This window comes from Pleurodeles waltl, chromosome 9 (genome assembly GCF_031143425.1).
Source record: "Pleurodeles waltl isolate 20211129_DDA chromosome 9, aPleWal1.hap1.20221129, whole genome shotgun sequence".
Taxonomy (NCBI): domain Eukaryota; kingdom Metazoa; phylum Chordata; class Amphibia; order Caudata; family Salamandridae; genus Pleurodeles; species Pleurodeles waltl.
This window is the reverse complement of record NC_090448.1, coordinates 171,703,242-172,856,674: the sequence shown is the minus strand read 5'-3', so window position 1 is coordinate 172,856,674 and position 1,153,433 is coordinate 171,703,242. Positions and strand designations below refer to the sequence as shown.

The 1,153,433-nt window shown below is 44.7% G+C and overlaps 1 protein-coding gene across 2 annotated transcripts; it reads left to right on the top strand.

Annotated features, from left to right (window-relative positions):
- The first annotated feature begins 212,750 nt into the window (after positions 1 to 212,750).
- On the top strand, positions 212,751 to 1,139,505 carry SYNPR (synaptoporin). Of its 2 annotated transcripts, XM_069206519.1 has the most exons (6): positions 212,751 to 212,971; positions 213,088 to 213,153; positions 908,331 to 908,455; positions 1,066,526 to 1,066,724; positions 1,096,652 to 1,096,843; positions 1,137,829 to 1,139,505. In XM_069206519.1, the coding sequence occupies exons 1-6, from the start codon at positions 212,954 to 212,956 to the stop codon at positions 1,138,135 to 1,138,137; spliced, it is 909 nt and encodes a 302-aa protein (XP_069062620.1). In that variant the 5' UTR covers positions 212,751 to 212,953; the 3' UTR covers positions 1,138,138 to 1,139,505. The 2 variants fall into 2 exon arrangements, with proteins under 2 accessions (XP_069062620.1, XP_069062621.1); XM_069206520.1 differs by lacking the exons at positions 212,751 to 212,971; positions 213,088 to 213,153 and adding an exon at positions 764,881 to 765,567.
- Positions 1,139,506 to 1,153,433: the final 13,928 nt, after the last annotated feature.

The following is a 1,153,433-nucleotide window of genomic DNA, read 5'->3' as shown; positions in this document are numbered from 1 at the left end:
TGCTGGACATATTTGGCAGTGTATTTCATGGCTGTTGCCGTTTGTAAGAAATAGAGTTTCTGGTTGAGCTGGGTAAATCACTACACAATCAGCAACCACAAGTATCTGTTAGGGTGAGGTCACCAGCAACTCCAGATAAACCTGTGCTGGACCTCTGGTAGCTTGGCACCAGCAGTCAGGCTCAACTTAAAGGCAATGTGTAAAAAATGTATGCAGCTCTTCAGACAGCAATACAGGGAAAATTCACACACAAGAAAAATCCTGCACCAATTTAGCAAAATAGAGTAGCATTTAATAAATAGTTTAAGATCAAAATGCCAAAAATCCAATCAGTAGAATCGGAGGTATCCAGTTCTAAAGATTTCAGTGAAAATAGCGCCAAAAAGATCAAAGTGTCAACTGTTGTTATCTAATTATGCCGAACAGGTACAAAGTCCCAAATTCATGCTGACTGCAAAGGAGTGCAAGCTAGCTACAGTTACCAAATCAGGACAGTTGAATAGAGTACCTTAAATTCTCTTTGCAGAACAAATCAAAGTCCCACATTGAGGATGTGTTGTGCAGCAGAGGAGATGCAAGGCCCTTGCATGGAGATGTGTCACCCAAAAGCAGTTCAAGAGAGCTGTTGTGGGCGATGTAAGCTCCTTGTGTAGAGCTGCATCAGCAGCAGTGGTTCTGAGGGCAGCAGTGGGCTATGCAAGGTCCTTGTGCGGCGATGCATCACAGAGCAGAGGTTCCAATGGGCTGCCGGACTGTGATGTGAATTCCTGCATCAGTGATGAGTCTTGCAGCAGTTCCATGAGGGGGTTTGCAAAGTGATACTGTTCTGCATCAATTCTGCTGGGACCACAGATGGGCTGGCACAGCACATTCAGGCCCAAGTGTCAGGCATCCCTTTACTCTCTGCACTGGCCCTGACGTCTCTGGGGACAAAAAAGACTAGTGACATAACTCATTGGGCCTTTGTGAAATCAAAGTGTGGTAGGTGACATCTCCACCCCCTCATTAAGTCAGAGTGGCCCATCCTGCCACCACCCATCTTACATTTGTGTCACTCTCTAAGAGCGATACACAAACCACTTGCCAGCTACACCTAGTCTTGTGACCCAGGGAAAGGCTACAAGCACCAAATGGTTAGGACAAGAAAATGCCAATTTTCTAAAACTAGCATTTTAAGAATTGTAACTTAAAATTCAACCTGACTATTAAAGAGGGCTGTTAATTATAATTCTTTAGACAGCAAACTCGATTGTCTACGTGCTCCCAATTGAAGTTTATCACTTATTAGGTGTAATAAAGAAACCCAATGTTATCCTACGAGAGAGGTTAAGCCTTGCAGTAGTGAAAAAATAATTTGAGTTTTTCACTACCAGAACATGTAAAACTCAACAGTAAATGTCCAACCTTTAAATACACTGCATCGTGTCCTTTGATCTGTTCAGGGCCTACCCTAGATGTAACTTATATATATTAAAAAGGAAGTTTGGGGCTGGCATAATGTTTACTTTGCTAGGTCAAAATGGCAGTTTAAAACTGCACACACAGACTGCAATGATTTTTTTCAGGCTACTTAAGTGGGTGTCACAATCAGTGCTCCAAGCCCACTAGTAGCATTTAATTTACAGGCCCTGGGTACGGGGGTATTACTTTACTATCGACTTACAAGTAATTTGAATGTACCAATTAAGTATAAGCCAATTCTACCATGTTTGGGGGGACAGTACAAGCAATCCAGCACTGGTTAGCAGTGGTATAGTGTACATAGCCCTAAGGCCGACAAAAGTGAGAACAGAAAAAATAGGAAGGTTTAAAGCAAAAGGTTCGGGGGAAGCCCACCTTAAGAGTGACAGATATAACACTGTTAATCAATAAATCAAATCAAACAATTTATAAAGCGCGCTACTCACCAGTTAGGGTCTCAAGGCGCTGGGGGTGAGGAGGGGAGGCTAATGGTCGAAAAGCCATGTCTTGAGGCATTTTCTGAAGGCCTGGAGGTCTTGGGTCTGGCGTAGTTGGAGCGGTAGGGAGTTCCAGGTCTTGGCTGCGAGGTAGGAGAAGGATTTTCCTCCGGTGGTGGAGCGGTGAATGCGGGGGACGGACTCAAGGGCGAGGCTGGCAGAGCGGAGCTGGCGGGTGGGGGTGTGGAAGGTGAGTCTGTCGTTGAGATAGGCCGGACCTGTGTTGTGGAGGGCTTTGTGTGCATGGGTGAGTAGTTTGAAGGTGATCCTCTTCGATATGGGTAGCCAGTGTAGTTCTCTGAGATGGGCTGAGATGTGGTTGCGGCATGGGACGTCAAGGATGAGTCAAGAGGAGGCGTTTTGGATGCGTTGCAATTTCATTTGTAGTTTGCCCGTGGTTCCTGCATAGAGCGTGTTTCTGAAGTCCAGTCAGCTGCTTACTAGGGCGTGGGTGACTGTTTTTCTGGTTTCTACGGGAATCCACATGAAAATCTTGCAGACCATGCGGAGGGTGTTGTAGCAGGAGGAGGAGACTGCGTTGACCTGTCATGCTGAGTGCTGAGTCAAGGATGATGCCCAGGTTCTGTACTTGGGTGGTGGGGGTGGGGGCGGCTCTGAGGGATATAGGCCACCAGGAGTCGTTCCAGGCGGAGAGGTTGCTGCGAAGGATGAGAACGTCTGTTTTGTCTGTGTTTAGCTTGAGTCGGCTTGAATTCATCCAGTCGGCGATAGCGTGAAGTCCCTTGTGTAGGTTGTATCTTGCTGTTGTGGTATCTCTACTGAGGGAGCTATCCATTTGATTTGTGTGTTTAAAATGCTACTTTCAGTTCCTCGATTTGAGTATCACTTTAAGTTGCTCTAGGTAGAGCCTGACAACTTCATAAGGTGGAAGCACACTGCTGATAATATTCACTCTTGCGCTCCAAAGTGCATTATGATTAATGCAGTTAATTGTAGTGTTAGTATGAACAAGTAAAGTTGTGGCTCCATCTTCTTGAAGCCAAACTGGACAGAGAGATATGATACTGTTTACTGGCTACATCTTCATCTTGGGGTGGGCTGCTCAATTGACCCAAGCTTCCTTGCAGGAATAGTCTGTCTTTACCATAGGAATTAAAATACTCATGCTGCTTTTCTTTAGCTGGCAAACGTCTGTTACAAAATATAACTACTGGTGATTGTGGGGGAACATGGCGGACATCTAAGGACACCAGCCGGGAGCTCACTACTTCGCTGGAGCTCTATGCATAACAGGCGGTAACGCCCCCCTCTCACATTGGGTTTTTATTGTGGGTGCATCGGCTGGAGCGGCTCTGCGCAGAGTGGATGGGCTCTCTGATGGTGGACTCTGTTTTTCCTTCTTCTCGGGTGTGGGGACTCCTCTGTTGCTGTGGTCCCAGGTGGTCCTGCAGCTCTGGCACGACCAGCACGCCTCAGCCAGGATAGGCTTTCAGGGGAGTACAGGCAGAGTCAGCACAAGCTGCTTGCAATACCCTACAATTTATCCTGGAGATTTCTCTGCACTGGCAGCACAGGACGCAGAGATACACAGCTTTATGACCCACACATGTCTTCCTGGACCAGGGACCAGGACTAGACCGAAAGGGCAAGGACCAAGGAAGTAATTTCCTAACATCAGGTCTGGTTATAGTAAAATAGCAGACGAGCCGAGTTTTGTAAATTCCCTGCATCAGCTTTCAACAGGCCCCCGGGCTAGGAGTAAACAAGCCACATAAGATAGGAATCTGAATTCTCCATTATTCTGACACAAGAAGGGGGAACTCAATGAGTCACAAAACCAGAGCAGGTGGCCTACTTCAACAGTGCAAACTGAGAGGGGAGAAATAAGGGTCACTGCGGGATCAACTAACAGGAAAATAAAAATGACACTCTATCTCAGATCTCTTTGAAATGGTACAAAACGCTCAAGAGCACTTTAAGCAGCCTAATCTTCAGGTTACTTTAACCCTCTCCCACATTGATATGAAGTCCAGCCCTTTACCCCCACCAGGCTTGTTGGAAGACATAGAGTATTTTCCTACAGATCAAGCTCATGAGTGCGTACAGGGGTCTACTGGTCAAAAAGAGACAGTAATTGCACCTGTATCAACACATGAAATAGATAGCAGGCAGCACTCTATAAATCAGGAGAATACTGAAACTTTACAACATACCCTGAAGGAGGAGATTGGAAGCAAGTTTGCAATATCTCAGTCTAACCAAGCTAAAATCCAGAGAGTCTGTGATAATTTGGACACTAAAATAACCTGCTTAACGGAGAGGTTAGGGGCTATGGAAGCCTCTGTAGGAGCACTGGAGGCCGACGTAGAGACCAACAGCAAAGACATTCAGGTACTGAAACAAAGCGAAAAAGAACTCAGAGAAAAAATGGAGTCCTTGGAAAACAACTCCAGGCAGAATAACTTAAGACTTTTGAATCGTCCGGAAGGAGAAAAGATAAAGGAGTTTGTGCTAATGCTAATTAAAGACCATATCCCTTCAGTTGCCCATTCAAATCTGGGTTTGAAGATGCAGAGAGTCCATCACAGCCCTTTTAGGAGAAACCCTAACACAGATAGACCCAGGAAAACCCTTCTTAACTTTAGCTCCTATTCCCTAAAAGAGCACATCCTCTCGGGAGCCCTAAAATTAAAAAGCTTCAAGAGCAGGGAATAGTCCTTTAATATAAGAACTGATATTTCCAGGACAACCCAAAACCGACAGTGGGAATTCGAGAAATACATTCAGGAACTCAAATCATTAGGAGCCACTCCACAACTGAAGCTTCCAGCCCAAGAAGATCATCAATGGGGCCCTGGTCATCCTCAAGCCTAGTGCAGATTTCTCCTTTCAGACTTTTTTCTGCAGCTGTTTCAGCAGCAGGGCAGTGTAGCAGCCCTTCCAGCACAGCGCAGGATAACAGACTTTCCTCTGAGTCTTTCAAAGGTCCAAAAGTCATCTGAAGAGTGACTCTGGGAGACCAATACTTATACCTCATGCCAGCCTTTGTGTGGGCGGAGGGACTGTCCTAACCCCATACACGGATCTTGAACGTTTTTCCCTTTCCTTGGCAAGGCTCCAAATTGTCTGGGGAGGCAAAGGGTGGGTTCAGGTTCCCCTTGTGTGCTGTGGCAGAGCCCTTTGAAGAGTAAGTGAGGAGGTACAGCTCTGCCCACCAGCCACCTAGGAAGGATGACCCATACTGTCCGCTCATAATCCTCATTGTTTCACTGCATGGGAGGAATACACAAACCTTGAAAGTAGGGCAGTTCACAGTTATCTGAACCAGGACAGTCACAGAAGGCACACAAGGTTAGGACAAGAAAATAATAAACTTCTAGAAGTGTCACTTTAAAAAGTGTAACTTAAAATCCGATTTTGCTAATAAAGCGGATTGTAAATTACAATTAATATGTGTCTAAACAGCCTATTTCTGTGGGAAATTGGGCTGTTGGTCGAATAGGGTGTTTACCCTGCTCAAGCAACAGCCACAATTAACCTGTGCATAATCCTCTGTAACATGCCACAGTGCAGTTAGTCTTTACTTAGAGGTAATGTGTAAAGTATTTATGTAGCACATGAACAGCAATAGAGTGAAAAACTCAACACAAGAAAAATCCCACACTAATTCCGAAAAATAGAGTACAATTGTTATAAATGATTTAACACCAAAGAGACAAAGCTCCAATTAGTAGAAAATGAGTTATGGATTTTTTAAGTTTAAGGTTAAAACTAGTGCCTTGAACATCGAAGTGCCATTCATGGTCATCTAGTAACATGAGACTGAGTCAAAGTAAAAAAATATAGCCAACCACGATGGAGTGCAAGTCAAATGCAAGAAGAGAATTGTGCCTGGCCAGAGCTTATATTTGGACTTAGAAGAAGTTACAGCAAAAATGTCTTGAGAAGGTTAAGTTTAGTAGGTGAGGCTACAGGCAGTGTTGGAGGAGAAGGCATCATCGTTGGGGAGCCACTGGACGAAATAACTCTGAACAATTCCACATTCTGACTTAGGCCCATATTTAGCAAAACCTTGAATGATATTTTATCAAGCCACGCAAGGCCACATTGTGTGGCCCTGAGTAGCTTGGTAAATGTGGAGTAACGCAAGGCAGGGCAAATCGCTGCCTTGTGTTACTCTGCCGCAGGGAGGAGTTACGTAGGTGGAGCATGGGTGTTTCCATGCATTTACCCATTTTTATTGGCTCATTCCCAGATTTACTATTAGTGGTAGACCTGGGAATGTCTCAAAATGATGCACCTCTTCAGGGGAGGTGTATTGGAGATATATATATATTTATTTCTCCTTGTTTTTCCTCTTTCTATGCATGCTGAATTCTACAGCATATATAGAAAGAGGAAAATGCCTCTGGGAATTGTTTTTGTGCGGGAAGCTGCCCATTCCTGCTAAAAAACAATCCTGCCTACAACGAAGGCCCCCTTGCACCACGGTACAAGAGGTGTCTGCATTGTTTCCAGGTAGCCAAAAGTGCACCAGCTGCTGAAAATTCAGGATGACTGGCACTGCACCTTGGGCGGATAGACAAGCACATGGGTTTTGAATTCCTTTGAGCTCTCAAAGCAGCTTTAGACAAAAACATGTCACAAGTTTTATTTTTTGGCAATCAGAACACCTTTTAGCACATCTTCCAAGAGTCCAGAACTCGGGAGGCAGCATCTGGAGGGTCAAGACTCACTCAGTCTGGGTCCAGGTGTGGGTTTAAGATGGAAGGAGCCTTTTCTGTCGCTAGAGCTCTGATCAGGATGCCACCCAACTGGTCCCTGGAATCACTCTGATAGTCCTGTGTTCAAGAAGTGGAACTGTGCACAAGCAGCAGGGAAAGTCCCTGAGGGTTCAAGGCAGGCTTTGCGCAGCAGAGCAGTCCTTCCAGGTGCAGCAAAGCAGTTTTCTGAAGTACAGAGCTGACCACAGCAACAGGAGGTTCTCTGAAAGTCCTTGAGCTTGTCCAGAAAGTGAACTGAAGAGTGGGTCTGAGGGTCCTACTTTTAAACCCTTTGCCTGCTTTGAAATATGAGAAGTCTCTGAAGAATAGCCTTTGAAGTACTTGGAGTTTCCTGCCTCCCTTGCCCTGTGGCCATCCTGACTGCAGGCACAATGCACTGGTGCCAAGTCCTTCGTATGAAGGGAGAGCACAGCCTATTGATTTGCAAGTGGAGTTTTGACCAGCTCTTCCACTCATCCTGTCTGTGATGGCCAATCGAGGCACAACCAATCCCCCCATTGTGTGTTTGTCAGAGAGAACAAATACAAAGACTAACTGCCAACTGCCCCCAGTCAAGTGATCCAGGAACAAGCTACCGTGTCAATTAATTAGGGTAGGAAAATGCCAGTTTTCTAAAAGTTGAATTTCCAAAATTGTAACTTAAAGCCCGACTTTACTGTTAAAGAGGATTTTAAATTGCAATTTCTCACACACCAAACATGACATCCCTACCTGCTCCCAAACAAAAGTTAGCACGTATAAATGTAATATTACAACTCAAAGTTATCCTTTAACAGTAGTGAAAAACAAATTTAGAAGTTTTTCACTACCAGGACATCTAATACTTAAAGGTACATGTAAATCATTTAATTACAATGAACCGTGGCCTATGGGCTATCTAGTGCATACTTTAGGGTACATACATACAGTAAAGGGGGAGTTTAAGGATTGGCAAGGGAGTTATATTGCAAAGCTAAATTGGTAGTTTAAAACTGCATGAAGGCTGTAATAGCCGGCCTGCAACATGTTTTAAGGGTCTATTTAAGTGGATGGCACAATAAGTGCTGCAGGTTCACTAGTAATATTTACTTTACAGGCCCTGGGTATATGGTATACCACTTTACTAGGGACTTGTGAGTAAATAACCAAGCCAATCAGGTGTATGCCAATTTTACCTTGTTATAGAAAGTGAGCACAAGCTGTGTAGAACTGATTAGAAGTGGTAAAGTGTACAGAGTCCTGAAGCAGACAATACAAGAACTCCACAAAAATAGGAGGATGAAGGCAAAATGTTTGAGGAAATGTCAACCTAAGGCTGACGTGTCTCTCAATCTCTACCTGCTCCAGGTAATGTTAGCTTGTATTAAATGTAATAAGGTGACCCAGGGTTCATCCATGGGAGAGTTTTTCAATGCCAGGGCATGTAAAACTTGAGTCTACATGACCTACTATTTCAACACCAGGCATCCTGTCATAGGAGCCATTGGGGCTTACCTTAGGTGTAACTTAAAAGAATTAAAAAGGAAGGGGTAAGCCTAGAAAATGCCTATTTGCCATGTCAAATCGCCAGTTCAAAACTGCACTGCAGACTGTAGTGGCAGACCTGAGGCATGTTTTAAAGAGCTGCTTCAGTGGGTGGCACAGTGGGTGCTGCAGGCCCACTAGTAGCATTCATTTTACAAGCCCTGGGTACATGTAGTACCATTTATTTGGTAGGAAAAAGTACTTTAAACGTGTCAATTAGTTATAGGCCAATCGTCCCATGTTTTAGCAGTTTAGCACTGGTTAGCAGTGGTAGAGTGCAGAAACTTAAGCCTGACAAAATTGAATTCAGCAACAACGGAGAGATGAAGGTCAAAGGTTTTAGATATGACCATGCAGAGAAGGCCAGGTCTAACATGCCCCCCTCTAGCCTAAAGCCAGGGTAGACTAATCAATTCATGAATGGTGCCCCTGCTCAGACCATGAACAATAGGCCTATTCTGCATTGCTATTTGTCAATTCTACTCCTCTAAACCTAGTTGGACACCTCTGTCAACACTCTCAGGAGTCACTAGACTGACCCATGAGGTATGTTTATCATCAGCTGTGGATCGTATATATTAGAATCATAACTGTATTTTTTTACAGATGCATCACAGTAAGTAGGCAGTGCCACTATCACCACCATGGCCCAGTGTTGTGGCCTATTCTGTCCCCTGACTCATACTTCTCTCCCTAACCCAAGGTCAACGCTGCCTAAAAAGACAGCAACCAGCAGAGGACACTGACAGCTGTAAGTGTCAAGAGAAAGGGCCTTCCCAGGTGGAGGGTCCAAGCCAGGCCTTAGGTAGGCCTCACTCTCCCCCTAGGGGATGGCAAGGATTTCCCTAATTGCTTCTGAGGCTTACCAGACCTCTGAGGTTTCTCAGAAAGGAGGGCACAAGCCTCAGGTGTGAGGCGCCCTACTAGGGAGAAAGCACAAGCACTTTGATACTGGTTAGCAGTGGTGAAGTGCATAAAATCTAAAGGCCAACAATAACACATTTACTAAAACAGGAGTGGTAAAGGGGAGAGACTGCAGAGAGAGCCGGGTACAGCAAATTGATTTGAAGAGTTTAAATTTTCTGGAACAATTAGCCAATTGCTTCTTCAATATCTGCACAACTGAACAGTTGTCCAGCTAGAATGTAATAGATTTGTCCGATAGTTCTTTATAATTCCAGAAAAGTGGCATAAGTGATCATAGTACTAGCCTCCTGCCAGTAAGATTAATTAAAAAAATTCTCACTGAGTTACTGCCAAAATGATCATTTCTAGAAAGCATGGAATAAGCCAGATTTCCTCTTTAACCTTTTTACTTTTCAAGACTTCATGTATTTTCAAAATCCTGCAGGTTAGACACAATTAGTGCATAATGTTTTTTTTTACCTAGGTATCAAATGTAAGTAGAAAGGTATCATAACATATATGTATAAATATATAACCTTCATGGTAAAGGATTAGTGTCTATATTTAAGCAAAAGTCATAAAAATAATAGTATGATTTATAAAGCATATAGCTTCTTCAAAATGAAGTGTCCCAGTGCTGAAGGTCCAATTCCTAAAGGTCGCATGTGCATCAGTTTCTGCTGAATTAAGCTCAGCTTGAGCATCCAGGTTTTTAAATTTTTCCAGAAAAGGGCTTCTGAAGTAGCCTGACAGACTGAGAGGGGGAGCAAGTTCTAGAGTTCAAGAGCTAAATAGCTGAAGGAGCTACCACCAAGGTGCGCTTTCTTAATTTTAGGGATGCTGGCCAGCATGACACCAGAAGAGCTGAGTTTCTTAAGGGGAACGTTACATTTTGAAAAAAGAATGAGAGTACTGAGGGCTCCTATTCACAAAGACCTTGTAGCAATAGCACAAGGCATTGAAAGAAGGTCTCTACTTTAATGGAAGACAGTGAAGCTTGGAGAGCGCACTCCCATGGGGGTGTGTTTGGAGGGATTCAGCAGAAGGCTCACTGCCGCGTTCTACACTTGTTGGAGTATCTTCAAACAGGTCTGTGACACACCCAGGTACAATACGTTGCAGTAGTCTAGCCTAGACAAGAATAGGGCCTGGACCACTGCTTTTTGCAGATTCTGTCAGGAAGTAGAAGATTTATTTTTTGGAGGGTCTTTAAAATCCTGAAAGATTTCCCAGCAAGAGCCATGATTTGGCTGTTAAAGGCCAGCTTCCTGTGAAACCAAATACTCAGGTGTTTAACCCTGGGTCTGGTGCAAGGCGGGACCAAGGGTCAACCAGATTTTAGGATGATTTCCCAGAATTATCAGCCTTTCCTGTATTCAACTTGAGGTAGTTTAGATCCATCCACAAAAAAACACTCACAAGACAAGAACTTAGCAAGGAAGCAATGTGGACGGGTTCTGAGAGAGGGTAATGATGAGCTGAGTGTAGCACCACCACTGAAGGTTAGCTGTCTAGGCATTCATTCCAGCGTACTTATTTTAGCAGCATGGAAGCACAGCAATAAACGGTTTCCCCGCATTCAGTGTTTTCACCTCATTTTTAAGCTTTGTTGAGATTGTGTTGGTGGGTGGGCATTCACCTTTCTTTATTTTTTACCTTCCATACTGCACTTTGGCCACATAGCCCTTTTGATGTGCTGGGCTCGCTGTTTGTTGCGGAAATGGCGTGTTCAATACTTTTGAATTTAGGGCTGCCCACTTCCTGGTTGCTGTGTCTATCACACCACCATTGAAGGCTAGCAGAGTAGGCGTTCACTCCTGCTTACCTATTTTTAACAGCATTACAGCATGGATATGCAGTGGATGCATGCAGTGGGTGAACCACTGGAACGCCGAAGGTGTGTCTAAGGCAAGCTCACCTGGAGGGCGCCAGTGGCCTTGACCCCTGGCTGTTCTACCCCTGGTAGTAATCTGAGCTGCTGAAACTTGCAACCATCTCGTCTAGGGCCTGTTTTCATACTCTGGACCTCTTCAATGTCCAGGCTTGCTGTGACATGTGTGGATTTTTAGTTTCGACTGCTTAGGCCTCAATGTGTAGAGGTAAGCACTGCATCTCTGCCTTCTGCTAAGTTGTTTTTGTTGAACCGTAGGTCCCTAGTTAAGCATAGATTCGAGATTTATGATTTCTTTGAAGAACAGTCATCAGATGCGGTCTTCTTGACTGAAATCCGCCTCACCAGCAATTCCTCCCCAGACATTCTAAAAGCCATTCCCCAAGTTTTCGCCATTGTAAAACAAGACAGGCGTACTCTATGAGTGGAAAGAATTGCCATCATTTTTAAGCAGTCTTTTTACTGCATATTCTCATATTTACTTTTGGGGGTGTGAAGCTTTTTTTTTCCTCTTTAGCCCTTAATAAAAATGTTCTTGTATCAGCAATTCTGCTTTACTGTCCTCCGGGCCTGTAGCCAATTTCTCCACTTTGTTAGCTGATGTCGTGCCTCCACTTGTTTTTTATTATTTCAACTTCTTATTTATAGGGAACTTTAATTTGCACTTTGACGACACCGCTCCCTCAGTGGCTACGGCCTTGGTTACAGATTTGGAGGGATTCAATTTCTGTCAAACAGTTTCTGCCCCTACTCATAGAATGGGGATCATTCTTGATGCCCTCTTTTCCAACCTGGATCATATAGAGATCAGTTCCCCCTTCCCTTTGCCTGGTCTGACCAATTTGCCATTACATTATCGGTTCTTCTTGCTAAAACAGTTTCTACTGTTAATGTTGGATCTCAGTGCTACGTTTGACAATGTGCCCCACAACATCCTGATGGAGCGCTTGTGGAAAGGCAGTGTTGGTCATAAAGCCTGCTATGGGTTGCCTTCTTTATGCAGGACCGCACCTTCCAGGAGTTTCAAAAACCTAATTATTCCAACGTGCTCCCTTTGCAGCAGGGAGTGCCGCAGGACTCCTTCCTGAGTCCAACTCTATTTAACATATTTATTCGTCCCATGGCTGAAGTCAACGAACCCCATGGGTTCATGGTAAAACCAATTGACCTAATCTAGTTTTTGGAAAGAGACACGATGATATGCTATTGTTTTTGTGTATAGCAGTGTTTACAATTTATTTTACATAGACGATCAGTATTTGTATGATCGAAAAAGAAAATGTTAATCCAACATTATCTTTGTTTTAGCATTTGCTTTTGTTATTGAATCTGCGAATTTTGGTCCAGTAAGAATGTTTTCTTGAACCTTTCTGGACCATAATTATTGGAATTTGCATGAATGTACTTTGCTTGACAGCCACACCAGGAAATGGATGATGTTGCCCTTGACATGAAACGAAGCTTTTCCCTGGTGCGCCTTTGAATACTCGTCAATTGCTCTCAATGTTTCGTAATCTTTTTTTTTTTGTTTGTTTTAACCGCGAGGCTTTTATGAAACATAGGTGAAGGTCATGTGTCCCCAGTATTCTGTACTAGCATTTTTTCCCATGAGATTGCCCTTCTTCCCGTCTCATACAGAATTAAAGCCGTGACCATTCTTCAGTCCTACTGTACCGCTGTAAGAATATCTTCGGGGATGGTTTCATTCATCCCTAACACGTCAATATTTTCCTGATTGAATGCTATTCAACGAACTGTAACTAAAAAAATAAATAAAGAAGAAATTAGTAAGAAAAACAACTGCCACTGCTATTTCTCTGTCCCTACTACACTCAGATGTATCTTGATGTCAGGACAGAAAGTCTGGGGGGTGTTGCCATGAAAGTATAGCGATGGAGATTGAGATGTCAAATGATCTGTTTTAATCATAATAAATCTAATGCAGGAATCTAATACTTACTGTCTTTGGTGGCATTGTTTCCTCTTGCTCATCTGGTCATTGTGAGGGAGTCTTATGGAATGTACCTTCTATCCCTTCCCCCATTATTCATTGGATGTAAGTTGTTATTGCTCTTGTTGTGAAAGCATTAACTTTTGGAGCAGTAACAGAGCATGAACAGGAATGTATCAGAACTCTTCGCAGTCAAAGATATTACCTTCCTACTTAGTTTCTGAAATGGAAGCCAAAATCCTCCAGAGGGGCAAGTTTGCACAGTTGGATTCACCAAAGTCCCTGTGAAGCTAAGTAACTGCTTGATAAAGTCCGGCTTAAGCCATTGATTTTGACATGAAGGGATTTGAATGAAAGATATCAGAATTAAGTAGCTGATAAAGTTTTTGTAGTGCGTGGTTCCTTTTAAAGCCTTAAACCAGTCAAAATTTCTACCTGGGACATAGGCCCTCATTAGGAGTTAGGCAAAGGGTTTTCACCATCCACTGATCTTCTGACGGGGAGGTTGCCACCACACTGGCTACCTCCCTGCAGGACCCATCAAGAGTTTCTAGCTAGGCTGGCGGGCAGAAACCTGGGTTTCCGCCGGCCAGTCTAGCAGGAAACAGGCTGCAGCATTGTTTTCTGCTCGTAATTGAGCCGGTGGCAATGCTGTAGCCAGCAGGGTGCACCAGCACCCTCTCAATGTTTTCTGTCTGCAAAGCAGACAGTGAACATTGCAATGGTGTTGGGCAGGGGGGCCCCTGCACTGCCCATGCCAAGTGCATGGGCAGTGCAGGCCCCCCCCAGTGGCACCCTCATCTGTTCTCTTCCAGCCTTTTCATGGCATGCAATGGCCTCCCAGTGAAGATGGAGAAATGGGCATACTCCATGTGGAAAAAGTATGTTCCCTCTTCACAGCATCTGGGGCACTGCATATGTACCTCATTAAGCCTCTTTGAGGTGACATAGGGTCTCTGGAGATAATGGAATTGGATGGCCTTGAATCCAGCATTGCTGGAGACTCAATGGTGTGGCTTCCAAAATGTTGCCCCAATCTTTTTCCACTAGTGGGGTGGTAATATCCTCTGTCCAATGGGCTCTGGTGTCTCGTAAATGCATTTAGGCTTGGTGTGTCAATACACTATAGAATAGTGTTATCCCATTGATCTTTCCTGAGCTTGTGCACACAAGTTGTACTTCGGCATGTGATGTGGGTCAATCATCACCAAGTCGCCAGTGGGCCCGCAGCGTGGCCCTAACTGAGCCGTACAGGAAGAGGTGTTGAGGAGAGATGCCAATTGTGTCAATGAGGGTCTCCAGAGTGCAGTGTCCAGGTTCAGGTCAAGGGTCCAGCAGGGCAGTCCTTCTTCTCCTGTAGTTATTCCTTGTTGGAATCTGGTAGGGATCTGAGGTGTGGGTGCAGGTCTGCCAGTTTCATCCTTGACCCTGGGTGAAAAACAGGGGGGTCCTGGTTCTCCAGTCAGGTGCAGGGTCCTCCCCCCTGTGATGACCACTTCCTGGGAAGTGTGGCAAAAATCAATCCCAGGGAGCAACATTCCTCAAAAATCCATCATGGCTGAAACTGATTTTTGGAGATTACATCTGGCTGAGCCCACCCAATGGTGTTGCTAAAAATCTTAAACACACCCCTCTCCATCCCTCTTCCAATCTAATCAAGAGGACACAACTAATTGTCTGGGTTTGCAGGATGTGAAGGAGGTACTGGGCTACTACAAATGTCCTTCCCTGCCTTTGAAGACCAGTTGAGTAGCCCTCCCCCTTCCTCCTTCTCGTCTGCTGAAGGGAGTTCTCCTCCCCAAGGCACATTCATTTGTGTTCAGCCCAGGCCACTTCACACCTCATCAAGGCTGTCTGGCCAGGCTGCCAGAGGCTGGCCCATCAGAGCAAGGTACTAAGGAGCTGAAGTTGGCAACTTTCAAGGAGAGTTTAAAACTCTCTACCTGAATTAGTTGTATTAAATTATAAGCTGAGGGATTCATTATAACAATTAATTTGATACCAAACATGAAGTATCTGACACTTTAGGGGACTCTGTTAATTAAAATAAAGTCTCTGCATTTTAGCCTATGTAGGCCATTCCCTACAGTGAGGGGAAAACACATTTGGTTATTTTACCTCACCAGGGCTTATAAAACTATATTTATAAGGTCCCTGATTATAGTTACATGGCACCCAACCCTAGGGACACATAGGGCACACCTCAGGGGTGACTTATATGTAAAAATAAGGTAGTTTAAGACTTTGGAAGTACTCCAAAGGCGAATTTGCCTTCAATGTTAATTTAAAAGCAGCCAACAAGGCAGGCCTGCCTTTAAAATGACCCTGGGCACCTCAGCAGTGCACCTATGGGTACACTACCTATGCTAGGGACCTATGGAGTACCATCTACTAAGGACTTATAGGTAGGTTGACATAGCCAACTACATTTAGCCTAATTGGCATACTCATTGTACACAAAGTACAGGCCCTGGGACTTGTTAGCAGTAACTAGGGCACCATCAGAGTCAGGAAAACACTAGCAAAACGTGAAAGATGGGGGCAAAAAGTTAGGGGGCCTTTGTAATCAGCCCTGTTTTCTCACAAAATGAAAAATCCGACTTTATCATTAAAGAGGGTTTATCATTACAATTTCTTAGATACTAAACATGATATAACTACCTCATTTTAATTAGGAATTTCAATTTATTAAATGTAGTAAGAAATCTCCAATGTTATCCTATGAAAGTGGTAGGTCTTGCATTAGTGAAAAATGAATATGGGCGATTTTCACTACCAGGACATGTATAACCTAAAAGTGCCTGTCCTACCTTTTAATTTCACAGGACCCAGCCATATGGGCTCCCTAGAGCCTACGTTGGGTGTGACGTATAAGTGATAACAGGGGAGTTTAAGGCTTGGCAAAGGGGTTTTGAATTGCAAGTCGACATGGAAGTGTGACTCTGCATTCAGGCTAAGATGACAGGCCTGGGACAAGTTTTAGAGGGCTACTTAGCTGGGTGGCACAATAAGTGCTGCAGGCCCAACTGGTAGCATTTCATTTAGAGGATCTGGATATATGGTATACCACTCTATAAGGGACTTACAAGTGAATTTAATATGTTGATCGGGTATAACCTAATTTGATCATGTTTTAGGGAGAAAACACAAGCACTTTAGCAGTGGTTAGCAGTGGTAAAGGGCACAGAATTCTAAGGCCAACAAAAACAAATTCAGCAAAAAGTGGAGGGTAAAAGGTAAAACGTTTGGAGGTGATCCTGCTGAGAGGGCCAGGTCCAACATAGTGTGGCAATAAAACTACAAAAATCACAAGTGAACCACCATTTCCACCAAGGCTGCATGACCTACTACAGACAGTGGTAATGTGTACCAAAAGGCAAGGGAATGTCTGATAGTGGCAAGTGATGCACGCATATTGCACTCAATCAGTTGAGTTTCAGAGCAATAGATTTGCATCCCTTAATAGTAAAAGACATGTGGCTCCCAATGTATCTCTGCCGTGAGCTCTGGTGGTCACTGGCATGCACCGTGTAGGCACTGGATTTGTTCCATTTGACTCCGAGCCCAACACCCTGGCAAATTCTTCAAGCGTTGGGTACATTCCTTGTATGCCAGACCATTCTTATTGCTACAGTAACATATCATCTGAGTAGAGTGATTTGAAAAGGGGTGTGCCTCCCAGACATAGTCCAAAGAAGGATCCACCCAACCTGAGTGTGACAACCAGTGGTTCCAACGCAATTGTCATGACTGCAGCTGCAATTCCTACCTCAGAGTGCACATTGTAGCTGAAAACCAGAAGTGAGGGAAGAGGCCAAGGCAGGGGACTCAGTCTGGTCTTTATGAGTTCGCCTGTGTTGGTTCTCCTCCTGGAAGCCACACTACTTAAGCCCAGGATTCTAAAGCATAAAAGCTGCACTTGAAAATCCGCCTTTGCCTTTAATTCTTTCTTACTTACTCTACTACTTACCTTGTCCATGACGGTCACACTGCTGCTACTTACCTTGTTAATGATGGCCATAATGCTGCTTTTTCCTACGACCACTAAAGTGGATTCCAGCACTGATTCGTCGCTTCTCCTGCATTTTCTCATTACCTGGTGTTATTTCTGTTTGGGGAGTAATCCTCTTCCTTGGCACCTGGTTAGACAAAAAGGGTACCAAAAAGGGTTTACCAACAATTAACTGCTCTTTTTAATTGGTAAGGTGCATGCACACAAATATATCTGGACACCTGCTTACCTTCTAGTGCTGGAACTTCATGAACTTTATGGATGGGATATGCACATTTTGAAAAAGAAGGAAAAGACTGGTAATTGATGTTTACCCTACCATAGTACAGTTATTGAGAGCTCAACATTATTGTTGTTTCTGTAGCCTTTCTGGTGCTCCTGGGGACTTTACTCAATCGCTTGTCCTGTTGATTTGTTTTGTGAGACATTGAAGAAATGATGGAATTTTGACCTTACATAGGTTTCCCTAATCTCTGTGTCGTTTGGTGTTTAGGTAGCTATTGGGCGATATAGCAGTCTACTAGTTGCAAGGCAATTCTGATTTTTACTTACTCAGTCTCCTGCATTTATTTTACACTGCAGTCACAGGGTCCCAAAATACCAAGTGGAAAGTGTGAGGTATTAGCTAGGAACATACACATACCCGTTTATATTCTATGTTTGGTCCTGTTAATCTTCTTGCACATGTGAGACGATTCTAAAACAGTGAAGGAACCTGTATTGCTGAGAATTGATACAGCCACCTTGAAGAGGCCCTGGGATGCCATATTTTGAGTTTTCTCCACTTCCGCTTTTGCCTGGGTGATGTTATTGCCTATGGTTCTAATCATGGCTCAGGTGGAAGTAGGGCTCTAGGTGTCTTAGAGAATCAGATTCTGGTATTCATGTATTGCTCCCACAAGATTGCACAGCCATCTACTGAACTGGTTGTGCCAGTCATTACAGAATTATAGTCTCAAGTTTAACATCTTTTCTGAGCTAGATTGAATTCCAGGACCCTTTCTTGGCAGACATAATTGCTGTACTAGTATCGCTACAGATTGAAACCAAGGATTTACGAAAGGCAGTAAAACAGTATTTAACAGAAACATGTCAGCTTTCACAATGGCTAGATGTCAGAAATGGGGTCTTTGGTTGACAGTCAGGTTACCCCCTGTTCAAGCAAGGACCCTCACTCTAGTCAGGGTAAAAGAGAATCACCCTTAGCTAACCCCTGATTACCCTCTTGGTAGCTTGGCAGAGCAGTAGGCTTAACTTCAGAGTGCTAGGTGTAAAGTATTTGTACCAACACACACAGTAACTTAATGAAAACACTACAAAATGACACAACACCAGTTTAGAAAAATAGGAAGTATTTATCTAAACAAAACAAGACCAAAACGACAAAAATCCACCAAACACAAGTCAAGTTATCAATAAAAATGCAAAAAGAATCTTTAAGTAGTTTTAAACACACACTAGCGCTGCTAGCGTGAAAATGTACCCGTGTGCTTCAAGAATAATCACGCACGGGTGGGCGTCAAAAATACCTCCGCACAGTGGTACGTGAGTCGGAAATCCAGCCGCACGATGATCTGAAATCCCCGCAGTGCAGGTTGTGATCTCCCAGACTCCGTCAGCGAAGCTGCGCGTCATTTCTCCTGCTCTGTGCGTCGATTCTTCAGTCGCGTTTCCTGCGAGTGTTGTTTTCTCAGCTGTGGAGCCGGCGGCGCATCGTTGTTTGAGCCGCAGATCGGAGTCACGTCAATCTTTTCCCCACACGGCGCTCTGTGCGTTGATTTTCTTGTCTTTAGGCTGCCAGCTTCTCCTTTCAGGGTCCCAGGAACTGGATGGGCACCACAGGGCAGAGTAGGAGTCTCTCCAGAGACTCCAGGTGCTGGCAGAGAGAAGTCTTTGCTGTCCCTGAGACTTCAAACAAGAGGAGGCAAGCTCCAGATCAAGCCCTTGGAGATTTCTTCTGTCTCAGTGACGGGTCTTTGCTGTCCCTGAGACTTCAAACAACAGGAATCAAGCTCCAGATCAAGCCCTTGGACAAAGTCCAGTCTTTGCCCTCTTACTCTGGCAGAAGCAGCAACTGCAGGATAGCTCCACAAAGCACAGTCACAGGCAGGGCAGCTCTTCTTCCTCAGCTATTCAGCTCTCCTCCAGGCAGAGGTTCCTCTTGGTTCCAGAAGTGTTTCTAAAGTCTGTGGTTTTGGGTGCCCTTCTTATACCCAATCTCTCCTTTGAAGTAGGCCTACTTCAAACTAAAGTCTCCTTTGAATGTGAAATCCTGCCTTGCACAGGCCAGGCCCCAGACACTCACCAGGGGGTTGGAGACTGCATTGTGTGAGGGCAGGCACAGCCCTTTCAGGTGTGAGTGACCACTCCTTCCCTCCCACCTAGCACAGATGGCTCATCAGGATATGCAGGCTACACCCCAGCTCCCTTTGTGTCACTGTCTAGTGTGAGGTGCAACCAGCCCAACTGTCAAACTGACGCAGACAGGGAATCCACAAACAGGCAGCGTCACAGAAATGGTATAAGCAAGAAAATGCTCACTTTCTAAAAGTGGCATTTTCAAACACACAATCTTAAAATCAACTTTACTAAAAGATGTATTTTTAAATTGTGAGCTCAGAGACCCCAAACTCCACATGTCCATCCGCTCCCAAAGGGAATCTACACTTTAATGAGATTTAAATGTAGCCCCCATGTTAACCTATGAGATGGACAGGCCTTGCAACAGTGAAAAATGAATTTAGCAATATTTCACTGTCAGGACTTATAAAACACATTACTATATGTCCTACCTTAACCATACACCGCACCCTGCCCTTGGGGCTACCTAGGGCCTACCTTAGGGGTGTCTTACATGTAAGAAAAGGGAAGGTTTAGGCCTGGTAAGTGGGTACACTTGTCAAGTCGAATTTACAGTTAAAACTGCACACACAGACACTGCAATGACAGGTCTGAGACATGATTACAGAGCTACTTATATGGGTGGCACAACCAGTGCTGCAGGCCCACTAGTAGCATTTGATTTACAGGCCCTGGCACCTCCAGTGCACTTTACTAGGGACTTACTAGTAAATCAAATATGCCAATCATGGATAAACCAATCAACAATGCAATTTACACAGAGAGCATATGCACTTTAGCACTGGTTAGCAGTGGTAAAGTGCTCAGAGTTCAAAAGCCAACAGCAACAGGTCAGAAAAAAACAAGGAGGCAGGAGGCGAAATGATTGGGGATGACCCTGAATACGCAAAAAAGTCCAACACTAGATGACTTACAAGGTAGTACAGAAGGAACAGGTGCTAGACCCAAAACTACAACTAGTTCAGATGGAAAAGCTCACACCAAGTTTACTCTGAAATGCCTGTTTTTCTTTATTCTCACTGGCAAACATCAGTTGTTAAGGGTGGTGCAGTTGGTAGTGAAGGAGTGTTCAACCCTGTAATTCAGGTTGGCGCACCACATAGTGTCCCATTGGCACCAGTGAAAAGTATAATGGGGCGTCTTCTAAGTTGGCTACCTTTTTAAATCAATGCCAGTTGCATTTAATGTGCAAATCAACTTACTTTCCAAATAATCAATCTCAAGTGGAATTTATCCTCTTTTATCTTGGGGAAACTACTGTTACATGGTCAATACGACTGGTGGAAAAGGATGATTCAATGTTATATCATTATGCCGATTTTAAGACCAAGGTGAGGTAACTGTATGATAAACACACATTTATGCAATCTGCAGGCACCAAACTACTGAATATGAAACAGGGGAGTAAGGATCCCATCACTTATTTGCCACATTTTATAGACTCATTGCAGAATCAGGCTGGCCTAAGAAGAGAGCTTCTCTGTTCTATAGGGTTTTACAAGATAATCTGAAGTATTTACTGGCTCAGGTAGAACATCCTCCAGATGACTGTGACAACCTTATTTGACCCTGTTGTCAGGTTGTATCACATATTAGTGGAAAGGAAACCTGATCAAGGGAAAGTTGAACTTACAATATTCACAGCCTGAGAGAAAAAGATTGAGAGCAAGGTGGTTGGTGAGACGGATTCCATGCAGCCTGAGGGAATTTCTGGTCCTATTTCAAAATGAGGAAAGGCAAATGCATAGCAACAATAAACTTCGCCTATATTGTGAGAGCTCTGGACATTTCTTTACGGATTGCATTACTAAGCCCAAAGAGAGACCAAGGATTGAATTTTCAGCTCCAGAGGAGGTGGGAAACTCGTAAGCCTGAGACTTTGTGGCTGTGAGTGTGCCCCATGCTGTGCCTAAAGCATTCAGGGGTGGCAGGAAAGTCTCGGGCCTGGCTTGGAGAGAGAATGCCTGAGGCATGGGCCAAATGTAGAGCATCCACTGGATATCAGCCAGCAACAGCCAGCTAGCATCGCCCAATAGTGTGTATCTGGGTGAGAGAGTGATTGACATTCTGGGTGGGTGCCTCCTGGGCTGGGTGATCTGTGAAAGCCAACTGCTGTAGATGTGTGATCTCTGCCAACCTGGTGCAGGTGCCTTCGTTTTGGGGTGCTAGAGTCCATTCCTACTCAAACCCAATGCAGAGGTGAAGGTCTCTGGGCCTCTGGGCCTCTGGGCTATGGCTAATATCAGGCCCTGCTGGAGGAGAGGGGCTCCCAGTAGTTAATCAGCTGCACCAAGGGCACCCACCCCCCTGAAGAATGTTTCTGAGTGCTAGGCTGCTTGGTCTTACCGGTTGTGTCCTCTGTGTCCCTCCTCCAGTGCACTGCAGCTTGGACACAAGTGCTCTTGGGCTATCCCAAGCAGACAGACAGGCTCAGCCCTGTACCGCTGATTGGGTAGCAGCAGGTGTTGTCTGTAGGTCCTACACTGGGATCAGAGCACTCCAGAGAAGAACAGAAGCAACTTGCCAATTTCCTTTCGTCTCCTGACAGCCGCTCCTCATCACACAGATGCCATCTTGATGGTCTCTCGGCTGCGTGGTCCATGCTTCAACCACGGCCACACTCATGTGCACCCAGGATAGTACTCTGTGGTATCCTCTGGGTGCTCCTGGGGGACAGCCCCGGCAGTTCAGCTGGCTGAATGGGACCTCAATCATGAATTATCTCCAGGATTATGTGAGGCTAAAGAGAGAGCTACCTCAAGGCGCTCCGCTTGCCTTGGCGGTTAGCCTCACCCACCCAACCATCCTTCCTGAGCTGATAGGTATCAAATTCTCCACACCCTACCTATTTTGTCACCAAGCCTAAGCCTTTGACCAAGCTGTGAGAGCAGTTTTACACCTCATTAAGGTGAAGCCCTGATGGCGCAGCTGCTTGCAGGCAAATGCAAATTAGCTTCCAGGAGCTTCAAGCAGGGGAAATATAACTTTCTAAAAGTTACTTTTCCTGAATATGTTACAAAAATCTAACTTCTCCAATGAATTGCATTTGTAATCGCTATTACAAATAGTGGTTAACCCATTTCAATAGCTTATGCTAAACCCAAGATGGCAACATTCTACTCTTTGGTTAATCTCATAGGACAACCAGAGCCTTGCACAGTCAAAATAACTTTTGGGGGCTTGTCACTGTAGGGATATGGCAACATTGAACTTCTATATCTATCACTTTTAAATACCATTTATCCTACCTTGCGGGCTACAAGGTCTACATAGGGGCAGCAGTAATATTTAAAAGGAACCTTTTTTCCCTGTCAAAAGTAGTTTTTTTACAAGTTCGACTGGAGTTTAACCTGCAGCAGTTAGGTTAAAATGTTAGGCCTGAAGCTATATTGTCCTTTCTCAATCTACTGGATGGCACATGAAGTGCTGAAGTCCTAGGGGGACAGTTAACTTTCCATGCCACTGTTGTATTTCTGCACCAAATACAAAGGCCTTACAGGAAAGATAAATATGCCAGTTAGGATTTAACCTGTTTTACCATAATTTAGAGCTCATGTAATGGTGCCTGATTAGCAATGTGCCAGAGCAAAGAGTTAAAAATACAGCAGCGTCAGTACAAAAAATATGGTAGTGACCAAGCAAAAATGGGCGCTTTGTCACAGGGAAACTGAGGGCAACACTGAACGACAGGACCTGTGCCACTTTGTTGTAATGTCAATAAAATGTGTTTGTGCTTTCACTAACGTGTCTGTTGCTTTGGCAGCTCTCAAATAGGCAATTTGCTTGTAGAAAGCATTACCATAGGAACAATACATAAAATTAATGTTGACTAAGCCAATTGAAGCCTATTGTGTCCAATTCCACAGGTTAAGCCTCATTGGCTCTGCCAACCTTTTTAAGTGTCAAGATATTATGTGAGCGTAAAGTTGTATTGCAGTTAAAAAACAGGCATGCGGGAGGACCACTTTATCCTTACCGGTCCCACGACAACGAACAAATATCAAGCACAGTCATGCCACTGTACAATCATACAGGAAAAAAACTCGACTAACTTCTGCCTCAATCGTCGTAAGTCTGTGAGATCTGGCTGCTCCACTGCAAATGTGCAAATGAACGAACGCTTGGACTCCAGCTTACACGAACTTTAAACTTTGATAGAGTGTTTTGTACCAGAGTAACTGCATTTTCTTGGAAATGGTAGGACAATTATCGAGGAACACCAGAATGCCTATAAAAATCAACAAGTTTGAGCCCAATTCACTGATGTTGTTACAGAGCGTGGTTAACAGTGAACAGAAACATCGTTTAAAATTCCTCATTCTCAGAAAGGTAGGATTTTCTCAATTGGATTTTTGAAGATTGAAATTCATCACTAACATGGACTTTTTGTGTTAAAATTCGGCTCTTAGTGGTATTTTCTGAGCATTCCTTGGTAGAGTACTAATGATAGTAATTGAGCACCCACGGTCAAGATATCGGCGTTCAGACTTTTTTTAAGGTACCTTTGGAAACTATCTGACTGCATTTGTATAGTTACGTCTGTCAAGGGCAAGAGCGTGTTTTCAGCGTGAAACTAGGAAAGCAACACCACCAATAATAATTTGGAGATGAAAAGGTTTCTCCATGACCCCGTGGTGAAACAAGATCAAAATGTGAAAGTGCAAAATCACTGTTGCTGCATATGCAGTACGGGTACCCACTAAAGAAGATCTACAAACTGCAAAGATGTCAGGTATTACTTCTGGAATTCTTTCATAATAACTAAAAAAAGTCAGCACTTAACACCAAAGGTAAGAAGATGCACATGACAATAAATGTCCTAATTTTCAGTGCGATTTTGTGAATTAGGTCAGTAAAGTTTAATATAGTTCAAAAGAAGCTATAGATCAGAAGGATGTTCTTAATGTTTTTTTACCCAGAAACTTCACTTGCTAAAAAGGCGCAGTCTTCGGGTGAAAATCTGGCAGAAAATGGAAATAACGTGGAAGAATCTGTAGGGAAACACCGTTTCTTGCATGCTATTCTCTATCATGGGTAATGGGGAGAGGTTTCCTCCTCCCTTCCATCTCTCGGGATATACAGATACCCGTCGTTCTTACAACTCCGGGGATTGGATGATCTGGGTGAAATCCAGGTCTATGGAGTAGCTTGGTCAGTAAGTGTGTGTGTGCGTGTTGGGGGAGGGAGGGGACTTCAGATTTCGCATCAATCACGCTGACACATTATATTAAAATAGTTTATAGGGCAAGCAGGGCACGCCGCACGAGAGGTTCTTAAGAGGCAGCGGAGAGACAGAAGAATGCACACTAGCAGGAGTACCAAGGCCCATATTTATACATTTTAGTGCTGCATTTGTGTCATTTTTGTGACGCAGAAGCGGTGCACATTTACAAAATATAATTGTATTTTGTAAGTTTGCGCCATAAAATGACACAAATCCGGCACTAAAAAAGTATAAATATGGGCCTACGTGAGAGAAAGCACATTATTTTGGGAAATTACCAACATTTTTTAAGTCTTTTCAAACAGAGTGAGAGTGTGTGTGTGTTTGTGTGTGTTTATAAAACTTCCTGGTGAAATCTGACAAACACTGCTCCATACCAGACTTATCACAAAATACATTTATTAGAGCAGTGTAGCATCCCGCCCCTCCCTCCCCACCACACTCACACACACACAAGCTACGCCTCTCCAGCCAATTCATAATGTGTTCCCTGGTAAATTTCAATATCACACCCTCCTGTACTTCTCTACTGTGATATATGCCTCCCCATCATGTGGCTCATTGCTGACGCTGTTTTGGATGCTCACCGCTGGCACTTTTATTTAGAAATACCAGCACATATTTATGTGAGTACACCACAAGGTGGTGATCTCTGCCCGCCACTTGACATTTTAACAATGCAATAAACTATAACATATAAAACTAGCACTTCCAAGCCAACCCTTATCGTACCTCGAATTTTTCTAAATGAGACACTATTTTAAGTGCGATAATTTGAAGGTATTATTGGCATTGTCATTAGCCATCAGTGGCAGGAGCTGCCGGTGGTTTCAGCTGCAGTGGGAGACCTTGGGCCCTGGCACTTATATTTTTGCAAATTAAGCACTGCAACCAATTGTGAGTTACTCAGGATGTAAAGGAGGATCGCGGAGTAAGGTCCAATGTTTCCTTTTTCTGAGCTGTGAAATTATAACCTTCCATTTTTTTCCTACTCGGTGGGGTGTGAAATTCTTGTGAGCCCCATTTTACACCAATCTGTGTTTGTGCTAGAATATCATTTGCCATGCCACTCGTGATGAAATCCAAACTTTTCCCTATGCGACTTTAAAATTCAAGATTTGTTAAGGCGGTAAATCATCCCTGTGGGCTCAAGGCGCTTAATTATAGGCATAGGGGGATTGGGTGAACTGCTCAGAATCATAGGTCGTTGAGACGACGCGGAGACTCGAGCCTCTGTCCTCCAGATCTGAAGTCGGCAGCACAGGCCGTTAAGCCACACCCTCGCGCCTTTCTCGCACTTATGCCGAAATGTAGAGGCATCGTATGTGCTTAACATACGAAATACAATTTGAATAATTCCCTGCATGGGTTCTCCTATTGCCAGAAAGCATATTCTACACTTTGGATTTATTAAATAACGTTTTATTTACCACAACGCGCTCTGTTATGCATTCAGATCAATATTGTCTAAAAAAGCTTTCTGGTTGTCTAGAACATTGTCTAATATTATCATAAAATAGAAAAATCATAAAAATGCCAGAGTAATCGACTAAAAACAGTTGGTGACGCAGCCTTGCATTTTTATTAGATTAAATGCATTTACTGCTGAGCAAACCGACTACGCCTGTAGTGAGAATATAGGTAATCGTGTCTAAAAACAGCACTAGCACAATGAACAGCTGTGAAACGTCAATGCGAGACTATTACATTGTTTGTAGTGATTGGGTTATTTTCTTCATTCCTAGTTGTCATTATTGTATTTGCAGAATTCATGTTGTGTGTCTGAAATTCAATTACAGCCCACAATGCTGCACGTTTCAGAGAAAGAGTTGTGGCACCATCTTCTGGATAACTGCTTTATATATTGAAAAAACTGAAGCCACATCCTAACTTGCTTTTCTTGTCTGGGCTTTTTCAGTAAATAAACCATTATATTTGTATATGCTGAGTTCTAATTTTGTTGTAAAGCAGCTACATGATAACATAAAATATTAGAAATTATTTGTATTACCTGTTCTAATTCTCAAATGCATGTTTGAACTTCGTGAGTTCTTTTGGACCCTTTTATACCCAGGAAAAGAACATAGATTTACTTCTACCAAAGGGAGGAATATATCGGCTTCTAGCGTGTGGATGAGTAGGTAATAGTCTCACAATCTGAAAGGTTCAATGGAAGGAATTTCTTCATTGGGATGATATATTCCCTGTGAAGCAAAAAAAAAAAAACAACAACAAAAAAAAACCAGAAAAATACAATTAAACAAACGTAATAAGTCCTACGTGCAATTGCGCATTATTTTCAACTGCACCTGCGGAAATGCCACTGCACATTTGCATTTGAAATTTCACGACATTTTTCTACTACTCATGGAAACATGAACATCACAGGGTTCCGGGAATTACCTGAAAACCTTTGTGAGCTCCCAAAACCAATAATGCGGAGTTCATACGTTTTAAATTTTTTTAAAATCAGCCCTTTCTGCTCATGAAGAGCAGAGAGCAGAACAATCATTGTAGAGGCTGGGCGCAAAGGCGATTATACGGTGTTGAACATTGCACACAGTACTGTCTAAATTGGTTTCAGCGGTCAGAGATTCCCAGAATAAAGATGCTGGAATTACCCACTGTAACATTGTTACGATAGCTAGTTCCTCAAATTAATGGCTTCCTTTAAATATTGCGGGCCTGCCTCCTGTCAATGCTATTACCACCTCAGACGTTAGCATCATATTCAGGGGTGGTCATAATAGGGCCCCCACTGACAATTCTTTATTAGGTGGACAACGGGTAGACAATACTGGCATTAGAATAGAAAGATGGATGGAGATGAAAACACTACAGAAAAGAATGTAAGAAGGAACGAAATACACATGGAAAAAGGAAGAAGGGTACAGAGAAGGAAAGGCAAAAGACTAAAAGAAGGATGGAGAGAAGTGGGGGAGAAATTTAGGAATTTCAGAATTCCCTAATGGTGAACAATCTCCTGAATGAGTGTCAGGTATTTACCTCACTTGCTCTCTCAGTTCTACCTGAGACACGATTCAAAGTGGGGGGTATTTTAGTTTTCTGTCTGCTCCCTTGCGACACAGACACTGCACAAATAAAGAATACGCATTTTGCTCTTTAGTGTATGGGTGTACTCACGGCTAAACTACGGGTTTTCATTCTGGACATCTGTGATTGGGGGTCGTAAAAGTAGCGCCTTCCCCACATACTCGCAGACCTTGTGTGTGTGCTACTTGAGATGAAATTGCAAACTATAAAAACAGATAACAACAAAATGGAGATTTCTGTCAGGGACGCTTCTGTATTCGGGAGTCGAGGTCTTCACAGAAATTTAGAACTATTTTGAGCTCAACACAGAATCGACCACAAATAGTGGCACTGTATGCAAAACCTTTTAGTCTTACATAAGAATATGTATGTCCAAATAATAAGGGATTCTCAAATCAATCAAAAGCAGACTAAATAAACTAAAGAATGACGTTTGCGAACCAGAGAAAGCCCACACGCCCTGACTGATGGCAAATATTTGGAAGCCATCCCGATGGAATTGAGGGAGTTTAAAGAGGAGTCAGACTGGGAAGTAAAATGTAAGGCACATAGGTGGTGGTGAGGCAATATGATGAAGGTGAGTGCCTCGGGAGGACCTTGGCCAAGATGTTAAAGCTGATCTGAGCCTCAAATCGTATAATAATGACAAAGACACGCGAGGACGAACGGCCCCTGGTATATTGGACTAATCCTGGGAATAGGATGAACAGCTTTTACATGACCCAGGTTAACCACTATGAAGCCACGATAATGGATTACTTAGAGAAAGTAACCTTGGTGTTTCTGAAAAACCAAGCCAGGGAGATATTAGGAGAATCTGTGGCAATGGAAGGAATCACATAGGCCTTCAAAGAGAAGCTAAGTAGGAGAGCTGCTTTCTACAAACAAAATATAATGGCATCCTGGGAACTCACATTTTTCAAATGCTGGAGGAGGCAAATGAAAGGAGGCAGCTACCGCTGACCTTCTGTGAGGCAGTCATATTGGGAATCTTGAAACCAGGAAAACAGCAATCCCAATGTACTTCATATTAACCGACCTGCACGAAAATATTGGTCAAGATAGCAACACATCCACTCCTGTGATACACGCCAGAAATAGTTTTAGCTGAACAACCAGGATTCACCCCAGTTCTAGCTACAATCTATAGTATGCATACTCTCTTCGACATAATAGTCAGACTAACCGTGAGGTACAGACCACAGCAGTATTTCGTGAAGCAGAGAAACCCTTTGAGCTACATGAAAATGGTCTTGAGGAGAACTGGAATGGGAGAGGAACTAATGATCTGGATCTCCCTCTCATTTGTGAACTCAGTGGCAAATGTTAAAATAAACGGTGCGATATTGCAGGAACTTCAAATCATCCTGGATATGACACAGGACAGCCCTCTATCCTCGCTCTTTTACACATTAGCAAAGGTACCACTTGCTTTCATGGTCAGAGACTATCATTTACACAGAGGCATGGGATTTCCTGTGGGCGAATAACAAGTGCCTTGTATGCGGACGTTATCCTACCATACAAACACGATCCAAAAGGAACCCCCTGTCCATCAAGAGTCTTAGATTTGTGGAAAAATCAGGACCTAAAATCACCTTGAGCTTGTCCTTGATCTTCCTGGTGAAAAATAACACAAATGCATACTAGAATACTCAATATAAAGCACCAATGAAACAGTCAATCGGTCAATAAATAAATAACTTTATTTGCAGCACTTCAGCTGCATAAAAGTACACAAGATAAAAATCAAATACATATACATAACGTATGATAAAAGTCAATCAGATACAGTTTTATTCAATATAAAAAACATGAAATCCAAATATTCTAATGACTGAATTCATTACAAACATGCCAATTAATCGCAAGGAAAACCAACTAGTGTGAGCCTCCCACCTTTAGGCAGATGCTGTTCTAATTTTTAGTCTCTGCCAGATAAAGATTGCCATCACATAACATGCCAAAGGAGACTGAAGCTGCTGCAAAATATCAGAGCTGACATATTGTCGGAAGCTAAATTGTTTAAGGAATGGGAGGAGAAAGAGTTTCCTAGGGATTGAATAAAACAAACAAAAAAACATAATATGTATAGTTGACTGAGTAGATTTCCTGTCACAGGGACAGGGGGGAAGCTCAGTGAGGGAATTACATCTTGCTGGATAGGGCACCACCAACGGAATATAATTGAAATTAAATTTAGTACAGACAAAGCAGTGCTGGTGGTTCCAGCCCGTTCACAGGTACATATGAATCTTATCCTGGTGGAATGATTGCTTATAAAAACACACAGATGATTTATAGCAATTTACGGCTTCCCTCATGGCCATACTTGTCCTCATGTATTTCTGTTTCAAGCTATCTTTTGTGTCACTACTGCACAAACTAGAGGATAAAAAAGCTCAGCTAGCCCTATCTAGTCCAAGGTTGATTTCACATAGGCGAGCCAGGGAATCTACTGATCCCACAAAAGGTTCATGCAATCCCTAATGTTCAGATGATTCGAAGGAGCAGATTCCCTCGGCCATATAGCCCTCCATAACAAGAGTGGGGCCATTTTAATTGTATCTTCAATGTAAGGCATACCAAGCTCAACATGACACAGTGCAGTTGAACAACTCTGAGGGACAGCTAAAAGTTTTCTAACATTTTCCACCTTCTGAATCCCACCTATGTCCACCATGCCCCATAAACCTTTCCCATATGTGGCAATGGATAGTAACTTGGCTGCATAGACTGACAAAATCTCTTTTACAGGTTTAGCCCCCAGATTTTGGCAGAACTTCAGAAATCCTGCAATAGACTTTTCCATGAGTGCCGCTCTATTTACCACCATAGGCTTCAAAGAAGATCTGTGATGAAAGGGCACTTAAAGGTATGAGAGGAGTTTTTCTCCTCCACCCTGGCTTTGTAAATGGAAAATGAGGGGATTCTCTTTGGGTGCTTCCTGCATCTCACGACAAAGGTCTTTTTGGAATTAAACTGTAAGTTAAGGTTGTTCATAAAAGCGATATAATCATCAATAAGGCCCCGTAGGGCTTGGCCAGTTCTTCTAATCAGTACAGCGTTGTCCGCATATAGTAAATTAGGAAGGAGACAAGAATCCACATAGGGAGTATCTCTTGATCTAAACATAAGGGCCGTCTATATCTTATTCGTGTGCAAAAAAAAGAGAAATGGGGCAAGGATGCAGCCTTGCCTCACACGTAGTTTAAAATTGAATAGTTCAATGCAATCCCCTTCTCTGCTGTAATGAACTGATGCTTGCGCCTTGGAGTAAAGCTGTCTAATAGAACTAGTAATGTAAATATCGATCGCCATCTCCAACATGAGTGCCCATTACTTGGAATGAGTCACACTGTCAAAGGCTGATAAATCCATGAACCCCATGAAAAAAGACCCTTTTTTCGCAACAGCATATTTGGATAACAGTGAACTCAAATTCAGACTTCTCAATAGTGCCCATTCCCTTCCTAAACCCATATTGGGTATCTACCAGGACATTATTGTGATTTTCCCACTCCTCTTCTCTTTGCAGCAAAACACATCCCATTATTTAAGCTGTGGAATCAGGCAAAGATCTAGGCCAGTAATTGACTGGAAAGGTCCTGATTCCCACATTTTATAAATGGGAATAATAAGAGATATTGTCCAAGAGGGTGCTGGGCCCACCTTTGCAACATGTTAAATATATTGCTTCATAATGGGCCCCACAATTCCTGACACTCCAGGAAATTGTCCACCGGGACCCCATCCGGACCCAGGGCTTTCCCTCCACTACACCCCGAAAGAGCCTCCAAAATCTCTTCTAAATCAAACTCCAACTCAACTGGGGGGGCCAGATTGCACAAATCACCCCTGGTAACTACAACCGCCTGTTACCAAGAATATATTTCAGAGAAATGCATAAACCACTGACTCTCATTAACATACCCCTCAGTAGAGGGCTCATATCAGTCTTTCAGATAGGGGAAATTCATTACTCTCCAGAAGGTGTCACTATCTTTAAGCTGACTCGCCGCCCTAAGATCTTCCCATGCCTTTTCTCTAGTTTCCCTGCCCCGCACTTCCTTGCTTTCCGATACCCAGCCCTGGCCTTTGATAGCGCGTCCAGTCTTTATAAATTACTTGTACTTGGACACGCCGGAGGTCGGTGAACCTTTTAACCGAGTTGGGTTCTCTTCATCCAAGAATAGTCAGATCACTCAAATTCAATAATCAATAACCATTATTATCAATACCCAATACTCAATTTATAGATCAAACAATACATTAAGAATCAATAACAATCAGTATTTTGACGCACCATGACCTTTCAGTCATGAATAACCACACCAGTTTATTAAAAGTTAATGAGTTTATTTCCCTATATTAACAAAGCTAACACAATATATATAAGTCTCAAAATCAAATGATATATGTATACGAACATTACTAGCTGTCCATAACGACGGAAGATACGCAATCTACGCAAAATCTGGATTATAATGCACTCGGTTATAGCAATGCAAATCACTGATATAAGTAACTGAATTTGACTAATTGCATACATCGGTCAGCATAACAAGATTTCAATTTAGCATGGTGCATCAAGTGAATACCTCAATTAACCTCTAATTAGCATTGGCATGTGGGGCTTCATGCAAAACGAATTTAGTTTAACATAAATTTAGAAAAAACTTCTAGCTTGGGCCCTATCAAAACAAGCAGTTGGTACCTAGGAAGGAAAACACAATGCATAATACAATTATCCTTTCATGATTACCAAATACAATCAGCATTCAAGAAAAGTCTTCGTCCTTCAGGTACCGGTTCGATCAGCATGGGGCATATTTCAAAGGGGCAAAGTTAAGGGCAAGTTTCCTTGCAGCAGCAAGGAGAACGGGGCAAAAGTTACTGCATGGACAGGATGGGGCAAAATTAAAGTTAAAGTCTCTAGGGTGAGAATTCTTTAAGTCTCTTTCTCTGCGACAGAGAAAAGGCATCAAAGGGTCTTTTAAAATGGCGTCTTGAATCAGGCTTCAAAATGGCATCAAGGAAAAATGGCGGACTTCCCTTTGTCCGGTGGGTTTAACTAAGAAACGTTCCAAATTCTTCAGGATCTTCCATTGGAGGGTTCATAGAGTGGCTTCCTTTTAACCAATGAATAGTGTCTTTCTCTTAGTAATCATTTATGCATAAGGTGTCCTTGGAGCCTTGGAACACAAGTTGCAACAAAGTTTGCCAATAAATTCTATATCAGTGTCTTTATTGTCTGCACCTGCAGAAGCTGACCTTGCTTCAAAGGGGATGAAACTAGCCTAGCACGAAACCTTGAGATAAGTGTATTAGTCATTTCTACTGGAAAAATACAACCTTAAAGTAAAAGAATATGTCTTTGTTAATACAAGTGAAAACCACGCAGTCAAATTTGAGACCTGGCAACTAGGCCAAAGCCTCTGCTAAATTTAGGCTAAGCATAAAACAGTTTAAACAAGAAAATCATAGAATACATTTGCAATTATGACGGATTACTACATTTATCGATTCTTCATGATTAATTAAGCTTGTTTATAATAATGGCGAACTACCTCGTGGGCACAATTTCCCACGTACATTATTTTTCTTTGCAAAAATCACACTACCTTATACGATTTTGTTACATGATATATGAATATTGGTTAGTCTTTCTTTTTCTGCTTCATCACCTTCCTAATCATCTCTTTATACCTTGGATCTGCACATAGGGCAGCATGCAGATTGCCTACAGCTTTAGAGCATGCCTTATCAAACCAGACCCTAGTTTGAGGAGGCTTCCTGTGCTTCGGTCACATAAGTGCAGTACTGATGAAATTTTAAGTATCACCAAAGGCCTTCTTTATTTCATTAAGCCCAGCGTCCGATTCAAGGCACACAGAAAAAGCCTGCTGATTTTCCTGAAGCAGGAAAGGCATAAAAATGGCCTTATTCACCTTAGCCCACTTAATCATAAATCTGATTTTCATACCCAATATGGGCGAAACCCCACCAACCCGACCTTGGCCTGGGTCTTCACTCCCACCCCTCTAAGAGTGCAGTACAATAAAAAAACGTGGTCACTAAAGCCGGTTAGATTAACTTGAAAGTCCCCTAGAAATTCTAATATCATCTCAGAGCTGAAAATATAATCAATAGTAGAAGCGGAGAGCCCCTCCAAAAATGTTGGTGCCAAGGTTTCTTCCTCCCCATAATCATTTAGCATTCTGAGGTTATATTTTATTAGCAGATGACTTAGGGCATTACCAAAACCATCATGGGTAAAATGCACAAGTCTCTCCATACTGCTATCCGAGAGGCCACAACTCAGTTTTGTAAGACGTGGGTAGTGATGGGCATTAAAATCATCTGCCCATAAGATCTCCAGTGGTTTCTTATGTGTCTGGATTAGGAGTTGGATCTCTTCCTCTAATACATCCTCAACAGACGAAGCTGACCTATCAAAGACATTATTATAAAAATTAAATACTAGGAGATCGAAATCTCTATCCTGGAATATGAAAAAAGGGCCTCTTTTGACATGGTTAGCCCCACTTTTTGCCTGGTATTTGATGTGGTTTCAAAGTTGTTAGTGCCCAGGGCCCAAGTTCCCTGGGTCAGATCTCTTTCTCAAAACTGTTGTGATGCATTGGCACAATTGGAAACACCTTTAGGTGCCAGTATAAATCCCAAGTAAATGGTACTAAGGTACCCAGGGCAGGAGATACTAAGTGTAGGCCCCTGAGGACAGCAGCACAGATTGTGCCACCCTAAGGGACCATGCATCCGAGTGCACCCAGCACTGTCATTGTAGATTGAGTGTCCTGGTGCAATTCTAAAATTCAAAACTGACATGGAACACAACCTGTGTTACCTGTCCACTACACTGCATACAATATAGGTAAGCCACCATTCTGAAAGACCTTCTAGCCCTAAGGCAGGGTTCACTATACTGCATGGGTGGGCATAGATGCATGAGCAATATGCCCCTAGAGTGTCCTTGCCAAACCTGGGACATAGTAAGTAAACAATGCAGCCATTTTATGCTGGACACTGGTCAGTACGAGTTTCACAGCTCTGTCTCTTGCACCATCGCACCCTCTCCACATACCTGGTAGTAGCTGTGGTGGCCGCACCTTCTCATACATCAGTGCAAGAGCCTGGAACAACCTGCCATCTCACCTCTGGACATCACTCTCACTGACGGACTTCAGGGAGAGGCTTAAGACCTAGCTCTTTGACTAGGCACTGCAGGCAGATAGCCTGAAGGGTGATTACGTGTGCAATACAAATGCATGATTGATTGATTGATTGACTGGACCCCCAGTGTCAGTTAACCAGAAGAAAAGTTCACTCTGGACTCCAAAAGGACCAGGAGCTAGCCCCAGTTGAGGGACTTCAGGGCAAGTAAGAATTAAACCCATAGAGTGGCCTTACCGACCTGCAATCCACCCTCAAAGTCACCTGCCTCCTGCTTCCAAGTGTACCTTCCAAGGGCAACCAGTGTAGACCACTACACTCCAAGGGAACCCACCAGACTCACCTTGAAGTCTGCCTGTGCATTGCTTTTCCAAGTGGTCCCCCGCAGTAGTCCTGCACTTGCTCCAAGGACTTTTCAGAAGCTTTTCCCGCCATTACTGGGAACCGTCCGAACTGACAACCTCAACCTAAAAGCAAAAGGAGACATTGGTAAACACACTACCTGATTTTATATGTATTTTGAAACTTTTCTCCCTTTGATTCCTATGGTGTGTAAATATGCACAGAAACAAGACATTTTTCAAACTTTGAAAAATCATAACTTAAAAAGTACTTACCCAATTTTGATGATCTTGGTCTTAAAAAGTTTTTAAAAATCTAGAAGTATTTTTGTAAATTGGTCTTGAGTTATTCTTTTGAGTGTGTGTCCATATTTATTGATACTGTGAGTACAACACATACTTTGCACCTCTACAAGATTGGCCAAACTGCTCTACCAAGCTACCATAACAATTAGAACATTAGGGAGTCTAATTTGTACCTCTGTAAACCAACGTGTGGTTGCCTGGACTCTCTGCACAGTGTGCTGATAGGGGTTCCTGTAATACAAGAAATGTCTACTGGGCCAGGGAACATGTCTAAATTTCATGGGCAGGTCCTCCTTCAAGCAACGGAGTACTTTACTCCATCTTCCTAAGTAAATCACATCTGGCGGACTCAAAATCAGGCACTTTGTATGTTATGATATGCATGGGACAGTAAAAAGACTAGGATTAGATGCAAAATATTAACATACCCATGTGAAGTGGGTGGACTGACAGCTGCAGACATAGTAAATTATACTTACACGGCTTAGGCATTCTATTTCCACTTTCTGTATCATGAATTGAGGGGATTTATGCATGCAATAACAGCAAAAGAGAGAGCCTCACTCCGCTCCCTAACCATGGCAATAAACTTGGCAATAAGTCTCCCACCCGGGAAGGTAACAGGCAAAATGAACACATGCAGTGCTCAGTGCATGCATGGTGGAAAATGCCATAGAAGCAATGCTTATTACTACCCACATCTCCTAAGTTCTCACTGATAGATAACCCATGGATCCCCCCCAGCCAGCACAAGATCCAAAGGCCAAACAACAATTAACTGAACTGCATCAGACAGAGATGGGTGAATATCATAACAGTATACTTATAAGTCTAGAACAGTGCAAAGAGAATATGGAATTCCTAAATTCAGTAGACATATTCCTAGTAGTCTTGCATAGAGAGAATGAACAGTTATAATTAGACAGATGAAACAAAGCAAAGTAAACATCATTTTGAACATGGTAAAAACAAAGAATAATCCAACCATGGTAAATGATTTCTAGGAACTCCTACCCAACACTTAGCCGAAACTGAGAGCATAGTTTGTACCCTCTGCCTTTGCCCAATTTAAGTGGATAGCCTTAGCCCCCATACCTGAAGAACTGAATCAGGACTTGGCCAGTAGTGTAGATGGCAATCCTTGCTGGAAACTGGGGGATCACCACCAGCAGAGCTGCATGTCGAACACAGCATTCATCCCAGGACAGTCTCGGATGTAGTGCCCCTCTGCACCTTCTGGTTCATTGCATCATTATACAATAAAAGCCACACTGTGTTGGAGTCACAGAACTGATGCAATGCTATAGCTGGATGTTAGAAGCTGTCTCTGAATGGGCAATGCAAGCACTGTATACTGTGTTCCTAGCCTTGAACAGAATGTACTTATTATATGTCAAGAAAATGCTAACTAAAACAAACAGCGCATACATATATTTCTAGAATAATATCACTCAAGCAAAGTGAGTAAAATGTCACTTCTAAAAAAATGATGCAGCTAAAATGTGTAAATGTAAAATTGAAACAAAGCTAAAATGAGGAACTGACATGGGTCCAAGACAGCTTCACTACACACTCTCCTTGACTATGAAAATACAGATTCCAAATAGAACTATATTATAAAAGAAATAACATTTTCACTCCAACAAGCAAAGCAAACAGTTTAAATAAAAAATGTGCCAATTGAAAACATAAAATCAATCAAAACAACTTGATAAAAACAAGGGCCAAATTTAAAAGTTAGTGGAGGCTTCCAAGATGTCACTCCTATTGTTATAGTCAATGGAATCCAGGATGGATCCCGTTTCCACAGACAACAGAACCACAGTTGTCTCAGGGAGCAAGTCAAAACCACAAACATGGTCAGTACGCTCACCGCAGCCGAGGTAGTTGCATCCTCTACAGCACCTGTAGTAGGAGAGACAGAATTAAGGAATCCTGGAGCCATAGCATCCATAGACTAAAATGACTCATATAAGGCATCCTGAACCAATGGCAGTCTTATAGGACAGAACTGAAAGTGAACCCTCAACAGAGACATAAGCAGATCCATGTCCATACATTGTACCAATTACGTTGCAAGACAGATGCCGAGGGCACACTTGAAAGGGCATCAAAGACAGCCAAACACAGTCTACAACAATAGAACTAGACGGGCCAAAAAGAGAAGAACCAGTTTTCATTAAGTTCCTCCAGTAACATACATCAAAGTACTGTACCATGTATTCACAATGCAACTGGACGTGCTGTAGTTCCATCACCATTTGGCCTTGAGATGAGTCATCCATTGCATAGCAGCAGATATAGAGCTTTCATACCACCAATTAGGAATAACACAAGTGGTGTGCCACCAAATACACTCAAAAACAAAGAATGTACAAAAGATGGCATCACTCTAAAAACAATCTTGATTGTGCCGACAAAATCAGACCCAACCTCTTTAAAAAAGTGCACAGCACCTGCAGTGTTGGAAACATTGAAGATGTGATTCACAAGTTTACCGAAATGTCAAAGAAAGTTGATGTTTAAAAGCAATTGGGTTTCAGAAAATGACCTTTCAGGTGGTTTCAGTCCAGATGTAAGTGCCACGTTGTTCTGAACAATAGTGGCTTTAATCTGCTCATCTTGTCGAAATGAGCATTAAAAGCTGGAAAGGAAGCCCACAAGCTGACTACTCTAATGTCATGAGCGGGAGGAAAAAGCACATTGTTAAAACAAGTCACTGCTTGAGAAACAGAAACCACAAAGGGAACACCTGCTCTCATCCCACTACAACCTTGATCATTCAGCAGCAAAAAACTTCCATTTGAAAGTAACTGAAATACTGTGTGAAGTAAACTGGTACCCCCTTCAAGTAACATGCCAGATTGACCATGAACGTATTACATGCCCCATGCAATGTCATCTGTTTACAAGTCATGGAGTGGTTTAGAGAAGTTTTGCATTTTTCCACTTAGAAAAGCCTCTTTGTCCCCACTAACACACCCGTAATAGTAGGGTAATTCCCATACCTCAATACAACTCTCCTCCTAATCTTCAAATCTGCCTACTAGATTTTTTTTTAAACATGATGTGAACTGAAACGTTGATATTGGTGGTAAAATAACTCCAGGAATGAGTCATACTGTGAAAAGAACATTTTCTAATCTTTCTAAGTTAAGCATTGTGCACATAGCATCTTTCTTTACCATTATTTGTTGTGTACGTGTCAAATTGAAAGGTTAAAACAATTCTGTTGTGTTCACATGCTTCCAGGACATGCAGTTCAATTTCAAAAGCTGTAATGTCTAACTCAACTGCATAAAAGATTTAAGCTGACTTTGCCCATGTTGTAAAAAGACATGGCATGTTGTTTAATATGAATTGCAGATGATACCATGTTATTCAACATGTAAATATGAGTGGCCAGTGTATTTATTCCATTATCAACAACAGCCAAGTTATCCTGATCTGTTTGCTTTAAACAAGCAGCAGGTATTCATTTGCGAAAGCTTCCATATTTAATTGTTGAGGGTATTCAGAAACCTTTTGGAGCATGGTGATCTAGGACCGAACAAGAAATCTTGCAAATCCTTACATTAGAGAGGAGAGAGGTGTGGTCTTTACTGCAGATAGAGTTGAATGTTTCAACCATTTCTGGCATAACATCTCTGTGCTATAGATGGTGACCAACCCTGAGTGCTGAGACCAAATATAATGAGGATCTGGCCTGTTTGCTTTAAAACCCTGTGAAAAGTTTAAAAACCATGCATGACAATCATTTGTGTCCACCTGCCACAATAACCACCCATTAGGACGTGAAAGTGTAGAGTTAAATGTATCCTTCTGTATCTGCATCAAGCTGTTTTTCAGTGTAATTCACTGACTGTTACCAATTATCAAAACGGGCAATAGAGGGAATACTGGGCACATTCTTTTCTTTAATTAATTTTTGCTAGACTAAAGCAAGTGGTCTGCTGCACTGTGTAATTCTGAAAAAACATCTGCATTGGAGTTAGACACACTTTAATGAAGGCATCTATGCCCTTTACTTGCCAATGTTTTGTTTCCCAAACTGATTTGAACTCAATTGTTTCTTTCCAATAATCATATCCTTTAATTGCAAGTTGGAAAATGAACAAATTTGAGCCGATTAGTTTTGTCTGGGTCAGCATATTATTTGTTGCTTTTGAAGGTGTCAATTTATACAAATAAGGTACTGGATCTGAAGTATCATGACCAGAAAAGTATATGAATTTATCTGAAAGTGTTTGGGACTACCCACTAGTCCCATTGTGTAAGTTCTAAATTGTGCTGGGATTACTAGTTGTATGTAGGTAAAGGGAGCATAACAATGGTAACAAAACATTTCACCATAATTGGCGGAATTCATGTACATATCTTCACTTTCAAAATCAGTATAATATGCAAGTGTAGACAACACTGAAGAAATAGTTTTAACATCCCATTATCAGAAACAACACCAGGGGTTATCACATCATCCATAGCAACTTAAAAATAATATGGAAATTGCATAGCCTCTGTAGGACCTAAATATCATAGGGTACCTTATCCCAAACAATTACATCACATACTAGCACAACAGAAATTCTCAATGATGAGGTTTCAGTACCTCAACTACCAGTTCAACTGCAGAGCATTCTGGGAGATAACGTCCATTTAAGCAAGACAAAAACAGTTACAAATCCAATCAGTAAAAGTAGCGAAAGCAATGCAAGTGTAATTCACAAGTAGGACCACAAACGGATCAGATAAGAGCATTTCAACCAATGATGACAGTCATGTACACCATAAATTGAAGAGTGAGAAGAATCATTAGAGAAGTCAAGTCATCAATGTTGCCACAATAGCCAGAGCAGTCTGCGTAAGGACGGGAGTCCGAATAGGTGAAAGAGAACTGGTAGACTATTCCAAAGGTGATTCATCATAAACAATTCTGTTGCTTTGAAGAGCAATAGAAACACTTAAATGTGATGAGTTTCTGGTATTTGCAGCAGTAGCTGGAACCAACAAAAGTTTATATTCTGCCCTTTCCAACTGGGGAACAATATTATTGTTATTCACTACTTCCTGTAGGGCAAGTGAGAGGGGTTAGGGAACTACCCAGGAGTCCTCATGGCCTATGATGAATGATTGGTCACATGATGCAATTTTACTTGATCAATGGAGATTTTCTTTTTTCTTTACAAACACCAAGCGGTGGCAAAATCAAAGTTGTGGTACCTTGAATTCCAAGGACTTGCACCAGTGCACAATAAGATGGGCCAAACTGCTTGTTCACTGCAATCTTTTCTCAAGCTAAATCCCCAACTTTTGGAATCCAGTGTTGGTTGCTCCTTCACTCCTTCAGTGGCAGAACGTTTGTTTGAATGCTCATCCCACATGTCTTGGAGTTCCTAAATGAAAGCAAAACGTTTGCTTATGTCAAAATGTGTATCTGCCCCCACTGCGCTGAGACCATAAACATACGTCTGGATACCGAACTGCTTTGCAGACTGTCTTTAAAAGTAAAATATATGCTAATTCTACTTTGGAATTAAAGGTACTTCCAAAGTGGTAATCAACCTTATTTTTTCACATGTCACCCTTAAGGTCTCCCCTAGGTGCCTCAGGGGTGGGGTGCCAAGTAACTATAAGCAGGGGCATTATAAAATATGTTTTATAAGCCCTGGTGAGGGAAAAACCTCCCATTTGGTTTTTCCCCATTGCAGATACTCAGTTCCCTAGGCCAACAGTAGAATATTTTACTTAGGTATAAATATTGCGAGAAAGGAGGTAGCCATGTCATTCAAGGACTCAAAAGGTTGGTAGTGATAAATCCAACAATTTGCTATTGTTGAAGTTATCATAACCAGTATAGAAAAGAGGTTATAAGACTTTCTCTTCTGTGAGCCAAAAATGAGCCTTCTATCAGCCCCTCCTGATTGGTCAGCCTTCACAGGCTTAGCCAAGCTGCTTTGATGAGGTGATAAGTGGCCTGCTTAGAGCAGAGGTTATCTGGTGGGGGGAGCTCTGCAGCTGTAGAACACAGGTGAGAAAGGGGGCTGGGTAAGTCAAACTGGGCTTCAAAGAGAACAGAATGGAAAGGAATGCCAGTCAGGCCTACACCCTCACCCTGTACCCACCAAACAGATGACAGGCCTAGGAATAAAATTTGCAGATGGTCTGGAGGGGGAGGGTTAATGGAAATGAGCCACACCAGTAGTTTGGTTCAGCTAGGTCCTACTCTGCTGGAGAGAAATCCACCATCTTTGATTTTTGCAGTGCAGTGCTTTGTGTGACAAGAATATGCCACACTTTGGAGGAAGCTGGCATGCTTTAGGGAGGCACCCTGCATTTCATTGGACAGGGCTGGTCCCCTGCTTCCTCCCAGACCATTGAATAAATATGTAGGAGCTGTATAGCAACCCAGATCTGTTGCCTAAAACTACAAGGAGAACAAGGCCTGCCCTGCTGGAACTCTGGTCTGCACCCAAAGGACCACTCTCTGAATGACTGCTCCCGCTGCACACTGGAAACTAAGGCCCTGAGAACTTTGCCTTGCTTCTAAAAGGATTAAGAAGTGGACTACCTGAAAGCAACAGGCTAAAAGAGCTTCCCTGGACCATCCCCATCAGAGGTCTCCAGTAGAATTGAGTGTGTCCAGTAGAATTCTAAGGACTTGGCCAGATGCATTGTGGGTATTGTAGTCCAAACTTCCAAGGACCATCTCAGAGCTCCTAGAGCCTTGGATTTGTGTTTGGACACTTTGAACCCTCAAGGAGATCTTCAGGTAGAAGTTCCAGAAGTTTGGAGAAGGTTGGAGCAATTTGTAGAAAAAGCTCCATAAGGTGACCGACCCATCCACGGGAGTCAAGCTGCCGAACCGCAACCTGGCCTGAATTTCAGGTTCATCCCGCTGAAGCTCCGGAGCATTTTCCCACCGACAAGACTTCGAGGAGGACCAGGAGCTCAGGATTGAGCCAAGCCGATGACGTCACACCAGATCCCAGCCTGACGAGGAGCCTCTCCTTCCGACGAGAAAAAAAGCTCAAGAAAAATGACTAAACCCGGAGGTGAAACTTTGACCGAGGCCTCCCAGTCAGTGTATCTGAAGAGGGCTCTATCGCAGTTGGCTTCAAATTGTGACTTGGTCCTAGTTTAGCGCGACCAGATGTTTCCGGTAAGCACTATGGACTTTTAGGCACTAGAAAGCACATTTTTTAATTTAATTGTTTTAACTCATATCTCCGGTTCCCTACATTGGATTTTTGTTGTTTTGGTGTCATTTTAAAGATAAAGTAATTACCTATTTTTATAAATTGGTGTGGTATTTTTATTGTGTGTTCTGTCTTACTTATCTAATGTATTGATATATTTAAATGCTTTACATACCTGTCTCCTAAGTTAGGCCTGCTTGCTTGCAGCCAACTACCAGGGGTTGAGCCACGGCCTGATGTACAGAGACCTTGCTTGGACCTTACTTTGGGGTGACAGTCTTATTGCTAGTGCATGCTTATCCATACTAATAATTGATCCTCCAACAGGTAGGAGTAATGCACAGCTACACCTAAAGTTCCCATGGTGTCCCTGTAAGCCTTTGAGGCAACAGCAGGGCTGTGGTTCAAGTGGAATAGAGCTACTTCATAAGTCTCGATAAAGACATGCAAATCTTTAATAACAGTGCAGGCGTTAGCCAGTCGCCCTGGCCACACCCAGAGGAAGTAGAATGTATTTGAATGTACCATCTAAATTTGCAGAACCACTAGGTCAAGATACACGCATTGAAGCAGTTTGTTTGAGACTAAGAGGAATGTCTGGGGTGGGCGTGTAATGGTGGGACCTTTAATTTGCTAGCAAATATCATAACTAAGGATATAGATCCTCATTACAACCCTGGCGGTCGGTGACATAGCGGCGGTAATACTGCCAACAGGCTGGCGGTAAATACCAGCAAATTATGATCATGGCGGAAACAGCTAAGACAGAGACTTTAACACACCGACTGCCAGGGCAGAAACAACAGGCACCTCGGCGGTAACCACCTACAGCTAGTCAGAAGTCAATGTTCCGCCCACCATATTATGACCCCAGAAACCGCCACCTTTTCCGGGGTGGAACCAACGACATCAAAAGCCTGGCGGAAACAGTGGACAGAAGAGAAACAACTCACCTGTGGAGACTCAGGGAAGAACCACGCCGCCATGGAGCCCGAGCTGCATGTCTTCCCCATGATCTTCTACGTTCTGCTCCACCACGAACATCAACGCAAGTGAAGATGACAACGGTGAGTACAGACACCTAGCACACAGGAGGGGGAGAGAGTGACACACACACACACGCAACACCCCCACCCCCAACACCATACACACAAGCAGATGCAGTAACATAACATATTGACCCCGTACCCTCAGGACAAATGCAAGGACAACACCAATAGATCAAAGTGAGTGTAATAAGATAAATGTAGTATTAATACATGCATCCAAAACTATATACATATTTACAAATGAAGGGACACTGCCCAGTCCTCAATGTTCGTGGGCCACAGGGCCACATTACAAAGTCCAAGGCCCCACTTGTCTCCTGCAACAACACGGAGAGAACACTGCAGGGGCATCAGTTGGAAAATAGGCAGGAACCTTAGGGGATGGGGAATGGGTCCGGAAGATGGAACAACACCACTGGTCCTGGAGGGGGCAACATGCCCTAAGCTTGATCCTGGGAAGTGCAAGGCCACAGTCTCTCAACTGGGTGACTTGCCCACATTCTCTGGAGGGGGCAACATGCCCATTGCTGTTTGTCCTGGGGAGTGCAAAGCCACAGTCTCTCAAGTGGGTGACTTGCCCACTCCCTCTGGAGGGAGCTTTGCGCCCTGTGATTTTCATCTTGGGGGGATGGGGTGAGTGGGTGCCATACCCACTGGTTCTGGAAGGGGCATTGTGCCCTGTGATGCTGACATTTGGGAGTGCAAGGTCACAATCTCTCACCTGGGGGTCATACTCACAGGATTTGCAGGTGCAGCCTGCGCAACAGCCCTTGGATGCAGGACTTCACACTGTCCGCCGACGGTGACGGCTGCTCAGTGGTGCAGTGGTGGTGCTGCTGATGGCAGTGGTGGGGGGCTGCAGCCCATCCCTTGCAGCCTCGGACGGTTGCCCACTGGTGCTGCTGCTGCTGGTGGTGGTGCTGGTGGAGCTGGTGGTGAAGGGAGGCTCCAGCCCATCCCCTGCAGCCTCAGATGGCTGCCCACTGCTGCTGCTGGTGGTGCTGGTGGCGGTGCTGCTGGTAGAGCTGGTGGAGCTGGTGGTGGGGGAAGGCTCCAGCCCAACCCCTGTAGCCTCGTACGGCTGCCCGCTGGTGCTGCTGCTGCTGGTGGTGGTGCTGGTGGCAGTGCTGCTGGTGGAGCTGGTGGTGGGAGGAGACTCCAGCCCATCCCCTGCAGCCTTGGATGGCTGCACCAGCACGGTTGGTGGTGTGGGTCCAGACTGAGTCCCAGGACCAGGCTCCTTGTCTTTTTTGCGTGCTGGTGCAGGCCCCTTGCCCTTCCTGGCAGCAGCTGGTGATTCAGCAGGGTGTGGCACCTTTCCCTTCCTATTAGCAACTGGGTGGTTCCTTGCCCTTCCTGGCAGCACTTGGGGCAGGCACCCTTTTTGTGGGGCTGCCTGGTGCCCGGGATCCTTTCCCACCAGGAGTTGCTGTGGATGCTACTGGGCTCGTGGACTGGGTGGCTGAGGTGCTTGCCTGGGTTTTACACACCCTGGCCAGATGTGAAGGATGGGGGGAGGAGGGGTATGGAAGAGGTCAACGGTGGAGAGAAAAAGCTTCTTAAGGACATTGGGGTGGAGAGAGGGAGAAGGTTTGGGAGTGGAGGAAGAGGGAGTGGTTGAAGGAGGTGTCTGCTGTGTTTGGGTGCAGATGCATGGGCTGGATGCTTTTGTGAGGTGGATGGCTTTCGGGTGTCTGATTGCCTGCATTTGTGTACCTTGGGAGGGGGCACAGACACAGTGGGAGAGGACACAGAAGATGTGTGCATGGATGTTGGGGTGGTGTCTGCAGGTGAGGTGTGTGTTCTGCTAGGTGTGGTGGTGGTGGTGATGGTGGTAGTGGACGTGGATGTGGTGCATGCAGGTTTGAGGGCAAATGCAACTGGGAGGGAAGTGGAGGTCGAGGAGGAGGGGGACACAGTGGAGGCAGTGGATGTTGGTATGTCTGCATCTGGATGGTGTTTGTGTGAGTGCCTGTGGGATAATGTGTAGTGCTTGTGTTTGCCTGTGCCACTCTTGTGTGTTGTCCTGTGTGCATGCTCGTCTGCCTGTGTGCTTGGGATAGGTTGGGGTTGAGGGGAATGGGATTGGGAAGAGGAAGTTGGAGGGGGGTAGGGTGGAAACAGGGACAATGGCTGCCATCAGAGAGGAGGCCAGAGCCTGGATTGATCTATGTTGGGCCGCCAAGCCAGTGTGAATGCCCCCCAGAAATGCATTTGTCTGTTGCATTTGGGCTGCCAGCCCCTGGATGGCATTCACAATGGTTGACTGCCCAACAGAGATGGATCGCAGGAGGTCAATAGCATCCTCACTCAGGGCAGCAGGATTCACTGGGGCAGGGCCTGAGGTGCGAAGGAGATTCCCATCCTCCTGGGTGAGCAGGCACGGGCAACTCGATGAGGGGCTATTGGGAGGGCAGTGCTGGTACAGGGGATGGTGGCTGTACCTGTAGCTGGGGTGGTCACAGAAGTGTCCACCACCACCAGGGAGCTTTCATCAGAGGAGGTATCCATGTCCGAACTGTCCCCTCCAGTCTCGCCGTGGTGCTCCCCTTGCCTTTCGTCCCACTGGTGCCCTCACCGTTGGTGGACTCTGCCTCCTGGTTCCTGTGGGATGCAGCTCCCTCCGTCACTGGTGCCACTGCTCCTCTGCCAGATGATGCTAATGCACATAAGGACAGGGTGACAAAACAAAAAGGAGGGAGAGAAAAAGGAAACACTGGGTCAATGGCTGCACCAACACCACTGTTGGTGTACCCAGCACCCTCACACACAGGGAACAGCCCTACGCACTAGGCAATGCACTACCATTAGTAATCCTAGTCACCAGGGCATGGGGAGAGACACATACCGCCATCTGCAGCATACCTGGGACCCACACAGCCTTACCCAATAGTGGATCCCTACAAGCTAGGTAGGAGGAATATCACATCAGAACCCTGCCCAACAAGGGACCTACTCTGCAATGTCAGGCCTGGCCTAGGGGCACCCACAGACACACATCCACCACCCGGATACCACCCCACCAGGCGTAAGTTGTAATGATGGGCACTGTACTCACCCCCTTGTGGCTGCTGTGATGCCCCTAAGTGCCCACCCATCTCCAGATAGGCCATCACCAGTATGCGGACCATCAGTGGGGTCAGGGTTCAACAGACACCCCTTCCTCATTGGGAAGCCATCCCCAGCTGCGCCTCCGCCATCTTCTGTGCCCAGCGTCTCAGGTCCTCCCACCGTTTTCGACAGTGGGTGCTCTGCCTGCCCTAGACCCGAGGGTCCTCACGTCCTTGGTGATGGCACGCCATAGACCCTTCATTTGATGGGCACTGACCTGCAAAGGAAATATACACATGGAAAGGTATTAGTCAAACCGTCCTGCCTGTTGCACTCATGGCCCACCATATCCATTCCCATTCCCCTTACGCACAGACATGGCCCAGCATACATGCCGGCGTACATCACCATTGGCCACTGTACCCCATAGGGCCCAATGATAACCAATGACAACATCCGCGGAATTACCTCACTTCCACCTGTACCTCCATACAGGACAGGCAGACGCCATTTCAGGGGGGGCAGGCCATGCATCCTAACTGCGTCACAGTTCGTAATTGTACATTCAGGCCATAATAAATTATGAAAATCACATCATGCATTGAACTGTAGTGGTTGCAATGTACAGATAAACCCGGCTCCTCACTCTTTTGCCCCCTAGATTGCAACCGCTATGGATAAATAGGAGATGGAGACACCCCCCCATGTACAGACGCCTGGTGGACTTGGCAACAATGGAGAACAGGCACATCATCCTCCCCTACAGACTGGACAGGGCCACAATCACAGACCTGTGTGCCCAATTGGAGCCTGACCTGATATCTGCTATCCATCACCCCCCTGGGATCCCCCTTTTGTGCAAGTCCATTTCTTTGCAACTGGTTCTTTCCAAGTGACAGTGAGCTTGGCAGTAGCAATGTCACAGCCAGTGTTCTCAATAGTGTTAACAAGAGTGTTGTCTGCCCTGATAAAACACATGTGCAGCTACATTGTTTTCCCCCAGGTGGAGGATTTGGCCACAGTGAAGGCTGACTTCTATGCAATGGGACATATCCCCAACATTACTGGGGCTATTGATACACATATAGCATTTGTCCCCCCCCAGCGAAATGAACAGGTCTTCAGAAATCGAAAACGTTTTCAGTCGATGAATGTGCAGATGGTGTGTTTGGCGGACCAGTACATCTCCCATGTCAGTGATAAGTATCCTGGGTCGGTGCATTATGCTTTTATCCTGAGGAATAGCAGCATCCCAAATGTGATGGCCCAGCTCCAGAGGCACAGGGTGTGGCTAATTGGTGAGCCCTGGTTCTCACCCAGTGGATGTTGGTGTATGGGTATGGTGTGGGCCACAAGGGTTACTGTGTGGCTAACAGTTGTCCCTCGATATTTGCAGGTGACTCTGGTTACCACAACCTCTCATGGCTACTGACCCCTGTGAGGAATCCCAGGACAAGGGCAGAGGAACATTACAATGAAGCACATGGGCGAACAAGAAGGATAATTGAATGTACATTTGACCTTCTGAAGGAAAGGTTTCGGTGCCTTCATCTAACAGGTGGATCCCTGTGCACTTCACCCAAGAAGGTCTGCCAAATCATCGTGGCATGCTGTATGTTGCACAACCTTGCCTTGAGATGCCATGTGCCTTTTCTGCAGGAAGAGGAGGCTGGAGATGGCCTCGTGGCAGCAGTGGACCCTGTGGACAACAAATACAAGATGACCACGGCACACAGAGATGTAAAGTCCAGATTCGTATCAAGGAAAAGTATCCCTGGTAGTATGAATTTGGAAGCGGAGAAAAATGCGATGATCCCAGGTTGGAGTTGCACAGTGTCTTTATTCATAGGCACAGTTTGCCATAGGTTTGTGTCATCTTGAAGAAACAGCCAACATGTGTTTCGTCACACAGGTGACTTTATCAAGGCTGGGCCGTCCGGCCAAGGAAATGAGTAACGGCAAAACCGATGTTGAGGTATGTTGGTATTGTGAAGTAACAACAGACATAAGTAATTATTTCTTGATTTCTAGGGACCCTAGACGCGCTCCATCGGACTTATCAGGTGCTCCTCGCACATCTAACAGCGTCTCGACTGGAGGCTTATCAGGGCCTCTACATCTCAACCTACGATCACTGGATCAAGAAATAATTACTTATGTCTGTTGTTACTGCACAATACCAACATACCTCAACATCGGTTTTGCCGTTACTCATTTCCTTGGCTGGACGGCCCAGCCTTGATAAAGTCACCTGTGTGACGAAACACGTGTTGGCTTTTTCTTCAAGATGACACAAACGTATGGCAAACTGTGCCTATGAATAAAGACACTGTGCAACACCAACCTGGGATCATCATATTTTTCTCCGCTTCCTGATTCATACTACCAGGGATACTTTTCCTCGATACGAATCTGGACTTTACATCTCTGTGTGCCTTGGTCATCTTGTATTTGTTGTCTTTGTGTACCTTGGTACACAACTCTCTGTGCCTACTAGGGTAGTAGGGCACCCGACCATTTGGCACCAGTTTCTCACTTCATTGACTTTGTTCCATTATACTAGTTGTTACCTTACGGAGGTGCGGCATCCTTCACCCTTACTACCCTTATGCTCTTTTGACCCTGTGGACAGTGAGGATGAGAAGGCAGAGGATAAAGATAAGGCCAACAGAACTGCAGTGATTAGACAATACTTCCAATGACAGACAGGTAGGACAGTGTTACTTCACATTTCATTGTCATTATTTAGATTTTCTTTGTCACTGGCAGGCTGTGAATTCCCACTTCTATGGCCACTCACTGTACCCTTTGGCAACTCGTTTTGCAGATATTGGTGCCCCACAATCGCTCCTGGTGTGTTCACTGCAGCCAACTACAGGTCTTTCCTATGTATACATTACTGTACAGTTGAATTGCAATATTTAAACCGTGTTACACGAATACATATTTAAATCATTTGACATAATCCATACGTATTTTTTCAAAGTGTATTTATTTAAGTGCTATGAAGAAAAGGGAGAAGTGCAATGGGCTGGGGGGATGATGGAGGAAAGTCCAGGGTAGAGTCCAGTCTATTGGTAGCACAGGTGCATTGTCCAAGGGGACATAGGAAGGGGAGCAATGGCAGTTCATTGTGGACAGGGTGACAGAGTGAGACACAAGGTGACAATCAGGAGAGTCCCATTCCTGGAGGGGGTCTTGGCAATAGTCTCTGGCTTCTGCCTGGATTGAAGGGAACGCTTGCACTGTGGTTCACCTTCTGCAGGGGGAGGGGTGCTGGTGGCCTGTTTGGCCTGTGGCGGGACCTCCTGTCCACTAGCAGCAGCAGAGGTGGAGGGCTGTTCAGTAGTCTGGCTAGTGGCAGGGACCCACTGGTGTGACACTGCCTCCCTCATTGTGTTGCTGTGTCTGTCAGCACCTCTGCAAAGGAGACCAGGGTGGTGTTAATGGATTTCAAATCCTCCCTGATCCCCAGGTATTGTCCATCCTGCAGCCGCATGTTCTCCTGGAACTTGTCCATGATCTGGCCCAGCATATCCTGGGAATGTTGGTATGCTCCCAGGATCTTGGTGAGTGCATCCTGGAGAGTCGGTTCCCTGGGCCTGTCGTCCCGCTGGCACACAGCAGTCCTCCCAGTGTCCCTGTTGTCCTGTGCCTCTGTCCCCTGAACCGTGTGCCCACTGCCACTGACCCCAGGTCCCTGATTGTCTTGGGTTTGTGGTGTGCCCTGGGGTCCCTGTAGTGGTAGACACACTGCTGATTGACGTGTCCTGGGGACAGAGGTATGGGCCCGAAGCGTGGGTGCTGTGGTGGTATTTCCTGAGGGGGGAGGCTCTGTGGTGGTGTGTGGCTGTGCCTGGGTAACCGACTTTCCAGAGGTCCCAGGTGGGCCAGGTTAGTCATCCAGATCTAGGCGAGCAGAGTCACTAGTATCACTGTGGGCCTCTTCTGTGGGGGGATTGGATGTTGCTGGCACCTCTTCTCCAGTGACTTTGGCTGGGATACCTGTGGGGATGTAAATGCAGTGTTATTGTTTTGAGGAACCAGGAAAGATAGAATCCCCACCTGGGGTCTTCTTCCCAGCGGTGGAGGGACACCCTAGTCCTCAGGGTCCGTTTAGCAGAGAGTACACAAATCAGGCGGAGTCATCAACTGGAGGAATAAAGAGAAGTTTATTACATGGATTATAGCTCGAGCTAATACAGAGTCCTAGGACAGTCAAGTGACTATCCTACGGAGGCTGCCCCTTCACTCCGGGGCACCCAACCTTATATACACACAAAACTGCTTAGTCAGAGGACAACTCCACCCCTGGCGTATTCAAGGTCCTCTGCGGCCTTCAGAATATTTCAGGGATACACGTGTGGTGGGAGAAGGTACAGATGCAGCTGGCAGGAGGTGGCAATGACCTGTACGAACCTGTTCTGGCCGTTACTGATTAAGCACACAAATTCTCAGAACCAGGGTTAGAACACGTAAATTACAGCGATAAGCAGATTGCAGCACAAGGCTGCGAACACAAGGTCAATCATCAAAGTTCAGGAGGTTTGTTGAGCACATGGCAACATAATAAAGATAAACAGATGTCTAGCAGCTATGGTGTATGATTAAGTTTATGCACATTTTCTCAATCCCTCCTTTTGCCATTGTGAGGCAAGCTTGAACGTCATTCAGTGTCTATGTTAATGGACATAAGGTCTTTTATCTCCTGCTCAAGGGACAGCATAGCCGTGTGTTGAGGAGGGCGAACAGGCCAGGGGGCAAGGGATGCCATACAGCAACTGCACAAAGCAGGTAGGTACTGTACACAAAGACAACAGGTGAGGAATACAGCAGCGAGCACAAAAAGGAATATTAGTATCTTCCAGCCCCATTGGGAAATCAAGCCCCAAAACCAGTCGGTCATGGACCATGTTCCTTCGTCTTGGTGTATTGTGGAAGCTATCGTATGCAACCTTTGAATAGCTTCATACACTGAAGGGGCATTGTCTGGTATATAAACGCAGCAGCTCGATCCGATCAAAGTACAAACTCCACCACGGTCCGCCAAGATGATGTCAAGAACCATTCTGTTTTGAAGAGTAACAAGGCGGTCAGCAGCGAGCTCTGCAGTGATATTACTCAGAGTTCCTGCTGTTTAATTTATTGTTGCTTCCACCACTCGTGTGAGATGTCTGATATCCCTATTGTTCATCATATGGCCCCAAAATGGAAGGACTCCTTTAAAGTAGTCCAATGCTTCTTGTGCTGAGGTATCTTCTGCAGATATTACCCCTCTCCGAGTCCTGTGGTGTTGAGGGCCAGCTGTGTAAGTTGGTGGTAGTAACCAAGCAATGTAACACGTGCAGGTCCAGGTGGGTACCAAGGAGGTGTAGGCATTATTACCACAAACAAAATACGAGTTTCGTGATGGTATCATGGTAGGCCAATTAGTTCCATTCAATATTACTGTAGCATTACAGTTACTGGCACCTACACTTCGATTACCACTTTTCTGAAAACAAAGTGGAGCCTTGACCTGTGTTACAAAATATCTTCGGCCAATCCGGGGTGTGGTATTAAAGGATAAAAAATATATGTCAGTAGACCTATTTCGTCGGTCAGCATATTCTGACTTTTCTTCCTTTGTTCCATAAACTCTCATTCCAGTGGGCCAGCATAACCGGTATAGGTGGGTGACCAATAGTCCGGAATTAGTAGCATCCATTGAGGTAGCCCAAATGGCTGATAGTTTATTCCAGGCACTGCAGGAGCCTTCAAAAGAAAAAGGGAATTAAATATATGGCAACCTTCTTTGCACGGAACTCGGTAGCAAGCCACATATCCAACAATGTGTTCTATTTACAGCCAGCTGATGTTGATGTAACATAGATATGAAGGTATTGTTTTCATATTCCTTACGTCGTCCTTCCTCATGGGGTGGTAAGGAAACATGGCTGTGTTCTGAAGGCGGTGGCGTAGTTGGTGAGACCTCTGAATCAGAATCTTGTATTACCCACCCAATGCAGGACAGAAGTACAAAAAATAGTATTGTTATGGTGAGACAAGCGATACGTGGGCCTAATAGTCTTTTTAAATTACTTATTTTCTTCTTTTTCCTCTTGTCTTCTTGTATAACACCCATTTCTCTTAATTGCTTGTCCCACTAGCAGTTCAGTCCGACCTAAGTGCTGCCCGTGACTGGTGGTTGCTTCACTGTGGGGTGATTCCAGCAGTCCTATTGACACCCTCTGGTCCGCCCCGACAGACAAAATCACGGCCCTGCAGCTATCGTCAGACTTAGTACAGGGGACAAGCAATCAGTTCATTGTTCATTTTCTTATTTTCGTGGGCAGAAATTGTATCTTGTGGACTGTGGTATGGTATGGTCAGGAAACAATTGTTCAGTGTGACCAAAATCTGAGGGAACCTCCTGCAGCACACTGTCGTTCTGTTTTTTGTCACTCTGCGTAGTGTTGCTGAAATGGTCCTCAGTCGTCGGGTGGTCACCACTTTTTATTTCATCAGAGGGTACGAGTAGGGGTACTTTCTTACAGTGGGATGCATGTATCCAATTCTTAGCTCCCTTGACTTTAACTGCTGTTCGAGTAGCAAGAAGGACCTGTTGAGGACCTTTCCATCGAGGTTCGAGACTCTTTTTCCACTGGAAATTCTTTGTGAGAACCCAGTCGCCAGGTAGTGACCTGGATCAGTGGATACAGATGGGAGTGCTTCACGCACCTGTTGGTGAATAGAACGCAAAGAATTAGTGAGTTGATTTAAATAGTCCATCAATACAGGATGTTCTAGTTCTGAGTACTTGTGAGGTCGAGGGACCCCCCAGACATTTGCTGGCCTTCCCATCACTATCTCATGGGGTGACAACCCTGATCTAGAGTGAGGCGTCATCTTGACAGACATTAAAGCCAGGGGCAACGCGTCCGGACACCGTATACCGTGTTCTGCGCATATCTTTGACATCTTCAATTTAAGTGTGCCATTATATTTTTCAACTAGTCCTGCTAACTGGGGGTGGTTAGCTGCATGAAACTTCTGGCGGAGGCCCAACCCTTCACACACCCTTTTCATCACCTGCCCTACAAAATGACTCCCATTATCTGACCAGACACACCTTGGGACCCCAAACCGTGGGAAGAACTTCTTCAGAAGTACCTTTGCGGTAGTAAGGGCAGTAGTATCTTTAGTAGGGTAAGCTTCTACCCACTTACTAAACATACAGACCACAACTAGGACATATTTCAAGTTGTTACACCTTTCCATCTCAATATAATCCATTTGTAGTACTTCAAAGGGATACGTTGGTGGTGAAAAATGCCCAGCGGGGACTGAAGCACCATTCCCTATGTTATGTTGTAAACAAATCATGCAGGATTGAACCAGTTGGTCAGCTACTCTTCTGATATTTTTATTAGACCAAACCGGATCAAGCAAATCACAGATGCTTTTCGCACTAACGTGTGCAGGACCATGGGCCATAGTCACTTCTGGCAGAACAAATGCATCGGGTAACATCCATCTTTCCCTCTGTGACAGATCTGTCCAGCACAGCGTATTTTCATCTAACTGGGCCTTCCCTTCTTCCCATTCCTTTTTCTCCTGTTCAGTTGCCTCATCCTGTATCTTCCTGACACTCTCTACCGTGTTCCCAAATATTTCATGGGGACGAACCTTCTCTGTACTACCTACCACATACATGTGTCCTGTCTTTGCACACGCTGTATCTTTTGCTGTCTGATCGGCTAGAGCGTTGCCCCGTCTAGTTTCATCTGTCACCTTTTTGTGTGCACTAGACTTCATGATAGCCATTGTTTTGGGCAATGCCAGGGCAGAAAGTAAGTTAGTTATAATGGTCCCATGTTGAATACGTGTCCCATGTGAGGTGAGGAATCCTCGTTCTGCCCACAAGCGACCAAAATTGTGTGCTACGCCAAATGCATACTGACTATCCATGTAAACATTCACATTAAGTCCTTTACTTAACTCACAGGCTCGTGTTAGAGCTATTAATTCTGCGGCCTGAGCAGAATTGTGTGGTATTCTAGCTGTTTCAACTACAGTGGTAGCTGTTGTAACTGCATAGGCTGCAGAGGTAGTGCCATCTGGTACCTTGATGCATAAGCCATCTACGTATAATATGCCATCAGGGTCTTTCAGTGGAGTGTCCTGTAAGTCCACTCTCCCTTTTGTTTCATCCTCCGTCCGGAGAATGCAGTCATGTATGTCATCATAGGAATCTTCAGTTGTTTCAGTAATTGGCAATAAAGTGGCAGGATTGAGCGTGTTGCACCTTTTTAATGTTATATGGCTAGCTAAAAGTGTCAGTTCATAAGTAGTTAATCGTGCATTAGTAAGATGCTGTGTTTTTGTTTTGTTCAATAGTGCGTCAACAGTGTGTGGGACCAACAGGGTGAGGGGTAAATCCATGACTATCCCGGCCGACTGGCGCACTGCGACCGCTGCAGCGGCTACTGCCCGTAGACAGATCGGGAGTGCACGGGCCACTGGATCCAGTAGGGCCGAAAAATAAGCACAGGGGCATTGTTTGCCGCCATGCTTTTGGGTTAACACTGATAGTGAACATCCATTTCTCTCGCTCACATATAACTGAAAATTTTTACGATAATCGGGCGTACCCAGTACAGGTGCTGTGCAGAGTGTATTTTTCAATTCAACAAAACCAAACTGAAAATCGTCATTCCATTCAATTGTTTCAGGACAATCTTTGTGGGTGAGATGCAAAAACGGTTTTATCAAAAGAGAATAATTAGGAAACCATTGACGACAGAAGGAGGTAAAACCTATAAAGGTCCTAACCTCTCTCTGTGTCCTTGTAACCGGTATGTCTCGTATAGCTTGTATTCTCTCAGCCGTCGACGTACGTCCCTCCTTAGACAGGAGGTGTCCTAGGTATATAACCTCCTGTCTACAATATTGCAATTTGGAGAGGGAGACCTTATGGTGATGGTGTGCAAGATGTTTCAATAAGGCTACAGTATCTGTTTTACAATTTTGTTCTAAAGTGGATGCTATTAAAAGGTCATCCACATATTGAACCAGTGTTGAGGAGCAAGGAAAAACAAGGGTATCTAATTGATCCTTGAGGACCTGGCTAAAAATGCTAGGCAATTCAGTATAGCCTTGTGGAGCGCGACAGAACCGGAAACTGCGACTACCCAGTGAGAACCCAAAGATGTGTCTGCTATCAGGATGAATGGGAATGCTAAAGAATGCATTTTTGAGATCGATAACAGAACCAAGTAGCGGAGGCAGGTATCATTGTTAATAATGTCGTAATGTCAGGAACAACAGGGAACGGGGGTATTACAATCTTATTGACCGCCCATAAATCAATAACAAATCGGAGTCCTGGAGACGCGGTGCCATCAGATAATTTTTTATGAACAGGAAGGACAGGACTGTTACAATCATTACCACTCGTTTCTTCAATGACACCCAAATCAATCAACTGGGTCACAATATTTTTGAGTTGTTGTTCAATGTGTTGGGATAATTTGTATTGGGGAAGACGAGGTAATTTGGCATTGGCTTACAACGTATGACATACGGTGGTATGTCCAGACATCCAACATCGTCCTTATGTGCGGCCCATAAAATGTCTGGCAAATCTCGAAGTTCGGGTGGAAGTGGTTTTGACAAAAATTGTGACAGGAAATATTTGGACCTAAAGTGACATGAACTCCATCCAGAGAGCAATAAATGGTGGCGTATAATTTCTTTAATAGGTCCAAACCCGATAAATTCTCACTACAGGCCGAAGTAAGAATGAGAGGGGAGCTAATGGTGTAAGGACCTATAGCAACATGCAGCGGCTGGGAGACGGGGTTAGCCACCGGAACACCAGAAAAATCCATAGAGACGTTAATATTGCCAGACAGAGGGACCCCTTGGACCTCTTCCTGTTTAACAGAAGTTTTGGTGGCCCCAGTATCTACCAAAAAATCATGTGGAGTACCGTCTAATTGTACCTCAACATGAGGGCCATTCTGCCTAACAGGAATAGAAACTGGTCCCACCCCCCTCTGTCGAAGGCTGTCCTAGTCAAAGGAGGACCCCTGACCTTCATACGCATCATAGTCGTCATTAAAATATTGACGCTGGGATGAAGCATCAAAATAATTCGGGCGGGGGGTACTGTGGGACCGTGAAGGACCAGACCTACTGCGTGGTCTGTTGTCCTGTTGCGGTGGGGGAATGGGGCGGCCTGTGGAGTTGTCCTTATTGGGGCAGTCATTCTTCCAGTGGCCCTCCTGCTTGCAATAGGTGCACTGATTGTAGGAGAGGAAAGAACAGGGAGGGCGTTGGGACTGCCTTCTACCATTGGGAGGTCCTTGTGACCTTGATCTGGACTGCTGTTGACGGGGCTGAGGGTAGGCCTGCTGAAATAACACCTTCGTTTTTAACTCCTTTGTTTTTTTCTCGTTCTTTTCTTGTTCTTCTATCTCGCTGTTCTCATAATATTGGGCTATTGTCAGTATTCCAGTGGCAGTAGAGACTGGCCACGTACTTTCACACAATTTCGATTTTCCCTTTATGTCTGGTAATAAATTGTCCACGAATTTGTCAACAAAAAGTCTTATCCCCCCTTCAGTAGTCATGTCTTGGCCGCTGTAATCAGAAAAGACACCCTCAAACCTTGTATAAAAGTCCGAAACACCCTCGTCCTTTTTTTGTTTACAGGCGGCCAATTTATCCCAATTTATTCTGTGTGGTGCAAGTATGGTCTTCATTAAATCCAAAATACGGAGTGGGAGAGCCAATATAAGTGGGTCTGGTTTCACTCCCCCAACCCTGTCCCTTTCTGCTGCTTGCAATTGGTCCCACATGCCCCCTAGTTCAGCATGGTCGCGCCTCTGTACTTTTGACCATACTTCCTGCGGGACTACTGCTGCCATTAACATGTCAATATCGGACAACGTTATAGTACAGGATTCAAGAATTTGTTGCAGTTCTTTATAATATCCTGCAGGATTCTTACGGAGGTCAGGTAAGGTGCCTTTTAGGGTATATGTTTCCGATCTTTTCCATGGGGTGTGTACCCACATTTGTTGAAAATGCCCTGCGGTAATAACTTGGCCAGCGTTATCCATCACCGGCTCTCGCCAAACCGGCGGAACCTCTCTCATGGGAAACATGGATGCCCTTATAGAAGGACTACATGTCCACAGGCGGTCCCTATATAAGAGAAGAGTAACAACATAATCATGTAGACCAGAACCAAACGGCAGTCCAGTAGAGGCGCGTTTTCGGAGGTCCACCAGTCCTGCAGGAGCTGAGGAACCATCATCCTCATATTCTTGTATTATAATGTTGCACATAAGGGTAGCTGCATGCAACTGAACTAAACTATTCCATTGTTTCATAGTGTGGACAATGTCCCTGACCCCATAGTCATTCCAATTAGTCATCCACCTCTGTGTCGTTTCTTCAATGACATCTTCCTTTTGTGAATTAGAGAACAAGTGTCTGCGCAGGGTGTGCATTCGCTGGGTCATTGGGGGTATGTGTGGTGTCTAAACAGGAGTCAGGGGTGGGCCAAACGGGGGCCAGTCGAGGGGTGGGTACAGTCGGGCAGGGTGTATCCTCTATAGGTCTGGTGACAGGAGGGGTGGTGGTGGGTGGCGGAGCACTCGCCTGAGATCCAACCGGGGGTGGCACAATTGGGTCACCTGGTGCAGGTTGAGGATGTAGTGTAGGATATATTGGTGAAGTATATAACGTGGGTTTATCTAACATATCGTTTAAAAGGGGGTCTTCCTCTTGTGGCTTATCCACTACTGTCCTGGAAGGGTAACACTTATCAGTTTGTAAGTGAAGCCTTCGGTCATGTTCTAAAGTTTTGTGTTGATGTTCAGCTACGTCAGAGTCCTATACCTTTTCAGTCACCGTCCTGGTCTTATGTCTCTGTAATTCTTTCTCTGCCTTCCTACGTCTTTGGTCTGCTTCTTTCTGCCAAGTCCGTAGTGAATCAAACATCCCTGGTCTACTTTTTGTCACAAACAAACGTTCCTGTAAATAGTCTAATTTATCTTTATCAAATGTCCTGTGAATAGGCCATTGTAAATCAGAACTACCTTTGGTTCTTTTTCTCCATATATCAGACCAGATAATCAGACCTATGCCATATTTAACACATATATCATGATTCGGAGTCCCGGCCGGAGGAGCGGGGCATGTTTCCTCCAGGCCAGTGGTTTGAATACACCAAATGAGTGGCAAATATGCCCTTTGCTTCCTATATACTTAAATGACAACTGAGGTCAGTCTTACCACTGACGTCGATCTCTGCAAAGAGCGATAGAAATGGTACAATACTCACAGACCTATTTTTAGACAGGAATCTTTCAACTCCCGTCCTTACCTGACACTTCTGTTATAGTCCAACAGTTGGGGACTCCAGTAGTTCACGGAAAACAGAGACCCGAATTCAGACAGCGCCAGGAGAAGTCGTGCCGGCTGGAAGACACACAGTGGAGATCCGCAGGTCCACGACAGAGAATGCAGCTCAGAATCTTGTGTGGGGCGCCTCCCTCGGAAGTCAAATCGTGAGTCCTCCATCACCTGGTCGGTCCCCTGGATGCCTAACTCGGGTCCCTGTTCGGGCGCCAACTGAGGAACCAGGAAAGATAGAATCCCCACCCGGGGTCTCCTTTCCAGCGGTGGAGGGCCACCCTAGTCCTCAGGCTCCGTTTAGCAGAGAGTACACAAATCAGGCGGAGTCATCAACTGGAGGAATAAAGAGAAGTTTATTACATGGATTATAGCTCGAGCTAATACAGAGTCCTAGGACAGTCAAGTGACTATCCTACGGAGGCTGCCCCTTCACTCCGGGGCACCCAACCTTATATACACACAAAACTGCTTAGTCAGAGGACAACTCCACCCCTGGCGTATTCAAGGTCCTCTGCGGCCTTCAGAATATTTCAGGGATGCACGTGTGGTGGGAGAAGGTACAGATGCAGCTGGCAGGAGGTGGCAATGACCTGTACGAACCTGTTCTGGCAGTTACTGATTAAGCACAAAAATTCTCAGAACTACGGTTAGAACAAGTAAATTACAGCGATAAGCAGATTGCAGCCCAAGGCTGCGAACACAAGGTCAATCATCAAAGTTCAGGAGGTTTGTTGAGCACATGGCAACATAATAAAGATAAACAGATGCCTAGCAGCTATGGCGTATGATTAAGTTTATGTACATTTTCTCAGTTTCTGTGTGTGATATATTGTGCATGGGTGGGTTGTCCTCTATGGTTGTTATTGCCCTGGCAGCTTTGCCTTGTGTGAGTTGTTATTTAGTGGGCTAGCTGTTTCCCTCAAGTGTGCATGCTTTAGTGATAAGTGTCCATGCAGGTCTGTGAGTAGTGTCCATGCATTGGTAGAGCATGTATGACTTGGTATTGGGATGAGTGGATTGTGTTGGTGGGGTGTGTGGGAGGTGGTGGAGTGATGGGAATGAGGGTGGGGGTATCTGGTAGCATGCAGGTAGAGGAGTGATAGTAGTATAGAGTTGACTTACCAGAGTCCAATCCTCCTCCTACTCCTGCCAGACCCTCAGGATGCATAATTGCCAAGACTTGCTCCTCCCATGTTGTTAGTTGTGGAGGTGGAAGTGGGGGTCCACCGCCAGTCCTCTGTACAGCGAGTTGGTGTCTTGCTGCAATGGAATGCACCTTCCCCCGTAGGTTGTTCCACCTCTTCCTGATGTCATCCCTGGTTCTTGGGTACTGTCCCATGGTGTTGAACCTGTCTACGATCCTCCACCATAGCTCCATCTTCCTAGCAATGGATATCTGCTGCACCTGTGTTCCAAATAGCTGTGGCTCCACCCGGATGATTTCCTCCACCATGACCCTCAGCTCCTCCTCTGGAAACCTGGGTTGTCTTTGTGGTGCCCTGGGTGTAATGTGAGTGGTATGTGTGAGGGTGTGTGGGGTGATGTGTTGGGGTGTGTGCTGTGAGGTGCGTGGATGGTGTATGGGTAATGGTGTTCTGTGGCTCAGATTCAGTGGGTGCTCCTGGCTTGTCTCTCTCTCACTTGCCAAAATCTTTGGGTTGCAAGACACCAGATAGCTGTATAGAGGACTGGTGGTGGACCCCCACCTCCTCCCCACAACTAACAACATGGGAGGAGCAAGTCTTGGTGATCATGCATCCTGAGGGCCTGGCAGGAGTAGCAGGTGGACTGGAATCTGGTACGTCAACTCTTTACTACTTTATCCCCCACCCTACCTGCATGCCATCACAAACAACAACCCCTACCCACACCCCCATTGCCCCACCACCTAACATATACCCCATCATCACAACCCACCCATCCCAATACCAAGTCCTGCATGCAAAACAATGGATGGACACCACTCACAGACGTGCATGGACACCCATCACCACAGCATGCACACTAGTGACAATCACTTAGCCAAAACAATCACAACTTACACAAGCCAAAGCTGCCTTGCTAATAACAACCATGGAGGGAAACATACCCATGCACAAGGTAGCACACACAGAAACAATAAAACTGCATTTACATCCCCACAGGACCCACACTCAATGTCACAGGAGAAGAGGTGCCAGCCTCCTCCAGTCCACCCCCAGAAGAGGCCCACAGTGATGACAGCAGCTCTGCACGCCTGGATCACGATGACCGACCTGGCCCATCAAGGACCTCTGGACAGTCGGCTACTCAGGCACAGTCCCAATCCACCACAGAGCCTCCCCCGTCAGGAAACACCACCACAGCACCCACCCAGCGGGCCCATCCTTCTGTCTCCAGGACACATCAATCAGAAGAGTGTCCACCACTACAGGGACCCTAGGCAACTCCACAAACACTGGATGATCAGGGACCATGGGTCAGTGGCAGTGGGCACACGGTTCAGGGGACAGAGGCACAGGACAACAGGGAAGCTGGGAGGACTGCTGTGCGACAGGGGGAGGACAGGCCCAGGGAACCGACTCGCCACAAGGCACTCACCAACATCCTGGGAGCATACCGCCATTCCCAGGAGACCATGGACCAGATACTGGCCAAGTAGCAGGAGACCCAGCAGCTGCAGGAGGGACCTGGGGATCAGGGAAGATCTGAGGGACATCCACACCATCCTGATCACCATTGCAGGGGTGCTGGCAGACATGGCCAGCACCATGAGGGAGGTAGTGGCCCGCCAACAGGCCCCTGACACTAGCCACACTGAAGAACAGCCCTCCACAACTGCCCACGCTGGTGGACAGGAGACCCCGCCACAGGAACAACAGGCCACCAGCACCCCATCCCCTGCAGAAGGCAAAACCACTACGCAAACGATCCCTGTGATCCAGGCAGAAGTCAGCGAACATTACCAAGATCCTCACCAGGAAATAAGACTCTCCTGATTGTCACCCTTGTGTCCCACTCTGTTACCCTGTCCACCTTGAACTGCCATTGATCCCCTTCATATGCCCCCTTGGACCATGCACCTGTGATACAAAGAGACTGGACTCTATCCTGGACTATCCTCCATCAGCAACCCAGCCCATTGCAATACCCCCTCCACTTATTAGCACCTAAATAAACACCCTTGGAACAAAATCAAATATGGTCTCTGTCAATTGTTTGACAAATGTATTAGTTTCACAAACTGTAAACATTGCAATTCAAATGTACTGTAATATTTACATAGGTATGACCTGTAGTGGGCAGCAGTAAACATACCAGGAGCCAGAGTGGGGCACAGAGATCTGAAAATAGAGATGCCAAAGGGTACAGTAAGTGGCCATAGAAATAGGGAAATCAGGCTGCAGTGTTCAATGTCCAACACAAAACAGCAATGGAAGGTGAAGTTACCTGTGTGTCACTGGAAGTACTGTTGACTTATTGTAGTTCTGTTGTCCTTGTCTTCTTCCTCTGCCTCCTCTTTGTAACTGTCCACAGGCTCCACCACTGCCACATGACCATCCCCAGGCTCATCCTCCTGCAGAAAAGGCTCATGAATAAAAGGCACACATCCAATAAGTGTCCATTTTCAAATCCATCTCTAATCTTTGGTTATTGTTTTCCAACCATGTAGTCCAGCCATTTCTTGCCTGTTGCTGCCAACATGTGTTTCGTCAGGGGTGTACCCATTGACTTCGTCAGGGCTGCAAATACATACATATTGCAAGTTGCCTATCCATATTCAAAAACATAATAATCTTGATGACACAAATCAATAACACCTCTTGTGCAAAAAGTGGGATAATAATGCACTCAATGGTCACTACTATCTAGTGAAGTAAAAGGAAAAAGTGGGCAACAAAATATGTTATTGTGCACCCGTAAAACATAGTGCTCCTTACAATAATATATCACCTTATCAATTGGTAGTGTTTCTATTGATTATAACAATTTTATCCATATGGTACTATTCTCCCTGATTGGCATTTTTACTTTTTCTAAAATTAACTTTTTTCTAAAATCATGTCTCTGACTGGAGGTTCTACATCTGGATCTGCAAAAATGGATTGTGAGCTGGCCAAACTTGAGAGTTACGTTGTGGCCCAGCTCAAGGATATCTGCAAGGGGGTTGAGCTTTCTACTAAAGGCTTTACCTGGAAGGTGCAGTTACAAAATGTAAGGTAATGTATATTTACAAAGTTCATGATTGCACAGGAGTATCTTGGCACTGCTTCTGTTTGAAGGCGTGATAGAGAATCAGGCTGGTTGACAAAAGAGCCACGTTTTTAACAATTTCTTGAAAGACAGGAGATTTGAGTTTTCTTTCAAACCAAGGGGAAGAGAGTTCCATAGTCTGACTATATCAGCTAAGAAACTTCTGCTTCCCCAAGAAGCTCGTCTGAACTTGGGAATGGCGGTGTACTTAGCTGTAGAGGATCTAAGCGCTCTTAGAGAGATGTACCGGGTAAATGTTTGTTTATGATGTTCAGGGCCTTGTTATTCAAGGCCTTAAAAGCAATACAGTGGGCCTTCAATTTAATGCACATTTTTAATAGGCAGCCAGTGGAGTTTGACTAAAGCCTGAGAGGCTGACTGATGTCTGGGAATTCCCAAGAAGCAGACATGCTGCTGCATTCTTAAGAATCTGTGGCTTATGGAGGAGCTTTTATTGCAAGTCATGTTCAAAAACAGAGCATTGCAGTAATCAAATTTAGATAAGACCAGAGAGGTCATAATAGATTTCTGAAAGTCTGGGGGAGTAAAAGGAGATACTTTCCTAATAATCTTCAGGCCAACAAATGTTTGAAGAAATCACTATGTTGATCTGATCATCAAAAGACAGCTTAATTTAAAATTGGATCTCCAGATTCCTAACCTTCCTCACCGGTTTGGCAATGTACGCAGTTCATGTGGCCTCCGATTGGGAGTCCAGAAGAAGATGTTCTTGCCAAGAAGAAGAACCTCAGTTTTCCCCAAGTTAAACATAAGACAATTCGTTTTTATCCAGTTGTCAATTTACCTCATACAGCTATTGAATTTTGCAGCTGGCTCATCTGGATTGCTAGATACTGAGACCACAATTTGTGTGTCATCAGCATACAAGTAACTGAAAATTTGAAAGATTTTATGAGCCTAGCTAGTGGGGTGACATAAAGATTAAAGAGGGTGAGACTCAGGGAGGAGCCCTGAGTCACCCCACATGGCAGGCAAAAAGCATCGGATAAATTCATTCATAGCGATTAATTGTTGCCTCTCACAAAAAAATATTTCAGGAGGTCAAGAACCATTCCCCTAATACCTAAATTAAAAAGACGGTCAGTTAACAGGTTATTATTGATCTTGTTGAATGCCGCTGACAGATCTAATAGAATGAGAGCAGACTTACTGACCCTTATTGAGTGTGGCTCTTAAATCTTCTGATGCAACAACTAAAGTCAACACAGTACTGTGTCCACCTCTTAATCTAAATTGTGTGGAGTTGAGTAGATTATTAGCGCCTGTAAAAAGAGACCAGTTCAAAATGGATTGCCTTTTCCATTTCTTTATCCCAGAAAGGGAGAAAAGAGATGGGTCTACAACTGCTAAGATCTTGAGGCTTAAGAGTAGATGTTTTTCAAAAGTGGGAGGATAGGAGCTCTCTTCCAACCTCTAGGGAAGTAGCCAATATTAATCATATCAATAAAGATGTTAAGGGCTCCGCTCGCGGCCCAACACTAATCCGTACAAATCTCCATCCCTAAGGTCTATCTGTCACCTATCTCGGCACTGCGGGACCCCCGAGAGTCAGTCGCTGCTGCCGGCATCGCTGGCGATGCACGCGAGGGATCCGAGTGAGGAGCTCTGGACCCTTGCTGGGCCCAAGTGCTGGATGGGGACGGAGAGGCCTCCCCTTGTCTGAGGTCGCGAGCCGCAACTGCGGAGGAGACCGCCGAGCCCACTGACGCTCAACAGCTGGAGAAGCAAGGTGAGGACAGAGACACGTCCGGGACAGAACCGGACCCCCCCCGGGAGACCAGTTGCAGGCGGAGGAGGACTCCGTGCACCGACACGGAGAGGCCTGCGTGGGCACTTGAGATTGGAGTGCTCGATCTGGTGAAGTGCTGGATGGGGACGGTAAGGCCTCCCCTTGTCTGAGGTCGCAAGCCTCAACCGCGGTGGAGACCGTCGGGCCCACTGACACTCAGCGACGGGAGAAGCAAGGGGAGGACAGAGACACGGTCGGGATAGAACCTGGTCCCCCCCTCCCCGGGAGACCAGTTGAAGGCGGAGGAGGACTCCGTGCGCTGGCACAGGAGGCCCGCACGGGTGCTCGAAATTGGACCGCCCTATCTGGTGGAGGAGCAGAGGAGCGACTCCACCAGTGGATTGCCCTGCGGGTGCCCCACCCCCCGGACAGCTGCCTAGCTAAAACGACTGCAAAGGAATGGAAGATCCCCGACCGGCCCCGGAGGAGACAAGTGGGACAATCAAGACTAATTAGAGGGAAACAAAGCAAATCAGGACATCCCCAAGTAAGTGGGGCCCTCTCTCTGACGGTGCGGGAGGGCTGAGATCTTCCTCCCTCCCCACCCCTTATTCCCCCTGTGGTCTAATGATCGCAGCCCTGCGGGGAGAGACTCTGATTCCACTCCTGCCCCCGCTGGTACCTTGATCAAATAGTGATCGCCTGGGCAGAGGGGTTCGGTGACCCCAGCTCTTGAGTGGGTGGTAAACCCCGGACCGTGCAACGGCACGACAGGACGCCTGACACGTCGCAGACTGGCCCCAGCAATAACAGACCAGTGCTGAGACTGGCATGATAACCCCCCTGGCCATCGCCGCCAAAGCCACTGAGAGCACACCCCAACACAGGGGCTGGGTCCCCACCGTCAGAGGGGGAAACAGGAACTCAGGCAGGGCGCCCTACATAGGATGTCCTGAAACCTTGGCTACCCACTCAGTGCAATTCGACCAGGTGTTACAGGCGGTACTGGGCACTAAGACCTAATTAGAAGGTAAAATAGACTCGGTAGTGCTGGAAGTTAATTTACTTAGAGCGGACCATCGCAAACTAGCAGACAGAGTCACTGTCACTGAATCAACACTTGAAATGACCCAACCTGATATTTTTTAAATGAAAGCTCAATTCAGATGCATGGAAAACAAAATAGCGCTACTACAACGCAGAAGGACGCTCAAGCAGGAACAATGTCAGGTTCCTGGGTATACCTGAACGAGCGGAGCTCCCCAGCGCAGAACTCTTCCTGGTGCAATGGCAGAGGGACACAGTGCTATCTCAAAATGTACCACCATTGCTGGTGGTAGAACGAGCCCACCGGATCCCAGGGGGGGCACCATGTCCTGGAACTCCACCCAGACCACTGATCACTAGATTCTTAAATTACCAAGATAGGGATCTAGTCCTACAAGGCTTCCGGACTCAATGTCCTGTCCGCATGGAGAACACTGAAATCACAGCATATCCAGATTACACAGAGGAAGCCCAGCGCAAACGTGCCACTTTCACCAAAGTGAAGAAAGTACTCCGAGACAAAAACATTACTTACTCCCTCCTGTTCCCGGCCCGATTAAGAGTGGTGGACGGTGACAGAACTCTCTTCTTCCCATCAGCGGAGGATGTATGGAGGTGGCTACACGCCAAGGGCCTTATAGACCCAGTAGAAGAGGCTGATGGAAATAGGGACTGGCTGGAACAACATCCTTGAAGGAAGAAAAAAATGAACACCGGCACTAAAGCACACCCATCGAAATTACAGGCCGTGGAAGAACAGGCACAAAAGATGCAAATATGTTCACAACAGCACAAACACTGCCCAGAAATGAAATTAGAGACACAGATTTGAATTCCTCGTGAGGCCGCTTAAGCCCCCCCTCGTCGCCACTTATATTTGTCCCTGCTCTAACACCACGCATGGCTGAGAACATTTGAAACACTGTATATGGTCCTGAATGAACTGAAGACTTGAGCTATCAGCTACAGGGAGGAATACTGCAGTAGTGTAGTTCGGAGGGGGCCGAAGATACAATGGCTGCTAAAGAACCGCAACTGAAATATGCTATGCCAACCTGGGCGGGACGGGGACAGGCACAGATTCGGAATGGAAGTCGAGTAGGTTCTTGATCTGAGGGGACAGACAAGGCCAGGAGGCCGCACAGCCAAGACCGCAAGGGACACATGATCATCCGTATGGGCCACGAACACTCGCCAACTCAGATTCTCCCTGACCATGCCCTTACACCCACACAGGTGACCGAATGGCCCTTGATTGGACTAGAGTTCTCGGTGGCACCGTTTGTGCCACACAGGTTAATGTAAGTTTCCTTGCATCTTCATGCCTTTTCTCTGCACGCCATATCTTGCATGCTTGGGGGATGGAGGGAGGTGGTGGGGGAGCCGGGGGGGGGAATCCCCGGGATGGGGGGCCCTTGATTGAGAGAAGGGTGCCACAATACACAATAACTATGATGCCATGGCTATGTATAATATTTTAACTTGGAATGTAAGAGGTATGGCTAATATCTCCAAAAACTGCAGAATATCTGGTTACCTTATGCGTCATAAAATACACATAGCCATACTTCATGAGACCCACCTCACTAATGACGAATTGGATAGCATTGGTAGGATATTGTTGGGCTTGATACATGGCACTAAAACGTCAACATATGCAAAGGGAGTGTTAATATGGATTGCCCCCGTGGTCCCTTACAATGTTTAACATGCACGAATAGACACGGATGGTAGGTGCGTCCACCTGATGGGAGAACTGGATGTAAAACAAATGACCATAACAGGTATATATGCTCCCACTACTAAACAGGGAGATTTCCGGTTATCCACCCACGCAGCTCAGTCATGGGACCCGTCAATACCTAGCATATGGGGATGGGGATTCAATTGCATGCCAGACGTAACTATAGATAGATCCTACCCTCCGCTTCAGGGCACCCATAGCAGGAGACTTTCCCAGGCGCTACGATCATTGTTGACAGAGAGGAGACTACATGACGCCTGGAGGAGTTTACACCCCACATACAGGGAATACTCCTTCTTCTCCCCGGTACACCAACTCCATACTCGGATAGATTTGCTATTATGCTCAAGTGAACTTACACATCTCCTGGAAAGGGCATCATACCTGGCAAAGACTCTGTCGGATCATTGCCCGCTGGTCGTTGTGGTGCGATGGGGTAGACTGATCACACGTATCCCTACCTGGCGCTTGCAGTCTTCACTGCTGCGAGATCTCCCCTTCCGAGAGGAGTTACTAGACGGAATAGGCTTGTATTTTAAAATAAACATGAAATCGGCATTGTTACGGGCGGTTGAATGGGACGGACATAAAGTGGTAGTACGGGGCTTATGTATATCGGCGGCCGGAGGAGTCTGACATTGAAGGGAGATTACGGGGCGGAGAGGACGGTGGAGTTAGGCGAGGGAGACTTGAGTGATATGACTGGACTTAAAAAACAATGGACTGAGACCGATGCGCGCTTACGGAAATTTGTTTATCGGCATTACGCGGCGCGAATGCATGCCGAGGGGGACCGGTCCAGCAGATTATTGTCCTGGTTGGTGAAAGGCGAACAACAACACACCACCATAAACTCCATCTGCTTAGACACAGGAAACATAGTCAATACACAGCTGGAGATAAATGAGGCTTTTAGACAATACTATGCCACTCTATATAGGGCGGAGCCCCCCTCAACCCTGGATCAGATGAAGGAATATTTCCAAGCATCCCCACTAACTCGCTTGACGGACACACATTTACTTGATCTGGAGAAGCCCAAAGAACTGGACGAGATCCAGCAAGCTTTGAAACAAATGGCCCATAATAAAGCTCCTGGGGCGGACAGCCTTCCAGCTGAGTATTATCAACTTTTCTCAGCACAGACGTTGGCGCCTTACCTGGAAATGCTACAGGAGGCGTAAGAACGGGGTCGTCTCCCAGAGTCACAATGGGAAGTAACAATAGTGGTCCTCCACAAAAAAGGTTGCGACCCTTTAGATGTTCGGTCTTACCGGCCCCTATCTCTGTTAAATTCCGACTGCAAACTGTTGGGGAAGGTGCTAGCAAATCGTCTCCTCCCATTGATGCCAAACTTAGTTCATCCTGACCAATCCGGTTTTATAACTGGCCGCAGCACTTTCACTAATATCAGGTGCCTCTTAAGGCTTATGGCTGAGACCCCAGAAATAGACCAAACGTGAACGGCGGTCTCTTTAGATGTAGAAAAAGCATTTGACACGTTGGGCTGGCCATTCCTGATGGAGGCAATGAAACACATGGAATTTGGCAGTGTATTTATGCGATGGGTAACAACTCTATACACAGACCTGAAAGCAAGAGTGAAGAGAGGCGGGATTATATCAGAGAGGTTTGCGATAGGTAGAGGCACTAGACAGGGCTGCCCCCTATCACCACTCCTGTTCACACTGGCAATTGAACCACTCGCAGCACGACTACGATCCGTGGCTCCGCACTGGGGTATTCTGGATGGTAATGAATACAGAATTATCTCCCTGTATGCGGATGATGCACTAATATACTTACGTAATCGCTCTGAATCTTTACCGGACTTACTACGACTACTAGATGCATTCGGGGACCTATCAGGTCTGCGAGTAAACTGGTTAAAAATCATGTCTATTCCCAATGAGACCGCTCCTGGGCCCACCAATAGAAGCACTCACCGCACACAGCTTACAGTGGTGCCACACCACTTTCAAATATTTAGGGGTGCAAATATATCACGACAAACTGTATCTTAGGGAGGGGAACCTAGATCGGATGATAAGGTCCATAAGAGGCTAGATACCCTTCTGGTGTTCACTTCCACTCTAACCTTTAGGGAGAGTAGCAATAGCTAAAGCTTCCCAAAACTTTCTTTACACTCCTACCCAGTCTGCTGACAGACCAGATGTGGGGCAGGGGACGTCGTCAAGTGGCTCTGGCAAAGTCCTACTTGCCTCTAGACAGGGGAGGGATGGGTGCGCTGCAGTTTGAGCTGCATTATGCAGCGGCACAAATACATTGGATATTGAACTGGATATGCAACCCCCATGGCTTAGAGGAACAAGGGGTGCATAACTCGTTGGGACAGTCGGACATATTAAGATGGCTTATCGGCCGAGAAGATCCGGCATCCCACAGTAATATTCTAACAGGAGTGTTGGAATGGGTGTGGCGCCGATACGTGATGGTGAAGAAGCAGATCCCGCCGTACTCGCCCAGGATCCCATTGCTTGCCACCCCCAGACTATACAGAATGAAAGGGCAGTTCAAATTAGCTGCTTGGTTCGCAAAGGGTATACACACCATTGGAGATATTTTTGGGGAGGGACAGTTTTTACCATACAAGACATTGGTGAGAACATTCGATCTAGGCAAGGGTGAATTTCTAGCACACAGAGTGCTGCAACAAGTGGTGCGAAATACATGGGGGAATGGCAATAATGAAATGCACACGTCAGCGGTTCTGCATGAGCTATTGCTAGGCACAGGCGAACAATCCAATATATCCTGGACACTACAAGACTACCCGGAGGAGGCCCAGACACATGCAAAGTCCAGATGGGAGGCGCCTTTGCTCTCACCTCTGCCCATGCAAACTTGGAACAAAGCACTCACAGCCACCCGAGAGGTGTCGCGAAATGCCCGTTTTCGATACACTCAATTTAATTACCTACACCAAACATATCTCACTCCGGCCAAGATAAAACGTATGTTCCCACATTCCACCCCAGACTGCCCGAGATGTGGGGTTCTGGAGACTGCCTTTCTTCATATGACATGGAGTTGCCCATCAGTACTCCGTGTATGGCAAGAGGTGACGGCACAGATGGCTACCTGGTCTGGATTACCCTTACTCCCAACTCCGGAATCCTGCCTGCTGGGGTTGCGCACGCGACGTGGGAACGATAAGCAGAGACACCGATGCGCGGACCTTGCATTTGTCCTACTCAAGCGCCTAATAGCGATCCAGTGGAAATCACCCAGCTCTCCAGACATACACCGCTGATCACTGGAGTTACTGCATTGGGCTAGGGCAAAGGCACAGGTATTACATATGCTACGCAACAGTGGGGTGGTGATCAAGGGGGCAGACATGTGGGACTCCTTCATAGAACAGTTGGAACACAAGGATGACACCCGACCTCCTTGAACTGCAGCTATCTCAATAGGATGTATGTTCTTATTCCACCTCCCCCTCTTACTATGGTCTCCTCATGATGCACAGTCCCTACCCCCTTGTCTTCTCCCCGCTCCTTACACCTCCCCCATCCCCCCTCATCTTCCTCATCCTCTCTCCCCCCCTTTTCATATACCCAAGACAAGTGCTTGAATCACCAGCGTAAAAGTATTTTTTCTGATTAAACGACGTTATGTTGTTATTCTTTTTCTTTTGAATGTTGATCGACAGATCTGTTGCTACATTGGGACGACAGTAGAGGAGTCCTAGATGTAAGATGACTCGGAATAATAATCTCCTGTTATGCTATTGGAAAGCATTTGACAAATCAATAAAAATATATTTTTTAAATAAAATAAAACTAAAGATGTTAACAAGATGGGAACTCAGGTACTAGATGTATAACCTTTGGAGGACACAGGTCCAAAGGAGAACCTGATTTGATAGATTTGGCCCAGCTTAACACCTGTTCAGTGCTAAGTGGGGAGAAAGAGCACAATGTTTCTGAGCTAGTTGGCAAGATATTATCATCCTGCGATTCTGAAGCCAATAGCTTTAGATGCTGCGGGCCTGGACAGAAGCTTGGAATGCAGGTCCTTTAACCCCAGAAGATGATGATGAGGAATCTGGATGATGATGAATGAGAGCTGGATTAGGTTTCACTGGAGAATCTGGGACTGCCTGTGGGACAGGGTGGCCATATCCTGCCAGGAGTAGTGGTTCCCACCAGGAGTAGTGTGTCAACCCAAGGCCTGTCCCTAGAGGAGATGGAGGACAGGAGGAATGATCGAAAGTTAAAATTGGAGCTGCCAAGCTCCAATTGGAGAATGAGAAGGTCTTGAAGGACAAAAGGCTGGCTACAGAGAAAGAGCAAAGAAACTAGCCATGGAGGAGAGGATTGCTCTAGAGAGGTTGTTTCATGAGAGGAGACTGAAGGAACTGGACATAAAGGCTATCCAAGTAGAGTACAGTGGTGGCAGCAATTCTTCAGTGCACTCTGGCTGGAGGGTCCACTTACCCAAGGGTCTGGTGTCTGACTGTGGTGGGAGATGGCATAGATAGATGGGTTGAGGCTTATGAAATTGCCCTACGGATTCACAAGGTCCCAGAGGAAGATTGGGGGGCTAGTAGGTGAAGACATATCTCTAATGAGGGGGGGGACACTCTACTGGCCATGAGGGGGGTGACAGGTTGCAGTATCTCCCCATGAAGGAAGCCCTAATCACAAAATGTGGTTTAACCCCAGAGAAGTAGGCACAGAAGTTCAGGGATAGTCAGAAGCTAGCCCAACAGACCTGGGTATATTGTGTTGATTCCGTTTGCAAGGCACTAGATGGTTGGGTGAAGAGCAGTGAGGTAAAGGATTAACATGGAGTGTATAACTTGGTTGCAAAAGAGCACATGTTCAGCCTTTGTTTTCCAGATCTGCACCAACACCTTGTTGACAGTAAGCTCTCTGATATCAGGGAGCTTGCTAAGGAGGCAGACTGCTGTGTCAGTACCATGGTCCAAAGAAAGGTATTGGGGTGTCACCACAAGGGTCGGTTGAGTCCTCAACAGAAGGCGGCGGGGGACAAAAACTAAAGCAAGAAGTTCTCAGAAGGGCCCGAAAATAGCTATTTGGGTCAGGGCTTCCATCCCCCTACTCAGAAGAAGAAGAAATGTAGGCCTGCATGGAAGGCGCACTGGTATGCATTTTCATTTGCGACCGCGATTGCGGTCGCAAATGAAAGCGCAGTTACCATCCACTTGAAGTGGATGGTAACCCAGGCGCAAACGGGAAGGGGTCGCTATGGGACCCCTTCCCCTTTGTGTCTGGCACAAAAATTAATTTTTCAGAGCAGGCAGTGGTCCAATGGACCACTACCTGCCCTGAAAAATACCGAAACAAAAGGTTTCGTTTTTTTTTCAAAGTGCAGCTCGTTTTCCTTTAAGGAAAACGGGTTGCACTTAGAAAAAAAAAAACTGCTTTATTTAAAAGCAGTCACGGACATGGTGGTCTGCTGTTCCCAGCAGGCCACCATGCCCGTGAGTGCCCTGAATCGCTATGGGGTCGCAAATTGCGATCCACCTGATTAATATTAATGAGGTGGGTCTTTGCAACCCCATAGCGACTCGCAGAAGGTGTCTGAGACACCTTTCTGCATTCCAAATTGCGAGTTGCAATTTGCGAGTCGCTGGGACTCTCAAATTGCAATTCGCAATTTGGATCCTACCTACATCTGGCCCTAAGTGTCCCAAGTGGGCACAGCCCCACAGGTGGGCAGTTACTGAGGTTGGCCTTGTGTAGCTCCTGGAGAGGAAGTTGGCCCAGTCAGTTTGGGGGACTGAGTAGAGGTTACACTAGTGTCCCTGAGTGACGAAGAGATGGTGCAGAGAACCCACATGTCTGATAATAATAGGAAGTACAGAAATTGGGTCAATCAATGGGCAGAGGGTGGAGGCTCTGAGAGACACTGAAGCCAGTATGATAGCCATCAGGTGTAACCTGGCCTCCTCAGAGGAAGAAGTCCCTGATGTGTTCCACCAATTTGTCTCAGCAGACAACCATGAAAGACACTAACCAGTGGCTCTGGTTCTCTTTGAAAGAGGGGGTCTCAGGCTCCTTGAAGGTAGCTGAGAGTAAATCCATGATTGTGGATTGTCTGCTTGGCAATGACCTGGAACATATCACCTGGGAGGAGTTGGAGCTCTGTTCCTACTTGTAGATGATAGGGTTGCCTAAGTGGGTGTGCCTGCCCACGCGGTCCATGGCAGCCTGAGAGGCTGATCAGAAAGACATGGAGCCTTGAAAAATTGTGCAGGGTCCTGCCAAAAAGAGGAAGGGCAAAGGACACAGGAAACTGGCTCCTAAAACTCACATGATTCAGGAGCAGGATGAGCCTGAGGGGGATGCCTTGAAGCCTACAGGGAAGGATGTAGCTAAACTGGGGAACCTGCATGAGCTGTCCAACTGGAAGTAGGAAGGAGCAGAGGAAATGCCCTACTCTTGTGGGTCTGTGGTAGCAGGCTGAAACCCAGGCAGCTGGTGACACCTCTAGCAAATACCTGATTGACTAAGAGAATGCCCTCCTGTACAGTAAGCCTAAGGCTCCTGAGCCTGGTGCAACCTGTGTGTTGGTGGTCCTCCAGTGCTACAGGGCCTTCTTACTGGGTCTGGCTCTGGTGTGCCACTGGCAGGTCATTTGGGGCAAGACAAGACCTTTGAAAGACTTGTCACCCACTTCTATTGGCCTAAAATGAGAAAAGGCCTCAGATGCATACTGTAGATCCTCTCCTACCTGACATGCAAGTTGAAAGTCAGGGGGAAAGTGCAAGGCCCCCCTGCAACCCTCTCCTGTCATTAGCAAGTCCCCTCTTTGAGAGAATGAGCATCAACATCATTGGACCTATGGATCCTAGGACAGCCATGGGCAACAGATTTGTTCTGGTCTTAGTGGACCACAGACCGGTACGCAAAGCTATCCTGGGGACAGTGACTGTGCCCGCTGTTGCGAGAGCACTGATGAGGATCTTTACCTGTGTGGGTCCCCCTTAAGGACGTGGTATCTGACTGGGGTGCCAACTTCATGTCTGGGTACCTGAAGGCCATATGGAAGGTGTGTGAGGTCACATGCAAGTTCTCCACTCCTTACCACTCCCATACCAGTGGATTGGTTGAAAGATTGAACCAAACTCTAAAAGGCATGATTATATATCTGCCACAACCCATGAGGTGCAAGTGGGATGTCGTCCTGCCATGTCTTTTGTTCACCTACAGGGAGTTACCACAGAATGGGTTTGGCTTCAGTCCCCTTGAACTTCTATACAGGCACCCTGTAAGAGGGCCTCTCAGTTTGGTGAAGGAGGGCTAGGAGCAAGTTCCCGGGAGAGACCCCCAGGATGTGGCCAGCTAAATGTTGGCCTTCCACAACCAAACAGCATGCTTCTGCAAGCTCGGCTACAAGAATCTGGAAGTCATCCAAGAGGACATGAAACACTGGTATGACCAGAATGCCACTCTGGTTGAGTTTCATCCGGGCCACAATGTATAGGTGATGGAGCCGTGGAGCCCCAGGCTCTGTAAGACTGCTGGTCTGGGCGTAAAAGAGGTGAAGGAGCACAAGAGTAATTTCACCTACTAGGTGGACCTGAAGACTCCAAGGAACCGTGTGAGGGCCCTGCATGTTAATTGCCTTGAGCCCCACATTGAGAGGTCTGAACTTACCATGCTCCTAGTTACAGATGATGCAGTGGAAGAGGAAAGTGAAACTCTCCCTAACCTCCTATCTTCAAAGGTGCAGGATGAGTCTACTTCCCTACACTAACCCTAGGCCAACAGAGAGACTGCCTCCAGTTACTGGGAGTGTTTGCCTCTTTATTCTCCATTACCACAGGGCTCTCTACATGGTGTACTCATGATATTGATACTTTGGACATCAGACCTCTGAAGAACAAAATGTACAGATTGTCTGATGTGAGCCAGCATCAAGGAGTAGTTCTCCAAGATGTTGGCATTGGGGTAATTGAGACCTCAAACAGCCCTTGGTCCAGCGCAGTGGTGTTGGTCCCCAAGGCTGCCCCTCCAGGTGTCACACCTGAATTTAGGTTCTGTGTGGACTACCAGGGGCTCAGTGTGATGACCAAGACTGATGCACACCCCATCCCCTGAGCTGACGAGCTTAAAGATGGATTTAAAGCTGCAAAGTTCCTCAGCAGGTTTGATTTGAAGACTGGGTACTGGCAGATTGCTTTGCCCAAAGGGGCAAAAGAGAGGTCTGCTTTCTCTACACCCAAACAGGCTCCTCCAATTTTAGGTCATGCTTTTCGGATTGAAGAATGCCCCTGTCAGGTCCTAGCTGGACTGGGGAGCTTCAGTGCCACCTACATAGACGAGATTGCAGTCTTTAGTTCTAGCTGGGAGGACCACCTGGGCCACCTCAAGGAAGTGCTTCAGGCTCTGCAGATGGCAAGCCTGACTACAAAGTCCAGCAAGTGCCAGATAAGGCAGGGTTCAGTGGTCCACCAAGTGGAAGGTGGCAAGGTGCAGCACCTCCAGGCCAAAATTGAAACTATTCTCACCTGGAAACCCGCCCCAAGACACAGACAGATGTGAGAACCTTCCTAGGCCTTGATGACTATTACAGGAGATTTATCAAGCGCTATGTCACCATTGTTGCACTCTTGACAGAGCCAGCCTTCCAAAAGCAGCTAAGCTTCTGTCCAGGTTATCTGGACAGAAGTGTGCCAGAAAGCTTTTGACACCCTGAAGGAGACCATGTGCACAGCACTCATGCTCAAGCCTCCTGGCTTCTCCCACAAATTTATTATGCAGATAGATATCTCAGAGCATGGCATGGCGGCTGTGTTTTAACAGCTGGATCAGCCTGTAGTCTTCATCAGTAGGAGGCTACTTCCTAGGGAACAGAGGTGGAGCGCAAAAAAAAAGGGAAGCCTTTGTTGTGGTCTAGGCTCTAAAGAAGCTGAGACCATACCTGTTTGGTACACATTTACAGGTTCAGACAGACCACAGGCCCCCTCAGATGCATAATGCAGATGAGCTTTGAGAATCCCAAACTGTTGAGGTGGTCTATCTCCCTATAGGGAGTGGACTTTACAGTGGAACTCCATCCTAGACCAGATTATGCCAATGATGATGGTCTCCTCAGGTCCTTCCACCAAAGTGAAGGGAACTCCTAAAGGGATGGGTACCTCTCCTCACACTTTCAGCTGGGGAGGACATGTGTTAGACCTGGCATCCTTGGTGTGGTTTCCCCTAACTTTTTTTGCCTTCTGATCGTCTGTTTTGCTGACCTCATTTGTTATGGTTTTAGGACTCCAGGCACTTTACCACTGCCAACCAGTGGTAGCGTTCTTGTGCTCTCTGCTTAAAACATGGCAACATTGGCTTATCCACAATTGCAATATTTAATTTACTTGTAGGTCCCAAGTAAAGTGCACTATCTGTGCACAGGGTCCATAAATTAAATGCTACTGGTGGGCCTGCAGCACTGATTGGGCCACCACCTCAGTAGCCCTTGAACATGACTGAGGCCTGCCATTTCAGAGTCTATGTGTGAAGTTTTAAACTGCCATGCCAATCTGGCAGGTTAACACTCTTGCCAGGCCAAGCCTTCCTTTTTAATTCATATAAGTCACCACTAAGGCAGGACCTGGACAGCTCCAAGAGCAGAGTGCAGTGTGTTTAAATAATTGGGCATGCACTTTTTAGTTTTACATGTTCAGGTAGTGTACAAGCCTCAAGTGTGTTTTTCACTACTGCAAGGCCTATCTCTACCATGGATTAACATTGGGATTGCCTTATTACATTTTATAGGTGTCATTTCTAATTGGAAAAAGATTGGACCCCCAAGTTTGGTGTCTCTGGAATCACAATTTAAGATCACAAGTGATGGTGAAGTTGGATTTTAAATTGTAATTCTGAAAAACAGCACTTGTAGAAAGTTGACATTTTTTTACTGTAACCATCTTGTGTCTGCCTCTGAATACACGTCTGGGTGTGTGACAGCTGGGCTTTTGTGCATTATCTCCAGCCAGCCACACACAAAGGGACCTTAGGTGTGACTGATGAACCATCAAGATCCTGATGGCCCATCCTGGGCAGGGTGGGAGAGAGAAGCTGACACTTACACCCGAATCGGCTTTATCCTAATCTCACACAAAAGACTGCATAACACCATGTAGTGCATTTGAAGCCAGGACAAGGGCTTTGTGCACTTCAAAAGCCTCTTTTTACAGTCTCCCCCACTTCAAAGGCACTACTGGTATAAGAACTGGACTTCTGACATCACCAAATCAGTTCACTTCTGGACCTGAGAGCATTCTGCTAGGGAGAAGGACTGCTGTGCTGCTGAAGGAACTATCACTCTGCTGGATCTTACTGGACTCCTGCTCTGCAGATCCTGTGACTGCTGCCTTCCTCACCTGGGAATGAGAAGGACTGGACCTGCATCACTACATGTCCAGAACGTAAGTGACCCCAAGGAGTTGCTGGCTTGCCTCCTGTTTGAAGACTCAGGAACATCAAAGACTTCACTTCATTTTACAACAGCACATGGATTTTGCTTGCTGCAAGTCTTGCCTTGCCAAGTGGTGCTAATCCAGTGCTGGGCCCTTGGAAGTGGGTATAAAGTGCTGCTACTGCAAAACCCACAGTTCGCTTTTGAAGCGTCGGTCGACACATCCCTCCTCAACGCCAATGCATCGCCGCTTAGAACAAAGACATTGAATCACCATCTGAGTGGCTTGAAGATGACAAATTGCCTACATAACTTAGGAACAGCCAATGACAGATCTCGGATTGTTTGGCTAGGAACCAATGCATCGTCTACATTCAGCTGGATGAACGCAAACTCATCACCTCCTCTGCTTCACGCATCGGGCCCCATCCATGTCGCAACAAGGTACTTTTTTAAAGGAACAAGGTTGGTACCTGAATCTGACCTGTGCTCCATTGTGGTTGGCCTGAATTTTTCAGATTTCACACAGTCTAGCATGACCAGATAGCCTAGTTCCAGTCTTTATGCTTTTAGGCATTATATTGTCTTTTAATCTTAAAAAAATAATTTATCAACTTCTATTTATTGGACTTTTGTGGTTTTGGTCTTTTTATGTTCATTAAGTTAAACTCCATTTTGTACCCAGGTGTGGTATCTTTTTGTGTGGTGTTTTCACTGTTTTAGCATTTTAAGTGTTGCGCAAATACTTTACACAATGCCTCCTAACTTAAGCCTGCCTGCTCTGTGCCAAGCTACCAGAGGATGAACACAGGTCAATATATGTTGTGTATCTGACTTACCATAACTTGGATGTGGTTCCTGATTGGACAGGGTGCATACCTATGCCAACCAGAAACCCAGTTATTAACAGCCCTCTCTACCCACTGGTCTACTCAGGTGTTCGTCAGAATAAAGCATAATGTATAAGGACATACCATAAGATAAGCCCACCTTAGTCATTGGCTTTTTTCACTGTAAGTGATACCATTTAGGTTTTATACACATGAACATCCAACTAAAAAGTAGTCTACTTCTACACCAAGGTTAGAGGGGCAATTTCTGTTTTTCAAATATACATGATTATTAGTTCTTACTTTTATGTGTTAAGATTGCATCCAACTCTTTATACAATATGTTTATGTATGGACGCTTGCTATTATATTTATCAATTTTTCATATATCTCAACGCAACAAGACATCTTGCTGCGCTGCGTGACCGGGAGAGGGAAGGAAGGTGCCATATTTACCAATATATAGTGCATTCCTGATCTCTGCGTGCAGTGGTGTACAATATGCTGGCAAACACCAATACAGGCAGGATTGTTTTTGTGCAGGAAGGCAAACCTTCCGGCACAAAAGCAATCCTTCGAGTTTTTTTACTCTTTCTGCAGCACACTTAGAAAGAGGAAACAAGGAGGAGAAATAAAGATATTTCTTGTCGTAGTGCCTCCCTCTGAAGGTTTATGGTTTGTGGCAACCCTAGTGGCCTTATGATCCAGCAGGATCAATGTTCTTTTACAAGGCTACAATTTTGCTTTATATTTCTTTTTACATGTTAATACCTATAGCATGATTGCATTAACAATAACACTCCAGGCTTAGCACAGCCAGACCTATTGACTTTGCCAATGTTTTGATAGTGTGAATCACTTGTGCAGTGATGTTGATTTGCCTCTTCTGGACGTCATACATTGATAGCTTTGGAGCACTTAGCTGTAATAGGAAGAACAATGTGTGAGAAATAAAAGCAATGATCATCATCACCGCTCTGGTCATCATCCCCACTCTATTCAGCTTCTGACTGCCCTCAGAAAATTTACCTAACTAGTATTCCATACGTCTGCAATGAAATTGTTATGGCCATTAAAACACACATTGCTTTATTGAAACACGTTGGCGATATCTCATGTTCAAAATGCATTAAATGTATTGACCCTCAATACCTCACCCTGCTTCTTCATGATGCGCAGATGTGAGTAGTCCTACATATTCCCTACACATAACGTTAGCTTGTTATCCTCGCGGAATAACTGTCCTGAAGCTTAGCCATCTGCAGAGATAACACATCCTATTTGACATTCACTATGCAAAAACATATAATCACAGCCCTTCTGCAATCATGATTAAAAGCTGAGTAAACAAGTCCCGAGAGAGCATGGTTAAGTCCATGCATACCAATTTACATCATGGTGCGCACACAATCAGGATTCATTGAAATCCCTTGACAAAACTGGCACATCATGTTCAATTTTATTTACAAGCTCATCAGTTAAAAACTCAAACTGCTACAAGGAGTTACCAAACTGAGCTAGTAACATTTACTTTCAACGTGGCATGGTTGCAACACTACATGACATATATTCAGTATAGACAGCAGTCCCTCTAGAAGGTAAAATTAAGTGAGACTTTTTAAACTGGGTTCAAGCTGAAATGGTTTCAAAATAAAAACAAAAGTGTTAGTTCTTCTGTAGCTAAATTACTTAGAATATGAATTCATTGCACATGCAGCAATGCATAGATGTGTTTTCTGTTTACGTAGATGTTTGTAAACTTTTCTGAGTGACTCCGTTGCCATGTGTATACATGTATAAGCGCTGTTTTGAATAATTTAACATTTCCTTGTGAATCCCTTTTGTGTTTGGGATTTTTAGTGTTATAGTATTAGTTGGGCAAAGTGTAAACTTCACCCGAGAAGTCAGACTCAGTCAGGAACCTTTGTAAAGGCTGGTGAAGTTTTTTAGCTTTTCCAGACTTCCCTGAGGCGAAGTAAATCAATACCTAGCTTGACATGTTAGGCGTATTTGGGAACGTGGTTAAAAATGTCACGGAGGGAGTCCATGTGGAATCAGCACTTATTTCTAAGTTTTAAAAAACACTCCCTCCATGTGAAAGAGAAAATGTGGACGCTGCAAAATCTGTCGCAACCTAGTGGTATTAGTCAAGTTAGCTGCCTCATGCAAGACAACCTTGCTTCAAAATTTCTGAAATACATTTTGTAGAACGAGTACTAGGCCGTGATAAAACAGGGGACAATAGGCACTAATGCTCCCTCTACCCCCCCCCCCACACCTTCTGACAGCATCGCCGCCATCCCTGCCAACTGTAATTATTTCTACCATAGGGAGCCCAAACCGTGAAGGATAAGGAGATCCGGAATTAGGAAACAGAGTTTAGGGGCTTTGGCAGAGGACAGGGATGGTGCGGGTGTGATAGATTGCTCAAGGTCTGCGCGTGGAGCCTTGTGGGGGCTTACATCAAGGGACACCGCTGAGGATTAATGGTTGGTTTTTGGCGCTGGCACTGGGAATGGGGCTCAGGTTTTGCTAGGAACATGCCAGGGTAGTTGGTCAGACAGAGGAACAACTACTCGCCATCAAAGCATCTCTGAATAGGAAAAAAACAAGTTTCCCAGTGAGAGAGCGTAGTTTAAATTTTACATATTAGATGTGAAATGCTTATACTTAACAATGCTGCATTCAAAACGATCCCAAAATATTTTTCGCTTGAATGTATTCTTAACGCAATTATAAGTGTGAAACTGCTATTGTATACATATATTAATGTCGACTATAAGAAATAATTGCTTGCATTATGATTAGTTGAATATGTTAACACCTACTAAGATTACGTTTATTACAATCCATAAGTCTTAAATTAGCGTAAGTCGGAAACTTAGTCGTGTAGCTCTCATATTAAAGCATATTTTTCTGTTTCCTCAGTGTGCTGACTCGCAAAAGGCCATGACCCGAAATGTGTTCTTTTCTTTGTTTTATGTTGCAAGTGAGGATCTTTCTCACTCGCATGCTTGATGTTTTAGTATAAGTTTTATACGTTTTGCAACAAATATGGAAAATTTTAAGGACAATCGAACATGGAAAAGAGAACTTTTGACCTGAAGAACGTGCCAGAGAATGAAGTAACCCCGGATGTGCCACCTACGGAAAACGACAATTAGGAAGACCAATCAAAGTGTTATAAATTATCATGGGGTGACAAGTGTATTACCTAATGTATAATTTGATAGGCTAGAGATAGTGGGGTGTAGTGACTATCCAATAGAATTTTGGGGGAAGGTATTGCGAAAAAGGGATAAAAACCCATGACACAGAAGACTCAAAAACAGAGGGTAGGGAATGATATCGATTGCATCCAGAAACTCTGTCACTCTGTTTGGTGACTTGAGACTTAAACCATCCTCATACATAGACTGCCCCATTACACTTTTCCTCCTTATGAGGGAAGTGTCCCCGACCCTTAGACGAAGCAGATTGACTGCGATCTAACTGATGTCCTGAAGACGAAGACTGATCCTGTATGCTGACTCATTCTGAGGAGGGTAATTATGACAATTGCTATTGTAATTTGTCTATCTGCTTTTCCTTTCTAGGTACCAACTGCTGTAATTTTGATAGAGACCTTAGCTAGATGTTTTCCAAATTGGTGTTCAAAATTATTTTGCATGAAGCCCAACATGCTGATGCTAATTAGAGGTTAGGTTAGGTAATCACGTGACTGACGCCAATAGACGTGACTGACATTGTACCATGCTGAACTAAGACGTATATGATGTTCTATGCATTCTGATCTGTGTATATCTCACATTGGTGTTTTATGTTTGTGATCTTTGCATAATCAAAATCTCGTCACAGTTGGTATATTGTGACTATGTTCTTTGTTTCTTGGTTTTGAGATTGATACTCTTACTATTAGATTGTAATCAATAGGGAATCAAATTCACAAAACTTCAAATAAAGGTGTGGTTATTCATGACTGAAAGGTCATGGTTGCGTCGACAGTTTAATCAATGTCTAAAGTAAAATATATTGTGGTGATATATGTTGATAACATCATTGACATACTGCTTGACATATTGATCAGTTATCTCGTTCTACGGTGTCTCACCACTGGGTCAAAAGATTCATCGGCCTAAAACGAGTCCTAATGTGTATAAAATTGACATAAAGGGACGCGTTAACAGTTTGGTAGCAGAGCGACGGTTTGGCCCTTGGGGGCCCTAGGATTGAGATCAATTGGTTAATTTGTTTTTCTTTGATAATGCAATTCGGCGGTATGATGGGTTTCTAAGTTCGCCATGGCTTTCCCGGGATCTCGGAGCCTGCCTAAATGAGTTAGGAATGTTCTCGGCGCCATAGAGTGTGTGGTTAGGGTCTTTGCGCTTGCCTAAGCTTACGCATATTGCAGGTGATTGTGAAAATTTGTGTATTTAGGCCGAGTTTAGTGTTATTTAGTAGGAGTGGGCGTACTCCACAGTATGAGAGTAGGGAAGTCGGCGTACTTCATGTGAATGTAGCGCTTGTTCCTCAAAAAATTATCCACGTGGTTGGTTGTTGTATACGGACCTGTTGAGGTCTAAGACTCCGGAGTATGAAGATAAATGTGGTTTATGTTGTAATCTGTGTGGTTTAATAGGTCAATCGGGCATGGTTGACAAGTCGAGTTTGAGCTATGATGTGTGTATGAAACCTTCGATGGAGATTTGACAAATTCGAAAGTGCACTAGAAGGAGTCATTGACAAGTCGAGAGTAGAATTTGCGGGTCGAATTCTGCTTGTGTATGCGGGAACTGATAAGGAGAGAGTAGCGGCTGAGGCTTCAAGTGAAATCTCTGTAAAGTTCTGAAGCGAATGTGTTACCCTTCCTGTAGTAAACCAACAGATTTGTGTTGTCATTTTAAGGTGCTCGCAATAATTTGCATTAGTTTGTGTGAGGTATAGGGGCTTAGTGAGGGGCTAAGAAAAGAGATAAGGGAAAGGGTGATAGCCCAGGACCTAATCAAGCTAGAACCTCACCTGATTTGGAATCGGTAAAAACATTACCTATGAGAGAGACAGCCGGTGGGGTTTTAGTACATGTGCCATGGACTAGAGGAGATATTCTATCCTTTACTAATGATTATCCCAGATTGAGAGAGAAACCGATCGAGTGGTATCTAGAAACGGACAGGTTTGTGAAACTTGCAAAGTGTCTCTGGGAGGACTTGAATACTTTGTTTGAGATTATTGTTCCGCCTGATTTGCGGCTCGAGTGCAAAAGAGGGGTAGATTGGCCGACGAAGGAGCCTGCGAGAGATAAGGTGACCGGAGCACCTTCAGAAGAGGTGATGAAATATTATCATAAAGTGATTGAGTTTTTGAAACAAAAGGTGTCGCCGAAAGTGACCGATTAGCAGAAAATCGATCGGACTTCTCAAGAGGTTAAAGAGTCAATACATGCCTATTATGAGAGATTGTTGAAAGCATTTAAGCATTACAGTGGTACTGAGACTATTGAACCGAAAGACATGAACCACCTTGTGTTTAGATTCGTCGAAGGATTGAGACCAGAAGTTAGTCAAATGATTAAGAATCATTTGATTTGTTGGCAAGCTAAACCGATTGATGAGGTGTTGCAGTATGCAAAGTACTGTAGTGATGAGATTGAGTTGAAGCAGAAAAAGTTGAAGGAAAAGGTGATGGTGATGCAGATAAGAGCTGCACAGGCTGGAATACAGGGAAATGGAGCTCAACAGATGATACAGCTCCAACCGCAAATGAATGGTGTGTTTCTGTCCCAACAGAGGGGCCGAGGTCGAGGGTTTGTGAACCGTGATTCTGACATGAATAATGTTGTTATTCAAAATGATGTTCAAGGGGCGAAAAATATGTCACCATGTCACGCGTGCGGGGGCGTGGGGCACTGGAAACGGGAGTGTCTGAATATGGTGCAGGATGGTGCAGTTCAGCAAAGTACTAATGTTTGTACCTTACAAAAGTCACGAGGTCCGAAAATGAGACATAAAAATCCCGAATTTTCAGAATAATTTGGTACAAATGCAAGGGGTACAGCCCATGCAGCAGATACAAATGCCACGTTTTTCAGTCAATACAAATGCAACCAGTACAACAGCAGATTCCTATGGTGCCCAGACAGCAAATGCAATTACCAATGGCCCCGATGGGACAGCAACAGGTGATGCTTCCTCAGCAGGTCACAGGCCAGGTAACAAATCAAAACAACACTGTACAACAGTTCCCACTATGAGGTGAAAATGGGATAAATGAGGATTGGTCAGATGATAGTTCAGATAGTGAAGATTGTAGGCTTGCAGCATCCCTAGAGATGGATCAAAGAGGCCCATACATCGAGGGGAAGGTGATGGGCTATAAGGTTTCATTTCTGGTTGACACAGGAGCCGCACGCTCTACAGTCAGAAGTGCAGAAGTTCCAAGATTACCACTGTCAGGGCGTACCATACGAGTGGTTGGAGTAGCAATTCAGTATCTGACTAACCCGATTACAGTTCCAGTACAGGTTGAGATTGGAAATTTCCAGGGACTACATAGGTTTGTAGTATGTGACTCAAGTCCGGTATCCCTACTGGGAAGGGACTTACTGTGCAAGACAAAGGCCCTCATTCTGACCCTGGCGGTCGGTGATAAAGCGGCGGCCAAGCCGCCAACAGGCCGGCGGTCTAAAATATGCAATTCTGACCCTGGCGGGAACCGCCAACACAGCCCGCCAACTTAACACTCCGACCGCCACAGCGGTACAAACAAACAGCGCGGCGGTTCCCGCCAACAGCCCGGCGGCAGACAATGTACCGCCCACCCTATTACGACCCACCAATCTGCCACCTTTTCCGGGGCGGGAGCACCGCCGATAAGAACACGGCGGAAACAGACTACGAACGGGAAAACGCTCACCTCTACGCACTCCACGCGAGATTCCGGCAGTATGGAGCCAGAGTTGCAAGTCATCCCCGCACTCCTATTCCTGCTCATATACCAGGAGCACGCCCGGCGGCGCGGAAGACATCGGTGAGTACTGCACCTACGACACAGGGGAGGGAAAAGATTACCGGCACACACCCACCCACCCACACCCACTACAACACACACATCAATGCATTCCCACAGATCACTGTCACAACAAACAAACCACCCCCCTCCGAAATAATGCAAAGACCAAAAGAAGAGATCATAAACGGGCAGATATATTGAAATATGTACACCAGTAATCCCAATAAATAAATAAACTATGTACAAAATATATACAGCTACTAAATGTAGTCCAACCACTGTCCGTGGATCACAGGGGTCCTGTGCAAAGGGGCAAGGCCCAGTCCCACGACAAGAACTCCACGGAGAGAACACTGCAGGGGCATCAGAAAGAAAATAGGACAGGCACCTCAGGGGGAAGGGAAGGGGGGGCACCTCAGCCACTTGAGTACACGACGCCAGATCCACGAGGGGACTCCATGACCACTGGCCCATCCTAGGGAGAGCAAAGCCACAGTCCAAACAGTCCATACAGTGGGTGGCCTGCCCACTGGGCCATCCTGGGGAGAGCAAAGCCACAGTCCAAACAGTCCATACAGTGGGTGGCCTGCCCACTGGGCCATCCTGGGGAGAGCAAAGCCACAGTCCAAACAGTCCATACAGTGGGTGGCCTGCCCACTGGGCCATCCTGGGGAGAGCAAAGCCACAGTCCATACAGTCCATACAGTGGGTGGCCTGCCCAATGGGCCATCCTGGGGAGAGCAAAGCCACAGTCCATACAGTCCATACAGTGGGTGGCCTGCCCACTGGGCCATCCTGGGGAGAGCAAAGCCACAGTCCATACAGTCCATACAGTGGGTGGCCTGCCCACTGGGCCATCCTGGGGAGAGCAAAGCCACAGTCCATACAGTCCATACAGTGGGTGGCCTGCCCACTGGGCCATCCTGGGGAGAGCAAAGCCACAGTCCATACAGTCCATAACAGACCCCACTGCCACTGGAGGAGGCAAGTTGGCCAGAGGACATCCTGCAGCCCTGCCCGAGATAGATCCTGCCCTGCCACGTCTGCCAAAGGGCCAGCGGTTCTTGCCCTGAAGGGCCCAGTTCAGCGGTTCTTGAGACGGCGGGGCCCAGTTCAGCGGTTCTTGAGACGGCGGGGCCCAGTTCAGCGCTCCTTGCCTTGAAGGGCCCAGTTCAGCGGTTCTTGAGACGGCGGGGCCCAGTTCAGCGGTTCTTGAGACGGCGGGGCCCAGTTCAGCGCTCCTTGCCTTGAAGGGCCCAGTTCAGCGGTTCTTGAGACGGCGGGGCCCAGCGGAGCGGTGCGTGAGACGGCGGGGCCCAGCGGAGCGGTGCTTGAGACGGCGGGGCCCAGTTCAGCGCTCCTTGCCTTGAAGGGCCCAGTTCAGCGGTTCTTGAGACGGCGGGGCCCAGCGGAGCGGTGCGTGAGACGGCGGGGCCCAGCGGAGCGGTGCTTGAGACGGCGGGGCCCAGTTCAGCGCTCCTTGCCTTGAAGGGCCCAGTTCAGCGGTTCTTGCCCTGAAGGGCCCAGTTCAGCGGTTCTTGAGACGGCGGGGCCCAGTTCAGCGGTTCTTGAGACGGCGGGGCCCAGTTCAGCGGTTCTTGCCCTGAAGGGCCCAGTTCAGCGGTTCTTGAGACGGCGGGGCCCAGTTCAGCGGTTCTTGCCCTGAAGGGCCCAGTTCAGCGGTTCTTGAGACGGCGGGGCCCAGTTCAGTGGTTCTTGAGACGGCGGCCGGTCTATGGCCAACTGCTAATTGCCTGGTGGTGCCCTCCTGGGCAGCGGGGATGGTGCTCCTTCACTGCCCACCTGGGCTGTGGGTGGTGGGGCCCTCCTGGCCAGCTGGGCTGGGTCCTCCCTGGGCAGCGGCTATGGGGGTGGTGGGCTCTCCCGGGGCAGCTGTGCCGGTTCCTCCCGGGGCAGCGGCTATGGGGGTTGTGGGCTCCTCCTGGGCAGCAGGCCTGCTGCCTGACCTCTCCGACTTGCTGCCCTTGCCCTCCTTAGTCGTGGGCCTGTGGCCCTTTCCTCCCTTTGGAGCTGTGGCTGGTGACTGTCTCTGGGTGGTGTCCGGGGGGGATGTAGAAGGCGGGCTCCTGCGGCGCCCCTTCCGCCTTCTGCTCCTCTTCCCAGGGGGTGGGCTGGCTGTCCCCTTGCTGCTGGGCGAAGATCCAGACATGCGGGCTGGCGGGCTCCAATACCCCTGCACCCTTGTCAAGGGGGCTGCAGGGCTGGTGGTGGCTGAGGTGCTCTTCTTACCCCGACGAGAAGGAGGGGGGGGCTCAGGGTCAGGAAAGAAGTTAGTAGTGGCGAGGAAGAGCTTCTTGGGACAATGGAGAGTGGTAGGTATAGTGGGAATGGGAGTGGAGGGAGAGGATGTGGTTGTAGGTGAGTCACGTTTGCTGTCTTTGGGTGCAGGTGCAGGAGGGATAGGCTGTCGTGAGGTGGATGGCTGTTGGGTGGGTGGGTGGCTGCGTTTGTGTGGTGTGGAAGAGGGGGTGACAGACACAGTGGGAGAGGACACAGGGGACGTGTAAATGGCAGTGGGGGTGGTGACTGCACGTGTGCGGACTGGAGTGGAGGGTGTGCTGGTGATGGAAACACTGGCTGATGGTGAGGTGAATGGAGGTGTGAGTGTAGACGTCACAGGGAGGGAGGAGGGAGACGAGGAGGTGGGGGTCACAGAGGTGGTAGTGACTGTTGGCATGTCTGCATCGGAATGTTGCGTGTGTGAATGTCTGCGTGATCTGTGGTGCTTATGTTTGGATGAGCTTCTCTTGGGTGTTGAGGTGTGTGCAGGCTGGTCTGATGGTGTGGGTGGGACAGGCAGAGGAACAGGAGACTGGGAGGAGGGAGTTAGTAGAGGCAGGCAGGAGACAGGGACAATGGCTGCCGTCAGTGCTGAGGCCAGAGCCTGGAACGATCGCTGATGGGCAGCCTGACCCGAATGAATGCCCTCCAGGTACGCATTGCTGCGATGAACCTCCCTCTCCACCCCCTGGATGGCATTCAAAAGGGTAGTCTGCCCAACAATGAGCGTTCGGAGGAGGTAAATGACCTCCTCACTGAGGGCAGCGAGGGTAACAGGGGCAGGGCCTGAGGTGCCTGGGGCGAAGGAGATGCCCGGCTTCCTGGCAGAGCGGGCACGGGGCGAACGCTGAGGGGCTGCTGGGAGGGCGGAGATGGTGCGCTGGGTGGCGGCTGTACCTGTAATGGCGGGGGGCACGGATGGTGCCACCCCCGCAAGGGAGCCCCCTTCCGAGGACGTGTCCGTGTCGCTGCAGGGTCCAGTCGTCCCCGTCGTGGAGCTCCCCTCGCCCTCCGTCTCACTGGTCCAGTCTGACTCTGTGGCATGGCCCTCCTGGGCCATGTGAGATGCAGCTCCCTCCTGCCCCGATGCCACTTCTCCTCCGCCTGATGATACTGATGCACACAAGCACAGAAAGACAAACAAAAAGGGGGGGGGAGAGAGAAATAAAGGGATATTGAGTACATGGATCTCCGGTACAGTTAGCGGACATGACAGACACAGATGCCCCCTGCACTAAGTTGCGCACTTGGGGTACGCTACGCATTCCGTGGAACATGCCCTACACGCCTAGAGTTGACAACTGCACCCATGGATGACACGGCCCAGGGATGGCTGTACTGACAAACTACTGAGGGTGGTGGCTGGGGACACAGGGGCTTACGGGGGTGCCCAGCCTACAGATATCGCCCTGGCCTAGGGGGACCCCCAGCCCTCCTCCCCCACCCAGACACCTCCACTGCGCGACAACAGAGTAGATAATGCTTGTACTCACCCCCTTGTGTCTGCTGTGCTGCCCTCACGTGCCCATCCAATTCAGGGTAGGCCACCGCCAGGATCCGGAACATCAGGGGGCTCAGTTGACGGCAGGCACCCCGCCTACGTTGGGAGGCCATCCCCAGCAGAGACTCGGCGGTCTTCTTGGTCCCGCGGCGGATGTCCTCCCACCTCTTGCGGCAGTGGGTGCCCCGTCGATGGTGGACCCCCAGGGCCCGGACTTCCTTGGCGATGGCACGCCAAATCCCGATCTTCTCATGGGCGCGGACCTATGTGACACGTACAGGGAGGGAGAAATACCACGTTCAAGTTTCTCAGCATTTTCCTTTCCAGTGGCCCAACGCCCCCCATCCCCGCCAGGCCCCCCGCCATGCCCCCCGTCATGCCCAACATGCCCCCCATCCCCGCCAGGCCCCCCGCCAGGCCCAACATGCCCCCCATCCCCGCCAGGCCCCCCGCCATGCCCCCCGCCAGTCCCAACATGCCCCCCATCCCCGCCAGGCCCCCCGCCATGCCCCCCGCCAGGCCCAACATGCCCCCCATCCCCGCCAGGCCCCCCGCCAGGCCCAACATGCCCCCCATCCCTGTCAGGCCCCCCGCCATGCCCCCCGCCAGGCCCAACATGCCCCCCATCCCCGCCAGGCCCCCCGCCATGCCCCCCGCCAGGCCCAACATGCCCCCCATCCCCGCCAGGCCCCCCGCCATGCCCCCCGCCAGGCCCAACATGCCCCCCATCCCCGCCAGGCCCCCCGCCATGCCCCCCGCCAGGCCCAACATGCCCCCCATCCCCGCCAGGCCCCCGCCATGCCCCCCGCCATGCCCAACATGCCCCCCATCCCCGCCAGGCCCCCCGCCAGGCCCAACATGCCCCCCATCCCCGCCAGGCCCCCCGCCATGCCCCCCGCCAGGCCCAACATGCCCCCTATCCCCGCCAGGCCCCCCGCCAGGCCCCCCGCCAGGCCCAACATGCCCCCCATCCCCGCCAGGCCCCCCGCCAGGCCCCCAAGCCAGCCAGTGGCCCCAAATCCATATTGAATTAAACTCACTTGTTGGTCTGGAGGACCGTAGAGTAGCGCATACTGGGGGAGGACCCCATCCACAAGTTTCTCCAACTCCTCTCCAGTGAAGGCAGGGGCCCTTTCCCCAGGCGCAGCAGCCATTGTCCCTTCCAGACCGAGGTCACAGCAACACTTGCAGTATAGGTCCTCTCCTGTGAAAGTTCAAGTCGCAAGTGGATAAGTAGATAGAAAATGGCGGTCACGTCCGCGGCGGTGCGTACCGTGGCGGTGCGTCCCGCCACCGCCGGCGCCCTTCGCCATTGGCTCCTGAAACCCATAGGCTTCAATGTTAACCAATGCGGCTTCGCGCCGCGGTCTTCGCCCGCCGCCCGCCGCGGTGTGCCACGCCAGCGCATTGACCTCACATCCCATTGTCACACTTCACAGGTCAGGCAGCCGCCATTTCCAGGGCCCACATGGCTCAATTTCAACTGCGTCACACAGGCCTAGGCCTTGCATAGCCACTCAGACACGCCATTCACTGCATAGAGAATCGTATACTGTGCTAGCTGTGAGTACGTACCTGTGGGTTGCTTGACTGTGTGCTCCATGTTGTCCTTCCTAGGCACCGTCCGCTGGGTTGGGCGAGGAGACGGATGAATCCTCCCGTGTACCGACCGCTGGTGGACCTGTCGACAATGGAAGAACGCCACATTATCCTGACCTACCGTCTTAACCGTGCCACTATCCATGAACTGTGTGCCCAGCTGGAGCCCGACCTGATGTCCCCCATCCGCCAACCCACAGGGATTCCCCCTCTGGTGCAGGTCATGTCAGTACTCCATTTCTTGGCAAGTGGGTCATTTCAGACAACCGTGGGAATTGCTTCTGGGATGTCTCAGCCCATGTTTTCGAAGGTGTTATCCAGAGTGTTGTCTGCCCTGATGAAATCCGTGAGGAACTACATCATTTTCCCTGAGGTGGGCGAATTGGCTACAGTGAAGGGTGATTTCTACGCCCTTGGACATATTCCCAACTTAATTGGTGCCATTGATGGGACCCATGTGGCTTTGGTTCCCCCAAGAGACAGGGAGCAGGTGTACAGGAACAGAAAAAATTACCATTCAATGAACATCCAGGTGGTGTGTTTGGCTGACCAGTACATCTCGCATGTAAATGCCAAATTCCCAGGGTCAGTGCATGACGCCTACATCCTCAGGAATAGCAGCATCCCTTACGTGATGGAACAGCTACAGAGACACCGTGTATGGCTACTGGGGGACTCTGGGTACCCCAACCTGTCGTGGCTACTGACCCCAGTAAGGAATCCCCGGACCAGGGCAGAGGAACGGTACAATGAGGCCCATGGGCGTACTAGGAGGGTGATCAAACGCACCTTTGGCCTCCTAAAGGCCAGGTTTCGGTGCCTGCATATGACAGGTGGATCCCTAATGTACTCACCTAAGAAGGTGTGTCACATCATCGTGGCCTGCTGCATGCTTCACAACCTGGCTTTGCGCCGCCAGGTGCCTTTCCTGCAGGAGGATGGTCGAGACGGTGGTGTTGTGGCAGCGGTGGAACCTGAGGAGAGTGACGAGGAGGAAGACGACGGGGCTGAAACAGACAACAGGGACAGAATCATTGAACAGTACTTCCAATAGGACACAGGTAACATTTCAAAGATAATTTAGTAAATGTTAACTACTCTCCAGCATCTCTGCTGCCTGTCTATTTGCCCCAGTGTATGATGACTGAGTTTTGGCTTTTCCCTCCCTATTTCAGATCTGGGGTCCCCACTACGAGTCCTGTGCTTCGTTTCCCCATGGACTACAGCTTTGTGTCAGCTGTTTGTTGACTTCACCATGTACAAGGACATATTTGCACTGTCATGTCAATTACAATCTATTGAAATCACAGCCAGACTCCAGATATTTTGGTGCAAAATAGGTGTTTATTTAAGTGCTCAAAATGGGATGGGTGGTTTCAAGTGGGTGGGGGCTATGGTGAAGGAATGTCCATGGCAGAGTCCAGAGTAACAGTCACACAGGTGCATTGTCCAGAGGCCTGTGGAGAGATGGAGCATGGGCAGTTCAAGGATGGACAGGGTGACTATGTGGGACAGTGGGATGACATCAGGTGGTATCCATTGCTGGCGGGGGTCTTGACATCCTACTCTGTCTTCTTGCGAGATCTCAGGGCCCTCTTGCGGGGTGGTTCTTCTCCTGCAGGAGGTGGGGGTCTGGTGGGCTGCTGCTGTGCGGGGGCCTCCTGTCCACTAGCGCCGGCGGAGGTGGTTGGCTGTTCTTGGTCCAGGCTAGTGGCAGGGGCCCTTGGGTGTTGTTCAGTGTCCGCCCTGTTGTTGACGAGGTCCTGCAGCAGCCCTACCATGGTAACCAGGGTGGTGTTGATGGCTCTGATGTCCTCCCTGTACCCCCGATAGTGTTCCTCCTGCAGCACCTGGATCTCCTGGAACCGGGCCAGTACCGTCGCCATCGTCTCCTGGGAGCGGTTGTATGCTCCCATGATGGTGGTGAGGACCTCGTGGAGAGTGGGTTCCCTGGGCCTCTCCTCCCCCCCCTGTCGCACAGCTGCCCTCCGAGTTGCCCTGTTTCCCTAGGCCTCTGCCCCCTGGCCGGTGTGCCCACTACCACTGCCCCCAGGTCCCTGTTGTTGTTGGGGTGGTGGGTTATCCTGGGTGCCCTGTGGTGGTAGACACACCGCAGATTGACGCGCCCTGGAGACAGAGGCATGGGCCCGCTGGGTGGGAGCTGTGCTGGTGTTCTCAGAGGGGTTTGGGTCTGTAGTGGCCTGGGCCTGTGTGAGGGGAACCGACTGTCCAGAGGTCCCCGATGGTCCGGGCTGGTCATCGGTGTCCAGGTCGACAGAGCTGCTGTCATCGCTGACGGCCTCTTGGGTGGGGGGTGTGGAGAATTCTGGCCCCTCCGCCGCGGTGTGTTGACGGTCGGGTCCTGCAGGGGTATAGAGGTATGGTTATAGTTTCAATGTGTGGCATATGGGTGTATCTGTGGGTTCTCGTGTCCCCAAGTGCTGGCATTCGTGTGTGGGGGCTTTGGTGAGGGTGGCTTGTGGGGGGGATGTGTATATGCATTGGGCATGCTTTGGTGATGGGTGTCCATGCTTAGTGGACGCATGCAGGCCTAGGTTTTGGGATGTGTGGGTTGTGATGGTGAGACATTGGCGGGGAATAGGTGTGCTGGGGGTGGGGGTGAGGATGGTGGTGGGGGTGAGGATGGTGGTGGGGGTGAGGGTGGGGGTGACGATGAGGGTGGGGGTGAGGGTGGGGTTCGAGGATGGGGGTGAGGTTTGGGGTCTGATTTGGCATGCAGGTGGGGGGGAAGCAGTATTGAAGCTTCAACTTACCAGTATCCATTCCTCCGCCGACTCCTGCGAGGCCGTCAGGATGCAGGATGTTCAAGACTTCCTCCTCCCATGATGTGAATTGTGGGGGTTGAGGTGGGGGTCCTCCGCCAGTCTTCTGCACGGCGATGTTGTGCCTGGATACCATGAAACGCACCTTCCCCCGTAGGTCGTTCCATCGCTTCCTGATGTCTTCCCGATATCTGGGGTGCTGTCCCACTGCGTTCACCCTGTCGACAATCCTCTGCCATAGCTCCGTCCTCCGGGCAATGCTGATGTATTGTATCTGTGTGCCGAAGAGCTGGGGCTCTACCCGAACGATTTCCTCCACCATGACCCTGAGTTCTTCGTCTGTGAAGCGGGGTTGTCTTTGGGGTGCAATGGGGTGGTGTGTATGATGTGTGGGGTGGAGTATGTGTATTTAAGTGAGTTGAGTGTGGTGGTGTGTGTTGTTTTGTGTGTGGATAGTGTGTGGGTGATTGTGTTGAGTGGCTGTGGCTGTTATTTTTTGGATGCTGGTGTCTCGCTCTTGCCTTCTTGACAAATTTTTTAGCGTAGGGGTTTGTGGGTGATGTGGGTGTGTGTTTTATATTGTATTGTGTGTGTGGGAGTGGTGTGTGTATGTGTATCAGGTGTGTGGGATTCAAATCGTCCAATGTGGCTGAGTTTTGTTCGTTTGTGTGTATTCTGACCGCGGCGGTGTGTCCCGCCAATGGAATACCGCGTTTGAATGACCGCCGCGTGGATTCGTGGGTCGTAATGGGATGGGCGTATTTCTGTTGGCGTGACGGTGGAGGTTTGGTCACCTCCACCTTTCCGCCGACCGCTGGTCTGGCGGTCTGTTGTGGCGGTCGGATTTTCGGAGGTTTGCCTTCTGCGGGTCAGAATGACCGTGGCGGGTTTCCGCGACCGCGGCGGGATTATGGAGGATTTCTGACCGGCGGTAGGCGCCTTTTACCGCCGAGGTCAGAATGACCCCCAAAGTGTTCAATTACCTGTTCCAATGATGGAATTGAGGTGCAGACAAATAGTGACGATGAGGGAGACGAAAGTCAATTTTTAGAGGAGGAAACAGGGACAAATGAAGATTACCCTTTGATTACTTTATTCCCAATGCATACCTTGATTGACTTGCCTGTTGAACTGCAAGGAACGGTAACAGAGAAAGTGTGGGATTTGACCGGGAAAGAAGTAGGATTGATAAAGGGAGTAGAACCAGTCAAAGTTCAGATAAAACCGAATGCAGTGTTCCCACAGGTGCCACAATATCACATGACCCAAGACGTACTCATCGAGGTGTCACAAATAATTGCAGACTTTCTCAGACAGGGAGTCCTGAAAGAGGTTTTGAGCAGTCCATGTAACTCACCCATAATGGGTTTAAAGAAACCCTGTGGAAAAGTTTGAATTGTGCAGGATCTGAGAAAAATAAATGAAATTGTGATAAAATGTTGCCCTGTGTAATAAGGAGTAATAATGTTCCAGGTTCCCTGTGATGCTGACTGGTTTACCGTAGTAGACCTATCACAAGCCTTCTTTTCAATACCTCTTCATGAGGACAGTCAATTTTTGTTCAGTTTCAAATTCCTGGACAAGGTGTACAGTTGGTGCAGAATTCCTCAAGGGTTTTCTGAATCACCACCCATCTTCAATCAGATATTGAAAAAGGATTTGGAACCTCTTGTGCTGCCTTTTAATTCAACCCTTGTGCAGTACATTGATGATTTGCTAATTGCGTCCAAAACAAGAGACAGTTGCAAATATGATACCATTGCATTACTAAATCATCTGTGAAAGAATGGGCATAAGATGTCACCTAGGAAATTACAATATTGTCAGAAAGAAGTAAAATAATTGGGACATTTGATTGAGAAAGGGTCCAGAAGAATATCAAAAGAAAGGATAACAGCTGTTTTGCAAATGAATCCCCCAACAACAAAAAGAGATGTCAGGATGTTTTTGGGAATGGTGGGCTACTGTCGCCAGTGGATACCCAACTTCTCAATTATTTCAAAGCCATTAATAAAACTGACAGGAAAGGAAATCAAGGATGAGCCATATACTATAACCCTATCAAAAGAAGAACTTGAGTCATTCTTGGAGTTAAGAGAATGCATTTGCAGGGCACCAGCATTGGGAATGCCAAACTACGAGAAACCTTTTCTGTTGTTTTGTCATGAACGTGATGCTTGTTCTTTGTCTGTCTTAACACAGGTCCACGGAGATGCAAATCGCCCTGTAGCATATTTTTCAGCTACATGGACCCTGTCGCAGCAGCCTTACTGGGTTGTTTGTGTGCAGTTGCAGCAGTTGGTCAAAGCCTTTTACAATGTGAAGGCATAGTCATGGGATATCCTCTGAAAGTAATGGTTCCACATTCAGTTGAAATTCTGTTGACACGAACTAAGACACAGCACCTGACAAATGCACGTCTCACTAAGTATGAAACGATCATACTGGGGTCACCTAATGTTACTCTTAGAAGATGCACTGTACTGAACCCGGCAACTTTGCTTCCAAATGAAAATACAGAAATTAAAGATGGCGAAGAATTTGAACATGATTGTCTTGAGGTGACTGAGTTGTGCACCAAGCCTCGTCCAGATATTCAGGATACTCAATTGAAAGAAAGTGACTGCATTATGTTTGCCGATGGGTCCTGTCTAAGAGACTCTGCAGGAACACTGAGAGCTGGTTATGCAGTATGTACTATAACTGGCATTGTCGAAGCCTCCTGGCTCGAAAAAGTGTTTTCTGCGCAAGTGGCAGAATTGATTGCTCTTACAAAAGCATGCCACGCAGCTGTAAATTTGAAAGTCACTATCTATACTGACAGCAGATACGGATTCGGAATTGTACATGATTTTGGCCTACTTTGGTCACAGAGAGGTTTTATGACCTCCTCTGGTTCTCCTGTGAAGAATGGTGAACAAATATGAGATTTGTTACACGCGATTCAGTTACCTCTCGAAATTGCCGTGGTGAAATGCAGTGCTCACCTCAGATCACAAGATTTTGTGTCTATGGGCAACGGCTATGCAGATCAAGTCGCAAGATTTTGCGCATTGAACTGTATATCGTTCAAGGAGCAATGGGAATTGTTACCACAAACTGAGAATGACACATGTTTAAACCTAGCATTGCGGGTAGTTGACACATTAGATGAATTAAAAACATTGCAAAGTCGTGCCAGCAAAGAAGAAAAACGCTCTTGGTAAAGAATGCAATGTGTACAAAGAGCTGATGATCTATGGGTTTCAGACAAGGGAAAATTAGTCTTGCCAAATAGCCTTTTGTCACAGTTTGCCCGGCTCTACCATGGGCAGGCACACCTGGGAAGAGATACCATGATCAGGTCCTTGAAAATTGATTGGTTTAACCCAAAATTCAGACATGCCGCAGAAATCACTTGCCACAGGTGCGTCATCTGTCAACAGATGAACGCCGGTAAAGGAACTGTGGTAACATTGAGTCATATTGAGAGCTGGAGGTCCGTTCAACAAAATGCAAATGGACTTTATTGAGATGCCTGTTTGTGGATGATTGAAATACGTGTTGGTGATTGTGTGTGTTTTCAGTCATTGGATTGAAGCATATCCCACACATAGAAATGACAGTCTTACAGTTGCAAAACTACTACTTAGGGAACTGATACCAAGATTCGGGTTTCCGGTTTCTATAGAATTGGATAGGGGTAGACACTTCGGCAATGAGGTGATTAAACTCTTGTGTGCCGCACTCAACATTGAACAAAAGCTGCATTGTAGCTATCGCCCTGAAGCATCAGGACTAGTAGAGCAGATGAATGGTACTTTGAAATCAAGGATGGCAAAAATGTGTGCAGCAACTAATATGAAGTGGCCAGATGCCTTACCTCTAGTGTTGATGTCAATGAGAAACACCCCAGACATGAAAACGGGATTGTCCCCCCATGAAATCCTCATGGGCAGAGCTATGAGATTGTCAGCAGTACCTTTAAATGCACTAGTGAATATTACAGATGATATGGTGTTGGATTACTGCAAAGGTCTGGCTGACGTGATTCGCTCTTTTTCTCACCAGGTGGAAGCTAACACGTTGCCACCGATTGGCGATCCAGGCCACTCTCTACAAGCCGGTGATTGGTTGGTTGTCAAGAAGCACGTGAGAAAATCGTGTCTAGAACCACGTTGGAAAGGACCATATCAAGTAATATTAACCACTACTACCGCTGTAAAGTGTGCCGGGGTTCCCAACTGGATACATGCCAGTCACACGAAAAAGGTAACGTGTCCTGTTGAAGAGGAACTTGAAGCTTCCGGCACAGCAACTTTGGAGGGAGAAGTCTCAAGGTCAGAGAATAGTCAAGAAGGAACTGAGACTACTGGAGGGCCCACTGAGAACAGCCTTGTCCCTCAAACAGTCAATGAGTTCGAGAGAGGTGACAGAGTGCCTATCTCAGTAGAGGCAGCAGGAGAACTAAGTCAAGGAGAAGTTCTCCCAGAAGTAGACAGATACGGGTTAGAGCCCGAACTCAACTTAGAACCGGAACAGGAAAGAGAAGGAGAAATTGTAGAGAGAAGTCAAAACGTGTCAGAATCTCCAGAACCAATTACAGGTCCGTCAAGAGAAAACACCATATCACCAGAGGAGGGTGCTGTCCAACGTCCTGAAGGAAAACGTAGAGAAAAGACACATAGAGGCGACAATTGGCCAGACAAGCAACTCCTTAAAATAAGGGAGATATCAAATGACACAATAATAGAAGAGAGTGATACTTCTCAAGCAGATGATCTGAGTGAAGGAGAACAACAAGGTGAACGAAGGTTAAAAAGAAAAAGAATCGCAAATAGAAGATATACAGGTCCTGAATGGGCATACGCTACTACCTCTGAATGGCAACAAGAATTCCTAGCATTCTGTTTTGATCGAGAAGTACCAGGCCAATACTACGGAACCTGAAAGAATCTGAGGAAAACCTGGTTAAGTCTTGGAAAGAGACATTATAAACTACCGGAAGTGACACTGAAAACTGGATTGACTTTAAACCTGATTACGACAAGTTGCTAACCTAAATTGACAAAAGAGGTCCTGGAGTGAGTGAAGAGAGTTTATCCTCAAGTTGTTTGTTGATCTGCTGTTCGATTCTATATAAACATGGCTTACGATAGAAATAGTAGTAGTAAGGGAAGTAAGGTGTGTGGTTGGTTAGGTCTTATAGTAGGAGTTGTGTGTGCAGTAATAATTGTGGGAGTGATTGTAGGAATGCCATGGATAGAGAAAGAAACTATTAACGCTACTTCAAAACCTGAAACTACCACACTAACACCGTGGGAAAGATTTTAGCAAGACGCAAGACACATGCATGAGGGAACTAATGCAAAAGGGGAACTCTCTACTAATGTCTTCTATTGCTTACTAAACGAGTATGTGGAAACTATGGATGCAAAGGATTGTTATGTATGTACTAAAATTCCTTCATCTGTGCAGGAGGGAGTTACTTATCATAGCCTCCCTCTTACTTATGGAATTAGTTGCAGCTTGCTACTAACAAGATTCTATAATCAAGTGCATGTGCAGTACTTTTATTCAAATCTGGATGTTGTGTTTTCTTTTGTGCCTGTGATTGAATTCTTAAATAAATTAGCTAAAGAGCATGATATAAAGATAGTTAGAGGATTCTTTGAGCCAACACTTACATTTGGAACTGCCTATGCACACCGCAATAATTTGACTTGCTTATTATCGCCTGTAGAGAAGAGCTTCTTAGATCACACAGATGATAGACGCAAAGCATTAAAAGAAAGATTAGAAAAAGGATTAGAGAAACGCACATATGCAAATGATTATGCTTACACTGCAATCAAGACACAAGACAAATTAGCTATAGATGCATTACATGTAGGAAGGCTTTGTGTGTATATAGGCCAAAATCTGATCAGGATAATTTGTTTGTGGGAACGAGTGAATGCAGACATCGGTTTTTGTTTCAGAGTAAATGGACCTTTATGCTGAATGGACAAGATCCAGCGATTCCTGGAATCTATTACATCTGTGGGCTAAATGCTTATTACCGTCTCCCTAAGGTATGGTATGGAACATGTTATTTGGGGATAGTATTCCCAAAGATATACCAAATTGATGACTTAAAACAAATACCTAAGACGTCTGAATGACAACATTCCAGACAGAAACGAGAATCAGTGACGGCTGTCATTGGTGATATATTTGGAGCTATAATCCCATCAGTAGGGGTTATCTTAAATTTCATGAAAATTCAAAAGTTGTCTACTATAGTGGATAACATGTTGACAAATTTTACGGGGGCTATACTCCTGATGGATACTGAACTTGCTGCAGAAAGGGCTATGACTCTTCAAAACCGACTTGCTTTAGACATTCTTTTAGCTAAGAGTGGAAGGGTCTGCAAGATGCTTAATGAGCGTCATTGTTGCTCATTTATCCCGGATAACAGTTAGAAAATTAGAAGCATGCTTACTAACCTTACTAGAGATAGTACAGATTTGAAGAATTTGAAAGAACTTGGTGTTTGGGAGAAATTTGGAAAGGGAATTGCCCGAGTTGGAAGCTGGTTTACCAACATTTGGAATGGGGTACTTGCAAAAATTCTGATGGGTTTATTAATTGTTTTGGTTTGTCTATTAGGATTATGGGGGGGCATGTAAAATTAATGACAAAATAAAAAGAAATTGGACTAAAAGAACCAGAAGAAATGAAGAGAGTGAAAGAGAGAAAATGTTCAATGAGATATGGGAAAGCTCACATAAAGGGCAAGTGGTTGAAATGCGTATTATGCGCAAGGTGAAAAATTAAGATCAAAGAAGGATTTGTGTGATGACGAGCGTCATCAGAGGAAGGACTGAGAGAGCATAGTTTAAATATTACATATTAGATGTCAAATGCTTATACTTAACAATGCTGCATACAAAACGATCACAAAATATTATTTGCTTCAATGTATTCTTAACGCAATTATAAGTGTGAAACTGCTATTGTATACATATATTAATGTCGACTATAAGAAATAATTGCTTGCATTATGATTAGTTGAATATGTTAACACCTACTAAGATTACGTTTATTAGAATCCATAAGTCTTATGTTAGCGTAAGTCGGAAACTTAGTCGTTTAGCTCTCATATTAAAGCATATTTTTCTGTTTCCTCAGTGTGCTGACTTGCAAAAGGCCATGACCCGAAATGTGTTCTTTTCTTTGTTTTATGTTGCAAGTGAGGATCTTTCTCACTCGCATGCTTGATGTTTTAGTATAAGTTTTATACGTTTTGCAACAAATATGGAAACTTTCAAGGACAATCGAACATGGAAAAGAGAACTTTTGACCTGAAGAACGTGCCAGAGAATGAAGTAACCCCGGATGTGCCACCTACGGAAAACGTCAATTAGGAAGACCAATCAAAGTGTTATAAATTATCATGGGGTGACAAGTGTATTACCTAATGTATAATTTGATAGGCTAAAGATAGTGGGGTGTAGTGACTATCCAATAGAATTTTGGGGGAAGGTATTGCGAAAAAGGGATAAAAACCCATGACACAGAAGACTCAAAAACGGAGGGTAGGGAATGATATTGATTGCATCCAGAAACTCTGTCACTCTGTTTGGTGACTTGAGACTTAAACCATCCTCATACATAGACTGCCCCATTACACTTTTCCTCCTTATGAGGGAAGTGTCCCCCGACCCTTAGACGAAGCAGATTGACTGCGATCTAACTGATGTCCTGAAGACGAAGACTGATCCTGTATGCTGACTCATTCTGAGGAGGGTAATTATGACAATTGCTATCGTAATTTGTCTATCTGCTTTTACTTTCTAAGTATCAACTGCTGTAATTTTGATAGAGACCTTAGCTAGATGTTTTCCAAATTGTTGTTCAAAATTATTTTGCGTGAAGCCCAACATGCTGATGCTAATTAGAGGTTAGGTTAGGTAATCACGTGACTGACGCCAATAGACGTGACAGACATTGTACCATGCTGAACTAAGACGTATATGATGTTCTATGCATTCTGATCTGTGTATTTCTCACATTGGTGTTTTATGTTTGTGATCTTTGCATTATCAAAATCTCATCACAGTTGCTATATCATGACTATGTTCTTTGTTTCTTGGTTTTGAGATTGATACTCTTACTATTATATTGTAATCAATAGGGAATCAAATTCACAAAACTTCAAATAAATGTGTGGTTATTCATGACTGAAAGGTCATGGTTGCGTCGACAGTTTAATCAATGTCTAAAGTAAAATATATTGTGGTGATATATGTTGATAACATCATTGACATACTGCTTGACATATTGATCAGTTATCTCGTTCCACGGTGTCTCACCACTGGGTCAAAAGATTCATCGGCCTAAAACGAGTCCTAATGTGTATAAAATTGACATAAAAGGACGCGTTAACACCAGCACTACGAAGGGCATTTCGAAAAGCTTGCTCATTTTAAAAATAAGTTTAGCTAATTTGCAAATCGGCCAACTTTGCATTCTCCAAGATCTTGTATACTCACGTTCCCCAGGGAATAACAGGTAGCCTTAATTATTTTTGAGTCACCCTCAAAGAGGGAGTCAATTCTCTTGTTTATTTATTTTAAATTAATTTATGTCTTCTGAATCTCCATAACTCTGAGAGGCCCTGAACTCAAGGTACTGTATGCCAGATGAAAGCAATAAACAATAACCGAGAGCCATGATAAATCTATAATTGTACTATATAAGAAAGCTGATCAGGAAAGGTGCCCTGCATTATACCAGCAGTCCAAAATAATGATAAAAACATAACCAATACGAGTGAAGAGAAACAAGTATGTAGAAAAGAAGAGGTTAGGGAGGACGTAATCACAATGTTTTGGTGTAATTCTTTTTGATCTACTTGTTTTATTTAATGTTTGCAACTCCTCAGTTTAGAATTTACCATGGAGTAGAAGAATTCACTGGGAAAATGCGATAATTGGAATTGGATGAATTGGAGTTGGAGGGTTTAGGTGATATGATGATTATATTATTAAGATATATATTTTGAGGAATGGCGCCTACTCACACTCAAAATAGTAAAAAAAAATAGCATTACTGCATAACTTCGTAAAAATTGATGTCTCACTCCACAGGAAATCTGATCTTTTTATCCCTAATAACCAAGGGACTCATTGACCAATACGTGCCAAATTTGGAGAATAATGTGTAGGAGTCTATCCAAGACAGTACCAGATTTAGAGTACCCCGAAAAAATAGTATGAAAGTACAAGTGCACCTGGTCCTTAGTAAGTAAACTTACAAGAGGACAGGTACAGGCAGATGAACCTTTTGGATCGCATGGAGTATCCTAGCTACGTAGTAATCGATGAACATCAATTATCAATGTAATCAATCAAATACCACTAAGAGAATCATTAAGCATGAGACAATAAATCAACAGTTCATAAATAACCACAACTCAATTATACATTTTATCAATTTTATTTCCCTATTAGTTACAATACTAAGTCACCAGGTTAGATCAAACTTTATTCAATCAACTCAGAATTAGTTCACTAATGACCAACATTAACATTATCTAATCAGAACTTGAGAAAACATATGCGTGAATGCTTCAGCATAAGCCAGCAAAGATTAATATAACAGCATTAATAGCAGGGTTCAGCAATCAGTCCGTCAATCATTTGTCACTGTCAACGTCACCCAAAGGACCCTTACCTAACCCAGAATAGCATTTAGCATGTGGGACTTCATACAAAAACAATTTAGAAATTGTGAATTTGGAAAACATCTAGCTAAGAGAAAACTATAGAACAGTGCAGTTGGTACCTAGAAAGAAAGGCATAAAAGTTAATCAGTCATATTGTCATAGCTACCTATCCACGAAATGGATCAGCAACAAAGTTAGTCTTCGTCATCAGGTCATCAATCGATCAGCAGCGCATCAGGCTCTCAAGAGCATGAGCCCAGAAACTCGAACCGCATCTCTTGACATCATCAATTGTCCCCTCACATCTGCCTCAATTCTCCCGCATCTGAAGTTTTAGCCCACTGTGATGACTTTTTAAAAGAGTTTTTCAGTCCATCCCCCTAATTCCTAATTGGTCTGTCAATCAGCAGATATGACTCTAACCTATAACATAAATTTTACAAATCTATGAGTTCTAATATTTCTCCATCCCCAATTAGTTGATTGGTTCGCTGTACGATGCCCTCATCATCCGGCTCATCAGGTATCGAAAATGTTGCATCTTCTTCTCCAGTCAGTGCTTCTATTGTTCAAGTCCTGAGAAAGTACATCTTGTCTACTCTTCACATAATTGTTTCAATTTGATTCCATCATCTCCTGTCCGTTGGTACATTGCAGAAAATTCTAGCTAAGCAAACTTTACCAGTGGGAGGTTCAGGGTTAGTCTACTCTCTCAACTTCACTTCAGCATGCTCTAATAATTCAGCTTCTGCATGAGGACTGGTAAAACTAAGCCACAACTTCGGCTAAGTTAATTCTACAATATAATGCAAAACATAGGTTATATATTTCAATATGACATATTACTACATTATTATTATACATGTTTTATTATTTCACACATTTTTAGTTCTTTTAGTACAAGTTCGTATAAGTGGCTGACATGCCCCATGGGCACATTTTCAAAACATGCACATTCATTTTTCTCTGCGATTCATTTTTCTGTGAACTTTTGTAAATCATAACATATAAGCATTTATTAATAATTTCTAATTAGCATATCTGCGTCAACAGTCTCTCCTCTGTTGACTAAATATGTCAACACACTTTTCTTTCCCCATCATTTCACAGTTCTGTTTCAGCTGTATTTTGTCTCCTTTTCAAATCTTTCCTATAAATTATTTCCCTATTTCATTCATCCCTCCTCTGATTATTTTTAGATCTTTTCAATTTGATATTTTGACATAGTTTACATGAACCCCATAATCCTAATATGCAAGCAATCTCAATTAATAATCCTTGTACGATTTTTAATAATACTCCATTCAAAATTTGACTAAGCCAATTTCCCACTGAAGCAAATCCTTTTCCAACCTTTTCCCAAACACGTGGTTCTTTCAATTCTTTTAAATCCTTACTTGAGTTAGTCAGATTAGTGAGCAAGTCTCTTATCTCCCTATCATTATTTGGAATGAATGAGCAACAATACCTAGCATTAATCATATTACAGACTCCGCCGTCTTTCGCTAAAACAATGTCTAAAGCAAGCCCATTTTGAAGCGTCATAGCTCTATCCACGGCTAATCCAGTATCTATCAGGAGAATTGCCACTGAAAAATTAATCAGCATGTTATCCACAATAGTAGACAACTTTCGTATCTTGGTCGAATTCAGAATAACTCCCACTGACGGAATCACTGAACCAAAGATATCTCTAACAATTGCAGAAGAGGTTTCCCTCCTCTGTCGCTTATGATGTAATTCAATCAATTTCGGAAACTTCTTTAAGTCAACTATCTGGTAAATTTGAGGGAATACTATCCCCAAATAACATGTCCCATACCATCCTCTTGGAAGACGTAATAAGCATCAGGTCCACAAACTTAATGGATCCCAGGAATAGCAGGGTCCTGACTATTCAGCATAAACGTCCACTTACTCTGAAACAAAAACACATGCCTACATGCACTTGTTCCCACAAATAAAGTGTCAGTGTGTGATTTTGGCCTATATATACACAAAGCTTCCCTACATGTAATGCATCTAATGCTAATTTCCCTTGTGTTTTAATTGCTGTGTAAGCACAATCATTTTTATAATCCTTTTCTCTAAACCTTTTATCAATTTTTTCTTTTAATGCTTTTCTCCTATCATCAGTATGCCCTATAAAGCTCTTTTCTAAAGGTGTAAGCAAACATGTGAGGTTATTTTTGTGTGCTTATGCGTTTCCAAATGTTAATGTTGGCTCAAATAATCCTCTAACTAATACTATATCATGCTCTCTAGCTACTTTACTCAGATATCTAATGATAGGAACACATGAAAACACATCATGATTGGAATAAAAATACTGTGTATATATATTGTTGGTTATAGAACCTTGTTAGTAGCAGACTGCAGCTTATTCCATATGTTAGCGGAAGACTATGGTACTGAACTCCTTCTTCTACTGATGAAGGAATTTGCGTACACACAAGACAATTCCCTGCATCCATCGTCTCAACAGACTCACTTAACAAGCGATAGAAAACATTAGAAGAAAGCTCTCCTTGTCCATTAGTATAATCATGCAAATATTCCTCATCTAGCTTGAACCTCTCTAAAGCTATTAGTGTAGTGGTTTCAGGAGCAGAAGTAAAAGTAGCTCTTCTCATATTATGAACAGGCATTTCCACAATCATTATTATAAACAAGATTCCACATATAACTGCCAATCCAACACTCATGTATCTACAGTGCCTAGAAACTCTATCTTGATTAATTAGCTCAGCCATGATCTGTAAAGAATCAGAAAGCAGAAGTAACTCTTATAAAGTGCAGTAAAAATTAAAAATCAAAAATTCTTCTCTCACAGTTCAGTTTCACATCCAGGAACCCTTTTCCCTTGTCAAAATTGATTAGCAGCTTGTCACATCCGGTTTTATGTCAAATCAGTTTATCAATGTCTCTTCCAGTATTATTTTCAAACAGTCTCTTAGGAATTTTCAGATTAGCTCAACAGTTCAGTTTCCTTGATCACCTTCAGGTTACTTCAAAGTACTGACTCGGAACTTCTCTATCAAAACAAAAGACATACACTCGTGTTGCCATTCATTGGTAGTTGCATACGCCCATTCAGGACCTGAGTAACGTCGACTTGCTATTCTCTTTCTTTTCAACCTTCGATCACCACTTAGTTCTCCTTCTCTCAATTCTTCTTTTCTCGTAGTATCCACTTCTTCCTTTATTGTTTCATTTATGACCAGTTCCTTTTTTTCCCTATCTGCGATTTAGGCCAATTATCTCCTTTTCTTGTTCCTTCTGTTAATATTCTTCTCAGGATTGGACTTTTCTCCCTCTCTTTTTCTATGGTGTTTTCTACTGATGGACCCGCAATGGGCTAAGGAGGAGTCGGATCACTTTAACTTTGATCCGTCTCAATTCTTTCATCCTCTTGGTCTGGCGCTTGCCCTGTCTGCTTTTCAGCACCATCTGCTTCTGGGAGAACCTCTGCTGAGCTAGGCTCTCCTACTGTATCCGTCGAGATTGGTTCTTGCACACCCTCCTGTAATTCTTCACTTTCGTCTCTTACAGGGGTAATAGAACCATCTTCCACGAGCTTTGGTTTAGATTCTATTGGCTCCTTTTCTAGCTCAGGTGCAGCGACCTGTTTCGCTGTTGTTGGTGCTTTTAACAATGCTTCTTCATGATCTGGTGGACATACCACTCTCTTTGTATGGCTCACGTGTATCCAGATTGGAAGTCCTGCACACTTCACAGCTGTTATAGTTGTTAACACCACCTGATAAGGACCCCTCCAATGCGGTTCCAAACAGGTCTTGTGAACATGCTTTCTGAAAAACGACCCAGTCACCGGCTCGCAGGTTGTGCCCTGGATCGTGGATGGGTGGCAGGGTGGTGGACTGCACCTGCTGAGAGAAAGAGTGAACCACATCAGCGAGACCCTTGCAGTAGTCCAACACCACATCATCTGTAATATTTAGAAGTGCATTGGCTGGTACTGCTGGTAATCTCGTTTCTCTGCCCATGAGGATTTTGTGGGGCGACAGCCCTGTCTTCCTGTCAGGTGTGTTTCTCATTGACATCAACACCAAAGGTAATGCATCTGGCCATTTCAGATTAATAGCTGTACACATCTTTGCAATTCTTGATTGTAAGGTACTAGTCATCTGTTCCACCAGTGCTGATGCTTCAGGGCGGTAACTACAATGACATTTTTGCTTGATGTTTAGTGCTGCACATAAGAGTTTAATCACCTCGTTATTGAAGTGAGCTCCCCTATCTGATTCTAAAGAGATCAAAAACCCAAAACGTGGTATCAACTCCCTAACTAACAACTTTGCTACTGTAAGACTGTCATTTCTTCTGCTTCAATCCAGTGACTAAAAACACACACAATCACCAACACGCATTTCAAACTTCCACATGCAGCATCTCAATAAAATCCAATTGCATTCTGCTGAATGGACCTCCTGCTTTTCCAATGTGGCTCAAATTCACCACTGTCCCTTTTCCCACGTTTAGTTGCTGACAAATTATACAGCGATGACATACTGCCTCTGCTGCCTGCCTGAACTTAGGGTTAAACCAGTCCATCATGAACAATCTAACCATGGCATCACTCCCAATATGGGCTTGGCCATGATAATACCTGCCCATTTGGGACAATAAGCTATTTGGCAAGACCATCTGATTCTCCGCAGAAACCCAGATTTCATCAGGTCATTGAACACATTTCAATTCAACCCACAGACGTTTTTCTTCCTTGTCAACATTACTTTTGTAGTGAATCCTAGTTTGTTTTAATGGGATAACAGGAGTTAGCTTAGCCTTTGGCTTGCAGACTCGTGTCCCCGTCACCAATTGACTTTTGACCAACTTAGCTTGCTCTGTCTTAGCCTATTTAATTATTTAATTCTTCTAAGATGGCTGCCTTGTTTATAGTTAGGCCACTTGTTATGATTTGCATTATCAGTGCCACCGCGTTAAGGTGTCAAGATCAAGTGACAAAGACAAACAAACAGTAGGTGTTCACACTTAGGGACTTTCCCTCTCTATGCTTTCAAGGAAATGGTTTATAATAATTGCCGCCCAAAGCATGCCTGTTATCTATTGTTAGGGAACACACCTACGTCAGGTGTCCAAGTAGATCTGTGTAAATACATCACACTTTAGACAGATAATCGGACGGATTGCGACCAGAGGGCATCGTCACCATTGCTGATATAGATGCTGCACGTCGTCTTGACGCTGACCCAGTCTTCGTGTCCCTACGGAGTCTGAGATAGAGACCTCATTTCAAGGTAACGAGGGTTGGGGGCTCCTCCCATGGACATGACATTGGCAGATTAGGTTTAACATACCCAGCTCTCCTTTAGGTAGGAGGTTAGGCCTATCATGATATGGTATTAGGACACATTATACACTTCATGTCTTTTCATGTTATTCCAAGATGGTGGGGGTCTTTGTAATAATGACTCCTGTCTTTACAGTTCTGTTTCTTGCACTGTTCATTATCCTAATCATTGCAGCCCATGCAACTTATCGCAAATTGCAGTTGTGTTAAATAAAAACCATTTAAACTTTACTGCATCTTCTTATTGCCTGTGTTTGTGTGAGACATATTATATCTGTGAGAAAGAGGTAATCTCCGTTTAACCACGACACTCCCTGAGAAGTCATACTCTCAAGTCCATACGTAAAGACTGCCACAAATCACCTTTTACTAATTTGGTTTTTGGTGAGGTGCTGCTGGTGAGCCGGTAATGTTGGAACGACAGTTGTGACTTGTTGTAGGATAGGCATAGTCACCTACAAAAATAAGTACTGTCATCCTTAAACCAGCAGTCTTGCCTAGAGCAAGAGTCCAAACTACAACATGGCGCCACCAATGATGGTGTTTAGGCACTAATTTATGGATACCCTGACTATCACTGTCTCACAGACAATAGGTACCCTGAGTACCATTATACAGAGACGTCCGTGGTCTTTGGGAAGATAATCCTCAGCTGAACAGGTAACACCCAATTAGGCTGTAGGTTGTTTGAGCTCGAACTCATAAAAGGACTTTACTCCCCATTTGGTGTTCTGTTTCCCTAAACAAATATGGCTCACGCCATTGAAATCCCTGAGAATGCTAGACAAGCACTAACACAACACCTACTAGCGCATGGCCTTATAGAAGATGGCGGGGATGTTACACTCATAATAGAAGCCAATGAAGCATACCAAACAGAAACATTTTATTGTTGGGTCACCTTTCCCGAGGTTGACCAAAGAACACATACATTTCACACATACGAAATTGCAAACGTACCTCAACAGTACCAAGAATACCAGTATCATGAAATATTGCTCACATACCAAGAGCATCAGAACTGGTCTGAAGGCGCCCTACCACATGTATTACAAAAAGTGAGACTAGGTCCTTTAAGTAATGATGGACCAACGTGGCCTATGTTTGCCACATACACACCTCACCCAGGCATACTAAATATGCCAATAGCAGATCTGTGAAATTTATATAATGAATTAGTGACAATATATAGACGACTAGTTCAGTTCGTAATGCAAACTTTGAACACAACATCAGTGCGTCCAGCTTCACCAGCACCTGGTGGGTACCAATTAGCTACTGGGATTAATCCACAAACAGTGCATACTATCATGGATAAAGTACCCACAGAACGAGAGAAAATACCGTTCTGGATAGCCCAGAAAACAAACCAGCTGGAAGCTGTGTTTCCCCATACGGGACCACAGGAAAAACAGACTTCTCACAATGTGCCTGCCCTTTGGGTGGTTCCCTCGGTGGATGACTGCACCACATGGGGTGCAGTCTTCGCTGCAATATATACTACCACCCATGGTACCACAACACTTGCCAATTTACCGGAAGTGTTGAAACAAATACAGAATGAGCATGGGGCTGCACCAGCCTTAGATTTGGGGATGAAATTAATGCGTAACTTTGACGCAGTTTCCTCAATAATACTTAGTAATATTAAAGGGGAAGCGGTAGCACTAACTATATGCTAGCGTCTCCGGGAAACTCCACAATTGGAACAGGAAAGACAGCTACCGAAAATAATTTCCGACACCTATACTAGTGTAGGGCGGGATAGTTTGGGAGCCAAGCCAAAGAAATTGGAATTACAAAGTACCACCCTTAAGGAAGGTATAAAGCAGGCACAAGAGGGCTCTAAAAAGCGCTGGGAAAAACAAAAAGAATTTAAGGATAGACGAAATAAGAGACTTGATTCTCCACACCGGGAGAACTCTGAAAGGAGATAAAATCTCAGAAATAGGGAAAATATCAAAACTCCTGACAGATATACTGATTCATGTCCCTCTCGTTCCTTTCGGGATGCACCGGATAGACGTAGCGAGAGAGGGGGCCGTCCTGATCGACGTCCTGAATACGTGAAACAAAAGAAAGACTTGCCGCAGTCTACAATTAAAAAAGAAGAAAAGGCTCCTCAGCAAAAACCACAGTTTAAAAAGAAAAAGGTGGCAGCACTGTTAGCTAAAAATGTCCGTACACTTGAGAACACTGTTGAGGAACAAAACGTGGGCAGTGACACAGTTAAGACAGTGCAGCAGAGGTCACGATATGTCGCCAGAGTCAGAAAGATCATCTGGATGCGACAGCAACTAGCGATTTCAGTGCAGTTGAAACTGCGGACGGCTGCGTTCTCCCACCCGACAGGGTTTAAGATTTAAAAATTCAACTACAGGGAGACGTGGAGCACACCATTGGCGTGATATTCTGCGATGAACTCACTAGTGACATCCAATTGGCCAAAAAAAACTGGCACCTGAGCATGTCCGTAAGCTCCCACATGGGAAAGATGTCATTTTGCCTTCTTTCTCTGATCTTGTTCCAGAGGCAGTAAAACAAGCCTATGCTATTGAATGGGCTTTAGCGCAGGCACCTACGTTATACCGCAGTCAAGGAGGTTGGGACAAGGATTCTCCTTGTCATGTAATTCACATTAGTTCTACACCCCAACCTCAGCCACAATATGCTGTTAAACATGAAGTGAAAGCTCCAGTGAGGGAGATCCTCACTCAGCACGAGTATCAGGAAGTAATTGAACCCTGTACATCTGCAATGAATAACCCGTTATTCCCCGTTGCAAAGCCAGACCATTCCTAAAGAATAGTAATTGATTACAGACATTTAAATAGTCATACACGTACATATGCTATACAAAACTCACATAGCACAGCACTAATAAACAATATAGTGCGTAAAAAATAGAAAACAACGTTAGATATATCTAATGGATTTTTCTGCCAGAATTTAGCACATGAAAGTCGGGACCTGGTGCATTCTCATTTGGCTCACAGAAACGTTTTGGTCATTTACCCCAAGGCTATAAAAACAGCCCAGGGCTATTTTCAGCCTCTGTGTCACATCAAGATTACATGATATTGATCCCGAGACGTTATCCTGCGTGGATGACATATATCTCACAGACAATGACCTCGACATTCATCTTGTAAGGGTCGATCGGATCATTTTGGGATTTGCAAACCTCGGTTACAAATGTAACTTTAAGAAAAGTAAGATTGCCTTTCTCAGTGTATTGTTCCTGGGATACGAGCTATCGAACGAGGGGAAGAGCCTGGCCCGCACTTCCTAGAGAAAAGTGCTCAACAGCACCCTCCCAACACCCTCAATAAACTACAGCCTTTACTAGGTTTCTTCAGCTTTGGCAGACGATATATTCCAGACTATGCACAACGTATCAAGCCACTTTATGACTTGCTACAGCCAAACTTTTCTAGCAGACACTGGACAGTTAAACACACACGTGTCCTTAGGGAATTGCAACAGGACATGCTAGCAGCTAAACACTTGCACACACGTGACAGTAAAACAAACTTGGTCATCAGAATAATTGCTGGTGCCATTGGATTTACTGATATCACCTTCAATGAAGGCGACACAGTACCCATAGCATATAAATCACATTTATATTCAAATGCAGAACAACGTTTTGCACCTACAGAAAAGATTCTGACTGCAGTTCAAATGTATGTCATAAAGGAGAGGCCACTTGCCCAAGGGAAATGCATCATTGTCGTTTCCGCAGTGCCGGCCTTAGAGGCTGTCACCAAAGCAAGCGTTCCCAATGCTAAAGCTTTACATCCACATTGGATTCAATGGGCAATGTCTCTGACTGCCACTGATGTTGATTACATCTTTGATCCAAAACTTCAGACACAAGAGTTTCTCCAGTACGAACAGGAGTACCCCGCTCCTCTAAATATCTTGCCACTTGACAGATATCACACTGTCATCTTCACTGATGGTTCAGCGCAACCAACTGTTGGTACTAAACATCAATACTCAGCCACTTGTGCAGCTGCGAGCGGAGTGATGGTGGATGGAGTTTTCTACCCTCACAATACCTACATGCAGACCCTAGGGGACTGCACTGCTCAGTTGGCTTAACTTAAAGCTCTTATATTACCGCTAGAACACACAGAGCCAGAATGCCTGACTTAAATAGTCTGTGACTCATACTACTGTGTTCAGTAATACAATGATTATCTTAATCATTGGAAGCTGAACGGCTCTAAAGATTCTAAAGGGAACACCATTAAACACAAGACATTGTGGGGGAGGGGAGCTGATCTTAAGGATAAGCTACCGTGTGTCCATGTAGTACATACATTAGGCCACCAACGTGTAGGAGTACACGTTACTAGCAATGCTTTGGCTGATGAAGCAGCCAAATCTGCAGTAGCTATGGCTTCTGTGGCTGCAGTGACTTGAGAATGAATAATGAAATACTGAATGCCGTGAAAGCTTCGGCTGAAGGCAAGTCCTTCCCGGAAGGATACCCTACAAATTATTCATACCATATCAGTGCACAGAATGTTGCCAACGCAACAATTCCTGGGGTTGGAGATCGAGTGATCCCCAACTAAGCCCAGAGATTAGATCTAGTAAAAGCAGCGCATGGGGGTGTTGCTTCTGCACATGCTGGTATTTCGGCCACAATAACACTCTTACAGAAATGTTTCTGGTGGCCAGGTCTATGCAGACGGACAAAAAAATACGGCCTTTGTTGTGACATTTGCCAGCAAATAAATGGCTCCAATATCAAACGCCCACCACAGACATCCCTCTTAGTGTCCAGCAGGCCACAATGTGTGTACCTGGACCATTGCGGTCCACTCCAACCTGATGGTGCATACAAATATATCTTAGTCACTGTAGATTCTTGTTCTAGATTCCTGTGGGTATGGCCACAGCGGTCGGCTGATGCTCAAACTGTTATAAAAGACTTGCTGATCTTTATCAGTACATAGGCGGTTGCAGCATTCCATTCAGACCAGGGCCCTGCATTTGCCTCCAAAGGCTTTCAGGGACACCATGGGGACGGTGGGTGTTGAACTCCATTACTCCTCATCATACCATCCAGTGGGAAATTCGGTCGTGGAGAGGCGGAACCCTGATCTAAAGCAGTCCTTAACAGCTCAGGTATTAGGTTCAGGCCGCAGCTGGCTTCATCACCTATATGGGGTCCAGAGAGCACTGAATAATCTGCCAAGACGGTCCTTGGGGGGACGCAGTCCTTATGAGGTTCTCTTTGGGGTACCTATATATATCCCAGATCTTGATGCCTCTGGTTTGGTGGCAGCAGAAACACCATTTGACATAAATGAACGTCTCACTGTCTCACTGTCTTACAGGAGCTTCAGCAATTTTGTGATGATAAATCATCTACCAGTGCTGCCACCTTAGGAATAAGAAATTTTGCGAAAACTTCGACTGGCTGGATTCCTAAAGTTGGGATCTGGTTCGTGAGAAGATCGCTGTGAAGAAGGAATTCGGCCCATCATACAGAGCACCTGTCCCAGTCATGGGCACTCAAGGTACAAGGACTGTCATCTTACCACCACTGTCTGGTTCCAGAAGGAACAGATTCATTTCCATTGATGACATCAAACTACACCATGTGGCCTATCCTTCACAGTAGACCAAGAGGTCCCTTGGGTGGTTCTTGATCCCCTCACACTACCCAACAGAACATACCTCTACATAGTGGAATAAACAACACGTCCACAGAGTATGCAAATACGTCCAGCGCTGTTACAGATACCTCCACGACCATGGGGAAGGCGGAAAACAAACTCTTGCTAGTTCCAGTTATCACTTCAATGATGAAACCTGTCCAAGATTTGGCTGTTTTTTGCACAAACACTACACAAACTGATGACACCATCTACCATGAGCCTCCACGCGAAGTAGACCAAAGTACAAGTAATGCACCGGCTCCAGTATTTGCAGAGGCTGCCTCTGGCTATTTCGTAGACATTGACGATTTCTCCTCAAACTTATCCACTGTTGTGATTGACAATGTTTTGAAAACACCTAAGCTGTATCAATGGCTTAAAAAGAACTATTTAATAAACCCATAGAACTATTTATGGTTCTGTTTGACATTTTTTGCATTATTTTGGGGTTGGTTTTGTGACTGTTTTCTTTTTACTCATAAATGGTCATTACATTCCTGAACGCTCCTCTGTTGAGCCTGTGGATGAAGTCTTAACTCCATATCATTCCTCACATAAGGTCCGAAGAGATTGTCCCTTGAGAACATTTCAGCAATACCGATTCCTGATGGGATTGTGTGGGACAATGTTCCCTTTGATATATACGGGCCTACTGAGGTCATTCAAATTCCATATGTGTTCAAAATATCTATGACAGCTGTGATTACACCTGATGTTGTATCTGATGATTGGGATGTCCAAACAGTTGATTCCATGCTAACTAAAATGAAGGACTATTCCGTATTTGAAAGTGATGATGTATATGGACATACAATGAATTATGGGGAAATGTTCTGTTACAACAATTGGGGACATTACTTCCTACACCTTGCCACTAGAAACAGGCCAGTATTGAACTATACACAGTGGGAACACTGTTCAACACCACCAGTGGGGAGCCCAAAACACTATACAGATAAATTTACATATTTCACTGGGCATGATACGAAGAATGCAGAGTCATATTACTTCAAACTGCCTCCTTCACAAATCAGGAACATTTTGCTAACTAACACAAACCTGATTTATTCGGATCCCTTTGTTTCCTGGCTCGCAGTTGAAGGTTACGAATACTGTAAGAGCACTATTGACCTAAAAAATGTATGGGGAACACAAGATTGGCAGATACAGGGTAAAGCAGCTTTATGTAGAGCATGCCTGATTCCTGTGCAAATGATCTTTTTAAATGACACGATTCAACAGACATCCTGTCTGGGCTTAGCAAAAATTAAAGACATGAACACACCCAGTATCCCCACACCGGCAAAGTTTAATGATTGGCAATATTTCCTTAATTTCACTGAGGAAACGCTAGATGCAATGGTTAAGGCTGGTACCTATAATTCTTCACTTTCCAGTCCCGGCGGGTGGTTAATATGGCCAACTGACACTAATAGGTGTCAAGCACGTTTCTTGAACTCTTCAGGGTTTTTTTCAATTAACAGGCCAGAACCTTGCTTTGTATCGGGTCAACATACGGGTATAATTACAACATACAGTGTGGGTAAACTGTGCCAATAGTGGGTACAGACTAACACGTTAGCTGCAGTTAAAAAACATCTTAACACTCTTTCTGAAGATGTAGACTTGCAGAATTTTCTGCTAGGTCCTAAGAAATAGTGCTCTAAAAGGTTCCTATATGATATGTATAATGAGATCTGGAAACTTTCACAGATAGAAGCTGCTGCACGTTTAAGGCAATTAGATAAGGAGAAAAGGCTTTAGCAGTTGTCGACAATGGCATCACCACTCTGTCCAACAGGATTTATTCACTATCCAACACTGTGTCGTCTGCTATTGATATCATTCAGACAGACTTGTCCCGTTTAAATCATGGACAAACTCAGCTGCCTTCCATCATGCAGCTAGGTTGGACATTACAGACACTGAAAAATGGCTGCATTCCATGGAAGTATATTAACGGTAGTGAATTGTTCCTTGCTTTTAATCTTTCTAGGGAACAGCAGACAATGGCTAAAAGTGAAGCTAGTTTTGCCATGCTTCACATAAAAAAATTTGATAAGTTGCCCTTCATGGTAGCAGAGAGTCCTTCAACAATTTGGCTCTTACATGGCATAATTAAATTGCCCATCTCGACCTTTCGTTTCTCGAATTGCTTGAAACATCTTGCAGTGGGCAGGTTCGAGCAGCTAGGCGATAGCTATATTAAGGGAGAGTCGGAGCTGCCCTTTGAGTCTAAATATTTGAATGGCGAAACAGAGATTTTTTTAAGCGGAAGCGAATGTGAGACTTCTGTTGGTCATTCAATGATATGCAAGCAGGTGTCCCTTCACGGCCTTTGCAATGTGGGGGTCGCGAACTTGGCCTGTTTTCTGAAGGGTACTCCCGTCCCTTTGATTCGACCGGTGTTTCATGTACTTTCAAATTGAAGTTATGTGGTACTGAGTGATCAAAGTTGTTGCGGCATGCGACCAGGAATTGCCTACGCAATCTCAGTCTTGAAGGTCGTATCGTGTTGCAGACATGTTTTATTCCCCCCCCACACAAGAGATAAAAGTATCTGACATGTGGCCCCACTCAGATACTATTAATGTAAATTATGACAAGCTGAGCAGACGAAAGGCACTACTGTTTCAAAAACAGGTCGCGTTGACATCCACTAGAGAGACGTAAGCTCTACAGATAGCGAGATCATCAGCCGAGATACAATCCCTATTAAATACCAACTTCCCCAAGCACTTTGGAGAACTTGTATCCAGAATATTCAATGCTTCAAGCACTGCTGGGATTGCTCATTTCTCTAAGGCTGTCGGGTCTCGTTTTGTGTCCATCTTCCAGACTGTTTTCGGAGTCATCCTATCAGCCATCCATTCACTCTTTTCAAGTGTGTTTCACTCCCTGAGAAGTCATACTCTCGAGTCCATGCGTAAAGGCTACCACAAATCACCTTTTACTATTTTGGTTTTTGGTGAGGTGCTGCTGGTGAGCCGGTAAGGTTGGGACAACAGTTGTGACTTGTTGTAGGATAGGAATAGTCGCCTACAAACATAAGTACTGTCATCCTTAAACCAGCAGTCTTGCCTAGAGCAAGAGTCCAAACTATGACACTTTACAATGTTTTCAACTCTTCCAGAGTATCAATCACTTTTAATGCAAAACTTGTACATGTACTGTCTTCTTCTGACATCAGTTACCACTTGTCTTTGAATGATATACAGTTCAATGCACAAAACCTTGCCACTTGATCTGCATATCCATTTCCCAGTGAGATGTAATCCTGTGCCTTTTGATATGCACTCCATTTTACCACTGCAATTTCTTCAGGTAACTGTATTGCATACAACAACTCCTTTATCTTGTCGCCATTTCTTACTGGTGTACCAGTAGAGGTCAGGAAACCTTTTTGCGACCACAATTTACCAAAATCATGAACAATTCCAAAACCTTATTGGCTGTCAGAATAGATTGTGACTCTCAGACCTGCAGAAACTTGGCATGCTCTAGTAAGAGCCACCAATTCTGCTACTTGTGCAGAATATACACCTCAAAGCAAAACAATGTGAATGGCTTTGTATAGTCAGGCATTCCCAATGCTGGAGCTCTGCACAAACTCTCTCTCAACTCAGTGAACACTTTCATCTGATCCTCATCTAAAGTTATGGGATCTGTAACATCCTTGTGTGTCAGCTGCTGCAATGGTTTGGCAATCTCAGCACAATTTGGAATCCACTGTCGACAATTACCTACCATTCCCGGAAACATCTTGACATCTCTCTGTGAAGTCGGAGGACTTCTCTGCAGTATCATTGTAATCCTCTCTCTGGAGATTCTCCTTGACCCTTTCTCAATCTGGTGTTCCAGGTATTTCACTGACTTCTGACAGTACTGCAATTTCAAAGGTGACACCTTATGTCCAAATTTTTCCAAATGATTTAACAGGGCACTTGAGTCATAGTTACACTTGTCCCTTGTCCTGGACGCAATTAGCAAATCATCCATGTACTGCACTAGAGTCAATTGGTACGGCAACTCCAATGACTCCAAATTCTTTTTCAGGATCTGATTGAACAGAGAAGGTGACTCCGTATACCCTTGTGGAAGCCTGTACCAGCTGAGACTCTCTATAGGAATTTGAAACTAAAAAAAGAAACTGACTATCCTCATGAAGAGGAACAGAACTGAAAGTTGTGACAAATCAACCACTGTGAACCACTCAGCATCACAAGAAATCTGAAACAGTATATCTGCTGGGTTCGGCACTACAGGACACTTGACCACCAAGTCATTTAATTTTCGTAAGTCCTGCACAATGCATACTTTCCCACACGGCATCTTCAAGCCCATTATTGGTGAATTACATGGACTGCTCAACACTTTGTTTAAAACTCCTTGTTTCAGAAAATTTCCAATTATCTGCGCCACTTTTATCAGAACATCTTGTGCCATGTTATACTGAGGAAGCTGCGGAAACACTACGTTCATCTTCAAAATAATCTTAATCGGTCCCACTCCCTTGATTAAGCCCACTTCTTTACCTGTCAAGTCCCACACTTTTTCATGTACTGTTCCCTGCAAGTCTGCATGTAATTCTTTCACAGTAAACATCGGGAAAAACTCGATCAATTGGTACTCTTCGGTAACACTTTCAGTCTCAGTTTCAGGTGCCTGTTCTTCCCCATCATCGCTATTTGTCTCTATTCCTGCAGTCGAACAACTAATTGAACATTTAGTCTTACACAGTAAGTCCCTCCCCAGTAGGGATACTGGACTTGAGTCACAGACTACAAACTTATGCAGTCCCTGGAAGTTGCCAATCTCAACCTGTACTGGATCTGTGATCGGATTTGTCAAATATCTATTTGCTACTCCCACAACCTTAACTGTCCTACCTGAAAGAGGTAAGTTTGGAACTTCTGCACTTCTCACTATAGAGCGTGTAGCTCCTCTGTCCACTAAGAATGAGACTCTGTGACCTATCACCGTTCCCTTCACAAACGGTCCTCTCTGATCTACCTCTAAGGACGCTGCAAGCATACATGACTCTTCATTCAAACTAATATTCATCCATTCATCGTTTATTTCATTCTCACTATGTAATGGGAATTGGTGCACTGTGTCATTACTTCTGTCTTGTCTGTGACCTGCGGAGTAAGCATCATCTGTTGCTGTTCCATTAAGGTACCAGCATTTGCTGTCTAGGTACCATAGGAATCTGCTGCTGCATTGGTTGCAACTGTGTCACTTGAGCACAATGCATTTGCACCTGCTGTATAGGTTGAAAATTCTGCACTTGTTTCTGCAAGTTTGAATTCAGTCCTCTCATTCTAGGGACTTTCAAAATTTGAAATGTATTGACATCACCACCATGCTGAACAACACCATCCTGCACCATCAATGGACACTCCTGTTTCCAGTGTCCCACGTTTCCACACAGATGACAGAGTAACATCTTTTTCATCCCTTACACATAATTCTGAACCACTACAGTACTCAAATCCAGACCGCGATTAATATTGACTCCACAACCCCTACCTCTCATCTGAGGTTGGAACATGACAGTTCCCTTCTACTGCGGTATCTGTTGCACTAAAGCTCCCTGCACTCCTTTCTGAGCTGCCTTAATTTGAATCACCATCGCCTTCTCCTTCAACTTTTTCTGCTTCAACTCAATCTCATCACTACAGTATTTTGCATACTGCAATACCTCAACAATCAGCTTTGCTTGCCAACAAATCAAATGACTCTTAATCATCTATTATCACCTATTTCAGGTCTCATTCCTTTGACGAACCTAAACACAAAGTACAACATGTCTTTCGGCTCAATTGCTTTACCGCTGTACTCTCTAAACGATTTCAACAATCTCTCATGATACGTATGTATTGACTCTTTCGCCTCCTGCACTCTTCTGTCAATCCTCTGCCAGTCAATATTTTTAGGCAAGATTCTCGTCTTCAGGAACTTTATCACCTTATAGTAATGTTTCATCACTTCAGGTGATGGTGCACCTGTAACTCTATCTCTTTCCGGTTCACTCCTCAGCCAATCCACTGCTCTTTTTGCACTCAACCTACAAATCAGCTGGAACCACTATTTCCAACAAGTTATTCAGGTCTTCCCACAAACATTTAGAAAGCTTCACAAATCTATCTGTCTGTTAGTACCACTCAACCGGTTTCTCTCTCGGTTTTGGATAGTCATTTCTGAATGACAGAATATCACTCCTGTGCCATGGAAAATGAACAAACTGCCCTCCTGGAATTTCCCTCATTGGTAAACTTTTACTGGATCCTTTTCTCTCTGAGCACTTTCAGACCCTTCTTGTGAATCTCATTTTCGCTTATCCTTCTTCTTTTCCCATCTGCCTTCCCACGTCTCCAATGCTCCCCAAATCTGAGCACTCTGCAATAATTTCTTAAGGTGCGACTTCATTCCGGCCGCCCTCATATGCTCAAAATCTTTTGCCTCAAAGTCTAACCTGTAGCTTTGCTTTAAATGCTTTGTTTTCTCAATTTCTATCTCATTCTTATCTGCCAGGTCTGCCATTTTGTGCTGTGTGCTGTATCTTGACCACTTCTCTCGTAATTCTCGGACATAACTACCTCAGCTCTTCTTCTGTATGGGATTCTAAACTATTCACTCCCATCGTCCCTTCAACTAGCTTTGTTATTTCTGTAGCCAGCCTTACACGGTTTATCTGCTCTTCACCCTTGGAAGTGTTTTGAGGAGTATTCAAACTATCCAACCACTCATTCAATTGCTGTGCCGTCAATCTCTGTAATGAGATATTACTTGCATTTGGCAATGGTACCTGTTGTACCAATGGACCTGGAGTCTGCGGTGTCAAAATTTTCAAACTCTGATTTGCACTCAGGCCATTTACCATATCTGGAAGGGCAACAAGTGGACTAAGATCCATTAACGGTCTAGATCCATCAAATGTCAGACCTATAGACGATGTTACCTGCACATGATCACACCTCCCACTCCTCACGATGCTCTGTGACATTTCACCCTGTTCTCCTACAATTGGCTTCTTTTGTGCAAATAATGGTACTGCTGGACCAACAGTAATCAGTAGCGATATTGCATCTGGTGCTGCTTTGACTCTCGCATTTTGTGGAAGGATTACTCCAATATTCTTATTCATCACTGGTGTCACATCTGACTGTGTCCCTGTCATTGGTGTGAACTCCGGCAATCCCTGTGTCTGTGCCTGAGGCAACAACATTGGAGTCGGCTCAGTCTTAACTAGCAATGGCCTTGGAATCACTTGCTCGGATGGCACCACTAAGTTCGAAGTTGTCTCAAGAACTGATACATCTGGATAAATTCTCTGTATCAATGGTAGATGCATTTGCGCTTGGACTACTGAAGTAGTCACTGCTTTAGGAGCACTCTGCACTACCCCTTATATCTGTCCATTATCTGTCTGCACTGTTCCCACTGTTCCCGTCACTTTTGCTGGAGCAGTGGGAACAGAACTAGTACTTGGACCCCCATCATGCGCTGCATATGGCGTAGGTCGATCCCTCAATATCTGTGTAATAAGATCCTCAACATCTGAATCGTCTTCGTCTACATAAGTCTTTTTCTTCTTCTTATCTCTTGAACCCTTTTCACTGTTGTCATCATCCTCTTTTTCATCTGACTCGTCTTCCTCTGCAATAGCAGGAAACAACCTAACCCCCTGTAAAGTTGTGATTCTCCACTTCTTCTGTTCCTAATCCCACCTTGCTTCTGCCAAGGACTTTTCTACTTTGCTTGCTCTCCTCTGGAACTTCATCTCTTGCTGCTGTCAGGCTACGAGTTCCCAAACTGCTAAAGCCTCAAACTGTGCTGGTCTCGGAAGTGGCTTCGTCTCATATAATGTAATTCGCAACTGATCCAAAATTCTCAAATTAAATGTTCCATGCTCTGGAAACACTAAAGCTCCCTGTTTCTCTGTCAATTTGCACCACTGCTTTAACCAAAGACATGGCCCTACACTTCACTCCTCCATCACGATAAATGCCAGAGAATTTTCAGTTCGGGTCGGCTCCCCAACTGTCACTTTAGTGTAAGAATCACCCTTCATGGCATGTCTGAGTGCTTTCAGAAACTTCATTTTCTCTGTTTTGTGTATTCGAACCAATAAGGAAATTACTTTTACTCCCAAGATTCCTTTCACCCGCTTACTCAACCAATTGCCTCTTATGGACAGCTGCCAATCCGCTCACGACTCTTCTCACTAACCAACCTATCCCAGCGCAGCTCACTCTGACGCCACACACTGCGGCTCACAAAGTCTTGCGGCTTGTCCTCCAAAACTCCAATTCACATGGAACTAATGCAAAATATTGCGAGCAATAACCAAAAATCCAATAACCAAAAACAAACCTGCTGGTTTACTACAGGAAAGGTACACAATCGTTTCAGAGACTTTACAGATTTTCACTGATGGCCCTTTCGCTCATATAGCTATTCCTCTTTCTCAGTCTCCCATACTCGCAAGTAAAATTCAGCCCGCAAATTATAGTCTCAACTGATCAATGGGTCTGGACTGGTGCACATAGGACTCGCCAAATCTCAGTTGAAAATTTCTCTTACTCACTTAACTCACACACTAACTTGTTGACCACGCCCGATCAACCTACTGAATCAGACAGATTACAACATATAACCAAGTGTCTCCTACACTTGTCAATATACTCCGAAGTCATAGACCACGCAGGGTCCATACATCACCAACAACCACATGGACAATTTTTGAGCACAAAGCGCCACACACATATGACGTTTGACGACTTCCCTACTCACATACAGCGGAGTACGCACACTCCTAGTAAACCTCAACTGGATTACACAATCTCCATACTTTCCTCACATACCTCACACTTCATCTGTAATTTGCATAAGCCTTTGCAAGCACAACTTACCACTTTCACACATTCATAAAGACGCAGAGAACATACCCAACTTTACTAGCAGGATCCAGGATCTGGGAAAGTCATTTCTTGGCTTAAGGGGACATCATTTTTGCTACAATTGCCATTTCAAAAAAACAAAATTCAAACCTCATAAAAATGAACAACTAACCCTAACTTAAACTACCATAACCATCGGTCACCACATAACTAGTTCTCCAAGGAAACTGCTACCGAAAACTGCAAGCACGCCTGGTTTTTAGTAAGTAAACTTACAAGGTGCGTATAGGCCGATGAACCTTTTGGATCGCATGGATTATCCTAGCTATGTAGTAATCGATGAACAGCAATAATCAATGTCAAATACCACTAAGAGAATCAATAAGCATGAGACAATAAATCAACATTTCATGAATAACCACAACTCAATTATACGTTTTATCAATTTTATTTCCCTATTAGTTACAATATTAAGTCATCAGGTTAGATCAAACTTTATTCAATCAACTCAGAATTAGTCCACTAATGACCACCATTAACATGTTCTAATCAGAACTTGAGAAACCATCTGCGTGAATGCTTCAGCATAAGCCAACAAAGATGAATATAACAGCATTAATAGCAGTGTTCAGCAATTGGTCTGTAGACCATTTGTCACTGTCAACGTCACCCAAAGGACCCTTACCTAACCCAGATTAACATTTAGCATGTGGGACTTCATGTAAAAACAGTTTAGAAAACGTGAATTTGGAAAACATCTAGCAAGTAGAACACTATAAAACAGTGCAGTTGGTACCTAGAAAGAAAGGCATAAAAGTTAATCAGTCACATTGTCATAGCTACCTATCCACGAAATGTATCAGCAACAAAGTCAGTCTTCGTCATCAGGTCATCAATCGATCAGCAGCGCATCAGGCTCTCAAGAGCATGAGCCCAGAAACTCGGACCGCGTCTCTTGATGTCATCCATTCTCCCCTCACTTCTGCCTCAATTCTACCACATATGAAGTTTTAGCCCCTTGTCATGACTTTTTATCAGCGTTTTTCAGTCCATTCCCCTAATTCCTAATTGGTCTGCCAATCAGCAGATATGATTCTAACCTATAACATTAATTTTACAAATCTATGACTTCTAATATTTCTCTATTCCCAATTAGTTGATTGGTTCGCTGTACGATGCCCTCAGCATCTGGCTCATCAGGTATTGAAAATGTTGCATCTTTTTCTCCAGTCAGTGCTTTTATTGTTCCAGCCCTGGGAAAGTACATCTCATCTTCTCTTCACATAAATGTTTAAATTTGATTCCATCATCTCCTGTCCGTTGGTACATTGCAGAAAATTCTAGCTAAGCAAACTTTAACAGTGGGTGGTTCAAGGTCAGTCTACTCTCTCAACTTCTCTTCAGCATGCTCTAGTAATTCAGCTCCTGCATGAGGCCTGGTAAAACTAAGCCACGACTTCGGCTAAGTTAATTCTACAATATAATGCAAAACATGGGTTATACATTTCAATATGACATATTACTACATTATTATTATACATTTTCATTATTTCACACATTTTTTGTTCTTTTAGCACAAGTTCGTATAAGTGGCTGACATGCCCCATGGGCACATTTTCAAAACATGCACATTAATTTTTCTCTGCACCTAATTTTTCTATGAGCTTTTGTAAATCATAAGATATAAGCATTTATCAATAATTTCTAATTAGCACATCTGCGGCAACAAAAGTTATAAGTTGGGGGTGGGGGAATTGTTTTACTCTCTCCGCTGAAATGGGATTCCCCAGAGGAATGTTTTCTCTGAGTATAAATCCAAATCTGGTGAACACATGATCATCAAATTGTATATGCAAGGTGGGTTTCAGTCATTTAATGTGGCAGTAGAGAGCAAAGTTTGAGGTTTTAGCGCACATGTTCTGGTGTCTACATTTTCTAAAATATTAGCAAAAGTATAAGATTGAACGAGCTGATCTTTGCACATGTGAATACTTGAGTCAGAAAATTCACAAACTAAAGAAAAATAGAACTTTGAAAACACATTTTAGTGGGGTTTTTATCCCCCATAATTGTCATGAGTGAAGTCATTTGGCAGAACATAGCCATAATTTCCCTAAGAAATGTCAGCAATTTTTATGAAGGTTTTACATAGAGAAACACACACATTTGTGAAAGAAAATGGCTAAAAGCAGCAATCAGTTGTATTTGGTCAGCTACAATTTATGGTTCAACTTTTCCTGGTCATTATTCTTGTCAAATTTTGAGGTTGCATTTTGTAATAAAGAAGACTGTAATGTAGAAAATCATGTAAAAAACAAATCAAAGATATAATGCAGAAAATGCTTATCAACCTGCTGGATTGGATTGGGTTGGCACTGTGTGGTACAATTAGGGTAAGCGCAATGCTCTCAAAGTATTGTCAAAAATTCTGTTCTCAAACATGTAGCCCCATTCAATTTATCTACTGTTCAAGCTAAAAAGCGATACAATAGTTGTATGAAAGAATAAACATTGTAAAGGTTAGGAAAAGGTAGACAGATAAATGGGAACATCATAAAGTAAGTCTACAAAGCCCTTTGTGTTATTATCAGGAGTATTTTCTATTATCAGCCCATATGTTCACTTCTTGCGAGTTGCCATACTGATGCAATTTAGGCTGGATTGGGTAGAAAATGCTTGCAAAGTCTGTCCAACTACTTTGTACCATTACTTCCTTACATCTTGTTCCATAGCATAGGAAATCCCCTTTTCTGTATGGTCAGCCCATATTTTTTTGCCTTTTGCTGGACCCTATATTTGTGCTAGCATTAGACTTCTGTGCTCTTTAATCCTGCTAACTAGTGGTAAAGTGGTTGTCCTCCCCATTTAAACATGGGTAAATTGCTATAATCCTTATAGATATATTTAACTTACCTAGAAGTCCCTAGTATATAGCACAAAATGTACACCAGGCCTGTAAAAGAAATGTCATTAATGGCCTGCAGCACCTATTGTGCCATCCTCTACAATAAAAGTGTAAAGCATAGCTTCAGACGTACCATTGCAGCTGACTGGCAGTATGAACATAACAATTCGACCTGTCAAAATAAATGCATTTGAGAGGTTGAAACCTCCTTTTTAAATCATAATAAATCACCCCTGTACATGGCATTTAAACGTAGGACATATAGAAATGTAATGTTAACATTCTAATATAGTGACTAGCCCTGTGGTAGGTCTATCTGTCCTTAGCAGAAAACCAGAGTACAGATTAACATCCGTATTCTGTATCTCAGCATTGGGACTAGCTAGAAAATAATTAAACACCTATTTGTCATTTTGTTTATTGCATTTTTTCTAAGTCTGTTTGAGATTTTTATTGTTCAGCATTTTGACTTTATCACTCTTTTGGTACTGCATAAATCCTAATACTGCTGTTAGTTAAGGCTCTGTGCTCTGCGCCATAGCTACCATGGTGAGCTCAGGTTTGTTTAGTGACTTTATGCTACTGATCCACCTCTAATAATAATCCAATTTCTAACATATACTTCCTAAACAGTAGGAACATTAGCAACTCTCAAGCATCCAGATTTTCGGTATTAAGAAAAATAACTTGCTCTTTGTTTTCTGCCCTCCTAGGCCACAATTGCAAAGGACTGTGTTTTCCTTGTTTGGGTACCATTTCATAGTAAGGACAAGCAAATGTATGACACTGAGCCTGAAGTTTACCACCAAAGAGCCAGATGCATGAACCTATTTTACAGTCACACTGATTCAGAGTTTGCAACCCTTAATTAGTTTTTTCCTATGAAATAAATATATTTTGGGATGGGTTAAACCTTTGCCAACCATTAAAGAATCCTTGCAACCTCACATTAATTCACTATTTAGAAGGGGCATATTAAAAGTTTCCCCTCCACGTACAAAATAGTTTAGGATATATCAGTGTTTTACAACTGTAACCTGTTCAGAAATATTCAAAACTTACAGACTCCTGTGTTAGAATAGAAATCCAGATTCAAAAAGGGAGGGGTCTCCTTGCGACTAAAAAAATGTTGTTTGGGAAGTTGGCAGTGGTTGAGGGGACCACTGTCAAATCGGTAACAAACCTTTCTGAAAAAGAAAATGAGGTGCATTCAAAGAAATAATTTATTTAAAGGCTTCCCTATATATAGTGATGTGCTCACACTAGAAGGCCACCACCCTTGTGATGGTCACCAAGCTGACTGAATCGTAATTTGCAACCTACCACTTTTAAATTGGGGTAGGTCAGAGTATGGTCCACTCAGAATCAGAATTTTACAAGCCAACCTATTATTTAGTGGTCACAAAAATACTCTTTGTTAATTGTGACCAGTTTCTTCAGTCGGTTACTCATTCATCTGACTCAAGGATCTTCAAGATTCCCATGAAATAGCATTGAGATAGGGTCCATAACGAACAACATTCTTTATCTCCATTTAGTCAAGTAGCAAGGCACCTTACACTGCACAATTAATTTATTGGTTTTGATTTAGGGGTCAGTAGCTAGCTTTCATGACTATGCTGCTGTTGTTCTCGTTGTGGGTGGGTCATTCCACAAGTTATAACACTCTATTAATTTTAGTTTTTTTTCCACACAGAACCTTCCAGGCCCATTATAGAAAGCAGACAATTTCAGTACAATTTAGGAAAAGGGTTTATCATAGTCCGAGCCAAAATAGTATTACTTTTAGCTGAACAGTACCCACGTCCTGATACATGACACACACAGATTTTCTTTTTGTTTGATCCATATTAGCATGTGCTTAGGTAATCAAGGTTTGAGATTTGTTCAAGTTTTATTCTATTGTCTTAAAAGGTTCACTTCCAGTTGAATTTTAGTTTATGATTCTTAACTTCAGCTTGCTTGCATCTATGGTGACCGCTTCTCTTCATAGCCTTTCAAAGAAATTCAATGAGTGGAGCATGGTTTCTCAGTTAGGTTAGGAGTATTGCATGATTTGGTAAGAGGAGGATTGGTACTTTTCTGTTTGGTTGGAAACTTTTCTGTTTCCTTATTTTGGGGATACTTAAAATTAGGGACTACTATGTACTGGCCTGGTATTCATTGTAGGTCACATGGAAATATGCAGGTTCATGTTCTTAGTTTCCTACTTTAATACCTTGATCACATTTGTGAAGCTAATGTTCTTGCATTTTTTATTCAAAACTAGTGGCAGCAATTCAGAATGAGACTCTGTATCTAGTGGGATGAGGTGTATGAGTTAGTCCTTTTCAATGGACATTTCAGTTGACATAGCGACAGCCAGTTGCCTAGGTATAGCAGAAATCCCTCTGGCTGCCCACAACCTTCTTTTAGGGTTAAAGTAGAATCTTTCTATATCTGCTGATCTGAGGGTAGCACACCTCTTCCACATTTGCCTCTAAATCTAGCAGGTTCCATTCAGCCCTTTCCCATCTGCCAAAAAGCACATTCAGTTTGGAAACACTGAGGTACATTCAGCTCTGCAGTTGTTTTATTGAGTAACGGAAAGGAATCTGGTACCCCCAAACTGTTCAAGTTTCTGAAATATGGGGAGGGTTTCTGCAACTGTCACTCTATTCTGTCTCTCTTTTTCCAGCTTTCTTTTTCCTGTTACTCCTATCCACAATTTCCTAAATCTGGCTCTTTGAGCAGTTGATTGAAACTTCATAACTTCATAAGTTGAGGTACATAGTGAGGCTGAGGGCCAATTTCCTCTCAGTGGGATCTGTCGTGGACTTACTTCTCATCCTCTTCTTTACATACTCCTATTGTAGATTCATGGTATGATTTTTAAAAAGGGATCGCCACTGTTGTGTGCTGTCATTTGACAAATAGCTCAGAAATGTGGCAGTGAGCTCAAGTGTTTACAACGCTTTTGTCACAGGGACAGGGTGCATATTGGAGATAGATTTGGAGTAAAATTTATTTTTTATATCTGGAATCTTTCTTGCCACCCCGTTGAACAATTTGCTGTAATCATCAAAGAAAATGGGGAGTTTTTCAATATGTTTTGGTATGGTCCTGGGTGAAAGGTGTGGTCTATTGTAATGGACCACTCCTCACAACTCTTTTCTGCAAGGAACACACAGTGACACAGAGAAAAATTAGCAGGGCTGCAATGGGTCACTGTTGCAACTAGGTTCAGCCCATTCAGTATGCCTGGATATTATTTGCTTTTTTGGGCATTTTACTGTGGGTGAGTCTCAGGACTTGTTTCTCACCCATGGCAGGGTCAGTAACTGATCTAGGGTAGGATTTATAATATCATAACTCATAGGTAAATTCAGTATAATTTAATGTTTTGTCTTCAGTGACACTGTATTATAAATATAGCAGGAGATCTGCCTTAGGGTGCAGTTTCACCTCCCTTGGGCCTATTCAGTGCAGTATGGTATCAAATGGCGTGAAAGATATGTGCACAGTTCACATATGCAAGTCACAAGCAGACATAAGTATATCTTATGCGTCATCCAGAATTTTCAATTTTCTTTGGCTCAGGTCTGGGTTGGAGTCCAGGCCTTTTGTTACTCTGCTGGCCCAAGTTAATTACTCTGCTCCTGAGCAGAGGGGAAAAAGACCTCCACACACAAAAAAAGAGTGACTAACAGTGCTCCCTTAGCTCCGGAGGAGGTGAAGGTGGGGAAGATACTCTGCACCTGGTAATAAGCTGTCACAATGAAACAGGGCTAGGCAATGTTCCCTCTAATTCCTTTCCCCTGTGTGCTGCAGTGAATGGTCTATGTGCTCTACAGCCAAGGCCATGTGCGTCAAATTTGTCAGAAGTGAGATCGCTCCCAAGATTTCACCACAGGGATGACCCCTTGTTTGACCCTTAGCTCCTCCGCTGGCACCTATTGATAAGCCAGTAGGGGAACGAAAGGCCAAAGGTGAACACTACAGAAAATTAATAGATCCCTTTTTAAGTTTTGAATTGCAATTACATTTATTTAGCACTTACTAGCCCTACACTAAGCAGCACATTGCTATGAAACTGAAGGTAAGTGGTTAATCCAGTGGTCATCCATTATTGTTGGTATAGAGTCTGGTTCTTTCAAGGACACTATTCCCCATCTTCCTGTCCACTCAAGTGTCTTAGATGCGGATTACAATTGGTATCAGGTAGGGATAATCATTAGTGGGAGATATGTGAGTTTAGCAGATTGTTGGTGGGATTAGTAGATGAGCAAGAAGAGATCAAGTATTGCTAGGTTGAATAGTCTGACCTTCAAAGAAAGACAGGCTGTGACCTTTGAGAAGAGGTGTGTGCAATTTGCATACACATAATAGCACATGACGTAGAGTAGGCTGCACTCAGGGAGGAGGCATGCAGAGGATGAAAGGCAAGGAGAGGGTCATTCACAGGGAAAAACTTGACAAGCAGTTTTAAATGAAGTTCAGAATTTTCATGCAGGGTTTTAGGCACAAAGAGTAGATTTGTGAGATACATGCACTTCAATGGATGCAAAATTGCAGAAAGAAACATTGTTATTTGCATGTGAAATAGTGCAATATTAAGTAATTTGATAGGTGGTGACAGGTGAACAGTTAGTCTGTAGGTAGGCTAATCCGTGACCACTGCTCGAACATGGACAGCTAATGGCTCTGGGATTCAAAGTGTAAAGTAAGAGCTGAAAGCATATATGGGTAGCTTTCAATCACTTTAGACTATGCAAAAATAATGCTATGCCCTTATGATAAAAGCAGTGTGTGAGAACATACAGGTGAAATAATACAAACACCGAAAGGAGATTCTCAAATGCTGGAGCTATGCCCTCTGATGTTTACCCTCAAAAAAGTGCCCCACAAATGTTTTACCTAATTACAAAAGTAAAGCATTTTCATGCCTCTGGTTTAGCATGGCACAGAATAGAGGTGCAAATAACTTCTTGGGCTGTGGAAGTGCTGTGCACTGTAGCTGGAGGGAGGAGACCAGTAAACTGAAGTAAGTAGGCATATACAGTACTACCTTTAAAAATTCACTGACACCTTTCATTTAACAAGGAAAGGAGATGCAGATTAGTTTACCTGAGTGTTGGAAAATTGGTTATTGGTAAGGGCAGGTAGGTACCTACACTTAGCAATTGGCCATGAACCTCAACTTAGGTCAAGTTAGGTCTAAGTAAATTAAACCCAGCTGAACCCTTGGGAGCTTGGCAACGAGCGACAAGGCTTAATTTAGGAGACAGAGTTTAAAGCATTAAGATATCACAAAACAGTAATCAAATAAAACACAGGAAACAGTTTAAAAATCCAAAACAAATTTATAAAAATAGATTATATTTTTATCTTAAAAATGACACAAAAACGAATAAAATCGGATAAGGGGAACCGGAGATATGAATTTTTAGAGAGTTATTATTTTCTAGCGCATAGAAACAAAAAGCGCCAATCTGGTCATCTGGTCGCACCACGACCGGGTCAAAGTCAAAGTTTAAGGTTGACCGCGATGGAGCCTGGCTTGGCTACAGCCCGTGGGAGGCCTCGGTCAAAAGTTTACCTTCGGGCTTAGTCGTTTTTCTGAAGATTTTCTTCAGCGGGACGAACCTGCCAGTCCAATCCGACCTCTTGGAACTCTTCTCCGGATACGCGTCGCTGAAGCCCTCGGTGGAGATTTTTACCTTTGGACTTGGTCGTTTTTTCGACGTGAAAAATCCTTTGATGGGGCAAACCTGGATCTTGATCCGATGTCCTTGGATCCCTCCTCGGATACGCTGGCTGGGAGGTCCCGGTCAACTTAATACGTTCGGACTTGGGTGGTCATTACAACCCTGGCGGACGGTGTTACAGCGGCGGTAAGACCGCCAATAGGCCGGCTGTAAAAAAAAGGAAATTATGACCGTGGCGGAAACCGCTAACAAAGACAGCCACTTTAACACTCCGACCGCCACAGCAGTACAGACAAACAGCTTGCCGGTCACCGCCAACAGACAGACGGGAGACAATGTACCGCCCACAGTATCACAACCTACCAATCCGCCACCTTTTCCGGGGCGGATTCACCGCGGATAAAAACACGGCAGAAACAGCCATTTCAAGGGGGAAACGTTCACCTCTACACACTCCACGAGGAACGACGACACCATGGAACCGGAACTCCAAATTCTCCCTGCGATAGCCTTCCTGCTCCTATACGACCATCATCAACGCCGGCGGCGAAGACAACGGTGAGTACTGCACCTACGACAGAGGGGAGGGGGAGGCAAAAGTCAGGGACACACACACGCAACACCCCCACCCCCACCCCGACCCTCACCCACTACAACACACACACCAATGCATATCCAAACATTACAGTAACAACCCCCAACCACCCCCGGAAGAATGCAAAGACAAAAGGAAATGGGTTCAACCATTGTAATATATCAAAATACAGTAACCAAATATATACAGATATATATACACATTCAACAAAATATACATCACGATTAGTAGTGCAGGTAATGCACCATTCATTGTCCGTGGACCACCGGGCCCAAAATGCATGGGCGAGGCCCTCATCAGATACCTGATCAAAATGGAGAGAGCACTGCCGGGGCATCAAATAGGAATGCAACAGGCACCTCAGAAAGACGGAAGGGGGGGTACCTCAGCCGGATGCGTGCACCACGCCAGATCCACGAGGGGGCTCCATGCCCATTGATGTATCCTGGGGAGTGCAAAGCCACAGTCTCTCAAGTCTCTACAGTGTGTGGGTTGCCCACGGTACCATCCTGGGGAGTGCAAAGCCACAGTCTCTCAAGTCTCTACAGTGGGTGGTTTGTCCACTGTACCATCCTGGGGAGTGCAAAGCCACAGTCTCTCAAGTCTCTAAAGTGGGTGGCTTGCCCGCTGTACCATCCTGGGGAGTGCAAAGCCACAGTCTCTCAAGTCTCTACAGTGGGTGGGTTGCCCACTGTACCATCCTGGGGAGTGCAAAGCCACAGTCTCTCAAGTGGATAACAGTCTCCACTGGTTCTGGAGGGGGACTGGTGCCCAGAGTGCTTCATCCTGTTAAGGACAGACGGAGTGGATGCATGTCTCCAATGGTTCTGGAGGGGGACTGGTGCCCAGAGTGCTTCATCCTGTTAAGGACAGACGGAGTGGATGCATGTCTCCACTGGTTCTGGAGGGAGGCTGGTGCCCAGAGTGCATCACTCACCCCGTGACGGTCCCAGTTGCGTCACTGCCCCTGCCGCCCATGGGGTAGCGGTGCTTGCCATGGCGGTCTTTGCGCTGTTCAGCGGTGCTTGCCCTGTTCAGCGGTTCTTCAGTTTGCAGTTTCTGACCTGTTCAGCGGTGCTTGCCCTGTTCAGCGGTGCTTACCATGGCGGTCTTTGCCCTGTTCAGCGGTGCTTGCCCTGTTTAGCGGTGCTTGCCATGGCGGTCTTTGCCCTGTTCAGCGGTGCTTGCCCTGTTCAGCGGTGCTTGAGTTTGCTGTTTCTGACCTGTTCAGCGGTGCTTGCCCTGTTCAGCGGTGCTTGCCATGGCGACAGAAGAAAGACAGGTTGAGTGCATGGTTTACCGCTACTGTTGGCGGACAAGACAGACACGGAAGCCCCCTGCACTACGCCGCGCTGTTGGGCTCTACAGATGCAATTCCTGGGATATATCCTACATGGCTATAGTCGACATCTGCACACATAGATGACACAGGGGCATGTATACCTGTACTTGGCACTCTACAGAGGTGGGGTGGGGTGCCACATGGCCTGCATTACGGAGGGGCCTAGCCTACGGAACTCGCCGTGGCCTAGGGAAACCCACAGCCCTCCTCCCCCACCCAGATACCGTCACTGCGCGCAAAGTCCGCTGAGTGTTATTGTACTCACCCCCTTGTGTCTACTGTGAAACCCTCAAGTGCCCATCCAACTCAGGGTAGGCCACCGCCAGGATCTGGAACATCAGGGGGGTCATGTTTCGACGGGCACCCCTCCCACATTGGGAGGCCATCCCCAGCTGAGCCTCCGCCGTCTTCTTGCTCAAGCGGCGAATGTCCTCCCATCTTTTCCGGCAGTGGGTTCTCCATCTGTGGTGGACCCCCAGGGTCTGGACGTCCTTGGCGATGGCACGCCAAATATCCTTCTTCTGGTGGGCGCTGACCTACATGAAATGTACAGGGGAAGAAGAGAAGTCATTACCAACTGCACCGTCAAGGTGAGTGCCCCACATCCCTAGCCTTGCCATGTGGCACTTGCATTCACAGACCTTCATGCACGCAGAACTGTGCCCCCTTCCTTCTTACAACCAGCCCTCTCCACACAGGCATAGCCCATACTACGTGCTCCCTGTGTACTTACCTGTTGGTCTGGAGGACCATAGAGTAGCGTGTACTCGGGGAGGACCCCATCCACGAGCTTCTCCAACTCCTCTGCAGTGAAGGCAGGGGCCCTTTCCCCAGATGCACAAGCCATTGTCTCTTCCAGACCGAGGTCACAGCAGCACTTGCAGTGTAGGTCCTCTCCTGTTGAAGATCAGGTATCGAATGATTGAGCAGCTAGAAAATGGCGGTCACGTCCGCGGCGGTGCGTACCATCACTGCCGGTGTCCATCGTCATTGGCTCCTGGGACCCATAGGGTCCAATGTTAACCAATGTAGCATTGCGCCATGGTCTCCGACCGCCTACCGTGACGGTGTAGAACGCCAGTGCAGTTACCTCACATCCCATTGTCCCACTTTAGAGGTCAGGCAGCCGCCATTTCAGGGGCCCACATGGCCTGAATTACAACTGCGTCACACAGACCTAGGCCTTGTCGCACTACACAAATACAGGCCAGATTCTGTGTATGAATGGTGTTCTATGTAGACTGTGGGTACATTCCTCTGAGTTGTTTGACTCTGTGGTCACTGTTGTCCTTCCTAGGCACTGTCCGCTGGGACATTTGAGGAGATGGCGGAATCCTCCGGTGTACCGACCGCTAGTGGACCTGTTGACAATGGAGGAGCGACATTTGATCATCACCTACAGGTTTGACCGTGCCACAATCCAGGAACTGTGTGCCCAGTTGGAGCCAGACCTGATGTCAGCAATCCGCCATCCCACAGGGATCCCCCCTCAAGTGCAGGTGCTATCAGTGCTCCATTTCATTGCGAGTGGGTCATTTCAAACTACAGTGGCCATGGCATCAGGGATGTCCCAGCCTATGTTTTCCAACTAGTTGTACAGAGTGTTGTCTGCCCTTCTGAAACACATGTGGAGCTACATCGTTTTCCCTCAGGTGGAGGATTAAGCTACAGTTAAAGGTGACTTCTATGCCCTTGGACATATCCCCAACATCATAGGTGCCATTGATGGGACCCATGTAGCTCTGGTCCCCCCCACAGGAGTGAACAGGTGTACAGGAACCGGAAGAGTTATCATTCCATGAATGTACAGATGGTATGTTTGGCAGACCCGTACATCTCCCAGGTAAATGCTATGCTCCCTGGCTCTGTGCATGACGCCTACATCCTGCGGAATAGCAGCATCCCTTTTGTGATGGGTCAACTCCAGAGGCACCAGGTGTGGCTATTAGGGGACTCTGGTTACCCCAACCTGTCATGGTTACTGACCCCAGTGAGGAATCCCAGGACCAGGGCAGAGGAACGCTACAATGAGGCCCATGGGCAGACTAGGAGGGTGATCGAACGCATCTTCGGCCTCCTGAAGGCCAGGTTCAGATGCCTCCATATGACAGGTGGTTCCCTATTCTACTCACCAAGGAAGGTGTGCCAGATCATCGTGGCCTGCTGTATGCTTCACAATCTGGCTTTGCGACGACAGGTGCCTTTTCTGCAGGAGGATGGTCCAGATGACGGTGTTGTGGCATCTGTGGCGTCTGTGGACAGTGATGAGGAGGAAGCAGAGGAAGAAGACATTGACAACAGGGATCAGTTATCCAGCAATATTTCCAGTGACACACAGGTGAGAACACATTCCTGCCTACTACAAGTACTTTCACACTTCTACCTCTATCCTGTCTGTCGATTTCAACCAGTAAATGGTAACTGAGATGTACATTTCCATTACGGGTTCACAGGTGTGGTTACCAATGTGTGTCATCTGCTTACATTCCTCATGGACTTGAGATGTGTGACATAGGTATGTTGACATTACATTTGGGAACGAATTTTGTCACTGTCATTGCTAATACACATTTTCTAAATCACAGACTGACTCCAGATTGTTTTGTGCTTCAAGGGTGTTTATTGAAGTGCTAAATATTGGAGGGGGTGGTAAAATGGTGAGGGGTGATGGTGGAGGAATGTCCATGGCAGAGTCCAGTCTATTAGTCTCACAGGTGCACTGCCCATATGGGCATAGGAAGTGGAGCTGGGGCAGTTCCAATATGGACAGGATTACAAAGTGTGACAGTGGGATGACAAACCGGGTGGTCTCATTTCTTGGCGGGGTCTTGGCATCGTGCTCTGTCCTGTTCCTGGATCTCAGGGACGGCTTGCGGGTGTCTGCAGGGGGTGGGGTGCTGGTGTGGTGGTCCTGTGGTGGTGCCTCCAGTCCACTAGCGCCGGCGGAGGTGGTGGGCAGTTCTTCGTCCATGCTAGTGTCAGGGGCCCCTTGGAGTGCCACAGTGTCGCTCATGGTGTTAAGTATCTCCTTCAGCACCCTTACGATGGTGCCCAGGGTGGTGCTGATGGGTCTGAGTTCCTCCCTGAAGCCCAAATACTGTTCCTCCTGCAGGCGCTGGGTCTCCTGAAACTTGGCCAGGACCGTTGCTATCGTCTCCTGGGAGTGGTGGTATGCTCCCATGATGGAGGAGAGGGCCTCGTGGAGAATGGGTTCCCTAGGCCGGTCCCCCCCTGTCGCACTGCAGCCCTCCCAGTTCCCCTGTGTTACTGTGCCTCCGTCCCCTGGACCATGTGCCCACTGCCACTGCCCCCAGGTCCCTGTTGTTGTTGGGGTGGTGGGTTATCCTGGGTTCCCTGTAGAGGTGGACACACTGCTGATTGACGTGTCCTGGGGACGGAGGTATGGGCCTGCTGGGTGGGTGCTGTGCTGGTGTTACCAGAGGGTGGAAGATCTGTGGTGGCCTGTGACTGGGAACCGACTATCCCGAGGCCCACGATGGTCCGGGATGGTCATCTGGATCCAGTTGGACAGAGCTGCTGTCATCACTGTGGGCCTCTTCTGCGGGTGGGGTAGAGATGTCTGGACCCTCCTGTCTGGTGACTTTGGGTAGTGGTCCTGCAAGGGTATAAAAGCATGATTATTGCATCTGTGTGTGTCATGGTGTGCAATGGATGGGTGACCGTGTACCCCAGTTCTAGCATTCCTGTGTGGGTGCTTGTGTGATGATGGTTGAGGGGGGTGTTATGGGTATGTGCAGTGGGCATGCTTAGTGAGGGGTGTCCATGCTTTGTTGTGTCATGCAGGGCTTGGTGTTGGGATGGGTGGTTTGTGTTAGTAGTACATATGTGAGGAGTTGGAGTGATAGGGGAGGGGTTGAGGGTGGTGGTCTGTGATAGCATGCAGGTAGGGTGGAGGATATTATAGTTAAAATTTGACTTCCCAGAGTCCATTCCTCCACCGACTCCTCCGAGGCCCTCAGGATGCATAATAGTCAAGACCTGCTCCTCCCATGTTGTTAGTTGTGGGGGAGGAGGTGGGGGTCCGCCGCCAGTCCGCTGTACCGCGATGTTGTGCCTGGAGACCACGGAACACACCTTCCCCCGTAGGTCATTCCACCTTTTCCTGTGATGTCGTCCCGATTTCTTGGGTGCTGTCCCACTGCATTGACCCTGTCGACTATTCTTCGCCATAGCTCCATCTTCCTAGCTATGGAGGTGTGCTGCACCTGTGATCCGAATAGCTGTGGCTCTACCCGTACGATTTCCTCCACCATGACCCTGAGCTCCTCCTCCGAGAACCTGGGGTGTCTTTGCCGTGCCATAGTGTGGTGTAGGTGATGTGTGGGGTGGTGTATGTGGTGATATGTAGTGGTGTGTGGTGTTTTGTGTGTGGAAGTAGTGTGGGTGATGGTGTTGTGTGCCTCTGTATGGTGGGGTTGTCTATGCTGTGCTGTCTCTCTGGCTGTTGTCTAAATTTGTGGTCGTAGGGGTTTGTGGGTGATGTGGGTGTGTGTTTTATATAGTATTGATTGTGTGGGTGTGGTGGGTGTATGGGTATCAGGTGTGTGTATTTCGAATTGTCCAATGTGGCTTTGTTTTGGAGATGTGTGTGTATTTTGAGCGCGGCGGTGTGTACCGCCAATGGAATACCACGGTTGAAACCCCGCCGCGTGGATTCGTGTGTCGTGATAGCATGGGGGTATTTCTGTTGGCGTGACGGTGGAGGTTTTGTTTTCGCCAGTTTATTACTGACCTTTGGTGTGGCGGACTAGTGTGGGTGTCTGAATTTTGTCGGATTTCGGGATGTGGGTAGTAATAGCTGTGGCGGAATTCCGCGGCCGCGGCCGCAGCGGTGTGTTGGCGGTCTTCTGCATGGCGGTAAGCGGCTTTTACCGCCAATGTTGTAATGACCCCCTTAGTCTCTTTTCTGGCGATTTTCTTCACCGGGACGAACCTGCAAATCAGGCTGGGTCGCGGTTGAGGCAAGCTGGCTAGAGTTGCCGCAGCAGGTCGGTCCCTCTATGGAGCTTTTTTTCAAACGTTCTCCAAACTTCTCCAAACTTCTGGATCTTCTTCCAGATGTTCCTTTAAGGTTCTTTTAGGGTCCACAGCTCACCCCAAGGTTCCAGAAGCTCTGAGATGATCCTTGGGCATGTGGACTACAACTCCCAGAATGCACCTGGTGCAAACTCCTTTTTGGCCACTGGGCAGTGGTCAGCTGATTGATTTCTTCAGGAGTTGGTGCAGGGGACTCTGGTTAGCACTTTTTCACCTGTAGCAAACAGGGGGTCCCTCCTTGAACCAGTTGAGCCAGGCAAAGTCCAGGGTCCTGGTGCAGGCCAGGGGTCCAGCAGGGCAGTCCTTCTTCTTCTGTAGTTGTTCCTGGTACGGATCTGGTAGGGAACTGAGGTGTGGGTGCAGGTCTGCCAGTTTTATCCCTGCTCCTGGGTGAAAAACAGGGGGGTCCTGTTTCTCCAATCAGGTGCAGGGTCCTTCCCCCTGTGATGACCACTTCCTGGGAACTGTGGCAAAATACAATCCCAGGGGGAAACATTCCTCAAAAATCCAATGTGGCTGAAAGTGATTTTCGGAGGTTACATCTGGCTGAGCCCACCCACTGGTGTGGCTAAAAATCCTAAACTCACCCCTCTCCTGCCCTCTCCTAATCTAATCAAGGGGGCACCGACTTGTCTGGGTTTGCAGGATGTGGGGGTGTTGCTGGGTTGCTCCAAATGTCCTTCTCTGCCTTTGAAGACCAGTTTGGCAGCCCTCCCCTTCCTGCCTCACCATCTGAGGAGGGGAGATCTCCTCCCACAGGGCTGGCCAATCAGAGCACAGCAGCAAAAACAATGCAGGGCGGAAGTTGACAACTTTTCAGGTAAAGTTTACAACTCTTTACCTGAACAAGTTATATTAAATCCAACAACTGGAAATTGTGGGATTTATTATAACAATTAATTTGATACCAAACGTCTGGTATCTGTTACTTAAGGGGACTTTTAAAATTAAAATAAAGTCTCCCCATTCTAGCCTTTGGAGGCCATTCACTACAATGAGGGAAACATGAATTTGGCTGTTTTACCTCACCAGTGCTTATAAAACTATTTTTATAAGGTCCCTGCTTGTAGTTAGATGGCACCCAGCCCTAGGGGCTCATAGGGCACACCTTAGGGGTGACTTGTATGTAAAAATAAGGTAGTTTAAGACTTTGGCACTACTTTTAATTCCAAAGTCGAATTTGCATGTAACTTTAATTTAAAAGCAGCCAGCAAGGCAGGCCTTCCTTTAAAATGACACTGGGCACCACAGCAGTGCACCTATGGGGGCACTACCTATGCTGTGGTCCCTAAACCTCCATGACCTACCATATACTAGGGACCTAAAGGTAGGTTGACTTAGCCAATTATAATTAACCTGATTTGCATACTGTTTTTACACATAGCACAGGCCCTGGGACTGGTTAGCAGTACCCAGGGCACCATCAGAGTCAGGAAAACACCAGCAAAAAGTGGAAAATGGGGGCAAAAAGTTAGGGGCCTCTGCAATCAGTCCTGGTCTTTCACACTGAGCACTAACATTCAGTGAATTGCTGGGAGAAGGGATGCAATTTGTTTTTCAAGAAGGTTTTTAGGCCAAGGCCCTTTGTTGTCTATCCCTGATTGCTGCCAGTTGCAGATGACTTCAGCCAGGTGGTGAGATTTCACACTTCTGTGCCCCAGTGTTGTGGGTGCCCCACCTTAAAGCCAGCCCCAGCGGTTCATGCTGTGAGAAACATCAATTCAGAGAAGGGATGTTTCTTGAGGGCAGCTTGAGACAGACAACAGAAGTCCCAAAATAGCACAGGGCTTATGTAGAGATAGGAGCATTGCATGCAGACGACAAGGCATATGGTTTCATGTGCAGGGTTTAATTTATACTGCTAGGAGTGAAATCATTTACATGGACCTGTGCAGGTAAATGTGTACCTATGCACTGCGAGTGAAGAGGCAAAGACTTTCTGAGATACCAGCCCTTTGTGAAAAAATTCCTTATGTTACTTCTGATCAGCAACCATCTCTTGCCTCACCTGTTTTCATTGTTCCCTGTTCGGGGAGAACACTTTATCTAGTTGAGCATCAGTGCTAATACACTAGGACTGTTGACATGGTGTACTGCGCACTTTTGTAAACTCTGCTTGAGTATTTACCATCTCATAGGGTTTAAGCAATAAACTGCCTTTCAATACAAGGCCCTGGGTATCATGGAGCATGGAACATTAAGGATGAAGCTCAGGCCATAGCCTGACAGGTGAAAGGTTACTGCACTCTTTCACTTCCAGGGTCAGATACGTTTAGTGCTCTTACACTAGAAGATAGCCCTAAATGTTAACATACCTCCTGCAGAGATATGCACGTGAACACTAACTACAAGGTTTTAAGGTGTCCGGTTGACTCAGCATTTTGTCCTCAGGAAGTTGAAATGAGTGCCCTGAGTTTGGTGATAGTAGCATCACTTGCTAGCACCAAAGATATTTCAATTTTTAGGCACTGTGTAATCTGTAATATTATCACCATGGCAGCTGCATCAGAAACACTATAAACATTGGTAATCCACTCACTTTGGTACACTTGTACATTATCAAATGTAAATAGGTCAGCTAGCCCTGGTGTTTTTGTTATATCCAGGAGCTTGTTGTTTGCTTACCTTATAGTACATGCAGGGTTGTTCTGGGTAAATTACACACAACTGACACAAACACACACTTTGGAACATATCGCCAGACCTGCACTACATACTTGCACAGTGGGAAACAAACTTCAATACCTATACAGATTGCAACATTTTAGGAATGACACCAGCCAGACATGTTTTTTCAACATAATGCATATGCCTGCAAGTCGTGCATTATACGTCAACGAATTCCAACCAGCATTGCCTTGTTTTTAAATTATCAATACACCGGAAGAGCAGTTTTACAAAGTCCTTATGTACAAAAAAAACATAACTGGAAAGAGCTATTTGCACACTCTTGGTAATAAAGTTCCCTCTCTTAAAACAATAATGGTGTGTCTTTATGCTCTTAAGGTGGGAACATTTTAACATTATATTAAAAATGAGTAGATAACACATATTTGTAAATTATATTGGCAGAAACTCGAATGGGTTACTATGCACACACTCACTCTTTCCCACCATTTAGGTCCACGGACCTCTAAGGGAAAATAATTGATCGAATGGCAAAAAGGAAAAAAAAAGTATTAAATATTAGAAGTCACTCACCTTTCCACAAAGGACTTACAGTTTTTTCCTAGTACGAGATACAAAACCATGCCTGCGTACTGGTGCCGTGGGTGAAAGGTAATTAGCTGCTCTAGCACTATACAAAACTAAAATGTTGCATGAAAGACTACAGAAAAGATGCAAAAAACCAAACACTGTTAAAGTAAAAAAGATAAAGTAAATATAATATGTACACTGAAATGGATTACTTTCAGGGTTTGAAAGGGCTTCTAAAGCTGTTTAGTGCATTTACATAACAATGCACTTCACACCAGCAGCTGATAAAGAGGCGGCAAACAAGCATCTGCCTGCTCCCAAGTCACACTTTCCCCCTCCTGAGGCCCCCCAACCAACTTGTTATGGACGAGCAGGAGTGCAGCTCCTAGAACAGCAGGATCCTTTGTTGAGCGCACGAAGAGAATGTTTCAATTAGAGCTAATAATTCAAACATCTCAGAAAGTTTTTGTCTTTCGGCGCACACTAGCAAAGGCCCTGCACGCTAGGAAGGAGTAGTGTGAGCGCGCACCTACAAGCGCACCCTACAGGGAATGTAGGGGCTAGGTACAGACCAGGCCTATTGAACAAAGGAGGAATCACTGACAAATGGAGCCAATGCTGGAGGGGTCTCCTCTATGTTCTTTTGTTGGTCAAGAATTTGGCAGTGATGCCTGCAAAGTGCAGAGATGAGGCTCTCAGAGGAGAAGTCTGGATGGCGCTATCTTTAAATGTCCAAGCATGCTGTGTAGGAAGTTTGGGGCAGGGGAGGGGGGGTATTGTGATGCCCTAGGGTTGGCCAGTGTTGCCTGGGATCTAGAAGCCTCCACCACCATTTAAAATTTTTTGCCCAAGACAGAGAGAGTGCTTTTTACTGGAACTGATTGGCGGTGACAACCATGGACAACTAGAACGAAAAGACCAATGATACTAAAAAGACTAAGGGGGTCATTCTGACCCCGGCGGTAAAATGCACTTACCGCCGGTCATAAATCCTCCATAATCCCGCCGCGGTCGCGGAAACCCGCCACGGTCATTCTGACCCGCAGAAGGCAAACCTCCGAAAATCCGACAGCCACAACCGACCGCCAGACCAGCGGTCGGCGGAAAAGTGGAGGTGACAAAACCTCCACCGCCACGCCAACAGAAATACGCCCATGCCATTACGACCCACGAATCCACGCGGCGGTCATTCAAACGTGGTATTCCATTGGCGGGACACACCGCCGCGGTCAGAATACACACAAACGAACAAAACTCAGCCACATTGGACGATTTGAATCCCACACACCTGATACACATACACACACCACTCCCACACACACAATACAATATAAAACACACACCCACATCACCCACAAACCCCTACGCAAAAAAATTCTGAAAGAAGGCCAGAGCGAGACACCACCATCCACAAACTAGCAGCCACAGCCACTCCACACCATCACCCACACACTATCCACACACAAAACAACACACACCACCACACTCAACACACTTAAATACACATACTCCACCCCACACATCATACACACCACCCCATGGCACCCCAAAGACAACCCCGCTTCACAGACGAAGAACTCAGGGTCATGGTGGAGGAAATCGTTCGGGTAGAGCCCCAGCTGTTCGGCACACAGGTCCAATACACCAGCATTGCCCGGAGGACGGAGCTATGGCAGAGGATTGTCGACAGGGTCAACGCTGTGGGGCAGCACCCCAGAAATCGGGAAGACATCAGGAAGCGATGGAACGACCTACGGGGGAAGGTGCGTTCCATGGTATCCAGGCACAACATCGCCGTGCAGAAGACTGGCGGAGGACCCCCACCTCAACCCCCACAATTTACATCATGGGAGGAGGAAGTCTTGAACATCCTGCATCCTGACGGCCTCGCAGGAGTCGGCGGAGGAATGGATACTGGTAAGTTGAAGCTTCACTACTGCTTCCCCCCCACCTGCATGCCAAATCATACCCCAACCCTCACCCCCATCCTCGAACCCCACCCTCACCCCCACCCCCACCACCATCCTCACCCCCACCACCATCCTCACCCCCACCCTCACCCCCACCACCATCCTCACCCCCACCCCCAGCACACCTATTCCCCGCCAATGTCTCACCATCACAACCCACACATCCCAAAACCTAGGCCTGCATGCGTCCACTAAGCATGGACACCCATCACCAAAGCATGCCCAATGCATATACACATCCCCCCCACAAGCCACCCTCACCAAAGCCCCCACACACGAATGCCAGCACTTGGGGACACGGGAACCCACAGATACACCCATATGGCACACATTGAAACTATAACCATACCTCTATACCCCTGCAGGACCCGACCGTCAACACACCGCCGCGGAGGGCCCAGAATTCTCCACACCCCCCACCCAAGAGGCCGTCAGCGATGACAGCAGCTCTGTCGACCTGGACACCGATGACCAGCCCGGACCATCGGGGACCTCTGGACAGTCGGTTCCCCTCACACAGGCCCAGGCCACTACAGACCCAAACCCCTCTGGGAACACCAGCACAGCTCCCACCCAGCGGGCCCATGCCTCTGTCTCCAGGGCGCGTCAATCTGCGGTGTGTCTACCACTACAGGGCACCCAGGATAACCCACCACCCCAACAACAACAGGGACCTGGGGGCAGTGGTAGTGGGCACACCGGCCAGGGGGCAGAGGCCCAGGGAAACAGGGCAACTCGGAGGGCAGCTGTGCGACAGGGGGGGGACGGGCCCAGGGAACCCACTCTCCACGAGGTCCTCACCACCATCATGGGAGCATACAACCGCTCCCAGGAGACGATGGCGACGGTACTGGCCCGGTTCCAGGAGATCCAGGTACTGCAGGAGGAACACTATCGGGGGTACAGGGAGGACATCAGAGCCCTCACCTCCACCCTGGTTACCATGGTAGGGCTGCTGCAGGACCTCGTCAACACCAGGGCGGACACTCAACAACACCCAAGGGCCCCTGCCACTAGCCTGGACCAAGAACAGCCAACCACCTCCGCCGGCGCTAGTGGACAGGAGGCCCCCGCACAGCAGCAGCCCACCAGACCCCCACCTCCTGCAGGAGAAGAACCACCCCGCAAGAGGGCCCTGAGATCTCGCAAGAAGACAGAGTAGGATGTCAAGACCCCCGCCAGCAATGGATACCACCTGATGTCATCCCACTGTCCCACATTGTCACCCTGTCCATCCTTGAACTGCCCATGCTCCATCTCTCCACAGGCCTCTGGACAATGCACCTGTGTGACTGTTACTCTAGACTCTGCCATGGACAATCCTTCACCATAGCCCCCACCCACTTGAAACCACCCATCCCATTTTGAGCACTTCAATAAACACCTATTTTGCACAAAACTATCTGGAGTCTGGCTGTGATTTCAATATATTGTAATTGACATGACAGTGCAAATATGTCCTTGTACATGGTGAAGTCAACAAACAGCTGCCACAAAGCTGTAGTCCATGGGGAAACGAAGCACAGGACTCGTAGTGGGGACCCCAGATCTGAAATAGGGAGGGAAAAGCCACAACTCAGTCATCATACACTGGGGCAAATAGACAGGCAGCAGAGATGCAGGAGAGTAGTTCACATTTACTAAATTATCTTTGAATTGTTACCTGTGTCCTATTGGAAGTACTGTTCAATGATTCTGTCCCTGTTGTCTGTTTCAGCCCCGTCGTCTTCCTCCTCGTCACTCTCCTCAGGTTCCACAGCTGCCACAACACCACCGTCTCGACCATCCTCCTGCAGGAAAGGCACCTGGCGGCGCAAAGCCAGGTTGTGAAGCATGCAGCAGGCCACGATGATGTGACACACCTTCTTAGGTGAGTACATTAGGGATCCACCTGTCATATGCAGGCACCGAAACCTGGCCTTCAGGAGGCCAAAGGTGCGTTCGATCACCCTCCTAGTACGCCCATGGGCCTCATTGTACCGTTCCTCTGCCCTTGTCCGGGGATTCCTTACTGGGGTCAGTAGCCACGACAGGTTGGGGTACCCAGAGTCCCCCACTAGCCATACACGGTGTCTCTCTAGCTGTTCCATCACGTAAGGGATGCTGCTATTCCTTAGGATGTAGGCGTCATGCACTGACCCTGGGAATTTGCCATTTACATGCGAGATGTACTGGTCAGCCAAACACACCACCTGGATGTTCATTGAATGGTAACTTTTTCTGTTCCTGTACACCTGCTCCCTGTCTCTTGGGGGAACCAAAGCCACATGGGTCCCATCAATGGCACCAATGACGTTGGGAATATGTCCAAGGGTGTAGAAATCACCCTTCACTGTAGCCAATTCGCCCACCTCAGGGAAAATGATGTAGCTCCTCACGGATTTCATCAGGGCAGACAACACTCTTGATAACACCTTCGAAAACATGGGCTGAGACATCCCAGAAGCAATTCCCACTGTTGTCTGAAATGACCCACTTGCCAAGAAATGGAGTACTGACATGACCTGCACCAGAGGGGGAATCCCTGTGGGTTGGCGGATGAGGGACATCAGGTCGGGCTCCAGCTGGGCACACAGTTCATGTATAGTGGCACGGTTAAGACGGTAGGTCAGGATAATGTGGCGTTCTTCCATTGTCGACAGGTCCACCAGCGGTCGGTACACGGGAGGATTCATCCGTCTCCTCGCCAAACCCAGCGGACGGTGCCTAGGAAGGACAACATGGAGCACGCAGTCAAGCAACCCACAGGTACGTACTCACAGCTAGCACAGTAAACGATTCTCTATGCAGTGAATGGCGTGTCTGAGTGGCTATGCAAGGCCTAGGCCTGTGTGACGCAGTTGAAATAGAGCCATGTGGGCCCTGGAAATGGCGGCTGCCTGACCTGTGAAGTGTGACAGTGGGATGTGAGGTCAATGCGCTGGCGTGGCACACCGCGGTGGGCGGCGGGCGAAGACCGCGGCGCGAAGCCGCATTGGTTAACATTGAAGCCTATGGGTTTCAGGAGCCAATGGCGAAGGGCGCCGGCGGTGGCGGGACGCACCGCCGCGGTACGCACCGCCGCGGACGTGACCGCCATTTTCTATCTACTAATCCACTTGCGACTTGAACTTTCACAGGAGAGGACCTATACTGCAAGTGTTGCTGTGACCTCGGTCTGGAAGGGACAATGGCTGCTGCGCCTGGGGAAAGGGCCCCTGCCTTCACTGGAGAGGAGTTGGAGAAACTTGTGGATGGGGTCCTCCCCCAGTATGCGCTACTCTACGGTCCTCCAGACCAACAAGTGAGTTTAATTCAATCTGGATTTGGGGCCACTGGCTGGCTTGGGGGCCTGGCGGGCGGCCTGGCGGGGGGCCTGGCGGGGATGGGGGGCATGTTGGGCCTGGCGGGGGGCATGGCGGGGGGCATGCGGGGATGGGGGGCATGTTGGGCCTGGCGGGGATGGGGGGCATGTTGGGCCTGGCGGGGGGCATGGCGGGGATGGGGGGCATGTTGGGCCTGGCGGGGGGCATGGCGGGGATGGGGGGCATGTTGGGCCTGGCGGGGGGCATGGCGGGGGGCATGGCGGGGATGGGGGGCATGTTGGGCCTGGCGGGGGGCATGGCGGGGGGCCTGGCGGGGATGGGGGGCATGTTGGGCCTGGCGGGGGGCATGGCGGGGGGCATGGCGGGGATGGGGGGCATTTAGGGCCTGGCGGGGGGCATGGCGGGGATGGGGGGCATGTTGGGCCTGGCGGGGGGCATGGCGGGGGGCATGGCGGGGATGGGGGGCATGTTGGGCCTGGCGGGGGGCCTGGCGGGGATGGGGGGCGTTGGGCCACTGGCAGGGAAAATGCAGACAAACTTGAACGTGGTATTTCTCCCTCCCTGTACGTGTCACATAGGTCCGCGCCCATGAGAAGATCGGGATTTGGCGTGCCATCGCCAAGGGAGTCCGGACCCTGGGGGTCCACCATCGACGGGGCACCCACTGCCGCAAGAGGTGGGAGGACATCCGCCGCGGGACCAAGAAGACTGCCGAGTCTCTGCTGGGGATGGCCTCCCAACGTAGGCGGGGTGCCTGCCGTCAACTGACCCCCCTGATGTTCCGGATCCTGGCGGTGGCCTACCCTGATTTGGATGGGCGCGTGAGGGCAGCACAGCAGACACAAGGGGGTGAGTACAAGCATTATCTACTCTGTTGTCGCGCAGTGGAGGTGTCTGGGTGGGGGAGGAGGGCTGTGGGTCCCCCTAGGCCAGGGCGATATCTGTAGGCTGGGCACCCCCGTAAGCCCCTGTGTCCCCAGCCACCACCCTCAGTAGTTTGTCAGTACAGCCATCCCTGGGTCGTGTCATCCATGGGTGCAGTTGTCAACTCTAGGCGTGTAGGGCATGTTCCACGGAATGCGTAGCGGACCACAAGTGCTCAACTTAGTGCAGGGGGCATCTGTGTCTGTCATGTCCGCTAACTGTACCGGAGAGCCATGTACTCAATATCCCTTTATTTCTCTCTCCCCCCCCCCTTTTTGTTTGTCTTTCTGTGCTTGTGTGCATCAGCATCATCAGGCGGAGGAGAAGTGGCATCGGGGCAGGAGGGAGCTGCATCTCACATGGCCCAGGAGGGCCATGCCACAGAGTCAGACTGGACCAGTGAGACGGAGGGCGAGGGGAGCTCCACGACGGGGACGACTGGAGCCTGCAGCGACACGGACACGTCCTCGGAAGGGAGCTCCCTTGCGGGGGTGGCACCATCCGTGCCCCCCGCCATTACAGGTACAGCCGCCACCCAGCGCACCATCTCCGCCCTCCCAGCAGCCCCTCAGCGTTCGCCCCGTGCCCGCTCTGCCAGGAAGCCGGGCATCTCCTTCGCCCGAGGCACCTCAGGCCCTGCCCCTGTTACCCCCGCTGCCCTCAGTGAGGAGGTCATTGACCTCCTCCGAACGCTCATTGTTGGGCAGACTACCCTTTTGAATGCCATCCAGGGGGTGGAGAGGGAGGTTCATCGCAGCAATGCGTACCTGGAGGGCATTCATTCGGGTCAGGCTGCCCATCAGCGATCGTTCCAGGCTCTGGCCTCAGCACTGACGGCAGCCATTGTCCCTGTCTCCTGCCTCCCTCTACTAACTCCCTCCTCCCAGTCTCCTGTTCCTCTGCCTGTCCCACCCACACCATCAGACCAGCCTGCACACACCTCAACACCCAAGAGAAGCTCATCCAAACATAAGCACCACAGATCACGCAGACATTCACACACGCAACATTCCGATGCAGACATGCCAACAGTCACTACCACCTCTGTGACCCCCACCTCCTCGTCTCCCTCCTCCCTCCCTGTGACGTCTACACTCACACCTCCATTCACCTCACCATCAGCCAGTGTTTCCATCACCAGCACACCCTCCACTCCAGTCCGCACACGTGCAGTCACCACCCCCACTGCCATTTACACGTCCCCTGTGTCCTCTCCCACTGTGTCTGTCACCCCCTCTTCCACACCACACAAACGCAGCCACCCACCCACCCTACAGCCATCCACCTCACGACAGCCTATCCCTCCTGCACCTGCACCCAAAGACAGCAAACGTGACTCACCTACAACCACATCCTCTCCCTCCACTCCCATTCCCACTGTACCTACCACTCTCCATTGTCCCAAGAAACTCTTCCTCGCCACTGCTAACTTCTTTCCTGACCCTGAGCCCCCCCCTCCTTCTCGTCGGGGTAAGAAGAGCACCTCAGCCACCACCAGCCCTGCAGCCCCCTTGACAAGGGTGCAGGGGTATTGGAGCCCGCCAGCCCGCATGTCTGGATCTTCGCCCAGCAGCAAGGGGACAGCCAGCCCACCCCCTGGGAAGAGGAGCAGAAGGCGGAAGGGGCGCCGCAGGAGCCCGCCTTCTACATCCCCCCCGGACACCACCCAGAGACAGTCACCAGCCACAGCTCCAAAGGGAGGAAAGGGCCACAGACTCACGACTAAGGAGGGCAAGGGCAGCAAGTCGGAGAGGTCAGGCAGCAGGCATGCTGCCCAGGAGGAGCCCACAACCCCCATAGCCGCTGCCCCGGGAGGAACCGGCACAGCTGCCCCGGGAGAGCCCACCACCCCCATAGCCGCTGCCCAGGGAGGACCCAGCCCAGCTGGCCAGGAGGGCCCCACCACCCACAGCCCAGGTGGGCATTGAAGGAGCACCATCCCCGCTGCCCAGGAGGGCACCACCAGGCAATGAGCAGTTGGCCATAGACTGGCCGCCGTCTCAAGCACCGCTCCGCTGGGCCCCGCCGTCTCGAGCACCGCTCCACTGGGCCCCGCCGTCTCAAGCACCACTCCGCTGGGCCCCGCCGTCTCAAGAACCGCTGAACTGGGCCCCGCCGTCTCAAGCACCGCTCCGCTGGGCCCCGCCGTCTCAAGAACCGCTGAACTGGGCCCCGCCGTCTCAAGAACCGCTGAACTGGGCCCCGCCGTCTCGAGCACCGCTCCGCTGGGCCCCGCCGTCTCAAGAACCGCTGAACTGGGCCCCGCCGTCTCTAGCACCGCTCCGCTGGGCCCCGCCGTCTCAAGAACCGCTGAACTGGGCCCCGCCGTCTCAAGAACCGCTGAACTGGGCCCCGCCGTCTCAAGAACCGCTGAACTGGGCCCCGCCGTCTCAAGCACCGCTCCGCTGGGCCCCGCCGTCTCAAGAACCGCTGAACTGGGCCCCGCCGTCTCAAGAACCGCTGAACTGGGCCCCGCCGTCTCAAGAACCGCTGAACTGGGCCCCGCCGTCTCAAGCACCGCTCCGCTGGGCCCCGCCGTCTCAAGAACCGCTGAACTGGGCCCCGCCGTCTCAAGCACCGCTCCGCTGGGCCCCGCCGTCTCAAGAACCGCTGAACTGGGCCCCGCCGTCTCAAGAACCGCTGAACTGGGCCCCGCCGTCTCAAGAACCGCTGAACTGGGCCCCGCCGTCTCAAGCACCGCTCCGCTGGGCCCCGCCGTCTCAAGAACCGCTGAACTGGGCCCCGCCGTCTCAAGCACCGCTCCGCTGGGCCCCGCCGTCTCAAGAACCGCTGAACTGGGCCCCGCCGTCTCAAGAACCGCTGAACTGGGCCCCGCCGTCTCAAGAACCGCTGAACTGGGCCCTTCAAGGCAAGACCCGCTGAACTGGGCCCTTCAAGGCATGAGGCGCTGAACTGGGCCCTTCCAGGCAAGAACCGCTGGCCCTTTGGCAGACGTGGCAGGGCAGGATCTATCTCGGGCAGGGCTGCAGGATGTCCTCTGGCCAACATGCCTCCTCCAGTGGCAGTGGGGTCTGTTATGGACTGTATGGACTGTGGCTTTGCACTCCCCAGGATGGCCCAGTGGGCAGGCCACCCACTGTATGGACTGTATGGACTGTTGCTTTGCACTCCCCAGGATGGCCCAGTGGGCAGGCCACCCACTGTATGGACTGTATGGACTGTGGCTTTGCACTCCCCAGGATGGCCCAGTGGTCATGGAGTCCCCTCGTGGATCTGGCATCGTGTACTCAAGTGGCTGAAGTGCCCCCCTTCCCTTCCCCCTGAGGTGCCTGTCCTATTTTCTTTCTGATGCCCCTGCAGTGTTCTCTCCGTGGAGTTCTTGTCGTGGGACTGGGCCTTGCCCCTTTGCACAGGACCCCTGTGGTCCACGGACAGTGGTTGGACTACATTTAGTAGCTGTGTATATTTTGTACATAGTTTATTTATTTATTGGGATTACTGGTGTCCATATTTCAATATATCTGCCCGTTTATGATCTCTTCTTTTGGTCTTTGCATTATTTCGGAGGGGGGGGTTTGTGGGTTGTGACAGTGATCTGTGGGAATGCATTGATGTGTGTGTTGTAGTGGGTATGGGTGGGTGGGTGTGTGCCGGTAATCTTTTCCCTCCCCTGTGTCGTAGGTGCAGTACTCACCGATGTCTTCCGCGCCGCAGGGCGTGCTCCTGGTATATGAGCAGGTATAGGAGTGCGGGGATGACCTGCAACTCTGGTTCCATACTGCCGGAATCTCGCGTGGAGTGCGTAGAGGTGAGCGCTTTCCCGTTCGTAGTCTGTTTCCGCCGTGTTTTTATCGGCGGTGCTCCCGCCCCGGAAAAGGTGGCGGATTGGTGGGTCGTGATAGGGTGGGCGGTACATTGTCTGCCGCCTGGCTGTTGGCGGGGACCGCCGCGCTGTTTGTTTGTACCGCCGTGGCGGTCGGAGTGTTAATGCGGCGGGCTGTGTTGGCGGTTCCCGCCAGGGTCAGAATTGCATATTTTGCATATTTTGGCCGCCGCTTTATCACCGACCGCCAGGGTCAGAATGAGGGCCTAAGAGGCAGAGTTAAGAGCCTCTTGCACCATATATTGCCACATTTGCATAATTTTTTTTACGCTACTGTGGCGTTATTAAGGTAAAAACGCTGATCCATATTCACAAAGTGATGCACTGCAAACATTGTGCCACTATAACCCCTTGTGCCACATTATGCCTGTGCCAGGCACACTGTATGCAGGGGGGGCGTTCCACCATTAGGCGGGCCAAAAAAATGGTGCACAGAAATCTAAAAGTTTTCTTTGCGCTATTTTTTTCAGCATTTTTAACGCCTGCTCTGAGCAGGCATTAAAAGGGGGCACACCATTGGTTACAGTGAGCCCCTATTTACTGTTTAGGGTTAGCACCAAAACTTTGGTGCTACCCCTGAACAGCACATCAAAAGCTTAAAAAAAAATAATGATGCTATTGCCCTCTACCCTGCGCCACGATGCACCGTATTTTAATTTTAAACACGGCGCACACATAGTGGCAGTAGGGGGATGTTAGGGGGATAAAGGAAAATGGTGCTACACTGGGAGCAGTGTCACTTTTCTTAAATCTGCCCCTAAGGACTTTGCCCACTGTTGGCCCCAGGATCAGTTGGTCTCTCCAAGGGTCAGTGAGACAATCCCCTTACACTCCCTGAGGACCAATTGGCAGAAGATCTGGACTTCTACACCTCATTGGGGGAGAGGAGAACTGGAGACAAAGACCAGAATAAAACCCGGCACAAAAAGCCAGAAGAACCAACCCCTGGCAAATGACACCACTTTTGAGACCAGGAGTCCTGCTGGAACTGCACCTGGCGCCTAGAACTCACCCCCAGGATTAAAATTAGTGCAGGTTCGTCCAAATCAGCCCTAGCGGACTGATTTATGGCCTTTTTAAAGTTGGTGACCTTTCCCCCCACTGAGGATTAAATTGCATGTGGCTCTATGAGCATCTTCCTTAAATTACCTCGGGCTATGCCAGGGCCCAGGGGTAAGCACAAGGATTATCTTCCTATTTAACACAGGAAGTGGGGACGTGTGGGGCCCCCTTCCTAGGCTCACTCTGGCCCTTGGAGGCCCTCAACTCCCCAGTGGCTGATGCAGCAAGACAAAGGGGTAATGCTATTGTGCTCCTCCCATCAAAGAGAAGAGGGGACCAGGACCCTGTCCCCAGGCCACTGGTGCATAGATGACCAGGTGAGTGCTGTTGGCTACCCCCATCTGTGGTAGGTTCACCCCCACTCCCCTTGACAGAGCCCGTGGAAGCGGGGCAGCCACCACACACAAAACATCCTTCCCACATTGTGAAGGTAGGGGGGGACGCATGCTGCTCTCTCCAGTGACAGCAGAAATAGATGCAGGCTGGGCTGAAAGCTGGAGGGACAGATGGGGGTGGGCTCCATCAACTGCCCCCACTGAGGAAATAATAAATAGTGCCTGAGTGGAACAGGGCACCCCTAACAAAGAAAATAAAAACAAAGAGAAACAATGCATCTCAAGACCACAGAGTGTCAAAAGGTTGGGGCCGGAGCAGCAATATCAATATTCACTGCTCCTCACAGCAGTACCCCATAATGCCCTGCGCAACTTCTTCAACTGGTATATCTTCTTTCCTGTAGTGGCTCCAAATGGGCAGAGGCACCACCAATGATGCTGTAGAGGGCTGCATGCAGCAAAGTATCCCCAGCCCAGTGAATCTGAAGGCCAACCCTATGTTTGTGAGAGGCAGGAATGTATTGCACCTAGACTTTTCGTTCATTATTTCAGACATTCCCAAGAGTTTGGTTTTCTGTTGGGAATGCAGCACTCTCTTCAAAGTTGATTAAAGGCTGTATTATGTGGGCTGAAAGTGTATTAAAAAAAAAACACAGACACTTTTTGTTTATCTGTAATGCATTATTGACTCTCTGTGCCAAAATATAGTGTTGAAATTCTTATGGATATTAAGGATGGTATTTATTTATTATTACAATGAATTGTTGGTGGTTTTACCATGTGGATTACTAGTCTTTTAAATAAGGTGCACCTGAGTCCAGGCAATTGGCTCGCCATTTATGTTGTTGTGATGACTCTTGACACAGCAAATAAGCCTGTTTTGTTTAAAGTATTACCCCCCTATATTTTGTTATGCTATCTTATAAGTGGGAGAGTTGCTGTGATGTTGGGGGTCATGATGACCCTTTATGGGTCGAATGTGATTTCAGAGTTCCACCAATGTATCTCTATCTGCCTTATGTATGTTTTTGTCAATTAATGTGTAGTATTTAGTAGTATGTGTGTAATAAATGTACTTTTCCTTTTTGGAAAGAAAAAACACTGACTAGACAATCATTTATTGAGTCTTATTACTTCATGCCAGTGAATGGTGATTGCTTGCCCACACAACTTCCCCTGAGTAGTCCTCAGACTGTCGAGCACTACATTGCAATGTTTGGTTCCCAGTAAAAGGAAATCGTGACCTATTACTTATGCAGGCTTCACAACCTGCACAACTAATAACCCAATTTCCTACAGTAACTGTAAGAAATTGGATTGTTCTTTGGTGTGAGTGACTGTCTACTTCAAGGAATATTCACAATCCTTGTCAGAGCGAACCCTTTAATTTACTAAATAAACTTGAGCTCAGGCTCCTAGTAGCTATGGCACAGGGCAGACAGGCTTACTTAGGGCAATATGCAAAACAGTTATGCAACACCAAACTAGTTATAAAATAAAAGTGTCAAAACATACAAATTCCAAACCAACCTAGGAAGATAGAGGGAAATGTTATAAACAAAATAACAGACAAATGAAAAAAGCCATTCAAGGGAACTGGAGATATAAATGTTTAAAGCCTTAGGTAGAAACAATGCCAAGAAGAATGAAAGGGCCTGATTTATACTTTTTTAGTGCCTCATTTGCATCACTTTTGTTTTACACAACAGCGGCACAAACTTACAAAATATAATTTAATTTAAGTTTGCGCCACTTTTGTGTCAAAAAATGGTGCAAATGTGGTGCTAAAAAAGTATAAATCGGGCCCTAAGTACCACAACAAACCCAGAGACATAAGCATTGTAGGTAAAACCAAGGTCTTTCAGAAATTAGCATGAGGAGCCACAAAAACTGTTTTGGCATCCTATTCTCTCTCTTTCAAATATTCTCCAAATTTTAAATGTGGTTCAACAAACCTGGCAAGCAGGATTTAACAGTGTGGTGTCACAGGATGTCCACAGCCCCCACTTGGTGGAGTTAAGGCAAGTTATATCTACCCATTCAGGTCAGCCTGTTGTTTGCTCCTGGGAGACCTTTCACACCTCATTCCCAGGCTTTACCATTGAATTAAATGTTCAATCATTTAAAACTATATCGGTTTAATTATTCTTCTAGCTGGTCTCTTTCCACAGTTAGCAGTATTAGTATATGTTTGCTGTGGCACGATCTAGTTGGCTGAGGCGAGGCCCTAGCCGGGCAGAACCTACCACTCACATCAGGGTGGGTGATTACACTCACTGTGTATAACCTGTGCTCACCATTGGGTAGCTTGGCACAGAGCAGTCAGGCTTATCGTAGAAGCCAAATTGTAAATCACTGGCACAGGACGTCCACACAAAAGTACGATGAGCGTCACAAACAAGACTTCACATGAGGTGTATGTAAATAAAGTTTGTATTCAACACACTGAATTAACACCACATGAACATTATGTAAATCTGAGCATAAATCACAATCAGAAAGATCACTAGTAGTACACGGCCCAACAGTGTTAATACAACAACAGCAGTATGTACACATACAAAAATAATACTTTCCCTCCCTGCACCCACATGCGGTACTACCACATTGGGAGCATGAGACACATCCCAACAATCAGCCCAATTCAATATAAAATAGTAATTGGATGCTTCCCGGTTCCCAACAATGGCAGCAATGTATACATATGGAGGACTATACCACCTTTGAAATAGCTCCGCGGCCTAGGTTGCACCACCTGGTGTGCAATAACTTGAGCCGCACCAGACCAATTCGGTCGCACACACACACATGCCAGTTCAGTGATACCGCACAGGTAGAATGCGGCAATGCTGTGGGGATGTCCCCACCTCCGAGGGTCGCAACCAGTGACATGGACATGGCCTGCATTGTGCATGAGGTAGGATGTCTCATGAGAGAAATGCGGAACAATTGACAGCAGGCCACCAGGGGAATCACAACCAGTAATTTATTCAACACCAGTCAAACCCTTATGTGTGATATGGCCCCACGGTGAAGGGCCACACTCCTTGAATGCAGGCAGTTCTTTGCAGGCTCTGCACCAAGCAAATATGATCTCCAGGCACAATTCCTAGCTCTATGCTCACACCACTGCTACCCAGTGGAATCTGGCTGACGATGTAGGCACCTAGGAGGGCACGACTCCCCAGATGACACTGTAGAAGGTGTGGAGCCCTCGAATTAGGTCTCTGGTGCCCATGAGACCTCCACACAGAACAGGGGGCAAGCAAACAAGGCCTTGCAGAGCACACTTCAGAGTGTCTCCCTGCCACAGATGTGGTTTCTCTCAGATCCCAGTGAAATGAAGCTTAAATTAAAAAGGCACACAAAAGGAATTTTAAAACATGGAAATGCCCACTTTTTAGAAGTGGCATTTCCAAGTTAATACTGACAAAACCACCTTTACTATTGCAAAGGGGTTGTCTTTAGGAACCTAATGATAGTAAATGTTATGAGACTGCTCCACTGCAATTCACTATGGCAGCAAGGATTATTTACAAACCTTCCCCTATATTAACACATAGGCAGAGTAGCACTCAATGGTAGTGAAAACACACAAGGGCATTCTTCACTCCATGGGCATGTGCCTTGGGGCACTCACAGGCCTTCATTAGCAGTCTGGACACAAGCTTTGAGAACACTACAAGGGTGTAAGTGTGCCATACAGGCCTGCTGTGACATGCTCAGTATATATATAAAAGTACTAACCACTGGAAAGTGCCCAGTGCTCTAAGGCCACTTAGAGAGCATCAGCAAAACCTGAAGGAAAAACCAATATCCCTCGTATTGGAACCCATGTGGGGGGTTTTCCCCTATCAGGATATGGGACACCCTTGTGTACCTACCCTGCCTTCTGCCTACCACTAGCCCTGCCCTCTGGGGGTTGCTCTAGGGTTAGCGGAAGGCCAACTCATGGCTGCCCCCAGTGTAGAAGATGCCACCCTGAGCGTAGGTGCACCTGCACCTCCACAGGCCTGCACTTCCAGGACTATTACATGTTGGTCAGGCTACTCTGGTGGGTGGCACACTCTGTGCAATGTCCCACTAGTGGCCAGGGCTATACCCACCCCAAGTATGTGGTGTACCTTTTTATAGGGCACTCCTGGGTATGGCACCTCAACCAATCATGTAAAAGCCTCGTCCTGGCATTAGTGGGAAGGGTGCACGCGCTTTCTCCCTGCGGTACAGTGGGAAAGTGCAGAGAGTCCTAAGGCCACGCACAGAGAGTCAGCAAAACATGGGAGAAAAAAAGGCAAAAAGTTTCAGGGAAGTCCCCTAAGAAGGGCCATGTCCATCAGTATGGTACAGTATAGTCTGTGCCCTGTTTTCTTTTACTTAGGCCTGCCAGAGTGAAAATATCTTTCTTTGTCTTGTGACTGTAGGCACACTGTATTATTAATTTCGTACATGACCAACTTTTAAATCCATGCACCTTACCATGTGCAAGACATGGCTTACATAGGGATGACACATTTTTAAAAGGGAGGCTTTTACATGTCAAAAAGGGTTATTTTAACAGCTTGCTCTGCAGGTTTTACACTGCAGTAGTTAGGCTGCAGTGTTCAGTCTAAAGCCATGTTTCCTTTTCCCGTACTAGTGGATGGCACAATAGGTGCCCACAGTCCAAAAGCAGCATTTAACTTACAAGTCCCAAAGTTGTAGGACCAGTGCTAGAGTACAATAGAACAGGTTACTGACAACTTGCGCTACCTGCAGTGGTGTGCATGCTCACATAACAGCCACCTCCATCAGCATCTCCCCCAAACTATTATTGGTGCAAGAGCCATTTCGAGTTTTATCCCACATCAAAACACTTTGCACCATTCTTACTTTGCCCAAACAGTACATATGTCAGCGCAACAGACAGCCAGAGCTTGTCAAATTTGTTGGCCCATTAGGACCTTGGGCATTTCTACCTGAAAAACGACACTGTTAAGACTTCGGAAATGTCTAGTTTACTAACTGTAACTACTCAAAGCTTATAACAAATGATGGTTGAAAATGAAAGTTTCTACTTGTCTTCATTTCTAGCAGCCAAGCATAGTTTAGCTGTACAGATGTTGCAGACTACAGAAGCAGTGACATCCAAGTCATCTGCAAGCCTGTTGTATGGTGCAGAAGAATCATTTACCCCCAGATTCACCAACGGTAACTGTGCACCTACTTGATCTACAACAAACGTTGAAGGTCTGGCACTATTCTCTTCTACCACAGTAGGATATGGTTTATCAAAAACCACCTGCCCATCTCCACGGCATTGTACATTTCTGGTACTAGTGCACAAATGTGTATGCACGCTGCATGGAATATAGTCTCATTGCTGTGACTGCATGTGTGGCAGCAGTGTTTTCATGCAAATAACTGCATACAATGTATTGTAGTCTGGAGTTCTCAAATTAGCATGAGTCAAAGAAGTGACATAAATATGATTGTCAAAAAGTACATGGTCCAATATATCAAAATTCCAACAGACAGTATGAATCACAAAGCCAGTCTATTAAATGCAATGTGCTGTGATTTCAGCATGGGTGGTAAAATATCAGACAGTATGTGATGCACAGAAAAGTACACTCCATGTCTTCGCATAACCCGTCTGACCGAAAAGTACGACCAACTTGTGTTTCATCTAAACTAGACTTTCTTAGGGTGTAGAGACATAAAAAAGCATGATGCAAACATATCATGTTACCTTTTCATAACAGCAATGAAGAAAAGGGAGTGTTATACCAGAAAGCATACCACTAACAGCCATATACAACCACCACGACCTACAAATGTAAAACAAACCCAGAAAGTGCACAAAACACAGAAAGTACCACATATGTGGCAGGTCCAAACCAATATCACCTGCTAACCGCAAACTAAACAGTGTTTTTAGGTAATTTGTTACCTACATTATTAGCATCTTACAAAAAGTAAAACAAAAGCTTTATAAGCAATTCAACTGATAGTCATGCAAATGTTTGCAGATGGCATCCACAACAAAAAATGAGCTCAGGTTTTACCAATCATTTACACATACTTAGAATTATCAAATAAATTTCTAAAGTAAAGAAATCTAAACATTTTTTTTAAAGGTAGCCAAAGTTGCCTAAAATGTTTATAGTGTCCTCGCCATAATAATGTTTAAAAAATTCAATAGTTAATGGTGGTCCCTTCAGCTTAAAATCTCTGTTAAAGGTAGGTTTTGGTTTCGTCTGTTCGTTTGACATTGACAGGTGGTTATAACAAACATGTTTGTGTGTATGGGAGTCACTTTAGTATTTTGAGGCATCTTATGTCGTGTGTGTGTGTGTGCGTGATGGTATTTGTTTTGTTTTGTCTAATGGTGGGTATGTTCATACATGATGGAAAGTGTGGCAAGATAATTATATGTGGTTGGGCACCTGATGGTGAGTGTAATGGCATATGATGGTATGGTTGGGGCGGCATCTGATGTTGGGAGGATTTGATGGTTGTTTGTGGGCATGTGATGGTGTATATGTGGGTATCTAACAGTCTTTGAGTAGGTGTTTGATGATATGTTTGGGTGTCCGAAGGTGATGGTATATGTGAGCATGTAATGGTATGTGTAGTTGTCTGAAGGTATGCATTAGGTCCTGATGGGATGTGTAGGTGTTTGATTAAAGTAGTGTGAGTGTTTGGGTGTGTGTCTGAACATGTTAATGGGTGATGCTAGTGTCACTAGCTATGGAAGAGTGCTAGCTAAATTCCAACAATCCAAGTCTAGCGTGTCCCTCAACTGCAGACAGAGGTTCATTAGCAAGGCCCATAATTTTCCTCATTTGTGGTTCCACTTTGCTCAAAGTCTCTAGTTAAAAGTGGAAGTGGATTGTTCTAGACTGCACAGGTGTCACTAATCAATACAGAGAAGCCACATTACTCCTTCACCCCTGAATGATATTTCCTAGGAGCAGCACACAGGCTTACCAATCACACTACACAGAAGTCTGGGAATTGTTTTAAATTGGGAGAATAAACTGAGGATGAATGCCTGCCCTTATCCTTCTACTGTGGAACAACCTGCCCAAGCTTGCCCAAGTGTGCAGTTCAGAGAATGCAGGGCATCCTTTATAGACAGCTCCCCCTTCCTCTCCCAATAGAAGGCAAGTCTCAGGAATGAGCCTGTTGTTTGAGGGGTGACTTTGAACTGCCAACCAATCAGAAGGGTAACTAACTTGGCCCAGCAAAGTAGTTTAAAACCTGAATGTCATTTAGGCTGACACAAGAATATGTTTCCAAATTTAAAATATATAAATAGATGCCTGTCAATAGAAATTACGAGGAATGTGTTTTTGTGAGCCTGGATCATATACAAAAAGTCACATGAATAGCATTCTTACATTGTCACAGTCCAAACTTGAATTTTGAGCATGTTTTACTCAAAGTGTAAACATTGTCAAAACACTACAAAAAATACATTTAACACTAAAAGAGCACTTTTTTAACATTTCCAATTGAATTAGAAGCCCTGAGCAAGCGACAACCCACTTAGTTACATCTGTGACGGGGCTCCCTGTGCAAAGATACCTGAGGCAGATGGGTGAGTCTTATATCAGTATTGTTCGCTCAGCGTCCACAGATGCACATGCATGTGCACATGTTTTCATTGTATAACCAATTCAGGGCCTCCAACTAGGTAGTGCAGATTCCCAACCCATACCACACATTACTCCTTATTCATTATCAATACAATTAACACTGCTGCCTGGGCTAAGAACCAAGTGAGTGGTAGGTAAGGTCAACTTTAGGCCAGGGTGTGGACTCAGATTAGGTTTAGTTATAGACTAATCTAGTTACTGAAAGGTAAAATACAGACTGGTATAATGGATGGCATAGAAGCCACTTAGGAAGGTGTTTGAAACGGATGGCATGTGCCTTGAAGGTAGCTAATGAGCAGGTGCAGTCATCATGCCTTGTTTTAGCCACTAAATAGCCAAAAGTCAGAGATGCAAACATAGTGTAGTGCTTACAAATGTTGGTGACTGGGTTTTGGGCAAGAATGGAATCCTTTGATAGAATTTACAAATGCAGCAGTTGTTGTTAAGAAATTAATTTGACTTACCTGCACCTTGAAAGATGGTCTTAGATATATGTGCATCACACACTTTTTCCCCACTATGTAGTGAATAAGCAGAGACCCTAACATAGTGTATGGTTAAAATGCCTTTGTGATTGTTTGAGGGGGAAGGAAGGAATTCCTTATTATTGTTTACAAATGGAGTTGTTCTTGTTAAGAAATGAGCTTGACTTACCTCTTCCTGTACTTCACAGCCCTCACCGAATCCTCATTCTGGATTGGCCCTAGAAGAAAGACACTAATGTGGTTAATGTCACTATCAACCAAATTGAGAGCATATGTGATAAAAACACTTATCTACTGAACTTAGAGGGAAAGGAAGAGGAGGAAACCAAAATAGAGGTAGAGGTTATACTGTTACTGTTAGAAACAAGGGAGGAAGTAAAAGTTGATAAATCAAAGGACATAGGTTGAGAAGAAAGAAGGAAATGTAAAAGGAATTAAAAGGAGGGTATAAAACATCAACAGAAACCAAAACAAATAAAATAGGAAGTTAACAAAAACTTAGGGCCTGATTTAGATATTGGCAGAGGAGTTACTCTGTCACAACAATGATGTATATATAGTCAGCCGAAATCTAAATCCCATTATACTGAATGGGATTTAGATTTTGTTGGACGGTATATCCGTCACTATTGTCGCAGAGTAATCCCTCCACCAATATCTAAATCAGGTCCTAAGAAAGTTGTGAAAATTACCAAAAAAGAAAGAAAATAATGAGAGACCTGTGAGACCTGTGAATGTGAGATTTTTTATTGCAAACAATGAGTAAGCATGACTTATCAAAATAAAGCATGCCTGCAGCATGCAGTTGGTGGAGTTGAATATGATGATGGCACCAGCCTTGCCCTTCCCTTTGGCTCTGGCATTCATTGGTTGTCCAGAAAACAGGAAAGAAAAAAACATCACATGTTAGTAATATTGACCACTATAAGAGAAGGTAAAAATAATAGTCAATCAAATCTACAACATCAATAACCCACTTTGTCCACCCCTTTACCCTAATCATACGAGTTCCTTCCTCCTGAAATATCTAGACCTGATCATTATTACCCAACCTAAGCTAAATGCAAAGTTGCACAACATACATATCACATCACTCTGCAAAGGCCCTGCACCCAGCCTTCCCGAGTGTCTGCCAACAACCCCACTGTTCATGGCTTTTGGCAGTGAGCGGCAAGGGTTTGGTCACCAGAACCTTCCATTAAAGGCCAGCTCCTTGCTGCATTCAGGCTTTGGCTATTTGCAGCATGGTGTAGTCCCACTGGGCCTGGTCTCCAGTCAACACACCGCAGTTGTGTAACCTCCCCCCGCTGTGCACAGCCTTTAGCTATGCACAGCAGGAAGGTAACTCTGGCCAGGCCCTGGACCTACCCCCTTGAGGACAGCCACATTTCACAGAGCACAGTTGCAGGCCATGTGAAGTGGGAGGTTTGCCACAGGGTCTGACTTCTGGCCAGACCTGTACTCAGCCCTCCACTTCATATTTCCAACCCCCCTGTGGGTGTCCAACCCCCTGCTGTGCACACTTTTCAGCAGTGCACAGTGGGACATTTGCTGCAGGGTCTAGTTACTGGCCACATCCTGCACCCAACCTCCACTGATGCCAATCACTACACAGTCCCACTCCTCACAATTTATTTATTTTTAAATGTTGCTCTACTGCGGGACTCCCACAGGGTCCCTCTGGATTGCCTTCACTTCACCAGTGGCAGGGGATCAGGGTATCCCTAATCTCCATCTCACATCTTTTTTTTTTTGTTTCAGGTCCCTGAACTATATATATATATATATATATATATATATATATATGTATATATATGTATGTATATATATATATATATAACTATATATATAACTATATATATATATATATATATATATATATATATATATATATATATATATATATATATATATAGGAAAAACGAAAATGTCCTAAATGAAAGCGCGCTCCCAACTGGTTACATAAACGGGTTTCAAACAAAGCTAGCAACTCACGATGAATCCTTGAAGCATTTTCATTTTTTCTGGCCTTTAATAGTAAAGTCATCTCTGGATACGTGTTTCCGGGTAGATCCCATCATCAGCAGAGAAAATATGAAAAGTATTTCACCCTCGTGGGTGCAGCCAGTGCTGGATGTAATCCAGACATCTCTTTAAAAGCACTGAGTGCAAGGCTCTTCAGCTAGTTTAATTAATTGCAGGCACCTGATGAATCCATTAAAATACCAGTCCTGCCCCTTTGGGCCTCTGAAATGGCAAGTGCACACTGGTTATAGTAGTCCTGCAAAATCGTATTCCCCAAGTGGGTTGCTAGAGCCAAACACGAAAAAATGAAAAACAAAGTGCATAACCTATGCAGGCAAGTTCACAATAAAATTGTCGGATTTGCTAAAAATATCCCAACCATGTTGTTCAAATGTGACCATCAATCTAGTCACAACGACCTGCTCCGATGTGCAGTGGGCGCTTTCCCGGCTGGACAGGCCGGTTATAAACAGCAAAAACGAAAATGTCCTCAATGAAAGCGCGCTCCCAACTGGTTAAATAAACGGGTTTCAAACAAAGCCAGCAACTAACGGTGAATCCTTGAAGCATTTTCATTTTTTCTGGCCTTTAATAGTAAAGTCATCTCTGGACACGTGTTTCCGGGTAGATCCCATCATCAGCAGAGAAAATATGAAAAGTATTTCACCCTCGTGGGTGCAGCCAGTTTACCCGGAAACACGTGTCCAGAGATGACTTTACTATTAGAGCTTGCCTCCTGTTGTTTGAAGTCTCTGGGACAGCAAAGACTTCTCTCAGCCAGCACATGGAGTCTCTGGAGAGACTCCTACTCTGCTCTGTGGTGCCTATCCAGTTCCTGGGACCGGGAAAGGAGAATCTGGCAGCCTAAGAGGAAGAAATCCACGCACAGAACGCCGTGCGGATAAAAGATCGACGCAACTCCGATCTGCTGCTGAAAAATCGGCGTGCTGCCAGATTTGCAGCTGAAAATCGATGCTCGCTTGTAACGAGACTAAAGAATCGATGCACGGAGATAGAGAACGATGCGCAGCATCGCTGATGGAGGCTTGTGAGATCGCAACCCGCACTGCGTGGTTTAAGGATCATTGTGCGGCTGGATTTCCGATGCAAGTACCGCTGGGCGTGTAAAAACATAAAAACAACACAAGGCCTGCCCGGACCCGAGAGTGCTGACCGAATTGACGCATCGCCCTCCTGCGGAGAGAAGAAACGACGCGCCCGACATGATGAAAGGAGAAATGACTCAAATTTTCACTTGTGAGTGAAATCGATGCATCGCAAGCCCTTTCTGACGCACACTCGCCCGTGCTGAGTACTTTTGAAGTACCCAAGGTACATTTTCAGGCTAACAGTGTTAGTGTGTGTTTACAATTACATGAAGACTCTTTTTGCATTTTTATTGATAAGTGACTTGGTCTTATTTTGTTTAGATAAATATTCTCAATTTTTCTAAACCTGTGTTGTGTCAGTTTGTAGTGTTTTCATTAAGTTACTGTGGGTTTTGGTACAAATACTTTACGCCTAGCACTCTGAAGTTAAGGCTACTGCTTGTGCCAAGTACCAAGAGGGTAAGCAGGGGTTAGCTGAGGGTGATTCTCTTTTACCCTGACTACCCTGAGTGAGGGTCCTTGCTTGGACAGGGGGTAACCTGCCAACCAAAGACCCTATCTCTAACAATATGTATATATGTATATATATATATATATATACATACTAGGTGGTTATAGTTAGGACCGAGTTTCTATAAAAAAGTGTTTTTTTACTTGCCTCTGTCTTTGACACCGGTTGACGAATATTCCTGAAATCTTACATAAAGATTAGCCGCTCACATGAGCTGCTCTTTGGAAAGTTTGGGCTGATCCATCAAGCAGGGGCCGAGAAAAAGGGTGGTCCCAGGATGCTTTCTTCCTATCCATTTGTTCAGTAGTTTTTTTGTAATTAAAGAAAAAACAAATTTACGTATATAGGGATGCAAACCCTCCCGATCTCGTGCTGAGATCTGATTGACTGACAAAGCTTCAACTAGGAAGTTTGAGCAGCCATGATGTGACTCAGTTGCAGCCAAGTCCCAGAAACAAAAGTTTTAAAAAATGAAAAGAGGCCAGTGTAACAATACCCTGCCCCCTAAGCGCTGGTCCTGGGGACCCTCCCCAGAGCAAAAACATTTTTTTTTAAAACTTTTGAGAATCGAATGAAATTGGTTTTTTTTAAAACAAGCGTTGGCTCCCACAATTGTTTCTGTGAAGCACCAAGGTGGACCAGGTCCCAGGGGCATTGAAATGATCAATGCAGGGGGATGCCCGCCCCCCGGCAGCCCAGGGGACCACCACCTCCCCGGGACACTATGGGGGTCATTCTAACCCTGGCAGTCGGCGACCGCCAGGGCTAAAATGACGGAAGCACCGCGCGGTGCTTCCTTGGCCATTCTGACCGCTGCGGTAAAGCCGCGGTCAGAAAAGGGCAACCAGCGGTTTCCCGCCGGTTTACCCCTGGCCCAGGGAATCCTCCATGGCGGCGCTGCTTGCAGCGCCGCCATGGGGATTCCGACCCCCTTACCGCCATCCTGTTCCTGGCGGTTTTCACCGCCAGGAACAGGATGGCGGTAACGGGTGTCGTGGGGCCCCTGGGGGCCCCTGCAGTGCCCATGCCACTGGCATGGGCACTGCAGGGGCCCCCTAACAGGGCCCCACTAAGATTTTCTGCCCCCCATTCGGAGCCAGCATCCTCGTAGAAGGGGGTTTCCCGCTGGGCCGGCTGGCGGCCTTCTGGCGGTTGCCCGCCGGCCCAGCGGGAAAGCCAGAATGGCCGCTGTGGTCTTTTGACCGCGGTGCGGTCATTCGGCGGTTCCCGCTTGGCGGGCGGCGACCGCCGCCCGCCAATGTAGGAATGACCCCCTATATGTACACTGATGCAAGTTGCCACCCGGCCGCTCTGCAGCTATGTAAACTACTACCTCCCCAGTACACAATATGTAAAATGGTGATGGGGAGTAAACAGCTCCCACCAAGTCAGAGCAAACACTCCGCTCAGATAAAGTGAGGACTGTCAAACAGCGCTCACTTCATGCAAGTGGAGGATTCCTCTGTTTCCCTGCCCCTTGCGATGCAGGAAGGGAAACAGAAGAAACATTGCTCTCACAGAGAGGGGGCTGCTTTAGCCCTAATGTAACTACACCATGCGCCCTCGCCATGCACTGCTAATTACCTCACAAGTTACAGCACTCAGGACATCTTGGATAACATCATTGAGAATATGAATGTAATATTTGTAGTAACATTTTTGATGAAGAAACCAGGTATGGTGAGGGCACCATACCTTCTCCATAACTTTTGTTTTTTTCAATTATTTTTTTTTTATATATATATACATATATGAAGTAGGTGCTCTGGAGGGCTCATGTTCTGCCATAACTTTCAAGGAGTTCATCAACCACTTTTCCAGGAAGGAAGACACAGCACACAGATTCCTGTACCACTGTTTAACGGCACCAAACAGCATGACGAGTTTCAGCTATGCATTAGTCTTTGTCAAGTTGCGGGATACTTCTGGAACTTAGACTGTTAATCTACATAGAAAACATACTGATGCTCAAACCAAAAGACGTAAAGAAAATACTCAATTTTGCAGGAATAGTTTAAAACGTAGTGAAAATTGTGATAACAGTTGGAGATGATTGAAAATTATACAACTTGCATTCCGTTTCTATTACATGTACAAAAGACATCTTGTATAAGCAAAAATCAACTCATGATAATCGTGAAATGGATGAATCAGTTATATATATGTAACCTAGTGCCATTCACCACTAGGTAGTTATAGTTAGGACCTAGTTTCCATCGAAAAATCGTATAACTTTGGCGGCATTTGATAAATCTTCACAAAATTTCCCCCAAAAATATGACGGTCACTTCAGCGTCTCTCTGTCAAGTTTTGGGGTGACCTGTTGAGCGGGGGCCGAGAAAAAGAGGGGTCCCAAAGCGCTTATTCCCCGTGCATTTATCCATAGAGATTTTGAACAGGAATACAGCCACTGGACAGAATTAGACTAAAAATAGCAGAAAGGTAGCTCTTGGTCTATAAAGTGCCTTTTTTGTTTCCATTCAGTAGTTTTTGAAAAATTTAAGAAAATCCAATTAAAGAAAATCCAAGTGTTATATATAGGGACACAAAGGCTCAGCGAACCCTCCAGATCTTGTACTGAGATCTGAATGGCTGCCAACACTCCAACAAGGAAGTGTTGGCAGCTACCCTGGGATTCAGCTGCAGAAAAAAAGATTAGAAAAAGAAAATGGGCTAGGGTAGGGACACCGACTTCTTAGCTCTTGTGCTGGGATCCCAGATGTCCCACATGCCCCCCAAAGTAAAAACAATTAAAAAAAAAAAATTTTTGGTTCAAGACTCGGGGTGGGGCTCCACTGAAATTTTAAAACAAACAAGCACAGGCTCCTGCACTTGTTTCAGTGATGCCCCTGGGACCTGGTCCACTGAAATTTTTAATGTGTGGGGGCACCTGGCCCCTCCGCAGCCCGGGGACCGAAACCTCCTAGGGGCACAATTTATAATCAAATGCAGGGGGGATGTCCACCCCCTCCAGGCCCAATTGACTGTCACCTCCCCGGGGCACAATTTGAAATTACATGCCGGGGGCCACCTGGACACCCTACAGCCCTGGGGACCGCCATCTCCCTAGGTCACACTTTGAGATGAAATGCAGGGGGTGCCCAGATCCCCCCACAGACCGGGAGACCGCCGCCTCCCCTGGGCACAATTTGTGATGACATGTTGGGGGCCCTGGAAACATCACCTTCACAAGGCAAATTTTATGTGACATGCGTGGGCCAGCCCTCCCGCAGCCCCAGGGACTGCCACCTCCAGATGGAAATATCTGTGATTTAGTACTGGGGGGCCTGCTGGCCCCCGATATCCCCAGGAATTGTTACCTCCCCCGGTCACAATTTGAGGTTGAATGGTACCTCCCCGGGGCTAAATTGAAATAAAATAGGGGGTCCATTTCCGATCCCCAGCCCGAGGACTACCGTCTCCCCAGGGCTAACTGAATCATTGGATGGGGTCACACAATCCCCCTCAAGGAGCTATAGATCGCCCTGTGACTGGCACATCCCCAGGGCCAACTCTTGTTGTGTCCCGAGGTGCCTACCCAGGGGACAAAGCTGTTTGCTCTGAGTTGGCAGGTGCTTTGACAGGTCCCGCCAAGCAAGAGCAAACACTCCGGTTCCAGCAAGTGAGAGCTGTCAAACAGGAGGTGGGGAGCCAGCTAGGACTGCAGGGACCTTCATGGTCCCTCTGCGGTCCCCAACAGTGGTGACTGGGTACCCTGCAGGGCACCCAGGTGACATGGCTGGGTCCCAGGGGATGGTGTCCCCGGGACTGATATCGGCCCAGGGTGGCTGGCCATTCTGCTCCCCTCCACAAAAAAGATTATATTAATGCTGGGCATCAGGACCAAAATAGGGATATATATATATATATATATATATATATATATATATACACACATATATATATACACATATATATATACATATATATATATATATATATATATATATATATATATATATATATATATATATATATATATATATATGATACACCCACACACATATATGTTTTGATGTACCCCCATTCACAGAAAACTAAACATGATAAATATCTGCCAAATTTCAGGGGTTTCATCAAATTATGCCACAGTTGAAAGCAAAAGAGTCTTCAATCCTTGAGAAAACAGTAAAAACACTGTTAGCGTTGAAAAGTACCTGGGTACCGTCAAAATTACATGCACGGGCGAGTGTGCGTCGAAAAAGGTTAGCGATGCGTTGATTTCTCACTTGCAAGTGAGACCATGCGTCATTTCTCCTTCTCGGGTTGGGTCGGCATGCGTCGTTTTTCCTCTCCGCAGGAGATGATGCTTTGTTCCAGACAAGCAGTTGGGTCCGGGCAGGCATTGCGTCATTTTTCTGCACCCAGCAAGGTTTGTGTCGAAAATCCTGCCTCTGTCAGCAAGTGTTGCATGTCGTTTCTCCAGCTGCGTGCATCGATCTTCCAGCTGCGATGCCGGTGGAACATCGATTTCTGCCTCGAAACTGATGGCGCGATGTTTTTCAACCGAGTCTCAGAAGGTGCATCAATATTTTCCCTGCACGGCGGTCTGTGTAGTAATTTTCAGTCTTGGTCTGCCAGCTTTACCTTCCAAGGCCCCAGGAACTGGATAGGGCACAACCAGGCAGGGCAGAAGTCTCAGCAGAGAGTCCAGGTGCTGGCAAGAGAAGCCTTTGATGGCCCTGAGACTTCAACAGGAGGCAAGCTCAGGACAAGACCATTGGAGATTTCTTCACAAGCAGGAATGCACAACAAACTCCAGTCTTTGTCCCCTTGCTCATGCAGAGGCAGCAATTGCAGGATAGCACCTCAAAGCGCAGTCACAGGCAGGGCAGCACTTCTCCTCAGCTCTTCAGCTCTTCTCGAGGCAGAGGTTCTACTTGATGTCCAGAAGTGATCCAAAGTCTGTGGTTTTGGGTGTCCTTCTTATACCCATTTTGGCCTTTGAAGTAGGCTTACTTCAAAGGAAAGTCTCTCTTGTTTGTGAAAACCTGCCTTACCCAGGCTAGGCCCCAAACACACACCAGGGGGTTGGAGACTACATTGTGTGAGGGCAGGCACAGCCCTTTCAGGTGTAAGTGACCACTCCTCCTCTCCCTCCTGGCACAGATGGCGCATCAGGATATGCAGGCTGCACCCCAGCTCCCTTTGTGTCACTGTCTAGAGAGAGGTGCAAACAGCCCAACTGTCAAACTGACCCAGGCAGGGAATCCACAAACAGGCAGAGTCACAGAATGGTTTAAGCAAGAAAATGCTCACTTTCTAAAAGTGGCATTTTCAAACACACAATCTTAAAATCAACTTTACAAAAATATGTCTTTTTAAATTGTGAGCTCAGAGACCTCAAACTCCACATGTTTATCCACTCCCAGAGGAGAATCGATGCTTTAATCCTATTTAAAGGTAGCCCCCATGTTAAACTATGAGAGAGATAGGCCTTGCAACAGTGAACAACAAAATTGGCAGTATTCCACTGTCAGGACACATAAAACACATTAGTATATGCCCTACCTTAAACATACACTGCACCCTGCCCATGGGGGTACCTAGTGCCTACCTTAGGGGTGTCTTACATGTAAGAAAAGGGAAGGTTTAGGCCTGGCAAGTGGGTGCACTTGCCAAGTCGATTTGGCAGTTAAAATCTGTACACACAAACACAGCAGTAGCAGGTCTGAGACATGTATACAGGGCTACAAAGCTGGGTGGCACAACCAGTGCTGCAGGCCCACTAGTAGCATTTGACTTACAGGCCCTGTACACCTCCTGTGCACTGTACTTGGGACTCACCAGTAAATCAAATATGCCAATCATGGAAAGCCAATTATATACACATTTTATACAGGAGCACTTGCACCTTAGCACTGGATATTAGTGGTAAAGTGCCCAGAGTAACATAAATAGGAAAAACAGAGTCCAGCCCACATCAACAACCTGGGAAGCAGAGGCAAAAAGTTAGGGGAGACCACGCCAAGGATGAAAAGTCTAACATCAGTCTTGAAATGTGCCTTGCAGGACCAAAAGTGGATATACTGTTGGAAAGTTCAGAGCAGGTTCATCAAACAGTGGTGGCGAAATTATTTAAGAAAACAAAAATGCCCTTTAAATGGAAACTGTGACCTACTCCTAATTCCCAGGTTCAATCACTGCTTACTTACAAAAAAGTGTTAACTCCAAGTCCATCAGTGGCAACACGCACCCTTCAAGGTTCTGGCCTTAGTCAGTGACATGTCCCTTCCTGCACATAAACAATCATCCCTGCAATGCATACAGCCTTGCACCATGAAGCAATTGTACCTGTGTTGGCACTACAAAGCAGTTTGTATGCCAATGCAGAGGAAAGTGTAGGGATGCAGTGTATTTCTGTAAGTACGATACATCAATGCACTTTAAAAATAACATAGCGCAGACCAGCAGACTGACTTGCAGCGTCACACTGCATCCTTTGTTTCTAAATGAGCCCATCATTAACTTACCCACAATAAGCCCATCAACAGCCTCTACTCTTATTGAGGTATGAGAAGGGCAAAGAGTGGAAACCTAGGAAGTCAACATGGCTTTAAGAAACCTGTTCACTTCCTATTATTGCTGTGTCGTCTCAAACCTTAAAACTAAGGCCCATATTTATACTTCTTTAGTGCCTCATTTGCTTCCTTTTTTGACCAAAAGTGGTGCAAACATACAAAATGCAATTTTATTTTGTAAGTTTGCGCCACTTTTGCGTAAAAAAGCGGCACAAATGAGGAGCTAAAAAAGTATAAATATGGGTCTAAGAGAGCAAGACTGCTCTCCTGGGTCGCAGATTCTACTTCTAGCTACTCCATAATAATGTCTATGCCTCAGAGGTCCCTAGATAATTAACAGCCTGATCAATTAGAGGCACCAAGGAAATATCTTAGCTGCTGCCTGCTAAATTGCTCAGGAGGGAATAGTGATAACTAGGATATCCAGGCATCACATACACCACAGCCGGGATAATTTATGTTCTTTTACCTTTGCTACTCCACCTCCTGTTGTAAGGGCACCAGTCCTCCCTAATATGGAGCAGCAACTTTAAAGAGAAGCACAATGTACTGATGGGACAATGCTACAGAGTTGTTTCTAGCTTGTTACACTGACAAAATTTAAACAGGCAGGCAATAGGTCACTCTCTGTGCTAGGGCATTCTTCGTTTGCTCGTTTGCTTGCTGCTCCACAAACAGTGCAACCTTTATTTATATCAGCAAGACAGCACTTTTTCAGCCTTTGGATTTCCTGCAATGCTAGTATAAATTATTCAATGGAAGTAAAACAGGCTTGCAACTCCAGCAACACAATTAGAGCATAGCTGCTAATTGTATTAATGTCATGTGTGGTACCAACAGACAGTCTTTCTTAGCTTCTAGCTCATAGGACTTTGAATTATGCGACTTGTAGGTATGTATTTGAAACAAAGAGCCTAGAGAATAAACATCACTAAAAAGGCCTGCATGCAAAGTAGCATTTAGAAATAAGTAAAACATTTCTGGTGGTCATCCATATGGCTTTTTTTTATTTTGGGCTTTAAGTGCCTCTAATTTCACTGAACTGGCCTTGTTGCTCATTCTGGTATGGCTACATAGCAAAAGTATTTTTAGGGAAGGGGAAAGTGGTAAGACCTCTTCTATGTGCCAGCCTGTCCCAGATGTCAAAAGCAAAAAGAACAGATGATGGACTCCCTAAGTGAGAAGTGTATGCCCAGATGTGGGTCCTGTGCTTGCTAAGCCACTCAATTCAAGCTAGCCTGGTTGATGAGGGTCTAGACCCTGAAACTGGGCCCAGGATGTTTGTTTTCGGTCCATAGAGGACCTGGCCTGACAGTTCGGACTGGACAGTTTACATGGGAAGCAGGGTGAAAACTGGTTTGAAAATGGCTGGGTTCAAACTGGAATGGCATAGCAACTAAAAACAGATGAATTTAACCCAGATCTTTGACTGGGGGTGAATGTTTGATTTGTTCAGTATTCCGTCCATTCTCGGATCCTTTTGCATTTGTCACCCTAAGAGGGAAGGGTATGCCCAGACATAGGTCCTGTGCTCACTATGCCATTGGATTAAAGCTAACTTGGCTGATAAGGAGCAATACCCTAAAAACTGTCCCAGGATGCTTGTTTCTGGTCCAGGGCAGATGTGGCCTGCCAGTTCAGGCTGGTCTGTTCCCATGGGGAGTATGGTCAAGACCTATTTGCATATGGCTGGGTCCAAACTGCAATGGCATGGCAAGGAAAAAACAATAGATTTAACCCAGATCTGTGACTGGAGGCGAATGTTTGATCTGTTCAGCATTTCGTTCATCATCTGTTCTTTTTGCATTTGTTGCCCTAAGTGGGGACGGTATGCCCAGACGTGAGGCGCATGCTTACTATGTCACTGGATTCAAGCTAGTCTGGCTGATGAGGGGCGATACCCCGAAACCGGTCCTAGGATGCTTGTTTCCGGTCCTGGGAGGACCTGGCCTGGCAATTTGGGCTGGACTGTTCCCACGAAGAGCAGGGCCAAGACTGATTTGCATATGACTGGGTCCAAACTGGAATGGCATGGCAAGCAAAATCAAAATGGATTGAACCCAGATCTGTGACTGGGGTGCATGTTTGATTTGTTCAGCATTCCGTCCGTCATATGTTCCTTTTGCATGTGTCCCATATGTCAAGCGCCGTTTTTGTGCGGTGGTAATATGAGCATTGCAGGGGCAGGTGAGCGTGTTGGGTAGCCAAGCTAGGTCACACAGGGGTCAACAGACCACTGCTCGGTCTATGTATAACCAATGCTTCTCGCCTGCACATACCGGCCACTCAGAGATGTAGCGCAAATATTTAAGGAGGTTGGGGTAGGCCAGTCCATCTCTGTCTCGTGGTCGCACCATTAGGGTACTAGAGATCCTAGGCCGCCTCCTGTTTCTGTTCCAGATAAAGGAGCGGATGTCCCATTGCAAGCGCAGGATGTTGTCATGCAAAAATGAGGTGGGCAGAGTCTGGAATAAGTAAAGAGCCCGTGGGATCACATTCATTTTAACAACATTCAGACTAATCAGGAAATATGGAGGGAATTCCATTGTCTAAAATCCACCAGAAGTGAGCAACGGAGCTGCAGCTAGTTCACCCACGTTCAGGTTGAAAGCTTTGGTGTAAGGTTAAGGCCCAGATATCCGATTGTATCCGATTACCGCTGAAATGGTGCAAGGTTCCATAGTGTAGGCAGGTCCTATTTGGGTATGGTCAGATTGAGTCCACATGATTTGGACATATTGATCTTGAAGCTCAAAACTGCCTCAAAGGCCCGCATGCAGGCAACAACTGTTCTACCACAAGAGCAAATAGGAGGGGTGACAATGGGCACCCTGTTGCATTCCCCGGAATATGGAAATGTCAGCCAATTGCTGCCATTGACAAGGACCGTAGCTGTTGGAGGCGACATAGGATGCCATAATTTTAGCTATTATGCCTGGGCCCAAACCCACATTGTCCAGAACTGCCTGGATGAAGACCAATTCACCCTGTCAAACTCCCCTGCATTGAGAGAGAGGAGGCACATCTGGATGCAATGTCAATGTACCTTCTCACCAAGGTGTGTAACATGGCAAACATTATCTGCCCCTTGCCTGTTATGAATAAAGTCAAAGGTTCAGGGTCAATGAGGCCTGGAAGATAATGCTTCAGTCTGGTAGTGATAGATATGTTTGCATCAGTATTAAGTAGCACTATTGCAGGGTAAGATGAGCAAGGGAGAGGTCTTTACCTGGTTTAGGTCTGAGGAATATCTCCACAGATGATATAGAGGGAGTGAGACTCATATCACATGTGATATTGTTGAAGAGTTATAAAAGGTGATCCTGCATGTGCAGATAAGAACATGCAGTAAAAGATGACAGACAGCCCATCGGGGCCCAGGTTTTTGCCAAGTAGAAGGGCCTTTTTGGCTTCATGAAGCTCCTCCAGGAAGATTGGGAAGTCAATTAGCTCTGCATGTTAGGGATGTAGTGGGACCCACTTGCAGGCATCCAAGTAATTCTCTATCTGTGCAGGAGAGACATCGTCACACTGGTAAAGTGCTTGACAATAGTCCCAAAATGCCAGTTGTTTGTCTTATTCAACAGTCGCCCAACTTTTGTCTCCAGGGTGGAGGTTCACTATATCTGCCTTGACTTGTGTCTGGTGGAGTCTACAATCTGAAAGCGTTCCCACCTTGTTACCTCCCCTATAGTATCTCCACTGTAGAGCTAAAAAAGTGCCTTCAGCCTTGTTGCTTCTAAGGGATCTCAACTGGCCACGCAGCAGGGCAAGTTGGCATTTGTTTCGATGGGAAGGAGCTACTAGCTTGAAGATTACATTTATTTAGGGGTGAATGATGGATTACTTTTAAAGGCTCTCCCAAATCAAGTGACCTGTCTATGGGGGTTTTCTACAGAGTCCAGTGCCCCTGGCCAAGACGAGGGAACATATTGCCAAGGAGTAGTATTTCAGTTTTTCACTGTTTAGGAAGAGCCCATATTTCAACAACTGACGTTGAACCTTTGAGAGGTGATTAGACAACCTGAGAAGGTTGCTAGGCTTGTCTTTAACTTTGAGATGGAACTTTGTGTCATCTGCATATAGGCAATATCCAATTTTGCAGGAATCTAAGATGTCTGAAGGGGGAGTATGTAATTGTTCAACAGTATGGTGATAGGACAAAGCTCCAAAGCATACCACATTTGAGATCATCTTCCCTCTATCTTTTTTGGAGAGATATTTGCCAGGTTTTCATGAGGTTTTGCAGGAAAGAAGCAAACCATAACAACACTGTTCTTCTGAAGCCACAATGGCAGTCTTTCGATTAGCACATAGGGATCAATGATGTTTGAGTACAGGAGGGCAGGAAAGATCAAATAGGATAAATGCAGAGTGTTGGGAATGGTCATCTTTTGCGTGGTATACCCCCAGATTTTTGCTTTGACCTTTTTTGCTGGCTGTAGAACTCTGTGCAAGGTATCCCTGCTAACCAGTAATAAAGAGCCAGTACTCCCCATTTCAACATGATGAAACTGGCATGCCCCTAATTGGCATCTTTAAATTCCCCATGCATTCCTAGTATATGGTACCTAAAGTATGCCTACACCCTGTCAGATAAATGTCACGAGTGGGCTGCATCAATTATTGTGCCACAGAATTCAGTGACAGGAGAAATATGACTGTTTGCCTAGCATGAGAATAAAAATGGTGCAGGTTTTAATTGTAAATTCTACCTGTCAGAATAACCCAATTGACAGGCATGAACCTGCCTTTTAAATAATAATAGGTCACCTCTAATCAGGCCTCACTACCCATTAAGGATGAGTACATGGCAAATAAGAGTAGGACATGTAAAAGTGTAATGTTCCACATATCCTTACAGTAAAAAAGGCTGAAAAGGTAACTTTCCCTCTATCAGGGTTAGCTGTTCTAATAGAAAGCATTGGGATACCATATAAAATTGAATATTGTTTTGCTTATGAAACAGCTACATAGTTAATTCTTGGAATTTTTAAAATATTGATTACAAATCAAATTCATTAGTAAAGTTGGATTTGTGACAACTATTTTGAAACAATTAATTTAGAAAACATTGCCTGTTGCCTCTCTAAATCTTCTAAAGCCATTTGCATGAGTTTCCAACTGTTACTCAGGAGATAAGTAGCCCCCTTGATAAGGCGTGAACTTAGTCCCCTTGATTAGGCGTGAACTTAGTCCAAGAACTGAGATAAAAGCCTTGGCTGTGGATAGATGTTATGTTTTTCTGTCAGACTGACCATCAGGGCTCTGCCCAGGAACTCTATTAACTTCAAAGTTACTACCAGATGTAGTTAACTCCTGGGTCTGCCCAGTTCCTCTTTACTCCAACCAGTCAGGCACCATGTCCAGTGGAAGAGGAGCTGCCCCCAGAACAGGCTTTGAGTGATCATAGAGAAAGGGTTTCTCATTTCCCTGGCCACACATCTAGGGTGGGCACAGGAGCTCTGCACAAGGGAAAAACAGTTCTGCCATGTTGGTTGTGGGCAAAAAGGGACACTGTGGGACTGTGTGCCAGAAAGACCCTAAAGGAAATGCTGCAAAAGTAGGTAAGGTTGCCCCTGGGATATTTTATCCCATGGTTAGCGAGTGGCCAAGAGATTCCCCCACTAACAGACTGGGACTGGACATGAATATGACATCCTTAGTATCCTCCTCAGAACAATTTTGGGACCTGTGGAAGACTGGAAGAGGACTGGACCTGCTGTCTTTGACCTCGTGAAAAGAGATAAGAACAGTTTCTGGACTTGGGGAAGAACAGAAGTGAATTGGGCTTGCAATCTGTGACCTGAGAATAGCCAAAAAGACTGGACTCTCTCCTACATTCAGGACAAAGATGTGGACTCCGAAGGTCATAAGACTGACCGCCTGTTTTGGCTACTTGGACACAACATGCTTTATAAAGCCTTTTCCTCCATATCCAGCTGATAATTTCCAACTGGTCTTGACCTGAACCCTACTGTTCGCTTCTGTTGGAATGATTCTTGACCCCCAAGTGCTGTCCTCAAGGTTCTGGCCCTTTTGTTGGTGTTAACAACCTCTGAAACCTGGGACTTAGAAACATTTTGCCAACTTTTTGCTCTGAGAACCAGCGGGGGACTGGGACCAAGCTGCCAAGCCAGACCAATGAAGATGCATTGTCGCTAGGCCAAAGATCTGCTATGTTCTCTGCAGTAGCAAATCTGATCCAACAGGACCCTTTAGAGAAGGTACCCAGTCTCCTGGAACCATCTTCGGCTACAGCCTGGAACCTTGCCCCACTGGAGGGATCTGAAAAGTGACTAAGTTTGAAGGTAGAAATCTTCATTGGAAGAAGGCACTTAAGGTATCCGGCCACCAAAGGACCTTCTCTGGGTGTGAAATTCAATTTTCATCAGCTCAGTGCTTTCCTGCCAGTAGTCAACAGCTTCACTGAGACTTCATCCGCCTACTATCTGACCATGTGGAGCCTTCTTTGGCAACAGCCTGCTGCCTTGAATCACTGAGGATTTTAGAGTTCCAATCTAGAGACTAAGGGGCTCATTATGACATTGGCAGTCCCAACGCTGGACTGCTAATGCCACGGGGATGATGCTGCCATCATGCCTGCTGCTTCCCCCACCCCGTCGTATTACAATGTTCTAACCGGGCTGACTGACAGGGACATTGTATTATGATGTTCCTGCAGGACTGACTGTGCTATGCTTCCCCCTACAGTGCTATGCGAATACCATAGCACACCACCACCCTCAAAATGCCCACTGACTGCTAAGCAGACACTGCGTATTCCAATGGTGCTGCACAGGGCCCCCTTGTGGCCCCTGGCACTGGCTGTCTGGCAGCCTTTCCACAGTTGGTTGACCACCATGGAAAGGCTGGTGGGAAGCTAAGCTGTAATCAGCATGGCAGAGCTGAGTTCAGTGAAGCTGTTGCAAACCACAACTCAGATCACTGTCTAACCATTGTGAACCTCGTTCCTGGCAAAGATGGCAATCTTGAGGTAGTGCGACCACGATGGTCGTAATATGGCTGTCCGGCTGCCTGAAATGCAGGGATCCGACCCCCACCACGAGGCTGAAGGTCTGAAGACCGACAGCCTTGTAATGAGGTCCTATGCCAAAAGGTATAGTTTTCACCAGTTTGAGCTTGATCCCTGTATCCAACCCATGCTTCATTGAAATCAGCCTCAGACCTTACCCATGTCCTGTTCAAGTGCAGATAGATGACTGCGTTTGGTTCTTTTTGCTTTTTTGCCCTATTTTGAATCTTTAAAAATGTCTGATTCTGGTTCTACTGATTGGATCTATGCCATTTTATGTCAATGTATTCATTGGAATTTGCTCTATTTTTCGAAATAGGTTTTGTAATTTGCTTGTGTTGTGAATTGACTTTATTACTGCATAAATATGTATTCATTGCTTCTAAGTTAGGACTGTCTGCTCCTTGTCATAGCTGCCATGAAGTTGAGCTTATTTCAGCTTATTTAAATTTAGTGACTTTAAGTCTTCACCCTGACAATAACTGTGGTTGTTTGAGGTGGGTATTTAACCCATCCCCAAACTAATCCCATAATTTCTTACACACTCTATAACCGTGGTCTCTAGATCTGGTTGCCATCTGGCCAGCTTTATTTTACTGGCATCACCAGTGTTTTACTGATCAGGCTTTTTAAAAAGTAGGACATTTTCCTAAAGCCAGTATTTTTCCCCTTATCAGTACATAGTTAACACATTAAATGCAACAAGAAGTCACTTTGGAAAGTGTTTTTGTAGAGTTCCCTAAATTATCTCTGATTGATAATTCATCATCAAAATACTTTAATCGGCAAGTTTTATGCTATAAAATTCACATAAAAACAAAATAGATTAAATTTATGAGCTAAAATACAAAGAGATTAATTTTAAAGCAATGCACACATCTTAAGAATGTAGCCACAAAACTCCTCAGGACACTAAGTGCATACAACCAAAACCACAAAATATTCAGTGCATATAAGGAGCTATACGTAAGGAGACCTCAAATTTGAGGCAGGCCTTTATATCTAGAGCGTACCTTCAAGGCACTGTGTACAAAATATAAAACAGGATTCATAACCCTTTGGTTACCGAGCGTAACAAAAATGCAAAAGCAGCAGCATGTGGACTGATACCTAGGATGAGAAGGACTTGTCGCAGAAATTGCAGTCTTTGGGGCGTATAAAAAGAACACAACAATATAAAATGCAGTGTTCTCTCTGCTGGTGGAAGCTGGCAATGACAATAAGGATGAGAAGGAAACCAATAACCTTTTTGGGGAAAAGCGACTAATAAATTAATTGTTTGAAGTCTGAACTGAGTCAGGGTAGGTCGCTCCCCCTGCCGCTGCAGCTCCTCCAAGTTCCCGAGTTCCTGTGTTCCTGAGACCCACCTAACTGTAAGTACCCCCCTCCTCCCAGCCCCTCGCCCTGCCCCGCGCCACTCACCTTCTCTCCTGCTCCTGCTTCTTTTCCTCCTCTCTGTCTCTTCCTCCTCGCTCCCCCTCTGCAATCTTCTTCTGTGTTCTTCTGTTCTTCTCTTCTGTTCTTCTGTTCTTCCCTTCTGTTCTTCTGTGTTCTTCCGGTCTTCTGTGTTCTTCTTCTCTGTTCTTCTCGGTGCTTCTGTGTTCTTCTTCTCGGTTCTTCTGTGTTCTTCTCTGTTCTTCTGTGCTTCTGTCTTCTGTTCTTCTGTTCTTCTGTTCTTCTGTCTTCTGCTCTTCCGGTCTTCTGTTCTTCTGTCTTCTGTTCTTCTGTCTTCTGTTCTCCTGTCTTCGGCTCTTCTACCTCCTCCGTCTTCTTCCCCCGAGCCTGCCCTCCTGCTCCTTCCTCATCCCCCTCCCTCACTCGCCTCCCCCTCTCTCACCCCTAGCTAACCCGTTCGCTATCTACCTCCCTCACTCCTCCTATCTTCCTATCTCTCTAGCTCCCTATCTCACTATCTAACTCCCCCACTCTCCACCTCCTCCTACCTACCTATCTGTCTATCTATCTATTTCCCTATCTATCGACTTCTCTATCTATTTTCTCTATCTATTTCTCTATCTCTCCCCCCCTCCCGCCACCCCCTCTACTACCTATCTCCCTATCCTCTCACTCTACCTCTCTCCCTCACCCACCTCTACAACCCCCCCTCCCCTATCTTCACAACCCTACTCCTATCTCTCTCCCTAATCTCCAAACCTCCTAACACTCACCCTCCTCCACCCTAAACCCCCTCCCCCAGCTCCTCTCACTCTACCTGTCCCCCCCCCTCCCTCGCGCTTTCCCGCCGCGACCTCCTGCACGCCCCCGCCCCCCAGCTCCCATTCGCCCCCAGCTGACCCCTCCCCCCCCTTCTACCTCTTATGGCGGCCGCTGCGCGACAGTGGTAGCGACCCTTGACCCAAGGGTAGGTCGCTCCCCCTGCCGCTGCAGCTCCTCCAAGTTCCCGAGTTCCTGTGTTCCTGAGACCCACCTAACTGTAAGTACCCCCCTCCTCCCAGCCCCTCGCCCTGCCCCGCGCCACTCACCTTCTCTCCTGCTCCTGCTTCTTTTCCTCCTCTCTGTCTCTTCCTCCTCGCTCCCCCTCTGCAATCTTCTTCTGTGTTCTTCTGTTCTTCTCTTCTGTTCTTCTGTTCTTCCCTTCTGTTCTTCTGTGTTCTTCCGGTCTTCTGTGTTCTTCTTCTCTGTTCTTCTCGGTGCTTCTGTGTTCTTCTTCTCGGTTCTTCTGTGTTCTTCTCTGTTCTTCTGTGCTTCTGTCTTCTGTTCTTCTGTTCTTCTGTTCTTCTGTCTTCTGCTCTTCCGGTCTTCTGTTCTTCTGTCTTCTGTTCTTCTGTCTTCTGTTCTCCTGTCTTCGGCTCTTCTACCTCCTCCATCTTCTTCCCCCGAGCCTGCCCTCCTGCTCCTTCCTCATCCCCCTCCCTCACTCGCCTCCCCCTCTCTCACCCCTAGCTAACCCGTTCGCTATCTACCTCCCTCACTCCTCCTATCTTCCTATCTCTCTAGCTCCCTATCTCACTATCTAACTCCCCCACTCTCCACCTCCTCCTACCTACCTATCTGTCTATCTATCTATTTCCCTATCTATCGACTTCTCTATCTATTTTCTCTATCTATTTCTCTATCTCTCCCCCCCTCCCGCCACCCCCTCTACTACCTATCTCCCTATCCTCTCACTCTACCTCTCTCCCTCACCCACCTCTACAACCCCCCTCCCCTATATTCACAACCCTACTCCTATCTCTCTCCCTAATCTCCAAACCTCCTAACACTCACCCTCCTCCACCCTAAACCCCCTCCCCCAGCTCCTCTCACTCTACCTGTCCCCCCCTCCCTCGCGCTTTCCCGCCGCGACCTCCTGCACGCCCCCGCCCCCCAGCTCCCATTCGCCCCCAGCTGACCCCTCCCCCCCCTCCTACCTCTTATGGCGGCCGCTGCGCGACAGCGGTAGCGACCCTTGACCCAAGGGTAGGTCGCTCCCCCTGCCGCTGCAGCTCCTCCAAGTTCCCGAGTTCCTGTGTTCCTGAGACCCACCTAACTGTAATTACCCCCCTCCTCCCAGCCCCTCCCCCTGCCCCACGCCACTCACCTTCTCTCCTGCTCCTGCTTCTTTTCCTCCTCTCTGTCTCTTCCTCCTCGCTCCCCCTCTGCAATCTTCTTCTGTGTTCTTCTGTTCTTCTCTTCTGTTCTTCTGTTCTTCCCTTCTGTTCTTCTGTGTTCTTCCGGTCTTCTGTGTTCTTCTTCTCTGTTCTTCTCGGTGCTTCTGTGTTCTTCTTCTCGGTTCTTCTGTGTTCTTCTCTGTTCTTCTGTGCTTCTGTCTTCTGTTCTTCTGTTCTTCTGTTCTTCTGTCTTCTGCTCTTCCGGTCTTCTGTTCTTCTGTCTTCTGTTCTTCTGTCTTCTGTTCTCCTGTCTTCGGCTCTTCTACCTCCTCCGTCTTCTTCCCCCGAGCCTGCCCTCCTGCTCCTTCCTCATCCCCCTCCCTCACTCGCCTCCCCCTCTCTCACCCCTAGCTAACCCGTTCGCTATCTACCTCCCTCACTCCTCCTATCTTCCTATCTCTCTAGCTCCCTATCTCACTATCTAACTCCCCCACTCTCCACCTCCTCCTACCTACCTATCTGTCTATCTATCTATTTCCCTATCTATCGACTTCTCTATCTATTTTTTCTATCTATTTCTCTATCGCTCCGCCCCTCCCGCCACCCCCTCTACTACCTATCTCCCTATCCTCTCACTCTACCTCTCTCCCTCACCCACCTCTACAACCCCCCCTCCCCTATCTTCACAACCCTACTCCTATCTCTCTCCCTAATCTCCAAACCTCCTAACACTCACCCTCCTCCACCCTAAACCCCCTCCCCCAGCTCCTCTCACTCTACCTGTCCCCCCCCTCCCTCGCGCTTTCCCGCCGCGACCTCCTGCACGCCCCCGCCCCCCAGCTCCCAAATGCCCCCAGCTGACCCCTCCCCCCCCCTCCTACCTCTTATGGCGGCCGCTGCGCGACAGTGGTAGCGACCCTTGACCCAAGGGTAGGTCGCTCCCCCTGCCGCTGCAGCTCCTCCAAGTTCCCGAGTTCCTGTGTTCCTGAGACCCACCTAACTGTAAGTACCCCCCTCCTCCCAGCCCCTCGCCCTGCCCCGCGCCACTCACCTTCTCTCCTGCTCCTGCTTCTTTTCCTCCTCTCTGTCTCTTCCTCCTCGCTCCCCCTCTGCAATCTTCTTCTGTGTTCTTCTGTTCTTCTCTTCTGTTCTTCTGTTCTTCCCTTCTGTTCTTCTGTGTTCTTCCGGTCTTCTGTGTTCTTCTTCTCTGTTCTTCTCAGTGCTTCTGTGTTCTTCTTCTCGGTTCTTCTGTGTTCTTCTCTGTTCTTCTGTGCTTCTGTCTTCTGTTCTTCTGTTCTTCTGTTCTTCTGTCTTCTGCTCTTCCGGTCTTCTGTTCTTCTGTCTTCTGTTCTTCTGTCTTCTGTTCTCCTGTCTTCGGCTCTTCTACCTCCTCCGTCTTCTTCCCCCGAGCCTGCCCTCCTGCTCCTTCCTCATCCCCCTCCCTCACTCGCCTCCCCCTCTCTCACCCCTAGCTAACCCGTTCGCTATCTACCTCCCTCACTCCTCCTATCTTCCTATCTCTCTAGCTCCCTATCTCACTATCTAACTCCCCCACTCTCCACCTCCTCCTACCTACCTATCTGTCTATCTATCTATTTCCCTATCTATCGACTTCTCTATCTATTTTCTCTATCTATTTCTCTATCTCTCCCCCCCTCCCGCCACCCCCTCTACTACCTATCTCCCTATCCTCTCACTCTACCTCTCTCCCTCACCCACCTCTACAACCCCCCCTCCCCTATCTTCACAACCCTACTCCTATCTCTCTCCCTAATCTCCAAACCTCCTAACACTCACCCTCCTCCACCCTAAACCCCCTCCCCCAGCTCCTCTCACTCTACCTGTCCCCCCCCTCCCTCGCGCTTTCCCGCCGCGACCTCCTGCACGCCCCCGCCCCCCAGCTCCCATTCGCCCCCAGCTGACCCCTCCCCCCCCTCCTACCTCTTATGGCGGCCGCTGCGCGACAGTGGTAGCGACCCTTGACCCAAGGGTAGGTCGCTCCCCCTGCCGCTGCAGCTCCTCCAAGTTCCCGAGTTCCTGTGTTCCTGAGACCCACCTAACTGTAAGTACCCCCCTCCTCCCAGCCCCTCGCCCTGCCCCGCGCCACTCACCTTCTCTCCTGCTCCTGCTTCTTTTCCTCCTCTCTGTCTCTTCCTCCTCGCTCCCCCTCTGCAATCTTCTTCTGTGTTCTTCTGTTCTTCTCTTCTGTTCTTCTGTTCTTCCCTTCTGTTCTTCTGTGTTCTTCCGGTCTTCTGTGTTCTTCTTCTCTGTTCTTCTCGGTGCTTCTGTGTTCTTCTTCTCGGTTCTTCTGTGTTGTTCTTCTGTTCTTCTGTCTTCTGCTCTTCCGGTCTTCTGTTCTTCTGTCTTCTGTTCTTCTGTCTTCTGTTCTCCTGTCTTCGGCTCTTCTACCTCCTCCGTCTTCTTCCCCCGAGCCTGCCCTCCTGCTCCTTCCTCATCCCCCTCCCTCACTCGCCTCCCCCTCTCTCACCCCTAGCTAACCCGTTCGCTATCTACCTCCCTCACTCCTCCTATCTTCCTATCTCTCTAGCTCCCTATCTCACTATCTAACTCCCCCACTCTCCACCTCCTCCTACCTACCTATCTGTCTATCTATCTATTTCCCTATCTATCGACTTCTCTATCTATTTTCTCTATCTATTTCTCTATCGCTCCCCCCCTCCCGCCACCCCCTCTACTACCTATCTCCCTATCCTCTCACTCTACCTCTCTCCCTCACCCACCTCTACAACCCCCCCTCCCCTATCTTCACAACCCTACTCCTATCTCTCTCCCTAATCTCCAAACCTCCTAACACTCACCCTCCTCCACCCTAAACCCCCTCCCCCAGCTCCTCTCACTCTACCTGTCCCCCCCCTCCCTCGCGCTTTCCCGCCGCGACCTCCTGCACGCCCCCGCCCCCCAGCTCCCATTCGCCCCCAGCTGACCCCTCCCCCCCCTCCTACCTCTTATGGCGGCCGCTGCGCGACAGTGGTAGCGACACTTGACCCAAGGGTAGGTCGCTCCCCCTGCCGCTGTAGCTCCTCCAAGTTACCGAGTTCCTGTGTTCCTGAGACCCACCTAACTGTAAGTACCCCCCTCCTCCCAGCCCCTCGCCCTGCCCCGCGCCACTCACCTTCTCTCCTGCTCCTGCTTCTTTTCCTCCTCTCTGTCTCTTCCTCCTCGCTCCCCCTCTGCAATCTTCTTCTGTGTTCTTCTGTTCTTCTCTTCTGTTCTTCTGTTCTTCCCTTCTGTTCTTCTGTGTTCTTCCGGTCTTCTGTGTTCTTCTTCTCTGTTCTTCTCGGTGCTTCTGTGTTCTTCTTCTCGGTTCTTCTGTGTTGTTCTTCTGTTCTTCTGTCTTCTGCTCTTCCGGTCTTCTGTTCTTCTGTCTTCTGTTCTTCTGTCTTCTGTTCTCCTGTCTTCGGCTCTTCTACCTCCTCCGTCTTCTTCCCCCGAGCCTGCCCTCCTGCTCCTTCCTCATCCCCTTCCCTCACTCGCCTCCCCCTCTCTCACCCCTAGCTAACCCGTTCGCTATCTACCTCCCTCACTCCTCCTATCTTCCTATCTCTCTAGCTCCCTATCTCACTATCTAACTCCCCCACTCTCCACCTCCTCCTACCTACCTATCTGTCTATCTATCTATTTCCCTATCTATCGACTTCTCTATCTATTTTCTCTATCTATTTCTCTATCGCTCCCCCCCTCCCACCACCCCCTCTACTACCTATCTCCCTATCCTCTCACTCTACCTCTCTCCCTCACCCACCTCTACAACCCCCCCTCCCCTATCTTCACAACCCTACTCCTATCTCTCTCCCTAATCTCCAAACCTCCTAACACTCACCCTCCTCCACCCTTAACCCCCACCCCCAGCTCCTCTCACTCTACCTGTCCCCCCCCTCCCTCGCGCTTTCCCGCCGCGACCTCCTGCACGCCCCCGCCCCCCAGCTCCCATTCGCCCCCAGCTGACCCCTCCCCCCCCCTACCTCTTATGGCGGCCGCTGCGCGACTGCGCAGCGGGCACGCCGCTGGCGCGCCGGAGGCGCGCCAGAGGCAAGCCCGTCTGCGCCCGTCCGCGCCTGGCCCGCGCCCAGCGCCACGACCCCTGGTCCCCAGCTCCCCCAAGCCCCGCTGATCCGCTACGACCCCACCACCCTCCACGCCCTCAACCCAGGGCGCTCCAAAACCTGCTTCCTAGCTCACCCCAAACGCACCCATGGACCCTTCGCCTGCAACTCCTGCAAACGCATCTTCCACCACGCAACTACCACGACCACAAGCCCACGCGCCATCAACCACCTCAAGTGCATCCTGATCAACGCTCGTTCCATCCACAAGCACGCCGTTGAACTTTGGGACCTCCTGGACTCCACAGCCCCGGACGTCGCCTTCATCACGGAGACATGGATGAACGCCTCCTCTGCTCCAGACATCGCTACCCGCCATCCCCGAAGGCTACAAGATCTCCAGAAAAGACCGCACCAACCAAGTAGGAGGAGGTGTCGCCATCATCTTCAAAGACTCCATCAGCGTCACCACCTCCACCGAAGACCCCCCCCTCGCCGCTGAACACCTGCATTTTCAGATTCGTACCGACCCAAGGACCACCCTCAGAGGATCCCTCGTCTACCGTCCTCCCGGACCTCGCGCCTCTTTCAGCGACGCCATCGCCGACTTCATCTCCCCGCACGCCCTCGCCTCACCGGACTACATCCTCCTAGGCGACCTCAACTTCCATCTGGAACAAAACAACGACCCCAACACCACCACCCTGCTCGACAACCTCGCCAACCTCGGCCTCAAACAACTGGTGAACACCGCCACCCACATCGCCGGACACACGCTCGACCCTATCTTCTCCGCCAGCAAACACGTCTTCTTCAGCCACACCTCTGCCCTACACTGGACCGACCACAGCTGCGTCCACTTCACATTCCGACGCGAGACCTCCCACCTCCGCACTCAACCCATCCCTCATCGACAGTGGAACAAGATCCCTGAAGAGCAACTCTTCTCCGCTCTCGCCGCCAACCAACCCACCCTCACCACCGACCCCAACGACGCAGCTCTCAACCTCACAAACTGGATCTCCAACTGCGCTGACAACCTTGCTCCCCTCAAACGCACGCATCGACAGACCAACACCAAAAAACCTCTCTGGTTCTCTGACACCCTCAAAGAATCAAAGAAAACTTGTCGTGCCCTTGAGAAGGCCTGGCGCAAGGACCACACCGCTGACAACATGACCGCCCTCAAGAACGCTACACGCGAACACCACCACCTGATCCGCACTGCCAAAAGGAACTTTTTCACCGACAGACTAGACAAAAACAGCCACAACAGCAGAGAACTCTTCAGCATCGTCAAAGAGTTCTCCAACCCCAGCGCCAGCGCCAACGCCGTCACGCCCTCACAGGATTTGTGCGAATCCCTCGCCACTTTCTTCCATCGCAAGATCAGCGACCTCCTCGACAGCTTCGGACACCAGACCCAACCATACACCACTGAACCCGCTTCCCCGGACATCACCCTCAACAACTGGACCCACATCAACACGGAAGAAACCAAATCCATCATGAACTCTATCCACTCCGGCGCCCCTTCGGACCCCTGCCCGCACTTCATCTTTAACAAAGCCGACGACATCATCGCCCCGCACCTCCAGACCGTCATCAACTCTTCTTTTTCTTCTGCTACCTTCCCCGAATGCTGGAAGCACGCTGAAGTCAACGCCCTACTAAAGAAACCTACGGCTGACCCAAGCGGCCTGAAAAACTTCCGCCCCATCTCTCTTCTACCTTTCCCAGCCAAGGTAATAGAAAAGACCGTCAACAAACAGCTGACCACCTTCCTGGAAGACAACAACCTGCTCGACCCTTCACAAACCGGATTCCGAACCAACCACAGCACGGAAACCGCCCTCATCTCAGTCACAGACGACATCAGAACCCTGATGGACAACGGTGAAACAGTCGCCCTCATTCTCCTCGACCTCTCGGCTGCCTTTGACACCGTCTGTCACCGCACCCTAATCACCCGCCTACGCTCCACCGGGATCCAAGGCCAGGCCCTGGACTGGATCGCCTCCTTCCTCGCTAACCGCTCCCAAAGAGTTTACCTCCCTCCGTTTCGCTCAGAACCCACCAAGATCATCTGCGGCGTACCTCAAGGCTCATCGCTCAGCCCGACACTCTTCAATGTCTACATGAGCCCCCTCGCCGACATCGTACGCAAGCACGACATCATCATCACCTCCTACGCCGACGACACCCAACTTGTACTCTCCCTCACCAAGGACCCCGCCAGCGCCAAGACCAACCTACAAGAGGGTATGAAGGACGTCGCAGATTGGATGAGGCTCAGCCGCCTAAAGCTGAACTCTGAAAAAACGGAAGTCCTCATCCTCGGCAACACCCCGTCCGCCTGGGACGACTCCTGGTGGCCCACGGCCCTCGGCACCGCACCGACCCCCGCAGACCACGCCCGCAACCTCGGCTTCATCTTGGACCCTCTTCTCACCATGACCAAGCAAGTCAACGCCGTGTCCTCCGCCTGCTTCCTCACTCTCCGCATGCTCCGTAAGATCTTCCGCTGGATCCCCGCCGACACCAGAAAAACCGTGACCCACGCCCTCGTCACGAGCCGCCTGGACTACGGCAACACCCTCTACGCCGGGACCACAGCCAAACTCCAAAACCGCCTGCAACGCATCCAAAACGCCTCGGCCCGCCTCATCCTCGACGTACCCCGCAACAGCCACATCTCCGCACACCTGAGACACCTGCATTGGCTCCCAGTCAGCAAAAGGATCACCTTCCGTCTTCTCACCCACGCACACAAAGCCCTCCACAACAAGGGACCGGAATACCTCAACAGACGCCTCAGCTTCTACGTCCCCACCCGCCCCCTCCGCTCCGCTGGCCTCGCACTTGCTGCCGTCCCTCGCACCCGCCGCTCCACGGCGGGTGGGAGATCTTTCTCCTTCCGGCGGGCAAGACCTGGAACTCCCTCCCCACCAGCCTCAGGACCACCCAGGACCACTCCGCTTTCCGGAGACTCCTAAAGACTTGGCTGTTCGAGCAGCGATAACCCCCCCTTTCCCCCCTAGCGCCTTGAGACCCGCACGGGTGAGTAGCGCGCTTTATAAATGTTAATGATTTGATTTGATTTGAGTAAAAATGTATGTGTTTCATTAGGAATAATCTGCAAATAAAGTGCTTGGTGCGGGGAAAGGTCACGGGGACTACTGTCAATCCATCTACTGATTGGAGCACAACAACAACCACCATAACATTGCCTAAAAAGTTCTTGACTCTGACAAGATGAGATGGAAGCTAAACTGTCAGGATAAAAAAAAAAGACGGGGAACCCAATCTTTCAAAACTAGTCTTAATATATTTAAAGCAAGGAATACCTTGATTCCGATCAAAGACATACAACCCCCGATTATAGTTTGACCCAGCTTTGCCTCCGGATTGGTCTAGATCCTGTGCCACAAAAACATGGGCTGAAGCCCAATGTAGCCTCTCAGATAGGAAAGCACAACCTCTTCATGGCAAAAAGCAGCATGGGTGAACTGTGAGACTGCCAACAATCTCCTCAGAAACTTATTTTCAAGGAACTGAAGAACACTGCTGTTCATGCAACCCCAGACACCCGCCCCAAAAGCAGCCACCTAGACACATTTACTTTTAAAGACACAAACGGCTTCTCTCCCTGACCTGTGACCCAGCAACTTCGAAAATCTAAAAATAGCATTAATAGAGCTGAAATTGCATTGCTCTCACTTTAAGGAAAAACTACCAATTATGATCTTTATCAAATGGGATCCCCAGATAAGTAAAATGAGGGAGCTTCAGAATTTCCTCATCATTAAGCAAAAACTTTGTAATCTTCCCAGACTTGGGGCCACATTTCATCACAAAAGATTTCGATCGATTAATCCTAAAGCTCAAAGTGTCCAATATTTTTTAAAGGGATCTAAAAGGAGCTGAGGGGAATTGCTGTTTGAGTTATGAGAACAGCATCATCTGTATAAAGCAGTACAGGAATTTGTTTCATGCCCATTTTAGGAATATCTTTCCCCTCCCTAGACAAGTAGCCCCTAAAGAATTAATATAAATCAGAAATAAAAAGGGGGCTAGGACACAACCCTGTCTAGCCCCCATAATCAATGGAAACTCCTCTGTAAGCTCCCCACCCTTACTATAATGGACTCTGGCTGTAGTTTGTTCATGAAGCCTACTAAGAAGGGAGGTAATAGCTTTATTGATCCCCAAACTCAGCATGCTAGACCATAGCTTTGCAGGCTCAACCGTATCAAAAGCACATATAAAGTCCATAAAATCAAGATGGAGAGAGCCTTTCTGTGCCTTGGTGTACTTTTGAATTATCAGTGAGAGATTTAGGGATTGTTCCACAGTTCCCAGACCAGACCATAAGCCAAATTGTAATTCAGAAAGTCCCTGCGACTCTATTGCCCAGGTTTCCAGTTTGGATAATATAACAATTTACAATGGCTTGACTGTGCTATTCATAAGGGAGATTGGGTGGTAACAATGGGAAGAACTCCTATCTCTAATTTTAAATATACGAACGATGATGGTCTCCTGCCAGGATTTAAGTAGGGGACCTAATATTGAGCTTCTTAGTACATTGGTTAGTAGAGGAGCCCAAAACTCTGGCTGAGATTTAAAAAGATCCACAGGGGCTTCGTAAGGTCCTGTGGCCCTTCCCAGGGACTATTCTTAACAGCTGAAGTGACATTTTGGACTGTAATTGCATAACTAGGATCCTGACTAGCACCTAGTTGACAAGAGATCACTTTGGCAGGGCCCACTACAAGAGACTGCTCCTTGCGGCCAAACCCTTTAAAAAAATAGGTGACCCGATCTTTGCTATTAATAACGCAATCGATGTTTGAGCAATATCCGACTGAATTCAGGGGTGATTATTTAAAGCAAGTTTCAAAAGTCTGTGTGCTTTAGAACAAAAATTGTCAAACCACCTATGTCCGGCACCGCCTTTACTCACACTTTGGTCAAATTATCAACCATATAAACATTCAACTTTGTGTATGCCGCTATGACTTCAGAAGCTAGTATCTTCACATAAGACAGTTTCAATGGCTAAGTAATTATGCTGAAACAAGCCTCTTTAAAAAAGCATTGCTATCTATTCTCTCCTATCTAATACTAACACCTTTATTAGGACTATAATCCACCTGAGGATGGAAGATTCTAGAAGCTTCCCCAATAACAGGGAGCTTAAGTTCCAGGGTGAGTGGATTGTGATCACTCAGTCATGAGACCTTAACTTCAAAAGAACCAACTGCTGATAAAAGTGACCTAGACACTAAAATATGGTCAATAAAAGAATTGGATTTGGGTCCCATAAAGGTGGGAGGGTTTAACAAATTTGTCTGCTAATGAACCAATAATAATATCAGATTGTACAAATACATCACTCTGTCCAAGAAATCTCCATATGATGTGTGTTTAAAATGGGCAAGATTATGATTAAATTAATCACAGACACCACAAATTTGGGTTTCCCCGAAAGCGAACAACTCTATGTTAAAATCTCACACCCAGATTATTAACAGTTCCTTGCCATGGTCACTCAAAGCTTTTAGCAGAGAATCCTCTAAATTGCCTCTGCATGGACGAAAATGTAGTGGTACAAATTCACTAAAACCATGTCAAAAGGCCAATGTAATGTAAATAACACCTGAAAATATGCAGAGGCAGCTATTAGAGAAACATTTGAGTCCTCTAAGAAAGCAGATACAAAAGTCACCAGGCCCCCTTTGCCCTCCCTGATGTGGAATCAATTACCTGTGCATGTAAAGAGACAAACCCATTTACATGAGGACCGTCGCCCAGCCAAGTCTCCTGACAGCAGATAAAATGGTATTGCCCAACAAAATTCAACCAGTCTAGGGATTCCAACTTCAAGCAAAAGCCTGCAACTTTCTAAGACCATACGCCCACATAGCCAGCTGATTCCAGAAGGTCACTGGTATGAAATGTGGCAGGGGTGGAACTCGGGATCTCCTCTGTAACACAGTTCCTATTTGACAGTCAGTCATTTTGGTCCAGAGAAGAGAGAACCTCAAGTCATTTTGGTCCAGAGAAGAGAGACACCAGATTGTGAGTCTTTGGCCCACGGGGCCAAAAGTCTCTGAGCCTGGGGAGGATGAAAAAAGACCCTCTGATATTGTTTAATACCTTCCCAGTTGTTAACTTGACAGCCAAAGTGAAGCAAAAGACCCTGCACAACACTGGGGTTTCTAAAGTTGAGTATCACACAGTCTCCTTGAATAGATCTTGGCAACAGGCAACCGAAACTGCCCTCCTGGTAAAGATGCTTTCCCTGGAGAGTTCCCAGGGCTAGCGGACATGCAGTACATGTGATCTCAACCAATGCAGTGCCTTGTACCTCGAAGAGGCATGTGACTTAGAGACCCCCAATTTAACTCTGGGGACGTTAGTTAGAACTATGACATGTGGAGTGCATTCTGGAGTTAAATGGGGCAGTGGCAGAGGGATATCATTATCAATGTTCCTGCTAGCGGAACCCAAACTCCCTTTCCAGATGGGACATTGGAGGGTCTATTGGTCTCATAAATGGCATAGGATCTGCTGACTGATTGTTATGTGTGGTAAAAGGAGCTAGAGTCAAAGAACCCCTATTCACTTGGGGCATATCAGTTAAAAGATTGCCTGCTGATTGAATTTCTGGGTTCACTGAAGTGTGGGGCTTGGAGACACACCGCCTCCTCAGTGACAAGGGCCTGGGATACAGGTTAGATAATGGGGGACCGCAAAAATGCAAGTCTCCTCGCACACACAGTTCTGCTCCTTGGCGGGAACATTATTACTTGCCTGCTCTATAGCATCCAGGCGCTCTAGAATGGGTTTTAGCCTAAGGTCCAAAGCAGTAAAAAAGGAGTCCTCTGAGATGACTGGGGTGACGCCTTGATCTTGGCTAACATGGCTTTCTCACTGGTTTCCTTGGGCATGATCACCAATGCCTGTTTTGATTTAGTTACATCCACCATCCTCTTTCTTCCTCCCAGATACCATCTGCGGGTTGTGGTTTGCAGCTATCTGAAAGCAGGGAAGAAGACCATGGTGGCACACTTTCCAGCGCACATCTAAGCAGTATGGCCCACAATGTTAAGAAAGCTGTGAGAAGAGTGGCTTCAGTGCGACCTAGCAGCCAACTGTGGTACCACACCAGAATATAGCACACAATACACAGTCTGCAAATAAACTGTCCCCTTTACTGAGAAGATTGTCGTGGCCCTCACTTTCACAGGGACTGCAACACCTACCTGAGTGACTAACTCATGATGGCTCCGGCCAGGGCCAATGTTGAGAGAAGACATGAGATGCCCTGCTAGACCTGTGTTGCGTGGCCCCCTCCCGCATTAACATCTCAACTGTCCTGAGAGGCCCACAGCATCAAAGTAACTGCCGTGGTCTGAGGTGAGACTGCCCAGCCTGTGAGGAGTGGCATCTGCAGTGCTACCTAGTGGTAAGTTCCTGCATCACGCCCATTCCAAGGACAATATAGTGAGATGGCCAGGAACTAAACCCATCTACACTGACAAACACAACAGCCACACTATCACCAGGCAAACTGGCAGCAGCATTATTAGCAAAGAAGGGTAGTCCGAGTGTGAGGCTCAAGGCTCCTGCCTCTGCCCAGCAACTGCAGGCACTTGCATAGAAATACCTGCCATCTCACATTTGCCACAAGCCTCTAGTGCCCCCACAACCTCACACCTAGATGCCATCCACAGCAACAACAAGTGCACATCAGCCCGTGTGAAGAGAGGCCTGAAAGCAAGCCCGAGGATGTGAACAAAGTTCTTCCCAGAGATAAGAGGCAAGGTGAGGCCTAGCATGGCATGAAGACAAAGAAAAGTTTATTTGCCCCTGTGACATTAGCTCTGACCCCGCTGAAGCCCAGCGACTGTTCTGGATGCTACTCACCCTGACAAAAGACTGAGTCGCACAATGCCCTATGACAAGCGGGAGGAAAATCGTGCACCCTCTATAGGCTAGCTGCTACCGGCTGCCACTACAGCAGAGGCACACGATGAAGTAAAGTCCCAGAGGAGGGAGGTAAGCATTGCACACCCCCAGCGGCCGTCTGCCACCACTGAGCTTGAGAAGGTAGCAATGCATGGCCCCTGGTGGTGAACAGCCTCCACTGCAAGTTAGAGGAGTGGACATATAAGGTGCTAACTGAGAGCACCTACGAAGAGACTGCCTGATAGCCCCATGTGAGAAAGTAGCCTCTTTCTAGCCTTGTTACCCCCACTTTGGGCCTGTTTGTGAGTGTATGTCAGGGTGTTTTCACTGTCTCACTGGTATCCTGCTTGCCAGGGCCCAGTGCTCATAGTGAAAACCCTATGTTTTCAGTATGTTTGTTATGTGTCACTGGGACCCTGCTAGTCAGGACCCCAGTGCTCATAAGTTTGTGACCTATAGGTATGTGTTCACTGTGTGATGCCTAACTGTCTCACTGAGGCTCTGCTAACCAGAACCTCAGTGGTTATGCTCTCTCATTTCTTTCAAATTGTCACCAACAGGCTAGTGACCAATTTTACCAATTTACATTGGCTTACTGGAACACCCTTATAATTCCCTAGTATATGGTACTGAGGTACCCAGGGTATTGGGGTTCCAGGAGATCCCTATGGGCTGCAGCAATTCTTTTGCCACCCATAGGGAGCTCTGACAATTCTTACACAGGCCTGCCACTGCAGCCTGAGTGAAATAACGTCCACGTTATTTCACAGCCATTTTACACTGCACTTAAGTAACTTATAAGTCACCTATATGTCTAACCTTTACCTGGTAAAGGTTAGGTGCAAAGTTACTTAGTGTGAGGGCACCCTGGCACTAGCCAAGGTGCCCCCACATTGTTCAGGGCCAATTCCCCGGACTTTGTGAGTGCGGGGACACCATTACACGCGTGCACTACATATAGGTCACTACCTATATGTAGCTTCACAATGGTAACTCCGAATATGGCCATGTAACATGTCTATGATCATGGAATTGCCCCCTCTATGCCATCCTGGCATAGTTGGCACAATCCCATGATCCCAGTGGTCTGTAGCACAGACCCTGGTACTGCCAAACTGCCCTTCTTGGGGTTTCACTGCAGCTGCTGCTGCTGCCAACCCCTCAGACAGGCATCTGCCCTCCTGGGGTCCAGCCAGGCCTGGCCCAGGATGGCAGAACAAAGAACTTCCTCTGAGAGAGGGTGTTACACCCTCTCCCTTTGGAAAATGGTGTGAAGGCAGGGGAGGAGTAGCCTCCCCCAGCCTCTGGAAATGCTTTCTTGGGCACAGATGTGCCCAATTCTGCATAAGCCAGTCTACACCGGTTCAGGGGACCCCTTAGCCCTGCTCTGGCGCGAAACTGGACAAAGGAAAGGGGAGTGACCACTCCCCTGACCTGCACCTCCCCCGGGAGGTGCCCAGAGCTCCTCCAGTGACCTCCAGACCTCTGCCATCTTGGAAACAGAGGTGCTGCTGGCACACTGGACTGCTCTGAGTGGCCAGTGCCACCAGGTGACGTCAGAGACTCCTTGTGATAGGCTCCTTCAGGTGTTGCTAGCCTATCCTCTCTCCTAAGTAGCCAAACCCTCTTTTCTGGCTATTTAGGGTCTCTGTCTCTGGGGAAACTTTAGATAACGAATGCAAGAGCTCATCCGAGTACGTCTGCATCTCTCTCTTCACCTTCTGCCAAGGAATCGACTGCTGACCGCGCTGGAAGCCTGCAAAACTGCAACATAGTAGCAAAGACGACTACTGCAACTCTGTAACGCTGATCCTGCCGCCTTCTCGACTGTTTTCCTGGTGGTGCATGCTGTGGGGGTAGTCTGCCTCCTCTCTGCACTAGAAGCTCCGAAGAAATCTCCCGTGGGTCGACGGAATCTTCCCCCTGCAACCGCAGGCACCAAAAAGCTGCATTACCGGTCCCTTGGGTCTCCTCTCAGCACGACGAGCGAGGTCCCTCGAATCCAGCAACTCTGTCCAAGTGGCCCCCACAGTCCAGTGACTCTTCAGTCCAAGTTTGGTGGAGGTAAGTCCTTGCCTCACCTCGCTAGACTGCATTGCTGAGAACCGCGACTTTTGCAGCTACTCCGGCCTCCGTGCACTTCCGGCGGAAATCCTTTGTGCACAGTCCACGGCACTCTAACCTGCATTGCACGACCTCCTAAGTTGTTCTCCGGCGACGTGGGACTTCTTTGTGCGACTTCGGGTGAGCACCGTTTCACGCATCCTTGTAGTGCCTCTTTCTGGCACTTCTCCGGGTGCTACCTGCTACTAAGAGGGCTTCTTGTCTTGCTCGACGTCCTCTCTACCTCCTGGTCCAATTTGCGACCTCCTGGTCCCTCCTGAGCCACAGCAGCATTGAAAAACGCTAACTGCACGATTTGCAGCTAGCAAGGCGTGTTGGCGTTCTTTCGGCGGGAAAACACTTCTGCACGACTCTACAAGGCGAGAGGAATCCGTCCTCCAAAGGGGAAGTCTCTAGCCCTTTGCGTTCCTGCAGAAACCGCAGCTTCTTCTGTCCAGTAGAAGCTTCTTTGCACCCGCAGCTGGCATTTCCTGGGCATCTGCCCATCTCCGACTTGCTTGTGACTTTTGGACTTGGTCCCCTTGTTCCACAGGTACCCCAGATTGGAAATCCAGCGTTGTTGCATTGTTGGTTTGTGTCTTTCCTGCATTATTCCTCTAACCCGACTTCTTTATCCTTAGGGGAACTTTAGTGCACTTTGCACTCACTTTTCAGGGTCTTGGGGAGGGTTATTTTTCTAACTCTCACTATTTTCTAATAGTCCCAGCGACCCTCTACAAGGTCACATAGGTTTGGGGTCCATTCGTGGTTCGCATTCCACTTTTGGAGTATATGGTTTGTGTTGCCCCTATCCCTATGTTTCCCCATTGCATCCTATTGTAACTATACATTGTTTGCACTGTTTTCTAAGACTAAACTGCATATTTTTGCTATTGTGTATATATATCTTGTGTATATTTCCTATCCTCTCACTGAGGGTACACTCTAAGGTACTTTGGCATATTGTCATAAAAAATAAAGTACCTTTATTTTTAGTATAACTGTGTATTGTGTTTTCTTATGATATTGTGCATATGACACTAAGTGGTACTGTAGTAGCTTCACACGTCTCCTAGTTCAGCCTAAGCTGCTCTGCTAAGCTACCATTATCTATCAGCCTAAGCTGCTAGACACCCTATACACTAATAAGGGATAACTGGGCCTGGTGCAAGGTGCAAGTACCCCTTGGTACTCACTACAAGCCAGTCCAGCCTCCTACACCCCACCACTGCCTGGAAGGGCACACTCTCAAGCAGTGCAGAGACAGTGGATGATTGTAAGGAAAGGACTGTGCCAGCCGGCCAGCAGCCCCAGCACCGAATGGCCACCATTGACCTGTCAATGACACTTTGACATGGAGTGATCAAGCCTACATGAACCTAGGCAGGACCAGGCCCTGGGATGGCGCAGCCTTGAAGCACAAGCACTAAACCTTTGAGCAAAGCCTGAAGAAAGGTGATGCAGTGAGCAGACTACCAAAAAGATCCCAGAGGAAGGGACTGGACCTGCAAGATTTCCACATGGAGAAAGAGTCAAGTCCTATTGGCAGAACCGTGCCTGAGAGAGGCCTTGACAGAAGAAGATACACAGTCTTAGGAACAGGACGCTACTAGAGAGAGGTCCATGTGCAGTCAACATGTGTTACGTGGCAGGATGCCACATCTCAAGGAGAAACCTGGTCAGAGGAGAGAAGAGCATGTCAAGACCCCACATCAAGAAAGAGAAGTGGAGATAAGGGTGTGGCATGATGCCATGACGCAAAGGAGAAAAGAAAATAATCAAATAAATAATCAAATAATTTCTTAAGCGCACTACTCACTTGTTAGGGTCTCAAGGCACTGTGGGAGGGGGTTGCCGGTTACTGCTTAAAAAGCCATGTTTTAAGGTGCTTTCCGAACGTTAGGAGGTCCTGGGTCTTGTGTAGATTGTAGGGAGGGAGTTCCAGGTCTTGGCAGCGAGGTGGGAGAAGGATCTGCCGCCAGAGGTGGTGCGTTGGATGCGGGGGACTGTAGTGAGGGCGAGGGCGGTGGAGCGGAGCTGTTGAGTTGGTATGTTGATATTTACTCGTTCATTGAGGTAGGCCGGTCCAATGTTGTGGAGGGCTTTGTGAGCGTGGACGAGGACTTTGAAGATGATCCTCTTGTTGATGGGCAGCTAGTGTAGGGATCTGAGGTGGGTGGCTATGTGTTCGTGGCGAGGGAGGATGAGGATCAGACGTGCGGCTGCGTTCTGAATTTTTTTTTAAGCTTGGCTGTGGTCCCTGCGTAGAGGGCGTTGCCATAGTTCAGTCTGCTGCTGATGAGGGTGGGGGTGACTGTTCTTCTTGTTTCTAAAGGAACACATTTGAAAGTCTTGCATAGCATGCAAAGGGTTTTGAAGCAGGAGGATGATATGCCGTTGATTTGCTGAGTCTTGGAGAGGGATGAGTCTAGAACAATGCAAAGGTTACGTGCGTGGGTGGTGGGTGATGGGGGTGGTCTGAGGGTGGTGGGCCAATAGGAGTCGTTCCATGCCATCTTGTTGGGGCCGAAGATGATGATTTCCGTTTTGTTTGAGTTAGTTTGAGGTGGCTTTCTGTCATCCATTTGGCGATGTCGAGGAGTCCGGCGTGCAGGTTTATCTTGGCAGTGGCCGGGTTCCTGGTGAGGGAGATGATGAGCTGCGTGTCATCTGCGTATGAGATGATGGTGATTACGTGGGGGCGGAGGATGTTGGTGAGAGGGGCCATGCAGATGTTGAAGAGGATGGGGCTGAGGGAGGATCCTTGGGGGACCCCGCAGATGATCTTGGTGGCTGGAGACCGGAAAAGAGGGAGGCGATCCCTTGGGTTCTTTTGGCGAGGAAGGGGGTCAGCCGGTCCAGGGCCTTGTGTCGAATTCCGACGTCAAAAAGGCGTGCGCAGAGGGTTTGGTGGCATACAGTGTCGAATGCTGCAGAGAGGTCTAGGAGGATGAGGGCGACGGTCTCGCCCTTGTCCACTCTGGTCCTGATGTCATCTGTGCAGGTGATGAGGGCGGTCTCAGTGCTGTGGTTCTTGCGGAAACTAATCTGGGAGGCGTTGAGTATGTTGTTTTCTTCTAATAAGTGAGACAGTTGAGGGTTGACTTTCTTCTCAGCGACCTTTGCGGGGAAGTGGAGGAGAGAGATGGGATGGTAGTTCATGAGGTCTTCCGGGTCTGCTTTGGGTTTTTTGAGAAGAGCGTTGACTTCGGCGTGCTTCCAAATGTCTGGAAAGGTTGCTGTGTAAAAGGAACTGTTGATGACGGCGCGGAGCTGGGGAGCGATGATTTGGCTGGCCTTGTTGAAAATGTGGTGGGGGCAATGGTCTGTTGGGGAGCCAGAGTGGATGGAGTTCATGGTTTTACCGATTTCTTCATCGTTGGTGGGGGTCCATGTGTGTAGGTGGTTGGTGTGGGAGGGTGTTGTGTTGTTGGTTGTGTCGGTGGTGGTGATGGTGGGTGCTGATGCTGTGAAGCTGTTGTGTACGTCTGTGATTTTGCGGTGAAAGTAGTTAGAGAGGGAGTTGCAGAGGTTTTGGGAGTGTGGAGGGTCAATGGTGCTGGATTTGGGTTTGGTGAGTTCTTGGAGGATGGCAAAGAGTTCCTTGCTGTTGTGTGTATTGTTGTCTATGCGTTCTTTGTAGAAGGACCGTTTGGTGGTCTGGATGAGTTGGTGGTGTTTGCGCATGGCTGTTTTGAGGGCGGAGAAGTTGCTCATTGAGGGTTCTTGGAGCCAGGTTTTCTCAATTTTACGGCATTCTCGTTTGGAAGCCTGGAGTTCTGTGGTGAACCAGGGGGTGGTCTTGATGTTGTTTGTTCTCAATGGGGCGAGGGAGTCTGTGCAGGTTGTTAGCCATTGTGTGAGGTTGTGAGTGGCGGTGTTTGAGTCGTTGGTGATGGGAGGTGTAGCTTGTGTGAGATTGGCGATCAGGTGTTCCTTGGAGATCTTGTTCCATTTGCAGTAGGGTGTAGTGTGTTGTTGGTGGTGGGTGGGGGGTTTCATGAAGGAGAAGTGGACGCAGTGGTGGTCAGTCCAGTGGAGCTCGGTGGTGTGAGTGAAGGTGATGTGGCTGCTGGAGGTGAAGATGGCGTCAAGCGTGTGTCCAGCTGAGTGAGTGGGTGAGGTGACCAGTTGCTTGAGGCCGAGGTTTCTGAGGTTGTCTAGCAGGGCTGTGGAGTTGCAGTCGTGGGTGTTTTCCAGGTGAAAGTTGAGGTCACCAAGGAGTATGTAGTCTGTGGAGGTGAGGGCGTGGGGGCTGATGGCATCTGCAATGGCGTCGCAGAATGAGGGGTGGGGTCCTGGTGGTCTGTAAATGAGGATTCCTCTAAGGGTGGTGTTGGCATTGATGTGTATTAGAAAGTGTAGGTGTTCTGCGTTGCCTAGGGTATTGTTGGTGTTGGTGGAGATTTTGATGGTGTTTTTGTGTATCATGGCGATACCTCCTCCTGGTTTGTTTGTGCGGTCTCTACGGGTGATTTTGTAACCTTCTGGGATGGCTATGGTGATGTTGGGTTCTGATGAGGGGTTCATCTATGTTTCCGTGAGGAAGGGGATGTCAGGAGAGTATGTTGCGAGCAGGTCCCAAAGCTCGATGGCGTGCTTGTGGACGGAGCGGGCGTTAAGGAGGATGCTGTTTGGGTGGTTGCGGGGTTTGGTGTTTTGTGGTGCGTGTTGGTGTTGCTGGTGTTAGTGTGAGTGCAGGAAAGATGGCATGAGTGGCATGTAAATGGTTCGTGTGTGTTTGGGGTTGGCCTGGGCGCAGGTGGGGTGCTGGCCTGGGTTGAGGGCATGGAGTTCTGTGGAGGAGTAGTGCTGCTTCGGGGGGGTCGGAGAAGCGAGGACCAGGGGGATGGGCGCTGACGGGCTAGCTTCTGGTACACCTCTGGCATGCCAGCGGCCGCCATTAAGAAGGGGAGGTGGGAGGGAGGAACAGCTGGGAGGTGGGAGGGGAACGACCAGTGGGGGCGCGAGGGGGGCGGGGACGCAGGGGACGCAGCAGCAGGGTCGGAAGAACCGGCAAAAGCCGGATGGAAAAACGGGCGGTAAACACAGAGGTTAAAACAAAGTGGAATTGAAAAAGGGCACAGATACAGTCAGAAACAGTGCATGAAACAAAAAATGATTTACAAAAAATGAAATACTAAGCAAATTACAAAGTGTAAAGCACACTAGATATGCCTACCACTAGGCACCAGGGATGAGGCGCAGGCAGGTGCCTGCGGTGGTAGATGGCCTCGAACTTCCTTACAGCAGCAAATGGCGGGGTCGGGGGCACGGAGGCAGGCTGGTGGAGCCAAAGTGTACTCCTGGCCTAAAGCAAGTCAGGGGGTCACACAGGGCTCTGCGCAGCGGCCGCCATTAAGAAGGGGAGGTGGGAGGGAGGAGCAGCTGGGAGGCAGGAGGGGAACGACCAAAAGGAGAGAAAGGTGTGTGACAGATCTGTCACATGGAAGATCCTGATAACCACAGGTATGCAGAAGGAGTGCTGAAAAGCGACAAGACTAAGGACTCATGCCATCACTTGAGAGAGCATCTGTCAACACAAGCCACCCACCGGGGTTCAGCATCATCGCTGGAGACAGCTCAGCAAGAGTACTGAACGTAAGCTGCCTGCATTCATGAACTGTGTATCTGCCCCAGGCTTCATGGCTCAACTGTCCAGCAAACTGTCACCAGATGCTTGAGACAAATGACATCCCTGGTAGTGACTGAACATGTTAAAGAAAAGGAACAGCATGTGGCTACAAAGTCTCTCCAGTCATCCTCACTCCAAGCAGGACCCCACCACCTGTAGTGCAAGTTGTCAAATGGCAGGAAAGTCATTATTACCACATGCATTACCAGAACCACCTAAGGAGCACCTCACCACCAGAGTGAAGCCTCATGCTTGCGGAACATTAACATCAGAAGACCAGTGAAGTATTCCTGGTGCTGTGGGTGACCAATCACCCAGAGCCCATCTGTTAGGCCGCTGCAAAGGTTGTTTGGTGCTCCTGGCTGAGCAGCCCACTTAAGGGGTGGAGCACATAGCCTTTAAGGCTGCATGCTGTACCGGAACGCTTGCTTGTTGTAGTGTGTCCTTTCCCATGATCACCTGCTCTTACCTGTCGGTTTGGCCATCTGTTGTTGTTCTTCGGTGTTCCTTCTACCTTCTGCTTCCTCCTCGTTTGACTGCACGATGTCCTTCGCTCCTGCTGACTTCAGCGGTTTCATCCTCTGGCATCTGTGTTATTGGGCTTCCTGCTTCCTCTGAATCCTCGCTCCTGACCTCTTGGTGACCTGCAAAACATAACTCAAACAAGGAACAAAAGCAGTAATCTCTTCAATTTTGGTAACATTAGTCCAAACTGTATTAAAGTGTAACAGAGGCTTATAGGATTGTTTTTCCTTTTCTGATGGAATTGGTGAATTTAACGGTCTTTGTATTTTTCTAAAACAAATAAGGACAAGAAATACTTACTATTTACTTAAAGTTCAATGAACTGACAACTATTTGACAAAGTCAAGGAGGAACACATATTATTAATGTATAATTTGATGAACTGATGAACATTGAAATAGAAGGAGATGAACCTTGATTTAAAAACTAAACTAGTAATAATATTGATGAACTGTTGAACTCTATATACCAGGAGATGCACAGTAATGGGAAGCGATGAATGGCATTAATACTAAATTGTAATCCTGAGAGGAATTGTTGTAGCTCACGATCTTTATATATATATATGGAGCATGTTTCCCTGTATGAGTTCTATGAATTAACAATGATGACTTATTTTTCCTAGTTATAGCAAATAGTGGATTCTGCCAAAAGGTACCACCTATTTTATTTAAGGAGGAAAAGATATCGGATATGCGGGAGTGGATCACATTATATACAAACTTCTTTGTGCGTATTCTAGCTCTATCTCTAAGTCGTTTTATTTATTTTCCCGAAGCTGTAAAGACAACCCCGGCATCGTTCAGTGGGAGACTGGTGTCCTCCTCGACCAAGCTGTGTCCGTTCATCCAGGTGGGCCAGACTTGATTATTTTTATGGTCTGCTTGATTCACAGGGATATGGGGAACTACTTCATGTCCATTTCAGACCTGTGAAAAGGTAATAGCCTGTAATTCCTGACAGAACGACGAACCTGTGTAAAATTTTCATCCGAGTGAAGTGGAGACACCTGAAATCACCCTGGCTGATCTAGCTCACAAGATCGGCAATTTGTAAAAAGAGACTCAAGTGCTTGCACAGAGAGTCAATGCAAGGGGCAGCAATGCCACCCCAAATGTTTGAAGTCTACACCAAGGGGGGAGTCCTCAGAAAGGACTTTTGCGCAGTGTGGCACAGCTGGATCTAGTCATGGTGTGGGTGTGACTGTAATCCAGGTCACCTCTCCACCTGTTATTTCTCTGGCCGCTCCCGAGCATTTATCTGGGAATCCCAGAAATTTCACCACATTTGTAAACCAGTGCCAGTTACATTTAATTTTCAAACAAGCTTGTTTTCCTAATGATGAATCTAAAGTGGCCTTTTTCTTGTCCTATTTGGGAGTATAGCTGCAATGTGCTCTATTCCAATAGTAGAAAGAGATGACCCACTGTTGTATAATTATCCATCCTTTGAAACTGAAATGAAAATGTGTGATCATCAAACGTTCATTCAACCCGTGCACACAGAATTATTGAACTTGCGACAAGGCAACAAAGTTTTATTGATGTACCTTACCAAATTCAATCGATTAGTGGCAGAATCTGGGTGGCCGGAGAGCAAAAGGAGTTCCTTGTTTTATAAAGGGTTACATGATGAATTAAAAGATTTGCTGGCCCAAGTGGTTGATCCCCCAGAAAACTGTAGCAAATTAATAGATTTGGTAGTGAAAGTGGACCATTGTTTAGTTGAGCGTAGGTGAAGCAAAGGTCGACATTAAGATTCTGGTTTTTAAAGGCAAAAGATCTGACCAGGACAAAACTGATGAACAGACCCTAAGCAGATAGGGAGTCTGTGAGGACCATTAAGTGATGAAGAAATGCAGTGAAGTAGAACATTGAAGCTTTGTATATTGCTGAATGTCCAGTAAAACCTAAGAGAAAAGGAGATGCGGGAAACTAGTGCATCCGAAACGCAGCGATGCAAACGTTTTGGGTGTACAGAATAATCCAGCCTCAAGAAATCTAGCACAAACTTCCAGTAAATGACCATACCATCATTTTTATGTAACAGACTACTTTTTTGGGATGGGGGATTGGTTAGCCTCCAAGCACTGGTTGATTCAGGAGCTACGGTAAATTTAATTGACCAAACCATTGCTTCATTGTTTGGCTTTCCATGTGAATGGAAAGATCAGATTGGCTAAGTTAAAAACCATTGACAGGAGGTCCCATAACACATGCCACTACTCCCTTGTGGCTTGACATTCATGGAGCTCATGCAGAGACAATAACATTTGTTCTGATACAAGCTCCGTATTTTCAGGCTATTTTGGGAATACCATGGATGGAGACCCACAATCCAGTCATAGACTGGAGAAGTCATGAGCTTACCTTTTGTTCTTCATATTGTAGTGAACATTGTTTCCAAAAAACTTCTAGTCTACATTCAGACAAAATTGCAGCATTATCCCTAGAAGTAGTTGGTCCTCAGATTCCCCCATTTTATCAAGACCTAAAAGATGTGTTTGATAAGCAAAGGGCTACTCTCACACCACATCACCCATATGATTGCCAGGTTGATCTGATCCCTAGGGCCCGCATACCATGTAGCAGGATCTATGCACTAACAGAAAAAGAAAACATTCATTTTAGAGAATATCGAGATGAAATTTTAAGATTAGGATTTATTAGACAGTTTGATTTGTATGAATACCTAGTGATGCCGTTTGGTTTGTGAAACACCCCTGCTGCCTTTTAGTTCTTCATAAAAGAAGTGTTGAGGGGTTTTGGATGTGTGTGGTGGCTTATCTTAATGACATCTTAATATACTCCCAATCCATAACAAACATGAGAAACATGTCAGAACTGTGTTGCAACAGCTACATGTCAATGAGATCTTTGTTAAATTGGAGAAATGTGAGTTTGATACTTCAGAAGTTTTCTTTTTGGGGTATGTTCTTTCTTCAGCAGGAGTTGGTATAGACCAACAAAAAGTCACAGCTTTTGTGCAATGGAAATCTCCTAAAACTGTGAAAGAAGTACAAAGCTTTCTTGAGTTTGCCAACTTTTACTGGCGATTTATAGATCATGTTTCCACCTTGGTATCCCCCATAACACAGTTTGTTTAAAGAAGGAGTAGTCTTTAAGTGGATGAGACAGCAGAACAGGCTTTCCAATATTTAAAAAAGGATTTTATTATTGCACCCAGTCTACAACATCCCAACACTTCACAACCATTTATTGTAGGGGCAGCTGCATCTCAGGTGCCAGTTAGGGGGGGTTTTATCACAGAGAAACAAGGAAATGGCTCACATTCACCAAGTATCTTATTTTTCACACAAACTTAGGGCCTGATTCCGACCTTGGCAGATGTGACAGATATCCTACTCGACGTGTTACCAGTTCCATAGGATATAATGGAACTTATAATATGGAGGATGGGATATCCATCACGTTAGTGACAAAGTATCCCATCCGCAAAGGTCGTAATCAGGCCCTTAGTCCAGCTGAAGTACATTATTCTGTAGTACATTATTCTGTAGGTGACAAGGAGCTCTTCGCCATTAAAGAGGGCTTTCATTCAGGAATGCCAGCATTACTTGATGAGTGCTTTGCATACTGTCACTGTCATCACTCATCACCGAAACCTCAAATTCCTGAAGTCTGCTAAGGCTTCATCTATGCAACAGTTACACTCGACCCAATTCTTTACTGCCTATGATTTTGTAATTCAATTTGAAGCCAGCAGACAGCATGGGAACGCAGATGCATTGTCATGTTAAGGACATGAAGTAGGAGAGCAAGAATCTGAATGTCCTCCAATCGTAACCTCTGACCGTGTCTTAGGGGCTGTAATAACTGAAAAATCCTTTTAGGCAGATGTAGCTGAAGAACAGAAAAGCAGAGAAGCACACAAGATCCTTCATAAACAGGAAAATAAGGTTATAAAAAATATGCCTTAGGTTTAGAATGGTCTACTTGTTCCCACTACAATCTTACAGCAACAGCCATTATACTGGTGTCATAATCATTTAGTGGCAGAGCATCCTGGAGAAAAGAAGAAACTAGACTTCATTAGGCATCATTTTTGGTGGCCCTCACTTGTGACTGATATAAAACAGTTTGTACAAAGACATGCTATTTGTGCTCAGAATAAAACCCACATCAAGCACCTACTGGCTTATCTACTCCTCAATACCCATGGCATACACTCTCCCTTGATTTTATAGTGGAACTACCCAAAACGGACCATGGTTATACTACAGTTATGGTCACAGTAGACATGTTTTCTAAAATGGCTCATTTTACACCATCATCAGGTTTGCCTTCTTCTAAGGCACTCCCAGACATCTTTTTAGAATCCATAGTACATTTGCGTGGTTTACCTTCCATAATTGTGTCTGATCAGGATCCTCAATTTGTTTCAAAGTTTCGGAAAGGCTTGTGTGGGGTATTACAGAAAGAAGTCCACCTGTTTACCGGTTACCACCCACAAACAGGTGGTCAGATAGAAAAGGTGAATCAATGTTTAGAGCAATACATTAGGTGCCAAGTATAGAGTGATGCTACAGATTGGGACAAAGTTCTTTTAGCTGCAGAAATTGCCAATAATAATGAACAACATAGTTCCACCAAGGTAACTCTGTTTCAATGTAATTATGGTCTGCATCCCTGTTTTCTGTTGCTTTCCTCCTCCCATTCTACTGGGGATCCAGCAGTCCAGAATTATGTAGAACAAATAAAGGTTCTTCAACACATAGCATAAACCAATTTAGGGCATGCAAAGCTAATATTTAAAAAAAAAAACAGATCAACATCGAAGAGCGAGTCCCAATTATCAAGTGGGAGATCAAGTGTGGATCCCTGCACAACACCTCAAATTGAAAGGGCCACAGAAATTTTAATTACGATACATAGGCCCTTTTCCAATTATCAAGAGGATCAATGAGGTCACCTTGAAATTGGACTTACCTCCACAAATATAAGTACACCCCATTATTCATGTGTGTTTGTTAAAACCAGTTTTCCTGGAAATGTACTTCCTACCAATACTCCAGTTATTATGGTGGAAAACAAGCCAGAATTCGGAGTAGAGGCAATCTTGGACTCTAAAGGTGTATGTCGCAGACTGTTTTATTTGATTCTGCTGGACTTTTGCCCTTTTGCAGGGTCATCCCCAATCTTTTTGCCTCCTGACTCCTATTTTTTCTGACCTGTTGCTGTTGGCTTTTTAACTCTGAGCACTTTACCACTGCTAACCAGTGCTACAGTGCATATGCTCTCTGTGTAAATTGTATTGTTGATTGGTTTATCCATGATTGGCATATTTGATTTACTAGTAAGTCCCTAGTAAAGTGCACCAGAGGTACCAGGGCCTGTAAATCAAATGCTACTAGTGAACCTGCAGCACTGGTTGTGCAAACCACATAAGTAGTTCTGTAGTCATGTCTCAGACCTGCCACTGCAGTGTCTGTGTGTGCAGTTTTAACTGTAAATTTGAGTTGGCAAGTGTACCCACTTGCCAGGCCTAAACCTTCCCTTTTCTTACACATAGGACACCCCTAAGGTAGGCCCTAGGTAGCCGCAAGGGCAGGGTGCTGTGTATGGTTAAGGTAGGATATATAGTAATGTGGTTTATATGTCCTGACAGTGAAATATTGCTAAATTTGCTTTTCACTGTTGCAAAGACTGTCCCTCTCATAGGTTCACATTGGGACTACCTTTAAATCTGATTAAAGTGTAGATTCCATTTCATAGTGGATAGATATGTGGAGTGTGGGGTCTCTGAGCTCACAATTTAAAAATACATTTTTTAGTAAAGTTGATTTTAAGACTGTGTGTTTGAAAATGGCACTTTTAGAAAGTGAGCATTTTCTTGCTTATACCATTTCTGTGACTCTGCCTGTTTGTGGATTCCCTGCCTGGGTCAGTTTGACAGTTGGGTTGGTTGTACCTCACACTAGACAGTGGCACAAAGGTAGCTGGGGTGTAGCCTGCATTTCCTGGTGAGCCCTCTGTGCTAGGAGGGAGGTGAGGAGTGGTCACTCACACCTGAAAGGGCTGTGCCTGCCCTCACACAATGCATTCTCCAGCCCCCTGGTGAGTGTCTGGGGCCTGGCCTGGGCAAAGCAGAATTTCACATTCAAGAGAGACTTTGCTTCGAAATAGGCCTACTTCAAAGGAGAAATTGGGTATAAGCAGGGCACCTAAAACCACAGACCTTAGAACACTTCTGGAAACCAAGAGGAACCTCTGTCTGGAGAAGAGCTGAAGAAGAAGAGCTGCCCTGCCTGTGACTGTGCTTTGTGGAGCTATCCTGCAGTTGCTGCTTCTGCCAGAGTAAGAGGGCAAAGACTGGACTTTGTGTGCTTTCCATTTTGTGAAGATCTCCAAGGGATTGATTTAGAGCTTGCCTCCTGTTTTTTGAAGTCTCAGGGACAGCAAAGACTTCTCTCTGCCAGCACCTGGAGTCTCTGGAGAGACTCCTACTCTGCCAAGTGGTGCCCATCCAGTTCCTGGGACCATGAAAGGATAAGCTGGCAGCCCAAGAGGAAGAAATCCACGCACAGAATGCTGTGCGGGGGAAAAGAGTGACGTGACTCCGATCTGCGGCTGAAAAATCAACGGAATGCTGGGTTCGCAGCTGAAAATCGTCGCTCGCCTGCAACATGAGCCGAAGATCGATGCACGAAGCTGGAGAAACTACGCACAGCATCGCTGACAGAGGCTGGTGAGATCGCAACCCGCGCTGTGTGGTTTTCAGATCATCGCGCTGCTGGATTTCCAAAGCAAGTACCACTGGGCGTGTAAAAACAATGCAAGGCCTGACCAGATACACGCATCGCTCTCCTGTAGAGAGAAGAAACAACATGCCCGACCCGGTGAAAGGAGAAACGACGCAAGGGCTCGCTTGTGAGTGAAATCAACGCATCGCAAGCCCTTTTTTACGCACACTCGCCCGTGCGGGCTTATTTTTAAGGCACCCAAGGTACATTTTCACGCTCACAGTGTTAGTGTGTGTTTAAAATTACATGAAGACTCTTTTTGCTTTTTAATTGATAACTTCACTTGTGTATTGCGGATTTTTGTCATTTTGGTCTTGTTTTGTTTAGATAAATATTTTCTATTTTTCTAAACCTGTGTTGTGTCATATTGTAGTGTTTTCATTAAGTTACTGTGTGTGTTGGTACAATTACTTTACAACTAGCACTCTGAAGTTAAGCCTACTGCTCGTGCCAAGCTACCAAGGGGGAAAGCAGGGGTTAGCTGAGGGTGATTCTCTTTTACCCTAACCAGAGTGAGGGTCCTTGCTTGCACAGGGGGTAACCTGACTGCCAACCAAAGACCCCATTTCTAACAGATTCATTGGAAGGGATATGGACAAGAGGCTTGCACTTGGAAGCCTGCATGTCACATACACCCCCCTTGGCTTCTTCACCTCTTTCATCGTCAATATCCTGATAAACCCAAACCTGTAGGAGGGGCCCTGGGCGGGTGTACTGTCATGCATGCCTCGCAAGGTCTGTGAAGCCTGACTGTGTGGTGCCCTTTAGGGGTGGAGTGCGTGGCCTTTAAGGCTGTGCACTGCACTAGGAAGCTTACTTGTCATAGTGCATCCTTTCCCGTACTCACCTGCTCTTACCTGTCAGCATTGTCATCTCTTGCTCTTCTTCGGCATTCCTTCTGACTCCTGCTTCCTCCTCATCTGACTGCACGACGTCCTCCGCTTTTGCTGGACTCGGGTTCATCCTCTGGCATGAGGTTTGTCGGGCTTCCTGCTTCCTCAGAATCCTCACTCCTGACCTCTTGGCAACCTGCAAAACATGGAGCATGTTTCCCTGTATGAGTTCTATGAATTAACAATTCTGAGTTCTGTTTCCTAGTTATAGCAAACAGTGGATTCAGCCAAAAGGAACCACCTATTTTATTTAAGGAGGAAGGAACATTAGGGATGCAAGAGTGAGTTACATTATACAGCCTTATACAGCCTTATTTGTGCATATTCTAGCACTAGCTCTAAGTTGTGTTATTTTATTTTCCAGAAGCTGTAAAGACAACCCCGATGTGTTCCAGTGGGAGACTGGTGTCCTTCTTGACCAAGCTTTGTCCCTTCGTCCTGGTGGGTCAGACTTGATCATTTTTATGGTCTGCTTGATTTATGGGGAAGAGGGGAACTACTTCATGCCCATTTCACTCCTGCAGAAAGGTAATATAGCCTGTAATTCCTGACACAGATCATGAGACATCCACTCTTTGTGTTTGCATGAGCGACTTGGCCATGGCCATGTTGGCAGTCCCACAGTGACCCCTTCACTCGGCCCCTCACAGCCCACTCAGTGCCGTGGCAACACAGCGAAAAGGGTCTCAAGGACATGAGGGAATCCTGGCATTAGAGATGAGTCTGAAGCAGCTCCACCGACAGGTACCAGGAGGCACCAAGGCCACATGGGAAGATGTCCAAAAAATTCCACTGTTGTACCAGTCTTTGCGGGTTTACTGCCCACGGAGCCTGGTCACTTCAAAAGAAACCTCTGCAGCAGACTCCACCAATGCCCTGATGCACCCCTGTTGAACAGTTGACACCAACTCCAATGCCATGAGAGCAGGCAGGACTGACCAACTGCACATGTGTGAACGGTAACCCATCTGACATGCTGGAAGGATCCAGACTCCATCTACTCTGTTTTCATGGCTGGAGTCATCTGGTTAAATCATGGATGCATGCTATATTGCCCGGGGGCTCCCAGCTGCACCTAGGCAGTGATCCTGTACTGTCCTGCGGACTGCCTGATTAGATGGACAGACTCAGTGGTGTTTTATTGTGTTTATTCTTATTCTACAGGTTGGACTCTTTTTTTTTGTTTGTTTTTAAGAAAGTTTTGGGGGATGTAGGGTCCTGCAGGACACGTTCTGGTATTTAGTCCAGTACTGTATCAACACCCACTTCCTAAAGGCCTGGCCTTGGCACTCACCCCACACCCATCCATTACAGGCTTTACCAGTCAGTGACCTTGCAGATAAAAGGGGCCAGATGCACGTGCCCTCAGGTCAGTTACCATTACCCTAACTATGTTTCTGTGTCCACACAGTATGTGGGCCCAAGGCACACGACATAACGGAAACCTGGCTGCAATGCCCCTCCGGTAGCGTATTTGAAACTATGCCCTTCATATTACATGTTACACATATAATTTCATCAAAATAATATTCACTTTTTTTTTTAACACATCTGAAATCTATGTATGTCATCTGCAATGTGTAATGTTGATCTAATTTACATGGATAAAAAAAATGATTAACTACATTTTATGTTGAATAAAAAAAAAGATAGTCACATTTATAGCATTCTTTCTTTTTGAAGGTTGAGCTTACACTTGGCTTTTTTTGAAGAGAAATTGTGCTTGTTTTTCATTCAGAAGCTGGCAGCGCTTGTATGTTTCTCTGCCTGGGCTAGCTGTGCTGAAACAGCGGTGGCAGCGGCAGCAGCGGTTGCACACCAATCTGCACCTTCTCCATCAATAGTTTTCCTGACAGCTACTCCCCCTGCCATTTGCTACACTCCCCGGACTACTTTGTTTTGGACTTGAGGGGTTGAGAAAGGCATGGATATTCCTAACCAGGTAAGATGTATGCTTGCTCGAGCCTTTTGCCTCTGACAAGTGACGTTTTACATGTCTTTCATAAAAGGAAAACTATCACCTGACAACGTGTTCTCTTTTTTTTCATCCCTCCAAAGCTGGTAGGATCGGGGGCATTCCGAGCTGTGAAGGAGCCCCTGGCGTTTCTGCGTGTCCTAGAATGGGTAAGTTTCTAAACTGAATGCGTTTTTAAACAACTACTAAAATGTTACTAACCACATCTACAGTGCAGTGATGGTAATGGCCGTGGACCGGCTGTTTTCCAAGCCTTTGCACGGTGTTTTGTGTATAATTTGTCCAGAAATATGGCAGGAAGAAAACATGTGTGCATGCAGCCAAAATGATGGGTGAAAAATATGAGGGTGCCAAAGGCACTTTATCGGCGTCTAGATCTGCCTGCCGTAATTAATGGCTTAGACACTGTTGATTACAGCGTTGTAATTGTCGATCAGAAGGCACTTGGGTCTATTTTCAGACACTTGCGTAGCAGGGGAGGTTTAAAAAGCTCGCGCCTTCCATATGTGCAGGTGTTTTAAGGGTCGGCTATAAAGGCTTGTTCACGGCTGAGCTTTAGCTGTTAAATGTTCCGTCACTTCGAAGAGGTGACACCTTTTGCTTCAGGGGGATGCCCAGGAAGGTACCATCCTTGCAGATCAAAAGGCCAGTTCTATGTTTGCCCGGGAATATAAAAGGAGGGAAAAGGGCTTTTCAAACGTGCCATTCAGAAATGTGGTGTAAACAAAAACAGTCCAGGTCATGTGGTAACGCTGTGGATTTCTGCACCGATGCACACAGAATCTCATTTGGAGAAGTGAGGGCGTGATTGCATCCCTTCACGTGCATTATCCACATGAATGAGATATCAAGTACACAAATGCATGCAAATTAAGGATTTGTATCGTTTATAGTCGTAGCCAGACTGTTTCGTCTTAAATAGTGCAATTCCTTTATGTTTGATGGTTTGTAACATATCTCGAGGTTTTTCAGCTGTCTGGTGCTGCCCTAGCTACGTACTCCTCTCCGAATATGACTGTAAATGTCAGGAATGAATACTATTGCTGCAAGCCTTTCGTTATGTTCATGCACAGATGCTTTAAACATTCGCATTAGCCATCATTTTCAGTATTTTTCCTTCCTATGTCAAAATCTTTCTCGTATTTGGGTCGAGCAAAGAAGGAGGAAGATAATTGGCCAGTCGTGCAATGTCACTGTTTGTTTCTCTGATGCTTATTCGTAGTGAAATCTGCAGGTCAAGTGACATGCATAGCCAGCAGGGCTGAACAACCCTCCAAAACCCATGTGAACTGAAAGTTCATTGCCCATCATATGGCATTAATCAGATATTTTCCACTGTGTATCTTTTAGGTGCTGGTAGCTTTTGTGTGATTATGTTTTAAATGACTACATATCACTGAATGTGTTGCTATAATTTATTGTACAAACCTTGTTTTTTGCATTATTTTGATAACCATTTGCTGGCTAGCTCACAAGTCATATAATATGATATAGGCAATTCAGTGTGTTTACCGATCTGTATTAACTATAATTTTATCCTGCAAAACTGAACCAAGAGAATAGAACGTTTGGATGTACAATATTTGCTTACCACGACAACATTGATGGGGAATGACTTGCATCACCCATTGTTAGCTTTATAGTGTACAATTCATTAGCCAAAAATAAGCCATATTATGTCAACATCCTTTGACTATTTAACTGATGGGAAAATGCCAAAAATAGTATGTTGTTTTTAGCTAACATTCTGCCACAGGCATGGCCTAATATTTGTCTTAGCAGTTCACCGACATTGTACAGCTTTCTTATTTTCTGTAGCAGACCACTGTGTGAGTCAGCTTAAGATAATGTGGAAACTCCATTGCGTTCTTGTAACATTTGGTAGGGTGAGTACGTCTTATTCACTGGATTCTAGGTGTAGAGATTCGGTATTTAAGGATCAGGGCTAGAGGGCCATCCTTCCCGTGTCAGTCCTTACACATAAACTGGGTCACAACTCTGAAACATGAAACGCAGTATAAACAAATGCTGGCATTCCCAGCATGTTTTTTTTATCCATTACAGCTAGGGGTATTCATTGACAGAAACCATTGCTGGCCTTTCGTCCCAATCTACCACCGTCTTAGACAACATGAAAGTATCAGTGCAAATGGCACTGTTGAATTGAGGCTGAAATAAAGAAATTAACTGATGGTGGTTTTCCTTTTATGCTCTGAGATGGCATGGTTTCAAGGTTAAGTGGGCTACTTCGGATGCTATACTATGTTGGATGAGGTCCCTAAGAAATGTCCATCCACCTTGCATGTAGTTTCTATGGGCGAGCACAAAGTGCTCCGTCCATTATGTAATCTCTCTTTGGGCTTGAAACCACACCCATGTCACGTCAGTCACTTACATTGGTTTGTGGGCTTGCCTTTTTGTGAAAGGCAAGCATATGTCATGCCTTTTCTGGTGTTTAGCCCACCTACACAGCACCGGTAAAGTACCAAAAACATATGAGGCTCGATGTTTTCAGCCTGGAGTCCGGACTACTTTATCTGTTTATTTTCCACGCAGCGCGATTGCGCTGCATTTTACATAGCGATCGCGCTGTGTGTTTTTTTGCTTTACAACGCTAATAGCTCTAACTCGAACAAATGCAAGACCAGTTGCATTGAAAATGCTTGTTTTTTCCTGCAGCAGATCTGTGGAGCTAATGCAGCCAAATTGCACGGTCTCACAGTGTGATGTTATATTTTAGTATACAGAGCCCAGGAATGCAGTTGAATGGCAAATGTCACCATCATGATATCTGATTTTCAGCGGGGTTAATTTATGTACTGAACTAAATGCTTCTTCTGGAACGCAAAACCTTCTGCCTTAAAATGGAACGTTGAAACCTCGTGGAACAGTTCAGCATTTGCTCAGGGTAAATGTGTTTTGGATATGCTCCCTAACCTAGTCACTCCTGAAATAACTTGTTGTCTGTCGTCCCTCTTGTTCACAGGAGTATCAAATCCCTGTTTTAGAGCTGTGAAGATGGGGAGTCACTCTGGTGGTAGTAAGCCCCCCTCATACAAGTTCAGCAAGGTTTGTCTGTGACATCCCAAAGGAAGAGGTTGTCTTCAGTTTTGAGGAACCTGAGAAATGTCCTCTCACTCGCTCAACAGGAGTTACTGGTTTAGTTGGACAGTACAGAAACAGTGGTCTTTATCAAAAGATGGGATGCAGGGAGCACAGTTGGAGCCACTACCCAAGTTTGCCTTTCAGATGGCATTATGAGCAAAAGCCAATATATTAAGTCTTTCAGTGTTCAGTATTAGGGACCCTAGAAATTTGAAATAGGTATATTCAGTAATGTCTTTTCAGTCCTCAAGGAAGTTAGGGTTTGTCTTAAGATTGTCACGTGATTTGCAGCAAGTGAGATGTCTCTGCCTCGATCTCTTTGCTTCTTTATGCATTGCAAAGCAAAGCTTTGCCATTCAGGACTTATTGTTTGGATCCAGGTGATTAGTAGGTAGCTTACCTGACACATCTACTGTCCACAGGTTTTCTCTAGGTAATTTTTTCCATTTCCTGTAATCCCCCCCTTAATGAAGCTATAGAAGGAGAACAAAAAGTTGGCGGTAGAGGTACTTTTTGGGATTAGCACAAGACATTTACCTTTCTTAAGAAACTGGCTGTTGCCAATATGTGATACATTATCCAGGTATTGTCCCTTCTGAAGCTGGGACAAAACTACTTTTAAGCACCCAGAGATCTGATTCTGTGAGCGGAAAGGGGAGAGCATGAGGTTTCAATGAAAAGGGCTACGTAGGCCCATGTCATGTTCATACAGTAATGCAGGATGACCTAATATGACCTAATATGCCATCTCATAGAAGACATTAACTAGTTGTCACAAGAGAGTCTTTATCGTTTATTTCAATCTCTCCTTTTTTAGGACGTTTTCAGTCTTTGCTTGCCAGTAGTGTTTCTTTGAACATGTCTTTACAACTGTCTTTGTGTTATAGATACGAATCTCCTACCTGTATAATAATATTTAGGGTCTGATTTAGAGCTTGGTGGATGGGTTACTCTGCCACAAATGTGACAGGTATCTAGTTATCTGTATTAAGATCTCCATAGGCTATTATGGGATAATAATCTGGTGAACAGGATATCCGTCATGTTTGTGATAGAGTAACCTCCTTCGCCAAACTGTAAATCGTGCCATTAGGGCTTGATTTAGGTCTCAGGGGAGGGGTTACTCCCTTGAAACGGTGACAGATATCCCTGTCCACCGAAATCTAAATACGATAGAAAACAATGGTATTTAGATTTCGGACGACAGGGTATCTGTCATCCGTTGTGATGGAGTAACGTTTTTGTCGAGATCTAAATCAGGCCCTTAGTCTTTATTCACACTCAGTCTATTGGGTAGGGCCATATGACATCTTCTTTCTCTCTGTGAGTAGATGGATTGGCTACATTTCATTCAGTATCTCCTTGTCAGGTGTTCATTTACTTGCCAGTATTCCGAGGATAGCCTGTCAGATGTTCATTCACTAGCCAATATTCTGTGGATGGCCACGTTATGGTCAGTGGTATAGGCCCTGCATGTGGTTGAGGATTACTGTCTGGCAACTTGGTCTTCTCCTCACACTTCTGTTCAATATTAGCAACAACATGTGGCTGATACTAATAAGACAACCTTTTGGTATTGCACGTCCTGTTATCAGATGATTTTTGTAGAGGTCAAATAGAATTACGCTGAATGCTGAGGCACTCAGTGGCCGTAGTGTTTTCTTGCTGAAATGTTGTTAAAGCAGAAACCAGTTGTCTATTTTGGTATGCCCCACTTGACCACACTGGCAAAAGTAAGAGTGTTGTGAATGTTATGTCTATATTTTGTACCGATAATCCCTATTTTGCTAAATCATGTTCATCATTGTTACAATCAAAGCAATGCCCTGGGTATGCCTGACAACTTTCTCAGGAAGCAGATAATGTATTTGTTTAAATGTTGATCCCACTTCATTGTAGGTATTTTGAGATTGTTTCACATTTAGAAAATGAATATCCAGGTTCAACACTTGAAACAATGTACCTTTTGTTGGCATCAGAGGGTGACAGGTTAAACATGTTGTGAGATATATAAGCAAACACAATTTCTTTTCTCTAATTGTCTTTGTAATGAGTTACCACCAGGATGCATTTTAAGTTAGAAGCCAATGTTAATTAGCCATCTTTGTATTACTTATATTTCTCAAAATATTTTGTGGCTAGATACTTTTCAGTTTTGTTTCAGTTTACTGTGTGGTGCAGCTATTATTCATGCAGTCCACTCTCGCTTGTATTTAACTGTTCAATCTGTTTTTCAAATGGAAAATCTACCTTTAGTAAAGTATTTTTTTGTGTTGGCAATTAATAGAGATTGAGGTCTCTTTACTGAGTTTCAAATCTGACTCTGACCCAAATCTGGCATTGCCTCTGATGCTCTCCATAAAATCGAGCTTTCCTCTTGATGCAGTCTCTCCTGCTACCCTGCAATTAGGAGCTGAAGAGATTTAACCAGTGATAATAACCTTATTAATAACTAGCCATGCACATTATAAATTGTTTTAATATTATTATTAGAAGTTGTAATAGTAGTAGTCAAATAAAGAAAATGGTCCTCATTATGAGTGCCACTATAATGCTGCACCCAGTGAATACAGATACAGTGAGGTGTGTTTTTGATTGGTTATTTATTACCACATAATTTTAGGTTTTATGCCCACAATGGGGATTAGCCCTATAATACCACAAGTCTTATGTTGCTTTATCGGGTGTGAATCTTAGAATGACATGTTTTTTCCATGAGGTAATTAAGCCACATTATATCTGGGAAAATGTGTTGATGATCTGGGGTCATGTTGTTATTGAAAAAATGCATTTCCCAATTCGGGAGCAACCTTCAAATGGCTCCCAAACCAGGAATTCCGGCTTGATTGGATTGAGAGCCTTACTTTCTTAAAACCATCTATGCTTAGAAAAAGCCCTTAGCAAACGTTTTAAAGCTATGTTGAGGGTGTCTGTGTACTTTTAACAGAGATTTGGGTTGATTGATAGGCCTTTTTCTGTTCCGTGGATTTGACAGTATATGGAAGGTGATTTAATCAGGTTTCTGATTGATTTGGATTTAAAGAAAATTATTCATAATAAACAACAGAGGGAAGAAAAGTTGTAGGGAAGGTGAAGGCAGTAGAGCAAATGATTTGATGGAAGTGATCTGTGTTTTTCTTTTCTTAGCTCATTTGTAAACATACTCAAATGTCCTTATACACTCACATGTTGGCTATATATTCTGTTCCCATGTACACTACCCTGCTGCCTTCTGTGGCCACATTCTTTGGCTCTCAAAAACAAATAAATAATTTCTCAAGCCATAAATATAACAAATATTCTAGATTGTACATCAGGGCATCAGCATTTTTTTTCAGTTAGCTCTGAGTGAAAACAACTTGAAGATTATGGAATAAATATACCTCAACAGCAAAAAGTGTTCTCTTTTGACTCTCTATGCTCACATTTCTCTTCTTCCTCCTTGTTAGCCCTCTCTCCATGACCCTTGCACAGTACCTTCTATCTATTGCCTGTGATAAACTGATCACAGGCCCATCAGTAGCACTCAAAGAGATCTTGCGTGAGACCTGTATGTGCCATTTGTGCCTGTGAGACTCTCTTTAATTTTCCCTGAGTTTCAGATCCCTATTTAGATCTCCTTTAGTATCAAGCAGGGGCGGCTCCTCCGCTATGGTGGAGGAGCGTCGCGCCCCCTGCCATTAGCAGCTGCAAACCTTTTAAAAATAAAATGATAATAAACAGTGTTAATTATCATTTTATTTTCAAAGGGGTGGGCCATGGGGGGGGACAGGCAGTGAGGGGAGTGCCCAGAGCACTCCCCTCAGTGCGCATGTATGTTTGGCCGGCTCTTGTCAGGTTGGAGAGAGTAAGCCAAGGCTCCCAGTCTGTCTTGGAGCGCCCAGCCAGGGCGCTCCAGCCAATCATAACGCTGTTCTGAGCAGCACATGATTGGCCGCAGGGCAGGCTGGGAACCTGTGCCTGGAGTGCGGTGGAGAGCTTCAGTATGGCGGTACGATTAAGGTAAGTTAAAAAAAAAATACATATATATATATATATATTTGTTTTATTCCCCCTGCCACTTTGCCCAGTTGCCAGCCGCAACTGGTACCAAGATCGTTCCACTTAGGCATGACGATGTTGACGTGGTGCTTCTAGCACCCTTTGACCATAAGATATAAAACTTGAAAAAAGTTTTCCTGGACTGATTGCTGTTTACCACGAGCACTGAGATACTTGACTACTTAGCTAGGATCATGTTTTCTTTCTATACTTCGTACATCCTTTACATTGTGCATTCAATTTACTTTTCTTTAGGACTACAGTAAGTAGCTACTGAGACACTCTTAGTTCAAGTACTGTTTTGGTAGGCGCAACCTTTATATTTCTAAATAATTATATAAATAGTGGACATTTCTTTTTTGTGTGAGTTAGTTATGCCATATTTTGTGTTTATCATAGGTGCAGAGGTGTAACAAAGGCCCCCGCAGCCCCCACAGTGCAGGTGTGGGGGGGGCCTGAGCTCCGGGGGCCCCTTCAGCACAGTACCCTGGCCTGAGAACTCCTGAGTGAGTTAGGGAAAAGGGGGCTCCATATGATTTGCAGGGGGGCCCCTAAAGGTTTGTTACGCCAGTGGATAGGTGCCCAGTGTTTCAGTTATTTTATTTAATTGCTTTAGTTCACACTCATTGCTTGGTAATTATTTTACTTTACATATGTGACCACATGAATATTTTGCGTAGTATGTGCAGCACTTTCTTTCCTTGAGCATTACCCGTAAATGGACTTGTGGTGAGTCTCACTGTTTTGTTTTATTTACTGTAACTGCTTTTCATTTGTAGTATTTGCTTTTGTTAGATCTGCCTGTCTGCCTGACAGCAGTTGATAGCGCCGTGTTGTGTATGCATAGAGGTGCCGTTATCATGTAAATTGATGATGCAATAGACAACTGAGCGCAGCCTGAGTGCACACTTTCTATGAGAAAGAACCTTTGGAACTAGTAGGAAGAAGCAGTAGACTGGGCAATGGTGGCTGCATTGTCAGGCTGTCTGGTGATGCTGTCTGGCATCAATCTTCCCAAGGTAAAACTTAGTTAACGTATCCACTGGTTCCCATTTATGTACTTCATAAAATGGTTACGTCCCTTCCACTCGTTAGTAGAGTGTCTATCTGAGAAGCAAGCTCTATAATTATGGTCTGTTGAGTTGCCACAATCCATTTTGGTGACCCTGACAAGGTGACATTCCACTGCTGACAAAGGACTGGAAGTAAGGGAGGATGGCTGGAAGGCTGGAAGAATGATGTGGCTCAGTGAGCCAAGAAGGTCAAGGATTAAATTCCCTAAATTGGAGTAAGGAAGAGACAAGCTCCAGTTTTACACATATCCTTTGTTTTGGAAGGATTGCCATTTTCAAAAGTGAGGATGATGAGTACTAGATTAGTTCATTTTCATTTTTTGTGAATTTGAAGCACTCCTGAGAGACGGGCTTTGTTAAGGACACTTTATTGACCATACTGAACATGTGTTTGTTCTCATAATTACTTTTAAATAGTGAGAAATATGTGTAATACATAAAAGTTTGAAATTAGCCTTGAACACTAAAAAGGTGTATTCCCAAAACAAATCTCATTTTTGAGCGACAATAAGGTGTTTTTCGAGTTGCTTTGTTGTGAAATACTTATGAGGTAACTCGAAAAGTTCATTGAGTATCTGCGTTCCATATCTTACTAATTCGGTAATCAAATTGCTTCAATACATGTTTTCATGCTTGTTATTTATTATAATCTCTGCAGTGCCCTTGAGGAGGCTTGTTAGACGTATATTCATGTTCAAAACCCAGGAGAGAAAACCAGCAATTGGTAAAGATCACGTAATTGATGGAGTGCTTAATTTGTAAAAGGATACCAATCAGGCCCAAAATTCAGCCCTCAAACCTGCAGCCAATGCTATTAAAAGTTGGGGTGCAAAATACCAAGAACTCGTTCTCTTGATTCCACCTCATGCCGCTTTAAACGACCACCAGAAATTCTCTGCTTATATATGTTCCTGCTTTCTTCCTTTATCACTATTTTTTCCATCTTTTCTTCCTCCTCCTTTTCTAAAAAATGTGTTATGTGAAATTTCATACAAAGTATCTGCTTCTTGATACTTGCACGCCGGGTCTTATTCCGTGTAATTAGAGATATTTCAGTTTTTAAACCCTCGAATGTGCTCTACAAGGTGGCCACTCTGGTCGTGGAAACCATTCCCAAAGCTTTATCATGCACCTACAGTCTGGTTTACATTGTATCATGCAAAACCAATATGCATTTTCGCTAATTCAAACCAACTCGAGAAAACATTTGGATGTTTACCTTAAAACTGTAATCTATTAAGCTTTTGTTAGTGCTTCTTCATCATTTTTTTGTTCCATTCCATTATCCATCCTTCACATTTTCTTTTAAAATCATTGAGTTTTAACAAAATTTCATGTTTGAAATGCGCTGAGGTAGTGACAGATATGCGCAGTCTTAAACACAAATTAGTGAAATGCGTATAGGTCAGTGCTTAATTTGAAAATAACAAGGCGCCAGTGCTCAAAGCTCTCCTCTTAAAAATGCGGCTACTGCAATTAAATGTGGGAACACAGAACATTGAGGCAGCGTAATCCTGAAGCCATCTCGCCCTTCTTCAATCCATTTAAAGCCACTCCCTGCCCCTTTTGATCACTCTTGCAGCTTTCTGCTTTCTACCTTTGTGATGCTTTTTCGTTTTTCTCTTCCTCCGTCTTTCCCATATGTGTCTTTTGCTTGCAGCAAATGCTTGGGGGCGAAGAATAAGCACTGGCCCTCAAAAATAAGTGCCTGTGCTTAGCACCTGAAACAACAAGCACAAATTAAGCACTGGTATAGGTGAGTGTAACCAGTGCTTAGTTTGTGCTTGTTTTTTTCCGGTGCAGAGCACGGGCACTTATTTTTTAGGGCTAGCGCTTAATTTTCTGCCTCAAGCATTTATTGCGAGCAAAAGACACATATGGGAAAGACAGAGGAAGAGACAAACGAAAAAGAGTCACAAAGGGAGAAAGCAGAAAGCTTCAGGAGTGAGCTGAAGGGGATGTAAATGGATTAAAGAGGCCCGAGATGGCCTCAGGATTACGCTGCCTCAGTATTCCGTGTTCACACATTTAATTGCAGCAGCCGCGTGTTTAAGAGGAGGGCTTTGGGCACCGGCACGTTTTTATTTAAGCACTGAGTGTAACCTCCCTGTTTGGCTATATAACAGAGAACCTTGTGAATCCGCCCAGTGACCGTGCTCCTCTTGTTAAAAATATGGGCCTTTTTTCCTTTTTTCGTAAAACGAAATTCTATTGGGGGTTGCACGTAATACACTGAAAAATAAAGTATGTGATCATTTAGTAAGTGAATTTATTTGGTTTCATTAAAGTCTTAAAAAAGAACACACAATAATTCATATTCATAAAACAGAATATAGGCTCTGGACAAGATTAAAAACTGATATAAGAGCCGAAAGAACATAAATGATGTTTAAGGTATTGTAAGACACATGGCTTGTCCTTTGCACTCGGTTGAAGTGCAGGTGTGCGAGAAAAAAGCTTTTTTATCAGACTGCTTCCTAAAATAAAAAATAAAAAAGCCACACAGCTGTCTTTGGAATCAAGCATTAATAGTTGTCGACATATTCCTGGTTGTTAGGAGTGTCCCAAGAAGTTGATGTTAATGTCTGTTACCTAGCTTGCAACCTGGCCCTGGTGTTGCAATTGGTACAAGAGGTCCTGGGGGCCAAGAGTGTTTTTACGGTGCAAGCATGCATGTTAGCAGCTTTTATAGGTGGGAGTGTGTCTGATTCAGGAGGTTATGGGGCCCAGAGAAGTTATTAATGTTCCAGCATTCAAGTTAGCTGCATTAAGGTGCATGGGTGCTATCTGGAGGTTGTCAAGCCCAGGACTTGTCTGATGGTCTCCCAATGACTGGATTTAGACACCAAGGGCCAGATGTAGAAAGCTTTTTGCACGTCGCAAACAGCGAATTTCGCTGTTTGCGATGTGCAAAAAGCAAATCGCAATGCACAAACCTCGCTTTGCCATTCAGTAACCTGGTAACCGAATCGCAAAACGGGTTTGCAAGTCGCAATTAGGAAGGGATTTTCCCTTCCTAATTGCGAGTCACAGTGCAATGCAGGATTGGTTTGTGACCGCGAACGCAGTCGCAAACCAATCGCATTTTGCACCATTTTGAAATGGGTGGTAACCCATTCGCAAAAAGGAAAGGGGTCCGCATGGGACCCATTCCCCATTGAGAATGGCACTGCAAAAAAAAATTCAGAGCAGGCAGTGCTCCTATGGGGTTGCGGGTCGCAATTCTAAATGTTGCTACATCTGGCCCTAAATGTCCAAAATGAAGTCGATTTTTACAAACTGATTGATAAGATTGGATACTTCTCACGACTGTGTTCAGGTAATACAAACAACTTTATCAAGGATCTTTACAACTGACCTACTTGCAAATGACGTGCAGTATGGATGGCCTACCTAGGACAAACTTGTCAGCGCCTCCAGGACACTGTCAAAAACCCAATACGAAATCAGTAGCCTGTCTCCTGACCAAGAAAAAACTAAATTAGGCATTGAGGTCTGTTTCCAAGGGGTAGTATTAAAACAAGAAGCAACATAGGTGCTCTAAGGGCCCCACAAAAAGAATACAAGAAGTTGGTCTGGGAAGACAACAGAAAAAATGCAGATTACTTCTGGGCCAAAATGCTACAAGACAGCAAGCAACCCAGTTCGAGAACTTTCTAGTGAACTGTGAATAATCTAAACCGGCAGTAGCAGTCCCTAGGGAACATTTTCATCAGGGAAGAGTGCTGTGTTGCTTTTCTTAAGAAACTTTCTCAGCAGCATATGAACCAGTGCTCACAACACTTTTAGAGGCACATTTCACATCGTTGTTGTCAGATAACTCAGCCCCTCCCTGTAAAGAGCTTTCATCAGCACCAAATCTCTCCCAAGTGGCAACCACAGCAGCAGATCAATCTGTTAAAGGGGGAATACACTATGGGCAATCCCAGTACAAGGACAACCACCCATAGGCCCAACTATCCACAGACACAAATTTAATTTAATCAACTGTCCGAACAAGAAACTGCTAAAGGTATCATCAAAGGCAGGAGGGATGGTGCCTCTGGGGCTAATGCAATATTCCAGGCTATTTACAAACCAGACCTGCAGTACTGGGCAGGAAAACGGATGCCTCTCTATACTAACGCAGTCCATATGAGCATCATACATGACTCAAGGCAAGTTGCCATCGCCACCCCAGTTCACAAAGGAGGAGCTAAAACCTCACCAGAACACTAACGCCTCGTCACACTTCTAGACAATGAAGAAAAATTATTTGCCTCTCTTGGCTTAGGCGAACAACCTGACCGCATAGGTGGACGCACAGCAAATAATCCCAATAACACAATTTGGTTTCAGGAGGGGTTCTGGCACAATTACTAATATCTTGGCCTTGTCCACGTTGCTGGACCAAACAAGAAATCAGAATTGCACAAACTACCTCAGCTTTGTCAACAACAAGTCAGCTTTTGACTGTGTAAACTGAGTGAAGCTCTGGATGAAGTTCAGGGGTCAGAACATCCCTTAACAATTGCTCAGGACAATTGAGTCACTTCACAATCAAACATGGGTGTGGACTAAAATCAGAGACGGATCCCTCCTGTCAAGAAAGATCTACACTCAAAAAGGCTTAAAACAGGGGTGCATGTTGAATCCATGCCTTTTCACGCTTTTCATAGCAGACCTCTCATCTGTTCTTAGCAAAACTAACATCATACTCCTCTTCTTGGTACAGTAGCACTGAACCTTTTCTCATAAGCGGAAGACATAGTCCTGTGTAGCTGAACAAAAGTAGGCTTGCAGAGATTGATAAATACTCTGCACTTGCATGTTGCACAAAATGATCTGGTCATTAACAAAAACAAAACCTAGGTTATGATGGTCAGCAAGGCTATCAAGAAAAATATAACTTGGCAACTTAGCACACATGTCCTAGAAATAGTAAAAACAATATAGGCACCTAGCTATAATGTTAAACAACAAGGGATGGGCCAATCAACAGCTCTGAGCCATCACAAACAAGAGCAACACCTTAATCGTTGCTTTTAACACCCTGCACAAGAGTCTAAAAGGCCCAACGCTCAATCCACTCTTGAAAGTAAATGGCTGCAAAAATCATGCCAACTTTAACCTATTACAGTGAGGCCCTTCTCAGTCGTGACTCAGCCCTAGTGGGCAAGCTTAATTTAAAAGCCTATTGTTACATATTAAATTTAGTACTGAGCTCTTCTTCTAGTCAAATTCAGCCTGCATTCAGCCTCATGAAGGAATCAGTTGGGCAGCAGGGGCCAATTGTTAAGTACTGCTTTAAATTAAAGTACTTTAAACAACATCTTGTGGTCTATAATTGACACGCAGGTAGTTGTAACTATAGTTGCAGCTTCAAAGAGTACCTGGACCAATCCTTAGTAAACTTGCACCTCGGGAGCCTCTGGACTCTGCCCCACCATATAATGCCTTTGAAAAATCAGTTAGCTTTGTAATTGCCCAAATCCCTCCCCTAAATGACAAAGAGGAACTCACTAAAAGAGATCATTCCTGGATTATCATCAACAGCAACACAAGGATAAAGCAAGGGTCATGCTTAGCCGGCACATATCCACTTCATTTGAAACTAAAGCTGCTGCAGTGTCGCCTGGGCTGCCCACCTACATTAGTATAAAAATCTGCCTGGCTGCACTCCGGCGACAGAGATTGCCACTTATGTGGCTCAAGCAAAAAAAATTCCTGCAGCTAACCTGCATCTTCCCCGAGATGGCAGATCAGAGGGAGTGTCTCCTGAAGACTTCATTAATAAGTAAAAGGATCCGTACATGCGGGCGAGCTATCATATCCTGTCAGTTTGAACTGTTGCTTCATGAAATTTTAAAATAATTCTAACAAAAACTACCTAAACAAGCAAAAGAGCCCATTGAGATGCAGTGAAAAAGGCCACCAGCTGGGAGCTGGTCTTTAACACAAAAACATCTGGGCTAGGCTGCTATGCAAGGAGGAGGCACCATCTTCAAAACCTTGGGCCATCCTGGATCCTTGGAGATCCCTGATAAAGTTGCTCTTATTACCTGAACACAGTTGTGCGAAGTTTCAAACCTTATCAATCAGTTTGTAAAAACGTACTTTACCTTGGACATCTGCTTTCTGAATCAAGTCCTTGGGAGACCGTCAGACAAGTCCTGGGCTTGACAACCTCCAGACAGCATCCATGCACTTAAAAGCTCCTATCTTGAACGCTGGCAATTTAATAACATCTCTGGCCCCCAGTACCTCCTACACCAGGCAGGCTCCCGCCTATAAAATCTTCTAACGTGCATGCTTGCATCTTAATAACACTCTTGGTTCACAGGACCTTCTGTACCAGTCGCAACAACTGGGCCAGGTTGCCAGCTGGGAGATAATGGGAAACTCCTGGCAACCAAAAATCTTTTGACAAAGTTGAATGCTTGATTCCAAAGACAGCAGTGTGACTCTTTTTAATTTTACAAAGCAGTCTGATAAAACCTTTCATCCTGTACACTTGCACTTTAACCCAGCACATAGGGAGGCCTCTGGACGTACCTCAGACATCATTAATGTGCTTACAGATCTCATGTGAGTTTTTGATCTTGGTCGGAGTCCATAATCTCTTATAAGTTTTAACTATTGTTTTTTTAATTTGTAACATTTTAATTAATCAAAACAAATAAAGTTACTTACTTAGTCTGTGATCATTTGAATCACCTGAATTAGCATTTGTTGTAGTTGAACATCTTGTATCCATCAAATGAAAGATACATCAGCCAGAACATTTTCTAGCCAATCTAAAGAATGCTAAAGTTATGAAACCCCACTCTTCTTTATTGCAGAGATCTCATGTAACATTATATAGGTAATTTAATATTTACCACTGATTTTAGTTTTCTTTCTGGGAACTACATTCCCCTTCATATTCTACAATTGCAATTCTATTTCCAACTTTTCCATCTTATTAAAACAAATTCAGAGCTTAGCTTTAACTAAGATTTGTAAATTAAGGAGACCCCATGACACATAATTTAGCAGTTTGCCCCAGTTCTCTTCAAATCTTACATGCTATTCATTAACGTTGCATACAAAACGCTTCATCACTAATGTATCCCATAGCCAATGATGCGAGTGAGTTATTAATGTTATTAATGGTGGGTCCTTTTGTTTCCTCCAAACACCAGTGACCAGTTTAGCTCCACTCATGCAATGCCAAGTCAAGGGGTATATTTATCATGGTTTTGCATCGCTGTTGCACACGCAAGGAGGAGCAACGGTGACACAAAACCTAAGTCAGGATTATCAAGCAATGCAAGGCTACCTTGAGTGGCCCTGAGTGGCTTGCTAAATCTGGAGTGATGCAAGGCAGCACAAATCTCTGCCTTGCGTTACTCTGCCCCAGGGAGGCTTTCCATGGGTGAAGCATCAGTGTTCCCATGCATGCATGTCTGGATTTTGGCGCATTCTTAGATTTACCAGCACTGGTAAAAGTGGGAACACATCAAAATGCTGTACCTCCCAGGGGAGGCGCACAGAAGACAATAATCTTTCTTTCTTTCTTTCTTTCTTTCTTTTTCTTTCCTCTTTCTAAACGAGCTGCTTTTTGCCGCTGAGGACTGTCTTTTTGTGCAAGGGCCACCTTCCAGCACAAAAACAATGCTGCCCGCAATGCAGGCACCCTTGCCTATGTTGCAGGGCTACCTGCTTTTGTGCAAGGCAGTACATTGTGCCCCAGCACAAGGAAATAACAGGAATGCACAAAAGAATGGTAAATACAGCACATTCCTGTCCTTTCCCTTTCACACAGCAGATTGCTATGTTGCGCTGCATGAAATAAGGATATGTCTGCCCCAAAAGCCAATCAGTCTTTGCAATGTTTCCCATATTTGGGAGGCGTAGTCCCAGAAGAAAACTTTTGTGGTGTGTGATAGAAGAGATCCCAACCTTTCCTTTTATTTTTTTGCTGATGTCTTTTAAGAATGAGGTCAGTTGATATTCCCACCACATATGCAGCATATTGCGCCTTTGACAGGACACCCTCCAACATCTGAGACTCTCTGTGGGGAACTTTTTTTGGGACATAGTGCAATTCATATGACACATTATGGTGAATTTCTGTTTCTTACACAGAGCAAACTTGTGTATATTCTGCCATGGGGCCTCACATTTCCTGGGAGTTCTGTCTTCCCTATATATTTCTCCCAAATAGTTTGAAATGCCCCTTTTGCTGGTATCCCTAGTCTCCAACAAAATCACATAACATTTGGAGATAAAACCTTTAGAAGTAGTTAGGAGAAGGGTGAAACCCCATAGGGCAGAGGGGCAGACTGGAAACTTAACAGCTTTGCGTGATCTTCAGTAGATAAACAGAGATATCTGTATGAAAAAATAACAACAACAAAAATTAACTAATTGCCCCAAACTGTGTTCAAAAGTATTACACAAAGAGAATCAAACTATATGTACCTGACTGGAATGTAAAAATGGCCTAAGATAAACTTCAGAAGACTATGTCGCCCACTCTTGCTTTTGTCACATCCAGGGAATACTCTGCACATCCAGAAAATACATTTATGTAATACAACAAAATGTGTCCTCTCAAGAAATAGTAAAAAACAAGGCCCTGCTAATGTCCAATAACTACAGTTACTAATCCTACAAAAAACAAAATCAAATTGAAATGCTGAAGTACCAGAAGACACTCCTTCAGACAATGAACTTCTCAGCATCAGTAGAAACCCTTCACTCAAAAGAAGAAATAGGAATTCTTGGAAAGTTGACTGAAACTCCACAGACCCAGATTGACCAACCATAATCCAGTGGCACAGTGCTCTTTCTTTACATATCTGTTTATTACATTTTATCCCAATTAAATGCATTACAACGACAAGGTAACTCCGGCAAGGAGAAAATAGCACGTGCACCACGTACAGCAGGAAGGAATTTTCAGTTGAGAAAGGTGTATCACAAACCGCATAATCATAATACAAAAGTAATAATTGACATAACACAAAATACAAGGGCGATCCTCAACATAAAACGCAAACTGTGTGGGGGAAGATCATTAATTGTGACTCTGCTAGTCTTCCAGCAGAAGGCTGTGGCCCCAGCCCTGTATGGAGCCAATCTTTGGGTTTCGCAAACCTGAGAAAGCTTCAAATTGAAGCAAATAACTTCGGCAGATCACTATTGGCCTTGTGCCCTGGAACCCCATTTGTTGCGGTGTAGATGGAGTTAGGTATTTCTTCTATTATGGCTCAAGCCGGGTTAGAAACTTTATTCCATTAGATGCACATCCACAGAAATCCTTGTCCATCCATCTATGTAAATTCCATGCAAGAAATGCCCCCCTCATTTTGGTTAAGGAGGAAGTAATTGGCTACACTACATTAGGAGCTTATTGAACGTATTACTTTTAGACCACAACTGGACAGCTCCGTCTTGTATGAATCAAGGCACTATTGAGCTTGTCAGGCAACAGTATTGATCACATTTTAAAGGCAATTAGAGCTATTAGACTGTAGCTGAAAGTTTGTCAGCTAATTACCTGGTCACCAAGCAGAATCCCTGTTTAGGAAACTATTTGGATCAGCTGTTCCCAGAATTAAAATGGTCTCTTTATCTAATGTTTAGACTGGGGACGTTTCCAACTAAAGCCTATCTTATCCTGCTTGCAGGGAAATCCAAGAGAAAAATTGCCTGTGGTTATGCTGGGGAGGATAGATACCACTTTGCATGTTTTGTTATTTTATGCTATGTATTCCCAAGCATGGAGGCGCTGGCTACTCCTATTACTTAAGTCAACAGGTATTCCTTCAAAGGATAAAGCAATGGCCCTCTGCCTAAGCACTGAGGAGGAGTTAGTAGTACTTTCAGTGTCTTCCTTCTTATGGGTAGTTTGGCCAATGAAATATCAGATTGTGTCTGAAAGACTTGGCAATATTATAAATGGGTAATTTGGATATAGAGTAGTGCTGTTGGTTTTTAATGTTTTAATGTTTTAGAACTTGTATATTTTTATCTGACTGTGGGTGTATAGTTTAGTTGATCATTGCTCAGTATGAATGGTATTATTTGTTGTTCTTCGTTCACTGTGCTGTGTTGTACCTGGGGGTTGTTGTGTGCAATTTTAACCGGATATTTTATTGTTTTTATGATTTTTTTTTTTTGTGTTCAATGGCTTTTATGCTGACAAAAATAAAGTTATTTACCTTTACCTAACTGACACAACAGATTAGTAACAATCAGGAGTCTTCGTGTCAGACAGTCCAAGGACTCCATATTTCCATGTGTTTTTGAGTGGACCTACTTCATTTATATATCTCCTTTTCAGCCCTTTTCAGCCCTCTCGCAGTAGTCCATACTTCTGGACCAAACTACCAAAGAGAAAGTTTGCGGGCCCCTCCAGTATCAAGCAAAGTCTTGCTAGTTAAGCAAGAAGCCAGCACTCACTGGTGTTCTCTGACTATGTGAGTCAGTCCATGTCTCCATGATTCTCAAAAATGTACTTTGGGGTCTAATGTTGTTGATTTATGAGGAATACTGATCAAAGTGTTGTTTATTTCCTGCCAATACTGAAAATTAATGGGACAGGACTACCTTGTACTTGCAGGAATATGATTTAGTTCTCCCCATTTTCTAGAGTCTGTTAGGACTGTAATATGTTCTATGGAAGTATTTGAACAGAATCAGTCAGAGATTAGAGAGAATGAAAAGGGTTTGGGCATCCATTTTGGCATCTCTCCAATTATCATCATCCAGCTCACACATGTCATGCCTCCTAATAAGTTTAATGTACTTCAAGGGGTCTGGGCCATTGAAAACAATTGAAAAATAAAGCTGGGATATACCCTTCAGGTCCAATGGGCCCAGTGTTATTTTAACATCCAAAGTAAAACGTATGGAGGGAGTGGATCTCCCCGTTGTGGATCTCGTTCAGTGGGAATGGGTATGGAGAGTACCTCATTCATCCTGACTTGTGCCCTCTGGGTGTCATAGAGGGCTGCCATAAAGGTAAGGAATTTCGGGCCAATATTATTTTTCTGTAGTATGGCCAATAGCAAGAGCCAGTGGACAGTACTGAATGCTTTCTCAATGTCAATTAATACTAGTGCAGCGGGGTCCTGCAGCTTATCTATGTGGGAAAGAGCTACCTGAAGTCTATGTAGGCTATGTTGCATACTACTTACTGGAATAAACCTTTTCAGGTCTTCATGGACCAAGGATAGCATGACCTTAGCCAGACTGGCAGCTGGATGTTTGCTAGACGTTTTTCCTCAAAGTTCAAAAGATAGATATGTCTATTGGAGACACAATTTTAGGAAGATTTATTAGGTTTGAGAGTAATGGAGATGGTGGTGCAACAGAGGTCATCATGCAGTGTGCCCATTTTTCCTATCTCCTGGAAGAGGGTGAGGAGGTGTGGTGCTAGAAGCGGAACAATTGTTTTAAAACACTTGCTAGGTAGGCCTCTGCCAATAGAAAAGGTAGTTATTGCTGCATGGGTCTTCTTCAGTGTCAGGGGTGCATCTAGTTCTTCACTATCACCCGGGGGAACCCTCATTGGAAGGTCATTGGCAATTAGATGAGAAAGGAGGAAGTGTTACCCTGCAATATAATTACCAGTTTTCATTTGCAAAGGTCTCTGAAATCATGATGAGTTAATGACTAAGTCATTATCTGATGTATTGAGCTGAAGGACAACCTGGGCACCACATCTTTTTGTGAGAGCCAGAAGAACAATTTGCCTGCTCTTTGGCTGTGTTCATACTGCCTGATTTGAGCAAGGGCTCAAGCTATTTTGACCGTATCTAGTTGTCTCTGTCATCATGTCTTATGAAGGTCATAAAATTGGGCATAACATTTTGCTGAAGCCGTAAAATCTGAGATTCTAATGATATAATCTCATGCTCTCTACCACACTCCCTACCTCTTATTATTCCAAAAGGCCTCACTTATCACTTATAATCACATGTTTAAATGCTCCCAGAGACTGTTTGGGCAGGATACCAATGAAAGTTAAATTAAAATTAGTCAACTGTGTCCTGTTGTAGGGTCTCTGTCTGCGATTCATTTCTGAGGCACCAGGCATTTAACTGCCACATACATGCCTTTCCCATTTGTGGTCATGCCTAAGCATCTCAGTCCAGGCACGATCTGAAACATCTCTTAAAATGATGTGTAATCCTGTAAAGGTAGCGCGAGAGAGGATGTAGTTATATCGAAATAATCAATTCTATAGCTGAAATAATGAATGTGTGACGTGTGTTTAAAGTGTCTGCCATGGGTATGGCAAAGTTCCCATACTTTCTCTAAGCCCAGGGGTATCACCCATTTACATGGACCAGGGTTCAAACAGTAGCAGAAATGGAAACGGTGCCTAAGAATTTATCAAGAATGTCATTAAAGTCACCACCTAAAATCATTATTCCCTAAGATGTTTGTAGTCACCACCTATAATCAGTGTTCCCAAAGATATTTGTAGGAGTGTTTCAGATAATATATATTTAAAGTAGTACTTATCAACCTTCCAGTGAGCCTTCTAGCATAATAAATCGGCCAGGCAAGATGGCTGAATAGACGTTCCTTTACAAGCTCCCACAAACGATCCTTAAAGCCTTGTAAAATCCTTTCAAATTCCTGGCCATACTATATCCCTTCATACTCCCGTGCATGCCAAGCTGAAGACTTTGAGGCCTGGGAAAATCAGATCAAGAGGCACCCTCAATGGGGGACAGCAGCGAATTAGGCTTATATGCAAGTGGTGGTACTGGAGTAGCATTTTGCTGTGCCGCTGTGGGTCGTTGCTCTTTTGCCTCTCCGAGACTACCTCGACCTACAACGGGGGTGAGTGCAGAGGGGCGTGGCCTTACTGTGCAACCTGGCCTGTGCTTTGCCTTTGGGCTCCGGACTGCTCAGGTGTGGGGCATGAGGCAGGACCTCTGTTGCTGAGTGAGGTTCTGTCAGGGGCATTCCTTTCCCCAGGAGAATCCTTTGGGGCTGCTGAGGCCGCCAGGCTTATTGTGGCAGGTGGCATCAGACATCTGGCACTGCAGTGTCAGCAGACAAAGAAAGACGAGGCCTCATTGTGGGGGAGTGGCTTGGGCCCCCCAGCCTGCGCTAGCTCTGGTATATACCCCAGCAAATAGCTAAACTTGCAAATGTAACAGGACTGCATTCAGCCGCCCGGTTCTGTACCAACAGTCCTTTCATGTCTTATGAAAATGAGCACAGTAACGTACAACTGTGCACATATTCTTGTGCTACAGTCATCCTTCAGGATTGGTCACCTGCAACCCCTTTTGTGTGGCCCTATGAAAGCTGTATACCCACACAGACGGGACTGTGTAATTCTGTGATCCATGGCCAGAGACTTCTTTGAGGACTGCCCACATGAGGAACCCAATAATCCAGCACAGTGGAGGGCCCATGTTAGCTATCGCGGCCCATAAACCTGCACCCGGAAAACCAAGGTGAGGCGACTGGTGCCTTTTACTCCTGGGGGTGTGCTCAGGCAGGGAGGACACAGACCTAGCCAGGGGTGGAGGGAATTATCCATCAGCACTGCTGCAGTCTCCCCAGGATTGATGATTCAAGAACATCGCCACCTCCCTCTCACGCTGCCCTCCTCCTGCCTGATTAAGATACCTCGCTACTCTGGTTCTGAGACCTGTGTCTTGGTGCGCGGGTGGTGCTGGTAGAAGTATCTAGACATCCAGGCGAGAAAGCAACTCTGCACCGGTGTCACAGGAGGTACATCCATACTCAACGTTCTAGCCTCCATATTAAAAGACAGGGACTCGGAGCAAGCACTAGCACATAAAATAATCAATTATACCCACTCGTTACCACCCGCTGAGCTGACAGGGAATGAGGGGGATCTTGGTGCCTGAGCACCTGTCATGGCAATGGAGGCCCACACTCCTTTCCTGGAGGATGTAATGACAGCAATCCAAGGCTCCAAAACTGAAGTACTTAATAAAGTCTTTGCTCCTTGCCGACCTTCGTAAAGTGTCATACAAAATGGCTACCACAGAGCAAAATGTGTATGAACTCCAACAATAAGTTTGCAACCTACGCCCCACAGTCTCTGATTTACAAAAAATAACAGCCCATCTAGATGAACGCATTGAAAATTCTTTAGGAGGATCTGGAAGGAACAACCTTTGCTTTGTGGGGTAAAGGCGACGGGACCCTCTGCTGACTATTTTCTGAAGGAATGGATCACAACAACCCTCAAGCCAAAAAGTCTCTTAAAGTTTTTTAACCATTGAGAGAGCCCATAGGGCGCTGGCCTCATGTAGCACTGTAGCTTGCATCTGTCCTTTACAACTCTCAATTCACTATTCATTCAGCCATGGCTAGTGACTATAAAAGCCCAAGCCATTGGTAGCAGAGGCACATGTATTCTTAACACAGTCATTAGGTGGAATGACATGACTACAGGAGACTGCAGCACACATTGCCCATTAAAGGTCTGTACATTGGAGATTAAAATCAAGGACAATTAATTGTGTACACTTGTTAGATATGAGAAATTGTTACTTTGCACATGACCTACAAACTGTCTGCTCCCCCAACACACACATATGAATAGGACCACATCACAGCACCACTGATGAGTTAACTCTGGAGGACTATTGTCAGCATTTCATATGGACATTCAACACTTGCCAAAACAAAATCACCATTCCTGTACGTCAGTGGAAGTACCGATTGATGACCTTAGTCCTAGAGTCAGCTGCACCTTCCTCCTCTGCCTCCTAATCACTTGCCATGTCAGCATTACCAGTCATTGGTCCAGCTGCCTCACCCTCATCAGCTAGTGATGGCATCTCAGGGCCAGATTGTGGAGCATGTAGAATGCTATTACTATCTGGCATACATTTAGGGGTGAGTAGAGGAGGGCACCTCCAGATAGGTCCACACATCTGAATCTGGCTTTCAGGAGACCAAGTGTAATTTCTATTACACGCCTCGTCCCCCCGTGGGCCTCATTGAAAGGGACTTCCCCATCTGTGGCAGGGTACCTCAATGGTGTCAGCAGCCAGGGAAGGTTAGGATAGCCAGAGTCACCTGTGTGTAAAGAAGTAGGACCAGTGACATAACAGGTACAGTGACAGGGAAGAATATGATGACAGATGCAACTACAATGAACCACATTCAAATGGATACATACCAAGGGGCAAGGCCCTCTCTGTGTGCAGTCGTGCCATCATGTGTGGGACATTGCTGTTCCTCAAAATGAAGGAGTCATGTACAGATCCAGGAAACGTGGCTGTGATCTGTGAGATGTACTGGTCTGCCAAGCACACCAGCTGAACATTAATGGAGTGGTGGTCCTTCCTTGTCCTATACACCTGTTCATTGGCACTGGGAGAAACCAGAGCTATATAGGTGCCATCAATGGCCCCTATCACACGAGGGATGTGTTCCATATCATAAAAGTCTGCCTTCACATAGACCAAATCCGCACATTGGGGAAACCTGATGTAGCTATCCAGGTGTTTCAACAATGCATACAGTACATCCTTCAAAACTAGACTGAACATTGGCAATGACATCTCTGCTGCCAAACCCACAGTATTTTAAAAGGAGCCTGTGGCAAGAAAGTGTAGCACTGACAGGACTTGTACTGTGGGAGGGATGGAATAGGGATTGCGTATGGGTGGTAACAGATCAGGCTCCAACTGTGTACATAGATGCATGATTGTCTGACGATTCAGATGATAGGTTTGTATGCTATGCCTGTCTAGGTGGCAAGGTCAACTAGTGGACGGTACACTGGTGGTTGTCTCAATCTCCTCATGGCATCAATTCTAGGTAGAGAGGACAGAATGTATCTTGAGAAACGAACTTTACACATGTAAGCTGAACCTTTCAAACTTAGCGCACACCTTACAATGTCGGACATGCATAGCACTGCAGACATAAATAAATGGGCATGCAGATGTGATTTGGACACCAGCCTTGCAGCACAATGCTGCGCTACCATGATGGCATAACATGGGGTTACTCCCCAATTTGTTCTAATATGTTCATGTTGCACATAAATTGCCACATCAATGCGTGAGATGTGCACAAAAGGGCAGCGGCTTGTCCTGCAGCACTGGACAGATCAAAGTGACCTAAGTCCACCGGCATATGTCGTCATGGTGGTAGGCGGTCACTACCGTTGTGAAAACTTGTCATTAGTTAACATTGCTGCCTATGAGGGATTGGGGCCAATGGCGATGACCACTGGCGGTGATGGTCTTGTATGTGGCGGCCGTGACCGCCATTTCCTGCAGCCTTGCTCACTTGACTCCTGACACTGTTGCCAGCAAGACCACCACGACCTGATGCTGTGTAGTTCCTTTGGGATCCATCACACCACGTCCCACAGGAGATAGGGCCCCAGCCTACACCCAAGAAGAGCTGGAGAACTTGTGGACAGGCGTCTTACCCCTGTAGGGACAGCTATATGGGGCACCAGAGGAACAGGTGAGTCCAATGCCCTAGTTATGTGTGATAGGAGTGTGTGTGACGGTGAATGTGGTAAGTGTAGTGGTGAGGGAACATAGATGCCTGCAGAGGGCATGAAGTGAAGGCGTGTGGGCAGTGAGGTTGGGTATGTGGGGGCACTTAGTAAGTCTGAAGTGTATAGGCCTCTCCGGTGAATATAGTACCAGTGTACATGACTTTCTTCTCTTGTTTGTGTCATCCATGCAGGTGAACACCCATCAGAAGAAAGGGATCTGGCATTCCATTGCCAAGGAAATACGGGCCCTAGGGGTCCATAGCCGATGGAGCACCCATCGTCGCTAGCAGTGGTAGGACCTGAGACTCTGGGTCTGGAAGACTGCAGAAGCCCAGCTGGGGATGTCCTCCCAACGTGGGAAGGGTGCGCGTTGGACCCTGACCCCCCTAATGGACTGCATAGTGGCAGTAGCATTCCCTAAGGTGGATGGGTGTTTGAGGGCAGCAAAGCAGCCACAAGGGAGTAAGTACAGACTGTAACCTGGGACTTGCAAAAAGTTTATGGGATAAGCTGCCTCATTGTAGCCATAGCGAAAATGTAGTCAATTCTACAAAAATAGTGTTGGGGTGATGGGTACTAACCACCTGGGGCGGGCATTGGTTGTAGATGTGTCTTGATGGTTTGCTGTCAGTGGATATACTTCTACCATATTCAGTATTCTTCATGTCTGCATTGTGGAGTTGGTCTAATCAGATTGGCACATGTGTGAATCCATCCTGGCTTTACTATGAATGTGAGATTGTGTACTACCCTAGCCACTGAGTCTGACCTGCTCCATCCCTTGGCATTTGGGCATTTGTGGCTCTAAGGTGTCAGTTCACTCCCATATGTATGGCACACCAGTATATGCAAAAGTTTGACTCTGCTTTTGTCATAGGGACAATAGTAATCAGGTACTGGTAATGGTGTTGACTCCATGTGAGTCAGCCATTACATTTCTACCACAGATATGGCTTGTCTATGACTGGACTAATGGCTTGACACGTGTATCCCCATATATTGGTAATCTGCCATCTATTGGATATGTGAAGGTTAGTCAAGTAGGCTCATTTATAATGTAGCTTTGAACTGGTCTGATTGTATCAATCATGCCTTTGTAAGTGCTAGACTTGGGATGAAACCTTAAACATAATGGAATAGTAATAGAGGTGGTAAGTGCCCCAACAGACCCCTTCATTCACAATGTGTAATGTGAATATCATGTGTGCTAATGCTCTAGCAGTTACAGTGCTACATACCTTATTGTCTGCCTATATCATGTCCCAATTATTACTTGGGGCTACAACATGTCAGTTAGCTTTGGCCTTGCTGTAGTGGGTGATTAGGACTGGATGGGGTATTGAATTACTAATGATATGTTGATGTGAGATGTATGTTGCATTTCCACTGCTGAGACAGCTCTACGTAGTAATGTGATGTGTTGTTAGTGCCAAGGCAGGGTATTGGGCCATGTATGAGCGCCAGAGATGTGTGTTGTCAGGACTCAGGTACAGGTATTCTCTATTCAGTAATGGTGTGATTGAGGGGGTGTTATGATGTTGTGAAGTCCTACTGGTGAAAATGTATGTGTGGTGGTTTTATCTGTGGACCATGATGTCATATGTATGTTCCTGATGTTCATCAGTTGTGACACTGCACTCAGTGTATGGGTATAGAAGTGTTATATGTGCAACATGGGCCATTTTAGATGCACTTAGATATGTGGGTAGTTGTGATAGATATGTAATTGGTGTATGGAGATATTCAACTATGATTGGTTTAGACCAATCACATGTATGTACCCATGACTTGTAATGTACACACCACATGTCACCTGTAAGGATGTTTAATTTATAGTGGCTTAATCAGTCATTAGTGAGCAATTACCATTACTGTATAGAGTGTTATGACCACTGGCGGTGATGGTCTTGTATGTGGCGGCCGTGACCGCCATTTCCTGCAGCCTTGCTCACTTGACTCCTGACACTGTTGCCAGCAAGACCACCACGACCTGATGCTGTGTAGTTCCTTTGGGATCCATCACACCACGTCCCACAGGAGATAGGGCCCCAGCCTACACCCAAGAAGAGCTGGAGAACTTGTGGACAGGCGTCTTACCCCTGTAGGGACAGCTATATAGGGCACCAGAGGAACAGGTGAGTCCAATGCCCTAGTTATGTGTGATAGGAGTGTGTGTGACGGTGAATGTGGTAAGTGTAGTGGTGAGGGAACATAGATGCCTGCAGAGGGCATGAAGTGAAGGCGTGTGGGCAGTGAGGTTGGGTATGTGGGGGCACTTAGTAAGTCTGAAGTGTATAGGCCTCTCCGGTGAATATAGTACCAGTGTACATGACTTTCTTCTCTTGTTTGTGTCATCCATGCAGGTGAACACCCATCAGAAGAAAGGGATCTGGCATTCCATTGCCAAGGAAATACGGGCCCTAGGGGTCCATAGCCGATGGAGCACCCATCGTCGCTAGCAGTGGTAGGACCTGAGACTCTGGGTCTGGAAGACTGCAGAAGCCCAGCTGGGGATGTCCTCCCAACGTGGGAAGGGTGCGCGTTGGACCCTGACCCCCCTAATGGACTGCATAGTGGCAGTAGCATTCCCTAAGGTGGATGGGTGTTTGAGGGCAGCAAAGCAGCCACAAGGGAGTAAGTACAGACTGTAACCTGGGACTTGCAAAAAGTTTATGGGATAAGCTGCCTCATTGTAGCCATAGCGAAAATGTAGTCAATTCTACAAAAATAGTGTTGGGGTGATGGGTACTAACCACCTGGGGCGGGCATTGGTTGTAGATGTGTCTTGATGGTTTGCTGTCAGTGGATATACTTCTACCATATTCAGTATTCTTCATGTCTGCATTGTGGAGTTGGTCTAATCAGATTGGCACATGTGTGAATCCATCCTGGCTTTACTATGAATGTGAGATTGTGTACTACCCTAGCCACTGAGTCTGACCTGCTCCATCCCTTGGCATTTGGGCATTTGTGGCTCTAAGGTGTCAGTTCACTCCCATATGTATGGCACACCAGTATATGCAAAAGTTTGATTCTGCTTTTGTCATAGGGACAATAGTAATCAGGTACTGGTAATGGTGTTGACTCCATGTGAGTCAGCCATTACATTTCTACCACAGATATGGCTTGTCTATGACTGGACTAATGGCTTGACACGTGTATCCCCATATATTGGTAATCTGCCATCTATTGGATATGTGAAGGTTAGTCAAGTAGGCTCATTTATAATGTAGCTTTGAACTGGTCTGATTGTATCAATCATGCCTTTGTAAGTGCTAGACTTGGGATGAAACCTTAAACATAATGGAATAGTAATAGAGGTGGTAAGTGCCCCAACAGACCCCTTCATTCACAATGTGTAATGTGAATATCATGTGTGCTAATGCTCTAGCAGTTACAGTGCTACATACCTTATTGTCTGCCTATATCATGTCCCAATTATTACTTGGGGCTACAACATGTCAGTTAGCTTTGGCCTTGCTGTAGTGGGTGATTAGGACTGGATGGGGTATTGAATTACTAATGATATGTTGATGTGAGATGTATGTTGCATTTCCACTGCTGAGACAGCTCTACGTAGTAATGTGATGTGTTGTTAGTGCCAAGGCAGGGTATTGGGCCATGTATGAGCGCCAGAGATGTGTGTTGTCAGGACTCAGGTACAGGTATTCTCTATTCAGTAATGGTGTGATTGAGGGGGTGTTATGATGTTGTGAAGTCCTACTGGTGAAAATGTATGTGTGGTGGTTTTATCTGTGGACCATGATGTCATATGTATGTTCCTGATGTTCATCAGTTGTGACACTGCACTCAGTGTATGGGTATAGAAGTGTTATATGTGCAACATGGGCCATTTTAGATGCACTTAGATATGTGGGTAGTTGTGATAGATATGTAATTGGTGTATGGAGATATTCAACTATGATTGGTTTAGACCAATCACATGTATGTACCCATGACTTGTAATGTACACACCACATGTCACCTGTAAGGATGTTTAATTTATAGTGGCTTAATCAGTCATTAGTGAGCAATTACCATTACTGTATAGAGTGTTATGTCAGCCATGTAATGTGACAGGCAGATGCTGTGTGGTATGTAAGTGTAGTAGTATTCACTGTCATGGATTTCTCACAAAGGTTATGGACTGATCCGCTGTTGTACCTCTACAGGCCCGATGTGTTAGGTTCATTCAGCTTCCCTTCGAATAGGTGATAAGAGTATGGAGAGCTCTCATGTGAATTCAGGTAGACATTTGTACTTTACACAGGGCATGATGTTCATGCAGACATGGCTATGTTTGTGATCATGTGTATACCTCCAGTGGTGCAGGCTTACTTGGATGTTGTTGTAGGTGTGAAGGTTGGCACACAGGGGTGGGTATTGGTGACAAGTTGTGACATGATGAAGGACATGAGTATTGGCATCTGAGATTGCCTAGGCAGGATATGTATAGTCACAGATGTGCTTGCTTACAAGTGTGTATGTGAGGTATGTGTTAACCCTCTCCCTCCCTATCTCACTCCCTCTCTACTTCACTTTCTCAATTTGTGTGCATCAGCTGGTGAAGGAGAAGGGGCACAGACGAGTGGGGATGCTGCAGGCCATGGGACCCGGAGTGCTGCTATCAGTGACAGCGGGGGACCAGTGGCACGGAGGGTGAGGGTATTGCCACTGGGGAGACCGGATCATCAACATAATCTACAGAATCCTCCTCCAGTGGACACTCCATGGCGGACCCTCCAGGGACCGCCCCAGCACCATAATTGTCCGGTACTCCCCTTACTTCCGCCGCCCTCCCAGTTGCTCATGCCCGCTCACCCAAGAGGGTGGGCATCTCCTTTGTCACAGGCACATCTGCCCCTGCCCCAGTCAACCCTGCTGCCCTCAGTGAGGAGACTATGGACCTCCTGAGGTTGGCCTCTGTGGGTCAGTCGACCATCGTGAATGCCATCTAGGGACTGGCAGCTCAAGACCAGCAGAGCAATGCATTCCTGGCGGGCATTCACAGTGCACTGGCTGGCCTACAGAGATCCTTTCAGACTCTGGCCTCCACACTGATAGCAGCCAGTCACCCCTTGTCTACTGTCCCCCCTTCACCTACATCTACCCAACCCCCTCTTCCTAAACTCAGCCAAAGCACACAGACACACAAGCATGCATCCACCTCAACAGCCAAAATTACCACTGACAAACACAGTCACCACAAGACTCATCACCTGTATACACACAAATAACATTCACCTGCAGAAACACCAACATCCACCACTTGCACAAACACCCTGACTACCCTCTCCTTCACAGACTATACACCAGACACACCTGCACCCACTACACCAACTTTGACATATCTTACCCACATGTGGCACTATAGCGGACCTGCAGACCTCCACCCCAGTGACCAAATCCACACCCACCACAACCATAGACCCACCTGTCGCGTGGGCTCTCATTATCCTAAATGAGACTACTGGATTTCTAGGCAGCAGGATCGATAACGGTGTGGGGGACTGAGTCTGACCCACGTGTAAAGAACTCTGTCACCCTCAAATCCGTTTTTTGCTCCGGCTAACTAGCAGTGCCTCATTTCTCCCACGGGGAAGAGATGATTGGGCAGCCGAGCGCATGACATCTTTGGAACTTCTCAGGGAAGTCGTGGTCACTCAGATCCAAACCAACTCTCTCATTTACAGTATGATCTCGCATAAAAATGACAAAGGCAGTATAAGTTTTATATAATGTTTTAATAAAACGACTGCATTTTAGATAATAAGGCATGAGCCGCAATAACCTGAACCATACAACACAGTAGGATTGAAATAGTCACCAGGAGAGTAAAACATAAGAACAAAGCTATCATCGTGTCTAATAGTTTCTACTCTCCCTCTGCTTGTTCTATTTCGAGCACAGCATGTTAAGCTTCTAGCTTGCCTTTCTGAATCACTGGGGAGACATCAGCCCTCATACCTGAGCAAAGGCCTGTGATCTTGGTTCAGCATCTGCAACGAGGCAGTTAGCGTCTAGTTGTGGTTCCCTGGTCGGAATCTCCCTCTCGCGTGTATTGGGACAAGGAAGTGATTTTATAACTAACATGTCAGCGTGATCACAAAATGTCCCTACTCAGGAATGCCAAAGACTAAACTCCTACCACGTCTATCGGCAATGTACCAGACTGTGGGGGTCATTCTGACCCTGGGGGTCACTGACCGTCAGGGCCAACGACCGCGGAAGCCCCGCCAACAGGCTGGCGGTGCTTCCATGGGCATTCTGTACCGCCGCAGTCAGAAACGGGAAACCGGCGGTGTCCCGCCGGTTTCCCGCTGCCCCAGGGAATCCTCCACGGCGGCGCTGCTTGCAGCGCCGCCATGGTGATTCCGACCCCCTTACCGCCATCCTGTTCCTGGCGGTTTTCACCGCCGGGAACAGGATGGCGGTAACGGGTGTCGTGGGGCCCCTGGGGGCCCCTGCAGTGCCCATGCCAATGGCATGGGCACTGCAGGGGCCCCCTAACAGGGCCCCACATTGATTTTCAGTGTCTGCCAAGCAGACACTGAAAATCGCGACAGGTACCACTGCACCCGTCGCACGCCTTCAACTCCGCCGGCTCCATTCGGAGCCGGCTTCCTCGTTGAAGGCGCTTTCCCGCTGGGCCGGCGGGCGGCCTTCTGGCGGTCGCCCGCCAGCCCAGCGGGAAAGCCAAAATGGCCGCTGCGGTCATTTGACCGCGGTGCGGTCATTCGGCGGCTCCCGCCGGGCGTGCGGTTACCGCCACCGGCGGGAGTCAGAATGACCCCCTGTATCCTTGACTGAAGCACAGAGTGAACAGGAATGTGTTATGGAGAACTCCAGTGCTGAAGTAGGCTAAACAGTGTGATATGAATAAAAAACAAGACCTGTAGAACTGGCTATTTGAAAAATAACAGTACGAAGCCTAATAAAAAGCATTTAGAGCAAAGTGCACAGAGGCTCTAAGCTGGAAGCAAATGAATAAAATACATCCAGGGCAAAGTGCACAAAGGCTTAAAGCCTGAAGCTAATGCGCAAAGGATACGTAAAACTAACCACACTACACCCTCCCCTTGTCGGTAGCAAGTGGTTCCAATAATATAAAAGTATGCCCCAAATATAAACAATACATAAAACTATATATATTTCGACAAGGTCAGAAGACAACAACGTCATAAATTTAGGAAACATGTGACGATAAAGCCAAATTCAATATAATGTCAATTTTGCAGGAGAAAAAAAAAAATCCAATTGTCAGACAGAAGCAATAGAAAGCAGGAGTTCCTCCACTTCGATATATGTCAATATCGGAAGATCCACGCCACAAAGTACCATGGAGCAGGTGTGTTCCAAAGCCCCAAAACAATTCAGGGTGGCACCCCGTGCAGGGCCTATGAATGAGACAATACCATCTTCCTCCAGGAAGGGAATCTCATAAACTGCCTCACGAAGCAGACGCAACCGTAGTGCACAAGTCTGGGAATGAGCCCTAATCGGGAACATCAACAGATCAGTTTCGACCACTGGAGGGCGCTGCAGTGAGAGACAGAAAGCCAGTGCATGTTCAAACGAGCACCAAAGGCACCGAAACACGGGTTGCACACAATCCAAAACTGGTCGGAATGACAGAGACCAGTCACACTCCAAATGTCCCAGGAGTGTTGCTCCAAAATGCTGCATCATGCGTTCACGACACAGCTGCGCTGACGGGAGCAGCAATATAGGATCTCGTCGTGGCGGGACAGCCATTGCGAAAAAATAGCAACAATAGCAAGACTCCAGCCAATAAAGCCAAAGTAATCGGGAAACCCTCAAAAATGCTTCCGAAAATAGAGTGTATAGCCGAAGGTATCAAACCGAATATGGAAGAGAAGGTGTGAGCAAAACCAACACCAACGGCTTTGAAAACATTTGCAATTCCAGCAGTGCTGGACGCATTAAATATACGTCCCACAAGTTCACCAAAGTGACTCGGAAAGTTAGTATTCAAAAGGGACTGTATTTCCACTGATGACCTTGCCACCTGTAGTGCGTAGGTCTCACTAGCAGTTGTAAGGGCCACATGCTTTTGAAACAATAAAGCCTTCAGTCGACTCAACTTGTCGAAAAAAACCTTGGGAGTAGCAATATGAGGCCAGATGTCCGCTACCTCCCTAATTTGAGTGGGGGGAAACAATACATTCCCGCAGCACGTAACGGCCTTGGTGACAACGACAACGTAAACTTTTCCGGCACGCATGCCACAGCAGCGTTCGCTGTTAAGAACAATGTAACTGCCATTAGAAAGCACCTGGAAAGTGTTTTTAATAACCGGGACTGGAACTCCCTTCAGATAACAAGCTAAGTTAGCAATCGAAGCGTTACACGCTCCGTGCAAGGACAGCTGTTTACAAACCATGAAATGGCTGACAGAAGTTTTGCATTCACTACCGCTAAGAAAAAACTCCCTCAAACCATTAATACATCTGTATAGAAAGGGAAGCTCCCACACCTCGTGTATGTAACTGTCTCCCAACCGTTCATATCTTCCCACCGGAATGTGCTTCAAACAAGAAGTAAATTGCAGAGTGGAGATAGGCAGATTAATTACCCCATGAATCAACCACTCAGCTGACGGAATCTCAGCAACCGTGAAAGGCAGTTTTTCCAATTTTTCAATATTCAACATGACATACGTCGCTTCCTTTTTAGCCATCAGCTGTTGTTGACGAGTTAAATTAAAGGAAACAAAGATCTCCCTGGCACGAATGTGCTGCCACGGAACGCGACCTGCCTTCAAGGTCTGAAGAGTCCAACCCAGCTGCATGATGGACCGCGTCTGACTCTGCCCATGATATAAAGAAGACATATCTGATTTAATAATGCCTATAGCAGAGGAAACGATGCTGTCAATTGTGTAAACACGGTCAGAAAGGGTATGCATGTCATTATCTACAACAGACAAAGCCTGCATCAGGTTTTCCTGATCAATTTGCCTCAACCGGGCCGCTGCGTCCTGCTGTGAAAGCTTCCAAATCTCATTATATACTTCGTATAAAAATTGTTTCTTCCGTGGTACCTTAGGTCCTGACAAAAAATCTTGTAAGTCAGCATCATTAGACAGTAACGTGAGATGTGATTTAACTGCATCCAGCGTGGACGACTTCAACCATTGCTGACAAAGCTTTCCCACGCTGTATGTAGTTATGATATCAGCATGTTCTGGTGAAATGTAACGAGGGTCTGCCCTACTAGTCCTGAACCCCCCTGAAGAGGTGACAAAACGTTGATGACACTTATTAGTGTCTACAGGCCATAATAACCACCCACCCGGATGTACCAATGAAGTGTTAAGCGTACCAATCTGGACCCAGTGTGTAAACTCACTAAACATAGTATTAACATATCGCTGCCAATTGTTCAATTTGGAAGGGACAGGTATACTAGGCAAATTTAACTCTCTAATCGTTGCCAAGCCCAAAGAGCTAGTCTGTTGTACCGTGTCATTGAGGAAAATCATCTGCACAGGGATAATACATGCTCTAAATAATGTGTCCCTGCTCTGCATTTGCCAATTTTTAGTTCCCCAGACACTTTTCAAATCAACAGTCTTAAACCAATATTCATACCCCTCAACCGAAAGTTTAGACACAAACAAATTTGAATACAGTAATTTAGTATCGGTCAATAACATTTGCTTATTAGCATACGGAGTAACTTTAAAATAGTAAGACTTAGCATTTTGTTAATTATGCCCAGAATAATATGCAAATTTATCATAAGATGTTTTTGAACTCCCTTGTGGAAGAGTTGGGCAATGTTCCCATTGCACATAATCAAATATGGACTTAGGGCTACTTGCTTTATGAATAAAGTGGTGTCCATAATAGTTGTAGCAAAACTTGTCACCATGATTATCTCTAAATAGGTAAGCATCTTCATCGTCATAGACAGTATAATATTGTAAGTCTGTCAGCATAGAATCTACTTTCTTCACATCCCAATCATCAGAAACAATGCCTGGTATAACAATATCATTCATTGATAACTTGAGGACATACGGTATTTGAATCAATTCAGTGGGACCATATATATCAAACATTACTTTATCCCACACAATCCCATCCGGAATCGGTATTGCAGAAATGTTTACATTGGACAAGTCTCTTCGAACCATATGAGACGAAAAATGTGGTTTTAACACAGTCTCCACGTGCTCAATGTCTGATCGTTCAGGAAGAAAATTACCATGTATTACTAGAAAAAAAGTAACCACAAATCCCAACCACAACAAAAGAGTCATAACAGCCATAAAAAGCCACAAATAGTTCCAAGGAAAAACAAAGTATGTGCGTTTAAGCCAACACAGCAGCTTACGTGGACCTCGGATTGAAGATAGTGAGGACGAGGAGCCTGAGACGGCATCATCAGTTTCGTTGAAGCAGCCAGAGGCAGTTCTTGCAAAAGGTGCAAATGTGAACAAAGAAGCAGATGGAGGCTCTCGCGCTTGGCACACTATAAACCACATGTTCAGAAACATCAGTAGAACATACAGCAACTTGATCAAAAGATTCCAAATTAATCAATGTCTGTGGAACAATCGCAAGATCATCTTCCACCCTCCCCAAGCTCGGAGAGGAAACAGCGTCGGTGTAAATCACCTGCAGCGGCACTTCTTCCCCAGTAGTGAGAGGGATTCCGGAACTACTGGGTGTCCCTCTTGGTCTGCTGTGCAGAATCAGCCACATGTTGTAACTTGACATTATCAATGGAAACAAAGCGATTTCCTTTGGCCCGGTGCAGCGGCGGTAAAATCACAGTTCTCGTGCCGCTAACCCCTAACACCGGGACAGGTGCTCGATAAGAAGGACCAAATTCTTTCTTTACTGCGACCTTTTCACGCACTAGATCCCCAATCCTGGGTATCCAACCAGTAGGAGTTACTGGCTCATCCTTAATTCCCGAGGAGGCCGCACTTGCAGAAGAGTTATCTTCACGGAATTGTTGTAAATCCTGCAAAACAGTGACACGATCATTTATGTCAAAGGGCGTATCTGCCGCCTCCACACCAGGACCATCTAGATCAGGAACATACATTTGTGTTCCAAACAGGCACACATATGAAGTACGACCCCCAAGTGACCTTCTAGGCAAGTTATTAAGTGCTCTCTGTACTCCTTACAGGTGGGCTAGCCAACTACGACCTGTACCTATAACTCTGGCCGTTAAGAATTGCTTTAAATCACGATTTAAACGCTCCACGACAGAATTTCCCTTGGGATGAAATGGAGACGAGAATTGGAGTTGGACCCCCAACGAAGCCATGGTGTCCCTGAATGCCTTAGAGGCAAAAGCAGGGCCCTGGTCCAAATGAAAAGCCGCAACTGCAAATGTATCGACAAAGATGCGCAAATCTTTAATAACAGTCCGAGCGTCAGCCGAGCGCTGTGGCCAGACCCACACAAATCTGGAGCACGAATCTACAGCAACCAATATATACTTGTATGCACTATCTGGTGTCAGTGGACCACAATGATCCATGTACACACACTGTAAAGGTTTGTTTGAAATTAGAAGGGGTGTCTGCTGTGGGCGTCTAGCCGACGAAGCTTTAATTTGTTGACAAACGTCACAACAAAGGACATATTGCTTTGTCTCTTTATAGAGACCAGGCCACCAGTAACGAGCCTGTAAAAGCGAAATAGTGGCAGCCACACCAGCATGTGCAGACGCCGCCCCCTCATGTGCTGCAGAAATTAATTGAGGTCTCTCAACTTTATTAGGCATTTCACGTACACCAATGCCTGGAATATTAACAACAGCATTTAGCGCACTACTCAAGCAGTAACTATATTTAGAAGGAAATCCTTTAGGAAACGGCGTGCCATCAGCCGTAGCTTTTATGGCAGCCGAAATCTCTGTGTCTGGTTTGGAACTCGAACGAGTCACTGCGGCCACAGTGGTGACAGCCACTGCCGACTTCGCGGCTTCATCAGCCAAAGTATTCCCAGCAACGTGTATCCCAACGCGCTGGTGTCCAAGTGTATGCACAACATGGACCTTAGGAAGCGTTTCTTTCAAATCTGCAACCTTACCCCACAACAATTTGTGTTTAATGGTGGTGCCTTTAGAATCTCTGAACCCATTCAACTTCCAATAGTGTAAATATTAATTGAAAGACTGAACACAGTAGAAGGAGTCACAGACCAGCAAGGTTAAAATCGCCGGATCCGCGTGTTCCAACGCTAACAATAGAGCTTTGAGCTCAGCCAGCTGTGCTGTGCCATCTCCCAAGGTTTTAGTATAAGTATGTCGGGGTCAGAACACTTCCCCCTCCATAGTGCCGCTCACCACCGCACATGCAGCAGAATACTGTTGTTTAGTCCCAACCGCTGGTTGCGCAGAGCCATCGGTATACATGACCACCTGATATTGGTCAATAGGCAATGTGCCAGCAGGAACTGGGTACTCCATTTCATATTGAAGAAATTCTTGAGTCTGCAGTTTAGGTTCAAATATGTAATCTACATCAGTGGCTGTCAAAGACATAGCCCATTGAATCCATTGCGGGTGTAAAGCTTTTGAATTAGGAACACTCGCTTTTGTAACAGCCTCTAAGGCCGGTATCGGGGAAACGACAATGATGCGTTGGCCCTGGGCAAGAGGTCTTTCTTTAATCACAGCCATCTGTACTGCAGTGAGTATTTTCTCAGTCTGTGGCAAATCGTTGTTCTGCAGCAGAATACAAGTGGGACTTGTATGCAATCGGGACTGTCTCACCCTCATTAAAGGTGACATATGTAAACCCAACAGCCCCAGGTATCACCCTGATGTCCAAATGTGTCTTATTGTCCCGTGTGTGTAAGTGTTTAACTGCTAAGAGATCAGTTTGCAAATCTTGTAGTATGGGTGTATGCTCAATCGTCCAAAATCTACTTGAAAAATTCAGACGAATCAACTCGTATAAGGGTTTCATACGCGTAGCATATTCAGGAATGTAAGTTCTGCCAAAATTCCGAAACTCCAACAATGACTGGAGCTTCCGAACCGTATTAGGAGGCTGCAATTGAGCACATTTCTCAAAAAAATGTGGCGCTAAGCTCCTGCTCTCTCTTGACAACTCATATCCCAGGAAAATGACGCTGAGGAAGGCAATCTTCGATTTCTTAAAATTAAATTTATAGCCAATTTCAGAAAACCCCACAGCAATGCGTGATACACGCCTTAGATGTTGCAGAATCTCATCGTCTATCAAATATATGTCATCAACATAGGATAAAGCTTCAGGGTCCAACTCGTGCAGAATTTCAGTTACACGAGCCGAAAATAGTCCTGGGCAATTCTTATACCCCTGAGGCAAACGACAAAACTTTTTCTGAGAGCCAAACGCACTGAAACTGGTATAGTCCCAACTTTCGGGCGCTATATTTTGGCAGAAAAATCCATTCGAGATATCTAACGTTGTTTTGTATTTTTTACGCACTATATTATTCATAAGCGCTGCGCTATGTGAATTCTGTATTGCATATGTGCATGTATGACCATTTAAATGTCTGTAATCCACCACTAACCTGTATGAATGGTCCGGTTTAGCAACCGGAAATAAGGGATTATTCATCGGCGAGACACAGGGCTCAATAACACCCTGGTACTCCAATTGTGTAAGAATATTCCTAACCGATGCCCTTGCTTCAAATTTGATAGGATACTGCGGCTGCGGCTGAGGTTCGCCCTTTATTGGAATTACATGATAAGGTGATTGTCTATCCCACCCCACATTATTTCTATATAGAGCGGGGGCCTGTTCAAGAGCCCATAATTTACTATAGGACTCCGCTAGTTCTCTCGGAACAAGTGGTGAGAAGGAAGGTGTAATAACCTCTTCCCCCTCTGGACAGTCGCGAACAAAGTCAGGCGGCCAATCTTGTTCGGCCAGCAGAACGTCATATGATTTCACCATATCGTCCCAAAATATGGCGTGTACAATGCGGTCAATGTCCCCTTCTAATTGCAGAGTCACGTTATATACTCTATCAGGATCAGAGACTCGCATATCCGCTGTTTCGACTTGTATGAAGTCATCAGTTCCTTTCACCTCCAGATGCTCTAGAAGACTCCGGCGAACTATTGTGACCTCTGCCGCGCTGTCTAACAGTGCCAACGCCCATGTCTTGTTCGTCAAGAGAAGTCTCTTCTTGAGCGGCATATCTAACTGAGACTGCTGCCACTTTCTTCTTTTTAAATTGCTGTTTTTGTTGCAGTGGTTTCTCTTCTTGTTTAATAGAAACCTCCGTTGAGCGTTGTGAATCCTGTCTTGGTTTCACGTACTCGGTTCTCCGCTCTGACCGCCCACCTCCCTCACTTCTCTTCTCTGAGGAGTCCTGAAAGGAACGAGATTGGCGTCTATCAGTATATTGATATCTTTCAGGCATCTTCAAATTATCCCTATTCCTGAGATTATACCTATTCTGCGGGGTCTCCGGTTGCGGAGACTGTCCCCCATCTTTCTTAGGTGTTTGCTGTTTCTTTTCCCAGCGCTTTTTAGTACCCTCAGGTTGCTGTTGTTTAGCATTATCTTTATTATTTTTACCCTGTAATTGGGGTTTTTGCGGTCTAGCCCCTAGGCTATCGCAACCAATACTGGAATATGTCTCTGCGATTATTCTCGTAAATTCCCGCTCCTGATTAATCTGCGGAACGTCCCGAAGACGCATTTGCACTGCTAGTGCTACTGCCTCTCCCTTGAGATTACTCAAAATAATAGAAGAAACTGCGGCAAAATTGCCCATTAACTGCATGCCCAAATCTAAGACAGGGGCAGCCCCATATTCATCTTGAATTTGTTTAAGCACTTCCGGTAAATTAGCTAATGTCGGTGTACCGTGTGCTGTAGTGTAGAGCGCGGCAAACACCGTGCCCCAGGTATTACAAAGGTCCACCGGAGGAACCATCCCATACGGTAAACACATCGTCAATATTCTATGTTTATGCTGAGGTCCCGTATGGGAAAATACTGCTTCCAGCGTATGAATTTTTTGCACCAGCCAAAATGGAGTCTCCTCACGTTTAGCCGGTACTTTACCCATAACTGAGTGCACAGTGGCCGGATTAATACCCGGAACCACTGCTTGTGGGTGCGCCGGAGCAGCACGCGCTGCGTTTGTATTTAGTGTCTGCATTACAAACTGAACTAATCGTCTATATGTAGCCGTTAAGTCTGTATATAAACGACGAACTTCAACCACTGTCAATTGAGCAGCCGCAGGATGTGGTGTATATGTAGCCAATAAAGGCCAGGTAGGACCATCATTACTTAGTGGACCTAACCTAACTTGTGCTACTGTGTGTGGGAGGGCGCCATCAAGCCAATTATGGTGTTCTTGATAAGATAAAGGTATCTCTAAATATGCATAAGCCCTGTATTGTCCAGGGACATTCGCAACAGTGTATTCGTGAAAAGTGTTTGTACCCCCATCAACTGCTGGAAATACAACCCAAGAATAAAAAAGTTCAGTCCTATAGGCTGCATGGGCGTCCACCACAAAAGTGACCGGACCCCCTTGGACTGTCAGTCCATGTGCTACCAGATGTCCTGTGAGCGGTTGTCGCATATTGATTGCTATATTCACTACATCAGGATTCGCCATTTGTAAAAAACAGCACAAGGTCAGAGAAGGCACACAAATATCGGGGTTTTCCTTTTAAAGTTCAAGCTTGAACAACCAACCACTAAGTAATAGGATGTACCTATCCCGTGGCGGTGGAAATCCTCAGCGCCACGGACGTCTCCGCTTACGGAACCGAGTAGTCAAAATATATATGAGACCGAGAGAGTCAGCCGGACCTAAATATTAGAGCCAGACCAATCGTTGGCTGCGCCATGTCGCGTGGGCTCTCATTATCCTAAATGAGACTACTGGATTTCTAGGCAGCAGGATCGATAACGGTGTGGGGGACTGAGTCTGACCCACGTGAAAAGAACTCTGTCACCCTCAAATCCGGTTTTTGCTCCGGCTAACTAGCAGTGCCTCATTTCTCCCACGGGGAAGAGATGATTGGGCAGCCGAGCGCATGACATCTTTGGAACTTCTCAGGGAAGTCGTGGTCACTCAGATCCAAACCAACTCTCTCATTAACAGTATGATCTCATATAAAAAGGACAAAGGCAGTATAAGTTTTATATAATGTTTTAATAAAACGACTGCATTTTAGATAATAAGGCGTGAGCCGCAATAACCAGAACCATACAACACAGTAGGATTGAAATAGTCACCAGGAGAGTAAAACATAAGAACAAACCTATCATCGTGTCTAATAGTTTCTACTCTCCCTCTGCTTGTTCTATTTCGAGCACAGCATGTTAAGCTTCTAGCTTGCCTTTCTGAATCACTGGGGAGACATCAGCCCTCATACCTGAGCAAAGGCCTGTGATCTTGGTTCAGCATCTGCAACGAGGCAGTCAGCGTCTAGTTGTGGTTCCCTGGTCGGAATCTCCCTCTCGCATGTATTGGGACAAGGAAGTGATTTTATAACTAACATGTCAGCGTGATCACAAAATGTCCCTACGCAGGAATGCCAAAGACTAAACTCCTACCACATCTATCGGCAATGTACCAGACTGTATCCTTGACTGAAGCACAAAGTGAACAGGAATGTGTTATGGAGAACTCCAGTGCTGAAGTAGGCTAAACAGTGTGATATGAATAAAAAACAAGACCGTAGAACTGGCTATTTGAAAAATAACAGTACGAAGCCTAATAAAAAGCATTTAGAGCAAAGTGCACAGAGGCTCTAAGCTGCAAGCAAATTAATAAAATACATCCCGGGCAAAGTGCACAAAGGCCTAAAGCCTGAAGCTAATGACCAAAGGATACGTAAAACTAACCACACTGCACACCCACATGCAGCACATCTACCATACCTGCAGTCACCACCCCAAAAGATAGTCATCCATCCAGCATGGCATCTCCCACCACCTCCTCTCCCCCTCCTCCAAAAACACGTAAATGCCCATACTCACCCATCACCTACAAGCATTTATATGCACTTGCACTGAAGACATCCACACCTACACCTCCTACAACCACTCCCCCTACCTCCACTTCCAAACCCTTTGCCATGACCAACCCTGTGTGTTTAAAGAGTATTTCCTCTCAGAGATTTCCTTGTTTCCTACTCTTCTCCTATCCCACCCCATGATACCCCCAAACGGTCTGTGTCCCTCCCCAAGTCCAGCCATTCCACCTCCAAGTCCTCCCTTGTATCCCATGCTAGTACCCATGCCCCTACCCCTGCCAAGAAGATGGACCCCCCTCCCAAACCCAAAGAACCAAAACCCCCCTTCATTCCTCCCCAACCCCTGAGGTGCCTTCCTGCCCCCTTGATGCCCCTACTCTTTGAAGGTCATTTGTCAGTCAGGAGTCAAGATGAGGCACACAGAGGTGCCATTTGTGCCTTTGACATTTTGAACATTGGACTGCCCTGTGGGCTGATATTTAGTTATTTATTTTATTGCAAAACAAATACTTTTGATACATCTGGCCCAACCAGTGGTCGGCTTCGATGGTGACATACTTGTCTTACCTTTCTTTCCACACGGCTCTATTGTATTTGATGCCTTCGGTTTCATTGTGTGTGACGTGTGTGTATGTGTGGGTTGTGCTAGCTATAGTTTCTGACCTGCATGTGTGTGTGTGACGCTGGCTTTTGTGATGCTGTGTTGGCTGTGTATTGTGTGTAGGATATGGTTGTGTTTAGTACATGCATGTATGTTGAGAAATTGTGTATTGTTTGTCTTGAGATGTGTAATCGTGGTGTTGCGTGCCCTTCTGTGGTTGTTGTGTGTGCTTGGTGTTTGTAGATGGATATATCAGATTTGTTGTGTTTTGTGTTAGTGTGGGATGAAAAATGTTTGGTTGGTTTGATAGCTGTGTGATTGTGTATATTGTATATCAGGTGTTGTTACATTTTCTAGTATGTATGGGGTTTCATGTGGAGGTGTGTACTGAAAGAGCTTGACAAAACATTAGTGTAGTTACGGTTTTAGTGTCGTTGTGTGAATTAGTGCTGTTTGTATTGTTGTGTTCAACTGTGCCAGTGCTGTGTATCTGTGAGTTTCTGTGTGTCTTGCACGTGTGTGTTGACAGTGATGTGTGTAGTATGGGTGTGTGTGTTGTGTGGGTGAGCGTGTGTGTATGGGTGTATGGTTATGTATGAGTGTGTGTCACCGTCGCCTGCCGCCCCGGGTACTTGTGTTTTCACCTACAGTGTCAGGTGGGTGTGTATATTCACGTTTGTTGTCTTCGTCGCTGGTTGCAGAGTTGTTGTACAAACAGCAGCAGTGGGAAGACTTCCAGTTCGGGTTCCATGGTGGCTCCAGACTGGTATGTGTTCATGAAGGTGAGTGTCTCCTTTTATAGTATTGGTTCCTGCCAGGGTTTTTGTGGTGGTTCGATCTCGTCAGAAATCGTGGTGGTGTGCAGCCTCGTAATGTGTCCCTGCCGGCTTGAAGGTGTCTTTGCTATCCATGGTAACCTTTCTGCACCAGAGGTACTGGCGATAGTTTTACTGACTTCTGTTTGGAAGACCACCATGCTCATAATTTGGCAGTCTTTTCAACCAGCCAGTTGGAAGTACAACCGCCACCACTGACATAATGAGCCCCTAAACCTCACATGACAGAAGCACTAGGAGTCATTATGCAAAACCTGCATCTGAGTGATCTTTGGCATGTTAGGCACTCAAACACTCAACAATTCTCATGGTATGCCCTGGCCATGGGCATCCACAGCAGACTGGACTATTGGCTAGTTTCTGATATCTTGGCATCTTTAGTTTTGAGAATTTCTTATCTACCTAGGTACTTATCAGATCAGTCCTCTGTCCTGATGGTTCTGGGGAAATTAGCTGGTAGACCAAGATACCACTTTGGTGACTCCATATAGAGGCAATTACTGGCACTCCCTTTGCCGCCACAGTCATATATACATTAATACACTACTTCCAGGAGAATTGGGGAACCTCGAACAGTAGGACAACTGACTGGGAGGTGATAAAATCTGTTATACGTAATGTCTGCCTCAAGATAACATATGGAGTCAGACAGCAGCTGGAAGGGGCTATATTGAAACATGAACAGTCCCTAAGCAACATTGAAAATGAGCTCCCTTCACACCCAGAGCGCGTAAAGGATTGGCAACCTATTAGATGAGTGGCGCAGACTGGAAAAACACACCTTTACAGCATATCAACAGAGACTTCATGTAGAAGGGGACAAGACTGGAGCAATGCTGACCCACCTGGTTAGACAGGAGAATTCCAAAACTCCAGTCCTGACTCTACACAATAGTACAGGGCATCCAGTTTGTACACAATGGGCCATTAACAAGGTATTCTACTTCCATCTAATTAACATCAGCCAAAGACAGTCCCAGCCAGATACCAGAACAAAATTCCTACTGGAAACTCCACTTCCAAGTCTTTCTTCGGATGACGGCAAAAACCTTGATAACCTCATTACACAAGAGGAACTTCTTCCTGTTGTCCTAACATTAAAGACTGCCAAAACACCTGGGATTGGCTTGGCGGTCTCCCAGTAAACTTTTATCAGAAATATGTAGATATCCTGGCTTTTAAGTTGTTAGAGATTTTTGCAGAAACCCTCCAGACGGGTAGTCCCTCCCACACACTTCGAGAAGCTCTAATAGTGATGATTCATAAACCTGGTAAAGACCCTACCATAGCTTCAGCATATAGACCCATCTCCCTTCTAAATATAGATGTTAATATACTCAGCAGTATCCTAGCAATCCATCTTCACCCACACCTCCCATCCCTCATACATGCAGACCAATCAGGGTTTATCCCAAAGAGAAGTACATTGCATAATCTGAGATGGCTTTCCCATATATATCATGCCTTGCAAAATCAGGATGATGAGCTTGCATTAGCCTTTCCGGATATCGAGCAGGTGTTTGATTCTTTATTTGGACATACTTATGGCATGTCCTGAGAAAGATTGGGTGGGAACCACATTTATTCAGTTGAACCAGTTACTGTGTATGAATCCTTGCACCCCTGTATGTTCTCAGGGGAAGGTTTCAGACTTGTTTAAACTGAGTAGGAGTTCCAGGCAAGGCTGCCCTCTCTCACTTCTCCTGTTTGTGTTAGCGATGGAACCCCTGGCAGTGTGACTATGCCAGACAATGCATCCCTTGGGGATCAAGATGGGGGAGACCACACATGTGGTTTCCCTCTATGCAGATGGTGCCTTATTATACCTCTCACATCCAACCCTCTCAGTACTAATACTCATGCGGGTGATTTTTTAGAGAGTGTGGGCTACAGGTCAACTCATCTAGATCCCAACTGTATCCTATGAGCTCCCTGATGGGAACCGCTCTTGAACATCTTCACTCAACAGGAATACCCTAGATAATACGAGATGTCCGATACTTTGGTATCTATCTCGCCCCCACGGAAAAGACAATTTTGGATTTGAATATCGGAAGGGTAGTTATGAAACTTAAAGCATCAATATGTTTTTGGGTAGGCTTACCTCTCTCCCTTATGGGAAAACCTGCAATTGCAAAAATAATAACACTCTCTAGATGCTTGTATGCCCTTCAGGGTATGTTCTTAATGATCCCTCTCCAGTATTTCCAATCAATTGACATCACATTGGTTGAGCTACTCTGGGTTGACAAGCGTAAGTGGGTTAGCCTCAACACATTGAAGAGACCTTGGTCCCATGGTGATATCAAGGTCCCAAAACTGGAATTCTACTGTGTGGCAGCACACCTACAACTTGCCATCTATTGTCTAGCTTAGGAGAACACCTGGGAAACAAATTTGGCTGGAGGGCCCTCATGTGGAGGGGACATTACCTAAGTTACTGATAACTGGCTCTCTGGTCCCCCGATACACCGTACCTGATACACCAAGTGACGGGGATATGGGAAGAGGCGGTAAAAAAGGTGATACAAAGGGCCCCATATGCTCCAGTCCTCCCAATCTGGATACTACAACCCTTCAGTAAGATAGAGGAGTCCATGTCACTCTAATGTTGGAAAGATGGCGGTTGCCAAAACAAAGTCAATTCAATCAAACTCTCAATCCACACAAGGGGACCAGGTGGGGTAGTGCACCATCTTTGGAACTATCATGTATCATGAGGATGCCATGCCATCTTGACCACTGCTTTCAGTGTTCAGGGCTGGGAATTGGGTTATCCCACATCCTCCACATTGGAAGAAATAGTTTGCCAGGAGTTTCCATTATCCCTTAAGGCTGTCAAAGCTGCCAAGGGACAAAGCAAGTGAGCAGGGCCATCCTGTAGTTCCTTGTCTTTCACCACCTCTCACATAGCCCCAGACAACCTCCCACCTCCTCTGATCAAATTGGGGTGTTCTTCTACCCAGTCCTAAACGTACTCTGAATGGTGAAAGGAACAAAGCGTTATTGTGAAAGAGGACTTTGAGCCATGCAGGGTAGTTCGGCTTACTGTTTTCCAGTGTGGAGATGCAGGTTGTTGCCTTGGTGATTCGGGAAACAGTATTAGGAATGTCTTGGTGGAGGCATGCCACATCTGCCCCACCTCTCAAATTTTACTTTCTAGGGAAAGTCTGGAGGACTGTTTGGCATGAAGGATGACATGAGTAGTACAACTGTACCCTGCACAAGATTGTAGGTCTCTCATGATCTGGTGCCGAGCTCCACTAGTAAGACCCAGCCCATTGGGAGGATTTTTGTGAACTTATCCAGCTACTTTGCTTTGAGAGTGTTTTATCTTTCCCCATCATGCCAATTTGGTCGCTTTGGTGCTGGCCACATACACAAGATAAAAAAGAAGGTAGTGACCAAATCAGTCCTTGGCTCCTGAACCCCAGCAATGGGGTGGTGCAAGCAGTCTATTTTTATGTTATATTAGGACTTCTAATGGGCTTAGGGCTGTTCCTGATGGAAGCAAAACAGGCTGCATCCTGTATCAAGCAGCTTGCCTCAGGGAGGGCCACACTCCCATGACCATGATTACTGCCTCTGATGCCATTTTACTTTGGTGTCTCATTCAGCACTATACCCACCCTTACCCTCCCAGCTCAGGTTGCAGGTTAAGGCCTCAGTGGTGTTATATTTGGGCATCAGGTTGGTGGGTTGCCTGAAGAGTAGTGGCAGAACGATGGGTGGGACCAAGACCCCAAACCAATGAGCTATAAGTAGTTACGAGGAAGAGGGCTGAAAGGTCTGACATCCCCACTCACCAGCTGCTCTGGCACGCAGCATTCAGTCATTCAGTCATGCCTCCGTGTTGCTGGCCTGTCCTTAGGACCAGTAGACCCATCATGTATGGCTCCCTCTGGGGTCGCTGATGTTTTGAGCGTGGAACATCTCAGTTGGTCGCTCATCCACAAGCAGCAGTGTCTCTGGCCGTTAGCCTCAAGTTTCAGGCTGCCAGGATTATGTTCAGAGCAGTGCAGAAGAGTGGCCCCTCCTATACAGTCCTCTGGTACTGGCAGTCATCGTACGCTGGGCTTGGGGCCCAATCAGACTTTGAAGTACCTCGTTTTCATCACCATCTTGGGATCACTCTTCATTGCGGGCCTGGGTGACTCTGCTACCTCTCTCAGGGCCAGATGTACAAAAACTAAGATTTGCGATTCGGTAATTACGAATTAATGCGAATCGCAATTACCGAGTCGCAAATCAGTAGGTACATAGGAAGGAACCTCAATTTAGTGATTTGGTGGTGGTTCACATCGCAATTTGCAAAATCTCAAATAGAGACTTGCAAAATTGCACCTGCTATTAAAAACGTCTTGCATTTTGTGATCCGGAATCGCAAATTGTGATTGAATCACAATTAGCGACCGAGGAGCAAAAAGAGAACAATTTCATTTCCTGGTGCTGGTTAATGGCCTTTGAACCAGGAAGTGGCCTCCATGACTGTGGGAGGAGCCTAGGCAGCACACACAGCAGAGGCTTACCAAGCAAAGAGGGGCAATTGGAGCCATAGCTAGCCAAACGAAGGAGGCAAACACAGCAGGGAGGAAGAGAAAGCTAAAGTTCTCTAAAACAGAGTTGAGGAGTGCTGCTCACATCATGAGGTCTTGTTTGGGAGGGCTTCAATGACTGTATCTGAGTAAAAAAAAAAGAAAATATGGCTGGACATACAGGACAAAATCAATGCAATTGGAGTCAGCCATCGCTCCATTGATGAAGTCCGCAAAAGGCGGTATGACCTCTGGTCCAGAACGAAAGAAAAGGTTGCAGAGAAGCCGAAGGAGGCCCTTGGAACAGGTGGGGGACCATCCACACCACTACCACTCATAGCAACGGAAAGTATAGTGGAGACCACACTGGAGCCGGAGGCTGTTGTGGGAATAGGGTACATGGACAGTTCAGCACCAGAAACCTTAAAAAGTGAGTAGCACATATCACATGTTCACACTTGTCAGGCCACTATGCTGACATCCTCAGTTCACAAAAGCATGCATCATTCTGAGTAGTCCATGTTTATATTTCCAGTACAAGTATAGTGCATAATGGGCAATGTAGACCAGTGCAGTGATGGATAAAGAAATGTGTTGTACCAAACATATGATAGGTACTGACAGGGTGTCCATTGTGCCCCACAGGTCTCCCTCAGGTATCCACTGATGACCCCCGTGTGGAGGGAGGTGATGATGCCAACATGGTGGCAGAGGAGGCAGTCAGCATTGCCACAGAGTTGTGCAACCCACAAACCAAAGCTGGTATTGACCCTGTAATCATTGAGGACCATGATTCTGACAATCAGATTGCACAGATGCCTCCCAGTCCACAGACGGCTGATCTCACCCATAGAGAGTTGCAGTGCGTGGGCGTAGAATGCATCATGTGGCGAGTGATGCGGGTGATGAGGACAACAGTACTCAGCTTTTCCTGGGGCTAGACACATCCTTACTCACCAGTCAATGCCTACAAAACAAACAGATGTGATTAATGAACAGACATCTACAACAGATAAAACACACTCTAATACAGGGATTGGGGAATGTGCAAACACAACTGGCCACCATGAATGGCAACATTGTCAGCCTCACCACTGCCCTCAGTGATCTATGTAGTGAAATGGTGTCAGATCCTACCCATGTAAGGCGTCAGGAGCGCAGCACTGCTGCACGGATGGACCGGCTAAGTCAGGACATTCGCCGTCTAGCCACGACTACCACATCCCTGTCACGAAGCACAGTCACCCTTCAGGTGGAATTGGGACATTTTGCTGGAGATGTTGCCAGGGGACTAAGCTGCATCACTGCAGCTGTGGACCTACCACAGACTTCCCAGGCAGCAAGGGGCACAAGTGACAGCCCTCAGGACAGTGAGGAGACATCCAGTGTGAGCAGAAATTTCTGCTCCAGATGCCCGCATCCTGCGGAGCAGCAGTGCCTGCCAGACATCTGTGGGACAGCCAGGCACATGCCATAGTGGTCGTAGCTGTAGAAGGCTGTGATGTACAGAGTTTTGCTATATTTACTTGCACATGGCTTGAATGTGTTAGGTGATGTAACCACATTTTGGTTGATGGCTATAGCACGATGCATGTCACTGTGTTCCTAGTCACATAATGCAAGGACACTAAAGGATAGTTGTTAACAAGAACATGGCCATGTGTGTTTGACATTTGTGAGGGCAGTATCAGTTGTCACTTTCCTGCCAAAGTAATGGTTTGAAAAGTGATCACGTTGTCGTCTACCCTCCATCGCAATGGTACCATCTTCAGGCTGTCGTAGCGGCACCTCCTGCTCCTCCTCCTTGGAGTCCGCCTCATCAATGGTGAGATGTAGCCCACGCCTGGTTGCAATGTTGTGGAGGATGGCACATGTAGCCACAATCTTGCATGCAATCTCCGGGGCATACTGGAGTGCACCTCCACTGTTATGCAGGCATCAGAAATGGGATATCAGCAGGCAGAAGGTCCTTTCAATCATGGCTCTGGTGCGCTGGTGTGCAATGTTGTAGTGCCTCTCATTTTGATTTGCAGATGTTAGGTATGGGGTAAGGATTCATGGCCACAATGCATATGCACTGTCACTGCGTGATGAAGAAACAATTGTGAGCATGGTTTCACATGAGTATCCACTGACACATATTCATGGCATTGGTGTGCTACTACATAGGACCTAGCAAATATCCTTCATCAAACTCCTCACGTTCTAGGCGCTGCTGTATTCCACTGTACCTGAAGATATATGCGTCATGTGTGCTCCCTGAGTATTTTGGGTAATACTTCATACGTGAAGGTGGACATATGGGTACATGTGTTCCATCCACAAACCCTAATATATGTGGGACGTCGGCAATTCTATTCTATAGAAGTTCAGTTTGGTGTTGTGTACCTTCCCCGCATTCCTAGGAATGCAAATGTATTTGGACATGTGTGCAAGTATGGCATCTACGAACCTTCTGAAGAACTGTGACAGAGCACTTTGGGACACCCCGGCAGCAACAGCTATCACGCCCTGGTAGCTACCCGATGCCAAGAGGTGTAGTGAGCACAGCACTTGCATATGTGTGGGGATAGGGCAGGGAACGGTTTTCTAGCTGGAGTTTGAGCAGTTCTATGAGCTCTATAATGACTCTGAAGCTCAGTCAATATTTGTCATAAATTTCCTCCTCTGTTTGTTGAAATATGGTCTGCCTGGTCCTGTATGTCCTCTCTTGTCTCTGCCTCCTCCTCCTCTGCTGGGCAGCCTGGAATCTCCTCCTCCATGCAATCACATGGAGTGCAGCCATTTTGGAAAACCTGATGGCTTCTGGGTCTGCTTTTATTCTTTGGATCTGCTTACCACCTGTTCTGAATCAACTCTAATCTGGCTGTGCACAATGGCCTATTTGCGACTAGTCGCAAATGATGACTGCCTTGTACATATGGTTTGCGAGATGTAAATTGCGATTTCATATTTGCGACTCGAAAAATCCAGTTGCAAACATTAGCAATTCAATAATGGGTTGCAACCCTATTTGGGATTCGCAAATGGTGGTTATATACCATTTCGCTTTTTGCACTGTCGCTAATAGCGCTGAGACCCATTTGCTAGTCGCAAAACATTCATACATCTGGCCCTCAGTCACATATGCTCCTTCAGAAGATCTGCAACAATAATTGAATCCCGCTGCCTACCTAATCAGATTGCTGTGCATAAACCACATGTAGGCAGGATGAAGGAGGATCTTTTGTGCCAGACATGGAGCATTAGCAGACTGCGTCCACCATCTTGCGCTGCTAGCCATGCCCCCACACTGTGCTCTTATTAACTTCTGCTGTAACATGATCTAATTTGGGCAATGTAGTGACCAGCCATGTTTTGAAGGAGTTGAAGTTCAGTCAGAGTTTTAGATCGAATGCCTAGATAGCAGGCGCTGGCATAATCATTTGTACATTGAAAGACGGCACTGACTAAAAAGGCTCACATCACCTGAGGGATGTTAGGAACGATCTTTCTTAAGAGTGGTACTTGAAAGAAACAACCAGTGGCTACTGAGCTAACTTGATTTTACAGGAGTTCCTTGTTTAATCTTGAGCACCCAACCACCTGGCCTAAAACCTGGTATTCCTTCAACTCTCTGTGCCACAGAACCACACCTCTATTTTGTCTGCATTAAATTGTTACATATAGATGACAACCTTGTATCGGTGAATAGCAGACCTGATTGAAGTGTATGTGGCATCTCTTCTGAAGGACAATCAAACTTTAAGGCAGGTTTGACTATCTCTTGGTTGCAATGACCGATGTAACTTCTAATATTACCATTAATTACCTTTTGTGCAAAGGAAGCACATCCGTCATTTAACTCTTGTGCGGAGGGCGGTGATGCAAGACATATTGGCTGGGTTGGTAGTATCCCTGATGACCAGATGCATTGGTGTAGTAGAACTAGATAATGTCCAGAGTCATCCTCATAATTGGAGACTTTAAGCGGATGAAGGCAATCCTTGTAGTGTCTGAGCTGTGTTTTTGTAGATCTGGAGTGAATCAGAACTGTACAACTGATGCTAATTTTTCTCTGCCTGCTCTGTTTGGCACCTTTACGTCTTCACTTCAACAGTGTATCACCTGATAACTAGTCTGGAGGCAGATGCTGTTTTATTAACTAAAGCTGTTGCCTGAACGGAAAACACAGATAATCAGTTGTTCAATGCTATAGAGAACTTTTCGTGGTTGGTGGTTGGTGGCACTGATTCCCACAGCTGTTCTAATCTTTAGTTGGACTCATCAATCTTACCTTAGGACCAAAGGCAGGATTAGGAACGTTAGCTTGAGGGACTGAGACAGCACATTTATTGGACATGGTGATACAAAATTGAATTAAGACATGGTCTATCCAGGTCAGAGCTAGGATGAAGGTGAACTTAATTATGCTAGAAGAGGCAAAGATAAGGTCACTGGTATGTCTCCTTGATGGACAGCCACACTTACTTGTTTGAGCACCTGGCCTAAACTAAGACAAAAGAAGTTCTGCATAGCACTATACAAAGAAGCATCATAACGAGAAATCAAAGTCTCAAAGCACAATCATATTTAGAATGTTGATGACTGCTGGATATCCCCTAAGTTGAGGTACATGCCTGACAGTTTCATCTATGAGTCCTCCTGTCCTTTGATAAACCAGCGGGAACACTAAACACACAGCAATGTGACACTGTTTAGATTGCATCCGAGGTTCACATTATTATTGCCAGAGCATTCTCTTTTATATTTTTGCCTTAATTTTTTCCGATAAATGTTTTCCAACATGTTCATTGACTACTAAGAGTGCTTGTAAAAGGCATTAGTGTTCATGAAAGTGGGATTACAAGTATAATGATATAAATATCAGTTGCCAACTCACTATTTTGCACACTTTGCCCATGTTGCTGGAGCACTGGTCATTATACTATGCCTGTCTGCAGATGATATGCATTTCCATTACATTATTGAAAACAAAGTCTGACTAGGAACAGTATAGTGTGATTCAAGAAATGTTTAGATTCAAATCAGTAACTTCAAAACCATGCCTTTGAGACACAGAAATCGCAAAGCACCATTCAAAATGTGGAGCAGCTTCTAAAAGGTTGCCAAACATTGTTTTATTGTTTTCATCACTCATTCAGCAAGTCTTTTGAAAGAGGAAGGGGGTGTTAGGAAGCACAGTGGGAATTAAAAACCAGCAGTACAAGTGTGGCTCTGTTTGTAGTGTGCATATCACAAATAATGCCGGATTGGTATTGAAAATGTTGCGTAACCCATAAAACATCCACGTATGCGAATCCAAGCTTATAGACATAGATTAATAGACATCACATAAAGTCCAAAGTAGTAAATTCAATTACATTTAATTAAAGTTTCTGGACAGGAGATTGTTGCTATGCGAACAGTAAGCTGACACGTGTTTCGCCTCTTACGGCAGGTTTGCCTAGGGCTTTTTCAAGGATAGAAATACATCATCTGAAAAAATCCAGTATTGTAGAGCGCATATTTGGCTGATCATTATGTTCATTCCGTCATATAGAGATTCATCTTCTGGCGAAAGTGTTGAGGGCTGAATCCTGTGTAGTGGACTCGGCGTGCCAGTACAACTTTACATTACATCTATTACTCTATGTCTATAAGCCTGGATTTGTATACGTGGATGTTTTGTGGGTTCCGCAACTTTTTCAATCTCAGGATTTATCCATACCCCATGTGATAACCCACACTCAACTTAAAATGGGCATTTTATAGGTTGAGAGAGTCAGACCATAGAACTTGTGTTTCTTGACTCACTAATGCCCGAATGGTGTTTGCAAATACAAATGTATTAAGGAACAAATAAACTTTGAAGTAAATATACATAATAAAAGCAAACATATAATATATATAGGGCACTGGAGAAAAGATGTGACTATGGTATTTGACAATATAGCCTGTGAGACATTCCAATTAGTGTTTGGCAGGCTGCCACAAACTTGGTGGAGTATCCTATCTGCCAAACTGATGGTCCGCCCACTCTATTTAGAGTGGGGTGTATCATCATGTTTTTTTCCAGCAGGACTACCAGATAACCACAAGTGAAGTTTTGTGCTTCTTGGAGATATTTTCTCCTAAGACTTCAAAAATGCATAATTATGGTAGTATTGATTGGATTTGGATGTGTTGGTGTCAATTTCATTGATTGAATAACATATTCCCTGGTTTTCTACATTGGTTTGGGATTGTTCTTGTGTTGTGTTTTTACATCATTACTGTTTGATCGCCGGATAAATACTTTACACTTTGCCTCTAAGATTATCCTCACTGCTTTTGTGCCAAGTCATCCAACCTGACAAGGACTTATATTACTTCAGTAGGGCTCTCACTGTTCCTCAACTAATAACTCAGTTTATTGTAGGATCAATATATTTTATTTTACAAACACAAACTCCTCCTCCAGGCCGGAAGAGATCTCTAAATGTGGCAGATAGTGGGCTGCCCAGCAAACACTAAATGAAGCCCTAAATCCTTACGGCAGAATAAACTGAAAGGAAAGTATGTACAACCCTACATACTTCTAGTTGCTGACAAGACCAATTTGCAGGAATTATATAAATCATGTAGCATATGTGAGTAGTTTGATAATATAGATTTAAATGTTATTTCCTATTTTGCTAGTGTTGACAAATCAAAGAACCAGTCATTTATAAGCAGCCTGTTTTTGGCCATTTGCAGTTCTGTAGGATAATTCTCTAGGAATCACCAATCATTTAACAATCCAGTGTGAGCAGGACGTATCAAAGACAGCAACTGACAAAGGATTATTCTATAACAGATCAGGTGGAGATAGCTGAAGCTCTATATTTGTATTTAAATTAATTCTGAATCATATCTGTATTAATTAATAGTAAGAGACCGTCAAGTTAATTTAAAAGAACCAAAAAGGATTATGAGGATGTGTAATTGGTGAATTAAAAAATAACAGGATTCCTCTGAAGAAAAGACCAGTCCTGTTGGAGTATATGTACTTGCTGTAAAAATGTTGGCGCAAGTAAGGTTTGTATACATTATTTTGAATTTCTTGTCAATAATTTTTAATTCATGTAATGTTAACAAATCCTGTACTGTCATGTTATAAACTGCATGGGGATGATTCTCAAAGATATATTGCAATATATGATTTCTGTACTACTTATATACTACATATGTGAGGACTCTGGGCCTGACTTAGAGTTTTGTGGATGGAGTAAATCTGTTACAGACGTGACGGTTATACCTTCCACCAAATTACAATTCTATTATAGCCTATGGAGATCATAATAAGGCAGACGGGATGTCCGTCATGTTTGTGACTGAATAACCCATCCACCAAACTCTAAATCAGGACTGAAGTAAGAAAGCTAATTATTAATTGGGGTGGATTGAAGTCCACCACAAGTAATACAGCCTCTAACCTGTTAGGTTTAGTCAGAGGTTTCTATAATATAACCTGAGCTCAATCCCTGGTAGCGCTATCACAGAGCGAACAGGTTTAACATAAAGAAAAAGTGTAAAGCAAGTACCAAACAGTTAGTCAAAAACACAACAATAAAAATCCCACTTGATTGTATAAAATAGAGAATTATATAATAAACAAAAGGACACCAAAATTGCAAAAAGCTACTAAGCAGAACAAGAGATATGATTAATTTTTTTATTTTTTAAAGTGCCAAGAAAAATTAAAGGGCCTCTAATTGCAAGTGGTCCAAGTTGACGAGCGCCTATACCAGATTTCTGGCAGCTTGCAATGAAGCGTGTGTTGGATCCACCAAGTAGGTTTATCCTGGTTGTAGATTTTACATTGTGACTTAGGGGGTCATTCCAACCCTGGCGGTCAGTGTTAAAGCGGCGGCCAACCCGCAAACAGGCAGGCGGCCAAAAAAATGGAATTCCGACCCTGGCGGGAACCGCCAATACAGCCCGCCACTTTAACACTCTGACCGCCACGGCGGGACAGACAAGCAGCGCGGCGGTCACCGCCAACAGACAGGCGGCAGACAATGTACCGCCCACCCTATCACAACTCACCAATCCGCCACCTTTTCCGGGGCGGGAGCCCCGCCGATAAAAACACGGCGGAAACAGACTACGAACGGGAAAACGCTCACCTCTACACACTCCACGAGGAATCTGGACAGCATGGAACCGGAACTACACATCCTCCCAGCCATTGTCTTCCTGCTCCTCTACCAGGAGCACGAAAGCCGGCGCAGACGACAACGGTGAGTACTGCACCTACGACACAGGGGAGGGGGGAGGCAAAAAATTACGGGGACACACATACGCCACACACCCACACCCACCCTCCCCCACTACAACACACATATCAATGCAGAGCAACAAGTCAGAGTGACACCCCCCAAACCCCCCAGAAGAATGCAAAGACAAAAAGAAATGATCATTAAAAATGAAGTATATTATAGCATAATTGAAGTTAAGTGAAATATGAAATATATAAATAAAATATATTACATCATGAACAATATATACATAGGTCAAAAGTCCGGCCCGTATTGGCTATCATTCATTGTTCGTGGGCCAATTGGCCTAAACACATGGGCAAAGCCCACACACGAGACCCGATTCCATTGGAGAGAACACTGCAGGGGCATCAGATAGTAAAACTACAGGCACCTAAGGGGGAAGGGAAGGGGGGCAGCTCAGCCTGTTGAGTCCACGACGCCAGATCCACGAGGGGCCTCCATGCCCACTGTACCATCCTGGGGAGTGCAAAGGCACAGTCTCACAAGTCTCTACAGTGGGTGGCTTGCCCACTGTACCATCCTGGGGAGTGCAAAGCCACATCAAGTGGATCCATCAAGTGGATTACAGACTCCACTGGTTCTGGAGGAGGCATGGTGCCCAGAGTGCTTCGTGAAGCCCTGGCCAACACAGATCCGGCCCTGCCAATTGGCCAGCGGTGCTTGAGATGAAGGGCCCAGCGGAGCGGTGCTTGACAGGAAGTGCCCAGCGGAGCGGTGCAGAGACGGCGATGCCCAGCGGAGCGGTGCAGAGACGGCGATGTCCAGCGGAGCGTTGCTTGAGTTGAAGGGCCCAGCGGAGCGGTGCTTGACAGGAAGGGCCCAGTGTAGCGGTGCTTGACAGGAAGTGCCCAGCGGAGCGGTGCAGAGACGGCGATGCCCAGCTGAGCGGTGCTGGAGTTGAAGGGCCCAGCGGAGCGGTGCTTGACAGGAAGGGCCCAGCAGAGCGGTGCAGAGACGGCGATGCCCAGCCGAGCGGTGCTTGAGTTGAAGGGCCCAGCGGAGCGGTGCTTGACAGGAAGGGCCCAGCGGAGCGGTGCTTGACAGGAAGTGCCCTGTTCAGCGGTGCTTGACAGGAAGGGCCCTGTTCAGCGGTGCTTGTCTTGAAGGGCCCAGTTCGGCGGTGCTTGTCACGGCGGGCCCTGTTCAGCGGTGCTTGTCACGGTGGGGCCCTGTTCGGCGGTGCTTGTCACGGCGGGGCCCTGTTCGGCGGTGCTTGTCACGGCGGGGCCCAGTTCGGCGGTGCTTGTCACGGCGGGGCCCTGTTCAGCGGTGCTTGTCACGGCGGGGCCCTGTTCAGCGGTGCTTGTCACGGTGGGGCCCTGTTCAGCGGTGCTTGACATGTGTTCCCAGGGAACCAGATCGGGCCAATATTTTCCGCTCAGTCGCCATCCGACCTTTCGCTTGCGGGGCCCTCCTGTGCTGGAGTCCTGGGCCCGTGGGTGTCCTCCTTCACACCCGAAATGGGGCTGGTGGGGCCCTCCGGGGCAGCTCGCCTGCTGCCGGACTTGTCCGCCCTGCTGCCCTTGCCCTCCTTCGCCGATTCTCTGGGGCCCTTGCCTCCCTTTTTGTGGATGTGCCAGTTGACGGTGGCAGGGTAGTGCCTTTGGGGGCTGCAGTCTCTGGCCTCTCGCGCCGGCCCTTCCCTTTTTTAGTTTTTTTCCCAGGGGGTGGGCTAGCTGTCCCCTTGCTGCTGGCCGATGTTGCTGCCCTAGAAGCTGGTGGACTCCAATAGCACTGGACTATGGTCCTTGTAGGTGCAGGGCTTGTGGTGGCTGAGGTGCTGTTTGAACTCTTACGAGATGGAGGGGGTGGGTCAGGTGAGGCAAAGAGGTTAATTTTGGAGAGGAAAAACTTTTTAGGAGCAGTGGGAAGGGTAGATGCAGTGGGTATGGGAGTGGAGGAAGAGGATGTGGTTGTCGGAGAGTCAAGTGTGGTGTCTTTGGGTGCAGGTGCTTGTGACGGAGGCTGTCGTGAGGTGGATGGCTGTTGGGTGGGTGGCTGCCTGCGTTTGTGTGGTTTGGAAGAGGGGGTGACAGACACACTGGGAGAGGACACACAGGGGACGTGTAAATGGCAGTGGGGGTGGTGACTGCACGTGTGTGGAGTGTTCTGGTGGGTGTGCTGGTGATGGACGTACTGGCTGATGGTGGTGTGCATGCAGGTGTGAGTGGAGACGTCACAGGGAGGGAGGAGGGAGACGAGGAGGAGGGGGACACAGAGGAGGCAGTGGCTGTTGGCATGTCTGCATGTGGATGTTGCATGTGTGAATGCTTGTGTGATCTGTGGTGCTTATGTCTGGATGAACTGCCCTTGGGTGTTGATGTGTGTGCAGGCTGGTCTGTAGGTGTGGCTGGGATAGGCAGAGGAACAGGGGAGTGGGACTGGGATGAGGAAATTGGAGGGAGGAGGCAGGAGACAGGGACAATGGCTGCCGTCAGTGCTGAGGCCAGAGCGTTGAACGATCGCTGATGGGCAGCCTGACCCGAATGAATGCCCTCCAGGTATGCATTGCTCCGGTGCACCTCCCTTTCTACACCCTGGATGGCATTCAAAAGGGTAGACTGCCCAACAATGAGCGTCTAGAGGAGGTCAATGATCTCCTCACTGAGGGCAGCAGGGGTAACTGGGGCAGGGCCTGAGGTGCCTGGGGCGAAGAAGGAGATGCCCGCCTTCCTGGCCGAGCGGGCACGGGGCGAACGCTGAGGGGCTGCTTGGAGGGCGGAGCTGGTGCGCTGGGTGGCACGGATGTTGCCGCCACCACAAGAGAGCTCCCTTCCGAGGACGTGTCTGTGTCGCTGACGTCTCCACGGGTCCCCGTTGTGGAGCTCCCCTCGCCCTCCGTCTCCCTGGTGATCTCGGAGTCGGTTGCATGGCCCTCCGGGGCCATGTGAGTTGCAGCTCCCTCGTGCTCCGATGCCACTTCTCCTCCGCCTGATGATGCTAATGCACACATGAACAGGAAGACCAAAAAAAAGGGGGGGGGGAAGAATGACATGTTGAGTGCATGCATTGGCGACACCGTTGGCGGAGAGGACAGACACAGAAGCCCCCTGCACTACGCCGCGCACTCGGTGTACACTACTCAATTATTGTGACTTGGCCTACAAGCCTATGGACGACAACTGCACACATAGGTGACCCAGGGCCATGGATAGTTGTACTTAGCACCCTACAGAGGTGGGGGGCGGGGGCACAGGGCCATGCCTTACGGAGGGGCCTAGCCTACAGAAATCGCCCTGGCCTAGAGATACCCACAGCCCTCCTCCCCCACCCAGACACCTCCACTGTGCGCTAATATAGCAGAATGTGCTGGTACTCACCCCCTTGTGTCTGCTGTGATGTCCTCACGCGCCCATCCAAATCGGGGTAGGCCACCGCCAGGATCCGTGACATCAGGGGGGTCAATTGCCGTGTGGCACCCCTCCTAGGTTAGGAGGCCATCCCCAGCAGAGCCTCCGTGGTCTTTCTGCTCCCGCGGCGGATGTCCTCCCACCTCTTTCGGCAGTGGGTGCCCCGTCTGTTGTGGACCCCCAGGGTCCGGACGTCCTTGGCGATGGCACGCCAAATGTCAATCTTCTGATGGGCGCTGACCTATGTGACATGGACAGGGTGGGAAAATAAATATCATCATTTTCTGCATGGTCGATGTGAGTGCCCCCCCCTCCCCAACCTTGCCATATGGCACATGCTCTCATCTGTTGTGCGATGCATGCCTCATTCGCTCTCCTCCCCACCATCTTTCATCCACCCCACTCAACACAGGCATTGCCCACAAAGCATGGTCCCAGTGTACTTACCTGTTGGTCTGGAGGACCGTAGAGTAGCGCATACTGGGGGAGGACCCCATCAACAAGTTTCTCCAATTCCTCAGATGTGAAGGCAGGGGCCCTTTCCCCAGTCGCAGCAGCCATTGTCTCTTCCAGACCGAGGTCACAGCAGCACTTGCAGTATAGGTCCTCTCCTGTGGATGATCAGGTCTCGAGTGATTAAGCAGATAGAAAATGGCAGTCGCGCCCGCGGCGGTACGTTCCGCGGCGGTGCGTACCGCGACCGCCGGCGCACATCGTCATTGGCTCCTGAGACCCATAGGGTTCAATGTTAACCAATGCTGCTTTGCGCCACGGTCTTCGACCGCCTACCACCACGGTGTGCTACGCCAGCGCATTGACCTCACATCCCATTGTCACACTTCACAGGTCAGGCAGCCGCCATTTCAAGGGCCCACATGGCTTAATTTCAACTGCGTCACACAGGCCTAGGCCTTGCATTGCCACTCATACAAGCCATTCAATGCATAGCGAATCGTGTTCTGTGCAAGCTGTGGTTACGTACCTGTGGGTTGTTTGACTCTGTGCTCCATGTTGTCCTTCCTAGGCACCGTCCGCTGGGACTTGCGAGGAGATGGAGGAATGTTCCCGTGTACAGACCGCTGGTGGACCTGTCGACAATGGAAGAAAGACATGTCATACTGACATACAGACTTGACCGAGCCACTATACAGGAACTGTGTGCCCAGCTGGAGCCAGACCTGATGTCCCCCATTCGCCAACCCACAGGGATTCCCCCTCTGGTGCAGGTTCTGTCAGTACTCCATTTTTTGGCAAGTGGATCGTTCCAAACAACAGTGACCATATCATCAGGGATGTCTCAGCCTATGTTTTCTAAGGTTTTGTCCAGAGTGTTGTCTGCCCTCATGAAATACATGCGGAGCTACATTGTTTTCCCTGAGGTGGGCGATTTGGCTACAGTGAAGGGTGATTTCTATGCCCTTGGACATATGCCCAACATCATTGGTGCCATTGATGGGACCCATGTGGCTTTGGTTCCCCCCAGTGAAAGTGAGCAGGTGTACAGGAACAGAAAAAGTTATCATTCGATGAATGTCCAGGTGGTCTGTTTGGCTGACCAGTACATCTCCCATGTAAATGCCAAGTTCCCTGGGTCAGTGCATGACGCGTACATCATGCGAAATAGCAGCATCCCTTATGTGATGGAACAGCTACAGAGACACCGTGTGTGGCTAATTGGTGACTCTGGTTACCCCAACCTGTCGTGGCTACTGACCCCAGTGAGGAATCCCAGGACAAGGGCAGAGGAACGGTACAATGAGGCCCATGGGCGTACTAGGAGGGTCATCGAGCGGACCTTCGGCCTCCTGAAGGCCAGATTTAGGTGCCTGCATATGACAGGTGGATCCCTAATGTACTCACCGAAGAAGGTGTGCCATATCATCGTGGCCTGCTGTATGCTTCACAACCTGGCTTTGCGATGCCAGGTGCCTTTCCTGCAGGAGGATGGTCCAGATGGTGGTGTTGTAGCAGCGTGGAGCCTGTGGAGAGTGAAGAGGAGGAAGACGACGGGGACGACACAGACAACAGGGACACAGTGATACAACAGTATTTTCAGTAGCACACAGGTACGAATCAACCCCGCCATTTTACATTTACTTAAAGTCTCCTGCCTCTCTACTGTATGTGTTTCCCCCCAGTTCCTGTTAACTGAGTTGTGACTTTCCCTTCCGTTTTCAGAGCTGTGGGCCCCACTGCGTGACCTCTGCTTTGTTTGCCCATGGACTACAGCTGTGTGACAGAGGTATGTTGTCATCACAATGTAACTGAAAATTTTGGCACCGTTATGTCTAATAAATTTGTTCAAAATACAAGCAGACTCCAGATTTTTTAAGTGCAATAAGTGATTTTATTAAAGTGCTAAATTTAGGGACATGATTGTAAAACGGTGATGGGTGATGGTGGAGTAATGTCCATGGCAGAGTCCAGTTTTCAGTCTCACAGGTGCATTGTCCATATGCCTGTGGAAGGATGGAGCAGGGGCAGTTTAAATTTGGACAGGGTGACAATGTGGGACAGTGGGATGACATCAGGGGGTATCGTTTGCTTGCGGGGGTCTTGGCATCCTACTCTGTCTTCTTCTGAGATCTCAGGTACCGCTTGCGGGGTGGTTCTTATTCTGCAGGAGGTGGGGTTCTGGTGGCCTGTCGTTGTGTGGGGGCCTCCAGTCCACTAGCGCCGGCAGAGGTGGTAGCCTGGTCTGGGTCCATGCTAGTGACAGGGGCCCTTTGTGGTGCCACATGGTCCCGCAATGTGGTGACTATCTGGTTAAGGGCCACGACGATGGTCCCCATTGCGGAACTAATGTTTCTCAGTTCCTCTCTGAACCCCATGTACTGTTCCTCCTGCAGTACCTGGATCTCCTGGAACCTGGCCAGTACCGTAGCCATCGTCTCCTGGGAGCGGTGGTATGCTCCCATGATGGAGGAGAGGGCCTCTTGGAGAGTCGGTTCCCTGGGCCTGTCCCCCCCCCGTCGCACAGCAGCCCTCCCAGTTCCCCTGTTTCCCTGGGCCTCTGTCCCCTGGACCGTGTGCTCACTACCACTGCCCCCAGGTCCCTGTTGTTGTTGGGGTGGTGGGTCAACCTGGGTGCCCTGTAGTGGTGGACACACCGCTGATTGACGTGTCCTGGAGACAGAGGCATGGGCCCGCTGGGTGGGAGCTGTGCTGGTGTTCACAGAGGGGGTTAGGTCTGCTGTAGCCTGTGGCTGTCTGTGGGGAACCGACTGTCCCGAGGTCCCCGATGGGCCGGGCTGGTCATCTGGGTCCAGGGAGACAGAGCTGCTGTCATCACTGGGGGCCTCTTCTGGGGGTGGGATGGACATCTCTGGACCCTCCTGGGCGGCGTGGTGGCGTTCGGGTCCTGCAGGGGTATAAGAGTATGGTTATTGCTTCTGTGTGTGCCATTTCGTGTAATGGGTGGGTGGCCGTGTACCCCAGTGCTGGCATTCCCTTGTGGGGACTTTTGTGATGGTGGCTTGTGTGGGAGATGGGTATGTGCAGTGGGCATGCTTTGGTGATGGGTGTCCATGCTTTGTGGACGCATGCAGGGCTAGGTTTTGGGATGGGTGGGTTGTGATGGTGAGCCATTTGCAAGGAGTTGGTGTGATGGGGGTGGGGGTGAGGGTGGGGTATGATTTGGCATGCAGGTGGGGTGGGGGGAATGAAGTTGTGAAGATTTGACTTACCAGAGTCCATTCCTCCACCTACTCCTGCGAGGCCCACAGGATGCAGGATGTGCAAGACTTCCTCCTCCCATGCTGTGAATTCTGGGGGAGTAGGTGGGGGTCCGCCGCCAGTCTTCTGCACCGCGATGTTGTGCCTTGATACCATGGAACGCACCTTCCCTCGTAGGTCGTTCCACCGCTTCCTGATGTCGTCCCGATTTCGTGGATGCTGTCCCACAGCGTTGACCCTGTCCACTATTCTTTGCCATAGCTCCATCTTCCTGGCAATGGTGGTGTGCTGCACCTGTGTCCTGAAGAGCTGGGGCTCTACCTGAACTATTTCCTCCACCATGACCCTGAGTTCTGCGTCAGAGAACCTGGGGTGTGTTTGGGGTGCCATGGGGTGGTGTGGATGAGGTGAGGGGTGGTGTATGTGTTGTAGAGTGTGGTGAGTGTGGTGGTGTATGGTGTTTTGTGCGTGGAAATTGTGTGGGTGATGTTGTGATTTGCCTCTATGTGATGGTCTACTCTATTCTGTGCTGTCTATCTCTGTCCTTCAGTCGCAATTGTGGTCGTAAGGGTTTGTGGGTGATGTGGGTGTGTGTTTTATATTTAATTGAGTGTGTGGGAGTGGTGTGTGTATGTGTCTCAGGTGTGTGTATTTTGAATTGTCCAATGTGGCTGTGTTTTGTAGAGGTGTGTGTATTTTGAGCGCGGCGGTGTGTACCGCCAATGGAATACCGTGGTTGAAAGACCGCTGCGGGGATTTGTGGGTCGGAATGGCATGGGCGTATTTCTGTTGGCGTGACGGTGGAGGTTTGGTCATCGCCAGTTTTTCGCTGGCCGTTGCTGTGGCGGACTTTTGTTGTTGTCGGGTTTTTGGCGGTTTGCCAGTTGCGGGTCAGAATGACTGTGGCGGTTTACCGCGACCGCGGCGGTGTTATGGCGGGCTTCTGACCGGCGGTAAGCGCCTTTTACCGCCGGGGTCAGAATGACCCCCTTAGTCTCTCAAATGGAAGTCGAAATGCTCCAGTGGGGCAAAGTTGAAAGCTGTATTTGATAACAGTCCCACAAGGTCAGATAGCATTGGAATGAACCATTGTTTTTGGCGGGAAAAAATAAGAGCAAGAAAATTCATAATTTATGCCTAGAGAAGTGATTCTGTCAGCCTGGATACTGTTTGCACCTTTCCCCGGCTAATATTTCTATGTTCAGGTCTGATTCATACTTTCGCAAATGGTTGTATGTCTGTCACGGCAATGGAGAACAATACTGTGTTACCCTGACAGATATGTGGTCCACCAAAGTTAGAGTCACCAAACATGATGGCTGTCCTTCAAATTTTACATGTTTTACATTTTTCAAAAACAAACTACCAAAGTGGAAGCTTGGTATTGAAAAATGTAAACTCATGTTCTACTGGGTCATTATTATTATTATTATTATTATTTTTTTACTGTCCCTCAATACCAGGTCCCAACTTTTCAGAGGTACTAGGAGAAATAACGGTTAGACACAGCCAGGTGTCACAGGAACTCAGGAACAGCATTTGGGATCAAGACCTACTGAAAAAGTGGATCCAGTCCAGGTCAAGTGTCTGCTGGTCTGCTGGGCATTTCTTGCAGCTTGTTGTGTCCCTGTAGCCTCACAGTAGGCAGCCACTGACCCTTGATCTCCACCTTCTTGTCATAGGTACAAATGGGAACTGGTCCAGCCCTTCCCCCATGTAACAAAAAATAAATTGCAGGGGGTGTGGTCTGGCCACGGAGTGTGATGGCCGCCTAGACCCAGAGCTGCGCAAGGTGGCTGGGCTGGGGACGGGGGTGTCGCGGGGGCACAGAGCCTCTCTCCAGGGGCACAGAGGAGCCTGGAAGGCGCTGCGGGGGCGAGGACACCCCCGACGGGTGCCGTGGACCTGAGACTTGGGGGTGCTCGGCAGCGTGCGGGTGCGGCCTGCGGAGGAGCCCTGAACGCGTCCTCTCATGATTTTGGAGACCGGTGCTCTTGAGGACGGCGGGCCAGGGACAGAGTAGAAGCTCCTGGGTACCTAACTTTCACCCATGCCGTGAGTCATGCTGCTTTCCCCCCACCGCTGCCACAAATAGGATGCCTAGCTCTCCATTTTTCTACTGAAGTGCAGCCTGCGGTGTGGGCCCGGTGACTCAGCCCCTCTTGGCCTCATCCCTATGCAGGGTTTGCCGCCGCCCTTCTGCCTTCCGGCTTTAATGGAGGAACGCCAGATGTCTTGGGGGGACCCGTGTTGTGCTGGGGGCCCTGCAGGACCTTGCCCCTCCTTTTTTGGGGAGTTCATCTGCTCTCTCCCCACCTGCCTGCTCCCCCCCTCCTGCTGCCAGGGAGGGTAGCTGTGGATCATAGGGGGGGCCACGCCGGAGGACGGAGGGACAGCCCAGTCATCTCGCACTTCCAGCTTTGAGCGAGGACGTCTGTGACCCCCGATCCCTCTACAACATCGCTAGCAGGCTCTGCGACGAGGCCAGAGATGCCAGGTGGCCGGTCGTCCCACAAGAACTCCGGCAAGCTGGCAAGACAGTTGCTCTTTTCCGAGGCCTTACTCCAGATCAAGGGCTCTCTTCCCACACTGGCGACGCAACCACCGGCCACATACCACGACATGACGGACCCAACCCAGGAATCCATCATGGATCGTATCTCATTGACTGCTGAAATGAAATCCATCTCTATGGAAATTGCAAGCTTTAAGACCCGTGTTCTGGGATTGGAACAGTGGGTGTCAACAGTGGAGGCCCGTGCCTCTTCCTTCCAGGATAGGGACCAGGAACTCCTCTTCCTCCGCAGTAAGCTGACAGACCTGGAGGACAGGAGACAGAGGGACAACGTCCACTTCCTAGGCTTCCCCGAAAATATTGAGGGGGAAAATCTTCAAGGATTCCTATGGGATGCATTGCCTAGGGAAACTGGTACTGCCTTTAATCCACCTTTGGAGTTCCAACGAGCTCACAGACTGCGCCCCAGGAGACCGGGCGCAGACGCCCGCCCCAACTGATCATAGCCTGCCTTCTTCGCCCACACACAAGCCCACCAACTTATACAGAAAGCGTGCACACAGGGTCCCAGCCAGCTGGATGGGCACACAATCCGTATACTGGCGGACTTCCTGGCCCTCCGCCCTCGGCTCCGCCAGATGTAGGTGAAATATGGTCTGTTCGACCCGGTGCGGATGTGGATAACAATAAATGGCACATCCAAAGACTTCTACAACCCGGACGACCTACGTTCCTTCTTAGATGGCCTCTCGCGTATGGACTCTTCCACCCTGTCTTCACACCACGTTGCAACGGTTGCAGACCATAATACTGCCTCTCCCGACCCTGCCTCAGGAGGGTCAGGGTCTGCCTACCTCCCTCCCCTCTCCCACCCGAGGGGACCGGACTTGGAGAGACTCCTTAACAGCCACGATGACAGAGGGCAGATACTGCATGCAGTGGCGCTTCATACGCAGGGATCAGACAGAGACAAATCCTGCTCCCTTTTGAAGCCCACTTGACCTCGCAACACGCTATTGGGCTGCAGGAATCAGGCACCTGGCGATCACGGCCTCCTTTCGTCCTGGGGACGGCGGACCCTTTTTTGACCCACCGGATGGCTGAGTACAGTTTTCTTATTACTGCATTATGCTGAGTGCTTTGTTCTTCCTTTGTTATCTTTGTCAAGCAGACTTTTCTTATAGCCACGGTGCAGGAGGCGAGTGGATTTCTGAGGACTGTCCAGTCCCCGCTGAGACTTTGTCTATGTGGGACAGTACATGCTCCTCAGGCCTTGTGGCCCCGCGATTGCCCTAATGCTATAACTGTTAATGCAATGTCGACTGTTTGATTGTTTGATTGTCTTATTATTCATCACTGCTGCATTCCCTTTGAGACTTAAGTGTTGCTCTTCGCATCCTCTCCCCCTCCTCTCTATCTGTATTTTGCATCACCCCCCCCTCCCCACCACCTTTTTCCTCCCCACCCCCCTTTTTTGATGTGTATGCAGCACCACTGACACCATCGAGGCTCTCACTACCCCCCTTTTCTCTCTCACCTCCCTCCTTTCCTCCCCCCTTTCGTCCTCCCCCGGGGGGGCCTGCTGACATCGCTGCAGCGTCCCTCGACCTCCCCCTCAACGGGTATGCTCCCCAGTTGTGTGGCGCTGCGCTGTTGTACCCCTCGCTGAGGGACTCCAGTCCAAACCATGCCTCGTCGCATCACACCCTCCTGGGAGAGCCCGGCTCCGAGTCCCTGGATAATTTGTACCGAAGTAAGCACCAACGGACGAAGGTGGGCCCGCACTGCACCCCGTCCTTGGCCTTGGCCCTGCCGGCCTTGCCTGGTGCTGGGACAAGTAAGGTCTGGGTATAGACCCGCAGATTAAAGATTAGGTTGTCTGGGGCCTTAGTTGGCTCAATTTTTCCTTTTTTGTTCTTTCTCTTTCTCTTTCTCTTTTTCTTTTCTTACTCTTCCTATTCTCTTTTCTTCTTTCTGCTTCTTCTCCTTCTTTTTCTTCTTCTTCTTTTCTTCTTCTCCCTTGCCTTTCCTCCTTCCTTTCTTTTTTCTCTTGACTCTCCTCTACTTTGGTCTTTCCTCTTCTCTTCTCTTTTTGCTCTTTACTGCTCTCCCTACCCTGACTGGGACCAGTTCTACCCTGTTGCATCTGTCTCTCTACCTACCCCTGCCTTGCTTTCCCCCACACCCTCCTCCCCCTTCCTTGCTTCTTCTCTTTCTCCCTCCCTTCATTTCTCCCTCCCCTCCACCCCCACACATTCCATACTTTACTATCTAGCCCTCCGCCTCTCCTTCCCCCTTCTTTCCCCTCCTCCTGGTGTCTTTCCTATTTCGCCCTTTCCCTCGCCTATCTCTTTTCACATAATTTTTCCCCCACTCATAACTTTCTCAGCCTTATATTATATATTATTCAGTGATCCACACCCCTTGCCCCCTCCTCTATTTCTCTATCTCACCTCTCCGCATCTTCTGCCCTCGCCGCTCCTTCTAGCTCTTACTCATGACTGGACGTCCGTATGCCCCGCCCGCCCGCCCCGTTGCGGGTTGTCTCTTGGTACGCCAACGGCCTCACCCATTTCATTAAACTTCAGAAAATACTCTCGTACCTCAACACTAAGTGGGTGGATATAGCTGTCCTTCAGGAAACCCACTTGACCAAGCTCGAATCTGATACGCTACGGAGGGACTGTGTTGGGACTGCGCTGTCCAGCTGTAGTACCCCATCATTGGACGACCAGGGTGGTGCTTTGCGGAAATGCGGGGTTACGATATTGCTGTGAAAGACCCTACCCTTTATGGTTATTAAATCATGGGCCGACCCGGAGGGGCGGTATATATTCGCCAAACTAAAGCTGGGGGGGCACCTCGCTTTGTGTGAGATCCGTTTATGCCCCAATAGGCCCCAAAAGACAATTCTTCCTTCGCATTTACCGCCTCCTGGCAGAGCTTCCTGGGATATTATCGGTGGAGATTGGAATCTGGCTCGGGACGCCATACTAGACAGGGCTGGGCCCCTGGACACCGTCAATAAAGGAGACAGAGCCCTTCAGTCTGACATAATGTGCGACAACGGCCTGGTGGACTTCTGGAGACTAACACATCCGGGGGATAGGGAATATACTTTCTTATCACCAGTACATGGAACCAATCCCGACTGGATTACTTTCTCATCTCACACAACCTTGTAGCACACCCGCAGGACTTGGGGCTTGTCGGACAATTCCACGATTCTTTTCATCATACAGATGGGCATTGTGTCTCCTGGTCGTAAGCCATGGCGATTCGCTGTCCACCGCTACCGAACTCCTCAGGGGAAGGCACAGCTACAGGCACACACATCCACATACATCCGGGATAATCTTGGCTCAGTGGCATCCAAGAGGATCACATAGGCTCCAGCTAAAGCAATGATACGGGTTCGATGATGCGTGATGCTGCACTGGCAAACAAGGATAGAGCGGTGCGACTGGCGACCTTAGAAGCTGACATTGAACGTCTAACGCGGCGCTACACAGCCCACCCCTCCCTCTCCACCTGCAGGGAGTTGGAGAGAGCCCCCATGGCTTTGAATGAACTCTTTACTTCTCAGGCTGCAGGGACAGCACTACGAGCAGGGGGTGAAGGCTGGCCATTTACTGGCTGCTCAACTTCGTCAGAGAGCAGCTACCCAAGCTATACCGGCCATCAAGGCTCAATCGGGGGAGATTCTCATGCACCCGCAGGATATAGTGGGTGAATTTGCGGCTTTCTACTGCCACCTTAATACCTTGGAGTCACAGTCCTCTCGTGCCCAGATAGAGGCTTTCCTTAACACTGTCACCTTACCCTCACTCTCCGATGAGGGCCAGGAGCTGCTGGGGGGGGGACATCACCCGTCAGCAAATTCTGCAGGTCGTATCCGGTCTCCCATATCACAAGTCAGCTGGAGAAGATGTGTTCCCAGCGGAATCCTACAAGTGGGCGGGGGAGGAAACGCTTGATGTTTTGCACGGGGTTCTGGACGAAGCTTGTCAGACTGGCTCGCTGGGTGCGATCTCTAATGCCGCCGTAATCGCTGTTATACCGAAGCCGAGCCGAGACCCTCTGCTTTGCGGCAGTTACCGACCCATATCTCCCTTGAACGTTGAGATTAAGATATTAGCCAGTGTTTTAGCGAACCATCTCCGCAAGGTTATACCGACTCTTATATACCAGTCGCAGGTCGGCTTTGTGCCATCTTCCTACCCTGGCCCCTGATGCCGAAAAACCATTTTATCACATAGAATGGCCATACCTCTTAGCAAAGCTGACCAAATTCAGCCTGGGAGACCAATTTATTTCCAAAGTACGATTGCTATACGATCACACTACGGCGCTGGTAAACTGTGGGGGCTTCTTTTCAGATCCTTTTCCTATCTGCAGGGGAACAAGTCGGGGCTGCCCTCTTTCCCCACTCCTGTTTTTTGCTGGCGCTGGAGCCACTGCCGTCTGCAATCCGCGCATCCCCTGAGATAACGGGCATCCCCTTTCCGGGTGGTGTCACTTCTAAACTTTACTTATATGCTGATGATATCCTACTCACCCCAACTGACCCGAACTGCTCACTGCCTGCCCTTATGGGGATTATAGATGGCTTTGCCCCCCTTTCTGGATACTGGCTGAATTGGGACAAGAGCGAGGCTCTCCCTCTGTCACGAAGGACAATGAAATCAGTGATCCTGGACTTCCCATTCCATTGGACCCCGAAACACCTTAAATATCTGGGGGTCCTTCTCAACCGTGGCCTGGAAAGACTGAAGGTGGACAATCTGGATCCCCTCATCACACGTATGAGGCTCGACTTTGACAAATGGGCCCAACTAGGCCTCTCCATGTGAGGCAGACTGCATGTGGTGCGAATGGTGATGGTACCACGCTTCACATATGTACTAGGACTTCTCCCCCTCCAGATACCCCCCTCCACGCTGCAGTCGGTTGACGCTGCAATCAGGACATTTGTGTGGGGATCTACGTGCCCCGCCTGGCGTCGGCCAAGCTAAAAGCACGCATGTTGCGCAGAGGAATGGGACTCCCCTCGGTGGAACATTATGCTCTAGCCCTCCATTTGTCACCGCTGGCTGCCACACTGGCTAGCCCTGCAGAGTCACCACAGTGGGTATCGGTGGAGAGAGGGCTGTTCTCCCACAGAGGAGGCCTTACTGGGCTTTACTGCATGACTTCCATCCCCCTTGACGAGCCGAACCCAATTCTGAAGGTGACGGGCGTGGCCTGGCAGAGGGCCCACCGACTTCTGGGGGTCCACACCTTTCCACACACCCAGGCTCCCCTGTGGCACAACGACAGTATATGCATAGGGGGACGAGCCCTCAATTGGCCGTAATGAAGGGAAGTCGGTATAACCCGCCTTGACCAAGTGCTGTAAAACGTTAGACAGAGGAACACGCGAAGCTCGCTTAAAGTTCTGCTTCTTTAAGGTCCTCCACGATTGGTATTGGACCCCAGTGAAGCTACATACGGCTGGCCTTCTCCCGCATGCGACTTGTTGGCGCTGCGTAGACCCGCGATGTGATCTACTTCACGTACTCAGTAGTTGTCCGTCGGTACAGCCTCTGTGGAGGGCGGTGGAGCACGTTCTGGCGGATTCCATGCTGCTCCCAACCCCCCTACCCCCTTCATTGCTCATGCTGCATGACACGGCCTCCCTTCCAGCTCTTTCACGACCGCAAAAAAGACTTTTACACACAGCTTTGGCAACTGCAAAAATATGCATTTTACGACACTGGAGATCTGTGAACCCCCATACGTCCGAGGAATGGATTGTGGCTATGACCAACATAGCCAAACACGAGAGAGTCATTTACAACCTCCAGGATCAGGCTGCTATTTTTGCTCAGGTATGGGCCCCTTTCCTTTCTGACATCTAGTCTAGTCTAGTCTACGCCCTTGCTCCCTCTACTTCTCCCCAGCTCACCCCAAGCACCCCCTATTTCTTTCTTTCTTCCACTTTTCTTTTCTTCCTTTCTTTCCTTTCTTCTACTTTCCCCCTCCCCTTCTTCCCACCCACCCCCTTCCCCCCTCCCTTTTCCCTTTTCATGCCCCCCCTTCTCTTTTTTGTTCTCCTAGCTCTGGGTTCACTGCACTTGACCGCCCGCACCCCTCCCACCCTCCCCCACCCATACCCCTCTCCCCTGCCCATATCTTTCTAACTCGATGTCCCCCACTCTTCCCCCTTCTCCCCAGCCCTCCTCTTCTTTCCTCTTTAAGCATCTCCCAATTAATCCTGCGAGGCCTGGGACTTCCCGCCTTCCCACCACTTTTACCTTCGTAATCCTTACTTTTGAACTGCCCAACATCCTTTCCCTTGGCAGTTCTCATTTTTAATGCAGAAATGATTTGTAAAAGTCCTCTGTAATTCAGGGTCATCTCCAGTTTCACATTCTCCTTCCACGTCCACTCCATGTGGGGAGCTGGAACAATAAACATATTTAGACTACCCCCAAGTTCAACCATTGACAGTACAATCACTCTGTCAAGCTCAGCTCTAACCTCTAACTTGGTCAATGGGGAACCCTTCGCATCTGCAGACCTCAACTAAGATAAAGCTCTCCCTAGGGTGCCCACAGAGGCATCCCAGCAGGTAAATAATACAACCATGACCAAGAAGGTGATGTGGTCCATTTTGTCTCGAAGCTCTGCTTTCTGTCCTGATGGCCCGCTCTGGCCAAAAGGCAAGCAACAAACAGAGGCCATTGACATCTGTCAGGACCCAGGACATTAGCCATCCACTGACAGGTGGGTGCTCTAATCTAGTGGCTTGAGTATGCCTTACCTCCAGCCTTTTATTTTACCTATGGGAGCTCACTGCTTTGGATACAGCCTAGTGGTAGGTCAGAACTGACAATCACCCTCCTCTGGAAGAGTTCATCTCACATTCTAGGCATGCCAAGACCACAAAATACACAGATTGGCTTTTCTGACCCTGCAGGCCTCTCCCCGCAGATACTGATCTGGGGATCCAGCCTTTCCAACACCATGGTCTGGCCGAGGTCAGATGTGTACTCACCATTGCCAATTGAGGGTGTCTTCTGTAGGAGAAGGTAACCCCTGGCCCTCATGTCCTCGCATTATGGATGACCTCTAACTTCTGCCCCTTACTCAGCTCCAATGCCTCCATAGTCTACGCTTGGGCACAGCATCCCTAAAAACCTATGTTTTTGAGGAATCTTGGGTGGCTGACCCTGATTCTATTCTCATCCGTGCAATCTTATTGCCAATGTTGTAGACAAAGTGCAGCGAGGACTGACAGTTACCCTCCTCTGAGCAATTACCCCTCCCATTTTAATTTTAAGCATGTCTGAGGCACAGGGCAGATAGGTTTCTGACCAAGAACATTCTTGCAAACTTGTCCTGGCTGATACTACCCTGGAAAAAACAGCCATTTCACCACCTTGGTCTGACTGGTACAGGCATCCTGCAGAGCAGTGACAGGGACCCCTTTCACTGTGACCCTGTGGAAGTGATTGCCACCTCCCTGAGGGATCACCAACCAACCCCCTGGGATATTTCACAATATTGTTTTTAATGAATGTTTCCTTACCGGCAAATTAACATCACATCCCCTTGTCGGTGTGCGATAAAAGCAGACTCATATGTTCAACAAAGGTATGTGCAACTCTGTAGTTAGGGTTACTCAGGAAACATGATTTTTTTTTTTTTTTTTAGTAAATTATACCCCCTTTTAACAATTTACACCAAACCTTCAAACATGAGCACAAGATTCAAACTGGTATCCTGACAAACAAGTTACAAGTGGGGAGCACAAAACATTGATTTCCATTTAAATGAAAATCCCATAAACAACTTCAGCATTGAAGAAATTAATAAAGTGACTAGAAGAAAGCCCACAAAATTCGGTGAGCATGAAGTATTTGGCACAATTTGATGCCTTCAGTTGGATTCGTATTATTTGCTTTTGCTATTTATAAGTTATAAATCAAAACGATAGTAACCGTATTTCATGTGAGAATTCACCTTCACCTCTATCCCATGTTGCCTTGCGAAGACGTGGTGGTGTTACAAAGACATCATAGACTTGACACTTTGGTGGGAAGTACAAATTAAAGCTCCCTTACCTTACTGATTAAGTAGATATCTGTCTTGGCCACACCTCCTTTATTATACAACTGTGACTTTCCTAAGGCTGAGGGTGTTTCTCTTCTATCTGCACCTTGCATAAGGCTTGGGGAGGGCTATATATGTCCTCACCTTTCCCAAGATGAAGAATGGAATATTTCATTTTCACTTTAGCATTTATCTCTTAGCAGCACTGGTTTTACAGGTCCGCACTGGCCTTGCATAGGGTTTGGAGGTTTTTTATGCACAACCTCTTGAATCTTCAGTGATTGCACCTATATTTTAATAATTTACCCCCTGCAAAATTAAGATAGCCAGGAGGGTTTTATAATCCTCCATCATACCCTAAGACAATAGAGATTTATAGAATGCTACACCTCCACTTTACCCAAGGTTCTGGGTGATTTGTTGGTCACACTCCACTTGCTTTGTCCAAGGATTTGGGTTGTTGGGCACTGCTTGGTGTGAAGTGAGGGATATTTCATAAAAAAATTCAATTGTTACCACCTGTTTTCAAATTGTGCTAATAGGCAGTCGTCACCAGCATCCTTCTCATTATCCTTCAAAATCCATGAAGTGAGCAGGTACTTTCAGAGCAATGATATCTACAATTTGGTACCCGTAGCCAACCTGTGGATTTGTGTCAAACAGAGTCTTTTTGACTCTGTGTATGTAGGTGGTTGACTTTCCAGATGCTGAATTGTTTCCAGTGTGATGGGTTTATGGACGGTTCTGCTAAAACAAATGAATATCTTTGGCATTGCTCCATTCAAGCAAATAAAATGTTCCTTCATCCAGTGTTACACATGTCAAAGTAAATTTGTAACTTTGTTATCCCTTTCCTGAAGCTTATGAAATTGACTATGCATCGGAGTGTCAATGGCATTAATTTGAAAGCGTACTCAATGATGTTTTAGGACCATGGCCAATGTATGCATGGCAGTTCAGCGGTAATGGCATGAAGAAGATGGTACAATCTAGAGTTTTCCCGGGGATCTCTATTAAACTTGCAACCTTATCAAACGTATTGTTGCATCACTACTATCATAAGCAGCAGAAAGGAACAGGCATATAGGAACCCATTGCCCATCTTCATTCATTAAAGTAAGGATTTGCCGGCTGATGTTGGCCACTGAAGTTTTCATGCCTCTTGAGGATCTCACATCTGACTACTCATCACAGAGAAGGTGGTTTTGTGTGATATAATTCTGCATATGTTTTGTAACTCCTTTTTTCTTGGATTTCATTGGGGAAAGGAAGTTTGAAGATTGGGAATAATTGGACATATCACTGATCGTGATGCATCATAAGAAGGGGTGTGATAAAATATTGTTTCAGTGTTACAGTGACTTAGGTCCTGAATTCTGAGTTTGTTGGATTGAAGATGCTATTTTTTGCACTGCACTCTTCTCATTGCTAAGTAGGGTTTTACGCTCTCTTTGTTCAAGCAAGCAGCTTCCTTATTCTTAGTTGAGCCAGTTCTTTTCTGAACCATTTATTGTTTAGTTTAACACCAGACTTTGTTTTTGCTGAGCTAAGAGTGGCTAGCTTATTAAGTGAGTTTGTAATGATGTGGTAAGCTGTGTCTAGTTTGGTTTTGGATACTGGTGCAGTAGAGGAGTTCTTTCCAGCAACTTTGCATAGCCCATTGATATCTTGCATACTTTTTGTTTTTGGGATGAGTTTTTGTACAACCTCCTTCAGGTTAGAATATCAAAATATATCTGTTGGAAATCACCCTCTCTACAGGGTCACCTCCTCCTACTTTTTGCTGGATGTTTGCTTGTTGGCCTTAAGACTGTGTGTACTTTACCATTGCTATCCAGTGCTAAAGTGCGTGTGCTCACTCACTTAAACATGGTTTGATTGGCATATACCTGATTGGAATATTTAATTTACATGTACGCCCCTTCAAGAGTGGAAGTTTGAAAATGACGCTTTAAAAAAAGTTGACATTTTCTTGCCTTTAGCCCTCTGAGCCTGTAGCCTGCCCTAGGTCACATGACGGTTTGTAACTGACAGTGGAAACTTTGTGGATTCACCCCTGAGAGTCACACAATAGTGGATTAGCAATGCTTGAATTGGGCATTAACTGACTTGATGGGGGGCAGAGCTAAGCACAGCCCTGCTTGCAATTGAATAGGCTGGACTCTACCACCACACAATAGGCTTAACAACCCTGTATTGTCAGTGCAGCTAGCTAGGCCAGGGGCGGCAAGAAATTCCTGGAACTTCAGAGAAGCCTTCTGGAATCTTCCGCTAGCTTCTAGGAGCAAGGCACCAGGGTATAACAATAGGCTTGTCAGACACACTCTTCAGTGCGCTACTGGACCTGCGGATGGACTCTCAGAGGACTGCCTGCTGCTGTGACCTGCTGTGCATTCTGCCAGACTGCTGCTATACCTGAAAGGACTGTGTTGCTGCCTGGAGCCTGCTTGAAACTTTCAGAGGCCAGTCCTGCTGTAGAGCCCTGAAACACCACCTGCACCAAGGACTTCGGAAGTGATTTCAAGGGCTAGTTTATCTGGTTTCCTGTTCTGAGCCACAGGGACATAACAGGCTCCCACCATCTTAAACCTGCACCTGGGCTCACCCTGAGTGAGTCTGGAACCTCCAAGAGTTCTCCATCCATTCCTGGACCCTTGATTGTGGTGCTAAAAGTGCCAGGTGGCCATTTTCCAAACTGAGGCCCTGCTGTTTTAAACCTTAAACTTAACAAATACATAACTCTGTTTCTACTATTTGGATTTTGATGGTTTTAGTGTCAAATAATTTATTAAACTTTACTCTTTTTTCTAAATTGGTTTGGGGTGTGTATTGTGTTGTGTCTCCACTATATTTCTATCTGTGTGGTGCATCAATACTAAACATATTGCCTCTAAGTATAGCCTGACTGCTTTTTGTGCCAAGCTACCCAGGGTTAAGCACTGGTTAAGTTATTGACTTTTTGTGGTTCACCCTGCAAGGGATTGTGGCTGTTGCTTGACCAGGGCTCACACCCCAGTCAACCAACAACCCAATGTCTCACAGTATTGATGAGTGGTACTACCAACTGTTGTTGCACATTATATCCATTGCTAAGTGTGACTATATCCATTTTTAAAGATATTTTACTGGTATTATAGATGGTGTGAAATGTCACTACATGTGTCAAAGAATGTGTGAAATAAATGGTGAAGGTCAGAGTTAAGGTTAATGCCCTACCTCATCTGCTATATTTCCTGTTTTCTGATGGTTTATCTCATAACCTTTATTTACAGTATTTTCTGGTGGATTGCATTCTTTTGATTTTCTATTTCAAAACACAGATCCATAGTGAAAATATATATGGGTTTTAATAATGATCAAAGTCCCAATGTTTTAAAGAGTTTTACTCAGTCTGCGTCGCTTGTAAAATATAATGTGTTTAATAGCAACTTGATGTGGTATCAAAGTGCCTAGTTAGTATTGCGCTGGGTTGGTACCTAGGATCAATAAGCAATAAATGGGACGCATGTCAAAAAACATTAATATCCCAGTGCATTGATAGACTAAAATGGCACCAGGCTGCAATGAGCACATAAATGACCTTGCATTAATAAACATGGACAGCCTGAAGCAATAATCATGGGGATAAGGATTTTGATTTTGTGTTTCAAAACACAGCTCCATAGTGAGAAGAGATATGGATTTTTATGAGGATCAAAGTCCCTATGTATCAAAGGGTTTTAGTCAGTGTGCAGCGCTTGTGAAATATAATGTGCTTAACATCAACTCGATGTGGTATCAATGCGCCCAGTTAGTAAGGCACTGGGCTGATCTCTAGGTTCAATAAGCATGTAAAAAACATTAACATCCCAGTGCATTGATAGACTAGAATGGCATCAGGTTGCAATGAGCACATAATGGACCGTACATTAATAAACACTGACGGCCTGAAGGAATGAGCATATGGATAAGGAACATATTTTCACCAAAACAGTATTGAGTGTCTGTGAGCATTAATATCATTATGCAGTAACAAGTCAGATTTTTCTGTGCCCAAGACTTCACCCCAGAGCATCAGTAGTGTCCCAAGGTCTCTTAAACACCATGACTCAGGGCAGGAATAATGCGTAACAAACCCAGTCAATAACAAATATTACTGATCTAAGGCATTCATGGCCATGAGTTGAACCATGCAACAATGAAGATCAACAATAACAAACAACAATGAATGTTAATCAAAGCAGTAATATTGTGCTTCATTGGCTCTAGCAATATTGAGCATTATTAGCCCTTGACAGTAATGAATATCAATCTTCTTAAGGACTAAGAAGTACGAATGACCTTGGCATTAATGAACATCAGTGGCCTCATTCAGTACTAAGAATTAATGAGCCCTCGTACTAGTGAAAATCAGGGAATAAATGTCCCCAGAGAATAAGCAACATAATTGATTATTGGGTCTTGACGTCTCCTTCTACATGTACACAACTACAGACAATTGGTAGCGAGTTGAAGTTTCTCATTACAGAAGACATTATTATTTACAAATGAAGATAAAAATAAAGCTGAAAACCAATGTGCTGTGTTACTTTCACATTCGTAGGAATTTCCATAATCTTTAGGGCCTGTTTACATTTTGTAATATGTAAGGTAGTTCTTCTCATAAAGATGCTGTTCTCAAAACTAAGTACAGAGACATCTTCCTTTCCTATCTTTTCTCTGCAGTGATCTCTGCCACAGTGGCAAAGACTTGCTTTCATGTAGGTATAGTTTTCAGTAGCAAATGAGGGCAGGGCAGGGTGGAGTGCCTGAGAAATTAGGAATACCTACAAGTATGGGAGGGTTTTAGAACAATTAATGTAGGTGTGTAGGGCGGGGAATGGTAATATAAATACACACCAACCATTGGATTCACAAACTTCTCATCAATACAGCAGAGAGACAGCCGAAATGTGGCTATGGAATAGCAAAACCTCCGACAGGTGCAATTTGTAATGGCGCCTACTTGTGGTGCCTGGTGAGTCTCTGATGCCTGTGTGCTGCCTCCCAAAAATGAGTTTTATAAGGCACATAAGCTGTGCACCACTTTCTAGGAATTGGTGAACTACTACCCAGCTGCACTCCAAGAGAACACATTTGTTTACAGGCCCATGTTGGAAATGTTTCACAGTCAAAGATGGGTCTCTCATTTGCATGGGACCCTACCATCCATGCAAATATATAAATCTGAACATATCACTACACACAAATAAATAGGACTATTTTTGGGGGCTCATTTATTTCAGCAATTTGCAGAAGCTGAGACCAGAACCATTTTCATGTTTTTCCGTCTTTTGCACAGGAAAGAGAATTATTTGAAAAACATACTAGTTTTTCCTTAGAAGTCTGTGATCACCTATGGAAAGAATAGAGGGACATCTGGGTTGATGTGGGTTTCTATGAACCGCCTAGGATACTGACTGTCCAAGAGTCAACCCAAATGCAGGTTGTTGCTAGTGCAAATCTGTCAGTTACAGTTTTCCTTTTTGACTGTTCTCTTAGTGCTCATCTTGCAATACATTGTAAGTATGCATTTCCCTTTGATAAAGCTATTGATGATTTTTCTACAAACGGGAATCAGATAGCAGCATAAATTGGTCTTTAACAAGAACTCACATTAAAACTGGCTGTCCGTATCATGTTCAAAGAGAGAACTATTACCTGCACAGGTTAACAAGACTCAGGCCCTCATTACGGCTTTGGCAGTCATTTTAAAAAACCACCGAAGCCACTGCAGCCAGCATGCCACCAGTGCTGGCGGCATGCTGGTTGCCCTATTGGGAGGTTCCGCTTGGCCAGTGGGTGAAAACAGCGTTTCCACCTGCTGGCCAAGCGGAAAACTCACCACCACATTGACTTCAGCTCGTAATCGAGCCGGCGGCAATGTTGTGGTGCGTCGGGTGCGAATTACGGGCAAGGAAAAGTGCAACTGGGCTGTCCATGGGTGGCCCTGCGCTGTCCATGCCAAGTGCATGAGCAGTGCAGGGGCCCCCATGGGGGCTCCCAATGCCCCCTTCCCCCAGCCTTTGCATGGCGGTGAGACTGCCATGCAAAGGCTGGTGGAAAGGGGACTCATAATCACCAGGGGAGTGCTACATGCAGCGTTGCCCTAGTGGATTGCCACCGCCAAGACTGCTAGGCTATCGGGAGAGTGGCGGTCTTGAGACAACCACACTTGTAAGGAGGGCCTCCGTATTTCAGTAGCTGTTAGGCTCGTTAAGCACACAGCTTTCTTCGGTTGAAGTTTGTGTCAAAGCTAAATAAACCATATAACAAAAACAGCTAGGAATTACTGTCACCTTGTACGAATGATGATATTAGGTCTGTCTTTCAGAATGCTGAAATGCAGGGGAAAAATACTATTGTGTGTGCGTTAGTGAGAGGGTATAGTGACCTGCATCAGACAGAGATTGTTGGTCTGCTTACCTAACTATGTTACATAAGGTCCTAGGGATGGATAAGTACCATCTACTTAAATTTCCCACAACACACTTAACTGACGTTTACACTACAGAACACTATGATTACTCACACAAATCGGTTACATGCTACTTGTAATCAACATAGCTGCAACACAAGGTACAGTTTTGTATGAATGTTGCAAGGTCCATCTTGCCCCATCAGAGCACCCTCTTTTGGCATTTTTAACAATGTGCTGACTGACTACATGTATAATGGTTGTATTATATTATTTCTGTGGACCAGCCACAAGCCTTGATGTAATAGCCAGCCACATGATTTTGGTGGAATGTCTCGAACCCACTTCCCTTTTGGTATATCCCTAGACTGGGGCCACCCAAAATATACAAAGAGTCCAAAAACAACATGTGACAGACGTATGGGGCCAGATGAGTTACGCTGACAGAGATTGTCCTCATGGTAAAAGCAACCACTGGTAGATGATAGCTGTCTGTGAGCCCCGCAATAGTCCTACAAGGCCAAATAATTGCTGAACATTGAATTTTACAAAAAACCTTAACATAGGTGAAAAGTTAACATGAGGGGTAACTCTAAAGGCCTGATTTACAAAGATAACTTACAATTTTGAGTAAGTTTACATTTTTGAGTAAGCTTTTTGGTATTCACAAACTGCACTTTTGTAGTAATTTACACATTTGTAGTAATTTACAATTCTTTTTTAAGTCCTGCAATACATTCGACTGCTACACCATCCTATAGAAAATAATTGTGGTAAGGACTTAAAATAAAACACCATAGGCAATAATTCTAAATGTAATTAATAATTAACATAGTAAAACATATAAATAAATATATAAATGTAACTTAAAATTATAAATATATACAAATATTCAATAAAAATATTTCATAATTAAAAATGTAACATGTACTATTTTTATATATATTTTTCAGACAACTGCTTCTAAGGATCCAGCACACTCATGTTTGGAAAATGTTTCAAATACCAAGCAGCTATACCATGCACATATGTATAGAAAGTGCATACGACCTTAAAGTTAACCATGGCCTTTAGTTATGTCAAATGGATGAATTTCCACAGTTGTAAAACAGGATTCATTTCACTGACTTCAAAATTGAGGCGCACTGCATTATGCTGTTTCCACTGTGTTGGACTTTTTGCCTTACGCAGGGTCATCCCCAGTCTCTTTGCCTCCTTCCTCCTGGTTTTTCTAACCTCTCACTGTTGGCTCTAGGACTCTGAGCACTTTATCACTGCCGACCAGTGCTAAAGTGCAGGTGCTCTCCCATCTAAAGTTGGTATGATTGGCTTATACCTAATTGGCATATTTAATTTACCTATAAGTCCCTTGTACAGTGGAATCTCTATACCCAGGACCTGTAAATTAAATACTACTAGTGGGCCTGCAGCGCTGCTTGCGCCACCCACTGAAGTAGACTTTCAAACCTGTCTCAGGCCTGCTAGCGCAGGGCCTGTGTGCGCAGTTTTCTGCCACAGGGACCTGGCATCTAAACTTACTTGCCAGGCCCAGAACTCCCCTTTTACTACATGTAAGTCACCCCTAAGGTACGCCCTAGCTAGCCCTATGGGCAGGGTGCCATGTATGTAGAAAGGCAGGACATGTGCCATATTGCATGGCCTGTCCTGGTAGTGACAAACAGCCTAACTTGGGGTCTCACTGCTGTGAGTGCTGCCTTCTCATAGGATTGCATTAGAAATGCCCTGCCTTATGTGTAAAGGGTATTGTCTGATTTATGAGGGGTAGCGTAGGCGTGTTTGGTATGGTTGAGATAGTGATAATAAATACTGCTTACTGGTGTGGGTGTATTTTTTATTACTAACACAGAAATGCCACTTCTAGAAAGTGTGCATTTATCTGTGCTTATGACTCTGGTGTTTTGCAGCTTGACTCCAATCCACGTCTGGGCAGAGTGACAGTTGGGGCTTTGTGCATACTTTTCAGACAGCCTGTACACAGTGAGGGTGGAGGTGTCACAGAGGTGAATCTGCATACTGAATAGTCTTCCTGGGCTGAGAGAAGGGATAGGCGGGGCACACCCACATTTGTAAAGGCTGTGCCCTGGCCTCACACAATCGGGTCGTTAACCCCCCACTGATGTTTGGAGCCTGTGCTGAAAGGAGAGAGGGGGCACTCCCAGAACCAGTTGTAACTGGCTGGAACCTCCTCTCCCTACCATTGTAAAACACTGTAAGAACTGACTATAAGTACAGGGGAATTTTCCCCACAATTTGGAGACTCTTGGAATCATCTTGAAACTGGACACCAAAGGCTGAAAGGACTCACCAGGAACCGCCATGGACTGCTGCTGCTGTGCTGACCTGTGACCTGCCTGGTCACTGTGAAGGACTTGCCACTTGCTGCCTTTCCCTTGTGCTGGCCTGTAGCTGGGCCCTCCACCTGAGGACCTTGTCTTAAGATACTGCTCCCCAGGGGCAGGGTGCTGTGGCCCCTGACCCCTGCATCCATTTCTTCACGAGGGGTGCTTCTCCGTGGTTGTGGCTGCCATAGCGCTGATTGCAGCACGCTTATGGAGCCTTGGAAGCTCGTAGGCTCCTTGCTGCATTGTGCCCCTTTAAATAAGATCACCGCAGCGGCCTGGGAAGCTGGAAGAACACTTGTGCACTGCATCGGGTGCAGGCGAGTGTCTGCTCGGGCCCCAGGAGGGGTCTGATCTTCTTGTGGCTTCACGGCAGGACCAGGGGAAGGCGCGGGGAGTGCCCCCTTCCCCCTGGCCTCTGCGTTAGGAGCAGGACACTCCTTTTCTGCTGTTAGGGAAAACGTGCATTATTGTGCCCCCCCCCCTTGGTGGAAGGGCCAGTGGAGGCCCGGGGGGGCCCCCAGAGATCACGGGTCCCAGGAGGGGCCTGTCATTAAACCGGAGGGGGTGCGTGGTGCCCCCCTCCTGCCCTAAGTTGTTTTTGCTGGCTTTGGCCCCCCTCGTGAGGGCCGGTTGAGGCCCTGGGGGCCCCAGTAATCACGCTCCCCGGAGGGGCCTGTCTATAAAAGAGAGAAGGTGCATGTCGCCCTCCTCTGACCCCAGAGTATAAGGGAGGCCCCTGTTTTGCGCATAGGAGCGACGGGGGCCCCATTGTTCGCCTTCTAGGCACTGGAGGTCCCTTCATCCAACCAGGTACTGTTTAAAGGACCAATATAGTTGCAATCCAAAGTTCTTTCTACAGACTTTTGTTTGATTCATATATTACCTACCTGCGTTTGATGTTTTTACATATGTGTATGCAAATGTTCCTTTTATGGACATGCTTGCTAATATGTTTTTCTAACTTGCCATATGTTTTCTAATGTTCCGACCATGGGCATTTTATGATATTCTTATGACAAGTGCTGTGATGTAATAACGTGTTTTCCTGACTACTGCTTATGTTGCAGAATACTGAGTAACCTGTGTGTTATGTGTGACTACTGCTAGGTTGCAGAGTAACCAATGTGTAACGTTCTGACAACTGCTAAGGTAGCAGGATAGTACTGATATGTGATGTTTGGTCTGATAATTGCGTTGTGTACAATACAGTATATTTTCATATAATCTGGTGTGTTTCCTTTGTGGTGGGGATATTGCGTCATGTGTGTGTGTGTTGTCAAACGCTTTACACATTGCCTCCGGGTTAAGTCTGACTGCTCGTGCCAAGATACCAAGGGGGTGAGCAGGGGTTATCTTGGATGTGTAACTCCCTTGCCCTGACTAGAGTGGGTAAGTTCTGCCTGGCTGAGGTGCATACCCTAGCCAACCAGAAACCCCATTTCTAACACACTGTATTTGTCTTACTTGGCACTATGGTAGGCCACCATATAGAGCTTTGCAAAAATCCAAAATGGAGTTAATCAAGGCTCCAATAATGAGTTTGTGTGCATTGCTTCTAAAGAGCAGAGAAGTGATTAATTTGAGCCAATGGTTTCTCGTGCTTTGCCCCAGCACTTAATTATTAACACGGACACTTATGACAGTCAAGACATCGTTCTAACTTTGGATGGCATGGAATAGTCTGAATTGTCACACTTGTAGGAGTATGATTGTTAGTACCTATGTTGGTACTGTCATTGGTGAACTAGCAGGGACAATGGGTGGTGCAAGCTGCAGTGGCCACCCAAGAAGGGCCCTGGCACTTACTCTTTTGCAAATTAAATGACAAAGCAGAGTACAATTATGAGTTGGTTCAACTTAAAGCAGCAGGGCTTATTTAATTTTTCCATTTTAGAGCAGAAGCTCATGCTAGAAACCCAATTGATGCTAAGGTTTTTAACTAGACTGGCAAACAGCATGTTGACAACCCAAGAGATTTGGATGTGAGGGGCACCACTTGAGAGCAAGATGTAGGTGTTTTGAACCAAATACAATTACTCTTGTTTAGAGCCATTAAAAGCTAGCTATTAAAAATCAGCCAACTGGCAACTGTGATGAAAATGGTCACTGTAGGAGTGAAATTGCAGTCCTTCATACTAAAAACTGTATGTAGCTAAATGTTACTTAAAATGGGCCATTGTGTCGAACCCTGTGGCATGCCACAATCAGCGGTGATGAACAAAAAGCCAAGAATCCAAGCTTGACAGTTTGTCCCTTTCCTCTCTAAGAAAGGGTGCAGCCATTTTAGTGTGTGCTTAGAACCCCCACCAACATCCCTCAGTTTCGCTGAATGAAAGATGTGGTCAGCAGTATTAAAAAGTGCTCACTGGTTCAACATTAATAGAAGCAAATGCTTCCCCTCAGCTGACATGGAAAGTAGCTCGTCTCAGACATTTAAAATAGCTGGTCTGGTGCAATTTCTTGGTCTAAATCTTAACTAACAATGGTTGGGATTGGCGACAACCCCAGAAACTAGGCACATGTATGTGATAGCCTCCTACATGGTTTGAGTGTTTCATTCTATAGGCAATGCTTCTCGTTTAATACCTTTGCCCTGTTTAAAACTCATAAATATTTAAAAACAACTGCTATATGGTGAGAAAAACAATTTTTGAGGAGTCTTCAATGTCAAAATATTCCCAGGATCACACAGAATTAAGGCATAAACTGGGCCTTTGTAAATACATTTTCACTGACAATCTGCCAGTCTTTAGCTTCAATTATTCCGAACTTGAAATGTCACCAGGTTAAGGCAGAGTTACTTTAAAGTCAAAATAATCAGCCCCCCATAGATATATCTCAGTTATTGAAAATCTCGCATGAATTTCACCCAGTCTAGAGCTCGTATTGTGATGTAGGTGGTTTAATTTGAGATTAGTGAAACTCAAGGCTCTCACAACCTCGATAATACAATCTATAATACACAGCAGGGCACATTTCCCATGATGGATGTACCACCACACAGCCTCCGAGCAACAAATTATCAAGCGATTTTGACCATGAACACAAAGGTGAACACGAAGGTAAAGCTGTATGCACTCATCACATTGAATATGCCACACACTGCAGGCTCCATGAGAGGATCGATAAAGCACACATTTATTTTCCAAATAGGGGGTAGCTGTGGAACGGATCGCTGCTAATCTGTATCTCTTGATTTCAGAATGGCGAATTGGTTGTGGCATTTTCTTGTGCGCATTTATTTCAATGAAATTCTCATCAGTGAAATACAGTCGGCCAGTGATTCGCCGTCTCATTATAACTACAGAAGCCTCTCTTTTAGAGAAACATGTCTCCTGAAAATTGAATTTCTTTTCCTCCCTGATTCGCTGTGACTGGTAGTGATGATATTGGATCTGTCGTTTACAGAACACAGACACAATTTTCTAACGTTCATATTTCATACTTGAAGTGAAGGCGTGTCCTTGTGTGTCCTAAATATGAATTAACCATGCTAACGGCATCCATTTATTTATTTCGCATAACATGTGCCTGCTGCGCGCTATGTAAAACGCAGGCACAGCTGCAGATTTTCTTAGGCTTTCATGGGTGTGTATGTGGGATGTCAGTTTATATTTCCAAATTTAGCAGTGTAACCTAAAGCAAGTTACGTACATAGGAAGCATTTACTCACATTTCCCAAAATCATTCTGAATTTTTATCTCGTTTTTTATAGGTCTACTACACCATTTTGTCAAGTTTTTTAGTATTTATCTGGAGTGAAAAATGGCACCCGTTTCACGTTTTGCCCTGAAACCTGGGCATAGCAGGTGTTTACTAGACCAACACCTGCTTATTTAATTAATTCCTGGCTTTTTCGTTTATTACATCCCTGCAGGTTTGACCTACTAAAATGTATCCAGGTCTGTGAACTTTATTGCATACTGTCATTACCATGTAATTATCAGGTGTGGTAAAGGGAGAGTCAGTTGTTATTCCGAAGCCTACGCACACACTGGTCGACTTGTACCGGTGGGCCATGTGTGTGGGTTGACATTCCCCATCAGGCTGTGTTCCCATGTATGCTCCAGGCTCAGGCACTCAACTGCTGGTTTCTCCTTTGATCTAAATGCTGCAGAAAAGGTTTTAGAAATCTAGGGACCTTATTTAAACACCCCTTCTGCCGCCGGTCCATCACTTTTTCCCATATAAAAAGCGACACACCAGCGGCGCGAGGCACTTGTACATAAGACCCTAAGGGCCTGATTTATGAAAAATTAACACCACCTTTGCATCATTTTTTGACGCAAAAGCAGTGCAAACTTGTTTGCTCTGCTTTTGCGTCAAAAAATGACGCAAAGTCGGCACTAACTTTTCACAAATCAGACCCTAGGTCTTTTATCATTGTCTCTCACACCATTCTAATTTCCAACTTGTATGGGTTAAGAGTGAGAGGCAGTGCACAGACTTTGCTCAACATGTTCCCAGATGATAGGCAGCAAACCTCAGCAAAAGACCATTTACAATCTATTTTAGGAAAGTTTCTGGTGGAGCTCCACAGGGATCTTCTCGCAATCCTACTATAGCGAATGCCTGTATAAGTTCTGTGACCTGCCACCGGATTTACCTATCCTCGCTGATGAGAGGTGATACCCCAAAACCGGTCACAGGATGCTTGTTTTCCGGTCCGGGGAGGAACTGGCCTGGCAGTTCGGGCTGGACTGTCCCCATGGGGAGTAGGGTCAACACTGATTTGCAAATGGCTAGGTCCAAACTAGAATGCTAAAAATAAAATGGATTTAGGCCTAGATCTGTGACTGGGGTTCAAGGTTTGACATAGTTCAACATTCTGTCCATCATATGTTCTTTTATCATGTATAAGTCCTGTGAGCACATCTTAGTCGATCAAATGGGTTCTTTTTTCACTAAAGCGAAGGACAAGACTTGTATTGGATCTACCAACTAACTCCTCTAAGCTTGATGCCCATTTTCAGTCTACTCTTAATGACATTGCCATCTGGATGAATCCTAATCACCTCAAACTAAACCGACAAAGCAATGTCCTTCTTTTGGTTCATTAACTTCAAGTAAGTCAGACCTCTGGTGGCTGACTTCCATGAGTTCACCACCAACTATTGTGCGAAAAGTAAGGAACCTTGGAATCACTTTTGACAATTTTGTATCTTTCAGTTTCCAAATGAGGAAAGTGGTGTCCACTGGCCACCTACTAGGACTTTGAAAATAATTCTTCCAGTACTACCTTTGTCTGCACGGAAAACTATTTTTCAGGCGTTCATCTCTGCAAGACTAGACTATGTGAATGCAGTTTACCTTGGACTACCAAAAATTTTTATAATTTTCTCCAGAGCATTTTAAACATTACAGCTCATGTACGTCTTGGGCTCCTACAGTGAGCCCATATCATGCCACGAAGTAGCCAGTTGTATTCTTTTAAAATCTTTCTGTATCTGTCACAAGGCAGTGAACTACCTTGACCCCATTTCTGCCAAATTTTAAAGATAAGTTTCATCTTGCCTGCTTCCTTTCACCTCCTCTAACCTTTTGCTAATCCGATTTTTCTGCCTGATATTAGGTCCATCTTCAATACTTTTGCCTTCTGAAAGGCTTTAGAAACGTGGCTATTCTTCTCAGTAGAATCTGTACTCTGGGAACTCTTCTGACACCATTACCTGATTCAATGACACCTATTAGAGCACTCTACAAGTACCTATTCATCCATTGGCCATAAAATGAGGGACTCAGTTTATTTCAATGACAGATATTTTTTCTTCACCAACTTCTCCATGATTTCTTTTTTTCTATTTTTTAATTGTGATTAGTTTATACAATTTCACTATATTTACTCATCTTTGTTTTTGACTCGTCAGTCTTGATTACTGTCTTATTTCTTATGTTCTTAATACCTTCATCCTTCTACTCCTCCAAAGTTAGAATAGTAGCTTGGCTCACACTGCTATAAGAAGATACATGGATGTATTATGGAGGCCTTCAGCTGCATCTGTGAAGCTTATCTTGCTAGGATGTTTTTAGAGAATAGCCAAATCTGAGTTAAAATATTTTACCACTCTTCTCCCCCTACTTTCCAAACGATTCCTTACAGTGAGTGAAAGAAAAAACAAGCAAGAGATATTAGAGAAGACGAAAAAAGGGGGGGTTAGTACAATAATAAGGAGAGTGACAACAAATTTAAAACAAAGTAAAAGCGAAGGGAAGAATGAGGGTTGAGATGAAAGGGTATAGAAATTTTATTTGAGGGTAATTTTAGAAAAGCAGTAACATAGGTATGTATAGATACGTAGAGAAACAGGTAGTAGATTTAGCAGCAGATTAAGAGATCAAATGAGTCAAAAATAGAGCAGTTGAAAAAGTAACATGAGCGGGAAGAATACAAGGAATACGAGTATTAGAAGAACAGAGATTGAAATAGAAGATAAAGCAAGTGGGGAGGCAACAGTTGAAAGTCAATAAATGGAAGACAGTAAGAGGAAAACGGAAAAGAGATGTGAATAAGGGAGGCATGGTGGCTATGCATGGCGGAGAATCAGCACTGAATTTATTTTGTAACTGAATATATGTTGAATGAAGATTCAGACTCAAAAACTACATAAATACTTTAAGGAAACTAGTCTATAACATTAACTAACTATCCAGTATTTTAGAAAGGTAGATATACCCACACAGCCAGGACATGAATTACTAGATGCTCTCTGCTTACTTAAATCGACCCCCTTCAACAGAATATATTGCTTCCTTCCATACAAGAAACTCCATTGTGCGAGCTAGGACAAAGCCACTATCAAACATTGGAAAGGCGCTTGAGCAAAAAAAAACTTGAATCACTTGAAGTGGTATCTCTCGATTGATTGTAAAAATGAGGAATGATACCAGTCCATATCCTGCAACCTCTATTTAGTAACGTAAACCCCAAAAGATTCCTAAAAATATGAGACTCTTAATATTTTACAACCTCTGTATTACAAATAGTCATAACAGATATTTTACTCTGCTGTCCCTCATGTAAACCCTAAAATGTTGAGTGTGCTGTTTTATTTTTAATATTTGAATTTCATATAGCCTTTACATGTAGGCTTTTGCAATTATATATAGCCACTATAAATATACACACAAGAAAATGAGACAAATTCATTCACCATGGTTATCGCATACAATAAAGAAGCAAAACATGTTAAGTTGTATTACAGGTGAATATTGCAGTTATACACGACTTGTGTATAAATAAAACAACCAAACATTTTTCATAATATGATGATTGCTTCCTTCTTTAGGAGATTACTCTAGGGGCCAGATGTATCAAAGGATTTTGCATTTGCAAACGGTGCGAATCGGTAAATTCCACTGTTTGCGAATGCAAAACCGCCTTTCAGGATGTATGAACGGCAATACAGTGAAAATTTAGGGAATCTGATTTGGATTAATAACTTCAGGGACAGACTGTGTCTTTGTCATTCCATTTAGCAGTGATTGATCACATGTAGATTTAGAGAACGTTGTCCCCAATGTCATTGTCGTTGGTAAATCTAATTGTGGGGTACAAGATTTATTCTCAGCACAACAGCCTCTCAAAGAGTTGTAAGGTTGTGGGCCATTCAGAACTGTGATTTTATCCAAGCCTTAATCAATTTTAGTAAACAGATCCTTTATGAAGATGTAACTAATAATTATATTCTGTTAAAAAGTTTGTAATGTGAGGATTTTACCAAAACACCTAAATGAGTAAAAATTCCTTCTTGGGACCAGTAATTAGGAGAAGATCACAAAAATCACCCGACTTTGAAGGCTAATGGAAAGACTTCCCCTTTCCATTTAGACAGAGAATCAGAATGAGAACTAAGGGCAGCAACAGCAGCCATAGTTGGATTTCCAATAGCAGTGGCTGCATCCCCTGATTTACCCACCAAATCCCAAGCCCCAAGGACACTGCTATTACTAGGCATAACAGGTTTAGGAGCAGGAAGTGAGTTAATACAAACAGTGCCTGCTAACCAGCTGGAATTTGGCAAGTCTGTAAATGGAGGCCGCAGATCTTTGTTTGGCGCTATCTCTGAAGGGAACTCTTGCAAGGTATTCAAAGATAACTCAATCAGGTGTAGTCATGTGGTTAGATAAACACCGAATTGTTTTTTCAAATGGTACCCATTTCTCTGCAACCTTGAGCCACTATAGGACAAATCTTTATAGTGCATCAGGAAACATAGATTGTAATTTGAATACATAATGCATAGTGGATAATCGGGAAGAGCACAGTTAAGCCAGTGTCCACTTCAGGAACTTGACCTCATAGGCTACAAATGTGACTTTGATGGGTGTTCCGATACCCGATGGTCAGAATAAATGATTCTGGCTGGTATCAATACATTCGAAATGTCATTTTATGAGGTAACTCCTATGAATGAAATGTATTATAACATTCCACATTGAATTTCCTTTCCATCATCAATTAAAAACCCAATTTACTACATGCTGTGAGTAGCCGAAGCCTCTAACCATTTTATGGACCAGATTGTTTCAGCTAGTAGCATCAGGTACGGTGTTACTTATCCTGGAAGTCCATGAGCTGTATTCCAAGGAAATTATATATTGGTGTAGCAGTTTCTCTCCAAGAGATACTGCTCCTTCCAGCTTGCAATCAGGACCATAGTAGGGAACCAAGAGTAGCAATCACAATGCAGGTATCTCAATATGACTCAATCTATGGCTAAGGTGCTCACCATCCATAGAAGATGTAGAATTAGATAATGGTTTTAACTATACTCTTGAGGTTTGTCTGAACAGACTTTAAAATAATGTTCAAATAAGGCTGCCTTTAAAAGTCTAGCTAAAATCAATGGCTCTATAACTAATGCTGATATAAACAAATGTATTCCTTAGAAGACTCTAGGATGTCAAAAAGCAAACAGAATAATCCTTGCAATTTACGTGTCTCGGATGCAGGTGATTAATCAGTGATTGAAAAGTCATATTGAGTAAAAATGAATGCCCTGCTCACTCATATGTTATATCAGAAATTCATTGACTGCCCAATCAAAAAATATTAATTTAAAAATCTTTTTTTATTAGCTAAAGGTTGTTTTTAAAGGGCTTTTATTGTGAGCGTTCCTGAGACAAGAAAGGAATTAGATGTTGCTAAAAATCCTCTCCCTTAACTTGTACGTAGCCTGCTCCAGTTGTACAGTATAAGCCATACCTTTCAGTGACAAAGTGTACATAAATATATGAAGGAATTAGTATACGTATTTTTATGAAAAAGTTTATATCAAGGCTTTTCAACAGTGTGGTGGAAGCACAGTGCTGTGAATAATTGCTTGCAAATTTAAGAAATATTTGAAACCTCACTAACATCTATGCTGTTGCCCACTCTAATATGTCTGATTCATTCATAGAATTCATAGAAACAACTTTCTACTGTACTTTGTATTAAAGATCTCCTGCTGGAGGCAGGTTAAAGGACTTTCTCTCAGTTAGAAGCTAGTATACCTTTGCTACTCATCTTTACGACTTCAAAAATATCATCTAGTTTTTGAAGGGCAATTGTTTGAATCACTGTGGAATGGTCCGAAAAGGTTTGAGGATGGATTCCTGCTTTAAAGACCCGGAAGCACACATTTTGTGACAACCTATGTCTATATTTACTCTTATTTGGATTCCTGTAACACCATACATTGACCAAGGCATTTTGACACATAATGCTATGAAGAGCTTGTGCATCGGTTGAGAGCAGTCTATTATGAAGTGGGGATCTATCTGCCGAAACATTCAGAACACAATTAAGAATAACATTGAAGACTCCACTCCATCATATAGAATGTGGGTCCATTTTCACTCAAGTCCCCATAATTTCATCATAAAAGGCTAAATAATTGACAATTGGGCCATATCAGTTCAGTAGCGTTATGTGACTGTCTTTCAGAATTCAGTGAACTAAAACATAGCTGTGCTCTGTATCCAAGAATGTAAAAAAGTGTTAAAACTGCACCAGGGTGCCCTCCCTTAAGTATTATATTGTCAAAAATAACAGCGCTCCCCCAAAACACTAGAGAACTCACTCTCTTTTTTGATGTCAGTTGTGTCTCTTAAGAGAAAGATGCAGCTATCTTCTGTCAGGTACACCAGTACTTGTCTGGGTTTTCTTACTTGAGCCCCCTAAGATTCAATGAAAGAATATGAGTCAGGCATGTCTATAACCGATGCTGTTAGATGGACTTCTCTTTCTATTCAGTATTGATGTATACATACCACACATCCATGGTATCCAAAGCTCTTGATGCTTTGGTCACATTGAATAGCATTAAGATTTCCACTCTGCACTTAACCCAAAAGCAGTCCCCCACACAGAGTGTCCCAGTTGTCAGTGAATGTATACCACCCTGCAAAAATTAGATCAATCCAAAAGAACAATTCTAAATGCAAAACCATGCAAAGTGTACCATACAGAGTTTGGAAAGATTGAGCTAGATATACCTTCATATTGCTTGTACCCTGGCCTCTAAAATTTAAGATCCGAGTAGCAATCTATTTTGGGGGGGACTAGAAGGCTGATCTAAGGGCCAAAGAGGAGTATGTTCATGCCACAATTAACAGAGCATCAGTGATGAGTTTCTCCACTTATGTTTTTAATCTGCCTGTAATAGTACATTCCAACAAGCCTGGTATCTGTGTGTTATTGTGAAATAATTGTTTCTTAAAGTTTTTATTCTCAGCATGGATCACTTCTATGACATTATCTGTTGTGAGGAGCATTTCCCTTTAGCGTGGCGTCAGTGTCCAAAATATGCTCCTTGATCACATCAATACGTTACAGTTGTTTGTCATTCGCTCCTCCATATATAACATGCATGTTGTCAGGGTCTATCTTTACACTGATCATGTGCAGACCCCTTTGCATATCAAGCAGAAGGGCTTTGACATCTACATCAGTTGTAGCCAACTCTTGTCCCTCTACATCAGCATCTGATTATTCTTCAATCCTGTTTGACATCCTGGAGTGCTTCCACAGGATAAAAGAGAGTTTCGCTTTCTTGTGATTATTTTTCCACATTTTGATTGCCTGCTATGACAGCAGAAGGTCTCAACAGCAACCACAACAAGTTAGCCAAGTAGCAAGTGACCACAAGTTGCACTCTCCATCTTACCTCTATGTCCCAGCTCTGTCCCCCACTTCAGATCAATCAGCAGCAGGAGGTTCCACAGCAGCGAGGATGCCTGTGCAAGTAGTCATTTGCACGAGCAGGGTCACCTGGGCCACATTCCACCTTAATATCAACTCAACAATATTGCTGGTCTATTATATGGAATTCTAAATAATGTGATGTCAATAATATTGTTAACTTTATACCAGTGGTGAGTGTAGTTTTTTTCTAATGTAAGAAAGTATTGATGTGAATATTATTGATTACTTTAATAACATTAGACAGAAAATCTAAGAGCCTCATTATGAGTTTGGCATATCCGAAGACTGCCATACTGTCTTTGGCTTGCGACCACTGCGTTCGTTGGCAGTTCGACGACCCAATTTGGATGGTGGCAGTCTGACCCCCACAGGACCACCGCCACAAATCCTGACCCACCTCGGCGCCTGTGGTTGGGAAAGCGTAATTTGTTTACCTTTTTTATTTATTGTGTATAAATGTCAGTATAAGTTATGCTTTTAATTTTGATTGGCTTTATAGATTTTTATTATGAATTCATTTTGGTAGGTTGTTTGGTTTGCAGGGGAGTTAAGTGGAAATATTTTAAATGATATATGATTGCAGTTTTGAGCAATTTCTTAATTGTTTTCAATATGATAATTAATATTTAAAACATTTTTAATTTGTAATTTGAAAAGACTTGAATTGTTAAGTATATATTGTGTGATTTGATTAATTCATTATTTTATAGGTAATAATTGATGTTTCATTATTAGTATGTTGTTATATTAGTGGAATGCTCTGCTTGAAAAAAAGTAGTATGGGAAGTTTTTTTAAATTTGATATTGTTTTGAAATATATCATTTGTTAAATATTTTAGTCTGTCAACTAAATATTTAAATATGTGTTTTTTTAATGTATTTGTTATTGGTTGTTAAGTGAATAATTAATTCATTTTGCAGTTGTAATGCATTATATATTTTTTTTTTTCCTTAATTTATTTTAATTGTTGTCGTTAATCTTTAGAATAGTTTTTAATTGTTAGAAAAAAAATATTAGGCTATTTGTGTGGGAGTTGTTTTTACAATGTAGTTTAAATATCCGTTATTGTGATTTAATGAAAATGAATTGTTTAAATTGGTCTCATAGTTTAATAATTAGCTAAATAATATTTTTGTACAGAATAAACTCAGATCATGGAAAATAGTCCTTAAACAGAAAAACGCTATAAAGTTGGTTCATTTAATTGACAAGCACGATGAGATTCAGTGGTAGGGTGAAGTATTAATTCCACAAATGCAAAGCAGCTGTTAAGTGTTTCATCTATGATGATTTTTTCAAGGCTGCAAAATCAATATTCCAAACAAACAATATGGGCCTGATTATGAATTTGGGGCCTGACCGCCTGAACTCCAGTACAATGGTGGCAAGGGGGCTGTGAAGCCGGCAGCCTCACCACAGTCGTATTACAATGTTTCCGCCGGGCTGAATGGAAGAAACAGTGCAATGTAATAGGCCTCGGCTCTCAGGGAGAAGCCAATGCTGCCGCACACAGCACCTGTGGAATTCACAGTGTCTGCCGTGGTAGACAGTGCACATTCTGAGGGTGCTGACATGGAGGCCCCTGCACTGCCACCACAAGGTCATGAGCAGTGCAGGGGTCCCCCTGTGGCCACAACTCTGCCTTTCCACCAGCCTGTTCATGGCAGAGATCCTGCCATGAAAAGGCTGGCAGAAAGGAAATTCATGGTCAGCAGCTGACCCTGGTGTTGGTGGCGGTTTCCTGGCAGTATGACCACCAGGATTGTAATTTGGTATTTGAAATGCCTGGAATGCGGATACAGCAGTCAACCACTGTACTTATAACCTGGCCCTTAGCTCATAAATAACACAACAATATATTAAAAGATCTGCACACAATTTTGCAACTGGCGGGAATAAGCACAGAATGATGTATAAATGAAAAAAATACCAACAGCTAGCTAATTGTAATTGCATCACAAAAGTTGCTTTGTATAGAATGTGCTAGGAGACACCGTGTGAAGATAGTGGATTACATGAAAGAATAAGCCAATATATAAGAACACACCAACTGTGAGTAGATGTAAAAAAATCTCTTGTCAGACGGTCGTAAAGAAAATGATAATATATTGCCCAGAAAACAACTGACAACACTAATTGGTACCTGTAGGGTTAAGTGTGACCACCATGTGCTCTGTGAATGAGCAGCATGTGCACAGGTCCTAATCTGTAAATATAGGCCTTAGTGAAACTATGATCAGGACACAATATCTAGCATAAGAAAAAAGGAATAAGGTAGAGTTTATTAATACAAAGGTAAGGGAGGTATGCCCAAATGAAGTGAGTTATCTCAGAGTAAGGAGAGATATGTGTACCTCATAGGCAAAGTAGGCCACTCTAGAAAGTAGTAAAAGAAGAATACACTGGCATTCCATGATACGTTCCAAAAGTGTTCTTTAAAATGAAGTGGAAAACGGATCAGAATAATGTCCACATGCTTATACCAATAACAAAGAAAAAACGGGAACTAGTGTGAACTTACCAATAGTATCCACATGTGCTGTTGGCTGCAAAGGTCTAGCTGGCACCACCATTCCAGAACACTTTACTAGCATGTGTAGTAGACAGAGAAATGGGACTAGTGCAGAGGAGATGTCTGGTAACAGGATAATCACGTGCCATATTTAAAGTGTGTCAAAAGTATTAATGTCTCATGGCCAGTTCACTTCCACACTAGGGGCCAGATGTAGCAAACGTTTGCGAGTCGCAAATGGCCCGAATCGCTATTTGCGACTCCGCAAAATCGGAAATGGGATGCAAAAATCCCCTTTCTGACTCGCAAAAAGCGATGCGAGCCGCTACCGACTCGCAAAATTTGCGACCCCATTTTGCGACCTGCAAATAGGAAGTCGCAATTTGAGAGTCGCAAACCATATGCAATAGCAACTCGCAAATAGCGACTAGTCGCAAAAAGCCCAGTTTGCATGTCCCATTTACCACTAACTCAGAGCAGGTGGTAATCATTACCAAAGTATAAAAGGAGACCCAGAAGGCATCTGGTTTACTCAAGATGGCGGAGATATACCTGATAGCAGTGAGGAGGAGAGCCCACGCAGCCCAGCAGAGGAGGAGGAGGAGCCACAGACAGGAGAAGATTTACAGAACAAGGCAGACACTCTTCCAGCAAACCGAGGAGGAAATATACGATAAATATAGACTTAGCAGCGCAGCTATACTAGATTTAATTGAATTACTCAAACCACAGCTAGAACGCCAAACTCCGCGTGGCTGAGCCATCCCTACGCATGTGCAAGTGCTATGCTCACTGCACCTCTTGGCCTCGGGGAGCTATCAGGGGGTCATTGCTGTGGCAGGTGGGGTATCCCAGAGTGCACTATCAAGGTTCCTCAGGGCTTTCCTAGATGCCTTACTCTCACACATGTCCCAATACATATACCTACCCAGGAATGAGGCAGAAATCAACAGCACCAAGTTGGACTTTTACCGGATTGCCAACTTTCCCCATGTCATAGGGTGTGTAGATGGGACACATATTCAAATATGCCCTCCTGCAAACCTGGAATATCTGTTCCTCAATAGAAAGTGTACCCACTCACTCAATATTCAGGTTGTGTGTGACGCCCATTATGTCATTACTGACATTGTAGCTAAATTTCCAGGCAGTACTCATGACTCCTACATTTTTAGGCACAGTGGGATACACCAATGCCTGGAACGTGGGGAGTTTGGAGATGGATACCTCCTAGGTAGAGCTGCATACACCTTGTAGACATGCACACAGATCAATGTGCACACCAACCAGGACTTTCTAACAGTGTACTTTTTGTGCCCAACAGGTGACTGTGCATATGCCTTACGGCCATGGATACTGACTCCGTACTTAACACCCAGCAATGAATGTGAGAGGCGATACAAAAGTGCACATAAGAGGACCAGGAACCTGATAGAAAGAACATTTGGATTGCTGAAAGCACGGTTCAGATGCCTTCACCGAAGTGGAGGTTCCCTCCAGTATACCCCCATAACGGCATTCAAAATAGTTGTCGCATGCGCCATCCTGCACAACATTGCCACCCGACGCGGGCTACCTCTCACCCCTGCAGAGCCAGATTCTGAGGATGAAGAGCAAGAGCAACCACATCGCCATCATGGGGATAGGAGCATCGCAAATCAAGGCAGACTGAGACGGGAACACATTGCAACACAATACTTTGGAAGGTACGTGCCAACTTCTACCATACTCACCAATTGAAGAAACACACCATTTGTTAAGTGGAAAAATTATTTAATATGCGCAAAAAACAAACTATTTACAATGAAAAACTGTTCAGGGACTTAAAAAAGCCCACCTGGCATGGGGCACATTGCCATCATGTGCCCCAACATCAGGGACAGTGTTTAGTTTATAGCCTACGGCGGCCTCTGCCAGCCTGGCTGGTACCAGGTTGCTCAGCAGTGCTCTGCCTCGTACTTCCACTCCGGAGCACCCTGGTGTCACCAGCAGAGACACCTCGCTGTCTTGTGGGGTGTCCCCTGTACCCCTGGACACCTGCCGTGCCTCCATGAGGTCTATCACATGGGTGATCCGGCCCAGGCCCCTTGCCACATCACCCGCAAAATGGCCCATTTCCACCTGGAGGCCGACTGTTCTCCTTGACAGCCCAGTAGTGTTCACTGCCAGTCTGCAAATAGAGGAGGCCATCCTGTCCAGCCTTTGGAGCAGCTGGCGGTCCCTGCGCCGCGCACCCTCGCTCTGTGTAAGCAGTCCAGCCACCAGTTCACGCATGGACAGGGCTAGGTCACCAGTGTTGTTGCCTATTACGTCCAGTTGTGCATGAAGCTGCTGCATGCTGTTTTCATTGTTCCTTACGAAGCGCTGCAGAACCCCACTAATCCGCCCTAACATTTGATTCTGCAGGCGCTGACCACGTAGCAGTTGTGCCTCTGTCAGTGTGGTGGACGGACGCCCTGACTCTGCCTGCAGCCCTGCTCTCCTCATCCTGCATCGCCTGCGCAGCGGTGGATGCCCTGTGATATGTGCTGTGGCACTCCTGGTTGTTGCTGGTGCAGGCTCCGAAACCACTGTTGCAGTGGGTGTTGCCATAGAGGGGATGGTGTTGGTGGTGCAGGTGGGAGTGGTAGCTGCTTCTGTTGTATCCTCATGGGGCTGGCTGACCAGTGGCACCTGGCTGCTGTGGCTGGTGGTGGGGTCTTGTGGGAGACCTGTGGGACATGGGGAAAACACTGTCAATGTCTACTATCTGTTGCACACTTCCTAATAAACATTTGCCTATTAACTGCCTACTTGACTACATTGCCCATAATCCATCATGCTGGTATCTGCAACTCTGAAATAGAGCTATCTTGGTTGTGCATGCCCCTGTGTACATGGTGAGTGGGGGTATGGCATTGATGGGGGTACAGGCATATCACATGGTACTCACCGGTTGATTTTCTGGGCTCAGAGGTGTCCAGTTCTCCAAATCCTGTTACAAACTCCGGCTCCAGGGTCTCCTCCACCCTTTCCTCCAGGGGTGTGGGTGGTGGTATGGAAGATGGTCCCCCTCCTGTGCCTCTCATCTCCCGGAGCCTTTCTGCCACCCTCTCCTTGGTCCGGGAGCGGAGGTCATACAACCTCTTCTTTATCTCATCGACACTCCTGTGGCTGACCCCCAGGGAGTTCACCTTCTCCTGAATTTCCTGCCAAATTCTTTTTTTGGCAGAGTCTGGCACATTGAGGGCTGCCTTCCCAAATAGCTCATCATGGTGCTGACAGCATTCCTCTGTGAGCACCTCCAGCTCCTTCTCAGCAAATTTCAGTTTTCTCTTTCTGGGAGTGTCAGCCATTGTTGCTGTTGCTCTGTTAGCTGTGAAGCAGTTAAAAAGGGTGTGGTCCTCCCTCCTCCCAGGTGTATTTGTAAACTTCCTGGCTGTGATGTCATCATCATGTGCCAGGAAGTGTTTCCAGAGTGTTCTGGAATGGTTTCTGGAGTGTTCTGCAGCACCTGCAATACATTTTCATGAAAATTGCAATTTGCGACACCCACTCGCAAAATGCGAGTCCGTTTTTTGCGCGGTCGCAAAAAGCGACCTCGCAAATAGCGGACTCGCTATCTGCGGTGCGACTCCGGGTGCGAGTCGCAATGTGTCCCCGCAAATTGTACCTGCATTCCAGTTAGCAACACGCAAATTGCGAGTCGCACATGCTCGCAAATTGCAAGTCGCTAATTTTTTTGTACCTACATCTGGCCCTAGGATACTAGGATACCTTCACCTGTATTTTAGTTCTCCTTCCACCTCTTTGGGTCATGTCCACCTTTTTAAATTTTTGAACAACTTACTTCTCATTTCTCTGTCATACTTGTGTGTTTCTGTTACACTTTTTATTTTCTATTTATATCCCATTTCCTCCAAATTACTCGCAATAGAGGGACCACTAACTGTTTTACCACCGCATTTAATTAAATGTGGTCTGCCCCCACTCATGTTCTCCTACCTAATGATTGGAGAGTTGTTAATAATATCATTAATATACTGTATATTACACACTTTAAATATGATGTGCGACTCTCGACAGACATCTCCTCTGCATTAGTCCCATTTCTCTGACTACTATACGCTATTAAGCATTCTGACCTTTTTTATTTGTCAACAGTTTCCACAATGGGGCTAATTGTAGAAAAGAAATAGTAAAACTGACACCTTTAGAGGCCAATGGCAATGTCATGATGAGCTTTCTGGCGCAGTGTGGAGACAAGCACCTGTTTTATACACATGTAGTGCATAAAGACACTTAGGGCCTGATTTAGAATTTGGCGGATGTATTACTCCATCAGAACGGTGATTGATATCCTGTCCAACAAAATCTAAATTGCATTTCATCCTATGGGATTTAAATGTTAGTGGACAGAATATCTGTCACTGTTGTGACAGAAAAAACTGTCTGCAGAGTTCTGAATCAGGCTCTTAATCTAAACACTTATTTCTGTGTGGTAGTCCTTTATTATCAGATAGTGCCACTCAGAAACTGAAAGAGGCAAAACTTGCTCACTGTTTGCCAGCTGTACTTTCTGAAAATAAAGCTCTACCTCAAGAAAAAAGGTGAGATGAAATCAATTCACTTAAGGCCCGGCAGTTGCTGAAATCATCTGAATATCTCTGCTGAATCTTCCGTGGTAAGAACAAGTAGAAATGATGAAAGTGGACACTCTGAAATTTCAATAGAATATGGCCTGTGTATATAAATTATTTTTTAAAGAAATAAGTCACACTTTGTCAGAAGCATCACAGACACCTTGAGCATCTAACAGGACTGTAACTTGTAATCAGCCTTAATCGCATGATGTACAAAGTATGAAATAACACAGTTCTTGGCTTCTAGTAGACAAGGTGATATTTTAATCTATATACTCACCCAAAAGCTGCTGGCTTCCTCATACTTTCAGTTTCAACCACAGATGGCCATAAAACTAGGCGTAAAGAATCTCTCCAATATCAAAAGCAATTTCTTCACCTCAGAGGGTCAGATGCACCTTTTAGATGTGCACTAGAAATAGCTTTAGTGATTTTTCTAGAATTGTTTGATTAATAATATAAAAGTACAAATCGAGTGGTTCTAGGTCAGTTACCATTTATTTCTGAGTGATTCATATTTTGGATCTGTGCATAGAAGAGCATACTTTCATTGGAACCATGGGTCACCCCTCTTTAGGGAATGCTTTGTAGAGTGTGCACTTCACATTTTGGATCACCCACTACAGTCCATGATAGAATGTCCATCTTCTTCATTGACAATATTTTGCCTTTTTACATTTGAATCCACATAACTGTCAATGAACACTGTTATCTATAAACATCCATCACCAGCAACCACCATGTACAATGCACACCAGGCCACCAATAGGCACAATCTTCCTGGTATGGCGCAAGTGGTAAAGGTGGAAATAGTTGAGACAACCCTCACACGGAGGGTGATTGCAGCAGTGATAATTACTACTTCTTTTCCTTCCATTGATAAATAGATTTAAACTCACGCTACGATGATCACCCTAAAATAGCCCAACTTCCTATTCACAGAAGAGACCCAGGAGGAGAGATAGGGTAAAATAGCAGCAGACATGGTTGAGAGGCACACTCAAGAATTACTGTTAACTACCTTGGTAAAGGCATGAACAGGAAGTGATGTAAGTGAGAGAATAATACGTGAATTACAGTTTATTTGAACCACTTAATATATCACAGAAAATGGCACCATTAAGGCAAGGCAGGGTTCTGCTGCAGGCTAAGCTTCCAAACCATCTCTAGTACTTCATTGGTGCTGTCATACTATGAAGACACATTGAATGGGCTTTATTTGCATAAACTACCTTCCATGCTGGAGTATACATACCAGGAAAATGCATTTTAGTTCAAAGCTGATAAAGTCACCCAGTCCTCCATTTATTCAATGGAAGGCACAAGTAGATCTAGTCTTGGTTTTATATTGGTAATCTGGTATTTATAGGTTTGGTTAGGTACAAATGAATGTCTAAAGGTTCCAGAATGGAAAGAAAAAGAAAGAGGGAAGTGGTTTAGCTGCTTACAATGTTATACATGGGAACATCTGTCACTTTAACTGACATAATCTTGTGTGAAAAGTGAAAACAACTAATTTGATCCTATTTTATTTTTTCCAACTCCTAATTTTGAAGTACAAAGCAATAACTTTGTTTTTATTCAAGTAGTAAACCAGAGATAGAATCCATATATCCTAACTACTAGCTGTGGAACGTGCCCACTTAGAACATAACTCTGTCCTCAAAATGAATGGCCTACATTGCAAAGCAAAGCTGCGATTCAAAGGTGTTAGCTGCCACAGCTAACACACTCTCAACAGTGATATTTATTTATTTGCTTATTTATTTAATATTTTATAGTGCACATAGGTTATGAGGAAGCTGCATGGAGACCAAATATGCTACAGAGGACCAGAGGTATCAAGGAAAGGGAGAGACAAGTAGGCTAAATGGCTTACAGACTTGGAGGAAGTAGTGAGTCTTCAGATGCTTACAATAGGATCTGATGTTGGGATTGGTGCAAAGATGAACTGGAAGAGATTACTGGAGGGTATTAATGCAGAATTTTCTCAAACACTGTTTCAGCTTAGACAGGAGCAGAGTGAGACTATTTTGTGAGGCTGACCATAGGTATATGGTCCAGTGACATTGCGTAATAGTTTGAAGAGGTACTGGCTGTGTCATGCAGTAATTTGTGCAACAGACCCAGTTGTTTGAAGGCAATCTATTATTTGATAAACAGCCAGTCCTGCAATGTTAAAGTAGGAGGGATGTGGTCGGAGTCTTTCAAACCAAAGAAAATATGGGTGGAAAATTGCTTTTCTCTTAGTAGCTTGTAATGTACACATTATAGACTAGAGCTTAACATCATGCTGCAAGAAAAATACACCCAAAAGCTACCTTCTAAACTATCCTCACCAAAGTGCACATCTATCCGACAACAAATACCTACATGTCTCAGCTGCAAAAACCACAGCTTGGCTGGAAAACAGTAGATTTTCTGCAGCTTGGTGAGCAAAATAAATATATTTTACTAAGCACATGGAGACTAATATTATGCCACTGTATATCTCTTCTTCCTTGATTATAGCTCCTTTTGCTATCGAATCCAGAAACAAGATCTACCAACCTCACTGGTTCTTTGTTTAAACTCAACCTTCTTGGTAACTGAACTTGAATCGGCTCCTTCGCAAACTATTTGAAAGCCCCTGCACTGTTTCCAGTACCCAATTATCTTTTTTTATCTGAACCCAACTGCAATTAAATTGAGCAAGTTTGCAGCCCAATTTTAAGGGAGTAGCAAAAGGACCTACACCTCCCTGAGATACATCAATTATGCTTTTCTCTGTGGGGACCTCTACCACAAGCCTGTTTGGTAAGGATACTGTCCTTGGTAGAGCAAGTTTACACATGAATAAGAGATGATTGTGATATCTTCACTTCAGCTGGGAAATCAACCCTTTTTTCTCTTGGCCATTCTGAAAGCACGATCATTGAAGAACTTTTTAATATCTCTTGGTGATTTTTGTAAGGAACGAAATGCTCCCATTAATTGAAATACATTCTTTATAAAGGAATAAACAATTAACAAACCCTTACCTGTTGGTCCATTTTCTTAGTAGCTAGATTAACCAGCTTCAGATCCATTTTTAACACAATACTCTTGCAACAGTCAATAGACAATGCTGTATTGGCATTCCCCAATATGCAAAAAGCATCTTGTATCTATATACATTAGTCTTCAAGGTCAATACTCTTATTAGAAACATAGGCTTCTTCTGCCATATCAAACGTCTTTGTTCTAAAGGGCTAATTACATTCAAAAGCCTATCCTGACAAGTACAGAGACCCCTATGTAAACCCTCACGTGGATCTCATCCACCTTTGCCTAGGAAAGTCAAAATCTTTGCATCCAACTCAGGAGTAACTATACATCTATTAGACAAAGAAGTTCTTGGACACTCTGATAGTTATCTTACTTTAACATCCTTAAGGATGATTTTCTTCCTGATCCAATACTCCACATAATCTGTAACATGTTCAGTAGGGGCACTTTCTGATGAAAGCGGATACTTCAAAAGTTAAGGATCAAACATACAATGACCCAAAGGATTCACTAATCATTCTTGAACCTTCTAATATCATTTAATCATTGAACTATTTTTTCTGCACAGTGTGCTCTTGATCATCTGGATCAAAACCCGATTAACAACTAATCTCTATCTCAGCTCTACCTGATGACTTATCACAAAAACTGTCATATGCTTGTGCACTTGTCCTTTTCAAGTTTATAACTCTTTTGGCCTTTATGTAGCTAATATAGGGTGCCCTCAGCACTATCCTTGTTTTTGCATTCATAGAAATCCTGTTCTGCCATTGCAGATTTCCTTCTCTTTGTCTTCTCAAACTATTTATCATGGGCCTTCTTTAACGGGTAACATTACACCCTGACTTATTTTTAATGTCTGCCTCATTTCCAAACTCCTTTGATTTTATTACTATATGCAATAACATCATCTCCAATTTCCTTTCCACTTTATTTGAAATTTCAAATGAAATTCTGTCCAATGCTTTATTTAACTTAACCTTCAAATCTACTTTGTGTTAATCTTCAGATTGTAGCTGCATTATTCAAAAGGTAATTCACAAGTGCTAAGGTAAAAACCTCCATACCTTAAGACCAAAGAACACCTCACCACAGATTTGCATTCTGACTGAAATCCTCATGTGTATGCTACATCCCTACCTGTCAAAACACGTTAACTATAAAACCAAATGTATTTTTCCCCACCATACAAACTGCCATTGCCAGACTTCATGCTCCTTCAAAAATAGCTCTTCAACAAACTATCATGCTCAGAGAGCTAGAGCGATGACTTTCGTACATGCAATACTGGGCAAGGAAGGCGTGCCGTACTCCCAAACTATGACCGTCTTCCTATGGCAGAGCCTAAATGTTAATGAAGCATACATCCCTGCATGAGACCAAACCTTTCTCTGATCCTCAGCGAAAGGAACACGGTTCGCATACACTGTTGCGAAGGCCTCAAAGATTTAAACTTGCCTTTGATGGTAAGTCACAATGCAATCCACACTGGAGGAAACCCCTCTCAAAAGTCATATGAAGGGATTTACTATAAAAATGATTCAAAACTTACTCCCTCTGCAATAATTGAACATAAAATCTAAATAATTTAACTAACCTAGATGTTATTAAAATTATTATCTTCAATCAGCCCATACTGCCAAATACTCTCTTGATTGTCGAGCCTAAGCAGTTCAACAATATCTCTCAAAAATGGCTCACAAGTTTCGAAATAATAAATTAACACAATAAATATTTAACCAAACTGCAACTTATCTGTGTCAGCAGAAGCAATAAAAGAAGGAAGATGGTTGTGGGTTCATTGGTTTTATTAGCTTTGATATCTTGTTTCTGTGTCCTGTGTTCTTTATAGGAGTTTTTTGCTGTGTTCGGGAGCGATAAAGGATTAGTGCATAATATTGGCCTCCAGTTCTTGACATAAAATTCATATTCCATTGGGCCTTGGATTGGCTATTCCTGTTTGTGAACAGCAGAATCAAAGCACTAGCTCCATCTTGCACATGTTACTATTTGATACAAATAAATGTTGCTTTCTGGTGACCTAATGTATTAATGAGGGCTAGTAATACCATTTTACAGTCTTTTTGTTCAAAACTTTTATAGATATCGGAGTAAATAATATGTCATTGGTTGGGCCCTGCTCAAGTTTGTGCTCTGTTCCTGATCTTGAATACCGTTTTTAAAGCTAAAGAAGCATATTTCATTACTCAAACTAGTCCCTTAGTTACTGCATATTGAATTGAGTTATTAACCTAGATTACAATATTTGGAAAGCACTGACATACAGTTATTTAATTATTCCTAAACTGCCTTCACAATCTTCATTAATTTAATCTCCAAATACCTAAAGTCTTCACATTTGATGCATTTTGCTTTAAATCAGTGCACAATTTTAGTTTTGTCAGGAAGTATTTGTTTCCTGGGGTTCTCTAAATTCTACAAAGATGCTGCCCAAATTTGTTTTATCCTTATTATGGTTTTGTATGATAAAAAATTGTCATTGGAAAACAATGTATTAACCAGCTCTCAAAGCGAAACCACAGGAGATTTCTATTTTCCCTTAGCTTTTCTCCCAGTTGTGGTTTTATACACAAAGTAGGGAAGCAGTGGGAATGCGAACAAGATTGTCTGGTATTAAACCAGTTCTACACTCTATAGCTATTACTGTTCCGATGACTGGTGAATTATATGACCATTTTATCACTAATAAATATAAATCTGAAACCGAATGCAGCTACCATCAACAATAAAAACAATCAGGGTGATATTTTGAATGATCTGCCTAGACCAAACTACTCTACATACTATTGCGTGACCATCACAGCACAAACTGAAACTGGGCTTCAGAAAGAACATAGACTATCCTTGGTTATACCAAATCATGTTATTTCAAAGAAGAGACAATTGTGTTACAGCTTTGGAGACTTCAAAGCATTCTTTAGACACTGTTGAGTAGATATTTCAGTATCCATCCCTTGTGACAACACGTCTAGAGTGAATTAAAGAAGTGTCATGCTTTTGTTTCAATAATATTGCAAAGGATGAACATACCAATTTTTTACACCTTCTGAGGAAGGTCAACAAAGTTGTATAATGATCAATTCATGAAAGTCAGTCGTCCCCAATTTGAAAAAGTCTACATACAATGCTGGCATATTTTAATAACTGCTACAAAGTGAAGTGCCCACCATCAAATGTGAAACAATTTAGATTATAGTGAATGATCACCAATGTATACCTACAACCCAATTTACGACTTAATCATACTTATCCAAGGTTAAGCTGTTTGACTATCTGGAGAAATGGTTTGAGCAACATTGGGATATCTGACACGTTATCAGACCAACAAATATTGAGTCAAAAATATTGATTAAAACAATATTGTTTACCTATACTTATTATTATTGGTAAGTACAAAAATGTTGTTTGCACTAGTATCATCAAAAATAATATAAAAATATTGATTTTCATTATATATATATCGTATCAAATAGTAAATCTTAAATATTTTAGCATATTTTAAATATTTTAACATATAACATTAGTGTGAATTAAATCGTTTTTCAATAATATGTTAACATATATATAAATATATACTCATATAAAACATATATATATATATATATATGCAAAAAGAAAATAAATATAATACTCGCACACTCGGGTTTCAGGAACAAAAAAAGATCAGTTTAATCTACACACAACGCGTTTCGACTGACACAGCAGCCTTGACCAAGGCTGCTGTGTCAGTCGAAACGCGTTGTGTGTAGATTAAACTGATCTTTTTTTGTTCCTGAAACCCGAGTGTGCGAGTATTATATTTATTTTCTTTTTGCTTGACTAATTACCGGCTTGCTCGTGCCGGTTCTCGCACCACCCCTTTGGGCTGATTGAGATCATACTTCGAGCATTTTTGTAGTCATATATATATATATATATATATATATATATATATATATATATATATATGTGTACATGTTTATATATACAAATATGTATGTTTATAATGTAACACTATCAATAAAAATATATATTTATATTTATATTGCAATTTTAGAATGTGTATTTAATTTACTATGATAAAAGCATACATATACATATATACTGTATATATATTTCAATGAAACGTAAAATAATTGTAAACACAAGTGAAAATATTGCAAAAATAACAAAATAAATTAATATAAAAAACGACACATTTAAAAAAAATATTTACTAAAAATACTACAATTTTTTTTAAAATCAACATATAAACAAAGAATATAAAATTAAGTGAACAAACAAATAACATCAATAATAACATAAATATGTAAACAATATTAAAACTATGTTTTTTAATCAGAAAATAAAAGCTACACGTTTCCCACTCCAGTCTGTGCAACAGTAGGGAAAGTGTTGTAATTCGGTGGGGTAAAATTTATAATATATAGGGAAAGTTTTGAACTTCAGAGGAGTTACCTTTACTATTCCCACTCCGGTCTATGCAACAATAGGGAAAGCAATGGACTTTAGAGGGGTTAAATTTACTCTTCTCTATCCCATCTGTGCAACAGTAAGGAAACTACTTCAGTTCAAACACATAATATATTTTAATAACATTGTTAGTTGACCAGTAATATAAAAACCCTTTAGTAGGACAATTGTACATATAAAACAATAAGAATAATGAATCAGTTTACATGATTTTTAAATGTTTAACAATTAAATATGAATTAAAAATGTGAACAATGTATTATTTAATTAAGTTCCCGCACTATACTCCTACAAACCTAGCAGCCGACACTTAAAATATAACTGAAATAAATAAGTATAACACAACTAACATATTTATTAATCAATTTAATAATTAACAATACATGAATAATACATGTTAATCAATTATTACTTAAATAACCAATGCAAACAGACATAATGTGGAATTTTATCGAAAAGGAAGCCAGTGAAGCATACGCAGAGTGGAGGAGGACCTGGGAAGGGCAAAGGCTAATCTTGCCACAGTGTTTTGGATTTTTGTTTATCGCTGGATTTTATTTACTAATGTCAATAGTGCATGTAGAAATAAAGTGTTGCAGGAGTCGAGGTGACTAAGAATAGTCACCTGGATGACAGTATGGCAAGCAGGGGTACAGGTGAAGTGAAACAGTATTTCTTAGCAGTGACTGTGAGAGAAAACTGGAAGATGCCAACTGATTGGCATACCTTTTCAGAGTCAATTTCTCATCCAGTTGGAAGCCCGGAGTTTTTACTAATTTAGCTGGCCTGAGTAAAGCAGACCAAGAAGGAGGCCAAAATATCAATTGAAATGGTCTACCTGGAGTGGTGTGTAGAATCTAGAGGACCTTATTTCTATCTGAATTGAATTTCAGGGCACTGAGTCACAACAAAAAAGGAACAATTTGTCCCAGTGGTGGAGTTAGAGATTCTAATGGAGGCAAATGTGTTACTGTTGGCAGTCCAGGGGAACGTTCAGTGGCTAAAATATTGGGGAATCTGGCTGAAATGAGCCATTGGCCTTGCAAAGCAAAGTATAGCAAAACCTTGGGGCCAGCAGGAGGTGCCTAGATTGACCGACTGGGAAAGGGATCTAGACTGGTGCCAAGGAGCAGAGAGAGTGATTTATAAGGGTAGGGGATGCACAAAAAAATGGAAGAAGGTATGAGGGCATGGATGGCACATAAAGGCTCGGATCAGGCCGGTGCATGGGGGGGAATAAGGTGAAAAGGAATGGTGGGGGGAAGGATTTGGGTGCCTCAGGAACAATGTTTGGCCGTACAAGCACCACACTTGCTAAGTGGTGAGATTATCTCAGTTTACTGATATTGTGGAGAGACATTGTGCGGAATAAAGTGAACCGTGGTGCCATGATTTTGTACCCTCTTGGTTCAATAAAAAGAAGTTTAAAAAAAAGGAACATTTACAAACCTGAAGCAAAGGTGAGAGTACATATTGGCCAGCTTTAAAAAAAAGTAGGGGGAAGTGGATCAAAGGGAGACCAAGGCCTAAAAGAAGTAGCAATATAGTGACGCAAGTGCATTTTGGCTTAAGGAAGACATGGTACCTGCCACATTTTGATAGAGCAACTCTTCTGCCAAACTCTACATAGGCCCACATCTCAAGGTAAAAAAGTTTGACTGAGACAACCCTTTTAGTGTACCCAACATCTGATCTATCATAGTCAACCTGAAATCGCTCATATGTGCTGGACAACTTCAACTGTTGTTTTTCAATTGCCTCTTATATTTTATAGAGTATATATGTTCCTCTGATCCTACATTAACAATTTGGGGTCTTTATGCTCCTTAAACTTTGTATCTATTTTTATAAATTAGTTCAGGTATTTTTCTTGCTGTTGTCTTGACTTTAATGTTGTTGGTACGGCATGAGCTTAACATGCATATCTCTGGGACATTGCTTGATGCTCATGCCATAGTTATTAGGGTATGAGCAGTGATCTGGCACTGGGCCATATCCCTAAATATGGTGTCTAAAAAATTGTTGATTTCTCTGTTATGAGATGTGAGGAGACAGTGCATCAAATATTCAAATTAATTCTAGTGTAACTCAATGGTCACATATTCAATCTCAGAGACCAACTTAAGGTTTCAAAGGGCACACATTATTGAATTTGACCAACAAATGCCGTACCAATATTTCAATAGCGACAATGCAGAAAGTCTGAAAAAGCATTTAATGCATCAATTCCACATCCAGGCTTTGCTGCCTAATCATTAAATCTAGATTCCTGGCTATTCTAATATCTCCGAAATTCAGAGAAAACGTCAGCACAACAGAACTTCTGTAGAGGTTTCTGTCAAGAGAGGTGAAGTAGCACAATAAAGACACATAGAAATTTAAATAAGAGGTCTGTACCTCAGAGAGGTCTGCGCTGTTGAAGGGATGGGGAAATATTTGAAACTACAACTAGCTAAACCACACTTAAACTTCAATTCTTCCAGTGGCTGACATCATCATCAAAGTTTACCACTGAAAAACAAAGTCATTTATAATTTAATTGGTATATTTGTCCTTTCAAGCCTCTGACACCCGACCTTGGTGCACCATTGCACTTCAGAAATTTCAGGAAAGTTGTAACTGTCAGATCAGTATACTCCTTCCGTCCTTGGTAACACTTCTCTCAGACTCCCTTATCTCTCACGTACAATAGGCTCCTTACTAACCTCGAAACGTGTTATGACACCTGCAGGTTTAGGAAAGTATGAAAAAAAAACACACTTAAATAATTTAGGCCTTCACTCCGGCCACACTAAATTAACACAAATACATTTCAGTTTAAATGATTTTCCACATGTTTCTCATGTCAAGTATAAAATGATTACAAAATAGCATTTTCTAAAATACTACAGCATAAGCATTTTTGCAATACGATGCATAGATGTGCTTTAAATGGAAATTTATATTCATTGTGCACTTTACTTGTATGGATTTTAGTGCACCATGTTTAAATGAAAAAAAAAATTGCTATCGGGAGTGTCCTGCCAACATGGCCAAGTGGAACTAATCCACCCAAGCTCTACCACATTCACCCTGCAAACCGAGGCTGCAGGAACTGCCGGGCACCTATGATACCGGGCCAAGCGAGAGCTGTCACCAGAACACATGCATGACCTGGGGGCCTGTCTGAGAGTGGCCAAGCTGCGCGAGGTAGCTGTTAGACCTGGCCATGGCCTTTGGAGTGTGGGGTGGCAAGGAGCAGCCACCATTTTCATCCTCTGCAGCTCCGGGTGAGCGGGGGTGCTAATCGCCAGCTGGCATTGTGACACTCTCCCATCTCTACTGGACTTGGATGGTGTGTCTATACCTGTGAGGGGGGCCAACAGGGACTCTGTTCCCGGTTTGGCTGGTGCTTGGGAAAATCCTAGCCTGACCCTGACATGGCAGCCACAAAGATGCTCCGATAGGGAGGAAAAGACTGAAGGACTGCCTGCATCTACAGCTTCGGCATCCTGTGCAATCATGGCTCCTCAGGGTGATTTCAAGAGCCATACAGCGCCTGTACCACATTCAGCAGTGGGACACACTGGTTCCACTTGGCAACTGGATAATTCTTTTGGAGACAATCAATAAAGCACTGCCTTTTCAGCTCTCTGAGAAGCATGAACCACATCTCGACCCAAGTCTAGGAGGAGTCTTCTGGGAATTAGATTTCTTCTTCTTTTGAGGGAATTCACCACCGTGATCCTGCCTCTTTACTCTTCATGCTGACACAGAAAGGGTCGAACAATCATGCAAAGCTGCGGTTTCCACTTGAAGGCAGATGCAACGGACGCTTGGGATGCTATTAGCTTACCTGGTATGGTGACGGATTGTCAAAGATGTACCTTGTGGTCGCACCCCAGTGTATAATCCTGCAACAGCTTCAACTCCATAGCTCTTGCACCTTTGAACCTGATCTCTGGCTGTCAACATACATGCTGCCCAAATAAAACACAACCTAATAGAGTATACAGCTACTTTCAACCAGCAGAGTCCAGGAAAGCACAGCCCCATCACGATGGGGATGACAGCATGGTATTGTCGAAGGAAGACCTCCTGGCCCTGCTACAAGATTTTAAAAGAGAGCTTAGAGAGGAATTAAAAGCTGACTTGGCCACCTCTTTAGACATTTGTTGTTCTGATCTTTAGACCAGACTCACAACACTACAGCAGGATGTTGACTTTGTGGGGGTTCGCACGCTGGATATGGAGACGAAATGCCAATCCTTATAATAGTGTTTGGCAGTTTAAGAAGAATCCTCTGTTCAAACTCAGGCAAACCTGCAAACTACAATTCTGAAGTGCGAGGCCATAGAAAATCGCTCCAGATGAGACATTATTTACATTTGAAATCTAGAAGACGGAACGGAAGGACCCAATCTTGAGGCATTTGTGATTGGGTTGCTTGCAAAACTTTTGGGATGTCAACAGATCAACATTAAATTGGAGCGGGTCCATTTTGTGGGACCACAAATGCTGAGTGAGGGATGGCAGCCCTGGGATATCCTGGGACAGATACACTCCTTCAAGGTTAAAGAGGAGATCTTGCAGGTGGCCTGGAAGGCTGACGTACTTTAGTTTCTTTCCAGGGATAAAAGGCTTTATATACCAGGACATTGCACCTGCCACGTTAGCAAGAAGGCTACGGTTCAATCTAGTCACTGTTAAACTTCGAAAGGACAATTTAAAATACAGATGGACCTTTCCATTGGCCTCGCCTTCGTCTACCAGAATAAACCACACCATTTTACAGACATGATGGAAACAGCAAACCTCTTGGGTCTGTCACCTCCAGACTGTACCACTGCATGAAAATCCAGGAAGTCATCTATTACTGACCACTCAGGGAGGACAGATAAAGGTTCCTGCCTCCCCTAAACTCTCTTGAAGAAACAGGGAAAGAAAGGGGTCTGAGGGGACCCGGGGCCTTCTACATGAACCATGACTGCCCTCCGCTTCTGCTGTTATCAGATGATGTCCTTTTTAATAGTCACCTGTATGGGTTGCTGTTGTCACGCTCTGAACAAGTGGACCCTCATAGGCCCAGGGGGCCCTGCTTTATACTCAAGGTTGAGGGTGTCCTGTACTACTATTCTGAAGAGTTCTGTTTTTGCAAAATTTTATTTTCAGATGTGGTAACTTAACCTTGATTGTACATGCTACAACTGACAATGATTTGGCGGGAATTACCTGATCGCCCCTATTAATAGCAATGTTATTCTCAGGGATTTGGATCCCTAACAGTTTTTATTTATTGTTTACATAATTTCTCAGTGAGTGTTCCTATAATGGGAATCCTGAGAGAGGGATGGTGGGGGTTGAAGTCTGATGTCTTTAGTGAGGTAGGGAGAGGGAGGGTGGATGGGGTGGAAGATATTGAGGGGTGGCAATTTAAGAATATCAGCTCATCAAGTAATGATATGGTGTTGATAACATTGACTTGGAATGCAAGAAACTTTCATATAATCTTCTCGTACACAAGTGGGGGGATTCACTGATGGAGAGATCATTCTAATGGAGGATTTTAATCTAACCTGGACCCCAAACACTGATAACTTGCACCTGGCAAGGGTGTACACCAGAAATTTCACTAAAGCCCTGAAAAGAACTATACATGACAAAGGGCTTGTAGACGCATGGAGACATATCCACCCAGACACCAGGGATTATACTTTCTTTTCCCACTCCCACTGAACTTACTGTCGGCTCGACTATATATTCATTAGTCAATGTCTCACACACTCCATCCTGACAGAAGAATTCCTCCCTATATGTAATCTTTATTTGTGTGATTAATTAAATCCATTGCATTAACATTTGCAAAAGAGTGAAATCACAACTTTAAAAAAAAAAAACACAAATCACAATAAAACATCATAATTATTTTACAAATATAAATTATAAAACTGACTGTGCAGTGGTCCCCTGACTGTATGAAATTGTCCAAGACTGAGCACAAAGTGCCAAGTACAACTAGTTAATTCCAACCCGGTGTTAAAATGCCCTAGGTAAATTAAGGGTAAAAGCTAACTGCTCATCAACCTCCTGGCTACATGATAAGGCAGAAAAGATGCATAAAGTGACAAGTGCTGTTAGTTCATTTCCTCCTAATGCTGGGATGCACCTTCAACTTCCTCCAGATCGATCCTACTGTTAAGTCTCTGTTCAGCAATACTGAGGAACCATACTAGGCAGCAGGTTAGCTGTACATCATCGCCGGCAAAGCACGCTTTTCCTGCCTGCCTATATGTATGTAGTCCTTTAAGATTAAAAAGAGCCTATGAAGTACTCTATGATACCTCTGCAGTTCCTTACATATACATAGTAGATGGACAATGTCTTCTTTCCCTTCCCCGCATAGGCGACAATGATTTGCTAGCGAAGGGTGATTCCATGGTGGTAGGTGGTTGGCCGAAGGTAAAATGCCGAGGTGATATTCTAGGTACTTCTCCTTGATGGATCTTGTCAAGCTTGTAGCTAGGTAAACCTGAAGGCCTGCCTTGGCAGAACTTTGTATAATATGCCATCCATGTGCCCTTTCCGCAAGCCTTGCTTTATCCTCTACCATAGAGATTCTTTTACCTGTTTTATTGACAAGCTTTTTAAAATGCTTGTATGGTCCTGTGGATTCCCAGAGTCCCTGTAGGCCTAGCTGATTGATTACATCTTTCAGATAGGCTCTAGCAGCACTATTCTCCTTAATCAACAGTTCATTTCATAAGTGGGCATTTTAAGACCTTGGTTCAGCATCTCTGATCCTGTCCCAGCATTTGATGTAGGCTTCTTGACAAGCCAGTACTTGCCTCTTTTGACTGAATTCTAGCCTTATTTGAGCTGGTGAGGTATATGTAGGCAAGTTGAAAATCATTTGCAGTGCTCATGTTATTATGTTATCCAATAGGACACTGTCTCTCCCCCTCATGACCTCACTTCCGTAGGTGACTTCTAAGATATGCTTCACCTGTAGAACTTGAACCAGCTGAGCGAGGTTTGGGCCCCCAAATTTGTTCATCAAGTTTTTTAATGACACTGCCATTGCAGTACCTTTCCTTTAAAGTGTCCCCTTTTGGGTGCTGAGGGTGCTCTTGTTGTCAATTATGACCTCCACGTACTTATACATGTTCCAGTTGTTGTTTAGTGCTATGCCATCAATGTGAACCCTTTACTTTGTAGTGATTTAGATGCATTACTTTAGACTTGTCCATATTTATACTCAAGCCATTTTCTACGGAATAGCTTTGAGTCATGTCTAGTAGGAATTGAAGACCTTCTGATGTTATGCTCATAAATACTATGTCAAATGCTTTTAGCACATTTGAGAGGTCAAGACCACTCATATTTACAGCATTAGAGTTACACTTGTCTAGCATGGCTGATAGGTCTGACATAAAGAGGGAAACAGGGTAGGGGGTAAGACACAACCTTGTTTCAGCCCCATTGTGGTTGGAATCATCTTGAAAGGAAATCACCAGTCCCCAAATTTACTTGAACCCATGTCTTTGTATGCAAGAGTATTAGTTGATTAGGAAGGGGAGGTGGATTATTCCATTTAGAAAGAGTTTACCATAGTCTATTTTTGACTATGTGATGGAAAGTTGAGCTTTAATCGATGAAGCAGAGAAACGGTGACTGTCTTGCTGCGATTGTGGCATCAATAAGCATCGAGAGAGCTAATATATTAGTGGTAGTTCCCATATTTTTCCTGAAACTGGTCTGATTGAGTGGAATAATTCCATTATCCGTTGACCAGGACTCCAAGTCCTCGAGTATGAGGCCAGCATAGTATTGATCCCCATGCCACTAGAATTAACCTAGCCTGGCTGATAAAGGGTGATACCCTGAAACCGGTCATATGATGCTTGTTTCCAGTCCAGGGAGGACCTGGCTTGGCATTTCGGGCTGGACTCTTCCCATGGCGAACATGGTCAAGACTGATTTGCATGTGACTGGAAAGGCATGGGTGGCAGAAAATGATGGATTTGGGCCCAGATCTCTGTACTGAGGGTGAATGTTTGACATTGTTCAGCATTCCGTCCATCACTTGTTCTTTTAGCATAGTATTTGGTGTCATTGTCTATCTGTGCTACCAGCCTGTAGTTTTTGGTCTTGTCCTTACTTCCTTTTTTGTGAATCAGGGATATAATCAAACCCCTCCATGAAGCTGGAATTGACTCTGCACAAATCTTTTGAAGACTGATTCCATTGCTGCCTCCCAGTAATCAGTGTCCAATTTAAATAATACCAGGGAAATACCTTTTGGGTCAGGCACTCTCTTCTTTTTTTAGTTATTCTTTTTGCAATTTGAATAGCAGAGATTGTGATGAATGAGGTTCCATAATTGTTGCATATTTTCTCAGTGTTTCCTTCTTCATTTGAACCTACTTTAAGTTTGAGCTCTACATTTGCATTGCAATGAGATTTGTTGTTAAAGTGATCTTGAAGGTGGCTTGTCCAGGTCTCTTCTGCTAGGTAAGAACTGATTACATATGTAGTTGGATTTTGTAATGGGTTAACTGCAAGCCAAAACCCCACACTTTTGTTGGTCTTAGAGTCATATAGAAGCCTAGCCCACATCCTCTCCTCTGATTGTTTTTTATCTGCCATGTCAGATTTTTCTGAGCAGCTTTTAGTTCCCTCAATTCCTTTTGGGCATTAACATCCTCGCTGTTCTGATGAAGCCTACACGGAAATTTGTTAATCGCTTTCTTTAATGCCCTGAGTTGTGCATCCTGCTAAGCGGAAGGCCTTCTGTTGCGATGTTCTTTATTTGCCCTTTTACGTGACTTTTCTTCTGATGAATGAACTGCCTCTAACGCCCTTGTGAAGCTCTTCCAACTGGCCAGTGCATCTTGCCCATTCTCCAGAGAATTCTGCAGGAGAGCCTTCAATGTAGCTAGCAGCCTTTCTGGGTGAAGAATATTTACATTTAACTTGTTTATTGTTTGAAGTATGTACACAACACTATGTTTCATCTTAATCATGGGGCATACACTCAAGGCAATATGATAGGACTTCGTTTGGCATCCCAACTGAGGGTAAAACAGGAAAAAGAATATGTACATCACATAAATCTAGAACCTGAGGGAGTGGCAACAATGGTGGGCAAGGTGAATGCCTTAAAAGAATGTCATAAACTCCCTTACGTAGCTGACAAGCGAGAGGCAGCATATCAATCACATTACCTCAAGGAAGTCAATCTTCCACAAGTCACTGAAGATCGAGAGATTCTAAGTGGCATCATTACAGATGATAAGGTCCGAGAAACTATAGCTTCATCCAAACTCCACAAATCACCAGGCCTAGATGGCTTCATGGCCCAAGTTTACAAAACATTCAGTTCAGACCTGCTACCGCAGTTATCAAAACTGTATAATCACATAGCCATGGATTGTGGGGTCACACAACCCATGAGTGAAGCCTTGATATCTGTTCTTCTGAAACCAGCGAAAGATCTGCATTACTGCTCTTCTTTAGCACCCATCGCCCTTCTAAATTTAGATGTTAAACTGTACATCAAGATACTTGCGAGGAGGCTGGAGGGAATCCTACCTGACTTGATTCGTCTAGACCAGTCTGGGTTTATCAAAGGAAGGCAAACTCATGACAATTTACATTGGGTGACTCACCTGGTGGAAAAAGTCATGAAAAAACACATTTCAGTAATCTTAGTAGCGCTAGATGCCAAAAAGATGTTTGATTGCGTGTGACTGGGCCTTCCTTTTTCGGACCATGGAAAGCTGCGGTATCAGTGAGAAATTCATTACAGTGGTCAAAACCAACTTTACTAGCCCATTTTAATGGGTGTTGGTGAATGGAGTCAGTTCAGACCCTTTCCATTTAGAGAGGGTGCCTGCTTTCCCCTCTCTTGTTTGCTTTCAGCATAGAACATCTGGCAGCAACGGTTCGGCAGGAGGAAGCGATGCATGGTATTACCTTTGGGCCCCTTACCCACAAGATTTCACTATTTGCAGATGATGTACTACTGTCCTTAACATCTCCAACAACTTCACTGGTGGCTTTGCAGAGGGAACTGTCTCAGACTGAGGGAGCGGTGGGATACAGCATCAATCTTTCTAAGTCCTACCTTCTTAATTTTACCGTCCTGTCTGCAGAAATGGAGATGCTGGCCCTGACCACTCCATTCCAATGGGTCAAGAAAGATCTCACATACCTGAGTATTAAAGTCACCCCAAAAATTTCTGATTGCATAAAGCAAATTACACCCCCTTACTCAAGCAACTTAAGACAGATCTCAGGCATTAGGCTCCCTTTTATCTGACATGGCTGGGGTGTATTCATGCCAACAAGATGATGGTACTACCTCTATTTTTACATTTATTTCAGGGTCTCCCTATCTCTGTGCAGAAAGACTTCTTCCCAACACTACTCACTCTGACTAAATTCACCTGGTAGGATGGCAGAGCTCGGCTCCCATACAGCATTCTCAAGCTAACTAAAGACGCAGGAGTACGTGCTCTCCCAGATTTTCTCTCTTATTATAAGGCTGTACAATTGAGAGTGATCATGAAGTGGTCAATATGGGAGTCTGATAAGCATTGGCTCCATATGGATCCCACGGTGGTTGGCAGCTACATTTGTGATCTATTAGGAAGCCCGAGGCAGATCGTCTTATTAATGTGTGTTTAAACACCCCCTACAAAAACAACCCTCGATACGTGGGATGGCATGTGCCAGTGAGGAGCCTGGGCTTTGTTTCCCTCTCCATTCAAAACCATCCACTTTAATCCTGCCTTTCCACCGCCATTCACCCAGCGACCCTTTGATTGTTGGAGGGAGGGAGTGAGGGAGGCTGCCTTATGATATCTGATTTGTTTCATGGGTGGGATAGTCTTACATTTGACAACTGTCAACGGAACTTTGGATTGCCTGCATCAGAGAGATATCATTGCTCCCAATTGAGACATTCGGTGCTCCAACTGAGGATGAGGGAGACGGCCACAAGGGACCTTTTCCCCCTTGAAAGGTTTGTTAGTTAACCAAGGGGAATGAAAGGGGTTGTCTCATATCTTTATACACTTTTAATGGATACTTCTTCTAAAGTTAGACCCCGACATATAGAATTCTGGTCCACTTATCTGGGGAAGGAAATCTCTGATGACAAATGGTGACGGGTATGGCATAATATCTCTAGGTACAATCACTCCTTGGGAATGAGAGAGGCTCACTACAAAACTTTATACAATATATATCTTTATTCCACAAAACTCAATAGTATTTTCCCCAATACATCAGATGTCAGCTGGAGGGGTTGCATGCTGCTGGGGGATTTTGGCCATATCTAGTGGGATTTCCTCACAATTCGTTCATATTGGACACAGATTTTGATGCAAATTAGAGAAGTCTTGGGTTACTCCATGCCGACAATGCCAGGACGTGTTCTCTTGGGACTAATAGACAAGGTTCTCAAACACCAAACCTCATGAGACTCCTCCATTCTTTCGTTATGCTTGGGAGCTGCAAAAGTGGCACTGGCAGCGGCATAAAAAAAGTCTACTGCTCCCTCGATTGCTCAATGGCATGTTTTTTCTGGTAGGCTCTGACTATGAAACTCCTGGAAGATATACTTCGCTACCATTTTAAAAATGTTGAATATACTTGGGGACCCCTAGTGCCTTTTATGTCCGCTGGCCTCATGCACCTGTGTGTTTCACCCCTTTCAAATGTGACTCTGCTGTGAGGGTGGGGTCAGGCCCATCGTGGCTCACAGTTGGGTGAGGTAGAAATCCGATTTGACTACCCACATACTCCACATCATATATAACCATCTATTCACCACTCACGGTTGTTGTTTATATTGTTCCTTTTGTTTATTGGGATTGTTAGGGGGCAGTGATGTGGAGATCAAAATTGCATGTCAAGGTGTTAATACTCTGATTGATTTGTTTAACTATGCGATAGACACAGTGTCATGTTGAAATTGTATGATCTATTAGCACTTGACATTAGCGCTGATGTCTGTTTCTACAGATTGCCACTACTACCACTGTTATTACTTGAAAACCCAACAAAGAAAGTTTGACTAAAAAACATTTTTACACGTTTATAAAAATAACCACTCCTTTATTTCATGTGCATGAAACATAGTGGCACAACTGAGTTATGCTTTCTCAGCAGTGTTTCTTTGAGACTTGTGTTCATACATAATCAGGTTATGTTTATTAATTTGTTAAGGATCTCTCTTTCATAAATTAATTACTCCCTTTCTGACAACTAGTGCCTGCTTGTGGCAAAAAGGCAAGGGTTGCCCCCACCTGAGAGTACAGAGCTATATATTGCCTCTGATTGTACCATATCTCTTTAAACATGTAGAGTAATAGAGGCCAATGTTAATTTAAAAATGTGTCCGAACAATCTTGCATCCATTATGATACACAGTTATTTTCAAAATTCCTTGACCTATCAATCTTTTGGTGTTTGGAAAAAATGTTGAATTTTAAATATGACGATACAGAAACATCAGAAACAAATACTGTGATACAAAAATATTGTGATGCAGAAATATCGTTGACAAGAATATTGATTTTTTTAGGTAAGTAATATCATTTTCGAGAATATTGTTTTCAATAATATAGTTGTAAAAATATAGGGGGTCATTTCAACCCTGGCGGTACAGGACCGCCAGGGCTGAAATGACGGAAGCACCGCCAACAGGCTGGCGGTGCTTCCAGGGTCATTACGACTGCGGCGGAAGCGCTGTGGTCGGACCGCCAGGGCCGGCGGTTTTCCGCCACATTTGCCCCGGCGGTGAAAATCCGCCTGGGCAGCGCTGCTAACAGCGCTGCCCAGGGGATTATGAGTCCCTGACCGCCAGCCTTTTCCTGGCGGTTTTAACCACTGGCATGGGCAGTGCAGTGCAGGGGCCCCCTGACAGGGCCAAAGCGCGACGGGTGCAACTGCACCCGTATCACGGCTGCAACACCGCCGGCTCGATTTGGAGCCAGCTCCCATGTTGCGGCCCACATCCCCGCTGGGCAGGCGGGCAGAAACTCGGTTTCCGCCCGCCAGCCCAGCGGGTATGTCAAAATGGCCACTGCAGAAGTGGGGCTGCATTGGCGGCCGCATGGCGGTTACAACTTGTAATGTTGTAATGAGGCCCATAGTTTTTTTAATTTATGTGTTTTAGTTCATATATTTATTTATATGTAAAATATTGTTTGTATAATTGTTGACAATATTTTTACAATTTGTAATTTTAAGTGATTGATCATTTTTTATTTAATTGCTAATAGTAACTTATAGTGCTGTACCAAATTCTGAGGGTTGTAGGAGACAAAGTTGGAAGTTAATTTAGTATAACTAAGTACCAATTAATTATTAATTATTTAATTGAGTATTAATTATGTAAGTTGTGTAGTTATATTTGTTAGTAATATCTTAGGTGAGGATTTCTGGGTTCGTATGGGCATAGTGTGGGAAGGGAAATAAGTAATAATGAATTAATAAATAATCACTAATTTATTATTAGTGATTTAATTCATTATCAATTATGTAAATCGTATAATGAGATTTTTTTACAATTGATTAATTACTTAATCAGTTATTATTAATTGTTTAACTGATCGATAATTATCTACATTGTGTAATTATTATATTTTTTCAGTCATATGTTATGTGCGAGTTGCTGGGTTTTGTAGGGGCACAGGGTGGAAGTTAAATAGGTAACAAATAAATAACACATGTTTATTAATTTATTATTAATTATTTAATTGATTATTAATTATGTATGTTGTGTAATAATTATATTTTTTAAGTTATATATTAGGCGAGGGCTGTTGTGTTTGTAGGGGCAATGAGTAGGGACCACCAAGCCATATTCCACTCCGGCCCACTCTTGAAGAATTGAATATTTATGTTCTAAGTTGGTCTTCTCGCTCACAGGAGGTCGTTCTCTTATCCGTTCCCAGATTCCTTCGAGCCACTTGGGTGGCAGGGCCTTTTGAGTGGTGGATGTAAAAATGTGAACGTCCTGCCAATTAAAGTGTAGATACTTGTATCTCACCTGTACTTTAGAAGGTCTCTGAAAACCCAGCTTGTTTCAGTCTTCCTCTCTCTTCTCTGCATAGTGGGTAAGGGTATTTCTAAGGGTTTAGGTAGGTTTAATTAATTTAAATTGTTCTGTAGGCTTGCCTATGGATTGGTTTGCTTTTTGTGACTCATCAATTTTTTTGAAAGGTTGAATAGGATGTTTTCTTTTGGTGATATTCAAATGACTCTGCACCTGGTTAGAGTTGCCCTCGGTCTTTCAGCACCAGAACACTTTTTAGTTAATTGTAATCTATAACATCACATCACATGTTTTTTTCCCATATATTGGGCCTATTTTGTTTTTGACGGATGGAGTAGTGTCAATTGAAATGACAGACGACATTAGATATGTCAAACCAACTGTGATCTGTCCATCAAATTTAAAGATGTCTGGGTGGTGTGGCACACACCTCTGTACCTTGAAAGGAACTGCTGTCACAGCAGTCCCCTCCAAGGTCTAAAATGTTTGGTGAAGTGTGGTGTCAGTTTTTACAACCTATCACCAAACTTTGCACTTTTTATGTTTGTCAGTAACAAGCTCCTAATGCAGGAGTTTGTTTCTGAAAAACAGAAACTCATTAGAAGTGTACTTACTCTGTGTGGGGATATTGTTGTTTTTGTCTGTTGCCAATTCTAAATCAGCTACCCCCTCTTTTAAATGGATGCCAAAATCCATAAGCAATTTAAAATCCCATGAGGGTCCCTCAAAATTGGATACATCATCATGAGCTCTTGCTCAAGCTGTTCGTTTTAGTGCCAACATTTCTAAGTAGGACAAAGCTGAGTTTGTATCTGCTGAGATTTCCTTGCTACAGGATTGTATCTGCCACCTCTCTCTGTTCTATTCAAAAGTTTTATAATTGAAGCTAGGGCCCAATTTAGTATTCGGAGACAGGTAACAGAAACATGATGGAGTACCCTGCCCGCCAAACCATCAGCCTGCCTGTCTCGTTTAGAGTCTGGTATACCATCAGCTTTCTGCCAGCAGGGTCCCGGCAACTTTGTTGATGCAGTGCTTCCTGTGATGGTGCAACTGAGTAGGGAGCATTGGAGAAAAGGCATTACAAAACTGCCCTATTTAGGATCGATAGTGAGGGACAGATCAAAACAAAGACCCCACACCCAGGGAAACACTCCCTGTAAGCAGGGCTCATTGGTTGTTTATTTTTCAATAACAGGCTCCCACTTTGGGACTTTGTTTTTTAAAAACAAAAACTTTGCTGAAGTTTGGTAAACATCTGTCAAAAACAACAGTGGCTATCCACCAAACTTTTTGTATCTTGATAGAAACTGCCATGACTGTGGCTCTTATCAAAGTACCAAGATATCTACTGGGCCAGTAGTCCATTAGGGTAGTGGAAATAATGTCCATCCTCACCCTGATGGACTGTACTCTGGCCGCCAAACTTTACATTTTGCCCTTACATTTTTAGTTATAATATTCCTGCAGTGGACTAAGGCTAGAAACTGTGGCTAGGAGGCTCAAGGCCCACGCCTTCCCCATGAGGACCTGCTGAACCCTTTTACTGGATAGCAAAAAGTTATTTGCTGTACAGTTATTACTTTCTTACACATCTGAGTTGAAATCTCGTTGAGCAAGACTCTCCACCACACTGTTTGGGTCATACCGAGATGGAGGTGAAAAAATTGACAATGGGCCTGATTTTGATTTTTTGTTTACAGACTGTTTCCCCGTCACAGAGATGGAGTGAAATGCTCCATCACCCTGACAAAGGTGCCACCCACCAAAATGAGAAATGACCACTAAGCAGGTGGTAATTTCTTAAAGTATCAACAAAAACCTCTAACACAGTCATTCTGACTCTGGCGGGTGGCGGTTGCCGCCCGCTAGGCGGGAACCGCCATTTGGTCGCTACGCGGTCAAAAGACCGCTGCCGGCATTACAACCTTCCCGCTGGGCCGGCGGAAGCTAACCATGTTAGCGCCCGCCTGCCCAGCGGGAAGGAGGCCTGCAACACAGAAGCCGGCTCCGAATGGAGCCGGCGGTGTTGCGGGCGAGCGACGGGTGCAGTTGCACCCGTCGCGCTTTTAACTGTTTGCTAAGCAGACAGTGAAAAGCTTCATGGGGCCCTGTTAGGGGGCCCCTGCACTGCCCATGCCAGTGGCATGGGCAGTGCAGGGGCCCCCAGGGGCCCCAGGACACCCGTTCCCGCCAGCCTCTTCCTGGCGGTGAAAACCGCCAGAAGCAGGCTGGCGGGAAGGGGGTCAGAATCCCCAGGGCAGCGCTGCCCTGGCGGATTCGCCCAGCCGGGGGAAAAACGTCGGGAAACCGCCCGCCCCGGTTTTCTGACCGCGGCTTTACCGCCGCGGTCAGAATGGGCATGGAAGCACCGCCAGCCTGTTGGCGGTGCTTCCGTCATTCGCGACCCTGGCGGTCAGAATGACCCCCTTAGTCTCTTTTTTGAAGATTTCCTTCAGCGGGATGAACCTGCCAGTCCAATCCGACCTCCTGGAGCCCCTTCACCGGATACGCAATGCTGGAATCCTCAGTGGAGATTTTTACCTTCGGACTTAGTCGTTTTTTCTAGGTGAAAATCCTTCGACCGGGGTAAACCTGGATCTTGATCCGACGTCCATGGAGCCCTCCTCGGATACGCTGGCTGGGAGGTCCCGGTCAACTTTTTACCTTCGGACTTAGTCTCCTTTTCGGAGATTTTCTTTACCGGGACGAACCAGCAAATAAGGCCGGGTCGCGGTTGAGGCAAGCCGGCTAGAGTTGCTGCGGCGTGTCGGTCCCTCTATGAAGCTTTTTTACAAAAGTTGTCCAAACTTCTCCAAACTTCTGGGGCTTCTCCCAGATGTCCTTTTAAGATTCTTTTGGGGTCCACAGTTCACCCCAAGGGTCCAGAAGTTCTGAGATGGTCCTTGGGGGGTGCGGACTACAACTCCCAGAATGCACCTGGCACAAACTCCTTTTTGGCCACTGGACAGTGGTCAGCTGGTCGCTTTCTTCAGGAGTTGGTGCAGGGGACTCTGGTTAGCAAGTTTTCACCTGTAGCAAACAGGGAGTCCCTCCTTGAACCAGTTGAAGCCAGGCAAAGTCCTTCTTGTGATGAAGCCCAAGTGTGCAGCTGGTGCAGTCCTTCTGAGTGCAGGTTCCAGGTGCAGGCCAGGGGTCCAGTAGGGCAGTCCTTCTTCTTCTGTTGTTCTTCCTTGTTGGATGTGGTAGGGAACTGAGTTGTGGGTGCAGGTCTGCCAGTTTTATCCTTGCTCCTGGGTGAAAAGCAGGGGGGTCCTGGTTCTCCAATCAGGTGCAGGGTCCTTCCCCTTGTGATGACCACTTCCTGGGAAGTGTGGCAAAAATCAATCCCAGGAGGCAACATTCTCTAAAAATCCATCATGGCTGAATCTGATTTTTGGAGGTTACATCTGGCTGAGCCCACCCACTGGTGTGGCTAAAAATCATAAACACACCCCTCTCCTGCCCTCTCCTAGTCTAATCAAGGGGGCACCTAGTTGTCTGGGGTTGCAAGATGTGGGGGTGTTGCTGGTTGCTCCAAATGTCCTTCTCTGCCTTTGAAGACCAGTTTGGCAGCCCTCCCCCTTCCTGCCTCACCATCTGCTGAGGGGAGATTCCTTCCCACAGGCACATTCCTTTGTGTGAAGCCAGGCCACTTCACACCTCATCAAGGCAGCTTGGCCAAGCTGCTACAGGCTGGCCAATCAGAGCACAGCAGCAAAAACAATGCAGGGCTGAAATTGGCAACTTTTCAGGTAAAGTTTAAAACTCTTTACCTGAACAAGTTATATTAAATCCCACAACTGGAAGTTGTGGGATTTATTACAACAATTAATTTGATACCAAACTCTTGGTATGCATCATTTAAGGAGACTTTAAAAATTAAAATAAAGTCTCCCCATTCTAGCCTATGAAGGCCATTTACTACAATGAGGGAAAAACAAATTTGGCTGTTTTTACCTCACCAGGGCTTATGAAACTATTTTTATAAGGTCCCTGCTTATAGTTACATGGCACCCAGCCCTAGGGGCACATAGGGCACACCTTAGGGGTCACTTATATGTAAACATAAGGTAGTTTAAGACTTTGGAACTACTTTTAATTCCAAAGTCGAATTTGCATATAACTTTAATTTAAAAGCAGCCAGCAAGGCAGGCCTGCCTTTAAAATGACATTGAGCACCTCAGCAGTGCACCTATGGGTGCACTACCTATGCTGTTGTCCCTAGACCTACATGCCCTACCATATACTAGGGACTTATAGGTAGGTTAACCTAGCCAATTATAATTAGCCTAATTTGCATATCCATTTTACACAGAGCACAGGCCCTAGGACTGGTTAGCAATACCCAGGGCACCATCAGAGTCAGGAAAACACCAGCAAAAAGTGGAAAATGGGGGCAAAAAGTTAGGGGGCCTCTGCAATCAGCCCTGTTTTCTCACATCTAATTTTCAAAAATGCACAGGTTTGGTAGGTTTCCCTAGGTGGCGGCTGAGCTAGAGGCCAAAATCCACAGGTAGGCACTTTGCAAAAAACACCTCTGTTTTCTTTGAGAAAATGTGATGTGCCCACTTTGTGTTTTGGGGCATTTCCTGTCGCGGGCACTATGCCTGCCCACACAAGTGAGGTACCATTTTTATCAGGGGACTTGGGGGAACGTTGGGTGGAAGGAAATTTGTGGCTCCTCTCAGATTCCAGAACTTTCTGTCACCGAAATGTGAGGAAAAAGTGTTTTTTTAGCCACATTTTGAGGTTTGCAAAGGATTCTGGGTAACATAACCTGGTGAGAGCCCCACAAGTCACCCCATTTTAGATTTCGCTTGGTCTCTAGTTTTCAAAAATGCACAGGTTTGGTAGGTTTCCCTAGGTGGCGGCTGAGCTAGAGACCAAAATCCACAGGTAGGCACTTTGCAAAAAACACCTCTGTTTTCTTTGAGAAAATGTGATGTGTCCACATTGTATTTTGGGGCATTTCCTGTCGCGGGCACTAGGCCTACCCACACAAGTGAGGTATCATTTTTATCGGGAGACTTGGGGGAACACTGGGTGGAAGGAAATTTGTGGGTCCTCTCAGATTCCAGAACTTTCTGTCACCGAAATGTGAGGAAAAAGTGTTTTTTTAGCCACATTTTGAGGTTTACAAAGGATTCTGGGTAACAGAACCTGGTGATAGCCCTACAAGTCACCCTGTCTTAGATTCCCCTAGGTCTCTAGTTTTCAAAAATGCACAGGTTTGGTAGGTTTCCCTAGGTGATGGATGAGCTAGAGGCCAAAATCCACAGGTAGGCACTTTGCAAAAAACTCCTCTGTTTTCTTTGGAAAAATTTGAAGTGTCCACGTTGTGTTTTGGGGCACTTCCTGTCGCGGGCGCTAGGCCTACCCACACAAGTGATGTACCATTTTTATCGGGATACTTGGGGGAGTATAAAATAACAAAACAAGTGTTATTGCCCCTTGTTTTTCTCTAAAATTTTTCCTTGCAAATATAAGACAGTGTGTAAAAAAGACGTCTATTTGAGAAATGTCCTGTTCACATGCTAGTATGGGCACCCCAGAATTCAGAGATGTGCAAATAACCACTGCTCCTCAACACCTTATTTTGTGCCCATTTTTTAAATACAAAGGTTTTCTTGATACCTATATTTCACTCTTTATATTTCAGCAAATTAATTGCTGTATACCCGGTATAGAATGAAAACCCACTGCAAGGTGCAGCTCATTTATTTGCTCTGGGTACCTAGGGTTCTTGATGAACCTAAAAGCCCTATATATCAATGCAACCAGAAGAGTCTGGCAGACGTAACAGTATATTGCTTTCAAAAATCTGACATTGCAGGAAAAAGTTACAGAGTAAAACGTAGAGAATAATTGCTGTTTTTTTCACCTCAATTTCAATATTTTTTTATTTCAGTTGTTATTTTCTGTAGGAAACCCTTGTGGGATCTACACAAATTACCCATTGCTGAATTCATAATTATTTCTACTTTTCAAAAATGGTTAGGTTTCTGGGATCCAGCATTGGTTTCACACCCATTTCTGTCACTGACTGGAAGGAGGCTGAAAGCACAAAACATCATAAAAATGGGGTATGTCCCAGTAAAATGCCAAAATTGTGTTGAAAAATTGGATTTTCTGATTCAAGTCTGCCTGTTCCTGAAAGCTGGTCTGGGAAGCTGGTGATTTTAGCATTGCAAACCCTTTTTTGATGCCAATTTCAGAGGAAAAAATACAAGCCTTCTTCTGCAGCCCTTTTTTCAATTTTTTTAAAAAAAACAAATTTTTACTGTATTTTGGCTAATTTCTTGGTCTCCTTCAGGGGAACCCACAAAGTCTGGGTACCTCTAGAATCCCTAGGATGTTGGGAAAAAAAGGACGCAAATTTGGCGTGGGTAGCTTATGTGGACAAAAAGTTATGAGGGCCTAAGCCCACCCTGCCCCAAATAGCCAAAAAAAGGCCTGGCACTTGAGAGGGAAAAGGCCTGGCAGCGAAGGGGTTAAGAAGCTCTGTATCTAATTATTGCACACATTCTCGGTTATGATCACACTTTAAGATCAAAATTTGTGAAATTTCCTAGTTCTTGGTTTCCATTTACCATTTAGTTATCATCAATTTCATCTACATATCTGTTGAGTGGCCACAGTTTACATGTCATACATTCGGCTAGTCCGCTTTTTAAGTTGACTTTAAGTTGCATGGTTGCATATGCAGTTTTGCTTTTAACTTCGTTGGTATGGGTCCAAATACTGTTGGAATGTAAGTACTGCTAAAAAAAACACCGGACTGGCTGAATATGTTGCATATTAAATGTGTAGCATTGCAGCTGTGCAAATGTTGCCTAAATGTTATCTGATCTACACCAAGCATGTTATACTTAGAGAGATCTAAGAATATAAGTGCCTTGCTTGGTGCCGGTTCATTCTGCATGACTGTTTAAAGTGGTGTAAGTAATATAGGTGCCTGAATCACTTTTTACAAAGAGGAAAGCTTGAAAATGTGATTATTGGTAGGACACATAGCCTTAACTTGCATCTGACTGTATCCGACCCAAGTGTGCCCATGCAAACCAGCGGCCAGATTTAGTAATCTTTCATGTAGGTGCATGTGGCTCATGAACAAAAGAGGTGCTTAAAGGACTAGCAACTGCACATACGGTTATAATACAAAGACTTTTACTGTTTGTGTGCAGGGCTCCACTACCCTTCTGGGTAGGGGGGGGTGCAAAAGCCATCATGTGGGTGAGTAACCTTTGACTGTCCACAGCCTTGAGGGAGCATTCTTGGTCCCACTTTGGGATTACGAAGTGTTAAGGCAAATACTTTTCATCTGGGCCCTGCTTCATTATCATTGAATGTGCACAGGCCTCTGGAGTCCCTAAGTGCTTTGACTTCTCCCAAAAAGGCTCTTAGGAATGCGTCCAAAATGTGTGATGCCTCATGTGTAGTGCCTGTTGAGCACACATGACAGTCACATTGCTAACCTGTGTAGTTTACACTCTAATCAGTGTAAAGAAGAATCTACGGTTTGTGGAAAATTCAATGCAGTGGAAAGGTTAGAGGAAGAAGAAAGGTTGTGATGTGTTGAATATTTGGACCACCAGTGCAGCCCCTTTCATTTTGAAGAACTTCTTACTCAACACTTGCTCAGTACGGCAGCAAGAATCTACAACAAGTGCATCTGTGGGGAATGTGTTGGGAAGACCACTCTGCCATCCAGCCATAATTTGTTTTTTCTAGCTCACCCTGTATTTTATTCCTAGTGGTATCCAGATTCTAGATACCACTGGAGGTGAACCAAACTGTGTTGTCTTCTTCCTCCATCAAAGCCCAAAGCTCTGCTTGAATGGGTCTGCACTGAAAGTGCACTTACTTCTATAGGAGAGGCTTGATACTTCCTCCACTGAGCTATGGGAAGAGTGATTTTTTACATACATCTCTGTGACAGTTGTCTACAGATCCCTTTGGTAAAAATATTCAAGCCTCCCCATAATGCAGCTCTTTTTCTTCTAGAGAGTTGTGTTGTGTGGTTGTATTTTGTTTGGCACTATAGTCTTTTCCTAAGAGGAATCATATATGTATAAAGAACCCTTTTGAGTGCATAATTATTAATGCTCACCGTAGGATCCCCACAGTTGCCAACCACTATCTATGTACCAAGTGAGCCAATATCTAATACATATCTTTCAGAGCTAAGTGCTTCTTGATTACCTCCTGTCTAGGACTCAGTGGCAGCATTTTTAACCAAAGGTGATCTTGGTCATGATGAAGACCCAGTTATGTAAGACATCCTAATAATTCCACGTATTGGGTTGAAATATTGACACTATGGCCCTCATTATGACCCTGGCAGACGGCATTGTTTTGGAGAAAGGTACTGCCAACAGGCTGGCGGTACCTTTCCCCAAAATATGACATTGGTGGTTTGGCACACGCCAAACCACCAATGTACCACTCCATCTGCGAGGGCGGTAACAGCCGCTGGGCTGGAGACTTTAGTCTCCAGCCAGGTGGCCGTCACAATCCCACCCTCCAGATTATGACCACATCCACCGCCATGGTTTTCGTGGCAATCTTACAGCCACCAAAACCATGGCAGTAGGCACTATCAGTGCCAGTGAATTCCTTCCCTGGCACTGATTGGGGGGTCTTCCCTGCTCCCCTCCCCCTCCTGAGAGTCCTTCCCCACCTCCCCCCAACATACAGACACCTACATGCACAGACATACACACTCATACACACACGCACACCCACATTCACCCCCGCATGCATACATTCATACATACACACATCAACACACACTAACATACATAAAAGCACACACGCATTCACACGACACAACATACACGTACACTCACACCCATTAATGCACACACGCCTCACATGCACATATACAAAAACAGTCACACATATCCCCCGCATACACAACACCTGCCACCCCCACCCCTGTTGGAGAACTCGACTGACCTGCTTGCAGGGGGTCCTCCAGCAGGAGATGGGATGCGGTGCTGCTGCCAGCAGCAGCTTCCGCCAGTGAAACACCGCCATCATGTGTCATGATACGGTTGGCGGCGTTCCACCTTACTGCTGTCCACTGCCATTACTGTAGCTGGAATTCTGCCAGCCTTCTGGCGGAATTCCGGCTACCATCATAATATGGTGGAGGGTAGGTAGCCACGGCGACGGTCTTTTGGAGGCCGTCGCCGTGGCGGTAGGTGGGATTTACCGCCTGGCTCATAATGATGACCTATATATTTCTTAGACTCTTTTTGTAAATTGCACACGTCTCAAACCAATGGCTTCTTTTTTCTGAATATATCCTACAGTCAGTTTTAATTTATATGCTTAAAATGGACACTTCAGCATATCATGTTTATATGATTTTACCACTCTGCGCTGTAGTGTGGTTAGTTTTACGTATCCTTTGCGCATTAGCTTTAGGCTTTAGGCCTTTGTGCACTTTGCCCTGGATGTGTTTTATTCATTTGCTTGCAAGCTTAGAGCCTCTGTGCACTTTGCTTTTATTAGGCTTCGTACTGTTATTTTTCAAATAGCCAGTTCTACGGTCTTGTTTTATATTCATATCACACTGTTTAGCCTACTTCAGCACTGGAGTTCTCCATAACACATTCTTGTTCACTCTGTGCTTCAGTCAAGGATACAGTCTGGTACATTGCCGATAGACGTGGTAGGAGTTTAGTCTTTGGCATTCCTGCGTAGGGACATTTTGTGATCACACTGACATGTTAGTTATAAAAACACTTCCTTGTCCCAATACACGCAAGAGGGAGATTCCGACCAGGTAACCACAACTAGACGCTGACTGCCTCGTTGCAGATGCTGAACCAAGATCACAGGCCTTTCCTCAGGTATGAGGGCTGATGTCTCCCCAGTGATTCAGAAAGGCAAGTTAGAAGCTTAACATGCTGTGCTCGAAAAAGAACTAGCAGAGGGAGAGTAGAAACTATTAGACACCATGATAGCGTTGTTCTTATGTTTTACTCTCCTGGTGACTATTTCAATCCGACTGTGTTGTATGGTTCTGGTTATTGCGGCTCACGCCTTATTATCTAAAATGCAGTCGTTTTATTAAAACATTATATAAAACTTATACTGCCTTTGTCATTTGTATATGAGATCATACTGTAAATGAGAGAGTTGGTTTGGATCTGAGTGACCACGACTTCCCTGAGAAGTTCCAAAGATGTCATGCGCTCGGCTGCCCAATCATCTCTTCCCCGTGGGAGAAATGAGGCACTGCTAGTTAGCTGGAGCAAAATACGGATTTAGGGTGACAGAGTTCCTTACACGTGGGTCAGACTCAGTCCCCCACACCGTGATCGATCCTGCTGCCTAGAAATCCAGTAGTCTCATTTAGGATAATGAGAGCCCACGCGACAGCGCTGTCTATATTATCTGAAGCACTACTAATGTATGATATCTTTCCAAATTCATAAAAAGCCTATCATCGCTCACTCAGGGCTATTTGCTGTTGTTCTAGAACGATTCATCTCTTTAGAAGGATATAAATTTATGAAGGACTATCAGGATAATTCGTTAAGAACCACTGTTGCTCATGCTACTGTTTATGCCCAGTTTCCGAAAAATACAGGTGTACCCCACTGTTACTGCTCATGGATGCATAGATATCCATCATGAGCATCATGGACAAAGGCACTCTAGGCTTCTTAATATGGTTGGATCTCTCTGCTGGCAATGGCAACCTCAATTGATTGATGGAGTTAATAACAATGTTAGAGTTGAGGAGCAAATGTTTAAGGGCTATTCTCTGTTGCTCGGCATTGAGGAAATTGTGGCCTCTGTAAATTAGATACTTAAGGTCTCCTTTAAAGCTCACGTTTGTCATCATCGTGAGCTTTAAAGAAGCTACAGGATCCACAATACTCCTTCAAATGGTGTTACATAATTAAATTAACAACATATGGGTGTGTGTTTTGGTAGACAGTTCACACTAGTGTTTACTCATTTCTTATTTATTTATTCATTTATTTATTCATAGATATATATTAAGGGCAGCAATTACTCTTATGCAGTCTTTACGTGTTTACGCCATTCTTACCAATGAGCAACGTAAGTATACAATGTTATGTGAAAAGTAAAGGTTTATTCATTGAACAACCTGCTTTTCATTAGCTTCCTAACAGTCACAAGAGCAGGATCTATATGAGCGTGTGTGCAAAAGGATGCTGCTGTACTCTTGGATTGTGGTTACCCTAAGAACTTTGCTCCCTGATTTTGTTAGCTTAAATTCAGCGCCTACAACATTCTAGCTGGCCAGGGATTTAAAAGTCTTTAATGGCAATCACATTTTATATCCAAGATCTAGACCCACAATGCACTTGGCTTATAATAAAGTTTATTGATATATTATTGTCTATTCAGCTGGAGTACAATAGGGACCTGCATCATGGAACACCAAGGGTGAATTGTAATTTCACTCAACAATGTCTCCCAGGAAGCTCTGACTGTTCCGGGTTCTGGAGAAGTCCTCACACTGCTCACTGTGCTGTGGAACTGAGCTTCTACATTAGGCAGGTGGGGCCTGTGTTGAGGGTCAGAAGGTCGGGCATGGACATGTTGAAGAGGATAGGGAAGAAGGTAAACTTTTTCAGACATTGCGAATCACTGTCTTTGGACCTCAGAGGAAAGGGCCTTTCTTGACCTGTTAGTCTAAACTTGTAAGGGCAAATCTGACCTGCTCAGCATATGACCTGAGGAACTGGCGATGAGCTATATCCCTCAGATGGCAGCATTGTGGGTGGCAGCACTAGGAATGCTTAGACTGACTTAACAAAAGTTTGAAGTAATAGCCAGGAAATATAAGTCTTACTAAGACTAATTTGTGAGAGGTAGCAAAGAGAATGCTGAGAGTGCCATGTCTGGTGCATAGGGCTCAAGAAAATGTTGGTGTTCCACCAAATGTTGCGTCTGCAGTCTTAAAATCTTATCCAGGATTTGTGTTGTTATGGCCCAAGAGGGCGACTATGGAAAGTTGGGACCCATGTTCCAGTCTTGGCATCGGCTCAACATATATATATATATATATATATATGAATGAATGTGCCCACAAGTTTGTGTTATATAAAACTAACGGGCCAGTAGTTCTGGCCAACCTGAGCCATTAGGGGTTTATTCATGGACAGGCCTAAAAAGGTTCTTCATCTCTCTCCGGTAGATCAGATAAGGCAACAGATTTCTTGCACCAAAATTGGAATTCAAAGAAAAATGCAGCTCTTTCACTACCTTACTGATGGAAGTAATCCATCTCCTCAATATTACATTGTCCTAAGGTGGAAACATGAAAATGCAGATTTCCACGTTTTCACCGCATTTTCTTCTTCACATTCATTGATTGTAAATGGGGATTCCTTTGAATGAACTGAAAATGCATTTACCACATTAGTTCAGGAACAAGTTCACACAAGATTTAATCTGCTCCAAAACAATTATCTTTTGTGGATCATGTTGCAATTCTCGGCAGTAACCTTGGAAGAAACTAACAAAATTCCGTGCATAATGACAATAATGGTGATTAGATAAGACAACAAATATCTTGCACCAAAATTGGAATTCAAAGAACAATGCAGCACTTTCACTACCGTACTGATGGAAGTAATCCATCTGCTAAATATTACATTGTCCTATGGTGGAAACATGAAAATGTAGATTCCCGCGTTTTCACCACATTTTCTTCTTCACATTCGGTGATTGTAAATGGGGATGCCTTTGAATTAACTGAAAATGCATTTACCTGATTAGTTCAGGAACATGTTGACACATTATTTAGTCTGCTCAAAATAAATTATCTTTGTGGATCATTTTGCAATTATCGGCAGTAACCTTGGAAGAAACTAACAGAATTCCGTGCATAATGATAATAATGGTGATTAGAGCTCATAATATTTTGAAGCATGTAACTAAGAGAGCAAATGTCACTTTTAATTATCACAATAGACCGGTCACTGCAGCTTTTACGTTAATTATTTTGCACAATTTGTCATGGATTAGTGATGACATTGTTTTAATTAGAGGCATATTTATTTTACAATTCTATTACATTGCACTTTGCTTCTAAAACATGTTTCCTTGGTTTTAGTCAACTCCCCTCTGGGTGGCTATCTGACAAATCATAGTTACAATAACTGCCCAGCTGCTGATGCATCACTTGATCCCGTTACCATGGAAACTGCTGGGGTTAAGACTGTTATGAAAACAATTTGACATTTTCTGCAAACTAATGGTTTGTGAATCTTGTGGTATTATTAGTTATTTTGTTATTTTTGCTAGTTGCAGCAGCATATGAAATTTGAAATGTACTTTCAAATTTCTCACATTGCTACTGGCTTCAATATTAATTAAGGGGAATATTGAGAATAGGGCAGGATAGCAGGATGCGAGTAAAAAACATCATGATTTTAGTATAAATTAATTTTAGTCTTATGAGCGCGTGGTCTTGATCACTGAAGTACACTGATTGGTGTGTGAGCGACTCCCCATGTGCAGTAAACATTCATGTTTCAATTAAGAAATAATACAATTCCACCACTATAAGGGAGTACATTATCTTGTCAGGATTATATCCACTGCGTCGGTAACCAACCAATTTTGAACTAGTGAGAAAGCTATCCAAAAGATGAATACCATTTGTCAATTTGTGCAAATGGCAGTGCAAAATTATAGGAACACCAGTCAAAACAATGCCAACAGGGAAGATATTCATAGGATTTGGGCGCTCACAGTAAGTCCAATCCAGTAATAGTCCAATAAGTTTATGGTATGGTGCTCATGACAAGAGGATCTCCCTTAGTCCTCCCATGTTTCAAGGCAAACACACAGAAAAAGAACAGGTGTCAGAGCACTCATGATATTCCTAATTAGGAGTTATTGATGTATCCAGTCTTCTTAGTCAATCAATCACCGACTCATGTTCATCTCAGAGTCCAGATTTTATTCTCAATGTCTGGAACTCTCCATAAGTATAGTACAGAACAGCCAACACGTGTTTCATCCCATGAGAAGTTAATCTCTTAAGGACTTCATCAGGGCTTAAGTTCTATGTTGCATCCAAAATAAAGTTGCACCGAGGTAAATTCCATATCAATCTTCTGTGATAGAATATCAAACTTATATATGGGGAACCGAAACGGAGTCAAAATGCATCCCGCTACGTCCCAGTCACACTGTGCCGCATAGGAACACCAGTGCAAAATTACTTATTCGGCACCACTGATACTGTGTATGTATGGGCATATATATATATATATATATATATATATATATATATATATATATATATATATATATATATATAAATAAATAAATAAGCCCCTAGCGTTGTCATTGCCATGTTTTGTGATGCACTGGCCCATGAACTCATATCTATGAGGCCACACAAATCCACTTTGCATGGTTTTTAATGGCCTCAAAGATATAAGTAAGGCAAGGGAAATCGATGTGTTGCATTACTCTGAGGCATTGTAAAGATTAAGATTAAGAATGTTGTTGTCAGCATGGTCAGAAGCAAATACATCTTTACCATTGCTTTGGGTTTCAACCTCAGTTGCAGCTGCCTTAAACTTGATCATCCCCTCGCAGGACGTCTGCAACAATCACTTTTAGTTATTCAGCAATAAAATTGCCGCCATTTACAGAAAATTCAATGCACAACTGGACTCAACAGACCTTGCAAAATGCCTCCTGATCTTATCAGTCGAACCAATGCTAACCAGGTGGCCTTTCTTAACAGCAGAAGAAACTGCTGCCACCATGAAGTCCATCCACTTAGGGGCCCCATCAGACCACTGCCCCAGCTACCGCTACTCCACAGGCCTGCAACCCATCAGCACCATGTTCACACCCATTATGAATGTCTCTGCCTGTTCCATGGCCTTCCCAGAGGTTTGGGAATACGCAACTGTCCTCCCATTGGTGAAGGAACCCTCCAAAAACCCTTCACCACTCGTCAACTACAGACCGGTCTCCCTGCTACCATTATCGCCCATGGTCTTAGGGACGATCATCAACAGGTGCCTCACCAAATATACCAGTGGCCACGAACACCTCAGCATCACTCAGCATAGTTTCAGACCCAACCACAGCACGGCCACTTCCCTCATTGCCACCAAGGATGACTCTGGATTGAGGAGACTCAGTGGGCTCTATCCTCATGGAGCGTTTTGATGCGTTTGACAAGGTTTCCTACTCCAGCCTCACACAATGCATTCACAACATCTTAGTCCAAGGGCACTCACTCCAATGGACCTGCTCCTTGCTGACTGGAAGGACCAAGTCAGTCAGCCTGGCCAAGAAGCTTGGGATCATCATCTACAGCAAATTCAACATTACAGTCCAAGTCAACGCTGCCACCTCCTCATGCTTCCATAACTTGAAGATGCTAAGGAAGGTTTTCAAATGGCTTCTAATCTCACCCAGAAAACAATAATGCATGCCCTCATCACAAGCAAGCTGGACTACGGGAACATTCTCTGTAACAGGATTAACACAAACTCAACAGAAGGCTGCAGACCATTTGTTAGAAATGGGGTCTTTGGTTGACAGTCAGGTTACCCCGTGTTCAAGCAAGGACCCTCACTCTAGTCAGGGTAAAGAGAATCACCCTCAGCTAACCCCTGCTTACCCCCTTGGTAGCTTGGCAGAGCAGTAGGCTTAACTTCAGAGTGCTAGGTGTAAAGTATTTGTACCAACAAACACAGCAACTTAATGAAAACACTACGAAATGACACAACACCAGTTTAAAAAAATAGGAAATATTTATCTAAACAAAATAAGACCAAAACGACAAAAATCGGACATACACAAGTCAAGTTATGAATTTTTAAAGATTAAACTCAAAAATAACGTTTAGAAACAAAAAATGCTTCGATGAGATGTTAACACGGCATCGTGACGGAGTCGTTCCCAACAAGCCGACACCAGGAGAGCCGGACACGGAGTCGTGTAGACCCCCAAGTACAGACCTTTGGTGAAGAGTGAAAACAAGCTGATGCGCAAAGTCGGGGATCGCGGCGTCTGTGCAAAACGTTGAATCCGTTCACTTCAAGCGGCGTCCGTCACGACGTGGTGCGGTGACTTCCACGGAGTCGCGGACTTCAGTAGGGCTGCAGCGGCATTGGGCCTGTGAAGAGCGTCGCGTTCCAGCGAAGGTCACGACGTCGGGTGCAGGCGGCGTCACTGGATTCAGCAGCGGCGTCGGTCCGGAGTCGTCCGAAGTCAATTTCCTTGGATTTCCACCAGCTTTCCTTTCTAGGGCCCAGGGACTGGATAGGGCACCACTTGTCGGAGCAGGAGTCTCTCCAGAGACTCCAGGTGTTGGCAGAGAGAAGTCTTTGCTGTCCCTGAGACTTCAAACAACAGGAGGCAAGCTCTGACTCAAGCCCTTGGAGATTTCTTCACAAGATGGAAGGCACACAAAGTCCAGTCTTTGCCCTCTTACTCTGGCAGAAGTGTTTCTCAAGTCTGTAGATTTGGGTGCCCTTCTTATACCCATTTTAGTCTTTGAAGTCATCTTTCTTCAAAGGGGACTCACACCTACTTGTGAAATCCTGCCTTGCCCAGGCAAGGCCTCAGACACACACCAGGGGGTTGGAGTCTGCATTGTCAGAGGCAGGCACAGTCCTTTCAGATGAGAGTGACCACTCCACCCCTCCCTCCTAGCAGAGATGGCTAATCAGGAAATGCAGGTTACACCCCAGCTCCCTTTGTGTCACTGTCTAGTGCGAGGTGAAAAACAACCCAACTGTCAAACTGACCCAGACAGGGAATCCACAAACAAGGCAGAGTCACAGAATGGTTTAAGCAAGAAAATGCTCACGTTCCAAAAGTGGCATTTTCAAACGCACAATCTTAAAATCAACTTTACTAAAAGATGTATTTTTAAATTGTGAGCTCAGGGACCCCAGACTCCACATGTCCATCTACTCTCTAGGGGAATCTACACTTTAATCATATTTAAAGGTATCCCCCATATTATCCTATGAGAGAGACAGGCCTTGCAACAGTGAAAAACTAAGTTGGCAGTATTTCACTGTCAGGACATATAAACCACATTACTATATGTCCTACCTTATCCATACACTTCACCCTGCCCTTGGGGCTACCTAGGGCCTACCTTAGGGGTGCCTTACATGTAAGAAAAGGGAAGGTTTAGGCCTGGCAAGTGGGTACACTTGCCAAGTCGAATTTACAGTGTAAAAATACACACACAGACACTGCAGTGGCAGGTCTGAGACATGATTACAGGGTTACTTGTCTGGGTGGCACAACCAGTGCTGCAGGCCCACTAGTAACATTTGATTTACGGGCCCTGGGCACCTCTAGTGCACTTTACTAGGGACTTAACAGTAAAACAAATATGCCAATCATGGAGAACCAATTACGTACACATTTTAAACAGGAGCACTTGCACTTTAGCACTGGTTAGCAGTGGTAAAGTGCCCAGAGTAATAAAAACAGCAAAATCAGAGTCCAGCACACATCAATAGCCTGGGGAACAGAGGCAAAAAGTTAAGGGAGACCACGCCAAGGATGAAAAGTCTAACACGTGTCCCCCCCACCTAAAAGTGGGGAGCAACTACCCAACCTCATGGGAGTTCTCATCACTAAGGCGGAAGAATCTGGACAGACCATCAGCATTGGTGTACCAGGACGATGTTCCACCGTAAAGTCCATCCCCTGTAGGGAAATGGACCACCTCAACAGTTTTGGATTTTCAACCCTCATCTGCATTAACCATTTGAGGGGCCTGTGGTCAGTCTGAACTCGGAAGTGAGTCCCAAACAAGTAGGGTCTTAGCTTCTTCAGTGCCCAGACCACAGCAAACGCTTCGCATTCTATGGCACTCCACCTATGTTCCCTGGGTAGTAACCTCCTGCTAATGAAGGCTACGGGTTGATCTAGGCACTCTTCATTAAGCTGTGAGAGTACTGCTCCAATACCATGCTCTGAGGCGTCCGTTTGCACAACAAACTCCTTGGAGTAGTCAAGTGCCTTCAGCACAGGTGCTGTGCACATGGCAGCCTTCAGGGCATCAAAAGCGTTCTGGCAAGCCTCTGTCCAGATCCCTTTCTTGGGCTGCTTCTTAGAAGTCAACTCAGTTAAGGGGGTAACAATGGTACCATATCCCTTAACAAACCTCCTGCAATATCCTGTGAGACCTTAAAAGGCTCTCACTTCAGTCTGGGTCTTGGGAGGCTCCCAAGCCAGAATCGTGTCAATCTTAGGCTGTAGGGGTGCCACCTGGCCACTCCCCACCTGGTGTCCTAAGTACACCACAGAACCCTGCCCTATTTGGCACTTGCTCGCCTTAATAGTGAGGCCTGCCTTCTGCAGGGCCTCTAACACTCTCCAGAGGTGTTGCAGGTGTTCCCTCCATGTGGAACTAAACACAGCAATGTCATCCAGGTAGGCGGCACTGAACTCATCCAGTCCTGCCAACACCTGGTTGACCAACCTCTGAAAGGTGGCAGGGGCCTTTTTCATCCCAAAGGGCATCACATTGAAGTGGAAGTGCCCATCTGGAGTAGAGAATGCTGACCTCTCCTTTGCCCCCTCAGTTAAGGCAATCTGCCAGTACCCAGACGTTAAATCAAACGTACTGAGGTACTTGGCAGCTCCTAACTGATCAATGAGCTCATCAGCTCGGGGATGGGGTGTGCGTCAGTCTTGCTGACCGCATTGAGACCCCGGTAGTCCACACAGAACCTAAGTTCCGGAGTGGCACCAGGAGCAGCAGCCTTTGGGACCAATACCACTGGGCTGGCCCAAGGACTGCTGGAGTGCTCAAAAACCCCTAGAGTTAACATTTTGGAGACTTCCTCCTTAATGCAAGCCCTGACCCTGTAAGTCACCCTATAAACCTTATGTTTAACAGGTGTACTGTCCCCACTGTCCACATCATGTGTGCACAGGTGTGTGACTCCTGGGATCAGGGAAAACAGCGAGGTGAACTGTCCCTACATGTGGCGACAGTCCCTTTGCTCTTCCTCAGTCAGGGAGGGGGAGAGGATCACGCCCTCCACAGACCCATCTTTCTCTCCTGCCGACAGGAGGTCAGGAAGAGGCACTCTCTCTTCCTCCCCCCGTCATCTGTCGCTAGGCCATGGATAGCTCAGTTCGCTCAAAGTGTGGTTTGAGGCGGTTGACATGTAGGACCCTCAAAGGTTTCTTGAGGGATTGCAACTCTACCAGATAGGTGACCTCGCTCTTTCTTTCCACCACCTCAAAAGGCCCAGTCCACTTATCTTGGAGAGCCCTAGGCTCCACTGGTGCCATGACCCACACTTTTTGTCCAGGCTGAAACTCAACCAGAGTGGCATTCTGGTCGTACCACCGTTTCATATCCTCCTGGCTTGCTTCCAGGTTCTCCTGAGCGAGACTCCTGAAGCGGGCAGTCTGGTTTCTTAGTGCCAACATGTAGCTAAATACATCCTGGGGTGGTTTACTAGGAGCTTTCTCCAAAGCCTCCTTCACCAGACTGAGCGGTCCCCTCACAGAGTGGCCATAGTTGAGCTCAAAGGGGCTAAAGCCAAGTCCCTTTTGAGGCACCTCCCTGTAAGCGAACAGAACACATGGCAAGAGGATGTCCCACTTACGCCTCAAGGGCTCTGACAGGCCCTGAATCATGCCTTTCAAGGTGCGGTTGAATCTCTCAACCAGACCATTACTTTGGGGGTGGTAAGGTGTGGTGAACTTGTACGTTACCCCACACACCTTCCACAGAGACTTCATATAAGTGGATATGAAGTTTGTACCTCTATCAGATACCACTTCCTTGGGGAACACCATGCGGGTAAAAACTCCCATTAAGGCACGTCCCACCACAGGGGCAGTGACCGTCCTTAGAGGAATGGCTTCTGGGTACCGTGTGGCATGGTCCACCAAGACCAGGATGAACCTGTTGCCCATGGCTGTCTTGGGATCCAGAGGCCCCACAATGTCAATTCCTACCCTTTCAAAGGGAGTACTGACTACAGGTAAAGGTTGGAGGGGAGCTTTTCATTTCCCCCCACTCTTACCACTTGCCTGACAAGTCTGACAAGACCTACAATAAGCAGCTGACTGCTTGTGCATCAAGGGCCAGTAAAAGTGGGAGACAAGCCTCTTATAGGTCTTGTCCTGCCCTAGATGTCCTGCCAAAGGCACATCATGAGCCAAACCCAGTAGGAAGGCCCTGAAGCACTGGGGTACCACCAGCATACGAGCTGACCCAGGCTCAGGAACCTTAGGCTCACTATACAGGAGGCCATCCTCCCAATATATCAGGTGAGTACCTGGTGCCTCGCCAGCCGCCTGGGCTGCAGCCTGCTGCCGCAGCCCCTCAAGAGTACGGCACTCCTTCTGCGCTGTGCAGAATGCTTCCCTGGTGGGTCCCCCTTCCTGCTGCCACTGTGACAGGTCAGGGACCTCCCCCAGTTCAGCCACCTGCTCCCCTGTAGGTTCCAGGGCGTCACCCTCAGGCTCCGCCTCCTCCTGGACCGTGGGAACCTCGGGCCGGTTTCCCACGCCCCCTGCCCTTCCTCTTCTTGGCGGTCCCCTGGGCCACTGTTTCTGGCTCCAGGGGCTCTTGACTACCCTGATTGGCTGCCACAGACCGAGTGGATATGCATACCGACCCAGGCAGACCCAACATCTCCAAGTGAGACCTGTGTTCTACCTCCTTCCAAGGGGATTCCTCCAGGTCGTTGCCTAGAAAACAATCAACAGGCATGGTTGGACTCACAGCTACTTTCCAGGAACCTGATACCCCCCCCATTCAAAGGGAACCTGCGCCACTCTGCAGAGGCGCTCAGAGTTGTCTACTGCAACTACTTGGTGAAGTACCCGGGGATCAATCTGCTCTTCGGACACCAGATGACTCCTCACTGTAGTCACACTGGCTCCTGTGTCTCTCAGAGCCTCCACCCTCTGTACATTGATGGACACCCATTGCCTGTACTTCTTAGTGTTATCAGGCACTAGGTTTCTCTAGACCATCTCACTGTCTCCTAGTGAGACAAGGGTCATTTCTGCTGGTTCCCACCCACCTGAAACCAACTCCTCCCCCAGCGCTACACTGGCTAAACCCTGGGTTGGTGCACCAGTGGGTGCCGGTGTACTTTTGGGGCATTTGGGGTCTCCCCTCACATGACCCACCTGGTCACATGCATAGCACTTACGTGGGGGACCACCTGCCACTGGCTTCCCTTTGGACAACCATGGCTTCTTTTCACTGGGGGTTTGGGAATCCTTACCCTGGGAATCAGTTTGGGGCCCTTTAGAGAACTCCCCCTGTTTACCCACCCTTTCTTCAGAGAGGGACCCTGCCCACCCTTGGCGTGGTCTCCCCATACCTCTTTTGGACCCTGGTGCTCTCCCAGCGGTCCGCTTCCTGTGCAAGCTTCCTGGGGTCAGTCAGCTTGCTGTCAATGAGGTGCTGGCTCAGCTCTGGAAAACATAAACTGTACAAGTGCTCCCAAGCAATTCAATTGTAAAGCCCCTCATACGTGTTTACCTTACTGCCCTTCACCTAACCATCCAGTGACCTGCTAAAAGAATCAACACATTCCAACCATGTTTGGGATTCCTTTCTTTTGTAGGATCTAAACTTCTCCTTGTACTGCTCAGAGGTGAGACCATACCTGGTGAGTAAGGCCTCCTTCATGACAGGGTAGGTGAGACTCTGAGTATCCCCTAAGGCTGTCAGTGTGTCCCTCCCCTCTGCCTCAAATTGCTTCCACAGGGCTGCCCCCCAATGAGCTTCAGAGACCAGGTTCATGTGGAGAGCTGACTCATAACCCTTGAACCACAAGTAGATATCATCCTCCCTCTTATAATCCCTCACAAGGTCTTTTGGGATGAGTAACCTTCTCTCAGGCTGAACTGTAGGATTGCTGCCACCATCCCTACGGGGCTGACTCCTCTGATCTATCTCTTTTAAACTGAGCTCATGAGCCATTGCTAACTTCCTTTCCTCAATGGCCAGCCTTCTCTGTTCCATCTCTATACTGAGCTTTTTCAGCTCCAATTGGTACTCCCTCTCTGCCTTTCTGTCCTGTAACTATTCAGGTGTCAGACCTTTGGAGGATACACTGCTACTTGCCCTAGAGACTCTCTCCCTGGGAATAACAGGTCCCCCCACTATACCATTATGTACTGAGTGCCCTCCCTCCTCATCCTCATCCTCCTCCTCGTCCTCAGTGTGCCCTCCAGTGCTTCTGGTTGTCACCCAGGCCCTCAGCGCCTTTTTCAGCTCATCCTTCTTGGAAGAGCTCTTAATGGGACAACCAACATTTTTACAAAACTGCTTTAGCTGAGCCTTGTTATAACTATCCAATTGCTTCAGGTCAAAAACAGCTTCAACTGATGCATCCCCAAGTAGAGACATGATGAAAGGTTAAAAGAGTGCAAAGTTCCAAATGCAGAAACAAGGTCCCAAATGGAGTTCCAGAAAAGTCAATCACAGGATCAGCGAAAAAAGAAACTGAATGCAGAGCAAAAACAGTCCAAAATAGAAAAAAACTAAAATCACAAGACTAATAGTATGTGGTCACGTAGTGGTCTGAACTCAAACAGTAGTGTACACTTAATGACTGTATGTCAAGTACAAATACAAGTCCAAATCCCAACCGCTGATCACCAATGTTAGAAATGGGGTCTTTGGTTGACAGTCAGGTTATCCCCTGTTCAAGCAAGGACCCTCACTCTAGTCAGGGTAAAGAGAATCACCCTCAGCTAACCCCTGCTTACCCCCTTAGTAGCTTGGCAGAGCAGTAGGCTTAACTTCAGAGTGCTAGGTGTAAAGTATTTGTACCAACACACACAGCAACTTAATGAAAACACTACAAAATGACACAGCACCAGTTAAAAAAAATAGGAAATATTTATCTAAACAAAACAAGACCAAAACGACAAAAATCCGACATACACAAGTCACATTTTTAAAGATTAAACTCAAAAATAGCTTTTAGAAACAAAAAATGCTTCGATGAGATGTTAACACGACGTCGTGACGGAGTCGTTCCCAATAAGCCGACACCAGCGGCACCGGACACGGAGTCGTGTAGACCCTCAAGTACAGTACCCTTGGTGAAGAGTGAAAACAAGCCAATGCACGAAGGCGGAGATCACGGAGTCTGTGCGAAACATTGAATCCGTGCACTTCGAGCGGCGTCGGTCATGACGTGGTGCGGTGACTTCCACGGAGTCGTGGACTTCAGCGGGGCTGCAGCGGCGTCAGGCCTGCGAAGAGCATCGCGTTCCAGCGAAGGTCGCGGCGTCGGGTGCAGGTGGCGTCACCGGATTCAGCAGCGGTGTCGGTCTGGAGTCGTTCGAAGCCGATTTCCTTGGATTTCCACCAGCTTTCCATTCAAGGGCCTTGGGACTGGATAGGGCACCACTTGTCAGGGGAGGAGTCTCTCCAGAGACTCCAGGTGTTGGCAGAGAGAAGTATTTGCTGTCCCTGAGACTTCAAACAACAGGAGGCAAGCTCTAACTCAAGCCCTTGGAGATTTCTTCACAAGATGGAAGGCACACAAAGTCCAGTTTTTGCCCTCTTACTCTGGCAGAAGCAGCACTGCAGGAAAGCTCCACTAAGCATAGTCACAGGCAGGGCAGCACTTCTTCCTCAGCTATCAGCTCTTCTCCAGACAGGTTCCTCTTGGTTCCAGAATTGTTTCTCAAGTCTGTAGATTTGGGTGCCCTTCTTATACCCATTTTAGTCTTTGAAGTCACCTTTCTTCAAAGGGGACTCACACCTACTTGTGAAATCCTGCCTTGCCCAGGCAAAGCCTCAGAAACACACCAGGGGTTTGGAGTTTGCATTGTCAGAGGCAGGCACAGTCCTTTCAGATGAGAGTGACCACTCCACCCCTACCTCCTAGCAGAGATGGCTAATCGGGAAATGCAGGTTACACCCCAGCTCCCTTTGTGTCACTGTCTAGTGCGAGGTGAAAAACAACCCAACTGTCAAACTGACCCAGACAGGGAATCCACAAACGCGGCAGAGTCACAGAATGGTTTAAGCAAGAAAATGCTCACTTTCCAAAAGTGGCATTTTCAAACGCACAATCTTAATTTCAACTTTACTAAAAGGTGTATTTTTAAATTGTGAGTTTAGGGACCCCAGACTCCACATGTCCATCTACTCTCTAGGTTTAATCTACACTTTAATCATATTTAAAGGTAGCCCCCATATTATCCTATGAGAGAGACAGGCCTTGCAACAGTGAAAAACGAAGTTGGTAGTATTTCACTGTCAGGACATATAAACCACATTACTATATGTCCTACCATATCCATACACTGCACCCTGCCCTAGGGGCTACCTAGGGCCTACCTTAGGGGTGCCTTACATGTAAGAAAAGGGAAGGTTTAGGACTGGCAAGTGGGTACACTTGCCAAGTCGAATTTACAGTGTAAAAATACAGACACTGCAGTGGCAGGTCTGAGACATGATTACAGGGTTACTTGTGTGGGTGGCACAACCAGTGCTGCAGGCCCACTAGTAACATTTGATTTACAGGCCCTGGGCACCTCTAGTGCACTTTACTAGGGACTTAACAGTAAAACAAATATGCCAATCATGGAGAACCAATTACGTACACATTTTAAACAGGAGCACTTGCACTTTAGCAGTGGTTAGCAGTGGTAAAGTGCCCAGAGTAATACAAACAGCAAAATCAGAGTCCGTCACACATCAATAACCTGAGGAACAGAGTCAAAAGGTTAAGGGAGACCACGCCAAGGATGAAAAGTCTAACACCATTCAAAACTCGGTGGCCAGAATCACTATCAACCTACCATGCCACACTCACATGACACCACACCTAAAGAGCACCACTGACTGACTCCCCATACACAAACAAGCACAATTCAAGATCCTTACCCACACTTTTAAGGTACTACATAACAGTGGCCCAGCATACCTTAACAATCGCATTTGCTTTCACAAAACTTCCAGACACCTTGACTCATCCAGACTCCTACTTGCACACATCTGATGCATTCAGGAAACCAGATCCAGCAGTCCATCCTTCTCCTTCATTTCTTCTAAAGAATGGAGTGATCTGCTGCTACAAATAGGAACCTCCTCCCCACTTCTTGAATTCCGTAAGGAACTGAAAACCTGGCTTTTTGAGTAGTCTAACTAGGCCCTAGGTTTGGCTAGACTCCTGCTCAGTGCCAGGGTACCCTCCCAGGTGATAGCCCACTCTACACTCCTGCATAACATAACATGCATCTTTCTAAATGAAGAAAATTACTGAGGACGTTTTAGTAAGTTTGTGTGTACAATTGCTGCTGTGCACAAAAATTGTCTGTGTGCATTTGTGGTTGACCTAACCCTCTGCAGGCAGCCATACCCAGCTAACCATGGACAGTGGCTATGCACAATAAGAAATGGTTACAAAGTTAGGACTTCAGCTATGTTCTGTACCTAACCTTCCAGAGTTGGCCAATGCCTGATATGTATGAACTTTGGCAGTTCACATTAGGGATAGGACCTCCAGGTCTGGCCTTCAGCTAACCCGTGCTGTGCACATATATTGATTATGTGCCCCAAGATAAGCTTCAGGGCATGTAATTCATCATGTCATACCCTTGCTACACATGGCTAATGGTCATGCATAGTCAGGGTGCTCCCTTGGACCCAGCCACATGGACCTCGGAGTCCAGGTATGCTCATTCTGACATGTATGCTCAGTTATTTTTCTGATGGATTGCTTGATTCACTGTGATGGGAAATGTTGACTACAACATAATTTTTTCTATGATGGCCAGCCAGAGAGTGCACAGGTTCATTGAGTCGCAGCCAAATTCATGAGTCTGAAATGGACAGCAAAATCATTCATCCAATGGCATATCTGACTGGTCCATATTTTTTAAGGGATTTGTGGATCCTTTACAGGTTCCCAAATTCATTCCACCAATTAACAGTCAAAATATATGTATTTAACCCTGTGAAGCCCTCTCAACAACTTTTTTCTTATGTCAATTTACAAAAAATACTCAATGAATTTACAGCAAACCAAAATACAACGTAGAACAAAGTTCTAGTGTGTTACATCTGACATCCGTGCTTGATATTCACAAAAATTATTTGCCTTCACTCTCTTACTTTTTTGAACTAGTTTTTCTTAGCATTAGGACTGTGCACCTCACCCCTGACAACCAGTGCTAAAGTGCTCGTGGTCTCTCCTTAAAATATGGTAAAATTGGTCTACATCTAATTCACATTTAATTTATTTGTAAATCCCTAGTAAATGGTACTCAATGTACTCAGGGTCTGCAAATTAAATCCTGCTTGTGGAGAGCTGCACCCCTTGTGCCACCAATTATAAACCACTGTAACCACCTCTCAGGTCTGCCACTCCATTCCGTAGTACAGTTTCAAACTGCCATTTTCAATCTGACAGAGTATACCTTTTGCCTGGCCTACATTTCCTTTATAAAACCTACAACTCACCCTTGAGGTAGGTCCTAACCACCCCTAGGGAAGGGTACATGGTATTCAAAAAGTAGGACATGTTGGTTTATGTGTTACATGTCCTGGCAGTAATAAACACCTAAACTCGTTTTTCAGTACCATAAGGCTATCTCTCCCATATTACACTTCATATTGGGAGCAGACAGAGATATGATGTTTACCTCTTAAATGAATTATAATTTAAAATCCACTTTAATGGTAAAGTAGGATTTTCAGTTACAATTTTGAAAATGCCACTTTTAGAAAGTTGACATTTTTCTGCCCAAACCAACTGTAGTTTTCTGCCAGTGTCCTGAATCCAAGACAGTTAATGGCTCTCCTGTTATAGGTTGTGTACTGCTTCCAGACAATAAAACAAATGAAGCGGAGGTGTGAGGGCAGAGTCTCTTCCTGACAGGATGGCTGGAGAACAGCCTTCCTCTGCCCTGATTACACTATAAAGGGACCTACCTGCTGCACACACAAAGTGTCCCACCACCAGGCCTGTCCTTGCCTTTGCCACCCTAGAGATTTTGGTGCAAGGACCAGGGGAAGGGAAGAATGGACCAGAACCAGTTTTGGGAGTAGGTCAGAGAATTCCCCACCACAAGGCTGGCACCAGGTATAAAAGTGGGACCCTCACATCCTCTCTTCAAAACACTCTTGGACCTGTGAAACATTCTGAAGGACTGCCCTGCAGACTGAAGAAGGGAGATTGGACCTTCTTGCCTTGAACTCGGGCTACCCAGAGTAACTCAAGGGACAACTGTCTGACCTCCTGTGTGAGCTACAGCAGCACAACACGCTTCCAGACACCTCCCTGCAACTGCCCAGCTGACAAGCTCTGATTGGACCTGCCTGGATCTGCCAGAGTCCTGCTGCTGGTCTCTGCTGGAGTGAGTCCTGATCTCCGAGTCATGCTCACGGAGGTCCTTGACCATCAGCTGACATTAGTGTGAACTCCTCCTGAAGAAAAGGAAAATATGAAGATCCAAACGTTTTGGTCTCCTCGTGACTGCAAATTGACTTCTTCAACCGACCATGACGACCACCAACACGGAATTCCAGTGGGACAGATTCTTCATGCCGACAGCAACCATCTGCAACAACCAGTAATGCAAGACCTGCAGTTAGCACCAATAGCAACAACATATGGTGATTACCAATATTGAAGTTTCAGCAATGATTGGCTTTTAGTACTACAGCAATGACCAGCTACAATGCCTGACCACCTCTTCATGCTACAGCGACCAGTGTCTGCTATACTTGAACTGCTCATCTGTTATACTCAAGCTGCTCCTCATGCTGACAGCCTCCTCCTCGCAGTCCCCGCCAATGCAAACTGAACTCTTTGCACCAATTTTGAGAAGGTAAGTTCTTGAGGCTAACTTGGTCTCTGTATCTGACCCACACTCAGTTGCAGTCAACCTAAACTTGTGGCTCTTCCCCAGTCTAGTGAGACCAGATAAACGCAAGTTACACTTTGTGCTTCTTGGAGCAAATTCTCCCAAAAATGTTAAAATTCATATCTCTGCTTTCACTGATTAGATTTATGTCATTTTTGATGTCATTTTATTTATTAAAATTGACTCTATTATTCTAAACTGGTTTGAGATTTTTTGCATTGTGTTGTCTCTTTATTACTGTTTGAATGCTACACGAATAATTTGCACATTTTGCCTCTAAGTTAAGCCTGGCTACTTTTGTGCCAAGCTGCCAGAGGACACACAAGACACGGACTGTGTTTATATTTTGAGTGGCGCTTCCACCCCGCTGAACTAATATCGCAATTTCTTTCATAGTTTCATGAAATGTTTGCTGTAGCAGACAAAAATGTTTCTTATGAAGATACAATGGAAAAACACTCATGTGACCCAGCTTTCTTTATGTGACCTGAAACAAATATTTATAAATCATGAGTTACTGTAACCTATCCACTACTGGAGTGATTTTTTTTTTTTTGTGGTTTCTTCTAACAGTGCCTACTATACTAAATAATCACCTTTTCACTTGAAGCTCAGACTCAACCATAACTGTAGCTATGATCCCCAATTCTGTATATAGATATAGATAAATAGATATAAGTATAGATCTAGATATAGATATAAATAATATATATATATATATATATATATATATATATATATATATATATGTATATATATACATATACACACATAGTTGAAATGATAATATTGAAAAAGAAACAGCAACTAAACTTTGCTCTACTGGGAGATATGCAGCTATTGCGTAGATTAATTACCATGACTAGAGTGAACTAGGAAATTGATTTACCATTTGCTTAACTAAAAGCCAGCAGCTGAAGGCAAACTGTTTTGTGCCTGTTTGTCATGTTGGTGACGGACTTTGGAAGATCATATGAATGACATAAATCCACTGACCCTCACCATTGGTCAATGAACAATTTATTCATGAAAGGCTAACAAAACGTACACAATCAAATTAAATTCAGTGCCCATTGTTAGATGTGCTTGAAACAATTTTAGCAATCTAAATACCCCAACATATCCATGTAATATAGAAATACATATACGTTAACATGTATTATGGGTATCACTGATATATTATTGATTCATCAAAAATCGAATTACACAAATATTGAAAATTAAAATCAAGAAAAAAATATCGACTCCGTGTGCTAACTATAAAAATCACAAATATCAAGCACACAAATATTCTTGTCAATTAAATCAACAATATAAAAGCACACTAATTGAAACAACTAAATCTTCCAAAAACAACAAATGTTGCATGAGGAGGAACCTCTGCCGAATTCTCACAAAACATGATTACAAAGGAAGTAAATACATCTCAACAATTACATAATCAAGTAAGTAATACTTATATTTAAATTGAAAGAAAGTGTTATAACTGTTATTAAACTTAAAAATATAAATGAACAAATAAATATTAACACAGTGTATCTTTTAGCTATCCAAAAGAGAAATAAACAAACCAACAAAGTACCTGAAAATATCAACTAACAACCAAACAGCAATCAAAAATAAGTTTACCTCAACAAACTAGCAACAAAATACCTTCTTCCATTATTCTATTTTTGTCTCTTTCAACAGAAAAGAAAGCACCTGCTCCACATTAAAACAAGCTCAAAGAAAAAACTTCAAAACAGTCCAAAACATCTCAACCAAGCATACAAGTAATCAAAATACCAGTAATTGCATTTTCAACATAGTAATACCGAAAATGCTAAAGTCAATGACAGAAGCAGCCAAATGCATCACTTCACAGAAACAAAAGCAATTATTAAATCACATGGACTACACCAACAGTCAGGAAAGTGCATCAACAGAAACTAAAAAACTATACATTTACTAAATATTGTTCGAAAACATGCTGTGGAAGGGCAGCTACAAAAGATAATATTGTAAGGAAGGTAAAAGGGTACAACCACCCCCAAATGTGACAGAAATAAAAGTTAGAGAAATCATACAAGACATAAGAGATGCAACCACTAGCTCTCGGGAACCTACAAGCAAAACCCTTCAAAACATACAATCCAAAGTCCCTGAACACATAGCGGGCCAACTACCACTTATCCCCATTTTAAAATGTTTAATTGTATCCTGTAAATGAGCCACCAGCAATACCCCAGCTTGCCCTAGAAGATACCAAGGCATAGAGATAGCTAGCCATTTAACAATTGCACATAATGACGGACCTTTCCATTTCCATGACGATCTAAACAATGGAAAAGGAATCCTAATATTCTCTACAGCAAACAACTTAATGAAGCATAGCCAATGCAAACCTGGATGATGACGGGGATGTCAAAAGTGTGTCCACACCCATTCACTCTGATATACACCATACACCATTATCAACACATCAATATCCCTTTCATGTATGATTTACTACCAAACAAAGCAGCACCTATTATGAACTTGTAAACTTTATAAAAGAACAAACTAATAATTACTACCCCAAAAAATAATCATACACTTTGACCAAGTCATGATTCCATTTTTTTTTTTTTAAATACCCCCTCCATACAAGGCTGTTACTATCGCTTTAATCAAAGATACCTCCAAAAATCTGCATTATTTGTAGAATATTCCACTAACAGCCAATTCACCCTTCAAATCAAAAAGCCTATGTCCTTGTCACAGGGGTAGTCTTCCACTATACCTTACTAATAGCACTTTCTAGCAACAAAATGAAGACAAACTCAGGAACTGATTTAGAACTTGGCAGATGGGTTACTCTGTCACAGTGGTGAAGGATATCCCATCCTCCAAATCTAAATCACATTATGGGCCTCATTACATGTGCGGCAGTCAGGACCGCCATGCTTATGGTGGTCCAACCACCACAATAATACCTGGCAGTCAGACTGCTAGGGAATCGCCAGCACCACCAGAATCCATGATCCCGGTGACCTGGTGGTGGCAGAGATGATAATCTGCCTAGGCAGCGCTGCATGCAGCAGTGCCCTACGAATTACAACCTTGTTCTCTGCTAGCCTTTTCATGGCGGTAACATCGCCATGAAAAGGCTGGTGGAGAACAGGTGCAGAGGGCCACGGGGGAGCCATGCACTTGGCATGGACAGTGCAGGATCCCCCCTGCCCAGCACCGCCTCAGTGTTCACTGTCTGAACATTGGAAGGGTGCTGGTGCACCCTGCTGCTTACCGAATTGCCGTTGGCTTGATAACGAGCTGGAGACAAAGTTGAAGCCTGTTTTCCTCTGAGCTGGGAGCCTGAAACGGAGGTTTCCGCCCGCTGAACTAACGTGAAACTCGTAATAACTCCAGCAGGGTGGTCACCACGAAGGCGGTGGCCATCCTGTCGGGAGCTTGATGGACAGGCTTTCCCACCCACCAAACTCTTAATTAGGCCCTAGGCCCTGATTACAAATCTGGCGGTCACGGTTCGACAGACATACTATGACTGTAGCGAAAGCGCCACGGTCTAACCACTGGCACTGCCACTTTTTTGCCAGCCAACGGCTTGCCACTGCCGGTGGTCCTAACCCACCAGGGTAGCGCTGCCCTGGAGATTACGACTCCCGTGTCCACCAGCTTTTGCATGGCGGTTCCACTGCCATGCAAAGGCTAGCAGAGATGGGGTACCGGGGGTCGTATGGGGGCCCCTGCGCTGCCTATGCACTTGGCATGGGCAGTGCAGGGCCCCCCATGGACAACCCAGCATGCTTTTCACTGCCTGAATTACAGGCAGTGAAAAGTGTGACAGGTGCTCTCGCATCTGGTGCACCGCAACATTGTCACCAGCTCATTTTTGAGCCAGCGTCAATACTATGGGTAGTTTCCCAGGAAACTCATAATAGGGCCAGCGGGCAGGAGACTGGAGTGGCGGCCTTCCGACCTAATGAGTCCAAACTCATAATGAGGCCTGTTAGAAATGGGGTCTTTGGTTGACAGTCAGGTTACCCCCTGTTCAAGCAAGGACCCTCACTCTAGTCAGAGTAAAAGAGAATCACCCTCAGCTAACTCCTGCTTACCCCCTTGGTAGCTTGGCAGAGCAGTAGGCTTAACTTCAGAGCGCTAGGTGTAAAGTATCTGTACCAACACACACAGTAACTTAATGAAAACACTACAAAATGACACACCAGTTTAGAAAAATAGGACATATTTATCTAAACAAAACAAGACCAAAACAACAAAAATCCGACATACACAAGTCAAGTTATGAATTTTTAGAGATTAAACTCAAAAATAGCGCTTAGAAACAAAAATGCTTCGATGAGATGTTAACACGTCGTCGTGACGGAGTCGTTCCCAACAAGCCGACACCAGCGGCGCCGGACACGGAGTCGTGTAGACCCCCAAGTGCAGTACCTTTGGTGAAGAGTGAAAACAAGCCGATGCGCGAAGTCGGGGATCGTGGCGTCTGTGCGAAACGTTGAATCCGCGCACTTCGAGCGGCGTCGGTCACGACGTGGTGTGGCGACTTCCACGGAGTCGCGGACTTCAGCGGGGCTGCTGCGGCGTCGGGCCTGCGAAGAGCGTCGCGTTCCAGTGAAGGTCACGGCGTCGGGTGCAGGCGGCGTTACCAGATTCAGCAGCGGCGTCGGTCTGAAGTCGTCCGAAGTCGATTTCCTTTAATTCCACCAGCTTTCCTTTCAAGTGTCCAGGGACTGGATAGGGCACCACTTGTCAGAGCAGGAGTCTCTCCAGAGACTCCAGGTGCTGGCAGAGAGGTATTTGCTGTCCCTGAGACTTCAAACAACAGGAGGCAAGCTCTAACTCAAGCCCTTGGAGATTTCTTCACAAGATGGAAGGCACACAAAGTCCAGTCTTTGCCCTCTTACTCTGGCAGAAGCAGCACTGCAGGAAAGCTCCACAAAGCACAGTCACAGGCAGGGCAGCACTTCTTCCTCAGCTATCAGCTCTTCTCCAGGCAGAGGTTCCTCTTGGTTCCAGAAGTGTTTCTAAAGTCTGTAGATTTGGGTGCCCTTCTTATACCCATTTTAGTCTTTGAAGTCACCTTTCTTCAAAGGGGACTCACACCTACTTGTGAAATCCTGCCTTGCCCAGGCAAGGCATCAGACACACAGCAGGAGGTTGGAGCCGGCATTGTCAGAGGCAGGCACAGTCCTTTCAGATGAGAGTGACCACTCCACCCCTCCCTCCTAGCAGAGATGGCTAATCAGGAAATGCAGGTTACACCCCAGCCCCCTTTGTGTCACTGTCTAGTGCAAGGTGAAAAACAACCCAACTGTCAAACTGACCCAGACAGGGAATCCACAAACAAGGCAGAGTCACAGAATGGTTTAAGCAAGAAAATGCTCACTTTCTAAAAGTGGCATTTTCAAACGCACAATCTTAAAATCAACTTTACTAAAAGATGTATTTTTAAATAGTGAGTTCAGGGACCCCAAATTCCACATGTCCATCTACTCTCTAGGGGAATCTACACTTTAATCATATTTAAAGGTAGCCCCCATATTATCCTATGAGAGAGACAGGCCTTGCAACAGTAAAAAACGAAGTTGGCAGTATTTCACTGTCAGGACATATAAATCACATTACTGTATGTCCTACCTTATCCATACACTGCACCCTGCCCTTGGGGCTACCTAGGGCCTACCTTAGGGGTGCCTTACATGTAAGAAAAGGGAAGGTTTAGGCCTGGCAAGTGGGTACACTTGCCAAGTCGAATTTACAGTGTAAAAATACACACACAGACACTGCAGTGGCAGGTGTGGGACATGATTACAGAGCTACTTATGTGGGTGGCACAACCAGTGCTGCAGGACCACTAGTAGCATTTGATTTACAGGCCCTGGCACATCTAGTGCACCTTACTAGGGACTTACTAGTAAATCAAATATGCCAATCATGGATAAACCAATTACATATAATTTACACGGAAAGCATATGCACTTTAGCACTGGTTAGCAGTGGTAAAGTGCTCAGAGTTGAAAAGCCAACAGCAACAGGTCAGAAAAAAATAGGAAGCAGGAGGCAAAAAAACTGGGGATGACCCTGCATAAGCAAAAGTCCAACAAGGCCCTATGTGTCACGGGATTTAGAATTTGTCAGTCGGGATATCTGTCACCCTTGTGACGTAGTAACCTGTCCCTGAGTTCTAAATCGAGCCCTTAGTCCCCTAAAGGGCTATTTCAAGCATACTTGGTTGGCATACTGCATCGGTCAGGACAAAGATGGCAATTCAAATTGTCTATGAAAGTATCCAGGCACAGGAAGCTAAAACAAACAATGCCATGGAAGGATGGCAAAATATCTTCCAATCCACACTAGGTAGAACTCATTGTACAAATGTACTAAAGCATTACAAAAAGTAACCAACAACTAAGAATAGAGCTATCTGTTAGCCAAATTGGACATAAACATAGCAAGCAAAGTAAAAGAATGTACAACACGCTACAATTTAAAGTGAAACTCTTCAAAAATAACAATGGAGTAGACTACTTATGAATGAAAGCCAAAACTATACTATAAATAAATATTAATCTATCAATATTCTCAAAAACTACAAGGAACTCCACCCTACCATACGAAATCCTTTTTTATTATTAAACATTAGTGAAAAAAAGTAAATTAATAAATTCAAAAGTTAATACATACTTATATAATAAAAAAGTATATATATATATATATGAAACACCGAAAGTATTCACTGCACTCCATGAAGTTCAATAGTGCATATTTATTCCAAAATAACATAATATTGACATAAACATAACATAAACAATATATGACATTTCCCACCCACAAAAAAAGTAAGAAATAAAACTTACTGTTGTGTAGCTGCAGACCTTTCTTCATTTCCATATTACAAAAAATTGTAATCCGCAAAAAGATGAAGAAATCAAATCCAAAAAGTGCAAAAGAAAATGCAAAAGTATAACCAATTCAATCGAAATCCCTTGAAGCAATCCAAAATAGGTATATTTCATAAAAAACAGTGAAAAAGCATTAAAAAAAATACTCCAGAAATCCTGAAAAAGGAAATCTAAGTAGAAATCATTGGTTTATAATAAAGGAAAACTGTTTCAAAAAATCGTAAATTCAAAATTCCCATAGAAATCTTTCTTAGACAAAACCTGTAAGCAAAAAGTTACAGACCCCCGCATAATATATTACAGTCCAAGTATATATATACATATATACACAACATTCAACATATACATAACTTTAAGGGCCTCATTACGAGCCTGGCGGTCTTAAGACTGCCAGCCTCATGGTGGTGGTCAGGACCTCCGCAGCTGTGACGGTCCGACTACCACATTAAGACCCTTGCGGTAAGTGACCCAGATGGGCTGATGGTGGCAGAGGTCGCAGTTAGCCAAGCCAAGCTGCATGCATCGCTGCCTGCTGATGACGACTTTGTTCTCCGCCAGCCATTTCATGTCTTTTTTAATGCCATGAAAACGCTGTCAGAGAACAGGTGCAGGGGGGCACTGGAGGCCCCTGCACTGCCCATTCAGTTGGCATGGGAAGTTCAGAGGTCACCTTGCCCAGCACCCTCGCAGTATTCAAACAGTGAGATTTGCGAGGGTGCTGGTGCATCCTGCAGACTACAGCACTGCTGCCTGCATAATTGTGAGCAGGAGACAATGCTACCACCACTTTCCCGCTAGGCTGACTGGTGGAAAACATTGGTTTCCGCCAGTCAGCCTAGAGGGAAAGTCTTAAAGTGTCCGGTGGGGAGGTAGCCAGGGTGGTGGCAACCTTTACATTTGAAGTTTGGCAGATGGGTGTTCCCGTCCGCCAAACTTTTAATTAGGCCCATAATCATCAAAACATAAATACCATCACATAATTTAACATTACTATAACGCTGTAAAAAAACACAAAATGACAAAGTAGTGCAAAACAGTAACAAAAAAAATCTAAATATACCAAAAACTCACAAACAGTGCTATACCCATGTTTTACACATGCATTCCAAATCCCCGCAGCCTAAAACCCCTTAAATAAATCTTTAAAAAAGGACTTACCCATCCATCGAAGAGCAGCAACTAACCCCATGTTGGTTCCTGGAAAATAGGCAAAAAATAACACCAATTGACTACAAAATAGAAGGTAGCTGTAAAAAAAATAGCCACCTAATGAATCTAAAATAAAAGACTGTAGGTCCTCATTACGAGGCTGCGATCTTAAGACTGTCAGCCTCCTGGTGGCTGAAAAGGACCACCGCTGCTGTGGCAGTCCGACCGCCACATTACGACCCTGACGGTCATACCATCAGGGTAACAACGTCTCCACTGGGATCGATGATCCTGACAGTCTGATGGTGGCAGAGGTCAGAATCAACCAATGTAGTGCTGCAGGCAGCCCTGCTGATTATGACCTGGTTCTCCGCAAGCCTTTTCGTTGTGGTTTCATGGCGGTATCACCGCCATGAAAAGGCTGGCAGAGAACAGGCGCAAGGGGTCACATGGGGGCCCCAGGAAACCCCATGCTCTTGGCATGGGCAGTGCAGGGGTCTTTCTGCCCAGCACCGTCCCAATGCTCACTGTCTGCTATGCAGAGAGTGAGCATTGCGAGGGTGCTGGAGCACCCTGCAGGAGCAGCATTGATGCCGGCAACCTCCCCGTCGGAAGTTCAACGGGTCATCCCGTCCCCCAAACTTTCAATCAGGCCCTATCTCCCCTTAAATATGAATTGATAATATTATAAAAATGTTTCATAAATGTTAAAAAAAATAGAAAATGATAAAAAATGTAAAACATCTCAAACAATGTTCTAAAACATTATGGAACAATTGTCAAGTATAAATAAAATAATAGTGTAAAATATATACAATTATTTAATATATGCTAATAAAGAATATGTTGAAATAATGTTACAAATTTATTTGAAAAGGTAAAAAATGTTTAAAAATGCGTACTGCACATATATATAAATATATATATATATATAAAATATGATTTAATAGTGTGTTAAAAATTATATACTAACAAAATGTTTTATTTACTTGATTTTATAATTATTTGTATTTTTACTTAAATACATATTTGTCAACATAAAAACAGTAAAAAAAAAAAAAGTTGTAAAAAAATAAAATGTAAAAAATATGTGTGGCATGTTTTTATTATTGTAAGTTTGAGGAAGATGTGGGCCCCAGAAAAGGTGACATTGGCTATTTGCACTCCAATGTAAACCAGCTCGTGGAAGGTTTTGGACAGTAAGTGAACGACACTTACTATCCCCACTGCAATCGAAACCAATGTTTGGAACATATGGGATACTGAAGGAGTGACATTTACTACTTCTACTCCAACCTAACTCAACCTGAACCAATTTTAGGAATGTGTTGGACACTAAAGGGGTGATATTTACTATTCTCACTACAATTTAATCCAACGTGGGATAGCTATTAGACCCCTAAGAGGTTCAATTTACTATTCCCACTCTAATCGAAGCCACCTTGGAGAAGGAGTTGGGCACTAAAGGGTGACATTAATTATTCCCACTCCAATCTAAATCCACCCTGGGAAGGTGTTGGACACTAAAGAAGTGACATTAACTATTCTCATTCCAATCTAAGCCAATTTAGAGAAGGTATTGAACAATGAAGGGGTGACATTTATAATTCTCACTACAATCTAAACCAACTTGGGGAAGGTATGGGACACTAAAGGGCTTACATTTACTATTCCCACTCCAATCTACACTACTTTGAGGGAAGACATTGGACACTAACTAGTTTTAGTTTTAAAAATCCTGTTCTAAATAAACTTTTTACATACAAAATTATTTTTTAAAAAAACCACAATTAATACTGTACATACTCACATTTTGTGAATTACAAAATTACCAAAAATGTCATATCAAAACACTCTAATCTAAACTAACCTTTATATAATTAATGTTGATTTGACATTTGAAAATTATATTTTAAATACTGATAAAAATTAAAATATTTTTGAAATATTTACTAACATTTATAAACTTTAAATGATACAATTACATAAATGTCAAAATAGGAATGTATCACTAATATTTATTAAAAATATTTATTAAAGTTTATATTGTAACTTGTTTCATTTTTGTAGTACAATTTGTAATGTTTATACAATTATAACTATTTCTTAAGAATAATGTACTATTTTTAATTTAAACCTCAAAATAATTCCAAACATACTGCATTATTAATTTGTTTAAAACTTTGTTGAAAATTAGAAATATGTATTTTTTCTAACAAAATTACATGTAAAATATATCTTATTTAACATAAAAAGGAAAAATATATAATAAATTACATTTAAAATTCATAAAAATTAATTTGCATAGCTTTAAAATGATTAGGTTAAAATTCAAAATTAGAATCTTTGTTTTTTCTAAAAAAAAACTCCCCACCCTTCTCCCCAATAACCCATCATCCCACTGCTAAAAACTAAAATAATTAATCAAAAACATGAACACAATTGAAAATACAAACAATTTTAATAAGTAACACAATTATCGAAACCAAAAACAAAATAAAAAATCTAAATACATAGAATCACAAAATACAGTACATTACATACTAATAAACACTATAAAATGATCTTTTATGCAACAAAATTCTGTACATCTATATATATTCTTGACAACAATATGAAAAACAACCTTCGAAAGTTTGGGACCGATTACGAGTACCGCAGTCTTGGTAAAGTTGTACCTATGTTGGCAAGCCGACCGCCGTGCCCTCACCTGTGGTCTGATGGCTAGATTAGGATGATGGCGGTCAGACCGCCTCAAGACCGCCAGCATCGCCAGCATCAGAACTGCTGTGGCAGTGTTGACCATGAGGGTCAATGTTGGCAGTGCTAGCAGTGGCATCGCCATCCATATTTTGGCATACTTTTCCTCCGACCTTTTCATGATGGGGACACCACCGTGAAGGTCGGCAGAAAGGCATTGATAGGGCCACAGGAGTGGCCCAGGATGAAAATGCCAGTGTCCTGGACATTGTCCTGACCTCCCTGCCAGCTTTGTTGGGTTGCGCACTGCCTGCCATGCACAACATGGTGTACAGCAGACAGTGCTCCCAACTTGCTGGCTGCGTAGTCAGTGCAGGCAGCAGTGGTGTCGGCACGCTCTCACAGCCAGAGCCAATACAGGGATATCGTGATGTGGCAGTCAGGAGGCTACCGGCTTGATGGCGTCCTACTGACCACCTCCACAGGGTCAGACGGTTCGACCTCCAGACTCATAATCAGGCTCTATATTTTTATCTTTGATAGTCTTATCAATGATATATTTCATGGCCTCAATACTCTTGACATGATATTTCTGCAGCACAATGTTTTTTTGCGATATTTTGTCCAGACACCGTATTATGGTCCCATTTAATCATCTTGAGGTTCTGGTAGTATTTACAAGTCACTCAGCCATCGGCTGTGTGTTTTATGATGTTGACAGAATCCCTCAATGGCAGTTTTGTATATTACATGATTAGGGTTACATAGTCACTCAAAAGCACACTTAAACTGAATTGTGGTTACCATTTAAAAAATAAATTTAAATATGAAAATTCACAAACTATGCTCTCCACAGCAGTCTTGAAAATCATGGCTTGCACTCCAAATTTGAGTAAAGTTCGGTATAATTCCATCCAGCTCTTTGTATATTTCCCTGGGCACACCTCAGGCTGGGCACACAGGCTCTGCACAAGTAACGAAGTGTTTCACTTTCTTGGATTATGGGAGTAAAGTGTACTGTGGGATTCTTTGCAGGAGGGCATTCAAGAACCGCTAACAAAAGGGGTAGATATGCCTCTGAGCACATTTACCTCAGTAGTCAGAAAGGAGCCAGAGGTCTCCCCACCAACTAGCTAATGTCAACCATTAATATGGCACCCCTAAGCACCCTCCTCAGAACACTTTCTGGACCTGTAGAAGAGCAGAAGAAGACACAACGTGTGGCTACAAGAAAACAAAAAGCTGCAAGAGGCATTTTTGCTGGAGTGGTCACGTGGAACTGGAAGCAAACTGAACCCTGATGGTGAAATCTGCTAGAATTAGTCCTCACCCATGAGGTTCTGGAGCCTTCGTCGTGTATAGAACATCTTATTCGGAAATCTCTGAAGAGTTACGACTTGACACAATTTTGGACTTCCAGACCCAGGGAGGACTAGGACCTACCACTCATGTCAATCTACCCAAAGCATGACCTCGGTGGGCAAGAAGATCAAATTTGTCCTCTTCATAACTATTTGCTGCTTAAAATACATGTTCAATGGACACTCACAGTAAGACTGTCTGACTTCATTACAATGTGCTTGGAAACAGCCTTGCAAACCTGCTCTGCATGAAAAACCTGAACTCCAAAATATTGACTAAATCCAAACACAGAAAACATGACTAGATGAAGCTGCCAAAAGTTTCCAGCCACCAAGAGGACTTCCCTGGTGGAAAATATGTACTTTTCTTCCCCTAAGCGTTTCATGTCAAAACCAGTGGCTTCAGCTGGACCTCCTCCAACATTTATCTGAGTTTTCAGATACTTTGTCGAATACAGCCTTTGGCCTTGCCCCGCTGGCAGATTTTTACTTTCGTTATAGAGATTAAGGGCCGCATTACAGGTGTGGTGGTCCGTGGATCGTCACAGTTGCGTTGGCGGTCGGACCGCCGCAATCCAGGCAATCTGACTACCCAATTACAAACCTGAAGGGCTGACCTGCCAGGGGACCGCCGTCTTTGTCGGGAACATGGTTCTAATGCCATGACTGCAATCTGAGTTGTACTCAGCCAGGGCGGCATTGAACTCAGCGCCCCCTGGCTGTTTGCAACTCCCCTTACCTCTAGCCTTTCCATGGCAGTTTCCAGAAATGGAAAGGCTGGCGGTTAGGGTGTGCTGGGGCCACATGGGGACCCTTGCACTGCCCATGCCAAGAGCATGGGCAGTGCAAGTGCCCTGTGCCCAGCACCATCTGAATGCACACTGTTCTGCTGGTTCTTTATTAGGAAACAACAAAGCAAAACTGAAATGAAAGCATGTAGCACTGCTCATAGGTGGTGCTGGCGGTGAGTTGTCTGTGTTGCCTTGGGTTCACGGCCTTACTTGTTAAATGGTAGTCTGCGCCGCCACCCTGGTGGTGGTCAAAAGACCACAGTTGGTGTGGCGGTTCAGTTACTGCCAAACTCGGAATGACACCCTCAATCTTGAAACTTGAGGGAAATATCAACCAATAAAGAATTTTGCCTCTTTTATCCAGGGCAAGGTTGTTCATGCAAACAGGCTGCCATGTGAAATGGTATGGCGGAACAAGAAATATGCATCTAGTGCAAAGATCTTAAGCTGTCTTGTGGGCAGAAGTTTGGCTGTTATTTCTGAAGACAACTTACTTGCCAGGAGAAGACAAGGTAGTGTCAGGTTAGCTGTTGTCAGTTTACTCATCAGTGGATCTTCAATAACGTATGCATGTTTTTGAAAGTATAACAAGGTCTTGGAGCATGCTTTTTATAGAAAGGCATCTTTGAAACAAGAGGCAATGCATTGCTTCCAGTCTTCTACAAAAAAATTACCCATTGATAACTAGTGGCCAAAGGTCCTGCTTTCTGCATCCCCTCAAGTTCCCCTTCACCACAGGCTGCTCAGGAAATTTCAGTGGGTGAAGGCTTGGGTCCTTCTAATTGCTCCCATTTGGAATTGTGAGACATTGGGCTACACTTCTGTAGGCAGCACCTCATTTTCCACTTCCTACAGATATCAACGCTCTCAAAAATTAGTAAGTGCTGTATTATCATACTCAAATGTGCACAGACTAACAGAATGGAAATGGAGTGGGTATCCTCAGTAAAACTAGAATATTTTAGGGAGGTGCTAACAGATATTATGGGGAGGGGAGTTGACTACCTGCAACAAAGGGCTCTTTTTCTAGGCATTTGAGGAATATTTCCTTCTGGTGTGACTGGAGTGGTTTACAACCAGTATGTTGTGATCCTAGTCAGATTTTGGAGTTTTTAGATAGGCAACCAGTAAAGAGTGCATAGAAGAGGATATAATGCTTTCTTGTAGGAAGATTGCAAATGAGACACTCAGCAGTATTCTGTCCAACATGCACTCTAGATAATAGTGTCTCAGTTGCAGAGGACAGTAGGGCATTTCCGTAATCCAGGTGATTTATGAGAAGGTCCTAAATCTGAGTTTTTCTTGCACTGAGTGTAAGGAGTTGAAAATCTCTTCTCAACAGCTGCATCATGTGGAAACAAATTTTCAGGAATCCACGTGGCAAAGGCTCATTGTCCTGCTGCAAAATGCTCTTTGGCTTGAATTAGATCATTGTCAAAGGAGATTATAAACTGAGTTTCATCAGCATATGATAATATTTTGAATCCAAAAGATTTAACAAGCTTTGCAAGGGGGTGCCCTTGTTAAAAAGAGTAGGGCTAAGAGAGGAGCCCTGTGGCACCCTTTTAGGCAGAAACACGGTTAGGGATTCATAAGAAGCTAAAGTAATGATTTACGGTCTATTGGTGAGAATATCCTCAAACCATTGTAAAGCTGTGCCCTGGATTCCTATCTCCCTCAACCTTTGCAGCATCCTAGAGAGTGACACAGTGTTGAATGCTGTGGATAGGTCTAACTTCATGATTAGAGATGGAATGTTAGCATAAAGGAAAACTCTTATATGATCACTGACAGCCATTAGAGCTTTCTCAATGCTGTGAAAGGTTAGAAATCCAGACTGAGAAGGATCCAGAAGCTCATTAGCTTCTAAGTAGTCTTTAAGTTGTTTATTGATTTGACATTCCAGCAGCTTCCCCAGCAGCGGAAGCAGTGAAATAGGCCTATTGTGGGCCAGATCGGTGGATGCCAGATTAACCTTCTTTAAGATCGGTACCATCTGTGCTGCTTTCCAAGCGGAGGGATTTTTTCCACATCTAACAGATAAATCACAGGGGCAAGCTGATTAGCTAGTGATGCTGTGATTTTGGGCCGATAGAGATCTAGGGAAGATCCAGATTTAGCAAAAGTGAGTATTTTCTGAATCAGATCAGGTGTAAAGGCAGCAAAGATATTCTGACTGGCAGAACAGGTGACAGGAAATGCACCAGGATTGTACTCTCTGCATACTAATGTCCCTACATTTGAGAATCTATTTACTTACAAAGGTTGTGTATTTCATAAAACCAGCACTGTGACATGGTTTCAGGCAGTTTCTGACTTCTATGTTTTCCTCACAGCCAGGGCTAGCTACAGCTTTTTATCCTATATATCAGACGGTAAGGGACTGGAGCTGGAACTCCCTGATGGGTGAGGGAAACAAAATTAACGCACAAACACACTAAACTCCCTCTCTATTGATGTGGGTAAATTGTAGGTGAAAAAATACAACAGAAAAGGAACAAAGTATTACTCTATACTACAAAGGGACCCTCTGTATCCTGCTTACCACACACTAGTGCTCCACTTCAGAAGACCTCAGGAAAGATGTGCATTAGTCCCTTAATGTCCATTACTGCCTGAGCCCTCTCTAACTTCTACCTTATGGATCACTTCAGGGAACACAGCAAAATAGATTCCTGATGAGTTTTTTTTTTGGTAACCTTAAACCAATTGTAAAGCTTGTGGATGGCTGTACTTTACAAAGAAGTCCAAAAATAAACAAAGGATACAAATATCCATGTTAATGGTGCTCCCTTTAAAGACTGAATGTATCATTCAGAATGTTATGGCAATTAGCAAGATTCTGAAGAGTGGATAGGAATTAAGGGTATACAGGGTGAGAAAGAGAGGTTTGATTATCAGGACGTTGTCTTTAAAATACTTAATAATACTAATTAAATAACTACAGAATAAAGTAAATGGTAAACAATATCTTGTTATCAAGTAAATACTTGTTCACACATTATCCACTGTCATTCTTTTTATGCAACTGCTATGCCAGTGTATCAGCCCTCTTGACCCAATTAGTTACATTCTTAAAATAGACTGAGGCGTTATTGCCCTCAAGATGGTCTAATACTGTTTGAAGGAAAAAAAATTAAACATCACCTAATATTTTAAACCAGGCAGAATAAGAGCTGATGTATTTTTACGCCATGCTTTTGTTGACATCATGTATGCCTTTGTTTTTATATTATAATTCAAATATAAGCTGGAAAGTAATGTTGCCTAGTCAATTATCCACTGAAACAAACTGCATGAATATATTCTTCTACCATAACCCATAACATTTGAAGGGTCTGAAGAATCTTTGCACTCTTCTATGACATTTTTGGTTATTCTTGGAACATCAAATATGGCACATAATTCTGGGGAAAGAAGAGCCCTTTTTATTATGTTGTGGAATATGTCATTTCAAGGGCAGATTGGGTACAATATAGACATTTATTTTCCGTATGTTTACTGCCTGTTTTCCAGCAAAGAGACAATCATGGTGTCCTGGTGCTCTACTGTTTGTTTGGGTTGAGGCACAAACAGGCTTCCTGATTTGTTGTATGACAGTATTGAGAACAACACTATTGAAATACAGAAACACTGACCAAAAATATTGATCACAAAACTATCATCTTATTATGCTTAAACAATATGAAATACTGCAATAAAAAGTTTCTAAAACACCTACATACTGAAAACAAAACTAAAGAAACACATACAATTGTTACCTCATTCAGTATTTAGACACTACTCAAATATCAAAAATAACATAATCAAAAATAAAAACCAATTGTCAAAAAATAACTTTATTTAAAGCCCTCATGCTGCTATTTTAAAACATTGTTACCTGCTAAATAACACACACATTTCAAAAAAATAATTATTAAACATACAAACTAACATAAAAATACAATTAAATAAAATAAACTAACAGTAACAATAATCTAACATCAAATCAAATATTTATGTAACAGAATAATAATTGTATGTAAATAAATTGTAATGATTTGAATATATACATACACATTCTAATTGTTTTATTCCATCAGGCTACCATAACACATTTTTTGTCAATATAACAGCCTTATCCACATAGCAAGTGTTATCTTTTGCAGCGTTTTTACCTGATAAATATCACAATAGACAGGGAAACATACTTGAAATGTGTGCGTAAAATCGACATCATCATTATCTAGGTGTAAACAAGATTATTATATAAGCAAAATACATGCCCACAAAACCCATCATTTATAAACATGAATGAATACTAGACATGGAACAAAATACTGTCAATGTCATGATCTCTGACCTTGGAAATCCTACCAAAAGCACAAAATAATATTTTTTTAATGTAATCAATGTTACCGATCTGGTTGACAGTATTTCAGTTGGTGTGCCTCATTAGAATATTTTGTCACAAGTCACTGTTGAACAAATGATTACAAAATAATCACCATATGCACCCTAGTGGGTGTAAAGTGCTTAGTTAGGATACGAATTATGGCAGAATTAATTGCTGATTGATAATCTACAAATTAGCGGAAAAACTAACAAAAAACAAACCCAAACATATAATTGTGTTGTTAGTGAACAGGTGAAATGATATTTACATATTTCTTGGCTCTATTGACTCAAGAAGAGGAAAAAGACTAGAGGTGTAAATCTCTTAATTTGTTTTTCCCTGTTGCCACCTCTTATGCTAGGACATATTGAATCAATCAAAAAATACCTCAGTTGTTGGTCATTACTTTTTGCGTTTCTTGACAGTGCCTTGCAACAGGGTAACCGTAGTCATTATTTTTTATCACCCATACATGTTGTAATATCCTGTGGTGTACAGGGAGAATTGTACTACCCACATACATTTTGGGATAAGGGCACTCCAAAAGATATACTACATATTCGCTTTTACAATGGAATGCCCCTCTTATTTTTTAAGGAGTTTTAGTCAAAGGTGACATTACCACAGATTTATTGTGACATTGGTGGAAACCCTTATTATCTGTTAACCAATTTGTAGAGCTCCACATCTCAGGACTACTGCTCACCATCAGTTCCTGCCTAGTGGCCTTTTCTCTTTTAAAGGCCATTTGGGGTCAGTTATGGATGTTTTGGATGTTTTGGCCGATAGCCGGGTAACTTTTAATTAAATGCCAATAATTGATGAATAGCTTATCATTTGATGTTCTGCACAGGATCCTGTGATCCATCTGATCTCATTTCCTAGATCCTTGCATTGGGCTCTCTTAGAGAACAATACGTCCTGCTTTTTTAGATTAGCTTTTTCTTTGGCTGCTTGAATAATTCCTGTCTGTAGCCCCTTGAGATAAATGTAGTGGTCAATTCCTGCTTTGCTTGAATAAGTTCCTCCATATCACTGCAATTAAACCTTCTGCGGATGCATTCAGCATAAGGAATGCTGTTGACCATTTTAGGTTAAAGAAAACTCTGGGCATGTAATATTGTGTTACCTTTACATAAGCAGAAATTTAATTTCATGGGCAACGATTGAGCTGTTAAAATTTAACTTTAAACAAATATTTACCTTTGCAACAAACCGTTTTGCAGAACTCATCGACCCTCTCCAAATTGTAAACAAATCATCAATATATGGGTTCCACCGAACCACATTGTGAGATCATTCATCAGCACATTGTTCAATGAGCACCTGCCCCTCCCACCGCCCAAATGCAAATTATCCTGTATCTGTGGGTGAAGCAGGTGCCAATTGCTGTCCCCCTGACTTCTTTATGCACCTGCTTAGCTAAAAACAGTTGTTAGACAAGCACCAATGTATCATACTTAGCAGCATTTGTGTGTGTTTCAAATGGGTTAAAGATCTAGCAGTCAGAAAGTGTTTTAGAGCCCTGAGCCCATCCATATACTGTACTAATGTACAGTGGTGTTACGTCCATAGTCAGTAGTACAAAATCCTGTTCCCATTTCACATCATAAATCTTTATCAAGAAATCGTCTTTATCTTGGACAAAGGAAGAGAGATTACACACATATTTCTGCAAGAAGTAATCAATGTATTTTGAGGTGTTCTCAGATAAGCTTCCAATTGCCAAAATTAACGGTCTACCTGAGGGACATTCAGCTCTGAAATGTACTTTCGGAAAAAGGTACAAAACTGATATAGTGGGAAAATCATTCCTCAGAAAAATATATTCATCCTGTATTAGTAACCTATTATTCTGCCACTGCAGTAAATCCTAGAGGATTTATATTTCGGAGCATGGGGTATACATCACCACTGTGACTGAGTAACTCACACGCCAAGATCTCAATCAGGCCCTCAGTTTCCATTATCTCTAAACATCTCTACAAATTCCTGTTCTGTTAAAGTCTCTTGCATAACCAAGATTTTTTTCTCTAGTTGGTGCAATTCCAACATTAACTTCATATCCTTTACTTGAAGATTACCATATGTAGCAGTGGGTCTTTTGTTACTGAATTTGGTCATCAATTGCTTGTTTTGGAAATATTTTCATAATTTGAACTTCCTAACAAATTTAAATATACCTTTCCTCATTTGGCTCTATGTGTATGTTGTTTGTATACAACATGATAAACCAAGAGATATAGGCCCTCATTACGACCCTGGCGGTCGGTGATAAAGTGGCGGTAATACTGCCAACAGACTGGCGGTAATTACTGCCAAATCATGACCATCGCAGTGATATTTCAGACAGCCACCAATGTAACACACCGACCGCCAGGGCGGCAACAACAGTCACCACGGCTGTAGCCACCTACAGCCAGGCGGAAGACAAAGTACCACACATCATATTTTGACTCACAAAACCATCACCTTTTCCGGGGTGGTACCAAAGCCATCAGAAGCCTGGTTGAAAGACATCACAGAAGAGAAAGGACTCACCATTGGAGACACAGCGAAGAACCATGCCACCATGGAACCAGAAATTCAAGTCTTTCCGATGATCTTCTACATTATGCTCCACCTGGAATACCAATGCCGGCAAGACGACAACGGTGAGTACAGACGCCTAGCACACAAGGGAGGATCGGAGGAAAACGAGAGTGACACACACCTGCACCAAACACACCTGACATACACAACCCATACACACAACCATATGCATTACAAAAACAATTTGGCCACGAAAATCTGCAGAGTAAAGAAAAGATTTAAATCAGATTTACACATTAAACAGATCTGTACATGTGTATAAAAAAGGGACACTGCCCAGTTCATAGTTCACAGGGCCCACGTGGCTACAGGGCACAGTCCAAGGCCCCACTCGAATCCTGCACCAATCTGGAGAGAACACTGCAGGGGCATTAGTTGGCAAATAGACAGGTACCTCAGGGGGAGGGGGGACACCTCAGCCGGATCCGGGAACAAGCCCACTGGTTCTGGAGGGAGCAACATGCCATGTGCTCTTTGTCATGGGGAGTGCAAGGACACAGTCTCTTGAGTGGGTGTCTTCCCCACTGAGTCTGTGGGGGCAACATGCCCATTGCTCTTTGTCCTGGGGAGTGCAAGGCAACAGTCTCTCTAGTAAGTGTCTTCCCCATTGGTTCTGTAGGGGGCAACATGCCCTTTGCTCTTTGTCATGGGGAGTGCAAGACCACAGTCTCTCGAGTGGGTGTCTTTCCCACTGGTTCTGGAGGGAGCAACATGCCTATTGCTCTGTGTCCTGGGGAGGCCAAAGTCTCTCGAGTGGGTGTCTTGCCCACTGGTTCTGGTGGGGGCAGGCCACACAGCAGCCCTTGGAGGCTGGACTAACTGGCATGGGCCGGCGGTGACAGCTGCACTGTGGTGGTTGTTGTGGGAGGCTCCTGCTCAGCCCCTGCACCCTCCGATGGCTGCACTGTGGTGGTGGTTCTGGGAGGTTCTTGCTCAGCCCCTACACCCTCCGATGGCTGCACTGTGCTGGTGGTTGAGGGATTCTCCTGCTTAGCCCCTGCACCCTTCGATGTCTGCACTGTGGTGGTGGTTGTGGGAGGCTCCTGTTCAGCCCCTGCATTTTCTGATGGCTGCACAACCACAGCTGGCGGTGGGGGCCCTATGACAGCTGCTGGTGGTGGCATTGTTTGGCTGGCAGCTTCCGCTGGCGTAGATTGCCTCCTCTCCTCCTGCTCATGAGTTGGGGATACATTACCCTTCCTGGCAATGGTGGATGGGCTCTTCCCCCTCTGCCTGGTGGTGCAGGCCACTTCCCCTTCTTTGCAGCAGGTGCAGGCTCCTTCCCCTTCAGTAATGTTGGCCTGGGACGTTGGGGTGGGAAGAAGGAGGAGTAATGGGAGTGGAGGATGAGGTAGTGGTTGATCAAGGTGTTTGTCTGCTCGATTTGGGTGCAGGTGCACGGGCTGCATGCTGTTGTGAGGTGGATGGCTGTTGGCTGTCTGAGTGCTTGCATTTGTCTACATTAGGAGGGGGGGAACAGACATGGTGGGAGAAGACACAGGGGACGTGTGCATGGATGTTGTGGAGGTGTCTGCCAGTGAGGTTTGTGTTCTGCTTTGTGTGGTGATGATGCTGGTAGTGGATATTGATGTAGTGCATGCAGTTGTGAGTGTGGGCGTAACTGGGTGGGAGGAGGGGGAGACAGTGGAGATAGTGGATGCTGTTGTGTCTGCAACTGAATAGTGTTTGTGTGAGTGCCTGTGGGGTGAAGTGTGGTGCTTGTGTTTGCCTGTGCTACTCTTGGGTGTTGTCTTGTGTGCATGGTCGTCTGGTTGTGTGCTTGGAATTGGTTGGGTTGAGGGGAATGGGACTGGGAAGTGGAAGTTGGGGGGGGGGACGGTTGAAACAGGGACAATTGCTGCCATCAGAGAGGAGGCCAGAGTCTGAATCGATCTCTGGTGGGCCGCCAATGCACCATGAATGCCCTACACAAATTCATTTGTTTGCTGCATCTGGTCTGCCAGCCCCTGGATGGCATTCACAGTGGTTGTTTTCCCTACAGAGATGGATCTCAGGAGGTCAAAAGCCTCCTCACTCAGGGCAGCAGGGCTCACTGGGGCAGGGCCTGAGGTGCCTGGGGTGAAGGAGATGCCCACCCTCCTGGGTAAGCGAGCACAGGCAACTCGCTGAGGGGCTACTGGAAGGGCGGTGCTGGTACGGGGGTGGTGGCTGTACCTGCAGCTGGGGTGATCACAGAGGTGTTCGCCACCACCAGGGAGCTCCCATTGGAGGAAGTATCAGAGCCTGTATTGTCCCCTCAAGTCTCCGCTGGTGTGCTCCCTCGCCCTCCGTCTGGGTGTGCCTGGCTGACCAGTACGTCTCCCACGTCAATGCTGAGTATCCAGGGTCGGTGCATGATGCCTTTGTCCTGATGAATAGCAGCATCCCAAATGTGATGTCCCAACTACAGAGGCACAGGGTGTGGCTAATAGGTGAGCCCTGGTTCCCACCCAGTATATGATGGTGTATGCCTATGGTGTGGGCCATATAGGATAGTGTGCGGCTAAATGTTGTCCCTCAATATTTGCAGATGACTCTGGTTACCCAAACCTATCAGGCTGCTCACCCCTGTGAGGAATGTCAGGACAAGTGCAGAAGAACATTATAATGAGGCATATGGGCGAACCAGAAGGATCACTGAAAGGATCTTTGGCCTCCTGAAGGCCAGGTTCCGGTGCCTCCACCTAACAGGTGGATCCCTGTGCTACCCACCCAAGAAGGTCTTTCAGATAGTAGTGGCATGCTGCATGTTGCACAACCTGGCCCTCAGACGCCATGTACCTTTTCTGCAGTAGGAGACTGGAGATTCCCCTGTGGCAGCAGTGGACCCTGAGGACAGTGAGGATGAGGAGGCAGAGGATGAGGATGTGGACAACAGAACATCTGTGATACATCAGTACTTCCACTGAGATACAGGTGAGACAGTGCAACTTTACATTTCTATGACTTTGGTTGTATTCTGTCTGGCATTGGCATGCTGCATTTCCCAATTATTTCCCCAGTTACTGTTACCTCTGGATACTCATTTTGCCGATGTTGGTGATATGACACATTCTCCTGGTGTGCTCACAACAGCCAGCTATAGGTTATTCATTCTATGCTCATTCTATGTACAGTTAATTTGCAATGGTCGTAGCTGTTTCAATCAATACAAATTTGCAATACATGAAATACTAGTAGTCGGTTTTTATCCAAGGGTGTTCATGGCAGTGCTAAGATATTGAGGGGAAAGTGCAATGGAATGGGATGATGATGGAGGAAAGTCCAGGGTATTGTTCCAGTCTGTTTGTAGCACAGGTGCAGTGTCCAACGGGGACATAAGAAGTGGAGCAATGACAGTTCAAGGTGGACAAGGCGACTGAGTGAGACACAAGGGGAACAATCAGGGGAGTCTCATTTCCTGGCGGTGGTCTTGGCAAGTGTCTCTGGCTTCTGTCTGGTTCACAGGGAACGTTTGCGGGGTGGGTCACCTTATGCAGAGGGAGGGGTGCTGGTGGCCTGTGAGTCCTGAGGTGGGGCCTCCTGGTCAGTGGCTAGTGGTAGGGGCCCGCTGGTGTGACACTGCCTCCCTCATAATGTTGGCCATGTCTGCCAGCACCCCTGCAATGGAGATCAGTGTATTGCTGATGGCCTGCAAGTCCTCCCTGATCCCCTGATACAGTCCCTCCTGCAGCCGCCTGTTCTCCTGCACGTTGTCTAGGATCTGGCCCATCATGTCCGGGGGATGTTGGTAGGCTCCCAGGATCTTGGAGAGTGCCTCCTGGAGAGTCCGTTCCCTGGTCCTGTCCTCCCCCGGTGCACAGCAGTCCTCCCATTGTCCATGTTGGCCTGTGCCTCTGTCCCCTGAATGGTGTGCCCACTGCCACTGACCCCAGGTCCCTGAATGTCTTGGGGGCGAGGTGTGGCCTGGGGTCCCCAGTACAGGTGGGCACACTGCTGATTGACGTGTCCTGGGTACTCTGGGTGGGTGCTGGGGTGTTGGATCCTGATGGGGGAGGCCCTGTGGTGGTCTGTGACTGAGCTTAGGTGAATGACTGTCCAGTGGTCCCTGATAGGCCAGGTAAATTGTCCAGATCCTGACATCCAGAGTTACTGTCTTCACTGTGGGCCTCTTCTGTTAGGGGACTGGATAGTGATGGCACCTCCTCTCCTGCAACATTGGCTGAGGTACCTGTGAGAATGTAAATGATGTATTATGCTTCAGGTGTCTGACATTTGTACTTTCCTAGCTTCCCCTCTATGGTTGTTGTTGCCCTGCCAGCTTTTGCTTGTGTATGTTGGTGTATTGTGGGATTGTTACTTTCCCTATGCTGTGCATGCCTTAGTGATGAGTGTCCATGCAGGGCTGGGAGGGGTGTCCATGTATTGGTACAGCATGCAGGGCTTGGCATTGGGATTAGTGTGATGTGATGGTGGAGTGTGTGGGATGGGATGGAGTGATGGAGTGAGGGTGTGTGATGGCATGCTGGTATGGGGGGTGATCAATATTAAAAGTTGACTTACCAGTGTCCAGTCCTCCTCCAACTCCGTCCAGGCCCTCAGGATGCAGTGTTGCCAGTACCTGCTCCTACCATTCTGTGAGATGCGGGTGGGTTTTGACACCGCCAGTTTATCACTGACCTTTGGTCTGGAGGATTTGTGTATGTGGCTGTATTCTGTCGGATTGGTGTGTCTGTGTCATAATATGGTGAACGGATATTTGCCAATGCGGCATTAAGTTGGCGGCTGTCAGCACGGCGGTAAACGGCATTTACCGCCAATTTCCTAATGAGGGCCATACGCTTCTTATTTTCTTCAGACTTTTGTATTTCAGACAGATTCATTATTTTTTTTTGTATTGGAAATATTAATTTCTTGTTGTCTCTGATCTGTTTGTCCTTTGTAAATTTTTGGTTGATGTATTGTCAGTTTTTTCTCCTTCTTTTAATTTTTTTTAATGCCCCCGCTTCCCTAAGCCTCAAATAACCCAGTGAAGCCCACCCACAATGCCAAATTTTAACAAAATGGTGGTGGGGCTATTAGCCCCGCTTCTCAAACAATTAACGACTCTGGGAAGCCCATACCACGACCTATCACATTAAGGGAGGTGGTCATGCAACCTCCCCTTCAATAAGACATTAATGGCCCTGGTGACCCCATCCCCTAGGCCTGGGTCACTAGCTATGTCCTGGGAAACCAACCCCAGGGATATAATGGTTTCCCTGCCCACACCAGCACAGGCAGGGAAACCTGTGTCTGCTCTCACTTGGCAGAAGCAAACACAAGGACTTCTCTCAGCAGGCAGAAGCTTTAAAAATACTCCTGCCCGCTGGGAGCAGACTTATGTTCTGCTTCCCTGCCTGTGCTGATGCGGCCAGGGAAACAGATCAGAATATTGCTCTTAACCGGTGGAAGCACATTAGTAGCTGCTTCCTGTGGGCATGAGAAATGCTAGCTCCTGCTGCATGTGGGGCCCCAGCTGGGCCGCAGCTCCAATAAATAAATGCTGGGTGCCCTTGGTAGGCACCAGGGATACGCACCTTTAAAAAATATGGAGCCAGGAGATGGCCGATGGTGACTCAGGGAGCGGGACAATGTGCCTACCCCTTTAATTTTTAGAAATGGCACTCAGGGATTTGGCCCCAGGGCCTAACAAGGCTAAGGGAGGGAGCTGCACAGACCCCATACCCTTTAATGTTAGTAGTGCCCTGGGGTATGGGGTCCCTAGGGCCTAATAAGGATCGGGGAGGGTGGCTGCACAGCCCCCTTCCCTTTCATGAAAAATCCAGGGCGAAATAAGGCACGTGGGGGGCACATGACACCCTCCCTTTAAATTAAAAAATAAAGACCTGGGGATGGAGTCCCCAGCACCTCATGAGGCTCAGGGACTGGGCCATGCAACTTCTCTCCCCTTTCATAAAAAGAGGCCCTGGGTCCTAATAAAGCTTGGAGAGGGGGCCACACAGCCCCTTCCCTTTAAAAAAAATAAGGTCCTGGGTGACTGGATCCTCAGTTCCTAATAAGGCTCAAGGAGTGGGGGCACTTGGCCCCTCCTCCCCTCTTAACAATATATGGGTCTGGGGTCTCCAGTGCATAATGTGTTTAATTAGGTTTTGGGGAGGGGGGACCACATGGGTCCCTCCCCTTTAGAAAATATAAAACCCCATGGCTGACCCCCACCGCACACGATCAAAGGCTGTGTGCAGCAGGGAGTTGGCTTTACGTATGTCAATAAAATGTTATTTATGTTAAAAAAAAGATAACAATTCACTGAAATTTAGTTAGGTGTGATAATGTCTCTATTCAAATAAACAAAACCTTAGAAATTCACTTGATTTGTCAGTGAAAACATTAACATTTTGTACTAAGAAAACACAGAAATTCACTAGTTATAGGTAGCAGAGCTAGCTATAACTTGTGCTGCCCATATACTGCTTGTGACCTCACATATTATATCACTCATGACATGTTCTATGACATCATGTATGACATCTCTAAAAATGTACATTCCGTGCAGAATACTCATCAAATGCCACTTTTGCCTATTAAATAAATACAATACTTTTTCTAGCATCATCTGATTGATATATGTAGCAGACTCTTGAGAGTCAGCCTACCACCAAACAGATAAACTAAGAGGATCAGTATATAACCCTGGCAGTAGGTGTTAAGGTAGCGGTAGTACCACCAACAGGCTGGTGCTACATATTGCCACATTATGACAGTGACAGGTTGCCTGCAGCCAACCTGCCAATTTGCCATTCATACCACCATGTCGGTAGCAGCCGCCTGGCCGGAGATATCAATCTCCAGCTCGGCAGCCACTATGCTACCGCTGGCAGCATTTTGATCCAGCCTACCGCCATCGTTTTTGTGGCATTCGCAATTCCTGTCACTGGTAGGAGGCTCACCCATCTCCCCAAACACTCCCCAGAAGCTTCCACCCCCCCCTCCATCCACACTCCCCCCTTCCAATCCCTCATTCATGCTCCCCCTTCCAATCCCTCACCCCCCATACACCCACACACCCGCACCATGCATACACCCACTCACTCACACTGGCCTACACGCATTCATACAATCATGCTCGCACACATCCGTCCACACATTCACACTGACATGCAGATACGCATTCACATTTCCATTCTTACATGTATTCACACACATAGATACACCCACGCAAACAACACTACACACACAGACGCATTCACACACATACACACAACACCCCCCTCCCCTGTTGGAAGCCCAACTTACCTTCATCAAGCTGGTATTCTGGCAGGGAACGGGACAGGGCACTGCTACTACCAGCAGAGCCTGCCAGCAGAACACCGCCAGACCGTATCATATGTCATGATATATCTGACGGTGGTCTACTGGTGTGGCAGTGCTGGTGGTACCAGCGCCACCTTAGCACCATCTGCCAGTATGGCCACAGCTGGATTTCCGCCATTCTTGTGGCTGACATCCGGCTGTGGTCATGATCTGGCGGACAGATGGTAGCCACGGTGACAGTCTTTTGGCGGCCGTCACCACGGTGGTAGGCGGTTTATACCACCAATATCATAATGTGCGCCTAAGTCTGCTATTGGACTATTTTCTGCTCTGTTCCATTTACAGGCACACATACAAGTACCACATACCATGGTGGACCATATATAACAGTATTGTGACACAGCAAGTCAAAACAAACTATACATTGAAAGGGTAGCACAAAGGTGGCACAATGCCTTCATAGCCCGCAAAGTCATTGACCTCAAATCAGTACCAAATGCAAATGAGTAAGGAAACAACTAGATGATTTAATATCAAATGTTGGAGAGCTCACAGAAATATGCAGAGAATGGTAAAGACCCAACCAAGAGATAAAAAGCTGATAGCTACATGTTGGTTTAGTTAAAAGTTGACAGTCAAAAAAGGCAGAAAAACATGGGAACGGCTACTCCAAACTAGTTGTCTAAATATTATTTCTCTATTCTGGGAGATCATTAATGGCTCTGTTTGTGCATGATAAGACAGCAGAACTATCTGTTCAAACATTAATCTTGAAAGTTGGGTGAGACATTTGGTGGGGATTTATACATTTCCCATTTCTTATCCCATTAGAGACGTATTGCCCCCATGTGATGGTGTTATAAACTCGTTTTCACACTGGAGGAAGTAAGTGAGAGTATGTTATGGTTGTCTGAGAACAAAACTCTAGACCCTGATGGGATTCCCCCTCCTCCACTACTTATACGGACCATGAATGCAGGGGTAATTGAGGGGCTTTCATTGTCTTGGTCATCCTCAATAATTGTACCTTTTTATTTTTTTAAAGGGAGACAAAAATAGACCAATATTATTAATTGACTCTGTTGTTAAGTTAATAGGGTGGGTGGTTCTTAAAAGATTACAAATTTGGGCCAATGAGGACTACATTCTCTCAGATTTGCAATATGGGATTATACCTGGTAGTGGCACAAACAATCAGTTCCACTCAACAAGTGTACAGTAGACAAACCAGGGCTAACCATATGATTTTAATAGATCTCACTTTGGCCTTTGATAGAGTTAAAAGAGATAACATATGTAACATTCTCTTTGCCCTGGGTGTGGACTTAGACACTGTGTACTTTTTGAGCGACTTACATATAAGAATGTCTGCTTTTGTCCTATTTAACAATGATGGCTCCTCCCTTCACAGTCAAAAGAGGGGTTTGTCAAGGGTGTATTTCAGCCCTGCTCTTGTTTACTTTTTATATAAACAAGTTAGAAAACATTCTACAAATCAATTACATAGATTTTCATCATTCTACATGACTGACATGGCCGTACTAGCTAGAACCACAGTAAGGCTGCAAAAGTTCCTAGATTCATTTGCCACCTTTATTGATAACCTGAACCTAGCCACCAATTATAACTAGTCTTTTGTCTTGGTGGTTGTGCCCCGTTCCACCTGATCCAGGACTTCTGAGGTTTAAGCCCATGAATTATCTAGGGTTAACTCCTTTTCATATCTGGGAGTCCTGTTTGACTCTCGGGGTCCTGGACTCCGCGCTAAGATAAATTTGTATTTAAAGGCTATAGGATCCGTTTCTGATTTAGTTTCTGTTGGAAAATAGCCCTCTTTGAAGGTCACTGTAGGAGGCTGGACTGGCTTGTAGTGAGTACCAAGGGGTACTTGCACCTTGCACCAGGCCCAGTTATCCCTTATTAGTGTATAGGGTGTCTAGCAGCTTAGGCTGATAGATAATGGTAGCTTAGCAGAGCAGCTTAGGCTGAACTAGGAGACGTGTGAAGCTACTACAGTACCACTTAGTGTCATATGCACAATATCATAAGAAAACACAATACACAGTTATACTAAAAATAAAGGTACTTTATTTTTATGACAATATGCCAAAGTATCTTAGAGTGTACCCTCAGTGAGAGGATAGGAAATATACACAAGATATATATACACAATAGCAAAAATATGCAGTATAGTCTTAGAAAACAGTGCAAACAATGTAAAGTTACAATAGGATGCAATGGGGAAACATAGGGATAGGGGCAACACAAACCATATACTCCAAAAGAGGAATGCGAACCACGAATGGACCCCAACCCTATGTGACCTTGTAGAGGGTCGCTGGGACTATTAGAAAATAGTGAGAGTTAGAAAAATAACCCTCCCCAAGACCCTGAAAAGTGAGTGCAAAGTGCACTAAAGTTCCCCTAAGGACAAAGAAGTCGTGTTAGAGGAATAATGCAGGAAAGACACAAACCAGCAATGCAACAACTGTGGATTTCCAATCTAGGGTACCTGTGGAACAAGGGGACCAAGTCCAAAAGTCACAAGCAAGTCGGAGATGGGCAGATGCCCAGGAAATGCCAGCTGCGGGTGCAAAGAAGCTTCTACTGGACAGAGGAAGCTGAGGTTTCTGCAGGAACGAAAAGGGCTAGAGACTTCCTCTTTGGTGGACGGACCCATCTCGCGTTGGAGAGTCGTGCAGAAGTGTTTTCCCGCCGGAAGGACACCAACAAGCCTTGCTAGTTGCAAATCGTGCGTTTGGCGTTTTTGGACACTGCTGGGGCCCAGGAGGGACCAGGAGGTCGCAAATTGGACCTGAAGAGAGAGGGGACGTCGAGCAAGACAAAGAGCTCTCACTAAAGCAGGTAGCACCCGGAGAAGTGCCAGTAACAGGCACTACGAGGATGCGTGAAACGGTGCTCGCCGAAGTTGCACAAAGGAGTCCCACGTCGCCGGAGACCAACTTAGAAAGTCGTGCAATGCAGGTTAGAGTGCCGTGGACCCAGGCTTGGCTGTGCACAAAGGATTTCCGCCGGAAGTGTACAGGGGCCGGAGTAGCTGCAAAGTAGCGGTTTTCAGCAATGCAGCCCAGCGAGGTGAGGCAAGGACTTACCTCCACCAAACCTGGACTGAAGAGTCACTGGACTGTGGGGGTCACTTGGACAGAGTCGCTGGATTCGAGGGACCTCGCTCGTCGTGCTGAGAGGAGACCCAAGGGACCGGTAATGCAGCTTTTTGGTGCCTGCGGTTGCAGGGGGAAGATTCCGTCGACCCACGGGAGATTTCTTCGGAGCTTCTGGTGCAGAGAGGAGGCAGACTACCCCCACAGCATGCACAAGCAGGAAAACAGTCGAGAAGGCGGCAGGATCAGCGTTACAGAGTTGCAGTAGTCGTCTTTGCTACTATGTTGCAGGTTTGCAGGCTTCCAGCGCGGTCAGCAGTCGATTCCTTATCAGAAGGTGAAGAGGGAGATGCAGAGGAACTCGGCTGAGCTCATGCATTCGTTATCTAAAGTTTCCCCAGAGACAGAGACCCTAAATAGCCAGAAAAGAGGGTTTGGCTACCTAGGAGAGAGGATAGGCTACTAACACCTGAAGGAGCCTATCAGCAGGAGTCTCTGACGTCACCTGGTGGCACTGGCCACTCAGAGCAGTCCAGTGTGCCAGCAGTACCTCTGTTTCCAAGATGGCAGAGGTCTGGAGCACACTGGAGGAGCTCTGGACACCTCCCAGGGGAGGTGCAGGTCAGGGGAGTGGTCACTCCCCTTTCCTTTGTCCAGTTTCGTGCCAGAGCAGGGGCTAAGGGGTCCCTGAACCGGTGTAGACTGGCTTATGCAGAATTGGGCACCTCTGTGCCCAACAAAGCATTTCCAGAGGTTGGGGGAGGCTACTCCTCCCCTGCCTTCACACCATTTTCCAAAGGGAGAGGGTGTCACACCCTCTCTCAGAGGAAGTTCTTTGTTCTGCCATCCTGGGCCAGGCCTGGCTGGACCCCAGGAGGGCAGCTGCCTGTCTGAGGGGTTGGCAGCAGCAGCAGCTGCAGTGAAACCCCAGCAAGGGCAGTTTGGCAGTACCAGGGTCTGTGCTACAGACCACTGGGATCATGGAATTGTGCCAACAATGCCAGGATGGCATAGAGGGGGCAATTCCATGATCATAGACATGTTACATGGCCATATTCGGAGTTACCATTGTGAAGCTACATATAGGTAGTGACCTATATGTAGTGCACGCGTGTAATGGTGTCCCCGCACTCTCAAAGTTCAGGGAATTGGCTCTGAACAATGTGGGGGCACCTTGGCTAGTGCCAGGGTGCCCTCACACTAAGTAACTTTGCACCTAACCTTTACCAGGTAAAGGTTAGACATATAGGTGACTTATAAGTTACTTAAGTGCAGTGTAAAATGGCTGTGAAATAACGTGGACGTTATTTCACTCAGGCTGCAGTGGCAGGCCTGTGTAAGAATTGTCAGAGCTCCCTATGGGTGGCAAAAGAAATGCTGCAGCCCATAGGGATCTCCTGGAACCCCAATACCCTGGGTACCTCAGTACCATATACTAGGGAATTATAAGGGTGTTCCAGTAAGCCAATGTAAATTGGTAAAATTGGTCACTAGCCTGTTAGTGACAATTTGAAAGTAATGAGAGAGCATAACCACTGAGGTTCTGGTTAGCAGAGCCTCAGTGAGACAGTTAGGCACCACACAGGGAACATATACATGCACACCTATGAGCACTGGGGCCCTGTGTGACAAGGTCCCAGTGACACATACATATAGGCCACAAACCTATGAGCACTGGGGTCCTGACCAGCAGGATCCCAGTGACACATAACAAACATACTGAAAACATAGTGTTTTCACTATGAGCACTGAGGCCTGGCTATCAGGATCCCAGTGAGACAGTGAAAACAGTGACAAACACCCTGACATACACTCACAAACAGGCCAAAAGTGGGGGTAACAAGGCTAGAAAGAGGCTACCTTCTCATACAACCCCCCCCCAAACGAAGGACAATAAGGCTAACCTTGGCCAGTTGAGACTTTATTGTCTAAGTGGTGATAAGTAGAGAGTAGCTCTGCAATAGACTGGTTACTCCCTTTATCATCCACTATATGGTTACTTCCCTGTGGGGATATAAACCACCCTGTTTGAAGTTTTTTAGCTAAGCAACAATGTGAAGATGTATTTTCAGAGTTTCTATCAGTAAGTTTTAGTTTAGAGCAGTGGGAATTGTCCACTGAACCTATTTGTAGTGATGGAAATGCCAGACAGGGATGCTGTCTCAGAAAAGCCATAGCTGGGCAAAAACTTTGTCCATATGGCTGGAAGAGAGAACAGGGATGCTGTTTCTCTTGGGTTGGAGCAGGGCAGGGATGCTGTCCTATCAGCTCCACACTAGGGCAGGGATGCTGTCCTAAGTGTTGTGAGGTAGTGCAGAGTTTCTGCACTAAAGTTTCTCTGGGAGGGTTGGAGGGATGCTCCATGTTAACTAAAATGGTGCTCTTTTTCTCACCAATGTTAGTTATCCCACAGAGAGGTACTTCCACCTCAGGGAGTACAGTTTTGCCAACTGATGATTCCCTTGGAACAGGTGCCACCCCAGGAGAGGCTTCTCCCACCACAGGAATGGTATCCTGAATGGTAGGGTGGTTAGGGGATACTGTGATACCCTTTTTACCTGTTGATGGAGAGGGTTCCCGAGTTTTCAGGCCTTCTCTCCTTTGCTTTTTCATTTCAGTTGAAATGAGAGGGAACAATTCCTCAGGGATGCCCAGCATGGCTGCATGGGCATAAAACTCTACATCAGCCCAACCTGAGGCCTCTAGGTCATTACCTAAGAGACAGTCTACAGGTAAGCTAGGTGATACCACCACCTGCTTAGGGCCAGTAACTCCACCCCAACTAAACTGAATTATAGCTAAGGGAAGAAACTTAGTGGAGTTATGGACATCAATAATCTTATACTGTTGTCCAATGATGTGTTGTTCAGGAGGCACTAGGTTTTCAGTCACCAAAGTGAAACTGGCACCTGTGTCCCTGTAGGCCAAGGCCTCAACACCATTTATTGAAACTGTCTGCCTGTACTTATCCATTGTAAGGGGACAAGCAGCCAGTGTGGCAAGGCCAGTGCCACTAGGTGTGACAGAAACTGTCTTGGGACTGACTACCCCAGTTTCTACTATGGACCCATAAGTGAACCCAACTACACCCTTTGCTTGACTGTTGCCAGCAGTCCCACCACTAGTACCACTACTGCTAGGGGCACTAGAGCTTGATGTATTAGTGGTGGTAGGCTCAGGGGGTTTACCTGGACAGGACTTATCCCCTGGCCTATGGCCTCTATTTTTTCACACAAAGCACCAAGGCTTTTTAATGTGTGCAGGTTGGGAAGAAGAGGAAGAATTTGTTTTATCCCCACCCTCTGAAGAGTGTTTAAGATTTGAAGTGGGATCTTTGGTTTTACCCTTATCCCCATGATTATCTTGAGATTTTTCACCATCTTTCTTCTTATTGCCATCTTTGTCACCCCCTGTATGAACTTTTCTGTTCACCCTTGTTCTGACCCATTTGTCTGCCTTCTTTCCCAATTCTTGGGGAGAGGTCAGATCAGAGTCTACCAGGTACTGGTGCAACAAATCAGACACACAATTATTAAGTATATGCTCTCTCAGGATTGTGTTATACAGGCTTTCATAATCAGTAACTTTACTGCCATGTAACCACCCCTCCAAGGCCTTCACTGAATGGTCAATGAAATCAACCCAGTCTTGTGAAGACTCCTTTTTGGTCTCTCTGAACTTTATCCTGTACTGTTCAGTGGTTAAGCCATAACCATCCAGGAGTGCATTCTTAAGAACTGTAAAATTATTGGCATCATTTTCTTTCACAGTAAGGAGCCTATCCCTACCTTTTCCACTAAATGATAGCCATAGGATAGCAGCCCACTGCCTTTGAGGGACATCCTGTACAACACAGGCCCTCTCAAGTGCAGCAAACCACTTGTTAATGTCATCCCCCTCCTTATAAGGGGGAACTATCTTGTGCAGATTCCTGGAATCATGCTCTTTTGCAGGATGACTATGGGGAATACTGCTGCTGCCACCATGGGTATCTAAACCCAACTTCTGTCTTTCCTTCTCTAATTCAAAAGACTGTCTATCCAAATCCAGCTGTTGCTTTTTAAGCTTCAGTCTGGTTTGTTCCACCCTCAACTTATTGAGTTCCCTCTCTAACATTCTGTCATCAGGGTTGGTGGGAGGGACATTTCTAGAAACAGAGCTATGATGGGAATGAACAGAAGGAGACCTGTCCCTTACAGAAGCCACCCTAACAGCTTGGTTTACAGAAACATTACTACCAGTATGGTGAGAATAAATGCTTTTGCTATGATGTGAGACAACACTATTTATATGGTGTGGCTCATCATCATTACCATCTATGCTAGATTGTCTAGTAATGGGCAGGCTAGGAAGTTTCTTTCCTGAATCTTTTCCTGGGGGAGTCCCTGAATCAGATTGAGAACTATTAGGTACTTTTTCAACAGATGAGGCACCTATGGCCTTATCCTGTTCTCTAAGCATGTTAAGTAACAGTTCCAAGGAAGGATTCTTCCCTACACTCAAACCTCTCTCTATACAGAGACTCCTTGCTCTTTTCCAGCTAAGGTTGTCATATGCAAGTTTGGACAGATCAACACTTTGGCCTGTGCCAGACATTTTTTAGAGAGAGTTAAAGTGATAGAAAAAGAGAAAAAAGTTTTCAGAACTTTTTGGAAAGACAGAAAAAAACTTTTTAAACTTTTAAGAACTTTTTGAAAGTTTAGAAGTACTTTTCAGCACTTAGAAAAGAGTGAAAAGAGGAAATGCAAAACTTTTTGGCTATGTGTATATACACTGACCTTGTTTTGTATATTTTTCTCTTATGAAAAGTACAATGACAAGAGTGGTAAGAAGTCTCAAGCACTTATCCCACCACTGCACAACCAATGTAGGAGGCTGGACTGGCTTGTAGTGAGTACCAAGGGGTACTTGCACCTTGCACCAGGCCCAGTTATCCCTTATTAGTGTATAGGGTGTCTAGCAGCTTAGGCTGATAGATAATGGTAGCTTAGCAGAGCAGCTTAGGCTGAACTAGGAGACGTGTGAAGCTACTACAGTACCACTTAGTGTCATATGCACAATATCATAAGAAAACACAATACACAGTTATACTAAAAATAAAGGTACTTTATTTTTATGACAATATGCCAAAGTATCTTAGAGTGTACCCTCAGTGAGAGGATAGGAAATATACACAAGATATATATACACAATAGCAAAAATATGCAGTATAGTCTTAGAAAACAGTGCAAACAATGTATAGTTACAATAGGATGCAATGGGGAAACATAGGGATAGGGGCAACACAAACCATATACTCCAAAAGTGGAATGCGAACCACGAATGGACCCCAACCCTATGTGACCTTGTAGAGGGTCGCTGGGACTATTAGAAAATAGTGAGAGTTAGAAAAATAACCCTCCCCAAGACCCTGAAAAGTGAGTGCAAAGTGCACTAAAGTTCCCCTAAGGACAAAGAAGTCGTGTTAGAGGAATAATGCAGGAAAGACACAAACCAGCAATGCAACAACTGTGGATTTCCAATCTAGGGTACCTGTGGAACAAGGGGACCAAGTCCAAAAGTCACAAGCAAGTCGGAGATGGGCAGATGCCCAGGAAATGCCAGCTGCGGGTGCAAAGAAGCTTCTACTGGACAGAAGAAGCTGAGGTTTCTGCAGGAACGAAAAGGGCTAGAGACTTCCCCTTTGGTGGACGTATCTCTCTCGCCTTGGAGAGTCGTGCAGAAGTGTTTTCCCTGCCGGAAGGATGCCAACAAGCCTTGCTAGTCGCAAATCGTGCGTTTGGCGTTTTTGGACGCTGCTGGGGCCCAGGAGGGACCAGGAGGTCGCAAATTGGACCTGAAGAGAGAAGGGACGTCGAGCAAGACAAAGAACCCTCACTGAAGCAGGTAGCACCCGGAGAAGTGCCAGAAACAGGCACTACGAGGATGCGTGAAACGGTGCTCGCCGAAGTTGCACAAAAGAGTCCCACGTCGCCGGAGACCAACTTAGAAAGTTGTGCAATGCAGGTTAGAGTGCCGTGGACCCAGGCTTGGCTGTGCACAAAGGATTTCCACCGGAAGTGCAGAGGGGCCGGAGTAGCTGCAAAGTCACGGTTTCCAGCAATGCAGCCCAGCGAGGTGAGGCAAGGACTTACCTCCACCAAACTTGGACTGAAGAGTCACTGGACTGTGGGGGTCACTTGGACAGAGTCGCTGGATTCGAGGGACCTCGCTCGTCGTGCTGAGAGGAGACCCAAGGGACCAGTAATGCAGCTTTTGGGTGCCTGCGGTTGCAGGGGGAAGATTCCGTCGACCCACGGGAGATTTCTTCGGAGCTTCTGGTGCAGAGAGGAGGCAGACTACCCCCACAGCATGCACAAGCAGGAAAACAGTCGAGAAGGCGGCAGGATCAGCGTTACAGAGTTGCAGTAGTCGTCTTTGCTACTATGTTGCAGGTTTGCAGGCTTCCAGCGCGGTCAGCAGTCGATTCCTTATCAGAAGGTGAAGAGGGAGATGCAGAGGAACTCGGCTGAGCTCATGCATTCGTTATCTAAAGTTTCCCCAGAGACAGAGACCCTAAATAGCCAGAAAAGAGGGTTTGGCTACCTAGGAGAGAGGATAGGCTACTAACACCTGAAGGAGCCTATCAGCAGGAGTCTCTGACGTCACCTGGTGGCACTGGCCACTCAGAGCAGTCCAGTGTGCCAGCAGTACCTCTGTTTCCAAGATGGCAGAGGTCTGGAGCACACTGGAGGAGCTCTGGACACCTCCCAGGGGAGGTGCAGGTCAGGGGAGTGGTCACTCCCCTTTCCTTTGTCCAGTTTCGCGCCAGAGCTGGGGCTAAGGGGTCCCTGAACCGGTGTAGACTGGCTTATGCAGAATTGGGCACCTCTGTGCCCAACAAAGCATTTCCAGAGGCTGGGGGAGGCTACTCCTCCCCTGCCTTCACACCATTTTCCAAAGGGAGAGGGTGTCACACCCTCTCTCAGAGGAAGTTCTTTGTTCTGCCATCCTGGGCCAGGCCTGGCTGGACCCCAGGAGGGCAGCTGCCTGTCTGAGGGGTTGGCAGCAGCAGCAGCTGCAGTGAAACCCCAGGAAGGGCAGTTTGGCAGTACCAGGGTCTGTGCTACAGACCACTGGGATCATGGAATTGTGCCAACAATGCCAGGATGGCATAGAGGGGGCAATTCCATGATCATAGACATGTTACATGGCCATATTCGGATTTACCATTGTGAAGCTACATATAGGTAGTGACCTATATGTAGTGCACGCGTGTAATGGTGTCCCCGCACTCACAAAGTTCAGGGAATTGGCTCTGAACAATGTGGAGGCACCTTGGCTAGTGCCAGGGTGCCCTCACACTAAGTAACTTTGCACCTAACCTTTACCAGGTAAAGGTTAGACATATAGGTGACTTATAAGTTACTTAAGTGCAGTGTAAAATGGCTGTGAAATAACGTGGACGTTATTTCACTCAGGCTGCAGTGGCAGGCCTGTGTAAGAATTGTCAGAGCTCCCTATGGGTGGCAAAAGAAATGCTGCAGCCCATAGGGATCTCCTGGAACCCCAATACCCTGGGTACCTCAGTACCATATACTAGGGAATTATAAGGGTGTTCCAGTAAGCCAATGTAAATTGGTAAAATTGGTCACTAGCCTGTTAGTGACAATTTGAAAGTAATGAGAGAGCATAACCACTGAGGTTCTGGTTAGCAGAGCCTCAGTGAGACAGTTAGGCACCACACAGGGAACATATACATGCACACCTATGAGCACTGGGGCCCTGTGTGACAGGGTCCCAGTGACACATACATATAGGCCACAAACCTATGAGCACTGGGGTCCTGACCAGCAGGATCCCAGTGACACATAACAAACATACTGAAAACATAGTGTTTTCACTATGAGCACTGAGGCCTGGCTATCAGGATCCCAGTGAGACAGTGAAAACAGTGACAAACACCCTGACATACACTCACAAACAGGCCAAAAGTGGGGGTAACAAGGCTAGAAAGAGGCTACCTTCTCACAGTCACCCCAAATGTTTTCATCCATTTCAAAGACACTTAGGCCCTCATTCTGACCTTGGCGGTCTTTTCGCAAGACCGCTGAGTTACCGCCGCGGTGAAGACCGCCGACCGCGGCGGTGTGCCGCTGTGCACATTCTGACCGCTGGGAGCGTTCCGCCGGAAAACCGCCAGCAGCCACACTGGCGGTCGGCGGGAAAGTGGAGACTGGTCAACCTCCACCGCCACGCCAGCAGAACACCGCCCACAGAATTACGACCCACATTTCCGTGTGGCGGTCTTCTGTTGGCGGTCTTCTGTTGGCGGTCACGTCCCTATGGCTCCCGTCGCCTCCCGGAGGACCAACGCACAAGGTAAGTTGATCGTCCGTGAGGGGAGGGGGTGGGGGGGTGTTGTGTGATGTGGGCGTGCATGGGGGTGTGCGTGTGAGTGTGTAGAGGGGGTGTGTGAGTGCGTGTATGCGGGCGGGGGGTGCTGCTGTGTCTATGGGTAATGTGTGCTGTTCGGCAGGTGCGCATGTCGGCATGTATGTGTGCGGGTATGTGTCCCCGTTGTGTATGTGTGTGTAGGGGGTGTGTATATGTGCATGTTGGGGGTGTGTGCATGTCGGGGTACATGTATGTGCATGTCGGGGTGGGGGTGGGGAGGGGGTTCGTACCACCTCTGGGGGGTGGCAGGGGGGTGGAGGGTGTGGGGGGAGGACTCGGGTGGGTAGTGGGGGGTGGGGGAGACCCCTATCAGTGCCAGGGAAGGAATTCCCTGGCCCCGATAGTGCTTACCGCCATGGTTCGCACGGCGGTTCCCGCCCGCAAGAAACCGCGGCGGTAGGCAGGGTCATAATACCCTTGGCGGTCTTGGGACGACCGCCGGGCCGGAGTGCGCAAACTCCAGCCCCGCGGTCATGACCGCCGTGGCGGTCGGAGTGGAGAAGTAGCGGTCGGTCGCGGCGGGCACCGCCGCGGTCAGAATGCCATTTTTAATACCGCCGGTCTGTTCGCGGTCCGACCGCCGTCTCTCCGCCGACCGCCAGGGTCAGAATGAGGGCCTTAATGACCTGCAACTGGACTCTGTCAGTGGGACTGCCTGACTGCCCAAAGGACTCATCTGGACTGCTTTGCTGAAAGGACTGCTCTCCTGCTTGTTGTCCTGCAGCCTGCTCGCCCCTGAACCTGCTGGAAAGACTCTGCCTTCCTCCACAAGTGCCCTCCAAGGGCTTGGATTGAGCTTGCCTCCTAGTCTGAAGTCTCAGGGCTAACAAAGACTTCACCAAAGAGAAGAAAATCCCAGTGTGTCTAAATATTCACGCAAAGCCTGCAGAATTCTACGCAGAGCCTACCTCATGGCTAGTAAACAGCCACATCACCTACTGGTTTGACACAACACCTGCAGAAATTGATGCACTCCTGCCTCGTGGCTGGAAACTCACTGCATCACCTACCAGTTCGACGCGGAGCCTGCTCCTTCCTACCAGCTCGTTATGGATTTTAAAAGCATTGTCCGTGGCCATCAAAATATCTCCATATCGCATTGGGGAGCCAAGGCTGCGCTCCTGAAAATTGATGCAATGTTTTGCAGAATGGAAACGAACGATGCTTGGCCTTTGCCACGCTAGAAACTCTGATGCAACAACTTACTTTTCATAGCATCTCCTCCTCTGCAGCCCCTGTCTGTCGTTATTTTTGAAGTATCACAGGTATGTGTGTTAAAAGGATACAACCACTGATTCTAAAGGATTGAGACTCATTTAAACCTTTACAAAGCGATATCTTGACTTATGCATATTTGAGGTCTGTTGTTCTGGTCTTATTTTATTCGGATAAATATTATCTATTTTTCTAAACTGGAGTGTAGTACGTTTTGTGCTGTAATCACTGTGTTACTGTATGATTTATTGCACTAATACTTCACACATTGTCTCCTACTCTCCTAATTTAAGCCTACATGCTCTGTACCATGTTACCAGAGGAAGAACACAGGATAATTTAGGTTGTATAGTGACATATCCTGACTAGGATGGTGGTCCCTACTTGGACAAGGTTGTATACCTCTGCCTACTAGAGACCCAATTTATAACAGTTTCCAGGTTGGGAAAAACCTCTGAAAGCCCTTGTGAACCAAAGCCAGGAAAAGTGTGTATATGTGGTAGCATATGGTAGCTATATTTGGGGGTTATGTGATAACTACATTGTCACATACTGTTGAAAATAATTTTATTAGGCATCTCTTGAGACACATTCCTTTATATATAGCACATCATGAACTGTGTTGTTATCTATTTAATGTTTTAGCCCTCCTTCCCCGTTTAAAATGGGTTACAATCTGGGCACAGTCTGAGACTAAGTTAAACTGGGAAATATTGCAGAACTGTCTCTTCATTGATAAAGCAAAGTACATCCCATTCTTAAAATTTTATTGAGAACTGATTTGTCTTCATGGGACACCGTGACCTGCTTGAGAGGCCTGAAACAATCACTAAAAGCGAGTTGGTTTAGATTAAAAAATCTAATGCACTTGACTGATAGGGAAGGTCAGAACTTATCTAAATCATGCTTCATAAAGAGTGTTACATTAGATATGTAACTAATAGCAACCACCACATTCTGTGAACATGGTTCAGGTTGAACTTATTGCACTTGTTGCTGATGGTCCCAAAGGCTTGGTATGAAGTGGAACATCAAGGACCTTAGGGCTGTGACCTAGCTCCTCACTTTGTCATGTTTTATATGTTTTTTTGTGTCCCGCCTGAAAGAGATCTTGTCATTCTATCTCTAAAGGGATGAAATAATAACCGAGTATATCCAGCGCTGATGTTTTTACAGTTATTGAATGATGATTTTACATGTTATTCAACGACCTGATTGTTAGCTGATGCTCTTAAAATAGGATGAGAATTTGATGTATGATTTCAAGATATCTGTGTTTTTATGACTATGATCTCTTATTGATTTGCTTACATGCTGACACTAGGCTTAAACAAACCTACACAATTCTTAGAATTTGTTTTAAAAAAAGAAAATACTACCAGCAACTTAAAATAGAACACTATAAAACCCAGGTAAAGCAAAAAGTATCAAAATAAACAATTAAATGTATACAATACTGCAGTGCAAAGTGAAAACATTTACTAATAACGAAGGCTCCCCTTGCCTAGAATCCATTGCAAGAACTCTATTGTGAAAAAATCTAAATATTCCAACTAAAATTAAAATACAAATGTAAATAACAAGAACAAACCAAAGTAATATATTGGACACTGAATGGGTTACATTTACTATTCCTCCTCCAAATTGACATATATTGGGAATAGCATTAGAGGATGAAGGGGTTACATTTACTATTCCGACTCCAATCGAAGCCACATTGGTATAAGTGTTGGAAAGTGAAGGGGTTAGATTAAATATTCCCACTCCAATCCAAGCTACTTTGTGAAAACTGTTTGACACTGAAGGGGTTGTATTTTCTGTTCCCACTCTAATCCAAGCTACACTGGGAAAGTGTTGGACATTTAAGCGGTTTGCTTTACTATTTCCCCCTCCAAAGTAAGCAACATTAGGAGAGATGTTAGACCTTGAAGGTATTCTATTTACTGTTTTCAATCAAATATAAGCTACAATGGGAAAGGGAAAGGACATTAAAGGGTGTTAGACTTGGCATCCTTGGTGTTGTCTCCCCTAACTTTTTGCCTCTGTTTCCCAGGTTGTTGATGTGTGCTGGACTCTGTTTTTGCTGTTTTTGTTACTCTGTGAACTTTACCACTGTTGTCCAGTGCTAAAATGCAAGTGCTCCTATACAAAATGTGTATGTAATTGGTGCATCCATGATTGGAATATCTGATGTACTGGTAAGTTCCTAGTACAGTGCACTAGAGGTACTCAGGGCCTTTAAGGCACATGCTGCTAGTGGGCCTGCAGCACTGGATGTTCCACTCACCTTAGTAGCTCTGTAAACATGGCTCAGACCTGCCACTGCAGTGTCTGTGTTTGCAGTTTTAAACTGCCAATTCAACTTGGAAAGTGTACCTACTAGGCAGGCCTAAACCTTCCATTTTCTTATATATAAGACACCCCTACGGTAGGCCCTAGGTAGCCCCATGGGCAAGGTGCAGTGTATGGTTAAGGTAGGACATATACTAATGTGTTTTATATGTCCTAAACAGTGAAATACTGCCAAATTCGGTTTTCACTGTTGCAAAGCCTATCCCTCTCATAGGTTAACAGGCAGCTACCTTTAAATATGATTAAAGCGTAGATTCCCTTTGGGAGCGGATAAACATGTGGAGTTTCGGGTCTCTGAGCTTACAATTTAAAAATACATCTTTTAGTAAAGTTGATTTTAACATTGTGTGTTTGAAAATTCCACTTTTAGAAAGTGAGCATTTTCTTGCTTAAACCATTCTGTGACTCTGCCTGTTTGTGGATTCCCTGTCTGGCTCAGTTTTACAGTTGGCCTGTTTGAACCTCTCTCTAGACAGTGACACAAAGGGAGCTGGGGTGTAGCCTGCATATCCTGATGAGCCATCTGTGCTACGAGGGAGGGGAGGGGAAGGAGTGGTCACTCACACCTGAAAGGGCTTTGTCTGCCCTCACACAATGCAGTCTCCAACCCCCTGGTGTGTGTCTGGGGCCTGGCCTGAGCCTGCAGTTTCTGCTTCTGCCTGGTGAAAGGGGACAACAACTGGACTTTGTTGTGCATTCCTGCTTGTGTAGAAATCTCCAAGGGGTTGTCCTGAGCTTGCCTACAGTTGTTGAAGTCTCAGGGACATCAAGGACTTCCCCTGCCAGCCCCTGGACTCTCTGCTGAGACTCGTGCCCTGCCAAGTGGTGCCCCATCCAATTCCTGGGGCCTTGACAGGTGAAGCTGGCAGACCAAGCCTGAAACTCCACGAACGGACTGCAGTGCTGGGAAATTTCTGACGTAACATCCGAGAGCGGCTGAAGAAATGACATGCCGTTGGCTCTGCAGCTGAAATCGACGCATCGCTTGCAGTGCGGCTGAGAAATTGATGCACACGGCTGGAGAAACAACACGCGGCATCACTGACGGAGGCTGGTATCGTCGCAACCCACACAGCGTGGTTTTCCTATCACCGTGCGGCAGGATTTTTGACGCAAACCTTGCTGGGCATGGAAAAATTATGCAACAACTGCCTGGACCCGAGTGCTGCCCGATTGACGCATCGCTCCCTTGTGGGAAGAAAAACGACACACACCGGTCCGACCGGAGAAGAAGAAACTAAGCACGAGCTCACTTGCGGGTGAAAAATCGACACACCGCTTACCTTTTTCGACGCACACTCGCCCGTGCATTGTTATTTTAACGCGACCCAGGTACTTTTCGACACTAACAGTGTTTTATCTGTTTACCAAAGGATTTAAGACTCTTTTTGCTTTTTAATGAATAACTTGACTTGTGTGTGTTGGATTTTTGTCGTTTTGGTCTTGTTTTGTTTATATTAATATTTTCTATTTTTCTAAACCTGTGTTGTGGCATTTTGTAGTGTTTTCATTAAGTCACTGTGTGTGTTGATACAAATACTTTACATCTAGCACTCTGAAAGTAAGCCTGCCTGGTTGTGCCAAGATTTCAAGGGGGTGAGCGGGGAATAGCTGAGGGTGATTCTCTTTTACCCTGACTAGAGTGAGGGTCCTTGCTTGGACGGGGGTAACCTGACTGCCAACCAAAGACCCCATTTCTAACAAAGGGGATATATTTACTATTCCTTCCTCAGTCTAAACCACACTGCGAGAAAGTTTGACTTAAAAATGGTTAAATTTACTAGTCTAACCTAATTTGGGGAAAGCGTTGGTCATTGGAGGGATTACATTTACTATTCCCACTAAAGTTTATACTACACAGGAAAACTGTTTGATCTTAATGGGGACATATTTAATATTCTTATTTCAATAAAACCATATGTTAAAAACAATGTATACTTAATATAAAATCGAGCACAATTGAAAAAAAAAACAATCCTATTTCTTTTTGCAAATTTGAAAATAATGTCAATTATAGTAAAATGTTTTTTACAGTTGATAAAAATGTATTAAAGTCACTATAAATTTAAATGTGAAGGTGCCCGTGATATTAAGATATTTAACTTATTTTTCATTTAGTTAAATTAATCTGTAGATTGACTTTATTTCATTATTTCCAGTTCCCAAAAAATTACATTTGCTAAATATTTTAAAACATTAAAAAATATATTAATATCCTTAAGCTAAAAATTTATTTAAAAAAAAAAAACACTACAATCAACATTTGCATTATCACATTAGAAATATGAAACAAACACATTTCCTGCACAAACATTTAAACATGCAATAGAAAATATTTATAAAATAATATTTTAAAAATTTAAAAATAATAAATGTAACTCAAAAAACAAAAAGGAAATAAATGAAAGCAATATTTACAGAAATGTACATTATATTTCAAACGTAATTGCTTTAACATTTTCTACATTTTCTAAAACACCCCTTCCCTTTTCTCCTTTAAGCCATGCATTTCACAATTTCAAAAAAATGTAAAATTACATTAAGACACTACAAAAAAGTACATTAAAAATCAAAATAATTTAAAAAGGAAAATAAAGCAAGTTATTTACATTTAGGGTCTCATTACGACTTTGATGGTCGTACTGCCAGACCGCCGCAATGGTGGTCTCCAAAAGACCGCCATGTTGACAGTCATACAGACCGCTGTATTACAAGTTACACAGCCCGGCCTGCCAAAAGTCAGCCAAAATGCCAACACCACTAGGACTCTGAAGGGCACGCAAGAGGCAGTTTGATCACCGGCACCGCCAGCCCGTCTACCAAGCACCGAACGTATTACAAGTTGAAAATCACCATAGCGGGCTTGCCATGGTGATCTTCCAATGGCAGTGTGAACCGCTGCAGTCAGCGGTCCCCACAGTAATACACAACACCATATTGGATAGATTTGAAAACAACACAGCTGACACACATACACACACTTGATACACATACCAATCACACTATAAAACACACCCCTTCAAATACCACAATCGTTTACTTCTCCCAGGCAAAACACAGAAGCCGGAGCAACATCAGAGCAAACCAAACCATAGATTAGGCAGCCCACCATCTCCCAAAAAAGCACATATCACACATCCTCAGAACATCCCTAACACACATATTTGCACCCTATCACACTATTTACTCCTCGTCACCTCGTCACCCCATCATCACACAGTATCTACAATTAAATTTCCTTTTTTTCCCCAATTACTTTCCTTACCACCACCATGTCACCACAAAAACATTCCCTTTTCACAGGTGACAAGTTAAGTCATGGTGGATGAAATCATCAGAGTAGAACCACATCTATTTGGAGCCCAAGTCCATCAGACTACTGTTGCAAGGAAAATGGAAATGTGATAAAAGATACTCGACTGAGTGAATTCTGTAGGCAGCTACCTATGCACAAGGGACTACATCAAGGAGAGGTGGAACGACGTCAGAGGGAAGGTCCATTCCATGGCATACAGGCACCGTCTGGTGGTCCACAAGACTGGGGATAATCCCCCACCGCCTCCCCGACAGGCCACATCATGGGAGGAAAGATTGGCCATCCTGCAACCTGAGGGCTTGACAGGAATACCTGGGGAAGTGGAGTTGGGTAAGTCACAGCAACAAAATTAGCTCGCCGAAATGTTTTGGCATGCATGCTAACTGATCACCTCCCCCCACCTACAACGTCACCCCACTCAACCGTCGAGTGTACACCTGTCCATAAACCCCTGTCTGGACTCCAACATGCCAATTACACTCAGCTGGGGGAACAACATCTCTGTATAGTGGGTGTAGTGCAGGGATTGACAGCACTACACCTCCCAGCAGACACTGTTCTACTACAATTAATACCAGAACAGTGTAGCCCGATCAGAATAACCTCCTTTGTCAACTCCAAATTGCAGCCTATGCCATGCACTCACCTATGGGGATATCAACTGTATGGTGTGTGGGTAGGACATGCAAAGACAGCAGTGGCAAGGTCAGCAAGCACTGGTAATGTCACTCCGCTCAGTCAATACTGTGTTCTCTGCTACTAGGACCATTCTCCCTCAACTCAGCCTATGCCATGTACTCACCTATGGGGATATCAAATGTACAGTGCAATGCTAAGGTCAGCAGGCACTGTCCACTCAATGCAAAACACCTCCTCACTGTGCATCTCTCCTAACATCCTTGTACATCAACTCACAAAGAAACTCTACTAACCTGAGAGAATGACTCATGTATGCTGTGTGATGTACTTGGTAACATGATTGTAAATCTCAGGAGGAATAGTCCCTCTAACTCCAACAACCAGGACACTATCCACAGTCACATTGTGCTTCTGGCTGTTAATTCACAAATGCAGGTTACTTACCTGGGAGGGACCAACATGGTACACTCTGTGATGTACCTAATCAACTAGATTCATCTTGAGCAGATAAGCCTAGATGAAAATAATGTGGACAGGAAGGGCAGCTCAACCTATGTGTCCAATGAATGAAGGACAACTCAAAGGTTCAAAGATGCATCATCTAGATGCTTGTGGCAGAACACATATTCACAATGCACTGACCACATGATGACAACTAACATAGACAACAAGGATCCAAATCTGCCCACATAAACGTCTACTGGGTCTTGAGATGACCTAAGCCACATCATGCCCAGCCACTGTTTTGACTGCATTGCTGGGAAAATAGGAGTCTATGAACAAACATCCAATTTCCAAGATATTCAGACATCCTTTAGCACAGTGACTTGAAATGGAATTGGTCTGTTCCCCAAATGTTGGGTGTTTGAAAATGGGTTATTGGTAAGGGCAGGTAGGTACCTATGCTTAGCAATAGGCTACTAACCTCCACTTAGGTCCAGTTAGGTCTCAGTAAATTAAACCCAGCTCAACCCTTGGTAGCTTGGCAACGAGAGTCAAAGCTTAACTTAGGAGACAGAGTGTAAAGCATTCAAATATCACAGAACAGTAATTAAATAAAACACAGGAAACAGTTTAAAAATCCAAAACCAATTTGTAAAAATAGAATATATTTTTATCTTTAAAATGACACAAAAACGAATAACATCTGATAAGGGGAAGTGGAGATATGAATTTTTAAAGAATTATTGTTTTTTTAGCACCTCGAAACAAAAAGCGCCAATCCGGTCATCTGGTTGCACCTCGACCGGGGCAAAGTCAAAGTTTAAGGCTGACCACGATGGAGCCTGGCACGGCTACAGGCCGCGGGAGGCCTCGGTCAAAACTTTACCTTCGCACTGAGTCATTTTTCTGAAGATTTTCTTCAGCGGGACGAACCTGCCAGTCCAATCCGACCTCCTGGAACTCTTCTCTGGATACGCGTCGCAGGAGCCCTCGTGGATATTTTTACCTTCGGACTTAGTCTTTTTTTTTTAGGTGAAAAGCCTTCGACCGGGGTAAACCTGGATCTTGATCCAACGTCCTTGGAGCCCTCCTCGGATACGCTGGCTGGGAGGTCCCGGTCAACTTTGTACGTTTAGTCTTGGTCTCTTTTTTGGAGATCTTCTTCACCGGGACGAACCTGCAAATCAGGCTGGGTCCCAATTGAGGCAAGCCGGCTAGAGTTGCCGCGGCGGGTCGGTCCTTCTATGGAGCTTTTTTCCAAAAGTTCTCCAAACTTCTCCAAACTTTTGGATCTTCTCCCAGATGTTCTTTTAAGGATCTTTTGGGGTCCACAGCTCACCCCAAGGTTCCAGAAGCTCTGAGATGATCCTTGGGGGTGTGGACTACAACTCGCAGAATGCACCTGGCACAAACTCCTTTTTGTCAACTGGACAGTGGTCAGCTGGTTGATTTCTTCAGGAGTTGGTGCAGGGGACTCTGGTTAGCAATTTTTCACCTGTAGCAAACAGGGAGTCCCTCCTTGAACCAGTTGAAGCCAGGCAAAGTCCTTCTTGTGGTGAAGCCCAAGTGTGCAGCTGGTGCGGTCCTTCAGAGTGCAGGGTCCAGGTGCAGGCCAGGGGTCCAGCAGGGCAGTCCTTCTTCTTCTGTAGTTCTTCCCGGTATGGATCTGGTAGGGAACTGAGGTGTGGGTGCAGGTCTGCCAGTTTTATCCTTGCTCCTGGGTGAAAAGCAGGGGGGTCCTGGTTCTCCAATCAGGTGCAGGGTCCTTCCCCCTGTGATGACCACTTCCTGGGAAGTGTGGCAAAAATCTATCCCAGGAGGCAACATTCCTCAAAAATGCATCATGGCTGAAAGTGATTTTTGGAGGTTACATCTGGCTGAGCCCACCCACTGGTGTGGCTAAAAATCATAAACACACCCCTCTCCTGACCTCTCCTAATCTAAACAAGGGGGCACCTAGATGTCTGGGGTTGCAGGATGTGGGGGTGTTGCTAGGTTTCTCCAAATGTCCTTCTCTGCCTTTGAAGACCAGTTTGACAGCCCTCCCCCTTTCTGCCTCACCATCCGCTGAGGGGAGATCCCCTCCCACAGGCACATCTCTTTGTGTGAAGCCAGGCCACTTCACACCTCATCAAGGCAGCCTGGCCAGGCTGCCAGAGGCTGGCCAATCAGAGCACAGCAGCAAAAACAATGCAGGGCTGAAATTGGCAACTTTTCAGGTAAAGTTTACAACTTTTTCATTGAGATTTATGGAAGAAAATAGCATTAGAAGTCTTCAATGATTTAAATTTAAAGACTCTAAAAAGCAGAACAAGTTGATATTATAGGTGAAGGAAGTCTTATTATTTTGAATTTAATATGATTCTGCAAGTACAGTATATTGTTGTAATATGTAAATATTTTATTAGAGCTTGAAGTTGATGTATCTGTTGTCTTTTGTGAATTGTCTTGAGTCTTTACGTGGTGTCTTTGTTTTGTGTTTTTTTCATGTCTTATGTTGAGTTCATATAAGTTTTTTTGTATTTTATTATTATCAATAACAATAATTTAAAAAAAGTTTTTCTATTAAAACAATTTATGTTTTTTCAGATACGTAGAGTTTTTTTTGTAGATGATAATAAAGGAGAGGCGATTCGTAGTAAGAATATATTTCACTCCCTGGCTCTCTCTTTTTATTGTTTCAGGGACCCCTTAATTTTGGTTTCCTTGAGGGGACAAATTGTGCCAATGGCACAGGTACATGGGGGTAGGGTGCATGGGAGGGATGGTGTAGGCCAGCGGCATGAGTCTTAGGAGCCTACTAACAATACCAAGGTGTGATGGGCCACATACTCACCAAACTCCGGGAGATCAAGCAGCTGCAGAAGGATTGCCACCATAAAACATTGCAACAGTGGGAGGTCCAGAATGCCACCTTGGCCGCCCTATCAGGGGTGCTGTGGGACATCAATACCACCCTGAGCATGGACCTGGAACAACACCACAGCCCTTTCATTGGCCTAGTAACATCAGCCCCTTCGACCTCCGTGGCAGCAGTGGCAGGGAACCCCTGCCAGGGGAAGGACATGCCTCAGACACCCCTGCTTCTGTAGCTGAAGAACCCGCTCCAGAAGCGGGGATGTTTACCCAAAAATCCAGGAGGTGCAGATGCCAAGACCTCAACCACTGCCAGGAAGTGACCTCTTCCTGATGGAGCCCCTTTGTGGGCAACAGAATCACCCTGTTGACTGTTTTACTACCACTATCCATTTTCCGGGCTAGTAGGAAACTGGACTGCAAATGTTACGGCAGCTACTTTAATGATTACATCCACCGTGACTGACTCTTTCACTTTTTGATGTTTCTTTTAACTTAATTTCCACAAAGCACATGTGAATAAACACAATTAGCACACAATTAATGCCTAATAATGTTTTTTCATCAATGTTGGATGTACAATGTGAAATTCATGTGATGCAAATGAGGTACTCATAACATGGTAATGTAAGGAGGGATATGTCACTGGTAGTGTGAGGCCGAAGATTACTACCAACATAACATTACAAGTGGTCACTCACACCAACATGTTTATTTACACTGTATAGCCCATAGGCTACAAAAATGTCTGGACTGTCATTGCCAAGAATGAGAGAACATTGTTGCTTCTGACTAGATTCCTCAAAGTACCATCCTACCGGCCATAAAAGAAAGGGCCATGTCAGACCCTCTCCCATAGTATAAGCAAACTGATTGGTGAATGTTGTCACCAGCTTGACCGTTATCACATACCAAAACCAGGTCCATCCAACTTAACATGCCCCATGACACAGAGGAGAGTATAACAGTCCCTTGTCAGAAGCCCATTCTATTCAATGGTTAGGCATCTAGTGGCATGTTACACACTTATGTCAGTGTTGTGGCATAGCCACTATGGCCTACAATAGGGAAACACATCAACAGCTACATATAGGGCATACTGATTCATTATCTACACAATGTGAATGGAGAATGGATGCAGGATGACATGTTACAAGTCCACATTATTACACACATGAAACCATTGGACCAATAAACCAGGTCAAACAGGTCTGTTCTGTAGCTCAGATAACTACCCTCCCACTGTCCAGGCAGCCTGGGCATGGAACTCACAAAATCTATCACAAACAGTACCTAGATCAATTCCAAGTCCCCTTCACAAGTCAGACCAGCTACAGCCACCTGCCACTGACACTACTCTGAAATGCCCACATGAGGATGGCATGGTGAAGAGAACTGGAAGGAAAAAGTGACATACAAGTTTAGGCAGAAAAAGGCATACATGGGACACAAAAGTCATTTTCAACTTCTGTTGTTTCTATGACAGTGCAATGTGATTTCCAAAACAAAGGAGATCCTCAAGAGAGGCACATCTTTAGGTATAATGAGCAAGCATACCTGACCTATGTGATGCACAGCATGAGCTGCCCTGTCTCATGGTGACAGAAATACCATTCTCCACAAATCCTGACCCCTACAGTACCCCATGCAGTCACAGTAATCACAGAAAATTGCATACTTACACTCAAGTGAAGTATTGTTTGATGAGATCCTCATAACTGTCATCCTCACTTAGCATTTCCAGACGCTCACCTGGGGGCACTGCCAGCTTCCCCTCATTGGGGATGTATGGGATGTTTCTCCTCAGGGCAATTTTGTGGAGCATGCAGCAGGCCACAATGATCTTGCAAAGTTTTGCAGGTGAATAGAGGAGGGATCCACCTAGGTTGTCTATGCTGCTGAATCTTGCCTTCAGGAGCCCAAAAGCCTGTTCCACGACACAACATGTTCGTCCATGTGGCTCGTTGAAGCGGACTTACCCTGACATAGCTGGGTTTCTCACTGGTGTCAACAGCCAGGGATGCTTTGGGTAGGTATAAATCCCCTGTAAGGAAATGCGCATGTGTGCAACCATCAGTCCAAAGCAACATCTCACTAGCAGCAGATATAGCATACAAACACACATGGCATATGTTACTTACCAACCAGCCAGGCCCTCTCTAGGTACAGTTGTGTCTTCAGCGGGGGAAGTGCTCTGTTACGCATGATGAAGGCATCTTGGACTGAAGCTGAGTACCGGGCACAGACCTAGGAAGCACAAGCACATGTCCTGCCTTCTACATACATAGCACCCTTGACTTAGGGCTAGCTAGGGCCTACCTTAGGGGTGACTTACATGTAGTAAAAGGGGAGTTCTGGGCCTGGCAAGTACATTTAGATGCCAGGTCCTTGTGGCAGAATACTGCACACTCAGGTCCTGCGCTAGCAGGCCTTAGACAGGTTTGAAAGGCTACTTCTGTGGTGGCTCAAGCTGCACTGCAGGCCCACTGGTAGCATTTAATTTAGAGGCCCTGAGTATAGGGATACCAATGTACAAGAGACTTACAAGTAAATTAAATATGCCAATCATGTATAAGCCAATAATACCAAGTTTACAAGGGAGAGCAAATGCACTTTAGCACTGATAAGCAGTGATACAGTGTCCAGAGTCATAACATCAGCCAAAAAGGGTCCGAAAAATTAGGAGAAGGCAAAATGTTTGGGGAATGACCCTGTAGAAAGAGCCAGGTCCAACAAGATCCATGATTTCCTATCCAGGCAGTAGATCTGAATGACATGTCTGTTCTCCATAGTCTGCTTGTCGGCTAGTGGACGATACAGAGGAGGGTATCTGATCCTTCTCCTCCCAGGGTAATTATGTGGGCCAAAATGAAAAAAGTGACAGTCACTCAAAGTGTCCCTAGCAATTTACATACTACATGTCAGATTTGAAATGTGTCATGTCATGTGAGTCACTGTAAACATGATAGACAAAAACACCAGGGCTAAGACTTGCACATTTGTGAAACATTAACGCCTTGCTTATCTACATATGTGCAAAAAAACCTTATCTGGGCAGCAACCACATGTCCAAGTTACTCCATAAACTGCCTGTGATTCAATGCTCCAAATCCTGGATTACACATCGGGGACAGGGTGGTGGCTGTACCCCCAATAATGTTGTCACATCTGCAAGACCACATACCTACATGGTAATGGAAATGATGGACCTACATGACAAGCCCAGCACACAATATGCAGCAGGACATCTTTTTTATGATTGTGATGCATCAAAATACATCATGTAATTGCATTGTATGCCTCTATGATGGCAGCTGCCTGATCAACTCAACTGGACATTAGGAACCTCCCGCGACCACCGGCAGGAGTCGTCATGGCGGTAGGCGGATGCTACCGCGGCGGACACTACCATAGGATAACATTGCTTCCTGTGGCGGTCTTTGGCCAATGGCAGTGTCATACATGGTGGACGTGACCCCCATTTTCTACTGAATCTCTCACTTGACTCCTGACACTGCTGCCAGCAAGACCTCCACGACCTGAGCTGCTATGTACCACCAATGGGAGCAATCATGATGCTTCCTATAGGTGACAGGACCCCTGCCTTCTCATCAAAAGAGCTCAAAAAAATGGTGGAGGAGGTCCTAGCCCTGTTTTGGACAGCTCTATGGTGTATCAGAGTACCAGGAAAGTGCACCATTTGCACACTTTTCTCTGTGCCTCTACTTATCTTAGCTTTAGTCATCCTAGGCTTAAGCCCAGTTTGTCTGATTGTGTCTGCAAAGCCCTGTAGGTGCTGTCAGTGTGCACTCATGGTTATGTCAGTGGGCATGTATCTATGTCCAGTGACAAGTTTGCAGTCCTGAGACAATGTGATGAATGCGGATTGAGTGTTCCCTGAACCAACTTACGTTTGATGCACATGGCTAGGTGAGGTGTCATGACAGCCTTCCCCAGTATAATCGTGCCACAAGTGTTTGTAATGTGTAGTCACATATGGTTGCATGTCAGCAGGAGGGTGGAATGCTTGTTGTATGTGTTAGTTGGCCACAATTTGAGCTCTTTGTGTGTTTTCAAAGTGATCTCTGGCTACATCAAGCCTTGTTGGACTGTTGTTCTGAAGCCAGGTAACGACTCACTATGTCCTTCAGCTCTGCACATAGACAGCCAATGTAAATTTGCTGTAGGCTACATGATGTACTGTGATGCATGTAAATTTGTTTTACATAGTGTATTGTGTAGGTATGTCTGCTCAGCCTGCAGGGAAGGGGCCTGTGTATTGTCACTCAGTCCAAAACTGGACATCTGGGCTGGTATTGATTTCCTTATCCACTACAAGTGTGACACTGTGCCCACTCCCTGTATCCATGGACAGCATGTGATGGTTCCAAATCATGCTTCAGTGCCAATATGCTTCTTGAACCCATGTCCAGTGATTAATTGGGGCAGGGTCATAATATGTGTCTGGTGTGCTGATTTCATCTCTGAAAATGTGTGTCACATAGCCTTGACAGATCCCTTGATCCGACAGGCCTGTTGTCTCTTTCATCCAGCTCTGATGTGTCCAGTGCAGGCACCTATTATTTTGGACATTGCATATCTGTAGGCAGTGTGCTGTTGAGTTTGTGCCATGATATTGGACTCTGTGGTTATGGTCATGAAGTGGAACGTCTACAATGCATGGCCAGGTTTCGCTGTCAGTACTATAGATTTTGTGAACACTTGGGTGGATGTGTGTATCTTAATGTTGATGTGACACACAGACCACCACTACCAGAAGTAGCAGGTGCCTCCATCTGTATCTGCACATGTCCACACATGGACAGGCTTGCCTCTTTGAGTCCTCCACATGTCACTCCCTTCAATGTGTTCGAAGCACAATGTGCCTGCATGTAGGTTTGCTGTGACATATCAGGCTGTATGCAGTGGGTGACATTTAGAGGGAGTGGATGTGTTTGTGCATTGTTTGCAGTGTGCTTTTCCTGTCACTTACCACCTTGTGAGATGTGTTCCATTGTGTTCCTGGTCAATGTCACGTGATTATTTCATGAGTCACAGTTTCTCTACCTAATCAGTGCAGTGCCTGGGCTTGGGGGGGGGGGTAGTGCACCCTATTGGGGAGTGTTTGCAGTCATATCCCTTTGTTCAGTTCATGCTATGTGCCACAGGTGGACAGGATGGTCAGGACAGGATGTCATTAGCTAGGTGCACTAACATGTATGTGACTCAGTCATTTTGAATGGGGCTTGTTGACGTAATATTCTGTCTTGTCACTTGCACCCATGCAGGTCAACGGCCATGAGAGGAAGGGAATTTGGAGAGCCAGTACCAAGAATGTGCAGACCCTGGGGGTCCACAGCCGGCTGAGCGTCCACTGTCAGAAGAGGTGGGAGACCTGAGACGCAGGGACCAGATGACCACAGAGGCCCAGGTGGGGATGTCCTCTCAATGAGGACCAGGTGCCTGTCGGACCATGACCGCCCCCAATGGTGCACATTTTGACAGTGGCATATCCAGCCTTGGATGGGCATTTGAGAGCAGCACAGCAGCCACAAGTCGGTGAGAACATGGAAAAATCATGCTTCAACTTTTAGCAGGTGTTTGAGTGAGGGACAGATTGCTTCCCTTGACAATCTGTCATGGGTCACTTATCCTCTGGGATCAAATTGGTGTAGACAGGCCATGGGTTTCCAACTGGTGTGCTCATCTTTTTTGGAACTGGGACCTAGGACTAGACGATGGTGAATCCTCAGTCGCATTGTTCAGCATGGATCTTATATGACTGTGTTTAGTGTTCAAATTTTCAGTTTTAACTACCCTGGTGGTTATTAGTTTCCACCAACAGATCACTCCTGACAAATGTTACAGTTCAAAGCTAAGTAGGCTGTGGGTCACTATCCTCTGTCATGTGTGCCGGGATATGAGTAGGTTGAGATCTGCAACCGAGGTGCTAGTTTCTCCACTGTATTTTGTGTGTTGGTGCCTCAAAGCAGTGCATGGGTGCCGATCACACATGTGACATGACTTGCATGGCAAAATCTTGGCAGCTGTAGCAAACTACTTTCCCTTGGTAAGTGGGGAATGTGGATTGTCATGGGTGATGTGTCATCGGTGTAGCAAACATACTTTGTGCCTACGTGTCTGCATGTGCTCCATTCCCACTAGGATACATATCTATGCAGTAGATGTAGGCATAAGCTAGCCATGCAGATGGGATGACGTTAAAAAAATCTGACATATATGTTCATGGGGTCCTATTGTCGTTAATATACATCTAAAATGGTTGTCCGGTTACTGCGGTGCCTCAGACAGGACTGTGTCAACATCATATGTAGTCAGACAGAAACATTCATGCCTCATAGTATGTCATTAGTCATGTGTAACTGAGGTAGCTATGATGGACATGACAGGCAGGGGCAGGGTATTGATCCACTTGATGATTAATTGTACCCTTGACGTGGTATGATGGTTATAGGTCCACAGCACCTGTGTGTTGTTTGGGAATTGTGTCCTGACTGTATGGATGCATCATGGATTGACTTGCAGTGATGTTTGTGTGACACGTGGTTGGGGTCAGGGATTCATTCACAGATAGACACCATTCTTGTCATGTCTGAAATGTGAATAGTGATGTTGCTTCTCATTGTACAACAATTTGGTATCCTCCAAATTGTGATTACAAGGTCTGTTCCCCTCCTTCCTGCACAGTACAGTTGTCTACTACAACCACACTCAGAAGTAAATATGGAAATATTTGTGAGACATTGCTGGGGGATATCCTGAGACTAACAGGACCATTCATGTGTGTATTCTGGAGACATCTCTCCATGAGGTTTGGGACCTGACTTCACATGTGGTGCACATCTGGGTGACCTTGCTACTACCTCCTTGACTCATTTTGGAAAGGTGTGACTTGTGGAGCTGTACATTGTTGTGAGGCATCCATAGTGACTTGAATGTTTCCATGTCATCTAATTAGGTCTGCCATATTTGAACCAGTATTGTCTGCCTTTCCTTACCAGCACCACATATTGTTGAGACATCAAATTGGTGCAAGTTAGATGTGTGCATAGGCTTGTGTGTGTTTAATTGGTAGGGTACCTTACAATGGTATCAAATTGTTGGCTGCTGGTTCCATGTGGTGGGCTGCATGTGGCAAACATTTGGGGGGTCATTATGACCCTGGCGGAAGGCGGAGTAGCGGCGGTAAGACCGCCAACAGGCTGGCGGTCTTACTTTGTGGAATTATGACCATGGCGGTTACCGCCATGGTCATCCGCCGGTTCTCCGTTCCGCCCGCCAAGGCGGAGACAACCGCCGGGCTGGAGACCTTGGTCTCCAGCCCGGCGGCCGTCACGATACCGCCGGCGGTATTTGGACCCAGCTGACCACCATGGATTTCATGCGGTTTGAAACCGCCATGAAATCCATGGTGGGAAGCACTATCAGTGCCAGGGAATTCCTTCCCTGGCACTGATAGGGGTCTCCCCCACCCCCCACCCCGACTCCCTCGCCTACACCCCCCACCACCCCTGCCACCCCCCAAAGGTGGCAGGGCCCCCCTCCCCAACCCGACCCCCAACATCACATAACTCACACACACAAAACATGCACACAGGCACCACCAACACACACACGCACACACACCGACATACATGCCAACATACACACATAACCACATACAAACATACACTCACACATCCATACAGACATACCCACAGACATACATGTACTCATTCCCAAAACACGCAACACCGCTGCAAGCATTCACGCACTCACACACCCCCTCTACATACACAGACGCACACCCCCATGCACCCACACAACACACAACAACCCCCACCCCCTCCCCTAACGGACGATCGGCTTACCTGTTCCGTCGATCCTCCGTGAGGGGACGGGAGCCATGGGGGCTGCTCCGCCGACACCACACCGCCAACAGAACACCGCCACGCCGAATCACAGGATGTGATTCGGTGGGCGGGGTTCTGTTGGCGTGGCGGTGGAGGTGGAGCAACCTCCACTTCCCCGCCGCCCGCCAGTATGGCTGTTGGAGGCTCTCCGTCAGAAAAAGGACGGAGAGCAGCCAACAGTTATAATACGCCGAGCGGCAAACCGCCACTACTGGCGGTCTTCCGCACGGCTGTCCCTCAGCGGTCTTGTAAAAAGACCGCCGAGGTTGTAATGACCACCTTGATGTGGAGTTGTCACCTGGTTGTGCTATGTTTAGTGTGGTAGCTAGGCTTCATCCATGCTGTTGTAGTTATCTGAGACCAAGATTTGCTCATGTGTTACCTTTGTGATTCCAGATGTTGCGCATGGTTTTGATGGCACAATATGGTTACACTTTGCTGTCACTTCATGAGGTGGGCCACTTGACATGATGGTATGTTTTGCCTCTCAGAGTTGTGATTGATGTGTCATCATTATGACCTTACTTCACTTTCTTTTAGCAGCATCAGCACCGGCAGGTGAAGGAGAAGGGGCTGAGCCAAGTGGGGAAGCATCTGGACATGGGACCTCAGGTCACAAGACCACCTCTGCAGGGCACCCAGTGGCCTAGAGGGTGAGGGGCGTGCCACGGGGAGAGAGGATCTGGCTCTACATCATTGGATTCCTTCTCCAGTGGCCACTCCCTAGTGGTGGTAGACCCATCAGGGACCACCCCAGTTCCATCTTTGTCTGCAATCCCCCATTCTATCACTGCCCTCCGTGTTGCCCCCCACCCAGTTGGCTGCGCCCACTCACCTAAGTGGGTGGGCATCTCCTTTACCACAGGCACCTCTGCCCCACCCCTGTTACCCTTGTTGCCCTCAGTGAGAAGGTTATATACCTCCTGAGGTTGATTTCTGTGGGTCCAACAGCCATCAATGGGCGTGGCAACCCAAGTCCAGCAAAGCAATGCATTCCTGGAAGGCATTCACGGTCTAGTCTCTGGCCTACATAGATCTTTTCAGGCTCAGGCCTCCACACTGACGGCAGGCAGCCACTCCTTGTCTTCCACCCCCTCCACTTTCCTCTTCCTAGTCCAAATCCCCCCTTCCCGGGCCCACCCAAAACACATAGACATATTTACATGCATCCACCTCAACAGACAAGGCTAGCACATACAAACATAAGCACCACAAGACAGACCACCGGCACTCAGACAAACAACATCCACCTGCAGACTCAGTAAGTCACAACTTCCCCTGACACCCTCCTACCCCAGCATCACACTCACAACATCTGGCATAGCTATAGACACTGCATAAACAGTCACTGATACAGCCACCACTTCTTTCATACTTGCAGAACCACCCCAGCAGATCCTCAGATATCCACCCCAGTCACTACACCCGCAGACACTACAACCACAGACACACCTACATGCTGCACATCCACCATACCTGCAGTCATCAAACCCAACAGACACCCACCCACACATCACAGCATTCCCCAGCACCTCTACCCTCCTCAGCCCCAAACACTTAAATAACCTCATTCACCCACCTAGCAGACACCCACCACATACAAGCACACCTCCCACAAACATTCACGAGGACATCCACACCGGCACGTCAGACAGCAACACCCTCATCTTCAAATCCTGACCCTCTTCTGATGACTGTCCCTGTGAGTCAAAGAAATGTTTCCTCTGTGAGCTTGCCCTTACCCCTGTCCTCCACCCCTTACCACCCCCAAAAGGTCAGTTTCTCACTTCAAGGCCATCCCTTCCACCTCCAAGGCCTCTCCTGCCTCCCCTGCAAGCACCCATGTCCCTTCACACTCCAAGAAGTTGACCTCTCCCCAAAAGGTTTATCCCTCCCAAGCTCAAAAACAAACCCCCCTCCCAAGCTCAACCCCCCCTCACCCTCCTAGATAATCCTTGAGGTGCCTGCCTGCCCCCTTGATGCCCCTAGCTATGTAGGTCACTTGGCACTCAGGGGTTGAGTTAGGTGCCCAGGACTGTGCCTTTTGGCCCTTATTTATTATGAACTAGCCTATGGCCTCGTACTTTGCTTTTTCAACATGTTATTTATTAAAACCCAACCAGTTGTTGGTGTTTTGGATATGCCTTTGTCCTGCATTTCCTTTCCTAGGTTTCTGTTCTTCCTGGTTGACATTGATTGTGTGCCTGTGGTTGTGTATTTGTGCTGTATGCTGCTGCATGTGGTGTTTTTGAAGTATGTGAGTTTATGTGCAGTGCTGTTGTCCTCAAGGTTAGAGTGTGTGCTGTGTTATGGGTAAGTGTATAAGGAATGAATATTGGTGTCATTGCATTTTGTTGTTTTTGTAGTGATATGTGTTTCTTTTTGTGCTGTCTGATGTGGACATGTATGGTGTATGACTTGGCCCCCGATATGGCTATTGTGTACATGGGGTGTGTGTGTTTGTTTGTTTTGTCAGCGCAGACCTGGAGTGTGTTGAGTTGTGGTAATTTGCTTTGCATTTGAGAGTGCATGTGTCCATTTATGTATGTGTCCCTCACAGCTGGTTGGTGTAGGGGTATGTCCCATTGAGTGTGAGTTGTGTGTGCTTTGTTACATTGCCCTTCCTCCATTGTGTGACTGTGCATGACAATTGATATTGGTATTGCTTGTCCCTGAGATCCTATTGTGGCTAACTGCTGTGCCCATGTTGTTTGGGGCCTTGTTCAACATTATGGGGGTCATTCTAATCTTGGCGGGCGGCGGGAGCCGCACGCCAAGCGGGAACCGCCAGAAGACCGTACCGCGGTCAAAAGACCGCAGCGGTCATTCTGAGTTTCCCGCTGGGCTGGCGGGCGACCGCCAGAAGGCTGCCCGCCCGCCCAGCGGGAAACCCCCTTCCACGGGGATGCCGGCTCCGAATGGAGCCGGCGGAGTGGAAAGGGTGCGACGGGTGCAGTTGCACCCGTCGCGATTTTCAGTGTCTGCTATGCAGACACTGAAAATCTTTGTGGGGCCCTGTTAGGGGGCCCCTGCAGTGCCCATGCCATTGGCATGGGCACTGCAGGGGCCCCCAGGGGCCCCACGACACCCGTTCCCGCCAGCCAGGTTTTGGCGGTCACAACCGCCAGAACCAGGCTGGCGGGAAGGGGGTCGGAATCCCCATGGCGGCGCTGCCTGCAGCGCCGCCATGGAGGATTCTTCAGGCCAGGGGAAAACCGGCGGGAAACCGCCGGTTTCCCTTTTCTGACCGCGGCTTTACCGCCGCGGTCAGAATTGGCCTGGATGCACCGCCAGCCTGTTGGCGGTGCATCCGCGGTCCCCGGGTCGGAATGACCCCCTATATGTGTCCAAATGCAGTCTCCTTCCATGTATGGTCCTGCTGCTCCCATCGCAGCTGTGCAGGTGTTGTAGTGGTGGTGTACTTTGTGTCTTTTGCCTATTTGTCTCTGTGCATTTGGCATGGCATTGTTGGTCCATTGTGCTATGACTGTGTGTGATTTGTGTTTCGATTGCAGTGGTGTTTGATGGTGGTGTTGTGTGTGCCATGGCAGACGGATGTAGAAGTGTGTTGTATGTGTGGCCAGTCCCTGGCCAGTGTTGGGTGTGAGTTTGTGGAATGTATTTGTATATGTGCAGTAGGTGCATTGTTGTTGTTGTGTGTGTGCATGTTGTATGGCCTTCAGTGTCCCTGATCCTGTGTTGTGTTACTGTGCATATATGTGTGGTATTACTCTGCAGTGTGTGCTGGCTGAAATGGGCTTGTTGTGGATGTGTAGGTGTCTGTTGCAGTATGTGAGTGTGTTTGTATTGTATGATAGGTATAGCTGCTGGCCTTGGTGCCCCCATTATGTGTTTGGTAGTGCAATCATTTTGTTCTACATGTTAATAATACAGATAGATGTGTGCACTTACAGTTGGTGTCGTCCACGTCGGTGTTGAATTCATTATCTTTCGGCGAGCAGCAGCATCACGTTTATGAATGGCTCCATGGCGGCTCCGGATGTGTATTGCTGTGTGCAGGTGAGTGTCTCCCTTTAAACTGCTCGTTTCTACTTGCTGATCCATGGTGTTTGGACTGTGGCAGTCACATTGGTGGTGAGCAACCTCGAAGTAGGTCCAGCAGAAACATGGTCTCTGCCGGCCTGTTTGTGCCTCCAGTATACCACAGCAGTCTGTGCTGCCTGGCTGTGGCAGCAGACCACTGGTGGTCTTCTATTGCCTCGAACGCCAAATTCATAATACAGCGGTCTGCTCTGCCAGACTTCTGCCGGTCAGACCACCAACATAGACGTCACAGAACTGGCAAACTCGTAATGAGCTCCTTAGACTTAAAATACCCAGATACCTCAGGAAAATAACATCCTGGACCTAACACATTTTAAATGATAAATACATATACAACTTACATACCACAGTAAAATAAACATGTATTACATACATATGTATCATATATGCAATATTTTTAACAATTATATGAAATGCAACTCTAAAAAACAATATTTTTACCTTTGATGTTCTAGACACCAATATTATTTGATATCACAATATGAAGTCAATGATATTATCGTAAGACAATATTTCCAACTTGATGTTTTGGTAAAACATTTCCTAATTATGCATTTACTCGTACTTGACTTATTTTTTGGACAAGTATAACCATACTATAAGATAGTACACCTGAGGCTTTTAAACTTGATTTGTTTTACTTTTACCATGGAAAGGCCTACTATCCATACTTTATTCCAAATTTGGACTAGATATTTAAAGATGAGAGGTGTAAAGATAGTGTTGAGAAATTACCTGGATGATGTAATGCATTTATGAATGGATGAGTTGAACAGAAGTGATAAGATTTTGCTTCGGGGAATCACATATATTAATGTTTTTGTGAAGTGTTGCACTGTATGGAAGAAGGACTGAATCCATTTCAAGTGTGTTTCAGATTCAATGTATTGTAATATAGCAGCCAAATGTATTCACAGGTGTTACCTCTAAGAGCCTAATTATAATGTTGGCAGATGGAATACTCCGTCACAAACGTGATGGATATCCCATCAGCTGTATTGCAAGTTCCATAGAATGTAATGGAACGTATAATACATCGGACAGCAATAAAGTTTAACAAAAACCATGTCAAAACAAGACACACATTGACAAAAACCAAATGACTGATCACCAATATGAGATCTTTAGATTTTTACAGTGCTTGTTTATTTTCATATTTACCATAATATTGTTGAAAGTAGTTACAATGATATTTAATAATGAATATCTTTTGGAAATATTAGCATACATCAACAGTTTTACTAAATGACGCTTTAAAGAAATGGTACTTAAAATTTCACAGTAGTTTAGCAAATCTTTTCTTTCCTTTTTTGTAACCATTTTATTTTGAAAGCAAAGCAATCATTCTTTCGAGCTTCTACACATATTTGCATCTAATCAGAGAGCTTTCTGGGAGCATTATATGTAGTCTCGGATAGTTAAACGTTCCAAACGTGTGTACACATTTTTTTTACTGTAACCACTCTCAGTAGTTCAGTCCGAGTTTGCATCATTTATTTAGAGCACTAACCCTAAAAATACGGGCTCCAGATTAATGAACCATAAAGTCATACAGCATTAACATATGGACTCAAATGTTACCTCAACTGCAGACACTTCATTTCTTTGTTCTGTGGTACTGTAAACTGAAAGTCAAAGGGTTTGTGCTGCAGGGGGTTGGGCCTACGTGTCCCAAGAACAAAATAAACATGAAAACGTGTTGTCATTGATCCCAAACAATATATCCTGGACATCAGGGTATAGGAATTTCACACCCCTGATTTAGTATTAGTTTGCTTGAGATTGCAAATATGCCTTTGAGTGTTTTGAAAAATGCATGTTTTTGTTGGGGATAATGGGATACTTAAAATGTGTTTTATGGCACAGTGTTTATTATTATAAATCATATTTTCAATGCAAAGGTCATTGTGAGTAAATTAACAACATGCATTCTAAAATGTGGCTTTCCTATGTAGAAAGAAAATAATTGCAATGAACAACAGAGTAACTTTGTGCTGACAGGGTACTGCCTTTTTTGCATTGTAACCATAACTTTTCTTTATCTGTAGACATTCAGCCAGTCCACAAAACCCAAATGAATGATGGGGAATTAAATACAGTTATTGTTTCAATGTGGGTTATAAATGGTTCATACACCTCTATTGTGGACCATCTAAGAGCTAACAATTCAGATATCACTAACTTTTTAACCTGTTTTGGCCTACCCAATACATTTTTTGTAGAGCTAATTTTGTAAAAACGGAACGGATTTATAGCAAACCACTCAAGGCGCTTCCATTAATAAGGTTCCATTATAGTAAGTTTGGTGTATTTCCTTTCAGCTGTATTGTTTCAGTAGAAAAGAGTAAAGAATCCTATCAGAGTTGAAATGACACCACCCTTTAACCCTTCCCTTGACAAAACTGCACAAAACTTTCAATTCTAAATCCCAATCAGATTGACCTTTTTTTCAATGGAAAATTCGGTGCAGATTTATTGAAGGGTGCCAGTAAGGAAACCAAAATACAATGGAAACTCTGATCTAACCATAACTACAGGGGTGCTATTGTCCCCATATATATAAAAGTGTCTTTCACAATTGAAATACTTAAGTACATAAACTAGTACTGCAGCAGTACTGCTCACATACTGCAGAATGTTATTTACAGACCTATGTGCAGAGACCTCCGCCTCTTCCTTCTCCTATCTTTTAGATGTGTGGAGATCTCTGTATGCACAGATGTACATTTCAGTAGTAAATATGGGAGGGGCTGGGGGAGTGGCTTAAAAATGAGCACTTGTTTCTGCTAAATGGCGGAACTAAAGAAAGTTGAGGAGGGAGTTATGTTGGTACATGATAGTACAAAAACATGTCCACAAAGAGTATGAATATTGCTATTCATGAACTACAGTTCTAAAGTTGCTACAGCCCAAAAGAAGTGTAAATGTACTCCACCCTAGCTAAGGAATAAGTCATGCACCGCACATAGCCAATCACAGGTACTGCAGCACACTCCTTTAGAAAACAATAGAAGCAGAGAAATAAAATAACACCCCACTGTAAAATGAATTAAAACACTAACATTATATGTGTGTGTGTGGGTGTGAGGGGTGCTTTAATTGCACAAAATTTAAAAATGCTGTGGTATAAAACCCCATATAGCACATTTATATGAAGGAAATATTTCACAGTTTCTAGTGAAATACAGATTTCATCATCATAATTGCAGCCCTAAACATCTTGGTAGAGATTTAACATTGTCAGGACTACTAGGGTTACGTGGCATGGCAGACCAATTGCACCAAGGTTATGCAGCATATGTCCTGCTATAATTTGTATTAAGTTGAGATGGAAACAGCATTTTTAGTGAAATAACAGATGTTGAACATTATGTGGCGAATTATATAACAAATACACTAAATTCACATTTCTATAGTACTCATTGCAGGAATATAACCACATAAACTAACTGGCCATCGCCTGTTGATGTATCAGCATGTTAGTCAATAAAGATAAACAAATCCTAAAGAAACATATTGATACCAGCCAGTGCACACTGTAAGCTGTTTTTTAATTAAACAGCTTCTTCACTGTAACTACCCCAAAAGAAATGTGTAATGTAGTAGTGTAAAAAGTAGATATTGGATAGCGCGTAATATGGTCCAACTTTTTCATCTTGGGGTTCTGGTAACAATTACAGACCACTCAGCTGTCGGCCATATATGTAATTAAAAAATTATTTAGGAAGTTTGTTTACAATAATATTTACATATTATTAAAAAAAATGATATATAATTTGTAAATAATTCTTTTACAATTAACTAAAATTAAATTGCAATTTAAAATGTGTATTTAAATGAATTAAACGCAATGTTTAATAAAATGTGCTACATATAAAAATAAAAATGTTAGTGATTTGTTGAGTCAATATGCTGTAACATTTTATTGTATTGGGTCTCGTTTAAAGACTAATACGTAAAACTAACTTGCAGTAATATTTAACAGGAAATATGTCTAATAACATTTTTTAAGAATAATTAACTGTAATAATTTTCCATATACTTTCCCACATAGACATTTCCACAACCGTGTCAGACATCTTCATCTGTGTGACCAGAGTTGCTAGTAGTAACTTTACATTTGTAAATCCTGGTGCAGGAGCCTCTATCCCCTGGTTTTAGAGGGTGGAAACATGTAAATCTACATATAGGTGTAAAACTATACTTGGTCATGGTGAATAGAAAAAAAGTGTAGAGTTACATGTAGCTGTAGTACATTTCAGTACATAAACACATGTTTATTTACTTTTGTGAATAGGTCCCTATTCTCCTATAAAGAAGCTTTCAAGTAAAAATTTCCTTTGTGATGTGCCTCATATGTCAATCGGACAAGATTTGCTCTAGATGCCATGGAGACAAAGCCAACAGCATATATTGTTATGACAAGAAAAGTTCTGCTGTGCAACTCTTTCTGAAATGATGTGTTACATTTATGAATGTAGACAGGAGTGATTCATGTAGCACTGTGGGCAAGTAGTAGCCATGATCTGCAAACCAATGCAAACTGCATACGTCTATTGTAAGTGGAATTAGGGGTAAGGTTATTCCATTATTCATTTATGTTTAAAATGAACCCATATTTCAAAACTTCATCTTTAACGGATGACTGTGTATGAAATAAAATGTATATAGTCATGTGTGCCATTGTAAATAATAGCACTGCAGTATGCTCTACTAAAGATAAAGCCTGCTGCCTAACAAGTCCAATATTCTTACGGTCACAGGAGGTAAGCCTCAGCCCTTTCTGGCCCATTTTTTCAGAGCACATAACCCGTGGTTGTTCAGCCAGGGGCAGGTGTTGCAAGCGGGACCCCCTGACCTCTTCTTTAAAGGTTGCAACTGAACAATAAATTAACATCTAGTAGAACATGCTAATATTTCCTCCAGGAAAAGCTTTGATGTTTTTATTCCAACTTGGATACAGATATTCCACCAAAGAGTTGCTTAAAGAATATTTCATAAAAAAGCACTATAATGTTCCAGAAATGCAATTTTCTTCAACACTGGGCCTCTCCATTAATTGGGCAAATAAAAATGGAGTGAGCATTTAAGAGGAGATCTTAAGAGTTTTTCATACGTTTCTGATGATGAAAAATAGTAAGGACAGTGCGTGCAGGGAGATATTGAAGAATTAATACATTTCTAGAAAGCTGTTCTAATTGGCGTGGGATGGCATTTACCTCAGATAAATTGGAAGCCCTTCTCCAATAGGTTACCATCTGAAATATGAAAGGTAGTAAGAGTATTGATATTAATAGTGTAATAGAGGAAAATAAAGTAAATGGACACACAGAGCAGAGATAATTAAAAATCACATAGGAAAATTTAGGTTTTCCCAGTAATTTATGAAGGAAAGTCTTAATTTTATTAAAGACACAGAGGCGAGTAGGGGGGGTCAGAATCCCCGCGGCGGTGCAGCAAGCTGCGCCGCCGCGGAGGATTCAATGGGGCCGCGGTACACTGGCGGGACCCCGCCAGTGGTGCCGGTCCGACCGCGGCTTTACCGCCGCGGTCGGAATCCCCATTGAAGCACCGCCGGCTTGTCGGCGGTGCTCCCGCGGTCCTCCGCCCTGGCGGTCAAAGACCGCCAGGGTCAGAATGAGGGCCTCTGTCTCTTGCAAGACTTTTGATTGCAAAGGAGCCGGCAAGCATCTCTAAACAGTTGATGTGCAACCTTGACTCCTCTAGAGACCATGTGCCTCCAGTCGAGATTGGACCACAACGGGCTCCCCAACCCAGCAGACTTGCATCTGATTCTAATACAAGATCTGGGGCTGATTCAAAAATAGTCCTGCTGTTCCAGGCATGTATATGGTCTATCCACCATTGGAGCTCTGAACGAGAGTCCTGGTCTAGCACAATGGTATCTGAAAAAGTTAGACCTTTTTGGAGATGATGAATTTTTAGTCTCTGCATAGCCCGTTAATGTAATGGACCCGGAAAAATGGCTTGGATTGATGAAGAAAGGAGGCCTACAATCCTTGCTAGGGATCTGAGGGACAGAAGAGAACTGCATAGGATCAGAAGTATTTCCGATTTGATGGATTTTATTTTTGCTGACGGAAGGAGAAGAGTGGCTGACACGGAATCTACTAGAAAACCTAAAAACTCTACTCTTTGAGCCGGAATTAAGAAAAACATTTTGTAATTGATAATAAAACTGAGATCTGAGAGAAGAGTGCAAGTGAGATGAACGTGAGACAGAAGGGACATACGATTCTGGTTCATGATAAGGATATCATCCAATTAAATGATCAGTCTGATCCCTTGGGATTTGAGAAAGGCCACTACCAGTTTCATTAGTTTTGTTAAACACCAAGGAGCGGATGACAGGCCAAAAGGGAGGGAAGTGAAGTGAAATGTTTGATTGAGCCATTGGAATTGGAGAAATTTCTGAGAATCTGTGTGCATGGGAACTGTGAGGTACGCATCCTGTAGATCTAGTCGCACCATCCAGTCTCCTTGAAGCAAGGAATCCCCAAGGTGTAGAATAGTTTCCATCTTGAAGTGGCGAAATACGACAAATTGGTTGAACTGTTTTAGATTGATAACAGGACGCATCTTTTTGTTCTTCTTTTGGACTAGAAAAACTGAGCTGACGAAACCTGAAGGGTCTAGAGAACTAGGGGCAATTGCCTGTTACTGTAAAAGAGATTGAATTTCTAAAGTGACTAAGTTTGTCATTTGAACAGAAAACTGAGGAGGATGAGGGAAAATTGATTGAAAAGGCTCTGAGTAGAGCTCGATACCATAACCCTGAACTGTATTTAAAACCCAAGGAGCTGCTGTGAGATCTCGCCACTTTTTCAAGACCTAGAGAAATATGACCCCCTATGACAGGAAGAGAAGAAAGTTGACTTACCGGGTTGTGATGAAAACGTGGAATTGTGATTGCCTTTGTTCCTGAAACCCCTGTTCCTCTGGGGATGAAATTGCGACCTGTACTCCTGGTATGAGTTGTTGTTGTAGCCTCAGGAACCTTGGTTGGGATAGGTGGGGCCGGCAAAGTGGTTCCTGCCTCTGGCGGCCCTGTAGAAAACCAGAGAAGAAAACATATTTTTCAAAGACAATTGTGCCTTATCCAATGAGGCAAAAGTTGTGACATATTTGCTCAGTTCTTTATGAAAGAATCACCAAAAAGTAAACCCTCTGCATTAATGCCTAGATCTGAGCCGGCGAGGTTTACCAACTTGGGGTCAAGCTTCAGCAGAAGTCCCTACCTGCGTTCATGGGTAATGGCCGAGTTAGCATTGCCAAGAAGACATAAAGCACGCTGAGCCCACAACGATAATTCCATGGGATCAACGGTGGCATGTTCCAGTGGGCTGATTCAGCCATGTCAAAAATACGAGTTAAGGGCCCTACAATGTCCAAAAGTTTGTCTTGGCAGGTAGACCAAGCTTTATCCACCCCTTTACGAGGGTCTTTCCCAAACTTTGTAAAGAAAATTATCAGGGCCGAATCAATAGAAGGTGTTGTAGTTATTTTTGAAGGTAAAGCTGGACGGGGACATTCCGACTTAAGTTTCGCCAGTACTTTTTTGTCTATAGGAGTACGCAACCTAGATGTTACGTATTCCACTACATGGTCAGCGGGAAATCACTCAGTAGAGTTCGGATGCTGAATGTCGTTCGGGTCAGACATTGGAACCCCTTGTGCATCCATTATTTTGCATGACCCTGACAGATCTTGGTTCTCAGATTTGGTTCTTTTGTGAGGAGGAGGGGAGAAAACATCTCCATTGTCCTGATCGGAATTATCTGAATCTGAGTGACGGTCATGCATCTCATAATCTGTGAAAAGGATCTCCGAAATAATAATAGGGGAGGAGATATGTTTAGATTTTGCCGTGCACTTTTTTGAAGGTCTAGATAATGGTAACCCCTCCTTTAAAGGAGGCCTTTGAGGAGCCACATCCTCTGTGAGAAATTCTCACCTCCCAATAGTGTCGATTTTTAATTTTTTGAAGGGCCAAAACGCTTTCTGCTATCCCCCGCAGACTGGGGCAGCATGGTTTTTGAGACCAACTTGACAACAGAATTCTCCAAATTCTTGGATAATTTCTCCCATGAAGCTGAAACAGCTTGCTCTACCGACAATTGAATGACATCATTCAAATTATCCTTGAGGACTTCTTCCTCCTCCTCATGAATAAGCTGGGATACAGGGGAGCTGTCCATGGTGGCAAGAAAAAACAGTATTAGCAGGCTATGGGGCAAGAATGGGAAGGAAGGGGTTAATCTCCTCACAAACAGTGAAGGAGAAGTCCAGGCTCTGCCTAGGGGCGGGAAAAATACACCAAACTGAAAACCGATGAGCTCCTATGAAACAGAGCACACACTGTGCTGCAGGTGGTCAGAAACAGATGAAGCGAAAGGTAAATAAACACACGGCAGATATGCTGGTCACTCGTTTCCCCTCAACAGCCTGTTAAAATGGCGACTGCGCGTTGAGGGGAAAAACTGTGGAATACGTGAAGAGTGCGCGACGCGGGGCGCGAGGCAGCAATGCAGCTACAATGCCGACTGGAAAAGCATAAACGTGCGAAGTACAAAGCGCATGTAACACCATAAAACTACTGTATTTAACATTTAACATACATGTGTAAAAGTAGCAGAAAAATAATACTTATCTTGACTGCGAGCAGCAAGAAAACAGGGCTGTTCTCAGTCAAGATAGGTATTATTGGGTCTGCTCAAGGATGTTTGGTGCATTTTGTTAAACTACACTTCATTTCCCATTGGCTACTGTTGTTCGCCTTATGGGATCTGTAGTTTTTTCTTCTTGACTGCAGCTGCTGTTTAAATTAAAGAAAATAAATTAGCATAATAGGAGCCTCTGGTCCTGTCATAAAATTCCTCTTGACCAGTTACAAATGCTTTCTACAGGTACCAGTTGCTGGGGCATATTATCTATAACACCTAGCAACTACTAGGGAGAACTTTTCCAAGATTGCTTCTGCATCTTGAAGCTGGTTATTTGTATTTTACATTGTATTTGGTGTTTAATTTTTATGTAACCAGTATACGCATACGTGTTTCACAGATTTAGATTAGTTACTTGATAGTGTGATGCCCTACTTTGTTAATTCGTTTTACCATGCTTCAGAAATGATTGAAGAATTGAAAATTGCATTTTTGCACAGCGTAGATTAATATACAAAAATCCAGATGACAAAATAGAGCATTTAGCTTTCATTTGTAAATGGGCTACTAGAAATAATTTTACCATGGAGTTTGGTACCATCTCCTATAAAATACAATGTTAACTATTGTAACACACATTAGGGGATTGACCAATGGATGAAACAGCCAGGGAAAGGGTCTATATTACCTTGGGTGCTAAACAATGTAACATGAGAAGAGAGAGAATCACACTGTGATTACATTCGTAGAGACTAAAACTGCAAATTTGTTTACATAATTAAGTAGGAGCAGTGACATCCGCCAAACTAGCTATTGAAAGGATTGACATTTTTGCATTTAACAATGTATCCTTTGTTGTGAACAGCAAAATTGTGATGGAAATCGGTCTGTCTCTTTAACTTCCAAAATACTTTTTCTTTTTTATTTCTGCTTTTCGAAACTCAGAGAAGGGGATGCGGGTGCTATTCACCTTATATTTTTGTTTTTATTTTTTTGCAGAAACCACGTGCACTACCGTCAGCATAGTGAGCATAACCCCCGGGAATAAAACGGACACCTCTGACTTGTCAAAAACATTTTTTGTTGAATAAAATTAGAACATAACAACAATAAAACACGTACCGCCCTGACATAAATGTAGTGACCAATTAGAAGGATCAACGACTGGTGCCCCATGATGTCAATAAAGACGTGCTTACATTGCGCACCTTCGTTTCATGCCCTATAAACAAACGTTCTGCATATAGTTGCACTGCTGCTTTCACAGCTGTGGAGGCACGAGAGAAGTGCAGTTGTGACCGAATGCATGCGCATTTGAACTATGTTTATGCATTTTCTTATGAAACATACCTTTCCCCTTAACAATATTAAAGTTTTACCAATAATGGTATACTAAAAGGCCCCTAGATCATTTAGGGCCAGATGTATGAAATTTTTTTGCACTCGCAAACGGTGCAAATCGCAAAATTCGGGCGTTTGTGAGTGCAAAAAAGTGGTCTGCGATGCATGAAAGGCATTCGCAGACCACAAATAAGAAATTGCTAAAATTGCGATTTCTTGCGTTGCGACCTGGATGTTGTGAGTCGCAATTTGCGATTCGCAAAATCCACATCGCAAGGCGATGCTGCAAAAAATCGCAAATTGCGATTTTTCGCAGAATGGCATTTTGCACATGCAAAATATCATGATATGAAACCAGGTGGTAACCTGGTGCAAAATTTAAAAATGCATTTAAAATGCATTTTTAAATTGAACATGTAAAGCACACACGCCCTTTTGGTATGTGTGCACCTTATATGTTCCCCAAAAAACTTTTGGGGTTCAGCAGAGGGGCCCTTAGCCCCTCAGCACCCTGGGATTTTGCACTTCCAAAATTGCGATTTCTGGTTCAGAAATCGCAATTTTGGAAATGCTAAAAATTAGCAGATATGGGCCAACAGGCCCATAGCTGCGAATACGGCCGGTATCGCAATTTGCGAATCAGTAATAGCATTTGCGATTTTTAAGAAATCGCTATTACCGATTCGCAAATGTGATACATGGCACTTTGCGAGTCGGAAATAGCGATTTCTTAAAAATCGCCATTTCCGAATCGCAAAGGGCCATGATGATACATCTGGCCCTTAAACCATTAAGGGCTAATAGGCCTGGTTGGACTTTGCTTAAGGCGTAACAACCCATACATCTTAATAAATAAACAGTTTGGGCTTTCAGACTACTGCGTTTTGTTGAATGTTTTTTGGATGATTGGTGCTGTGGAGTATGCTTTCCCTCCTCTCTCAAACCCAGGTAAGGGAATTCCTGCCGCCCTGTGCAAGCAGTAAAACGTTCAGGTACTCCTCGATGTGGCTGCAAATATAGGTTGTTTGACAGCTTAGAAAAATTCTGAACGTGTCTTGCAAAAACGGAAATTACCATGATCTTTGTTTTTCAACTTCAGACAAGAACTGTAGCGCCTGTGTTAATTAAACAGACAACCATAACGTTGTTCATTGAAATGATACAGCGAATTGGGCCTTTGCTTAACTTTTTCATCTTTGCTGATGAGCAGATATCCGCCCACACTCCATACTGCATGCATGATTGAAAAAGACTGTTTGATCTGTCAACGCGAGACGTGGTTCATGCCTTCCTAGATATAATTGGCTCATATCTGTTTAAATGACTATTTATTTCAAAATACATTATCACCTTTAAACAGAGCATAGCTAGCCATTGTTAATTCAGTGAAACATTTAGGTTTGCTAAAATGTGTACTGGCGTAAGTAACACATTTTTAAAAAGTGCACTACTGATGGTTTTGCAGTTTTTTTAATTGCAATACGGCATCTCGCTGCTTGGAGTAGTTGAGTTGGTGCCAGCTGTTTTTGTAGTGTAAATTCCATAGGAATATTGCCTGCTCTCAATTCCCAAACCACAAAAGATTGCCAAAGATTGCTATCGGGCAGAAGAGAAGCATGCTGTGCGGTCGTCCGATGTTAGAACAGTATTGCAGCAGGAAAAAGGCACAAAAGACCACTTATAATCAACACCGACAAGCACTGAAAAGCACAATGAGGCAGTGAGGCAAAAAATTACTTAACTGACTCTATGAGCAGTGAAGAAAGAGAAAGTACTAAGGCAACGGAGGATATATATGGACGATTGGAGAAGGAATGGACTGATTACTGGTTACCATGGAGATATGATGGAGTAGTGGGTGTTGTAGTTTTTTACATTAATGTTGATCTTTGAACTGGCTGTTATAATAAAGTTGAAGAAAGATATGCATAATCCTCGCCTCCGTGTCCTTAACAGAATTGAAACATTCCTTCTCAATATCTAGGAAATTTCTCATTCACTACAGTGTTCTAATAAGCAACTAAAGTACTAACATTCTGAATTCATGCCAATAGTGTGCCACATCTGAAAGCCATCTTGATAGAACTGAAGTGAAAAACTGAAAGCATTTCCAACTGAGGATACTGCGGTAAATGAGTCTAGGGAGCTTCAAAACAATTAAGAAACCCATGATGGCCACCAGAGAATAAAGAGCCCAAATGTAACACAAATATCATACAAATGTAGCCCAAGCATAGCCCAATCTGCGCAACACCAGGGGAAACCCTATAACCCTAACCTGTCTAGGGTAAATACACAATCAAAACAGAAAAACAATGACAGGTAGGGACAAATTCAATCCTAAGTTGTAAGAACAGTCCTTAATTCTGTTACTTATGGATTTATTTCTTTACATATTTATTTCAAAGATTTTTAATGTAGCAAAAAGGATCTATGGTAAAAAAATATGATTTAGTAAACATCACATAAATAAGTATACATACAATATTACTCACAATACACACTCAATCGACCACATATAAGATTTAAGATTTGACAATAAAAACCATCCTAAGATGGTGCCCTATGCATTACAATAGTGGTCACTATAGTGTAATTCCACATGTGATCCACTGCTCTTTTCTCAGGTACTGGGCTTTTCGTACACTTAACTATCAACGTGTTGTGTTTTTCTTTCACACAAGCGTGATATCGTGCATTTCAAGTCTTTACAATCTAGTCCATTATTTGACAAGCCCAATAAACTTGCAATACAGGGAAGTCAACGCGTTTCGGCCTACTGATTTAGGGCCTCATCAGGACTGGAGAAGGGCAAAAAGTGGTTCTTAGTTGTAAGAAAAACGGAGGAAACAAATCCTGCATGTCATTCTCGAATAATTGAAAACGGTGACCCAAGTTGCTTGTGTTTGTTACCTCAAAACCATACAGTACGGCTCGTATCGGCACCGTTTTAATAAAACCGACGCGTCCTACTGTTGCTGACACTGCAGCGAGACTCGTTCAAGACTTGCCCTTCTCCAGTCCTGATGAGGCCCTAAATCAGTAGGCCGAAACGCGTTAACTTCCCTGATGTTTACTAAATCATATTTTTTTACCATAGATCCTTTTTGCTACATTAAAAATCTTTGAAATAAATATGTAAAGAAAGGAATCCATAAGTAACAGAATTAAGGACTGTTCTTACAACTTAGGATTGAATTTGTCCCTACCTGTCATTGTTTTTCTGTTTTGATTAAGCATAGCCCAATAACAGAAGTGTGCAAAACAAGTTTTTTTGTTGCTTTTTTGCAGTTTTATGTAGCGCAGACTTGACCTGAAGTTATTGGAGTGCTTTACATGAGCATCAGGTACATTAAACAAGGGCACATTAATTTTAGCCTTGGGGCACATTAATTTTAGCCTTTAAGCAAGAGGAGATTAACTGATTTGCCCAGAATCACCTAATGTCGAGCTGATGCCAAAACCTCAGCCTAGTTCCCAGCTGCAAAGTGTGCAGCTCTGGCCCTAATTGCACATTCTTCCTCCTACGTGTAACATGTAATGGTGATCAACTGGATAGAAAACATCAAGATAGTAAATAATTTAAAAGTTCTTTATTTGAGAACTCAGAAAATATGTCCTCATTTTATTTTTTAAGAGCACTAACCATAATTTCAATGGAAATAGGACCCTCAAATTTTTATGATTTCTAAAGGAAATGCTTTGGGTATTGCGGCTTTGATTACGTCAAAATGATGTCAGGTGTGCCAAACGTTTGTGAAGCATAAAGAACGTTAGCGATCTAGTTATTGATTAGAGTACTGTGGGGAGGCAGAGGTCATGGACACAGACTTGGATAATTGAGGGCAGAGAGGAGGGTGCAGAGGCAACAAGTTGACCATGCTGGGCAGGCTGGAGGGACAGTGGTAGCACAACCAAACATGGAGGGCAGAGGAAATGGGGTCAGGGACAACCAACCAACCATGTAGGTCAGGCAAGAGAGTCTGCTACAATATAACAGACCATTGAGAATAGAAGGAAGAGGCAGCAGCAGTACAACCATACAAGCCAAGAGGCTTGATTCAGGCAGGAAACTTCCAATGTTTTTAAGCCCAAAAGGGTTTTATTTTATCTGTCTCCTACCGAAAATCTCCACTTTTTCAGTGTAAGTCAATGCGCAAAATCAATTCCACATGTTTTGTTTTTCTCAGACTCTCCTTCTTAATAAGTTAAAAATGTTGACAAGTATGGTATATGAGATCACGGAGGGCAGGAGGAATGGGGTGTAGTGACATAGACTTCGATGACAGGGGGCAGAAGAGAGATGGTAGGAGCACCAAACTTGCCTTACAGGGCAGGCGTCAGGGGTTGCAGCAGCACAATACACCACACAGGTCAAACAGGACAGCAGCTCAATGAACCATGGAAAGCAATAGGGAGGGGACAGGGCCATGCACATGGACAACAGAGAGAAGAGGGGATAGAGGCAAGGGCAACAAGCTGATAATACCAGAAAAACAGGAGGGACAGTTGCAGTGTAATGGACCACGAAGGGCAGGAGAGAGGGGACAGAGGCATGCACATGAAAATCGGAGGGCAGAGGACAAGGGGGCAGGACAGGAGCAGCAAGCTGACCCTGCAGGGCCAGTGGGATGGGAACTCGAAGCACACACACCATGGATGGCAACTGTGAGACTATAATTGCATGCACACGAATAATGGAGGGAAAGTGGGAGAGGGTCAAGGACAGCAAGCTGACCACACAGGGCAGGTGGGAGGGACTGTGCCAACACAAAATACCATGTTTGGCAAGCGGGAGGGTTAGTGGCAGCAAAACAGTCATGGTGGGCAAGAGGGAGGGGTCAAGGGCATGCACAGAGGACCATGGAGTACAAAAGGGAAAAAGGATGGGCTGGACACAGACAACAGAGGGCAGGGGATGGGGCTTCACAACAGACAATGCAGGGCGGGGACAGACGTTGCAGCACAACAGAGTGTGGTGGGCAGGAGGTTGTGGAAGCAAAATGTACCATGGAGGACAGGAGGGAGGGGATAGGAGCATGGAAGTCAGATGGAGGTGGCAGGGACAGGTGGTAGCCATCTGACTATGCTGAGCAGGTGGGAGAGGCAGTGGCAGCTCAAAAGAATACTCTGGGTAGATACGAGGGGCTGTTGCCGGTCCATAGAACATGGTGGGCAAAGAGGAGGGAGCATGGGCAAGCACTCAGACATCGGAGGACAGGGGGAAGGAGGGTAGGGACAGCAAGCTAAGCACAGAGGCTAAACAGGAGAGCAATGATAGGGCTTAGAATTGCAATGGAGGGCAGGAGAAGTTGTCAGGGACGTCAAGCTAAATGGAGGGCAGTGACAGCACATCAGATCATGCAGGGCAGGAGGGAGGGGGCTAATGCATGGACTCCGCCAACAGAGGGTAAAGAGAAGATGAATGAGGCAGCAAGCTAACTGTTCAGGGCAGGCGGAAAGGGCAGTGGAAGAACAACGGCCATACTGAGCTGTAATGAGGGAGCAGGGGCATGGACTTGGACAATGGATGGCAAGGAGGAGGGGGCAGGAGCTGCAAGTTTGGCTGGGGGCAGCACACTAACATGCCAGGCCCTGCGTCCACTCCCCCACCATTCATTGTGAAGAACATCTTACTTAACAGTTAAAAGAATCCCTAGCAACTAACTGAAAAAAACAAAGGTTAAGGGGATGTTATACTACAGACCCCTGCACTATCTGGCACTTGATAGTCAGGATTGCATTCCGCAGACCCTGAAGCACTTCCTGCAGGTGAACCTTGTGGTCTTTCCAGCTGCTACTGAAACAGCTAAGTCATCCAAGTAAGCAGCACTGAAGGCCTCCATACCAGCCAAGACTTATTTCACCAGCCACTGGAAGGTGGCAGGGTCATTCTTCATTCAAATGGGCATCACTATGAACTGAAGTGGAGAAGGCTGACCTTTCCTTGGCTCCTTCAGTTTGGGCAATCTGCCTGTATCCTGAAGTAAGGTCAAAAGCACTCAGAAACAAAGCAGCCCCTGACCTATCAATCAGCTCATCACCCTGGGGAATGGGATGAGCATCAATCTTGGTTACTGAATTAATCCCCCTGTAATCTACACAGAACCTGGACTCTGGTGTAGTGCCCAGTGGGGCAGCTTTTGGTACCAGCACCACAGGGCTGGATTAGGAGCTACTGGATGGTTCAGTCATCCCCAAACTCCAGCATCTTAGAAACCTGATCTTTGATGCTGGCCTGCACTTTGTCATATAGCCTATAGATTTTATTCTTGGCGGGGGCTGTCTCCTGTATCAATGTCATGAGTTCAGAGGTTAGTAATTCCAGTTGTGAGGGAAAACCAAAAGGAGAACTGTCTAAGCAATTGGCGGCAATCCCTCTACTGTTCTGCAGTAAGGGTAGGGCAGAGGTTACACCTTCCACTGACCCATCCTTCTCTTTGGAGGCTTAGGAGGTTAGGACAAGATTCACTCCCTGCTTCCTTCCCATCATCTGTCACCATCAGCATGGTGACCCTAGACCTCTCATAGTGGGATGTGAGACCGTTGAAATGAAGGGTCATTTTTGAGTGGTGTTTGGGAGTCTTCAGGTCCACCAGGTAGGTGGCCGCCTCCTTCCACTCAATAACCTCCGAGGGCACAGTCCAGTGATCCTGGAAGGACCTGGGCTCCACTGACTCCATAACCCACAATTTTTGTTCAGGTTGGAATTCCACTGGGATAGCCATCTGGTCATATCACTGCTTCATTACCTCCTGACTTGCTTACTCGTTCTCAGATACTTGCTTCCAAAACTTGCCCATCTGGTTCTGGAGGGCTAGCATGTAGCTAACCACATCTGGGGAGGTTTCCTGGGAGCTTGCTCTCACTCCTCCCTAACCAGACTAAGACGTCCCTTTACAAGGTGGTCATAAAGCAATTCAAAGGGGCTGAAAACAACCCCCGTCTGTAGCACCTCTCTAAGCAAAGAGCAGGCATGGTAAGAGGACATCACTCTTATGCCTCATGGACTCTGGTAGGCCCTTAATCATGCCTTTGATTGTCTTGTTAAATCACTCAACAAGCCCATTGATTTGTGGACAATAAGAGGTGGAAAACTTATGAGTAACTCCACACTCCTTCCACGTGGACTGCATGCAAGCTTGTGTTGTACGCAGATTGTGTAATTCCAGCATGTCAAATTAAAGTGGATCTGCAAAGGGGATTAATATTCTAGCAAAGTACACAACTAAAAATGACATGGAAGTAAACTCAGTGAAGGTTTGGGTGTTAGTCGTTAACAACAAAATAAACAAACCCCATTGAGAGAACCTTAAAGGAGGTCAGAATTGGAACACGGACATGTACATGTACCTAGGGGTGATTTGAAACTTTAAAGTTTTTTTCCAACAAGAGATGAGGCAGCTGAGAGTAAAATGCCACTCTTGGTTGTTAGCGTTTCATACACCATATTAAACACAGGCCCCACATTTACCCCAATTTTGAAAGTAACGTGCAAAATTGCGACTAATCCTAACTTATGGAAATGAGGAATTGTGAGGTCTGGATTCAACATTGCTGGATGCAGGTACATTTTCTCCCTGCCAAGGAACAGATCCATGGTTCAGATAGGCCTGGAGTTCGGCATAATGAAGCAAACAATAGGGAGTTAAGTGGCCTTTTTGGGATAGTGGGATGGGAGTGCAGAGTCTATCTTGGCCACTTCTGCCGGGTTAACATACACACGTCTCAGAAATGTGAAGTAAACTAGTTTATGTTTGTGATTCATGGAGACCAAGAGTGTTTGTGCCTTCCACATTTTGTCAGTGATTTTGTGTCCTATGTTTGCTTCCCAGGTGGTGCACAGCTTTGTATCCTGGGTGGGGAATAGACCCACCACAACTCAACAATCTCCTTTTTTTAAACTTTATTTTACTTTATTTCATATGTCAGACAAGGAAAAACAGGCAAAGTATGCACTGGCTGCTGAAAGTTGATGCAGTTTCTTACAAAACCAGTATTACATCATTCAGAATAGTTACATATGATACATTGTTCCATCCAAAATGCAGTACAGTGGGCACAAAACCAATCCAGGGGCATACTTGTATTAGAGTGCCTATAGATTATGGCATAGGGTAAAAGTCATAGCGTTCCAGAGGGCCCATTCCCCAGTCTGTGCATCATTGTGAGGCAGGGTTATTGGAGGCCAGGTAGTCTTGGAGAGGTTGCCAAATATTCTTGGGGCGTGTTGTGGGGGGTTGAAGCTCTGCATACAATTTGCTAGTGGTGTTAAAGTACAGTAGGCTGCAAATCCACAATCCTGTTGTTGGTGAGGTTTTACTGCACCAGTGCAGTGAGATCCTGCGTTTTGCCAACAATAAGGCAATTGTAGTGTATCGTCTAACAGACTTGGGGACATCAGCCACATAACCTAGGAATGTCAGTAGTGGGTGTGGATCTAGTGTAGTGTCAATCATCAATGATAGCATGGTGAGGACATCTTTCCAGTATTGTGCGAATTTAGGACATGTCCATGTCATGTGGGTAAAGTCTGACTGGGATGCAGAACATTTGGGATAGTTTGATGGGAGTGCAGAGTCTATCCTGGCCATGTCTGCCGGGTTACCATACACACGTCTCAGAAATGTGAAGTAAACTAGTTAATGTTGGTGATTCATGGAGACCAAGCGTGTTTGTGCGCAGCAGGCCTTCCACATTTTGTCAGTGATTTTGTGTCCTATGTTTGCTTCCCAGGTGGTTCACAGCTTAGTATCTTGGGTGGAGAATAGACCCAGACATGTGTGGTACAAGAGGAACACTAGTTTGCCTCCATAGTCATCCTTGATGAGCAGGCTGAGGGGTTGGAAGTCTTTCAGTTGTAAGTGGTATGAGTGGGCTAGAGCCCGCATGGCATGCTGGAGCTGCCGGAGCACAAAGTGGGGTCCATGTGTGTGAGAGAAGCAAGTCTGGTGTCCTCTGTCCTGGAGAACACATGCCCCTCTGGAAGCAGGTCTTCAAAAGTGTGTAGAGATAGGCCTGTCAACGTGCGCTGGACCAGCCTTTCCCTTGTTATAAAAAGCAACAAAATGCTGGGCAGTGGTAATGCTGAGGAATACAGCTTACCAAAATATAATAATCTGGACCAGGTCCAGCATGTGGTTGACAATGTTTGTATGTCCTGTGGGTCCAGGGGATGTCCTGTGGGAAGGAGTGTGCACATTGGAGTCAGGTGCACTAGGTCTTTCTCAGGTACACTGTATGACAATCACGCATCTGGGTGTAAACAGTGATGTGCAAATTGGTTCTGGGCAACCCAGTAGTGCAATTGAAAGTTTGGAACTCCCAGCCCACCTCGCTTGTATGGCAATGTGAGGATTTCCCAATGCTTACTCTCCTGGTGTAGAAGGGAACCAGGATATTAGTAAACAGATTCAGAAATCGTGGTAAGACAACCATTTTTATGATTGCTATGCGTCCTACAATCGAGAAAGGGATACAGGTACATCTGTCTACCTGTGTGAATAGTTTGTCAAGGGCAGTCCCATAGTTCAACTGAGTTAGCTTGCCTTTATCCTGATGAATGTGCCCCCCCAGGTATTTACCCTGTTCAGTGAACCAAGTGAGGGGGAACAGCAATCTGTAGGAGGTGGTGCCGTCGGTTAGCAGGAAAATCTCAGATTTTGACAAGTTAATGCGCAGACTGGTGTATAGGCCAAAACGATCCACCTACTGCAGTAGTGGGTCTAGGTTTTCAGCAGGGCGCTGCGGGTACGGCAGAATAACTCCTGTGTATAGCGATATGGGCAAGGGGCCAGGTTTAAACTGTAATCCTTTGTGTAGGTGATTTTCTTGGAGGTGTCGCGCCAAGGGGTCCATGGCTATGATGAAGAGTAATGGGGACAGTAGTAACGCCCCGGCGAATGCTCTTTGAGATGGGAAAGACGGGGTATAGCGGGTTGTTAACTCTGATCCTGGCTGATGACGCTGAGTATAGTAGTTTGATTAGGGAGTCCTTATCCGGCTTGGGTAGGAGAGTGATTATTGCTTCTCTCATTGTTGGCAGTAGCGTGCCAGTCTCCAATGCTTCAGGGTACACTGCTAGTAAGTGTGGTGCCAAAACATGTTTGTATGCCTTGTAAAATGCTCCAGTGAATACGACCAGGCCTGGGGCCCATAAGACATACACTACTTCGATTGCATGTACGATCTCTTCACATGTAAATGGTTTGCTCAAAAATAGTTGTTGGGCATTAGTGAGCCACACCACCGCCACCTCCTCAAGGTAGCATGTCATGTCAGTCATTTTGTCGCTCTGTCTGGATCTGTAGAGTTGTGTGTAGAAGTTAAGGAATTTGGACTGAATTCCACTTGTGTCAACTATACTTGAGCCGTTAGCTGTGCATAGTTCAAGTATGTGGGATGAGGACCTAGGTAGCTTAGCCAGTGTATAGCCTGGTCGGTCCCCCTCACCATATTGTAGGCTATCACTTATTTACCCAAATAGTGTGTTTTGCGTTCCACGAGTTGTGTAAACTACTCCAGTAGTTGAGCTCTTTTACTCATTCCGAGGTGTGTATGCCCTAGCACATCTACATGGTCCATTTCCAACAGTGCATACTCTACCTTGGATAGGCTATTGCTTATGTCTCTCAAAATGCCTGTATGTTTTGCTATGCAAACTCCCCTTGCGTACGCCTTGAATACCTCCCATTGAGTCACCTGCATCAGGACAGAGCCCTCGTAGAGGGTGAAGTATTCTGTGATCACCTTTTGGAGTTCAGTGCGAAAAAGCATGTCATGGAACAGGTAATGTGAAAAACTGCCATCTGTGCTCATGTGGCATTGACTGTGGTATTTTGCAAGTAAGCCTCACTGGAGAGTGGTCTGACAGGGTGTGCAGTTAGTGTGTAATGGAATCAACTCACAAGGAGGTTGCAGCTGATACTAGCCAGAAATCTGTATGGGTCCATGTGTGGTGTGGAGCACAGCAAATAGTATAAGCAGTGGCGTGTGGTTGTCGCGCAACGCATAAGCCTTGCAAATATTCTCCAGGACACGCAACAAACGGCACCCCCTATAATGATGTGATCTATTGCCATTTGTTCAATGCGGGCTAGTAAGAGCTGGAAGAATTCAGGATCATCTGTGCTTTGGGCATAAACATTTACCAATAATATACTGCGAGCCCGCCACCAGTACATATCTACCCTGTTTGTCTGTGTAGGTTGAGTGGTGGTGAAACAGTGGATTTTTATGCACTAACATGCAGATCTCTTGGGCATAGGAATTATAGCTGGAGAAAAACCTGTGTGGGCCCCAACTGGCCGCAATATTGGGTGTGCATTGTGAAAGGAGGTGTGTCTCGGTAAAAAGACTATGGCCCATATTTATACTTTTTGACGCAAACCTGCCCTGACAGAGGACTCTGATTACATGCCTGCATGCCCCACTGCCCTCACTCTGGGTCACCTACATGTTCATGCACACCCGGTAGGCTATCTGCCTGTGTCTATTTGCTCTGTGATGCTCAGAAGGCATTTTGTGTGAAATGGCCCGCCGGAGCTACAGCACCGAGTGGCCACTGTGGTTGGTGGCGTGGCTCCACCCCAACTTACCAATCTCTTAACCCCATTGGTGCATGTGTCTGCCAATGGCCAACGCACGCACACCCTCCTTGGTCCAGGCCACGATCAGTGGTCAACGCCAGGGAGGATTCCCTCTCCCCCCCCGGGAGACACGCATCTCCACTTGTACCTTCCTCCTGCCCATCTGTGACGTCAGCGCGCCACAACAGTTTCCCCACTGGTGGAGCGGAGCAGATGATGTGAGTGTCCTCTCCCTTCTCCGGTGGGAAAAAAGGCCAATTAGGCCTCCCCAGATGCCAAGGAAGCATGGATGGAAAGGGGATAGTCTCCCCTTTTCATCAATGCCTCCCAGGCACTGTTTCCTGGCCGTGGATCCACAGCTGCGATTAATGGCCAGGAAACAACTCTAGGCCCTGGGGTTGCTCTCAGGGGGTGGGGGGTCAGCCCCCATGTAAGTGGACTGGCCTCCTTTGAGGAATTATATATGTAGAATGAGCATTTTACAACAAAGTGCAAAGAAAAGTGTGTTTGTCAATTAAAACGACTGAGATTTAATTTTAGTATTAATCTTGAACATTTGGATTTGAAAAAAACTGAAAACATGTCTACAGACACACATGAAAGAGAACCCTCACCTCTTAGCGTGAAAGTCTGTGTCCTTGACCACTACACCACAGTTAATTCTGTAGTGCCCAGCCCCGGGAAAGACCTATGATATGCTATCCACGGATTGTGATTGCAAAGAGACGTGAAAGTTACTTGATTATGAAGGTTTAACAGACAAAAGAAAAGCAAAGAGACACACTGCCATGAAATACTAGGACCCATATGGGGGCATATATATATATATATTTTTTTTTTTTTAATATGTGTGGTTTTCCTGAGGTGACGATCATCTCCTAGGGAGGCCACATGGATTAAAAAAAAAAAGAGAGAGGGAGAGAGAGACTGACACTGTCTCTCACTCTCTAGTGCAAAGGATTCTGGGTGAAAGAACCCAGTGAGAGTCCCACAAGTCACCCCATCTTGGATTTCCCTAGATGTCTAGTTTTAAAAAATGTACAGATTTGGGAGGTTTTCTTAGGTGCCGGCTGAGCTAGATGTCAAAATTCACAGCTAGGCACTTTGTAAAAAACACATCCATTTTCATTGGCAAAATGTGACGTGTCCACATTGTGTTTTGGGGCATTTCCTATCACGGGAACTAGCCCTACCCACACAAGTGAGGTACCATTTTTAGTGGGAGATTTGGGGGAAAACAGAATAGAAGAGCAAGTGTTATTACTAAATTTCACTCTTCATATTTTACCAATTAATTGCTGTATACCTGGTATACAATGAAAACACATTGCAAGGTGCAGCTCATTTATTGGCTCTGGGTACCTTCGGTTCTTGATGAACCTACAAGCCCTATATATCCTCACAACCAGAAGGGTTCAGGAGCCATACCGGTATATTGCTTTACAAAAATCTACCATAGTTGGAAAAAGTTACGGAATTAAACATAGACAGAAATGGCTGGTTTTTTCTACTTGATTTCAATATTTTTTAATTTCAGCTGTTATTTTCTGTTGGAAAATCTTGAAGGATCTACACAAATGACCACTTGAATTCCAAATTTTGTATACTTTTTAGAAATGTTTAGCTGTACGGGATCCACCATTGGTTTTACACCCATTTTTGTCACTGACTTTAAGGAGCCTGAAAGCACAAAAAGTAGTAAAAATGGGGTATGTCCCAGTAAAATGCCAAAACAGTATTGAAAAATGTGTTTTTTTGATTCAAGTTTGCCTGTTCCTGAAGCTGGGAAATTGTGATTTTAGCACCACAAACCCTTTGTTGATGTTTACTTCTGCAGCACTTTTTTCCCATTTTTCCCCCCAAAAAACAAATTTTAGCTGTATTTTGGCTAATTTCTCAGTCTCCTCCAGGAGAACCCACAAACTCTGGGTACCTTTATAATCCCCACAATGTTGAAAAAAATGATGCAAATTTGGCATGGATTGCTTATGTGGACAAAAAGTTATGGGGGCCTAAGTGTAAAGAACCCCAAATAGCCAAAAAAGGGCCCAGCAGTTCTTGTGGACATAAATAGCAATTGGTTCTGAACATTCACCTGCAGGGACGTACCTGGACTTCAGATAAAATCCTATGAGGTGTGTCTGTCACACACAACTCTTTTAAGAAAACATTAAAGAATGTTATTTAAAAAAAACATTCATTGTCAGAGAACAAGGTAGCACTGTCGATGCTGCTGAATAATTATAAGATTTAGAACCAAGGGCCAGATGTAGCAACGGTTTCTCATGCCGCAAACAGCGAATTTCGCTGTTTGCGATGTGCAAAACACACATCGCGATGCCCTATTCTCGTTTTTCAAGTCGGTAACCTGGTTACTGACTCGCAAAACGAGACTGCGAGTCGCAAATAGGAAGGTGTGTTCCCCTTCCTATTTGCGAGTCACAGCGCGATGCTGCATTGCTTTGTGACCGCGAACGCGGTCGCAAAGCAATCGCAGTTACCACACTGGTGGTAACCCATTCGCAAAAGAGACCCCTTCCCCTTTGTAAATGGCCTGGAAAACATTTTTTCAGAACAGGCAGTGGTCCTATGGACCACTGCCTGCTCTGAAAAAATTAAACTGAAACGTTTCATTTTTTCATTTTGTAATGCATCTCGATTTACTTTAAGGAAAACGGGCTGCATTACAAAAACAATTAAATGCTTTATTTAAAAGCAGTAACAGACATGGTGGTCTGCTGTCTCCAGCAGGCCACCATCCCTGTGAGTGCTGCGAGTCGCAAGGGGGTCGCAAATTGTGACCCACTTCATCATTATTAATGAGGTGGGCCTTTGCGACGCCCTTGTGAGTCGCAGATGGTGTCAGGGACACCATCCTGCATCCTGAATTGCAACTCGCAAATTGTGAGTCTCTCTGACTCGCAATTTGTGAGTCGCAATTCAGGATATACTTACATCTGGATCATAAAATGAAAACATAAAATGAAAATTCATAAACCTGCATTTGGCAACCTTTCTTCACTTGTCCAGACTCTATTGTTGCTAAAGAAAATTGAGAGCATTTACTGTAGATTGTGTGGGGCAGCGAAAAGGACATCAATCAATCAGGAATTTGTAAAGCGCACTACTCACCCGTGAGGGTCTCAAGGCACTGAGGAGGGGAGGATGGGATGGAAGAGTAGGGAGGGAGGTGCTGCTCCTGCTCAAATAGTCAGGTCTTGAGAAGTTTCCTGAAGGTGGTCTGGCGCAGGTGGTGGGAAGAGTGTTCCATATTTTGACGGCGAGGTGTGAGAATAATCTACCGCCGGTTGTAGTTCTGCAGATGCGTGGGACAGTTGCGAGGGTGAGGCCAGCGGAGTGGAGATGCCGGTTCGGGGTGTAGAAGGAGAGTCGTCTGTTGAGGTATTCTGGTCCGGTGTTGTGCAGTGCTATGTGAGTGTGGGTGAGGAGTTTGAAAGTGATTCTCTTGTTGACTGGGAGCCAGTGCAAGTTTTTCAGGTGGTCTATGATGTGGCAGTGGCGGGGATGTCCAGGATGAGGCAAGCAGAGGTGTTCTGGATGCATTACAGCCTCTTCTGGAGTTTGGCCGTGGTTCCTGCGTAGAGGGCATTGCTTGCTGCTTACAAGAGCTTGGGTGACTGTTCTGGTTTCGGTGGGTATACATTTGTAGATTTTTTCGGAGCATGCAGAGGGTGTTGAAGCAGGAGGAGGAGAAGGCGTTGACTTGCCAGGTCATGGATAGTGAGGGGTCCAAGATGAATCCTAGGTTGCGTGCGTGGTCGGTTGGAGTCGGAGCCGTTCCAAGAGTGGCAGGCCATTAGGAAAAGGTTTAAGACTTACAATTCCAATGCATTTTAGAGATTGTAGTAAATAAGACTCACATCGTTTTTTGTAAGTGATGTTTTTAAATCATATCACAAAACTTGTATGTGCAATGCTTTTTAATGCATTATGCATAATGAATATATTGCTCGATAGTTAGATAGATAGATAGATAGATAGATAGATAGATAGATAGATAGATCGATAGATAGATAGATAGATAGATAGATAGATAGATAGATAGATAGATAGATCGATAGATCCCATCTCACTCTCCCTGCACATCATCTCACCTGTTCTTTCTTATCCTTTTGCATCCAAATTGTTTTTTGACTTCCATGTCTCACCTGAAGAATCCCTTACTTTCTGTTTTTGTTTTTCCGGGCGCTATACACTGTCTCTGTTCATAACCATGTTAACTGAAAAAATGTTGTTTGGAAACAGCTGAAGAACTCTTTTAGACTTAGAATAGAGACAATTTCATCAACCAAGTGATCCTTTTAATTCTAGGGTGACTTCTTCCAGACCATCCAGCCGAAACACCATCATAACTCGGCCTTAGCATATTTTTATTGGCCAAAGAAAACAAGACAAACAGAACGTTAGACTTTCCAAAGTGAATTATGTTAAAATGAATATAATGAAACAATGCCTTCTCTCACTGCACACTAACAACAAAAGCACTGTTGAATTTTTGCAGTTATTCCTTTCCACTTTCAACCAAGGAAGGCACTCAAGCAGAATTGTTCTGTTCGTAGTTTTCTGGTATTCTGAGACGGAGCGGCACCTGTGGGATCTTGTGTTTGGACATTGACTCGTGGGATCTCTAGTAATAAACAAGGTAATGCAGCCTGGTATAGGAAGGACGAGTGTCTTTGCCAGGTGAAAAGTACATACGTTGCAATTAATGGGACTGAAGTGTGTAATATGAACAGACATTGCCAAAGCCGTTAGCACTGACTTGCATTTTCAGCTATATGGAATATACACTGCAAGCAAGAGCTATTGTCTTTGCCAGTGCTTGTTATCACATACAGTAGCTTACAACGAGGGCCAACAGCTGCGATACAAATGCACGATACAAATGAAAAGTAATACAATACAATGGAGGTAAAACATTCAAATATTGTTTTCAGTGGTGTAATTAAAAAGGAAACTAAAGTCAATACGATTAAGGAATGTTATTTATTTGCATTATCGAAAAATATCTATATATTTTTAGAAGTGGTTAGGCAATGAATAATAAAGCATGTTCTTAGTGCTTGGGGAATTAATTTCTACATTTTAAAGTGCCATTGAATAATATACATTGATTTATTTTGCTCTGCATAAATATTAAACAAAAGCTTAAGCATACCCGTCAGAAGATTAGCATAACAATAATTATCATGGAATATTTCGCGTAAGAAGTTATCTGATCTCAATCGCGCTCTTTAATTTGAAGTCCTTAATACTCTGTTTTATATTTTCTTTAAAAAATAATTTTTCCCAGCGGTGTTTAAACACGGCAAGACAGATCTGTAGCACTCTGTGGTTCTCTCACTGTTTCGTTATTTTTAGAGCCGTGTGTGAGAAGACATCACAGATGCAAAAGGTGACTAAGCAGAACATTTTACAGAGCTATTTCTGATGCATAACCACGACAGAAATGTGTCAATATGCAGATGCCTGTTCCTGGATTGACCATTATTCGGTGTCTCTGAACGATTTATCTCACATTCTAGTGTCAAAAGTACGACCTGGACCTCCTACAGGGGGATAATGGGGAAGTACAGCGTGGCCTTCTTCAAACTCCCCACATCTACTATAAAGAAGCAAAAGAGAATTTCCTGAGCTCCGTGGCAAAGTGTGATTAAAATCCACTAATTATTTCCAGGGGTGTTACTTGGGCAGAAGTGGGGGGGTGAGCTTCAGATTTCCCAAAAATCAGGCGGCATTAGACAGCAGGACGCATGAGAGGGGCTTCATAGGGTAGTGGAAAGGGAGAGGAATGTGTCGGAGAAAATAAAATTATCAACATTTTTGAAAAATTTCCAAAGAAAGCGAGTGTGTGTGTTTTTGTCGGTGTATATTTAGAAAGCCCCGGTGAAATCCTGCAGACGCTTCACCGTACCCGACTGAAAGCACCCATACCCAACCAATTATCCTAAAATACATTTATTAGAAGTGTGTAGCACCCAAAATACCCACCCCGAAGCTACACCTTGGAAAATTGGTTCAATTGTTAGTCAGTAGTAGGGAATTTGGGATGCAGTCTGTTAGAACCAGAAAAACTTGTTCAGTTTGTATTAATCAGCAGGGTTTTTTAAAAGTGTCAAACGTTCAAATTCTTTAGCATTGCTATTTGTGCCTGTCATATTTAGCAATCACGAGCCATTACACGTAGGAATGGCATAGTCAATTGTGGCTCCTCCGCTAGGCCAGATGAACATCTACCCCCCACCTCCCACCCGACAGCAGCAGCAGCTGCAAAACTTTTACTATAAAATGTTTAGGCTTATTATCGTTTTATAGTAAAATGGGTGGGGCCATGGGGCTGTGACAAGCATAAAGGGGGAGTGCACATCACTCCCCCTCTGTGCATGTGTATGTTTGGCCGGCCGTCTCGGGACGGCCAAACACACATGGGCACTAGGCTCTCTCCAACCTGGCACTGTGTTGCCGGCTTGGAGACAGCAGGCAGAGACTCCCACTCTGCCATGGAACGCCCCGGCTGGGCACTCCGACCAATCCAAAGGCTGCTGTCATGCTGCCAGCAGCATGAGAGCAGAGTTCAAATTGACTGCAGGGCAGGCTGGGAGCCTGTGGCTGCAGCTGCAGTGAAGGGAAGAGGAGCAGCCGATCCAGGGCATAGTAAGTGAATCATATTGCAGGTGCATCTTTAACTTTGCTCTTAATGTTGACAAACACAACTATAATACAATGCACAACAACAGGATATAGTTATTTATTTACATGACTACAAAATGTGTGTTTTGCTACATCATGGTCAGTCTCACTGTGGGCCCTATTCCTAAAGTTATTTGTGTCTGTAAGTTTGACATGCAAGTGCAAGCAGCCCTTTTTGCAAGTGTAAATCCACTTTAGGAATCCATGAATGTGTATTTTAAACTTAATAAAGGACTTACTCCGACCAAGATGTATGTGTGGTTATATTCGCTCAATAGGGCGAGGACGGGAGGGGGAATCAAGGAGTGAAATCTTCTGTAATTTGCATACAAAGTAGATTTCTCCCGTTTAGCGAGGAATAAATACCATTTGGTACAGGAAAGGGGAAGTGAACTACCCAAAAAGACATGGTTGAATGGGAAGTAATTTTTCAAGGAAGAACATTATTTTCTTCTAGGTGGAAAGATATTGCGGAAATGTGAAAGAATTCCCACGTGCACAGTTGTGTACTATGTACAATTATGCACGTGGAAATGTCTCTGCATTATTGTAATGACAGATTACAAAGGCATTCAATTATGACATTTAAGATGTCATCAGTGATGTCATTAATTATGTTATTTAACATGTCATGAGTGTTGTCATGTGAGATCCTAAGCAGTGCATAGCAGGGACACATCCTATAGTTAACTTATTTAACTATAACTGGTAAATTTCAGTTTTTTTTTAAACAATAGTTTATAGGTTAAATATTATTACAAGGCTTAACTATACTGTCACTTTAATCTTTATTTTTTCAGTGAACGTCTAGGTTTTTTTATGAGATTTACTAAGACCTTACTACCATACCTTACTATAATATCAATTTACCATCTATTTTCTTTCAGTGAATTGCTGACGTTGTTCACTTAAAGTGAGTGCCTAGTACCATATCTAACTATAACGTCATTATAACTTTTGTTTTTTTGTGAATGTCTGTCTTCATTAGCATATTCATCTTATTCCTTCACTGAGCATAGATATGGACCATGCGCAGTCGGAGATAGGCCAGACCCTACATCCATCACCCTGTTTGGATGGCCAACTCCTTGCTGCGGATGGCTGAAGTGGTCACGGCCTGGACCAACCACCAGAGGGCACCAGCGACCTATTGCTGGCCATTCCCCTTTGGTAACACAACCCCAAAGGACACTCAGACCACATTTCTTTCCATAGTACTGCAGAGTGTTCAGGGTACCCTTACACAAGAAACATTCCAAGATACAGCAGAATGGTGCATGTTTCACTTTTTAACAATTGCACACCCCGCAGGAACACATGGGGTGGCCGTGCTGACTCCTGCAGTGCTCAAGTACTGAAATTACATCCAGTACATTCCTCTTGATGTTGCTGTTAGCCAGTCAGACTTTTCAGTACTCCTCTGGGTATTTTAAACCTTAATTTCTCAAAAACTAATAAACAGATTCATGCCAAATCTACCAATCATTATTTCTGAGAAAAGATCTACCTTTCTGCCAATTGCGGTGTAATTCTGTTCAGCCATTTTCTCTGTATAGCTTCCCAAAATTCTTATGGGAAATTGCTCGGGAAAAACATATTTTTGGATTCCCCCTTTTTCTCTACTCCCTCTTGAATTTGTGCAAAGAGAATGAAGTGATGTAAAAGAAGTAAAATCCAAGACATTTTGTACCACACAGAACACAGGGGGCTTGATCACAGCACAGTCACATGGTCTTGTGCATACAACATAAAATATCTGTGAATGACAGTGAATGACAGGATAAAACACAGTCCATTGAATACGCCTTTTCGTTCCTCACTTATTATAGAAATTATAGACTGATAAAAGTGTGCATAAAGAGTAAAGACAGGTTGACAAATAAAATTCAAGCAGGGCAAATTCATATCTCCATACGTTTTGTACACTATAACACCCAGTTAAATTCCATACACCTCAAATGGAAAAAGTTGAAACTAATATACATGCATAAGGCCCAAGTGAGATCCTCTTGTTAGCATAGGTAGGGCTGTTGTGTTGCTATGTAGTACTCCAAATTCTAAGAATGTTGGTTTTGCTTGAAATTCTGGAGATGACAATTACTTACCAGTTGTGTGGTTTGTGATGTGTTTTTAGAGTTAACTCTGTATCCACACAATTAGTTTACTCCTCACACAAATACCAAAATGTCCTTCTCAATAAAAGAGTAAGAGTCTTCTAATTTAGTGATAGATCTAGATACATATGTAATGGTGATAACATTTCCATCTATGTCAAATTGATATAACCTTTGTTGCTGGCAACCATGGTTATTACTACTTTATGGGAAGGGTCAAAACCACTTAGGGGCATGGCTTTACTTATTTTTCTGTTAATGGTGTCTACGTTTTTTTAACAATAAGTGCAACCAGATTTGCTTTCTGAAATGACTCACTTAATAGGTAATCAAAATGATTATGCCTTCATACAGTAAAGTTGGAAATTGGTACATATCCGCTATAGTGATTTGGACAGCAACAGTAGAGGACGTGTTACTACAGGCTAGTGAAAACTGACAGCATACTGGTGCATTGTCATTAACTGGAGATGGCATTTAGAAATAGGGAAGGAGTGGGAAATATATGAAAGGTGGCAGCAGCAAGTTGAAGCAATTAAGAGAGGAACTTATGAATGTGGACGGGTGTGATTGTTGAGCGGAGCCGCTAGGTTGGGCAAAGTGTAGACTCTGCGTTGGTGTGTTCATAGGGCATGGAGGGGTGAGTGGTATAGGGCCCCCCCATGAAAACACCCAGCCTCTCACTTCAGGGGAGTGTGAATTACTGTACCAGGTCAGGTCTCCAGGTGGGACCCCCCCTTGTCTATACGTGAGGCAGAGACTGCGTGGGTGGCCTGTGTGGCTCGTGGGGGGCCATCATCATGCCCTACCCCTTGCAGGAATTGAGTGAGAGGGGTAGCCTATTTGGGAGAAATAGGTCACTTCCTCAGATGTCAGATTTCTTCATAGCAGAGGGCTTCCTCCTCTGCTGTCCCCCATTTGTGCACCACTCCATGCCAAGCAGCCACTGGTGGAGCCGTCGGACAGCGCCATTGGAGTGTAAGTGGTTTGTCTGGGGGCTGATGGCAGTGCCAGTGTCAGGGCTGCCAGGCATCGGGGTCCTTGGGTCTCCAGGCATCCCTGGCAGCCTCGACCTGGGTGGGGACCATTGCACGGGCCAGGGGTCGGAGATGTACTAAGCTGCGTCCGCCATCTTGGCTGGCTTGGCCATGCCCCTTAATGGTGTCTACATTCAGTTGCAAATTGTGATTCCACATTAATGTTACATCTTTCATAAGAAGTTGTTGAATTTATTGTGTCCTGTCTGCACAATTCTGCACAAACTTTGCATATAATTCTGCTAGACTAAGAAATTATGTAACTTTGTCTTTCTTGGTAGGAGAAGGGGGATACAGTATTTTTTGTTTCCTTTTTTATTGCAGTACAACATATATGGGGTCATTCCGACCCCGGCGGGCGGCGGGCGCCGCCCGCCGGGCGGAGACCGCCAGAAGACCGCACCGCGGTCAAATGACCGCGGCGGTCATTCTGACTTTCCCGCTGGGCGGGCGACCGCCAAAAGGCTGCCCGCCCGCCCGCCCAGCGGGAAAGCCCCAGCAACGATGAAGCCGGCTCCGAATGGAGCCGGCGGAGTTGCTGGTGTGCGACGGGTGCAGTGGCACCCGTCGCGATTTTCAGTGTCTGCTAGGCAGACACTGAAAATCATTATGGGGCCCTGTTAGGGGGCCCCTGCACTGCCCATGCCTGTGGCATGGGCAGTGCAGGGGCCCCCAGGGGCCCCACGACACCCGTTCCCGCCATCCTGTTCCTGGCGGTTTTTACCGCCAGGACCAGGATGGCGGGAAGGAGGTCGGAATCCCCATGGCGGTGCTGCGAGCAGCGCCGCCATGGAGGATTCTTTGGGGCAGGGGTAAACCGGCGGGAAACCGCCGGTTGCCCTTTTCTGACCGCGGCTTTACCGCCGCGGTCAGAATTGCCCATGAAGCACCGCCAGCCTGTTGGCGGTGCTTCCGCGGCACTCTGCCCTGGCGGTTTTCAACCGTCAGGGTCAGAATGACCGCCATAGTTTTGTTACTTACTAGTGGAGGAAAAGATTGCTTCTCCAGGGATTGTCTCCAAGAAAACTTTTTCCTGCCTGTGTAGGATAAGAAGGTTGTGCTTTATTCGTGATCAGGACGTAAACATTGCCTTGCGTGATCAGCAACAGCAGCTATCAATGTACGGCTGGAGATCCTCCATTTCATAATGATGAACTTTGGTGTACTGGGAGGGCTGAAGGTTATCCATACAAAAAGAGTGCCTCATTATGATGTTCTTGTAAAGAGGCTGAAAAAGGAAGAGCTACTACACCCACGAGATTTCGGAAGTGCAGAGAATAGCGGGTTATCATCTAGACTGAAGACATCCCTGACTTCTCAGCAATAGTGGGCACTGTTGTGAAGTTTACGAATTTAACCTGTGTTTATACATGATGGTTTGTCCTTTTAAAGTAGAAGCCTGAAAAAACAATATATTCACACAAATTATAATAAATTAAGCAATTGGAAATTCTACCAGTTGTTTTGGTTGGAAGTTGGTGGCACCGCAGCCTAAACATCTTGTATTGAGCACAAGGGAACGGTGGACTATTTTGCCTATCAGTACTGCCCATTCCCAAAACACACTTACTTGTAAGTAGGCACTCACACTGTCTGCCACTCGAAATTCCAGTACTTGTCCTGTGTGCTGTCCAGAATGTGAATGACACTGGTAATAAAGCCAATGGTTAAAGGGTAGAGTTTCAGAAGATTGTGGCCTAAATATTACATGACTACATTATAGTGCCTTAAGGATATGTTTCCGAAATATCGCCCCATCGGAGTGAATGATAGAAAAATTGCAGCCATTGGTGCAATATTTTAGAACTATTTGAGCCACAATATTTCTGTCAGTCGGCATTTTTGTTAGCAATATTCTCACATAAAGCCCACAGAAGGGAGCATAAGTGGACTAATGCATTGCCTACTCTATGGATGCTATGCTGTAGGCTGGACCAAGAATGAATGACACTTCAAGAAAACAATGACTGAAGCTGGCTGATTTAAAGCACTTTTTTATGTAGTATAATTTTATTTATTTTATTTTTTAATAATTTCAATAGGTCTAGATGATAAAGCTTCTTTTACACCAAACCCAAAAGGCCTTAGCAAAGCCTAAAGGTATGGCTGTAATGTGCAAACGCATGCGAACAAGCGCCTGCATAGTGCCTATCAGGGCATGCCTGTGTTTCAATACATTAGAATATTAAAACCAAAGCTGTTGGCTTTGCGAGTGTAGGTTATAGAATGTTATGCACCAATCCAAAAGTGTTATTTTTTCAGGTAAAATGTCCAGTGTTACAAACGTTGTTAAAAAAAGAGATTGTGAACTATTTAATAATATATAATAATAATATAACGATAAATGTTATTGCTAATGCTAAAATTATTACAAGAAAGGGTATAGGTGTAGATTAATTGACATAGTTTCCCCTTGCACCAGATGGCTCAGTGGTTAGTACATTCTAGCCCCCGATCCCGAGATCTGTATATAAAATGTAGGGATTACACCAGTGCAGCAGCCTCTCCTCGCTCCTGGTTCGACAAAAGAAGTAACATTAAGAGGCATTAAAAACATACACCAGGCATAATGTATGCAAAGGGGGCGTTCCCCCATTAGAGTGACAAAAAAATGGTGCAAAGAAATCTAAGAGATTTCTTTGCATAATTTTTTCTGGCACTTTTAAAGCATGCTCAGAGCAGGCGTTAACAGGAGGCACACTTTTGATTACAATGGGCCTCAATGAGCTTTGCAGGATTAGCTCAAACATTTTTGACGATAATCCTGCAAAATCCTGAGCGAGCGTCAAACTTTTTTAAGCTAGTTCCCCTAACCACCGCCTTGGTGCACCGTATCTTAGATACGCCGCACAGATGGTGGCGTTACGGGGGTGCAAGAAAAGTGGTGTTGCACTGCGTGCAGCGCCACTTTTCTTAAATCAGGCCCTTAGTGTTTAAAGTCGGGTCTCTATAATTGTACAGATTAAATTTGATATATGGAAGTAAATGTGATTCACCACAAAAGGTTGAATCATTATGTTATGTTTCTTTAAGATGATTTCCTGTGGGCAAAGGCCAAAATGAGTCATGGCCCCGAGTTTTCAAACCTGAAGGGCTGACTTGTCCCTAAAGCCAGAGGATGCTCCCAGTCTGGTTCCAGTAGAGAGCCAGGTGTGGAGTGGCATGTACAAAGGGTAGGTAGACTGCAGATGTTAACTGGGAGTACTTTCCATCAAATAATTATACTTTACACAAGGGAGTATATAGGGAGGTATAGCTACGCTATCTTGTTCTAACCCTCGACCTTCTCTGTCTTTTACTGATGAAACAGGCCTATTAAACACCGGAAACTGTGTTGTGTTTCGTTGGATTGTGTTTAAATATTTACCACTCGACACCCTCTGTTCTCAAACAGAAAGTACAGACATGCCTTTTCACTAGTCTGGAGTGAAATTTAAATTGCACTGGGCTAATTTTATGTAATTTCAGGAATTTCGTGTCATGTTTGTAAAAAACACAATTCCTGAAACTACGCTAGTAATCATGCCTTGCTTGCTGCAAAAGTATAGCGCGGTGACAATGGGAATTACCGGAATGCCAGCAGCTGTTGGTCGGTGCATTTGTGTTTTTGGTGCTATTTTATAGCACGAAATGCGTCCACAGCCAGATTTGCATTTTGTGTACGTAATTTCACATAATTTGCGAGAAAACCGACGTAATTTTACAAACACAAATTACATGAATTTCGTAACACCCTACTTATCACCACAGTTTGCGAGACAGAAAACATGTATATGTTTGGAGATCATTTACTGTGTTGAGGGAGGATACGGTGTCCATCATTTATTGAATGAGTCACCATGGATTACTGTCGCTGTCTATGTCGCTGTCTATCAATGTGTGAAGTGATCCAATGCTCGATAGGTTTACAATCTTGAAAAAGTCACACACAATCGCTAACCTGGGGATGACCAGAGGTCAGATAAATGTTCGTAAGCAATATGCATTCAAAATTTAAGAAAATATTGATTTTGTGGGAGGTCTTAGGGGGCCGTAATGAGGTGACACGAGACAGACAGGAAACCGAAGAGGTCAGTTGAGGGGCAGAAAACAGTGGAAAGTCTTTGGAACACATATACCCGTATTTCTGTTTATCTGACACAACTGGTGGTTGAACCTGCCTATGATGTACACATTAACATAAATGTGTGAGAAAAAAATAACATCGTATCCACCAGTAAATGAATGTAATAAAAATACAAAGAAGACGAAAAATGCATTAATCTTTATTTTGTAACAGGCGGTGTGAAAAACATAAAACGACCTGTAAGTTTTAAAATATTTTCTTAAAAACAGAAATTTCACATTACTGTAACTGTAAGTTCGATGGGTAATTTAATGTAAATCAATTGAATTTATAGAGAAATATCAAATGCATGCGTTGAATGTTGTGGCTGTAGGTCTGGACACCATCAAAAAGGTCCGGAAATATAAAACTGTTTTATTTTTACTGCAGTTAGTCCACCGATAGGGTTGAAGGGTGGAGAACATTGTAGAGGCAGCTGTTTGAAACGAATATGTCTTTGAACTAGGTTATGTGGCCAACCGGGCAAAATAAATAATTTAATTGAGCTAGTCGTGAGGCTGTCAGAGGTGTTTAGCACAAAAAAAAAAAAAAAACATTTGCAGATGATAAGCATTCTTCGTAGCAGTAATGTCACCCATGATGGTCTCAAGATTGTCTTTTTGGTGTCTTTTCCCCGTTTCCTCGCATAATGCAAAAAAGCCACAGTTTACACGCAGAAAGGTGCACTTCCTGTGGTTCACCAAAAAGGAGGACTGTAAAGGGTATTCAGGTTGCAATTTTGCACCAGCATCCTACATTAAGCACCAGGATGACAGTGGTCTGCTTTGCCTATCAGTACTGCTCTATCCCAAAAGACAGATGTAAGCAGGCAAAATGCAATCACTTAGATTGCATTCACCTATATTTCCATGTCCACTCCCTCATACTTCATTGTGCTTTAGTAGACCTCGGTTTGGTTATAGCATTCTTGATGTGTGCTCCTTTCGAGCCTTTTCGCAGTTTTTACTCCTAGACTCTTCACTCTGAAGAACATAGTCCTCTTTTGCATCAGTTCTGTGCATTTGCCAGTGAGCTACAAGCATTGTCAGGTCAGCCTCTGTACTTTAATGGTTTTCTTGACAAGGTACATCGAACTCTTGCATCTTTTTTCTGAAACATATCACTTTTTCATGTGGGACAGCCCATCATGGTCTTCTCTTTGCCATGTCGACTCCAAAGAAATGTAGAGGCTACACTTGTTAGACACTTATCAGCCATTAATTTAGATCTGACCAAAGAGTAAGAGCAGCAATTGTTTTGATATGCTGCTTAGAAGAAAGGAAAGGTGATCAAGAAATGAACCTTATTGTGAGAGATTAGCCTCTACTGTGTTACTTACACCTTGGACAAACATAATTTTTCCTAGTCCGCCGAGACAGAAGCTGTGACTCTAGCTCTGAGTTGGAGTGTTCCTGTTTTGGACATCTCCCAACAGCTGCATGTGAATATGTCCATACATTCGTCATTCACCACTGTCCCTACGTTCACCAGTCACTGCTTTATTAGCCTTTATTAACTTAATAATTATCTCATCTGCTCGGTCATTTCACGATTGTGGAGGGAGTTGAGATGGGCAACTTAAAATAATTGCATTTTTTAACAACATTGTTAGTTGTGGCCTGTATGTAATGTACGTTTCATGACACTGTAGGACGGCATTCATATTTGCAGTCATCTTTCATTGCCCATGCTTTCACCTGCAAAATAAAATAAGTATGTCAAAGTAGGTTTCATTTTAAAAGGTTTTATGGCCACCAAGTTTCATATTAAATGTATCCTTACACTTTCTTTCATGAGCATTTATTTTTAAAGGAGTGGATGAGACGAAAGAGAGAGAGTCGAAGTGTCTCAGCTGTTTTAAAACCCCGCCAAACAACACTGTTTTCCCATAACAACTGCAAACACCATACAGATGGGGCCATCAGCGTTATGCTTCACTAATGGGAGGGGTGAAGGTGGCTGTGCCATGTGGAGAAGAATAGGTCTGTGGGCAGAATTGACCTGAACTGCACCATCACCTTTCTCAAGATGTCTACACATGCAAGTACCTGAGCCTCCTCTAATATAAAGGAACAGCCAAGAAAGTAACGCCCTCATTTAGAATATGACAGATAGTTAGCCTTCCCATGGCCATGTGTTTGAGGTAAGTACCTTTGCCATCATCACCGGACTACCACCCACCCTATTTTGACACAGTAGCTGTCAGTGTAGGTTTTCCACTGGCGAGGCCAGAGGGGATACAGCCACTGAAAACATGATGGCGCAACCGCCTCTAAATAGAGCCACTGAACCATCAGGGTGGTGGACAGATATTCCGGCATGTTTATGGTGGAGTACCCTCTCTGCCAAACTTTAAAGCATCCCTTAAATTTAGACACCATTTTGTCATAGAATTTCCTAAGTACACCAAAACCCATCATGGATCCCTGTCAGAGGCGCTGAACTACTGTGAAATACTTTGACTTCTCAAACATTTTGACTCTTTCTCAGCCGTACATTTGGGTCCGACTCCAGGAGCCAATGGTACTGCAGTCTGCACCAGGAAAGGGCATATTGCAGTTTTTTAGGTTCATGCAAATGCCGGTGCCAATGCTCCCTCACATAAAGAGAGACGGATTTGGCTTTGCCAAAGCATGTAATTAATTATTCTGCACTTTTCTAAACATTTATCGGAGCCTCACTTTGTCAAAAAAGTTCTTAAACATAACCTAAGAACTAATCATTGATCTTACCAAGATATGCCTAATTTAATGAGGATTTGATTTAACGTCATCGATGCAAGTTAGATCACATTTTGTTCAAATTGATTTCTCCTCAGAATCACAAAAGTGCTTGCTTGTTTCAATTATCGACACAAGGACAGCTTCTGCCCATAACTGGAAAAAGCAATCTCAATAAAAATGGAAGTGTATTTGAGCGTCCCCTGCCAGCACCCTCTCCTTCCTCAGAGTAGCTTGGGCCGTTTTAGAGAACAATGGCCCTCATTGTGACCTTGGCGGGTGGCGGAGGCCGCCCGCCAAAGTCCCGCCGTCAGATTACCGTTCTGCGGTCGAAAGACCGCGGCGGTCATTCTGACTTTCCCGCTGGGCTGGCAGGCGGTCGCCTTCAGACCGCCCACCAGCCCAGCGGGAAAGAGGCTTCCACGATGAAGCCGGCTCGGAATCGAGCCGGCGGAGTGGAAGCTGTGCGACGGGTGCAGTTGCACCCGTCGCGTATTTCACTGTCTGCGCAGCAGACAGTGAAATACATGTAGGGGCCCTCTTATGGGGGCCCCTGCAATGCCCATGCCAGTGGCATGGGCTCTGCAGGGGCCCCCAGGGGCCCCGCGACACCCCCTACCGCCATCCGGACCGCCGGGATCTGGATGGCGGTAGGGGGGGTCGGAATCCCCGCGGCGGTGCAGCAAGCTGCGCCGCCGTGGAGGATTCAATGGGGCGGCGGTACACTGGCGGGAGCCCGCCAGTGGTGCCGGTCCGACCGCGGCTTTACCGCCGCGGTCGGAATCCCCATTGGAGCACCGCCGGCCTGTCGGCGGTGCTCCCGCGGTCCTCCGCCCTGGCGGTCAAAGACCGCCAGGGTCAGAATGACCACCAATGTGTGTAGCGAAAAAGGAATGAAGAAAATATTATATCATGTTTCATCATGCCACTAGGAAGTTGCAACCATTTGGTTCCCCGTGTACCTCAGTTTACAGCGTTTCACTCTATATCTCCTCCAGTGACGTTTAAACTACCCTGTCCTGCATACCTGTCTTGATTGAGTGTGAGTCCAGATATTTAAGAGTGTGACCCCGTTAGAGCGAATGGAGGTAGAACAAGAAGATGATGGAAGATGATACAGGTTTGCAAAGAGGGTGACGTTAGATAAGTCTATGGCCTTGTTGCTTTTTAGGAGGGCGAATAGCGTTAAAAAGAGGTTGCTACCCGCCAAATGATAGCGAGTTGATGTGTATGTAATTGTGTGTTTTGACCATCAAAATGTAAACACTTCGCATCACCAACCTGATCGAAATTGAAACATCGGTCTTCTCACCATTTCCAGAAAGAATGCATTCTCTCGCCTTGCTGTTCGCAGTGCCTTGTAATGCCTCTGCATTCATTTGGGTTGAATTTTAATGTGAAAGCCTTGATTACAAGTTCTAATGGAGCAGCTGCACACGACTTCAGTGAGGCACACCAGATGGCAACAATGACTGAACACAGTCCGTGGAGATTGTAGGAAGTGAAAATATTTTAAATGATTTGAACGCAGTGAATATGTATTTTTGAAAATAGCATGTGGCAGATTTGCTTCTCAAATATGCGATGCCAGCTCAGTTAATTTGAAAAAATATATTTATAAAGCGTTGTGCTTTGAAGAATTATCAAATTCACCTTTTGTGTTAGTACTTCCAAATGAGTTCAGCATTTCTGTTTTTTTCTGAACATTTTTGTTCATCTACCGAACGAACTTATTAAGAGGTCATAAAGTAAGCCAAGGAGGACAAAGTGCTGGGATGAAGGCAGATGATAACTTTCTAAATTTAAACTATGGACAAAATATACATTCTTTTTCATTGCCTTTATGTAATGTATTATTACCACTACTGTTGTGATGAAGTGCTGTTATCTTGTCTGTCGGGCGCATGCGTGCATGAATGTGACCGTTGTGACTTCGTGCTACAGAGAGGCAGATTGCGGGTGATGGACCAAAGATGTGCTCTGGTCACTTATAAGGCTCTTCATGTAGCATAAGGAGGCAGAAGTGGTTGAGGAGAGGTGTGAAGAGTAATACTTACGCACGGAATAGACAACAGGAGGTGCATGAGAGAGGGTTGTAGCGTTCAAGCACAAGAACAGAAAGTTGAGTGCCAATTGATAGAGCGGTCCGTAGTAATATTTTACCTGTGTTCGGACGCTCTTTAGGCCGATGAATCTTTTGACTAAGTGGGAACTCTCTGTACTCTTAATCGATCAATTTCCTGAAATCAATAATCAATAACGAACATAAGCAATACCTTGATCAACATAACACTTAACAATTAATCCAGAATACATTTCGGCGAACCCTGACCTTTCAGTCAGGAATAACCACACCAGTTTATTGCAAAGTTAGTGAATTTATTTCCCTATATTAACAAAGCTAGCACAATATATATGTGTCTCAACACCAAATGATAAACATAAATGAACATTAATAGCTGTCCATAACGTCGAAACAAGTGCAATCTATGTAGCATTTGAATCACAAGGCATTCGATAATGGCTATGCAAATCACTAATACGATAATCTGTAATGAGCTAATTGCGTACATTTAGTCAGCATAACAAGATCTCAAATTGCATCGTGCGACATATGGAATCCTCATCTAACCTCAAATTAGCATTGGCATGTGGGACTTCATGCAAAAACAATTTAGCAACATTAATTTAGAAAACTCCTAGCTAGGGCTCTTATCAAAATCAGCAGTTGGTTACCTAAAAGAAACACAATGCAATTTTACAATTTCCTTTCATATTTACCAATTACGATCAGCATACAAGGAAGTCTTCGTCTCACAGGTACCGTTCTTCGGTCAGCATGGGTACCATTTCTTGCTCAGCATGAGACGGGGCAAAAGGTCAAGGGTGGACGGGGCAATTGCCTCACGGCGGCAAGGTAAAACTACTACTTCATGCAAAGGGATCAAAGTTAAAGTCTCTAGGGCAAGAATCATCAAAGTCTCTTTCTCTCGATTAGAGAAAGCATCAAAGTCTCTCAAAATGGCGTCACAGCAAAGTGGGCCATAATAGCTACGAAGTCAAAATGGCGGGATGTCCGATGATAGAGAGAGCTTTCCTCTCGTGCACCTGGGTTTTATAGACAACAGTTCGAGTCCAGTAGGGTCTCCATTGGAGGGTTCATAGGTTAGCTTCAAATTGACCAATCAAAAACGACAGTTCTCAAGCTTTTACTTAAGCATACATTATCCTTGGAGATGGGTACGCAAATCGCAACATTGTCTCCCAATTAGCTCACTTTCAGAGCCTCCATTGTCCGCACCTGCAAGTCGACCTTGAATTAAAGAGAAAATATGCCAGGCTGGCACGAAACTTTAAGATAAGCATGTGAACAGTTTCTGTGGAAAAGTACAGCTTCAAGCAGAAATACACGTTTAATAGCACATTGGAAAAATACGAACATCTAAACCGTGAGACCAGGCCACTAGGCCAAAGCCTCCGCTAAAGTAATGCTAAGCTAACGCATTTCAAACAAGAAAATCGTAGCACACGTTTATGATTATGTCGGATTAGTGCAATTCTAATACACCACGTTATATAAAGCACGCGTATAAATGTTGGCAAACTACTCTGAGGGCACATTTTGTCCCGGTACAATCTTTATTAGTTCGGTTAATGTCACACATGATTATTTCACACTACGTTTATGCGTTAATAAATCAAAACCTTCATTTTCTGCTTCATCACAATCCATAGATTTACAAAGAAAAACCCACATCAGAACGCAGCAAGTAAAGTTGCTGCACTATGTTGTGTGAATTGGAGAGAGCAGATAGAGCAACAAATGTACTAAGATAGGGGTGTTGTCTTGCTCTCTCCCTGCTCTGGCACTCATAGGTTCTCATGCCCCAACATAGACACCATTCTACCATAGTGAAAGGGTGGCTGCATTGTAAGCAAATGTTTTATACAGAAAAGAGCCCCTCACTGTACAAAAACTATGCATTAAGTCATTTCACTATATGTGTGCTGAGATGTGCAGGACACATGCAAAGGAGGAAAAAATGAGGAGACACCTCAAGACGGTGCATGAATTTGGCACAGATCACTGTTTATACTTCATTATATTGTAGATAGGCATTGGCATCAAAATCTATGAGTGGTTGCATGCATGCGACTGCCCATGCACCACCCACGTTATGTACCTTGATGTAAAGTAATGCAGGCCAGCACATTGCACAGCTTTCCATAACTTTTGAGAGAGAGAGAGAGAGAGACCTTGTCCATACAGAAGTTCCAAAATACAGAGTTCTTTTGGGTAGTGAAGCAGTATCACATGGTGTCATCACACTCTTCTCTCATTGCTCAGATTGGCAGGGCACCTGTAATCACAAAGCACACTAGTGTAGATATACCAGAGGTTAGGTTCTTTATTAACTTAGAAAGATCTCATCCATCTGTCTCCCAGCATTGCCTCCTAGATTCTGCCCCATTCCATTTAACCTCATTACACTCTACATGGCATACATAACATTGTAATCACATGTACAATGGCTACCATACAACTGTGTACCTAGAGCCGACTAAACTAAAGAGGGTATAGATGACAGAAAGCAAACAAATGCGCAGACCAAGGAGTGTCAGAGAATGGGAGCTGAAAGAAAATGAGCACTGAGAGAACTAGTAAAGCAATCTGAAATTACACCTAAGGGAACTTGAGAGAACCTACAAGGAGGGAAAGAAAAAAATGGTAAAGGAAGAAGGCATCTGCAAAAACTAGCATAACAAAGTGTTGCCAGGAAACCATAGGTGCCATTTCCTCACCTGAATACTTGTCTGCCTGAGTTGACCTGGAAGACCGGGCGCTCGACATGGATGCGAATCACGCACCTTCCTTTCTTCCTACATCACATTAAACATGCCGAAATTAACTCAAGCCCGACTGGCACAATTACATTTCCTATAAAAACATAGTAAATGGTGTGTAAGTGCACCCCTGTCTGGGAAAGGTAAATGCCACTTAAGGACTGCAGGGCCTATTGTGCCAACCATTACAGTGGTGGTAAAAACATGCCTTGGGTGGGAGTAGATATTTTCTTCCCCTTAGATGAAGACCAGTTAGGAGTGACCCAGGAACTTCATTAACTTCAAAAGTGCTTACACAGTCACAAGCAGATGTTAGATGGTGCCTGTAAAGGACCAGCCTATATCTCCATGGTCAGGCTGTGACCAACCCAATGGGAGGAAAGCTATCCCCAGAACTAGTTTTGAGTGACCACAAAGAAGAGGACTGCATATTACCCTAGTCACACCTCTTGGCGAGCACACAGGCTCTGTACAAGGGAGAAAGGTTTGCTCAAGCTGAAATTTTGAGAGTGAGGGGTAAGTTGGGATTGTTTGCCGTAGGGCAAACAGGAGCTTCTAAAAAGTAGTAGGGTTGCCTTCAGGAACTTTCACCCTATTGGTTAGGGAGTGCCCACCAGTCTCCCTCATCCACATGCTGGTGTCAGATCTAAATATGGCATCTCCAGGCACCATCCACATAAAACCTTCTGGACCTGGGGAAGATCAGAAGAGGACTGGACCTGTTAACTATTAACGGAGTAGCTTTGAAGGAGTGGACCATCTCTTTCTTGTACCAAGGATAAACAAGTGGACTCTAAAGGTCAACTGGATGACTTCCTATGTGGCATTAGGGACACAGCATGCTGCTAGAGGACTTGTCCCTAAAGTGCTCAGTTGACCAGTAGCAACCAAACCTAGATTGGACTTTTCTGCCGACGTCTGCATGAGTCCCCTTGAATCTCTAAGTGCCATTCCCTGAGGCCTTAGGGGCCTTAGAAGATTAATCCAATAGTTGTGTGGGGGCCAGAAAAAAACTTTGAGAGTGTTAGACGTTTCATCCTTGGCGTGGTCTCCCCCCTAACTTTTTGCCTTTGTTCCCCAGGTTGTTGATGTGTGCTGGACTCTGATTTTGCTGTTTTTATTACTCTGGGCACTTTAACACTGATAACCAGTGCTAAAGTGCAAGTGCTGCTATACAAAATGTGTATGTAATTGGCTTATCCATGATTGGCATATTTGATTTACTAGTAAGTCCCTAGTAAAGTGCACTAGAGGTGCCAGGGCCTGTAAATCAAATGCTACTAGTGGGCCTGCAGCACTGGTTGTGCCACCCACATAAGTAGCTCTGTAATCATGTCTCAGATCTGCCATTGCAGTGTCTGTGTGTGTTATTTTAACTGTAAATTAGACTTGGCAAGTGTACCCACTTGCCAGGCCTAAACCTTCCATTTTCTTACATGTAAGGCACCCCTAAGGTAGGCCCTAGGTAGCCCCAAGGGCATGGTGCAGTGTATGGTTAGGGTAGGACATATAGTAATGTGTTTTATATGTCCTGACAGTGAAATATTGCTAAATTCGTTTTTCACTGTTGCAAGGCCTGTCCCTCTCATAGGTTAACATGGGGGCTACCTTTAAATCTGATTAAAGTATAGATTCCCTTTGGGAGCGGAAGGACATGTGGAGTTTGGGGTCTCTGAGCTCACAATTTAAAAATACATCTTTTAGTAAAGTTGATTTTAAGATTGTGTGTTTGAAAATGCCACTTTTAGAAAGTGAGCATTTTCTTGCTTATACCATTTCTGTGACTCTGCCTGTTTGTGGATTCCCTGGGGGTCATTCTGACCCTGGCGGTCTTGGACTTGGACCGCCAGGGTCACAAATGACGGAAGCACCGCCACGCCCTGCCGGGGCTGGCGGTTTTCCACCGTTTTTGCCCCGGCTGGGAGAATCCGCCAGGGCAGCGCTGCAAGCAGCGCTGCCCTGGGGATTCTGACCCCCTTACCGCAGCCTGTTTCTGGCGGTTTTCACCGCCAGGAAGAGGCTGGCGGTAAGGGGTGTCCTGGGGGCCCCTGCACTGCCCATGCCCATGCCTGCACTGGCATGGGCAGTGCAGGGGTCCCCTAACAGGGCCCCGGCCAGCTTTTCACTGTCTGCCTAGCAACTGCACCCGTCGCATGGCTTAGCGTAACTTGGTTAGCGCCCGCCGGCCCAGCGGGAATGTCGGAATGGGGGCCGCGTAATTTTGGCCGCATGGCGGCCAAATGGCGGTTTCCGCCTGGTGGGCGGCTACCGCCGCCAGCCAGAGTTGGAATGACTCCCCCTGTCTGGGTCAGTTTGACAGTTGGGCTGGTTGCACCTCACACTAGACAGTGACACAGAAGGAGCTGGGGTGTAGTCTGCATTTCCTGATGAGCCATCTGTGCTTGGAGGGAGGGGAGGAATGGTCACTTACACCTGAAAGAGCTGTGCCTGTCCTCACACAATGCTGTCTCCGAACTCCCTGGTGAGTGTCTGGGGACTGGCCTGGGAAGGGCAGGATTTCACATTCAAAAGAGACTTTACTTTGAAGAAGGCCTACTTCAAAGGAGAAATTGGGTATAAGAAGGGCACCCAAAACCACAGACTTTAGATCACTTCTGGACATCAAGAGGAACCTCTGCCTGGAGAACAGCTGAAGAGCTGAGGAGAAGTGCTGCCCTGCCTGTGACTGTGCTTTGTGTAGCTATCCTGCAGTTGCTGCTTTTGCCAGGTTAAGAGGGCAAAGACTGGACTTTGTGTGCCTTCCATCTTGTGAAGAAATTTTGTGCTTGATTTAGAGCTTGCCTCCTGTTGTTTGAAGTCTCAGGGACACCAAAGACTTCTCTCTGCCAGCACCTGGAGTCTCTGGAGAGACTCCTGCTCGGACAAGTGGTGCCCTATCCAGTTCCTGGGCCCTTGAAAGGAAAGCTGGTGGAAATCCAAGGAAATCAACTTCGGACGACTTCGGACTGATGCCGCTGCTGAATACTGGGCGCCGCCTGCAACTGACTCCGTGAACTTCGCTGGAACGCGACAAGCTTTGCAGGCCCGATGTTGCTGCAGCCCCGCTGAAGTTCGCGACTCCATGGAAGTCACCGCACCATGTCGTGACCGAAGCCACTCAAAGTGCGCGGATTCAACGTTTCGCACAGACGCCGCGATCCGCCAACTTCGCGCATCGACTTGTTTTCACTCTTCACCAAAGCTACTGTACTTGGGGATCTACGCGACTCCGTGTCCGGCGCCGCTGGTGTTGGCTTTTTGGGAACGACTCCATCACGACGCCGTGTTAAAACCTCATCGAAGCATTTTGTGTTTCTAAGCGCTATTTTTTTAGTTTAATCTTTACAAATTCATAACTTGACTTGTGTATGTTGGATTTTTGTCATTGTGGTCTTGTTTTGTTTAGATACATATTTCCTATTTCTCTAAACTGGTGTTGTGTCATTTTGTAGTGTTTTAATTAACTTACTGTGTGTGGTGGTACAAATACTTTACACCTAGCACTCTGAAGTTAAGCCTACTGCTCTGCCAAGCTACCAAGGGAGTAAGCAGGGGTTAACTGAGGGTGATTCTCTTTTACCCTGACTAGAGTGAGGGTCCTTGCTTGAACAGGGAGTAACCTGACTGTCAACCAAAGACCCCATTTCTAACAGAGAGCTTATGAAAACAGTTTCTCCAGAGGCATAAAGGTGAAGGTGAAGCAGGACCTGCAGAGAAAAGTATTTGATTACGTTCCACAAAATCTGATTTATTGCAGCTTTGTCCCATTGTTAGCTCTCAGTACCTTCAAAGAAACAACTAAGTTCCATTCTGTTTAAGCACTAGGAACATTTTCAGCAATAAATCTCCAAAGCTACAGAGCTCAATCAAGACTAAATGCTCCAGGTATCTGGCCTTCTGTTTCACAGAAGCTGCTATAATTTCAGTAGTCGCCAGTGGGAGAAATATATTTTTCTAAAAAAGTGACAAAGGGCCTGATTTAGAGTTTAGCGGGTGGTTACTCCATCACAAATGTGATGGATAACCTTTCCACTGTACTACGATTTCCATAGGATATAATGGGATTGTAATGTGGTAGACGGGATATTGTCACATTTGTGATGGAATAACCCCATCCGCCAAACTCTAAATCAGGCCCAAAGTCTCCTCCTGCAATGGAACTTACAAGAGATATAAATGTTTTTCTCCAAAAAGTGCTAAAGTTCCACTCTGAAGTGAGACTCAGAAACCTTTTCAAACTTTTTGACTTCCAGGCTTCCACCAGGACCAACACGGTTTATTTGCCCAGTGCTCCATTACAGTTTACTTAAAATTGCGCCTAGGTCCTGGTCTACCACTTCCATAGATAATCATTTGCACTGAATGGTTTTTGGTGCTATTATTACTTAAAACTTTAAAAGTTCATATCTTTAGTTTCTCTTCTTGGAATTTTTGTCATCTTGGTGGCATGTTGTTGATTAAACTTTATTTTTCTAATTCAGTTTAAGTGTTTTTATTGTTGGTTTTTGGACTTTATTGGACTAGTTTTGGTACTGCCTAAATACTTTACACATTGCTCTTAGTTAAGCCTATCTGACCTGTGATGTAGCTACCAGGGGGTTGAGCTCAGGTTAATTTAGTGAGTTTTATGACTCACCCTGACAAGGAGGGCTCTTATTGTTTGAGGTGGCATGATATGCAAAATAACAATGGATTGGGATGTGTTTTGTATACTTATTGTGTTGCACTAAGTGGAACTGGAATGCCCAGATGTGGGACCTGTGCACACTGTATCACTGGAACTAATCTGTACTCGGCTAATGAGGCCATAAATAGGGAGGAACCAGCCCTGGTTTGCTTGTGTTCCAGTTCAGGTAAGGTCTGGCTTGGCAGTTCAGGCTGGACTGTTTCTATTGGAGCAGGGCCAAGACTGATTTGCATATAGCTGAGTCCAATCTGTGGTGGCGTGCTCTGAAAATTAACAATGGATTGGGATAATTGAGTGATTACCAGTGGCTGAGATTAATTCAAGCATTCCATTCATCACTGTTTTGTATACTTGTTGTATCACCTTCAGTTGGACAGGTATGTCCAGACGTGGGTCCCGTGCATACTGTCTGTTTGGAATGAAGCTATACCTGACTGATGGGCCCATAACTAGGGTAAAACTGGTCCTGATTTGCTTGTGTTCTGGTTCAGAGGGGATCTGGCCTGACAGTTTGGGTTGGACAATGCTATCATAGCAGGGTCAAGAATGCTTTGCATATAGCTGATTCCATCCATCACTGTTTTGTATACTTATTATTCTTTGAGGTGGGCATTACTCACCCTAAGTAATATTAACCTTCTTTCTTATATTGTTGTTTAGAGGGGGCATCCAGGTCTTGTGTATTGAAGTGCCACACAGTGATTTTAGCTGAAATTAAAAAACCTTTTTAAATTGACCGCAAAATGTTATTACCATTTTGGATTTTTTATTAGCTTTTGGTTTTTTATTGGGTCATAGGGACTTTAACAAAATGTATTCTTCCACTCAATTTTTAAGCCTTAAATTTTTGGGAACATGGAGGTGAATCTGGCTAACAAGGAAACCCTTAGTATGGCAGTGCTGATGCGCATGTGCAAGCAATGAGGTCTGAAGCTGAACAAGAAAGATTAACACATTGATTTCTGAGCTTGGCATTAGGTCATTTAGATAAAGTTCACCTCAGAGTAGAATGAGGATAAAGCTAAATTAAATAAGGATGACGTTGAGAAGGCCCTAGCACCTGAAGGAGGGTCTCTTCCCAAAGAGCAGCATCCCCTACATTGTCCAGGGCAGGGAACAATCTGTCCTCTCAAATTTGTCCCCACCAGAACAGTAGGACAGGCAGTCAGAGAGGTTAGTAAAAGTACAGCTGTCTACCCTTGCCCTTGATTAGAAAAAGATGGTCTTGACTGATGAGAAAATAAAGGAAGCAGCAACCGTTGCCCTTGAGGAGAAAACATTGAGCCTGGTCTTAGAAAAGAAGAAGTCCCTGCTGGCCCATTAGATGGGACAGAGCAAGATGGACTAGGGTTCCCTAAGGGCCTCTGAGTTCATTGATGAACATGGCAGCAAATCAGAAGTGCCTACATCCCAAATTACGTGGTTACTATTTATGTGGTGGGGAATTTCATGAATAAATGGTTTATAATTTATGAGGTGGCCTTTCATATGCATAGGTTCCCAAAGAAGGGCTCAGGGGTTAGCCTGTGGAAGCATTTGCCCACTACTGGGAGGGATACCCTATTGCCCCAGGTGCAGCTGGTCAGGTTAAGTGTGTTCCCATGTAGGAGGCCCTTATCAGAAAATTTGGTTTAACAACTAAAAGTTATTGCCTGAAGTTCAGGGATGCCAGAAACAATCACACTGGTCTAAGAAGGATTTTGTAGGCGTATCTAGTCAGGCACTGGATGGTTGGAAGAAGCACAGTAAAGTAAAGGATTATGATGATCTCCATAATCTTAATATGTGGGTGTTCATGTTGAGTATTTGCTTTACAGAATTGCACCACCATATGATAGACTTCAAGGTCACTGTTTCTCAAGAGCTTAGGAGGGATATGGATCTCTGTCGGAGAGCCAGAGTGTCCAAAATGGAACCTGGGGGAGGCACAAGAAAAAAGGTTCAGGTCCTCACCTGAAGGAAGGTGGAGGTAGGGATGATACCATATAAAGGAGTTCACTATCATCCCACACAGTAGTTTTAAGGGGAGATAGTTTTATTCCACTTCTGAACAAAGGAAGGGGGTTGTTTGTGAGGAGAAATCCATGGTGCCATGTCACCAGGCCCAAAGTTGTCTCTGCATGACAGGGAATAAGAAAGGGCACTTAGTATGTCCCTAGAAGTCCCTCACAGTTGGGTAGACCCCGTGGTCCAGTGTAGGGTTGGGTTAGGGCATTTCTTCTGCTAGCATTAGGGAGTGGTCAGAGAATACCCTGGTGTCCCTGGGTGAAAAAGAGATGGAGCCCAAACCCAGTATGCCTGGCAATATTAAGAAGTACAGGCAGTGGCCTTTCATCAATAGGAGGTGAGTGGAGGCTCTGTGAGCTGATCACTCCAAATATAATCAACTGACTGATGAATGCTGGCAATCAAGTCAGCCACCATTCCATGGTAATGGTTTCCCTTGAGTGGGATGGAGTCCCTGGCTCTCTTAAAGTAGCTGTGAGCACAGCCAAACCTGTCACCTGTCTGCTTCGGTATGGCCAGGATCATATGATCTAGAAGATATAGAACTATGGGTCTGTGCTGAAATGTTCAGACTGCCTGTATGGGTGATAGTGACCACATGGTCTATGCCAGACCATCTGTGGGGGTAAAAAGGACCTGGCGTCTGAGACAGGGGCCCAGATACATGCTAAGAAGAGAGTGGACAGAGGCCAGGGGACGTGGGAAACTAGCCCTCATAATTTCCATGGTCTGGGTCCTCCCTGCTGAGGAAGGACTCAGTACCTACAGAAGAGGAGATATCTGACCTGAAGGTCTGTCTGAGCTTCCTGGATAGCAAGCTGCAGGTGGACCATCTCAGGCAGAGTTTTACAATCCACAAAGGGAGTGTCCTACTCTCAAGGGTTTTCTGCAACAGGCTGAAGCCTAGAAAAGAGGCACCACTGGTTATCACCACATTTACTGGGAGTATGGGCTCCTGAATAGTTAGCCTAAGGTACAATATCCTGGTTTAACAAGAGTTTTGATGGTCCCACAATGCTATTGGGCCTTCCTCTTGGAGCTAGTTCATAACATCTCCATAGCAGGAGATCTGGGCCAGGCCAAAACGTTTAACAACTTGGTTACCCACTTCTATTGGCCAAAAAATGATGACCAAGGAAAAGGCATTCTGCTAGTTCTGTGTGACTTGTCAGGCCAGTGGCAAGTCAGGAGGGAAGCACAGGACTTCCCTCTTGACCTTCCCTGTAGTATATACCCCCTTTAAAAGGGTACAGGAGGCCATTGTCAGCACCCTTAATCCTAATATAGCTCTAGGGAGCAGGTGTATCTAGGTTTTGGAGAATTATGCCAACTGAGGCCTTACCCTGATGACAGTGACCGAACACAGGTTGGCAAAGGCACGGCTGGGGAAATTCTCAAGCAGGTAGTTTTGGACTTTGGAACAGGCTTCATGTCAACTTACATGAATTCTATGTGGAATGAGTGTGGTGTTACCCTAAAGTTCCACATGTCCTACTATCCCCAGATCAAAGGTTTTGCTGAGATAATCAAGACCCCCGAAAGGCAGGATGATGCACCTTTTTCAGCCCTTGCGGTGTAAGTTAGACGTCTTAATGTCATGCCTCTTGTTTAACTACAGGGAGGTGCCAAAAAAGGAAGTAGACTTCAGCCCCTTTGAGCTTCTGTTTGGACACCCAGTACAGGGACTTCTCAGTCTTGTAAAGAAGGGGTAGGAGTAAGGTGGGCAATACATGAGAGTCCAACATGAACTTGAAGGCCAGCTAAGAAATTACTGCTCAGTCATACCATCAGAAGGCTGCTTTGGTACAATACCAGATCGTAATATATTACAAGAAATAGCTTTCATGGCTGGATTCAATGTCTCTGCCATTCCACTAACAACTTCACTGTTCTGTCGAAATTTAGAAAATTCACTGCCCTGATGCGCTGCTGGCTAAGAGAAAGTAGCTAATCACGTGGGGTGTGTTCCTCTGCCCGGAACTAAAGATTGTCAATGCAAGGCTTTCTATTGTTCTGAACATTTAGCCACCTACTAGGTGATGTTCCATTAGATTCTAGGCCGAAAGGCACCAGAAGTTCTCTACCATCCTATCTCATTCGAGGGCCACGGCGTAATAGCCCCAGTAGATGCACCAGATCTACCCAGCCGTTCTGATATTGCGACAGGTAATGGTTAGTGTAGTATGCCAAATCCTTCTTTGGTTTACTATTGAGTGAGTACGGCGCTGCTACATCAGCGTCAAATGTGAATGCACTAGAAATAAGAAACGTATTTACTCCTCAGGCTTCTATGACACTGTGCAGTGCCTATTCAGGTAATGATCGAGTTCTCTGGATCTGTTTATTATAGCTCACCTGTTTCAAAAAGGTGACCTAAATAAAAAATATAAAAAAAACATGACTTGAAGCAGTTTGGTCTCTTTATATTATTGAAAACAATATATCATTGTAATTCAGAATTCCCAGACATTGCTAACATACTCCAATGTGGAACAATTTTGACCTTTAGTTTTAGGTATATTTCTTTGATTGCTTATAAAATATTATTGTATGAAGTGATTAGCCAATCAGTCCAGCTATTCAATGTAGATATCTTCTTTAACACATTTAAACAGTGTCACATATGAATAGTTTTTTTTTTCTAAAACAATACACATTAGCTCAACAACCTTGTTTGCTTTGTTATTCGCTTTATTAGACAATGTTTTATTAGTTTTGGCAATTCAAAATTCTTTAGAATTCTTCCTTTTAAGGCAATCACTGAAAGTCAACTGGAGCCATGTCTTTTGAGGGATTTCCACTATCAAGTGACATTTGAAACTTTTCAGTGAACCTCAAGGTTTCAGGTAGCAGAAAAAAACTTTGCAACAGTTTTTGTTTTACCTTTGGCCTCAAATAGTAAACTTCAAGAAAAGTAGATATTCTAAGTAGATGGCCCCAAAAACGTGTGCTAGCGTGATAGCTTGTGGACATTTTGCAGAATAAGTTTAACTTGAAATGCTAGAAATTACACAAGATTAATTTTTGCATTTAAAAGTTCACCCAGCCCTAACTTATTATGATGTTGAGTTCAAGGTAACGCACCCTTCTCCCGCTTTAGCATGTTGTGGTTAGTGTCGTGTGAAAGCCAGGAATCTTCCTTGCTGTGTCATTATAACTGAACTACCGTAACTCGTTGGCCCTTCAGTCATGAAGAATGCCCCAATTGCTCCCGTATAGCTACAAGGGAAGTATCACTTCCGTAGGGCACTCTGTGTCCTCTGAGAAAAAGCTAGCAGAGGTGGCCAATCATGTGGTTTGGTGAACTTGTGCTGCCATCCATGCGGATGGCTGCACTACTGCAGTGAAATGCACGTTGTGAGTGATTCTAGAGTTCGCACAACAGACAGTCGCACATAGATTTAGACACCTGTCGCAGGACTGTCACTGACATCACCCCACACATTAGTCTTCAGGCTTCAGATGGAATATCTGTGTTCAGAACATCATCTACCTCCCTGTGGTGACAAGAGGGTTAAATGCTAGACTGTGGCCCGCATATAGCAGCATTTAACTTCTGCATTCCTAAGAGATTCTCTTCATGTTACAGATATCTTACTTGCATTACCCAAATTAACAGAGATTGCTAGCCTTCAGAGGTCTCTGGCTCATCTGGTGCTCCTTAGATATGACGTAGATAATAAAGGAAAACAAAGAAAGGTGGACAATCTGATATCTGATGTTCACTGAGTGCTGCAAGAAAGCAGACTCAACTTGGACTCCTACTCTTTCTTGGCTCTCACAGTATTTTCCCCTGTCTTTCCTAGTCTTTCTTTCATCCATTTTCTATTTGTGGGGGACGCCCACGTTTCTAGTGGTGGCAGTATGTGTTTGACGTTCTCTCATAGCGCTGGAAGGCGTGGATAATGCTGCAAAGGGCACTAAGTGCTGCCTGCTAGTGGAGACACTGGTATCTGCGGGACACAGCACTGAGTTTGTTCGATTTCTAGGTGAGGAGGAGAGACTCTCACTGAGATTTCTGGTACCCAAAAAGATAGAACACTCAATGGGTTAATGAGAAAAGCCACATCTTTGAAAAGAATGAGAACATTGTTCATACCCCTAGAGTTGGAGCCAGTGGGAGCTGGCGTATATTTATGGTGCGGGAGAGAGGGGACACAAGCCCCGGAGAAGGCGTGTGTTCTAGTGAGAGAAATCTGGGCTTGTATATAAGAGTCATTCTTTGAAAACAGGCGCTCTTGGGAGAAGTGATGGTCAGTGGCTGTTTTGATTCTACGCCAGAATGCCCTCAGAGGTCACATTTACCCAGCCGGTTTGGTTGTTGCACAATAAACATTTTTCGAATTCATTCATTTGCAGCTCCGCGCTGGGCCCAACAGATGTCAAGCTGGACCAAGCGACGGAGTACAACCCTACCCGACTAGATGAGTTAAGACGTTCTTGAAAAGCGCATCATTTGAACTTAACCCGTCTCTAGGCGCTGGGTGGTTGTGTGATCAAGCAGTACACCTAAGACTATGCAGACATGTTTTTTTTTTTAAGTATTGGTCATTACTGCCTGTAGTCTTCACCTCCATGATCATACAACCTACAGTGGTCACAAGGCCCTCAATGCAGTCCACTTACAACAACAGGCCGATGGCAGTACAGTGCTGCCTCAACTGACAACAATGTCCACTGTGGTTCCTTTCACCAGGGATGTATGGAGATCAGGATGGTCCATAGTAATAGATGGAGACGTGTACAGAAAAAAATTGTGTCAGGCTAGAAAGCCCTACTAAGAAAGCATGGCATGACAGCATGCTCAACACAGTATAATAATAATTAAGGAAAAAAGGCACTTACCTGAAGTTGTCCTCTCCTCACGGCGTCGTTCTCTTCTCACAGCGTTTCTCCTGGAAGTTCGAACACAGGAACCATGAAACTGTACTAACAAATCCTGATCCTGCTTTCATGCTGGTAGCTAGCATGAAAGAAGCATCAGGATAGGAGAGAGTGACCTCTCTCAGCGCCCACAAGAGCACTGGAGGCCTGTGCCTTCTCTAATCCAGATGGGTTAGAGAAGTTTAAAGTATTCATGGTCAAAGAGCTCCCTGCTGCTGCCACTCAGCAGCAGTTGCCCCTTTCCATCCTGACACTTGGTTCAGGACGGGGTGTTGAAAAATCAAATTGTAATACACTTTATTACCATTTTATTTTTCACTTTTGGGGGCATTTGTTTTAGCAGGGTGACGCACCACCACTCTTGTGGAGGAGTTGCCACTGGTTGGAGCTGTTCCTAGACGAGAAAGGAGGCCTTAAGTGGGGGCTCACACTTGTTTTGCTCAAAGGTTTATAGAATAAATATATAGTTTGTGCGCTTTGTAAGCACAGATTTTATTCAATGCCATGAAGCTCGATCCTTTTTTGTAGCAAGTAGTTGCTATCATTACCTCAAGATGTGTTAAGTTTCTCAATAGCATAAAGTCTGTCATACCTGTGGGAAAGAGTAGCTTATGGGTGATTGGTATTATCAGAGAGGGGTATGAGGTGGTATTGCATCTACATGATACTGCCTCCCAAAGTGGTAGGAGTATGGTTGTGGAGTGGAGAAGGGACTTATCTACCGGTCTATATTTGTGTGGAAGGCATGGTAGGTGTAATAGGGGAACTCAGGAGTAGTGCTGTTCCACTGTTGTATTGAGAGTGGTGGCCAGGGTTTAATGCCTGCATCCAGGGAGAGAAGGACCATTCATATGTTCAAATTTTCTGTGATGTTACTCAAACTATATATCAATCTTGTGTTGTCAGTTACTTGTCACTGCTTAATGAAGTACAACTGTTCTGAGGAGATTATAATTGGCCCACACATCATGGATGTGTGACACAAGGATTGTCGTGACAATTTGGATGTCAAAGTTCAGTAATGTGATTGGTTTAAAGGAGCTGTATTGTGTGGGGCTTCCCCTGGTTTCAAGGTCAGGGTTAAAGTAGATCCTGTTATGGAAGCAGTGAGTGTCTCTGTTTGGAGGAAATGGTTACATAGTGGTGCATGAACAACGACCAGGATACCTATGTATGGTTCATAGGCCAGGTGCCTTATTTGATTTGAGATTAGTGATCGTGGCTTTGACTTTATCAGTGTTATTTGGCTGTCGATCAGTGAGAAGTCCAGTTGTTAAGTGTTAGAAAAAGGAAAGGATTTGAGGTAATAAGCTTGGAGCACTACATCAGCCAGTTGGGCAGAGAAAAAGGAAGAATAAAAACGGTGGAAAACTCAAAGGATCTCAGGTGTTGTAGAAATGGGTATGCCAGTTTCTTCCGCTATTGATTTTATGATGTTTCTGTTTTGGTGCTTCTGAAATTTGTAGGCCAGTAGTCTATTGGCCTTGTTACCTTCCTTGTACTATCATTGCTTAGTATAGAGGATTTTTTGCAGTTTCTGCAATCAAGATTTACTATAACTTCCCTCTCATGTTACGCAGCTCTCAATACACCCTTCTGTTTGTAGTGAGTTAAGAGGTCTTTGATGCACTGATCAAGGTCAGAATTTTATTGTGTGGCTAAGCAGGTGAAACTGGCAGTGTGTGAAATTAAGTCACCACGAATGACCGCCTTAGGGGCATTTGACTTCTCTGTTGTTTTCTTTAAAATAATTTCCTATTGTGTCTCCAATAGATTTGTGTAGGGTCGGGTCTCTGAATTCTATGTCATTGATCATCCACCTATTCGATTTCCAGTGGAGGGACAGGGATAAGTTCAGTCTCATTGTTACTGAAGAATAGGCAGACAAGACTATGGTACATATTTGTGTGTCTAGTACTTTTTGTTGAGACTGGGCCACTCACCTGAAAAGCATGATGTCTGCAGGGGCGATGGTATGCCCCTGACCTCCTGGAACACCTCTCGGCACTTCCTGGTAGACCCAGAAACCCCGGCAGGTGTCCCAAAAGGAAAGGAGGAGTGGAAGAGAAAGAGACACAACACTGCCACGTCTTGCCGGACCAGCCAGGCACCCTGTATCTTCAGGGGGGCAGGTCGTTGTTGACAGAGTGAAGTAGAGTTAGTGCACTCAACTTCCTTGAAACTGAATCTCTCTTTCTGATATTGGCATGGGAGCAGTAGAAGAACACCGGGATGCTCCATCACTTTTCTTGGATAATAATAACTGTTGGCACAATTACTAGCACTGCATTTCAAAAAACCCAAACTGAGTACCATAACAATAAGTACTGCAACACTAGGGCTGGCTTCACAGAGATTCAGTGTTGCACCCTACAATTAGAACTGTGGTTGCACTTATCATGCACAAGAAAGACAAACTAGGGCATGAATTATATCACATATAATGTTCCTGCATGCATAGGGTTAAACTAAAAGGAACAAAAACAATCCAAGAAATACAAATGTCCACTGGTTTCACTCTGTGTGTGAAAAACCCTCAAGAAGCAAATTCCTCAAACCTGAAACACAGGCATGAATGACACAATTTAAATCTAAGAGTTATGCTATTAGAGAAAAAAAGTCATGTAAATGCTCTTTTAAAATTGCACTGTCACTTTTTGTAGTACTTGAGCTCAAACAGATTTCCTGAAGCACATTTAGGCAGGTAACCACAATAGTAATGTAGAAAGTTCAGAAATGCATTTGTCTCTTCAAGATAAGCACTCTGCCAAAATACAAGGTCTGAAATACACCAGCTGTTCTAGGAAAGCGGCGCTCAAAGAACAAACTCCCTGGAGAATACTAGTCATTTAGCTGCAGTCTTTTCCGGAGTGCTGGAGGGATGCCTGGTGTCAGCTGGTACAGGAACGAAGAAAAGAATTGCCTCAAAAGTCCTGAATACGAGGATGACAGCAGGGGCTTAAGTCCCCTCCAGTAGAAGTGGTCAAGTGGAACTCAATTGTTCTAGGGAAGAGAAGGTGAAAACAGGAGTCTCTTTGGTCATTGGGGTCGTATACTGAGAATATAGTGAGGCACGTAGTACTGATTATATAGGTAAAGCCTATATCTCATCCACCTTGGTTCACTAATTTGTTATGGAGGGTAAAAGGTAACCCTCATATTTACTGAATGGCCACTCCTTTTGCTTAGGTAGGAGCTTTGGTATGGACTGTGTGGGGTACCAATAAAAGACTTGCCTAGGTGTTTATTGTGCTACGAGGTCAGTTTCTTGCAGTAGTAATATCTCAGCATCTTTATCCCGCATCCATTTGACAAAAGCCTCCTTTTTCATAGGCAAGTTTACCCTTGTATTTTGAATGCGACAATATGTAAGCTGTCTGTTATGTTAATTGTAGAGGAGGTGCTAGTGGCTGACCATCCTTTTGAGGAAATTGTCTGACAGGCATCCTCCCGATTACCATTGATAAAGAGAGTTGTTAACTGATAAAGCCCAAGAGAAAATGTCATATTCATTGGTGTAATGGTGGGTAAAGCGTGTTACATCTATGGTAGGATTTTATGGTGAGAAGAGGGAAATGACTGCTACACGAGCAGTGTAGAAAACTGCTAACAAAGTGCAATTCCAAACATATTGAACAACGGTGAACAAAGTTGGAAAGAAATTGACTTTGGGCCAGCATCCAGAGAGTATCTCAGGACAATGGGGATGTGATAGTTGATTTCTTCCACTGCTGGTCATGTAGAAAGTTTGCATAGTGCTTCGGCAGATATGCCTTGCCCTCTTCCACAACCCTCTATGTGTTTGGTATGGGGTGATGGAAGAGAGGAGAGTGTGGCAGGAAGGAGCTTTCCTCCCTGTCGTGTAGGAGTTTGGATGGCCAATTATCCAAGCACTATAAAGACATCATCACTTGTGAAGGAGTTATCAAGGGCTCAGTTTTTAGGTTTCATCTGAGAAGTGCTGTTGAGAATGAATTCGCTGATGCAGTCTGCGGACATTTCATTTTAGCTTGTTGTTTCCAGAGGTCGGCCATTCAGTGTCAGGGGTCCCGGCTGAGGGGGTGGGAGGAGAGGTCTGGTGGGCAGGGATGGGTGTTAGTTGGAGGAGTTCGCATGCCTCCCCTGGCGTTTTAGTGGATGACCCTTTGCCCTCTTTGCTGAAGCAGAATCAGACAGCATAGCCCTTGGGTGCTTCGTGCGCCGAAATTTTCGACGCACAGCTTGTTCCGCACCGAGAAAAACACTGCACACCGACGCTGATTGACGCGACGCCTTCGGGACGACCGAAACTTTGACGCACGGCCTCGCAAGGACAACACCGCCAGACTTCCAAGGAGAAATCGACGCGACGCCTGCCGTGAGAGTGAAATTTTGATGCACAGCCCCGCGGAACGACGCTCAGCCGGAAAACGAGCAGGAGAATCCACGCACAGACCCGGGACATCTGGTAATCCCCGCGATCCACAGAAAGAGACTGTCCGCGCACCGGAAAATGACGCACGACTTCCCCGCGTGAAAAATAACGACGCAAGTCCGTGTGTGCTGGGGAGAAATCGACGCACACACACCATTTTTTCACGTATCTCTTTTTCTGCGGCCCTTTGCGGAGATTTTCCACCAGAAACCAGGTACTTTGTGCTTGAAAGAGACTTTGGGGGTGATTCCAACCTTGGCGGGCGGCACGGCCATTGTTCCGCCATGCGGCCGAATTTAGGCGGACCCCATTCCAACATTCCCGCCGGGCCGGCGGGCGCTAACCAAGTTAGCTCCCGCCGGCCCAGCGGGAATGAGGCCGCAACACAGGAGTCGGCTCCGAAAGGAGCCTCGGTGTTGCGGCCGTGCGACGGGTGGAGTTGCACCCGTTGCGGTTTTCACTGTCTGCTGGGCAGACAGTGAAAAGCCGGCCGGGGCCCTGTTAGGGGACCCCTGCACTGCCCATGCCAGTGGCATGGGGAGTGCAGGGGCCCCCAGGGGCCCCTTGACACCCCTTACCGCCAGCCTCTTCCTGGCGGTGAAAACCGCCAGAAACAGGCTGGCGGTAAGGGGGTCAGAATCCCCAGGGCAGCGCTGCTTGCAGCGCTGCCCTGGCGGATTCTCCCAGCCGGGGCAAAAACGGCGGGAAACCGCCGGCCCCGGCGGGGCGACCAGAATGGCCATTGAAGCACTGCCAGCCTGTTGGCGGTGCTTCCGTCATTCTTGCCCTGGCGGTCAGAATGACCCCCTTTGTTTGCTTTTTAAAGACTTAAGACACTTTATATCACTTTTCAGTGATATCTTTACAAATTCATATTGCATCTTTAATCGTTTTGACCTGCAAATACATAGATAAATATTATATATTTTTCTAAACACTGTCTGGTGTATTTTTCTGGTGCTATATTATGGTATTGTATGATTTATTGCACAAATGCTTTACACATTGCCTTCTAAGTTAAGCCTGACTGCTTGTGCCAAGCTACCAGAGGGTAGGCACAGGCTAATTTTGGATTGTGTGTGACTTACCCTGACTAGAGTGAGGGTTCTTGCTTGGACAGGGGGTAACCTGACTGCCAACCAAAAACCCAATTTCTTACAATTATCATGAGCTGTTTCACCAGAGGAGTTTCTAATTGGTCCACACTATTTATAACCTTGCCGACAGAGTGGTTGAGGTCTGCGAATGGTCTTTGAAAATCTTGACGTAGAGAGGGCATGTCCTTCTTAAATTCAGACAGCAGGAGTTGGATGGCTGCTTTTCTCAAGGGTTGTTGCAGATCTGGCTGTTTCGGGTACAAGTATGTCCTGGCGAGAGGAGGTAAGATCAGAGGTTCCACCTGGTCCTTGTTGCTTGTGTTTATTGAAACAGTATCTCCCGGGTTTTAGCGGATTTAGCTTTATTGAACGTCATATTGGCTTCCTATGAGAGGAAGGTGAAGTTAGTGGAGAGGACGTCCAGCGTCAGGACATGTTAGACCTGGCATCCTTGGAGTGGCTTCCCTTGTCTTTTTGCCTTCAGACCTCCTGTTTTGGTGACCTCATTTTTTCTTGCTTTAGGACTCTAGGCACTTTAACACTGCTAACCAGTGCTAATACAAATCTCTCTGCCTAAAACATGGTAACACTATCTTATCCTCATTTGGCATCTTTAATTTACTTATACGTCCCTTGAAAAGTGCACTACCTGTGCCCAGTGCCTGTAAATTAAATGCTACTAGTGGACCTGCAGCACAGATTGTGCCACCCACTTCAAGTAGTACTTCAAACATGTCTTAGGCCTGCCATAGCCTGTGTGTGCAGTTTTAAACTGCCATGTCGGCTAGGCAAGTTAACCTACTTGCCAGGCCCAAACCATCCATTTAAATATATATTTCCCCCCTAAGGTAGGCACTGTGCAGCCAAAAGACAGGGTGCAATGTATTTAAAAGGTAGGACTGGGGTGTGGTCTGGCCGCTGAAGAGTCTGACCGCCTGACTGGAGAGCTCCGTTCGCCAGGCTGGGTCGGGGCCTTTGGAGGGGCGCCATCCTGTGTTTGGAGCCTCTTTTGCAGCACTCTGGACCCCCGAGGAAGCAGCGGGTTAGAGTGCTGTAGTGCTGTAGGAACCCGCACTCACAACAGCCATAACTGCCGCTGCCAGGAATCGGCAGAGTGCGGCCTAGTGAGGTGCGCCAAGCCATGACCTCGATTACACAGAAGGACGGAGGGCGTCGGCGATGATGATAGGGGCCGGAAGCGCCTCTCCTTGGCCGCGTGTGCCAATTTTGTGACCTGTGACCCGCCTCCCCAGCAGAGTCCAAGAGGGACAGGTGAGGGGTGCATGCCCCCCATACAGCAGCTCCTCCACCTGCTCAGCGTGCAGTGTTATATTGCAGCTTGACTGGAGACCTCCGCAGGTGCCCTGCAGTGCAATGGGCAGGCACTATTCACAGCCATCAACAGGGTGAAGTATTCTGACCCCCGAGGAGAACCGGCCCTGGCACTACAGCTCTAGGAGCCCATCTGGAGGCTTGACAGGAGCTCCCCTGTGACTAATACAGAAGAGGGCAGCAATATTCCGCCCGGAGCTCCCCAGACGGGGATAGACATCAAATCCCGAATACTCGACAGGGGGATCTGCGCCCTGGCGACGTGGCTGATTCCTCCAGTGGAGTACTTCGTGAGGTAGGGCCACCTGCCTGTCTACAATGGCGTGGCGACTGAGGTCCCAATTGGCCTATCCCATATAGACTCCTCATTACAGCTGCCGTTTCGCTACCCTCTACTCTCCTACCCTCCACATTTGCTTGCCAATCAGAGGTGGACCTAGACTTAGTGTGGTCTGACCCCAGCAGTCCCAGAGACGGGGTGTATCACCACTCTGTTTGCCTAAACATAGAGGAAAGTACACAACCTTGTGTTTGGAACCACTCATACAGTCATGTGGCCCACTCATTATGTATGCAATCCTCCTCCAGACCCAACAGGCTTGAGTGCTCCTCTACAACAGCCACAGCAACGGTAGCCTTGCCGGCTATACTACCGACATTGTGAAGCAGGAACGGGGTACACCAGTTCCATTTGTACCAGGACATTCAATTCATCTTTAGGAGTTTCGTCACCCTGGGGCAATGCTAAACGGGAAGTCTTCCGGCAAACACTCCCATCAGCTGTTGTTCTCAGAGGCCATTGCACAACCAAAAATCATGGCAATGCAGACGGCCCCTCCTTGTTTTGCGTCTTTGCCAGCTGACCTCCCTGCGTTGGAGGTGACAGACTGCATCTTGGAAGAGATCGCCGATGTGGGACGCCATCTGACGGCGATGGATTAAAAAAAAACAGACCTGACTGTGGCCTCCTCCTCCATACGGGCTGACATCGCTGGCTTCCGGGAGATGGTACATGACTTGGATCAACGTTTCACAACAGTGGAGGGACAGGTAGCGGCACTGCCCGATCGAGAGGCAGAGCTACGGTCTCTATGGGCAAAGGTCATCGACTTGGAGGACAGGAGTCGCAGAGACAATGTACGTTTTTTCAGCATCCCGGAACACAAAGAGGGCTCTGATATCAAAACTTTTCTCAAAACTCTCCTGCCCGAATTTACTGGTTTGGAGTTATCGCCATCAGTGGAGTTCCAAAGAGTCAACAGGATTGGCCCTCTGCACAAAGCGACCTCCGACAAGCCCATCCTATTATTGCATGTTTTTTGCGCCATGAGCAGGCGCGCCCGGTCATCTCAGCAGCCAAATCGCAAGGCCAGTTCTCTCTAGAGGGGCACGACATAAGGGTGGCGGCGGATTTCTCCAGAACCACAAATGAACAGCAGAAGGCATTTTTGGCCCTTCCCCCGCAACTCAGGAACCTGGATGTTAAATATGGTCTCTTTGAACCAGCTCGCATGTGGATTACATATAACGGCAAATCCAGAGATTTCACTGAACCCGCGGATCTCAGCTCCTTCTTGAACAGCCTTGCTCCACACCCTATGGACACTGCCTTCATACATCCAGATTTTGACTCCCTCCCTTCTGAGGAGCTCTTCTCTGCCTCACCCCTGTTGTCTCTACCTCAGCGTCCGACCTCGCAAAAGAGAGGCAGAATCAACGACCGCTCACTTAAATCACAGGATAATTGGGACCATGCTCTTCAAGCAGTGATTGACCACACTCAGGACCATGGCAGAGACAAGTCCCGTTCCCCTTTGAAGCCAGTTATCGAAGAGCACCCCTGATGCTGGACCACAAGGTGCTTTGAGGCCTTCTCACTCTGTGCCCAGCACCAGGTTCTTCCCCAACGGACAGCTAAGTGTCAATTCAAACTATTATTATTGTTGACTTCCTCCCCAGTGGGAGGGGGTTTAGGAGGGGTCTAGGACATTGTTAAGTTTTCATGTCAGTGATATGTCTGAGATGATTTTCTCCTGCTTTTAGATTTGCTATGTGACTACCTTCATTGCCAACACTTTGCCACCTTGGGGTGGAATTATGGTTGGAAACATGGAGGCAGTAGCAGATACAAATGTTCTGTTAAAATGATATTGCACATGTTTCCTGATACAGTTGATACAGAATTATGTATTTAATGTTAATGTTTCTCGTCTGATATGGACTACACTATGGGGGTCATTCCAACCCTGGCGGTCGGTGATAAAGAGGCGGCCAACCCGCCAACAGGCAGGCGGTCAAACAAATGGAATTCTGACCCTGGAGGGAACCGCCAACACAGGCCGCCACTTTAACACTCCGACCGCCACGGCGGGACAGACAAACAGCGCGGCGGTCACCGCCAACAGGCAGGCGGCAGACAATGTACCGCCCACCCTATCACAACTCACCAATCCGCCACCTTTTCCGGGGCGGGAGCCACGCCGATAAAAACACAGCAGAAACTGACTACGAACGGGAAAACGCTCACCTCTACACACTCCACGAGGAATCTGGACAGCATGGAACCCGAATTAAACATCCTACCAGCTATTGTCTACCTGCTCATCTACCAGGAGTACGAACGCCGGCGCAGATGACAACGGTGAGTACTACACCTACGACACAGGGGAGGGGGGAGGAGGAAAGCTTACGGGCACACACATACGCCATACACCCACCCCCTCACCCCAAATACCTACACTCCAATGCAAAGCAACAAGTCAGAGTGACACCCCCCAAACCCACCGGAATAATGCAAAGACACAATTAAAATGATCTTTAAAATATGTGTATAATATAGCTCCATTGAAGTCATGGGAAATATGCAATATGAAAGATACAAAATAAGGAATGAACATAGTTAAAAATATATACATAGGCAATAAGTCCTGCCCATTCTGTCAAAGTTCCATAGTCCGTGGGCCAATGTGCACAAACACATGGCCAAAGCCCACACAGGAGACCAGATACCATTGGAGAGAACACTGCTGGGGCATCAGATGTTAAAACTACAGGCACCTCAGGGGGAAGGGAAGGGGGGGCACCTCAGCCACATGAGTCCACGACGCCAGATCCACGAGGGGCCTCCATGCCCACTGTGCCATCCTGGGGAGTGCAAAGCCACAGTCTCTCAAGTCTCTACAGTGGGTGGCTTGCCCACTGTTCCATCCTGGGGAGTGGCAAGCCACAGTCCATCAGATGGATTACCGACTCCACTGTTAATGGAGGAGGCATGGTGCCCAAAGTGCTTTGTGAAGCCCTGCTCGACACAGAACCGGCACTGTCAATGGGCCAGCGGTGCTTGAGACGGCGTTGCCCAGCGGAGCTGTGCTTGACAGGAAGGGCCCAGCGGAGCGGTGCTTGAGACGGCGGTGGCCAGCGGAGCGGTGTTTGAGATGAAGGGCCCAGCGGAGCGGTGCTTGAGATGAAAGGCCCAGCGGAGCGGTGTTTGAGAAGGCGGTGGCCAGCGGAGCGGTGTTTGAGATGAAGGGCCCAGCGGAGCGGTGCTTGACAGGAAGGGCCCAGCGGAGCGGTGCTTGAGATGAAGGGCCCAGCGGAGCGGTGCTTGAGATGAAGGGCCCAGCAGAGCGGTGCTTGACAGGAAGGGCCCAGCGGAGCGGTGCTTGAGATGAAGGGCCCAGCGGAGCGGTGCTTGACAGGAAGGGCCCAGCGGAGCGGTGCTTGACAGGAAGGGCCCAGCGGAGCGGTGCTTGAGATGAAGGGCCCAGCGGAGCGGTGCTTGAGATGAAGGGCCCAGCGGAGCGGTGCTTGAGATGAAGGGCCCAGCGGAGCGGTGCTTGAGATGAAGGGCCCAGCGGAGTGGTGCTTGAGATGAAGGGCCCAGCGGGTAGGTGCTTGACAGGAAGGGCCCAGCGGAGTGGTGCTTGAGATGAAGGGCCCAGCGGAGCGGTGCTTGAGATGAAGGGCCCAGCGGAGCGGTGCTTGACAGGAAGGGCCCAGCGGAGCGGTGCTTGAGATGAAGGGCCCAGCGGAGCGGTGCTTGAGATGAAGGGCCCAGCGGAGCGGTGCTTGACAGGAAGGGCCCAGCGGAGTGGTGCTTGAGATGAAGGGCCCAGCGGAGCGGTGCTTGAGATGAAGGGCCCAGCGGAGCGGTGCTTGAGATGAAGGGCTCAGCGGAGCGGTGCTTGAGATGAAGGGCCCAGCGGAGCGGTGCTTGAGATGAAGGGCCCAGCGGAGCGGTGCTTGAGATGAAGGGCCCAGCGGAGCGGTGCTTGAGATGAAGGGCCCAGCGGAGCGGTGCTTGACAGGAAGGGCCCAGCGGAGCGGTGCTTGAGATGAAGGGCCCAGCGGAGCGGTGCTTGAGATGAAGGGCCCAGCGGAGCGGTGCTTGACAGGAAGGGCCCAGCGGAGTGGTGCTTGAGATGAAGGGCCCAGCGGAGCGGTGCTTGACAGGAAGGGCCCAGCGGAGCGGTGCTTGACAGGAAGGGCCCAGCAGAGCGGTGCTTGAGATGAAGGGCCCAGCGGAGCGGTGCTTGAGATGAAGGGCCCAGCGGAGCGGTGCTTGAGATGAAGGGCCCAGCGGAGCGGTGCTTGAGATGAAGGGCCCAGTGGAGCGGTGCTTGAGATGAAGGGCCCAGCGGAGCGGTGCTTGACAGGAAGGGCCCAGCGGAGCGGTGCTTGAGATGAAGGGCCCAGCGGAGCGGTGCTTGAGATGAAGGGCCCAGCGGAGCGGTGCTTGACAGGAAGGGCCCAGCGGAGCGGTGCTTGAGATGAAGGGCCCAGCGGAGCGGTGCTTGAGATGAAGGGCCCAGCGGAGCGGTGCTTGACAGGAAGGGCCCAGCGGAGCGGTGCTTGAGATGAAGGGCCCAGCGGAGCGGTGCTTGAGATGAAGGGCCCAGCGGAGCGGTGCTTGAGATGAAGGGCTCAGCGGAGCGGTGCTTGAGATGAAGGGCCCAGCGGAGCGGTGCTTGAGATGAAGGGCCCAGCGGAGCGGTGCTTGAGATGAAGGGCCCAGCCGAGCGGTGCTTGAGATGAAGGGCCCAGCGGAGCGGTGCTTGAGATGAAGGGCCCAGCGGAGCGGTGCTTGACAGGAAGGGCCCAGCGGAGCGGTGCTTGAGATGAAGGGCCCAGCGGAGCGGTGCTTGAGATGAAGGGCCCAGCGGAGCGGTGCTTGAGATGAAAGGCCCAGCGGAGCGGTGTTTGAGATGAAGGGCCCAGCGGAGCGGTGCTTGAGATGAAGCGGTGTTTGAGATGAAGGGCCCAGCGGAGCGGTGCTTGAGATGAAGGGCCCAGCGGAGCGGTGCTTGAGACGGCGGTGGCCAGCGGAGCGGTGCTTGAGATGAAGGGCCCAGCGGAGCGGTGCTTGAGACGGCGGTGGCCAGTGGAGCGGTGCTTGAGATGAAGGGCCCAGCGGAGCGGTGCTTGAGATGAAGGGCCCAGCGGAGCGGTGCTTCACACGGCGGGGCCCTGTTCAGCGGTTCTGGTCACGGCGGGGCCCTGTTCAGTGGTGCTTCTCACGGCGGGCCCTGTTCAGCGGTTCTGGTCACGGCGGGGCCCTGTTCAGCGGTTCTTGTCACGGCGGGGCCCTGTTCAGCGGTGCTTCTCACGGCGGGGCCCTGTTCAGCGGTGCTTCTCACAGCGGGGCCCTGTTCAGCGGTTCTGGTCACGGCGGGGCCCTGTTCAGCGGTTCTGGTCACGGCGGGGCCCTGTTCAGCGGTTCTTGTCACGGCGGGGCCCTGTTCAGCGGTGCTTCTCACGGCGGGGCCCTGTTCAGCGGTGCTTCTCACGGCGGGGCCCTGTTCAGCGGTTCTGGTCACGGCGGGCCCTGTTCAGCGGTTCTGGCCACGGCGGGGCACTGTTCAGCGGTTCTTGTCACGGCGGGGACCTGTTCAGCGGTGCTTCTCACGGTGGGGCCCTGTTCAGCGGTGCTTCTCACGGCGGGGCCCTGTTCAGCGGTTCTTGTCACGGCGGGGCCCTGTTCAGCAGTGCTTCTCACGGCGGGGCCCTGTTTAGCGGTGCTTCTCACGGCGGGGCCCTGTTCAGCGGCGCTTCTCACGGCGGGCCCTGTTCAGCGGTTCTTCTCACGGCGGGGCCCTGTTCAGCAGTGCTTGTCCTGTGTTTCTAGGGAGCCAGACCTGGCCAAGACTTCCCGCTCAGTCGCCATCCGACCTTGCGGTCGCGGGGCCCTCCTGTGATGGAGTCCTGGGCCCGTGGGTGTCGTCCGTCACAACCAGAATGGGGCTGGTGGGGCCCTCCTGGGCAGCTCACCTGCTGCCTGACTTCTCCGCCCTGCTGCCCTTGCCCTCCTTCGCTGAAGCTCTGTGGCCCTTGCCTCCCTTTGATGATGTGGCAGGTGACGGGGCAAGGCTACTGTCCTTGGTGGCAGCCGTCTCAGGCTTGTCGCGCCGGCCCTTAGTTTTTTATGTCCTCTTCCCAGGGGGTGGGCTGGCTGTCCCCTTGCTGCTGGCCGATGTTCCTGCACTAGGAGCTGGTGGACTCCAATAGCCCTGCACTATGGTCACAGTAGATGCAGGCTGGTGGTGGCTGAGGTGCTTTTTTTACTCTTACCAGATGGAGGGGGTGGGTCAGTGGTTGGAACGAGTTCAAGGTTGGAAAGGAAAAGCACTTTGGAAGGACAGGGACGGGTAGGTGTAGTGGGTATGGGAGTGGAGGAAGAGGATGTGGTTGTAGGAGAGTCAAGTGTGCTGTCTTTGGGTGCAGGTGCTTGTGACGGAGGCTGTCGTGAGGTGGATGGCTGTTGGGTGGGTGGCTGCCTGCGTTTGTGTGGTTTGGAAGAGGGGGTGACAGACACACTGGGAGAGGACACAGGGGACGTGTAAATGGCAGTGGGGGTGGTGACTGCACGTGTGCGGACTGTAATGGAGGGTGTGCTGGTGATGGAAGTACTAGCTGATGGTGGTGTGCATGCAGGTGTGAGTGGAGACGTCACAGGGAGGGAGGAGGGAGATGAGGAGGTGGGGGACACAGAGGTGGTAGTGACTGTTGGCATGTCTGCATCTGGATGTTGCTTGGGTGAATGCTTGTGGGATCTGTGGTGCTTATGTCTGGATGAGCTGCCCTTGGGTGTAGAGGTGTGTGCAGGCTGGTCTGATGGTGTGGATGGGATAGGCAGAGGAACAGGAGACTGAGACTGGGTGGAGGGAGTCAGAAGAGGGAGGCTGGAGACAGGGACAATGGCTGCCATCAGTGCTGAGGCCAGAGCGTTGAACGATCGCTGATGGGCAGCCTGACCCGAATGAATGCCCTCCAGGTATGCATTGCTCCGATGCACCTCCCTTTCTACACCCTGGATGGCATTCAAAAGGGTAGACTGCCCAACAATGAGCGTCCTGAGGAGGTCAATGACCTCTTCACTGAGGGCAGCAGGGGTAACTGGGGCAGGGCCTGAGGTGCCTGGGGCGAAGGAGATGCCCGCCTTCCTGGGCGAGCGGGCACGGAGCGAAGGCTGAGGGGCTGCTGGGAGGGCGGGGCTGGTGTGCTGGGTGGCGGCTGTACCTGTTGTGGCGGTGGGCACGGATGTTGCCACCACCGTAAGGGAGCTCCCTTCCGAGGACGTGTCGGTGTCGCTGACGTCTCCACGGGTCCCCGTTGTGGAGCTCCAGTCGCCCTCCGTCTCACTGGTGTACTCAGAGTCTGTTGCATGGCCCTCCGGGGCCATGTGAGATGCAGGTCCCTCGTGCGCCGATGCCACTTCTCCTCCGCCTGATGATGCTAATGCACACATGAACAGGAAGACAAAGAAAATGGGGGGGGGAGAAATGAAGACAGGTTGAGTGCATTTATTGGCAACACCGTTGTCGGAGAGGACAGACACAGAAGCCCCCTGCACTAGGCCGCGCAATCGGGGTACACTACTCAGTTATTGTGACTAGGCCTACAGGTCTATGGACGACAAATGCACACATGGGTGAGGCCGGACCATGGATAGCTGTACTTGGCACCCTACAGAGGTGGGGGGAGGGGGCACAGGGCCATGCCTAACTAAGGGGCCTAGCCTACAGAATGCGCCCTGGCCTAGAGATAGCCACAGCCCTCCTCCCCCACCCAGACACTTTCACTGCGCGCAAAGATAGCAGAATGTGCTGATACTCACCCCCTTGTGTCTGCTGTGATGTCCTCACGCGCCCATCCAAATCGGGGTAGGCCACCGCCAGGATCCGGGACATCAGGGGGTCAATTGGCGGCTGGCACCCCTCCTACGTTGGGAGGCCATCCCCAGCAGAGACTCGGCGGTCTTTCTGGTCCCGCGGCAGATGACCTCCCACCTCTTTCGGCAGTGGGTGCCCCGTCTGTTGTGGACCCCCAGGGCCCGGACGTCCTTGGCGATGGCACGCCAAATGTCGATCTTCTGATGGGCGCTGACCTATGTGACATGTACAGGGTGGTAAAGGAAATCTCATCACTTTTCTGCCTGGTCAATGTGAGTGGCCCCCCCCTCCCCAACCTTGCCATGTGGCACATGCTCTCATCTTTCGTGCGTTGCACTCCTCATTCGCTCCCCTCCCCACCATCTTACATACACCCCACTCAACACAGGCATAGCCCATTCAACGTGCACCCTGTGTACTAACCTGTTGGTCTGGAGGACCGTAGAGTAGCGCATACTGGGGGAGGACCCCATCAACAAGTTTCTCCAATTCTTGAGAAGTGAAGGCAGGGGCCCTTTCCCCAGTCGCAGCAGCCATTGTATCTCCCAGACCGAGGTCACAGCAGCACTTGCAGTATCGGTCCTCTCCTGTGGATGATCAGGTCTCGAGTGATTAATCAGATAGAAAATGGTGGTCACGCCCGCGGCGGTGCGTACCGCCGCGGTGCGTACCGCGACCGCAGGCGCCCATCCTCATTGGCTACTGAAACCCATAGGGTGCAATGTTAACCAATGCGGCTTAGCACCGCGGTCTTCGACCGCCTACCGCCACGGTGTGCCACGCCAGCGCATTGACCACACATCCCACTGTCACACTTCACAGGTCAGGCAGCCGCCATTTCAAGGGCCCACATGACATAATTTCTACTGCGTCACACAGGCCTAGGCCTTGCATTGCCACTCATACAAGCCTTTCAATGCATAGTGACTCGTGTACTGTGCAAGCTGTGTGAACGAACCTGTGGGTTGCTTGACTCTGTGCTCCATGTTGTCCTTCCTAGGCACCGTCCGCTGGGCCTTGCGAGGAGAAGGACGAATCCTCCTGTGTACCGACCGCTGGTGGACCTGTCGACAATGGAAGAAAGACATATCATACTTACATACAGGCTTGACAGAGCAACTATACATGAACTATGTGCCCAGCTGGAGGCAGACCTGATGTCCCCCATCCGCCAACCCACAGGGATTCCCCCTCTGGTGCAGGTTCTGTCAGTACTCCATTTTTTGGCAAGTGGGTCTTTTCAGACAACAGTGGCCATATCATCTGGGATGTCTCAGCCTATGTTTTCTAAGGTTTTGTCCAGAGTGTTGTCTGCCCTGATGAAATACATGCGGAGCTACATTATTTTCCCTGAGGTGGGCGATTTGGCTACAGTAAAGGGTGATTTCTATGCCCTTGGAGATATCCCCAACATCATTGGTGCCATTGATGGGACCCATGTGGCTTTCGTTCCCCCCAAAGAAAGTGAGCAGGTGTACAGAAACAGAAAAAGTTATCATTCGATGAATGTCCAGGTGGTCTGTTTGGCTGACCAGTAGATCTCCCATGTAAATGCCAAGTTCCCTGGGTCAGTGCATGACGCATATGTCATGCGAAATAGCAGCATCCTTTATGTGATGGAACAGCTACAGAGACACCGTGTGTGGCTAATTAGTGACTCTGGTTACCCCAACCTGTCGTGGCTACTGACCCCAGTGAGGAATCCCCGGACCAGGGCAGAGGAACGGTACAATGAGGCCCATGGGCGAACTAGGAGGATCATAGAAAGGACCTTCGGGGTCCTGAAGGCCAGGTTTAGGTGCCTGCATATGACAGGGGGATCCCTAATGTACTCACTGAAGAAGGTGTGCCATATCATCGTGGCCTGCTGTATGCTTCACAATCTTGCTTTGCGACGTCAGGTGCCTTTTCTGTAGGAGGATGGTCCAGATGGTGGTGTTGTAGTTGCTGTGTAGCCTGTGGAGAGTGAAGAGGAGGAAGACGACGGGGACGACACGGACAACAGGGATACAGTCATACAACAATATTTTCAGTAGCACACAGGTAAGAATCACCCACGCCATTTTACATTTACTTAAGGCCTCATGCGTCTCCACTGTCTGTGTTTCCCCCCTGTTCCTGTTAACTGATTAGTGACTTTCCCTTCCCTTTTCAGAGCTGTATGACCCACTGCGTGACTTCTGCTTTGTTTGCCTATGGACTAAAGCTTATTGAAATTGGTATGTTGTCATCACAAAGTAACTGGACATTATTGCACCGTTATGTGTAATACATTTGTTAAGAATACAAGCAGACTCCTGTTATTTTAAGTGCAATAAGTGATTTATTTTAAGTGCTACATATAGGTACATGATTGTAAAACGGTGATGGGTCGGGGTGGAGTAATGTCCATGGCAGAGTCCAGTTCTCAGTCGCACAGGTGCATTGTCCATATGCCTGTGGAAGGATGGAGCAGAGGCAGTTAAAGGTTGGACAGGGTGACAATGTGGGACAGTGGGATGACATCAGGGGGTATCTTATGCTGGCGGGGGTCTTGCAATCCTACTCTGTCTTCTTGTGAGATCTCAGGTTCTGCTTGCGTGGTGGTTCTTCTTCTGCAGGAGGTGGGGTTCTGGTGGCCTGTTGTTGTGTGGGGGCCTCCTGTCCACTAGCGCCGGCGGAGGTGGTAGGCTGTTCCTGGCCTGGGCTAGTGACAGGGGCCCTTTGGGGTGCCACATGGTCCTGCAATGTGGTGACTATCTGGTTAAGGGCCACGACGATGGTCCCCATTGCGGAACCGATGTTCCTCAGTTCCTCTCTGAACCCCATGTACCGTTCCTCCTGCAGTGCCTGGATCTCCTGGAACCTGGCCAGTACCGTCGCCATCGTCTCCTGGGAGTGGTGGTAAGCTCCCATGATGTAGGAGAGGGCCTCTTGAAGAGTCAGTTCCCTGGGCCTGTCCCCCCCCTGTCGCACAGCAGCCCTCCCAGTTCCCCTGTGTTCCTGGGCCTCTGTCCCCTGGACGGTGTGCCCACTACCACTGCCCCCAGGTCCCTGTTGTTGTTGGGGTGGTGGGTCAACCTGGGTGCCCTGTAGTGGTGGACACACCGCTGATTGACGTGTCCTGGAGACAGAGGCATGGGCCCGCTGGGTGGGAGCTGTGCTGGTGTTCCCAGAGGGGGTTGGGTCTGGTGTAGCCTGTGGCTGTCTGTGGGGAACCGACTGTCCAGAGGTCCCCGATGGGCCGGGCTGGTCATCTGGGTCCAGGGAGACAGAGCTGCTGTCATCGCTGGGGGCCTCTTCTGGGGGTGGGATGGACATCTCTGTACCCTCCGTGGCGGTGTGGTGGCGTTCGGGTCCTGCAGGGGTATAAAGGTATGGTTATTGCTTCTGTGTGTGGCATTTCGTGTGATGGGTGGGTTCTGTGTACCCAAGTGCAGGCATTCCCTTGTGGGGGCTTTTGTGAGGGTGGCTTGTGGGGGTGATGTGTGTGTGCAGTGGGCATGCTTTGGTGATGGGTGTCCATGCTTTGTGGTCGCATGCAGGGCTTGGTGTTGGGATGGGTGGGATGTGATGGTGAGCCATTTGCAAGGAGTTGGTGTGATGGGGGTGGGGGTGAGGGTGGGGGTATGTGCTGGCATGCAGGTGGGGTGGGGGTGGGAAGCAGTAGTGAAGATTTGAATTACCAGAGTCCATTCCTCCGCCTACTCCTGCGAGGCCCTCAGGATGCAGGATGTGCAAGACTTCCTCCTCCCATGCTGTAAATTCTGGGGGAGTAGGTGGGGGTCCGCCGCCAGTCTTCTGCACCGCAATGTTGTGCCTTGATACCATGGAACGCACCTTCCCCCGTAGGTCGTTCCAGCGCTTCCTTATGTCATCCCGATTGCGTGGATGCTGTCCCACCGCGTTGACCCTGTCCACTATCCTTTGCCATAGCTCCATCTTCCTGGCAATTGTGGTGTGCTGCACCTGTGCCCCGAAGAGCTGGGGCTCTACACGGACTATTTCCTCCACCATGACCCTGAGTTCTGCGTCAGTGAACCTGGGGTGTCTTTGGGGTGCCATGGGGTGGTGTGGATGAGGTGTGGGGTGGCGTTTGTGGTGATGAGTGTGGTGCGTGTGGTGGTGTGTGGTGTTTGGTGCGTGGATTCTGTGTGGGTGATGGTGTTGTGTGCCTCTGTGTTGTGGGATTGTCTATTCTTTGCTCTCTCTCTAGCCTTCGTCAATAATTTCGGGTCGTAGGGGTTTGTGGGTGATGTGGGTGTGTGTTTTATATTGTGTTGGGTGTGTGGGAGTGGTGTTAGTATGTGTATCAGGTGTGTGTGTTTCAAAATGACCAATGTGGCTGAGTTTTCTATGTGTGTGTGTATTTTGAGCGCGGCGGTGTGTACCGCCAATGGAATACCGCGTTTGAAAGACCGCCGCGTGGATTTGTGGGTCGGAATGGTATGGGCGTATTTCTGTTGGCGGTGGAGGTTTGGTCATCGCCATTTTTTCGCTGACCTTTGGTGTGGCGGACTTTTGTGGATGTCGGGTTTTTGGCGGTTTGCAAGTTGCGGGTCAGAATGACTGTGGCGGTTTACCGCGGCCGCGGCGGTGTTATGGCGGTCTTCTGACCGGCGGTAAGCGCCTTTTACCGCCGAGGTCAGAATGACCCCCCATGTGTACTATGCGACTGACCTCTGGTCGTGGGAAATGCTTCCACTGCCGGACGCCGTCTGCTCCTCCTCTCCTGCCCCACTGGAGTTTTCTATTCTATCTACCTGTAGTATTGTGACCGCGGGGTGTCTTCTTTTCATGAGCTGAGCTCCTGCACCCCCCCTCAGCATTCCCTACGGCCCTGCTAAGGGAGAAGTTAGTCTACCTCTTCGAAACCATTTATTCCCACTTGCCAACTCGGAGAGATGTCCAGTGTGCATACGTCGGGGAATTAGGTTGTCAGCCCACGCTATCCTAGGGCCATCACTCTCACTTTTTTCCGACATATTCCCTAGGTCGTGTTACACGGCTACTTTTCTGCTTGTAGCCCCTTACCATGGTGTTCATGCCTTTGCTGATCCCCGAAGGGGATCCCAATAGCGATGCAGGTCCTAGTTTGAGGTAGCGTAGACTTCACCCTCTTTATGTGTTTAGCAGGGTACCCGCTTACCTGTCTAGGTGACCAGCCAGATCACACTATTCTCTGTTACACTTCTTTGTAACACCCCCCATCATATTTCCTATTTCATGTTTCATATTTCATATTTCACCTTTCATATTTCGCATTTAATATTTCGTAACACATATTTTGATGTATCCTGCTCTCCCACACTCCATTCCCCATGCTCTTTGCACCCCGCACCTTATCGCGCAGCATTACCTTTTAACGAGGCTCTTCAGCAGTCTTATTAGACAGCAGCTACCTATCAGGCCCCCCTTCACCCCCACTCTTTGGCGCCCACCCGGCGTGCGGGCCTTACAGGTTCCGACTCGCAGTTTAGCAGGGCTTCCGGTTGCGAGATAATCCTCGTCTACTGACGTTCTCACTCTTTCCCCCTTTAACTATATTCATTTGTCTTCTTGTTTGTCTTCTTGTTCCTCACACTTCTCTTTTTTCTTCTGAGTCTTTCTTTTTCCCTGCCTCCCTTACATTTTTTTTCTTTTTTCCCTTGTCCCTGCTTTGCTCTTTCGTTTGCTCCATTCTCTTATCCCCAGTGACCGAGGGTTACACGCACACCTCCCCCCTCTCTCTATTTGTTTTTTCTTAGATCACGTGTGCTTGGAGCCCCACAACTCCTAGCACCTCCCCTAATTTTCTGTATTGACAGATGCAGCTCCCCTCACTTCCCTTCGAATAGGTTCTTACTACACCCAATAATGGGGTCGACGACCCCGCTCACGGTTTTATCCTGGAACGTACATGATATGACACACTATATCAAGCATCAGAAGATCTTATCTTATCTTCGTTCAAAAAACACCGACATTGCCCTGCTATAGGAAACACACCTCTCCTCATCAGAGTCAGGAAAATTGCGTAGAGATTGGGTGGGCGAGGTGCTTTTCAGCGGAATACCATCTCTGCATAGTGGGTCGCAGGGTTCAGGGTAGAAATGCGACATTAGGGTGGTGGCGATACTCATTCATCAATCCCTACAGTTCCGGCTTCTTAAGACTTGGTGTGACCCGGAGGGACGCTACGTTCTTGACAAACTCATCCTAGGCTCTTCTACAATCTGTATTGGTTCCATTTATGCTCCCAGAGGCTCCAAACGTTCTTTTTTCCTCTCTCTCAACCGACTATTTACACAGATTGGCGCCTCCCAATGTATACTAGGTGGGGACTGGAACGTAGTGCAGGATGTCATCCTGGATCACTCATGTGGACGTGACGTGGGCAACACCGCAGACCGAGCTCTCTTACGGGACGTCCTATCGGATCATGGTCTGTTGGACCACTGGCGCCTCTCCCATCCTTCTGACCGAGAATACACCTTTGTTTCCTCGGCTCACAGGACTCAATCTCGGCTAGGCTATTTTTTGATCAACCATCAGTTGTTACAGATGATTTGACTGTCTGAAATTCTTCTAGCCGCGTTGTCGGATCATTCCCCGGTCTTATTGGCCTTGGAGCTGGGGATAGCCTCACCCGGTCATAAGCCTTGGCTTCTTCCAAATCTCAAATACCGAACCTCGACGGGAAAGGAACAACTGAAATCTCATGTTGCCACATATCTTCAGCATAATAAGGGCTCGGTCTACTCGCTCCAGCTGCTATGCTAACGAGTAGAGGACAGCTCATGAGAGGTGCTGCCGTCTCTAATGCTCAAAGGACGGATCAACAGAGCAAACTGGAAGTTTGTATTGCCCAGGCCTCCCAGGTGTACATGCTAACACCCACTCCACTCATCCGTCGCAGCCTGGAACAAGCCGAAATGGAGCTCAACTCCCTGTATACCTCACGGGCCGAATATGCCTTACAAGGAAGAAAGGCCGCCACTATGAACACAGGGAGAAGGCGGGTCGTCTATTAGCCACTCAGCTCCATCAAAGGGAGGCAGCATTGGCCATACCAGCCTTACACAGTCATGATGGCACATTTATTACGCACCCTTAGGCAATCGCGGATGAGTTTGGCCGCTTTTACCAGGCCCTATACACTCCCGAAACAACTGAGGACACTGACCGCTTGGATGCCTATCTTGAGAGGGCGAATATACCATGCCTCTCGGAGGAAGGTAGAGTGCTCTTAGAGGGTGACATTAGCAAGGAGGAGATACAACAAGCGATAGCCAACCTTCCATACCATTAGGCATTAGGGGAGCATGGGTTCACGTCCGTATTCTATAAATGGACGTGAACTGACACCGTTGATGCCTTTGCTCTTGAGAATACCCTTATCTCTCCTCCGAGAGATAGATCGCTGCATTTGAGCTTTCGTCTGGGGGTCCGTGCGGCCACAGTTACCTAAATCCGCTTTGCTAGCCAGGCGTGAATTTGGGGGTCTGAGTCTTCCCTCAGTTGAACACTATGCCTCCGCGTTGCATCTCTCACAAATGGTCTTTTTACTCCCGGACGTAAGGGACAGCCCGCTCGCGGTGGAAGTAAAACGGACTCTATAATGTAGACCTGGGATAACAGCGAAGCACCAACCCTATATTTGGAGGCATGCAAAATGCATGGTAGCAGGCGCTCCGATCATTGAAAGTGGACCCCCACATACATGACAGGGCCCCCATATGGGGCAATAAAAGTTTTCAGATTGGGGGAAGGACTATTTTCTGGAGGGAGTGGTGCTCGAAAGGTCTCACACGGGTGGATCAGCTCATAACGGGGGACAGATGGACCTTTTTGACGGTCGGTTGGGGACACCCCTAGAGAAACATTACCATTGCCTCCTTCCCTCAACCCTTCCCTTCTGTTGCTGCACGATACTCGAGGACTCTAAGATCTCTCCCAACTGCAATGTCATTTATTGCACACCACACTGGCCACAGCAAAAGTTCGTATCCTCAGGCATTGGCGTGCGGCAGCCGCCCCTTCCCATGAGGAATGGATCACTGCAATGCACCAGGCAGCCTCCCACGAACAACTCATATATGACTTACAGGATAGAGAAAACGTGTTTTTGCAAACGTAGTCGCTCTTTCTCTCTGGGTCGGTGAGTTGAGCATTTCCTATGAGAGGCCGCAATATATCTGAGCGGGTGGAGTTCCATTTCTTTGACACGCTTCCTATTACTCGCCAGTGCATTATTACCCCTTTTGGTTCTGTATCGGCCCTGTTGAATGCAAGCACACACCCCTATATGTTCCCTGCCCGGTCCTATCATGAATGCACTGATCACTTGTCACTTATCCCTATCTCACTTTCACCCCCTTTTCGTCTTAGTTTACTATAGCACCCAGGGACGTCTACTCTCCTTGCCTGCATTACTTTCATTGGGGTGCTACTCCCCCCTTTTTCCTTTAGGCTCCCTTTCAGGTCTCCCCTTTCCCAATCTAGGGGAAGGATATAGGGCCAGATGTAGCAAAAAAGCAATTTGCGACTTGCAAATTGCGAGTCCCTGCGACTCGCAATTTGCAAGTCGCAAATTGCTATGCAGTACGGTGTCTCAGACACCGACTGCAACTCGCAATGGGGTCGCAATGACCCACCTCATGAATATTCATGAGGTGGGTCGCAAATTGCGGCCCCATTGCGAGTATAGGCACTCGCTAACATGGAGGCCTGCTGACGTCAGCAGACCTCCATGTTAGCGACCTGCTTTTAAATAAAGCAGTTTTTTTTTTTGAAGTGTAGCCCGTTTTCCTTAAGGGAAAACGAGCTGCACTTCAAAAAAAACCGAAACCTTTAGTTTCGTTTTTTTTTCAGGGCAGGGAGTGGTCCCTTGGACCACTCCCTGCCCTGAAAAAATATTTTGGGGTCCAGTCACAAACTGGAAGGGGTCCCATGGCGACCCCTTCCAATTTGCGATTGGGTTACCATCCACTTGAAGTGGATGGTAACTGCGATGCCATTTGCGACCGCATATGCGGTCGCAAATGGTATTGCATCCCAATGCGACTCGCAAATAGGAAGGGAACACCCCTTCCTATTTGCGAGTCGGAAATGCATATTGCGAGTCGGTAACGACTCGCAATATGCATTTCTGAATTGCAAACCCACGTTTGCGAGTCGCAAACGGCGATTTTCGCCATTTGCGACTCGCAAACAGGTTGCTACATCTGGCCCATAGTTCCTCTTTGCAATCTACTTGGGAAACTGCTCTCTGCCCTTGGCTTGTATCTTTTAGATAGAGATCATACAGGGTTATATTTTCTCCATTAGTCGTTATCCTTCAATAACATCCTGGTGTTCTCCATCCCTTTTGGACAACTAGTGATGGGGCGCCTGGAGATGGCAGGTTTGTTAGACCTGTTAGGAACATCTATTTCCATGCACTTCAGTGGGGCCAGAGGCAGGGTAGAGGGAGAATGTTATAAAGTTCTTGTGATAGCATTGTAGCGCTGTACTAGTGTTGCATCATTGTGTAATAGAGCTCTTACTTTATTGTTTTACTGTATCGGGACGAAGTACTAGAGGATGCTTGTGCTATGGTATTATGGCTATTTTTCCAACAATATTTTGATAGTACTTGTATGCCTTGGACGTAGATACCTGTCTAGTCTGTCTGCTATTTTTATTTGTGTGACTACAACAGACTTTCAAATGTATGAGGTACACAAGTCTTGTAGGCTTGTTATTTGCTTTTTGTATTCTGCATTGGTTTATGAAAATAAAAAAAATACAACACAAAAATAAAAGGTAGGACTTGTCCTGTTAAGTTTTACATTTCCTAATAGTGAAAATCACTTAAATTTGTTTTTCACTCCTGCAAAGTATATCTCTTACATAGGATAACATTGGAATTGTCGTATTACCTTTTATAAGTGAAATTCCCAATTGAGAAGTGACAGGACCCCCAAGTTTGGTGCCTTTGGAATCGCAATTGAAAATCACAATTTATGGCAAAGTCTGATTTTAAATTGTAATTCTGAAAATGTCATTTTTAGAAAGTTAAGTGAGTAAAACTATCAACAGGGGAGTTATTTAACAAAAAACAATGGAGTACTAAGATTATTCAGTGATGTCCAAGGACGATATCAGAACTACATTTGTTACAGTCAATTTGAAAACACATTAGACTATTAAATAACTCACAGAAATAACTGCATATGCTTTAGTTTTAAAACGTTTTGTTGAAATTAAACATATAGAAATTCAAGGAGTGACCATATAGATTCTTGCAAAGTCTCTTGACAATGTGTTGTCTAAAACAGAGTATGAACCTGATGAATTTCAGACATATAACAGTGTTTCTAATCACCCACTCTCTTAATTGAACACATGAGTGTCCATCAATGTAGTGAAAGAAAGAAATTGAAATGCTACCACAAGCATACAAAAACATCTTCTAAAATAAGCCCTTGGAGGGCATTTTGAGGCACTTCTCAGCTGAAGCAGGGAAATAAGCAGCTACTATGCTAATTTCATATATCTGCTTTATTGTTAGTATTTGGGGAGGCTGGCTTCTAGCCCCCTCCATGAAGGAATTTAATTGCTCTGGGGACCCTATACTTTAGGGCCCTATCACTTTTTAATGGGGGGAGTGGCATGCAGCCTTCTTCCAGAGTCCTTTTATGGCCCGGGTTCCCATTCCCAGGGTGCACAACCTTTTAATTGGGCCTCCCACCCCTCTTTGAGCCACAGAAGGGACTGAGGAGCCCATAAACCTGGCCCAGGTTTTTTTTGGGTAGAAGGTGGGCCCACTCCCTGATGCTCAGAAGAGACTGTGTTACCCAGTTCCCTGGGGCTGAAAAATACTTTTTGTGAAGAGGAGCAGTGGGATCACCCTCCCCAAGCCATCCATTGTTGTTGTTGACTACATCTCTTGTGGCCCCATGGCAACAGTGTCCCGGTGACACCATCATCCAGGGCCCTGCTATTCCTTGCCTGCAACAGCACATGCAGGGAGAACTTCAAAATAGGTTGGCTTGCATCCAGCAGGAGTGCAGAGAAAAGCTGCTCCAATGGGAGAAAGCCAATGTAACTGACTCTTGCTGCACCCTGGATGGGTGCAGACAGAGTAGCAAGCAGGGCCATGGGGGTCCGCTGCATGGCCCCAAGGCTTGTAATTGCTCTGGATGTCTGGGGTGCAACTGGGGCACGCAGGCAAGTTGTAATTTGTTTATGCCCGAGGAAGCCCCTGTACCTAAAACAAACAAAAAAAAAAAGCATTCCCTTTGATCCACAGAAAGGGGGGGGGGATTAAAACTGATAAGGGTCAGAGCCTGTCCTTATTTTGTCTTTTGGACTGGAACTCAGATCCTCCATGGATCCACAGTCCAGTAAAAAAAAATACAGTTTGAGGCCATACCGGATCCCTATATATATTTTTTTCAAGACAGGGCCCTGAGTCCTAAAACGCCTGCTGCTACATCTTTGTTGATGGGGTGGCAGCCAATCAGATCTTATTTTTTATATTTGTCACATCCACAGATCCTCCACTTTGAGATATATGCATGCATTTTGAACCTTAATTTCTAAGAAAACTACTAAGTCAATTCACATCAAGTTAGAGAAAGCACTTTTCCTGGGCTATAATGTAGCTTCCTGCCAAATTTAGTGAAACTCAATTTTGCTGTTTTTGCGGTATTACTTTTTAATTCTCTTTTGGAAAAGTGCATAGGGAAACATGTTTTAGTACCCCCCCTTTTTGATGGCCACTTGACGCAGTACTCTGGAACTTTCTAGATTTTAGCTTTCTTTTTTTAATAGCTTTTTTATGCAGATTCATAACTGGCACCAAAGTCATTAGCAAACCATTTGTGTATGTGTGTGTATATATATATATATATATGTGTGTGAGTATGTGTATATAAACACACACACATATATATATAAATATATATATAAACAAAGGAGAACTCTGGGAAGTTCCCAATTTTAGGTGGAGAGCTGCTCTAGTAAGGAGCACCCTGCAACACCAGCGACACTCTAAATTTGCTCACCTCAAATGTCTGCTTATCTAGTAAGGTTTTTAAGCATAGGATTAACACAGTGCTATCCTCGCCGAGCTAGATAGTGACAAAGGGCCAGATGTAGCAAAGGGTTTGTGAGGCGCAAAAGCCTCTTTGCTATTCAGAAATCCCTCTTCCCTCCCAGTTTCGTCTACACTCACACCTGCATGCACTACCTCTACAGCCACTACTTCCCTCACCAGCACACCCACCAGCACACCCCGCTCACGTGCATTCACCACCCCACTACCATTCACACGTCCCCTGTGTCCTCTCCCACTGTGTCTGTGACGCCCTCTCCCAAGCTACACAAACGCAGGCACACACCCACCCAACAGCCATCCACCTCATGACAGTCTCCAGCGCATGCACCTTCACCCAAAGTCACCAAACGAACACCTCCTACTACCACCACCTCTTCCTCCACTCCCAAACCCCCTCCAGCTACCCGTCCCAGTGTGTCCCAAAAACTTTTCCTGTCCAGCCTTGACCTTTTTCCCACACCTCCCCCACCCCGTCCATCTCATAGGTCCCGAAGTAGCACCTCAGCCAAAACATCTCCGGCACCAGTGGTGCCTGTAGTCACCGGTATGTGGAGTGCTCCGGCCACTAGGACAGCCAGTGTGGCACGGAGCCACCGTACAGACAGTCCCCCACTTGTGAAGCATCAGAAGTTGGCCAGTGCCCGGCGGGAGAGGGGGAAGACTCCAGCCACCAAAGCCGCTCCCAGGGGTCCCGGTGGGAGTGTGTAGTCAGCTGTGACACCTTCCAAGGTGGGGAAGGGCCACAAGAAACCCGGCAAGTCTGAGAACAGCTGCATGGCGGAGAAGATAGCCATCATCCCCACTGGCCAGGAGGCCACCACCAGCCCCAGCACAGCTGCCCAGGAGGCCACCGCCAGCCCCAGCCCAGCTGCCCAGGAGGCCACCGCCAGCCCCAGCACAGCTGCCCAGGAGACCACTGCCAACCCCTCAACCCTGGCGGACGGTGTTAAAGCAGCGGTAAGACCGCCAACAGGCCGGCGGTAAAAAAATTGCAATTACGACCGTGGCAGAAACCGCCAACAAAGACAGCCACTTTAACACTCTGACCGCCACGGCGGTACAAATAAACAGCGCAGCATTCACCGCCAAAAGACAGACGGGAGACAATGTACCGCCCACACTATTATGACGGGCAAATCCGCCATGTCAGAATATATTAAAAACAAGTAGGCAGAAACATATATATATACACCATGTACAAAATGAATACCAGGCATAGTAGTCCAGGTACTGCACAAAGAAATTCCGTGGAACACTGGGACCACACGGTATGGGCGAGGCCCACACAAGATCCCCGACCATGACGGTGAGAACACTGCAGGGGCATCAGATACCAAGAAAACAGGCACCTCAGGGGGAGGGAAAGGGGGGCACCTCAGCCGCTTGAGTGCACAACGCCAAATCCACGAGGGGGCCACATGCCCACTGTTCAATCCTGGGGAGTGCAAAGCCACAGTCTCTCAAGTCTCTACAGTGGGTGGCTTGCCCACTGTTCAATCCTGGGGAGTGCAAAGCCACAGTCTCTCAAGTGGATAACAGTCTCCACTGATTCTGGAGGGGGCATGGTGCCCAAAGTGCTTCATCCTGTGAAGGACAGAGGTAGTGGAAGGATCTCTCCACGGGTTCTGGAGGGGGACTTGTGCCCAGAGTGCTTCATCCTGTTAAGGACAGAGGTAGTGGATGGATCTCTCCACTGGTTCTGGAGGGGGACTGGTGCCCAGAGTGCTTCATCCTGTGCAGGACAGAGGTAGTGGATGGATCTCTCCACTGGTTCTGGAGGGGGACTGGTGCCCAGAGTGCTTCATCCTGTGAAGGACAGAGGTAGTGGATGGATCTCTCCACTGGTTCTGGAGGGGGACTGGTGCCCAGAGTGCTTTATCCTGTGAAGGACAGAGGTAGTGGATGGATCACTCCACTGGTTCTGGAGGGGGACTGGTGCCCAGAGTGCTTTATCCTTTGAAGGACAGAGGTAGTGGATGGATCTCTCCACTGGTTCTGGAGGGGGACTGGTGCCCAGAGTGCATCACTCACCCCGTGACGGACCCATTTGCGTCAGTGCCCCTGCCGCTCATGGGCTAGCGGTGCTTGAGTTGGCGGTGCCCTGTTCAGCGGTGCTTGAGTTGGCTGTGCCCTGTTCAGCAGGGCTTTTGCTGGCGGTCCTTCATGGCCCAGCGGGGCTTTTGCTGGAGGTCCTTCATGGCCCAGCGGGGCTTTTGCTGGCGGTCCTTCATGGCCCAGCGTGGCTGGTGCTGGCCTCCTGGGCAGCTGGGCTGGTGCTGGCGGTGGCCTTCTGGGCAGCTGAGCTGGGGGCTGGCGGTGGCCTCGTGGGCAGCTGGGCTGGGGCTGGCGGTGGCCTCCTGGGCAGCTGGGCTGGGGTTGGCAGTGGCCTCCTGGGCAGCTGTGCTGGGGCTGGCGGTGGCCTCCTGGGCAGCTGGGCTGGGGCTGGCGGTGGCCTCCTGGGAAGCTGTGCTGGGGCTGGTGGTGGCCTCCTGGCCAGCGGGGATGATGGCTATCTTCTCCGCCATGCAGCTGTTCTCAGACTTGCCGGGTTTCTTGTGGCCCTTCCCCACCTTGGAAGGTGTCACAGCTGACTACACACTCCCACTGGGACCCCTGGGAGCGGCTTTGGTGGCTGAAGTCTTCCCCCTCTCCCGCCGGGCACTGGCCAACTTCTGATGCTTCACAAGTGGGGGACTGTCTGTACGGTGGCTCCGTGCCACACTTGCTGTCCTGGTGGCCGGAGCACTCCACATACCGGTGACTACAGGCACCACTGGTGCCGGAGATGTTTTGGCTGAGGTGCTACTTCGGGACCCTTGAGATGGACGGGGTGGGGGAGGCGTGGGAAAAAGGTCAAGGCTGGACAGGAAAAGTTTTTGGGACACACTGGGACGGGTAACTGGAGGGGGTTTGGGAGTGGAGGAAATGGTGGTGGTAGTAGGAGGTGTTCGTTTGGTGACTTTGGGTGAAGGTGCATGCGCTGGAGGCTGTCATGAGGTGGATGGCTGTTGGGTGGGTGTGTGCCTGCGTTTGTGTATCTTGGGAGAGGGCGTCACAGACACAGTGGGAGAGGACACAGGGGATGTGTGAATGGTAGTGGGGTGGTGACTGCACGTGAGCGGGGTGTGCTGGTGGGTGTGCTGGTGAGGGAAGTAGTGGCTGTAGAGGTAGTGCATGCAGGTGTGAGTGTAAACAAAACTGGGAGGGAAGAGGGAGATGACGAGGAGGGAGACACAGTGGAGGCAGTGGATGTTGGTATGTCTGCATGTGTGTGTTGCTTGCGTGAGTGCCTGTGGGATGTGTGGTGCTTATGTTTGCCAGAGCTTCCCTTGTGTGTTGAGGTGTGTGCAGGCTGGTCTGATGGTATGCTTGGAATAGGCAGAGGTACAGGGGATTGGGTCTGGGTGGAGGAAGTTGGAGGGGGGAGGCTACAGACGTGGACAATGGCTGCCATCAGTGCTGAGGCCAGAGTTTGAAAAGCTCGGTGAAGGGCCGCCTGACCAGAATGAATGCCCTCCAGGAATGCATTAGTTTGTTGTAACTGCCTTTCTACACCCTGGATGGCATTCAAAATGGTAGACTGCCCAACAGTGAGGGACCTGAGGAGGTCAATGGCCTTCTCACTGAGGGCAGCAGGGGCGACTGGGGCAGGGCCTGAGGTGCCTGGGCCGGAGGTGATGCCCACCCTCCTGGGTGAGCGGGCATGGGGCGAAGGCTGAGGGGCTGCTGGGAGGGCGGTGCTGGTAGGGGGGTGGCGGCTGTACCTGTAGATGCTGGGGCACAGATATTGCCGCCACCACAAGGGAGCTCCCATCAGAGGACGAGTCTGTGTCGCTGGAGTCAGCACCTGTCCCCGCCGTGGAGCTCCCTTCACCCTCCGTCCCACTGGTGAATTCCGAGTCCGTAGTCTCGCCCTCCAGGGCCATGTGGGATGCAGCTCCATCATGCTCCGGTGTCACTGCTCCTCCGCCTGATGATGCTAATGCACAAAAGAACAGGGAGACCACAAAAAGGGGGACGACGACAGAAGAAAGACATGTTGAGAGCATGGATTACTGCTACCGTTAGCGGACACGACAGACACAGAAGCCCCCTGCACTACGCCGCGCTCTTGGGCTCCACTGTTCAATTCCTGGGAAATGGCCTACAAGGCTATGGACAACATCTGCACACATAGATGACACAGGGGCATGACTACGTGTACTTGGCACTCTACAGAGGTGGGCTGGGGTGCCACATGGCCTGCCTTACAGAGGGGCCTTGCCTACGGAACTCGCCCTGGCCTAGGGAAACCCACAGCCCTCCTCCCCCACCCAGACAACTCCACTGCGCGCAAAGTCAGCAGAATGAGAGTGTACTCACCCCCTTGTGTCTGCTGTGATGCCCTCAAGCGCCCATCCAACTCCGGGTAGGCCACCGCCAGGATCCTGAACATCAGGGGGGTCATGGTGCGACGGGCACCCCTCCCACGTTGGGAGGCCATGCCCAGCTGAGCCTCCGCCGTCTTCTTGCTCCAGCGGCAAATGTCCTCCTATCTTTTCCGGGAGTGGGTGCTCCGTCTGTGGTAGACCTCCAGGGTCCGGACGTCCTTGGCGATGGCACGCAAAATATCTTTTTTCTGGTGGGCCCTGACCTACATGAAATGTACAGGGGAAGAAGAGAAGTCATTACCAACTGCACCGTCAAAGTGATTGGACCCCATCCCTACCATGTGGCACATGCATTCACCGTCATTCATGCACGCAGCACTCTGCCCCCTTCCTTCTTACAACCAGCCCTCTCCACACAGGCATAGCCCATACAACATGCTCCCTGTGTACTAACCTGTTGGTCTGGAGGACCGTAGAGTAGCGTGTACTGGGGGAGGACCCCATCCACGAGCTTCTCCAACTCCTCCGATGTGAAGGCAGGGGCCCTTTCCCCAGACGCACGAGCCATTGTCTCTTCCAGACCAAGGTCACAGCAGCACTTGTAGTGTAGGTCCTCTCCTGTCGAAGATCAGGTATCGAGTGATTGAACAGATAGAAAATTGCGGTCACGTCCGCGGCGGTGCGTACCGTCACCGCCGGCGTACATCGTCATTGGCTCCTAGGACCCATAGGGTCCAATGTTAACCAATGCAGCATTGCGCCGCGGTCTTCGACCGCCTACCGCGACGGTGTACAATGCCAGCGCAGTAACCTCACATCCCATTGTCCCACTTTACAGGTCAGGCAGCCGCCATTTCAGGGGCCCACATGGCTTCATTTTCAACTGCGTCACACATACCTAGGCCTAGTCCAAACACACATACAGGCAATCTTTTGTGTATGATTGGTGTTCTGGGTAAACTGTGGGTACGTACCTCTGAGTTGTTTGACTCTGTGCTCGCTGTTGTCCTTCATAGACACCGTCCGCTGGGACATGTGAGGAGATGGCGGCATCCTCCGGTGTACTGACCGTTGGTGGACCTGTCGACAATGGAGGAGCGACATTTGATAATCACCTACAGGCTTGACCGTGCCACAATCCAGGAACTGTATGCCCAGTTGGAGCCAGACCTGATGTCAGCAATCCGCCATCCCACAGGAATCCCCCTCAAGTGCAGGTGCTGTCAGTGCTCCATTTCCTTGCAAGTGGGTCATTTCAAACAACTGTGGCCATGGCATCAGGGATGTTCCAGCCTATGTTTTCCAACGTATTGTCCAGAGTGTTGCCTGCCCTTCTGAAACACAAGCGGAACTACATCGTTTTCCCTCAGGTGGAGTATTTGCCTACAGTGAAAGGTGATTTCTATGCCCTGGGACATATCCCCAACATCATAGATGCCATTGATGGGACCCATGTGGCTTTGGTCCCCCCCCCCACAGGAGTGAACAGGTGTACAGAAACCGGAAGAGTTATCATTCTATGAATGTACAGATGGTATGTTTGGCATACCAGTACATCTCCCATGTGAATGCCATGTTCCCTGGCTCAGTGCATGACGCCTACATCCTGCGGAATAGCAGCATCCCTTATGTGATGGGGCAACTCCAGAGGCACCGTGTGTGGCTATTAGGTGAGCACCTGGAAGCTAGTCAGTGGGAATGGTTGTCTGGGTCTGGGGTTATCCCCCCAGGTTAGTGTGTGTCCAACAGTTGCCCCTCGCCATTTGCAGGTGACTCTGGTTACCCCAACCTGTCATGGCTACTGACTCCAGTGAGGAATCCCCGGACAAGGGCAGAGGAACGCTACAATGAGGCCCATGGGCGAACTAGGAGGGTGATCGAGCGGACCTTCGGCCTCCTGAAGGCCAGGTTCAGGTGCCTTCATATGACAGGTGGATCCCTATTCTACTCACCAAAGAAGGTGTACCAGATCATCGTATCCTGCTGTATGCTTCACAACTTGGCTTTACAATGCCAGGTGCCTTTTCTGCAGGAGGATGGTCCAGATGGCGATGTTGTTGCAGCTGTGGAGCCTGTGGACAGTGATGAGGAGGAAGCAGAGGAAGAAGACATGCAGAACAGGGAGTCAGTGATCCTGCAATATTTCCAGTGAGACACAGGTAGGAATACAAACCTGCCTACTACATGTACTTTGACACTACTACCTCTCTCCTGTCTGTCGTTTTCACCCAGTTTATGGTCACTGACTTGTCACTTTCCCTTACGATTTCACAAATGTGGGTCCCACTGTGTGACATCTGCTTAGATTCCTCATGGACTAGAGCTGTGAGACATAGCTTTGTTGACATTACTATTTAAAAAACATTTTGTCACTGTAATTGCTAATACACTATTTCGAAATCGCAGACAGACTCCAGATCATTTTGTGCTTTAGGTGTGTTTATTTAAATGCTCAATATTGGAGGGGGTAGTGAAATGGTGAGGGGTGATGGTGGAGGAATGTCCATGGCAGAGTCCAGTCTATAAGTCTCACAGGTGCATTGCCCATATGGGCATAGGAAGTGGAGCTGGGGCACTTTAATTATGGACAGGGTGACAAAGTTGGACAGTAGGATGACAATCAGGGTGGTCTCATTTCTTGGCGGGGTCTTGGCATCGTGCTCTGTCTTTGTCCTGGATCTCAGGGACCGTTTGCAGGGTGGTTCTCCCTCTGCAGGGGGTGGGGTGCTGGTGTGGTGGACCTGTGGCGGGGCGTCCTGTCCACCAGCGCCGGCAGAGGTGGTGGGCAGTTCATCGTCCATGCTAGTGTCAGGGGCCCCTTGTAGAGTCACAGTGTCCCTCCTGGTGTTGAGTACTTCCTTCAGCACCCGTACGATGGTGCCCAGGGTGGAGCTGATGATTCTGAGTTCCTCCCTGAAGCCCATATACTGTTCCTCCTGCATGCGCTGGGTCTCCTGAAACTTGGCCAGTACTGTTGCCATCGTCTCCTGGGAGTGGTGGTAGCCTCCCATGATGGAGGAGAGGGCCTCGTGGAGAGTGGGTTCCCTTGGCCTGTCCGCCCCCTGTCGCACAGCAGCCCTCCCAGTTCCCCTGTGTTCCTGGGCCTCTGTCCCCTGGACCGTGTGCCCACTACCACTGCCCCCAGGTCCCTGTTGTTGTTGGGGTGGTGGGTTATCCTGGGTTCCCTGTAGTGGTGGACACACAGCTGATTGACGTGTCCTGGGGACGGAGGTATGGGCCTGCTGGGTGGGTGCTGTGCTGGTGTTTCCAGAGGGGGGAAGGTCTGTGGTGACCTGTGCCTGTGTGAAGGGAACCAACTGTCCAGAGGTCCCCGATGGTCCGGGCTGGTCATCTAGATCCAGTTGGACAGAGGTGCTGTCATCACTGTGGGCCTCTTCTGTTGGTGGTGTGGACATGTGTGGACCCTCCTGTCCGGTGACGTTGGGTTGGGGTCCTGCAGGGGTATAAAAGGATGTTTATTAAATCTGTGTGTGTAATGGTGTGCAATGGGTGGGTGACCGTGTACCCCAGTGCTAGCATTCCTGTGTGGGAGCTTGTGTGATGATGGTTTAGGGGGGTGTATGGGTATGTGCAGTGGGCATGGTTTGGTGATGGGTGTCCATGCTTTGTTGTTGCATGCAGGGCTTGGTGTTGGGATGTGTAGTTTGTGATGTTGGGACATTTGTGAGGAGTTGAAGTGATGGGGTGAGGGCGAGGGTGGGAGTATGTGATGGCATGCAGGTAGAGTGGGGGATGTAATAGTAAAGATTTGACTTACCAGAGTCCATTCCTCCACCTACTCCTGCGAGGCCCTAAGGATGCAGAATCGCCAAGACCTGCTCCTCCCATGTTGTTAGTTGTGGGGGAGGAGGTGGGGGTCCGCCGCCAGTCCGCTGAACCGCCAGGTGGTGTCTTGAGACCACAGAACGCACCTTCCCCAGTAGGTCGTTCCACCTCTTACTGATGTCCTCCCTATTTCTTGGGTGTTGTCCCACTGCGTTGACCCAGTCCACTATTCTTCGTCATAGCTCCATCTTCCTAGCTATGGAGGTGTGCTGCACCTGTGATCCGAATAGCTGTGGCTCTACCCGGACGATTTCCTCCACCATGACCCTGAGCTCCTCCTCCGAGAACCTGGGGTGTCTTTGCTGTGCCATGGGGTGGTGTAGGTGATGTGTGGGGTGTAGTGTGTGGTGATAAGTGTGGTGATATGCAGTGGTGTGTTGTGTGAGGTGCGTGGAGGTTGTGTGGGTGATGGTGTTGTGTGCCTGTGGATGCTGTTGTTCTTGCTGGTGGTGTCTCTCTCTGGCCTTCTTTCTGAATTTTGGGTCGTAGGGGTTTGTGGGCGATGTGGGTGTGTGTTTTATATTGTATTGGGTGTGTGGGAGAGGTGTGTGAATGTGTATTAGGTGTGTATTTCGAATTGTCGAATGTGGCTGTGTTTTGTAAGAGTGTGTGTATTTTGAGCGCAGCGGTGTGTACTGCCAATGGAATACCAAGGTTGAAAGACTGCCGCTTACATTCATGTGTCGTGATAGTGTGGGCGTATTTCTGTTGGCGTGACGGTGTCGGATTTGTTTTCGCCAGTTTACCACTGACCTTTGGTGTGGCGGACTTGTGTGGGTGTCTGACTTTTGGCGGATTCCGAGTTGTGGGTCATAATAGCTGTGGCGGAATTCCGCAGCGGTGTGTTGGCGGTCTTCTGCATGGCGGTAAGCGCCTTTTACCGCCAATGTTGTAATGACCGCCATTGTGTGATTAATATTGAGTCATAGGAGATTAGGTAAAGGGCAATGCCCTGGACTCCTGATAGTCTGGGACTACTTCCAAGTGGAATCTAATTTGAATTCTTCATGTAACCACCTAATTGTGAGCGACAAGTAAACAGAGAGGAATAACAGGATTTTTCAAATAAAACGCAAGGGGAAAAGAAATGAAAGGATAATTCACTACTACGTGGAACAAAAAAGTGGGACACCAAAATTGCATATATATGCTTTTATGTTTAGAAATGTAGTTATTCATGTGTATTGTTATTTTGTATCAGGGATTATAAATAACCACACAGAGTGTAGTTGTATGCATAGGCATTCTCCAGTGAAAATTGACGGCTTCATTGTTGATTTGAGGTATTGCACATTAATTTATCCCTACGGTATATCACAGTTATGCAGTTGTTTTGCATTCAGTGTGGGCAGGTTACCAGAAATAGATATTGCTCCTGCTTGGAGGTAGCAAAATAAATAGCTGCTCCCTTTAGGTGGGAGCAATGCCCACTCCAGCAGCATAATTGGAGCCATCTGGAGCAGTGGGGGCCCCGGGGGCTCCCCCTTGTGGCCTCGAAAGTGCACATGGTGGGTGCCCCAGTGGGCAACGGTGCACCTATCTATAAATAATGTTGTCCATGGGGATATGGTCCTTAGCATTAAAATATGCTTGAGTGGGAGGGGCCAGGCGGCCCACTCCCCCTTTAAAAAAATGGCCGTGGGGGATGGAATTCGAGGTTCAAAAGAGGATCAGTGAGGGCCGCTGTGTCCCCATTGATTTTAGCCTTGGAGCTGGGTCCCCAGGTCCCAAGAAGGCTCAGGAGGGTGGGGCTGCATGGTCCTTTTCCCCTATTTTATTGTATCTGGCCCCAGGTGACGGTATCCACTGGGCCTTTTATGGATTGGGGAAGGAGGCCTCATAGCCCCAGTCCACTTTTTATTGGAATTGGCCCCAGTAATGGGGTCGCTGGGGCTAGTTAAGGGTCAGAGAGGGGGGCTGTATGCCCTCCTTCCCTTAATATATAAGTTTTGCCTCAGAGCCCGAAAGCCAACCCCGTGCTGCACAAGCCAAAGGCTGTGTGTGAGGTCAACAGCCTGCTGGGGGTTTGGCCACAGGGCCTGGTGGCATGCCAAGCCCTGTGGTTAACAACCTGCTGCACATGGTCAAAGACTCTGTGCAGTGTGGGGCTGGTTGCCCGTGGTGAGTTAGAAGAAGGGTTCGGCTTCAAGACAGGCCCTGTGGCCAGCATCATGTCACGCACAACCAAAAGCTGCATGAGGTTGGCTGCCTCCAGGTGACTGTCGGTGGGGAGTTAAACACAAGGGTTGGCTGCAAGCCAGGCCCCATGGCTAATCCCACACCACATGTGCCGAAAGGGCGTGCATAGAGTGGGGCTGGCTGCCTGCAGGGATGTTGGCTGCCTACAGGTGGGTTGGCCTCAGGCCGTGTAGCCAACCCCTGCTTTGCACGGCTGAAGGCACACAGATTTACTCTTCAAAACAAAGATTTATAACATGTTCAATACATCTACATACCTACGATACATTTAGGGCACATGTTTTGTTAACACTTATACCCATTAATTCGACACAGCCTGTACAAAATTAGGTAGAGTAGTTACTCTAGATAACTATAAAATATAAATAAATACTACTAAAATATAGAGGATGAGAGATACATGTGCAAAAATAATGTAAATATGGGTTTTTCGTACCATACTAAATAGCTACAGCAGATTGAGAGACATAAACAATTGTCCTGGGAAACTGGTTATCATCACTATCACAATTTAAAATATTGCCAAACAATATATAAATGTAATCCATCCCTCATGTATGATCGGCAGGAAAACAGATATCCCACTTGTATTATCTGGATTTGTGTGTATATATATGTATGCAGAATATGTAACATGCTTAGCATTAGTTTGTTTTGGCACTATATATATAATTGTATAGTCTTGTACTTAGCGATTTAAGTATAATTTGAATGGTTAATAATAATACGTAGTTTTTTGTTGGGATTTATCATGTTTTGACTGTTACTAGTGAGATGTAGGGGACTGCGTGTCCCAGAATGCACTTGGGTGGTGGTAGGAAAACACATTATAAATAGAGACTCATGGGAAGGTTCTTTTGAAACTGTGATCAAAGTTGGTGGTGTCTTTTTATACTTCTTTGGATATAATCAATAAAACTCTCCTGGAATGCAAGAATCAATTGTCTGACAGTTGTTGGTTTTGGAGATTGTAGAGGAATGGTCCTTTCCTCACCTTTGCACCCGTAAAATTTCTGCGCCACAAGTTGGACCTGGGATAGGTTAATATATATATATATATATATATATCACGTTCAGCTTCCTCATATTCCATACGTCAATAATCCTTAAATTTAAGAAACAAAAGTCCAGGTCACAAGGTTAATTATTGCAGTGAATCTTCTTTAATGGCACAAATACCTACGTATAGACAATTATTAGAGAAGTTTGTGCACTTGTAGGGAATTTGTTTCATCCCTCTCATTTGAAGTTGTTACTGTAGTTATCAAAACTGCACTGTATTTAAGATGCACCTGCAACAAAGAGCTACTTGTTTTTAATTTGAAAGCAGTCTAATTAGCAACATACAACCTAACATGGGAAGCAGAAACATCTGTTTAGCTGCAAGATGTTAATTATTGAAAGAATATTGAATTGTTTTATACAAAAGGAAGAGTTTAACACTTTTGCTGCTAGGTGCCTGTCCATCCCCCGATGCTAAGTTGTTTTTTTGGCTATTTGGAGTAGTTCCGGCTTAGACCTCCATAACTTTTTGTCCACGTAAACTATCCATGCTAAATTTGTGTCTTTTTTCCAATTTCTTTGGGATTCTAAAGGTATTCAGGTTTTTTTGGATTCTCCTGGAGGAGACTAAGAAAATAGCCAAAATTTAGCTAAATGTTGAGTTTTTGGGGAAAAATAGGAAAAAAAGTGCTCTGTATAAAAGTGTCTGTTTTTTCTCAGAAATGGCATCAATGAATGCTTTGGTGGGCAAACTTCACCACCTTCTCAGCTTTCAGGAACACGCAGAGGTGAATCAGAAAACCTGTTTTTTTACTGCAGTTTTGGTATTATTCAAAGAGGTAGCCCGTTTGTCCTATTTTTTGTGCTGCAAACCAGTGCAAAACCCATGGGTAGTCCAAGAAAATTATATATTTCTGGAAAGTAGACACAATTCTGAATCCTCTAAGGATTCTCCCAAAGAAATTAAAAGTTTAAATAAGTAGGTATTGAAAATTAATATGAAAAACAGACGGACATTTGTGACAATGTTTTCATCTGTAACTTTATGTCACAAAGGCTGATTTACAAAACCAATCTAGCATTACATTTGCTAGAACCTTTTTGATTGTGGGGCTAGGTAGAGTTTGTAGGTTCGCCAAGAACCCAAGGTTCCCATAGCCAACAACTGAGCTGCACCGTACAATGGTTTTTCATTGTCTACTGAGTATACACCAACTATAGTAAAATTAAATTAGATATCAAGGTAACCTATGTTATCTTGATACCCATGAAGATATGGAGTTTAGGAGCAGTGGTTATTTGCACACATTCAAGAACATGATTTAGAAGGTATTTTCCAAAATGTCTTCTTTCTTACACACTTATATTTGGAAGGCACAAATGCAGCAAAATCCTATTGGTAATAATAAATGTCGAACTATTCTATGTTCCCACATGTTTTTAGATAAAAATGATACCTCACTTGTGTGGGTAGGCCTAGTGGCTGCAACAAGAAATGGTCCAAAATGCAACATGGATACATCACATTTGTCTACTCAAAATTGACCTGTTTTTGGCAAAGTGGGTTGCTGTGGATTTTGGTACCTAGCTCATCCGACGATTAGGGAAACCTAGAAAATGTATAAATTTTTTAAAACTAGATGCCAAGAGGGGAGCGGGGGGGGTCCAGGATGGAGTGACTTGCCTGGCTCTTACCAGGGTATTTTATCCAAAATCCCTTGCAAACCTCAAACTTTGCCTACAAAAACACATTTGATTCACATTTCTGTGATGGAAAGTTCTGGAATCTGCCAGGAGCCACAAACTTTCTTCTACCCAGCATTCCCCTAAGGTTTCTAATAAAATACTCACTTGTGTGGCTGGGCGTAGTAAAAGTGACAGGCAAGCATCAAACCAATGTCAATGGGAGTTTCTTGGAGCGACTCATTTTGGCCCTTGTTTGATTTATGCCTGTAGAGGGCACTAGGTCAAGCCATACAGGTAGCATTTTTATCAGGACAAGTGAAGGATTGCTGGGCGGTAGAAAGTTTGTGGATTTCTGCTGATTCTGGATTTTTATGTCATAGAAATGAAATACAAATATGCAATTTTGGTAACGTTTGAGTTTTGCAGGGCACTGTGAGTAAGAAAACTTTGTGGGATCCACATGAGGCATACCATCTTTGACTTCCCTGGATGTCTAATTTTCAGAAATATCTGGGTTTTTAGCTTTCCCCAGGTTGCAGCAGACCTAAGCCCCAAAATCTCCAGCCAGTTACCATAGAAGTAGGATTATATTGGGCCTTAGCTCAACTCTGCTACCCATATGTATATAAAAACATAGGATTGTGAGAAATTGGGTTGTTTTTGTCTCTGGTGTGAGCCCTGGTCAAGCAAAAGCCACAGCCCCTTGCAGGGTGAACCACAAAAAGTCGAAAATTGACCTGTGCTTAACTCTAGGTAGCTTGGCACAAAAAGCAGTCAAGCTTAATTTAGAGTCAATGTGTAAAATATCCATGCAGCACACAAACAGTAATAATGTGAAAACACTTGAAAAATCCCTAACCAATTTAGAAAAATAGAGAAAATGTTAATAAATTATTTAACACCAAAACCATTAAAATCCAATTATTAGACCTGGAATTATGAGTTTAAGCATTTAAAATTCAAAGTAGCAAGTCCTCAGGTTTGAAAAGTGGCCACCTGGGCACCTTTAGCACAACAACCAAGGGTCCAAAAGTGGATGGAGACCACATGGGGATTCAAGGCTCACTCAGGCTGGATCCAGATGCGGGTCCAAAATGGTGGTAGCCTCTTACGTCCCTGTGGCTCGGAACAGGAGTAAAGCTAAATTATCCTTTGTAGTCACCTCTGAGTCCTGGGAGCAGGTGAAGATGCAAGGCTCCATAGCATGGCTGGCCTCTGAAGTTTCAAGGCAGCAAAGCAGTCATTCCAGGTACAGCAGCAGTCCGATGGAATTCAAATCAGCCCTCTGAGAGTCCATCTGCAGGCCCAGTAGTGAACTTAAAAGTGGCTCTGACCTCCCCATTTTTATCCAAATTTGGGAGCTTTTCACTACCATGGCATGTTAAATTAAAAAGTACATGTCCTACCTTTTAATTACATAGCACCCTATCCTATGGGCTACTTAGGGCCTACTTTAGGGGTGACTTATATGTAATAAAAAGGGGGGCTTAAGGCTTGGTAAGGGGTTTTAAAATGGAAGTGGGACACTGCCTTCAGGATGCAGTAGCAGGCCTGGGACAAGTATTAAGGTGCTACTTAAGTGATTGGTGCAATAAGGGCTGCAGGCCCAAAGGTAGCATTTAATTTACAGTATGTATGGTATACCAATCTACAAGGGACTTACATGTAAATAAAAAATGCTAGTCAGGTATACGCCAATCAAACCATGTTTAGGGGAGTGAGAACAAGCACTTTGGCACTGGTTGGTAGTGGTAAAGTACACACAGTCCTAAAGCCAGCAAGATAAAATTCAGCAAAAAGTAGAAGGAGGAATCAAAATTTCACCTATTGCCAAAAAGATGGGCTGCTTTAGTCCCTGGGAGGGCAGAAAGAGTGTTGAGGTCAGTCTGGAGGTGGAGGCTAGGCCCCAAGGGGGCAGGTGAGAAGGCCACCACCATACCTTTCAACAATAAATACAAACTTCCTGGTGTCTAGTGGCCTTTCTGCCCCCCCCAGCTTGGGCAGATTAGAGATAAAGACTTCTTATCTTTTTCCTGGGTTGGCAGTAAGACTTTTGCGGGTCATTTGAGGGGTGTGGTTAGGCCCAGTGACTAGACAGGCTACCAATCACCTATTTCTCAACAAAAATACCCCTGGTGTTTAGTGGGTTTCTTTCCCCCTATTACCAGGAAGGCCTCTCCCCCCCACTCCAAATATAATCCCTGGTGTCTAATGGGCTTTCTGCCCTATTGGAGGAAGCTGGCAATTACTGTCCCTGCGTTGAGAAAGGGTCTAATTCTTCTAAATATGTGTTTTGTTTTAAAGCAATCTACTTCGAATCCAGTTAATATGAACACCTAAGCAATGAGTAAATTATTGCACACTTATCTCGCACTGTAGTATTCATAAGATAATGCACTTTCATAAAGGCTCAGTAGACATCACAGTTTGGTGCTCAAACAAATAGTTCTGATGCATTCATTTTTTATGCTTGTACAGCGAATTTGGTATTTTCTGTGGGGGGTGGGAGTCTAGATTGTGAACCATTGTTGAATAATCTGAACTATATATTTAAAAGGAGCGGAGAATTGCCTCAGAATGATAACATTGTTATTAGGTAACCTGCTACCTACCAAGCAATACTTTTTGCATCTGAAGAGGGTCTGGCCACAATTCCCGGTCAATTAACGACTGGTAAACCAGGAGAAGGTACAAGATGAATGATATCCAGTAACTAAGGGAATAACTGAAGGAAAAAAAAAGTGATACGTGGATTTTTTTAATTAATCTCAGCACCTGGAAATTACTCTGGGCCGCAATCCAGTGCATTGTTTTTTTTTTACCAAGCATGGACACTCAGATCAGAACCAGTAACATACAAATCAGCCTTGGTCCTACTCGAGACAACGAGCCTAAGGCCAGTCACACATCCACCACATGCTTCCTCCAGATGACATTGCAAGGGCTAGATCTGTGAGGTTATGGGCATTTGGACCCCCAGGCACAACTGTTGATTTAATGTAAACCCTGAGTGTGATACCTTGGCACGTCTAATTGTAAAAAATTACATTTTCCCACACTTAATTGTTTGCAGCTCTGTCTAAATGCCGTGCATCTTATTTTTTAAAATGATAAATGTGCTGAGCAGGCATGTTGTGCCAATGTGAAACTGAATAGAAAACGTGCAAATATTTGAGCCATGTGAGATATTGAACGTAAAGGATACAGTATTCTCTTGAACAATGCATTTCACCTTTTTGATGTCTTCTACCCATTTCTCTTGCTTTGGACATCTGGTATTTTGACCTCTAGTGTAGGTGGGACCTGATGACCAGATCACAGCTATGTGTGATGGGCTTATTTAAAACAACAGTTTTTAATATAAAGTTGATTTTTTTCTCCTGCTTTGGTAAATCAATTGCATGTGTGTAAAAGTTCTAAACATATTTGCAGGGGATGGCTGGAGGTGTCAATATAACATCTGATTTTAGACTTGCATACGTTTAACTTCCATCTACAGATACCATTTTAAATGCAAGTCAAAGGAATAATCAGATGTTGATTACTTGTAATGCTCTTCCATGTTTTGACTTATGAAATGTATGCTGCCTAAATATATACTACTTCATGCTGCACAGCAGTGTTTTACTTGTTCCTAGTTGGACTCATATAATGTATACCTAATCTTCATGTGGTGTTTTTCATTATGATCTTCTGACCCTTTTATGAGGATGTCAGCTTCAAAGAGGTTTACAGAATGTTGTCATTTTTCCTCAATGGCAGCGAGGTGGTTCAAGAAATAACATGGTAAAGTGTCAGAATTGAACAACATCAGGTTGGTTTAGAACCAGACCCTTTTTCTACCCTCTTAACGTTGGGTGATAGCCTCACCCCATCACCCTTGAGTGATCAAGGAAGTGAGATGAAGTAGTACATAATTCATTGAAGAACCAATTTGGGTAAAAATTACCTAGGAAATCGGATTTGGCGTACAGGAGAGACTGTCTGTAGATCAGGAGGTTCAAAAGCTGTTTTTCAAAGGGACAATTGTGAAGTTGGTTTATGATACAGAAGGTTTTGTAGACAGTTATTTTGTGGAGAAAAAGGACACAGGGGAATGTGTCCACTAATTAATTTAAAAGATTTATGTAACTTTCTAGTTTGCCGCAATTTCATAATGGAAGGAATGTACCACCTAAGAGATATTTTGCACAAAAGATATTTGTTGATTCAGTTGGATTTGATGGATGCCTACCTAATGGTTGCAGTATGGGAACCAAATTGGAAATATCTGCAATTTCAACCGGCAGGAACAATGTGGAAGTTGTTTTGTCTTTTGTTCAATGTGTCCAAAGCCCAGTTGTAGATCACAAAAATGTCCACCTCCAGTGGTCGTATTGTTAGGGTGCCAGGTGCATCAAGTTATTCATTTACTTAGATAATATTCTACTGAGGGCCCATAAAGGTGTGTTGAAGCAGAAAATAGAAATTTCAGGGAGATTTTGGGAAAGTGTAGTTTTTGTGGTGGACAAGGCAACATACAGCATGGTCCCAAGTCAGGAACATTGTTTTCTAGGGTATGATGAATAATAGTTTGGATGGTGTCATGAAGTTTTCAAGGGAAAAGTTAAAGAAAATATGCAGAGAGATTCAGATGATTTGGGCTTTAGCTCAAATTTCTTTGAGTATGTTGGCCTGTATTGTGTGTTTTCTTTCTCTAACTAGTCAAACTTTGTTCCCGGTGCACTACATTCTCGAGCCTTGCAGACACTGAAGGCAACACATTTACAGACGTGCTTAAATTATTCACAGAGGAATTACTTAACTCAGGAAGTATGAAAGGAGTTCTCATGATGGTTGGAAAATGTTCAGGCATTAAATGACAAGTGATCTTTTGGGATATTCCAGATTTAGTGCTAAAATTAGATGCCAAGTTAGGTGGTTAGGGTGTGAGATATGGGTCAGTTTCAACCATACGCCAATAGATGGAGGAAGCGAAAGAAATGCTTATTAGTTGATTGGCGTTACTGGCAGGCACTTTCCAAAGAAGATGGTTCACAGACAATGTTTTGTGACATTGAGGATGGACAATGTCTTACCAGGGAGGCATGTTAAAAGAATGAGAGGCTTATGCTTCAAAGGATTAAAGCATATGGCGAAGGTGTATTTGAAAATGTTATCTCCAGAGAAGTCCAGGTGAAGCATATTCCCTTCTGAAGAACAGTGATGCAGATTTGGGTCTTGAGGTATTTCCACGATGTGAGCAATTGGAGACTAGACAGATTGTTGTTTTTGAGGAGTCAAGAAATGCGTGGTCCAATATGTGGTAGACCTTTTTGCTAACCGGCTGAAGGTCCAAGCCAAAAGTTGTTTTTTTTAGCTGGCAGTTAGATCAGGAAGCAGCAGGTGTGGGCGCAATCCTTTAGGACTAGGGAGGGCTGAGCCCTTGTATATTTATATTTCAAATATTGCTACCATTTGCACTGATTACAAGGGTAACTTTTTTGGTTCAGTACTGGAAAGGGGTAGCAGTGATGAAGACTTCATTTTGGTGGTTGGAGGCATAGTTACCAGTCATGTTACAGTTGTCAGTGGATTGCCATTTGCGCCTCCAATAGTTTCAGAATTTTTAAGATTATTGGTAGATTTTCTGGTGGAGAATAGCAATCTAATGAATTCAAGTCAGTTGGACATGGTGGAATGAACAATTTCAGGGGAGTATAGAAGGAGGCAGGCTTTTCTTCATATGCCTTGAAACTAATTTTATATCCTGGGATCTAGGAGGGATTTTATATTGGTGTAGAAAAACATGGGTATTTTTGGGTGTGGGGAGGTGTTGATCCCATTTCAGTTGATATAGTGTACATGGTAAATTATCTGCCAGATCTGTCTGTGAACAGTTTATCATATAAGACTAATAGCTTCCAAACAACACAAGACTCTTTGGCTACTATTGCATAATGTGTCTTCTAAGGATGCAAAGCCTTTTGCCAAGCAAGTCCAGCATTTTATGACGATAAGAAAGTAGTTTATTACATGCATGAGAAATCTGTCTATCTAGACTGGATACTATTCTAGCTTTTTAGCTTTGTGTACCATCACACTTGTTGTCTTAACTTGATTTCATAGCATACACCTGATATGAAGAGCTTCTAACTGATATTTACGCACATATAATAAATGCATATAAACCCCATTTAATTCATTGGGTTACCACTGAATGCAAAACTTATACTGGCTGACTAGAAGATGTTTCAAGAGAGAATCTGAGAGTAAAAGAATTGTTTTTATGAACTATGAAGACTCTCTGTTGTTATGCTTGGGTGTACCTGCTATGGTAAAGACACTAATTTGTGAAGGTGAACCCCAAATCTACTGCATTAACCTGAGCTCATCCTCCTGTTAGCTATGTCACTCAGTAGTCAGGCTAATCTTAGGGCAGCGTGGCAAGCATTTCTGCAGTACCACAACAATAATACACTCAGTGCAACAGACAAAAAAGTCCCAAACCAAATTAGAAAAATAGAGTAAATTTGAATAAAACAAAATGGCACCAAAGTAACAATAATCAAATGGGGGAATCAGAGATAGGGTTGTTTTAAAGTTTTATGTGAACTTAGTGCCAAAAAGCATCAAGTGTCAATGATAGCCTTTGGTAGTGGTGGACGGGATCTAGTTGTGATTTCATGCTGACCACAATGGAGCACAGGTCGATACCTCAAGCAAGTTCATCCCGGTGAAAGATTTTACTTTCCGGCTTAGTCTTTTCTACAGTTCTCAAAATGCAAACCTGAAGCTGCATTTAAAGACAATGCATCAAAACCAGACACCTTTGCTACAAAGTTACCCTGATGGCTCTAGAGGTCTTGGAAGGCCAAGAACTTTCAAAGTCCCAAATCTTTAGAGTTTTTGGAACAGCTCCATTTCTAAGCCCCACAAGACCGACAGGACAGCACTTATGGGCCATAACTCACTTCAGCAGAGTCCATCAGCAATGTTCTGTCCAGCCTCAGTTGGTAGTGGCCAACTGGGTATTTCTGGGAAAAGGCATCTTGCAGCTTGTTGTGTCCATGCAGTAATACAGGAGGTCTGGAGTCTCCTTCTTTGTCCTAGATACAAAACGGTGCAGGTCCAGTCCTTCAGGATACCTCTCAGGTCGCAGACAGTAGGCCCAGATGTCTTCCCATCTTCCAGAGATCCCGAGGTGTTCTGATGATGGTGCAATGGGGTGCCACATTTATGTTTGCCAGTAGCTTGTGGGTGGAGTGACTCCTGGCTCCTCTGGTGAATGGGGTAAGAGCTTGCAGCAGCAAAGCAATCCACTTTTCAGACATTTATTTTTGCCCCTACTGCAAACAATCCAACATTGCACCTTTCTTTCAAATTTTAAGATGTAGAAACCCTTCCTCCTTTGTGCATTGCCTGTTTGCCCAATCAGATATGAAAATTCTGTTAATAGTACTGATCATATACAAGATCCTCTTATAATATCCTGAAGGTTTTGGAGGTGATAACAGAAGATGCAGACTGTACAAGCTGGGTTTAATAGTTGATAAACACAGTGAGAGGGGAACGTATCCCCACTAGGTTGATTTTAGATGTCCCTTGCCATATTCTTTTGGCAAAGCCTATGGGTAAGGACTGTGGGCTACTCGTTGGTAAAGCAGAGTGTCTAGAGATGGATGCCTCTTGTCAGTTCCCCCAGCAAAATCCCCTTTTAAGGATGTTGGGAACCTCAGTGCAAGATGTCATGGTGTGATTTTAAAAAAGAGCAGAATGTGGCCAGTTCTGTTTATTTCCCCCAAAAACGTTTTAATCCTTGTTCTTCGAATCCAGCAATTATAGGTTTTGTGGAATCCAACCCCGCTCCAGAATGGACACCTTTCCTATTTTTAAGTTTAAAGAATCTGGTAAAGTAAATATTGTACATGCACCTGACCATCCCCAGCCTGGAGACAAGGAAAAAAAAACACTTCATAAAAAGAAAAAACAAAGGGGAATTTGAAAGAAATGTCAGAAGCTTTCCATTTTCAGGAAAAGGTAGGTGGTTTCCCAGAGGAGAAGCAGGTATTTACAAATAATGATGGAATTTGAAAAGATTTGGCGATCAAGTGAGCTCTTTCTACTAAGCAAGAGTCGATTATCACTTACTGCCTAGAAGCAGGGGGTGAGGATTTAGATATACATAATTTCCATCCTGCTTCTACTCATTCATCAATCAGACTCAATCCTTTGGCTATATCTTTTGCTCTGACTCAAAGATCAATACTAATTACATTAAAGCTAGGGGAAATACAGTCTTCCCCGTTGTCTGTTGCAACCTCTACGCTTGATGTTGTGGCAGTGTTTGATTATGATATAATCCAGAATCATTTATTTTTATTATCATGTTTCTCTGATAATGAGAATCTTAAATTGGTTCAAAGTAACGATATTTCTCTTGTAAATATATTCCATTTAACCACAGTGCAAAGCAAGAGTTTCTTTCCCATCTATGTCAATAGCCATATTAGTTCTGCAACACAGTTATTTCTTCCAATGTAAAAGGATTGATGTCATTCCAGTCCCTTGGAAAAGCAAAAATATGAGTCACAGTTTGATAATCTATATTGCTACAGTGACGAAGGTTGCCCCTGTGAGGGAATAAGTTAATTGGCCGAAATCCAATGCTTTCTGAGGTCTCGGTAGTGAATGCAGGGAGACAATACTATAGGGTTAAGGCCCTCTCCGTCAACAGAGGATGATTTCTCCTAATGGAATTGGTTGGCCAGTACCCTTAGTGGTGCTAGCGCTCTAGGTCCCCTCTTTAAGCGCTATAGTTAATAATAGTTTAAAAATTAAATCCTGGAATGCAGCTGATTTATTGAATATTCCTGATAAAATATATATTTTAAATACTCTGAAAGCTGATGTGATTTGCTTCCAGGAAACCAGCTGTTTTCTCTTTATTTGGAATGCTTCACCCTCAAAAAGAGGCCACTCTAGAGGAGGAATTTTAATAAACAATAGCTTCAACTGGAAGTATTAAATTATTTCTGATTGCTCTAGTTATTTTCAGGCCATAAACTTTGTTTCGGTTTAGGAAGAAAGTGCAAGTGCTTCTACCCGAATTATAAATGCTTATATCCCCCGGATCCCTTTTTTAATAAAATGCTTCATACACTGTTCTCCTTCATTAAAAAAGCCATATATCAGTGACAGATACCAAGAGAAGAAGGGTTACAAATTCTGGCTCGCCATTTTCCAATAAAAATAAAATCAGGTAAAAGGGGATTGGTATTTCTGGATCTACTAAGAACAAATAGCTGAGTGAAAGTTAATGATAGATTTGATCAGGCTTTCCCTACTCCCTGCACTCATAAACCATAATTGATAATAATTGATTTTCTTACGGAGTCCTATTCAGCCTTTACGCTTGTGTATGACTTAAAATTTGTAGATAGCCCTCTTAGCGACCACAATGCTCTTGTTTTTCCCATAGAGGTCAGTATGGCACTAGTGGGGCTGTATAAAATTAATGGGGCCTTTATTAGTTTTAATAAGAACTCTGAAAGATCTCACTAGTTTCCTGCCAGGATTCATAATCTAAAAGGGCTTCTAAAGAAGGCTGCCTGTAACATAGGGTCCAAGAAACCTGATGTGATTTGTTTTTTTAATCATTGTATGAAACAGGTTGTGTGTAGGGATTGTTGGGCGTATACTAGGTCATCTCAAAAACCTCATACTAGTTCTATTTCCTGACTTATACTAGATCATCTTGAAACCCCTCACAATTACCTATCCTTATGTTGAATAAATAGATAGGCTGATGAGGACTAAATTCATCTCCTCCTCTCTTGATAGAGTTAAATTAATAGCACTTTTGAAAAGGAGAAGAAGACAACTGACAGTTTGAAAAAAACAATAGTCAGATTGCAAATGGATTGATTTAAGAGAGGTTGTGCACTCTAAGAATTAGAGAAAACTCTGGGAGATTATTGCTGACTGTTGTAGAACCGGGGTTATATCCTGCTCCTAACCCATTAAGGAGATCTGTGGAGTGGCTTTATTTCAGAGGTATATGCGGCCAACTCTGAAGATGTTCTTTTGTCCTTTTGTAGGGGATGCAGTGAGTTATGGGCCACTATTTAGGGGCAAAATAGTGACCTCAATTCGTTCTTTGAGATCTTGTGGAGAAATGGGTCCAGATGAGGCCCCAATCTCAGTTTTGAAAATCAAAGCCAATATTGGGGCAACCTTGTTATCTCCGGTCTTTAAATACTGTTATGAGAAATTTAAAGAGCCTTTATCTTGGATGGGGAGAGTAAGTATGGGAATTTATTTTAAAAAAAGGGAGACCAGAATCTGCTTAATAATTATCAACAAATTGCTTTGTTAGATGCTGTGGGTAAGGTCTTCACTAAACGTTTACTAGATCACCTTCAGATCGGCGCTTCTGAGGAATCCAAATTAACACTAGAGCAGATGGGCTTCAAGAAAAATCATGGCACCATGGGAAATATTACAGTTCTTCAACCTATTGTAGAAAAATGTGTGTTAGGCAGGGGTACCCCAGTTCACATTCTTTTAAGACTTTTCTACAGCATTCTATGGCCTGCCTTACGGAAACAAATCTACATGCACTGGGTATGACCGGGATCTTATTATGCCTAATTATTGCCTGCACTCTTTTACCTGGTGTCAGGTTCTGCTGGGAGGGGATTGGGCCTATCTGTTGTGATCCCAATAAAAAATGGCTTGAAGCAGGGCTGATTGTTGACCCCTGGTGGCCTGCTGCTATTTTCCCTTTAAGAATATCCAATTTATCAGTGGCATTGAGTAATTGTTAAGGCTATCCTCAGAGTATAGGGGGGTCGCCTAGTGGCCTGCCTGCTTTACGGAGGCAACATATTAATTTTTGATCTTACTCCTACTGGTTTAAGGCTGTGTAGCTGCTCTACAGCAGTACACAGTGTCCCACGTTTTGAATATTAACCTTGCTAAAACAAAGGGGGTCATTACAACATTGGCGGTAAAAGGTGCTTACCGCCGTGCAGAAGACCGCCAATACACCGCGGCGGCGGCGGTATTCCGCCACAGCTATTATGACACACATCTTGGAATCCGCCGAAATTCAGACACCCACACAACACCGCAGAAACCAAAGGTCAGTGATAAACTGGCGGAAACAAAACCTCCACCTCCACGCCAACAGAAACACGCCCATGCTATTACGACCCACGAATCCACGCGACGGTCTTTCAACCGCGGTATTCCATTGGCGGTACACACCGCCGCGCTCAAAATACACACACATCTCCAAAACACCGCCACATTGGACAATTCAAAATACACATACCTGATACACATACAAACACCACTCCCACACACCCAACACAATATAAAACAAACACCCACATCACCCACAAACCCCTACGACCAAAAAATCACGAATGAAGGCCAGAGAGAGAGCACAGAATAGACAACCCCATCACACAGAGGCACACAACACCATCACCCACACAACATCCACGCACAAGACACCACACACCACTACACTCACCACACTCATCACCACATACACCACCCCACACATCACCCACACCACCCCATGTCACGCCAAAGACACCCCCGCTTCTCCGAGGAGGAGCTCAGGGTCATGGTGGAGGAAATCGTCCGGGTAGAGCCACAGCTATTTGGCTCACAGGTACAGCACATATCAATAGCCAGGAAGATGGAGTTATGGCGCAGAATAGTGGACAGGGTGAACGCCGTGGGACAGCACCCAAGAAATAGGGAGGACATCAGGAAGAGGTGGAACGACCTACGGGGGAAGGTGCGTTCAACGGTCTCCAGTCACAACATCGCGGTACAGCGGACTGGCGGCGGACCCCCACAACTAACAACATGGGAGGAGCAAGTCTTGACCATCTTGCACCCTGAGGGCCTCGGAGGAGTCGGTGGAGGATGGAACACTGGTAAGTCAAATCTTAACTACCATATCCCCCACCCTACCTGCATGCTATCACACACCCCCACCCTCACACCCTCCCCTATCACTCCAAATCCTCACTAATCTACCCATAACACAAATCACCCATCCCAAAATCAAGCCCTGCATGACACAACTAAGCATGGACACCCCTCACTAAAGCATGCCCACTGCACATACCCAGAACACCCCTCCAACCATCATCACACAAACCCACACACAGGAATGCTTACACTGGGGTACACAAACACCCACCCATTGCACACCATTACACACACACATGCAATAATCATGCTCTTATGCCCCTGCAGGAACACAAAGGACCGTCACCACACCAGAGGGTCCAGACAACACCACTCCACGCCGAGAAGAGGCCCACAGTGACGAGAGCAGCTCTGCCCTACTGGATACTGATGACCAGCCCGGACCATCGTGGGCCTCGGGACAGTCGGTTCCCCTTGCACAGGCACAGCCCAACACCGACCTTCCACCCTCTGGTAACACCAGCACATCACCCACCCAGCGGGCCCAAACCTCCCTACCCAGGACAGGTCAATCAGCGGTGTGTCCACCACTACAGGGAACCCAGGATAACCCGCCACCCCAACAACAACAGGGACCTGGGGGCAGTAGTAGTGGGCACACAGTCCAGGGGACGGAGGCACAGGAACACAGGGGAACTGGGAGGGCTGCTGTGCGACAGGGGGCGGACAGGCCAAGGGAACCCACTCTCCACGAGGCCCTATCCTCCATCATGGGAGCATACCACCACTCCCAGGAGACGATGGCGACGGTCCTGGACAAGTTGCAGGAGACCCTGCGCCTGCAGGACGAACTGTATTTGGGGTTCAGGGAGGAGCTCAGGACCATCAGCTCCGCCCTGGGCACCATCGTAGGGGTGCTGAAGGACATACAGCAGACCTTGAGGGACACCGTGGCACTCCAAGGGGCCCCGGACACTAGCCAGGACGATGAACTGCCCACCACCTCCGCCGGCGCTAGTGGACAGGACGCCCGCCACAGGACCAACCCCTGCAGACGGACACCCACCACGCAAGCGGTCCCTGAGATCCAGGAACAGGACAGAGCAAGATGGCAAGACCCCCGCCAGGAAATGAGACCACCCTGATTGTCCTCCCACTGTCCCACTTTGTTACCCTGTACATACTTAAACTGCACCAGCTCCACTTCCTATGCCCAGATGGGCAGTGCACCTGTGAGACTAATAGACTGGACTCTGCAATGGACATTCCTCCGCCATCACCCATCCTCATTTTACAAACCCCTCACATTTCAGAGCACTTCAATAAACACCCTTGAAACACAAAACAATCTGGAGTCAGTCTGTGATTTAGTAAATATGTATTATCAATGACAGTGTCATAATGGGTTTAAAATTGTAAGGTAAACATACCTATGTCACACATCACAAGCCCTTGAAGGATGCAAGCAGTTGACACGTAGGTTACCACACCTGTGAAACTGTAATGGAAGGGTACAACTCAGTTACCAAATAGTGATTTAAATCGAGAAACAGGATAGAGGTAGACGTGTGAAAGTTAATGTAATGCTAAAAATGAAAATGTTCTCACCTGTGTCTCACTGGAAATATTGCTGTATGACTGACTCCCTGTTGTCGTTGTCTTCTTCCTCAGCTTCATCCTCATCACTGTCCACAGGCTTCACAGGCTCCACAGCTGCTACAACACCGTCATCTGGATCATCCTCCTGCAGAAAAGGCACCTGGCGTCGCAAAGCCAAATTATGGAGCATGGAGCAGGCGATGATGATGTCGCACACCTTCTTCGGTGAGTAGAATAGGGATCCACCTGTCATATGGAGGCACCTGAACCTGGCCTTCAGGAGGCCGAAGGTGCGTTCGATCACCCTCCTAGTCCGCCCATGGGCATCATTGTAGCGTTCCTCTGCCCTGGTCCTGTGATTCCTCACTGGGGTCAATTGCCAGGATAGGTTGGGGTAACCAGAGTCCCCCAATAGCCATACACGGTGCCTGTGGAGTTGAGCCATCATATCAGGGATGCTGCTATTCCGCAGGATGTAGGCGTCATACACTGAGCCAGGGAACATAGCATTTACCTGCGAGATGTACTGGTCTGCCAAACAGACCATCTGGACATTCATTGAATGATAACTCTTCATGTTCCTGTACACCTGTTCACTCCTGTGGGGGGGGGGGGTCAGAGCTACATGTGTCCCATCAATGGCACCTATGACATTGGGGATATGTCCAAGGGCATAGAAGTCACCTTTCACTGTAGGCAAATCCTCCACCTGAGGGAAAATGATGTATCTCCTTACGTGTTTCAGCAGGGCAGACAACACTCTGGACAACATGTTGGAAAACATAGGCTGGGACATCCCTGATGCCATGGCCACAGTTGTCTGAAAAGACCCACTTGCAAGGAAATGGAGCACTGACAGCACCTGCACGTCAGGGGGGATTCCAGTCGGATGGCGGATTGGTGATCTGGGTACATAGTTCCTGGATTGTGGCACGATCAAACCGGTAGGTGATGATGACATGTCTCTCTTCCATTGTCAACAGGTCCACCAGCGGTCGGTACACTGGAGGATTCCGCCATCTTCTCATATGTCCCAGCTGACGGTGCCTACGAAGGACAACAGCGAAGAACCAGTCATTATTCCTCCAGGTATGTACCCACATTTACACACAAGACTACACCACTCACAAACCCTTCCTGTATGTGTGTTGAGTGTAGGCCTAGCTATGTGTGACGCAGTAGTAAATGAAGCCATGTGGGCCCCTGAAATGGCGGCTGCCTGACCTCTAAACTAGGACAATGGGATTGTTGGGTAACTGCGCTGGCGTTGCACACCGTTGCGGTAGGCGGTCATAGACCGCGGTGCAATACTGCATTGGTTAACATTGGACCCTATGGGTCCCAGGAGCCAATGAACAGGTGCGCTGGCGGTGATGATGCGCACCGCCGCGGACGTCACCGCCATTTTCTATCTGTTCAATCACTTGATACCTGACCTTCGACAGGAGAGGACCTACACTGCAAGTGCTGCTGTGACCTCGGTCTGGAAGTGACGATGGCTGCTGCGTCTGGCGTAAGGGCCCCTGCCTTCACTGCACAGGAGTTGGAGAAACTGGTAGACGGGGTCCTCCCCCAGTACACGCTACTCTACGGTCCTCCAGACCAACAGGTTAGTACACAGGGAGCACGTTGTATGGGCTAGGCCTGGGTGGAGAGGGCTGGTTTGAAGAGGAAAGGTGGCAGAGTTCATAGCACAACAATGCACGGGAATGAATGGGCCACATGGCCAGAGTACGGAGGGGGCCACTCACAACGACGGTGCAGTTGGTAATGACTGTTCCTCTTCCCTTGTGCATGTCATGTAGGTCAGCGCCCACCAGAAGAGGGACATTTGGCGTGCCATCCCCAAGGAGGTCCGGACCCTGGGGGCCCACCAGAGACGGGGCACCCACTGCCTTAAGAGATGGGAGGACATTCGCCGCTGCAGCAAGAAGACGGCGGAGGCTCAGCTGGGGATGGCCTCCCAACGTGGGTGGGGTTCCCGTCGCACCATGACCCCCCTGATGTTTCGGATCCTGGCGGTGGCCTACCCAGAGTTGGATAGGCGCTTGAGGGCATCACAGCAGACACAAGGGGGTGAGTACTCTCTCATTCTGCTGACTTTGCGTGCAGTGGAGGTGTCTGGGTGGGGGAGGTGGGCTGTGGGTGTCCCTAGGCCAGGGCGAGTTAGGTAGGCAAGGCCCCTCCGTAATGTAGGCCACGTGGCACTCTACCCCACCTCAGCAGAGTGCCAAGTCGAGGTACAGTTGTCCCTGTGGCATACATGTGCGCAGATGTCCACCATTGCCATGTAGGCCATATACCAGAAATTGCATGTGCAGAGGGCAGGAGCACAGCATAATGCAGGGGGCTGTTGCGTCTGTCTTGTCCGCCAACTGTAGCGGTAATCCATGCACTAAAACTCTCTTTCTTCTGTCTCCCCCCCTTTTTCTGCTCTCCCTGTCCTTTTGTACATCAGCATCAACAGGCGGAGGTACAGTGGCACCGGAGCACGAGGGAGCTGCATCCCACATGTCCATGGAGGGCCACACCACGGACCCTGAATGCACCAGTGGGACGGAGGGCGAGGGGAGCTTCACGTCGGCCACTGGATCACCAAGCGGCGACACAGACTCGTTCGCCGATGGGGGCTCCCTTGTGGTGGCGGCACCATCTGTGCCCCCCACCTCTACAGGTACAGCCGTCACCTCCCCTACCAGCCCCGCTCTCCCAGCAGCCCCTCAGCATTCGCCCCGTGCCCACTCACCCAGGAGGGTGGGCATCACCTTCGCCCCAGGCACCTCAGGCCCTGCCCCAGTCACCCCTGCTGCCCTCAGTGAGGAGGCCATTGACCTCCTCAGGTCACTCACTGTTGGGCAGTCGACCATTGTGAATGCCATCCAGGGTGTAGAACGAGAGTTGCAACACGGTAATGCATTCCTGGAGGGCATTCAATCTGGTCAGGCTGTCCTTCGGCGAACCCTGCAATCTCTGGCCTCAGCACTGATGGCAGCCATTGTCCCTGTGTCTAGCCTCCCCCCTCCAACTTCCTCCACCCAGACCCAATCTCCTGTACCCCAGCCCATCCCAATCACACCTACAGACCAGCATGCACACAAGTCAACACACACAAGTAGCTCAAGCAAACATAGGCACCACACACACCACAGGTAATCACGCAAGCCTCACCCACGTACAGACACAGCAACATCCACTGCCTCCACTGTGTCCCCCTCCTCCTCTTCTCCCTCCTCCCTCCCAGTCACGTCTACACACACACCTGCATGCACCACATCTACAGGCACCACAAGCCGCTCACCTGCACTCACCACCTCCACTGCCATTTACACATCCCCTGTGTCCTCTCCCAGTGTGTCTGTGACGCCCCCTCCCAAAGTACACAAACGCCAGCAATCACTCAACCAACATCCATCCACCTCACGACAGCCTCCAGTACCTGCACCTGCACCCAAAACACCTAAAGTGACACCTCCTACAACCACCTCCTCTTCCTCCACTCCCAGACCCCCTCCAGCAACCCATCCCAGTGTTCGTCAGAAACTGTCCCTCTGTAAAGTTGACCTTTTTGCCCCCACCCCAGCCCCTCCAATTCATCAGTCCCGTCGTAGCGCCTCAGCCAAAAAGCCTCCAATACCAGTGGTGCCTGTTCAAGGTTTGTGGAGTGCACCGGCCACCAGGGCAGGCAGTAGGACCCGGAGCCAAGGCACTGGCAGCCCACCCCCTGTAAAGGCTCTAAAATTGGAGAGTGGACGACGGGACCGTGTTAAGACTCCTGGTGGGAAAACAACTGACATGGGTTTCAAGGGGATTGGAGAGTCAGCTGTGACTCCACCAAAGGTGGGGCAGGGCCAGAGGAAGTCTGCCCAGCCTGTTGTGAGTGTCACGGCGGAGAAGTGCGCCATCATTTCCGGCGGTCGACACACAACCGCCAGCACCGTCGTCACTGGTCCAGAGACCACCGCCAGAGTCACAGCCCAGGAGGGCACAAGTATCGTCACTGGTCAGGAGACCACCGCCGGAGTCACAGCCCAGGAGGGCCCAAGTATCGTCACTGGTCAGGAGACCACCCCCGGAGTCACAGCCCAGGAGGGCCCAAGTATCGTCACTGGTCAGGAGACCACCGCTGGAGTCACAGCCCAGGAGGGCCCAAGTATCGTCACTGGTCAGGAGACCACCACCAGAGTCACAGCCCAGGAGGGCCCAAGTATCGTCACAGGTCCAGAGACCACTGCCGGAGTCAGTGCCCTGGAGGGCCCCGGCTGCCACAGCCCCGCTGGGCAATGATGGAACGTCATGCCACACACCAATGCCCAGTGTAGAGAACGTCATGCCACACACCAATGCCCAGTGTAGAGAACGTCATGCCACACACCGTATCTGAACTGCCATGTCAAAGCACCGCTGAACAGGGCAAAGCACCGCCATGTCAAAGCACCGCTGAACAGGGCAAAGACTGCCATGGCGAAGCACCGCTGAACAGGGCAAAGACCGCCATGTCAAAGCACCGCTGAACAGGGCAAAGACTGCCATGGCAAAGCACCGCTGAGCAGTCCGGAACCACCATGTCAAAGCACCGCTGAACAGGGCAAAGACCGCCATGGCAAAGCACCGCTGAACAGGGCAAAGACCGCCATGTCAAAGCACCGCTGAACAGGGCAAAGTACTGCCATGTCAAAGCACCGCTGAACAGGGCAAAGACCGCCATGGCAAAGCACCGCTGAACAGGGCAAAGACCGCCATGTCAAGGGACCGCTGAACAGGGCAAGCACCGGGTAGGAATGAATGGCCCGCCACATCAGGCATCCTTATCCCATGTGCAGCTGGGACAGTGACAGGACAGGAACTTTCACCGGGAGACTCATCCAGTCTGGGCACCAGTCCCCCCAGTACCAGTAGAGACCTGCATCTACTTGAGAGACTGTGGCTTTGCACTTCCCAGGATGGTAGAGTGGGCAAGCCACCCACTGTAGAGACTTGAGAGACTGTGGCTTTGCACTCCCCAGGATGGCACAGTGGGCAAGCCACCCACAGTATAGACTTGAGAGACTGTGGCTTTGCACTCCCCAGGATGGCACAGTGGGCAAGCCACCCACTGTAGAGACTTGAGAGACTGAGGCTTTGCACTCCCCAGGATGGCACAGTGGGCAAACCACCCACTGTAGAGACTTGAGAGACTGTGGCTTTGCACTCCCCAGGATGGAACAGTGGGCATGGAGCCCCGTCGTGGATCTGGCTTTGCAATCATCCGGCTGAGGTGCCCCCCCTTCCCTTCCGCCTGAGGTGCCTGTAGTACTTCTATCTGATGCCCCGGCAGTGTTCTCTCCGATTGTGGTCAGGTATCCTTTGTGGGCCTCGCCCATGCATTTTTGGACTGTTGGTGCACAGACGTTGTTATTTACATATCTGCACTACTTCTCGTATTGTACATAATTATGACTGATTTTCAAATATATATCTGTATATTTTTTTATGACATGTATATTGCCACATTACAATGTTTGACCGAATTTCGCATTGCCTTTTCATTCTCCCGGGGGGATTGTGGGTTGTTACTGTGATTTTTGTGAATGCACTGGTGTGTATGTTGTAATATGCGAGGGTGGGGGTGTTTGGTGAGTGTCCCCCTAACTTTTGACTCCCCCCACCCCCGTGTCATAGGTGCAGTACTCACCGTTGTCTTTGGCGCCTACGTAGCTGTTGGTCGTAGAGGAGCAGAAACACAAGGGCAGGGAGTATTTGGAGTTCCGGCTCCATGGAGTCCTCGTTCCTCGTGGGATGTGTTCAGGTGAGCGTTTTCCCATAGCAAAAGCTGTTTCTGCCGTGTTTTGATCCACGGTGAATCCGCCCCGGAAAAGGTGGCGGATTGGCGGGTTGTAATACTGTGGGCGGTACATTGTCTTCCGCCTGTCTGTTGGCGGTGACCGCTGCGCTGCTTGTTTGCACCGCCGTGGCGGGCGGTGTGTTAAAGTGGCTGTCTTTGTTGGCGGTTTCCGCCATGGTCATAATTCCCTTTTTTTGTCCGCCGGCCTGTTTGCTGTATTTCCGCAGCTTTAACACCGTCCGCCAGGGTTGTAATGACCACCAAAGTCTTTTGTTTTCAGTTAGTGTCCATGGAACTATTATAATTACTCCTGGTACCTTGGAAGGGATAAATTAGAGACTGTGAATTCTTATAAATGATTAGAGAAAATTGTTCGTAGTATTTTAAATTATTTAGAGCATATTTCAAGGAGCATCTGTAAGGCTTAATCGCAGGCAAAGAGGTCGGGTGTGTTCTACAGAGCAATTTTTCCCACCTACTGACTATATTTAAATCCAAAACCCCAATACTTTATCGTATGCAATGGAATTAACTGATGTTGTGCAATAGAATTTCTTTGACAAAACTGAAGGGAAATCTTTGAGGAACTCGTGCGGTTTTAACACCCTGATGGCAGTTGCAGTCTTAATTTGAGTTAAAAGTTAATTCGTGCAAGGTCTAGCTGGAGTGGCCCATTGCAGTCATCGTATATTAAGAAGCAATTCTAAATCATTAAGAAGTTGTATCTGTAAAGAGATTTTTGTTATGAAAAAAGTATATTCCACGTTCTTTAGGGGTGTCTCATAAGCTTTATTCTTGTTTAACTTAGATTTGGGTCAGGTATCGTCTGTAACCCAGATAAAAACGCATTTCAGTCTGAACTCTTCTTAGTTAAGTTTACATCTAGACCTCAACGTTTGTGGTAAATAAAATTGAGGTGGTATGGAATTCTCCTTATCTCGAAAAAGCCACAACAATATTTGACCTGGAACATGGATCACAGTGTTTGATGTTTCTGGAAATATTATACTTAAATATGCTGCCCGTGAAAGTGTTATCTTTTAAATGGTATAAACCATTATATCTATGTAGCCTTTGTAATAATGGTGTCCAAGATTTGAAACGTGTAATTTTTTTTTGCCCTGCCTTCTCATCATACAACGCACGTTTATGAGCCCATTGTTCTTAAAATATCAAGTTCGAATTGCAGCCAATGCTTTACTCCTATTATGTTATCATCCTAACAAAATGTTCTGTGTTCGAGTTTCTACATTTTGTTTCTTAACTTTGTATTGAACTTGGATGTAATTTTTATATTTTCACATTATGAATTTGATTGCTCCATGGTGGGTGACTGAAATATGTGTAATTTATTTGGCACGTTTTGTTATTACGTTGTCACAATCATCAGTTTTGATACCTACTCCTAATGAAATGTTTTTTGCCGGTATTTTCCACCATTGTAATTGTTACTTAGATTTATACTTAATTTCTGATATAACCTTATACTCTTAGATCATGAAATTTCCTGTACCGTGTGGGTTGCTGGTTTTATGATGTTACTACTCATGGTATTATTGTCTTTATGATGTTACTATTCATGGGATTTCATTTTTGATTTATTATGCATGTGCGGTATATATTTTTCTCATGTGTACCTCAGTGGATTTCCAAATCATGAATAAATTAACGTGGACACTGACCTAAGCATCAGCTTGCTAGTTTCAGAAAATGCAGTGAATACAACATTTTTAATCAGGAAGCTCAATTTACCATAACAGAAGCTTGCAATTTTCATAAGCAAAAAACAGTATACACATGCCTGGTCTCCATGACGTAACTTTTCATTTTCACCAAGGACTCAAACATGGACAAAATCTGCATTTCATGCCAATGATTATCATATACCACGAAGACCCATTGTTTGGCCAAGACTTTCACTACCATAACCAGCCAGACATGCCAAGAATGAACAAAATGTTGCCACAGTCATCATGCAAACAATAATCATAGTTATGTCAAGATAACACGCATTAGGTAAAAGATGGGCTCCATTATGCTGGGATTAGTCAGAATGTTGTAAAAACCATAATGTTTGAAGAATGGGTCTCTCGTATTCCACACATATCCAGAATATTGCCAACAAAGCCTGTAACGTATTGAGGATGAACCAATGTTATGCTGGGGATAGCTGGGCTATCAAAAAAGGTGGCCACATTACATCAATGTTGTGCCTCTCTAATTGCTGGGATAGGCAGATTGTCACCAGAAAATGCCAACAGTATGCCAGGGCTGGGCAATCATTCATGCGAGAAACAAAATGTAAAAAAAAGTGACTATTTAGTGGCGCAGCCTTTATTATGTCAATGTTAGCTAGAATATTACCATAAGTAGACACATTGGGGGTCATTCTAACTTTGGCCGCCCGCCAAAGTTCCCCCGGCAGAATACCACAGCGCGGTCAATTCTGACTTTCCCGCTGGGCGGGCGGGCGACCGCCAACAGGCCGCCCGCCCGCCCAGCGGGAAAGCACCAGCAACGAGGATGCCGGCTCCGAATGGAGCCGGTAGAGTTGCTGGTGTGCGACGGGTGCAGTTGCACCCGTCGAGATTTTCAGTGTCTGCAAGCAGACACTGAAAATCAATGTGGGGCCCTGTTAGGGGGCCCCTGCAGTGCCCATGCCAGTGGCATGGGCACTGCAGGGGCCCCCAGGGGCCCCATGACACCCGTTCCCGCCAGCCAGGTTCTGGTGGTGAAAACCGCCAGAACCTGGCTGGCGGGAAGGGGGTCGGAATCCCCATGGCGGCGCTGCATGCAGCGCCGCCGTGGAGGATTCCCTGGGGCAGCGGGAAGCCGGCGGGAAGCCGGCGGGAAGCCGACGGCTTCCCTTTTCTGACCGCGGCTTTACCGCCGCGGTCGGAATAGCCCTTGAAGCACCGCCAGCCTGTTGGCGGTGCTTCCTCCCTCCCCTACCCTGGCGGTCTCGGACCGCCAGGGTAGGAATGACCCCCATTATGTCATGGAGTGGTATCATTATGACAGAAATAATCAGAACATTACTCAAAATGGCAACTTTGTGTGATCGAGAAAGCCTTCAGAAACTTTGGGAATGCCCCTAAAATTTCAAAGGTGTTTCACTGCTGAGCCATGGATAGCCAGAATATCTCCAAAATTAGCAACAAAAGTGATGGAGGAGGTCACCATTAAGCTAGGGATAACCATAATGTAACCAAAATGCCTACAGCAAGGACCACTCTTACTAGGGATAACTAGAGTATTGTGAAAATAGAATACAAGATGTCATGAACTGGCACCATGACCCCCTACACTAAAACAAAGCAAGCCTCTCTATGGTCAAGCATCATATAGTAGCTTCTTTCTCCCTCGTATTCTCACAGAGGGAGTATGAAGTATGTATACAATTCAGAAGAACCAGGAGATTTTTCAATAATCACTTGACAAGCTTATCATCATCTTTGATTTTGGGCCCCAACGGTAATTTCGAAACTCACACTTAGCATTCGTTATGATGTTAAGACAATCGGATATAAACATAGCCAATTTAACTGGTCTGTGTTGAGCTGCTGAGAACACAAAACGATTACGGTAATAATTTCATACATTTAATGTTCGCATTGACTGGCCGCTGGACTAAAGCCAGGTCCTGAAGCCAACTTCTACTGCAGTTGGCCACATGCCGGACACAATGAGGTTGGATGTCCACATTTGGAGGTATGCTACCGCAGGTGCAGTGCCTGGCTGAAGTAAGGAGACAACTCTTTGAAAAATATCATTAAGATTTTTTTGAAAGTTTAAAAAAGTGAAGAGTTTCAAATCTAAAATAGGTTTAAGGAAATAGTTTTAAAAGTTTACAAACAAACTTAAGGGTATTTTTAAAAAGTTTAAAAAACAAACCTTTAAATGTGTTGCACAGTAGGAACCTTATGAATACAAAATAGATAAAAAAAATAATAAAAAAAATTAAAAACAATGGGCCAGATGTATCGAGCCTTTTTGCATTCGCAAACGGTGCGAATGCCCGTTTGCGAATGAAAAAATGCCTTTCATTATGTATGAAAGGCATTCGCTTTGCAAAAATAGCTATTCCCTAAAATTGCGAGCCCATTTAGAGAATCGCATTTTGCAATTCTCTAAATAAGAAATCACAAATAAGGAATCCTCATTTGCGATTTCTTAAGCACATGCATCAAGCTTTTCCTTAATGTGAATTGGGCATTAAGGAATCACAGTTACCAAGTAAAACTTGGTGGCAACCATGTGCAAATTTTTAAAATGTATTAAAAATGCATTTTTAAAATTGACATGTGACACACACATGCCCCATGTCCTGAAATATTTATTTGGGGTGCAGCAGAGGGGGCCTTAGGCTCCCAGCACCCTGGGGGTTTTGCATTTCCCAATTTGCGAATTCCAGTTAGGAATTCGCAATTTGGGAAATGCAAAACATTTGCAAATATGGGCCTACATGCCCATAGGTGCGAATGGGGTCTGTATCGCAATTTGCGATTCGGTAATAGCATTTGCGATTTTTAAGAAATCGCTATTACCAAATCGCAAATATGATACATACCATTTTGCCACTCAGAAATAGCAATTTCTTTAAAATCGCTATTACCGAACCCAAAAGGGTTAGATGATACATCTGGCCCAATATGTCTGCCTGTAGTGAGTTACTGCAGGACCTAGCTGTAGGGTGGACCATTCAGGCGTTGTTGTAATGAAACTTAAAAGGGTCCCCCTGAAAAGCACCGGTAGGGAGCCCCATTCCCCCTGGACCCAGTCAGGGGCCTGCTGCCTGTGCACAGTGTACTGTGCTGAGGGGGGCCCCTGGAGCTCAGAGACTCCCTTGGGGTGGCTGCAGGGCCTTTGTTACACCCCTGCATTCGGCCACCTTGCTGTGCATAGCTGAAGGCAATGCATAGTGGGGTAGGCCACCACTTACCATTTAGGAACAGAGTCTTGAAATGGGTCATTCTCTGCAGCTAAAGCCTCGCTTAAAATGGCTAAAAGTCATGTACTGTAGGGGGTTAACTGCCCATAACCGGTTTGGTATAGGGCCTACTGTCAGTCCCTACCAACTATAGCCAAAGTCTGGGTGCAGTTATGGCCAGCCATAAACAGAGGTTGAGGTCATAAAAACAATTTAACGTGGAATAAGACCAGCAATATAAAACAAAACAACAATGGTTATACTAAATTTATGATTAGCTTTGCTATTGGAACCATTGCATATGTTAAAAAACCCTCTTAAATTCACTGTAGAAAGCACACTTAAAGTGCTGATATGGTTACTGAACTATACAGATCTAGGGGTTCTGGTCATCATAACCATGAGACTGGAGGGCAAGAGGTTTGTAAATGTCTCTAGAACCCGGAGATGTCAATATTGGACCATATTGCGTTGGTGTGCAGACCTTGAACTATACATACTCAATGCACTTACTAATAGCAAGCTAGTGTGCTTCCAGTTAGTGCAAGTTCGTTAACAAACTGGTTGGACCTAATATTACCCTCTACATCACAGGAGCTGCTAATTTCCTGCCATACACTCACACTAGAAAAAGTCAAGTCATCTTCAGTGTGGTCCCAATAGGTACTTATTAAAAGTGAGAATACCACTAAGCAATATGAAAAAGAATCTAGATTCCCACAAGAATCTAGATTCCCACAATAGATCGCCGACTTCAACTACCCAAAGAAACTAAATACCTCACAGACAGTTTGGTTTATTATAGGAGTAACTGCCATCTTTTATAAGTAGAGCTACAGCAAGTTCCCCAAAAAAGTAGGATGGTTTTCAAAATCAGGATGTCAATGAGTCCCATAGCTACACTCACACTTGCTCATTCTGTGGAATAGTGACTTGCTTTGCAGAATTCAAGACAAACCTAGACAGAATCCATCAGCTCATCGACACACACCTACCTTAACATCATCACCTCAATATCTTCAACAACCAATCATTTAGTGGAGCACAAAAGAATGTTAGTCATGGCTCACCTGAATCATTGTAATTTAACTTACATGAGGTTATCCACAACGTGCCTACCCGGCTAAAACGAGTGCAAGATCAGTCTGTGAGATTTAAAGTAGTGTGCAAATTCCAGTTTAAAAGCTTTACCTGCGCCACCCAGAACAGCAAAAAATCATATTAAGGCAAATATTCTTTGCATCATTCATCAGCATTAAATACAGACCAGAAAATGAGCAGGAGATGGTTTCTCGATGTGTTTCAACTAGAATGTTCATGTGAAGTAATAGACAGTTAATTCTATGACTTATCTGCAAGGGACACAGGTTTTGATATTGGTTAAGAGGGCCACAGGGTTTGCACACACTGAGAGCACAATCTACTCAACTTCAGTAAAATAAAAAAGACTTAAGATTTCTTCAGTTCTCTAGGATATAGCTACTGGAGACTGATGAAGGGGCATATCCTAACTTGAATCGTAGCAAGACTCAAAGCGACCCCATCAATGACCTACATTGTGTTTTCTCATACCAACTACTGAACTGACCCACAGAAATTTGCATCAAGTTATTTAACCATTTCATCATCCCCACACCTTTTTGCAAACCCATTAGCTTTGCTGTGTTTAAGGAAGGTCAACAAGGCCATACGTTTAATTCTTTCTCATGGTATGTTTTGTGTGTGTGTGTATTTGTAAAGCACACTATCACATGGGAGGGTATCCTGGCATGGAGCAGACATGTGTGCCTAACCCTGCCTATGGTATGTTGGTTAATTGAAAAGCCAGGTCTTCAGCTTCTTGCAGTATTCAAGAAGAGAAGAGTAGACTCTGATGTGGAGTGGAAGGTCAGTCCATGCTTTATGAGCAATGTAAGAGAACACTGGTCCTTCTGATCTTGATCTGTGTATGAGTAGGAGTCCTCCAGAGCAGAGATGTCTAGGTGGCTGGTGGAAGGAGATACAACTGTTCCAGTTAGATGGGGGCTGAGTAGTGCCATGAATGCGCATGTGAGGAGTTTGAATTGAATGTGATTGAGTATCAGGAGCCAGTGTAGCTTTCTGAGCTGTGGTGTGATGTTGTTTCTGTGTGGAAGGTTAAGGATGAGTCTGGCTACCGAGTTCTGGATGGTTTGTAGTGTTCTTGTAAGTTGTTTGGCTAACCTGGTGTGGAGACAGATCCAATAGTCCAACTTGCTGGTGACTGGGGCATGTGTGACAGTTTTTCCAGTGTTGCTTGGAAACCATGTGAACATCTTCCTCAGCATCTTCAGGGTGTGCAAGCTGAATGCAGTCATGGTACTGACTTGTGTGGTCATGTCCAGTTTGCTGTCAATGAATATTGTCAGGTTCCAGGAGTGGTTTCTGTGTGTGGGTCCCAGTTCAGTAGGCCACCATTTGAGTACCATTGTGAGGAGTTATTTCCGAAGATCACTACTTCTGTATTAGTGGTGTTGAGCTTGAGACAGTTGGCTTTCACCAGTTAGCGACTTCAATCATGCAGGTGGTGAACTTGTTTCTTGTGCTGGGGGTTTGTCTGAGAGGGTAAGCATGAGTTGTGCTTTGCCTGCATTGGAGAGGATGTTGATGTCAATGTCATGTGTGTGGATGACATGGGCCAGAAGGATTATGTATGTGCCTAAGTAGGTGCGGCTGAGTAATAAACCTTGAGGCACTCTTCAGTTTTTGGGGTTCTGAGGAGTCAGCTTGTGTGCTATCTGTTAAGAAGGAGCATATCCGGATGAGAGTGGGTCATTGGATGCTGATCTCGTGCAGGTACCTGATGAGAATGGGATGTGAGACCATAACAAATGCTGCAGAGAGGTCCAGGAGAATGAAGACTACCATATCTCCTCTGTCAAGGATCATGCGGGTGTTGTTTGTGGCAGCAATGAGTGCTGTTTCTGTACTGTGGTTTTTCCTGAATCCAGTCTGTGTGGCGTCGAGGAAATGGTGGTTGCTGAGATGGTTGATGAGGTGTTTGTTGATTAGTTTCTCTAAGACCTTTGCCGGGTATGGTAGGAGGGAGATATGTCTGTAGTTGGAAAGCGTGGTGGGGTCACGGATCGTTTCTTAAATAGGGGAATGATGAAGGCTTGTTTCCATGAGTCGGGAAACTAGCTAGATCGATGGAGGCACTGAGGATGGGTGTCAGTTCTTCACTGATCTGTAAGAGTCCTTTGGTGAAAACATGGTGGGGGCAAGGGTCAAATGGAGCCCTTGATTGCTTTCATGATAGCAGCAATTTCAGTGGAGGTGATGGCAAGAGTTGAGTTACAAAAGTAACAGTGTCTGAATGAGAGTGTAGGTTGCTGTGTAGGGAGGTGATTTTGTTACAGAACTTTACTGAGTAAGCCATTATTTGTTTGTTTGCTTGCAGATAAACACACTCTGAAGAGCCCACTACTGCAGTGGAAAAAGGAATCAGTAAATATTTAGGATACAGAAAACAAACGTCACAGACACAGTATCAAAATTGAATTAGAGAAAAAGGGTGGCATGTGGAAAATATAGTCAAACATTGTTTGCATAAGTCTAGGTATAAATTGTGTCTGCAAACAAAATCCCAACTCAAATATCCTCCCCTATACACTAAACGTAATTTCTCTGTCATGTAATAATATACATAGTTCATTCAATTCAGAATAATTTTGATCCGGGAACAACTATCTAGCAAATCTTCCTGAGCAATGTAGAATTAAAAATGTTGTCTGGTTGAAAACCACTATTTCAAATAAGTGCAAACAATATTTTCCCATATTCTTAATTCGAAAGATCTTCATAATATGTGCACCAAACGTTGAAAAATGTTATGCGCATCTGCATTAATACAATAAAGGGCATGTCCGCCCAGTGATTATTAGGTGTTTGAATCACACTTTCTGCTGCTCGTGCGTAAATGAAGGTGAGGCCCTGTACACACTAGGAGAATCTGCTTGCATTGTTCCTGTGGTAGCACCCGCACAAAAGACAGGAGAGGGGGAGTGATATGTGTGCTAAACTCATATAAACAGGTGCTCACAGAATGTATTTTATGAGCACTTGGCCTCAGGTCTAAATGCCACTGTAAACAGATAACAGATACGGTGTCAATCACATGACCTTCGGTCACTGTGACAGGAAAGAACGTATAACAGTGCTGGAGTTTGTTGTCAGTTGTACTGCGAGAAAATCATTAGCAGTCAAGATGATTTATCAGACAGTGTTGCATGGTTAAGACATTGTTCAATGTAACAGCGAATAAATTAACTTATCACTTTTCTGAAATATCATCAAAGAATGCCAAGAAAGTCTGTGAAAAAAGACACGCTGGCTTTGCCCAGAATTCCCACAACGTAATTACAATAATCCGTAATTTTCAAAGAGATTACATCCCCCTTTTGTCATTCAGCTAACGATTCTAAGACACAGTCTGTTTCGGGAAAAGCTTTTAGTCTCATTATTATAATTTGCATACAGTATGCTGAACACAGGATACTAATTACAAGGAAAGACAGTGTGAAGTAAGTGCGATGAAGCATCAAGAAATTAACAATTGTTGGTATCACTAGGTATACAACAGACACGTTTAAGTAGCTTCTGCGGTGTAGGTAACACTACTGCAGATGCGATAAACGTGTAGCTTTGTCAGGGATTTGCTTGAGGATGTAGCGTCCGCCAAATTAATGAGCACATATTCTGCCAGATGTTAAACTGTAAAAGCAAATTTTGGTGGAGAGGAATATTAGTATGAATTAAAACAAATGAACAGCTCCATTTGTTGTGTTTTGAAACATCATTTTAATTGGTTTGTAACATACAGTAGTGGCAGTAAAACAAAGTAATTCAACGCATTACAGCGAATGGCATCGCACAGGATGGGACATAAGCATTACATAGTGCTGAGGGATGCGTAAAGAGTAAGGTGAGTAATTGGTGAAGCGCCAAGAGCTGTTCGGTGGGCCAAAGAGAGAGTTCCCTTTGTTGTTGCTGTTATGCCTATCTGCAAAGCAGTTTTTGCATGAATGTGATGCATGACTATCTTATACTCCAAGAGGAATTCTTTTAATTTATGTTGGATTTTCTTTCAGTGTCTGTTAAAAATGGGGTTTTTGGTTGGCAGTCAGGTTGCCCTCTGTCCAAGCAAGAACCCTCACTCTAGTCAGGGTAAGTCATACACAATCCAAAATCAGCCTGTGCTCACCCTCCGGTAGCTTGGCATGAGCAGTCAGGCTTAACTTAGAAGGCAATGTGTAAAGCATTTGTGCAATAAATCATACAACACCATAGCATAACACCACAAAAATACACCACACAGTGTTTAGAAAAATATATAATATTTATCTGGGTATCTTCAGGTCAAAACGATCAAAGTTGCAATATGAATTTGTAAAGATATCACTGAAAAGTGATATAAAGGCCCTCATTCTGACCTTGGCGGTCGGCGGAGAGGCGGCGGTCGGACCGCGAACAGACCGGCGGTGTTAAAAATGGCATTCTGACCGCGGCGGTCACCGCCGCGACCGACCGCCACTTCCCCACTCCGACAGCCACGGCGGTCATGACCGACGGGCTGGAGTCTGCGCACTCCGGTCCGGCGGTCGACCCAAGACCGCCAACGGTATCATGACCCTGCTTACCGCCGCGGTTTCTGGCGTTCGGGAACCGCCATGCGAACCATGGCGGTAGGCACTATCGGGGCCAGGGAATTCCTTCCCTGGCACTGATAGGGGTCTCCCCCACCCCCCACTGCCCCCCCGAGTCCTCCCCCCACACCCTCCACCCCCTGCCACCCCCCAGAGGTGGTACGAACCCCCTCCCCACCCCCACCCCGACATGCACATACACGCACCCCGACATGCACACACCCCCAACATGCACATATACACACCCCCTACACACACATACACAACGGGGACACATACCCGCACACATACATGCCGACATGCGCACCCGCCGAACTACACACATCGCCCATAGGCACAGCAGCACTCCCCGCCCGCATGCACGCACTCACACCCCCCCTCTACACACTCACACGCACACCCCCATGCACGCACACATCACACAACACCCCCCCACCCCATCCCCTCACGGACGATCAACTTACCTTGTGCGTTGGTCCTCCGGGAGGCGACGGGAGCCATAGGGACGTGACCGCCAACAGAAGACCGCCAACAGAAGACCGCCACACAGAAATGTGGGTCGTAATTCTGTGGGCGGTGTTCTGCTGGCGTGGCGGTGGAGGTTGACCAGTCTCCACTTTCCCGCCGACCGCCAGTGTGGCTGCTGGCGGTATTCCGGCGGAACGCTCCCAGCGGTCGGAATACACGCAGCGGCATACCACCGCGGTCGGCGGTCTTTACCGCGGCGGTAACTCGGCGGTCTTGCGAAAAGACCGCCAAGGTCAGAATGAGGGCCAAAGTGTCTTAAGTCTTTAGAAAGTAAACAGAGTCTCTTTCAAACACAAAGTACCTGGTTTCTGGTGGAAAATCTCCTCAGAGGGCCACAAAGGAAGAGGTGCGTGGAAAAAGGGTGTGTGCGTCGATTTCTCCCCAGCACACACGGACTTGCGTCGTTATTTTCCACGCGGGGAAGTCGTGCGTCGTTTCCGGCGCGCGGACAGTCTCTGTCTGTGGGTCGCGGGGATTACCAGATGTCCCGGGTCTGTGTGTGGATTTTCCTGCTTGTTTTCCGGCTGCGCGTCGTTCTGCGGGGCTGCGCGTCGAAGTTTCGATCTCACGGCAGGCGTCGCGTCGATTTCTCCCGGGAAGTCGGGCGGCGTTGTCCTTGCGAGGCCGTGCGTCAAAGTTTCGATCGTCCCGAAGGCGTCGCGTTGATCAGCGTCGGTGTGCGGCATTTTTCTTGCCGCAGAACAAGCTGTGCGGCGAAAAGTTCGACGCACGGAGCGTCCAAGAGGAAGAGTGAAGTCTTTTTGGTCCTGAGACTTCAGGGAACAGGAGGCAAGCTCTATCCAAGCCCTTGGAGAGCACTTTTACAGCCAGGCAAGAGTTCAGCAAGGCAGCAGGCCAACAGCAAGGCAGCAGTCCTTTGTAGAAAAGCAGACAGGTCAGTCCTTTGAGCAGCCAGGCAGTTCTTCTTGGCAGGATGTAGTTTCTTGTTCAGGTTTCTTCTCCAGCAAGTGTCTGATGAGGTAGGGCAGAGGCCCTGTTTTATACTAAGTTGTGCCTTTGAAGTGGGGGTGACTTCAAAAAGTCTCTAAGAAATGCACCAAGCCCCCTTTCAGTTCAATCCTGTCTGCCAGAGTCCCAGTAGGGGGTGTGGCAGTCCTTTGTGTGAGGGCAGGCCCTCCACCCTCCCAGCCCAGGAAGACCCATTCAAAATGCAGATGTATGCAAGTGAGGCTGAGTACCCTGTGTTTGGGGTGTGTCTGAGTGAATGCACAAGGAGCTGTCAACTAAACCTAGCCAGACGTGGATTGAAGGGCACAACAAGATTTTAGTGCAAAGAAATGCTCACTTTCTAAAAGTGGCATTTCTAGAATAGTAATATTAAATCCGACTTCACCAGTCAGCAGGATTTTGTATTACCATTCTGGCCATACTAAATATGACCTTCCTGCTCCTTTCAGATCAGCAGCTGCCACTTCAACAGTGTATGAGGGCAGCCCCAATGTTAGCCTAAGAAAGGAGCAGGCCTCACAGTAGTGTAAAAACGAATTTAGGAGTTTTACACTACCAGGACATATAACTACACAGGTACATGTCCTGCCTTTTACCTACACAGCACCCTGCTCTAGGGGTTACCTAGGGCACACATTAGGGATGACTTATATGTAGTAAAAGGGGAGTTCTAGGCTTGGCAAGTACTTTTAAATGCCAAGTCGAAGTGGCAGTGAAACTGCACACTCAGGCCTTGCAATGGCAGGCCTGAGACAGGGTTAAGGGGCTACTGAGGTGGGTGGCACAACCAGTGCTGCAGGCCCACTAGTAGCATTTAATCTACCTGCCCTAGGCACATGTAGTGCACTCTACCAGGGACTTACAAGTAAATTAAATAGTCAATCATGGATAAACCAATCAGTAGTACAATTTACACAGAGAGCATATGCACTTTAGCACTGGTTAGCAGTGGTAAAGTGCCCAGAGGTCAAAAGCCAACAACAACAGGTCAGAAAAAATAGGAGGAAGGAGGCAAAAAGTTTGAGGATGTCCCTGTCAAAAAGCCAGGTCCAACATGACCCCCTACCAGCCTAAAGCCAGGGGAGAACAATCACTATCCTGATGTACTTCCCTGTTTGAGGCGACAGAACAAGGACCCAGGCCCACAACAGCAGGGGCATGCTCCAGTTCTTCGCCTTCCTGACTCCAATTGGATCACTCTGTCCATACTCTCAGGGCCCACTAAGCCAACCCATGGGGAACCTTTCTCCTTACCTGCGGATCCCATCTGTGCAGCACCTAACCTTACTTTGCTCACAGATGTATCCCAGGAGCAGGATAGTACCACCATGACCAACACAGTGGTGTTGCCCACTCTACCCCAGGGGTGTGACACTTGTCCCCTCCCCAGGGATAACTCTGTCCACCCGGACAGCAAGCCACAGTGATTACTGACAGCTGCCAGGGATGAGAGCCAGGCCCCAGGCCTCTCAAAGCTCTCCAACCACTGTGGCTGTGGAGAGTGGGGGGCGGTAGCCCCAGGTGCTGGGCACCCTTTAACCACTCTCCCTTCCACCAGGTCAGGGATGACAGCCTGAACCTGGTCCTCCCCTCTGGGGCTCTGTACCCTCCCTCCTGGAGCGGTACCCCCAGAGTCCAACATGGTCAGGGTGCTTACAGAAGTCGCCCTGTACCATTCCTCCACCAGTGCAGGGCTGTTAACCTGCAACTGGCCCTCCAACCTGGGGCCTGTACCTTCAGGTTGGACTAGGGCCCGTGGTGAGGCTTCCCTCCCCCTGCCCTCCCTTCTGGGGTCCAGCACCCTCCAACTAGGAGTGGCCTCCTCAGAAGACAACATTGTAGGGGCACTGTTATCAGTAGCCCCTCCCTCCAGGTCCGGGGGGACACCCTGAACCTGGTCTTCCAGCCCAGGGTCTGTACCCTCAGACTGGATCACTGCCTGGCAAACCAGGACTTCCTGGGAGGCACACCTACCCCCCACCAGGTCAGAGTTTAACCTCTGCACCTGACCATTCAACTCAGAGTCACCACCCTGAAGTTGAACAATTGCCTGGCACGCCAGGACTTCCTGGAGGGTACACTGACCCTCCACCAGGTCAGAGTTTAACCTCTGAACTTGGCCATTCAACTCAGAGTCACCACCCTGAAGTTGAACAATTGCCTGGCATGCCAGGACTTCCTGGAGGGCACACTGACCCTCCACCAGGTCAGAGTTTAACCTCTGAACTTGGCCATTCAACTCAGAGTCACCACCCTGAAGTTGAACAATTGCCTGGCGCACCAGGACTTTCTGGGAGGCACACCTATCTCCCACCAGGTCAGAGTTTAACCTCTGAGCCTGGTTCCCCAACCCAGGGTCACCACCCTGAGGTTGGACAATTGCCTGGCACGCCAGGACTTTCTGGGGGGCACACCTACCCCCCACCAGGTCAGAGTTTAACCTCTGAGCCTGGTTCCCCAACCCAGGGTCACCACCCTGAGGTTGGGCAATTGCCTGGCACGCCAGGACTTTCTGGGGGGCACACCTACCCCCCACCAGGTCAGAGTTTAACCTCTGAACCTGGTCATCCAACCCAGAGTCAACACCCTGAGGTTGGACAATTGCCTGGCACAGCATGACTTCTTGGGAGGCACACCTACCTCCCACCAGATCAGAGTTTAACCTCTGAACCTGGGTATCCAACCCAGAGTCACCACCCGGAGGTTGAACAATTGCCTGGCACGCCAGGACTTTCTGGGGGGCACACCTACCCCCCACCAGGTCAGAGTTTAACCTCTGAACCCGGTTATCCAACCCAGAGTCAGCACTCTGAGGTTGGACAACTGCCTGGTATACCAGGACTTTCTGGGGGGCACACCTACCCCCCACCAGGTCAGAGTTTAACATCTGAACCTGGTCACCCAACCCAGAGTCAACACCCTGAGGTTGGACAATTGCCTGGCACAGCAGGACTTCTTGGGTGGCACATCTACCTCCCACCAGGTCAGAGTTTAACCTCTGAATCTGGGTATCCAACCCAGAGTCACCACCCTGAGGTTGAATCTTTGCCTGGCATGCCAGGACTTCCTGGGGGGCACTCTCACCCCCCACAAGGGACACACCGTCCCCAAGGGCCACACAAGAGTCTGGTTGGCGCAGGTCTCCCGACCTCTGCCCATCCGGCAGAGTCTGGGTTTCCCCCAAACCAGAAACGGTTTCACCTGGGTCATTCCTGGGGGGCTCTGCTCTCAGAGCTGTCCCCTGACTCTCAAGGTCCTCCACTGGGGTCTGCAACCCCCTCTCAACCCTATGTCTGGACTTCTGCACCCCCTCACTAGGAGGGGTACTGCCAGACACCAGAACTGTTGGGATGCTGGCTACAGTCACCCCCCCAAGTTCTTCTGACACTGCGGGGCTTCCCTCAAAAGGTGGCCCTACGGTACAGGCTAGGCTTCCCTCCTGGTGTTCCCTCATGGAACCCTCTAGGACCTGGGACCTACCTGGGACACTACAATCCTTTCCCACCACACTCGGTTGGGAACCACCTAGACCACTCCCTTCAGGAGCACCCCCAAATGCCTCTTCAGACTCTCTGGTACTCACCCAGAAGTCTGCCTCCATTGTAAGTTCCCTGGGGTCAGAGAACTCACACTCCACCGGGTGTTGGCGTAGCTCTGGAAAATAAGGACCAGACATATGCTCTCCAGCAATTACATCACTCTGCCCTTCACATGTATTAACCACAGTACCCTTCACCCAACCACCCAGTAACTCAACCTTGGAAAAGCACTCTACTTCACCCTCCTGAGACTGGTGAGACAGTATCTGTCTGTCCCTGACACTCAACCCATACTCTTCTGGGATGTCTCTACACTCTATATCCAGGACGTCCACCAGGGGGGAACCCTTTTCTCTGTCACTCTCTGCTAGAGTCAGTAAAGTGTCCCTCCCCCCAGTAGGAATATGACTCTCTGTGCCAGTCCCCCAATCCTTCTCAGGGACCCTGTGCATAACGGGAACTACCTCATACCCTTGAACCGCCTGGGGTGTGTCAACTCCCTTCTTCAAGTTGGGCACCACATCTCTGGGCTTGTGCCCTCCTTCAGCAGTACTAGATGCAAGATTTTTGCTGCCACCATCTGAACTGGACTCAGCCCTTCCGGCCTCCAGTTTCAGCTCTTTACAGCTCAGCTCTTGAGCTGCAATCTTTTCTTCTTCCAGGGCTAAGAGTCTTTTTGCCTCAACCTCTGCAAGATACTCCTCTAATTGTTGCTCCTGTCGCCTTTGACCTCGGAGCCATTCATCTATTTCTGGGTCACTGTCCAACTCTGAGTAGTCTTCCTCCTCATGTGAGAAGTCTTCCTCCTCCTGTGCATAGTCCTCCTCCTCATCTGAGGGGTACTTAGTCATTTGGTTTCTTGCTGCCTCTCTCTCTGCCCATCTTTCCTCCCCCCAGACTATGTAGTGATGGAGCATCTCCGCTTTAGTAGATCTCCTTGCTACAGGAATGCCCCATTTTCTGCAAAGCTCCCTTAGGTCAGCCTTAGTGAGGTGGTCAGTACGAACAAAGAATGAGTAGGTAAGCAATCCCATTCTGATAAGATCTTATCAGCAAAAAACAAAATCCAAAGTCCCAAATATCAATAGTATATCCAGGAGGACATCAGAGAACCAAAAGCCAAAAAAGATGAAAAATCAAGTTGACCTTCAACTGTGGGTAGGTAGTGAAATACTTAGCTACTGTATGTCACTGCACAAACACAAGTCCTATCCTCACCGCTGATCACCAATTTTAGAAATGGGTTTTTTGGTTGGCAGTCAGGTTGCCCTCTGTCCAAGCAAGAACCCTCACTCTAGTCAGGGTAAGTCACACACAATCCAAAATCAGCCTGTGCTCACCCTCCGGTAGCTTGGCACGAGCAGTCAGGCTTAACTTAGAAGGCAATGTGTAAAGCATTTGTGCAATAAATCATACAACACCATAGCATAACACCACAAAAATACACCACACAGTGTTTAGAAAAATATATAATATTTATCTGGGTATCTTCAGGTCAAAACGATCAAAGTTGCAATATGAATTTGTAAAGATATCATTGAAAAGTGATATAAAGTGTCTTAAGTCTTTAGAAAGTAAACAGAGTCTCTTTCAAACACAAAGTACCTGGTTTCTGGTGGAAAATCTCCTCAGAGGGCCACAAAGGAAGAGGTGCGTGGAAAAAGGGTGTGTGCGTCGATTTCTCCCCAGCACACACGGACTTGCGTCGTTATTTTCCACGCGGGGAAGTCGTGCGTCGTTTTCCGGCGCGCGGACAGTCTCTGTCTGTGGGTCGCGGGGATTACCAGATGTCCCGGGTCTGTGCGTGGATTTTCCTGCTTGTTTTCCGGCTGCGTATCGTTCTGCGGGGCTGCGCGTCGAAGTTTCGATCTCACGGCAGGCGTCGCGTCGATTTCTCCCGGGAAGTCGGGGGGCGTTGTCCTTGCGAGGCCGTGCGTCAAAGTTTCGATCGTCCCGAAGGCGTCGCATTGATCAGCGTCGGCGTGCGGCGTTTTTCTTGCCGCGGAACAAGCTGTGCGTAGAAAAAAGTTCGTCGCACGGAGCGTCCAAGAGGAAGAGTGAAGTCTTTTTGGTCCTGAGACTTCAGGGAACAGGAGGCAAGCTCTATCCAAGCCCTTGGAGAGCACTTTTACAGCCAGGCAAGAGTTCAGCAAGGCAGCAGGCCAACAGCAAGGCAGCAGTCCTTTGTAGAAAAGCAGACAGGTCAGTCCTTTGAGCAGCCAGGCAGTTCTTCTTGTCAGGATGTAGTTTCTGGTTCAGGTTTCTTCTCCAGCAAGTGTCTGATGAGGTAGGGCAGAGGCCCTGTTTTATACTAAGTTGTGCCTTTGAAGTGGGGGTGACTTCAAAGAGTCTCTAAGAAATGCACCAAGCCCCCTTTCAGTTCAATTCTGTCTGCCAGAGTCCCAGTAGGGGGTGTGGCAGTCCTTTGTGTGAGGGCAGGCCCTCCACCCTCCCAGCCAAGGAAGACCCATTCAAAATGCAGATGTATGCAAGTGAGGCTGAGTACCCTGTGTTTGGGGTGTGTCTGAGTGAATGCACAAGGAGCTGTCAACTAAACCTAGCCAGACGTGGATTGAAGGGCACAACAAGATTTTAGTGCAAAGAAATGCTCACTTTCTAAAAGTGGCATTTCTAGAATAGTAATATTAAATCCGACTTCACCAGTCAGCAGGATTTTGTATTACCATTCTGGCCATACTAAATATGACCTTCCTGCTCCTTTCAGATCAGCAGCTGCCACTTCAACAGTGTATGAGGGCAGCCCCAATGTTAGCCTATGAAAGGAGCAGGCCTCACAGTAGTGTAAAAACGAATTTAGGAGTTTTACACTACCAGGACATATAACTACACAGGTACATGTCCTGCCTTTTACCTACACAGCACCCTGCTCTAGGGGTTACCTAGGGCACACATTAGGGATGACTTATATGTAGTAAAAGGGGAGTTCTAGGCTTGGCAAGTACTTTTAAATGCCAAGTCGAAGTGGCAGTGAAACTGCACACACAGGCCTTGCAATGGCAGGCCTGAGACAGGGTTAAGGGGCTACTGAGGTGGGTGGCACAACCAGTGCTGCAGGCCCACTAGTAGCATTTAATCTACCTGCCCTAGGCACATGTAGTGCACTCTACCAGGGACTTACAAGTAAATTAAATAGTCAATCATGGATAAACCAATCAGTAGTACAATTTACACAGAGTGCATATGCACTTTAGCATTGGTTAGCAGTGTTAAAGTGCCCAGAGGTCAAAAGCCAACAACAACAGGTCAGAAAAAATAGGAGGAAGGAGGCAAAAAGTTTGGGGATGTCCCTGTCAAAAAACCAGGTCCAACAGTGTCATTGTAGCTTCTTCCCATTTAATTACACGTATGATGTTGTAATCCTTAGTGAGAGCGCCCTCCAGGCGATTTTTAGGTTTGATGCTACATCTCAGCCTTTCTGTGGAGAACTGGCTAAACATCAATGAGAGGTGTGATTTAAATGTAGCCCGTGCTGCCTTTATGAAACAATCATTGCCAAAGCCAATAGGCCCTGCTTTAATGTGTTAAAAGACGCCAACACAGTATGCTCTAATGCAGGGGCGTTTTCTCCTCTAGGGCTAAGGAGCTGCGCCCCTCTGAAATTCCTGCACATGAACATTAAAAAAATATTAAGTAGATCAATTTGTTTAGAGATACAGTTGTATCTCTAAACAAAACGATGTATTTAACTCTTGGCTGTCTATCCCAGGTTTCCTACTCTGCCTCACTTTGAAGTGGGAGAGGGAAGCCAGGCAGTAAATCAACTTCTTTGCACTGTGATGCAGGGCTTAGCTTTCTAAAGCCCTTCGTTTCCATTATGGTCTACTGTGGTATCTGCTATAGGCCAGTGACCCTTTTAGCGTCATGGTTTCGGGCCTTGGAGTCTTGATCTCTGCATGAGGGCAGGCATCTGTCATTCATAGGCATCGATCCCACCCTTTCCCATTCGTCACACAGTAGGAGTGAATTCAAACACATTTGGTTTAGTGCCTTGTCCTCGGTAATGGTAAGTGTTATTAACCTCCCCCACTATGACACCCGAGGCCCTGGCTGCGGATGGCTGGTCCCTTAGCAGCTATTAGATTAAGCATTAGCAGAAGACATCTTGTATTTAGTAACTATTGTGAACATTTCGCGGAATCCATTTTGTATTCATGGCAGCCATTTTCTCTGCCACATGCTGCCATGTGCTCACCATGTGCTCTGTCCTACCTTTCTGTTAACTACTCTTGAAAATCTGCCTAGTGACAAGTTATATTTAGCATCTCCCACTTTCGCACATGCTCAGTAAGGTCTGCAGCTGTTAGTCCTTGAAAACTGTTAGCTCCTCCTACCTGTCGACTGTGCATTTTCCACATGACCTTACATGTATGCAAGTCTTGCTTCTATAATTGTACCACCTCCTTTTAGCCCCTAGGTGGGTATAAAAGGACCATGCTCTCTCAGTTCAGTGTGCTACTTCAAACATTACCGAAGGGTGCTGTTTGAACTGTAGTACCACCTCATGAGGTTCATAAACTTTGTCTTTTATTTCAGTTTCTGTGCCAACTTCTTCCTACATGGTCTGAGGACTTTGTGCAGAAAAAGGTGAACCCCTTGCACTAGTAGGCTTTGCTGAGGCTTACTTCAACACCTTCAGAAGTGGAGCTGCTGTGTTTGTTCCTCTGCTAAATTGTTCCAAAAGAGAAGTAGGGTTCTGATTTCCCTTGTTAAGTTTATCCACATATCTGAGATAATTTCAAAGCGAAAAATATGAGCTTACAAGAAAGGCAGTTATCTGCTGTATGGGTTAAACTGGCCCTATCTTCATGCCATTAACATTAATGCCAAAAACATGGATTGATTTGTGAACAATGAATGTTAAAAATGTTAAGGTAAAGTGTGTCAGTGATTTTGTTACTCTCTTTTTTCACGTTTTACTTAATGTTGCTTTCACCAAGAGAGTTAGCCAATTCATCATGCTCTGTGTCTGTATTTCTTTTCTTGCATTTTATTACTCTTGCATAGTGCATACTTTGACATGTGTCTGGAGTTTATGAGGAGTATTGATTGAGAGCGCTGATACTAAGGCTGAAGGCAAAGCAAAGTGTCTGTCATTGTGTTTGCACCTCTACAGAGCACACAGAATAATGGTCATGTATTGCAACTACAATGGAAATTCAGCGTAAATGTGTGCGAAGGTTGTGCAAATAAGTAAAAAAGTAAAAAAAATATTTAGAAGGCTAAAGGAAATAAAGTGCTCAAATGTGTAGAAGTGCAGTGTATGTTTGGGGTGGTAAAATGAGGTAGATGCGAGGAAGAGCATTAAGGTGACAGTGAAAAGAGGGTGCTGAAGAGGAAAGAGGGTAGCTTGAAAATGTGCAGATGGATGAGATGTGCAAAGAAAAAGGGCATACATATTTAACGTAAAGCACACATTTCTGAAGGCCATACTCCTTCCACATGCCTCAATATTATTTAATTCATAGTCTCACAATTTCAGAATTGAAACATGTTGATTATTTATAAGAAATCATTGTTGATACTAATTTATCTTAAACAGATAACAATCATTGACAAAGCCAATAGGACTGACAGCTTTTAGTTGTATGTCAGTTGTTGTGTTATATTTTTGGATGCAATAACATCTCAGAAAGTAACCAAAATACAGGTCAGGTGGCACACTAAGGGAATCACAGAAATTTATTTTACATGTGCCTTTTAGAGAGCCTCCACTTTTTTCATCCCACTTAAAGACCTGTCTGCACATATTTCTGTTTTACTGATTGCAGCCAGCATCTGTGGCTGCTTCCTGATGCCTGGTTAGAACATTTTCTTCCGAAGCTGATGCTGCATGTAGTGCAAGACACTGCACAAACACACATTTTAAAGGGCCTGAAGTTGACGCTGTACAATTCACACATTAAAATATCTGTTGAATTTACCATTGCAGTAAGATATGAGACAGTTTTGAATGTGTTTAATATTTCAAGGGTATACATTTGCACTACTTTATAAACTGTGCTTTCTCACTAAATTATTTGCTTTCAAATGCACCATTTGTCCATTTAAAAAAAAATTCTCTTGGGAGGAGGACCCACCCTGGACCCCACGTTTGTCCAGTAAGCTTGCTTGCTTCACGTGCTACATAAAAGTCATACCCAACTTTTATTCCCCAGCACTTTCAAATGTCACCAGCCACCACTGCTCAAATGTGTGTAGACTGTGCTGTGTCAATATGTAGGCTGCTGCATTACACAAAATCTTGAAAAATACAACACAACACAAGGTCAACACATAGAAAGCACAGAAGGTGAAAGGTTGCACAGAGAGGTGTCACAAGTAGGCTATGTGCACGTGTGCATGCCTGTGTTAAGGGCCGGCTTTAGTGCTGGTGGCGCCTGGTGCGACAATCTTTTATGGTCCCCCATGACCTCCTTGGATTCAATCACAATCATCTGGCAAAAGTGCCCCTCATTTCTCCATAGCCCCACTCTCTCCTACATTTCATTTGTTTTAATGTGCTGGTAAAGGCTAGCTTTACTAATCCACTCACCTATCAAGATAAAATGCAAATCTGTTCTACTTTGCAACCCCTGTGCTGCATTATGAAAAGTCAAAACTGCCAGTAGACAAACCTCAGATCATCTCTCTCTGTAGCAGGAACATTAATCACAAGAGTTATCTTGACATTTTTATTGCTATCTGAAAGATAGATGCACAAGGAACTCTGCACTAGGGGCCAGATGTAGGAAAAAAGCAATTTGCGACTTGCAAATTGCGAGTCCCTGCGACTCGCAATTTGCAAGTCGCAAATTGCTATGCAGTACGGTGTCTCAGACACCGACTGCAGCTCGCAATGGGGTCGCAATGACCCACCTCATGAATATTCATATGGTGGGTCGCAAATTGCGGCCCCATTGCGAGTATAGGCACTCGCTAACATGGAGGCCTGCTGACGTCAGCAGACCTCCATGTTAGCGACCTGCTTTTAAATAAAGCAGTTTTTTTTTTTTGAAGTGTAGCACGTTTTCCCTAAGGGAAAACGAGCTGCACTTAAAAAAAAAACGAAACCTTTAGTTTCGGTTTTTTTTCAGGGCAGGGAGTGGTCCCTTGGACCACTCCCTGCCCTGAAAAAATATTTTGGGCTCCAGTCACAAACTGGAAGGGGTCCCATGGGGACCCCTTCCAATTTGCGATTGGGTTACCATCCACTTGAAGTGGATGGTAACTGCGATGCCATTTGCGACCGCATATGCGGTCGCAAATGGTATTGCATCCCAATGCGACTCGCAAATAGGAAGGGAACACCCCTTCCTTTTGCGAGTCTGAAATGCATTTTGCGAGTCGGTAACGACTCGCAAAATGCATTTCTGCATTGGGATACGCGTTTTGCGACTCGCAAACGGCAAATTTTGCCGTTTGCGAGTCGCAAAACGTTTGCTACATCTGGCCCTAGATGTTTTAAAATGGTAAGTTATTTCTCATTACAGTGCCGCTCCCCCACTCCCGCCACCCACTGCCCTAGTGCAGGCCCTGCCTGTGTTTACGTGTTTGCACATTTGTACTTCTGGCCTACAGACTATGCCAGTGCTTATTTCAATTCACAGTGACACGCCTTAAGTGCAAAGCATATTCTGTGTTTAGATTCCTTCTGTGCATGCTGTCCTATAGGTCATAGATTTCTGAAACTCAAAGAATAAGTTCAACAAAGCTTAAACTTGCCTGGGGGTGTTTGTGTTCCCATTAAGAAGGCACACATCTTAGAAGTTTGTGCAGTAGTTTTTCTATTCATGTGGGACTAATGCTGGTGCATATCTTCGTTACCTGTCATTAGTGGCAGAGTGAGCAAAAAGCACAATGGACCTTGTCGCCCAAAGCAATTAGTACTGGCTAAGACTCATTCTAGCATTCGTCTCATAATTGTTTTTGATTTTCCTTGATGGTTTCTCATTTGTCCTCAGTGGAGACCAAACACCCCAATGTAGTGCATGACTCTTACAGGGTAACAAGGCAAATCAGTCTAAGACCTACTCAAGGAAGGTGATGGTGGCTAGTAGTCACCAATCATTGGCACAGACTAATGCCACTCAATAAATGATTGTCTAGTCAATACTTTTTCTTTAGAGAAAGGGGAAGTACATTTATTAACAACACACTACTAAATACCATGCAATAATTTACAAATATACTTTGGCAGATATAGCATACCATAGATGACATTGTATAATTACTGGTGACCCCCATACCATGTGAGTTTCAACAGTCATTGTGTAATACTTTTGGTATGAATCATCATCATAAATGTGATAAGGGTGTACCAATAGAACTTGTGCAGTTATCATGAAAACCCAATAAAACATTTACCAGGAAGTAATTTTGTGTTTGTGCATCCTTTCTTATGCTGGGCAATTATCTGTTATGGCAAGATCAAATGACATTGTGAAAAAGCTTTGCTGTTTAACCGTGCAATCAACCCCTAAAGGGTGTAACCACGTAAAAACAGCACATGAAAAGCATGGCTGTGTAGCCATACATTCAACCCTCAGAGGGTTTAGTCACATTAACAGTGCATTGTACATTTTTGAGCCTTCCAGACCTTCTGAAATGTTATCACACAAATAACCATTTTATAGTGAACTAGTGACAGTAAAACAAAAGCTCCAGCCATGGGAGAGTGTGAAAACTCATTGAAAAGTAGGAAAGTTGATGATTTTGGGCCCCAACAAACTTAGAGTGGGGAACCAGAAAGTGGCCTGAGGAGAGAGAGAGCACACTTCTTGCTTATCAGGTTGGTGGTAGGACCACTACAGGCTGAGTTAGGGGTGAAAATGTGTTTAAACAATAAGATCCTAGAAAGCATTATGGTACGAGAATCCGTAGTGCAGTGAATATTATTACAGTGGCTCCCCAGGTGCTATGCAGGACAACCAGGAAGCCATGGGGCCTGGGGAGGCAGGATGGTGGTGTTCTACTTGCTGGCTGTGGATGGCCCTTAGAAGGATACATCCAGCAGGAGAGAGGCCCAGTAGTGCAGGTAGCAGACAGAACTGGCACAAGGAGCAATGAAATGAAGCTCCACCACAAAAAGTGCACTTTTGAGGTTAGATGGCCTACAGAAAAGGCTGCTGGTAGCTTGAGCTGATAACTTTGAGCATAATGACCCCTATGGGGCCAGAGTTAAAAACATTTATAAAAACAGTCCCACATGAGGTTCAAGTGTGAAATGGAGCAAGTAGTCTCCACTGTAAAAAGCAAGAAAATCTGCCTGGGAGAACCCAGTTACCAGGGGGCATGCACTTATTTTTATTCCACTTTGGGAGAGCGGTATGTATTGGACCCCTACCTGGCTCACAATTTCTCTTCCAGTGGCCTCATCTCCCCATGGGCTGGTGCACTGAAGAGACTGTCCTGGGGACCATTTCCCCCTGCTGCCTAGACATAAAGGCTAAGTATGTTGCCTGCCCGCTGCGCCCTTGTCTGGGGTGGTGGGCACACTAGCAACATGGTTCCTGCCCACAGTGGTAACTATAGCACAGCTTCCTTCCAAACACACTGTAAATCTAGCATGCAGGAAAGCAAGATTAGGATTCTGGTTCTGTGTGACACACAGTGGCTGTTCTGTGGCTGAACTGGATAGGGCCTCAAAACCTTTGGGCTCCCATTGTGTCCCCTCCAATGAAAATTTAGGCTGTTGTTTGCTTGGGTGGGAGCCAAAGTAAAAAAGAGTTTATGGCGAAAGGCTAGGGACACTTGGTTACAAGGTAGGGATACTCAACAACACAGGCTGGGCTACACTTTGGGTATCTAACCTAGGTATGAAGAATGGGGAGGGGAGGAAGACAGCTGAGGGGTTACCTGGGGGAACTACAGACTGGGGCAATCACCAAACACCTATCCAACATCTACACCAATGACTACACTGCGCATACTGACACTTAAAGTAAAAGGTTTAATGAGCCCTGTCAAACACAAGGCCGTCCTTTCATACCTAGAACAAACAAAAGCAGACATATCCTTCTTACCAGAGACACACATTCAGGCTAAGGATTGGCACTAACTGAAGTTTTGTGCCTTCCCACAACAATTGCACTCTTCGGAGAATGGGCAAGCCAGCAGGGGTAGCAATTATTTTTTTGAAATTATTCACAGGGAAGATGGAAAACAAAATAGCAGAGATTCGAGGAAGGCTCCTAGTATATCATGTGCATATGGGAGAGCAAGTCCTGGCCCTAAGCTCAATATATGTCCCGAATATCAACCAAGAAACCTTAATTTGCAAAGCAGCCACTGACACGTTGTACTCCAAAGAGCAGCTGGTTTTACTGGGGGGTGATATTAATCTGGGGTTCAACAATATCATGAATCGATCTGCCCAGCGTCATGGGTTGTTGGGGGAGATCTCAAAGGGGAGAGTTGATTGGTTGCGTAAAATGGGACTCCGAAATTTGTGGATGCTGGTCTAACCCAGCTCCCAGGACTTTTTGTGTCAATGGGAAGTGGTGGCATTGGACGTGTAGTCCTATGCCAAAGCGGGTGAGTGTCTCTATTAACCATGGCCAGTGGACCCAGTCAAAGGCCTATTCAGCATCCACTGCCAGCAGCAAAATGTCCTTTTAGCTTTGTCTATGATATATAGTATTCTCTTGGTGTTATCACTACATTGTCGCTGAGGGATGAACATGGATTGATCTGGGCTTACTAAACCTGCCATTAGTGAGTTCAGCTTGGTCGCCAAAAACACACTACAGAAAATCCTTTTTCTAATCCAGGTTCTACCCATTTCTCCCCCAAATGGTACAATTGAAAAGCTACAGAAAGAGATAGCTTGCTTCATCTAGGCAGATAAGCATCCCCGGATGACCCGGCCCCACAAGGGCATGTGTGTTGGGCATTTTGAATCTTCACATGTATTATCAGGTGGCACAGCTCTGCTGTCTAGTTGAGTGGTCGAGGTCATATTCCGAGAAGTCATGGTCTTCATGGACCGGGCAGTAGCAGGCTTACGTCTATGGAAGGTGCCTTTCCTCAGAAAGCCGCAGCGACCCTGGGTTCTTTAATCGTCTCTGGACACAGAGCTCACTCCTACAGCCTGGGACAGGGTGGCCCTAGTAGGGGGCCTGACTATGTTCCCATCCCCACTGAAACTCATACTAGACAACTCAGATTTTATGCCAGGGCAATATTGTCAGTCATTCCGTTGGGGGCAGACTAGCAGTTGCAGGTCCATTGGTCATCTGTACGATGCAAAAGAGGTCCAATCCTTCAAACAACTAAATGCAGAGTTTGGGCTGCCTGAATCGGAGAAACACAGATACTTCCAGGTCTGTCATTGGGTCACGCACCCTGCCCTCCGATCTGGGGCCCAGAGACCCTTGACACCCTTCAAATAATGACTTCTTCGGAAGCTCACAGATGAAGCAATGGTGTTCAACTTGTAAGGCATCCTCCTCCGAGCTCCCTCGATCCAGCAACCCTCAGAACAACGTCGCTGGGAACAGGAGCTGGGCAGAGGCATGACACCCAAAGAATGGGGGGAGATTTAATATAGAGCCTATCACACGGTCCACAACTCTAAAAGCATAAATACAGCAGTCAAAATCACTACGTACTGGTACCAAGCACCCCCTCAGCTTTGACAATGCTTCTCTACTCGATCAGATGAATGTTGGAGATTCTGTGGAGTACAAGGCACACTGCTTCACATTCTGTGGAAATGCCCTGGAATCTTTCAGTTCTTGACCCAGGTACTGAAGTATATAGATACTCACCTCAACACCCAGCTACCAAGGTTCCTGGTGTACACTATACTTGGTCTCCCCAATCCACTCACATTCCCACTCAAAACGCAAGGAGGACGACATATAGGCCTGGCACTGGGAGCGACTCACCAAACCATGCTCGCACACTGGAGCACCACCACGCTTCCAACCCATCGAGAATGGTTCCATTGTCTCTTGTATATTTTAGGAATGGAGAAACTGACATTGGCATCTCAAGGAGAATCCTATAGCAATCTCTGGAGCCCTTTTATTAAGATATTAGCCCAGAAATTCAGAGAGCTGACATGCCCTAGGTACCTAAAGTTGCTGTGACTATTGGAGCACTCGTAGCGTGTCCCACTTTATAGAACGCAACCCATTCGCTGTCAGCTCACCCCTTTTTCTACACTCTGCTTGAATTTCCACCAGAAGAGGGGGTTTGGGCCTGGGAATGGATCTGGGGAACTAAACTTATCCTGGCACTAGTGTCCTAAGGAATACTGAGTGGCGACCTCCAGAGCTCACCTAGCAAGTAAATACCCTACAGACTCAAGGGATTTACATGCCTGCGTAGCCCATAATTGCAGCAACACTGGGTACACCCTTAGACAGATATACTGCTTAGGAAATACCACACTTGCTATTGGCCAATCTTACTTCTGTGATTAAGCTTGAGTGCCCACCAAGGGGGTGGGGCGTTGATATTTTTGGGAATGTTTAAGGATGTTACCTCTTCTGTCCATTACTGTTTCTCTTGTTATGTGGCTGACGTTTTCCAACCACAAAATTACAATAAAAACAATATAAATCATAAAAAAGGAAAGCCATGAGAGGCAAAGCTGCTCATAATTTTTCAACTCCAGGCCGAGGAGTGCCACATAAGCCTCTGCATTGGCTCAAATTACATATCTGATTTGCAGTGGTGCCCAAGAAACTGCAGGTGCATCAATGTATTTCACAAGTGTTGGTGTTTGTTGCAGAGGTTTCAGCAGTCCCCCAGAGTTTACCCCCTAAAGCTGCCCTAAGTCTCCTGGAGATTATAATTGTGACCCCAGGAGATGTTTTGCTTGATTGTAAAGCTCATCCTGAGATTAAGTTTTTGCACATGGGTTTAGGAAGGCAGGGACCTTTATTGGTTGGTTTTGGAACTGCAGTAGCAGTGTAGTAAAAGTTAAAATAAGATGTGAGGACATATGCTTTTCATTAAAAAGATTTATTAGCAATGATGATGGCTGGCAATGCAGGGTTTCACTGTATAATGAATGATATTGAATGTTCCTACTACCCCTATGGACTTCAGTGGTGGGCGATCACAAGTATTGCATGTTGGTACTGTTCCAATTGATTTCAGTGGTGTTGCAACGATGAAATATAACGTTGCTGCTTTTACTAGTGGGTTGTCACCTGGACAAAGCCTATAAGCTAGTATTAATGATAATGATTCCCCTTTATTATGATATTGTGTCTGGTATAGGTAAGGGGTATGGTGATTATCAGATTCATGGTTTACTAGGGATGAAATATGTTATGAGGGTGTCACCAAAGATATAAGGGCCCACATCCTTGGCAACTAATATCCAAGTTTCTTTAAAATGGGTTTAAACGAGGTGCTGTATCTATAAAATGATTTAGCAGGGGAAGAAAACTGTGAGATTCTGGGTTAATTATATGGCTAAATATAAGTGTCTCTTTAGACCGAAACACAGTTACACTGATAAAGCTTGGGCTGAAAGCATGGTAACAATGACAGGTTTATTCTCTGAAAAAACTGGAAGTTATGCAAAAAAAAAAAAATGTTCGAACAGCTAACAAATTGAAAATACATTTGATCGAAAACCAATGGCTCTTGGAAAATATTCAAAAACAACATATTGTTCTCTCATAGTCCTACTAGGATTACACAACTTAAGTAGCTGACCCATGAGTGAATGCACTTAGAGTGAAGTTAAGTTGTTGCTCTTAGTCATGATTTCTGCTTTTACAGCAATAGATTTGCAGCAAGTAAATGTTGAATAAGACGAAATGGGGCTGTACTTAGGCAGTGCTCCAGGATTGCAAGATTTACAATGAAACGTCCCTCGAGAATGCTGATCTTAGGCTAAAAAAGTTCCAAGCATGGCAAAGGTTTGTGAGATTCTGGATTTATAATTTGGAGGATGGGTCACACCAAATTAGTTCTCTTGTATCTTGTTTGGTCATAGCATAGTTTCATTGAGAAAGACTGAGTTGAGCCACTGGTAGTAGTGGTGCAAAGTAAGAGGTGTATTCCCAGGAAAATGTGTGTTAAGTGTTCCAGCAACACCAATTTGAGTTCATTCTTATATTTATTATTCATTATTTTGCAACTGGCCTTCATCAGGGCTATCATGCATCTTTTTGTGTGGAAAATTAGCTTATTCCACAATACCAGGCACAACAAGGAGGATGGCCTTCTCCTATACTGTTATAATGGGCCAGCTATTATTTGTTTAACATTTTCAAGTTTCATGCTCTAATAAGCAATAAGGCCAGTCCCACTATAGGGACTGTACCCAAAAACCAACAGCATACCATTTTTCCAGATCACATGTGACTGAGTCAAGCTTATATGCCTCACTAAAATAAGAACATCATAGTTTCAGTGGGGGTGAATACTATGATGCAGTAAAACATGCTCACACACACAGAAACAAACACTGTTGTGGTCATTGTGACCCTGGCGGTCTTCTGACTGCCAAGGTTAATATGGCGGTATCACCACCAACAGGCTGGCGGTAATGACTGCCAAATTATGACCATGGCAGTGATCCCTCCCATAGACAGCCAATGTGCCACACCAACCGCCAGCTCGATACGAACACCGAACACGGTGGTAGCCACCTACAGGCAGGTGGAAGACAAGGATTCGCCTACCATATTATGAGACAGCACACCACCATGATTTTCGGGGAGGTAGCAACCACACCAAAAGCCTGGAGGAAACTCATCATTCACCTCCAGGGACACACAGGAGTCCGCAGCCACCATGGAACCTGAACTGCAATTATTCCCGATGCTGTACCACACCATGGCCGTCCTGGAGCAGCAACGCTGACAAAGATGATGACGGTGAGTACAGTCGCCTAGCACACAAGGGTAGGAGAGGGGGGAGTGACACACGCATGCAAACCACACACCATACACACACCATACACCCAGAAACACATGCACAGGAATAAACAGTTACAGAACCCCGGGGTAAATAAAAGCAGGTCACATACACCGTTCCAACCACTGTATTCCTTTTGTATGAATATCTAAAATTCAGAAGCATGCACAACTTCAGAAATAATTAAATGCAGGCCTAAAGGCCAGTCCAAAGTCACTAATGCTCACAGGGCAAAATCAAAGCCCCAACTTGACTCCTGAAAACATCAGGACTCCACTGTTCGGGGGCATCATGTTGGAAATGGGCAGGCACCTCAGGGGGTGGTGGTGGGGTGGGTGGGGTTTGCAACTCATTGTGAGGGAGATCCTGGCCCAAAGGTTCTGAAGGGTGCTTCCTGCCCATAGGATGAGAAGAGGGCTTTCTATCCACAGGATGAGAAGGAGGCTGGCTGCCCACTGGTTCTGGAGGGGGCTGGCTGCCCACAGGTTGAGGAGGGGGCTGGGTGCAAACAGGAGGAGGAGGGGGCTTCCTGCCCACAGGATGAGGAGGGGACTGGCTGCTTGCAGGATGAGGAGGGGGCTGGCTGTCCACTGGTTCTGGAGGGATTTTCCTGCCCACAGGATGAGGATGGAGCTGGCTGCCCACAGGATGAGGGGGGTGCTGGCTGCCCACAGGATGAGGAAGAGGTTTCCTGCCCACAGGTTATTGATGGCCTCTGGTTCTGGATGCTGCCCCTTGGCCTCTGGTTTTGGATGCTGTTCCTTGGCCTCTGTTTCTGGACGCTGCTCCTTGGTGTCTGGTTCCAGATGCTGCTCCATGGCCACTATATTGTGGTCCTCCTGGTCCAGGGTTTTCTGGGGGCCCCCTAGTCCAGGGATTTCTGGGAGGCCTCCTTGTCCTGGTATTTCTGGGGGGCCTCATTGTTCAGGGATGTCTAGGGGTCCTCCTTGGCCTTTGATTTCTGGGTGACCTACTTGGCCTTGGATGTCTGACAGGCCTCCTTGGCCTTGATTTCTCGGGTGGTGTGAGCTTCCTCTTATGGACAGGATGGGTGGAGGGGATGGAAGAGATCAAGGAAGGCAAGGAAAAGCTTCTTAGGGCCAATGGGGCAGGATGTGGGATGCGGGATGGGAGTGGAAGTAGAGGGAGTGGTTGTAGGAGGAGGAGGTATCCTGGACTTGGGTGCAGGTGCATGGACAGTGTGCATGTGTGAGGTGGATGGCTATTGGGGGTCTGAGCTTGAGCGTGTGTTACTGGGGGGACAGACAGGGTGGGGGAGGACAAACATGATGTGTGGATGGATGTTGTGGTGGTGTCTGCGAGTGAGGTGGGTGTACTGCATGATGTGGTGGAGGTGGTGACTGTGCATGTGGTGTGTGGGGTGCATGTCTGTGGGTCCGCTGTTGTGGTGATGGTAGGAAAGGCTGTGAAGGTAGCAGGATCTAGGACTGTTGATGCAGTGCATGCAGGTGTTAGTAAGTATGTGACTGTGAGGGAGGAGGAGGGGGAGACAGTGGAGGCAATGGATGATGTTGTGTGTGCAACTGTCTGTTGGCTGTGGGAGTGCTTGTGGAATGAAGTGTGCTGCTTGTGTTTGTCTGTGCAAGTCTTGTGTGTTGTTTTGGGTGCATGCTTGTCTGAATGTGTGCATGGGATGGGTTAGGGGTGAGGAGACTGGGACTGGGTAGTGGTAGTTGGAGGGGGTACGGATGAACAGGGAAACTGGCTGCCATCAGTGAAGATGCCAGAGCCTGAAATGATCTCTGTAGGGCCGCCAACCCACCCTGGATGCCCTCCAGGAAGGCATTGCATTGCTGCATCTGGGATGACATTCACAATGGTTGACTGCCCTACAGAGATGGATCTCAAAAGGTCAATAGGCTCCTCACTGCGGGCAGCAGGGCTGACTTTTACAGGGCCTGAGGTGCTGGTGGGAAAGGAGATTCCCACCCTCCTGGGTGAGCAGGAATGGGCAACTCAGTGAGGTGCTACTGGGAAGGTGGTGCTGGTACGGGGGTGGCAGTAGAACCTGTAGCTGGGGTGGTCCCAGAGGGGTTCACCACCATGAGGGTGCTCCCATTACAGGACGAATCAGAGTCTGTGGTTTCCATCAATCAATCAGGAATTTGTAAAGCACACTACTCACCCGTGAGGGTCTCAAGGTGCTGAGGAGGGGAGGGGAGGGCGGAGAATGGTGGGGGTGGTGCTGCTACTGCTCGAACAGCTAGATCTTGAGAAGTTTCCTGAAGGTAAGGAGCTCTTTGGTCTGGCGCAGGTGGGTGGGAAGAGTGTTTTGATGGCGAGGTGCAAGAATGATCTACTGCCGGTTGTAGTTCTGCGGACGTGTGGGACGGTGTCAAGGGCGAGATCGTCGGAGCAGAGATGACAGGTCAGGGTGTAGAAGGAGAGTCGTCTGTTGAGGTATTCTGGTCCTGTGTTGTGCAGTGCTTTGTGAGCATGGGTGAGGCGTTTGAAGGTGATTCTCTTGTTGACTGGGACCCAGTGCAGGTTTTTCAGGTGGTCTGTGATGTGGCAGTTGCGGGTGATGTCCAGGATGAGGCATGCAGAGGCGTTCTGGATGCATTGCAGCCTCTTCTGGAGTTTGTACCTGCGTAGAGGGCATTGTCGTAGTCCAGTTTGCTGCTTACGAGGGCTTGGGTGACTGTTCTTCTGGTTTTGTTGGGTATCCACTTGTAGATCTTTCAGAGCATGCAGAGAGTGTTGAAGCAGGAGGAGGAGATGGTGTTGACTTGCTGGGTCATGGATTGTGAGGGGTCCAAGATGAATCCTAGGTTGCGTGTGTGGCGGTGGGAGTCGGAGTGGTTCGAAGAGTGGCAGGCCACCAGGAGTCATCCCATGCAGGGGGTGGAGCCTAAAATGAGGATTTTTCATCTTGTCAGAATTGAGTTTGAGTCAGCTGCTCTTCATCCATTCAGCGATGTCCTTCATTCCTTCGTGGAGGTTGGTCTTGGCAAGGGAAGATCAGCTAGGTGTCATCGGCTTATGAGATGATGTTGAGGTTGTGGGATCGGGGGATGTTAGCGAGGGGGCCATGTAAACGTTAAAGAGGGTCGGGCTGAGTGACGAACCCTTAGATATGGCTCAGATGATTTTGGTGGCCTCCAAGCGAAATGGGGGGAGGCAGACTCTATGGGTTCTGCTGGTGAGAAAGGAGGTGACCCAGTCCAGGGCTTTGTCGCAGATTCCAGCATTGCTGAAGCATGAGCGTATGGTGTGGTGGCAGATGGTGTTGAATGTGGCCAAGAGGTCCAGGAGGAAGAGGGCCGCAGTTTTACCGCTGTCCAGTATGGTTCTGATGTTGTCGGTGACGGCGATGAGGGCAGTTTCGGTGCTGTGGTTACTGCGGAATCCGGATTGGGAAGGGTCCAGTGTGCAGTTCTCCTCGAGGAAGTGGGTTAGTTGTCTTTTGACAGCCTTCTCGATCTCCTTTGCCAGGAATAGGAGCAGGGAGATAGGCCGGAAGTTCTTCAGGTCCTTTGGGTCCGCCTTGGGTTTTTTGAGGAGGGCATTGATCTTGGCATGTTTCCAGCTCTCCAGGAAGGTGGTGGACTCGAAGGAGCTATTGATGAACTTCCGTAGTTGGGGTGCGATGAAGGAGCTTGCCTTGTTGAGGATGTGGTGAGGGCAGGGCTCAAATGGAGAGCCGGAGTGGATGATGTTCATGATTTCGATGGCATTGTTGTCGTTCACGGGGGTCCAGGAGAGCAGGAGGTTGGTCGGAGGTGAATCTGTGGTGTTGGTGGTTGCCAGGGAGGTCTGGGTGCTGAAGCTGTTGTAGATGTCTGCAATCTTGCGTTGGAAGTAGTATGCTAGGGAGTTGCAGAGGTCTTGGGATGGCGGGATGGCGTTGGCATTGGAGCTGGGGTTGGAAAGTTCCTTCACGATGTTGATGAGCTCCTTTTGGCTGTGTGCGTTTGTTGATTCGGTCTTTCAAGGCGGTTCTCTTGAAGGCTCGGATGAGTTGGTGGTGTCTGCGGATGGTGTTTTTGAAGGCTGTGAGGTTGTCGAGAGTCTGATCTAGGCGCCACTTTCTTTCGAGTCTTCGGCAGCTTTGCTTAGATTCATGGATGTTGGGGGTAAACCAGAAGGCCTTTCTGTCTGGTCATCTGTTGGAGGGATTCTTGATTGGGGTGAGAGTATTGGCACAGGTGTTGACTCATTGCCTGAAGTTGCGGGCACCTGCATCAGTGTCAGTGGTGTAGATGGGTGGGTTCTGGGAGGGTCACGATAAGTTGGTCTTCAGTGACCTTGTTCCAATTGCGGTGGGGGATCCGTTGTGGGTGGTGGTGTGTTGTGGGTTTCTTGAAGGAGAAGTGGATCTCCTGTCCCCGCCGTGGATTCTTCCCTCACCCTCCATCCCACTTGTCCCCTCAGCATCGGTGGACTCTACCTCCTGGGTCCCGTGGGCTGCAGCTCCCTCACTCGCTGGTGCCCCTGCTCCTTCTCCAGATGATTCTAATGCATACATGGACAGGATGACAAAATAAGAGGGGAGAGAGAGAGAAAGGGAGCACAGGGTCAATCTTAGCACCAACAGCACAGATGGCAGACACATCACTGTCACACACTGAGACTGTGAATGGGCAGTATGGACCACACTAGCATACCATTCGCTGACTACCACAGCAGGTAGGAGCCAAACACAGCTGGGACCAGCTAAGCCCTGCCTGACATGGGAAGCCACCTACCTAGCTATCTATTATATGTTTGACACCCTATTGTCCTGAGCTGACCATGCAGCAATATCTCAACTGGCATATTGGGGCATCCACTGACTAGTACCCTGCAACCAAATCCCATGCCAGGCAACAAAGATGGTTGATATATAAACTGTACTCACCCCATTGTGGCTGCTGTGATACCCTCAAACGCCCATCCAGCTCTGGGTAGGCCACCGCCAGTATGTGGGCCATCAGGGGGTTCAGGTTCCGACAGGCACCCCTCCCTCGTTGGGGGGCCATACCCAACTGGGCCTCTGTGGCCTACCGGGCCCAAAGTCTCAGGTCCTCCCACCGTTTCCTGCAGTTGGTGCTCCGCCTGCTATAGACCCACAGGGTCCGCACATCCTTGGTGAGGGCAAGCCGCAATCCCTTCTTCTGATGGGCGCTGACCTGCAGAGGAACCACAGAAGGTGGTAAACCATGAATCTGACAATCCATCCTGTCACACATATGGCCCACAAAAAGCAGTTCCCTCATCAGGCACACACATGACCCGTATCCCTGCATTGACACTGCCACCAGCCATACACCCCTAGCCCCACCTGACACACTGCCAGCACACACATCCATCTCCATGCAGTCATCTTGCATGCAACGTACCCATAGTGTACTCACCTGTTCGTCTGGAGGCCCATACAACTGCCTATACTGGGTTAGGACCCCATCCATGAGGCACTCTAACTCCTCCGATGGGAAGGCTGGGGCCCTTTCCCCTGTAGCACGAGCCATGACAGGTTCCAGGCACAGGTCACAGCAGCACACACAGAGGAGCTGTTGTTCTGTGGAAAGTCAGGAATCAAGCGACATGTTACACAGGAAATGGTGGTCACGTCCTATGCCATGAATACCATCATGACCGGCGTTGATCATTATTGGTTCCCATACTCCATAGAGGGCCATGTCAGCCAATGAGGAATTGTACGGCGGTGCAGACCGCCTTCCGCCGTGACACCAATGCCAGCGGTGTGGGGTCATTTCCACCTGTCCCGGAATAAAGGACAGGCGGGTGCCATTTTCTAATGCTGGTACACATGTACAGATTAATAAGTGCATCATTGTAGTCGAATGTACTCACCTCACAGTTCCAGTGTCCAACATACAAACAAGCTCTGTGTACACTGCTGTAGTGGGTTTATGGTTCCTGTTGGCACTCCTTTTCTACAGTTGGGTCCCTTAGGTACCAACCGCTGTGGAGGAATAGGAGGAGGCAAGCACACGTGTACAGATCCATTGTGGACTGGGGACCGGCACATCATACTCACCTATCATCTGGGCAGGGCCATAATCGCAGAGCTGTGTGCACAATTGGAGCCTGATCTGCTACCTGCTATCCGTAGCACCACAGCAATACCTGCTCTTGTGCAGGTGCCTTCAGTGCTCCATTTCCTGGCAACAGCCTCTTTCCAGGTGACAGTGGCTTGGCTGCAGGGATGTTACAGCCAATGTTCTCGATTGTGCTTGCAAGGGTTTTGTCTGCCTTGCTCAAACACATGTGCAGCTACATTGCATTCCACTAGGTGGCTGGATTGTATGCAATGGGATATATACCTCATGTTATGGGGCCATCCACCGGACCCATATTGCCCTAGTCTTCCCCAGGGCCAATGAGCAAGTGTACAGGAATCATAAGAGTCTCCACTCACTCAATATCCAGATGTTGCACCTGGCTTACCACGTCACTGCAAGTATCCAGGGTCGGTGCATGATGTCTTTGTCCTATGGAATAGTAGTGTCCCACAGCTGATGGCACAACTAAAGAGGAACAGAGTGTGGCTAGTAGGTGAGCCTGTGTCCCCACCCAATGTTTGTGAGTGTATGCCTTCAAGAGTCATGGCCCATGCCATTGCGCAGGGCTAATGTGTGTCCCTTACTTCTTGCAGGTGAGTCCAGCTACCTAAACCTGTTCTGGCTCATGACCCCTGTTAGGAATCTGAGAACAGTGGATGAAAATAGGTGTAATGATGCCCATGGGCATACCAGGAGGATTATAGAAAGGACTTTCGGTCTTCTGAAGGCTAGGTTCAGGTGCCTCCATCTGACAAGTGGATCCCCATGCCACACCCCTGAGAAGGTCTGCAGAATCGTTGTTGTGTGCTGCATGTTGCACAATTTGGCCTCAGACGGCATGTACCATATCTGCAGGAAGACGGGTGTGACAATGCAGCTGTGGCAGCAGTGGACACTGAGGACAGTGAGGATGAGGAAGAGGAGGAGGATGTGGACAACAGGTCACATTTGATGCAGCAGTACTTCCAATGACACTCAGGTAAGACCGTTGAACTAAGCAATACAAAATTTTAGTGTTGTACTGTGTGAGTGCAGCATGATGCCAGTCATTCCCTTTGCATCCCATCTGACTGTCACAAATATCTTCCCCTAATGCAGATGTTGGTGTTTTTCCAACAGTGTACTGCTGTCATGTGTTCAGACTGCTAAGGCACATTTGTTGGATGGGTCAACATGTTACTAGACATTTACACAGGATCATGCAGTTCATTACACTTCGTTACATTGTACATTACCTGTAGAAAAAGCACTATTACTCAAGTTGTGTCCAAGGTTATTTATTGAAAATTGTTCTACAATGTGAAGTGCAATAGAGTGGGGTGGTGTTTGGGAATAGTCCAGGGTAGTGGTAAAGTCTGTTTGTAGCACAGGTCGAGTGTCCAAGGGGCCATAGGAAGGGGAGCAATGGTAGTTCAAAGTGGACAAGTTGACACAAGGGGACAGTCAGAATGGTCACATTGTCTGGCGGTAGTCTTGGCAAGTGTCTCTAGCATCTGTCTGGGTCGCAGGGAACGTTTGCAGGGTGGTTCACCTTCAGCAGGGGACGGGTCCTGGTGGCCTATGGGTCCTGTGGCAGGGACTCCTGTCCACTAGCTGCAGCAGATGCAGAGGGCTGGTCATTTGACTGGCTAGTGGAAGGGGTCCGCTGGTGTGATGTGTACTCCCTCATGATGTTGGTCATATCACCCAGCACCCCTGCTATGGAGACCATGGTCATGTTGAGGCCTGCAATTCTTTCTTGGTATCCTGGTGGTGTTCCTTCTGCAGCCGCTGGTTCTCCTGCATGGTGTTTATCACTTGACCCATCTTGCCTGGGATTGTTGGTAAGCCCCCAGGACATTAGTGAGTGCCTCCCGGATAGTTGGTTCCCCGAGCCTGTACTCCCCCTGGTCCACAGCTGACCCCCAAGTGTTCCTGGCCCCCTGTGCCTGTGTCCCTTGAATGGTGTGCCCACTGCCACTGACCTCAGGACCTTCATTGTCTTGCCTGTGAGATGTGGACTGGGGTCCACTGTACAGATGGGCACACTGCTGATTTATGTGTCCTGGGGACAGAGGCCTGGGAACGTTGTGTGGCTGCTGTGGTGTTGGATACTGAGGGGAGAGCCCGGGGTGGACTGGGTGTGGGCTGGGGTATCTGACTGACCAATGTTCCCTGGTAGGCCAGGGAGTTCATCCAGATCCAGAACTCCAGAGTTGCTGTCATCACTGGGGGCATCCTCTGGTGGGGGACTGAGTAGCTGTGGCACCTCATCGCTGCTGAGATTGTCTGGGGCACCTGTGGGGATGTAAGTGGTGTATTATGTTACAGGTCTGTGACATATTCTGCATCCCTAGCTTCCCCTATATTATTGCTGTTGCCCTGCCACCTTTGTTTGTGTATGATGATATATTGTGGGATTGTTAGTTCTCCATGCTGTGCATGCATTGGTGGTGGGTGTACATGCAGGGCTTGAAGGGATGTGCATGCAGTGGGTATGGCATGCCAGGCTTGGCATTGAGGTTAATTAATTGTGGTGGTGCACTGTGTGGGACGGAGTGGAGTGATGGGATTCAGGGTGACGGGTGGTGGTGGCATACAGGTATGGGGGGATAGGTAGTAAAATTGACTCACCAGTGTCCAGTCCTCTGGCAACTACAGTGAGCACCCCAGGATGCAGTATTGTCAAGACTTGCTCCTCCCATGCTGTCATCTGTGGGGGAGGAGGAGGAGGGAATCCACCACCAGTCCTCTGGATGGTGAGCTGGTGCCTTGCTGCTATGGAACGTACCTTCCCCCGTAGGTCGTTCCACCTCTTCCTGATGTCATCCCTTGTTTGTGGATGCTGTCCCATGGCGTTCACCCTGTCCACGATCCTCGGACAAAGCTCCATCTTCCTGGCAATGGATATCTGATGGATCTGTGCTCCAAACAGCTGTGGCTCTACCCTGACTGTTTCCTCAACCATGACCCCCAACTCCTTATTGGTGAAATGGGGGTGCCTTTGTGGGGACATGGATGTTGTGTGGTGTGTGTTGGCCAGAGGGTGTTGAGTAATGTTGTGGGGTGTCTGGTGTGTGATGGTTGAATGGGTGGTTGTCGTGTGTGTGTGTAGTTGTCTCTGTGATTTGCGTGGCTAGCAATTGCGGTCTTTTCGTGTTCGCAAGGGATTGTGGATGGTGTGGGTGTGTGTTTTATAGTGCTTTTGGTGGGTGGGTGGGATCTGTGTAATTGTGTCAGGTGTGGGGTTTTTGTACTGGCCAATGTTGTTTTGTTTTGTCTTTGGGTGGCCTTATACGCCACAGCGGTGTTCACAGCAAATGGCTTACCGTCGTTGAATGTCCCCTTTGATGATTGGACGGTCATTATTTGGAGGGCGTAGTGTTGGAGGCATAACAGCATGGGTGGTAGTACTGACAGTTTAGCACATTCAGTGGGTCTGGCGGATTTGTGGTTGTGGCTGTTTTCTGTCTAATTTTTATGTCTGTGTCATTATGTGGCGGATGGATGTCTGCCTCCGTGGTGGTATGCTGGCGGCAGTTAGCACGGCAGTAATGGTTATTTACCATCAAGGTCATAATGAGGGCCTATGTCCCAGTTAAACAGGATGTCGCTCTCACAGACACATAGACACACATGCAGACAGGTTTTTAACTCAAAATATAACTGGACTTTATTGAGTCAGAACGCTGCTCACAGGAAGCAAGGAGCAGTTCTTATCACTTGAGTTCAGTACCATGGCAAATTTTGGAGCCGTTCCGACAGATCGAGAGAAGAATTAAATTTAGACAAAAGGTCAGTTACACCAGCTCCTGAAGACTGCAGGTGAAATGATACTCAGGCCATGGAGGTGTAAATACACATTTTGCCATTTTGTTGTTAGAAATTTAGCAGTGTTTTTTTGGGAGGAAATGCTCGTGTATAGGCTTCTCGTACCTTGCAGTTTGTACCAGTCAATATAGGCAACAAAATTATATTTTGTGAACTCTGTTGTTGCTGAAAAAGTCCTAATACCCTTCTACTGCGATTGCAGGTAGTCTATCGGTAGAGTTCTTGACCTCAAAACTAAGCATTGTTGTGTCATTTGTAACACTTATCACAGCTGACAAATTCCAGTTTCTCTAAACACCAAGGGACCCATTTTATTAGTAACTATTATAAAAACAAGCACCATATTGGCAAAGATCTTTATCATTTCTACTACACAGGTGCCACATAAAATATAGATCTTCTGCTGTAGAAAATTAAGGGCCTGATTCTAACTTTGGAGGACGGTGTTAAACCGTCCCAAAAGTGGCGGATATACCACCTACCGTATTACGAGTCCATTATATCCTATGGAACTCGTAATACGGTAGGTGGTATATCCGCCACTTTTGGGACGGTTTAACACCGTCCTCCAAAGTTAGAATCAGGCCCTAAGTGCTTTTTTATCTGGTCTCTTGACTATAGCTATTGTCACCTGTTTTTTAGTCAAGTTAAAGGGATTAAACATGGCGGACCCATTTATGAATTGCCATGGCACTTTGTTCAATGTCAAAGTCCAATTTAGTTGTTCTACTGTCCACATTTGAAAGATTTCCTGCTACCAAAGATTCAGATCATCTTTCATAAGATTGAGAGCTTAAGAAATAATGGCTGAAATTGTGCATATATATTTTTAGAGTTTTTAAAAGCATTCTCAATAACTGTAAATGTTTGTATTATTTCTTTGTTAGTCTCTAATTTTTTTCTGCAACTTTGTTTCAGAAAATGTTTGCCCTTTTTATTGCAGCACATATTAGGGCATTGTTCGAAATGACCCTCTCATTAGGGTTACCCCAATAGTTTTTGCCCTTTTTACTCCACATTTTGCTGATTTCATTTTATTGGCTTTAGGACTCTGGACACTTTACCACTGATAACCAGTGCTAAAGTGTGTGTGCCCACTCCTCTTAAACATAGTAACATTGGTGTATCCACAATTGGCATATTTAATTTACTAATAAAGCCCTGGTAAAGTGCACTATCTGTGCCTTGGGCCTGTACATTAAATGCTATTAGTGGATCTACAGCACTGATTTTGCCATCCACCTAAGTAGCACTTTAAAAATGTATAGGCCAGTCACTGCAGAGCCTGTATGTGCAGTTTCACTGCCATGTCGACTTGGCATTTAAAACCCCACAAAGAACGTTGGGGTTCTACCTTGATCGTATAAAAGAGTTCCAGGTGATGATCAACTCTTTGTCGGTTATGTGTGTGCAAAGAAAGGTCGGGCAGTGCAAAAGTGGACTATCTCCAGATGGGTCATACTCTACATTAAGATCTTCTATGCACTGGCCAAAAAGAAACCCCCTGAGGGCTTACATGCTCATTCTACTCAAGCTACAGCTGCCACCACTGCATTAGCACTCAGAGTTCCAGTCCTTGATATCTGTCAGACAGCAATTGTCATCATATCTGATGCGAAGGACACAGATGACGGGCGTGGAGCCGACCAGCGCTGACTAACAGCGCACAGGGGTACTCCTCAGAAAATTCTCCAGATCATGCTGACGCCAAAGGGAAATTCAAAAGTAAGGAATCTGCAACTAGAATATGTCTCTACCAAATAAGGCAATACTGAAGGTAAGTAACTTGTTTGACGAGGACAGCGCAGCACCACCTGGGCAGCTCAGAATCAACACATTGCCCTCGGCCCGAGGCATTGCCTTCACATCACGGGTTTGGGCAGACCGACATGGATGCATCACCTTCATCATAAGGGTTCAACACCACACCTCGGGGCATTGCATCAAGACTGCGCAGTTCTGCAACAATGCACCCCTGACTGGGCGGATCAAAACAGCCTTCTTATCATCTCCTGAGGTTCTTGCATTGGCTCCTGGATATCAATGCAGCCCGCCATACAAGGTACTGTTTTAGAGACAAGGTTGGCCCCTATAGCTTGCCCGTGCTCCATTGCGTTCGGCCTAAACCTTGGATTTACCATGGTCTAGCGTGACCTGAGATCCCCAGTTGGCACTTTATGCTTCTTAGCACTACAGTTACATTGAGAGGGTCATTCTGACCCTGGCGGCCGGTGGCCGCCAGGGCCACCGACCACGGGAGCACCGCCAACAGGCTGGCGGTGCTCCAATGAGCATTCTGACCGCGGCGGTTCAGCCGCGGTCAGAAGCGGAAAGTCAGCGGTCTCCCGCTGACTTTCTGCTGCTCTTTGGAATCCTCCATGGCTGCGGAGCGCGCTCCGCAGCCATGAGGATTCTGACCCCCCCTACCGCCATCCAGTTCATGGCGGGAAAGCCGCCATGAACAGGATGGCGGTAGGGGGGGTCACGGGGCCCCTGGGGGCCCCTGCCGTGCCCATGCCAATGGCATGGGCACGGCAGGGGCCCCCGTAAGAGGGCCCCGAAAAGTATTTCAGTGTCTGCCTTGCAGACACTGAAATACGCGACGGGTGCCACTGCACCCGTCGCACCTTCCCACTCCGCCGGCTCGATTACGAGCCGGCATCCTCGTGGGAAGGTCGTTTTCCCCTGGGCTGGCGGGCGGTTTTACTGGAACCGCCCGCCAGCCCAGGGGAAAACTCGTAATACCCGCCGCGGTCTTTTGACCGCGGCGCGGTAATTTGGAGGGCGGGATCCTGGCGGGCGGCCTCCGCCGCCCGCCAGGGTCATAATGAGGCCCTTAATCTTTAAAAATTCATATCTTGACTTCTACTTTTTGGATTTTTGTTGTTTTGTCTTGTTTTCTCATAAAATATAATCTATTTTTCTAACTTGAGTGGAGTCTTTTTGTGGTGTTTTCACTTTCTTACTGTATTAAGTGTTACACAAATACTTTATACATTGCATCTTAAGTTAAGCCAGACTTCTCTGTGCCAACCTACCATAGCGTAAACTTAGGTTAATTTAGGTTGGTTATCTGATGTACCCTGACTAGGACTGTGGTCCCTACCTGGTCAGAGTGCATACCTCTGACAGCTAGGGACCCAATTTCTAACATGTATGTGTATATGTTTTATGGGCTGTGGCCCTGGAGGAAATACCTTAAATTTATGCCTTCACTAAGCAGGTGTTCCTTCACAGCATTTAAACTGGAATGAGACAGCCATGTTTGCTGTAACGTGCTAACAGTGTGTGTACTTACAGCCATGAGGAGTATATATTATATTTATCTTTTATCTTCTGGTTTGTTTCCTCTGGAGCAGTAGCTTCAGATAGGAATCTGTTGACACACACATCAGTGTCTATTCCACCCAAGCTTATATGTTCTATTTTGTTCCATTTCAGTAACATCACTATTAGGGATGTTTCATTTCATTTTCAACTTGAGAAGTGTATTAAATTCATCTTTGCAATTGATGGGGGCAATTTCCATGCTGTGATTAGGTCAGAAACCAGTCTGAGTGGTTTTGAGGAGTTGGTGCTCAGTGCGGTACTCGGTGAAGTGTCTTACATGATTTCCTCTAAGGCCTTGACAGTAAATGGTAATAGCGAGGTCAGTCTGTATTTAGCGAGCGTTGAATGGTCCACAGTGGGATTCTTCAGCAATAGGAGGACAGCTGAATGTTTCCAGGCATCTGGGAAGGTGACAGAAGAGGTGGAGTCATTCAGAATGGGTATGAGCATGGCACAGATGGGTTGATGTCCTCTGGAGTAGGCCAGGTGGGAACAGGGGTCCGATGGGACCCCTGGGTGTAGATGGACTTCATGGTGACAGCAGTTTCTTCTGGGGTGATGACTTAACATTGGATTTTTGGAAGGTGTTTGTCAGGTTCTGTTTGGTCAGGTTGCAGGCTGATCACGATGGAGCGTGGGAAAGGTACAGGGACCATGTTAGGACCCTGAACAAAAGTACCCTAAATTCATGTTGCAGAGTTTTGTGAGGTCCTGGGTGAGGATGCGTTGCACAATTGTGGTTCAGATGGGCTGCAGGGCTGCAATGCAAAACCCTGCATCAGGAAGCATCATGCAGTGGCTATTCCGATGGGCTGTGGGGCTGCAATGCAAGGTTATGCATTGAGATGCATCATGCACAGGTGGTTTCGAGGAGCTGTGGGATTGAGATGTGCTGTCCTCTGTCTAGTTGCATCATACGGCAGAAGTTACAAGGCTATGTTTTGCACTGCGTACGTTCTGCAGGGACACCACCTGCGCTGGCAGAGCACTTCAGGCCCACTTCCAAGGGTCCAGGACTGGGGTGGCTCCGCTTGAGGGGCAAGACTCACAGCAGGCAGAGTCAAGGTTCTGAGTTAAAGGTGGTTGGAGCCTTTTCTGTCCCTGAGGCTCTGATAAGAAGGCCTGCAAAGTAGCCCTTCGAGTCACACTGGTGGTCCTGTGTATTAGATGCAGGTCTAGTCTTTCTCACTCAGGGAGTAGTGCAGCAGGGCAGCAGAGTAGCAGTCCTTCTTGCTGAGCATCACAGCGACCCTGAGTCTTCCACAGGCCCAGAGGTGTACAGAAGAGTTTGGCCTGGTGCCCACTTTGCAGTTGGAGAGGAATCTGGGTTTTCACCTCCAGGGGTCCTTAAGATTTACTCTTCCATAGAAACCAGATTAAATAAAAACAAAGGAGCGCCATGTGGCCTACATGGTTCCAAACTGCTGACTAATACTGTCAAGCGATAGGTCCGCGCATTAGTCCAGACCTGGTAACTGTTCTATTCCAACCACTGTGAGTTAGGACCTGAGTAATACTTGTCTGGGATGGCACGATATGAAGAAACAGTGTGTTCCCCATAATTTCAGAAGAGCAATCCTCGTGTTCCCTCGTCCTGGTGAAGCCTAAATTAGAATGGGCGAAACACGTCAACAACCCTGGAAGGAGTCTGGTAAATTGGAACTTTGTAGAATAGGCTTAGTTAGGTGATTATGTAGCCTTTTGGCCCTGCCTCCCCGGTTTGTGCCGGACTACCTTCAGGTGGATCCAGCACCAAAAAGACTGTTCACAACTACTACATATTGGGACTAACAAGGATTTTAAAACACTGTGAGATGTACTGGACTTGCAAGCATTTTTTCATATTTTTGTTGTTGTTCGTGTTGCATCACAGTTACTGTTACTGTAGATATAAATATATAACTAATGTTGTGGAATTATTGAGCATCCAGTGACAATTTATGGTGTCATTGTTGATATATAAACTTTGTTGAATGATCCCCTCTTTTTCCATTTTCTATTGTTCTGATTTTTGCAGCCCACGAACTGGGGTGTTATTTAGGCACCATCTTTCTCTGGTTACCTTTAGCCAGCTACATCTTGTCATGTGACTTGGGATACAGGCTGTAGACACTAAGGGCCTGATTCTAACTTTGGAGGACGGTGTTAAACCGTCCCAAAAGTGGCGGATATACCACCTACCGTATTACGAGTCCATTATATCCTATGGAACTCGTAATACGGTAGGTGGTATATCCGCCACTTTTGGGACGGTTTAACACCGTCCTCCAAAGTTAGAATCAGGCCCTAAATGGTTAGGGCAAGGTAATGCTAACTTTCTAAAAGCGGCATTTTTAGATTTCTGACTTAATATCTGACTTTATTATTAAAGAGGGTTTTAAATTACAATTCCTTAAACACCAAACTCAGAATTGGTATCTACTCCAAATCAAAATTTACCCAGTGAACCAAATTTGATCCTATGGGAAAGGTAGGTCTCACAGTATTGGAACATGAATTTATGAGTTTTTCACTACCAAGACATGTAAAACTTAAAAATACATGTCCACCTTTTTATATTTAGTCCTCCCTGCCCTCTCAGCTTTGTGGGGCCTACTCTAGTGGTGACTTATATGCGTTAAAAAATGTAGATTTGGGCCTGGCAGGAGGCTTATCATACCAGGTTGAAATGACATAATTAAAGGGCTACTTCAGTTGGTGGTACAATAAATGCTGCAGGTCCACTAGTAGCATTTAATTTACAGGCCATAGGTACATGTAGTACCCTTTACCATGGACAAACAAGTAAACTAAATATGCCAATTGGGTGTAAGCCAATTTTACCATCTTTAAAGGAATTAGCACAAGCACTGGTTAGCAGCGGTAAAGTATGCAGAGTCCTAAGGCCAGCAAAGGCATCAAAAACAGGAGGATGGAAGGCAAACAGCTGGGGGATAACCACTCTAAGGAGATCAGTGCCACCAGTGAACAATTGTGAGAGACTGTTGCAGATGGTGAGGTGAAATCTTTCAAAATGGCAAAGATTTTCTTTTCTTTTCTTTGTGGTGGCATCAATGTGATGTGCCAGAGTGGTGCGTTTGGCAGACAGGATCATTTGGTGGCAGCGTCTTATGGTAGATTTGAAAGAGCTATTGTCTTGTTTTGTCCTCGCTTATTCTCCATGTGTGCTCCAGTGTTTGCAGTGACATTTAATCGGTTTGAGTCCCTCTATGTACTAACTGTCATGCGGTCTGGATTTTGCTATGTTTGAGGAGGGCGAGGGAGTTGTCAAATTCTTGATGACTTTGGGGCTTTGGGGAGGCTGTTGCTGTATTTGTGTCAGAGGGTGTTAATAGCGGTGTTCCAGTCCTTGTCAGTGTTGCTGTTCCAGTTTGACAGGCTGGTCTGGCAGTGGTGCAATAAATCTAGGCGAGAATACTGAACTTGTTGAGGGTGTGATGTAGCAATAGGACTGGTGTGTGCTTGTCGAATTCAATATTCCTGAAGTTGGTGAAAACATAGGGTGCAAGAGTTGGGAGGGAAGATGATTATTTTTCTTCCTTCAAAACCTGAATGAAATTCTGTAAGACATTGACTTAGTAGTTGAGAGAGATAAGTACCCACCTCAAGTAATGATCACAGCCCTTGTCAGGGTGCACCACTAAAGTCACTAAATAAGTCTGAGCCCAGCCCCCTGGTAGCTATGGCACAGAGCAGACAGACTTAACCTAGAGACAATGTGTAAATTTTGTATGCAGTGCTAAACCAGTACTATATTTGACATGCGAAACAATTACAAATCCTAAAATGAACTAGACAAACAGAGGAAAACCTATGAAATAGTACCAAAATGACAAAAAATCCAATAAGGGGAACTGGAGATATGAATTATTAAGGTTTTAAGTTGAAGAAATGTCAAGAAGCTCAAATTGGCAATCATAGTCATAGAATAGGGCTTCAGTGCAATTTGATGCTGGCCACAGTGGAGCACGTGTTGGATTCACTGACCAGGCTAATTCTCGCCAAAGATTTTACTTTCTGACTTTAGTCCTTTGAACCCCAATCCACTACAGGAATACATTTTAAAGCCTCCAGGGTGTCAGAGGAGGCTCTTAGAAAGTTATAGAGTTCAGGCAGATGCCAATGGGAGTGCTAAGTCCAAATATAGTTGCCAGTGGTCAATTGGGCTGTTGCAGGAAAAGGCCTCTTATAGCTTCTTGTATCCCTTTATTTTTAACAAGAGGTCAGTCATATGACACTTAAAGTCTGCATGTCCAGTCTTGTAGGCTCTTCGCAGGTCCACACAGCAGGTTCAGTCCTCTCCTGATCTTCCATAGGTCCAGAAGATAGTAGCCATTTTAGCTATAGCTCCATGCACGTTATTTTAACAAACAAGGCCATGCCACTGTGCACTCTAACCTAGATATTTTTTATTTGGCTTTATTTTATTATTGTTACAATAGCCACTTCTATGGCCTGTTTATCTAACTGTTTTTGCCTATGCCAGAACTCTGTTCTCAAACAAGACATTCTTGTTAACTCTGCTTTTCAAAGGCTACATCACTGTACATTGCCGGTGAACTTGGTATAAGTTTAGTCTCCAACATTCGGAGAAAACACACATCCTTACGTAGGAAAAAAATTTCAGAATATCAGCTGTGTTAATATAAAAACACTTCCCTGTCCTTTACACGTTAGAGGGAGATTCCAGCCAGAGAACAACTACTGTATGCTGTTTACACAACAGATGCTAATGCAGCCTTTGCTCAGGTATGGGGGATGATGTCTTCCCAGGGGAACCTGAAGGGCAGAATTAGAGCTTAACACGCTGTGCTCTATGATAGCCTAGGTAAGAATTAGTCTATTGACCGTAGTGACAATATGTTAGCGTTATTTTTATGCTTCACTCTCCTCATCACAATTTTAATACTGTCAAGCTGTGTCATCCTGGTTATTGCAGCTCATGCTTTGCTATCTAAGATGCAGTTGTTTTATTAAAATCATGATTAAAATATATACTGTCTCTGTTTGTCATTTTATATATGAGACTAAGGTAACTGAGAGAAACAGATGAGACCTGAGTGACCAAGGCTTCCCTGAGAAACCAATTATGTCATGCGCTCAGCTGCCCAGTCATCCCTGACCTCAGGTAGAGATGAGGCACTGCTAGTTGGCCAGAGCAAAACCTGGATTGGAGCGACAGGCGTCACCTGCAGTGGTATATAAAACACAAAAAGAGAGTACTGGGAATATTGCTATCCCACACCACCTCCCAAGAGAAATCTATATAACCACTAAGGGTGTGGGGTAGTAGGGGTTGAGGGTAGAACTGTGTCAGTGTTCCCTCAATAGGCGGTGTCAGTTAGGTCGCCTTAATATATGAAACGGGGAAAGCATGGGTGAAAAGTGTCCCAGGGACGGAGCGCTGTGTTGTCCTACAGGGGGAGGGGGGAGTTCCCTTATGGACTAGGTGGTCTCACACACATAATAGTGTCTTGCTTCATCATTTGACCACCTAGCCCCACCCAAGTAAGATGATACTACTTGGGCGGACTAAACCTCTTGGTTAAAAGAACCATAGGGAGTGCTGAAATTAAACTGACTGGATAATTTACAGGGATCCAGATGGGGTGGAAATATAATTACCATACATGTCACCGGTTGCTACTAGTTAGTTTTTTAATAGGGGTGCATGTTGGTAAGGTTAAGAACAGGGGAGGAGGCTCATTCGAGAATAATGTCTCTTAGAATCTAAAAAGAAATACGTATGACCAACATGTTTCTGCCCTCACAAAGTGCTGGTAGGTCAGGGGCATTCGTCAGGGTCGGAGCACTAACAGTAGGTGAAGTGCTCAAAGTGAATCATGAATGGCCTACCTGAACAGGTAGTTCATGGTGTGGTAGGTCTGTAATAGCCCGGAGTCGGGCGGGTGGCCTCTGGGCTGGCTAGTGCCGGGGGGGGGGTTTCCCTTGTAGTCACACTCACTCCAAAGGGATTACCGGGGGGAGTACCTACATGCCGGTGCCAGGCCGCTCTGGTCACCTGCAGTGGGTCAGACTTAGGCCCTCATTCTGACCTTGGCGGTCTTTTCGCAAGACCGCCGAGTTACCGCCGTGGTAAAGACCGCCGACCGCGGCGGTATGCCGCTGCGCGTATTCCGACCGCTGGGAGCGTTCTGCCGGAAAACCGCCAGCAGCCACACTGGCGGTCGGCGGGAAAGTGGAGACTGGTCAACCTCCACCGCCACGCCAGCAGAACACCGCCCCCAGAATTACGACCCACATTTCTGTGTGGCGGTCTTCTGTTGGCGGTCTTCTGTTGGCGGTCACGTCCCTATGGCTCCCGTCGCCTCCCGGAGGACCAACGCACAAGGTAAGTTGATCGTCTGTGAGGGGAGGGGGTGGGGGGGTGTTGTGTGATGTGTGCGTGCATGGGGGTGTGTAGAGGGGGTGTGTGAGTGCGTGCATGCGGGCGGGGGGTGCTGCTGTGCCTATGGGCAATGTGTGTAGTTCGGCGGGTGCGCATGTTGGCATGTATGTGTGCGGGTATGTGCCCCCGTTGTGTATGTGTGTGTGTAGGGGGTGTGCATATGTGCATGTTGGGGGTGCGTGCATGTCGGGGTGCGTGTATGTGCATGTCGGGGTGGGGGGGGCAGGGGGTTCGTACCACCTCTGGGGGGGTGGAGGGTGTGGGGGGAGGACTCGTAGGGGGTAGTGGGGGGTGGGGGAGACCCCTATCAGTGCCAGGGAAGGAATTCCCTGGCCCCGATAGTGCCTACCGCCATGGTTCGCATGGCGGTTCCCGACCGCCAAAAACCGCGGCGGTAAGCAGGGTCATGATACGGTTGGCGGTCTTGGGTCGACCGCCGGGCCGGAGTGCGCAAACTCCAGCCCGTCGGTCATGACCGCCGTGGCGATCGGAGTGGGAAAGTGGCGGTCGATCGCGGCGGTGACCGCCGCGGTCAGAATGCCATTTTTTGGACCGCCGGTCTGTTCGCGGTCCGACCGCCGCCTCTCCGCCGACCGCCAAGGTCAGAATGAGGGCCTTAGTCTCCTCCGCTGTGGGCGATTCTGCCGCTCGAAATCTAGTAGTCTCATTAGGATAATGAGAGCCTACGCGACACTAGTAGGTGGAAATTACACTTGAGTATGCTATAATCAATGGGTAAATTGTTTCTGGGGTTAACCATTCTTATTTTAGGTATTTTCAAGATGGTCAAGTCTTAGGTTATAGTAAACCTGGGCTCTGATGGCTGGAGTTGTGTGTCGGAGGTGTTCTATGGTAATCCTAATTTCCTCTCATACCTAGCTCTAAAATCCAATTAAATGAACTCCCTGTACCCACAACAACCTCAGAGGCAGAAGTCTGGTAGGACAAAACTGAGTTGTCAGCAGTCAGACATGGGATACACAAGTATTTTTTTGGGTCTTGTTCTTTGCCTTTTGAAGTGCACCCCACATGTTATATGTATCCCTGCAGTCCTGTCCAACACGCTGGGACACTTTAATGTAAAAAAGAGTCTCACTGTCAACCTGCGGGGACAATACAAAGGCCCTGCACAGGTATCAGCTAACATTTAACTGTGACATGGGAGGCCTCTTTGAAGTGCCATATTAAAAACCCCAGGACACTTATGAATCAGGATGTGACATTCAAGAATCCTGCCAGCCCTCTTTGACTCTGTCAAGTTTTCATGAGTCATCCCTGACTCTTCATGTCAGCCTATTGTTTGCTCTTGGGAGCAGGTTGACACCTCTTTCATGCCTATTTGAAAGGTAATTACTGGCTTGCAGAAGTGGGAGAGCAAAATGCACATTTAACTTCTAGGAACTTCCGGCAGGGCCAAGGTAACTTTCTAAATGTTACTTCATCGTATTATTTAGTAAACATCTGACTTCACCAGTGCATTGGATTTTTTTAATAGTTTTAGCTATTCCCATTCCTGAGATGCAGTATTAATATTTAATATTGCATCCCATTGCTTTCTGATGTGAAAATAGCTTTAAATGGTTAGTCAGTGTTGCAACATAGTTGTCACTGAAACCTTTACATGTCCTACTTTTAAATACCATGCCGTGCCTTATGGACCATAAGGCCTAGATAGTGGTAACTTCTGAATATTTAAAAGGAAGGATTAGACCTGTCAAAACTGGTTATTGTGACAGGTCAAATTTATAGTTACATTTTGCATAGACAGGCTACTGTTAACAGGCCCGCAGTCATGTTCACATGGTCACTGTAGTGGATAGTACAATGGGTGCTGCGGTCCACTTGTGACAATCAACTGACAGGTTTTGGATGCACCCTGGTACCAATTATAAGGGATTATATGTAAGTAAATCATGGCGATCAGATTTATAGCAAAATCACCATGTTGAAAAGAGGAGTATACACTTTTTACCTTTGGTTAGCTGGGGTAAAGTGCACAGAGTTCCATGTGCAGCAACAATAACGATTAGCAAACTTAGCAAACTTACAAAAAATTCAGAGTGACTGCGCAGAAAGGGCAAATTATCAAACAGTCATTTTCCTATAGTGCAATTTCTTACTGTGGTATCATTTCAATTGAGGGTTCTGCTTGTGGTTTATAAATAAACCACAGTTGAAGAGGTAGTAGTTGGTGTAAAGCTGGAAACACAATAGTACCATCAATTCTCAGAATGAGGTTAAATATTTCTACATTACTGGACTCTTCTTGGGGTATATCCTCCAGACTAAGGAAAGGCTAGGGTGATATACTCCAGAGAGAACTTTTTGCTGAACAGAATTGGCTTCGTAGTGCTTTGTAATGTAGTTAAATGAAAGCTCACTGTTCTTTCTTGCACTAGGAAGAGATAGCAATATTACTGTGCAAGTGCCTTCCTCAAGAACTGGAAGAGGTGTTCCTTATGATGCTCAAAATACTTTCCTGTTATGGATTTTTTCCTGATCTATTTGTCCCACCCATTGGAGCCACCTATCAATAGCTTTAATAACTTTATCTTTGTTCATGTGAGAATCAGATTTCTTCATGTTGAATAATCTACTTCTGGTTTCTTGAACAGTTTGCAACAAATTCAAGTGGGAGACAGGATACCTTTTTTCCAACACTTCTACCTTTACAGGTGCATCAAGAGCAGGTCCGTACATTGATATGCCATATGGAGTCTGTCTACATAATACTCCTCCAGGCAAAATAGGTTAGTGCTGTCTGAACCTCAATAAGGCTATGCAGCCAGGGCAATCATGAATATATAAACATAGCAGCAAAGGCTTGTTTAAGAGCATCTTTAGTTTGTTCTATTCCGGGCAGAATGGACACAAATACAGCTGTTGTAATCCCAGAGCAGACAGAGGTGGTCATTCTGACCCTGGCGGTCTTTGACCGCCAGGGCGGAGGACCGCGGGAGCACCGCCGACAGGCCGGCGGTGCTCCAATGGGGATTCCGACCGCGGCGGTAAAGCCGCGGTCGGACCGGCACCACTGGCGGGGTCCCGCCAGTGTACCGCGGCCCCATTGAATCCTCCGCGGCGGCGCAGCTTGCTGCACCGCCGCGGGGATTCCGACCCCCCCTACCGCCATCCAGATCCCGGCGGTCGGACCGCCGAGATCCGGATGGCGGTAGGGGGGGTCGCGGGGCCCCTGGGGGCCCCTGCAGTGCCCATGCCACTGGCATGGGCATTGCAGGGGCCCCCGTAAGAGGGCCCCTACATGTATTTCACTGTCTGCTGCGCAGACAGTGAAATACGCGACGGGTGCAACTGCACCCGTCGCACAGCTTCCACTCCGCCGGCTCGATTCCGAGCCGGCTTCATCGTGGAAGCCTCTTTCCCGCTGGGCTGGCTGGCGGTCTGAAGGCGACCGCCCGCCAGCCCAGCCGGAAAGTCAGAATTACCGCCGCGGTCTTTCGACCGCGGAACGGTAACCTGACGGCGGGACTTTGGCGGGCGGCCTCCGCCGCCCGCCAAGGTCAGAATGAGGGCCAGAGTATCCATAAACTCCTTAGCAGCAGACACCAGACCATTGTCTGAATGAATGCAATTAACTGCTCCCATTGCCACTGGGCACTGTAGGTCATTTATAACCACTCGAGTAGTGGCTCTTTTTGTGGAAACCCCCCCAAATGAATCTAGACCATGAATTGATTGCAAACAATTTGTATTTCTATTGATTAATACTCTGGATGAGCCCAAAAGTGTTAAGTAAAATTACCCTAAATGGTTTATCAGTGATAGTTGGTGCCGGTCTCACAATAGTTAAATATTTTGTTGACTAATGTTGCATTGCTTCACATTTTTTGTATGCTTTGGTAAATATCGCCACCAGTATCATTGCTGTAGCATTAAAACAGTAATAGTGATGCCACTTAGAGCCAAAGCTATCCTCTCATGAGCTGCCCTTAATATATCTGATCTAGGTGGTTAATTAGGAATATGGCTATCCCCTACCCCAGATATAAAAACAATGTGAACATTATATTTAGTGAGAGTGTAAGATTATTTAGAGGGAAAACCATCGGGAGGTTTTTCTCCTTTCACCATTGCCTTTATTGCTCCTACAAGGTCTGCATCAACCTTAGTCTGAGGTTGAAATACAGCAGCCTTAGTATCAGATTAAGGTACAGCAGCTGCTCTAAAGGTTTGCATTGCTGTCTTTGCAGCCAAATCTGCTGCACAGCTCCTTTTAGTGTGAATTCCTTCACTTTTATGGGCATGATGAGTGTTCTACATGGACCGAAGGAGACTTGTCGTGTAGAACATCTAACTTTTACCAAAGCTGTTTATCTATACTGACTTTCTGTTTGAATCCCTGAATCTGTTTAAGCATCAATGCTTTAAATCTATGTTACAGCCTTGTACACAGAATGCTGAATCCAACACAACCAGTGTGGGAACTGACAGATCAACCTTCTGAAGTACAGGAAGTGTAGAATTATTCTGCTAACTCTGCCATTGAGTCACCTAGAACTTTAGTGTGTGTTCATTGCACTTTAAAGTCACTATCTTCAAAAGCTCTCTGCACTGCATAGTGCTAATGTTTAGTTCTAACCTCAGGCTGTGCAGAGCTTACCTTTAGAACACTCTCAAATACTCATGCATGGGTAAAATATTTGAAGTTTGTAGAATATTTTGTGTGTATTTTAAAAATTCCTGAGTGCAAAGTGTTGGATCAAACTTTAAATTGGTCACATGTATTGAGGTAGCTCACTGACCCAATGAATGCCTGCAGCTTGTGCATTATGAATACTAGTGTTTAATGCTGCATTCAATTCAAGGATGGGGGAATCTATAATGATTTGCTTTCCCTGTTCCAAAGGACACTACTTCAGCATAGTTGCCTATCCTGCAGTGAGAATTGTCTCAGTAGGAGCAAATTGTACCTCAGCAGAGGAATACGTGTGTGGCCTGCATGCTATGGGATTTACCTGCCCTTTATTATAAACTTTGTGGGTCTGATTCACAGTATGCACTTTGCAGTACATTTTGTAGTACTATAAAACATAGTACATAGTACAGGGTGCACGTTTGGCCTATACTTGTGTTTGAAGATTTCTCCACCCCGACTTTGGAGTCCTTGCACATCCACATATTAGTACACAGGTGAGTGAGTGGAAATTAAGGGCAGACTTACTAACAAAGGGGATAAGATTAGTGAGGAGTAAGAGGAGTTTAGTAAGGGGTTTAAGAAGGGACATCACACATCTACACAAGAGTAAGACAATTGCGTTACTCTGGAGGTGGAGACATGTAACTTATGCTATTGTACTAAGTTTACACTCAGAGTTTGTGAATACCAAACAAAAGTAGTAAATATACTACATAGTACAAAGTTACTCATAAGTGTAATTTACCTTTGTGAAGTGCTAGGAACAACCCTGATTACTATGTTTGTTTTGGTGTCCCATGTCTTTAAACATTTAGGGCCTCATTTACATGTTGCCGAAATGATTACTCTGTCACAACAGCAATAGACTGCCCTTTCCACCACCATAATAGTCCGCCCGCCTGCCTGATTTGAATACAGGCTGACCTGTGGTGAAACAACTCTAGAAACTACTCTGACTCTGCCGTTATTCCTCCCCCGCCAATAGTCCAACAGAATAAAGGCTGTCATAGGTTACCTGTATGTCCACCTACCTAATTTAGATGGTCAGATAGACGTGTAATGTTTCACTGCATGTCACCACCAGGAAAGCCCTGGTGGAAAAGGACAGCGAAAACTGCAAAATTCCCCCCTCGCCATGAGAGATAACCCCTATGGCAAAGAGAATATTGTTTTTTTTCTATTTTCAGAAATACAATCCTGCTTTGGGGTTTTGTTTTTGAAATTTTAAAAAAAGAACTTGAAAGTTTAACATATGGGTCCATCTTGTTGATGGAGCTGTCTGTCACACTTTCAATGTATTTCCAGGAGCAGCCATTACAGAAGTTCCTAGAAATGCTAGATACATTCACTGGCCATAGACAAAAGTAAATATGGCAGGCAAAGTACTCTCAGCATGGTAGTCGTAGCATACTCCTTAACCTTGATGGATAATACTCCATCTGCCAATATATGAATCAGACACTTAGGGCCTGATTTATTGTTTGGTGGATAGCGTAGTTTGTAACAAATGTGACGGATATCCTGTCTGCCATATTATGATTGCAATAGGATATAATGCACATGTAATACAGAGACCGGGTTGTCTGTCATGTTTGTGACACAGTAAGCCATCCACCTAACTGTAAATCAGGCCCTTAGTTTCTAACATGACTAATAGCAGTTTCCACAAAATAGCTGTTTTAGAGCTTATAAAGTAGCACACTTCTGCGACATGTCTGGTGCCAATCCTCTACCCTCATTGGATAATTCATATCTGAGAAAAATCACATTAAGATCTGCAATTCTAGTTTGATTTTATACCCATGCTGAACAAAAAAGTGTCACTATCCTGTCTACCCAAACCAGGTGTTCAGTCAAGTCATCATCTGTCACATAGAACTTGTCAATCTCTAATTTTGTTCAGAATCCTTGCTGCCACAGTCCAGGAGATAAAATGATGAATGACAAAGTGTTTAGATACTGAGGGCCAAATGTATGTAGCTTTTTTTTGGACACAAATGGCCCGATTCGCAGAATTGGGCTGTTTGTAGCCAAAAGAAAGTATTTTCAATGTAAAAAACTCTATTTTGCGATTCAGTAAAATATTACCGAATCACAAAATGGTTTTGCTACTCACTAATAGGAAGGGGGCTTGCCAACGGCATCCCTTCCTAATAGCGACTCACAGGGGGATGTATGATTATTTTGCGACCGGCAATGCAGTTACAAAACAATCTCAGTTTCCACCAATTTCAAATTGGAGGTAACCCATCCACAAATAGGAAGGGGTCCCAGAAGGACCTCTTCCCCTGTGTGATTGGGGGCACCAAAATTGTATTTAGGGGAGGCAGTGGTACCAAAGACTGAAAAAATGAAAAAAGAAACTTAGGGCCAGATGTAGGAAAAAAGCAAATTGCGACTTGCAATTTGCGAGTCCGTGCGACTCGCAAATTGCAAGTCGCAATTTGCTATGCAGAAAGGTGTCTCAGACACCTTCTGCAACTCGCAATGGGGTCGCAAAGACCCACCTCATAAATATTTATGAGGTGGGTCGCACTTTGCGACCCCATTGCGAGTATAGGCACTCACGGGGATGGTGGCCTGCTGGAGACAGCAGACCACCATGTCCGTGACTGCTTTTTAATAAAGCAGTTTTTTTTTTTTCTATCTGCAGCCCGTTTTCCTTAAAGGAAAACGACCTTCACTTAGAAAAAAACCCGAAACCTTTTGTTTCGGTATTTTTCAGAGCAGGCAGTGGTCCATAGGACCACTACCTGCTCTGAAAAATTGTTTTTGTGATCATTCACAAAGGGGAAGGGGTCCCATGGGGACCCCTTCCCGTTTGCGAATGGGTTACCATCCACTTCAAGTGGATGGTAACAGCAATTTCATTTGCGACCGCTTTCGCGGGCGCAAATGAAATTGCATAGCATTGCGAGTCGCAAATAGGAAGGGAACACCCCTTCCTATTTGCGAGTCGGAAATGCATTTTGCGAGTCGGATCCGACTTGCAAAATGCATTTCTGCATAGCAGAGAGGCTTTTGTGCCTCGCAAACGGCGTTTTTCGCCGTTTGCGAGGCGCAAACCCTTTGCTACATCTGGCCCTTAATGTTTTTTCGTAATGCATCCTGCTTTCCTTTAAAAAAAAACTGGTTAATTTAAAAAGCAGTCACAGACATGGTGGTCTACTGGCCAAAGCAGGCCACCATCGTTGTGAGTGTGGCTATTCCTAAATGGGTCACTAAATGCGACCTACCTCATGAATATTAATGAGACAAGTCCCTTGTGACCATTTGCTAATTGCACACAGTGTCTGAGACACTGTTTTACATCAGGGTTTGCGACTCACAGATTGTGATTCGCTAAAACATGCAATTTAAGAGTTGCAACACCTTACTCTTGTACACGTGGCCCTGAGAACAGGCCCTATGTTTTGACTGCCCATTAGCTATTTCAATTGTTTTATACTTTATAACTAGATTTATTATTATTTCAGTGCTGTGAGTGTTTTGAACATGATGTGCGCATGTAAGTATGTGCATTTGAATTTCTGTAATCTAAAACTATTGCACAGAAATTGTCAGGTTTTAATACCGGGAAAGGAGTAGTGTTAATTGTAGAATGACAAGGTATTATTGTACCTTGATATTGTAATTGGTCTACCTTTGCTTTTAGTTTTAAAGGAATCTGAGCCTGGATTTTGACGATTAGCCAATAAGGGAATCACATACAGAACACAGGGGGTCATTCTGACCCTAGCGGTCCGAGACCACCAGGGCAAAAATGACTGAAAGCACCGCCAACAGGCTGGCGGTGCTTCCTCCCCTATTCTGACCGCTGTGGTACAACCGCGGTCGCACCGCCGGGGCCGGCGGTTTTCCGCCGTTTATGCCCCGGCGGTGATAATCCGCAAGGGCAGCGCTGCAAGCAGCGCTGCCCTGGGGATTATGACCCCCTTACCGCCAGCCTGTTTCTGGTGGTTTGCACCGCCAGGAAGAGGCTGGCGGTAAGGGGCGTCCTGGGGCCCCTGGGGGCCCCTGCACTGCCCATGCCGCTGGCATGGGCAGTGCAGGGGCCCCCTAACAGGGCCCCGGCCAGCTTTTCACTGTCTGCATAGCAGACAGTGAAAAGCACGACAGGTGCAACTGCACCCGTCGCACGGCCGCAACACCGCCGGCTCCATTAGGACCCGGCTCCTGTGTTGCGGCCTCATTCCCGCCGGCCCAGCGGGAATGTCGGAATGGGGGTCGCGTGAGTGCGCCCGCATTGGCGGCCGCATGGTGGTTTCCGCCTGGCGGGCAGCGGTAGCCGCCCGCCAAGGTCGGAATGACCCCCACATTCTTTTTCCCAGCCCACTTGTTTTCTTCAAAGCACAGGGTGCTACTTTAAGGACCATTCAAATGCATATTTTTTACTGAATTTTTCATGTATTACTAGGAATGTGCTTGCCTTATTACTGCCTCACCTCAAGGTGCATTCCTTATAAAAACCAGAGACCATTCATTCTCTGCAAGGATTTTGTTTCAATTCTGTTTATTGAACATTAAACAATGAACATCTAGCATTCCGGGGTATCGCAAACATAATCGGTCATGAAGATATCAAAACTGTACATATAAAGCCACGCAGCACGTACATGCTGACCATAACATATAATATCCATGCAAGTGTGGTGTAAGAGAGAAGGGAAAAACAGGCATCATTTTGATAATGGTGCCGGAATCATGTTACCGGGGAGGAGCCCAACGTACCCCCTTGCTGAGTGAGAGGAATGTAGGTATGATTTATGCATGTGTGTGCATACGAGACCATATTGGTCTTCAAGTACTAGGCATTTCACAAGATATCCCTTGCCGACCTATGCGTGTAAAGAGGTAAGAAAGTGTTGATCGAGTTTCGACCTATATTTGAACTGGCCCTTGTCATCCTTGTGCAACCCAAGTTTGTGTTTAATTACTCTTTTGCCTGGTCAGCCCGCGTGCTTTCCGTGGCCCGGCAAGCGAAATCTGTAGTCGGGTCTTTCACAGGGAGCAGTTAACCAGTATATGATGCAAAATCTTACACTTGTTCCGGACCACGGAACATGCACGCATTTTAAGGTGGGTGTGTATCATTTTTGGCTTCCATAGCAACGATGAAGGCATCCCATATGTCGTATCCACCCTGAGTTAATCCCCGTCGCTGGAGCAGCCGGATTGTGTATGCCTCTGCTTGCGAGGCCTGCATCAGGTCACGCTGCCAGTTACTGTGACCCGGGGTGTGTGACGCTTTCCAGTGAGTCGCTATTAAACGCTTAAATAGTGCGAAGGCCAAATCTATATATCTGTGTATTTATTTGTCCCCCTTGTTGCGCCGGCAAAGAGCGAGAAAACACGATTTCAGCATCAAAGGCAATGTACTGTTTGTAATCTCTGCGACAGTGTCAGTGACACGCCGCCAGGCTTCTGCCATCTGAGGACAGGTCCATATCATGTGATAAAAGTCTGCCGCTGGTTGCGCACACCTAGGGCATAGCGGATCAGTGTCTGGGAACATTCACTTTATTCGGGCAGGGGAAAGGTAAGTGTGATGTATGTAATTAAACTGAGTGTAGCGGAGTTGGGTGTTGCGAGAAATGCTTTTGATGGAGGAGAGCGCCGCCATCCAGGCACTTTGGGACAGAGGGGTGGGTAATACCTCGTCCCATCTTGCTTTGGCACATAACAGTTCGGGACAAAGCGAATCCAGTAGCAGCAAGTATAATCAAGAAATTGCGCCTCTTGTGTTGCCAAGGGATAGAATTAATGTGAGCAATTGTGATTCTTGTGGCTCATCATTGCCCCTTCCCCACGTGGCTCCCAGCAAGTGTCTGATTGCGTAATATGTGATGAAGGCGCCAACCGGGATCCCCGCCAAACTCATGAGTTCGGCAAAGGTCTTTAATGTAGAGTCCTCATATAGCTCACTCAAGTTTACTAGGCCTGCCTCGCGCCATATGGCTGTGTTGTGGTGTGCCATTAGGCTTTGAGCCTTAGGTAATTGTGTCCATGTCAGCATAGGGGAATATGGTATTGGGTCGCCTCTATTGTGGACATATCTCAGCCAGCACGATTTTGCAGCCAATAATAGAACAGAGTCCTGTGTCGAGTGACACGACCCATCCGATAGCGAGCACTGGGAGAGGTGCTAACATCTTCATCATCGCTGCTTGTTCTGCAGATGGGGCTCCTCCCAGCCACAGTGCCGGCCACTGCAGTTGGGCCGCTGCGTAATATAATTCAATATTGGGCATGCCCAGTCCTCCCCTTAATTGTGGGTACTGCGTTATGGATAACGCTACTCTGCGTCTGTCCCTGCATCTGTCCCTGCCCCATAGTAGATCGGTCATAATGGAGTGTAAAGTTTAAAAAAAGGAGTGGGAAGGACAAGCGGGAGCGCTGTTAAGTAATACAAAAATCTCGGGAGGATAAGCATTTTGGCAATAGCTATCCGTCCCATAGGTGATAGTGGGAGGGACAGCTAAAATGGTAAAGATCCTCGCACTGAGCGAAGAACCCCATCTATATTGCCCTCCTTGAAATAATCCACGGCATGGTAAATCTGTATGCCCAGGTATTTAAAAGTGGTATAGCACCATGCTAGTTGGTAATGTGGGAGGTCTGAGCGGTGCTCTGGGGAAACAGGGGAAAGGGGAAAAATACAGGATTTTGACCAATTGACTCGTAAGCCAAATATGGACGCAAAGGTATCGAGTGTCTCCATGACTTACTCCATGGAATTGGTGTGGTTTCGTAGGTATATCAAGGTGTCATCCGCGCATAATGAAATGATATTATGCGTATTGAGTTACGGGATACCCCACCTAGGCGCCCGCATGCACATCTTAGCTGCCAGCGGCTTCATGGCAATCGCAAAAAGAAGGGGAGACAGAGGGCAGCCCTGTCTGGTGCCTCTGTGTATTGGAGAAGACTCTGAAATAACTTGTCCCATTTTCACACGTGCCATGGGTCTCGCATATAGCGTCTTAATCCACTGAACGTAACCTGTTCCAAATCCCATGGCCTCCAGCGTAGCAAAAAGAAAATCACATCCCAGAGTGTTGAACGCTTTTTCTATATCTAATGATATGGCCACCGCACGGACAGGGAATGCCACCTCAGTGTTATGTATTATACATATTAGTCGTCGTATATTGAGAAAGGTGCTCCTGTCGGGTATAAACCCCAATTGATCCTCATGTATCAAATGCGTCATGTATGGAAAGAGTCTGTTGGCTAAAATTTTCCCTAGTAATTTTCAATTCGAGTTGAGTAAGGAGAGAGGGCGATATGAGCATACATCAAGAGGGTCGCGACCGGGCTTTGGGAGGACAGCAATTAGTGCTTCATTCATTGAGTCAGGCAATTGTGTTCTATCATAAGCCTCGTTAAATAACCGCAGTAGTGGCTGCAGAAGATAAGTAGCCTGTGACGCCAGATACTCTACTGGTAAGACGTCTGGCCCTGGGGCCTTGGCGCGGGCCATCTGTGATAGTGCCAGACTAATTTCCTCTATGGTAATTAAGCCATCCAATGCGTCTGCCAGTTCAAGCTGCAGGCGTTTCTGAGGAGAGGATACCAAAAAGTCAGCCACTCGTGCATCCGGTGGGGGGGTTTGGGCGAGTATAGATCGCTAATACTTGTAGAAGGCCTCATTAATTTCTATTTGTGAGGTTACTATCTGCCCCGTGTCCAACCTAATTGCACCTATAGGGGAGGGCTGGGAGGGTTGTTGGACCAGCCATGCTAGCAGTTTACCCGCTCTATCCCCCTCTGCACATTTACGTGTCGTGTAGTGCCTGTAATCATATTTGCTGAGTGTAATATACACTTCTCTGTAACTCGTCCTCAGTGTTTGCAGCTCCGGCACAGTCATACCGCCGTTTACCACTGCAGTCTCCATCACGCGCAACTGTGACTCTAAGTGCGAAATCTCTCACAGCAACACCCGTCTGACCCCTTTTGAGGTAGCCATACAATGGCCCTTATGGGCATCCCATTCTGTTGCACGACTAGACGCTGCACTGCCATTTGTAGAGAAGTAAGTGGATAAGCATTGAGCCAATTCAGCGCAGAAGGGGGAGTCTGACAGCGCCTCTACCTGTAATCGCCATGTGGGGATCCGTGTGCGTGGTTTCCCCCACCCTAATGTTGCAAGCAAAGGGTTATGGTCTGATAGAGTGCAAGCCAGGTAGTCCGCTGTGTGAATTATAGCCGGTGACGCAAGGATAATGTCTATCCTAGTGTATAGGACATGAACGGGGAAGTAGAAGGAATATTCATGCTGATCCGGGTGACGCATGCGCCACACATCACACAGCCCCTTTGACATCCGCCAAGCATTTAGATTGTGCGAAATTTGGCCACTTTGGGCAGATGGGAGTGGTGGGAATGATCTATCCATGTGAGCATCCATGAAACAGTTGAAGTCACTTCCCCAAATGCAATCTATTGTTGGGTCATGGAACATGCCTACTGACAATGTGTGGAAAAAATCTAGTTGATTAAAGTTGGGGGCATAGAGCGCTACTAATGCCAACGCTGTACCATCTAAGCTTCCCTCCACTACCACGTATCTACCATTGGTGTCCATACGTGCACCAGCAATCACGTAAGGGACTCCTGGTGCGATCCAGATCGCCACTCCGCGAGCAAAGGACGAAGACCCCGTGCCCAGTAGCTGTCCCCTCCAGTTCTTCCGAGTGAGGTCTAGAGTAATGTTTGATAGGTCTGTCTCCTGGAGCAGGGCAAAATGCACCTGATGGCGTTTCAAATAAGTATTTATTTGCTGTCGCTTGCGTGGATTCGCCATCCCCCTCACATTCCATGTCAGGACGTTGTAACGTGGTGTATGTGATTGTCTTTGTGTTGTCCTGAGGGTGTGGAAAAGTGGAATGAGGGGAAGGCACAGGGGCCCGCCCCTTTAGGGCCATGTGGGGCGTCCGGTGTTCCCCCTCCTAACCCGGTAGTCCTTTGAAGCCCGGGTGGTGCCCACCCTCCTCATCGCTGGTTGTGCCGTGTAACATTGATATAAGAGTCTCATATCTAGACCATGGGGGATCCCCGGGAAAAAATAACAAAAATCAATAACACTAATAACTAATAGCACTAAATGTGCAAACATCAAAACAGCGCCCGCTACGATGAGCAGGTATAGTGTTGAACCGGTCCATATGGAGCGGGGCGTAGAGGATGTAAACCAGTTTCAGGAGTGCCCGCTCCTAGCCCAGCAGATGAACCTACTCCATCCAGCGCGAGGCGCGTCGCATAGTGCAGTCCCAAACCATATAGTACATTAGCTCCTCAGTTCTTCCATCTGCCCGCCCATGGTAATTCGGCCAAGTCTACGAAAATCCCAGGCGTCCCTAGCCCAGGCTGCTGACCGTATCAGGATATGTATCAAATGTCGTCCACCGAATGTGGAGTGAGAACGGGACCCATATGCGGGTCTACAGAGTCAGAATAAGTTTCATGTTCCTGGTCGGAGTTTCCTACTTCCAACGTCTCTGCTAGCGGGTCCACCACGAAGTGTGTCATTTCTCGCAGAAGCCGGGAGCACTCCTCTGCCACCTGCTCCACGGATGGCTTAGTCCCCGTGCGTGGTCATTGTTTCTCTTTGGGGGATATTTGACTGAGTTTTCCTGCTGCGCAGGGTGGGTGAGGCCCTTGGTGTGCAGCCAGGTCCACGCGTCCTCCGGGGAGGTGAAGATATGCACTTTAGGTCCATCTTGAACACGCAGTTTAGCAGGGAACAGTACCGCATATGTGATGTGGTGTTCCCGAAGGCGCTTTTTTATCTGGTGGAAAGAGCTATGTTTCTTTTGGACTTCTGCAGTGAAGTCTGGATATACCGTGATTGATGCGTTCTCAAAATGCTGTGGGCCTCGCTTGCGAAACAGCTGTAGTATGCGGTCTCCGGTAATTAAGTAACCTGGCTATTATAGGGCGGGGATATGCTCCTGGTGGTGGTGCCATGTTTGGGACCCTGTGAGCACGTTCAATCGAAAATAATTTAGGGATGTCATCTCGAAGCACAGTGTCAGCAAGCCAGTTCTCCACAAACAGTTCAACACTGGGGCCCTCGGCCCGCTCCGGGAACCCCACCAGTCTGATATTATTTTGCCTAGATCTACCTTCTGCATCCTCTGCTCTGCTCTTCATTCCGTCCATCTCTGACAATAAGCGTTGCACTTGTTCTTGCAGTGCCTGCACTGTTGGTGTTAATCAGCCTATGTCCTTTTGCGTCTCAGAGACTCGGTCTGCCAGTGCTTGTTGATCCAGTCTAAGTAGCCTGACATCCACCACCACTGCACCAATCTTTACCTCTAGAGTAGTGCTGGTTTCAACAATAGCCTGCAGGACCTTCTTGAATTGTGAAGTATAATTGCGTAGCGTGATTTCCATATGCTGTAACGCCTTTGCGGTAGGGTCTTGCTCCATAGCTGGGGGGTCTGGGATGCTTTTGGCCCCAGAAGGTGCTTTTGCCATTTTTGGTTCGCCCATTTAGTCAGCGCTTACGAAATAGGAGGTCATGTAGTGCTTAGGATTATATGTTTACGTACTCACAGGTACAGTTGGTGTAAGTGTATTTACTTCCATGCATGCTCCCGCACAGCTACTGCTCAGTGCGTGGCGGCCAGTTTACCCTCAGGGATATATGAGACAGTCTATCGCACTGAGAAGAAATACGATGTCTGGTGTTCTGGACCATATCACTTTGATCAGATGATGTATCGGTAGGTGACAGGGGTAGGCTCAGAGCCAGATGCCGGGGGCCCCCCGTACTCCAATCTCCTCTCCGGGCATCGCGCCGATCAGTTGATCTGTAATGCGTAGAATTGTTGTAGCACTTTCCCTGTGTGTCTCATGGCCCATATGCCCATGTACGGCGATCTCTGCCAAGAGTGAATGCGGGGTGTAGGCCAGGAGTCCACATCCCCCATGCAGCGTGCCACATCGCAGCCCGGTGTATGCCGCCGAACAGCCTGCCGCGGCCCCCAGCACACCTCCTTCGCCACTCTCTTCCCGTCTCAACACTCCACCCAGGATGCAGCCCAGAGCGTTGGGTCTCAACAGGGAGCCAGAGCGGCACCAGGCAGCCGGTGAGTGTCCCAATCGGACCAGGCCCACTCCCTTTCGAGTGGCGACTACCTTCTGCGCCACGGGCTCCGCATCCAGTCCGCCCGGCTCAGGCCTCGCTCACCGCCCACCGGCCAGGCAGCACCTCCACTCACGTCACATCCTCCTGTGGTTCCTTGGATGCACCTGGTCGACAGGAAAAGGCACGATCCTTGCCTAGGATCAGTGCGAGTCGTAGATCCATGGACCGCGCCCACTGCGCTGCGAGCCGCGGCCCAATGCGTGCCACCGAGCAGTCCGCAGCGCCTCACTGCACACTTCCCTCGCCACTCTCGGCCTGTCTTATTACTCCACTCAGGATCTGCATCGGAGAGAGGAATCATATCGGGGAGTCGGTGTGGCACAAGGCAGTCAGCCTGTGTCCCCGTCGTTCAGGGCCCACTCCTCTATGCGCGGAGCCTGCCCTCTGCACCACTGGCTCCACCTATAATCCGCTCGGATCAGGCCTCGTTCACCGCCATCTGGTCCGTCTGGGCCTCCGCTCGGGTCGTATTCTTCTGGGCCCCCTCGCCAGGACGGTGGGGAGATATGCGATCCAACGAGAAAGATCGGGGAATGCTTATATTTCATGAGATTTTACAGGGCCAGGATCGAGCTGCAGATTATGCTGCTGCTCCGATCGCCATCTTGGCAACGCCCCATTCTCTGCAAGAATGTTGTCATAAGCATTCAACAAGTGAGCCCAGAATGTAGCTTTGAATATGCGCAATATAGCACACTCAATGTATATGTGTACATCATAAACCCCGACTGTAGGGCTTGCATGTTTATCAGTGTCTTGACCAGTATAATTTCTTTAGTTAGAGTCACCACCAGGTGCTCCTCAAGGGTCTGACAAACAATTGTCACCTATGCTGCTCTACACAGATGGTTACTGCCCAGCTCCTGTTCAGCAAAAGTATCTCTAACCACCAAGGCATGTGATTTTGCTGAACCAGCTCATTTTTTTCATAAAACAAGTCTTTGAGGCTGACTATTTCTCTTCTGTCTGTATTCTAATTTCAACTTCACTTTTTTGTTTAACTACTCATCCTTTATGAGATACTCAGTCAATCCTCTTCTTTCTCCCCTTTTTCTGTCCCCAAAGTCCTGTAAAGGATGGGAAGATCAGGTATCAGAATACCAATATCAATCCTTTCTCATTTTATTGTGGTGACTCAAACTACATCCAACCCTACTGGAACACTGTGGTGTAGCAGATCAAGATCCTGAAATATCATCCACAGACAGATACATGTCTGAAATAATCTTAGGAAGCTCTCATTCCCAATCTTGAATGGAAACCTCTGCCAGCCATTGTGCACTGCTAGAAATGCAGCTTCTTCTCAAATGTTATTCAGAACAATTGCCAAACTGACTCAAAATTACCTATTTATTTCACTCCTAAATAAGGAGCAGCTGCATCTCCAGGTTCATACTATATTTAACGTCTCCAGTATAATCACTAGTGAGGATGTGCCTAGTAGTATAAATAATTCTCTCAAATATTGCTACCCAAGTAGTACACTCCTCTACAAGTGGTACCATACCGAGAGTAACACACATAATTAGCATCCTGTGATACACCACTTCTAGCTGGTTAGTTTTATAGGAAATGCAAAATGGAATTTCGTCTCGTTTTGTGGACTCTTTGTTCATGATAGCATTAATAGTCTGTGGGCTAATTACTTCCACTGTGGGATGTGCTTGTTGTGCAAAACGGAGAACAAATTCTCCTACAGTAGTTGATTGTAAAACACTTTTGAAGTTGCCAAATATTGGCTACTGTCTAGTTTAGTAGGTGTTTTACTTCTGCCATTGTCATATTTACTGTGTCAGGATATGGGGCGGGAACCGCCGAATGACCGCACCGCGGTCAAAAGACTGCGGCGGCCATTCTGGCTTTCCCGCTGGGCTGGCAGGCGACCGCCAGAAGGCCGCCCGCCGGCCCAGCGGGAAACCCCCTTCTACGAGGATGCCGGCTCCGAATGGAGCTGGCGGAGTCGAAGGGGTGCGACGGGTGCAGTGGCACCCGTCGCGATTTTCAGTGTCTGCAAAGCAAACACTTAAAAAAAATTATGGGGCCCTGTTAGGGGGCCCCTGCACTGCCCATGCCAGTGGCATGGGCAGTGCAGGGGCCCCCAGGGGACCCACGACACCCGTTACCGCCATCCTGTTCCTGGTGGTGAAATCCACCAGGAACAGGATGGCGGTAAGGGGGTCGGAATCCCCATGGCGGCGCTGCAAGCAGCGCCGCCATGGAGGATTCCCTGGGGCAGGGGAAAACTGTCGGGAAACTGCCGGTTTCCCTTTTCTGACCGCGGCTTTACTGCCGCGGTCAGAATTGCCCCGGAAGCACCGCCAGCCTGTTGGCGGTGCTTCCTCCGTCCCCGGCCCTGGCGGTCATGCAGAATGACCCCCATGGTGTATTTCCAGGCAATACTGGCCAGGTATCCACATCATTACTTAAGGTACCCATTCTAGCATTCTGACTTGCATTGAGTATTTCACTATCAAACTTTGCTTGACGATGTTGATATTCTAACGAGCCCTCTACATCGAGATAGGGTTCATATTTTACAGGACTGCAGCAGCTCTGGGTGCAAGATAATCTCCTGTATTGGGATCTACTGCATCAAACGCCACCTCTGAGTAAAACATTTAAAAAGCCTATGCATTTAGAACAAATGTTACCACACAAATGATTTGTTCTGTAACTATCGCCGTGACATTTATCCCCATTGGAATAGGTTGAGTCCCCCAAAACTGATTCAAATTATGAGACTGAAAACTGAAATTAAAGAAAGGGAATAGTCTTTTATAAGTCAAGCAATTTTACTAAAGACATCTCTGTTAATGTTAATAGTTAATATCTGAAATGTATCATCCAAAATTACTCAAAGATCTAAAAGATTGAGCCCTATGTTGGGTGCCGTTGGTAAGTGTTCTGGGTTTCTTTTCAGAACACAGCCTGGAAATGGATTTTGTAGATCCTATGATACAAAGCACTTATTCAGCGTACCAACCTTAGACTGCAATCCTGAAGGACTACAGTCATACTGCTATGGGAAGCCGTTCATGTCAAAATTATGGCTCCCCATTTTGGACACCTCCTGAAATGCATAGCGTGCTGCAAAATGAATATGACACACACCAGAATGAATGTGCTATGTGTCAAAATAATTATGATACCTGGCAGAGTGAATCTGAATTGAACCATAACAAATATGAAACCTTGCAGAATGAATATGCTACTTAGTGATTAATATGAATAACACACACACCAAATTGCATAAGAAACATACTGAAATATATATAAATCATACTGAAATTAATATGGCCCTCACTGTAAACAATAAAGCAATCACTGAAACTAATACAATATTCACCAAAAAGAATGGGGCATTTTTTTAAATGATTGACTTATGCCAAGAGAAATATGACATACACTGAAATTAATATGGCAGATTGAAAATAATAAAAAGTATTGAAATTAATATATTATATTCTGAAAAGAAAACAATGCACATTGAAACTAATACAATCTACATTGAAATGAACATTAAGCATGTTGCAAAGAATTTGAATTGTGTTGAAATGAATATTACCGAGATGGCAATGAATATGAGACACACAGAAATGAATAGGAGATGAATGAAAATGAATATGGCTTGTGTTGAAATTAATGTAACCCCATTGAATTGAAGTTGACATGTCTTCAAATGAGTATGACCACAGCTGAAATTCACATAAGATTTGTTAAAATGAATATGGCACGCCTTTAAATAGAAATGACACATATTCAAACTAATATGATACATCCTCATATTAATATGATATATGTTAAAATTGATAAGTTGCATCTTAAAATTATTATGACAAGTGTTAATATGAATATGACATCCATTGAAATAAACTTAACATTGATTGAAAAGAATATAATACATGTTAAAATGAATATGACATACGTTGAAAAAAATATGACCTTCATTGAAATTAATTTGACATGTTTTAAAATTAATACGAGTAACGTCAAAATGATCATGACATTTATCACAATGAATATGTCTTGCATTGAAAGTGATATGATATACATTGACATGATTACAATATATGTTGGAATGGATTTGATTCATATTAAAATTAAGATGTGTTAATATGAATGAAGCATTCATTGAAAGAAATATGACACATGCTAAGATGAATATGACATGCATTGAAACAAATATGAGCTCCACCTAAATGAATTCAACATGTCTTAAACTGAATATGACCAATGCTGAAATTAAAATGAAACTTGTCAAAATGAATATGTTGTACTTTGAAATTGATATGATACACAGCAAAATAAATACTGCATATATTGAAATTAATATGACCTATGTTGAAATGGATATGACCTGTGTTAAAATTATTATGACAGGTGTTAAGGTGAATATGACATCCATTGAAATGAATGACCTTCATAGAAAGGAATATGACACATGTTAAGATGAATATGAGCCACTTTGAAATAAATATGACACCTGATGAAATTAATATGGCCCACGTTAAAAGTTATATGACATTCTGTAACATGAATATCACACTTTTTGAAATGAAAATGAAACTGTGAGATAAATGTAACATGATTTGAGAGGAATTAGGCAAATATTGAAATGAACACAAGCCATGTTTAAATGAATATGACTGCTGTTTAAATGAATATGGCTTGCTCTGAACTTATGTGGATTTGCTTTAAAATTAATATTACATACTGAAATTAATGTTACATATTCTCAAAGGGTCGCATTACGAGTTTGGCGGTTTGTGCACCACCATGGCGGCAGTGTGACCGCCATCTGCTTGGCAGTCAGACCACAGTATTATGATGCTGGCAGTCCCATAGGGAAAGACTGCCGCAGTCCCGCCAGCACCACCAGGCAGCGCAGACCACTGTGGTGGCGAGGCAGGCCATAGAGGCCGACTGAGCCGGTGTTTCGGATGGAAACATTATGATGTTGCCTACCGCCAAAGTGACTGTGGCAATCCAACCACCACATCCCAGCAAGTGAAAACGGAAAGCATAAAGGAAGCAACTCACCTGAAGGCAGTGTTACATGACCTGTGCCGCCAAGGAGCCCATCACACACACGTTCTGCTGCAGGTGCTGCTCATCGATGGACCCACACAGCACCCACATTGCAACACAATGGAAGGTCAATGGGATGCACAATAGGTTGTGAAACTAATATCCAAAGCTCACAATGCAAACAATACCTGCATAATAGTGATGGCGACATCAGGAGCATTCATGGACACATTTCACTTTGCACATGTCCCTAAAGCAGCATTTACATAGGAACTGACCCTTCATGTATCTCAGGGACAAACAATATTTGAGCCAAGTGATATGCCTAGCTGCCAAACGTGTAAGTGCAAGTCAAGAAAGCACATACAACGGCAATAACATGGTCCAGACATCTAGATGATGTAGCTGTAAGGTACACACATCAAAGTGGACACATGGTCAGTCAAATCCAAAGGAAGCTACCACAATTTAACACCCTGCATGTGTGGACTAACAAAACTCTAGCTCCTGCACATGAGACGGAAGTACAATCTATATCAGGGGACAAATGTACACCATACATGCTGACATTGGCCAACAAAAGATGAAATACTTACCCTAGTAAGCATAACACAATGCAATGACACTCCAATTGGATCAAGACCCGCATATCCATACAGTGAACATCTACCCTTGTCTTGGGTGACCAACACTTCCCACAAAGTCAGATATTAAAAAACAACAGCAAATGTGGTGGAGGTGTCTGTGGGTGTTGTGGTGGTGTCTGAGGGTATGGTGACTGAGGTGTGTGGGGCTGTGAGTTGTGAGCTGTTGTAGGAGGGTGGCATGGCTTGTAGTGGGTACCTTGGGTACTTACACCTCATACCAGGACAGTTATCCCTTATTAGTGAAGTAGTAGTGTTCTACCAGCTTAGGCTGATAGAGGTAGCTATAGCAGAGCAGCTTAGGCTGAACTAGGAGGCGTGCAGAGCTCATGCAATACCACTTATAGTTACACAGTACTGATACACAATAAAAGACAATACTCAGTGTTACCAAAAATAAAGGCACTTTATTTTAGTGACACAAGACCAAAATTATCTTAGAGGCAATACTCCTTCTGGAGGTACGTATTACACACAATATATACACTAGACACCAAATTCAGGAAAGTAAATAGTCATTGGATAGTCCAAACTATAGAAAATACCATAGAAAGCAATAGGAAGAAATATGCCTTGGGGCAAAACACAACCATATCCTAAGAAAGTGGAATGCGAATCACAAATTCCCCCCTAGGAAAGTGTAGTGTGTAGAGGGACACTGGGAGTGTAAGAAAACCACAAAGGTTGGTAAAATCCCCCACCCCAGAGCCCAGGAAAGTAGGAGTAAAGTACTGCAAGTTTCCTTAGGACACACTAAAAGTCGTGAATAGAGTTATTGCAAGAACCAAGCAAGACTGCAAGCAACAAATGGTGGATTCCTGGACCTGAAGACCTGTAAAGAGAGGAGATCAAGTCCAGAAGTCGCAGAAGGTTCCAGGAAGGACAGGAGCCCCTGCCAACCTAGAAGATGGTGCAAAAGAGGATTCTCCGGTTGGAAGAAGTCTGCAGAAGAGCACCAAAGAAGATGGCTGTGGGTTCCTGCATGATGCAAAGGATATCCCACATGGAGATGTTGGATGCAGGCGAGTTGTAGTGCTGGATTAGTCCAACAAGCCTTGGTTCAAGCAATGTCACAGATTGTGTCAAAATGGCACTGCCTGGACCCAGGAGGGACCTGGGGGCCTCAACTCAGACTGAGGAGGCAGAGGGGGCTCCCAACACTGGAGGGAACCCACAGATGACCAGGCAGCACCCACAGATGTCCCAGGACAAAGGGACAAAGAAGGTGCAAATTCCAGTTGCTGCAGCACTACAAAAGAAGGTCCCACGCCGCCAGAGAACAACTCAGCGAATTGAGCGTCACAGGAAAGAGTGCTGGGGACCTGGGACAGGCTATGCATGAAGGATTCTTGCAAATAGTGCACAGAGGCCTCAGGAGGTGAAGATGACGTGGTGCACAGGGGTACTGTCGCAAATGGGGAAGGCAAGCTCTTACCTCCTCCAACTTTGTACAGCTGGCCCTTAGGACAGTCTGTGTCAAAGGGGTCCACCATCTGTGTTCCAAGGAGCACGCTCATCATCAGGAGAGGAGTCCCAGAGAACCTGTTGTCGTCTTAGACGGTGCCTGCTGGAGCCGGGAAGTGACTATGTCACTCCACTGGAGATTTCTTTGGTCCTTCTGGTGCAGGGTGAAGACAGGGAGTCCCCAGAGTCACCATGGAAACTGTTGCAGTTGTTGGCTGGAGCTGAAGTTGTAGAGTCACAGTAGCCTTTCTGGATACTTTGCTGCAGTTACAACGGTTCCTGGAGCTGTCTGCGGTTGATCCGAGGTCAGAGGATGAAGCAGGAGTTGCAGAGGATTCCTGGAGGAAATTTGCAAGCCAAATCTGAAGAGGAACCCACAGGAGAGACCCTAAATAGCCCCGAGAGGGGGATTAACTACCTACCCAGGTATGCACCTATTAGGAGGGGTCTCTGACATCACCTGCTGGCACTGGCCACTCAGAGATCTCCAGAGTGTCCCCCCACCTTGGAAAACAAAATGGCTAACGCAAGGGACACAATGCAGGAGCTCTGGGCACCACCCCTGGAGTGGTGATTGACAGAGGAGTGGTCACTCCCCTTCCCATAGTCCAGTTTCGCGCCAGAGCAGGGACAGGGGGTCCCTGAACCGGTGTAGACTAGCTTATGCAAGGAGGGCACCATCTGTGCCCTGTAATGCATTTCCAGAGGCTCTGGAAGGCTACCCCTCCCAAGCCTGTAACACCTATTTCGAAAGGAAGAGGGCGTAACACCCTCGTCCCAAAGGAAATGATCTGTTCTGCCTTCCTGGGACTGGGCTTCTCAGACCCCAGGAGGGCAGAACCCTGTCTGTGAGGTGGCAGCAGGTGTAGCTGCAGTGCAAGCCTCAAAGAGCTGGTTTGGCAGTACTGGGGGTCCATGGTGGAGCCCACACGATGCATGTGATTGGCCCCCTAATACCTGATTTGGAATGGGGCGACAATTCTATGATCTTAGACACCTTACATGGCTATACTCGGAGTTACCATTGTGAAGCTACATATAGGTATTGACCTGTATGTAGTACACGTGTGTAATGGTGGCCCCACACTCACAAAGTCTGGGGATTTGGCCCTGAACTGTGTGGGGGCACCTTTGCTAGTGCAGGGGTGCCCTCACACTTAGTAACTTTGCACCTAGCCTTCAGTAAATGAAGGTTAGATGGATAGGTGACTTATAAGTTACTTAAGTGCAATGAAAATGGCTGTGAAATAGTGTGTGCACTATTTCATTCAGGCTGCAGTGGCAGTCATGTGAAATGGTTTGTCTGAGCTCCTTATGGGTGGCAAAAGAAATGCTGCTTCCCATAAGGATCTCCTGGAACCCCAATGCCCTGGGGACCTAGGTTCCATATACTAGGGACTTATAAGGGGCGGTCCCGTGTGCCAATTGGAATTGACGTATGAAGTCACCAAACTATAGTGACTAATTTGGAAGCAGAGAGAGCATAAGCACTGAGGTTCTGGTTAGCTGAACTTCAGTGACACAGTTAAGCACTGCTGACAACACACACAGTAGGCCACAAACTATGAGCACTGGGGTCATGGCTAGCAGGATCCCAGTGAGACAGTAAAAACACACTGACATAAACTCACAAACAAGCCAAAAGTGGGGGTAACTATGCTACAAAGAGGCTACTTTCTCACAGGTGTTGTCTGGGTGTATGATGGGTGTGATGGATGTGTCACTGGGTGTTGTTGTGGTGTCTGTGGAAATGCTGGATGTGGTGTGTGGGTCAGTGGGAGTGTCTGTTGAAATGGTGGCTGATATGGTGTCTGTGGGTAAATGTTGAGTGCCTGCATGCCGGTGTGCCTGTTAGAGTTTGTGTCACTGGGTGCTGCTTGTGTGTGTTGAGGTTGGTGCATGCGGATGTGTCTGTGTGCTTAGGACAAGTAGGGGAATAGGGAATTTGGATAGGGAAGAGAGAGGATGTGGGAGGGAGGTTTGGGGATAGATTGCTCTCATCAATGAGGAGGCCAAGCCTGAAAAGATTTCTGTAGGCCAGACACCATTGAAATCATGAACACCATCCAATCCGGCTCTCCATATGACCTGTGCGCTCACCACATCCTCAACAAAGCAAGATCCGTCATCGCACCCCAACTACGGAAGATCATCAACAGCTCCTTTGAGTCTGCCACCTTCACGGAGAGCTGGAAACACGCCGAGATCAGTGCCGTCCTCAATAAATCCAAGGCGGACCGAAAGGACCTCAAGAACTTCCGGCCTATCGCCCTGCTCCCCTTCCCGGCAGAATTCATAGAGAAGGCTGTCAACAGACAACTAACCCGCTTCCTCGAGGAAAACTGCACCCTGGACCCTTCCCAATTCGGATTCCGCAGCAACCACAGTACCGAAATCGCCCTCATCGCCTCCACCGATGACATCAGAACCATACTGGACAAAGGCAAAACTGCAGCCCTCATCCTCCTGGACCTCTCGGCCGCGTTCAACACCATCTGCCACCACACCCTACGCTCACACCTCAGCAATGCAGGAATCCGCAACAGAGCCCTGGACTGGGTCACCTCCTTTCTCACCGGTAGAACCCAGACAGTCCGCCTCCCCCCATTCAGCTCGGAGGCCACCAAAATCATCTGCACTGTATCCCAGGGTTCATCCCTCAGCCCGACCCTCTTCAACGTCTACATGGCCCTGCTTGCTAGCATCACCCGATCCCACAACGTCAACATCATCTCATACGCCAACAACACTCAGCTGATCCTATCCCTCACCAAGGACTCCGCCAAGACCAACCTCCACGAAGGAATGAAGGCCATCGCCAAATGGATGCCTCAAACTCAATTCCGACAAGACTGAAGTCCTCATCTTTGGCTCCACTCCCTCCTCATGGGATGACTCCTGGTGCCCTGCCACTCTCTGAGCCACTCTGACTCCCACCGACAGCGCACACAACCCAGGATTCATCTTGGACTCCCCATTATCCATGACCCAGCAAGTCAACGCCATCTCTTCCTCCTGCTTCAACACCCTCCGCATGCTCCAAAAGATCTACAAATGGATACCCACCAAAACCAGAAAAACAGCCACCCAAGCCCTTGTAAGCAGCAAACTGGACTACAGCAATGCCCTCTACGCAGGAACCACGGACAAACTCCAGAAGAGGCTGCACTGCATCCAGAACTCCTCTGCACGCCTCATCTTGGACATCCCCCGCCACTGCCACATCACAAATAACCTGAGAAACCTGCATTGGCTCCCAGTCAACAAAAGAATCACCTTCAAACTCCTCACCCACGCTCACAAAGCACTGCACAATTACCGGACCAGAATACCTCAACAGACGGCTCTCCTTCTACACCCTGTCCCGGCATCTCCAATCCGCCAACCTCGCCCTCGCAAACGTCCCACGCGTCCGAAGAACTACAACCAGTGGTAGAACATTTTTGCACCTCGCCACCAAAACGTGGAACACTCTTCCAACCCACCTGTGCCAGACCAAAGACCTCCTTACCTTCAGGAAACTTCTGAAGACCTGGCTGTTTGAGCAGTAGGAACACTCACCCTTTCTCTCCCCCTCCTCAGCGCCTTGAGACCCTCATGGGTGAGTAGTGTGCTTTACAAATTCCTGATTGATTGATTGATTGACATGTCACTATGAAGGTCTTCCAGGAAAGCATTTGTCTGAAGTTGGCTTACCAACCCCTGGATGGTATTCACAATGGCAATATTCCCCACAGAAGGCTATTGACCGCCTGATAGTCCTCAGGAGGTCAACAGCCTTCTCACTCAGGGCAGCAGGAGTAACAGGGGCTGGCACTGAGCTACCTATGGCAAAGGAGACCCCCACCTTCTTAGGTGAGTGGGCATGGCCAATTGGGTGGGGAGCAAAGAGGAGGGGTGGTGCTAGTAATGGAGGTGGCGGACAAGGATGGTACAGGAACAGGTCCTGATGGGTCCCCCACCAATAGGGAGTGGCTACTGGAGGTAGAATCTAAAGATGAAGAGGTTGATCCTGTGTCCTCGGTGGCACTCCCCTCACCTTCCGGGCCACTGGGTCCCTCTGTGTCGGTGGTGTCATGACTGGAGGTACCGTGGTCAGATGCTTCCCCACTTGGTTTCGCCCTGTCTCCTTCACTTGCCTGGGATAATGCTCCAAATACAAAGGGGAAAAGGGTCTCCACATGTTCCTGGTCACACCTGAACAAAAGCTGTGATTTACAAACAGTACCATGATGTCAAGTAGGCCCAGGCAACAAACTACTTCAAGATGGCTCCTACATGAATCATACATATGCACGTATGTCATATGAACTGTCAACAGTTGCCCACAGACAAATCAGGTCTCAGATCTCCAATTGCATGGGTGAAGTTGTGCAATCATAATAACCATTGAACAAATAGAAGACCATATCACCTTCAATGCTTTGCCTCATGGAGCATACCTTTACCTCTTGTCATACAATAGTAGGCCAACGCCAAGTTCGTTCAAATAGATCCCACACAAGGTCATGCAGACATCTATTTGTCACATACACAATAACACAACAATAAGAAATGATGCTCCAAATCCTGCCATGTTGCTGGCAGCAGTACAGTATCCTGAAGAAGGTGACATGGAAATACTCATGTCACACTGGAAACATATCAACAATGCACACTTCACCATGTGTAAATTGTCCTAATTGAGTCATGGAGGTATTACTAATGTTGCTCAGATATACTACATATTTGGCAAGGAAATGCACAGTGTAGTAAAAATGTGCAAATTGACAGGGAGATATGTTGCTAAAATCCATAACACAATGAAACAGCTAGCCCCAGGAAAATCACCACTACTATATGGCCCGCCTTACAATGACAAACTCTGATTGCATCAGTAGAAGCCATTAGTTCTTTGTATATTGGAGAGGCCCAGGGATTTACAAGAACTTGTAGAAGGCCCTGGACATGTTGCCCAATGGGAAGCTACATCACTGTCTCCATTTTGGTCCTGCAAACCCAGATGTCCGTTGATGAATCGTTCTACCCAACCACATGTGATTCCAACCAAACTGCAAGTCACTCCATGATGTGTGCCAACAGTCAGGCAACACATCTTTCCCATTTAACATGTGCAGTGCACTTTGCCACTTGATGCCACATCAATGGCATGGAAATGGACATTGTGTGTAAAAACTCTAGTTCTACATGTTATATCTCTCATTGCTACTGAAGTTGTACATGCCAAATGACATGCAATGACGGGTGAGAGCATGTGTGACACACTCCTGTCTGTGGCACCACATAAAATGTCACCCCATTGCATATGTCCAATTTCAAAGACAGGTTGGCATGCAACTATATGTGAGGGAATACAGAAATCTTCCTGTGAACACAGGTGGATGAAGCATGAAACAGCAGTGTACACATTTTGTTAAAAGAGAATGGGACATATGCTAACATGTCAGCACAAGGAATTTTGGCAACAGTGAAACAGGGACATCAATCTTGTCAATGGACATGCACCACTTACCAAGGGAAAGTTTTGATCTGTAGCTGCACCCAAAGAACAAAGTATGCTCTGTCACATTTGTGATGCCACCTTCACATGTCAGACAGTGGTGAGGCACCAGCAATCATCACACACTGAAAACAAGTGGCCTCTTGGGAGCAGATGCCAATTTACTCACTTAACCAGACACAGGGCTGAGGACAGTGATCCATCACTTCTTTTTCTTTGGACTGTAACACTGAGGAGTAGTGGTCTGTTGTGTAGAATTTAGACCCACTGTTGGAAAATGGGTTATTGGTAAGGGCAGGTAGGTACCTACACTTAGCAATAGGCCACTAACCTCCACTAAGGTCCAGTTAGGTCTCAGTAAATTAACCCCAGCTCAACCCTTGGTAGCTTGGCAACGAGCGTCAAGGCTTAACTTAGGAGACAGAGTGTAAAGCATTCAAATATCACAAAACAGTAATTAAATAAAACACAGGAAACAGTTTAAAAATCCAAAACCAATTTATACAAATAGAATATATTTTTATCTTTAAAATGACATCAAAACGAATATAATCGGATAAGGGGAACTGGAGATATGAATTTCTAAAGAATTATTATTTATTTAGCGCCTAGAAACAAAAAGCGCCATCGGGTCATCTGGTTGCACCTCGACCGGGGCAAAGTCAAAGTTTAAGGCCGACCACGATGGAGCCCTGCTCGGCTACAGGCCACGGGAGGCCTTGGTTAAAAGTTTACCTTCACACTTAGGGGATCATTCTGACCTCGGCGGTAAAAGGCGCTTACCGCCGGTCAGAAGCCCGCCATAACACCGCTGCGGTCGCGGTAAACCGCCACGGTCATTCTGACCCGCAACTGGCAAACCACCAAAAACCCGACATCAACAAAAGTCCGCCACAGCAACGGCCAGCGAAAAACTGGCGATGACCAAACCTCCACCGTCACGCCAACAGAAATACGCCCATTCCATTCCGACCCACAAATCCCCGCAGCGGTCTTTCAACCGCGGTATTCCATTGGCGGTACACACCGCCGCGGTCAAAATACACACACCTTTACAAAACACTACCACATTGGACAATTCAAAATACACACACCTGAGACACATACACACAACACTCCCACACACCCAATACAATATAAAACACACACTCACATCACCCACAAACCCTCACGACCACAATTGCGACTGAAGGCCAGAGAGAGACAGCACAGAATAGAGTAGACCATCACACAGAGGCAAATCACTACATCACCCACACCACATCCACGCACAAAACACCACACACCAACACACTCACCACACTCTACAACACATACCCCACCCCACACCTCATCCACACCACCCCATGGCACCCCAAAGGCACCCCAGGTTCTCTGACGCAGAACTCAGGGTCATGGTGGAGGAAATAGTTCGGGTAGAGCCCCAGCTCTTCGGGATACAGGTGCAGCACACCACCATTGCCAGGAAGATGGAGCTATGGCAAAGAATAGTGGACAGGGTCAACGCTGTGGGACAGCATCCACGAAATCGGGACGACATCAGGAAGCGGTGGAACGACCTACGGGGGAAGGTGCGTTCCATGGTATCAAGGCACAACATCGCGGTGCAGAAGACTGGCGGCGGACCCCCACCTACTCCCCCAGAATTTACAGCATGGGAGGAGGAAGTCTTGCACATCCTGCATCCTGAGGGCCTCGCAGGTGTAGGCGGAGGAATGGACTCTGGTAAGTCAAATCTTCACTACTTCATTCCCCCCACCCCACCTGCATGCCAAATCATACCCCCACCCACACCCCCACCCCCATCAGACCAACTCCTTGCAAATGGCTCACCATCACAACCCACCCATCCCAAAACCTAGCCCTGCATGCGTCCCCAAAGCATGGACACCCATCACCAAAGCATGGCCACTGCACATCCCCATCTCCCCCACAAGCCACCGTCACAACAGCCCCCACAAGGGAATTCCAGCACTGGGGTACACGGCCACCCACCCATTTCACGAAATGGCACACACAGAAGCAATAACCATACTCTTATACCCCTGCAGGACCCGAACGCCACCACACCGCCCAGGAGGGTCCAGAAATGTCCATCCCACCCCCAGAAGAGGCCCCCAGTGATGACAGCAGCTCTGTCTCTCTGGACCCAGATGACCAGCCCGGCCCATCGGGGACCTCTGGACAGTCGGTTCCCCACAGACAGCCACAGGCTACAGCAGACCTAACCCCCTCTGGGAACACCAGCACAGCTCCCACCCAGCGGGCCCATGCTTCTGTCTCCAGGACACGTCAATCAGCGGTGTGTCCACCACTACAGGGCACCCAGGTTGACCCACCACCCCAACAACAACAGGGACCTGGGGGCAGTGGTAGTGGGCACATGGTCCAGGGAACAGAGGCCCAGGGAAACAGGGGAACTGGGAGGGCTGTTGTGCGACTGGGGGGGGACAGGCCCAGGGAACCCACTCTCCAAGAGGCCCTCTCCTCCATCATGGGAGCATACCACCGCTCCCAGGAGACGATGGCTACGGTACTGGCCAGGTTCCAGGAGATCCAGGTACTGCAGGAGGAACAGTACATGGGGTTCAGAGAGGAACTGAGAAACATTAGTTCCGCAATGGGGACCATCGTAGTGGCACTTAACCAGATAGTCACCACATTGCGGGACCATGTGGCACCACAAAGGGCCCCTGTCACTAGCATGGACCAAGACCAGGCTACCACCTCCGCCGGCGCTAGTGGACAGGAGGCCCCCACACAACGACAGGCCACCAGAACCCCACCTCCTGCAGAAGAAGAACCACCCCGCAAGCGGGGCCTGAGATCTCAGAAGAAGACAGAGTAGGATGCCAAGACCCCCGCCAGCTAAGGATACCCCCTGATGTCATGCCACTGTCCCACATTGTCACCCTGTCCAACCTTAAACTGCCCCAGCTCCATCCTTCCACAGGCATATGCACAATGCACCTGTGAGAATGAAAACTGGACTCTGCCATGGACATTACTCCACCATCACCCATCACCGTTTTTCAACCATGTTCCAAAATTTAGCACTTTAATAAATTCACTTATTGCACTTAAAAAATCTGGAGTCTGCTTGTATTTTGAACAAATGTATTAGACATAACGGAGCCAAAATGTTCAGTTACATTGTGATGACAACATACCACTGTCACACAGCTGTAGTCCATGGTCAAACAAAGCAGAGGTCACGCAGTGGGGCCCACAGCTCTGAAATTGGAAGGGAAAGTCACAACTCAGTTAACAGAAACTGGGGGGAAACACAGACAGTAGAGAGGCAGGAGACTTTAAGTAAATGTAAAATGGCGGGGTTGTTTCGTACCTGTGTGCTACTGAAAATACTGTTGTATCACTGTGTCCCTGTTGTCTGTGTCGTCCCCGTCGTCTTCCTCCTCTTCACTCTCCACAGGCTCCACAGCTGCTACAACACCACCATCTGGACCATCCTCCTTCAGGAAAGGCACCTGGCGTCGCAAAGCCAAGTTGTGAAGCATGCAGCAGGCCACGATGATATGGCACACCTTCTTTGGTGAGTACATTAGGGATCCACCTGTCATATGCAGGCACCTAAACCTGGCCTTCAGGAGGCCGAAGGTCCGCTCGATCACCCTCCTAGTACGCCCATGGGCCTCATTGTAGCGTTCCTCTGCCCTGGTCCGGGGATTCCTCACTGGGGTCAGTAGCCACGACAGGTTGGGGTAACCAGAGTCACCAATTAGCCACACACAGTGTCTCTGTAGCTGTTCCATCACATAAGGGATGCTGCTATTTCGCATGATGTACGCGTCATGCACTGACCCAGGGAACTTGGCATTTACATGAGAGATGTACTGGTCAGCCAAACAGACCACCTGGACATTCATCGAATGATAACTTTTTCTGTTCCTGTACACCTGCTCACTTTCACTGGGGGGAACCAAAGCCACATGGGTCCCATCAATGGCACCAATGATGTTGGGAATATGTCCACGGGCATATAAATCACCCTTCACTGTAGCAAAATCACCCACCTCAGGGAAAACAATGTAGCTCCGCATGTATTTCATATGGGCAGACAACACTCTGGACAAAACCTTAGAAAACATAGGTTGAGACATCCCTGATGATATGGCCACTGTTGTTTGGAATGATCCACTTGCCAAAAAATGGAGTACTGACAGCACCTGCACCACAGGGGGAATCCCTGTGGGTTGGCGAATGGGGGACATCAGGTCTGGCTCCAGCTGGGCACACAGTTCCTGTATAGTGGCCCGGTCAAGTCTGTATGTCAGTATGACATGTCTTTCTTCCATTGTCGACAGGTCCACCAGAGGTCTGTACACAGGAACATTCCTCCATCTCCTCGCAAGTCCCAGCGGACGGTGCCTAGGAAGGACAACATGGAGCACAGAGTCAAGCAACCCACAGGTACGTAACCACAGCTTGCACAGAACCCGATTCGCTATGCATTGATTGGCTTGTATGAGTGGCAATGCAAGGCCTAGGCCTGTGTGACGCAGTAGAAATTAAGCCATGTGGGCCCTTGAAATGGCGGCTGCCTGACCTGTGAAGTGTGACAATGGGATGTGAGGTCAATGCGCTGGCGTGGCACACCATGGCGGTAGGCGGTCGAAGACCGCGGCGCAAAGCAGCATTGGTTAACATTGAACCCTATGGGTCTCAGGAGCCAATGACGATGTGCGCCGGCGGTCGCGGTACGCACCGCCGCGGGCGTGACCGCCATTTTCTATCTGCTTAATCACTCGAGACCTGATCATCCACAGGAGAGGACCTATACTGAAAGTGCTGCTGTGACCTCGGTCTGGAAGAGACAATGGCTGCTGCGACTGGGGAAATGGCCCCTACCTTCACATCTGAGGAATTGGAGAAACTTGTTGATGGGGTTCTCCCCCAGTATGCGCTACTCTACGGTCCTCCAGACCAACAGGTTAGTACACTGGGACCATGCTTTGTGGGCAATGCCTGGGTTGAGTGGGGTGAATGAACGATGGTGCGGAGGGGAGCGTATGAGGCATGCATCAAACGACAGATGAGAGCACTCACATCGAGCATGCAGAAAATGTTGATATTGTATTTTCTCTCCCTGTACGTGTCACATAGGTCAGCGCCCATCAGAAAGTAGACATTTGGCGTGCCATCACCAAGGACGTCCGGACCCTGGGGGTCCACAACAGACGGGGCACCCACTGCCGCAAGAGGTGGGAGGACATCCGCCGCGGGAGCAGAAAGACCGCGGAGGCTCTGCTGGGGATGGCCTCCCAACGTAGGAGGGGTGCCACGCGTCAATTGACCCCCCTGATGTCTCGGATCCTGGCGGTGGCCTACCCAGATTTGGATGGGCGCGTGAGGACATCACAGCAGACACAAGGGGGTGAGTACACTCTCATTCTGCTGACTATGCGCGCAGTGGAGGTGTCTGGGTGGGGGAGGAGGGCTGTGGATATCCCTAGGCCAGGGCGATTTCTGTAGGCTAGGCCCCTCCGTAAGGCATGGCCCTGTGCCCCCGCCCCCCACCTCTGTAGGGTGCCAAGTACAGCTATCCATGGCCCTGTGTCACCTATGTGTGCAGTTGTCGTCCATAGGCTTGTAGGCCATGTCCCACTGATTGAGTAGTGTACCCCAAGTGCGCCGCGTAGTGCAGGGGGCTTCTGTGTCTGTCCTCTCCGCCAACTGTGTTGCCAATGCATGCACTCAACATGTCTTCCCCCTCCCCCTTTTTTGGTCTGCTCTTCCTGTTCATGTGTGCATTAGCATCATCTGGCGGAGGAGAAGTGGCATTGGAGCACGAGGGAGCTGCATCTCACATGGCCCCGGAGGGCCATGCAACGGACTCTGATTTGACCAGTGAGACGGAGGGCGAGGGGGGCTCCACAACGGGGACACGTGGAGACATCAGCGACACCGACACGTCCTCGGAAGGGAGCTCCCTTGTGGTGGCGGCAACATCCGTGCCCACTGCAACAACAGGTACAGCCGCCACTCAGCGCACCAGCTCCGCCCTCCAAGCAGCCCCTCAGCGTTCGCCCCGTGCCCACTCGCACACCAAGGCGGGCATCTCCTTCGCCCCAGGCACCTCAGGCCCTGCCCCAGTTACCCCTGCTGCCCTCAGTGAGGAGGTCATTGACCTCCTCCGGACGCTCATTGTTGGGCAGTCTACCCTTTTGAATGCCATCTAGGGGGTGGAAAGGGAGGTGCATCGGAGCAATGCATACCTGGAGGGCATTCATTCGGGTCAGGCTGCCCATCAGCGATCGTTCAACGCTCTGGCCTCAGCACTGACGGCAGCCATTGTCCCTGTCTCCTGCCTCCCTCCTCCAACTCCCTCCACCCAGTCCCACTCCCCTGTTCCTCTGCCTATCCCAGACACACCTACAGACCAGCCTGCACACACCTCAACACCCAAGGGCAGCTCATCCAAACATAAGCACCACACATCCCACAAGCATTCACACAAGCAACATCCACATGCAGACATGCCAACAGCCACTGCCTCCTCTGTGTCCCCCTCCTCCTCATCTCCCTCCTCCCTCCCTGTGACGTCCCAACTCACACTTGCATGCACCACTTCATCAGCCACTACGTCCATCACCAGCACACCCACCAGAACACTCCGCACACGTGCAGTCACCACCCCCACTGCCATTTACACGTCCCCTGTGTCCTCTCCCAGTGTGTCTGTCACCCCCTCTTCCAAACCACACAAACGCAGGCAGCCACCCACCCAACAGCCATCCACCTCACGACAGCCTCCGTCACAAGCACCTGCACCCATAGACAGCACACTTGACTCTCCTACAACCACATCCTCTTCCTCCACTCCCATACCCACTGCACCTACCCTAAAAAGTTTTTCCTCTCAAAAATTAACCTCTTTCCATCACCTGACCCACCCCCTCCATCTCGTAAAATTCCAATCTGCACCTCAGCCACCACAACCCCTGGACCTACAAGGACCATAGTCCAGGGATATTGGAGTACCCCACCTTCGAGGGCAGCCACATCGGCCAGCAGCAAAGGGACAGCCAGCCCACCCCCTGGGAAAAAATCAAAAAAAGCAAAGGGCCGGCGCGAGAGAACAGAGACGCCAGCCTCCACAGGCACCACCCTGGCACCGTCAGGGAGTGGGGTGCCACCTGGCACATCTCCAAAGGGAGGCAAGGGCCACAGAGGATCAGGCAAGGATGGCAAGGGCAGCACGGCCGACAAGTCCGGCAGCAGGCGAGCTGCCCAGGAGGGCCCCACCAGCCCCATTCCGGGGATGAAGGAGGACACCCACGGGCACGGGACACCAGCACAGGAGGGCCCAGCAAGCGAGAAGTCGGATGGCGAGTGAACACCATCTATTGCCCGGATCTGGTGCCCTGGAGACACATGTGAAGAACCGCTGAACAGGCCCCCGGCGTGTCAAGAACCGCTGAACAGGCCCCCGCCGTGTCAAGAACCGCTGAACAGGGCCCTTCAAGACAAGCACCGCTGAACAGGCCCCAGCCGTGTCAAGAACCGCTGAACAGGCCCCCGCCGTGTCAAGAACCGCTGAACAGGGCCCTTCAAGACAAGCACCGCTGAACAGGCCCCCGCCGTGTCAAGAACCGCTGAACAGGGCCCTTCAAGACAAGCACCGCTGAACAGGCCCCCGCCGTGTCAAGAACCGCTGAACAGGGCCCTTCAAGACAAGCACCGCTCCGCTGGGCACCGCCGTCTCTGCACCGCTACGCTGGGCCCTTCAACTCAAGCACCGCTCCGCTGGGCCCTTCATCTCAAGCACCGCTCCGCTGGGCACCGCCGTCTCTGCACCGCTACGCTGGGCCCTTCATTTCAAGCACCGCTCCGCTGGGCACCGCCGTCTCTGCACCGCTCCGCTGGGCCCTTCAACTTAAGCACCGCTCCGCTGGGCCCTTCATCTCAAGCACCGCTCCGCTGGGCACCGCCGTCTCTGCACCGCTCCGCTGGGCCCTTCAACTCAAGCACCGCTCCGCTGGGCACCGCCGTCTCTGCACCGCTACGCTGGGCCCTTCAACTCAAGCACCGCTACGCTGGGCCCTTCAACTCAAGCACCGCTCCGCTGGGCACCGCCGTCTCTGCACTGCTACGCTGGGCCCTTCAACTCAAGCACCGCTCCGCTGGGCCCTTCAACTCAAGCACCGCTCCGCTGGGCACTGCCGTCTCTGCACCGCTCTGCTGGGCCCTTCAACTCAAGCACAGCTCCGCTGGGCCCTTCCTGTCAAGCACCGCTCCGCTGGGCCCTTCATCTCAAGCACCGCTGACACATTGGCAGAAGGGGCAGGCCCGGATCAGTGTCGGACAGGGCTGCACGATACACTCTGGGCACCAAGAGTCCTCCAGTACCGCTGGAGTCTGTCATCCACTTGAGAGACTGTGGCTTTGCACTCCCCAGGATTGCACAGTGGGCAAGCCACCCACTGTAGAGACTTGAGAGACTGTGGCTTTGCACTCCCCAGGATTGAACATTGGCCGTGGAGGCCCCTCGTGGATCTGACGTTGTGGACTCATGTGGCTGAGGTGGCCCCCCTTCCCTTCCCCCTGAGGTGCCTGTAGTTTTCCTATCTGATGCCCCTGCAGTGTTCTCTCCAATGGATTCGGGTCTCATGTGTGGGCTTTGCCCATGTGTTGAGGACCATTGGCCCACGTACGATGACATGACAGAAAGCCAATTCTGACGGGACAATATACATATGTGTGCATAGTTATGGGATGTTTGTCTTACTTATTTACTTTGCCTTACAATATATTTGTATTACGATAACTTATTATTTTGTCTTTGCATTCTTCCGGGGGGTTTGGGGTGTGTCACTCTGAGTTGTTGCTCTGCATTGGTGTGTAGGTAGTTGGGGGGTTGGGGGGGTGTCACGTATGTGAGTGCCCGTAATCTTTTCTCCTCCCCCCTCCCCTGTGTCGTAGGTGCAGTACTCACCGTTGTCTTCTGCGCCGGCGTTCGTGCTCCTGGTAGAGGAGCAGGTAGACAATAGCTGGTAGGATGTGTAATTCTGGTTCCATGCTGTCCAGATTCCTCGTGGGGTGTGTAGAGGTGAGCGTTTTCCCGTTCGTAGTCTGTTTCCGCCATGTTTTTATCGGCGGGGCTCCCGCCCCGGAAAAGGTGGCGGATTGGTGAGTTGTGATAGGGTGGGCGGTACATTTTCTGCCGCCTGTTTGTTGGCGGTGACCGCCGCGCTGCTTGTCTGTACCGCCGTGGCGGTCGGACTGTTAAAGTGGCGGGCTGTGTTGGCGGTTCCCGCCAGGGTCGGAATTCCATTTTTTTGGCCACCTGCCTGTTTGCGGGTTGGCATCCGCTTTAACACTGACCGCCAGGGTTGGAATGACCCCCTTAGTCTCTTTTTCGAAGATTTTTCTTCAGCGGGACGAACCTGCCAGTCCAATCTGACCTCCTGGAGCTCTTCTCCGGATACGCAATGCGGGAATCCTCGGTGGAGATTTTTACCTTCGGACTTAGTCGTTTTTTCGAGGTGACAATCCTTCGACCGGGTTAAACCTGGATCTTGATCCGACGTCCATGGAGCCCTCCTCGGATACGCTGGCTGGGAGGTCCCGGTCAACTTTTTACCTTCGGACTTAGTCTCTTTTTCTGAGATTTTCTTTACCGGGACGAACCAGCAAATCAGGCCGGGTCGCGGTTGAGGCAAGCCGGCTAGAGTTGCCGCGGCGGGTCGGTCCCTCTATGGAGCTTTTTTACAAAAATTCTCCAAACTTCTCCAAACTTCTGGGGCTTCTCCCAGATGTCCTTTTAGGGTTCTTTTGGGGTCCACAGCTCACCCCCAGGGTCCAGAAGTTCTGAGATGGTCCTTGGGGGGGGCGGACTACAACTCTCAGAATGCACCTGGCGCAAACTCCTTTTTGGCCACTGGACAGTGGTCAGCTGGTCGCTTTCTTCAGGAGTTGGTGCAGGGGACTCTGGATAGCAATTTTTCACCTGTAGCAAACAGGGAGTCCCTCCTTGAACCAGTTGATGCCAGGCAAAGTCCTTCTTGTGGTGAAGCCCAAGTGTGCAGCTGGTGCAGTCCTTCTGAGTGCAGGTTCCAGGTGCAGGCCAGGGGTCCAGCAGGGCAGTCCTTCTTCTTCTGTTGTTCTTCCTTTTTGGATGTGGTAGGGAACTGAGGTGTGGGTGCAGGTCTGCCAGTTTTATCCTTGCTCCTGGGTGAAAAGCAGGGGGGTCCTGGTTCTCCAATCAGGTGCAGGGTCCTTCCCCCTGTGATGACCACTTCCTGGGAAGTGTGGCAAAAATCAATCCCAGGAGGCAACATTCTCTAAAAATCCATTATGGCTGAATCTGATTTTTGGAGGTTACATCTGGCTGAGCCCACCCACTGGTGTGGCTAAAAATCATAAACACACCCCTCTCCTGCCCTCTCCTAATCTAATCAAGGGGGCACCTAGTTGTCTGGGGTTGCAGGATGTGGGGGTGTTGCTGGTCGCTCCAAATGTCCTTCTCTGCCTTTGAAGACCAGTTTGGCAGCCCTCCCCCTTCCTGCCTCACCATCTGCTGAGGGGAGATTCCTTCCCACAGGCACATTCCTTTGTGTGAAGCCAGGCCACTTCACACCTCATCAAGGCAGCTTGGCCAAGCTGCTCTGAGGCTGGCCAATCAGAGCACAGCAGCAAAAACAATGCAGGGCTGAAATTGGTAACTTTTCAGGTAAAGTTTAAAACTCTTTACCTGAACAAGTTATATTAAATCCAACAATTGGAAGTTGTGGGATTTATTACAACAATTAATTTGATACCAAACTCTTGGTATGCATCATTTAAGGAGACTTTAAAAATTAAAATAAAGTCTCCCCATTCTAGCCTATGAAGGCTATTTACTACAATGAGGGAAAAACGAAGTTGGCTGTTTTTACCTCACCAGGGCTTATAAAACTATTTTTATAAAGTCCCTGCTTATAGTTACATGGCACCCAGCCCTAGGGGCACATAGGGCCCACCTTAGGGGTGACTTATATGTAAAAATAAGGTAGTTTAAGACTTTGGAACTACTTTTAATTCCAAAGTCGAATTTGCATATAACTTTAATTTAAAAGCAGCCAGCAAGGCAGGCCTGCCTTTAAAATGACACTGGGCACCTCAGCAGTACACCTATTGGTGCACCACCTATGCTGTGGTCCCTAAACCTACATGCCCTACCATATACTAGGGACTTATAGGTAGGTTTACTTAGCCAATTATAATTAGCCTAATTTGCATATCCATTTTACACAGAGCACAGGCCCTGGGACTGGTTAGCAGTACCCAGGGCACCATCAGAGTCAGGAAAACACCAGCAAAAAGTGGAAAATGGGGGCAAAAAGTTAGGGGGCCTCTGCAATCAGCCCTGTTTTCTCACTACAACAACAAACTTTCCTTGATTGATCACTGTACAAAGCAATGTGTTGTCCTCTGAGAGGAATTGGTTTGTGGATTGTACTAGGCAAGGCACATCAATATGCACCAAATTACATATCTACACAAACAGTTACTCATCTTGTGTGTCACACATGGTCCATCCCCAGTTATCATGAGGAGATGTCAGAACCTAACACATTAACTTGGCTGTGTGACAGGGAGTAATATGTCCTGTACCCATTGTGGTTGCTGTGCTCCCTGCAAATGCCCATCAAGGTCTGGGTATGCTACTACCAGAATGTGGGCCCCTAGGGGGGTTATGCTTTGAGGTGTGCCCGCCCACGTTGGGAGAACAGCCCTATCTGAATCTCTGAGATCTTCTGGCCCAGCACCTCACGTTCTTTCACCTCTTGCAACAGTGGGCACTTTGCCAGCTATGGAACCCCAGGGTCTGCACCTCCTGGGCGATGGCTCTCCAAATCTCCTACTTTCGATGGGTGTTTACCTTTATGGATGCAACAGACAAATCAAGCGATTACAAACACAAGTTTTTGCTCAAATGGCTGTGTCACTCACATCAGAAACACCAAGCACAAAATGGGCAATTTGTCAACACACCACAAGTGTGAAGCACATGCCAACACGTCAGGGACATGACTACACACTTTTGGATTCATCTGCTGACTAACCCACTACCCTGCTCAAGGCCTACAATGACTAAGAAAGCCTAATGACATCAGGTATTCGATGCTCCAACAACATGTACTATGATGTGAGCAACAATGAAACACCACACAGCAATGTGGTTTCTGAATGGTAAACTCGTTAGGCCTGACTGGACAAACACATTTACACTCTGCAACACTGACTCAATGCCTACAGTCCCTACAGGCAACTATCATAGTACAGACTTCACCCTTACACTTGAGTGACAATGAAAGAGCGGCATGGTGGGCACAGAAAGTATCTTCCCTGTGCATGTGTGGACATGTGGCCTAGCAAATGCAGACTCATGTCACTTCAGAATAGGTTTCGGTGGTATGTACCTGTACCACAAAACACTCCTTTAAAAATATGTTTCTAACCTTCAAAGAGAAAAACTCAGCGAGTTGAGCGTCACAGGATGGAGTGCTGGGGACCTGGGCCTTGCTGTGCACAAAGGAATTCTTCAAATAGTGCACAGAGGCCTCAGGAGGTGAAGAAGATGCAGTACACAGGGGTACCATCACTCTCAGGGAAGGCAAGGTCCTACCTCCTCCAAATTGCGTCAGCAGGACCTCAGGATAGCCTATGTTGATGGGGTCCACCCTCTGTGTCCTTAGGAGCACGCTCGTCACTGTGAGAGGAGTCCAAGGGTACCGGTCGTCATCTTGGAAAGTGCCTGCGTGAGCAGGGGAGTGAATCTGTCATCCCATGGGAGATTTCTTCGGACCTTCTGGTGCAGGATGAAGACAGGAAGTCTCCAGAGCGTGCACACTGTGGAAACTGTTACAGTTGCTGGCTGGAGCTGAAGTTGCAGAAGAAAAGTATGCCTTTTGGATACTTTGTTGCAGTTACAGCGGTTCCTGGAGCAGGCTGCAGTTGATCTGAGGTCAGAGGGTGAAGTAGTAGTTGCATAGGATTGTTGAAGAAAATTTGCAAGCAGAATCTGAGGAGAACCCACAGCAGAGACCATAAATAGCCCTGATAGGGGGATTGGCTACCTCATCATGTAAGGACCTATCGGGGTCTCTGACGTCACCTGCTGGCACTGGATACTCAGAGCCCTCCAGAGTGCCCCCCACACCTTGCAAAGCAAGATGGCTGAAGTCTGGGACACACTGTAGGAGCTCTGGGCACCACCCCTGGGGTGGTGATGGACAGGGTAGTGGTCACTCCCCTTTCCTTTGTCCAGTTTCACGCCAGAGCAGGAGACAAGGGGTCCCTGAACCGGTATAGACTGGTTTATGCAAGGAGGGCACCATCTGTGCCCTTCAAAGCATTTCCAGAGGCTGGGGGTGGCTACCCCTCCCCAGCCTGTAACACCTATTTCCAAAGGGAGAGGGTGTAACACCATGCTCTCAGAGGAAATGCTTTGTTCTGCCTTCCTGGGACTGATCTGCTCAGACCTCAGGAGGCCATAACCCTGTCTGTGAGGTGGCAGCAGCTGTAGCTGCAGTGCAAGCCTCAGAGAGATGGTTTGGCAGTAGTGGGGGTCCATACTGGACCCCTCCAGAATGCATGGAATTGGCTCCCCAATACCAGATTTGGAATGGGGGGACAATTCCATGATCTTAGACATGTTACATGGCCATATTCGGAGTTACCATTGTAAAGCTACATATAGGTATTGGCCTATATGTAGTGCACACGTGTAATGGCGTCCCCGCACTCACAAAGTCCCAGGAAATGGCCCTAAACTATGTGGGGGCACCTTTGCTAGTGCAAGGGTTCCCTCACACTTAGTAACTTTGCACCTAACCTTCAGCAAGTGAGGGTTAGACATATAGGTGACTTATAAGTTACTTAAGTGCAGAGAAAATGGCTGTGAAATAGTGTGTGCACTATTTCACGCAGGCTGCAATGGTAGGCCTGTGGAAGAGTTTGTCTGAGCTCCCTATGGGTGGCAAAAGAAATGCTTCAGCCCATATGGATCTCTTGGAACCCCAATGCCCTGGGTACCTAGGTACCATATATTAGGGACTTATAAGGGGGGTCCAGTGTGCCAATTGAAATTGTTAAATGAAGTCGCTAGCCTACAGTGACAAAGTTAAAAGCAGAGAGAGCATAAGCACTGAGGTTCTGATTAACAGAGCCTCAGTGACACACTCAAGCACTATACAGACACAAACATTAGGCCATAAACTATGAGCACTGGGGTCCTGACCAGCAGGTAAAAACATACTTATATACAGGTAGAAATGGGGGTAACATGCCATGGAAGATGGTACTTTCCTACAGCAGTATTTCATTATCAGGACATGTAAAATACCACAGTATATGTCCTACCTTTTAAATACACTGCACCCAGCCCATGAGGCTGCCTTGGGCCTACCTTAGGGGTACCTTACATGTAGTAAAAGGGAAGGTTTGGGCCTGGCAAGTGGGTGCACTTGCCAGGTTGAAATGGCAGTTTAAAACTGCACACACAGACACTGCAGTAGCAGGTCTGAAACATATTTACAGGGCTACTCATGTGGGTGGCACAATCAGTGCTGCAGGCCCAATAGTAGCATTTGATTTACAGGTCCTGGGCACACATGTTGCACTATACTAGGGACTTATGGTAAAACAACTATGCCAATCATGGATAAATCAATCATCAGGTCAATTTAGAAAGAGAGCACTTGCACTTTAGCACTGGTCAGAGTCCAAAAGCCGGCAAAAACTAAATGCAGCAAATAGTCGAAAACATATATTTATTTTAGTTAATTAATTTGTGTTCATATCATATCCTTTCAGAATATGTAATATTAATTTCAATATGTATTGTTAATTTTAAAGCAAATCAACATCGATTCAAGGCGAGCCATATTTAAACAGTGAGCATTTTAATTTACACATGGCCTGTGTTAATTTCGATATGTGCTTTATTAATTTCAAAGCATGCTATATTTATCGCATATAGTTTCATATCCATTTCAATAAGTGTCATATTAATGTTAATGACTGTCATATTAATTTTGATATGGGTCATATCAACTTCATCAGATATCATATTCATTTGAAAATGGTTCATATAAATCTTAACATGTGTCATATTGCTTTAAATGAATGGCATATTCGTGTCAGTGGATGTCATATTCATCTTAACACCTGACATTATCATTTTAATATGGGTCATATCCATTTCAACATAGGTCAAATTCATTTCAATACATGCAATATTCATGTTGCTGTGTATCATATTGATTTCAAAGCATAACATTCATTTTGACAAGTTTCATTTTAATGTCAGCATAGGTCATATTCAGTTTAAGGCATGTTGAACTAATTTCAAAAGGGCTCATATTCATTTCATGTCATATTCATCTTAGCATGTGTCATAGTCCTTTCAATAGATGTCTCATTCACATTAAGGCATGATATTGATTTTAACATGACTCATACCAATTGCAACACATATTATAATCATGTCATTGTGTATCATATTACTTTCAATGCAAACCATATTCATTTTTTTTATAAATGTAATGTTCATTGCACACTATATTCCTTTCAGAATAATGGATTTTCATTTCAGTACCTTATATTCATTTCAAGCTGTCATATTCATTCCAATGTGTGTCATATTCATCTTGGCATATGTCAGTCATTTCAAGAAATGTCTCATTCTTTTTGACAAATATTGTATGTGTTTCAGTGATTGCTTTATTATTTACAGTGAGGGCCATATTTATTTCAGTATGATTGATATATATTTCAGTATATCTCTTATTCAATTCTGAGTGTAATTCATAATAATCACTAAGTAGCATATTCACTTTGCCTTGTTTCATATTTGTTTTGGTTCAAGTCAGATTCACTCTGCCAGGTATCATATTTATTTTGACACATAGTACATTCATTCTGGTGTATGTCATATTCATTTTGCAACATGCTATGCATTTCAGGAGGTGTCCTATATAGGGAGCAGTCATTTTGACATGAACGGCTTCCCATACACTGCAACCCACTGCATTTCTTGAATGAGATGCTTTATAGGTAATGGTCAATCTAATGAGGAGAACCCAAACCCTCTGTCATCATAAAAAGGCACACTCAAAAGCAAGGTATGCTCCGTCTGACCCGCAGTTTTAAGTCCCTGGTACAAAGGGCCTCTTTATCTCATCCCACATTGTTCTTAGTTTATATATTGCATCTGAAAATAGTTCAACATTTTCAGGATAAACAACTAACTGAAAGGTTTTGGTAGCATTTCATTCACATTCTGTGAAACCTTGCCTACCTTTTAAAATCAATAAATAAGCAGTGAAGACATGAGTTTCTATGCAGTCATATTTATTATTTAAAAACAATCACCTGAAAACATAATTCCACACAGGAAAGCATCACTATGTTCAAGCAGAGTTAATAACCATGACACAGTGAATAACGATGTGTATAAATATACATTTATATTTGAAATCTATACCTAAACAAACAACATATCTGTTTATTTTATTGAAAACACAGAGATAGAGTGTCTCAGTGACCTCATGTATTAATGGATATCTGGACACACCAATGTTTAAGGAAATTGAAGGGCAACATTCTAAAAACAGTCAAGCCATGACAGGTGAGAAAAGCATGTGTGGCCTCTCATTCCTACAGAGCACGTATAGCACTTGTTCAGGACTGCTACTCACACGCTGCTCCAACTCCTCATGATCTGTGTTGATCTTCAACAGTGACAACTTCCCTATGGATGTCTCCTGGTGGCCCACAGAACTGGACCCACTCCAGGTGGAATAGCAGGAATCTCTGTATCATCTTGGACAGCAAACTCACTGTGAGGTCCCAAGTCAATGCAATGTCATCCTCCTGCTTCATCATCCTGTGCTTGTTCTGTACATTTTTCAAGTGGCTTCCATAAAAGGCGAGATGCACCATCCCCCAGGCCCTCATCATCAGTCTACTGGACTACTTTGCATGGGAATTGAGGCCCCCCTAGTTCAAAGATCACAAACCATTCAGAACGCCACAGCAAGAATCATCCCAGATCTTCCTCGACGCACCCATATATCCCCACAACTCAAAAAAACTCCACATGCTCCCAGTTCAGAAGAAATACCAGTTCCACCTTCTCATCCAGGCCTTCAAGGTCCTCTACGAGTCCATCAATCACTACCTGAGATTCCACAAACCATCCAGATATCTTTAGCCCATGCACCCACATACAACGCAGCAGAGCAGGAGGACGCTCCCTTGCCTATTTTGCATCCAAAGCCTGATCCGGCCTCCCCCTGCACCTCAGGACCTCTTCAACTCTACACAACTCTCATAGGATGCTGAAAATATGGCTCTTCGACTAAGGCCCTGGACCCTGCCAGCCCCTGGACACCCTCACAGGTGACAAGTTGCACTGTACAAGTTGACTGATTGATTGAACTGTCTCCTTTATTCCAGGTTCCAGATCATAGTCTGAAAGCATATTGATTCCTAAGAGAAATTGTTCAAGATCTCCAGAATATGCCCTTCAATGGCACCTAAGAGTTTTAAACCATGCATTCCTGAGTGTTTGTGTGTCGATTTTTCACAAATCAAAACCCAGGTTCTCACAAAGGAGAAGATTCATGAAAATACATTTTCAAATCTGTTTGGGCTGTAGATTTGCATGTAGGGGGAAAGCTGCGCTGGGTGAGCATGCACTGTGCACCCTGAAGATTTTGCTAAAATAGTGTACATGAGACTTATACTTTGTCATGCAGTGGCAACCATAATCCCTATGAGGGTGAGGGTCAATCCAAGTGGTGAACATTTGTGCCTCTGCGTGCATTACATTAGCCCCAAGCGTCAGTTAGTTCCTGACAGTTGGAGAGGAAAGATATCAGCGAGAGCAAAGAACATATGTCTCTGAATAGCTTGTAGTCCTGTGCATACAGCACACCTCCGGATCTTATCGCCATTTTGTGTACGGTCAGTTTGCATGTGCTCAACGTATTTTGTGAATTGGCCCATGCCCCACGTTTTTTTTTTTTCAATGTGTGGTGAATTTGGCATCTGCACATTGAAATAAACATTTTCTAACTCTAGCCATAATTGTCGCGTTGTTTTAACATAATGTAAGACTGACTACCTCTGGCTTGTTTTTTATCTGTAAGTGTTCCTTTATATTCTTGTCCTGTATTCTTTTGCCTGCGGTGTAGCATTGCATTTCGTTTTTGTTGTCAAGTTATCATTCAGCACTTGAGTGACAATATGACTACAAAAATAGAGTTTTCATGCAAAGAAAATCAACTCTGGCGACAAGAAAAGTTAAAGTGGTCACGCAAGGTCTCTGTTCATTCTGTGCATGAAAACACAGGCTAATGGAACTCTTGATGTATTACATTTTCACAATTGATAATATTTTAGTTGTGGTTCTCTGACACTTTCACCGTTGTAATTTCTTCTAAAACCTAGCCACATGTTGTCCCCTGCTGGTGTATGAATGTTTATCTTCATCTAAATATTCTTGTCATTTTATGCTCCTGGGTTGGAAGTGAAATTGTTAACAAGCAATTCCAAAAAATTCAGTTCTGATGACCTTTTCTGCCCGGAGTGCCTGTATTTTCACAAGGAATTACATTCACTAGGATGAGCATCCTGGTGTCATGATGAATGTCTTCTTGGGAAAATGTATTAATCAAGTTTGTTTAATCCAGGTTCACCCAATCCTCAACTTTCTGTGCACATTTTTTGTGGAAAGCTCTCGTTCCAAGTTCCTCATATTTTTTTAATCAACTCCCCTGTATCTCAATGATCAATCCCTACCTCCCCGTTTTTATTCCTCTGTGTGTGGATTAGCACTTCTCCCTCACTTTTGGCCCTTCCTCAATACACCTAATCTCCTGGTACTCCCCTCCACCTTTCGACTTGCTGTTGTGTTTTTAAAAATGTTTTAATTTTTCCACTCCATATTTTTTGGTAGCCCCTATCCACCAACTCACAGGTCTTGAGTTTCTCTGCTGTTCTATTTTTCTTTTTGTAATGTCTGTGCCAGGGCTTCTTTTATTTTGGAACACGGAAGACAGAGAAAAAAGACCAACCAACCCAACCCAACCCATGTTTTCTTGTCTTTACCTTTCACCAAAATGGAGATTCACCACCTTCTGATCATCAGTCTGATTTTATCCAGTTTGGGTTTTCTTCAAAATAAAATACAAACATGCCCTTATTCTGTATGTGTGTTCCAGAAGTGATATGAAAATGTAATCAGCAACACATATAACGTGTTCTAATGTATTCCTGTTAATGTGATGCATCGAAAAGTCATGTTAGGTGCGAAAAGGTAGATGCTTGTTTCTGTAATGACATTTATTGACTGAAAAACAATACATGTATGCATTTATATTTTATCTATTGGGATTATGGTGTCATAGTTAAATGTTATATCATTACATTTATTCATCATTTATTGCACTTATAAAAAGAATTACACATATAGCTATGCATTGAATCTGCATTGAATTCAATGTTAAATTGACGTGGGAAGGCCTGAAATGTTTTTCAGTGTTTAACCTTCAATGTGGAGTTTTGCTCGTGTCACATTTTCTTTATTTGCAGGTGCATCTGCACAGGTCTACAATTGGTGAAAGGCCTGTTGTGAGTTTTGAGATAAAGGGGTATGGGAGGGTATGTTGGAAAGGACAAGAAACGCTAACTAGAGGATGTAAAGAAGAACTCCTCTCTGAGCTCCTGCACACAGGAGGTTCCCAAGGTTGTCCTGATGTTCGATAAGTAAGATGAAAGTCTAATGGGAGTTGCAGATTCCAAACTGTGCACAGAAGATGTAAACTACTGGTGATACTAGCGTGAACTCTCAAAAGTTCTACAAGGTCTAAAGTGGTGTTTAGTTAGTTAGGTTTGACAGTCCCTTTTTACCCTCTGACTGGAGCAGATCCCTGGAGACTTAGGCCCTCATTCTGATATTGGCGGGTGGCGGTCGCCGCCCGCCAATATCTGGCCGCCGAATGACCGCCCTGCGGTCAAATGACCGCGGCGGCCGTTCCAACTTTCCCGCTGGGCCGGCGGGCGCCCTCCAAAAGAGCGCCCGCCGGCCCAGCGGGAAAGCCCCTGCAACAATGAAGCCGGCTCCGAATGGAGCCGGCGGAGTTGCAGGGGTGCGACGGGTGCAGTGGCACCCGTCACGATTTTCACTGTCTGCTAAGCAGACAGTGAAAATCTTTGTGGGGCCCTGTTAGGGGGCCCCTGCACTGCCCATGCCAGTGGCATGGGCAGTGCAGGGGCCCCCAGGGGCCCCACGACACCCGTTCCCGCAATCCTGTTCCTGGCGGTAAAAACCGCCAGGAACAGGCTGACGGGAAGGGGGTCGGAATCCCCATGGCGGCGCTGCAAGCAGCACCGCCATGGAGGATTCCCTGGGCCAGGGTAAAACCGGCGGGAAACCGCCGGTTCCCCTTTTCTGACCGCGGCTTTACCGCCGCGGTCAGAATAGCCCTGAAAGCACCGCCAGCCTGTTGGCGGTGCTTCCGTGGTCCCCGGCCCTGGCGGTTTGAAACCGCCAGGGTCGAAATGACCACCTTAGGGCCAGATGTAGCAAAGGGTTTTACCCATTCTGTATCTATGGGAAAAAGTGTTCGTACATATGGCCCTGAGAGTGGTTCAGATATCTCTACTTTACTTTGGCTGAAGTGGCAATATGCTACGCACATATCTCTTGCAGAACTTCTACTGAGGTTTCTGTTATGCTGACACTCTTGTTTATATTTATATTTCTGGCATTTCTGGAGAAATCTATAGGTTTTTCCATAGCTAATTAGAATAGGTAGAATTTATTAGCTTTCAAATGGTTAGACAGGAAGATCGCAATTTGGATTCTATATGTGTTATGTCATATCTTCTGTATAGCTACAACTGAAATATTGGTATGTCTTATGCTGATTCAATTTAATCTGATTAGGCATGTTAATTCACCTTTTGTGAGTCTGTACATATATAGTATGTTTCTGAGACTTATTTACATAAGTCTGGCTTTGAATTTGTAATAAAACGTTTGATCTAGACTTCCATCTCTGAGATTCAATATGTGACCAAATGGGTTACACTGTTTAATGTTTGAATGTGTTGATGTGTTCCTCCTTACCCCTTGGATTTCCTAAAAAGATTAATAGGAACCAGAGAAACTAGAAGATGGGCCAGATGTTTTCTCATATGGTAGCAGTGTAGGATGGTTAGGATCCTGAAGTAAAGAGAGCTAGAATCCTGCTTTGTAGATTAGTTAGTCTCCAGAGCTCAGTACCCAGTGTCCATGTCTAGGATCGTCGGAGCTTTGGAGATTTGTAAGAGTGTTGTATCAGAAATGGAAGAGTGAGTACCAAAAGACTGGTTAATTGCAATAGTTCATGTTTAGTTTGTGATGTTTGTGAATTTGGATTGTGTTTTGCGGAGCTATTTTGAATGTTGTGTGAGAATGGTGTTTAGTGAAGAAGTTGAAGTGGTTATCAGGTCCGATGTGGCCTAAGTTCCCAGGATAGTATTAAAAGGTGTAGAAGACACCATATAGTAATTGTCTGGTAAGGTTGGTGGTGTTCGTTTTAAGATGTTGATGGTACAATTGAGATAGGGTTTTATCTTTGTGTGAATGTGAGGCGATTGGTATAGCAGATCTTAGTGTGCAGAGTGAACCTATACTGCTTTGAATGATACCCCACAGGTTGAGGTTTCATTCAAAGTGTTTGAAACTCTTGTAGCAATCAATCAATCAGTCATTTGTAGAGCAAGTTGCTGTCACCCCTGGGAGTATCTGGCTGCTGGAGTGCAATATTTTAGAGTCTAACAGTGAGTCTGCCAGTGAGGGTACAGTTCAGAGGGGAAGGAGTAGGTCGTTTCAGGCCTTGGCTGTGATGTAGGAAAAAAGCAGGCGCTGGTGTGGCTGCATCGAGTTCTGGTTGTGTGTGTGTTATTGCCAGAGAGGAAGAGTGCATGTGTATGGTGGGTTGGAGGAAGTATAGATTGTGGCTGATGTAGTTCAATCCTTGATCGTGTAGGCATGTGTGAGGAGCTTGAAATGACATATTTTCTGGACAGTGAGCCAGTGGAGGTTTCTGAGGTGGGGGGTGATGTGTGGGTGCCTGGGAATGTCCAGGATGAGTCTGGCAGTGGTGTTCTGTATTTTCTGGAGTCTCTTTAGGAGCTAGGAGTACATGTCGAAATGGGTGGTAACAAGGGCCTGAGTGACAGTTTTTATGGTCTTCGCAAGGATCCATCTAAAGATTCTGTGAAGCATGTGGAGGGTGTGAAAGCAGGAGGAGGCGACTCCATAGATCTGCCACGTCATGGTCAGCTCACTGTTGAAGATGATGCCAAGCTTGTGAGCGTGGTCTGTAGGCGTGGGAGTGGGTCCCCCTGCTATGGTTCCATACGAAGGTGTTTTTCCTAAAGGTCAGGACTGTCATCCTGTCGGAGTTGAGATTCAGGCCGTCTGTTTTCATCTAGTCGGCTACAGTGGTCATGATGTTGCAGAAGTTGCTTCTGGTGGTGGAGAGGTCTTCAGTAAGCTAGAATATCAGTTGAGTATCATCTGCTTGGGAGGTCGAGTCTGTGGGATCTAACGATGTCAGCTGGGTGGTAATGTAGGTATTGAACAAAGTGTGGCTGAGGGATGAACCTTGGGGTATGTGGCAAATGATGCTTTTGGGTGCGGAGATGAAAGGTGGGCTGTCAGAAAGGAGGCAGTCCATTTGAGGGTGTTGTTTTGTATTCTGATGCTGTGGAGTCTGTTGATAAGGATGTGGTGGGAAACAGTGTTGAATGCAGCTGATAGATCAAGGAGGATCAGGGCAGCAGTATCCCCATGATCGAGGTGTGCTCTGATGTCATCAGTGTTGGCGATGAGTGCAGTCTCGGTGCTGTGGTTCGAACAAAAACCTGATTGGAAGGTGTCCAGTAGGTTGTTTTCTTGCAGGTAGCTGGTGAGCTGCTGATTGATAACTTCTCAAGTACTTTGGCCAGGTAAGTGATTAGAGAGATGGGTCTGTAATTCTTGACTTTGTTGGGGTCTACCGAGGGTTTTTTCAGGAGGGGTTTGAAAGTCACATGTTTCCATTTGTCAGGAAAAACTGATGTGATGGAGGTGTTGGGGATGCTGGTAAATTCTGTGCTGATTGGGTTCTGAGGTTGAACAGATGGTAGGGGACTGGGTCAGTGGCTGCCCCGGAGTGAATGGATGACATGATGGCTGAGGTGGATTGAGTTGGAAGCGGTGCCCACGTGGATATAGTGCTGTTAGTGTGCGCTAGGGGGGGTCGAGAGCTGAGGTTGTGGTTGATGGGTTGGGGTGAAAGTTGTTGTACATAGTGGCAATCTTGCTGTGAAGGTAGTCTGAGAGAGTGTTGTGGAGTTTTTGGGAGCGGTGGATGGTGTTCTCTGTGGCTATTGGGTTAAAGTATTCTTTGTCTTTTTTTAAAAGTTCTTTTATACGGTTGGATGCTGAGTCAATGCAAGTCATGATGGACGCTCTCTTGGCCTCCTTGATTTGCCAGTGGTAGTTGCTTAGGACTGCTTTGTGGGCTGTTCTATTGGAGGGATTCCTGGAGGATCGTCATTGTTTCTTGAGTTTGTAGCAGGTGCACTTGGTGGCTCTGAGCTCCGAAGTGTACCAGCTGGCATTTGTAGGGTTTTGTTGGTCCTGGCTCGTTTAAGCAGGGCAATTGAGTCAGCACATTTGGTGATTCAGGAGGAGAAGTTCAGGATGGTCTGGTCAAGGTTTGATGAGGCCTTGGGTTTGGATGAACTGAGGGCCTGCATCCACTGTGATTCAGTAACTGCTAAAGTTGCGGTAGTCAGCTTTGTGATTCTTGGTGGTGGTGTGTTGGGTTTCAGAGATGGTGAAGTGAACTATTCTGTGGTCGGACCAAGAGAGTTCTGTGATGTGGCTGGATCTGACTCTGTACCTATCGGTGAAGAGGGGGTCAAGAGTGTGTGTCCCCTTGTATGTGCATAGGTTGGCCAGTTGGGTGAGGCTTATGTTGCTCAAGTTTTTGAGGAAACATCACTGGGATCCTCGATGTGAAAATTGAGGTCGCTGAGTAGAATGCAGTGGTTGAAGTTGATGACTAGTGGTGTGATCATGTTGGGGATGGCATCACACAATGCCGGTCAGGGTCCTGGGGATCTGTATATGAGGATGCCTCTTAAGGTAGTTTTGGCATCTGTTTGTAGTTAGAAATTGAGGTGTTCCATGAGGGGTGAAGTGTAATAGTTTGTGGCGATGCATCGAATGGTGTTCTTTAATATGATGGCGATGCCACATCATGTTTGTTAGTTTAGTCTCAGTGTATGATCTTGTATCCATCGGATGTTGCAGTAGCTATATTGGGATTCAAGGAGGGGTTTAGCCAGGTTTCATTGGTGAAGGCTTCCTCTGGTCCCAGATTTCCGTGTCTTGTTTGCAGAGGGAGGGGGCGTTGAGCAGGATACATCAGAGAGGTTCTGCGTTAAACATATCCTTCCTTGTGGGTGTGGCACGGGGTACTGTTTGGGATGCTTGCTCGGTACTGCAGCAGACGCTGCAGTTTCAGCAGGTGAAGGGTCCTATGGTAGCAAGAGGGGATGTGGTACAGCAGTTGTTGTTGTGGCACCCAGGATTCATAGCTCTGAGTTCCTCAGTGGAGAAGCTTTTGGTGGCTGGAGAGCCAGGGATCCTGGTGCTGGGCATGGTCTAGACACAGACAGGCGTTGACAAGCTTGCCTTTGGTGCCCAGCGGCGTGTCCACTGAGCGCCGCCTTATGGTTTCCAATAATGAGGTCCTGGGGGGAGGGCGTGGCCCGGGGTGGCGGGAGGTGGGAAACGGTGGAGTGAGGGAAATGGGTAAGAGAGGAGAAGATGCAGTAAAAACAAGCAGGGCTGACATTAGCAGAAAAGAGTGAAAACAGAGCAGAAAAACAAGCAGAACTGCAGAAAAAATTAGCAGACAAACAAGCACAAACCAGGCAGCAGATGGTGACAGTGGGCAAGCTGGACAGGAGAATGTAAGTAACAGGGGGAGCTGGCATAAGGAACTGGTCAATAGGGTTGCACTGCGGACTCTAGTAAGTAGTACCTGGGGAAGGGTGGGGCGCTGGGTGGTGGGAGAGGGGGGATGGGAAATGGGAAATGGCAGGGGGAAGGAAATAGGGGGAAGAGAGGAAAACAAGATGAAAAGGCAAGCAGGGCAAAAATGAGTAGAAAAGAGTGAAACTTGAGAATTGTTGAAAATTTGAGGAGCGAGTTGTAAAAGCTGAAACCACTTCCTAAAGCCTCACACTATGAGCCAGTCAATGTTTAGGAACATGCAGCTTATGCCAGAGAGAAAGAAGAATAACAGGGCAGAGCCCAAAGAGTTGTGTGCACTTATTCCGAAGCTATGTGGGATGCTGAACAGAGGAAATGGAGAACTGAGGAAGATAAATTGCATCCAACTTTAATGAGTGAAGCATTTGAGTTAGAAAAAGAAAATAAAAAAGATAAAAAACAAAAGTGAAAAAAACAAAAAGAGAAAGGAACCAGAATGGAGGTCAATGAGACAGTCTTTTGGATGTGTTATTGTCTGAACATCCACCCCTATATAATGAAGTTAAAATGTCATCAGTGGCAATGGAAAGGTTATAGTTGCAACTGCACCAGGAAATGTGACTCCCAGTCCTGTGGGGGTCACTCCAGTTAATGTACCTTATGAGACAAGAGGAGGAGGTTCAGGAATTCGTGCCCCAGTTGGTTCTATCCTAAATACTATTAATGCTCTTACTGTCCCAGTTATTATTGGTCCTATGGTTCCTATGTAGAAACCTGAAGGTCCGGGATAGACAACTTATAATGTGGCTGCCCCAAGTGCAGTTGGTCTGCCTAGTAGAGTTGAGGCCAGTCCTAATACTAGAGAATGTGTTCCTTTGGTCTCAATGCATACGAGTACTCCATGTGTGACGAGTGCAGACCTTGAATCTCTCAGGGTGTACTTCAATAGGTACTTGCCAGAAAATGCCAACTGCTGGAACACCCATATTGGAACTGCCTTTACATCCTATTAGAGGGGCACAGGGAGATAGAAATGTGTCTTTTTACCATAGTAACACTGACTATTTGTGCCAAAGAAATTGATGAGTGGGTGAAGGCTTTCAATGCTGACACCACTTCAAGGGAAAGTGTGAGTACAGAGTTGAGTCAGGGGACAAGAGAGGATTTGGTAGATATGTCAAAATTTAAATTATAATTAGATGAGATGATTCATGGAAGTCTTGCATTGGCTCATTTAGATACTTATCATGAGAATGAACGTGTGTTCATGTGAAAGGACATTACTAAATGTGCAGGGCAAGTTCATAGAAATCAATCAGAGTTCACCTAAAGGTATGAGGTAGATTTGAACAAGACCAAAGCCTTGAAGAGGAGTTATCAGGTGTGTTTTAACAAAAATGACATAATTGAGATGGGAATTTCTGGAACGAAAACACAAATTAAATAATTGATTCAAAATATTCAGAAATTGAATGAATTGGACAAGTGGGAGACTTGATGGGCGAGAAATAAAGATTGCAGGAAACCCCCAGGGGATCCACCTCTTTTAGTAGGAAGGGGGACGCAACAAACTTCCTGTTGAGAGAAGTGCCTGGTGGAGGTTACTTGCATGTTCCTTTGAGTATAAGTGATCCTGCATTGTTTACTAATGGTTTCCTAAAGTTGAGAGAAAAGCCATTGGCATGGTACAAGCAAGTTGAGAGGTTTGTGCAAATATTGTAGGTGTTGTGGGTTGACCTGAACACTTGGTTTTAAATTGTGGTTCCCAGTGATTTGTGGGCAGAATGTAAGGTGCCTGTTCAGTTGCCTGAATCAGAGCCATCAAGAAGCTTGGTGGTGAAAGGTCCTTCGCCGTTGGTGATGAAAAAGTAACAGCAGGTCATGACACTTTTTAAATCAAAAGTACCACCTCAAGAAAAAGATTGGATTAAGACTGATAGAACAAACCCAAGGAATCTATTCATGCTTACTGTGAGAGACTGTTGCTGACATTCAAGCAATATAGCTGAATGGAGACACTTGAGACCAAGGATATAGGACATTTTGTGTTGAGGTTTGTGACAGGATTGAGACCTGAGATTAACATGATGATGTAGCAGCATTTGATCTGTTGGCAGAATAAATCAGTTGACAATATTTTGAAATATGCAAAATACTGCAGTGATGAACTTGAGATGAAGAAGAAGCTGAAGTAAAAGTTCCTAAACCTATCCCTCTCGGGAAAATTCTCCAAGTTGTAGGAGTAGCCAATAAACAGATGACAACCCAAGACACTGCAGTAATACTGGTGAAAATAGGGTCCTCTGAAGGGAATCACCGATCTGTGGTGTGTGATTCCAACTCACTAAGTCTTCTGGTAAGGGATCTTCTTTGCAAGTTAAACTGCATCATCTACTGTATAGAGACATGCATATAGATGGAGTCTCATGATGAAGGTGTTGTCTTTAAATTGGTAAATGACGGACCTTACAGTACAATATTTCCTTTGTTGACCATTGATGACTTATGACCAGATCTGAAAGAAATAGTTAACCCAGAAGTGCAGAATTTTTCAGGAAAGGATATCAGACTGATTAAAGGTGTTGTGCCTTTATGAATTACTGTCAAGCCAAATGGTGAGTAGCCAAGGACATCTCTATATAATTTGACACCTGAGACAAATGCTGGAATAACCCCAGTGATGGAGTCTATGATACAGCAGGGCATCCTGAAGGAAATTACAGGAAGTCCTTACAATTCTCCTATTATGGGATTACAGAAGCCGAGTGGGAAATACAGTATTGTTCAGGACCTGCGAAGGGTGAATAGCATTGTTGCCCCATGGCATGAATCCAGCTGTGATATTGTTTCAGATTCCATGTGAGGCTAAGTGGTTCACTGTCTTTGATTTGTGACAAGCATTATCCATGAGGACAGTCAGTTCCTCTCACATTCCGGTTCAGAAATCATTTTTTGGCATGGTGCCAAGTCCCACAGGGATAATCAGAAAGCTCCTCCCTTTTCAACCAGATTCTTAATAAAAATCTGGAGTCCTTGGTCATGCCGTGTAACTCGGTTGTGATACAGTACATCAACAACCTATTGGTAGTGTTGAATACTGAAGAAGCTTGCAAATGAGACACCATTGCACTGTTGAACCACCTGTCTGAGAATAGACCTAAGGTATGCCCAGGTAAGTTGAAGTACTGTCAGAAAGAGGTTCAGTCTCTTGGACACCACATTGAGAAAGGAGTGAGGAAAGTGTCACAAGAGAGAATTCCAGCCAGCGTGAACCCACCAACCAAACAGCGAGAAGTCCGGATGTTTTTGGGAATGATAGGCTACTGTCACCAGTGGATACCCAACTTTTCCCTAGTGACCAAGCATTTACAGAGGCTGACAAATAAGGATATGTCTGATCCGGTACCCTGGGATAACGATTAATTGCCTTCCCAGAGCTGAGAGAAAGTCTTTGTTGTGCCACAGCACTGGGAATTCCTGATTACAAAAAGTAATTTGTACTTTTCTGCAGTGAGAGGGAGGGTTGTACTCTCTCAGTACTTACACAAACACATAGAAACACCAAAAGGTCTGTGGCTTACTACATTAGATTGTGTAGCTTCTGTGCTGTCTGACTGCCTTAAAGTGGAAGCCCCAGAGAGTGTCAGCAAAGAGAGGTGTGAGAATATAATTATGGGTCACCTATTAACTGTGTATGTTCCACATTCAGAGGACTTGTTATTGAACAGAATTAGAACACAGCACCTGACTAGAAGCCACCTTACCAAGTATTAGCAAGTCATTTTTGTGGTGGAAAATGTGACTGTCAAGCGCAGTGGTGTTCTAAATCCTTCAACCTTGTTACCTGATCATGAAAATGCTGATGAATGTGAAGTGGATAATGATTGTCTTGATGTTACTGAACTGTGCACCAAGCCCATACCAGACATACGAGTAGAGCCACTACCTGAATCTGATTTTGTGCTCTATGTTAATGGTTCATGTTTGTGAGACACTGGAGGAACTCTAAGAGTAGCTTACGCTCTCTACACCATTTCAGGAGTTGTTGAAGCTTCCTGGCTCCAAGGAGTATTCTCTGCACATGTGCCCACACTGACTGCTCTTACTAGGGCATTCTGTGGTTTGGACCCGCTGAATGTAACAATTTTTACCAATAGTCAATGCAGCTTTTGTGTTGTTCAGAACTTTGGACATTTATGGTCCCAGAGGGAATTTAAGACATCTTCTGGATCTCTAATCCAGAATGGTGAGTAAGTGAGGAACCTCCTTGAAGCATTGCAATTACTTTAACAGGTTGCAATGGTCATGTGCCCTGCACATCATACTGGGTCTGATCATGTGACATTAGAAATCAACTATTTAGACAAAGTTACAAAATATTGTGCTCATACTGTTTAAACTTTTAATGGAGAGTATACCAAGGAGGGTATGAATGAGACCAATTACAGCCTTTTGGGGACGACCTATTTTTGGGAACTCTGACACGGGCCTTGCTGTTCGTGGGGTTGAACTACGTCCCCCAGGCTCCTTTGCTGCTGACTTTCACATATAAGCGCTACTAGGCCCCCGCAGCACGGGATGCGTTATTTTTGGGAACTCTGACACGGGCCTTGCTGTTCATCGGGTGGGACTATGTCCCACAGGCTCCTTTGCTGCTGACTTGCGCATATAAGCGCTACTAGGCACCTGCCTCACGGGATGCGCTATTTTTGGGAACTCTGACAGGTGCCTTGTTGTTGCTGGGGTGGGACAATGTCCCCCAGGCTCCTTTGCTGCTGACTTCTGCATATAAGTGCTACTAGGCCCCTGCAGTGTGGGACGTGCGTGGGATGCGCCCGGGCGTGCGCCCGGGCCAAGACCGGACCAAGACAGGCCCGCCTTCGCCCATCAGAGGCTGGGCTGGGTGTTTCTATCTGTTTCTATCTGATTGTTGAGAAGTAAATTCTCACTAAAGGATTTGCTTTAAGCTTGATTCACTTGCTCTTGTTTACTCCTTACTGCTTACTCCTCACTGCTATTCAGAGATGGGGAAGCGTAAAGCTGTGGATGTTCTTGCTCATACTAGTGGCCCAATTTTTTTTTAAAAAATGGCCAAATAATAAAACGAGCTCCATATCCAATCAAGGAAGTCACTCCCTAATGAAATAGATATTCTAATTGAAGAAGTGGAGGCCATCTTAAGAAGTAATTACAATTTACCTTCTTCAAAAAAGGATACCCCTGTTACAAAAATCCCTGATATATTTAAGAAAAGGCTGCACCCGCCTAATCCCTCTAGGGAGACTGAACAAAAGGTGATTGCCCAAGTTTTAAGATCGGAACCATCCTCTGTGCCAACTGTTACCCAGCGTGGTGGGTTACAGGTGTCCTTTCTGCGGGGGATGAGGCCTTCTGCCTTCCTTTTAAGTCCTGAGGCTCTGATGATTCCCAGTATCCCGTGTTCTAATCGGTATGGGCCCCTGGTGGAGAATGAGGGGTCCTGCGATACTGCTACACAGGCATACACTGGGGTATGTGTTGATGTTGATGCTGCGGCTAATTTATTCTCGGGCATGGAAAGACCGCCAATGCCGTGTGGCATCCTTGACTTGTCCTCTGTTCATCAGAAGCTGTACGAAGTAAAGAGGGAACCTGGGCTGTTGTGTGGTTGTAGGTGTTTTATGCCAAGTGCGGATGGGCCCTTGCCTCTTATGGGGGGTACGCCTACTGTCACTGCTGTACCTGAACTCGGGCCTCAATCAGGCAATCAATTTTTACAACCTGTTACCACTCCCCTCCCTATACATTCATCTGTTCCCCATATTGAAAGTCCACAGGCCCCTCCTGAGGCCACTAGGTGTAAGTGTAGTATTGGCATTAAGGGCAGGATCCTTACTGGGTCTGATAGGCCCGTTGAAACTAAATCTGTTGACCATACTAAGGGTCTCTGGGGTGGCTGGTTCCCAGGTACTGGCTAGAGCAGTCATTTCTCCAACGTATTACATTAAGCCACCTTATAGTGCTTTACATCACGTTGGAATGAGATGGCCAACATTCAGGAAACAGGTCCGAGCCCCTGGGAACAAAGGAGGTACCATATTCATGGTTGGGGTACCCAAGCTGCCTCTAGGGTCTGTGGAAACTCGGGATTCCTTGATAAATAAGGTCATCTATTATCAATATCCAGCAAAATTGTCTTTCTGTTATTTGAGCAGATATCTTAGAGGTGGGAAGATACTTTCAGTTTGGCTCCAACTTCGATTTTATTTCTATCTGCTTTGCGGACAGGCTGTTGGTGGATAACCTTATTGATTTTGAACTGCATACATGCTATCCTAGGAATCCTAGGGGGGTTGGTATTAGACTTAAATCCTCCCCGCCTACCGTTAGTTCATCTACAATTTGTGGTAAACCAGCTGGTGGGAAGTCCGATATTAGCCACAAGCATGCTTCGGCATTGGTAGCAAATAATTCTCATTTACTATCAGACATTGACTGACTATTCACTGACTCCAATCTAACAATTCCTATCCTGGGTTCTGTGGGTCGGCTTGTGGTGTCTAGTGAGCTTGCAACTGTGGGGAAGTCCGGTGTCCCAGGCCTAGAGTTTTGGAAACTAGTGCTGAACTTTCTATTATGTCCTGGAATCTGTCTGGGCAGGAAACTGCTGGATCCTGAATGCATTAAGTATATAAATAAGCAGGATATATGTGTATTCCAGGAGACCTTGGCCGTGGACCCTGTTATGCTGGAAGGGTTTTTATCATATCATGTGGTGGCACAACCTGCAGACGGGGTACTGGTTGTGCCAAGGGAGGTTTACTGATATTGCTAAATAAGAAATTGCAGTGCGACCATTCTGTATTAAAAATTGCCTCCCCCAATTTATTAGGTGCTCAGCTTGTATTTAACAGAGGCTTTAAGGTAATTATAATTAACACATATGCTAGGTCAGTGCCACAGGGATTGGCGTCCCAGATCATGTCTCAGCTGTTTGAATATTTAGACACTTTGCATCCTACCACCAACTTAGTAGTTGCAGGGGATATGAATTGCACATTTGAACCCTCATCTTTAAGCAACGATCTAATGGTCGAAGAGGATGAATACTGGGGTATCCCACAATTGATGAATGAGTGATCTTGTACCTGTTCCCCTGCTGCCCAACAGTTGACATCACTGTGCCTTAAGTATAGACTCAGGGCTTGTAATGGTCGCACGCGTTCCAATCTAAATATTGTCCCCACCTTTAAACGAGGCCAGTCATCTAGTGTTATTGATTATTTTTTATTGGATGTCAGGCTATGGCCAATGTTGGAAGATATGAAGGTGGATTTCCACCACTACAGTGATCATAACTTCTTGCTTCTTACCTTACATAGGTGGTCATTCTGACCCTGGCGGTCTTAGACCGCCAGGGCGGACGACCGCGGGAGCACCGCCGACAGGCCGGCGGTGCTCCAATGGGGATTCCGACCACGGCGGTAAAGCCGCGGTCGGACCGGCACCACTGGCGGGGTCCCGCCAGTGTACCGCCGCCCCATTGAATCCTCCGCGGCGGCGCAGCTTGCTGCACCGCCGCGGGGATTCCGACCCCCCCTACCGCCATCCAGATCCCGGCGGTCGGACCGCCGAGATCCGGATGGCGGTAGGGGGGTCGCGGGGCCCCTGGGGGCCCCTGCAGTGCCCATGCCACTGGCATGGGCATTGCAGGGGCCCCCGTAAGAGGGCCCCTACATGTATTTCACTGTCTGCTGCGCAGACAGTGAAATACGCGACGGGTGCAACTGCACCCGTCGCACAGCTTCCACTCCGCCGGCTCGATTCCGAGCCGGCTTCATCGTGGAAGCCTCTTTCCCGCTGGGCTGGCTGGCGGTCGGAAGGCGACCGCCCGCCAGCCCAGCGGGAAAGTCAGAATTACCGCTGCGGTCTTTCGACCGCGGAACGGTAACCTGACGGCGGGACTTTGGCGGGCGGCCTCCGCCGCCCGCCAAGGTCAGAATGAGGGCCATAGTGTCAAATTTAGGAGGTGCCAGAATATCCATTATACTGCTGCCCCAAAGCCACTTTTGGATAATAGCTATATCCGTGTTAGCTGGCCAAAAGTGATGTCTAATCCATATATGATTAGGGAGATTTATAAACTGTTGACGCATTGGCTGACTATGAGGAACACGAGGTCGCTAAAATTCCAATTCTCATTATTCATGAGATAATGACACACGAGCTACAGAACAACTTTTATAAGAAAACCTCTGCTAAGCAACTCAATGCCACATATAAAATCAGGGAGGGTTTAAAAAGGATTGCTCTAAGGCTAAACTTGCACTAAAGCTAGCCATTGTGTCACGTTCACAGAGGGTGATCAGAACAGCTAGATCAGCCTATAATAAAGCCGTAGCACAGGCAAAGTAAAGTTGGGATGATTCAATTTGGCAGAATCTGCTAGATGCAACTAGATATAACAACAACGTGACCTTTTGGAAATTATTGTCTGATAGACATAGAGAGGGTAAGAGCATAATTCGCACTCATATTCAACCTGAGAGTTGGGGTACTTTTCTAATCTTTATGCTCTGCCCTGTAATTTTTTCACTCAAGATTCTTTCTCCCAGCAGTTAGCTAAAATGTGCCCACCATCTGACGACTTAGGAATGGATGGTCGCAGTCAGGATTGCATTTACTTTGGAGGAAACAATTGTTGCAATTAATTCCCTTGAAATTTCTAAAGCCCCATGCCCAGATAAGATACAGAGGGATTTATATAAATCTGAGCCAGTGATCTGGTCCAGTTATATAAATATGATATCAAATGCAATAGCAGCTGGTGGTCCAATACCTCCAAAACATTTTTTCTAAACAGCTTTTGGATAGGCTGTTGGATTGGGCTGATACCCATTATGTGATGTCTCCACTTCAGGCAGGTTTCCTCCCCAAAACAAATACGGTGGATCAGGTTTTCAGGCTGGCGCTCCTATATTGGAAATATATAACGCTTGCTAAATAAAATGTATATGTTGCTTTTGTCAACCTTCGGTCTGGGTTTGATGCATTTAATTCCCTTGAACCTTCTAATGCCCCAGGCCCAGATGAGATACCAGGGGATTTATATAAGTCTGAGCCAGTGATCTGGTCCAGTTATATAAATATGATATCAAATGCGATAGCAGCTGGGGGTCAATTACCCAGTACTTGAAAAGGGGCTGAAATAATTCCCATTTACAAAAAGGGAGTTGTGAGCTCTCCTGCTAACTATAGACCCATTAGTCTTATTGATAATCTCCACATTTTTTTTGCTAAACAGCTTTTGGATAGGCTGTTGGATTGGGCTGATACCCATTATGTGATGTCTCCACTTCAGGCAGGTTTCCGCCCCAAAACGAATACAGTAGATCAGGATTTCAGGCTGGCGCTCCTATGTTGGAAATATGTAACGCCTGCTAAACAAAATGTATATGTTGATTCATGGACCTTCGGTCTGCGTTTTAATTGGTTCCCAGAGAAAAACTATGGGGTGTACTATATAGAATAGGTACTCCATTGAATATAATCCATCTTTTACAGCGGTTACACAAAGGCACATATGCCCAGGTGAGATGGGGTAATCAGGGAGAATTAACTGATCACAATGCCATCCAGTGGGGGGTTCGTCAAGGTTGTGTCTTGGCACCAACACTATTTACTTTATAAATAAATCAGGTGGTACAAGCTGTATCTCTCTGACAAAATGATGCCCCCTCCTTAAATGCACAAAAAATCCCTCTACTGCTTTTCGTGGATGACTCCCTCCTCATCTCAAAGACTCCAATGGGTCTCCAGACTCTCGTTGACAAGTTTAGGACTTTCTGTGCAGACCATGGGTTGGAATTGAATGCTAGCAAAACCAAGCTAATGGTGTTTAGCCCAGGACGAGCTAGGAGATGTACTATCACTTTAGCTGGGGCTCCCTTGGAAAAAGTAAGTTTGATAGACTATCTGGGTGTGAGGATTTCTAATAAATTGCACTGGGAAGATCAGATCAGTAAAAGTGTGTCTTTACTCCAACACAGATCTGGTGCCATTTTGCACTTTTATAAGAGTATTGCCATGAAAGCCATTTCTCCGGCTATGAAGATTTATTTGGCTGAAGTGCAAAAGGCTGCTATTTATGGCACTGAGGTGTGGGGTTTTCTTGTAAAACTTCTAAACTGTCTGTGGGTGAAAATAGTTTTGCCAGAGCCCTACTTGCGTGGCCAGGCAGTAATCCGTTGATTCCCATTTTTCTGGACCTTGGTTTTATTTGTATCTCCAATACGATAGCTTTAAGACCGTTACTCTTTTGGGTAAGGATCTGGACGACTCCTCAGCTCATTATTTACAGGGATTCTCTTCTTGATCTTATAAAACGACCTAATGCAGCCTGTATCCCATGGTTCAGGCAGGTGTCTAACTGGTTTCGTACCCTGGGACTTGGGAATTACTGGGAGAATCCACAGGATTTATGGAAGGCCCACAAACTATCCCTGAAAACAGTTTATTGGTTCTATGTTAGGAACAACTATCTCCTTGGAACATCACATGGACAACTGACCAATACATTTCTTAATTTCAAGTGGTACCCCCAGTATGAACCTTATTTAGATCTTATTCCCGACTCTCTAGGAAAGAGTCTGTATGCTCGTTTTCGTTATGGATGTTTACCGTTATTGTCTTTCACTGGTAGTTGGAGGACTCCGCTAGTGTCTAACCTATGCCCAGGCTGCAATGCTGCCCTGGAATCAGTTGAACGTTTTATGTTCTTCTGTACAGCGTATGTTTCTCCTTGATGCAAGTGGATTTGTCCAGTTTGTCAGATGTTGGGTATAAGACAATTTGCTATTGCCTTTAGGATTTTAAAGAGCAAAACTGCTATTGCTCTGATTCTTGCAGTTAGCAAGTTCCTTGTGTCTGCATGGTATATACAAATATTTTTTTTTAAATACTGTAGTTTGTAAATATGTATGTTTTAGGGCACGCACTGAGAGATTTATATATTCTGGTTTTATCGTTAGTATTGAATGGTGTTTTTACTGTTTTATTATTTATCTTTTTTAATCCTATTTGTAACTTGCAATTACATGGAGTATTGTGGTTATCGGCTTTGATGGTTTTCTTTATGACCAAATAAAGCTTGTGTTATACATAGAGCCTTTTGTGACTATAGCAGATACTTGGGAAGAGGTCAAGAGGTTTCAAGAAGAAGTGACAGAAGAAGAACAGCAGAGTTGGAAGTCAAAAGAGATGATGTCATTCGGGTTTCAATGGACAGAGGACCAGTGTTGCCAAACAGTTTGTTACCCCCTTTGTCTAGGTATTTCCACAGTCCAGCCCATGTTGGTAGGGATGCCATGGTGAGATTGTTTAGGCAAATGTGGTTTAATCCTAAATTCAGGTTGATGGATGAAGCATTGTGTCAGAGATGCGTTGTGTATCAATAGAACAATGTTGGAAAGAGAATTGCAGTAACACTGAGTCACATTGGGAGGTCAATAGGACCCATTAACAGAATGCAGTTGGACTTCATCGGGATGCCTGTGTGTAATGGGCTGAGATATTTACCAGTGGCTGTATGTACCTTCTCGTGATGAGTCAAAGCCTTCCCGACCAGGAGAAATGACAGTCTCAATATGGCCAAATTGCTATTGAGGGAGCTTACACCTAGGTGTGACTTCCCAACTTCTCCGGCATCAGATCGCAGGACTCATTTCAATAATGAAGTCCTGAGATTTTTGTGCTCTGTATTGCAAGTGTAAGAGAGATTGCACTGCAGCTATAGACCTGAGGCTTTGGGTCTTGTTATGCAAGTTAATGGTACACTGAATTCCTGACTTGCAAAGGTGTGTGCTTCAACATCTGTGAAATGGCCTGATGCGTTGCCTCTTCTATTAATGAGTCTTCAAACCTGGACTGTCTCCCTGTGAAATCATAATGGGGAGGACAGTTAAACTGTCAACAATTGGGGCATGCCATGGGTAGGTCGCACAGCACCAGCCTGAAAAACACTATCCTGCTTGTTATAAACAGCTCTCTGCCCGGTACAAGGGGCCAGAGGGCATCCTGACACCGAAGACACCTCCGTAACAGATAACGGTCCCACCGTTGGGGCCTGTACTATCAGAATCCACCACAGGAGTGGCCCTCCCCCGGGGGCTAAGGATGGCACTGGACGGTGGAGACTGATCTGCCCTCCACATGGCAACATCCAGGGGAGCAGAAACCTTCACTCCTCGGAATTTCTTGGGGACCAATGACAAACCCGGACCCCTACACAGCAAAGAGCCCAGACCCGAGGAATAGGAGGCCAAGGTGGGAGCTGAGTGCCATTGGTGGTGCCCTGACTGGAGTGCTGGAGGGGGATGGGACCCTCCATCGGCATTCATCAAAGACGAGAAGCTGGTCACCACACAGAGGGCCTCTTTCTGACACAATGGCCAAGCTTGAGCTCGGACTCAGGAACCAGTACCGACCAAGGGAATGTGCAGAGACAGTTAGGGAGGGCACCCTTGGACAAGTGCCCCCATGGGCCTTAATAACCCCCGGAAAGCCAGGTCTCTTTCCTGAATGCCGATGCTCGGGGCCGTGATCCTCAGACATATGCTGAATTTCCCCTGACTGGAGCCCCTGAAATGCGGACACAGTAAGGTATGCCACAGGCACAGGCCGAAATTAAGAACATTGGAGAGGGATGGAGACAGAGGGGCTGACCCACGGGGTTGACATGCAACCACACAGGTGATCTGTGCAGAGCCGAGACGCGCTGGGAGGCATGGGATGACATTGAAAGATAGAGCCTAATACGCTTTTCATTGTGGACATACTCGCAGCAGATTGCTCGGGACACCCTTACGCCAGAGGGCCTTGTCTGAGAGACTGGAACCTGAGTGACGAATCAGATGCTATCGAGTGCATCCTGGCCCATGAACGAGGGGGGTAATGGAGGCCACCCTACACCACCAAAACTAAAAAGAAGGCCCCTGCACCCTCTCCCCCTTAATGGAGTGACCCCACTGGGACTGGAGTCTAGGAACTAAAACCCTCCCAAGGAATGCAGTGGAGAGTACCCCCTACCTTTGAGACATTTGACCCAGGGCCCTACTGACGCACGACTGCCTGACACTCCCTCCCTGCCACTCCAAAGCTACAGATAGCAGGCACCTATTAACTCACCCTGGTACTGGGCATTTCACTATGGTGGATGAAATAAGATACCTATCCACAGACCCCTAAACAGTCACACAGGTGCAGGAGATAGGTAGAGTGGCTGACCACACTGATATACAAGAGGCACCGGAAGCTGCTTTTAACCCCCTCCAAGGACATCCGTATGGACAAGGGAGCCAGAGGCAAGTTCCAAACAAACTACATATGCTACACAGCAAGTAGCCTCTTTACATCCCCAGCAACCCTACCGGCCTATTGCCCCGTTACTGTGAATCCATCATGATCACATAACACCCTCCTGGAGGGGCTCCTTGTCGATGTTCCACATCCCCCAACCAGGGATCCAATCCAGAAGTCTCAAAGGCACCCATCATTGTCTTCACGAAGCACAACAAGCCTCAGGCAGGCCCAGTGGGCACGATGCACGAACAGGCAATGGGAGCAGCTCCCTCCAGAGGAGATTCTGTAGAAACAATGCTAGCTACTCACTCCCACAGATTCAATGAAATTCTGTCTGCGGTCCTAGATGTTAAAACCACATTGGAGCTGAAAATTGATACACTGAAGATTAACGTAGACCTGCTTTGGGGTGATCACAAAAAGTAGCATCCATCAGGCCGACAGTGACGGAAACCACAACACAAATTAAAGCTCTCCAAGATGGATGAGGTGGACTACTTCAAGAGGTGTGCAGACAACCAGGAAGGACTCTCCAGATAGAACAACCTATAGATTGTGGGCCTCCCTGAAGAGGTGGAAGGCCCTGGTATGGAACTGAATCTGGAGACTGGTTCATATCGTCATTTTACAAGGTAGACATTCAGCCTTCTTCTCAGTAGAGTGGACCCATAGGGTACCTAATAGAATACCACCACCTGGACCCCCCCCCACTTGCAGTGGCCACCTGGCTGTTTAGTTACAGCGTGGAGACCAAACCCTCCAGGTCAACCGAAACAAATGCCCATGGACATTGGAAAACTGCCAAGTCAACATATTCCCTGACTACACTCTAGAAGTGCGGCATTGACATTCTTCCTTTCTCCCTGTGAAATGCTGCTTATGAGACCACAACATCAAATATGCACTATAGTTCCCGGCCATACTTAAGATCATGCACGGCGACAGTGCTACATTCTGCAGCAGGAGGCCAGGAACTGGCTGGAGGCTAAGGGCTTAATGGAGACATCATCTGGGAGGACCGATGCCTCCAAGGGTCGGAACATGCAAAAGCACTGCAAACTCCGCAGGGCGCACTCCAGTCTGGGCCTCACTAAAGAGCAGACAGCTAAAGAAAGGGGGCAAGCCATAGCAGAACTCGAACAGAAGGAATCCACTCCATCTCCCTCTGTATCAAGGGCTAGTGGACTCAACGATGCTGCAGCACGTATCCCACATGCCTTGTTAGAGGCCATACTTGGGGTGGCCTGGAGGTTACCATACAAAGAGTAAAAGAAATGCTAAGAAGGTAAGGGGGGTACAACACTCACACACCCACTTCACACAGAAACTGTACCTAGGGGGCAATTCGTGTTGAACTTGGGATGGAAAGCCTTACACTAAAGCCACGGCAGGGCACTGTGCCACTTAAACCGAGCAGCCATTGTGACTGATACGTCTGCCTCCCCAACATTGACAAAGTCATTGTAACAGATCAGTTAACACTTACTTTTCCATACAGCAATTAAGTGCAAATGGCTAGATGCCCATTGGTGCACCAGCCTGGGAAGGGGTGTTCTATGTTAAGGATTTTTTTTCATCACTTTGATTAGACTGTTTTTATTGGTATTTGTTTTTAGCATGATATGTGATTCGAATATTGCAGATGCAGGTGGGACCATGCAGGGGAGGGGGGCAGGATTTGATCACAACAGGGATGGGAGCAGGGAAACAATTCTTGTTACTGACCTGGAATGTACGGGGGATGGCTGTTTACACTAAACATTACTGGATCTATCAATACCTTTGTGGGCGATACGTAATAATAGCACTTCTACAAGAAACACACCTACTAGCATCCAATCTAAACAACATATGCACTCGCTGGCATGGCACTCTAATAAGAACCACATACTCTTGGTTTGCCAGAGGGGCCCTCATTTGGGTGGCGCCTCGTACCCCACTGGATATCACATGCACTAACATAGACACAGAAGGTAGATATGCAATATTAGAAGGGATGTTAGATGGCCTTCCCATCACATTGATTTCCCTTTTTGTCCCCAACACCAGCCAGACACAATTCCTGCACTACCTTACCTAGCTACTGGGGAGGCGACTTTAACTGTGTACTTGATATCACCCTGGACCGATCCCGCCCCCACATCAAAGGGACAGAATCAATAGTGATCTCTCAACACCTGAAATGCTGGGCCATTAACACGCAGGTTAAGGATGTATGGCTTAGCCTACATCCCGTCCACAGGGAATACTACAACTACTCAGATATACACGATGTACACACCAGGATAGACCTACTATTTCTGCAGTGCAGAGGCATTACCGGGGATTACTAGTGCTGAATACTTGGGGCGCACCACTTCAGATCATTGTCTGTTACTGATGCACCTGAACTTGGGACATGCCTGCCCTCGTATACCTACCTGACGACTTCCACCTGAAGCACTGCAAGATGCCCTCTTTTGAGTAGTTATATCTTCCCACATTACCACATATTTTACCGATAATTTGAGCACTGAGTCCAACTCTGGAACCAATTGGAATGCCTTTAAGATGGTCCTATGGGGCCACTCAATTAAAACAGTGTATGGAACTCGGATGGTCTTACACACAGTACTGACTACCCTAGAAACCAATTAACGTGACCTTGAGTGACTACTCCCAAATGACCGGACGGTAGTGACTCCACTTGCTAATCTGTGTCTAGCACACAAGAAGACCCTAGAACACTTATGTCTTGTGGACTATAGGGAATTCCGAGAAAAAAAAAACACACAGAGGGAGATAAGGTGGGTAGACTGCTGATGTGGCTTTTCAGATCCGAGGTGCATACCCAAGAGGCCATAAACACAACCTTCCGGTCTTACTACACCAATCTCCACTCAGCCCAAGGCCCAGTGAACATCACTCCGATTCATATATTCCTAGACTCTATCTCTTTACCCCGCCACCAGGCGACACATATGGACAAACTTGAAGCTGCCCTCTCCACTGATGAGATAGTGGAGACGATCCAGCAACTAGTGAGGGGCATAACACAGATGAGAGATAGCTGGCTGGCTGAGTTTTACTCTGCGTTTTATTCCAAACTTTTACCACACCTACTCAAACTATACAACAGGGCTTTCATCAAGGGAGCACTTCCATCCTCACCTTTTGAAGCTGTTCTAGTAGTCCTTCCCAAACCGGATCGTGAGCCACTCCTCATGGGCTCACATCACCCTCTTTCCCTACTGAATATGGATTATAAGATCCTGGGGATGTTTCTGGCCAACCAACTGACTCCTGTTGTGCAGCTTTTGGTTCACTGAGACCAAAATGGGTTCATCCCAGAATGAAACACCTTCCTAAACCTTTGTCATCTAGTCCTACTAATGGATCGGGCAAGAACCTCTGGAGCCAACCCTTGGGCTTAAACATAGGAAAGGCATTCAACACCCTTGGGTGGTCCTACTTATTCGTGATACTCAAAAAAATTGAAATCGGCCCCTTGTTCTAATGGTGGAACAAGCAGCTATACCACTCTCCTCAATTGAGGGTCAGGACCAGATGAATCATATCGGAATCATTCACCATAGAGTGAGGCACTCAGCAGGGATGCTCCCTGTCCCCTATCATCTTCCGATTACCCATGGAACCTCTGGCCTGCGCTCTATGAGCATGCAACCCAGACTAGGAAAACATGCCAATGGCCCCTGGCACATCATCTCACTATATGCAGACAATGCCCTGAGATACCTCAAACATGAACCCTATGTCTTTCCTCGTCTCATGGACACACCACAATGCTTTGGAGAGGCATCTGGTCTGTCTCACTTGTTCCCGCTAACGGAAATATCGGTTTCTCAGAAAAGGGATCTCAAACATTCCCTACTCCCCTGGGAGTATGTCTCCATTAAATATTTGGGGTCTGCGTGTATCACTCTACTGTTGCATTGATAGAAGGCAGCATATGTTGAGCCTTAAGAAGAGAGAGAGCCTCCCTTCCCTTCTGCCATCCCTCCCTCTCTCACCGATGGGTAGAGTCAACATCTCTAAAAATGCTCATCCTTTCTATAGTGCTATACTTTTTCTCCACCCTATTGTACTGCTAATGAAAAAACTCTTTGTGGACCTCTGCACTCTTCTTACTGCATTGATATGGGGCACATGCAGACACAGAGTAGGATTAGCTAAATTATTCTCCCAAAGGACAGGGGAGGACTAAGCTGTAGTGTGGTCAGTTTTACGTATCCTTTTGTGCATTAGCTTCAGGCTTTAGGCCTATGTGCATTTTGCCCTGGATATATTTTGGCCCATATTTATACTTTTTGACGCTAAACTGCGCTAACGCAGTTTAGCGTCAAAAAGTTTTGCGCCGTCTAACGCCATTCTGAAGCGCCATGCGGGCGCCGTATTTATGGAATGGCGTTAGACGGGGCAATCAGACCGGCGCTGCCTGGTTTGCGTGGGAAAAAACCACGTAGACCAGACAGCGCCGGCGTAGGGGGAAAATGGCGCATGGGCGTCTTAAAATGGGGCAAGTCAGGTTACGTCGAAAAAATCGTCTTAACCCGACTTGCGCCATTTTTTAACGACGCCCATCCCCCATCAACATGACTCCTATCATTGTAAAGATAGGAGTCATGCCCCCTTGCCCAATGGCCATGCCCAGGGGACTTCTGTCCCCTGGGCATGGTCATTGGGCATAGTGGCATGTAGGGGGGCACAAATAAGGCCCCCCTATGCCACCAAAACAAAATATAAAAAAAAATAAATTATACTTACCTGAACTTACCTGAATGTCCCTGGGGTGGGTCCCTCCATCCTTGGGGGTCCTCCTGGGGTGGGCAAGGGTGGCAGGGGGGGTCCCTGTGGGCATGGGAGGGCACCTGTGGGCTCATTTTGAGCCCACAGGCCCCTTAACGCCTGCCCTGAGCAGGCGTTAAAAAGTGGCGCAAATGCGCCGTTTTTAGCCACGCCAACTCCCGGGCGTCTCTTTTGCCCGGGAGTATAAATACCACGTAAAGGCCTGGGAGTCATTTTTTAGACGGGAACGCCTCCCTTGCATATCATTAACGCAAGGAAGGGGTTCACGCTAAAAAATGACGCACATTCCGGGAACTTTGGCGCTATTCGCCTCTAACGCCATAGTATAAATATGGCGTTAGTTGGCGTTAGTTTTGCGTCGAAATTGCGTCAAAAAAACGACGCAATTTCGGCGCAAACGGAGTATAAATATGGCCCTTTATTTCTTTGCTCACAGCTTAGAGCCTGTGTCCCCTTTGCTCTAGATGCTTTTATTCGGCTTCGTACTGTTATTTTTCAAATAACCAGTTCTACGGTCTTGTTTTATTTTTAAATCACACTGTTTAGCCTACTTCAGCACTGGAGCTCTCAATAACACATTTTTTGCTCACTCCAGGCTCCAGTCAAGGATACTGTCTGGGACATTGCCGATAGACGTGGTAGGAGTTTAGTCTTTAGCATTCCTGCGTAGGGACATTTTGTGATCACGCTGACATGTTAGTTATAAAAACACTTCCTTGTCCCATTACATGCAAGAGGGAGATTCCGACCAGGGAACCACAACTAGACGCTGACTGCCTAGTTGCAGATGCTGAGCCAGATCACAGGCCTTTACTCAGGTATGAGGGCTGATGTCTCCTAAGGGATCCAGAAAGGCAAGTTAGAAGCTTAACATGCTGTGCTCAAAATAGAACTAGATGAGTGAGAATAGAAACTGTTAAACACCATGATAGCTTTGTTTTTATGTTTCACTCTCCTTGTGACTATTTCAGTCCTACTATGTTGTATGGTTCTGGTTATTGCGGCTCACGCCTTAATATCTAAAATGCAGTCGTTTTATTAGAACATGATATAAAACTTATACTGCCTTTGTCATTTGTATATGAGAACATATTGTAAATGAGAGAGTTGGTTTGGATCTGAGTGACCACGACTTCCCTGAGAAGTTCCAAAGATGTCATGCGCTCGGCTGCCCAATCATCTCTTCCCTGTTGGAGAAATGAGGCACTGCTAGTTAGCTGGAGCAAAACCGGATTTAGGGTAACAGAGGTCCTTCCAAGTGGGTCAGACTCAGTCCCGACACCGTGAACGATCCTGCTGCCTAGAAATCCAGTAGTCTCATTTAGGATAATGAGAGCCCACGTGACATGGCGCCGCCAACGATTGGTCTGGCTCTAATTTTTGGATCCGGTTGACTCACTCGGTCGCATATATATTGACTCCTCGGTTCCATTTGCGAAGACGTCCGTGGGGCTGAGGATTTCCGCCGCCACGGGATAGGTGCATCCTATTACTTAGTGGTCAGTTCTTCAAGCTTGAACTTTGAAAGGAAAACCCAGATATTGGTGTACCTTCTCTGACCTAGTGCTGTTTTTTACAAATGGCGAATCCTAATGTAGTAAACATTGCGCTTAATATGCGACAACCGCTCACAGGACATCTGATAGCACATGGACTGACGGTCCAAGGGGGTCCGGTCACTTTTGTGGTGGACGCCCATGCAGCCTATAGAACAGAACTTTTTTATTCTTGGGTCTTATTTCAGGAGTTGATGGGGGTACAAACACTTTTCACGAATACACTGTTGCGAATGTCCCTGGACAATACAGGGCTTATGCATACTTAGAGATACCTTTATCTTATCAAGAACACCATAATTGGCTTGATGGCGCCCTCCCACACACAGTTGCACAAGTTAGGTTAGGTCCACTGAGTAATGATGGTCCGACTTGGCCTTTATTGGCTACATATACACCATATCCTGCGGTTGCTAATTTAGCAGTGGCTGAAGTTCGTCGTTTATATACAGATTTAGCAGCTACGTACAGAAGACTGGTTCAATTTGTAATGCAGGCTTTAAATACTAATGCAGCGCGTGCTGCTCCTGCACACCCACAGGCGGTGGTTCCGGGTATTAATCCGGCCACTGTGCACTCAGTTATGGGTAAAGTACCGGCTAAGCGTGAGGAGACTCCATTTTGGCTGGCACAAAAAATTAATACGATGGAAGCAGTATTTCCCCATACGGGACCTCAGGATAAACATAGAATATTGACGATGTGTTTGCCGTATGGCATGGTTCCCACTGTGGACCACTGTAATACCTGGGGCACGGTGTTTGCCACGCTCTACACAACGGCACATGGTACTCCGACTTTGGTTAATCTACCGGAAGTGCTTAAACAGATTCAAGATGAATATGGGGCTGCCCCGGCCTTAGATTTGGGGATGCAGCTCATGGGCAATTTTGCCGCAGTTTCGTCTATTATTTTGAGTAATCTCTAAGGAGAGGCAGTGGTGCTGGCCGTGCGTATGCGTCTTCGAGACGTTCTGCAACCTAATCAGGAGCGGGAACTGCCTAGAATAATAGCGGAAACATATTCAAGTATCGGTCGTGATAGCCTTGGGGCTAGACCGCAAAAAACCCAATTACAGGGTAAAAATAATAAAGATAATGCTAAACAACAGCAGCCTGAGGGTGCTAAGAAGCGCTGGGAAAAGAAACAGCAAACGCCTATGAAAGATGGGGGACAGTCTCCGCAACCGGAGACCCCGCAAAATAGGTATAATCTCAGGAATAGGGATAATCTGAAGACACCTGATAGATATCAATATACTGATACACGCCAATCTCGTTCCTTTCAGGACTTCTCGGACAAGAGAAGTGAGAGAGGTGGGCAGTCAGGGCAGAGAACTGAGTACGTGAAACCGAGACAGGAATCACAACGCTCAACTGAGGTTTCTGTTAAACAGGAAGAGAAGCCGCTCCAACAAAAGCAACAATTTAAAAAGAAAAAAAAGGCAGCTTTCTCCGTTAGACATGCCGCTCAAGAAGAGAGTTCTCTTGACGAACAAGACATGGGCATTGGCACTGTTAGACAGCGCGGCAGAGGTCACAATAGTTCGCCGGAGTCTTCTAGAGCATCTGGAGGTGAAAGCAACTGATGACTTCATACAAGTCGAAACGGCAGATATGCGTGTCTCTGATCCCGATAGAGTATATAAAGTGACTTTACAATTAGAAGGGGACATTGACCGCATTGTACACGCCATCTTTTGGGACCATGTGGTAAAATCATATGACATTCTGCTGGCCGAACAAGATTGGCCACCTGACTTTGTTCACGACTGTCCAGTTGGGGAGGAGGTTATTACGCCTTCATTCTCACCGCTTGTTCCGAGAGAACTGGCGGAGTCCTATAGTAAATCATGGGCTCTGGCACAGGCCCCCGCCCTATATAGAAATAATGTGGGGTGGGATAGACAATCACCTTATCATGTAATTCTGATAAAGGGCGAACCTCAGCCGCAGCCTCCTATAAAATTTGAGGCAAGGGCACAATTGGAGTACCAGGGAGTAATCGAACCCTGTGTCTCGCCGATGAATAATCCCTTATTTCCAGTTGCTAAACCGGACCATTCCTATAGGATAGTGGTGGATTACAGACATTTAAATGGACATACACGCACATATGCGATACAGAATTCACATAGAGCAGCGCTTATGAATAATATTGTGCGTAAGAAATACAAAACGACATTAGATATCTCGAATGGATTTTTCTGCCAGAATATAGCGCCCGAAAGTCGGGACTATACCAGTTTTAGTGCGTTTGGCTCTCAGAAAAGTTTTGTTGTTTGCCTCAGGGGTATAAGAATAGCCCAGGACTATTTTCGGCTCGTGTGACTGAAATTCTACACGAGTTGGACCCTGAAGCGTTATCGTATGTTGATGACATATATTTGACAGACGATGAGATTCTGCAACATCTAAGGCGTGTAGCACGCATTGTTGCGGGGTTTGCTGAAATTGGCTATAAGTTTAATTGTAAGAAATCGAAGATTGCCTTCCTCAGCGTCATTTTCCTGGGATATGAGTTGTCGAATGAGGGCAAGAGCTTAGCGCCACATTTTTTGGAGAAATGTGCTCAATTGCAGCCTGCTAATACGGTTTGGAAGCTCCAGTCATTGTTGGGGTTTTTGAATTTTGGCAGAACTCACATTCCTGATTATGCTATGCGTATAAAACCCTTATACGAGTTGATTCGCCCAAATTTTTCGAGTAGGTTTTGGACGATTGAGCATACCCATATACTACAAGATTTGCAAACTGATCTCTTAGCAGTAAAACATTTACACACACCGGACAATAAAATGCATTTAGTCATCAGGGTTATACCTGGGGCTGTTGGGTTTACATATGTCACCTTTAATGAGGGTGAGACAGTCCCGATAGCATACAAGTCCCACTTGTATTCTTTTGCAGAACAACGATTTGCACAGACTGAAAAAATACTCACTGCTGTGCAGATGGCTGTTATTAAAGAAAGACCTCTTGCCCAGGGCCAACGCATCATTGTTGTTTCCCCGGTTCCAGCCTTAGAGGCTGTTACGAAAGCGAGTGTTCCTAATTCAAAAGCTTTACACCCGCGATGGATACAATGGGCTACGTCTTTGACAGCCACTGATGTAGATTACATATTTGACCCTAAACTGCAGACTCAGGAATTTCTTCAATATGAAATGGAGTACCCAGCTCCCACTGGCACGTTGCCTATTGACCAGTACAAAGTGGTCATGTATACCGATGGCTCTGCGCAACCAGCGGTTGGGACTAAACAACAGTATTCTGCTGCATGTGCGGTGGTGAGCGGCACTATGAAGGGGGAAGTGTTCTGCCCCCGACATACTTATACACAAACCTTGGGAGATTGTACGGCACAGCTGGCTGAGCTCAAAGCTCTATTGTTAGCATTGGAACACGCGGATCCAGCGACACTAACCTTGCTGGTCTGTGACTCCTACTACTGTGTTCAGTCTTTCAATGAATATCTACACTACTGGAGGTTAAATGGGTTCAGAGACTCCAAAGGCAACACCATTAAACACAAATTATTGTGGGGGAAGGTTGCAAGTCTGAAAGAAACGCTTCCTAAAGTCCATGTTGTGCATACACTTGGACACCAGCGCGTTGGCATACACGTTGCTGGGAATACTTTGGCTGATGAAGCTGCAAAGTCGGCAGTGGCGGTTGCCACTGTAGCCGCAGTGACTCATTCGAGTTCCAAACCAGACGTAGAGATTTCGGCTGCCATAAAGGCTACGTCTGATGGCACGCCATTTCCTAAAGGATTCCCTTCTAAATAATGTTACTGCCTGGGTAGTATGCTAAATGCTGTTGTTAAAATTCCAGGCGTTGGTGTACGTGAAATGCCCAATAAAGTTGAGAGACCTTGATTAATATCTGCAGCACATGAGGGGGCGGCATCTGCACATGCTGGTGTGGCTGCCACGATTTCGCTCTTACAGGCTCATTACTGGTGGCCTGGTCTCAATAAAGTGGCAAAGCAATATGTCCTTTGTTGTGACGTTTGTCAACAAATTAAAGTTTCTACGGTTAGATGCCCGCAGCAGACGCCCCTTCTCATTTCAAATAAACCTTTACAGTGAGTGTACTTGGATCATTGTGGTCCGCTGACACCAGATAGTGTATACAAATATATATTGGTTGCTGTAGATTCGTGCTCCAGATTTGTGTGGGTCTGGCCACAGCGCTCGGCTGACGCTCGGACTGTTATTAAAGATTTGCGCATCTTTGTCGATACATTTGCAGTTGCGGCTTTTCATTCGGACCAGGGCCCTGCCTTTGCCTCTAAGGCATTCAGGGACACCATGGCTTCATTGGGGGTCCAACTCCAGTTCTCGTCGCCATTTCATCCCGAGGGAAATTCTGTTGTGGAGCGTTTAATTCGTGATTTAAAGCAATCCTTAACGGCCAGAGTTATAGGTATGGGTCGTAGTTGGCTAGCCCACCTGTATGGAGTACAGAGAGCACTTAATAACTTGCCTAGAAGGTCCCTGGGGGGTCGTACTTCATATGAGTGCCTGTTTGGAACACAAATGTATGTTCCTGATCTAGATGGTCTTGGTGTGGAGGCGGCAGATACGCCCTTTGACATAAATGATCGTGTCACTGTTTTGCAGGATTTACAACAGTTCCGTGAAGATAACTCTTCTGCAAGTGCTGCCTCCACAGGAATTAAGGATGAGCCGGTAACGCCTACTGGTTGGATACCCAGGATTGGGGATCTAGTGCGTGAAAAGGTTGCAGTAAAGAAAGAATTTGGTCCTTCTTATCGAGCACCAGTCCCTGTGTTAGGGGTTAGCGCCACAAGAACTGTAATTTTACCTGCGCTGCACGGGGCCAAAGGAAATCGCTTTGTTTCTATTGATAATGTCAAGTTACAACATGTGGCCGATTCTGCACAGCAGACCAAGAGGGACACCCAGTAGTTCCGGAATCCCTCTCACTACTGGGGAAGACGTCCCACTGCAGGTGATTTGCACCGATGCTGTTTCCTCTCCGAGCTTGGGGAGGGTGGAAGCTGATCTTGCGATTGTTCCACAGACGATGATTCATTTGGAATCTTTTGATCAAGTTGCTGTACATTCTACTGTTTCTGAACATGTGGTTTATAGCGTGCCAAGGCGAGAGCCACCTTCTGCTTCTTTGTTCATGGTTGCACCTTTTGCAAGAACTGCCTCTGGCTGTTTCAACGACACTGATGATGCCGTGTCAGACTCCTCGTCCTCTCTATCCTCAACCCGAGGTCCACATAAGCTGATGTCTTGGCTTAGACACACATATTTTGTTCTTCCTTGGAACTATTTGTGGCTTTTTATGACTGTAATGACTCTTTTCTTGTGGTTGGGATTTGTGGTTACTTTTTTTTGGGTAATACATGGTCATTTTCTTCCTGAACGATCTGACATTGAGCACGTGGAGACGGTGTTGAGACCACATTTTTCGTCTCATATGGTTCGAAGAGACTTGTCCAATGTGAACATCTCTGCAATACCGATTCCGAATGGGATTGTGTGGGATAAAGTGATGTTTGATATATATGGTCCCGCTGAATTGATTCAAATACCGTATGTTCTCAAGTTATCAATGAATGATATCGTTATACCAGGCATTGTTTCTGATGATTGGGATGTGAAGACAGTAGATTCTATGCTGACAGAGTTACAATATTATGCTGTCTACGATGATGAAGATGCTTACCTGTTTAGAGATAATCATGGTGACATGTTTTTCTACAATTATTATGGACACCACTTTATACATAAAGCAAGTAGCCCTAAGTCGATATTTTATTATGTGCAATGGGAACATTGCCCGACTCCTCCACAGGGGAGTTCTAAAACGTATTATGATAAATTTGCATATTTTTCTGGGCATGATCAACAGAATGCTAAGTCTTACTATTTTAAAGTTACTCCGTATGCTAATAAGCAAATGTTATTGACTGATACTAAATTACTGTATTCAAATTTGTTTGTATCTAAACTTTCGGTTGAGGGGTAGGAATATTGGTTTAAGACTGTTGATTTAAAAAGTGTCTGGGGAACAAAAAATTGGCAAATGCGAGGCAGGGACACTTTATTTAGGGCCTGTATTATTCCTGTCCAGATGATTTTCCTCAATGACACTGTGCAACAGACTAGCTGTTTGGGCTTAGCAACGATTGGGAATTTGAATTTGCCTGGTATACCTGTCCCTTTCAAATTTAACAATTGGCAACGATATATTAATGCCACGTTTAGTGAGTTTACACACTGGGTCCAGAATGGTACGCTTAACACTTCATTGTTACATCCGGGAGGGTGGTTATTATGGCCCATAGACACTAATGGGTGTCATCAGCGTTTTGTCGCCTCTTCGGGGGGGTTCAGGACTAGTAGGGCGGACCCTCGCTACATATCACCAGAACATGCTGATATCATAACTACATACAGCGTGGGAAAGCTTTGTCAGCAATGGTTAAAATCATCCATGCTGGATGAAGTTAAATCACATCTCACGATGCTATCTAATGATACTGAATTACAAGATTTTTTGTCAGGACCGAAGATGCCACGGAAGAAACGTTTTTTATATGAAGTATATAATGAGATTTGGAAGCTTTCACAACAAGAGGCAGCGGCCCGGTTGAGACAAATTGATCAGGAAAATCTGATACAGGCTTTGTCTGTTGTGGATAATGGGATACATACCCTTTCAGACCGTGTTTACACAATTCACAATATCGTTTCCTCTGCTATAGACATTATTAAATCAGATATGTCTTCTTTATATCATGGGCAGAGTCAGACGCGGTCCATCATGCAGCTGGGTTGGACTCTACAGACCTTGAAGGCAGGTCACGTTCCGTGGCAGCACATTCGTGCCAGGGAAATATTTATTTCCTTTAATTTAACTCATCAACAACAGCTGATGGCTAAAAAGGAAGTGACGTATGTAATGTTAAATATAGAACATTTGGAGAAACTGCCTTTTACGGTTGCTGAGATTCCATCAGCTGAGTGGTTGATTCATGGGGTTATTAATCTGCCTATCTCCACTCTGCAATTTACTTCTTGTTTAAAGCACATTCCGGTGGGTAGATATGAACGGTTGGGAGACAGTTACATACACGAGGTGTGGGAGCTTCCCTTTCGATACAGATGTATTAATGGTTTTAGGGAGGTTTTTCTTAGCGGTAGCGAATGCGAAACTTCTGTCAGCCATTCCATGGTTTGTAAACAGCTGTCCTTGCACGGGGCGTGTAATGTCTCGATTGCTAACTTAGCTTGTTATCTGAAGGGAGTTCCAGTCCCAGTAATTAAAAACACTTTCCAGGTGCTTTCAAACTGCAGTTATATCATTCTTAACAGTGAACCCTGTTGTGGCCTGCGTGCCAGAATAGTTTACGTAGTCATTGTCACCAAGGCCGTTACGTGCTGCAGGAATGTGTTGTTTCCCCCCACTCAAATTAGGGAGGTAGCGGACATCTGGCCTCATATTGCTACTTCCAAGGTAAATTTCGACAAGTTGAGTCGACTAAAGGCTCTATTGTTTCAAAAGCATGTGGCCCTTACATCTGCTAGCGAGACCTACGCACTTCAGGTGGCAAGGTCATCGGCGGAAATACAGTCCCTTTTGAATACTAACTTTCTGAGTCACTTTGGTGAACTCGTGGGGCGTATATTTAATGCGTCCAGCACTGCTGGAATTGCACATTTTTTTAAAGCTGTTGGTGTTGGTTTTCTTTACACCTTCTCTTCTATATTTGGTTTAATACCTTCGGCTATTCACTCTATTTTCGGAAGCATTTTTGGGGGTTTCCCGATTACTTTGGCTTTATTGGCTGGGGTTTTGCTGTTGCTGCTGTTCTTCCGCAATAACTGTCCCGCTGCAACAAGATCCCATGTTGACACTCCCGTCAGCGCAGCTGTGCCGTGAACGCATGATGCAGCATTTTGGAGTGACACTCCTGGGACAATTGGAGTGTGACTGGTCTCTGACATTCGGCCGGTTTTGGATTGTGTGCAACCCGTGTTTCGGTGCTCGTTTGAACATGCACTGGCTCTCTGTCTCTCACTGCAGCGCCCTCCAGTGGTTGATGCTGATCTGTTGATGTTCCCGATTAGGGCTCATTCCCAGGCTTGTACACTACGGTTGCGTTTGCTTTGTGAGGCAGTTTATGAGATTCCCTTCCTGGAGGAAGATGGTGTTGTCTGATTCATAGACACTGCACGGGGTGCCACCCTAAGTGGTTTTGGGGCTTTGGAACACACCTGCTCCATGGTACTTTTTGGTATGGATCTTCCGATATTGACATATATCGAAGTGGAGGAACTCCTGCTTTCTATTGCTTCTATCTGACAATTGGATTTTTTTTTTTTGGGAAGAAATTGACATTTTATTGATTTTGGCTGTGTAGTCACATGCTTTCCAAATTTATGACTTTGTCTTGCTTTATTGTCCTCTGACCTTGTCGAAATATATATATCTTTTGATGTATTTTATATCTGGGGCGTGCTTTTCTTTTATTAGAACCACTTACTACCGACAAGGGGAGGGTGTAGTGTGGTCAGTTTTACGTATCCTTTTGTGCATTAGCTTCAGGCTTTAGGCCTATGTGCATTTTGCCCTGGATGTATTTTATTTCTTTGCTCACAGCTTAGAGCCTGTGTGCCCTTTGCTCTAGATGCTTTTATTCGGCTTCATACTGTTATTTTTCAAATAACCAGTTCTACGGTCTTGTTTTATTATTTATATCACACTGTTTAGCCTACTTCAGCACTGGAGGTCTCAATAACACATTTTTTGCTCACTCCAGGCTCCAGTCAAGGATACTGTCTGGGACATTGTCAATAGACGTGGTAGGAGTTTAGTCTTTAGCATTCCTGCGTAGGGACATTTTGTGATCACGCTGACATGTTAGTTATAAAAACACTTCCTTGTCCCATTACATGCAAGAGGGAGATTCCGACCAGGGAACCACAACTAGACGCTGACTGCCTAGTTGCAGATGCTGAACCAGATCACAGGCCTTCACTCAGGTATGAGGGCTGATGTCTCCTAAGGGATCCAGAAAGGCAAGTTAGAAGCTTAACATGCTGTGCTCAAAATAGAACTAGATGAGGGAGAATAGAAACTGTTAAACACCATGATAGCTTTGTTTTTATGTTTCACTCTCCTCGTGACTATTTCAATCCTACTATGTTGTATGGTTCTGGTTATTGCGGCTCACGCCTTAATATCTAAAATGCAGTCATTTTATTAAAACATGATATAAAACTTATGCTGCCTTTGTCATTTGTATATGAGATCATATTGTAAATGAGAGAGTTGGTTTGGATCTGAGTGACCACGACTTCCCTGAGAAGTTCCAAAGATGTCATGCGCTCGGCTGCCCAATCATCTCTCCCCTGTTGGAGAAATGAGGCACTGCTCGTTAGCCGGAGCAAAACCGGATTTAGGGTAACAGAGGTCCTTCCAAGTGGGTCAGACTCAGTCCCCCACACCGGGATCGATCCTGCTGCCTAGAAATCCAGTAGTCTCATTTAGGATAATGAGAGCCCACGCGACAAAGCATCACAACTTATCAATACTACTATGCAGCGGCCCAACTCCAATGGCCTAGGAGATGGCTTTCAAATCATAATACAATTGAGATGGGGATCCAGGGAATCAATGCGTTGCCCGACCAGATATTGCAATGGCTGCTGTGACCCAACTTGGAAATGCCAGGAATCCAAGAACTGGGGGACACTCTGGCGAGGCTGGCTAAGTCATGGTGGACCAAGTAGGTAACTGTTAAATGAAATTTTCCCCATACTCACCGACACTCCCCCTATGGGTACTCCCGGAGTGCAAGGATCTGCAGACGCGCCCCAATACAAAAGCATGGACCGATGCTGAACTGACGACCTGGGGAGACCTATGCACTAATAAGATTTTTAGCTCATTTGACAGTCTTTTAGACTATATGGGATCACAGAGGGCTCATTCCTCATTTATGCCACAATCTCCAGAATTTTACAAAACATGATGAAAGGCACATGACAAACCAGAGACCTCACTGGTGCTCCAGGTACTCCTTTACATACGGGATCCCCTGCAAGGCCATCATGCAATTGTACAACACTTTACGCTCCGAGAGAGAATCCCCTTGCACTAACTCTGAGCCTACTGGGAAATGTCACTTACTACACAACTGACGGATAAACAATTGTCACTATTTCTGAGAGCACCAAAAATAATTTCAACAAATGCCAGAATTAAATACACACAATTAAATTACTTACATCACACATACCTGACACCCAAAAGAGTAGCACTCATGTAGCCAGGAGCTACTGAAGTTTGCCCACGCTGCCATGCCTCCGCAGCCAAGTTTTTACACCTGGTATGAGAATGTCCGATACTCACCCCCTCCTGAGAGGAAAGCACAGGTTTCCTCACAGATGCCCTTGGCACCGCTCTTGGGAAAGGACAGCGCTCACTGACTACTAGGCATTACTACACAAACCGTGGCACATAAACAAACGATTGAATTTGTAGACCTCACACTGGTACTAGCTAAGCAAAGGATAGCCATGTCCTGGACATCCACTACCTCTCCCTTGATAAGGCTGTGGCTCTCCTTTTTACGATTAGCATTATTGGTAGAGCAACAAACACTGGGGGACCTCAGACCTAGCCAAACCACATCAACCACAACACCAGACTGGCAAACATACCTTGACAGAATCCAAATCCGATGAGTGGCCACCATTGGCCTCCCGAACTCACCCTAAGGTTAATAATTTCCCTCTCTATACCCTCAATGAACATGGAGAAAGCCATTCACAGGAGGCAGTACCTGCAAGCACAGGGACCACTCAAGAGTCGCCCTACATCCCACCGCCCCTTTCCTGTGAATTACCATCAGCGCCGAAACACGTCTCCTCTTATACCCATAACTACATTGTTTACTATCCACACATCTTCACCTACTGCCTTCATAGGTGAACAATTCCACACCTGCTTTAATGTTATGTTTCTAGTCTACTTTAATGGGGTATGGCAACACAGGAATCACAATGTGTATTGACAAGAATATTCCTGTTTTCGCTTAACCATGTATACTGTTTTATAATCAGAAACCACCCTCTTAGGCGCTGATACGTTGAATTCTACCGACAATGTAATGACAATACCTGACAAGCAATGGGTACTGTATTTTTATTACATCATGAGTATTGTGTCCGCATTCTCTGTGACCCTAAACAACCAATAAAGAAATATTCGTTATAAAAAAGAGATTGCCAGAACTTTCTGAAAATGCATTTGTCAACATTATGGATGATATGGTCCCTGAGTACTGTAAAGACTAGCTGATGTTGTATGTTCGGTGGATAATCAGGTTGAATCAGGCACAGCCCCTGTGCATCAGGAGCAATGCCATGACCTCATCCCTGCCGACTGGGTCTTGGTAAAGAAACACGTAGGAAAGATGTGTTTTGAGCCTCTTTGGTGCAGGCCAAGCCATTATGGTCACAATGACTTCTGTAAATTGTGGAGGTCTCCCCAACTGGATTCAAGCTTCCCATACTAGCAGAGTTCAATGTCCCACTGATGCAACAGCACCTGTTCCAGAACTGCTGGTGGTGACAGAGAGACTAAAGGAGCAGGTTAGTCAAACATTCGGGGATTAAACAGAGCCTGAAACAGCACATGATCGGTCTGAGTGAGATCTTGAGCAAGCCATAGTTGAAGCTGAAGCAGCTGAATCCCGTCCTATGGTTGTGAATGAATCAAACTCAGTTTAAGAACCTAGTGCTGTATGAAAGCAAGATGAAACTGGAGATTGATGGCTCCACAGGCAAGAAAGAGAGAAATTGAATTTGAGTTTAAAGAATGTGTGCCACAAACAATTCAGGAGGATAATGAGAACTCTGATCTAAGTGAAAGTGTGAGTGGCACTGAGGAGATCAAAGAGAATGAGAGTTTCCTGTCGGAGATACTCTTCAGTTAAATGGACATATTTTGCTGCAAATTGCAGAGAGTTTTAGGAGTTTTAGGATAACACTGCCGTTCCAACTGAACCTCCTTGAACTGAGTGTTAATTCTGAATTCTATTTTGAGGTTCCTGTGCTGTTGGATAGACTGAGACATCTGACTGTGGATGTGATTATCAGTGACTTTGAACTGTGCATATATTTGAGACTTTACATTAGCTTTGAAAAAGAATAGCTATGCCTGAGTACAAGAAGAAAAAGAGGGTTGCTCTTAGAAGGACACAGAGTAGTGCTAGGGAAGTCTCACAAAGGATTTGTAAAAATATCAGTTATTCATCGTATGGACATTGTTTTGCTGCTTCGCATAGGTGGAACTGACTAGGAATACTCTATTGATGTTGCATTCCACCCTAAAGATCATATTTCAGAGAAATCATGGTGAAAATCAAAAAAGTAGACATAGGTACATAATACGTGCAGTGTTGCTTATTTCTCCATAGTATTAGTAGTACTGTTAATAAGAGCATTTTATCCTACACCTGCTGTATGAATAGAATTACCCTTTAGTGTTCCCCCGCCAACACTGAGTCCTAGAGATAGTAACCTTTATAGGCTAGATTAAAAGGTTTTATATAGATGATTCTTGAGAAGATTATTCTGCAAATATATATTTAGAATGCTTTGTGAGCACATGAGCACTATGGATGCGAGGGACTGCTATGTGTGTACGCAATTGCCTGCCTTCTTTTCCGAGGGCATTTCTTACCATTATATTCCTTTGACTTATGGAATTTTGTGTAGTCTTTTGTTGAGCCTATTTTATAACAAGAAAAGTTTCCAGTATTATTTTCTGAAGCACATGTAGTACTTCCAGAAGTTCCTTTGTTTAAACATTAGAACAAGAATCCTTATCTTTAGGGAGCAGACATAACAGGGAAATAGTTAGTATCATTGAAGTCTTTAGGCATGGTGTTGGACCTGGCTTTTTGACAGGGTCATCCCCAAACTTTTTGCCTTCCTCCTTTTCTTTTTCTGACCTCAGTTTTGCTGGTTTTTAGACTCTGCGCACTTTACCACTGCTAACCAGTGCTAAAGTACATATGCTCTCTCCCTTAAAACATGGTAACCTTGAATCATACCTGATTGGACTATTGATTTACTTATAAGTCCCTAGTAAGGTGCACCCTGTGTGCATAGGGCTGGTAGATTAAATGCTACTAGTGGGCCTGCAGCACTGGTTGTGCCACCCACTTAAGTAGCCCCTTTTCCTTGTCTCAGGCCTGCCATTGCAAGACCTGTGTGTGCAGTTTCACTGTCACCTCGACTTGGCATTTTAAAGTACTTGCCAAGCCTAAACCTCCCCTTTCTCCACATATAAGTCACCTCTAATGTGTGCCCTAGGTAACCCCTAGAGCACAGTGCTGTGTGGGTGAAAGACAGGACATGTACCTGTGAAGTTTACATGTCCTGGTAGTGTAAAACGCCTAAATTCGTTTTGCACTACTGTAAGGCCTGCTCCCTTCATAGGCTAACATTGGGGCTGCCCTCATACACTGTTGAAGTGGCAGCTGCTGATCTGAAAGGAGCAGGAAGGTCATATTTAGTATGTCCAGAATGGTAATACAAAATCCTGCTGACTGGTGAAGTCGGATTTAATATTACTATTCTAGAAATGCCACTTTTAGAAAGTGAGCATTTCTTTGCACTTAAATCTTTCTGTGCCTTACAATCCACGTCTGGCTGGGCTTGGTTGACAGCTCCTTGTGCACTCACTCAGACACACCCCAAACACAGGGTACTCAGCCTCACTTGCATACATCTGCATTTTGAATGGGTCTTCCTGGGCTGGGAGGGTGGAGGGCCTGCTCTCACACAAAGGACTGCCACGCCCCCTACTGGGACCCTGGCAGACAGGATTGAACTGAAAGGGGACCTGGTGCACTTCTTAGCCACTCTTTGAAGTCTCCCCCACTTCAAAGGCACATTTGGGTATAAAACAGGGCCTCTGCCCTACCTCAGCAGACACTTGCTGGAGAAGAAACCTGAACCAGAAACTACATCCTGCCAAGAAGAACCACCTGGCTGCTCAAAGGACTCACCTGTCTGCTTTCTACAAAGGACTGCTGCCTTGCTGTTGGCCTGCTGCCTTGCTGAACTCTTGTCTGGCTGTGAAAGTGCTCTCCAAGGGCTTGGATAGAGCTTGCCTCCTGTTCCCTGAAGTCTCAGGACCAAAAAGACTTCCCTTTTTCACATGGACGCTCCGTGCACCGAAAATTTCGATGCACAGCTTGTTCCGCGGTGAGAAAAACGTCGCACACCGACGCTGAGCAACGCGACGCTCGAGGGACGACTGGAAATCCGACGCACGGCTTCGCAAGGACAACGCCGCCCGACCTCTAGAGGAGAAATCGACGCGACGCCTGCCGTGAGATCGTAATTTCAAGGAGCAGCACCGCAGAACGACGCGCAGCCGGAAAACAAGCAGGAAAATCCACGCACAGACCCGGGACATCTGGTAATCCCCGCGATCCACAGAAAGAGACTGTCCGCGCGCCGGAAAACGACACACAACTTCCCCGCGTGGAAAATAATGACGCAAGTCGATGTGTGCTGGGGAGAAATCGACGCACACACTCTTTTTCCACGCACCTCTCCTTTTGTGGCCCTCTGAGATTTTTCCACTCTAAACCAGGTACTTGTGCTTGAAAGAGACTTTGTTTATATTCTTAAGACTTAAGACACTTTGGGCCTGATTCTAACTTTGGAGGACGGTGTTAAACCGTCCCAAAAGTGGCGGATATACCACCTACCGTATTACGAGTCCATTATATCCTATGGAACTCGTAATACGGTAGGTGGTATATCCGCCACTTTTGGGACGGTTTAACACCGTCCTCCAAAGTTAGAATCAGGCCCTTTATATCACTTTTCAGTGATATCTCTACAATTTCCCATTGCAACTTTATTCTTTTTTGACCTACAATTATCCTGATAAATATTATATATTTTTCTAAACACTGTGTGGTGTATTTTTGTGGTGCTATATGGTGGTATTGTATGATTTATTGCACAAATACTTTACACATTGCCTTCTAAATTAAGCCTGACTGCTCGTGCCAAGCTACCAGAGGGTGGGCACAGGATAATCTTGGATTGTGTGTGACTTACCCTGACTAGAGTGAGGGCTTTTGCTTGGACAGGGGGTAACCTGACTGCCAACCAAAAACCCCATTTCTAACACATGGCATATGCACACAGATATAATTTGACCTGTTTAATGACAGATGTAGAAAGAAAATCCTAACTCTAGTGAGAAGGGATTTAGAATCTGAAATTGAAGGGGATATAGATCTGAAAGCACAACACAGATGGAATAGAGAGGAGATTGAACATCAAGTGAAAGGAAACCTACCAGCTTTAACTTCAGATTGGCAACACAAATGGATGTTGTGCACACATTGACCAGAGTTTTCTAGACCCATTGTTTATAGGGAAGAGTAATTGTGAGTATTTTTTTATGTAAGAGGAAAGAGTGAGTTCTCTATAGATTGGAAGGATCCTGTGATTCAAGGAGTATATTTTATTTGTGGACAATATGCTTCTTTAAGGTTGCCCAAGGAATGGCGTGGGACATGCTTTCTTGGCATATTGTTCCCAAAGATTTATCATGTGGAGCATTTTGAGAATCCTGTGTAGGATACAAAACCTAGAACTAGAAGTGGCACTAGTGCTGCAGTGGCAGTGGGAAACATATTTGGTACATTGATTACAAACTTAGGGGTGATTTTGAATGACCTGAAGTTTTGAAAGTTGCCTACTATTGTAGATAAGCTAGCCTAGCACAGTGAATTCCTTATTAGTTGTAAACACAGCAATGGTAGCGATAAGATCTATGGTTTTGCAGAATAGACTTGTGTTAGACATTTTACTTGCAAAAGAGGGCAGAGTCTGTCACATGTTGAAAGTTCAGCAATGCTGTACTTACATCCCAGACAAAGCTAAGGACTTGGGAAAGTGTATTCAGAACATTTCTGGATTGACAAAAACTTGAAGGAATTAGAAGTGACAGATGCATGGGAAGCAATTGGAGATGGATTTTGTGCTGTAGGCAGATGATTTGGAAACTTTGGATGCAGAGTTGTAGGTTTTGTTTTGAAGCCATTGCTGGTATGTGCAATAGTTCTGATGGTGGGATTCAAACATTTTCAGAGAATAAAGGTTGAAAAGGCAAAGTAGAGAAAGAGTACTGATGTTTGCTGTAAGACAGTCAGTGTAAATATTATGATAATATGTAGCGCCTGGAGGAATCTAGATGAAAGTGGATGAAAACGACAACGTTTTAGTCAGTTTTAATTTGAGGAAGGAGTATGTTTGTGATGATTTAATACGTCACCAGAGTGGGGGTTAATCAAGCAAAACATGGCTGTGCCATTATGGGTTCCAGATGTACATGAAAATGTAATTAACCACATATTTAACATGTGTTCTAATGTATTCCTGTTGATGTGGTACATCAAAAAGTCAGATTTCTGAGGTGTACTTACAAGCAGAAACGTATAAAAGTTATATGCATGCTTCTGCTATGAAATCTATTGACTAAAAGGCAATACATCTATGCATTTATATTCAATATATTGAGATTATAGTATCATAGTTAAATGTTATATCATTACAGTTATTCATCATTCATTGTACTTATGAAGAGAATTATGCATAAATAAATTGACTTGAGAAGGCATGAAATATTTTTCTATGTTTAACCTTCAATGTGGAATTTTGCTCGTGTTGCATTGTCTTTATTTGCAGGTGCATCTGCACAAGTCTACAATTAATGAGCCTGTTGTGAGTTTTGAGATAAAGGGGTATGATAGGGTATGTTGGCAAGGATGAGAAGCGCTAACTAGAGAATGTGAAGAAGAACTCCACTCCGAGCTCCTGGATCCTGAGGTACCCATGGTGGCCCTGATGTTCGTTCATGAGATGAAAGTCTAATGGGAGTTGCACATTCTAAACTCGAAACCTGCTGGTGATGATGATGTGAACTCTCAAACGTTCGGCAAGGTCTAACGTGGTGTTTAGTTAGTTAGGTGAGACAGACCCTTTGTACACTTTGACTAGAGCAGATCCCTAGAGACTTGAAGGGATACAGGTCTCTCTACTTTACTTTGGCTGAAGTGGCTTTATGCTACCCACATCTCCCTCTCTTACAGAACTCTTACTGAGGGTTTCTGTTATATTGACACTCTTGATTATATTTCTATCCCTGGCACTCCTGAAGAAATCTTTATATTTTCCTTAGTTTAAATAGAATAGGTAGAATTAATTAGCTTTCAAATGGTTAGACAGGAAGATCACAATTTGGATTCTGAACATCAAGTGTTATTTATTTTGTATTGCTGTGACTGAATCATTGGTATGCCTTATGCTGATATGATTTAATCTGATCAAATCCTGTAGTTCGCCTTTAGTGATTCTGTACTTATCTTTTACATAAGTCTGGCTTGAAATTTGTAATAAAACTTTTGAACTAGACTTCCACCTCTGGGATTCTATGTGTGACCAAATGAGTTACACTATTTAATGATTGAAAGTGTTGATGTGTTCCTTCTTAACCCTTGGAGTGCGTACAAAGATTTATTGGAACCAGAGAAACTAGAAGATGGGCCTGGTGCGTTTTCACTACCTAACTAGCTGGTAGCATGTGTTATAACTGGGTCTACCAGTTTTCCATGGTTACTGACTTTTACAGATAAATAAAGACAGAAAACAATGTGTTTCCTGTCTATATTTATTTTTAAAAGTGCAAAAATATAGAAATGTGTGCTTCTTTTGAGTGACTCCTTGTGTGTCTTTCATGAATTGTAGGCCAACAGTTGAGCAGATAGACATTCTGGAGAATTCCTTTTAATGCAGGCATATGTTGCAAATATTTGTATGAAATGCTAATATTTACCTGTGGGTGTAGTCTTTTGCTACATTTGGCTGCTTAATTAGAAAAAACATGACAGGTAGCAAAGTATGAGTGCATGTTTATCAGTTAAATAAATGCAAAAATATACCATTTTACTTCTCCATTTACTCTCAAATCACACAATATTGATGGAAAAATACCAATAAGATGTTGAAAAAATAAATATGGATAAATACAGATGGAAATGTTTAAAAAAATAAATACCATAAAACTGGGAGTCTGAGTTATAATTAAATGGCTGATTAGCTAGTTTACAAAATAAATAAATTGAAGTAACAGTTTTTACTGCACTTTTGCTTTGTCACATATGTACTGTTACTTATAGGCTACAATTGTAATCATCCAGCTTCTAAAAAAGCCAATTGAGGGACCAAGTAGTGATGGGGTGAGAGATAATTAAGCAGGATAGTAAAAGGTGTTGGGGAGAAGGAAGACATTCTCAGGAGCAGGGTAGGGTTGTTTCAGAGGGACATATAATGAGGCATCTGGCTTGTACTCTCTTTTTGAGGCCTGGACTTTGAGATAGCTTTATCTGGTATGTCAGACTATTGGTTTTACAAAACATTTCATACACAACATAGGTACGAAGGTTTTTTAGTCAGCAGGCGACATCTGTTGGTCAGTTGAACCTCATTCACATTTTGCTTCTGCGTACCATAGCATATAGCATGGGGCAGTGAATTAGTGCACTTTTCCCATTGACTCCGTTCATTCAGTGACTGCACAGTTTCTGAACATTGATCCACTTAAAATAGTTCCTTTCGCTTCAGTGACAAACAGCCTGATTTAGATCTCAGTGGATGTAATACTCACTCTCAAACGTGACGGATATCCTGTCCACTGTATTATGATCCCCATAAGATATCATGGAAATGTAATGCGGCGGACGGGATATCGGTCACAGGTGTGACGGAGTATTCTCCTCTGCCAGAATCTAAATCAGGCCCAAATTTCTTTAAAAGTGTGTTTTTTAACTTTTATTATTTATGCTTTCTTAAAAATACTGCCCTTTATTTAGCCTCCACCGAAGGTGTGTAGTTACATAGGGATTGAGGGCCTGATTAAGAACTTGGTGGAGGGGATTACTCTCACAAACATGACGATATCTCACCCCTCGTGTTACAAATTCCATATCGTATGGAACTTGTAATACGGCAGAAGGGATATCTGCCACGTTTGTGACAGAGTAATCTCCTCCACCAAAGTCGTATCCGGGCCCTGAGTCCCTGTCCCCTTTTTACAAAAGCTGTTATAATGTGTTTAATGGACATTATGACAACATTGTTGTATTCAATGTGATTGCTTGGTTGGGTGAGTATTTCTTCTGTTCTCCTTCACAAAACCAATAGTAAAATCCATTGCACAAAAAATATCACTATTAAGAGAGCCACATTAGTTAGCATTTTATTTCAATTTTGCATTTTTATTGCAAGATCATGATAGCCACACAAAGATGGTGGACTTTTTTCATTTTTTTTGTGGGGACATGCTTGCAATAAAAATTTAGAAAAGAATTACGCCAGTATGCTAAGGCCAGACCCATTGGTTTTGCCAATGAGGGTTGTACAGTAGGGACCATTCAGGAAATGTTACCTCAAAAGATGATCTGCCCTTTCAGAAGTAAATGTAAGCAGGGACCTGGATAAAAGTAGCCTTTTGTCTACCTAGTATCAGGTTGGCATCAAAACTGGTTGGGGGGGTCACTCATAGAACCATTTGTGAGTGACCATGAAGGAAGGGACTCCTCATTGCACATGGCACACCTTTCGGTAGGCGCACAGGCTCTATACAATGGAAGAAACGTTTCTACATCTTGAATTTTGGGGGTAAGGTACACTGTGAGATTGTTTGCTGTAGGGCAAACCATAACTGCTGCAGAAGTAGGTTGGGTTGCCTCTGGAAACCTTTACCCACTTGTTCGAGAAGAGCCAGGAGTCGTGCAACCACTAGCTGGTGTTAGACATAAATGTGGAACCCCAAGTCACCATCCACAGAACACTTCCTGGACCTGTGGGAAATCAGAACCTGCTGTCAGTGACCCAAGAGGAGCCCTAAAGAACTAGACCTACTCCGCTGTGTACCCAGGACAAAGAAATGGACTCAGTGGCCTGACCTGCTGTTTTGCTACAGGGACACAACAAGCTGCCTTTTCCCTAAAGTGCCCAGCTGACCAGTGGCAACAGAAACTGGACTGGACTTTGCTCTTGGCCTCTGCCTGACCGCCTGAAAATCTCCAAATGACTTTCCCTGAGGTTCTGGGAACTGTAGAAGTGTATTATGTGGTTGTTTGGCCACCAGAAGGACATTTGGAAACTTTTGAAACTTTTCCTCCAGATTTTCAGAGCTTCAGCGGGACCCACCCAGAAAAGCATCTTACAAGCAACTCTACAGCTTCGGATGGAATTTCAGCTTCATCCCTTAAGGAGACTTCCGCACATCTGGCAAAAAATGAGACAGTCCCATTTTTTGTTGGGAAACTTTCAGCGAGAAATCTCCAAAGTTCCAGGGAGCCTGCAAGAACAACCTGCATCATCTATCTGGTCTTTTGTTCCACGGCCACAGCTACAATTTCAGCAACATCCCAAGTGGGGAGTATTTGTTTCCCAAAAAATGACACAGTCGCGTTCTGTATTAAACTTAGAAGAAACGTCAATGTCTTTATTAGACCTGGCATCCTTGGCTTGGTTTTCCCTGACTTTTTGCATTCTGACCGCTTGTTTTTCTTTCTTCATTGTGGTTGGTTTTACGATTCTGTGCACTTTACCACTGCTAACCAGTTCTAAAGTGTAGGTTCTCTGTACTCTAAACACAGTGGCATTGGCTTATCCACAATTGGCATTTTTAATTTACTTGTACATCCCTAGGAAGGTGCACTATATGTGCCCCGGCCTGTAAATTAAATGTTACTAGTAGGCCTGCAGCACTGATTATGCCACCCACTTCAGTAGCATTCTAGACATGGCTCAAGCTTGCACCTGCAGAGCCTGTGTGTAGTTCTAAACTGCCATTTGGACCTGGCAAGTGCACCACTTGCTAAGCCCAAACTGTCCTTTTTAGTACATTTGTCACTCCAAAGGCTACCTCCAAGGGCAAGGTGCAGTATATTAAAAAAGTTGGACATGTACTCTTAAGGTTAACATGTCCTGGTAGTGAAAAACGATGACATTTGTTTTTCACTGCCTCAAGGCCTATCTTTCCCATTGGTTAACATTGGGGTTACCTTGAAGCAGCCTTTAAGTGTGTCTTCAATTTGGAAGAAGATAGAAATTTGGAGTTTGGGGTCACTGGAAATGAAATGTAAAATCACAATTTATGGTGAAAATTGGATTTTAAATTGTAAGTCTGAAAATGCCACTTGTGGAAAGTAACTATATATGTCACTATTAATAGTGCTATTATCAATGTACAGCAATGAGTCAAAAAATTCAGTTCTGGATGGAGTCACATTTCATAGTCAATTTTACATTTGAAGTATGTAACATAGTCAAATAGCTCAATGTTTGTGCCTTTACAGATGACCAAGATGTCATCTATAAATCTTGCCCAGAAGATATTATTCATCCAGATTTTAACACCTGTGCCCCAGGCATGCTGCCACTCGTATAGACCCAAGAACAGGTTCATGTATGAGGGTGCAAACCTGGAACCCATTGGCATATATGAGAGAAATGCTCAAGACTGGACAGGGTAGCAATAGTCATCTATCGAAGGCGAGTAAACAATGAGAGGAATATTAAAATCAATGATAAACATGGCTTACGATTTGCACGCAAGAAGCACAGTACACCCGCTTGAGTGTGCGAAGCACTACTGGATTGGGTAAAGAGGATCTCCCATAAAGCACTGTGCTGTATTTGTTTATTGTGTTCCAAAGGGGCACATGGTGTAAAAGTGCTGACCAAGAGTATATCAGGCAACTGGGACAATAATGTTAGCCCTTTGGGCATATTTCTACCAGCATAATGTATAAGTTAGATAAAAGCTTGAAAGATGTCTTTAGGATGATGTGGAAATTATGTCATTTAGTCCCTTTTTAAATATTTGAGTGTCCTCAAGACCATCATCTATTGAGCATGTTAGTGGTGATAATTCTTTTTTTTGTCCATGATATGCAGTTGTGCCATGCTATTTTTTTAGAATCTACACATATTTGATCTAGGTTGAGTCACCTGTTTATATTAAGGGGTGAATCCTCATTTATCGATGTGACAAGGGGATCCTCACCAAGAAATTCTTCCTAAATGTATTTGGTATGATATATAACTAGATGACGGAGTGCTGGATCAAATTGTTGTTGAGCTTGATGGGAATTTTCCAGAAAGACTGGTGAACTGGCCAACCTCCTAGATCCTTATGCACCCAAGAAGTTATTTCAAAACTGAATTGGTGATTGTGATAGGAGCAAATGTAACGGGGCCTCGGCCAGTTTATTTGTAAGACATTCATAGTACATTTTCCAGTGGGCTCTGCATGATTCCTGTAGCCGTCCTGCCCTCCAGCACTGTCAGCCTAAACTTTGGATTTACCCTGGTCTTCTTGACGCAAAAGCGGTGCAAAGTTACAATTATATTTTGTACGTTTGCGACGCTTTTGTGTCAACAAATATCGTAAATGTGGGGCAAAAAAAGTATAAATATGGGCCTTAGTGATTTTAGGTGCTATTTTTACTTAAAACTTTAAAAATTCATGTCTCCTGCCCCCATTTTGGATTTTTGTGTAATGTGTAGTATTTTTTAAATTTGGTTTGGGATTTTTATTGTTTGATGTTCTGACTTTATTACTGTTGTAGTAATCCATAATATTTTTTCCGAAAGTGAGCCCTTAATTTTCTGAGGTCTGTTAAATTGGGTAATAGTTGCATATTTTATGTCCATCGTTTAGTAAGTGTATCCTACAGAAGAAGGTTGCTAGCAGAATTGTAATGTCGTAGCCCTCTGCAATACATAGGAAAAAATAAGAAATGCGTATTAACAAAGGATTCACCTTATTATTAAAAACAAGTACAGGCAAGCACAGTGTTTGGCAATTTTGGAGGTGATCCTATTTGTAGTAAGCCCAGTCATCGGCGATGTAATCGTTCACACAAAGATTCAACTACATTGCAAAATGTGTAGAATGAAATATTTTAATAGGTGTTATTTAGGTGTTCGACATTTTAAATTGTAAAATGCAATAAGTCCACACATTTTGAACGTATATTTTAATCATCACTGACAGAAGCATAGGTTACTCTCATTTAGACCGCATTTTATTTTTAGAGTAGTTTTATGAACTTGAGTTACATTCTATATTCTGAATAGATTTTAATAAGCGCTGATAAAATCTGTGTATATGTAAATTGTACCACGAACGTTTGTTGAGCTTTTCGTTGATCAACAAATTCTACCACGCTTATAGGCCTGGCGTATAATGAAATGTTCATTTTTATTTGAATCTAGCTATAGGACGCTGTTGGTGTCTTCTGTTTTATTGTCGCCATTTCTGCATTAAGTCCCCCCTACATATCTATGAGGTGCAGTTTCAGACTATTCCAGCAGAGGGCGTCTGTGTATTTCAGTTGAGCTACGATGACACTTAAAATGAAAATAATTTTTGCAAGGAACATCTTGATTTCCAAGAGACCAAATCACAAATATTTAGCTATGAGTAAACGTGATTCACTTTTGTATCAATCTTGACTTACCTCAGATTAAAGGCAATAGTACTCTTGACTGACTTACAGGAATACAGGAGTAGTAGAAGAACTCGTTAAAGCAAAATATTTGTAAGTCAGGGATGTAATTTTTATAACGGCTAAAAAGTGTTTACAGACTGTTGCGTCGGAAGTTAGGCCGCTCCACAACGCTGGTATAAGAAAGCACACATTGTAATCATGGGCGGACACCGTTCCTTAGTTACTGGACAGCGGCAACATTCCGGGGTCCCTTTTATTTACTCCGGTTAACTCACCGGCTCAACCATTGTTCCACACTACAGTAGGGGAGATTAACGCCATTTCCCTACGTTAGTGAGCGTCATGGGCGGAACCATGACCAAAACATAACATTCTTCCTTTACCCACAACAGAAAATATAAACACATAACATCGTAACACATCTCAAAACGACTCATGAAGATAACACAGTGTTAATTCAGAGCTTTACATACAGAATACATAATTTGCATGATCAGTCTACCACAAACCCTTTTAATCTTATAGAACGCGATGGGTGTGGCTGTAAACTATAACGATCCAGCCCCTGCCTTACTGTGGGTGAGCCAACTGGTGCCAATCCAGGTACCTCAGGCTCTGAGAATGGGTGACGTTCAGAGTTCTGCACATCTGGGCTCCCCGGTATACCAAAGGATAAAGAGCTGTCAGCCTACAACCCTTGACTCTGAGATGTGGATTCACCTTCATCATGACCTACAATGCTCCCATTGTCTGAACCAGCTGATGACACCTCTCTAATCCTTGTCACATCACAGTCCAGCATACGCACCACTTTGAAAAATGAAATGTTTCTTGTGACCGTCTCCTGGTCTCTTCTGGGAGTGATCATGGTGCCTTTTATTTCACTCACCACCCACTGATCTTTCTCGAAAGGTAGCACAAATTTGCTTCCTCCTCTCCTGCTTCTTACAAGAACCAGATCCCCTATGTGGATAACTTGTTTCTTTGCTCTCCTTTTACTTGACATCTTATCGTTCCTGTCCTTTCTTGTGACAGCGCCTTCCCCACACGACTATGGAGTTCGGATGGTCACTAAACATGAGAAATGGTATCTTGTACCCTTTGATTTATGCATAAAGAACTAGGTGTCGCTCCAGTGGTGGCATGAGGAGTAAGTCGTACTCCCGCAAGAAGGCATAAACAGCACAGTCCACATTGTGACCACCAGCAGCATCGATTCGTAGCACTTTGTTGAGAGTCCTCATGAAACGTTCCACCTCTACATTAGCCTGAGGCCAACGAGGGGTGATCTTTTTATGGACAATTCCTTGAGAATCCAGGTACTCAGCAAACTCTTGGCTTGAGAACGGGAGCCCATTGTCAGTGCAAATCTCCTGCAATAACTCATGGATGGCCATAATCTTTTTGAGGCGAGGAATGATCTGAGACGCTGTGGTGGATTCCACAATCTCAACCTCGGGATACTTCGAGAAGTCGTCTATCACTACAAGCGTGTGACGTCCATCTGGCAGACTCCCAAAATCAGCACTGGCTCGAAACCACGGGACAGGATAAATAGGCTCAGTAAGAATTGATGAGGGATGTTCAGCTGGACCAGCCACTTGACACATCATACACTGACGCACTACTCTTTCAATGTGGTCGTCAAGTCCGGGAAACCACACTTTACTTCTCAATCTGGACTTTGTCTTAACCATTCCTTGATGAGAGGCGTGGGCCAGCTCCACTACGGGATGTTGTAATGACATTGGAATCACCAGCCGGTTTCCTCTAAGCAGACATCCTTCGGGAGACACAGCCAGCTCTTGTCTGACCTTGTGCAACAAGGACAGCATGGTTCGGGCCTCTGCCATCCTGAGAGTCACATTTTGAAGTATAGGACGCCATTTTCCAGGTACCACAGCCGACATCACCAACTGCAGACACTCATCACCATCTGTGGCTACCTTGATGTCATCAAGTGAAAGAGGCAGCAGCCGGGATCTCTGTACGATCAGTCTTACATACTCCTCTACTTCGTCCGCATCCGTGACCTCTCGAGGGGTAGCAGGCCAGGTATGTCGTGAGAAGTAGTCAGCAGGATTCAAAGAGCCAGGTCGATATACCACCTGGAAACGATAATCTTGCAATTGCAAAATCCACTTTTCTAACCATGGCTGGGGTTTGGAAGAAGATCCATTAAACAAAGGTATCAGGGGCTTGTGATCGGTGTGCACTATAAACGGTTAACCATACAGGTAGAGGTGAAAATGCCTGCAGCCCCAGTGCACCACGATGGCCTCCTTCTCAATTTGGGAATAAAGTTGCTCAGTCTCTGTCAGAGCACGGGTGGCATAGGCCACAGGAGCCCATTCCCCATCCAATTGTTTTTGTGCCAACACTGCCCCCAACCTGGTGGGGCTAGCGTCAATGGATAGCTCGGACTCCTTCAGAGGATCAAAATAGACCATGGTGGTGTGTTTGGACGACGCCGACTTGATAGCTTGGAATGCAGCATCTTGTTCCGGTCCCCACTGTATTGGCCTTAATGAGGTCTCTGAGAGGAGCCGTCAATGCTGTCAGGTTTTTGATAAAACACCCACAGTAATTTTGCCCGCCCAAATAGCTGCGAGCACCGGATACATTGGTGGAAGCCGTAGCAGATTGAATGTCTTTTACCTTGGCAAGATCCAGCATGAACCCTTCCCCAGAGAAATGGTACCCAAAAAATGCCACTTCCGTCTGTAAAAAAGAACACTTGTCTCTGTAAAGAGTTAGGCCATGCTCTTGAAGTCTATGGAATGTTGCTCTGAGCCGAAGAAGATGCGATTCTATGGTGGAAGCATGCACGAGTATGTCATCTCTGACATTGATGACTCCGGGTAGACCATCAAGCACCCAGCGAATGGTGTCTTGAAACACCTCTGCAGCGCTGGAGATCCCAAAACTCCAACACTTATACCTTCTGAGACCCACACGAGTGGAGAAAGTTGTTATACCTCTGGAGTCGGGATGTAACATGAGCTGGTGGTATCCAGCCCACAGGTCCATCTCCGAGAACCACCTTAACCCTGCAACCTCTGCAACAATGTCATCCATGGTAGGTGTTAGATGACGTTCCCGCTTAATGGCGACATTTGTCAGGCGCATATCGGCACAGATCCTCACCTCTCCCGGTTGTTTGGGTTTCCTAACAATGACAATGGATGATACCCCCGGAGTGGGACCATCAACCTTCTCTATTACATCAGCCTGCTCAAGCTTCCTGAGCTCTTCCTGCACCTTTGGCTGCAGATGGAAAGCAACTCGGAAAATGCTTTAATGCCACCAGCTGTATGGACTTGTCAATGTGCAGACGTAGCATGCGGTCCTTCGGGCAACCTATGCCTTCGAATAACGGCCTGAATTCAATTAACAGACTCTCTACAGTTTCAAGATGAACACTGAAGGCAGAAGAAATGAGATTGAGCTGCTCTGCTGTCCGGCAGCGTAGTGGCATATCAGATCCAGTTTTTGTGACAAACACTCTGGTTTGCACTGCGTTGTCCTCTTGAGACAGTGTCCTGATGAAAACACCTGCCAAAGGCAGTGGCTGCGACAACCCAAACGCATACACCTGAGTTGTTGTAGGTCACATCTTGGGTTGAATGGGAAGACCGTTCAATAACGATTGGGCCAGTATATTAATGTAGGCACCAGTGTCAATCAGCGCATCAATCTTTTGGCCTGCCAGAAGAACAGGACACTGTGGTACCCGCTTCCGAGGGTATCCACCAGGCTGTAAAGTGTGTATCACATGGACGGTCCCTTCATCTTACTCATCATCGTCCAGATCATCATCTTCTCCTGTTACCATGGGTGGTTGCACTAGGTTGACGGTTTTGGACTTCTGTGACTTTGTACGGACAGCTGACCGGCATACCTTGGCAAATGATTCAACTTGTTGCAACTCGAACATTTCTTGTCTTGCGTAGGACACCCACCTTGATGAGGGAATGGACCGCCACAAGAAAAACAGGTTTGTGACGATGTGGTAACCTTTAGCCGGATTTTCTTTCTGTCCACAGCAGTTGCAGTGATGGCATTCACCGGCTCCACTTTGACCTGGGTTTGCAGCGCTGCTTCCATATGAGCCGCGTGTACTTTAGACAGTTCCTTGGATCTTCCCAGCTTGAGGATGTTTACCATGGACATGCCAGGTACCTGCAATATATTTTCCCTCATTTTTACTGATGCACATCCCTGCAGGAATTGCACACAGACCTCATCTTCCACATCCAACAACGTGCAGGTGTGGGCTAGTTCTTTTAACCTGGCATAAAAAGTGTCAACTGATTAGTTTGGGAGTTGTCTGGCCTATCTTAATAAGAAACGCTCGTAGTCCGTATTCACCAAAGGTTCGAAATGAAATGAGCTGTTAGTGCCTTTATTAATGACTGCTAGGTTAAAGGTGGACCCTCTTCTGCCACCGACCGTCCAAGTTTATGAATGGCTGCACCTTCCAAGTGTAGGAGCATGGGGCGGTGCCTATCATTGTCCAGTGCCGTTGCCGCAAAGTAGGTTTCCGACCTGTCCACCGACTCTTTCCACTGAGCTGCTTGAGCGGAAGGAGAACCTTCCATGACAAAAGGTTCCAGCGCCGGGAATAACGAAATGACTGCAGCACAAGCTTGTGATGTGTTATCACACCTCTAGCTGTGATGTGCAGTTGACTGGATTACTCAGACGTCGTCTCTTGGAGTTGGGAGGTTTTCTGTCACACCTACACCACTGCTGAGCCAGCTCCTGTGTAAAAACTTTGTGTGTGCAAATGTGCTACGCAACTTCAGGTGACATGCAGTTGCGAAGAGTGCGTTCATGACTTTGGGACAGTGTCCTTCCAGAACTGGTGTTGCTTGCTGTACTGTACTCTGTGTTCTTGTATTCACACTTTATTAGTTCTGATGTGATGTGCCTTGCTTGCCTTTATGTCGTTTTTCTTCTTGTTAATTGTTGTGAATTTGCCATTTAACACGGTTCCTCAAAAAGAAATAAAAAACAACTCCAGCAGACTGCAGTGTTCTGGGGAGGAATACAGAACCTGCACACTTATTTACAGCCAAAAATCACTCTAGGCAGCGTCCTGCCACTGAGCATGCCAAAACGCGTGCACTAAAGAACAGCAGGGGACTTCCCACGCCCCGCGCCGCTCACCTCGGGTAAAGAATCCCTCCCGCCGGCTGGTTGCTCCAGCAACAGCTGAGAGACTCATCTGGGGCGCGCGTGGTCGGACTGCAAAGCTGCCATGCCCCCTGCATTTGGAGCCAGCACACCGCCCCAGACAGAGCGCAGAGGCAAACACGAGGCGGCAACACAGGCAGGGGCTGCTGAGCAATGAGCAATGAAAAACATGGCTCCAGGCGGTGCATGCAACAGGTGAGTGCGCGAGGGGCTCTGACACACAGGATCTCCCTCCTCGCCACCAATTTGTTGTGTCGGAAGTTAGGCCGATCCACAAGACTAGTATAAGAAAGCACACATTATAATCGTGGGCGGATACCGTTTGTTAGTTACTGAACATGAGAGAACATTCCCGGGTCCCTTTTATTTACTCCGGTTACCTCACCGGCTCAACCATTGTTCCTCACTACAGCAGGGGAGATTAAAGCCATCTCCCTATGATAGTGAGAATCATGGGCGGACCCATGACCAAAACATAACACAGACTACATTGACATAGCTAGAATCTATTTGTACACATTTCACTTTCTTGCATCATAGCTAATTGTACCAGTATTTGCTCAGAAACGTTACCTGTCTTCTTTGGAGACGCATTTCTGTTACTTGAACCTTCATTAGTAGTCAGGGAAAACTTTTGAGGCTAGATCTCAATTTTTTTATTTAAATGACAAAACAGCATTCCTACCGCCCGATATTTGCTAGCGAGCATTGCTTGTCCTTGCTTTCATGACTGATATCAGAATGCAGCACACATAGAAAGAGGAAAAAATATCCATGCAAGGTGTCCCTTCCTGCACAGAAACAATCCTGTCTCTGACGCAGGCCTCATTGCTCCATGGTGAAAGGCTGCCTGCTCTGGGTCATGGCAGCCCATTGTGTGCCAATATAGGGGAAGAGGGGATAAATGTGCTGTATCTTTTAGATATGGCAAATTTTTGCCCTTTCCCTGTGGCGCAAGTCAGCCCAGCAAGGTGACTTGCTGAGCTGCCCTGTGCCACGGGGATTGTAAATAAGCCCTTTAATGTTTTACTGATGCATTCCCTAACTGCCAGGAGTAAAACACACCATGCGGTTTCCTTCCCTAACTGCCACGAGTGAAACATGCCATGCAGTTACCTTCAATGTCGTGTCTATGTACGATTACTACTATTAACCATGTCATACAAGTAAGCTCATACTTGTTCCCATTTACTCCAAGCATTATATGTTGAAGAGGAGCCTTCTCCCTTTTGGCCAAACACTCGGGCACCTCCAGAAACAACCTCAGATAGCTGCTTTAGATAAAGGGGTGGGCTAGAGGAATTAATTGATATGACTTTACAGATAACATCATGCATTACATCTTGATTGACATCACTGGTGACATCACACAGAAATGAAATATATACTGTGTCATAACACAAAATGATGCCCCCCAACAGCATGTTTTTAGGGGCTTAGCCTCACATACCTCACACATATTTATGGACCTGAGGCTGAATGATGACCTCATGGTTGGTGGGTCCCCTTGCACCATATGGTCTGCAGGGGCCTGTGTTATACCCTTGCTTATTTTTGTTGCCCTCTTTCAATCACAAAGAAGGCGATGTTGATGTCAGGATCACAAAGCTTTTTGACGTTCCTGTTGGTGAGTTAGGTGTCACATGCCTAGTGGATCTAATGATGATGACCAGTAATGCACATCACGGAAGGATGTATCTAATCTCAGGCCTCAATCCGGGGAACTCAGAAGCTGATCATCTGCATGGTCTTTTCGTATTGTGCAGGTGGGGTGAATGTATTTCCTGGGATTATCTAGTCTACCTCCTGTGGAGACAGATTTGTGGGCATGATTTGTGTTCCTTTCTTTCTACTTTAGAATTGTTTGTTAATATTATACAGATGATGGGTGCAGGTTTGTAACTATAGAAGTGCAATGGACATAATAATTATTGGAAACCAGAAACCGCCAATGATTTACTAGTAGAATCTGGCCCGCCCCTGAATAATTTGCTGAATCCAGTGATACAGCCCTAAGCAATTTTGATGATTAAAACCACAAAAAATATACAAAATTACAGAAACAAGCATAATTCAAACAAATGTTCAAATGATTAAATATTTTATTTACATGACAAACAAAATTAAAATAAATCAAAATTTAATGGAAAGGTTGGAGCTTTTCTAAATTCAATCGAGGCCACTCATCATCCTTGACATATTCTGTCTGACGCATTTGATGTGCTCCATGAATCAAGCTGCGGATACTAACTTAATCGTTAGTCTTGAATTTCAAATTTTTTCACATTTACAGAACATCCTAAAAAATACAATTTTACATGTTGCTTCCTTATTTATATACACTTTAGTAATCTGTTATTATTATTTTATTTTCGAATGAGTTGTGTACCCCCTGAGTAGGCATCCGGGATCCCCAGGGGTCCCCAGACTGCTGATCAAGAACCCCTGTCCTAGAAGTAAGAGCTGCTTTTGACTTTCCATTCCTTTATTATTAAAATTGTTTTTTTTACCTCAACTGAGATCAACAATTCAAAACATCATACAATATTACACTATTCACATGTATCCAACTATTCACAAGCATTAACCATCTTTTGAAAACACATAAACAATTTAACAAGTTTAAAATCAACATTCATTCTGTGAAGTCATTATATAAGTAATGAACTTATCTAAATTTGTTATGTCAAATTTTATATTAATAAAGTATTTAAAAGTATTTCTGTGAATCTGCAAGTACTAAACAGATGGAAATTACATGTTTCAGATCTTTCTTTCCATCCTGACTAAGATGGCACAAAATCCTGTTTTTGATCTACCCGTCTAACCGAATAGGCCTTCAATGGAAGAATATCTAACCTATATGGTAGTATTAATCTTCAAACGCTAGTTTCCAAGGATAAAGATAGATATTTTTGAGGTTGTTTATAGCATCCCATATCTGGAAAGGACAGTAGATTATTATTATTAATCGTCGGGACAGAGTTTTTCATAAATAGTTTAAGTTGCCCATGAGTCTATGTGTGAATATATTCAATCTTGCAGTCTAGTCTTTCTAATGATAGTTGGAGATTCACAGTAAAGGTATAGTACATTTTTGATGCAACCAATATTGGGCATATGTACTGGCTGGGTTAAATTCCAGCCTCAGTTCCTGAACTGGAACCACTGCACTCACTGCACAAAAAGGTTGTAAATTCTTGCCCTCATGTGATATATTGAAAATTATTCGTAGAGCACACCAAATACCCAAAGGCATCTTAGCGCTAAAAAGAGCACTACCACTGACCCATGAAGCTGAATGTGCATAACCAGAACCAACCCGGTCCTTACGCCCATTGGCTGAACTGGAAAAAAGCCAGGTTTTAAGCAGCTTTCCAAAACCCAGGAGATTTGCTTTGCCTCTCAGTTGCCCGGGCAGGCTATTTTTACAGTTGGGCTGATTTCTTCAATTTACAAAGCCTGACCAATCTGGCACTAGAAAATCTTAACAATCTACTAGGGATGTACCAAACAAGATTGGCCTTGAAGTATTTTGGAACAGCTCCATACAGAGTTTTATGAACAAGGCAGTGACACTTGAACTTGATCCTTTTCCTGACTGTCAGCCAGTGAAGCTTATTTAAAGTGTCAGAGACGGACTGAAATTTGGGTATCTTGTTCAGAAGTCTGGCATCTGTGTTTTGTAAATATTGCAGTTTGTTTAACGAATACTCACGATTATCTAAATATAAGCCATTACTGTAGTCCAATCTGGACAAAATCAATGCTGTGACCAATGTTTTCTAGAATTCAAAGGGAACATATCTCAGGGTTTTCTTAATCTTACATAACAGACAAAAGCTGGAAGATACTAGTTCATTTATTTGTGCATTAAAGAACAAACTCGCATCAAATAGGATACCTACATTTTTCACCTTCCATCCTGTAGTAGGAGGACCCAGGAATTGAGGCCACCAATCCTGATTCCATGCAGGTAGATTTTTTCCAAACATAAGTACCTAGGTTTTGGATGGGTTAACCATCAAACTGTTTAGACTCATCCAATTTACAATAGCCTTTATACAGTTGTAGAATCTCTAGGCTTTGTCTTCTTTATTGTGGCAATGGAGACAACAAGCTGAGTATCGTCAGCATAAGCAAAGGGGGAAAAAGCCAAATGAAGAAGCTGTGTCAAGGGCGCCACATAGATTTAAAAAAAGAGTCTGGCTCAATGGTGTGCCTTGTGGCACTCTACACAGCAGGGTAAATGATTTAGATTTGGAATCTCCCACAGCTACAAATTGTTCTCTTTGAGAAAGGAAGGAGTGAAACAGCTGTAGAGCAGATCCTTCAATCTCCGTTTCTTCTAGTCGAGCGACGGTCATGGTCGACTGTATCAAAAGCCACCAACAGATCTTATAAGATCAAAGCCTCCTTACCTCTATTATCCAGAGTACTTCTCATTTGATCAGTCACCACCACCAGGGACAATTCTGTACTATGATTGGGTCCAAAACAAGATTGTGCTGTATTTAACAATTGATGTTCTTCAAATGTAGACAGGGTGGTATTCATGTGTTTTTCCAGCGCTTTGGCCAATAGGGGAAGACGGAAAATGGAACAATAGTCTTTTACATCTTTAGGGTCCAAAGAACGCTTTTTCAGCAATGGGAGAACGGACACTTTCTTTCAAACCTGAGGTAAAGATCCAGACTGCAGGATGGAAATAAATAACAATGTAAGCAGAGGTACAATCACTTCCATGATCTCATACACACATTTTTGGAGGACATGGATCTGAGAGAGCACCCGATTTAATCTGACTGATGAGTTTGGACACTCTATCCTCTGTAAGTAAAGGAAAGTTTACTAGAGAGCAAGGTGCCGACCTCCCCTTGTCACCAAAGGAATGGTCCACCATCTTGTTGTTGTGCTTAAGCTTGCTGAAGATATCCTCAATTTTTTTTTTTTTAAAACAAGCTAGTTGATTGCATAACCCTTGGTCAATGACGGATGCATAATTTTATGAAAGGATAGATGAGAACTCCACTGTTTTAAAAAGCTCTTTGGTGAAGTTCTTAGCTGCCAGTATTTTGGGGGAACAAAAAATAGTTTTTTCAGACTTAATATGACATTTATAATAATATATACAATTTTTATACTTTTTTTCTCTATCTAGTTAGACTCCTTCCTCCATAACCTTTCCTGTTTCCTACAGTTACATTTTAGTTCCTTGAGTTCCTGAGAAAACCATGGCGCCAGCGGTTTTGCCCAACCATTCCTGACTGATATTACAGAAACATGATCAGTGATTGCCGTACTAATCCATTCTGCAAAAGTTTCTGCTGTAAGAGTATCATTTGAAACAAAAGAAATAGACTGTATTAACTAAGTCTGCAATGCAAATTTTGTTTCAAACTTTAATGTTTGCCAAGGATATAGACATATTTGGATGATTAAACTGATGAGGTATCTCCAAACTAAAGTTCACTGCCTTGTGATTGGACCACAAGATTGGATTCATCTTAATCCATCTTAATCCATAGAGTACCATTTATCTATTGGGGTATATTCCATTATAAAGTAGGAGGGATTTAAATTTTATAAATACCCTATAAATATATTGAGTGTTTCTTTATTATTGAAAAATATAATGTATTTAAAGCACCAGCATGGGCTAGCTGTTTGTCCCTGATGTGTGGGAAATGGGGTATATGTACAGGGTCATGAGAAAGTATTCTACTGAAGTAGCTATATATCTTAACCTTGTCTAGTTGCTCAAGCCCTAAATCCCATTGAAACAGTTTGCTGTGAATGTAACAACTGTACTTTTAGATACATTAATTTTAAGGAAATTCTTCCTGGCATATGGATTGAGGGTATCAAGGTTACGCAGTATTCCAATCAGGGTTAAATCTAAAACACTCACATCATCAGGATGCATCAGTGAGTGGTGCAGCTAGGAGGAGACTTTAGGTAGAAAAGTTTCTTACCTGTGAGAATTGGACAGGTAAGTCATAAAGGAACAGGTGGCAAAGTAACAGTGCCAACAAGCATCCCTGTTACAAACCATTCCCCTTCTGTATGTTTTGATTTCAGCCTCTGCTTCCAGTAATGAATACTCAGCAGGACGTAGATGTGTTTAGTGCAGTGATTCTTAATATTAGTAGATTTGATGGAATGCCTAGCTTGCTAAGTGTACTTCTCAGGGTTGGCCTATCTACATGATCAAAAGCTGTTGTGAAATCTATAAAACGGTATAATGAATTTGCGGATTAAAAGTTATGTATTTGAAAGTTAGTATTTGCAGAGTCACAGTATTGTCAATGGCTGAGTGCTTTTATCCAAAACCAAATTGTTCTCTAGGAATATGTTTTTCCTGAAAGCCCAGCCTTGTAAATGTTCTTATATACTTCTTATAAAGATTATACCTGTCACATCTAAGAGGATGATAATAGAGGAAAACATAATTACCCCATGCATTTGAATCACCTTTCAGAACCAGCGCTGACACTTGGTCTGGGCCCTTAGCTTCAGAAGATCTGGCATGTTTTAAATATCTCAATATTAGCTGACTTTTCAGCAGAGAGAAATCATCTGAGCAATGAATATCAGGCCATATGTATGAACACATTTCCCCACAGACATAGAATGGGTAAAACCCTTTGATCCATCTGACCCATTGTTCCCATGTGGGATAGGTTCACCATTTTTTGTACGTAGAACATACATTGCAGCATACAACTTGGCCATATTGTCTTTCCATACGTGGGGTGGAATAGAGACTGTGGGAGGTGGATCCTTTGATGCATAGAACAATGTTACAATTCTCTAGAATATATTTGATTTTGTCTGAAAGCCACATAATGATGATCATGCCAGGTCTGGTTAAATACATTTTTTTTAGGGCAATTCAATATTTTTTTCTTTTTTTCTTGAGGTCCAGAATTTTGTTATTCCTTGTTGTGGAATGCTGCATTAATTGCTTCTATGTTAGTCTATTTTTTTCTGTTGGCAATTCTACACCTATTTGATCTTTTATTTATTTTGCCTACCTTTTTAAAGATTTGCTTAATAACTTTAACTTACTTGTTGAATACAGTCCCCACTTCTCATATATAGGAATTAAACTATCCTCAGGAAACTGGTCTTGAGTAGGAATAAACATTTTTTTTAATGATTTATTTTAAAAGCTCCCCAATGCAAAGAACCATGTTTTCAAATCAATTTATGTTTGCCCATATCCAACTTTAAGTGACCAATTCATGGTGTGCTGAAATTGACACTCAATAGTGATTTAAGAATTGCATGATCACTAACTTCAAGAAATTTCATATTTAAATCTGTAATTTGACAAAACAGGACATTGTCAGAAATGTTGAGGTCTAATAATAATGTGCCTGCAGTGCCTCTTTGAGTTGGTTTAGTTGGCATATCTGTGGACTCTTCCATTAATTAAGACCCCGTCTATGATAGTTAGAGATTCGAGCAACATTTTCCCTCACCTATCTGCTTTGTAATTACTTGGAAAAAGTGCTTTAGGGATATTCCATTCTTTTGACGCTCAGTTGCAACACCAACAAGCTGGCTTCTGCAAAGATAGAATCTGCACAGACCAGATTGCAACACTTGGCATCATTGTTGATCAGTCAGTGGAATGACCCCCATGTTAACAATGAGAAGGCATTCAACAGCATGGTCAGAGAGACTCTTTGGCAAATCCTCTACCACTATAGTGTGGCAGAGAAACTCCTAAGAGTCACCAGGAGCTCTTAGGAGGGAATGACATGCAAGATAGTCCACGGTGGATAACTCATGAAAGCCTTCAAAGTGAGGACCGGAGTCTGCTAGGGTTGTTTGCTCTTGCTTCTCTCTTCCTGTTGGCCAGAGGCTGGATCATGAAGACATCCACAGCAATGAAAAGAAATGGGATCCAGTGTAGACCTTTCATGCATCTTGACGACCTGTACTTTGTAGAGGACCTGGCACTATTCAACTATACCCATGTTCAAATGCAAGAGAAGACTGACAGTGTACCAGCCACATACGCAGAACTTGGCCTCAACATCAACATGGGAAGATACAAGATACTGAAGGCTAACGAGGCCAGCACAACTGCCGTCACTCTTGCAAATGATGTACTGGAAGAGGTTGAGGCATTCATCTGCATTTCCAGGTTCATAGACAAGCAGGGCAGCACAGACACTGATGTCAAGGCAAGAATCGGCAACGCAAGGGCTGCCTTCATTCAGTTAATAAGATCTGGACCTCCAAAGACATAACTCTGCAAACAATGATCAGGCTTTTTAATACCAACGTAAAATCATTCTTTCTGTATAGAGAAGAAACTTTGAGGACAACAGTGTCCACCAACAACAAAGTCCAGACATTCATCAACACTTATCTAAGGGAAATCCTTCAAATCCGCTGGCCAAACAACATCAGCAACAATGACCTATGGTAGCAGGTTTTCCAACTCCCTACCCATGAAGAAATCCTGAAAGGCTCTGTAGCTGGATAGGTCACATCTGAACACCACCATGCAAGCCCTGACCTGGAACTCTGAAGGGAAAAGTAAATAAGGAAGTCCAAGAAACATGTGGATCCAGGGCCTCAAGGCTGACGGCAAGGAGATGGGTTACACTTGGAGTCAGATTGAAAGAAAAGCCCAGGACAAAGATGGCTGGAGAGTTCTGGTTGATGGTCTACACCCCGGGAGGAGTTGTAGGCACAAGTAAATATTCAGTGCTTCTTTGAGCTCAATTTTTCTAGACAAGCTCAGTAGATCATTTGAAATCTTTGTGTTAAAATCATTAACTATTATTCAAATTGTGTTTGTTTCTTTTTCAACTACATCTTAAATAAAATCAAATACTTCAATGAATAATTATTCATTTTGCTGGCCTGAATGTCCATATATGATACATAGCAAAATATTTCTTCCATGTGGCATTCCCAACTTCAATATATTTAATTTGATACTTTGTACATTCTTGCTGGGAGAGGGTAGAATCTAATAATTCCAAATATGATTTACTGAACACAATATAGCAGGACCACCTTTTGCGCAACCTTTAGTGGAACTCTGTACCAAAGTATGTACTACATAGAAAGCTTCAGTTGAGAATTGCTTTGTTGACCAAGTTTCTTGTGATAATATGATAGGTACATTCAAATTAGCTAAGTATTTTATTTTTTCTTACTACAGTCTGGCGAGATTCCAAGAGAAAATTGGCAGTTTTGTTAAAAAATAAACTTAGAAATCTTATTCAACTTGTTTTCATTTAGTTTTCATCTCATCATTTAAGGGTTTAGGGAAATATTGGTCGCCAGTACTTATTTTTCTGCCATCCGAGTCAAGTTGAACATTTATTGCAACAGAATTTATTGTAGCCCCCATGGTTCAAGGTAAAAGCAATTTTATTTGTTTCTGTAGAGTGGACTGAATCTGGATCTAGTTATATGGACTTAGATTATTGAACAGAGCATACATCAAATCCACATTTGCGCAGAAAATAACCTTCTTGAAAAATTATTGTTGGTATCAATTTAGACGAGAAATCAAAATCCTACAATAGATATGTTCTGATTATTTAGAAAGTATAATAACTTTGTTCTGGTAGAGGATATGGTTTAAAGTTGGATGCATATGCAATTAGCAAAAGATAATTTGTCCATTCAAAAGTGTATGTTCGGTAAGAAAAAGATCAATAATTTCAATGATTTGTGAGATACAAGTAAGATTATTGAATGTTTGTGAAGGATTTGTGGAGGATTAGATGATTCAGAATCATAACATTATCTATTTAAGACAAACTTGCAATTGTTCCTGAAGGTTACATTTTCCCAAATTCTAGAGCTAAATAATTTAACTCTTCTTATGGAACAATCATGTCCAACATTGCTTGATTATTGATCTTTTGCATATCTTGAGTTTGAATTGGTTGTGACATGGTTATTAGAGTGATCTCCATATGTTTGTTGTTTGTACATTGAGGAGGATTAACACATATTGAATTGATCTAATACACTTTGAATTTTTTTGAAAATAATTATTTTGTCTCATTTTCTTTTCCTCCTTGTGAGAAATTGGGTTGTTGGTTGGAGGGCCTGCCAACTGGCCATTGGAGTGTGATCCTCAGTTTAAAAAGCAGTCTTTGTGTGTCTTCCACAGGACCAGGAGTGTACTGAAGAGTAGGTCTGAGGGTCCCCTTTTTATACACGGTGCCTTCTTTGATATAGGAGAAGTTTCTGTATAACTTCAGTTTGGGAATAGCTGCGACCAAGATTCACACAATCAAATTATTAGGAATTTAAAATTTCAGATTTTAAATTACTATTTTGACTCTTTTAGAAAGTTGAAATTTTTCTGGTTGTAGCCCATTCATAGATGATCCCCGACTGTCACCTGGCAGCCTGCTGGGAGGTGTGAATTGCTCTCAGGAAAGAGAACACAATGACCTCGGCTAAGAGGAGGGTTGAACCTTTCCTAACAGGATGTCCTGGGTTAGATGACCACCACCTACACAAGCTTCAAAAAGGGAAACCCGTCACAAGCAGATGAAACTCACCCCAGGCCTGCCATTGTATAAGTATCCACAGCAACACAGATCAAGGGGGGGAGAAACATGTCCCAGAACTGGTTTTGCAGGTGAGTTGCTCATTTCCCTGGACACACCTCAGGGCTGTGTCCAGAGCTCTGACAAAAGGAAGAAAGGTTCTGTCAGTTTAGATTTTGCCATTGTTCAGGGCCAAACACCCAAACAGTATGTGAAAATGGCTAAGGTTGCCCCAGGGAACTTTTCACCTATTGGTTAGAGCAGTCACCCCCACCCATAAGTTAGTGCCTGGCAAAAAAGTTGCACCCTGGATACATATTTCAGAACACTACTGGACATAGGGAAGACAGAAGAATGACTTCACCAGCTGAACACTGAACAGGTACTGTAACCTTTGGTCGAAACCCAAGGGTTGGACCTGCTTCCTGTTGAACCCAGGAGAGACCAGTAGATTTAAATGGCTAGTTCATTAGCCTCCTATTAAATGTCTGGAATGCAAAAGCTTCAAGAAGCCATGAGTCTGTTGAGCCCAGCTAACCAGTTGCAACTGGATTTGTCTTGGACCCTGATGGTGGGTTCTGGGAGATTAAGTAGTGCTACAGGACAGAAAACAGACATTCTCAATTTCTGTAAATTGGAGTGGAATTTTTATTATATTATTATGTTGTGTTTTCTACTTTTTAACTGTTTTCACATTGACATTTACAGCATTGACAAATGCTGTAAACATTTCTAGTAAAGTAAGGCCCATATTTTTACTTTTTTAGCGCTGCATTTGCGTCATTTTGTGACGTAAAAGCGGCACAAACTTGCAAAATACAATTGTATTTTGTAAGTTTGCGCCGTTTTTGCGTCAAAAAGTGGCGCAAACGCGGCGTCTAAAAAAGTATAAATATGGGCCTAAGTTTGTCAGCTCTGTGCTACCGCTACCAAGTGTTGAGATCAGGTGTAAATTTATGAGACCTAACTGGACCTAGTCAGAAATAGTGCCATATAAGTGAAGAAGCCTGGTGTCCACTTTAACTAATAATCAACTTTGTCACAGTATGCATAGTACCAAGTACATTAATTTAAATATGAATACAAAAGCAAATACACATGCATCTTCTAAAGGACCTGATAAACTTCATACCACTATAAGAAAATAAATGAGTCTAAATGTCCAGGAGTATCTGGATCCTTGCCATTGTTATGAATAACAGAAGAGACAAAGGCAATCATGGTTTGTGAGAGTAAATAATTCAAAAGAGTGATAAAACTAGATATAATTGTTGTACTATAAATCTCTCTAAATTGTCGTGTTACGGAATAGTGAGAAAGTTGTGCCACAGAAGCCTGCTTATTCATGTAGGATGTTGCAGAATTGTCTGGATGTAAGGGACCTAGTGCATCCATGAAAGAAAACTAGTTGATTAGCATGACAGTACTTTTCTTTTGACTTGCAGTCTCCAATGTTTGGACCCCCACTACTTAGACAAGACGGACTGGAGTTCAGTCTTGGAGATTGGAACCTCTGGATTTTGGAATTTAAAACAGTATCTACTGGAAGACCGGCAACAACTTCGTGGACCCAATGCAAAGAAATATCTGCAGCCTTTGCTTTGCTGTTTTCTGTTAGACCTGACAGCCTTAGGGTGGTCACCCCTAACTTTTTGTCTGCCTTCCTCCACTTTTTTGGACACTGTTTTTGCTCGTTTTTAGACTATGCGCACTTTACCACTGCTAACCAGGGATAAAGTGCATATGCTCTCTCCTTTTAAACATGGTAACATTGGATCTTACCCAATTGGCCTATTTTAATTTACTTATAAGTCCCTAGTAGAGTGCACTATGTATGCCCAGGGCCTGTAGATTAAATGCTACTTGTGGGCCAGCAGCACTGATTGCACCACCCACTTAAGTAGACCCTTTACCTTGTCTCAGGCCTGCCATTGCAAGGCCTGTGTGTGCAGTTTCACTGCCAATTCGACTTGGCATTTAAAAGGCCTAAAACTCATACATGCCACCACTAATATATGCCCTAGGTAACCCATAGGGCAGGGTACTGTGTAGGCAAAAGGCTGGACATGTACCTATGTAGTTTACATGTTGTGGTAGTGTAAAATTCCTAAATTTGTTTTTACACTGCTGTGAGGCCTGCTCCCTTCATAGGCTAGCATTGGGGCTGCGCTCATACATTGTTTGAGTGGTAGCTGCTGTTCTGAAAGGAGTACGAAGGTCATATTTAGAATGGCCAGAGTTGGATTTAATATTACTATTCTAGAAATGTGACTTTTAGAAAGTGAGCATTTCTCTGCACTTAAATCTTGCTGTGCCTTACAATCCACGTCTGGCTGGGTTTAGTTGACAGCACCTTGTGCATTCACTCTGACACACCCCAAGCACAGGATACTCAGCCTCACTTGCATACATCGGCATTTTGAATGGGTCTTCCTGGGCTGGGAGGGTGGAGGGCCTGCTCTCACACAAAGGACTGTCACACCCCCTACTGGGACCCTGGCAGATAGGATTGAACTGAAAGGGGACCTGGTGCACTTCGAAGCCACTCTTTGAAGTTTCCCCCACTTCAAAGGCTCATTTGGGTATATAAACAGGGCCTCTGCCCCTTCCATCTCAGACACTTCCTAGAGAAGAAACTTGTAACCAGAACCTGCTTCCTGCCCAGAAGAACTGCCTGGGTGCCCAAAGGACTCACCTCACTGCTTTCTGTGAAGGCCTGCTGCCTCGCTGTTGCCCTGCTGCCTTGCTGCTCTCTGGCTGTGGTGAAGAAGTGCTCTCCAAGGGCTTGGATAGAGCTTGCCTCCTGTTCCCTGAAGTCTCAGGACCAAAAAGACTTAGGGCCTGATTCTAACTTTGGAGGACGGTGTTAAACCGTCCCAAAAGTGGCGGATATACCACCTACCGTATTACGAGTCCATTATATCCTATGGAACTCGTAATACGGTAGGTGGTATATCCGCCACTTTTGGGACGGTTTAACACCGTCCTCCAAAGTTAGAATCAGGCCCTTAATCTCTTCATGAAGGACTCCTTGTGTGGTGAAATCCGACGTACAGCCTGCCATTGCAGTGAAAATTTCACTGTACGCTGAACTGGAACGATGCAGCCTGACTTTGAGATGAGATGATCGACGCAGCGCCAGCATAGCGACTGAAAAGGTGATGCATGGCCCACTGGATCGACGCGTAGCCGAGCCAGAACGACGAAGCCCGACTTCCAGAGATGAATCGACGCAGCACCTGCTGTGTGGTAGAAAATTTTACGCAATGCCCACCAGATCGAAACAGCTCCTGTGTCTTCATCCTGCCAGTGCAGGAAATCGACGCACCATCACCGGGGCATCAGAAAACCCCACGACCCGAATAGGATACACGACCGAGCGCCAGAAATCGATGCACAACCATCCCTGCGTGGAAACTAAACAACGCATCACTGTGTGAGGCCTGAGAAATCGACGCACACCCTTTTGTTTTCACGCTTGTCCTCCTCTGTGGCCCTTTGCGGAGATTTCTCATGCGAATCAGGTACTTTGTGTTGAAAGAGACTTTGTTTACTTTAAAAAGACTTTATATCACTTTTCAGTGATATCTCTACATTTACTTATTGCATCTTTGATTGTTTTTGACCTGCATTTAACCAGATAAATATTATTTATTTTTTCTAAACATTGTGTGGTGTATTTTTGTGGTGCTATATGGTGTTATTGTATGATTTATTCACAAATACTTTACTCATTGCCTTCTAAGTTAAGCCTGATTGCTCAGTGCCAAGCTACCAGAGGGTGGGCACAGGATAATTTGGATTGTGTGTGACTTACCCTGACTAGAGTGAGGGTCCTTTACTTGGACAGGGGGCAACCTGACTGCCAACCAAAGACCCCATTTCTAAAATTTTCCTACAGTGATGATTTTTTTGCTTCACACTGGGCCTGCAGCAGCACCTTGCCTGGGGGGATGCTCACATGTTGCAACATCCAATCACGTGACTCTGAACATCACAATGCAATGAAACAATGAACAGCCTAAAAAGCTTTCCTGAGGCAGTGCACGTCTAAGGAATGTGCATGCATATTAGCATTATAGTGCATGTAATATTTTGTTTTTTTTATTTTATGTTTTTTCTTGGGAGTATAGGGGATGCTTTAACATCAGAGTAATGCTGTACAGAGTTGAAGGAGGGTAAGCATCGCTACATGCAAACAATGTAAAGATGGATTATGTAACATAGAGGTCAGAGTACAATCTGAGTCAAACATCTTTTACATGAAAGCACAGACTCTCTGATTCTGCGACATTCTTATTTCTTTATGCTAACTTGGTTTTGTGCTTCCGGAAGCTTCATATGCATGATTTGCAGGGTTGTTCTCTTGAACGCACTCAATCCACATTCAGAGTCTCCATAGTCATGCATATCAACCTCCTGTGATACTTTTTTACCATATAACATTTATTGATAGACACTAGCATTAGTAATTAAAGTAATTACACTAAATCTGTTGGTAATACCCCAGTTCAGTATTTTTCTTATTGTATATAATTATTCCTGGATTGAGGGATGCAGGTGAATATATGATCAATAATTTGTGATAACAGGATTACTACATATTCGTAAACATTTGATCATATTTTGTTTCCTCCTGCATTTCACTAGCCGAAATATGTTAGTATATTTCCATAATGCAATGTGATGTTTCCGCTTTTCTTTTAATCCGCTGAAACTGGACAAAACGGGTGATAATCTAGTTGCCAGACATTTGTCTTGTTTCCTCAGTATTTTAAATGAGGCCAGAAGAGATATCTAGTACTGACTTCATAAAATATGCAAGACATAAAGAAGCACACTTGGTGGTCAACGAGTGTCCCATTTTAGGCAAAGAGTTTCAAACCACACGAGTTATTTAAACATCTCTGTACCTAAAATGAGAGCTTCCCAGAGGTCAATTTTCTATTTTGGATATTGTATTCGATGGAGAACCCTAAGGGGCATATTTACAAAGAACTGGCGCAGAGCGGCTCTGCATCAAAATTGGCAGCACTGCGCTGCATCAGTTCTGCAGGGGTGCAGTATTTACAAAAATATGGAGCCTCCTTGTGTTTCCCCAAATTAGCTGCCACAATCAATCAATCAATCAATCAGTATTTGTAATGCGCGGCTACTCAACCGTGAGGTGCCAATGCATCCACCCTTGCACCATGGTTGCAGGAGAGATTTTATTTTAATTCTGGAACATCACCTTGCTTAATTGAAAACTGCATTACTACATGTGACCTTTGTGTCTGGTTTTGTACAAGGGTTACATCTATCTCCTGGCATATTGTTTACCTTGGACTAATAACCAACAACAATTGGTACGTTACGACTAAAAAAGACAGCTATTCTTACGATTTTAAATATTCATTCATGGACTATATACTACTAATATTACATTTCTTTTTTTCGTTTTTTAGAGCTGTAGGACTGGCTTTTTGCTGTATGTTAGAGTCAGTTTTTGTTAAATTTCAAAACCATACCACAACAGTAATTCTTTATTTTTATTTCAGGCATTCCCATGAGATGTTAAATAACTGAGTGAATGAAATAGTTATTGGCGAAAGCTGAAAAACACGACATACAGGTTGCCACCACCACTTGTGACTGCTCATTAAATGTGTTCCTCTCATAGCGGAAGCACACCAGTTATTGAACTGCCTGAGGTCCTGTCTAAGTCTGTTTTAGTCACTCTTGAGTGACTGAAAGTAGGTCACAAGTAACACCTCAAGCTTTTTCTCTGCCAGTAGCGACACTAATGTAGATACTAGAAAAAGATGGCTCATAACAAACTTGTGACAACTAAAAAGCTCATCCCCAGGATATAAATTCTTTTTATGTCCAGGCTGCTTTTGCGTACTTCAGGAAGCTACTGAGATACTTACAACCGCTCTCTGTTTATGGTTTAATGAAATTAAATCCGACTTCATGGTTTGAGGAAAGATTATGTTCAGTTATGTCTTAGGTAACGGTAGGATGTCTTCTAAAATGATGCCGTTACAGTACGTTGTAGTGTTATGAGAGAGCTCACACACAGCTTGAAAGTCCTTAATAGAGAAACTTACCCAAGACGTATGCCAATGTGTTCATAATGAAGCAATTAAGTCAGAGGCAAAGGAATGTTTTGGTAAGGCAGAAAAATATAAATATGTCTGTTTCACATCCTTATTTGTAGCTTCAATACATGAGGTCCTGATAATGTAAATGTCAGGTTCACTTCAGCAGCATGCCTCAGTGTGGTCTAGAAGTTTTTTCTGGTGCTCAATTTTGGGTGACAAATTATCTTTGAATAGTAATGATGTTTATGATGAACCTAGTTGTCTTGCTTCTGCTCCTTCCCCTGTCCCCTGCACGTCTTCTCTCCCCACAAATTTTGCAAGACACTGTGACATAACTGGTTATTTTCCGTAGAGAGTATGGGGGTCATTCTGACCCTGGCGGTAAATACCGCCAGGGCCGGGGTCGGCGGTAGCACCGCCAACAGGCTGGCGGTGCTCCGCCGGGCATTCTGACCGCGGTGGTACAGCCGCGGCCAGAAGCGGAAAGCCGGCGGTGTACCGCCGACTTTCCGCTGCCCATGGGAATCCGCCATGGGGATTCTGACAGCCCATACCGCCATCCTGTTCCTGGCGGTTCACCCGCCAGGAACAGGATGGCGGTATGGGGTGTCGTGGGGCCCCTGGGGGCCCCTGCAGTGCCCATGCCAATGGCATGGGCACTGCAGGGGCCCCCGTAAGAGGGCCCCACAAAGAATTTCAGTGTCTGCTTTGCAGACACTGAAATTCGCGACGGGTGCAACTGCACCCGTCGCACCTTCCCACTCCGCCGGCTCCATTCTGAGCCGGCTTCCTCGTGGGAAGGGTGTTTCCCGCTGGGCTGGCGGGCGGCCTTTTGGCAGTCGCCCGCCAGCCCAGTGGGAAACCCAGAATGACCGCTGCGGTCTTTTGACCGCGGTACGGTCTTCTGGCGGTTCCCGCTTGGCGGCCGGCTCCTGCCGCCCGCAAAGCTTAGAATCAGGGCCTATGTATTGTTAATGAAACTTCTTCATGTTCAAAAAGTGTCAAAAGTCCAAGGACATTTTCATAATAGTTCTGATGTGGGTCTGGTAGAACAAATTGGTTTATGGGTCTTTCTTTGAAAAATGTTTCATATTGTATTGAGTATCTCCTGACAGCACCAGCATAAAGGTTGTTGGAGCCTTACTTAAAAATGGGTTAGTATTATGTGCATTATTGATTCCGATTTGTCCAATATGTGTTAGCACTAGTCATGCCATGCTGAATTTGCACTTTTGACTTATTACCTATTCATTAAACCGGTATAAGAAACCCTGGTTTCGAGAGTGAGCCAGATGGCTTTCCTTTTTCTCTTGAGACTCTGTCTATTCCTCTTAAAATGTTGGTGTCCATTTGGATCTTAGCATAATTCTAGTTTTTGGCCATGTACCCTGTTCATGGTGTATTCTGAATTTATCTGTTGTGCTAAATTTGAAATTTTTGTAATAAATCCCTCTAAACTTTCAGTGATTCAGGGCTCAGTTATTGTGTGGTCCCAGTTACTCTTTTATTGCTGTGCTAAAATAATGTTGGGTCTGATGTTGAGGAGAGTGTTCTTTGACACTAGATCAGTAATGTTGGAGCAAAATCTCTAAAGGTAATATTTTGAGGTTTCTAAGATTTTGGGGTTTGTGGTTGTGCGCCCAAAGAGGCATTGAGGAGAAATGCTACCTGGAATGTTAGCAATCTGACACCTCCAAGATGGCAGACTTGCCCAAATCTGGCACAAGACTAGCTCTTGAACCATTTTTGCCTACTGTGTTCCTGTGTTACAGTAAAACTGATCACACACCAATTGGCTGCTGTGTTTAACAATAAGAAAAAAAAAATTATTTGAATCACAGAATTGAGTGAGAAGGGAATCTTCTAGCATCAACTGAAACTACTAAACTATCCAAACAGAGACAACTCAAATGTATATATTTTCATACATAGCATTTCAATGGAGACAACAACATTGTTAAACACGTCAATGGAAGATCTACAAGAAGGATTCAAAGTATTACAGAAATCTAAACTTTGAGCACTGAGCATACTGTTTAAAACCCCATACAAACAATGTCAGGCATGAGAGAGGATTCCCGTTGTCAGAGATGGACAGAACTTGGAGGCATTGGTTAGAATAGAGCGGAAATAAGGCTGCAGAAGTTACAGTTATACTAAGGTAACATTTTAAATTCCACAGTCCTTCAATTTTGCACAATTTCATTGGGTAATCACATAAACCACTAAAGCAAATCAATTCTCTTTAGGCGATTTACTTCTTGGGGCATCCTATTTGGCAAATTCCACTTCAGTTACCCTAATTGGAAAAGCAATACGTTTAGGAGAATGTTAATGCAACACACACACAGAAAGCAATAACTATGTAAAATATTATGAGTACAACAAACACCACCAAAATAATTTCTATTACCTATATTCTTAAGCCTCCAAATATGCCCTTCAACCAAGACAAGCAGTGGAGTTTAGAACCTCTTCTAAGGCCATAGCCACAATTTTTATTTCTTGCATTAACACGTCTTATTCCGTACATAGGAAACAGAATAGCAAAAAAATGATGATTTTGTATTTTTCCCAGGAGTCTTAACTGTTATAGGGATCAGGCAGAAGTGTTTCAGATCACTGGGCCCATATAAGAAAGGTAACATGATCCAGGCCACTCTTAAAATGACTTCATGTATGATAGTTACCAAAAAGCAAAATTGGCATCATGTTCTCCAGGGAATGGCTATGGGTAAAGGACTTCAGTAATGAAACACTAACTCCATGGCCCACAGAGATCTGCTATTTCAGGTTCTGCAATTCATTCTATATGCTGTGTTAGCAATATAGCATTCAGGGGCTGTGATGTTTCAGTTAGTGAAGTGGAAAGTGTTAGAAATTGGGTTGTTAGTGAACTGGGTTTGGAACCTTAGTCAGACAGCAACCACAATCCTAGTTGTGATTTGAATTGCCACAGCCGAATGCAGTGGGCAGAGCCCAACTAACAAAACAGGCAGGAGCCCAGTTGAGCAAAATATCAGCATGGAAAAAATGAGCTGGGGGGAATTAGACAATCGAAAAACTGGGACCCCCCCAAGGGAAGCAGCCATGTTGCCCCACTCAATCATCGTAATATAACTGACTACTTTTCTGTTGAAAACATCTTTGGGGAAAGAAGGAGTGTGCCGCTCCAACAAACCCTAGGGGGCAGTACACCGCTCATTCAAGGCCTGCAAATTCAAGGAAGCCCTGGAAAGAAAACCAGGGAGACTTTACCCCTGCACCCTTTTCACCAACAGTAATTATTACGGGAAGGCAGCCTCTGACGCGAGACTCACTGTTCACAGCCCCAGCAGTACTAACTCCCACAATAGGAGCCTTCCATACCCCCAAACAAGCACAAATCCTGAGGAACACTAGTTCGGATTCCGCCAAGCATCACCGGACATCTAGTCCAGCTAACCTATCGATATTGGATTCAGAGATGGTAGCAACTGCGGAAACCCTAGAACAAGACTGTCAGCAAGGCAGTCCAATGTGCCCTAGCCACAAGCTCTACTCTTTTCCGATGTGTGGACGTGAAAGCAAGGATAAGGAGCACTGTGATACAAAACCGGGTGGTCCGAACAGGATGGTGGAGGAAGAGAAAGTGAAAGCCTCACAGAATGTACTGTTTAAAGTAAATACAACAGAAGGAGTCCCAAGAGGGGACCATAAGGCTAACTCACAATTACAATCCTCAGCGGTAATCAGTGCAAATGAAATGTGGGCAACAATCCTGAACTCAATGCAAGCAACAGTTATGGCGCTGTAGTTTCATTCAAATAAAATTCAGGTCGATTTACTAAATACCTTACCAGTATTTGTCTCTGGAATAGATGGCAAGCTGGAAGAATTAAATGCCTTGATAACAAGGGCTCAAGCTAAACAAACCAATGATTTTACCATCTGCTTCTGCAAAGAGGTGGTAGACAAACTATCCCAACTGCCACTAATCTTGGAAAGAATATTAAAAGAAGTTCGTACCGCCAGAAATGATGAATGCACACATGTTAAGTCTCTTGCCACTATGTTAACATCTGCCCCGTCAGTGCAGAAACTGGAGGATAGGCTTTGCTCACCTCAAGTGGTTTCATCTCCAACCACAGCAGATAAAAAGGACCTGGCAGAAAGCAAAAACACAGCAAGCCCTAGTATGGAAGGCATGGAAACTCCACCCCACTCACAAGCGGCCAATAATTTCATGAACAGTGAGAAACCCAGAAGCGAGCAAGGAAAGGAAGGAAGTCAGCACGGTCCCACCACCTAACCACTGAGAGGGCCACCAAAATTACCCCTGTAGAATCAAGCAAGGAGGGTACAGCCTTAATTGGAAGGCTAAACATCAACACTGTTGCCTATGTTAACGCAAGTATTGACTCAAATGCGGATGCAAAGAGCCCCAGATCCAGCAGTTGCTACTCTGAATGAAAGAGCAAGCTCCTCAAGAGGCCAGTAGAGTGCAAAGCTAAAGAATAATATCCCAGGAGACTCAAGCCGACTATCACAGCCCAACGTAAGCAGCAAGAGAAATGAACAAAGCATTAGACAGAGTGAACCTAGCCATATCGAGCAAAACTGGCATGTGGAGCAAAATTGGTCCAATCAAACAGTCACGAATTGCCATGAACTGAATCATCAGCTGCTTTTGATTCTGGAATTTATCGCAAGATCCCATACAGATGTTCTCAACCGCTCCACTATCTTAAAACTTACAAAAGCCCTTCCAGACCTTCAACATTTGTCTTCTGATGACATTTCTGCTATAAAATTAATTCAAGCAAGAGGCAACCAGCTCACGGATCCAACAGTCACTATTTTTTCAGCGCTGGACCTCGCCAAACAGAATATGGAGAGAAAGGATCTTCTGAAATCCTGGGGAATTGAGGTGGTCTTCTATAAAGGCGAACAATACCCATGCCTGCTTTTAGATCTACAACACACAGAAATGCCTAAGGGCACGTGGTCAGTCCTGCAAGGAGCACAGAATGCCACCCATCCTAGTAGAGTCACTAAAGAAATGACTAGCGAAATGAGAGCACCCCAGTCGCCTTTGAGAGTTCAAATATGGAAGGAAAAGGGAAGGATGAGACTAATTTTAAGTCTGAGACTTCAGCCTGACTGGAAATGGTTACCGCTGGCATTGTCCACAGGAGCGACTGCCAAAAGCTGAAGAGCTAAGGAACAATCCCCACAAGGGGTATTAAACATCTGCTCGTGGAACATAGGTGGCCTACTGGCAAAGTTGGAGGACCCAGCAGTAATCCAATTCTTTAGCTCATTCAAAATTATACTCCTACAGGAATCTTGGGCTAAGGAATCTATACCATTAATAGGATTTACAGAATACTTCAGCCCAGCTATGAAAACCAATAGATCTGGCAGGACTAAGGGAGGCCTAGCAATTTATGTCAGCACAAGCATTTATGCCAATATCACAGATCATAGGGAGGAAGATCTATTATTTCAACTAGTAAGGCTTGATGGCTGGGGAAAGAATATACAGGTACCATTGATCTTAGTCAATATATACATCAATCGAGAAAAAAAAAAACAGTTGAAGCTAATAATTTATTAAATCAATTGGTAAAGACAAAAAGCACAGTGCACCCAGCACACTGGCTAATTCCGGGTGATTTTCATCTTTATCTTTTCCGTAACCCCGGTGAAGACCATATTCAAACAGTAGCAACTGTGCCCAGCCAAACTCTCCCAACAAAAAGTTGAAAAGATAAGTTCGGGGAGAAGTTCATATGTATCTGTGAATCTGTAGCCTTTTCGTGCTAAATGGTCGGAAGCCGGCCGACATCCCGCCTGCATGGACAAGATCCTCCGGGAAAACGGTTTCTCACCTTGACTACCACTAGTAAATCCTGCTCTGTATACATTAATGAGTGACTTTAGAATCATGGACTGCGTGGAAAGTGACCACAAGCCACAGACAATCAGGTTTCAATCTTCACCACATAAGCCAGAGGAAGTGGTTTTCCTGAACAGGGTGATTGGCACTGAAAACCTAAAGTGACTGAAATGGTCATCTTATACCATCGAAAATCATGCAGAAGAGGCTCTACTAAGGCTAGAATTAATGGCTATGGACCTGGTAAATTTGACAACGGTCTGGGTGAACTTTGCTAATGATCTTATAAAGCAAGACACCTCTGGAAATGCAAAAAAGGGACCACATTTGAATTATCATAAACACTTACACATACAGCAGCAAGTTCATAGGAGGAAAGCAGAAGTAGGTAGACTGCTAAGGCAACTGCGCAAATTCCCAGAAAATGGATCACCACTGTCGCCCTGCGAGAGCAAAGGGAAACTGCTCAAAAGGAAACTATGGTCCTTTAAAAAACATCAGCCAGAGTTGCTTTGGGCCAGGTTACACTATGCGTCTAAATCATCTGACTCCAAACAATTCTGGAAACTTATTAACTCCATTGGCAAGGGTCCTATGGCAGCTAACAATGCCAATATAACAGAGAAAGCTTGAGTGTGCTCCTTAAAGTCACATCTAGGGGAGTTGTGCACTAGAGAAGGGATTCTAATTCAGGGGCTCCCCATTAATTGGGCATTATACGCCCCGAATACCTTGAAGATCACGGCAGCAGAATTAACAAAAATCATTGGGAAATCGCAAACTGACTGCGCACCTGGCCGAACGGTTTACCCCAAGCGCTGTTTAAGCAAGCAACAGAAAGATGGGCGGACTTCCTGGTCGCAAAGTTTAATCACATGCTTGCAACAGGAATTGTTTCGGCAACCTGGAGATGTTCAATAATCCACCCCATATTTAAGGGAGGGAATGCAGCTTCGCCAAGTAATTAAAGATTAATTGGCCTCTTAGAGGGTGATCTTAAGTACTTTTGAACCTGCCTGTTACAACATTTAGAGACATGGATTGCAGATAACAACATACTGCCCTTAAATCAAAGCAGCTTTACCAAGTATCAAGGAACATTAACGAATATTATGGCACTGGGACTGATTATCAACAGAGCAAAAGCAACTGGGACTCCCACCTACCTGTGCTTGGTTGATTTTAAAGCTGCTTTTGATTGTGTCCCCCATTGCAAATTATGGGCCAAACTACAGCAAAGGGGGTTACCGACAACCATTTTAAATGCCATTAAATTGATTTACTCTGACACATGGGAGAAGGTTAAACTGGGGTGAAGCTCACGTCTATCGAGGGAAGTTAAAACAACAGTTGGTGTAAAACAAGGTTGTGTATTGGCACCAACACTCTTCAATCTGTATATAGCAGATGTTTTGACCAAGTTAAACGCTCGATCGGCCCACTCCCACTCTCTTGGTGGCCAACAACTATCTAACATGCTATATGCAGATGACCTACTATTGCTTAGTAACACCAGAATTGGCATGCCAAAACTGCTAAATAACTTACAGGAGTATGCAAGAACAAACAAATTTGAAATTAATCACAGCAAATCTAAAATGATTGCTCTCAATCGTACACCCATTAGCCAACGTAAATGGTATCTGAATGGGGAGACCCTAGAGGAAGTAAGCTGGTGCAGATAGTTAGGAGTCATGATAGATGCTAGAGGTAATTATGCTGCTCAAAAAGAAGCGATAAAGAATAAGGCGCACGCACTTGTTCACGCTTTTGGCACGCTTGAAAATTCAATCTTTTGCCTTGCTTTGAATCCATTGACAGCCATAATGAGAGCCGCTAGTAGACACCCACAAGTGCTGCCTATGTCATCTGGCAGTAGAAAACCTAGCACATGTGGTCTGCATTTGCCCAGCTTTCGCCGTTGAAGAACATGTTTATTTAAAAAAGAATTAAACGTATTAGGTGTCAGTAAATGCAGACAAGCTTTAACTGAAGCATTTAATCCACGAAATACCATACTGAACATTAGGCTTGTTTAATTTCTAGAAATATTTACCTCCAAAATTTCATGTGCCAAATCAAATTAGTGTTAGAAATGGCGCCAGTGGAAACAAAATCCACCAACCATGAATAAACAGATTGAAAAAAGGAAGGGCTCTTAGGCAACATGGTGCAGTTCTAGCCAACACTGTAATTACGCTAGGTACCAGTAACTGGAGTTAAGAGTGGGCAATTTTGTAGTATGTATTCAATTATTTCATATCATAATTTTATTGCACTATTAAAGTTTTATTTTTTTGCCCCTATATTTTTCTGCTTAATCTTATGTTGAAGAGTATTTTTATGGTTTTAATTAACTAATAAAATAAACATTCACTTCACTGCATGTGACATTATGAAAATTGCAAAACTGTCCTACTCAGGGAAACATATCAGACAAGCCCTAAATTAACCATTGCTCACCCTGGTAGCTTGGTACAGAGCAGTCAGGCTTAGCTTAGAGGCAGTGTGTAAAGTATTTGTGTAACACTTCAAACAGTAAAAAAAAATCGAAGAATAGATCTGACCTTCATATATTAATCAAGCTCAAAATGATATAAATTTACGTACAACTTGAGATATTGATTTTTAAAGTTTTTGGGTAAAAATAGCGCTAAGAAACTTAGGGCCTGATGTATGACGTGATTTTGCAGTTGCAAAAGGTGATTTTTGCCTTTTGTAACAGCAAAATGTCCTTTCCTAATGTACCATCCCTATTTTGCAAGCAGGCATGCAAATACCGACTTGCAAAATAGGGATTGCGAGTCGTAATTAAGAAAGGGCATGCTTATGGCACCACTTCCTAATTGCTAGTCACAGTGGCATGTATGATTGTTTTGTGACCGCACTTCAAATTGGTGTTAACCCATTCACAAAGGGGAAGGGGTGACTAAGGAAAGAACCCCTTTGTGAATGGAAGCCAAAATATTTTTTCAGAGCAGGTAGTGGCCAAATGGACCACTCCTACTCTGAAAAAAGGAAAAGAAAACTTTTCATTTTTTTGTTTGAAATGTAGCCTGTTTTCCATTAAGGAAAATGGGCTACATTTAAAAAACAAACCTGCTTTATTTAAAAAGCAGCCACAGACATGTAGCTCTGCTGTCCCCAGCAGGCCACCATCCCTGTGCGTGCAGCCATTCCCAATGGGATCGTAAATTATGACCTGCCTCATGAATATTGATGAGGGAGGTAATTTGCAACAACATTGGGAATTACAAACAGTGTACTTAATACTGTTGTGCATTTTGTTTTCCGACTTGCAATTTGAGATTCCCAAACAGATCGCAAATTTCGAGTCACAAAACAAGAGGTAGTATATCTGGCCCAATAACCTAAAAGGGGTTATCTGGTTGTGCCAGACTGGTACAAAGTCAAAGGTTCAGGCTGATTGCAATGGTGCGCAGGCTGGCTACAGGGATCCAGTTAGGCGCACTGAACAAGAATACTGCAGTATAGGTAATGCATGAATTCCGATGAGCAGTGAAACTGCAGTACGGAGTTTTGGTATCATTGTTGAGGCTGCCTTTGACGGGGGATGAAAAAATGTTGCACCAGAGAAAAGTGATGCATAGTGGTGGTTCTGAAGGTAATGCGTTGTGTCGGATCGACACAGCAGCAGCGATGCATGGGTTGTTCTCAAATTTGCGCCACTCAGCCCAGGCGATGTTTCAGTTCTGCAGATGATGGGTCTGTTCCGCTGGAGCAAACACCATAGGCCCACTTCCAAGGGCCCAGGACTGGGGTGCCACCACTTGGCAGGGCAGATTCACAGATGGCAGTAGCATGGTGATTGGAAGTCTTTTATGTCCCTTAGAGTTCAGATTAGGAGGCTAGCCAACTAGCCCTTGGAGTGAATCTTGGTTCAAGTGATGCAGTTCCAGTCCTTCTTACCCAGGCAGGGGAATAGCAGCCAGCAGAGCAGCACAGCCAAGTAGGAGTCCAGCAGAGCAGCAATCCAGATGTGTGTCACTCCTTCAGCAGCACAGCAGTTCTTCTTCCTAGAAGAGTATTCACAGGCTCTGGAGTGTACTAGAGTTGTAGTGTCAGAGGTCCAGGACTTATATCCAGTGGGGCCTTTGATTTGGGGGAGACTTGAAAGACAAGACTTTGATGTGAACATAGGTCCTGTCCTTCCTGCCCTGACCCCAGGCTAACTACAGGGTGTTATGCAGCCCTTAAGATACATCCTATTCAGGTGTAAGTGAAGCTGTGCCCGCTTCCTCTCTCCAACCTCCCAGGGCGGCCCACTAAGTCACACCTAAGTTCCCATTATGTGTGGCTGTCTACGAGGAATACACAAAGCCTAGCTGTCACCCATCCCAGACAAGTGATCAGAGATAGGCAGCAGGGACCAAATGGATAAAGTAAGAAAATGCAACTTTCTAAAAGTGGCATATTTGGTATTGGAATTTAAAATCTCACTTCACCATAAGTTGTGATTTTAAATTATGATTCCAGAGACAACAAATTCTAAATTAATTGCACTTATAAATTCTAATAAGGTAATCTTGATGGTATCCTATGGGAGAGATAGGCCTTGCTGTAGTGAAAAATCTCTTTTCACTATCAGGAAACATAAAACTTAAGCATACATGCTTATAAATGCATTGCACTTTGCCCTTTGGGTTGTCCAGGGCCTACCTTAGGGGTGATGTATATGTATGAAAAGATACGTTTTTGGCCTGGCATAAGGGTTATTTTGCCAGGTCGACATGGCAGTGTAAAATGGCCCACACAGGCTCTGCAAGTGCAGCCTGAGAAATGTTTAAGGGGCTACTTAAGTGGGTGGCACAATCAGCGCTGCAGGCCCACTAGTAGCATTCAATTTGCAAGCCCTGGGCACATGTAGTGCACTTTACTAGGGACTTATTAGTAAATTAAATATGCTGATTGGGGGTAAGCCAATTTTACTATATTTTTGGGGAAAGGACACAAGCACCTTAGCACTGGTAAGCAGTGGTAAAGTGCACAGAGTTCTAATAGCAGCAAAAACTAGGTCAGAAAAACTGAGAAGGTAAGCAAAAAGAGCCTACTTCCCAAAGGCTGTCAGGTCTAACAGAAACTTCCAGTTGAAATGAGTAAAAGGACTGGAATATTACTGCTTACATCAGGATAGTACCATGCAAATCTAAGTAAAGACACTGGTCTTCTTTGTCAAAGGGAATGTGGGCCATAGGTATACCCCCCTCTGGCATCGATGGGCAAATGTGTTCAAATCCAGCAAGAGGAGAGTTTGAGATTTAGTTGGTACTGCTCTACAGCAACTCTAATTGGGGAGTCAAATAGCTTTGAGACTTCTCATTGGCTGTGCCGGAGGTGGTACTTATGCGTAGGAGGAGGGGCTGCTCATGAAATGAAGATGTCTAGTGGATATTGGTGCAGGGGCTCCTCCTTGTGCTGAGGAAGGACAGCAATTCAGCAGCGCAGAAGCAAGGCATATAATAGCAACATGGTTCACAGAGGCAGTAGCAGGGTGGAACTTCTGGTTTTGGAGGTTCTCTTACTGTGTGTGGCATGCACCCATGCTGAAGTTCTTTGGCACTTTACAGCAGTGTTTGAGGGTGAGCATAACTTGGAAGGGACCAAGCCAATGGGGCTTAAGGGCTGACTTCCACTGCTGTACTTCAATATGAATCCAGTCTCCTGGTTTCAGATTTTGGAGTGGTCCTGTAGGACAGGCAGGTAGGCCACCTGAGAACAAAAGATGTAGAGACAGTGAATACGTTTGCAGTGTAGGAGAGTTATGTCATCATTTAGGTGCCACTTGAATAAAGCTGGAAGTGCAAGACGGTTTGATAGAAGCAGCATGGGCGGCCCCAGCACAGGTTCATTGGAAATTAGCTGGCTAAGGAATGGCAATATTGTTTAGCAACAGAAGAGGAAATGGTGCAAACCAGTGGGTATGTATGGCTCAAATCATGCCTTCTCCGCTCAAGCAGGTAATACCATGAGATTAGGTGCTGTTAGGATGGGGGATTTAAGGACACATTTCTCCTGGTATAGTTCTTTTACTCTCCATCATGATCCCCAGAGGTGTATTTCTGAAATTCAGACAAATCTTTTAGGAAAGCCATAAGAGATTAAAAAGTCTGAGAGACATACATAGTTATTTCAGACTTTGGGGACAGATCAGCCTGCTTAATAGTCCGTACACAACAGCTTTTCCGTCTAGAAAATTTGTCTTCAGAGGATTGATCTGTAGCAAACTTAACAATTGTCAAGTTTAGGAGGCAACAACTATTCAACTGGTCCTTTAACATTTATACCATTTAAGTCCCTGTTGAGGGAAGGAAACTCCAGTGCATTTAGAGGCACAAGATAATGAGCATCAAATATAGTAATAATCTTTTGAGCTGCAAAAGTACAAGCTCAGGTGAGGGCAATCAATTAAGCTACTTGCACGGAATACACTTAAGGTAAACATCAACTCTAAATTACCACACAATTAATACAAACATTCTAAAGGAAGAACCATCAACATAATATGCAAGATCACAGTTGGGCTTTGGTACATCTGAGAGATCAATATTGCAATTGATTAAATGGGCAGTCACTGTGACAGAGTCATGTGATTCATCAGTTGGAAACATAGAGGCGGGGTTCAGGATTAGACATTGGACCAGAGTGATATAGGAAATGGACAGTTAAAGAACTTCATTGTGTGGCAGTCTTGGCCTTAACAGATGTTGGGTCTTGTTAGTGAGTAAGAGTACAGGATAGGGTACAGGATAGGGTACAGCAACAGTAAAAGTGGAGCTGGAGAATATGTTGTCATGGGTTTCTACAATGTGGGTGGCTTCTGCCACATAGGTGAAGTTGTAAATGTGTCAAGGACAAAGGTTAGAAGGCAACAGGTTTCTTTTGAGCTCTGTGATCTTGCACCAACAAACATTGGGTAAACTCATCTTTTTATGGCAACACAATGCAAGTGGTTATCTATAGCCATGCAGCCCTAAAACAGAGTGGAGAATACTGCAACATATTTATGAAAAAAGTGCTATTTTCTCTCTCCATAAAGGGTGCACTTTAAGCTGTCTTGTGCAAATGCATATATTCTTGCACCAGAATCAAAATCAAAAATGTAAAGTTAGACTATTATACAGGTACTAGATAGTGGCAAGTAAAAATATGATGTCTCTTTCCCCTCTGACAAATTCTGCAGTTATACCACAGCCATTTCCCTTCTCCTGATGGAAATCTTTACTTGAGGGGTTCACAAGCAGGAAGGAAGATCTGCTTGACCTTGAGAATCTCATCAACTCCTAACCCATCACTCCCCTACTACTCATAGGCAAGATCATTGAAAAATCAGTGTATGCTCGAATCTAAGATCACATCAATGTTAATTTCCTGCACGACTACCAGTTTGGCTTCATATCACTCTGCAGCACAGAGACTGCATCGTAGACAATGCCCTCTAGATCGCAGATAAAGATGACCCCCACCTCCTTTTATTGCTAGACATCTCAGCTGTCTTTGACACATTCAACCATCCCATCCTCATATGCTTTCTGAATTCTCAAATGCAATTCACTGGCAGTGTTCTTCACATTTATGTTATCAGTGATTTTATAGTGCACTAATCACCTATGAGGGTATCCAGGTACTCTATCCTTTTGTGAGCTGATTGGTAATCCCTGCATACAGCATGGTTCCAGTCTGCTGGTAATGAGAACTTAGGTGATCATTTTCTTTGTGTTGTATGGAAGCCACTTGAAGAATTTCTTTGACATCCTTATTTTGTTGAATCAAGCTGAGACTGTTGTGTTGACTTGGACTGTCATGTCCAGTTTGCTGTCTGTGATAAATCCAAGGTTTCTCATTGTGAGCATGGCCTGGGGATGGTTCCAATGTCTGTAGGCCACCAAGTGGAGTCCCATGATGAGGCATTCTTCCTGAAGACTACTATCTTGGTCTTGTCCAAGTTAATTTTGACGCAAGTGGATTTCATCCAGGTGGATGCAGTGGTGTTTTGTCTGAGAGGGACAGTATCAGTTCCACGTTGTTCCTGTAAGTTAGGATGTTTATGTTGGCAGCTTATATGACATCATTCAGTGGGGTCATGTAGCTGTTGAACAGGATTTGGCTGAGAAAGGATTACTGCAGGACTCTGCAAATAAGATCTTGTGCTGCAGAGGCTTAATGGGACATGTTGACCATTTTGGTTCTTCCAGTGAGTAACAGGTAGATTTATTTTAGGGCAAGTCCCTGGATCCTGCTTCATGGAGTCATTGGAATAGGTGAGGGTGGGAGAGGGTTTGGAGGCTGCTGATAGGACTAGAAAGAGGAGGGCTGTGGTTTGCCCCAGGTCATGGATCATCTGGATATCATTTGTTACTGCTTTAAGGGTGGTTTCTGTGCTGTGGTTGGATCTGAAACCTGATTGTGTGGTGGTGTGAAGCCAGTGGTCTGGCAGGTGGTGAGAGATGCTTTTTTTGGAGGCCTTTATACAGGACTTTGGCTGGGTAGGGAAAAAGGGATATTGGTCGGTAATTGGTGAGTTTGGCCAGGTCATCCTCCTAAAGAGTTTCTTTAGGAGGATGTTGACCAATGTGTTCAAGGGTTCTGGAAAGTAGCTGTACTTATGGAGGTATTGAGGATAGGAATGAGGGCCTTGCTGATAGGGATTGCTCCTTTGTCAAAGTCATGGTGGAGACAAGAGTGCACCGGGGTCCTGGAGTGAATAATTTTCATGATTGTTGTGGTTTCCTGTGTGCTACTGGTGTCCCATAAGGTGACTTTGTTGACTTCATCACTGGGCAGGCCAGGGAATCAGGTTGCATGGGGAATTTTCTGTATATGGAAGCAATGTTGCTGTTGGTTCTTCTCCCACCTTTCCCACCAACACCAATGTGTTCACAAGGGTGCTTCCCAGTTCCAAAAGATCTTTATCACCTGTGGAGTACCCAAGTGTTCTATACAGTCTTCTTCAGCCTCTATATGTAGCCACTGGGTGCTCTACTCATGGATATTAGCATTAAGATTCTTCAGTATGCCGATGATGCACAACTTTGTTCGAAAAGTATCCTCTGCATCAGGATTTCAACACCTCAAACACTGCTTACACAATACCCAAACCTGGATGTCTAGCACCTTCCTGCAGCTCTACCGAACCAAGAAAGAATTATTATCTTTTGCCAAGACCACCAAACAAGAAACAAACAGTACAAACCTAGCTCAAATACATGAACCTTGATGGCCATGAACCCCAAATTTCACCAAATGTCAAGCCACTTGGATTCACCCTGGACACCAAACTCACCCTCAAGGAACATACTGTCAAAAAAGATAAAGATGGTCTGGTACCCATTGCCAGCCCACACCATCTTCAAAACCACCTGAATCATTTATTAAGCCATCACAACCAGCACCCCTCCATATCTTGCAGACAAGCTCACCATCTCAGCATGTTCTCAGCACATGCACAGCCAAGACTCCATAAGCCTACTGGGTACAAACAGTAAAAATGAAAAGAGTACATTTCCATCTATGCACCCAGGATCCAAAACAACATTCACATTTCCATCAGGACTGCCCCAAAACTTGATCTATTTCCCTAGATGCTCAGACCACTTGGCCTGCATTGATGTGGGGTGTCAAAGAGGAGTGCTCCTTACAGTGCTGAAGACCTTGCCCCGGCACTCTGCTTAATTGAGATGGCTTGGCCAGGCTACCAGTGTTTAGGACCCTAATCTAGGTTGCTTTTATGGCATCCTTAGTGGGGACTCTAAGCGCTTTGTCCAACAAAAGTTTAGTTCAAACAAAGCATGGGTTACATATTTTCATGATTATAACATGTGGAAGGAGGCAGAGAGCAGCTCCCTGCTGGGTTTGCTCTAGAATTTCAGGTTCTTTCACTAACTACAAACCTAAATACATACATGCATTCATAAATTTGTGCTGGGAGCTAGTGAGTGAATGCAGTGCAAAGGCATCCTGGTGTGTCTGTGGGGGAGCCCAGTAGCATTAGAAAGCATGAGCAACTGGATGTGCGAGGGATTAGTGAGTGAGAGGGTGAGTGAACGACAGACTTAGTGAGTAAACCAATTTGTGCATTGTGGTATAGGGAAAATACGGAGGCGCATTTTGAAGTAAAAATAATCACTGCATTGATTCCTGACTCATTGAATTGGAAGACCTGTTTGCTATCAGATTTTTGCCTGTTTAAACATTGAGAGAACAATAAGTTGCAACTGGAAGTTCTCTTAAGTGAGCTATGGCTTTCAATGAAGACTATTAAAATGTTATTCTAGTCCATTAATAGGAAGGTCAAAAATCCTCCACTTCTCCTGTCTGAAAATACTTGATAGGCACATGTGCCTTGCAAATATGCAGGGAGATTGTCATTGTAGATACCTACCTACCTGTGCCTCACTGTGTCAAAGAAAGTGTTTATAATTGGCTGCATCCTTGTGGAGGTTTATTTCTCAGTTGCTCAAGCATTCAGAATGTTTCCATTTTAGATTGGTAATAAGAGATATTTTTGCTGCTTTGATGGTTTGATAGACTCCATGTGCATACTCATGAGGTCCACATCTGTTTAGACAACTGGATGATATTATCATACTATTAAAATATATATATATATATATATATATATATATATATATATATAAACACTATTCTTCAGCGTGGTCACTCCACGCCTGATCGCCGGTGGTGCTGCTGTATGAACGCGCGCCACCGCGTTCTATAATCCACACTTTCCTCCAATTATAATATGAAGAAGCAGCACTCCAAAGCGTGTATTCATAGAATTTAATTTACGATCCCAACATCCCATCCATAACTGCCTTCATCGGCCTGTTGGCCGCCATTTTGATTCTCTGTTTATACATATTTGATAGTCTTTTTTCAGTATCCATTAATGTCATGATCAAGTCTTCAACATTCTTAAATTCAAACTATAGAATTGATTATTCAAACTATGTATATAAAAACATAGCTGAAATATACAAAATAAAATAACCACATCATACCTTATTTCCCTAAATCCACCCAAACATTTAACATAATAATGACGATTGTTCTACAATATTAAGGCCAATCTTTAAGACACTATTAAATTCAAATCAGCTATTTTGTAGTCGCTTCGATAATAAAATAATTTTTGCTACTATACAACTTAGCTAGTTATTAGACATAAAATAGCAATTGCTACACCAAAATCTATCTAATCTTAAAGAAGGAACACTCACCATTGATAAAAATCGTCTTTGTTGCTAATAAAATCGTCAGTAAAAATGTACAAAAATGTAAGGGCTTATATGTAAATAATATAAATATTGATATAATATAACAAAAATATATATCACACCACTAATTGGTAACGATCATGACATGACCCCACTGGTCAATGACGTCTCTACAAATTACATATGGGCAGAAATTTTAAAAATATAACCCCATCACATTCACAATAACTCAATTGTTCATTATTTGCATGCTACCTAGTATATTCATCCTTTTTCTTTTCATTACAATAAATTAAATATAATTGTCACATTTATATAGAATCAACCTAGGTGACTAAAACAACGATAAATCTTTAGTTATAGTGCATAATTCTCTTTCAAATAATTTAGATCTTTAAATGCATATGTAGCTCTTCACTTTTGTTTAATCCGTTGGGTTATTTGGTGTCAAACATTCAAATATACCTAGACTCCAATGTTCTTAACCTTTTCTCTCTATCACCACCTCTAAAATCCTTGGGTATCCCATCTATCACACTGTATTTTAAGTTAGTAGTGTCTCCTCCATGAGCTTCCCGAAAATGTCTAGCTACCGGGTTCGAATTGTCTTGATTATGAACCGCTCTCAAATGTTGTAGAATACGTTTATGTTCCAGCTGTTTTGTACTGCCTATGTACATCTTGAGACAACTGCATTTAAGTACGTAGATGACATATTCCCTTTTGCACGTGTATACTCCCTTAATTTTATGGATGGTTTTACTGTATCACAACTGACTTAATGCTCTTGCCATTTTTACAAGCCTTGCATTTAGCACATCTAAAAAAAACATAAATGGGTGTTAGCCACATCTGTTTACTATCACATTGTCTAACATCACTTCTGACAAGTGATCTCGCATAGATTTCCCTCTTCTGTATGTTAACTGAGGATTTTTCCTAATGTCTTTACCTATAATAGGGTCACTTTTTAATATATGGCAATGTTTCTGTAAAATCCTCCGAATTGTAGAATGAGTCACATTATATGTTGGTTTAAATCTTGCCATTGTTTGTTTATCGCACTGAGTGCTATTGCTTTTAGATATGTCAAATAGAATGCTATCTCTGGTGTGCTGTTCCACTTTCTTCTTCGCCTTAATGATGGTATTATTAGAGTACCCCCTTTCTCTAAATCGTGTTACCATTTCATTTTCAATTTCTGCAACTTTGTTCCCCGTACTACAAATCCGTTTGGCTCGTAACAATTCTCCATAGGGAATACTCTCCTTTAAAGGTAAGGGATGATAACTTCCTGCATGTAAAAGACTATTACCTGCCGTAGGTTTCCTATAAAGTGTAGTTTGTAACCCAGCGTTCTCTATGGTAACCTTCACATCCAAAAATTCTGTTTCTCCAGTACTTTTGTTCGCAGTCAATCTAAGATTCAAATCATTATCATTTATCTCCTTTACAAACTTTTCAGCACTTGAGACATCACCCTTCCATATCACAAATATGTCATCAATAAAACATAACCATAAAATAATGTGATCATTCCATCTATCTAGGGGTGGATTATTGAGAACCTGTTCTTCCCACCAGCCCATATATAAGTTAGCAGAACTGGGGGCAAAGCATGTACCCATTGCCGTTCCACGTGTCTGTTCAAAAATGTCATTATTAAAGAAAAAAATATTATGTTTAAGACACCATCTCATCATGTTAATTAACATGACACTGTGTTTGTAGAATCTTATTGGTCTATTGTAAATTAAATTCTATGAATACACTCTCTGGAGTGCTGCTTCTTCATATTATAATTGGAGAAAAGTGTGGATATGTATATATATATGTATATATATGTATATATATATATATATAAAGAAAAGAAACAGGCACCTACGTCCTTGGTGCCTGAAAAAACGCACTCCACTAGGTGATGGTACGTGATAGAAAAGTTTAATGACAACACTTTTCGATCTCCCTGAGATTTTTCTCACAGCCAACACAATTACAGTGCACCACCCTCTTAAAAAGGCAAACCCCACAATAGAACTAGTAAAAAGACTATAGGCCTTACAAGAAATAATAGAAAAGGGACTTAAAATTCCAATTCCCTTCACAGAACCAATTAAATTCATATTTTCCAAATTATAAATGCATTTAGGGGTATTGTAAAAAAAAAAAATATATATATTTTATCATTTCTACAATTTTACACAATTTTAAACAATTTTAAACAATGCTGAATATTCATGCCTGGCAAGTGGCCATTTGATATAACCCCAAATTTCTTTCAGTCTACATTCCACATCATTGTTCTGCTCGGCATATGTGTGTTTTGTGTGTGTATCTAAGTCCCCAATACTATCTTGTAGCTTATATATCTCACCTATTCCTAATACTCCTCATTGAAAGGGTAAAACACACCTCATGTACTCCCTTAGAAAGTGCTTTAATAAATACATAAAATCAGAAAAACTGAAAAAGTGCTGGAAAACACTATTGGCCCCTATTAATGTCCTCAAAACCTGTCTAGTACAATATGTTTAAAAAAAATCAACCCAAAGAAATAAATGAAAATACAAAAATAAACTAATCACTACTCATTGGTTGTTTCTCACACTTCAGATCCTAGCAACCTATATGTACTGAGAGTTCCTCATCAATATTCAGGCCCATCGGGGCCTTACTATTTAGCCGCACAATGTATTTGGACTCCAAAATCCGTAGTCTTCTCTCTCTGTCACCTCCTCTCACTGGGACCTCTACCCTGTCTATGCCAAAATAAACACACTTATCCAAATCCTTAGCATGTTCCTTCTCCCAATGTCTCGATACTGAAAATCTATAGTCACAGTTTCTGATTGCTCTTAAATGCTCCAAAATTTGTTTTTTTGACTGGAAAAATGGTGCTTCCAATATATCTCAACCCGCATGGACATTCCAGCACATACACACAGAAGTCACTGTTACATGTGATTACCTTATTGATCCTCCTTTCCTGTTCATTTGGCATTTTGTAAGTCTTTACATTAACACTATTTTTACAAGCTTTACACTTGCCACATTTGTAGAAACCCTTCTGTTCATTCAACCAACTTCCGTAATGAGGGATCTTTTTCAAATCACTGTGTACTAGGAAATCCCTTATTGATCTAGCCTTGCGAAAAGTAATCAAAGGGGACGGCAACACCTTCTCACCAATCACACCAACCGCTTTAACTATACTCCAATGCCTGGAGATAATTCTCCTGATCTCCTGAGATTCTGCATTGTACGAGGTGATTAATCTAACTTGTCCTTCACCTTTTGAAGATCTAGATTTTCTTAGTGAAGAGATCCTTTCTAGAAATCCCTCTTACTTTATCCCTAGCTGTCATAAGGACATGGGGTAGTAACCTCTAGCTTGAAATCTGTGTAGCATCATGGACTCTTCTTTCTCATATGCAGAATCACTGTTGCAATTGCGTTTGGCCCTCATTAACTCACCACAGGGAATGCTGTTCTTCAAACTAATGGGGTGATGGCTTTGTGCATGCAAGAGACTATTTCCTGCCGTTTCTTTATGATGGAGACTAGGGTAAACCTTTCTATCGTTGATTGCCACATGTACATCCAGAAAATCAATAGCACTACTGAGTAAAAGATAAATGAATCTCATTGGTGGAGATAATACTCAAAAAATCAAGTAAGAGGCTTGCAGAGCCATCCCAAATGACAAAAATATCATCAATATATCTAGTCCACAGGGCTATGTGATTTGTCAAATGTTCATTCTCTTCTTTCCAGACAAACTGTTGCTCCCACCAACCCATAAAGATACCGGCAAAACTGGGAGCAAAGCAACTCCCCGTGGCAGTCCCCGTGACCTGTCTATACCACTTGTGATCAAAGATGAAAAAATTGAGACTCAGGCAAAAATTCAACATCTCTACAAGCATCATGGTATGATCACACATATTGATAGCTTTGGGGGTCATTACAACCCTGGCGGTACAAGACCACCAGTGCTGAAATGACGGAAGCACCGGCAATAGGCTGGCGGTGCTTCCCTGGTCATTACGACTGTGGCGGAAGCGCCGCGGTCACACCGCTGGGGCTGGCGGTTTCCCGCCACAATGGCCCAGGTGCTAGTAATCTAGCAGCGCTGCCCAGCGGATTTTGAGTCCCCCTACCACCAGGCTTTTCCTGACGGTTTGAACTGCCAGGAAAAGGCTGGCGGTACGGGGAGTCGCTGGCCCCTGGGGACCTGTGCACTGCCCATGCCACTGGCATGGGCAGTGCAGGGGCCCCCTGACAGGGCACTGTGCAGCTTTTCACTGTCTGCATAGCAGACAGTAGTTGCACCCGTCGCACGGCCGCAACACCGCCAGATCCATTTGGAGCCAGCTCCTGTGTTGTGGCCGAGATCCCCGCTGGGCCGGCGGGCGGAAACTAGGTTTCCGCCCGCCGGCCCAGCGGGGATCTCCAAATGGCCGCGGCGGGGTGTGGCTTCATTGGCGGCCGCCCGGCGGTCTGATCTTGGCGGGCGGCTTCAGCCACCTGCCAAGGCCGTAATGAGGGCCTTTGTCTCGAAAAAAATGTGTGCATGCACCAACTCCCAAAGAGTGGTCAATGCACGTACATAAAGCTACTACATCTATGGTGACCAACAGATACAAGGGCTGCCAGGATATCTCCTCAGTCTTCGAGATGAAATCTGCACTGTCTCTTCAGTATGAGGGAAGGTTCAAAACATAAGGTAATAGGAAAAAATCCAAATAGATGGAGGTGGGTTCCAAAAGACTCCCATTTGCAGATATAATTGGCTTACCTGGGGGATTGGCCCTGTTTTTGTGTATCTTTGGAAGCAGGTAAAAACAAGGCACCACAGGTTTCTGAACTTATAAAAACTGAAATTCTTCTGTACTGATGAGGCCTCGTTCCCTCCAGTCATCCAATTTGTTGTGATAACACACTATAGATTGTTTATAGTTCTCCCATGAAGAGTGCTCATAATCTCTTGATCTCATGAGCTGTCTGTCAGCTTCCTTCAAATATGCCTGAACATCGCATAAGACTACATTGCCACCCTTATCAGAAGGTTTGATAACCACACTATTGTCCTCCGACAAAGTACGGAGAGCTGATTTCTGAGATGTGGAAGGATTCTCAGCAAAATGATTCCTACTGTGCTGCCACATCTTCAAAAGGTCTTTGGTCACCAATTCCTGAAAAGTATCGATATTATCATGTGGAGTATTCGGATTACACTTAGACCTAGGTTTAAAGGAATTACTACTCGTTCTGTCCACCTCTAGATTAATTGCCACCAGAAATTCCCTTTCTGTCTGAGCTGACTCAATACCATACTCCAAATCATGCAAAGTCCTTAGTCCCCTATATCACTCAAACACAAGTTATCAAAAGTGTGATCCACTTCTGCAATTTTCACCGGAATTTTCGTTGATCAATTCTTTTGTTGTTGTGTGAATATTTTTAACAGTTTCAATTTCCTGCAAAAAAGGAAAACATCAATGCGAGTTATACAGTAGTCCATGTTGGCCACCGGACAAAAAGACAAACCCAACTTCAAAAGGGACTGGTTACCAGAGTTCAATTCATGAGACGATAGATTCACTACAGCAAATTTGTTTTCATCCATTTGTTGTACATCCATTATCTTTTCTTTGTTTGCCGCGTTGATTTCCCATGAGGCAATTCTACATTGGTTCTTTTTCCCACCTCTCCTGATTTTCCATCTTTGTCGTTGTTTGCACCTCTTTCTCCTGGCCACGGTTTGTCTCGCTGGCCCCGGCTTTGGCGTAAAAAATTATACTCATCCAAAGTGGACAGTGGTACACCCTCTCTACTGCCCCCACTAGGGGGCTCCTCCAAGTCGGAATAAGCTTCTGAGCCTGATTCAGATGTAGTCAATTCTTGTTGTCTCAGAGCCCCCCACCTGCTTGAACGCTCTAACTGCATTGTCATATTTCCTACCAAAGGTGAGAATTTTACCCGAAGCATAATCATATTTGTCCCTCAAGAACTTCTTTCTTTTCTTCATCTGAATTTCTTGTTCATATTGAATAAGTCTCTGCTCCATACCGTTGTAAACCTCTTAATCTCATCCTGGTTAGAATGCTGATCCAAAATTTTTCTTTGTTTTTACTATCTCTTCACATGTTTGTTCAAGTTCCATTTTGGCATATTTAGACAACAAACCCAACATCCCTTTACACGTAGAAGCCAGCAAAGCCGGCCATTCTTGGGGTTCTGATAAGTTAGGGTAATAAGGATGCGCAATCCTCTAGGCACCCTACCCACCTCAATATAATTATCGAGTGATGTAGTCCCCCACCAACGATTGATTTCTTTCTTCAGTAATTTCTCATATGAGAACAAATGCTGTTTTAAGGTTCTAGAAGGCTCCAAACCGCTACTGGCAGCTGTTTCACTGAGGGGCTGATCATCTTGTTCTTCATTAAAGACATTGCGCGCCATTTCTTCACGTTTTGAATGCCATTCCTCAATGGCTACAAATCTTACAATAAGTGATGGTAGTAGTCAAAAAAGTAATAAAAAAGTAATTTAAAAAAAGTAATAAAAAAAAAGAAGCAAAGGGGATCTCATACAAAATATTTCAGTCCAGCACTAATAATTCACCATATCATGACCACTGCCCATAGATGCCCAAATCAAAAGTAACAAGAAAGGGCAATGAGCCTGCCAAATGATGTCTCTGTTTTTTTAATTATTTGTCATTCTTATTCCTTGAAGACTAGTCAATAAGAAGGGGGAATAATTTCACAACAAGCTACATGTTGGTTGTTTCCCAACAGAAGTCTGTGTAGATAACTACATTGAACGCTTGGTGCTTTAAATTCCACCTTCCCAATAGACAGGAAAAAACTTCTGCTGAATATCCTGTCATATATATTGGAACTACCCAGAGCTCTCTCTTCTTTTTTTGCATAATTTATGTGTCACTTTAACCCTGAAAAGGTTTTGTTTTGACTTATACTGGGTACTTTCTTGTGTCTGGACAAAGCTAAGCCCCTCTGAAGAGCTCTAATGAGGGCAACACACATCAGGGGTTGCTGTTACTCATTCCCGGATGGCTTGGATGGTGTTTTACCAGTCCAAAGCTGTAATACTGTGCCTGGAGTGGTAAATGGCTTTTGTCATTTTACAGTTTGGCAATGAGGACACTGTTTCAATCCTATGCTTAAAGACTTTGCTGTACAAATGACAAAAGACTTTGGCCCATATTTATGCTTTTTTTGCACCACATTTGTGTCACTTTTTGTCAAAAATGCAGCACAAAAAAAGTATAAATATGGACCTTTGTCCCAATCTAGTTCAGCGTGGACAGCACTGTGCTGATCCTATGCCTAAAAACTTTGCAAGATAAACAGACATTTGAGGTGAGCAATTCTAGGGTGTCGCAGGGTGCTCCTTACTGGAGCTTCTCTCCACCTAAACTTGGAAACTACCCAGAGCTTTCTCTTCTTTTTTGCATAATTTATGCATCACTCTAACCCTGAAAGGGTTTTATTTTGACTTATACTGGGTGCTCCCTTGTGTTTGGACAAAGCTAAACCTCTCTGATGAGCTCTAAGGAGAGAGCAAAACATGTGTCAGGATTGCTTTTACTCATTCCAGGTTGGCTTAAATGGTATTATACCAGTCCAAAGCAATAATACTATGCCTGGAGTTGTAAATAGCTTTTGTCATTGTACAGCTTGCCAAGGATGGCACTGTGTCAGTCCTATGCTTAAAGATTATGCTGTACAAATGACAAAAGACTTTGTCCCTATTAAGCTCAGCGTGGATATCACTGTGCTGATCCTATGCAAATCTAGAGTGTTGCTGGTGTTGCAGGGTGCTCCTTACTGGAGCTGCTCTCCACCTAAACTTGGGAACTACCCAGAGTTCTCTCTTCTTTTTTGCAATAATTCATGTGTCCCTATAACCCTGAAAGGGTTTTGTTTTGACTTATGATGGGTGCTCCCTTGTGTCTGGACAAAGCTATACCCCTCTGAAGAGCTCTGATAGCAAAGCATGTGTCTGGGGTTGCTTTTACTCATTCCAGATTGACTTGGATGATATTTTACCAGTTCAAACTGTAATACTGTGCATGGAGTGGTAAATGGTTTTAGTAATTTTACAGCTTGGCAAAGACAACATTGTGTTAATCCTATGTTTATGACTTTGCTATACAAATGTCAAAAGACTTTGACCCTATTTAGCTCGGTGTGGATAGCAATGTGCTGATCCTATGCTTAAAAACTTTGCTAGATAAACAGGCATTTGAGGTGAGCAAATATAGGGTGTCACTTTTGTTGCATAGTGCTACTTACTGGAGCTGCTCTCCACCAAAACTTGGGAACTAGCCAGAGCCTTTTTTTGCATATATATATGGGCAAATTCTTTTGTTTGTGTGTGTGAGGCCAATGGCGGCTAAAGGGTCTGTAGTTGCCCGGAGCCAACTTATCTCCCTTTTTACAAATAGGCACTATTTTAGCACCTTTCGAATTACTGGGGAGATGACTTCCTGCCAAAACAGCATTGGACACATAGGGCCTCATTACGACTTTTGCGGTCTTCAATGAAGACAGCTGAAGCCGCTGCAGCCAGCATACCGCAAGTGCTTGCCACCCTATTAGGAGTTTTTCACTGGGCCAGCTGGCGAAAACAAGGGTTTCCGCCCGCTGGTCCATCGGAAAACTCACCACAACATTGACCGGCGGCAATATTGTGTTGCGTCAAGTGCGACAGCACCCGTTGCACATTTCACTGCCCATTATTCGGGCAGTGAAATGCATGATGGGGCTGAGCATGGGGGCCCCTGCACTGCCCATGCCAAGTGTATGGGCAGTGCAGGGGGCCCACAAACTCCCCTATTCTGCCAGCCTTTCTGCCGTGGAAAGGCTGGCAGATGGGGACTCGTAATTTCCCAGGGTGATTATAATAGCTGGAACCACCAGACTGAAGGCTGGCTGCAGCTTGGCGGTGTCTGCGGTCTGACTGTGGCGGATCCGCCACAGTCATAATAGGATGGTCTGACCGCCCTATCTGCGGCAGTCCGACCACCATCGCAAATGTGGCAGTCTTGGAACCACCACACTCGTAATGAGGCCAATTGTTTATGTAAGGGCCCCATAACTTCAAATCAGATCTAAACAAGTCAGTAGGGATGCTATCTAACCCAGGTTCTTTCCCTGCTTTCTGCGCCATAATAGCTGATCAGATGGCTTTGGGTAAAGGGAGCAATTAGTTCCAAGTGGCCTCTTCCAATTGTGCCTTGCTAGCTTTAATGGCATCAATATAAGCATGGCTAGCCTGGACTATCATAGGTCTATCCTTCTGTCTTATCGCATCCAAGAGACTGATCTTAGCTTTCCTGCATCTATTGTCAAACCATTTATTAGCCTTGCCTGAACTCAACTGCTTTCTTCCTTTACTCAGTGGGTCTTCCTGGGCTGGATGGGTGGAGAGCCTGACACTTGCATTTTTAAAGGCCAGTGACCTGCCCTCACACAAAGGCAGACAGGACTGCGCTGAAAGGGGAACTTGTGTACAAAACCACTCTTTGATATCTCCCCCACTTCAAAGGGATTTTTTTGTATAGATTAACTGGGTCTCTGACCCCACCAGATCAGACACTTCTGGATCTACACCTGAAATCTTTGAGAGGAGCAGCCTGGCTGCCCAAATGACTCATCTGGACTGCTTTGCTGAGAATGACTGCTGCCCTGCTGCTGCCCTGTTTCCCTGCTGGCCTCTGACTTACTTTGCTGGAAGGGCCCTGCCTTCCCCATAAGGCTTGGATTGAGCTTGCCTCCTTTTTCTGAAGTCTCAGGGCCAACAAAGACTTTACCTCTTTGCCTTGAAATGGAAAAGTTGATGCATCACCTGCTCCTAGCAGTCAAGAATTTTCAACGCATCATCCTTGGGTGCCAAAATATCCCCTCACTGCAGTGAGGAACAAAGACTGTGTGCTAAAAAAACAACGCAAACCCTTGCAGTGTTGAAAGAAATGACACATCATCTGTGCTACACCTGAAAATCTGATGCAACACTTTATTGTTCCATGCATCTCCTCCTCTTCGATCTCTGTGCATTGTTATTTTGGACACATCCCAGGTACTGTGTGTAACAAAGAAACAATGATATTTTCTAAGGATTGAGACTCTTTTAAACCTTTTAAAAGTAATGTTTCAACTTGTGCTTATTAGATATTTGTCATTTTTACCTTATTTTATCCAGATAAATATTATCTATTTTTCTAAACCTGTGTGGTGTGTTTTGTGGTATTTTCACTGTGTTGCTGTATGATTTATTGCACAAATACTTTACACATTGCTTTCTCATTTAAACCTGACTGCTCAGTGCCAAGCTACCAAAGGGTGGCCACAGGATAAAATGGGTTGTGTTGTGACCCTGATTAGGATTGTGGTTCCTATTTGGACAAGGGTGTATACCTCTGCCAACTAGAGACCCCATTTCTAACAATAAGCCTATGGGATTTTTGATTTCTTATTATTTCCAAGCTTACATTTGCTTATTTTTATATAAGAGAATGGATGTATTGTAACTTACCAGTGTGTTGTAGACTTCTCCGCATGACCCGCATGCTGAAAATTCCAATGTGGGGCGCAGGACTGAATGTGAAGGTTCTGTGAGTTATAGTTACTTGAGGCTAGTGAGGGAGCTCCGTGTTTGATCTGTGTTTCTCTGTCGTGGAGAAATTAACATTGCAAAACAAGCGGATTTTAAAAGGCAAGCCCACAAACCAAACAAACTGATGGGCATGACATGGGTGTGGTTACAAGCCCATAAGGATATTACAACTTTTTAAAGTTTTGACCTCGCAGTTTACAGTTTTGGGCTGAGTGTCATAAATAGTTGAAGATCTGTAGCAGCACTATTTTACTAGTTTGGACAGTGGTAAATGGTCGCTTCCCATGGAAACTTTATAGGCATGTCTGCATTTACCGGATATGTAGCAATGTTTGCTGATACCATTAAAGTAAAGAGCAGAGAATAATAGAGTAACAGATAAAAGCAACATAACAACACAATTAAGACACACTATAACATTGCAATTATACAGCAGAAAAGCAGAGTAGCCCAAAAACAACAATTCACAACCGCAACAAAATGCCACACCGGAAATATGACCAAACCTTCTTGTCATTCTTGTCACACATTTTCACTGAAGAGAAATCCGCTTTAATAATTTGGTGTTTCCACCAATCCCCGCCTTAACGTACCAGGGCATGAAAAACCACCAGTTAAGCATGTTTTTTTTATATGGTTCCCTGGTGTGGTTCACTGGACTCAGATGACTGTAGCTTTGTGGCTGTAAGGTTTTGCCCCAGCAACATTATTTCTTATGAAAAATGTAAGCAATGATTAAGAAAATCGGTTTGCAGCTTAGTTTTTTTCGTTTGGATTTCACTCAATCCAACATAAAACACGCAAAGCAGATTTTATTTTTGTTCTTGGTTGGGTTCCCTCTCCTCTATGTTGCAAGAATATCCCCTTTGGGAATTTGCAAGCTTTTGTGCAGTCAGTCAAGAGAGCATTAAATGTATATAATTTAAAATGATGAGGTAATGAGGCTATCACAGATGTTCTTACAGGCTACTCCTCCTGCCATATGATTATTACACTCGGAGTATTCCTTTTGTTTGTTCATGATGCTGTCCTTATCGTGAAGTCTCCGCTGGTCTGGGTGTTTAGGGATGTGTTTGTGGGCAGAGAGGAGCAGCCCACAGGACGTTTTTTTTATACATAATCTCTGGCAGGATCACCTTCAAAAGTTCTTAAATTGATTTGGAACAGGTGTGCTCGCTTATTAATACAATATGTGTTGCTGAAGACATGATGTATCCGATCATTTTCAATGCATTTCTCTGATGTTCATTGTGTGCCCTTATACATATTTCAACTGTTTACGTTTATGTTATTATTTGGAAAATAAACCGTATGGTACTGATACATTAACTATATTTTACTTAACCTGATGGCTGTCTATAAGAAAGTAAATTCTCTAGCTGAAGCATAGAGAAACAAATGATATTTTGGATTTTCACATGTATTTCGATGTCCATTCTAGGCCATTTCAGTGTCAGTGTTTGGAAATGATGCACAATACAAACGCTAAAATAAGGAGATTGTGAGGAATTTATTCGGACCAACACACATTTCTGGTTATTCTCTTGATCTAATATGTTCTCTTTTACATTCCTAGCCATCGCATCCAACTCCCTCATGCTGGCAATCGTTGTTTCTTTATCGGAAACACCATCTGCTGACTCTTCAGCCCACCTTCCCACTACAGCAGCCCACAAAAATGTTGAAAAACGTTACTTCCTAGCTCTCCTTATTTCCCGTAGGAGACTCATCCCCTTTCAATTTTTCAGTTCGCTTGTGCTTGGACAGCTGGACTAAGTTATCCCTGTTCACCACACTACACAACATCAGCCTTTTGTTGGATGGTGTTGGGGGTCTCTGCCCTAATCGTTTTCTAACTCTCAACTCAATTTGACTGGCCTCCATCCACCTCTGCTACACGGGATCTGGCAGATAGGGGTTATCACTCTTGCCCTAAAGTGGATGTAATACTTTATTTCTGGGCAGGCACAGACTGTCCCAATCCCTTTTCATTTGGAATTCATACCTCTGCTCTGTGGAATCCTATCAGTTTTAATGCCTACATTGCCCAGTTGTCAGCCTTTATCAGAAGCTTTGATGTTTCCTTTTGTGCCTATGGGATGATGCTCAGCTTTTGGTAGGTCCAAACTGCTTTCAAATCTGATGCCTAAAGCTATCCATTCCAACTTAGTCACATTGCTTGGATGTCTGCTAATTCATTAGTTCTTACCTTTGACTAGATGCAGGCCATTTTTCTGGGTAGCCGTGCTCTGTCTAGACTATTGCACTATAGTGGCCATCGACCATCTTCTATGCTATTCCATCTCGTCCGTAATATGGGAATAATCAGTGATTCTGTGATGGTTTGTGCCCCTCAAATTAGTACTATTGCATCAATGTGATTTATTCAGCAAAAAACTTTAGAAACAATCTTACAAGGCCCCATCCTGGAGGCTGTTGTATACTCATGTAGAAAGTTAGCCCCTCATGGTAAATCAATGAGAATGCCCTTCACTTGAGACTGCCTAGATTCCCCTTTAAAGACTCCACACTATCTGAGGTACAGTAACTCATCCTTTCCTTGACCTGACAAGCTGTGACTCTTCTGCACCTCTCCTTTGATCTAATTTGAGGCAAACTGTTTCTTCTCATGACTCACTCTTGTTACCTATGCAGTACATGGATGCCCTACATCACGCCTCCACACTTAAATCTACTTCTGAAGCCACCCCGAGGATTTTGTGCCTTAAACATTCTCACGTGGTGTGGACGCTCCTTCTCTCACTTTCCAGTGGTCCTCTGGAATCTATTCCCCTTCGTACCGTACTGCACACTGGACACTGTTTCCTTCTGCAAAGCCCTTAAAACATTTATCTTTACTATCCAGATTTCTCATTTATTGACTGTGAAATCCAGGTTCAGGACACATTTGGCTAACCATGCCCTTAGAAGCCCTGAATTAATTCATTCTCTCTTTCAAAGCTTCTAGGTGAAATCAGCACGATATGTTTACTACAATGCACTCCCTCTAGGGAATTCCGAACCTGTGGCATTTTTTTTATTATTTGATATTCATTGTACAAGGTTTCTGCCTTGTTTCTCTGTTAGGACAGCTGTGGATGTTTCGTTTTTACCTTTCTTTCTTTATGACTTTTTTTATTGATTTTCAACATAAACATAACAGAAAACACCTCAAGCTCATACCACTGGATCTCTGCAGCATAATGAAGCACAGTGCATAGAAACACATAACAATGATAGGGGGCAACCAGTACAAAGGCATACAATCAGATGATCATGGACACTGTTAGACCTGACAGCCTTAGGGTGGCCATCCCCCAACTTTTTGTCTGCCTTCTTCCACTTTTCTGACATTGTTTTGCTGGTTTTAGGACTCTGCACACTTTAACACTGCTAACCAGTGCTAGAGTGTATATGCTCTCTCCCTTAAACATGGTAACATTGGTTCATTCCCAATTGGCATATATGATTTACTTGTAAGACCATAGTAAAGTGCACTACATGTGCCCATGGCCTGTAAATTAAAAGCTGCTAGTGGGCCTGCAGCACTGATTGTGCAACCCATATAAGTAGCCCCTTAACCATGTCTCAGGCCTGCCATTGCAAGGCCTGTGTGTGTAGTTTCACTGCCACTTTGACTTAGCATTTAAAAGTACTTGCCAAGCCATAAACTCTCCTTTTTCTACATATAGGTCACACCTAAGGTAGGCCCTAGCTACCCCACAGGGCAGGATGCGATGTAGGTAAAGGGCAGGGCATGTACATGTGTGTTTTATATGTCCTGGTAGTGGAAAATTTATTTTCCACTACTGTGAGGCCTGCTACTTTCACAGGAGAGCATTAGGACTACCCTCATATACCTTTTGAGTGGTAGAGTCTGATCAGAAAGGGGTAACCAAGTCATATTTAGTGTGGCCAGAATGGTAATAGAAAATCTTGCTTATTGGTGAGGTTGGATTTTATATTACTATTTTAGAAATGCCACTTTTAGAAAGTGAGCATTTCTCTGCACTTAAAATCAATATGTGCCTTACAGACAGTCTCCAATCAGTGTCTGGGCTGGGCTGGTTGGCAGCTTCCTTGTGCATTTGACCCAGACAACCACACACACAGGACACTCAGTCTCACCTGTACTCATACAATGGACTGCCAAACCCCCTACTGGGACGCTGGCAGACAGACCTGTCCTGAAAGAGGACCTTGTGCACTTCAAAACCTCTCTCTGAAGTCCCCCCACTGCAAAGGAACTTTTGGGTATATAAACTGGGTATTTGACCCCACTACCTCAGACACTTCTGGGCCTGAACCTGCAACATGTCACGAGGAACTGCCTGGCTGCCCAAAGGACTCACCTGGACTGCTTTGCTGAGAAGGACTGCTGCCCTCCTGTTGCCCTGCTGCCCTCTGACTTTGCTGAGAAGTGCTCTCCAAGGGCTTGTATTCAGCTTGCCTCCTGTTTTCTGAAGTCTCAGGGACAAAAAGACATCATCTGTTCTGAAAATCGACACACAGCCTGCCAGAAGCGATGCACAGCCTGCCTTGTGACCGAGAAATCACCACACAGCCGAACTAGAACTATGCAGCACGACTTCCCGAGTGCAAATTCAATGCAGCACCTGCCTTGCGATAGAAAATTTGACGCACAGCCCTACTGGATCGATGCACAGCTGAACCGGAATGATGCAGCCGATTCCCCTGAGTGGAAAATCAATGCAGCACCTGCTGTGCTACAGAAAATTTGACACATCGCCCTACCTGATCGATGTAACACCTGTGACTTCGTCCAGCGCGCCCAGGAAATATCCCTCATGGTCCCTGGGTGTCAAAAAGATCCCTGCATCGTAGTGAGGAACCAAGACTGCACGCCGAAAAATTACATAAACCTCATGCAACGTAGAAAGAAATGACGCATCGTCTGTGCTGCGTTGGATAATCCGACTCACACCATATTTTCCCTCTGCGGTATCCGTGCGTGTTATTTTTTATGCAAACCAGGTACTTTGTGTAATTAAGAGACAACTGTTGATTTTTAAGATTTAAGGCTCTTTTTTAACTTGCAAAAGTGATATCTCACCTTGTGATTATTGAATCTTTGTCATTTTGACCTTATTTTATTCAGATAAATATCATTTATTTTTATAATCCTGTGTGGTGTATTTTTTTTCAGTGTGTCACTGTATGATTTATTGCACAAATACTTTACGCATTGCCTTCTAAGTTAGGCCTGACTGCTCAGTGCCAAGGTACCAGAGGGTGGTCACAGGGTAATTTGGATTGTGTGTGACTTACCCTGACTAGGATTGTGGTGCCTACCTGGACAAGGGTGTATACCTCTGCCAGTTAGAGACCCCATTTCTATCAGACAATATGAGTCAAAACATAGTTCATGGGTCTTATTGTCCATCCCACACACCCCAGATGTGATGGAACTTGTTTGGGACCCCCATTGCCTTATAAACAGTTTCTCCAAAGTTTTTCAGAGGTCCATACTGTGTATACATTCCTGAATGGTCAGAACCTGTTCCTCCCTCCTATGCCTTGCAAGATCCCTCTTTGCCACTATGTAAGCCATTGCTAGGAGTGTGTGATTCGACCCTGTGTCCCCCACAGAGTCCATTACTCTCAATAGGATAATTTTGCTATCCAAGTCTACTGGGAAAGCCTGCAATCGGCCCATATGTCTTTTGATTGAAATCCAATACATCTTTGCCCACGAACATACTACTTGAGAAGCCACAGCACCGAAACCGCAGGGCTCCAGCTCTACCCATTTGCCACAAACATTCTGGGGAATAGTAAGTTCTATGGATATATTTAAATTGTATAGTCGCAGTCTCATGGATATGATGAACGCCTTTGGGGCTATCTGTACTTCCATCCTGTCTTCGCTATCCAACATGCTAACATCCTCCTCCTACCTACATCTCGGAGCGCCCAGAGAGTTGAGTATGTTCATGACCAAGGTTTGATAAAGCCTGGAAATCCCACTTCCATCCTAGGGCATCAGCTACCAACTTGCATTCCAGTGGATTAAATTCGGTGAGGGTAGTCAGCTGGTCCTTATGGCTTTCTAAGGCATGCTGCAGCTGTAGGTAGCTATCGAATTGAGAGGGATGACGCCAAAGTCATCTGTAGGTTCCTGAAAGGAACACATGTGGCCATCCCTCCAGACATCGCCCAAATTGAAGATGCCCATCGGGCCCGAGGGTCTAAATGAGGTCAGCCGTGCCATTGCGGACATCCACTACCCATGCCATAATGGCATGGCCATCATAAGTGCAGCACTGATTACCAGCAACCAGTTGGAACCCGGATTACCAACGAAAGAGAATGCAGAGGCCCCCAGTCATATAGCAGGGAAAGCAAACCATGGGGCTGTAGAAGCACAATTCCAGCATTTGGGCTGGGTCACCTCTGGCCACACGGAACCAATCATCTATAGTGATTAGCTGTGAAACCCTGTAGTATAAGCAGACATTGGTCCATCCCGGCCCTCCTTCATGTGGAGAACAACACATTTTATAAACGAGACCCACAGGGTCTTTCCAGCTCAAATAAAAGTGGTTATGTGCGACTGAAGCTCACTAAAAAATTATGGAGGCATCTCATACTGGTAATGTGGGAGCACATATAGAAAACGAGGGAGGGCTGCCATTTTAAACAAGACCCCCAGCCTGCTGTCAAGAGTGGAAGCTTACACCATTCTGCCTTGTCCCGTAGCAATCATGTCAACAGTGGAAGGAAATTGAGTTCCAAGTGTCTGTGCCGGGACACACTGACAAGCATGACCAGGTAATTAAAGCAGTCACCTGCTATCCTCATCCTGAGATCTACCTAGTCACACAACACCTTGCCGCGGACAGGTACAAGGATGGATTTGGTCCAATTGACTTGCAACCCAAAGCTGAGCCATATATATATATATATATATATATATATATATATATATATATCCATATCCAGCATCTCAGTACATCTTGAGAGGGTATGGGGAGAGTCTTGGATGAAAAGAAGCATGTTGTTGGCATACATCAAGATACTGCCCTCCTTCCCCTTCCCCCAGTAGAAGCCATGGACCCTAGCATCAATGCAAACTAGTTCTGCAAGTAGCTTCATAACCAGTGCAAACCGCGGAGCTGAGAAGGGACACTTTCAGTTGGAAAGGGTGTAGAAAGGGCACCATTCACCTGGACCCAAAGCCCAGATAATATGACCGAAATCTATCTTCAAAGGCGGAGGCTGAACTCCATCTGATGGAGGAGTGTGAAAAGATAAAACCAGTGAACCATATCGAAGACCCGCTCTATGTCTATGAGAAGCAACATCGCATCCCCCCTCAGCTCATTGCTCAGGCCAGCCACAAGTGCAGCCGTTGAAGACAGTGGCGGGTGGCCCATTGGGGAATAGAGCCATTTCGGTCTGCGTGCACTACCTAGCGGTCCACCGCCACCAAACGATAGACCAAGATCTTTGTCATAGTTGTTATCTCTAAGATAATAATGGGATATGAACTTATATGATCAGCAGTCCTCTGTCATCTTGTCCGGCTTCAGTCTGACCGCCACCATGGCCCCCACCATGTCTGGAGGTAAAGAACCAATCTGGAATGCCCCCTCATAAAGCTCCAATAGGTGAGGTAGCACAGTTCTGTAATGTTTGTACTGCTCCAATGGGACCCCATTGGGGCCAGGGGCCTTTCCTAACAGCATGACTGAGATTGCACCCTGGATCTCCTCCACCAAAAGTGGCTCGTCCAAGTCCTTAAACTGCGAGCAAGGTGTGAGGATGTGACATGTGGGGAAGAGTGGTAGTTGTAGGGTCTTTTTTGGCAGTGGTGGAGTTGCCAGATGTCCACCAATTCCAGCGCATCTGCCCAAGACTGTAGCCTAGTTGTTCAAGGCCTTCCCTATCCCTGAATATGTACCTGCCTCTGGGTCCATCAAGGCATTGAAGTCGCCACCCAGCAATGTGTACCCAGAGTGACCACTGTCAGGTGACTCGCCACAGCCTCCAGGGTTGGCCCCAGCAGCTGCGGAGGTACATACATGCTACCCACAGTCCACACCTGTCCACCCGTTATGGCATGTAATATATTGTATTTCCCTCCCTGACGTCTGAATAACCATAGTGGCCCATGAAGGGGCGTCATGTCACCAGCAGGTGAGTTTCTTGGAGGAGGATCGCCATAGGAGTGTGCCTCCTCACATACAACAATATCATTCCATGGTTACTTTTGTCATTAAGACCATTAACATTCCAAGTCATGATCCTATGATCTGTTGAAAGACCAGATTTGTTTATATGCCCACACCAGAAATGTGACAAAGTAAAACCTGTCCAAAAGCTTGTTTAACTGAAATAGAATGTGATAAGACCCTGCTGTGGTACTAAGGGTGGTGCAACGGGCAAACACCAGTTACCACTCCCTTTCTCCCTCCCTACATTCCCCCCCCCCTTGAAGCATCTGGCACCCTAGTAATGGAACCAATCAAAAACCCTAGCAAACACAAACAACTGAGGGTGGGATCCCCCATCCTGCAGAAAAGGATATAGCAGACAGTTATGATCCTATACAGAGGAGACCAGGGCGGAGCTAGGTACACTGTCATTTGTCGCTTCCATGCTCTCCCGCCTTGTCTGGAGAGCCTTCCTCAGTGGTCAGACATCGCCCATTCGAGCAGTACGGTGCAGCGTCCTTGGAACAGCCCCTTTTGTGCCTCTTGGGCAGTGGCTTCTAGTCTGTCAATGCTACATCTCTGGCTAGAGTCAGGGATGCACCATCGAGCCCAAAAGTGGTCTCTCTTCAGCCTAGGGCCACGTACTCTCTGGTGTGTCAATGATTGAAGGTTTGTCGATGTAGATCACCTTAAGTCGAGCAAGGGACTGCAACTTGTATACAATCTGCAGGACATGGAGCTTCTCCTTAACTGTCTGAAAAGTGCGCTGCTGCATCTGTACCTTCGTTTTGCCCTTTTTACAATTACTGTATTGTTTTGCTATCCCTGCTTTTGCCTGTAGGTGGCTGGATTGTCTTCTGGGAGTTCTAATGTGATTAGAGGTTGACACTAAGTGGACCTGTTCCTTGGGCCGCATCGTGGTCACCACCATCCACATAAACATACAGAGTCACTCTGTGAATTCCCCGTAGCTGGGCCTTTCGGCCATTTACTGCTGACAGTGAATGTTTGGCAGTTTCTCCGAACCTTTCTTTTGTGTCTTGCAGACATGTCAAGACAGAAATACCTTTTATGTGGTTCTAGGAGGGAATTCGCCTGTATGGAATTTTCTATCATGAATTTGGTGCATACTTTGAGCAACTCTCTCCCAAGGCCACCATCTATGCTGTGTTTACGTCAGCACATTATGGCCCACATTAAGGGCGGTGACTCCTCTATTCTCAATTCTTGTTTGCATCTGTTTTTTTCCTGGTAGTGAGTTACTCTTTTTCTCAAGGATTTACTCTGCACGCATTCTATTGAGCCTGTATATATTTTCTGATTAAGCAAAAAAATGTGTTATTGTTGCACATCCAACTGTTCATTGAATTGATCTCAAGAAGTAGCTTCCAATCTTGGCATATATTTTTGGCTGTAATATCCAGCTACAGTACCTAAAAGGTACTCATGACGTTTGGATACCCAATGACGAGATCCAGTAGGGCAAAATGTTGCTGTGCAAATGTATTTCGAACATTAGAACTGTAGAACTTGTATAGCAATGCTATTCTTGGCCGATGTTTGTGATATTTGTGTAACGTCTGATATTCCCTCGCTGCTCCTTACAAGCAGATGCTCGGATTCTATTTGGAAGATGCAGGATAGACAAAAAAGAACTGAAAAAGATACTAATGTGATTAATGATAGACCTGTTGCTGTTGGCTTTTGAACTCTGAGCACTTTACCACTGCTAACCAGTGCTAAAGTGCATATGCTCTCTGTGTAAAATTGTATGTAATTGGTTTATCCATGATTGGCATATTTGATTTACTAGTAAGTCCCTAGTAAAGTGCACTAGAGGTGCCAGGACCTGTAAATCAAATGCTACTAGTGGGCCTGAAGCACTGGTTGCGCCACCCACATAAGTAGCCCTGTAATCATGCCTCAGACCTGCCACTGCAGTGTCTGTGTGTGTGCAGTTTTAACTGTAAATTCGATTTGGCAAGTGTACCCACTTGCCAGGCCAAAACCTTCCCTTTTCCTACATGTCAGACACCCCTAAGGTAGGCCCTGGATAGCCCCAAAGGCAGGGTACAGTGTATGGTTAAGGTAGGACATATTGTTATGTGGTTTATATGTCCTGACAGTGAGATATTGCAACATTTGTTTTTCACTGTTGCAAGGCCTGTCCCTCTCATAGGTTGACCTGGGGGCTACTCTTGAATCTGATTAAAGTGTAGATTCTCTTTGGGAGCGGATGGACATGTGGATGTTTGGGGTCTCTGAGCTCACAATTTAAAAATACAGATTTTAGTAAAGTGGATTTTAAGATTGTGGGGGTCATTCTGACCCTGGCGGCCGGTGACCGCCAGGGTCACCGACCACGGGAGCACCGCCAACAGGCTGGCGGTGCTCCCGAGGGCATTCTGACCGCGGCGGTTCAGCCGCGGTCAGAAAGGGTAAACCGGCGGTCTCCCGCCGGTTTACCACTGCCCAACAGAATCCTCCATGGCTGCGGAGCGCGCTCCGCAGCCATGGGGATTCTGACACCCCCTACCGCCATCCTGTTCCTGCCGGGTCTCCCGCCAGGAACAGGATGGCGGTAGGGGGTGCCGCGGGGCCCCTGGGGGCCCCTGCAGTGCCCATGCCTATGGCATGGGCACTGCAGGGGCCCCCGTAAGAGGGCCCCGCAAAGTATTTCAGTATCTGCAAAGCAGACACTGAAATACGCGACGGGTGCAACTGCACCCGTCGCACCCCTGCAACTACGCCGGCTCAATTCTGAGCCGGCGTCCTCGTTGCAGGGGCATTTCCTCTGGGCCGGCGGGCGCTCTTTTGGAGAGCGCCCGCCGGCCCAGAGGAAATGTCTCAATGGCCGCCGCGGTCTTCTGACCGCGGTGCGGTCATTTGGCGGCGGTACCTTGGCGGACGGCCTGCGCCGTCCACCAAGGTCATAATCAGGGCCTGTGTGTTTGAAAATGCCACTTTTAGAAAGTGGGCATTTTCTTGCCTATACCATTTCTGTGACTCTGCCTGTTTGTGGATTACATGTCTGGGTTAGTTTGACAGTTGGGCTGGTTGCACCTCACACTAGAGGGTGAAACAAAGGGAGCTGGGGTGTAGCCTGCATATCCTGATGATCCATCTGTGCTATGAGGTAGGGGAGGATTGGTCACTCACACCTGAAAGGGCTGTGCCTGCCCTCTCACAATGCAGTCTCCAACCCCTTGGTGAGTGTCTGGGGCTTGACCTGGGCAAGGCAGGATTTCACATTCCAAAGAGACTTTACTTTGAAGTAGGCCTACTTCAAAGGAGAAATTAGGTATAAAAAGGGCACCCAAAACCACAGACTTTAGAAACACTTCTGGAACCAAGAGGAACCTCTGCCTGGAGAAGAGCTGAATAGCTGAGGAAGAAGAGCTGCCCTGCCTGTGACTGTGCATTGTGGAGCTATCCTGCAGTTGCTGCTTCTGCCAGAGTAAGAAGGCAAAGACTGGACTTTGTGTGCCTTCCATCTTGAGAAGAAATGTATATGTGTATTAATGTGTGTATGTTTGTGAGTACAGTAAGGAATTTCTGGAGTGCTTGCTGGGATGTATGTCAGTAACAAGTATTTCACTGCATTTCATGGCATTGTTCATAGGTTGTATGATGGAACCATGCATACGGCAACCACACATGCCTGAACAATGCGGTCGGAACAACGACCGCGTTGTTTTCGTGCATGCCTTTACCACGCATGCATTTACAATGATTTTTCATTGTAAGGGCATGCCTAGTAAAGGCATGTGTGGAAACGGCATGTGAGGTTGTCGCATGTCACCCCCACCCTAAAAACAGAAGTAGCCCGACCCCCTACCTTTCAAAACTACCCCGATACCCCCACCCACCCTGAGCCCTAAAACCAACCCCCATCCCAAAAATAAAAATTACCCAACACCTAAAAATAAAATTACTCCGATCCCCCCACCCCTGCCCCTAAAAACCCGACCCCCCTGCCCTGAATACAAAATTACCCCAACCCGCCCCCACCCCTAAAAACCCAACCCCCCCACCTGCCCTGAATACAAAATTACCCCAACCCCCACCTGCCACTAAAAACCTGACCCCGCCCTAAATACAAAATTACACTGACTCACCACCCCTAATAACCTACCCCCCTAAATAAAAAATTACCCCAACCAGCCCCCAAAAACCCAACTCCCCACCCACCCTAAATACAAAACTACCCGTACACCACCCCTAAAAACCCACCCCTACCCTCCCTTGAAACATAATTACCCCAACCCCCAAACACAAAATTACCCTGACCTCCCCACCCACCGCTAAAAACCCAACCCCCACCCCTAAATACAAAACTAGCCCAACCCTGCTCCTAAAAACAAAATAACCCCCCCACCCCTGCCCTAAAAATTATAGTACTGACCCCCCCACACCCGCCCCTTAAAAAAGGAACCTAAGCACCCCAACCCCTCCAACCCCCACCCCCTCCCCTGAAAACTGCCCCAACCCTGCCCCAGCCCCAGCCCCATTTGACTGACCGCGTCCTCTCCTGATGGATCTTCGTATTTCTGTGCCTTAACCACGCATGTGCGTTGTTCAGCACATGCGTGGTTAAGGCAGAGAAAAAGGCCTCCGTTGTTCAGACAAGCATCCTTCCTCTTGCATGAACAACTCAGGCGTGGTTCCGGACGCATTGTTCCAGATCTTTCCCTTGTTCATAACATGGCATCAGCAGGCATACTAAGACATTTTATTGCAATGTTAGGAATATAGTGGCATTATTGTCCAGCTGGTGAAATTACGTGAGATTATTGGTTAGGAGTCACATAACTATGCGCCATGTCGTGACAATTGTTCGGCACATCATGCCGCTATATGGCATTCGTGTGCATATAGGAGTGACATTTTTACATGGAAATTTACATTTATCATGCTTTTTCATATCATGTTAATGATTGGCATTTTATGGAATTTCATGTTATATCATAATATTACATGGCATTCCTGCATGTAGTATGTTCTTATGTGACATATTGGGCCTCATTCACAAAAAAATGGCAGGTGTAAATATACAACTGAAGGGTTATGCCTCCACATAGATAGAAAAGTATGACTGTTTTCACAAGGCTTTCAAGATGTACTACAGTAAACTTGAAACAATTCCAAATTTCTAGGTATTCTCCTGGAATTCTTTAGTGAATTCTCATGCAAAAATCCCCACATGTATAATTGCCAATGAAAAAACGATACTCCCAGCAGCGTAAATGCACTTCCTAAATTTTTCCATTAGGAAGGGATTCCCTTCCTTTTAACACATTTGAAAGGGAATTGTTCATTCCCCTTTCCTTAGGATGGGAAGGCTCAGAAAATGTTTTATGAGGTATTGTGTTGGTATTGTGTGTGCGCACAAACTGCTAGTATTCTCATCTGTATACAGCTTTTGTGGCCCTGCATGACTTAATAAATCCAGAGTTAAGCAGCACAGCTCAAATCGCTGTGTGGCGTTAGTGTACCCCAAGGAGGTGTTCAATCAGGGCTGGCTTTAGGGTGGTGAGAGCGGTGCAGCCGCCCTGGGTGCTGGCCTGGATTGGACGGTGCTGATCTCAGGTAGGGCACTGTATTTAACAATGACTTATAAAACTTGCAATTTAAAAGCACCTGCTGAAAAGCTCCTTGTGCGTCCAGCCTTCAGGAAACAATTAAAATGTCAGGATACCTCTTGTGAATAATGTTCCTGCTAGGGACAGAGATGGGAGTTTTGTCTAGCGACAGCATTGGCTCACCATAAAGTAGCATAGTGGAGTAATATGCTGCTGCAAAGAACAGAACTATATTTTATGTAAATAGCTGAGTGGATTAGGAAAGCCAGCCTTCACCAGAGCTGTAGAATAAATGAATGTATGTGAAGGGGGGCTATATAGGGATGAGGGCACATTTGCCGAGTGGTAGTGAAAGAATCCGAGGAAGTGGTCATAGGGTGGGAGGGGAGCACCAAAAAAGACTGTCACACAGGGCACCACTGGCGCTAAATCCAACTCTGTGTTCAATGGTTGGAATGTGGGTGTTCCCAAGCATCCACCCATGGATTCTGGCGCATTCCCATATTTACCATTACTGGTAGACCTGGGAATGTGTCAAAATGCTATGCCTCCTGAAGTGAGGCATAAGGAGGAGAAATATCTTTATTTCTCCTTATGTTTTCCTCTTTCTGGGTGTGCTGCATTCAGCATCTACCCCAAGATGTTTTTTCAGGCTAATGTTTCTGGAACAAAACATGTTATCAGAAAATGTTAAGCTTATGTTGAGGAGAATGAGTACTACAATAAAAACATGTTATTGGTGACACAATTAATGTACAGTATTCTGATTGAGGACAGAATTAACTTGTTGTTTTTAGTTTGAATGGCATTATGTTTTTAAAGCATTACAGAATTGACTTCCTTATGCCAATCAGGGGGCATATAGTGCAACATGTAAAGTTAAAGTATATATGGTGCTTTATACACTTTGAAGAACTAAGATGACCTGGCAAGTTTCTACTGCAAAAGTTGTGATGTAAAGTTCAAAATTTGTTTTAATGTTTTTTTTCATAAATGTGACTTGCGTAAACGTTGACAAGAACCTACCTCCCTGTTGGTTGTTCACTTCAGTTTTAAAACATTTATTTTTCTATCCATTAGTTATGGTCTGTCTTGACTCAGTATCAATGGGAGGGGGGCTTTGGCTCAACCTACATGTTTGAAGCCAAGAGTACATGCCTCGACTGGGCAGAAGTTCCACAAAAAAGTGCTGGCTCTCCACACAGCTCTGATCATTTTGCTTATTTATCCAGCTGCCTGAGCGTGAAACTCTGGGGACACACACATGCCATGCAATGCTTTTAATACGTCATGGATAACTAGATAATTTATGGTGTTTCTCTCTGGCAGCAGCACACGTAGGAGGAGGGCAGTCATTAATATACATAGGTTTTTAAGTCTGGCTTGATAATGCATTCATAAGCGAGGCTTATTGGCATTGCCAATACTTGTTTTGAAGACTTTGCCCATTGCACAAGTGTTGATAGATTGACTATGCTTTGATCAAACCTAGGCTTCTACCTGTTGAGGGACCAGCATGGAATGTGTGTAACCCTGAACCGTTGCTCCAGTAAACACTTTTCATGGTGTGAGACGTTTGAACGAATCCTTAACTTCCCATAGCGTTGTTTTTGGTCAAGTTGTCATGATTTATGGTTTGAGATGTTGAGGGTCCTTTGAGGTGTCCAGTTTTGTACTTTCTGTATTTTGTTAATGTGTTTTTTTTTTAATACCAGCCTATATAAAGTAGTATTAGGCCATGTGAACACGAAACACTTCATTCATTTTAGGTGAGATATTTAGGTCTGAGAGGCATTACTTTGTGCATTAGAAAGTGAGTAATTGCTGGCGTGATTTTAACAAGAATGAAATTGTCTTTCTTCCTTGTTAGCCATGGCTATAATCTACATTTTGGTGGCAGTATGCAGGGCAAAAGCTCCATCTATTAGTTGCAGTTCTAGGTAAATGGTTGTATCCACTCCAAGGAAACCTCTCAGATTTGCCCACAGTCTTAAAGCAGTTTCAGGAGAATTTTACATGTTTGTCTTCACCTAGGCAGATGAGTTGACCCTCTGGAATGTCTGTGCATGCCAGTTATCAATCCTGAGTGCTTAAAGGCTATATTTCAAGCTAGCCAGGAAGCTGTGACACCCTATTCAAATATGTGTTTCTGAAGTATGACAGAGTGGTATAAAATAGGTGGGTTGTTTCTCATCAGAGTGAGATCAGCATTAATTTTATGAAGGAGAAGCCGAAGCTGCTGTGCTTGAGGAAGCTGTGGTCTTTATCAATGAGAGTGGGGACATTAAAATGTGTATGTTGTGAGGAGGGTGATTTTGTAAGAAATCTATAGTGTATGATGCAGGCAGAGCTGGTAGGTCTATTAAAGGCGTATATTGTGTTCTCTAGCTACATTGTTTCACCACCATTGACTGTAGAGTGATTGGCTACATGAAACACAGTAGCAATAGTAGTTTTTTTCGTATTGCTCAGATATTTAACCTTTCAGTCATAGGAGTTTTTTCTTGGCTTTGTGTTAAAAAGTTACTGGAATATACTGTATTTCCTTTGAGCATTCAGTGTTATCTTAGATTCAGTCATTTTTAAAACTGTATCACATACATCACTACTTTGCAAAATCCGCTTCCATTTGTTTTCCATTGACTCTTGACCCAAAAGCCCTCCTGCAGGCAGAGCCTTTTTCTTGACTGTCCATCCTCAATAGAAGACTTCCAAAACAAGTTCTCAGTTAAACCGCACCTGTTAGATAAGGAAATAGCAACCACACAATCTAGAGATTTAAGGTGTTGGAGACATTAAAACAACTTATTCGAAGATAATAGAACTCCTGTTTTGAGTGACAGGCTATATAATGAAGACAAAATTGGAAGTTTAGGTAGAGGAAAATAATGAAACTTCTGTGGGAGTAATTCCGAAGTGCTCTATTATGCAGTATTTTAATAATACCTTGCTGTTAACTAGACAACTGAAAACCTTAGATGCATTTGACAGTAATTAGACTGTATTCTCTTGAATCTAAACGAATGCTAAAGCAAAAAAGTTTGAGATGGATTTATATTCTGTGGAGTTCTTATGGTGCCATGCTAGAATTTACTGCGCAGTACTTGTTGAATGTCATTGATTTCGTTATTGTCTTTTAAATGAATAACACATTTTAACCTAGAAAAATATTTATTGGAAATTACCAAATATTTTTCAGCATGCACATTTCTGTTTTTATGTGCCAAAAGTGCCCAACATAGAACATACAGCTGTAGGTTTTATGAGAACAAATATGTACTACAGAGAGAAATATTTTTCATGTTTGGAAGAAAATGTTATTTAAACATGATGCTTGTTTTGAGACATACAAATACACGTTAAGTTCACAAATATAATATAAGAGTAACATCAATAACGTAAGCTAATATTAATCGTTATCAATAATATTTACACATGTATAGATCAATCTAAATTAGCACTTTAGCTGTAAAAATAAAAACAAGTGCCAGGCCCCAAAGATATTCCATAGCATTCACTTTCACTGCCAGATGCTAGTACCAGCGCTAACAACAAACCTTAACGGTGACATTTGTGAATGTTGCTCATCCCCAAAGCTATACGAATGACCAAGATGAGCTTGCACTAATATACATTAATGCATATTGAGTTGATAAATGCTATGGCGATGTGCTCTGTTTAACGATTGACAGACATCGCCTCCAGATGGTGGAGTTTCAATATCATGTAGGTTCATCAACTCATGATTTCAATCAAGATAATAAAAACCATAGATTTTGGAAAGTTTCCTGAAATAAACCACTAAATTAAGATCAATATGGGATCCTATGATCCCTTTACCAATCCTTAGAAATTGATTAACTATTGTTACGAGTGATTTTAGACCTCAGATTTTTACATCTATAATTTTGGAAGATCTGACATTTGACTAATATTTATTGGCCACAATTACACCCCATTACCCAATTGATCCCCATTGCACCTATTATATATTAAGTTTATCATTATCTTTGCTAGTCCTCTCATGAGAAAGAATGATCCAATTTCTCATACATAAAACATTATTTTTTTCCTACCACTGTTGCTCTTACATATCTCATTGAAAATGCCAAACCTCTTTAATTCTTGAAAAATACATTAAGTATAAATGTCCTAGACAGTTTTTAAAATCGTTGAACACCCATTCATATTTAATCATAATTTGTAACATAAATGATGCCCCATTAAAATAGTTGCTAGTATCTTTCAATCTCTCCCTGAGATTACCAAGCATTAGACATGAAATGAGAATGTTGGTGATCATCACACGTACTAAATAATATATTTACTATCAACACACAGTTAATAGATACACATCTCTTTTATGATATATACATTGAGATGTATAAAGTGAGAATAGATTAAGTTGCTGAATTGGGAATCACCGCCATTATTCATCATTAAAATAAAATATTTTGATAGTATGTCATATCTAATCCTGTAGCACTTCTAAACTGTCAGTTGCTTTAGGTCCATTGATAGATTTCTGAGTAACATCAAGCTTAAAAATATATTAATGATCATGTCTCGTTCATTTAAAATCATTTGGTCTAAGTAACAGCTATATTCCCTTTAACACAAATTCTGGTCACTATTGGAATACTGAGATAGTTACATTATTAACAACTAGCTAACCATAGAGTGTGTGGCACACGCTACGATTGAAATGCAAGACACTGTGTAACATGCAGTGCCCAAGGTGGCAGCCCCTCATATAGGAATGCCAGAAGTAATTGACAAACACACATTAGGTTTACCATACCCAAATGTGAACATGATAAGTTCGAGAAGATTTTTTTTGTCTAACACCTACGACATTCCCGAGATTGACTCTGTTTATAATTATACATCCATTAATAGGATACGATCCTTATTCTTAGGAATAGGGTGCTTCGAGCAGTTATTCTTCATAGCAGAGCTCTGAAAACACATGTCAAATATATATAAACTCCTAAAAAGGTAAACATCCCTAATAAGATGATAATGTTGGCGTTTAAATCAAACTTTCTTTAACTTGCATGATTTTAAATTGATACTGACATTTCTATCCATATCAGTTACCATAGGAACACATCTGTTGCATCTGCTCCAAACAACCCTGGATGGAATTTCACCAAATATGCATGAGGTGGAACAGCGTAATCCGAACCACAATCCCTTTTATGCTTTATTGAAAATATGTTAATCAGTTTTTGCAAAAAAAGCCAACAAACGTTGTGTTAAATGAGGTGAAAGTACAGATATCTGATTAGTTGGGCCACCATATTTAATTTTCCAGGGTTGTCAATCCAAAATTAGGAAATAAAGGAAACTGGATGAAGTAGGGAAACCTGCCTATTCTACATGGTTACCCTTGATTTTCTGCCTTTTTGCTGAACCCTATTTTTTGCTAGCTTTAAACCTTTATGCATTTTATCTCTGGTTACCAGTCATAAAGTGCCTGTGCTCCCCCCTTAAAACATGGTTGAATTGGCATAATACTAATTTGCATATTAAATGTACCTTTAAGTCCCTAGTATATGGTACAAGGTGCACCCAGCATCTGCAGGTTAAATGTCACTAGTGGACAGCAGCAACTATTGTGCCATCCACTTCAGTGTAGAGGCAAACATAGCTTGCAGAGTATTACTGTAGCCTGACCAGAGCAGTGTAAAAATGTGGCCTTGTTAGAAAACCTTTTTTGACAGGTCTACACCTTTCATTTAAATATTAATAAGCTACCCATAAGTTAGCCTTGTAGGCCACAAGACAGGCTGCTTGACACTTATTAATCGGGCCTCTAATGATGTAATTCTGTCATGTCCTTACAATGGCTATCACCAGAAAGCTTTTTTCACTGTTTGAAGACCGGCTGGCCCATAGAGAAACACTGGGAATAAGTTTTAAATATTATTTATGCTATCTCAGTTTAGGGATCTGCTAGACAAAGGATTCCATAACTCTTTTAATATTTATCAAAAGCCACGTTCATTTTTTGTCAACTATTTGATACATTTTCATTAAAAGTAACTTATAAAAAGTTCATTTTCGGAGCCTAGCACCTTTAGAGGTTAATTTGAAATTACTTCCAACTGCAGCCTTAGGAGTACCAGAACTGTGATGAGGTATGGCAACTACTCTTACAGCAGAGGCAAAGGGCTGAAGGTAGTGAAGTACTTTTGTTTCTCTGGCAGGATGAACATTTAGATTATTCCCAGGAAGTGAATTTACTTCAAATGGACCTATCCTGTCACAAGCAGATGTTGGATGACAAGCCCCTTTTTTGGTTCCCCATATCATCCAGGCACCAATGCCAGGGGAGGGGAACTTCCCTTAAATTTGGTTTGCAGTGGCCCCAGAGAAGGGGGATGCTTATTACCCTGTCCACACGTCCAGGAGGGCCCATAGGCTGTGCACAAGAGGAGAAGGTTTTCCCCATCTTGGATTTAGCCAGAGAGGGTCACTGTTGGACTGCTTTTAGTAGGTCGGACAGGAACTGCTGCAAAAGTGGGTAAGGTTACCTCTGGGAACATTTATCTCATTGGTTAGGGAAAGAAAAGGAGTTGGCCCCACTCACAAGCTAGTGCCAGGCATAAAAGTGACCGCTTCTGCTGTCCCATTCAGAACACTTTCTGGACCTGAGTAACTACTGCCTGCAACCTTGTAGGAGACCTGAAAGACTGGGCCTGCTCCCTTTTGTGCCCAGGATGTTGGGGCATATTTAGGAGACCCTAGCACCACCGGTCCATCACTTTTGTTGACGCTCCGGTGGCACTGTGCCCTGCATCGTGTTTACAAGGTGGCATTAAGCCACTTTTTGTGACATAACGCCACCTTTGATACACAGTTCCTTCACACGCAGCACTCAGCGTGGAAGGGGAGTGCAATGGGTGTTGCTGTGGGCGTGCACCGCAACACCCATTGCATTAGTACGCTGCCACAGATTTACGTGTTTTTGTAAACCTGAGGCAGCGCCAAAATCTAACGCCACCCAGGGTGGCGTTAGAGTGGAACAATGAGAAATGCTTTTATTTCTCCTCGTTTTTTGCTCTTTCTCTGTGTGCTGCATTTTGCAGCACACATAGAAAGGGCAAATTGCCATTTAAGATTGTTTTTGTGCAGAAAGGTGTTCCTTTAGGGGTGAAACAATCTCCCCTAAATGCAGCTATCAGTGCACTATGGTACAAGGGTGGCTGTGTTGGCACACAGCAGCAAATTTAGCGCAGGTGGAAACACAGGGGTGCGCCGTATTCAAGTACCTTTGGCCCATGCCTGCATTTTGAAAATGGCGGTGCACAACACTGCCACATTTTGCACAGTAACGTGTACCGTCATTTTCCATTAAATCTGGCCACAACGGTCATAAGGCCTACCTCCTGTTCAAGCTACAGGAATGCATCAAGCTGGAAGAGGCCTCTCCAGCCACTGCCCAGTTGATCATTTCCAAATGGACCTTCCCTGGACCTTGCTGTTGGCCTCTGCTGGAGCCTGCCTCGACCTCCAAGTGATCTTCCTGGGGTCATTGAACCCTTGTATTTGTCTGGCAGGACTTCTCCTACCACCCCTAAAAACCTGTGATTTAGAAACTTTTCCAATGTAACGACTTCTGGAAGTTCATAAGAAACCTGCCAAGCCAATCCGACTGAGGTGCATTACCACTCAGCTAAAAAGCCATGCTTCTCTGTACAGAAATTCTCCCCAACATCAAATCTGAATCAAAAGTGCTGTGCTGAGAAGGTACAGTCATTGTGAAACCCTATTGAGCAGCAACCTCTAGTCTTGCCCTTCTGAATGATTCTGAGCTTCGAAAAAGTTACTTAGTGCAAATGCAGAGATCTTGACTGGGCAAGGGCACCAAAAGTATCAGGGACGTTAGGAATCATCTCTGGATTCAACATTTGAAACTCTCCTAATGGTGCTCTCTTTGGCTGCAGCCTGCTTCCTTGCTGAGTCGAAGTTTTTTTCAATATCCATTTGGTCCCAAGGTAAAACCTATGACTGGTTTTAACCTGGTTCTGAATCCAGTCCTCGCTCCCACATGATAGGCCTCAAATCATGTCTAGGTGCCAGGCTCTGTGGCCAGTTAACTGCAGTTTGTGCTATTCTTTTTAAAACATTTTAAAATTAATGTTTTGTGGTCCCTTTACTGGATTTTTGTTGTTTTGGTCTCATTTTATATATCATAACATAATATACTCTAGTTTTCTCATTCAGTTTGGGATTTAATTGCATTATATTTTCACTGTATTATTATTTTGGAACTGGATAAATACTTAACATATTGCCCTAGGTTAAACCTGTCCGCTCTGTGCCATAGTTGTCAGGTCTTGAACTCAAGTTAAATTAGTGACTTAGAGGTTTTCCCCTGTAGAGGACTGCGATTATTACTCATAATGGGTAGTCACTCCTCTTGACTAAAACCCACTTTCTTACAGTTATGTACCACCATAAAAAATGATAAGGGTTTGAGGGGGATGGGAAGCATCCTATAACCCCAGGGAAGATGCTTTTATGGTCCAAGACAGATTAGCAATTCCCCAACATTCTTAAAATCTCTTATTTTTTCCCCACGATTCACAAATCCACATTGTGATTTGCATATTTATTTGTGGGTCTATGAACCTCTATCAAGTCCACTAATTGTCAATTTTTAAAATATTTGTATTTTACTTTTTAAATTCACATGAAAATCACTATCATCTCTACAACCAAATACTATATATTGAGAGCTGTGAACATGTGGGATGGACTCAGGGCCTGGTGTAACGTAACCCAATTCTAAACTTGGTGAGCAAAGACTTCTGGGTCAGGTGGATTGGGGTGTGTGTGCATGCCATTTTTGTAGTCTATTTCTGTTGCCAGGGTCCTCAGTGCAAAGCCAAAAGCAGTCCACTTCTAGTGGCATATTTATAAAATGTTCGTGCTACGCAATGCAGCAAGCTACCTTGCAGTGCTGCGCTGTGTGAAAGGGAAGGAATGTGCAGTATTTAACATCATATGGCATGTTCCCGCTCGGCCTGTGCTGTCATACATACTGCTGCTTAGTGTCAATGCAGGCACCTGTGCGCCATGGTGCACGGGTGCCTGCATCGTAGGCAGGATTGTTTTGGTGCATGAAAACAATCCTCAGAAGCATTTTCCTCTTTCTATGTGTGCTCCAGAATGCAGGATACATACAAAGAGGGAAAAGTGAGGAGTAATAGTTATTTCTCCTTGTTTTGCCTCCCCTAGGAAGGCATAGTATTTGGATGCATTCTCAGGTCTATGACTAATGATAAATCTTGGAACCTGACAAAATACATGGGTGGATGCGTGGTAACATCCATGCTCCACACATGTAATGCCTTCCGGGGGCACAATCACTACCTCGTGTTACTCCACATTTACTGTGCCACGCAAGGTGGCCTTGCGTAGCTTGGTGAATATCATTCTAGGTTTTGCATCACCCTCGCACCCCTTTTGTGCAGTGCAAATGCAATGCAAACCCATGATAAATATGGACCCTAGTTTGGTGGATAAGATAGGAGTGAAGGGCCTGACCGTTGGCCAGGCCCTTTGCTGAAAGGACCTTGTAAATAGTCTTAGGCATTGGGCAGCTGCTATGGCCTGTAGTACAGCCCTGCAATCACCATATCTCCTCCATGGGCTCAATGACCATGATCTTTAGTACTGCTCAGTGTTCTCCATGCACCATACTCCATACAGTGGTCAATGTCCCTTCCTCATATCTCATTGTACTCTTCTTTTGGCTAATCATAGTACATTCTGGGTCCATTTGCTGCCATCATTGTCTTTTAAAAGAGACCACTTCAATCAGATATTCGCAATGCTTCCCTAAAGTCAAGGAGGGCTGCACATGCATTGAACAAAAGTAAAATGTATCACACTCTGGGAAATGGATAAAAGAATAAGTTAAGGAAAAAAACACCAGTTAACTGCAAGGAATATTACCTGTAACAGATACAAACAGTATGGAAATGTGCCACAAAGATTATTCTATTTAATTTCTTTATTAACATTTCAAATAACCATTAGTATTGGACATCTCATAACATTGGCATTGCACATTTTACAGGCCCAGTATTCCTTCTTTCAGCATCCTAGGGTTTAGTCTGCAGGCCCCTCTGTTTGTCCGTCTGCTGTACCATCGATTCCACCTCCAAGATGCTCATGTCATCTTCCTTTTTCCAAGATAGTAACTACTAATGTGAGTGCAGTTGTTAGGGGAGCAGCAGTGGATGCTGAAGAAATTCAAGGCATATTCAATTTGCAAGATCAGTGTTTGTCCCCTAATTAATGGGGATGAGAGCTCTTCTCTTGGCTGTGGAGCATTTTTCTAAGGATGTGAAATGGATTGCATTCTCTATTCAGACACACAACCTGGCTTTCCTGAACAGGCAAGGGGTGACAGGTTCCCTAGAACTGTATTTGCTAGCTCAGGAGAATTGTGTGTATGTGTAATCCATTGTGGTCCATCTCAGTGCAGGTTATTTCCTAAAAAGGGAACATTTCCAGGCATATCGCCTGAGATGTTCTTTCCAGACTTCAGCATCATGGTGTCTCAACTCCTTGTTCAGGAGTGTTAGAAATTGGGTTTTTGGTTGGCAGTCAGGTTACCCTCTGTCCAAGCAAGAACCCTCACTCTAGTCAGGGTAAGTCACACACAATCCAAATTATCCTGTGCCCACCCTATGGTAGCTTGGCACGAGCAGTCAGGCTTAACTTAGAAGGCAATGTGTAAAGTATTTGTGCAATAAATCATACAATAAAACCATATAGCACCACAAAAATACACCACACAGTGTTTAGAAAAATGTAGAATATTTATCTGGATATTTGTAGATCAACACAATAAAGGATGCAATAAGAATTTGTAGGAATATCACTGAAAAGTGATATAAAGTGCCTTAAGTCTTTAAAAAGCAAATAAAGTCTCTTTCAAGCACAAAGTACCTGGTTTGGAGTGGAAAATCTCTGTAGAGGGCCGCAGAGGAGGAGATGCGTGGAAAAATGGTGTGCGCGTCGGTTTCACCCCTTCACACACGGACTTGCGTCGTTATTTTTCACGTGGGGAGACATGCGTCGTTCTGCAGGAAGAAAAATGGTGTGTGCGTCGGTTTCGCCCGTTCACACATGGACTTGCATTGTTATTTTTCACTCGGGGAAGACGTGCATCATTTTCCGGCACGCAGGCCGACTCCTTCTATGGTTCGCGGGATTTCCAGAGGTCCCAGGGTCTGTGCGTGGATTCCTCGGCTTGTTATCCAGCTGCGCGTCGTTCCGGGAGGCTGTGCGTGGAATTTTCTTTCTCACGGCAGGCGTTGCGTCGATTTCCTCTCTGGAAGCCGGGCGGCGTTGTCCATGCGAGGCCGTGCGTCGAAATTCCGGTCGTCCCGTAGGCGTCGCGTTGGGCAGCGCCGGCGTGCGGCGATTTTCTTACCGCAGAGCAAGCTGTGCGTCTAATTATTCAGCGCAAGAGGAGTTTAAATGAAAAAGAGAAGTCTTGTTGGTTCAGGGAACAGGAGGCAAGCTCTATCCAAGCCCTTGGAGAGCACTTTTGCAGCCCGACAAGAGTTCAGCGAGGCAGCAGGCCAACAGCAAGGCAGCAGTCCTTTGTAGAAAGCAGACAGGTGAGTCCTTTGAGCAGCCAGGCAGTTCTTCTTGGCAGGATGCAGGTTCTGGTTCAGGTTTCTTCTCCAGCAAGTGTTTGAGGTGGTAGGGCAGAGGCACTGTTTTATACCCAAGTGTGCCTTTGAAGTGGGTGAGACTTGAAAGAGTGGCTAAGAAGTGCACCAGGTCCCCTTTCAGTTCAATCCTGTCTGCCAGGGTCCCAGTATGGGGTGTGGCAGTCCTTTGTGTGAGGGCAGGCCCTCCACCCTCCCAGCCCAGGAAGACTCATTCAAAATGCAGATGTATGCAAGTGAGGCTGAGTACCCTGTGTTTGGGGTGTGTCTGAGTGAATGCACAAGGAGCTGTCAACTAAACCTAGCCAGACGTGGATTGTAAGGCACAGAAAGATTTAAGTGCAAAGAAATGCTCACTTTCTAAAAGTGGCATTTCTAGAATAGTAATATTAAATCCGACTTCACCAGTCAGCAGGATTTTGTATTACCATTCTGGCCATACTAAATATGACCTTCCTGCTCCTTTCAGATCAGCAGCTGCCACCTCAACAATGTATGAGGGCAGCCCCAATGTTAGCCTATGAAGGGAGCAGGCATCACAGTAGTGTAAAAACGAATTTAGGAGTTTTACACTACCAGGACATATAAACTACACAGGTACATGTCCTGCCTTTTACCCACACAGCACCCTGCTCTAGGGGTTACCTAGGGCACACATTAGGGGTGACTTATATGTAGAAAAAGGGGAGTTTTAGGCTTGGCAAGTACTTTTAAATGCCAAGTCGAAGTGGCAGTGAAACTGCACACACAGGCCTTGCAATGGGAGGCCTGAGACAAGGGGAAGTGGCTACTTAAGTGGGTGGCACAACCAATGCTGTAGGTCCACTAGTAGCATTTAACCTACAGGCCCTAGGCACATACAGTGCACATTACTAGGGACTTCTAGGTAAATTAAATAGTCCAATTTAAAGGGAGAGAGCATATGCACTTTAGCACTGGTTAGCAGTGGTAAAGTGCGCAGAGTCTAGAAACCAGCAAAAATGAGGTCAGAAAAAGAGAAGGAGGAAGGCAAAAAGTCTGTGGATAACTCTGCAGAAGGGCCATTTCCAACAAGGAGAATATGACAGAGATGCAGAGTTCTATGGTTGGACTTGTATGCAACAGAGGAGAATTATCTATTTCCTTCGATTTGAAACCTGGGCCATTCTCCCAGGGCATGGGCACCCTATCTAGTCTGGGGTTTCAGTGCCTGCTGCATGCATTCCCACCAATTGCTCTAATTCCAAGGATAATTTAGAAGATCCAGGAGGAACATGCTTGAGTGTTACTGATGTTTCCTTTTTAGTCCTATTGCAATTGGTATCCTTTACTTCTAAGACTAAATATGAGTGCACATTGGGTTTTTCCAGCTGGTGCATTACTGGCTGCAGTACTGTGCTTGGACCAAGCTGCATTTTTATGGCTGAGTCTAGGGGTTTGGAACTTGAGAAACTGACCTTAAGATCCTAAGGTTATTTGGTGGCTGCAGCAGCTGACATTCGCCAGCCTCAATGCCCTTTCAGCTTTAAAAATGTGAAATAGACATTGGAGCTACTTTTTAAAATGCAGTAACTCTAAAGGTTTTCAGCCAAGTTCTTGTGATCCAGCTAAGATACTTGTGGGTTCATTTACAAGCCCCTTACACCACAGTAGCATAATTTTTTTGATGCTACTGCAGCGCAAAACAGTCCCCCACTGGCGCTGTATTTACAAACTGGCACAATGTCACCATTGCACCAGTTTGTAAACCCTTATGTTGCATTATACCTGTGCCAGGTTTAATGTATGCAAGGGAGGCCATCTCCTGCAGGAAGGCCCAAACAAATGGTGCAGTGAAATCTACAAGATTTTACTGGACAATTTTAGCATAATTTTTTAATGCCTGCCCAGGGCAGACACTAAACTGATGCTAGGCTCTTTTCAATGAGCCTCCCCGAGTTTTGCTGGACTAGCAACAAACTTTTTGATGCTAGCCCAGCAAAGCGTGACAACTGCGTCAACAATTTTGGTGCAGTTGTGCTAACAAGTGCCATGTTGGGCGGTAGTATAAATACAGTGCTGCCATGGTGTTGTTAGGGGGGTGTAGGGTGATGCAAGGAAACTGGTGTATCAGAGTCAACATGCCAGTTCATTTTAAATGAGGCTTTTGATTTCTTAAGAGATTGGTTCATGATACTTTTAGCGGTCTCTACTTTAAGAAGTCAGTGGACAACAGTTAGGGTTTTTCGTGGTTTTGATTGTTTGTCTGTCAACTCTTTAAGTGCAAGCCTTTTGAAAAGTTTTATCTTGAAAAGACTAGTATCACATTCACCTTTTAACTTGGGATCACTCCTTGGCAGTAAGGGTTTTACAGTACTTTTTTGACTGTTGACTTTAATTTCTGTCTCATAAAGCTCTCTTCCAAGTGGCTATTTGTTCTTGGTGGAGTATTGGGCAATTGGATACTTTGTTATACTGTATACACTTTTTGTTTTGCTTCCCTCCATCTCCGAGGTCCCCATAAGGAAGAGGCATTGCATTCATTACACAAACATTGTTCGTTTCCATATATGTTGACATTACAGCATCCTTGGTGAAAAGATTGATTCATTATTTATAACTTTTGGCAATCTAGGACAAGGGCTGAAGCTTTCCCAAACAGAGGCACATAGCTGAAGCAGACAGTCATTCTTGGCTATGAAAAGGAGGGAAGAAGGCTGTTCATGGCAAATCAACTTGGGGTATGTCGACATCATGGACATTTTTAAAAGGATCATCCATGAAAGAAATATATGCCAATGCTAATTGGACCAAGTCGTACATGTTTATGACTCATTACAGATGTCAAGTGAGTGAAGATGTTTCTTCTGATTTTGGAACAAAAGTGCTGGGATCTGTTAGGAATGACTGCATTTCTATATCAGGCCAATTGATCCTTACTGGGCACAGAATTTTTTGATGGACATACATATTTATTTATAGGGGTACATTTGTTGTTGACTTTAGTAGGTACTCATGCAGGTGAGCACAATGAAGATGGGTGAGAAGGTAATGGCCAGGTTACTTACTGGTAATCTTCATTACTCCAGGTCCAGGTCTTTCTTGTCACAGTCATCGATTTTCCACCCCCATGCCACCTTTTCTGAAAGAGCTAGAGGAGAATCAACCATCAGAATATTATTACTTAGGCATTTGGCTGTGGTAATTATAAGAAATACATCATAAGTAGTTTGTTTTTATGTCCATAAAGAGGACACAGAGGGAAGCCAAGATCATAGGTTTTTGTTATTGCTTGGATATTAGCGAGGTAACAGGGGTAAAACTCATTCAGGTAAGGACTGTGACGAGGAAGGCCTGGACTTGGAGTAGTGAAGATTACGGGTAAGTAACCAGGCGGTTATCACCTTGCTATGACGCCTCATGCTGCTCTTTTTGAGTGCTTTACATAATAGATGTTTTACCACTACTCTCCTGTGGTCTTAAATTGACAGACCTTTGAAAGGGTAGAAAGCTGAGTCATTCTTGCTGGGATTCAAAGTTGTGGCCTGCTCATCACTGCTTTGTTGTAGTGGCAAACGTTCAGCTCACTGAGCTATCCCTCCGGCTAAGGCTCGAAGGCTTTTCAATATGACTTCCCCTCGCAGTCCATAGCATAGACCCTTCAGTGAATGAATCTTCATCAAATAGTCTTCTGTAATATTCTTACTGATCCCCTACTAACACATAAGCCATTGGATCGGATGGGTACAGTAGAGAGATGTGAAGCTACAAACCAGTGTAAAATTAGAGGTGGGAGAAGTTTCCCCCGTTGTAATCATAGACCATGGAGGAAGCAAAGATTGATCATGGTTTTGATGATCTACCCCCACCCTTTGTTTGTGGAGGGTACTGGAGGAACGCACTAGGCCTCACTGGTCTGTGTGAGAGGAGGCTAATCGAATCCCACCCTACTACATGGAGGCTGACACGCAGGTCATGTCCCTGGAAGGGACCACAGCAAGGCCACTCCTTCGTTAGTCGTCGATATCTTCATGTGTCTTATGTGTTTTGGAAGACTTGCACCTTAACAGATAGATACCACCAGATCCTCAGCGAGTCCCTTTTTTGTGGCTTTGTTGGGAAATCTGGAGTGCCTTTGCTTGTGCCATCCCTGCTAAATGAATTCATGGGCGATCATAAGGAGGCATCCGCATGCTACTGTAGCCAAAATGTAATACTTTCTGAATCTCAATAATATGCTAAATATGTCACACAATTCACTTACTAAGCATGCATTCTTAGAATTGTATTCAAACTAAATGGAATGGGATATTAATCATAGTATCTTTGTAAGGGGAATGAAGTATAATTAATATTGCCTTCCCACTGCAGCCCGTCCATGTCAGCTGCATCGGAGAACCCCCATGCAACAGTAAGGCATAGCGCATCTCACCGGGGGGATGTACCAGATGCCGTGACTTACAGTACAATGGGCTGAGTGCAGCCGTTGTCTTTTAACATGAACAGTCTGCCATCCCCCTGCATGGACCACTGAGGCTGCTGCCTGGTAGGCACGGCGTCGCCCTTTCTCTCAGCATCTTTTTGCTCTGCCTCTTTTCTTTCACGAGGACGGTAACTGGCAGCCTGCGCTCCGAAGCCTCCGAGAGCCTCTTTAGCATGAGACAATCTGTGGCTGATTTCAAGCGAGGGAAGCGGGGTTTTAAAGTCCTTTGTAAATGTGTATGGTGATATTTGCTCCGGTAAGTGATCGTCAGAAGCATTATTGAATCCAGTTGATTTGAATAATATCCTTGCTAATATCTGAGCCTTTTATTGTGCAAGGTCTTTCTTTTACATACTCTGAGTGATGTTGTTGTGAAGTTGTTATTGTAATGACTTCAAACAGCTTGTTTGAATATCTTTGAATATCTTTGAAAATCGTTTAAAAGGAGATGGCTGTTTTTGTAAGGGTGTTTTGTTGCATAGACCCTGCAATATTTTTCTATCGTACAGCCGTCTCTGTAATGTATTCATCTGAATAAAGTTAATTTGAATTTTAAAGTATATTACAGTATATTACAGTATAGATTGCTGATTTTACTTGCCAACTCAGGCACACGTTGTAGAACTATTTAGAATAGGTATGGTGTAGGAAAATCATCTGTTAAAAGTGCTGAGAGATTTATTCTGTACACGCTGGTGGTGATGCATGCAATTTTAAAATAAGGTGTTCTTCTCTGTACTAGTTCAATCAGATGTTCTAAAATGAATAACTGAAACCCTCTAAGTGAAACACACAGTCGGTGGCATTGTTGCCTTCTCTATGCTGTTCCTTTCGCTAGAAAAACTGTCGCTCTTTTTACAGATATTGTTTTAAACCCTTGCTCACTTTCCACCAAAAATGTAAGTCAGGCAACCAACATTTCCATATATTACCAAATAATAATACATTGATCGACATGCAGTATACTACATCCGGGAAAATGTAATTTCTTCAATGCTTTCGATTGCTACATGTGTCACACTTGCTTTGGTGAAGGATACTGAATTGTTTAAGTTTGCGTTCCTGCATTTTTTATCCCCTGCGAGCTGTCACAATACACAACCTACAGCTGGGTCAGGAAAGATGGAAAAGTCACTTTAAAACAATCTATCAGAATGACAGATGATTAGGTATTTAGATAATTATTAATTAATAGTAAAGGTCCACTGTGGTGTTTTTCGCTGGGTTTCAGAAGGAGTCGAAGAGGGGACATGGAGATATTTAATACCCCGAGGTAGCAGAACTCGTCTGTAATCTCGGTTGTAAACTCGGGTGTAATCGCAGCATCTTTAGAGAATGCAGATTATAGATAATTTTTTACTAGTCGAAGACAAAAATAATTCTAAGGTTGTATTGATGCATTGGAATACTCTGAAATGTTTGCAGCAATGGTCTGGTGGTTGTTTTCCAACAAATGAATCTCCTAATCTGGCAATTACCCTATCCATCTATTTAAATATTTTATCAGCGGCTGGCGGACCTGCTTCATAAGGACACCGCCTTTATTGGAAATGGACGTGAAAGCAAAGTGGAAAGTTTTACTGTGGGGTCCATTATGAATAACTTTATAGTTTCTGGGAACTTGGCAGGCATTCTTTCCACTCATGTGGTCAAGTGCTAGTGCCTAGGGAGCTGTTCTATTCCACTGTGCTCTAGCAAGGCCATCTCATTAACTCTAAAGGTTATTCATGAATGCAGTAGCATACTTGATGTAAAAGCTGAATGTATATAAAACTCCTAATGGATGAATGATGTTGTCATGGGTACGTTTACAGTGTCACCAAAGTCTATATTATGTTGAATAATCTTTTTTCTTGGAAATCCTGTAGTCAGCTAAACATGCCTGAGTATGGATTGGTCTGTTTCACTGGGAGCTTTGAGGTGGGAGTTCGATTTTTTGGTGTTTGGGGACAAGGCACTTTTATTGAGGTTCTGACGGAAAGCAAACGCGTGGCTGAAAATACACTGATCAGAATTGAGGCACACTAGGATTATAAATGATTGTGAACCATGGAACTGATTGCAACAGATTTGCATGGAAAGAACACAGTTGCAGCGTGTTTAGATTTGTAGAATCAGGGGGTCAGAATACATTCTGTTAACGTAGCTCAATATAGGTAAATTAGCACTTGTGCTGCACCCACTCCTGGGGACGTTCCTCGGGAGTAACATAAAGCATATGAAGAAATCCATTGTTTGAACAGACTGCAGCGCATACTCCGTGAGATGATTATGAAACCCTTAAATGTGCGTCAGCTACAAAGCATATAGGTGGAAACAAACTCTCTACACGTCTTACATTTTCATCATTCTTTGTGAACTGCCCACTTACTTGGCATTATGTGGTCCTAAATATTCCAAAATAATACATACATACGTATATTGCCTTAGGTCTTGCTTATATGTGGCAGATTTAGTCATGAGGATAAAACAGTCTGACCATTAGCCTGGTGGTTCACAAATGCACGTGTCATTGACAGCAATGATTATTTTTTCTGAAAGTCCTGGTTTTGGATATTGTGTCTCAAGGAGATGCTGCTTCCTTCTGTGCATGACAAAACCTTTTGGAGAATATATCAGCTGTGATGATGCCCAGGTTCTGCCTCGTAGCCCCGCAGGTCTGCTTAGTGGAAACCATGTCTTCTGCAGGCTTGCATAATTTCTGGAATTCTCCTTCGGTTATTTTGCAGGAGGAGAAGACTGGGAGGGAATCCTGGGCACTCCCTTGGGCCCCTATAAGCAATAGAACCATGATAATCCTTAACTTTATCATCCTTGTGATATTCAGCTCCCCACCACCACACAAAGGGTCGACCTGGGTTTTCTGTGCCAGCAAAGTGTTCAATGGTTGATGCAGATAAGGGGTCTTTATCAACCAATAAAAACTAATTAGGACTAAGCAGAGCATACACAACTCTCTCAAGTTCAATTATAATGATAACTGATCAGAGGTTTATTTAGTCTGAAATTGAACTTCTCGTGTCTGTGGATCACAGTATTTAGGTAATTACGAAAGTTTTCCATCCAACATTTTGCTGAGATCATGTTTTTGAGTTTTGCATGCACACTGACACAAGACATTCTGACACATAGGGTTATATATATAAAACATACATGCCTATAGGCAGAGTAATACAGCTACTAAGTACATACAAACCAGAGCATCTACAAACACACATCCACACACCATGCTAGACATCTATGCATCCATGCACACAGACAAACAACTGACACAACACATGTAACAAAAAGCATGACCAATGCAACGGGTCTCGCGTTTACTTGAGCTAGAGCAATTAGCATTGTAAACTCCTAACAGGACTGTTCTTGCCACATAAATTGAAAATGAAAATAAAACAGTTTAAAATAGGTAACTGGACTTTTCTTGCCATATAAAATGAAAAGTAAAAGTTTCACATAAGCGAGCTGACGGCCGCCATCACTGCAAAACAGACACACAAAGGGAAATAAAAGTTAACTCGTAGTGAAACCTATAGGCAAAAGTGCAATTATCCATGTAATGGGCAAAAGTGCATATATCCACATAACTGGCAAAAGTGCAATTAACTATATAACAGGGTCGATGTCATGCAGAGCGCTCAACTTCTGCCCTGTGAGACCATGCTGCAAAAAAAGAGAAAAAGTAGTCCAGAAATGTGGAGCCTTGTATGTTTTCAGTACTTGGTCACTGTGCTTGAGGAGGGCTAAACACCAGAAACGGCATGACTTATGCATGCCTTTCACTAATGAAAGCAAGCAGATTTTAAAAGGCAAGCCCACGATCCAATGAAAGCAACTGACGCGACACGGGCGTGGTATGAAGCCCAAAAAGAGATTACAACAAGGGACGGAGTGCTTTGTGCTCACTCCTAAAAAAATGTGTTCCCTGAACAACCACCTACATGCACGCAACCTCATCATCAAACACACAGCCAACGTAGCACACAGGCCAGAAAATATAGAGATAATTCCCACAAGCCAGCGAACACAATGCACAAAATATCTACTTGTAGGGCAACACTGCGTTCATGCAACTAGACAGTAAAAATAAAGTCAGGCACACTTCTAAAGACATGGGCCAGATGAACAGGTGAAGCTATGAAAGTATAGAAGGAATAAGGATAGATGAATAATTGTTGATTACTCCTGCAGCATGGTTATCTCAAAAAGGCCGAGGATAGAACGTTCATGTCAAGTCAAATGTGTAGCTACATATTTGTGAACAAAAGGAAGAAATGGATGCCCATAAACAGTTAAATCAGCAACACACACTGTATTTTTTAAAAGGGGCACCAAGATTTGAATTAGCACTGATTAGCCACAATCTTTTCATCTAAAATTTTATTTCCTCTGGAGAAATGCTAAATATTAAGGGACATATTTATCAAAGTTGTTCATCACTCTTGTGCCATGCAAGGGGATGCCAGAGTGACACAAAACCTGAGATGTATTAAGCCACACAAGGCCACCTTTCGTGGCTCTGAGTAGCTTGATAAATCTAGAGTAATGCAAGGTAGTGCAACTATTTGCCTTGCGTTACTCTGTGGCACAGAGGCATGCTGTGAGTGGAGTGTGGGCATTCCCATGCATCCATCCATGGACTCTGACACATTCCCATATTTACCGACATTGGTAGACTTGGCAATGCAGTGGAATTGTACGCCTCCTCACCAGAGGAGCAACAAGAAGAAATATCTTTATTTTCCTAGTTGTTTCCTTTTTTCTAAGTGTGCTGCATTTCCTACACAAAAACAATCCTGCCTGCAACTCAGGCATCCTTGCAACATGACGCTAAGAAAGAACAGGAATGCACTGTATAATGGTAAATACGGGGCATTCCTGCCTTTTCCCTTTCACGCAGAGCAGCAGGGTGGCTTGTTGCGGTGTCTTGCATGAATTTTTGATAATTATTGCCGTTACTGAACAAGGAGCATTACCTTTACCAAATGTAATAGAATACATTAAACAAACATCTGAGCCCTCATTACAAGTAAGGCGGAGCCGCATTACCTAATAGAATTCTGCTCTGGCAAATGGGTCAAGTTTCTCCATGTGTGTTTTTTCAGGTGTGGAAAAACTGAACCTGGTTTTACAGTGCTGTAATTCCACACTGTAACTTCGCATGAGACTTTGGCTGCAGCAGCATTTCAATGCCTACCCTGCCACTATAAAATCTTCCCCTTCCCTCTCTACTTCTCCCGCCACCTGACTTCCCATCTCACACTGAGATCCCTGCATACAGAGCAGGTAGCAAACATGTGTTAAACCCCAGGTTGTTGGGATTTATATGTGGTTGTATGACTTGAAAGATCGGTCCTATGTAATAATCTCCCATCCCATCATCCCATAGGTTTACATTTCTAATTGCATGGTACTGGGGCAGATTTACCACATGCGATGGTAAACTCACATGCAATTTTGCTGTGCTCTTAGTACCATGCAAGTCGTAATTAGACCTTTGTTATATACAACTGAATTTTTTTTTTTATTTCTATAAAAGGTTTTTTCTGCTGGTTTGACATTATGTAGCTTCCAATATACTATAGAGTTTTATTTGTCTTTTAGTCTTTGAAACCTTAGGGCAGACTCATCAAACTTTCACGCAACACAATGCAACAAGACACCTTGCTGTGCTACACTACGTGAAAGGAAGCAGGCACGAATGAGACACATTCAACATTATATTGACCATTCCTGTGCTTGGGCTGCTACACAATCTGCTGCCTTGCATCATCGCAGGCACCCTTGCGCTGCACCACACATGGAACGCCTTCCAAGGGCAGAGTAAGGCAAGGAACAAAAGGCAGCAACTTGCTCTCCTTGCATTACTCCAGATTTACCAAGCGCTCGAGGGCTACTCAAGGTGGCCTTGCATTGCTTGGTAAATCTGACTTAGGGAATGCTTTGCCCTTGCGACACCGTGCATGACGCAAGGGGTCAACACAATGCCTTGATAAATCTGGCCCTTTATATTTAAATGTATGTTTAGATATGAAGGGTCCTTTTCAATGAGCCTGTCTAACAGGCAATTCAGAACTGCTGAACTTTGAAAGGGACAATTGAATACTGAAACTCCAATGCACATTCACTGGGTTACATGTTTCTGCTTGTTGGCTAATGATATTTCTTTGGTCCACCAATTAAACTTGCTGTTGTACACGGCTAAACTCCTTTCCTGGGCATGCCTGGTGCCTTCATCTCTTATTTGCCCAATCGTAAAGCATGGAATTCCAGAGTACTTTGTGAAATTATTTGGCATTTTAATGCCACAAGCAACATTTATACTGGCAAACCTGAAGAGAAGGCACATACTCGATAAAAGAATAGCAGTGAACAGCAGAATGAAGGAAACAGAAGTTCCAAGCAGAGACCAGAAACGTACCCATTCTCATACATGCTCTGGAAAGATTAGAGGAATATTTGAAAGATACACTTTACATATTGTGCCAGTATATTTGTATTGGATGTGACCAGCCATGAAATATGATATTTTTGCCAATTTGAAAAAGTACAGATGCAGTCGCTTTTGGTAGCAAAGAACACTGCTAGCAAATGATGAGCTGGAGAGATCCAAGGAAGCTCTTTCTCTGCAGCTCTTTTGAATTTATTTGCATTTATTGTACACATAGTATGTGTGTGGTCTTAAAAAACGATTAAGTGATCCGTTAACTCCACCTGCTATTGCAGTCAAGTTCGATTTTCCAGTAATCTAGGCATGTCATGTGGGTAACACTGGTTGTTCATCTGTGTTTTACTCTTCCTAACTTATTGATTGTGAGTACACTCGGGCTTGTACTTTGTCTTCAAAGGGGAGTTTTATGAAATGGCTGTCAGTGCTCAGAATGCATTAGAAGAATAAAGGATCGCGGTGTTGTAGTCTATTTTTAACTTATTCGGAGCAATGTTCATTATACATGCTCAACTGTTCTAAAGAATAATCAAAATTAATTGTTATGGAAGGCACGGAATGGAAGAAAACCCAGGCGAATTCTCTTAGTCCCATTCTATCATGAAGCTTCATGCCATACCTCTGGCCGCTTTGGGATATTCTACGCTTGATATTGTATAACAAATAACCCATTGTGCGGCTGAACCAAAATGAAGAACGTTGCTGTGTTTTGTTGAAGTCAAAATGACTTGAAATTTTCAGCATGTTTAAAATGTACATCTTTCACAATATATTGTTTGCATTTTTCTTACAGTAAATGTCAAACGAAAATGCTTTTTTTCTTAGTCTACATTTCAGTTGAATTCGCTTCTCCTGTAAATGTTTTCTTTTTTCAGTCCAGTTGCAAGGCTGTCATTTGAAGAGCTTCTTATCCATCTGCAGTGAATGTGTCAGGACCGAGACCAAAACAACTGAGAGACAGTTCTCTGCTGCATTGCCAGCGTGATGGAAAATGTGTATTTGTTTTCCTTTTTATGAATTTTATAATGAAAGATGCTTATTCATCTCAGGCACTGAGTGGAGCAGCAATGCACCACCAAGCTTTGAACAAATGAAAGTGTAAAGGTGGAGCTTTCATCTTTTGCTTCAGCAATGTCTTGAGAAAGAAATGGTGACATTAGATAAGAAAGCGTTAGTACTTTACTCAGACTCTTATTTATTGATGCATGTGTTTAAATGTTGTGTTGAGTGCCAACAACAGTCATAGTACAACGTGCTCCGTAATGTGTTATATTGTATTAGAAGAAGGGGCGATATTTAGGAGAATGGTATGACTTTCAAACACGGTGTGGTGTGGTGGAGCAGGGTGGGCATGAAGGAGGAACAGAGGAAAAAGTGAAGGGGTAGGTGCTAAAGCAGAGAGAAAAAAGACTTGGGCCCAGATTTATGTTAAGTTGGCGCGGTGCTGCGCCAAAATTAGCAGCGCCTCTCTGCGCCACTTTAGAAATGCAGAGATGCGCCATGTATAGAGGAATAAGGCTCACCCCTGCGTTTCCTTCTGGAATTAAGCAAGGGTGTCTGCGTTGAGGGGATAGATTGTTTATGTACAGGAAGGTGTCCCATCCTGCATGCAAACAATCGTCCATGGCATTTTGCTTCTTCTATGTGTGCTGAAGCATGCAGCACTCATAGAAAAAAACAAAAAAACGAGGAGTAATAAAAGCATTCCTCCTTGTTTTCCATGCTAACACCAACCCTAGGGTGGCGTTAGATTTTGGTGCTGCCTCAGGTTTACGACAACTCGTAAAACTGAGGCAGCGTTGAAAGCAATGGGTGTTGTGGTGAAACGCCCACCGCAACACCCATTGCATGCTATTCTGATGCAGAAAACTGCATGAGAGGGGCCTATATTTACAAGGAGGCATAACGCCCCGAAAAAATGGCATTACACCTCCTTGTAAATATAGAGCAGTACTTAGCGCCACCAGAGAGTCATGAAAAGTGATGCTCTGATGGCGCTAGGGGCTCTTAAATGTATCCCGTGGTGTTTACATCATATGGTAGTTTCATGGGTTAAAAGTAGCCATCACTTTCTCCACAGTGTAAACAATGGGGCAGATTAAGAGCAGACATGCAGACCAAGAAGACTAGGCCCAACTCTCAACTATTTTGTGCTGACTCACTTTTGTAGTACTCCTGAATTCTAGGAGCAAAGTGGAGTGAGCCCGGAGTTACTCATACTTTATTGCTGAAATTCATGATTAACTCATTAATACTACAAGATTAAGTCATGCTTACTCATGCTTCAGTCTATGTGAGGCAGGTCATAGTGCCCCAATTCTAAATTATTGTTCTGTCACATATGTTTCTCCCAAATTTCATGAGTATGCCACAGTTACTGAAAGAGCAATTCACATCTATTAATTCATCAGTCCTTGGAAATTGGGCCATATTGTTTTACGTTTATTTACTAAGTGTGAAACAGAGTTTCACAGTTTGTGTGTAAACAAGATGAAAAGCCTGGCACATGATGAGTTTCTTCCCAAAGGGTTTGAAACCAACAATTTTTGTAGTGTGACAGCAGCTTCGCCCTTCAGTGGTTAGTGTATCTGTTACATAAGAAGGTGTATGTCTGTTAGTGTAGTGCAAAACTATCTTGAAAGCAAAAGAGAGCTGAATGTTGTGCAAAGCCAGGGAGTACAATTCATGGTTGTTTACAGAGTGTTCTGTAAGATGAATATTACAATTGTATGGCAGTAGCATTTCTTGAAGAAGTGAGTCTTCAACTCCTGAGCCGTATGGAGTCTTGCTTTTGGTTATAGGTAGAATGATTGATAGCTGTGTCTAGCTTTAACAGGGCCCTACAGAATTGAGAGTAATACAAGAGTTATGTGTACAATATGTCTTGAGTCAGTAATGAGATAACCTGAAATGTGGAAAGCCCTTGAGAGGGGTCAAGACTGGTTTTAGGCAAAGAAGTGCCTAAACCTAGACGTCTAACCTAGACCCAGTGATTGTACCATTGAAGTTAGATTTTGTGATATATTTTTTAAACTTCAGTTGCCATAGTTCAGTGTGTACATATTTTACATGTCTGTGATATAACATACGACTGCAGTTTTTAATCATATATGATTGACTGGTTTTGTAGTTTGGAGGCCTCTGACGTATGAGCAGAATCTCTGTGTTTTTTTTTTTTTTTGAGTTTTGCTGTAAATTAGCATCAATGTTTTTAGTTTTGAGATGTTTGAGAAAAGTTGATTTATATTTAATTCGAGGGATATTTCCATATGTATACAGCTGTGTATCATCAATTCACTGGTGATTCGAGACACATGAATCCTGCAGCTCTTAATCTTATTGCTCCATAAATACGTTGAAATGTCGAGGCTGAATGGAGATTTGAAGCACTTTTGCTTTCAGTAGAGTGGTTTGGAGCAATAATTGCCGATTATAATGCTATCAGGGGTGTTTGCAGTTATGAGTGATGCCAGCTGAGTACTTGGCTGTAAATCAATTTAGATTTGATGTAAGAGGTATTGGCTTCTTTCATAAGTTTCCTGTAGATCATCCTGGAATTTCAGAGGTTGGCAAGGAGGTTTGATGAGAGGCTTCAAACTCACTTTAGTTAAATATCTCTGACAGTCCATCACATCACCATTGTTTTTGCACGTATGTAATATGCATGTTCAGTGCACAAAGAAATGTCTAACACTGAAAGCTTTGCTGTTTAGTAAGGTCACGTGTTTATATAAAATTTTTCCTATTGCTTGTGCATACAGCAGAATTAAAACTTATTGTTGATATTGAAGAAATAAGTCATATAAAAGTGTATGAATAAATAGGTCTCCATGTTGGCTCGATCAACACATTACTATGTATTGTATCAAAAGGAATACAGGGCCCGTATTACATATAGGACGCACCATCTTTGTTTGCTTCACAGCGCACCTTTGAGCAGGTGCGCCAGGCACAGACAGGAACACTGTTGCTAACTTGTAGTGCCCTGCGGGAAGCACATTCAGTAAAATAAAGACTGTCTGCTTCAAAGACGCTCCATGTTTCTCTGTGAAGGTAGCAACCCGAGCTGCACTTTTAAAAGATGTTAGGATCCCTCCTGCAGGCAAATGCAGTGAGTTACTGCACCTTCACCTGTCTGCTAGGGATTACATGGGACAATCTTTCCACCCTTCAGAAGGCTGTCCTCAGGGGTGCAATGACGAAGTAACAGTGCATCACCTTTTTGTGGTGCACTTCAGTCTGCCTCCTTAGGGAATGTTTTGCATCTGTAATACGGCACAGGCAGAGAGGCAAAGTGATTCCTTCATTGGTATGGGGCAAAGCCCCAAACCCAACACCCTCTGAAAATAGTTCTGGTGCTATATGTGCACCTGCACTTTCAGTATTAAAGAAGAGGCTGCACAAGCTTCTGTGGTCCCCTTCTGTAGTACCATAGTACCCCAGGGGGACAAAAGTAGGTGCACATGCCTGTTGCGCCCACGAAGCACTATGTGTCAAATGGCTCCAGCTTGAACATTCATTGAGCACAAGTGTCCATAAATTATTGAGTACATCAACTGGGGGGTTTATTCAGCACCCAATACAATGATAAGAAGATGACTAATGAAATTCTTGACCTCCTGAATCATGCCTAATGTTACATTGATTTTTCAATTCTATTCATTTTGTTTAAAGAATTACTTTTTCTGATTAGTCTGCTCTAAATAGAGGGAAGATATGTAATGTGATTTTGATTCATCGAATGATAAATAGTGCCTAATTTCTTACCTTCCACTTGTTTTAATAAATTTTGACTTGAGGGCATAATCAACAACTGCTAATTTGAAAAGAGTTGCAGAGCTTATCCTTCAGAGAGTGTCTGTGTTTAGATATCCATAACCCAATCTAGCATACACATGCTCTAAGTATGTGAGTATTAAAAGCAAATCATGTTTCCTGGTTTGAACACCCTCTAAGTATCAAGAATTTGAAGATTCAAAAGGGTCTTGAGTATGTTATAAGTGCTGGCTGATATGGCCTAGCTAAAGGATGACATATCAACGGTCAAGGTCTTCACCATTTTAAAGTTTATTTAGTGGTAGGCCTCCCTCTGATGATACATGAGAAAAATATGGGGAAATTCCTATTGTTTGAAGTTTCTGGAATATATTGTAAGCATATTTTCAGTTGTGCATCCCTTTATTCAAATGTCTGCCAGTCACTGTTAAAGCCTATTAAAAGAAAAGTAGAAACCTTTTTTAATCAACCTTTTAGCTGGTGGCCCTTTCATTCTACCCCCCCCAAGTTCTTATATCTTTTTTGGCTATTAGGGCAGTTTGCGGGTAGGCCTCCACACCTTTTTGTCCACATAAGCTATCCACACCAAATTTGCATCCTTTTTTCCAACATCCTGGGCATTCTGAAGGTACCCAGAGTTTGCGGGTTCCCCTAGAAGAGACCGAGAAATTAGCCAAAATAAAGCTAACATTTAGTGTTTTTTTGGGAAAAATGGGAAAAAGTGCTGCAGAAGAAAGCATCTGTTTTTTCCCTGCAAATTGTATCAACAAAGGGTTTACAGTGATAAAATCACCATCTACTCAGCTTTCAGGAACAGTCAAACTAGAATCAGAAAACCAAATGTTTCAACACAGTTTTAGCAGTTTACTGGGACATACCCCACTTTTACTATTTTTTGTGCTTTCCGCCTCCGAGTTAGTGATAGAAATGGGTATGAAACCAATGTTGGATCCTGGACAGCTAAACATTTCTGAAAAGTAGACAAACGTCTGCATTCAGCAATCGGTCATTTGTGTAGATCCTTCCAAGGTTTTCCTATAGAAAGTAACAGTTGAAATAAAGAAATATTGAAATTAAGTTGAAAAAAACAGCCATTTCGGTCTACGCTTTCTTCTGTTACTTTTCCCAATTATGGCAGATTTTTGAAGCAATATACTGTTACGTCTGCTGAACCCTTCTTGTTGTAGGGATATATATATATATACACCTTGGGATATATATATATATATATATATATATATATATATATATATATACATAAAACCCAAGGTACCCAAAGCCAATAAATGAACTGCACCTTGCAATGGATTTTAATTGTGTACCGGGTATACAACAATTCAGTGATGTAAAGTTCTGGAAACCAAGGGGAGCCACAAACGTCCTTCCAGCTAGCATTCTCCCAAGTCTCTCAATAGAAATGGTACCTCACTTGTGTGGGTAGGCGTAGGGCTCGGAACAGGAAACGCTCCAAAACACAACCCGGACACAGCAAATTTTTCCAATGAAAATGGACGCGTTTTTTGCAAAGTGCCTAGCTGTGGATTTTGGCCTCTAGGTCAGCAGGCACAAAGGGAAACCTAGCAAACCTATATATTTTTTAAAACTAGATACCTAGGGGAATCCAGAATGGGGTAACTTGTGAGGCTTTCATTAGGTTCCGTCAACCAGAATCCTTAGCAAATCTCAAAATTTGGAAGTTCTGGAATCTGAGGGGATCCACAAACTTCCTTTCACCCAGCATTCCCACCAGTTCCCTCAAATAAAATTGTTACCTCACTTGTGTGGGTAGGCCAAGTACCTGTGACAGGGAAGGTCCCAAAAAGTATTATGGAGATAATGATATCTAAGGTAACTGTACTAATTAGTCCTGGGATCGGGAACCATTTAGGGAAACCTATCAAACCAAGATATTTCTGTAAAGTAGACATCAAGGGGAGTCCAATAGTTGTGGGGTTAAGGTAATACCACAGGGTGTTATATTTGTCAACAAGGTTGCATTCTGTTTGCCTTTTCATTTTCTCAGCTTTTAACAGTAATTTATCCTCAGACAGATCACATCACAGTATTTGTCAGATCTTAAAGACTCCACAACAGTTGTTGAGAGAGTGTAAACGTCTAGCATTAAATTAAACTAAAATACCCATTAAGGTATTTCACCATTGATACTGACAAAAATGTAGCAACTTTCAACTATTCTCTTGTGTTTGATGCCATAGCTTGAAAGACTTCAAAACTCAGATTTAGTGTTAGATGTAGCAATACACGGGTGATTTCCCTATTATATTCCTCCACACACCCCCAGCCTTCACACAGTCAAAAGTTAGTGTGGAGGAAAACTTTTACCATCTTCAAAAATACCTTGATGCATGGCATTTTGGGCTTGTTTTCAGTAAGGCAAACATGAACTACTTATAAAGTGGGTGTTGTAGCTCCACTGGGTAGGGAGTGCCCTGGAGACACCACCATACATTACCTGGTGTTGTGCATAACTGTGGCACCTCCAGACACCCACTTCGGAACACTTTCTGGACCTATAGAAGATCTGAAGAGAAATGCACCTGAAAACTCTGACCTGAGAGGACCCCTGAAGGACTGGACCTGCTCTTTCTTGTGCACATGACAAAGAAGTGAACTCCAAGGGTCAGTTGGCTGGCCTCCTGTGTGGCTAAAGGGTGAACACAAGCTGCAAGAGTCCCTTTTCCTGGACTATCTAGCTGAATGGTAGCAACTGGGCCTGAACTGGACATTGCTGATGGCCCCGGGTGAGTGAGTCCTGGTCCTTAACTGCTGCTCTTGAGGTCCTAGGACACTTAGAAGAGACCCAAAGGAGCAGCTCCAGACATTCTGAAAAGTTGGGACATAAATTACTAAAGGCCTGATTTACAGTTCAGCAGGCCGGTTATTCTGTCACAAATGTGACAGATTTTCTGTTCACTATATCACAAGTGCGTTATATCCAATGTCACTTGTAATACGGAAGGCGGAATAGCCATCATGTTTGTGACTGTGTAACCGTCCTCCGAACTCTAAATTAGACACCAAGACAAAAGTGTAAAATCTTTTACTGGGATGAACCTTTATCCCTCCAGTGCTCCAACACAGTCATTTCGATATCGAGCCTGGGTTCCAGTCTACCGTGACCGTAGACTATCATTGGCATGTAACCCTTTTTGGTGCTATTTCTACTTAAACCTTTAAAAAACATATCTCTGGTTTCCTTGTTTGGAATTTTGTCATTTTGTTGGCATTTTGCTTATAAAATTTTTTTAAACTTAGGAAACAAAATTGCACCAAATTTATTGTTTGGCATTTCGACTTCATTACTGTTTTAGTAATGTTTACACACATTACCCCAAGTGAAGCCTGCCTGCTCTGTACCATAGCTACCAAATGGTAACTTATTTACTTTAAAAGTTCACCCTAGCAAGAGTTGTGTTCGATTGTTCCTTGAGGTGGGTAGCCACTGGCCCCCAAAAACTTATCCATTTACTTAAATGTAAGTATTGTGGAGCTCAAACGTATCTAGAAAGTGAACCAGGACTGTTTTACAACCTTTTTTCATTCTTTTACGAAAACAGTATTCTGAATGTGATAAGCAATAAATGACAAGAGCACACTTTTATTTGTTTGACTTCTTGCTATGATGGTGTGTGTTATTTTTGTGCCACTGTGTTTTTGTGATGCATTATTGCATGTGATTCTGTTGTGTTGTAGTGTAATTGTTGTGTTGCGTAGTGTTGCTTTCTGTTTTGATTGTGTTGTTATGGGGAGTCCTGAAATGTTTTAATTCTGTTGATATGTTTTTTTGTGTATGTTGTTGTGTTACATTTAGTTTAGTTTTTTTTTTTACTTTAGCTTTGTCCACGCACACTGCTATATTTCTAGTCAAGAGCAGCACATGCCTTGAAAGTCCTTGTGACAAAGAATCATTTACCACTTTCTAAGGTGGTAAAATAGCGCTGCTCTACCTCTTCAACCGACTAAGACACCACTTAGCCCAAAGCTGTGGAGGACGTCACTGCGCACTTTATGCAATACTGCCCAGGATGTGTATGTAACGTTATCAATGTCTTTCAGAGGATGGCAGATGTTGTGTCTTGAAGATTTTAAAAAACAGGTACTTGGGCCTGATTTAAAGGAAAATGACTATGTGCATAGTCATATTCTCAATGCAGGGATGTGCTGTATGGCACACCCCTGTGTTTCCCCCTGCACCTGTGCTGAATTTGCTGCTGTGTGCCCCTGTGTTAAGGGGGAGATTGTTTTTGTGCATGAAGACACACCTTAATGCACAAAAAAAATCTTAAATGACAATCTTCTCTTTCTATGGGAAAGCATTCCTCCTCATTACGCCATGCTAGTGCCCCCCCTGGGGTGGGGTCAAATTGTGTTGCTGCCTCTGGTTTATGAAAACTCCTAAATATGGGCCAGCATCAAAATGCAATGTGTGTTGCTGTGGCACACCCACAGCAACACCCCATTGCACGCTCCTTCCATGCAAGTGCTGCATGTGAAGGGGCCATATTTACAAGGTGGCTTTAAGCCACAAAATGTGGCTTAATGCACCTTGTAAATACGGGACAGTGCCCAGCGCCACTAAAAGTGACATTGCAGTGTGCCTAGGGGCTCTTAAATGTGCCCGTTGGTGGTTTAAAGCAATTGACAGAAAAATACGGTACGCACACATTCTAGTTCCTTATTATCATTCTAATAAAACAGACTTGATAACTGAGCCTCCAAATGGTGAAGTTTTGTGACAGTCCCTTTATTAGAAATCCAAATGAGATAGCAGTGATGAAGGAGAATCATTCTACCGGCAGCAGACCAAGGAGCTTTTTTATTTACAGTGATAGATGAAGGAAGAGGAAAAGTCTTACTTTATAAGATTTAAACAACAGAAAGGCAACAGGCTAACAGTATGAATATGATTCAATAAGACATACATGTTTAAAGACTATTTCTAAACAGATATTCCATTTAAAAAACAGGAATTCGTGTGAAACAGCGTTAAATCCATTTCTGGTGTGGGATGAACACACAACTAGTTTGAATCGTAAGAAATGTGACAATTCTTAATATGACTTGGGCTTAAACTGAGCAGTGGAGTGTGAAATAAATAAGTACAACACTCCCATTCATAATTCAACAAACACTTATGTGGATCAATATCAGGAGTTCCATTTCAACACTAAAAGAGTTAATGTGAATTCAATTTAGTCAGTAATCAGAATAAAGTAGGTTGAGGAAAAAAAATGATCGACTTTGATTGCGCTAGGCTCTTTTTCTTCCAGGATGTCATTAGTTTTCTCCTTTCATGTTTAGAATTGACTTCCGAGTGGCCCTGTTGTGATTTATTTCTGACACTCTCAGCGTCTTGGGCTTGGTGCCCCTCCTGGGATATGGTATTTTATAGGTTACATATTCACATTTTCGTGATGCTTTTATCCACTGCGGCAGCGCAGCTGGATAAGCGCATGTGTTCCCATTTGCCCCTTCGATGCCCAGGCTGTGATTAAGCGGGAAGGTGGTGACTGTTGGCATCTGGACTTTCTCTTGACCCCCCTGGTTAAACACCACTGTACTGTTTGCGAAATATAACATATTTATTTTAGTTGTTTTATGTTGCTTGATATTTAATTTATTTAATTCTGTCAGTCTGTTACGGTTTTATTCTAAATGTTTTCGAGAAATAATTTTTATTGGACATTGATTTCACAGGGCTAATTTGACAAACGCTTCCATGTGATGTAATTTATTTTTTTCTATGGTAAGTAGATGTAACAGAAGAGACTCACTCACCTCATAGCCCCAAGCTGAATGTGCCACTTGCCAGCCGTTGGCGAGAATAATTTCCCTTTAAGTTGGTTACTCATTGTTCTACATGAACAGGGGCCTAACTGAACTAGACCACCCCGCCCCCCAGGCATTGACAGTCTAAGGTGAACTAAAGGAGAGCGGGCGCCTGATTCACAGCATTTTGAAAGAAATTCAGTCCCTGAAAGGAAAAGATAACAGGTGGCTGAGGGGGCCACCCTGGGAACAAGAATCTGAGAACCCTTCCACACTCTGTGGGGGGTGCAGGACAATGTGTTCTGAAAATACACAAAAGAGCAACCAGGTTTTTCCAACAAAAAGAAAGAAAGTACTGGGGAAGACCTAACATAACTTACTGGAAAATTCACAAGATTTTGGAATAGACAACTCACCCACTAGTTAGAGGCATGTTTCACCATCGTAACCGATCCACACCCTAGTAGGGTAATACCACCAGAGCAGACTCAAACAAATATAAACTATATTCCTGGATAAAGCAGGGATCCAGCTGAACAAAGTAAGAACGTTTTAAACAACCTCAAAGTGTACCCTGTCAGAACTACTATTTCTGATAGAGTACACTTGGGAGGGTACCATGGGTTTAATAACAATAAGTGCAGGGTTTTAATTGAGTGTATTATCTCAATCACCCCTGATTCTTACCGACATGCTTTGGCCCATTCAAAGAGCCTTCCTGCCATGCGTTCCATGTACCTTCGTGACGCGTAAGGCTCTCACCTGAAAGTGGGTCCGTCTGTATTTCAGGGGTACCTGCATATGTAGAAAAAAACAATGTTTTTGAAAACAAAACACAATATGACAGTGTCCCATGTGAAACAGTTATGGGGTCCCCAGTATGTAAACCTCGGGGTCCAATCATTAGTTACCTGCCCGTGATCGTTTTGCCTATCACTTAGCAAAAAAAGAGCATCACCCTATAAGATTTCTACTGTTAAAAACCATCTGTTTCTAAACACCATTGATTGTGCTGAAGAAACATGCTTGATGATCTATTAGAAACAAATTTATACGCATGCATGTGAATGTTCAATCTTGTTATGACTTTTTCATAATAGTGATCATCACTCTTACCCTAGCTTGTCCTTTGCTGGGAATCATGCATGTCTGGCACGGGGCTCACCCCTTTGTCACACACTTCTCGAAAAAAAATATATACATATGTACATAGTAGTAGATTCTCAAATCCAGATATCAGTGTTAATGCCTTCTATTCCTGTATAGACTGTCTTATTATTAAGATTTTAGTCACAGACATATTCATTCACAGACATATTAATTCTTTCTAGGATCCATTATGTGGGCACATCCAGTGGCTCAAAAGACATGCACACCACTAACTCAAGACTTAAATAAGTCATAGGGACGACAAGTTTAAAAACCTCCTTAAAGGTTATGTAATTATAAGGCCCTGCTAACTTGTGATGGTGACCCTTTTCAAAAATTGGTCAATATAAATAAGAGAATGAACATTCAAAGCTCCAGCCAAAGGTTCAATTCAGAATCAAAACACCTGTACACTGCATAGTAAGCCCTCAACAAATCATTCATGTGGTGAGTCAGAAAAATCTCGCCCAAGGTTCATATAAACTTAAGCTCCAGCCAAGGATTCACTTGAGGTTCCATAATACCTGTACACCACACACTCAAGCCCTCGATGATCTTGCTAAGGTTCATATAATCATACAGTCCAGCCAAAGTTAAGTAGTAGTTTCCAGCTTTCAGTCTATCTGAGTCGAGGAACCAATGGTCAAAAAGTCACCAAAGGTTCTCACTGCTTCAATATGCATATTGTTTCTAAACTTAGGTTACATTTAAGGGAGTTTTTTGGACACACATGAAAAGACGTGTGAGTGATCGTCTTTTAAAAAAATAATCTCGCTTGGGATCTTTCTGCATCTTCTGGGGGAAGGGATTGATATTCACCTGACAAAGCTCCTTACTACTGACCATGCCGTTATTATCTATCTCCTATTTGAATGTCTTTCTATGGTGGAATCCTCTGGCTCTACAGTGTGCTTAGTGGACCCTGATCTGTATTTCGTCTCATGTGGCAGTGCTCTGTTATGTACATGAATGACCGCTGGAGTTTCTCTCGATACCAGTTCTGTCCATGGAATTTTATCGTTCAGCCCAGTGGTTGTGCTAGATAGTCTATAAATAAATCTTTGGCCCAGATTTAAGAAAAGGGGAGCTTCATTATATGAAGAGCCACTTTTCTTGTGCTCTATTGTGCCCTCGTAATGCCACCATGTGTGTGCCATGTTAATGATACGGCGTACCACGGCACACGTTAGGCTCAATAGCATCATCATTTCTGATGCTATTGTAGTAATTTGCAGGACTAGCGCCAGAAATGTTGGCGCTAATCTTACAAAGTTCATAGAAGACCATTATAAACAATGGTGTGCCTCAATTTAATGCCTGCACTGAGTAGGCATTAAAAATGATGAGAAAAATGGTGCAGTGGAATCTCATAGACTTCACTGCGCCATTTTTCTGGGCTTCTTAATGGAGAAACACCCCCTTGCATACATTATGCCTTGGGGAGGCATAATATGGCTCAAGAGTTTACAAAGGGGCGCAATATGTGCATTGCACCACTTTGTAAATTTGGCACAGCGTTTTTGCCAACCTAATGCCACATTAGCATTAAAAAAATGAGACTAATGTAGTGTTAGGTGGTGCTAGGCCTTTTTAAATTTGGGCCGTTTTTCGTATCTAAGAAGTTGTTCCTCAGTTTTCCAGTGATATACCATGAGAAGGCATTCTCTCTTTGTCCAGTGGATTTGAAGTGACGCATTAACCTGGTACTCGTTTTTTTACACCAGAAGGTGCTTTGATGTTCATTGATGCCTATCCTTACTTTCCTCGTTGTCATGTCTACATATTGTAGACAACATGAACAGATCAAAATGTATTCCACATTGTTGCTGTCACAATTTGTGTGTTTTTTCAAAACCCAGGGTGTCTGAAGGCCAAGGGTAAGTTCTTTTGTTTTCTTAGTCAGGAGACAAATGTTGCAGTGTCTGCATGGAAAATGTCCCACGGTGGTAAGTGCCACATTGTGGGTGTACTGGGGTTGATGTGGGTTTGTTGTTTTGGCCGCAAATGCACCAGAAGGTTCCTTAGTGATTTCTCTTTCTTGAAGGCAAACATGGGTTTCTTGAATTACAATTGCCCTGATGTGAGAACCCTCAAGTCCTTTGAAATTATTTTCTTCATCTGGTTAGATTGTGTGCCATAAGTGGTTAAGCAGATCAGCTGGTCGTTTTCAAGCTTGTAACAGTGATTCTCTGGGATTTTTCTTGCTCGTTGCTTTTCTAATTGAATGTTGAGGGTATGATTTTGCCTCCAGTTTTATGGTCAAACATTCGGCATGTTCATCATAAGTGCCTCTATCTGTGCAGTTCCTATGTAAACGGAGAACCTGGCCCACTGGTAGGTTATCCTTCAAAGATTTCGGATGATTTTGGGAGAACGCAACTAAGTTGGTCTTCTCTCACTCTCACTGTGTGAATTGACTCATGTGTTATGGCCCTGTCTGTGATATTTGTTGATGTTGATGGTCTCAGTTGTGTTCACCGTGACGAGTAACATTTGCAATTCAGTTGACTGAGAAGCCAATGCATTAGCACCTAAAAACTTTCTAGCATCTTTCTCAAATCTCATGGGTTCACGGGTTCATGTGTCCTTCTGATTATACGTGCATTAGGTCTCTTGGTAGACCAAGCCAACTTCCAACACATCTCTGAATTGCTAGAGTCCATCCATTACTACGGTTTCTGTCTATCCCCACAAGAGCCAATGAATCTCTCACCCGTTTGGGCTCATGCTTATTGTCCTTGAGCAATCACTGACTTTCAATCTTCTCTGTAAACCCTTGACTCAATTCCCCAAACCCAATCACAGCATCCATTCCACTTTGTTGATTCTAAAGCTTAGATGATTTTGGACATCCATCAAGCACCAGTTCCTTTCCAATCCCACCCAGTCTCATTAGACCTAGGCCCTCATTATGACCCTGGTGTTCCAAAGACCGCCATGGCCGCGGTGGCGGTCTCACTGCTGATGGGCCGGCGGTGAAGACCGCCACATTATGAGTGTGGCGGTTTGGCCTCTGCCAAACCACCACATCCCCTCTGGTACCGCCAGGGCGGTTGGACAGCCAGACCGGAGATAAGAATCTGCAACATGGTGGTCCACTGAAGACCACTGGCGGTATCATGAGTCTCCTTTCCGCCACGGTTTCCCTGGCGGTAGCACTGCCATGAAAACTCTGGTGAAAAGGCTACAGGTGACAGGAAATTTCTTTCCTGTCACCGGCAGATGACTCCCCCAACCCCCCCCTGCAATTCCAATACCCCTTACCCCTTGCATGATAGCACCCCTGACCCCCTTCCATAACAGCACCCCACTCTCCCCACCACACACTCCCTGCATGCACACACACACACACCCACATACACTAATTTACCAACACTTACATACACACATTCACTCACATGCATATATACATGCATTCGCTCACACACATACATACACGCATTAACTCACACATGCATGCATTCACACAAACATTCCAACATGTACTCACTTCAACAATCATACTCGCATTCAAACACCCACACACACATGCATACTCACACGCATACACACATGCATTCAAACATGGAATCAAATAACCATGCACAGATGCATACACACACATTCAAACACACTCTCACACACACATATACACACGCATTCAAATATGCATTCAGTCACCCATACACACATGCATACACACACACATACACATTTACATTCACACACACAGACAACACACGCACACACAACACCTAACCTTCCCCTGTCTGGTGATCAACTTACCATGTCCGGCGAGGAGGTCATCCGCCAGGGAACGGGAACAGGCGCTTCCATCGCCGGCAGCGCCCCTCCATCAGGACACCGCCAGGCTTTTTTACAGGTCATAATACGGCTTGCAGAGTGCCTCTGTGCCTCTGACTGCCATCATGACTACTGGAGGATTTCCTTAAGTACTCATAATATGATTGTCAGAAGAGCTCCAGCACTGGCGGTCTTCTGGCTCCCATGGCTTCAACGGTCTTAGGAAAAGACCACTGAAGTCATAATGAGGGCTCTAGTCCCTAAAACACTTTCTATCACTTTTTAGGAGATTACTAAGGCTGTGGGTAATTGTCTTCTCCAGAAATGAAACAATGTAACTCTTTTCAGAGTTTCTTTCGGAGTTCATCACAGAAGAACAACTTAAAATGTCAAAACACAAACCACTTTTCAGGCACAAACGCAATCCTCACATTCAAAATAATTTAAAAACAAAACTACTAAGAAAATAATCTTTATAGTAAAGAGTTCTTTGTTATTAGGAGAAACAGAGCTAGGCCATATCTCCTTTAATACCTAAGAATTATTAAAACTCATTAGAATGCTTTCACAACCACCTTTGCTGCAGAATGTGTATTCTAACATTCAGTATTGATACTAAATAATGCAAACAATCTGTTCTCACCCTGTTGTAGCACTAATTGGATGCCAGGGCACTTGGCAACAACCTCCCCATTGTTAGTGTAAAAGATTCATCTAGAAGGGAAATTAAGAAGAGATGCTAAAGAATTGTGTATGTACTCTTGCTTTCCCAAAGCCGCTGCCAGGAAAGATTGACAGAGGCAAGTCAAATTACCCTTTTATGTATCACTGTCTCACCACATAAGAGCATGAGACATGCTCCAGGCTCAGATGGTCATTTAGAGTGGGTCAATAATAGAACACCTTCCAAAAATAGTAGATACCCCATCCACTCTGCTCTTTGTTCCACTACCTTGCTTCGTTACGGGACACCTGCTCAGCTTCACCATCAGAAACACTTTGCTGAAGCCCCTCCTCCCTAGGGATGCTAGCTATATAACATTAGAAGACACGTCCTATATGTGGCGGAACGTCTGAAGCTTTTTTTGCTATTTGCATGAAGTAAAAATAAACAATGACCCCCGCAAGCTGGTCGAAAACTCACAGTACTCACAGGAATTACTGTTTTAACAGACACAAATCCGCACTGTGAGGGTTTGTCTCTGTGATATCAAATTGCCAGCCAGGTCGCCTATGACATGGTGACATGGTCAGCATGACATTTTAAGCAAAGGTTCATCCATCATGCCAGTGGGCCACTTTAGGTAAAAATCCCTCATCAACACTGCAGTGGACTTCAAATACAGCAGCATAACCTAGTGGACTGGTGGAGGAAGGACGTCTGCCCCCTCTGCTTAGGGCGAAATGAGCTCCTTAGCATTCAGGAAGAAAAATCAGGTCTACATAAGATCTACATGGCAAAACATAGATTTAACAGTTTTCAAATAATTTCATCTTATCAACAAGGCAAACCATTAATACAGACGTCACTGTTATTCACTTATAAAGTTGGATTTTTTCAACAGAAGAGAAGCAAAATAAAGCTGACTCTTGAACGCAAGTAGTTGGATACAGGATAGTTGAGGATGGCTGAATAAATAAAGTCACATTTAGGCTTTGGCATTGTTTGGATCTTGAAATATCTTCTGAGTCTTTTTATATGCCTTAGAAAAACGTCCTAACTATGGCAGTGACTCCAGGACTTTGAATCCACTAACAGAAACTCTGCACTTGATCGTTCAGTATGTATATTCAGTTTGGGATCTGTAGAATGAAGCAACACAACACCTCTTGTCGTGTTTGTTCTAGTGTCTTTCTCACCCTGTCTGTACAGGAATGATACAGACTTTGAGGAAAAATGTCATTTGAAAGCATTAAAAATTGATTTGCTTTCAGTAAGCTACCTTGGCATTTGTTAGGACTTCCTATCTCCTATTTCATTCTACGGTGACCAGGGGCTCAGGCTTCTAGGAACCTTTGCACTCTAATGCAGATATGGAAGGCTGACATCAGATATTGTAGCCCTGTATTTTGGCATGCTCTATTGAGGGAGGACTTCAGTTTAACTTAGAACACCTTTTTTTCCCCCTAGCCAGGCAGACACGACAATCCTCTTGATCCAAAACGGATACAAACTCTGTACAGTTTAGTGCCTGTGCAGGAAAAAATCCTAATCCTATTGCGTGATTATAAACAGTTTGAGGCATCAACTCTGACCTTTACCTGAGTTCACCTACACGCCACACCTTTCGCAGCGGTCAGGCTCGGTTACAAACATAAGAGTTTTAGCCTGGGGTTGATAATCTCCCATAGCATCCTCCCTAAGATTGTCAAAACTGCTTGGAACTTCACTATATATGAAGAGCTAATCTATCTTGCCTAGCTGCAGCACCTTAGGACTTATCAAGACTCAAGAAGACGGCAACCATTTTTATTCATTGTTTTAGCCTCATTAAAAACGTAATATCTTATAAAATATACTTATGAAATTTAGGGTCACCAATATGAATTACGATTCAAGAGTTTATATTGGAATCACAACTATTTAACAAATGGAGGAAACTGGAACAAACACTGTGAGAGTCTAAACATACATTTCAGTCAAAGTAAATAAAGGAAAATGCCTCCTCTAGCCTGCATTACAGCCTTAGATTGCTTTGAAGATACCTTTGGACTACTGGTATAAATATACCCACATATGCATACCAGCAGGACATGCGTGTTCCAAACTACGTTTGTTTTACCAGTGTGACTGTAATGAGCTGAATATTTTATACATTCTCCCTAATGCTGCAACACCTAGAGGGAAGTGGGCTCCTTTTGTTTATCATCTTAGCATTTTATACAGGAGGATATTTGTGGAATGTTGTTGCTTAAAAATATGCCGCAGTTCGTACTAAGGCACTCTTTTCATTAGATCCTAAAAAGTTGGTGCCAGTGTCGATTCACACAAGGTGAGGCTTTAATACTGGGTTTGAAAAGATTTGAAGGGTGGATGCAAAACTAAATACCGATCAAGAGATTTTACGAGGTCTCAAAATATAATACAGCGGTTTGAAAAACTGAAAATGTAATTAACAAAGCCCAAAACATAAGTAAAAGCTGTTTAACAGTGCACAATTTACTGACCCACTTTACACTTTTATTACTGCTGCAACTACTCACAATTTCTGTAATACAATTCACTGTTCCTGTGAGACTAATATTGATGCATTAAAGCAGAAATGGAATCAGTGAAGCACTTAAACGAGAAATTCCACTAGCCACATTATGGTTCATTAACATGCGGACCCCTCTATTGCCACAGCACATCTTAAAATGCATTTTCATTCAGAGTTTCGAGACTGTGAGTCCCATTTATAAAATGTTGCATGACTAAATAAAATAATGTGCCAGTGATGTCATTTGAGAGGTCATCAGTGATGTCATCAATGATTTCATTTAACATGTCATCAATGATGTTAGATGTGAGGTCATGAGCAGTGCATGGCATGTCTGCAAGCTGTAGTCAGCTCAGTTAACTATAACTGGTGATTTGCAGTGTTTTATTGTTTTTTAAAACTTAGGGGCAGATTTATGGAAAGTGGCGCTGCAGCTCCACTTTCCCTGCGCCCCTTAGCGCCCTCTACCGCCAACATGTTTGCGCTGTATTTAAAATACAGCACACTATGTAGGGGGCAATATCTTAATTTCTTTTACGCTGTTGATGTACTCTGCAGGAGCAGCGCCAAAATATTGGTACTACTCCTGTCGAGTACATAGGAGCCCATTCTAAATAAATGGAAGCCCCCTTTTAACTCCTACTTAGAGCAGGCATTAAAAGTGCTGAAAAAAGTGGCACAAGGAAATCTCATAGATTTCCTTGATCCTTTTTTTCAGTCACCCTAGCGGAGGAACAACCTCTTTGCATACATTATGCCTGGCACAGGCATAAAGTAGTGCAAAGGGTTACAGAGTGGCGCAATGCATGGTTTGCACCACTCTGTAAACAAGGCACGGGGATTTTGGCTACGTTGGGCCACATTAACGTAAAAAATAATTACACTAATGTGGGGCAAGGTGGCAGTAGGGGATTATAAATATGTCTCTTAATATTTGTGTTTTTTTCAACACCTAACTATATGGTCACTTTAACCTTTTCAGTGAGAGAGTGTGTTTTTGTGTCTGTATGTGTTTGATTTTGTTAGGATAGTAGCAAATATTTAATCAACACTTCGAGATATTGAAGTTAACATTTCTAACTAATTAAAAACCATTGAAAAGTCAATAGAAAGGGTAACCAGTTTTCAGAATAACGTTCATTGCAGTACCATTACGATATTTACATCAGACATCGTTTGTAGCAATAGGCGTTTGCATTGGCTAGAGTTTTTGGGATGCTAGAAAGAGCGAATGTTTTCATAATATAATGCCCATTTTAATGCTTCATTGAGAAATACACTTTTAAAAGAAAATCCAGTAGAAAAGCTGTAGGTTACAGCACAAGAAATAGGGCTATTAGGGGAGCAACCTTTCAATTTGACATATTGTCTTACCATGTCTCACTCCCTAACCCTGTTTCTGTATTTCTAATACTGATCTTTCTCCTGTCCACTCCCTCCCAGCTTGGCAGCGCTGTCTTGGACCCAATTGTGTCTGTCTTTACAACATTCTTTTGCCACATTGGCAAAAGGATGTACGGGTACAGCTATCCATATTGCAGCAGGTTCAGTTGCACCAGGCTCAAACAGCCGAGGGGGCTCACTGCACTCAAATTATTGCCCTTTTTATTAATCAATCCAGAGGACAGAGGACATTTCTCTTGTTTGCATTAGGGTGTGGACACTGGAATTATATGATTCTGTAGCTGCAGCATGTTCTGCATAATTAAGGATTTGTCACATAATCCATCATCTGGTGCATTAATTGTAGATTTTTTCTTAAAAAATGTTTCTAGTCAAATGGATCAAAAGTTACTAAAACCGTAGCAACATGTGTTGCTGCACAGTAGAAGGGTGTGGTGAGAAATCACGATCCACGCAGTAAGGTTCTTAAATGTATGTTTAATCGCAGTAACATGACCTAGCGTCAAGCCATCACCGAGAGAGGACAGTAACTGCCTTTTCTCGAATGTCAGGACATCGACATTATAAAGAATATTACAAGTAAGCTAAACACAACACATCCTCTTCCCTTCACATTATTAATCACTAGGCATGGAAGAATGAAAAACATGAAATGTGCAATAACTGAGAAAATAAAAGAAACAGGCAAATCAAAAATCAATTTCTAAAATAATCATCTAAGTATGCTGGGGACTTATGCGTTCTCACAGGATGTATCTGTGTGTCAGTTCCTTTTCCTGGTGCATCCTGAAGATCATCTCTTGGCGAATCTTGGGTATTCTCACTTGTACCAGTGTAGACATTCTCTTTGTCCCTCTCATTACCCATGAGAAGAGCACCTGAGCATCCTTCCTCTGACCTCCTAGCACACAGACCATCCTTCTGATACAGTGAAATATTTCTAATATTCCACTTCTCCCCTCCTTCTACTTCAACTTGGAACTTTCCAACCTTCTCAACAATAACAGGCCCCTAGAATTTTTCTTGACCCAGTCTCCCACATCTAGTTCAATCATACTTGGGTGAGCTCACACTCCTCTCCCCACCAGATGCAACCCACTCCTGAAGCCACGAGCGAACCAACTTTGAACCCACTGACCACCCCCTCATCAACTGAAAAGGACACTTACTGGTAACACTGTGAATCATAGACCAATATGTTCACACCATATCAGAGACCATCTTCCTCACGCAGCAATGATTCATTAACTGTCTTGCCCTGGTCACCCCCAAACTTTTTGGACAGGTACGGGTGGTTACTAACTCTTGACTGTGCCCTGGGTAGTGCTTACCAGTCCCAGGGCCAGTGCAATGTGTAAAGTGGATATGCAAATTAGGCTAAGTATAATTGGCAAAATTAACCTACCAATAAGTCCCTAGTATATGGTAGGGCATGGAGGTTTAGGGACCCCAGCATAGGTAGTGCTCCCATAGGTGCACTGCTGAGGTGCCCAGTGTCATTTTAAAGGCAGGCCTGCCTTGCTGGCTGCTTTTAAATTAAAGTTACATGCAAATTCGACTTTGGAATTGAAAGTGGTTCCAAAGTCTTAAACTACCATTTTTTCACATATGTCACCCCTAAGGTGTGGCCTATGTGCCCCTAGGGCTGGGTGCCATGTAACTATAAGAAGGGACCTTATAACAATAGTTTTATAAGCCCTGGTGAGGTAAAACAGCCACATTTGTGTTTCCCTCATTGCAGTGAATGTCCTCCATTGGCTAGAATGGGGAGACTTTATTTTAATTTAAAATTTCCAGAGGTTTGGTATCAAATAATTGTTATAATAAATCCCACAACTTCCAGCTGTGGGATTTAATATAACTTGTTCAGGTAAAGAGTTTTAAACTTTACCTGAAAAGTTCCCAACTTCAGCCCTGCAGTGTTTTTGCTGCTGTGCTCTGATTGGCCAGCCTCTGGCAGCCTGGCCAGGCTGTCTTGATGAGGTGTGAAGTGGCCTGGCCCAGCACAAAGAGATTTGCCTAGGGGAGGAGATCTCCCCTCAGCAGATGGTGAAGCAGAAAGGGGGAGGGCTACCAAACTGGTCTTCAAAGACAGAGAAGGACATTTGGAGCAAACCAGCAACACCCTAACATCCTGCAAACCCAGACAATTAGGTGCCCCCTTGATTAGATTAGGAGAGGGCAGGAGTGGGGTGTGTTTAGGATTTTTAACCACACTAGTGGGTGGGCTCAGCCAGATGTAACCTCCAAAAATCACTTTCAGCCATGATGGATTTTTGAGGAATGTTGCTCCCTGGGATTGATTTTTGCCACACTTCCCAGGAAGTGGTCATCATAGGGGGAATGACCCTGCCCCTGATTGAAGAACCAGGACCCCCCTGTTTTTCACCCAGGAGCAATGATAAAACTTGCAGACTTGCACCCATGCCTCAGATCCATATAAGATTCCAACAAGGAAGAACTACAGGAGAAGAAATACTGCCCTGCTGGACCCCTGACCTACATCTGGACACTGCACTCTGGAGGACTGCACAAGCTTCACACTTGGGCTTCACCACTAAAAGGACTGTACCTGTCTTCTACTGCTTCAAGAAGGGAAGTACAAAGGAGCTGCCCAGAGTCCCCTGCATCAAGTCCTGCAAGCAGAGCCCAGCTGACCAGCATCATGTAGCCATTTGAGGATTCTGACCAGGTGCATTCTGGGAATTGCAATCCCAACTCCAAAGGAGCAACTCAGAGCTTCTGGAACCTTGGATCAAGTTGTGGACACTTCAAGGACACAAAAAGGACCTCTAGAAGAATATCCAGAAGTTTGGAGACGTTTGGAGCAACTCCATAAGTTGAAGAGGTGCATTGTGTGAGTTATAGTCCCAGACCCCAAGAGGCACACCAGAGCCTCTGAACACTTGGCTGGTGCTGTGGACCACTTTCCTGAATCAAAGACTTCTGAAAGTGTGACAGATTTACCTTGTGGGTGGCATAAACTCTGGACTTTGTTCCTTTCCAGTGTGACCTTTTTTACCCTTTGAGCGCTAGTTGCTTCTATGCGCTAGAAAGCATTAATTCATTAAAAAATCATATCTCCGATTCCCCTTATCCAATTGTATTAGTTTTGGTGTCATTTTAAAGATACAAATATATTCTATTTTTATAAATTGATTTTGGATTTTGAAACTGTTCCCTGTGTTTTATTTAATTACTGTTTTGTGATATTTGAATGCTTTACTCTTTGTCTCCTAAGTTAAGCCTTGTTACTCGTTGCCAAGCTACTAAGGGTTGAGCTAGGTTTAATTTACTGAGACCTAACTGGACCTAAGTGGAGGTTAGTGGCCTATTGCTAAGTGTAGGATAAAGCCATCACCATGCATCAATACACTGTCTCCACAAATTGACAACTCATCTAAGTCACCAAGATAAGGTCTTAGAGACATCGGCAGAGTACTTTCTCTCCTAGCTCCCTTACAAACCAATTTAAATATTTGCTTAAGACAATTGTCAGCATTCATCTCATTCACCCATTCTTCTTGTGTGAATGTACCCAAACCGCACTCAACTACATCAAGAACTGACGCAACAGCATCCCCAGTATCACTGTTCTTTACAGACTGAGCATCAACCTTTTCCCAATCAAGAGACAACCTAGATAAGCAATCTGCTTGCACATTCTTCCAGCCTTGAACATATTCCACACAGTAAAGATACTCTTGTAACCTAGCTGCAAGCCTAGCTAACCTTGCTGACCCTTTTCCTGCTCCACCAGAAGACAAAATGTTAAACAAAGATTTGTGGTTGCGCCACAAAACAACCTCCAAACCCCAAAGATATGTCCTAAAATATTCAGCACCCAAAACAGCAGCCAAAGCCTCACGTTCAATTACTGAATAATTGCAGCAGCCAAAGCCTCACGTTCAATTACTGAATAATTGCACTCCACTTGAGTAAGTGTCTGAGAGGCAAATGCAACTGTTCTCTCTTGACTCCCATGCATTTGAGATAACACAGCACCCAAGCCAGTTTCACTTGCATCCACTGTCAATACAGAACACAATTTAATGTCAAAAGCAGCCAGTATATCCGCAATGCAGATTTCGTTTTTGATATTAACAAAACAATGAGATTGTTCACTTACCCAAGTAAACTTGTTTAACTTCCTCAGCAACTTCTGCAGGTTCTCAGTTTTGTCAGCAAACTTGTCCACTAATTTGGAATAATACTCGATCAAACCAAGGAAAGACCTCAACTGATCCTTATCACTTGGTGCAGGTGCCAATCTAATAGCTTCCAACAGGCTCTTCTTAGATTTGATGTTCCCTTTTGAAATAGTATACCCCAAAGAATCAATTTCTTTCACCAGAAGTGTGCACTTTTCCTGATTTAAGTTCAAACACGCTTCTCCTATAGCTTTCAGAACCTTCTTCAACATGAGAGTGTGTTCACAAACAGTTTCTCCTAAAACTAAGATGTCATCCTGAAAGAACAACTCATTCTTAATGATGCCAAAAATATTTGTCATCATGCGTTGGAATACACTCACAGCAGATGCGAGACCAAAAGACATACGAGTAAACTGAAAAGTGCCTTCAATAGTCACAAACGCCATCAAATGTTTAGACTCAGGATGAAGTTTGATCTTGAACAATACCTTCCATTTTTAACTGCCATCAACAATTCACTAGTATTAGGGAGAGGATATGTGTCAACCACAATATTTTGATGTAAAGACCTTAAATCAACACATAACCTCACCCTAGCATCAGATTTCCACGTGATAACCACTGGAGAAATCGATGGAGACACGTCAACAGGTTCTATTGTACCTTCAGATAACATGTTATTAATCACTTTATTGACCTCATCTCTCACTACAAAGGGTATCTTGCACAGTTTGTGCTGCCTCAGCAAAGTATTGTCTTTTAAAATGACCCTTGTGTACATAGCCCTTCAAACATCCCAAAGTTTTTTTTAACACATTCTTGGCCCCCTCCAGAATATCATGCAATTGCGTATCCTCCACCACAAGAATTTGATTGGGCACCCTTGGACTAATAACAATATTGAGATCGAATTGATGTATTCATCCTAAGATAGGTGAACCTTCTAAGGCTATATAAACTTTCCCCATGACACTCCTCCCTTCAAACTGTATTTGCTTTAACATGTATCCCAACAAATGAATTTTCCATCCTTGATATCCACCTGGAGAGATATCTTTTGGAAACAATTCCTCACCTTTCCAATGTTCTCTAAAAAGACTCTCACGGATTATAATATACAATGAACCAGAATCTATCATAAGACTAACCTGAAATTCATCTATAGTGAAGAGAGCAGTAGGCCTGGAAGTTCTTCGCACGCTACCAGCCTCCACTAACCTCTCTTCATGACTCACGTCTAAAATTCTATCCTCACAGGGAATATCATAGCATCCTCCCACTACATTTATACTTGATTTTGCATCTTTAGAAGATTTACCATTTTCTTTACACAAGTGAGCATAGTACCTCTTGCGACCACACTTACGACACTCTTTGTTGGTGGCAAAACACTTCTTAGAATCAGCCAAATGGTATACACTACCACATTGAGAGCATTCTTTCCCTTTTACTTTGGGAAGAACTGATTTTTTTTTAATACTGCACCTACTTCGTGCTGAGTCCCCATACTGTCAGTACTCAAAACCATAACATCCGCAGACTTATATTGCTTTTCTAGTTCTTTTATGCACCGCTGTGACTCTTCAATAACTTTTGCCATTTCAATCGCCTCTTGCAAAGTAGGGTCTTTAGCAGCCCATATCCTCTCTTGAATTGTTCTATCACGACACTGGACAATAAGCTGATCCCGTATTAACTCTTCAGTCATAGGCCCAAACCTACATTTGACTGATAATTCCCTCAATCTCGACACAAAGTCGTCAGTGGACTCATGGTGATCCTGTGGTTGAGTTTATAACTTATATCTAGCTAAAACTAAATTGGTCTCCTTGGCAAACCTAATCTCCAACCTTTTAATAGCCTCTCTGAATACAACATTGGTTGACCATTAGGATCCAAAACAGGAGGTAAGTATTTCAAAATGTGCTGTCCTTCACAACCTAGTACTCAACAAGATAGCTTTTTTCCTTTGAGAAGAAAAATTCTGACCATCTAAAGCATTAATATAATTATCTAACATTTCTATTCAATCTTCCCAGGGCAAAACAGGTATCTCTGGAAGAGGTAGAAATAAAGGCGGAGGAGAAATATTGCTCTGAGTAGCCATAACGAAAATAAACTGCTTGTTCTATAACTAAGAACTGTTATGTTCCTTGAGACAGTACTTTAATACCTCAGTTAATCAAACACAATAACACATAGGAAAAAGGTGTGCAGATCACCGTAGAAGCAACACGTCAAATCCTGCAAATAATCCCTCCAGCAAGCGTTGCACCGGAAGTTGACTCTGCACAAATAGGTACAGGTGTGCAGATCACCGTAAATGAGATGACTTTGCACAAATAGGTACAAGTGTGCACATCACCATAAATAGGAACAGATGTGCAGATTACCTTAAGACTTCACAACATGAATAAGATAAACAAGGGGAGTTCCGTTATGCTTAGACACTCCTCCCCTTCCTCCTCTCCTCGGTCCTTCGTCCAAATACAGGCACGACGTGAAGTAAACAAACAAGAGCAAGTGGAATGTCTGAGAAGTGGAAAGTCCGTTATGCCTAGACGCTCCTCCCTTTGCTCCTTCAACCGGAGGCAGGCACAACGTGAAGAAAACATACAAGAGAAAGGGGAACATCCGTTATGCCTAGACGCTCCTCCCCACCCTCCTCACCTTGCTCCTTTGACCAGGGGCAGGCACAACGTGAATGGGTGAACAAGAGGAAGGGGAACGTCTGTTATGTTCCTCCCCTTCCTCCTTCCTCTGCACCTTCGTGAGATTTTTTTTTAAATTTTATTTAATGCGTTTTTATATAGCGCGGACTTTACCCGAAGGTGTCAGAGCGCTTCACAATAGGCAAAGTAAAGATACAAGAGGCGAAAAATTACAAGTGAGCCTGTTACAAAAACAAGCGTTACATTACAAGAGGCAATCGTGATAATTGTGCACGTATCAAGAGCAAAAAATAAACGAGGTAGCAAACGATACGTTATGAGAGGAAAAAGTGACGTGTGCAGGTTACAAGAGTAAATAAAGTACGAATAGAGGTAAAAAAAGTTGCAATCAATGGTAGACACTCAAAACACTAAAACAATAGTTACGTTACATGAGGCAGTGGTGGCCGTTGTGCATATATCAAAAGCAAACAAGATATAAGAGGTAGCAAATGATACGTTGAAAAGGAAAGGTGCAGTGTGCATGTTACAAACGAGTACAAGATACAGGTAGAGGTAAAATACTGCACTAAATGGCAGACACTCAAAACACAAAAACACCCTGGGAAGGCACTTCTATAGGCATGGAGAACAGAATATCCTATAATGGAAGGACTTCCTTCTGAAAACAGAGGGCTTGAATTAACTTTGGAAGTGTCTTTGAAGGAGGAGAGCTTTGAGGTCAGTTTTGAAGGCCTGGGAAGAGGTGGTGGTCCGAAGCTGAGGAGGAAGTGATTTCCAGATTCTCACCGCGTTGCCTGAAAAGGATTGGGCCATCAATCTTTACTTCTTGAAAATGGGAGGTTCAAGCAACAACTTTTCTGCATTACGTGATGGTCTGGAGCCCCCAGAGAGTTTCAGTTTATTCACCAGGTAGCGAGGGGAGGAGGAGTGCAAGGCTTTGTGGGTGATACATGCAGTTTTGTAGATAGATCTTGCCTCTATGGGAAGCCAACGGAGGGTGGATAAAATGGGTGTGATGTGGTCGCTTCTTTTGGCCCCATATATGAAACGAGCTGCTGAATGGAGAATAGACTTCAGGGGGAAAGGTGGGATTTGGGAAGGCCAGTAAGAAGAGAGTTGCAGTAGTCCAATCTGGAGAGAACCAGCGCTTGGACCAGGGTTTTAAGGTCGTTCTCCGGGAAGAAGCGACGAATCCCCCAAAGAAGGCGCAGTTGGTGTCGAGCAGACTTTGCAATGGAGTTAATGTGGGAGAGTAGATTAAGTTTTTTGTCAAGAATGACACCAAGGGATTTTGCGCTCTCGACAATGATGGGCTTATTGTTCATTAGATTGATCTGATCCATCCATGTTTGCACTGGGGGATGATAAAGGGAGGAGGAAAGGAGGAGGAATTCTGTTTTGGAGGGATTCAGGATCAGTTGATGAGTTACCATCCAGTTTTGAATGGAGTCGAGGGTAGAGCTAAGGAAGGAGAGATCGTGATTGGAAGCCACCTTAAGGTAAATCTGAGTGTCATCCGCATATAGATGATAGTGGATCCCGGATTTACTCAGCAGATTTCCCAACGGTTCTAAATAGAGATTGAACAGTGTGGGTGCAAGTATGGAGCCTTGAGGAACACCTTGACTGACTGCTACAGGAGCTGAAAGACTGTTCGCTATTTTGATCATTTGGGATCTATCAGAGAGGAAGGAGGCAAACCATTTGAGCACAGTGCCCTCAATGCCCATTCTCTGTTGAAGAGTGTTAAGGAGAGTGTTGTGATTGACAGTGTCAAAGGCTGCAGAAAGGTCAAGAAGAATTAGAAGACAAGACTCCCCTGAATCGAGTATCCGCAGCGCGTCATCAATCACTAGCAGCAGGGCTGTTTCAGTGCTGCGGTTTTGAATGAAGCCAGACTGGAAATTGTCAAGAAGATCATTTTCCTTGATATGGCGAGAGGGTTGTTTCGCTACACATTTTTCTGTGATTTTCGCAAGAAAGGGTAGGTTAGTGATGGGACGGTAGTTGTTGAAGTCGTTCGCATCAGCAGTGGTTTTTTTTAGCAGAGGGGTGACCTGCCCAGTTTTGAAGGACACAGGAAGAGAGCCTTGACTGAGGGAGAGGTTGACCAGAGTGGTCCAGTAGGAAAGAGAATTAGTATAGAAGTCAATGGCAATGGCACTAGGGATGGGGTCAAGAGAATGGTTAGAGGGCTTTGTATCGAGGATGCATTTAAGGAGAGCATCGTCAGAGATGGGGTCAAAGTTTTGCCAAATGGTTAAGGATTTGCACTCCTCTGTGGGGGTAGGATGAATGACCTGATCTACAAGTGATTTTACCTTTTCGTCAAAGAATATAGCGAATTCCGCTACTTTCTTTGTGGAATCTTCCAATTTGGAGGTTGGGGGAGAGCTGTTAGGGTTCTTGATGAGGTCGAATAGTTTTTTGGGTCTATTTTTGGCTGAGTCAAGGAGGGATTTGTAGTGCGACGCTTTTCCAAGGAAGATGAGATTGTGGTACTTGGATCTTGCTGAACGAAGCGTGGCCAAATTTTCAGTGGAGGGTGCTTGTCTCCATTGTTTCTCAAGGGCTCTTATGAACTTCCTTTCTTCATAGAGGGATTTGTTGAACCAAGCTGCTGAGGGAGTGGGCCTTTTCTTTTTGCTTTGGAGAGGAGCGACATTATTGATTTCGACTGCAAGGACTGTGAGGCATTGGGAGGTGAGTTCGTTGACATCTAGGTCCGGGTCTAGCCTTGGAAGTGATAGCAAGGCAGAATTACAGAGGGTACTGAGGTCAATATTTTTAGTGTCACGGAACCAGGAAGTAGCCCTCTTAGGCTGGCCCAGAGTTATAGAGTGTGATAGGTGAAGAGAGAATGGGATGAGGAGGTGGTCCGACCAGTCTACATGAATAGGGGTAGTGATAGTCAGCAAGCCTGCTTTAGAAATGACAAGGTCTAGGATTGAGCCTTTAGAGTGTGTTGTTTCTGTGCAGTGTTGGATAAGATCGTTTGCATAGAGGAAGGTGGCCAGCAAATTCGCATTTGTGTCTTGAGGCGAGCCCCAGTGGACATTGAAGTCACCCACGAAGATCTGATTGTCACTTTGCGTGAATTGGTCGCTGATGCAGTCCGTGAGTTCCTCCATAAACGAAGGGCTGCTATCAGGCGGGTGGTAAATAGCATGGAATCTGAGAGGTGAGCGGTGGTGCAATTGAAGCTCAAGTGATAGGCATTCAAAAGTGTGGCAGGAGCTGTTAGGAAGAGCCTTAAGTTGAAGGGAGTTTCTAAAGATGACCGCAACACCTCCCCCCACTTTGTCAATTCTGTCATTTCTAAGTATAGAATAGCCTGTGGGTACAAGGAGATCAAACATAGAGTGAGAGGTATCGTTGAACCAGGTCTCTGTGAGGAAGATCATGTCAATATTGTGCTGGTTGATGGTATCGGAGATTTCAAGTTTGTGTTTTATTGCAGATCTGCAGTTGTGGAGCAGACAGCGCAGCTCTGACGCAACTGTTTTGGTGACGGGGGCACTTGGGCTATGAGGGGTGATAGGGATATTGTGTTTATATGAGGGCGCTCGGGAGGATTTAGGTGGGCGAGTGGTTCTGACAGAGGAGATGGTCGGAATAGTGTAGATTACAGGGTTACTGGGAAGTGGAAGTGAAGGAAGGGTGGCGTTCGAGTGCTTGTGTGGATTTGCAGACGACTGGCTATGTTTAGCTATAGTGGGGTGTGGTGGTGAGGAGCATCTCGTGGAAGGGTGAGTGTTAGCCAAAGGAATTGAGGTGTGTGGAAAAGTCGAGATCTTGGAGCTTAAAACTAAAATGGTAGCTTCAAGTTGGGAGATGGCGGTGATTAGAGAGCCTAGCTTTTTTTCCAGAGAGAGTAAGGAAGAGCACGGCGTAATGGGTGGCTCGATGGAAACAGGAGGGGGTGCACTAGGCAGTGTACGGCAGGAAGAGGTGGGGGAACGGGAGGGGAGTAGGGGTATAGGGTTCAGAGGTGGGGAAAGGTTTAGGGTGAGAGCAGGAGTTGGTGCACCAGGGGTGAGAGGAGAGTTGTCGTTGTTGGCGTTGCAAGAAGGATAGGAATTAAGGGCAGAGCTAGGGGGCGATAGTAGAGGAGTGGGGCGGTGGGGCGAAAGGAGAGGGGAGGAGTGTGAGGAGTCATAGGGATTAGGGAGGTATGAAAGGAAGGGGGGAGAGTTGGATAGAGTTGGATAGGTCCCGGCAGCTAAGTGAGGTGGCTGTGATGGAGCGGGTATCGGGCAGAATGGGGGGGATTGGGAGAAAGGGAAGTTGAAGAAAGGAAGTGATTCTGCTCGGTCCGAGGGAGGGAAGGGGTTACCAGGGGAGGAAAGGGGGTAGCACAGCAGTGCTGGAGGAGAGTGGGAAGGGAGAGAGATGGAATGTATTTGCGGGGAAATCGGGGTACATAGTGAGGGGAGGAGTGGGCGGAAAAGAAGAGCGGAGGAGGGAACAAGGGGAGCGTAGGGAACATAGACAGGGGGAGAGGGCTGGAGGAGAGGTGGTCTAAGGAGGGGGGTGGCCGGAAGCGATAGGGGGGAGGAGATGAGAATGGAGTGCCGGGACGGTGCGGAATGGACGAGGAGCGTGTTAGCTAGGAGGTAAGGCTGAAGTGAAGAGGGGAGGGGCAAACTGTGAGGGGGAAGAATGCGAGGGGAGGTCCGAGGGGAGAGAAGAGGGTCGACCTGTGCCTCCCCAGGGTGCAGCCTGTTGGAGAGTGGGGGGGTCAGGGGAGGAGAAAGGGAGTAATTGGTGGAGCTAGATGGAGAGTCAAGGGATAGCCCGGTAGCAGGGGAGGGGAGTAGGGAAGGGAAGAGGCGGTCAAAGAGAGAGAGACAGGTGTCTTTGGCTTGGATCATAACAGTACCGTTGTTATAGAGTGAGATAGTGAGGGAGCCGTTAAAACACGCAGAGGGGGAAATTTTTAGCTGTTTCCCATGGGGGATAGAGGAGGAGGAGGTGACGTTAAAGGAATTGTAAAAGCTGGTAGACCAAGAGGGTATGTCGTGCGTGAAAAAAATTAGATCGTTTTTGAGCCCCCCATATCGACCATTGTAAAACTGATCGACAAAAAGGGAATCGGGGAAATATTCAATGGTGTTATGCTTGAAACGTTTTGTTGCAGCTTTAGACAGGTTAGAAGGGTAGATGATTTTGTAGCAATTAATTCCAGACTTAATTCGAGCGGTGGCCATGTTGGGAAATTGTGGAGGAGGAGGGTGGTGGGGAAAAGGGAAGGGTGTTACTAGGACGGTGGTGGTGAGGAGAAGTATGAGGGCAAGAAGGGGGCACGTAATCCAGACATCGGGTGAAGGAACCTGAGTTATTGTGGAGACAGGAAAGTGAGGCGATTAGGGATAGGTTGTTACTTCAGAACAGGGCTGATTCAACAAGGTAGGACTGAAGATGGAGTGGAGTAAGAGGAAAATCACTGTACTTATCATCCTGAGATATAAACCACATAAAGCACAGCATCACAATAGGTATCAAAGACATTGTACGCCCAAAATCTCAACAGTCTAATATTAAATACTTATCTCCTAAGTATCGGCATCATTATGGGCAAAAAGCACAGGGTGGAACATAATTTCACTAGCATAACCCAAAGTATGCCAGAACCTCAAGAACATAAAACACAATTTAGAGGTAGCCAGAACAGGGTCTGAAAATCAAACTACCAGAAATACATTTCCTAGCACCACAAATACACAATGGGGCCTGGCGCCCTACAAACCACCAGGAACCCCTAGTCAGCTGGCCAACCCAAAGGGGCTCAAATGCCCTGTGTCCAGAATGTTGGGGCTGCTGCCAATACAGCGAAAGACCAGCGTGCGTACTTGCGCAAACCTAAACGTTGCAACTGGCACTAAGTGCTGCACAGCTGTGAAGAAATGGTGCAAGGAGTGCATCTCACTCCTACCTCAGACAGAACTACCTCCAAATGCCCTAAGAGTCTAGAGGACTGTACTGCACGGCGTTGGCCCGTTTTACCCATTTTGCGGTGATGTGCATGTGCCAAATGTAGGTGGTTTCCCTACAGATCGTTGTAGTTTGCTCGAGTGATGGGGCAAGGTGTGGAGTTGCTCTCAGAGCCCACAATCCATAGTTGGGGTCAGAAAGAAACTGGGTGGATCGCTTTTACTCTTGCTTTGGTCTTGGAACCCCCCTCTTAGTGCAGAGTCTTGGAAATAGTCCCTGCTGGGATCTGGTTCAATTCAACTCGCCAGGTGATTCCCAGGACCAGGGGTGTTTCCATTATATTCCCAGAGGCTCTCACCTTAATGCTGCATTTGTACAATCTTGTCTTCAGGTGCCCCCAGTGGTGCTCTGTCGGACCTCCGAGTAGGGGTCTCTAGAGTTAGTTTTCCAGGGGCCCCAAGTCAAAGGGCCTCGCCAGTTTTTTTCCTTGATCCCGATCAGGTCACCGGTGTTCCGCTTTCCTTCTCTCCGCAGGGTGTCAGAGGCAAGCACGGCTCAGCTCAGCGGAGTGGGGCCAGCCGCTTCGGGTCCTCCCTGGGGACTCGTCTATTTTACGGGCTCCGTAGTCCCTGGGATGGCGCAGTCGTCACAGAAGACGGGGTACGTCCTTATCCAAGTTGGCGCAGTCGTCACAAAAGACGGGGTACGTCCTTATCCAAGATGGCGCAGTCCTCACAGAAGACGGGGTACGTCCTTATCCAAGATGGCGCAGTCCTCACAGAAGATGGAGTACGTCCTTTTCCAAGATGGCGCAGTCCTCACAGAAGACGGAGTACGTCCTTTTCCAAGATGGCGCAGTCTTCACTCTAGACGGAGTACGTCCTTATCTAAGATGGCGCAGTCTTCACTCTAGACGGAGTACGTCCTTATCCAAGATGGCGCAGTCTTCACTCTAGACGGAGTACGTCCTTATCCAAGATGGCGCAGTCTTCACTCTAGATGGAGTTCGTCCTTTTCCAAGACGGCCGCCTCGTACGTAGAGATACGGATTGCCCCTAATGCAGATGTCTCCACTGGAGAGGGAGCGTGTCAACACCAAGATGGCGTACGACCTCACTGGCGACGGTTGTGACCCTGTGGGAAAATGGCTCCTACGGTTACCCGTTCAGACGCCAGGTACGGAGTGGGCGCGTTCGCTGCTCCCTCATCTAAAATGGCGGCTTTCACTGCAGGGCACAGCTGACGTCCCGACTCAATATGGCGCAGATCCTTACCCAAGATGGCCGCCGCCGAGCTAGTATTCACGCAACGCGAAAGAAACAAAGAGCCGCGGCCGAGGCGGAGGGAGAGACGGCGGCGGCGGGGCCGGGGCGCAGGTGAGAGGGTGCCGGGCGGGGAGGAGCGGAGCTGACAGTCGGGGGATAAACGCAACTACCGCGATCCCGCCTTTTTCTTCTGACGCATCCAGTCTTTGCCTCCTTTTAGCGAACACCACTTTGCAGGCTCATCAGGAGTTCTCTCGTTATCGGTATGGGCTTATACATCCTAGCATACAAAGTACTATTAGTCAAGCAACTAAAATGGATGAAGCTGTCAGTGATGACATGGGGCCACTTGGCGGCTATGTGCAAGAGGTCGTTGTCAGTGGTTCCGGCGGCGGCGGCTTCTTCCATAAACATGCAGCGCTTTTAGCCTCCGGATTCAACCTGAGAGCCGCTTAGAGTCGCTTCACTAGCAGCCGAACATATTTTGTCTCTGTTGGCATCTGTCTGTCTCACGATCCCAAGGCGCGGAACAAAGGCCTATCTGCCCTCAGCAGCGACTCTCTGGGGTCTCTCGCTCCGTGCAGGGCCGAAGGAATTCGACCCCGCCGGGGTCCGGAACCCCTAGTGACCCCTGGGCAGTAGCAAGCACTAGGGGGCCCAATTCTGTGCAATCTGGGGTCTCCCTCCGGCACCCCCGCCACAAGGCCCTACCCCCAAGCGCCTCCGGAGGTATCCAGCTGGGTCCGCAGGTGGGAGCCCCCTGAGCCCGGTTATTAAGGGCCCCAAGCCGGGGGCTCTGTATACTGTGTTCCCGGTTTTCGGGTTAGCAGCGGAGCTCCGCTCTCTCTCACCTCGTCACGGTCGGGCCTGCCGGGATCAGTCTGATCCGGAATTCCGTCCCTCCCGCAGGCCTCGTCGCGTCCAGATACGTTCTTTTTCTCCTAGAGGGCGTCTATTGCTGTGCAGCACTCTTTCTCCTCCCTTTTTTACCGGAGGTCGGCACCTCCCGAAACGTGTCTGTTACTGGCTGTTCCACACTTGCTACTGGAGTGCTTACCTCCAAAGCCCCATTGGATCATGCCTTGTCGCTGCAGGCTGTCAGAGCGGAGCGCTCAACACGACAAAATTCAGAAAGATGCTATCGGCTGACCTAGGTCGTGTTTCACCGCCCTCGTCTCCAAAATGTGGGGAGAAATCATGATCCACGCAGTAAGGTTCTTAAATGTATGTTTAATCGCAGTTACACTACCTAGCCATCACTGAGAGAGGCAAATAACTGCCTTTTCCCGAATGTCAGGACATTGACATTCTAAAGAATATTACAAGTACGCAAAACACAACAGAGGGCCTTCACAAAGGTTGACTTATCTACTTTCAGTTTCTTATTCATGTGTTTGGGTGATAAGCTGGCACTAATGAGGCAAACCCTTCGCCCCTACAGTGTTAACATGAGTAAAAATAATCTAAAGAAGCAATACTATCACAAAATGTGCCACACTAAGTCACATTTCCTTTTTTTGTTGCATAATATAATCAAACCTGCTGAATAAGTTGGTCCTCCCCTGCCATATAATTCCAGGTGCCCTGTATTAAGCATAGACAGGATGTCCCCTGCCTTCCCCGGGTTTGTGGAGATTTCCAGGAGCACAACAGATGTAATACCGGCAAGAGGTTCCCTGTTTTTTATGCCCTAAAGGCCTTATGTTATGTGTCTTCCTCCGAAAAACCCTCCTCTTCGACGTAGATCAACAGGGAAAATCAATTTCCCAGATGTTTTTTTTTTCAAAATCTCCCTCTCATCAGGTTTAAAATGTTGGTATGTATGGGAATGTAAGATTTGAAAGTTATGTGAAAAGCTGTCCCCAGGCAATACTAACAGCAGAGACTGGCATACAGGGGCGGGAGCATCATTTCTTCAACCCCCATTACTTCGTCACTGCAGCAGCAGGGATTCACTATATGGAATTGTTGATGACATGATGACAATCATCGGATTCCCAGCAGTGATTTGACGGTGTCTTTCAGAATATGATGGTGGCCAAAAGCTCTTCATATGATATGCTAAACATAAATATACTCCCATTTCCATGTCATCCACATATTTAATCATCGCCATGAATACTAAATAAACACAGTTGTATTTCAATCTATTTCTCCTTTTCTCAAATAACTATGAATTTGAATGTTGTTTTATGTTGTTGTGTCAACAAATAGCGAGTAACAATAATAAGAACATTGACTGAAAATGAAGTATAATTGAAATTTGAAAAAAATAAAGGAATTCAGAAGTCGGAATTTACCTATGTACTTTTCTTTTTACAGTGAATGACGTGCTACCACTGCAGATTTATTTTTTATTTGTTACATTTGGCACATTGTAGACGGAAAACGCTTTACCATGTTGTCATTTAGAACATTAAATGTAAACAGAATATCTCTCAACTCGAAACTTTTAAGTTAATTGTACTCATACCGTAATACTGATATATAGCATTCATTTTTAATGGAACTTCGGCATTGGTAGACCATTAGGCTACATGTTTTGTTATAATGATCAATAAAATAATTTACCGTCTACTTTTGAGATGACACCATTGCTATTCTGGGCTTTTCAGAATTGATCACCACATAATGAATGTGTTCTACAAATAGTTTGCTTTGAGTGGTTTTGTAAGCAGCGGTGCAGTCACTAATTAACTATTTCTCAGTGATGTTATCAAAATGGAAGAAAATGGGCGCAACAGTACAGTGAACCCAAAACAGTGTTAATCAAACACGTGTAACACCCCAAACACACCCTCTGAAGCTATGTCCCTGGTTTGCACACATTTACCGTTGATGACCTTACAATCAGCTGATGCGTAAAGAACAATCACTTGAATGTTTTGTCATCCGATACCTGCAAGATATTCACTGACACACAATGTGAACATGTCTTTTCTGTGTTGTGAAGGAAGACAGAAGACGAAATACCAATAGGGTTCTCCTTGGCTGCTCTCTTGATTTTAGGAAGGAGGAGTGAAGTGGAATGGAACAGCAGGACCTAGGGGCCAGATGTAGGTACGTTGCAAATTGCGACTTGCAATTTGTGAGTCCGAGCGACTCGCAAATTGCAACTCGCAATTTGCTATGCAGAAAGGTGTCTCAGACACCTTCTGCGACTCGCAATGGGGTCACAAAGACCCACCTCATTAATATTAATGAGGTGGGTCGCAGTTTGCGACCCATTGCGAGTCTGGGCACTCACGGGGATGGTGGCCTGCTGGAGACAGCAGACCACCATGTCCGTGACTGCTTTTCAATAAAGCAGTTTTTTTTTTTTCCATCTGCAGCCCGTTTTCCTTAAAGGAAAACGAGCTGCACTTGGAAAAAAATACCGAAACCTTTTGTTTCGTTTTTTTTCAGAGCAGGCAGTGGTCCATAGGACCTGCTCTGAAAAAATATTGTTGTGATCATTCACAAAGGGGAACGGGTCCCATGGGGACCCCTTCCCGTTTGCGAATGAGTTACCATCCACTTCAAGTGGATGGTAACTGCGAGTTCATTTGAGACCGCTTTCGCGGTCGCAAATCAACTTGCATCGCGTTGCGAGTCGCATATAGGAAGGGAACACCCCTTCCTATTTGCAAGTCGGAAACGCATTTTGCGAGTCAGTTCAGACTCGCAAAATGTGTTTCTGCATCGCGTAGAGGCTTTTGCGCCTCGCAAACGGCGTTTTTGGCCGTTTGCGAGGCGCAAAAGCCTCGCAACATCTGGCCCTAGGTCCATGACGTCCGTCAATTAATTTTTGATTGTATGGAGGGAAATAGGTATTGTGCCTAACACACTTCCCATTACTGTTCATGATTGCTAGATGTCCATCCACATCATGAAAATCTTTTGGCAAGTGTGTATACATTTTACAGTCCTAAATTCTTCAGTAAACTGGGAGGGTTTAGAAATGTTTACTTATCATAATATCTAACCACCTCTCACTTATATCGCTGGGGCACCCAACTCCTAAGATTCATTACCCATCACACCAGCTCTTCCATCCCTTTGCCCAAGCATCTTGGCCTTACCAAGTGCAGGAGCATCGTTCTGCGTGACTCATTGAGAAACAACCTTTAGGTTGTCAAAATACACAGGAGATGTCTTTGTTATATGAGGTATCTAACCTTCAGCCTCCCAACATGTCCTGCAGTCTGTCTTCCGTGTTGCATTTCCCTCCTCTCATGTCTAGCTTACATTGCCTTCTTCTCCGTTGCTGTCTCCACTAGATAATCTGTTTCCTTCATCGTCCATACAGTCGTTCTTCCTTACTGCCTATCTTTTTACAGTGCATTTTACCCATGCTGTATCTCTGTTCTTGCTTACTTTACTCCTCATCAGAAAGAGTGTCTCATGTCATTTCTGTTTATGAAGCAGTCTTAGGCCCTCATTTTGACTTTCTCGGGTGGCGGAGTCCGCCTGCCAAAGTCCCGCGTCGGGATGACTGCATATGCTGCTGTCCCTTCGTGGTAGCTATCAAGAGTTTCCTTCTGGGCCGGCGGGCATAAACATAGTTTCTGCTCACTCGCCCAGTGGAAAACACACCACAAAACTGACACTGGCTCGTAATCGAGCCGGCGGCAATGTTGTGGTGCGTCGGGTATGACAGCACCCGTCGTGCTTTTCACTGCCTGTAAGGCGGGCAGTGACTAGCGCGACTGGGCTGTCCATGGGGACCCATGCAAAGTGCAGGGGCAGAATCCCCTTTCAGCCAACCTTTGCATGGCAGTGGTACCGCCATACAAAGGCTGGCAGAAAGGGGACTCGTAATCCAGAGGACAGTACTGCTTGCAGCGCTGCCCTAGGGGATTGAGACCGCTGGAACTGCCAGGCTGGCAGCTGGTGGCAACCTGGTGGTGCCAGTGGTCAGACCGTGGCGGCTTTGCCACGATCATAATGTGGAGGCTGGACCGCTGCTTTGGCTGCAGTCTGATCTCCACCGTGGCCCTGGCAGTCTCATGACCGCCAGGGTCATAATGAGGGCCTAAGTCTCATGTATAGATTTGTTTTTCAGTGATTCTTAATTTCATTTACTGATGTGTTCTCTCTTCTACTCTGATTCTACTGCTTTCTCTATCTCTGTCACTATACAAACCACTTAACATCTTTGCACTCACTCTTTCCCTTGCATTGACTACTTTTGTGGCGTTCCCTGCCTAACCTGCAGTATATTACTTCCCTATTTTCGGTCTCTGGTGTAATAGTCTTTTGCAGTCTTTGCCTTCAGTTCAGATTGTCTCCTGGTCCCTTGATGTTTTCTGACCTCGGATGACAATCAGTCAGTGCTTGATGGGCTGGCCTGACTGGTCAGTGTGTAGGCTGTTTCTTTGGCTGTTTTATGGTCTACTGGGCCAGTTTTTACAATTGATTTCCCTGATCTTACAACCAACATTGCATGCAACAAGTTCAAATCCAGTTTGTCTACCATACATTGCAAAACACTTATACAGTTCAAAACTGCCCCAGTTTGCAAACATGGGACACTTGTCTCTAATGGAGGCCACTTTTATGTTGGTGACCAGGACTATTTTCAGTCTCAGTATGACCCTCGTTCTGACTCCCTTTTTGGCACTGGGTCTGTGTCTGACCATTCAGCTGTCAAAGTTAAGTGCTCCTAGCCATACATAGAGAATGGGATTTGGCCCTTTCAAACATTGGCTTTCTCCAGCCATCCGCTATCAGCCATTGACTTGAGATGTTGTCAGTTAGTTATGTATTGGCTCAGACCAGTAGAGCATTTGTCTCCTAATTAATGTTATTGGCTGTTTGGATGAATCCTTACGACTCCACTCAAGTGCTTGTATCAAACTGCATAAAGAAGTACTTTACACATTTGTCCTTCTCTGTCCTCTCTGCTAGCTCTCTCCTGTGTGTCTCTCTCTACTATGCTTTCAAACGTTACATCCAGATTTTGCCAATGTGTATTCTCCATGTAGCCCTTCACTGCAGCATTGTCAACCCTTATGCTAGATCTTTACAGAAACGTGTTTTCCAGCATCTGGCTTTATTCCACTCAACCGTATCTATCTCAATAATGGTATCTATTTATTAACATTTTCTACCTCCCATGCAGCCTCTGATTCTTTGTATGGCCCGCAAATAGCATTTTACTGACTAGAGCTTATCGCACTTCATGTATAAGGTTTGTGTTACGTATTAGAGGTTTAAAATGAGTTCTGAAAATCAAGACATTTAAATGTGGAGAGCTGTAGAAATATAGCTTAATAAAACTCCTGTGAACAAAAGCAAAGACATTTCAGTAACGAATCCATTATGAATAAAGCTGATTCCACGTTTTCATCTCTAAAAGACATGTTTTAGCAGATTTGACTGTGCTTTTGTTTACATTAAATTGAATATTTGCTATGACGTTACCGGTTTGCTCTCACTGTTATATACTTAGCCCACCAATATATTTGGTGCTGTTTTTAAAATGATTACTAGGGTCAGCAGTTTCTGGCTTTGAACAAAGCAATGCATCCAGTTTGAAACAAGCATTTGCAATGCAATAGGTCTCGCATTTTCTTGAGTTAGAGCTATTGACATTGTAGATTCAGAACTGGACATTTCTTGCCACATAAATTGGTCAACCCTGCCTTATAATTTTGTCTTTTCCTGACATGTTTTGGTGGTCACTGATGGCTACTGACATCAGAAATCACAAGCCCTTGAGGAGAGACAAGAAGATGACTGCATTAGCTCGAGTTGTGTAAACATCTTGAACAGAAATGAGAAACAAGGGCTGGAAAAGTATTTTCTTTTTATGTTAACAGAATGAAAAGTCTTGCAAGCCTTTTTGTCTCCCATTTCAACAAAGCTCTAATGAAGTTAACAATAGCAGAGCAACCTGAGAAATGTTATGGCCCCAGTAAAGGAGATAAGCAATGCCCTGTGTGCATCAGGACTGGCAGGGAGGGGACCTCCAGAGAGACTTACACTTAGGGCACAATATATATCTTGCAGTATGTATACCCCATTACAGTAGCAACATAGTATACATACTGCCAAGATAAAGGTAGGTGGAACATAAGTATAATCATGGTGCAGACTACTCCATCTCCTCCTTGATTAAACTCCTCCGAAGGCCCTGTGGAGTACAGGCCATCAGAAGCAGACCTCTGCCCACTTAATTTAGATGTCCATTTTTGTTGCCTGTCGCTGCCATGAAAACCCTAGCAGTAAAGAGCAGTGAAAACTGCTAAATGCTCCCCTTGCCATAGGAGAGAACTCTCACAGCGAGGGGAGCATTTTTATTGTTATTTTGAAAAACAAAATCCCACTTCAGAGTTTTCTTCTTTAAAATAAATAGAAAACAGTTTGGTGGAGGGCTCGTTCATGCCGGCACAGCCCTGCACTAAACTGTAAAGAGTATTAACAAGAACCGATGTAATGGTGAATCTTGCCAGTGCTTTAAAAATGTCCGCTGGCTTGGCGGTCGTTCATAAATTTGGTGGTAGGCACCTTCGTTGGGGCATCAGAGTAATTTGCTCCATTTCCCTGATGGAGATATGGGCCACCCACCATTGTATAAATGAGGCCCTTGGTCTTGTGAGCACACACCCTAGCTGGACTACCTTTTTGCTATTTTTGTTCTTCACTGAACCATGCTTCGGTCCAGAACCTGGTTAGCTTGTAAACTAGATTGATAATTGAGAAGCTTTTGTAGGCAGAGAGAAGACTTTAGACCTTTGGACTCACAAATATTTCTGTGGATCAGACAGCGGTCACCCCCCTCATTGAAGAATATCTGACTGAAAGCTTTTACAGATGGCCTACTTTTAGTGCCAATACCACCAACTCCTAATCCAGGAGATAGAGAGGCTTACCTTTCTGGCGCACTTTTCGAGCTTCCCCTGTTTTGCAGGTTATCTTGTACCATGTTTGTCCCTTGTTGCATTTTCTCTTTTGTTTTATGTGTTTCTGAACATTATGGTTATTAACAGTAACCATCACTGACTCAACGTAACTTAATTTTGTTGTGAGGATTGTGGATCCGGCGTTTTAGCAATGTTTTAATTGTAGACAGCCAGTAATCATTATTATTGTATTATTGCACAAGACGTGCCTGCTTTCTGTTTGTGAAGATTATTCAGGAAGGTCGTGAGGACCTCACATGCAAACCAAGCACAGTTTGTGTATGTTTTTCGCCTGCTTTCGTCTCTAAACTCTGCCTTTAAAATCGGCCCCACGCTAATCGAAACATAGATTTATTCCTTGAGAACAGACAGCAGGTAGCAAAGTATTTACTCTTAATAAATATTTCCTTAACTGCACGATAGACAATGGAAGACAAGAGAAGAGATAGCCAGAAGGAGCCACATAAACATGTTGGTACTGAATACATCAATTTGAAAATTGTAGAAAAGACGCCAGACAGTGCTTGTACTGACAATATTCGTTTAGCAGTTTAGGGGAATATTAATCGTGACTGGTATAATATGGCAGGAGATCTGGAATTTGAACAGGAGCCAAAACATTGGAGATAGAAAGTAAAACGCTACAGCAAAAGAGCAGAAAATCAAGCTCTGCAGGATTGCTTAAGTATAAGGGCCCTCTATTCTAGCAGCAATAACAGAGGTTTTAGAATGCAGAGGTAGAAATTACTTTCCAACATTTGGATTCAGACAACATCTGGGAGAATCAAACTGATATTACTTGAGGCACATCCCATTTAGCTACATAGCGCCCACAGAGTTTCCATTAATATTGACCTCTCCACAGCACTTACCTGAACATTTTTGGTTTTGTGTGTGTTTGCGCTGTGGTTTGTGCTTTTTTTTGGCAAGCATCAGTGAGCAGTGTAGAGAAAAGTGGGATAATGGATCTAGAAGTGTAATGCACTAAGCTAATTAGCCGTTATCATGAACACAGCACTTAAGACATTTTTTATGCTATGGTCTTTATCGGAAGGAGACATCTTAAGACAGTGTCCCTTCTTCGTTTTAGCATTTTACAAACACCAAGGGTAAAACTTTACCACTTCTTTTATGCATTGTAACTTTCTACTTTATCAGTGTCATTACTTTCCATATGTTATTATCTCTTCCATCAGGGGACAGAGGAAGATGAGGGTGCTTCTTAAAACGGAACTGCCTAAGTCCTTCATCTTTTCTCGTGTGTTACATAGTGTAGTACTATTTATTATCATAACGTATGTATGGCTCTCACCGAGAGCCATTTGCATGAATGTCATTTTCTGAGTGTGCAGGGAGCACAGCGTCTGAAGGAGGGTAGGAAATGCACAGAGGTTTGGGGTTGGATGACAGGAGGTCAGGTATTTGTTTTTAATTTGGGGCAGGGAGGAGAGGCCATGTTATATATTGCTCTCCCATTAATCCTCTGCTCCTGAATATCAGCTGAAATCGTGGATAGATGACTTGGGGGGGGAGGGGTCATACATAACATAAAACTGTAGATGGTTAAAAAGCAAACTATGGGGATGTTTTCACTTTGGGGTTCTGAATGAAATCATAGACAACTCGAGCTGTGCTCTTCTTGTCTATTTCGTGTCACTCAGAACACCTTGATGAAAAGCAATTCATTGTTACCCATCTATAATTCTATATGTTATCTGTGGTTCTCAAAGAGAACCTGTAGTCTAATTCCAGAAAAATCTGACTATTTGCTTCTTCATACGGCTTTGTTTGCCTCCTCCTCTGACATCATCATGGGAAATGTTTGCTTTGCCATTTCTTGAGTCTCCAGAGGTCGTAGTGTAATAGCACAATGCAGCTGGGGGGCTCACCCACCTTCTTTTGCCTCTCTTGAGTGTCCTCCGAGACAAAGGACTCAGGACATCATGGGCTGTGCTGTGCCTTGGGGAGAGAACACATATTGGATGATGGGGGATGTTGGCAGGAGGTCAGGTATTTTTAGTTCTATTCAGACTGGGATAAAGGGAAAATTGAAGAGATGGTGGTATGAGTGGGTGGAAAGACACTTTGTTTATTTTTGGGAAAGGGGATAAAGGGAGAGGGTGGTGAAGGTGAATGACAGAAGGCTTGATTTATTTGAAAGGAGCATAACAAAACACTTTGTACCACGCAGTACCACTCAGTACAGAAGACATTGAGAGTCTACTCTACTCTGTCAACACATCATTGACACATCCAGGTCCTTGTTAACATGAGGAGAAAGATGTTGATCCCAACTAAGAAGGCATCTGCCCGAGATAACCTCATACAAATAAAGAGTTGTCTTGAATCAAAATATCCTTATATCTTAAATCACAGTTCTTTTCAAATGCATTTTACACATCTGCACATCAATAGCGAAACATCAAATTGAAATCACAGATCTGTATCATTTATGTAATCCAAACCTACTGATTCTAACTGAGGCTGGACTAAACAAGAAGTCTTAACTGGTAGCGGATATGGAGTTAGACTTCAGCCATCAAGATGAAGAAAAAAGCTCTGTAAATCACATCCTCACAGAGTGCTAAGAGTTATGCACCAGAAAGACAGCTTGTACAATTATGTCTCAGACATGGGCATCAATAGATCAATATTGATTACCTATGCACACGCTTCATATTCTCTCTCCTCCACGCCATGAGGATCCAAATTTGGGAGCATTCTCTTCGTTTTGAGTCTTCAAGTCTAACTTAATATATCAGGGTGTTCCCATGAATTGCCCTGAACTGCGAATTTATTTTAGTGATTTATTCACTCATGTGAGAACCTTACATAGCCTCCATCAATTATTTTATTTTTTATTTTTAAGTACTTTCGATAGAACCACTGTTGCATGAAATGTAAGGTGCATAATAGGCAGAATCATGTTGAAGTGATATGGGGTATAAACACAGATTTAGAGAGTGGTTCTAGAGTGGCACATTTAGAATAACCCCATTTCCTCTTCCTATATTAGCGATCAAGTAGAGAGTACAAAAAGTGTGGCCCAGATTTAAGATGACCTAGAGCTATTCCAACGCCACATTAGCTTCATTTTATTTACGCTATTGTGGCGTTGGAAGGCGAAAAACGCTGCGCCACATTTACAAAGTGGTGCAATGCTTGCATTGCGCCGCTTTGGTACCCCTTGAACCACATTATGCCTGTTCCAGGCAGGATGTACGCAAGGGGGGGGGCGAAAAAATGGCACAAAGATATCTAAGAGATTTCTTTGCAGCATTTTTATCAGCATTTTTAATGCCTTCTCATAGCAGGCATTAAAGGGAGGCTACCATTGTTTTCAATGGGCTTCTGGGTGCTTTGCAGGATTAGCATCAATATTTTTTACACTAATCCTGCAAAGCACCGGACTAGCGTCAAAAATTATTATGCTAGTACCTCAGACTACTGCCATGGTGTGCCGTATTTTAAATACTGCACACACATGGTGGCGTTAGAGGGGGTGCTAAGGGGTACAAGAAAAGTGGCGCTGCACTAGGTGCAGCACCACTTTTCATGAATCTCCCCTGTGTTTTTCCTGTGGAGGACGACCGTCAAAGCAATGTCGAATGGCTGGGTACCATCTTTTGTCAAGGCAATAAAGTGTAACGGGAACAGTTGCAGATAGATGATTCCTTGCCAACAGAATTTAATGGTCACACATATGAGAGGCTTGTGTCGCATTTGCATCACCTTTAGAGATGCAGCGGCGGCGCAAGCCTCTCAGCCATATCTATGAAGCCACGCAAAGCCACTTTTCATGGCTTTGAATGGCCTCATAGATATGGAGTAAGGCAAGGCAGCGCAAGTCGCTGCATTGCCTTACTCTGCGCCAGGGAGGCGCTCCATGGGTGTTCTGGTGGGTTTTCCCATGCAACTCCCATGGGTTTAGACGCATTCTAAGATTTACAAGGACTTGTAAACCTGAGAATGCATCAAAACCTTACTCCTCCCCAGGGCATAAGAGTGCCCCTTACTGCACAAACACAATCCTGAGGACAACACAGGCACATTTGCAGCATGGTGCAAGGGCGCCTGGGTTGGCGCCAGGCTGCCGAAAAAGTGCCAGCACAGGGGGAAAGGACAGAAATGCACTATATAGCATAAATACAGTGCATTCCTGCCCTTTCACTTTGGTGTAGGGCAACGCAGTAAGGTGATTTGCTGTGCTGCCTAACGCCGAATCCCTCTGAATTTGCCCCCAAATCTTTTGTGTTCCAGTGACTTATTTGATGGTATTATCAGAAATTAGAAAAGTTACCTACTATCACCGTTTTGTGCAACTCATTTCCTTGCGTTTTTCTCGCCTGCTTTTAAACACCACATACACAGACTACTATCCTCTGTTGACACCTTTATGTCAAAAATAGATGAATGGGTAGGTCTGGTTTAAGCGCTAGATGGGTAAAAACGTCACACATTTAGGCTACACCACGTTTAGCCATAAAGAGCGCATGTGCCTTCCTGGCCTTTCCAGTGGCTCGCCTTTCACATCAGCTACCAACAAGAAAAGATCCTGGTCTATGGTCAAAACATATTAGCAAAATTTGTATTACTGGTTGACTTCTGGTGAAAGTTTTATCCATTTAAGTGTTCGTTCAGATTCTACATGTTCTTTTACGTATTTAGGTGCCAAAGGCTTTTAAAAAGAAGGCAACCTTTAGACATTACCATCTTGTGTGGTTTTTTTTGTGCATTACCTCGCTATGCCATTTTAATGACTAGCCTTTCGAAATCAGGTAAACATTACAAAAGTGTTATAACACAAATCTATATACTTTATACACTGGGTGGCAGCATTGTTTAACGTTACAGAAAATGGATGTCTTTTTCAAACGATGTACTGTAGTATGAGGAATATGCACATCCCACGTATTTATTTACAGTTTTATATAACTCGGAACAGAACCAGGCGGGCCTACTGCTCCTTTACATAGAAGCCTAGGGAGAGTATATTGCTTAAAAAGATATATAGAGCTGTCTGGAGAGTACAACCCAGCAACCTATTAGGAATGCACATAAACCTTAATAACGTAGGACACTTGAAAAGAAAATCTACTGAAATAAACAAAAAAAAATAAGACAAATAAAATAAGACAAATCCAGTTTACTTGGACATCGTGGGGAGGAACACATAACTTACATGTTATAATACTACATTTACAATACATGAGAAGACATGGACTTATATATATATATATATATATATATATATATATATATATATGTATATATATATATATATGATTTTTTTTAATCATCAAGAAAACATATTTCAGAGGTTTAAAGCACCTGAGGTCAGCTGCGCGTGCATTTATTTTCCTATCAGAGAATGAAACTGACTAAGACCTATACATGTCTGAGGTTTACCTATATTTTTCTCAATGCATCCATTATTTAGTTGTTTTATTCCTTTTTCGAGTCCACTGTCTTTTGGCTTTGTTTGCTCTATAGAAACACCATATACTTACATACAGAGTGTTGTCCTGAAGGAAGGAAGCAAAACTTCATCAAAGCGCTGTCCATTCCATGGCTCTTCCCTTCCATGCTGTGACCCATGGTTACTTTTAAAGACACTCGAGGAAAGACTGGGCTTAGAAAATCTACTGCGCCTACACTACAGGAGAAAGGCGAAGCCCCTCTCCAACAACAGATGCTTTAACTTCCCCTGACCTAGTTGACCTGCCCATCTAATTTCATTTCCTGCAACCTTCCAGCAGATCTCAACAGGAAATGAACAGAGAAACTGGACCTCAACTCCTGGCTGCTGCCCTGCAATGGCCAAGGGACGTCTTCTTTAGCCTGGCTCCATGTAGGATGTACCATGCAGATTCGACCGTGACAGATTTCTTCTCCCGTGTGAGCTCCAGGTTATCTGCCTTTAAATGCTAGCCATAAGCCTGCAACATTGTATTGAGGGCTACAGTGGGGCTATCCTTAGGGCGTCGTTACCTATTGCATGCAAAATTTTAAAAGAATCAGCCTTGAACAGCATTTGCCGGTTGTAATATTCAGACATTTGTATTAAGCTTGTCAAATTGGTCTAGCTATAGCAAAACCAAAAGATATAAATTAATTCTTAGCTTGCTCTTGAACCTCTTGAGGTTTCAGTTTGACTGCTCATAAGGATTTGTATCTCAGGTACTTGAGATCTAGCTAGAGACTTTAAATTGCTTACCATCGATATGCAATCTGCCAAGGTTTATGGCATTAATACACAATAAGCAAAGAGAAGGGACAAATGATAAGCTTTCCTCAATCATTAAGGGTTTACCCTTAATGTAGGCATTGGGATTTGTATATCGCAGTCATGACATATGAAGTTTTTCCTCTTTACCACCCTACAGCCTTTACTTGTGGTACATTATTTGGATAAGTCTGCATAGGTGAGGTGCACTCTAATTTTATCTGTTATCTGGTCATCGTGCATTGAGTTTGGCATAATCTGTTCTCAGCATCCCGCCAATGTGACAGGGCCTACCTGTGCTGCGTCAGAAGAGTGTGGCACATCAACATTTTATTTGAACTGCCACCTTTACTCAAGTGGGAGCAGCACATAGTTTTGCATTCCTTGCTGTCAATGAAGCTGGACCAGGAAAAGTCCTCCAAGGAGCTGCTGGGTGTGTGCCACTATCCAGGGAGGAAGCTCCCAAGAAGCCGAGGCCCAGAAGAAGGTGCAGCACATGGGTCTCGGGCTCTCCCTAAGAAGGCTGTGCATGCGCTTCCACCTTTTGTGCAGCCCCCACAGGCCAGGCGCAGTTCATGTGACCGAAAAGTGGACAACACAGCAGGAGAGCAAGCGAAGAGTCAGTGAGTACAAAAGAGGGAGCGACACTAGAGAGAGCCAATCACATCTAGCACAAAGCAAGCAAAAAGATGTTCTGAAAGAATTTGCACCACAACACTGGAGGATGAGCTCCTGGTAGAGGTGGCAGCACTCAGCGACCCACCCACTTCAACCCAGGAAGAATGGTCAAGCTGCAGGTCCGATGTGCCACACTCCCCAAAAAAGCAATACTTCCTGCACTTCACATGACTCCACGTTTTTTCTGACAGGACCAGTAGTACTTCCTCTGATCCAGAATCTTACAATACAGAACGGAAAGGAGGAAGTCCATGGCCCTCGCTGCCAGGGGGCAATGACAACTAGAACGGTGGGGGTGTCTCAATACCCACACATGAGCATCCGAAACCAACCACACAATTCAGACACAACAGTCCAATTGTTCTACGCTCAGCATCTGTGCACATGTTGCACCCTACATCTTACCCGCAAAGTTCATCCTTGTTCCACACCTTGTGTGCAATTGGTTTTATATAGAGCAAGCCCACCTACAGAACAACATGACACTGTACCCACCACAACTTAAGGAATGTTTAGTACACTTCCAATATTGTGTAGGTCGACCCCCTACCACACCCTGCATCGTAATTCACTGCATACACAGGCAAGCACTTAAGGGCCTGATTTATGAAAAGTTAGCGCCACTTTTACGTAATTTTTTTATGCAAAAACGGTACAATCTTACAAAATATAGTTATATTTTGTACGTTTTCGCTGCTTTTGAGCCCAAAAACGACGTAATGGCGGCCCTAACTTTTCATAAATCAGTCCCTTAGTTTCCTGCACATATTGGATGGCTGCACCAATTCCCCCAACCCATGTTTCATCCTACATCAAATTATTACATCCATCGAAACGTGGGTGAATGCCACTGTTGGTGTTAACCAGGCATTATAATCTGTATGTTAACTCTGTGCCTGAATGCTTCAATAACTGAGTTGGTGTGATGTGACATACTGAGATTGCCTTAGTCAAAACAGTGTTGATGGGAAGTAAACTTGTTGGCTTTTTAAAGATTAATGTAATCAAAATCACATGGCTACTATGTGACCTTGTTTTTTTTATCCTTCATATTGCATCTAATTGCATTTCCAGTACTCTAAAATTAACCTTAACCAGACCTGGAAGTAATTTTCATTACTTTAGTAATTTTCATTACTCTTGTGATGAAGAATTACTGAAATTACCCAATTATGCACATTTGAATAATTAAGAGAAATATGGGATGTTAATCATACCTCAGGAGCACAGGAACAACCAATTTAGAGAACACGAGCAGCTGCTGGCTGCTGCTGTTTGCGTCCTGTTGCATTTAATGCTATTTTCATAGGGCAAAATGCATCCTCTGGCTGAGGTTGGACAGATGAAAATAGATTGAATTTTGCTTTTTTGAGTAATTACAAATATTTCCATATAATTTGGTGGTAATTATGCATAATTATGCTACAGGCAGTTATGTGAGTTATGCATAACCCTCACCATAACTCAGGAAGTTCAAACTGGCCTCTGTGATTTATGAGTTACAATTTAAGCAAAGACAGAGGACAATGTGCCTCATTTACAATAAATGATTAATCGCTGCAGCAAAATAGCAATGCTATTTAATGCCAGGGTATGACAGACCCTTTAGCCATGCTTGCGTTGAATTTACAAAATGGCCCACCATCTCGCTTGGATCTAGTCTGCGTCCCAAAAAAGATGCCAGCCTTTGTGCTGTATCACCAAAAAAAAAAAAAATTATGCTACTGCTGCAAAAGTAACGCTAGCCTGATTTGCAGCACGTAATCTGACGAAACCTGTCCTACTGTCACTTTTACACCTCGCAGCTTTAAACGCTGCATGTTAGACCTGGCATCCTTGGTGTGGCCTCTACTGTCTTTCTTGCCTCTGCTTCCTATGTTGTGACTGTGTGCTGGACTATGTTTTTGCTGGATTTGCTACTCTGGGCACTTTTCCACTGTTGACCAGTGCTAAAGTGCAAGTGCTCCCTGTGTAAATTGTATGTATAATTGGCTTTTACATGATTGGCGTATTTGATTTACTAGCAAGTCCCTAGTAAAGTGTACTAGAAGTGTCCCGGGCCTGTAAATCAAATGCTACTAGTAGGCCTGCAGCACTGATTGTGCCACCCACCCGAGTAGCCCTCTAAACATGGGCCAGACCTGCCACTGCAGTGTCTGTGTGTGCACTTTAAAACTACCAATTCGACCTGGCAAGTGTACCCACTTGCCAGGCCCAAACCTTCCGTGTTTATACACTTAAGGCACCCCTAAGACAGGCCCTAGGTAGCCCCAGGGGCAGGAAGCAGTGTATGTTAAAGGTAGGACATGGCCTGGTGTGTATTTACATGTCCTTACTGTGAAATACTGCCAAATTAGTTTTTCACTGTTGCAAGGCCTATGTCTCTTATAGGTTAACATGGGGACTGTATTTAAATAACTTTTAAGTGTAGTTTCCCTTTGGGAGCAGCTAAAGAAGGAGTTTGGTGTCTCTGAACTCACAATTTAAAAATACAACTTTTGTTAAAGTTGTTTTTTAGACTGTCAGTTTGAAAATGCCACTTTTAGAAAGTAGGCATTTTCTTGCTTAGACCATTCTGTGACTCTGCCTGCTTGGGTATTCCCTGTCTGGGTCAGACTGACAGTAGGTTGTTTGTGAACCTCCACTAGACAGTGACTTCAAAGGCAGAAAGGGGTATAAGTAGTGGACCCTAAACCCCAGATTTTTAGATTACTTCTGGAACCAAGAGGAACCTCTGCCAAGGAGAAGAGCTGAAGAGCTGGAGGAGGAGAACTGCCACTATGCCTGTGACTGTGCTTTGCTGGGTTGTGCTGCAGTTGCTGCTTCTGCCTGAAAGATGAAAAAGACTGGACTTTGTGGTATATTCCTGCTTGTGAAGTTTCTCCAAGTGCTTGGACTAAATTTGCCTCCTGTTTTGAAGTCTCAGGGCCATCAAAGACTTCCTCTGCCAGCACCTGGACTCTCTGTTGAGACTCCTACCCTGCCAAGTGGTGCCCACTCCAGTCCATGAGCCCTTAAAAGGTGAAGCTGGTGGTACCAAGGCGGAAATCTACACACAGGAGGCATGCAGTGTAAAATTTGATGCACCACCTGCAACATGGCTGTAAAACAACACACCACCTGCATCGTGGCTGAGAAATTGTCTCACCACCTGCATCGTGGCTGGGAAATTGATGCATCAACTGCATCGCGGCTGGGGAAATGACGCAATACCCGCTTGTGGCTGCTGAAATCACAACCCCCATGCAGCGCGGTTCCCCATCACCGTGCAGTTGGATTTCGCACGCATCGTTGTTGCCCATCAAAATGGACTTGAATCTGCTTGAACCTGAGGTGCCGTCTGTAAATCATTGCATCGTTCTCTTGCAGGAGAGAAAAACAACCCATCGCCTACCCGACTGGAGAAGAAATACACACAGCCTCACTTGCGAGTAAGGCATCAATGCATCGCTTACTTTTCTGATGCATGCTCGCCCGTGCAGCTTTATTTTTTACGCAAACCAGGTACTTTGTGTCACATCAATGCATCCATTATTGTCTTTGGAGTAAGACTCTTTTTATTTTGAGAATTCATAACTTAACTTGTGTATGTTGGATTTTTGTTGTTTTAGTCTTGTTTGATTTAGTTAAATGTTGGCTATGTTTCTAAACCTTTGTTGTGTTCCTTTTTGAGAGGTTTCACTGTATTACTGTGTGTGTTGGTACAATTATGTTACACATTGCCTGTGACATAAGCGTGACTGCTTGTGCCAAGCTACCAAGGGGGTGAGCAGGGGTTATCCTAGGTGTGTATTTCCCTTACCCTGACTAGAGTAAGGGTTCCTGCTTGGATAGAGTGCAAACTGACTTCCAACCAGAGACTGCATTTTCTATACAATAGTCCATAGTGGACAAAGTCAACAGTCTGGCAGAGGTGATGAGGACAATCATTGACTTTAACTTTCATTAAATTTAGTTGGCAAATGAACATCAAGCATGCCATGTAAATACTATCTGTAGATATTACACGTTGGCAATCACAAATCAAAATAACATATTGAAGGGCAAAGTTAGCAAACATTGGCATGAGATCCATCATCTCCATATTGATTGTGATCAAGGTACCAAAGATAGCTAATGTTGCACAATAGTAGTGCCCTATTTTGGGACATCTTTGAATGAACATGTCATTGTTGACTATGGTCATGATAAACAGCTGTTTTGTGATCAGGGTGTGGCACACTGATCATTGTGCATTGCTCATCTGTCAAGACGGGGCCACTTGCCTGAAAAGCAGGATGTCTGCAGGGGGGATGGTATGCCCCCTGACCTCCTGGAACACATCTTGTCACTTCCTGGTGGACACAGAAACCTCGGCAGGTGTCCCAAAAGGAAAGGGGGAGTGAAAGAGAAAGAGACAAAACACTGCTACGTCTTGCCAGTCTAGCTAGGTACCCTGTATCTTCAGGGGCAGGTCGTTGTTGACATAGTGATAGCAGAGTTAGTGCACTCAACTTCCTTGAAACTGAATCTCTCTTTCTGATATGGGCACGGGAGAGGTAGAAGAACACCGGAATGCTCCAGCACTTTTCTTGGATAATAATAACTGCTGGCACAATTACTAACACTGCATTACCAAAAACCCAAACTGAGTACCTTAACAATAAGTACTGCGACACTAGGGCTAGCTTCACAGAGATTCACTGTTGCACACTACAATTAGAACTGTGGTTGCACCCCTTTCCTATCAGGTCTGGGGTAAGACAAGGCTGCCCTCTCTCGCCCTCTTTGTTAGTTTTAGTTATAGAGCTACTCGCGGAGTACATCAGGAAGAACCCGAACATCAGAGGGATCCCGACAGGAGGAGATTCAAAGAAAGAAGTCAAGTGCACACTGTACATGGACGACGTTACCCTCTCCTGCACGGATCGGAAATCAAGGGCATTCATTATATCACATATAACTTTCCTGCATGCATAAGGTATAACTAAAAGGAACAAAAACAATCCAAGAAATACAAATGTTCACTCTGGGTTTGAACAGTTAGGGTGGCATAGTTTGGTTTGAAAAACCCTTCAAAAGCAAATACCTCAAACCTGAAACACACAGGCATGAATGACACAATTTAAATCCAAGAGTTATGCTATTAGAGAAAGAAAAGTCACGTAAATGCTCTTTTAAAATTGCACTGTCACTTTTTGTAGTACTTGAGCTCACGCAGATTTCCTGAAGCACATTTAGGCAAGTAACCACAATAATAATGTAGAATGTTCAGAAATGCATTTGTCTCTTCAAGATAAGTATTCTGCCAAAATACGAGGTGTGAAATACACCAGCTGTTCTAGAAAAGCGCAGTGCTCAAAGAACAAACTCCCTGGAGAATACTAGTCACTTAGCTGCAGTCTTTTCCGGAGTGCTGGAGGAAAGCCTGGTGTTAGCTGGTACAGGAATGAAGAAAATAATTGCCTCAAAAGTCCTGAATATCAGGATGACAGCAGGGGCTGGACTGCCAAATCAGATGCTGAGATCAGGAAGCAAAACAAAGCCAAGCAGGGAGGCATGCTTCACTCTGCTATTTATAGCCAATCAAGAAAGCAGTTGAGTTTACACATGTGGATGAGTCACCACACCCAATTAGAAGCACATGTCTACACCACACCCAATTAGAAGCACATGTCTACACCTGCTCACATTAGCAAACAAGCATTGGTAAATCAAGCATTGAAAAAACTGTTGTGTAGCCATTTGAGTTATAGCTCCATGCACGTTATTTTAACACACTAGGCTGCTGTGCACTTTGACCTAGATATATTTTATCCAGCTTTGTCTTGTTATTGTTACAATAACCATTTTTAGTCTTGTTTTATTTTCCATTTATCTAACTGTTTTTGCCGAGGCCAGCACTCTGGTCTCAAATAAGACATTCTTGATCACTCTGTGCTTCTTCCAAGGCTACAGCACGGTACATTGCCGTTGAACGTGGTAGAAGTTTAGTCTCCAACATTCGTAGAAACCACACATCCTTATGTAGGGACATTTTCTCAGAGCATCAGCTGTGTTATTTTAAAAACACTTTCCATGTCCCTTACACGTTAGAGGGAGATTCCAGCCAGGGAACCACAACTGTATGCTGATTGCTGAATGCTTCGCTATAGATGCTAACGCAGACCACAGTCCTTCGCTCAGGTATGGGGGTTGATGTCTTCCCAGGGGAACCTGAAGGGCAGAATTAGAGTTTAACATGCTATGCTCAATTATAATGCAGATAGGAATTAGTCCATTGGTCCTAGTGACAATATGATAGCGTTGTTTTTATGCTTTACTTTTCTTGTCACAATTTTAATACTATCATGTTGTGTCGTCCTGGTTATTGCAGCTCACGCTTTGCTATCTAAGATGCCGTCATTTTATTAAACTCATTATTGAAACATATACTGCTTCTGTTTGCCATTTATATATGTGACTGGATTGTAAATGAGAGAACCGGATAAGACCTGAGTGACGACTTCCAGAGAAGCTAAATATGTCATGTGCTCGGCTGCCCAGTCATCCCTATCCTGGGGTAGAGATGAGAAACTGCTAGTTAGCCGGAGCAAAACCCGGATTGGAGCGACAGGTGTCACTAGGAGTGGGTTGGACTTAGTCTACCAAGCCACGGACGATCCTGCTGCTCAAAATCCAGTAGTCTCATTAGAATAATAGGAGCCTATGTGACATGGCGCCGCCAACGTTTGGTCACGCTCTAATTTTTGAGTCCTCTGGAGTATCTCTGTCAAATTGTATATAAAGACGCCTCAATACCGTATACAGAGACGTCCGTGGTACTGAGGATTTCCACCCCAGACCCGTAGGCTATCCCATCTGAGGCTGGAGGTTGCTCAAGCTTGAACCCAATTTGGTGTGCCTTCTCTGAACATATAGGAGGTCTATGATGGCAAATCCACAGTAGATACATATAGCAATTAACATGAGACAACCTCTGACGGCACATTTATTAGCAAATGGCCTAACGGTTCAGGGGGGTCCAGTCACATTTGTGGTGGATGCTAATGCAGCTTATAGAACAGAACTGTTTTATTCTTGGGTCACATTTCCAGCAGTCAATGGGAATACAAATATATTTAATCATTATACACATGCAAATGCACCGGGACAATACAGAGCATACACATATTTGGAAATACCATTATTTTATCAAGAACATAATAATTGGCTTGATGGCAACCTACCCCACACAATTTTAGCAGTAAGGTTAGGTCCTCTAAGTAACAATGGTCCTACCTGGCTACTATTGGCCACCTACACACCACATCCTGCAATTACAAATTTAGGGGTAGCTGAAGTTCGTCGCTTATATATTGAATTAACAGTGATACATAGGCAATTGGTACAATTCATAATGCAAACATTTAATACAAACCCAGCACGTACTGCTCCAGCACATCCACATGCAGCAACGCCAGGTATAAATCCTGCAACTGTACATTCAATCATGGGTAAAGTACCCGCCAAACAGGAGGAAACTCTGTTTTGGTTAGCACAAAAAATAGATGTGCTGGAAGCAGTATTTCCCCATACGGGACCTCAGGATAAACATAGAATATTAACGATGTGCTTGCCTTTTGGGATAGTCCCTACAGTGGATAACTGTAATACTTGGGGCACGGTATTTGCTGCGCTCTATACAACCGCACATGGTACACCGACACTTGCCAATTTACCAGAGGTGTTAAAACAGATCCAAGATGAGTATGGGGCAGCCCTGGCCCTAGATTTGGGGATGCAATTGATAGGCAAGTTTGCCACAGTATCTTCAATAATTTTAAGTAACCTTAAAGGGGAAGCGGTCGCACTAGCAGTGCACATGCAGCTCCGTGACGTTCCACAACAGGATCAGGAACGCAAGCTGCCTAAAATAATCGCAGAGACCTATTCTAGCATTGGTCGAGACAGTTTAGGGGCCAGACCATCTAAACCACAATTTCAGGGCAAATCTAATAAACATTTTCCCAAGCAAGCACCTGGGGATAATAAGAAACGCTGGAATAAAAAACAACAAACTCCTAAAAAAGAGAGGGGAGAATCTCTGCGTGCAGAGACCCCATAAAATATATATATTCTCAGAAATAGAGATAATATAAAAATGCCTGATAGGTATCAATATACTGATACACGCCAATTTTGCTCCTTTCAGGACTCATCGGAAAAACAAAATGAGAGAGGTGGGCAATCAGAGCGAAGAACAGAGTACGTGAAATAGAGACAGCAATCACAATGCTCTTCAGAGGTTTCTGTTAAAAGGAAGAGGAAGCCGCCCAACAAAAACCCCAATTCAAAAAGAAAAAGGTGGCAGTAGTCGCAGTCAGACATGCCACTCAGGAAGGGGGTCCTCTTGAAGAACAGGAAGTGGGCACTAGCACTGCTAGACAGCGCGGCAGAGGTCACAATAGTTCACCGGAGTCTTCTAGAGCATCTGGAGGTGAAAGCAACTGATGACTTTATACAAGTAGAAACTGCGGACATGCGTGTCTCTGATAGGGTGTATAAAGTAATGATACAGTTAGAAGGAGACATTGAGCATATAATAGATGTACTCTTTTGGGATCGCGTAGTAAATATATATGATGTTTTGTTGGCCGAACAAGATTGGCCACCTGAATTTGTCCGTACCTGCCCATATGGGGAAGACGTGATTAAGCCTTCCTTCTCTCCCCTTTTTCCAGAGGAACTCGCTGAATCCTATGCCATTGATTGGGCTTTGGCACAGGCACCTGCATTATTCTGAAATCACATAGGATGGGATAAAGAATCCCCCTACCATGTAATTCCAATCAAAAATGAACCTCAACTGCAGTATCCAATAAAACATGAAGCAAAGGCACCTGTGAGAGAAATACTCACACAATTAGAGTACCAGGGCGTAATTGAACCCTGTGTCTCCCCAGTAAATAATCTATTGTTCCCAGTAGCTAAACCAGACCAATCATATAGAATAGTCTTAGACTACAGACACTTAAACAGTCATACACTCACTTACGCGATAGAAAACTCACATAGCACAGCACTAATAAACAATATAGAGTGTGAAAAATAAAAAACAACACTGGATATTTCCAATGGTTTCTTCTGCCAGAATATAGCGCCTGAGAGTAGAGCCTTAACAAGTTTCATTTCCCTAGGCTCCCAGATAAAATTCTCTTGTTTACCTCAGGGGTATAAGAACAGTCCAGGACTATTTGCTGCTCGTGTGACAGCAATTTTACACAAGATTGATCCTGAAGCATTGTCCTATGTAGATTATATCTATCTTAAGGATAATGAATTACTGCAACATTTAAGACGGGTAGCCCGCATTGTTGTGGGATTTGCAGAATTTGGCTACAAATTCAATTTCAAAAAACAAAAATTCCCTTCCTCAGCGTCCTGTTTCTGGGATATGAGCTGTCAAGTGAAGGAAAGAGCCTAGCGCCACAATTCTTAGAAAAATGCGCACAGTTACAACCCCCAAATACGATTAAAAAACTCCAATTTCTGTTGGGTTTCCTAAATTTTGGCCGAACTTACATTCCAGATTATGCTACACGCATAAAACCTTTATATGATTTGATATGTCCTGATTTTTCAAGCAAATTCTGGAAAATTGAACATACACGCATTCTTCGAGAATTGCAAACAGACATGCTTGCAGCACAACACTTACACACAAGGGACAACAAAACACATTTGGTCATCAGAGTAATAGATGGTGCCATCGGTTTCAGCTATGTGACATTTAATGAAGGTGAGACAGTCCCGACTGAGTACAAATCACACTTATATTTAGCGGCAGAACAGCGCTTTGCTCCCACTTAGAAAACTCTCACTGCTGTGCAGATGGCTGTCATTAAAGAACGACCCCTTGCCCAAGGAAAATGCATTATTGTTGTTTCTCCAATCCCAGCCCTAGAGGCTGTTACAAAAGCCAGCGTTCCAAACGCAAAAGCATTACATCCACACTGGATACAATGGGCTACGTTGTTGACAGCCACTGATGTAGACTACATTTTTTACCTAAAATTACAAACTTAAGAATTTTTGCAGTATGAAATAGAATAGTTCCAGCAAATACATTGCCTATCAAACAATATCATAGAGTCATGTACACCAATAGCTCAGCACAAGCTGCAATTGGCACAGAACACCAATATTCTGCTGTTTGCGCTGTCGTAAGCGGCTACATGTAGGGCGATACATTTTGTTCCCTACACACATTTACGCAAACCCTGGGGGGTTGCACAGCACAGTTGGCAGAGCTAAAAGCGCTGCTAATGGCACTGGAACATACAGATCCTGTACAGCCTATGCTGATTGTTTTTTTATTCATATTATTGTGTCCAGTCCTTCAATGAATATCTGCATTACTGGCGCCAGAATGGGTTCAGAGACTCCAAAGGCAACACCATTAAACACAGACTTCTGTGGGGGAAAGTAGCAGATCTCAAAGAGACGCTACCAAATGTCCATGTTGTACACACACTTGGAAACCAGCGCGTTGGAATACGCGTTGCTGGAAATACATTGGCTGATGAAGCCGCAAAATCATCAGGGGCCGCTGTAGCTGCAGTAACTCGTTTAAGTACGAAACAGGACGCAGACATACGGGCTGAGGTTAATCATACGCTGAGGTTAAAATACCAGCCGTAGGGGTACGAGACATTCCCAATAGAGATATAAGATAACAATTGAAAAAAGCTGCACATGAGGGGGTGGCATCTGCCCATGCTGGTGTGGCGGCTACAATTTCAATCTTGCAAGCCTGTTATTCGTGGTCAGGTCTCTATAAAGAGACCAAGCTGTATGTCCTTTGTTGCGACATCTGCCAACAAATAAAAGTTTCCACTGCCAAATGCCTGCCGCAGACACCCCTCTTGATTTCAAACAAACCATTATAATGTGTGTTGTTGGATCATTGAGGTCCCCTAACACCGTATAGTGCATACAAGTATATATTAGTCGTTGTTGATTCATGCTCCAGTTTTTTATGGGTGTGACCACAACGCTCGTCTGACGCTCGGACTGTTAATAAAGATTTGCTAGTTTTTATCGGTACATATGCGGTTGCGGCTTTCTATTCGGACCAGGGCAGTGCTTTCACCTCAAGGGTATTCAGGGATGCCATGGCTTCGTTGGGGGTCCAACTCCAGTACTCCTCTCCATTTCATCCCTAGGGAAATAGTTTAGTGGAGCGATTAAACCATGATTTAAAGCAATCCTTAACATCCAGAGTCTTAGGTACGGGTTGTAGTTGGCATAATCACCTGTATGGAGTCCAGAGAGCACTTAATAATCTGCCTAGAAGGTCCCTGGGGGGTCGTACTTCATATGAGTCCCTGTTCGGAACTCAAATGTATGTTCTGGGTCTTGATGGTCCTGGCGTGGAGGCAGCAGAAAAACCTTTTGACGTAAATGAACTTGTCACTGTCTTACTGGAATTGCAACAGTTCTGTGATGATAATTCTTCTATCAGTGCTGCCTCCACACGAATCAAGGATGTGCCTGTAACACCTACAGGCTGGATTCCCAGAGTTGGGGATCTTGTACATGAAAAAGTCACTGTGAAAAAGGAATTTGGCCCTTCCTATCGAGCACCAGTCCCAGTATTGGGGATACACGGTACCAGAACTGTAATTCTACCACTGTTGGCAAGTGCCAAAGAAAATCATTTTGTCTCCATTGACAATGGAGAATTACACCATGTGGCCAATTCTGCACAGCCGACCAAGAGGAACATCCAGTAGTTCCCGAAATCCTCTCACTACTGGTCAAAAAGTCCCTCTACAAGTTGTTTATACCAACACTGACACCTCTCTGAGCTTTAGGAGGGTGGAAGATGATCTTGCATTGGTTTCACTAACATCGAGCAGTACAGAAATAATTGATAGATTTGACTCAACTTCAACACAAACGGATGGTGCTATTTATTGTGTACCACCACAGGAAACACCAACTCCACCACTGACCACGGCTCCAGCATTTGCACGTACTGCTCCTGGATATTTTGCCGACTTCAATGATGACGTCTCAGACTCATTCGCCTCTTCGATACTCGAATTATCAAAAACACGTAAGCTAATGAACTGGCTTAAAAAAACATATTTTATTTTTCCATGGAACTATTTATGGCTTTCCTTGACTGTCCTAGCCTTTCTACTTTGGATTGGCTTTGCCATCACTTTCCTTTTGTTAATAAATGGTCATTTTCTTCCTGAAAACTCAACAGTTGAATTGGTGGAGGAGGTCTTAAATCCACATTTCTCATCACGCAAGGTCTGAAGAGACTTATCATTTGTGAAAATTTCCGCTGTACCAATTCCTGATGGGATTGTTTGGGACAAAGTAATATTTGATATATACGGTCCCACTGAAGTTATTCAAATACCATATGTGTTTAAACTATCAATGAACAATATTATAATACCAGGCATTGTTTCTGATGATTGGGGTCACATCCCAACTCCACCACTGACCACGGCTCCAGCATTTGCACGTACTGCTTCCGGATATTTTGCCGACTTCAATGATGACGTCTCAGACTCATTCGCCTCTTTGATACTTGAATTATCAAAAACACGTAAGCTAATGAACTGGCTTAAAAAAACATATTTTATTTTTCCATGGAACTATTTATGGCTTTCCTTGACTGTCCTAGCCTTTCTACTTTGGATTGGCTTTGCCATCACTTTCCTTTTGTTAATAAATGGTCATTTTCTTCCTGAAAACTCAACAGTTGAATTGGTGGAGGAGGTCTTAAATCCACATTTCTCATCACACAAGGTCTGAAGAGACTTATCATTTGTGAAAATTTCCGCTGTACCAATTCCTGATGGGATTGTTTGGGACAAAGTAATATTTGATATATACGGTCCCACTGAAGTTATTCAAATACCATATGTGTTTAAACTATCAATGAACAATATTATAATACCAGGCATTGTTTCTGATGATTGGGGTCACATCGCAACTCCACCACTGACCACGGCTCCAGCATTTGCACGTACTGCTTCCGGATATTTTGCCGACTTCAATGATGACGTCTCAGACTCATTCGCCTCTTTGAATTATCAAAAACACGTAAGCTAATGAACTGGCTTAAAAAAACATATTTTATTTTTCCATGGAACTATCTATGGCTTTCCTTGACTGTCCTAGCCTTTCTACTTTGGATTGGCTTTGTTATCACTTTCTTTTTGTTAATAAATGGTCATTTTCTTCCTGCTGACCTTTTTTCCTTTGGCCAAGCGGTTTCCACTACTAACCGGTTGAAGTGTGACAAATACGCTATCAAGTCTTTGTTTCCTTGGCGTAATTCTAGTAACTCTTTGTCTGCAGACATAGTTATTGCGCGCCTGTCAAATACCTTTTCAAACTCTTCTACAAAACGACGCTAATTATAAAAAAGGGGACTGTCTAATTGGACTAAAGGCACTGCCCAAGTAGCTGCATCACCATTCAGATAGGATATAAGGAATGCAATTCTAGATTGTGCGTCCGGGAAGGCACTGGACGACACGTAAAATGTAGTTCCACCTGTGTGAGAAAAACTTGAACCTTATTGGGGTCCCCAGAAAACCTTTCTGGCGCAGCTAGAGGAATCTGTGTCTGCACATTCACAGCTATGTTAGTAGGTGTGCAAAGCGTAGGAAGAGGCTCAGATTCAGAACCATCCATCTTACTCTGTAACTGGGTTACTTTGTTAACTAAATCGGCTGTAACATTTTTTGAGTCTGTCAAATCTCTTTGCATTTGAGTGACCACTTGCATAAGGGTGTCTAAGGTGGCCATTTTGCGCAGCTCGCGTACAGACCAAGAGGAAAGTGTAAACTTGTGGGCTCATTATTCTGTCATAGTACCCTTTCCTCAGGATCTACACGCTGCTGAACAAAAGGCCCACCTCCCGGAGTCACCAACTCAGAAAGTTATCAGAGCACAGAGTTATGATGAAGCCAGGTGGGGGAAGGGAATTAGGGTAGGGAACTTCAGGGAGAGAGATCTGAAAAGAAACGGTTAGAACAAATATGCATATACTCATTCATAACAGTAGAAACTCACCAATAGACTCTTGAATAAAGGCGTCTCCGTGGTTTCAGATGAGACCCTTTGTGGATTGGGCGTAGCCCCTTCTTTGAATCATGGAACAAGAACAAACTGCAACTTCTGAACCTAGAGATGGCAAGAGCTTTGGACTATGGTCATACTCTGAATATCAATCATGTAACAATTATGCATTCATAACATAAACGTTTGATCTCAGCCTAGAAATTCTCAAAGACTTAAATATGTATCTCACATATTATGCTTCCCAAAAAACAATGAAACTATAATTTGCTTATCTCCAAAACGTTTTCACATTTACTACTAAGGCCTGAAAGTTTTACTCAGTGAACTTGAAGTGCTTTGTTCGTTGGTCCGAAGTGCCTTGTTTATTGTTCATGAATCACTTTGATCATCATACATGAAGTTCTTTGTTCATTATGCCAGAGAGCGCTTTTACTTGCTTTGTCTGAAGCGCTACGCCCGTTATGCTAAGGGGCGCTTTACTCATGTGGCCTGAAGCATTTTGATCCTTGTGCCAAGACCACTTTACTCATGTGGCCTGAAATGCTTTGATTGTCGTGCCAAGGGCGCTTTAATCTTGTGACCTGAAGCGCTTTGCTCAGTGTGCTAAGTGGGTGCTTGACTCATGTGGCATGAAGCGCTTTGACTGTCGTGCCAAGGTCGCTTTACTCGTGTGGCCTGAAACGCTTTTGATTGTCGTGCCAAGGGTGCTTTACTCGTGTGGCCTGAAGCAATTTTGATTGTCTTGACAAGGGCGCTTTACTCATGTGGATTGAAGCGCTTTGATTATCTTGCCAAGGGCACTTTACTCATGTGGACTGATGCGCTTTGCTCGTTGTGCTAAGGGGCGCTTTAATCATGTGGTCCGAAGCGATTTGATCATCGAGCCAAGGCTGCTTTACTCGTTTGGCCTGAAGCTTTTTTTATCGTCGTGCCTGGAGCGCTTTACTCTTTGGACTGAAAGCACTTAGCTCGTTGTGTTAAGGGGCGCTTTACTTTTGGAAGTAACAACTCCCTTCAAGATTGGGCTCATCAAGTCCTTACCGCTACGAGTACGACCTACTCGTATCTGAATTCACCATGGAAACAAGGATACTCCGATTTGCTGCCAATCTGCCATGCAGGAAATCTGCTCTTCTTCAGAGGAACCCCACGAGGTCTGACTGCATCGAAGTCTTCAAAATAGTGAGCAGTGTGCTTGGGTGTGGCTGGGCTATATAGGCCTGCCACACCCCAAGATGGCCGCTGCCTCTAGAAACCTGGGAATTATAGTCCATTCATAGAATAGTACTGATAAGAGCATCTTGTCCACCAATGTCCTGACCCTGCAGCTACATGAGCTTTACTACAGGGCAGGCGACCCTGATAACCACTTCTAGAACAAGAGGGGATAACAAGTGGTGGGCATGAAGCGAGGCAAATACGCGCAGTGGAGTTTTGGGCGGGACCTGGACTGCGCACAGCCTTATTCCTGACACACGCTCTTCTGACACTGTGGGAGTCAATCATACATTTATCACACACATGACTAGTATTTGGTACTTCAACAATGTTGCTGCTATTAATGTTACATGTTGTGCTTGCTTCTCACTTTCCCCATACTCATCATCTAGTTCTTCCTGCTCCTCATTGTCATTGGGCCATAGGAGATTATGTCCTGCACATGTGTTCTGCAATATGCAGCTCACTAGTATTGGTTTAGTTTCTACTGGTGGTGAGTAGGGTAATTGGCCCTCAAACATAATCTGACTCCTGAAGTGATACTTGTATACTATGGAATTCCCTTCCACAGTGTAGCAGGTCCTCTTTAGGACATGATTATGAGTTATGGGCTTCTGTGTGGGTGTGTTTGTGAGGAGTACTCACCCACAGCCACAGTCTATATCCTTTGTGAGTTTCACAGTGAGCAGGAGTGCATTGGGGGAATGGCCTGTATAGCTAATGGACCCACATACATAAACAAGTCATTCTGTATCCTGATTTACTCAGACATACTCCCAACAGTATAAGACATGCTGTGACATTGACTAGCGTTCATGCAAGATGATCACTGATTTGCTGGACACTGTGCTACACATACAGCTGGACTGTCCTCTCTGATGTGGATGTTGTGAGTTGTCACCAGTCTTTATGAATATTTCAGCCATCTCACACTGATCCACTGTTGCAGTTTATGTCTACTATTTACATACATTGCCATCCGGTATTGCCCCAATGCATCACATAGTGATTTATTTCTATCTGTTTTCCACTTGTACCAACAGTTCATTGGCAGATATGAGTGTTTCTAGTTCAACATGTTTGTTCGACAGACAATGCAAACATTACGCACCACACTTTTCAGAGATCAGTGCACTATGTCTTGTAATTTGAGTATGATGACAGTGTTCACATGTGATGGATGCCTGTTGTGGCCTACGTATAGTTTTGTGGATGTGGGTGTATGTTTTTATAGTGGGACTGTGACAAACATTCCAAAACATATGTCAGATGAAATCATTCATTCACATGTCTGCCAATGTCTTGCCTTCATTCACATGTGTTTAGGAAAATAAATTCTCTAAAATATGTGCATGCCTCCGTGCACCAGCAACAGTGTCACAATGACATGATGGTGTGGTGGCTCATTCTCCTCCTCATCCCTTTGGCCCTCCCGTTCTTCGTCTCAGGAGACATTTGTCCTGACACAAATATTGTGCAGTATTGCACAGGCCATTATGAATTTTCTGACCACAGGGGGAATGCAAGAGTCTACCCCAGAAAGATCCAGTCAGCAAAACCATCCCTTAAGTAGGCCAAAGGTCCACTCAATGATGTTTCTTGTGCGGATGTGCACATTCACCCATACAAACACCCATACACACACATGCAGACAAACACGTATACAAACACCAACTCGCACACAACACATCCCACCCCCTTGCCCCCCTCCCCTGTCGGACACCCGACTTACTTTATTCGGCGAGGAAGTCGTCCGGCAGGGAACAGGAACGGGTGCTTCCACGGCCAGTAGCTCCTCGCCACCAGGACACCACCAGGCTGTATTACAGGTCGTAATAAGGCTGGTGGAGTACTTCTGGCAGGGCGGGGCTGATGGTGGAACCGCCCATGCAACTCCGCCCTCCACCACGACTACTGCAGGATTTCTGCCCGAAATGTGGCAGAAATCCTGAAGTACTCATATTATGGTGGGTGGTCTTCCGGTGCCCGTGGCTTTGGCTGCCTTCTGAAAAGACCACCAAAGTCATAATGAGGGCCAAAGTGTCTGACATACGATGGACATTTATATGACAAATAACAAAATGGTAGTGAAGGGACACATCTATGACAAGAAGCCTTCATGGTAACCAAGTTGTGATCTACAGAAACAGGTTTGAACAAAATTTCACAAATCAGTAGTATCTTTTAGGCACACCAGGGAAGGATACACTAGCTGTCCCCCGTCTATTAAATAAGATGTGAAATAGGGATCTAGGGTGCAGCACAAAAAGAGGACTGTTCATGACAACTTATACTTACATATCTGGACCCTTTATCATCCTAACTGTTCAAGAACTAAAACAACATTTCCTTGCTTATTGAATGAATTATGTGGAGAAGTCTGAGTAATGTACTACATGTACCAGGAACAGTTGCGGGTGCGCTCTCATCACATACATTTGACGCAGCATTTTAAATCATTGGCGTCAGGCTGTAAGGAATGAGACCGCTATAAGGAAATCATGCCACGCTGTCAGAAAAGAAAGTAAAAGAAGAAGGGTTCCGGCCAAATAGAGTAAAAAGCATCCTTCATTTTTAAAGCAACTGAGTAAGTTAAACATTGCATCGTGTGGGGCAATGAAGATAAAATACGGGCATTTTAACCATGCTTGGCGAATACGGTGTGTTTGTTTCTAGCATGCACGCTTTCCCTGACCGACTCTCTCATGTTGAAGAAGAGCGGGTGTCTGCACTGGGCATGGCCGTGAGGTTTGTTACTAGCACGTACATTTTTCCCGAACGGTCCTCATTAAAGCAAAGCGGGTGAGCAAGTACGAGTGCATTTCACTTTACAATGAAGAGAACTGAATGGGTTCTGATTTAACCGCGTCTGTCTTCTCTGATGTTATGAGATCATGCACAATGCTCTTTGTATCAGAAGGCTCTATATCGGAGTGCCTTGCTACAAAACACATCTCTTCCTGTCTATGAAGCTATTCCCTAAGAATAAATAGATTTAAGTGCCAATCACAGCCCCACAGCTAATCAAAGATTACTATAGGTAGCTAACTTAGAATGTTTTTAAAGATGTTATGCCTTTGTTTTTTCCACATTGCTATGTATCTTGAATGTATTAGAGTGTGAATCAAACAAACAAGAAGCCCTGATGATGACCTCACTCGAATGCATCAGCCCCACATAAGATGTCGAAACGGTTGGCAACATATGGCAAGACTAATGCGTAATGATCTCCACGTGTTGCATTAAATGTGTTGTTGAATGTACGCAACAAAACGATTTGATATTTAAATAAGAGGACATATAACCTGGAATCACATTCCTCTTACACTACTGGGCACTTAGCACAGCAATTCATGCTAATCCAGAGAGTGGTTCACAGATAGCCAGTTTAGCTATTGAAGGGACTCTGAGCTCCAGTGTATCCATTTACTGGTATATGAATTTGAAATTTGGAGAATGTAAAAAATGTTGGGATACAGTAATATTGTTTTCCACTGGACTTAGGCCCACAATACAACCCTAGCTGTCGGTGATAAAGCGGCGGTAATACCGCCAACAAGCTGGCGGTAACAAAAATGGAATTATGACCACAGAGGAAACTGCTCAGACAGACAGCCACTTTAACACACCAACAGCCACGGCGGTAGCAACAAGCACCACAGCGGTAACCGCCAACAGCCAGGCGGAAGACAATGTACCACCCACTGCATTATGACCAACCTATCTGCCAGAGTTTCCGGGGTGGTACCAAAGACATCAAAAGCACGGCGGAAACAGAACACAGAAGTCAAAGGACTCACCTCTGGAGACACAGGGAACAACCAAGACTCCATGGAGCCCGAGTTGCACATATTTCCCATGCTCATCTACCTTTTCCTGCATTACGAACACCAACGCCGGCGAAGACGACCAAGGTGAGTACTGCCGCCTAGCACACAAAGGAGGGGGAGGAAAAAGAGAGTGACACACACATGCAACACCCCCACCTCCAACCCCATACACACAACTAGATGCACTAACATTACATATTCACCCCGTACCCCTCAGGAATAATGCAAGGACAAAATGATTGGAAGAAAGTGAGGATAATATGATTAAAGAACATGAATAAGTGCATTAAATTACAAACGTATATACAAATTTACAAATGGAGGGACACTTCCCAGTCCTCAATGTCAGTGGGCCACATGTCCACAACACATAGGCCAAGGCCCCACCTCCCTCCTGCAACAACACAGAGAGAACACTGCAGGGGCATCAGGCCGAAAATACACAGGCACCTCAGGGGGATGGGGAATCGGGGTCACCTCAGCCGGAAGATGGTACAACACCACTGGTCCTAGAGTGGGCTACATCCCCTGTGCAATGTCCTGGGGAGTGCAAGGCCACAGTCTCTCAAGTGGGTGGTTTGCCCACTGCTTGGTGCTGGGGAGTGCAAAGCCACAGTCTCTCAAGTGGGTGGTTTGCCCACTGCTTGGTCGTGGGGAGTGCAAAGCCACAGTCTTTCTAGTGGATGGTTTGCCCACTGCATGGTCGTGGGGAGTGCAAGGCCACAGTCTCTCAAGTGGGTGGTTTGCCCACTGCTTGGTCCTGGGGAGTGCAAAGCCACAGTCTCTCTTCAGTGGGTAGCTTGCCCACTGCTTGGTCCTGAGGAGTGCAAGGCCACAGTCTCTCAAGTGGGTGGTTTGCCCACTGCTTGTTTCTGGGGAGTGCAAAGCCACAGTCTCTCTAGTGGATGGCTTCTCCACTGGTTCTGGAGGGGGCATTGTGCCCAGTGTTCTTCATCCTGGGAAGTATGGGGGGAGTGGATGGCTTCTTCCACTGGTTCTGGAGGGGCATTGTGCCCAATGTGCTTCATCCTGGGAAGGATGGGGTGAGTGGATGGCTTCTTCCACTGGTTCTGGAAGTGGCATTGTGCCCAGTGTGCTTCATTCTGAGAAGCATGGGGCGAGTGGATGGCTTCTTCCACTGGTTTTGGATGGGGCATAATGCCCAGTGTGCTTCATCCTGGGAAGGATGGGATGAGTGGATGCCTTCTTCCACTGGTTCTGGAGGAGGCGTTGTGCCCAGTGTGCTTCATCCTGGGAAGGATGCAGTGAGTGGATGGCTTTTTCCACTGGTTCTGGAAGGGGCATTGTGCCTTGTGATACAGATCTTGGGGAGTGCACGGTCACAGTCTCTCACCTGGGTGTCAGACCAACTGGATTTGCACTGGCCATGACGCACAACAGCCCGTGGAGGCAGGACTACTCACTGTCTGCCAGCGGTGACGGCTGCTCAGTGGTGGCAGTGCCGGGGCTGGTGTCGGGCCTAGCAGTGGTGGGGGGAGACTCCAGCCCTACCCCTTAAGCCTTTGACGGCTACCCACTGGGGCTGCTGACAGTAGTGCTGGTGGTGGTGCTAGTGGCGTTGCTGGCAGTGGTAGGGGGAGGCTCCAGCCCATGCCCTGCAGCCTCTGGTGGCTGCCCACTGGGGCTGATGCTGCTGCTGGTAGTGGTACTGGCGGTGGTGCTGGTGGCAGTGCTGGTGGTGCCTCCAGCCCATCCCCTGCAGCTTCGGATGGCTGCCTACTGTGGCTGCTGCTGCTGGCGGTGGTGCTGGTGGCGGTGCTAGCAGTGGTGGGGGGAGGCTCCAGCCCATCCCCTGCAGCCTCGGATGGCTGCCCAATGGGGCTGCTGCTGCTGGCAGTGGTGCTGGTGGCGGTGCTGGCAGTGGTGGGGGGAGGCTCCAGCCCATCCCCTGCAGCATCGGACAGCTGAACCACCATGGTTGGTGGTGGGGACTCCGAATGAGTTCCGGCACCAGGCCCCCTGTCCTTCCTGCCTGCTGGTGCAGGGGCCCCTTGCCCTTCCTGTCAGCAGCCGGGATTGCCCCTTGCCCTTCACACCTGCAGCTGGTGGTGCCTCCTGTCCTTCATAGTCGCAGCTGGTGGTGCCTCCTTGCCCTTCCTTGATGCACCTGGTACAGGCACCCTATCAGTGTTGCTGCCTGGGATCCTCTCCCACCTGAAGTGGTGTCAACACTGCTGTGCCCCTGGACTGAGTGGCTGAGGTGCTTGCCTGGGTTTTCTTCACCCTGGTCTGACATGAAGGACTGGGGGTGGAAGGGTAGGGAGGAGGTCAATGGTGGAGATGAAAAGCTATTTAGGGAAACTGGGGCAGGAAGAGGCTGAAGGTTTGGGAGTGGAGGAAGAGGAAGTGGTTGTAGGAGGTGTCTGTCTGCTGTGTTTGGGTGCAGGTGCATGGGCTGGATGCTGTTGTGAGGTGGATGGCTGTTGGGTGTCTGAGTGCTTGCATGTGGGTACCTTGGGAGGAGGGGGCACAGACACAGTGGAGAGGACACAGGGGATGTGTGCATGGAAGTGTGAGTGGTGACTGCCAGTGAGGGGCGTGTAGTGATAGGCGTGATGGCGGTAGTGGATGAGGATGTAGTGCATGCAGGTGTGAGTGTAGACGCTACTGGGAGGGAGGTGGACGAGGAGGAGGAGGGGGACACAGGGGAGGCAGTGGTTATTGATATGTCTACATCTGGATGGTGTTTGTGTGAGTGCTGTGTGATGATGTGTGGTGCTTGTGTGTGCCTGAACCACTCCTGTGTGTTGTCCTGCATGCATGCTGGTCTGCCTGTGTGCTTGGGATAGGTTGGGGTTGAGGGGAATGAGACTGGACAAAGGAGGTTGGAGGGGGAGAGGCTAGAAACAGGGACACTGGCTGCCATCAGGAAGGAGGTCAGAGCCTGTATTGATCTCTGTTGGGCCGCCATGCCAGAGTGAAGGCCTCAAGGAATGCATTTGTTTGTTGCAAATGGGCTGCCAGCCCCTGGATGGCATTCACAATGGTTGACTGCCCAACAGAGATAGATCGCAGGAGGTCAATAGCCTCCTCACTCAGGGCAGCAGGGCTAACTGGGGCAGGGCCTGAGGTGCCTGGGGCAAAGGAGATGCCCACCTTCCTGGGTGAGCGGGCACAGGAAACACATTGAAGGGCTGCTGGGAGGGTTGGCCTGGTACGGGGGTGGCGGCTGTACCTGTAGTTGGGTGGGCACAGAGGTGTCCGCCACCACCAGGGGGCTTTCATTGGAGGAGGTATCACTGTCAGAACTGTCCCCTCCAGTCTCTGCCGTGGTGCTCCCCTTGCCCTCCTTCCCACTGGTGCCCTCACCGTCGGGAGATTCAGCTTCCTGGGCCCTGTGGGATGCAGCTATCTCTGTCGACGGTGCCGCTGCTCCTCCGCCAGATGATGTTATGCACATAAGGACAGGGTGACAAAACAAAAAGGCGGGGACAAGACAAAGGATACCGTTGGTCAGTGACAGCAACAACACCACCGTTGGAGACACACAACACTCTCAGGGAACACCCCTACACACTAGGCAATGCACTACCAGTCACAGTGCTAGTCACCAGCCCATGGACAGGGATACCTAACGCCAATTGCAGCATACCTGAGACCCACAGACCCCTGCCCAGTAGTGGAGGCCTACAAGCTTGTTTGAAGGAGGCTGACATCAGACCCTGCCCAACATGGGCCCTACCCTGCACTGGCCGGCCTGGCCTAGGGGTACCCACAGGCCCACATCCCCCACCCCACCACGCGCAAGTAGTATATTAGGGCACTGTACTCACCCCCTTGTGGCTGCTGTGATGCCCCCAAGCGCCTATCCAGCCCAGGATAGGCCACCACCAGTATGCATGCCATCGGGGGTCAGAGTTCGACGGGCATCCCTTGCTCTTTGGGAGGCCATATCCAGCTGGGCCTCCACCATCTTCCGTGCCCAGCGTCTCAGGTCCTCCCACAGTTTGCAACAGTGGGTGCTCCGTCTGCCGTAGACCCCCAGGGTCCATACGTCCTTGACGATGGTATGCCATATACCCTTTTTTTGATGGGTGCTGACCTGCAGAGAAATACACATAGGAAAAGGTATCATTCAGACTGTCCTGCCTGTTACACTCATGGCCCACCATAGCCCTCACATCTCCTTATGCACAGACATTGCCCACCATACATGCAGGATCTTGCCCAGGGCCCTTACCCCAATTCCCCCCACACACAACGCCGTCACACACAGCATTCCATGCATTCATGTTCCATTCATCATGCTCACAGTGTACTCACCTGTTGGTCTGGAGGCCCAGACAGCATTCAGTACTGGGGTAGGAACCCATCCACCAGTCTCTCCAACTCCGCAGCGGTGAAGGCAGGGGCTCTTTCCCCAGTGACACTAGCCATGGTCGGTTTCAGACAAAGGTCACAGCAGCACTTGCAGTGTAGGTCCTCTCCTGTTGAAGGTCAAGTAGCAAGTGGGTGAACAGATAGAAAATGGCAGTGACGTCCACTGTGGTGCGTACCATCACCGCCGGCGTACATGACCATTGGCCACAGTAACCCATAGGGCCCAATGGGATCCAATGAGGAGTTGCACAGCGGTTTTCAACCGCCTCCCTCAACGGTGCAGAGAAATACACATAGGAAAAGGTACCATTCAGACTGTCCTGCCTGTTACACTCATGGCCCACCATAGCCCTCACATCTCCTTACGCACAGACATTGCCCACCACACATGCAGGATCTTGCCCAGGGCCCTTACCCCAATTCCACCCACACACAAGGCCCTCACACACAGCACTCCATGCATTCATGTCCCATTCATCATGCTCACAGTGTACTCACCTGTTGGTCTGGAGGCCCAGACAGCATTCGGTACTGGGGTAGGAACCCATCCACCAGTCTCTCCAACTCCGCAGCGGTGAAGGCAGGGGCCCTTTCCCCAGTGACACTAGCCATGGTCGGTTCCAGACACAGGTCACAGCAGCACTTGCAGTGTAGGTCCTCTCCTGTTGAAGGTCAAGTAGCAAGTAGGTGAACAGATAGAAAATGGCAGTGACGTCCACGGTGGTGCGTGCCATCACCGCCGGCGTACATGACCATTGGCCACAGTCACCCATAGGGCCCAATGGGATCCAATGAGGAGTTGCACAGCTGTTTTCAACCGCCTCCCTCAACGGTGCACACTGTCAGCGGAATTACCTCATTTCCGCCTGTCCCTCCATACAGGACAGGCGGATGCCATTTCGGGGGAGGGGGCAGGCCATGGCACCTAACTGCGTCACAGTACACATAGGCACCATTTCGGCCTATACAACAATATTGTGTTACAGTCACAACATGCAATGCAGTGTAGTGTTTGGAAATATGGAATACTGACCAGCTACTCACCGTTTTCCCCCTTGATTACAACCGCTGCGGATGAATAGGAGATGGAAACATCCCCCTGTGTACATGCCCCTGGTGAACTTGGCAACAATGGAGGACAGGAACATTATCTTCACTTATAGACTGGATAGGGTCATGATCACAGAGCTGTGTCTGCTATCCGTGAGCCCACTGGGATCCCCCCTCTTGTGCAAGTCCTATCTGTGCTCCATTTCTTGGCAAGTGCCTCCTTCCAAGGGACAGTGGGCTTGGCAGCAGGAATGTCTCAGCCAATGTTGTCAATAGTGCTGACCAGAGTATTGTCTGCCCTGACTGAACACATGCGCAGCTACATTCTTTTCCCCCCAGGTGGAGGATTTGGCCACAGTGAAAACTGATTTCTATGCAATGGGACATATCCCCAACATTTTTGGAGCTATTGATGGATAGATGAATGAAATCGAAAGAGCTTTCACTCCATGAATGTGCAGATAGTGTGCCTGGTGGACCAGGACATCTCCCATGCCACTGCAAAGTATCCTGGGTCTGTGCATGATGCCATTATCCTGAGGAACAGGAGCATCCCATATGTGATGGCTCAACTCCAGAGGCCCCGGGTGTGGATAATAGGTGAGCCCTGGTTCCCACCCAGGGGTTGATGGTGAATGGGTATGGTGTGGGCCCTAAGGGTTAGTGTGTGTCTAACAGTTGTCCCTCGATATTTTCAGGTGACTCTGGTTACCCCAACCTCCCATGGCTACTGACCCCTGTGAGGAATCCCAGGACAAGGGCAGAGGAATGTTACAATGAGGCACATGGGCGAACAAGAAGAATAATAGAAAGGACATTCAGCCTCCTGAAGGCCAGGTTTCGTTGCCTTCATTAAACAGGTGGATCGCTGTACTACTCACCCAAGAAGGTGCACCAGATCATCGTGGCATGCTGTATGTTGCACAACCTTGCCTTATGTTGTCAGGTGCCTTTTCTGCAGGAGGATGAGGCTGGAGATGGGCGTGTGGCAGCAGTGGACCCTGTAGAAAGTGAAGATGAGGAGGCAGAGGATGAGGATGAGGACAACAGAAGTGCAATACTATGACAGTACTTCCAATGACACATAGGTAAGACACTGTAATCACACTTTACATTGACCATTTTATATTTGACATTGTCACTGGCAGGCTGATTTTCCCACTTTTATGGCCACTTATTGTACCCTTTGGCATCTCTATTTTCGGATATTTGCCCCACTATCGCTCCTGGTGTGTTGACTGCAGCCAACTACAGGTCATTCCTATGTATACATTACTGTACAGTTATATTACATTGTTTAAAGCTTGTTAAATGAATACATGGTTAATTGATTTGACAGACTCCATACTTGTATTTATTCAAATGGTGTTTATTTAAGTGCTAATGATTGGAGGGGGATGTGCAATGGGCTGGGGTGATGATAGAGGAAGGTCCAGGATAGAGTCCAGTCTATTTGTATCACAGGTGCATTGTCCAAGGGGGCATAGGAAGGGGAGCAATGGGAGTTCAAGGTGGACAGGGTGACAGACTGGTACACAACGGTGAAATTCAGGAGAGTCTTATTTCCTGGTGGGGGTCTTGGCAATGTTCCCTGGCTTCTGCCTGGATCGCAGGGACTGTTTGCGGGGTGGTTCTCCTTCTGCAGGGGGTGGGGTTCTGGTGGCCTGTTGTTCCTGTGGCGGTTCCTCCTGTCCACTAGCGGCAGTGGAGGTTAGAGCTGTTCATTGGTTTGGCTTGTGTCAGGGGCCCGGTGGTGTGCCACTACTTCCCTTGTGGTGTTGGCCATGTCTGCCAGCACCCCTGCAATGGAGAACAGGGTGGTGTTGATGTTCTTCAAGTCCTCCCTGATCCCCAGGTACTGTCCCTCCTGTAGCCGCTTGGTGTTCTGCAACTTGTCCAGTATCTGGCCCATCATCTCCTGGGAATGATGGTATGCTCCCAGGATGTTAGTTAATTCCCTTCTGGAGAGTCGGTTCCCTGGGCCTGTCCTCCCCCTGTCGCACAGCAGTTCTCCCAGCTTTCCTGTTGTCCTGTGCCTCTGTCCCCTGAACCGTGTGCCCACTCACCCCAGGTCCCTTATCATCCTGTGTTTGTGGGGTGGCCTGGGATCCCTGAAGTGGTGGACACACTACTGATTGACGTGTCCTGGAGACAGAGGTATGGGCCCGCTGGGTGGGTACTGTGCTTGCGTTTCCTGAGGAGGGAGGCTCTGTGGTGGTATGGGACTCTGCCTGGGTTACTGACTGTCCAGAGATCCCTGATGTGCCAGGTTGGTCATCCAGATCCAGGCATCCAGAGCTGCTGTCATCACTGTGGGCCTCTTCTGGGGGTGGACAGGAAGTTACTGGCACCTCCTCTCCGGTGTTGATGGGTGGGGGACCTCTGGAGATGTAAATGCAGTGTTTTTGTTTCTGTATGTGTCATCTTGTGCATGGGTGTGTTACCCTGTATGGTTGGTATTGGCCTGGCAGCTTTGCCTTGTGTGAGTAGTGATTTTGTGGGCTAGGTGATTCTCTCTAGTGTGCATGCTTTAGTGATGGGTGTCCATGCAGGTCTGTGAGGGGTGTCCATGCATTGGTGTTGCATGCAGGGCTTGGTATTGGGATGAGTGGGTTGTGATGGTGGGGTATGTGGGAGGTGGTGGAGTGATGGGAGTGAGGGTAATGGTGGGGGTTTGGGATGGCATGCTGGTAGGAGGGGTGATAGTAATAGAGATTTGATTTACCAGAGTCCAGTCCTCCTACTCCTGCCAGGCCCTCAGGTTGCATGATTGCCAAGACTTGCTCCCATGTTGTTAGTTGTGGGGCAGGAGGAGGGGGTCCAACGCCAGTCCTCTGTACAGCTATTTGGTGTCTTGCTGCTGTGGAACGTACCTTCCCCCGTAGGTTGTTCCACCTCTTCCTGATGTCATCCCTTGTTCTGGGGTGCTGTCCCATGCGTTGACCCTGTCCACGAATGGACGTCGGCTGCACCTGTGATCCGAATAGCTGTGACTCTACCCGGATGATTTCCTCCACCATGACCCTTAGCTCCTCCTCAGAGAACCTGGGGTGTTGTTACGGTGCCATGGGTGTATTGTGAGTGGTGTGGGGTGCTCTGTTGGGGTGTGTGATGTAGGGTGCGTGGATGGTGTATAGGTGATGGTGGTGTGTGTCTGTGGCCTTGTCTGTGGTCTTGCTATTTCTCTTGTGGCACTTGTTTGTATTGGTAAAGGGTTGTGGGTTATGTGGGTGTGTGTTTTATAGTGGTGTGTGGGTGTGATCAGTGTATGTCTGTCAGGTATGAATTGTCCAATGTGGAGTAGTTTTGTTAGGTTGTGTGTATTTTGAGCGCAGCGGTATGTACTGCCAATGGTTTAGCACCATTGAATGTCCGCTGTGTTGATTCGTGTGTCATAATGCTGTGGGCGTAGTTCTGTTGGCGTAACAGTGTGGGTTTTGCTACCACCAGTTTATCACTGGTCTGGTGGACTTGTGTGTGTGGCTGTATAGTGACGGATTGCTATGTGTTTTCATAATATGGGTGGCAGTAATCCGCTGCGGCGGCGGCAGTCAGTATGGTTGTTGGACCTGGCCCTTTTACAGGGTCATTCCCCAGACTTTTAGCTTTTTGCCTCCTTATTTTTCTGACCTTTGTTGGCTGGCATGTTGACTCGGAGCACTTTTTCACTGCTACCCAGTGCTAAAGTGCATGTGCTCTCCCTTACAAATTTGGTATGATTGGCTTATACCTAATTGGCATATTTAATTTACCTATAAGTCCCTTGTAAAGTGGTATCCCTATACCGAGGGCCTGTAAATTACATGCTACTAGTGGGCCTGCAGTGCTGCTTGCGCCACCCACTGAAGTAGCCTGTCAAACCTATCTAAGGCCTGCTAGCGCAGAGCCTGTGTGAGCAGTTTTCTGCCACAGGGACCTGGCATCTAAATTTGCTTGCCAAGCCCAGAACTCCCCTTTTACTACATGTAAGTCACCCCTAAGGTACGCCCTAGCTAGCCCTTTGGGTAGGGTGCCATGTATGTAGAAGGCAGGACATGTGCCATGTTGCGTGGCCTGTCCTGGTAGTGACAAACAGCCTAACTTGGTGTCTCACTGCTGGGAGTGCTGCCTTCTCATAGGATTGCATTGGAAATGCCCTGCCTTACGTGTAAGGGGTATTGTCTGATTTATGAGGGGTAGCGTAGGCATGTTTGGTATGGTTGTGATAGTGGTGAGAAATGTTGCTTACTGATGTAGGTATATTTTTTATTACTATCACAGAAATGCCACTTCTAGAAAGTGTGCAGTTGGGGCTTTGTGCATACTTCTCAGACAGCCTGAACAGAGGGAGGGTGGAGGTGACACAGAGGTGCATCTACATATTGTAAAGCCTTCCTGGGCTGAGAGAAGGGAGAGGCGGGGCACACCTACATTTGTAAAGGCTGTGCCCTGGCTTCACACAATAGGGTTGTTTACTCCACACTGATGTTTGGAGCCTGTGCTGGAGGAGAGAAAGGGCACTCCCAGAACCAGTTGTAACTGGTTGGAACCCCTCTCCTGGCCATTGTAAATCACACTGTAAAACTAGTATAAGTACAGGGGAATTTTCCCCACAATCTAGACATCATTTGGACATTCTTGGGACTCTAGGAACTTTACTTGGAGCTGGACAGGATGCTGTTGAAATGACTCACCAGGACCACTTTAGACTGCTGCTGCTGCGCTGACCTGTGACCTGCCTGGTCACAAGGAGGAACTGCCACTGCGGATAAACCCTTGTTGTGCTGACCTGCTACTGGGTTCTCCAGCCCTGTGCCCCCTTCTTTACTTGTTGTCTCCAGAGGCAGGGTGCTGCGGCCCATGACCTCTGTCAAACTTTCCTCAGCTCACGGAGTGCTGCATTGCTGCCCTCGCACTGCCTTGAGCGCTCTTTTGTGCCTAAAAAGACATCACCGCCGCAGCCCGGGCTTATAATAACCTCCTTGCGCTTCGTCAAGCTCTCCCCTGCTGCTCCGGCTCACCGCCGCAGCTCAGGCGTGGAGTTCTCATTAAGCTCGAGGTTCACGCTGGTTTCAGTGCCCCCGGGGCACGAGAAGACATCCGGAGGAGCAAGCGTGCTCCTGCCAGCACCCCTGGGGCACCAGCTGCCTCTAATCCCAAAAGAAAACACTGCGACAGCCCGGGAACAACCTGGAACACTCACGCATCACGTTGATTGCGGGCGAGTGCCTTCTCATGCCCCCGGAGGGGTCTGGGCTCCAGAAAAACTGCATTGCAGGACGCGGGGAAGGCGCAGGGAGCACCCCCTTCCCTGGTCTCTGCACTAGGAGCAGAACGCTCCTCTTTTTCAAACCAGGCACCATTTTGTTTAGAACAGGGAAGGGAGACCTTGACGGAGGCCCCTTCCTCTCGCCCCCATATCTGCTTGTTGGGCCTTGCCCGGCCCCCACCCCGAGGACAGAGTGTGAGGAGGCTGAGGCAGGCCCCCATCCAAATTGCGGGCCCCCGGAGGGGCCAGTTTTCTACGAGGAGAGGTGCTGAGCTCCCCTCTCTACCCAGGAGCACCATGTGGCCCCCGTTTCACTCATAGGAGCGCCAGGAGCCCATCGTTCCTCTTTTAGGCATTAGGAGTGCCTGTTCTACACCACGAAACCCGGTAATTTTAGAGATATAGTGGCTCAGTGAGCCAAGTATTGACCTAGGGGAATCTATATGATCTACCTGCTTTTCCTGCCAGTACATATATGTGTTAATGTTCCTTTTATGGGCATGATTTGCTGACATGTATTTTTATGACTTGTGATATGTTTTCTAATGTTCCTTCTACGGGTATTTAGGAGTTATTCATTGCAAGTGCATAGAATTCTTACTGTAATTCCTGACTACTGCTTATGTTGCGGAATCCTGAGTACTTACGCGTTCTAATGTGACAACTGCTTATTCTTGCAGAGTATTAGTAACTTGTGTAATGTTCTGACAACTGCTAAGGTAGCAGGGTATTACTTACGTGTAATGTTGGTCTAATTATGTTTGGTGCAATACAGATTATTTTGACATAGCTCAGTGTTGTGTTTACTTTGTTGTGTACATTTTGCGTCACGTGTGTTGTGTGTTGTGCAAACTCTTTACACATTGCCTCTGGGATAGGCCTGACTGCTGGTGCCAAGCTACCAAGGGAGTGAGCAGGTGTTATCTTGGATGTGTAACTCCCTTGCCCTGGCTAGAGTGGGTAGGTTCTGCCTGGCTGAGGTGCATACCCTAGCCAACCAGAAACCCAATTTCTAACAATGGTACTTACCGCCAATGCCATAATGAGGGCCTTAATATTTTTGTTTAATGGTACATGTATATATGGAATTAATACTGACAATTTTTAAAGTGTTTTTGGTGAAGGAGATTATGTGTAAGGAACAAAAAAAGTGATACATTAATAAATGAATTATACATTGACACGCAGTACTGATGTATTGTTTGGTGTTTTAAAAATGAAAAGTCAATCTGTAGAAAGTGGAGGCTATTGTGTATGTGAGCTGTAAAAAGGTTGATAACAGTAGCTAGGGAGCATCTGAGCCAGGGCTCTAAATCTGTTGAGGACTGGAAGCCAAGGGGTGTGAAAAGCCTGGTAGGGACATGCTGGGTAAGGAAAGTTTCCCTCCTGATGCATCTGCGTGTGATTGTGACCTGTAGCGACTGCGGAGTAAGAGGAGCTGTTCCAGCTAAGAGGAATCTCTGGAGCACCTAAGGACGAAGGTGACCTTACCTCACACATATCTCAATTAGATTGTGTTGTGCCGCCACTGCAAGACCAATTGGAACTGGGCTGCCAAATAGTGGGCCTCAAACGAGGGTGCACTAAGGCCACCTCTGTCCACCGGTAACTGCAGTTTATGCAATGTGATGCAATGCTGTATAGTGCCCTAAATATGATCTATGAGCATTGTGTTAACATTGTGAAAAAACTGCAGGTGGGGGGGGCGACAGGTAATTAATAATAGGTAAGGGAGGGAAGGATGATCATTTTGGAAGTGTCTATTTTGCCTGTTGTGGCCAGAGAGAATAATTTCCAAAATCGTACATGTAATTTCAGGTCTATAAAGGCCCTCCTGAGGCTGCTCTCAGAGGTCAGTAGGAAAGTGGTAAGGGCGCACACTGAGGTACTGAACGGTGTCACTTCGCCAGTCTTATAAACGTCCTCCTAGTTGCAACTCGACAGGGGGAAAAATGTTGCTCAGAGGAAAGGCTCCCGATTTGGCCCAGCTCACCCGCAAGCCAGCGATGCAGGGTGCTATAGATGGGTAGATATCTGTGCAAAATCACGGTTGTAGAGGAGTAAATTATCCTTGTAAAGGGAAACCGTATGGGTCACAACATCTAGAAGCATCCACAAGGCTGCTCCCTCCAGTCAGAGTCTAGTGGCAAGGGGCTCCATTGCTAGCACAAACAATAAGAGGGAAAACGAACAGCCCTGTCTGGTGCCCCTTTTTTACAGAGAATGGCGAGGAGACGAGCTGGGCTAGATGATCTCTAGAGGTAGGGTCAGTGTGGAGCAGGAGCCTTTCACCTATGCATACGGTGGCTGACACCTGGAAGAGATAGTCCCATTCCAGTGTATCAAATGCCTTTTCAAGGTCAAGAATGAGGCAAGCTGTATAGGCTAGGTGACGAGGAGCTTGATACATCAAGTGAAACACACAACGTATGTTGTGCGAGTTGCTCTGCCCAGGCACAAACACATTTTGATTGCAATGTTCTAAGGTCAGTAGGAGCTGGGTTTAGCGCTCAGCCAGGATTTTGCCCAGGATCTTATAATCTGTGCCTGATATGGCAGTCGGTCGATAAGATGCTAGGAGGGCCGGGTTTCTGTTAGGCTTCGATATTAATAATAAGAGGGACTCACACTCATCCATTTGGGTCTATTTTATATAATCAGGATATTTTTAAAACAGCCTAATATGGATGTGGCACTGTGTGCCGCAGTGAAATGTGACAAGCATTTGTCTCATCAGTGAAGTCGCCTCAGGACAAGACTGGAATGGAGAACACTTGTTAGTGCATTCAATCCATATCCAGAATATTCCTACTTTTCCTGTTGGTGGGTAATTGGAAAAGTTGTCCAACATCTAGCCTCCGTTCCCGTTTTTAGGACTTGCTTAAGAACTGTGTGAAACACTCCTGTGAAACCTCTAGAAGTGAAAATGTTTTTTTATGATATGGAGAGTTTGCAGCCTAAAGCATGAGGTGCCTGGAAGCTTAGATGCTCCTAGAGCAGGGGAAGTCTGCAGATAACCAGGGGGGATTGCTGCTTTACAGGTGTGGTATAGGAATAATATGGTAGGTAGTTACCAGTTATGGGAAACTCATTACAACTCTTTCCAATTGAACAAGAGTCAATGAAGCTAATCCTAAACTATTCGTAGAACTGACTTTTTTGTCATCTCGCTCTAACTGTTTTAACTAACTTTTCATGATTTTCCCACTGACTATTGCTTACTGCTTTTTATTACTGTCTTCTCATGGTATATGTATTTTTCCTAAGGGCCTTCATAACCACCTAACCATTATCTTCATTATTTGATATTCTTCATATTAGATTGTTATCTTTTGACCAAAAATTAATTTGTATCTTTCAAAATATTTCTGTAAGTCTGAGTGGTTACTAATTCTACACCAACTCACACAGATATCCATGGGTATTGCCCTATTGCTAAATTACCTTAGGAGAAATGCGTTTGGCCACCCCTCACAAGTATTTGAACTCTCTCCGCATAGTCAACCACTCATACTACACTTGCACACAGCACACACACTCGCTTTTTCTCTCTCACTCTCTCTGCTCCTCTCCCTCACTCGACAAAGAGAATCAAATAATGTGATGTGACATGCAGCTCAAGAGACTGGTGATTCGGGATTCCAATCGCATCATGATTCGCCTGGCTCTCCCCTAGAATACGGAGGATGCAGAATAAGAAGAAAATAAAAAAATGTTCAAGTGTTTCCTTTTTTACTTTTATGCGGCATCCATAAAAAAATCCATCAAGAGAAAGGGAAGCTGTGGCTGGGCACTGTTTCATTCTCTAAAATCTGCACCATTTTAATCTTCTTTACTTCGGTGTAGGCAGCAGATGCAGTGATGCGGAAATGAAGTTGACTTGTACTGACGTGTGCTAAGGTGAAAGACTAGAGGAAGGGTGATGCTTAGGGAGGTTGCAGCTACATCCTAACGCTTGGTTTGTATTTCGATAGCAAATACAATGCTCATTGATATTAAGAGAACATGATCAAACATGACATTGTACATGCCTGAGGGACACAGAAAAGGCAAAGGCCCTAAATCACTTAAACAGTGGATTGAAACCTTTTAAATGGTGACTCTACACGTTACATGTCAGGAGGAAACAGAGCAGATGTAGAGGGGTAGCGAGAAATGTTTCTCTAAAAATAAACAAGCGATCAAGCAAACATAAAACACCTGATCCAACTGTTATTCAATACAAAAATGTATGCAGCAATGTATCTAACTTTCACCTGCTAAGAGCGCAGATAGTCGCTTAAAGAAATTCAGACAGCAAATGGGCTACCTACGAATGGAGAGAAGAGGAAGGAGAAGAAACCTTATCATGTGAGAGTCAGGGGCAAATTACAAAGCAGTTTTGTACTTTTTTGTTACATGTGGTAAATAAAGTGTGTAGTGTCTTCTAATCCAAGACAGTAATTATAAAAGATATTAGGTCTTCTTTATTATAAATCCCTTCACATCTTGGCAGAAGCATCCGCTCCTAATACCAGAATGCCAGCAGCATTCTTCCATTAACCCCTACTTATACTTGGAATCTAGAATACATAGCTATGACTTAAGGCTTTCTAATTGGAACATAGTATTTAGTACATGTAAGGATATAAACATCCTATTTTTTTTTTTTTTAAATGAAGCAATAAATAAACATGTAGCAATAAAATACATAAATAAATTAACACATGTTAATCGCATTAACATAGATCATACTGCCTTGGCTTCCTCACAATCCATCCTCGAAATGTTTTTTTTTTAATTATTTCTGAAGAAACATGGGGATCATTACTGCTATCTTGCGTGTATTTGAGAACGCATTGATCCCTTATGTTATTAGCATTGCTTTCCAAATTGGAACATTCATCCTCAATATTGTGTTCCCTCACATCAAGAGGTTCACAATCAGTGCAATACTGCCGCTATTGATTCATTCCCATTCAATCACTAATAATTTCCCTGTGGACCCATTTTTTTCTTCTTGCCTTCATTACTACTACCTGCTAATGCAAGTCGACTTATGTGCCATACCTCTCCAATATCTAACACAACTGTGTTGTTCTTTACCTGTGTTACTTTTCTTGTATCTCTAAATGTATTCTCCTCTTTAGCTACTTTCCTAGCAGTCTTCAATATTCCCCACTGTCCTATGCTTGAAATGACTGATTAAGAACCCTGTTTCACATTATAAAGCACCTCATTCTTTATTTGAGAGTCTACGATATTCCCTTAACTTCATTCGCATTGCACTCTTCTATGCCACTAATCCTCATCCATCCTTGACTAACCTTAGAGAATGGAACTCTACCTCTCATCAAGGAAAATCGACTTTTGCCATTAGAACCATGCAAAGACATTCTATATGCCCACATCATTTTTTTACATTCATTTTCCCATGAGCCACTAGTTTTATTAGACAGTTGTACTATAACTTTCATTATTATATTAACTCTCTCAACACTGTTGTAAGGTGGTTTATTAGTAGGAGTTGGTAGGTACCCACCACTAGGAATAAAGCCACAATCACAATATAAGATCCAATCCCGGTCTCAGTAAATTAATCCCTTGCTCATCCCTCGGTAGCTGGCAATGAGCAGGCAGGCTTATCTTAAAAGACAGGTGTATAAAGCATTTAAAAATACCAATACATTAAATAAGTAATAAACAACACTTAATAAAAATCCAACACCAATTTACAAAAATAGGAAATATTTTTATCTTTGAAATGATGCCAAAAACCCAATGTAAGCAGCTCAACATATGATTTTTTAAATATGAAAAGTAAAACTAGCGCTTTGAACTAATCTGTGCTCAAAAAGTAAAAAACTAAAAAGTTATGCTGGACTGGGACACAGTCAAGAGTTCAGGCTGCCTGTGGTGTAGCACTTTTACACTTACTTCCACTAGTGTTTCATGAGGCAGGAAAGTGGTCCACAACACCAATCCAAGGTTCCAGAATCTCTGAGTTGCTCCTTGGGACGTTGAGACTGCAATTCCCACAATGCAGCTAGCCAAATCCTTAGAAGTTCCCTGAATGCTGTCCAGCTTAGGTTCTGGCAGGAGTTGATGCAAGTGACTCTTGGTAGCTCCTTTATACATGTCACTTACAGGGCGTCCACTCCTGAATCCTTTAGAAGCCAGACAAAGTCATATTTTTGAAGCCCAGAGTGTGCAGCTGTGCAGTCCTTATAAGTGCAGTCCTTCTTGGTACACACCAGGGGTTCAGCCGGGCAGTCCTTCTTCTTTTTGCTTCCAGACAGGGATCTTTGGGCATCCACAACACCCATCCAAGGGCCTGGAAGCTCTGATAGGGTTCATGTGATGGTGGGGCTATGTTTCCCAGAATGCACTTGGCCATTTTCTTCAGAGGTCTCTGGAGACATCCCAGCTGGGGTCTTCTTCATGGTGATGGCGTAGGTGAACTCTGTTACCCTGTTTCTGTCAGGGAGTCCACTCCTTTACGTCTTGAAGCCAGCCAGAGTTCTTAGAGCTGTATTTTCTCAGTGTGCAGGAAGTGCAGTCATGCAGAGTGCTGTCCTTTGGGGTGCAGACCAGTGTTCTAGCAGGGCAGGCCTCCTTCTCCTTCTTCCTCTTGTAGTTCAGGCAGTGTTCTGAGTTGCCAGGCAACTCTCCCATGTTTATTCAGTGTTCCTGGGCTAACTGGCAGGGAGGCACCCCTGACCAATAGGGTGCAGGGTACCACCCTTTGGGGTGACCACTTCAGCTGAAGTGTGGCAAAAATCAATCCTGGGAAGCACTATTCTTTCAAAATCCAAAATGGAGAAAATCTCTTGTCGAGGTCAGGATCTGGCTAAGCCATCCCATTGGTGTGGTTTATTTCCCTGAACAGTCCCCCTCCATTCCTTCTGCTAATCTCTTTAGTGGGACTCCCTTTTAGCTGCAGTGACAGGAAGAGAGGTTGAGCCTGTTTTCTGTCCTTGGTGTCATTTTCCCTTTGAAGAACAGTTTGGCTACCAAACCCCCTTCCTCCCTGATGCTCTACAGCTTGCAGATCTCCACCCACCACATGCCCTATCATCTCAATGCAGGCCGCATCACACCTCATTAAGGCAGCTAAGCTCAGCCTGGCAGAGGCTGGACAATCAGAGAAAAGCAGCTGGATAGCTGGATTTTGGCTTAAAGAAAAGAACCTTCTATAGCTTGTTTTCTATGATAGTTATAATACATCTACCAGTGGCAAATTGTTGGATGAATTCTATCTATCATTTTGAGTTCAAGAATGGAAATTGTAGCACATTGTTAGCGAAGGTTATACTTTAATTAAGTTTCCCAATGTTAGCCTATTGAGTTACTGTACCACAATGGGGAAAAGTGACATTGACAGTTTTTCCCTCACCAGTGCATATAAAACAGCTTTTTATAATGCTCTGCTTATAGTTACAAGGCACTCTACGCCTGGGGCACTTAGGGGAGACCTTAAGGATGACTTATATTTAAAACTAAGGTTGTTTAAGGCTTTGGAAATACTTTTAATTCCAAAGTCGAATTTACTTTTAAAATCAGCCTACAAAGCAGGGCTGCCTTTAAAATGACAACAGGCACTACAGCAGTGCACACTAGAGTGCATTAACGCCACTGGGCCACTTATCTTCTCTGTCCTATTATAAACAAGGGACTTATAGGTAGGCTGTCATAGTCAATTATAATTATGCTAATTTGCATATTCCTTTTACACAGAGCACTGGCCCTGAGTCTGGTTAGCATAGCCCAGGGCAGAGTCAGTAAACACCAGTATCAGTCACAAAATGAGGGTGATCAGGGCAAAAAGGATGACTTTCCCACAAACACCATTTCCACTGGGATGATAAAGATGTTTTTAGAAAATCATTCATTAACTTAGAATTAAATTGTACTCTATTGTTCTTGAGAATAGATGGAGGGAAAATGTATCTCAAAAATACATTGTCTAAGAAGTCAGTTACACTTTTTATATCTACCTTATCCACTATGATTATTTCGAACCATCTTGAAATCATGTCTGTCAAAACAATAATGGTGTTACTACATCCATCTTTCCAACTAATGAGCCCCATTATACCCGAGGCTAAATCCTCCCAAGGTAAGTTTGGGCAACTTAACGCACCTAATGGGGGATTCAAGGATTTTTTAGACTTATTAGCTACTTCACAACTTGCAAACATTCTCACAAATCTTTCTCCAGCATTGCCAATGCCAGGCCACTAATATAGGTCTGTAAGTCTCATTTTAGTGTGAGGGATACCTAAATGTCCTTCGTGACATAAGTGTATTATTTTGTTCTCTTAATGCTTTGGGTGGGACAGTTTTTTCTTCCTGTAATAGAAAATAATCAGACTCAATTCATCATTGACTTCCTAAAATCCTCTCAATTCAACACTCATACTTTTTTCAAAATCACTCCATCCATTGTCAACTTTCATTTTCACTTCACTCAATACCGCATCTTTCTTTTCAGCTTCCATCTGTTCAGTCTGGTCAAAACTATGTTGCAAAATGTTTACTTCTGAAATGCTTGCCACTGAGAACTCAATCCACTGGTCCTTGTCGGTCTCTGCAAATGGGAATTCCATCCTACTCAGAAAATCTACAGTAAAAATTATTTCCTCCAGCTACATTCTGGACTTTATATCTAAAATCCTGTAGCATCATGGAAAATCTCGCTATTCTAGCTGTCGCCCTAAATAAACGTTCCGTAGTCAACTTTGTTAAAAGTTTGTGGTCACATCTTAAGATACATTTCCTGCCCCACAAAATCTTCCTAAAGTGTTCCGCTGCCCAGACCCATGCTAGAGTCTCCCACTTTAGGGAAGTATTTTCCCTCTTTTGGTGTTAGCGATCTGGAAGTAAAAGCAATTACTACTTCAATTTTATTTTAATCAATTTGGGTAAGGACACTACCTAAACGTCTGCTACTAGCATTGGTGGTAACAACTGTTGATATTTAGTAAATGTACATTTCTATGTTGTGTGTGTATGTCTGTCTTTCTGCTTAAGTGTGCATAATTAGTCTTGTCACACATTACCACCTCCACAAACCAGCTTTGATAATAGAGTGGTAAAAGCACAGTGAAGTAGTGCTGCTTTTTTAGTAAATGTAAGTAAGGATAGAATGTTTCATTTAGAATGTGTTATGTCATAGCTATGTATCCTAGATTACAAGTAAAAGTAGTGGTAAATGGAATGTTGCTGTCCTTCTGGGATGAGGCACTGATACTGCAACGAAGATGCAAAGGATTAACTACTCAAAGCCCAGCTTTCACCCACACCAGAAAAGTGATCAGAGACAGGCTGCTTGCACCCAAGGCTAAGAGCAGGAAAATGCCAATGTTCTACAAGTGGCATTTTCAAAATTGTACAATAAATATTACTTTACCATTAAGGAAGATTTGCCATAGGTACTAAACATCATATAATAAACCTCATCTTCATCAGGAATTACAGCTTATTAAAGGCCATAAGGACTCCCAAATGTTACCTATGAGAAGGGTAGGCATCACAGTAGTGAAAAGTAAATGTGGGAGTTTTTCACTACCAGGACATGTAAAACTTGAAAGTAATTGTCCTAACTTTTGATTACCCAGCTCCCTGACCCTGGGGCTGCCTAGAGCCTACCTAAGGGGTGACATATGTAGTTAAAGGGAAGTTTAAGGCTTGGCAAGAGGTGTTAAGTGCCAAGTCAACCTGACAGTGTGATACTGCATTCAGGCTGCAATTGCGGCCCCGGGACATGTTTAGAGGGCTGCTCAAGTGGATGACACCGTTAGTGCTGCAGGCCCACAAGTAGCATTTAATGTAGCGGTCCTGCGCACATGTAGGGCACTTTCTTAGGGACTTATAATTCAATCAGATATGTCAATTAGGTAATTGCCAATCAAAACCATATTTAGGGGAGTGAGCACAAGCCACTGTAGCACTGGTTAGCACAGAGCCTGAGGTCAACAAAAACAAATTCAGCAAAAAGTGGAGGGCAAATACAAAAGGTTTGGAGGTGCCCCTGTAGAGAGGCTATTTCCAACCACAGTGACATAGAGAGAAAGCAGAAATAAAAAGATTAAAAAGAACCCAAAGAAGTAAAATAAAGAGACATGGAATGTTGGATGGAGGGAGAAAGAAGCACCAGATCAAATCAGTGCTTTCAATGGACAGACATTTGTAATGGAAAAGACCAATACGCCCCCATTAAAAATGTCAGTCCATTTAAAGCACTGGATGGTCTAAAAAATAGTCAGCCTTGGCATTCGTCAAGCTGTGCCTCAGGCAGAATCACCTGTGGGCTTCTAAACAAAAACATGAGACCCCAGTGCCTACATTCTGTACAATTTGAGGGCAAGGTTTACAAGGCCCTAGCTCCTCCTTGCTCCACACTAGTGTCTTTAAAAAAAAAAAAAATTACACACTAATGTGGCTCAAGTAGGCAATCTTTGCTGTGCCATGTTTACAATGTGGTGCAATGCATACATTGTGCCACTTTGCAACCCCTTGCACCACATTATGCCTGCATAATGTATGCAAGGGGGGGGGGGGGTTCTAGTGTTAGGAGACCCGCACAAATGGCACAGTGAAATCTACAAGATTTCCCTGCTCCATTTTTGGTGTCATTTTTAACACCTGCTTAAAGCAGGTGTTAAAGTTATGCACCCATTGTAATAAAAAAATGTTACGCTAGTGCAGCAAAGCAACACAATAGCATAACATTTTGGGATGCTATGGGCCTAATGTGCGCCATGGTGTGCTGTATTGTAAATAAGTGCACCCATGGTGTTGTTAGGTGGGGCGGGGGGCGCAAGAAAACTGGCGCACCAGCACTGATGCACCAGTTTCTTGTAAATATGCCCTTTAGTATTTAGACATGTCAGTCCTGGACAGCATGGAAGTCTATCACTCTCAGAATACACTTATTTTCAATCAATGTGCTTTTATCTAAAGACCTTACAAAATGTTTGGTGAGTTAGCAAGGTGTAAGCACCTTGGAGTATTACTGTTGATAACATGTTTTGAGTACCAAGGAACTCTTCAGACTGTACCAGTAAAATAAAGCAGAAATACCACATGGAATATGAGACCATGGGGTATTTTTTTCTCTGTTTGGGTATTATCACATTTTACAAATTATGGGTATCATAATTGGCCATAACGTGAATGAATGAATGCAAAGGCATTTATATAGCGCTCTGTCACTCCAAGGAGTTTCCTGGAGCTCTGCATTGACACTGACACTGTCCAGTATAGATGAACCTTTAGGCCTGATTAAAAAGCCACATTTTCAGTTTCGTTCCAAACTGAGTGGTGGCTGTAATGGCCCACAACTCCAGAGGCAGGTTATGCCTAGCTAAAGGCCCTAGGTAGGAGAAGGGCCTGCCACTGGCTCTAGAAAGCCACATTGTTGGAATTTGCCCTTTTGCAGGGTCATCCCCAATCTTTTTTTATTCTGACCTGTTTTTGTTAGCTTTAGAACTCTGAGCACTTTACCACTGCTAACCAGTGCTAAAGTGCATATGCTCTCCATGTAAATTGTATGTAATTGGTTCATCAATGACTGGCATATTTGATTTACTGGTAAGTCCCTAGTGAAGTCCACTAGAGGTGCCCAGGGCCTGTAAATCAAATGCTACTAGAGGGCCTGCAGCACTGGTTGTGCCATCCACATTAGTAGCTCTATAAACATGGCTCAGACCTGTCACTTCAGTGTCTGTGTGTGCAGTATTAAATTGTAAATTAGACTTGGCTAGTGTACCCATTTGCCTGGCCTAAAGCATCCCTTTTCTTACATGTAAGACACCCCTACGGTAGGCCGTAGGTAGCCCCAAGGGCAGGGTGCAGTGTGTGGTTAAGGTGGGACATATAGTAATGTGTTTTATATGTCCTGACAGTGAAATACTGCTAAATTCGGTTTTCACTGCTGTAAGGCCTATCCTTCTCATAGGTTAACATGGGGGCTACCTTTAAATATGATTAAAGTGTAGATTCCCTTTGGGCGCAGATAGACATGTGAAGTTTGGGATCTCTGAGCTCACAATTTAAAAATACATCTTTTAGTAAAGTTGATTTTAAGACTGTGTGTTTGAAAATGCCCCTTTTAGAAAGTGAGCATTTTCTTGCTTAAACAATTTCTGTGATTCCGCCTGTTTGTGGATTCCCTGTCTGGGTCAGTTTGACAGTTGGGCTGGTTGCACCTCTCACTAGACAGTGACACAAAGGGAGCTGGGGTGTAGCCTGCATATCCTGATGAGCCATCTGTGCTAGGAAGGAGGGGAGGAGTGGTCACGCACACCGGTAAGGGCTGTGCCTGCCTCACACAATGCAGTCTCCACCCCCCTAGTATGTGTCTGGGCCCTTTCCTTTGAAGTAGACCTACTTCAAAGGGCAAAATGGGTATAAGAAGGGAACCAGAGAACACTTCTGGAAACCAAGAGGAACCTCTGCCTGGAGAAGAGCTGAAGAGCCGAGGAAGAAGAGCTGCCCTGCCTGTGACTGTACTTTGTGGAGCCCTCCTGCAGTTGCTGCTTCTGCCTTTGCTAGAGGACAAAGACTGTACTTTGTGTTGCATTCCTTCTTGTGAGGAACTCTCCAAGGGCTTGATTTAGAGCTTGCCTCCTGTTGTTTGAAGTATCAGGGACAGCAAATACTTCTCTCTGCCAGCAACTGGAGCCTCTGCTGAGGCTCCTACTCTGCGAAGTGGTTCCTATCCAGTTCCTGGGACCCCGAAAGGAGAAGCTGGCAGGCCAAGAGTGAGAAATCCACGCACCGACTGCCGTGCGGGGAAAAGATCGATGCGATCTGCAGCTGAAAAATCGACGCGCCGCCGGCTTCCCGGCTGAAAATCAACGCTCTCCTTTAACGCAACCGGAAAATTGATGCCTGCGACTGGAGGAAACGACGCCCTCATCGCTGACTGAGGCTGGTGAGATCGCAACCCGCACTGCATGGTTTTCGGATCATCGTGTGGCAGGATTTCTGCTGCAAATATTGTTGGGCGTGGAAAAACGACGCAAGGCCTGCCCGGACCCGAGAGTGCAGTTCGAATCGATGCATCTTCTCTCCTGCGGAGAAAAGAAACGACTGAAGGAGAAACAACACAAGGTCTCGCTCGTGAGTAATATTGATGCATCGCAAGCCCTTTTTGATGCACACTCACCCGTGCAGGTTTTTTTTTTGGGTGTACCCACGTACACTTTCACACTCACAGGGTTAGCGTTGTGTTTAAAATTACATGAAGACTCTTTTTGGTTTTTAATTGATAACTTGTGTATTGTGGATTTTTGTCATTTTGGTCTTGTTTTGTTTAGATAAATATTTTCTATTTTTCTCAAACAGTGTTGTCATTTTGTAGTGTTTTCATTAAGTTACTGTGTGTGTTGGTACAAATACTTTACACGTAGCACTCTGACGGTAAGCCTACTGCTCGTGCCAAGCTACCAAGGGGACAATCAGGCGTTAGCGGAGGGTGATTCTCTTTTATTTTGACTACCCCTTGCTTGAACAGAGGGTAACCTGACTGCCAACCAAAGACCCCATTTCTAACACACATTCTTGGAATTATGGCCAAATAAGCAATACCAGATCGCAGGCACTTTGAAGGAGCATAGAAACGAATCCCAGCCATTAGGCACCCTGCGCCAGTCTGATGAAGGGCTCTATGGGGTAAGACAAAGGTCTTAAATAAAATCCTCTTTTTTTGTAAGGAGTCATTGTAGAGCCCTTGGGTGAGGGGACATATGCTTTCAGAGGCAAGGGCAAAAGAGAGTGAACTGCTGTGTTTTGGACCACTTGCAATTTATTACACCGATTTTCAGGGACGCCCAAATACAATGCATTACCATACTCCAACCTTTATATTATTAAAGCCGGTATGACTAGTGTCCTGGATATCAAAGAGAGAAAGTGTAGAAAATTCCTTAAGATAAGCAGCCATTCAAAGTAGGTCCCTACTACCATATTAGCCTGTGGCAGAAAAGAAAGGCAGTCATCCAATTTAATGGCCAGATTTTTTTTTATTGAATTCACGACACCCGGGGATGGTGGGAGGGGCTGCAACCAGATTGGAATTGCTGGAAATCATGAAATCAGTGGGGAAATACCCACTCCATTTTTTGTGTTTTTCAGATTTTGTTAACAATTTATTTGGATATAATGGAGCCATCCCTAAAGTAAAACCTTAGCTCTTTAAAGCTGATTTGCAGTCATAGATTTCTACATTACTTTGCACAATGGATGCATTAACAGAAGTGCCTGCATAGTACATAACTTATTAGAAATTAGCGCGCATCATCAAGTGACCCATCTACGATATATATTTGCTTAGTCTCACCAAGAATTTGCATGAGAAAAATGTTCTCCATGTCTTCAAATTACTTTGCACCCATGCAGCGGACTCAACACAAAGTATGTTCTGAGTGGCATATTAGACTCCGTAACAGGGTATATGCACAGATCTGTGACTAAATCAGTTGTAAATCAGCCCAGGTCCCCTGCAGTGGAAAGCTGATTTAACCCCTTTGCTACCAGGCCTTTCACCCCCTCAGGTGCAAAGCCTTTTTTTGTGGCTATTTGGGGCAGTTCGGGCTTAGGCCCTCATAACTTTTTGTCCATATAAGCTACCCACGCCAAATATGGGTCCTTTTTTTAACAACATCCTAGGGATTCTAAAGGTACCCAGAGTTTGTTGCTTCCCCTGAACAAGACCAAGAAATTAGCCAAAATGCAGCAAACAGTTTGTTTAAAAAAAAAAAAAAAAAATGGGGAAATAGTTTTGCTGAAGAAGGCTTGTGTTTTTTTCCCTGAAAATGGCATTAACTAAGGGTTTGCAGTGCTAAAAATCACCATCTTCCCAGATTTCAGGAACAGCCAGACTTGAATCAGAAAACCCCACTTTTCAACACAATTTTTGAATTTTACTGGGACATACCCCATTTTTACTATTTTTGTGCTTTCAGCTTCCTTCCAGTTAGCGACAGAAACTGGTGTGAAACCAAGATACAGTTATGTCTGATGGACTCTTTTGGTTGCAGGGATATATAGGGTTTGTAGGTTCATAAAGAACCCTAGGTACCCAGAGCTAATAAATGAGCTGCACCTTGCAATGGGTTTTCATTCTATACCGGGTATACAGCAATTCATTTGCTAAAATATAAAGAGTGAACAATGGGTATCAAGAAAACCTTTGTGTTTCCAAAATGGGCTCAAGATAAGGTGTTGAGGAGCAGTGGTTATTTGCACATCTCTGAATTCTGGGGTGCCCATAGTAGCATGTGAAATACAGAGCATTTCTCAAATAGACGTCTTTTTTACACACTTTCTTACATTTGGAAGGAAAATATGTAGAGAAAGACAAGGGGCAATAACACTTGGTTTGCTATTCGGCGTTCCGCAAAGTCTCCCAATTAAAAATGGTACCTCACTTGCGTGGGTAGGCCTAATGCTCACAACAGGAAACGCAACATGGACACATCACATTTTTACCTTGAAATCTGACGTGTTTTTTGGAAAGTCCCTAGCTGTAGATTTTGGCCTCTAGCTCAGCCGGCACCTAGGGAAACCTACCAAACCTGTTCATTTTTTAAAACTGGACACCTAGGGAAATCTAGGATGGGGCGACTTGTGGGGCTATCACCAGGTTCTGTTACCCAGAAACCTTTGCAAACCTCCAAATTTGGCCCTCACTTGTTTGGGTAGGCCTAGTGCCCACGTCAGGAAATGCCCCAAAACACAACGTGGACATATCACATTTTCCCAAAGAAAACAGAGCTGTTTTTTGGAAAGTGCCTAGCTGTGGAATTTGGCCACTCTCTCAGCCGGCACATAAGGAAACCTACTAAACCTGTGCATTTTTAAAAAAAAGACACTTAGGGGAATCCAATATGGTGTGACTTGTGGGGCTCTCACCAGGTTTTGTTACCCAGAATCCTTTGCAAACCTCAAAATGTGGCCAAAAAAACACTTTTTCCTCATATTTCGGTGACAGAAAGTTCTTGAATCTGAGAGGAACCACAAATTTCCTTCCACCCAGCGTTTCCCCAAGTCTCCCGATAAACATGGTACCTCACTTGTGTGGGTAGGCCTAATGCCCGTGAAAGGAAATGCCCCAAAACACTATCTGGACACATCAAAATGATCAAATACAAAACTACCTGTTTTTACGGGGGTGGGCTCTTGCGTTTTTTTTGGCCCGCGGCTCAGCAGCCATACAGGGAAACCTACCAAATCCAGACATTTCTGAAAACTAGACACCCGAGGGAGTCCAGGCAGGTGTGACATGCGTGGATCCCCCAGTGTTTTCTTATCTAGAATCCTCAGCAAACCTCAAATTTAGCTACAAAATCACGTTTTGCCCACATTTCTGTGTGGGTTCACCACACCAGGACAAATTTCCTACTACCCAATGTTCCAGTCAGTCTCCCGGTAAAAATTATACCTCACTTGTGTAGGTAGGACAAGTGCCTGTGTAAGTAGGTCAAGTGCCTGTGACATGGAAGAGCCAAATAAACGTGAGGGGGAACCAAAGCGGGTTCAAAAGGGCAGTTAGAAATAAAACATTTTTAGGCTGACAAGTGGGGCAGAATTTTAATTGGTATAGATGAGACAATGCTGGGTGGTAGGAATTTTGTGGATTCCTGCAGAGTCCTGAGGGTTCCATCACAAAAATGTGGAAAAAATGTGTGATTTCCAGCAAAGTTGGAGGTTTGCAGGGCATTGTGGGTAAGAAAATTGTGTGGAGTGAAGCACACCACCCCGGACTCACCCAGATGTGTCTAGGTCTTGTGGATTTTTCTACATGGCAGCATCCTAAAGTCCAAAAAGTGCAGCCCTCACCATTCCAAGTGGGACGATTTTGAGAGTTAGCCAAGCTCTCATGGCCCAAATGTAAAACCAAAACGCAAAATAATCAAATGTCCTCTTGCTTGCCATGGGATTAGATGTTTTTTGTGTGAGGGGGAGTGCTGAAAGGCTGTTACCCCCTTCAGTGTGGGTGGGGTTGCATAACCATGTCCATACTGGTTGGTAGCCACCACCACACTAATTTTAGATTTTTTTAAATTCCTTGGCATCTAGACTTTCTGCTCACCCGGGGTGTGGATTGGGGGTAATGACCCCATCTGCCCACTGGAGGGCAGAACAACTTTGGCCCCATTTATTTGGGTTGAGGGTATGGCCATACCTCCACCCTCTTATATTGAAAACAAAATCTTCCCTGGTCTCTGATGGGCTCTCTGCTCCCTTTGGGGGCAGATGAGCCTTCCAAAAATAGGTTGATCTGCCCACAAGGGGGGAAGATATTGCCAACAGTAATGTGCCTCCATGGGGAGTGACCCTTGCCCCAGGGGCTGCCCCCCCAAACAAAACACACACGTACACACACACCAATCCCTGGTGCCTAAGTGGTTTCTGCCCCCGGGGGCAGATCGGCCAAATAGAAATAGGTTAATCTGCCCCCCAGGGGAATGACCCTTGCCTAAGGGGTCGCTCCCCTTGTGTGAAATTGATGCAAAAAAATAAAAATCCCTAGTGTCTAGTAGATTGGCCTGCTAAAAATAGGCTGATATGCCCCCAGGGGGCCAGAAATGGCAAAAATGGCCAAAATACAATTTGCCCCCAAGGGGAGCGACTCTTGCCTAAGGGGGCAGAAAAGGCCTAAAAATATGTTGCCCCACTGGGGAGAGCGGCCCTTGGCCAAGGGGCCCTTCCGCTCATTCAATAATATAATATAAAAAAAATCCCTGGTGTCTAGTGGTTTCAGATTGGCCTAATAAAAATAGGCCAATCTGCTCCCAAGGGGGGGGGGGCAGAAATGGCCTAAAAGTAATTGCCCCCCTGCCCCCCCGGGAGCGACCTTTGACTAAGGGGTTGCTCCAAACATATAAAAAATAAAATAAACAAAATAAAAATTATCCCTGGTGTTTAGCAGTTTCTGCTCCCCCTGGGGGGCAGATCGGCCTAATTATAATAGGCCGATCTGCCACCGGGGGGTCAGAAATGGCCTAAATATACTTTGCCCCCCGGGTAGCAGTCCTTGCCCAAGGCAGCGCTCCCCTCATTTAATAATATATAATTTTAAAAAACTCCCTTGTGTCTAGTCGGCATTTATGCTGCCCGATCACATTGCGATCGGGCAGCAACAATGCTGAGAGAGACATGAAAGGAGAGAAAAATCCTTTCCTCTCCTTTCATGCCTCTCGCGCCCCCTCCACGTGATCAGAGGGGAAATGCTTTTGCATTTCTCCTCCGATCCGCGCTGAGGGGTAGGCCTCTGATGAGGTCAGCCCGCAATCGCGTGCTGACGTCATCAGACGTCTGACGTGGTTGGGGGGTGGAAGGGGGAGCGATTCCCCTTCCATCCCTGCCCTGGGGGCACAGAGGCAAGGCTCATGGCTCCCCCCATGAGCCGGTCCAAGGACGTAACCAAAACGTCCTTTGCTCCTGAGCGCTGTAGCCAAGGAAGTATCCGTTACGTCCTTGGCTGCCAATGGGTTAAAAAGGTAGACCGAAACATTACCTAACTGCACTGCATACCCTGTTCTCCCCTGCGCTTGAAGCACATGAGCGGTATGGCATTATATTTCAGTTCCAAATTTAGTAGTAGGAATATAAGTAGAAATACAAGTCAGTGCATTAACAAGTTTCCTCCTCTAAGAGCCTGTGTATGTCATTGTGCTCCTGTGGTTGACATGATGGCAGGGCAAGGATCCTGTTGACATAGGCAGACCACATTCATTATAGATATCTGTCGCACTAAAGGCGATGCATAGTTGAGCAGTGATAGCACAACAGCTAGTCTGATTTTTTACAGAGGCCAACATGAAGCTGTGGGCACAGCTTTTGTGTCCATCAGTGTACCAAAACGTGACTACCAGTCTCATTGTGTATTAAAACCTACACTAAAAAAAAAAGGTCATCCTGTTTGAACAGGACTATTCTGTTTTGGTGAATCAGGCCCAATGTACACATCTGTTGTCTGCTAACATATGTGGATGATATTTACACACAGTGTTGATGTAAAGTCCATAACAAATTTCTGCCACACACAGTCTCACAAAACTGGCCTGACTGGTGCCATTATCCACACACTTCTGTCCTAGTTAGAGCTGAGCTGAAGCCCCTCCATTAAGTAGGCCCAGTTTCTGCTGTGATCTGTAGTAAGAATACCAAGGGGCATATTTTAGAAAAATGGCGCTGCACACAGTGCAGTGCTCCTCAACGCCACCATCAGTGTGCCATATTTAAAATACGGTGCACCATGGCGGTAGTTAGGGGACTAGCATCAGAATTTTTTACACTAGTCCAGCGCTTTGAGGATTAGTGTAAAACATTCTTATGCTAGTCCTGCAAAGCACCCAGAGGCCTGCTCTGAGTAGGTTTTAAAAGTGCAGAAAAAAATGGTACAAGGAAATCTTTGATTTCCTTGCACCATTGCCTCTGCACCACCTAACAGGGGTACGCCCCCTTTGCATACATTATGCTTGGTGCAGGCCTAATATAGCGCAAATGGGTTACAAAGTGGCTCAATGCATGCATTGCGCCACTTTGTGCCATATGTACACAGCTTTTTGGCCTTCAAACGCCACATTAGCATAAACAAAATAATGCTAATATGTCATTGGAATGGTGCTAGGGGCTTTTAAATATGCCCCCTATTATTATGTAAGCGGTGAATCTATGCCGGGAGAATGATGGGTCTGGTAAACATTTGCATATAAGCGAAAGCACCACAATGATCATGCCCATGTTCTGCCTGGGGCTCCTGTAGGGCAGCCCTTCAGAATCCTTATCTGGCTTATATCCTCAGGCCTTGAAGAAGCCAGAGATTACCCTCAAACTGCCCTACATGTGGCAGCACAAGAGAAATCCTGGGGTTTCCCTAGGTTCTAGTTAGTCGGGGGCAATGTGAATCATTAGGATTTACATCCCTAGACCGCACAACCACCCAATGAAAAAATTGACTCCTTGCATAATTTGTCACTAGTTCCACTTTTTTAAATCAAGGATTGCCCGGTACCTCAGTAAAAATAATTCTAAGCAGGCACTTTCAATTTTTTATTACTCTGGTTGCACGGCTGAAATTTGCAAAATGTGGGAAATTGTACACAGCTGTTTTAAACTGAGACTGGTTCTTGAAGAATATGTTTTTGCAGCACACATTTTCTCCTTCTTCCAGTTGCCTTGTTTTTATTTCATGTAACTTTTGAACTACAGCGTTCTCCTCCAGTTCATTCTCCCATGAGATAGCGTGAAATTTCCCTTTTTTAAATGTCACATACTTTTGCGTAATATGTGCAAAATGTAGCAAAATGTTGCAAACCTAAATTTTGCAGTTTAACATAGGCATGTTTGAAGAAATTGCATGGCTCTTGGGGTTGGCACATGACGGAGCTGTCTTACCATCCACAGAGCTGAGGAATTGCATGGAAAATGCTCGCGCACCATTAGTGCAGTGACAACAAGCCGTTTAAGAGGATGGCTATGGCTCACACTGAAAAAATAGGAACAGCTCATTCCCCACTTATTGACTTCTCTATTTCTTCGCATGTATCAGTGTACTCATGTGTTGGCATTCATATGAACCTAGATAAAGAACAGTGGATGCTCCTTATTAATTGGGAGGTAAGGCTTGGAAATGATACAAGGTCCATGAAGTTGGAATTTGAACGTTTTGTTTAATCCACTTATCTCATTGTCCCTTTTACAATCGCATGACGTTTCACATAGGGAAATAAAGTGATTTTCCCACATCCAAATGTGTCAAAGCCAAATTTACGACCAGGATTCACAAGTTCCAGTGTCGGCAGCATAGCTACAAGATCTCCATCTCTGTGAGAAGGTTAGTTATTAGTGTGTGAGAAAGTGACCCAGCGACTTGAAAAACACAATCGTATTAGTTTACATCACAGTTCACATGGAAAACTCTGCCCAGCCACTGAGAGCTTTAGGAGACTGTTCTCAGGAGAAATACAAGATAGGTTCAAGCATTATTAAACGGTGTTAACAATTTTAAAGGCAGAGCACAACACAATAACATTCCAAACCTAATTTAGAAACAAACAGGTTAAAGGTGAAAGGAAAATGTCAAACAAATGAAAAGCAGACTAAGAGAACCAAAGATACAGATGTATTACATTTTATGACACAAGCCACCAAGAAATGGCACAGAACCAATTAAGGAGCAAGGCTACTCCAGTTCCCAGTGCATTGCACTCTCAACTGGACAACCGGTTTTCCACACACGATGGAGTCCTTATTGAAACTTTTTCATTTACAAGGGCCCAACCAGCTGGCTCTATGAGAGCAGCCCAGTCTCTACAGTAGATTCGGGATTGGGCGGCTGGGGGGCAGTGGGGGTGGGGGAAGATGTTAGGGGTGGGCTTGGGGGTTGCTGACAGGAGGCTTGCATCAGTGAAAATCTACTTAGATGCTTCTTTTCAAGAAGACGGAAGTCAGAAATCCCTCTCAGGTTCTTCAATTCTGTCCCCAGTCCAGCACGAAGATAATGAAGAATCATCCCTTTTCTCGATTTGGAAAACGTTTCCCTTGCCTTTCTGAGAATGAAAGGCTGCTTTGACTAGAGCCTCCTTGTGGCATCTTAATGCCACAAGGCAGGCCTTTTTTCTGTATTACATGTTAGTGTCCACTCCTACAATAGCCCATCCCAGTCAAGTTGCTTGTGATTGCCAAACCACCTTCTTGTTATTCCGACTTTCAATATCATGGGAAACACACATTTTCTCACTCCCTCTGGGATGGTAAATACTGCTATAGGAGGGAAGGAAAGCACAAATATACAGAAAAACTTACAGGCAGCGCAAGGTATGAATTGCTTTGCTCTAATGTATTTTTCTTTCGCGTGATAAAAATACAAACTAATTCTCATCATCCAGGAAAGCATAAATGTACAGACAATGGTAAAAGCACAATAACTACAGCAGTACATAAAAAAGAAAGAAAAAAAAAGATGAAAAGGGTCTCTCCTAGCACCTGCAAGCATATTTAATGCATCAACAAATTTGCATATATGTCAATAATCCATCATTTTTGATTGACAGCGTGCCATTGCCATCTAGTCCACAGGTGCCCCCGTATTGAGCCCAATCATCTTAAATCCCTGAGTGTTTATGCGGGCACCCTCTTGCTTCATTTAATTTTCTTCAACCCTCCTGGCTCGCCCAGACCTCCCTCTATTTAGCATAACATGGAAAGGTATGAGCACATCAGTTCTGTGTGATATAATCTGCATGGATATGATAAAGGCCACACCCAGAAAGGGTTTTTAATATCTGAAAAGGCCAAAATCCCCAGCTGTGTGTAGTAATGCCACATGAGGGTCTAGGGTAATTCAAGAGCCAAGTACCTTCCGAAAAGTCTGTTCCTCTGCCCCCCAAAACCTCCTGTAGAGCAGAGCAGTGCCATACCTTGTGATATAGCTGTCCTACTGCATCATGGCACTGGAGAAACCGTGGAGATCAGTCTTGTTTAATACACCACAACTTCTCTTTAGTGCAATAAATCCAATGCAGGTATTTAAATTGGGTGAAATACGGAAGTGTCTGAGATCACTCCTCGTGCAACTAGTGCTTCCAGCCATTCTGAAACCACTAAGGGGCCCACATTTGATTCCCACGTTTCCATTAATTTGTCGAATTTATCATGAGTGTTAATGATATTGGATTTTTATAAGTGGTAGATTTTGTGTTCATGCCCCAAAAATACCCATCAGGATAAAACTTAGAAGATGAATGTGAAAAATCTGTCCCTGAAGTTGAAATACTCATCATAAATACCCTGTCTTACTTGTCATAAAGGGATATGGGAAACATCCTCAACAACGTTGCCTAAGCCACGCAGACATTAATCACGTAAGTGGAGCAACGCTTGCCTAAACAACGACTGCCCTTTTCTCTGCTGCATGTCCCTAAACCATGTATCTATGCGTGGTAAAGGCAGAGAGTGGTCTAGTGGTGCAGAGATAAGAGCAGGAAGGATCGGGAAAGGACCCGGTGAGGTAAGTAGGGTGGGAGAAGAGTGAAGGAGGTAGTTTGTTAGGGGTGGGGTGGATTTAGGGCTTAGGGTTTGGTGGGGGGTCGGGGTGGTTTATTTTTAGGGGAGGTGGGGGTATCAGTGTACTTTATTTTTTAGGGCTTACGGTTGGTAGGGGGTCGGGTAGTGTACTTTTTAGGGCTTAGGGTAGGTGGGAGTTCGGGTAGATTTATTTTAGGTGAGGGGGAGGGGAGTCAGGGTAGTTTATTTCTTAGAAGTGGGGAATGTTAAAGGAAGGGTGGGAGAAGAGAGGAGGAAGGATCAGGAGAGTACACAATGAGGTAAGTGGGGCTGGGTTTGGGCTGTAGTTTTTAGCAGTGGGGGAGGATTTAGGGCTGTGGGTGGGGTGTCGGGTAGTTTATTTTTGTGGGGTGGGGTAGTTTATTTTTTAGGGCTTAGGATCGGTGGAGGGGTTGGATAGTTTTATTTTTTGGGGGTGGCCAGTCAGGGTAGTTTATTTTTTAGAGGTGGGGAAGGTTTAAGTAAGGGTTAGGAGAAGGGCGGAGAGGAAGAAGGATTAGGAGAGTTTGGGGCGGTAAGTGGGGCTGGGGCAGGGATTGGGAGTATTTTTAGCAGTGAGATGGATTTAGGGCATAGGGTGAGTGGGGGGTGGAGTAGTTCATTTACTTAGGGGCAGGGGTGGGGGGGTCAGCATAGTTTATTTTTTAAGGCCTAGGGTGGGTCTGGGGCCAGGATAGTTTAGGTATTAGGGGTGGGGGAATGTTTTAGAGCTCAGGGCAGGTAGGGTTGTTGGGGTAGTTTAGTGTTTAGGGATGGGGAGGTTTTTGGGGCTCAGGGCAGGTGGAGGATTGGGGTATGTTTTTTATGTAAACAGGGGCCAGGGTTTTTTGAGGGGGTAGGTTTTTAGGGGTGGGGGTAGCTTTGGGCCTCAGGGTGGGTGGGGGATGTTGGGGTAGGATTTTCAGTTAAGGGGGTTTGTATAACACAACCGTGCATGCTGTTTCCACATATTCCTTTCACTAAGAATACAATGAAATTCGTTGTAAAGGCATGCATGGTGAAGGCATGTGGAAAAGACTCAGTTGTGGTTTTGAACGCATTGTTAAGGCATGCGTGGTTCCAGCGTGTGTTGTTGTGACATACAATCGTGGGATCTGACTTAGTAACATGCCCCTGACAACTAATCTGTCAGAGTATCAGACCACATCTTAAGAATGAGGCGGGTGGCTGTGGGGGTGTCTCTTGGAGACATTTCTCTATATATACAATGTAAAAAGGGTGCATTTCTGAACACCCAGAGCTCAGTTCTGCAAGTATGGTCACACTCAGTGTTGAATAGACATTCATTAGCACAAAGAGCTGAGCAGCTCAGAAGGAAATTCTGCCAAGGCCACACCTCTGCTGAAAGTAGATGTGTAGCATTTGAGCATTGACACTCCAGTAGCAAAATATTGCAACAGAAAAGAGTGAAAGGCTAAGCTTAACCCCTTAGCTGCTGGAACTCTCACCCCCCAGCACTGAGCCCTTTTTTGGCTATTTGGGGTAGTTTGGTGTTTTATTTCAGATAAGGTATCCACACCACATTTGCAACCTTTTTTTCCAGCCTTATGGGGATTCTAAAGGTATCCAGCGTTTATACTAAAGAGTTGAAAACAATCATGATACAAGATATTGTGTCCTGTACCCAATTTTAATAACACTGGTTATGATAAAAGCTACTAATTAAGTTTTCACACTTTCAAAGCAAGTAGAAATGTTGGTGAATAAGCCCCACAGAACATTTGTTTGGTTTATTACACTCTCATGGGCAATCAGGGTTGTCCTTGTGTAACATACATAAGTTCCCCAAAAAATCACTTACAAATCCAGTTAAGCCTTTAACATTTTGCCACACAAGGTACTCCATGGCAACATAGCATATGTTCTGTCCACCATTATGTGCAGTGTGGGGGCTATAATGCATTTGTCAATCAGCTAATAGAACACCTACTACATTCTGACGACAGATAAAGGTTTTAAGCATGCCATAAGGAAGTCCAAGATTTCCTCAAGAAGAGGAACTAAAATTCTGTGCCTGCTTGCCTAGCAAAGTAGTGGCCCATGGAAGGTAGTTATCCATGCAGAGCCACTGAAAGATATACCTAACATCAGCTCAACCTCAGTCAATTTCCCAGTACTTCAGTTTTATATAATACAACATAAATCAAGTAGGAAACACAGTGCTGGCTGAGATGGGCACTGGGGACAGTAAACATGACTCTCCTGCCTCTTTCCCTGCTTACAGCAGAATTTACAACAACATGGTTAAGCCTTTTAGGTGTTTCAGGAATGCGATCAGCAAGGTGCCGCTTCTGCAGTCTTCCAGAACATGTGAAGAGGAGGTATCTCCTTCTGTAGTAGTAGGACTTTGAATGATGGACAACTGAAAGTCAAGAAAAAACATGAATTTCCTGTAGTTGTCTAATGATAAACAACATACACATTGTATGTTGCCATCTGGATCATGTGGGCAAACAGTTTCTTGTATCAAGTGGAAGTTTTACGACTGGCATTATATGGCTGAAGAACCTGGTCGTTCTTATCCACTCAGCCCATGTATTTGTTGTAATCAAGTATACGAGTGGACTTGTGAACATTGACGATCTCTCCAAAAAACAGTGATGGGGTATGCGCTCTTGTCATGAATTGTAGTGAGCACATACACATCACACCTATCCGAGAACTTGACTGTGAGCAGTTTGTTGGAACGCAAAGCAGAGCCCTGGGATTTCTGGAGGTTCTAATAAACAAGGTTTTGTGGAAATCCTTTGAGGCAGCAATAAACTGTACCACAAGCCACAGTGCCAGCTTTGTTCAGCTCTACTCCAGTATAGAAATTGTCCACATAAAGGTTATAACCTTCAAGTAGGAGTGGCTGGACAAGCACCTATACTATCTTTACTGTGACTCCTAGAGCAGGAGGGCAACCTACAGAGTTTAGAGTGGAGTCCTTCCATGTATACACTCTCAAGCTGTACACATAGCCGGTAGAGCTCTCACTCAGCATATGTAGCTTGGTTCCACAGTGAGCTCTTTTGCTTGCAATGTAATGCCTGAACAGCAGCCGCCTTTTGTACACCTTAAAGGACTCTTCAATGGCTACATTCTTTCCAGTACAAATCTCTGGAATCTTGCCAGATACATTTTCCATGATAGGCCAAAATTTGAACAATCTGTCATAGTCTGAATGGTCCCAGTTCAGTGCAGCAGAATTGTTATTGCTGCAATGGCAGGAAGCCGTCTCTGCTCATGTACAGTGCAAAGACGAGGGTTACCCAAACCTTGTGAGTTGACCAGTAGGACTGCAAGGCTGGTTTCTGCACTAACCTCATTTTGGATGTAAGGTCCAAATCTATCTTCAACTCCCCAAGTGACGTGGGAGTCCACTGGCATCCCTAGAACGAGGCCCTAGAGTGCTTCCATGATTCCTCAGAAATTATTTGGCATGCAAATTTGTTTGCTGCACAATTCGCTCAAGAAAGTCAACATCCAAAAAGAGATGGACATAGCAAGATGGCAAAAAGTTGGCCACATCGAACTTACATCCAGTGTCGCCAGCAAAAGGCGGAATTTGGGGCTGAACTAAATTTGGGGGCGGCCAAGAGAGCACCCTGACTGTGCTTGCTTCTGCACGTGCCTGCTCTCTTAGTTGGTCTATCCTGCTAATGTCACCCTGCTGCACAGACTGTGCTTGCAAAGGGACAACACACGTGCCATAATCGTGTTCCTCAGAATCACTGGAAGAGGAGTCATTGGCTGGAACTCCGCTGAATGAAAAGTCGCTTCTAGATTGTGCTCCATTTTCCTTTCCCTCAGATGCTGTCTCAGTATTTGTTGTCTCAGTCTCTGATCCTCTCTCAGAGCTGTCGTCCATGACCCGAGTTAAGGCTTGGGCAGCAATTATCCACTGGCACACCATGTCTGCTACTGGCTAAACCATCCTTATAAAACACTATCCTACATAGAAGGCAGACATTTTGTTCTAGAATAGTAAGTGGGTGTGTGCGTGAGGACCTGTGCAACAGTAAATAAAGAAGAAGTCTCTTTACCTTATATTCTTTCCTATATCTGGGGGTTCTCCAAAGGCACTAAACCAGACAAAAAAAACAGTATCACTTCACCTTGCCAAACACCCATCATCACAGCCTTTAGCGCTGGTGGCGCTCAGTGCAACAATCAGTTTTGGCTCCCACCCACCAGGACCCCCCCCTCGGATTTCCTCACTACTACCCAGTAAAAGTGATCCTCTTTTCTCCAAAACCCCTCTCTCACATAATATTCATTCATTTATTTTAAAGCTCTGGCAAGGGTGTCTTTAAAAATCCACTCAGCTATCCATATAAAATACAGATCTGTTCTTTCCAGCAGACTAATTAACCCTCTGCACTACTTTATTGCATGTCAAAACTGCCACTAGATAGGGCCCGATCATTCGCTCAGCAGGAATAAGAGTTATTTTGACATTTTAATTGTAAGTTACTTGTAAACACAGCACCCACCTGAGGTCAGCACCCCCCTTCCCAGGTCAGTGCCCAATGTGGCCGCACAAGTTGCATTGCATGTATGTATGTGTGTATATATACAGTATATACTTCTTCAAAAGAAGACGATATCGCAGCCACTTACTTGCTACAGTTCAGAGTATCTTTAATCGGGCAGATAAACAGAAATGGCAAATAAAATTCTCAAACGCGTTTCAGGAGACTCTGCTCCCTTGCTCACAGAGATATTCCAGACCCCCTTTCCATTATAACTAACATCCTAAACATAAACACTAAAAACTAACTACATTTACTTCAAAAGACAATGGCAGCCATCATAGAATGTGTTACTACTGATAAACATTACAACATAATTTTTATTTTCTGATTTACATTGTTTGCCACATTCTCCTTAATGCGCCTATACTTACTTTTAGCATCTCCAATCTTCCTCCTGTTTATGCATTTTTAAGTAGTCCAAAAATTTCTTTCTTAAAGATATAATAGCTCCTGTGCTTCTTATTCAGGCAATCATGCCTCCTGCCAACAATGGAAATAAAGAAAGGGGAAACATTTTAACAACATAACTATAAACAAATACTATAATAGTTTCAAACAAATTTCAAAAAAAATTTATGTTTCACGACTAGTCAGTATAAATGTACAGATAATTCTTCATCCTTATTCAATCCTATAGGTTCCATTGTGTTACATCTAATAATCAACTTTGATTCCAATTTTCTTAAATCCAACGTCCTATTGCCACCTCTCATTTTCATTATGACCCTGTCAAGGACCATAAATTGTCATTTACTCTCATTTTTATCATGGTATTCCTTAAAATGTCTCGCCACTGGGTAGGATTTATCCTCTTTTCTAATGGCTCTCATATGTTCCAATATACGTTTTTTTGCCATATGTATTGTGCTACCAATATAAAATTAGTTACACAGGCATTTTAAAGCATAAATACAATAATCCGATGAACATGAAACATGTTTCCTTATTGTAAAGGATTTGTTTGTCCCCGGAAAATGTACCTCCTTACAAATGGAACTATGTTTACAAGCTTTGCATTTACCACAAGTGAAAAAACCATTAATAGGTTTTGCCTTTTCATTACTAGATATTAAACTATGACTTAGCATATCTTTCAAAGACCGACTCCTTCTAAACGTAAAAGCTGGGTACTCGTCCAATAATTTACCTATATTTTCATCCGTTTTAAGGGCTGGCCAATATTTTAAGAAAGCTTTTTTACTTTCATTAACTCTATCATGATATGAAGTTATAAATCTAGGGGCATATTTATACCTCCGTTTGCGCCGAATTTGCGTCGTTTTTTTCGACGCAAATTCGGCGCAAAACTAACGCCATATTTATACTTTGGCGTTAGACGCGTCTAGCGCCAAAGTATGAGGAATGAGCGTCATTTTTTTGCGTGAACGCCTTCCTTGCGTTAATGAGATGCAAGGTAGGCGTTCCCGTCTAAAAAAATGACTGCGACGCAAATGCGTCGTATTTATACTCCCGGGCAAAAATCATGCCCGGGAGTGGGCGGGGCAAAAAACCTCGCATTTGCGCCTCTTTTTAACGCCTGGGTCAGGGCAGGCGTTAAGGGACCTGTGGGTTCAAAATGAGCCCACAGCTGCCCTCCCATGCCCCCAGGGACCCCCCCTGCCACCCTTGCCCACCCCAGGAGGACACCCAAGGATGGAGGGAACATTCAGGTAAGTATAATTTTTTTAATTTTTTTTTGGCATAGGGGGGCCTGATTTGTGCCCCCCTACATGCCACAATGCCCAATGACCATGCCCAGGGGACATAAGTCCCCTGGGCATGGCCATTGGGCAAGGGGGCATGACTCCTGTCTTTACTAAGACAGGAGTCATGTAAATGGCGTCTGGGCGTCGTTAAAAATGGCGCAAATCAGGTGGAGGTGATTTTTTTGCCTCTACCTGACTTGCCCCATTTTAAGACGCCCTGACGCCATTTTCCCCAACGCCAGCGCTGCCTGGTGTACGTTTTTTTTTTCCACGCACACCAGGCAGCGCCGGTCTGCTAGCGCCGGCTAACGCCATTCAATAAATACGGCGCCCGCATGGCGCTTCAGAATGGCGTTAGCCGGCGCTAATCTTTTTTGGCGATAGCGCAGTTTTGCGTCAAAAAGTATAAATATGGCCCCTTATCTTTACATTTTCCTTTTTAGTGTCATCCATCTTATCAACCAAAAGATCATCCCTTTTAATCTGTCTAACCCTTTTCACAGCTTTTTCTATTACAGCCTGCGAGTAACCTCTTTCCCTAAATCTTTTCGTCATTACTATAACCTCATTCTCATATATATATATATGTATATATATATACATACACATATTATCTACTGGCAACCGCCAGTAGGTAGGTATCGCTAGGACCATTTTTTCCATAGACGAAAGTGTTTTTTATTTTGCCACTATCTTTCAAAACTTATACTTTGGTCAGTTCAACTGCTTTCTTGAAAGCTTCAGGGTGTTCTGTTAAGCAGGGGCTGCGAAAAAGGGGGTGGGGGTCACAAAGCACTTCCCCCCATTCTCATTTTTGAACAAGATTACAGCCTGAACTACTAAATGGAATTACATTAAATTTGGCAGAAAGCTAACTCTTGGTTTAGAAAGTGTGCTTTTTGTGATGTTGTATGAATCCTCTGCATATCCAACTGTCCCCTTGATGATATCTGATTGGCTGCCAGCACTCCAACAAAGAAGTGTTGGCAGCCATCTTGGGACACAGCTTCAGCTGAGTCCCTAAAAAAAATTAAAAAAAAGAAAAGAGGCCAGAGTAAGGTCACCCTGAGCCCTTAGCCCTGGTCTAAATGTCGGCAAAATCCACAGATATGGATCCCCATATTTTTCTGACGCTTAAAAAAAGGATGTTTCCCACCCTTCTCTTTTAAAGGTCCTGGGAGCATTATAAAAGACATCCCCCCCACCCCCCTCCTAGGGCTGCTATTAGCCACGGGTCAGTTGTATTGGGGGGTTCACACTGCCCCTGCAGCCCTGGTGACTGCCACCCCTCCTGTGCAAAATTTCAATTTTATGTGGGGGTGGAACATGCCGTCCCCCGCAGCCCCAGAAACCACCACCTCAACAGGGCCAAACAATGATTTAGGCCCTCAATACAACCCTGGCTGTTTTGTCGGAAGCACCGCCAACAGGTAGACCGGCGGTTTAAATCCCCCCTCACGGGATTACGAGTCCCCCCCTCCCGCCAGCCATGAAAAGGCTGGCAGAAAGGGGAGTCGCAGGGCCCCTGGGGGCCTCTGCACTGCCCATGCCACTGGCATGCCACAGTGCAGGGGCCCCCTGCCATGGCCCAATGCAGCATTTCACTGTCTGCATAGCAGACAGTGAAAAGCGCGACGGGTGCAACTGCACCCGTCGCACAGCCGCAACACCGCCGGCTCCATTTGGAGCCGGGTCCCGTGTTGCGGCTGAGATCCCCGCTGGGCCGGCGGGCGGAAGCCAGGTTTCCACCCGCCGGCCCAGCAGGGATCTCCAAATAGACCCCGCAGGAGTGCGGCCGCATTGGAAGCTGCCTGCCGATTTCAACTTGGCGGGCATGAGGGCCTTAATATGGGGGATGCTCTATGGTCTTCGCCAGAGCCCTGGGGACCACCACCTCTCCGGGGCTACAATAAAAGAATGAAAAGGGTTTGTTGTGGGCCCCGGGGACCACCATCTCCCTGGGACAAAACAATGATTTAATGTAGCCTCAGGGACCGCCACCTCCCCAGGGCAAATATTCATTTGTTTGCGGGGACCACCCTCCCCCTACAGTCCTCTGAACCACCACCTCCTTGTGGCAAAGATTCAGTTGTATGCAGGGGCAGCCCGGCCCTCTACAGCAATGAGGACTGCCACCTCCCCAGGGCTACAATAAAATAATGAAGGAGTTCTGGTGCAGACCCTGACCCCAGGGACTACCACCTCCCCAGTGAAAATGCAAAGTTGGAGGGGGCCGAGCAGCCCCCTTGTGGAGCCATACCCTGGAGGTGGGGACCGCCACCCCCAGGACGGGCTTCTGTTATGTCCCAGGGTGCCAACACCAGGACACAGCTGTTTGCTTTTACTTAGTGAAAGCTGACAGGTCCCACCAAGCAAAAGCAAACAAACTCTGCTTTCTGCAAGTGGAAGCTGTCAAACAGTTTCTGCTTGCAAAAAGTGTGGTTTTCATCTGTTGTGTGCAGAGAAACAGATGGAAAAATTGTTCCCGCAAACATAGAGCTGCTATTTAAAACAGGAGCCGGGAGCCGGCTTGGACTGCAGGGGTCTTCAGGCTCCTACCACTGTCCTGTAACTCTCTCTCTTCCATCCCCTAATGGGATGGAAGAGCGAGGGAGATAATGATTGTTATTGTAATGATGTTTTCATGCAATTACTTTACACTGTCACACTAGATGTACAGCCTAACCAAATCACCTATGACCTGGTGGTTAAGTGCTTGGACTGTCACTTTGTAGGTTAAAGGTTCAATTCCTGGTATCTCATGGTAGTCTGTTTATTTAGTAGTTTTTTTAAATATTGAACATTCCCCGTGATGGAACAGTTATGTCTTTTTGCCATAAAAATCTTTGGTTTGAATGTCATAGGTATTTCTTGACACTGCATGGTAGTGTGTTACCTGTGGCCCAGTGGTTTGGGCACAAGTTAATTTAGTGACTTCACGCTGACAGGGACTGTGGTTGTTGCTTGAGAAGGGTTCACATCCCGTTCAACCAAAAAACAATATTTTACACCTCACAGCTTGGGCACCAGTATTCTTTAATAGTCAGTTATAATTGGTTTAGTGGTTCTGCGAGTGACAACAAGAATATTGTGAAAAATAAGCCCAGGAAACCATTGGGAAGGTCTTATATTTAAAAGTTAACTGTCAGTGCTAGAATTAAAAAATCTAAATTTCGAAGTGAAACAAAACGCTTAAGCCGGTTTCTAGTTTGGTAAAACAAGCCGTTAACAGTTGAAACTCTCCATGGAAAATGTCACTTTTCTTTAACAGTGCGCAACATCATTTGGCTGCCATTCAACGTAGAGAAAATCATCTGCTTAATATTGAGTGTGTGTTCCACTTGAATACATGACTAACCAAATGTGTGGGTATACAGTACACTCTTAGTGGTTTTAGCTGCATGACAGAGCGTTGTTTTTCTGTAACATTTTTACTGCAGGGTTGTAAAGCAGCCAGCCCTATCTAACAGGAGGAAATATTCAAGTATTCCTGCTAGAGCAGATCCCATGAGAATCTGTCTGATTTCACATAACCCGCCACCCCCACACAGTCTATGTTGGAAACACAGTACGACATGCTGTATGCATCAACCTCTATAAAGTACGAACATCGGCTCCATCCTGACTAGTTACAATTTATTACTTTCAGACTTCACTGGCAATGATAGGCAGTGGAATGCTGACCCACATCCAGTGTCTGAGCTAACAATCTGAATACCCCTTACAATAAGCAGAGAGTTTCCATTGATACAGGGCCCTAGAGGACCCTGCTGCTGTGTTTCATGAATGTTGAACTTGGAGTTGCCTCAATGTTCTAACAAACTCCTAGGCCAGAGTCTAGTGATCTGGCCTATTGCTGCACTTGGCTCTGTGGAAATATCACTTAGGTCCAAAGAGTTGAGTGACATTCACAAAGCACCAACAACCTTTCTACTACTAGCTACACATCATAGAGGTGGTGACTAAGTTCCAAGGAGTCCTCCCCAAGTTCCAGTAATCTTCAACTACACTGAACTAAATGATGACTGGTGTACATATTCATTCCCAGTGTAGACATTTGATGTATTTAATTGTTCATCTTTGTGGATCCTTGTATTCCCTTTCCCCGAAATACACTAATGTTTCTCCAGAACAATATGATTAAATGACCATCACCAACCCTCAGTGGCATGGATTCCACAAGAGGTGTCCTGGAGTCAAAATTGGGTTAGTTACAATACATTATGTTATTTTGCCTTGAATTTCAGTGAGTTCAGTGAGTTCTTTCCTCACTTATTATGCAAAATGCATCTATATCATGCATATGTTACACAAATATTTGTCAATTTAGGAATAAACAGTAGATTGCACACTTATGTAATGTTCATAATGTGCACATACATACATCCAACCCTGTTTCACCCATAAGTGTCATTGTGTCTGATGTACACTTGGAAAACCTTTGTGAACCATCTCCTGCATTCAATTTAATGTGTGTACAGTTTGACTGACTCTGGGGTCTTCACAGACAGTCTTTTTTCTTTAACTTTTTAAATATACCCTTCAGTATATAGAACCTGAACCACAAGTGAGTTTCCCTTTCTTTTCATATCAGTGGCAAGACCTGGCTGTTTGGTTAAGCCTCCAGGACCCTTAAGTGACTGGATACTCTATCCGGTGAATAGCTGCGCTTTACAAATCCAGATTGATTGAATGATTGAAAGACTTGATCCTAGCATCAGTAAACAAATGTTATATATACAATAATTTCCAGTTCAGTAAGTATCTAAAGTTAAGTAATTGTTAAAATATAAGGGTATTTACATCCATCAGTTCTGATGTGTGTAGATTCATGCAGGTAATTACTGGCCACACACCCAGTGGCCTTAAGAGATAGTTTTAAGTATGTATGTATGTATATGATATTTCTATAACACAAACCTAGCCAAAAGGCTAATAGTTCAGTAGTTTACTTAACTATAACTTTGAAGGCTATCAATATAAATATTTAAAAAATGAAGAAACTGAGATATGGTCAAGAGGTGTGTAGGCCTAAGTGGTGTATTGATTGTGTATTGATTGAGATAGTAGAATAATACTTCTTTATGGAATAGATGGCGTTCATGTCTATCTTAGACAGCACAAAGGGATACTTTATCAGGGAAACAACAATCATCACAGAAAGATTGAAGACATTCAACCATGACAATGACAGGTTTTGAGCAAAGAATTTCTTAACCACCATCACATATACATTAACTTGTATCTTGTTATACTATTGTGGGGCATTAAATGTATGACTGGGTGAATCGTGATAGGTATTGCAAAGTAATAAGCTGATATATTTGTTCATTTAAGAAGAGCTATTCCTCCAGCCTTATCATATTTGGAACTCAGAATAATGGCTACAGCAAAGCAGTCCTATAAAATGACCTTACTTTATGCTTTTGTAAGTCTCAAAATATCTGAGTCTAATGCCTTGGAAGCCCATTTATGGACTTCTTGGTCTAGCAAGAAGTGCACTTGTAGCATTAACACTACTTCCAAAAGCTATGAGTGGTTATTCTCAATCAATTATTGTTCAATAATACAGTATTCAACCTGGCATCCTTAGTGTGGTCTCACCCCAGACTTTTTGCCTTTCACCTCCTGCTTGTAGCTGTATTTTTTGTTGGCCTTAGGACTTTGAGCACTTTACCGCTGCTAACCAATGCTAAAGTGCATGTGCTTCTCCACTAAACATAACCACAAATGGCATATTTAATGTTCTTGTAAGTCCCTTGTAAAGTGGTATACCATATACCCAGGGCCTGTACATTAAATGCTATTAGTGGGCCTGCAGCACTGATTGTGTCACCCACTTAAGTAGCTCTGCAAACATGTCCCAGCCCTGCCACTGCAGGACCTGTTTGTGCAGTTTCACAACAACATCAAGGTGGCATTTAATGCCTTAAACTCCACTTGTCTTACATGTAAGTCACCCCTAAGGCACACCCTAGGTAGCCCAAAGGGCTGGGTGCCATGTCAGAAAAAGCAGGACATTTAATTTTAAGTTTTACATGTCCTAGTAATGGAAAACTCAGTTATTTTTCATTACCATGAGGCCTGCTGCTCTCATAAGCCAGCATTGGGAATTCCTTAGTACACTTTTAAGCTTTAATTCCTGATCAGAAAGGAGTAGTTGCATCATGTTTCATATCATTGGAATGGTAATAATAAATCGTCTTTACTGGTAAAGTCAGATTTATTATTACTATTTTAGAAATGTCAGTCTTAGAAAATGAAAAGAACAGATGACGGATGAAATGCTGAACAATGCAAACATTCACCCCCAGTCACAAAGATCTGGGTTTAAGCCATCATTTCTTTTGCCAACCACGCCTGCCCAGTTGGACCAAACCATATGCAAATCAGTCTTGACCCTTTTCCTCATGGGGACAGTTCAGCCCGAACTGCAGATCCTTCCTGGACCAGAATCAAGAATCCTGGGACCAGTTTCAGGGTACCACCACTGATCAGCCAAGCGCGCTTGAATCCATTGGAGCAGTAAGCACAGGACCCACATCTGGACATACCCTTCCCACTTAAGGTGATTAAGAATAGACGATGGACAGAATGCTGAACAATGCAAACATTCACCCCCAATCACAAAGTTCTGGGTTTAATCCATATTTTTTTTGCCTACGACACCACCCCAGTTTGGACGAAGCCATATGCAAATCAGTCTTGATCCTGTTCCCCATGGGAACAGTCAGCCCGAACTGCCAGGCCAGGTCCTCCTTGGACCAGAATCAAGCATCCTGGGTCTGGTTTCAGAGTATCATCCCTCATCAGCCAGGCTAGCTTGAATCCAAAGTGGGCATTTCTCTGCCCTCACTGACCTGTATGCCTGACAGCCTGTCTCCAGTACACATCTGGCCTGAGCTGGGTGACTGCTATATTTGTTTTTGCATTCCCTTCAGACACCCACAACACAGGATACTCAACTGCAACTGCATTCATCTGCATACCGAAGTGTCTTCTTGGGGATGAGGCTAGGAAGGGCTGACACTTATTCTTCATATGGTAGAGGCTGGAGAGCACACAAAGGGCTGATTACCCCCACTGATAGTCTGGAGCTAGGGCTAGGCTAAAAGGGTCAACTGTGCACTTCAGAGAGATCCCTTGAAGTCATCCCTCACATCAAAGGAAGTTTTAGGTATAAATACAGGTTCTCCGACCCCCTGAAATCAGATCCCTCCTCAACTTGGAAGACCTCTGCTGGAGTAGAGACTGGTGTGCTATACGGATTCCCACTCTGCCTGGACTGACTGTACCAAGGAACTGCTTCTCTGCTTTGCTGAGTTGCCCTGCTGTCTGCTGACCCCTGCCCTACTGAGGACAAGAACTAGACACATCCTGCTTAATCAGAGTCTCTCCAAGGGCTTGCTAGCTTGCCCCATGTTCTTCTGCAGTCTTAGGGACATAAAAGGCTGCTTGTATCTCTCCTGGTGCTGCTGCACTCTGCCATTTGAGAGTCTTACCCTTGTCTGGGATGCCCCATCCACTCCTGGGCCTCAGAAGTTGGTTTTGCAGCTACAATGTCTAAAAACGCGATGCATAGCCCCAAGTGCAGCAGAAAAATACAGCGCAACCCATTTCCACCAGCAACACAGCGGCTGCCTGTCAACATCAGATTAATTGGCTGCACGGCCTGATGAAGGCTCCCTACGCAGCCCAACAGCAAGGCATCACATTCACTTTCCTGGAGCCTGCCGACGATGCAGTGCCCCGAGTGAGGCAGGAAAACCATAGCATTGTGCCCTCGTTGACAATGCTTTGCTCCTCCAAAGGTACTGTTTCAGCAGACCCTGTGTGGATTCTTTAGGCGGCTTACCCTCTATCGTGGTCAGCCTGGATTTTGACTTTATACCGGTCCATCGTGACCTCAAGTAAACTTTTGACCACCAGTGACATCTAAGCACTGTTTTCTACTTATTGGATTTTTGTTGTTTTGGTCTTGTTTTTACTGAAATATTCTCTATTTTTATAAACTTGTGTGGTGTCTTTTTGTGTTTTTTATTTATTGACTTACTGTATTTTTAGTGTCTTGTACAAATACTTTACACATTGCCTCTTAAGTTAAGCCTGACAGCTCTGTTCCAAGCTACCAGAAGGTGAGCACAGGTTAATTTAGGGAGTGTATCTGACTTACCCTGACTAGGTTTGTGGTCCCTTCTTGGAAAGACTGCATATCTCTGCCGACTAGAGACCCAGTTTCTAACAGATTTCTTGTTGAATAATGCCTCAAAAACCGATTCTTTATGTGGAAGAAAAATAAATTCCTCATAAACATTCAAGAGGATGTAATTCTTGGTGGGTTTAAACACTGTAAACATTTATCTACAACAGTATCTTACTTGTCTAGTGAGGTTTGTTAATCTAACCATTAAATGGCTGAAACACTGTCCTCAATATAATAGATGAAGTTAATTGGTCATATATTTTATTTGTGGCAACCCAAATGTGATTAACTGTAATTGAGTTTCCACATATTGTAGATCTCTAATAATAACGGATTGTTAAGGGGTATTGTGTCTTTATTCTTTTGAAATGTATAGCCTACAGCTTGAAGATTTTGTTGGTGTTGTAGCATCCTCCGCAGCATGGTAGTTGCTGAATAGCTAGGGCACACACAGAGCTGTAAATCACGTCTTTATTCCTCTTCATGTACTTGTGAACTCCAACATTCTAAACCAAGCTTTCATTACAATCCTATTCTAGCAATCACGTATCACTGATACGGAGTTCTCGGGCAGCCAGAAAGGTTCTGTTCTAAATCATGCAAGACACTACAGCTATGATGATGAGTATTTGTATAACATTTGCTATTAATTTTTTTAAGATACGATAAAAATGATCTTTAACATGAATAAAAAGCAGATATTTGGAATCACCAGATTTTACGCACTATAGTTTCACTTAGCTATTCCAGTTTATACAACTTAAAGTCTGTCATGCATGGAACATTGAACATATATATTTTGTCCATGTTGCCATTTATTGGTTTCTTCTACACTTGTTGGATGCAAACAAAAAAAGTAATGCAATCCCAGCACAAAGCTGTGTTGGAAAGTAATCTAAAGTACAAACGCTGCAACCATTAATGGGTTTTGATGGCAGTCTCTATCTACTATCATTGGGAGACAGTCATTTTTGCTAAAGTTTGTGAAAAATTTTCTTTCTCAAAACCTTTCCAAGTTTGCATGTGTGCTGCACCATTTAGCACAAATACTGAGTACAGAAATTATTAAACTCTGACAAAGCTAGCCTCTCCTTCCAGTACTAAACGTATGCCTGACATCACGCACACGTTCTTGCACCTTGTCCATCTGTGAAGGCAGTGAGGGGGCTGGCCTGGTTTGTAGTGGGTACCTTGGGTACTTTTACCTTATACCAGGTCCAGTTATCCTTTATTAGTGAAATGTAGTAGTGTTCTAGCAGCTTAGACTGATAGAGGTAGCTATAGCAGAGCAGCTTAGGCTGAACTAGGAGACATGCCCATGCAAAGCTCATGCAATACCATTTATAGTTACACATTAGATATACACAAGTAAACACAACACTCAGTGTTACCAAAAATAAAGGTATTTATTTGGGTGACACAGTACCAAAATATCTTAGAGGCAATACTCATTCTGGAGGTAAGTATTATACACAATATATACACTAGACACCAAAATTAAAGTAAATAGTCAAAGAACAATGCAAACAATAGGAAATGCTATAGAATGCATTGGGAGAAAATAGGTATATGGGCAACACAAACCAAATACTAAGAAAGTGGAATGCGAATCACGAATTCCCCCCCTAGACAAGCGCAGTGTGTGCAGAATCGCTGGGAGAGTACGAATACAGTAAAGGTAAGTAAATTACCCCACCCAAGAGCCCAGAAAAGCAGGAGTAAAGTACTGCAAGTTTCCTTAGGACACTCTACACCTCGTGATTGGGATTCTGCAGCAATCAACCAAGTCTGCAAAGAACAACTGCTGGATTCCTGGACCAGATGACCTGCAAAGGAAGGGGACCAAGTCCAGAAGTCGAAAGAAGTTCCAGGAAGGACAGGAGCCCCTGCCAACCCAGAAAAGGGTGCAAAAGAAGAGTCCTTGGTTAGTCGAAGACTGCAGAAATGCACCATAGGAAGATGCCAGTGGGTTCCTGCATGATGCAAAAGATGTCCCACGATGTGAAGATTGTTGCAGACATGATTTCGTGTTGGAAGTCACCAACAAGCCTTGGCTATGACAGAAGTGCATTTTGCATCAGAAATGGCGCTGGATGGACCCAGGAGGGACCTGGAGGCCTCAACTCTGTGTGAGGAGGAAGAGGGGGCTATCAGCACTTGAGAGAGCCCTCAGGATGCCAGCCAGCACCCCCAGAGGTTGCAGGATCTGGGGACAAAGGAGGTGCAAAACGTGGTTGATGCAGCACAACAAAAGAAGGTCCCATGCCTCCGGAGACCAACTCAGCGAGTTGAGGGTCACAGGATAGAGTGCTGGGGACCTGGGCCAGGCTGTGCACAAAGGAATTTTGCAAATATTGCACAGACCCCTCAGGAGGTGAAGAAGACGCAGTACACAGGGGTGCCGTCGCTTTCAGGGAAGGCAAGGTCTTACCTCCTCCAAATTGTGTCAGCAGGACCTCAGGACAGTCTATGTCAATGATGTCCACCCTCTGTGTCCTTAGGAGCACGCTCGTTGCTGTGAGAGGAGTCCAAGGGTACCAGTCGGTGTCTTGGAATGTGCCTGCTGGAGCAGGGGAGTGACTCCTGCACCCCACTGGAGATTTCTTCGGCCCTTCTGGTGCAGGATGAAGACAGGGAGTCCTCAGAGCGTGCACACCATGGAAACTATTGCAGTTGCTGACTTGGAGCTGAGGTTGCAGAAGAAAAGTATCTCTTGTGGATACTTTGTTGCAGTTACAGTGTTTCTTGGTGCAGACTGTGGTTAATGGGAGGTCAGAGAATGCAGAGGATTCTTGAAGGAAACTTGCAAGCAGAATCTGAAGAGAACCCACAGGAGAGACCCTAAATAGTCCTGAGAGGGAGATTGGCTACCTTATCAGGTATGGACCTATCAGGAGGGGTCTCTGATGTCATCTGCTGGCACTGGCCACACAGAGGCCTCCAGAGTGCCCCCACACCTTGCAAAGCAAGATGGCTGAAGTCTGGGACACACTGGAGGAGCTCTGGGCACCACCCCTAGGGTGGTGATGGTCAGGGGAGTGGTCACTCCCCTTTCCTTTGTCCAGTTTCATGCCAGAGCATCTGAATCTGTATAGATCGGCTTATGCAAGGAGGGCACCATCTGTGCCCTTCAAAGCATTTCCAGAGGCTGGGGGAGGCCACCCTCCCCAGCCTGTAACACCTATTTCCAAAGGGAGAGGGTGTAACACCCTGCTATCAGAGGAAATGCTTTGTTCTACCTTCTCTGGACTGGGCTGCCCAAGACCCCAGGAGGGCAGAACCTTGTCTGTGAGGTGGCAGCAGCTGTAGCTGCAGAGCAAGCCTCAGAGAGCTTGTTTGGCAATACTGGGTGTCCATGGTGGAGCCCACAGGATGCATGGAATTGGCTCCCCAATACCAGATTTGGAATGGGGGGACAATTACATGATCTTAGACATGTTACATGGCCATACTCGGAGTTACCATTGTGAAGCTACATATAGGTATTGACCTTTATGTAGTGCGTGCTTGTAATGGTGTCCCTGCACTCATTAAGTCCCAGGAAATGGCCCTGAACTATGTGGGGGCACCTTTGCTAGTGCAAGGGTGCCCTCACACTTAGTAACTTTGCACCTAACCTTCAGCAAGTGAAGGTTAGACATATAGGTGACTTATAAGTTACTTAAGTGCAGTGAAAATGGCTGTGAAATAACATGTGCGTTATTTCACGCAGGCTGCAATGGCAGGCCTGTGCAAGGGTTTCGTCTGAGCTCCATATGGGTGGCAAAAGAAATGCTGCAGCCCATATGGATCTCCTGGAACCGGAATGCCCTGGGTACCTAGGTACCATATAATAGGGACTTATAAGGGGGGTCCAGTGTGCCAAATGAAATTGGTATATTAAGTCACTAGCCTACCGTGACAAATTTACAAGCAGAGAGAGCAAAAGCACTGAGGTTCTGATTAGTAGAGCCTCAGTGACACAGTCAAGCACTACTAACAACACACACATTAGGCCACAAACTATGAGCACTGGTGTCCTGGCTAGCAGGACACCAGTGAGACAGGCAAAACACACTGACATATAGGTTTTTATCTATGAGCACTGGGGTCCTGGCTAGCAGGATCCCAGTGACACAGTAAAAACACACTGATACACACTTACAAAAAGGCCAAAAGTGGGGGTAACCATGCTAGAAAGAGGCTACTTTCTCACAGGCAGCCTTAAGTGCACCAGCACTGGAGGAGAAAGAAACAGCAGCTTACCTAAGTAGATATGGTGCTCCTTTTCTCTCTCACTTCCACACAACGCTGCATGAAAACATAGTAAATGTGGCCCAATGCACCTAGAAGTGTTATGAACGAAGTGCAGAGGTTACCATAAATCTATCTTTTTATGCACAAAGTGGTCATTCAAGGTTGAGACTACCATTATTATCCTGAAAATGCTCCATTATCTTCATATTCATACCACATCTATAGTGTTGACCAGTTGTTGAAAGAAATACAAAAATATGCATAAACAGATAAAATGTTATAATATATGCACAGCTTCCTTTAAGGACTGATGTGCTCTAGATGCATAGGGTCCCTTCAGAGAACAGGCAATTAGTGGGAAAGTTCTGATCAAGCAAACAATGGTTGAATGAAATAGAGCAGAAGGTCACATTTTGCAAATGTGGAGCTAGCGATTTTTGGAATAACCTACCTGATCAAATGGGACCTGTGGAGCAACATTGCTTTTTAGGAAGGCACTCAAACAAGTATGTTCTAATATGTGCCATCCTCTGTTTCCTGAGTCACAACATTTGAGTTCTAAGTGTACACAGTGCTACATAAATTGAGATGTTATTGATTAGCTACAGCCTAATAGTTTTGCTTTGGGCAGCTATCAATAACCTCACACACTGTGATGCAATAGAGGAGGAAGGACAGGTACATACTGGAAAAAAGAGATGTAGATACTGGTGGAAACATAGACAATGCCATTTTTGGACCTAACAAAAAGACTCATCATCTTCTATGAGCCATTTCTCTTTATAGCTCATACCGCCTTCCAATAAATACACAGGTTAACAGGGTCATTAGGCAGCAGTGTCCCCTCGTAATTCACTTCACAGCATTTTCCAGAGAGTGGTGCCAGAATAGTTTAACGAAAGAATCATATATTAATTCAGAGGAATTCCTTTTTTTACTGCATCTTCAGATAATTCCTCTGTGTTGAAATGCCATTTAAACCTTTACTTTTTAAGGTAGGAATAATCTGACTTTCTCGTTTAACAATGTTAACCCACTCTTTCCCTACTACCTATTCACACAGTATTCTTCTCAGAGATTTGCCCACCTTGGCAGCCTGCCCAAGAGAGGCTAAGATGGCCTGCACCAGTGCATTCTATATTAAATTTAGATTCAACGAATCAACAATTATTCTCTAAAAGAAAATGTACTTAGTCATGCTAGCCAGTTGAATTTGTATTTGAAGAGCACAGCTATTACACAAGTGCTTGTCCTTTTTGATAAGGCACTTTTTAGGTCTGGCTTAGAGACAGCTTTAGCCAGTTTTAATTCATAAACAAAAAATACATGGCTATGTACATACATAGATCTGTTCAACTGTCATTCACATTTTCCCGCAGCCCACCATGTCGTATACCATTGGGTGATAGATCAGCCTCTTTCAGCCATTGGTTATCTTGCACTGTAAGTGTCAGCATTTTGCTTGTCATGCTCACACTTTCCTAGAACAAAGAGCAATTCAATGCCAAGGCAGTTGAGACTATACTTTACTTTGTGAATGATTTTCTTCTTCCATTCTTTATCCATATTTATTTTGTCGTTCTTGTGTGTTTGAACTATATCTTCAGATTGCAGTAATTCAAAGCCAAGGCACCCTTGTCTCTGCTGCAAAGGGAATCATATTTTTCTTAGATGTGCACTAAAATTTAACAAGCCTTCTGCACTTATTCTTAGCATACCTATCTGCTAGACAAATGCTGTTCTATGAAAGTTAGATATGGTAGTTGTTATTTTAAAATGTAAAGTTTCTTTTACAAGCATATGGCTGTCATTTTCAGGCGGAAGTAAATTTCCTTTTTACTTCTTTATATTTTTGTGGACTATGCTTGCAATAACAAAATTAAGAAAAATTGATCCAAAATCTCAGATTGCCAGGTCTAGACCTACTTGCGTTGCCAACGTTTGTCCCTTTTATTATAATAATTATGTTGCCCCCCCCCCTTAGTCTTATAGCACTGCAAAATGAATTAATTAAAATTGCTGTTACTGTAGGACTAAATCTGTCTTTTCTACTACACATTGTGAATTTTGGCGGCGAGAATCATGGCTCCATTCATTGGAAGTCTCCCAAGGTGAGGTACCAACATGCTAGCAAGGCTCAGAGACATTGGACAACCGAGTACTTCTTGATATGTACGATATATCTATCTCGTGGAGTGCTGAATTGTAAGTGGGGCGGTACCCTCTCATTTCCAGGTACCTAATTCCTGGGCACTTCGAGCTGGATTATGGTTTAAAAGCTCTAGCAGCAAATATCAGGAAGACTAGCACCAGACACCCATGTAAAAAAAAAAAAAAAACATGCCGACTGAAGCAACATTTTTGTTAAGGGAGGGAATTAATTCACTACTGCTACTCTGATGTAGATCTGTTTGCTAACTGAAAGCACTTCAAAATAATGAACAAACACTAATAGGGGTGGTCAAAATTAGTTACCTATTTAAAAAAGTGGGAAATGGTTAAAATCAGCGCCACTTAGTTAATATTGGCATTATTTCTGAAAAAGGCAGAATAATGATAGGCAAAAATCAAGTTGACCCTGGACAAAGCACTCTGATTTACCAGTGCTGGAAAACAATGCAAAATACTACTTCCAATAGTCTCAACGTAAACAGTTTAGACTAATGGCTATTCACTTTATATTCGAAAATGGTGACATTCACTGTGTTCTCCGGTGAAGTGTTTGTCTGCTCCCTTTTTGGGTGGTTAGTGCAAGAGCTGGAATCCCTGCTAGTGTACATAGCGCACAAGTAAATCTCTTTCCACCTCATTGACCTAAACATGGTGGGCATCATATTGTAGTAGTCTTGGTATTTCCTAGGGCTCTCCTCCCCAGTGTTTGTTTCTGTTGGACAACAAGATGTTGCGTCGTCCGCATGCCTTTGTTGTCAATTGCACATGAATATAAAGATGTAAGTCACAATTTTTTTCTGTGAGGTTGCGTACTAAAACAGACTTAGCTGTGTAGGACATGCTTGTGCTTTTACTTGATCCCAGAGGCTTTGATCTGTGAATAATATCTTCTGTAAATTCTTAAATCACATCTAAGCAGCAAACAAGTATTTTTAGAAGAAGATTTGTGTATCATGTCCAATTCCATTGCTAACAAAAAACAAAAAAGTTCACTGGGGCACATACAAAATAATATTGCACATAGGTATCAATGATTAATGGTGGATGTTTTTTACCTTGGGGTTCTCAGTGGCATTCTAAGCAACTCGAGCTTTGCTCCTGTGGTTTATTTGACGTCCCTCAAAATCCATCAGTGAAAATAATTCCCATTAATCACTATAATCATGCATATTGCTTAAAGATTGAGATTTTACGTAATATATATATATATATATATATATATATATATATATATATATATATATATATATATATATATATATACTATGTTAAATATCATGTTTAGCAAACAGATGAAATTATGAATTTTCAGTGACACTGTTGCCGCTTTCCTAATGCCTCTAGAAAACAAATATTACAATTTGAGGACTTCGGTCTCCCAGGAAGGTTTTGTGCCACTTCCTTTGTACATTTCCTGTTTAAGATTAAGTGAATCGCGCTCTCAGTGAGCAACTTCACACTTTGAAATCAACAGAGAAGCTGATTTAAAAAAAAAAAAGCAGTATTGGTGAAATCCACATTTAGGGAACACTTTTTCCCATAGACACAGAATGGGTAAAAACCATTGCTACATCTGGCCCTTAATATCAAGGCAAACGAAATCGCAATTTACAAATGGCATTGAATGTTTCACATGTAGGACTGCAAATCGTCATTTTTTTGACTGTATTGAAAATGTGTTGCAAGTCCTGCAAGAGACTACAATATGTGACAAAGGAAGTGTTGGACTTTTGCTTATGCAGGGTCATCCCCAGACTTTTTTGCCTCCTGCCTCCTATATTTTCCTGACATGTTGCTGTTGGCTTTTCAACTCTGAGCACTTTACCACTGCTAACCAGTGCTAAAGTGCATATGCTCTCCTGTTTAAATTGTATGTAAGTGGTTTATCCATGATTGGCATATTTGATTTACTAGTAAGTCCCTAGTAAGGGGCACTAGAGGTGCCAGGGCCTGTAAATCAAATGCTACTAGTGGGCCTGCAGCACTGGTTGTGCCACCCACATAAGTAGCTCTGTAATCATGTCTCAGACCTGCCACTGCAGTGTCTGTGTGTGTATTCTTACACTGTACATTCGACTTGGCAAGTGTACCCACTTGCCAGGCCTAAACCTTCCCTTTTCTTACATGTAAGGCACCCCTAAGGTAGGCCCTAGGTAGCCCCAAGGGCAGGGTGCAGTGTATGGATAAGGTAGGACATATAGTAATGTGGTTTATATGTCCTGACAGTGAAATACTGCCAATTTCGTTTTCACTGTTGCAAGGTCTGTCTCTCTCTCATAGGATAATATGGGGGCTACCTTTAAATATGATTAAAGTGTAGATTCCCCTAGAGAGTAGATGGACAGGTGGAGTTTGGGATCCCTGAACTCACAATTTAAAAATACATCTTTTAGTAAAGTTGATTTTGAGATTGTGCGTTTGAAAATGCCACTTTTAGAAAGTGAGCATTTTCTTGCTTAAACCATTCTGTGACTCTGCCTTGTTTGTGGATTCCCTGTCTGGGTCAGTTTGACAGTTGGGTTGTTTTTCACCTCACACCAGACAGTGACACAAAGGGAGCTGGGGTGTGATCTGCATTTCCTGATTAGCCATCTCTGCTAGGAGGGAGGGGTGGAGTGGTCACTCTCATCTGAAAGGACTGTGCCTGCCTCTGACAATGCTGTCTCCAGCCCCCTGGTGTGTGTCTGAGGCCTTGCCTGGGCAAGGCAGGATTTCACAAGAAGGTGTGAGTCCCCTTTGAAGGAAGGTGACTTCAAAGACTAAAATGGGTATAAGAAGGGCACCCAAACTTACAAACTTCAGAAACACTTCTGGAATCAAGGGGAACCTCTGCCTGGAGAAGAGCTGATCGCTGAGGAACAAGTGCTGCCCTGCCTGTGACTGTGCTTTGTGGAGCTTTCCTGCAGTGCTGCTTCTGCCAGAGTAAGAGGGCAAAGACTGGACTTTGTGTGCCTCCCATCTTGAAGAAGAAATCTCCAAGGGCTTGATGTAGAGCTTGCCTCCTGTTGTTGAAGTCTCAGGGATAGCAAAGACTTCTTCCTGCCAGCACCTGGAGTCTCTGGAGAGACCCCTACTCTGCTCTGTGGTGCCCTTCCAGTTCCTGGGACCCTGAAAGGAGAGGCTGGCAGCCTAAGGACAAAAATACACGCACCGAGCGCCGTGCGGAGAAAAGATCGACGCGAATCCGATCGCGGCTGAGAAAACGACGCGACGCCGGTTCCGCAGCTGAGAAACGACGCCGCAGGAAACGCGACCGAAAAACCGACGCCCGGAGCAGGAGAAACGACGCGCAGCATCGCTGACGGAGGCTGAGAGATCGCACCCTGCGCCGCGGGACTTTCGGATCATCGTGTGGCTGGCTTTTTCAACGCGCACCGCCGTGCCGAGTTGTTTTCGACGCACACAGCCGTGCAGGGTTACTTTCGACGCACACCGCCCGTGCGGGGTTATTTTTGACGCAAACCAGGTACATTTACACGCTAACAGCGCTAGTGTGTTGTTACAACTACCTAAAGACTCTTTTTATTTTAAACCTTTTAAAAATCATAACTTGACTTGTGTATGTTGGATTTTTGTCGTTTTGGTCTTGTTTTGTCTAGATAAATATTTCCTATTTTTCTAAACTGGTGTTGTGTCATTTTGTAGTGTTTTCATTAAGTTACTGTGTGTGTTGGTACAAATACTTTACGCCCAGCACTCTGAGGTTAAGCCTACTGCTCTGCCAAGCTACCAAGGGGGTAAGCAGGGGTTAGCTGAGGGTGATTCTCTTTTATCCTAACTAGAGTGAGGGTCCTTGCTTGAACAGGGGGTAACCTGACTGTCAACCAAAGACCCCATTTCTAACATTGGTGACCAGCGGTCGGGATTTGGACTTGTATTTGTACTTGACATACAGTAATTAAGTGTACACTACTGTTTTTGATCTCAGACCACTACGTGACCACATACTACTTGTCTTGTGATTCTGCTTTTTGTTCTCTGATGTCCTCCTGGAAGTATTGATAATATTTTTGGACTTTGTTTTTTGGTTGTGAAGCCTTTGCAGAATGGAAGTCAATTTCTGGCACCTATTTATGTATAAAAAGTGGCAGCTTAAAGCATTTTGCATGGAAAGGGGACTGGCTGTGAACAAGAAATCCAGAAGGGAGGATCTTGAGTCAGCCCTGTTTCAGTATGAATTGAAACGTTGTCAGGCAACACCACCAAATGAGTCTGAGGAGGATGACTACTCCGAAGAGGAGGGAACAGAAAGAGATGAGTGGCTCCTAGCTCGAATCCGGAGTCTGGAAGAGCTAGATGCAGAGCTTGAGAGGGCTGAGGAGCAGAGAGCCTTAGTCCTGGAAAAAGAAAGGATTGCAGCTCAAGAGCTGAGCTGTGAAGAGCTGAAGCTGGAGGCCATGAGGGCTGAATCCAGTTCAGATGGTGGCAGCAAAAATCTTGTATCCAGTACTGCTGAAGAAGTGCACATGCCCAGAGAGGTGGTGCCCTACTTGAAGGAGGGAGTTAACACACGCCAGGAGGTTCAGGGGTATGAGGTAGCTCCAGTGATGCACAGGGTCCCTGAGGTGGATTGGGGAACTGGCATGGGGAGTCATATTCCTACTGGTGGGAGGGACACTCTACTGACTCTAGGTGAGAGTGACAGGGAGAGGGGTTCCCCCCAGGTAGAAGTCCTGGTTATGGAGTGTGAAGACATCCCAGAAGAGTGTGGGTTGAGTGTCAGGGACAGTCAGGTACTGTCTCACCAGTCTCAGGAGGGTGATGTGGGGTGCTTTTTCAAGGCAGAGTCACTGGATGGTTGGGTGAAGGGTACTTTGGTTAATTCATGTGAGGGGCTGAGTGATGTAATTGCTGGAGAGCATATGTCTAGTCCTTATTTTCCAGAGCTATGCCAACACCAGGTGGAGTGTGAGTTCTCTGACCCCAGGGAGCTTACAATGGAGGCAGACTTCTGGGTGAGTACCAGAGAGTCTGAAGAGGCATTTGGGGGTGCTCCTGAGAGGAGTGGTCTAGGTAGTTCCCAACCAGGTGAGGTAGGGAAGGATTGTAGTGTCCCAGGTAGGTCCCAGTGTAGTGGGATGGGTGAGGGACCCCATGTCCAGTCTCAGAGGAGAGGGAATGGGGATGGGTTGAGGCCCAAGGTGCCCGAGATCCGGTCCCAGGTCCTGGAGGGTTCCCTGCGGGAACACCAGGAGGGGAGCCTAGCCTGTACCATAGGGCCATCTGTTGAGGGAGACCCCACAGTGTCAGGAGAACTTGGGGGGGCGGCTGTAGCCAGCGTCCCACCAGTTCTGGTGTCTGGCAGTACCACTCCTAGTGAGGGGGTGCAGAAGTCCAGACAGAGGGTTGAGAGGGGGTTGCGGACCCCAGTGGAGAACCTGGAGGGTCAGGGGTCAGCTCTGAGAGCAGAGCCCCCCATGAATGACCTTGGTGAGACCATTTCTGGGCTGGGGGGAATCCAGACTCTGTCAGATGGGCAGAGGTCAGGAGACCTGCGCCAGCCAGACTCTTGTGTGGCCCTTCGGGACAGTGTGTCCCTTGAGGGGGGTAAGTGTGCCCCCCTGGAAGTCCTGGTGTGCCAGGCAATGGTTCAACCGCAGGGTGGTGACTCTGGGTTGAATGATCAGGTTCAGGGGGTAAACTCTGACCTGATGGGGGGTAAGTGTGCTCCCAAAGAAGTCCTGGTGTGCCAGGCAATGGTTCAACCGCAGGGTGGTGACTCTGGGTTGAATAATCAGGTTCAGGGGGTAAACTCTGACCTGATGGGGGGTAAGTGTGCTCCCAAGGAAGTCCTGGTGTGCCAGGCAGTGGTTCAACCGCAGGGTGGTGACCCTAGGTTGGATGACCAGGTTCAGAGGGTAAACTCTGACCTGGTAGGGGGTAGGTATGCCCCCCAGGAAGTCCTGGGTTGCCAGGCAGTGATCCAGTCTGTGGGTACAGACCCTGGATTGGGAGGCCAGGTTAAGGGTGTCTCCCCTGACCTGGAGGAAGGGGCTACTGCTAACAGTGCCCCTACCATGTTGTCTTCTGGGGGGGCCACTCCTAGTTGGGTGGTTCAGGACCCCAGAAGAGAGGGCAGGGGGAGGGAAGCCTCACCCCTGGCCCTGGTCCAACCTGAAGGTACAGACCCCAGGTTGGAGGATCAGTTGCAGGTTAACATCCCTGCACTGATGGAAGAATTGTGCAGGACTGCTTCTACAAGCACCCTGACAGTTTTTGACTCTGGGGGTGCCGCTTCTGCAGGGAGGGTACAGAGCCCCAGAGGGGAGGACCAGGGTCAGGTTGTCATCCCTGACCTGGTGGAAGAGAGAGTGGTCAAAGGGTGCCAGGCACCTGGGGCTACCACCCCCCACTCTCCACAGTCACAGTGGTTAGAGAGGCCTGAGGTCGGGCTCTCATCCCTGACAGTTGTCTGGGGCCACTGTGGCTTGCTGTCCTGGTGGACAGAGTTGCCCCTGGGGGGGGGAGGACGAGAGTCACACCCCGGGGGTGGAGTGGGCAACACCACTGTGTTGGCCCTGGTGGTACTATCTGCCCATTGCAATACATCTGTGAGCAAAGTAAAGTTAGGTGTTGCACAGATGGTGTCTGTAGATGTGGAGAAGGGTTCCCCATGGGTTAGCTTAGTGGGCCCTGAGAGTATGGACAGAGGGATCCAACTGGAGTCAGGAAGGCGTAGAACTGGAACATGCCCCTGCTGTTGTGGGCCTGGGTCCCTGTTCTATCGCCCCAATCAGGGAAGTACATCAAGGTATTGATTGTTCTCCCCTGGCTTTAGGCTGGTAGGGGGTCGTGTTGGACTTGTGCTTATGCAGGGTCATCCCCAGACTTTTTTGCCTCCTGCCTCCTATATTTTTCTGACATGTTGCTGTTGGCTTTTCAACTCTGAGCACTTTACCACTGCTAACCAGTGCTAAAGTGCATATGCTCTCCTGTTTAAATTGTATGTAAGTGGTTTATCCATGATTGGCATATTTGATTTACTAGTAAGTCCCTAGTAAGGGGCACTAGAGGTGCCAGGGCCTGTAAATCAAATGCTACTAGTGGGCCTGCAGCACTGGTTGTGCCACCCACATAAGTAGCTCTGTAATCATGTCTCAGACCTGCCACTGCAGTGTCTGTGTGTGTATTCTTACACTGTACATTCGACTTGGCAAGTGTACCCACTTGCCAGGCCTAAACCTTCCCTTTTCTTACATGTAAGGCACCCCTAAGGTAGGCCCTAGGTAGCCCCAAGGGCAGGGTGCAGTGTATGGATAAGGTAGGACATATAGTAATGTGGTTTATATGTCCTGACAGTGAAATACTGCCAATTTCGTTTTCACTGTTGCAAGGTCTGTCTCTCTCTCATAGGATAATATGGGGGCTACCTTTAAATATGATTAAAGTGTAGATTCCCCTAGAGAGTAGATGGACAGGTGGAGTTTGGGATCCCTGAACTCACAATTTAAAAATACATCTTTTAGTAAAGTTGATTTTGAGATTGTGCGTTTGAAAATGCCACTTTTAGAAAGTGAGCATTTTCTTGCTTAAACCATTCTGTGACTCTGCCTTGTTTGTGGATTCCCTGTCTGGGTCAGTTTGACAGTTGGGTTGTTTTTCACCTCACACCAGACAGTGACACAAAGGGAGCTGGGGTGTGATCTGCATTTCCTGATTAGCCATCTCTGCTAGGAGGGAGGGGTGGAGTGGTCACTCTCATCTGAAAGGACTGTGCCTGCCTCTGACAATGCTGTCTCCAGCCCCCTGGTGTGTGTCTGAGGCCTTGCCTGGGCAAGGCAGGATTTCACAAGAAGGTGTGAGTCCCCTTTGAAGGAAGGTGACTTCAAAGACTAAAATGGGTATAAGAAGGGCACCCAAACTTACAAACTTCAGAAACACTTCTGGAATCAAGGGGAACCTCTGCCTGGAGAAGAGCTGATCGCTGAGGAACAAGTGCTGCCCTGCCTGTGACTGTGCTTTGTGGAGCTTTCCTGCAGTGCTGCTTCTGCCAGAGTAAGAGGGCAAAGACTGGACTTTGTGTGCCTCCCATCTTGAAGAAGAAATCTCCAAGGGCTTGATGTAGAGCTTGCCTCCTGTTGTTGAAGTCTCAGGGATAGCAAAGACTTCTTCCTGCCAGCACCTGGAGTCTCTGGAGAGACCCCTACTCTGCTCTGTGGTGCCCTTCCAGTTCCTGGGACCCTGAAAGGAGAGGCTGGCAGCCTAAGGACAAAAATACACGCACCGAGCGCCGTGCGGAGAAAAGATCGACGCGAATCCGATCGCGGCTGAGAAAACGACGCGACGCCGGTTCCGCAGCTGAGAAACGACGCCGCAGGAAACGCGACCGAAAAACCGACGCCCGGAGCAGGAGAAACGACGCGCAGCATCGCTGACGGAGGCTGAGAGATCGCACCCTGCGCCGCGGGACTTTCGGATCGTCGTGTGGCTGGCTTTTTCAACGCGCACCGCCGTGCCGAGTTGTTTTCGACGCACACAGCCGTGCAGGGTTACTTTCGACGCACACCGCCCGTGCGGGGTTATTTTTGACGCAAACCAGGTACATTTACACGCTAACAGCGCTAGTGTGTTGTTACAACTACCTAAAGACTCTTTTTATTTTAAACCTTTTAAAAATCATAACTTGACTTGTGTATGTTGGATTTTTGTCGTTTTGGTCTTGTTTTGTCTAGATAAATATTTCCTATTTTTCTAAACTGGTGTTGTGTCATTTTGTAGTGTTTTCATTAAGTTACTGTGTGTGTTGGTACAAATACTTTACGCCCAGCACTCTGAGGTTAAGCCTACTGCTCTGCCAAGCTACCAAGGGGGTAAGCAGGGGTTAGCTGAGGGTGATTCTCTTTTATCCTAACTAGAGTGAGGGTCCTTGCTTGAACAGGGGGTAACCTGACTGTCAACCAAAGACCCCATTTCTAACAGGAAGGATCTATGGAGTATCTATATCTTAAGGATTCTAGTTGTAGAGGGATGTACAATACTGGTCTGTAGCTACCTGAGCTGTCTACCTAGAGGATGTTTTTGAGATTTGGTTTGATCAATTACTGAGGCCTTTGGTATGCAACTAATCCCAATCAAGTTGTTCCTCTGGGGAGAGGTAATCAGCGCCCAAATGTCTACACATTCCTTAAATCTGTCTGGAAGCTAGAGTTCACTCAGGCTGTCGTTAGGGTCCTATCAGCGCTTTTGACGATTCATAAATTTGTGTTGACTGCGATGAGAAACAGTAAATATCGGCAGTAAATATTGGAATAATGGGTTATGCTTGCTTTTTTGTATTTTAGCATTTAATCAGTACTGTTTTCTGTTTTGCGTGTCTGTGTTTCTAGGTGAGAATTATTTTCATTGTTCATGGCTCACTTTGACTTACCGACCGAGAGATGGTTATCTTTACTGAGCTTGTGCAGCTGGGGAATTGTTTTCACCTCTCTGCATCTGGTAGACATTGCAAAGCTACTTTCCATGTTACCAAAGTGTTGTGAAAATAGAATTATTTCTCTGATATGAAAATGTCTTCGTTGAGTTCTCTGATGTTTGTGTTTTCTGGAAGGGATAGTGCTTTGTTAAATATACAATTTGCTATTTATTTTTTAATTCACCAACCCGATGTAGGGAGTGAATGAGAAACCATTATTGTTTTAACACATTTGTACATTACACTGATTGTTGCTTTTAAGGTAGTAAACCTAGATTTGATTAGATGCCTAAAGTAGTACACAGATGGTATTTGAATGAGAAATAGAGCTTCTTGGTTTATTTAGTTATAAGTGTGAGCATTAGAGGTATCATTTAGCATCTTATTAATTAGTAATCTGCACTAATTATATAACAAATAATCTGCAGTTAATTAATGTGGTCCCAGAATGTGGTAAATTTGCATTAGTGGTGAAAGACTGTGGTTTATAAGAGCCTAAAAAATGGTCTAGATTCAAATATTAAAGACAGCTCAAATTAGCTTACAGCTGCTGTTTTTCTATCAGGCGGTAGAGGAATAGAACCTCAAGGCTGTGGATAGTTAATGGAGTTTGGGAACAATTACTTGCTAACGTGTACCTTTATGTAGTACTACCTTTATGGGGAAATGTCGTTTTAAGTTCTCAGTAATGAATCAGGGGTTATTCCTTCTTTCAACACTATATAGCATTCTACATTTGAATATGAAGTAATTAGGATAGGATGAGAATGTGTCTGCCAGTAAGTGCTGGAGCAGACAAAGGACACATTTTCTTTAATTGTGCTTCCCATCAGATGTATTTTATAATACCATTATATGTTTAAAACTCTTACCATGAGTCATGTACGCACAGGAAAATCCGTGCAGCTTCTGTGCAAAGGGAAGCTATCTGTGAAAGGAGAGAGGCGAAGATATTTAGAGCCATACGGATCACAAGTATCTGAAAGCCCAAAAGATGTTATTACGATTTCAAGCTACCTCCGGTGACAGAGGCGTAGTGTGCCACACATTGAAATGTCACGCTCAACTACTGTAGCAAGTCTACCTCTTTATGCTAAACATATGTGATTTCAATAGATTGAGAATAACAAAGCATAGCATTTTAGAAACTTCTTCTGAGTCTCGTGTAAATTCAGGCCCATCTTTATAATTTATTTGTGCCTCATTTGCTTCGTGTTTTGACGCAAAAGCGGTGTAAACTTGCAAATTATAATTGTATTTTGTAAGTGTGTGCCACTTTTGCGTCAAAAAATGAAGCAAATGCGGCGCAAAAAAGTATAAATATGGGCCTCAGTGTGGTAATACCGCAACCACACGTGTGAGGTAGTAGGTGTGCAAGGAGTCGTTTTTATTGACGCGCAAATAATTGTTTTTTAATACCTGGTTCTTTTAAAAATATATCCGTGATTTGAGAATGTCAACGTAAGAACCGTCGCCTTCTGTATTTTGTGAACAACGCACTTTGTAGCTGCTTCCTTGGAGGATTCATATGTTGGTTACGGCAGTGTTGTAAATTGTACATGTATTGTAAATGAGTATTTTCTTTCTGGTCAGTAGGAAGACTATGTATAAGATGTTCAGTTACATTTGCTATCTAATGGCTATCAACTTCAATTAAAAAAAAAACATTTTGAAAAGAGAAGTTGTGAGTCTCAGGAAGCACTTCTAGGCGCATAGCAGTGGATTGATTACAAACTTACTGGTAGCCACTTGGACAGGTTTCCAAGGTCTGCCTGCTGGAGACATAGATGAGAACGTGATTAACGTATCTAGAGCTTAGAAGAATTAGCTGCTTCTGAGGCACATCTTTGCGGAAAGATGCTAAAAATAATTTTGAGGTACACACTTTGCATTTGGTATTGAGAATGCAACCTAATACTAAAAGTATATTATTATTAGCTGTCAGCTGCTTACACGAACATCTAAATGACCAAAGTCTATATTACTTGGTTTCTTGAATGATGACACCCAAAAGTCATAGGGTCTGGTTTAGAGTTTGGCGGATGGGGTTACTTCTTCTCATACATGACGGATATCCTGTCTGCTGTATTACTATTCCATTATATCCTATTGGAATTGTAATGAGGTGCACTGGATATCTGTCACGTTTGTGACAGAGTAATCCATCTGCCAATCTCCAAATCAGGCCCATAGTTTTCAAATCGTTCTCTAGATAATCCACAAAAACTGTGGTAGGCTGTGGAGACTAATAAACGATGTCTTACTAGCGATGCACCACATGACCAGGGACTGTGAGCCCATTGTAGGAAATAGGCTATCTGAAGCACTAGTTTTATGGTATAGCAAATGCTCTTTAGAGCGCTCCAAGCACTGAGTGGTAGCATTGTATTCCATACCTGACTTCATGATAACGTGCAGGAGGGCAGGTGACTTTTGGTGGCTCTTATTGTGAGCTTGGAAGCAGGTGCAGTTAGTCGTAGCACTATCCCTCAGTGGGACCTTTATGGATAGTCTTAGCGGCTCAAGTGCATGTGCATGTGTATAGGCATTTTGTTACATTTTGTGTTCATATAATTATATGATAATTCTAAGATATATTATAGATTATTTTGTTGTTTGCTATGTATTGTAAATATAGCTTAAGACTTTGTTTAGTTTCAATTGTATCATACGGTACTATGGCAACTGTTTAGAATATAGAACCTGTGAGACTTCTCTAGCAGCTGCAGAGACAGAGGGTATGTTGGATGCCTTGCTGCCAATAAAATCATCTTAAATATATAAATCTATATTCTGGACTGCAACTACCCATTAATTAACACATTTGGTGACCATCAGCGGCACACAGAAGCAAGTAAATGAAAGTTCAGTAATGCACTTCAAATTGCCCAACTATAATCAGTTGCAGCTCACGCGACAGTTGTGGGGCAACACTTATGGGGGTAGGAGGAGGGAGAAATTCAATTATATATTTTTTTAAACTTACCCGCTGCTCCTCACCTCTTCCTTCAGGCACAGGCTCCCAGCCTGCCCTGCACCAATCCTGACGCTGCTCAGGGCAGCAGCAGGATTGTCTGGGAGCATCCAGCCAGGGCAGGCTCTCTCCAGCCCAGAAACTGTGTTGCTAGGCTGGAAGGAGCCCTGTGCGCATGTGTGTTTGGCTGGCCTGAGACGGGTTTCTTCTCACTTTTGGGGAAAAGTTTTGCAGCTGTCGCTGCTGGCGGGGGAGGTGGGCGACACTCCTCCGCCCTTATGGAGGAGCCATCCTTGAGTAAAATTTATCTAGAGTGCCAGCAGCAAGAGGAAAGAAGATTGCTCGAAAATGTTATTTAAGCCTTTTAGAATTATACAGGAGTGCACTCGAAAGCCCCAGAAGAAATATTCCAGAAGTGTTACCGTTCCTGTGCTACAGTCAAAATTGACAGGTACACTCCCATCCTCGTTGCCAAATTTGGCATTGTTAACACAACCTGTGTCACACTGTCTGCACTGTGTTGGGCCGCCAATGACATGCAAGTGGTTGTGATTATTGTCCCCCATATACAGGGAAAGCAATCTGTAGCAGGTCCCTGGGAGATGCAATGTCATATCTGCAAGGGTACTGTGGAAGGACACACTGACTTTGCCCCATCTCTGTGGGGATCACAGATAGCACATTCCACCTGTGCTTATTTTGCTTGTACATGTACATATTATATGACACATAGGCCAAGTCTCTTCTTAGGTAGCATAGGCCATGTCTCATGCACATGAGGGAACACCTAGTCTACATAGCAGGACTGCTGACATTGTGGCTGTTCAATATCTATTTCAGGAAAGACTGCAATCCAACACTTCTTCCTCCATCACACTCCTGGGTACTACATACTACACACTGGGACAAGATAAGAGCAACTCCCTGGTCACTCATGCAGAACACCAAATTGCTTACCACCCTGGATCACAACAAATACAACACTCTGTCAACCATGCACTCCCCAACACAATAGCATGTTATCCACCCGACAATACACAATAGGGTAAGAGGAGCTTACATGAATGCTGCAATACAGTGCAAAGATACTTGCAACTCTTTATATAATTGTAAATTGCTCAAGAAGCAAAAAAAAATTTAAAAGGCTCATTGAACCTTCAACGCAATTTCAGTTCTCTTAATGTAGAAGTCTCCTGAACAAACTTTCACAGGCTATAAAATTTATAGCTAAATTACCACAAGCCAGAGGGGTTATAGCCCACTGATTGCATCAGAGGTAAAATAACATTTGAGCATCTTTGACTAATTCATAAGGATGATGTACTCATGCTTTCATGATTTGAAGTTAAATACGAATGTTTTTATTTATATATTCTTCAAGTGTGTTGCTCCTGTATGCTGTGTTCCACATGGTCCCCTTGATGCAAAAATAAATCACATCACAAAGGACACTGCAATATGCCACTTAAGGAGTAATCTAACGTCTAAGTGCAAAATATGACCATGTCAAATGTATACCAAATTCTTTACCCTCAAGAGCACAATGTGAGTTACTGTTAAAAAAGCCTTATTTCATGTGAATTGAAATTCTTGCTTTTTTACAGCTTTTTGCAATCTTTGCATTTGCAACATGTGGTGGCTACTCTGGAGAACTGAGACTCAGCGTGGCTTGTGCGAACAGGAGTGAGAGCGACCTCAAGATCGATGTAGCCTTTTCATACCCCTTCAGGTAAACACCTTTGACTACCTAAAGTGTTAAGTTAAAGTTAACCTAATAATTTGTATGCCTTTGCTAATCAACAATGTAATGTTGCATTCAGAAACTGAGCTGACATTCTGCCACCCTTTAATGTTAATTTTGAAGTAATGTGGCAGCTGAATGTTGGTTCGGAACAGTACATTTCCAGAACGCAACAGAGTTTCTGTTTGTGTATATATAGATACCAGTGGATGAATGTGAGAAATTGGGTTGTTGGTTGACTGGGGTGTGAGCCCTGGTCAAACAGCAACCACAATTCTTGTCAGGGTAAGGCACATGCAAACCCCAAATTTCTCTATGCTCACCCTCTGGTAGCTTGGCACAGAGCAATTAGGCTTAATTTGAAGCAGCGTGTAAAGTATTTGTCCAACACTTCAAGCAGTGAAAATACCACACAAATAGGATATCACATCAGATTAGAAAAATAGAACATAATTTAATAACTAAAGAAAAGACCAAAACAACAAAAATCCAATCAGTAGAACTTGAGTGATGAATTTTTAGAGAATTTTAGAGAAGCAAAAAGCACCAACCAGAGATATCTGGTCACACTGGATAGGGACAAAGTCAAAAGTTCAGGTTGGCTGCAATAGAGCACTGACTGGCTACAGGGACCCGGTTAGGCCCAATGAACAAAGTACCTTAATCCTGGTTGTGGAGCAATATATGGATCGAAGCTGTCACACAGCCAATGTGATGCATTGGTTCTGAGATGCGGCGAGGCTGCAGGGCGAGGTTTTGTCGCACCAACATCGAGGATCCCGCCGACAGGGCTTGCAATCTGAAGAATGTTGTCGGGGATGCATTACACAGCCGATGCATGGGTTCTGATGAAAGGTGAAGTGCTGATGTGGAGCTATGGTGTCATCATCGAGGCTGCCATTCATAAGGGATGCAAGGACCTTCTCCAGGAAAGCGTTGCGCAGTGGCAGTTCCGAAAGTGATGTGTGGAACACAAGATGTAGGCTGTGGCGGCGATGCAAGTCTTCTGCGCTGGGTCCAATCCAGGCAGCAGTGGCGATGTGTCAGGTGTGCACGGCTCATTCGAGGAAATGTGTTGGTTCTCCTCCGGGATGTGCCACTCAGCTAAGAGAATGAGTTGGTTCCAGTGGGAAGCACCTTAGGCCCACTACCAAGGGTCTAGCATTGGGGTGGCACCAGTTGACCGGGTAGGTTCACAGATGGCAGAGTCCAGGTGCAGAAGGAGGGTAGTTGGACGTCTATTAGGACCTTGAGAATTCAGATTAGGAGCCCAGCCAACTAGCCCTTGGAGTCACTCTGTGTCTGCATTGGGGAGATGCAGGTCCAGTCCTTCTCACTTCCAGGCAAGGGGGTAGCAAGCAAGAAGTCAGCACAGCAAAGCAGGAGTCCAGCAGACTACAGTCCAGCAGAGTGGCAGTCCTTCAGCAGCACAGCAGTCCTTTTTCCTGGCAGATTGTTAGAAATGGGGTCTTTGGTTGACAGTCAGGTTACCCCATGTTCAAGCAAGGACCCTCACTCTAGTCAGGGTAAAAGAGAATCACTCTCAGCTAACCCCTGCTTACCCCCTTGGAAGCTTGGCAGAGCAGTAGGCTTAACTTCAGAGTGCTAGATGTAAAATATTTGTACCAACACACACAGTAACTTAATGAAAACACTACAAAATGACACAACACAGATTTAAAAAAATAGGAAATATTTATCTAAACAAAACAAGATCAACACAATACACAAGTCAAGTTATTAATAAAAATGCAAAAAAAAGAGTCTTTAAGTAGGTTTGAACACACACTAACACCGTTAGCGTACAAAAGTACCTTGGGTGCGTCAAAAATAACCCCACATGGGCGAGTGTGCATCAAAAAAGGCTTGCGATGCGTCGATTCCACTCACGAGGTGGACCTTACGTCGTTTCTCCTTTCGTCAGGTCGGGCGTGTCGTTTCTTCTCTCCGCAGGAGAGCGATGCGTTGATCCAGTCAGCACTCTCGGGTCCGGGCAGGCCTTGCGTTGTTTTTACACACCCAGCGGTACTTGCGGCGGAAATCCAGCCTCACGATGATCCGAAAACCATGCAGCGCGGGTTGCGATCTCCCAGCCTCCCTCAGCGATGCTGTGCATCGTTTCTCCTGCTCCATACGTCGATTCTTTGGTCGCATTCCCGGTGAGTGTCGTTTTTCAGCCACGGAGCCGGAGGCGCGTCGTTTCTTCAGCCGCAGATCAGAGTTGCGTCGATCTTTTCCCCGCACAGCGCTCTGTGCATGGATCTCCTCCTCTTAGGCTGTCAGCTTCCCCTTTTTGGGTCCCAGGAACTGGATGGGCACCACAGGGCAGAGTAGGAGTCTCTCCAGAGACTCAAGGTGCTGGCAGAGAGAAGTCTTTGCTGTCCCTGAGACTTCAAACAACAGGAGGCAAGCTCTAAATCAAGCCCTTGGAGATTTCTTATTAAGATGGAAGGCACACAAAGTCTAGTCTCTGCCCACTTACTCTGGCAGAAGCAGCAACTGCAGGATAGCTCCACAAAGCACAGTCACAGGCAGGGCAGCTCTTCCTCCTCAGCTCTTCTCCAGGCAGAGGTTCCTCTTGTTTCCAGAAGTGTTTCTCAAGTCTGTGGTTTTGGGTGCCCTTCTTATACCCAATTTCTCCTTTGAAGTAGGCCTACTTCAAAGTAAAGTCTCTCTGGAATGTATAATCCTGCCTTGCCCAGAGCAGGCCCCAGACACACACCAGGGGGTTGGAGACTGCATTGTGTGAGGGCAGACACAGCCCTTTCTGGTGTGAGTGACCACTGCACCCCTCCCTCCTAGCACAGATGGCTCATCAGGAAATGCAGACTACACCACAGCTCCCTTTGTGTCTCTGTCTAGTGTGAGGTGCAACCAGCCCAACTGTCAAACTGACCCAGACAGGGAATCCACAAACAGGCAGAGTCACAGAAATGGTATAAGCAAGAAAATGCTCACTTTCTAAAAGTGGCATTTTCAAACATGCAATCTCAAAATCAACTTTACCAAAAGATGTATTTTTAAAATGTGAGCTCAGAGACCCCAAACTCCACATGTCCATCCGCTCCCAAAGGGAATCTACACTTTAATCATATTTAAAGGTAGCCCCCAAGTTAACCTATGAGAGGGACAGGCCTTGCAACAGTGGAAAATTAATTTAGCAATATTTCACTGTCATGACATTTAAAACACATTACCATATGTCCGACCTTAACCATACACTGCACCCTGCCCTTGGGGCTACCTAGGGCCTACCCTAGGGGTGTCTGACATGTAGGAAAAGGGAAGGTTTAGGCCTGGCAAGTGGGTACACTTGCCAAGTCGAATTTACAGTTAAAACTGCACACACAGACACTGCAGTGGCAGGTCTGAGACATGATTATAGAGCTACTTATGTGGGTGGCACAACCAGTGCCTCAGGCCCACTAGCAGTATTTGATTTACAGGCCCTGGCACCTCTAGTGCACTTTACTAGGGACTTACTAGTAAATCAAATATGCCAATCATGAATAAACCAATTACATACAATTTACACAGAGAGCATATGCACTTTAGCACTGGTTAGCAGTGGTAAGTGCTCAGAGTTCAAAAGCCAACAACTTCAGGTCAGAAAAAATAGGAGGCAGGAAGCAAAAAGATTGAGGATGACCCTGCATAAACTCAAAAGTCTAACACAGATTATCCACAGGTCCAGAAGTGTAATGTAGTGGTAGTGTCAGGGGTCTAGTTCTTATACTCCATGGTGCCTGTGCTGTGCGGGAAACCTCAAAGACACGCCTTTGAAGTGCACGTATGTTCTACCCTACCTGCCTTGGCTCTAAACTAACTTCAAGGAGTATGTAGCCCTTTTGTGGGGACAGGACACAGGCTATTCAGGTGTAAGTGAGGCTGTGTCCAGCTCCTCACTCCCATCCTGTCATTAAGACACACCTAAGCTCACAATTGCGTGTGGCTGTCTAGGAGGAATACACAAAGCCCAACTGCCAACTATACCCAGTCATGTGACCAGAAAGAGGCTACAGGCATCAAATGCCTAAGGCAGGAAAATGCCTACTTTGTAAAAGAGGCATTTTAAAAATTGCAAGTTAAAATCTGACTTCTGAGTTTTCAATTGTGATTCCAGAGACACAAACTTTAAGGAAATATATTATCTACCCATTTGGAAGTTATGCTTACAAAGTGTAATAAGGCAATTCTAATGTTAACCTTTGGAGAGATATGCCTTGCAGTGGTGAAAAACAAATGTATGAATTTTTCACCACCAGGACATGTAAACCTAAAAAATACATGCTGTACCTTTCAAATACATTGCACCCGGCCCTCTCGGCTGTCCAGGGCCTACACTTGGGGTGACAATTCTATTAAGAAAGAAAGTTTGGGCCTGGCAAAAGGTTTATTTTGCTAGGCGAAAATGGCAGTTCAAAACTGCACACACAGGCTCTGCAGGCAGGCTAGAGGCATGTTCAAAGGGCTACCTAAGTGGGTGGCAAAATCAGTGCTGCATGCCCACTAGTAACATGTAATTTACAGGCCCTGGGCAGAGGAAGTGCTCTTTACTAGGGACTCATATGTAAATTAAATATGCCAATTACCATATTTGAGAGAAAGAGCACAAACATTTAGTATTGTCAGAAGTGGTAAAGTGCACAGAATTCTAAGGCCAGCAAAAACGAAATCTGCAAAAACAGGAGGTCTGAAGGGGTAAAACGTTAGGGGAAACCACACCAAGGATTCCAGGTCCAATAATGAAATATAATTAGACAGTTATAAACAGCTATTTTGGCTCCTAACTCTACTGATTTCATCAAAAACCTTTATAAATCTATTGTAAGTTTACTCTACTCTAGTTTTTATCGTGAGGTAGGTCTGTGTGTGGATTGCTGACTTTGGTATCAAGGGGTTACAATGTCCAGAAGCACCGCTTCTCCAGGACTTAGCTTTTGATAAGAACACTTGAATACTGTCCTAGAAGTGATCCTATGTTAAGAATAATATGTGGGGCCTACATACATTCCTTCAAAATAATACAACACATTCAATCACCTCCAATTACAGCAACATGAAATGTCTAATTTCAACGCAGAGGCTTCACCATCTGAATCGCATGGCATAAAGTAAGCACATTAAAGATCTGAGGGATAGCGAAGCCAAGGGCTTTGCATCTCGTTTTCTTATGTACATCTGATGAAAGAAGACCAAAGCATGTCCACTATTATGCACCAGAGTTCTTCAGCACCTGATGGGTGCTGGATACTCAGTATTATCTGTGTTATTGTGTCACTAATGCCACATCGAGATTTCTGCGTTGAGGGAGAGGAACAATTCAGTTATGTGCACTTGTGGACAACACTTTCCCTCACAGGGAACCTTGTTCCCACATAAAGGTAAAGGGCAGTTGTTCTGGGGATTCAGTCTCTGAAAGCACCTCTTGAGGATGTGCAGTGAAGCTGCCTAGAGTCATTCAGATCTTGCCACCCTGTGCTTAATCAACATTCTGACTTACAAACATTAACCATGAATAAACATGTCTGATATCTGAAAAGTGACACTTACACCTGGGGTAAATTACAATTACTTACAGGTAATGCGTTAAAAACCAAGCCTGGAAACTCATGTGTACTCACTTTTAGGACAGAAGAAAGATACAAATGCTTGTAGAAAAAACATTATGAATTGAACCCTCAGTACATGACAGGGTATGGTCAGCCTGCCATTGATGGGGGCTGCATCCAAGGAGGTGTCCCTGGTGAGCAAATTAAGGGTAAATGGAACCCTTTGGCATGATGCTGAAAGTCCTTTGTCAGGTACCACACTTCCTATGCCATTACTGAGGTGGTCTAGAAAGCATCTCCTAGAGGGAAAAGTGCTGTCTACAGTGTTTTGTAATGTGTTTGTTTGAGGGGACAGTGGGGAGAATGACATGCGTGTTTCCATAATTATTGTTACTGAACTGGCATCCTACTGTTCAAAGATGTTGACTGATTTTACATCCAATCACAATCCCCGAATACATCAAATTACATGTGCCATTGTAACACTGCAATGACTCCTGATAAAATGAAACTTTAAAGTCCTGTCTAGGGTGGACCAACGACTTCAGTCTTTTTGCTCCTGCTGTATCACCGGCCACACCACACAAATGCTTGACGTCAATCTCCTGAAGCGAACTGAACTGTCACCTTGGCAGGCACAAATAACTTGAATGTTGCAGTCTGTAAACACAAGGCTCCACCCTAGAAAACGTCCTTTCACTGTATCTACAGTTATACTAATCTCCATTAGGAAAAGGCTCCCTCAAGGGCTAATAACCCACCTTTTCCATTTACCTTTTAGCTTGTAAATATATCCTATTTGTATTGAAACCAATGATATGGAACATTAACTGTGATCGATATGCTCTCTCCATGTGGAAAAGAATTCAGCAATTCTAAAGACCCTCTTTTTATATTCACCTTCGTAGCCTATAGGTACAACATTTTTTTCTTGAGACCACTGATATAAAGCACCAACTATGATGGATATGCCTCAAATGATCTTCACCGTTCCAAAACCTCCTTTATTCTTCCAGTCACGCCTTTCCCCATGCCCTCGTTACTGTTTGGAAGTGAGATCAGATGCACCATTTATTTGGGTTATTATGAAGTTTAATTTGTTTTGTTGGTGGAAAATGTACAAATATTTCATGTACATCAATTTTTGCACATGAATTGTGATAATTTTGACATATTTTACTGCTTTGTATATCAAGAATTGGAATAAAGCTGTCCTAGCAAATAAAAAAAACATTTTATTGAATGACTTGATTTTATCAAGGGTTTTAGTATAATTTGCTTTGGGAAGTTTTGGACACAATCTAGTTTCTTTTTGGATGGGTTAACATTTACATTTACCCCCGCTGTTTCTACAGCTTCTAGGCAAGTGAGGGGTGGTTTACTTACTATAGTAGCTTGAACCTTAAATTGTAAAGTCTCAGCTACTTTGATAGCATTGACGTCTCTGTATAGCTTGTTGTTAATCAATTTCTATAACTCAAACACAAATTTGTTAATAGTATCTTAAGGCATCTGAGATTGCTAAGATCTTTCCTGGACCTGGATATGGTTTAGTTTCCTAAGAATACTTTTTTTGGCAGTGCTGGGAGATTTTAACCTTCACTTATGTGAAGGTAATTGTTTCAGTTTGATAGTCTCATAGCTGGTGCCTCAAATAGTACTTTACTTTTTGAGCACTCCATTTAAGGCAAGTTAACCCCTTCGCTGCCAGGCCTTTTCCCCCTCAGGTGGCAGGCCTTTTTTTGTCTATTTGGGGTAGTTCGCGCTTAGGCCCTCATAACATTTTGTCCACATGAGCTACCCAAGCCAAATTTGTGTCCTTTTTTTCCAACATACTAGGGATTCTGGAGGTACCCAGACTTTGTAGGCTTCCCCTGAAGGAGACCTAGAAATTAGCCAAAATACAGCAGAATTTTATTTATTTTTTAAATGGGGGAAAGGGCTGTGGAATAAGGCTGATGTTTTATTCCCTGAAAATGTCATCAACAAAGGGTTTGTGGTGCTGAAATTACCAGCTCCCCAGCTTTCAGGAACAGGTAGACTTGAATCAGAAAATTCAATTTTTCAACACAATTTTGGCATTTTACAGGGACATACTCCATGTTTACTATTGTTTGTGCTTTCAGCCTCCTTCCACTTAGTGACAGAAATGGGTGTGAAACCAATGCTGGATCCCAGAAAGCTAACCATTTCTGAAAAGTAGATAGAATTCTGAATTCAGCAAAGGGCAATTTGTGTAGATCCTCCAAGACTTTCTTACAGAAAATAACAACTGAAATAAAAACAATATTGAAATTGAGGTGAAAAAACCCAAACAGCCATTTTTCTCAATGTTCTACTCTGTAACTTTTTCCTGCGATGTCAGATTTTTGAAAACAATATACCATTACGTCTGCTGGACTCTTCTGATTGTGGGGATAGATAGGGATTGTATGTTCATCAAGAACCCTAAGTACCCAGAGCCAATAAATGAGCTGCACCTTGCAATGCGTTTTCATTCTATACCGGGTATACAGCAATTCATCTGGTGAAATATAAAGACTGAAAAATAGGTATCAAGAGAACCTTTGTATTTCCAAAATGGGCACAAGATAAGGTGTTGAGAAGCAGTGGTTATTTGCACATCTCTGAATTCCGGGATGCTCATACTAGCATGTGAATTACAGGGCATTCCTCATATAGACATCTTTTTTACACATCTCAGAGTCAGTCTCATAATCATGGTCAGAAGACAACTCAAAAAGCATGCCAACAACCAGCTGAGCGGTCATTCTCCGGCTAGCCATGATCCTTTCTAACAACAAATGGATTGGCAACAACAACCAGCACTGTCTAAATAAGTAATAAACAAAGTATAGCTTTATCACAAAGAGTTATGTACTACTTAACTATACCACTCACTTGCCTGAAAAAGCCTGACTCACCAGCAACTACTCTGCACAGACACAGCAGTCACCAATGATATCCCACTAAAAAGAAAAAAAGAAAAGCAAATTAGACATAAGACAACACAAATATCATTGGGCACAAATCTAAGGACAATTTCACACACAATCCTGCATTTAGTACACAGCCAGCCTACAAACATGTCATTCATGCATGTCAACAATATTCCTTTGGAGTAAATTGCTTTTACTTACCTAAAACATGCACCTATGCAAACTGCAGGTCAATTACTGCCAAAACCGGAAGGATCCACAGCAAAGGAAGAAAAAGCTTTGAACTAGAACAAAAAAAAGAAATAAACTGTTATAATCACAAATACTTCGCCAGTTGACCAACCCCCAGTCACCAAGAATGTACAAATTTTCCCTGGTACCTAAGTGGCTTCTACCCCCCTTGGGGGCAGATGGGCCTAAAAAACAAAATAGGCCCATCTGCCCCCAAGGGGGGCAGAAATGGCCAACACTAATTTCCCCCCCTTGGGGGGGTCGACCCTTGCCCAAGGGGTGCCCCCAAGACACAAAACACACACACACAACACACAATCCCTGGGGCCTAGAGGGTTGCACCCCCCAGGGGCAAGATCGGCCGAAAACATGGCTGATTTAGCCCCAGGGGGAGCTGAAACATATAACAAAATATTGCCCCCAGGGGAGCGACCCTTGCACAAGGGGTCACTCCACAAGATAAACAAAGAGAAGACCCCTGGTGCCTAGTGGTGGATTCCTGCTCCAAGATAGCGGGCCTCGCCCCCGATCGTGGAGCAGGAATCCATTGAAAACAGACACAGGGGGAAAAGAAAGATTCTTTCCTTTCCCCTGTGTCTGTTTCCCCCCCCCCAAAAAAAAAAACCAAAGAGAAGGACTCACCTTTTTTGTGTCCTCTCTCTCCATGCGCTTGAAGCAAATGGCTTCCAACGCGTCCTCGGCAACATTTGATGACGTAGGCGAGCTGTGAGCGTGCTGACGTCATCAGTTTGCCGAGGGGGGCTGGGGTGGAAGGGGAAGCAATTCTCCTTCCATCCCCGACTGGGGGAGTGTGGAAGGGAGGCCCAAGGGGGGGAGCGCTAGCGCTCCCCTCATGGGCCGGGTGCAGGGCGTGCTGGTCTTGTCTCTGGCACACGGGAACCGTGTGCCAGAGACGAGACCAGCTCACCCCTGTCACCCTGGGGGTTAATGAACACTCTAATACACAATTTTTAACTTTTGTTTACATTGATTTTGGGAGACAATTATGATTCCAAGCCAGTACCACCAACTTTTATCAGGGAGGGGATTAGCATCTATTATTGATTATATTTTTTTTTCAACTCTGCTTTGTGAAATGCTCAGTAAATTCAAAGATTCCTGGGGTATTTTCAGTGACCACAACTCTGTTTCCATCCCACTGACATGGGAGAACATTAATATCTAATTTGCCATTGCTCATAAGAGAGTAGGGACGACTTGTGATCAGAGCTGTAGACTAAGATGTTATACTAGATGCCTTCCACAAATAAATTGCCTACGGGGTGTGTTTCAGATTTTCTAGTTTATGTTTGAATAATTCTTCCACACAGGATGATATTCTTGTTTTTTTTGTAGTGCATTTGTACCAATGTCAAAAAAATTCTGATAAATGACAAAAATCCTAAATTTACAAATGAATGTAGGGTTGTTTGAGCTTGCATACACTCTTGCTCGGCATGATTTAATATCTGCTTTAATAGGCCACCCACAGCAGGTTGAGGAAAGTAGCTTGCAGCTAGATATAACAAAGTGGTCAAATAAAGATAAACAACCCTAAGGGAGGAACCTGGAAGCAATTAGCTGAAGCAAGTGCCCTTGGAGATAGTGCCATTTGTTTTGGATATTGTTAATTGTTCCTTTCTCTCCCAACAAGAGAATACTCTCAGATGTTTCCATAAGTTACAAGGCATTTGGATACAAGATTTTATCAGGTGTATCTATGGCCCTCAAAGTCAGAGATTTTCCATTTCAATCCAGGAGGTTACTGATGGTATTACCTTGTCATCAAGAATAAGGCATCTGTAGCAAATTCCCAAATTGCAAGTCGCAATTTGGGATGCAGAAAGGTGTCTCAGACACCTTCTGCGAGTCGCTATGGGGTCGCAATTTGCGACCCCATAGCGAGTCAGGGCACTCACGGGGATGGAGGCCTGCTGTAGTCAGCAGACCTCCATGTCCGTGACTGCTTTTAAATAAAGCATTTTTTTTTTTTCAAAGTGCAACCCGTTTTCCTTAAAGGAAAACGAGCTGCACTTTGAAAAATAAACCGAAACCTTTTGTTTCGGTATTTTTCAGGGCAGGTAGTGGTCCACTGCCTGCTCTGAAAAATTATTTTTTGGTCCAGTCACAAAGGGCAAAAGGTCCCATGGGGACCCCTTCCCGTTTGCGACTGGGTTACCATCCACTTCAATCGCGGTCGCAAATGAAATTGCATACCAGTGCAACTCGCTAATAGGAAGGGAACACCCCTTCCTATTTGCGACTCGGAAATGCATTTTGCGAGTCGGTTCCGACTCGCAAAATGCATTTCACATAGCAAAGTTTCTTTAGCGACTCGCAAACGGCGATTTTCGCCGTTTGCGAGTCGCTAAAGCTTTGCTACATCTGGCCCTTGGTCCTGATGCGGCTCCTCTCAATTTATATAGCTTTGATGTTTGCCTCTGGGCCCCACATCTTACTGTGACTATCAATGCAGGTGCAGCCACTGAATTCCACAATTATGGAAAGAGTCAGCAATAGTGCTTGTTATTAAGAAAGGGAAATAAAAATTTCTCATTGTGTTGCAATCCCGTTTCGTTAATTGACTCAGTAGTTAAGTTGATTGGACATGCGTAGTGAATCAGTTGTCTACATTGGACAAGGCTAAACACATTCTTACAAGTTTGCAGTATGGCTTTAGGCCTAGGTTGTGCACCCTCAATCAATGTTTGAACCTCAATTTTAATCATTAATATACAATGGCCAATGAAGCCCATTAAATACGACCTCTATGGAACTCAGCTCGGCCCTTGACAGGTCCAGTAGAGGTAAACTTTAATCTACTATGTCTGATCTGAGTTTAAATTGTAATTTGATTTGTTTTCTTCATGATCTTTCTACCATGAATTATAGAGCATGGGGTGAAAGCACTCATTTTTTTAATTGATTTTAAGTGTGAGTTTAGATGAGGGTGCAATTTGCCTTTTTTTTATGCTCTTTATAAAAAACTATTCCCAGGGAATGTCAAGATGTGCCTCTAGTTGGGAGAGGAGCAATCCCAGCTTTACCTAATGCCAATGAAAACGTGTTACTCACCAAAACGTCAAATGTTCTGCATAGTTTATTACACTCTTTTGCATCCTTTATGGACTCTTTGGAACTTACAACCATCTTCACTAAGTCTCATGTAATGAGTGCGGGATCTAGATTGACAAAAAATAAGTTTGCACTGTTAATGTTTTTGTTATTAGCAAGGCCAGTTGTTTTTGTTACTGTAAGAAATGGGGTCTCTGGTTGGCAGTCAGGTTACCACCTGTCCAAGCAGGGACACGCACTCTAGTCAGGGTAAAGTAGAATCACACTGAGTTAACCCCCGCTCACCCCCTTGGTAGCTTGGCACGAGCAGGCAGGCTTAACTCAGAGACAATGTGTTAAGTATTTGTACAAACACATACAGTAATACAGTGAACCACTACAAAATGACACAACACAGGTTTAGAAAAATAGTAAATATTTTACCTAAATAAACAAAACCAAATACGATAAAAATCCACAATATACAGTACAGTTAAAAATACTAGTTTAGCACTTAAAAGCAAGAAAACAGTGCCTTGAGGCACAAATACTGCAAGTTGGTATTATGCGGTGTTGTGATGTAGTCATTTCCTACAGTGCGACTCCAATGGTGCCTTTTCCGGAGTCGTTCGACCCCCAGGTACAGTACCTTAAGAAACAAGTAGAAAAGAATTCGGTGCATGTAGTTGGGAGAGCGGCTTCGATGGGTCCAATATGGCGTCAGTTCCTGTGCCACAGGACAGAAGGACAGTCATCGTTCGACTGGTTATTCTCCAGCAATTCACTTCCTGGGGTCCAGGAACTGGAATGGCACCCTCTGGCAAGCTAGAGTACACAGCAAGTAGACTTGGGTCTGGTTAGTAAAGCCTTTGCTGTCCCTGAGGCTTTAAAACAGGAAGCAAGCTCTACTCCAAGCCCTTGGAGTCACTTCTCAAGTAGGAATGCAACAAAGTCCAGTCTCTGTCCCCTTGCACTAGCAGAAGCAGCAACTACAGGATAGCCCAACACAGCACAGTCACAGGCCAGGGCAGCACTTCTCATCAGCTCTTCAGCTCTTCACCAGGCAGCGGTTCCTCTTGAATAGTTGAAGTAATCTAAAGTCAGGGGTTTTGGGTTCAATACTTATACCCCTTTCTGCCTCCAAAGTTGGCAAACTTCAAAGTAAAGTCTTGAGTGTCTCTAAGATCCTTTTTTGTCCAGGCCAGGCCCCAGCCACACACCAGGAGGTTGGAGACTGCATTGTGTGAGGGCAGGCACAGCCTGTTCACGTGTGAGGGACCACTCCTCCCCTCCCTTCAAGCATGGATGGCTCATCAGAATATGCACGCTACACCCCAGCTCCCTTTGTGTCACTGTCTGGAGAGAGGTGCAAACAGCCCAACTGTCAAACTGACCCAAACAGGGAATCCACAAACAGGCAGAGTCACAGAATGGTTTAAGCAAGAAAATGCCTACTTTCTAAAAATTGCATTTTCAAGCATACAATCTAAAAACCAACTTCACTAAAAGATGTATTTTTAAAATCTTAGCTCAGAGACCCTAAACTCCACATGTCTATCTGCTCCGAAAGGAAATCTGCGCTTGAATGGCATTTAAAGGCAGCCTCCATATTAATCTATGAGATAAATAGGCCTTGCAACAGTGAACACCAAATGTGTCTGCATTTCACTGTCAGGACATGTAAAACACATAAGTACATGTCCCACCTTTAACGTACACTGCACCCTGCCCACGGGGCTACCTAGAGCCTACCTTAGGGGTGCCTTACATGTATTAAATGGGAAGGTTTAGGCCTGGCAGGTGGGTACACTTGTCAAGTTGAATTGACAGTGCAAGACTGCACACACAGACACTCCAGTGGCAGGTCTGAAACATGTTTACAGGGCTACTCATGTGGGTGGCACAATCAGTGCTACAGGCCCACTAGTAGCATTTGATTTACGGGCCCTGTGCACCTCTAGTGCACTGCACTAGGGATTAGAGACTAGGGATATGCCAATCATGGAAATCCAATTACACATGCATTTTATATAGGAGCACTTACACTTTAGCACTGGATAGCCATGGTAAAGTTCCCAGAGTATCAGAGTCCAGCACACATCAACAATCTGGGAAACAGAGGCAAACAGTTAGAGGAGATGACACCAAGGATGCCAATTCTAACAGCTACCTTGGTGCCATATGTGATAATTGGTCCACTCTTGTCTCTACAAAGAAATATCTATTCCCAAGATCAATTTCTTTGGTTTGTGATTTCAATACCAGGCTGGGTAGTAAAGCCATTGGTGCAATGCTTCAAATTCAGTTAGGCCAAGTGTGCTGCTATTGCCTTTATGGATGTGATATTTGGGGATACGTAAGTAATCCTGTTTTGCAAATGATGGAAAACTGTTTTTTTCAAATGTCTGATATCCTTCTCACAAAACGATGCCTCATTTATTGTCTACAAATAATTGGGCCAAGGTTACATATCAGCTCCTTCTTTTGCTCTGGCTATCAGTGTGGATAAAACTAGAGACTAATATAAATCAATCCATAATCATGGAGTCTATTTTTTACAAGTGGGCCATCATGAGTTACTTGCTGAACCTGCAGTTATTGTTAAGGCCAATTTGGCCTGGAAGAAACATTCCTTTTTCTGTTGATGGCACAATTCAATTAAGAGAAGAATTATGAAAACCTATTGTTTGACCTGATATATTGTTGAACACTACCTCTTGTTGAACCTTATTTATTGTTTGTTAAGAGAAATATGCGTTGTTTCTTGTTAACTCGATTTAAGGTAATCCTAATTAATTGCCTAGTTCAATTTCCCAATGACTGGTCTCAAGCTTGTTCGCTAGCTGGCTGTAGATGTGACCCCAGCCTTTCATATGATACTATGTATTTTATTCTATTTTGTGGATTTTATAAGCAATTGCTATTTACTTTTTAGTCCCTTTATTGAAAGAGAAGAATTTTACCCAACATGGGCTTGCCGGATTGTACTTACTGTTCCTGCTAGATCAACCAATTAGAATCCACTGCATGCTTTTTAACTGGAGCTGTTAAACTGGGAATGTTGACTGAATATTAAATTTTTGTGAATGTCTATGTATTGGTGGATTGTACTCTGATGTGTTCTTTTATGGTTTTTTAATAAAACAGATTAATGACTTTTGAAACTGAACTGCACTGTTGCTGTGGATGTACATAAAATAGAGCTGAAATGTTTGGAATTTTCCAGAGGATGATCGTCAGAGATCTGCAGTTTAAAAAAACCTTCCATTCTACATACCTCTAATAAAGAAAAGTGGTAAAGTCCCACAGAATAAAGTCTTTATTTAAAGTCCAAATACCATAAATTCAGTAAGTTCAGGTGGACAAGATTACAAAAAGTGTTGTTGTTGATCGAATTTAATTTGTTTAATCTGTGTAGAGAAAATGAATAATTTCCAAAACAAGATACATCAGAAATGAATCCAGAGAGAAACCATGAGAGTCAGCCAACACGTGTTTCGCCCCACCAGGCGCGTAAGCCGGGGCTTTCTCAAGCTGAAAAAAAGGGAAACAAAATCCAACTGAAGGTAATTCAGTATTGCAGGGAAGAATTATTAGAATAGAGCAACACTGAGAGGCGAAAAATCCGGAATTTGTGCAAAGGATTAGTTTTCCAGGTTCTATTGGTCCCAAGAAATGATGGTACATAGGAACAAATTCTGAAGCAAGGTGAAAGATGGTAAAGAATAGAGATCGTTCCAAGGCATACGTTACTTTTTAACTATTAGAACCATAATGGAAATAATTAGAGTAAATATGTGAGTAAGTAAGTAGGAGAAGTGAATTCTGAGTATGACGTGGTAAGCGTTACCTTAAAGTTAGGAACAATAAAGTTTATGGAGGGTGAATAGTCAGACAGTGAACTCGATTAATAGTGCCTGTGATTTAAAGTAAAGACGGGAAAGTGAAAAAGAATGTGCGAGATAAAGATAAAAGTAAAAATAGTAATTAAACTAGTATTATCAGACAGGAGAGTGTAACTAAAATCTGACATACCCTTTAGACAGAGTTCAGCAATATAAGACAGTTGTTGTGTACATGATAAAGTAAATTCATAATCTGAAAGCAATACATACGACCAACTTTGTAATAATATTGCCGTAAGTATAAATACAGAAAAAAGCAATGGTAAACATGAGTATTATATTCCACAATTTGATTGTTAACTAGCAGTCACCCTTAATGGGTTAATGATAAGAATAAGTGAAAGCGATATGTGCTAACAATAGAAGGAGACAGTATGTGACTTAGAGAAATAGTATGTAACTTAAAGAAAGAAAAATTCGAAAATGGGGCGTCATGTTGATCTAATTACAAAAAATCCCATGCTAGGGGAGAATTACTGCGAAGATCGGCAGCTGGCTAGGATGTACATAGTAAATATAAAAGGGTGGTGCAAGATTGCAGGCACCAGGCTTGCCTTAATGAGAACACCAGGACGTGAGGGATCGCGTCCGTCTCCTGTGATTAAAAACGGGACGGACGCGAAGACGCCGCCATCGCGCTTAAATACAAGACCGAAGATGGAAAGAACAGGTGTCCTACCTCGATGATGTTTTTGAGGTAAGAAAAGAGAAAAAGGACTACCTTGGGCTCAGATGAGTGGTGCCATCTTAGCCCCCGGCAAAAGACGCTGCCATCTTGAAATGGAGGATAACAGTATTAAAGAAGGGTAAAAGTGAGAAAGATAAATGAAAAAACGATAATGAAAAAAGGACAAAATAGAAATAAGATTCAAATAAAAATACAAATAAGAAGTGAATAAAAATAGAGAGTTAATAAAAATAAGAATTAATAGAAATTAAAAGTAGAGAAAAATTGGCGAGAAGTAAAGAATAGGTGATAGGGAGAGATAATATCGTTTTATGGAATAAGGCAAGGTATTTGTGCAGTGTTGGAAAGAAGTGAAGGACAAGGGGGCTATCCAAAGATGAAAGAGAAAACACTTTTGAAAATACCTTCCTGGTAAGTTTTTTTCCAATACAATTTTGCAAATGACCTGAATGAAGTATTATACAACACAGCTAGTATATTTCTTAGGAGAAATTACAGTTAAAAAATATATATATATATAATAGAAATATTAGAAAAATCAGAAAAACTAGGAGCACACTAACAAAGGAAAACTAATAACAAATAATAAATGAAATATAATGCTGTAAAGAAGCCTGTTCTGACCGAAACAAATATGATGAATAAGTGCTATGACAAATACAGTTTACATTAACCAAAAGTGCCACTCATGATCTTTGTTGAGTCCATTATTCACTGTGTCATACTTGATAATTAGATGACTTTCTTCCTGACGTAAACGCACAAGTACGTTACCGCCTCTTGGGGATGATGTAATTCATCGAAGAACACTGAAAGTAAAGGTTCGTTGGTGGGAGTGAAATTCAATAAAATGTTCAACTAGTGGTGCTGTGTGTGTCTAACTTCTGTATGTTCCGGTAATGTTCTTGTATCCTGGTTTTTAAAGAACGGGTGGTACTGCCTATATAGGCTTGATTACAGGAGCACCAGATGGCGTAAACAACATGGGAACTGTCACAATTAATGAAGTCATGGATGTGATGAGTTTGGTTAATAATGGTGACTGATCTGGATTTAGAAAGACCCAGCTTGCAGACAGAACATTTGCTACAGGTATAAAAACCTTTTGGTTTTGCCGGTAAAAAGGTGGTAAATGGCTTCTCTTGGAAGCACGATGAACATAGTTTGTTTCGAAGGTCAGGGCCTGTCTGAAGCCTATCTGAGGATGATTAGTAATGTGTTGATTAATGGAAGGATTGTTCAATAATAGATACCAATATTTACTCAGTAGTTTCCGAATACTGTGATGGTCATTATATAACACTGTAATGAACCGTATAACTGGATTCTTGCTGGTCTGTTTGGATTTATTGAGCAACTGATTTCGGTCCATGTCTCTCATTTTTTCCTTTGTGTTATGAAGTGAGTTACGGTTGTAGCCCCTAGTTGTAAGTCTCTTAGTCATTTGAGTAGAAATAGTGTCGTATTCAGAAATGTTAGTACAATTGAGTCTTGCTCTCCTGAATTCACCTTTAGGGATATTACGAATAGTGCTGGAAGGATGACAGCTGGAGGCATGAAGGATTGAGTTGGCTGCTGTTATTTTCCAGAAGAACTTGCTCTGAAGTTTATTGTCTCTCTATAAATATCAAAAGGTCAAGGTACTCTATTGAGGAATTGGAAATTTGATAGGTGATCTCAATATCCCAATTATTGGGTGTTAATGTCTGAATAAATTGTTGAAGAAGAGCCTTCTGACCTTGCCAAATTAGCAAGATGTCGTCGATCTAACGCCCCCAGAAAATTATATGTTGGGTAAAGTGCTCCGATCGGTCACTCCAAAGCCAGGAATTTTCCACTGCTCCCATTAGGATACAGGCGTATGGCAGAGCAAATTTAGCCCCCATCGCTGTCCCTTGGAGTTGTAAATAAAAGTGACAGTCGAAGAGGAAATAGTTATTTTCTAGACTAAATTTTTGCATTTCCAGTATCATGGTATTTCGTGCCACATGTGTCACCGATTTCGTGGAAAGACATTTACTCACTGCTGCTAAGCCATCACTATGTTTAATAGAGGTTTAGAGGCTAACAACATCGATGGTAACAAGGAAATAATCAGGTTGCCAATCAATATTCTGTAACTTTTGTAGAATGTCTTTGGTATCTCTGACATAGGAAGGTAGGTTAATCATAAATGGCTGAAGCTCCTTATCAATTAAAGATCCCAACTTGGAACATACAGAATTCACACCTGAAATTATAGGTCTGCCCTTCGGTGGATGGTCTTTTTTGTGGAATTTGGGTAAGAGATATAGGGGGTCATTACGACTCCCGCCGGACGCGGTGACCGCGCGCCTGGCGGGAGCCGCCAAAATACCGTACCGCGGTCGCAAGACCGCGGCGGGTATTTTGAGTTTTCCCCTGGGCTGGCGGGCGGCCTTCAAAAGGCCGCCCGCCAGCCCAGGGGAAAACGACCTTCCCACCATGAAGCCGGCTCGTAATCGAGCCGGCGGAGTGGGAAGGTGCGACGGGTGCTACTGCACCCGTCGCGTATTTCACTGTCTGCTATGCAGACAGTGAAATACAAGCGGGGCCCTCTTACGGGGGCCCCTGCAGTGCCCATGCCATTGGCATGGGCACTGCAGGGGCCCCCAGGGGCCCCGCGACACCCCCTACCGCCATCCTGTTCCTGGCGGGCGAACCGCCAGGAACAGGATGGCGGTAGGGGGTGTCAGAATCCCCAAGGCGACGCAGCATGCTGCGCCGCCTTGGAGGATTCTGACGGGCAGCGGAAAACCGGCGGGAGACCGCCGGTTTTCCTGCACTGACCGCGGCCAAAGCGCTGCGGTCAGAATGCCCTAAGGGGCACCGCCAGGCTGTCGGCGGTGCTCCCGCCAACCGCGAGCCTGGCGGTCACAGACCGCCAGGCTCATAATGAGGGCCATAGTATAGGAATAGCTGGAAATTGAAGAAAAAGAGCAGATTTTTCTTGGCTTGAGAGAATGTGGCAAGAATTCCAGTACTCCAAAAGATCAGACAGCCTTTGTTGTATTTCAGCTGTTGGATTATACAAAGGTTTTTTGTAATAATTCTTAACCTGAAGATGTCGATAAGCTTCCTTCAGGTAATCGTGAGTGTTGAGAATGACGATATTCCCGCCTTTATCGGCCTCTTTAATGATGATATGACTTTGTGAACTCAAGTGTGATAAGGCTGCTGCTTGGTCTCTGTTAATGTTAGAGGGTAAGAATTTACGATGATCACGGTACCGTTTGTATTCACGATCTAGGTCTCTCAACACTGCTGTTGAAAATAGATCTATGGAATTGCCTGCCGGGAGGATGGGAGTAAAAATAGATTTAGATCTTAAGTCAAAAGGATAATATTTGTCAGTCTCAAGGTCGAGTTCATGAGCTATAGAGGAAAGTGAAAGGTCTGGTTCAGCCGTATTAAAAAGATTGCAAAGAAGAGAAATGTCAGTGAGGTCCTGAATGGAGATATCACTCGGACTCTGTGAGGGAGAAGGTGGAGTAGAAAATGGAGACATAGAAGAAAAGAAAGACTTGAGTTTAAGGTGATGTATACATTTAAAGAAATCAATTTTAGTTTGAGTGATATACCAAAAATTTGTAGGACAGATGGACAGACCACGGTTCAAGATAGATTGATCAGTTAATGAGAGATCATGATCGGAAAGGTTAACTATCAATTGATCAGAGATCATGGTCGAATTGTTTTGCTGCAAGCTCATGACATGGACCGAAATCAGTTGCTCAATAAATCCAAACAGACCAGCAAGAATCCAGTTATCCGGTTCATTACAGTGTTTCATAATGGCCATCACCGTATTCGGAAACTACTGAGTAAATATTGGTATCTATTATTGAACAATCCTTCCATCAATCAACACATTACTAATCATCCTCAAATAGGCTTCAGACGGGCCCCCAACCTTCGAAACAAACTATGTTCATCGTTCTTCCAAGAGAAGTCAGTTACCACCTTTTTACCGCCAAAACCAAAAGGTTTTTATACCTGTAGCAAACGTTCTGTCTGCAAGCTGGGTCTTTCTAAATCCAGATCAGTCACCATTAATAACCAAACTCATCACATCCATGACTTCATTAATTGTGACAGTTCCCATGTTGTTTACGCCATCTGGTGCTCCTGTACTCAAGCCTATATAGGCAGTACCACCCGTTCTTTAAAAACCAGGATACAAGAACATTACCGGAACATACAGAAGTTAGACACAAAAGCACCACTAGTTGAACATTTTATTGAATTTCACTCCCACCAACGAACCTTTACTTTCAGTGGTCTTCGACGAATTACATCATCCCCAAGAGGCGGTAACGTACTTGTGCGTTTACATCAGGAAGAAAGTCGTCTAATTATCAAGTATGACACAGTGAATAATGGACTCAACAAAGATCATGAGTGTCACTTTTGGTAAATGTAAACTGTATTTGTCATAGCACTTATTCATCATATTTGTTTCGGTCAGAACAGGCTTCTTTACAGCATTTATAATATTTCTTCATTTATTATTTGTTATTAGTTTTCCTTTGTTAGTGTGCTACTAGTTTTTCTGATTTTTCTGATATTTCTATTATATTTAGAATTTTTTTTTAACTGTAATTTCTCCTACGAAATATACTAGCTGTGTTGTAAAATACTTCATTCAGGTCATTTGCATAATTGTATTGTATAAAAACTTACCAGGAAGGTATTTTCAAAAGTGTTTTCTCTTTCATCTTTGGATAGCCCCCTTTTCCTTCACTTCTTTCCAACACTGCACAAATACCTTGCCTTATTCCATAAAACTATATTATCTCTCCCTATCACCTATTCTTTACTTCTCGCTAATTTTTCTCTACTTTTAATTTTTATTAATTCTTATTTTTATTAACTCTCTATTTGTATTCACTTCTTATTTTTATTTTTATTTTTATTTGAATCTTATTTCTAGTTTGTCCTTTTTTCATTATCGTTTTGTCATTTATCTTTCTCACTTTTACCCTTCTTTAATACTGTTATCCTCCATTTCAAGATGGCAGCGTTTTTTGCCAGGGGCTAAGATTGCGCCACCCATCTGAGCCCAAGCTAGTCCTTTTTCTCTTTTATTACCTCAAAAACATCATCGAGGTAGGACACCTGTTCTTTCCATCTTCGGTCTTGTATTTAAACGCGATGGCGGCGTCTTCGCGTCCGTCCCGTTTTTAATCACAGGAGACGGACGCGATCCCTCGCGTCCTGGTTTTCTCATTAAGGCGTGCCTGGTGCCTGCAGTCTTGCACCACCCTTTTATATCTACTATGTACATCCTAGCCAGCTGCCGATCTTCGCAGTAATTCTCCCCTAGCACAGGGTTTTTTGTAATTAGATCCACATGAAGCCCCATTTTCGAATTTTTCTTTCTTTAAGTTACATACTATTTCTCTAAGTCACATACTGTCTCTTTCTATTGTTAGCACATATCGCTTTCGCTTATCCTTATCATTAACCTATTAAGGGTGACTGCTAGTTAGCAATCAAATTGTAGATTATAATACTCATGTTTACCATTGCTTTTTTCTGTATTTATACTTGCGGCAATATTATTACAAAGTTGGTTGTATGTATTCCTTGCAGATTATGAATTTACTTTATCATGTATCAAGTTTACCAAGAATAACTGTCTTATATTGCTGAACTCTGTCTAAAGGGTATGTCAGATTTTAGTTACACTCTCCTGTCTGATACTACTAGTTTAATTACTATTTTTACTTTAATCTTTATCTCGCACATTCTTTTTCACTTTCCCGTCTTTACTTTAAATCACAGGCACTATTAATCGAGTTCACTGTCTGACTATTCACCCTCCATAAACTTTATTGTTCCTAACGTTAAGGTTATGCTTACCATGTCCTTCTCAGACTTCACTTCGCCTACTTACTTACTCACATATTTACTCTAATTATTTCCATTATGGTTCTAATAGTTAAAAAGTAACTTATGCCTTGGATCGATCTCTATTCTTTACCATCTTTCACCTTGCTTCAGCATTTGTTCCTATGTACCATCATTTCTTGGGACCAATAGAACCTGGAAAACTAATCCTTTGCACAAATTCCGGATTTTTCACCTCTCGGTGTTGCTCTATTCTAATAATTCTTCCCTACAATACTGAATTACGTTCGGTTGGATTTTGTTTCCCTTTTCTTCAGCCTTGAGAAAGTTCTGGCTTATGCGCCTGGTGAGGCGAAACACGTGTTGGCTGACTCTCATGGTTTATATCTGGATTCATTTCTGATGTATCTTGTCTCAGAAATTATTTGTTTTCTCTACACAAATTAAACAAATTAAATTGGATCAACAACGACGCTTTTTGTAATCTTGTCCCCCTGAACTTACTGAATTTATGGTATTTGGACTTTAAATAAAGACTTTATTCAGTGGGACTTTACCACTTTTCTTTGTCAATTTACCCTTTCTTTGGATGACTTGGGTCCATGTCCCCCGGCAAAGTTCCCACACGAACTTAATGAACAAGGCAATTCATACAGGAAGATAGTGCCTTTGGACCCTCTCCATCTCCTGGAGTTTGTTTTGTACATACCCCTAATAAACAGATTTTTGCTGGTTTTATTTCAATAGCTATGCCGACAACACTCAATTCACACAAAATGTCCTCATCAGGGAGGTTTAGACTACAGAAATGTTCAAGACACTCTTTATAGCACATTAGATCATCTTCATCAAAAAACATTTTTTTAATTATAAGATTACAATCATAACAGTATGAATACGCATAGCATCAACACATAAAATGAATTTTCAGAACAACTGAGAAATCCTATAAACTAGTTTAAAAAACATTAAATTATGGTATCTAACAGTGGATAAAGATACATCTTTAAATCTAATCCTGCTAATATCTATAAAATATATAATGCAGGTCTACATCTATCACATCCACATCTACATTTATTCAATGTCAGCAAAGGTATTGAATACCTATGTGTAAACAAATGATGAAAACTACAAAAGAAAACAAAATGCAATAATATCTGGACTGAAAACTCTTCACAAGGGCATACATAAATCAAATGTGTTAAGAGAAAACACAAATAACCACAAATTGAGCCTAATCTATACCATGCCAAGAGAGCCCTTCCCCTGGGTCTTTTAACAATAGATAGATAGAGTTCCATGCGTAAAGATGTTTCAACAATAACATCCATGCAATTCATGAAGGAATTCTTGATTGAAATTTTATACTACTAAGTGAAGGACTGGAATATTAATCCCATCCCCACCACACCTAACTCCTACATGATATTTTTGATGCACAATAACATTGAATTTTTAAGCCACTGGAACCCATAAGGCAATCCTTTTAGATTATATACTTTCTAATTCAAGGTGGCTTTAGGATTAGCTAAGACGCAATCCGAAAACAGTAATAGAGCTAGGTTAATTACATTAGTTCTTTAACCTGCAGATTAATGTTTTCCTATACTGAAAAACATATCTAACTATAGTTCAGACATCAACTCCATTTGGAATTTCATGTTTTACTGAACATTTTACCCGTTATTAAAATTGTCGAATCTTCAAGAACACTACAGAAGCCTGATTGTCCTACTAGTCAACATTGAAAGCAGTTTAACATAGTTTATCACTATAGTAAAACTAGGAGATTGGATTAGCATTTCTGTGTATAGTCATCTTTTCTATAAATAACCAAATGGTTGCCCTTCCTTTTCTGGCTACTTAGACTCAAAAGGGTGTTCTAACTATTCCTTGATCTCAAATTCATAATTTAAAAACTGATGTAAGTGCATATGGATCCTATGGCTTTCTACCTTTTAACGTTATTCAATTTGAGTCACATAAATTACAACAGTGTGAGGGATTTTACTCCAATATATTCTAAAATAATATTTACGCACAGGCCATTTAATACCAGTATTGCTTTGAACTAGTTGTTGAGGTAACTGCCACTGCAAAACTTCCCCAATTAAATGTTAAACAACCCTACTATTTTGTTTCATTTTTGCACCCATTTTTTCAGTTTGTGCCCCATTTGCTGATACATTTTAGAATGAATTATTAGAATATGTGCTGGTGTTCGGTCTGCTATATTTATTGGTTAAAGATTGAAAAGTAAGCCTTTTGGGTAGTTATGTTACAGCATCATTGTACAGTTACCTGAAGTACTCAAGGAGAGCAAAAAATATAGGTAATTGGACGAGGAGGTCATAATAATCTATTTTATCCTTTTAAATTTGTTTTTGAGTCATCATTTTCTGAAGCATTAGTTTAAGGTACTCAATTAGGTCAGTGCCCCAGTTTGCAATAGTTGCTATGATTCAATCCAGTTCCAATCAGTGCTTCAGTTGATTAAAACCATCCTTTTTCTCAAAATATTCCTATTCTGAAACAGTTTTGGCAGTGCAATGAAAACCCTGTGACGTCTAAGAAGACTAGAACTTGCTCACAGTAAAGTGGCCAGTACTGAATTCCATGGAAATCACAGTTTAGCCCCACATATTACTTCAGTTCAGCTGTGGAGTCTGTAAAAATGTCAGAAATGAGCTAGAAGTGAAAAAGTCATGAATGTTGTTATATTCCCCCAACTTATTTGGATCTCCCTGTAGATCCCGCAAGCCCAAAGAGAGACTATGATCTTTTTAGAGAACTGGCAAGTGTTGTTCACTCCACCTCCACTAAGTTATACTGCACTATTTACAGCATTATGAGTCAGAAAAGGTTATCAGAAAATCTCTCATCAGCACATGGTATATGTAGAGACTCACTCATACCCCAGAATCAATGCTCACACACAATAGTCAATATTTTACACGATTATATTATTTATTACAGGCAATTTGTCTACTAATCATATGCTCAGCAATATGTAAACAAATTAGGGCGAACATTAATTAAGTCCCAACATTTCATCACATATCCATATACTACCGGTTGTTAATTATAACCAACTGTCTAACAGCATGGTTGTTTAAGTTCTGCATAAAATATCATACATGTAAATCCTCCTTTTGTACCTTATTTCACAGTCAATGGTGAAGTCAGAACTCTGTATTTTCACATCCTCTCCAGCAATTGGTCTAAGTGTGTAGCCCCACCCAATCATCAGTATCTGATATACCTTTCTCATGCAGAGCGTACTGTAGAATGAGGAGAGAGTGGCTAATACTTGATTACTGTATCATTACACAGGATATTTGGGCAATGCTTCTTGGACTACCAAATATATTCAGAAGTTTACAGCTACTTTTCTTCTTACGTAACATAATGATCAGTGTGTGCACCAGAAAATGAAAACTTTCCTTTGTGTGAGTTTCAAAAACATGGCAATGTAAGCACACATTTATTAGGTGCACAAAAGACAAGTTAGCCCTGTACTTGCACCATGCACTGTATTAATTTTAAATGCACAAACAATAAGCAGATAGCCAGGCCTGTATTGTATACAATATAAAACGTAACTTAGAATTCTTGGTTCAGAATTCATAAGACAAAATAAAAGAATATACCTCCTAGCTGAAGGGTGTGGAATTCTTCACATATTCTTGAGTAGATGAGCACTTCACAAGGAGGAAAGTGCTAAATTTGTCTTAAATCGGATTTAAACAATGCTATGCAAATTAAATTTTATACATATTGTATACTATTTTCCACGATAGCACACTGGGGAACATTGGCTCACCCTTTTGTAATATGAACATGGGTGGGATCAAGAAGCAGTCTGTCAGAAATCCGGTTATTAATTTGAGAAGGGGGAACGCTTACCAACAAAATAAGCACAGGCCTGCTAGGCTAAAACACAGTACTTAGACAATCTATATTGAATCTGTGATAACTGTGGCATCAAGAAGTGGATAATCTCCACAGAAATGCATTTTAAATTCAAGCAGTAACACATTAAAGTGAAGAAAACACACAACAAAATGCCCAAATCAATTTAGGTAAAGAGAGAACTTGACCCGAACCACGTTGCAATTTCATGCTACCTGAAGGAGCGGTGAGTAGATAGAAAAGTAAGGTACCTCTAGTCAAAGTTTATACCTCCTGACTAAGGGGCTTATTACAAGGTCATCGGACAGGAACACCTGTCTGCCAAACTCCCGACAGTGTGGTCACGGCCATGCTGGTGACCTCCCAGCCGGCCCCATTAACACTTTCCCGCTGGGCTGACCGGCGGAAACCACGGTTTCCACCGGTCAGCCCAGCAGGAAAGTGGCAGAAGCATTGTTGCCTGCTCGTAATAGAACAGTGTACATTTCAAGGGTGCTGGTCAGGGGACCCGTGTGGCCCTTTGCACATGTTCACTGCCATGAAAAGCCTGGCGGAGAACAAGGTTGTAATTAGCAGGGCGGCGCTGCCTTTAGCGCTGCCCTGGCTGATTGCAACCTGCACCGCCGTCAGCCTGTCGGGAACGAAGATCCTGGCGGGGACGTCAGTAGGTTGGCGGGTCTGCCCACTAACCTCAGAATGTGTAGGTCGGACAGCTGCAACCACATTGTGGTCCGACCACCACCTGTGGAACGTCTAACATAAAAAACCAATGAGGGTACCTTCAAGTTCAATACTTTGTTCACTGAAATATTTACGTGTGCGCCCACGCATTTCTTTTGTGAACACAGCTGTCTGCACATGGCGAGGGTGGCGAATTCTGTTGGAGAAAGCTGACAAGGAACTAGCTTTTTGGATGTCTGAGCGATCCTTACCCCGCACTCTGCTGTATCAGAATCCTCACAGTAGGCCCTGCTGCATTAGGCGAGCAGCTAATAGGTGTGCAGGTGTGTTGCGGAAGTGTCCAGATTAGTGTTTGGTGCAGCTTGCATCCTGGCATCCCCCCACTTACCATCTGTTGGCCGTCACTCGATTCTTGCCTCTTCCTTCACTCTTGCACAAACTTTTTAAATAAATACTATTTAGTAGATTGATCCGGACTGGGTGGGTGGAGTGTGTGCATTAGATTGCATTACACTGCTTAATAGTTGGGCTTGCATTACATCTTTACATTATTAATAACTGGATATTTATCTTATAATAACCAACTGCAATAATCTGCAATCAACAGTAATTTAAACCAAAGCAATTAATGTCCATTGAAGGGAATAAAATACAGAGCTGATAAAGACCTTGATGAACTGTGAAGAAAGCCTGTATAATCAAAGGATGTGGAGAAGTTATTTGCTCTTGAAAGCACATACAACAAGGTGTCCAGGCCTAGCTCTCCACCTACCTCTTTTGGCTTTTAGCCAGCTCCATGATATTCATTCTTCCAGGGCCTCTCTCCTATGCTGGATTCTTCTTCCTCTTTCTCATTTTTCTCCACTCTCTTCTCGAGCCTATTCCTGCTCTCTATCCCACCCTTTAGCTGCTCCTGCTCTCTTTCCCACCCGTTTTGCTGCTGCTCCTGCCTATATCCAACACGTTTTTCGTACTTTCCCATTTCAGTCTTTTCCCTCCTTTTCATTCATTCTTTTTTGTACCCTTTGTGCTTTTCTCTGCCCTCTTTGGGCCCTTTTAATTTGCTTTTGCTGCTGCCCCTTTTTGTCCTTGTTCAGTTCCTTTCTCCTGCTTCAGCCCTATCTGCCTTCTCCTCTCCTTTCTTCCTTTTTGCCAGCTCTGCCCACCAGCTCCAAGTGCCCCTCCCACCTAGGACCTCCACCAGGACCTACTTAATGGTGGCCACACGGCGGCCCCACTGAGCAGGTACTAATGGCCAGCTCTCCATCTACCTCTGTTGGCCCTCGACCAGCTCCAGGATTCTTGTTCTTCTAGGCCCTCTCCATTCTGCTGCGTTCTTCTTCCTCTTCCTGCTTCTGCCCCACTCTGTTCTTCTCTTCCTGCTCTCTTTCCCACGCTTTTTGCTGCTCCCACTCTCTTTTCTGCTGTTTTTGCTGCTGCTCCCACCTGTCTGTGTTTCTTACTCTCCACTTCAGTCTTTTCCCTATTGCTTCATTCTCATCTTATTCATTCATTCCTTTTTGCTATTTTGCTTTTCTTTCTGCCCTCTTTTTGCCCTTTTAGACCGTTTTTGCCACTGCTCCTTTTTGACCTTTTCCTGCTCCTTTCTCTTTTCTCCTGCCTCCTCCCATCTCCCCCTCTCTTTTCAACCTTTTCGCCATTCACACCCACTGCCTCTGTGTGCTACCCCCCAGAACCTATTTAATCGCGGCCGCAGTGCAATCGCACAGCATGTGCAACACCTGTATGCCAAAGGTGCACCAAAGAAAAGCTTGTCTGTGCTTGGACCATGCCCAGTGTCAAGAATCTTGGTCCAACCGACAGCTACACTTCTACCACCGTCCACGCCCTCGACCCTGGATGCCACCACAAATACTGCCTCTGTAGTACACTTCACGGTAGGACTTTTCATCTGCACCTTCTGACACTTCACCTGCCATAACATGTACACTCCCAGCCCTCTCAGCAACACCCAGCCCACTTGATGTACAATACCTGCTACCCACCACCAGTTCGCATGCACCCTCCTCACTCGCTCAACAAACATGCCACTGAGGATTGGGACTTTATTGACACTCCCAACATCGCCTTCCTAATCGAGACCTGGCCCAGCCCCACTTCAGCCCCTGACATTGCCACCTCTGTATTAGCAGAATACAGAATCACCCACCGGGACTTTATCAACAAGCCAGGTGGAGGAATTGCCAACATCCGCAGAGACTCCATCAAATACACCGCTACCACAAATGATACCATGACAGCAATGGAACATCTCAACTTCACTATCCAATAGGGCAATAAAAATCCACCATTACGGGAATCCTCGCTCACCGTCTACTGGGACCTCAAACCACCTTCTGCAACCTCATCACTGATTTCATTGCCCTCATCACCTCGAAGGACTACAAGTTCCTGATCAACCTCAACTTCCACCTCAATGACATAACCAACCCTAACTCTTCCAACCTTCTCAACAGCCTAAACAACATCGGCCTCACCCAACTCATACACGACCTCACACACATCACAGGATGCACACTTGACCCCATATTTACCTCCATTAACCTCATCAAATGCAGCCACACCACAGAACTCACATGGACCCACCTCTCAATTCCCAGCTTCATCATCACAATCCCCAGGCCCGCCCTGACGCAACTCAATGCCACTTGTCACAGCTGGAACAAGGCCTCCGAGACCAAATGGACCAACACCCTTTACCTCAACCCATCCAAACAACATGAACCAGGATGTCAGAAGCTTCAACACCTGGATCATGGATCACCTACTGCACTGACATTGTTGCCCCATCAAGAACAAGAAACACAGATGATCCACCAAGCAAGCCAGCTGGTGCACCGAGGACTCTAGGACAGCCAAGGGCCACAGCAAGCACCTCCAAGGGAAGGTGGCGCACCAACTAAGACCCAGTTGACAGAACGGCCTACAAATCAGCACTCAACCTATACCACCGCCAAATATGAGATGGAAAAATCACTGGCATCCCACATTAAAGCTAACCCCAATGACAGTAATGAGCTTTTCTGTATAGTCAAGGAATTCACCAAACCTGCAACAACAACCAGCAACATCTTTCCCTCACAGTACCAATGCGACAGCCTCGCAGATTTCTTCCACAACAAAATTGCCAAAATCTCCAAAACCCTTTACCCCTAACTCAAGCTCAAAGACTTTTTCAACAGACATATCTCCACACACATGACCCTACCAAGGCGAACCACCTGGAACCACCTCACTTCTAAGGACACATACACCTTCACAAAATCCATCATCTCAGGGGCCCCATCCGAACCCTGCCCCCACCACAACTTCAACTTAGGGAGATCCAGGACAAGCCTCAAACTTTGCACCCAACTCAACACCTCACTAGATTCTGCCACCTTCCCAGAAGACTGGAAGCATGCAGAAATCAAGCCCCTGCTGAAGAATCCATCAATGGACCTCAATGAACTCAAACTACAGATCCATCTCCCTGTTCCCTTTCCCAGCCAAAATCTTAAAAAAAAAAACATCACCCAATAACTCACCATCTACCTGGAACACAATCACCTCAAGGACAACTACCATTCCAGATTCTGCAGCAACCACGTCACCGAGACAGCCCTGATCGCGCCCACAGACAACATCTGCGCCCTCCTCAACAAAGGAGAGACAGCTGCGCTAATCCTTCTCGATCTCTCAGCAGCCTTCATCACCCTCTCCCACAGCATGCCACCAGTGGCTGGACTATGGAAACAGCCCGACGTGGTAATCGAGGACCATCTGGTTCAAAGACTACAGACTATCCAGAGCGTTGCAGCAAGACTCATCCTGGATCTTCTTTGTCACACCCACACCACCTTCACCTAAACAAAACTCTACTGGCTCCCAGTTCTGAAGAGATGCCAGTTGAAGCTCCTCATCCATGTGTTCAAGGCCCTGCATAACTCTGGACCCGCCTAAAACAACCACTGTATGACCGCTCTGCCTCCCTTGAAGTGGCCCATAATCCCGCATATAATGTAGCAGAGCAGGAGGATTCTCCTTCTCCTGCCTCACAGCTAAAGCCTGGAATGGCCTCCCCATGCACCTCAAGACCTCTTCTACTCTACAGAAGTTCTGTAGAAAACTGAAAACCTGTCTCTTCAACTGAGACCCAGTCAGTGCCTAGATACCCTCACAAGTAACATGTCGCGCTGTACAAGTCGACTGATTGATTGATCAAGGCACAAGGTCATTCCTTGTAAGAAAAAGCATAGGATTCTGCCCATACAAAAGTACTGCAACTCTTCACTAATTACAAGATCCTCCACCAAGCTTGTCATACATAATGAGAGAATAAGAAAGTATTACAAAGTAAAACATCAGAGGGAGTCTGCCTCCTTCCAGGCCCATCAGATCTAGAAATTAAGTTACACCAATGCTAGCAGAGAGAGCCCACCCCAGTCAATGATTGGAACAAAATAGAGGAAAACAACAAAAAAACTAAAATTGAGGTGTGTTACTTGAACTATATTGTCGAAAAGATGGAGGATCAAAGGAAAGTGGGCTCAACAATCAAACGAGCCAGTGTGGACGACAGCAAGAAATCTCAAATTATAGATCCTTTGTTTGTGGGGCAACAAGTGAAACCAGCATGGCGGCCACAGACAACATCTGCACCCTCCTCAACAAAGGAGAGACTGTCGCGCTTATCCTCCTTGATCTCTCAGCAGCCTTCATCACCCTCTCCCACAGCATGCCACCAGTGGCTGGACTATGGAAACAGCCCTGACGTGGTAATCGAGGCCCATCTGGTTCAAAGACTACAGACTATCCAGAACGTTGCAGCAATACTCATCCTGGATCTTCTTTGTCACATCCACATCACCTTCACTTAAAAAAAACTCTACTGGCTCCCAGTTCTGAAGAAATGCCAGTTCAAGCTCCTCATCCATGTGTTCAAGCCCCTGCATAATTCTGGACCCGCCTAAAACAACCACTGCATGACCGCTCTGCCTCCCTTGCAGTGGCCCATAATCCTGCATATAATGTAGCAGAGCAGGAGGATTCTCCTTCTCCTACCTCACAACTAAAGCCTGGAATGGCCTCCCCAAGCACCTCAAGACCTCTTCTACTCTACAGAAGTTCTGTAGAAAACTGAAAACCTGGCTCTTCAACTGAGACCCAGTCAATGCCTAGATACCCTCACAGGTAACATGTTGCGTTGTACAAGTCGACTGATTGATTGATCAAGGCACAAGGTCAATCCTGGTAAGAAAAAGCAGAGGATTCTGCCCCTACAAAAGTAGTGCAACTCTTCACTAATTACAAGATCCTCCACCAAGCTTGTCATAGATAATGAGAGAATGTCAGAGTCACCAGATCCTCGGGGTCTGTGCACGTTCCCAACACGTCCACCACTGAACAGCTCCAAGACTCTGATAGATAAATCACAGAGACTGAGAGAGTTCAAGAGGGGAAGAGGGGATTAGGAAGGGAACAGCTGGGAAGGAGACCTGTAGTAAGAAAAAGGTTAGAACACACAATATGAAAATTATATCTCCTGAAATCAATACTAGACTATGATTCTAAGCCTAGTCACTCTGAAAACATGAACAATCTAAGAGTTAAGTTTAAAATGACTAAGTTTAAAGATGGCTGGATACCTGTAGGGGAATCAAGATGAATTAAATGAAAACTTTCTTATTCACGTACTTTCCTTTATATGAGAATCAGAACAAACATTCTGACTAAATTTTAAACCAGTCATATAAATCCTGTTTTTGAGAATGTATACTAGGACATACAATATTGCATCTAGAAACTCTGGCCTTCTGTGTACTCTTAAAATGTTTCAACACAAATTGTGCATATTTCATATATATATATATATATATATATATATATATATATATATATATTTATATATAGTAAACACCATAAAAGGATTGTGCACCATGAATAACACAATATGGAGTCAGGAAACAAATCACATAACTTGTCAACTCGAATATTACATAATAAATATCTTAGAATAGTAGCATACAATAAACAACATGAATTAAACTCAAGGAGAGAATTGTGCGTCTTGCCAATTTGAGTGTTACCATGTAAAATACCAAGAAATGGTAGCACGCAATGAATATCAAAGTCAAATCATCATTAATCGAATCACGCGTCTTGCTGATTCGTAAAACACGATGTAAATGTCAAGGAATAACAGCTCACAATAAATAACAAGATCAAAGTACAATGAAATGAATCGTGCTTCTTTTGCCGTTTCTTAAGCCACCATGTAAAATGTCAAGAAATGGTAGCGCGCAATGAACAGCAAAGTTAAAGGCTCATGAAACGATTTGTGCGTCTTGCCAATTCATAAAACATCATGTAAATGTCAAGAAATAGTAGCGCGCAATGGACAACAATGTTTAAACACCATAAAACGAATTGCACGTCTTGCCGATTCTTAAGCCACCATGTAAATGTCAAGAAATGGTAGCGCACAATGAATAACAAAGTCAAACCTTTATGAAATAAATTGCGCATCTTGCCTATTTGAAAACTACCATATAAATGTCAAGAAATGGTAGCGCGCAAGTAATCTGTTACTCATTTAAGAATTTAAACCAAGAATATGAAAATTCTAAATAACTGTGTCGGGACAGTCCAACCACCGTCTTACCGCCTGGAACAATGATCACCAATGAAGGATTAGGGCAGAAGACTGGAAGATCCAAATAGGCTGCTGGGACAGGAGCTCAGGAAGAAGCTGCTGCTCTGCACCGGGACCTCTGAATAGTGAGCACTGGGAGTTGGGCTGGCTCTCTTTTTATAGATTTTTGGCCCAGCCCAGAACCACGCCCAGGCATGTTGCAGGGAAAGTCTCTGGGAGGCCCTGGAAAGGGGCCACACCCTAACACACTCTGAAATCCTGCAGCAATACATTGCAAAGGAACAGTATTTGTAAGCTTATTAAAAATAAGTTTTCAGGATTGAACTCTGCAATGCAAAAGGTTAAACCACAACATATCAGCACAATGCATAAATTACTTTGTTTTGAGAGTGCTGGGTTTTTTGCATTTTTGTCGCCAATAGAGCATGTATTGCTCTGGTGTTGACAGTACTTCCCTCTCCCAGACGCGCTCTAGGTCCTGGTTTGCTTGGATTAAGACGATGAAAGAGTCTCACAAGTACTGGAGCATGAACATCAGATGCGGAAAGCCATGAGTTACTTTCAGGACCATAACCTTTCCATGAGATTAAGTACCATAGATTACGCCCTCTCAGTTTAGAATCCAACACTTTCTTGACTTCGTATTCTTCTTCCCCTTGTACTAGAACAGGAGCTGGATGAGGGTGGACCTTTTGGACTGCCTTTTTCAAGAGGGAAGTGTGGAATACTGGATGAATCCGTAAGGATCTGGGCAATTGTAGTTTATAGGTCACCGGATTGATTTGCTGAAGGACAGTATAAGGACCTATGAATTTAAGGGTAAACATGTGCTTCTTCTTGAAGTCTATAAGTTTTGTGGAAAGCCACACTTTGTCACCTGGTTGATATTGCGGTCCCTCACAATGTTTCTTGTCATAATGCCTTTTATATTTTTGTTAGGCTTTTTCTAAATGCTGTTGAATCAGTTTCTGGGTTTGATGTAAATGCTGAATGGTTTCTGACCCAGCTGGAGTAAGAGAACTTTCTTGAGGAATTGTGATGGGCAAGGTGTCAGGATGATAGCCAAATAAACCAAAAAAGGGTGTAACGCCAATAGAAGTGTGGAATGAGTTATTGTAAGCTAACTCAGCTAACCAGAGCATAGATGTCCAAGAATGAAGTGCCTTTTCAGCGTAGGCCCGTAGGTATTGTTTCAAAGTCTGATTTAGTCTCTCCGTTTGACCATCTGTTTGAGGATGGTGACTAGTAGATAGCGTAGATGTCACTTGGAGTGTTTTACACAATGTCTTCCAGAAATTGGAGGAACATTGTGACCCCCGATTGGAGAGGAAAACCTTTGGCAGTCCATGAAAACGAACCACTCTGTTCAGTAAAATAGTTGCCAATTCACTAGAAGTGGGCAATTTTTTACAGGCAATGAAATGTCCATATTTCGTGAGACTATCTACTACCACCAGAATTACTGAATGCTGTTGAACCACTGGTAGACCGGTAATAAAGTCTAAAGAAATGTGCTCCCATGGACGACTTGGGGTTGGAAGTGGATGTAACAACGCTTTTGGTTTTGAATGACTTGTTTTAATGCGAGCACAAACTTCACAGTTGTTTACCATTGCTTTTACATCTTTTGTTAGGGTAGGCCACAAAAAATAGTGTTGGATCAGTTCAAGAGTTTTAGGAGTACCTGGGTGACCTGCCGTAGCTATAACATGCAACCAATGAAACACTATCTTGCGAAGTTTGGTAGTGGGAACAAACAAACGAGCGTCATGAAAGGGTAAACCTTGCTTGATTGACCTTTTGGGATCTGCTAGGGCCCATGTTTGCCATTTTTCAACAGTGAAAGAGTTGCAAATTTCTTCAAAGTCATCTTCAGTTGTTATGATACATAGAACCTTGTCAGGAGCAATGATAGCTCTGGAGGCTTGAAATGCAGGCAACATGGTAGACTCTTGACGGGACAAGGCGTCAGCCTTGCGATTATCTTTACCAGGCCGGAAGGTTACTACAAAATCAAATTCGGCAAAAAAAAGCATCCAGCGTAATTGCCGAGGGGTCAAAAGTGTGGCGGAACTCATGAATTGAAGATTACGATGATCAGTATATACTGTAACAGTGTATTTGGCACCCAACAAATGATGTCTCCATTCTTTATAGGCGTCAAAAATCGCCAGAAGTTCTTTTTCAGCAATGACATAGTTCTGTTTGGCTTGGTTCAACTTTCGAGACATATAAGCTACAGGATGAAGTTGACCAGTGTCTTTATTTCGTTGTGATAAGACGGCTCCTACTGCTACATCTGAAGCATCAGCTTCCACTATGAAAGGTTGATTTGCATCAGGATGAGTCAAGACTGGGGCAGTGGGGAAAGATTCCTTCAAAGTCGAGAAGGCTTGATCAGCTTCTGGGGACCATACAAACTTTTCTTTCTTTCTTAGTAGCTTAGTGATTGGAGCCACTGTCTGGGAGAAATGATTTATGAACCTCGGGTAAAAATTTGCAAACCCCAGGAAACATGGTACATCACGAACAGTCTTTGGGGGGGGCAATCAGATACGGCTTTTACTTTCTTTTCTGCCATCACCATACCTTGAGGGGTAAGAATAACCCCTAAAAACTCAACTGTGGTAACATGAAACTCACACTTGGCTAATTTGCAATATAAATGGTGTTTTTGAAGGGCTGCAAGAATTTTCTTGACATGTTGGACATTTTCGTTTTCATTGTCTGGGTAGATCAAAATGTCATCGATGTAGACTATGGCAAATATGTCGAGGTACTCTCTAAGAACGTCATTCAAGAAAAATTGAAATGCTGCTGGAGCATTACACAGACCAAAAGGCATGACGGTGTATTCAAAAAGGCCATATCTTGTCTTGAACGCTGTTTTCCATTCGTCACCCTCTCTCATTCTGACCAAATGATAAGCACCTCGAAGGTCAAGCTTCGTGTAGATTTTTGCTTTCTTTACTTGTTCCAATAAGACCGGAATTAGGGGCAAAGGATATTTATTCTTGATGGTGACTTTGTTCAAACCCCTATAGTCAATGCAAGTTTGAAGTTCTCCATTAGCTTTTGGAACAAAAAACAAAGGCGAAGCTGCAGGAGACTTAGAGGGGCGAATGAAGCCATTCTCCAAAAATTGATCTAGGTATTTTCGTAAATGTTGGTTTTCATGTTCTGACAGGGCATATACACGACAGTTGGGAAGTATCGCACCTGGGGCTAGATCAATTTGACAGTCATAAGATCTATGAGGAGGTAGAGTCTCTGCTCCTTTCTCATCAAATACATAATTGTAAGATGAATACTGTTTGAGCAGCTGAATTTCTTTCTCCACGGCAGTAGCTATGTAAGAGTTGCAAACTTTTGGTACTTGAATCTTTTGGAGACATTGTTTGTTACATTGCGCAGATGAGAACACGATTTTTCGTTCTGCCCAATTGATCTCCGGATTGTGATGAATTAACCATGGCAAGCCGAGGATAATCCCAAAATTTCGGGAGCATGGATCACGTCAAAGATGATTTTCTCTTTATGTTTCTTTCTTTGAATCTTATCTTCACAAATCATCGACAAGGGGATAGTCTGAAGAGTTACCGGACCTCCAGTCAAGAGTTTTCCATCGACTGCCTGGATGATTTCTGGGGTCTTCTTTTCAATACATGGGATCCCCCATGCACGAACCAATTGGACATCAACAAAATTCCCAGTAGCCCCAGAATCAACTAGAGCTTTTTTTAAATAGATCTTTTTCTTGACCTGAAGTCTTATTTCCAGTTTAAGATGTCTAGATTGTGAAGGGTCCACGGTGACACCCAAGAGCAACCTTCTCTGCATTTCAGGTGTTTTAGTTTTCAAACTTGACTGGTGCATTGGCTGCCACCTTCTGAACTGGACCTTGCTTGTTCTTTGGTTTAATTGGACAATCTTTGGCAAAATGACCTTTTCGCCCACAATAAAGACATTGTCCATTTTTTCTACAGAGGTCCTTTTCATCTTTGGTCAAAGGTCTTCTGATGGTTCCAATTTCCATCGGTTCCAGCGTTCTTTCTTTCAGAGTTCTTGAGTCTCTATTATCATGAACGTGCCATGAATATTTTTCAGTCTTTTTGCACGTTCTTTTACGTTCTGCTAAATGATGATCAAGTCTCAAGACAAGATTTATTCATTCTTGACAGTCTGTAGGTTGTGGATCGATTTGCGCTAAGATATCTTTTAATTCCTCTTTGGGTCCCTTGTAAAACAAGACCGCTTGTTTTTCTTCAGGCCAGGATGTCTCGGCAACCAGCTGGTTAAAGTTGGCTAAATACTACACTAGGTCTTGATTTCCTTGGCGTAAATCTAATAATTCACGATCTGCTGACTGTGTTACAGTTCTACGATCAAAAACTCTCTCAAATTCACGAACAAAATTTCTCCAGTTATACAACGAGGGACTATTTTTTCGAGCAAGAGGTATTGCCCAAGTAGCTGCATCCCCAGACAGATATGATAACAAGAAAGCTACTTTGGACTGGGCAGCGGGAAAAGTATTTGGTCTGCAGGTGAAGTGTAGTTCCACTTGAACCAGGAAAGATTGCGCTTTCAAAGGGTCACCTGAGAAACATTCTGGGGGAGCTAAAGGAATTGCAGAAGGAACATTTAGGGAAATCGGATTACTTCCAGAAGCCTGAGAAGAAGTACCTGGCCAAGACACACCTGTGGGACTTTGCTCCTTTTTCTCTAACTTATCTTGCAACTGACTCACTCTCTCTGCTAAGCTAGTTGTCAATTCTTTGGATGATACCACCTCTGCTTGGAGCTGGGTGATAGCCTTGACTAACTCGTCTAGCTTGGCCATGCTGAGAAAATACACAAGCCAGGAGGATAATAATTTGTGGGCTCACTATTCTGTCAGAGTCACCAGATCCTCAGGGTCTGTGCACGTTCCCAACACGTCCACCACTGAACAGCTCCAAGACTCTGATAGATAAATCACAGAGACTGAGAGGGTTCAAGAGGGGAAGAGGGGATTAGGAAGGGAACAGCTGGGAAGGAGACCTGTAGTAAGAAAAAGGTTAGAACACACAATATGAAAATTATAATTCCTGAAATCAATACTAGACTATGATTCTAACCCTAGTCACTCTGAAAACATGAACAATCTAAGAGTTAAGTTTAAAATGACTAAGTTTCAAGATGGCCGGATACCTGTAGGGGAATCAAGATGAATTAAATTAAAACTTTCTTATTCAAGTACTTTCCTTTACATGAGAATCAGAAAAAACATTCTGACTAAATTTTAAACAAGACATATAAATCCTGTTTTTGAGAATGTATACTAGGACCATCCAATATTGCATCTAGAAACTCTGGCCTTCTGTGTACTCTTAAAATGTTTCAACACAAATTGCGCATATTGCAGATATATATATATATACATATATATATATATATATATATATATATATATATATATATATATATATATATATATATATATATAGTAAACACCATAAAAGGTTTGTGCACCATGAATAACACAATATGGAGTCAGGAAACAAATCGCATAACTTGTCAACTCGAATATTACATAATAAATATCTTAGAATAGTAGCATACAATAAACAACATGAATTAAACTTGAGGAGAGAATTGTGCGTCTTGCCAATTCGAGTGTTACCATGTAAAATACCAAGAAATGGTAGCACACAATGAATATCAAAGTCAAATCATCATTAATCGAATCGCGCCTCTAGCCGATTCATAAAACACGTTGTAAATGTCAAGGAATAACAGCTCACAATAAATAACAAGATCAAAGTACAATGAAACGAATCGCGCTTCTTTTGCCGATTCTTAAGCCACCATGTAAAATGTCAAGAAATTGTAGCGCGCAATGAACAGCAAAGTTAAATGCTAATGAAACAAGTTATGCGTCTTGCCAATTCGTAAAACATCATATAAATGTCAAGAAATAGTAGCGCGCAATGGACAACAATGTTTAAACACCATAAAATGAATCACGCGTCTTGCCGATTCTTAAGCCACCATGTAAATGTCAAGAAATGGTAGCACGCAATGAATAACAAAGTCAAACCTTTATGAAATAAATCGCGCGTCTTGCCTATTTGAAAATTACCATATAAATGTCAAGAAATGGTAGCGCGCAAGTAATCTGTTACTCATTTAAGAATTTAAACCAAGAATATGAAAATTCTAAATAACGGTGTCGGGACAGTCCAACCACCGTCTTACCGCCTGGAACAATGATCACCAATGAAGGATTAGGGCAGAAGACTGGAAGATCCAAATAAGCCGCCGGGACAGGAAGAAGCTGCTGCTCTGCACCGGGACCTCTGAATAGTGAGCACTGGGAGTTGGGCTGGCTCTCTTTTATAAAGTCTTGGCCCAGCCCAGAACCACGCCCAGGCATTTTGCAGGGAAAGTCTCTGGAACACCCTAACACACTCTGAAATCCTGCAGCAATACATTGCAAAGGAACAGTATTTGTAAGCATATTAAAAATAAGTTTTCAAGATTGAACTCTGCAATGCAAAAGGTTAAACCACAACATATCAACATATCTGCTAAATTACTTTGTTTTGAGAGTGCTGGGTTTTTGCATTTTTGTCGCAAATAGAGCCCGTATTGCTCTGGTGTTGACAGAGAATAAGAAAGTATTACAAAGTAAAACATCAGAGGGAGTCTGCCTCCTTCCAGGCCCATCAGATCTAGAAATTAAGTTCCACCAATGCTAGCAGAAAGAGCCCACCCCAGTCAATGATTGGAACAAAATGGAGGAAAACAACCAAAACACAAAAATTGAGGTGTGTTACTTGAACTCTATTGTGGAAAAGATGGAGGATAAAAGGAAAGCAGGCTCAACCATCAAACAAGCCAGTGTGGATGACAACAAGGAATCTCAAACAATAGATCCTTTGTTTGTGGGGCAACAAGTGAAACCAGCATTGTTCCTGTCCCCAGAAATAAAAATAGTGGCCATCAAAAGTCTTGAAAATACACAGAAAATTACGGGCTCCGTAACCATTTATGGTGGTCCACAACATAAAAATAAAAAAAAAGTATCCTGACTGACTGGGAGGACGAAATTACCATGTACTCAACAAGAAAGGAGTCAGTAAGTCTAATAATTCCACTGGCACTGGTGACTCACTTGTAAAACTAGATGAATAAGATATTGAGAATGAGGGGATCCTCAGAGCAACTGATCCATTTGACCCCCTAAAACTAGACCAAATTCAGTCACCTATGATGATAACGTCAAAACAGCCAGTGATTAAAGGTGGGCATCATGAAAAGAATATTGTAGATAATGATCATGAAGTGAAGACAGTGAAAACATCTCTGCCATGTAAAACTCTGGAAAGTCCACAAAAAGTAAAACAATATGATCTAAACACCAGGACTAATAATTGCCATGTCTTTGGCAAGAATGGACTTGGATGGTGGAACATGATGGGAAAAGCCCTAACAGCTATTGGCCAAGATGCTATAATGCATGTGGATAAAATAGAGATGAAAATAATCATTATCATTGTCAACCTATGTAAGAAATACTGACACCCAGTTGGACAACTTAAACACTCTGATCATTGAAGTCCAACAGTCTACCTACAAGTCCAAGAACTCATGTTATTACTTACATTTGTTAGGCCAAAATGTCTGTCCTTCCGGGAATAATGTCAGAACTGGTATAAGAATGAAACTATAGTCTCTAAATTTAGCTTAAGCGAGAATGTTGATAAACAGGATAGCCACGGCAGGGAGGCACCATGGCACCATGGCTAAGAAGAGAATGCCCTATTGTGTTGGCCAGATGGACAACTTGTGGAAACATCGAGTTTTTAAAGCCCATCCCATAACAAGGCTGAGATAAATCCCCCAGATGAAGTTACACCAAGCCTAATCAGTGCAGACACAGCAAACAACAATCTCTGAAAGAAAAAAAAATATATATGTATGGAAAATAAATAAAAAAATAAATCTCCACACCAAAGCTGCACAGAAAGTATTCCCCGTATTGGAAGACTATCCACCTGCGAGAAAGACAACGGCCAAAGGTCAAACAAATGATGAAGTAATGCACAGAAGTGATATTAATTCCATAACGGAACAGCTAATATAATATGATCAAGGAATAGCTCCCTATAAAGGGCCTCACAAACAAACTGAGCAAAAGGTACCAGAAGAAAACACATCAAGTGACACAGACGTGAGTCGTTCAAAAAAGATGATTGTTGCACATTACAAGACAAATGAGATGGAAACAAACATCTGGCAGCACACGTCTGTTTCTGGAGTTGGCGGTAACCTCCCTCATGGTCTCATCATCTGCAAAGCATATAAATGGGCAGGGTGCAAACCTGAACCCCCCAGTTAGTAGGGAACAGCTAGTATACCATCGCCTGACATAAAATATTAAAATCAATGAATCAGGAATTTGTAAAGCGCGCCACTCACCTGTAAGGGTCTCAAGGCACTGAGGAGGCAGGGGTGCTGCTACTGCTCGAGCAGCCAGGTCTTGAGAAGTTTCCTGAAGGTAAGGAGGTCTTTGGTCTGGTGCAGGTGGGTGGAAAGAGTGTTCCACGTTTTGGCTGCCAGGTGCGAGAACGATCCACCGCTGTTGTAGTTATGCGGACACGTGGGACGGTTGCAAGGGTGAGGTTGGCGGAGCGGAGGTGCCGGATCGGGGTGTAGAAGGAGAGCCATCTGTTGAGGTATTCTGGTCCTGTGTTATGCAGTGCTTTGTGAGCATGGATGATAGTTTGAAGGTGATTCTTTTGTTGACTGGGAGCCAGTGCAGGTTTCTCAGGTGGTCTGTGATGTGGCAGTGGCGGGGATGTCCAGGAGGAGGCATGCAGAGGCATTCTGGAGTTTGGCTGTGGTTCCTGCGTAGTGGGCATTGCTGTAGTCCAGTTTTCTTCTTACAAGGGCTTGGGTGACTGTTCTTCTGGTTTCGGTGGGTATCCATTTGTAGATCTTGCATGTGGAGGGTGTTGAAGCAGGAGGAGATGGCATTCACTTGCTGGGTCATGGATACTGAGGAGTCCAAGATGAATCCTAGGTTGGGTGCGTGGTTGGTGGGAGTCTGGGCGACTCAGAGTGGCAGGCCACCAAATGTAATCCCATGCAGAGGGGGTTGAGCCGAAGATGAAGGCTTCCGTCATGTCAGAATTGAGTTTGAGGCAGCTGCTCTTCATCCATTCGGCGATGTTCTTCATTCCTTTGTGGAGGTTGGTCTTGGCGGAGTCCTTGATGAGGGAGAGGATCAGCTGGGTGTCGTTGGCGTATGAGATGATGTTGAGGTTGTGGGATCGGGCAAGGTTAGCGAGCTGGCCATGTAGATGTTGAAGAGGGTCGGGCTGAGGGACAATCTCGGGGGTACGCTGCAGATGATTTTGGTGGCCTCTGAGCGGAATGGGGGGAGGCAGACTCTCTGAGCTCTGCCGGTGAGAAGGTGACCCAGTCCAGGGATCTGTCGTGGATTCCTGCATAGCTGAGGCGTGAGCGTAGGATGTGGTGGCAGACGGTGTCGAATGCAGCCGAGAGGTCCAGGAGAATGAGGGATGACACTCTGGAGCCTATCACAGGCAGCAGAAAATAGTAATAAAACTCAAGTAAAGGACACTCATCTCCCTTTATTAAATTTAAGTTACTGCACTAACTACCGTGTTCCCATGGACAAGCACGAATGGATGGAAAGAATGCATATCCCTCCTACGATAGCAAGTTATTGCACAAGACCAGCCCATCTAATAGGACTAGAGGAATATGTCTGTCATGAGATTGAGAGTATCCCGGGAGTAGCCCAGAGTGAGAGGGTAAACTCTTGTGAAGAGCTTTTCTCCTGTACTTAATCATGCAATCTACAGGATGGGGAGATTTATGGGGCAGCTTTAATATTGCACCCAGAATACATCTCCGATGGTCAAGAACATATTTTCAATATAAGCAATATACGTAGAATCTTAACTGCCCTTCCAGAACTAGATATGATTGAATCCAAAGATCTTGACAATATTGTCTTTATACTTTGGACAAAGGATCATCCATGGGAAGGAACTAAGGTGCAGTTTCAACAAACAGAGCTAGGATGGTGAGTTGAGGGGAAATGAAAAGTAGTGGCACAATGGGCGATTGCAATCATTAAACTGATTAGGCCAAAATATCCATGGATTCTTGCTAAGACAGACCACACAATGCCACCAAGGGGGTCCGTTCTACGCTGCGCAAAAGGCCTAGAAAATGTAAGGAGTGGAACAGAGTCAATACAGATCAAGAAGGACTTACGTGTCAATGCCAGGGTCAGCAGGTTACAACACAACAACGTAAATGGCAACAGGCGACTGCAGGCAAAACTGCAGCTGTGTCCCTTATAACATATTCTTAAACCATTTGACTACTAAGCAACTTTGCTCTTGGAACATATGTGGTTTAAATAATCTGATAGCCAATGGCGATCTTGTAGAAGAAATTAGCAAAAATGAATCTGCCTGCAAGAAATGTGGCAATTAGCTGAAACAATGTGGCATGATTATTCTGAATTTTACTTTCAGCAGCACCTTTCGCATAAGGGGAACATCCAACCAATACTTTATCATTCCTAATGCATACATCTTTGGCACTAGACGTAACAGAACTGGTGTGTGGTCTTGGTGCCTACATATTAGTAAAATTAGCACCTGCCAACAAATGAAATTGACATTAATCATTGTCGGAAAATGTATATGAATTAAAAATAGTTAAAGAAAATGAGAGTGGCTGCAGAGGTTTCAAAAGTCATCAAAGTACAAAGACAAAAATATCAAGAAACCAAATGGGTGATAGTTGGGTACTTCAATATGTACCTACTAGAAACAGCAGAGCCTTTAATATGGCAGCAGAAAGAAGACATTGCATGGCACATTCCCGAGATCTGCTTAGGGGAAGCCGAGAAGGACATTGCAGAAATAAGTTTGCTCTCACTCTCAACCAGCAAGGCTATAGAACTTTAAATGGTAGAAGTGTTTTAGCTCAACCACCTGCTTTCACATACATTGCACAAACAAATTCATCAGTATTTGATTATTTTTGGGTCTCCACTCAATTACAATCAGTTGAGCAAGTTTCAAGCGCACTCTAGTTTGATTAGTGATCACACTCTTTCTACAACTGCACCTATGTTACCCCAAGTTAAAACATTTGAAGATCAAGTGGGAGTATGTGGCCTCCGCAGAATAAAATGGTCTATTGTGACATATGTACAAAGAACAGAGGAATTGAAGAAATTCCTGCAAGCAGGATTAAATGACCTGGCATCAACCCTACAGCAATGGTCTGGTCTTACTGCGCAGCTACTAAACCAGTTCTCCCAAAAGTCATGTATATGCAGTCCTGAAGAGGTGCAACCTCTTAACTCGTCTCCTGAACTAAAAACTCCTATGCAAAAATTGAACAGCCTTCTAAGAAGTGGAGTTCACAGAGTTTTGGGCACTCCATGCTCCGCTTGGAGCGCGGCGTTTAGCAAAAAAAAACTCTGCCGGCCGGGGGCGGAGCGGAGTTTACCTGCACGTTTCGCTCTTATGTCTCTGCTCATCTTGATGTTAACTTCAGCAACTACAGCACCGGCTCCTGTGTGGCTAGACCAGAATTCTCGGGGCAGCATAGATTTTCCAGTGCTGCTAAATAATGAGGAATGGGGAAGAATAGGTGGCTCAAAAAGGTATTGATGTTTTGTATCCAACCTGGGAGGAAAAAGTATAAATATGGGCCCAAATGCTTAAAAAAACATCAGACAGGACTCCAGAGAAGGTAAGGAAAATATATGTCTGGGCAAGGCTGTCATTTTTTCCAAGACATTTCTTCCAACTACCAACAATAATTCTTTCAAAAACAATGTTGACCCAGGTATCACTGGAACTGCAATGTGTAAATTGGCAGATATATAGCCCTTGTCACCATGATGTAGCTACAGATGCACGTACTAAAATATAGATGGAGCCCGCTACACTGATGCTATGGAAATCTTGCCTAAATCAGTGGAATTCACTTCACATAATGGAAAAAAAGATTCCCCCAATTAGCATACAGTCTGTATACAGAAGTGAACCTAAGTAACATGCCCATGACGTGGATAAGTCAACAATCAGATCTGTTACATTCCAAGCATGTCACCAGTGGATAAGTGTGGCTCAATGGTTAGAGCGGCAGACCCTGAAGCAGAGATCTGGTTCAAGACCAGGGTTCAAGTCCCGCTTCGGCAGGTCTTGGGCTCAATTCCCCTTGACCAGATAATTCTCGCCTCGGTGCCTAATCTAATTCAAGGGTCCCACTCTGCAACTCTGGGCAATAGCTTGCTTAATCTCCATAACGGCCCCAACAGCGCTTGGCTGCCTGGCTTCACCTTGGGGGTGCTCAGGAGTGGGCGCCTCACAGGGAAAAGCCAGGAGGGGTTCCATAGCGGTATGAGTACAGCGCCTTGAGACCCTAACGGGTGAGTAGTGCGCTATACAAGTGCTAATTTACATTTACCTGGATAGGGAAATCAAATGCCATATAGTGTAAGTATATACCTCTAAAGGGGTTGTATGTTACAGGCCTTACATGCTCATGACTCAGTTGCTACAGCAAACAGGAAAGGTGACAACCGACAGCTTTGGCTCCTGGCCTGTTCCTCTATAAATAACTCTGACACAATTTTACAAGTTTTATATGTGCCACTGAGATGCATATATCAGTCCACTTCAAGACAGCAACTCGGGACCAAATTTTAACCAATGGAGGACCGCTTTGTACCACGCCCAATTGAGGGTAACAAATGCCTTTTAGATATCAGTGACATTGCTCTGTGTTCCTTAGGGAGAGTCACTCCCGGTTAACGCTGTCTAAAATTAGGAGATGTGTTCCTACCAGAAACACATTCCATCTTTTAGAAATCCATTATATTATTTTTTTCTGCTGTGTGTCATTTCCCTTTTACTACCAAAGTAGAGAAGTTATTTTGTGTGGGATTCAAAATACTCAAGTTTACATAGTCATTTAGACCACCGTTGCAGGCGTTTCTAGGACTCTGGGGTTTTAACAACCCTACCCGCAGCCAGCTTATGGCTGACCATCCAGCTTTTTTAGCTAGAACTACCACACTGTAGTTCATTTTTAATGAAAGTGCTTCTGCCAAAACAGCAGACCTTTTTTCTTCAGTAGTGAGTGTAATATTAGTCCCTACATAGAGGCCCACTTGCCATTCTTCTTTTTTTTTCTTTTTTTAGAAAAAACTCACAAAGCATAGTTTGTTTTTGAAGAGCAAAAAAAACACAGATTGCCTTTTATTTCTCCTTGTTGCGAGGCACCATTTTTGATATTCCCTACCTGGGTCCACCATGCCTTGCATAGCGAACCTGGGCACGGAAAGAATCAAGAGTAGTGCCATAAATAGGGCTGAGCTTCTGATGCACTAAAGCTGCAACAGGTAGGATGCTATCAGTGATTAGATGTATCCATGGCCTATTAGCCCATAATCAGAGATTGCCCCACTTCTAAGGGTGGAGTGGGAACTGTGAGTTTGGTGGAGCAGGATACCTTCTGATTTCCAGAAGGACCCCCAATTCCTCAATCCCTAAATGATGCCCATAGTCATCTTCGGATGTTGGATACGTAGAGCATGTGGAAGGGTTGTGGATTATAAACTGACATTGGAAGCTGGAGGTGGAATTCCAGGTGCTTTGCATAATCTGCTTGATTGGAGACAGGGCTGCCATACCGACCATATACCACCTACTGGCATCCCCGGGCTACAGCCTGGGCCCTGGCCCCACCAATGCAAACTCAGCTTTTCCTAGACTCACCTCGAAGCTTCTGCCTCCAGCTTTGCTTGTGGCTTTTAAACATAGAGGGACTGCTCCATCTTCTCGTCCTGTTTAGAGATCACTACAGTGCTTAGCCCTTGGTGCCCTTACATACTCAGCAGTAATCTGCAGAGTATGTAAGGACGTTGAGGGGTATGTACTGCAGTGCATATTTATTCTTCTGACGGATTGGCAGAATTTATAACTAATTCCACACGACAAGACAAACATGGAATTACTAGATTCCCCTGATTCTGCTAGAGGAATTAAACATTCTGCCCAGGCCTTGATGGCAACTGTTTTGCATAGTGCCAAAACATGATTTGTTAGGACACTGTCGTAAAAACTGGCAAAGAAAATAAGTTATATACTGCACAATTTGAGAGGTTTTCAGCAGTGCCTCAAAGCACTGAAGGAAGAAAGGAAGCTGCAAAGAGGTAACGGCCTCTCCAACCCTAAAGTTATGGTTTGTATGTTCCCCTCTCATTGCCTATTTTAACAAAACAAAGCTCTTATGATTACAAAAACAAAATTAAAGTAAGGAAGTGTAATTGTCAGTTGGTCTTTGTGTATTCCTTCCATACAGCCACAAAACACAGGGGTGATGGCAGAATGGGTCATAGAAGCATGATGGGGGGAGCAGAGCTGTGCACAGTCTACTTGCACTTCAAAGACCCTACCTCAGCTCACACATAAAAAAGTTCACACTAGCCTTATGTGCCTCCAGATAGACTTGGACCAGGGCTGGGAAGCAGTAAATTCCAGATCCTTTTGTGGGCAGGGGGGGAACTCCAGAAGTTTCTTACACTTAAAGGCTACCCTGATACCCACACTTCTGTTCACTTCTGGCTCCTCCGAAGGATTCTCAGAGAACTGCCCTGTTGCCTGTGGCCTGTTGTGCACTTCAGAGGACCGTCCTGATGCACTAAGGGGACTGCCCTGCTGCCTTAACTCTACCCTGTGCCCTCAGGAGCTCCCTGCTATTAGAGACCTGCTTTCCTTCTTGAACCCAGTACATCCAAAGTGACTCCCAGGGCTAGTTAGCTGGCCTCCTGCTTGGAGTGTCAGGGACAGAAAAGGCTCCAACTCTCTTGAGCACACTGCTGGCTCCGGCTTTAGTGAATCCTGACACTCCAAGTGCTCCTTTATTCCTGAACCATTGGAAGTGGTGCTAAAGGTGCACGGATAGCCCAAATCCAGAAGGGGGACTTATGAAATTCTCTTTCAAAAAGTGCTCTGGGAACTGAAAGAAGATTGCAACATATCTGCTTGTCCATCTGCCTAAGGTGCATCGCCGGTCAGTCTAATTTCACGGCAGCTCCCACTACCTTCTTCCTAGCTTCAGCAAATCCTGTTGAGTGGCTCTTCGCAGAAGGGGTATCTGGCGTAGTGGAGCCCTTGTCAGCTTCAGCAAGAAGCTTACTCCCACTGGACATTTTTAGCTTCTATAAAAGACAGTAAGTCTGAATGCCTTCACCACAAATCCTTGCAGCAGTTCCCTGACAGAGATGGCTTCTCCTCAGATACTTCTGGCTGCCTTGCCCCACTGAACTTTACCTCCTCAGAAATTTGACATGAAAAATTATTTTACGTCCGAAGGTAAACAAAAACCAGGCCCAATCCACTTTGTGTATCTAAAGCACGCTAAATCGCAGATGACCTGAATTTTTGACAGTGCCCCGTGTGACTAGATGTCTGCAGCTGGTGCTTTGATCTTTTGGGACCTATTTTACACTTTAAGCTTTACAAATTCATAACACCGGGTCCAGTCAATCAATCAATCATAATACTTGTAAAGCGTGACTAGTCACCTGCTAGGGTCACAAGGTGCTGGGGGGGAGTAAGTGAGAGGTCTTCGATGAACGGAGGGGATCAGGTGAAGAGCGAAGTTTTGAGGTCCTTTCTGAATTGTGATAGAGTGGGAGGTCTTCTGAGGTGAATAGGAAGGGAGTTCCAGGTATTGGCGGCGTAGTGGGAGAAGGATCTTCCTCCGGGGGTGGCCTTCTGGACGCGTGGGATGGCAGCAAGTGCGAGGTCGACAGAGCTGAGCTTTCTGGTGGGCGTGTAGAAGTGGAGTCTTTGGTTGAGGTATTCTGGTCTGTGTAGTTGTGGAGAGCTTTGTAGGCATGCATGAGAAGCTTGAATATGATTATCTTGTCTATTGGGAGCCAGTGCAGGTCTCTCAGTAGAGCGGAGGTGTAGCTGTGTTTGGGTGTGTGCTCAATGAGACAGGCGAAGGCGTTCTGGATGCATTGCAGTCTTTTCTTTACTTTGGTGGTGGTTCTGGGGTAGAGTGTGTTGCCGTAGTCTAGGCGGCTGCTGAGTAGGGCCTGGGTGACTGTTCTTTTGGATTTGGTTGGGATCCAATTTGAAGATCTTCCGGAGCATGCGCATGGTGTTTAAGCAGGCAGGGGAGACTGCCCTGACTTGATGGTTCATCAAGACTGCTGAGTCCAGGATGAAGCTGAGGTTGTGGGCGTGGAAGGTGGGGGCTGGAATGCTTCCGAGGGCAGTGGGCCACCAGGAGATGTCCCAGGCTGAGAGGTTGTTGCCAATGACGAGGACTTCTGTTTCTTCAGTATTAAGCTTGCGGCAGCTCTCCTTCATCCAGGCAGTGACTGCCCTCATTCCATTGTGGAAGTTGGTTTTTGCTGTGTGCGGGTCTTTGGTGACGGAGATGATTAGCTGAGTGTCATCGGCATATGAGATGATGTTGAGTGCGTTGTGTCTGGCAATGGTGGCTAGGGGGGCCATGTAGAGGTTTAAGAGAGTGGGGCTCAGCGAGGAGCCTTGCAGGATGCCACAGATGATCTTGGTGGCCTCTGAGTAGAAGGGGGGGAGTCAGACACTTTGGGTCCTGTCAGAGAGGAAGGAGGTGATCCATTCTAATGCTTTGTCTCATGTGCCGCAATCGTGGAGACGAGTCTGTAACGTGCAGTGGGAGATGGTGTTGAAGGTGGCGGACATGTCGAGGAGGATGAAAACTGCGGTCTCACCCCTGTCTAAGAGGATATGGATGTCGTTGGTGGCGGCGAGGAGGGTGGTGTCGGTGCTGTGGTTGCTCCGGAAGCCTGACTGTGAGGGGTCCAGTATGTTGTCTGGTGAGTTGTCGGTTGAGAGCCTTTTCGATGACCTTATCTGGGAAGAGGAGCAGAGAGATGGCCTGGAAGTTCTTGAGGTCGCCTGGGTCTACTGTGGGTTTCTTCAGTAAGAGCTTGATTTCGATGTGTTTCCAGATTTCTGGGAAGGTGGCGGTTTCAAAGGAGCGGTTGATGATGTGCCGGAGTTTGGGTGCAATGGTGCTGCTTGCTTTGTTGAAGATGTGGTGGGGCAGGGATCGGATGGAGAGCCAGAGTGGATGGAGTTCCTGATGTTGGGAGTTTCTTCGTTGGAGATGTTGGCCCAAAAAAGTAGGTGGTGGGCATTTGGAGAAGCTTTGGTGGTGGATATGCCAGTGGTGAGCGTGGAAAGGTCCTGAGTCGGTAAGCTGTCATAGATGTCTGCTTATCTTGCGGTGGAAGCAGGTGGAGAGGTTATTGCAGAGTTCTTGTGAGGGGAGGATATCCGTGGAGTTCGCTCTGGGGTTGGTCAGTTTGCTGATGATCGCGAAGAGTTCCTTGATGTTGTGTGCATTGATGTTGATGTGTTCCTGGAAGGCATTTCTCTTGGTGGTCCTGATCAGTTGGCGGTGTGTGTTTATGGCTTTTTTTGAAGGCTTTGTGGTTGGTGGGGGTCTTGTTGGTGTGCCATTTTTTTTCTAGGTGTCTGCAGTTTTGTTTGGACTCCTTGTGGGCTGGAGTGAACCAATTGGCTTTGGTTGATGTGCGCCTGTTGGAGGGTTTGTTGATGGGGGCTAAGGTGTTGGTGCAGTCTGAGATCCAGTTGATGATGTCTTGGGCAGCTGTGTTAGTGACGAGGACATCTGGGGGGGTGAGCTGTTGAGGCTGGTGAGTAGCTGGTCCTTGGTGGTCCAGCTCCTGCAGGGGGGTAGGTGAGCAAGGTGTCAGTTGGGGGTTTTGCTGAAGGTAAAGTGGATACACTGGTGGTCGATTACATTGGAGTTCGGTGATGTGGCTAATGGAGATGTGGTTGCTGGCGGTGAAGATGGGGTTGTGTGTGTGTCCAGCGGAGTGGGTGGGCAAGGTGATGAGTTGCTTGAGTCCAAGGTTGGCAAGGTTTTCGAGCAGCGTCATAAAATTGTTGTCATTGGGGTTCTCCAGGTGGAAGTTGAGGTCCCTGAGGAGGATGTAGTCCTTGGAAGCGAGTGCGTGGGTGGTGACGAGGTCAGCAATGGTGTCGCAGAATTGGAGGGCGGAAGCCCGGCAGGCTGTAGATGAGGGTGCCCCGCAGAGTGGTGTTAGGGTTGGCTCCAATCTGGAAGTGGAGGAGTTCCATGTTGGTTGTGGTGCCTTCGATACTGGTGGAGAGGCGTAGGGGCTCTTTGTGGATGATGGCAATGCCTCCTCCAGGGCAGTTTGTGCAGTCTTTGCAGATGATCTTGTAGCTGTCTGGGATGGCGATGTCTGGAACCTAGGAGGGGGTTAAGCCAGGTCTCTGTGAGGAAGGCGACCTCAGGGGGTATGGTGTTGATGAGGTTCCAGAGTTTGATGGTGTGCCTGTGGATGGAGCGAGTGTTGATCAGGATATATATGAGGTTGTGTTCTGCTTTGTGGGTCCTCAGGGGTGGGCTTGAATGACGGAGGTTGGTGAATTTGCAGTGGTGCAGGTGAAGGGTCCCTTGGTGTTGCTTGGTAATGCCTGCTTACAGTTTTTGTAGTGTCTCGGGTTGAGAGCAATGAGTCCTGCTAGCGTGTAGCAGTGTGGTGGGTGAGTGGTCCAGGAGTCCTGCCACTGGTCGCAGTCTAGTCATTTGCCTTAGGTGAGCCTTTGGTGTGCCAGCAGCGCGCCGCCATTAAGTAGGTAGGGGGAGGACAGCTGGGAGGCGGGAGTGGGAACAGCGTGAAAAAGGGGATTGGGACTGTGGGGGCAGCAGCGGCGGGGAGAGAGAAGAGAGGGAGGGAGATGACGAGAATGAGAGGAGTGAGGAGAAAAATGAGGAAAATATAGAGGAAAGCGCAGAAAGCGAAAGGCACAAAAACAGAACACAAAAGGAAAAAACAAAGAGAAAAGAGGCAGAGGGCAGCCCAGCATAAGAGTAGAGCTCTCCCACTAGATACCAGAGATGAGGTTCAGGCAGAACCCTGCGGGTGGAGGAGGGCCTCGAACTTCTGACCGTGGTCACAGTTCAAGTCAGAATGGGCTTCCTCTTACTGGTGGAGCTATGCGGAGGCAGAGCAGTTCACTGACCACGTCAGAGAGGTAAATTAATCTTTATCATTTTGGGGTCAAATACTTGATTCAAATGTAGTTTTGCTTCTAAATTGGTGTGAAGATTTTTTTGTGTTGTGTTTTCACTCTATTACTGTTTTTTATGAATACTTTACACATTGCCTCTAAATTAAGTCTGACTGCTTCTGTGCCAAGCTACCAGAACGTTAACCATGGATTAATTTAATGACTCTCTGTGGATCACCCTGGCAAGGATTGTGGCTGCTGCTTGAGCGACGTCAACCCCCCACCCCCAACCAACAACCCAGATTCTCAAATAAATGTTTTTCTGGTTGTGAAAACTTCTAATTTTCACAGCAATCTGTGCAAATACTAATAGCAAGATGGACAGCAATGGACATTTTACAGTTGTACATAGAATTACAAATATATTGCTTGACATTCATCAAGAGACATTACTATCTTGGCAGGATCATGGGGTGTTGTGTTAAGCATTTTTATATTTTTACATTGGATAATTAGGTGATTTTAATTTCTATTGAATTCATTCTATATGGAAACGTCATAATTATACTGGCAGTTTGAAAATACTTTACTCTGTGTGGCTAGTAATGGGCCACTGCAGTAACAGTATGACCACATGGAGACTTGGGGACAGATGTACTAACATTAGGAATACTGATTTCCTAATTGCGATTCTCTCCAATTCACAATTAGTAAATCGGTATTCTTACTGTAATGAGCTTCATTAGCAATTCTTAGTGGGTAGCAAATAGACCTACCTTATGCATATTAATGAAGTAGGTTGCAATTTGCAACCCATAAGGAATCACAGCCATCACAAAGATAGTGACCTACTGAGGTCAGCAGACCTCCATGTCTGTCATTGCTTTTTGAAACTTTGCAGTTTCATTTTTTAAGAGTAGGCAGTGGTTTTCATAGGGGACCCCCTCCCCTTTGTGAATGGGTTACCATCAGTTTCAAACTGGTGGTAAAGTATTACTGTTTGCGACAGATTCAGGATTTGGAAGGGATGCCCTAAACACGCCCTTCCCAAATACCGAATCTCAAGTGCAAAATGCGATTTGCTACCAAGTTACAGAATCACATTTTGCCTTTTGTGCATTGGAACAAGCATTTTTCTGTTCAAAACGCCACAACCAAACCCCAAAGTAATAAAACAAGACCAAAATAACAAAAACCCAATCAGTAGAACCAGATTTTTTTTTTTTTAAAGAATAAACTGAAATATAGTGCCTTAAAGCATAAAGTGCCAATCATGGCTATCTAGTTGTGCTGAACCGAGTCAAAGTCAAAAGTTCAAGTCAACTGCAATAGAGCGCTTGTTTGATACTGTCTCAGATTAGTCCAGCTGACAGGGTGTGGGAGGAGACACTGCTTCCTTCATTGGAATCAGCAGATACTCCCCCTCTGTGGATTCTTCCCTCTCCTCTGGAGCCTTTCCCAAGTAATATTCCTCCTCCTCCTCATCATCCTTCTCAGGGTCATCACCCTCTTGATATTCTAGTTTTGAGTTCAAGAGTAACCAAGGCTCCACATTCTCTAGCCCTAGAGCTGCAAATTAGTCCTCCTCAGACTCTTCTCCAGAGTCATCATCCTCCTGGTCTTCGGTTGAAGCCTTTCCCCAGCATGCCTCCTCAAAAGCATACAGGTCTGCCTGAAGGTCCTGCTTATGCACCTGTCCTTGCAAAAAATGTTCTGCTCCTTCATATTGTAGAATGGTAGGTAGTTTAAATACAGAGTTATCATCTTGGCAAGGTATCAGTGGTGAAACAACAAAAGAGTCCCAAGTGTATCAAGGTGAGGCAGAAATCAAAATGTGGAAACATGACCAAGGGCCAGATGTATCATTCTTTACAATAGTGATTACCAAATTGCGTTTTTGTTTTGTGAATCGCAATTAAGTAATCGCTATTGGAATGTATGAAACTCTAGGAGTTTCATATAGCGATTTGCAAAGGCTTGCAAATGGACCTACCTCATTAATATTCATGAGGTAGTTAGCAATTTGGGACCCATTGTTAATGGCTACAATCACATTTATGGTGGCCTGCTGGGCTCAGCAGACCACCATGTCTGTGGTTACTTTTCAATAAAGCCTATTTTCCTTAAAGGAAAGCGGGATGCGTTTAAAATATCAAAATGAAAAGTTTTCTTTTCATTTTTTAGGAGTAGGCAGTGGTCCGTCCATGGGACCACTGCTTGCTCCCTAAAACAGTGTTTTTGCATGCATTCACAAAGTGGAAAGGGTCCCTTGGGAACCCCTTCGCCTTTGCAAATGGTTTACCACCAATTTGAGATTGGTGATAACTGCGGTTGTTTTGCGACTGCATTCAGGGTCACAATACAATCATGCATACCACTGCGATTTGGTATTGGGAAGGGACACCCTTGACACGCCCCTTCCTAATGCAGAATCAGTATAGTTGCAAATCCAATTTGCGATTCTGTAACAAGTTACTGAATCGCAAATTGGACTTGTTACATACCAAAATGCATTTTTGCAAACCGGCTGTTTGCAATCACAAAAATGTTTGATACATCTGGCCTCAAATGAGAAAAAAGAAGTTTAAAAAGCTTGCAATGTTCTTGTATATGGAATGGAGGTGTACAACAAATTACTGTATGCACAAGCACATGAACTATCCTCACCATTGATCACCAGTGTAGTAAATTGGAACACTAGTTGACTGGGGTGTGAACCCTTGTCAAGCAGCAACCACAATCCTAGCAGGTAAAGCACAATCAAACCTCAAATTAACCTGTGCTCACCCCCTGGTAGGCCGGTAGGGTGGTACAGAGCAGTGAGGCTTAACTTGAAGGCAATGTGTAAAACATTTGTGCAACATTTTAAATTGTAAAACAGTTAAAACACCAAAAAAAAGACCCAACAGAAGGTCAGAAAAATAGAGCAAACTTGAATAAATAAAGCAAGACCAAAACAACAAAAATCCAGCCAATACAACCAGAGTTATTAATTCTTAAAGAATAAACTATAATATAGCACCTGAAAGAATAAAGCGGCAACGGCGGCTAACTTGTGACGCTGAACTGGGTGAGAATTAAAAGTTCAGGCCGACCACGATGGAGCCAGGGTTGGATACAGTCCGAGAGTAGTCACATTGAAGTTTTACAGTCTCGGATTTTGTCACAAGGGTTCCATCCACATGGAAGAAGCTCACAGGGAGCAAGGAGAGCAGTGATTTTCTGTAACAGGGTGATAATGTGGCATTCTGTAACCACCATATCATCGCTGGAATGGTGAGGATGCAGTGATGACAGATGATTCAAGCATGAAACAGACTTGGGCTGAGCTGACCATTGGACCTGAAGTGGATGGGTTCTCTGCTATCTCTTACCTAATAAAAGACTGTTGGACAACCTTCCTTCAGATTTAACACTTGCGATGAGGGACATGCATAAAATTTTACAGGAAGACCAGAAAAATAGACACAAACACAGAATAAAAGTGAAACCTAAACACAATCAACACAGCTGAGAAATTCATCCTGTGTCAACCAACGATAAAGAAGACAGAAGTAAGACTTATTTCTGGCTTGCTTTGTGTTTTATACAATTTTTGGATTGTTAATGCGGAGACCACTCATATTCCTCAACTGCTAGTGGAGACTCTAGACTTAATAGATTTGCACACACTGCTCAAAGACTCAACATGAGAAAGAGTACATGCCATGAGGTCACATGACAAGGCGTTTGAAGTGTCAGTGTGGATGTCATTATGTTATGTGAGGAAGGTGGGCATGGCATTGCTGTGAAGCATATGTAGAGTTGTCAGGCAAAGTCACGTAGCAAAGGTGAAACTGGCACACAACTACTGCTGCCAGGCAACAGCAGGCAGAGTGACACAAGACTCCTGAGTGGCACACGGAGAAGTAAATCATCAGCTACTCGGCACCAGCAAATCTGATGATTCAAACACGCCTGAAGATACAAGTGTTCTATTGCCACTACACAACACAAAGTCTACATTACCGTTGTCACGAAAATCAGTGAAAGTGAAGTGCCCCAATGAAGTGATAGTGCAGAAAATGTTTACATTCATCACAGGGTAAGAAGGGAAGGTAAAACAACATATAGCTGACACTGATCACATGGAAAGTGAGAAACAAGTTACAGCAGCATCAGATTTTATAATTTTGTATACTTTCTTGTTCAATATTTGTTTCATGAATATTTGTGTGACAATGACAATAATTACTTAAACCAAGTAAACTTCACAGAGGGACATCTTGGCATCTCAGGTATCACTTCAGATAGTGGCTGATTTCTGGTATTAGTATTAAATACTGGTGTTGGTACTGTGGAGGTCTGGCATGTGTAATCCCCTTGTGTTGTTTGCCATCAACTTATGGTGAACTGTGTCTTGCTTATTGTTTGTTTTGTAATTTCTGCTTTGTGCCATGCAAAATGTTACTGCACTGTGGGTTTTCCTTGCAATATCTGATGATCTCCCAATACAATGACTGAAATAGAAAAAAAGGATTCAGCCATTATGTGAGAGTCTGTGGCACCTCACTTAGTACTGAAAGAAAAATGTCATTGCTGATGCTCTGTCTGGGTCCTGAAGATCAGGATGTGTTGGAACATATTCCTGGCCTGTCTGGCAGTGACTCCACAAACATGAACAAATATGAGATCTGTTTAAAAAAACTTGATTTACATTATCTCCCCCAAGGTAAGCACTATTCTGGAGTGCTACCATTTTGGGAATAGGATGCAATACCAAGGAGAGTCTGTTGAGCAAGATACAATTGAGCTAAGTACATTAGCTTCTACGTGTGGCTTTTGCAGTTGCACTGAAGAATGCCTGCGAAACCATTTTATGTCAGAATGCACACTAACTGCATGTGGCAGAAAGACCATCCCTCCCTACAAGAGGTGCATAGGATGAGTAAGACACTTGAACAAAGCCTGTGGTGATGTTATTTGCAATGTTGCCTCTCACTTTTGATAGAGGAAATTGTGCCATCAAAGTGGCAAAGACAATTCTGAACAAAACAAACCCACACAAGGCAAATCAGTAGTGAATTCCAAGGCTATTAAAATCTTTCCTGCTGCAGGAGCATAGGTCTCATGGTGAATTATAAAAAGTGTAGAGGATGGAAAGTTGTCTGTAAGAGGTGTGGTAGGAAGGGTCATTTTGTGGTATGTTGCAGATCAGTAAATAATTAAAAGAAAGTGAGGGAAGTTGATTGCGATGATGATGAATTGGTTGGGGAGGTCACACTTTTACAAACAAAAGAGAATTTGTCTGAAGGTCCCTTCGAAGTTGTTCAGGTTAATGGTGAATTTGTTAGGATATTTTTGAACTCTGGTGCTAAGGTGGCACTTATACCAAAATCATTCAGTGAGCAAAATCAAAAAGTGAAAGTAAAACTATTAAAGCTGCACATAAAACAAAGGGATATTGTGGAGAACCGATTGAATTGCTAGGATGCTTCTGGGGAATGATTGAATTCTAACACAGAATCATATCAGGGAAAAAAATATGTCTCTATCAAAGGGGATTCAGTTATTAGTTGATTTCGCCGGTAAGATGTATTTGTGTATCTTGATCCCAATGAGAACCCATCTGTCAGATTTAAAGAGGTTCCAGCTATCAGCTGTGTTTCAGAAGGATGTGACACTTTGTTAGGTGAGTATTAAAAAGAAATTGCCAGGGTCTCAAAGCCTATGTACATATTATCAGACTCAAACTTAATGCTCAACCCAACGTTGCTAGTGTGAGAAACGTTCTACTGGTGAGAGATAGCATGAGAAAAGAGTTAGATAAGTTTATCAATAGTGGAATCAATCAGAAGGTAGAAGCCTAAGAGTGGCTTGTGCCTGCAGTGATGGCCCATAAGGCGAATGGTGAGACTAGGCTATGCATGGACCTTAAAGAACTCAACAAATATCAGTGAAATCTTGTGTTCTGTTAATGCTGCTAGACACTTTTCCCCACTTGGCTTACCCTCAGCATAACACCAGATAAAATTTCACCCCTTATCACAAGAACTAACTGTGGAATCGCATTTCCCGGGACCCATTCTGGGCCTGTTGGGCCCTGTGATACCCAATGACAACTAGGCCTGTTTCTGCTGAACAACTAATGACCTACATGAACTATGGTTACTGATATTTTACTGTTGCTTGGAATGCATTATCTTGCATGGCTTGCTTTTAGAACAGCCACCATTGAATGTCATTGCATGCTAGCTGAAGCAATCTTTCTTTAGAAATTTACCATCCTGCATAAGTGCGTTTCTCAATTCTTTAGAAAAGTGTATCATGCAATATTAGACATGTAGGACATGTTCTGTAATTTCCTTGTCTATGCTTTATTTTGCTATATGTGGTGCGTTAGGAAGAATTAACAGTAACACCTTCTGCAATCCTAAAAAAATTATCATACGTCAATGTCAAGAACCAATGAAATGTACAAACGTCTTTGTGGTTTAATAGAATAAAAGATCATGTATTACTTCCCACTTTAGACTGTTCGGGCTTGATCTCCCAGGCTGTTCAGTCTCCTTGTGCACGTAATAAATTACTTTATCTTAACTCAAAAGCAGGCTGGGCTCTGGTTTCTGAGACAGGGGGCCGGGACTGTCATATCAGTTACTTCTTTGGTCACCTCTCGTTTTGCCCTTCTTGGCACCCGTTTGTGGGTTGTGTGGTGTGTTTTCTAAAAAAAAGGGGGGATGGTGGTAGAGCAAGGTGGAGTTCCTTATTAACTTACTAATGGAGCTGGGGGTTCTTTTGATATTGACTGTTTCTGTTACTTTGAGCATGCTCTTTTTTCTTGTAATGTTTTTAGTTTGCCACCACTGGCAAGCCGATAGCTCTGCCCCCACTCCATTGGTTGCTCTTGACTTTCTGTTGGTGGCCATCCGCCACTCGTCAGATTCTGGGATTCTATATTAATGTCATTATTCTTTTCTCATTAGAGCATTTCCTCCCCCCTTACCTTTTCAGTGCTTAGTTCAGTTTTCTTTAAAATTTGTATTTGATACGGACATCCTTTGTGGTTAACACCAGCCAGGTGGGTTGCGTGTTGTAGACAGCTGGAGGAGCTGTCTTGGGTCACAGCCGGAGGAGCTGTACCACCAGAGTCCCCAACTGGAGGGTTTGGGGTGCAAGGCACTGGTGTACCCAGCCGGAGGGGCTGTGGAGGAGTATTCTGGCAAAAAGGGGTGGTAGTTCTCTACCCCAGTATAGTGGACAGGAGGTGCCCAGGTGTTGTTGAGTGGTAGTTCTCCACTCCAGTGGAGCAGGCAGAAGGTGCTCGGTCTAGTCTAAGGCGAGGGTCATAGAAGGCTGTTGGTGGCCAGGGAAGGACTTGATGGTTGCAAAGGAAAAAAGACATTGCATAGAATGTGTGTGGAGTGATAAAGTGTTGAAATGCAGAACATAATCCATGGTTATTAGAGAACAAGCCTTTGGTCACTGGCTGGCTATAGCATTAGACATCCTCGGTCAGTCAAGGTGAAATCGTGTGACCAATTTGTTCTAGTTTGTATTGATATGTTCTTGCATTGGCCAGAAATAAAATGAGTGAACTCAATAGAGTCTCTGGAGGTAATAAGCTTTGTGGAAGCTATGTTCGAGAGGAATGGTTTTCCATCCTACTATACTTACTGAAAATGTAGTGCAACTAACATCAGAAATTGTTGAAGAATTTTTGTGAACGAGTGGCATCAAACATTAAAAAAACAGCGCTATACCACCCAGAAACCAATGGCCTGGGAGAACGCTTTCTTAAAGTTTTGAAGGAGATTTTACTACAGTCCTTTGTGTGTGGTGTAGACTGGGAGAGTGGAATGAGAAAGAAAGTGCGGGAGTACCGCCTGACACCACACTCCACCACGACTGTCTCAACATTTAAATTGTTTAAAAAAAGAAGAGCAACTAGTGAAACAATTCCTGGATGGGTGAATGAAAATAGAAAGGAAGTAGATAATCGAGCTGGAATTGTGGAAAGGTGGAGAGAGAAGGAAACAGAAGATGGTGAGAACAAAGGAACTTTATGATGAGTGGAAAGCTGCTAAGAAAACCTCTGTGTGAGTAGGGGATTGGATAAAAATAAAATCTCCAAGAAGAGAGGGTAAGACTTGTAAATTTAGTCAGCCTTTAAACGTAATGACAATATTAAAAAATTCAATGAAAAACAAGTGACCACAAGGCTTGGAATCTTAGCAGGGTGACTCTGTACTATCCAGTGGAGGGAGAAGATTCATGCCCTCTGGTTATGTAACCATCAGAAAACCGATTTGTGAGACCACAACGCATTAAGAAGAAGCCATTGCATTTACAAGATTATGTTTAAATATGTGTAGCTAGTATCTCTATTTCATATTATATTAGTCTCTGTTTCTGCTACCAAAGGACAAATAAGGTTTGTTTCCAGTAATGTATATGTTCTGTTTCATAGTTTAGAGTTTTTGGGTTATGTTGGGTGAGGGAGGTGATGTGGTGTTCTATAACCAGGTGATGATGTGGCATTCTGTAACCCCCACATAATCTCTGGAATAGTGAGGCTGCAGTGATGATAGATAATACCAGGTGAGAAAGAATTGAGCTGAGCTTATCTTTGGACGCTGAATTGAATGGGGTCTCTTTAATCTCTTACCTAATAAAGGACTGTTGTACACAACTCTGCATATGAGAAATTATTCATTCCGAGGTTAACAAGAGTGTCGCTGGTCAGAGTGGGACAAGGAGCAGGCCATGCGTTGCAGATATATGAGCGGTGTGTTGGCGATCCACTAGGGTGGACGATGCTTGTTGTGCAAAGAGACGAACTTGTGGCGGCTCATATTGATTTGCCGTACGAGTGGCGAGGTTCTGACGCAAAGGAGCCCATTTGCGGTCGCAAAGAGGCCAAAAACTTGAATTTAGGAGCTTGAGAGCCACATTCAGGGCCCAGGCTCTGAGAGGTGCCTCTTGGTGGTCAGGAACTCATTGACAATAGGTCCAGGGATTGTGAGGAGCCTATTATGTCCCTAAGGATCAGAATAGGAGGCCAACAGTCTTGCCCTTTGAGTCACTCTGGGGTTCTGGGTTCAAGATGGAAATGCAGAACCAGTTTTTCTTCCCCAGTCAAGGGGGCATGAGGTCAGCACAACAGATCAGCAGTTCTTTGTAGAGAAGCAGTTCAACAGATTGACAGTCTTTGTAGTAGCACAGCAGTCCACATCTATTGTAGAGTATTCACAAGTTCAGAAGTATACTGAAGTGGTTGTATCTAAGCTCCAGTTCTTATACACAGTGGTGCTTTTTATGTGGTGGAGACTTCAAAGACTTGTCTTTGAAGTATGCAGTTATCCTACCATCTCTGCACTGGCTTTAAAGAACTACAGGGGGTATGTAGCCCATTTGTGTGGACAGGACACATGCTACTCAGGTGTAAGTGGGGCTGTGTCGAGTTCCTCGTCCCCATCCTGCCCTCAATGACTCATTAAGTCACACCTAAGCTCCCATTGTATGTGGCTATCTAGGAGGAATAGACAGCCCAGCTGCCAACTACACCCAGCCATGTGGCCAGAGACAGGTTGCAGACACCAAATGGCTAAGTCAAAAAAATGCCAACTTTCTAAAAGTGGCACTTTCAGCACTGTAACCTATAATCTGACCACCACAGTTTGGGATTTTAAATTAAGGTTCCAGAGACACCAAACATGATCAAGGTGTCTCTTCCCATTTACACTTGTAAAACATAATAAAGTAACTCCAATGTTATCCTGTTGGAGAGATATGCCTTGCAATAGTGAAATATGAATGAGATTTTCTACTTATAAGGCATGGAAAACTTAAAAGTGCACGTCCTAGATTTAAAATATATTGTACCCTGCTGTCTGGGCTGTCAGGGGCCTACCCTAGGGGTGATTTATATGTATTAAAAAGGAAGGTTCACACCTGGCAAAAGGTTTCATTTGCCAAGTCGAATTGGCAGTTAAATCTGCACTCACTGGCTTTGCAATAGCTGGTTTCAGACATGTTTGAAGGGTAACTTAAGTGTATGGTAGAATTAGTGCTGCATAATCTCTAGTTTCATTTAATTACCGGCCCTGGGCAAATGTAGCATACTTTACTGGTGACTTCTAAGTAAATTAAATATGCTACTTGGGTAAACCACTTTAATAGTGGTTACCAGTGGAAAGGTGCACAAAGTCCTAATCTGAACAAAAATGATTATAGCAAAATCTGGAAGAGTGAGGGCAAAACGTCTAGGGATGGCCCTGCAGAAAGTGCCATTTGCCACAATACTAAAGTCTGAATAAGGAATCTTGATTTTTCCAATCTTTACAAGAAAAGACTGATACATTACATGGAAGGACAGGATCGCAACATTGGGCCGTAATGCCCTCCTCTATTGAACCATAATATGTGTGATTAGCCTAGGTAGAGATGTGTTACTGTATTTAACGTTTCAAAAAGCATAGGCTTCAGGGACCAAAATCCTGAAGTTTAAGAAAAACGTTTCTGAAAATTTTGAATTAGAATGATTTGACAAGGACTACTTGGAGACTGTTAAAAACACTAACAGGTGATTCTCGACATGTGGTATGCTTCACAGACTGGCATATTTGTAATAAATGATCTCTGTCCTGGAAAAAGGAAATGTATCTGCTGAAAATGTTATTTTATATACTTGGGTTAAATTATATTTGTGTGGAAATCCCACCCCTTGCTTAGAGGAATTGGCAATGTTGCCACCATAAAAAAGAATTCTTAGACCCAATGCATTTAACTTCCCCGATTCTGTCTACAGATCGACGGGTGTGTTTCAAAGCCCTGGTTAGGAAACATGTTGTTCTATTTTTATGAAAGGTGGCTATCCTCTGTGGGTCAATTGTTTTGTAAAGTAAAGGCCATAGCATTTAACATTTCTACATTGCATTATATGATTGTGTGATGTATGACCAACTTAGAGGGCCTTTTAATTTTTCTAATAATGTGTATTGAATGTTGAATATCAGCATGTGTTTTTTAAACAGATCTTTGTTTCTTTTACTTGTGCTTCTACTGTTGATTGTCTTAAAGGCTACTGTTTTATAGTATAGAGTTTCACCTATGTGTGTGTTTGAACATTTCTTTTACACATAATGATTTTCACTAACTAAATGAACACTTGCAAATTGAACTGAAATTATATGAAACTGAATGGCCTGAAAGTAACATACAAAAAAGACAAACATTAGGCAAGCCAGTAGATCTGACTTCCATAAGCTGGTGCAGCAGTTATTTTTTTTATTTCAAGCACATGCTACAAAAATAATGAGAAACGAAACATGCTTTGACTAAATGTGACAACCTTATGGTTCCAATAAGGATTTTAAATAGAAAACAATTAGCATTTCATGTAATTTTAATAGAACAGTGTGGTTGCTTCCAATGAGACGGATGTCAAGCGTAAAAAAAAGTTACTTTCAGATTTGAATTAGTAGACCCAGTCAGTTGACGCCACTGGTGGCCATCCTGTGCTGAATCAGCAGGCAGAAGCTGTGAATTATGAATTCAACCACAATAGCGCAGCTTGGATACACGGCCCCAGGCCAGCGCGAGTGACCAACTGCCATTCACATTGTTGCATGATCTTTACTATACTATGATAGCATTGCTGCACAGTGTGTATGTAGTCAATGCAGTGCAGTCAATTGCCAGAGCAGTTCACGATTCGCACTGCTTCAGAGTGCTGAGAGGATGGCGCTCCTGACTCACTTGTCTGTCTCCGTGTCGGTGGTGAAAGGAGGTGCTATAATGCGGGACTTATGCATTTTAGTGCAGTAATGCTGACCACCACACTAAAATGCATTATGATGCATGGTAGAGCTGTTTTGAATGTAGATCTGTTTAAAGTGAGCGATATCGCAGAAGTGGCCACATTTGCATTCTCTGCAAAATAAGGGCCTTCGAATTTGATGGGACTCCATTGATCCAAAAATGTTTTCAGTGACTTTAGTCACTCAAACTTCAGACACAGTCAGTAAGTGTATATCCGTTAAAACTCCAGCTTGTTCCATAATAGAGAGTTTTGTCACCATCCGTGATTGGGAGAATGAATGACCAACTTCTCAATTAGCCCACCCCTTTCAGCGTTACTTCAACACAGCCTGTTCTGAAGCCCATAAACAGTTTAAGGTAGCTCTAAATTGTGTCCTGAAAAATTGGAAGAATATTAATTCATCTTGCAAGATCTATGAAGCTGCACTCAGGGACATGAATGCAGAACTTAGAGTTGTAGCTTGGTGTGACCTACTAGCAGCAGGGGACAGTAGGGACCCAGACTTTTTTGTGAGGTACTGAATCTCCCCATATTTACAGAAGGGCTTCACTCAAAGACCGATTGTTTAATCCTGACTGAATCCTGAGTTTCTTATTTTACACAAGTGTGTCACTCTATCTCACATCGAAAAAGATAACAACCTATCTGGGCCTGATATATTGGAACAAAATCGAATTTCTAATGATTAATGTTTTAAATATGCATACAAAAATAGAGAAATGTGGTTCCATGTTATATTGACTGAAATGTATTAACAGTCATTTTGTTTAGTTTGTATATTTTGCATATTTAAATTGTTTGTTAGCGCATATTAAATGCTGCTCTAATTCAATTGCATTTGCCTAAATGAGGCTTGCTAGGCCCTGTATTTCGTGACTGTGAGGAAAATGTTAAGTCATTCAGTTAAATGAACTTTCCTTTCAGACTTTGTTTTCAAGACTGGTTTAGAAATAGACTTCTATTGTTTCACACATGAGAGGTGTACAATTTTGACCTTGCATGTAGCATATCCTGGAGTGTGGACTAGAAATGTAAACATGTGTTTTAATCTTGTGTGAAGCTACATGGATGGATGCCATTCTCCTGAAAGACCTGGGAAGAAATTAGATTGTTTTAATTTGGAGTCTTGAGATTGATTGAAATTGGATAAAGCCCCATCAACGTCAAATTAACTCTTGTCCTGAATGCATCAGATTGTTGTATGAACTTTGATATATTGATGACTCTTGACCGAGCTGATGCTTACCCTTTTTACCTGTGTTTTGCCCACCTTAGTTAGCAATCTGTTGTCCAAGATTACCTTTTTCCAAATTCTTTTTGCTCATTTTTGTCCTTCTTGTCTTTTACCCGCATATGTTCCGCCCTGCACATGTTTGCCCTTAATCTGGGCAACTGTAGGGTTACTCTGTGCGATTTTTTTTTAACTTTCATAATGTGAATTGACAAGATGATTATTAGAACTGAGCAGCTCTTAATTTGTGTATCTCAGATTATCTTTTTGAGTTTTTGCCTTGTCTTTGTTGAATGCTTAGTTCTATTAATGCAAGTTAGTTTTAACCCATTTAGTAGCCGTGGGCAATCCTTGGTGAATTTGTATCATTATAGCTTGGTTTTGCGAGTTGTCTGCATGACTCTGAGATTAAGTTAGTAGTAAATCCCTTAACTTTATTTGTGACAGGAGATTTCTTGCATGGCTATAGAGGTAAAAAAAAGTGATAGAAATAGCCCACCTTGCTATCACCCAATATCCTTGTTGGACTCTGCTGTGAAGATCTTAGGAAGGGTTTTTCTAGCAAAATTGAATGAATGGGTTAAATCTAATATTATTCTCAAAGAGGTGCAGTATGGTTTTAGGCAAGGGTAAGGTACTAATAATCATTGTTTCAACCTTTCCCTTTTAATTGGCAAGTAAACTCAATCAAAGAAAAGTGCATTGCATCTTGCATTCATTGACTCGTTGTGCGCTCTCAACACATTGAACCATTATAAACTATGGGTACTCTAGAGAACCTTAGGGTGGAAAAGGTTCACATTCCTATGCGCCTCACTATAGCTAAATTTAGATTCATTCAAGAAAAGAATGCACACTATTGATATGCAGCAACTAGGGTGTCCACCAGGGCTGTATTTTAGTGGTGGTTTTATTTTTTAATCTATATAAACAGTTTTAAAAGGTACTTCAGAAGAGGCTAGACATCCCGAAGTTTGGCAACCAGAATTCATACTCTCCTTTACACTGATGATGTGGTCCTCATATCAAGTACTGCAAATGGCCTCCAGAAGTTGATTGATGCATTCACTGAGCTCCTGACTTCATTAAATCTAAAGGTAAATTGTTCAAGGTCTTTTTTCATAATGGTCTGCAGGCACAAAGGCACAAAAACGAAGGCCCATTTCATTGACAGTTTCTGTCACTAGAGTAGAGAGCTTCAATTATTTAAGCATTCCTTTTGGCTCTCATCCAAAATGAGGACCCCTGTTGATACTGAGAGCACAACAACATTCTAGAATGGTTGAAGCAGTATTCCATTTTGTGTTAAAACTGGACCATAGGAAAGCGAAGGAGATTGTGACTTCATAAATCTAAATGCTAAATGCTTTTCGTTTGCCGTCTACGGGGATGGAGTTTGGGGTATTGTAATTGTATTCGTCTGCAAAAGTTTGGGGACAGCTTTTATATAGTTTATTTTTAGCCCCTCAAGGGATGGCTACGTTTGTTTGCCACTCCAAGATGGGCTTGAACTATTTGGAAGACCTTCTCAGGCTGGCTCTTCTTTTGCTATGGTTGAAGATTTGGCAATCCCGTAATTTAGGCCTCACTAAAAGCATCCCTCTAGACTGTTTGGCTTTGCATAAGATGATGAGCATTCCCTGGTTAGCTTATGTCAAAACCTCTTTTGCACTATTGTGTGTTCCAGAGTATTTCATCAACCCTGATGTATTAGGGTGTTTTGCAAAAGCCTAGACAAGGTTTCGCTTTACAACCAGTTGCAATCCAGGTGACGATCTTAAGCCTTCCAGTTGTCTTCTCTGGAAGATTACAATGCTCTACTCCCTAGACATGAGCTAGAGTTTTATTTTATGTAGACAATATCCAGCATAGATTATAATATGACCACGTTATATCTGGGGTTTTGATAACCTTCCTACTTGCCCTTGAGATAATTGCACACGTCAAAGCCCAGTTCATTTTCTGCTTTTTTGGTCTCTATGCCAGTCTGTGAGAACTCATTTTTTAGTCCATTTCAGTTCGTAAAAAAAAGGACTTTCTGTACTTACAACAGCTAGGTTCTGCAGAACTATGTAGTGGTGATCAGCTTTATTAGGGGTGGCATTTATCGTCAGAGAGAGATACTCTGAATTATCTCATATTTGGTCTTGGTCACGTCTATTATCTTTTGGTACTCCACAGTTTTAGAGATAACTTCTTATGTGGATTCTTTGGTTTAGGCAATGCATGATTTTATTAATCTTAATTGTGATTTTTTTTTAAGTACGTATTGCTGTCACACTGAATATACTTTAAAAAATGGTTGATGCAGCCGTTTTTTATTGTAAGCACATGCCACAAAAATAATAAGAAAGAAAACATGCTGTCACTTAAATGTGACAACCGTATGCTTGCAATGAACATCTTAAATAGAAAAATATTAATTTTATGTAATTGTAATAGAACAGTATGGGTGCTTCCTTTGAGACAAATGTCAAACTCAAAGAAAAGTTACATTTAGATTTGAAATACTGTACCATGAAGAAACAAACGGATTGCATTGTGTTTTTATTGTAGTTTAGCATTTCTAAAGCAACTTCCTATCTCTTGATGAGGCCTCAAACATTTTCTTGAACGTTCTTGTGAATAATTATTGCATCTGCGGTGCATGGATGAGAGAAAGGTGTAGTTAGTAGTCAGATATAGTACTGTTGCGTTTTGGTATCATAAATGAGGCTGAAGATTTATGAAAAGTAGCGCTGCACCTAGTGCAGCGCCACTTTTCATGTGCCCCTTAGCGGTAGTCAGGGGGGTGAGCATCATAATTTTTCACACTAGTCCGGCGCTTTGCAGGATTAGCAAAAAAATAATGACGCTCATCCTGCAAAGCACATACAAGCCTCTTTTTAACGCCAGCTCGTAGCAGGTGTTAAAAAATGCCAATAAAAATGACGCAAAGAATTCTCCTATACTTGTGGCATTTTTCGCCCCCCCAGTGCTTGAACGCCCCCCATGCATACATTGTGCCTAGAGCAGGCATAATGTGGAGCAAGGGGTTACAAAGTGGTGCACTGCAAGCATTGCACTACTTTGTAAATATGGTGCAGTGTTTTTGGCCTTCCAACGCCACATTAACTTAAAATAAATTACGCTAATGTGCCATTGGAATGGCACTAGGCCCACATAAATCCAGGCCTTGGTGTGGTGGCTTGAATGTACTGTGTATAATTGTAGATGTAGGCAATGGAGTGGGTGGACAAGTTCACAAGCAGCTTATACAGTCCAGTATTTGGAAAAATACAGATCTGTACTTCTCTTCTGAATTTTCAATGTTTGTTGAATGTCCTTATCATCTTTAGGAGTGTATTCCAGGGCTTGCATGTATTTTGTGAGAGCGCAGTAGAGCAGGTGTTTTAATAAAAATATTAATGAATATCCAAATATTCGGAGTAATGGATTTGTGTAGAAAATGTATTAATTTAGAGAAAAATAATGCACGCATTTGAAAATGTGTCCACATGAGTGGCCGCCAATGTTCACAACGTGTACTTATTAATGGCTTATCAATATGAAATATTGAGCTTATGTTTGATTAATGTAGTAATATGTCATATTAAGGGTTATGCATTATGCATTAGCTTTATCAATTGTAGGCCTTAACTTAGCGGAGGTTTTGGCCTAGTTGCACGTCCTCATGTCAAGATGTATTTCTAAACCAATTTTAAAAAGTTGGCTTAGAGAATTAAATTGTGATATTCCACTGTACTAGTAGAAAATGTAGATTTGAAATTTTAGTTTTATTGGACAAAGTGTGAACATGCGATCCCTAGAGCAATAGGGACTTGGGAAGTATTTTTAGGAAATCTAACTCAGCCGGACTGCATGAAGAAGAATCTGTCATTGCAACTTGCCACTTGCCATTGTGCATTTGCCTTTCACTTAAAGCATTTGCCCATTTTCTTTCTTGCTGAAAGCCCATTACTTTACTGAGCACCTAGAGACGTGCTTAACTTGAATGCTGAAAGACTTTGCGTTTTCTGAACTTTGATGCTGAATCCTGATGCCTTGCTGACCAAACTGATGTCCTGATGACGAAGAATATCTTAGCTTGCTGATCCAACTGAGGAGAGCTATACTGTTACCCATGTGTTTTGTTATGCCTATTTGCTTTTCTTTCTGAGTAACAACCGCACTATTTTGATAGAGCCATAGTTAGATGTTTTCTAAATTTGTGTTGACTAACTTGTTTTGCATGAAGCCCAACATGCTAATGCTAATCTGCTGTTAGATAAAGATCCTCACTAATGAAATTTCGCTATATGGAGTAAATTTAATGTCTTTCCTTTGCTGAATATAAACGTATGTGGTATTATTTGCACAATTGTTCTTTTTTTTTTTTTTTTGTCCTCATTTCGCCACCCACGCTTTGGTTAAGAGGAAAAAGGCAATGGTCAAGGCAATACTGGCATGGCTCCAGGTGTGCGGTCCGCAACACTGCTGGGCCGCCCCACCTGTTCTACTTATTGCTCTTTTCCCAATCGACTGCCATCGACCAAATCTTACTGTTTTCTTCAAGACCTGATCATAACCAAAGCAGCACCCAATAAGGTGAGGGGAGTTCTAATCATTGGACTTAAAATTCAGGAGGAGGAGACCAAGCAAAGAAACTACAAAATACAAATTATATAACTGAAACTACTCCACACTTGTAAGTTACTGATAAACATTTTCCCAATCCACCCAAAAATTATCTCTTCTAGTAAGAGAGCCTTGTTGTTCCATTTTACACAGTCGATTTACAGATGTTTTCCAATCCTGAACAAGGGGGGGGCAGAGGATCCACCCATTTACGGCATATTCCCCGTCTGGCCAAAAGCATTAGTACAAACAACAAATGCTCCTGTTGTACTGACATTTTCTGATAATTTATACCCGGTTCACAAACCCCAAACACCACCATAAGAAGGTTTATTCCTAAGTTTACATCAAAAATTACCTTCAGAATACTTCCTATCTCCTTCCAATATTTAATCAACATTGAACATTGCCAAAACATGTGAACATCATCCGCATTGTCTTCCCCACACCGCGGACAGTTTTTCTTAAATTTCCCAATAGCTGTTGATCTAGCAGGTGTCCAGTAAACCCTATGTAGTGTAAACAGATGGTTTTTCTTCAACCCTGCTGGTTTAGTAGTAAACCACAGTTCTGAACAAGACTTCTGCCACAATGCTGTAACTTCTAGGGTTGGAAAGATCCTCCCCCACTTCAACAAGGGGAGGGATGCACCATCATCTACTGTTTCCAACAAAGCATGATACGACAAAGCAACTTCTTTTTTAATGGCTATCTGGTTTAATTTCCCTTCCCATGAGCTCCTTCCTATTTCTCCCGCTCGTCAAGATTTCACCCAACTAGATAACTGAAGATACTTGAATTTAGAAACTGTCCCTCTAGTATACTCCTGAAATTCAGACCAGATTAACAATTCAGAACCTTCTATAATCTGACCCCATCTTACCATCCCGCTTGTTCTAAAAGGAATTGATAGTTTGTCAATAAGACATTCAGGAGTACCGGGTGAATCCCAGATAGGAGCAGAACTACAATAGTAAGGTATCCCTTGCACCTTCCGAAAGTAAATCCAAACATTACACGCCTGTCTGGGGAGCTTCAAACGCACCTTCTTGAAGTACTTTGGGTGTCAAATTTATATAAAAAATAATCAGCTCCTTCCTCAAGATGTGCCGTCAGAGCTCTCCAGACCAATGCGTACTCTGACTTCTTATTCAGTAACATTCTGGTATTTTTTAGTTGAAAAGCCAGATAATACCTAAAAAAATCTGGAGATGCAATACCCCCCCACTCTTTTTTTCTACTCATCTTTTTCCAAGAAATCCTTACTCCCTTGGAGGCCCAAACAAACGAGGATAAATCTCCCTGTAATTTTTTAAACCAACTCCTCTTAAACTCTAATGGGATTGTGTTAAATAAAAAAGTAAACTTTGGAAGAATACACATCTTCAAAATATTAGATCTTCCAAATATAGAAAGTGGAAGAGCAGCCCACGCCTTTAACAGTTTTTTAGTTTCCCTATAAGTTATGTCAAAATTTAGCTTAGCTACATCATTAAGATCAGTTGTAAACCGGATTCCCTGGTATTTAATCTCTTGTTTGACTAAGGGGGAAACATAAGCCAAGTTCCAACACATAATTTCCGTCTTTTCTGTATTTATACTATAACCTGAAAATCTGCCAAATTGTTCCATCAATGTATTAACCAAAGGCAAAGTAGTCATCACATTACTAGTATATAGCATAAGATCGTCCGCGTATAACGCTACTTTCTTTTCCCAGCCCCCAACCCGAAACGGGGGAATGTCCTTACAAGCCTGTAATAAGATTGCCAAAGGTTCAATATATAGATTAAAAAGCAAGGGAGATAAAGGACACCCCTGTCTCGTACCCCGACAAATCCTGACTTCCTGTGATAGTTGACCATTAACCAAGACTCTCGCAGAAGGGCATATATACAGTTCCGTAACAGCCCTGATAAAAGGAATACCCAAACCCCCTATTTCCAACACGACCCCCCAAGAAAGACCAGTTAACTCGATCAAAAGCTTTCGCTGCATCAAAAGTCAAAATCGCTAATGGAGCCTTTTCTTGTTCCGCCAAGTCTACTGCAGCGAATAACTCATGAGTTACCTCATGGAGTTGTCTACCCTTCATAAATCCCTTTTGATACAAGTGAATCAAATTGCCTATAACTTTCCCCAGTCTCCTAGATAAAATCCCTGTGTACAATTTGTAGTCCGAATTCAACAAGGAAATGGGTCTATACGATGAACAAGACATTGAGTCCTTACCTGGCTTTAACAATAAACAGATTATAGCTTCTCTCCAGGATTTAGGTACCTGTCCCCCTTCTACCAGCATAGAATTAAATAATTCCAGTAAAATTGGAATAAGTTCTTCCCCCAGAACCTTATATAGCTCATTAGGTAAATTGTCTGGGCCGACTGCCTTCCCTTTCTTCAAGGCTTTTATGCCTTCATCAAGCTCAGCCCCACTTATCTTACAATTCAATGCACAATTGTTCTTGTTATTAATTTGCGCCATAACCTTAGAATGTGTAATTGTTCAAGCCCTGATTATATTACGTTTCTTTTGCAGGTTTGGACAGCCAGTGGTGTTTTTGTATGTTTATCATTTCATTTTGAGATTCTTATGTGACATTAGCATTGTTAATATAGGGAAATAAATATTCTAACTTTTACTAAAAGGTGTGGGTATTCATGACTGAAAGGTCATGGAGTGTGATAATTACTGACTCCTATTGATTATTGATGGGTGGGAAAACAGGGCTGATTGTAGAGGCCCCCTTACTTTTTGCACTGTTTTTAACTTTTTGCTGGTGTTTTCCTGACTCTGATGGTGCCCTGGGTACTGCTAACCAGTCCCAGGGCCTGTGCTCTGTGTAAAATGAGTATGCAAATTAGGCTAATTATAATTGGCTAAGTCATCCTGCCTATAAGTCCCTAGTATATAGTAGGGGATGTAGTTTTAGGGACCCCAGCAAAGGTGGTGCCCCCATAGGTGCACTGCTGAGATGCCCAGTGCCATTTTAAAGACAGACCTGCCTTACTGGCTGCTTTTAAATTAAAGTTACATGCAAATTTGACTTTGGAATTAAAAGTAGTTCCAAAGTCTTAAACTACCTTATTTTTACCCTATTTTTACATATAAGTCACCCCTGTGTGCCCGATGTGCCCCTATAGCTGGGTGCCATGTAACTATAAGCAGGGACCTTATAAAAATAGTTTTATAAGCCCTGGTGAGGTAAAACAGCCACATTCATTTTTCCCTCATTGTAGTGAATGGCTTCCATAGGCTAGAATGGGGAGACATTATTTTAATGTTAAAAGTCCCCTCAAGTAACAGACACCTCAGGTGTGGTATCAAATTAATTGTTATAATAAATCCCACAAATTCCAGTTCTTGGATTTAATATAACTTGTTCAGATAAAGATTTTTAAACTTTACCTGAAAAGTTGCCAACCTCAGCCCTGCAGTGTTTTTGCTGCTTTGCTCTGATTGGCCAGTCTCTGTCAACCTGGCCAAGCTGCCTTGATGAGGTGTGAAGTGGCTTGGCTCAACACAAAGAGATGTGCCTGGGGGAGGAGATCTTCCCTCAGCAGAGGGAGAGGCAGGAAGGGGGAGGGCTGCCTAACTGGTCTTCAAAGGCAGAGAAGGACATTTGGAGCAACCCAGCACCTCCCTCACACCCTGCAAACCCAGACAATTAGATGCCCCTTTGATTAGATTAGGAGAGGGCAGGAAAAGGGTGTGTTTAAGATTTTTTGCCACACCAGTGGGTGGGCTCAGCCAGATGTAACCTCCAAAAATCACTTTCAGCCATGATGGATTTTTTAATAATGTTGCTCCCTGGGATTACATTTTGACACACTTCCCAGGAAGTGGTCATCACAGGGGGAAGGGCCCTGCACCTGATTGGAGAACCATGACCCTCCTGTTTTTCACCCAGGAGCAAGGATAAAACTGGCAGACCTGACCCACACCTCAGATCCCTACCAGATTCCAACAATGAAGAACTACAGAAGGACTGCCCTGCTGGACCCCTGACCTGCACCTGTACACTTCACTCTGGAGGACTACACCAGCTGCACACTTGGGCTCCCCCACTAGAATGACTTTGCCTGGCTTCAACTGGTTCAAGGAGGGGCTCCCTGTTTGCTACAGGTGAAAACTTGCTAACCAGAGTCGCCTGCACCAACTCCTGAAGAAACCAACCAGCTGACCACTGTCCAGTGGCCAAAAGGAGTTTGCACCAGCTGAATTCTGGGAGTTGTAGTCCACACCCTCAAGGAGCATCTCCGAGCTTCTGGAACCTTGGGGTGATCTGTGGACCTCAAAAGAACCTCAAAGGAACATCTGGAAGAAGATCCAGAGGTTTGAAAAACTTTTGGAAAAAAGCTCCATAAAGGGACCAACCCGCCGCAGCAACTGTAGCCGGCTTGCCTCAATCGCTACCCAGCCTGACTTGCAGTTTCGTCCCAGAGAAGAATATCTCCGAAAAAGTGACTAAGTCTGAATGTAGGAAGTTGACCGGGACCTCCCAGGCAATGTATCCGAAGAGGGCTACAGGGACATCGGATCAAGATTCAGGTTTCCCCGGTAGAAGGATTTTCATCTTGAAAAAAACCCACTAAGTCCAAAGGTAAGCATCTTCACTGAGGGCCACCTCAACGAGTATATGAGGAAGAGTTCCAGGAGGTCGGATGGGACTAGCAACTTTGTCCCGCTGAAGAAAATCTCAAGTCTGAAGGTAAGCTTTTGACCGAGGCCTACCGTGAGCTGTAGCTGAGCAGGGCTCCCTCGCGGTCAGCCTCAAACTTTGACTTTGCCCTGGTCAAAGTGCGACTAGATGACCAGATTAGATTCATTTCTAAGCTCTAAAAAGCAATAATTCTTTAAAAATTCATATCTCGGGTTACCCTTATTTGCTTTTAATCGTTTTGGTGTCATTTTAAGGATAAAAATATTATCTATTTTTATAAATTGGTGTTGTATTTTTATTCTGTTTTGTGCTGTACATACTTACTATTTTGTGATTTTTAAATACTTTACACATATGTCTCCTAAGTTGAGCCTTGTCGCTCGTTGCCAAGCTACCAAGGGTTGAGCTGGGTTTAATTTATTGAGACCTAACTGGACATAAGTGGGGGTTATTGGCCTATTGCTATGTGTAGGTACTTACCTGCCCTTACCAATAGCCCATTTTCCAACATGATGCTATTGATTAATTATTGATTATTGATCTGCATGTACTGGATCTATGTACATACAGTACATCTATGGTAAGGACATCTGAAATGCGAGTCAAAAGGTTAATCAGCCTATTTGCGTAGCCTTGTAAGTTTACTTATTAAGGTCAGACGTGCCAACAGATGTGGTAGCAGACTGATGGTTAGCCTCCTTAAGAGCCCAGCGTAGAAGCCTGACACATGGTACTGAGAAATAACAGGTGTTCCTAGAGATGGTGGCAGCCTGATGGTTTTGTCTTTGAGAGTTCATTATTACAGAGATTTGGATTTTATTTTTCAATTATTCAAATTGGAGAGATAATGTTCCCTGAAGACCTGAAATGACTTTCCCCGAATCTTGGAGCCCACCAATGGTTGTTTGAGGATGTTCTCGGTGTTCTAGTGATAGTGTAAATGGAGTAGGTTTTGCTTATGCAAATCGCAGGTGAATTGTGATGTTTTTGAGGGTTTAGGGAGTTTGCATACTCCAAATGAACTTGTAGAAGGGGTGTGCGTACTCTGCAGTGTGAGAGTAGGGAAGTCATCGAACTTCACATGTGTGTGGCGTTTTGTGCTCAAATATTGTCCACATGGTTGTTGATGTACGGACCCTGCGTGGTCTAAGACTCCAGAGTATATTGAAAGCTGTATGAAACACTTATGTTTCTGTTGTAATTTGCCTGGTTTAACAGGTCGATTGAGCATGGTCGACAAGTCAGAGTGTGAGTCAAAAAGAGTGAAAGGAAATTTCGACTTCTGGCGGTTCCTATGTGCACCAGGACAGACCCAATGATCAGCTGAGAGTAAAATTTGCTGGTCGTATTTTGTTTGTGAATCAGGGAAGCTGAGAAAGAAGGAGTAGCTGTAAGAGGGGGTAGAGCCATCAGTGAAAAATCCATAAAGTTTCTGAAGCGATTGTGTTACCTTTCCTGTAGTAAACCAGCAGATTTGAGTTTTGATTTTGGTTAGTGCTCACAATATTTTGCAATGATTTCGTGTGAATCGGAATTTAGGAGGACAAGCCGCAAGACTTTGTCAGCCGCACTACATGTGGGTGTGACCTCATTGGAGCCGCGCTGGGATAGGTTGGTTAGTGAAAAGGGTTGCGCACGGATTGGCAGCCGCCAGTGAGGCACAGTTGGTTGAGAAGGTAGGTAAAGAGTATTCTGGGATTAAAAGTCACTTCCTGATTTGATTTTGAATAATATAAAGGTCATAAAGATTACATTTTTTAAAGATTTAAAGAGAGCTTTAAGGGGATATATGTACATTATAAAGAGTATAGGTGAGGCTACAACACCAGATGGTACACCAGCTTACATTGTAATGGAAGAGAAGTGTGTTGCCCCAGGTCTTTGGCTAAAGCAGTGGTGCAAAGTGGCAGAGAAAGATGGAAACTTAGCATTTCCTACAAATGGAACGTTCGACTTGAGCATTTGTGGGCATTTAAGTATGGTGTTATATGATTCAAAGCCCCTTCTGAGACCTGCACAGTTTGAGGAATTAGCGATCTGGGAGCTAGTAGCCAGACAGCAACTGCAACAGAAATTCAAGAGGAGAATGAGAAATTCTGAAGACATTAAGAGAGGCTAGGTGGGACAGAGTTCAGAGAATTTGGAGAAATTAGACTTTGCACAGAATTAGGTTGTTTCCAGCGATTACACAGGACAATGAGAAGGGAGGAAGGAAAGCTACTAGAAAGACTATCAGAAGCCCGTCCATAAGTAGGGAAGCTGGAAAGTCTTCAACAGTGGAGGAAGATTCAGATGATGATGAATACATTTTACAGTTATTGAGAAATCGTCCACCACCATATGCAGCACATGAGAGTGGTCCGAGCACTGATCCTTCAAAGCCAACACAGGTTAATGGGATAGTGATTCCGGTGCAGATTAATACTAGCCTGACACAGAGTACGATGTAGAGTAGTCTTAACCCGCCTACTACTCCAGTGGTACAAAATGAGGTGCAACAGCCACAGGTCCAGAGAATTTACCCTGATGTGCCCATTATGGAAACGGCTACAAACTTAATGGTGCCTATGGAACAGGTTTTTCCGAGACCGATGTTGGTTCAGACAGAACCAACTCCACTTTTACTGCCCTAATTGCAGCCACAAGTCATGCCGAGATTCATTCTGGTAACAGGGACACAGTCAGATATGTCTTCAATGATGAATCGGAACATGGGAGTTACACTCCCACAGAACTTGAGTACCAGACCAGCCCCAGATGCTAGATCTCTGCTTATTACTGTTGTTCCGGCCGTTCCCTTGTTTGCACAAAAGAAACCCAGTGTATGTAAACAGGGCATCATGACAGAGAATGCAATAGGAAGAGGATATAACGAGAACACTCTAGTAGTTTCTCCTGTGGGACAGACGTTTGACAGATTGAGATCGCTGCTGGACCTTAGTCCATTCGGAGTACTTCCAGATACTATGATAGGGTCAAACATTACTCAGAGTTTGAAATTGCTGACACCGCAGACCCCGAATGCAGTTGCACAGCAGGTACCACCTGTCCAAGCCAGCAACATCTTGTTGCAAGGTTTGACTGCTCAGCAGTTGACTGAATGGTTAGACAAACTAAATACCCAGCAGAGTGCTCTGAAGAGAGAGGAGTAATTGAATTACATTAGGCTAAGCATGGAAGCGGGTGAGCTCATTGAGGGAACTATGGGTGTGAACAGGTTAGAATCCTACACAGAAGCAATGTTGAGATATCTCTGCCCGAAGATTACAAGGGAAGTGAGCAATGTGCATCAGAAGCTAGCAGACTTGGCAGAGAAGTACGGCATAGAAATAGAGAAAACAAAACATTTGAAAAGGAGTTACAGATTAGATTTCGAGACTAAAGATTTTGAACACATGAGATCTGCCAGGATGAAGGTACACTTTAGGGAATTGCTTCAAAGAGCCCAAACTAGGGGAGCATTAGACAAATGGGAAGGCAGATGGGTAAAGAAAAGAGACAAAAGGAAAAGGCATTCTGTGGAGCTGACTGTAAATGTGCAGCAAGGCCAATATACAGTGACGATTTTACCAATGAGAGAGATTTCAGGAGGAAATTTTGTTCATGTTCCTTGGAGCAGAAGTGATATTCTATCATTTGAAAATGATTATCCAAAATTGAGGGAGAAGCCAGTAGAGTGGTACCAGCAGACATACTTTGAACACCTTATTCGAGATAGTGGTCCCAGCTGTTCTGTGGAGAGTGTAAGAGGAGTATAGACTGGCCAACAAGAGAACCAGAGAGTGATAAAATTACAGGTGCACCGTCTCCCAAGGTAATGAAATATTACTATATTGTGATTGAATTTTTTAAAACAAGAATTTTGCTCAAGAATATTGATTGGCAGAGAATTGACAGGACAGCTCAGGAAGTACAGAAGTCAATACATGCATATTATGAGAGGTTTTTACAGGCGTTCCAGCAATATAGTGGTACGGAGATGATTGAGGCAAAGGACATGATTCATTTTGTGGTCAGATTTGTGGAAGGATTGAGACCTGAAATTAGCCAGATGATTAGGAGTCATTTGATTTGCTGGAATGCAAAGCCGATTGATGAGGTGTTGCAGTATGCAAAATACTGCAGTGAAGAGACTGAGCTGAAGCAGAGGAAGCTTAAAAAAAAGGGAATGGTGATTCAGATTAATGCTGCTCAGATATGCATGCAAGGGAACTTTCCACAACTGCTACCACAGTAGCAGCAGGGAAACATGGTGTTTCAGCCCCAGATGAGCGGTAGAGGTTGCAGAGGTAATATGAATTGTGGTCCTGACTTGGGTACTGTAGTAGTTCAGAATGGTGTGCAAGGAATGAAGAAATTATTCCTTTGTCACGCTTGCGAAGCTGTCGGACTTTGGAAACGGGAGTGTCCGATGTTCGGGCAGGAAAGTGTTGTTCAGCAAAATAATTACGTCAATTCATTCCAGAACATGAGAGGACCGAGAATGAGAGGTCCTAACCCAAATATTCAAAATAATATGAATCAAGTGCAGAATTTTCAACCCATGCAGCAGGTACAAATGCCACATGTACAAATGACACAGTTGTAGCCAATGCATCAGCAGGTTCCCATGGTACCTAGACAGCAAATTCAAATACCTCAAGCCCAGATGGAACAGCAGCAAATAATGTTTTCTCAACAGGTGATGGGTCAGAAGCTTAACCAAAGTAATAACACAGTACACCAATTCCCGTTACTCAGTGAGAATGGAATAAACTATGATTGGGGGGAGTGAAAGTTCAGATGAGGAGCCATGTGTGCTTGCAACCTTCTTAGAAGTAGATCAGAGAGGTCCCTATGTGAAGGGAAAAGTCATGGGTCACAGAGTTTCATTCTTGGTTGACAAAGGAGCTACACGTTCTACAGTAAGATCAGTTGAGGTTCCGAACTTGCCTCATCAGGTAAAACAGTTCAGATTGTAGGGGTAGCGAATCAGTATTTGATCAACCTGATTACAGAACCAATTCAGGTTAAAATTGGCAACTTCCAGGAATTTCACAAATTTGTAGTCTGTGATTCATGCCACAAGATGTTCTTATGAAAGTCGCCCAAATAATTGTAGAATTTGTAAAACAAGTGGTTTTGAAGGAAGTATTGAGCAGGCCGTGTAATTCACCGATAATAGGTTTGAAAAGGCCCTGTGGGAAAGTTCGAATTGTCCAGGATCTGAGAAAAGTAAATGACTTTGTGGTCAAATTTTGTCCAGTGGTGATAAATCCAGCTGTGATAATGTTTCAGATTCCATGTGATGCTGAGTGGTTCACTGTCATTGATTTGTCCCAAGCCTTCTTTTCTGTGCCTCTTCATGAGGACAGCCAGTTTCTCTTTTGTTTTTAATTTTTTGACCGAGTTTACTGTTGGTGTCAAATTACTAAAGGGATTTCAGAGTCACCTTCCATATTCAATCAGATCTTGAAAAATAATTTGGAGTCATTGGAATTGCCTTTCCAATCAACCTTGGTACAGTACATTGATAACTTGCTGACTGCGTCCAAAACAAGGGACGAGTGCAAGTATGACATCATTGCTTTGCTGAACCATTTGGGAAAGAATGGTCATAAAGTGTCCCCACTTAATTTGTAATACTGTCAGAAAGAAGTTAAATACTTGGGTCATCAGATTGAGAAGGGATTGAGAAAGATATCCAGAGAAAGGGTTACAATCATATTGCAGATGAACCCCCTACCACACAGAGAGGTGTCAGGATGTTTCTCGGGATGGTAGGCTACTGCCGCCAGTGGATTCCCAATTTTTCAGTCATTTCAAGACTGCTTCAGAAGATGACTCATAAAGAAGTCACTGATCCCATACTGTTAGACCAGGTTGGAATGAAAGTGTTTACTAAATTGAGAGAGAGTCTGCGCAAAGCTCCGGCTTTGGGTATGCCTGACTACACGAAACCTTTCACATTGATTTGTCTTGAGCGTGATCCATGTTCTTTGTCTGTCTTGACGCAGGTCAATGGAGGTGTACACCGCCCAGTAGCATATTTTTCAGCTACTTTGACCCAGTTGCAGCAGCCTTACCAGGGTGTTTGCGTGCAATTTCAGTGGTTGGACAGAGCTTTACACAGTGTGAGGGCATTGTGATGGGATATCCCTTGACTATAATGGTCCCTCACTCTATTGAGATCCTACTTACAAAGACGAAAACCCAATATTTAACAGGTGCAAGGTTGACCAGATATGAAACGAGTATTTTAGGGTCACCAAATGTGTCAATAAAAAGATGTAAAGTGCTGAACCTGGCAACCTTGCTTCCAAATGAAAATGTTGAAATTGAGAAATTGGAAGACATTGAGTATGGTTGCCTTGAAGTAACTGACTTATGCACAAAACCACAACCTGACATTAGAGACACTCGATTGGAAGAGAATTACTAAATTCTCTTTGTTGATGGTTCTTGTCTAAGAGACAATAGAGGGAAACTGAGAGAAGGATATGCTGTGTACACAAATATTGGTATCCTGGAAGCTTCTTGGCTTCAAGGAGTGTATTCTGCCCAAGTAGCGGAACTGGTAGCCCTCACTAGAGCGTGCCATGTTTCTGCTCAGCTGAAAGTTAGCATCTATACGGATAGCCAGTATGGATTTGGAATAGTCCTTGATTTTGGCCAGTTGCGGTCACAGAGAGGTTTCATGACCTCTTCTAATTCAGCAGTGAGAAATAGTGGGAGAATTAAAGAACTGTTGCATCCTATCCAAGTGCCTGAAAAGATTGCCGTGGTGAAATGCAGTGCACATGTGACGTCTCAGAACTTCGTTTCAATGGGAAATGGTTATGTGGATCAAGTCGCAAGGTTTTGCGCATTGAACTGTATATCATTCAAAGATAAGTGGGAACTGTTACCTGAAGAAGATGAAACATGCCCAAGTCCAGGAATTGAAAATGTTGCAGAATAATATTGACAGGGAGGAAAAACGTTCATGGAGCAAAGGAAATGTGTACAGTGACAAGATGAATTTTGAGTTTCAAAAGGTCAAATCGTTTTGCCTAATAGTCTGTTGTCTCAAATGGCTAGGTATTATCATGGTCTTTCACATGTTGGGAGGCATGCTATGATTCATCTGTTCAAGCATGATTGGTTCAATCCAAAATTTCAACAGGTTGCTGAAGCAGTTTGCCATTGTTACGTCATTTGCCAACAAATGAACGTGGGGAAAGGGACAGCTGTTAATGCAAGCCACATCGGAAGAGCAGGAGGTCCATTCAGCAGAAAGCAGATGGACTTTATTGAGATGCCTGTGTGTGGAGGTTTGAGATATGTGTTGGTGATTGTTTGTTTTTTTTAGTCACTGGATTGAAGCTTACCCTACACGAAGAAATGACAGTCTCACAGTAGCGAAACTACTGCTTAGGGAACTGATACCACATTTAGGCCCATATTTATACTTTTTTAGGACTGTGTTTGCGCCATTTTTTACGCAAAAGCGGTGCAAACTTGCAAAATATAATTGAATTTTCTAAGTTTGCGCCACTTTTGCGTCAGAAAATGACGCAAACGCAGCTCTAAAAAAGTATAAATATGGCCCTTAGGGTTTCCAATCTCTTTAGAATCAGATAGAGGAAGTCACTTCAACAATGAAGTAATTAAATTACTGTGTGCAGCACTGAACTTTCAGCAAAATTTGCTTTGTAGTTACCGCCCTGAAGCATCAGGGCTAGTGGAACAAGTGAATGGTACATTGAAGTCTATAGTTGCAAAGATGTGTGCGTCCACAAATCTGAAATAGCCTGACGCACTGCCTTTAGTTCTGATGACAATGAGAAACACACCATACAGGATACAGGATTGTTGCCTCTTGAGATCCTTATGGGCCAAGCCATGAGGTTGCCAGCAGTGCCTGCAAATGCACTTGTCAACATTACAGATGATATGCTGTTGGACTACTGCAAAGGTCTGGCTGATGTGGTTTGCTCTTTTTCTGATTTGGTGGAAGCCACCACACTGCCAGGAGTTGAGGCGGATCAAAGTCACTGTGATCTGACTCCTCCTGAACCAGGTCTGTCAAGAGAAGACACCATAGAAAAAGGAGATGTTTCAAGTTCAACACTGAAAAGAACATTAGCCAAGGGCCCTCTGAAAGGAGATAAGTGCCCGGAGTCACAAGCAAGGAGAAAGGAAGTAGTTGTTGAAACAACAATTGAAGAACAAGTGGATACAAGGAGAGAAGATCTAAGTGAAGGCAAATTGAATGGTGATCGAAAGTTAAAAAGAAAGAGAATAGCAAGTCAAAGATACACAGGTCCTGAATGGGCATATGCAACTATGATAGTTTTTGTCTTTTTGTTTTGATAGAGACATTCCAGGTCAATATTTTGGCACTTGAAGGAAGCTGATGAACTGAACTGTTGAAACAATCTGAGAACATGTTAAGAAAGCAACTGTTGAAAGTAACCAGAAAAGACTTTGATAACTTGATTTGACTTTTTGAAGCCTGATTTTGACAAGCTGCTTACTGATTTTGACAAGGGATCCTGGAAGAAAGACTGAAAGCTGTAAATAACTGCAGAAAGAATTTGTTTTGTTTTGATTTTTGCTGCCTTTTTCTAAATTGCTCTTCTGTTCCTGATTCTTTACAGATCATGAGTAACATTAGCCAGCATGGTAGGAAAAATAAGTGCTGTAAATATATGAGTATTGGTTTGGCGATTGTATGTGGGATATTGTTTGTGGTATTGATTGTGGCAATGACTATTCTTGATAAGAGCAAAGCCAATCATACTTCTGCTTTTGATACATCTACTGCAATAACAGAAATAGAGAAGTTTAGGTTAGATGAAGTATTTGCATGAGGGTCCTAATGCCCAAGGAGAACTTTCTTTTAATGTCTTCTATTGCTTGCTGAGTATGTTGAGACGATGGATGCGAAGAATTGTGTGTACGCAGAGTTCTTCATCAGTCAAAGAAGGAGCTACTTATCACAGTTTGCCTCTCACTTATGGGATACGTTGTAGCCTGTTACAAACAAGGTTCTATAACCAAGAGTACATCCAGTACTTTTACTCCAACCATGCTGTGCTGTTTTCGTTTGTCCCTATGATTAAGTATTTGAGTAGTAGTAAATATAATGATATAGTATTAGTAAAAGGTTTCTTTGAACCTACATTAACATTTGGCACAGCTTATGCATACCACCATACTCCTGATAGATACTGAATTAGCTGCTGAAAGAGCTATGACTCCTCAGAATCGCCTTGGTTTAGACATTCTTTTAGCAAAGGATGGTGGAGTTTGCAGAATGCTTCATTCTAGGCATTGTTGTTTGTTCATTCCTGATAATAGTAAAGAAATTGGAAAATTACTTACTAACCTGACTAATGGAAGTGCTGATTTGAAAGAATTGAAAGAACCAGGTGTTAGGGAAAAAGTTGGTAAAGGTCTTGCTTCAGTAGGAAATTGGCACAGCAACATTGGGAAAGGGATCTTATTGCAAATGATATAGTGGATGAAAATGATTATGGTTTGCCTAATTGGAATATGGGGAATATGTAACTTGTGTAAAAGACTGAAATTGAAGAAGTCAAAGAAAAATCAGAGAAGGGAAGAAAAGAAAAGGGAAAAATTGTTTAGGGAGAATTAAAAAAGGGAACAGGATTTGAAGGGATTGAAATTACAGAATGTTAGCTGATGCAAAAAATTTGTGAATGATAGTTTAGTGTCATGACACATTTAGTCATCAGAGGAGGGATTGCTAGAACAGGTGTATTTATAAAAATATTAATGAATATTCATATATTCTCAGTAATGGATTTGTGTAGAAAATGTATTAATATAGATAAAAATAATATACGCTTTTTCTGTGAGTGGCCACCAATGTTCATGACGTGTACTTATTGTTAATGGCTTATTAATATAAAATATGGAGCTTATGTTTGATTAATGTAGTAATACATCATATTAAGGGTTATACATTATGCTTTAGCTTTATTAATTGTAGTCCTTAACTTAGCAGATGTCTTGGCCTCATTGCACAGCCTCATGTCAAGCTGTATTTCTAAACTGATTAATGAAACGTTTGATTAGAGAATTAAATTGTGATATTCCACTGTGCTTGCCAAATGTTCTTGTAGCTAAAAGTCTTTCTCAAGAGAACTGCTTGCTTGAAGATGCTGTTCTTGTAAAATATAACATTATAAGTGTAATATGTGTAAGACTGACTTTCTCAGGAGGAGAACAATAGAGGCACTGACTTGAGTACAAGCTGCAACAATATTGTTACCTGACCAGCCGGATGATGAGAACAGCACGGAAGGAGCCAATCATCGACATGTGAGCTGTGTACTAGTAGAAAATGTAGATTTGAAATCTTAGTTTTATTGGACAAAGTGTGAACATGTGATCCCTTGACCAATAACGATTTGGGAAGTAGTTTTAGGAAATCTAACTTAGGCGGACTCCACAAAGAAGAAACTGTCATTGCAACTTGCCACTTGCCAATATGCATTTGCCTTTCGCTTAATGCATTTGCCGATTTTCTTTCTTGCTGAAAGGCTAGTACTTTACTGAGCATCTAGAGACGTGCTTAGCTTTAATGCTTAAAGACTTTGCATTTTCTGAACTTTGAAGCTGAATCCTGATGCCTTGCTGACCAAACTGATGTCCTGATAACAAAGACTATCTTAGCTTGCCGAGCCAATTGAGGAGAGGTATACTGTTACACATGTGTTTTGTTATGCCTAGCTGCTTTTCTTTCTAGGTACCAACCGCACTATTTTGATAGAGCCATAGTTAGATGTTTTTGTAAATTTGTGTTGACTAAATTGTTTTGCATGAAGCCCAACATGCTAATGCTAATCTGCTGTTAGATAAGGAATCTCACTAATAAAAGTTTGCTATGTGGAGTAACATTCAATGTCTTTCCTTTGCTGAATACAAATGTATGTGATATTGTTTGCGCAATTGTTCTTGTTATTAATTTGCACCATACCCTTAGAATGTGTATTTGTTCAAGCCTTGATTATATTACGTTTCTTTCGCAGGTTTGGACAGCCAGTGGTGTTTTTGTATGTTTACCATTTGATTTTGAGATTATTTTATGTGACATTAACATTGTTAATATAGGGAAATAAATATTCTAACCTTTACTAAAAAGTGTGGTTATTCATAACTGAAAGGTCATGGTGTGTGATAATTACTGACTCATATTGATTATTGATGTTATTGATTAATAATTGATGATTGATCTGCATGTACAGGATCTATGGTAGGAACATCTTAAATGCGAGTCAAAAGGTTCACCGACCTATTTGTGTCCCCTTGTAAGTTTACTTATTAAGGTCAGACGCGCCAACAGTACACCCTAAGTGAGTAGTTTTTGATAATATGGATTTATTAGGCTTGTATTCATACTTGTGCTAAGGTTTCTCTCTTGGCTATAGTTGGGTTGTAAGAAGGTTTGTCAGGTCAAATAAACCCAGTTTGGGATTATAAGAAGGTTGTCATGTCCAATTTTTTCCCTGTTTGCAATTTAGAGGGCTTTGTCGGATATGCTTGCCAATGGTAATCAGTAAAGAGTGAGAGCTGGAGTAAGGTGATGTATTCTGTTTAAGTTAAGGATTACTCTGGGTACTTGATTCTAGATTCTTACCATGACTATAAAAACATTAAAAAAAGATAAAGCATGGAAAGAAACAAGCTTTGGCAGTGTTGAACTGTTAGCCCTGGTACTGAGCATAGGTCATTTTGGGCTGAACTACACCTGTGATCAGGCAAAAAAGCTGCTATTCACAGTGCAAAATAGCCAGTTACTGTGGTAAGTTGATTCATTACCCCATGCTGTATTTTGTGGTGAATGAAAGCAACATGTGGATCATACTAGAACGACTATTAAATGAAGGAGGCCAAAAGGGTTGACCCAAATCTCATCAATGCATGTGTATATATGTATTTTTATTTAGTCTTTTGTTGTCACAAGACACATGCAAGACAGCTAAAGGTGGATCTAGGCAAGACTAAAAAAAATATATTGCCGACGTCACATCGCATCAATTTTCTGTTATACAGACAGCTTACATTTGGATAGGGTAAGCCAAAATAACAATCATTTGTTTCACAACCACAGCATGCCACACCCTCTACAATATCTACTGAAGCAATACAAGTAGGCGAAGAGCACTGAGATGCACATAACAGCAGGTTCACGCTCCCTTACAGAACAAGAATTGACAACCTGTAGTTCTGACTATTTTCTAAGGAAATGCGCAGCTTCCTGGGCGAGTTTTGTGTATGTATGTGTGTGTGTGGTCGTATAGATATGTGGGTAAATCTGATAAACAGTAAATGCTAGATGTATGAGCAAGTGCGTGGATGAGTGAAAGACTGAGTGCATGGAATACTTCATTAGCTAGCAATTTTAACTTCTTATGAAGAGCCACAAACGTTTTGCTGGAATACTAAAAGTTGGTACAGACAGAGAGATTTACTGAAGACGAGCAGCAAACTATGCCTTGCGCACACCTTCAGTGTGGTGTGCTTTTAGCAGGCTCCTGTGTACACGCAATGAGAACGTGCCGTGCAGATAATAAGGATTCGCGTCTGCCCACATCTCTGTCACTTCATGTTCAGAACACCGCTTTCTTCTTAGTGCTTGCTGGCTGCTCTCCAACCGTTTTTCTGAGCCAGTGAACGGCTTAATTTCTGTTCACTTTTTCAGGTGAGTGACGAGACACTATTACCTGTTTATAAGGAATGCCTCTGTGTTGCAAGGAAATGTTTGGTTTAGGCATCCAGGAACATCACCTGCCAGAAAGCTGTGTATCCTTCAAGATCTTATATTCAGAAATTAGGTCTGATTTATCCATGCCCAAAACACATTTCTTTTCGTTCAAAGGCATTTTTGTGATGGTCAGTTTGCAAAAACAATAAGGCGAGACATTTCGAGTCATTTACGGACATTTACGGACATTTCAAGGACACTTCTGAAACGTCCCTACGTTGAATGGATTTAAAAGCAGAGAAATACAAAGAAAAATAGCAACAGGAACGATAATATTTTGCCATTTTAGAGGGACTGTTTTATGAAAAACAGCAGATAAAATAACCTAATCTTCAGACATTTATAGCAAGCATAGAACCATCCGGAAAATTATGATTGGCACATAATTATATACAATAAGGAGAATAAATTAGTATTCTAATAATTCGTAACTAAACGAACACATTTCCTAAACGGACAACCAATATTATTGCCAAGATACTTGGCACCTTTGCTGTGATGAACATATGTTGCAGCTAGCTGATAAATAATCTAAATCCAGTAAAAAAGCATTACCCCGGAGAAAGTCACATCAGCAGGGTGTTCAACCATGCAAGTTAATAATATCATCCTGGAAAAATATGGACTCTAGAATATCGAACACCAATGTGGTGTCAATTTAAGCATATAAAGGTATAGATTTACTATTCTGAATGCAACAAGTGAATACCTGAAGCTCTATGTATCTTCAATGTACATAGATGTGGATTTAATCGTCCACACAAGAAATATCTGTTTCTAACCTTCAAGCCACTAGCCAACACGTGAACGCGTGTTTCGTCGTACTGGCAATATACCTTTGACTTCATGAGGGATTTTATGTATTTATATATGTAAAAAGAAAAAATGTCCTGACAAGCGTGTTGTGGCCACTTATTTCTCCGGTGGTGCTGGTTGAAGGCAGGACGTCCGTATTTAAAAAAGAAGGGATTTCTCTTTCTACTTTGTCAAGAGAAAAAACGCACTCCTTCGTTGTGCAAATAATAATTAAATTTTTATTCCATTTGTGAGATTACAAACAAACAAGACAGGAATCCCCTGACGCGTTTCGGTCACACCTGACCTTGTTCACAGGTGTTTCCTGTGTACTGATTTAGCGCTTTAAATAAACTACCTAAACACAACAGAAAAAATACTACTAAAATTGCACCAAAGTATCAACAAATGCTCCTTAACATCACAAAATATATACACTTTAGCAAAAAACACCAAATCTTTTTTTACTAATATCCTTCAACCATCAATACTATTGTTACAAAAATCCGAGATGTTTATCTCCTGAATTCCACATTTGCTATGTCTTCTGGTAGATGTAGTTTATAACATCTCCTCAAATAAATAAAAAAAAAGTATATATATTATTTTAGGTATTGTTTCTTAAATTGATTGAAAGACAATATTAGAACAGTTCTCGAGGTGTTTTGACATACTGCATGGAGCCCCATTAATTTTTTATTAATAAAATAAGGATCATATTCATTTCTTGCCTATAATGGCACAATCCCCCCAATTTTTTTTTAACAGTGGCCCGCACCAAAACCTGCACCTCTAATGTCAGTATATTTTGATGTTATTACTGCAATAAACTTCTATTTTTGGCGGCAAAAAAAAATATATATATCCATCATAATGATAACTAAGAAAGACAGAGAGAGGAGGTGAGAAAAAACAACAAGGGGGGGGAAAGAGTGTGGGGGGTGGGAAAGTAAGGGGAAAAGGTGAAGCAAAAGCCCATAATTCTTCCCTCAGAAATAAAAGAATGGAAGAATATTTTTTTCTCGCTGATAAAGGTGGTAATATCGTAATACAAAACAAACAGGATTATGTGAAAGAATCCATGCGGCAATTGTTAGATAAAACATGTTATGCACATGCTATTGGGAACCCACTGCACATGCCAGCCTTCAGGACATCAAAAGCGTTCTGGCAAGCCACTGGCCAGATCACTTTCCTGGGTTGCTTCTTAGAAGTCAACTCAGTTAAGGGGGTAACAATGGTACCATATCCCTTAACAAACCTCCTGTAGTATAGTATCCTGTGAGACCTAAAAAGGCTCTCACTTCAGTCTGGGTCTTGGGAGGCTCCCAAGCCAGAATAGTATCAATTTTTGGCTGGAGGGGTGCGACCTGGCCACTCTCCACCTGATGTCCTAAGTACACCACAGAACCCTGGCCTATTTGGCACTTGCTCGCCTTAATAGTGAGGCCTGCTTTCTGCAGGGCCTCTAACACTCTCCAGAGGTGTTGCAGGTGTTCCTCCCATGTGGAACTAAACACAGCAATGTCATCCAGGTAGGCGGGACTGAACTCATCAAGTCCTGCCAACACCTGGTTGACCAACCTCTGAAAGGTGGCAGGGGCATTCTTCATCCCAAATGGCATCACCTTAAATTGAAAGGGTTCATCTGGGGTAGAGAATGCTGACCTCTCCTTGGCCCCCTCAGTTAAGGCAATCTGCCAGTACCCAGATGTTTTTGTCCAGGTTGAAACTCGACCAGAGTGACATTCTGGTCATAACAGTGTTTCATGTCCTCCTGGCTTGCTTCTAGGTTCTCCTGAGCGAGACTCCTGAAGCGGGCAGTCTGGTTTCTCAAAGCCAGCATGTAACTGAATACATCCTGGGGGGTTTACTAGGAGCTTTCTCCAAATCTTCCTTAACCAGACTCAAAGGTCCCCTCACAGGTTGGCCATAAATCAGCTCAAAGGGACTAAACCCCAGTCCCTTTTGAGGCACCTCCCTGTAGGCGAACAAAAGGCATGGCAAGAGAACGTCCCACTTCCGCCTCAAGGGCTCTGACAGGCCCATGATCATGCCTTTTAAGGTGCGGTTGAATGTTAAATCAACCGTACTGAGGTACTTGGCAGCTCCCAACTGGTCAATGAGCTCATCAACTCAGGGGATGGGGTATGCGTCAGTCTTGCTGACCGCATTGAGTCCCCGGTAGTCCACACAGAACCTAAGTTCTGGAGTGGCACCAGGTGCAGCAGCCTTTGGAACCAATACCACTGGGCTGGCCCAAGGACTGCTGGAGTGCTCAATAACCCCTAGGGCAAGCATTTTGGATACCTCATCCTTAATACATGCCCTGACCCTGTAAGTCACCCTGTAAACCTTGTGTTTAATGGGTGTACTGTCCCCAGTGTCCATATCATGTGTGCATAAGTGTGTGACTCCTGGGATCACGGAAAACAGTGAGGAAAACTGTCCCAACAAGTGGCAACAGTCACCTTGCTGCTCCTCAGTCGGGGGGGGGGAGGATCACTCCCTCCACTGACCCATCTTTTTCTCCTGCAGACAGGCGGTCAGGAAGACGCTAGCTCTCCTCCTCTACCCCATCATCTGTTGCAAGGAGCATTGACAGCTCAGTCCGCTCAAAGTGTGGCTTGAGGCGGCTGGCATGCAGGACCCTTAAATGGTTCCTTGGAGACCGCAAGTCCACCAGGTAGGTGACTTCACTCTTGCGCTCCACCACCTCAAATGGCCCAGTCCACTTATCCTGGAGCGCCCTAGGCTCCACTGGTTCCATCACCCACACTTTCTGTCAAGGTTGAAACTCGACCAGAGTGGCATTCTGGTCATACCAGCGTTTCATGTTCTCCTGGCTTGCTTCCAGGTTCTCCTGAGCGAGACTCCTGAAGCGGGCAGTCTGGTTTCTCAAAGCCAGGATGTAACTGAATACATCCTGGGGGGGTTTACTAGGAGCTTTCGCCAAAGTTTCCTTAACCAGACTCAAAGGTCCCCTCACAGGGTGGCCATAAATCAGGTCAAAGGGACTAAACCCCAGTCCCTTTTGAGGCACCTCCCTGTAGGCGAACAAAAGACATGGCAAGAGGACGTCCCACGTCCGCCTCAAGGGCTCTAACAGGTCCATGATCATGCCTTTTAAGGTGTGGTTGAATCTTTCAACCTGACCATTAATTTGGGGGTGGTAAGGGGTGGTGAACTTGTGGGTTACCCCACACTCCTTCCACAGTGACTTCATATACGTGGATATGAAGTTGGTACCCCTATCAGATAGCACTTCCTTGGGGAACCCCATGCGGGTAAAAAAAAACCATCAAAGCATGAACCACCACAAGGGAAGTGATTGATCTCAAAGGAATGGCTTCTGGGTACCGGATGGCATGGTCCACCAAGACCAGGATAAACCTGTTGCCCATGGCTGTCTTGGGAACCAGAGGCCCCACGATGTCAATGCCTACCCTCTGAAACGGAGTACTGACAACAGACAAAGGCTGGAGGGGAGCCTTACATTTCCTCCCACTCTTGCCACTTGCCTGGTAAGTCTGATGCGACCTGCAAAGTGCATCTGAGTGCCTGTGCATTAGGGGCCAGTAAAAGTGGGTGACAAGCCTCTCAAAGGTCTTGTCCTGCCACAAATGTCTAGCTAAAGCACATCATGAGCCAACCCCAGTAGGAAGGCCCTGAAGCACTGGGGTACCACGAGCACACTGGCTAACCCAGGCTCAGGAACCTTAGGCTCACTATACAGGAGGTCATCCTCCCAATAGATCAGGTGTGATTCTGGCTCCTTGCCAGCTGCCTCGTCTGCATCCTGCTGCCGCAAACCCTCCAAAGTAGGGCATGGCTTCTGTGCTGCACTTGTGGGCCCTCCTTCCTGCTGCCACTGCGACAGCTCAGGGACCTCTCCCAGTTCAGCCACCTGTTCCCCTGTAGGCTCCGGGGCGTCACCCTCAGGCTCCGCATCCTCCCGGACCATGGGAACTTCTAGGGACAGTTTCCCACGCCCCCTGCCCTTCCTCTTCTTGGCGGTCCCCTGGGCCACTGTTTCAGGCTCCAGGGGCTCTTGATTACCCCTCTGGACTGCCATTGACCGGGTGGATACGCATACCCACCCAGGCAGACTGAACATCTCCAAGTGAGACCTATGTTCCACCTCTTTCCAAGGGGAATCCTCCAGGTCCTTGCCTAGCAAACAATCAACAGGCATGGTTGGACTCACAGCTACCTTCAAGGAACCTGAGCCCCCCTATTCAAAGGGAACCTGCGCCACTCTGCACAGGCGCTCTGACTTGTCCACTGCAACTACTTGGTGAAGCACCCGGGGATCTATCTGCTCTTCAGACACCAGCTGACTCCTCACTGTAGTCACGCTGGCTCCGGCGTCTGTCAGAGCCTCCACCCTCTGTCCATTGATGGTCACCCACTGCCTGTACTTCTTACTGTTCTCAGGAACTAGGGTTCTCTGGACCATTTCACTGTCCCCTAGTGAGACAAGGGTCATCTCAGCTGGTTCCCACCCTCCTGAAACCAACTCCTCCCCAAGCGCTACACTGGCCAAACCCTGGGATGGCGCACCAGTGGGTGCCGGTGTACTTTTGAGGCATTTGGGGTCCCCCCTCACATGACCCACTTGGTCACATGCATAGCATGTACGTGGGGGACCGCCTGCCACTGGCTTCCCTTTGGAGAACCATGGCTTCTTTTCACTGGGGGGTTGGGAATCCTTACCATGGGAATCAGTTTGGGGCCCTTTAGAGAACTCCCCCTCTTTACCCTTATCCCCCCTTTCTTCTGAGAGGGACCCTGCCCACCCTTGGCGTGGTCTCCCCATACCTCTTTTGGACCCTGGTACTCTCCCAGCGGTGCGCTTCCAGCGCAAGCTTCCTGGGGTCAGTCAGCTTGCTGTCAATCAGGTGCTGGTGCAGCTCTGAAAAACATAAACTGTACAAGTGCTCCCAAGCAATCAGATTGTAAAGCCCCTCATACGTAGTTACCTTACTGCCCTTCACCCAACCATCCAGTGACCTGCAATAAGAATCAACACATTCCAACCATGTTGGGGATTCCTTCTTCTTGTAGGACCTAAACTTATCCTTGTACTGCTCGGGGGTAAGACCATACTTTGTAAGCAAGGCATCCTTCATGCTAGGGTAGGTGAGATTCTGAGCTTCCCCTAAGGCTGTCAGTGTATCCCTCCCCTCTACCTCAAAGTGCTTCCACAGACCCACCCCCCAATGAGCTTCAGGGACCAGATTCATATGGAGAGCAGACTCATACCCCTTGAACCACAAGTATATGTCATCCTCCCTCTTGTAATCCTTCACAAGATCTTTAAGAATGTGTACCCTCCTTTCAGGCTGCACTATGATGTGGCTGCCACCATCCATACTACACTGGTTCCTCTGATCCAGCTCTCTCAAGCTACGCTCATGAACCAACATTTTTTTTTTCTCTTTTAGGGCCAGCCTAATTTTCTCCAACTCCCTCTGGTGCTCCCTCTCTGCTTGTCTGTCCTGCAATTCTTCAGAAGTCAGACCCATAGATGAGAAACTGCTACCTGCCCTGGAGACCCTCTCCCTGGACATAACAGGCCCACCCACAATACCATTGTGTATGGACTGCACTTCCTCCTCCTCATCTTCCTCATCCTCTGTGTGCCCTCCAGTGCTCTTAGCTGTCACCCAAGCCCTCAGCGCCTTTTGCAGCTCCTCCTTCTTGGATGAGCTCTTAATGGGACAGTCAAAGCTTTTACAGAACTCTTTTAACTGAGCCTTGGTATAGCTGTCCAATTTCTCCAGGTCAAAAGTAGCTCCAACTGATGCATCTCCAGATTGGGACATGATGAAAAGTCAACAAAAGTGCAAAGTTCCAAAAAGCACAAAAGTTACCAAATGAAGTTCAGAAGTCAACCAAAGATTACCACAAAGAAGGATGTAGGGACAAATCAAAGTAAAAGAGAAAAATCAAAGATCACCAAACAAGTAGTATGTGGTCACGTAGTGGTCTGCACTCAAAACAATAGTGTACACTTAATCACTGTATGTCAAGTACAAATACAAGTACAAATCCCAACCGCTGATCACCAATGTTAGAAATGGGGTCTTTGGTTGACAGTCAGGTTACCCCCTGTTCAAGCAAGGACCCTCAATCTAGTCAGGGTAAAATAGAATCACCCTCAGCTAACCCCTGCTTACCCCCTTGGTAGCTTGGCATAGCAGTAGACTTAACTTCAGAGTGCTAGGTGTAAAGCATTTGTACCAACACACACAGTAACTCAATGAAAACACTACAAAATGACACAATACAGGTTTAGAAAAATAGGAAATATTTATCTAAACGAAACAAGAGCAAAGCGAAAAAAATCCACAATACACAAGTCAAGTTATTAGGAGAAATGCAAAAAAATGAGTCTTTAAGTAGTTTTAAATACACACTAACACTGTTAGCGTGAAAAAGTACCTTGGGTGCGTCAAAAATAACCCCGCACGGGCGAGTGTGCATCAAAAAGGGCTTCCGATGCGTCAATTCCACTCACGAGCGGGACCTTGGGTCGTTTCTCCTTTCGTCGGGTCGGGCGGGTCGCTCCTTACCTCCGCAGGAGAGCGATGCGTCGATCCGGTCAGCACTCTCGGGTCCGGGCAGGCCTTGCTTTGTTTTTACACGCTCAGCTGTACTTGCGTCGGAAATCCAGCTGCACGATGATTACAAAAACATCGCCACAACTACAGGCCGAACCACTTGACGGAATTTCACCAAATTTGGCAGAAAGCTAGCTGTCGATATGCAGATTACACTTTCGCTTATTTAGTGTGAATCTGTTCAGTAGTTCTTGAGATAATTAAAGAAATTCAAATTTGTATATCTCTGTCCGCAAAGTGTTCACGAACAAAGACAAGCTCATGCAGGGAAATGCACAGTTCTGATTGTCTGTCAACATTTCAAACCAGGAAGTGTTGGCAGCCATTTTAGGAATTGGCTTGAACTGAGTTCCTGCAAAAAAGTTTTTAAAAAAAACAAGAAAGGGGCCAGGGTAGAGACAGCCTGACCCCTTAACACTGGTGGGAGGGTTCCAGAAACCCTATGAGCAACCGTCGCCATGCACGGCCGTTGATAGCACGTATAGCAATAAAAATTACTATATGTTAAACAAAATCATAGAAATTCACTGAAAGAACCAAAGGTTACAGGGTACTTATAGTTAGGTTCTGAATTTACTTATACAAAACCATAGAAATTCAGAATTTAAGTAGAGTTCTTTCAAGTATCCATAACTTGCGCCCTTAGGTAACTATAACTCGTGCCTTCGCCAAGCACAGGTAAATACTCCACATATTATATCATTGATGATATCTTCTATCCCATCTTTCATATTATCACTGAAACATTTGCAATAAAATTATTGATGGAAAAACTGTGCATATTTTATTTTATTTTACGAATGCTTGGTTATTATATGTGAGTGTTTATGTATTATTATGAAACATGTGAAAGAAAAATGTGACTAGAAATGCATGCAATATGTATTGTTATGAAGTATTTTTTTTGTTCATAATCATGGGACGGGAGGACTAGCAGAAAGTCTTTTCCTCATTTTTGCTACATGATTGGTAACACTTTTTAATGGAAGTGGTGCACAATTTATGTTTGTATCAAGCTGTGAGGAAGATCTTGTGGAGATTGAAATGCGTTGCCATTAATTTATTCTGAACCCAACTCTGGAGTGTGAGCTTTCTGTGTCTTGAGGTTTGGACACTGTGGATATTGACAGAGGTCCAGCACCTGTTACTCGCACCGACCCTGGTGGTGGACGCAGCCAGGTTTTGCCGGGTTTCGTTTCTATGTATATATATATATATATCACAAACAAGTCACTTCATAACAGACGGGAACCAGGCTTCCTCAAATTCTCGCTGCATGAATGACGCCGGCACTGCCAATCCAAATCCAAAAAGTTTTCCCTGTATTTCATTATATAAAGTATAAGGTGCTGAGTGCTAATTCCATAATCAATGGCAACGCATTTCAGCCTGAGCCTTCAACTGGGCATAGAGTTGTGTGCAACACTGGTGTATTTAAATCATGTGACCACCCACCATGCACCAATTAAAATCAGTTTTTTACTTTTGGTCGCTAATTCTTTCATTGTCTCTCTCACTTTCATTTGTCATACTTCTTACAATTTTATACCATTCACTGATTAGGACAAGGTGCTGTTATTCAATATTATTTAACAATTTTAAAGTCTTAAGTATTCTTATCCATTTCCCTATCTCCAATTTTAACCGTTTCTTACAAACAGGTAAAGTACCCAATTCTACATAATTTCATAATATGAGACATGGTGAACAAATCATTATAGTTAATACCTAGACTCCTCGATCATATTTTAGAATTTTATCAGTAGTTCTTCATTTTCCTACCTCATATCAAACAGGCTTAGTATGAATTTCTGATATCGGTAAAGTACCTTTTCTGGGGAACAAATTAATTTCTTTAGACCTGGAGGTGATAAACCAGAGACCTTATTAACAGATATTTGCCAAATTCTCCTTTTTACAGCTTATATATCATGATCCCAAGAAGTTTTACCAGCATTCACAGGAGACATAAAAGGTTCAATGGACATCTAAATCTAAACAAGAATCTAACTACATCTAACATACAACCTATATATTGTATCTATCAGGTGTACGTTTTTGTGTTTTCATGTAGTCTTCACATGTACACAATAGTTCCAAAACATGTAAATAATGTTTTTTCCTAAATATTTATCTAGGTCATTTGTTCTCAATGAAGTATATCTGAATCATATGCTTTCAAAATCACATCCTATTCACAAATTATATGTTTATGGATCAAATTTCATTCCCTTTTTGGTACTTTTTCATTTAGCAGTGGCTGGTATTCATTTATTTAATCTAAGTCATTCCAAATATTTATCTTTCATAAATGTCTATGTAGTTCTGCATCTGTGTTTAGACCCCAGGGCATCTCACTTCCAATCAGGATAATCCATTTAGATTCCATTCTCCTTAATGTTTGTTCACAATCTCCTCCTCTAGCATTCTGTTTGATATGTTGAATGCCATAATATTTTAATCCCTTTTGTTCACCTTGATGTTGTTCCCAAATCTGTTTTGCCATTGAATATGCTGGATCCTGATTGTTTATTGCCCTGAGGTGCTGTAAAATGCACAGTTTTAGTTTATTCACTGTATTACCCACGTATTTTTTTTATCACAGACGCACTCCAGTACATAGATCACATAGGGAGTTTCACAATTTATTCTTTCCATAATTTTCATTATTTTGCAATCAATTGTTTTAAAATGTGTCATATTCTTCCCAAAGGTGCATGCTTTACACTTTGTACATTTCCAAAAGCCTTGTCGGTTACACATCAGCCAATCAGATCTATTTTTCTTCTGTGGAATCATGTAACTGCTTAAGTGATCACTAAATGTCTGTGCTCTCCCATAGGTAATTGATGGATGATTAGACAAAGATTTATAAAATGTTTCAGCCAATAGTAACAATTTCCAGTTGTCTTCTAACAATTTCTTTGTCTTTGACTGCCTGCATCAAAGCGCATGATGTATCTTGCATCATTCATTTTTGAGTCATCATGATTATTTTTCATTTTAGGTATCAACAATTCTTCTCTCTTACATTGCATTGCTCTTCCTAAACCATCATTCAGGACAGATCTTTGATATCCTCTTTTGTAAAATCTCTCATACATATCATCTATTCGGACTCCCAATTCCATTTCCTCTGTACAGTTACGCTTCACTCTCACAAATTCTCCATATGGTACACTCCACTTTAAAGCCTTCGGGTGTCCACTATTTGCATGTAACAAGCTGTTTGCACTTGTTGGTTTCCTATGCATTCTTGTGCAAACTTTTTTCATTTTTAACATACACCCCAATGTCCAAATAATTGATCTCCAAATTACTCATTTCATACATAAACTTCAGCTGTTGAGGGTTATCATTGAGAGAAGTTATAAACTTCACCAAAGTCTCTTGTCCCCATCCCATATGAGGAAGAGATCATCGATATAACGTACCCACAAAAAAATATGATCTAGTATTTCTTGGTTATTCTCTTGAAACACTACTTCTGATTCCCACAAGCCAATTAAAAGAATTGCATATGTTGGTGCAAACAAAGTCCCCATAGCTGTTCCTTGTTCTTGTAAGTAATATTTACCATCAAATATGAAGGCATTGTGGGTCAAACAGTACTGTAACATTACTATTAACATTTCTGAATGTTCCAAAAGTCTGATGTAGCTAGAACTTAAGAAATATTGACAGGCTTCCAAACCATATTTATGTTTGATTGAAGTATGGAGAGAAACAACATCAATCATAGCCATTATATAGTTATCTTTCCAAGGTATGTTATTAATCCTATTAAAAAAAAACAAAATTGAACCCCCTAAGTATGATGGAAGGCTCGAAACATAGGGGAACAAGAAGATATCTATGAATCTGGAAGTGTTCTCAAGTAATAATCCAATTGAATTTACAATTGGATGTCCAGGTGGATTAGATCTTTTTTTGTGAATTTTTGGCAAAAACTATATAGTGGGAATGATTGGATGATCAGTTATAAGATATTTATATTCTTCTTGCTCCAATAATCCTTTATCTAACCATATCTGTAATTTCTGATGATACTCCGCAATATATGTTGCCATGGGGTTATTTTTCAATTCACTATAGTTTTCTTTATTTCCCAGTTGTCTTTTGGCTTCCTTGATGTAGTCAATACTATTCATCAATATGATATTCCCTCCTTTATCCAATGGCTTAATGACAATTGTATCGTCTTCTCGTAAATCTTTCAATGCACTCCAATCTTCCTGTGTCATGTTCATATACCCACATTTTCTAGATTTCTTTGACAATCCTACAGCCATCTATGTTAATTTGTCTGTCATCATTTCTTGAAAAATATCTATCTTATTCCCAGCTGGAAGTTGGGAGCAGAATTGTGACTTAGGTTTACATTGACTGGAAATAGTTACATTTGTTAGTAAACCCAAAGAAAGACATAGTTCATGATCAGAAAGGTTTTTATAATTTATTTCCCTTGGATTTGCTTCTGATTCTTGTTCTAAGGCCGACAAAGTTCTTAATGATCCCAAATCCGATGTTTCCAATGGAGACATCTATTGGGATTTGGTTATCTCCTGTCTCTTAGTTTCAGTTGCATAGAACTTTCTCAATTTTAATTTCCTGGAAAATTTGTAAAAATCAATCCTAGCACTTGCTAGGTCATAGGTGTAATCAGACAGAAACTCAGTCCCTTATTCAATAGTTTCCGATGTTTGTCTTCAAGGCATTTGGAGGAAAGAGTAATACCACATTCTCATCTATTATCACTTCTTTCACTCCTGAGCTACTACTCATTTTTTGCCCTTTCCTCTTCCTCTGTGATCTCCTTGTCCTATATATATATTTATCTTTAATTTTTTTATTTTAACTGAAGAAAACAAAGGTTCGAGGTACGTAATAGTTAGGTTGACGTTTTACCCATACAAAACCATAGAAACTCATCAGTTATAGTTATACTTTTGTTAAGAAACTATAACTCATAATCTAAAGTTACTTTCTGGCATGAGTTATAATTTCTTCAGATATGTTTAACTATAAGAGTAGCTCTAACTACTGAATTTCTATAGTTTTGAATGGGTAAAATGTCAACTTATCCATAATGTCCCTGTAACCTTTGTTTTTTTCAATACATTTCTATGTTTTTTTTAACACACATGTTAATATTTGTGTCAGCTTGCCGCAAGCCAGTCAGGGTCTTCCTTTTCCCCAGGATCCAAGTAGGATCCGTGAAGGATCCTTGAATCCTCAGATCACCCGAAAAAAGGGCACTTTTCTCCCCATGAGGGGTGTTTAAGGGACCCCCTCCATATGTCCTATGGGGTCATGATACTTTTATCCTGACCCCTTATATGTTTTATAATGTTTTTTCCCACTCCCCAGCAATGCGAGAAATAAAAATGGCAGCTACAACTTTTCTGTCCGGTTAAGGCCATCCAATCAGAGCCTTGCTTTTCCTCTGAATCCGTGGAGGATCTGAGAGGATCCAAGGAGGATCCGTGCCCCTTTATATATACAAGTTTGATTTTCATTTAATAACTACAAAACTAATGAACACATTTACACCAAATAACAAAAAGGGCTCTTTCTGGACCAAGAGCTACCTTTCTGCCAAATGTGGTGTAATTCCATCCTGTGGTTTCAGCTCTATCATGAAAAATGAATGGGGAAAACGCATTTTGGGACCCCCATTTTTCTCGGCCCCGCTTGACAGATCACCCTGAAACTTTCCAGAGAGCAGTTGACATGAGTGTGAAAGTTTTTAGGGAAATTTCATGAAGATTCATCAAACGGCACCTACGTTATTAGCAAAACAAAAACCGTTTTTTCTATAGAAACTAGGTCCTAACTACAACTACTTAGGGGCTACTGCCACTAAATAATATATATATATATGTATATATATATATCGCTTATCAGGGGTTCGTAACAAAGCAAAAAATCACGACCACTGTGTCTTTGCCAGTAAAATGATTTATTGGTGATACGGCACAAAAACCACTCATGTTTCAGCGACAACATCCCCTTGATCATGGGTTAACCATTGGTGAGTATTACATTCATTGAGTAACGTCACACTGCTCAAGATGCTCAACATAGAGAACTGTCTTCAAATTGCTAAAGGCTTTACCTTTCAACTGCCGGCCATTTTGAAGTAAAGTTATATGCAGTTAATAATAGCCTTTGTCCATTGTTGGTAATAATATGTTATAATGGTTGGTTTAAAACCCAGGACTAGCTCCATTAACTCCTAACATTTACATGACAGTATAATATTCTCATACGCTCATTAACATAACAAAAAATAACAGAACAATCATCACATCATTCATATTGTTCGATATTGAAAATGGACTACAAATAGCTGGAAGTATTTAATTAAAGTTAGCAGCCATTTTTAAGTGAAGTTCTAAAAATTCATCATAGCTTTTTCATTCACTTTAATATTGTAATTCCGTGGTTTGGGATCCAGGGTTTTCTGCCTTAACCACTGCCTCTGCCCAATGGTTTAACTTTACTCATACTCCAATTAAAGCAGGATATACAGATTTTCTTAGCATTGTCAAGCGTGTTTACGTGTAAGGTATATACTCAGGGCTTGAGTACCACCATAGCCTAATGCATTTTAGGTATATTAACAATCAAGCACTAAGTTTATATAATGGTTTGTACATATTTAATAACTACCAGTACTTTAAACCCCAAGGGGACTACATTTCATCATTAAATACAGGATCTAAACCATTGCATATATGTATCATCCAGTAAAATTCATCATATTCAGTGTAGTAACTCCTACTGTGACCAAATACATGTCTATATGCACAATCATGCCCAAGTGGGCATGTAACCAATTAATGGTTGTTAAAATACTCCTTGTCCCATTATTGTCCAGTCATATAGTAAAAGAAAATAGGTCTCCTAGTGAGTTCCCATGAAAACTGAATGCCAAACCATAATGTAAAATTTCCAGAAAAGGATACAAATAGCACTTTTGTTTGATCATAAGATCCCATGGTAATTGTAGATGTTCACCCAATAATTTTTCCATGCTCACTCCACAATCCTTGGCCCGCTGGCCAACTTTTAAAAATGTAAAAGTGAAGTTAAAATCAATACAAGTCCCAGGAAAAAAGACAAAAAATAAGAAAAGGGGTCAGGGCAGGGGCATTCTGACCCCTTAGCTCTGGTGGCAGGGTCCCACAGGAATCCCGTCAGGTCAAAAAAGCTTTTTATTTAAAATTTTCACAGAGAGTTGTGGCCAATCCGCAGATCCGGCAAACATTTTTTAAAAAAACAAGCACAGACTCAAATTTTTTGGGGGGAAAAGGCTCCAGGTTAGGCAAGGTCCTAAAAACAAAGGATGCAGCAGATTGGAGCCCCCCTTGAGGCTTATTGAGCCCCGGGGACCACCACCTTCCTGCGGCTAAATATTTGTAATGGCATGGAAGCTGCCCGGACCCTCCCCACCCAAGCCAGGGGACTACCACCTCCCTGAGCCTAAATCAGACTGAAGGGGTGGCACGTGTACCCCCCTTGGGACCACCACCACCCCGGGTGCTACCTTCAAAGTAATGGGGGGGCCTAGCAGAAGCCCCGGCCCTGGGGACCACCATATCCCTAGGGCCAATTGAGCAGTTTTAGGGGGGCTCACAGACCCCATGCCCCAGGGAACACCATCTCCCCAGGGCTAAGTTAAAAGTGATTGGGAGGCCTTGTGAAATCTCCAGAGCGCCACGGACCACCACTTCCCTGGGGTTAGTCCTTGAAAACAAAAAGAGGGGATTCATGCCCCCCTCTTGAAGTAGTGAATAATGAATTTAAGAGTTTTTCACTATAAGGACATGTCAACCTTAAAAGTACATGTCCTACTTTTTACATACACTGCATCTGGCCATTGGGCTGTCCAGGGCCTACCTCAGGAGTGACATATGTGTATTAAAAAGCAAGGTATGGGCCTGGCAGAAAGGTTACCTTCAAAAACAACAAGGTGATCGATGGAATGCTTGAATTGATGTCAGCCACTGGCGATCGCTTGGGCAGCATCCCAATCCATTGTTTTTTTTTTGCCCACCATGCCACCTCATTTTGGACCCAGCCATATGGAAATCAGCCTTAACCCTGCGCCTCATGGGAACACTCCAACTCAAACTGCCAGGCTAGGTTCTCTATGAACCAAAACACAAGCAACCTAGTTAAGGCTCTTCAGCCAGGTAGAGCTTTGTTCCAGTGGCAAAGTGAGCTCAGGATCCACATCTGGGCACACCCAGCACACTTAGGGTATTTTATGAAGTATATTGAAGTTTGCTTTGCTGGATTATGTCACCAGTAATGTTACTTGAGATGTTATCAGTGATGTCACTGACCATGGCATGAGTGAGGATATAAGTAGTGAATTGCGGGAGCATAAATTATAGTTAGCTTAGGCTACTATAACTGCTGAATTTCTATGGTTTTGTCTGTGTAAAATTGGAAAGTAACTATAACATCTATGTAACCTTTGATTTTGTCAGTGAAAAAAAATCTATAAATGTATATATACATATACATTTTCGACACATGTGTCCAAGTTGAAATCACAGAGTGTAATAATACTTGTGAAGTATTTCTTGAGATCACATGGAGATTACTCTCCACACAAACACATGGTATTCTGAGTTGCCATTCATGATTAATGCACTGATGAACCTGAAGGCATAACGCCAGTACAACGAAATACGTTGGGTAGAGGCTTGAAGATTAGAAATAAGGAATCAAAACAATGGATATTTTTGTGTGGACTATTAGTTTAGTGGGCTCCAAGGTGACTTCGAAAAACAGAGATTTTTGCCTATTAAAGGTCATGTGTTGCCCCCCTTTTCTTTCTAGAGCACTCTAATATGGAAGAGAAATATGTATAGTAATGTTCATGAAATGTATGGGTGTACCTGTATATACCCCACCACCAATTGTTATATGCTAAATCTATTCTTATCGTCTTATACTTACTTTGACGATGTAGCAGTAGTCTGTATTCTGGCGTCAGTATTTTTGCCCAAGGATAATTCTGCCATTGATATTGCAGTATACAGCTGAACACTGCAATTCCTTCAATGTTAGAAACAGGTGCATACAATTAAAATTCAGAATACATTAAACAAGGAATGAGTTGCAAGGAGGCAAGAAATTAATGGAGGCAGGTAACAGGTAAAGTTACTTTGCTGCTGCGGGCTAGAAGCAGTACATCAGAAGTTATCCTTGTCAGCCTGTGTGTGCAGGTCAGATCTCCAAGCCTTGGACACCTTCAGGCAAAAGCACCTCTCATAAAGTCACAACAAACCACCATTACCATGTTGCAGTGCTTGCTCAACAGTGGCTTTGCCCAAGTTACCAGCTTCTGATTGCCCAACAGGCAGAGATATAAAATCACATGATCATCCAGGAACAAGTCTGATAGTGACAGCAGCTGTCCCCAGGATAGCTAAACCCTGTCCACTCAAAATGCATCTTTTCACATGTTAAAAGAGGCAGGTAAAATGAGAAATACTTAGTAGTAAGTTGGTCATCCATCAACACCATCAGTAGTTGCTTCTGCAGACCAGTTACCTTCGTACTGATATCATAGTGACTGTCCTGGAACCCTCACCTCTCCAACCTTCCTACTGACACATTCTATCTCTCTCTGTTGTATCTTTACTTACATTACCCATGTACATTAATATGGCATTAAGGGAGAGGCATGGAGGTCTCAATATAATAATCGTTATCATAATGCAGTCACTGTTTAGAAGACACAGATAGAATATCTCTGTGTTCCGATGTATTATTACCCAAGTTAAGAGTCTTCTACTATAAACCTAAAAAATGAGAGATTAAGGCGTGGTTTTTGGGTCTCGCTATGGGTACACAGTCCACTGAGAAATGAAAGTCCACAGTCGTATTTTTGCTGCATAGTATGGATATGATGTACAGTCAATGTGTTACTTTTGGAAATGATAACAATATAGGGAGGGATTTGGCTTCATTAGTAAAAAGAACATGGGATATTTTCAGTTGCTTTTTGTTCTGTTTTTGGTTGTACAAACATATGGGCATTCAAACGGTAACAACATTAGAAGTGAAATTGTACAGCATCTGCTAAATCAACATTTGCATTTTTCGTGAAAGGAAAATATTATTATGACTTTCTGGTGTAAACATGTTATTTTTTAACGTTGGTCCACATCACCTAAAGTAGTCCATACGTACCTGGTATATTTTGTAGGCTGCAGTTGTGTGGAGTATTATTTTTTACTTTGACATATACATATTATTATTGCTGGTGTTTTTGTTATTATTATTATTTACTAATATTACTACTAAGGCTATTATTAGTACAATTTATATTAATATAGCAATATACAATTAAACACTAAATATACAGAATGGAAAATCGATTTCTTCTTATCTCTAATGCTTCTGAATTTAATACCATATAGTACAAGTTAGCCCAGTGCGCTCAAATACATTTTTCCTCATGAAGTGTCAATAAGCAGAAAAAAAAACAATCTAATACATTTATTGGTTTCTAACTGGCAATGTTAGCAGTGCTTAGGTTTGTTATTATGGCTGGAAAGGCTTCACATTGATAATAAAGGTATTTCTTTGAGAACCAATATGGCAAGAATGAGATGTGATGAAATGCCGCTGATCGTTCTGCACATTAAGCATAGTTTAATCATTTTGAGCATATACCTGAAGAGTGGAATTTCTACGAGTCCCTTTTGTATTGCTCTAAGGAGCGACAAGGGATTTCTCTCTTTTTCCCAAAAACTTGGCATAAAGAGACTTTCCCAAGAACACGCCAAGTTCTATATTACTACATCAATAACATTTTTTATTTACAACAGAAATACATTAGCATTTACCTTTGATTGATTCTCAGGGATAGCAAGACACTACTCATACACAATATTATTTAGGGTAATGTGTTTGAAGATTCCTCTACACAGCAGTGACTTAAGAAGCAGGCATGATATGAAAAATATAGCTCGTATGAAAGAGAATATTTTTCTAGCTAAGGCTGCTTAGCGCCATTATTTAACGCATGGGTCGGGGCAGGCGTTAGGGGACCTGTGGACCCATGGTCAAACACCATGGAAAGTGCCCTCAGGTACCCATCCCAAGCCCCAGGAACACCCCCACCCACACCAGAGGGACACCAGAGGATGGGGAGGACCCCCATCCTAGGTAAGTAGGGTAAGTAGACGTACACATTTTAAAATAAACTTTAAAGTGCCTTTGGGGGCCCTGAAATGGGCCCCCTGCTTAGCACTGGGTGCAATGGCTATGCCCAGGGGACCCTAGTCCCCTCTGCTGGCCATTAGGGTGGTGGGCATGACTCCTTTCTTTTATAAGACAGGACTCATGTGGTATGGATAGTTTTGCTTCAAGAAATGACGCTAGGCTGGTAAGAGGCATTTTTTTGTTTGCCCCTAACCAGCATAACGTCATGTTTTGGTGCAAAAACCCCTTTCCCCATACTGCCACCCCCACCCGGCTGACGTAATTTTCCCAGATGTTAGCCCATCCTTGTCCAGCTGGCGGGATTCCATAAATTTGGTGCCCAGTTGGTGCTTTGGAATGACAAAAGCTGGCACTTTACTTTCTGATGCAAAACTGCGTTTGCACAGTTTTGCGTTGAAAAGTATAAATATGGGCCATTGTGTCAAGAATATGAAGGACAGGATTATCGTGAAGGTAAGTTTCTATAGATAAGCAACATTTTACTATATATAACTCAGCATTTAGGTACCTTGAAGATATATGGATATTCAGGGTTTGCATATGTGGGGCTAAGAAAGGTAAATCCATACTTACCAATTTGCACTTACCTTCTCGATATTTCGGTCCCAATATTTTTGACACAATATTCTGTTCATATGATATTTTTGTTTTTGATATTCTTGCAGTGATCTAACAGTGGCTTATACAAAGTATTCAGTTTTGGCACCTTCTCACACAGACTGCCAAATGCTATTTTCACTGTGAAGTGCTGTAGCTATCCTATCCGTAAAGCCAAAGTTGAGAACAACATTTTATCTCTGCTATTTGTGAGTTGGGACATGCTGCCAGCATATTTGAATATTAATTTTGATGTTTGTTAAAAATCCAATTAATTGGTGAAGTAATGTTTTGTAATAAATATTTTCAAAACGTGACTTTTCAAAAGTTGCTCTTTGTCTACCTGAACCTCTAATAGACTAATTAGTGCTAGCCTCCTGGCAGATGACCCTGCCAGTGCTTCCCCTTATTGAGGCTTGAAAGATACTCCTAGAGCAGAAACAATAGCATAGTCCTTTTCAATGGAAGACCTTGGTGTATGGTATGTGACACATATCAGTTATCAGTTCAGGAATGCAAGCTGGGGTGGGGTCTGTAACCTCACTATTTTGAAATGAACCTGTCCATTCATATTTAGGTGTAAATAAACCTGGGTAAGTGAAGCAGATTCTTTCATGGGCTGTTTGTAGCCAGGCCGGCACCAGCCCAGTGGGAGGGGGAGCTCTCACCAGAACCTGTGTGGTTAGTTGAGGAGCTAGGACTTCTAGTTTCCATGAACACAAACCGAGCAGAAAGACTTTGCCGTTTTGTAATTTATAGAGAATAGTGCACTGTGGGATTGTTTTAAGTAGGCAAACAGCATGTTACCCACACTCACTGTCTAGGAAATCCTGCAAATGTGAAAATTCATCCACAGCTCATCAGGACTTATCTGGACTTGCAGAGGAACAAAAGAGGACTTGACCTTGTCAGAGAGTCACCAGATGCTCGGGGTCTGTGCACGTTCCCAACACTTCCACCACAAGACAGCTCCAATACTCTGATTAGATTTATCACAGAGTCTAAGAGAGTCCAAGTGGGGAAAAGGGGTTTAGGAAGGGAACAGCTGGGAAGGAGACCTGTAGGAAGCAAAAGGTTAAAACACAACATCAAAATTACATCTCATGAAATCAGTACCATGCCACAACTCTAAGCTTCGTCTTTTCTGAAAACATGAACAACCCTAGAATAGTCCTAAAACTGACTAGGCTTTAGATGACCGAATACCTGCGGAGGAAACAGGAAAAGTTCAGTAGGACTTTCAGATTCAAGTACTTTCTTTTGCATGAGAATCAGGAAACACTCTGAGCAATTTCTAAACAACCATATGAATCTCATTTTAAGAATACATATCAGGAACACACAGCATTACATCTAGAACTCTGATCTTGTTGTGTTCATCTCAGAAAAAATATTGGAAAGTGAATTGCGCACATTGCAGGTTTTTTATATGTGTATTAAACACCATAAATGATTGTGCACCATGAAATCACACAACGTAGATTCAAGGAATAAATCACGCAACGTGTCAACTCGAAATGCTACAGAGAAAATGTCTTAGAATGGTAGCGCACAGTAATTTACATTTGTTATACACGAGGAAAGAATTGCGCGTCTTGCCGATTCGAACGCCACCATGAAAACTGCCAAGAAATGGTAGTCCGCAATGAATATCATGAATTAACCACAAAGAAAGAATTGCGTGTCTTGCCGATTCGAATTCCACCATGAAACTGCCAAGAAATGGTAGCGCACAATGAATAATATGAAAAGCACTGAGGGAAAGAATCGCGCGTCTTGACGATTCAAATGCCACCATGCAAATGCCAAGAAATGGTAGCGCACAATGAATAACATGAAAAACACTCAAGGAAAGAATCGCGCGTGTTGCCGATTCGAAGGCTACCATGAAACTGCTAAGAAATGGTAGCGCACAATGAATAACGTGAAAAGCACTCAGGGAAAGAATCGCGCGTCTTCCTGATTCAAATGCCACCATGCAAATGCCAAGAAATGCTATCACACAATGAATAACATGAAAAGCACTCCAGGAAAGAATCGTGCATGTTGCCGATTCGAAGGCTACCATGAAACTGCTAAGAAATGGTAGCGCACAATGAATAACATGAAAAGCACTCGAGGAAAGAATCGCACATGTTGCCGATTTGAATGCTACCATGAAAATGCCTCAGAAATGGTAGAGTACAATGAATATCAAGAATCACATACAAGGAAAGAATCGCGCACGTTGCCGATTCGAATGCTACCATGAAACTGTCAAGGAATGGTAGCGCACAATGAATTACATGAATTACTTCCAAGGAAGGGATCGCGCGTCTTGCCGATTCGAATGCGCGCATACAAATGCCATGAAAGGTTTAAACGCACAGTTACACGTGCATGAGCAAAATGTTACTAACATCAGGAATTAGGCCCAAGAATTAGAGCGTCTTCGAATACGGGGTCGGGCCCAGCCCAACTTCCGTCTTCCCGCCCTGACTAAGGATCACCACAAAGGTCTGGAAGGTCAAGATAGCCCACCGGAACAGGAGCTGAGGAAGTTGTGGCTGCTCTGCACTGGGACCTCTGAATAGTGAGCACGTGGAGCTGGGCTGACTCCCTTTTATAGAGTCTTGGCACAGCCCACAACCACACCCAGGCTTGCTGCAGGGGAAGCTTCTAGAAGGCCCTGGAAAGGGACCACACCCTGACTCAATCTGAAAGCTTGCAGCAATACATTGCAAAGGAACAGTATTTTTAAGCACCTTAAGAATGAATCTTCTGGATTGATTCTGCAATGCAAAAGGTTACACAATAACATGTTATCACAATGCATAAATTACATTATCATGAGAGTGTTGAGTTTTTGCATTCTTGACGCCTGTTCAGTGCGCACTCTCCTGGTGTTGACAGTACTCCCTTCTCCCAGGCGCGCTCTAGGGCCTGGTTTGTCTAAATTGAGACGATGAAAGCATCTCACAAGTACTGGAGCATGAACATCAGATGCGGAAACCCAAGAATTACTTTCAGGGCCATAACCTTTCCATGAGATTAAGTACCATAGGTTGCACCCTCTTAGTTTCGAGTCCAACACTTTCTTGACTTCGTATTCTTCTTCCCCCTGTACTAGAACAGGAGCTGGATGTGGGGGGATCTTTTGGACAGCCTTTTTTAATAAGGAAGTATGGAACACTGGATGAATCCGTAATGATTTTGGCAATTGCAGTTTATAGGTCACAGGATTGATTTGCTGAAGAACAGTGTAAGGACCTATAAATTTGGGATTGAACATGTGCTTCCTCTTGAAGTCTATATGTTTTGTGGAAAGCCACACTTTTTCACCTGGTTGATACTGCGGTCCCTCACAATATTTCTTGTCATAATGCTTTTTGTATATTTGTTTGGCTTTTTCTAAATGCTGCTGAATCGATTTCTGAATTTGATGCAAATGTTGAATGGTTTTTGACACAGCTGGAGTGAGAGAACTTTCTTGAGCAATTGTGATGGGCAAGGTGTGAGGATGATAGCCAAACAACCCTAGGAAGGGTGTAACGCCAGTAGAAGTGTGGAAGGAGTTGTTGTAGGCTAACTCAGCTAACCAGAGGATTGATGTCCAAGAATGAAGTGCTTTTTCAGCGTAAGCACGTGGGTATTGCTTCAAAGTCTGATTTAGTCTCTCCGTTTGACCATCTGTTTGAGGATGGTGACTAGTAGATAGGGTAGATGTCACTTGGAGGGTTTTACACCATGTCTTCCAGAAGTTGGAGGCAAATTGCGACCCCCGATCGGAGAGGATCACTTTTGGCAGTCCATGATAACAAATCACTCTATTCAGTAAGATAGTTGCCAGTTCACTGGAGGTAGGTAATTTCTTACAGGCAATGAAATGTCCATATTTCGTGAGACTATCTACTACCACCAGAATTACTGAATGCTGTTGAACCACTGGCAGACCTGTAATAAAGTCTAAAGAGATGTGCTCCCATGGACGACTTGGGGTTGGGAGTGGTTGTAGCAACCCTTTCGGTTTTGAATGACTTGTTTTAGTGCGAGCACAGACTTCGCAGTTGTTTACCATTGTTTTTACATCCTTTGTTAAGGTAGGCCACCAAAAGTAGCGTTGGATTAATTCAAGAGTTTTAGGAGTACCTGGGTGACCTGCCGTAGGTATAACATGCAACCAATGAAACACTATCTTGCGAAGTTTGGTAGTGGGCACAAACAAACGAGCGTCATGAAAGGGTAATCCTTGCTTGATTGACCTTTTTAGATCTGCTTGGGCCCACGTCTGCCATTTTTCAAAAGTGAATGAATTGCGGATGTCTTCAAAGAAATCTTCTGTTTTTATGATACATAGGACCTTGTCAGGAGCAATGATAGCCTTGGAGGGTTGAACTGCAGGCAATGTGGTAGACTCTTGGCAGGACAAGGCGTCAGCTTTGCAATTATCTTTACCAGGCCGGAAAGTTACCACAAAATCAAACTCGTCAAAAAACAGCATCCAGCGTAATTGCAGAGGAGTCAAAAGTCTGGCGGAACTCATGAATTGAAGATTACGATGATCAGTATATACTTTGACAGTATATTTGGCTCCCAACAAATGATGCCTCCATTCTTTAAAGGCATCACGAATCGCCAGAAGCTCTTTTTCAGCAATTACATAGTTCTGTTTGGCTTCGTTCATCTTCCGAGACATGTAAGCTACAGGATGAAGCTGACCAGTGTCTTTGTTTCGTTGTGACAAAACAGCTCCTACTATGAAATGTCGATCCGCATCTGGATGAGTCAAAACTTGGGCGGTGGAAAAGGCTTCTTTCAAGGTTGAAAAGGCTTGATCGGCTTCTGGGGGCCATACAAATTTTTCTTTCTTTCTTAATAGCTTAGTAATGGGAGCCACTGTCTGGGAGAAATGGTTGATGAACCTCCGGTAAAAATTTGCAAAGCCCAGGAAACATTGTAAATTACGAACAGTCTTTGGGATGGGCCAATCAGATACAGCTTTTACTTTCTTTTCTGCCATCACCATACCTTGAGGGGTAAGGATAACCCCTAAAAACTCAACTGTGGTAACATGAAACTCACACTTAGTTAGTTTGCAATATAAATGTTTTTTGCGAAGGGCTGCCAAAATTTTCTTGACATGTTGAAGATGTTGATTTTCATTGTCTGAGTAGATCAAAATGTCATCAATGTAGACTATGGCAAAGATATCGAGGTACTCTCTAAGAACGTCATTTAAGAAAAATTGAAATGCTGCTGGAGCATTGCACAGACCAAAAGGCATGACAGTGGATTTTTGCTTTCTTTACTTGTTCCAGTAAGACCGGAATTAGAGGCAAAGGATATTTGTACTTGATGGTGATTTTATTCAAACCCCTTTAGTCGATACAAGTTCAAAGCTCTCCATTCACTTTTGGAACAAAAAACAAAGGGTAAGCTGTGGGAGCCTTAGAGGGGCGGATGAAACCATTTTCCAAGAATTGATCCAAGTATTTTCGTAAATGTTGATTTTCATGTTCTGACAGGGCATACACACGACAGTTGGGAAGTATCGCACCTGGACCGGAGTGTTGACAGACCTACAGTATTTGACCTAGGTGAAGCCCTGAAAGGCTACACCTGCTCCCACCTCTGGTGCAATCAGTCCTAGCCCCTGAGGTCCTGAGAGCCTTAGAAGTGGTCAGAAGGAGCTGCTCCAGAAACACAGAAAAACTCTTAAAACATGTTTGGACTTCCAAGATCTCCAGAGCTTTGCCAAGATCTGGTGGCAACAGTGGCTGATTTTGAGAGGGTTTTTTTAAATAAAGCTCCAAGCATGATCCGCTGGAAGATTTTGAGCTCCAAAAAAGCCTAATTCTGATGGTAGAAATCTTAAGCAGGCAAAAGCCCAAAAAGTATTCATCTGACACAAGTACTTTAGCAGCCTTGAAATTCCAATTTCACCTACCTTGGGTTTTTCCCCATGAAAGCCAGTGGCTTTAGCAGGACGACATCCAATAGCTATCTGGGTTTGAGAGAACTTTGTTGGATACAGCGTGCAGCCTTGCTGGAGCATTTAGACTTCCATTTCAGAGTCTAAGTCAGAAGATTAAATCTTGTACCAGAATGGCCCACTTGGTGTACCTGAGCTTCATTGTGTTCTGCCCGAAATTGTGCTTAGGTGTCAGTCGCCCACAAAGAGTGCCTTCTGACTGGCTCTTTACTTGTTCTTTGCATTTTTTGCCTTAAATCTTCAACATATATCTGGTTCTCCTTATTTGATTTTTGTTGTTTTGGTATCAATCATTTTTTCTCTGTTTTTAGAAATCAGTTGTGGGATTTTTACTGTATTGTGTTTTGATGTTTGATAGGGGATCCAAGAAGGAAGACTTCCATGAAATCCTTAGGGCATGGGAAGAGGTCCACCTGCTACAGGCCACTTCAGAGTTGAACGAGGATGTTGAGGAAGTCCAAGAAGAAGAAACACCAGGCAACTGTCTGCATCAAGGACACTTCTTGTGGACACTTTTCAGGCCTGCAAGTAAGGGCAACTACTGCATGAGCCCCTCAGAGTTGGCAGATTGCCAGCTGGAGGAGAGGGGTAGGAGTCAGGGAGGGACTATAAGGTCAAGCTGGCTTCTATTGCCCCAAAGGAGAAGATTGCATTAGAAGTGAAATGACTGACCTTGGAGGAGAAGAATGCTAGCCAGGGACCAACACCAAAATGGGATGGTGATAGCAGAGGTATGGTGTTTACAAGGGGGGCACACTCAGCAGAGGAACATACAGCGTAGGCCACACACCCCTCACTTGCCTAAAGGTGTTGTGCCTAGTTTTGTTGTGGCGAATGGCATTAACCTTCAAATGCTTCAGACCTTCAAACACATTCTTAAGACCTGGCTATTTGATAGAGCATTTGAGTAATTGTGTAAGCACTGATAATAAGCAAGCCTAGTAGCGCCGGGACACTCTCCACGTAGCTATGCACTCTACAGATTTGATGATTGATTGATTGATAAATGGTTCACTTCCTGTGAAAGAGCATTAAGGATGCACACAGTAGACATACAGCACTGGGAGTGCTGTGTGGCCTTAGGTGTCTACCCTGGGGAAGTACAGGCATCTGAGTCTAGAAGAGGTGGCAGCAGACTGATACCACCATATGAAGGATGTGCTAGTTTAGAGGTTTGGTCTCATTCAGGAAGAACACCGTAAGAAGTTCCAGGAGCCACGCAAGAAGTCGCAACAATCTTGGACTGATTTTGTGGATGGTTCATTGAAAGCACTGGAAGGCTGAGTGAACAGTACTGAAGTGAACACTTAGGATGGACTATACAATTTGGCTATGAAGAAACACATCTCGAGTAATTGTTCTTGGGAGATACAACAACATACAGACAGTTTGGAAAGACATCTGATGTATGGATACTCACTTGAGTGTCTAAAAAAGACCTTCAGGGTTGGTCCAAAGAAGGAGGAGCAAGTTCCACAACATGTAAAGGATGGGAGCAACAAGGCCTTGCCATGCTAGAGGATTTCAACTTCCAAGACCAAACTCCTTAGGGCCCTGGTGCGAGTCCCAAACCACTTCCATGAAACAGGAAGGTGGAACACAGGGGCTAAGAGGCCTATTAAGAAGAGCAATTGTTTTGACTGTGTACATTCAGGGCATAAGGGCAAGGATCCATCTTGCCCTGGGAAGAAGGTACTCACAAGTAGGCACTACAAAAGGTAGCCCAGTGTAGTAATGTAAGAGAACGATTACCCAGAGTGGGCATAGCTCATTTCCTGATGTGCCTTAATTGAGAGGTGGACCCTGAAGGTGAGCTGCTGATTACAGAAAGAGGTAGGAATCGCTTCCAAAGGGTCGTAGTGAATTTTGTCCCTGTCACTGCTCTTCATGATACTTTGTGCCAGCCAGATCCTAGTGATGGAAAGAATGGTGTCCTAAAACTCATACCTGACTGGAAAATTCTGTAGGTTAGGGAATGCCCAAGACTGGAGAGGTGGTTGCCTATAAAAGGGTAGTTCTATGTACAACATTCTCATAGTCAGCATTCATTCTTGCCAGTGAACTACTTCAGTGAGTTTGGGACAAAAGTGGATGGGAGCACTTAGGCTGGCCACCTACTGATACCTGGGGTACTGTCCCTAAGGTTCGAGTAGTGAGACTTGGAGGGAAAGTAAGGGGCAGTAGGGGGGTACTAAATGCAATGAGAAATTCAGAAGTGGAGGGGTTACCTATTCTGACAGGAGAGGACCCCAAAACTAGCACTGGTAAAGCAACATCTTCTCTGGACCTTCTGGCTGTGCTGTCACGGAGACAGGAAGTAGAAACCCTGGAAAAGACCACTGCCTAGTACAGACAGAGTGTGTCACCCCTGAGGATGACTGGGTGTACACTATAGAAGTCATGGCTTACCAGTCAAGTATACAGCCTCAGGGTGTCAGTCTTCAGGTAGTAGAAGTAAGAGTGGCAGTATGGTGTCTGCAGTCTGAGGGAGTAGCCCACCCATTCTAAGAAACCTAGCAGGCTTGAGAGACCCCAGGGTGAAGTAGGTACTCCTTACCAAGCCACCATCTGGATGTGAGGCCTACCCAAGACACAGGATTGAAGCAGAAGCATCCACCTGTAAACGGATGGCCAATGGCCTGTTGCTTGTCACTGACAGCTGTCAGTGGTCTCTGTTGGCTGCTTACCTTTTAAGGCAGAGTTGGCCCTAAGTTGGGTACTGCAGTCTGACCTAAGAGGCAGAATGGACCACATCACATATTGGTCATGTTGGTACTGTTCTGCTGCAGGAATGTATCTGTAGGCAGTTTAGGAATAACTCTTTCCTATGCGGGGTGTGCAGATGAGAAGGGTTTCCCACGGCTCAGGTTAGTTGCTGGGGCTGAGCTTGATAGAGTAGCTGTTGAGAGACCTTCTAAAAAAGCTGAGGAGTCCCTCTCCCTACAGGAATTTACTTGACAGAAGTGAGTCTATAACTGACGACGTCCATGTAGATAGTTTTTTCATGTCTTGTCTGCTTAAGCCATGAGAGCTACAAAGGAAATTGCTGAGATGCTCCTCATCTTTAATGTAGGGGGAGCAGTGTGAGAAAGTGTCATAGCTATAGAATAGAGCACAAATGTATCTTACTGAAACTGCATTTTGCTCTGATAGTTTTGTGGTCTTATTCCTTGTGGTGGACTCAAATCCACCTCAATTAACAACCCACATTCTTACACTGGTCAGTGGTTTACAACTGGTATTCCAGTTGCAAATCCCTAATACATAGTATACCAATTCACATTGAGGAAACAACGCCCCTTTTATATCCTTTCCAAATGATGTGTATGCATTTAATTTCATGAGTTGGAAATACTTTTCAGACACATAAAATTGGGTTTAGTAAACAAGAAATAGGTATTTTGCAGTTGCAAACCTCCTGATTTTGCTAGACAAAGGGGTTGCAATAGCAATATGTTTTAGTACATCTGTCTCTACCTACTGCTGTTTTCTGTAACTCTTAGGACACTCTAACTGGAGACAGAAAAGCATTTGAATAGATGTACATATCCTTGAAATTAGGTTGACATAGGCATGTTTTTGAAGCTTACTGGAAGAGGGTGCTAAGTGTTTTTACAGAATAGGAGTGGGAGATTGATTAAACTGGTTACAACATCAGTGAAGGATTGTTGTAGTGCCACAAATGTTGTGAAAACGTTACCAAAGCCAAGCATTTTGGTTTTCGTGTAGTGAAAAGGTTTTCTCAAGCGTCTATGAAATACTATGTACAGCTGTGGCGTGAGCAGCACCGCATCAATCTTCCTCTATTTACAGAAAAGGTGCAGCTAAGGTCACATGTTTATGGGGAAGAAGCAAAATTTGTTCACAGCTCGAACTAGCAAATTGCAGCTAAATTCCTAAGTAAGATGCCAACACATGGGTTTTGGCATAATAACTTTAACAAGAATTCAGATTTCATATTAGGAATATTTCAGTTAAACAGCAGTAAGTAATATGAGTCGAAATAAACAAGACAATTAATATGCTCATCTCTTTCCAATCTGCAACTCAATTACACTGGTGAAGGGAAACATAGCTTAATTTAACAAAGAATAAATTGTCAATTTCCTAAACCCATACTCTTTCCCTCTGTGTACTTAGTGGTACATTGAGTTAGTTGTTTGAAACACCATGCACAATATAATGGATTACACAATCATCCAGGCAGTAATTTGATTTCATGCAGGACTACAGGACTGTAGTTGCTAAAAAGCAGCCTTTGGCAGCATTTTGAGAACATACGTGATATTTGCAGTGCTTAATTTGTACAATAAAGTGTGTTGGGCCCAGAGTTTTTCACAGAAGCTCGCGGCTGATGCTACAAAAGTCAGGGTGCCTAGTACCAAGGCTGCATTGTCTTGATTCTACTTCATGCCTCTTTAATTCAACAGACACTGTAAGTCTCTTATCGCACTATGGTACTCTCTTTCTCTTCTCTGCTTTCTCCTTTTATCATCCTTTTTCAATCTTTCTCTTCCCCCTTCATCCCTCTTTTGTGATTTTCTCTTCCTTGGTACGGATTAAAATCTGTTGAGGAAACTTAAGTGGCAGGCCTCAAAAATTAGTGTTGTGGTCCCCAACTCCAGCCACCGGCTCAAATTAAGCACTGGGTATTTATATTTGTATGGTGTCCAGGCCACCTCAAGCACCTTTCTCACCTTTCCCAGTAGTACTGTCGCTAGGCCGGTGGTATTGACTGCCAAATAATGACCATGGCGGGGATCCCTTCCATAGACAGCCAATGTACCACACCAACCGCCAGTGAGGTACAACCACTGAACATGGCAGTAGCCACCTACAGGTAGGGGGAAGACAAGGATCTGCCTGCCATATTATGACATACCACATCGCCAGGGTTTTCGGGGCGGTAGCAACGCCACCAAAAGCGTGGCGGAAACACATCATATAAAAGGAGACACTACCTCCAAGGACACAGAGGAGTCAGCGGCTGCCATGGAACATGAACTGCAAGTCTTCCCGATGTTGTACCACGCTATGGCCGTCTGGGACCAACAACTGCTTCTCATTGGGAAGGGGTTCCTTGGCCTCTAGTTTGCGAGGGGGCTCCTTGGCCTCTGATTCGGGAGGGGGCTCCTTGGTCTCTGGTTCAGGAGGGGTATCCTTGGCCTTTGTTTTGAGAGGGTAGTGTAGTATAGTTCATATTTTTAGTTAATATTTTTATCTTATTACATGACAATTTTCTATCGTTAAATTACTTTTATTGTTATATTATTATTTGGTTGTTGGTATGTTCCGCTTCCCCCCATGCTGCTCCAGACATGAAAGATTCTGGAATGTGGTAGGCGGCAGTTGGAGATGAGTGGAGCAGCTTGGAGGTGAGGCTGGAGTTCCTGTGTGGATATCTTGAAGAATAAACTCATCAACAAGATTTTATTGCTGTCTCCAGGACTCTATTTTCTAAATTACAAGAAAGAATTCACTTCATTTTGGCGACGAGCTGAACCTCTTCTAATCTTGGAACTTCAACTCATCTTACTTCGTGTCACATTCAAAGGTAATGTCTCCACGCCTTTGATCCTTGTGACATTTCTTCACTGCGCTGCTACATCGTTATTAATTTTGTTTACTTCTACTGATTTAATAATAATAAAAATTCTGTTCCTTTCGTTTCACTCGAGAGTTGGTTGCCATAGCAACGCTTGCCTCGAGCGCTTCCTTCAGTGTGACCGTGCCACGAACGAAAGCTTTCAAAATAAACACAAAACGCTTCCTTCAGCGTGACCGTGCCGCGAACTAAAGTGTTCTACATAAACACAAAACGCTTCCTTCAGCGTCTCGTAACAACTCCCTGAAGTTTTCTGACATCGCGCTAATTAAACAATTGTGTAACAGTGCTGCGAATGAAAGCATTCTATGTAAATATTTTTTTTTGCTGGACACCGCGCGTGTGTCATGAATGAAGGCTTATTTTAGTTTTGTGGTGTAACAATATAATTCTTTTGTACTCGCGGTGAGTACATCTCGTCGATCTCTGTATCTCCATGCATTTTCAATGTACAAAAAGCATTTTCGGAAGCAGACAAAGTACCAGTTAAACTCATCAGGCTTAGTCTGGACCTACCAGACTCTTGTCTGAAAGAGTCCAACTTTCCGAATTTTTAGGAGTACACTGAAGAGTTCATCTATTTTCTTGGGACGCACGCTATTTTTTCTTCCTTGTCAAAATGCAGAACATTTCGCCTCCTCCATTTTTTCTTTCCGTACCGGGTGATCCATCTATTCCCTGGAGCAAATGGAAAAAAGTTTTTCCCACTTATATACGAGTTTGTGGAAGTAATTTATAAGCTGAGAGGAAAACTTTGCTTCTTCAGCATTGTTTGGGTGCGGAAGGACAGGAACTTTTAGAGACTTTGCCACATATTACACACCCTGATGGTGCTGATGGAGACTCTTCCTTAAATGAATTTGAACTAATGTTACTTAAATTGGACAGACATTACTTACCAAAGATTTCGATTATTCTTCAACAATTTTATTTTGGAAAGTGTAAACAAGGTGATTCAGAATCGATTGAAGACTTTGTTACTAATCTACGGAAATTAGCGGCACAGTGTAAATTCGACAACAACTTGGACGAACGAATTCGAGATCAGTTCATGCTAGAGTGTAAGAGTGACAAAGTAAGAGAAGCTTTGTGGTCTAAAGGAGATCCTACGCTGGAAGAGGTCTTGTTGGTGGCTAAACAGATTGAACACTCTGAGTCTTGCATCGGAGATCTAAGGAAATCTAAGAAAACGGATTCCACAGTGCATAGTTTGGATGTTAAATCTAAAGTGAGACAAAACTCCTCGGTGAAAGAAAGATTACTTTGTTTCAGATGTAATTCACCTTCACATTTGGCTAACAACAAAATGTGTCCAGCTCTCAATGCTGTTTGCAACAAATGTGGGAAAAAAGGACATTTTTTAAAATGCTGTAGGGCCATGGGAAAGAAAAATGCTAAGGTCAATGGAATTGAATGTATGGACTGGGAGGAGGGAGAGCATAGCTTTGTTCTTCAAATAGTTAATGACGTCAATTGCATTTCTGATCATCATTGTGCTTATCCGTCAGATATTGTGGAGGTGGGTGGCGTTGACATTTCTATGATGATGGATTCTGGAGCGAAATTGACCCTTGTTTCACAATCTGATTATGATAAGTATTTCTTGGGAAAAGTTACATTACATGTTCCAGATGTTACACCTTTTGGTTATGGCGGCAAGCCCATTGAGTTCAAAGGTTATTTCAATGCGAACATTAACTTCAAAGGAAACAGGATTGTAGGCAAAGTTTATGTTCCAGTTGTAGGAGACACAATACTAAGCTGGCCCCATCAGAAGTTATTGGGAATCAAATTGAATCCTAATTCGAATCCTCAGGTGCAGGTGCAGGAAATAACAAATGTTAGTGATGATTTCATGAAAGAATTTCCCTGTGTTTTCAACAACGAAGTTGGTTCCATCAAGGGGTATAAGCATCGTATTGTTTTGAAAGATAATGTCATTCCCAAAATTTGTAAAGTTAGAAACATTCCTTTTAGTATTCGTGATAAGGTTAAGGTGGAACTGCAGAGGTTGTTATCTCAAGGCATTATTGAGAAGGTGGAGGCGGCAGAATGGATTGCTCCCATTGTGGTTGCTATGAAGGGTTCAGGAGAAATCCGATTGTGTGTGGACTTGAGAAACCTTAACTTGGCTGTAGTTGAAGACAAATTTCCTCTGCCAAATATATCAGAGATGGTTGGTTCTCTTGGGAATGCTAAGTTTTTCACTACACTTGATCTCAGTTCGGCCTACCACCAAGTACAGTTGTGTGATGAGTCCAAACCTCTTACTTCCTTCATTACACCATTTGGAGTTTACATGTTCAATAGAATGCCATTTGGGTTGTGTTCTGCAGCTTCTGTTTTTCAGTGATTAATGGATGATATTTTGGGGGGTATTGAGGGCGTAAAAAAATTTCAAGATGATGTTTTGATTTTTTCAGAAACATTTGAATTGCACAAAGAGTTAGTCAGGAAAGTACTCAGAATATTTCAGTCACGGGGTATTACATTGAAAGGTAATAAGTGCAGATTTTTCAAAACAGAAATTTCATATTTGGGTCATGTCATTTCCAGGGATGGGGTTAAACCTAAACAGGAATTAGTGACTATTATTGTGAATCTAGTTGCTCCAGAATGTAAAGGTGATGTTCAAGCCTTTTTGGGAATGTCAGAGTTTTATGCTAAATTCATTCCTGATTTTGCCAGAAGAAGCTCTTCCATAAGGAACCTGCTCAAGAAAGGTGTTGACTTTGTCTGGGATGCTGATTGTCAAACGGAATTTGAAGACTTAAAACAAGCCTTATCTAGTGCTCAGTCTCTCAGCAGTTTCCGTCCTGGTTCACCTTGTTACCTTTCTACTGACGCCTCTGAGAAGGGTTTAGGATGTGTTTTGAAGCAGGTAGACAATGACAAGTTGAACAATATTGCTTTTGCTTCACGCAGTCTGCGTGGGGCGGAGAGCAAGTACTCCACTATTGAAAAGGAAGCTTTGGCAATATTTTGGGGCATCAGAAAATTCAAACAGTTTCTTTGGGGAACTAGGTTTGAAGTGCATACGGACCATAAGCCTTTACGTGAAGTGTTTGAGAAGAAAGGATTGGATAATATTTCATCTCGTATATGTAAATGGATTGTAGGTCTGCAGGATTTTCATTTCTCTGTTAAGTATGTGCCTGGGTATGATAACAGGACTGCAGATTGTTTATCTAGGATGAGAGTAAGAAACTTACATGAGAATGATTGTGAGGGGACTTGGTGGGTGGATGAGGAAGTGAAAGTTTGCAATATTACTGAGGGTTGTGTTTCTGAAGATGAGTGGAAATCAGAACTTGACAAGGATGATGAGTTGAAAAACATCAAAAGTATGTTGTCTGGTGGTAAGACTTGGTGCAATAAAGACAGGTATGGTGAACAGTTTAAGAAAATTTGGCATGAACTTTCTGTTTGCAATGATCTGGTTATGCGGGGTAGTAGATTAATACCTCCTAAAAGTTTACGTGGACGTTTGATGAATCTGGCTCATGAAGGTCATCAGGGAATTTGCAAAACGAAGGAAAGAATGAGATGTGTGTATTGGTGGCCTGGAATGGATCTAGAGATTGAGAGGAGAGTTCGTGAGTGTGTTGAGTGCAGAGTTGCAGATAAAAGTCTGAAACTTAGGACTCAACCAATGTTTTTGAAAGAAATTCCTGAAGAAGTGTGGGAGGAAATCTCCATTGATATAATGGGTCCAATAGGTTCTGGTACATCTTCAAAATATGTTATAGTTGTTATGGATGTATTGTCACGGTGGCCAGAAGTATTGATCACGCATGAAGTTACCTCAACGATTGTTATCCGTTTCTTATCTGAAGTATTTGGTAGAGAAGGTAACCCGAAATGTATTGTTTCTGACAATGGGGTCCAATTCACGTCAAGGTTAATGTGTGATTTTTTAAACTCTAGAGGTATAGTACATAAGAGGTGTGCACTATATCATCCAGAAACTAATGGTATGGTAGAACGATTCAACCGAACTTTAAAAGAAACTGTTCAATTAGCCAGGCAATTGGGGGAAGATTGGGTGAGTATGGTTAGACGCAAAGTTGAGGATTATCGTTTTACTCCTCATTCAAGCACAGGCCAATCTCCGTTTGTTCTGTTCAAGAAACGTTTTCCTCATACCAGGTTGGATCCTCCTTGGATGAAAAAATATACTCAAAAGGAACTTGATTGTGAGTTGCAAAAGAAGATTGCTGTTGAGAAAAATGTGCACTGTCAAAAAGAGAGAAAACGCATTTATGACTTGCGAAAATCTGTGAAGAAGGTACTAGTTGATGTGGGGGATTCTGTTAAAATCAAACTACCTGGAAAAACAGGTGGTGGACAGTCTCATTATAGTAAAGTTTTTAAAGTTGTTAAAGTTTTCCGAGGAGCGATAAAGGTTGATGATGGGCGCATTTGGAATTTAAATAGAGTTGTTAAGTTAAGATGAATTGTTATTTTATTATTCATTTTTTTTTGTGTGCTTTTCTTGTTTTGAAAAGGGAGGTAGTGTAGTATAGTTCATATTTTTAGTTAATATTTTTATCTTATTACATGACAATTGTCTATCGTTAAATTACTTTTATTGTTATATTATTATTTGGTTGTTGGTATGTTCCGCTTCCCCCCATGCTGCTCCAGACATGAAAGATTCTGGAATGTGGTAGGCGGCAGTTGGAGATGAGTGGAGCAGCTTGGAGGTGAGGCTGGAGTTCCTGTGTGGATATCTTGAAGAATAAACTCATCAACAAGATTTTATTGCTGTCTCCAGGACTCTATTTTCTAAATTACAAGAAAGAATTCACTTCAGGGACACCATGGCCTTTGCTTTGGGAGGGGTCTCCTTGGCCTTTATTTTGGGAGGGGTCTCCTTGGCCTTTGGTTTTGGAGGTGGCTCCTTGGTTTTGGCTTTTTGTTTGTGTGGGGGGGGTGGCACTTTAGCCCTCTGTTTTGGGGGTGTAGGAGTGTCCTTGGGGCAGGGGGCTGCCATCGCACTCATGTGCCCATTAGTGATAGCTGGAGACTTTGGGGGTGGAACAGGGTCAGACTGGGTGCTGGAGAGGTACTGGGCTGGGGAGGTGCGACCTTCCTCTTACAGGCAGGAATGGGGGAGAGAGGGAGGGAAGAGGTCAAGACAGGAAAGGAAAAGCTTCTTATGGCCAATGGGGTGTGATGTGGGAGGAGGGATGGGAGTCGAGGTAGAGTGAGTGGTTGTATGAGGTAGAGGTGTGTTGGAATTGGGTGCAGGTGCATGGTCAGTGCGCGTGTGTGAGGTGGATGGCTTTAGGGGGTTCGAGTGTGATTGTTTGTGTGTCTTTGGATGGTGGCAGACAGGGTGGGGGAGATCAAACAGGATGTGTGGATGGATGTTGTGGTGGTGTCTGCAAATGAGGTGGGTGTGCTGCATGAGGTGGTGGTGGTGGTGACTGCGCATGTGGTGAGTGGGGTGCATGTCAGGGGTCTGATGTTGTGGTGACTGTGGGCAAGGCTGTGCAGGTGGCAGGTTCAGGCACTGTTGATGCAGTGCATGCAGGTGTGAGTGAGGATGTGACTGTGAGGGAAGAGCAGGAGGGGGAGACAGTGGAGGCAGAGGATGATGTTGTGTGTGCATCTGTGTGTTGGCTGTGTGAGTGCTTGTGGACTGTAGTGTGCTGCCTGTGTTTGTCTGTGCAAGTCTTGTCTGATGTTTTGTGTGCATGCTTGTCAGAATGTGAGCATGGGATGGGTTTGGGACTGGGAAGTGGTAGTTGGAGTGGAGACGGAAGAAACAGGGACACTGGCTTCCGTCAGTGAAGAGGCCAGAGCCTTAAACGATCTCTGTAGGACTGCCAAGCCACAGTGAATGCCCTCCGGGAAGGCATTGCATTGCTGCACCTGGTTTGCCAGCCCCTGGATGGCATTCACTATGGCTGACTGACCTACAGAGATTAATCTCAGGAGGTCAATAGCCTCCTCACTGAGGGCAGCAGGGCTCACTGGGGCAGTGCCTGAGGTGCCTGGGGCGAAGGAGGTGCCTACCCTCCTAGGAGAGCGGGCAAGGGCAACATGGTGCGGGGCTCCTGGGAGGGTGGTGCTGGTTCGGGGTGGCAGTAGAACCTGTAGCTGGGGTGGTCCCAGGGGGGTCCACCACCACCAAGGAGCTCCCATCGGAGGAAGAATCAGAGTCAGTGGTATCAGCTCCTGCCCCCCCTGTTGTGCTCCCCTCGCCCTCTGTTTCACTGGCCCTTTCGGCATTGGTGGACTCTGCCTCCTGGGTCCCATGAGCTGCAGCTCCCTCACTCGCCGGTGCCTCTGCTCCTTCGCCAGATGATTCTATGCACACATGGACAGGTTGACAAATGGAGAGGGGGGAAGAAAGAAAGGGAGTACAGGGTTAATGACAGCACCAACAGCACAGATGGCATGCACATCACTGTCACACACAGAGAATAGGCATTATGGACCACACGGACATACCATGGACTAAGTACCACTGCAGGTAGGAGCCAAATACTGCCATCTACTCACCAGCTGGGACCAACCAAGCCCTGTCTGCCATGAAAAGGCAGCTACCTAGCTACCAGAAATATGCATTTCACCCAATTAACCGAAGCTGGACCACGCAGTAATGTCTAAAAGGGCATATTGGGGCATCCACTGATTAGTACCCTGCACCCAAATCCCATGCCAGCCAACATAGATGGTTGTCAAACACACTCTAGTCACCCCCTTGTGGCTGCTGTGATGCCCTCAAGCGCCCATCCAGCTCTGGGTAGGGGACCACCAGTATGCGGGCCATCAGGGGGTTCAGGTTCCAATGGGCACCCCTCCCTCGTTGGGAGGCCGTCCCCAGCTGGGCCTCCATGGTGTTTTGGGATTAGTGTCTCAGGTCCTCCCACAATTTCCTGCAGTGGGTGCTCTGCCTGCTATGGACCCCGAGGGTCCGCACGTCCTTGGCAATGGCACGCTTCAACTCCTTCTTCTGATGGGCGTTGACCTGCAGAGGAAAAATAAACAGAGGGACACCAGGATCCAGACAATCCAGCCTGTCACATATATGGTCTACAAACTGCATTTGCCCCTCATCAGGCACACACATAACCCGTACCTCTGAATTAACACTGCCACCAGCCATACCTCCCCAAATGACACACTCCCAGCTCCATGCAGCCATGTCCATGCAAGATAGCCATGGTGTACTCACCTGTTGGTCTGGAGGCCCATAAAACTGCCCATACAGAGGTAGGACCCCATCCATGAGCCTCTTTATCTCCTCCAATATGAAGGCTGGGGCCCTTTCCCATGTTGCACGGGCCATGGCAGGTTCCAAACGCAGGACATAGCAGCACATGCAGTGGAGATGTAGTCTTGTGAAAAGTCAGGAATCAAGAGAAGTGTTGGAAATAAAATGGCAGTCACGGCCGCGGCGGTGAACACCGTCACGCCGGCATTGATCATCATTGATTCCTGTACTCCATAGTGCCCCATGTTAGCCAATGAGGAGTAGAACGGCGGTGCAGACCCCCTCCCCCATGACGCAAACGCCAAAGGAGTAAGTTCCCTTCCACCTGTCCCTCCATACAGGACAGGCGGCTGCCATCCATATTCTACTGCTAATACACATGTACAGACTAAAAGGTGTGTCATTGTAGTTGAATGTACACACCTAGTCAATTCCAGTTACCAACATACAAGCATGCTCTGTGTACACTGCTGTAGTGTGTTCATAGTTTTTGTTGTCACTCCCTTCTTACTTTTGGGTCCTTTAGGTACCAACCACTGCAGAGGAATAGGAGGAAGAGGCAAGCACCTGTGTACAGACCCCTTGTGGACCTGGCTACACTGGAGGACAGGCACATCATACTCATCTATCGTCTGGACAGGGCCACAATCACAGAACTATGTGCACAATTGGAGCCTGATATGCTACCTGCTATCCATTGCACAACAGTAATAACCCCCTTTTGTGCAGGTACTCTCGGTGCTCCATTTCCTGGCAACTGGCTCTTTCCAGGTGTCAGTGGTCTCGGCTGCAGGAATGTCACAGCCAGTGCCCTCTATTGCGCTTGCAAGGGTTGTGTCAGCTTTGCTCAAACACATGTGCAGCTACATCACATTCCCCCAGGTAGATGGATTACCTACTGTGAAGGCTGGATTCTATACAATTGGACATATGCTACATGTTATTGGGGCCATTGACGGGACCCATATTGCTTTAGTTCCCCCCCCCCCCGGGCCAAGCAACAAGTGTACAGGAATAGGAAGAGTTTCCACTCACTCAATGTCCAGATTGTGTGCCTTGCTGACCAGTACATCTCCCACGTCACTGCCAAGTATCCAGGGTCGGTGCATGATGCCTTTGTCCTGAGGAATAGCAGCATCCCACAGCTGATGGCACATCTACAGAGGCACAGATTGTGGCTTATAGGTGAGCCTGAGTCCCCATCCAATGTATGTCAGTATATGCCTTCAGGAGCCATACCCTATGCCATTGTGAAAGGCTAATGTGTGTCCCTCACTTCTTGCAGGTGATTCTGGCTACCCAGACCTGTCCTGGCTCCTGACCCCTGTTAGGAATCCGAGAACAGGGGCTGATCATAGGTAAAATGATGCTCATGGGCGTACCAGGAGGATTGTTGAAAGGACCTTCGGTCTCCTGAAGGCCAGGTTCAGGTGCCTCCATCGGACAGGTGGATGCCTATGCTACTCCCCTTAGGAGGTCTGCAGGATTTTTGTTGTGTGCTGCATGTTGCACAACCTGGCCCTCATATGCCATGTGCCCTATCTGCAGGAGGAGGGTGGTGACAATGCGGCTGTGGCAACAGTGGACACTGAGGACAGTAAGGGGAGGATGTGGACAACAGGACACACATGTTACAGCAGTACTTCCAATGGTACTCAGGTAAGATTGCTGAACTAAACATTTCTCCATTTCAGTGTTGTGCTGTGTGGCTGTAGCATAATGGCAGTCACTACCTTTGCATCCCACCTGACTGTCACCTATGCCTTCCCTTATTGCAGATGTTTGTGTGGTTTCAACAGTGTAATGCTGTGATGTGTACAGGCTGCTGAGACACATTTGTAGGAAGGATCAACATATTACTGGACATTTGCACAGGATCATGCAGTTCATTACAGTTCAGTACATTGTACATTACCTTCAGATAAAGCACTATTACTCAAGTTGTGTCTAAGGGTGTTTATTAAAACTTGGTACACTATGCAAAGTGAAATAGAGTGGGGTGATGGTTGGGAAAAGTCTGTCCAGTGGTCCAGTGGCCTGTTGGAAGGGAAGCAATGGCAGTTTGAAGTGGACAAGGTGACACAGTGTGACACAAGGGGTACATTCAGGAGGGGCTCATTTCCTGGCAGTGGTCTTGGCAACTCTCTCTGGTGTCTATCTGGGTCTCAGGGACCGTTCGCTAGGTGGTTCACCTTTTTCAGGGGGAGGAAGGAGGGGTGCTGGTGGCCTTTGGGTCCTGTGGCAGGGCCTCCTGTCCACTAGCTGCATAAGATGTGGAGGGCTGGTCAGTACACTGGCTAATGGAAGGGGCCCGCTGGTGTGCTGTGTACTCCCTCATGATGTTGGCCATGTCACCCAGCACCCCTGCAATGGAGACCATGGTGGTATTAAGGGCCTGCAATTCTTGCTTGATCTCCTGGTGGTGTTCCCCCTGCAGCCGCTGGTTCTCCTGCATGATATTTAACACCTGACCCATCTTGTCCTGGGATTGTTGGTAAGCCCCCAGGACATTAGTGAGTACCTCCTGGGCAGTCGGTTCCCTGGGCCTGTCCTCCCCTTGGCCCACAGCTGTCTTCTGACTGTTCCCTGGGACCCTGTGCCTGTGTCCCCTGAGCAGAGTGTCCACTCCCACTGACCCCATGACCTTCATTGTCTTGCCTGTGAGGTGCGGACTGGGGTCCCTGTACAGGTGGGTACACTGCTGAATTACGTGTCCTGGGGACAGAGGTCTGGGGACGTTGGGTGGCTGCTGTGGTGTTCTGAGGGGGAAGGCTCTGTGGTGGACTTGGTGTGGGATGGGGTAGCCAACTGACCAATGGTCCCTGAAGGGCCAGGGAGTTCATCCAAATCCAGAGCTCCTAAGTTGCTGTCATCACTGGGGGCATCTTCTGGTGGGGGGCTGGGTAGCCGTGTCACTTCCTCGTCACTGAGATTGGCTGGGGCACCTGTGGGGATGTAAGTGGTGTACTATGCTACATATCTGTGACATATTACGCATCACTAGCTTCCCTTATGTTATTGCTGTTGCCCTGCCTCCTTCAGTTGTGTCTGGTGATGGACTGTTAGTTCTCCATGCTGTGCATGCATTGGTGGTGGGTGTACTTGCAGGGCTGGAGGGGATGTGCATGCAGTGGATATGGCATACAGGGCTTGACACTTCATTTTGCTAATTGTGGTGGTGCACTGTGTGGGATGGAGTAGGGTGATGGGTGTCAGGGTGAGGGGTTGTGGTGACATGCAGATATAGGGGGGTGATAGGTAGTACATTTTGACTCACCAGTGTCCAGTCCTCCAGCTACACCAGTGAGTCCCTCAGGATACAGGATTGCCAAGACTCGCTTCTCCCATGTTGTCAGTTGTGGGGGAGGAGGTGTGGTTCCACCGAAAGTCCTCCTGATGGCGAGCTGGTGCTTGCTGCAATGGAACGCACCTTCCCCCGTAGGTTGTTCCACCTCTTCCTTATGTCATCCCTTGTGCGTGGATGCAGTCCCACAGCGTTCACCCTGTCCACGATCCTCCGCCATAGCTCCATCTTCCTGGCAATGGATATCTGCTGGACCTGTGCTCCAAACAGCTGTGGCTCTACCCTGACTGTTTCCTCAACCACACCCCGCAACTCCTCATCGGTGAAACGGGGGTGCCTTTGTGGGGACATGGGTGTTGTGTGGTGTGTGTACGTTGTGCAGATGGTGATGTATGATGTGGTGGGGTGTGTGGTGTGTGGTGCGTATCGGGTGAATTTGTAGTTGTGATAGGTGTGTGCAGTTCTCTGTTGGATTAGCATCACAAAGTCTAGCCGTCTTCTCGTGTTAGATAAAGATTGTGGGTGATGTGGGTGTGTATTTTATAATGCTGTTGGTGGGTGGGTGTATTTGTGACAGTTGTGGGTTTTTTGTTCTGGCCAATGTTGTCTTGTTTTGTATTTGGGTGGCTATGTCCGCCGCAGCGGTGTTCACCGCCAATGGTTTACCACAGTTGAATGTCCACTGTGGTGATTTGTGGGTCATTATTGGGAGGGCGTAGTATTGGTGGTGTAATGGTATGAGTGGTCATACCAACAACACATTCATCTTCAGTGCTAATTGTAGGTGAGGAAGGGGCACCCAGTACAAGAACCAGTATGGCTGGTGTTTTGTGAAGGGGCCTGGGATACGAAACCACTATTGAAACTGGTATTATTAAAAGAAACAATGAAAAGTAATGGACTGTGAAGGAGATGGAATTCAATCCAGTTGCTCCAAATCCAGATAAATTCTCTGGTGACCATGGAAGAGCCAGACAGTGATGTGACCCTGGACGGGGTATATGTATTTGTTGTAAAAGATTTGATGTCTGTTTGAATCTAATCAGATAAGCAGTAGAGCTCAGATGACAATTATCTGTTCATGAACCATGGAAAAGTGGGAGGTGTTGTGTTTACTCCTAACAGGATGGAAGTCAGTGTCTGGCCATGTTTTAAACGTGTTGAGGATATTTGCTCAATGCCAATTACCAAATAATGGTACCATTCAAAGTGAGAAGGCTTGGTGCATGGAAACCTGTTTTACAGTCATCCTGTGTCCTTTCCCTGTGGAGGTTTTTTATGCAGCCTAGTGGCTGGCTGTAAATTGATAGACCCTAGTATATGGAAAATCTTCTTTGATGGTGGCCTACAGGGCAACCACATATTTCTCAACACTGAGTAGGGTCAATCAGAAAAAAACACAAATGCACACATCTATTACCTATCCCTCTAAAAACATTAGAGAGTTACCTGCCCGTTGAGGACTACTTAGAAACAAGTTCTAAAGGCTATATTGGAGGTTGTTCATGGACTCTGATAACCACCATTCTTATAAACCTTTTAGGACCTGTTAGTAATTAATCAGTTGATGTACCTTTTACAGTCAAGTTCTCATAAGGAGGATTTATATCCAGATTTCGTAAAGTAGTTTCTTACTGTCTGTGTCCAGAATGTTTGAATTTTCCTGGAATCCATTCCATTTGACTTTAGGATCCCTTCTTATTTTGCTAGTTTGATTGATGGTAGGGCGACCTGGGGAAGGAGCTTCTCTTAATTGTTAACAAATGTATTTTGTCCAGGCTGAGTATCACCAAGCACCATTGCATTTTTAAAAATGTCATCCAGAAAAAATCAGCCGAAGTTAGCAATGTCTACCCAAGCTAAATTACTTTTCTAATGATACAAAAACGCAAATTAAAAAGAAAATCTTAGGATAACATTTATTTTAAGGAGGTGTATTAAGTGGCCAGGACTGTTTGCTCTCCAAGAGCATTCAGCTCCAAATATGTGCAGGAGTCACAGGGAGAACAAAGATAAGGAGAATAAGAGGGATTAAAAGAGTGCAATGAGAGGAGAGAGAAACACAAGGAAGAGTCACAGGAGAGAAGAGACAGCGTAGGGAAAGAGAGTTAAGAGAGTTGGTAGAGGGGTAGAGAGGGAGATAGGATGACAAAGAGGGGACAATAGTTAGAGTTGAGAGAAATGGAGACCAGTGGAGGGTTGGGAAAGGGAAAAGGAGGGGAGCGACAGGAGAGGACAGGTGAAAAGTGAGGAGTAGATTTGAATAAAGATGAAGAAATAAGGGGTAGAAGAGCATGTGAAAGGAGAATTGAACAAACTGAATAGGGTGGAGAGATGAAAGCAATAGTAGGAGAGTTTTGAGATTGACATGAGTCCCATAACATGAATGGGGCTGATAATGAGAGGGGTGAGGGAGGGAGAGGCAGTAGGAGGAAAATAAGAAAAACACATAACAGACGAGGGAGGAAGTGAGAACAAGAAAAGCTGTGAAATACCTAACACTCTTTTTTCTTTTCCTTACTGAGACCTGAAACAGTGTTTTTTAAGGACAAAGGATGGGACTGCTTTTCGGTCCCAAATGCTAGAGAACATTCCTTTTCAATTATAATTTAAGTAGTCTACTATAGAGCAAAACAGATATTTAATAGGAGCTATCTTTAAAAGTTGCAGATCCTAACAGGCTTTCATAAGCACTGCTGAGCAAACATCAGGAATTCAGGCACTTTTTTCATAAACCTTCATAATGATGCCATTTCACACTGTCAGCTGTTTTACTTGCTTTGTCTAATTTATGTTCTTCATACTACAATTATGCGCATGAAAGAACACGGGACTCTGTGTCCCAAGAGGCCCTTGCAGGAGGAGGCGGAGCAGGAGAGATGAAGTGCTTCTAAAGCGCCTCCATGACACCGCTGCACGGGACGCGCATCAAAGAACATGGGACTCTGTGTCCCAGGAGGCCCTTGCATGAGGAGGCAGAGCAGGAGAAACTAAGCGCTTCTAAAGCGCCGCCGTGACACTGCTGCGTGGGACACTTATCAAAGAACACAGGACTCTGTGTACCAGGAGGCCCTTGCAGGAGGGGGCGTACCAGGAGAGATGAAGCACGTCTAAAGCACCTTTGTGACACTGCTGTGCTGGACGCGCATCAAATAACATGGGACTCTGTATCCCACAAGGCCCTTTCAGGAGGGGGCAGAGCAGGAGAGACAAAGCACTTCTAAAGCGCCGCCGTGACACTGCTGCGCCGGACACGGCCGGGCAAAGCCTGGGCCAAGGGTGGGCCCATCCCTTGCCCGTCATTGGCCGGAAGAGGCCAGGCTGGGCCACCCCTCTTAGATTCGGCATAGTGGGTAAGTGTTTAGACTTTATATGGACTTTTTTTACAATCCCCTTCTCAGCTAATTCTTATGGTGGAGAGAAGATTCTCTTATGAGATATCAGTAATCAAAATTGTGGGTGCTTTTGACTTGTGACAGACTTGAGAGGCCCCAGAGGCCCCAGTGATAATCCGTGAGGATGGGCAGGAAAAGGTAATTGCTAAATTGGGATCAGAGTGGAGGGGAAAAGGGGAAAACAAATTCAACATTGGATTCCTTTCTTGTGCATGCTGTTGGGGTAGTCACAAGGGAAATCGACCTGGCAGAGAGGAAACTCTCACTGGAGGTTGGTGATTGGCAACAAGCTTCCACAGTAGATGGGCGTTTGGGGATCTTTGAGGTTGAGGATGGACTGCTTCAGATTGACCAGGGGGATCTGCCCAAACCCCCAGTGCAAGCAGAAACAGGGGCTTCAGGGGCATCAGGGGCAAAGGGCTTGGAAGGAGTCATAACAAAGAGTAAGAGGCTTTTTGATGGTTTCTCCTCCTAGCAGCGGAAGTCCTCCTTCAAAAAAGAACAAGACTCAAAAAAAACTTGGGGAAAAAACAAAATTGCCCCTGCCTGCCAATCCTAACCCTTGGATTCTAGGTGTCAAAGTAGTTTGGCCGAGGGGGTGCTTCAACAAGAGGAAAACCCTAGCCCCCTGATGAGAGAGACACAACAACCTCTAAGCTGCCTTGAGGGTCTCTGGACACTGCGCGGAGACTATGTCAGGAGATTTTTCAGCATCCTCTGAGATAAAACACAGGAGGGGAGATGGTCGGACATTTGGCAGCAGGCGTATGGATAACGTGGTAGTGACCCAAGCTAGAAGCGAGGCTCAAAACCCACATTTGGAGAAAGGTCCCCCCCTTGTCTGCTTAGAGCTTCCTCTGGCCTGTGCCCCCTATGTGGTGGTGCTCATTGATGTTCCGACCCTAGCGTTGGGCACAAGCGAATCCACGGTCCAACTAAAGAACAAGACTTGCCACTGGCTGAGCAAAAACTGTGACTTTGTTTGTAAGGACTTTAAGGAAATTCTGTTTGTCAGAAGAATTGACTGGGTCGGGCTTCGGGCAAAGGATGGCAATGGGCATTGCATGATTGTAAATTGTAGATATCCAGGCCTGGCCCATAGGATCCTTTCGTCACAACGTTTGCCACTCCAGCTGAAGAGTAAGATTGGTATTGTCCCCTTGGGCTTTTTTTTATAATCATACCCAGTTGAGTGACGATATTTCCACTCGGAATTTTAACTCAGGGCAGGGTGCTTTACAGCCAAATAGTGTGGGTTATGGTTCTTTTACCTCCCCAAATTTGGAGAGGGTGGATTGACGCTATGTACAGAGACACGTAGAGGGGGTGATAAAATCTCCCTCTGATGCCTTGATCACTGAAGGTGGGGATGGATCAAACGCGATGTGTTGCCTTATTTCATGGAACGTAGCAGGGTATGATTCTGAGCTTTCCGACAGCAAGTGGCTAAAGTTTGTTGCACACTATGAATTCATCCTACTTCAAGAGACCTGGTCGGATGGGCTGGCTGTGTGGGATGGTTTTCCAAGATTTTAAGTCCCGGCTGTAATGTCTCAAGTTGGTCGCCCTAAAGGGGGCTTAGTCACCTTAATTCAATTTTAATCACCTAGGTAGTGGTTAACTTTTACAATGCTGTTTGGGACTCTGGTTGCCAAATTGAGGTCCTTTTTTCTGTTTTGCAGAAATTGAAGTGCAGAATGGAGGGGTTTCGGCTGGATTTCTGTGCTGTGGTGTCAGGGGATTTTAATGCCAAAATAAGGAGTTACAGTACTACGATGAACCCTTTTGAGCAGGACTATGAGTTATATTCAGGTGAGGGATCACACAATGTGAGGTTTGGGGCTTTGATTAAGGGCCTAAGTAGTCTGGGTCTTATAAACACCTGTGACCTGGAAGTGGTGGGTACACATCTGGCCCCTACATTTGTTGGTAGGGGGTTGGAACAACAATTGACTATATTTTTGTGTCCCCACGCATAAAGAACATGGTCAAGGAAGGTGAAGTAGTAGTGCAGCATTTCAGTGATCACAACCCCCTCAGGATTTCTTTTAATTTTCCTGAGACAATACGGAAATCAGTGTGGGGTGGGCCAGTCTTGGTGAGACCCAAAGATCAGGGCAGATGTCTTGGCTGGAAACCGGTAAACATTCAGCAAGTAACAGAGAGGGTGGTGGGTAAAAATTTAAACCTGATTTTAGGTACTCTCTTGGCTGATTCTTCCAGTCCAGGGGAAGTTATAGACGCCATATTTAAAGTAAATGTAGCCATCAAAGAAGGAATGACCGCAGCTGTCCAGCCTCTGTGTAAGCAACAGGGTGGTTGGTCTAGTAAGCCCTGTTATTAGGCTAAGTAATCTCTGAGGAAGGCATTAAAGGAACAACCGTGAGACAAAGCTCTTGTAAGTGCTGCGAGGGTCCACTACAAATCTGTTTTAAGGGCCAGAAAGCAACACCTTAAGGAGCAGGCCTGGGAGGAGTTGGAGTGTGCATCATTGCACAAGAACCCAGGCCTGTTCTGGAAGGTGGTCAATAGGGGCTCTATTGAGATGGAAACCTCTAAGGGTTTGGGCTGCAATATCGCCCCTGAGACTTGGGTGGCCCATTTCTGTTGGATCTTTTCGGGGGCCTTATAGCGGATTTAAAGGGTGATCAGCATTGACACCCCCCCAGATTTAGCTATTAGGTTTAACCTTGAGGAGGTAAAGGAGGCTCTGCAATGCAGCACTAGCCATAAGGCCCCAGGCCCGATACTATTCCTATGGATATATACAAACATTGCCCACAGCTGCAGGCACCCATTCTGCTTAATGTCCTCAATGCAGCGGTTAGTGTAGGAATTCCAGCTACCTGGAGATCAGCATGTATTGTACGTGTCTACAAAAAGGGCAATTGTAATGACCTGAAGTCGTACCGTCCAATCTCACTACTTTATTCCTCAGCAAAAATTCTGGGTCGGATTATCCTAAGGTGTATTGAGGGCTGGATGTCTGAAAATACAATCCTGAGTAGGGTTCAGTACGGTTTTAGGGAAGGCTTAGGTACCCTAGAGCAGTGCGTAAATCTGCTCATGCTGATTGGCAAATATACACAAGCTAAGAGTGGTACCCTGTATCTTGTCTTTATGGATCTAAGCTGCGCCTTTGATAAGGTTAATCGTAGTAAGCTCTGGGATAGGCTAACCCAGCTCTGCATGGATTCCCACATTGTGGAGCTGCTTCGCTATCTCCATTCAGGAATTGATGCAAATGTGAGGGTTGGGCTGCATGGTGAATGTACGGAGATGTTTGAAATAAATAGGGGCATGCAACAGGGGGGTGTTTTGTCCCCTACCCTTTTTCTGTTATGTACAGATGGGTTATATGATTTTTTAGTTGAAAATGTAAGGAAGCTCCTAAAATCAATGGCAAGAGTGTCCCAGTATTGATCTATGCGGACGATGCAGTTCTTATGGCCCGCATAATGAATGGACTACGTGAGGTAGTTAAAGCTTATGAAACTTTTATGTCAGCTTTAGACTTAGAAATAAACTGTAGTAAATCACATTTTATGGTCTATGGTAAACCATTGAGCAGGGTGGGTGTGCTTAAAATAAATGATCAGGTAATTGGAAAAGTACAGGATTTCCCTTATCTAGGGGTGAACTTTGATGATAAGGGCACCTGGAAACCCTGTACTTCTAAGAGAGAGAGGCTTTTTAACTCTACTGCAGGTGCCACGTTTGAGTTTGCTGCCAGGGTGGGCAATAAACCTATTAAGCCCATGCTTGAGGTACACAGGCGTAAATGCCTTCCAGTTCTGATTTATGGGGCCCCACTCTGGGGCTATACGGAAAATAGGGCCCCTGTGATAGAGGAAAATCGTTTTTGCAGAAGGTTATTAGGTGTGGGCCAAAATATCTCTGAGTTTTGCTTGCATGTTGAGCTGGATCTGGATTTTATAGAAGATGCCATTAAAATAGCTCCCCTTTTATTGTGGATTTCAATTTGGAATAATTAGTTTGCGTTCCTTTACAGGGAAATCCTGCGGGATTGTTTGCTATGCGATCACGCGAAGGAAATTCTCTGGTTGGCCTATGTAAGAAAGGTAGCCAGTGCACTGGTGAGATTAGACATTTTTCATGCACCAGAGGGTTTATCTAGCTCGGACAAACGGTGGGTGAAGGAGAACTTCCCAAACATTTCAGGGGCCAATAGGGAGGAGGTGGAGCCAAGGAAAAAATCAGTGAGGGATTTTATTATGATAAAGATGGGGGTGGGCCCAGAGACCTACCTCTTGGAGGTTAAAAATGTATGGGAAAGGACACTCATTACGCGATTTCATTTGGGGGTAATTAGAAGCAATTTGTGCTTCCCGTTAGGGCAGTTTGACCAAAATTCTATAAAATTGTGTAAGTGTGAATGTGTATCCCCACAGATCCTAATTCATTTTACTATGTTTTGTGAGTTTTATGCACCTTTTAGGCAATGCTATTTAGTCCCCCTCTCCAGGGACAGGGGTTTTGTGCAATACCGCCCAGCCTTTCTGTTGCTGTGTATGACTTCTGATGCGTTGGTGTAGCAAGGGGTAGGTTCCTTTATAAAGGGAGCTATAACATGGTGGAACAGTGTTAATTTTTAATCTTGTCTAGTGCATATATAAACTTTTATTCTATCATGGAACCATCAATTGAGTACTGTCATTTTGAATGTAATTTTCTTTTTAATTGTTTTCAAATTAATTGGGGGTTATGAGGTTCGAGAGATATGTGATGTGTTGTCTATTTATCTATTTTTATGGTTGAACATTTTTAAACTGAATAAAGCGATGTGATGATGACGACTACAATTTTGTTTTGGTCCTGAGATGGTCCTTGTTGCCATTTTCTCTATGGCTTTCTCCTTGTTCGTGTATGAAACTATTACAGTTTACATTTATAACATCTTTTCATAAAGTATCTGCATGCACTTTATAAATGTGACTGATGTTACGCATTCCACTTACCACTATATTTTTTATGCTCGAGAACAGTATTTCAGTGGATTCAGTGTGAAGCCACCATGGTGGTCTTTTTGTTAAATATTTTCTGCAAAAGAAGTGTGATGTCTCGTTTAGATAAGTGTTTATTAGGCTCTGAAGTGCTTGGAGGTCTAATTCACTCACTATTTGCTAAATGCAGATTAAGGTGTTGCATTCATCTTTGACTATGGGTGTCAGTTAGGGATAGCTTGCTGTTGCAGCTGTGATATCAGGCTTGGTTGGCACTACCTTTGATGACAGCTTCTCTCTAAGAGCAATGACACCTGATGCAGAAAAAGAAAGGAAAAGGGGTTCGTAGAGACTGTTTAATCATTGTAATTTGTACTCCTTGCACTCCGCTGAAAACTGGAATCTGTTGAGGAGTGAAAGATGGGAGAAAGAATCCTCCTTGTGATGTCACTGGTGTCAAAGTGTGTGTTATGTCACTTTAATTTTCCCTACCATTGTGGTGAATTAACGTCCGTGTCCTTGATGTTGATATATGTTCATTGGTCTTCAAAGTAATTATTTTGCATTATAGAATGACACGCATAAACACGATTGAAACACATTACAAAACACTTTGAATGTGAGACAAAAGCATTTTACTTACTAGGACTAATTTACATGTACAAAAAGGTACCTTGGTGCACACTAAAATAAAATTCATGACACACATTGGTTGGAAATGTGGAATTGTACAGTACTAAGTTTCAACTTTGAAAGTTCTGCCAGATGTGCAGAATTTTCAGCAGTTGTAAGTGATAGATACTAAGGGAGTGGAATTTAGCGTGGTCTGCATAGATTTGTTTCAATACGGCAACAATATTGATTATGGATGACTCATATGTCGCTCACATTGGGCTTCTTCAGTGCATGTAGCTAAGTCAACAAAAACTGGCACTGCACTGTGTGTAGTTCACCTTAAGCATCTGGGGGCAGATGTACTAAGATTTTGCTTCAGGGTAATGTCACGTGTGGCGCATTCCCAATGCAAAATTTACCAAGCTATGCTAAGCCAGTTTGTGTGGTTTAGTAAATACAAAGTCACTCAAGGAATTTCAAAGTGCTGCCTCAAGTTACATTGCCCTAGGGAGGTGTACCATGTGTGGAACATAGGCATGTCCATGCATTCACCCATGGATTTTGGTGTATTCCCAGGTTTACTAAAGCTAGTAAACCTGGGAATGCATCAAAATGTTGTTTCCCTGAACCAGTCGTAATGCTGAGAAAAATCTTTATTTCTTCTTGTTGCTTTCTCTTTCGATGTGTGCTGCATTCTGCAAGCTCTCTTTTATATGATGGCTGCTATGACCATCAACGTTTCATCTTTAAAAATGTATCCACATTTTTTAATGGGTTATGTGTAAACCATGTGACTGACCTCACAGATTTGTAATTTAATACTTCAGTGGTTCTCTTAATATGACATTGATAACCTCTAGATCAAAACATCATATAGATGTTGGATCTTGCAACACAAGGCAAAATTGAAAAAACAATTTGACAGTCAATTCAATTAGATTGTATAGGCATGCATGTTTTATTGACACTGCATTGTCATTGCACATGATCTTGTGAATTACAGAATATGCTGATTAATGCCTTCCATTGTTTGAAAGCAGTTTGAGACCTGAGTGCATTCTGATCACAATGAACAGATGGTTGCTGTCTAATGTGTGCTTTGTAAAAACTGAACACCTGTGAAGATTTCTCATCCCAATTTCACCTTACTCATATACACATACAAAGATGGACAGAATTTCCATTGCACACAATTAATTGTAACTGATGTGTAAGAAAGGTAAATTCTTACATAAACCACTATTATCACTTGCCATTTCATTGTCATAAATATAATATGCATACATGTCTAAAAATAATAATGAAATTATGCATCCAAATCACTAAACCTAATGCTTGTATCCACCCCTGCCAGTTATCCAACATCAGATGACATATTTTTAATCTTCATTCAAAGCAATGATGAACTTTAACTATGTGCTTTATAATAATCCACCTGATTCTAATTTTTAATTCCAGCACATTTGTTTGATGATTTTTTCATAAAGATACAATTTAGTTATTCATTTGTAAATCCTAATCATATCACACATCCTGGTGGGAGTAAATACAATAATAATACTTTGTGACCATTTTTTATCAATAGCAAAATCTTGGCCCATATTTATACTTTTTTATGGAAAACTGTGCAAACGCAGTTTTGCATCAAAAGGTTTAGCACTGGCTTGCACCATTTTTTAGCACCACTAGGGCTTCATATTTATTCTAAGAAACACAGTGGCACTAAAAATTGGTTAGAGTAAAAAATGTTGATGTTAACCCTTGTGCCTGACGTAAGGCAAAATGACACTAACGCTGCAAAATTGACGCTAACCCGTTATACGGCACCTAAACATGTGTTAAACAGATATGCACCATTTTAACCCCGCATTAGCGTCAACTTTAGATGCTCATGCAGGAAACATTGCAAAGGAGAGGCAAAATGGAATTAGCAGGCCAGGAGGCCCCAGGGTGATCCCACACAACCAGGAACCAGCCAGGAGGACACACACAAGTCCCAGAGGAGGGAGAAGAAAAAGTGCAAATGTTGTTTTAGTGCGGAGGACCATGAAATCCTTGTGAGAGAGGTGACGGAGCACCAACAACTATTCATCACCTCCAAATTGCCAATTGGCAGGAGAGAGACAATATGGCAGCAGATAGTTGACAAGATTGACAGTGTGGCAGAGGTGAGGAGAACTGTAACCAAGTGCAAGAAACACTGGCATGATTATAAGTGAAGGACAAAGGAGAAAACGGCGAGGAAGAGGAAGGCAGCGCTGCAAACTGGAGGTGAAAGTCCAGCACCACAGGAGGACCTGGACGAGATGGGGGAGATGGTTGCAGCTGTCATCCCGGAGGAACTGGTGACTGAAATCACATGGACAGGACAGCGCAGACTACCAGGAACCACCACAAATGCAGGGTAAGTTGTGTGGGGGAAATAATGCAAAATTGTCAAATACAAGAAGGGGGAGGCACATAGGACACACTCAATGCATGTGAAAGGAGCACACAGGTACACGTTGCACATTAATCAAGTTGCACCTTTCAAACTTAAGCAACACATGTACACATACCGTGGTCATGCATTGTACCACAACACATACACAACCTGGACTTATGTTATTCACCAGGGCCACATACCAACATGTACATATGCAGCACATATGATGGAAGACATGTCTAATTACTATGGCTGTGGTTGTATCATCAAAACATCCCTTGCATATAGTCAAATAAACCCTACCAACACGACCAAGACATTAGAGACTAAGAAGTCAGTCAATACCACTCCTGGGGTTACGTCATGGTAGTTTCCCTTGCAGAAATAACTTGCAACTGCCTTGTCCCATTGCCAAAACACATTTGGGCTGCATCTTACAGCACACAATAAAATACAACCTTAGCCAACATTACTCAGACATGTGCCTGAAGCACCACCACCCCACACATAAAAAACACATCCTCATAAGGCAGCCACTTCTCCATCATGAAGTAAGGATGCCACTCTGGGTGCAGGGAAAAGTAATCTGGGCAGCCACTGGGGGATTTGCAGGGTGATCTTGTATTACAGGAAACGTGGCACTACCCAGTGTAACTAAACTGTTGTAGTGTGGAGCCACATATATTGATGCTAATCAGAACTATGCCAATAGAAAAAATATTCACTACAGATTGCAATCTGTAGGTCACAACACATACAGGCTGAACCCACAACTACTCTGACACAACCATGTGAGACACATAGGAACGGGGAACTAACCACACAAACACAACATATAGTGTATGTCTGTGAACATCATGGTGTACAATTTCACATTGACAGGTGGGGGATGGTGCATGGGCAAGTCTGGCGTTGGAAGACTGCTAGTGCAGTGTACCCTTTGCAGTTGGCAGTATGAGTAACATGCTGGGATGGTGGGTGGAAATATGTCTGCTCATATCAGCTTTGTGGGGCAGTTACCATTGCATTGTTGATGGATCAAATAGCACCAATCTCGGGGTGCATTGGGTGCTCTTAGCACTGCAAATCAGGCAGTGGAAAGCACAAAGAGCCTGAACATGGTGCACCCTGCACTGCCCATTCCAGGTGCATGGGCTGTGCAGGGGCACACCACACCACATTACCACTAACCTTTGCATGGGTGTGTAACTGCCATGCAAATGCTGGCAGAATAGCGGGAACATACCTGGAGCGTAGCACTGATCGTAATACTGGTCTGGTGTCACAAGACAGGTGGCATTGGCAGTCTGTAAGCTGCCGGCAACCTGCCAGTGCCAGGCCGTTGGACCATGGGGCATTACCCATGGACAACATGTGCCACTTTCACCTGCTCTGTTGGCGGTGATCATCTTGACAATGGCAGTCTGGACTGCCAGACTTGTAATAAGGGTCCATCTATGCACCAGTACAACTACCTGCAAAATCTACATCAAACTAGCTTGAGGCCCTGATCTAAGTGCAACATTAGTCAACTGGCTATGTCCAATATTTTGTGGCATCAGACACTGTCATGTAGAAAATGATGTACACATCAACAAATGATACCCATGCTGGCCATCCCTGGACCCACCCCAGTGCCTTTGTTAAATTAGCTGCACGCCACAATGCTGCATCTCTTGCACCATAGTTCAAGGGTGGCTGCACTGAGGGGGAGATCATAGTTGTGTAGGAAGCAGCACCTTCCAGCACAACCAGATACTGAAACGGCAATCTGCTAGGTCCATGTGTGCTGTGAAATGTAGCACACATACACATACATCAACATGAGGAGCAATCAAAGGAAACAACAATATAGGACCTTGGTAATGCCAGTCCTCGGGTGGTGTAAGGTTTTGGTGTAGCCCTGGTGCATGTAAAACATGTAAAACTTGTACAGGGGCATATTGCAATATGTGTTGCTGTGGCTTGAATACTGCAACACCCATTGCAAGGCCCTACCATGCAAATGGGTGCATGGGAAGGGTCCACAATAACAAGATGGTATCAAGCCACCACAATGAAATACATCACACATAGTAAATATGACGCAGCCCATTGCGCCACTTGAGCTTCCCTTTATGTGACACTCGGGTGGGGCAAAGGGCTGATAAATTGTACACATGATGTACAGAAGCAATGTTTGGGCTGTTAGTTGTCACCGAGCCTCAAATAGCAAGTCAGTGACTTGACATGTCAACTGCCACAACATAGAAAGATTGATTTCACACCATCTCATTGCAGAGGATGATGGTTGTCCTGCTGATCTGCCTGTCTTGGTGTTCCCCGATGACCTGGATGACCACCTGACAACCATCAGCCAAGAGACCCTCCAGGATTTCATGGTATCCCCCCAGACACCACCTCCAGTTGCAAGGAGGACAACCCACCCCAGATGAGTCACCCAACACCCAAATAGCACAACCAGCCAGCACCGACACAGCTGAGGACTCTGAGGACCCAGGGACAAACTTTCAGAGGACAGTGGTAGGAGTCTAGTGGGAGCTGGCCAGCCAGATGTGGGTGGGGATAGAGACTGTGGCCGCAAGCCTAGAGGGAATGCGCACATGCCTTGTGACAGCTAATGAACACAAAACTGCCAAATGAGGCACACACTCCCCACTGCACGGAGTCCAGCAGTGTCTAAAGGACATAGCTGCTGCCACGAGGGAAAGGCCACCACAACTGCCCTCCCAAACTGGCAGCAGCGTGATTGAGAACAAGCTGGACTCCATATAGCATGAAGTGGCCCTCCTAAGGGCAGACATGGCTGCCTATCACTGGGATGCTGCTGCTATCCTGAAAAATCAGCAGCTCCTCCTTGCTGCAATGATGTCATATGTTGTTCCACGAATGGCAGCTGCCAGGAATTGGTATTCTACATCTTCAACCACTGAAGTGTGTGTGGCCCCTCTACCTCCCCACCACCACCACCCAGGGCACAAGAGACACCACACACATCGGAGGATGAAGATGTGGAACAGATCACCTTTACTAGGAAGAGTACCCCATAGCACCAGCATATCCCACATGGGCAGTGTTCTCTTTTGTTTTGTGCTTAAGATCATGCTAGTGTTATCACAGTTGGATATGTGCACTCTTCTCCCATACACTGTTGACCTGCCTGCTATGGACTGTCATTGTCTCTCAATTACCAATTGGCAATTATTGTTCCTCCGCACTTATCTATACTCCTCCCAAGCATGTCCCATGACATATCCCTCAACCCTGGACTTGTGTTGTGTCACAAATTTATGGAATTCACAAATAGGGTCACTGACATGGATATTGTAAATATCTCAGTTCAACACTTCCACTTGTATCTAAAAACCTTGTACACAATCAGCATGTCTACGTCTATTGTGATCCATGGACTCAGCTAAATGATTATAATATGTGAATCCATGTCATTGGTCACAGAATATCAGTACATGAGTGCAGGACTGTGGGGGCACAAACCTACACACAAGGTTACTAGCATGACAAATGTGTATGCTGGTCCTATCACCTACAAGCAATTCACAGATTATGTCACAAATGAAGAACACATATATGGTTCCCTCACTATAAACGGCAGGTATGGCTGTAAAGCAAGTCTAGGGCAATATCGTTAGCTGGGAGTACCAGAAGAACTTATTGCGATGATATAGAGGTAGCTAACCTTATTAGTGATGTCCATCTATCAGATTTGCAGGATAGAGTTCCAATTGAGGCTGTTGTCAGATGTGCAACAGTTCCTAACATTCATACACAGGACCCCAACACTGACAGCTGAAGTACCAGACCTACCTGTCCAATACAAAGTAAACATAGTCATCATGATTGGTGGGTACACTGGATGGTAGATGCATGGACTAGTAGATGTGATGTTGCTGCCAATATGACTTCTCAGTTGTCAGTATGTGATGCGCATGTTAAGAGAGGTATTTGAAGGCAGGGCGGAATCCCTAGGCCAACCCCCAATTTGCCCTGTGCATTCATGGGAAGACCCTGAGACTCAAGCATATTACACACATTGTATGGGAGAATGCAAAATGTGTATTATAAATTCCAGTAACCTAAAAAAAAACTAAAACCTAATCTATACTAACTTACTATGCTAAACTTAACTTACACATTGAACACCGCACTCCAAACATTGCCCACCCCCCAGCCCTTTAAGTTACAAGACACATGCTGGGCAACAAATACTAATACTACACATTTACTTTTTGTATTATTTTTTAACTATTTTTGATAAAACCCATAGATAACCCAACATGACCCATCCACCCAACCACCCACAAAAAAACACATAAGAAAAAAACACACCCCAACTACACTCATCTTAACTAATCTATAAACCTACACTAACCTAACACTAACCCTCTCAAACCCACAATACATTATAAAATAACTCCATAAGGTAGGGGATGGAACTGAAAGGTTGCAAGTCAAAATGAAGTCCCAGTTTTGACTTTTTGAGCTTTTCTTTAATGTATTTTCACATCTTTTTGTTGCCTGCAACTTCCTCCTCCAATCTGTCCAATTGAGTAAGTACCAGGGACATGTCCCTCTGAAGATCCTGCAGCAACTGTGTTTCAATGGCAGCAGGGGGTGTGGGCTTTTTTACGTGTGTGGTGAATGCTGCTGCTGATGTCGCTGGGTTGGTGCTAGCTGTGGCCCCCTGCACTGCTGAGGAGCCTGAAGCTTGCTGAGCCTTTTCAGGTTGTGTGTGGGTCTCATGTGGAATGCCCGCCATTCCCCTGTAGCCTTCTCTGCCCGGAAGTGCCGAACTATACGTCGGTACCGTGACTCCCCTGTCAGGATGCGTTGGTACCGTACTGCCCTCTTCTAGAACTCACTCCTCTCCTCATTTGTCATGTTGACAGTTGTAATATGAAGACAACCAACCATCAGTGTCAGCATTGGGTGGAGTCTGTACAGATTTCTAGTTTACACTGCTACATCTGATTACACATGTACTCCAACACACATTCCAGAAAAGACAAAGGGCCAGATTAATGTAAAGTCAGCGCCACCTTTGCATCATATTTTTTTTTTTAAAAAGCAATGCAAACATATTTATATTTTGTAAGTTTGCATCTCTTTTGCGTAAAAAAATAATGCAAAGGCGACGCTAACTTTCATAAATAAGGGCCATATTTCCTCATCATCTGTATCTATTTCCAATCATACATCACCATTATCTTGGACATGTCAGTGGGAGGAGGGGATGCTGTTGGTAACCATAAGGAGTCAGAGCTGATAGATACACATGAAAGCCTGATCAACATAAGTGTCAACTACACTGTGAACATCACATCTACCTACACATTTAGTAGTCCTCTCCCCTGAGCCTAAGGGGCGATGGCCATGCTATCCATCTTCTCAACAGTCCTGGTCATCCACCAAGGCATGACCACTCATACATGGAGTCAAGCAGTGGACCATATGTTAGGAGGGCTGCCAACTAGGAAGCTGGTATCCATAGGTCAATCACATCTACATCCATGTGTCTAGGTGTGTCCAGGTGTATACACCCATCAATACGTGCTCTGCCATAACCATTGCTTTAACACACAGTTCCATGCCAGCACACGTTGGGCCTTGACCTGCATGCAAGTCAATTACATTCCACAAAAGTGAAACATACATAGAGTGCAAAAGACAGAGCGCCATGCTGTGGAAACATTGTCAGCTCAGTCCTCCACCTTCATGACAATACAGGGATGCACCAATTCAAAATCAATATGGTGCACCCCTGTGTTGTCACCTATGCCTGGGCACATATTGCTTAAATAGGTCAATCCAGGGAGCCTTTCAGGGGATTTTGATTATGTGCCGGAAGGGACACCTTCTCACACTATAAAGTAACTGACAAAGAGGATATACAATAGATGTGTGCTGCCTAATGCATCAGCCATTGAAAGATCTCAATCAGAGGATACATAAGAGTATTCATCCTCATTGTGCAATACTAAGGCTCCCCCTTGAGGTGTGTGCTGAATTTGGCACCCCTCTCAGTGCAGCCATCCATGACCCATGGCACAAGGGTGGCTGAGTCGGGGCTTGGCTGCAAAATAAGCAACAATGCAGGAGACAACACAGGGGTGGACTGTATACAATTAAATATGGTGCATCCCTGTGTCATGAAAATGACAGAGTGTGCCACTGCCAATTATCTCACAGCGTTGCACTCTGTCATTCTTAGTTACATATTGCCCTAAATGTAGCTTGTCACCACCTTGTATACACGATGGTGGCCATTGCCCACCACGATCCTCACAAGACGTGACATTCTGGTGGTGCTTGGAGCTCTTAAAAATGGGCCATGATATCATCATCCAGCCTACTATGATATCTGATCATTGGACAGTTTATCACCTCTGGCACTGTATTCAACACACATGACTCACTAACACCAAACCCTGGATTACTTCAAAGGACACATTCTCACACTTACTGGATGCATCAGGGTCTTCAAATTGCGCCACTTCACCAATTGTGTAGGGGGCTGGTCCACTTGTAAGACATGTAAGGTAAACCATGCTTAGTGTCAAATCATAGTCCCTGCTAATGGACAACAAATTTCAGTGTTAACTAGTTAAGAGGAGTGAATTAGTAATTAGTCATCCTAGTGGAAATCAGTGCACAGACAAACCACTATGATCACACAATGACACATACACTCAGATGAGGTAGGGCCACACACCTGAACCCTAGCACTGGGCCAGAGACTCCTGTGGTGCTACACCGTGCAACATTTGTATATGACAATGTCACGCAGCTGTCTGTGGGGACGACACCTCCATTACCAAATGGGACTGTTTGATCATGTATTTTCCATCTGAGGGCCATGCTACAGTGGCAGGACCATTGTCACACCCATGGCATTTCTGCCTGCAACAGATGTGGGAAACAACAACATCATCATCATCATGGCTCACAGACACGCTACTACAGTGGGATTGTATGGGTATTGCAAGGTGTTGGGGATTTGCATTACACACCCTGCAATGAACAGAGTTAAATGTATGTGCCATCACAAGGCAGACACACTTAAGGAATTGCTATGGCTGTGACTCATGTGCATTTGGTTTACCTACATGCACATTGACTGCATTGTGACATGTATGTATTGCAAATAGTGGGTGGCCTGCCATTGTTGCCGTTGCACACTATTGTCATTCCAGTGAGGGAGAAGTGCATGTGAATAGAAATAGCGCTCAACACAGACACACTTCCTCTGTGGTCAGAGGATGCATCAGGTGTTGCAAGTTAGTGAGTGATGTGGCAGAGATCGAGCGGATGCAGTGCAGACTTATACTGTCATTGAGGAGTTGTAGGCCAGTGGAACAGGCTCTGCACATGTGTGTGGTATGGGGGCAGTAGAGGCTGTCTGTGACAGAGCTTGAACTGGAACATAAGACTGCCAGTATTCTCTTCCCAACTCATGTTCAATCTCCCTTACATGGCCTTGCCAAATGACACAAAGGAGCCAATAGGACAACAGTGGTGCAGCACCTGGAACTTGATCATTTTCCGACGCAAAAGCAACACTAAATTACATATCATGTGTTTGATGATGTAATTTTGTGCTACATATGCGTCAGACAATGATGCAAGGGCTGTGCTAACCTCTCATGAATCCACCCCTAGTGCTGCCCCACATGAAGTGTGCCCCTTAGCACAACCCTGACAACACCATCTGCGGGCCGGCTATACAAAACGTCCTAACCTGGTGTAAAGGGGAGTTGTATAGTAAATACATGACACTACCCTGGTGCTTTGCAAGATTTACAACTCAAGTGCTTAAGCCAGTCCTGCAAGGAACCCAGAGGTTCTTTGTAATTGAAATGCGGCTCTTTTGAATGTCTGCAATGATCATGCGTTGAATATTTCGTGACTGATGTGGTAAAGTTGTCTCCTGGAATCAAATGTGCCATATTCATTGCCCCCTTAAGGCTGGTAAATCCCCTTTGCAAACATGATGGCTGGGACAGGGCTCATGTGCATGAAATGTTACCAAAGTTGTGCTATGCATGCATTGCGCCACTTTGTTGACATAATCCTGCAAAAAATGGTAGGGTGGCGGTGCCTTAGCGTATCATATGACACAATGACGGTGCACAGGTGGCGCAATGGGCTCTGACATTTATACCTTTGTCAAGGTTGTGCAGGACTCATCAGACATCTGACCTGCATTACTTTCATTGTTGGACATGTGAATTCCAGGCCTGAACAGGTGCAGATACTCTTAATAACGGTTGCATTCAACCTGTTCACAGGCATTGCATCCAGCACTCAAACTTATCTGCTACTGTCATTCAAAAGCATTAACAGTCAATAGTAAGCCAATGGGAGACTTAACAACAGTACCGTCGATCTCGATCCCCAGGTGATCCAGCAGATCCTGCTTCCTGGCCACCAGATCTGCCCAGCGATGCTTCAGCTGGTTGTCATTCTGGCCTGTTTGGTAGACATGCCTCATGTGGTGGAGCACTTTACCCCACCGCAGCCACCTGGCCTCTGCCCGGTAGCCGAGGATCACCCAGCCACCCATTTGTATCATCATTGGCAGGTAGTGTGCAACTAGCTTAATGAAACCTCCCAGCTCATCCGCAGACATTTTGCTCATCCTCCCCTTCCCAGACATGTCGCCAGATGAATGGAGTTCACCCCCCAAATATTTTATATACAAAAGTAAAAGGAAACTTAATCCCACTAACTTAACCCAAATATCACAACTAATTAACTCCCCCTGACAGACACCCCACAGTACAATTACAAAACTGGATGAAAACTACACAAAACTACAACTTCTTAGATTAAATGCACACAAAATACACAGGACACAGTACGAGGGACACCACAAACTTACAATCACACTCAGCAATGGACCACCAGCTCCAATAGACAACCACACACAGTCACAAAGGAACAGACTGGAAAGAGAAAGTGAAACAATAACCAATGGACCATGCTTGTAGAAAGGATTTCCTATTACATTACTTCCTGGGCATGTGCATCACATTTTTCAGTTATGCTTGCTTTTATTTGACGCATTAGGCTTATGCGTATTCTTATTAGACGCATAACACACGGGCGTCGTTTACATTGACACATGACCGTTGTGCATTGATTTCACACAAGGCTGCATAAAGAGGAGTGTGAACGTAGAATTCACGCTAAGGGCCCATGTGTCATTTTCTTCACATTTGCATATTTTTTTGACCCCTTTGCATGATATTTTTTAACACATTTCTTGTTTGCGTGTTTTTTTTTGCATTGTCCTTGAGTGCACCCTGATTCACCATACATATGATAGGGGCTGTGCTGCAATGTGGCATATGGGGTATGTCATCAACACACTAACAAAGGGGTGAGAGGAAAACTTTCTTGTCCAACCTCCCAATCATTAGACCAGCAACACACAAAGGACAAGAAATCAAAGTGGAGACCCAAAAGGGTGGGCCCCACTAACTAGAGACACAGCATAAATGTTAGAAAAACTGCCCTCACCCACTAATTGTGGCATGCTTCATCATAGGGCTATGCTGACACATTCCCACACTGACCAACATAAGGAATTGTGCAAAAGGGAGGGGGAACAAAAACCTAAAAAGGCAAACTGGGACCAGACATGCAGAACACCACACAAGATTGTTAAAACTATCTCAATTGAATCCATAGTTAATCTATATTCTGGGATTCACTGGATAGGATTAAAAGGATTAGAAAAATTGTGGTGATATAGGGATATAATCACGCCTTCACCCCAATTATCTGTTCTAGGGTCAGATCAAAACATTCCATTCGATTCCATTGGTTACTACCCTTGGGCAAATCATGATGACCATAGTTACCAATGAAGACCCCCGCCCCCTTGTCACATGTTCCATGCAGTCATTGCAACTATCACACTGTTACATTTTTTGACATCCCCTACTTCATGTGTGGGCCCCTTGCATACATCCTATTAGGACAAGATGTGGTTGGGTGTGATGGGCTATTAATTAGAAATTTGGCAATGTGAATGTACAAAATATGTAGTGATCCATGGATTGTGTCCTTCAGTTGTCACATACCCGTTATAAGGCTGTAAGTGATGTCTGTGATGGTGGCAGTATGATCTATAACATCGCATATGATGTCGCTACAATACTTATCAGTTTAGTGTTTGTTACATGCTCCCTGAGGTTAGAGTCACATTCCTATGGTATATGTAGTGAAGATTGAATAGACCAAGGCATGATTGTTGGAATAATGTGAACTGTTTATTTACACATTTTACATGGTGATTACTTTGGTTCTTATGTATAAAAGTTGTCAACAATATGTTGTCTCCAGCGTACCCCAGCAGATGTGTTGTGCTGTTCCCCCTCCAAATCAACAGCAGCATCCCCCTCCACCTCCTCAGGCAGGTCAGCAACTTGGTCGTACAATCGCACGTTCATTTGCACATATATGTTGTTCAGAATGGCACATGTGAGGATTATTTTACACACAATGGGTGGAGCATAAAGGAGGCTGCCTCCTGTCAGGTCCAGGCACCTGAATCTGGATTTGAGGATGCCAAATGTCCTTTCCACCACGTTGTGTGTCCGACGGTGTCCCTAATTGTAGGCACACTCTGCTGCTGTGTTAGGGTTTGCAAATGGGGTCATCACCCACAGCTGTATGCCATAACCCTAATCCTCTGCAAAGGTAAGAGATGGAAGTTGTCGGTAAAGCTTGCAACAGGTTTAGTATGTAGCATGGCAGTTGTCAGTTGGAGTTGGTTGTGACTCAGACGTGTTGTTGGTATGGTGTGAGTTCCTGGCCTTGTGCTAAGTTTTACTTGCACTGTGTTGTTGCGCATGACAACCTTGGGCATTGGCTCAAGGACCTGGGACATGTCATTTAGATTCCTAATTGATGCTCAGTATGTATGTACTATGTGTTGTGTAGTGCATCTTTGTAGCTGTGTGCCATTACTGAAGGGGACATGACACATCGTTGCAACACAATGGGGTCAGATGTAGTGACAACCATAGTAGCCCTACAGAGCCTGGACATCCCAGCCATTTTGACATTTGTCAGTACAGATGAAGTACAACACTGAGGCCCATTTTAAAGAGTAAATGACAGTGCACAACACAACTCCAAAATTGTCAGCGCCATGCTGCAGCATTTTCACTATATAGGAACGCACCATGTGTAATATGTTACAAGGCAACCCTTCGTGCCAAATATGCAGCTGTGCACCAACATTACCAACCTTGCACCAGGGGGCTTGGATGGCTGCCCTGTGGAGAAGGATACATCTGTGCAGGAAGGGACACCTTCCTATACATATACTATTTTCATGGGCAACCTGCTCTTTCTGGGTGTGCAGTAGTATGCAGCACACATAGGTGGCACATTCATATATTTTGAAATCATAGTCTATTTCCGTAGTTCAGTAGGAGCATGTGTTATTAATCTAACTGCATGCATACACATACAAATATGTTTGGGTTGTGTGTATGGGGTATTGTAGTTTGTCTTTGTCCATTATACATTTTGGGCATGTCTATCATTGGGATTGTACATGGAGTGGGATGTTTGTTTTATTGCTTTAGTTTTTCAGCAATCAAAAATGTGTTTTTCAAGAGTATGCAGAATTGTTGATATTCCGTGGACTGTATTTGTGTTGAGATCGTGTCTCACATGCAGTGTGTGTATGAATGCCATGGAATGTGGCGGTCATAAGTGTTAGATAAGTGTATTGTGAATGGTTATAATGTAATAGACATTATGAAATGTGTCAGGTGTGTGCACTGTGTGACATGTGAGTATTGAGTGTGTGTCGCATGTGGAGTATTTGTACTAGATGCGTATGCAACTTGTAGAATATGTCTCTTAAGTACAGTGAGTGTGGTATTCACACTCTTAATCTGTTTTTACATTTTTTGAATTTTGCATTCTAACACTGTTCACAAACCTGTAAATAAAGAAGCTGTTTGTACCCTTAAGGTAATAATAGGACTTAAAACTGGATAGGTTACACTTAGATCACCATTATAGCTCAGTCCCTTTTGACTAATAAGCATGAAGTTGTAACTTAGAAACCTTGGCTGGACATGTCAACCATCTGCTATTTTTTGTGGCAGTTGGTGACAGGTTATTAGCAGATCCTTAAATCATTATCCTATTATTATTATTATCATTATTATTATTATGACTTATAGAGCGCCATAGCTACTCAGTGGGTGTCCTGGTGCTTAACAGTAAAGTCTGATGACATACTAACAAGGGGCCCTAGAAAGCAGACCTGAAGAGGCAGGTATTGAGGAGTTGCTTAAAGATATGGATGTCCTTGGTCGTGCTGAGCTGTTGTGAGAGGGCATTCCATTTCCTATCAGCAAGATAAGAGTAAGAGCTGCCATCCCTCTTTTTCCTTCTGATTCAAGGAATTACCAGCATCAAGGAGCTGGAAGACCAGAGTGATCTGGTCGGTTGATAGGGGATGAATCTGTGGGAGAGGTACTGAGGGCCTTTGTGGTAAAAAAGCTGTGTGAGTCAGAACCAGCCTTTGAATCTCGCACATTCCTTGATAGGCAGCCAGTGCAGTTCTTTTAGGAAAGGTTGGATGTGAACTCTCCTAGGGAGTTGCAGCAAAAAACCCTAGTGGTGGCGTTCTGCAGCAGCTGTAATCTTTTCAGTAGGTAGGCTGGTAGACCCCAGTTTAGAAAGTTGGCATAGTCCAAACTTGAAGTTATCAGGGCCTGGATCAATGTTTTTTGCTATGGAAGGGGAGAAGGTAAAGGAACTGTTTACCATCTTTAGCAGACCAAAACAGGTACCTAATACCACCGCCACCTTATAGGGAAAGGAAGCAGTGTTATAAAATTTCACTCCACCGGGGCAGGCAGCAGAAGGGCATCATTTGGCAAACACTGTTGTCCGAGGTGGGCGGTGGAATCCCAAAGAGCAGAATTTCTGTTTTGCTGGTGTTGCATCCTTTGGAACATGGCAGTCATACAAGCCTTGACATTGCTCAGTGTGTTGGGTGCATTTCTTTTCTAGGGTGAGAAGCAGTTTCTTTTCATCAGCATAGGAAAATATATTCACTCCAAGCGATTCTATCAAGGTCACAAGAGGGGTCATATAGACATTGAATAATAGGGGGGTCGATGCAGATCCCAGAGGAACCCTAAAGCCAAGGTGTTTTGGTCTTGGGGCAAATAGGGCTGATTGGGACCAGTCTGCCAGGAAAGGAGCGGAGCCATGCCAATGGTGAGCCACAAATGCTTATGGCACTGAGGCACGGCAGGAGTGTCGAATGTGAGACCGTGTCAAAAGTGGCAGATAGATCAAGGAGAATCAGTGCCACCTGCATCCCCTGATAGTATCAGTCACCTCCAGCAGTGTGATCTCAGTGGTGAACCCTTGGTGGTGGTGCTAAAGGTGCCTAGATAGCCAAAATCCAAACCTTGGGAAATGTTTGGCTAAAAACTGCCTTGAGAACCAAGAGGAGACCAAGACTAACCTGTGCATCTGTCTGCTCACGGTGCATTGCGGGTCAGTCTGATTTTGTGGCAGATTTCTCTGTGTTTATCTCTGCAGCAGCAAATCACATTCAGCAGTTACCAAAGCTGTATCTGGCCTTGTGGAACTGTCATTGGCTACAGACTCCATCTTCATCCCACTGGATATTTTTGACTTTGAAAAAAGAGGCTAAGCTCCAGATTTAGATTTCAGTAGACAGGTTGCTCCATCAAAATGGTGACAGATATCCTATCCACCTAAATAACAACCCCAGAGGAAATAACAGTATTCATATTTCAGCGCACAGGATATCCATCACCATTGTGACAGCGTAACAGTCTGCTGAAATCTAAATCAAGCCCTAGGTCACAATGTAGAAATCTTCTCCACAACTTTGCCTATCGTTTCTCTGATGACAATGTCTACTTCTTGGACGTTGCCTGCAGCCTTGCCCGACTGAACTTTAGCTCCCCAGAACAATTTTTTCAGACATTTCTTGAAAGAACAAAAGTAAGTGCTGACTGGGCCCAATCCACTTCTGGTTTTTGACTTGTGTTCCATCGCTGTTGGCCATATTTTTCGACTTTGACCTCGTGTCACATGACCGGATGTCTGCAGTTGGTGCTTTTATCTTCTAAATGCTAGTTTTTATCTTAAAATTAAAAAAAAAATCATAACTCCCTACTTATTGAATGTATGTTTGTCATTTTGATGTTAAATAATTTATTACAATTTATTCCGTTTAAATTAGTGTGGGATTTTACTTGTGTTGTGTTTTCACTTTATTGTGCTGCATAAATATTTTACACATTGCCTTCAAGTTAAGCCTGACTGCTTTTGTGCCAAGCTACCAGAGGGTTAAGCACAGTCAATTTAGTAACTTTTGTTGTTCACCCTCACAGGGATTGTGTGGCTGTTGCTTGAGCAGAGTTAACACCCCCCTCAACAAACACCCAATTTCTCACACTGTGTTTGATATATATCTGTACAGTCATGTTTGATCTGTCCTTTGTCAAAATATTCCTATGAGAATTTAAATCAGAAACTCAACTTTATATTTCAATGCCAATTTTACCAATTTCCTCCACAATTAAACTGAGGCACTTTTGCAGTCGGGACTAGTGGTCTAAAGCATAACAGCTTTGTTCTCATTCTACATCTGGTAATTTATATGTGTATAATCCCCTAAAAACGTAATTTGAAGAAAGGTTAGTATTATGACCCACAGCCTACAACCTCTGAAATTCACCAGTTATTATGAACTAAACGACATACCTCTCCCAGTACACTACCTTTGGCCTCACATGTTACAGATGATATTATGTATTGCATAATCAGTGAAATTACTAATTACATAACATCACTAATGAAATCAAAGTGTTCAATGACCCTACCATCAGAGCAGAATGGCTTTTGTCATGGCCTTGCCTCAACCCCATATTCTCCTGAGTTTGTTTGACATTACCTTTGGCTGTTACCAGCTTGATTTGGGAACCGGGTCAAGCCGGCTGCCATGCACTGGACTTGACCCCATTTCTCTCTGAGCCTACATTTAATGGCCTTTGACCATGTCCATGACAAAGTCAATGAGCCTAATCTATTCTCTTCTACCAATTCCTAAGAACACAGAGAGAAAGGCAGAGAAGTAGGCATTGCCCTTTCGAATTTGAGTACGTAGTGTGGCTTTGAGCTATACCATATGCCTAATATGGTGAGGCCCCTTTTTTCATGCTGATTGTGATGTCATTTAAGAGGCCGAATTTCTAGGCGTGGCTTTTACAGGGCTCTCTAAATGAGCGAAGGTCCAGAGTCCTTAATAGTAAGCAGTTAGGGTAGACATTCACTATTAGAAAGTGGGGGTCACATGTTGCTTGACTCTGAATAGACGTGAGTGAGCAGCCTAAGGCTTGACTCTAGAAAGGGTATGAGCCAGGATAAAATACAGTGTAGAGAAACCTAACTCTTCATGAAGCATTTATGACCACCCAAAAGTTCGTTGTGCACTTTTCCTTTAAAAATAATTCATATAATTAAATATATTTACAGTATGAGGAGGATTCTATGAAATAGAAAGTACAAAGCAAATAACTAAGCACTACATCAATATCTCACAATATCACATAAACAGTCATTAACCTTTTTATAAGCTTGACAATCTGAAATAACTCAATAGAGCAGTTGAAAACTCCAAACAGTTCTAAAACATGGGTCAGTAGCCAATTGGCATGCAGATCTTAACCCACTGGATGTGTATACCACGTGGGTAAATACGATTAAATACTGTTTTGCTACTTTACGCGTCGTACTTTACTGCGTGAGTAAGCATTTATTGATTTAAAATGACATTATGTATCTTTTATATCAAGCTTTTTGAATTTGTAAGGGTACAGGGTGGTAAGGATTTTAAAAGACTTCATGGTTGAGGGAGGGTAAGGGCACAGGGTAGTAAGGGATTGTTAGGCTTTAGGTTGGGTAAACTTATGGGTTTTTAGGACTCAGGCTATGTCTAGCCATTAGGCATACAGTGTGGCCTCTTACTACATCTGCACCATACCGAGGGCCAGATGTATCAAGCGTTTTTGCATTCGCAAACAGTGCTAATGGCCGTTTGCGAATGCAAAAATGCCTTTCAGTATGTATGAAAGGCATTCGCTGTGTAATTTTAAGGAATCGCTAAAACAGCTCAACCTTAAAATTGCGAGCCCGTTTAGAGAATCGCAAATTGCGATTCTCTAAATAAGAAATCGCAAATAAGGAATCCTTATTTGCGTTTTCTTAAGCACATGTATCGAGCTTTTCCTTAATGCAAATTGGGCATTAAGGAATCGCAATTACCACCAAGTGCAACTTGATGGTAACCATGTGCAAATTTAAAAAATGCATTAAAAATGCATTTTTAAAATTGACATGTAACGCACACATGCCCCTTTGGCAGGTGTGCGCATTATATGTCCTTAAATAATTTTTTGGGGTGCAGCAGAGGGGGCGTTAGGCCCCCAGCACCCTGGGGTTTTGCATTTCCCAAATTGCGAATTCCAGTTAGGAATTCGCAATTTGGGAAATGCAAAAAATTCGCACCTATGGGCCTACAGGCCCATAGGTGTGAATGGGCTCAGAATCGCTATTTTCAGTTCGGTAAAATCATTTGCGATTTTTAAGAAATTGCTGTTACCGAATCACAAATATGATACGTACTATTTTGCAACTCTGAAATAGCGATTTCTTAACATTCGCTATTAGAGAATCACAGAGTGGATTCTTGATACATCTGGCCCCAAATGAGGTAGAACACTGATTTTTTTTTTAATTCGGAAAAAGGAAACTGTTACATATTGTTTTTGACCTGTTTAGACTACCAAACCGGCGGTGTTGGTTGGACAAGATGACTGATGTTTCCTTTCTCCCTCTTACAGCAAGCCTGCCAAAATGTTTGTTCTTCCCAGTCCATTGTCTAGGCAGCTCAACATTTCTTCTGCATTCTTTCGTCCTTTGCCATCCATCCCTTTAGCCTCATTCAAGGCATCAAAGCACTGTGAGCTTTTTTCTCTTTTCTTTAAAAAAATAATCAGATTGTAACATTCTACTGTGAAGTCCTGTTTTGACAGATTCGAAGCTGTGCATATTGATGTAGTCTATTCCTGTGTGTTTAATGTGGAGGATGTATACTCTTTAAATGACCATTCATGTTGTTTGAATACATTGTGTTCAACACACACATATACACACCAATGTGTTTCACTGTGGTGCAGTCTATGAATAAAGTTTATGGTACAACGCTCAGACAAAGATAATATCGGAATCCTGGGCAATAACTCATTATCGGATTAAAAACTAAAATTAAAAATATCTGCTGCGGCATTACAATTGGGTTATTCTGGTCTCCAGCGAAAGACTAATGAGCATGTATAGTGTATGAGTGAAGCCAAGATTTATCGGGCATATTAATCATGCTCTTTGCCATTGAAGGGCATATAATTAAAATTTAAATGCTGCACTGTATTTCTGACGACAGTGATCTCTTTAAATTCATAAACTTTCATTCTGAATTTCTTTTTGAATTTAGGTTGTCCCAGGTGGTGTTCAATGCCCCCACCTGCGAAGGAAAGCGGAGAGAGACCCTCTACCTAACTGGAGACTGCTCTTCATCTGCTGAGTTCTTCGTCACAATTGCTGTATTTGCTTTCCTGTACTCTTTGGCAGCCACAGTTGTCTATATTTTCTTCCAGAACAAGTATCGTGAAAACAACCGGGGTCCTTTAATTGTAAGTATTTTATTCAATGACAGTTTATGATTTATATACATGGCCAATTCTATCTACCAAAATATCACCGTCCTTTACCATTTATTACTATCCTTTATGCTTACTTTGCACACAATATTGTACATTTATGAGTTATTTAATTGGGACATTAAGAGACCAGTGTGAAGGATTTATGAAAGCCTACGGGATTATCTTTAGCCTTTTAATCAACTGAGTATCAAAGGCATCCCTAAATAAACTGTTCTTAGTTCATTTCTAGCATACAGTGATTCAACTCTATGGCACTCGTTTAATTAATCCCCAGGAACCCTAAACTGACAGTGCTTCAGAGAGACGCATATCATTACCTTCATCCTCGTTCCTCGCCCCATTCCTTAATCTTTGCAATTTAAGGCCATGCCTCGGTGAAGACACACATAAGAAGTAACCGACTCTTTTTTCTGGCCACATCGAAAACATCCTATCCCTTTAACTATTAAAGTGGAAATCTCCCACAGTCCATCCTGTTTTTGTGTGCACTCATTTTAAGTGACACTCATTTTCCATAGTGCAAGGCCTATGTTTTTTTTTTTTTTTTTTCTAGTGGTGTGGAAAAGACCCATCATTTTAGAATATTGTTAGGAACGTTTCAGGGTAAGTCATGAGTGGTGCTGGATCTGGCTTAAACATTTTCCTTGAACGGGTTTCCTGCACGATGACTTTTGGTGGTACTTATACCCCGCTATGCCAGCAGCATCAGACAGTGACAGTAAGGATAGGCTGCTTGGATCTGCTGCCCCCTAGTGACTGCACGTGCAAGAGGTCACGCTGCCGTGCCTTGTTAGTGGCAGTGAGGAGGTCTGCTGAAGGCAGCTTGTTTTGGATTATTCATACAGAAGCCTGACAGCAGTGCGTTTACCATGCTCTTCTTATGACCTTGCAGTGTGCATCACTCATGACATCTTCAAAGACATCATTGATTACATCACTGATAACATTTTAAACTACATCATTGATAACACTGTGCATGGTGGGGGCACACGTTCTAGTCAGCGTCGGAAATTATTACTATGAAATTTCAGTGGCTTTTTGTGTTTAAAATGTTGCATTTTAAATACATTTTCATGTATGTTTATGCTCTTCTTAATATATCCATCGCAGTGGTGGTTGCCGCTATGTAGGTTTGCATATGTCAGAATCTCCGTAAGACAGGCATTTTTTGTTTTGCTAGTAACTTTGGCTCTGTTGTCGAATCTTCTTAAAACTTTCCCAAAAAAATATTCATCCACCTCAGCACCTTACTAGAACTTTTTAGTGTGAGCCTGTCAAGTGGGGCTGAGAAAAAAGGGAGTTCACAGAGACATTTTTCCCATGCACTTTCCATAGGGAATTTGGAACAGCGATACAGAGAAAATGCCTGAGTAGAATTACACAAAATTTGGTAGCAAACTAGATCTTTAAAAAATGTGCTTTTTGTAATCTAGTGTAAGTCAGTTTAGCCAGTGTAGAGAAATTAAGGTTTAAAAAATAGTGATATCTAGCGCTGCAGACTCCCATGAAGATAAATGTCAAATTAAAAAATTCAGATTGGTTGAGCCTGTGGAACTGAGTGTGGTCTTGTTGGACCGAGATCTCTGACTGGATGTCTGCAACATGAGGAAAACGTTTGCAGCTGCCCTTAGAGTTATACATCTATCTGTCTGTCTATCTATCTAATCCGTTTATATGTATTTGTATATATTATAGGAATACTTCTACCTATAAGGATAATTGGGGTCCCGAAACTGTATATAGGATCTGTACTTTACGTTGTCCACTTGTGCAGCTCTGCAAGCTAGAGAAGCACTCAAAAAGACTCAGAAAAGACAAATCATTGTTCTTCCTCTCACTGTATGGGAAGTTATCTGAGACACGGAGAAGCCAGTTTTCTAGAAGGACTTTTGAATGAAAGCATAAAATTTCAGACAAGCAAATTGAAATATTGATAAGATACATTTCTGAGTCGTTTAAAAAAACAACAAGAAAGTCAGCACAGAGAAAGATCACCTTTTAAATCTGATTCCTCACAATTTTCCTGATTCTTGTCTTTCATGTCCTCTTCTCGGTCCTTGCCTAGTTATGATCCTGATGAGGCAGAAATGGGTATTCTATAGAGAAAAATATTAAGAAAGAAGAATTAAACAATTATTTCCTTACATTTACATTTCTACTAATCGGGCTCTGATACTGAATGATTATCAACCATCGTCCTGTAATGTTTTAATAATCCTTTTGCTGTAAAATTATCTATACTGCAGTACAAGGGCTATTGAGAAGAGAGTAGAGAGTCCCAGAAAAGAGATCAGTAACAAGGTTTATTTGTGGGTTAGCTTCACTCCTTTAGCCTAGAGAAAGCTGGAGATCCCACAAAAGCTTGTTATTGATCCATCTTTTTTTATTTCAATCACCATTATGCCAAACTATTATGATATGATGTGGCTATCTTTCTATTTTTCATTGAATGGATACAAGACCAAAAGATGTTGTAGAGAGAGCCTATTCAGTCTTGGGTCTGGCTTCTCAAGCAGATAGCTATTCAGTATATGCTTCTCTGTCTCTAGTACAAAACGTTCATTCTCTTTCAGTCACCATTCAGGAGGGGGAAGGTGTATCTGAGCTTTTGGCAGCTATGGAGACACTACACTGGCAAAATATATTTTAGACATACCCTTTGACTCCCTGAAAGCTTTAACTTATCAGAGAGTTCTGAGGTTCACGCAGGGGCAGCATCATTAGCGGTTTAAAATCCTCCTATTTGGGTTGAAGCCATAACCAAAATTCTCACTTCTGTAATTATATTCTCCATTTTTAAAATGTTCATGCTTATCTGTAGCTGCATGATCAATTGATTTTCTCACTCTCAGGAGCCTCTGACCAAGCACAGTTAGGAGGACTCCCTGCAGATTTATATTTCTCCTGAATTACAAGAAGTCTATGTTTCTTCCATCACAGAAAACTGTATACTTTGTAAATGTAAGGAGCTGATATCAGTTTGAAAAGGCCCTCGATTCTTCTAGGAAGATGTTCAAGGGTCCAATGTAGTAGACAGGGCACATGATTCAGTAACAATGTCCTATTTCTACGGGCAGTTTGACACAAGTTCCACTGAGTCAGGTGGTTTGGAGAACTGGATACAGGGCAGGAAAGACGCTTGTCATATAAGGGGGTGTAAACAATCAGATAACAGATTCTCTAAGTAGAGTGTTCCCTTCATCCCAAAATTTGAGACTGTTCAGTCAAGTGTTTCAGGAAATATGCTGGTGGTTTAGCAAACCAGTAAAAGACTTAATTGAAGATCACAAAAATTCCTTCATGCCCGTCTTGTTTTCAAGGTTCCAACATTGTATCTGGGAGCAGACATATTGACATGCCAGTGGACAAAGAACCTGAAGTGTGCATTTTCCTCCATTGATGTGATTCCTCATCTGTTATCCAAAATCACAAGGGAGGAAGCAATGGTGATATTGGTTTGTGCATTTTGGCCCAGAAGGCATTGGTTTCCTCCATTGAAAGGTTAAAGCTTGTGATGTGGCATTTTGAAGATAGGGGCTTAGAAGGTTAGGTATCTCCCTTTTGTTGCTGATTTTATACAGGCTTCAAGAAGGGAATCAGCAAGGTGGGCATATGATCACCATTGGGGTTAGTTCTTAAAATGATGTGTGGCTAGGAGTTTCTCTCCTATTATCTGTTTTTCAGAATATATCAGTTTTTGAAGGAGGAGTTTGAGAAAGGATGGGTAAATTGCCTGCATTCATGTGTTTGCTAACCTTATCTCAGAATTCTTAAAGGTTAGTCTTTTTGTGTTAAGACTAGGGTCACAATTTGTCTCAAAGATGTATTCCCATTTTCCTAGATCTCAGGAAATAATACTCCAGTCCTTCCTTCCAGTTCTGATTTAGTACATGTAGATTTTCCTGACATTGTTGAGCTGTTAAGGTTTACCTTTTTAGGTCAGCAGATAAACAAACAAAAAAAATGAATTCTTGTTGGAGCAAGGCACAGGGACTAGCAGCATTTGGTTACTCCAAATAGATGATATCAACACATGAATCCCAATAGACAGCAGATCATATGGTCATGAATAAATTTAAAGACAAGTGGGTATGCTGTCTGCCCCTTCACACTCTGTGTTCCACTTTGAATTCCCAGGACTAACTAGATTTGTCAGCACTGTGGAGTAGCAGTCTGCTTTAGAAGCATCTCACCCTGACCCTCAGCATTCCTGTTCTGATCCAACTCGAGCTGCAAAGTCCCCTACATTGCTCCTTACCCACATACTTGTATGAGCGTACTCAGGACACGGCGGGCAGTCAAACAATTGATCGTCAAAAGTAGCTCTATGACTTTTACCTTCCCATCATGCACTGCTGTGCTGGAACATGTCAGGCAAGTGAACCAGCCCCAGAAGGGACACAATAGGTGGCCTAACCGTAGGACCATAGTCAATAATCACACTTACTCGATCACATACAACAGATCTGGTTTAGTAGCATTCATCCAATGACACCCAGGAGAAAAATCAAAAGAGATTTGAGTGTCCGCTGGAGAAGTAGAAGACACAAATGATCAAGTCAGTATGCAGAAAACTGGTAATAATAGAAGAACGGCAGATCTGTATGGTGTTGCTAACTTTATGGGACTCACAGACTCAGAAGAACGTAGTACTTTTTCTGCTAAGACACATGGTTGAAAGCTCTATTGGAGCTATATTTTTTTCTCTTTGGCCAAGGCCCACTATTTGTGCTAAATATCTGATCTGCTAACTCAATAAAGCCACTGCATACACATTAAAGTTATGTTACATGCACAGTGGCAGTAAAAGGAACAGCATCTTGTGTAATCATGATGCTAATAAGAACATGTTTCTTGAGTTATATAGACTTCCACAGAAGCAGACTACATCTGAATCTTAGTGTGCATCAGATATGAAGATGCCAACTGTAGGAGAACGATATTATGCACAGAACTGATTTATTAGCTCACGAGTCTGATGCAGTTAGCATAGGCTACAAACCACTGAAAACATGTAAATAGTAACTGTTTTTGCTCTGCTTTCTCTTCTGATAAGTAAAACAGAGCTATGTTCATTCAAATTAAATATTCAACTATTAGTTTGGGCTACAAGATTGCCACTGTTAGAAGATAATTTGCCGAACTTAATTTTAAATAACTGCTTATCAAGGTAACAAAAGGTAAACGTTTTTCATGGCACTGCCATCTACAGCTATTGCCCTTACTTTTCATGTTTTAGGACCACTAGATATCTAAAGTATTTTATCAAGACAGATCAGTTGTTTATAAATTTTACAAAAGCACTTACACAAATATGTTAGACATGTGGGGGTACTGTAGAAACCCCTCTGGCATCTTAACGTACATTGGCAAATGAAGGAAGATAGTTAAAGATTCTGAGAAATGTTTCTTTAGCCACATTTTGAATATTATAATCCACTGCCTAGTTTGTTTACTCACCAAAAACCAAGAAAAGACAAATAAATACTAGATATGTCTTTCTCTTCTTACACAAAACTTGCAAATCAGCAGGTGGAAATTAATGCAGTGTTCTATTTTCCTCATGTTTCCCTTGAAGCCGACTTATGAAAAGCCTTTATAATCAGCCCACATTTCCTAGAGAAACAACATTCCCATACACTTGGCTATGATTGAATGAGGGTATTAAGGCAGTAACACTTCACATCTACACTATCGTCTTTCTTGAATATAGACATATATTAGGCCACCACGGACATTCAGAGGGTGGCTAAAGAGTTGGGACATACTTCAAAGTGTTGAAAACTCATGTAAGACCAGACACCACAAGTCCTGTACCAAGCATTTACGATGAACAGATGTTTTAGTAAGTCCTCTGGGTCCAGGCATTTGTGGGTAACTCAGATACTTGCTATAATCTACATCTAATTTCTGGAAAAGATCCAGTTATTAAGGTTATAGCTAGGAATAATACACCACAATCTAAGGTGTAGGAGAGAGGGAACTGTCAGATGGACTATGAACATTAAAAAAAAATTTTCTTCATATCATACCCCCTGACATTATCAAACTCAAGTCATGCTCCAGCATTAGCTTCACTCTTATGGGTATTATTTGGGCCTTTATATGCTGTCCTATAATCAGCAAGTTCAGGATACATGAGAACATCTGAATATATGCTTAATTTATTCTTAGTCTCCCTTTCGGATTGATCATCCTATCCCACTATATCAATTGGTTTAACCCGACATTGCTGGGGCCAATATTGCAGCGGAGAACATCATCAAACTATCCTCAGAAGCACTCCTAGTTGTGATAGAACAGATGAAGGTGCTAGACATATGCATAGCTCAGAAGGAATTTAAGGCCTGATTTAGGTTTCGGAAGATGGGTTACTCAGTCACATCGCCAAAATATAAATCCCATTATTTTCTATGGGATGTATATTTCGGCGTACAGGATATCCGCCAAAATCTAAATCAGGCCCTAATTTACCTGTTTCACCAAATGTATTCACTTCTGGTGAAAAATAACTTCTGAGCCCCTACTTAAACCATTGATTGGTTTAAAACTATTAATCTTTGGTTTAAAGATAAATGATTTAATCATTTAAACCGGGGCTTACGTTCATCATACAACTTTCATATCACAACACGACTGAAGTCGTCCACACTGTGCCAAAATACTGTTTAGGTCAGGATCTAGTAAAACCTCGATGGAGGCACAGGCTGGAGAACTTACAAATGTCTCCCCATTAAGAGTCTGCAAACTATGATCAGCAATGGTGATTCATTATTTTTCTAATCCCGATGTCAGCTGTTGATATACCTGGGATATCTGAATCAGCACATACCCCTGATTCCATCTGCCCATTTAAATCTCCAACATGTATTTTGGTGTTAGCATCAGCATACTCTATAAGTATACATTAAGATGATGTGGGCATTCTAAAAGAGTGATACCCTTGATCAGAAATATATTTATACAGTTTGGAAAGCATTCAAAGCATGGAAATCAGCAGCACAGTCTTTACTTTTGAGTTCCTCTCAATGAAACAGATCATATCTGAATGGCCATGTGTGCTTTTCTTTAATCAGGGCATGGTCCCTTCAGGTCATAACATAGGACAGGTAGCGGAAAACAGACGACGAGTGAACTAGGGCAAGAAGCAGTATAGGAGGCAGTCCTACTCATGAAATCTGTCAGACAAGTAATTTCTTGCAATATGAAGGAATATCAATATGAACTACAGCTCTCCTCAGGGAATTTACTCCTCCACTGGACCACAGCATTTGCTAAAATAATTTCAATGTCTTTGTCATAAAGAATAATGGGTCTTCCACCTCAGAAGCACCAAGATGGATTAGGTTTCAACAGTTTCTCCTCTACCCAGATCTACCCAGATATGGTTAGCAAAGTATCATAGTTCATTCAGTAAAACATTATGTTTATTTAGATTTTAATCTTTTATACAACCTAAAATACCTACATATAATCAAGAATTCTTTGCATTTTATAAAATCCTTCTCAGTAAATAATTACATTTGGTTATACAAATCACCTCATAAATAACATTTAAAACTGATTAACATTAATTTAAACATTCCTTCACAGCTAACAAAAATCTTCCTGTTAGATAGGTTACAGCCAAATACCCCATATGCAGCCATAAAGATATAGCCACATGCTTACGGTCTAACACTCCATATTTCCTAAAAAAAATAAAAGTGCTTTTTGTGCAAACAGTAACCTCGGACAGTATTATAAAATATGCTAATAATCATACTTTACCTCTAGACCACATGTATCTTTTCCCTTGCCTTCAAACCGTACAATCTATGTATTTAATCCAATTCTATACTTTAAGGCTAGTCTATGGCCAGGATTTGGTAAGGAATCAATAGATGGGACCCCCTGCCATTTTGCCAAGTTTCTCAAAAACTGTTGATATTTTGCAACTAAAATACTTCTTATCTTTTTCCTATTTTCTCTGGCACAACATTTTGTTAGCATACAAAGGCCTATTTATGTCATGTCGTTAGTGGCAAAATCATCTTCATGTATAAAAAGATTTGAAACATGTATCCATAAAATTTTGGTATGATGCCATTTGTTGCTGATAAAATTGTGATAAAAACTGCTGGAAATATGAAAAATGAAAAAGGGCCAACACACACCCCTGTCTGAATCCATTTTTAATTGTTATGTCTCCCAAATACTCCTTGCAAAATTAGAAAGAGGCTCCTAGAGCTTTCGATTTTTATTACCCTTTTCCACAGCAGGTTACAGTCCACCTGATAAAATGCAGTACACAAGTCTATAAAGCAGCAGAATAACTTACCACTTTGATCTATTGACTTTCAAACTAGAGACCACAAACGCTGCAAACACGCCACCAAAATCTGGGGCACCATCTCCACCATTGCCCCCGAAGTGTTCTTCATCATGAAGACCTGGCTCAGCCCCAGACATCGTCATGGCAACCCCTAATTGCTACAAGATGAAACACCATGTTTGTACCAAAAGACATGGAGGGGGCATTGTCATCATATGCAAGGAAGCTATCACTTGCAACATGACCAATACCGACACCACGCTAATTAGGAAACACATGAATTTCCAGCTCCACCCTGATGCCAAAATCATCATCAAAGGCACCCTCGCATACAGACAACCAGGACCATGAAGTGGCCTTAGCGACGCCATTGCCGACTTCATCACCCCACTCACCGTTGAATCTAAACACTATGGGGGTCATTCCAACCTTGGCGGGCGGCTACCGCCGCCCGTCAGGCGGAAACCGCCATTTGGCCTCCATGCGGGCAAAATTCTGCGGCCCCCATTCTGACATTCCCGCTGGGCCGGCGGGCGCTAACCAAGTTAGCGCCCGCCGGCCCAGCGGGAATGAGGGCCGCAACACAGGAGCCGGCTCCGAATGGAGCCGGCGGTGTTGCGGCCGTGCGACGGGTGCAGTTGCACCCGTCGCGCTTTTCACTGTCTGCTAGGCAGACAGTGAAAAGCTGGCCAGGGCCCTGTTAGGGGGCCCCTGCACTGCCCATGCCAGTGGCATGGGCAGTGCAGGGGCCCCCAGGGGCCCAAGGACACCCCTTACCGCCAGCCTCTTCCTGGCGGTGAAAACCGCCAGAAACAGGCTGGCGGTACGGGGGTCAGAATCCCCAGGGCAGCGCTGCCCTGGTGGATTCTCCCAGCCGGGTCAAAAACGGCGGAAACACGCCGGCCCCGGCGGGCCGACCGTGGCTTTACCGCCGCGGTCAGAATGGCATTTGAAGCACCGCCAGCCTGTCGGCGGTGCTTCCGTCATTCGTGACCCTGGCGGTCCAAGACCGCCAGGGTCAGAATGACCCCCTATATCTCCCTGGGAGATCTCAACTTCCATCTGGGTGACTCCATCGAAACCACCGACCTTCTCGAAAGACTAGATGTCGAAAATAGTCACTGAGCCCACACACAAAGCAGGACACATGCTAGACCCCATCTTCACATCCAGCAACAGAATCAGATAGTCACACATCGGAACTCACATGGACAGATCACTCCATCATATACTTCACCCTCACTGGTCAACCCTGTACCACCCCAACCGACACAGTGCTCCATACCGTAGCTGGACAAGGGTAACCCAGCAGCAATGGACCAATGCCCTCAGTACCACCCAGCCCAGCATAACTCCCAACCTAGATCAAGTGGTAGAGAATTTCAAGACCTGGATCACCAAAGCAGCCAACCACGTTTCCCTCACACAGAATCACCTAAAATACACAGACCCACAAAACAAGCCAGCTGGTACATACCAGAACTCAGAGCATCAAAATGCAAGTGTAAACAACGGGAAAGAAGTTGGTGAACCAGCAGAAACAACACCTACTGAGCCATCTACAAAGCAGCCCTCAATGACTACCATCCCCAGCTTACAGCTTCAAAGAAGGAAGCCCTGACACACTGGATTGAGAACAGCCCCAACCAAACCAAAGAACTCTTCTCCATCATCAGAGAATTCACCTGCCTGTCAGCCACACAAAAACTCAATCCCTACTTCACAGAAACTCTGTGACACCCTCGCAGACCACTTCCACAACAAAATAGCAACCATCTCCAGAAACTCAACCTCCTCAGCAACCCGTCAACCACCACCATCAACCACCCACTCACCGCATGAGAACAGCTAAGCACACCAACAACAACCACCCTGATGAACCCCATCTGCTCTGGTGCACCCACCAACCCATGCCCCCATCGACTAATCCACCTCGGAAGCACCAAGATCGACCACCACCTCACCACCAGCCTCAACTCCTCCATAACTACAGCCACCCCTCCTCTAGGAACATTTGGACGACCCCAGCAACCTCCAGAACTACAGTCCCATCTCCCTCATCCCTTTCCCTCCCAAAGTCCTAGGGAAGGCCATCAACCTCCAGCTCACGACCAGCTGAAAAGAAAGCCTTCAACACCGTCTCCCACCACACCCTGATCAATCGACTATGCCGGATTGGACTCACCGACTATGTACTCAGATGCATGGCATCCTTCCTCAATGGAGGCACTCAGAGAGTCCGCCTCCCCCCCCTTCACCTCACATCGGAAGCACACTATCTGCAGGATAACCCAAGGCTCATCCCTCAGCCAACCCTCTTCAACATCTACCTGGCATCACTCGCAGACATCATCAAATCCCACCACATCAACATTACCTCCTACGCCAAGGACACATAGCTTATCCTCTTTCTCTCTCTGAGGACCCGACATCAGCAAAGACCGACTTTTACAACTGCATGGCCAACATCGTAACTTGGATGAAAGACAACTGCTTGATGCTCAACACAGACAAAATGGAAGTTCTGATCTTCGGCAGACACAGAGCCTTCTGGAATGGCTCCTGGGGACCAGCACAGCTAGGATCAACCCTCACGCCAAAAGACCATGCCTGCAACCATGGCATCATCCTGGACAGCAAACTCTCCATTAAACGGCATATAAACGCCGTCTCCTCCGCCTGCTCCACACGATCTGCATGTGCCGCAAGATCTTCAGATAGGTCTGCATCAGCACTAGGAAAACAGGTCCTCATCACCAGCCAGCTTGACTATGGCAATGCACTCTACACCAGCACCACCACCAAACTCATGCAAAGAATCCAGATAACCCAGAACACAGCAGCCAGACTGACCCTCAACCTTCCCAAAAGAACACACGTCACCCAGCATCTAAAAGACCTCCACTGGCTCCCTGTCCAGAAAAGATGCCATTTCAAGCTCCTCATCCACACCTAAAAAGCCCTCCACAACCAAGGACCAGCCTATCTGAACCACCGCCTGACTTTCCACTTACCGACCAGAAACCTCTGCTCCTCAAACCTCGCATCCTCCTCAGCCACTTCGGAAGACGCTCCTTCGCCCACCTCACCACCAAGGCCTGGAACACCCTCCACCTCTGCACTGCACGCTCACTGAACCACTCCAGGAAAGGAATCAAGACCTGATACCTGCAGCACAGCGCCTGCATACCCCCTGGGGTGATTAGCTGCGCTATATAAATACGAGTTGATTGATTGATTCATTGAATGATCTATGCTTTAGTATCCCTCTCTAAAACCTCACTGCTCTGCTGGGGTTATATTTTTTGTTTTTGTCCATTCTTTCATGGGTAAAAATTATTTTTGAAATCAGTTTTTCTCCCACATGGAATAAGTTGATCAATCTATAATTTTGTTGCACAGTTGTATCATTGTTTTATGAATGGATGTTATGATAGCTCCCTTCCAGTTTCACAGAAACAAGTCTGTCTATGAAACACTAGGTAATATCTTTTTGCCCACCAGTCCACAGTTTTTTAAATTTTGATATCTGGTAATTTATCTGGGCCAGTCGCTCGTGTTAGGTTTCATGCCATTATTGTTTCCTTAATGCCGTTATAAAAAAACTGTGCTACAATCTCCATGCCTATTATAAAACTTCCATTACACTGTGCCTCTTTTTAGCCATTACAATACATTTTCTTTAGGTAAGTCACCCATGCTTCACCGACCAGACACTGCATTTCTCTACTTTCTTTCCCATCCGTTGCTGCATGTGCTGGCAAAGATTTTTTTTAACTTCTTCATTTCTATCACCTCCAGCATATTTTTCCAACATTTATCTTAATAAGCTTTATTCTTATTATTTCATTTTAGCTTGTCATTTCTTTTAAGTATAGGGAAAGGACTTTTATCCCAAGGTCATATTTTGAGTTATCTCTCCCATTTTCTTATCTGTTGTTTTCAAATGCATACTCTCTTCATCAAACCAGACGTTTTTCTTCCTCATATCAGCTTTATTTTTTTTCACTGCTTATTGATGTTGAGTTTGGCCTTTAGGCATTGGATTACTTGCTAGATTTTTCAGTTGTGTCTCTTTATTAAAACCAGCAGGCACTTCATCTCCCTGTATTAAATGTAGTTGCTGCTGAAAATTAACCAGTAAACATAACTGCATATCTGTGATCCTTGTTATAAAACATCTTGGACAATCCACTATTAAAAGGAGGCCCTTATCTCTTATATTATGAGTCCTAGTATTTAGTGCTAAATGTAAGGAGTGAAGATCCCTTCCATCCATTAGTAAAACGTAAAAGGTCTCCACTTATAAATATAATCGGGCAGCATTGATTTCCATTAATAAAAATGTGTCCAGCTGAGCGGTCAGTGTTATACGGCAGTTTATACTGAACATCTCACTTGAGGTCAGAAAATGAAACAATGCTGCGTTCCGTAATAAAGATAAATTTGCTAGAAAACATTCAACTGATATTATATGTGGATAAAATGTATTTATACAAATGCTCACTCAATTTATGATTGAAATCTCCTAACAATAAAACTAAATGTGAGCGGTACAGTGTGCATTTCTTTGCAGGATCTTCTTTAAAAAATGTCAGTTGAACCTTACATTCAGTGCATGAATATACACATTAATAACAATTATAAAATCAAAGTGTGAATCATTCTTATACAGTTGAGCTCAACATGCCACAATCCATTTACTCTTCGATCTTATCATTGTCACTTTATTTGCTTCCTTACTAGATATCAGAACAGTCAGTCCCCTGGAGGGCCGACGTGTAGTCTTTTTTATTGAGTTGTGTTAACCTGTAAAACAAAATCAGTTGCGGGTGGGTCTTCATGTAAACAAGTTTCCTAAAAACATAAAAGCTCATACATGTCTGTAATAGTATTAAACATTTCTAGACACAATAATTATCTTAATCGATATATATTCCATAATAACACTTAAAGGCTCTGCAAAGTACCCTCATATAAATAAATATTCACTGAAAAAAACACAGTAAAACTGAAATTATTTTTAGAAAACGAAACCTGAGAAATTCACCAGTTAGTGTTCGGTAAACTAACCATATTATACGTCCCTGTCATGAGTCATGTACTACTTATGATCTTACATATGACATCAGTTTTGTCATGCTAAGTTAAATCATTGATGACATCACTGATGACATCTCGAATTACAGTGTTGATTGCATCACTGAGGAAAACATGCAATGGTAAAAAAGTCATGACACGTGAGGTCATAATCAGTGCATGATGGGGACGCAAGTTTTGGTTAGTTTACCTAAATAAAACTGACAAATGTCAGTGGTTTTTAGGTTTTGTTTTGTAACCAAAACTTAACTCTAACTCTGGCATTTTCAATTAATGTTTTTTTTTTATTTTTATTTCAGCACATATTTATTAGAGTCCTTAAAGGTAAAAAACAAGAAACAGTACATTGTCTGATGAACATACAAAATTATAGCAAGCAATGAAGTTAGTGCGATGGGAAGAAAGGTATCCGTTTAGTTGGAATGATGCATAACAAAGATAGCACCTGAGGAAAACGGCATTCTAGGGTCACGGTTTCGCTGTGAGGCAGAGGGTGAATGGTGCTATCCCATCACCAATGTTCTGGAAAAGCTCACCAATGCTCAACCTTGTAACACTCTTCCACTGAGGATGTAATTTAAAATGTAAAACTGACTTGTAATTCTGTATTAATGCCCATCTCAGCTGTTTCAGACCCAGCGCTGTGACAACTAAGATGGCACCATGGGGCATGTCCCCTGACTACTGACACACCAGCTGTTCATCAGTCTTCAAATGGACAACGGAGAAGATGCAGTATGGAAGTTATCTTTATCTTCTTGCTGCTGGTGGTTCTGCTTTGAGTTTGAAAGTGGTTCCCCATGTGAGCCTCGCTTCACTGCTTCTCGGAGAACTCCCCCGGCCCCTGTTCTCACGATCCAATATCTAGTGGCTCTGATAATGCAATTCCCTGAGGCATGCATGCTCCCTCATGTCAAGCCAGTCAACAGCTCTTTATGGGTTTTGTGGTGAATACCTGTTGCAGTGAAGCTTCTTTGTGTCCAGAACTCATTCCAACATTTGAAGGGTACCCACACTAAGGAGTACATTTTTGTAATATCTGCGTCTGCTACAAGGCTATGTTCAATTAGCCTGTCCACTAATCTACCACTGGACTCCAGGGGTGTAACATAGACCTCCACAGTGCCAGTGGTGCGTGGGGCCCCCCATGTTCCTTGTTTTGGAGAGGCCCCACTCAGCCCTTAAGCCATGCTATTGCCTGCCTGGTGGAATGCCTGCAGGGGCATGGAAGAAGAAACATTTAAACACTAGGCAAAGCCACTTTGCTTTCCCGAGTAGAAAGAAGCAGAAAAACAACACATTTATTGAATATTTCTGGCAGACAGAGGCCCAGCAAAAAGAACCTATGTCCCTTTGTCCATTGCAGGCGCATAATGTAGGCCCATGGAGTGTAGGGGGGCCACAACCCTTCAGGGGGCCCCCGTTGAGCCCAAACACAGTGAATGATTGTGTGATCTGGGAGACACCAGGGCCCCTCTTAAAATTCTATAAGGTGGTGCCTATCGTTCTGTGTTATGCTACTGCTGAAGTCTATCACTGAGCTAATGTTGGTATATAGGCATTTATATAGAATTTTGCTCTGTGGTACTGAAATTCAACTTCTTTAATGAGGTGCACAAGGCCTATTAAAGAACTTGCCTTTCAGTACCACATAGCAAGATTATACATAAATGTTTACATGCCAACCCACCAACATAGCACACAACCCTCACCTGCTGATGTGAAGTTAAAGTGAAGTGATATTCCCCTATAATTTAGACTTAACCCTGAGACATACTTCATATGGATTTTTCCTCTTGGTCTTGCAACTCTTAGAATACCTGTCAGACCTAAACTGCGCTTGCGCAGCCATCTCATCGTATCCTGCACAAGTGCTCCTGACCCCAGCTGTACGCTCCCAGTACATAATACTGCTCATTCTAATAACTAAGTCTCACCCTATCATTTGACTAAAGCAACAATATTCCCTGAACTTTCCTGACTGACTGCATGAGTGGGTTTGCTGATCAACTCAGCAAAATGGCAGAACGAAAGGACAAGAACCAGACCAAGCACATTAAAGATCAGAAAGTAGGTCAAATAAGAAAAAAAACATTACTCCACTCTTCTGGGCTCTCCGATTAAAGGAAAATCTGATAATGCCAGTAATATGGACGATATCCTTCAACAACTAAACTTCCTCCATGATCTCAAGCAGGTGCAAGAAGACAAACATGGAAGTCTTACAATCAGAAATGTCTGGTTTGAGGAAATTATGTCAAGGCTTTAGCAAACAGACTGGACGCTGAAAAAAGGATATGAAGAACAGAAGATGATCATGACATCCTGAGCAAAAAATCTAATTTTATGGCAAACAAACTGGCTTAATTTTAGAAAGAGATCAGGGAACTCGAAGACAAAAATAGAAGAGGTAAATTGAGAATATTTAGTCTTGCACAAAATTCCAAAAAGGAGGCAAATCCTGTGTGCTTTTATTGAGTCATGGATACCAAAAGGTCCTGGAAAAACCTCTGTGAAAGACGTTGAAATGATAAGAACCCACAGGATCCCTACTAGGAGCTCATCAACCCAATATAACTGGAGACCAATTATTTTTCAACCACTCCGGTACCAACATACGGAACTGAACCTTGATCGGATGAGGGAAATTTATATGCTTGATCTGGAATGGTCATAAAATTTGTATCTGTCGGGACTATGCTAAACCATTAGTTGCTTGCAGGAATGGTTTTCTAAATTTTAGGCCAGACTTCTGATCTCTGAACATGTCCTTTTTATTTGTGGGTCTGGCAAAACTGAAAATCTCCCATAATGGTCGTTAATAGGTGTTTGATGAGAGGAAAGACTTAGAATCATCTATGAAGGATCTTTACAGAATCACACATGTCCCAATAATGCTATATAACTGTGATCCTACATGTAAAACTCCACACACTTCTCAATGTTTACATCTGAAGTTATGTTTCAACCCTGCTTCTCATATGTTCACAATGTCTCACTCCCTACTTTAAACCCTACTCTTGAAGTGTCTAACTCAACTCCAGTAACATGTTGTCTTTAATCTCAATAATCTGTGATTATTCCTGCTTGATTAGTCATATAATGTTGCACATCCCTCAGTTCTCTAGGATAACATAGCATTAATTTAGCACTAATATGATACTACTATTGTATTCTCTCTATTTTCACTTGACTAAAACCATTGCACACACTAGTAATGTGATGGCTGACAGGCGTCAATGGCAGACTTAGTGTGTGTGTGTGTGTATATATATATATATATATATATATAATTCACCAAAAATGATCACTGCACTCCATGAGATCCAAATAGTGCCTATTTATTGACGCCAAATTAACAACCACCAACACGTTTCAACTCCCCAAGGAGTCTTGTTCACAGTGAATGAGTCCCTTTTCCCTTTTGCTATTTATACCCCATAGTGCCTCATTATTTACAATGCATTCTGGATAATGTAGTTTTTAAAATTAAAAAGCATATGTGTGATTAACCCTATTGACAAAAATAATAAAGACAACAAAAGATAATAATTCCTTAAAATAGTGCTCCAGCAAGGCCTATCATTTCGGGATGTGAATCTTTGTTTGAAAATATTTCTAAATATGTTGACTACTACATTGCCCCATTAGTTTCCTCGCTCAGTTCGTACATCAAAGATACAGGAGATTTTTTACGAACTGTAGACAATATTCAATGGCAATCGGGATATAAATTGGTGACGGTGGATGCAATATCATTATACACATCAATTAGACATGAGGTTGGGCTAAATGCACTTAAATTCTTTTTACGACAAAGAAAAATTGAAGAAAAAAGTCATTCGGAAATGCTAGTGGAAATGGTGGAATTATGGTTAACCAATAACATTTTTCTATTCAACAAAAACATCTATAAACAAGTACATGGAACGGCCATGGGAATCTCCCTTTCTTCAAATGAAGCAAATTTAACCTTGGGGTGGTGGGAGCGAGAAATAGCGTGGCAAGATGGATATTCTGAACATTTGAACAAAGTAGTATTGTGGCTACGATATATAGACGATCTATTTTTAATCTGGAATGGCACTAAGGAGGAGTTCGCAACATATTTCAAAATTTTGAATGAAAATGAATATGGTTTAAGTTTCACCTATGATATCAATGAGAAACAAATTGATTTCTTGGACATAAGAGTGTATATAGACAATGACCAGATCAACACAACTGTGTTTAGAAAAGCAACCTCCACAAATAGTGTCTTACATGGCAGTAGCTTTCATCCAAAATCTTTAATAAAGAGCATTCCATTTGGTGAATTTTTAAGGATGAGACGGAATTGCTCGGATGACAAAGAAATGGTGAATCAATTCAGTATGGTACGGAAACGGTTCCTGCGCCGAGGCTATTTGAGAACTAATATTGATCTGAGTGAGAAGAGGGCCAGGAGGATATCTCGACAAGAAACATTGACAGACAGGTGTACAAGAAGAGGACTTGAGAAAGAGGAAACTTGTCCTCGTCTAATTCTCACCTACAGTAAGGAAAGTAAGGAAATTGAATCAATATTCAGAAAACACTGGAAGATATTGAAGAGTGATCGAGATCTGGCAAAAAGAATAGGTGGATTTCCACAAATATCATATAGGAAATCACGTTCACTTAAGGACATATTGGTAAAAAGCCACTATGAAGCACCAACTACAAGGAACTGGCTGAATAATGAAACAACTGGCTTTTATAAATGCAACAAATGTAAAGTGTGCCAAATTGCAGTGAATACAAAGACCTACAAGGACCACAATGGAAAGACTATAGGTATTTTACAAAGAATCACCTGCGATAGCCAATATGTGGTCTACATGCTTGAATGTGAATGTGGCTTGAGATACTTGTGGAATTCAATTTGTTCATTAAAGAAAAGGATTTTAGAACATACGAGAGCCATCACAAATAAAGACATGAGCTACACAATGGCAAAACACTTTGCAAATGTACATACTAATGATTGGAGATCACTACGATTTATAGGTATTGCACAAATGAAAAGAAATGAGAGAGGAGGTGATAGAATTCGAAACCTTAGGCAAATGGAGAGCAAATTTATTATTCGGTTACGCACAAAGATGCCTTATGGATTGAACATGGATGAAGAACTACATGTACATCTGTGATCTTGATGAATATGTAAATATATGAAAATAATGATATGCATCTGTAGAGGTCACTAGCAAAGTATTTTGTGAAAAATACCCAATATCCTAAGCCGCACAATGACAGGCAGGAGTATGGATAGAATTGATATATGTCTGTATAATACTGAGATAGCAAAATCTATTAAGGATTATAATGAATCTCAGAGGGTTAATAATGACATAAAGAAATGTATAAACTAGGGACACTGAAACATCAGAATGATACCTCTCTTTAGTTTAGTATGTAATAATAGAATAGATGTTGTTGGGTTCTGTGTGTCATCTATGTGTAGCTCTTCAGCCCTATTGAATATAGCAAATCAATTAGGGATAAATACTAATAGCATTAAGGTACGAACTGTCAATTGAATTTAATAGCACAATATAGGAAAACGTACGTAACAAGTATCACAGTATTATATTATGATGGTTTAGGGTTTTTTTTAGCACTATTTTAAGGAATTATTATCTTTTGTTGTCTTTATTATTTTTGGCAATAGGGTTAATCACACATATGCTTTTTAATTTTAAAAACTACATTATCCAGAATGCATTGTAAATAATGAGGCACTATGGGGTATAAATAGCAAAATGGAAAAGGGACTCATTCACTGTGAACAAGACTCCTTGGGGAGTTGAAACGCGTTGGTGGTTGTTAATTTGGCGTCAATAAATAGGCACTATTTGGATCTCATGGAGTGCAGTGATCATTTTTGGTGAATTATACTTTTCGAGACTGGTCCTCTCCGTCACGAGCACCGGCAGCAGAGTGCACCACCCAGTAACTTTTAGACCATTCTTTGTTTGAATATATATATATATATATACATATATATATATATTTATATATATATATATATATATATATATATATATATATATATATATATATATATATATATATATATATTTATCACATTTGATTTGCAGCCATATGCTTTCAATTACATCCACAGTTTATTGTTGTTGTAGACTTATTGACCCATTGAGGCTGGCATTTGCCCTATAATATTTCTCTATTGATGTTGATGTTTGGTCTCTGAATACTCTCTGGTTAATCTCTCAGGCATTGCTTACCTAGAACTCTATTCTTAAAGTGAGGGTTCCGCATTGCATACTTCTCATGTAGTGGAAGCTGTAATTGTTGCTTCATCCTCTTAGTTCTCTCAAGCCTATCCTGGGATGCTCATTCAAGGCCTCCACTGCTCCATTGTTTTTTTCTCGGGTCAGGGAGTGGGTTTGGATGGGATTTCACTGTTAAGTTATGCTTTACATGAACACTTTTATTAATCATGTGTTTTGGTTTTCTTTTTGCATTAACTGCTTATGCCCCCATCTGATTCTCACAGGTATTCTTGACACCTTAATGTTTTCTGGCCCTAATAGAGTTTCTCCATCAGTCTTTGTTAAGTCTTTACAATGTCTAAAAGCACAATTAAAATCACTGGACACCAAAAGCCTCAACCATCCAATTAAACAGAAAAAGATAATGAACTTATATCACAAACTTCAAGTTGGCATAATTTATAAGAAACAAGAGCTGGTATTACTGAGACAGGTAGTATGCAACACTCATGGATTCCACACAGCACATGTGCTCCAGCCAAAAACAAAAAACAGCATGATTACACTTGTCTCAAAGAAAGTTAATGGCACACTAGATGCCACTTCTCAAGACGAGAATAGCAGATGGATTATATTCCAACTCAACAAAGGCTAACTCTAAGTTTATAGCATCAACATATATGCTCCTACAAATGACAAACCCCACTTCTGGACTGATCTAAATAAGAAAATGACATAACCCAAGCCACAACAAATTCACTTTTTACTCACAACCCCATAATTTGCTGACAACAATAGATTTCCTACTGACTAGTAGCAATCTTGTTTCACTAATACAAACCCTACCATTAAACCTACTGTTATCTCTGATCGTGCCTGTGTCACCATTACTATTGAGCTGGCAGCACCACATCCCAAAAACAATACTTGGAGAATGAATAGGATTATTTTAGGTTACCCTAATGCAAAGAAATGCATAAATACAGCTCTGATCATTTAAAAAAAAAAAAAAAAGCTACTTGTGACCTTTCTCCTGAAACTATTTGGGATGTGATGCAGACCACTGTTAGAGGGGAAATCATGTCTATCATTGCTGAAAAGTATAAAAACTTAAATACTAGACTAAAGGCCATAGATCACACATGAAACAACTTGAATCAATCAAAAGATCCCTCACTCTGAATCAGTATATTACCTTTGAAATAAAACCCCTAAAATATGAAATCAATACAATTCTTAGTGAAAAAGTACATATAGAGTCAAACAAACCTAAAGCCAAAAACCTCTTGTACGTAATAAAATTAGGATGCAATTATTCCATTGTATTCTGTGAGGCTTATATAGCACATGGCTACTCATAGGCCTCCCAGCGCTGAACAGTAAGCAGTGCAGCAGGGAACATGCTCCAGGAAACATTTGGCTAAACAGCCAGCTTTTCAAAGCCTTACAAAAGAGGCATTCATTGGTCATGTGCCACAATTCCAATGAAAGAGAGTTCCATAGTTTTGGGGCCAGGTGAGAGAAGGAGTGGCCGCCCCAGGATGATCTTTTAAACTTGGGGACCTGAAGCAGGAAATTTATGGATAATCTTAGTGGCCTCCAAGGTGTGTAGGGGGTGGCTTATGGGCCTAATAGTGAGGGGACTATCTCTTAAAGGCCTCTATGTAAGATACACAAGGCTTTGAATTGCACCCACTGTTTTCAAGGCAATATTTACTGATGATTGCCTAGGTAGGTTCATGAGGAAACGAGCCACGGCGTTTTGAGTGACTTGTAAACTCTTAGTGACATATTGAGGGTAACCAAGATACAGACCATTTTTGTAATCAATTCGGGAGTTAATGTGGGCCTGGACGATAAGTCTTTTTGCCAAAAAAGGTAGAAGATTTAATACCTTTCTTAGTAACCTTGGGATCCCAAAACAATTAGCTGTAAGATGCTCCGCCCGGTGTTCCATGGTGAGCCTAGTGTCAAGCTGCATGCCAAGGCTCTTCATCACAGGCTTGGAACTGGTTATGTTCTCCTGCTGTGCAGGGCCAGAGGAGGGGGACCACCTACTAAGGCTGTTACCGAGTATCATCACCTCTGTTTTGTCATGGTTCAGTATGAGTTTACAATTGGCCATCCATCTGGCTACTTCCTGGAGACTTTTTCTTTTATTAAAACACCTAGCCTTCTATCAGAAGCATAGAACCACAGGACAAGTACACCAGTGATTAAATAGGGTGCATCTTATAGGTCTCTAATGCAATTTTGGATTCATTCAAATTTGTGAAGATGCACTACTGCCTCACCTTAAAGAATTGTTCACATATTTTGTCGTATTTTAGATGTATTTGTAAAGCGCATTATTACCTGACACTTAGATCAGAAGATTGAAGGCAGTGCTTCGGAGGCATGTATTGTGATCATTCACCAAGAAGGCAAAGACACAGATGAACATAAAAACTATGGACCAATTTTTCTACTAAATACTGACTACAAGATATATGCCAAAATACTGGCCCTCTGATTAGAGAAACTGCTTCTCTGCCTGATACACCCCCACTCAAACAGGTTTCATAAAGGGTAGACTTGCCTCTGACAATAAACAACTGTTCATTCAGATCTTCGAGAAGGCAAAATCAATATCCTTCCCCCATGGCTCTGGGACTAGATAGCTAAATGGCTGCTTCTCAGTGCATTTCAAGATAAGTTCAATTTGATTTGAAAAACCAAACCCCTGTAGATATTGATAATATATGGTGCTATAACCTCTCTCAGGCCCTAATATTTTCCATCAATTTCTAAGGATTTTCTAAACGTATGTGAAGGTCTTCTAACCAAAGCTAACCATAACTTAATTTTAACCTTTGGTATTTTTGTTGTTGTTTTGATCGCATGCCACATCTAAGTGTTCCTTGCACTAATCTTCTATTGATGGCCAAGGCTACTGCGGAAACCCTTTAGCCATGTGCAGTCCTTTTGGGACCTTCCCATCTGAGCTAGGGAAGTTAGGAGATTGCTCCCTTTTGGCTCTTTTAAATCTACTTTTCATGACTCTGGAATGGAAGCACTGAGACTTGTAATGGTGGAATCAGTAGACCTTTCTCTGTGTGGCCAGCCAATCAGAGAACCTCAGGTCTCTAAACTTGGCTTAAAATTGTATGGGACAAAAATTTCCATTGAGACTAAAATCTCTCTATTGTCCCCTTCTGACAATTTTATTTTTATTTATTTTGAGCTTGCAGGAGGTACACAAACATGGGTATTTCGATAATTTAATGATAATATATGGCTAAATATTTGCTTATAACTTTAGTGCCATTTGACAAATCTGCACAAATGTTTACATTCACCATGTTCAGCTCACTCTTAGCATTTTTTAATTTGTGGCAATTCATTAAGGTGGACACAGTTAAAAGGGTGACCAAATGTTTCATTTACTGATACCTGTTATACTGTTTCATGAATTCATACACCATCTGGCAAACCTTTAGCATGTTTATCTTTCTGTTATTTCAAGCTTAATACAGATCTACCAAGAGGGTGAACATTTTTAGGGAGCCAAACAGTCTTTAATATGCTAATAATGTCTCACATTCCCCAACTTAAACAACAGTATGCTGAGGGTGGGAGGGAGGTGAGAAGGCCAAGTTTGGAATGGGCTGTTTCCGTGAGGAACAGGATCAGTACTGATTTGCATTAGCTGGACCTCTGTCTAGAGTATCGCAGAGGGGGACAAAAAGAGATGGGTTGGAATCCTACCCCGAGAAGACTAAGCATGTTGAATGCTTACCAAATTTAATGTGGATTCATCAAATTATGGCACAGTTATTAGCAAATGAACACTTTGCTGACCCTACCTATTAAATGCTCCCCTTCTGACATATCTTCACAAATTTCAAACAAAAACAAGAGTAAACTAAACATCCTTACCATCTCAAATGTCCTGCAAATTCATTATACATTGCTCAAGGTTTAGGCAAATCAAAAATATACCTTTCCAATTCTAAAATGTAGGGCCATATTTATACTCTGGTTGCGCCGAATTTGCGTCGTTTTTTTCAACGCAAATTCGACGCAGAACTAACGCCAACTAACGCCATATTTATACTCTGGCGTTAGACGCTTCGGGCGCCAAAGTGCCCGGAGTGTGCGTCATTTTTTAGCGTGAACCCCTTCCTTGCGTTAATGATATGCAAGGGAGGCGTTCCCGTCTTAAAAAATGACTCCCAGGCCTTTACGTGGTATTTATACTCCCGGGCAAAAGAGACGCCCAGAAGTGGGCGTGGCAAAAAACGGCGCATTTGCGCCGCTTTTTAACGCCTGGGTCAGGGATGGCGTTAAGGGACAAGTGGGCTCAAAATGAGCCCAGAGTGCCCTCCCCTGCCCCCAGGGACCCCCCCTGCCACCCTTGCCCACCCCAGGAGGACACCCAAGGACGGAGGGACCCATCCCATGGACATTAAGGTAAGTTCAGGTAAGTATTTTTTTTTTTATTTTTTGTGGCATAGGGGGGCCTGATTTGTGCCCCCCTACATGCCACTATGCCCAATGACCATGCCCAGGGGACATAAGTCCCCTGGGCATGGCCATTGGGCAAGGGGGCATGACTCCTATCTTTACAATGATAGGAGTCATGTTGATGGGGGATGGGCGTCGAAAAAAAATGGCGCAAGTCGGGTTACGACGATTTTTTCGACGCAACCTGACTTGCCCCATTTTAAGACGCCCATACGGCATTTTCCCCCTACGCCGGCGCTGTCTGGTGTACGTGGTTTTTTTCCACGCACACCAGGCAGCGCCGGTCTGCTAGCGCCGGCTAACGCCATTCAATAAATACGGCGCCCGCATGGCGCTTCAGAATGGCGTTAGCCGGCGCTAATTTTTTTGACGCAAAACTGCGTTAGCGCAGTTTTGCGTCAAAAAGTATAAATACGGCCCGTAATCTCTTGATGAACAAGATAGACCACTTTTTTAAATGCTAAGTTCTTAAGAATTACTGAAGCGATTTGCACCAAACAAAAGCAATTTATTGCATGAAGGTTGGCTTACATGGCAAGTCTGATAAATTCTGTTTAGCTACATTTTCTATACCAAGGAGCAAAGAGTTGAATAGGAGCTGAAATGAGAAATGTCAATTTTTTTGCCCCCACCTCCCCCTGTGGATCTGCATGAAACATGCCATGAGGAACCTAACAGAGATGCACTTTTTGTTCAGATTCATTGAAGGGTGGCAAAGATATTAATAAGACAAAACATGTCTTTTCAAGGAAACTTTCGGTTTTTTGATTGATCAAATGAAGGCAAGTGGGAGTGCCCTCAAAAAGTAATGCTTATAATGCCACAATGTTTATCCCAAAAAAGTAACAACACCTAAAAAGCACAATGTAATTTAATATCAATACATATTCAAACAAGGTTTATAGGTATGGGCTTCTGTCTACAAATGGGTGGTTTCCCTTGTCTAACTACCGCCCATGGTATGCCCCATTAATGAAAAGTAGTGCAAACCACTATTTTCACAACAAAAAGAGCACTTTGCTGGAAAATAAATGACATGTCAAGAGTTTGCACTATCTTGCAAGACTTTGCAGTGGTGTAAAGTGTTGATAAATATGCCATTCATTCTCTTCAATAGTGTTAACGATAATGTGATATGTAATCTCATCTAGAAGATTATTTATCGAATTTGTAATTGCATCTGTCACATCAAGGTTGAGGACTAGAGCATGCATCTGGTGTGTAAATTAGGGTTATCCGCTCTGTTGTGCAAGTTATGGATTGCAGTCTCAGTAATAACTTTCAAATTTCATTGCTTTTTCAGAGTTAATTTGAAACTGTTGGACTTTTTTGCTTATGCATGGTCATCCCCAATCTTTTCGCCTCCTGCCTCCTATTTTTTCTGGCCTTGTTCTGTTGGCTTTTGAACTCTGAGCACTTTACCACTGCTAAACAGTGCTAAAGTGCATATGCTCTCTGTGTAAATTGTATTGTTGATTGGTTTATCCATGATTGGCATATTTGATTTACTAGTAAGTGCCTAGTAAAATGCACTAGAGGTGCCCAGGGCCTGTAAATCAAATGCTACTAGTGTGCCTGCAGCACTGATTGTGCCATCCACATAAGTAGCTCTGTAATCATGTCTCGGACCTGTGACTACAGTGTCTGTCTGTGCAGTTTTAACTGTAAATTCGACTTGTCAGGCCTATCCCTTCCCTTTTCTTACATGTAAGACACCCCTAGGGTAGGACCTAGCTAGCCCCAAGCTCAGGGTGCAGTGTATGGTTAAGGTATGACATATAGTAATGTGTTTTATATGTCCTGACAGTGAAATATTGCTAAATTCCTTTTTCACTGTTGCAAGGCCTGTCCCTCTCATAGGTTAACATGGGGGCTACCTTTTAATATGATTTCAGTGTAGATTCCCTTTGGGAGCGGATAGACATGTGGAGTGTGGGGTCTCTGAGCTCCCAATTTGAAAATACAACTTTTAGTAAGGTTGATTTTAAGATTGTGTGTTTGAAAATGCCACTTTTAGAAAGTGAGCGTTTTCTTGCTTAACCCAAAGGGAAAATGGGTATAAGAAGGGCACCCAAAACCACAGTCTTTAGAGCACTTTTGGAAACCAAGAGGAACCTCTGCCTGGAGAAGAGCTGAGGAAGAAGAGCTGCTCTGCTTATGACTGTGCTTTGTAGAGCTATCCTGCAGTTGCTGCTTCTACCTGTGCTAGAGGACAAATATTGGACTTTGTGTTGCCATCCTTCTTGTGAAGAACTCTCCAAGGGCTTGATTTAGAGCTTGCCGCCTGTTGGAAAATGGGTTATTGGTAATGGCAGGTAAGTACCTACACTTAGCAATAGGCCACTAACCTTCACTTAGGTCCAGTTAGGTCTCAGTAAATTAAACCTAGCTCAACCCTTGGTAGCTTATCAACGAGCGAGAAGGCTTAACTTAGGAGACAAAGCTTAAAGCCTTCAAATAATCACAAAACAGTAATTAAATAAAACACAGGAAACAGTTTCAAAATGCAAAATCAATTTATAAAAATAGATTATATTTTTATCTTTAAAATGCACCAAAACGAATAAAATCGGATAAGGGGAACCGGAGATATGACTTTTTAAAGAATTAATGCTTTCTAGCACATAGAAGCAACTAGCGCTCAAAAGTTAAAAAAAGGTCACACTGGAAAGGGTCAAAGTCCAGAGTTCAGGCCACCCACGAGGTAACACTGTCACACTTACTTTCAGAAGTGTTTGATTCAGGAAAGTGGTCCACAGACCCAGCCAAGGGTTCAGAGGCTCGGGTGTGCCTCTTGGGGTCTGAGACTACAACTCCCACAATGCACCCGTTCAACTTATGGAGCTGATCCAAACATCTCCAAACTTCTGGATCTTCTTCCAGATGTCTTTTTTGTGTTCTTGAAGTGTCCACAACTTTATCCAAGGTTCCAGAAGCTCTGGGTTGCTCCTTGGGAGTTGGGACTACAATTCCCAGAATGCACCTGGTCAGAATCCTGAAATGGCCACTGGACACTGGTCAGCTGGACTCTGCTTGCAGGACTTGATGCAGGGCACTCTGGGCAGCTCCTTGGTACCTGTAGCAAACAGGGAGTCCCTTCTTGAAGCAGTAGAAGACAGGTAAAGTCCTTTTAGTGGTGAAGCCCAAGTGTGCAGCTGGTGCAGTCCTCCAGAGTGCAGTGTCCAGGTGCAGGTCAGGGTTCCAGCAGGGCAGTCCTTCTTCTCCTGTAGTTCTTCTTTGTTGGAATCTGATGGGAATCTGAGGTATAGGTGCAGGTCTGCCGTTTTATCCCTGCTCCTGGGTGAAAAACAGGGGGTTCCTGGTTCTCCAATCAGGTGCAGGGTCCTTCCCCCTGTGATGACCACTTCCTGAGAAGTGTGGCAAAAATCAATCACAGGGAGCAACATTCCTCAAAAATCAGGCATGGCTGAAAGTGATTTTTGGAGATTACATCTGGCTGAGCCCACCCACTGGTGTGGCTAAAAATCCTAAACACACCCCTCTCCTGATCTAATCAAGGGGGAACCTAATTGTCTGGGTTTGCAGGTTGTGAGGGTGTTGTTGGGTTGCTCCAAATGTCCTTCCCTGCCTTTGAAGATCAGTTTGGCAGCCCTCCCCCTTACTGCTTCACCATCTGCTGAGGGGAGAGCTCCTACCCCAGACACATCTCCTTGTGTGGAGCCAGGCCACTTCACACCTCATTAAGGCAGCCTTGCCAGGCTGCCAGAGGCTGGCCAATCAGAGCACAGCAGCAAAAACACTGCAGGGCTGAAGTTGGCAACTTTTCAGGTAAAGTTTAAAACTCTTTACCTGAACAAGTTATATTAAATCCAACAACTGTGGGATTTATTATAACAATTAATTTGATACCAAACTTCTGGTATCTGTCAACTAAGGGGACTTTTAAAATTAAAATAGCGTCTCCCCGTTCTAGCCCATGGAGGCCATTCACTACAATGAGGGAAAAACTAATTTGGCTGTTTTACCTCACCAGGGCTTAAAAAACTATTTTATAAGGTCCCTGCTTTAGTTACATGGCACCCAGCCCTAGGGACACATAGGGCACACCTTAGGGGTGACTTATATGTAAAAATAAGGTAGTTTAAGACTTTGGAACTACTTTTAATTCCAAAGTCGAATTTGTATGTAACTTTAATTTAAAAGCAGCCAGCAGGGCATGCCTGCCTTTGCAAATACACTGGGCACCTCAGAAGTGCACCTATGGGTGCGCTACCTATGCTGGGGTCCCTAAACCTGCATGCTCTACCATATACTAGGGACTTATAGGTGGGTTGACTTAGCCAATTATAATTAGCCTAATTTGCATACTGAGTTTACACAGAGCACATGTTATGGGACTGGTTAGCAGTACCCAGGGCACCATCAGAGTCAGGAAAACACCAGCAAAAAGTGGAAAATGGGGGCAAAAGGTTAGGGGGCCTCTGCAATCAGCCCTGCTCTCTCACACTTCCTGTTGTTTGAAGTCTCAGAGACTGCAAAGACTTCTCTCTGCCAGTACCTAGAGCCTCTGGAGAGACTCCTACTCTGCCAAGTGGTGCCCAACCAGTTCCTGGGACCCTGAGAAGAGAAGCTGGCAGCCCAAGAGTGAAAACTCCACGCACAGACCGCCGTGCGGTGAAAAGATCGACATAACTCCGATCTGCGGCTGAAAAATGTACACGTCACCAGCTTTGCAGCTGCAAATCGGCGCTGTCTTGCAACGCGACCGGAAGATCGATGCCCGCAGCTGGAGAAACGATGCACAGCATCGCTGACAGAGGCTGATTAGATCGCAACCCGCGCTGCGTGGTTTTCAGACCATTGTGCAGCTGAATTTCTGACACAAGCACCGCTGGGCATGTAAAAACGACGTGAGGCCTGCCCGGACCCGAGAGTGCTGACCGGATCGATGCATCGGTCTCCTGCGGAGAGAAGAAATGACGTACTCCGACCCGACTAAAGACGAAACAACGCAAGGTCTCGTTCCGTGAGTGAAATCCATGCATCGTAAGCCCTTTTTGATGCACGTGCGGTGTTATTTTTGACACACCTAAGGTACATTTTCACACTAACAGTGTTAGCGTTGTATTTAAAATTACATGAAGACTCTTTTGGTTTTTAATTGATATCTTGACTTGTGTATTGTGGATTTTTGTCGTTTTGGTCTTGTTTTGTTTAGATAAATATTCTCTATTTTTCTAAAATGGTGTGGTGTCATTTTGTAGTGTTTTCATTGGGTTACTCTGTGTGTTGGTACAAATACTTTACACCTAGCACTAGTTAAGTCTACTGCTCGTGCCAAGCTACCAAGGGGGTGAGTGGGGGTTAGCTGAGGGTGATTCTCTTTTACCCTGACTAGAGTGAGGGTCCTTGCTTGGACAGGGGGTAATCTGACTGCCAACCAAAGATCCAATTTCTAACAGAAACCATAGCACCTCTTTAACTTTTTTCCCAGTGAATTATCAAAGATTTTTTTTTAAATATATGGTGATGTGTAACAGCAACCAAAACTAGCCATAATTCGCAAGTTATGGCATACTACGCAAACCATAACTTGCGCTCCACCATGAATTGCTCTTGAAATCATGCATGAACTCATTGATGACATCTCACATTATATTATCACTGGTATTAGTGATCATAAGCTAAGTATACATGTCTTTCATCTCCACCATGCATGGCCATTAGCAGCACTATAAATGATTACTTTCATGTTTCAGGATTTCATAGTGACGGTGATCTTCTCCTTTATGTGGCTTGTGGGATCTTCTGCTTGGGCAAAGGCCCTGTCTGATGTAAAAAGTGCCACAGATCCAGATGAAGTGCTGCTACTGATATCCGCTTGCAAACAACAATCAAACAAGTGCATGTCTCTCCGCCGACCTGTGATGTCAAGTTTAAACACTTCAGTTGTAAGTATACATCTCGTATTCTAAAGGGACATGTAGCTTTCATATCTGCATGTCGAATAACACACATATTGTACCAAATAATTATTATTGTTTTGTTTACAAGTCTGGCTTTAGCATTTATGGCACCTGGTGCAACAATCTTTCCATACAAATGACCTTCCCCAAAGGTGTCTTCACTATTGTGTATTGCATTTCATCTCTCTGTAGCCCCTCTCCGACAAGAGTTTCATTTTTGTAGGCTATTCACAGTTCACTCATACTCAGTACTGTGATCTGCACTGTACATGTACTTTGCAGCAGGCACATTAACCCTCTGTGCTACTTTATGACTACTCTAAACTGCCATTAGACAAAACGCCATGTCTCTCCAGCAGGAATGTTAATCACAAGAGTTATCTTGACATTTGTATTATTTTATTATTATCCCAAAGCTGCAGGTCACACAAAGCACTATGCAGAAGGTGCTTTTAAACACACACATTAATTTTAAACACAGCACCCTCTCTCCCCAACTCAGCGCCAGGAGCCACTGCACCGGTCGCACCACCCTAATACCGGACCTGCTTTTTTATGAGGTCTCAGTTGTGGTTTTTTGCAACTAATCTTCATATCAATGTTTCATTGTGATGAATCCCTCCTCACTATTGTGGTTCAACGAGTTATATGAAAAAAACATAAGATATCTGAAAACATCAAATTTAACAATAAAACCTTTAACCCCTTCGCTGCCAGGCCTTTTCCCCCTCCTGTGCTGAGCCTTTTTTTGGCTATTTGGAGCAGTTTGCGCTTAGGCCCTCATAACTTTTTGTTCACATAAGCTACCCACGCCAAATTTGCGTCCTTTTTTTCCAACATCCTAGGGATTCTAGAGGTACCCAAACTTTGTGGGTTCCCCAGAAGGAGGCCAAGAAATTAGCCAAAATACACTGAAAATTTAGTTTTTTTCAAAAAAATCGGAAAAAGGATTGTGTTTTTTTTCCCTGAAAAGGGCATCAACAAAGGGTTTGCGGTGCTAAAATCACCAGCTTCCCAGCTTTCAGGAACAGGCAGACTTGAATCAGTAAACCCAATTTTTCAACACAATTTTGGCATTTTATTGGGACATACCCATTTTTATGATTTTTTGTGCTTTTAGCCTCCTTCCAGTCAGTGACAGAAATGGGCATGAAACCAATGCTGGATCCCAGAAACCGCAACATTTCTGAAAAGTAGATAAAGTTCTGAATTCAGCAAGGGGTAATTTGTGTAGATCCTGCAAGGGTTTCCTACAGAAAACAACAACTGAAAAAGAAAAATATTGAAATTGAGGTGAAAAAAACAGCAAATTTTCTCCACGTTTTACTCTGTAACTTTTTCCTGCAATGTCAGATTTTCAAAAGCAATATACCGTTACGTCTGCTGGACTCCTCTAGTTGCGGGGATATATTGGACTTGTAGGTTCATCAAGAACCCTAGGTACCCAGAGCCAATAAATGATCTGCACCCTGCAGTGCGTTTCATTCTATACCGGGTATACAGCAATTCATTTGCTGAAATATAAAGAGTGAAAAAGAGCTATCAAGAAAACCTTTGTATTTCCAAAATGGGCGAAAGATAAGGTGTTGAGGAGCAGTGTTTATTTGCACATCTCTGAATTCTGCGGTAACCATACTAGCATGTGAATTACAGGGCATTTCTCACATAGATATCTTTTTTACACACTCTCTTACATTTGGAAGGAAAAAATATAGAGAAAGACATGGGGCAACAACACTTGTTTTGCTAGTCTATAAATCGATAAAAATGATACCTCACTTGTGTGGGTAGGCCTAGCGCCCGCGACAGGAAACACCCCAAAACGCAACGTGGACACATCATATTTTTTTAAAGAAAACAGAGGTGTTTTTTGCAAAGTTCCTACCTGTAGATTTTGGCCTCTAGCTCAGCCGGCACCTAGGGAAACCTACCAAACCTGTGCATTTTTTTAAACTAGAGAACTACGGGAATCCAAGATGGGGTGACTTGTGGGGTTCTGAACAGGTTCTGTTACCCAGAATTCTTTGCAAACCTCGAAATTTGACAAAAAAAACACATTTTCCTCACATTTCGGTGACAGAAAGTTCAGGAATCTGAGAGGAGCCACTAATTTCCTTCCACCCAGCGTTCCCCCAAGTCTCCTGATAAAAGTGATACCGCACTTGTGTGGGTAGGCCTAACGCCCGCACCAGGATATGCCCCAAAACACAACGTGGACACATCCCATTTTTTGACAGAAAACAGAGCTTTTTTTTGCAAAGTGCCTACCTGTAGATTTTGACCTCTAGCTCAGCCGGCACCTAGGGAAACCTACCAAACCTGTGCATTTTATAAAACTAGAGACCTAGGGGAATCCAAGATGGGGTGACTTGTGGGGTTCTGACCAGGTTCTGTTACCCAGAATTCTTTGCAAACCTCAAAATTTGACAAAAAAAACACATTTTCCTCACATTTCGGTGACAGAAAGTTCTGGAATCTGAGAGGAGCCACTAATTTCCTTCCACCCAGCGTACCCCCAGGTCTCCCGATAAAAATGATACCGCACTTGTGTGGGTAGGCCTAGCGCCCGCAACAGGAAACGCCCCAAAACACAACGTGGACACATCACATTTTTTAACAGAAAAAAGAGGTGTTTTTTGCAAAGTGCCTACCGGTAGATTTTGGCCTTTAGCTCAGCCGGCACCTAGGGAAACCAACCAAACCTGTGCATTTTTGAAAACTAGAGACCTAGGGGTATCCAAGATGGGGTGACTTGTGGGGCTCTGACCAGGTTCTGTTACCCAGGATCCTTTGCAAACCTCACAATTTGGCTAAAAAAACACATTTTCCTCACATTTCGGTGACAGAAAGTTCTGGAATCCAGGAGGAGCCTCAAATTTCCTTTCACCCAGCGTTCCCCCAAGTCTCCCGATAAAAATGATACCTCTCTTGTGTGGGTAGGCCTAGCGCCCGTGACAGAAAACGCCCCAAAACACAACGTGGACACAGCACATTTTTTTAAAGAAAACAGAGGTGTTTTTTGCAAAGTGCCTACCTGTAGATTTTGGCCTCTAGCTCAGCTGGCACCTAGGGAAACCTACCAAACCTGTGCATTGTTTAAAACTAGAGACCTAGGGGAATCCAAGATGGGGTGACTTGTGGGGCTCTGACCAGGTTCTGTTACCCAGAATCCTTTGCAAAGCTCAAAATTTGGCTAAAAAAAACACATGTTCCTCACATTTCTGTGACAGAAAGTTCTGGAATCTGAGAGGAGGAAAGATTTCGTTTCACCCAGCGTTCCCCCAAGTCTCCCGATAAAAATGATACCTCACTTGTGTGGGTAGGCCTAGCGCCCGTGACAGGATATGCCCCAAAACACAACGTGGACACATCCCATTTTTTGACAGAAAACAGAGCTTTTTTTTGCAAAGTGCCTACCTGTAGATTTTGACCTCTAGCTCAGCCGGCACCTAGGGAAACATACCAAACCTGTGCATTTCTAAAATCTAGAGACCTAGGGAAATCCAAGATGGGGTGACTTCTGGGGCTCTGACCAGGTTCTGTTACCCAGAATCCTTTGCAAACCTCAAACTTTGGCAAAAAAAACACATTTTCCTCAAATTCTGGTGACAGAAAGTCTTGGAATCAGAGAGGAGCCACAAATTTCCTTTCACCCAGCGTTCCCCCAAGTCTCCCAATAAAAATGATACCTCACTTGTGTGGGTAGGCCTAGCGCCCGCGACACAATATGCCCCAAAACACAACATGGGTACATCCCATTTTTTGACAGAAAACAGAGCTGTTTTTTGCAAAGTGCCTACCTGTAGATTTTGGCCTCTAGCTCAGCCCACACCTAGGGAAACCTACCAAACCTGTGCATTTTTGAAAACTAGAGACCTAGGGGAATCCAAGATGGGGTGACTTGTGGGGTTCTGACCAGGTTCTGTTACCCAGACTCCTTTGCAAACCTCAAACGTTGGCTAAAAAAACACATTTTCCTCAAATTTTGGTGACAGAAAGTCTTGGAATCAGAGAGGAGCCACAAATTTCCTTCCACCCAACATTCCCCCAAGTCTCCCGATAAAAAATGATAACTCACTTGTGTGGGTAGGCCTAGCGCCCGTGACAGGAAACGCCCCAAAACACAACGCGGACACATCCCATTTTTTCACAGAAAACAGAGCTGTTTTTTGCAAAGTGCCTACCTGTAGATTTTGGCCTCTAGCTCAGCCGGCACCTAGGGAAACCTACCAAACCCGTGCATTTTTTTAAACTAGAGACCTAGGGGAATCCAAGATGGGGTGACTTGTGGGGCTCTGACCAGGTTCTGTTACCCAGAAACCTTTGCAAATCTCAAAATTTGGCTAAAAAAACACATGTTCCTCACATTTCTGTGACAGAAAGTTCTGGAATCTGAGAGGAGGCACAAATTTCCTTTCACGCAGCGTTCCCCCAAGTCTCCCGATAAAAATGATACCTCACTTGTGTGGGTAGGCCTAGCGCCCGCGACAGGAAACGCCCCAAAACACAACGTGGACACATCCCATTTTTTTACAGAAAACAGAGCTGTTTTTTGCAAAGTGCCTACCTGTAGATTTTGGCCTCTAGCTCAGCCGGCACCTAGGGAAACCTACCAAATCCGTGCATTTTTTAAAACTAGAGACCTAGGGGAATCCAAGGTGGGGTGACTTGTGGGGCTCTGACCAGGTTCTGTTACCCAGAATCCTTTGCAAAGCTCAAAATGTGGCTAAAAAAAACACATGTTCCTCATATTTCGGTGACAGAAAGTTCTGGAATCTGAGAGGAGGGACAAATTTCCTTCCACCCAGCGTTCCCCCAAGTCTCCCGATAAAAATGGTACCTCACTTGTGTGGGTAGGCCTAGCGCCCGCGACAGGATATGCCCCAAAACACAACGTAGACACATCCCATTTTTTGACAGAAAACAGAGCTTTTTTTTGCAAAGTGCCTACCTGTAGATTTTGGCCTCTAGCTCAGCCGGCACCTAGGGAAACCTACCAAACCCGTGCATTTTTTTGAAACTAGAGACCTAGGGGAATCCAAGATGGGGTGACTTGTGGGGCTCTGACCAGGTTCTGTTTCCGGAATCCTTTGGAAACCTCAAAATGTGGCTAAAAAAACACATTTTCCTCACATTTAGGTGACAGAAAGTTCTGGAATCTGAGAGGAGGGACAAATTTCCTTCCACCCAACGTTCCCCCAAGTCTCCCGATAAAAATGGTACCTCACTTGTGTGGGTAGGCCTAGCGCCCGCGACAGGATATGCCCCAAAACACAACGTGGACACATCCCATTTTTTGACAGAAAACAGAGCTGTTTTTTGCAAAGTGCCTACCTGTAGATTTTGGCCTCTAGCTCAGCCGGCACCTAGGGAAACCTACCAAACCTGTGCATTTTTGAAAACTAGAGACCTAGGGAAATCCAAGATGGGGTGACTTCTGGGGCTCTGACCAGGTTCTGTTACCCAGAATCCTTTGCAAACCTCAAACTTTGGCTAAAAAACACATTTCCCTCAAATTTTGGTGACAGAAAGTCTTGGAATCAGAGAGGAGCCACAAATTTCCTTCCACCCAGCGTTCCCCCAAGTCTCCCAATAAAAATGATACCTCACTTGTGTGGGTAGGCCTAGCGCCCGTGACAGGAAACGTCCCAAAACACAACGTGGACACATCCCATTTTTTGACATAAAACAGAGCTGTTTTTTGCAAAGTGCCTACCTGTAGATTTTGGCCTCTTGCTCAGCCGGCACGTAGGGAAACCTACCAAACCTGAGCATTTTCTAAAACTAGAGACCTAGAGGAATCCAAGATGGGGTGGCTTGTGGGGCTCTGACCAGGTTCTGTTACCCAGAATCCTTTGCAAATCTCAAAATTTGGCTAAAAAAACACATGTTCCTCACATTTATGTGACAGAAAGTTCTGGAATCAGAGAGGAGCCACAAATTTCCTTCCACCCAGCCTTCCCCCAAGTCTCCCGATAAAAATGATACCTCACTTGTGTGGGTAGGCCTAGCGCCCGTGACAGGAAACGTCCCAAAACACAACGTGGACACATCCCATTTTTTGACATAAAACAGAGCTGTTTTTTGCAAAGTGCCTACCTGTAGATTTTGGCCTCTTGCTCAGCCGGCACCTACGGAAACCTACCAAACACGTGCATTTTTTTAAACTAGAGACCTAGGGGAATCCAAGATGGGGTGACTTGTGGGGCTCTGACCAGGTTCTCTTACCCAGAATCCTTTGCAAAGCTCAAAATTTGGCTAAAAAAACACATGTTCCTCACATTTCTGTGACAGAAAGTTCTGGAATCTGAGAGGAGGAAAGATTTCCTTTCACCCAGCATTCCCCCAAGTCTCCCGATAAAAATGATACCTCACTTCTGTGGGTAGGCCTAGCGCCCGCAACAGGATATGCCCCAAAACACAACGTGGACACATCCCATTTTTTGACAGAAAACAGAGCTGTTTTTTGCAAAGTGCCTACCTGTAGATTTTGGCCTCTAGCTCAGCCGGCACCTAGGGAAACCTACCAAACGTGTGCATTTTTGAAAACTAGAGACCTAGGGGAATCCAAGATGGGGTGACTTGTGGGGCTCTGACCAGGTTCTGTTACGCAGAATCCTTTGCAAACCTCAAACTTTGGCTAAAAAAACACATTTTCCTCAAATTTTGGTGACAGAAAGTTTTGGAATCATAGAGGAGCCACAAATTTCCTTCCACCCAGGGTTCCCCCAAGTCTCCCGATAAAAATTATACCTCACTTGTGTGGGTAGTCCTAGCGCCCGTGACAGGAAACGCCCCAAAACACAACGTGGACACATCCCATTTTTTGACAGAAAACAGAGCTGTTTTTTGCAAAGTGCCTACCTGTAGATTTTGGCCTCTAGCTCAGCCAGCACCTAGGGGAACCTACTAAACCTGTGCATGTTTGAAAACTAGAGACCTAGGGGAATCCCAGATGGGGTGACTTCTGGGGCTCTGACCAGGTTCTGTTACCCAGAATACTTTGCAAACCTCAAACTTTGGCTAAAAAAACACATTTTCCTCAGATTTTGGTGAGAGAAAGTCTTGGAATCAGAGAGGAGCCACAAGTTTCCTTCCACCCAGCGTTCCCCCAAGTCTCCCGATAAAAATGATACCTCACTTGTGTGGGTAGGCCTAGCGCCCGAGACAGGAAACGCCCCAAAACACAACGTGGACACATCCCATTTTTTGACAGAAAACAGAGCTGTTTTTTGCAAAGTGCCTGCCTGTAGATTTTGACCTCTAGCTCAGCCGGCAACAACGGAAACCTACCAAACATGTGCATTTTTTAAAACTAGAGACCTAGGGGAATCCAAGATGGGGTGACTTGTGGGGCTCTGACCAGGTTCTGTTACCCAGAATCCTTTGCAAAGCTCAAAATTTGGCTAACAAAAACACATGTTCCTCACATTTCTGTGACAGAAAGTTCTGGAATCTGAGAGGAGGAAAGATTTCCTTTCACCCAGCGTTCCCCCAAGTCTCCCGATAAAAATGATACCTCACTTGTGTGGGTAGGCCTAGCGCCCGCGACAGGATATGCCCCAAAACACAACGTGGACACATCCCATTTTTTGACAGAAAAGAGGGCTGTTTTTTGTAAAGTGCCTACCTGTAGATTTTGACCTCTAGCTCAGCCGGCACCTAGGGAAACATACCAAACCTGTGCATTTTTGAAAACTAGAGACCTAGGGGAATCCAAGATGGGGTGACTTGTGGGGCTCTGACCAGGTTCTGTTTCCGGAATCCTTTGGAAACCTCAAAATGTGGCTAAAAAAACACATTTTCCTCACATTTAGGTGACAGAAAGTTCTGGAATCTAAGAGGAGGGACAAATTTCCTTCCACCCAACGTTCCCCCAAGTCTCCCGATAAAAATGGTACCTCACTTGTGTGGGTAGGCCTAGCGCCCGCAACAGGATATGCCCCAAAACACAACGTGGACACATCCCATTTTTTGACAGAAAACAGAGCTGTTTTTTGCAAAGTGCCTACCTGTAGATTTTGGCCTCTAGCTCAGCCGGCACCTAGGGAAACCTACCAAACCTGTGCATTTTTGAAAACTAGAGACCTAGGGAAATCCAAGATGGGGTGACTTCTGGGGCTCTGACCAGGTTCTGTTACCCAGAATCCTTTGCAAACCTCAAACTTTGGCTAAAAAACACATTTCCCTCAAATTTTGGTGACAGAAAGTCTTGGAATCAGAGAGGAGCCACAAATTTCCTTCCACCCAGCCTTCCCCCAAGTCTCCCGATAAAAATGATACCTCACTTGTGTGGGTAGGCCTAGCGCCCGTGACAGGAAACGTCCCAAAACACAACGTGGACACATCCCATTTTTTGACATAAAACAGAGCTGTTTTTTGCAAAGTGCCTACCTGTAGATTTTGGCCTCTTGCTCAGCCGGCACCTAGGGGAACCTACCAAACCTGTGCATGTTTGAAAACTAGAGACCTAGGGGAATCCCAGATGGGGTGACTTCTGGGGCTCTGACCAGGTTCTGTTACCCAGAATACTTTGCAAACCTCAAACTTTGGCTAAAAAAACACATTTTCCTCAGATTTTGGTGAGAGAAAGTCTTGGAATCATAGAGGAGCCACAAATTTCCTTCCACCCAGCGTTCCCCCAAGTCTCCCGATAAAAATGATACCTCACTTGTGTGGGTAGGCCTAGCGCCCGAGACAGGAAACGCCCCAAAACACAACGTGGACACATCCCATTTTTTGACAGAAAACAGAGCTGTTTTTTGCAAAGTGCCTGCCTGTAGATTTTGACCTCTAGCTCAGCCGGCAACAACGGAAACCTACCAAACACGTGCATTTTTTAAAACTAGAGACCTAGGGGAATCCAAGATGGGGTGACTTGTGGGGCTCTGACCAGGTTCTGTTACCCAGAATCCTTTGCAAAGCTCAAAATTTGGCTAACAAAAACACATGTTCCTCACATTTCTGTGACAGAAAGTTCTGGAATCTGAGAGGAGGAAAGATTTCCTTTCACCCAGCGTTCCCCCAAGTCTCCCGATAAAAATGATACCTCACTTGTGTGGGTAGGCCTAGCGCCCGCGACAGGATATTCCCCAAAACACAACGTGGACACATCCCATTTTTTGACAGAAAAGAGGGCTGTTTTTTGCAAAGTGCCTACCTGTAGATTTTGGCCTCTAGCTCAGCCGGCACCTAGGGGAACCTACCAAACCTGTGCATTTTTGAAAACTAGAGACCTAGGGTAATCCAAGATGGGTTGACTTGTGGCGCTCTGACCAGGTTCTGTTACCCAGAATCCTTTGCAAACCTCAAACTTTGGCTAAAAAAACACATTTTCCTCAAATTTTGATGACAGAAAGTCTTGGAATCAGAGAGGAGCCACAAATTTCCTTCCACCCAGCGTTCCCCCAAGTCTCCCGATAAAAAATGATACCTCACTTGTGTGGGTAGGCCTAGCGCCCGTGACAGGAAACGCCCCAAAACACAACGTGGACACATCCCATTTTTTGACAGAAAACAGAGCTGTTTTTTGCAAAGTGCCTGCCTGTAGATTTTGACCTCTAGCTCAGCCGGCACCTACGGAAACCTACCAAACACGTGCATTTTTTTAAACTAGAGACCTAGGGGAATCCAAGATGGGGTGACTTGTGGGGCTCTGACCAGGTTCTCTTACCCAGAATCCTTTGCAAAGCTCAAAATTTGGCTAAAAAAACACATGTTCCTCACATTTCTGTGACAGAAAGTTCTGGAATCTGAGAGGAGGAAAGATTTCCTTTCACCCAGCATTCCCCCAAGTCTCCCGATAAAAATGATACCTCACTTCTGTGGGTAGGCCTAGCGCCCGCAACAGGATATGCCCCAAAACACAACGTGGACACATCCCATTTTTTGACAGAAAACAGAGCTGTTTTTTGCAAAGTGCCTACCTGTAGATTTTGGCCTCTAGCTCAGCCGGCACCTAGGGAAACCTACCAAACGTGTGCATTTTTGAAAACTAGAGACCTAGGGGAATCCAAGATGGGGTGACTTGTGGGGCTCTGACCAGGTTCTGTTACGCAGAATCCTTTGCAAACCTCAAACTTTGGCTAAAAAAACACATTTTCCTCAAATTTTGGTGACAGAAAGTTTTGGAATCATAGAGGAGCCACAAATTTCCTTCCACCCAGGGTTCCCCCAAGTCTCCCGATAAAAATTATACCTCACTTGTGTGGGTAGTCCTAGCGCCCGTGACAGGAAACGCCCCAAAACACAGTGTGGACACATCCCATTTTTTGACAGAAAACAGAGCTGTTTTTTGCAAAGTGCCAACCTGTAGATTTTGGCCTCTAGCTCAGCCGGCACCTAGGGAAACCTACCAAACCTGTGCATTTTTGAAAACTAGAGACCTAGGGGAATCCAAGATGGGGTGACTTGTGGGGCTTTGACCAGGTTCTGTAACCCGGAATCCTTTGGAAACCTCAAAATTTGGGTAAAAAAACACATTTTCCTCACATTTCGGTGACAGAAAGTTCTGGAATCTGAGAGGAGGGACAAATTTCCTTCCACCCAGCGTTCCCCCAAGTCTCCCGATAAAGATGGTACCTCACTTGTGTGGGTAGGCCTAGCGCCCGTGACAGGATATGCCCCAAAACACAACGTGGACACATCCCATTTTTTGACAGAAAACAGAGCTGTTTTTTGCAAAGTGCCTACCTGTAGATTTTGGCCTCTAGCTCATCCGGCACCTAGGGAAACCTACCAAACCTGTGCATTTTTTAAAACTAGAGACCTAGGGGAATCCAAGATGGGGTGACTTGTGGGGCTTTGACCAGGTTCTGTAACCCGGAATCCTTTGGAAACCTCAAAATTTGGGTAAAAAAACACATTTTCCTCACATTTCGGTGACAGAAAGTTTTGGAATCATAGAGGAGCCACAAATTTCCTTCCACCCAGGGTTCCCCCAAGTCTCCCGATAAAAATTATACCTCACTTGTGTGGGTAGTCCTAGCGCCCGTGACAGGAAACGCCCCAAAACACAGTGTGGACACATCCCATTTTTTGACAGAAAACAGAGCTGTTTTTTGCAAAGTGCCAACCTGTAGATTTTGGCCTCTAGCTCAGCCGGCACCTAGGGAAACCTACCAAACCTGTGCATTTTTGAAAACTAGAGACCTAGGGGAATCCAAGATGGGGTGACTTCTGGGGCTCTGACCAGGTTCTGTTACCCAGAATCCTTTTCAAAACTCAAACTTTGGCTAAAAAAACACATTTTCCTCAAATTTTGGTGACAGAAAGTCTTGGGATCAGAGAGGAGCCACAAATTTCTTTCCACCCAGCGTTCCCCCAAGTCTCCCGATAAAAATGATACCTCACTTGTGTGGGTAGGCCTAGCGCCCGAGACAGGAAACGCCCCAAAACACAACGTGGACACATCCCATTTTTTGACAGAAAACAGAGCTGTTTTTTGCAAAGTGCCTGCCTGTAAATTTTGACCTCTAGCTCAGCCGGCAACAACGGAAACCTACCAAACACGTGCATTTTTTAAAACTAGAGACCTAGGGGAATTCAAGATGGGGTGACTTGTGGGGCTCTGTCCAGGTTCTGTTACCGGGAATCCTTTGGAAACCTAAAAATTTGGCTAAAAAAACACATTTTCCTCACATTTCGGTGACAGAAAGTTCTGGAATCTGAGAGGCGGGTCAAATTTCCTTCCACCCAGCGTTCCCCCAAGTCTCCCGATAAAAATGGTACCTCACTTGTGTGGGTAGGCCTAGCGCCCGTGACAGGAAACGCCCCAAAACACAACGTGGACACATCCCATTTTTTGACAGAAAACAGAGCTTTTTTTTGCAAAGTGCCTACCTGTAGATTTTGACCTCTAGCTCAGCCGGCACCTAGGGAAACATACAAAGCCGGTGCATTTTTGAAAACTAGAGACCTAGGGGAATCCAAGATGGGGTGACTTGTGGGGCTCTGACCAGGTTCTGTTACCCGGAATCCTTTGGAAACCTCAAAATGTGGCTAAACAAAACACATTTTCCTCACATTTCGGTGACAGAAAGTTCTGGAATCTGAGAGGAGGGACAAATTTCCTTCCACCCAGCGTTCCCCCAAGTCTCCCGATAAAGATGGTACCTCACTTGTGTGGGTAGGCCTAGCGCCCGTGACAGGATATGCCCCAAAACACAACGTGGACACATCCCATTTTTTGACAGAAAACAGAGCTGTTTTTTGCAAAGTGCCTACCTGTAGATTTTGGCCTCTAGCTCAGCCGGCACCTAGGGAAACCTACCAAACCTGTGCATTTTTGAAAACTAGAGACCTAGGGAAATCCAAGATGGGGTGACTTCTGGGGCTCTGACCAGGTTCTGTTACCCAGAATCCTTTGCAAACCTCAAACTTTGGCAAAAAAAAACAAATTTTCCTCAAATTTTGGTGACAGAAAGTCTTGGAATTAGAGAGGAGCCACAAATCTCCTTCGAACCAGCGTTACCCCAAGTCTCCCGATAAAAATGATAACTTACTTGTGTGGGTAGGCCTAGCGCCTGTGACAGGAAACGCCCCAAAACACAACGTGGACACATCCCATTTTTTCACAGAAAACAGAGCTGTTTTTTGCAAAGTGCCTACCTGTAGATTTTGGCCTCTAGCTCAGCCGGCACCTAGGGAAACCTACCAAACCTATGCATTTTTGAAAACTAGAGACCTAGGGAATCCAAGATGGGGTGACTTGTGGGGCTCTGACCAGGTTCTGTTACCCAGAATCCTTTGCAAACCTCAAAATTTGGCTAAAAAACACATGTTCCTCACATTTCTGTGACAGAAAGTTCTGGAATCTGAGAGGAGGCACAAATATCCTTTCACCCAGCGTTCCCCCAAGTCTCCCGATAAAAATGATACCTCACTTGTGTGGGTAGGCCTAGCGCCCGTGACAGGATATGCCCCAAAGCACAACGTGGACACATCACATTTTTTAAAAGAAAACAGAGCTGTTTTTTGCAAAGTGCCTACCTGTAGATTTTGACCTCTAGCTCAGCCGGCAACAACGGAAACCTACCAAACACGTGCATTTTTGAAAACTAGAGACCTAGGGGAATCTAAGATGGGGTGACTTGTGGGGCTCTGACCAGGTTCTGTTACCCAGAATCCTTTGCAAAACTCAAAATGTGGCTAAAAAAACACATTTTCCTCACATTTCGGTGACAGAAAGTTCTGGAATCTGAGAGGAGCCATAAATTTCCTTCCACCCAGCGTTCCCCCAAGTCTCCCGGTAAAAATGATACCTCACTTGTGTGGGTGGGCCAGGTGCCTGCAACAGAATAAGGCCCAAAACTTGTAGAGATAGAGGGGATAGCACAGCGAGTTTATAAGGACATATTCTTTTATACATCTTTAGACTGACTCTGCTTTGGGGACCCACATAAGTGAGGTGTCATTTTACTTGGGAGACTGAGGGGAACACTGGGGAGTAGGAATTTTGTGCTGGAGCGGTGATCCTATGAAGAAAAGTCAGGAAAATATGCTTTTTTAAGCAACTTTTGAGGTTTACAGAGGAGTCTGGGTAAGAAAATGTTGGGGGATCCACGCAAGCCACACCTCCCTGGTCTCCTTGGGGTGTCTAGTTTTAAAAAATGTCTGGGTTTGGTATGTTTCCCTAGATGAAGGCTGCACCCAGGACCAAAAGCATAGGTGCCCCCTCCCCCCCCAAACACAGGTAGTTTTGTAATATATCATTTTGATGTGTCCACATACGTCCGTGATGTGCCAAACACTAAAATTGTGAAAAGAAACGCACTTAGGTTATGTGAAGAAGACCCCTCACCCACTAACCAAGTTGGTGGCATGCTTCATCATCAGGGTCCCACCTGAGGCACCTAGCGTGTCACAGGTGTGCTGCGACGCCTGATTACAGCGGAGCAGGTTTTGTCATTTTTACCACACATACTGGTTGGATTTGGCACGAGGGTGAGTGATGGTTCAGTGGATCAAATTTTATTAACAAGAGATTTCACAAAAATGAAATGCACTGTTAATAACTGAAAGGCAAAAAACTGAACCAATGACTCACAGCTCGTGAGCTGTAAAGCCGCGACAAGGCACCAATCGCTTTACAGTCCATTCACACAACTTTCATACATGACACGCACAAGACCATTCACACCGCCAGCCACGGGCCCAGCACATTACAACACTCACATCGACAGACAGCGCCACTCAAGGGCCCATCACTTACATACGCCAACATGCCTGATACAACAATCACACCAGCTGATGGGAGTGTGTGGACTGGTGTTTGGCTGGCAGTGTGTTGCAGTAGCCAACAGCAAGTCAATATGTACACTCTCAGCCAAGCCCCACTCCACACACAATGGCATCATTTTTTTTTTTTTTAAACAGAGGAACCCCTAGCTAAGTAGAAAGAATTACAAAACTACAAACACAAAAGCTCTAACTAAGTACATGACAGAAATGCTAACCATGAAACTGAACACATGAAAATACAAAACAGACATGAGTTTACACTCATGGTTGTTCCCAGAAATTCTTCTGGGTGTGGTAATTCTTAAAACAACCACCCACACACAGCCCAGGCTTTGAAGGACAATCTGGGCAGTACATTCGAGTCTCCCTCCGGATACCTCTTCGAAAACACACTCTACATTTCTTAGCTGGAAAGTCTTTTTTGGGTGTGGGAGGAATGTGCTCAGCAAAGTGGCGATCTTTCAATCTAGCCACATCCTCCACCACTGCTTCTCTAGGAACTCTGGCCTGTTCCACCACAATAAAGCTCCCTATCACTGACTCCTGAAATTTCACAAATGTCATCTTTGACTCTGGAGACCTATCCCTAAACACAATAAAAGCATTGAAGGTTGCTAAGTGGAAGTGGTGAATTGCTAACTTCTTATACCAAACGTATGACTTACGAATAGCAGTATAAGGTCCAACCTCGGATCAACTCTATCTACACCTCCCATGTGCTTATTATAATCTAAAATGCACACAGGTTTGCGCACTTCAGCAACCTGTCCCCAAACCGTCACGGGGGAAGTACTCCCATCATGGATGGTACTTAGCATGTAGACATCCCTCTTGTCTGAAAATTTCAAAACTAGAAGCTCATCATTCCGCAAGGCACAGCACTGTCCCCTCTCAAGTGTTTTACAAACAAGCTCCCTTGGATAGCCTTTCCGGTTACAGAAAATTGTGCCACAAGCAACAGTGTCCACTTTAAACAATTCCTTGAACAACTGCACTCCAGTGTAGAAGTTATCTACATACAAATGGTGACCTTTGTTGAACAGTCGTCTACCAAGATCCCACACAATTTTCTCAGTAACTCCAAAAGTGGGAGGACAACCAGGGGGGTCAATATTGGAATCCCTACCAGTGTAGACACGGAAACTATACACATATCCTGTACTACTTTCAGACAGCATATACAATTTAATTCCATATCGTGCCCTTTTGCTAGGAATGTACTGCCTAAAAACCAAACGACCCTTGAAGAGGACCAAAGACTCGTCCACACTTATCGCTTTGCCTGTAACATAGGGCCAGATGCAGGAAACGAATAGCGAGTCGCAAACGGCAAAAATTGCCGTTTGCGACTCGCTAATCGCATTTCCCTATGCAGAAATGCATATTGCGAGTCGGGACCGACTCGCAATATGCATTTCAGAATCGCAAATAGGAAGGGGTGTTCCTTCCTATTTGCGATTCGGAGTGGCATGCAATACCATATGCGGTCGCAAATGGTATCGCAGTTACCATCCACTTCAAGTGGATGGTAACCCACTCGCAAATTGGAAGGGGTCCCTATGGGACCCCTTCCCCTTTGCGAATGGACCCAAAACAATTTTTTCAGGGCAGGTAGTGGTCCAACGGACCACTACCTGCCCTGAAAAAATACCGAAACTAAAGGTTTCGTTTTTTTTTTTAAGTGCAGCTCGTTTTCCTTTAAGGAAAACGGGCTACACTTAAAAAAAAAAAACTGCTTTATTGATAAAGCAGTCACGAACATGGAGGTCTGCTGACGACAGCAGGCCTCCATGTTTGCGAGTGCCTAGACTCGCTATGGGGCCGCAATTTGCGACCCTCCTCATTAATATTATTGAGGTGGGTCATTGCGACCCCATAGCGACTCGCAGACGGTGTCTGAGACACCGTTCTGCATACCAATTTGCGAGTTGCAAATTGCGAGTCCCAGGGACTCGCAATTTGCAAGTCGCAAATTGGCATTTTCCTACATCTGGCCCATAGACCTCCGAAAACCGATCTACAAAATGATCAAGGACAGGCCTAATCTTAAAAAGACGGTCAGAATCTGGGTGATCTCGTGGCAAGGCTAATGCATTGTCAACAAAATGCAATATCCTAAGAAGAAGCAAATACTGATTACGACTCATGGTCCCAGGAAATATAGCTGTTTCCATCAAGGGACTAGTAGACCAATAAGAAGCCAGTGACGCCTTCCTGATCAACCCCATCAAAAAAGTCAAACCCAAAAACTTTTTTATCTCCTCCAAATTGTTGGGAATCCACTGGGCAGCTCTAGAGTGTGGCCTAAGTCTAGCAGCGTTGTCCCTCAAATGCTGCTCCGCATACAAATTAGTCTGCTCAACAATCTCTTCCAAAAACACATCATCCATGAATAACTCAAAGAAATTGATAGGCAAAAAGTTCTCTGTATTGGCGATACACCCCGGGAGACCAGTAAAGGCAGGCAACTCTGGCTGCTCCATGTTTGGGGCAACCCAGACATCAGGCCTTATAACGGGAAACCTTTCAGCCCCAGGTTGCTGCACTAATGGCACATCAGTGTCCTCCTCTAAAACAGGCCCTTCATCTGCACTGAGTGTGGCTTCATCATCAGAAGATTCTCCTCCAACAGAAACATCACTGCCAGAATCTCTCACTTCCTCCTCTGCCTCAAATGCAGAGTCCGTCTCATAATCATGATCAGACAATGACTCAAAAAGTATACCAACCACCTGCTGAGCGGTCATCCTGCGGCTAGCCATGATCTTTCCTACTAAAATTAACTGGACAAATTCACCACCAACAACCAGCACTGTGTAAGACAAGTAACAAAGTGTAGCTTTGTTAGTAAGAGTTATAAACTCAAAAACTATACCGCTCACTTGCCTGAAAAAGCTTGATTCACCAGCAACTACTCTGCAGCAATCACTAATGATATCCCACTAAAAAGAAAGAAAGAAAGGCAAATTAGAAATAAGACAAAACAAATATCATTGTGCACAAATCTAAGGACAATTTCACACACAATCCTGCATTTAGTACATCCCCTACAAACATGTCATTCATCCATGGCAACAATACTCCTTTGGAGTAAATTGTTTTTACTTACCTAAAACATGCAACTGTGCAAACTGCAGGTCAACCACCGCCAAATTCGCAAGGAGCCACAGCAAATAAAGCAAAAGCTTTGAACTAGAACAAAAAAGAGGAAAACATTTTTTATGACAAATGCAAATACTTCATCAGTTGACAAACACCCCACCATCAAACATTTAGAAATTGGTGCCTAAGTGGATTCTGCCATAAGGGCAGATGGGCCTACTAAAAAAATAGGCCTATCTGCCCCAAGGAGGGCAGAAAATACCTTTAGTAGTGTGTCCCCATGGGGAGTGACCCTTGCCCAAGGGGACAGCCCCCAAACAAAAAAACAAAAAAAACACACACAACACTATCCCTGGTGCCTAAGTGGCTTCTGCCCCCCCCCCCCTTTGGGCAGATGGGCCTAAAAAAATAGGCCCATCTGCCCCCGGGGGGGCAGAAATGGCCAACAGGTCAATGCCCCCCTTGGGGGGCGCCCCGTGCCCAAGGGGACACCCCCCCACAAAAATAAACTAATAACAAAAAATCCCTGGCGTTCTAGTGGTTTCTGCCCCCCTTGGGGGCAGATCAGCCTAAAAATAATAGGCCGATCTGTCTCCAAGGGGTGCAGAAATGGCCTCGGTACATGTGCCCCCAAAGTGGGGGGTGACCCTTGCCCAAGGCCCCCATCCACTAACACACACTCACACACTATCCCTGGTGTCTAAGTGGCTTCTGCCCCCCTTGGGGGCAGATGGGCCTAAAGAAATAGACCCATCTGCCCCCAAGGGGGGCAGAAATGGCCAACAGGTCAATGCCCCCCTTGGGGGGGCGCACCGTGACCAAGGGGACGCCCCCCCACAATCCCTGGCGTTCTAGTGGTTTCTGCCCCCCTTGATCAACCTAAAAATAATAGGCTGATCTGTCTCCAAGGGGTGCAGAAATGGCCTCGGTACATGTGCCCCCAAAGTGGGGGGCGATCCTTGCCCAAAGGCCCCCCCTCCCCATCCAGTAACACACACACACACACTATCCCTGGTGTCTAAGTGGCATCTGCCCCCCTTGGGGGCAGATGGGACTAAAAAAATAGACCCATCTGCCCCCAAGGGGGGCAGAAATGGCCAACAGGTCAATGCCCCCCTTGGGGGGGCGCCCCGTGACCAAGGGGATGCCCCCCCACAAAAATTAACAAATGCAAAAAAAAAACTGGCGTTCTAGTGGTTTCTGCCCACCTTGGGGCAGATCAGCCTAAAAATAATAGGATGATCTGCCCCCAAGGGGGGCAGAAATGGCCCTAAACGACATGCCCCCAAAAGGGGAGCGACCCTTGCCCAAGAGGCCGCCCCCCATCTACAACACACACAATCCCTGGTGCCTAAGTGGCTTCTGCCCCCTTTGGGGACAGATGGACCTAAAAAAAATAGGCCGATCTGCCCCCAACGGGGGAAGAAAAGGCCAACAGTTCTGTGCCCCCTTGGGGGGGGCGCCCCCCACATAAATAAACAAATAAAACAACATCCCTGGTGATCCATTGGTTTCTGCCCCCCTTGGGGGCAGATCCGCCTAAAATAGTAGGCCAATCTGCCCCCAAGGGGGGCAGAAATGGCCGTAATTAGTTGCCCCCAAAAGGGGAGCAACCCTTGCCCAAGGGGCCGCTCCCCGCAAGTCACAAACATGAAAGAACTAAAAAAAAAAAATCCCTGGTGTCTAGTGGGCATTCCTGCTGCCCGATCGCAAGGTGATCGGGCAGCAGGAATGCTCAAAGAGACACCGGTGGAAAGGAAAATCCTTTCCTTTCCCCCGGTGCCTCTTTCTGCAAAGCCCCCCACCCACTGGGAAGAGAATCTTACCTCTTCCAAGGTCGCCGCACAGGAAGCAAATGGCTTCCTGTGCGGCAAGAACCCGATAATGAAGTCAGCGCGCGATCGAGCGCTGACGTCATTATAGGGGGGGTGGGGGGGGTCAGGGGTGGAAGAGGAAGGGCTTCCACTTCCATCCCTGCCTTTGGGGGGGTGGGGGGAAGCACACAGAGGGAGTGAGAGCGCTCCCTCTGGGCTGTGTGCCAAGGACGTAGTGGTTACGTCCTCGGCACAGCAGCACTGTGCCGAAGGACGTAACCACTACGTCCTCGGTACAGAAGGGGTTAAGCAGCATCCTGATCTCATGGAAGACAGAAATGCTAATACAAAGTATAGAGTTTTACAAGAAGGTTTAGCAACAGGGTGATTTTTCATGGAAGGGTTCGAAGTGACCTCTTAAACAATGCGACCAATGTTAATTAGTTTGTGGTACCGTCTCACTCTGTGTTCTCACTTACTTTCTGCCAAACCGTTTAACTTTTAATTTCACTATATGAGAACGCTGCTCTTTAATAAGGCTCCTTGTCACTTACTGTTGCACCTTTGCTTATGCAGGGTCATCCTGAATCTTTTTGCCTCCTGCCTCCTATTTTTTTCTGACCTGTCGCTGTTGGCTTTTGAACTCTGAGCACTTTCCCACTGCTAACCAGTGCTAAAGTGCATATGCTCTCAGTGTAAATTGTATGTAATTGGTTTATCCATGATTGGCCTATTTGATTTACTAGTAAGTCCCTAGTAAGGTGCACTAGAGGTAAATCAAATGCTACTAGTGGGCCTGCAGCACTGGTTGTGCCACTCACATAAGTAGCTCTGTAATCATGTCTCAGACCTGCCACTGCAGTGTCTGTGTGTGTGTTTCTACACTGTAAATTCGACTTGGCAAGTGTACCCACTTGCCAGGCCTAAACCTTCCCTTTTCTTACATATAAGGCACCCCTAAGGTAGGCCCTAGGTAGCCCCAAGGGCAGGGTGCAGTGTATGGATAAGGTAGGACATATAGTAATGTGATTTATATGTCCTGACAGTGAAATACTGCCAACTTCGTTTTTCACTGTTGCAAGGCCTGTCTCTCTCAGAGGATAATATGGGGGCTACCTTTAAATATGATTAAAGTGTAGATTCCCCTAGAGAGTAGATGGACATGTGGAGTTTGGGGTCCCTGAACTCACAATTTAAAAATACATCTTTTAGTAAAGTTGATTTTAAGATTGTGCGTTTGAAAATGCCACTTTTAGAAAGTGAGCATTTTCTTGCTTAAACCATTCTGTGACTCTGCCTTGTTTGTGGATTCCCTGTCTGGGTCAGTTTGACAGTTGGGTTGTTTTTCACCTCGCACTAGACAGTGACACAAAGGGGGCTGGGGTGTAACCTGCATTTCCTGATTAGCCATCTCTGCTAGGAGGGAGGGGTGGAGTGGTCACTCTCACCTGAAAGGACTGTGCCTGCCTCTGACAATGCCGGCTCCAACCCCCTGGTGTGTGTCTGAGGCCTTGCTTGGGCAAGGCAGGATTTCACAAGTAGGTGTGAGTCCTCTTTGAAGAAAGGTGACTTCAAAGACTAAAATGGGTATAAGAAGGGCACCCAAATCTACAGACTTTAGAAACACTTCTGGAACCAAGAGTTACCTCTGCCTGGAGAAGAGCGGATAGCTGAGGAAGAAGTGCTGCCCTGCCTGTGACTGTGCTTTGTGGAGCTTTCCTGCAGTGCTGCTTCTGCCAGAGTAAGAGGGCAAAGACTGGACTTTGTGTGCCTTCCATCTTGTGAAGAAATCTCTAAGGGCTTGATTTAGAACTTGCCTCCTGTTGTTTGAAGTCTCAGGGACAGCAAAGACTTCTCTCTGCCAGCACCTGGAGTCTCTGGAGAGACTCCTGCTCTGACAAGTGGTGCCCTATCCAGTCCCTGGGCCCTTGAAAGGAAAGCTGGTGGAAATCGACTTCGGACGACTTCGGACCGACGCCGCTGCAGAATCCGGTAACGCCACCTGCACCTGACGCCGTGACCTTCGCTGGAACGCCACGCTCTTCGCAGGCCCAATGCCGCATCAGCCCCGCTGAAGTCCGCCGTTCCGTGGAAGTCGCCGCACCACGGCGTGACCGATGCCGCTAGAAGTGCGCGGATTCAACGTTTCGCACAGACGCCGCGATCCCCGACTTCGCTCATCGGCTTGTTTTCACTCTTCACCAAAGGTACTGTACTTGGGGGTCTACACGACTCCGTGTCCGGCGCCGCTGGTGTCGGCTTGTTGGGAACGACTCCGTCACGACGCCGTGTTAACATCTCATCGAAGCATTTTTGTTTCTAAGTGCTATTTTTGAGTTTAATCTTTAAAAATTCATAACTTGACTTGTGTATGTCGGATTTTTGTCGTTTTGGTCTTGTTTTGTTTAGATAAATATTTCCTATTTTTCTAAACCGGTGTTGTGTCATTTTGTAGTGTTTTCATGAAGTTACTGGGTGTGTTGGTACAAATACTTTACACATAGCGCTCTGAAGTTAAGCCTACTGCTCTGCCAAGCTACCAAGGGGGTAAGCAGGGGTTAGCTGAGGGTGATTCTCTTTTACCCTGACTAGAGTGAGGGTCCTTGCTTGAACAGGTGGTAACCTGACTGTCAACCAAAGACCCCATTTCTAACACTTACATTTCGGAAACATATAGCTTTATTTTATCTTCTATTCTGCTCCTAAATTGATATGTTTTTAGATTTTTAGCGACCTTTCCCTCCAATACCAGTTAGTATTGTACTGATGAATAAATTGGGACCATTCATAAATACTGGACACTCTCTTTATAAATATTGTAAAGCCTGATGGGATTGTTTTTATTTTTTTATGTCCAGCGCTACTCTTTAAGAGACTAGGGGCCTTTTTTATACCCTGGCGGATGGTCTGGGCGTCTGCCAGGTGGTGGGGATCATGACTTACACCATCCTCCCTATTTAGAGATTCCTGCCTGCCTGGTGGGGATCTTTTCTATGAACTGGACCACCTCCAAGTCAGCTCCCTTTCCATCACTGAAGGTTTGTTACGGTTAAACAGCCCACTTGGGAAACTTTTTTGTGCAAAGAAAACAAACTCCCAAAGTGAGAGTTTGTTTTGTCAAAAAAACAAAATGGTCTACATGTGCTGTGAGGTTTCTCTGTCTGTGTGAAGCCTCTTATCATGTTCCTTGTCAATGGCCGTCATGCACTCCACCACATGGCAGGCACTGGGAGAGAAAATAAATGTCTGTCACCCACACTCAATAAGGCTACTATGAGCCAGTCCTAAGGCAGTCATTGAAGCCAGTGGAGTCTCTGCTGATGGTGAGGTAGCAGCTCCTCCAAATTTAAATACAACAAATGAACCATATTTTGTCGGACGAGTAAGACCGCCGGTTTGCAGCATCCCTCCCTCTCTGCCAAACTCTAAATGAGGCCTTCAGTCATTTTAACTAAGAAGATGGTAAATCAATTGCTTCTTTCATCTCATTCTTCACATTGTATTGATCACTTTAGTTGACTTTCGCTTTGACTTTGCTTATTATCCTGATGTGTTCCCAACCTGTCAGGAAGACGTAAATGTATTACTTAACCAAAGCATGTGTTTTGTATTCATACCTGTATAATTGCTTAATGATTGAGCTTTCAACAATCAATCTTTTCTTGTTAGTTTCCAATATTCTTTGCTAGATACCTTTTCTTGTGCATCTATCAATCAACGTGCATCTGCATACATTACCCTTTCATTGTATCTTTTAAGCTTGTACTTACATTCTTATGGAGTTATTTCCTCTATTTCACTAATGTATTAATGGTACCTGGCAAGGAAACTGTTACAATGATTATTGTGCAGTTCAAGGCGTGCAACATTCACATCTGTAACACTCCTTTCCTTAGCCCAATCTCGAGTGTCAGGTGCATGTTTGTGTTAATGTGCTGGTACTGTATTTGTCTAATTAACAAGGCTTACTGTGTCATCATACTTCAACCGGATGTTAATTTGAGTGCCCTTTACAAGTCACTTCATGTATTTGCATACTATTCACAATTTTTGCTTTTGATTTGGAAATTAGGTGCAAAAACATACACGCTACAGGGCGTACAAGTATTTGTGCCGTGGTCTTTATGCATCAAATTCTTTACGGTGGTGTCTTATTAGGGCTTTTACGGTAACACCTAATGGCATCACTTTATCTTGCTCTTTTTTTTTTAATGCCTTCAAATATACAACGATAGCCTTTTTCTCAGTTCTTGGGAGAGTGTATCTCACTCATAAGTGAAAGTAGAGGTCAACTAGAAATTATTGGTCAAATGCAAATTCTTGTTTTTTATTTAGAAATCAAAATTTACCTAGTTCTTGATCTTGATTAATAAATCAATAACTTTCTGCCAGCCGGCATGACGCCTCTTCAAGAAAACGGGGAGCTAAATAGTTATACAGGGCTCATGCACACTCAATAAGGGATATTCTGTGTGCCCTGGTCCGGCGTTAGGGCGGTGCGACCGTTGAGTCCGCACCGGGTGCTGACCTGGAAGGGAGGGTGCTGACCTCAGGGGGGCGTTGGGTGCCATATTTACAAAGGGGTGCAGTGCATGCATTGCACTGCTTTGTAACCCTTTGCGTTACATTATGAATGCGCCGTGCGTACTGGTTGCAACTGGGCCATTCCCCTGTTAGGGGAACTGAACAAATTGCGCAAAGAAATCTTAGACTTTTTTTAGCACTTTTAATGCCTGCTCAGAGCAGATGTTAAAAGGGGGCACACCATTGGTTACTATGGGCCTCTATCTACTGTTCAGGGTTTGAGCCAAAATTGTGGCGCTAATCCTGAGCAGTACATCAACAGAATAAAAAATGTTGACGTTATTGCCCCCTACCCTGTGCCATGGTGGGCCGTATCTTAGTTACAGCACACACATGATGGTGGTAAGGGGGTGCAGCGCCACTTTCCTTAAATCTGACCCCTAGTGATGACTGATTGTCCTCTCCTATGAGCTAAAAAGTGAATAAACGATATCCTGATTTTGTTGTAAAAGAAATCTGTAGTAAATAGATTTTCTAGAGATTACTTAGAGAGAAATGATTACCAAGTAGATGGGCAGTGAATAGGTAACTAGACGTCTGCATGGGAATCTCTGAAGATAACACAAATACAAACAGGAAGGTGGAAGCAGGGAACCAGTAGACAACATATCATAAATTATAGTTTGTGTGCTCCTTAAAAGTGACCTATGTAAGGTGAAAAACGATCCCACAAGAAGGCAACGAGCAGGTTAATCCCAAAGATTTGAGGGAGACACCCAGAAGCTCCTATTCAGAAGGTGCACTAGGTGGTTATCTGTGCCAAAGGCACACACCTTAGAGTCTAACTGGCACCCCTAGGAGCAATGAAAATCTAGATAATAATTTAAACACAAGAAGATAGAGGAGAAACTGGAATGTACACAGAAGCAGACACTGGGCTCAGGGAAAATCTGAATCTACTAAGGGTCAGGAACAGGACTGGAATACACAAAGCTGAATATACTGGAAACTTGCACACTAACTGGTACAAGGCAGGAATACACAGTCATAACAAGAACACAGAAGCACAAGACAAGGAATCTTTATATACATGACAGGCCAGGATGTGTGCAGTCAAAACTAGAAACAAGGCAAACACAGGACAAAGAGGCAGGATAAACAAGAGAATGCCATAGGGGGTCATTTTGACCCCGGCGGTCGGTGTAATAGTGGAGGTAGTACCGCCAACAGGCTGGCGGTACATACCTCCACTATTATGACATTGGCGGTTTGGAAGTTAACACACCGACCGCCATGGTGGTAACGACTGCCGGGCTGGAGACTACAGTCTCCAGTTCGGCAGCCATCACAAGGCCACCCATGGAATTTTGATCCCGCCCACCGCCGTGGTTGCTGTACCGCCACAGAAACCATGGCGGTAGGCACTATCAGTGCTGGGGAATTCCTTCCCTGGCACTGATAGGGGTCTTCCCTGCCCCTCTCCCCTCCCTAGAGCCCTCCCCCACCCTCCTCCTCCCACTCCCTTATAAGTCCCTAATAGAGTGCACTATACGTGCCCAGGGCCTATAGATTAAAAGCTACCAGTGGGCCTGCAGCACTGATTGTGCCACCCTCTTCAGTAGCCCCTTAACCTTATCTCAGGCCTGCCATTGCAAGGCCTGTGTGTGCAGTTCATAGCCAATTCGACTTGGTATTTAAAAGTACTTGCCAAGCCTAAAGCTGCCTTTTTTCTCTATATAAGTCACCCCTAAGGTGTGCCCTAGGTAACCTCTAGAGTAGGGTGCTGTGTAGATAAAAGGCAGGACACGTACCTGTGTAGTTTACATGTCCTGGTAGTGTAAATCTCCTAAATTAGTTTTTACACTACTGTGAGGCCTGCTCCCTTCACAGGCTAACATTGGGGCTGCCCTCATACATTGTTTGAGTGGTAGCTGCTGATCTGAAAGGAGTAGGAAGGTCATATTTAGTATGGCCAGAATGGTAATACAAAATCCTGCTGACTGGTGAAGTTGGATTTAATATTACTATTTTAGAAATGCCACTTTTAGAAAGTGAGCATTTCTCTGCACTTAAATCTTTCTGTGCCTTACAATCCACGTCTGGCTGGGTTCAGTTTACAGCTCCTTGTTCATTCACTCAGACACACCCCAAACACAGGATACTCAGCCTCAATTACATACATCTGCATTTTGAATGGGTCTTCCTGGGCTGGGAAGGTGGAGGGCCTGCTCTCACACAAAGGACTGCCACACCCACTACTGGGACCCTGGCAGACAGGATTGAACTGAAAGGGGACCTGGTGCACTTCTAAGCCTCTCCCTGGAGTCACCCCCACTTCAAAGGCACATTTGGGTATATAAACAGGGCCTCTGCCCTACCACCTCAGACACTTCCTGGAGAAGATACCTGAACCAAAACCTGCATCCTGACAAGAAGATCTGCCTGGCTGCCTGAAGGACTCACCTGACTGCTTTCTGATGAGGACTTCTGCCTTGCTGTTGCCCTAATGTCTTGCTGCTCTCTTCCTCTGCTGCAGAAGTGCTCTTCCTCTGCTGCAGAAGTGCTCTCCAAGGGCTTGGATAGAGCTTGCCCCCTGTTCCCTGAAGTCTCAGGACCAAAAAGACTTCTCTCCTGCAGCTGAAATCCCCTTGCGGTGAAAACTTGATGCACCGCCTGCCAAGAATGACGCACAGCCTGCTTGCGATGAAAATTTCACTGCACGCTGAGTCTGGAAAGACGCAGCCCGACTTTGCAACAGAAGATCGATGCAGCACCAGCGACGCGACCGAAACTTCAACGCACAGCCCTACTGGATCGATGCAAGCTGACTCAGAACAATGCCACCCGACTTCCTGAGAGGAATCAACACAGCGCCTGCCAGGTGGAAGAAAATTCCATGCATGACCTCCCGGAATCGACGCAGTCACTGTGACTTCGCTCCGCAAGCCTAGGATTCCCCGCATCCTTCCCGGGGCATCTGAAAACCCCGCAACCCGAAGAGGATCCAAGTCCGCAAGCTGGAAATCGATGCAATGTCTTCCCCACGTGGAAAATAACGACGCAAGTCCGTGTGTGAAGGGGCTAAACCGATGCACACTCACCGTTTTCCACGCATCTCCTCCTCTGTGGTTCCTTGCAAGGATTCTTCACTGCAAACTAGGTACTTTGCCCTGCAAGAGACACTTGTTGTTTCTAGGAGAACTTAAGACACTTTTTTTTGCTTTTACAGTAATCTTTTAACTCCAAAGACGCTTGATATCACTTTCAGTGATATACCTACATTTGCTTGTTTCATCTTTAAACGTTTTGACCTGCATTTATTCAGATAAATATTATATATTTTTCTAAACACTGTGTGGTGTATTTTTGTGATGTTATATTGTGCTATTGTATGATTTATTGCATAAATACTTTACACATTGCCTTTTAAGTTAAGCCTTACTACTCAGTGCCAAGCTACCAGAGGGTCAGCACAGGATAATTTGGATTGTGTGTGATTTACCTAGAGTGAGGGTCCTTGCTTGGACAGGGGGTAACCTGACTGCCAACCAAAAACCCCATTTCTAACAAACATGAAATAAAACAACAATGAAAACTAAAATCTAAAGGCAAGCCTGCTATAACATCAAAATGAATAGAGCCCAAGAAGACTCATCAGCAAGGTAATTTGTGAACCGCTGCACTCTGGATTTATGAGACAGGAACAGCAGGAAGCTCAAGGGATTAGCACAGGTAGAGGAAGAGAGCAAGGAATCAACCAGGTACAAGAAATCAGGGAACCACCAATGAAGGGAAGGCAGAACTGGAACTTGAAAAGGGGAAAACTAGGGAAACCAGCAGACAGAGGACAGGACACAGGAAATCCAGGAACCAAGAACCTAATTTAGAACTTGGCGAATGGGTTACTCTGTCACAACGGTGACAGATATCCCGTCTGCCGAAATCTTAATCTCATTTTAGCCTATGCGATTTAGATTTCAGCAGAGGGGATATCCGTCACTGTTGTGACGGAGTAACCCCTCTGCCAAACTCTAAATCCGGTCCTTAGTACGGGTCAAAGTCAAGAGAGGCAAATAACCTGAAGGCAGGTATAAAGAGGGCAGAAAGTCATTGGAATCAAGGGATCAAGAGAAAATGGAGCACCACCAAGGCACGAGCAAGGCAAGGTTTGGATACAGAAAGGACTACAGGTGCCATGGTGCATCAGAAAGATGGTGCTGAAGCCTGGACTGGAGTATGAAGTGTATCTGGGAATGCAAGGTATAGAAGTGCATATAATCATATTCAAGGATGAATGCCACCTAGTGACCGGATGGTAAAATCCTAAAGCCAGTCAAAGGTTTTACCTTCAGATATAATCACTCTTCAGTTCTACCAGGTGCATAGGCTGGAAGGTGCAAACTGGACAAAGCTTCTTGCAGCTGGATATCTTTTTCAAAAGGTCCTGCTGAACCCATATTCACAGGGTGAAAAATGTCAGTGGCGCAAGCCTGATTTTATTCCCAGCTTTAGCCTGGTATTCCAGATGTGAAAAACATTACTCAGGCCATCTTATCTTCAACTACTAAAAAGGGTTTTCCTGGTCACTCCTGCATCCATCAGGTCCTCAGGGCAAGCTTCTAGGACCCATGGGCCATATTACAGAGGGGGTACACTGTATCAATCTGTATTTCTGCAGTGCATATCCAAACCAAAAGGTAGCGTAGTGCTGTGCACCAGGTGAAGGTGTAGACAGTGCACCCTTTTACAGTTAATGTCTGTTCTCATTGCTCATGCCTGCAGTGTGTACAGCTGATATTTCAAAGGCATATCAGCTAGCTGGATGTCATTCAGTCAGATATATACTGGTCCCGCTTTCAACAAGGACAGGCATCCATCCATGGGCAGATTAAGTGGGTGCACCTACCAGCATGGGTGGACTGGGGGGAACGTGGTCCCTCCACCCCTGTTCCTTCAGTCTGACATGTGCACTGCCTCTGCACTACCTTCTATGTAGTGTTGTATTATAGGGCCTCCTGACAGCTTCTTTGTCATTGTGCTCATGTATGTCATACGTTTGAATCCATTTATTAGGGGCGCCACAAACATCACCTTTGGGAATACATTGTGACCACTATGGTCCATGACTCCTTGTGAGGACAGCCGTCAACTATTTCTCCATGGACTTTAGGAGATTCATTCCCCCCTGGGAGTTTACTTACCCCTGCCTCCCAATCGTCATTATGGACATCACAGTTTTCTGTTTCACTGTGGACCCATAATATATGTAATCCCTTCAGGAATAATTATTCTGCTTGTGCCCTGCATTCCCCCTCCCCCCCAGTTTACTGATATTTACCATGTGATCTAGTCCTGCTATGCCAGACTCTACCCTCAATTGGACTTCTCTGTTTTGTTTTATCACACAGGTCCTAAATTCCAATGTACTCAGTCAAGTCTCATTTTGTCTTGGTTACGGCCTGATAATTTGATGATATTGAATGCTTCCTTCCATTAATCATTGTCACTCTCTAATTAATTTTCATATTCTGTGATATTAATCGGTACTCTACACAGAAGTTACTTTCTGTTCTTTTCGCCATCCCTCATTTGTTAGATCACTGTCTTGCACCTCTTTCACAATTGCTTTGGGCACTGTGTTCACTTAGTACAACGAGCACCAAATGTATATATTATAATTATTTTGTTGTTATATGAGGCATAAGATATAACATTAAATAAAGATTTTCATTGCTACAATTACAACGCATGACCATATCCACTGTAACAGTTGTTTACAACAATCCACTTATTAAGTATTTTATAAAATTGAGATAATCTTATTCAAATGTTACGTTTCAGGATGCCATACAGCATGTTCACAGTGGCAAAAAGTTCCCTCATTTGCATGGGGACACAACCCCATACAAACAAGGCAATGCTCCCTTGAGGTCACTCTAATTCCTGTCTTGCACCTCTCGATCCATATTACTGCAACTCCATCTGTGATATCAAAGTGCACCAGAGGCTCAAACAACAGGCTTACACTCTCGATACAACACAATGGCACTTTGCAGCCAAGGCTTCTGCATAGTCTAGTACTCAGTGGTCAGCTAGACCTTATGGAAGTCAAGAGTCTGTCTGTTTTTTATGTCCCAGTAGCATGTAACAGGAGGCCAACGAATTTGCCAGTAGAGAGCACTTTCAGTCAGCTTTTATCTGGTGGTGACAAATGACAAAATAAGCCACCCAACCACCCCCTCTAAATTGGGTGGTGGGTGTTCAGATGAATAATTTCCATCAGTGGAGTATGTCGGCGATGGAGCCGAAGTACCCTCTGACGTCCACATTCAAGTCCTGCCCACTTCTAAATTGAAAAGGCAGAATGGGAGTTTGGTGGAGAGGGTACTCTGACCGTGGCAATAGAATACCTTCCCAGCCAAACTCTACATCAACCCCTTAATATGCATGTGCCTAAAAAAGAGTGAACTATAGTGTAATAAACATATTTGTGTAATCCCAACTTGATGTCTGCAATGAAGAATGACTCCTCCCATGTACTGTACAGTTCTCCATTCCTTCCTACCTAGGTTTGTGCAATATAAAAATTCCCATGTATATACATACCCCCACCCGAAAACAAGAAAGTTATGAGGTAGCAGTGAGGTGAAATTCATATCCTATGCACAAGCCAATGACTGGAGAATTCTCTACATTCAATCATGACAATTTTTTTCAAAGTATACCCTGTTCTTTTTTAAGCTTTCACCTTTTGGTTTACTGCACACCTTCCTGGAGTCCCTAAACAGGGTTCTTCTGTCATTCTTCTCCTGGGGAGCACTGGCTCTTCCCCTTGCCACTCCTCTGTGAAGATGAGGTTTCATCCTCTGTGCCTGAGTCAGAATTTGTTTTCTCTCTTCTTGTAATGACTGGACCAGAAAATAAAAGTTGGCTCTGTGAAGCAATGGTTTTAGATTGTGACATCCCCATTTGGCATTTCAAAAACAAAGGAACAATCATGAGAACTACCCTTTGTTGTTCTTCTGGGACCCAATGTATAATACACTCCATGCTTTCTTAAGCCTGTTGGCCCTCCAGTCTCACAGATACATTTACTACCAGGCTGCAACTTTAGATACAGAGGCAAAGGCTGCAAGCGCACCTGGTCCTTAGTAAGTAAACTTACAAGGGGATGCGCAAAACTGCAAGCGCGCCTGGTCCTAGTAAGTAAACTTACAAGGGGGCGCATATAGGTCGATTAATCTTTTGAATTGCATGGAGTATCCTAGTCATGCAGTGACCACTTGAACAATAGGTAATATCAATAATCGAAAAACATTCTATGTAAAACAACTCTAAACCATAATACTCAAGAATAACCAGTACTCAGGAAGAGTGAACACTTTTTATTCCCTATTGACTACAATTCTAATCATCTGTTAATTCAATCTTTATTAATCAGTCTTTATTAATCAATCTTTATTAATTAATTAATAGCAAGACATTATTCTTAAAGAAAAACATATGCAAAAATGTAATACCATAAGCTATGAATACCAGCATTGATAATGTAATTCAGCAATTAAGTTCATCAGTCATTTGTAACTATCAACGTCACCCCTAACAGCCTACCTATCCAAGATTAACGTTAGCATGGGGTCTTCATGCAAAAACAATTTAGAGAAAACATCAATTTAGAAAAATTCTACCTAAGTGAGAATCTCTATAAAACAGCGCAGTTGGTACCTAGAAGAAAAGGCACAAAATCGTCAGTCACATTTTCATAGCTACCTATCCAAGATGGATCAGCAACAAGTCATTCTTCAACTTCAGGTCATTAATCAGTCAGCTACGGATCAGGCTCACAGAGTATAAACCCGATATCAGCACCTCGGACAGCATCTCCTGACGTCATCAATTTCTCCCCGAATTCTGAAATCTTAGTCCCTTGTCATGACTTTTTATTAGGGTCTCCCAGTCCATCCCACTAATTGCTCATTGGTCAGTCAGTCAGCAGATATGACTCTAACCTGTTTACCAAATCTCCTAATTTTCATAAATTTCAAATCACAGAAAGCTGATTGGTTCTTCATGCAATGCCCATATCATCCAGCTCTTCAGGTATCAAAATTGTTGCATATGGCACTCCAGTCAGTGCCTCTATTGTTCAAGTCCTGGGAAAGTACATTTAGCCTGCTCTACACATAATTGTATCAAATTGTATTCATCATCTCCTGTCCGTCGGTACATTGCAGAATGTTCTAGCTAAGTAACTTGAACTTCGAGCTGTTCAAGGTTGCAGTCCCCGGTTACCAGTCCTTTGCAAGACATTCAGTTTCTCCATGTTCAGAGTGTGCAAGGGGTAGTGGAACTAGGCCTCTAGTTCAGCTAACTTAATAATACAAAACAGAGGTTAGGCGTCTCATTATGACATATTACTACATTTTTCTCATATATTTTCATTATTTTGCACATTTTAGTCGTTTTAGTACACGTGGTGATAACTCCACAAGGGCACATTTTCAAACGTGCACATTATTTTCTGCAATTAATTTCTCTACACATTTTTCTAATTAGTAAACACACATATATCATCATTAATATTCTAATTTGCATATCTGCTTCAACAAGGCCATAGCCTTGATGATATCACATCACATTTGACAGAATTTGGCCTATACCACTGTGTTTTTCAGAAGTTCTGTGCAAGCTTCACTAGACTGCAGGTATGATGCATCTGCTTAAAAGATCTTGACTATAGATTCTGCTGCTCTGGTGGCCAAGCTCAAACAAGCACAACTTTTGTTTACAGAAACCTCCATTCTGTGATATGCAGGATCCATCAATGACACATCTGCTGTTTCTGCTGTGGAATGTTGAGGCAAGTTTACTAACATGGCATCAACAGTTGCCGATGAAGAAAGATCTAATTCCCATTTAACCAAATGGTATAATGTTGTGATAAACCTAGGCCAAGCTGCTTCATCAGCATCTCTATTCTCCTAAAAGAAAGCCCTTATTTTCTGTGTTGATTTTCAATCTGGCAAATTGATTGGGCAATTTGGGATGAAATAAAACCTGGAACTAGGAAGGTCGCCCTCTCTTGACAACAACCGCAAATGCGTATCTGAATCTCCCTATCCAAACTGACCAATATGTGGAGAGGATGGCCCCCCACCTCTACTGGCTACACAGGAGATTCAGTCTGTGGAGGAGTCGTGGACAAACTGGAAATGACACTGCATTGTTCCGGCCCTGCCTCCACCCAGACGTATTCCCCCTCTTCCCACCTTAACATATAGCTTTCTGCTAATCTGTACACTACAAGGACAACCTATTACATTCTGTGCTTCCGTTGCTAGTGTTCGAAGACCTGTTTTGTGCTATAGAGAGCACAACTCTTACATAACAACGGGGTACTGGGAAGAAGAATAAACAAACATTTGGTCACACACTACCCCAGCAGTGCATGGGCCATGATGACATCTGCAGTCGCACAGGCTAAACAACAGGATGAGATGAGAGCAGCCTTTCCATTTATGGTCCCCTTTAGGCTGTGCACATTGATGTCATACAGAGTGGACAATGGTGGTGGGGGGCCGAAACCAGATGCTATTGGAGTCACTCCTCTTCTGCGTAAGACAACAGCACCTAGAAAATACTACTGCTTCTAGAAAGGTCCAGTGGCATGCCTGTGACAAAGCTGTACTCTAGAACGTAACTCAGCAGTTTTTGAATATTTGCAGATTGAGGGTGCTGTGACAGAAGCCATCAGGGTTTAAAGTTGTGTATAGGGGCACCTTTGTATGCTTGTAGATAAGTACTGTCTAGGCATAAACAGTACATACTTCCATCCTCAGATACAGAATGACAAAAAGACTAGCACACCTCTGCTTGGGTGAATGTCTACTTGGCAGCCAACAGTGTGTTCAAAGGACAAGTCCTTTTAAAACCTTCAGATTACCAAAGAGGAAAGTTGAACAGGTGCATGGATTAATGTTGCGTAATCCCTAGGGATGTCTCATTCCAAAATATGTATACACTAGCTGAATACAGACTTGTGCAGGTATTTATCAGTGATCTAAGGAACCAATACATGGTGCCTTTCTCGCTGGTAGCATATACAGGGAGTGCAGAATTATTAGGCAAATGAGTATTTTGACCACATCATCCTCTTTATGCATGTTGTCTTACTCCAAGCTGTATAGGCTCGAAAGCCTACTACCAATTAAGCATATTAGGTGATGTGCATCTCTGTAATGAGAAGGGGTGTGGTCTAATGACATCAACACCCTATATCAGGTGTGCATAATTATTAGGCAACTTCCTTTCCTTTGGCAAAATGGGTCAAAAGAAGGACTTGACAGGCTCAGAAAAGTCAAAAATAGTGAGATATCTTGCAGAGGGATGCAGCACTCTTAAAATTGCAAAGCTTCTGAAGCGTGATCATCGAACAATCAAGCGTTTCATTCAAAATAGTCAACAGGGTCGCAAGAAGCGTGTGGAAAAACCAAGGCGCAAAATAACTGCCCATGAACTGAGAAAAGTCAAGCGTGCAGCTGCCACGATGCCACTTGCCACCAGTTTGGCCATATTTCAGAGCTGCAACATCACTGGAGTGCCCAAAAGCACAAGGTGTGCAATACTCAGAGACATGGCCAAGGTAAGAAAGGCTGAAAGACGACCACCACTGAACAAGACACACAAGCTGAAACGTCAAGACTGGGCCAAGAAATATCTCAAGACTGATTTTTCTAAGGTTTTATGGACTGATGAAATGAGAGTGAGTCTTGATGGGCCAGATGGATGGGCCCGTGGCTGGATTGGTAAAGGGCAGAGAGCTCCAGTCCGACTCAGACGCCAGCAAGGTGGAGGTGGAGTACTGGTTTGGGCTGGTATCATCAAAGATGAGCTTGTGGGGCCTTTTCGGGTTGAGGATGGAGTCAAGCTCAACTCCCAGTCCTACTGCCAGTTCCTGGAAGACACCTTCTTCAAGCAGTGGTACAGGAAGAAGTCTGCATCCTTCAAGAAAAACATGATTTTCATGCAGGACAATGCTCCATCACACGCGTCCAAGTACTCCACAGCGTGGCTGGCAAGAAAGGGTATAAAAGAAGGAAATCTAATGACATGGCCTCCTTGTTCACCTGATCTGAACCCCATTGAGAACCTGTGGTCCATCATCAAATGTGAGATTTACAAGGAGGGAAAACAGTACACCTCTCTGAACAGTGTCTGGGAGGCTGTGGTTGCTGCTGCACGCAATGTTGATGGTGAACAGATCAAAACACTGACAGAATCCATGGATGGCAGGCTTTTGAGTGTCCTTGCAAAGAAAGGTGGCTATATTGGTCACTGATTTGTTTTTGTTTTGTTTTTGAATGTCAGAAATGTATATTTGTGAATGTTGAGATGTTATATTGGTTTCACTGGTAATGATAAATAATTGAAATGGGTATATATTTTTGTTTGTTAAGTTGCCTAATAATTATGCACAGTGATAGTCACCTGCACACACAGATATCCCCCTAACATAGCTAAAACTAAAAACAAACTAAAAACTACTTCCAAAAATATTCAGTTTTGATATTAATGAGTTTTTTGGGTTCATTGAGAACATGGTTGTTGTTCAATAATAAAATTAATCCTCAAAAATACAACTTGCCTAATAATTCTGCACTCCCTGTAGGGGCATATTTAAAAACCCCTAGGGCCATTTGAACACCACATTAGCATAATCTTTTTATGCTAATGTAGTGTTACAAGGCCAAAAACGCCATACCATATTTCCAAAGTGGCGCAATGCATGCATTGTGCCACTTTGTAACCCTTTGCACTACAATATGCCTGTGCCAGGCACTCTTAACGCCTTCTCAGAGCAGGCGTTTAAAGGGGGCTTCCATTAGTTACAATGGGCCTCTGGGTGCTTTGCAGGATTAGTGTCAGATTTTTTACGCTAATCCTGTAAAGCGCCAGACTAGCGTAAAAAATTCTGACGCTAGTCCCCTAACTACGGCCATGGTGCACCGTATTTTAAATACGGCGCACACATAGTGGCATTAGGTGGGCGCTAATGGGGACAAGAAAGGTGGTGCTGCACCACTCTTCTTAAATATGCCCCATAGTTCTTTGAGATTGTGGTGCTATCATTAGTTTGATCATTGCAGTGTGACCAGAGTCCAGAGGTGAGCAGACGCGGGACGATCGAACTCCGTGATCGTTTAGTTTATCATTTTTAGACATCCATACTCTGGATTTATACTGTGTGCCAGCACGATTTTGAGGACCCATAAAAACCGACTATATGGACATAATTTCAACAGCTGTTACCAGCCAATATTCATCTTATTTCCCTGTATAACAATTGGTGCAATCACGTTCCGCAGAGAGATAGAAATGGCCGGAAAAATCATTGCCATAAAAAAACGCTAGAAAAGACTCCTCACATTTTTTGACTGCATTATCAAAAAATACATTACAAACTCAAAATTAATTTGACCAGAAGATTTGGCTGCCAAGACTACACCATCACTGAACCGTACCACTGGGAACGGCCCTGAGGAAGGTGGCCCATAATATCCTAAAACACCGAAACGCGCGTAGGCCTTTGGTCCCTACGGTACCGCTTTGATAGAACTACGTCAGCATTGTCTTTCTTTTTGTGTATTAGATTATCAATACCAATGTTTTAGAACAATTTATATCTTTATATCTTTATCATTTAAAATTGTTTTAGTCTTATCATGTTATTTGGATTAGCTCTTTTTGATGTTATGTTCCACTTGTAAATAAGACACCTCTTTTCATCTGTTTAATTTAGTGTGCATGTGGTATGTTTGATTTAGGTACTTTGTATGTCTTTTTTGATATAATGTATACTTTTTTATGATTGTATTATCATTGAACAATAAAAAAAATAAAAAAATCTATAATAAATTATGTAATAGGATTACTCTATTTGTGACTAATTCCTTAAGTACAGCAGCCTGATATCATGATTGTATAATTGGTCAGTAATATATAGCCATTATTATTTAAAACTATAGTGTTGTTTTCTTGAAGATGATGGTATCTTCATGTCCATTTGAGTAGCTCTTATAGTAGTTTTCTCTACATTGGTGAAATCAGTACACAACTGTCTATTTATGGCTGTTCTTATTATCCACTCAAGATGCCTGCATTAGGGTCTTAAACAAACATCAACTACCAACTCTATCATCAGTTATTTACAGAGTACTGATAAAAACAAGCAAATAACAATGCTAATATTTTTTTAAAGAGAAAATGACAGCCCTCAGCTTTAATACACACTTGTAAATTCAGGAATGCATCAGATTCCTTTGGTTTCCATTGGTGTTGCGTGGGAACACCCTAGCAACACCCATGGAAGGACTCTTTCATGCAGTGTTATGCGAGAAAGTTGTCCTTATTTACAAGGCCATGAAAAGCCACGCAAGGAGCATCATCTTGGAATGATTGTTTATGTGCAGGAAGGTGCCCTGCACATGAACAATCATCCATGGCATTTTGCTTCTATGTGTGCTGCAGAATGCAGCACACACAGCAAAGGCAAAAAAGGAGGAGGAATAAAAGCATTCCTCCTCGTTTTGCCATGCTAACACCACCCCGGGGAAATTTTTGGTGCTGCCACAGATTTACAATTTCTCGTAAATCTGGGGCAGCGTCAAAAGCAATGTGTATTGCAGTGGAATGCCCACTGCAACACCAATTGCACGCCCCTCTGACTCAGAAAACTGTGTCGGAAGGGCCCATATTTACAAGGAGGCGTAGTGCCACAAAAAGTGAATTTACACCTCCTTGTAAATATGGAGCAGTGGTTAGCACCACCAGAGCGTCACGGAAAGTGATGCTCCGAGGGCAGTAGGGGCTGTTAAATCTGCACCATAATTTCCTTAAAAATGCGATTAGGTGCAAAACACTAAGGAACTGTTGTTTCTTCCTGTCCAAGATCTTTTTGCTCAACAATTATAACTTCAAGGCATATCTGTTGTTGTGGGACTACCCTCGTTAACCAAATCCACACAAATGTAAATCCCAGATACTAAAGATTAAAACTCAGCTTTTGTTGACCTGTTTCTAGTTGAGTAAATACCACTGGGGCAGATCAAAAGACACAGCATTCTATCCAAACACCTGACTTCAAATACTTTACAACATTCTGATTTAGTAACAACGTCTAATTTTAAAGGAGGTCAGGTGTACAAAGGAGCTGGATAACTTTTTGATTATACACCTTTAGTTAGGGATTAACTGAATGTTCTCCAAACAAGGATTCAAATTGACACCTTCCTTTTAGAGGGGACACTGAATTATTTCTTATGATAGCTATGGGATATTTCCATCTCAGGGTATTATTTAATTGACCATCCAAGCATCTGAGCAGTTTTACAGTCTCCTGTTTCTCATTGCACAAACGTCAGCAGTGAAAATACTTTCTCTCTGAATACAAATACCTTGCTCTTACTCACATTTGCACTAGATGTTTTTTTGTAACATAGGGCCTGGTTAGAGTTTGGCGGAGGGGTCACTCCGTCACAACGGGGATGGATATCCCAGCTGCTGAAATATAAATCCCATTATATCTATGGGATTTAAATTGCGCAGAACAGGGTATTCATCACCATTGTGACTGAGTAACCCCTCCACCAAACTCTAAATCAGGCCCATAATTTTGTAATACTGTCAGTTGTTTTTTGCAAACCTCTTGGAGTGTAACTAAGAACAAGACCCTCACCATAAAGTAATACATTTACATGCTTATTAACATTTTAAGAGGAAAGGCATCGAGGTGAGATAGTTTTGGAGGTACATCTGCAACAAATACAGCAAATAGCATTTCATTGGAGTTTGTTGTCAGTAGCACTTTATTTGCTGGTTGGATATTTGCCCAGTTTCAGGCCACAGCGAATGCCCATTCTGGATAAACCTCCCCACAAGCAGCTATGATCTCATGTATCAAATGCCACCCAAAAATCCATGGAATAGGAATGCAGATTACTAGCAGAGCAACAAAGGCATTAGAAATTCCATTAGGGCCTGCAGCAGAACTGACTTGAAGAGAATGAATAACACATTAACTTATCAAAAGAGACACTTTCCTCCACTTATGTATCAGAAACAAAATTGCCAGATACATTTAAAGTAGGCTAATACAAATCATAAAGGAATGTGGACCAGTCCTCCTTAGAATGAATAGGAGAATGTTGTTCATTCATTATTCTTTATTCATCCAAACATTGGGGGTCATTACAACCCTGGCAGTCTTGAGATCGCCAGGGTGGCGGTGGCGGTCAGACCGCCGCCAATGTAGCGATCTGACACCCGATGGTCCAACAGCCACATTAAGACCGTGGCGGTAGCGCCACGGTCTGACCACCAGGAGGGCCTGCAGTGCTTGTGGTCCTAATCCACCAGGGAAGAGCTGCATGCAGCACTGCCCTGGGGATTACGAGTGCCTTCTCCGCCGGTGGTTACGCGGCGGTAGCACGGCCATGTAACTGCTGGCAGAGAAGGGGTGTAGGGGGCCATCATGGCCAGCCCTGTCGTGATGTTCACTGTCTACTTTGCAGACAGTGAACATCACGACAGGTGCTGGGGCACTCTATGCACTACGGCATTGCCGCCGGCTCTATTATGAGCTAGTGTCAGTGTTGTAGGCCGTTTCCTGCTGACCCAGTGGTAAACTCTTAATGGAGCCCATGGGAAGATGGCCACACCGGGGTCAATCTGACTGTGGGGACTTAGGCGGAAGGCCTTTTCCGTTCACCGAAGTTGTAATCGACCTCATTGTATGGACTTGTGTAACATTGATTTTTCCCAGGCATTGGTTATCTTTTGCTTCTTCTTGCTAATAACTATCATCTTATATATTTTTTTTTAAGGTGTGTTTTTACTTGACTAAAGTCTGAGGATCTTTTATTTGCCCCTAACACTTAAAAGACTTTGGGGGTCATTCTGGGAGCACCGCCAACAGGCTGGCGGTGCTCCCACGAGCATTCTGACCGCGGCGGTTCAGCCGCGGTCAGAAGCGGCAAGTCGGCGGGCTCCCGCCGACTTACCGCTGCTCGGGGGAATCCTTCATGGCGGCGGAGCGCGCTCCGCCGCCATGAGGATTCTGACCCCCCCTACCGCCATCCTGTTCATGGCGGGAAAGCCGCCATGAACAGGATGGCGGTAGGGGGGGTCGCGGGGCCCCTGGGGGCCCCTGCCGTGCCCATGCCAATGGCATGGGCACGGCAGGGGCCCCCGTAAGAGGGCCCCGCAAAGTATTTCAGTGTCTGCCTTGCAGACACTGAAATACGCGACGGGTGCCACTGCACCCGTCGCACCTTCCCACTCCGCCGGCTCGATTACGAGCCGGCATCCTCGTGGGAAGGGAGTTTTTCCCTGGGCTGGCGGGCGGTCTTTTGGAGACCGCCCGCCAGCCCAGGGAAAAACTCATAATACCCTCCGCGGTCTTCTGACCGCGGAGCGGTATAATGGGGGCGGAATTCTGGCGGGCGGCCTCCGCCGCCCGCCAGAATCAGAATCACCCCCTTTGTCAGTTGCTTACGAGACAAGTAACAATAATTAGCAAACTGTCCAACACACCTACTACTAAACAGACGTTTTCTTCTAGGCCCAATGTTGGATTGGCTTTTTTGACAATGTTGAATTTAGATGTCTGCTGGAATAGCTATAGCACAAGAGGTTACCTGCTGCACATTTGCAGTCATTGTCTCATAACACCTAGAACCTTTAATAGAGTTATTTCCTGATCTAATGAGGCCATTAAATATATGCCTTTGGGTGGCATGTACAAGCAGTTATCAAAATCTTCACTATAGTGATAGCAACACTTATGGGGAGATGACCACTGAGTTCCTAAGTGAAAACCTCAATTGAGAAACAGTTATGTAGTGCCAAAGAGTCAGTCATAAAATACCGGCATTGAATTGAGTTTTTTGGAGTTGTTGGAGTTGTTGGTAGTTCCAGATAGTACTGGTTGAACCTCTGGGGAGATGAAGAGATATTTTTAAGTCACAGTGGACTCATGGGCTTTGGATATTGATAAGGAGAGAGTAGTCAGAAGGACTTAGGGAAGAGTGACTGATCACACTTGAGCACATGGGTATGACCAGCCATAATGTAAGTCAAATATCTGACACATAACTTACCAGCTAATTAAATATCTATATGTTTGCATCAATGTAAAGAAATACATTTGTAAAGTTGATAAAAAATGTATCATAAATATATTGCTATGTGATATTAGACAATATGCTAACCCTTTTGATTCTTTTTTATTAGGTCTTCGGATTCTTGAATTTTATTCTCTGGGCTGGAAATATTTGGTTTGTTTTCAAGGAAACTGGATGGCATTCTACTGGACAAAGATACCCTCAAGAAACTATGGAAAAGCAGCCCAGCGGCTACAACCAATCATATAACCAGGGAGGGCTTAGTCAAGATACATATGGTCCACCTGCTGGGTACAACCAACAGGGAGAAATAAGCCAACAGCCGAACCTAGGTCAAATGAGTGGATACGCTCAACAACCCTACAATCAGACCAGTTATGCTCAAAGTGTTCCAACCTCTTTCACCAATCAAATGTAATATTAATTTGGGCTATTTTCAATGATAATCCTTGTTAACGGTTAACATTAAAAAGGCTCACTGGCCAAAAGGTTCAAAAACCCTAAGTCAGTACATGCCATACAGGGTATTTACAGTAAAGATTTAAATGTTTGAAAAGGTGGCAGTTCTAGTATAATACCTAATTGTGAATAGCAAATGATATAGGTTGTGAACTGGGATAAATGTTATATGCAATATGTAGACATCTTTGTTGTAGTTTTTTGTCTGGTAAATCAGTACAAGGAGCTAGTGAGAGCTTAGAGGATGTGCTATTCCTAAAGTAATATTGAATCAACCTTTCTTAGGTTTTGTGCAGAACATTTTATATGATGTTCCAACTTTATACTTTAAATTCATAATGCATGAAATATTTTACCAACATTTTCAAATGTGTGTATTTTGCATATGTGCCTTTTATTTATTAACTAGTGAATTATGATTTGGTACATGGCGGTAAAATGTAAACAAAAAATGTTATGATTCAACTGTCTACAGAAGTTTTTAGCTATTAAGCTATTTCAACAAAGTATGTGAACCCCGTTGTGTACATATTTCTTATGTGGTGACGTGTGTGAAAGTTTATGGCTTCCTCATATCTACTGCATAACCACCTGGAGCAAAATGGTTCCTCATCTCATAAAGTAGTGTTTAATCTGTTTTCATCCTAAATTAATTTATCTGTGTTAGCTAGCACTGGTGCTTTGTATATCACAAATGTGAATTATAATATTTAAGGACCAAGAACCATATTTTATGGGAACAAATGTATTTTGTATTAATATGTGGAGAGCAAAAGATGAGATGCCATTTTCCATATTGCCACGTCATTATAAAATGTACGGAACACTATAGAACACAGTTAACATTTACAGTGCCCCTCAGGGTCAATATTATTCCATGCAACATTTGCTGTTTATAGATGCTAATTATTGACGGAATGCTTCCGCATAAATGATTTCCTAACATGCATGAGCTATCAGTTCAGCTTAAGCACAAATGCTAAATATCATTACTGTCAACACATTTAACTAAGCTACTAAAATATTAGTCTACATTTCTCGAATAGTGGCTTGTTCATATCACAAATTATGTATGGCAACTCCATTTATTACTAATCATTGCTTTACTCATATTGAAACACAGTGGTACCTCAATAGATAAACAACTGCATTCCCATATAACTTTTATCAATGTATAATTACATCACTGTATCTCAGTAATGCTGTAAGAAATATAACGTAAAACATAATACTTTTGACATAAATGTTGTAGCCAGACTTTGGCTTCAAGGTGGATGAATATATGTTGTGATATCTATTTGACTCTAGTAAACTTATTGCACACATTACATTCTTGTTTAGTGTTATTTAAGTTTACCAGTCATTTTTGATCTGTATGTCTCTAGCATTCTTAAATTCTACATTTCATTGCCGAATGGCGGATCTAATTCAAAACAAAACATGGAAATGTTGTCCTGTGGGCTTACTTCTCTATTTGGAGAAAATTTCGGACTTTCTTGGAATTCCCAAAAATTTCGAAGGTACTGCTAGGAAAGTGCTAATGTGTTACTTAGCAGGGGTATGTGATGTTCATCATGAGAATGCTGGAAAGGCAAAGGGGTACACTGGTTCCCTCGACTGATTATTTGTTAAGGAAGCAAGTGGATGCCCCTCTCATCTTGTCCTATAATAGGAGAGGGGGAGTATACCAGTGTTCTTTAAAGATATGTTCACATAAATGGTAATAATCTCCCTAATGAGCCCCAATTCGCACAGTCATTACCAGACATTTTACATTGTGGGCAGATTGTTATAATCAACTCTAAAGACACTGAGGTAACGTTTTGTATTGTCTTTAGTCTTAATGCCCAAAACAAACATGAGCGCCGAGACCGCGTCTCTCCCGTAGCTTCACCTCTCTCCAACTGCCATTCTGCCTCGCTCGAGCCCCCCACCGCGCGACCGAGGCAGTCCGGGTTCGGCATGCATCAGCGCGCTATTGGATTGACAGACTCTAGCAAAGTGACCGACTTTACCACATTTTCTACACATAACGTTCTTTGCTGGACAAGACTTGCCATCTTTGAAATGAGGCATGTTTCCACATCTAAAAGAAATGTTCGAAGATTTTTTTTTTAAATTGACACTCTTCTTCATATCAGTATTCTTTGCCACACCCCTTTTTGTAACAACGCTGACATGAAGAGGAACCGAACCCTTCACAGTAGAGCTAGAAGAAAGTTCCAACAAAGAGATCTGGGCAAGTTCCACACTCTTGGCTACTTTGATAGCCTCATCCAACGTTGGATTACCCATTGTGAGTAATTTCTGCTGAATATGTTTATTTGAACAATGACCAATGAACTGATCCCTATGAGTTGGTCTTGAAAATCCCGAAATTCACACTTGGAAGCCAGTTGTCTTAGAGCACTGACATATGCATCAACATCCTCGCTTTGAAATTGCTGACGCTTGAAGAATTTGTGCTGCAAAACTACAAGACTCGGTGATACATCAAATCTTGTGGACAATTTTTTTTTAGTCATCAAATATTCATCTAGTTCTTCCTCATCAAATTGCGGTAGCTCAGGTAAGTGTTTGAAAATCTCTCTCCCTTCATACCCCAATGAATGTAAAGGCAAACACTTCTTTCTCTCAGGACGAAAACGAGAGGCTCCTATTGCACCCAGGTAGGTTTCAAAGCCATCAAACCACTGTCTACATGGAATAGGAGGAGCCCCAGGAGTTTCCAAGAACGGTGGTGGGGGATTGACAGACTGCATTACTTAAAACCAGGCGTGACGTTGTCAGTCAATGTGCTTTGAACAATGTAACAATAAAGTTCAATTGGTGATATACTTCAGTAAATGTTCATGGAAGAATTACTTCCAAGATGGCCCCTGAAATGGCCACTTCCAGTAACAAACAAAGTACACGTTCTATGCTTGCTGATACACCAACCTCCGGAAGGAAACGCCCAGAATACGTCTGTTATCTTTGCAGGAATGGTATGTAGGACACCATCCACAAAGAAACTGCCCATGAAAATCGTCCTGATCTTCCCACGATGCACGCGTAGTAGGAAACCAGCTCGTCGCCAATTTAGAGTTGTTGTAATCAACTCTAAAGACACTGAGGTAACGTTTGTGTTGTCTTTATTCTTAATGCCCAAAACCAACATGAGCGCCGAGACCGCGTCTCTCCCGTAGCTTCACCTCTCTCCAACTGCCGTTCTACCTCGCTCGAACCCCCCACCGCACGACGAGGCAGTCTGGGTTCGGCACGCATCAGCGCGCGCCTAACCTGAGCATAACACAGATCTCTAAATTAGACAAGATATTTCATATTTCCTGGGTTCCCTGTTAACAGCGGAGGATACGAAGTGGATTAACACACCCATTCATGACAACAACCATGGAGGATACCATTATTGTGTGCCTTAAAACAGACAAATTGCCCTTGTCATATCCAGTTTTCCAGCCTTTGAACATGCACTTGTACCTTGCCAAGTGAGTTATGAGGAAAAAAGACAAATGAGCAAAGAAGTTTTTAAACGTTACAAGAGAAATCTCTCACATGAAGCAATTGAACTGTTATTATTAAAGTTCATTAAATCATAATCACCTTCCCAGTACGATTAGGTTGATGTTGGAAAATGGATTATTGATAAGGGCAGGTAAGTACCTACACTTAGCAATAGGCCACTAACCTCCACTTAGGTCCAGTTAGGTCTCAATAAATTAAATCCAGCTCAACCCTTGGTAGCTTAGCAACGAGCGACAAGGCTTAACTTAGGAGACAAGTGTGTTGAGCATTTTAAAATCACAAAACACTGAATAAGTAAAACACAAAACACAATAAAAATCCAAAACCAATTTATTATAATATAGTTTATTGTTATCTTAAAACTGAAGCCAAAAGAAATAAAATTGGATAAGGGGAACCGGAGATATGAATTTTTAAAGAATTAATGTTTTCTAGCGCATAGAAATGAAAAGGGACAATCTGGTCATCTGATCGCACCTCGACCGGGGCAAAGTCACAGCTTAAGGCCAACTGCGATGGAGCACTTCTCGGCTACAGCAAGCGGGAGGCCTCAGTCAAAAGTTTACCTTCGGACTTAGTTGTTTTCTTGAAGATTCTCTTCAGTAGGACAAAGTCGCCAGTCCGATCCGACCTCCCTGGAGCCCTTCCTCAGATACGAGTTGTGGGAGCCCTCGGTGAAGATTTCTATGTTTGGACTTAGACGATTTTTCGAGTTGAAAATCCTTCGATGGGGCGGAACCTGAATATTGATCTGATGTCCCTGGAGCCCTCTTCGGATACACTGCTTGGGAGGTCCCGGTCAACTTTCTACATTCGGACGTAGTCACTTTTTTGGGGATTTTCTTCAGCAGGACGAACCTGCAAGGCAGGCTGAGTCGCAGTTGAGGCAAACAGGCTAGAGTGGCTGCGGCGAGTCAGTTCCTTTATGGAGCTTTTCCAAAAAGTTCTCCAATCTTCTCCAAACTTCTGGATCTTCTTCCAGAAGGTATTTTAAGGTTCTTTTGGAGTCCACAGCTAACCCTAGGGTTCCAAAAGCTCTGAGTTGCTCCTTGAGGGTGCGGAATACAACTCCCAGAATGCATCTGGCTCAATCTCCAAAACGGCCACTGACAGTGGTCAGCTGGTCAGTTTCTTCAGGATCTGAGGCAGGGGACTCTAGTTAGCAATTTGTCACCTGTAGCAAGCAGGGAATCCCTCTTTGAACCAGTTGAAGCCAGGCAAAGTCCTTCTTGTGGTGGAGCCCAAGTGGGCAGCTGGCGCAGCTCTTCAGAGTGCAGTGTCCAGGTGTAGGTCAGGGGCCCAGCATAGCAGCCCTTCTTCTGATGTCCTTCCTTTTGGGGATCTGGTAGGGATCTGAGGTGTGATTGCAGCTCTGCCATATTTATCCTTGCTCCTGGGTGAAAAACAGGAGGTCCTGGTTCTCAAATCAGATGCAGGGTCCTTCCTCCTGTGATGACCACTTCCTGGGAAGTGTGGCAAAAATCAGTCCCAGGGAACAACATTCTTCAAAAATCCATCATGGCTGAAACTGATTTTTGGAGGTTACATCTCGCTGAGCCCACCCACTGGTGTGGCAAAAAATCCCAAACACACCCCTCTCCTAATCTAATCAAGAGGGCACCTGATTGTCTAGGTTTGCAGGATGTGAGGGATGTGCTGGGTTGCTCCAAATGTCCTTCCCTGCCTTTGAAGACCAGTTTGGCAGTCCTACCCCCTTCTTGATTCCCAGTCTGCTGAAGTAGTTCTCACCCAGGCACATCCTTTGTGTTCAGCTCAGGCCACTCCACACCTCATCAAAGCAGCCTGATCAGGCTACCAGAGGCTGGCCAATCAGAGAAGGGCACTACAGAGTTGAAGTTGGCAACTTTTCAGGTAGAGTTTAAAACTCTTTACCTGAACTAGATATATAAATCCCACAACTGTAAGTTGTGGGATTTATTATAACAATTAATTTGATATCAAACTTGATGTATCTGCCACTTAAGGGGACTTTGTTAATTAAAATAAAGTCTCCCCATTTTAGCCTATGAAAGCCATCACTACAGTGAGGGAAAAACGAATTTGGCTATTTTACCTCACCAGGGCTTATAACACTATTTTTATAGGGTTCCTGCTTATAGTTACATGGCGCCCAACTCTAGGGGCACATAGGGCACACCTTAGGGGTGACTTATCTGTAAAAATAAGGTAGTTTAAGACTTTGGAAGTACTTTTGTTTCAAAGTCGAAATTCCATATACCTTTAGTTTAAAAGTAGACATCAAGGCAGGATGCCATTAAAATGACACTGGGCACTTCAGCAGTGCACCACCTATGCTGGGGTCCCTAAACCTACATGCCCTACCATATATTAGGGACTTATAAGTAGGTTGATATAGCCAATTAGAATTCACCTAATTTGCATACTCTTTTTACACAGAGCACAAGCCCTAGGATTGGTTAGCAGTACCCAGGGCACCCTCAGAGTCAGGAAAACAACCGCAAAAAGTGAAAAATGGGGGCAAAAGGTTGGGTGGCCTCTGCATTCAGCCCTGTTTTCTCACAGCCGATTTATATACCACCTCTCTAAAGGTGTGTGTGACCATGAGGCACTATTTACAATGGTTTTATCCTGAAAGAAACCATATCCTTCTCATGAATGGTTCACAGAGGAATTGAAGGCAATAATAGGCCCAGCTCAGCTCTGTCGTAAAAAATGGTACAAATCCCATGACTTTAACTTCGAGGGCTAAAGATGCCAGTGACTGTATAGGAAACCATTTAAGATCCTATACGTTGCTGATTTTTTTAAAGTTGTTGGTAAGACATCCAGGAAGCCTTTGCTGGCAACATGGTCATTATTCAAGAGTAAACACATAGTGACAAAATGTCACAAGAGGCACCCATAAAAATTCTTTGTACATACCCCTTTTTCGCAGTCTAGATTCAAACATTTCCACTAACTCCGATGACCTAAAGATTGATATTTCCAGTAAAGCGATTAACATTACTAAGTGTAGAGGTACCCCCTGCTGCTCACAGAAGAAATGCTTGCATTAATGGCTCTGGTCATCACTGAAATTATTTAATACTTGAGGGCACTATATAGAGATTGCCCTGAGTTGAGCTGTGCTGCTAATTATAAACGTATTGCTGAGATTCACTTGCTTATCACTGTGGGAAAATGGTGATAAAACAACCATTAGCACACCTGGGCTTCCCTCAGCTGCTTAGCATATGAAACGGTCTTCCTGGATTATTTGAGAGAGATAGATGTTAGAGATGAGGCTGGCGACCTGTTTGGTGTTGCTGGACCTCTTGCTTACTTTCAACACAACTAATCATGGGATACTCCTGAATCACTTACAGTAGACTGTTTTGATTTCTGCAAATTCACTCAGTTGATTTATGGTGTACCTGCAAGATATAACCTACCTGATTGTGAGGGGTGGAGTAAGCACAACACATGTACCATCGTACTGCTAAGTTCCCATCAAGCTCTTTTTTTGCTGTAAACCTTTATGTTTCATTTGAGAGATGTACTGACAATAGGATTCCACATCTCTTCTTAAGACATGCAGATAGTGCTCCCCTAAAATGGTTTCTGCCCACCTGTCCAGTGTTTTGGATTAAATCCATACTTGGCTGCAGGAGAGATTATTGTCCCTTAACTCCATTAAAATGGTTTTGCTGCTAGTTGGATTTAGGACTGCTGTAAAAAACTGAGCTCAGGAAGGTGGCAATACAGTATTTGAACTCTCTCTGAAGATCAGGACCTTGGTGATGATATTTGACTACCTGTCCCATGGAAGACCATGCTAATGGTCTGTTAGATACCTGTTGCATCTTCTGTTTAAGTTACGACCCCTCCTGACTAAAGATTGGACGACTACTATAGCACAAGTGATGATTGTCTTGGCTCAATTACTACTACTCAGTCTTTATTGGGGCATTCTATAGGTATTGAAATGCTAGATCTGGTGTCTCTTTGACTAATCCTGGAATTTCTGTTTGACCTAATGGTCACACGTTTGATTATCAGAAGGTCAATCCAGTCTTTCTTTCTCCTGAGATCGAGAAAATTAGTTTCATTGAGTTGTGTAACACTAAACGTAAGTTATTCAGTGCCAAGATGTACATAGGTGAATATGCACTTTGTAAAAATGTGTTAAACCGTATGTTATTGTGTTACCTTCAGAAACAAAATCTGCGGCTAAGGAGGTCAATAGACTGATCCATTAGGAGTATGTCATCCCAACCACTCACAAATTTCACTGATTTTCGATTGAGAGCTGTGCAAGGTTTTAGGTTCTTGTGATGGTCCAGAAAGCCATCTTCAAGGGATATGGGTAAACCATAATAAAACACTATTTAATGAGCAGCCATCTGGGACTGCAAGGTAGGGAGTGGCTCATCTACTTCAAGATCAAAAGTAAAACAGTGGGATAACAATGAATTCAAGCTATAGAAAGAGTGGTATGTGGATCAACATTGGTTTAAAAGAAAAAGCAAATTTGGAGAATGATTTACAAGAATCTGCAGACACCTCTTATAGGTCACACGTTACCTCTAATGGCAAATGTCTCTGATCAGATGCACCAGTGCTAGATACCCTATGGTTTACAGAAATATACAAATATAATTGCTTTAACCTGAAAGCCCATCTGCTTAAACATCATCATATTAATATATTACATTTGTGATTTTTCCTGCTAGATAAAAATCTGCAAATTTGCCCTTGCTTCATTTTTTGTTTCACCATGAAGAAAGAAATTCTGCCCCTCGGAGAAACCCCTTCATCAACCTCCCACCAGTATGCAGCCATTTTCAATGTATAAAAAACTATAAACCTGATTTGTATTTCGGTGGGCAGATTAGTCGGTCACAAGTGTGACAGACATCCCATCGACCCTATTACAAGTACATGATATCCTATGCTGCTTGTGACAGAGTAACCTGTCCGGAAAACTATTTGCGCCTTTGTGTTAGAAGTTTGGAAGTAACCAGAAATCAGCAGCTTTGTTGGTGTTCACCATCTTTTGCTGGTGTCTCCGAGCTGCTCCTTTGGGATGTATGTAGATACAAAATTGCACCCTAGTCGGATTAAAATACGTGTGAAAAAGTCCAATTAGTAGTGCAAATTCCATTTTTTATCACAATCTTAAATTTACACTTGTAAGGACTGCTACATGTGCACTTTTTTGATACTTAGAACTTCAAATAGTTTTGTGAATGAGGACCTAGAGGACAATTGTAATATGTTATCAGCAATTAATTAGTGTGGAGGTGAGTATTAAATGTTGCTATGTTATTCAACAAACATGCCTCTTACTGTAGCAGTAGTATTTTCTAGATGTTAACCATAATCATTTTCAGAGCACTTTGTGGCAGTTATGCTACTCCTTTTATCATTTTGTTTTAATTTTACTATATTTCATTTGTGTTCTTGTCTCCTTATGCTATGCTCTAGATATCAGCAGATTAGGCTCAATGTTTAAACTCAAATTTAAAACAATTGGGAACAGAGAAATTAAAACTATAAATATGTGTTAAAACAATAGAAGTAATTTCAAGACATGACTTTTAACTATGGAGATACACATTGAGTCTCAAGTTTTTTTCCAAAGTAACACCTTCAGTTACACTCAGTTCACTAGGATGGTGTATAGAGAGAATGGTTGTTGCCTGTGTTTGCTAGTGCTATTTTGCCATTTTACCACCACCTGGATACATTTTTTAATTATTTTTTTATTTAGGGCTGGCCTTTGAGATAGCTTTAGTTTGTTATTTATATAACCTCTTGGCAGTCACTAGTAGCTAGTTCCAGTTAGAACCATTTTTCTATTGAAACATTGAAAAGGAATTTTCTGTCTTGCCATACCTTTGGCATTGTTTGACGAATCCTAATCTTCACAAAATCTTCAGAGAAAAGTGTGTCAGAAAATCTTGAAGTGCATGGGAAGTTTCGGGGTTATCTTTCAAGGGGGGTCTGAGTAAAAAAAAAAGGGTCGGTCAAAAAATGGTGCATTTCCCATATTAGCTCCCATAGGGATTTTAGACACGACTACAGCCCGATCTGTTGAACAGAATTTCAACAAATTTGGCGGAAAGGTCCAGAAAACGTTTTTGTGCTATTTAGTGTAAATCTGTTCAGTAGTTTTTGAAATATTGAAAGAAAACTACATTTGTATATCTGGAGGCATATCACTAGTTGTTCGAAAAGAAGTGTTTTCAAAGGCTTTTATTACTTTTCAGGTATTCTCGCCTTCTATGTTTCCGCATATAAGAAAAGGTGAGTTTTAAGCATGAGTGCCAGCGATCCCAGAAGAGCCGCCTGGATTTCAAAAACGAAAAGACAAAAAAAGCTAGCCCAGATCGGTCCCGAGGCTCCTTCCAGAATGTGTATTTGGAGGCAAACAATTGAAAGAGAGACGGGATTTAGAAACGAGACTCTTCCCTCTTCGTGTCCCAGGCTCCCAGAGATGCTCGTGGCAACTAACATTTCTGATGACATCCCACAGAAAGCAATTACATCTAAATATGCTGACGGTATCGGGTCATTAAAAAGCACGAGAAATATCCTGAAATGTTTTTTCGGACACTGTTTAGTTTAAAAATATTTCCGTTTTGAGTCAACGATTACAGCAACAATATATATACAAATTGTGAATATATGAAATATTTTACAATAATGCTTAGAGCCAATGATCTGTTGTTTCTAGGGGCGGTAAGTAAGATCTTACTGTTACAGAGTGTAATCGCACTCATTGTATAGATGTCGGAAGAATTATTGGCTGGGACAGCCGTGGTCTGGAGTTTGTCACCTGCAGGTCACAGCAGATGTCAGCAGTAAGCTTTTGCTCAGCCCTGAAAGCAGTGAAATACTTAGGGGTATATTTACAAGCCCCTTGCACCACCTTAGCGCCGCCACAGCATCATTTCTTTTGACGCTAGGGAGAGCTAAGGTGGCTCTTTTCTGCTGTGCCATATTTACAAAGCTTGCATTTCGCCACTTTGTGACCCCTTGAGCTACACATTATGCATGCGTAAGGCATAATGTACACAAGGGGGCATTCCCGTGCAGGTAGGGCCAAAAAAATGGTGCAGTAAAATTTACAACATTTAGCTGCACCTTTTTTTCTGTCATTTTTAACGCCTGCTCAGAGCAGGCGTAAAAATGACACACCCATTACATTCAAAGGGCGTCCATGTGCTTTGCTGCACTAGCGTCAACATTTTTGACACTAGTGTAGCAAAGCACCACAACATCTCAAAAAATGTTGATGCACTTGTGCTAATGAACGCCATGTATGCTGTATTGCATAGATGGGGCAGGGGCAATGCAGGAAAAGTGGTGCATCAGGACTGATGCACCACTTTCTTGTAAATATGCCCCCTAGCCACTTATTTGTGTGACTACTGTCACGGTTTATTTATTATTGCTCTTCTTATCTATCTCGTTATTATTTTACTATTTCATATTAGTAGCATTGTTAATGCAATTGCGTTTATTATTAGTATAATTGTTTTACGTGTCTTTGGCCGCATTCTATGGGTATAAAAATGTTTGAATATGTTTTTATTTATGTCTCAAAGTACATTTTTGGAATCCTGGCTGGTGGTATTTTTTCCCCTCATTCCTTTCTGCCAGTGTGCTGCTGGTATTAAGGTCCATATTTAAGAGGGCCTACCACCATCTAACAACACATTAACGTCATTTATTTTACGCTAATGTGGCAGTAGATGGGCAAAAAACCCTGCTCCAGATTTATAAAGTGGTGCAATGCATGCATTGCACCACTTTGTAATGCCTTGAGCCACATTATGCCTGTGTCAGGCATAATGTATGCAAGAGGGGCATTCCCCCATTAGGGTGGCTGGAAAAATGGCACAAAGAAATCTAAAAGATTTTTTGTGTGTGATTTTTTAAAACATTTTTAATGCCTGCTCAGAGCAGGTGTTAAAAGGGGACACACCATTATTTATAAAGGACCCCTATGTACTGTTCAGGGTTAGCACCAAAATGTTGGTGCTAACCCTGAACAGTACATCAATAGCGTCAAAAATTCTGACGTTATTGCCCCCTACCCTGCTCCATGGAGAACTGTATTTTAAATATGGCACACACATGGTGGTGGTAATGGGGTGCTAAGAGGCGCAAGGAAAGTAGCACTGCACTGGGTGCAGCACCACTTTTCTTAAATTGCCCCCTAAATGTCCTCTTTCTGAGTGGGAGCCCCTGGTAACACTGCAAACATGTCAGCAGTCAGTGCTGCTGCTCGCTCCCAGCACAAAGAGTACACAAAGTGCGGGCTGAAAAGAGACATGCAGACAGACTTACAGAAGCTGGTGGGTGCCAGAGACACAGAGTTCAGGTGGTTAAATGACTGTAGTGATATGCTCAGTGTTTCAACCTCTTTCACCAATCAAATGTAATATTAATTTGGGCTGTTTTCAATGATAATCCTTGTTAACAGTGAGAGAGCGTAGCTTATATAATCTATATTAACATGAAATGTTTATGAACTAATGTGTAATAATGCCACATAGAAAATGTATAATATATTGTGCTAAACGTGTGCTTGAAGTGTGCCCACGGGGAGTGGCCAGCAATATATACGGGGACTAATAAAACTGACTAATAATGTTGAAATGTTATGTTATGATATGATTTTACACTAATAATAGTAAGATATATATAAAGGTTTTGCTAATAAATCACTAGGCCTTAGTTAGCATGAGTCCAGGCCTAACTGCCTGGCTCTCATATTAAATGTATTTTTCTAAATGTGCAGTGTGCTGACTTACTGAAGGACATGAACTCTTGTTTTTCCTCAAACTAGAAGCTGAATGTAACTGTAGTAGATCCGTTCTCATGAAATTCAACTTGCTTGTAGAAACATTTTAGCAACACTGTAGACCAACTCGTAGGTACAAGGTCGCCTGAACCGGTACAGACAATGGAGCCACTGACCGAAGATGTGCAAAGGACCACAAGACTATGAAATCATACTGGACATTCCACTCGCTAAAGACGTCAATCATAGGGACCAATAAAATACGTGAGAACTGTTATGGGGTGACAAATTCGATGAGCTAATGTGAAGATAATTGGTTAAAGATAATGGGGTGCAACCCCTTGTCCAACCAAATTTTAGGGGAATGTACAACGAAAAGGGGATAAAAACCCTTGACACGAGGAAGTAAATTAGAACAGGAGGGATAGGAGAGAGTTAGGGGAGATGCTGATGTGATTTGCTATGATCTAGACACTTTGGGCCTGATTCCGAGTGAGGCGGGCGGCGGTAGCCGCCCGCCTCGCGGGAACCGCCATATGGCCGCTCCGCGGTCGAAAGACCGCGGAGGCCATTCAGGCTTTCCCGCTGGGCTGGCGGGCGACCGCCAGAAGGCCGCCCGCCAGCCCAGCGGGAAACCCCTCCCCACGAGGAAGCCGGCTCCGAATGGAGCCGGCGGAGTGGGTATGTGCGACGGGTGAAGTATTTCAGTGTCTTACGGGGGCCCCTCGGCACCCCCTACCGCCATCCTGTTCCTGGCGGGCGAACCGCCAGGAACAGGATGGCGGTAGGGGGTGTCAGAATCCCCCATGGCGGCGCAGCAAGCTGCGCCGCCATGGGGGATTCCAAGGGCAGCGGGAATGTTGAAATGTTATGTTATGATATGATTTTACACTAATAATGGTGAGATATATGTAAAAGTTTTACATAAGGACCAATAAAATACGTGAGAACTGTTATGGGGTGACAAATTTGATGAGCTAATGTGAAGATAATTGGTTAAAGATAATGGGGTGCAACCCCTTGTCCAGCCAGATTTTAGGGGAATGTACAACGAAAAAGGGATAAAAACCCTTGACACCAGGAAGTAAATTAGAACAGGAGGGATAGGAAAGAGTTAGGGGAGATGCTGATGCGATTTGCTATGATCCAGACACTTTGTCACTCTGCATAGAGACTTTGCTGTTTGGTTCTTAAAACCATTCTTGCCTTATAAAATTGCCCGTTTACACTTTACCTCCATATGAGGGAAGTGCCCCCTTTTACTCGATTGCTGAATTCCTGATGGTGAACCAACTGATGTCCTGAGGACGAACACTGAACCTGAGTGCTGACCCAAACGGAGGGTAACTATATGACAATGAAATTGTGATTGTCTGTTTGCTTTTCCTTTCTAGGTAACAACAGCTTCTTTTGACAGAGACCATAGCTAGATGTTTTCCAAATTGGTGTTACTAAATTGTTTTGCATGAAGCCCAACATGCCAATGCTAATTCGAGGTTAGGAGAGGGGTTCACCAAACTGACGCAAATAGACAAATGACTGAATCTGTGCTTTGTTGAATTACGTGATGATGATACTCTGCTAAAGATAACCTATGCTGACGCCGTGTTATATTCTAATGTTTGTGATTCTTGCTTTGATGAAATCTTATCAGAGTTGCCATATTGTGACTATGTTAATGTGTTTCTTGGATTTGAGACTAATAAACTTACTGGTAGAATCGTAATCAATAGGGAATAAATATCACAAAATTCATACTAAATTGGTGTAGTTATTCATGACTGAAAGGTCATGGTGGTTTCTGAGTCTTATTAAATGTCATTGACTAAGGTGAATTGTATTGTTGTAACAAATATTGATGACATTATTGACGTAGTTATTGACATGTTGATTAGCTATTTTGTCCTAAGGTAACTTCAATCAGGGTCAAAAGATTCATTGGCCTAAACGAGTCCCAAAGTGAGGGAATTAATCATAAAGGGACACGTTAACAGTTCTGGTAGCAGAGCGACGGTTTAGGTCCTTTGGGGCCCTAGGACGGATGTTTATTGTTTTAAATTGTTTTTTGAGATAATGCAAATTGGAAGTATGATGTGTTTCTAAATTCCCCATGACTTTCCCGGAATCTCGGAGCCTGCCTAAGTGAGTTGGGTATGTTCTCGGCGTTTTAGTATGTGTGGTGTAGAATTTGCACTTGCTCAGCTTATGCATATTGCAGGTGTTTTGTGAAGTTTGTGTGGATTTAGGTCAGGTAATGTTGTTTTAGTAGGAGTGGGCGTACTCCGCATTATGAGAGTAGGGAAGTCGGCGAACTTCATATGAGTGTGGCACTTTGTGCTCAAAATTATCCACGTGGTTGTTGTTGGTGATGTATGGACCCGTTGTGGTCTAAGACTCCGGAGTATATTGAAAAGTGTAGAAGACACTTGGGTTTATGTTGTAATTTGTGCGGTTTAATAGGTCAATCGGGCATGGTTGACAAGTCAAGTTTGAGTCAAATTGTGTGAGTGAAACCTTCGATGGAGATTTGGCAAGTTCTAAAGTGCACTAGAACAAACCATTGACAAGTCGAGAGTATGATTTGCGGGTCGAATTCTGCTTGCGAGTGCGGGAGCTGAGAAGGAGAGAGTAGCGGCCGGGACTTCAAGTGAAATCTCTGTAAAGTTCTGAAGCAATTGTGTTACCCTTCCTGTAGTAAACCGGCAAATTTGGGTTTTGTTGTTAAAGGTGCTCGCAATAATTTTGCATTAGTTTGATGTGAATCCAGTGTAAGGAGGACAAGCCGCAAGACTTTGTCAGGTGCAGTGTGTGTAGGTGTGACATCAGTAGTGCCGCGTTAGGATAGGTCAGTTGCCGAGAGGGGTCGTGCACGGATTGGCAGCCGTCCGTGAGAGGCATTAGGTTGAGAAAGGTGGGTGAAGAGTGTTCTGGGAATTAAAGTCACTTTCTGATTA

What these genes read in the sequence shown, in the direction of transcription:
- SYNPR (XM_069206519.1), top strand. An exon ending in TTCTGCGTGTCCTAGAATGG is followed by an intron (nt 213,154 to 908,330) that starts GTAAGTTTCTAA and finishes GCTTTTTTACAG; the next exon opens with CTTTTTGCAATCTTTGCATT. An exon ending in CAAGTTTAAACACTTCAGTT is followed by an intron (nt 1,096,844 to 1,137,828) that starts GTAAGTATACAT and finishes CTTTTTTATTAG; the next exon opens with GTCTTCGGATTCTTGAATTT.